Raw genomic sequence first — 1,153,433 nt, forward strand, 5'->3', positions numbered from 1 at the left:
GCAGGGCCTTCATGGATAACCTCAGCCGGTACAGGAATTGAACCCACACTGTTGGCCTCGCTCTGCACAAACCATCTGTCCAGCCAACTAAGCTAAACTCTGAAAGATTACCCTACTAGGCCCACCCCCAACCCAATTTAGCATGGCCAATACACCTAACCTGCACATTTTTGGACTGTGGGAGGAAACCGGAGCAGCTGGAGGGAATTATTATTATTATTAATCCACACAGACATGGGGAGAATGTGCAAACTCCAAACAGACAGTCATCCAAGACCGGAATTGAAACTTGGTCCCTGGCGACATGAGCCAGCCATGCTGTGCCACTGTCTTGTGACTATAATAAAATCAGAAAATACTGGAATAACTCAGCAGCTCTGGCAGCATACGTGGAGGGAAAAGCGGAGTTACCCTTTCATGTCCATATGGCTCCAACACCATTCAGGCTCGAAACGATAACTCTGTTTCTCTTTCTACAGACGCTGTCGGACATCCTGAGGAGTTCCAGCATTTTCTGTTTTTATGCCAGATTTACAGCATCCGCAGAATTTGGCTTTTAATTTAACATGTGGCCAGGGGTGAAAAAAAAGGCAATGTGTCTAATTGCTTACCCCTTGCACTGAGCCAGCACAGGCATTGACAGCTTCCATTTGTGCTCCCCTGGCTGATTCTAACTGAACGACATCCAGTAACACATCAAAGGTAAGTCCATCCAAAGAGAGGCCTGGAAGCGTGACGTCCAGCCACAAGACTGAGTATTGTATTGTAAATGCTGAGAAACTGAATTATGCTCATTCTTTCATGTATTTCTGGAAGTCAATCACATTTTTATGGAATTGCTTTTCAAACTTGACCAAAAACATGCAATAACATGGCTAAAATGTAATGTTGGGGAATCAGTTGAGAATTTTAAGAACCCTAACACAAAGTTCCAACTCTGCCTTCTGGGTGGGCATGAAATGGAAGATTCTGACAGGTAAATAGTGTTCTCTGGCCATAACTGTCAGCAGCACGTTTCAAAAATATTTTTAAATAAAACACAAACTTTGACAGTGCCCAGAGGAGTTGTCTGTATTGTAAATAAAATACCTAAGTCACAGAAAATAAGAACACATTAGTTCAACTGCAGAAAGTCATGAACACTACCCAGTCCATCACATAAACCCGCCTCTCATCCTAATAATAATCTTTATTGCCACAAGTACGCTTACATTAACACTGCAATGAAGTTACTGTGAAAAGCCCCTAGTCGCCATCATTCCGACACCTGTTCAGATACACAGGGAGAATTCAGAATGTCCAAATGACCTAACAACATGTCTTTCGGGACTTGTGGGAGGAAACCGGGGCACTCGGAAGAAACCCACGCAGAAACAGGGAGAACGTGCGGACTCCGGACAGACAGTGACCCAAGCCGGGAATCGAACCTGGGACCCTGGCGCAGTGAAGCAACAGTGCCTACCACTGTGCTGGTTATTTGTGACAATAACTGGTTATTTGTGTTGGAGGTCAGTCATCTCGGTCCCGGAACATCAGTGCAGGAGTTCATCAGGGTATTTTCAAACATTTCCAGATTATTCATTCATGACTTTCCTTACATCATAAGGTTAGAATTGGGGATGTTTGTTGACGATCGCACAATGTTCAGTGACTCCTCAGATACTGAAGCAGTCCACATCGAAAAGAAGCAAGACCTGGACAATATCCAGGTTTGAGCTGACAAGAGGAAAGTAACACTTGTATGAGGCAATGGCCATCCCCAGTAAAAGAGAACCTAACCATCTCCCCTAGACATTCAATGGCATTACCATTACTAAATCCCCCACTATCAATATCCTGGGGGTTATCGTTGAGCATAAAATGAATTTGTCAAGCCATATTTTCACAGTAACTTCATGCAGTGTTAATGTAAGCGTACTTGTGACACTAATGAAGATTATTGTTACTGTGGCTACAAGAGGTCAGAGATTAGGAATCCGGCAGCAAGTAACTCACCTCCTGATTTCCAAACCCTGTCCACTACATACAAGACACAAGCCAGGAGTGTACTGGAATACTCCCCACTTGCCTGGATGAGTGCAGCTACAACACACAAGCTTGACACCAATCACGACAAACAGCCTGCTTGATTGGCACACCTTCCACAAATATTCACTCCCTCCATCAATGATCAACTGTGGCAGCAGTGTGTATCATCTTCAAGATGCAAAGTAGGAATTCACCAAGGCTCCTTCAGCAGCACCTTCCAAATCCACAACCACTACCATCTAGAAGGACGAGGACAGCAAATACATGGGAATACCACTACCTGGAAGTTCCCCTCCAAGCCACCCATCATCCTGACTTGGAAACATATCACCGTCATTGGGTCAAAGTTCTGGCACTGCCTCCCTAACACCACATGGAGTGCAGCGGTTCATGAAAGCAACTCACCACCACCTTCTCACCAGCAATTAGGGATGGGCAATAGATGGGCAATAGACGCTGGCCTAGCCAGTGACATTCCTAGCCCACATTCCGGAAACAATTAAAAAAAAAACATTCTTTGCTCAAGAACAATACCAGCTTGTCCAAGAATCTAGAACTAAGGATCACTATTTAAAAATAAGGGGTCGCTCATTTAAGACAGTGGTGAGTTGAATTATTTTCTCTCAAGATAATCATGAGTCTCTGGAACTCTTTTCCTTAAAAGGCAGTGGAAGCAGAATCTGTGAACATTGTTAAGGCTGAGCGAGATAGATTCTTTATTAACAAAGGGGTGAAAGGGTATTGGGGATGGGCAGGAGTGTGGGGTTGAGGTTACAATCAGATTAGTTGTGATCTTATTGAACGGTGGAGCAGGATCGAGAGGCCTCGCCGGTGAGTGGAAAAGTCAGCGCAGGGGCTGTAAGGAAAGCGGAGTCTGGAGCACCAGGGGAGGCCGCATCGCTCACAGCAGAAGAAAAGACCAAAGTGATGGTTATGGAACCTGAAAAATAGTTCACAAAGCACATGGAAGCGATGAAGAAGGAGATGGAGGTGGTATTGAAAGTGCTGGTGGAGGAGACGATTGCCCCGGTGAGGGCGGTGGTATGAGGCGCAGCGGCGGAGGTGCGGGGGCAAGGTGAGACACTGAAGGAAGTGGAAGAGGTATTATCACAACACAGTGATCAACTCACCTCGATGGGGAAGGAGTTGCAGAAGGTGATAAAGACCAACAAGGGTCTGCGAGCCAAAATGGAAGACCTGGAAAACAGATCCAGGCGGCAGAATCTGAGGATCATGGGTCTGCCCAAAAGGGTGGAAGGCCCGAGGCCAACAGAGTATTTTGCCACGATGTTGGCGGAGCTATTGGGGGAGGGGGATGATCCCTCTCGATACGAACTGGATCGGGCTTATCGTCGTGGAGGCCTGTACCAAAGGCGAGTGAGCCGCCAAGAATAGTAACTGTTTCCGTAGGTATAGCGTGAAGGCGAAGGTCCTGTGCTAGGCAAAGCAGAAGCGGGTGGTGCAGTGGGCTGGAGCTGATATACGCATATACCAGGACTTTACAGTGGAGCTGGCGAGGAGGTGGGCTGCCTCCAGCCGGGTGAAGAAGACACTGTACATCAGCAAGGTGCAGTGCGGCATAGTATATCCAGCTAAGTTGAGGGTGACCTACAAATCCAAGGACTTTTATTTTGGGACGGCGGAAGCGGCGGAGGGGTTTGCGAAGGCAGAAGGACTGTGGCAGAATTGAGAAATGGGACTGAGAGCAGGTCGTGTACCGATGTAGCCTCATGTAACTTTATTTTTTCATTGCATGTCGGTGTGTGTACTAAATGAGTCGACGATGTATATTTGGACAAGGGAAGAGTTGGGACTTTCATTTTCAATAATGGTTCTTTGGGGCTTGGGGGTGTATGCGGGGGTTGTGTGTTAAAGGGGATTTCTTAGTTTTTCTGGGACCGGGCAAGAGGGGAAGGAGAACCAGGTGGGAGCCTCCACGCTGGCTGGTTTAAGCCGGCCAGTGAACGGGAGTGAGGTTAGGGGGGGTGCTGGGGCCATCAGAGCCTGGTAGAACAGGTTTTGGCGAGTCTCACCGGGGTGAAAGGTTGGAGGAAGGTACCGAGGTTGGGGGGAGGAGTTTACAAGAGAAAGTGGAGGGGAGGAGTCTGTGGGGGGGGGGGGGGGGGGGGGGGGGGCTGCCTACAGTTCATTCATGGTACTCTTTCGGGGATTGGATGGCATTGAATATTGGGGGGGTGGACTATATGTGTCAACGGTGACCAGGGTCGATTCCTGATTCCTTTCTCCTGCTTGAGAGGTTTAGGTTTATTTGATGCTTACATTGTCAGGTATGGGGCTGTTTAGCACAGGGCTAAAGAGCTGGCTTTGAAAGCAGTCCAAGGCAGGCCAGTAGCACAGTTCAATTCCCGTAACAGCCTCCCCGAATAGGCTCCGGAATATGGCGACTAGGGGCTTTTCACAGTAACTTCATTTGAAGCCTATTCATGACAATAAGCAATTTTCATTTCATTTTTCAGGTGAGCCATTATTTGGGGGGTGGTGGGAGGATGGGATCATTGTTGTTAATAAGGGGATTGACATTGTATTTGTTACCATTTACTGTTTGTTGGTAGGGTGTAAATTCTGAAGAAAGTGAAAGTGGAGAATAAAAATATTTTTTTTAAAAAAGGATCGAGTGGCCTTATCCTGATGCTAGTTTGTATGTTCAATATAATTAATGATTTTAATCAGTTTATTTATTGAAAATAAATGCAAAGCATTAGCTTGTCATCCATATCTTTATTTTCATGCTTAACTAGCACCATCGTCAAGACATCGGATATTAAAATTCTGAAAAAGAAATCTCGCCATCCCCACTAATTTTTGACACTTTTTTTTAAGTACTGTTTTTCCTTGAACTCTCGACATTGGAATGCAAGTGAGTGCAACAGGTTGGGCAAGAAATGCATTGCTTTTTAAAAAAAACAAAAACCACAAAGACTGAATTAACTTATTGATACCATCCCTTGCAGTGTGATCTTGTGGTTTCATTGGGAGAACTACTGTTGCAGTTGGAAGATTTGACGACACCCCATCAGTTTCAGGCATAGACACGACCTAATGGTTTAGATTATTGATCATGTAAAATTGCACCGCCATTAAAATATTTAAAACAATGAAAATGTATATATTACTACAGCTGTGGATTTCAATATATTACTTTAGTGATTTGAATGAACTTCTCATTTTGCAATGTCTAGCTATACCCCACCCAACATAGCACCAATTTAAATAAATGAACAAACTGGCTGGGATTAATTTCATGGCCCGCTACCATACTCTCTACACACACACACACACACGACTGTGTGGCAACATTTTGCTCCAGCTCCATCTACCAAGTTTGCTGATGACATGACCATAGTGGGTCGGATCTCGAACAACAATGAGTCAGAGTACAAGAAGGAGAAAGAGACCTAGTGGTGTGGTGTTAACAACAGCAATCTCTCCCTCCCCGTCAACAAAACTATTTTTGTTATTGACATCAGGAAGCAAAGTATCATATACAACCTTCTGCATCAATGGTGCAGAGGTGGAGATGGTTGACAGCTTCAAATTCCTAGGTGTGCACATCACCAACAATCTGTCCTGGTCCATCCACGTCGACATTATGACCAAAAGAGTACAACAACGCCCAAACTTCCTCAGGAAACTAAGATAATTCGGCATGCTCACATTGACTCTTACCTATTTTTACAGATGCACCATAGAAAGCATCCTATCTGGTTGCATCACAGCCTGGTATGGCAACTGCTTGGCCCAAGACCATAAGAAACTAGTCATGAACACAGCCCAGTCCAGTCCATCTCTTCAAGCCCACTTCCCAGCATTGCCTGTCTACACTTCCCGCTGCCTTGGGAAAGCAAGCAGCACAATCAAAGACCCATCCCACCCAGGTTATTCTCTCCTCCAACCTCTTCCATCGGACAGGAGATACAAAAGTCTGAGAACACGCACTAATAGATTCAAAATCAGCTTCTTCCCTGCTGTTACTGGACTCCTGAATGGCCCTCTTATAGACTGAACTCTCCACGCATTTTCTCTACTTAGTACGCCCCGTATGCTTCACCCAATGTCTATGTATTTACAATGTGTATCTATCGTACGTCCTGTTTTTCATGTGTAGAACAATCTGTCTGAACTGGACCCAAAACAATACTGTACCTCGGCACGTGACAATAAACCCAAATGCAGAGAGGTTAAAGTGAGGAATGGAATTTTGTGTTAGAAAATTGGGAAATTAACAAAGATAACAATGAACGAGACAAAAAGAAAATAACATGCAAGTAGCAGGACTAGCAGGGGTCTAGAGGAATAATGAGATGTGATTTGCCCAGTAACAAGATTAGCAGGCATCGAGATACATTGAGGTGCGAATGGCCATATCAGAAACATTTACCAGAGATCAGTGGGGCTTTATAAATGAGGCAAAGAAATAGAGATGGAGACGGCTGAATTAATCCACAGGGTGGGATGACAAAGAGACTGAACATTATAACTGCTAGCACCCTCATTGGAGAAGGAGGCTGTTCTCCATCCAACAGTCAGACAGGCTCATTCCATCTATGATTCAAGCCACAAAGGCCTGATGGAAGATTGCAGATATTCCCCTCTAAAAGAGAGTTTTATGCCTTCATTGAACCAGGAAGAGACTATTCCCAGTCTTGGGTCACCTAAGCGGCATTGTTTGCTAATTATTAGCAAGATTTGACCTATATTGAATTACTAAAATTGGGTGTTATGTGGGAAAAGGGGCATCGCAGTGATTTCAGGCAACGTGTGCATAATAACTTCAGATAAAATGGTAAATATACTTCAAGTGTCCTTGTGCATAATAGTCTTGTTATTTTTGTTTCTTTTACATTACACAACTGGACTGGTTACTCATTCAGTTGCACAAGCTGCTTCAGCTAGTTTGAAATAATGTTCCTCATTATTTCAAACAAATATTGTAAGAGGCCTTTATGTTTATTTCCTTTGCTCCCAATTATTTTTGACCCATGGACCCATATTCAGAATGTGCCTTTAAGCAGAGGACTCAAGCTGAAGCAGCCTGCTTGTCAGGACATTGTTCCGAGGTTTAGTATTTTTGAGAGGAAGAACAGACTTGTCAGCACCGAATGGATCTTCAAAACCAGCTTTGGCAGAACTCACTGTGCCACCGTGCTGCCCTTTGAGAAAGAAATTTATGGAAAACATCCATCTGCATCCCCCCCCCCCCCCCAAAGGAGGGGGGGGGGGGGCACGGTGGTTAGCACTGCTGCCTCACGGCACCAAGGACCCAAGTTTGACCCCAGGTCACTTTGCGTGGAGTTTGTACATTCTCCGTGTTTGTGGAGTCTCACCCCACAACCCAAAGATGTACAGGATAGGTGGATTGGCCACGCTAAATTGCTCCTTAATTGGAAATGTTTACATTTTTAAAAAACTATCCTTTCTCCTTTAACTTTATTACTAATTTATTTTTTAAGAAAATATGAGGCATTTATAATTGTAACATTTTAAACAGAGCGATCCAATACACACAGAAACCCCACTATTAATAATCTCTTTACCCCTCAACCACCCTTTCCTCTGTGTTGTTTGTGTGTGTGATGGGAGGGGATATTAGACAGTTACATTTTTCTGCCAGTTTAATTATAAAACTGTACATAAAAGATTACTTATTTTAAAGTTACAAACCTGGTGTCTGCTGTTTATTGGGCTCCGCAAACGTCCTCTGGTATTTTAAAATATCTAATGTCACTTGTGTTGACTCTGGGCCAAGTGGGGCTGAATTGACCAAACACTAGCCCAGGGTGTCGTAACAATATAGACCAAGAACCAGTGTTTCAAGTTATCCTTCAGGATTTTGAAACACTTGCGTAGGTATTAAGCAGGTTTCTGAACAACTGTTAGCAGAAATATTTGCAAACATGTTCTTGTCACCCACCGCCCTCAAACCCAGCAGGAACTCAGTCTTACATAGGCAAATAACATGCTGGTATGAAACAAGACTGTTTATTCCAAGAGATATCTTTAATACAAGTGCATCAAGACAGGTTTTCAAATATAGTTTAAAAACACCTGACCTTTTTTCAGACTAGACATGATATTTACTCCTCTTTTGAGGGTGTCTGCCTCATTATTTCAGAAAAATAATGAAAAATTCAGAGAAGGCCTCGCGCTATTGCTTTCAAGTGCAACATTGGTCCGATTAAAAATATATTCTTACGTTACATTGTTCTCACACATCTGGAAATCTCTTAAATCTGGTAACTAAAGAGTAACTAGAATCAGAAAACATTGGAAAAGCAGTTTTTGACCTTTTATTGGATTATCAACCCAAAACGGAAATTCTGGTAACTAAAGAGTAATAGAATCAGAAAACATTGGAAAAGCAGTTTTGGACCTTTTATTGGATTAATAACCCAAAACGGAAATTCTGGTAACTAAAGAGTAATAGAATCAGAAAACATTGGAAAAGCAGTTTTGGACCTTTTATTGGATTAATAACCCAAAACGGAAATTCTGGTAACTAAAGAGTAATAGAATCAGAAAACATTGGAAAAGCAGTTTTGGACCTTTTATTGGATTAATAACCCAAAACGGAAATTCTGGTAACTAAAGAGTAATAGAATCAGAAAACATTGGAAAAGCAGTTTTGGACCTTTTATTGGATTAATAACCCAAAACAGAAACTTGTTTTTTTCCCCGCCACAGATGCTGCCAGACCTATTGAGCATTTCCAGCATTTTCTGATTTTATTTCAGGTTTCCATCATCCAAAGCATTTCACTTTTGTAAACTGATTCAGACAATAACAGCTCACTTCTCCCCTTGCATATTGCTACAGTCAACAAGATTACAGTTTTCATTTTAAGGTCAACCTCTATAGAATCCATAGAATTCCAAGAGTCTTTTAGCTATATTCAGTTTGCGCAGAAGGCATCTGTATTCAATTGGTCATTAATATACAAAGAAGTCCATTTGAAATGTATACTACTGGTCTATATATAGATAAGCATTCTGACTAAACCCAAATAATCTTCAAACAGCCTGAAGAGTTTACAAATGTCTTCTTTTGCTAGGTATGTCAGACTTTTGGGGAGCTTTCCGAGAACATGTGTGCAATTCTAAATTCCCATCATCTTAAAATTTAACTCCAAATATCATTACTAAAGATGACGAATGCTTTTAAAATCACCTGGTGTCTGTAGTGTTATTGCAGGGACAGAGACACTTCTTCCATTATGTGGAGTTGTCTCTTGGTATTTACAAGTAAAAAGGATTAGATATTTGTTATTTATGCATTTGACCCTTCACCCTTCCCCAGTAGTAAATACATGCAAGTGTTGCTCAAAATCTTTACAAAATAGCAGAATGGGAGCAGCAGCCTCAGTGACCTCCACACATTATTTATGTTGCAGAACTTTAAGTTTCTACAAACCTGTAGAATTGCACCATTCAGTACAAATTGCCCATATGCAGACATAATTCCACTCCTTTTTCCTTTTGCAGAGTTATCAAAAGTAAACACTAACTCAAAACAAGTGAACGGTTTCCCGAGAGGACATATCGATTTTCACTTTTCCCCACATCCACCGAATCTTCAATACGTGAGCACAATTTAAAACCAGCCTGTACCACTCCGGTTTAGAACAAAACGTTTAGATGAGATTGCAAAGCAAGATCTGCAGCCGTGCTCTTAAATTCCACAACAATATTTGCTGGAGATCAGGCACATTTTCCCTGCTCCCCACCACAAGTTACAAAAAGAGACCATAAAATAGCACTTCATGGTCCTAATGTTTGGACAGCTTGTAGTTACATGCTGCAAATTGATTTCAAGCTTTCAAGTATTACAGGCCACTATTCCAAAACTAGAACCATTAATTTTTATTAGTAAAATACTTTTGCAATTCTCCATAATACCAGTTCAAATAAGTAGTGTCCCTAACCCTTCTGTATTATAAAAGGCACATGGGTGAGGAAACTGCTCCCACTCAAGTCACACACACACACACACAGCAGCATGGTTGGTCATGTGGAGGCATTCAGAAACTGGAATGGATCATTTATGTTTTCCAAGTTGACTAGCCAGCCAATTCAGGCCTTCATAAAGACCATCGCCACTGGTAGCACAGGTTGCCTGGACGTTCCAAGTTCTTTGGTAGAGTTGGTGCAGGTTCAGTTTATCCGTGATTTCTGCAACATTCATCGCATTGGGCAAATCCTGCAAGGAAGAATTTTGAATGAAACATCAGGATTGCTTTCTTGTACAATTGAAAGATGGTCATTTGCATTGGATTCAAATCATCTCAAGGTGATCCACTAGTGTCTAATTTTCTGAACATATCCAGCAGCTTCCCCTCCACAATATTCCATCTATCCCTGCACAAGAGTTCCTGAAGTAGAAGGGCCTTTTGATTCTGCTCAAGTGCCCATTCTTTCTGCAAGTGTCACTAGCATCTGTTTAAAATTGCCCTCTTTGACCAAACATTTGGACATCTGACCTGATATTTCCTTGTGACTTGGTGACATATTTTATTATATCGTGTTTCTGTGAAGTGCCTTGGAGTGCTTCAGTACAGCTAAGCAAGCATGAACCAGAACTGGGACCCTATGGTATTGCATTTTCCTATTAATTCATGGAAATTTGGCTGGTAACTTTTCGAACTCAAAATTTTCTAGTTTTTGGTATAATCAATTTGACTTGGGATCAGCATAAAGTTTTTCTGTAGTCCATAATTCAAATAAGTATCCCTTAACCACTGTACGAAAAATACTTTGTGCACTTAAATGAAAATCGCTTATTGTCACAAGTAAGCTTCAAATGAAGTTGCTGTGAAAAGTCCCTAGTCACCACATTCCGACGCCTGTTCAGGGAGGCTGGTACAGGAATTGAAACGTGCTGCTGGCCTGCCTTGGTCCGCTTTCAAAGCCAGCACCCATTTAGCCCTGTGCTAAACCACATATACACTTCGGAGAAGATCGTTTAAAAAGAGTGTGAACAAGGGCATTCTTTGGACCTGGAGAACACACGTGGTGCAGAGTAGGAAAAGATGGATAAGGGACCTGTGGCATCATTGCCTGCTCAGTGGTCAACAGACAAGTGGGTGGAGTTCCTATAGACTGAATTTTAAAAAGCAAAGGCAGGCCTTCCGGAGAAAATGGGAGAACTAATTTAGCCAGCCTTGGAACAGTGGCTGGAGTCGCAGAATGCATTGATCCAGAAGGTGGAGGAGATGTTTGCTGACTCTGAAGATCGGATTACCCCTTTGGAGGCAGTGATGTTGATTCTGAAGGGCCAAAATAAACTGAAGGCAAAGATAAGAGAACTGCTCCAAGCAGCAGAACTTGAGGATTGTAGGGCTGCCCGAAAGCATTTGAGGGTGCGAGAACCACTGAATACATTGCAAAGATGTTCAAGCAGTTGGTGGGGGAGGGGGTCTTTGATCGCACTCCTGAAGTGGACTGGGCCCCATCGGTCCTTGAGGAAGAGTCAGAGAGCTGGAGAGCTGCCACAGGCAATCAGTTTGGCTCCATAGGTACCTGGACAAGAAAAAGATGTGGGCAGAAAACGCATGAATACAGTTGGGAATGCCATGCTGTCCGAATCTACCAGGATTTGGGAACCGAGCTGGGTTTAACAAGACAAGGCTGCTCTTTTCAGGAGCATGGTACGATTTAGCATGATGTAACCAGCTCGCTTGTGGGTCATGCATGGGGGAAGAGAACACTATTTCGATATGCCAGAGGAAGTGATTAACTTTATAAAGGAACATGAGGTGGGGGACAATTGAAGATTCTAGGTAGGTTCACCTGCATGGGTGAGTTATGGCAGTCTGCTTAGGGTTGTTAGTAATTGTTTGTTTTATGCTGTTCTCGGAGTGTATAATTTTCGTAATATCTGCCACCCTGCGCGTGTGGTACAGGCTTTGGGTGTATTTAAGCAATTTTTAAAAATAAATAAATTGAGTACCCCCAATTCACTTTTATTCCAATTAAAGGCAAATTAGCGTGGCAAATCCACCTACCATGCACATATTTGGATTGCGGTGTTGAGACCCAGGCAAACACGGGGAAAATGTGCAAACTCCACACGGACAGTGACCCAGGTCCGGGATCGAACCCTGGTCCTTGGTGCTGTGATGCAGCAGTGCTAACCACTGCGCTACCATGCCACCCCACATTAAAACAATTGTTGGGAACGATGGAAAGCACGGGGAGGAGCAGGGGAGTAGGTGCAGGGATGATGTGGCTTGGGGCACATGGGTAAGGAAAAATGGGTTAGGCAGGAAGGGGGAAGGGGGGGGGTAGTGTACGGGCATATTTGTAAATAAAATGTGTGTTGCCTCAGATGGGGGTCACCCTGCCAGCAGAAATGCTGGCTAATGAAAGCAAAGTGGGTGGGAAAGCCATGGCTGGCTATTGGGGAGTGAAGGGGTGGGGCTGTTTTCTTTTTTTTTTTAAAAACATGGGTTGGGACAGCGAGCCTGGGGCGCTGGGGTTTTCTTTGTTTGGGATTGGGGTGGAGGGGCGGTTGCTGATGACGAAGGTTTCTTTATGGAGTCATTGGATGGAGGGGTGGCGGCAGCCATCTTAGGTGGGTATTAGAGGTGGACAAGGTAGGGACCTGCAGGAGCCCGTTACGACTAAGTTATGACTGAATGGTGGTGGTGGGGGTTATAGTGGAGGATCAGACAGGGTTTGTGAAGGGTCGACAACTTGACCAATATAAGATTATTTAATTTAGTGACGCGCCGACTGGACCGGAACTAGGAGATAATAATTTCTATGGACAGAGAAAACCGTTTGACCGGATTGAATGAGTGTATCTTTTAAGGTACTGTAGCAGTTTGGATTTGGACCAGGGTTCAATACCTGGATTAAGCTGTTGTATAGGGCCCCCAAGACTAGCGTTCACACTAACACAAATGTTTGGATTATTTCCGTTTGCACGGGGGTACAGGACAGGGATGTCCACTCTCCCAGTTACTTTTTTCATTGGCAATTGAGCCACTGGCAATTGGCAAGGTCACCAATGGAGTGGAGGGGGTATAGGGAGGGAAGGTATGGAGGCACGAGTGTCCCTATACGCATATGACTTGCAGTTATACGTGATGTATTCGATCTCTAGTACGATTATGGAGATGCTGAGTAAGTTTGGCTCTTTCTCAGGGTGCAGACTAAATGTGGGGAAGGGCGAGGTGCTTCCAGTGAGCTCCCCAGGACAAGGAAGGGGCCTAAAGAAGTTGCTGTTTCGGCTGGTCAGGTCGAGTTTCTGGTATCTGGAATACAGATGCTTCATAGCTGGGTTCTGCTGCACAGTTGAATGTGGCGGCTTCATGTATAGATGTGTCTGAGGGTACTCTTGATGGCTCTGCTTCCGTTCTTGCGAGCCAAGTACTCCTCAAGTCAGGTAGTTGTAGCCAGCCTCGTTCAGAGCTTGGAATCAGTTGGGGCAACATTTTAAGCTGGAGGGAATATCATTGTGAGCACCAATACGTGGAAATCAGATTTATTCCAGCGGGGTTGGAGTTGATGTACAGGGTTTGGGAACAGGAGGGGATAGAGAGGTTCAGAGATTTGTTTGCGACGGGTAGATTTAGAGAGCTTGAGGAACTGATAGAAAAGTTTTAGCTCCAGAGGGGAAACAGGTTTCAATGCTTATACGTTAGTAATTTTGTGAGGAAGGAACTGGCCACGTTTCCGCGGTCACCACACCCGTTGTTGCTGGAAACTGGAAAAGATAGTTTCTAAGGATGAGATAGGAGACGGTAAAATCTCCGATATGTATGGGGAGTTGATGCAGAGGGAGAGGATCTCGTTGGAGGAGATAAAGAGGATGGGAGGAGGAGCTTGGTGGTGCATTTGTGGGGGGGGGGGGGGGGGGGGGGAGAATGGAGTGAGGTCTTACATAAGATAAAAACTCGACCTCATGTGATATTAAGCCTGATTCAATTTAAAGTAGTGCACAGAATTCATATGATAAAAAAAGCACATGAATGGGTTCTTTCCAGAGGTGGAAGACAAATGTGAGTGGTGCTTAAGGTGGTCAGCAAACCACGCACACGTTCTGGTATTGTCTGGTTAGTGGGATTTTGGGGATCCTTTTCAGGGACAATGTCGGAATTTTGGGGGGGGGGGGGGGTGAAGATGGTCCCAAGCCTACGGGCAGCAATATTTCGGGTATCTGATGAGCTGCGAGTGCAGGAGAGGAGAGATGCTGATAATTTGGCCTTTGCCTCCCCGATAGCCCGGTGGTGGTTTTTGGCTAGGGTGGTGGGCCCCGGAACTGCCAAAGGAAACAATGTGGGTGGGTGACCAGTCGGAATTGCTACATTTTGAGAAGATCAAGTTTGCCATCAGGGGTTCTACGCGAGACGGACTCTCAAGCATCATCAGCTTTTTTTTGGGGGGGGGGGGGGCTGTTTTGCTGTATGGTGGGTGGGTCATTCATAATGAGAATTGTATAATGTTTAAGGAGTGTGGTGTTAGGTTTATAAAATGAAAAATGCCCTGAATAAAAATATTTTTCAAAGACGACTCCAGATAAAAGGAGTTTCAAGAAAGATGCACTTTGAATGATGAATAAGCACTAGAGAAAGAAAAACACCAATTTGTAACCTTTTTTTCTCAGCCCAGCTTTCCTCATTTTCTTCCAAAGTTGTGGGCAGACAAAATATGCCAATAGCACTAAATATTCCTAAATTTTTATTCTTTAAATGCAAACCTCAACAAAATACAGAAACCATTCTACTGAGCAGTCGACTTAAATGGCAGAATTATAACTTGAGTCAGAAGGTTATGGGTTCACGTATCTTTAGAAACTTCAGCACATAATCTAGAAGGACACTTCAGTGCAGAAGGAAGCAGTGCTTTGAATGATAACCCTAGGCCCTCCCTGTCCTCTGAGGTGGATTTCAAAGTTCCATTGTATTATTTGAAGAAGCTCCTCACATAATCCTGACCAAAATTTACTCCCAGCAAACACAACTAATACATGATCCTGGACCTTGCACTGTGCAAATTAGCTGCTGTTTCCTACATCACATCAACCACACTTCAAAAATACTTTACCACTTGTAAAGTGTTGTCCTGAAGTAATGCAAGGCACTATATTTAAAAGGTGTTTTTTTCCTGTCTTTAGAGGGATAGTCAAGTCCAATCCTGATTTGCCAACATTAAGGATGGACCCTTAGAAATGGAAAGCGCTGATTTCTTTCCTGTTTGTGGACCAAGCACAATGCAACCAAATATCAAGTCTTAACTCTGCTGAGTTTCATGGTCTGAGAACCTGGCATTTAACCACATCATCCATTCATAGAAGTGTAATGGTATGGGCTGCTGCTAAAACAGTCAAAAGTGAGTTCTGGTGTAAAAAATTAACTGTGATACCTCATGTGCCTTGACTTACCTGCTTATTTGCGTAAACTAATAACACTGCATCTTTCAGCTCGTCTTCGGAGAGCATTCGATTCAACTCATCCCTTGCCTCATTGACACGCTCTCGATCATTGCTGTCGACAACGAATATTAGGCCTTTAAGAAGAAAACATGTTGAAACACAAGATGCATCGACTTTCCACATGATGACAGAACAGTAAACCTTGACTTCAGGGTCAGTTACAAATTACACTCAGGACACATGTATGTTAGCACACGTTAGATAAATATGAGAAATAAGACGGCTGAAATAGTTGATGCAGAGAACACCCTGGTTGGTTTTCATTCCCATGGAAATCAATGTAAAAGTGCATCAGGTGGAATCTAAAACAGGCTGCTGATTCGTCATTGCCCACTTTGGTATTACTGAAGACCAATTCCAGCCAAACATTTTGAAGATGACATAGGAAGAGAGCCAAATGTCCTCTTCTCTGCACTATTCAATTCTTGTCTAAAATTTTTGCATTGGCAGCACGGCGGCATGGTTAGCACTGCTGCCACACGGCACCGAGGTTCCAGGTTCGATCCCGGCTCTGCGTCACTGTCCATATGGAGTTTGCACATTCTCCGCGTGCTTGCGTAGGTTTCACCCCCACAACTCAAAGATGTGCAGGGTAGGTGGATTGGCTACAATAAAATTGTCTTTAATTGGAAAAAATGAATTGGGTACTCAAAATTTATTTTAAATAAGTAAACTTTTTGCATTAAAACATCAAACACGGTCACAAGGTGTACATAATTGTATTAAATGTGACAATGCCTCTGCAGTCTCAATTTTAACTCGGGTTATCTGGAACAAGTGGGCAGGTTCAAGCCAGGTAGTAACAATAATAATACTAATAATCTTTATAATTGTCACAAGTAGGCTAACATTAACACCGAAATGAAGTTATTGAGAAAACCCCCTAGTCGCCACATTCTGGCGCCTGTTTGCTTACGCAGGTAGAATTCAGAATGTCCAATTTACCTAACAAGCACTTCTTTCAGGACTCGAGAGGAAACCGGAGCACCCGGAAGAAGCCCATGCAGACACGGGAAGAACATGCAGACTCCGTATGGACAGTGACTCAAGCGGGAATCGAACCTGGGACCCTGGCACTGTGAAGCAGCAGTGCTAACCTCGGTGCTACCACGCTGTCCAGTTTTTAGACCCCGTTTGATTTTACTCTCAATTGGCTTCAGCAAAAAGCAAAATTAGACCGAGTGTAAAACTGACTACAATCCAAATCTACACCATTCCTGCTCGCTAGTTTCAAATCAGAATTGAAATATTCAATTCTCTCCCATCACAGGGTTCTAATCAAGTGGCGATTAGGGGCTTTTTGACAAGGTGCCGCATAGGAGACTGTTAAATAAGTTAAAAGTCCATGGTGTTAAGATAAAAGCCCTGGCATGGATAGTGGATTGGCTGACTGGTAGAAGGCAAAGAGTGGGGATAAAGGGGTCTTGTTCAGGATAGCAGCCGGTGACTAGTGGCGTGCCTCAGGGGTCCGTGCTGGGACCACAACCTTTTACAATATAGATTAATAATATGGAAGGTGGTACTGAAGGCACTGTTGCTAAGTTTGAAGATGATACAAATATCTGTAGAGGGACAGGTAGTATTGAGGAAGCAAGGGGGCTGCAGAAGAACTTGGACAAGGTAGGAGAGGGGCCAATGAAGTGGCAAATGAAATACAATGTGGAAAAGTGTGAGGTTATGCACTTTGGAAGGAGGAATTTAGGCATAGACTATTTTCTAAATGGGGAAATGCTTCGGAAAGCAGAACCACAAAGGGACTTGGGAATCCTTGTTCATGATTCTCTTAAGGTTAATGTGCAGGTTCAGTTGGCAGTTAAGAAGGCAAATGTAATGTTAGCATTCATGTCAAGAGGGGTAGAATACAAGACCAGGGATGTACTTGAGGCTGTATAAGGCTCTGGTTAGACCCCATTTGGATTGTGAGCAGTTTTGGGCCCCATATCTAAGAAAGTATGTGCTGGCCTTGGAGGTTCACAAGAATGATCCTTGGAATAAAGAACTTGTCGTATGAGGAACGTTTGAGGACTCTGGGTCTGTACTTGGAGTTTAGAAGGATGAGAGGGGATCTTATTGAAACATACAAGACACTGCGAGGTCTGGATAGAGTGGACGTGGAGAGGATGGTTCCATTTGCAGGAAAAACTAGAACCAGAGGACACCATCTCAGATTAAAGGGACGATCCTTTAAAAACAGAGATGAGGAGGAATTTTTTCAGCCAGAGGGTGGTGAATCTGTGGAACTCTTTGCCACAGACGGCTGTGGAGGCCAAATCACCGAGTGTCTTTAAGGCAGAGATAGATCGGTTCTTGATTAATATGGGGATCAGGGGTTATAGGGAGAAGGCAGGAGAGTGGGGATGAGAAAAATATCAGCCATGATTGAATAGTGGAGCAGACTTGATGGGCCAAGTAGCCTAATTCTGCTCCTATGTCTTATGGCTTTTCATAATAACTTAATTGCAGTGTTAATGCAAGCCTACTTGTGACAAGAAAGGTTATTATTAAGTACGTAGTTAAATAAAAAACGGAAAATACTGGAAAAACTGATCAGGATCTGTGGAGAGACGGTGGAGGTGTGTGTGTCTAAGAGGAGGAAGAGCTAAGGCAACAACCCTTCATCAGAACTGGGAAAAAAGGTTGGCCACGCAATAGGTTTTGATTGTTTTCACTGTTGCAGGTTAGCTCAACACAAGCTCAAGGAACAATACCTCAGCTTTCAATTATACACTTTACAGCCTTCTGAACTCAGAATCTGCATTATTCACCTTTTTGAACAAGTTCAACAATTTTGGACCGCAAATGTTTTCTCCTCTCCCAAACCTCCTAATTTTCTTTCCCTTTCCTGCATATTTGTTTTTCTCTTGCTTTTGACAGGAACTCGTTTCAAATAGCAATATTGAACTTGAAACTTTACCCTGTTTATTTCTCCACAGATGATACCAGACCTGTGGAGAGCATTTCCAGTTTTTATTTCAGATTGTCAGCATCTGCAGTATTTGGCTTTTAATCTTTTGTTTCTTTTCTTTCTCCATCACCATTCCCTTTGGCCATGGAAGAATCTCTCCTGTCTTCCAAAACATCACAAATCATTCCTTTTATCCTTATCCTAGCCACCACGTACGCAATATCCCCTATTAAATTTTTTTTTTAAATAAACAATTTTATTGAGGTAGTTTTTGGCTTTATAACAGTTACAGACATCATCAGAAAGCAAAAAAGGCAAAAATGTGCAAACATACACGTACTTTCAATACTTCCATCGTAACATATTGCACAAGCCCGCTCTCCTCCCACCGGTACTACCCGCCATATTTTTCCTCCTACTCTACTCTCTCTTCCCCCCCCCCCCCTCCCTGCTGACGCTCACTCTCCAGCAAAGAAGTCAATAAACGGTTGCCACCTCCGGGTGAACCCCTGCACAGATCCCCTCAAGGCGAACTTAATTTTTTCCATCCCCAGGAAACTCGACATGTCTGCAAGCCACCACTCACTCTTCGGGGGCTTTGAGTCCCTCCACGCCAATAATATTCGTCGCCGGGATATCAGGGAAGCAAAGGCCAAAACATCGGCCTCTTTCTCCCCCTGGACGCCCGGGTCTTCCGAAACCCCAAAAATTGCCACCGCTGGACTCATCACCACCGTTGTTTTTAGCACCTGGGACATGATCCGCACAAATCCCTCCCAGTACCCCCTCAGCTCAGGGCATGCCCAAAACATGTGAACATGGTTCGCTGGACCTCCCGCGCACCTAGCGCATTTGTCCTCTATCCCGAAAAATTTGCTCATCCGAGCCACCGTCATATGGGCCTGGTGAACGACCTTAAATTGGATCAGCCCGAGCCTAGCACATGTCGCGGTCGAATTTACCCTACTCAGGGCCTCTGCCCACAGCCCATCCCCCATTTCCCTGCCTAGCTCCTCCTCCCATTTAAGTTTCAGTTCCTCTGTCTGGGACCCTTCCTCCCTCATAAGCACCTTGTATATACCCGAGACTCTGCCCTCCCCTTCTTCCCTCCTAGAGACTATTCTGTCGAGGATCCCCATTGGCGGGAGGTGTGGGAAAGATGTGACCTGTCTACGAACAAAGTCCCGCAACTGTAGGTATCTAAAATAATTTCCCCTTACCAACCCAAATTTCTCCTCCAAGCTCCTCAAACTCGCGAAGCTCCCTTCCAGGAACATATCACCCACCCTTCCCGCCCCTGCTCGCCGCCATACTCTGAACCCCCCATCCATACTGCCGGGGGCTAACCGATGGTTGTCGCAGATTGGCGCCCAAACAGACGCCCCCATCTCCCCCACATGCCTCCTCCACTGGCCCCATATCCGCTGGGTCGCCACCACTACCGGGCTGGTGGTGTACTTGGCCGGCGGCAGCGGTAGAGGAGCCGTGACCAGGGCTTCCAAGCTGGAGCCCCTGCACGAAGCCGCCTCCACCCGCTCCCAAATAGACCCCGTACCCACCATCCACTTCCTTATCATAGCGATGTTGGCCGCCCAGTAATAATTGATCAGACTCGGCAAAGCCAGCCCTCCCTCGCTGCGGTTCCTCTCCAACATTGCCTTCTTCACCCGCGGGGATTTTCCCGCCCAGACAAAGCTCATGATCAGCCCGTTAACTCTTTTGAAGGAGGACTGTGGGATAAAGATCGGGAGGCACTGAAAAATAAACAAAAATCGAGGGGGGATTGTCATCTTTACAGTCTGCACCCTCCCTGCCAGCGACAGCGGGAGTGCATCCCATCTCCGAAACTCTTCCTTCATTTGCTCCACCACCCTGGCCAAATTTAACTTATGCAGCCTGCCCCAGTCTCGTGCCACATGGATTCCCAAATACCGGACATTTTCCTCAACCAGCCTAAACGGTAGCCCTCTCAATCTGTTCTCCTGGCCCCTTGCCTGGACCACAAACATTTCACTCTTGACCGTATTTAACTTGTATCCTGAGAACTGGCCGAACTTCCTCAGCATTCCCAGTATAGTTCCCATCCCGGCCACTGGGTCTGACACGTACAGGAGCAGGTCGTCTGCATAAAGAGAAACCCTGTGTTCAACCCTGCCCCTCACCATCCCCTTCCAACCCTCTGCGGCTCTCAGCGCAATCGCCAGCGGCTCAATGGCCAGCGCAAACAGCAGCGGGGAGAGCGGGCAGCCCTGTCTGGTCCCTCGGTACAACCTAAAGTACTCCGACACTTCTCTGTTGGTCCTGACGCTGGCCCTCGGGGTCTGATATAATAATTTGATCCAATCCACCAATCCCTCCCCGAACCCAAACCGTCCGAGCACCTCCCATAGATAGTCCCACTCCACCCGGTCAAAGGTCTTCTCGGCGTCCATTGCCACCACTACCTCCACCTCTCTACCCGGCAGGGGCATCATTATCACATTGAGTAATCTCCTCAAATTGGCCGCCAGCTGCCTACCTTTTACGAACCCAGTTTGATCCTCCCCAATCACCTCCGGTACACAGTCCTCCATTCTACCCGCCAGTACTTTTGCCAGGAGCTTGGCGTCTACATTAATCAGGGAGATTGGCCTGTAGGACCCGCACGCCTCCGGGTCTTTACCCCGCTTCAATATCAGAGATATGGTGGCTTGTGACATTGTCGGCGGCAGGGTCCCTCTGTCCCTTGCCTCATTGAAAACCTTCGCCAAGACCGGGCCCACCAGCTCAGAGAACTTCCTATAAAACTACTGGGTATCCATCCGGCCTCGGGGACTTCCCCGACTGCATAGCCTTAAGGCCCCCCAATACCTCCTCTACTCATCGGGGCCCCCAGCTCTTCCACTCGCCCCCCACCAACTTTTGGGAATGTTAAGCCGTCCAGAAACCTTTTCATCCCCTCCGGTTCTTCCGGCGGCTCCGAAGTGTACAGCTTACGATAGAAGTCCCGGAATACCCTATTCAATTCTGCCGGGTCCTCCACTTTGCGCCCCCCCTCGTCCCTCATTCTACCTATTTCCCAGGCCGCCTCCCTCCTCCCGAGTTGTTGCGCTAACAGTCTGCTAGCCTTTTCCCCATGCTCGTACACCACTCCTCTCGCCTTCCTAAGCTGTTCCACGGCCCTGCTCGTGAATAGTGCCCCCAGTTCCGCCTGTAGTCTCTGCCTCTCCCCGAGTAAAACCTCCCCCGGGGACTCCACGTGCTCTTCATCTATCCGACCCATTTCCCTGACCAATCTATCCATCTCAGCCCGGTCTGCCTTGGCTCTGTGGGCCCCAATTGAAATCAGCTCCCCCCGCACTACTGCCTTTAGCGCCTCCCACAAGGTCGCCGCTGAGACCTCCCCCGTGTCATTCACCTGCAGGTAACTTTTTATGCATTTCCGCAGCCTCTCGCAGACCCCCTCCTCAGACAGCAGTCCCACATCTAGCCTCCATTGCGGGCGTTGATAGCTCGCTCCCCCGAACTGCAGGTCCACCCAATGCGGGGCATGGTCTGAAATGGTAATTGCTGAGTATTCCGTGTTCTTTACCTCCCCCGTACAGTCCCTGCTTAGTACAAAGAAATCTATCCTGGAATATACTTTATGGACGTGCGAGTAAAACGAGTAGCCCCTTCCTGTTGGCTGTCTATCTCTCCAGGGGTCCACTGCCCCCATTTGCTCCATAAACCCTTTCAGCTCCCTTGCCATTGCTGAGAGTCTACCCGTTCTGGGACACGACCGATCCAAAGTCGGCTCAAGGACCATGTTAAAGTCCCCTCCCATTATTAGCCTGCGAGAATCCAGGTCCGGGATCTTCCCCAGCACTCTTTTAATGAAGTCCACGTCATCCCAGTTCGGGGCATATATATTCACCAGCACCACTCTTCTCCCCTCCAGTCTGCCCCGTACCATCAGGTATCTTCCCCCCCTGTCTGCGGCTATGCCCTCTGCCTCAAATTGCACGCGCTTGTTGATCACGATTGCCACCCCTCTGGACTTCGAGTCCACGTCCGAGTGGAAGACCTGGCTAATCCAGCCCTTCCTTAGCCTGGTCCGGTCCGACACTTTCAGATGTATCTCCTGCAACATAATTACTTCCGCCCTCAGGGCCCGCAAGTGCGCGAACACCCGCGCCCTCTTAACCAGCCCATTCAGTCCCTTGACGTTCCAGGTGATCAGCCTGGTCGGGGAGGCACATCCCCCCCCCCCCCCACCGGTCAGCCATAGCCTTTCTCGGGCCGGCCCCTGGCCCGTGCGTCGCGCCATTCCTGGCCCACCCTTTGGCTGCCTCCACCCTCGACCTCCTTTCCAGTGCCTATTTCAAGTCCCTCTCCTGTCAGCAGAACAACCCCCCCCTCCCCTAACCCTATCCCCCCGATACCCCCACCCCTGCCATCTACTGGCTGTAACTTCCCGCCCATCTGACTTCCTTGACTAGCCAATCTGCTAGCCCGGTGACTCAACACTCCGGCGCCTTCCGGTCTCATTCCCATTGTTTCCCCGTCCTCCTCCCCACCCACTGGGGCAAGCCGGCTCCAGTGTCTTCCGCGAGCTGCACAAAAAGCACAAACCAGCCCAAACAGGAAAAAAACCCACAGAAAAAAAGAGAAAAAGCACATAAATATATACCCAACCCCCCCCCCCCCCCCCCCCCCCCCCCCCCCATAAGAAACAAGAGACACCACAAAAAAAACCAAAAACCAAAAAAAAAAAGGGGGGGGGGGGGGGGAACCCCCCAAACCAATGTCCATGTACAAAGGAAAGAGTCTCAAATGTTCCGCTTGGCCCCTTTGGCCCAGCAAACCGTTGAGCAGCAGTCCAGGCACATTCGGCGTTCCTTCCCACAGAAATCCTCGGGCCCCAACTCGCGTCCTTGGGGCTTCCTTTCGGGACCAGCCCCAGGTCTCTCACAAAATCCATCGCTTCTTCGGGCTCGGAGAAGTAGTGGTGTTGATCCTGGTGCGTGACCCATAGCCGAGCTGGGAACAGCAGACCAAACTTCACGTGCTTCTTGAACAGCACCTCCTTGACATTCTTAAAGGCTGCTCGCCGCCGAGCCACCTCCTGGCTTAGGTCCTGATAAATGCGGAGAACACTGTTGTTCCACGTGCTGCTCCTGGCGCTCTTTGCCCACTGCAGCACCCGCTCCTTGTCCACGAACCTGTGGAACCTAATCACCATCGGGCGGGGGGGTCCGCCCGGCCGCCCCTGCCTTGCCTGCACTCTGTGTGCCCCCTCCAGCTCCGGCGGTCGCGGAAAGGCTTCGGCCCCCATCAGCTGCTTCAGCAGGTCTGCTACAAACGCTGCAGCATCAGCTCCCTCAGCCCCCTCCGGGAAGCCGACCATCCTCAGATTGTTCCTGCGGACTCTATTCTCCAGCTCCTCCACTCTGTCCAGCAGTCTTCTCTGCCGCTCTTTCAGGCCGTCAACTTCTAGCGCCGCAACCGTCTGCGCATCCGCCTGCTCCTCCACCGCCTCTCCCAGCTCCTTAACTTTAACATCCTGGGCGTCCAGCCTCTGGTTCAGCTGATCCACCGCTTTCTGGATTGGGTCCAAGCTGTCCCGCTTCAGCGCTTCAAAACTGGACTTCATTACCTGGAGCATGTTATCCAGCGCCTGCTGGATTGCTGAGTCCGGGGTCCGTGTGTCCGCCATCTTAGGTCCCAGGTAATTTTCTCCAGGTCCTTGTCTGTCCCTTTTTCTCCGTCTTCTTCTGCCTTCTGGAATCCCGCTGTTCCATGTGCCGCAGCCCGCTCCTCAGCACCTTCGCTGCTGCCTTCCTTCGCCCAGCTCCTTAAATCTTACCTTCTGGGCATCTGAAGTGGGTCCAAGCTGACCCTCTTCAGCAACTCCAAACTTTTTTTCCTTGTCCTGGAGGAAGGAAGGTCCTTGGGTCCGCCATCTTACCCTTCAGGTCAGTTTCCTCCTTGCCTCCGTCTCTCTCTCTCTCTCTTCCTCTACCTGCTGGCCTCCCACGCTTCCATCTGCTGCAACCCGCTCTCCTCTTCTTTCCCGGCAGCCTTTTTGCCGCCCCCGTGGTCCCGCTATCGCAGGGAATCAGCTGCTCAGCCCCACCGGAATGAGAGCCCGCCGAATGTGCGGCTCACTCGGACATCGCCGCCACCAGAAGTCCCCCTATTAAATTTTTAACTTTGCTCAGCTCTAAGGTTCATCAAACTGAAATGTCAACTGTTTCTCTCTCCACAGATGCTGCCAGAGCGGCTGATTATTTCCAGCATCATTTGTTTTCATTTCAAATTTTCAGCATTATATTCTGTTTTTCAAGTAAGGGCTTGCTAAATATTTGCAGGCAGGACATGTGGAGTGGCCCAAAGGTTATCTAATCCAAAAACAGCAGTGTTGAGATTAATATGTAAACGGATTCATGCAATTGAACCAACTCAAATTAATTGAGAATAGCTTCCATCCACTATCCTCTTCTTACAAAGACACCATCCTAGGCTCAGCACTCCCACTAAGTTAGATGGTTAGAGTTCAGATCGGTTCAAGATTTCAGGATTGAGGTCAGACTTCAATGCAGTGTGGAGGCATGTCATTGTTGAGATTAAGTTGGACACAGAAGATCCCACCTCATCTTATTTTCTTTAGACATGGGATGTTGAATGCTAGTATTGTGTCCAAGCGTCTAGATTAGATTATTTTAAGTAAATGGCAACGCCAAATGCAACTTTGTGGTTGGAAAATATATTCCATAAATACGGAATAGAAACTTCAGTGGCAAAGGATTGAAATTTATTCTGACTTGATACACACCTGTGGAAAATTATAATTCATACCTTGTGTGTTCTGGAAGTAGTGCCGCCAGAGGGATCTAATTTTATCTTGACCGCCCACATCCCACACTGTGAAACTTATCTTCTTGTATTCTACTGTTTCCACATTAAAACCTGCAACATTAAAGAAAATAACAATGCCACAATTCACATACATAAGGGTAGCAACATCCATTCACCATGCTACACATCCCTTCCCAACAATAAATGCTTCAGAATCTAAATATTTAACTATATTTAGCTTTGAAACTGTCAATCTGCATTTCAGCTGCGCTGCTGGGAAGAACCAAATAGACGTAATGACAAATTAAGAGTCACCACATACTGTGCATCCTCTGCTCTCCTGGCCAAAAATGCACAAATTCATTGTTTTATTTCTTATAAAACGCACAGTATTTGAAGTTCAAGGGAACAATCATGCTCACTGACATTGCAAAGCATTTGTTGTACTTTAGTAGCTGGCCAAGAACTGAAAACAAATTTGGCTATACAAGCACAGACAAACATTAAGACAGAAAAGCATTTGATTAAGATAGAAGTCATTGTGTCCAAGCCGTACCAAGACTGTATTAAGCTCCTGATTGTATTAAGCTCCTGATTGTATTAAGCTCCTGAAGCAGAAATTCTACAGCGGTTCAAGAGGCAGCTCACCACCTTCGCAGGGGCAAAAGGGATGGCAAAACGGAGCATCCCGCCGGCGGAGAATCCAACCCTGGATGTCTCAGACATTTACAGCCAATTATGTATTTCAGAAGTTTAGCCACCGCTGTAATTTAGGAAATAGCCAATTTGTGCTCTGAAAATTGCCACAAACAGGATGAGATATGTTCATATCATCTGCTTTTGCAAAGAGATTGAGAAATAAATATTAGCTAGCAGATGAATAATAACTCCTCTGGCTTTTCTTTGAAACAGTGCCATGGGTTCTTTCAAATCCACCTGAGGGGCAGGGTAGCCTTGGTTTACTTTCTTATCTGAAAGATAGTGCAGAGTGTGCAGCACCATCTCAGTACTGTACTGGAATGTTAGTCTTCTTTCCTGAAGTTGGACTTGAACCCAGAACCTTCAGACCCAGGTGAGTATGCTATCAAATGAGCCACAGCTGATATGCAAGCAGCATGGGTCAATACAAGTTGGCAGTAATTGTCAATTTTGGTAGGAAGAATTCAAAACTATGTCATCTAAATGGCAAGAGACATAGAGCTTCAAGATACAAAGGGATCTGTTCTAGTGCCCGAAGGACAAACAGTTAATATGCAAGTACAGGAAGTCTTTAGGAAAGCAAATAACACATCATTGTTTATTGTGAGGGAAATAGAATCCAAGAGTTGGGAGGTTATGCTTCAATTATACAGGGTTTTGGTTAGACCACATCTGGCTGTGTAGCATCGTGTAGCGGGATGCTCCGTTTTGTCATCCCTTTTGTCCTTATTTAAGGAAAGGTGCATTGGAAACTGTTCAGAGAACGTTAACCAGATTAATACCTGGAATGGACAGGTTGTTTTACGAACAAAGGTTGGATAGGCTAGGCTTGTATCACCTATTTAAGACAGATAAGGAGAGATTCTCTCTCAAGAGGGCCATGTCTCTTTGGATCTCTTCCTCAAAAGGAATTGAAGGCATGGGGCTTTGAATATTTTTAAGGTAGAGCTAGATAGAAACTTGATAAGCATGGGGGTGAAAGGTTATCTGGGGTAGGCAAGAATGTGGAGTTGAGGTTGAAATCGTATCAGCCACGATCTTTTGAATGGTAGAGCAGGCTCGTAGGGTTGAATCGTATATTCCTGCTTCCAAATGTATGTACATAACCTGGAGAAGTGTTCTGGAGCTTCCTTTCATTTAGAAAGGAAGTAAAACATACTTTCTCCACCAGCTGTTTAGTAAATTCCACAGTCCCCGGTATTTTAAAATTCTTCCAACATTGTTTCAGACAGCCAACATGCACACTATGATGAGGCTGAAATGCCACTGGCACAAACCAGAAGCAGGATTCTGCCTGCTTTACATCCAGAACATGAGAAAAACGTACACAATTTCCAGTTTATGTGGTCCAAATAACATTTGCAGAATGCCGCAAATACCAAGTGCAAGGACGTTGGATCCTGCCCACCACATACAGAGTTTGACTGTCCCACAAGTTAGTTTCTCTGTTCCTGAAGTTTACTTCAATAGCGTCAGACAAGATTTACGCTATTCTCCACAGAACATGTCTTACCTCATGAATTACCACTAATTTCACTCTTCAAGTAAAATACCAGCCCTTACCAATAGTGGGGATAGTTGTTACAATTTCCCCAAGTTTGAGTTTATATAGAATTGTAGTTTTGCCTGCTGCATCCAGTCCCACCATAAGAATGCGCATCTCCTTCTTTCCAAATAAATTGCTAAAAAAGGCCCCCATGCCGTCTTTGTTTTTTCTGATCAGACCTAAAAAAGAAAAAGCAGCTTAACATTCTGCTGAACTGGGAGTATTTGCTTTTCTCCACGTGTGATCTGCTTCACCCAAGATAAACCTAATCATACACCACCCGTATAGATATTTGACTCCTTGGTCAGAACACAAAGCTGTTAATGCTATAGCAATACATAAAATAAACAGACCCATTTGTTCCTTTTCTTCCCAAATAAAGAGTGAGCATTTTGAAATTGCTACTTAAGCTAAAAATTGCATTAAAATTTACATTTCCAAAACCTTTATTGGTTGTTGTTCCCATTAGAATATTTGAATTTGCAGCTTCTTGGTTTACACGTGATTACAGTAAAGGGGGTGGCATGATGGCAGTGGTTAGCACTGCTGCCTCACAGACCCGAGGACCCAGGTTCAATCCTGGCCCCAGGTCAACGTCCATGTGGAGTTTGCAGTCTCCCCGTGTCTGCATAGGTCTCATCACCACAATCCAAAGATGTGCAGGGTATGTGGATTGGCCACGCTAAATTGCCCCTTAATTGGAAAAAAGATTGAAATTTTAAAAATGATTACAGTAAAGGATTTTGTGGACACGCATCATTAAACACTAATCAAATTTTAATACAGAAATGGTGGATGCTTAATCTCCCATTGCTGTCACAAATACTGCCATTTCAAGAAATGTGCTGTCAACTGCAATAAAAATTATGATTGAATAAATTTGAAGCTGGTCAAAATCACAAAAACCTTATCGACATTAAGCAAATAAAACTATTGAGTTAATAAAATGCTTGTATATCAATACCTAGCAACAAAGTACTTTGATTTCTACTACACAATTTTATTGGTAAAAATGCTCATCTTGTTCTTCATCTCAGTTGAAATGCTCACAGCAATCAAAAGATATTCTTTGTGCATTGACTAGTGTTAGATTACAATCAGCATTGGGATACCTAAAATGCTCTGGTCTGGGTTTACTGGGCATAATTTCAAAATGTGCATGTGACAAAAATAAAGAGGGAGAAGTTGGAGTATATGGGGAGGAAAAGGTCTGAATGAGCTAGAGCAGGGGTGGGCAAACTTTTCCGTGCAAGGGCCACATTCAGAAATTCACAATTTTAAAGGGCCGCATAGTATATCAAGTAAAATAATTACTTCACCCGGTTATGATTCTGGGTGCCTCATATAGAACAGAGAACAGTACAGCACAGAACAGGCCCTTTGGCCCTCGATGTTGTGCCGAGCAATGATCACCCTACTCAAGTCAACGAATCCACCCTATACCAGTAAGTAACCCAACAGCATTTTTAAGCATTAACCTTAAAAAAAATTTTTTTAATTAAAAAAATTTTCTTTTTTTTTTAAATGACTTGGTGGGCCGCATGAAGACCTAGAGGAACAGAGAATACAGGTATACAAATTCATGAAATCATTTAAAAACAGAAACGCAGTTTGACAGTCACAGAAAGTGCAAGTGCAAGAACTGTTACAATGCCATACAGTCCCGAATCTACCTCATAGCATTCCCGGGCGTAGCCCCATAACCTTCCAGTCTCTCTTTTCAGATAGCAATCCAATTCCCTTATGAATACCACAATAAAATCTGCTTCCACCATCCTCTCAAGAGTTCCTTCTAGATTCCACCCACCCTTTGGTTTTGCTCCTTTTGCTCATTAATTCAAATCTGTTACCTCTAGTTCTTGACAAACTCTTGAGAAGGAATATTTACTGTCCATACCCTTTAGGATCTTGAATACCTCTATCAAATTTCTTCTCAGTCTTTTCTCCAAATATAAGAGACTCAACCTAGTCAATCTATCCTCACAGGCAAAGTTGTTTATCCCTGGAATCATTCTTGTGAATCTAGTCTGTGCTCACGACAATGCTTTCACATCCTTGCTCAAGTATGGCACCCAGAACTGGTCGTAGCACTCCAGATGAGGCCCAACCAATGACTTAGGCAAGTTTACTAGGACCTCCTTTTCTTGCATTCAATGTTCCATTAGTAAAACCTACGATATATGCTATATTAACTGCTCAACATGCACAGCCGCCTTAAATGGCTTATGTGCATATGCACTGTCACCTTAAATAGCTTACATACATCTGCACCAAGGTCCCTTTGTTCCTGCAGCTAATTTAGAATTTCTCCCTTTAAGTTATGCCGTCTAGCCATATCCTTCCTGTCAAAATCAACACATCATTTTTGCACTGAGACAATAAATGTATGGTATATTGTTTTTAATTAAGATGGAAGAGAAAGATCATCTAAAATTGTTGAACTCAATGTGAAGTCCTGGGGGCTGCAACATGCCTAATTGGAAGATGATATGCTGCTTCCCCAGCTTGCACTGGGCTTCACTGGAGCATTTCAGCAGGCCAAGGATGGACATGTGAACATGGGAGCAAGGTGCTGGGTTAAAATGGCAAGAAACAGAAGGTTGCGATCATGCATGTGAACTGAGCGAAGGTGTTCCGCAAAGTGGTCGCCCAGTCTGCATTTAGTCTCCCCAACCTTGATTAATCTCATTGGTATTTGAGAAATTTTGATTAATGCAAAGCGGTGGGTGTGTAAAATTCTGATTGAATGTAAAAGGGACAAGATACGAGGAAGGCCCAGAAAGGTGGTGGTTAATAGTGAGTCTCAAGTTAAAACATTTTTCATGTTGTGATCACCAACAAATATTAATGTTATGTTTAAAGTAAAATAGAGAATAAAAACATCCCTTTTCAAACCTCTAGGCTGAGGACCTTTTTTAAAAAAAAATTAGGGTAGCCAATTATTTTTTCCAATTAAGGGGCCATTTAGCGTGGCCAATCCACCTAACCTGCACATCTTTGGGTTGTGGGGGTGAAACCCACGCAGACACGGGGAGAACGTGCAAACGCCACACGGACAGTGACCCAGGGCCGGGATTCGAACCCGGGTCCTCAGCGCAGTAGGCAGCAATGCTAACCACTGTGCCACCGTGCAGCTCTTAGGCTGAGGACTTTTAAAATTCATTTGTGAAATGTGGACATCGCTGACTAGGCTAGCATTTATTGCCCATCCCTAATTGCCTGAGAGGTAGTGGTGAGCTGGCTTCTTGAACCGCTGCAATCTATGTGGTGCAAGTCCACCCACAGTGCTGTGAGGAAGTTACAGGATTTTGACAGTGACCATTTCCAAATCAGGATAGAACCGCTGCAATCTATGTGGTGTAAGTCCACCCACAGTGCTGAGGAAGTTGCAGGATTTTGACACAGTGACCATTTCCAAATCAGGATAGTGTGTGGTTTGGAGGTGGTAGTGTCCCAATGAGTCTGCTGCTCTTGTCCTTCTAGGGGGTGGCGGTCGTGGGTCTGAAAAGTGCTGTCCAAGGTGCCTTGGCGAGTTCCTGCCATGCATCTTCTATCTAGATGATACACACTGCTGCCACTCTGTGCCGGTGGAGAAGGGAGTGGATGTTTGTAGTTGGGGTGCCAATCAAATAAACCAGCAAAAACTGGACTAAATGACATGGATTTTAAAGGCAGGCTTGCCAGAACTTGAGGCTGTATGAATTACTTTAAGTTTTCAATTATATTAAGGGAAAACTGGTAAGTTGGATAGGGAGCAACTACTTCCACTGGTTGGGATGTCTAAGAAGACCGTAAGATGTAGGAGCAGAAATCGGCCATTCAGCCCATTGAGTCTGCTCCACCATTCAATCAGATGATGACTGATTCAGTATGATTTTTAAAAAAAGTTTAGATTACCCAATTATTTTTTCTAACTAAGGGGCAATTTAGCGTGGCCAATCCACCTACTCTGCACATTTTTGGGTTGTGGGGGCGAAACCCACGGGGAGAATATGCAAACTCCACACGGACAGTGACCCAGAGCCGGGATCGAACCTGGGACCTCAGCGCCGTGAGGCGGTTGTGCTAACCACTAGGCCACCGTGCTGCCCTCTGATTCAGTATGATAATCCTCAACTCCAATTTCCTGCATTCCCTTTACTGATTACAATTCAGTAGGAATGAGGACAGCTCAAAGTGTTACATGCAGGGCTTTCAACAAATAAAATAGAACTTCTATTCTCACCAAAGCTGGCTAGCAGTTTAGAAACCTTTTCCGCGAATGGCATTTGATGTTAGATAATTATTCATTTTAAACATGAAATTGATAGATCTTTATTAATCAAAAAGGAAAGTGGAGTCAAGTTACAGCTCAACCATAATCGCATTGAATGGCAGAACACACTAGAGAGTTAAATGATCTACTCTTAAGTCCCTATATTATTGAAAAGATTTTCATAAAGTTGCCATTGATGAAAGACATGGACATGTCCAACCAGCAGATGAAAAATTTCACTTTTAATACAAGTTATCTATTTTGGTCTAAAGTAGATTTTAAAAATGCAGTAGCAGGGAAATAGATACAAAATTATTAGTCTTTCAAATGTCATCCCTAATTGCCCTGAGGTGGTGATGAGTTGGCTTCTTGAACCGCTGTCGTCTATGTGAGGAAGGGAGTTCCAGGATTTTGACCCAGTAACAACTGAACAATGTCAGCACAACTTCAAAATACAAAAGCTGTAAATAAAAAGGTTCTGTCAAATGTTACTGAATTCTATTTAGAATAGAACATATTTGTTTCTGGCACAAAATGCTTTAAGCTGTCTGCAGCCACTTGTACCAGGACATTTCCAAATTAATTCACTGCTTTAAGCACTACTGTGTCAATAATACATTCCAAGATCCTTTAAGAGCTCAAACTATTTTTGCTAATTGATTTAACTTTGATCACAATGTAGCCGTGCAGCATTGCCAATTTGTCACGTTATTTTTTATTATAAATTTAGAATAGCCAATTTTCTTCCAATTAAGGGGCAATTTAGCTTGGCCATTCCACCTATGCTACACATTTCTTTGGCTTGTTGGGGGTCAAACCTATACGGTCAAGGGGAGAATGACATGGACAGTGACTCGGGGCCAGGATCGAACCCGGGTTCTCCGTGCCGTGAGCCAATTTGTCAGGTTAAAGGTGTTCATATCAAGTTTTTTTTGGCTGTTGACACAAATATTCTACCTACTTCCTCCTCCATCCCTCATTTTCAAAGGTTGAAGATTTTTAGCAAGCAAATATAGTATTTAACAACGATTTCCAAATACAGGCACAGAATCTGGGCACACCCTTTCCAAGGACGTGGATGTATGGACCTCAGTTGTTGACTCAAATCAAAGGGACAACTGGCGATGTTTTGTTGATTTATAAACTATCTCCCAACCACTCTCATCTAAATCCATTTAAAGCCAGGAGAGGATGTCCAACTGCCCTCAGAACACACCCGGCTACTGGAGTATCCGCAGCCTCCGGTTCACAGCAAGTGTTGGCCGAGGCTGGTGATGAGAGCCCACACCACCCCGGTGGACTGTTGACATTAATTTATGTCTGAATAGCGAGAGATCCCCTTCCTTTGGAGGCAAGAATCCCGCTCGGGTCTAGGCCGGAGATCCAGGGCGGCCACCACTGGGCCCTGTTTTCCATTTCCGCTTTCAATCAACTCGGAGTTTTTGGTGCTGGCAAAAGGCGCTGTTCTGGTTTCTCTCCCCACCCCAAAACCAGTTCGCCGCAGGAGCCTCCCCGACTTTTACCTGTTAAATCCCCTTCCCTTCCCCCCCCCCCCCCCCCCCAAAAAAAATTCCACGGTCCTGCTAAAATGGCCACCGCACCTTCGCCCTGCCGGGTCCACATTCACCCACCCTCTCCCTGCCGGGTCCGCATTCACCCACCCTCTCCCTGCCGGGTCCGCATTCACCCACCCTCTCCCTGCCGGGTCCGCATTCACCCACCCTCTCCCTGCCGGGTCCGCATTCACCCACCCTCTCCCTGCCCTCTCCCTGCCGGGTCCGCATTCACCCACCCTCTCCCTGCCGGGTCCGCATCCACGTTCCCCCTTCCCCGTCCTCGATTACCTAGATACAACAAAAAAAACTCCTTCACTGGTCTACTCTATCCCTAGATCCATCCAGAACCCTCGATCCCCCCCGCCCCCCGGATCCATATTCACTTACCTCAAACTCTCTTCCTCCTGGGTCCACTTCCAACCAACGGCCTCCTCTGGCGTGCGCGATGACGTCTAAACGCCTTTGCGTGATGAAGTCCACTTGCCCCCGCCCCCAGCTGCAGCTGATGGACAGCCCGGATAGCCAATCAGCGAGCGGAGCGTGGCGCCCTCGGCTCGGGGGGGGGGGGGTTAGTGGTTCGGGATGGTTCCCATGCCAATCCTGTTACTCATGCATTGCAACACACGGGAGTTGCTGCTTTCACAGTGCCAGAATAAGGAAGTTCCTTGTTTAAATGGTTGGATTTGTTTTTTGTCCATTGTCATTTTTTTGAATATTGACTTCACTTTGCGAACTGTTATAATGCTACGATTTAACCCTGAGCCCGTTGTAAACAAAGATAATAACCTCCAACCTATGGTAATTCCACTTTCTGTAGTATCAGGATGTTTCGGGCTGAAAGGATTATTTTTTTTTTTTTTTTTTAAATAATTTTTATTGAAAGAGTTTTTCCATACAGACATTTACCCCTACTAATTTTTAAATTATTTACAACACAATCCCTCTAGGCAAATGTCCCTCCCTCGCCCGCCCTCTCGCGCGCACCAGTCCTCCCCCCCCCCCCCCCCCCAGGCAACCTTAACAACCAAGGCAGCCTACAGTTTCAGACATGAGCAGCGAGCAGACTTGCCCGCGTTACAGTCGTGCATGTCCCCCCACGACCCTTGCTGCCCCCCCCTCCCCTCCCCCCCCTCCCCCTCCCCCCCTCCCCCCCTCCCTCCCCCCCCCCCCTCCCCCCCCCCTCCCCCCCTCCCCCCCCCCCTCCCCCCCCCCCCTCCCCCCCTCCCCCCCCCCCCTCCCCCCCCCCCCTCCCTCCCTCCCCCCCCCCCCCCCCTCCCCCCCGGGTTGCTGCTGCCACGACCCCGAACGTCTATCTCTGATCTAAAAAGTCAAGGAAAGGTTGCCACCGCCTGGCGAATCCCTGTACCGACCCTCTCAGGGCAAATTTGATCCTTTCTAGCTGAATATAGCTAGCCATATCGTTAATCCAAGTTTCAACGCTTGGAGGCCTCGCGTCCTTCCATTGAATTAATATCCTTCGTCGAGCCACTAGGGACGCAAAGGCCAGTATTCCGGCCTCCCTAGCCTCCTGTACCCCCGGTTCTACCCCGACCCCAAAGATCGCAAGCCCCCATCCTGGTTTGACCCTGGACCCACCTTCGACACCGTCCTTGCCACCCCCTTCCAGAACCCTTCCAGCACCGGACATGCCCAGAACATATGCACATGGTTCGCTGGGCTTCCCAGACATCTGACACACCTGTCCTCACCCCCAAAGAACCGGCTCATCCTTGTCCCCGTCATGTGAGCTCTATGCAGCACCTTAAATTGAATGAGGCTCAGTCTCGCACACGAGGAGGAAGAGTTGACCTTCTCCAGTGCATCCGCCCACGTCCCGTCTTCTATCTGCTCTCCCAGCTCCCCTTCCCACTTGGCTTTCAGCTCCTCCCCCGATGCTGCTTCCGCCTCCTGCATTATCTTGTAGATGTCTGATATCTTCCCCCCTCCGACCCAGACCCCCGAGAGCACCCTATCACTCGCCCCCTTACTGGGGAGCAGGGGAAACCCCTCCACCTGCCGCCTAGCAAATGCCTTCACTTGTAAATATCTGAACATGTTTCCCGGGGGGAGCTCAAACTTCTCCTCCAGCCCTCCCAGGCTCGCAAACCTCCCCTCTATAAACAGGTCCTTCAGCTGCCGTATGCCCACCCTGTACCAGCTCTGAAATCCCCCGTCGATGTTCCCCGGGATGAATCTATGGTTCCCTCTTATTGGCGCCGCCAACAGACCTCCCATTTCCCCCCTATGTCGCCTCCACTGCCCCCATATCTTGAGGGTGGCCGCCACCACCGGGCTCGTGGTGTACCTCGTGGGGGGGAGCGGCCATGGTGCCGTTACTAGGGCCCCCAGGCTTGTGTTGCCACAGGACGCCCTCTCCATTCGTTTCCAAGCTGCCCCCTCCCCTTCCATCATCCACTTGCGCACCATTGACACATTTGCCGCCCAGTAGTACCCCGAGAGATTGGGCAGTGCCAGCCCTCCACTGTCCCTACTCCGCTCCAAAAAGACCCTCCTCACCCTTGGGGTGCCATGCGCCCACACGTAGCTCATGATGCTACTCGTCACCTTTTTGAAGAAGGCCCTAGGGAGGAAGATGGGCAAGCACTGAAATAAAAACAAGAACCTTGGGAGGACCGTCATTTTGATTGACTGCACCCTCCCCGCCAGCGACAACGGTACCATGTCCCACCTCTTAAACTCCTCCTCCATCTGTTCCACCAGCCTGGAAAAGTTCAACTTGTGGAGGGTCCCCCAGTTCCTTGCCACCTGCACCCCTAAGTACCTAAAGCTCTTTCCTGCTCGCTTGAAGGGGAGTCTCCCAATACCCTCTCCCTGGTCCCCCGGGTGTATCACAAAAACCTCGCTTTTGCCCAAATTTAATTTGTACCCCGAAAAGTCCCCAAACTCTGCTAATAGTTCCATTATCTCCGGCATTCCCCCTTCTGGGTCTGCCACGTACAGCAGTAGATCATCCGCATACAGCGATACTCGATGTTCCTCCCCTCCCCTAGTCAGTCCTCTCCACCCCCCTGAACCCCTCAGTGCCATCGCCAACGGTTCAATCGCCAGTGCGAAAAGTAGGGGGGATAGGGGACATCCCTGCCTGGTCCCTCGGTGGAGCCCGAAATACTCCGACCTCCTCCCGTTTGTCACTACACTCGCCGTCGGGGCCGAGTAGAGCAACTTCACCCACTTAATAAACCCTTCCCCAAACCCAAACCGTTTCAACGTCTCCCACAGGTACTCCCACTCCACCCTATCGAATGCCTTCTCCGCGTCCAGCGCTACCACTATCTCAGCCTCCCCCTCCACTGCCGGCATCATAATTACATTCAGCAATCTCCGCACGTTCATGTTGAGCTGCCGCCCCTTCACGAACCCCGTCTGGTCCTCATGGATTACCCCTGGCACACAATCCTCTATTCTAGCTGCCAAGATCTTTGCCAGCAACTTGGCATCCACGTTCAGAAGCGAGATAGGCCTGTAGGACCCGCACTGCACGGGGTCTTTATCCCGCTTCAATATCAGGGAGATCAGAGCCTGCGACATTGTCGGGGGCAGAACCCCCCCCTCTCGCGCCTCATTAAAGGCTCGTACCAGTACCGGTCCCACCAAGTCCACATTTTTCTTATAGAATTCCACCGGGAACCCATCTGGCCCCGGCGCCTTCCCCGCTTGCATCTGACCTATTCCCTTGACTAGCTCCTCTAGCCCTATTGGCGCCCCCAGCCCTTCTACCAGCCCCTCCTGGACCCTTGGGAACCTCAATTTGTTTAGGAAGTCCTCCATTCCCCCTCTCCTTGTCGGCGGCTCAGACCGATACAACTCCTTGTAAAAATCCCTGAAGACCCCGTTCACTTCTTGCCCCTTCTGCACTACCTTCCCGCCCCTCTCCTTCACTCCCCCAATCTCCCTAGCCGCATCTCGTTTGCGAAGCTGGTGTGCCAGCATCCTGCTCGCCTTTTCCCCATACTCATAGACCGCGCCCTGTGCCCTTCTCCACTGCGTCTCTGCCTTCCTGGTGGTCAGCAGGTCGAACTTGACCTGCAGGCTGCGCCGTTCTCCCAGCAGCCCCTCCTCTGGTGCCTCCGCATATCTCCTATCCACTTCCAATAGCTCCCCCACCAGCCTCTCCCTCTCCTGCCTCTCCTTTCTTTCTCTATGCGCCCTTATGGAGATCAGCTCTCCCCTGATCACTGCCTTCAGGGCCTCCCAGACCATCCCCACCTGCACCTCACCCGTGTCATTCAAGTCCAGATAGCTCTCAATGCTCTTCCGGACCCTTTTACACACCTCGTCGTCCGCTAACAGCCCCACATCCAGCCGCCACAGCGGGCGCTGGTCCCGCGCCTCCCCCATTTCCACATCCACCCAATGCGGTGCATGATCAGAGATCGCAATGGCCGAGTACTCAGCTTCCCGTACCCTCGGGATCAGCCCCCTGCTCAACACGAAGAAATCGATTCTGGAGTACACTCTATGGACGTGGGAGAAAAAGGAATACTCCCTCGCCCTCGGCCTACCAAACCTCCATGGGTCTACTCCTCCCATCTGCTCCATGTACCCCCTCAGCACTTCTGCCGCTGCCGGCCTCCTATTGGTCCTTGCGCTCGATCTGTCTAGCCCGGGGTCCAGCACTGTGTTAAAGTCCCCCCCCATGATCAAGCCCCCTGCCTCCAGTCCCGGAATGAGGCCCAATAGGCGCCTCATAAAACCCGCGTCATCCCAGTTCGGGGCATATACGTTGACCATCACCACTTTCTCCCCCTGCAGCTTACCCTTCACCATCACATACCTACCCTCCTTATCCGCCACCACCTCCTCCGCCACGAACGACACCCTCTTTCCCACCAGAATCGCCACCCCCCGGTTCTTTGCGTCCAATCCAGAGTGGAACACCTGTCCCACCCACCCCTTTCTCAGGCGAACCTGGTCCACTACCTTCAAATGGGTCTCCTGTAACATTGCTACATCAGCCTTCAGTCCCTTCAGGTGTGAGAATACCCTTGATCTCTTGACCGGCCCATTCAACCCCCTCACGTTCCAAGTGATCAGCCGGGTCGCGGGACGACCCGCCCCCTTCCCCTGCCGATTAGCCATGTCCTGTTCCCTGCTCGCCCCGGGTCGACCCTCCCCTTCTGACCCGCTCCCCATGGCGATGTCCCCCTCCCCCCACCTCTCCAGTCCTCCACTTCCCGTTTCTGGTCTTTTCAGCAGCAACCCGGTGTCCCTCCCTAACCCCCCTCCCCCCCCCCCAGGCTAGGACCCCTCCTAGCCGCGATGTACCCTCCATCGTACTCCCGTAAGTCAGCTGGTTCACGCTGACCCGGCTGCTCCTGCCCCACTCCGACTCCCCCCGGCTCGGGGGGGGGGCCTCCCCCCCCCTTGCCACTCCTCCCTGGCCCCGCTCCAGCGCGGGAAAGGTCGCCATTGCTAGCCACGCCCCGCACTCCTCCCCTCCCCCCTCCTCTGCCCCGCGCGCGGGAAAACAGAGGAAAGCCCGCGCTTTCGCCCTGCCACACCCCACCCCGCCATCTTCAGTTCCACCCCCGTCCCCGTCCATGCCTGTAAAAGAACCCCCCCTAGGAGCCCATATCCCCGATCTGCTCTCCCCCCCCGTCCCACCTCCCCAACTTAACATTATAAATAACAGATAAATAACAAATAACAATGTACTTAACAGTCGCCCTCTACCAAACAGCATAAATAACCATAAATAACCATGAATAACCACAATAACAATAACTAAGGGAAGTTGGCAAAGGGGGAAAAAACATCAGAAGAAAAACCACAGCAAGAGTTCAAAATCCAAACAAAGAATTCAGCTGAAAGTACCCGAGCGGCTACGGCCGCCAAGTATCCCCTGGGTCTAATTCGAGTCCAGTTTCTCTTCCTGTACAAAGGCCCACGCCTCCTCTGGGGACTCAAAATAGTGGTGTTGGTTCCTGTAGGTGACCCACAAGCGCGCTGGCTGCAGCATTCCGAACCTGATCCGTTTTGCATGTAGCACCGCCTTCGTCCGGTTGTACCGGGCCCGCCGCTTTGCCACCTCCGCACTCCAGTCCTGGTAGACCCTCACCGTCGAATTCTCCCACTTGCTGCTCCTTTCCCTCTTGGCCCACTCCAGCACTCTCTCACGGTCGCTGAGTCGCTGGAACCGCACCAGCACCGCCCTCGGGGGCTCATTTGCTCTTGGCCTCCTAGCCATGACCCTGTAGGCCTCTTCCAGCTCCAGGGGCGAAGGGACGGCCCCTGCCCCCATCAGGGAGCTCAGCATTTCTGCTACATATCCCGGGAGGTCTGACCCCTCCAGGCCTTCTGCCAGGCCCAAGATCCTCAGGTTCTTCCGCCTCATTCGGGTATCCAGCTCCTCAAAACGGCTCTGCCATTTCAGGTGGAGTGCCTCGTGCACCTCTACCTTTCCCACGAGGACCGTGGCCTCCTCCTCCCTCACAGTCATCTCCTGTTGCAGCTCCCGAATCGACGCCTCTTGGGTCGCCTGGGCTCCCATCAGCCTGGTGGTCGTCGCATTCATTGACTCCAAGAGCTCCATTTTCAGCTCCGTAAAGAAGCGCAGGAGAGCGGCCTGCTGCTCCTCCGCCCATTTCCTCCATTCCTCGGGTGCGCCACCGGCCGCCATTTTGGTCTTCTTCCCCCGCTTTTTTTTGGGAGCTGCTGTTGCTTTCTTTACCACCCCACTCCGGGTACCGACCATAAAGTTGGTCTGGTTCTCTTCAGGGAGCCTTCCCCCACCGGGATTTGTCCTTACAGCGCCGTTGGGGCCCTCCAATCGGCCCGAAAACACCTTTGTAGCAGGAGCAGCCAAACGTGCGACTTAGCTGGTCATAGCCGCAACCGGAAGTCCCCTGAAAGGATTATTAATGTGTGGGACTGGAGAAACAGTATCGCCTGCAGGATGATGTAAGAGAGAATCACATGATCGAGAGTTTGGTGGGACGATCATCATAGTTGAGACTGAGTAATACCTAATCTTGCATAGCTGCACATAGTAATGTTCCTCCAATGAACCGGTTACTGTTCAGACAATTCTATGTCTCTGCAATTGTTTCTTAGTCAGTTACTACATTCCAAAAGTCGACTTTAAAAAAGTTTGCAAGTCTAATTTGGGGGAAAAAGGTGCTAAAACTGAAGACTTCGGTAACACATTTGAAAATCAGCAAAAGAGCTCTGTTGAAGATGTTAAAATATGCACCCATGCACATCATGAGGTAAAAACAGGCAGTGACAGACACCCAGGTTAGCCAATCAACATACAGGACAGAACACAACAAATCACCAGACAGAACACCAGAGGGGGGCTTCCAACTATAAAACACACAAGGCATCAGCACTCCTCCTTCCACTGGTGACAACTGTAGTGACAGTCAGGGTGTATATATCAGTTAGCACCTTCTACACCTAGTCTAGTAAGTTAGAGTTAGTACACTTGGAGTAGTGGAGTGTCAACCCACAGCCAGCTGTGTGCATTGTCACAGAAGTTCAATAAATCATATTGAACCAATGCCTACGTTTGGTGTACGCTTTACAGTTCATCTGCATCCTGTTGCAGTCTGTTACCCCAGAATAAATAACACGACAGAAGATATGGAGGCTGAGAGGCAGGGGTAAGGTCAACTGTTCAGTCTTGCTATGGACTACACCAGAGCATCTAGTGGTCCATGAAAAAGCCCGAACCAGCAGCAGAGTCAAAGAACTTAGCGATGACCGAGGAAGGCTGAGCAAACATTGAAATAGGCTCAAAATCTTCAAATTAATGGTGCAGTAGGCAGGAAGGATTGGGGAAATTCAAATTTTAGTGAATGCAAGTTTCGATGTACCCACAACCCGGGTCCAAAGTCAGCACCATTACACATGATGGTCGTATGGCACCATTGGGAAAAAAATCAGCTGCTTAAAAACGATTCTCCAGCAGGAGGAAAACAGCGCACAGAGTTTAGTAGTCAATTTGTAATTATTTAAGAAGTATGCAAAGTTTAGAAATGATTACCAAAAAGGGTCAGCGACTGCAGCAGGTATCAGAGAAAGGCTGATCAGTGTGGGAAAACTCCATTACTACAGCAAAGTTTTAAAAATCAAGACATACCATCGGAGAGTAATGGGCTGGAGCAGGGGGAAATGTTTAGATACATGCAGGTTCAAGACTTTGCCAAGAAGGAGTTACAGAGCTTCCCGGTGGAGCCGGCCTCCACATTGCTGGAGGAGGTGCTAACGACAGGGGAACTGGAGAAGGGGGTAGTGTCGGCGGTTTACGGGGTTATTTTGGAAGAGGAGACTGCACCGCTGGAAAGGATCAAAGCAAAGTGGGAGGAAGAGTTGGGAGAGGGTATGGAGGAGGGGTTCTGGTGTGAGGTGCTCCGGAGAGTGAATGCCATCACCTCATATGCGAGGTTCGGGATGATACAGCTGAAGGTGGTATACAGAGCACACCTCACAAAGGCGAGGATGAGCCAAATCTTTGAAGGAGTAGAAGATGTGTGTGAACGAAGGACAGAGGCAGATCAGAAGCATCACACCCACCACGTGGCTTAGAGCAGACTGGTTAGTTAGACTGAGTTACTATAGCAAGATTAGCAGGAGAGTCAGACTCATAAAGAACTGTGCTAATGATTCAATAAATCACATTGAACTTACTTCAAAGTCTGGAGTATCTTTTGGTCAAAGCTGCATTGAGTTGCAGCCTGTGTTATCCCAGAGTACATAACACATCAATAGGCATGTTACAAGCAAGGCTCTAATACTAAAGAAAACACATACTGGAAACATTACATGTTATTTGTAGTCAGAAATTCTCTCTTCTGAGCTGTAACACCTGTAATGACCTCAGCTTCATCAAGACATCGAAGAACGTCATTGAACAGTCATCAATGAGACCAAATTAAAGCCTCTCAAACCATCCATGTTGTTATGATCCACGGTCAGACCCCCAAGTTGTTGGTGAGATTGATTAGGGATCAAACACATTGACCAGCTTGTATCTCTATTTTGTACTGGGGGTTGTCACCTTTTCTGGGGTAACTGCAAACCAATTCACTGGTGATCTCCCCTCTTCACATATGGATTTGTATTAGTCTATATGATAATACCGACCTTTGCAAGAGTTTCTCAACCTAAAGCAGAAGTACACAGGGAGCGGGGTACACATCCCACGCCTGGCCGGAGAATCGCCGGGCCGGGCACGAATCTCGCAAAGACGGCAGTCTGCCGATTCTCTGTTGAGCGGAGAATTGGCGCCATTGGCACCAGCGCGACGCCGGTCAGGGCCCGGCGATCCTCTGCCGGGATGGGCCGAGTGGCCGCAAATAAAATCCGAGTCCCGCTGGTGCCGTCCACGTGTGGTCTTACCCGGTGGGACCTCGGCGTGCATCCTTTCGGGAGTGGCCTGGTGGGGGGGGGGAGGGGGGTCCGACCCTGGGGGAGCCTCCACCATGGCCTGGCCGGCGATCGGGTCCTACTGATCGGCAGGCCGGCCTCTTGGGCTGGGGGCCTCTTTTGCTCCACGCCAGCCCCTGTAGCCCTATACCATGTTGTGTCGGGGTCGGCGCGGAGAAGGGAGCTACCGTGCATGTGCACATTCGCGCCGGTCACAGCGTGCATGTGCAGATCCACGGCGCACATTTAACGCTGGTATCAGCAGCTGGAGCGGCGTAGGTCGCTCCAATGCCATGCTGGCCTCCTGCAGGGCTCTGAATAGCTGCTCCTGGGACCCTGTTTACGACGGCGCCAACACTTAGCCTCAGGATCAGAGAATCCCGCCCAGGATTTTTTGTACTCTTCCTCTGATAATGGAAACATGCCTTCAATTGGTCCTTTAAGTTTGCGACAGAAACTATCTATGTCTGAATGACAACCAGCTTCCAGATTTTTTCTCACTCATTTCCTCCTCAACAGACTTTCTCTGTTCATTGATTTGATCAGCAACTGATGAATAAGCTTGCACTGAGGGAGTTTTCTTCTCTTTACTCAAGTCATTTTCTTGTTTATCCAAAAGATAAGCGACAGTCTTCTGCGCATGTTCATATACTTCTCACTGACGCTTGAAAAACGGAACCTTTATTCTGGTGAGATTAGTTCTTTTTGTTTTTGAGTTATTTGTGTAACACTTATACAATCATAACTTATTTTCTCAATTGAGTTCCACCAAGTTATTAGTCTTGGGCTGGGATTCTCCACTCCATGCAGGTCTGATGACAGGAGCCGAAAGTCTTGCAAAAGTAGAAAAATAGCGTTTTAAGTCAACGTAAAGACATGACGTGATTGCAGGGTGAGTGGATTTTCATTTCACTTTCATGGAACTATGAACCTGAACACCAGGTTCTGCCATTTACTGTATAATTCACACCTGAATTTGGTCTTCCAAAATGCATCAACTCGCATTTGTCTGGATTAAATTCCATCTGCCATTTCTCTGCCCAACTCTCCAATCTATCCATATTCTGCTGTATTCTCTATTCCCTTCACTATCTGCAACTCCACCTATCTTCGAGACATCTGCAAACTTGCTAATCAGACCATCTACATTTTCCTCCAGATCATTTATATATATTATAAACAACAGTGGTCCCAACACTGATCCTTTGTTGAACACCACTAGTTACAGATCTCCATTCTGAAAATATCCCTTCCCCTGTTACTCTCTGTCTCCTGTTGCCAAGCCAGTCCTTTATCCATTTAGATAGCACACGCTGAATCCCATGCAATTTTACCCAATTAATTTTTTCCAATTAAGGGGCAATTTAGTGCGGCGAATCCACCTAGCCTGCACATCTTTGGGTTGTGGGGGTGAAACTCACGCAAACATGGGGAGAATGTGCAAACTAACTCAGACAGTGACCCAGAGCCAGGATTCAACTTGGGACCTCGGCGCATGAGACAGTAGTGCTAACCACTGCGCCGCCATGCTGCCCGAACCTTACCTTTTGTATCAGTGACCTTGTCAAATGCCTTATTAAAGTCCATGTAGACAACATCCGCAGCCTTTCCCTCATCAATTAATTTTGTCACCACCTCAAAAAACTCTACAATTCTACACCTACAATTGTAAGAGGTATTCCTACTCTTGTTCTAATCATATCTTTTGATTATTTATCTCCTGTCTCAACAGGCAGTCACAGCCTTTGATAGTCACATAGGCTGAACTCACTCAGTACCACGTCACATAATCTTTCTAGATTATGTACTCAAATCTTTGAATCAGTCTTGAATCTACAACATTATGGGCTGGATTTTCCCTTCCCACTGTGGGGCCAACCCATGTTGGGTGGACTTTAAAAATGGCATACAGGCCCCAATCTGTGATTTGTGCCAACATTTCCGTCGCTGGCAACTTTGAATCGAGTGGAATAAGGGTACAGGTCGTGAGCCCACATCCACTCGATGTTGCTGACTCCTTTGCAGAAGCGAACGTTTCAGATTCCATGCAATTTTGATGTTGTTAAGCTTGCATCTATCTCAAGGTGATGTGGTTCAAACCAGCTCAGAGATATCGTGAACCATAGGGAATCCTTGAATTGCAGGCAGGAACCATTTGACAGTACATTCAAGAGGTATTGCCAATTTTACATGAAATAACAAAATGCTTTAGGCAAGTTATAAAGGTTTCTAATACCATGACAGATTGAAAAAAAGTAAATAACCATTAAATTAACCAGCATTGTGAAAATTAAAAGCTTCAAGTACATTAGAGTTATCCACTGGATAAATTGCTCTTCCGCATTGAACAATATTCAGATTTTATTGTGTCAATTTTAATTTTACTTTAAATTTCAACTGAGATATATGCTTCCCTTTTACAAAACTTGAACAAATGGCTCAGCTCTTTGAATGATGTCAAAGTCTTTAATTTATTCAGCTCTGGATGTTGTGTGACATATTTGTACAATGGAATCTCATTATGAATGCCTGACTGACCTTCAAGTTCACTAATGGATTCAGCACAGCAGGGGTTGTGGACTCATCTGCCAAGGGGCCTGTAAATTTGTTTATTTTGACAGTTTTACAATGTATTCATATGATAAAGTTTTGAAGTAGTTTTTGAATGGCTGTTTGTTTATTTTAACAGTTTGATGATTTCTTAATATAATACTGCTTCTTTAAGTGGTTTTGAGTGACTGTTCATTTTGACAGTTTTCTGAGCATCTCAAGGATTTCCCAATGTTATTGTAGAACCTATTAATTCTATGTATAAGGGATGCTGGGTGAGAGAAAATAGCAGGGTAGAGGGGAAATATGAGGTGTATGGAAAGGGTCTGGAGTGGGTGTGTGATGAGGGGGTGAAGGAGGATATGGTGCATATGGGGACATAAGGGCCATGGAGGGGCATGACCATGAGGAGTTGAGGTGGGTGAGATGGTTAGGAGTGAGGGTTGGGGGCCTCACACTCATTCATAGAACTAGGCCAATATCCCAATGAATGGAGGCATGCCTCTCTGCTCACTTTGGCTTCTGCTCTCCTCTATTTCCACCTCAGGCCTGTTACCAGCCTATCCCTGCCACCCCAACATGAAAATAGTGTGAGCAGGCACTGCCAGGCAAGAGGCAAGATCGTGACATCTGTGAATGGCCTGATTCGTGACTCCCACCTCCAAGATAATGCGGGGTGAGAGCGCTTTCATGAAGCCAAGCTGGTTTTTCAGAAAGTACCATATGTAGTCCTGTAACCACGTTGGAGGAGGGAAAATCAAAGGAATAGCAATAGTATAACTGTGCCCTTCATATAATATGACACACCACGGGCTGGATTCTCCGCTGGCGGGACGCTCTGTTTTGCCGGCAGCCTGGGGTTTCCTGACGGCGTAACGGAGCATCCCGCCGGCGGGGTAAATCAGAAATATGGCTGGGCAGCACGGTGGCGCAGTGGGTTAGCACTGCTGCCTCATGGCGCCAAGGTCCCAGGTTCGATCCCGGCCCCGGGTCACTGCCCGTGTGGAGTTTGCACATTCTCCCTGTGTCCACGTGGGTTTCGCCCCCACAATCCAAAGATGTGTGGAGTAGGTGGATTGGCCACACTAAATTGCCCCTTAATTGGAAAAAATGAATTGGGTACTCTAAATTTATTTTAAAAAACCAGAAATGTGGCACAGTGGGGCAGAGAATCCAGCCCCACATCGTTACAAAAGGAGCAGCAAGGTAGCACAAGTGGTTAGCACTGTTGCTTCACAGCTCCAGGGACCCAGGCCCGATTCCCAGCTTGGGTCACTGTCGGTGCGGAGTCTACATATCCTCCCGTGTCTGCGTGGGTTTCCTCCGGATGCTCCGGTTTCCTCCCACAGTTCAAAGATATGCAGGTTAGGTGGATTGGCCATGCTAAATTTAAACTTAATGTCCTCAATAGGCCTATGGGCAGGCGAACTCCCCACTCATTGTAACCTGGCAGACAGTTTGGGCAGGAATCTGGTGGGAAGACCACCTACTTCATTTTATTAACCCCTCATCTTCAAATAACTACTCAGAATGAAGTAAAATCAAGACCAAGGACTTTGAAATTGATGCACCACAGGCCAACATGAACTTATTTCTTCCCACTCATTTTCTACATTACAAATGAAACAGTTTTAGTTCCAGGCCCAAATAGGCAAATGCGAATAATCACATCCTTGAGTGAATGTGTCTATTTATGGGACAATAATGCTCTGTTTTTGGAACATCTGAATGTTTGCTGAGTTTAACTAGTAAAAACAAATAAATTGCTCTGTACTAGAGATCAATTTAAATTGAATTGTTGGAGAAGTTGTTTCAAAAACTTAGCCTGGTTGAAAAAAAAGTCCCTGATGCAGCAACTATGTCTCTTTAATATTTAATAGGCTGCAGATCGAAAGTGTCATCAGCAAACTATCAAGAACTGTTTGCCAAACGTACAGGATCAGAACTCAATTGTGAATATAGGGCTGGATGTTACAGACCCACTGGGTGGAGGGAGGGTAGGGGGGGTGCACGTAAAATACAAGGGGCGGGATTATCGCATTCGGTAATCGGCCGGAGAATCCCCTTGTACGAGTCCCCAACGGTGTGGGACACGTGTGCTCACACTATTTGGGGACCTTGCATGGTGGCTGTGGACTGAGTCCAGCGCCGCCACAGTCGGTGGGGGAGCCGTTCCGCTGGCAGGTGGCAGGGGAGCCGTTCCACTGGCTTCATGAAAGCGCTCTCACCCCTGAGTCATCTTGGAGTCTTCCTTGGGGGTTGGGGGACTGGTGGGGGATGGTCCGGGGGTGAAAAGGTTGGTTACAGGGGGGCAGTTTCTGGAAGGTCCGCGTGTGGCCAGCGCCGTATTGCACGGCCGCCACAGGCTGCCGTCGTGCACGTGCGCGGCCACGGACCCGGCCATTCTCCGGCCGGATCCACAGGTAAAGCCGGGGGCTTTACGCTGCGCCCCCCCCACCAGACAGAGGAAAGGTGCAGAGGCGGCGCCGACTTTCTGGTCATAAGAAAGTCGATAGTCGCAGAATCGGAGAATCCAGTCCTCGAGGTGCCAAACCCACCACATTCCCACCAACGCCCAAGCTGTCACCAAGTCAATTGAGTTTAATACCAATACTCCATACCACAATATAATCGTCGTGAAAAGGCAGACGGGAGGGGGCATGCTGTTTCTGAGGTCAAATTGAAGAAAGGTTAGAAGGAGGTGTGTGGGGGTGTAATTATTGGGGGGGAGGGGGTGCCTCTGTGCGCACTGGGGGCAGGATCCCCCAAGATGTCATACCCCCATTTGCTCCTTGTCGCCTTGCCTCCAATACTCAGTCACCCATCCTACCCTACCCTAGGCTCTCAGATCCCACCTTACCCTGAAAGCCCTGGACTGTCTGCGGCAGCCATCGCTCCTCTTCCTTTTCTTCCTTGCAGTACCAGAGGTAGGCTTTGGGAAGACTCTTAATGGAGGAGAGGGAGTTGAAAAGGTGGAGAGATTTCTCGCAGGTGAAGGTACAGCAGTGGTGAAAAAGTGAGGAATGAACATGAGACCAAAGTTAGGGAGTGTAGATTTTTTAAAGTGTTGAAGGAGAGATTACAGAGATAGGGAGGACCCAATGTTGAAAAACAGGTTGGACCAGTATTCTTATTTCTCAATCTTTACTGGTGTTCTATTTTAAAGTATACAAGACCAGTTCAGATCAGTATACTTACTGATCGAGACACAGGGTGAACGTGCAGACTCCGCACAGCCAGTGACCCAAGCCCGGAATCAAACCTGAGGCCCTGGAGCTGTAAAGCAACAGTGCTAACCACTGTGCTACCATGCTGCCCACATGCCGACGGAATGAATGTAGGATTAAAAAGCTCAATTCAGGGTCAAGCAGGATACTGAAGTTACAAGTGGTCTGGTTCAACTTTTTTGTAAGTAAATTTAGAGCACCCAATTCATTTTTTCCAATTAAGGGGCAATTTAGCGTGGCCAATCCACCTACCCTGCACATCTTTTTGGGTTGTGAGGGCGAAACCCACACAAACACAGGGAGAAAGAGAAACTCCACACGGACAGTGACCCAAAGCCAGGATCGAACCTGGAACCTCGGCGCTGTGAGGCAGCTGTGCTAACCACTGCACCACTGTGCTGCCCTAGTCTGGTTCAACTTGAGACAGTTGAAGGGGTATGGAATCCGTGATTTGGAAATGCAGTTTGTAGTAAAGGCCAAAGACAATTGCTTAGATTTTCCCAATTTTTGATTGAAGGAAATTATATGGCTAATCTGGGATTGGATGTTGGACAAATAGTCTGACAACACAGATGCAGTGAAGAGTTGAGGAGAGGTGGTGGTGAGGTGGCTTGGGTATCACCAGCATACATTGCTACCTCCTGTTGTGTTTTTGGATAACTTTGCCGAGTTAGAACTTTGGGTTAGAACTGGATCAAGATTGTTAATTATAAATTAATTGAGGGTAGGTATAGATGTTGGGGTGGATTCTTTCGCTACACATGCCGCAAGATTGTCAAAGACGAGAAGTAGACAATGGAAAAATCCATTGACCTGGGACGGGATTCTCTGGTCGCCGGACAGGCGTGGCCGGAGAATCCTGCCTGTTGACTTGGGATTCACTTGTGCCTCAATAAATAGACACTGACTTAAACTGTGATTGTTGGGCAAAGAGGTGCTTGCCTGAAATCTGGACCTGCAAATGAATATTTGTTAAAATATGGAAACATTGGCTCCAGTTATGTCCCTCACCGATGTGTTTTCTGGAGTCTCATGCCAATGAGGAGAGGACAAGAGAAAATGGGAGATCAAGACAAGGTAAAAAGGGGAAATTATAAAAGGAAATTCTAATGGCCTGAGGGAAAAGAAAAGCACTCTTTGATACTCTTTGAGAACAAACCAAATATTAAGATTTTAGTCCTGATTTTAGTATAATAATGTTATATGTGTGTCCACTCTCGCACTCTCACCTCTGAGTTGTGGGTTCAAGTTGCACTGTAGGACTTGTGAAACTTGAGGAAGAGCTGAACTGTTGGAAGCACCCATCTTTTGGATGAGACATTACACAGAGGCCCTTTTTGTCCATTCAGCTGAATGCAAAAGATCTGTTTGTACTATTTTGAAGAAGAGCAGTGGTGTTATTCCTGACATCCTGACCAGTATTAATCCCTCAAAAAAAATCACCAAAGCAGATGATCTGGTCATTACCACATTGCTATTTGTGGCAGCTTGCCAGTTGGGTTGCTATGGCAATTTTCTGTCTGCAAAGACTGATGGGTACATTATTCAATCAAAGGCCCAATCTAACGGCTTCCTCGTGCCTGACTCAGGATGTGATGAGGCCGGTAAATCTCTCAAGAGGTCTGTCGTGGAATTTACGACGCTTGTTGCGCCTCGCGAGATCTGGATTGCGTCGCCAATGGGCAAGATCAGATCCAGATTTGCATATTGAAGTGAGCAGTTAGTCTGCGTCGGACTACCCAAGGCACGGATCGAACAGCCTTCCCTCGGAGACCCGAGTAGGTGCCATTTGACACTGGTTTCCATAAACGTGGACCAAGCGTACCGCCACTTCGGGAAGGGTGGTACCCTGGCACTCCCGATGCCACCCAGGCACCCCAGCAGTGCCATCTTGGCGCTGCCAAGGGGCACTGCCAAACTGGCTGAGGCACTGCCAGGCTGGCAGTGCCAAGGTATCCAGGTGGCATCTTGCCCGTGTCTAGGGTCATGCCTGGGGGTGCTTGCCACTATTAAGTGGGGTGTGGCGGATTTGATAATCCCCTAATTTGGTAAATTGGGGGGCCCGGAGGCCAGAGCGGCGTGTCCAGAGATCGGGGAGCCATTTTTCTGATTTCTTTCTGCACTGGTGAGCTGAGCTCGTTAATGCAAGAAATTAGCCTGAGTGCAGAAAATAAGCCCAAGTGTGGCCTCAGCATTTGTCACTGAGGCCCAAAAATGATCAGAATCCCATTTGATAGCATGTTTGTTCTCGGCGCTGCAGGCACCAGAAAATGCCCTGCTAAACGCGCCCCAAACGGGACTTTGTTTCATTTCCTTAAATCACACCCCCAGTCAGTGGCGTGCAGAGGGGGGGGGGGGGGGGGCGACAGTGCATTGGCCTCGGGCATCCATTGGATGGGGGCATCCAATCAGAGAAGGAAAAAAAATTTTTATTTTTAAAAAAAAATTTTTTTTTTTAAAATTTAGATTACCCAATTATTTTTTTCAATTAAGGGGCAATTTAGCGTGGCCAATCCACCTACTCTGCACATTTTTTGGGTTGTGGGGGCGAAACCAACGCAGACACGGGGAGAATGTGCAAACTCCACACGGACATTGACCCAGAGCCGGGATCGAACCTGGGACCTCAGTTCCGTGAGGCGGTTGTGCTAACCACTAGGCCACCGTGCTGCCCCAGAGAAGGAAATAAGATAGTAATTTTAAAATTTCAGCGGTGATAAATCAATTTTTGGAGGCTCACCACACTGCAGAGGCAGTTGTTAGCCCTTTATTCCTTTAACATGGTGTACCCTTTCTGTCTAGAGAAAATGGTCCTTCTCCCCATCCCCCCACACGCATGCGGATGATGTACGTGGTGCAACCATCAAAAGCAACAAGCAGACGTGGCTGTTCGTTCCTGCGTTTCCTCGAGTCATAACTCGTCTTTTCTTCAGCTTTTTGTGCATCTAGATTAGTTCTTTTACCTACTCAGGTCAGTGAATAGCTCTAGAACAGGTGCAACTACGGATTTTATAGGTTTTTTGGCGATATTTAATGAAATATTTACGTGGGATGTAGTAAGAGTGAAGCCTGGATGATCAGAGGACTGCTATGGCATTTAATCTCGGCATAGGAGACATTTATTCCTTAACATGCTAATATTCGAATACAGATACCACTAATTTGCAAGTCTATGATATAAATTGCACAAAATTATCAGTGGAGAATCAGTGTGAAATAATTTGATACGAAGGAACAAAGAAATGAAATATGGTTTATCCGTCTGCAACTGACCGATTGTTTACCATTTTCTTCCCATTTTCTCATGCGTCTTACGGTTTTTGAGATAGAAAATGAAATGTTACGAGTATTTTGTGTACAACCGAGTGGAGCACAGAACAGGAAAAAAAAGAGGGCCAGAGTCGAAGAAGAAAAGATGATGTGGGTGCAGAGAAGGATTTTTCTGATACGGATTCAGCTCGGTCAGAACATAATACTCTCTCTCCTCAGTCTCGTTGTCAGGATGATGATCCATGTGAAGAAAGTAAAGAAGAATTTGCATATTTTTGCAAAGAAACGATTTTGGCTGTTTGAAGAATGATCTGTTTCCAGATCATTTGAAGATGACAATATTACAACATGGCCCTGAAAGATATCAGAATAAAAGTGGTCCATTTGCTGAGAAGGATGGGAGATCATTTTCCAAACAGTGGTTTGATAAAGTTTCCACAAACGGATAAATTGTGGAGAGAAAATGGTTGTTATACTCTCCATATCGGAAAGCATGCTACTGTTTTGTTTGCTTTTTGTTTTCAAAGGAGCATTTGTCGTCTGTGTTAAACTTTGGAAAGGAAGACGGTTTCTCCACTTGGAGAAAATTAAATCCAACAATACCTGACCATGAGAAAAGCCCTTCTCATAGAGCTCACATGAGGGAATACCTGAACCTCGTAGTTCGACTCCATCATTCAACTACGATAGATGCTGAACTTCAACAGCAAATGTCTGCTGAAAAGAAAAGATGGAAAGCTATAACTGAACGGATTGTCGAGGCTATATCCTTTCTGGCAAAACAGAATCTGGCCTATCGTGGACATCGAGGAGAAGGAATATCTGGGTTATCAGAGCCAGGGGAGACAGTCAGTGAAAATACAGGAAACTTTCTAGCAACAATCAGACTTTTGGCCAAATATGATGACATCTTAGCAAAACACTTGCAGAGAGGGAAAGAGAAACCAAAAAGTGTCACCTACTTGTCCAACAAAATTCAAAACGAAATAATCAATCTTCTTGGTGAAACTGTCAAGAAAAATATAATTTCCGAAATTAAGGACGCAAAATATTTTAGCATAATGCTGGATTCAACTCCAGATATTGCCCATGAAGATCAGGTTTCTGAAATTCTGCGTACGTTCATATTGATGAAAACAGAAAAGTAGAAATAAAGGAGATATTTCTGGGATTTTTTCAAGTCAACAAGAAAGATGCAGTCAGCCTGGTAAATAAAATTCAGGAAAAATTGGAAGACAACAAAATTTCCATGAATGACTGTCGTGGTCAAGCATATGATAACGCAGCAGTTATGGCTGCAGTGAGAGGAGGTGTTCAACAAAAAATTCTTGAAGTTAACCCAAAAGCTGTGTTTGTGAACTGCGAGAACCACAGCCTCAATTTGGCCTGTGTCCATGCAAGTGAGGTGCAACCTGTTGTTGTTACATTTTTTGGCATTCTAGGAAAACTCTTTACTTTTTTTTCTTCATCTACTTCTCGTTGGGAAGTGTTAAAATCATTTGTCACTCGGACTGTGAAAAGACAGTGTGACACAAGATGGAGTTCCAGCCATGATGCTGTGCAAGTAATCCACGAAGAGTGTGACAACGTTATTGCAAGCCTTCAACACCTGCTGGAAGGAGAATTTTCAAGGGAAACTAAATCTGATACAGGATCGCTACTGAACTCTATTCAACAGTTCCCGTTTATAGCTTTATTAAATTTTTGGTACTCAGTTTTATCATCAGTGGATAAAGTCTCAAAACGTTTGCAGGATCCGAAAATGGGGTTCCATGAAGCTTCTTGTGATCTGAGAGGACTTATTCATATCTTGAATTTGAAGAATGATGAAATTATCCATAATGCAATAGATTTAGCCAATGAATATTGTGAAAATTGGGGAATACCAATTGCACGAACAAGGAGAAGAAGAATAATGCCTGGAGAGTCAGCAAGAGATAGTGGACTGACGGCACAAGAAGAAATGAATAGAGTAATGGTAGAGATTGTGAACAGATTAAAAACTGAAATTGAAGACCGCAGTGTCCGTCTTCAAAGACTCAGTGACCGATTTTCTTTTCTTCTGAACTTGAATTCAGGAGTGATTGAAGATGAACAAGAAAGAGAGAAATTAAAAAAGGAATGTTCAGACTTTGCAAATTATTATGACAATGATGTGGTTGCAATTCAGTTATATGACAAAATTATTGATTTTGTGATGCTCCTTCGAGCTGGAGGGAATAGAGTTCCCCCGATCCTAAAGATGCTCTGGAGTCTTTACTGCAGTATGGGAGGGATGTCTTTCCGACGCTGTGTGTTTCATACAGATTACTGCTTACAATCGCATTTTCAGTCGCAAGCTGTGAAAGGTCATTTTCAAAACTGAAATTAATAAAAACATATCTGAGGTCTTCTATATCACAGGAGCGACTGACCAACCTGGCTTTAATAAGCATTGAAAAAGAATTTCTCACAGCTGATGTAAAAAGTGAAGTAGTTCAGGTGTTTTGTGACAGGAGGTATCATTTGGGGAAAAGAACTTAATAAATTTGATTGATTTATATTAAAATTGAATAAAGCGTTTATTTCATGTTTCATCTGTGTTTATATATTCAAAATGTTTTCCTTTCTCAGAATATTTCTCAGTATATTAGGCCTTATACTTGAGTCTTTGGGGCATACAATCAAGATTTGCCCCGGGCATCACCAGATCTCTGCACGCCACTGCCCCCAGTTGCTGTTTAAAGTCCATCAGTTTGCTACATAAGTAAGAATGAGATAACCGGTTTTAAATATTGTATTGTTTGCCCACAAAATGTCACAGCAACCAAGTACAGAGGACTAAGAGGAAGAATGTAAAAAACAATTTTACAGTAAAATATCTTTGTATGGGGAGTAATATAAAGAAAATCAATAATCTCCGCATGAAGCTGCAGTTTCATCGAGTTATATCCTTACATTTTCTGAGTTAGAACAGCTGTAAAGTGAAAAGAAAGTAATTTGGAAGAAACTAAGGTAGAATGTTTCTGTCAACTGCAAGTTATGAGGTGACTATTTTACATGCAATTCTATTATTTACTAGCGTCGAGTGCAGTATAGCATTGTACAATTGTGACAGATAAGTGCCGTGAAACTGAGTTTGAGAGGTTTATTCATTAGTGAATCGCAACAAAGCAACAGAGCCTGTGAGCTGAGCTCTCAGAATGTAATGAAATTCCTACAAAGTCTGAATGAAAAGAGATTTGCATTTATATTGCACCTTAACACTTAACCTTTGCAACTGAGGTCATGCTCTTTATCAATTATTAGCATGCCCAGCTGCTCTAGCATTTCCTTAAGCCTTTGTTTCTACTGAAAAAAGATGTTTGAAACTGTATCATCAACCCAATGGCCCAGGATAGTAACAGGAGAGCTGTCCATCGAGTATTACATCATGACTGACACGCTATTGTATCATTCAATAAACATGGGAAAGTGCAAAAGCCGATAGTGATGTGATAGTGACGCGGCAGTAAAGTGTAGCAATCAAACCAGAACAATGGGGGGGGGAGGGGGATTTTTTTAAATGCCGCAATGGGTGGGGGTGGGGTGGGTTGACCTGATGTTTGTTTCGGAGTGGCTGCATTTTCACAAGCTCCGGCTCTGCTCATCTTGTAATCTTTTATTTCAGCCTGGTGCACATTTCATATTTGTCTTTTCTAGGGATACATGTCTTGCACTATGTACCTGGAGGATCCTGATCGGTGCGTTGCGAAGAGGAATCGAGATAAATTGTAGGAATTCCTCATTTGGCCGTGGCAGGCTGTGGTGGGGCCCAGCTGGCGGTGGCTTTGTTGCTGGTGAGTGGGCTTCTGCCTCGGTGGTGCTATGTTCATCCAGATGATGGTTGTCAATGAGAATGTTGTTCTGGATGAAGATCTCGGCTCTGTGATGCAGGTTCTTAGAGCTCATTGGAAGATTTGCGAGGTATCCTCGGGTGAATGGTGGAGGCACATGAGAGAGTTCTTGCATTTGGAAGAGCACTTTCCCTGGCACATGCCTGTCTTCGAGACGTTGAGGACTGACTGCATGGTATATCTTGATGGGTTCGGGGGTAGGGGCTGGGCAAGGTGTGTCCATGAACCCGGTCCCTGGCGGGGGTTGAGTTTGAATTCAACAAAATAAAATCTTGGATATAGTTTTGTGGACGGCTTGCCGGCACAGTGGTTAGAACTGCTGCCTCACAGGGACCCGGGTTCAATTCCGGTGCCTGACTGTGTGAAGTTTGCACGTTCTCCCCATGTCTACGTGGGTTTCGCCCTGAGAGGATCCAATGCTAGGGTTCACCTGGAGGTGGCAGCAATTTATCAACTTCTTTGGGGAAAATTAAGCTGTCAGCAGATAGAAGGGGGAAAGGGAAAGAGGGAGACATGGGGGACTGGTTGTGGTGGGAAATAGTGGGAAAGGGGGATTGGGGAACTGTAAGTGTAAGCCATGTTGGCTGGGTTTGGTTGTTGGGTGGGTGTAATTGTTTTGTTGTTTTTCCTCTTGAATATTGTTAAAATTATATATGCCTTAATAAAATATTTTCAAAAAGAATATTAAACTATTGTTTCATTGTAAAAACCCATCTGCTTCCAAATGCCCTTCAGGGCAAATCTGCCATCTTTACCAGGTCTGACCTAAACGTGACTCCAGACCCACAGTAGTTGACTCTGATATGCCCTAGTAAACCAATAAGTGTAAGGGTAATTAGGGATGGGCAATAAATTATAACTTTTTATGTGCCATATCCTAAGAACGAATAATGAGAAACATGCCATCACCCTTCTGACTTGTGCCTTGTAGATCGTGGAAAGACTTTGGGAAGAGAGCAGGTATGTTACGCGCCGCAGAATTCGCAGTCTCTGGGTATTTATATAGCTGGTGCAATTAAGTTACTGACCAATGTTGATGGTGAGGAATTCAGTGATGATAATGCCCAAGGGATTCGAGGGCTGCCTTTAAGATAGGTTGCAGTGCTAATTTTATAAATCTCGCGTCAGCTCTCCCACTTCCTTTTTTTTGGTTACCATGGCTGCTGACTCATCTGCAAAGCATTCTAAATTCCTGGTGTCCCCCACTCCTGATCTTCGAGACTTTAGGCTGCTGAGTAGGATTTGTAGCCATCTGAGATGGCCACCTGCAAAGGACCATAGGAATTATGGCCAACCCAGGACTCAGACAGATACAGAGCTTGTGTGTATTTGCAACCCAGATAGCTAGATCTGATCGAAACCCTGGCTTGTTTACATTCTAATGGCCCATTTCCCCAGAATAATAGGATTGCACTCAAGAAACCGATACAGCCACAGACTGATCGGCGCCACTCCCTTTACTCAGAGAGCCCAATCGCCAAGGTCAATGACTGCTAAGGACCCGCCCAGCCACCAAGGCACCTGCCCCTTTATTGGCCAAAATCGAAGGCAGTGATCGAAGCCTGTCGAATTATTGGGTCCAAGATTAAGGACCGCCCCAAAGAGCACAAAACTCAGAAGGATAAAAAGGGACACAGCCATGTGTTCAGTCTCTTTTGGACCCGGCCTGTGCCAGCCTCCTTTGAATCCGGCCTGTGCCAGCCCAACTGCAGCATAATGACCAGACAGCCAAGTTCAAGACCAACAATCGCTACCTGACGGATGAGCCCAGCAGAGACAGAGCCACTTCTTCAAACTAGCCACGTGATCAAGATAAAGGCCTTGTCCACTTGCACAGTGCCGGTCGCCTAAAGTTAAGTATAGGTTATTGTAGTTGATAGGTGTAGCTTAACTTGTAGTATATTGTGCTTGCATGTCGAAGTAACCCTTGTGTGTAAATAAACCATCTTTGAACTTGAACTGACTAACTGGTTGTGTGGTCATTTGACCAATATATGGGAAGCCTTGTGGTTCAGTAAGAGAAATAGAAACACCCACAGTATTGGCGATGCTGTTGGGACATAACATCATACCATAAAAAGAGCCTCAGTATCATATTGGCGACTCTAAAGAGCAAGATTATTGGTGACACTGATGGGATAGTATTCCATTAAATCGGCAACATTATTGGCGACCTCTGACAGGACACGATTTAGAAGTGATTTTGTCACTCCGAGAGAACCCACAAAACTTTGAAATCCAATTACGAGAGAAAGAAAGAACCATAAGTGCAAGCCCATATCGACCAAATCGCCGAATTTCAAAATACTAACCTGCATGGGTACTCACAGGGATATAAGCTAAACTCGTTAGATTGTGTCAAAACTATCGAGGGAATTGTGAACCGGAAAATAGCTTAGGCCGTACCCACAGTTCAAATCGACGTCTTATCCCCCTGTCCCAAATTAACAATAGGAAACAGGGATTAACGGTAGGAAAAGAGAGAAAAGAGAAATTTAAAAAGAGATATTAGAAGCAATGGCCACTAAAGCGATGGAACGTTTAATGAACCCGCAGGAACCCGAGGTCGCAGCGACCAACAGAGCAGAGAAATGCCCCATATGGGAGGAAGAGTTGAGGAAGTATTTAAAGTGGAAAGGTCCAATTTTTGTGCAAATGACGAGTCAGGTCCAGGAAGCACAGGACAAACTTGGTGGGACAACCTAACTGAGGTACATAAGAAAAACGCAGCAAAAGTCCGAAAGCCGATGGCAATAGTTGCGAGGCACAGAGGAGGTCGTGAAGACAGGCAGTTAGTTGAGAAAGAAGAGAAGAATGCGGGAATCAATACTGAAAGTGAAAAGATAATCGAGCAACTCCGGGACTAGTTGGCAGCTAAGGATAAGGAGATGGCTGATGTGAAACGTGCACACCAATCTTGTTTAGTTCACCTTAGCAGCTTTCAGACCTAGTACGATAAAGCCTACCAAAATACACAGCGTGCAGTCCGGGTAAGAGAAGAAACAGAACAGCAGGCAGCCCAGCTAAGTAGTCAATACACGGATTTAAAGGCAGCTTTGCAAGCACTCCTCAGCTCCACAACAGAACAGAGATAGAGCACAGTGGACCACGCGATATGCAGATAACGAATAGAGAAACTACAGTCACTGTTTTCAGTGCAGAATGGCTTCCGTTATGCTTTTGGACAAAATTTAGATGAGGAAGATGCCCCCGATTGGCAAGAATTAAATGAAAGCGCCCAAAGATATGTAGAGGATACAGGAAATCAGAATTGATCCCACCATGCCCCAAAAAGGAAAGCACCCGCACCACCGACTGCACAGGCAGCACACCCCCCCCCATGAATCCGGTTACCACACAGTGCAAGTCATCGGATCAGGATGAGCCTGATTTTGTTTACACCACCCCACTATCCATAACCCAGTTGAGAGATGCTTGCACCAAAATATTCCATTTCAGCCCACCGCAGACCCGCACAGCTTCTTTGAGGAGGTGCGCCAACAAAAAGTTATGTACGGTCGAAAAGAGAGAGAGGAAGTCAAACACATATTTATGAGCCTTAGCCAGTCCGTCAGATCAGCTTTGTCAGAACCCCAAAATGTAGCAGGAGGAACTCTACAGGAAATGAAAATGGCCATTTTAGACACAATCGGGTATAACAAAGGAGATCCAGTCGAGGGTTTAAATCACTGTTGGCAAAAGAAGGGAGAGCATCCGACCGCATTTGCTGGTCACCTTTGGGTTCATTTCATGGCAGTTTACGGACAATTGAACCGCGCACACCTAAGTGAGGACGACACCACTAAATGGTCCCGCACCTTAGTCTCGCATGCCACAGAAGCAGGTCAAAAGGCTTGTGTGAATTACGACACTGTAGACCACACAAAATGGAGTGTGGGTATTAAAACGACTTTCCAGAGCATGGGAACAATCCCTACACCAACAGACAGATCAGAAAGAGATAGACATAAATATGCACCCAGTTAGAACTAACAAGGACCCAGGATGGATAAACGAGGGTAGACATGAGGGACAGCACCCCAGAGCACAGGCACCACGAGGTTGCTACCATTGTGGACACATGGGACATTACGCCCGCGAACCAACAAAACCCCCCGAACGTGCAACGATACCAACAACCAAACCCCCCCACCTAGGAATAATGTTGGGCCCATGCATAGTGTTAGTGCCCGTTCAGATAATTCTTTTTTGTTTTTTTAAAATAATTTTTATTAAGATTTTCAAAAACATATCAAAAACATAAAATAACAGCAAGAAAACCGTATTAACAACAACAAAATGAAATAACAGAATAACCCCCAAAACCAACCCCCCCCCCCCCCCCCCCCCCCCCCCCCCAGTCACTACAAAAAGAAGAAATAGATAAGCACCCGGCATATTCAATAAAAACATATACACATTTCCCCCTTCCCCCACAACAACCCCCCCCACCTCTCCCCCTCACACCTCTCCCCCTCCCCCCCAACCTCTCCCCCTCCCCCCCAACCTCTCCCCCACACCCCTCCCCCACCCCCCAACCTCTCCCCCTCCCCCCCAACCTCTCCCCAACCTCTCCTCCTCCCCCCAACCTCTCCCCCACACCTCTCCCCCTCCCCCCCAACCTCTCCCCCTCCCCCCAACCTCTCCCCCCCAACCTCTCCCCCTCCCCCCCAACCTCTCCCCCTCCCCCCCAACCTCTCCCCCTCCCCCCCAACCTCTCCCCCTCCTCCCCAACCTCTCCCCCAACCTCTCCCCCTCCCCCCCCAACCTCTCCCCCTCCCCCCCAACCTCCCCCCCCAACCTCTCCCCCTCCCCGCCCCCACCTCTCCCCCTCCCCGCCCCCACCTCTCCCCCTCCCCGCCCCACCTCTCCCCCTCCCCCCCACCTCTCCCCCTCCCCCCCCCACCTCTCCCACTCCCCCCCACCTCTCCCCCTCCCCCCCACCTCTCCTCCTCCCCCCCCACCTCTCCCCCTCCCCCCCCACCTCTCCCCCTCCCCTCCCACCTCTCCCCCTCCCCCCCCACCTCTCCCCCTCCCCCCCCACCTCTCCCCCTCCCCCCCCACCTCTCCCCCTCCCCCCCCCAACCTCTCCCCCCCCCGGGTTGCTGCTGTTGGCGGCCTATTTTCCTACCGTTCTGCCAGGAAGTCCAGGAAAGTCTGCCACCACCTAAAGAACCCTTGTACTGATCCCCTCAGGGCAAATTTCACCCTCACCAATTCGATGAACCCCGCCATATCATTGATTCAGGCCTCCACGCTTGGGTGCCTCACATCCTTCCATTGAAGCAAAATCCTCCGCCGGGCTACCAGGGACGCAAAGGCCAGAACACCGGCCTCTTTTGCCTCCTGTACTCCAGGCTCCACTGCAACCCCAATAATTGCGAGTCCCCAGCCTGGCTTGACCCTGGATCCTACCACCCTCGACACCGCCCTTGCTACCCCCTTCCAGAACTCCCCCAGCGCTGGGCATGCCCAAAACATATGGGCGTGGTTCGCTGAGCTCCCCGAGCACCCAGCACACCTATCTTCGCCCCCGCAAAACCTACTCATCCTCATCCCGGTCATGTGGGCCCTGTGCAGCACCTTGAACTGTATGAGGCTAAGCCTCGCACAGGAAGAGGAGGAATTCACTCTCTCCAGGGCATCCGCCAACGTCCCCTCCTCAATCTCCTCACCCAGCTCCTCCTCCCATTTACCTTTCAGCTCCCCCACCGAGGCCTCATCCACCTCCTGCATGACGTGGTACATGTCCGAAATCCTCCCCCCTCCAACCCACACCCCCGAGAGCACCCTGTCCCGTACCCCACGTGGGGGCAGCAGAGGGAACCCCTCCACCTGCCGCCTGGTAAACGCCCTAACCTGCATGTACCTAAACATGTTCCCCGGGGGGAGCCCAAACTTCCCCTCTAACTCATCCAGGCTTGCAAACCTCCCATTCACAAACAGGTCCCTCAACCTCCTAATATCTACCCTGTGCCAGCCAAGAAACCTGCCATCGATGCTCCCTGGAACAAACCGGTGGTTCCCCCATATCGGGGACTCCATTGAGCCCCCCACCTCCCACCTATGCCATCTCCATTGCCCCCAAATTTTGAGGGTAGCCGCCACGACCGGGCTCGTGGTATACCTCGTTGGAGGGAGCGGCAACGGCGCCATTACCAGCACCTCCAGGCTCGTGTCCACGCAGTACGCCATCTCCATCCTCTTCCATGCTGCCCCTGCCCCGTCCATTACCCACTTATGCACCATCGCTGCGTTGGCAGCCCAATAGTACTCACAGAGGTTGGGCAACGCCAGCCCCCCCCCCCCCCCCATATCCCTGCCCCGCTCCAAAAACACCCTTCTCACCCTCAGAGTCCGATGCGCCCATACGAATCCCGTAATACTCTTATCGACCCTCCTAAAAAAGGCCTTCGGGATAAGGATGGGGAGGCACTGGAACAAGAACAAAAACCTCGGGAGCACCGTCACCTTAACGGACTGCACCCTGCCTGCCAGCGACAGCGGCAACATGTCCCATCTTTTAAACTCCTCCATTTGCTCCACCAGCCTAGTGAGGTTAAGTTTGTGAAGGGCCCCCCAGCTCCTAGCCACCTGGACTCCCAGGTACCAAAAGCTCCTCCCTGCCCTTTTCAGTGGGAGCCTTCCAATCCCCTCCTCTTGATCCCCCAGGGGCACGACGAACAGCTCACTCTTACCCAGGTTGAGCTTGTACCCAGAAAAGCCCCCAAATTCCCTAAGGATCGTCATCACCTCCGACATTCCCCCCACTGGGTCCGCCGCATATAGCAACAAGTCATCTGCGTATAATGACACTCGGTGCTCCTCCCCACCCCGCACCAGACCCCACCAATTCCTCGACTCCCTCAACGCCATGGCCAGGGGCTAAAATTGCCAACGCAAAGAGCATGGGGGACAGGGGACACCCCTGTCTCGTCCCCCGGTACAACCGAAAGTACTCCGATCTCCTCCTATTCGTGGCTACGCTCGCCATCGGGGCCTCATATAACAGCCTCACCCAACTGACAAACCCCTCCCCGAACCCAAACATTTCCAGCACCTCCGACAAGTACCCCCACTCAACCCTATCAAAGGCCTTCTCCGCGTCTAATGCTACCACTATCTCCGCCTCCCCTTCTACCGCCGGCATCATTATAACATTCAGAAGCCTACGTATATTGGTGTTCAGGGGCCTTCCCTTCACAAACCCCGTCTAGTCCTCATGAATGACCCCCGGCACACAGTCCTCTATCCTTGTGGCCAAGATCTTCACCAACAGCTTGGCATCCACATTTAACAACGAGATTGGCCTATATGATCCACACTGCAGGGGGTCCTTGTCCCGTTTAAGGATCAAGGAAATCAGCGCCCGTTGATGGAACCATCAATTCACAAGATACGTGCTTTCAGATATGAACAGTGGTTTTAATCTACTTACTTCAGAGCCAGCCTATTACCCGTTGAACTCTCGATGAACTCAGGCTGGCTCTGGACACGGTTATTTATACAGCAGTCTAGGGAGAGGAGTCGTGGGCGGAGCCAAGGGTGGAGCCCTGTACAAACTCCTGAGCATTCACAGAGCTACTCCCCCTAGTGGTCGGATAACGCTACTGCGCTTACAATGGTATTGGTAAATACAGTGTGAATTAGAACATAGAACATAGAACAGTACAGCACAGAACAGGCCCTTCGGCCCTCAATGTTGTGCCGAGCCATGATCACCCTACTCAAACCCACGTATCCACCCTATACCCGTAACCCAACAACCCCACCCCCCTAACCTTACTTTTATTAGGACACTACGGGCAATTTAGCATGGCCAATCCACCTAACCCGCACATCTTTGGACTGTGGGAAGAAACCGGAGCACCCGGAGGAAACCCACGCACACAGGGGGAGGACGTGCAGACTCCACACAGACAGTGACACAGCCGGGAATCGAACCTGGGACCCTGGAGCTCTGAAGCATTTATGCTAACCACCATGCTACCCTGCTGCCCCTGACATTCACCCCCTGCAAAAAAATCAAGTCCGGCGGGGTGGTGGTCTACAAATTAAGTCTGTCCAGTGGTCGAACTGTCCGCTGTGATCTGTGGAGCACCGGGGTTGCAGCCTCTTGCGGTGGCTGGATGGGTGTTGTGTGCTGGGGTACGATGGCGGACTCCAGGGAGGGTTGTATCCGAGCTTCATACTCTCCTGGTTCGACCGGGGACTGGGGGCGCTGGTGGCTGGCCGGCGCGGGTGCACGGAACTGGTGGAGCGAGCTCGTGGGTTCGGGAGCGCGAGGGGGCGGCAGCATGGGGTGTAGGGTGAGGGGTCCTTCTGTGGGGGTAGAGGGGGCGCTGGATCTGGCGGGTGCCAGATCCCGGAGGGATATTGTGTCCTGGCGGCCATCAGGGAACTCGACAAAGGCGTACTGGGGGTTGGAGTGGAGCAGGCGCACCTTCTCAACAAGGGGGTCGGTTTTGTGTGCCCTGACGTGTTTCCTCAGGAGAACCGTGCCCGGTGTCCTCAGCCATGCCGGAAGTGAGACCCCGTGGTAGTGCCCCTGGAAAAAATGAAGAGCCTCTCGTGAGGGGTCTGATTGGTCGCTGTGCACAGGAGGGACATAATAGCGTGGAGTGCGTCTGGGAGGACTTCCTGCCACTGGGAGACTTGGAGCTTTCTAGACCGGAGGTAAAATAGGACGGTCTACTGGGGTTGTAGCTGGTAGTCCTGCTCGAGGCAGTGCCCTTGTCGAGCAGGTACTGACGCAACTCGTCGCTCATGAAGGACGAACCCCGGTCGCTGTGTACGTAGCTGGGGAAACCAAACAGGGTGAAGATACTATGCAGGGTCCTAATGACTGTGTGGGATGTCATGTCGGGGCACGGGATAGCGAATGGGAAACGGGAGAACTCGTCTACGACGTTTAGAAACTAAACGTTCTTGATAGTTGAGGGGAGTGGCCCTTTAAAATCAATCGCGAGGCGTTCAAACGGCCTAGAAGCCTTGACCAGGTGGGCCCTGTCTGGTCTATAGAAGTGTGGTTTGCACTCCGCACAGATCGGGCAGTCCGTGGTGACCGCTTTTACCTCCTCGTTGGAGAAAGGCAGGTTTCGGGCTCTGATGTAGTGGGCGAGCCGGGTGACCCCCGGGTGGCAGAGGTCATAGTGGATGACTTTCAGTCGGTCAATCTGCACGCTGGCGCATGTCCCGCGGGATAGGGCATCCGGAGGCTCGTTGAGCTTCCCGGGTCAATACTTAATATCGTAATTATAGGAGAGTTCGATCCTCCACAGAAGAATTTTATCATTTTTTATTTTGCCCCTTTGCGAGTTGTCAAACATAAAGGCAACCGATCGTTGGTCTGTGATGAGGGTGAACCTCCTACCTGCGAGGTACTGCCTCCAGTAACGAATAGCCTCCACAATGGCTTGTGCTTCTTTCTCGACTGAGGAGTGTCGGAGTTCTGAAGCGGAGAGGGTACGGGAGAAAAATGCAACTGGTCTCCCTGCCTGATTTAGTGTGGCTGCTAGAGCTACCTCTGAGGCGTCGCTCACAACCTGGAATGGAGTGGATTCACCCACCGCCCGCATGGCCGCTTTGGCAATGTCCTCCTTGATGCAGTTGAAGGCCTGGCGTGCCTCAGCTGACAGGGGAAATCGTGTGGCCTTAAAGAGTGGGCGGGCTTTGTCCGCATATTGAGGGACCCACTGGGCATAGTAGGAGAAGAAGCCCAAGCACCGTTTGAGGGCCTTGGGGCAATGGGGGAGGGGGAGTTCTAAGAGGGGGTGCATACGGTCCGGGTCTGGGCCCAGGACTCCGTTTTCCACGACGTAACCGAGGATGGCCAGTCTGTTTGTGCGGAAAACGAATTTCTCTTTGTTGTAGGTGATGTTTAATTTCTGTGCCGTCTGGATAAAACGGTGGAGGTTGGCGTCGTGGTCCTGCTGGTCATAGCCGCAGATGGTGACATTGTCCAAGTACGGAAACGTGGTCCGCAGCCCGTATTGGTCCACCATTCGGTCCATTGCTCGTTGGAACACCGAGACCCCATTAGTGATGCCAAAGGGGACCCGGAGGAAATGGAAGAGGCGGCCATCGGCCTCAAATGTCGTGTAGTGGCGGTCCTCCGGGCGGATTGGGAGCTGGTGGTATGCAGATTTCAGATCCACCGTGAAAAAGAGCCGATACTGGGCGATCTGATTTACCACGTCTGCAATCCTGGGGAGGGGATACGTGTCGAGGAGCGTAAATCTATTTGTGGTCTGACTATAGTCGACAACCATGCGGAATTTTTCCCCGGTCTTAACGACCACCACCTGAGCTCTCCAGGGACTATTGCTGGCCTCTATAACCCCCTCACTGAGTAGCCTTCGGACCTCTGATCTGATAAATACCCTATCCTGCAGGCTGTATCGCCTGCTGCGAGTGGCTACGGGATTACAGTCCTTTCTGAGATTGGCGAAGGGAGGAGGGGGGGGGGATTTGCAGTGTAGCGAGGCTGCAGATAGTGAGTGGGAGCAGGGGCCCGCGGAAGCTGAGGCTCTTAAGATTACATTGAAAATCTAGGCCTAATAAGAGTGGCGCGCAGAGTTCGGGCAAGACGTAGAGTTGAAATTTTGCATAGCTAGCGCCTCGGATTGTGAGTGTCGCGGCGGTGCGCCCCTGGATCTGGACAGAGTGGAGCCTGAAGCGAGAGAGATAGTTTGCCGCACGGGGAAAACGGGGAGCGAACAGCGTCTTACCAGATCTGGGTGTATGAAGCTCTCAGTACTCCCGGAGTCGAAAAGGCATGGCGTGCTGTACCCGTTGATTTGGACCTCTGTCATCGAGTTTCGCAGATGCTTCGGGCGCGATTGGTCCAGGGTGACTGCGCTGAGTTGCGGGTAGTCGGCGGCTCGATCAGCTGTGCTGGAGTGGCCCCTTGATGACTGCCCTCTGAGTTCATAGTCGTACTCTTCCGATGAGTTGTCCAAGCGTGGAGATGCAGGTCGGGCCCGTGGATCGCACGTGGCGGGCGGCGAGGAAGATGGCGTCCAAGATGGCGGCCCCCATGAGTCACACGTGGCCGGCCGCATGGTGGCGGTTTTCCAAGATGGCGGCCCCCATGGATCGCACATGGCGGGAGGGGGCGGGGTCGGGGCATCGGCCGCAGCGTTTCGGACCCCACGGGCCTGCAGGTGTGGGGAGCAATTACTTCGTGCCGCTGGGGAGTTGGAAGCTGGGGCCCTTTTTGCGAGGCACACTCTCGCGTAGCGGCCTTTCCGCCCGCAGCTGCTGCAGGTCGCGTTGTGGGCCGGGCAGTGCTGCCGCGGGTGCTGATTCTGGCCGCAGAAATGGCAGGCTGGAGCAGCGTAGTGGCTGGCTGGAGCAGCATAGTGGCTGGCTGGGGCAGCATGGTGGCTGGGCGGCCGCGTGGCACAGGCCTGGGGGAGTCGCTGGTCGGGGGCCCATGATTGGGTCGCGAGATCCGCGGGGACCGAGGTGAGGCTGCGGAAAGAGACCTCCATCGTGGTAGCAATTTCCGCAGTTGTTTCTAAGTCTTGGGCCCCCTTTTCCAGCAGTCTTTGGCGCACATAATTAGACCTGAGACCCGCGACAAAAACATCGCGTACAGCAAGTTCTCTGTGTTCAGCCGCGGTAACCGCTTGATAGTTAGTCATTTGATAAATTATTGAGCTCTCTTAGAAATTCGGTGAGTGATTCTGTAGGCCGCTGGCGCGAGTCATGAACACATGGCGTGCGTAAACTTCGTTAATGGGCCTTACATACATCTTATCGAGTATCGCTAGCACTGTAGTATATGAACCGGCCGAGTTTAGTTGCATAGAGATTCTGTGGCTCACCCTCGTGTGCAGTAGACTTAACTTCTGTTCCTCTGTTGTTTCGGCTGTGCTCGCTTCTGCCAGGTAGGCCTTAAAGCACCGCAGCCAGTCGGAAAAGATTTATTTTGCCTCTGCATCCTGTGGGTCGAGTTCTAGACGTCCAGGTTTGAGGGCTGATTCCATGATCGATCCTGACTGCTCTTAAGTAGATTAAATTGATAGAACCATCAATTCACGAGACACGTGCTTTCAAATATGAACAGTGGTTTTAATCTACTTACTTCAGAGCCAGCCTGTTACCGTTGAACTCTCGATGAACTCAGGCTGGCTCTGGACACGGTTATTTATACAGCAGTCTAGGGGAGGAGTCATGGGCGGAGCCAAGGGTGGAGCCCTGTACAAACTCCTGAGCATTCACAGAGCTGCTCCCCCTAGTGGTCGGATAACGCTACTGCGCTTACAATAGTATTGGTAAATACAGTGTGAATTACTAAGTGACATTCACCACACCCATGACATAGTCGGGGGCAAAGCCCCCCCCCCCCCTCCCTTGCCTCGTTAAAGGTCCGAACCAACAGGGGGCCCAGCAGGTCTGCATACATTTTGTAAAATTCGACCGGAAACCCATCCGGCCCCGGGGCCTTCCCCGACTACATGTTCCCTATCCCTTTGACCAGCTCCTCCAGCTCAATCGGCGACCCCAGCCCCTCCACCTGTCCCTCCTCCACCTTCGAAAATCTCAGCCTGTCCAAAAAGCGCCCCATTCCCCCCGCCTCCACCGGGGGCTCGGACCGGTACAATTCCCCTTAAAAGTCCCTGAAGACCCCATTAATGTCCACCCCCCTTTGCACCACATTGCCTCCCCTATCCGCCACTCCACCAATCTCCCTGGCCGCGTCCCGCTTACGAAGCTGATGCGCCAGCATCCTACTCGCCTTCTCCCCATATTCGTACACCGCTCCCTGTGCCTTCCTCCACTGAGCTTCCGCCTTTCTGGTGGTCAGCAAGTCGAACCTGGCCTGAAGGTTACGCTTCTCCCTCAACAGTCCCTCCTCTGGAGCCTCCGCGTATCTACTGTCCACCCTCATCATCTCCCCCACCAACCTCTCCCTCTCTCTTTGCCCTCCCCTCTCTCTATGGGCTCGGATGAAAATCAACTCCCCTCTAACCACCACCTTCAATGCTTCCCAAACAGTCCCCCCCCCGACCTGGACCTCCCCATTATCATTGGCCTCTAACTACCTCTTGATACACCCCCGAACCCGCCCGCCCACCTTCTCATCCGCCAGCAGTCCCACCTCCAGGCGCCAGAGCGGGCGCTGGTCCCTCTCCTCCCCCAGCCCAAGGTCTACCCAGTGCGGGCGTGGTCCGAAATGACTATGGCCGAATACTCGGCATCCTCCACCCTCGAAATCAGCCCCTGCTCAGGACAAAAAAATCGATCCGGGAATAGGCTTTATGCACGTGGGAAAAAAATGAATACTCCCTGGCCCTCAGCCTCGCGAACCTCCACAGATCCACCCCTCCCATCTGGTCCATAAACCCCCTCAACACCTTAGCCGCTGCGGGCCTCCTGCCCGTCCTGGACATGGATCGATCCAATGAGGGATCCAGCACCGTGTTAAAAGTCCCCCCCAGTATCAAGCCCCCAGTCTCTAGATCCGGAATGCGGCCCAACATGCGCCACATAAAACCCGCATCGTCCCAATTTGGGGCATAAACATTCACCAGCACCACCCGCTCCCCTTGCAACTTGCCGCTCACCATCACATACCTCCCTCCACTGTCAGCCACCACCTTTGATGCCTCAAACGACACCCTTTTTCCCACCAGAATCGCCACCCCCCGATTTTTTGCATCCAGCCCCGAATGAAACACTTGGCCTACCCAGCCCTTCCTCAGTCTAACCTGGTCCGCCACCTTCAGGTGCGTCTCCTGGTGCATAGCCACATCCGCCTTCAGCCCCTTCAGGTGCGTAAACACCCAGGCCCGTTTGACCAGCCCATTCAGCCCCCTCACATTCCAAGTTATCAGCCGGATCAGAGGGCTCCCTGCCCCCCTCCCCCGCCGACTAGCCATAACCCGTCCCCTGCCCGCCCCAGGCCAGCGCCCCTCACTCGGCCCGTTTCCCACGGTGGCAAACCCCCACCCCGCCCCCCCCCTCTCCCCCCGCTCCCCCCCTCTCCCCCCAGGTATCCCCGCTCCCCCCCTCTCCCCCCAGGCTAGGACCCCTCCCAGCCGCGTTACTCCCACCATAGCACTCCCGTGAGCCAGCTAACTTCTGCTGACCCCGGCAGCTCCCGCCACACCTCCGACCCCCCCCCCCCCCCAGCGTGGGGCTACTTCCCCCCCAGACCCATCAGCAGACCCTCCTCCTCCCCCTCCCGCTCTTGCGCGGGAAAAAAGCCCACGCTTCTCAGCTCCGACCCCGCCCCCATCCACCCTCAGCACAGGAAACAGAAGAAAAGCCCGCGCTTTCCCTCTGCCCGACCCCACCCCCGGAAGAAAAGACAGCACCCCACCCACCCTAGAAACAACACACAACCATCTTAAAACAGCATGAAACAGCATAAAACAGAGACCCTTCCCACCAAAGGTTAACACAGTTCTTTACAAACCCTCGACCCTCAGTCAGAGTCCAACTTCTTGGCCTGCACAAAGGCCCACGCCTCCTCCGGGGACTCAAAATAAAAGTGACGGTCCTTTTAGGTGACCCACAGACATGCCGGCTGTAACATGCCAAACTTCACACTCTTTCTGTGGAGCACCGCCTTCGTCCGGTTGTACGCGGCCCTCCGCTTGGCCACCTCCGCACTAGAACCGCACAACCGTGTTCTCCCACTTGCTGCTCCGCTCCTTCTTGGCCCACCTAAGCACGCACTCTCGGTCAACGAACCGGTGGAACCGCACCAGCACCGCCCGTGGCAGCTCATTCGGTTTGGGCCTACTGGCCAGTATTCTGTGGGCCCCCTCCAGCTCCAGGGTCCCCTGGAAGGACCCAGCTCCCATCAGCAAGTTCAACAAAACGACCACATAGGCCCCCAGGTCTGACCCTTCCAGCCCATCCGTGAGGCCCAGGATCCGCAAATTTTTCCGCCTCGTCCGGTTCTCCATCTCCTCGAACCGCTCCTGCCACTTCTTGTGGAGCGCCTCGTGCATCTCCACCTTTACCGCGAGGGCCACGGCCTCATCCTCTTTCGGAGGCTTGTTGTCGGAGCTCCCGGATCTCCGCCCCCTGGGCTGTCTGCGTCGCCAGCAGCTTGTCCGTATTCGCCTTCAGCAAGTCCAGCAGCTCCACTTTGAGCTCCTGAAAACAGCGCTGGAGAGTCTCCTGCTCACCTGCGCCCATTGCCTCCATTCCTCGAGGCCTCTGCCGGCCGCCATCTTGATTCTCTTCCCCTGCTTTTTCTTAGGCGCTGCCACCGCTATTCTGCTGGCCCCGCTCCTGGTCAAGACCATAGACCACTGGGGTTCCGCTGCAGACACCTTCCCATGTCGGGAACCGTCGGGCAAGTACCGCTGGGGGCCCTTAAAAGAGTCCAAAAGTCCGTTCCTGGTGGGACCTGCCGAATGTGTAGCTTAGCTCCGCATAGCCGCAACCGGAAGTCCTGTTCAGATAATTCAATGGTCAATTCCACATATTGACGGTGTTCGGACTCCCCAACTTGGGTCTGCGACACAATCTGGGACAAATCAGGCAGACCAGTAGTCACAGGCGCAGTCCGGGGACAACCAGTCAAATTTCTTTGGGACACAGGAGGGTCCCGCACCATTTAAAACTCCCCCACCATGTTTCACCATGACAAATGGCCCACCACAGACACCATCACCCTTAGTGGATTTACCGGACACATACAACAGGGATACATTACAGCCTCCGTAGATATACAGATAGGGAACATTAGCACCAGGCACCCCGTTGTTTTAGTCGACTTGCCCCAAACAGCCGAGCATATTCTAGGAATAAATTTTATGAGCTTCCATAATCTTTCCTTTGATCCAGAGAATAAATATGTATGGGGAATGGCCAAAGCAGCTAGGACCCCCACTATGTTTACAGTAGGGGATTATCAACACAGAATTTGCTCAGTGGGAGACTATTGGTTTGACCCGCAAACAATTAGTACAGACCAAACAATTAGAGAGGTCCTCTTGAAACACAAAGCTTCGTTTGCACAACACAAACATGATTGTGGGAAGATCCCAAGTACGGTCACAATTTCAGGTCCCGATCCAAAACCACAGAAGCAATACGGTTTCCCACAGCAAGCTGAGGGTGCGATTTCTACAGTTATTCATAGTTTATTAGACCAAGGAGTAATTCGGCCCATAGCATCAACAAATAATGCCCCTATTTTGCCCGTAAGAAAACCCGATGGTTCATGGCGACTCACAATCGACTACCGAGAACTTAACAAGGTAACCCCTTTAGCAGCCCCCACCATTGCCATGAGTCCCGAGACCATGCTCACACAGGGAGTACAGGCAAAGTACTTCACAGTGCTGGACATCAGTGATGGCTTTTGGTCCATCCCGTTAGACAAGTCCTGTCAATATAAGTACGTGTTTACATTTCAAGGCAGCAGTACACATGGACTTGTCTCCCGCAAGGATTCCACAACTCCCCCTCCATTCTCCGCCGACAATTGGCCAATGGACTTTCCAAATTTTCCCTACCCGAATGCCTTATACAGTATGTGGACGACTTACTCCTACAAACGGACACAAAAGAAGAGCATGTAAAGCTTCTTTCGGAATTACTAGGTCTTTTGCAATCCATCGGATGCAAGGTCAACCCCAAAAAAGCCCAGATCATAAAAGAAACGGTTCTTTATTTAGTCACCATTATTACCCACGGGAAGAGAGAAATTGAACATAAATGAATCGACTCAATCGTTAAATTGCCCCTGCCCAACAATGTCACTGCACTGCGGTTATTCCTAGGTTTAGTAGGATATTGTAGGAATCATATTGATGGTTTTGCCACAAAAGCAGCCCCACTCTCAGAACTCCTTAAAAAGAACGCCCCATGGGAATGGCTCCCACAGCACACAGACGCCATTGAAGATTTAAAACGCACCCTAGGGACAGTCCCCACTTTACAAGTTCCAGACCCACACTCACCTTCTGCCATCGAAGTGGCAACCACCGACCACAACCTATCAGCAGTATTCCTGCAGGAAAGACATGATCGCTTAGGACTCGTAGCCTATGCCTCACGAGTTTTGGACCCCATAGAGCAAGGATTCTCAGCCGATGCAGGTAGTAAAACACAGGATTCCCAGACCACAGGCAACACTTTAAAGATTTATGTAGATGGTTCCTCCGCGATAGAAAATGAAAAGAGAATAACTGGTTGTGGAATTTATGTAGAAGATGCGCAGGGACGCGCATTAGAAGAAATCTCTTTAAAATTACCTGGCCACCTAGGTTCACAAGCAGCCAGAACTCGTAGCCATCGCATATGTAGTGCAATACCCAGATTCCTCCCCAACCCCCACAGACATACACTTGGACAGTCTATGCAATAGCTTGACAGAATTCCTGCCCCTGTGGGAATCTAGAGGATTTGTTTCAGCCGATGGAAAACCCCTACCCTCTGTCCTGTTGTTGAAACACATTCTTAGGACAGCATCAGACCGCACGTACGGTATAATGAAAGTGAGAAGCCATCATCGTTTGTCCCCACCAGGTAATATAAAGGCAGACACCTTAGCCAAGGCAGATCACGCCATGGTCACTTTTGGCAGCCCCCTGAAAGCGAACCGAAACACACAGTCCAGGTTTCCCAGACCAATATTGAGGATCTAGCCCAGGCCCAAAAGGCAGACGGCACTCTCAAACAAGTTTTAGATGGTAACTTCCCAGCCCACTACGATAAATGGAAGGATGCACTGACGGTACAGGACGGCATAGTTTTGAAAAATGGAATTTATGTGGTCCCCACCCAGGTCAGAAATCAGCTCATTTACCAGTTTTATGACGGACACCAGGGGATAGACAATACCATTGCCCATTTAAGACCAATGTGTTGGTGGCCCAATTTAAAAACCGATGTAACACATTACGTAGAGAATTGTCTTATCTGGTGCTCAGAACAATCCGGAACAATACACAAAGTAAGGACAATTACGCCACACCCAACCTGTGAATGGCCCTTGGACAGATTTGCAACTCGACTACGTTGGCCCCCTCGCCCTTTGCAGAAATGGTTTCAAATACGTATTAGTGGTAATCGACACCTTTACAAAATGGGTAGAAGCATTTCCCTCACGGGCAAACACAACAAATGCCACCGCTAAGAGTTTGACCCAACAGATGTTTACACGCTTGGGTCTTCCCCGCAGCATTGAGTCACCAAGGTTCCCACTTCACCAGCAGAGTCATGCTAAATGTTTTAACAATTTTTGAAATCAGGCAAAAATTCCACATAGCATGTCACCCCCAATCCAGCGGCATTGTTGAGAGAATGAATTGCACTTTAAAAGCAATCATTAGGAAGATGGTGCAACAGAACAATACTACGTGGGACACAGTCCTCCCATTTCCAGTTCCACAGGTTTCACCCCAAACACTCTCATGACCGGACGGCCCATGAAGGGAATTGAATATTTATTAGGTATAGATTTGGCAAGCCCCACAGTCACTGCCCTCACCCACGGAAAAGCAGTTCAGCAGGTCACAGAGAATATTAAAGCAGCACAGCTCACTGCAGCTGTCCGACTAGGCACTAGAAGGAAGCAGAGTAAAGCCTGCTTTGATAAAACCGCCCACCCCTTAGAATATACAGTCGGTCAGCCAGTAATGGTTTCCATTTACAACCCCAGTTCTTTCCCCTTCCCCAAATTTGCAGGACCCTACTCCAGCTCGGACAAAGTGAGCTCCTCAGTGTACAAGATTACGTACCCCACTGGCAAAACTGGTTGGTTCCACATAAACCAACTCAAAGTATATGAAACCCAATGTAGCCACTCCCACCACATCTCTCTGGCAATAGGAGACGATTCCACCCCGCTCATCGACAACCTAGTCCAACCCTCCCCCGGCCATGTCAGCACATCCCCGCCCACAGACCCGACCTTGTCTCCACCCATATGTGCAACCTTCCACCTTGAGCTTGACTCCGATGACAGCGACAGCCTTCCCGAATTGATTGCTATCCCTGACCAATGGTACGATCTCTCTGCCCCCAGTCACCCCAGGCTCTGGAACCATGACAAAGATATCTTCACCCTTCCACAGCCACTGCCACAACCACCACCCAACGACAGTAACCTGCCATTCACTGCCACCGCCCCTACGCCTCATGACAAATGAACCCCCTTTTGGCACCGCAACAACTCTTGTAGTCTGGTAAGACATGATGATTCAGATCCTACAACGGCCCACGCAGCCACGGCACAAAAACAGCAGACACGAGTCTGGCAACCGGCAGATGGTGATGATTTAGATACTGACTCTCGTTTCGGTAATGCTTTTACAACACTGTTTGGTACAGAACCTTGAGGTGTCCACATGATGAGAAAGAGACACCACCTAAGAATTAAGGTGTCCTAATCTCTGATGGAGCCTGCTCGCCTTTTTTCTTCTTCCTTTCCTCTCAATACATGGTTTTAATAGATGTCAGCCTGACACCCAATTTCTTGATATAGTCATAGTTACTCTTCTCACAGAGACACAGACACAATTTACTGACCAATGGCCGTTAAAGGCACAATTGTTTGATCTCACATGGCTACAAATTCTTTCTGCTCATTAGGTCACCCAGGTAGGGAGTCACGGCACTAATGCATCCAGTCAGTTAAGCTTGTGTAGTGAAACAACGGCACTGATCACCGCCCTACCCGGGGATTCCATCCATTCTTGCCCTGCCGTGGCCCACACGCACCTTATGTTCCCATCACTTCGAGTACTCTGGAATGATTCCCTACACTCTACAGTGTCTTTGGCAGGTCTTAGTTTTCCCTTCTCTGCTCTATTATTGTGGTTTAAAGAATGCCCTTTGCCACAGTCTGTACACTCATCCATTTACCTTCCCGACCCTCTGGTCGTTCCCCACCTGCTATTTACACATATGACACACTTGGTTGCCACATATGCTGCTGCACGCGAACTACCTCTGGACGCTGGGATGAAGAAACTTTATAAAACTGGCCGCCCTAAAATTGGGCTGATTAAGATGAGCTACCACTGGTTGCAAGTGAAGAAAAGGCTGGTCGGAGAAATTGTCCGCCCACTCCCCGCACTCGACCACAAGCTACGAGAATCTCTGTTATAAAAATTTGCATTTCTTATCTCTCAAAATGTTATTTCAAAAAAAAAATGAGGGAGTCACACATGGTGATGATCATAATGGGAAATTGGATTAAGGAGAAAAAGACAAGTAAAACGAGATATTAACCGAAGATAATAACAGATACTATGCTTGCACCCCCCAGGAATACACGGAAGACGGAAGACAGAAGACAAGATGAAGCAAGGACTGCTGACATGCGTTTTGATCATCTGTGAACTTCTGCAACTGCGCTCAACAAACTATTTTAATGTACACCACACTAGGCCCGAATACCACCACACAACATGACACCCCTAGCCCGGACACTACGCCACACATAGAGATAGACACTGACACCCCCACCTGGTGCAAAAACATTGCCAAATGGAACCCCCTTTCATACACAGTAGAGGCCCTTCTCGTAATTGCAATAATCTGCAGTGTCATTCAGACACTTTGACTCCGCAAATGGCGGGCAAGACCCTCCCGCTCCCTGATATATACAATCCGAGCCCCCTTCTTTGGAAGTCAGCAAATTCAACAAACATTTTACCTGCTGCTAGGAAGTGAAACCATTTGCCTCTGTAACTTTGCTAGATTAAGTAGAAATGTAATGCTGCTGTTTTAAAATTTTTGTATTGTACATAAGTTCTTTTTGATATTCGCCAGCAGCATAAGAGTAGTTTAGATAGTGTTAGTTAGAGATTCAATTGTGCGGATAAGAGAAATGTTTTGTAGTGACTCGTTAGAAATTAGTAATTTATGATGTGTTAACAGAATTAGGTAAATGCCCCAAAATATAGTACAGAGTAGTGCAGAACCTGTCCTTGACAAAGGGTGACCGGCACACCAAGGATGATAAGGGACCACGCTTCGCGTTCAGGATCAAGAGGACTGGATGTATCCATCTGACATGGCCACCTGCAAAGGACCATGGGAATTATGGCCAATCCAGGACTCAGACAGATACAGAGCTTGTGTGTATTTGCAACCCAGATAGCTGGACCTGATCGAAACCCCCGCTCGTTTGCATTCTAATGGCTCATTTCCCCAGAACAATAAGACTGCACTCAAGAAACCGATACAGCCACAGACTGATTGGCGCCACTCCATTTACTCAGAGAGCCCAACCGCCAAGGTCAATGACCGCTAAGGACCCACCAAGGCACCTGCCCCTTTTTTGGTCAAAATCGAAGGCAGTGATCGAAGCCTGTCGAATTACTGGGTCCAAAATTAAGGACCGCCCCAAAGAGCGCAAAACTCAGAAGGATAAAAAGGGGCACAGCCATGTGTCCAGTCTCTTTTGGACCTGGCCTGTGCCAGCCTCCTTTGAATCCGGCCTGTGCCAGCCCAACTGCAGCATAACGACCAGACAGCCAAGTTCAAGACCAACGATCGCTACCTGACGGATGAGCCCAGCAGAGACAGAGCCACTTCTTCACACCAGCCACGTGATCAAGAAAAAGGTCTTATCCACTTGAACAGTGCCAGTGGCCTGAAGTTAAGTATAGGTTATTATAGTTGATCAGTGTAGTTTAACTTGTAGTATATTGTGCCTGCATGTCGAGTAACCCTTGTGTGTAAATAAACCATCTTTGAACTTGAACTGACTAACTGGTTGTGTGGTCATTTGACCGATGTACGGGAAGCCTTGTGGTTCAGTAAGAGAAATAGAAACACCTGCAGCATTGGCGACGCTGTTGGGACATAACATCATATCATAAAAAGAGCCTCAGTATCATATTGGCGAATCAAAAGAGCAACATTATTGGTGAAGCTGGTGGGATAGTATTCCATTAAATTGGCAACAGATTCCACCTGATTTGTCCAGGCATTAAAGTGATGCTTCAACAGTGCAATGTTCTATTTGAATTTGTAGAGGGGCATCAGCCTCATTGTACAGATTAATAGACAGGATGGCATGGATGGGGGCTGGCTGGCTCCCGGAGGCTATGGCTCATTTTGCATGTTCCCTCAAGGAGTTTTGACACGTTGACTGTGGCAATGTGGAAGAATTGTGGCTGCTGGAATATTGTGGTGCACTCAGCTGCATTGTTGTGTGCAGTGGTCTGGGGCCAACTGGATGCTAATCTAGTGAAACCCTTTGTGATTCATTTGGCCATTGGAGCCGATTGCATGGCCCCCCGCAATGATGACATCAATTAGTTGCTGCACATTTTTGGAATCCGGTTACCTGCTACAGGTGCTGGTGCTCTTGAGCTATTCCCTCCTTTTATATTGGAAATGTAACAAACGCTGTGACCACTTGATGCAATTTGTACAGACATCTGAAAAATAGTAGCATCCAATGAGCCGACATCATAGACGTTGAACATGGCAGTGACAGGCAGGAATATGACTGTTCAAACAATGTCAGGAATTTTTTTTATTCATTCAAAGATGTGAGCATCACTGCAAGGTCAGTATTTATTGCCCATGCTAATTGCCCTTCAGAAGGGTGGCAAGGCGGCGCAGTGGTTAGTACTGCTGCCTCACAACACCAGGGACCCGGGTTCGATTCCACCTTGGGTGACTATCTGTGTGGCGTTTACACTTTCTCCACATGTCTGCGTAGGTTTCCTCCAGGTGCTCCGGTTTCCTCGCACAGTCCAAAGATATGCATGTTCAGTGGATTGGCCTTGCTAAGTTGTCCCTTTGTGTTCAAAGATGTTTAAGTTATGTGGGGTTACGGGGTGGAGGAATGGGCCTCGATAGGGTGCTCTTTCAGAGAGTCAGTCCATACTCGACGGGCCGAATGGCCTTCTTCTGCACTGTAAATATTTTATTCTAAGGTCGTAGTGAGCCATAAGTCATAGGAGCAGAAGTCGGCCGTCTGATACGTCCAACTCACGCTTCAGCAGCTCACTGCTAACAAGTGGGAGATGATTTTAAATGCTCCCTCATGACTCACTCCCAGTGGTGAGTGCCTGGAACACGTTGCCAGGAGAGGTTGCGGAAGCAGATACATTAACGGCATTCAAAAGGCATCTCAACAAATACATGGATAGGATAGGCAGAGAGGGATATGGCACAAGTGTTCCTCGTTCTGGGTGAGTGCGCTTAACATTCAATTTGGCTCTGTTTCGTTCGTTAGCTTTGGAGTCGCCAGGTATCGTTAAGATACCGCCACAAGTTTCAAGGTCAAGTTCAAAACAATAAAACCATACACCAATTAGTAAGTTCAAACAAGATACGTTTATTATATTACAGTAATCTACTAATCATGCATATAAACTATAAGACTAGGATAATCCTACCGCTAATAGGCCAAATACTTATCTGGATAAGGGGACTGCCGGATCAGGGAACAACGGCTTCTAGCTTTGCCCAGGGTCCGCAGGCTTCCAGTGGTTATGGTCTAAAGAGGTCAGGAGTGTCTATTCCCGTAGCGTGCATTGTGACTTACTTGCTGGCGGCATCTGCCCAGACCTCTCCTGCACAAGGTTCTTCTGCTGCAACGGTGTTCTGCTGGGAGGGCTAGCTGGCCAAGGAGAGGCTAGCAGAGAGAGCAAGCTGGGGTCGGGGTCTCTGTTTTATACTCCTCTCAGGGTTCTGCGCCCACCTGGGTGGACCCTCTATACTCTTGCAATCGATTGGGTCTCTTCCCAATCGATTGATTTGAATTCCCCAATAGCGGGGCAGTTGCTCGATCACTGGGGCGGTTCTTGGGACTTATTGTTTTGGGCTTCTTTGGCGCCGAAAAGTCTGGCCTTCCATCCAATGTATCGATTAGTGTTAACTTGTGTTTTTTGTGCCTGGGGATCGCCCGGTATCACCTCATTAATATGCTAACTGTTTCTTTTCATAGCATTGTCTGGTTTCAGCAACAGCCAAACTGGTTTCTGCAGCAGTCCAAATATACAAGCACTCTGCAAGCTGCTTGCTTTTTACAACATGTCCAATTTTCCCTGCATTCCTTGCAGTCTTCCATTTTGTGTTTGGGCAGTGGTCACCCCAGGTGGCTACACTCCCTCCTTGTGATCCTCATGAGAAATCATGAAGGATCACCCAAGGTCGGTGTCTTTGGGTTCCCTGATCACAGCGAGTCCCATGGCCTCTATACTTTCCTCAACTATGGCACAAAATTTTTTACCTAACAATCTCTGGTTAGCGCTACGTCAAAGGGGACATGCATTACTAGGGAACCTCTAACTATCCTTTTTAAACTACACTCCCTAACACATTCAAACATTCTAACTTCTATCTTTAAAACATTTATCATTATTACAATCCATTTCTGACTCGGCAGTCAAGCTCAGAACATTGCAAACATCAGAAAAGTCTTTATTTACAACATCAAATCGAATTAAATCCTTTATTACACATCAAGGGGTTGGGGGGATTGGTGGAATCCAAAAATAGGGGTTGTACTCTGTAAATGGTCGAGGGGCAAGAGCGGGAGGCTCTCCTCCTCCATTTTCTTAACCGAAGTGTCTGCACTATGATGCAGAGAACTGCTATCACCAAAAATGATTCAATGACGTATGAAAGGGAGTACCAGTTCATGAATTTTGTGCACCAGGTCTGGTCATTGCTGTTCATTACTGGGCATTGAGAAGTCGGTGTGTGGGAAACATTAACGGCGGGGGTTATAGGGGAAAAATGGTTTGCGTCCTCGCGCAAAAATACAAAAACAATAACTGAAAACATGTAGTTCATCATCTCGGTCTTCGTTCTTTTCTTCCTTCAGGCCTTCTGTATTGCTGATTTTGCTCTGATCCTTCCTTCGAATGTTCGAAAGCTATGGGATCAAGCACAGTATCTGTCAATAATTCATTTAACACCTGTAATATTAGTCTATCTGTCCTCTATTCCAATTGTCCCTTAAATGAATGGCCAAGTCACACCCTGTGACTCCCCTCATTTTTTTTTTCAAAAGCGTATTTAGGACCAGTCATGCACCTAACAACTTTGCCACAGCGAGCCGTCTCGCAGGTTTTGTGATTTACCATCTGAATGTTCCTGGATGTAAATAGCATATGGAATGACGGCCGAAGGGCTACCTTAAACAAAATGAAACCAAACTTTAGAAATGAGAAAAGTCGAATGAGTTGCGTATGGGCCGCGACGGGTAAGATTTGGGTGGAATCCCCGGGTAGGGTGTGCTGTGCTGTACCCGAGCTTAGCTGACCAGAGGGGGGTCCTCAGACAGGGCGGGTCCTCAATGCCGTTTCTCCACTGCCTGAGCGACCTGGAACGAATGGGCAGGAATGTAATCATGTTGAATTGCAGCCTCTATTCCCAGAATAGAGGGGCACCTAAAAAAAGGGGGGGAGCCAAGATGCTCCTCGTGGGGTGAAGGGTGAAGCCTTAAGTTGGGCTCCAGACATTGCAGCTGAGTCAAGTTCTCCGAAATTTCGGCGGTCAAACTAACGTGCATGTGAGGTGGTCACAAGTTTTTCGGCTGAAAAGCGAGTTGCCAATCTCCATATCAAACACTTAACATACAAACAAATGTCTAAACATGCGTGCAGGTTCCATCAGAAAGGATACCGTTTATCTCTCACGCGGTTCCTCTTTTTACATCATCTGGACACCTCACTTCTCCTCATTCTCTGCGAACAGCGTCGCAAAGGGGTTGCCGTGTCGGGAGTCAGACTCAAAGTCATCCTCTTCTCCCGGAGCCCATACCCTTGTATGGATCATGCAATTTTAGCATTGTGTGACCGGGGGTCACTCTCGCCATTGCGGACAAGTCTCTATGAATTGTCCCTGTGCCAAATCGTGGGGTCTAAATTTGAATGAACGTTTTCGGGGTCGTCATAGTTGGGCGGTGGGTTTGGGTGTGGGTCTGGATTTTTAATATAAGTGATCTCTAAATCACTGTAGTCGGTGTCGTAGTTGATGTGTGTGGGGGCTGTGGAATCAGGGCAGTAGAGAGGCTGTGGCTGTCGTCCAAGTCACAGTCGCTGTCTCTGCTGTGGCAGCTTGTGGGCATTTCGGGGCGTGGTCTGAAGCCATTGGGCGGAGTCGAGGTCGAGTCCGATGAGGAACTGGTCTGTGAGGGGGAGGGTGGAAATGTGTCTCTTGTGGGCGGGGCGAGGTGTTCTGCTGCGTCTAGCAGGACATGGTGCGAGTGGTTTGACTGTGTTCCATAAGCCTTTAACTGGTTAATATGGAACCACGCAGTCCTCCCATTTGGGTACTTTATCCTATATACTGACGGGCTGATTTTGTCCGAAATTGAGTACGGGCCGGAAAATTTTGAGGCCAAAAACGTGCTGGGGTTATACACAGATAACATCACCTGTTGCCCAACCTGAAATTCTGTGGTATGGACATTTTTGTTGAAACAGGCCTTGCTCTGTTACCGCCTTTTACCCAATTTTACAGCGGCTGCTAGCTGAGCCGACCTTACAGTCTCAATTAATTGTTTTACTGCTGTCTCGTGTGTGAGGGCCGTCACTTCTGGGCTGGTCACGTCGAGTCCTAAAAGGAATTCTGATCCTTTCATAGGGCGTCCGGCCATGAGTGTGTGTGGGGTGAAACCTGTTGATGCTGAAACAGTGTTTCGTATAAACATAAGTGCGAATGGGAGCACTGAATCCCAAGTTGAATTGTTCTCCTGTACCATCTTTCTAAGGGTCGATTTTAGAGTCCGATTCATGCGTTCCACTATCCCGCTTGACTGGGGATGATACGCAATGTGAAATTTTTGTTTGATGCCGAATATGGTCAGGACGTTCTTCATGATCCGTCCTGTAAAATGAGATCCCTGATCTGATTCAATACTTCTGGGGAGTCCCCATCTAGTAAAAATGTGGTGGGTCAGGATCTTTGCGGCTGTCTTTGCTGTGTTAGTACGAGATGGGAATGCCGCTACCCATTTAGTAAACGTGTCTATGACCACCAGAACATATTTATAGCCATTCCTGCAAGGGGACAATGGACCTATAAAATCGATCTGGAGGTTAGTCCAGGGGCCATTAACGGGGCGAGTGTGGCTGAGTTGCGCCTTCTTTGAATACCTCTCCGGGTTATTCTGAGCACAAATTAAACAGTTCTCAATGTAGTGCGTGACATCGTCTCTTAAATTGGGCCACCAACAGAGCTGTCTAAGGTGGGCTGTGGTAGGGTCGATCCCTTGGTGTCCATGACCATCATGGAATAAGGCAATCATTTGATTCCTGTCTTTCTCAGGAACCACATACAACTTGTCTTTGATAATCACACCCTCATGTGTGCTCAAAGCGTGTTTGAATTTGTCGTACTGGGCCACAAAGTTTCCTTTTAAAATCTCCCGGAGATTTGCGTCCTGCTTCTGTGCCTGTACTAAATCCTCTATGTCTGTCTGTGAGACCTGAACTGAACTCACAGGGGCGCTAGCTGGTGCGCTAGCTGGTGCGCTAGCTGGGGGTGTCCAAAAATGACCTCGCCTGGAACCTGCTTTAGCCAGTGCGTCGGCTTTCACATTTCCAGGGGGGGATGATCGATGGTGGCTTCTAACCTTAATAATGCCATACGTCCTATCCTTTGCCTGCTCTAGAATATGGCAGAGTAATGCGGCTGATGGAAGGGGCTTCCCGTCCGCGGAGACAAAACCTCTTGTCCTCCACAGGGGTAGAAAATCTGTGAGGCTGTTACAAACATACAAACTGTCCGAATATATGTCTGCTGGGCTGGGGAACGAATCTGGGTGGTCCACTATGTATGCTATGGCCGCGAGCTCTGCTGCCTGCGCGCCTAAGTGACCGGGTAATTTTAATGATATCTCCTCTAGTGCGCGTCCCTGCGCATCTTCTACATAAATACCGCATCCTGTAATGCGCTCGCCATCTAAAACTGTGGATGAACCGCCAACATATATCTTCAATGGGGCACACGTGTCTGTGTGCTGGGGGCTCTGGCTTGAATTCCCTATCTTCCTGGGGGGCGTCTTAGCAATGAAGGGTCCTGTGTTGTGTAGGGGGGCTACTAACTCGCATTCATGGGGTTGCCCTGGATACTGTAGGTTGTCCGCTAAAAATGTGTGTGTCGTGGTACGTTTATCTGTTATGTCCCGTCCTTGTAACAGAAGTGTCCATCTAGCTGCTCTTATCTGGCTCACTGAACCGTCCTTCAGTCGTCTGTCTAAAAGTAACTGTGTGGGGGTGTGTTCGGTCAAAATGGTGATGGGGTTGAGTCCGGTAATGTAAGAGAAGTATTGTACTGCCCAGAATACTGTGAGCAGGTGCCTTTCGCAGGCTGAGAAACCTTGCTCCACGGGGTCTAACAGTCGTGAGGCATAAACCACTGGTCGTAGCTGCTCGTGCCGTTCCTGAAGGAGCACGGCCGAGAGGGTCAGATCTGTGCTAGCTACCTTAATTGCATAGGGGGAGAGCGGGTCTGGAACTTGTAGTGCGGGTGCTGCGCTGAGGGCTTTCTTTAACTCTTCCACAGCCTCTGTATGCTGCAGAAGCCATTCCCAAGGGGCTCCTTTCTTAAGGATGTCTGAAAGTTGGGCTGCCTTGGTCGCAAAACCATCGATATGGTTCCGACAATACCCAACCAGTCCTAAAAATGACCGGAGGGCTGAAACATTTTGGGGAAGGGGCAATTTGACGATTGAGTCAATTCTTTTGAACTTGATCTCGCGTTTGCCGTGTGTGATGACTGTACCCAAATACATCACTCGATTCTCCAATATTTGGGCCTTTCTGGGGTTAACCTTAGTTTAGAAGTTCCAGGAGTTCAGACAGAAGCGCGATGTGCTCTGCCTTGGTGTCTGTCTGCAGTAATTGGTCGTCTACATACTGTACCAGACATTCGGGTCGGGAAAACTTTGCTAGTCCATTTGCCAGCTGTTGGTGGAAAATGGAGGGGGAATTGTGGAATCCTTGTGGGAGGCATGTCCACGTGTACTGCTGTCCTTTGAATGTGAAGGCAAATTTGTACTGTCACACCTTTGCCAATGGGATTGACCAAAAGCCGTTGCTAATGTCCAATACCGTGAAATATTTGGAGTGGAGTCCCTGCTTGAGCATGGTCTCGGGACTTGTTGCTACCGTGGGGGCTACTGCTGGGGTAACTTTGTTGAGTTCCCGATAATCAATGGTCAGACGCCATGATCAGTCGGGCTTCCTCACTGGCCAAATAGGGGCATTATTAGTCGAGGCTACTGTCCTAAGTACACCCTGCTCTAATAAGCTCTCTATAACTTTTCCAATTTATCCCTCCGCTTCTAGGGGAAATCTGTACTGTCTCTGTGGTCTCGGGTCAGGTCCAGTAATTTGAACTTGTCCAGTCATTCTGCCGCAGTCGTGCCGGTAACTGGCAAATCCTGTCCTGTGTTTGTTCAATACTGCCCTAACCTGTTTGTCCGTGCTAAGCGTGGTCGGGTCAAAACAATAGTCGCTTACTGCGCTAATCCTGTTCGCATACTCTCCTACTGTGAGCGTTGCGGGTGCTCTGTCAGATTTCGCCATTCGCCAGACACACTGATTTATTGGGTCGAACGACAGGCTGTGGGAATTCATAAAGTCAATGCCCAGTATGTGTTCTGCTGTGCGGGGCAGATTAACTAAAACAACGGGGTGTCTGGTGGAGATATTCCCTAGTTGGATTGATACAGGGGCTGTAATGTGTCCCTGTTGCGAGTGACCTGTAAAGCCGCTGAGGGTTATTGTGGCTGTAGTGGGCCACGTGTCTGCCTGTGGTGTACTGGAGGAACTAATGGTTGTGCGGGACCCTCCTGTGTCCCAAAGTAATTCTATGGGCTTTCCCCGAATTTTCGCCGTGACCACCGGTCTTCCGGATTGGTCCCAGAGGGTGTCACAGACCCAAGTGGGTGAGCCCGAACACCGTCAGCCCATTCCACATTTGTCTGTCCTGACTGCGTCCCTATACTATGGATAGGCTTAGCTTTGTTCCTGTTCAGAGTGCCTGTCTGCTGGCCTCTCTGAGATTTCTGCGGGCCGTTGCATTCCCTAGCAAAATGCCCTAACTGTCCGCAGTTATAACATTCTTGTGACTTCTGGGGAGGGGGGGGGGGGGGCTGTTCTTTCCCTCATTTACCCATGCGGGGTTTTGGTGTGCTCTCACTGCCTGAATATCTGCTGCAGCCTGAGCTTCTTCGGGGTTCTTTTCTGTTACCTTGCCGTGGACAGATTGCTCCCAAGCGCGGGACAATCTTTTCAATACCCATTTTTCATTATGGGCCTCTTCTGAGGGGTCATAATTGGAGCAGACATTCTTTCCTGCATCTGTGGTGTGGGAGATGATGGTGCGGGTCCATTTAACCATATTATCTCGGGTTAAATGTGCGCGGTCTAAATCACCAAAAACGGCAGTGAAATTAATCCACAGCCTTCCTGCGAATGCTGTGGGGTGCTCGGTCCTTTTCTGCCTACACTTATTTAGGCCTTCGACTGGGTCTCCTCTGTTGTACCCTATCGCGTCAAAAATAGCTGTTTGCATCTCTTCGAGGGTGCCTCCTCCAACGTTCTGTGGGTCGGGGAGGGCTGCTATTACCGATGAGTCTAAACTCAAAACCGTGAGCTTAACCTGCTCTCGCTCATATAGGCCGTACATGGTCGCCTGCTGTTTCACTCGTGCAAAGAATTGGTGGGGGTCTGCAGTGGGGAGGAATGGGGTGATTTTCTCACACGCGTCCCTTAGTTGTGTTATAGTTAAGGGGGTGGTGTATGTGACCTCGGGTGCGCCTTCTGCGGTTGCTTTTCACTGGGTGGTGACTGGGTTCATTGGTGCGGGTGCTATCTGATCTGTGGGGGGTTGGGACGCTTTCCTTTTCTGCTGCGCTGCTAGCGCACATGTTCCCTGAACATAGCGCTGCGCTGTTTCACTTAATTCCTGCCAATCTGGGGCATTTTCTTCATCTAACTGTTCCAAATGTCTCTTGGAAGCCATTCTGCACAGAAAGCAGAGATTGCAGCTGCGCAATCTGCTTTCTACATTTAGCGTGGTCTACAGTGCTTTGCCTTTGCTCCGTGGTGGCAGCATGGAGTGCCCTTAAAGCTGCCTTTAGGTCGCTACACTGCTTTTTCAGTGTCTCTACCTGCTTTTCTGACTCTTCTCTTATCAAGACTGCACGCTGCACATCTTGATAGGCTTTTTCATATTGAACTTGGGACTGCTCAGATGGGCTAGACAAGACTGATGTGCCCTCTTGGCATCATCCACCTCTCTATCCTTATCTGCCAGTCGTTGCCTTAAACCTAGATTCTCCTTTTCGATGTCCCTGACATCCACTTTGCTCATTCTGTTCTTCTCCTCTAACTCTGCTCGGAGCGTCCTGACGACCACCTCTGTGCCTCGCAATTGTGCCAAGCAGGACACAATTGCCATCGGCTTACGTGCTTTACCTAAACTCTTTTTATGAATTTGAGATAGGTTCTCCCACCAAGTATGTCCTATACTCCCGGGACCTGTCTCCTCATTCACACAAAACTCACTCCAAAGGGGCCATCCTTTCCCTTTGAGGTACTTCCTGAGTTCCAGCTCCCACATGGGACACTGACCTACTCTGCTGCTGTTGGTCGCTGCGACCACGAACTGCTCAGGGTTCGTGAGGCGTTCCATTGCCTGCATGGCCATTTCTTTTCCTCCTATGCTCTCTTAAATTTGGAACGAGGGATAATAAGGCAATGCTTATAAAATACGGGTACGGCTTTCGCTATGTTCCAAATTATAAAACTCCCGACAGTTTGTCGCAACAAAAATCTCTCGGTTTTACCTTACAACCCTATTAGTTACGCATGCAAAAACACACTTCCGAATTAGGAGTATTGGTTTGAACTACTTGAACACTTGTCGTTTTTCCTTTTCCCAATTGGATTTCAGATTCAAATTTCTGGGTTCTCTCGGAGTGGGGGGGCCACTTCTAATCGAGTCCCGTCGGATGTCGCCACTAAATGTTGCTCGTTCTGGGTGAGTGTGCTTAACACTCAATTTGGTTCTGTTTCGTTCGTTAGTTTTGGAGTCGCCAGGTATCGTTAAGATACCGCCACAAGTTTCAAGGTCAAGTTCAAAGCAATAAAACCATACACCAATTAGTAAGTTCAAACAAGACACGTTTATTATATTACAGTAATCTACTAATCAGGCATATAAACTATAAGACTAGGCTAATCCTACCGCTAATAGGCCAAATACTTATCTGGATAAGGGGACTGCCGGATCAGGGAACAACGGCTTCTAGCTTTGTCCAGGGTCCGCAGGCTTCCAATGGTTATGGTCTAAAGGGGTCGGGGTGTCTATTCCCATAGCGTGCATTGTGACTTACTTGCTGGCGGCTTCTGCCCAGACCTCTCCTGCACAAGGTTCTTCTGCTGCAACGGTGTTCTGCTGGGAGGGCTAGCTGGTCAAGGAGAGGCTGACAGAGAGCTAGTCGAGGAGAGGCTGGCACAGAGAGCGAGCTGGGGTCGGGGTCTCTGTTTTATACTCCTCTCAGGGTCTTGCGCCCACCTGAGCGGACCCTCTATACTCTTGTAATCAATTGGGTCTCTTCCCAATCGATTGATTTGAATTCCCCAATAGCGGGGCAGTTGCTTGATCACGGGGGCGGTTCTTGGGACTTATTGTTTTGGGCTTCTTTGGCGCCGAAAAGTCTGGCCTTCCATCCAATGTATCGATTAGTGTTAACTTGTGTCTTTTGTGCCTGGGGATCGCCCGGTATCGCCTCATTAATATGCTAACTGTTTCTTTTCATAGCGTTGCCTGGTTTCAGCAACAGCCAAACTGGTTTCTGCAGCAGTCCAAATATACAAGCACTCTGCAAGCTTCTTGCTTTTTACAACATGTCCAATTTTCCCTGCATTCCTTGCAATCTTCCATTTTGTGTTTGGGCAGTGGTCACCCCAGGTGGCTACACAAGGAAGTGCTGAGGGTTTTGGCAAAGGTTGGTATCATGACCGGTACAGGCTTGGAGGGCCGATGGGCCTGTTCCTGTGCTGTATTGTTCTTTGGTTCTTTGTTCTCTAACACACAAACATGGCAGACATGCTCCTCGCTTTGGGGATGCCGACCTCAATGTTTTGCGTTGTGGATGAGAGGCAGGGCACCCGAATGGGTTGGAGGATCAGCAGCAGGGTCAGCAATGCCGCCTGGGAGGCAGGTGCAGTGGCTATCCGTGCGGTCCTCGGCACCGTGAGGCAGGAGTGCTATCCACTGCGCCACCTGTGCTGCCCCAATTGAAATGAATGCAAAGGTTTTGTGAGGGCCACGAAGAATCCAGCACGAGTTGTAGGATAGAAAGAAATAACATTTATTTACAATAACATTTATATACAGCAGCAGCAGTAACTCCCTTGCTGCTCACTTCTCTTTGGCTGGTTCCAAACTGGCCAGCTCTATTTATGCAAGGAATCTGCTAATGATTTCTCCCCCCCCCCCCCCCCCCCCCATTGGAGAAACTCATACTCCTTAAGATTGTGGGATTGTCATTAGTCCCCAGCCAGTGGTAAGCAGGCAGGTTATAACAGAAGGTTAATGATATTCTCACCATTTTTCAGCGTCATCTGGAACTCGCCATCAGGAGTACACCGGGTGAATAGCAAAATGGTTTGCGCCCGGTGCAAATCTCCATTTTGCCCTCTCCCGCTATTTACCCAGTGCACCCCAATCTATGTGGGGTGCAATTCAGCCACTGAATTGCATCCTGTATGTTTTCAAAGTGATTGATATAGCCCTTGGGTCTAAAGATCAAAGGATATTGGGGAAAGCAGGAACAGCTTACTGAGTTGGATAATCAGCCATGATCATATTGAATGGCAGAGCAGTTGGGAGGGCCAAATACCCTCCTCCTGCTCTTATTTTCTATGTTTCTAATATTCTAATGCTGAGCTGCCTGATTCTGCAGACCCCACTCACCGCTTCAGGAAGCTGGCCTTTATTTATGTTCACATATTTTACAGACAACCCATCAACTCCTTCCATTTCACCGAGAACCGGTAATCTTTATTTTCCCTATTTAGTTCTGCAAAAAACTCCTCCAGACTAATATAAATCAACAATAATTGAATGTCTTTAACCTGAGATTGGAAGGTTTTCTGCCACTTTGTGCATCACTTGTCATTGTCCTGTTTTGCACAGGTTGATAATTTGGTAAGATACAGAAACTCTTGTGTCCCCAGTTCTCATTCAGTCTCTCCAAAACAGAGCAGTAGCAACTCAAATTACAATTGCCAGATCAGGTTAGAGGAATTTCTTATCATCATCAAAGACACTTCAAAGTCAAGGGGAGACTAATTAAGTGCAGGCTAAAGTTCAAACTCTGCTGCTCCAACAATATGCTTTAATTGCAACCTCCAGTAAACATTACCTACTGCACAAATCACATTTTTCATTTCCCCAATCTTCTTGCCTCTGTAATGGCTGAAAATGGTAATATATAATTACTGCTAAATTATAGCCTATTTAATTCTGTGGACTCACGTCACTGGGATAAAGCTGTCTTTAACTTCAGTTCCCTTAGGAACATTAACAGCTGGCAGAGAATGCTTCTATGATCTCAGTCGGTGATGCATTCTAATCCACGTTGCACAAATGAATGTTCACCACCCACAGTGCAACCTGCAGTCATTCAGATGAAATTGCATATGTGCCCAACAGATGGCACCTAATGTTGGAGGTCACTTTGTACATTCCTGACCCAATGCACTTCCAAGAGGAGTGACTTCTCTTCAATTTTATGATCTCCATTTTGATACATATTTCTCAGCTCCAACTCTTGATTTTAAATTTATTTATAAGATTTGTATTTTTAAAATTTTGTTCCAAATCTTTTGGGTAGCATGTTGATTCACTTGAATGTAGTGGGAGAGGGTGAAAGCGGTTTCCCAATATTATGAGATAGGCTTTAAAAAAAAATTAATTAAAATTTTGTGGTGAATGTAATATACATATATGATAATTCACACTGTCTTTGTAACCGCATTAACGCTATCCTACCACTAGGGGGAGTAGCTCTGGGAGTACTCAGGAACTTGCACTGAGCTCCACCTTGGCTCCACCCATGACTCCTCCCCCTAGTGCTGCTGTATAAATACCCTTGTCCAGAGTCAGCCTGAGTTCACTAAGAGTTCATCAATGGGTAACAGGCTGGCTCTGAAGTAAGTCGATTAAAGCCTAGATTCGTATCGGAAACACGTGTCTGGTGAATTGATGGTTCCATCAATTTAATCGACTTAAGAACAGTAAAGATCGATTATGGAATCGGCCCTCAAGCCTGGACGCCTGGAACTCGACCCGCAGGATGCAGAGGCTAAAGAAATCTTCTCCCACTGGATCCGGTGCTTCAAGGCCTACCTGGCAGAAGCGAGCACAGCCGAAACGACAGAGGATCAGAAGCTAAGTCTACTGCACGCGAGGGTGAGCCACAGAATCTCTACGCAACTAAACTCAGCCAGTTCATATACTGCGGCGCTAGCAGTTCTCGATAAAATTTATGTAAGGCCTATTAATGAAGTTTACACTCGCCATGTGTTCACGACTCGCCGCCAGCGGCCTACAGAATCACTCTTCGAATTTCTAAGGGAACTCAATAATTTGTCCAATGACAGTAATTATCAAGCGGTTACCGCGGCTGAACACAGGGAACTTGCTGTACGCGATGTTTTTGTAGCGGGCCTCAGGTGTAACTATGTGCGCCAACGACTGCTGGAAAAGGTGGCCCAGGACTTAGAAACGACTGTGGAAGCTGCTACCACGATGGAGGTCTCCTTCCGCAGTCTTAACTCGTTCCCCGTGGACCCCGCGACCCAATCATGGGCCCCCGACCAGCGACTCCCCCAGGCCTGTGCTACGCGGCCCCAGCCAGCCACCATGCTGCCCCAGCCAGCCACTATGCTGCTCCAGCCAACCACTATGCTGCTCCAGCCTGCCATTTCTGCGGCCAGAACCAGCACCCACGGCAGCACTGCCCGGCGCGCAACGCGACCTGCAGCAGCTGCGGGCGAAAAGACCATTACACAAGAGTGTACCCTGCTAAAAGGGCCCCGGCTTCCAACTCCCCATCTACTCGAAGTAATCGCTCCCCTCACTCGCAGGCCCGCGGGGCCCAAAACGCTTCGGTCGATGCTCCGACTCTGCCCCCTCCAGCCACGTGCAATCCACGGGCCTGATCGGCATCTCCGCGCTCGGACAACTCAGCGGAAGAATACGAATATAAACTCAGAGGGCAGTCATCACAGGGCCACACCAGCACAGCTGATCGAGCCGCAGACTACCCGCAACTCAGCGCGGTCACTCTTGACCAATCACAACCAAAGAATCTACGAAACACGATGGCAGAGGTCCATATCATCGCCATGCCTATTCGACTCCGGGAGCACTGAGAGCTTCATACATCCAGACCTGGTAAGATGCTGTTCGCTCCCTGTTTTCCCCGTGCAGCAAACTATCGCGCTCGCTTCAGGCTCCCATTCAGCCCATATCCAGGGGCGCACCGCCGCGACACTCACAATCCGATGCGCTATCTACTCGAAATTCAAACTCTACGTTTTGCCCGAACTCTGCACGCCACTCTTATTAGGCCTAGACTTTCAATGTAACCTCAAGAGCCTCACCCTCAACTTCGGAGGGCCCCTGCCCCCACTCACGATCTGCAGCCTCGCTACGCTGTGAATCCCCCCCCCCCCCTCCCCTCTTCGCCAATCTCACAAAGGACTGTAAACCCGTAGCCACTCGTAGCAGGCGGTATAGCCCGCAGGATAGGGTATTTATCAGAGCAGAGATCCGAAGGCCACTCAGTGAGGGGGTTATAGAGGCCAGAAATAGTCCGTGGAGAGCTCAGGTGGTGGTCATTAAGACCGGGGGGAAATTCCGTATGGTGGTCAACTACAGTCAGACCATAAATAGATTTACGCTCCTCGACGCGTATCCCCTCCCCAGGATTGCAGACATGGTAAACCAGATCGCCCAATACCGGCTCTTTTCCACGGTGGATCTGAAGTCTGCATACCACCAGCTCCCAATCTGCCCAGAGGACCGCCACTACATGGCATTCGAGGCCGGTGGCCACCTCGTCCCTTTCGGCATCACTAATGGGGTCTCGGTGTTCCAACGAGCAATGGACCGAATGGTGGACCAGTACGGGCTGCGGGCCACGTTTCCGTACATGGACAATGTCACCATCTGCGGCTATGACCAGCAGGACCACGACGCCAACCTCCACCGTTTTCTCCAGACGGCACAGAAACTGAATCTCACGTACAACAAAGAGAAATGCGTTTTCCACACAACCAGACTAGCCATCCTCGGCTATGTCGTGGAAAACGGAGTCCTGGGCCCAGACCCAGACCGTATGCTTAGAACTCCCCTGCCCCCATTGCCCCAAGGCCCTCAAACAGTGCTTGGGTTTCTTTTCCTACTATGCCCAGTGGGTCCCTCAATATGCGGACAAAGCCCACCCACTCTTTAGGGCCACACGATTTCACCTGTCAGCCGAGGCAAGCCAGGCCTTCGACGGCATCAAGGAGGATATCGCCAAAGCGGTCATGCGGGCGGTGGATGAATCCACTCCATTTCAGGTAGAGAGCGACGCCTCAGAGGTAGCTCTTGCAGCCACGTTAAATCAGGCAGGGAGATTAGTTGCATTTTTCTCCCGTACCCTCTCCGCTTCAGAACTCCGGCACTCCTCAGTTGAGAAAGAAGCACAAGCCATTGTGGAGGCTATCCGTCACTGGAGGCACTACCTCGCAGGTAGGAGGTTCACCCTCATCACCGACCAAAGATTGGTTGCCTTCATGTTCGACAACTCGCAAAGGGGCAAAATTAAAAACGACAAAATTCTGAGGTGGAGGATCGAACTCTCCACCTACAATTACGATATTAAATATCGACCCGGGAAGCTCAACGAGCCTCCGGTTGCCCTATCCCACGGGACATGCGCCAGCGCGCAGATCGATCGATTAAAAGTCATCCACAATGACCTCTGCCACCCGGGGGTCACCCGGCTCGCCCACTACATCAGGGCCCGAAACCTGCCTTTCTCCAACGCGGAGGTAAAAGCGGTCACCAGGGACTGCCCGATCTGTGCGGAGTGCAAACCGCACTTCTATAGACCAGACAGGGCCCACCTGGTCAAGGCTTCTAGGCCGTTTGAACGCCTCACGATTGATTTCAAAGGGCCACTCCCCTCAACTAACAAGAACGTTTACTTTTTAAACGTCGTAGACGAGTTCTCCCGTTTCCCGTTTCCCATTCGCTATCCCGTGCCCCGACATGACCTCCCACACAGTCATTAGGGCCCTGCATAGCATCTTCACCCTGTTTGGTTTCCCCAGCTACATACACAGCGACCGGGGTTCATCCTTCATGAGCGACGAGCTGCGTCAGTACCTGCTCAACAAGGGCATTGCCTCGAGCAGGACTACCAGCTACAACCCCAGGGGGAACGGGCAGGTGGAAAGGGAGAACACAACGGTCTGGAAGACCGTCCGACTGACCCTCCAGTCTAGAAAGCTCCAAGTCTCCCAGTGGCAGGAAGTCCTCCTAGACGCGCTCCACGCTATTAGGTCCCTTTTGTGCACGGCGACCAACCAGACCCCTCACGAGAGGCTCTTCATCTTTTCCAGGGGCACTACCACGGGCGTCTCACTTCCGGCATGGCTGAAGACACCGGGCCCGGTACTCCTGAGGAAACACGTCAGGGTGCACAAAACCGACCCCCTTGTTGAGAAGGTGCGCCTGCTCCACTCCAACCCCCAGTACGCCTTCGTCGAGTTCCCTGACGGCCGTCAGGACACGGTATCCCTCCGGGATCTGGCACTCGCCGGATCCAGCGCCCCCTCTACCCCCACTGAAGGACCTCTCGCCCTACACCCCATGCTGCCGCCCCCTCGCGCTCCCGAGCTCACGAGCTCGCTCCACCAGTTCCGCGCACCTGCGCCGGCCAGCCCCCAGCGCCACCAGTCCCCGGTCGAACCAGGAGAGTATGAAGCTCGGATACAACCCTCCCTGGAGTCCGCCATCGTACCCCAGCACACAACACCCATCCAGCCACCGCAAGAGGCTGCAACCCCCGGTGCTCCGCAGATCACAGCGGACAATTCGACCACCGGACAGACTGACGTTGTAGGCCACCACCCCCGCCGGACTTGATTTTTTTGCAGGGGGTGAATGTGGTGAATGTAATATATATATATATATGATAATTCACACTGTCTTTGTAAGTGCAGCAGCGCTATCCTACCACTAAGGGGAGTAGCTCTGGGAGTACTCAGGAACTTGTACTGGGCTCCACCCTTGGCTCCGCCCATGACTCCTCCCCCTAGTACTGCTGTATAAATACCCTTGTCCAGAGTCAGCCTGAGTTCACTAAGAGTTGATCAACGGGTAACAGGCTGGCTCTGAAGTAAGTCGATTAAAGCCTAGATTCATATCGGAAACACGTGTCTGGTGAATTGATGGTTCCATCAAATTTTCAATGTTTTAACATTTTTACAACAGTACAGGACCCCCCTCCCCCATGCACCTTGACAGCAAGCAGGTCACCAAAATGTAAAACAAACAAGCCCCATCTTTGGTGGAACCCCTCATCCGCCCCTCTCAGAGCAAATTTCACCTTTTCCAAATACAGGAACTCCATGAGGTCCGCCAGCCATGCCGAGGCACTGGGGGAGAGAATCTGACCTCCACCCCAATAGAACCGCCGTAGAGCAATCAATGAGGTGAAGGCTAAAACGTCTGCCCCGCTCCTGTCTGCAGTTCCAGCAGGTTTGACACCCTGAATATGGCCTCCAGGGGACCCGACTCCAATTCCATAAGCAGAACCTCGGATATGGTGCTGAAAAACGACCCGCAATATTTTTCCAACTTCCGGCAGCACCAGAACATATAGACAAGAATGGCTCCCACACCGCTCACAATAATCCTTCACCCCCTCAAACAAATGGCTCATCCTTGCCTTTGTTAAGTCGCCCGATACACCACTTTTAACTGAATCAACCCCAGCCTCACACATAAGGTCGAGTGATTGATCCAATGCAGCATTTTGCACCATAATCCTTCATCTTGCCCCATCCCTAACTCTTCCTCCCACTTGGCCTTAAACCCTTCCATGGACCCCTCCTCCTCCAGAATCCTGCCGCAGACTGCTGAGACGCCCCCCCCCCCTCCAACACCCCCACCGACAGCACCTCCTCCAACAACGAGAGGACAGTGCCACCGGCAGGTTCAGGAATACCTTTCTTGTGGAATTCCGCACCTGCATATACCTAAAGCCTTCCTCACGCTGGAGCCCATACTTCAACCCCAGCTCCTCCAAACTTATAAATTGCCCCTCCCGAAACAAATCCTTAATCTCTTTTACCTTGAGATAGGTATTTTAGTCATTAAAATGCACAGGATGGGCAAAGCCACCTGGTCAGTCTCTTTGTCTAGTAACTATCCCATGTAACCCGTGATTAAGCCTCCACTCCTTCAGTAGAACATCATATTGTCATACAAATTAGGAGCAGGGGCAGGCCAATCAATCCCTCGATTCTGCTCCACCATTCAATAAGATCATGGCTGATCTGACTTTAACCTCAACTCCACATTCCTGTCGACCCGGATAGCCTTTCACCCTCTTGGTTACAATGTGGGGCGGCAACAAGTTGCTTTGCAGCAATTCACCAAGACCCCTTCACAGCACCTCCCAAATCCGCAGCATTCTCTTTGGAAATTGTTCAATCTAAACTGTTTCTTCACTTACTCTTTTCTAAGGGTAGAATTTTATGCTTCCCCCAAGGCAGCTTCTGAGGTGGCGTGGGATTGTAAAATTAAATAGGCAGGATCCCGCCGGAAACCTACCTGTCCAAACCCAGGCACAATTTCATGCTTGAGCGGGCAGGCCTCTGTGGGAAAACCATCTATTCACCTATTAAAGCCCTTAAGTGGCCTTAAGGTTCTTATCCCACTAGCCTCAACTTTTAGTCTGGTAGGAAACCAGTAGGGTAGGCGAGTAGGGTAGGAAAATGACATTTGCACTTTTCCCCTTCTCGGGTGGGAAGGGTGATGGGGGGAGGGCTGCCTTACTCTGAAGGCCACCTCAGAGTTGGGGTGCCCTCCCCCCACCCCCCCCCCCCCCCCCCCCCCCCCCCCCCCCCCCCCCCCCCCCCCCCCCCGGACATTGGAGCTCTGGACTGCCCTGACCTACCACCCAACACCGAGGTTGCCACCCACTTCAGCCCTACCTCGGGCATTCCCTATTCTCCCACCCCCGGCAAGACTTATCTTTTCAAAGGCCCCAGGGCGTAGTCTCAGGCAGAGGGCGCAGTACCACTTCTGGCCCTTGCAGCGCTGTTTCTGGTCAGGCTGGCAAACAGCTCACATAGGTAGGACTACCTTACAAGGATGGACAAGTGAGCGTTCAATGGCAGTGGGAGTTAGATTGTTGGCAGCTCGCCATCCTTAAAATTCTACGCTAAGTTAAAGGTCATAATATCCAAAGCTGCTTGCTTGGAAGGAGTAACATACCATTGTAGAATGATTGGCCTGAACCACTTTTCCATGCCTCCTTATGCCAACCTAGAATTCTAAACTGGCTTAAGGTCCTTCACCGTAACCTTTCAAGGTAATGTCAACCTTGAGCGCTACATTTTTTCCCGAGGGAAAGTTTATCTATGCCTCCTAAAGAGAGCCACTTTGTCAACTACTCATTTAAAGATGTGGAAAACAAGTCAAGTAGGAATATCCAGTGTAATTCTACTCTGTGAGTAAATGATCGGGCTGGGGTCCCAGGAATACACTCTCACCAAAGGAAAAGGCTGTTTGTTAATACAGGGTTGAACATAAGAACTAGGAGCAGGAGTAGGCCATATGGCCCCTCGAGCCTGCTCCGCCATTCAATGAGATCATGGCTGATCAAAGAAACAGAACTCTCAGCCATTTGGCTCAGAACCATCAAATAGAGTGGCTCAAAAGTAGGCCCCTATCATGACTCCCAGCAGGATTCATAAACTACAAATAATGGGAAAAATATTCCCAGAAAAGCAGATGTATCCTGACACCATATCGAGTTATTCAGCCAGAGAGAGAGATAGAGAGAGAGAGAGAGAGAGAGAGTGACAGAATAATTCTTTCTGACTGGGCCATCAGAAGTTTCTGATCAAGTGGAGTTTTGAGGAAGTTCCGCACAGTGCTGAAGAAATGAACACGGGGACAGGGATTCTCTCAGCCTGGGCCGGGCCGGAGAATCCCCGCGACCAGCGTGAATCATGCCACACCGCCGGGACACGATTTTCTGCAGAGCGGGGAATTGACACTATTGGTGCCAGCGTGGTTAGCGCGGCGCTGGTCAGGGGCCGCTCTACCGGCCCCCCTGCCGATTCTCGGTCCGTGATGGGCCGAGCGGCTGTCGTAAAAAACCCCAGTCATGCCGGCGCCGTACACACCTGCTCTCAGCCGGTGGGACCTCGGCGTTGAAGGGTCCGGGGGCGGCCTGTGGATGGGGAGTAAGCGGCGATCCGACGCCGGGGGAGTGGGGGGGGCCTCCTATGTGGCCTGGCCCGCGATCGGGGCCCACTAATCGGCGGACCGGCCTCTCTGGCTGGGGGCCTCCTTTCTTCCGTGGTGGCCCCTGTAGCCCTGCGCCATGTTGCGTCGGGGCCGGCGCGTTGAAGAGAGCCACTGCGCACGCACGCGTTGGCGCCGGTGCCACTGCACATGTGCGGACCCCGCGGCGCTCAATTCACGCCAGGATCAGCAGCTGGAGCGGAGTGGTCCACTCCAGTGCCGTGCTGGCTCCCTATAGGGGCCAGCATTGCTGATCCTGAGGCCATGTTGACGCTATCGCGTTTCTCGACGGCGTTTCTGACGACATCAACACTTAGCCTCAGGATCACAGAATCCCACCCAGTAACTGGGTGTCATCTCAGCTTCCACTTTGTCATCCACTTCCCATAATCCTAGACTCCTTTGCTAAAAACAATCTGTCCAACTCTCTCTTGAATAATTTATTTTTTCTGTATTTATTCATGGATTGTGGGTGTCGCTGTCAAGATCAGCATTTGTTGCCCATGAATTGAGGGGCTTGTGAGACCATTTCAGAGGGCAGTTAAGAATCAGCCACTTTACTGTGGGTCTGCAGCCACTTGTCGACCAGAAGAGTTCCTTCCTTAAAAGGCATTGTGAACCAGATGAATTTTTACAAGAGTTGGTGATAGTTTCATGGTCACCATTAGAGGGAGCATCTTTTAATTCAAGGTTTATTCATTGAATTTAAATTCCACCAGCCATCCTGGGATTTGAACCCATGTCCCCACATCATTAATGTGGGCCTCCAGATTATTTGCCCACTACACCACAGTTTCCCCATACAGTTCAATGACACAGCCACCGCTGTTTTATGGGAAAGAGAATTTGACAGTCTAATGACCCTTGCAGAGAAAAATAATTATCCTTATCTCCATCTCAAATGGCAGGCCTCTTATTCTCAAACCAGTGTCCCCTGGTTTTCGCCTCTCCCACAAGTGGAAACATCCTCCTGGTATCGACTGAATCAAATGCCCTCGGGGGTTTTGATTTTTCAATAATACCATCTCTCATTCTTCTCAACTCCAGTGGGTATAGGCCCGACCTGGTCAACCTTTCTTCATAAAGTAAATGCCTCAGGATTGAGTCAAGTGAACCTTCTCTGAACTGCTTCTACCCCAATTATATCTTATTTAAAATAAAGAGACCTGATGTGGGGCTGGATTCTCCAGATTCCAGCCGCGTGTTTCTCAGCAGTGCGCCGTTCGCTGGCTGCGTAATTCTATCTTCCCGCCACTTGGCAGTGCTATTCCCGTTTAAACTACCGCACGCTGTCGGGAAACCCGCACGTGGGGTTGCGCCGCCGGCAGGAAAAGTGAATCACAACGGCGGCTGTGGTCTCACCAAGGCCCTGTCCAGCTTTTAAATTCCATTCCCCTTGCAATAAATGCCAAAATTGCATTCTATATTGTTGTGATTCATGTACACCCAGATCCCCCTGTACCACCAAGTTCTGCAATCCCTCTTCATTTAAATAATATACTGCTTTTCTATTATTCAAGCCAAAGTGGGCAAAGTTCTCACATTATACTCCATCTGACAATATGTTTGCCCACTCACTTAACCTGTTACTTTGTAGACTCTCTACTTCCTCTTAAACTATTTTCCTATCTATCTTGGTGTCAATGGAAAATTTAGCTCCCATACATCGGACCCTTCATCCAAATCATTGTTGTGGATTATAAACAGTTGAGATCCCAGCACTGATTACTATGACACTCCACTAGCTACTGTTTTCCAACCTGAAGAAGACCCATTTGTTGATTATTTACCCACATATGGTTTTCAGCTACAGAGAAAAGATCAACGTGATGACCAGGAGATGAGTCCAAATAGACTTCAATTGGGAACCACAGAAAACTACAAAGGGGTAAGCTGGCCTTTATCAAAGCTGATTTCTGCTAATACCTCCGTGTAGCAACCCATCTACACTCTCCACTCTCATGCAGAAGCCTATTGTAAACATCATGACCTCCATAAAATTCTGACCTTTAACCAGGCTGTTAATTTTCATCGATTCTCTGCTTAGTGAATTGCAATTGGGATTCTTGTCCTTGCTTTCCAATCACTTAATAGCCTTTGCCTAATTAACCTCTCCAGCCATACATCACTACAACGAACATCTCCTTATCCATAAGACATATATCTTCCATGTTTTCTGATCCCTCTATTCTGCTTCTGGTGTTCACATTTTTCTGTCCTTATTCTTTGAAAGTTCATCTGCAGAATCAGGTAGGGCTAGGGAGGAAATTCCAAAACTTTGAACAAAGATACCTGATGGCACATCTGCCAATAATGCAGTGGCGTGCAGAGGTCTGGTGATGCCCGGGGCAAATCTTGATTGTATGCCCCAAAGCCCCACGTAAATATTTCATTAAATATCACCAAAAAACCTATAGAAAACGTAGTTGCACACGTTCTAGAGCTATTCACTGACCTCTTTATCTTTAGAACATAGAACGATACAGCGCAGTACAGGCCCTTCGGCCCTCGATGTTGCACCGACATGGAAAAAAACTAAAGGCCATCTAACCTACACTATGCCCTCATCCAATAAACTTTTAAATGCCCTCAATGTTGGCGAGTTCACTACTGTTGCAGGTAGGGCATTCCACGGCCTCACCACTCTTTGCGTAAAAAACCCACCTCTGACCTCTGTCCTATATCTATTACCCCTCAATTTAAGGCTATGTCCCCTCGTGCTAGCCACCTCCATCCGCGGGAGAAGGCTCTCGCTGTCCACCCTATCTAACCCTCTGATCATTTTGTATGCCTCTATTAAGTCACCTCTTAACCTTCTTCTCTCTAACGAAAACAACCTCAAGTCCATCAGCCTTTCCTCATAAGATTTTCCCTCCATACCAGGCAACATCCTGGTAAATCTCCTCTGCACCCGTTCCAAAGCTTCCACGTCCTTCCTATAATGAGGCGACCAGAACTGTGCGCAATACTCCAAACGCGGCCGTACTAGAGTTTTGTACAACTGCAACATGACCTCATGGCTCCGGAACTCAATCCCTCTACCAATAAAGGCCAACACACCATAGGCCTTCTTCACAACCCTATCAACCTGGGTGGCAACTTTCAGGGATCTATGTTCATGGACACCGAGAGCCCTCTGCTCATCCATACTACCAAGAATTTTACCATTAGCCAAATATTCCGCATTCCTGTTATTCTTTCCAAAGTGAATCACCTCACACTTCTCCACATTAAACTCCATTTGCCACCTCTCAGCCCAGCTCTGCAGCTTATCTATGTCCCTCTGTAACCTGCAACATCCTTCTGCACTGTCTACAACTCCACCGACTTTAGTGTCGTCTGCAAATTTACTCACCCATCCTTCTGCGCCCTCCTCTAGGTCATTTATAAAAATGACAAACAGAAACGGCCCCAGAACAGATCCTTGTGGTACGCCACTCGTAACTGAACTCCATTCTGAACATTTCCCATCAATTACCACTCTCTGTCTTCTTTCAACTAGCCAATTTCTGATCCACATCTCTAAATCACCCTCAATCCCCAGCCTCTGTATTTTCTGCAATAGCCGACCGTGGGGAACCTTATCAAACGCTTTACTGAAATCCAATACACCACATCAACTGCTCTACCCTCGTCTACCTGTTCAGTCACCTTCTCAAAGAACTCGATAAGGTTTGTGAGGCATGACCTACCCTTCACAAAACCATGCTGACCATCCCTAATCATATTATTCTTATCTAGATGATTATAAATTGTATCTTTTATAATCCTCTCCAAGACTTTACCCACCACAGACGTTAGGCTCACTGGCCTATAGTTACCGGGGTTATCTCTACTCCCCTTCTTGAACAAAGGGACCACATTTGCTATCCTCCAGTCCTCTGGCACTATTCCTGTAGCCAATGATGACCTAAAAATCAAAGCCAAAGGCTCAGCAATCTCTTCCCTGGCTTCCCAGAGAATTCTAGGATAAATCCCATCAGGCCCCGGGGACTTATCTATTTTCACCTTGTCCAGAATTGCCAACACTTCTTCCCTACGCACCTCAATGCCATCTATTCTAATAGCCTGGGTCTCAGCATTCTCCTCCACAATATTATCTTTTTCCTGAGTAAATACTGACGAAAAGTATTCATTTAGTATCTCGCTTATCTCCTCAGCCTCCACACACAACTTCCCACCACTGTCCTTGACTGGCCCTACTCTTACCCTAGTCATTCTTTTATTCCTGACATACCTATAGAAAGCTTTTGGGTTTTCCTTGATCCTACCTGCCAAAGACTTCTCATGTCCCCTCCTTGCTCGTCTTAGCTCTCTCTTTAGATCCTTCCTCGCTTCCTTGTAACTATCAAGCGCCCCAACTGAAACTTCACGCCTCATCTTCACATAGGCCTCCTTCTTCCTCTTAACAAGAGATTCCACTTCTTTGGTAAACCACGGTTCCCTCGCTCGACCCCTTCCTCCCTGCCTGACTGGTACGTACTTATCAAGAACATGCAATAGCTGTTCCTTGAACAAGCTCCACATATCCAGTGTGCCCAACCCTTGCAGCCTACTTCTCCAACCTACACATCCTAAGTCATGTCTAATGGCATCATAATTGCCCTTCCCCCAGCTATAACTCTTGCCCTGCGGGGTATACTTATCCCTTTCCATCACTAACGTAAAGGTCACCGAATTGTGGTCACTGTTTCCAAAGTGCTCACCTACCTCCAGATCTAACACCTGGCCTGGTTCATTACCCAAAACCAAATCCAATGTGGCCTCGCCTCTTGTTGGCCTGTCAACATATTGTGTCAGGAAACCCTCCTGCACACATTGTACAAAGAACGACCCATCTAATGTACTCGAACTATATAATTTCCAGTCAATATTTGGAAAGTTAAAGTCTCCCATAACAACTACCCTGTTACTTTCGCTCTTTTCCAGAATCATCTTCGCCATCCTTTCCTCTACATCCCTAGAACTATTAGGTGGCCTATAGAAAACTCCCAACAGGGTGACCTCTCCTTTCCTGTTTCTAACCTCAGCCCATATTACCTCGGAAGAAGAGTCCCCATCTAGCATCCTTTCCGCCACTGTAATACTGTCCTTGACAAGCAGCGCCACACCTCCCCCTCTTTTGCCCCCTTCTCTGACCTTACTAAAACACCTAAACCCCGGAACCTGCAACAACCATTCCTGTCACTGCTCTATCCATGTCTCTGAAATGGCCACAACATCAAAGTCCCAGGTACCAACCCATGCTGCCAGTTCCCCTACCTTATTTCGTATACTCCTGGCATTGAAGTAGACACACTTCAAACCACCTACCTGAACACTGGCACCCTCCTGCGAAGTCAAATCTGTGCTCCTGACCTCTATACTCTCAATCTCCCGTACCCCAAAACTACAATCCAGGTTCCCATGCCCCTGCTGAATTAGTTTAAACCCCCCCAAAGAGTACTAACAAATCTCCCCCCCAGGATATTGGTGCCCCTCAGGTTCAGATGTTGACCATCCTGTCTATAGAGGTCCCACCTTCCCCAGAAAGAGCCCCAGTTATCCAGAAATCTGAATCCCTCCCGCCTGCATCATCCCTGTCGCCACGTGTTTAATTGCTCTCTCTCCCTATTCCTCATCTCACTATCACGTGGCACGGGCAACAACCCAGAGATAATAACTCTGTTTGTTCTCGCTCTGAGCTTCCATCCTAGCTCCCTAAAGGCCTGCCTGACATCCTTGTCCCCTTTCCTACCTATGTCGTTAGTGCCAATGTGGACTACGACTTGGGGCTGCTCCCCCTCCCCCTTAAGGACCCGGAAAACACGATCCGAGACATCACGTACCCTTGCACCTGGGAGGCAACATACCAAACGTGAGTCTCTCTCACTCCCACAAAATCTCCTATCTGTGCCCCTGACTATTGAGTCCCCAATTACTAATGTTCTACTCCTTTCCCCCCTTCCCTTCTGAGCAACAGGGACAGACTCCGTGCCAGAGGTCCGTACCCCATGGCTTAGGGTCCCTGCACAGACTGCTTCTTCCCAGTCCCTCTTACAGTTACCCATCTATCTCCAGTCTTTGGTGTAACTACTTCCCTGAAGCTCCTATCTATGACCCCCTCTGCCTCCCGAATGATCCGAAGTTCATCCAGTTCAAGCTCCAGGTCCCTAACACGGTTTTTGAGGAGCTGGAGTTGGGTGCACTTCCCACAGATGAAATCAGCAGGGACACTGACGGCGTCCCTCACCTCAAACATTCTGCAGGAGAAGCATTGTACTGCCTTCACTGACATCACCTCTAGATTTAAAAAAACAAGAAGAAAAAGAAACGAAGAGCTTACCTGATATTCCCTCAAACCCTGCTCCCGGTGAAAGGTAAGCAAATTTAAAGGCACTCACTCACCTTCACGACAGGCCCCAAGCTGCCTCTAGGTCAGGGGTGGGCAAACTTTTCCGTGCAAGGGCCACATTCAGAAATTCACAATTCACAAAGGGCCGCATAGTATATTAAGTAAAATAATTACTTCACCCGGTTATGATTCTGGGCGCCTCATACAGAACATAGAACAGTACAGCACAGTACAGGCCCTTCGGCCCTCGACGTTGTGCCGAGCAATGATCATCCTACTCAAGTCAACGTATCCACCCTATACCAGTAAGTAACCCAACAGCCCCCCCCATTAACCTTAAAAAAAATTTAAAAAAAAATTTTTTTTTTAATGACTTGGAGGGCCGCAGAAATACCTTTGGCGGGCCGCATGCGGCCCGCGGGCCGTAGTTTGCCCACCCCTGCTCTAGGTCATCTCTAAGGTATAGGACGGCTGCCTGAGGTTAAATTGCGCTGTAAGAGTTAGTCAATTTCCCCTTAGCGCTGGGATTCTAGGGATATTGTTCTCTTCTTCAGTCATTTTGCTTTGCAGCAATGGGTGAGATGTTATGTCTCGAAAGTTGTGCCTCCCTCCTCTGCAACCCCCATGGAGAAGGATAAGAGCAGCAACGTCATGGAAATACTGTTATGACCCTTGTGGAAACAAACTACAAACAACCCAACTAAGACCAATATACAAAACTTCACTTTTATATTAGCAATCACACCAAAATCAATGTAAATTAAACATGAATTAACAGGAAAATTGCAATAATATGACCGATAAATTACACATAGCAGATACAAAGACATATCTCACACATTTCTCAGTCAGCCCATTCAGCACGTATCACATTCATTTCAGCCACAATATCCTTCAAAACGTTGAACTTCTTCAAATCAAATTCCATCTTCATTTCTCTAAAGCTTTAGCACCAAGTCTCATCAAACAACGGCATTACTTCACCCAATTTCCACAAATATAATTTTCACAGTCGACACATTTCCAGATCCCTTCTTCTTCACAAAACCCTGGTCATGTGGGGCCTGTTTGTGCACTATGCCAGTGCATAAAGGGTCCCCAAATCCAGATATAAAGCTTTGTTCAAGATTCAAGCTCCAGCAGCTTGCAGTCAAGTAGAACGTAGAACATAGACCAGTACAGCACAGAACAGGCCCTTCAGCCCTCGATGTTGTGCCGAGCAATGATCACCCTACTCAAACCCACGTATCCACCCTATACCCGTAACCCAACAGCCCCCCCCCCCCCCCCTAACCTTACTTTTTTAGGACACTACGGGCAATTTAGCATGGCCAATCCACCTAACCCGCACATCTTTGGACTGTGGGAGGAAACCGGAGCACCCGGAGGAAACCCACGCACACACGGGGAGGACGTGCAGACTCCGCACAGACAGTGACCCAGCCGGGAACCGAACCTGGGACCCTGGAGCTGTGAAGCATTTATGCTAACCGCCATGTTACCGTGCTGCCCCTGTCTCTGAGAATCTCCCATTTATAGGACCCTGGGCTTTAAGTATAAAGGGTAAGAGGTCAAAAGTTAAGAGGCCATGATGAATCTTCATAAAATACTGGTTCTGTCCCAAATGGGTGCCCCTGGCCCAAATATCAAATTCTGGGCACGACAGTTTAGTAAATTGACAACTATAGAGAGGGTGCAGAGAAGAGTTTAAAAATGGATCAAAAGATAAAGATAAAGAATAAATAAAACTCACCCATGGTGGCATTGATTGCCGTTGATTCGGGAGATTTCGCGCCCTTTTTGTTCACCAGGCGCGCAGGCGCGCTCCGGCCGACCGCGGTGCGCAGGCGCGCTCCGGCCGCCCGCGGTGCGCAGGCGCGCTCCGGCCGCCCGCGGTGCGCAGGCGCGCTCCGGCCGCCCGCGGTGCGCAGGCGCGCTCCGGCCGACCGCGGTGCGCAGGCGCGCTCCGGCCGCCCGCGGTGCGCAGGCGCGCTCTAGCCGACCGCGGTGCGTGCTCCCTTCTCTTCACGCTGCTGCTCCCATCCAATCGATGCCCGGGGCCAGCGCACCGTTGGCCCCCCCTCTGCACGCCACTGCGCAGACTATCCACGTTGGGAGGCTTTCACCTGGCAGGAGGGACCCTGATAGTATAGGATTCTCTAATAATGGGGCTATGTCCCCACGCCGACGTGAAAACCGGTGCCAATGACTCCAGTGTCAATGGACCCCAAAAGTGAGGAATTCTCACCTTTCTAGGGAGTTAGGTTGCCGCCGAAGTTGTCCCCGCAGCTCCAGCCGGCGCGGAACGGCCTGCGCAAGTTCACGCATGCGCGGAACGGCTGCCGTATTTTTGCGCATGCGCAGAGGTTCCCTTCTCCGCACCGGCCCCCGGGCAATATGGCAGAGCCCAACAGGGGCCCGCCGTGGAGTAAAGTAGGCCCCCACTGAACCAGCCCACCCGCCGATCGGTAGGCCCTGATCCCGGGCCAGGCCCTCCCCCCCCCCCCCCCCCCCCCCGGGGGCAGATCCCCCTGCCCCCCCCTCCAGGACGGCCCCCGCACACTCACCTTCCAGGTCCCGCCGTGTGGGAAGAGAGTAATCCAAGGCGGCGGGACTCGGCCAAACTCGTCGGCCACTCAGCCCATCGGGGCCTGGAGAATATCTGGGAGGGCCGCTGTCAACGGCCCCTGACCGGCGCAGCGAGAATCCCGCAGGCGCCCGAAAAACGGCGCCGGAGAATGGGGAAGCCGGCGACGGAACGGAGAATCCCGGCCATGGTCTTTGATCTATGGTGACATCATAAGCTGAATGTAGATGATGTCACCTGAAAAGGTGGCCCAAGAAGCAGTCAAAAGGGCTTGGGCTACAGGCATAGATCACATTGATCATAGTTGACAGGCCATCACATGGCGAAGGGTGCAGGTGAACTTAACCAAGGGAGCCATTAAGGTATTGGGGGACTCAGCCAGTGCCAGCACCACAGCCGGCTGTATGCAATACAATTGGTGGCCATAGGCAGAATGGCTGCCACAGCCGCTTCGACACACATCCTAATCATCAGTACGTGTATTTTCTGTTATGAAATATTAATAATTTTTCAAGCTTGGTAGATGGAAATTATGTCCAGCAAGGGATCCCAGAAGGATGTTCCAGTAATACTGGTATCAGTTCTGAATGGGGAAAGAAGAACAGTTCAGAACTGGCATTCTAGTAGAAATTGCCAGTAATTCTTTTTTAAATTTAGAGTACCCAATTATTATTTTTTCCAATTAAGGGGCAATTTAACGTGGCCAATCCACCTAACCTGTACAGTTTTGGTTGTGGGGGTGAAACCCACGCAGACACGGGGAGAATATGCAAACTCCACACGGACAGTGACCCAGGACTAGGATTTGAACCCGGGCCCTCAGCGCCGCAGTCCCACTGCTAACCACTGCGCCACATGCTGCCCGGAAAGTGCCAGTGATACTAGTGATTTGGCCAGTAGGAACTGCCAGCAATATTGGGGATACCATTAGTACTGGTTATTTTTCCACTTTTTCTGGCGGTCTTTATTGCTGGTGTAGTTCAAACGAGCATCAACAATGTAGAATCATAGAATCTCTACAGGTAGTAGGAGCCCATTCGATCCATCGAGACTGCACCAAACCTTTGAAAGACCACCCTACCTAGGCCCACTCCCTCACCCACCTACCCCACCCCATTATACTACCGTGGTGCCCTTAAAACTGGAAGTACACAGTCCCCTTCTAACCTGCATTTTTGTGGATGAAGGTGCTCAAGATTATGTCCTGACAAACAATCAGAATAATGGTTTGCATAAAAGCCGTGAAAATTGTATCATGAAAAACTGCATTTGTACAGAATTAAAATACAGCATTGAACCCGGAGAAACAAAACTTAGAATAAAGGTTTTAGTAAAAGCTGCAACAATTTTATTGCTGGAAGAAAGGGAGTAAACACAGATAACTGCACATTATCGTTACACTATACAACGGGTTGATTTTGATTTTATATTAAGATCCACAACCTTTTCGGTAATGTAATTGTCCAGCTCCTTAGAGATCTATTCCTCGCTCAACTCCTTCACCTTTAATCAATGGGTGAAACATGCTACACATGGGGAAGGAAGAGAAAAAATATGAGTATCGACTCACTGAAACTGTTAAAGTCACAATTAAGATCGCAGTGACTGGCTTGTGTGTATTGGCAAAAGCAACCCAGACCTATACAGAAACTTGAACCTGCTGGAGGTCAATCACAGATCTCCCCAGGACAATGGGACTCAGATTGAAACATAACAATAGTAACAGACTCAGGGGCGCCTCTTCACCTTATTTGGGATGCATACGTGCCTCAAACAATAACAACCAGGACCCGCCCAGCTATCAAGGTACCCGCCCCTAATTGGCCAGAATTGATTAGGGAGATAGAAATCCTATCGATCCATTGGATCCAGAGTTGGGACCGCCCAAAAGAGCGCAAAAGATAGGACGATAAGAGTAACTGCACGACCAACACTCTGTCTCTTTTGGGACCAGCCTCTGCCCCACCAACTGCAGCATATCGACCAGACAAGTTCAAGGAACCGTGATCGCTACCAGAAGGACAATCCTCAGCCCAGACGTACCTGACAACTTCCAGCCGCCACACAAGGGGAACCAGATAAAGGCCCTATCTAACCTGCACAGACCCGGTCACTTGAAAGTTAAGTAAAGGTCATTTAAGCTGTTAGATATAGTCTAATGTGTGGTAGCATGCAAGTTATTAAGTAGAGAACCAATCCTATGTTTTTTTGGTTGTTTTAAAATAAATTTAGAGTGCCCAATTATTTTTTTCCAATTAACGGTCAATTTAGTGTGGCCAATTCACCTAGACTGCACATCTTTGGGTTGTGGGGGCGAAACCCACACAGACATGGGGAGAATGTGCAAACTCCATACGGCAGTGACCCAGGGCTGGGATCGAACCCGGGTCCTCGACACCGTAGGCAGCAGTGCTGAACCAATCCTATGTTTGAGAATAAACTATAATTGAACTAATGTACTGATTGTGTGGTTATTTGTCCAATACACGGAACACACTTGCATCTTGTGGTTATTAATAAAGATAGAAGTCAGCAAAATAAAAATGTTTTAAAATTCCTCCAGAACTCACTAGTTGCACAGGTAACCATGCACCAGTCAGGCTAATATACCTAACGGGAAAACTCTTGAAATCCGTAATTTGACAGAAAATTTGCAAGTAATGAAAAGGTTAATGAAAAACACACGGATCAAGGTTTGACATGGGAAATTTTGATGCAGGGATAGGCCATTTGTTCCTTCAAACCCTTTCAGACATTCAATGAGAATGCATAGTTGATCTTTGACCTAATTCAATATCCTGTGCCCCAAATCCCTTAATACCTTTGATTATCAATAATCAATCAATCTCAGTTTTAAAATTAACAATTGATCTGACGTCTGTTACCATTTGCAAAAGAGAGTCCCAAACCTCTACCACTCTTTGTATGTAGAAGTATTTTCTAATTTCATTCTGAAAGGTCTTGTTCTAATGCCGATCTCGATCTTGCACTTAGTCACCCATCTACTGACAAGAGCAGTTCTTCTCTCAGGTCTGTTGGAAGTGGCCTTGCCCATGGGGTTGCACACTTTCTGTGTGCCAATAGGTGACACCTTTATTTTATTTTCTGAGATTGACTCATGACCGTGTTGATGGAATCCCTGCCAGCCGCAGCCTCTTGGTCAGAGAGGTAAAGAAATGTTTAGGGCAACTGTTCTACCCTCTTCCTCATACCAGGGAGGCGAGCAGTGTGGTCCTGAAAAGGGGCTGTCCAGTTGCTCAGTCACTTGAGTTCCACTTCTGCTTCCTTCCAGTGAAACACGACTCTGGCCTAAAAGACCCATGTGCAGGTTCACGGCCAATCCACACCTGCTGCTATATCACCCACCCATCACTCCAGGATTTGTGATAATAGATGGTGGATAACAGATGACAGAAAGATGATGAACATGCTTACGAGTGAATTGGTTTACAGTGAGGGTGGGTTAGTTATCATCAGGAAGCAGGCTGAGAAGGAACTTGAGTGTCTGGACATTTGCTTGTTCACCAATCCACATCGCAAACCACTTACCAAACAGAGCAATGGATACTCAAAATATAAGAATGTGAGGTCCACGTAGGGTTTCAGCTAGGCAGGTTTAACCCAGCGGACTATCCTGTGGCATCCAGTGCCAGCAGTTAGTCCTTCTAGTGAGGAAAATTTTGCCAAACGACATCTGAACAATTTTGGCCTAAATGCTGGGCCAAATTCACCAAAATTAGGTGAAACCAAAGCGACAACAAGGCAAGATGAGGCAATACCATTATGGATGCAAGCGACAAAATTGGAAAGAGCCTTCAGAAATGAAACCATTCATATATTACAAGGTCTTTGCAATGTTCAAAATGAGCTCAATTTTATATCCACAGCAGACCTCATGTCACGCTGCACCTTCTCCCTGTGTTTGTGTGGGTTTCACCCGCACAGTCCAAAGATGTGCAAGTTAGGTGCATTGGCCACACTAAATTGCGTCTTAATTGGAGAAAAAAATAATTAGATGATCTAAATTTTAAAAAGAAAAAAACATTTCAGAATGGTTTGCAAGTGCTGGTGATCTTGAACCACTGGGCTCTTCATTATCAATGAAATGAATGAATTGTTTCACTTCATCTTCAAATGATTTGTGCCTATGCCTTCCTAGTAGAATTCACTTAATTTATTATTTGCAGTGGCTTTTAGCGTTCTCATCCAAAGTTTTGTCAAAAAGCATGCAAAATAAATCAACAGTTTTCTTCACCTGTTTACTTCTAATCTGCTATTGCACCATTATTGAGTTTCAAATAATATTAACAGTCTCAACAATCATCTTTTCTTTCTTTTTTAAAGTAAGTTCATTGTCTCTAGCTTCATCGTAAAATAACTTCCTGCGTCTTGTATGTTTCTCATCATCAATATTTTTTGTTAATGTTAGTGCCTCTGCTTCCACCAAGCTATAATCATTTCAAGCTTGCATGACAAAACTTTTAACTGAGGCTAACAATTGTATAGCATTCAATAAAGTTGTATCAGCATTCTGCTGTGATTCCTGACGGCATTAATCCTTTGAAGGAGATGGTACCACAAATAATAAAAACAACAATATCATACTTTCAAGCTAAAGAGAAAATGCTGGAAAATCTCAGCAGGTCTGGCAGCATCTGTAGGGAGAGAAAAGAGCTAATGTTTCGAGTCCAGATGACCCTTTGTCAACTTTGAGCAACAGCATTTTCTCTTTGGTTTCAGAATCCAGAAACCGCAGTAATTTTCTTTTATACTTTTCAAGCTTCTCTGCCAAGGATTTTGTTTCAGCACGCACATGTGTTTTTTCTGAATTTGATGCGGCTATGTCTCATAAAGTTTCCTTTATATCAGCAAATTTAATTCTCAAAGGCTAAACAGTGTCTGCGCGAGCGGACCACCTGGTGTCACAAATTTCTTTGACCGTCAAGTGTTTTCCATTTGTCTGCTCCAAGCGTGATGTGTGGAAATAAATAAAAGACATGCACCTTTAAAATAAAATCAACAAAATGCACAGCTCCCTCACAGGATTCAGCTGCAGAGTTGCACATTAAATTCAAGGAGTGACTGGAACATGGGATGAATAACGTATAGGGACTTGCATTGTTCAGTCTTGCTTTTAGACCTGTATATTTTTCTGACGTATTTGAGGCATTATCAAAGCTCTGCCCACAACAACTTTTGATGTCTAAACCTAAATTTGCAATGATTTCCAAAATAGTTTCCAGACATTCAAAAGTGTAGGGCTGCAGCTGGACAAAACAAAGATATCACTCTACAACTTCACCATCGCTGGTCGCATATCTAAAAACTGGTCCACATGACTCTGCTGTTGAATCAACTGTTATGGAATAGTATTTGGTATCTTTGACTTCATTAGTTAGGGCGGCACAGTGGTGCAGTGATTAGCACTGCTGCCTCAGGACGCAGAGGACCCGGGTTCGATCCCGGCCCCGGGTCACTGTCCGTGTGGCGTTTGCACATTCTCCCGTGTCTGTGTGGGTCTCACCCCCACAACCCAAAAAATGTGCAGGGTAGGTGAATTGGCCACGATAAATTACCCATTAATTTTTAAAAAATAATTGGGTAATCTAATTTTTTTTAAAAAGACATCATTAGTGAATTGGTTTCGGAGTCGCTCTGCCATTATAATGATGAAGTCTTCGTAGGTTTTGCCACTGCTCCCCTCGACGATGGCTTGTTTCCAAGTCCCGACCCGCGTATTGGCTCACCACCTATCTTCCTCGTGGCCTTTTTCACCAATTCGCCCAACCCTGGTGGCGCCTCACACCTTACCTTGACGACCTCATCTCGCTGCTGGCTTGTCTGCGTGGTTTTGGCCTGCTGTGCCCTTCTACGTTCTGGCCTGGTGGTCAAGTTGCCCCTGCTCTGCTCGACAATGGCTTGCTTTCAAATCCCGTCTGACTGGTTGGATCACTACCTCCCTCCATAATGGCTTTTTTTGCCAATTCACAGTAAAGTTAAACAGGAGGTTTTCATCTTGACTGCTGCCTCTCTCCCACCTAGTCACCTCAATGTTCAGCAGTGATTTTATGCTCTAAGCGGACATGACCAATCAGTCTGACGTCGCTCTGCATCGCCTGCTCATTTGTATTTGTTGAGCCTATCAGCAAATGCAGAGTTATCAGGCTCATTGTCTGGGTTCTGTGCCTAGGCACAGTGTGTTTCATTGTAAGTCTACCTATGCTGAAAAGCCACTGGCTACACTCATCTTTGCCAGGGTGCCTGGGTGGCAGTCTCAAGATGTCTGAGTGGCAGCCTGAGTGCCAGGGTACCACCCTGCCAAGAGCCTGACCACCTGAAGGCATCTGTTGGCCATGGAGACCCCCATAGGTGCCACTATGCCTGGTCCACGTTTATGTTGACCAGACCTAAATGGCACCATGGCGGGGTCTCTCAGGCGTGGCCCTTCGTTTCTGGACCTTGGAAGAATTGGGCACTAACATATTTAAATGAGCCTAATGGTTCACTTAAATATGGTAATCTGAATCTCATCCAGCGAGGGTAAAATCTAGATCATAACCTGTCGTGAGAATTCATGAGGGGTTGCTAGCGTTACAAATCGCACAAGACGTCTCGCGAGATTTAACGGCCTCGTTGCGTTACCGAGTCGGGCGCGATGAGACCATTCGATCGCGCCTTTTGTGTTCATTAATGAAGTCTGTGAAAGTTTATCTTTACATCTGGTGACGAGGATGAATTATCATGACCCTGTCTCTGCCCCAACACTGTGAGTATGTTTTAATGGAAGTCTGGGAAAAAAACAAATACTCACCAGAATGCCCCACTTTGGGCGAAATTGAGATATTTGAGATATTGAGATATAGTCCTTACCTGAGTAATATAGAACCTGAAAAGATGAACAGTGACAAGGTGGGTGAGCAATAGAGAGGACACGGCAAGACCCCAGAATCCTCAAGACGGATGAGCGAAATGCAGGAACGTAGCTCCACTCACATTGTAGACTAGGTGTGGTCCGGAAGAGCCTTAAAGATACTCAAGGCAGATGTCGAAAAACAAACCTGTAACATTAGCCAGCAGAGTCAGAGGTTTAAAAAAGAAGCGTAGAGAGTGAAAAAAACAAGAGAAGGTGGCCATGTGGAGCTGGCAGTTCAAAGAGCAGTGGCTTCAAATTGAAAGGAAAAAGGAATTTGAATAAAAGGCAAATAATTTTTCCAGTTAAAATTAAGAAGCAATGCTGCAGAGTAAAAAAAAGAAACAGCTCAGAACACTCTGTACCTGAATTAATATATTTGTTGCAAAATTCGTCTGCAACAGGAAGTCAACTGTATCCAAGTAACTACAGCCTATGTGTGGGGTGAAAAAATTATTACACAGTCTTGAAACAACAATATCCTTAAAGAAAGAATACATTTAAAGTAGCATTGCACTTAAAGCGGCAACTATAAGAAGGAACAATGGTTATAGAACAGGCCCTTCGGCCCTCGATGTTGTGCCGAGCCATGATCACCCTACTCAAACCCACGTATCCACCCTATACCCGTAACCCAACAACCCCCCCCCCCCAACCTTACTTTTTTTTAGGACACTACGGGCAATTTAGCCTGGCCAATCCACCTAACCCACACATCTTTGGACTGTGGGAGGAAACCGGAGCACCCGGAGGAAACCCACGCACACACGGGGAGGACGTGCAGACTCCGCACAGACAGTGACCCAGCCGGGAATCAAACCTGGGACCCTGGAGCTGTGAAGCATTTATGCTAACCACCATGCTACCGTGTTACCGTGTTATGGACAGGAAAATTAGAGAAGACCCCAGATAGGGGATAACTCTCAAACAAGTTCCATAAGCAATGAAGATGTCAAGGAAGAGGCAACAGAAAAACTCAGGAAGTAATGAATACTCAAAGGAAGAGGCATAGGAAGACAACAGAGGAGGCAACAAAGACCTCAAAGAAGAGGCAACAAAGACCTCAGAAAGAAGGCAACAAAAGACTCCAGAATAGGGGTGATGAAAGACCTCAGAAAGGAGGGCAACAAAACACCGCACAGAAAGGAAAATGAGAGAATTGCAGAATGGAAACTAGTCAACACTTCATCGGAGACAGACGGGGGAAAGAGTGAAGCCAAAATGGTCTGGCTGAAGGTAAGACAAATAGAAATTAAGGTTCCATTTGTGAAATGTATACATCCAGTAAGAACATGATGGATTTCCCTCAGAAGAAAAGCAAAATTTAAAGACTTCAAAACTATTGAACGTAATCAAGAGTCAGCAAAAGAATTACAGCTCTCAAGAAGATATTTAAAAAACGAATCAAATGACTGTCGTCAAACTTGAAAAAAGTTTCAAAACTTTGCAAAATGAATATAAGAAGGAGAAAGTAATGAAACAATGTGGAATAAACTAACGCCTTGAAAAAAAACCTAGAAAATAAGAGCAAGTCCAGTGAAGAATTGAATCGAGAGAATAAGAGTTGGAAGAAGGGAAGCTTGGCAAAGAGAAATTAACAGAAGAAATAAAATCATTCAAGATTATATAAAGGAGTTAAAGGGGGATGGATATGGTGATTGTCCCTTTAAGGGTAACCCAACAGAATAAGGATCACATGGCCTGCATGACCAACGGGGACTCAAGTGGGGAATCACTCCAATAGGTGGAGCTCTTTTAGGCAGGAGACATATAGGGAACGGGCTTCAGCCATGCAGTTCAGCCAAGAATGTCACGATCACGACCCCCAGTGGGGTTGCTAGATGGAACTATGGAAACCCAGGAAGGTGGCAAGGTGAACGCCGATTTATTTAAGGTCAAAGAAAGTCTGCCTGTGGCAGCAAATATATTTACAGAGGGGGGGTGGTTTAGCTCAGTTGGCTGGACAGCTAGTTTGTGATGCAGAGCAAGGCCAACAGCATGGGTTCAATTCCTGTACTAGCTGAAGTCATGCATGAAGGCCCCACCTTCTCAACCTTGTCCCTCACCTGAGGTGTGGTGACCCTCAGGTTAAATCACCACCAGTCAGCTCTCCTCCTCAAAGGGGAAAGCAGCCAATGGTCATCTGGGACTATGGCGACTTTACTTTTCTACTGGCAGAATACAATCCCATTGGGTTAACCAACTTGCTGGTCCCTGTCTGGTCCGGCCTTTATTCTAAACTCTGATGAGCCCCAGCTGGGCGAGCCTCCACCCACTAGTGGTGAAGATCATATTCCTTGAGTCCCATGGGGAGATCAATCAGGGTATCCCTGTGGGCCTCATGGGAGTTATTACACCTCCCCCAGTCTGAAAGTTCCCCCTCTTCCACAAACTGAGGAGGCCTTCTACGGCGCTTTGCACACAGTGGTGCTTCTGCCAGCAGAGAGTCTGGGTCGGGTTGTGTTTGGTGGTTTGTAGACCGTCTTTTCCGAGATGATCTCTGGAGGTTTAGCCCCGAACACGACGTTGTCTGTGAGTGCGGATGCTTCGGTGTCCATCTCCGAGCCAGAGTCATCACCATCTTGACGGTCCGGGCTTTGGACCACAGCGAGTTGCACACCTTGGCTAAGGAGTGGTCCAGGAGATGGTGGAGATATCGTTGTCCCTCGTCGGGCGCCCTCTGAGGCGGACTCTCATCTCTTAAGATGCTCAATGTGTTTCTCAAACACAATTCCCAGGAGCCAAAAAGAACCATCTCTGAAGGTCTGGACATAAATAGCATCCGCTGGATGACTGAGGCCCCCACCTCCCCCCTGTGCCGCCTCCATTGCCCTCAAATTTTGAGGGTAGCCGCCACCACCAGGCTCGTGCTATACCTCGTTGGAGGGAGCGTCAGCGTTGCCAGCGCCTCCAGACTCGTACCCTCACAAGACGCTGTCTCCAGCCTCTTCCATGCCGCCCCTTCCACTCCATCACCCACTTGTGCACCATCGCCACATTAGCGGCCCAGTAGTACCCACAGAGGTTGGGCAGCGCCAGCCCCCCCCCCCCCCCCCCCCATCCCTAGATGCACCTTGGCATCTACATTTAACAACGAAATCGGCCTGTAAGACCCACACTGCAGGGGATCCTTGTCCCGCTTCAGGATCAAGGAGATCAGTGCTCGCCCGGGACATCATCGGGAGCAAAGCCCCTCCCCCCTCCCTTGCCTCATTGAAGGTCCTAAACAGCAGCGGGCCCAACAGGTCCACATATGTTTTGTAAAATCCGACCAGGAAACCATCCGGCCCCAGTTCCTTCCCCGCCTGCATGCTCCCTATCCCTTTGGCCAGCTCCTCCAGCCCAATCGGGGCCCCTAATCCCACCACCAGTCCCTCCTCCACCTTCGGGAACCTCAGTTGGTCCAGAAAGCGGCCCATCCCTCCCTCTTCCAGTGGGGGCTCGGACCGATACAGTTCCTCATAAAAGTCCCTGAAGACCCCATTGATGCCAACCACACTCCGCACCACACTCCCTCTCCTATCCTTAACTCTCCCAATCTCCCTTGTTGCGTCCCGCTTCCGAAGCTGATGCGCCAGCATCCGGCTTGCCTATTCCCCATATTCGTAAATCGCCCCCTGGGCCTTCCTCCACTGCGCCTCCGCCTTCCTAGTGGTCAACAGATCGAATTCGGCCTGGAGGCTACGCCTCTCCCTCAACAGTCCCTCCTCCGGCACCTCCGCGTACCTCCTGTCTACCCCCACCATCTCCCCCACCAGCCTCTCCCTCTCCCTCTGTTCTCTCCTCTCCTTGTGGGCCCTAATGGAGATCAGCTCCCCCCTAACCACCGCCTTCAGCGTCTCCCAGACCATCCTCACTCAGACCACCCCGTTATCGTTGGCCTCCAGGTATCTTTCTATGCTTCCTCGGACCTGCTCGCTCACCTCCTCGTCCGCCAACAGCCCCGCCTCCAAGCGTCACGACAGGCACTGGTCCCTCTCCTCTCCCAGCTCTAAGTCTACCCAATGCGGGGCGTGATCCGAAATGGCTATCGTTGAGTACTCGGTATCCTCTACTCTCGTAATCAGCGCCCTGTTCATAACAAATATGTCGATCCAGGAATAGGCCTTATGAACGTGCGAGAAGAACAAAAATTCCCAAGCCCTCGGCCTTGCAAATCTCCAAGGGTCCACCCCTCCCATCTGGTCCATAAACCCTCTCAGCACTTTAGCCGCCGCCGGCCTCCTACCCGTCCTAGACCTGGTGCAATCCACTGTCGGATCCAACACCGTGATAAAGTCCCCCCCCCCATTATTAGGCCCCCCACTTCCAAGTCCGGGATCCGACCCAACATGCGCCGCATAAAACCCGCATCGTCCCAGTTCGGGGCGTACACTCCTAGGACCACTCCTAGCTGCATTGCTCCCCCCATTGCACCCCCGCAAGTCCTGCTGACCCCGGCCACTCCCGCCTCTCCTTCGACTCCTCCCATTGTGGGACTTCCCCTCCCCCTCCATTACCCACCAGCAGGCTCTCCGCCTCCCCCTGCCATCCCAAGCGCGGGAAAAATCTTTCCACCTGCCCGGCCCCGCCTCCTCTGGCGCAGCTCTTTTTACAGGCCCAGTCCCCTCACCCCCGACTCGGGCCTCACCCTCCCCCGTGGGGCCCCATCCCCCCTACCGGCCATCCACCCCCAACTCCGTTAATTTGCCCCCCTGCAAGAGCCCACCCGCCAAACCCAACCAAAACAGTGGCCAACCCACCCTAACCACCCACACCGAACCAAAAATAAACAAGAACAAAGAACCCTCCCTCAAAATGTAACACAACCACAACAATCCCCAACCATCCCCACACATGACCCCCATCCCGACCCTCAGTTTATGTCCAGCTTCTCGGCTTGAACAAAGGCCCACGCCTCCTCCGAGGACTCAAAATAATGGTGCCGGTCCTTGTAGGTGACGCGCCGGCTGCAGCATGGATGCCAAACTTCACCCCCTTCCTGTGCAGCACCGCCTTTGCCCGGTTGTACCCGGCCCTCTTCTTCGCCACCTCCGCGCTCCAGTCCTGATATATTCGAACCTCCGCATTCTCCCACCTGCTGCTCCTTTCTTTCTTGGCTCACCTGAGTACCCACTCCCAATCAGCGAACCGATGAAACCGCACCAGCACCGCCCGCGGTGGCTCGTTAGCCTTGGGCCTCCTCGCCAGCACTCTATGGGCCACTTCCAGCTCCAGGGGCCCCTGGAAGGACCCTGCTCCCATCAGTGAGTTTAACATGGTGACCACATAGGCCCCCATGTCCGACCTCACCACCTCCTCCCTCCAGCCCCTCCGGGAGGCCCAGGATCCGCAAATTCTTCCGCCGTGACCGATTTTCCATCTCCTCGAACAGTTCCTGCCATTTCTTGTGGAGCCCCTCATCCTCGTTATCTGAGATCTTTTGCCGGACCTCGTGGATCGCCACCCCCTGGGCCGCCTGGGCCTCCAGCAGCTTATCAATAGAAGCCTTCATCGGCTCCAGCAGGTCCGCTTTGAGCTCCCTGAATAACCTGGGCAGCGCTGGATAACCTCCTGCTGCACCTGCACCCACCGCATCCATGCTGCCTGGTCTCCGCCCGCTGCCATCTTGCTTTTCTTCCCTCGCACTTTCTTTGGCTTCACCACCACTTTTTTAGTCGCCCCGCTCCTGGTCCAAGCCATACACTGTCAGGGGAATGTTGCAGTCTCCTTCCCACATCGGGAAATGTCGAAAACATGCCGTTGGGGGCCCTGAAAAGAGCCCAAAAGTCTGTTCCAAGCGGGAGCTGCCGAACGTGCGACTTAGCTCTGCATAGCCGCAACCGGAAGTCGAGATAATATCATATAAGGCGCATATGTATAGGGGTGTAAAGGTGGAGTGGAAGAGGTTGGTGGATGCTATTCTGGAGATGGACTGCAGGTAATCATGTGACCCCGCCTGGCGAGCAGTAAGAAGATGCTGATGCAGTTCGATCTGTTGTCCACGGGCAAGATGGTGAGCCAGCTGAGACATTCAAGGTTTTTTTTTAATGAGTATGGGAAGAAGACCAGTCATCTTATAGCCCATCAGGTAAGGTGGCAGGCGGCTTCCCAGGGATCATTCAAGTCAGGGATTTGGAAGGCAGTTTGGTTTCCACCCCAGATAACGGCAACGCTGATGTGAGGCTTTCTACAAGGGTCTCTATACTTCGGAGCTCCTGGTGGGAGGGTGGGAGGCGCCAGTCAGTCCCGTTGCTGGTGGACATGTTTAATGATTCCTTGACCCAGAGGGGTCTTTGCCCACTACACTTTTGCAGGCTTCTATTTCTCTTCTGTTGGAGAAGGATGAGGACCCCATGGACTGTGGGTCATAACGGCCTATCTTGCTATTGAATGTTGATGCCAAGATACTGGCTAAGGTGCTGTCATTCATGTTGGAGCCCTGTTTCCCTGGGATAATAGTGGAGGATCATACAGGCTTTGTGAAGGGTCGGCAATTGTCGGGGAAGGGGACGGGGGGGGTCCAATCTATTAAAATGAATATTCTCCCAAGGTTTTTGTTTCTTTTTCAAAGTCTTTCAATTTTCTCTATAAATTGTTTAGGTTAATAGGTTGATATCATCCTTTATATGAGCATGCAGGACCCCGAGAATCTGCAGGACAGTTCTTCAAAGGGACAGAAAGTCAGGGGGCCTAGGGCCGAGCGTTGCCCAATTTGCTTTTTTATTATTAGGCAGCCAATGTTGAGAAAGTGCTGGGGTGGTGCATTGATCCGGATTCCATATGGAGACAGATGGGGCGAGGTCGTATAGGGGATCCAATCTGGGATGCTGCTTTTCTCCGGCACGGTGCTCTTTGAACCCGATGGTTGTGCTCACTCTAAGGATGTGAGACAATTTAGGCAGCACTTTAAGCTTGGATCCATATTGAGGTTGGCCTCTATTTGTGTTAATCATTTATTTGAGCCATTCAGTCAGAATGCCACATTTGGGGTATGTGGAGGGAAGGGGCTTGAGAAATTTGGGAATTCTTTGTGGTGGGATGGTTTGCCAGCTTGGAGGAACCATCGGTGAAGTTTGGACTTCCAGGATCAAACTCGTTCAGGTACCTCCAGATCCAGAATTTTGTGTGAAGGGCCTTCCCGACTTTTCCCATGGCACCGCCGCTGTCTCTGATGGAGAGGATCTTTTCTCTAGTGGGGTCGGAGGAAGGCAGCATGCTTGGCATCTATGGGCGGATCCTGTTGGAGGAATTGGTTCTGGTGGGAGAGCTGAAAATGAAGTGGGAGGCGGGGTTGGGACTATGGTGGATGATAAAGTGTGGAAGTCTTCGTGAACATGGCTCGGCCTGATCCAGATGAAGGTAGTGCATCGGGCTCTCTTGACCGAGGCTAATATGAGCAGCTTCTTCCCGGGGGAAGAGGACAGGTGCAAGCGCTGTGCCAGGGGGCTGGCAACCATAAACAGATGTTCTGGTCGTGTCCCAAACTTGAAAGCCTTTGGGTCACCTTCTTTAGCAGCATGTCAGCAATTCTGAATATAGATCTGGAGCCTTGTGTTTTGGTGGTCATTTTTGGGATGTCAGACTCGCCAGTGCTGTAAACGGGGTGAAGGCAGATGCCCTTGCCTTCGGCTCGTTGATTGCCCAGAGGCATGTTCTGCTGGGGTGGAGGTCTCCTACTCCCCCCAGCGTCTCGGTATGGTTAGGTGACCTATTGGAATTCTTGTATCTGGAGAATGTCAAGGAGGTCAGTTGAGGGGTTCTACCTGAGATGGCAGCTATTCATTGCCTATTTTAAGGAATTAATCACTGTCAGTTGCTAAGGCGGAGGGAGCTTAGGTGGCCGAGGGAGGGGGTTTGTGGGTGTTATTCTTCCTTTATTTTGTGGATAAGGTGCATATGGTTGACTGTGTTTTTTTTTACATTGTTCTATGTTACATCCGCTGTTTCTGATGTTAGTTTTGTTATAAAATTTATTATAAAATCTTTAATAAATATCTTTTAAATTTTTTTTATTCATTCCGCACATCAGTCGATCCCTCATCATTTCAGAAATGGATGGCTGAAACTCACAATACTCAGCCAGTCTTCAGTGTCGAGTCATGAAATCCGTATCTGACTCCTCCAGCGTCCACACAGCTGAGTCAAAATTATATCAAGTTGCATGACTATAGCTGATTTCGAGTCATAATGATTAGATACAAACTCTTACAATTTGTCAAAGATTTTGAATCCGGAGTAACTGGGTACATGAGGCTATTTATAATGCCGAAGGTTGGGGCCCTGCAGGCAGTCAAGAGGATTACCTTCTGTTGGTCCTCTCCAGTGATGCCATTGGCCTGAGAAAATACCTAATATGCTCTGCGTAATGAGACCAATCTTCGAGGCCTGCGTTGAAGGCCTCCAATTTCCTGAAGGGCAGCATATTTAAAAGTCAGTCCAACCCGTTGCTGCACGGCAATATCACAGAGTGTCAGAGATGTCCAGAATCAGAGTTAAAGTTTCTTTTATCTTGTTGCCAGTATTAAGACTGGAACCTGAGTGGTAAGGTGAACGCCGATTTATTTACAGCAACAAAATTCTGCCTGTGGCAGCAAATATATTTAGAGAGTACAGTCCCATTGGGACAACCAACATGCCAGTCCCTGTCCGGGCGGCCTTTATAATGGGTTCTTATGAGCCCCAGCTGGGTGGGTCTCTGCCCACTAATGGGGCAGCTCATATTCCACATGTCCCACAGGGAGATCAATCAGGGTATCTCTCTGGGTCTCGTGGTTTTGTTTTACAAGAACTTTGGATCATTAGCTCCCAGGCAGCAATAGATGCCATGGAGCTCATGCTGATTTTTGGCAGCTGCAAGGCCCCTTCAAATCCTTGCATTTTTTCTAGTGACGGGCATGACCTAAAAGACAGATCATTGAGGCTTGATTGCTGCTTCAAGGAAAGCCTGTGAAAAGGAAGAGGTTTACCTTTATTTTTAACCTGCGAAGAACAAATAACAGTACAGCACAGGAACAGGCCCTTCCACCCTCCAGGCCTGCGCCGATCATGATGCCTGTCTAAACTAAAGCTTTCTGCAATTCTGGGGTCCATATACCTCTATTCCCATCCTATTCATATATTCGTCAAGATGCCTCTTAAAGGAGTGATGTGGTAACGCAGTGGTTAGCATTGCCACCTCACTGTGCTGAGGACCCGGGTTAGGTCATTGTTTTCCAATTAAGAGGCAATTAGCGTGGCCAATCCACCAACCCTGCATATGGTTTTTGGGTTGTGGGGGTGAAACCCATGCAAACATGGGGAGAATGCGCAAACTCCACATGGACAGTGACCCAGGGTCAGGATCAAACCTGGGATCTCAGTGACGTGAGGCACCAGTGCTAACCATTTAGCCACCATGATGCCCTTACTGATCTATACCCAGCTGTATCCTCTGACAATCCTCTTCACTATCTGCAACTCCACCAAACTTTGTGTCGTCCACAAACTCACTAATCAGACCAGCTACACATTCCTCCAATTCATTTATATATACTATGAACAAAAAAGGTCCCAGCACTGCCCCGCAGTTCAAACAATTCCCACCACATTGAAATGATCCCAGCACTCCACAGAGGAGTGCTTTAACTAAAATTTAGCTTTAACTTTTGACCCCACTTTAATACCTCAGACTTTGCACGGAGCAGGGCAGGTAGCTTTAGCTGTCGAGCAGAGCCGTTGTTTTAGCGGCAAACCCCCCAACCCACCCAAGGTAACATCGACCCTGAGACATTAAAATTGGGTGACACAATGGAAACGTTTGGGAAACACATTGAGATTGTTATTCAAACAAAGATCATGAAGCTGGTACCTAGATTGCAGTGGGCACAGAATATATTGAATAGCGTCAGTCATTTTACATGACATGCAATAGACTTATAGGGCTGGCTTAGCTCAGTGGGCTAGACAGCTGGTTTGTGATGTGGAATAAGGACCGTAGCGCTGATTCAATTCCCGTACCAGCTGAGAATTCTGAATTCTCCCTCTGTGTACCCGAACAGGCGCCCGAACATGGCAACCAGGGGCTTTTCACAGTAACTTACTTACAGTGTTCACTTAAGTCTACTTGTGACAATAAAAATATTATTATTATTATTATTGGACTTTATGAAAAACACTGACTTTTTTTGATTTATCTCTGATATTGAAGTTGAAATGGCCACATGTGATTGTGTGGTAATGCGATCCCTGATACAGACAATAAATGTGAGGCTGGCAAAAGAGATACAACTACACACAGAACCATAGTGAGAACTCTTGTTACAAAATTCTGATTGACCTCAGATATTCTTCAGAGTACTGCAGTGCTGAGCCCTTGGCAAAGATCCAGGTGACTTGTGTTAAAAGTGTATCTGTACGCCCTGATAACTCAAATCTAATTAGTCTCACTCAGGGGTGTAATACTAGTACCTAAATTACCTAAATTACCTAAAGTTTGTGTCCTTTAACATGTGCCACCATGACTGCATCCCTGATGCTTCAAAAGTGAACTGACCCAGACAGCACATAAATATGGAGAGCAATAGTCAAAGTGGACCCACTTCCATCAGTCAATCTTATATTGCTCCTTAGTAACACATGAACAAATAGGAAGTGATGTACCCAGTCTCTTCTGAGGGCTGCCGTGCTTGGTTATTGCATTATCTTTCAATCTAACTATTCCTAACTGCAAAAACGGAAGTCCTGCCGCAAGACTACGCCTCACAGTTTTTTCAAAATTGGACTAGGTTCCAGGTTTAGGGGCAAAATCTTACCAGTTAGCGGGTGGAGGGGCGGGGCGGTGGAATTTGCCAAATAGGGAATGCTGGTGGATCAATGGTGATGGGAGAATGCTAGTGGTTAAATATTGATGGGTGAATGTTGAAGGATGAATGTCGATGAGTGAAGGTTGATGAGTGAAGATTGATGCAGGAATGATCATGGGTGAACCTTGAAGGGTAAACATTGAAGGGGGAACATTGATGGGAGAACATTGATGGGGGAACGTTGACGGGAAGGTTGACAGGTGAAGATTGGCAGGGGAAGGTTGACTTGGGAAGGTTGGCACTGCTGCCTCACAGCGCAGGTAGCTGGTTCAATTCCAGTCTTTAGTGACTGTCTGTGTGGAACATAGAACGTAGAACATAGAACAGTACAGCACAGAACAGGCCCTTCGGCCCTCAATGTTGTGCCGAGCCATGACCACCCTACTCAAACCCACGTATCCACCCTATACCCGTAACCCAACAACCCCCCCCAACCTTACTTTTTAGGACACTACGGGCAATTTAGCATGGCCAATCCACCTAACCTGCACATCTTTGGACTGTGGGAGGAAACCGGAGCACCCGGAGGAACCCCACGCACACACGGGGAGGACGTGCAGACTCCGCACAGACAGTGACCCAGCCGGGAATCGAACCTGGGACCCTGGAGCTGTGAAGCATTTATGCTAACCACCATGCTACCGTGCTGCCCGATAGGACTTTGCACTTTCTCCCCATGTCTGCGTGGGTTTCCTCTGGCAGCTCCAGTTTCCTCCCACAGTCCAAAAATTTGCAGATGATGTGGATTGGACTTGCAAAAATTGCCCCTTAGTGTCCAGGGATATGCAGATTAGGTGGGGTTACGGGGATAGGGTGGGAGTGGGCCTAGTAGGGTGCTCTTTCAGAGTGTTAGTGTAGACTCGATGGGTTGAATGGCCTCCTTCCGCACCATAGGGATTCTATGGTTCTATGGTTGAAGGGGAAGGTTGACAGGTGAAGGTTGATGGAGGAAGGTTGATAAATGAACGTTGATTGGCTGACAGGGAAGGTTGATTTGGCAAAGGTTGACGTGGGGAAGGTTGACATGGGGAACATTGACGTGGGGAAGGTTGACATGCGGAAGGTTGACATAGAGAAGGTTGACGTGGGGACGGTTGACATGGGGAAGGTTGACTTGGGGAAGGTTGATCGGTAAATGTTGATGGGTGAATGTTGGTGAATGAAGGTTGATGGGGAATGATCATGGGGTAATATTGATGGGGAATACTGATGCATAAATGATGATGGGGGAATAATGGAGGGGCAATGTTGATTGGGGAATGTAAAAGGGCAAATGCCGGTGGAGTAATGTTGATTGCGGAACGTTGGTGTGTCAGTGGTGATGGGGAATACTTGTGGGAGGGGCTGACGAGTGAACACATAGATACATTGAAGATAGGAGGACGAGGAGGCCTTTTGGCACTTCGAGCCTGCTCCACCATTCATCACGATCATGGATGATCATCCAACTCAGTTGCCTAATCCTGCTTTCTCCCCTGAGCCTTTGATCCCATTCTCCCCAAGTTCTATATCGAGCCGCCTCTTGAATATATTCAATGTTTTAGCATCAACTACTTCCTGTGGTAATTTAAAAAAAAAAATTTTTTTATTGAAATTTTTACAAAATACAAAATATAAACATCTTAACTCTATTAACATACAACTGCGGTAACACCCCATGAACAATACCCCCCCAGCTTCAAGAGCAACTTCAAACAAAAGGAAAGAACAACAACAAAGAAAAAGAAAAAAGAAAAAAACAAAAAAGAGAGATAGCACCCTCCGCAAACCCATGTGCACACTTCCTGTGGTAATGAACTCCACAGGCTCACCACTCTTTGTGTGAAGACATCTGTCCGAAATGATTTACCCTGAATCCTCAGACTGCTGATGGGTGAATGTTGATAGGTCAAAGCTGATGGGGGAAGATTGATAGAAGATTTTTTTGATGGGTGGATGTAGAGGGGGAATATTGATGGGTGGCTGTTGATGGGGAATATTGATGGGTGGATGTTGATGGGGAATATCGATGGGTGAATGTTGATGGGGAATATCGATGGGTGATTGTTGATGGGGAATATCGATGGGTGGATGTTGATGGGGAATATTGATGGGTTGATGGTGATGGGGAATATTGAAGGGTTGATGGTGAATATTGATGGATGGATGTAGATGGGGAATATTGATGGGGTGTATTGATCGGTGGATGTAGATGGAGAATGTTCATTTGGATGTAGGTGGGGAATGTTGATGGGTGGATGTAGATTGGGAATATTGATGAGAATTTTGAAGGGGAATATTGATCTAAATGTAAATGGGGAATATCGATGGGTTGATGGCGAACATTGATGGGTGGATGTTGATGGGGAATATTGATGTTGATGCAGGTGGGGAATATTGATCCGGAATATTGACGAGTGGCGTTTGATGGGAATATTGATCTGAATGTAGATGGGGAATATCGATGGGTTGATGGTGAATATTGATGTGGATGTAAATAATAATAATATTATTATGGGGAATATTGATGGGTGGATGTAGATTGTGAATATTGATGGGGATGTAGATGGGGCATATTGATATGTGCATGTAGATGGGGAATATTGATATGTGCATGTAGATGGGGAATATTGATGGGTTGATGGGGAATATTGATGTGGATGGGGAATATTGATGTGGATGTGGATGGGGAATATTGATGCGAATGTAGATGGGGTATATCAATGGGTTGATGGGAAATATTGATGTGGATGTAGATGGGAAATATTGATGGGTTGATGGGGAATCTTGACGAGTGGATTTTGAAGGAGAATATTGATGGGAAATATTGATCTGAATGTAAGATGGGGAATATTGATGGGTGGATGTAGTTGGGGAACAATTTTGGGCTGATGTTTAATTTTGATGCGTGAATGTAGATGGGGTATATTGATGTGTGGATGTAGAAGGGGAATATTGATGGGTGGATGGAGATGGAGAATGTTCATTTGGATGTAGGTGGGGAATATTGATGGATGGATGGAGATGGAGAAGGTTCATTTGGATGTAGGTGGGGAATATTGATGGGTGGATGTAAATTCGGAATATTGATGTGGATGTAGGTGGAGAATATTGCTCGGTTGATGGTGAATATTGATGTGGATGTAGGTGGAGAATATTGCTGGGTTGATGGTGAATATTAATGCCGATGTGGATGGGGAATATTGATGGGGGGGTGTAGATGGGGAATATTGATATGTGGATGTAGATGGAGAATATTGATGGATAGATGTAGATGGGGAATATTGATGTGTGGATGTAGAAGGGGAATATTGAAATGTGGGTCGATGGGGAATAGTGATGGATGGATGTAGATGGGGAATATTGATGGGTGGATGTAGATGGGGAATATTGATGGGTGGATGCAGATGGGGAATATTGATATGTGGATGTAGATGGGGAGTATTGATATGTGGATGTAGATGGGGAATATTGATGGTTGGATGTAGATGGGGAATACTGATGGGTGGAGGTAGATGGGGAATACTGATGGGTGGAGGTAGATGGGGAATACTGATGGGTGAATATAGATGGGGAATATTGATGGGTGGATGTAAGTGGGAAATACTGATGGGTGGATGTAGATGGGGAATATTGATGGTTGGATATAGATGGGGAATACTGATGGGTGGATGTAGATAGTGAATACTGATGGGTGGATGTAGATGGGCATACTGATGGGTGGATGTAGATGGGAAATATTGATGGATAGATGTAATGGGCAATATTGATGGGTGGATGGAGAATGGGAATATTGATATGTGGATGCAGATGGGGAATACTGATGGGTAGATGTAGAGGGAGAATATTGATATGTGGATGTAGATGGGGAATATTGATGGCTAGATGTAGATGGGGAATATTGATGGGTGGTGTTGCTGGGGAATATTGATATGTGGATGTAGATGGGAAATATTGTTGGGTGGATGTAGAAGGGGAATATTGATGGGTGGATATAGATTGGGAAAACTGGTGCATGGATGTAGATGGGGAATATTGATGGGTGGATGTAGATGGGGAATATTGATGGGTGGATGTAGATGGGGAATAGTGATGGGTGGATGTAGTTGGGGAATATTGATGGGTTGTTGTAGATTGGGAGTACTGGTGGGTGGGTGTAAATGGGGAATATTGATGGGTGGATGTATATGGCGAATAGTGATGGGTGGATGTAGATGGGGAATATTGATGGGTGGATGTAGATTGGGAATACTGAAGGGTGGATGTAGATGGGGATTTTTTGATGGGTGGATGTAGATTGGGAATACTGATGGGTGGATGTAGATGGGGAATATTGATGGGTGTAGTAGATTGGGAATACTGATGGGTGGATGTAATTGGGGAACATTGGGGTGCATGGAGATGGGGAATATTGATGGATGTAGATGGGGAATATTTATGAGTGGATATAGATTGGCAATACTGATGGGTGGGTGTGATTGGGAATACTGATGGGTGGGTGTAGATGGGGAATATTGATGGGTGAATGTAGATTGGGAAAACTGGTGGATCGATGTAGATGGGGAATATCGATGGGTGGGCGTAGATAGGGAATAGTGATGGGTTGTTGTAGATTGGGAATACTGGTGGGTGGGTGTAGATGGGGACTAGTGATGGGTGGATGTAGATGGGGAATACTGAAGGGTAGATGTAGATGGGGATTTTTTGATGGGTGGATGTAGATTGGGAATACTGATGGGTGGATGTGGATGGGGAATACTGATGGGTGGATGAGCACAGTAACGGGTTTTGCTCCATCGGTTTGAGGATGATACGCAGTCGGGCAGCGTCCTGCGTGCTGAGGTCAACGCGCTGCGCGGTGACGTGGCTCCGGATATTATAAAAGAGCGGCTGTGTGGGGGAGGGGAGAGAGCTGGAGAGCGGCTGAGAGGGAGAGGGGACAGGAGGCATAGCAACCGGAGCATCAGCTCAACACATTCCCAACATGGCCAGCCGGGTGAGTCCGCTGCTGAGGGGAGGGAAGCTGCGATCCCCGCTTCTGGGCCCGGGAATTGGGAGTGACTGCTTCCATTCCCCCTCCTCCACTGCCCACCCCGCACCCCCTCTGCTCACCCCGCACCCCCTCTGCTCACCCCGCACCCCCTCTGCTCACCCCGCACCCCCACTGCCCACCCTGCACTCCCACTGCCCACCCCGCACCCCCTGCCCACCCCGCACCCCCTCTGCTCACCCCGCACCCCCTCTGCTCACCCCGCACCCCCACTGCCCACCCTGCACTCCCACTGCCCACCCCGCACCCCCTGCCCACCCTGCACCCCCTGCTCACCCCTCCTCCCCCTGCCCACCCCGCACCCCCCTCCTCCCCTGCCCACCCTGCACCCCCCTGCCCACCCCGCACCCCCTGCACACCCCGCTCCCCCTGCCCACCCCGCTCCCCCTGCCCACACCGCTCCCCCTGCCCACCCCGCACCCCCTGCCCACCCCCACCCCCTGCCCACCCCGCACCCCCTGCCCACCCTGCACCCCCTGCCCACCCCGCACCCCCTGCCCACCCCGCACCCCCTGCCCACCCCGCACCCCCTGCCCACCCCGCACCCCCCGCCCACCCCGCACCCCCTGCCCACCCCGCACCCCCTGCCCACCCCGCACCCCCTGCCCACCCCGCACCCCCTGCCCACCCCGCACCCCCTGCCCACCCCGCACCCCCTGCCCACCCCGCACCCCCTCTGCCCACCCCGCACCCCCTCTGCCCACGTGCACCCCCTCTGCCCACGTGCACCCCCTCTGCCCACCGCGCACCCCCTCTGCCCACCGCGCACCCCCTCTGCCCACCCCGCACCCCCTCTGCCCACCCCGCACCCCCTCTGCCCACCCCGCACCCCCTCTGCCCACCCCGCACCCCCTCTGCCCACCCCGCACCCCCTCTGCCCACCCAGCACCTCCTCTGCCCACCCAGCACCCCCTCCTCCCCTGCCCACCCCCTCCTCCCCTGCACACCCCTGCCCACCCCGCTCCTCCCCTGCACACCCCTGCCCACCCCGCACCCCCTCCTCCCTCTGCCCGTACCCCCTCCTCCCTCTGCCCGCACTCCCTCTGCCCGCACCCCCTCCTCCCTCTGCCCGCACTCCCTCTGCCCGCGCCCCCTCCTCCCTCTGCCCGCGTCCCTCCGTCCGCCCCGCGTCCCTCTACCCTCTCCACCCCTGCCATCTCCACATTCCCCCTTCCTGCATTCCTCACTCCCTGCTTTCCCCCTGCCTACCCTCCATTCCCCTTTCCACCCCCTCCATCTCCTGCCCACTCCGCATTTGCCTGCCCTCCCCCAGCCCGTCTCCCATTCCCTCCTCCCCTGCCAACCCCTTATTCGCTTGCCTCCCCCTGCTTGCCCTGCATCATTCCTCCTTCCTCCCCATCTCTCTTTCCCCCCGTCCCCCTTTACCCTCTTTGCCCCCCCCCCCCCCCCCCCCCCCCCATCTTACTGCCACCCTTCTAATTTGGAAGTGAGCTGTATGGCGGCGAAGAGCTGAGGTTGAGCTGACCATCAGCACCCTCTGTTATTGCAGATTGCGCTCGTCACTGTTCAAAGATGAGATATCAGAATAACACACCTAAACTGCATGGTTAATTGTGTTTTACGTTGGTTTGTACCTATTTAATGTTACCCCAAGGGTTCCTTAATGTTCAGGAAAACCTTGTGAAGAGGAGGGTTTGCTGTTGATAGATCGAATTGTGGAGCAAGATCCAAATTATATTTAGTATCCAGTTCAACAGAGAACAACTTTATAATGTATGAGGGCAGCACGGTGGTGCAGTGGTTAGCATTGCTGCCTCATGGCGCCGAGGTCCCAGGTTCGATCCCAGCTCTGGGTCACTGTCCGTGTGGAGTTTGCACATTCTCCCCGCGTTTGCATGGGTTTTGCCTCCACAACCCAAAAGATGTGCAGGATAGGTGGATTGGCCACACTACATTTGCCCCATTAAAAATTAATTGGGTACTCTAAATTGATCAAAAAAAACGTTATAGTGTTCTGTTAATTTGGAAGGGGTTAAAGGTGCTTTCAAAGATGCCGTGAGTGGTAATTTTTACTGCAGGTTTTTTTTGTGCCTTGGGAACTGATGATCCTGATCATCTATTGAAATAGTGGGTCTTCCAGTGGGGTAGCTTGAACTGATAAATTTGGAGGGTTTATGTATAGGCTGCAGCTGATTCTGTGTTTTGTGCCAAAGAAATGGTGCATTCTGACATCTGTTGCTGGTGTACTTGAGTAATTATGAGCAGGGAGGGGGTTCTTGCTCACTGTTACATTGAATTCTTGTACAGATAAACAATTTCAGGCCCCTCTGCAATACTTCTGCTTCCCATTCATCTTTGTATTCTGGTATTAAAAACAAATCTATCCTTGTAGATAAGAAAATATGAACTGCCAATGTTTTAAAATCACTGAACTGCAGAGATGAAAAGAAAATACAGGAAGCACAAGGCGGTAGAAATACACAATATCCGTAATGGGCTGTGGGACAGTGAATAGCCGAAGGGAAGATTCCTGCGGGAATCTCATAGCAGCTTAGGAAATTTTCAAATATTCGACGGAATACTGGTAGAAGCTGCTGGAATTTTCGTGAAAACCAACTGGTTCAACTCGAGGCCTGTAGGGAAATAAATCTATCCTTCCCTCGCTGGGTCAAATGTGGCTTTCCAGTGTGATTGCCTCTTAGCTGGTCTGGAAAGTGGTCTGGCCTCCTCCTCAGAACAGCAAGGAAGGAGGTACAATAAATGATAAATTTGCCAGTGATTGTTCATGTTCTGCAAATAATATTTTAACCCCCCTCACCAATGTGGAATTCCTTTGACTAGTTAGATTGCAGAATTGAAGACTACTTCCGGCCCCTTCAGCTGAAGAAATATTCCTCAATCGAGTCTCAATATTGATTGATTTAGCAGTGGCTGTCACATTCTGCCAAAAATATATTGTGAGCATGTGTTTATCACCTATTTGTTACAATTGGTTCCATGCAAGAGCTGTGCACCCCATATTTCTAGAGTAAAAATGTGATTGAAGGAGCAGTGACTGATGAAGTATCAAGGCAAAGCCAGTATCGAAGAAAGATGGAACATGGAACTGGAGGATGTCACCACATCGGGGAAGTGGCAAGATGTTTAGCGCTTTGACATAGAGGACATGTTTGTCAGTTCTATGTGCAAGAACAGACCTGGAGGTGACACTGATACAGGTGTGGCTGATGCAGGTGTTTCTATGGCTGAAGACATAGGCGTGTCGAGGCATGGGAGGGGCTGGGCATTCTGCTGTGCGTGACCGAGTAGCTGACTCCCCAAACCTTGTCCAACACTTAGGGACAAGTCAGGAGTGTGATGGAATGCTGTTAGAACCTGGTAGGGTGTAACTCCAGTGGCCCTGACATCAACCGTAATGAAGTGCTTCGAGAGGTTGGTCATGAAGCACATCAATTCCATACTCCCAGAACACATCCGTCCACTGCAATTCGCATACCGCCACAACCGATCAACAGCAGACTCCATCTCCCTGGTCCTATACTCATCCCTAGAGCATCTCGACAACAAGGACTCCTACATCACACTCCTATTTATTGACTACAGCACCACCTTCAACACCAGAATCCCAGCCAAGCTCATATCAAAGCTCCTCACTCTGCAACTGGATCCTCGACTTTCTGAACCATGAACCACCATCGGTAAGAAGAAACAACAAAACCTCCTCCACGATAGTCCTCAACACTGGGCCTCGCAAGGCTGCATACGTAGCCCCCTACTGTACTCCCTATACACACATGACTGCATGGCAAAATTTAGTCCCAACTCCCACCTTCAAGTTTGCTGATGACACGACCACAGTGGGTTGGATCTCAAACAACGAGTCAGAATACAAGAGGGAGATAGAGAACCTAGTGGAGTGGTGCAGCGACAACAATCTATCCCTCAATGCCAGCAAAACTAAAGAGCTGGTCATTGACTTCAGGAAGCAAAGTACTGTACACACCCCTGTCAGCATCAACGGGGCTGAGGCGGAGATGGTTGACAGCTTCAAATTCCTAGGGGTGCACATCACCAAAAATTTGTCCTGGTCCACCCACGTCGAAGCTACCACCAAGAAAGCACAACAGCGTCTATACTTCCTCAGGAAACAAAGGAAATTCGGCATGCCCACACTGATTCTTACCAACTTTTACAGATGCACCATAGAAAGCATCCTATCTGGCTGAATCACAGCCTGGTATGCTGATTGTTTGGCCCAAGACCGCAAGAAACTTCAGAGAGTTGTGAACACAGCCCAGTCCATCACACAAACCTGCCTCCCATCCATTGACTCCATCTACACCTCCTGCTGCCTTGGGAAAGAGGGCAGCATAATCAAAGATCTCTCCTACCCGGCTTATTCCCTCTTCCAACTTCTTCCATCGGGTTGGAGATACAAAAGCCTGAGACCACGCATGAACAGATTCAAAAACAGCTTCTTCCCCGCTGTTACCAGACTCCTAAACAACCCTCTAATGGACTAACCTGATTAATACTACAACACTGTATGCTTCACCCGATGCCAGTGTCTATGTATGTAGGCAGCATGGTAGCATTGTGGATAGCACAATTGCTTCACAGCTCCAGGGTACTAGGTTCAATTCCGGCTTGGGTCACTGTCTGTGCGGAGTCTGCATGTTCTCCCCGTGTCTGCGTGGGTTTCCTCCGGGTGCTCCGGTTTCCTCCCACAGTCCAAAGATGTGCAGGTTAGGTGGATTGGCCATGCTAAATTGCCCTTAGTGTCCAAAATTGCCCTTGGTGTTGGGTGGGGTTACTGGGTTATGGGGATAGGGTGGAGGTGTTCACCTTGTGTAGGGTGCTCTTTCCAAGAGCTGATGCAGACGCGATGGGCCGAATGGCCTCCTGCACTGCAAATTCTATGATAAGTATTTACATTGTGTACCTTGTGTTGCCCTATTATGTATTTTCTTTTATTTTATTTTCATGCACTAAATGCATAAATTTGAGCTGCGCGCAGAAAAATACTTTCACTGTACCTCGGTACACGTGACAATAAACAAATCCGTCCATCCACAAATATGTGACTTTAAAACACTTCGGCTGAATTTTGAATTTGTGTCATAGTTCGCCAGTGCACCCCAATACTGTTTCATCTGAAGGCTACCACACTGGGTTTGACTTCCTGTGCGTGCTGCCACAGGAGATGCACTTGACTGTTAATACATAGAATATAAAATGATGTTTGTGTGGCAGCTTATTTATAATGCTAATGGTGAATATCCTGGTGGATATGAGATCTGAATTGCAATGTTTTGCTATTTAAAATTCAAGGCTGGTAACTTGCGAGAAAATGTCAGGAGGATTTAAATTGTATAGAATTTGGGATAATGTTAATGGCACCTGGTAAATCTGGACCCCAACGTAAACTAATTAAAGCCATTTTAATCAGAAAGCTGCACACAAGTGTTAAAAGCTTACTGTGAGTTATTTTGGCAATAACATGTCAAAACATAGGTTCCTTAAATGTGTTTTACCTCCACAGATGCTGGCTGACGTGAGCATTTCCAGCATTTTCTATCTTTATTTCAGATTTTCAACATCCTGCTTTTGCAAATGATAGGCATTTGAAGTAAACTGCTTGAATTATTTGTGTATCTTCAGGTAAAAAATTCCCTGCAATATCAGTTTGCAAATTTTTTGAGAGATTTTTAATTCAAGGGAAAATGTGAAATTGAATCCTGTTTTCAAAATAAAGAGCTTGTGGTCTGAAAAACATTTGACAGAAGTTCCTTGGGAAAGGCAAAATAGTGGACTGCAAGAAACCAGACGGCGGGTTTGAAATAGGAATTAGCTGCAGGTACATGTTTACAAGAGCTTTTATTTATTTAAATTTTAAAGTGCCCAATTTTTTTCCCAATTAAGGGACAATTTAGCATGACCAATCCACCAACCTTGCCCATCTTTGGGTTGGGAGGATGGGACACACGCAGACACTGGGAGTATGTGTAAACTCCTCATGGGACAGTGACACGGGACCGGATTGAACCCGGGTCCTAGGCGCCGTGAGGCAGCAGCACTAGCCACTGTGCAACTCTTTGTTTGCAGGATCTTTGAAGCATCTAGGTGGGTTCCCTGGGTCTTGTTTACAGATTTTGGAATCTTTGCCATGACACCACCAACTTGGATACGGTAGCTCAATCACACCACATTCACAGATGACGTCAGACATTAATGGTAATGTAACAGGAGTGGCAACTTGAAGGTCCAATTCTTGGCTTGGGAAATTTCACATTTAATTTGGCAAATCTGGTAATTGTGCGTTGGCAGTAAACTGATGACCTTGGAATCTGTTGGGTTGTATACTTTGCGGAAAGGGATCACTTTCTCTTGGTTGTGATTTGAGTTCACACATGTTCAACGGTCTCTGAAGTGACCTTATAAACCCCCATCTTCCTGGATCATTGGTGGGGCGGGGGGGCGGGTAACAGGAACTAAAGCTTTCGTAACATTAGAATTTGAAGCTCAGAAACAGGCTGTTCCACCAAACTGGTCTGAAGTTCAGTTTTTGAGATGTTCCAACTACTTCATGGTAACATCTAGAGATACCATTTTATAAGTTTTCAAATTTATTTAAATATAACGTGCTGTAAGTTACTTGAGGGTATAAGCAATCAGAAGAGGTGAAGTTAAGTGGTTGAATTTTGAGACTGTATCCATTCAACATGCAGCTACTTGGAATCAAAAGAGTAACATTAGATTTTTGAATGCCGTCAGCATTTGCATTGACATGGTGTGCTGAATGGTGTCAGTATGATTGGTTGATGATTAATTTGCCCAGTTTAATCAATAACATTATGCTGATGTCAGTGTTTCTGTTGCCTACACCTCAACAAATTGTTGGCAACTGCATTAATCTGCTGCAGCTGAATTGTATGCACAAATCTGTTCAGGAAGAATATTGCAATTTGCTCTGTTAGGCCTATCTTAAATGCGGAAAATAATGGAACCTGGAATAATTGGCAGGGTAGTAGTGAGTGCATTTTGATGAGCTTTAAGAGTTTACTGGAATATTGTCTGGTTGTGGGCAGGAATATGTAACTGCAGTCTGTAAAATGGAGGTCTCAGCATTACAGTAGGATTGCATCCTGCCTGGAAGTCATACATTTTTTATTTATAGTATTGAACAACAATGCAGTACCTTTTTTAGGTTTACTAGATTTTTAATCTTGGATAAGTGCATTTGATTTAATTTCAACTGCCCTTGATATTGTAACTATCCATCTGGAGGCATGGCAACGTGTCAAGTTCCTTTGAACTGAGAAGCTGTACATCGCTTCCTTTTGATGAAATACCCCAGTGGTTGTATAGTAGCTGTACTATGAACCATTTCTGAAGAGCAAATTATTTCCCCTCCAGTTTCCTGTGTTGTTCCCTTGCTCAGTCTCTTGATGGCTGCATATTTCATGCTGGACTCTTGAGTAAGCAAATGGCATCTTATTCAAATGGGACTACTTGTGAGCCTGGAAAGTGAATTTTATCAGTTGTTTGATCATGTGTGTTACCAATGGTTGTTAGTGAACAGTGATCAGAAGTGAGAATCCTAAGTGGGTTATCCCATCCTCTCCATACGCCTTGAATGTTCCCTTGCAGAATCCTACCTCCTGTTGTGTGGTACTTCATTGGGGGTGCAAATTTCTGTTTTGAGTATTTTGTAGCTATACAAGGTTAGATCACCCACCATGCCGCAGTCCCCTAACCACTGAGGAATCCACTAGTGTAGTTTCATATTAGCTACTTGTTTCTCATTGGGAGACACCCAACTTCAGCATGGGGATTGTGCATGCCATAAGGGGAACGTCTGGATTTTAGAACATAGAAGATAGAACGATACAGCGCAGTACAGGCCCTTCGGCCCTCGATGTTGCACCGACATGGAAAAAAAAACTAAAGGCCATCTAACCTACACTATGCCCTTTTTTGACTCTAAAGGTTGTGCAGAGTCCCATTACTTTCTAGCTAACACCTTGCTGCCAGTTTCAAGATTGCCATTCGGAGCTGTTTGGAAACAAGTAAGAAAAATCTTAAGCTGTTGATGTTTGCTGCAGACCTCGTTATTGAGCCAAGCTGACTGTTAACTAAGTGGTTGAGTTGGTGCATGAGCCAGCCTAGCTGGCTCTCAAAAGACCAAGTCTGTTAAAGAGCAATGTTTTATTTCCAATCTTCAATTGTCAGGCAAATTAGTCCCTTTGGTTTGAATGTTTCACCAAATGATGCATTGCTCATTCAATTATTGGGAGGAGAACAAATCTAATAGTGGGGCTTGGTATCATTTTCCATCTAATTGCACTCCTATGAAATGCCTTGGAAATTTTTATTGTAGTTAAAACGCTATATAAATACAAGTTCTTGTTAATTCTGATTTTGCGGGAGGATTTTCAGGATGTTTGGGCCAATTTTTATTCCTTCATTGAATGCAGGCTGATGGGGCCCATCCCTAATTGCCCTTGAACTGAGACCACTTCAGAGGTAAGCTACGAGTCAAGTGGGCCTGTAGTTTCATCTCACCGGACCAGGAAAGGACAGTAGATTTCCTTCCTTCAAGGACATTAGTGAATCAAACAATCGACAATGGTTTCGTGATCATTATTTGACCAAATTCCATATTTTTATTAAATTCAAATTCCACTATCTCCCATGGTGGGACTCGAACCCTGGTCCCCAGAACATTATCCTGAGTCTCTAGATGATGAGTCCAATAACAATACCACTTTACTACCCCTTCCTGTGCTTCAGTGTGAACACAACATCATGTAATAGAAAAATGCATTCTCAGGCACAAAATACAAAATAGATTCTAAACTGCATTAATAATCAGGAAGTGTTGATGGAGGCAGCCATGGTGGTCAAAATCAGCTTCCACATCAGTCCAGGAGGATGTCTGCTCCTCAGTGCCTAGCTGAAGCACAAAACCTACTTGAGCTTGGAAGAACAAGTTTGGAAATGCCTAGTTTGGTCGGGTAATTCACAATGCTATTTGGTGCAAATAGCCTATCTACTGGTATACACTTTGGACTTTGTTGTTCCTTTGCCATTGTGATTTTCTTGGCAAATGCTCTCATTTGCATTGGGACTTATCATGAGGCCTCAAGCTGTTTCTTGGTGCCAGAATCTATGGCACAAATTGGATTCTTTGCTTGTCTGGGATGCAGCCAGTGTTGTTTCTGATGGATGCTACTCTGTCCCACAAGTATGTTGTGTTCTGATTCAATGACTCGGGGATGTAGGTTTCCCTCTTTCCTAGTCAGTGTCAACAATTCACTTTCTTGATCAACTGGGTATGCTTTTGACCTTGGTGGTGTATTCTCTTGAAGAAAACAATTCCTAAGTGTAGATTTGTTCAGTTGCTGCTAAATTTGAAGTGGTTAATGCTCAATATTTTATCTGGAACCATTCAATGTCCCTCGGTCATTTTTCTTTAAATTTCAAGTACCCAATTGTTTTTTTGTTCTAATTGCAATTTTAGTGTGACCGATCCACATACTCTGCACATCATTGAGTTGTGGGGGTGAGACCTACCCAGTCATAGGAGGAATGTGCACACCCGGGGCCACCGTGCCACCCCTTCTTTCATTTTAAAGAGCCCTCTATGCTGTAACTTTTCACTACTGGTAAAATTGGGAATTGAGTGTGACTGCTGCCTGGATGAAATGAAAATTTCAGCACTGACTCAATAAACCTTCAGAGGCTGTGGCGTTCTCTTTTAATATTGCCTGTAGTTACTGTTCTGAAGACTGATCTCAGAAGACTGCAGCAATGTGTATGGATCTGTTTTTAGCTCCTGTGCTGAGGTTGGGATCGCTATCTTTTCAGGATTTGTTGAAATTGATTTTTGAAATGAATTTAGTTTTGTTTTGAAGGGTGGGATGGGGTGTTTTCTTTCTTTTAAGGAAAAGAAGCAATAACTATGGTACAGTGGTCAGCACTGCTGCCTCACAGCACCTGGGACCTGGGTTCAATTCTGGCCTTGGGTGACTGCCTGTGTGAAGTTTGTACATTCTCCCCAAGCCTGCGTGGGTTTCCTCCGGATTCCTTCCACAGTCCAATGATGTGCAGGTTAGGTGGGGTTAGTGTCTAATGATGTACATGTTAGGTGAGGTTACAGGATTAGGGTGGGGGAGTGGGCCTATTTTCAGAGGGCAAACTCAATGGGCCGAATGGCCTCTTTTACTGCAGTGATTCTATGATTCTAACTGCTTTGAGCTTGGGGATTTTAGTATTGAATTGAGAATTCACTGTTATGCCTACAATGACTTAAAGGTGCAAGTTCCTGATTTATTAATGTGCAGTGCATTAAATTGAAAGGAGACTGCTAAATTGAAAGGAACTGTCATTGAGTAAAATCTTCGTTACTGGGAATGGGGGATTTCACAGACGTCTCGAGCATTTAAATTGAACAAGTGCACCTTGTTGACATCACCATAAATATTTTTTATCTTTGGACAGCATCCTTCTGAGCTTCTTGAGTGAAAACGGAGACCTTCTTGTCCCCTCCCTCTCCTATGATCTTCCTGAGTTGTGAAGTGGAACTGATCAACAGATCACAGATGTTCATTCTGCTGTTACTCACATCAATATATCAGTAATCTGAGGTGTTCTTTGTGTCATGAGGAATGTTTAGGTTCCTGCTGTGTGTCAGTGCTGAATCAGTAGGGAGGGATATAGAGCTTTCCATTCCTGATTGAGTGACTTGGTGGAATTGAACTTGATATAATTGACTTAAGATTTAAGTTGTAAGCTTGTTCAAGGTAAAGGTAAAGGTCATGCCAAAAAATGCTCGATATCCAGGATCTCTGCTCTTGGAATCAAATTAAAAATAAAACCAAAATGTTATGTTGGTTTTCATTTTGTTTTTGTTGTGAAATTATTTAATTTGATTGATGTCCTCTAGCTGTGATTGAAGAACTGAATTCTAGCATGTAGTGTGTTAGTACCTTGGCATTGTGATACCCAGGAGGAGGCTGAACGGTGGGGCAGTGGTTAGCACTGCTGTCTCACGGTGTTGCTCGTTGTGTTTTCTCCTTAATTGGCTCTGTTTATGGCGGTTAATATGGTCGCCTTCCTTAATTCTAATTACGTTTGCTCAAGAGTCGCCAAGTATCTTTCGATACCGCCACAAAGTTCAAAACCGAATACTGATCAAAGACTCAATACACCAGTTAGTAAGTTCGAAATCAATGCTCATTTATTTACACACATAGTTAATTATACTCATGCACAAACTCTACCAACTAAACTATCACAACTACTAAAACCTATACTTAGCTTCGGGTGCCCACTCAGTCAGAGGAATAATGGCCGTTGTCCGGTTCTGAGGCTTCTGGGGTTGAACTGGTACAGAATAGTAGCTAGGAGCATCTATCTTGTAGCGTGCGTTGACTTTGGACTTGCGTGTTCTGGTGCAGCTGCTAGGCAGGTCTCTCGTCGCTGAGAGCCAAGGCCAAGAAGAACGATTCTCTCTTGGAGGCTTCCTCTTATACCCCAAAGGGGCATCGCACACTTTTAGGTGGTCCTTGAACTTGGTCCCAATTAATTGGACCATATCCTGATCATATCATTGGCATTGATTTACTCCAATAAAAGGGGTGGCTGCCCTGATTGCTGGGCGGGCCCTATGTGGCCGCTGGCCTACTTTGTTCTAGTCTCCTCTGGCGCCGGGGTGTCTGCTTTGGTATCGTTTGCTTAAAATTTTCTCTTTTGTCCCCGGGGATGGCTCATTAGTATGCTAATGGCTTTGCAGTATCGGTCTTGTCTGCGAGCTGCAAATTCCAATCCACAGACAAACCTTGCACCTGCTTGCTTACTCAGCATTGTCCATTTTCCTCTTCATTCTCTGCAAGTGTCCATTTTGTAATTGGGACGTGGCCATCCCAGGTGGCTACAACGGCGCCGAGGACCCGGGTTCGATCCCGGCCCCGGGGGTCACTGTCCCTGTGGAGTTGCATATTCTCCCCGTGTCTGTCTGGGTCTCACCCCCACAACCCAAAGATGTGCAGGGTAGGTGGATTGGCCATGATAAATTGTCCCTTAATTGAAAAGAAATAATAGGATACTCTAAATTTATTTTAAAAAGTGATACCCGGGAGTCTGTGTTGTGGAAATTATGGGTCAGTTTGTCATTTTACACTTTTGTTTAGAATAGAACCACTCCTGCTTTTCAGAGAAGATCTGACCTGTATGTTGTTAAGTCTTTCTCCTTTCCAGCCCCATGTCATCTATTTGCTGAATGTACCTTTGACCTTTTTGACATCTAGCACTTTGAGCTTAGATCCTTTGCTGTTTTGTCCATTTAACAAAAGGTTCAGATCAAATGAACTTTCTTAGTGTGGAATTATTCAATTATGTTTTAATTTGTAGCAGCATATGCTCCCTTCTTGCTGCAGCCTGTTGAGCTCCTCTACCTTCAAAAAGGCTACCATACCAATATAACAAGGGCCACTTCCCTGAAGATTTGTCAAGTCTGAGTTGGAATTTAATTTCTGACTGTTCTTGCCAATTTTCACAAATAGTACTGTGTCTGTTCTGCTAGTTTTTTTTACATCACTGTGACAAAGTATAGTGTATGTATTTTATAAATAAGTACTCAAATATAAAATTTTGATGTCTTTGCAGAGTCTTGTGTTTTTGTCGAGTTCTGCATTGTATTGCTATAAATTGCACAGAGTGTGTTTTGTAATTATACAATTGCCAGTAAGTCAGAATGTAACTTCATGCACAACTGGGTTTCGTCGTGCACCTCGGATCTGTGTTACTTGGGGCTTGTTTAGCACAGGGCTAAATCGCTGGCTTTTAAAGCAGACCAAGGCAGGCCAGCAGCACGGTTCAATTCCCGTACCAGCCTCCCCGAACAGGCGCCGAAATGTGGCGACTTAGGGGCTTTTCACAGTAACTTCATTGAAGCCTACTTGTGACAATGAGCGATTTTCATTTCATTTCATTTCATTTCATTTCACTTGGTATCCATTGAGAAAATATCTAATTTGTTCCCTTTATTTCTTACAGACCATGATAGCAGCGCGATGTCCAACAGATGAGTTGTCGTTGACCAATTGTGCTGTTCTGAATGAAAAGGATTTCCAGACTGGCCAGTATGTTTAATCTTTGTGAAACATTTGTATGCAGTTTTATTATATTGAGTATATGAGTTTCACAGTTACATTTTGTAAGAATTTGCTAATACTTTTTGAAAAAAATGTTTTTATTGGGTTTTTTGCACATGGTATATTTACAGGTGTACACAAAGCGAAGCAAATAGAGGATAACAAAAACACTACATAAATAAAAAATCACATAAATCAAAAACCAAGGGGTGGGAAAGTAAAAACTGGGGAAGTCTATATACATAGAATCACCGGAGAGACAATTACATTATACATGATTCATTTTTGTGGGGGACATTCTTTCCTTCTGTTTAAAAAAAAAAAGAAAATACATAGAATTTACTAATACTAAGCAACTTTGTATATGGTGAGCAATAATAATATTTTGTATGAGTGTGATTTTGGTTGCAATAAATCAGTTTGGAAAGTACCCACTGTGAAAATTGAGGCTGCTTTGCTTTTTTAAAATATAAATTTAGAGTATCCAATTAATTTTCCAATTAAGGGGCAATTTAGCGTGGTCAATCCACCTACTCTGCACATCTTTGGGTTGTGGGGGCGAAACCCACGCAAACACGGGGAGAATGTGCAAACTCTACACGGACCCAGAGCTGGGATCGAACCTGGGACTTCGGCGCCGTGAGGCAGCAGTGTTACCCACTGCACCACCATGCTGCTCTTCCAGGACTGGAGTAATAATACTGAGAAGCTACTTACTTGAGAAAAATTAGGACTTGAAAGACATGATAGGACTCTATTGGGATTTACTTTTGTCTCTTGGAACTCTCCTAGTTGGGTATTATACAGGATGTTTGACATATCATTAGTTGGATGTGAAACCTTGTTATCTGCATGGTCTATTGAACTATCTTGTGAAGAAGAATAAATCAGGATAAAATGCTGATTTCTGCAGCAACATCTGAAAAGTGTGTCCAGTAATTACTTTCATTTATAATAACCAAGGAAATTCATGAAATGCATAAAGGCTCATAATCTTCAGTCATTGCGCAGTGGCAGAATCAATTCTGCTGTGTCTGCACGAGGTTTTCAAATTAATGGCGTACTTGGAATTATATGGAACGTCCAGCTCAGAAACGGGCTCTTCATTCCAAATGGTTTGTATCGATGTTTATACGCCTTTTATCAGCCTTTATGAGCAACCTTTTTATTTAACCGTAGCAGCATAACATTCTGTTGGATTTTCCCTCATCAGCTTATCTAGCTTTGTTTTGTGCATCTGTACTATTCGTTTGGACCACTAATTGTGGCAGCGAGTTAGACATGAGGTATGTCAGGCCAGTAGAATAGAATTTAGTCACTGGTTTAATTGCTTGGTAATTTTAAGAACTGAAATTCCAAAGTGCAAAAACATTATCAACACCCCCACAGTTCATGGTTTGTGCAAGTCATCGCCCCCGCCACCCCCAAGCGACGAACAATTCCTCAAACATTGCCACGAATAGTCCCCACCGTGTCTCAAAGTCCTCCTCTGATCCCCTCAACTCAAACATGAACTTTTCCAGCCGGAGGAAATCATACAGGTCCCCCAGCCAGGCCACCACCCCCCCATTGACGTTGCTGATCGAATATCATTCGCCGGACAATAAGAGAGGCGAAGGCCACAACATCAACCTTCCATCAGCCGGTATCCCAATATCCCAAAAATCACCACCATTGAGTCCTGACCGACCTCTACCCCCACAATCTTTGATCGCATCCTGAGTACGCCCTCCCAGTGTCTCTCCAACACCTCACAAACCCAGAACATATGCGCGTGATTTGCTGGTCCTCGCCCACACTTCTCACACTTGTCTGCCACCCCTTGGAAGAACCCACTCGCCTGCATCATTTGTACCACCTTAAATTGAATCAAACTCATCCTCGCACATGAGGAGGTTGAATTTACCCTACACATCGCCTCACTCCACACTCTCCATCTAATCTCCTCCCCCTCCCACTTATACCTAATCCTCACCGCCTGCGCTCCCCCATGCTCCCTCAGCTGCCCATGTATATCACCAATTCTGCCCTCACCCTCCGTAACTGGGAGCAGCAACTGCTCCAACAGGTACTCTGGCAGCTTGGGAAACCCTCTCCATTCCTTCTGCGCAAAGTCCCTCATTTGTATATATCTGAATTCACTTCCTTTCAGCAGCTCCAGCCTCTCCCACAGCTCTTCCAGACCTGCAAACCTCTCCTCCAGGTACAAGTCCCTAACCAGCCCTACCTCCCTTCACTTCCCATGCATGCCATCCGTCATCCCGGCTTAAACTCATGATTCCCACCCAACGGAGTCAGCAGCGATGTCCCCTCCCATCCTAAAGAGTCTCCTCAACTGGTTTCACACCCTACATAGAACATTACAGCGCAGTACGGGCCCTTCGGCCCTCGATGTTGCGCCGACCTGCCCTAATCGTGGATAGCACCACTGGGCTCACCGTGTATCTCCCCGGTGCCAGTGGAAGCGACGCCGTCACAATGGCCCTCAGGCTGGACCTTCTACTGGACTCCTCCATCCAAACCCACTCTAACCCCCCCCCTTTCCCACCACCGTATCACCTTCTTCACGTTCATCACCCAGTAGTAATGCAGCAGGTTTGGTAATGCCTCTGTAGCAGTGCCCTCTTTACTCTAGGTACCTTCCCTGCCCATATGAAGTCCAAAATTGCTGCGTCCAGTTTCTGGAAAAAGGCCTTCGGGCTGAAGATTGGGAGGGTCTGGAATACAAACAGGAACCTCAGCAGAATGTTCATTTTAACCTGAACCCTCCCCACTATGTATTGTATTCCATTTCCTGAAATTACCCCCCCCCCCCCCCCAAAACCTGTTCCACCAGTGGTGTCAGGTTCCACTTGTGCATCGTCTATCACTCCCCCGTCACCTGGACCCTCAGATAGTCGAACCTGTCATTGACTCCCCCCCCCCCCCCCCCCCCCCCCCCCCCCCCCCCAAATTAAGGATCAGTACAAAGAGGCAAGATTTTTAATGAGTTTCGCTCTCTTGAAAAAGTTGGTCACTTGGTTTTTTACCTGCTGGAGATAAGAAATTACAATTAGCTTGCAATGTTTTTGTGAATTTTACTGTTAGGCCTAGTTAAAGTAAGCTTTGTAAAGATAAAATGTGCATTAACCGTGTACACAATTTGTCTTTCATTAGCACCTCAATGTTGTGAGCTTGTGCTTTTTCGTAGCTGTGCAATTTTATTGCCTTTTTTGAAATTTTTTTTGTTCTCCATATGAAGTGAACAGCCAGGGCAGAAATTGACTTCTCCCAGCACTTGTTGCCCAGATTGGTCACAGAATAATGTGCAATCGTGTCACGGGGTGTTGTGTGAGAAAGCATCTGGTTCCTGTTTGGCACCACCTCCACAGGGACACCGCTGCGATCAGGAAGGTAAATTCTTAGAATTGTGGGTGGAAAGCCATTCATGGCTCAGTGAACCAGGATTCAGAACTTCAAATGTTAATTCTAATAATATAGCAAATCACATTTCTAAAATATTAGGTTAATTGGCTGCTGTTAATCTTTCTTTAGTTCATTGGTATTGATTAATGCAGTTGGAATTTTTAAAACTGCAGGGGTGAGGCAGGTGAGTTACGTTGAATTGATACTAATGAAAGCCTCTTATCCCTGTGTGAATCTCTTCTACATGTTTTTCTTGTCCCTGATACCTTCTTGGATCAAGACATCCAAAACAGTAGAAATTGGAAGTCTTGAGAATTGTGAAACACTTTGAGCAGGTAAATAGGGTTTTAAAATAACCACAGGCCAGTGAGTTAGTAGCTAAATTTCAGATGATCACCAAAAGAATAAATCAACATTTTTGTTACCTGAAAATTAAGACATGAAATTCTCCAGCTGTATTAACGGATGTAGATCTTCGACTGTTGCAAAGGCAGTAAATGTTTGAAAATGTTAAGGTATATGAGGAAAGGATAAGGGTGTGGGCCAATGCAGAGAATTAAGAGCTGATACAGATCATAATCTAGCATGGTAGCATAGTGGTTAGCACAATTGCTTCACAGCTCCAGGGTCCCAGGTTCGATTCCCGGCTTGGGTCACTGTCTGTGTGGAGTCTGTACGTTCTCCCCGTGGGTTTCCTCCCACAGTCCAACGATGTGCAGGTTAGGTGGATTGGCCATGCTAAATTGCCCTTAGTGTCCAAAATTGCCCTTCGTGTTGGGTGGGGTTACTGGGTTATGGGGATAGGGTGGAGGTGTGGGATTGGGTAGGGTGCTCTTTCAAAGAGCTCGATGGGCTGAATGGCCTCCTTCAGCACTGTAAATTCTATGTCACAATCAATCAATCACCCATTGGTCTATTTTTGTTATAAGTTGTATAGAATGTTATGGGACAATTCTACTGTTGTTTGAGGGATAAATAGTCACCTGTACATTGGGAGAGCTCCTTGCCCTTCAAATGGTGCTGCTGGATATTTCACGTCTGCCATGACTGCTGCAACAGACTAATCTACACACTTCAGTTAACACCTCGTGAAGGGTGCAAGATTCATTACTGCAGGAGAGTTTCAGCGTTGATTTATGCAATTGTTACACTGCCACTTTTTAAAGTCTATGAATGGTTTGTGTAGTTTGCCTGTGCCCTTCTGTAAATGTAAGTGTGCTGTACGTGCACAGAAATGTCCCCACTCAGCGTTGTCCTGGCTGGGTGGATTAAAGGTTGAATCTTATTTGGTCTAAGTATGTTAGTTTTCCATGTGATTTCCGATACTTTGGTCACACATTTGGCTGTGGGAGCTTCTAATGAGCTGTAAATTGGTGTCAGCTTTCAAATCCTCATGAGCCAATACTAGTGTTGTCTGTACCAGGAAAAATGGAAGTGCAAGAATAGATCTGCAAATAAATCTAATGCCTCTTGAGACCAAGAACAATATTCTGGGCATATTTATATTAGTCAGCTGGTATACATGACATCATTGCTCTATTTCTAGTTGTTCCTCTGAGTTTAATGTTTGTTTCCCTTTTGAATTTTAAAAATTTGGGCTTCCTCTAAGTACCTGACTTTTGAATCTGATAGAAAACTGTTGGAGTCAACACTTCAAATAACTATGAAAACAATTGTCTGGGGAAATCCTGCTGCTACAGGATATTGTGTGTCGTTATTTATGTCTTCAGTATCTCTCACCTTGTAGAATTTCATGTAACTGTCTGTATGTGGCACTGAAAATATGCAGCAAAAATAAGTTGGCGGAATCATTGCTGATCATTACTGTGCTTGTTGACAGGCACTGGTTTCCGGTCTGGTATCGCCTCAACCTGAGAATTCTTATCCTTGTAGTCAAGTTGCTCCATGGCCTTGCCCCTTCCTTTTTCTTTAACCGTTTCCAGCTTTCACTTTTTTAAAAGTTAGGCAACAATTTAGATGCCCAATCCACCTACCCTGTGCATCTTTGGGTTGTGGGAGTCAGACCCATGCAGGCACAGGGAGAATGTGCAAGCTCCACGCGGACAGGTTACCTGGGACCAGGATTGAACCTCTCTCCTTGGTGCCATGAGACAGCAGTGCTAACCACTGTACAACAGGGAGCAGGGTCCAGAATCACTGCAGCAGGGTCCAGAATCACTGCAGCAGGGAGCAGGGTCCAGAATCACTGCAGAAGGGAACAGGGTCCAGAATCACTGCAGCAGGGAACAGGGTCCAGTATCACTGCAGCAGGGAGCAGGGTCCAGAGTCACTGCAGCAGGGAGCAGGGTCCAGAGTCACTGCAGCAGGGAGCAGGGTCCAGAGTCACTGCAACAGGGAACAGGGTCCAGAATCACTGCAGCAGGGAGCAGGGTCCAGAGTCACTGCAGCAGGGAGCAGGGTCCAGAGTCACTGCAGCAGGGAGCAGGGTCCAGAATCACTGCAGCAGGGAGCAGGGTCCAGAGTCACTGCAACAGGGAACAGGGTCCAGAATCACTGCAGCAGGGAGCAGGGTCCAGAGTCACTGCAGCAGGGAGCAGGGTCCAGAGTCACTGCAGCAGGGAGCAGGGTCCAGAATCACTGCAACAGGGAACAGGGTCCAGTATCACTGCAGCAGGGAGCAGGGTCCAGAGTCACTGCAGCAGGGAGCAGGGTCCAGAATCACTGCAGCAAGAGCAGGGTCCAGAATCACTACAGCCCCCTTTTCCAGCTTTCACAATGAGCTTTCAAAATCTTGCTTCTCATCCAATTTTGGCATCTTGCACATCCCCAATTTTAATCATTTCATCATTGGTGGTTGTGCTTTTGACTTCCTTGACAGCCAAACTCTGGAATTCCCTTCTCTTCAAGCTGCTCCTTAGTACTGACCTCTAACTAAGCTTTTGGTCATCTGCGCTGATACTTCCTTCCATCGTTCAGTGTCAAATTTTGATTAATGCTGTTCAGTACCTTGATGTTTTACTATGTTAAAGGTGCTTTATAAATGCAAGCCACTCTTTAACTATCTGATGTCTCCTGAGGTTTTGACCTGTGGAATTCAAAGCACTGTTGGAAACTGAGAACTGCATGTACGAGCATAGTTTGTCATCACAATTGTGCACAAACTGAATCATGTGCAGCTACTTCAAAATCAGAGTTGTCACTTTCATTTGTTGGCTCTGGTTTTGTATTGTTTTGGAAACGTGTTATGTAAAATTAACATTTCTGGCATATACACAATGCCTGAGAGCTCAGTTTATCAGAACTCCAAAGAAACCAGGGGTCTGTTTCTTTCAAACCTGCTTGGATTGCAGCCGGGGGACAAATATAAAAATGCCCAGAATATTGTTCTCTGAGTAAAGGAGTCTCTCCTCATCTCCTAGCTCTCTTGCTGACGATCTTGAAATTATGACCCATGGTCACTGACATACCAATTAGTGGAAGCAGAATATCCTTCTTTCCCTGTAAAATTGTTCAGAATTTTGAACACTTCAATAAGGCCGCCTCTTAAATTTTCTCTGCTCCAAGAAGAACAAGCCCAATTTCTCAAATCTTTACTTGTATCTAAAATTCCGCTTTCCTGGTGTCATTCTAGTAAATCTTCTTTGCACTCTCTCCAGGGCTTTAATCTTGTTCCTTAAATAAGGTGCTCAGAACTGAACACAATACTCTAATGATTTGTAAAGCCTTCTTAACAACTGTTTCCACTTGCCTAGCCACCTTCAGAGAATTATGCATTTGAACCCTGAGGTCCCTCTGCTTCTGTACTTTCAACAAAGTTGTACCATTGAGCCTTCCACCAAAATGCATTACCTCACATTTTGCTGCATTGAAGTTCATCTGCCAGGTGTCAGCCCATTTGGCCAACTTGTCAATGTCCCTCTGAAGTCGCTCAGTATCATCCTCACAATTCACTATTCTCCCTAGCTTAGTATCATCTGCAAATTTAGAGATTTTGCCCTCAACACCCACTTCAAATCATTTATATAAATCAGAAAAGGCAAGGGTCCCAACACTGATCTCTGGGGAATACCACTTTCAATTTGTCTCCAGTCTGAGAAATGCCCATCTATGCCTACCCTCTGTTTTCGATCTCTTAGCCAACTTCTAATCCATGCTGCCAAGGACCCATCAATCCCAAACATTTTTAATTTGCTAACCAACGTGCCATGTGGCACTGTATTAAATGCTTTCTGAAAGTCCAAATATACAACATTCACGGCACTACCTTCAGCCACTGTGTCACCTCGTCAAAGAACTCAATTAAATTTGTCAGACCTGACTTGCCCTTAACAAAGCAATGTTGGGCCAGCACGGTGGCGCAGTGGATAGCACTGCTGCCTCATGGCGTAGAAGTCCCAGGTTCGATGCCGGCTCTGGGTCACTGTCCATGTGGCGTTTGCACATTCTCCCCGTGTTTGCGTGGGTTTCGCTCCCACAACCCAAAGATGTGCAGGTTAGGTGGATTGGCCATGCTAAATTGCCCCTTAATTGGAAAAAATGACTTGGGTACTCCAAATTCTAAAATTTATTTTAAAAAAACAAAGCCATGTTGACTGTCTAGTACTAACTTATTTTTCTCTATGTGTATATTTATCTCATCCCGTATTATGGCCTCCATCAGTTTTCCCACTATTGATGTCCAAGCTGATAGTTCTGTAGTTTCCTGGGATATCCTTTGCCCCTTCCTTAAACAACAACATCACACTTGGAATACTGTGTTCAAAGAGGCCTGGTAAATTTCTGTCAATGGCTCCGCAATATGCTCCCTTACCCCTCCGTAATCGAGGATACATCCCTTCTGGCCCTGGCGACTTCTCTACCTGGGAGTGCTGCCAGCTTTTGTAGCACCTTTTCTTTATCACTATACTGCTTAGTTGCTCAACACCCACATTTTCAATTGGGCCATTGTCACCATCTCCTAATTTGGTAAAGACAGAAGCAAAGTACTCATTTAGTACCACTGCCATACTCTCTGCATCAGTGAGCAGTTTACTCTGCTTGTCCCTTCACTAATCTTTTAACATTAATATGCTTGAAGAGCGTTTTGCACAGCCTGCAATCCTTTCCTCATGCTTCCTCTTCCAACCTTAGCCTCTGCTCCATTTGAGATAATCTTCCTGATTTCTATTGCTATTTTTATTCTGGTATGCATCATATGCCTTTTTTTTCTTCCTTATTTTATCATTAATATCCTTAGCCATCCAAGGTACTCTAACTTTGGATATCCTGTATTTATTTCTCATGGGTACGCATCTAGCTTGCACTCTATTAATCTCTCCTTTGAAAGTCTCCCATTTTTCATCCAATGTTTTATCCACCAAAATGTTTTTCCAGTCAACCTACTTAAGTTCAACTTTTCGACCCCTAAAGTCTGCCCTTTTCCAGTCTGGGATCTTAATTTGTGACTGATTTTTATCCTTTTCCAAATTACTATTAAATCGAATTATATTATGATCGCTACTTCCCAACAGCTCCCCCTCTCTGACGTTCTCCACATGCCTTGCCTCATTTCCTAAGACCAGATCCAGTACAGCTTACGCCCTGGTAGGACTGGAAATGTTCTGTTCTAGAAAGTTCTCCTGCACACACTGCAGGAATTTCACCCCTTCCTTACATTCTATCTGTTTCCCAGTCTATCTTGGGGTAATTGAAATCCCCAACTATCACAACCCTACTTGCCTTGCAGATTTCCATAGTCTTCCTACAAATGCCCTCTTCCACTTCCTCCCCACTATTTGGTGGTCTATAGTAAATATCAAACAAGGTCACCGCTCCCATCCTGTTTCTCACCTCCAACCATATAGATCAGGGGTGGGCAAACTACGGCCCGCCAAAGGTCTTTATGCGGCCCACCAAGATCAAGTCATAAAAAAAAATTAAAAAATTTAAGGTTAATGGGGGGGGGGGGGGGGGGGGGGGGCTGTTGGGTTACTGGTATAGGGTGGATATGTTGACTTGAGTAGGGTGATCATTGCTGGGCACAACATGTGTTTCATGTGAAGTTTCTACTTTAAAATATTAATTAAGAAAAATTAATTGCTTTCTTTTTCTTTAAAAACCTTTTATTTTGGCTATTTTCTATTTTAAATATTAATTATTTTACTTAATATACTATGCGGCCCTTTAAAGTGTGAATTTCTGAATGTTGCCCACCCCTGATATAGATTCTAATTACGGAACTGCATCTAGTTCAAGAGCTATGATACTATCTTTGACCAAGACTGCTACACCTCCTCCCTTTTTAGCCACTCTGTTCCTGCTAAACACCTTATAACCCAGGGTGTTAAGTATCCAGTCCTGTTCTGGCTTGAGCCATGTTTCTGTCAATGCTGCTATGTCATATGCCCCTAGAGTAATTTCTGCTTCCAGTTCCCCAATTTTGTTCACTATTCTCAGTACTTTTACATACATATAATTTAACCCTGCCCTCATCTCTTTCTTGCCCTTTGGGGGGCGACCATTTCTTTGTTTATTGTCAACACTCAAGCCTTCTCTCATTTCCTTTTCCCTATTCCCCATTTTCTCTTTTTTGCCCACACTGGTACTTCTAAAATGAGGTTCATTAGTCAACTCATCCCCCTGCCTTATTTGTATTTCACCTAATGTTGAAAGCTGTTTGTGATATTTGTCATTTAACGTTATTCTGGATATAAAATCTTCCTTTCGGAGAAGAAATCCCTCCTTACCTCTTGTCTTAAATAGGTATCCTATCTTGTCTTAAGTAGGTATCCTTATTTTGAAATTGTGCCCTCTAGTTTAACATTCCTCCACGACAGGAAACATCCTTTCATTTTCTACCCTGTCATGCCCCTCCTGGGTTTTCTCTTTCAATTAGATCACTTCTCATTTCTAAACTCCAATGACTGCCCAACCTGCTCGACCTTTCCTCAAGACAACATTTTCATCCCAAGAATCAGCCTAGTGAACTTTCTCTGAACTGCTTTCAATGCAAGAAATATCCTTCTGAGAGTAAGGAGACCAAAGCTGTACACGGCGCTCTAGATGTGATCCCACCAATGTCTTACCAAGACTTCCCTACTTTTATACTCCGTTCTCCTTGCCACGAAGGCTAACATTCCATTTGTCTTCCTAATTACTTGCTGTACCTGTAAGCTGACTTTTTTTGATTCATATGTGAGGGCACCTGGATTTAAATAATATTCTGCTTTTTCTCTTGCCACCAAGCTGGGCAACCTCACTTTTTCCCACTTTATACCCCATCAGTAAAATGTTTGCAGACTCACTTATCCTATTATTATCCATTTGAAGACTCTTCGTATCCTTCTCAGAACTTGTCTTTGTACCATCTTTGTATTCTTACCAAATGTGGCTGCTATGCAATCACCCCCTTCACCCAAGCCATTAATCCAAGTGGTTGAGACCCCAGCACTGATCCCTGTGGCGCTCGATTCATTACATTTTGCCAACCAGAAAATTACCCATTTATCCTAACCCTTTTTCCTGTTAGTTAATCAATTCTCTTATCATTGCTCAGCACCATGAGCTCTTATCTTCTGTAGTAACCTTTTAATTGACACATTAGCGAATGCTTTTTGGAAACCCAAGTACACTTCACCTGCTGGTTGCCCTTTAACTGCTACATCCTCAAAGAACCTTTTTAGTCATACCTTGCAAAAGAGATGCTGTTGAAGCTTTTGGTTTTGGACCAGGACAGACAACCTTCTTGGCATTTTGACATTCTTGCACTCATCGGGACAGATGCAAGACTAAAAACTTTGGCATGACTCTTTTTCAGCAATATTCTTAATACATTTGTAGAGATTTGCACATTTTTCAGATGCGCTCTAAATTTATTACCTGCTAGAAGTAGAAAGCACTGTGCAAATAACTGTCACATCAGAGATAATTGCATGCTTTTATTGGATGGCACTTTGAATATTAAAATGTTACTGCAGTAGGTGTGTGTATTTGCTTTGTGTAACTGTGGATGTTCTAGTCTTCACCTCCTCTTCTAGCTGAACAAATCGCTATTTATTGCACCAAATGATCAGGTAGAAAGGTTTTTTGCAAAACTGTGTTCTGTAGAATTTACAGCAAAGCCAGCCATTCGACCCAACAGATATATGCCAATGTTTATGCCCCACATGAGCCTCTTCCTTAATCTAACCTTATCTCGCCCTTCCTCCCTTGCCTTCCTCCCTTGTATTTATCTAGCTTGCCCTTAAATACTTCTACATTGTTCACTGTAACTGCTCCATATAGAAGGTTCCACATTCCAACCGCTTTGAGTAAAGCTGGGTGAAGAGTTGTAGCTTTGATGGCTGTCGTTTCTTGATTTAAAAGAATCCTGGATCTACTGATCGGTGGGTGGTGTGTAATCAAATCATACAAAAATGGCAAATTCTGGTGCTGAGACCCTCTTTGGAGATTTATGTTCCATTCACTAATCTTTTCTAAGAGATTCAAATTTATGTACCTGAAGAGCCTTGTTGGCTTTGGGTCACCAATTGAGCATTTCAAAATGTTTCTCTCCATTCTGTGATATTGGGATTGTGTGCCTGAGACAGCTAACTGCCTTAAAGATGTTCATGTCTCTCCCTTTTAACTGGTGCAGCCTTGCAGAGTCAACCTGTTACAATCCCTGCTGTTTTCTTAAAACGGACGTCAATGGACAAGTAAAAAAACAAATTGTGTCGAGAGTAGGTGCAATCGGCAGGATTCTGAATAGCTGCTGTTCAAAAGTAAAGGAGGTCGAGAAATGAGAGGGATAAACCAAGGAAAAACCTCTTTTGGGACTTCCGCTGTAGGGGGAAGATGTGCACGAGATGGCTCCTTCTAGAGTACTGCACCTTTTGCTCTTTGTATTTAGTTCCAGGGGGAATTTTCTTTCGAAAACCCACAAAAGTAATGGGATAAAAGACGGGGGGGGGGGGGGGAAGAGAATGGGAAGAAGGCAAACAGTAAAAGTTTGTTGACTGAATCGGAAGTGCAGACAGAAAAAATGACGGAGACAGCCTCTTGGGCTCTGGCCACTCCACTAATGGCTGAGGTGTTTTTGAGTACCTTGGCGAAACAATTCGATAAACACTGGCTGATTGTGTCGGAGGACATCCGAAAATAGATGGAGGAGGCCTTGGCCCCAATCCGAGTAGCTCCGGAGTCGACCAACAAAACACATGAAAGCCCGTGGAGCCACGATAAAAGACAGGAAGTGACCCTTTCAAGACAAGTGATCAGATTGCCTCACTGGAAGTGAAGATGTCTTTGGTGGTTAAAGCGAATAAGTTGCTGAAGGCCAAGATAAATAATTTAGAGAATCGATCCAGGATGCTAAACGTTCGAATTGTGATGTTGTCAGAGGGGATGGAAGACCCGACTCCCACGGAGTACTTTGCAGAGATGTTCATTCACATCCGTCCCTGAGTTGGATTGAGCCCCCGTATACCCCGCCAGAGGCCGCGTCCTGAGGATCCACCGTGTGCGGTAACAGTGAAGTTTCAAGCTGAAAGAGAAAGAGTGGGTTCTGTGATGGGGGAGAGAGCATCGCGACTTCAAATGGGAAGCCCACACCATCAGGTTTTACCAAGACCTGGGAGCGGAGCTGGTGAAGTAGAGGGCTGCGTTTATCAAAGCCAAGGCCGCCCTGTACAACAGTGGAGTCCGATTCAGTATAGTGTAGCCGGCATGGCTAAGAGTGGCTTTACACGGATGGCAGAGTAGTGACCCTGGGTGAACTCGGGGAGAGGTTCCAATTGCCAAAAGGAACGAGCTAAGACACCAGTCACAAACTTCCTCTAAGGAAGCAATGATGTACACCCAGATACCAGGGCATTCGTTAGTTGAAGAGCCGCAGGGCTCGCAACTGCAGGAGGAGGTACGCTTCCTCCTGCACAAGACGAGGGAAAAATGGGAGAAGGAACTAGGCATAGAAATAGTGAGAGGACTCTGGATCGAAGCACTGCACAGGGCGAACGTCACCGCCACATGCACGGAGCTCAGCCTAATGCAGCTAAAAATGGTGCACATAGCGCACCTAACCAGAACCCGAATGAGTAGGTTCTTTCCGGAGGTGGGGGACAAATGTGAGCAAATGTCAGGGAGGCCGGGCCAACAACACCCACATGTTCTGGTCCTGCCCCGGCCAGACTTGCCGGGTTCTGGACAACCGATTTTGACGCGATATCCGGGATTGTGGGAGTGAGAGTGGAGCCATGCCTCCCTGATCGCCTACTGGAGAATCCTGTTGAGCTGGTGATCGGCATCCCCACCCAAGGCTGCAGACTGGCTGTCCAACGTGGCGGAATTTCTCAAACTGGAGAAAATGAAATTTGCCATCCGAGGGTCGGAAGAGGGCTTCCGGTCACAGCAGGAAGGAAAGCAATTGTATGTAAATTTCGGTTCTGACCTCCCTGACTTCAAATAAAACTCCCAAGGTGGGAAAAAAAGGAAAAAAGCTGGTGAGGCGATGGGCTGCCTTCAGCCGGGTGAAGATGGAGGGGTGTTGAAGGGTTGATTGTAGCTCATTGCAGTGGTTTTTGGACCCGTGGTGCCTTTTGCACCCAGCGGAGAAAGATTTTTAATTTTTCTCGTATGTATCAGGTGTACTCATAAATCGATTTGTTTTGTGGTGGATAGGTCTCTCGTCCCTTCTGTGGTGATGGCTTATTACTCAGCAATTTTGATTTCAGACCATGCCCTGTCCTTTGTTGATTTGATACTAGCCAGGTACTTCCCAGTGTCCGTAATGGAGATGGGACATGGCATTATTAGCAGACAAGAAATTTTGAGAACACGTCCTCTACCATTGGGGAATATATAAAATGTAATAAAAGTGACTCAATCTCCCCTTCTGTGTTGTGGGAAGCACTTAAGGTGATCCTCAGGGGGGAAGATTATCTCCCACAAAGTGCACATGCTGAGGACAGTGAGGGTGGAGTGGCAAAGGCTGGTTGATTCCAATTTTGAGTGGACCACCAATATTCACTTGCCCCAACCCTGGAGTTGTTCACAAGTAGGAAAAAGCTGAAGAGACAATTCGACCTATTTTCAACAGACAGAGCGGTGGGCTAGTTGCTCGATGGATATGTGGAGAAGGCCAGACGCGTCTCAGCTCACCAGCTGAAGCAAGCCGTGGCTTTCCGGGGGATTGTGCTGTTGCTCTATTTATTTATCTCGGTGAACCAGAACCTTTCCCTTGTATTTATCAAATGACCACACAACCAGTTAGTTAGTTCAAAAGATGGTTTATTTACATACACAAGGGTTATCTCAACATTCAAACACAATATCTACTACGAGTTAAACTACATCTATCACCTGCAATAACCTATACTTAACTTCAGGGTGACCAGCACTGTTCAAATGGATAAAGACCTTCACCTGGATTTCACTTGGCTGGTTCGAAGAAAGTAGCTCTGTCTCTGCTGGGCTCATCCGTCAGGTCGTGATCGTTGGTTTTGAACTCAACTCGTTGTTCCTGCTGCAATTGGGTGGCACAGGCCGGATCCAAGAGAGACAGAACACATGGCTGCGCTCTCTTTTATCCACCTGGGATTTTGAGCTCTTTGGGGCGGTCCTTAACCTTGGACCCTATAGTTCGACAGGCCTCTGATCACTCACTTCAATTTCGGCCAATAAAGGGGCGGGTGCCTTGGTAGCTGGGCGGGTCCTTAGCGGTCATTGACCTTTGCAGTTGTGCTTTCTGAGCAAGGGAGTGGCGCCGATCAGTCTGTGGCTGTATCGGTTGCTTGACTGGAGTTCTATTGTCCTGGGAAAATGGGCCATTGAAATGTAAACGAGCGGGGATTCAGTCAGGTCTGGTTACCTGTGTTTTAGATACACATAGGCTGTGTATCTGTCTGAGTCCTGTGTTGGCCATAATTCCCATGGTCCTTTGCAGGTGGCCATCTTAGATAGCTACATTCCGTCCTTTTGACCCTAAACGCGAAGTATGGTGGATGACACTATTGATCCCTGTTCATCCTTGGTGGACCCGTTACCCTTGGTCAACGCAAGATTCTCCTCCACTCTTATCTTATGGTTTGGGACATTTACCTAATATTCCATTAATACATTCATAAATTAATTCATCTCTAATGGTTACTATAATTTAGGTCACAATAACATTTAATTTATCCCCACAGTTGATCTCTTGCTAACGCTAAATAAGCTACTCTCATGCTGCTGGTGAATATCAAAGAACTTCTATACAGTACAAAATTTAAAACAGCAGCATCACATTTCTACTTAGTCCTAATAAAGTTAAAGAGGTAAATGGTTTATTTTGAGCAGCAGTTGTTAGATGAGTTCATTTTGTTGAATTCCAAAGAAGGGGACTCGGACTGTATATATCGGGGAGCGGGAGGCTTTTGCTCGCCATTTACGGAGTCGGAGTGTCTGAATGACACTGTAGATTATTGCAATTACTAGATGGGCCTCTACTATGTATGAAAGGGGGTTCCATTTGGCAATGTTTTCGCACCAGGTCGGGGTTTCGATGTCTGTCTTTATGTGTGGTGTAGTGTCTGGGCTGGTGGTGGTCTGTTGGGTGGTTGTGTTCAGGGCCGGTGTGGGGTTTGTAGCAAAAGTCCGTTGCGCGCGCAGTTGCAGAAGTCCAGCGATGATCCAAACGCATGTCAGCAGTCCTTGCTTCATCCTGTGTTGTCTGTTTTCCATGTAATCCTGGGGTGCAAGCATTGTATCTGTTCTCATTGGTTAATATCTCGTTTTATTAGTCTTTCTCTCCTTACTCCAATTACCTGTTATGATTGTCACCATAGGGCGGCGCAGTGGGTTAGCCCTGTTGCCTAATGGCGCCGAGGTCTCTAGTTCGATCCCGGCTCTGGGTCACTGTCCGTGTGGAGTTTGCACATTCTCCCCGTGTTTGCGTGGGTTTCGCGCCTACAACCCAAAGATGTGCAGGCTAGGTGGATTGGCCGTGCTAAATTGCCCCTTAATTGGAAAAAATGAATTGGGTACTCTAAATTTATTTTTTTAAATGATATGTGTGACTCCCTCATTTTTTTTTTAAAATACCATTTTGGAGAGACATGAAATACAAATTTTTAAAGTACAGAGTCTCTCGCAGCTTGTGGTCGATGCGGGGAGTGGTCGGACAATTTCTTCAACCAGGCTTTTCTTTACTTGCAACTAGTGGTGGTTGAGGCTTATCTTAACCAGCCGAATTTCAGGGCGGTCACTTTTATAGAGTTTCTTCCCAGGGCTCTGAGGTAGTTCGCATGTAGCAGCGTATATAGCAGCAGTGAACAGCAACCAATTGTGTTATGTGTTAATAGCATGTGGGGAACGACCAGGGGTCCGGCAGATAAAGGAAAGAAGGGGTGAGCGTATGGAATATGGCAAAATGCATTCTTTATATCACAACCAAACAGTGAGTAGAGACGGTGAAACTAAGGCCTGCCACAGGCAATGCAAAATGTCGAGAACCATTCCAGAGCGTATGAAGTGAAGGGAACATGAGGTGCGTGTGGGCCGCTGCGGGGGAAGAATGGGTGGAATCCCCGGGTAGGGCGGGGGTTGGTGCCGTTGCTCCATTACCCGAGCTTAACTGACCGGATGAATTTGGGGTCCTTGCGTAGGGCGGGAATCAGTGCCGTGATTCCCTACCTGGGTGAATGGGAAGAGTTTGTAGTCGTGTGGAAATCTGTCATAAAGACTGGGGGAACAGTGATCTGTTTCCCAACAAATGTTTCCCAACAAAGATCGAGGCCTAATAAATATTCAATACCCTTCATGGGCCGTCCGGTCATGAGTGTGGGGGGTGACATTGGGCATCTTATCCACGAATCAGAATAGTAATTTGCGTCGGGCGACATGAATTAAAATCATGCGGCCGGAGAAGAAGGAGAAAACAGGCCGGCAGGCTCCATCAGAACTTTGGACACCTTAATATTTAGGCAGTGTCTCTTTCTTATCATCTGGACACCTTGGGATTCTGTACCAAATAGTGTTGTTAAAGCGTTACTGAAACGAGACTCAGTATCTGAATCATCACCATTTCCCGGTTGCCAGACTCGTGCCTGCTGTTTCTGTGCCTTGGCCACGTGGGCCGTCGGATGGTCTGAATTGTCGTGCCTCATCAGTCTGCAAGAATTATCGTGGTGCCAAAGAGGGGCTTGTTTGTTGTGAGGCGTAGGGGCTGTGGGAGTGGAGGGCACGTTACTGTGGTCGGGCGGTGGATGTGGCGGTGGTTGGGGGAGGGCATATAGGGGGTGAAAATATCTAAGTCGTGGTTTCAGGGGCTGGGGTGATTGGTGGCAGAGAGATTGTGCCAGTGTTCAGGGATAGTAATTAAATCTGGGAGGCTCTCACTGTCGTCTGAGTCAAGTGCAAGGTGAAAGTCCGTACCTGTGGGCGGAGACAAGGGATAAAGGGATAAAGCATGGCTGGGGGAGGGTTGGCATATGGGCTGGACTAGGTTGTCGATTGGCGGGGCGTAATCGTCTCCTATTGCCAGAGAGATGTGGTGGGAGTGGCTACATTGGGTTCCATAGACTTCGAGTTGGTTGATGTGGAACCCACCAGTTTTACCGCTGGGGTACGTTATCTTGTACACGGAGGGGCTCACTTTGTCGGAAATGGAGTTGGGTCCTGTAAATCTTGGGGGAGGAAAGTACTGGGGTTGTAAAGTGAAACCATTGCTTGCTGACCGACAGAGTACTCTACGGGTGGACGGTTTTGTCAAAGCAGGCTTTACTTTGCTACTTTCTAGCACCTATTCGGACAGCTGCAGTGAGTTGTGCCGCTTTAATGTTATCTGTAACCTGTTGGGCTGCTTTTTCGTGCGTGAGGGCTGTTACAGCAGGGCTTACCAGATCGAGGCCTAATAAATATTCAATACCCTTCATGGGCCGTCCGGTCATGAGAGTGAACTCATCTAACAACTGCTGTGGAACAGGAAACGGTGTTCCAAATAAACATGAGAGCAAATGGGAGGACTGTCTCCCACGTGGTATTGTTCTGCTGCACCATCTTCCTAATAGTCGCTTTTAAAGTTCGATTAATTATCTCGACAATGCCACTGGATTGGGGGTGATATGCTACATGGAATTTCTGCCTGATCCCAAAAATTATTAAAAGATTTTACATGACTCTGCCGGTGAAGTGGGAACCTTGGTCTGACTCAATGCTGCGGGGGAGACCCCAGCGAGTGAATATCTGTTGGGTCAAAATCTTAGTGGTGGCCTTTGCTGTGTTTGTCCTTGAGGGAAATACTTCTACCCATTTAGTAAAGGTGTCGATTACAACCAGCACGTACTTGAAACCGTTTCTGCAAAGGGGGAAGAGGTCCAATGTAATCGATTTGCAAATTTGTCCAAGGGCCATTCACAGGTTGGGTGTGACGTACGTTCAGGATTGTTCTGAGCACAGATAAGGCAATTCTCGACATAATGGGTTACATCGCTTTTTAAATCGGGCCACCAACCCCACGGTCTTAAATGGGCAATGGTATTGTCTATCCCATGATGTCCGTGTCCGTCATGAAATTGGTAAATGAGCTGGTTTCTATCCTGGGTGGGGACCACATGAATTCCGTTTTTAAAAATTATGCCATCCTGTACAGTCAGTGCGTCCTTCCATTTATAATAGGGGACTGGGGACGTGCCATCTAAAATCTGTTTGAGGGTGTCGGCTGCCTTTTGGACTTGAGATAGATTCTCAATATTGGTCTGGGAAACCTGGACTGAATGTATCGGTTCACTTTCGGGTGGCTGCCAGAAGTGACCATGGCGTGATCCTGCTTTAGCTAAGGCGTCTGCCTTTACATTACCTGATGGGGAGGAGCGATGATGGCTTCTTACTTTAATGATACCGTATGTCCGGTCTGAGGCTGACTTGAGAATATGCTTTAACAACGGGGCAGAAGATAGGGGTTTTCGATCGGCTGAAACAAAACCTCAAGATTCCCACGGGCAGGAATTCTGTTGAACTGTTGCGTACACACAGGCTGTCAGAGTGTATGTCTGCGGGGGTTGGAAAAGAGTCGGGATGCTGAATTACATAGGCTATGGCTGCGAGTTCTGCTGCTTGTGAACCTAGGTGGCCAGACAATTTTAAAGAGATTTCTTCCAGTGGGCGTCCCTGCGCGTCTTCCACGTAAATTCCACAACCAGTAATTCTAACTCTATTTTCGATTGTGGAAGAACCGTCTACATAAACTTTTAGAGTACCCCCTGTAGTTTGGGAATCCTGTGTTTTGGGAATCCTGTGTGGTGTTGGTCTGCTATGATCTGGCACTCGTGTGGGGTCCGTGCATATTGGAGATTATCGGCCAGAAATGTGTGGGTTTTAGTGCGTTTTACCGTAATGTCCCTGCCTTGTAATAGTAGTGTCCAGCGAACTGCTCTGATTTGGCTGACTGAACCGTCCTTTAATCTACCGTCTAGTAATAGTTGCGTGGGGGTATGCTCGGTAAAGATCGTGACTGGGTTGAGGCCTGTGATGTATGCAAAGTACTGTACTGCCCAAAAGACTGCAAGCAAGTGACGTTCGCAGGCTGAGAATCCTTGCTCTATGGGGTCTAATACTTTTGACGCATAGGCTACGGGTCCTAAGCGATCATGTTGTTCTTGCAGGAGTACTGCTGATAGGGTTCAGTCGGTGGTTGCTACTTCTATGGCATAGGGCAGGTCTGGGTCTGGAACCTGTAAAACGGGGACTGTGCCTAGGGTACGTTTTAAATCGTCAATGGTGTCTGTACTGTGGAAGCCATTCCCATGGGGTGTTCTTTTTAAGGAGCTCTGAGAATGGGGCTGCTTTGGTGGCAAAACCATCGATATAATTTCTGCAATGTCCGACCAAACCTAGGAATGACCGGAGTGCAGTGACATTTTGGGGCAGGGGCAATTTAACGATGAACTTGATCCATTTTTGCTCAATTTCTCTCTCCCCGTGGGTGATGATGGTGCCTAAATAAAGAACCCTTTCCTTTAAAATCTGGGCCTTTTTGGGGTTTACCTTGCATCTGATTGTTTGCAGTAGGCCTAGTAATTCAGATAAGAGCTCTACGTGTTCCTCTTTTGTGTCCGTTTGCAAGAGCAGATCATCTACATATTGTATTAGGCATTTGGGTCGGGAAAATTTAGAAAGTCCGTTGGCTAATTGTCGGTGGAAAATGGAGGGGGAGTTCTGGAATCCTTGTGGGGGACATATCCACGTGTACTGCTGCCCTTGAACCGTAAATGCGAATTTATACTGGCAGGCTCAGTCTAACGGGATGGACCAAAAGCAATTGCTGATGTTCAGCACTGTGAAATACTTTGCTTGTACTCCCTGTTTGAGCATGGTCGCGGGACTCGTGGCAACAGTGGAGGCTGCTGAAGGAGTTACTTTATTAAGTTCTCGGTAGTCGATCGTTAGTCGCCATGAATCATCAGGCTTTTTTACGTGCCAAATTGGGGTATTATTTGTGGAATCTACGGGTCGAATAACTCCTTGGTCTAACAAGGAGTTAAACAAAGGAACAACATTGGCTATTCTCCAGTCCTCTGGGACATCACCTGAAGACAGTGAGGATCCAAAGATTTCTGTCAAGGCCTCAGCAATTTCCTCTCTTGCCTCCTTCAGTATTCTGGGGTAGATCCCATCCGACCCTGGGGACTTATCTACCTTAATATTTTTCAAGACGCTGAACACCTCGTCTTTTTGGATCTCAATGTGACACAGGCTATCTACACATCCTTCCTTCTCCAGACTCAACATCCACCAATTCCTTCTCTTTGGTGAATACTGATGCAAAGTATTCATTTAGTACCTCGCCCATTTCCTCTGGCTCCACACATAGATTCCCATGCCTATCCTGCAGTGGGCCAACCCATTCCCCGGCTACCCTCTTGCTTTTTATGTATGTGTAAAAAGCCGTGTGATTTTCCTTAACCCTATTTGCCAATGACTTTTCGTGACTCCTTCTAGCCCTCCTGACTCCTTGCTTAAGTTCCTTTCTACTTTCCTTGTATTCCACACAGGCTTCGCCCTGACAAATGCCTCCTTTTTCTTTTTGACGAGGCCTACAATATCCCTCGTTACCCAAGGTTCCTGAAATATTTATTGAAGTATTTATCCTTCTTCCGCACAGGAACATGCTGGTCCTGAATTCCTTTCAACTGACATTTGAAAGCCTCCCACATGTTAGATGTTGATTTACCCTCAAACATCTGCCCCCAATCCAGGTTCTTCAGTTCACGCCTAATATTGTTATAATTAGCCTTCGCCCAATTTAGCACATTCACCGTTTATCACTTTTATCCTTGTCCAGCAGTACTTTAAAACTTACTGAATTGTGGTCACTGTTCCCGAAATACTCCCCTACTGAAACTTCTACCACCTGGCCGGGCTCATTCCCCAGTACCAGGTCCAGTACAGCCCCTTCCATAGTTGGACTGTCCACATATTGTTTTAAGAAGCCCTCCTGGATGCTCCTTCCAAACTCTGCCCTGTCTTAGCCTTTAGCACTAAGTGAGTCAGGCAATATTGGGGAAGTTGAAGTCTCCCATCACAACAACCATGTTTTTAATCGTTTCCAAAATCTGTCTCCCCATCTGCTCCTCTATCTCCTGCTGGCTGTTGGGAGGCCTGTAGTAAACCCCCAACATTGTGACTGCACCCTTCTTATTCCTGATCTCTACCCATATAGCCTCGCTGCCCTCTGAGGTGTCCTCCCGTAATACAGTGGTGATATTCTCCCTAACCAGTAGCGCAACTCCTCCACACTTTTTAGATCCCCCTCTATTCCGCCTGAAACATCTAAATCCTGGAACGTTTAGCTGCCAATCCTGCCCTTCCCTCAACCAGCTCTCTCTAATGGCAACAAAATCATAGTTCCAAGTACTAATCCAAGCTCTAAGTTCATCTGCCTTACCCGTAATATTACTTGCATTAAAACATATGCACTTCAGGCCACCAAACCCGCTGTTTTGAGCAACATCTCCCTGTCTGCTCTTCCTCAGAGCCATACTGGTCCTATTTCCTAGTTCTCCCTTAATGCTTTCACCTTCTGACCTATTGCTCCGGTACCCACCCCCCTGCCATACTAGTTTAAACCCTCCCGTGTGACACTAGCAAACCTCGCGGCCAGGATATTTATGCCTCTCCAGTTTAGATGCAACCCGTCCTTCTTATACAGGTCACACCTGCCCCGGAAGAGCTCCCAGTAGTTCAGATAACAGAAACCCTCCCTCCTACACCAGCGGTTTAGCCACGTGTTTGACTGCTCTATCTTCCTATTTTTAGCCTCACTGGCACGTGGCACAGGGAGTAATCCCGAGATTACAATACCAGAGGTCCTGTCTTTTAACTTTCTGCCTAGCTCCCTGAACTCCTGCTGCAGGACCTCATGCCCCTTCCTGCCTATGTCGTTAGTACCAATATGTACAACAACATCTGCCTGTTTGCCCTCCCCCTTCAGGATGCCGCTACCCGTTCTGAGACATCCTGGACAATGGAACCATCCTGGAGCCTCTTTCACGTCCACGTTCTCCTACTCTGCACCGAATTACCTCACTGCACCAAATTCCCAAGTTGCAATTCCCACTCTGGATGTGTCTCACTCAGGCTGTGTCTCCTTGACCTGCGCAAAGCTTACTGAGTGCGCTTTCTGCCTGTCTTTAATACAGACCTCAGCTAACCAGGGTGACTCATACTACTTAAGTTTCAAAGAGAAGAATACAATGTGCACCTTTGAGCCCCTAAACAGGCCTCAGGTGACTGACAGATAACTGTCTCTCAGCAATTAGGGTGGGGGCAGCTTCAGCGAATCAGGCATGAAGCTACACACTGCAATTTTAACTGAAAAACAGCAGAATCCTCCTGTCCTTTTGCGGGAAGTGTTCAGACTATTAAAATGAGCGCATTCTGAGATCCTTATTTCTTTATCAACGTCTCCCTATTCTCCTTCCTAAAACCTTTTTTGTCAAAGTCAATAAATTGGTGTTGTCCTTTATCTAGGTGGGTAAGACTCCAAGGATCCATGGGACTTTGCTCCAAAAAATGGGCAGTCTTGGAGCTTGGCTCTACCCAATTTATTGTCTTGCTATTGGGCAGCCAATATTTATGGTGGTTTAGTGATCCTGGTTCCTGATGGGAACAAATCGAAGCGAGCTCCAGCACAGGTTTTAGCCTTGGTGCAATAGTAAGCGCATCGTTGCCTTTCTCTCCGGTAAGATTTTCCCTGAATACAGTGATGGTGCGAATCTCGAAGCAGTTCATGCAGCATTTTAAGCTCTTTCCCTGTTTTTGATCGCCCCCATGTACAATAACCACTGTTTCCTGCCAGTGTATTTGGACTTGATGTTTGAGTCATGGGAGGGGAAGAGTTTGGAGTGGTTTAGAGACCTGGTGGTGGAAGGGATGTTTGCCAGTTTTAAGGAGCTGGTGGAGAAATTCCAACTCTCTGGTTCCAACCTTTTCCGATACTTTCAGATTTGCAATTTTTCACACAAGTCTTTTCCCTCCTTTCCCTTGGCACCGCCTTCTTCCTTGTTGAAGATGATTATGTCTTTGGCCAGGTCTAGTGGGGGGGCTATTTTGGGCATGTATAGCCATATCCTGTCAGTGCAGTGAGCTCCGTTGAGTGAGGGGGGTACGAGATGGGAGGGTGAGGTGGATCCCATTCAGGATGATGAGCTATGGAGTGAGGCCCTTCACAGGGTCAACTCCACCTCTTATGTAACTCTTTAGATCAAATAGTTTGGATGGGGTGGTGTTTGTGCAGTGTGTCCAGGAAGCTTTTCTAACACAGTATGTAGATTGTCCGACCAGAGGGGAGGCCATATTGGATTTGGTACTTGGTAATGAACCAGGGCAGGTGATAGATTTGTTAGTGGGGGAGCATTTTGGAGGTAGTGATCACAATTCTGTGACTTTCACTTTAGTAATGGAGAGGGATAGGTGCGTGCAACAGGGTAAGGTTTACAATTGGGGGGAAGGGTAGATACAATGCTGTCAGACAGGAATTGAATTGCATAAGTTGGGAACATAGGCTGTCAGGGAAGGACACAAGTGAAATGTGCAACTTGTTCAAGGAACAGGTATTGCGTGTCTTTGATATGTATGTCCCTGTCAGGCAGGGAAGAGATGGTCAAGTGAGGGAACCATGGTTGACAAGAGAGGTTGAATGCCTTGTTAAGAGGAAGAAGGAGACTTATGTAAGGCTGAGGAAACAAGGTTCAGACAGGGCGCTGGAGGGATACAAGATAGCCAGGAGGGAACTGAAGAAAGGGATTAGGAGAGCTAAGAGAGGGCATGAAAAATCTTTGGCAGGTAGGATCAAGGAAAACCCCAAGGCCTTTTACACATGTGAGAAATATGAGAATGACTAGAGCGAGGGTAGGTCCGATCAAGGACAGTAGCGGAGATTGTGTATTGAGTCTGAAGAGATAGGAGAGGTCATGAGAGTACTTTTCTTCAGTATTTACAAACGAGAGGGGCCATATTATTGGAGAGGACAGTGTGAAACAGACTGGTAAGCTCGAGGAGATACTTGTTAGGAAGGAAGATGTGTTGGGCGTTTTGAAAAACTTGAGGATAGACAAGTCCCCCGGGCCTGACGGGATATATCCAAGGATTCTATGGGAAGCAAGAAATGAAATTGCAGAGCCGTTGGCAATTATCTTTTTGTCCTCACTGTCAACAGGGGTGGTGCCAGGGGATTGGAGAGTGGCGAATGTCGTGCCCCTGTTCAAAAAAGGGAATAGGGATAACCCTGGGAATTACAGGCCAGTTAGTCTTACTTCGGTGGTTGGCAAAGTAATGGAAAGGGTACTGAGGGATAGGATTTCTGAACATCTGGAAAGACACTGCTTGATTAGGGATGGTCAGCACGGATTTATGAGGGGTAGGTCTTGCCTTACAAGTCTTATTGACTTCTTTGAGGAGGTGACCAAGCATGTGGATGAAGGTAAAGCAGTGGATGTAGTGTACATGGATTTTAGTAAGGCATTTGATAAGGTTCCCCATGGTAGGCTTATGCAGAAACTAAGGAGGCATGGGATAGTGGGAAATTTGGCCAGTTGGATAACGAACTGGATAACCAATAGAAGTCCGAGAGTGGTGGTGGATGGCAAATATTCAGCCTGGAGCCCAGCTACCAGTGGTGTACCGCAGGGGTCAGTTCTGGGTCCTCTGCTGTTTGTGATTTTCATTAATGACTTGGATGAGGGAGTTGAAGGGTGGGTCATAAATTTGCAGATGATACGAAGATTGGTGGAGTTGTGGATAGTGATGAGGGCTGTTGTCGGCTGCAAAGAGACATAGATAGAATGCAGAGCTGGGCTGAGAAGTGGCAGATGGAGTTTAACCCTGACAAGTGTCCATTTTGGAAGGACAAATATGAATGCGGAATACAGGGTTAACGGTAGGGTTCTTGGTAATGTAGAGGAGCAGAGAGATCTTGGGGTCTATGTTCACAGATCTTTGGAAGTTCCCACTCGAGTGGATAGAGCTGTGAAGAAGGCCTATGGTGTGCTAGCGTTCATTAACAGAGGGATTGAGTTTAAGAGCCGTGAGGTGATGATGCAGCTGTACAAAACCTTGGTAAGGCCACATTTGGAGTACTGTGTACAGTTCTGGTCACCTCATTTTAGGAAGGATGTGGAAGCTTTGGAAAAGGTGCAAAGGAGATTTACCAGGATGTTGCCTGGAATGGAGAGTACGTCTTACGAGGAAAGGTTGAGGGTGCTAGACCTTTTCTCATTAGAACGGTGAAGGATGAGGGGCGACTTGATAGAGGTTTTTAAGATTATCAGGGGTATAGATAGAGTAGATAGTCAGAGACTTTTTCCCCGGGTGGAACAAACCATTACAAGGGGACATAAATATAAGGTGAATGGTGGAAGATATAAGGGGGATGTCAGAGGGAGGATCTTTACCCAGAGAGTAGTGGGCGCACGGAATGCACTGCCTGTGGAAGTAGTTGAGTCGGAAACATTCGGGACCTTCAAGCGACTATTGGATAGGTACATGGATTATGGTAGAATAATGGAGTGTAGATTAATTTGTTCTTGAGGGCAGGATGGTAGCATTGTGGATAGTACAATTGCTTCACAGCTCCAGGGTCCCAGGTTCGATTTCGGCTTGGGTCACTGTCTGTGGGGAGTCTGCACATCCTCCCCGTGTTTGCGTGGGTTTCCTCCGGGTGCTCCAGTTTCCTCCCACAGTCCAAAGATGTGCAGGTTGGGTGGATTGGTCATGATAAATTGCCCTTAGATTATCATAGAATTTTGGACACTATGATTAAACTAGGACAAAAGTTCGGCACAATATCGTGGGCTGAAGGGCCTGTTCTGTGCTGTATTTCTCTATGTGCTATGAGCTCAGCTAAGTCTGTTCCAATTCCATGGCGCATTTGACAAAAGCGAGGATGAATGGATTTTTCTGTGGCATGGAGGACAATTCTGAGTTGCTCTAAGGAGCCGGCTAACCACACTGATATGTTCTGGTCTTATGTGAAGTTGGTAAGCTTTTGGGCCTGTTTTTGTTTTTTTTAAAAAAAGCATTTGCACGATGTGGGCATTGCTGGTTAGGCCAGCATTTATCACCCATCCCCAGTTGCCTTTCGCAAGGTGGTGGTGAGCTGTCTTCTTGAACAGCTGCAGTTCCTGAGGTGTAAATACATCCTCAGTGCTGTTATGGAGGGAGTTCCAGGATATTGACCCAGCGACAGTGAAGGAATGGTGATATATTTCCAAGTTGGGGTGGTGAGTGACTTCAAGGAAAATCTCCAGGTGGTGGAGTTCCCAGGTATCTGCTACTCTTGTCCTTTTAGATGGTAGTGGTTGTGGTTTTGGAAGATGGTGTCTAAGGAACCTTGGTGAGTTACTGCAGTGCATCTTGTAGGTAGTGCACATGGGTGTCACTGTTTGTCGGTGGTGGAGAGTTTGAATGTTTGTGGAAGGGGGAGCAATCAAGCAGGCTGCTTTGTCCTGGATGGTGTCAAGCTTCTTGAGTGTTGTTGGAGCTGCACTCATCCAGGCAACTGGAGAGTATTTCATTACACTCCTGACTTGTGACTTGTAGATGGTAGACAGGCTTTTGGGAAGGGGGGAGGTCAGGGGGTGAGTTACTCGCCATAGGATTTCTAGCCTTTGACTGGCACTAATAGCCACAGGATTAATATGGCTAGTCCAGTTCGGTTTCTGATCAATGGTAATCCCCAGGATATTGATTGTGGGGGATACAGCGATGGTAATGCCATTGAATGTCAAGGGCGGTGGTTACGTCCTCCGTTGTAGCAGATGATCATTGCATGGCACTTGTATAGCATGAATCTAATTTGCCACTTGTCATCCCAAGCTTGCATATTGTCCAGGTCTTGCTGCATTTGGACATGGACTATTTCATTATCTGAGGAGTCGCGAATGGTGCTGAACATTGTTCTGTCATCTGCGAACATCCTCACCTTTGACCTTATGATGGAAGGCCGATCATTGAGAAGCAGTGAAGATGGTTGGGCCTCGGACACTATCCTGTAGTGAGGTCCTGGAACTGAGATGATTGACGTCTAATTGTCACAACCTTTGTGCCAGGCATGACTCCAACCAGTGAAGAGGTTTCCCCTGATTCCCAATGACTCCAGCTTTGTTGGTGCTCCTTGATGCCATACTCGGTCAATTCTGCATTTTTTTAAAGCATGAATTAGACACAAGTAATTAGCCAAGTGAATAAGAGAGGCTCTCTGCTCTTTCTATCACCATCAGAAAACATTCACTTGATGACTGATTATCAAATTATAGTTTAGATCAATGTCTGAGAGCACTGCAGATAGGGGAGATCTTTTTAGTATCAACTATTTATTAATCTAATTAATCCATTTAGTATTGTGTGTCTGATAGTGTAGATTGGAGGATAAGTTTTGTGTTGGAATTTTCCCCCAAAACAGGGGATAGTAAATGGGACATGTGTCAAATGCTGCATTGATGTTGAGGGCAGGCACTCCCACCTCGCCTCTGGCATTCAGCTCTTTTGTCCATGCATGAACCAAGGCTGCAATCATGTCACCAAATCAGAGGTACTCTATGTTGATTTGGATCCATGTTCGGTGGAGTCATATTGGGGAGTCGGAATTACCGGTGTTTCAGTCGGGGGTGAAGATGGAAGTCGTCTCCTTTCCTCGATGATAGCTCACAGATGAGTTCTGCTTGGATTGAGATCTCCTACTCCACCGAGTGCCTTGGATTGGTTGGGTGATCCAATGTCCATATTTGGAGAAGGTTAAGTACACTATTAGAGGATCGGTCGAAGGGTTCTACCTAAGATGGCAGCCATTCATTTCCTTTTTAGGAGCTAGTCACTGTTGCTTATTATGGGGTTTTGGCCATTTTTCTGGAATTAAGTTAATATGTGCTTTTTCGAGTTCGTCTCATTCTTTTATTGTGTAACTTTGGTAAATTGTTTTGTATGATTTTGTCTATTGCCTTTTTAAATAAACATATTTGGACAAAAAACTTTTTTTTGCTTCTTTACTTGATCCATTAGTACTACTTTTGGCCTTGCACCACGGACCCTATTGTCAGTTCATCTCTCCTGCCTTCCTCACATCATTTAGCAATTTTGGTATTTCAAAGCACAAATTCGATTTAGTATGGGAATATTGATCGGCTCGCAGCAAATGGGACTTATTTGTTGCTCCTATAAATGAGTATAGTCCAAAGTTGTTAAGATCAATTGACTAAGAGAATGGCCTATTCGGTGTTGGATTATATATCTGTTGGGCTGAACGGCTTGTTTTGCTGTAAATTCTACGCAACACAGGTTTTTAAAAAACCTTTTGAATCGATCCTTTTGGTGCAATAATCCAAGGATGGAAATCGGCAACTAGACTCTCTGTTCTCCAAGGTCATCAGCATCATGACTCGGCAGTGTTTGGGCTAGACAGCAGTGTTTGTGCCAAGAATACAAGAACAGTTACATTGGCATATTGATTGCCAAGAATGCAGTAAATAAAACATAATTGTCTTGTTTTCAGTATCACAGGTTGTATCATTGTGACCAGAATATGTTGGGATTTCTCAGTAATACCTCAGGAAACTGAATGCTACTTAATGCTCCTAACATCTACTTAATGGGGTGGCGTGATTGCACAGTGGTTAGCACTGCTGCATCATAGCTCCAGGGACCTGGGTTCAATACCGGCCTTGGATCACTGTCTGTGTAGAGTTTGTACTTCCTTCCCATGTCTGCGTGGGTTTCTTCCGGGTGCTCTGGTTTCCTCCCACAGTCCAAAGATGTGCCGGTTAGGTGGATTGGCCATGTTAAATTGCCCCCGTGTCCAAAAGGTTAGGTGGGGATAGAGTGGAGGAGTGGGCCTAAGTAGGATGCTCTTTCCAGGGGCCGGTGCAGATTCGATCGGCCGAATGGCCGCCTCATGCACTGTAAATTCTATGATGCCCTGCAGCTACCAACTAGAACATAGAACATAGAACAGTACAGCACAGAACAGGCCCTTCGGCCCTCAATGTTGTGCCGAGCCATGATCACCCTACTCAAACCCACGTATCCCCCTTAACCTTACTTTTTAGGACACTACGGGCAATTTAGCATGGCCAATCCACCTAACCCGCACATCTTTGGACTGTGGGAGGAAACCGGAGCACCCGGAGGAAACCCACGCACACAGGGGGAGGACGTGCAGACTCCGCACAGACAGTGACCCAGCCGGGAATCGAACCTGGGACCCTGGAGCTGTGAAGCATTTATGTGTCTTCTTTCATGCTTTAGTGTACATAGAATCCCTGCAGCGCAGTAGGAGGCCATTCGGTCCATCAAGTCTTCTCTGACCCTCTAAGAGTACATCACCCAAGCTCAGACCCCATGCTATCCAAATAACTAATGTGCAGATGAAGGCAGAACCGTAAAGAAAGACCATTGGACCCACTGGTGCTCATACCTGCAGCGCCATAATTGTCCCAGCCTGCTATCTTGCACATTCTGGACCCGGAGGCTTTACGGTTCTTCTGAGTAGATTATGCTAGAGGTTTATCAAAATTTATAAATTCTCCTGGTATCTAATTCTGAATTCATTTTTGATGATTTTATGGTTCTGGTGCTGTTCACCTGCTTTATTTTGAAGAATCATGAATTTCCCTTATCCATTCACCATGGACATAAGAACTGAATGCCAGAGGTGAGGTGAGAGTGACTGCCCTTGACATCAAGGCAGTATTCGACCGAGCATCAAGGAGTCCTGGCTAAACTGGAGTCAACGGGAATCGGGAGGCAAAACTCTCCGGTGGTTGGAGTCATACCTGGCACAAAGGAAGATGGCGTGTTGGTTGGAGGTCAATCATCTCAGTTCCAGGACATCACTGCAGGAGTTCCTTGGGGTAGTGTCTGAAGCCCAAACCATCTTCACTGCCTCATCAATGACCTCCCTTCCATCATATGGCCAGAAATGGAGATGTTTGCGGATGATTGCACAATATTCAGTACCATATGTGATGACTCAGCTAATAAAGCAGTCCAGATCCATATGCAGCAAGACTTGGACAATATCCAGGCTTGGACTGACAAGTGGCAAGTTAAATTTGTTCCACAGCAGTGCTAGGCAAGTTCTACAAGGAAGGATCTAACCCATGACATTCAATCGCTGAAATCCATCACAAACAACATCCTGGGGGGGTCACCATTGATCAGGAACTGAACTGAACTAGCCATAGTAATACTGTGGCTACCAGTGCCGGCCAAAGGCTAGCAATCCTACGGTGAGTAACTCCCCTCCTGACCCCCCAAAGCCTGTCCACCATCTACAAATCAGGAGTGTAATGGAATACTCACCATTTGCCTGGAATGAGTGCAGTTCCAATAACACTCAAGAAGCCCGACACCATCCAGGACAAAGCAGCCCGCTTGATTGCTCCCCCATCCACAAACATTCAAACCCTGCCCCACCGAAGGAACAGTGACGGCCATGTGTACCATCTATAAGATGCACTGCAGTGACTCACCATAGTTCCTTAGACTGCACATTTCAAACTATGACGACAACCATCTAGAAGGACAAGAACAACAGATACTTGGAAACGCGACCACCTGGAGGTTCCTCTCCAAGTCATTCACCACTCTGACTTGAAAATATATAGCCGTTCCTTCACTGATGCTGGGGCAAAATCTTGGAACTCCCTCTCTAACAACACAGTGGGTGCACCTACACCTCTAGGACTGCAGCGGTTCAAGAAGACAACCCATCACCACCTTCTGAAGGGCAACTAGGGTTGGGCAATAAATGCTGACCAAACCAGCGACGCCCACATCCCGTAAATGAATTTTAAATAACTCTCAATGTCTCCTCTACAGAGCATGTTGTCATGGGAACTGTAGAAGTAATGTCAGTATCCTGCATAAAAACAAAATTATGTATTCTTCTGTGTTTCTAGAATTCCTTGTGCTTCTAAAATGAGGCACAGATTATCTTTACCCGACCCTCTCCACTGCCAGCATTAATGTGGTCCAAATAGCTAAAATGGCTAATATTTTTACTTGGTCTTTTAAAAAAAAATTCCAAGTAGATTTAATATAATTTGGGTATCCGATGCGGGCTTTTCACAGTAACTTCATTGCAGTGTTGATGCAAGCCTACTTGTGACAATGAAGATTATTATTATAAATTGCACCACTTATGTTTTGATGGTAACTATTATTTTCAACAAGGCTCGGAAGGAAAGTTGCATTGCTTTGTGACAAGGCACTTGTGTATTTTTTTGTTCGTGCCTGATGTAATGCCATGTGATTATTCAATTATCCTTAAAATTTTTTCCTCTTGCCTCTCTCACATTGAAATTAAAACGTTGCTCCTCTGGTTAGCACTGCTGCATCACGGCGACGAGGACCCGGGTTCGATCTCAGCCCCGAGTCATTGTCCATGTGGAGTTTGCACATTCTCCCCGTGTCTGCGTAGGTCTCATCCCCACAACCCAAAGATGTGCAGGGTAGGTGGATTGGCCATGCTAAATTGCCTTCAATAAAAATACATCGGGGCAGCATGTGGCACAGTGGTTAGCATTGCTGCCTACAGCGCTGAGGACCTGGCTTTGAATCCCGGCCCTGGGTCACTGTCCGTGTGGAGTTTGTACATTCTCCTCGTGTCTGCGTGGGTTTCACCCCTCACAACCCAAAGATGTGCAGGTTAGGTGTATTGGCCACGCTAAATTGCCCCTTAATTGGAAAAAAAATAATTGGGTACTCTAAATTTAAAAATCAATAAAATGCTGCTCCTATAATTATATTGCCCGATCTGATGTCAGCAAACATCGACAGCTGTTTCACAGTGGTGTATTTGCCCTTCAATCCTGGCTGGCAGCTGGCCTTTGGTTAGGCCTGCAGATAGCTGCTGTCCATGGTTCTGAGGATAGCACCATGGCAAGAATCACTGAGATTATTTTGCTTTCTCTGCTCTTCTCTCACTACTTTGTGCTGTATTTCAAATATTAAAGATGACATTTCAGCTCAGGAAGCTATTTGGTCTATTCTGCCAATCCCTGTGCTAGTTCAACATCAGAACTTGTTGTTCTCATACCATTTTATTTTTGCAATTTCCCTTTGCCCTTCATTTTTTTGTAAAATGTTGTCATTCTGTATTTTTTTCATAGAATTTACAGTGCAGGAGGAGGCCATTCGGCCCATCGAGTCTGCATCGGCTCTTGGAAAGAGCACCCTACCCAAGGTCAACACCTCCACCCTATCCCCATAACCCAGTAACCCCACCTAACACTAAGAGCAATTTTGGACACTAAGGGCAATTTAACATGGCCAATCCACCTAACCTGCACATCTTTGTGACATATTAAATTGACTTGGCTGTGGTGGCCACAGTTGGTGATGCATTCAATTGATCTTATAACCTTTTGAGGTACAACATTTGATTCTACTTCAAAACCTGAATTTATATTCCCTGTACATGCATTACCCAATGGAAATACATCAACTGAGCGGCACGGTGGCACAGTGGTTAGCACTGCTGCCTCATGGTGCTGAGGACTCTGGTTCGATCCCGGCTCTGGGTCACTTTCTGTGTGGAGTTTGCACATTCTCCCCGTGTCTGCGTGGGTTTCACCCCCACAATCCAAAGATGCGCAGCGAAAGGAGGATTGGCCATGCTAAATTGCCCCTTAATTGGGGGGAAAAAAAAGAATTGCGTACTCTAAATTTATTTTTTTTAAATAAAAGAAAAGGAAATACATCAATTTTCAGTTTTTGATCTCTCCACACATAATACTTCTGTCAGATCCATGAGCCGCCTTTGCACAGAATGCAGCCCAACTTTTCATGCTCGTCCTTGTAACTGTGACTGTAATCTCTTATCGTCTTAATGAAACTGCATTCTCCATAGATTCAATATCCTTTCTATAGGGTTCCTAAAAGAACACAAAGGTCTAACGTTCCCCAAGGAGCTGTTCCATATGGGAATCAAATTCACAACATCAATGTCACCAGCAGCACACTACTAAACAAGCTCAGCAGACCTGTGGACCATTGGTTTGGATGAAACTTGATCTCTGTTCTTTAGGAGTAATGCAGGCGGAGGGCAGGGGGGGTTTCCATTTTTGACTCAATTGCTGCCTCCCTCCAATTTGTACTTAATCAGATTAGGACTATTCGTTAATACTAGTGGCTTGGTTCAATTGACCAGTTCTTCTCCACTCACATTTTTGCTGTGGAGATGTGTTTGATTCACTGCTGATAAACAGCTACATGCTAAAAGGTGCAACAATCCTGGTGGATCAGTGTTTAACTGGGAATTTTATCTAATCCTGTGTTGTCTTTGGCTTTGCAAAATCAAATCTGCTTGTGGTATACAGACTCTCAAGCTCATGTGACAAGCTTGTGGAAAGTGTGGACTATATTTCAATTCTCTTGTACTTGGTCGTTGCCCAAAAGGCTTTCTTTTAATATTTTTTTTTTTTATAAATGTTTTTTTATTGAGTTTTCATATTTTATATATGACAAATTACAAGTTATTAGAGAGAGAAAAAAAAAGGAAAACACAATTTTTTTACATGAATATTTACAGGTAAGCATCTTCATAACAATAATTGTGGCCGCCCCCTTTAGCCAGCATACATATTTTACATTCCCCAATATGGCCGAGGCACATGTTTATAGGCATTTATTTATAGTTTGGTTTTGGGCCTTGGCTTGCCATCAAACCCCCATACCAAGCCCGTAGCCCCCCCTCCCCCCTTCTTTTAATATTTAAGAGATTCAACAATGATGAACATAGAACATACAGTGCAAAAAGAGGCCATTCGGCCCATCGAGTCTGCACCGACCCACTTAAACCCTCACTTCCACCCTATGCCCGCAACCCAATAACCCCTCCTAACCGTTTTGGACACTAAGGGCAATTTAGCATGGCCAGTTCATCTAACCTGCACATCTTTGGACTGTGGGAGGAAACCGGAGCACCCGGAGGAAACCCGTGCAGACACAGGAAGAACGTGCAGACTCCGCATAGACAGTGACCCAGCGGGGAATCGAACCTGGGACCCTAGCGCTGTGAAGCCGCAATGCTATCCACTGTGCTACCGTGCTACTCAAAATATGCTTGTGAACAGGTACCTGCTAACATGAGTCAAAAACGGAATATTTTAATCATCACAAAGTTCGTGCAGCCTCCCTTTGCTTACTGACTTGCCCGTTGCCATTCTGCATCAATTCTGTAATCTCATTTATTAAGAGAGAATTACTATTTAAATACTCTGCAGACTGCTATGGTTCAACAGTTTGACAAATCCCATTTGGCTAAACACCAAACTGATATTAAGTATTTGGAAGCAATGCTTTTCAATTAATTTAGCAGTTTCAGTGGGTATTGCAAAACTGGATTTTCAGCCCGTGTTAAGTGCTTGTTCTGTAGTAACTCCACAAGGAGTGATTGGTGGGGGTAGATTGGTAAAGCCTCTTCGACTTCACTTGCAGTTGCTTGTACTGCCAGAATGCAGTGATCGTGAACATTTTTGAGACTGCTGACCTTGAAGGACAGCCATTGTCTTTTTATTTGCTGCAGTACTGAGGCATTGCTTGCTTCATGCTGGGTGACCAGCACCTTGCAGTTAAAACTAAGAAAAGTAATTTGCACATAATCATCCTGACCTGATAAAGGCTTCAAGGAGAGAGCTCTTGTGCACAAAGTAGCCCTCAAAGGCTCTGACATATTACACGATGACGCAGTTGCTGGTTTACACCTAAAGCTCCTTAACGTTCCATGAACTGCAGGTCAGCCCAAAGCATCCAGAGAAAATGGTGAATCATTCTTAACATATGTTTATCCTTCCAGTCAGTGGTGATTTTAAAAATCTCCCTTTGGTAAGTGGATCTTTACCCGTGCCTGTATGGAGACTGACCTTTGTGGGTATTGGCAGTAAAACATGCATGTAGAACAGCATGCTTCTCAGTAAATGAAGGCTGCAGTTACATTATTTATATTATTAACGCAGAGTACTTTGAGTTTGCATCGATTTTAGAAGAAAATAAATTTGGAAGTCACTGCCTAATCTGATACAAAGTCTGCCGCAACCTAAAATGTTAAAATTCTAAACTAAATATTGTTGTTGATATGATGTTCACTTCCACCATCATTAAAAGACTTGAATCATGATTTTCCTGAGCATGACTGTTGTTTTAAATCCTGGGCTTGTTAAACAAGCAGGTTTTGAAGTGTACCTCAATGTGCAATGCATTGACACCTCCAAGACACCCTCCGCATTTCTTTTTTCTTAGAAAATGCTTTATTCAGGGCATTTTCACATAAACACACAAAAAAAGAATTGGAAGAACAGCAGAATTCAATAAACAATAAAGCACCACACCTCACCTCACTTCCCGCCTTCCCCATTTTAACCACCCCCCCACCCCCCACCGGTCCCTGGACCCTTTATTCCTCCTTAAAGAAATCAATAAACGGATTCCACCTCCGGCTGAACCCCTCTGCCAACCCCCTCAAAGCGAACTTCTCCAGCCTCAGGTATTCTGCCAGCTTGCTCACCCACACTCTTGATTGCGGCGGCTCCGAGTCCTGCCATCTCACCAAAATCCGTCTTTGGGCTATCAGGGATACAATGACCAAAACATCGGCCTCTCTCACCCCCTGGACTCTCTGGTCTTCCGACACCCAAATATCGCCAGCTCTACACCCGGCACCTTGGACATCACGCCCGAGAACCCCTGCCAGAACCCCCCCTCAATCTCGGACACACCCAGAAAATGTGGATGTGATTCGCGGGCCCACACCTATTTTCTTGCCCCTCAAAGAACCTACTCATCCTCGCCACCATCATGTAAGCCCTATGTATCACTTTAAACCGGACGAGGCTTAACTTTGACACATGACGAGGATCCGTTCACCCCCTCCACAAGATCTCTGTCCATGACACGACCCCCCCCCGGTCAGGGCTCTCCAAGCACTCAATGCCTGTCACCCCCCCATAAACCTTGCATCCAGCCCTGCTGGTGCAAACCTATAGTTATTGTAGATTGGCACCGACACAGGCATCCTCCAGGCCCAAATGCTGCCTCCACTGTCCCCACACCCCAAGGGCCGATACCACCACTGGGATCACAGAGTACCTGGTCGGAGAGAACAGTAAAGGCGCCAACAACGCAGTCCTCAAACACTTACCCCGTACAATGCTGCCTCCGCCACCCCCCACACCGACTCCGCCCCCATGGCCCATTTCCTTACAACAGCAATGTTTGGCACACAAAATAGTTCATCATGTCCAGCAACAACAGGCCCCACCCTGCCCCCGCTCCAAGAAAGCCCACTGCAACTGCAGAGCCTTCCCTGCCCTCAGAAACCCAGACATCAGCCCATTGAGCTTCCTAAAAAATGACTTGGGAACAAAGATCGGGAGGTTCTGAAATGCAAACAAATATCTTGGCAGCGCTGTCATTTTCACTGTCTGCACCTGCCCTGCCAGCGACAGCAGTAGCACACCCACCTCTTACAGTACATCTTCATCTGCTCCACCAGCCAAGCCAAGTTCAATTTATGCAACTACACCCAACTCCGCGCCTCCTGGATACCCAAATACCTGAAACTCTCCTCCGCTACCCTAAACGGCAACTTCCCATATCTCCTTTCCTGTCCTCTGGACCCCATTGGAACATTTTGCTCTTTCCCATATTCAATTTGTGTATCTCAAACGGGCCAAATTCCCCCAGGATCTCCATAATGCCTCCGATGCAGCCCACCAGATCCGAAATCTGCAGCTGCCCCACTGCCTTCCTTGTAGAAACTAGCCCAAACTCCATCTGGAGCCTCTGCCTCTCCTTCAACAACCCTGCCTCCGGCTCTCCTCTATCTCCTATCCACAGTCAAAATCTCGCCCACCAGCAGCGCCCTCTCCTTCCGCTCCGTTTTCTTCCTGTGCGCCCATCTGAATTGATATGAACACTCCCCTGACTACAGCCTTGAGTGCCTCCAACAGTGTGGTGGATGTGACCTCCCCTGTATCGTTCACCACGTAGCCTGAATGGCAACCCCACATCCAGCCTCTACTGTTGGTGTCAACCCCCCCCCCCCCCCCCCCCACATTGGCGAATACTCCGAGTCGGCCACCCCCGCCAGCAATGTCTTGTCCAACACAAAGAAATCACCCGGTGCACATGAAAAGTTCTTTACTCTTGGTCTCCCAAACCTCCATGGATCCACCCCGCCCCCCCTTCCCCCACAAGCGTTCCATAAACTCCGTCAGCTCATTTGCCACTGCCAACACTACTGTCCCCGACGACTTGGGACTCGACCAGTCCAAGGTCGGATCTATGACCATGATAAAATCACCACCATAATCAACCGATGTGAGTCCAAGTCCAGGGTCTTCCCCAACACCCACCTCAGAAAATCCACATCATCCCAATTCAGGGCACTAACATTTACCAGAACTACCAGCATCCCCTCCCAGCTCCCACTAACAATCACTTTTCTCTCTCTTCCCCTCATCCCCTCCCGGATCGGCCACAATACTCACCACCTCGAATGCAACCCGCTTATTTTTTGTAAATAAATATTTTTAGTAGGGTATTTGCAAGTTTTTATAATAATAACAATAACAGCGACATAAACATGGTGCAATAAACATTTCCACCCCCATCACAATCTTCACACACCCCAACCACAAAACAACAGCCCGACCCTCTTTTTTTGCCCCCACCCCACTTTGGAATTCTGCTTCTGCTGACTTTTTAATTTTCCCCGAGAAGGTCGACAAACGGCTGCCACCTCCGGGTGAACCCAACCATTGACCCTCTCAAGGCGAACTTTATTTTCTCGAGACTGAGAAACCCAGCCATGTCACTAACCCAGGTCTCTACACTCAGGAGCTTCGAGTCCCTCCACATTAATGAGATCAGTCTCCGGGCTACCAGGGAGGCAAAGGCCAAGACGTCGGTCTCTTTCGCCCCCTCAACTCCCGGATCTTCCAACACTCCAAAGATCGCCACTTCCGGACTCAGCACCACCCGTGTTTTGAGTACCGTGGACATTGCCTCAGTCGTTTAAGCTTCGGGCATGCCCAAAACATGTGGACATGATTTGCTGGGCTTCCCGTGCACCTCGCACACCTGTCCTCTACCCAAGAATATTTGCTCATCTGGGCCACCGTCATGTGTGCCCGGTGGACTACCTTGAATTGTATCAGGCTAAGCCTGGCACATGATGAGAATGTATTAACCCTGCTTAGGGCATCCGCCCACATACGCCTCTCTCTCTCCTAGCTTGTCCTCCCACTTGCCCGTAAGCTCCTCCACCGGAGTTTCCTCCTCATCCAAAAGCTCCTGGTAAATATCTGACTTCCCCTCTCCCACCCAGGTACTGGAGACTACTCTGTCCTGTATCCCCCATGGCGGCAGCAACGGGAAGGCCGGAACCTGCCTTCTCAAGAAGTCTCGCACCTGCAAATACCTAAACCCATTCCCTGCTGCCAATTCTCCAAGGCTTTCAAGCTGGGGAAGCTCCCGTCTATAACTAGATCCTCTATCCTCCTAATTCCTGCCCTTTGCCATCTCCGGGAACCACCATCCAGCCTACCCGGTATAAACCGATGGTTATTATAAATCAGGGTCCAACCTGATGCTCCCTCCACTCTCTTATATCTCCTCCACTGCTCCCAGATTCTCAGAGCCGCCACCACCACCGGACGTGTGGAGTATCGGGCCGGCGAGAACGGAAGAGGTACCGTTATCAGTGCTCCCAACGCAACCCGCTTATTAACCAACACCACCAACTCCTTGTCTTCATATCCAGCCCCGAATGAAACACCTGCCCCAGCCATCCCTTTCTCAGCCTCACCTGGAACCTTAGCTTCAGGTGCGACTCCTGTTTTAAAAAAAAAGTTCATATCCGCCTTCAGACTCCTCAAATGCGTGAACACATGTGACCGTTTTACTGGCCCAAAAGTTTTCACTTTTGCTTACAGGTTCAAAACAAAAAATAAATCAAATTCTCAAAACTCTGGGATTTCCATTTGCATTCCTGGATTACTAATCCAGCAACCATAAAACCACTGTACTACCGCATCCCAAACACTATTAACCATTGGGATTGCACTCTGTCTTGGGATTTTATCCCGAAGTCATACACAAAAACAAATTTCAGTCACATTTATGAGGTGAACTTAAAGATTTGGATCAGTAGAATATTTGACATTGAGGCATTGGAATGTGGCCATGAGCTTGTTATTCTAGCTGTTTTAATATTATCCTTTGTTCTGATGGAGTTATGAAGTGTGGTTTACCCACAGTGCTACAAGCCAGCGCTGACAACTTGCATTCCCCTCTGTTTCTTTTAACACCAAACATTTCTGAAGATGTTTCAGAGGCGCAACGCAACTGGAAATTAAATGTATGTCAAGTTGAATAAGGGAGATATTGGGAGGGGTGGCACGCAGGTCTGATTAAGGGTGACCTTAAACGAGAAGCAAGGGATGTGAGTGGCTTAGGCAGGAAGCTGCAGAGTCTGGGGTGGAGGTGATTAGAAAGGATAGCTGCCAATGGTGGGATATTCGAAGGCTGGTGTTTGATGAATGGGGGCGGTGCAAGGGTTTGCAATTGGAGTATGGTTCAGATCCTGCAGAGCCTACAGGGATGCAGAGGAAGGAGGTCCTGAAGCGATGTGAACGTGCAGATTTTAAATTTAAAGGTATTGGGCATTGGAAACCAATTTTGCTACAGGAAGGAAAATGGTGATGGATGACTGGGACTTGAATGTGAAGCTAAATTAGACCACTGCTACAGTCTTTGGGTTAACTGAGACACGAGGCGAATATTGCAATGGTGTTGTCTGACGATTGATTACTCGGGGACAGATGAGAAATTCATGAGGGAGAAAACTGAATTGGGTTTGAAGCTGAATGTTATGGAGGTGGAGGTGCGCAATCTTTGCTGGAAAGGGTATGGGGTGGAAGCTCTACTCAGCCGGAAAGGAAGATGAAGTGGTCATTAGGCTGCTTCAGCCAGAGATTGTGGTGGAGGGGAGGAAATTAGCAGGGTTTGTTCTCTGCAGCAAGAGCTGAAGTCAATGGCATTGTCTACTTGCTGTTTACCTGGAGGAAATTGTGGCTCGTCCAAGACCCCGCTGTTATAATGTCATTAAGGTGATTGGTGGGTTTAATGGGAATAGGTTCAAATGAACTGTAGCTTGGACTCGGTCAGCTCAACAGGACATGGAGGAAGATGGGAGAGAAACTGAGAGAGAGACTTGGGTTAAGAGCTGGGGAGATTTGGCTTCCCCTCTCACCTGGGAAGAATTGATGGCCATTGGTTAAGATCAATGAACTGAGAGCTTAAACTGAGTACCTTGTGGCCAGTTTAAGCAAGAGTTGGCAATGGTTGACAGTTGCTGAATATGTAGGATCGGTGCTTTGCGAACTTAACTTTTAGCAATTAATTCATGGGCTACAGGTATTGCTGGCCAGGCTGGCATTTGTTTCCCATCTGTTCAGAGTAGATTTTGCACAATGATTTCTATTACATACAGTACATCCCATCGAGTTGAGCTGGAAACATGCTGGCTGCTTAATTTCCATGAAGTTCATTTTGAATTTTTGGTACTTTTGGCTGTTATTTTAAAGGCTGATGTCAAAAATGTAAACTCCAGCTCTGTGCATGAAATGGTTTGTTTCTCTTTCCTGAAGCTGAACTGTCAGAAAGGTGATTTAATTTCCAAATGGTTGAACAACCTTGCCAGAAGCGATCATAAATCACCCACTCAAAGTATTTCTGTAATTTTCACACTGTCATATCACTAATTTTGGGGAGGGAGAGGGTAATGTCACTGGACCAGTAATCCAGAGGCCCAGGTTCATGGTCTGAGGACATGCATTCAAATACCACCATAGTAGCTGGTTGTATTTGAATTCTCACTCCGATAATAAATCAGGAATATAAAGCTAGTCTTGGTAATGGTGACCATGACAGGGATCAACGATTGTTTGAAAAACCCACCCGGAAGGCAACCTGCCATCCTTGCCTGTTCTGGCTGACGCATGTCACCAGACCCACGGCAATTCTCTCAATTGACATGTGAAATGGCTGAGCAAGTCACTCACTTCAAGGGCAATTAAGGATAGGCAACAAATGCCAGCAATGCCCACAATTAAAAAAAACAAGTTGGATCACGTTTGGGAAAAAGTTGCGCACTTCTCTCCTGGCTGTTCCTCTTTCCACTGGTTGCATGGGTTTTGTGAGAGAGGAGGTGAGAGATTTCCGATACTGGTGTGAACCAGTCAGCACAGTGAGCAATGTGTATCTGGCTAGTCACCACCAATTCCTCGGTCCTCACCGTCTCTCCTACCCAACATTTCCACGAGGCATCAAACCTGTATTGCAGCAATACATGGTGATTGTGCTTTGCACTGCCCAAATATTATTGTCCTTTCTATGCTTTTCTCCTGTCTGGTTTCTCCCTTATCTCAATTAAATTGCCTCACAATGTGGACTAAATGATCCTTACTGCCCAGCAGTTTAATAGTAAGGTTGCTTGAGTCAATTTGGCACATTAGCTTTGTGCGCTGAGCTTCCGACCTCATAATCTGCTTTATCACAAAGACTACCTACTTCCACCTGCCTGCCTTTATTATTGCATCCTTTTGAGCTTTGCCTTGCCAAGAGTTCTGAAACCAGTTGTTACAATCCCGGACCAGATCCCAACATTTGCGAGGATACCGGACAACAACCCCAATCACTTTTTAAAATTTGTAAAACTCTGAGGAATAATAATAATCTTTATCATTGTCACAAGTAGGCTTACATTAACACTGCAGTGAAGTTGCTGTGAAAATCCTCTAGTCGCCACACTCTGGCGCCTGTTCGGGTACACAGAGGGAGAATTCAGAATGTCCAATTCACCTAACCAGTATATCTTTCGGGACTTGTGTGAGAAAACCAGAGCACCCGGAGGAAACGCACGCAGACATGGGGAGAACCAAGTGAACCAAGCAGGAATTGAAACCGGGGCTCTGGTGCTGTGAAGCAACAGTGCCAACCACTACTACTGTGCCATCCATACAATAATACAGTACATGTACCAATTTCTTGCATTCATCACAATTGATAATTGAAAAGAGCCAGAAGTCCAGAAGATCCAAGAAGGCAGCTGAAGTTTGTAACTTTGAGTTATGGACTGTTGGGGTAGAGATACTACTTGGTGGTCTGTTTGGCATGTCTAAAGATCTGAAGTTGTACCTTTGAGTTTATGTTTGAGTGCATACTTGGGAATCCAAGGAGAATGGAATCTTGAGACGAGACTGAAACTCTGCAAGGTGGCCATTGTGATGCTGCCAAAGTTGGAGCGGCTTTTGGAGAGAATTCCAAGGCATGATCTTCCAAGGTGAAGATTGGAAACCTTTGTGAAGGAGACAAAAGTTTGTGAGATTGATTTGACTCTCAGAGCTTACTGACGTCTGAGTGTGTTGATGAGAAATCTATAGGGTCTGACTTGGTTGCATCTGCCATTGTGCAGAGTGGAGTGTTCAGTCGCAGTTTGCCTTTAATTCACATGCATGTCATATTAACCCTGAATGTTAGTATATAAGATAAATATTGTAAATTGTTTTATTCTTTTCACCCTGTTTGGAATGTTTCTCTTTTTGTTTAAAACCCAAGTAAATTTGCGGCTTTATTCACTGAGCAAGTGTCTTTAAAAAAAAAAAAAAAAATTTTTTTATTGAAATTTTTACAAAATATAAACATCACAACAATATTAACAAAACAACCGCGGTAACAACCCAAGAACAACACCCACCCAACTTCAAAAGCAACAAAAAACAAAAGAAAAAACAAAAGAACGCCCAAACAACAAAAGGGACAGAAGTAACACCCGCCACATCCCACAAACCCATGTACACAGTTCTTCCTCCCACCGAACCAAACCCCCCCCCCCCCCCCCCCCCCCCCGGTTGCTGCTGCTGCCGGCCTATTTCCCTACCGTTCCACCAGGAAGTCCAGGAAAGGCTGCCACCGCCTAAAGAACCCTTGTACTGATCCCCTCAGGGCATATTTCACCTTCTCCAATTTAATGAACCCCGCCATATCATTGATCCAGGCCTCCACGCTTGGGGGCCTCGCATCCTTCCATTGGAGCAAGATCCTCCGCCGGGATACTAGGGACGCAAAGGCCAGAACACCGGCCTCTTTCGCCTCCTGCACTCCCGCTCCACTGCAACCCCAAAAATTGTGAGTCCCCAGCCTGACTTGACCCTGGATCCCACCACCCTCGACATCGTCCTTGCTACCCCCTTCCAAAACTCCCCCAGCGCAGGGCACGCCCAAAACATATAGGCGTGGTTCGCTGGGCCCCCCAAGCACCTAGCACACCTGTCCTCGCCCCTGAAAAACCTACTCATCCTCGTCCCAGACATGTGGGCCCTATGCAGCACCTTGAACTGTATGAGGCTAAGCCTCGCACAGGAAGAGGAGGAATTCACTCTCTCCAGGGCATCCGCCCAAGTCCCGTCCTCTATCTGCACCCCAAGTTCCCCCTCCTTCAGTTCCTCCACTGACGACTCCTCCACCTCCTGCATTACCTTATAAATGTCAGACACTTTCCCCTCTCCGACCCACACCCCCGAAAGCACTCTGTCCATCGCCCCCTGCGAGGGCAGCAAAAGGAACTCCTCTACCTGTCGCCTAGCAAATGCCTTTACCTGCAAGTATCTGAACATGTTCCCTAGGGGGAGCCCAAATTTATCTTCCAGTTTCCCCAGGCCCGCAAACCTCCCGCCAATAAACAGGTCCCTCAGTTTACTGATGCCCACCCTATGCCACCCCCTAAAATCCCCCATCAGTGTTCCCCGGGATGAACCGATGATTTCCACCTAATGGAGCCTCCATCGAGCCCCCTGTTTCCCCCCTATGCCGTCTCCACTGTCCCCAGATTCTTAGGGTCGCCACCACCACTGGGCTCGTGGTATACCTCTTAGGAGAAAGCGGCAACGGCGCCGTTACCAAGGCACCCAGGCTCGTACCTCTGCAAGACGCCATCTCCATTCTTTTCCACGCTGCCCCCCCCTCCATCACCCATTTACGCGCCATTGACATATTGGGCGCCCAATAGTACCCCAAAAGGTTGGGTAGCGCCAGCCCGCCTCTATCCCTCCCTCGCTCCAGGAAAACCCTCTTCACTCTCGGAGTCCCATGTGCCCACACAAAGCTCAGAATACTGCTAGTCACCTCCTAAAGAAGGCCCTGGGGATGAAGATGGGCAGCACTGAAAGAGGAACAAGAACCTCGGAAGCACCGTCATTTTGACGGACTGCACCCTCCCCGCCAACGACAATGGCAGCATGTCCCACCTCTTGAACTCCTCCTCCATCTGATCCACAAGCCTGGTGAAATTATACTTCTGAAGAGTCCCCCAATCCCTGGCCACCTGCACCCCAGGTACCTAAAACTCTCCCCTGCCTTCCAAAGCGGGAGCCTACCAATTCCTTCCTCCTGGTCCCCAGGGTGCACCACAAACACCTCATTCTTGCCTAGATTTAGTTTATAGCCTGAAAAGGTCCCAAACCCAGCTAGCAGTTCCATCACCCCCGGCATCCCTCCCACCATGTCCGCCACATACAGTAGGAGGTCATTGGCATACAACGACACCCTACGTTCCTCCCCACCTTGCACCAAACCCCTCCACCTCCCTGAATCCCTCAACGCCATCGCCAACGGCTCAATTGCCAATACAAACAACAAGGGGGACAGGGGGCAACCCTGCCTGGTCCCTCGGTAAAGCCGGAAGTACTGCGACCTCCTCCCATTCGTGGCCTCATATAGCAGCCTCACCCATCTAATAAACCCTTCACCAAATCCAAACTTCCCCAACACCTCCCATAAGTACCCCCACTCCACTCTATCGAAGGCCTTCTCCGCATCCAGCGCCACCACTATCTCTGCCTCCCCCTCAATCACCAGCATCATGATGACATTCAACAACCTCCGCACATTCGTGTTCAGCTGCCTTCCCTTAACAAAACCTGTCTGGTCCTCGTGTACAACCCCTGGCACACAGTCCTCTATCCTGGTGGCCAGGATTTTTGCCAGCTCCTTGGCATCCACATCAAGGAGAGATATGGGCCTGTATGAACCACACTGCTGGGGGTCCTTTTCCCTCTTTAAGATTAAAGAAATCAGTGCCCGCGACATCGTCGGGGGTAAAGTCCCCCCTTCCCACGCCTCATTAAGTGTCCGCACCAGCAAGGGGCCCACTAGGTCCACAAACTTTTTATAAAACTCCACCGGGAACACATCCGGCCCTGGCGCCTTCCCTGACTGCATCTGCCCGATCCCCTTAACCAGCTCCTCCAGCTCAATCGGCGCCCCCAACCCCTCCACCTGCTCCTCCTGCATATTCGGGAAAGATAGCCCGTCGAGAAACCTCTCCATTCCCCGTCTCTCCACCGTTGGCTCCGGCCGGTACAGTTCCCCGTAAAAGTCCTTGAAGACCTCATTCACCTCTACCCCCTTCCGCACCACATTCCCACTCTTGTCTCTCACTCCAGCAATTTCCCTAGCCACATCCCGCTTGCGAAGCTGATGAGCCAGCATTCTACTCGCCTTTTCACCATGTTCATATACTGCCCCTTGTGCCTTCCTCCACTGTGCCTCCGCCTTTCTAGTGGTCAGCAAATCTAATTTAGCCTGTAGGCTGCGCCTCTCCCCCAACAGTCCCTCCTCTGGTGCCTCCGCGTACCTCCTATCTACCTCCAGCATCTTCCCCACCAGTCTATCCCTCTCACGCCTCTCCCTGTGTGCCCGGATGGATATCAGCTCCCCACGAATCACTGCCTTCAGGGCTTCCCAGAGCATCCTCACCTGGACCTCCCCCGTATCATTCACCTCGAGGTACCCATCAATACTTGCCCGGACCCTCCTACACACCACCTCCTCCGCCAACAACCCCGCACCTCCCCATCTCCAACTCTATCCAATGTGGAGCGTGGTCGGAGATTGCAATGGCCGAATATTCGGCCTCATCCACTCTCGGAATCAGTCCCCTACTCACCACGAAGAAGTCTATCCGAGAATAAACCCTATGTACATGGGAGAAGAAAGAGTACTCCCGTGCCCTCGGCCTCACAAACCTCCATGGGTCCACCCCTCCCATCTGGTCCATAAACCCTCTCAGTACCTTGGCCGCCGCCGGCCACCTACCCGTCCTTGAACTGGATCGATCCAGTGTAGGATCCAACACCGTATTGAAGTCCCCCCCCCCCATAATCAGACCTCCCACCTCTAGATCTGGGACCCGTCCCAGCATATGCCTCATAAAGCCCGCATCGTCCCAATTTGGGGCATACACACTAGCAAGTACCACCTTCTCTCCCTGTAGCCTGCCCCTAATCATAACATACCTACCCACCTTATCCGCCACCACCTCGGATGCCTCAAACGACACATTTTTCCACACCAGAATCGCCACTCCCCGGTTCTTCACATCCAACCCAGAGTGGAAAACCTGCCCCACCCACCCCTTCCTCCGACGGACCTGGTCCGCCACCTTTAGGTGGGTCTCCTGAAGCATTGCCACATCTGCCTTTAACCCCCTCAGATGAGCAAGTACCCTAGACCACTTCATCGGCCCATTCAGTCCTCTCGCATTCCAGGTGACCAACCGGATCAGAGGGCGTTCCCCCCCCCCCCCCCTCCCAAATCCCCCGTCGACTAGCCATAGCCCGTCGACTGCTCGCCCAGGCCAGCACCCCCCACCCGACCCAGTCCCCACAGCGACAACACCTCACCTCTGTCCCCCCGGCCCACACCAGCTCCTTCCTGACCCTGCCAGCAGCAACCCGGTATTCCCCTTTCCCCCCCTCCCTCCCCCCCAGGCTAGGAACCCTCCTAGCCGCGAACCGTCCTCCATTGTACTTCCGTGGGTCAGCTCACTTCTGCTGACCCCGGAAACTCCCGCCAAAAACCCAACCCCTCCCAAAGTGGGATCATCCCCCATCCTGTCCCTCCTCCAGGCACCGCTCCAGCGCAGGGAAGAACCAGTTAAGGACCCCCCCCCCCCCCCCCCCCCCCCCCCCCCCCCCCGTCATCGTCACCACCCCCCAGCCCCGCAACGCGGGAAACCAGAGGAATGCCCGCACTTTCGCACTGCCCCACCACACCCTTCTGACGCAGCTCCCAAATACCAGCCCCACTCCATACCCCCAACCCGATATAGAATACAACAAACCCCCCGAACCCCCCGCAAGATACAAAACTCAAACAATGCCCCCCAACAAAAAACAGAACAACACCCCAAAAAATAACCATATCAAAATTACAAAAGTACAGAACAAGAGAGCACAGCAACAGCAGAAACCAGCAATAAAGCGTTACAACCGACCCCGCAACCCCCAACCCCTAGTTCGAGTCCAGTTTCTCCATCCGCACGAAGGCCCACGCCTCCTCCGGGGAATCAAAATAATAATGCCGATCCAAATAAGTTACCCACAGGCGCGCAGGCTGCAACATTCCAAACTTCTTATAGAGCACCTCCTTCGTCCGATTAAACCCGGACCGCTGCTTAGCCACCTCCGCACTCCAATCCTGGTAGATCCGTACTACCCCATTCTCCCAATTGCTGCTCTTCACGTTCTTGGCCAGCGCAGCACACACTCCCGATCACTGAACCGGTGGAACCTCGCCAGCACCGCGGGGGTTCGTTCTCAATTAGGCCTCCTGGCCAGTACTTTGTGGGCTCCCTCCAGCTCCAGGGGCAGATGGAAAGATCCAGCCCCCACTAGCGAGTTCAGCATCGTGGCCACGTAGGTTGTCAGATCCGACCCCTCCAGCCCCTCCGCAAGGCCCAAGATCCTCAGATTCTTCCGCCTCGTGCGGTGATCAAGCTCCTCGAAGTGGTCTTGCCACTTTTTGTGGAGTGCCTCGTGCCCCTCCACCTTACTCACGAGGACCACGGCCTCCTCTCGTTCAGTGGCCTGCGCCTGCAACGCCTGGATGGCAGCACCCTGGGTCGTCTGAATCTCCAAGAGCTTTTTATTCGTTTCCTGCAGAGAGCTCAGTACCTCAGCCTTAAAATCTGCAAAACAGCGCAGGAGAGCAGCTTGCTGCTCCTGGGCCCACAGCTTCCACTCCTCTGGTGCTCCGCTGGCCGCCATCTTGGAATCCTTCCCCCGTTTTTTCTGGGGAGCTGCTGCCGTTTTTTCCCCCTTTCCACTCCGAGTTCGAGTCATGAAATGCGGAGAAAGTCGATCAGCACACCTTCTCCCACCGGGAGACGTTGAAAAAATTCCGTTTTGGGCTCTAAAAAGAGCCGAAAAGTCCATTGGAATCAGGAGCTCCCAAATGTGTGGCTTCCTACGTCATCGCCGCCACCGGAAGTCCGGATTTGTAAAAATCTGACCACAAAATCCACATGGCACTTGAGATGCCATTGTACATTATTCGTGTGCAGCCAGTCGCAAATCTCCAGTCCATTTCCTCTTTGTCCTACCTACCTGCTCGACCGCCCTCTGCTCCTTTGATCTCTTAGTTGCCTTAGCTCTGGTTCAGGATGTGTTCTCACATGGAACCAATGACTAGGCTAAAGTAATCTTGCCAGATTTGCCAAACAAGGCCCAATTTATAAAAACAAACAAAAAAGGATTCACCAATCACTAACCTGACTTGATCTGACTGGTTGCCTGCTGACTACCTGACACAGAGGAGCAAAGGAACAACAAATATGAAGCAAACAATTGAAGTTCATTCATTTTCAGAAATTGGGTATGGCTAGAAAATTGGCATTTATTCCCATTTGTCAATCTGACTGAGTACTTTGCTAGACCATTTGAGATGGCAGAGTAACCATGTTGGTGTGGGGATAGTCCTGTATGGGTTGTAAGGAGGGTATAGTTTCCTAAAGCACAGTTGGACTTTTAAGACAATGTGGTCTTCGAATATTTTGTTTTTAATAGTTAGCAAATAGGAGAGCGAGGATTTATGAAGTAAACACGAGGGACTAGGGCAGCACGGTGGCACAGTGGTTAGCATTGCTGCCTCACGGTGCTGAGATCCCAGGTTCGATCCCGGCTCTGGTTCACTGTCCATGTGAAGTTTGCACATTCCCCCCCTGTTTGCGTGGGTTTTGCCCCCACAACCCAAAGATGTTCAGGTTAGGTGGATTGGCTATGCTAAATTGCTGGTTAATTGGAAAAAAAATAATTGGGTGCTTTAAATTTATTTTAAAAACATGAGGGACTAGTCCTTAACTTTTACATCTTGGGTCTCTACATTACATGGTGGAGCCCAGTAGGGTTGCAGAGAATGCCTGTCTATTCATTGACTAAATGAGGGATTCTGGTGCAAATGTAGGAATGAAAGACATTATTGTCATCACGCCAAGTGCAAAATAATAGTACATAATGCTGGTAATTGTTTTTATCATCACTTTTAGTCTGTAGCATATGTTTTGACTTGCCTTTTGAAACATGCCTTACCCCCACTTTTTCCTTCCTCCTAGGCATGTGATGGTGAAAACTGGGCCGATCCACAGATTTGTCTTCACAGTGAAAAGCCACACCACTGTGCCTCCAGGAAGCATTGCTTTCAGCCTGCCACAGGTAAAGACAGTTATAACGTACCTTGTAGTATGGATCGAAACTTGTAATGAATACTTAGCACTGAAATAGCTTTGGGCTTTTTTTTGGAGTAGGTGAGTGAGGTATGACTGGATCTATCTGCTATGAAACATTTCTGTCTGACTATTCATTATGAACACAGCACGTCTCAAAACTGCTGTCTTCACTCTTTATCTCAAGAAACCTAGTGTATGTCCTCTGTCCTTGCAAATTACTCACCCCTTCTCTCGACTCCCTTTGTCTCCCTGGCCTTTGAATGTGCTGTTGCTTTCCAAATGAGTGAAATCTCACCCATAAGTTGTTGTTTGAATTTCTCTATTCGGGTTTCTGCTCTGTTCTTGGACTGAAACCGCTCCAGACAACATCACTGGTGACATTAGGTGATGTGGCCATCATGATTATTCCTTCTTGTGGTCTGTGATTTCTGCTCCTATTAGTATGATTGACTGCAGTGGGCACCTGCAGTGCCCCTCTTAGTTTGCCCAGGCTTCATGGGATTTGCCTTTCGTGGTTCCAATCTTAATTACATTGAAGTAATAATATGGGGCGACTCCCCAGCTAAGTTGAGGATGACCTACATATCCAAAGACTTTTTTACTTTGAAACGGTGGAAGCGGCAGAGGTGTTTGTGAAGGAAGAAGAACTGGGCAGAATTGAGAAATGGGACTGAGGATTAGTCTTGTACTGAGGGTAGGGGGTTTATCGGAGTGTATGGAGCTTTATTTTTTCACTGCATGTTGGTATATGTGCTAAATGAGTCGACATTGTCTATTTGGACAAGGTAAGAGTTGGGATTTTCTTTTGCAATGATGGTTCTTTGGGGTTTGTGTGTTTACACTGGGGTTATGTGTTGAAGGGGATTTCGTTGTTTTCCTGGGACCGGGCAGGGGGGAGGGGTTTGGAGGGGAGTGAGGCCGGGACAGGGGCCTCCACACTGGCTGGTTTAAGCTGGCCAGTGAACGGGAGTGTGGTGAGGGGAGGGGCTCCGCCCATCAGACCCTGGTAGAACAGGTTTCGATGAGCCTAGGTGGGGTGAAAAGCTGGGGGAGGGGTCCGATACTGGGTGAGGTGTTTTTGAGAGGTAGTGGAGGGGAGGAGGCTTTGGGGGGGGGGGGGGGGGGGGGGGGTGTGGTTCTACAATACATGGGTGCCATTCATTATACACCTTCGGGGATTGGACGGCCTTGAATATTAGTTGGGGGTGGACTATATATATTAATGGTGACTATGGGCGACTCCTGATTCCTTTTTGTGTTTTATTTGATGTTTTACGTTGTCATGCGGGCTATTGTTTGAGGGTTGGTGGGAGGATGGGATCGTTGTTGTTAATAAGGGGATTGGCATTGTATTCGTTACCATTTACTGTTTGTTGGTGGGTGTAAGTTTTGAAGAAAATGTGAAAAAGGAGAATTAAAATATTTTTAAAAAATATGGGGCGACTCAGCCCAAGGGGTCCATGTTGGTATTTACCCTCGACATGAACAACTGGTTAGTCATATTTGCCCATGGTTTTTCCATATCCCTTCGATATTTTTTCTTCCTCCATTTATCAAATATGATCTTGAATGTTGTTAGTTTATGTCTCAATTAATATCCATAGAGTTGAATTCCACATCCTCGCAGCTCCAGCTTCTCTCTGCTTTAAATTTATTATTTCATTTTGTTCGAGTCCTTCGAAACACTGTTCCAGTAACAATCTATGGTTCTCCATCCTATCATAGTTCCATTGCATCTCCCCATGATCTGTGATGCACTTAACGAAAAAGGCCCCATTTCATATGTTTTCATACTCGTACACTGCATGCCGTGAAGAAACAAGAGCATAGCTTCTTTGTTCTTTCTCAAAAGCACTATTATCCTTCTCCTTTACAGTGCACATCCTAATGTTGTACAGTACTTTTGTACGGTGACTGTGTTCAGCGCTACTTCTGTCCTTTCAGGTTGTTTCTCTCTCAATCTTGGATCATCCATATTTTCGCTCAGTTAAATGTTGAAGACGAAGCCATTGTTTGTGCTTCCTGACACAAAGTCTGTACTCCAGCCCCGAATTTCATACTGCCCCCTGACCATTTTGGCATTCAATTTATCATTCAACTGAGCTCTGACCCCATATCCTGTGCAATACACAACCCATCTGCTCCCACCCATCTGCAGCTTTTCCTACCTCCATCCCTAACTCAGGCCGACTACTGCTGAAGCCTTTAACAACATCTTTATTACTTCTAGACTTAATGATTTTTATGCTGTCCTGGCTGGCTGCTTCGGAGAGTTTGTCTACCCAAATCTATGCTGTCTGTATCCAAGATTGCACCAAAGTCTGTTTGTCCGTCACCACTGTTTTACTGTGCCCTACTGATTCCCAGTCCTACAACTGAAGACTCATCTCCATGCTGAAATCCCTCCTTCGCCTTCCTTTCCTTTTTGTTAACCTTCTCCAATATGACCAAATCCAGCCACAGACTCTCTGTTCCTTGAACTTCTGCGACTTCCCTCCTCCATTTGCTCCCTTGTTGCTGTCCATGCCTCCAACTGACTAAGTGCCACATTCTGGAATCTTCACCCTCACCCTTAACCTTTTTAAAACTCTATATTAATGGTATTACATAAATTGCAAGGTCTAAACATAAAGGTGCCATAGTCCCAGGTGACCATAGGTTGCTTTCCCCTTTGATATGGACAGTTGACTGGTGGTGATTTAATCTGAGGATCACCACACCTCAGGCGAAAAGCAAGGCTGAGAAGGTGGGGCCTTCACGAATAACCTCCGCCAGTACTGGAATTGAACCCGCGCTATTAACCTCACTCTGCATCACAAACCAGCTGTCCAGCCAACTGAGCAAAACTGGCTGAACAAGTTCGAGTCGTAAACCGATAAAGCTACTTTGAGTATCTTCAAAATGTTCCCTATTTCAGTTTGCTGCTATACATGTTCACACAAAGGTGAAAAGAACTATACAAGTGAACCTTGCTGCTGCAGTGCTGTCATATTAAATAAATATCCACATCATAGGAACTGATATTTTTGCTTTTCTCATGCTTTCCACGTGGTTTGATTTCAGATTTGATCTCACAATACTTTATTTTATCTTGTACACGTTACGAGAAGCATTTAACCGTCTATGACATGAGATTTGGAATAACTTGAAGCTGTGCCTGGAATGACCGGCGACCATGAGCTGAGCGGGCGCACGAAAGGTGGCTCTCTTGGGAACTTCGTCCCAGGCCCTTTTAACCTCTTAAATGGATTCAAAAATACCACAGAAACACCCCAGTCGCACCTCCAACCTACAACCTAACAACCAACTGACTGAAATGCAGTCGAACCAGCTGAATAAACAGGAAAACTCAGGAAAGAAAGACCCCAACCTCTGAACGAGGGGACGCGCTTGCCGAAACAGAACGGAGCATGGCGGACTGAGCTGTGTTGGCAACACAAAAGCCAGCCCACCTCTCGAAGGGGGAAGCTGATGGAGCTCCTCTCAATAGAAAGAGAGACTTGAAGTACTGCTAGACTGGGGGAGGTCATGGAGAGCATCAATTCCATGCAGTGGGGCAAGGCACCAGGTCCAGACGGATTCCCGGTGGACTTCTACTAAAATGTTTGCTGCAGCACTGGCCCCGCAATGCTTGGTTGTCGAGAGGTGCCCTACTACCCACATTGGCACAGACCTCGATAAAGACCTGGCAGAGTGTGGGTCATACGGACGCATCTCACTCTCGAACACTTGACGCCAATGTCCTAGTGAAGGCCCTGGCACATTGCGTGTCAGAGGAAGTTCAAAGGCTTCTCCAGTTACAAACTTAACTAGAGCTGGAGCAAAATATCCCCCTTGAACCCCTAGGGGGGAGAATCAGAGCTGGGGATGCTGTTGTTGAAGCTGGCCCAAACCCAAGTTCCGATACCAGGGGATCCAGCTAGCCCACGACTTGGGACACGGATCCACAAGTGGAACCTCACTTTGCATCACAAACCAGCCGACTGGAAGAGGTATTGTGAGATCTGCAGGGCTGGGATTCGCTCCTGCAGACAATAATAATGAACGTGCTGCCAAGGTTCTTCTTCAGATCCCTCCCAAACTTCATCCCTAAGGGCTTCGTCACCACAGTAGTTAAATTAATTATGGCGTTTGTGTGAGCGGGGAAATAAACCCCAGGATCCGTAAAAATATCTGGCAAAGATGGAGAAATATGGGAGCTCTGCCGAACCTCCTACTCTACCACTGAGCGGCTAACGCAGAAAGGGTGCGAGGGTGGGTGAAAGAGCCGGAGACATAATGTGTACGAATGGTGCAGACCTGCTGCATGGGGACATCCCTCCAAGTACTGGCCACAGCCCCACTCCCATTTCCCCAGCCAAGAACTCTGCGAAATCCGACGGTGGTGGCCACAGTAAGGGTTTGGAACCAGCTCAGGCACCATTTCGACCTTGATATAATGTCTGCTGTGGCCCCCAACTGCAAAAAAATCATCCCGGCAACAATAGACACCTCCTTCAAAACATGAAGACAGGACGAACAGTACTGACAACAGGTGACCTACACATAGATGGTAGAGTAGCGACCCTGGGAGAACTAACAGAAAAGCTCCCACTCCCGAAAGGGAATGAGCTCTGATACCTGCAACTGAGGAATCTCCTACACAAGGAGACCGAAACGTTTCCCCAGCTACACTGACACACCCTGCTGGACAGACTGCTAGATCGGGCGAATTAGGGGACGGTAACTGCGCCGACAAGTACAGATGAATGAAATGAAAATCGCTTATTGTCACAAGTAGGCTTCAAATGAAGTTACTGTGAAAAGCCCCTAGTCGTCTGTTTGGGGAGGCTGATACGGGAATCGAACCGTGCTGCTGGCTTGCTTTGGTCTGCTTTAAAGATCTGCTAAAAAGATTTAGCCTTGTGCTAAACAGCCTCCTCTTGGACTGCTGGGGGAGGCAAGGGCCCCACTGGATGAGACACAGGAAAGAAGGGAGGAGGAACTGGACATGGAGATAGGGGAAGGACTCTGGATCGAAGCATTACATAGGGTGAACTGTACCTCTTAATGTGCAGGTCTGAGCCTAACGCAGCTAAAGGGAATGCACGGGGCGCACTTGACCAAAACACACACGAGCGGGTTCCTTCCGGAGGTGGAGGACAAATGTGAACGGTGCCAGGGAGGCCCGGCCAACCACTCACACATGTTCTGGGTCTGCCCCGAACCTGTCTGGTACTGGACCGCCTTTTTTGAAGCTATGCCCAGGGTTGTGAGAGTGAGGATGGAACCATGCCAGGTGGTCTTCGGGGTGTTGGAACAGCCAGAAGAGAGAATGGCAGACACATTGGCCTTTGTGTCCCTGATCGCCGGCCAGAGACTCCTGCTTAGCTGGAGATCAGCAGCGCCACAGAAGGCTGCAGACTGGCTGTCCGACTTGGTGGAATTCCTCAAATTGGAAAAAATAAAACTCTGCATCAGAGGATCGGAAGAAGGCTTCCACACACATGGAAGCAATTCACCAGCCTCTTCGTGGACTGCTCGTGACCAGCAACTAACTGGTGAGTGGGGGGGAAGGAAGTAGGGGAGGGAGGTAACACCCAGAGTTCAGGGGAAGCAAATACATAGGGACCAAAGCGTATGGAGGGAGGGAAAACCCCATTGGTGTGGCAATGGCAGCTTATACGTTATGCCATTGTTGTCTCAATCGCACCCCTGGTATCTTTTAATACCATGGGGTAGCATATATATATAGATAAGAGTATGGTTATTGTAAGTGACCGTTTGGAGTTTACTGTTACTATGCCTTGTGTTTCTGTATATGTTTCCTGTGTTTTCTTACCTTGTCTGTGTGGAGTTTGCACATTCTCCCTGTGTTTGCATGGACCCCAGCCCCACAATCCAAAGATGTTCAGGGTAGGTGGATTGGCCATGCTAAATTGCCTTTAATTGGAATAAAAATGAAAATCAATAAAAATACTTTTTTAAAAAACTGTTTTTGGTGTGAAGTAGGCATGGCGGATTTTTCTAGTCTCTCTGAAGTGTTAAAAAGTCATTGCATTGCTTTGTTCAACCTTTTTGAAGTTGGTCGACGTGGAGTAAGCTTGTTTAAAATGTTTTAATGTTGGTTGAAGTTGTGGTAATTACAGTTCTATCACTGGTCATAACAGCGACAGTTTAAGGTAGAAGCCACTGCACTGTTTCATTATTCAATTTAAGTGTGCTTATTCGTATTGTGTGTTGGGCTTTGAATAGCAATTAGGTTAATCTTTCAGCATCCCCATTCTTTTCTTTGCACTCGCTATCTTGAGCTCAAAGGCTTTAGTAAACTGTTTGAGGGCTGGATCTTTGGGTCCAACCGCAAATAGTGTTCTGAAGCTTCACTTCAGTTATTTTGCATGACCTGAATATTAAATAGTACTGTGCTGGACAACGAACTGTATTTGGTATTTCTTTTTTTTTCTTTTTTTTAATTATAAGTTTAGTGTACCCAATTCAGTTTTTCAAATTAAGGGGCAATTTAGCGTGGCCAATCCACCTACCCTGCACATCTTTGGGTTGTGGGGGCGAAACCCACGCAGACACGGGGAGAATGTGCAAACTCCACATGGACAGTGACCCACAGCCGGGATCGAACCTGGGACCTCGGCGCCATGAGGCAGCAGGGCTAACCCACTGCGCCACCGTGCTGTCCCGTATTTGGTATTTCTAATATAAAATTAAAGCAAAAGATTTTCTTTAAAACCTGTTCATAATTGGTGATTAAAGATGGGAGTGCCTATCGCATTTGCTGGACACTTCAATTGAGTTTTCACTGGAGGGCATTAGTTCATATTTAAATTACAGCTTCACCTTTTTGGATTCTTGCAGAATTTCCTCTAGATTACTCAGATGTTTCCAAAAGCTATGATAGTTTTCATTGATGGACAGCTAAGGGGAAAGTACCTGATACCCAGCATGAGATCCAAGGTTGGAAGAGCAATTGCTATTGAGCTCTAGTGTCAATTTCAATTCCACTTTCAATTTTCTCTCAACCCAGTATTTCTGATGTCTTCGCTTGTGTGTGTTCGAAGTGAACATACAAAGCTTATGACAAGGATTGGTAAAATAATGTGGGTTCTGGATGACCTCTAGCCTGTTGTGCTTGACTGCAATGGTGCCGCTGTTGCGCTGTTACTGTCTGCCTGGACTTTGTAGAGGCTCTGCCCATGAACTAATTTTAGCGTGAAAATGGACTGCAGGACTGAAAAGATAAACAGAACACAAGCACTCCCTGTTTCTTACCCTGTGTCCCAAACAGTCCGTCTCACAGTGGCCCCAACTTCTTTTCTCTGATGAAGGCCTTGAAGAAGTGATCATTTGAGTCCATGGTGAACCTCCAACTTGCTGGGTACATCACCCCAAGTTGATAACAGCCTTTGAAGGCCGCCCGCCTTTTCACCAGTTCAGCCCAATATCCTAGTATATCCACACCGTGTGCCCGTCTCAATCAATATTCCGAATCATCTTCACCCACTCCAAGATTCGTTTCTTCCGTTAGTAATTATGGAAGCGAATACTAACCGCTCGTGGAAGCTCACTCTGCCTTCGCTTTTGCCTGAGTGCCTGGTGAGCTCTGTCTCATTCCAGACGAAGTACACCTCATTCCCATCTACCAACCAAGAAAACATCTCCACAAAATACTGAGTTGGCTTTGATTCCTCCGGCAGCCCCACCAACTGATTTTAAGGTCTTGATCTCTTCTCAAGATCCTCCAGCTTCAGCCTCAGGCCTTTGCTATCTGCCGCCATCGTAATCTCAACCTCCAACGAGGCATCCAATCCTCATGCTGCGATAGGGCCTCAACCACACCTTTCAAAGTGTCACCCTGCACTTTAACCTCGTTTGAGGTCTTTGCCAACTGCTCACGAACCGGGCCCAGTGCCTCCTCGATAGTGGCTCTTATCTCTTTGCCCTGCCGCTCAAATTGCCTATCCATTTGCCTGCCGAATTTCTTCAGCTCCTGCGCCATCAGTTTAGCCAACGTGTCTCAAGTAATGGGTGCGCCGGTCATCTTCCCTCCTTCACCTTCCTTTGGTAGGCTACTCTCCTGAGCCTTCTTTTGTTGTTCCTCTTTGTCAATGGTTTCGACATGACTGTCGAGTAACAGTTCCCTAAACCCACAGCAGGCTTGTGGTCATCAAACTCTGCCGAGAAAAACAGGGGAAAAGGATTGCTATCAAAAGCGAAGACCCAGCCCGGAGCCAATTTTCATTTTTCTTTCAAAAATATTTTTATTCTCCTTTTTCACATTTTCATCAAATTTAAACCCACCTACAAATAATCAACAATAACAAATATCAAGGCAATCCCCTGGCCAACAATTACTTTATCCCACCCACTCCCAAACAGCTCCAACATTTTAAATACTGAACCCCAAAATAAACGTGCAACACTGTCTTTTAGATGGGAAACGGAACCTGAAAACAACTGAAAACTGAAAATCGCTTATTGTCACAAGTAGGCTTCAATGAAGTTACTGTGAAAAGCCCCTAGTCGCCACATTCCTGCGCCTGTTCGGGGAGGCTGGTACGGAAATTGAACCGTGTTGCTGGCCTGCCTTGGCCTGCTTTAAAAGCCAGCCTCTCTCGAAACATAAAAGAGCTCATTGTGTGTTTCAAAGGAGAGCAAGGGAGTTCCCCTGTACAATTTCTATCTGTGAATCAACATTTTTTATTTTACAGGGGATTATCTGATCATTAATCTCATTGCAGTTTGTTTAAGCTTGCTGTGCAGAAATTTTGCATTTCCTTACAACAGCGATTGTGCTTAAGAAGTACAGTACCAAGATGTCCAAAGCATTTTGGAATATCGTGATTATGAACAGATAGTATAAATTATTTTTTTCTGAAAGTTTAATACAGAATATCTTGTGTGCGAGGTGCGTCAATTCTGAAAACCCAATTGTGTACAATAAATTTCATAACACTATGAACTTCTTTCTTTTACAATCTGACTATTTATGCAAGTAAGTATAGTGGTGCTACGTTACTTAGGAAGACTCACTGTGTCTTCATTGCGGTGTTCCATTCCTGAGACATCAACAGTGCTGGCTTTGTTAACACCCATATTGAAGCACTACATTTATTGCATGCTGCTCAAGTCCAGTGCATTATTGTATCACATTGCTTAATAGGACAACCTCAAATACCTAATCATAGCACCAGATGTGAACCTGTGAAAACCTTCCATATTCACTGTTACCTACTTTAATGATGTTGCTCTGTTCCAAAGTGTTGCCTCTGGCCTCAGTGCATAGGATCAAGAGCGCACGTTATTTTTGCAAAATCCCCTTTCACTGATTGCAGAGCATGCAGGTTGCTACAAGCATTTCCTAGCTACAACTAGTGAATGCATTTTAAGCAATCCTAAAGGAACGGAATATCCGTTGCCGTGCTTTTAAGAGACAATGAGGGAGACAAAAGATATGGTGGGTAGACAGGACAGTGGAGTTCAGGCCATAATCATATAGTCCATGATCTTGCTAAATAGTGGAGCAGGCAAGAATGGACCAAACAAACGTAAGTTTGTAATGTATCCTATTATGTCCTCATGGCACCCCATTTCTCAGCACTTAACTGGGACTCATTTTTAAAGTGCATTGACTGTTATATAGGCAAGTCCAGTGACTGAACGCAGAGAGAAAATAGTATATTTGTCAGTTTTCCGCCATCAAACAATTTTGTTCACCCCAATAATGCACAAAAACATTTCCATTGTATCCTTAAACTATGTCTCTATTGCTGTGATTATAGAGTGAACCATCACTCTCTCCATGACTCACCAATGGTGGCTTTGGGGTGACTTTGTAATCTTGCAAAAGACCAATGGGATGCATCACATTTCGAAGTATTTAAACATTTTCATTGTAGTTCTGCGCAATTGATTGCCCGAATTCGGGCAAATTCAGTGGCGGGGGTGATGTGAGTGATGTGCTGTGGTACGGAAACCATTCTTCAACAGCTTGTTATTTAACATTGCAATCGCTTGCTCTTTATGAGAGTCTTGCTAATGCTTCACTGTTCTTAGAATTGCCATTGTTTGCATCACCTATAAAATATGAATGCCATGCAGCAAGGAAAGGATTATTGTGATTATTGGAACAGTGTTTGAGCACTAGGTGTACTTTTAAAAGGAAGCATGTTTAACTTGTATTGCCTGGCATAAAGTATTCTTGAAGACAAAAAACTAATTTTTAACTAAAAACACAAATTCTGCAATTCTGGATCCCCAGGTTTCTATCCTGGATGCCTTATATTTAAAAATAATCCTTCACTTTTTTCTACTAAAAGTCGATTTATTGAAGCAACATTAACTGGTTATATTTTTCTTGCAGAGAAAATGGGTGGGACTCTCCATTGGTCAGGAAGTGGAAGGTATGTATCCTTTTACTGCTTTATTAACACACTTTGCAATTGTGACGCAGAGATATGAACAATTTGTACTTATGAGTGAACGCAGTTTGGAAAGCATGAATATTGTCATGCCAGACACAGTGCTACGCAGCACTAAAATACGCACCCTCCACGAAAAGGCTTGGTTTAAAAGCAAATGGATAAAATATAGATATGACGAATGGGAAGAAAAGGAGCTCAGAGAGATATTCTCTTAAGAACTAACATGTTGCCAACTGGATGTGACTGGCCGTGATATTTAAGCATAATAAGTCATGGTTGGATGAATTTGTCACTGAAATTTAGTAAATACATAATTTATTCTGCCTAAGTATTTTTAAAAAAAGATAAAACTATGTATCCAGGTTGAGTGCGACGTCAATATATTTTATTGCAGATAGATTTACTTCAGTAAGGAATATTCCTAAATGTACAGAGTAGGTTACTGATCCTTCCATTTAGGGAAGCATGTAATAATGAAATATCGTGGTGTGGCAAATTATGCATCGTTCTAGACACAAAGTGAAAAGATTGGATCATATAATCGACCAACTGACCAACCATTAATTCTATTTTTTTGGCGGAACTGTTATCCTAACTGGATTGTGAAAAATCCTTCCACATGATTTTCCAAAAAGCATTTGATGATTCTGCTACTACTATGACTGTTATTGAATGTGTATTTGGCGGAGATTCAGGGAATCTGGGAATAGAATTTTTAAAATAGGTAGGAAGCAGCAGATATTTTCACGGGGGTTAGGTTAGGACAAGCAAGTATTGTTGATGCCCCAAAGATGATTGGACCTGTTGATAATTTATATTCGAGCCTCGGAGCCCCACGGAACTGGTCAAATTCACAAGTGTAGCCAATTAGAATCATAGAAGTTACAGTGCATGAGGCCATTCATCCCATCGAGTCTGCACCTGCCCTTGGAAAGAACACCCTATGTAAACAATATTAAAATTAGGAGTAACAGTTCGATTCAAGAGACAGCTTGAAGAATGCAAGATAAATTGAATCATATTTTGGTGTTGAAATAGTTGAGACTGAAATTTGAGAAGTCTAAGTTAGAGCTTCCAAAACAATTTCCCCATTGTGATCCAATTGGAACCTTGAAAATTGCCATGATCCCAGAGTCTGAGTCAGGAGGTGGTGGTGGGAGTGGGGACTGGGTTGTAGCTGAATGAGTGGGGAGGTGCTTAAACTGCTGGATTTTAAAGAAAAATAACACCTTTTTCACTGGCAAGAATCAGGCCTTAAAGATTGGTCAGTTAGGTCACGCACCCCCCTTCCCATTGTGGAAAAATACCCTGGGTATGATTTCAAGGGCCCTATTAGCACACTGAGCTCCACAGCAGCCATTGCGGACATGGAGCTCGTGATCCCAAAGTCCTGTGGGTCACTGTTCACTTTGAGAAGCCCTGGTTGAGGGCTTTTGGCAGATTTCATGCATTTTGGACACAGCACATGCAATTCTCTTCTAATAATAATAATCTTTATTAGTGTCGCAAGTAGGCTTCCATTAAAAATGCAATGAAGTTACCGCACAAAGCCCCTAGTCGCCACTTAGATTAAACATTTGGGCAGCAACAGTCATAGTTAGAATGGTGCCCTTTACAGCTTTGAATGTTGCAATGTCTCCCAATTGTTCCTGCAGCTTTTAAAAAATACGTTATTTAAGCTTTTTTCTCCTTTTGATTGAAAAATAAAATAGCCCTAAAAGACAACATAGAACATAGAACATAGAACAGTACAGCACAGCACAGAACAGGCCCTTCGGCCCTCAATGTTGTGCCGAGCCATGATCACCCTACTCAACCCACGTATCCACCCTATACCCGTAACCCAACAACCCCCTCCTTAACCTTACTTTTATTAGGACACTACGGGCAATTTAGCATGGCCAATCCACCTAACCCGCACATCTTTGGACTGTGGGAGGAAACCGGAGCACCCGGAGGAAACCCACGCACACAGGGGGAGGACGTGCAGACTCCACACAGACAGTGACCCAGCCGGGACCCTGGAGCTGTGAAGCATTTATGCTAACCACCATGCTACCCTGCTGCCCCAACATTATATATAATTATGATGTATTAGTCTACTGCTATCTTGACCGTTGATTTTTGAAGTAATTTACACTCCCCTAATACTTTACTATTATCTAAATTTGTAGGACTGCATTTGGTTTCACTCTTGTCTATCCTGTTGTCACAGTGGTATCTCTTCCTAAAATCACTTCAGGAAGTCCTTGAGGATCTATTTTTGGCCGGCTCCTCATCTATATGTTCATCTTTCATGAAATCATCTGTAAACATGAGATCAACTCTCATATGCTTGCAGGCTGACACAGTTCTATTATTTTCTCACTGCACTACCCCTCTGCTATGAGACTGTTTATATCAGATATCTATTCTCTGAGCTGCATCAAAAATATTTGAAAACCAAAGCCATTTGCTTTATCCCCTGCTACAAACTTCATGACATTCCCGGCAACTCCAGCCCCTCCTGGGCCACCGCTACAGGCTGAACTAAAGTGTGATGGTCTCTTTCCCACCCACTGGCCTATTTCTGTGACCTTGACCTCTTACGGACTATTCTCTTCACCGTACAATAATAATAAGAAGAAACTTTATTAGTGTCACAAGTCGGCTTACTTTAACACTGCAATGAAGTTACTGTGAAAATCCCCTAGTCGCCACACTCCGGCGCCTATTCGGGTTTACACGGGGAATTCAGAATGTCCAATTCACCCTACAAGCATGTCTTTTGGGACTTGTGGGAGAAACCGGAGCACCCGGAGGAAACACACACGCACACATGGAGAGAACATGCAGACTCCACACAGACAGTGACCCAAGCCGGGAATTGAGCCCCGGTCCCTGGCGCTGTGAAGCAACAGAGCTAACCACTGTACTACCGTGCCGCCCAATTGTCGGCTGTGCCTTCATCTGCCTAAATCATGTACTTAAGGTAATCCTCACTCTCAATGTAGGCTGTAGAAATAGTGGCAGATGAATAATCTTTATCTAATCCCTACAGGCCTTACTCTCTGGAATTCCCTCAAGTGTCACCTTCACCATCATAAAACACATCACTCTGAGCAAGATTTTGGTTATGTCCCTTTTTAAAAAATAAATTTAGAGTACCCAATTATTTTTTTCCAATTAAGGGGCAATTTGTCATGGCCAACCGACCTATCCTGCATATCTTTGGATTGTGTGGGTGAGACCCATGCAGACATAGGGAGAATGTGCAAACTCCACACGGACAGTGACCCGGGGCCGGGATCGAACCCGGGTCCTTAGCGCCGCAGTGCTAACCACTGTGCCACGATGCCACCCTGGTCGTTTCCCCTTAAGGAACATAACATAAGAACCAAGGGGCAGCACGGTGGCCTAGTGGTTAGCACAACCGCCTCACGGCGCTGAGGTCCCAGGTTCGATCCCGGCTCTGGGTCACTGTCCGTGTGGAGTTTGCACATTCTCCCCGTGTCTGCGTGGGTTTCGCCCCCACAACCCAAAAATGTGCAGAGTAGGTGGATTGGCCACGCTAAATTGCCCCTTAATAGAAAAAAATAATTGGGTAATCTAAATTTATAAAAAAAAAAAAAAAAAAATAACATAAGAACCATGAGCAGGAGTAGGCAATTCAGCCCCTAGAGGCTAGCCCACCATTCAGTGCGAGCATGGTTGATCTCCTCTCTGGGCTCAACTCCATTTTCCTGCCCTTTCTCCTTAACCATTCAACCTATTACTAATTAAGAATCGATCTATCTCCTCTAATTAAGAATCTGTCGTCTCAAATTTATTCAAAATCCTGGTATCCACTGCACTCTGGGGTAGTGAATTCCACAGGTTCCTGACCCGTTGAGATGAGCAATTTCTTCTCATCTCTGTTTTAAATCTGCTACCCCGTATCCTAAAACTGTGAGCTCGCATTCTAGATTCCACCACAAGAGGAAGCACCCAGTCTACGCCTACTTTGTCAATACCTTTTGTAATCTTGTGTACCCCAATTAGATCTCCTCTCATTCTCTTAAATTCGAGAGAATATAGGCTAAACCGCTCAATCTCTTTTCATAAGGCGGACCTTTCATCTCTGGAATCAATCTAGTGAACCTCCTCTGAACTGCCTCTAATGCAACTACATCCCTCCACAAATAAGGAGACCAAAACTACACAGTATTCCAGGTGCGGTCTCACTAATGCCTTGTACAGTTGCAGCAACACCTCTTCTTTTATACTCTATCCTTTTGCTGTAAAGACCAAAATTCCATTTGCATTCCTTATTACCTGCTGTACCTGCATACTAGTATTCTGAGATTCTTATTCTGTCTTTGACTTGACATCCTTGTGAAATGCAATATTCTGTGTTAATCACATCTTGTTGTTATGCTGCTTTGGAAAACACAGGCTGCTACTTGATGCAGTCTTAACTATTGGATGCTCCAGACTCTGAAATTAGTTCAACGTGTTTATTGAACTATTAACACAGTTCCCAAATGAGTTTGACTCTCTGCTAATCTAACTGTAGTAACTCAGTCTAACTGTACCAGCTTGCTGTAAACCACGTGCTGGGGTGTGATGCTGCTGATCAACCCTGTCTAACTCTCTCAATGTTTGTCTATGGAAAGAGGCAGGGTGTGAGTGCCTCATCCCTTTTATAGTGTTTATGTCCTGCCCCCTTGTGGTGATGCCACCTCTGAGTGTCCTGACTGCCCATTGGTTGTGTCCTATTCTGAGTGTTCATTGGTTGCATGTTTTCATATCATGACACTTCTAAATGCATGTAGTTGTAGTCTGAAAAGACATACAAATTGTCAGGTACTCCCAAGACAGTAAAATATTTTTTCCCTACATGAAATTCACTCTGGTTGAGAAATGAGAAAACAAAATGGTGTATCCAGTATTGAGTTGAGTACGAGTACAGGCCACCAAGTGGCAAGTTATATAATGTGCAGTTTTAATTCCACTGCAGTTGTAGTTTCTGGCACTCCATTCTAGCATAGTACAGTGCAGTGTGGATCCAGTAGTGCTGAAAATGAAGTGTGTTACAATGGGGTAGTACTGTCTGCTTTTATAGCTGACGATTTGATCTATCATGTCATGGTAAACTGTAATTAAAAATGACTTTGCAAGCCATTGCGGAGATGAGCGGTGATAAATGCTAAATGTGGCATCTGCAGGTGTTTGCTGCTTTTCCATTATCTGCTTTGATTAAATGTAGTGAAATCTGCAAGACCCCTTCTTACTTAACATAGGGAGACAGCACCGGTCTGTGTTCACAGCAACAATGAATCCTGTACCCTTCATCCCAACAACGAGGGTTCAGTGACAGGCCGAGTAATGGTCTTGCCTGTTTGCATGTCCTTTCACAGCTGTCATCCACCAGCCCTTTATTGGCTGGTGTTGAGTGAAATTACATTTTCCTACTGTATCTTAAAGCTGTATCCGGTTATTATGTGGTGCTGGTGATGTGAGCTGCACCTCATTGACTAGGTCAACTTTTTTTTGGCTCTGGTCAGTCCTGTTGGTGGAGTGATGGTCAAATCTCCTTTTCTAATTAAGTCTTTGGATCTGGCCTCTTCAAAAAAAATCTCTTTGCTTGTCAGACATTTCTTCTCTTTCAGCCCACTGCCAGCCACCCCACCCCACCCATTAAATGTCAGTTTCTCATTGCTTATAAGATTTGTCAACAGGGCAGATTGTTCTCCGTAACGCATTAAAATAAAAGCCCTACATCATTACAGCTTAAACCTTTGTGCCATTGGCGCTGTGCAGCATTTGATTTTTCACCATTACACCTCTTGGGAAAAACATATTACTCAAAGTTAAACTCCATAATACCAGCAGGCACATGTGACAAATTGAAGAAAAGGGTGCAGTGTTTCAAGATGTACCAAATATTGGTTGAGATGATGGACTGTTTGTTCCAATCCCTATAAGGCGGAATTTGCAAGGTTGAGTCAGCTGTATAGAATCACAGAATTTACAGTGCAGAAGGAGGCCATTCCTCCTTTACAGGGATTCTCGACGTTAACTCTGGTTCACACGAAGATTCACAACTTCCAGTCAGGTATAGGCCTCCTGATTGAAACCTAACCATAGCTAATAAGCATTCTATGCTGAGCATCACTGGGAGAAAGCATTAAGTATAACAATGATCCAGCAGAGGGCAGCAGAGCTACTGATCAGCTGTTCTGGGGAAATTTGCATACGTGCAGTGCGGTCAGCCTAATTTGAAGGGGAACCTGCGAAGGAGACCCAAGGAGTTTGAGTGAAGGCAAGCATCCAGCAGAAGGCAGCAGAGCAGAGTTACTGATCAGCTGTTCTGGGGAAATTTGCATACATGCAATGCGGTCAGCCTAATTTGAAGGTGGTTTGTGGAGGGGCTGTTGTCAAGTGACAGTTAAACCCGAAACACTTCGTCAGTGTTTCCCACCCTACCTCCTCCTCTAACCAAAAAAAAAACCACGGTTGTTGGGAAGCGGGAGCAGGGGCCTGTCGTGAAGGTGAGTGAGTGCCTTTAAATTTGCTTACCTTTCAGCGGGAGCAGGGTTTGAGGGAATATCAGGTAAGCTCTTCCCTTCTTTTTCTTTTTCTTGTTTTTTTTAAAATCTAGAGGTGATGTCAGGGAAGGCAATACAATGCTCCTCCTGCAGAATGTTTGAGGTGAGGGACGCCGTCAGTGTCCCTGCTGATTTCATCTGTGGGAAGTGCACCCAACTCCAGCTCCTCAAAAACCGTGTTAGGGACCTGGAGCTTGAGCTGGATGAACTTCGGATCATTCGGGAGGCAGAGGGGGTCATAGATAGGAGCTTCAGGGAAGTAGTTACACCAAAGACTGGAGATAGATGGGTAACTGTAAGAGGGACTGGGAAGAAGCAGTCAGTGCAGGGACCCCCTGCGGTCGTTCCCCTGAGTAACAAGTATACCGTTTTGGATACTTGTGGGGGGGGACGACTTACCAAGGATAAGCCATGGGGTACGGGCCTCTGGCACGGAGTCTGTCCCTGTTGCTCAGAAGGGAAGGGGGGAAAGGAGTAGAACATTAGTAATTGGGGACTCAATAGTCAGGGGCACAGATCGGAGATTTTGTGGGAGCGAGAGAGACTCACGTTTGGTATGTTGCCTCCCAGGTGCAAGGGTACGTGATGTCTCGGATCGTGTTTTCCGGGTCCTTAAGGGGGAGGGGGAGCAGCCCCAAGTCGTAGTCCACATTGGCACTAACGACATAGGTAGGAAAGGGGACAAGGATGTCAGGCAGGCCTTTAGGGAGCTAGGATGGAAGCTCAGAGCGAGAACAGAGTTGTTATCTCTGGGTTGTTGCCCGTGCCACGTGATAGTGAGATGAGGAATAGGGAGAGAGAGCAATTAAACACGTGGCTACAGGGATGGTGCAGGCGGGAGGGATTCAGATTTCTGGATAACCGGGGCTCTTTCTGGGGAAGGTGGGACCTCTATAGACAGGATGGTCTACATCTGAACCTGAGGGGCACCAATATCCTGGGGGGGAGATTTGTTAGTGCTCTTTGGGGGGGGTTTAAACTAATTCAGCAGGGGCATGGAAACCTGGATTGTAGTTTTGGGGTACGGGAGATTGAGAGTATAGAGGTCAGGAGCACAGATTTGACTTTGCAGGAGGGTGCCAGTGTTCAGGTAGGTGGTTTGAAGTGTGTCTACTTCAATGCCAGGAGTATACGAAATAAGGTAGGGGAACTGGCAGCATGGGTTGGTACCTGGGACTTCGATGTTGTGGCCATTTCAGAGACATGGATAGAGCAGGGACAGGAATGGTTGATGCAGGTTCCGGGGTTTAGGTGTTTTAGTAAGCTCAGAAAAGGGGGCAAAAGAGGGGGAGCTGTGGCGCTGCTAGTCAAGGACAGTATTACGGTGGCGGAAAGGATGCTAGATGGGGACTCTTCTTCCGAGGTAGTATGGGCTGAGGTTAGAAACAGGAAAGGAGAGGTCACCCTGTTGGGAGTTTTCTATAGGCCACCTAATAGTTCTAGGGATGTAGAGGAAAGGATGGCGAAGATGATTCTGGAAAAGAGCGAAAGTAATAGGGTAGTTGTTATGGGAGACTTTAACTTTCCAAATATTGACTGGAAAAGATATAGTTCGAGTACATTAGATGGGTCGTTCTTTGTACAATGTGTGCAGGAGGGTTTCCTGACACAATATGTTGACAGGCCAACAAGAGGCGAGGCCACACTGGATTTGGTTTTGGGTAATGAACCAGGCCAGGTGTTAGATCTGGAAGTAGGTGAGCACTTTGGAGACAGTGACCACAATTCGGTGACCTTTACGTTAGTGATGGAAAGGGATAAGTATACCCCGCAGGGCAAGAGTTATAGCTGGGGGAAGGGCAATTATGATGCCATTAGACATGACTTAGGATGTGTAGGTTGGAGAAGTAGGCTGCAAGGGTTGGGCACACTGGATATGTGGAGCTTGTTCAAGGAACAGCTATTGCATGTTCTTGATAAGTACGTACCAGTCAGGCAGGGAGGAAGGGGTCGAGCGAGGGAACCGTGGTTTACCAAAGAAGTGGAATCTCTTGTTAAGAGGAAGAAGGAGGCCTATGTGAAGATGAGGCGTGAAGTTTCAGTTGGGGCGCTTGATAGTTACAAGGAAGCGAGGAAGGATCTAAAGAGAGAGCTAAGACGAGCAAGGGGGGGACATGAGAAGTCTTTGGCAGGTAGGATCAAGGAAAACCCAAAAGCTTTCTATAGGTATGTCAGGAATAAAAGAATGACTAGGGTAAGAGTAGGGCCAGTCAAGGACAGTGGTGGGAAGTTGTGTGTGGAGGCTGAGGAGATAAGCGAGATACTAAATGAATACTTTTCGTCAGTATTCACTCAGGAAAAAGATAATATTGTGGAGGAGAATGCTGAGACCCAGGCTATTAGAATAGATGGCATTGAGGTGCGTAGGGAAGAAGTGTTGGCAATTCTGGACAAGGTGAAAATAGATAAGTCCCCGGGGCCTGATGGGATTTATCCTAGGATTCTCTGGGAAGCCAGGGAAGAGATTGCTGAGCCTTTGGCTTTGATTTTTAGGTCATCATTGGCTACAGGAATAGTGCCAGAGGACTGGAGGATAGCAAATGTGGTCCCTTTGTTCAAGAAGGGGAGTAGAGATAACCCCAGTAACTATAGGCCGGTGAGCCTAACGTCTGTGGTGGGTAAAGTCTTGGAGAGGAATATAAAAGATACGATTTATAATCATCTAGATAGGAATAATATGATTAGGGATAGTCAGCATGGTTTTGTGAAGGGTAGGTCATGCCTCACAAACCTTATCGAGTTCTTACAGAAGGTGACTGAACAGGTAGATGAGGGTAGAGCAGTTGATGTGGTGTATATGGATTTCAGTAAAGCGTTTGATAAGGTTCCCCACGGTCGGCTATTGCAGAAAATACGGAGGCTGGGGATTGAGGGTGATTTAGAGATGTGGATCAGAAATTGGCTAGTTGAAAGAAGACAGAGAGTGGTAGTTGATGGGAAATGTTCAGAATGGAGTTCAGTTACGAGTGGCGTACCACAAGGATCTGTTCTGGGGCCGTTGCTGTTTGTCATTTTTATAAATGACCTAGAGGAGGGCGCAGAAGGATGGGTGAGTAAATTTGCAGACGACACTAAAGTCGGTGGAGTTGTAGACAGTGCGGAAGGATGTTGCAGGTTACAGAGGGACATAGATAAGCTGCAGAGCTGGGCTGAGAGGTGGCAAATGGAGTTTAATGTGGAGAAGTGTGAGGTGATTCACTTTGGAAAGAATAACAGGAATGCGGAATATTTGGCTAATGGTAAAATTCTTGGTAGTGTGGATGAGCAGAGGGATCTCGGTGTCCATGTACATAGATCCCTGAAAGTTGCCACCCAGGTTGATAGGGTTGTGAAGAAGGCCTATGGTGTGTTGGCCTTTATTGGTAGAGGGATTGAGTTCCGGAGCCATGAGGTCATGTTGCAGTTGTACAAAACTCTAGTACGGCCGCATTTGGAGTATTGCGTACAGTCCTGGTCGCCTCATTATAGGAAGGACGTGGAAGCTTTGGAACGGGTGCAGAGGAGATTTACCAGGATGTTGCCTGGTATGGAGGGAAAATCTTATGAGGAAAGGCTGATGGACTTGAGGTTGTTTTCGTTAGAGAGAAGAAGGTTAAGAGGTGACTTAATAGAGGCATACAAAATGATCAGAGGGTTAGATAGGGTGGACAGCGAGAGCCTTCTCCTGCTGATGGAGGTGGCTAGCACGAGGGGACATAGCCTTAAATTGAGGGGTAATAGATATAGGACAGATGTCAGAGGTGGGTTTTTTACGCAAAGAGTGGTGAGGCCGTGGAATGCCCTACCTGCAAAAGTAGTGAACTCGCCAACATTGAGGGCATTTAAAAGTTTATTGGATAAGCATATGGATGATAAGGGCATAGTGTAGGTTAGATGGCCTTTAGTTTTTTTCCATGTCGGTGCAACATCGAGGGCCGAAGGGCCTTTACTGCGCTGTATCGTTCTATAATAGCACAGAGTTAGGAACTTCAATATTGTTCACCATGAACTGCTCACTAGCACCATCACTGAGAGGACAGAGTTCCAAAGGTCATAGCCACCAGGGCGGATAGACATGAGCCAACACGAAGGAACCACCTGACATTAACTAACAACCGGCCCTAAGCCCACATCCCAACCTATCCCCACACCTCCACCCTAACCTAACCGTTTTGGACACTAAGGGCAATTTTGCATAGCCAATCCACCTAGCCTGCACATCTTTGGACTGTGGGAGGAAACTGGAGCACCTGGAGGAAACCCACGCAGACACAGGGAGAACGTGCAGACTCCGCACAGACAGTGACCCAAACCGGGAATCGAACCTGGGACCCTGGAGCTGTGAAGCAACTGTGCTATCCACCGTACTACTGTGCTGCTCTTGTCTGCCTATCATGTCCGAATTCGATGTCTGAGTCAAGCTAGTGGTCTGACAAGTTTCATTTCCTGTCATATGAAGCCCAGGCAGAGAGTGGATAACAGTGAACCAGATGAGATTTTACACTGACTCCGTGCTCACTATTGTTCAAGGTTTTCATTTCTAGACTTAATATTTTTAGTGGGATATGAATTTTGGTTTCTTGATCACTTGTACAGAAATAAGTCATTCAAGTGCATTAAATAACTTACACTGTGATTTTAAATTTATAAAAGACCGTTATATCAGACAGTTATTTTGGAACAGATAGACAAGTTAAGAGCTATTTCCCACAGGATTGATAGCACAGTTTAACAATAAAAGCTTTTGAGTCAATTAGCTCTGCAGCAAATTAAAAAAAAAAGAAAGATTTTTCTTGAATGCAATGGAATGACGGATAGTTTTGTGGTTTGGGTGTACTCTTAAATGGAAATTAATTTATGCTATCTTAACCATGGACTCTTCCAGAATAATTGGATATTCCATATAGTCATCAGATTTAAGTTGTGGCTAACTTCTGATTAAGTAAATGCAGAAATTCTACCCTCACTTTAAATGCTATCCTGGAGTGAAGGATGGAGAAACAGCATGTGCAAATTGGTTAAGATGTACAAAGGATAGTGGTAAATCAAGCCTTCACACCAGTGCAGTGAGTTATGATCCAGAATATATCAATCTTGCCCACGAACCGAATATTGGCACAAACCCAAGTCTTTCCAGAACTCGAAGAGGTACCTCCACTTCTCCCGATCAAAGGCCTTCTCTGCATCCATGGAGATGATTACTTCAGGTATCTCCTCCTTGGATAGGGATATGACCACATAACAGTTGCCTAATATTGGCCGAAATTGCTACAGAGCGCTCCTATGGCAGTGTCCAGACAAACACGGTGAGCCCAAACTACTTCTGACTGCACAGGGGCACAAGACAGGGATGCTCGTTGTCCTCATTGCTGTTCGCTCTGGCGATTGACCCTCTGGCCATCACGTTTAGGTCATTAAAGGGGTGGCGATGCATTAAAACAGGGAGCATAGATAATCCCTCTATGTGGGTGATCTGCTGCTCTACGTGGCTGACCCCCTAGCCAGCATGGGAGATCTTCCCGGTGGACCTCAGGGTAGGGGGAGTGGAATTAAGGGCACTGCCGTTCAAGCTAGCATGAACGGAGTTTAGATACTTGGGGATCCAGGTAGCAAATGACTGAGCCCGGCTGCACAAATTGAACTTGGCCAGCTTGGTGGAGGGGATGAGGGAGGACCTGAGGAGATGGAATGCACTCCCGCTCTCCCTGGTGAGAGTGCAGACAATCAAAATGAACATCCTGCCAAGATTGTTATGTGTTTTGATCGCTTCCAATCTTCCTCCCCAGATCCTTCGCTAAAGTGGATAAATTAATTTTGGCCTTTGTGTGGACAGGAAAGGCACCTAGGATTCATAGAGCCGTCCTGCAAAGGAGACAGCAGTTGGGAGGTCTAGCATAGCCAAACCTAATGTTTTACTATTGGGCGGCGATCATTGAAAGGGTGTGGGATGGCTTAGGGAACTGGGGTCGGAGTGGGTGCAGATGGAGGAGGCCTCATGTAGGATCGTCCTTGCGAGTGCTGGTTACTGCCCCTCCTCTGATCTTGCCGGCCAGTTTCGCGACATGCCCAGCAGTTGTGGCATCACTGAGAATCTGGAACCAATTCAGGCTATATTGCAAATTGGGGGGCATGTCCGTTTTGGCTCCAATATGCGGTAACTACAGATTTGTCCGTCATGGATGGATGCAACATACAAAATGTGGATGAGGAGGGGGATCGAGAGGTTCAGGGACCTGTAAGTGGATGGTAGGTTTGCGGGATTGGAGGAGCTGATGGAGAAATTTCAACTCCTGAGAGGGAGCACGTTTAGATACCTGCAGATACGGGGCCACCTTCGCAAGGGGGTCTCTGGGTTCCCCCGGCTGCCGAAACCTACACTACTGGATGGGATGTTATCTCCGGATGAATTGGGAGCAAGGAAGACATCAAATATATACGGGTGGTTGCTGGAAGAAGTAAGGGCACCATTGGAGGATAGGTGCCTAAGGGGGCCGGCGAATCCCTCCCATATGTTCTAGCCCTGCCCAAAATTGACCGCGTTCTGGACCTCGTTCTTCAAGGCCATGTTTGAAATCATGGGCGTTGGGATGGAGCCATGTCCCCTGGTGGCAGTATTTGGTGTATCAGATTTGCCGGTGCTGCTTGAGGGTGGGGGGGGGGGGGGGGGGGGGGGGGGGCTATGACTTGGCCTTATCTTCCTGATAGCCCGTTGTGGAATTCTACTTGGATGGAGTTTGGTAGCACCACATAGGGCCTCTGGCTGGCTTGGCAGAATTGCTACGGTCGGAAAAAATTAAATATGGCACCAGAGGGTCACAGGAAGGGTTCTGCTCCAAGTGGGAGCAGTTCATTGCAGTCTTTAAGGACCTGTCTTCCAGAAAGTTGTGCAAGTAAATTCTGTAGTAAGTTTTAAAAGGGAAGTAGATATATACTTCTCGAAAACATAAATTGCAGGGTTGTTGGGTAAGAACCAGGAAGTGGGATGAATTGTGTAGAGCCAGCACTGGCAGGATGAGCTGACAGGCCATCTACTGAGCTGTATCATGCGACGATTTGATATACCCCTTGAAGATTATGTTACCCTGAGGTAATGTTGTGTTGAGTAACTGACTAGCAGGCTGTAGTTCGCTTTCTGCATCACGAGCACTGGGTTTACATTTTAAAAATATATTCCCTTATGTTTCTCCAACCTGCACTGCCAAAAGTAATATAATTAGGAACAAATGGGCTAAATATAATTTACGCAAACAGGATCTTTGCATCTGATGCTATATTTGGCACATAATATAATCTAAAGGAGATTTCCGGTTCCCTTCGAGTACTCTCAACACTTTTTTGTTACTGGATGTCACGGATACACTGGCTTTAACTCTGTGACTGTTGTATTCTTCCCATGGCTGGTTTTAACTCACCCAATGGATTAATGGGAGATGCACTGTATGGTGTGGTATTGAGTATTGTAAATGGAAGAACATGGGTTCAGTGTTCAGTCTGTATTGAGGTAGCTCATCTCAGTAGGCCTGTGTTGGGGTACAGTACCCTTCAGCTGAAAGGGAAAGAACATTCAGCTGGCATTCTAACTGCAATCCCATCAAATAGCATTATAAGTCATTATACATTGGTTTCCAAATTAGTCTGAAAAAAACTTCATGCTGTATCTTTATTGGAAACTTTCCATAAAGCAGACTCTGCTATTAAATAATGGCTGTCATGTTGATTGGATTGGATTTGTTTATTGTCACGTGTACCGAGGTACTGTGAAAAGTATTGTTCTGCGTACAGTCCGGACAGATCATTCCGTACCTGAAAAGAAAATTCATAGGGCAAACATAAAATACACAATGTAAATACATAGACACAGGCATTGGGTGAAGCATACAGGAGTGTAGTACTACTCAGTAGAGAGGATGTGTAAAGAGATCAGATCAGTCCACAAGAGGGTCATTTAGGAGTCTGGTAACAGCAGGAAAGAAGCTGTTTTTGAATCTGTCAGTGCGTGTTCTCAGACTTTTGTATCTCCTGCCTGATGGAAGAAGTTGGAAGAGTGAATAAGCCGGGTGGGAGGGATCTTTGATGATGCTGCCTGCTTTCCCAAGGCAGCGGGAGGTGTGGACAGTCAATGGATGGGAGGTGGGTTCGTGAGATGGACTGGGTAGTGTTCTCGACTCTCTGTAGTTTCTTACGGTCTTGGGCCGAGCAGTTGCTATACCAGGCTGTGATGCAGCCAGATAGGATGCTTTCTATGGTGCATCTGTAAAAATTGGTGAGAGTCAATGTGGACATGCCAAATTTCCTTAGTTTACTGAAAAAGTATAGGTGCTGTTGTACTTTTTTGAGCATAGCGTGACCATGGGTGGACTAGGACAGATTGTTGGTGATGTGCACTCCTAAGCATTTGAAGCTGTCAATCAACTCCACCTTAGCCCCGTTGATGCAGGCAGGGATGTGTACAGTACTTGCTTCCTGAAGTCAATGACCAGTTCTTTAGTTTTGCTGACATTGACGGAGAGATTGTTATCATAACACCACTCCACTAGTTTCTCTAACTCCCTCTTGTACTCTGACTCATCGGTGTTCGAAATCTGACCCACTACGGTTGTGTCATACGCAATTGTAGATGGAATTGGAGACAAATTTTGCCACGCAGTCATATGTGTGTAGGGAGTATCGTAGGGGGCAAAGTACGCAGCCTTGTTGGGCCCTGGTATTGAGGACTAGGGTGGAGGAGCTGTTGTTGTTGATCTTTATTGATTGTGGTCTATGGGTCAGAAAGGCGAGGATCCAGTTGCAGAGTGAGGAACCAAGTCCTCAGTTTTGGACCTTTGATATGAGCTTGGCTGGGATTATGGTGTTGAATGCGGAGCTGTAGTCAATAAATAGGAGTCTGATGTAGGAGTCCTTGTTGTCGAAATGCTCAGAGATGAGTGTAGGGCCAGGGAGATGGCATGTCCTGTGGACCGATTGTGGCGGAATGTGAATTGCAGTGGATCTAGGCATTCTGGGAGTATGGAGTTAATGTGCCTCATGACCAACCACTCGAAGCACTTCATTACGATCAATGTCAAGGCCACCGGCCGATGGTCGTTGAGAACTGTTGCCCGGTTCTTCTTTGGCACCGACCGGTATGACGGTGGTCTTGAAGCAGGTGGGGACTTCGGAACGGAGTAGGGAGAGGTCGAAGATGTCCGCCAACACATCTGCCAGCTGGTCCGCGCAGGATCTGAGTGCTCGACCAGGGGCCCCGTCAGGACCCGTCGCCTTCCGAGGGTTTACTTTCAAGAAGGCCGATCTGACTTCGGAAGCTCTTACGCCGATCATGGTTGTGTCCAGGGCTGCTGGGGCAGTTTACAGTGGTTGGATGGTTTCCTGCTCGAACCGAGCAAAGAATGCATGAGATCATCAAGGAGGGATGCGCTACTGCCGGAGATTCTGCACGGCTTTGCTTTGCGGCCCATTATGTTGTGTAAGCCTTACCACAACCGACAAGAGTCCGTGACTCTAGTCTGTGTCTTGACTACGCCTCAGACAAGATATCTAAACATTTTCCTTTCAAAACTATTTAATCCAGTGGAAAGTGCCACAATGTAGATTTGAAATAATTTTATTGTTGGGGGGGGGGGGGGTCTGCTGCCACATAGCATCAGGAATCCAGGTTCAATTCCAGCCGTCTGTGGAGTTTGTACGTTCTCCTCGTGTCCAGTGGGTTTCCTCCGGGTGCTCCTTTTTCCCTCCCACAGTCCAAAAGATGTGCAAGTTAGGTGGATTGGCAATGCTAAATTGGCCCTGAGAGTCAGAAAAAGGTTAGGGGGGGTTTCTGGGTTACAGGAAGAGGGTAGAGGTGCGGGTCTAGATCCTAGATCGGGTGCTCTTCAGAGGGTCGGTACAGACCCGATGGGCCGAATGGCTTCCTTCTGCATTATTGATTCTATGATTCTAGGTGCCACAGAATACAGTTAGCCACAGACTCTGAATTCTGTGCGTTCATGATCACAACTGATGAATAAAATATTAAATGGTAATTACAAAAGTAATGAACATTGTGCTTTTTAATGCAGTTATTTACAAAATATTTACTTTGTTTCAAAACAGAAATCAAGTTAGAAATTGGATAATGGCATCTTTTGATGCTTTTGGCCAAATAGCTTGTGTCTGCTACCCACACAGTCAGATGGTGCTTAACAGGTTGACAGAAGTATCCAAGGGCAAGGGTTGAGGAGATTGGGAGAAAACTGCAGCGAGTGTGGGACGAACAGTGATTCTGGTAGTTTCTCAATGTTTTCTTTTCAATAAAAGGTATTTTGTTCTCTATATATCCATTCAGTTTGAACAGATTGGATTTAGCTTAACTTCAAATGGTCATTGGATAGGCATATGGACGATAAGGGAATAGTGTAGAGGGACTTTAGAGGGGTTTCACAGGACGGCGCAACATCGAGGGCCGAAGGGCCTGGACTGCGCTGTAATGTTCTATGTTCTAAGGTGATCCAAAATTGACCACGCTCTGCCAAATCCAGTGAATACCAAAACCAAATTGTTGAATTCATAATGTATGATCCTCTTGCTTAGGTCTCCTGCTACTTGTAAAAGCCTTCACTTGTGATGGGTCAGTGATGAATTTTCTCAACTGAGCCAAGTGGTGTCAGATGATTGTATCTTCAGAATCTTCAGGATTTGATCATTCAATTTAGAAGTGCAATACTGAGCTAGTGCTGTGTTTTTAATCATGGCTGTCCTTAGGTTTTGTGTAATCTCTGACTGTCTGATACTGTTGAGAAAATTTTATTCTAACCTAGTGTGTATTCCCAGGAGCTGGTTTAGCACAGTGGGCTAAACAGCTGGATTGTAAAGCAGAACAATGTCAGCAGCGCGGGTTCAATTCCCGTACCTTCCCGAACAGGCGCCGGAATGTGGCGACTACGGGCTTTTCACAGTAACTTCATTGAAGCCTACTTCATTGAAGCTATTATTATTATTATATTATTCAAGCATTTTCTATTTTAGTGTGTGCTGGAGGGATGAGATAGCGAAGAACGAAAGACTGCATTACACTCGGTGTGCATCTAAATGGTCTTAAATCAAACCCGAGACTCTGAAGTTGAGAAAATCTGTGGTGTGGTCAATTCTGTCTGTGTTTAAAATAAATTGATGAAGCATGACCTTTCTGAAGTGTTTTCTTCTCTATTCCTTCTGCAGTATCTCCCTATGGCTTTGACAAAATAAAGCAATGTATTGGAACCATGATGATTGAGATTGACTTCCTGCAGAAGAAGAATGTGGATTCAAACCCATACGACACTGACAAGATGGCAGCGGAGTTCATTCAGCAGTTCATCAACCAGGCCTTTTCTACAAGTCAGCAGGTACAACTAATCTCTCCTGGGTGTAGAAGTGTGCTTTATATTTGGTGGAGATTTGATTGCCCAAACAGAAACTTGACTGGGCAAATTTTAGTGATATGTTACATGTATATTTTTAACAATTATTATTTTTGCTTGCTTCTCACCCGCATACCCGTACCAGCCTCCCCGAACAGGCGCCGGAATGTGGCGACTAGGGGCTTTTCACAGTAACTTTATTTGAAGCCTACTTATGACAATAAGCGGTTTTCATTTCATTATATTGAGTGCATTTTGCAGCTTGAATATGAACGGCAGTGAATCCTTCCAGATGGGTTGCAGATATATCTCTCTTCTAACTCTGGCAAGACTGGCATATTCCATCTTTGCATGTTTGTGTTGGATCTCATCCTTCCCTGCTCAGTTTTAGATTTGTATTTGCACTAAGATGACCAAAGTTTGGCTTATATTACATGAAGTTTTTATTATTACTCAGGCCCCCTCTTTATTTTAAAAGAAATGTTGGTGGACTTTTCATGGAAAATAAGTCCTTAACCCAGAATGATCTTTTCTGATTTTAATTAAAAATACATGTCCGAGCATAATGGTAGGCGTATGACCTGAAAAGTTGTGTAATTTTATGTCGGTCAAAGCAAGTGATTAAGCAGCCAGTTAAGACCTGCCTAGTCTTGATTGGGGACCGGTTTAGTTCAGTTGGCTAGACAGCTGGTTCGTGATGTAGAGCAAGGCCAGCTGCGCAGGTTCCCATACTGGCTGAGGTTATTCATGTCGGCCCGTCTTCTCAACCTTGCTCCTCGCTTGAGGTGTGGTGATTATCAGGTTAACTCACCACCAGTTAGTTCCCCCTCCAATGGGAAAGCAGCCTATGGTCATCTGGGACTATAGTGACTTTACCTTTTACCTTCACCTGAAACCTGAAAATATTTTTGGTTACGTGATATTCTGAAGATCCTTATGTTTGAGGTTGATGTAACTTGTATGTTTGTGGTTCATTCAAGCCATTAATTCATTATTTCACATGAATTTCTGACCGCTGGTGCTAGTTCTAAGGACATCGAGCTGAGCAACCTTTATTGATAAAGCATGAAAATAACATACATCATATCTAATACACCAAGCATAAGTTACATTTTGAAAAGCTAATCTTGAAGGTGAATAACTCTCCTACTTCCTTTACTCCTTAGCTTGTGTTCAACTTTAATGATAAGCTCTTTGGGTTAATGGTGAAGGACATTGAAGCTATGGACCCCAGCATTCTGAAGGGAGAGCCAGCTTCTGGCAAGAGGCAGAAGGTAGGAGTTATAACTTTAACTTTTATTTTAAACTACATATTGTGAAAAGCACATCTTTAATAAAGTGCAAATATAGAAGAAGGCTAGAAACATCCAACAGTCCAGGCAGCATCAATGAAGAGGACTTAGTGGATCTGGGTGTTGATGCAGGGACAAAGGTTGGTCTGATTTTTGACCAGTGACTGTACATTAACTCAGCTTTCTGTCCACAGATGGTAACATGACCGGAGTGCTTCCAGCATTTCCTATTTTGTTTTAAGGTTTCAATCATGGACAGTCTTTTGCACTATGTTCAATAAAACCCAGGATTCTGCGCTCAAACACGTGTTCTAGTTTGAATGAGCTCTTTGTTTTACAGGAAGCTCTAACGAATTGATTGCTACTTTATTAAAGTTTTATACATTGATGTGTTTCATCCGATGCGTTCCCTGAGCCGTAGCTAGTTGTTGTCCTGTTCTGAAGATAGCGACATAAATGGAGGGTATATGTTGGAGACAATATATCCAGCTGGATGTTTCTAATTGACCAGTCACTTTCTCTGCTTTGCTTAGTACGTCAGGGCATTAGCTTGACTGCCCCCTCACCTCCTGAGTCAGAAGGCTGTGGGTCCAAACTCCAGTGAAGATCTGGGTGCATAAACTAAGCTGACACAGTTATGCAGCTCTGGAAGAATGATTTAATTGATGAGAATTTAATGGGGCATTGAGGGTAAAGCTCTGTCAGCATTGTCGAGGTGATTGTTAATTTTACAGTAGAAAAGCAATAAAGATAGCTCTTGGAATGGTGAACGAATCTCCTTTTAATGGGTGTTGAGTTTGCTTCCTGTCTCCTGGATTATCAAGAGGAAGTACCTCTGTTTCTGGTACTTTTTAGCCATGTTACTGTTGGTGACATAATTCTAAAGAAAAGCAAAACTGCTCTAGTGGACACTTAAGTGCAGTGCTAAAACAGCTTAATGACTGCACAAGGCTTGCCTTTATTATTTTTGTGTTTTCATAGAATTGATGCAGCACAGAAGACAGCCATTCAGCCCATTGTCTACACTGGCTCACTGAACGAACAGTCCATCAAATGTCACTCCGCCGCCTCCCTATTGCCTTTCTTCCTTTTTAAAAAATAAATATTTTTATTCTCCTTTTTCAAATTTTCTCCCAAATTTACACCCACCAACAATAAACAATAAGCAGTAACGAATACAATGTCAATTCCCATATCAAAAACAACAATCCCATCCTCCCACCAAACAGCAGCCCGCATGTTAACATAAATAAATAAAAAGGAATCAGGAATCACCCATAGTCACCATTAACGCATACAATCTCTCTCTCCTCCTCCCTCCTCCTCCTCCCCCCCCCCCCCTCCCCCCCCCAAACCTCACTAACAGTCGACGTTATCCAATTCTTGAAAGTGCATAATGAATAACGCCCATGAATTGTAGAACCCCTCCATCCTTCCCCTCAGTTCAAACTTAACCTTCTCAAGAATTAAGAATTGCAACAGGTCCCCCCGCCATGCCAGGGCACAGGGTGGAGAGGTTGATCTCCATCCCAACAGGATCCACCTTCAGCCGATCAACGAGGCGAAGGCTCCAACATCTGCCTCCGCACTTGTTTCCAACCCCGGCTGGTCCAACATCCCGAATAAGGCCGGAAAGCTCTGTATCCCCTTCCTGGCAAAATTTCGAACCTGCATGTATCTAACATTTCCCCCTGCTCCAGCCCATATTTCGCTCCCAGCTCCTTCAATCCTGCAAACCGACCCCCAAGAAACAAATCTTTTAGTGTCTTAATCCCCTTATCCTCCCATCTCTGAAAATTCTGTCCCACTTCCCTGGCACACATCTGTGGTTCCCCCAAATCAGCATTTCCCTTAACCCTGCTCCCAACCCGAAATGTTGGCAAATTCTCAATGAAGCTATTATTATCGGACTCTCTGGCTATTTCCCCAGGGCCATCGGGAGCAGCGCTGTTGCTAGCGCCTTCAATCCCGATCCCCTGCACAAAGTCTCCTCCATTCTGACCCTCTGGGAATCAACGCCTCTGATCCAGCTCCGCACCTTCTCCACATTCGCCGCCCAGTAATAATACATCTGGTTCGTAAGACCCAAACCCCCTGCCTGCCTTCCCCTCTGTAGCAGCACCTTTCTAACTCTGGCCACCTTCCCTCCCCATGTGAACGAGGTAATCATTCCTTCAATCTCTCTTTGAAAAATGCCTTTGGTAGGAAAATCTGCAGGCATTGGAAAATAAACAGAAATCGCGACAACACATTCATTTTAACCGCCTGTACCTTAACCGCCAGTGACAGAGGGAGACCATCCCACCTTGCCAGATCGGCTTTCTTCCACCCCACCAAACTAGAAACGTTGTACCTACGGTGCCCCTCTCAATCCTGAGCAACTTGCACCCCTAGGTATCTAAAGTGAGTCCCTGCCCGACAGAATGGCAGCCCCCCCACCCCTGCCCCCCACCCCCGTCTGAGACACCGCAAAACATTCACTCTTGTCTAGATTTAATTTGTACCCCGAGAAAGACCCAAACACTCAACAGCTCCAATATTCCCCCTATTGACACACTCGGTTCTGACACGTATAACAAGTCATCGGCATATAAAGACACCCTATGCTCTATCCCTTCCCATACCCCCAAACTTCTTAACGCGATGGCCAACGGCTCAATCATGAGTGCAAACAGTAGGGGGGCTTAGGACATCCCTGCGTAGTCCCACGGTGGAGAGAAAAATATCTTGGGCTGATGTTTTTTGTACGGACACTCTCCCTCGGCTCCTTATACAGTAGCTTTACCCAGTTCACAAATTGTGGACCAATCCCAAACCGTTCCAGAACTGCCATCAAGTACCCCCATTCTACCCGGTCAAAAGCTTTTTCCAATGCCACCACCACCCGTTTCCTTCCCCTCCGCCGGTACCATAACCACCTTCAATACCCTCTTAACCTTCGAAAAGAGCTGCCTCCCTCAAACAAACCCCGTCTGATCTTCACCTATCACCTTCGGGAAGCACCCCCCAGCCTACCTGCCAGTACCTTCGCCAGTACTTTAGCGTCCATGTTTAAATGTGATATGGGCCTATACGACCCACACTCCGTCGGATCCTTATCTTTTTTAAACAACGGGGAAAAAAATGCCTGCCCCAAAGTTAGTGGTGACATTCCCTTCCCTATTGCCTCCTCAAACGTCCCCACCATCAGGAGTGCAAACGAATCCTTGAATTTTTATAATATTCCACTGGAAACCCATCCGTCCCTGCCACCTTTCCCGACTGCATTCTCCCAATCGCACCTTTTATCTCCTGCTCCACTGTTGCCCCTTCTAATGTAGCCCTGTCCCCCTCCCCTAACCTCTGGCACTCCAGCCCATCTAGAAATTCCTGTATCTCCCAGTCTCCCCCAAGTGGCTCTGACCTGTGCAACCTCTCATAGAATTCCTCAAAGACCTGTTAATCTGATGCGGAGCCACTACCAACTTCCCTGCCCTGTTCCGTACCTGAACAATTTTCCTTACTGCCTCCTCCCTCTGAAGTTACCCGCTAACATACGTCCCGCCTGCTCTCCATGTTCGTAAACTGCACCCCTTGCTCGCCTCAATTGGCGTACCGCCTTCCTGGTAGATAGTTGGTCAAAGCTCGCTTGTAGTTCCTTCCTCTTCCAACTTCGCTGGGTCCCCATCTTCTGCATAACTCCTATCTACCTCCAGTATCTCATCTATTACCCTCTGCTGCTCCAACCTCTCCTCTTTGGCCACTCTAGCCTTGAACGAGATCAACTCATCCCTCACCACCACCTTTAGAGCCTCCCAGACAACTGCCTTCGACTCCCCACCTGTACAGTTGAAACCTACATAATTCCTCAATTACTTTTTCAATTTTGTCACAGAACCCTCGGTCCCCCAACAGTCCCACATCTAATTTCCACCCCGGTCTCTTACCCCCTTCTCCAGTACCATATCCACCCAATGTAGAGCATGATCTGATATTGCAATTGCCGAGTACTCCGATCCCTTAACCCCAGCCAGCAAAGCCTTCCCCACCACGAAAAAGAGGATCCGCCAAGAAAAACTAGTACTCCTGCTCCCTCACGTGCACAAACCTCCAAGGGTTCACCCCTCCCAGTTCCACCATTAGTCCAGCCAACATGTCATCATTGCAACTTTTGCCAATTATCGTAAATCTGTACCCTCTGGTTCTTGATCCTTCCACCAAGATAATTTCCCCCAAATATTCTGTCTAGCCCCTCATGATTTTGAAGACTCTAATCAAATCTTCCCTCAACCTTCCCTTCTTCAAGGAGAACAGTTCCAATTTCTCCCATCTTTCTATGTAACTTAACTTCCTCATCCTTGGATCAATTTTCATGAATCATTTCTGCACTCTCTCTAATGTATTCACATGCTTATGTGTGGTGCCCATAATTGGATGCAATACTCACATTGAGGGCAAACCAGTGTTTTACACAGATTTAATTTAACTTCCTTTTTTTTGTACTCAATGCCCCTATTGATGAAGCCCAGGATTATGAATACTCTATTAAAACTTTCTCAGTTTGTTGTGCCACTTTCAGTGATTAAGGCACACATACACCCATGTCTCTCTGCTCCTGCACCACCTTCAGAATTGCCCCTTTATTTTGCCTCTTCATGTTCTTGCTACCAAACGGAATCATTTCACACTTTTTTGAAACTGTGTGCTTACAAAAGTCTAGATTGTTAATATATATCAGGATAAGCCGCGGTTCTAACACTGACTCTTGGGGAAAATCCAACATAAACCTTCCTCCAGTCAGGACAACCATTAACCGCTGTTTCTTGGCACTCAGCCAATTTTATATCCATGTTGCCCCTTTTATCCCATGAACGTTTGCTCATAGGTCTGCTAGGAATTTTATCAAAAGCCTTTTGGAAGTCTATGTACACCATGTTAGCAGCATTCTCCTCATCTGCTACCTCATCAAAAAACCCAAGCAAGTTAAACATGATTTTCCCTGAACAAATCTGTGTTGTTTTCCTCAATTAACCTGGTTTCGTGCAAGTTACTGTTAGTTTTGTCCTGAATTATTGTTACTAAGGTTGAGCATCCCTGAACTGAAATTGCGAAAAACTAAATATTCCGAAATCTGCATGTAGTTTCGAGTGCCAACATGAAGTCACGAGTGTAATCCCACAAGGCCAACGGGCGATGCTCAGTTCACAGAATGCATCCCGCACATACGCAGTTCCCAATGTGCGGCGCACATATGCAGCATATTCTGAAATCTGAAAAATTCCAATATACACTCGAGCCCCAAGCATTTCAAATAAGGGATTTTCAACCTGTAGAAGCTTCTGTACCGTAGAGCCTGTAACTTCCATGTCTTACTCCCTTGCGCACCATGTTTCCATGGTGGCACCTGAATGAAAATATTGCAGATCAGTGAAGTGCAGTAATTGCATGTGAAAGTATCCATTACGAAGAATTTGAAAATTATTTTATGGGATGTGGGCATTGCTGGCAAGGCTGCTGTTTGTTGCCCATTCCTAATTGCCCTTGAGAAGTTGGTAGAGAGCCACCTTTTGGAGCCACTGCAGTACAGACATATTTGCAGAAATGTTTCTGTACATTTGCTGTTAGTATACTGTTATTGATTTTGTGTGGATTGAATCGAATTGGCAAATAACTACTTTCTATAGTGAAGAGGCCCACAGGCGGAGGCAAACAGAAGGATCATCCACTTGCTGCTTCTGGCTTAAGTTTGTATTGTTTGCACTCATGCTGGGCGCTCGCATTATTGGGGATGGGGATACACATGGAGCCTCCTTTTCCTGTTGGCTGCTTAATTCCATTACTTCCATTGATATTGTCCTGTGAAATGCTGACATAGTATGGTGCAAAGCAGAAATGGGTACAGGTTAATCCCACTGCACTGTTGCCAGTTTGAGTGGAGCTATGGCCTTTCTTGGTACTGGAAGGAAATGTCAAGAGGGAAGAGTCATGCCTGGGTATATTTGCACCTTGTTTGTCATCTACTGAAGAGTAGGTGAGAAGCGAGGTGCTTAGTGGAGGTGGGAGGGGTCTTGCAGGGTTCTGTGAGAGAGTGCACACTATGCATTCTCATTTATTCTGTGCTGCACATATTGGGTAACATCGACTTTATAAATGATTTTAATTAATACAAAAATGGAGGAACAAACAGTACTCAAATGGTGACATCCCAAAACTGCATTGCTGCCATAAGATAGCTCTGAGATCATACTGCTGTGTGTGTAATTTATCTGTTTTATTTTATTAACCCAGATCGAACTTGGCCTGTCTATAGCCAATTCCCAGGTTATATTTGAAAAGTCAGATAGCTCATCTCTGACTCTTATTGGTGAGTATATTTGAATCTTGTGATTAAGCTTTGCTGGAGCTAATCATGTATAGGCTTTTGAAATGTTAAGCTGCCATTTGTTCCTGGCTGACTGGCGTATCAAGTCTGACTGTAAATTTAAAACAAACTGATTCACTATCTAAAACATATTTCTAAGGTTGAAAGCTGAAAAACTACCCCTGTTTTCTACTTTGCTTTCATCCTCTTGGTTTCCTCTTTTTCTTTCGTGCCTCTTTTGAAGCTTCTGCTGTTTCTCACGCATGCACTCTTCCATTCTCTGTCTACCCTCTACTTTCTGCCTTACACTTGACTCCCTCTGCTTTAAATTGCTCCCGCAGAATTATAAGTGTACTCTATGGAATGAAATTGGCTTCTGTTGTGCAATTTGAAGATTGCAACAAACAGCTATCCATCAATGAATGTAATACAGGTTTTGAAATGGAGTAAAGCAGCTTGATGTGTAAAACAGAACAATGCATTACCCAGTGTGTCTCAGAAGCTTTGGTTGTGGCTCTTATGGTTCAAAGTGCTGCCCTTTACGTTAGTGAAACCTCTTTTCTTGCATGTTTATGAAATGCTGAGTAGCAAAGAATATTAACTTGAAGGATTAACTTTTGTTAATTCTACAGCATAGCATCATTTATCATGGAATAACCTCAGGCTGGGTTCATTATTTCGCATCGTTGACTGAAACTCTGTTGCTCCAACCCAGGTCCAGTGCTGCCCACGCCATTCTTAATTCTTGCTGCGGTAGTTTCACCAGGCTGAATTCCCTAGTCTTTACAGGTTGGGTGGAGGCAGAATGTCCTCTGTTTGCCCATTGTAGATGTACAACTTCTCTAACAAAGCCATTTCCATGAGAAACCAATACCTCAAACAATGATAGGACTCACAGATGAAAACTGATGGAGCAAGAAGGAATTGGATTTTTGGAAAAAAATTTGTGAAAGGCCATTTGCCTTCAAAGGAGGGATGGCGGGAAATATGCTTTGTCATCTTTGAATAGGTTAAATTGCATATTTTTGACAGTTCCTCGAGGAATTGCTCCCCTTCTTGCACTTCTTCTTCTCCCCTGAATCCAGTCCCTACTCTCATTGCTTTGAGGCAGGACCAATCAATCACTTGTTGTAGAATTGGTCATTTGGATTTGGCCTGTAGATAGCGTAGATTGAAACCTGCTGATTGTGCATAGTGAACTTGCAAAATGGTTCAGCCGTGACCCTAATTTGCACAAGGATCTGCTGTGTTTCAATTGTAAAACTGTCTCCCAAGTGTTAGCTTCCCACAATTTCTGAAGTAATACCCAGGCTTGCACAGTTCAGTTAATAATTGGAATTCTTAAACAGCAGATGTGATACTCCCATAATTAGTTGCCCACAAATGTATAATGTCCTGCACCCCTCTAATCTAGGCTGATTCGGAGGAACATATTTTCATGAGTTCTGCGAATTGGCATTGGATTCTGTGTCTCTGTCACCTTGCACAAGGTCCTATTGTGACGACATCTCAAGTGTGTCAGAGCTTGTGTAAACTGTGCTACCTGGGGCTAGGTCAGTTCAAAGTTTCAAAACTACGATTGATAGACCTTTGTTAGGTTAGGGTAGAAAGGATATGGAACCAAGGTGGGTAATAGGGGCTGGTTCAGCACAGTGGGCGAAACAGCTGGCTTGTCATGCAGAACAAGGCCAGCAGCGCCGGTTCAATTCCCGTACCGGCCTCCCCAAACAGGTGCCTCTGGAATGTGGCGCCGAAGGGCTTTTCACAGTAACTTTATTGAAGCTTACTTGTGACAATAAGTTACTATTATTTAAATAGAGGTGAGAAACAGATCAGCTGTGAGCTAATTGAATGATGGAATAGGCTCATGAGTTCCTCAGTTCATCCATGGCCATTCGTGAAATGCAGATCTGCAGTGCAGCGGTCCACTTTTGAAAATGGCACCACATCTAGAGGAATGAAGTTGAGTTAACATTTGGGCCGAGCAATGTTCAGAGGTCACTGATTTTTGTTCCACTGAATGGTATTCACTGTGCAGTATGCAAGTCTGTTGACTCGTGAACGTGTTTGCCTATGAAAAGCCAGTGGATGGAAAGATTGGCAGAGACCAGTGATGGCCTGTTGAGGCAGGTTGAACTCTCATTTTCTTTTTCTTGAATAAGTCTATTTATGCAACAGCTGTTGATAAATCAGGTTTGTTTTTGCCCTGTTGTGTGAAATGTAATTTTTCACGTGTTTAAAACTGTGATGGGAGTGACCCCGCTGCCTGTACATTCCAGGTGTGTTGCTGCAGCTGCTGTGCATTCAATCATATCACAATGCTGCTACCAGATTTGTACAGAATTCAGCTCTGTAGAGTGGCAGATTTGTGGACTAGTTAATGGATGCTTAGATTGGATAATTGTTGCTGCACTGTGGAGTCTTGTGCAATGTACCTGTGAGCTCTGCATTATTGAAGTCATATTAGGTGTTCAGACCTCCTGAAATCCAGTGTGTGTGGACTTTCTGGCATAGGTGCAACCACAAGTAACTTTTAGTATAGAATGTCCACAGTGCAGAAGGAGTAAATTTGGCCCATCGAGTCTGCTCCGGCTCTTGGAAAGAGCACCCCACGTAAGTCCACACCTCCACCCTATTCCCGTAACCCAGTAACCCCACCTAACCTAAGGGCAATTTAGCATGGCCAATCCACCTAACCCTGCACATCTTTGGAATGTGGGAGGAAACCGGAGCACCCGGAGGAAACCCACGCAGATACAGGGAGAACGTGCAGACTCTGCACAGTGACCCAAGCCGGGAATCGAACCTGGGGCCCTGGAGCTGTGAAGCAACTGTGCTAACCACTATGCTACCATGCTGCCCTTCATGCCAACTGTGTCAACTTTGTGCGTTGTTGCATTTCTGACATTGAATGGAACAAAACTTTTTTTTTTAAACTTGAAACAATTGTCCAATGATTGCTTCTAGACTTCCATCTCTTTCATTCCCAAAGATGTAGAATCCAGTAGAACCTGAGTCCCATGGGTGCCCGAGCAGTTGTTCAAACACGTCTAGACATCTGAATGTTGGTGGTCTTTATGATCATGGAGAACATTGCGTCCAAGGTTAATCCTGTTCCTGTGAGATGTCCAAATGCATTCCGTTTTCAGTGAAGTTACTGGATAGTGATCGGGATTGGAAAATATGACTGACTTTTCCTGTCCCTAGCCCAGGATGGGGCACTGAGGCCTGCTGCAGCATCCTAGCTATTGTTCTGGTTGAGATGAGCAAATTCAGCACAGACCCATGATCGAAACTTGAGGCATCCTAATAGTATCTTGCAGTTAAATTGCTGACATCAGCTGAACTATTGCACAATAAATGTAACGACTGTTCACTGGTCAGAGGGTCAGAAACCAGAGATAAATGGTAAAAGTACCAAGCTAGAGTTGAGAATTTTCTTCTTACACATGAGTTAATACGATCTGGAGTGCACTGCCTGAAAGGAGGGTAGCAGCAGATTCAATAGTAATTTTCAAAGAGGAGTTGGATATAAACTTAAAAAGATGTGGGTAGAGGAGTGGAGGATATTTGGATATATTTCAAAGATGTGGCACAGGCATGATGGGCCAAATGGCCTCGTGCAGTATTTTCTTAGGAGGCTATGAAGATAGGAAACTTCACCTTAATAATTTTTCTTACTTGATCGTCATCATTTATGTAAAATGAATGAAAACCATGGTTGTCCAGGGTGGTTAATAGAATTACGGCCAAAATTTATTTCATGCCTTTGAATATTTTTGCAAAGAGCAGTCCTAAGAATGTCGCTAATTCTGGCAATCATTGCCCATCCCTAGTTGCTACTAAAAGATGGTGGTAACTTAGTGGCTTGTTGGACCTTTTCATAGGCCAATTCTGTTGTGTGGCCCCAGGTCACTGTCTGTGTGGACTCCCTGCGTCTGTGTGGGTTTCACCCCCACAACCCAAAGAAATGCAGGGTAGATCAATTGGGCACGCTAAATTGCCCCTTAATTGGGAAAAAAAGAATTGGGTACTCTAAATTTAATTTTAAAAACTGATTGCAAAATGTTTTTATTAATCATAAAAAATCAGGCAGCACACAAATAGAGATGAATGAATCGATAGATAAATAAATAGAGGTTGATGACAGTACTTGGTAATTTGCTTCTGTCTTGTACATAACCACTGGGTGGCGGCAGATTTATGTCGTTCGAGTATGTCATGGCTTTCTCCACTTTGTCTTTCAAGGCAAATCCAAAACCAAGCAGGGAAGACAATCCATTATTAACCCAGACTGGAACTTTGAGAAAATGGGAATCGGCGGTCTTGACAAGGAGTTTTCTGATATCTTCCGCCGAGCATTTGCTTCAAGAGTTTTTCCTGTGGATCTTGTGGAACAGATGGGTGAGTAGTTGCATATGGTAATCCAGCAACAGTAAAGAGACATGTTTATGTGAACATTGACTAGTTTTGATACATTCCTATTAATAAGATTTATGTATCAGAGGGATTTATTTATTTGCCTGATCAGATATAAACCACCCCACCAACCCCACATCTTGCTTTGTTTCAGTATTTTAGTCCATGATTGTACTAGTTGTTGCTGTGAGGTCTCTTATCGGATGGAAGGTAACGATTGAGCTGCTGTCTTCTCTGGCCCCTGTCAGTTTCGCTCTGATAGATTAGTGGGTGGTGCATTGACGTGAAATGAACTGATGGCTCTGTTGTTCTTGTCATCCTCCTCCTTTCCCTGTTCAAGAAACGTTTTTCTGAAGCTGATGACTTTTGACCTCCTCTTGTGGTATGGTAACATTTGATAAAACTTCAGTTTTTCTTGATAAGCAGTGCCCAGGACTACAATGTGCAACTTTGAAGTAACCGTTGTTTAATTCAATGTTTCCTACCTTGTTTAACAGAAGAAAACCTGACACATGGCCAAGTGAAAAAAGCGATTTTCACTTAACCGATTGCCCTAATTTTTACTGTGAAATGTTCATGGTTTTAGTTTGTACCGATTAGCAGCCTTAAGCTAATGCTAGCCAACGGGTGTTTAGTACACCAGGGATTGCTTTAGTGAATGTCACTTGGCTGCAATCTGGATAAGCAAATCAATTTCAAATGATTATGGGATTTTGTGGGGTAAATGAAAAGGGAGCGATTTCCTCTGGTGGAGGAAGTTCAGAACAGCGAATCTTGTTGGATCGAATGGCCTGTTTATCTACTGTAATTTCTCTGTCATTGTGTAACCAGTGAGGGATACATACAGAACAGTAAATAGCCAAGGAATTGACGAGTTAATATAAACCCCATTTAATTAATGTAATTTCTGAATCCAAACAAGACTTCCCTGTTTGCATGCTCAGCTGGTTCTCACAAAGTGAGATAAACAACCCCGATTTGTACTTGTTGAAAATTAAAATTATTGATTTTAAACTTTGGCCAAATGCTTTAATTTGGGGTATGGAAGTGATTGAATTACATTGCTGTTCTTTCTCCATTCAATGTTTTTCACTTTCTACCCTTCCATGTGATGTCTGATTCCCCTGCTGATTGTGGTCAGATTGCATGGGTCACGCACCTGCTTTAGTAGGTGAGGTTCTGCTCAGTGAGGATTAGTAGCGGCTGACAGCAAACCTTGCAGGTCCAAGCAGCGATCACCAGCACACCTGGCTTATCGCCTGAACTCCGAAGCTCCCAACAGCAGGTCGCACAAAAGTAAGATGAAATAATAACCTTTAATGCACCATCTTTGAAAGGCCATCTAAACCCTGATAAAATTTAATTTAGCAAAAGGCTTAACTTGCCAGCACTGTAGGGTCATCTCTTCGATTGGCTGTCAAACATTCAGGTGGTTTCATTACTGGGGCAATTTTGACATGTCCAGAATGTGCTGTCAACATTTCCTGGCATGGCTCCAGGTTCTTGACTTGTCTAAGCAGCTGTGCACTCATTTCATTAGTAAAAGGAGTGTCTGTGTGTCTTATCCCCTCCCCTCTCACTCTCACTGATGTTGTGGGGACTTTTCCAAGCCCTCATCCCTGTGTTTATTGTAATTCAGGTACTAACTCTCTGAAGTAGTTCCTTTGCAAATCTGTTTGTTTAATATGCTATATCCCAATAGAGTAGTAAAATTGGGGGATTTATTGTAATCCTTTAAATTCTGCTCCAGCACTTCTGAACTATAATGTGACAGGATTAGCAATTGCTTGGCTATCTGGAAATTCCTTTTCTATAGGGATAAAGCCTAAGCATAAGTGATTTGTGGTGCTTTGTCTACTTGAATCTTCTGTGGAGTGGCAATCGCCACCAGATTGCACCCTGCTCCTTCTCACTCACCTTGGTCTGGAGCTCCCAGGTTTCTTGCTCAGACTTCCGACTGTGACCTGCTGAGAAATGTGCAGCATAGCTGCTCCTGGAATCCTCCTGTGCAGTGCAGGATCATTAGGGGGGAAGTAGGAAGCAATGGGCACTTTTTATGGCTCCAGTTGACACATTTTGAGAAGTTAAATTGTTCCAGACCTGGAGTGGTAGAGTTAGTCGGATAGTCATGCGGGCATTAGGACGGTGGCAGCAATCAGAGAGGTGGAGAATAATCGTGTGGTTGGGAGAGGGTGTTCGGGGTAGTCAGGAGGAAGAGGGGGGGGGGGGGGGGGGGGGGGGGGAGGGCAGGGGTGTGGAGGATTGTGTGAGGTTGCTTTGGGGTAGTCGGGGTGGAGGATACGATTTAGTCAGGGTTTGGGAGAGCCCGTAATATAGTTACTCAGTAGTTAGAACTGGTTTTAATCCTACCTTTTCCTGGGTAGTTGCTCTGCTCAGAGAAAAGATGCTTTCACTTCTGTAGAGCCTTGGTGACAACTCAACTGGTGTGTTGTCTTCAGTTTTGGTGCCCTTATCCAAGGAGATATATCCTTGCCATAGAGGTAATGCAATGGAGGTTCACCAGATTAATCCTTGGGACGGTGGGCTTGTTTTATGAGGAGTGATTGGGAAGACTAGGCCTGTATTCCCTAGAGTTTGGAAGAATGAAAGGTGACCTCATTGAAGCGTACAAATTTGTTGCAGAGCATGACAAGGTGATGTAGATAAGATGTTTCTCCCAGCTGGTGAGTTTAAAACCAGGGGACATAATCTCAAGGTAAGGGGCAGGGCTTTTAAGACCGCGTTGAGGAAGAATTTCTTCATTCGTGATGAGTCTTTGAAATTCTCTACCCCAGAGGGCTGTGGAAGTTCGATCACTGAGCATGTTCAGAACAGAAATTGGTGGATTTCTGGAGACTAATGACATCACGAAATATGGAGATGGTGCAGAAAAGTGGTGTTGAGATAGATGGAGAAAACTCGATAGACTGAATGGTCTACTCATGTTCCTATTTTCCAAAGAGACTCTGAACTGTCTGAAGCCTCTGACGCTAATTTGGAGTTTCTGAGGGTTCCAGGCGCAGGGCAATTACCCAATAGAATTTGAAACTTCTTGGTAAATTCCTATGTAATATTTGCCTCAGGATCTTCAAGGGGTCCCCCAGCGCATCTTCCAGAGTACCTCTGGGGAATGGAAGATCTGGGCCATAGTGTAGACTTGAAATTCCAGCCTGTGTCCTCTGGCCTGCATTAGGCAACAGTGTGTGCTGATTTTACTGAGTCACCCAGTACGGGAGCTTATCAAAATATTTGCTTAGAATGTTCACCTCTGAACAATTTGGTCACTGGATAGAAGATTAATGGACTTCTGTGACCAGGGCAATATTCTTCAACTCTTAACTACAATACAACAAAGATTTCTCTGCTAAGGTTTGGATGAAAGGGTGATTGAAGAACTATGAGAATTATCCCTTCTCTCTTGTGCCAAGATGGGTAACGATTTATTTTTCATCAATGGGATTTGGGCATTGCTAGCATGACCTGCATATGTTGCCCATCCCAATGTGCCCTTCAACTGAATTACTTGCGCAGCCATTTCAGAGGATAGTTAGGATGTCAACCACATTACTGTTACCTGTCGGCCAAATCAGGTAAGGACGGCAGATTTCCTGTTCTAAGGAACCAGTGAACCGGATGTGTTTTTACGACAATGCTAGTTTCATGGTCATCTTTACTGAGATTATGGCAGCAAGGTGGTGCAGTGGGTAGCACTGCTGCTTTGCAGCGCCGAGGTCCCAGGTTCGATCCCGGCTCTGGGTCACTGTCCGTGTGGAGTTTGCACAATCTCCCCGTGTTTGCATGGGTTTCGCCCCCACAAACCAAAGACTTGCAGGGTAGGTGGATTGGCCACGCTAAATTGCCCCTTGATTGGAAAAACGAATTGGGTATTCTAAATTATTATTTTTTTCAATCTTTAAAAGTGAAACGCAAAGTGTGAGAGTTTGTAAAAGTGAGCAGGACGACTTGAGCAGTCAGCTGTTGTATATTAGAACACTGCTGGCAACATTTATGGCATAAACATATCCCTCCCCTATTTTATATTCCTGTTCACACATGATTGCAAGGATGACAGATCATCTGCTATTATTGCTATGTAAAGTCATTTGGAACAGGGTGTGAGCACAGCCAGGGTTGAATCCTTTCTCTCTTTCTCACTGTGTGTGTGGCACTTTTCCTCCCATTCCAATTCTTTCAGTTAGGTGTCAACGGTGGCTCTGTTGGTAGTTCTCCCACCTCTGAGTCAGAAGATTGAGTGTTGAAGATGGAGTGTCCTGAAATCACATAATCTTGACTGACACTTGAGCATTGCAGTGGCAAGAGGTACCATCTTTCAAGTGAGAACCAAGACCCCATTTCCCCCACCTCAGATGGATGTAAAAAATCCTATGAGAATATTCAGAAGCCGAAATGTTCTGGCCAGTATTTATCCCTCAACCATCATTGAAATACTAGGCGTGATCCAATGGCCACACTGCGCCCAAAAAGCAGCTTGCTGCGGAACAGCGTGGCCGATAGAAGCCGGGAGAACCCGCTCCTGGGATCTACCTGGCATGCAACACCTCGCGAAATCCAACACAACCTCGTGAGATGTTGCGATGTAAATCCCGCCCATATGGGAAATCATTTGGCAAATCTGCATTTTAGAGCAATACAACTAGTCTCACTCTAATGTGCTAATTCCTGAAGTGCCTGAGGCTTTGGGATTCTTCCCCTTCACCTCTGAGTCCTCGGACGAGCGCCGTTCAACACTGGTCTCCACAAATGGGGACCAGACAGAATGGCACTTGTGGGGATCTCCCAGGGCATTAGAGGCCCCCCAGCTGCATGCTCTTTGGGCAGGGTGGTGACCTGGCACTATTGGTGCCAGTCTGGCACCCTGGCAGTGCCAGCCTAGCACTGCCAAAGTGCCCAGGTGGCATTGCCAGCTGGCATGGGCACTGCCATGGGGCCAGTTTGGCACTGTCAATTTGGCATTTTTACGTGCGGCGATCGGGCTGGGGTGCCCTGCCTGGGTGTTGGCAGAGGCGGTGATAATTCATTAGGGCTGGGGGAGGATCGGGGGTTGCTTCTGGGCCCTCAGAGATCGGGACGCCATTTAAAAATGCTACACTGGGGAGTTCTGGGCGAGCAGAGCTCTCCGGTGTACAAAACGGGGCTATGGCCTCAGTCGCGCTTCCTGCTAAGACCTCTATACAACGCTAGTCACATTGTATAGCCATGTCTTTCGCGGCACTGTGAGCACTAAACCTGCTCGCTATGCGCATTTGTTCCCATTTAGTTGAATTGAGCCTGCTGTCTGATCATAATCACACTGGTGTTTGTGGAACACTGCTATGCACAAACTGACTGTCCATTTCCAACATTAATAGCGATGACGATTCAACAATACTTCATTGACTGTAAAGGGCTTTTGAATATCCTGAGGTTGTGAAAAGCAAATTTCTTACTTTCCCTCCCTCTGCATGGTAAAGTGCAGACCGTTGATGTTTCTCAGTACGTCCTCTGCTTCTTGCATGCTCTTTCAAGTGATCCCAAGTCCGTCACATTTTATATACGTAAAACAGGGGAGAAAGCCAGCCAAAGTTCCAGTCCCTGATTACTAATATTACCACTGGTAAATCTGTATGTGAGGATTTTTGATCACGGCGGTAAGATTGTATTTGGCCACAAAGCACCCATGGTGGAATGGCCTGCCAGATTTGGATGCCTGCTCGGCTCAATTTCCAATTATTGTTGCAAAACCGTTGCACAACCGGACATTGGGAGGCACGTGGAAGGGGAAACTGATGAGAAAGAAAATGAAATTTGGTGGGTTCAGTGTGCACTTCACTATACAATCTTGCCCCAATTCTTGGGGGTGAGAAACAGAGTTCTTCAAGCTTCTTCGTGCAAGGTAGCCAAGAGCAAATATTTAGCAAGAACTCACACCATCGAGAGAAGCTTTGTCAGTGGCCTAATATAGGAGTAATTTGCTGTCTAATTAATATTAATTATAAGAGTACCAGGAGTATTCGATTCCGGTTCATGCTCTCTCAGCACCTGGCAAACTTTCAATAGCAGTCAGCAATGGCATTCAAATTGCAATTCGGGTTGCTTATTGACAAATTAAACCTGTTTTTCCTAATTGATATTGCCCTTTCTTCTATGCTCAAAAAGTGCAGGGTTTTTGTTCTATAGTTTTGGAGGAAAACCTCTCTTTATTTCAGTTGTATGAATTTGCAGCACAGAAACAGGCCATTTGGTCCAACTAATTGGATTGGATTGGATTTTGTTTAACGTCACGTGTACAAAGGTACAGTGAAAAGTATTTTTCTGCGAGCAGCTCAACAGATTATTAAGTACGTGAAAAGAAAACACATAATAGGGCAAAACAAGGTACACAATGTAACTACATAACACCGGCATCGGGTGAAGCATACAGGGGTGTAGTGTTAATGAGGCCAGTCCATAAGAGGGTCGTTTAGGAGTCTGGTAACAGCGGGGAAGAAACTGTTTTTGAGTCTGTTCGTGCGTGTTCTCAGACTTTTGTATCTCCTGCCCGTTGAAAGAAGTTGGAAGAGTGAGTAAGCTGGGTGGGAGGGGTCTTTGATTAATGCCCGCTTTCCCCAGGCAGCGGGAAGTGTAGATGGAGTCAATGGATGGGAGGCAGGTTTGTGTGATGGACTGGGCTGTGTTCATGACTCTCTGAAGTTTCTTACGGACTTGGGCTGGGCAGTTGCTATACCAGGCTGTGATGCAGCTAGATCGGATGCTTTGTATGGTGCATCTGTAAAAGTTGGTAAGAATTAATGTGGACATGTGAATTTCCTTAGTTTCCTGAGGAAGTATAGGTGCTGTTGTGCTTTCTTGTGGTAGCGTCGACGTGGGTGGACCAGGACAGATTTTTGGAGATGTGTACCCCTAGGAATTTGAAACTGCTAACCGTCTCCACCTTGGCCCCGTTGATACTGACAGGGGTGTGTACAGTACTTTGCTTTCTGAAGTCAGTGACCAACTCTTTAGTTTTGCTGGCATTGACGGATAGATTGTTGTCGCTGTACCACTCCATTAGGTTCTCAATCTCCCTCCTGTATTCTGACTCGTCGTTATTTGAGATCCGGCCCACTATGGTCGTATCGTCAGCAAATTTGTAGATGGAGTTGGAACCAAATTTTGCCACACAGTCGTGTAAGTAGCGTACAGGGAGTATAGTTCATGCCAGTGTTTAAGCTCCATACCAACCTCCTACCATCCGCCTTCATTTAGCCCTATCAGCATAATGACTTGCTATTGTAAATCTGTATTTCAAAGAAAGACAACACCATAACCTGTCCCTTTCTGTTCTCGCCCAAAGTGCTTGCATCTCGTGATGGCCAGCAAATTTTTGGGCAGACCTCTGTGCACTGCAGCCTCAGCACAATTACCTTTATGGAATTCAGGGTTTGTCTGTCCACTGTAGCTCCTCTGTTTTCTGCCATATGTGCCAGAACCAAGTTGTTGTTGTTCTCATTCATGCTCAATTTAGCTTTTTAAGATTTGCTTTGATTTTGTCCAAACAACGTGCATAACTTTCAAACGGATGGTCATTAAAAAAAAAAATAGATGCAAAGACTTGCTCCGAGCCCCCCACGTCCCCCCGTGTCGCCTCCACTGCCCCCAAATCTTGAGGGTAGCCGCCACCACCGGGCTCGTGGTGTACTTCGTTGGAGGGAGCGGCAGCGGCGCCATTACCAGTGCCTTCAGGCTCGTGCCTCCACAGGATGCCATCTCCATCCGTTTCCATGCTGCCCCCTCCCCATCCATTACCCACTTACGTACCATTGAGACGTTAGCTGCCCAATAGTACCCTGAGAGGTTGGGCAGCGCCAGCCCCCTCTATCCCTGCCCGCTCCAAAAAGACCCTCCTCACCCTCGGAGCCCCGTGCGCCCAAACAAATTCCAGAATGCTGCTGTTCACCCTCCTAAAAAAGGCCCTCGGAACGAAAATGGGGAGTCACTGAAACAAAAACAAAAACCTCGGGAGCACTGTCATTTTAACGGACTGTACTCTACCCGCCAACGGCAGCGTGTCCCACCTTTTAAATTCCTCCTCCATCTGCTCCACCAACCTAGTAAAATTGAGCTTGTGCAGAGCCCCCCAGCTCCTAGCCACCTGAACCCCCAGGTACCTAAAACTCCTCACTGCCCTCTTTAGCGGGAGCCCACCAATCCCCTCCTCCTGATCTCCCAGGTGTACGACAAACAGCTCACTCTTGCCCGAGAAACTCCCGAACTCAGCAAGAATCTCCATCACCTCCGGCATTCCCCCCACCGGGTCTGCTACATACAACAGCAAGTCGTCCGCATACAGCGACACTCTGTGCTCCTCCCCACCTCGCACCAAACCCCTCCACCTCCTCGACTCCCTGAGAGCCATGGCAAGAGGCTCAATTGCCAGCGCAAAAAGCAAGGGGGACAGGGGGCACCCCTGCCTCGTCCCACGGTGGAGCCTGAAGTACTCGGACCTCCTCCCATTTGTCGCTACACTCGCCATCGGGGCCTCGTACAGCAACCTCACCCATTTAATAAACCCCACCCCAAACCCGAACCTCTCCAACACCTCCCACAAGTACCCCCACTCATCCCTGTCAAAGGCCTTCTCCGCATCCAATGCCACCACAATCTCTGCCTCTCCTTCTGCTGCCGGCATCATTATCACATTTAGCAGCCTTCGCACATTAGTGTTCAGCTGCCTCCCCTTCACAAAACCCGTCTGATCTTCATGTACCACCCCCGGCACCCAGTCCTCTATTCTAGTGGCCAAGATCTTCGCCAGCAACTTGGTGTCTACATTCAGCAGTGAAATCGGCCTGTCTGAACCGCACTGCAAGGGGTCCTTATCACGCTTCAGGATAAGGGAGATTAGTGCCCGAGACATCGTCGGGGGCAGAACAACCCCCTCCCATGCCTCGTTGAAGGTCCTAACAAACAGCTGGTCCGCATATTTCTTATAAAATTCTGGTCCCGGCGCCTTCCCTGACTGCATGTGGCCAATCCCACTGACCAGCTCATCCAACTCGATCCCCAGTCCCTCCACCTGCTCCTCCTGCACCCTTGGAAATCGGAGCCTGTCCAAAAAACTCTCCATTCCCCCTCCCACCTCCGGCGGCTCCGACCGGTACAGTTCCCAATAGAAGTCCCTAAAGACCTCATTGACCTCTGCACCCTGCCGCACCACATTCCCATCTCTATGCTTCACTCTACCAATCTCCCTAGCAGCGTCCCGCTTACGAAGCTGGTGCGCCAGCATTCTGCTCGCCTTCTGTCCATACTCATAGACCGCTCCCTGCGCCTTCCTCCACTGTGTCTCCGCCTTTCTGGTGGTCAATAAATCAAACATGGCCTGCAAGCTACGCTTGGGGGCCTCTGGGGCCTCCGCGTACCTCCTATCCACACTCAACAGCTCCTCCACCAGTCTCTCCCTCTCCCTCCTCTCCCCCCTCTCCCTATGGGCTCGGATGGAGATCAGCTCCCCCCTAATCACTGCCTTCAGAGCCTCCCACACCATCGCCACCTGGACCTCCCCAGTATCATTGACCTCGAGGTACCTCTCGATAAATCCCCGAACCCTCCTACACACCTCCTCATCAGCCAACAGCCCCACGTTCAGACGCCAAAGCGGGCGCTGGTCCCGCACCTCCCCCATCTCCAGATCCACCCAATGCGGAGCATGGTCCGAAATCGCAATAGCCGAATACTCGGCCTCCTCCACCCTCGGGACCAGTCCCCTGCTCAAAACAAAAAATCAATGCGGGAATAAACCCTGTGCACATGGGAGAAAAAAGAGTACTTCCGAGCCCTCGGCCTCCTGAACCTCCAGGGATCCACTCCTTCCATCTGGTCCATAAACCCCCTCAACACCTTTGCCGCCGCCGGCCTCCTGCCTGTCCTTGAACTAGAACGATCCAGTAGGGGATCCAGCACCGTATTGAAGTCCCCCCCCATGATCAAGCCCCCCACCTCTAGGCCAGGAATGCGGCCCAACATACGCCTCATGAAACCAGCATCATCCCAATTTGGGGCGTACACATTAACCAACACCACCCTCTCCCCCTGCAGCTTACCGCTCACCATCACATATCTGCCACCACTATCAGCCACAACCTCAGATGCCTCAAACGCCACCCTCTTCCCCACCAGGATCGCCACTCCCCGGTTCTTTGAGTCGAGCCCCGAGTGGAAAACCTGCCCCACCCACCCCTTCCTCAGACGGACCTGGTCCGCCACCTTCAGGTGGGTCTCCTGGAGCATGGCCACGTCCGCCTTCAGCCCCTTCAGATGCGAAAACACCCGGGCCCGCTTAACCGTCCCATTCAACCCCCTCACGTTCCACGTAATCAGCTGGATCAGGGGGCACCCCGCCCCCCCCTCCCCCGTTGACTAGCCATAGCCCATCGACTGCTCGCCCTGGCCATCACCCATTCGGCCCGTTTCCCACGGCGTTTCCCACCTCACCCCGACCCCCCCCCCCCCCAAGGCTAGGACCCCTCCTGGCCGCGACTCTCCCTCCACTGTACTCCCGTGAGCCAGCTGGCTTCTGCTGACCCTGGCAGCTCCCGCTCTAACTCAGACCCCTCCTGATATGGGGTCCCCCCTCCTCCCCTGCATCAGCTCCTGGGCACCGCTTCAGCGTGGGAAACCTGGTCTAATAACCACGCTTTTCGCCACCAGCTCCACCCACTCGTTCCGCAGCGCGGGAAACCAGAGAAAAGCCCGCGCTTTCACACTGCCCCACCCCACCAACGCAGCTCCCAAACCGCAGTCCCAACCCAACCACCAACTCTGTACAAACAAAGACACAGATCAACCACACACCCCAGTACCCCCCTTAGAACACAAAACCATAACCCACGTCGTCCAAAAGCGAGAGAAAAAGCAAAAACAAACAGAATAACCCGCTGCAGCATAAACAATGATACATGAATAGAAAAACTCCTACAGCCCCCAATCTCTAGTTCGAGTCCAGCTTTTCAGCCTGCACAAAGGCCCACGCTTCCTTCGTGGACTCAAAGTAGTGATGCCGGTCCTTGTAGGTGACGCGCAGGCGGCATCATGCCGAACTTCACCTGCTTTCCATGGAGCACCGCCTTTGTCCGGTTAAACCCGGCTCTCCGCTTGGCCACCTCCGCACTCCAGTCCTGGTAGATACGCCCTACCGAATTCTCCCACTTACTACTCCTCACCTTCTTGGCCCATCGGAGAACACACTCCCGGTCACTGAACCGATGGAACCGCACCAGCACCGCCCGCGGGGGTTCATTCGCCTTAGGCCGCCTGGCCAGTACTCTGTGGGCCCCCTCCAGCTCCAGGGGCAGATGGAAGGATCCTGCCCCCACCAGCGAGTTCAACATCATTGCCACATAGGCCGGCAGGTCCGACCCCTCCAGTCCCTCCTCGAGGCCCAGGATCCGCAGGTTCTTCCTCCATGACCGAAGCTCCATCTCCTCGAACCGATCTTGCCACTTTTTATGAAGCGCCTCATGTATCTCCACCTTCCCCACGAGGGCCGAAACCACCTCCTCGCGCTCAGAGGGCTGCTGCTGCAACTCAAGTATCGCTGCACCCTGGGTTGTCTGGGTCTCCAGCAGCTTACTCGTCGTCACCTTCAGGGATTCCAACAACTCCCCTTTCAGCTCCGTGAAATAGCGCAGAAGGGCCGCCTGCTGCTCCTCAACCCACTGCCTCCACTCCTCAGGGGCTCCACCGGCCGCCATTTTGTCCACCTTCCCCCGCTTTTCCAGGGGAGCTGCTGCCGTTTTTCTCCTCGCCCCACTTCGAGTCCGCACCATAAATCCCGGGCGGTTTTGTTCCAGACCCCTTTATCCACCGGGAATCGTCGAATCAGCGCCGTTTGGGGCCCTTAAAAGAGCCCAAAAGTCCTTTTAAAGCGGGAGCTGCCGAACGTGCGGCTTAGCTCCGCATAGCCGCAACGGAAGTCAAATATCTTGCTTTTATGGGTCAAAGTAAAAAATTGAATCTAACTGTGCGAAAGGCAACTGAAATATATCTGGAGAGAGTAGGTTGCGGATTCAGTCCATGGTACGGTATGACCTGAGTTCAGTGTAAAGCTCAGTTCTGTATTTAAGAGACAGCACTTAAAATAATTATTGAAAATTTGCTTTGATAGAAATACGTTGTCCTAATTATCTTGTATCAAATCTATCCTGCAAGAGTAGGCAGCTTCCAATTGTTGTGTTCCTCATTCATTAGTATTTATTGCTAAAGCATTGTAAATAGAATATTGTGGTGCTGTGATCGCCTGTTTCTCAGTGTCTTGCTTAGCTGCAGTCTGTCAACATGCCGTAGCAGTTCAGCACTTCAGCACTACATCTTTGAACTTCACTCATCACCCAATCCTCCTTCACACACACTTTCCCCATATATAAAAGGGATCAGGTTGCCACTTAGTACTTATTAATGGCTTGTGCCTGACATTAATTTGGCAGGGCTGGTCTGATTTTGTTTCTTGTGTAGGACTGCAGTAGTGACTTTGTGTAGCCAATAGTCACTCTGATTTTATCGATTTGACAAGGTTTGTTGAACCTGATTAACTGCAGTACTTGAAGGGCTACGATGCTGTTCGCAGGCTAGAATTAAAGTCAGGATGATACTTCAACCAAGACGGCTGTGTTCTGCCACTGCAGGCATTTTTAAAGGTTTCAGCTCGGCTTTGAGTTTCGTCACTGAGCAATAGTTATACTGCCAAAAAACTCTACTGCAAGGGAAATTAGTGATGGGCAATAATGCTGGCCCAATCAGCGATGCCCATGGCCAGTCAAAGAATGGAAAAATGGCAAGTAGAGATTACTGACTTGCCACTTGTTAACACTCCATTTTTTTGAATAAAGCACACCCTCAATACAAAGAATTTACAGTGCTGAAGGAGGCCATTCGGCCCATCGAGTCTGCATCGGCCCTTGGAAAGAGCACCCTACCCAAGCCCACATCTCCACCCCATCCCCGTAACCCAGTAACCACACTTAACCTTTTTGGACACCAAGAACACTTTAGCATGGCCAATCCACCTAACCCGCACATCTTTGGACTGTGGGAGGAAACCGGAGCAGCCGGAGGAAATCCACGCACACATGGGGAGAACGTGCAGACTCCGCATAGAGAGTGACCCAAGCCGGGAATCAAACCTGGGACCTTGGAGCTGTGAAGCAACTGTGCTAACCACTGTGTGGCCCTGAAGGCAGCCTGAAAGACCACTTCCACCGGCCTTGCACCTTTCGCCCACCTCAAGATCCGCTCTTTCCCTGATACTTGGGGAACTTAACAATTATTGTCTGTGGATGTTCCCCGACTCTGGAACTCTGCTGATGTGACCTGTGGCCGCGGTCCATCTCTGGGGGTTTGGTGAAGCCTTCCTTGCCGACCAGTTTCCCGAGCATTGCTGCTATATATTTAGTGAGGTTCCTCCTCTCCATACCTTCCAGCAGTCCCACGATTCTTAGGTTTTGACATCGGGACCTGTTTTCCTGGTCATCTATTTTTTCTTTTAGGCCCTTGTGGGTGATCAGACTCGCCACCTCGGCTTCGAGCGCTGCGATCTGGCCCCCTTGGTGCTTTCTCAAGGTCTCTTGCCGCTGATTCTTGGGCCTCAAGCTTCTGCTTTATTTTGGTCATAGCCTCCCTTGTTGCTGCCTCCACTGCTGTGTCGACGGCTGCCAGGAAGTCTCCCTTCAGCTCCTCCATGTGTCTTTGGAGCTCGCTGGTGATGAACCCTGGTGTTTGTCCATCCACACTTGTGTCTACGCTGAGAACTCTGTGTAGTCGGTCCTTCTCAATTCTCGTTTCCCTCCCCTCGTCCTTGCTGGCTTTTCTGCTCGGCGGTTGGCTCTTTCCTATTTTTAAAAAAAAATAATTTTTATTGGAATTTTTAACAGAAATATAAAAATATAACAACAAGTATAGCAACAAGCAGTAATATGCAACTAACAGCCCCATAACACCCACAATTCCCCCCATACCGTAACATCACATGTATCACACTCCCCCCACCGCCCCCCCCCAACAAGAGAACTTAACCATAAATTAAAATTAAATAAATCAAATTTAAATAAAATAAGCCAACATAGCTCTTTCCTATTTTTTAACTGTTTCTTGTTGATACGGTTTGCGGGGGTGTCATGGATAGTTTGGTGTCCGCTTGATGGTGTTAAAAGGTTGTATTCGAGGATTTCATACGAGAGCCACCTTGCATATGACCATTCAGCTAATGGCCACCAACGGGAGATGCCACGTTCAATATATTGGTCCCCCAACGAAATACAAAGGCAAAGCAATTTAATAGTTAAGGTCTTGCGAACATCTTCTGTTTTTTGCTGCCATTACCTGTGAGTTTATAGCATACAGCCCTCGGAAGCACTATTCCTATTTCTTTGTGAATTAATCCTGTTCAATACTATATATTTTTATATTTTGTAATTTAATTTTGTTCCTTTTTGCCGTTCCAATGTTTTTCACTTAGTTTGTTCCTAATCTTTTTTTATTCCCTTGTCATCCTGCTTTTGTGCATGCCTTTCCCTTTAGTTTTAATGTTGCCATATTATTATTAGTTCATAGCATGTCATTACTGGCTAGTTTGATTTGTTTTTTGATGGCATATCTTTCTCCTGGACTTAAATGATTCTGTTTTCAATGATTCCCATTGCCGTTTATTCTCTGTTTGTAGTTTACTTTTCCCGGGCTACTATGACCCCATTAAAAATTTATTACTTTGGTCTTTTTGTCTTATTTGTGTCCTTATCAATCGTTATCTGACACCGTATTATGTGATACATACAAACATACAAATTAGGAGCAGGAATTGGCTATTCTGTCCCTTGCATTTTCTCTGCTATTTGATCAAATTATGACTGATCTGATTATGGCCTCCGCTTTACTTTCATGTCCATCCTCTATTAACAGCGTTTTCAAACTTTTTTCCCTGTGACTGACTTTTACCAACCGGCCAACCTTTGTGCCCCACGTTGGTCAGCCCCTGTGCCCCATGTTGGTCAGCCCCTGTGCCCCAACTCACTGCTTCCTGATTGCTAACCAATCATTTATCCATGGTAAAAGGTGCTTCCCTGCTCCATTAGCTCTCATTTTGTGTAGTGCCCTTGATGTGCCGCCTTATCAAATGCCTTTTGGAAATTTCTGATCACTATTGACTAGGTAATCCTCAATGTTTATTTCTCTTGCCTGTTCTCGTTAGTTTCCGGTTGCCGTTGTTGAGCTTTTTTACTTAGTGGGTTAGAAGGGAACCCTGTACACGTTGTATAAACTCTGTCCACCATAACCTTTTGCGATTGAATGGGAAATGTTCACCTAGCAATTTACAATGGGAGAAGTTAGTCATTATTTGTAATTCAGGATTTTTCACTCTGCTGTGAAAATTTACATATAACGAGTTTTCTTTGGTTATTTGCCTTACAATATGTCTTTGTCTTTCTCAGGTTGCAAACACGTGAAGGGTATTCTGCTCTTTGGTCCACCAGGATGTGGGAAAACCTTAATGGCACGACAGATTGGGAAAATGTTGAATGCTCGTGAACCCAAAGTTGTGAATGGCCCTGAAATCCTCAACAAATATGTGGGTGAATCTGAAGCGAACATTCGTAAACTCTTTGCAGATGCAGAGGAAGAGCAAAGGAGGGTGAGTGTTCTGAGTGTTGATGAATCATGAAAATTTATTTCAAGTAGAAATGATAATTGGTGACATTGGGAAGGCAGAATATTGCAGATGGAGGAGGTGGGAGAGAGTATAGGTCAGCACTCAGATGTTAGCATTCTCTAACAAAATAAATGCTTACCTAAAGCAGATAGTATTGTATATCAGAATACTCTTTCCAAGCCATGTGGTCAGAAAGGCAAGGTCACGGTGATCATGGGGGACTTCAATATGCAGGTGGATTGGGTAAATAACGTAGCCAGTGGATCCAAAGAAAAGGAATTCATGGAATGCTTACAAGATGGCTTTTTGGAACAGCTTGTCATGGAGCCCACAAGGGAGCAGGCTATTCTGGACCTAGTGCTATGTAATGAACCAGACTTTATAAAAGATCTTAAAGTAAGGGAACACTTAGGAAGCAGCGATCATAATATGGTTGAGTTCAGTCTGCAGTTTGAAAGAGAGAAGGCAAAATCGGATGTAATGGTGTTACAGTTAAATAAAGGTAATTACGAGGGCATGAGAGAGGAACTGGCGAAAATCGACTGGAAGCAGACCCTAGTGGGGAAGACAGCAGAGCAAAAATGGCAGGAGTTTGTATGCATAATTGAGGACACTGTACAGAGGTTCATCCCCAAGAAAAGAAAGATTATCCGGGGAGGGATTAGACAGCCATGGCTGACAAAGGAGGTCAGGAAATGTATCAAAGTAAAAGAGAGATCCTATAAAGTGGCCAAAAGCACTGGGAAATCAGAAGATTGGGAAGGCTACAAAAACAAACAGAGGTTAACAAAGAGACAAACAAGGAAGGAGAGGATCAAATATGAAGGCAGGCTAGCCAGTAATATAAGAAATGATAGTAAAAGTTTCTTTCAATACATAAGAAACAAACGACAGGCCAAAGTAGACATTGGGCCAATTCAAACTGATTCCGGAAGGCTAGTGATGGGAGACGAGGAAATGGCTGGAGAACTTAATAAGTACTTTGCGTCTGTCTTCACAGTGGAAGACATGAGTAATATCCCAAAAATTATAGAGGGTCAGGGCGCTGAGTTGAGTATGGTTGCCATTACAAAAGAGATGGTGCTAAAAAAGCTAAAAGGTCTTAAAATTGACAAATCTCCTGGCCCCGATGGGCTACACCCTAGAGTTCTGAGGGAGGTGGCTGAAGAAATAGCGGAAGCGTTGGTTGAGATCTTTCAAAAATCACTGGAGTCAGGGAAAGTCCCGGACGATTGGAAGATCGCTGTTGTAACCCCCTTGTTCAAGAAAGGATCAAGACAAAAGATGGAAAATTATAGGCCAATTAGCCTAACCTCGGTTGTTGGTAAAATTCTAGAATCGATCGTTAAGGATGAGATTTCTAAATTCTTGGAAGAGCATGGTCGGATTAGAACAAGTCAACATGGATTTAGTAAGGGGAGGTCGTGCCTGACGAACCTGTTAGAATTCTTTGAGGAGGTGACAAGTAGGTTAGACCAGGGAAACCCAGTGGATGTGGTCTATCTGGATTTCCAAAAGGCCTTTGATAAGGTGCCACACAGGAGGCTGCTGAGTAAGGTGAGGGTCCATGGTGTTCGAGGTGAGCTACTGGCATGGGTTGAGGATTGGCTGTCTGAAAAAGGCAGAGAGTTGGGATAAAAGGTTCTTTTTCGGAATGGCAGCCGGTGACCAGCGGTGTCCCACAGGGTTCAGTGTTGGGGCCGCAGCTGTTCACCATATATATTAATGATCTGGATGAAGGGACTGAGGGCATTCTAGTGAAGTTTGCCGATGATACAAAGTTAGGTGGTCAGGCAGGTAGTGCTGAGGAAGTGGGGAGGCTGCAGAAGGATCTAGACAGTTTGGGAGAGTGGTGCAGGAAATGGCTGATGCAATTCAACGTGAGAAAATGTGAGGTCTTGCACTTTGGAAAAAAGAATCCAAGCATAGACTACTTTCTAAACGGTGAGAAAATTCATAATGCCAAAGTACAAAGGGATCTGGGAGTGCTAGTCGAGGATTCCCTAAAGGTAAACATGCAGGTTGAATCTGTGATTAAGAAAGCAAATGCAATGTTGTCATTTATCTCAAGAGGGTTGGAATATAAAAGCAGCGATGTGCTACTGAGCCTTTATAAGGCTCTGGTTAGGCCCCATTTGGAGTACTGTGTCCAGTTTTGGGCCCCACATCTCAGGAAGGTCATACTGGCACTGGAGCGTGTCCAGCGGAGATTCACACGGATGATCCCTGGAATGGCGGGTCTAACATATGATGAACGGCTGAGGATCCTGGGATTGTATTCATTGGAGTTTAGAAGGTTAAGGGGCGATCTAATAGAAACTTACAAGATAATACATGGCTTAGAAAGGGTGGACGCAAATAAACTGTTTCCGTTAGGCGAGGAGACGAGGACCCGTGGGCACAGCCTTAGAATTAGAGGGGGTAAATTCAGAACAGAAATGCGGAGACATTTCTTCAGCCAGAGAGTGGTGGGCCTGTGGAATTCATTGCCGCGGAGTGCAGTGGAGGCCGGGACGCTAAATGGCTTCAAGGCAGAGATAGATAAATTCTTGATGTCGCGAGGACTTAAGGGCTACGGGGAGAATGCTGGTAGGTGGAGTTGAAATGCCCATCAGCCATGATTGAATGGCGGAGTGGACTCGATGGGCCGAATGGCCTTACTTCCACTCCTATGTCTTATGGTCTTATGGTTGCACTTTTACATGAAATGAAAATTGCTTATTGTCACGAGTAGGCTTCAATGAAGTTACTGTGAAAAGCCCCTAGTTGCCACATTCCGGCGCCTGTCCGGGGAATTTAATTTCCTTTTCTTCGAAAGAAAATAGTTCTGCAGATAGAGGCCAAAATTATTGTGAATTTAGCAGTGGTCATAAATAAAGGCTTATTTAGTATACCAAGCCCAGCTGAACCTTTTCGCTTGAACTGTTTCAGAGCAAAAATTGGCATTCCAATAAACTTTAATCCTTGAGAATTTTATTTCTGGTTTTTATATATAACCTGCCAAAAGACTAATTATACTTGACCATTTCCAAGGAAGTTAAATATGTTCACTGGTCACCGTGAAATTCATACTCATGTTCTTGCCATTTTATTGATGGTTAATTGGAGTATTTGTGGAATATTTTAAATAGAAATTTAAAGTAACCAATTTGCTTTTTTACATTTAAAGGGCAATTTATTGTGGCCAGTTCACCTACCCTGAACATCTTTGTGTTGCGGGGGTGAGACCCACGCAGACACTGGGAGAATGTGCAAACTCCGGGGCCAGGATCGAACCTGGAACTATGTTGCTATGAGGCAACAGTGTTAACCACCACCGCCGTGCCACCCATGCCTGTGGAACTTTGCTAAATTCATGCTGAAGCACTTCTCAGCTTTCAAAAAAATCATTCTTGGGATTTGGGTGTCGCTGGATGGGCAAGCATTTGTTGTCCATCCCTAATTGCCCTTGAACTGAGTGGCTTACTGGACCATTTCGGTGGGGTGGGGGGGGGGGGGGGTGCGCAGTTAAGAGCCAGCTGCATTGCAGTGTGGATCTGGAGTCACATGTAGGCCAGACCAGGCAAGAATGTCAGATTTCTTTCCCTGAAGGACATTAGTGAACCAGATTGTTTTTTACGACAATGGTCATAATTAGACTTATTGAATTCAGTTTTCAACATCTGCCATGGTGGGATTTGAAACTGGGACCCCAGAAACTGGGTCTCTGGATTACTAATCCAGTGACAGTACCACTATGCCACCGCCCACACGAGTCTTTACAACATGAAAAACCCCAGGTTGTTGGAATTGGCTAGACTATAAACTAAGTGTGGTTCTAAAGCTGCAATTACATTGGAATTAATGCTATGCTTAATACTGCCTGTGTGTTCAGCTGGTGGAAACACCCAGGTTTGAATCATACAGCATAGAAGGTGACCATTTGGCCCATCCTGCCTTTGTTGACTCTTTTGAAAGATGTATCCAATTTGTCTGTCTCCTGTACTTTCTCCATGGCCCTGCAAATCTTTCCTGTTTATCAAAGTATTTATCAATTCTTTTGAAGGTTATTATTGCATTCAATTCCACCAGCCATTAAGGCGATGTATCCCAAATAGTTAGAACTTGCTGTGTTTAATAAAAAAACCTCCTCCTCTCCAGTACCATTTCTAAGCTAAATAATTTATTATATCCTTTGGTTCCCAGCTCTCCGGATTAGTGGAAACAGTTTCTCCTCATCTACATCAAATTGCCTCATAATTTCGATTGCACCTTTCAAATTTCCTCTTCAAACTATCTCTTTTCTGAGGTGAACAATTCCTGTTGTCTAGTCCTTCCACATAATTAAAGTTCTTCATCCTGGTTTTGCTGCAACTCTAGGAGTCATTAATTTTTGGTCTGCAATCTGTTGTGGACTTTGTGTGTTTTCTGAATTTCTTCCTCCTACACTTCCCAACATCTACAGCAGACTCCATCAGCATTCTGAGCAATTCATCTGTCGCGTTTTAAAAGAGCCATTTGTGCACCAGGAATGGATATACCAGTATATGGGTAACAAAAATGCTGATGTTAAGGTTACAAGTGATGTGTGTTAATTATATGGTTCAGTGAAAAAAAAGGTGGGATTTTTCTATTTGTTTTCTACATCTGCTGCCTTTACTCAGCTTACATTTTTTCAGAATGCAAACAGTAAGCTTCAGTTAATAGGGTGGATTGAGCAGTATGAGAAGAGGAATCAGATTTTGAAAAACATGCTAATGGCCGAAATGTTGTCAATGTTGTTGTAAATGCTCTGTGGGTTTTTTTTTAAAGAGAATCAGAGTCATATAATTTACAGTGCAGAAGGAGGACATTCGGCCCATCGAGTCTGCACCAGCCTTTGGAAAGAGCACCCTACCTAAGCCCACATCTCCACCCTATCCCTACACCTCCACCCTATCCCCGTAACCCCACCTAACCTTTTTTTTGGACACTAAGGGCAATTTAGCATTGCTAATCCACTTAACCTGCACATTTTTGGACTGTGGGAGGAAACCAGAGCACCCGGAGGAAACACACGCAGACACGGTGAGAACGTGCAGACTCCGCACAGACAGTGACCCAAGCCGGGAATCAAACCTGGGACCCTGGAGCTGTGAAGCAACTGTGCTAACCACTGTACTACCATGCTGCCCTTTTAGTTTGATTATTTTCAGACTGTTTCAAAATAGAATAATAAATAGGCGAGGGAACAAGTTGATATTTACAATATTTCACCTCTGGATTTTTACTTTTGATCTGGAATTCGGGCCTCAATTTTGAGGCCTTTCAAAACTCAAAGTAGTTTACATTTAAGCCCCTGCAAATGGGGAGAGGGATGAGATAACACATGGCTCTTTCCAGGTGCTTGAAGTTTGTTTTTTGGGGGGGAAGGGGGGTGGGTGGGGGGAGTTGGTTTTGTTGAACTCTGGGGAAACCTGTTCATCCCATGTGCAGCAGTTCCAGGTACACAATAGAGCATTGAGTCTGTGGAAAGGGCCCTGCCATTCAAGTCTGTCATGTCAGCTTCAGTCAAAATGGATTCTGAGGACAGTTCTCGTCTCTTTTAATTAACCATTGTTTTGTTGAATGTTGGTTACTATTTTGGACAGTGGAGGTTAAGGTTGGTGCATCTGTCTTGGATGAGAGCTACTTTTGAAAAGGTCAGCTCCCTTCTGAACCAGTGACGAGGCAGATCGCCAGGGTGAGGACAGATTACCAGAACAATATCCACACTGTGGGTTTATATTCATACCAGTCACCTTCTTCACATTTAATTCAAAAGGTTTATGCGATCTGTCTTTTCACAGCTTGCGGCAAATAGCGGCCTACACATCATCATATTTGATGAAATAGATGCCATTTGCAAGCAGAGAGGGACCATGGCAGGCAGCACGGGTGTACACGACACAGTTGTCAATCAACTGCTTTCCAAGATAGATGGAGTGGAACAACTGAATAACATCCTTGTTATAGGTAAGGGCTGTGTACTGGCCTGTGTGCCTTATTGCATGGATATTTTCCAAGATGGGAATTGGGTGGGGCAGCAGAATGGGACTGTGAAGAGGAAATGTTTTTGCTGCCTACTTGCTCTATCTTGCTTGCTCAGATGTATTTCACCAGAGTACTGAATATATGTTATAAGAAAACAATTTTTATAATTTGTAAACCTTGTTCTTTGACCTACATTTCCAGCATTTTCTTAGTTTTGCCGTGCCAGTGCTGTTTGTTGAAGGATATTCAAGTGAGCCATCACTTAGACTTTCATTGGTGGGGATTTATTGGTTGCCCAGTTAGTGTTTTGTTTTGCTGTTGCTACGGTTTTGGACCTGAGTCCTTTTTTGTTTTAGCAGTTGACTACCAATGTAGAATTTTCTCCAGTGCTTTGTGAAAATCTTACATTATGTGGTGCATCCACTGCACTTGCTCACATAATATGGCAGCAACTTCTAAAGGATATGACTCTAAACTGGTCACTGATTAACTTCTGGAATCGTCTCCTAGCCCAATCTTTCTAACTCTCTGCCCTCTTTTTCCAATTGTTCCCAGCACAAACATAGATTTTTTTCCATTCATTAATGTAAGTAGGGAAATTGGCATGATTAATAATAGTTTGCTGTTGTTATATTTGCAATTATTTTAATTCTCCTTTGAGTCAAATCTATCTGTGGGCTACTTAACATTGCTTCAAGTTCTTAAAGGTGATACTTAACCGACTAGTCTGAGGTTTCTGGGTCTATCTCCTCATACATTTTTTAAATATTGAGATTTCAATTTGTAATTGTCTGAGCTATTTTAACTTCTAGTTAAGTGGTTGTGGAATGCTTGAGATCTCCAGATTAATTTTTTTTTAAATCGGAGAAAGAATTCTAAGTCTACAAGTGGTTTAGAGCAAACTTATTTGTTGGAATCTTTTCTTTCTTTCATCCTTGCTGCGCAGCTGAACATGTTAATATAATCTGAAACTGCAGCTGCTTTAATGTGACAACATTCGCTTAAAATTTATATGAAGCAGTTTCCCCTGGTGTTTTTTCACTGTTTCATCGAATCCCTCCAGTGCAGAAGGAGGCCATTTGGCCCATCGAGTCTACATCGACCCTACTATTATGGGCCAGAGCTTAGAAATTCCAAAGTATATTATGAAGTCCATCTGACCTACAACCTTTATGTTGAATTTGGATAGGTTGAGCACAATAGCCTTCCCTTCAGGTGTGATTTAACAGTCTTCCTAGACACTTTAATCAAATAATCTTTATTCTAAGAACTTAGTTAACATTTATATAAACACACAGCACAAATTGTTAGCAATTACAAACATTAATGACACCACACAGCTACAGTAATCTATGTATAACACCGTAACTGTTCCAATTCAAAAACAAAATCCCATAAACCAAAAACCCCTTTTCAAGGGCACGGCCCAGCACTCTGCATTCTCACTTGAATAAGACTGGCTTCCCCTGAGATTCTGACTGCGTCTCACCAGCAGGTTTAAACCCTTCCAGAATGCAAACGATATCTTAAAAGCCACCACCAAGGTGATTTTTACTGGAACACATATTTAAAATGAAACTAGAGAGAGACAGGCCTAAACACTTCTTTCTCCTGTCTGAGTCCACAGCAGTAAAATCTGAAAGCGAAAAGAAAACAGTATATAGGTGAGCCAGCGTACGGTGCTGACCTTTTTTGCGCTGAAGTTAGGTGCATTTGAGTGCCATAGTGACGGTTTGGTGACTGAGGGAGTTAGGTGAGGAGGGAGCAAGGTGCTCCTTTCATTTCATTTGCTCCGAGCGAGAAGGGAACTGGGAGTTGACAGAGAGTGCAGGTGACTGGGAGCAGAGTCAGAGGGCGGAGTTCCAGTTGGTTCACTGGGCAGCTACATTCTGTAGAGTAGAAGTTGTTTGTTTTTGGGTTTTTTAATTTTTAATTTTTAACAATTTTACTTTTTGTATTTGTTTTGTTTTGTGGGGGCAGTAAGCTATCATTCTTTCATTTCACAGAATCACCAATTTTCGAGGGTTCACTTGGAAGACTAGCAACAGTTTATATATATTTTTTAAAGGGCCAAACGGGTGTTTAATCTTTTTTTTTTCCCCTTTAAATCTCTTTGCGAAATCAGATCAGAGGGGATGGAGGTTAGGGCAGTTGCATGCTCATCCTGTAGGAGTGGGTGGTGAGGGATATCACCGGTGTCCCCTCTGACTATATCTGCGGGAAGTGCACCCAATTCCAGCTCCTTGGAGACCGTGTTAGGGAACTGGATCAACTTCGGATCATCCAGGAGGCAGAGGGGGTGATAGAGAAGAGTTACAGGGAGGTAGCCACACCCAAGGTACAGGACAAGAATAGCTGGGTTACAGTCAGGGGAAGGAAAAACGAATGAGCAGACAGTGCAGGGATCCCTTGTGGCCGTTCCCCTTCAAAAGTATATCGTTCTGTTGGAGGGGGAGTGGTACAGTTAATTAGGGAGTGCAGTTGAGGAGGGTTTGTCTACTGTGTCAGTATGGGTGGAAGTCGGAAACAAGAAAGGAGCAGTCACTTTATTGGGAGTTTTCTATAGACCCCCCCAATAATAGCAGAGATATAGAGGAACAGATTGGGCGGCAGATCTTGGAAAAGTGCAGAAGTAACAGAGTTTTAGTCATGGGTGACTTCAACTTCCTGAATATTGACTGGAACCTCCTTAGTGCAAATGGTTTGGATGGAGCAGATTTTGTCAGGTGTGTACAGGAAGGATTACTGACTCAATATGTAGATAGGCTGACTAGGGGAGAGACCATATTGGACTTGTTGCTTGGCAACGAACCAGGCCAAACCAGGCCAGGTGCCAGATGTCTCGGTGGGAGAGCATTTCGGTGACAGTGACCACAATTCTTTGACCGTTACCATAGTCATGGAGAGGGATAGGAATAGACAGTTTGGGAAGGTATTTAATTGGGGGAGGGGAAATTATACTGCTATTACACAGGAGCTGAGGAGCATAAAATGGGAACAATTGTTCTTGGGGAAATGCCCAACAGTAATGTGGGGATTGTTTAAGGAGCACTTGCTGCGAGTGCTGAATAGTTTTGTCCCACTGAGACGAGGAAGGAGTGATAAGGTGAAGGAGCCTTGGATGACAAGAGAAGTGGAGTTTCTAGTCAAGAGGAAGAAGGAAGCTTACGTAAGATTGAGGAAGCAAGGATCTGACTTGGCTCTAGAAGGTTACAAGGTAGCCAGGAAGGAACTTAAAAATGGACTGAGGAGAGCTAGAAGGGGACATGAAAAATCCCTGGTGGGAAGGATCAGGGAAAACCCCAAGGCGTTCTACACTTACGTGAGAAATAAGAGGATGATTAGAGTGAGAGTAGGGCCGATCAGGGATAGTGGAGCGAGCTTGTGCCTAGAGTCTGAAGTGATGGGGGAGGCCCTAAATGAATACTTTGCTTCAGTATTCACTAGAGAGGGACCTTGTTGCTCATGAGAACAGTGTGAACCAAGTTAATAGACTCGAACAGGTTGATATTAAGAAGGAGGATGTGATGGAAATTTTGAAAAGCACCAGGATAGATAAGTCCCCTGGGCCTGACCAGATATACCCAAGGTTACTATGGGAAGTGAGGGAGGAGATTGCTGCGCCATTGGCGATGATATTTGCATCCTCTCTCCACTGGAGTAGCACTGAATGATTGGAGGGAGGTGAATGTTGTTCCCCTGTTCAAGAAAGGGAATAGGGAAATCCCTGGGAATTACAGACCCATCAGTCTTACGTCTGTGGTGAGCAAAATATTGGAACGATTTCTGAGAGATAGGATTTATGATTATTTAGAGAAGCATAATTTGATCAAAGATAGCCAGCATGGCTTTGTGAGGGGCAGGTCATGCCTCACAAGCCTCATTGAATTCTTTGAGGATGTGACGAGACACATTGATGAAGGTCGGACAGTGGATGTGGTGTATATGGATTTCAGTAAGACATTTGATAAGGTTTCCCATGTTAGGCTCATTCAGAAAGTTAGGGGGCATGGAATACAGGGAAATTTGGCTGTCTGGATACAGAATTGGCTGGCCGAAAGAAGACAGCGCGTGGTAGTGGATGGAAAGTATTCCGTCTGGAGGTCGGTGACCAGTGGTGTCTCGCAAGGATCTGTCCTGGGATCTCGATTTTTGTGGTTTTTATAAATGACTTGGATGAGGAAGTGGAAGGATGGGTTAGTACGTTTGCCGATGACACGAAGGTTGGGGGAGTTTTATATAGTGTTGAGGGTTGTTGCAGGTTACAGCAGGACATTGACGGGATGCACAGCTGGGCTGAGAGTGGCAGATGGAGTTCAACTTTGATAAATGTGAAGTGATTCATTTTGGAAGGTCGAATTTGAATGCTAAATACAGGGTTAAAGGCAGGATTCTTGGAAGTGTGGAGGAACAGAGGGATCCTGGGGTCCACGTACACTGATCCCTCAAAGTTGCCACCCAGTTTGATAGGGTCGTTAAGAAGGCGTATGGTGTGTTGGCTTTCATTAACAGGGGGATTGAGTTTAAGAGCTACGAGGTTTTGCTGCAGCTTTATAAAACTCTAGTTAGACCACACTTGGAATATTGTGTCCAGTTCTAGTCGCCTCATTATAGGAAGGATGTGGATGCTTTGGAGAGGGTACAGAGGAGATTTACCAGGATACTGCCTGGTCTGGAGGGCATGTCTTATGAAGAAAGGTTGAGGGAGCGAGGGCTTTTCTCACTGGAGCAAAGAAGGCAGAGAGGTGACTTGATAGAGGTGTACAAGGTGATGAGCGGCATGGATAGAGTGGATAGCCAGAGACTTTTTCCCAGGGTGGAAATGGCTGTCATGAGGGGACATAATTTTAAGGTGAGTGGAGGAAGGTATAGGGGAGATGTCAGAGGTATGTTCTTTACACAGAGTGGTGAGTGTGTGGAATGCACTGCCAGCAGAGGTGGTGGAGTCAGAGTCCTTGGGGACATTTAAGCGACTCTTAGACAGGAACATGGGCAGCAGTAAACTGAAGGGGTGTAGGTTAGGTTGACCTTAGATTAGGATAAATGGTCGGCACAACATCATGGGCTGAAGGGCCTGTACTGTGCTGTACTGTTCTATGTTCTAAAACAAACCTCACAGCTCCACCCAGAAAAATGACACAGCTGAAGCCATGTGATAAGACATAATCCTTTCTTAAAGGGACACTCCCATGACACTACCCCCCCCCCCCCCCACACCCCTGTAACCCCATAACCCCGCCTAACCTTTGGACTGTAAGGGACAATTTAGCATGGCCAATGTCTAACCTGCACATCTTTGGGCTGTGGAAGAAAGCCGGAGTATCTGAAGGAAACCCATACCGACACTAGGAGAATATAGAAACTCCACACAGTCACCCAAGGTTGGAATTGAACGGGTCCCTGGCACAGGGCTAACTACTGTGCCACTGTTCAGTTTCTAGATCAAAATCCTGGAACTCCCTCCTTAACAGCACGGTGGGTGTACCTGCACCACATGGATTGCAGCAATTCGAGAATATGGCTCAGCAATCTTTCAAGGGAAATGAACAGTGGGCAATGCTGGAGATGCTCCAAGAACAAATAAGAAGGAACCAAATTGATTTTGATGCCAATTTACGGCCATATTTTAATAAATACAGCTAATGTGCCCTCTGCCGTAAAAGTAGTTCTCACCAACTGGGTGAGGACTACTATACAAATTGTTTATAGGTTTTGTATTCACCTTTTGTATCAAAGTCATTTTAACCTCGAGTCTTATAAAACTTTCTAGGCATGACAAACCGACCAGACTTGATTGATGATGCTCTCCTGCGACCTGGCCGATTAGAAGTCAAAATGGAAATTGGTAAGCTACGTCCCATCAGCATTTAATCTCATCATAGTAAAAATGCCTCGAACAGTTGTTTAGGAGGACAACAGTGGTTTTAAAACAGCTCTCAAAATGATGTTCAGCTACTTATTCAAAGTCCTTCAGCTTTTGCAAACGTTGTTGGAGCAATCTATTCTGTGATGGACATCTTGTGTCGTTGCGGAACCATCGTCCCTGCTTTGAGCACATGGGGCCAGTTTCGCCTTATTCTACTGCCATTGTGGAGCCCCACAAGATGTCACTGCACTATATACAGTATACCTTGCACTTGCTAACAGCAGTAGAGCCTGTTAAAAATACCCTTCATTTATTTTCCAACTTGGTTTTAAAAATAAATTGCACCTCCCCATTCTTAGTTGCTAACTGTGCCCAACTCATGAAATGGGGCAAAGTAATTTGCTACTCACGACGATTTTAAAAAGCCAAATTTCCCTTCTTTTTCTGGGAACGTTGGAGTGGGAATAGTAGAAGGCAAAGCGGTGAACCTTTGAAGACTTCTTTGTAGCTTTACATGCCACACCTGAAAAATAATCTTTGCAACTGAGTTGCATGTAGTTTTTCCTGCTCAAACTTTGAATCTTCGTGTCCAATGGAGCAATGAATGAGTGACCTTTTGCATATTACTGATTCAGATTGAGGCAATAGTGTCATTTAATAACTTAAAATGTTGTGTTCATGTGCGCCGGTTAACAAAAGGATACTGTTTCTTTTTAATGAGTTATTTTTAGCTGCTCTTTGATTTTACTCATCTTCGATGCCAAACACTTCCTGGCATAGGAAGTTCACTTTTAGCAAGTTTAATATTCTCACAATGTTTTTGTTGGCTAAAGATGTGCGATTAAGCTGCAAAGGTTACCTTTCGGATGTTGAATGTATACCTACAAACAAGTTTTGCAATGTTCACTTCTTTCTCCTCTGCTCCTCCATGAATCCTCTTCTCCGTCATAAATATCTCAGCGAACAAGATGGATGAAATAGTAAAACCAGAGATGTATGTTGCACAATAGCATTTGAAGTCTATTGCTGCATTATTCCAGGGATACCTACTGAGGATCGAGGCATCAATTGCAGAAGCTAATTACAGCAGACCCTAGCGGAGCATGTGAAAAGCTTGAAATAAGTTCAACTCCATGATTAAGTTGCAATTTTAGTAGTTTCCAAAGTATGCTTTAGTCCAACTGGACATGAATTTTCTTTTGGCACGTCTAAACACGGTAGCACGGGGCAGCACGGTAGCATGGTGGTTAGCATAAATGCTTCCCAGCTCCAGGGTCCCAGGTTCAGTTCCCGGCTGGGTCACTGTCTGTGCGGAGTCTGCACGTCCTCCCCGTGTGTGCGTGGGTTTCCTCCGGGTGCTCCGGTTTCCTCCCACAGTCCAAAGATGTGCGGGTTAGGTGGATTGGCCATGCTAAATTGCCCGTAGTGTCCTAAAAAGTAAGGTTAAGGGGGGGGTGGGGTTGTTGGGTTACAGGTATAGGGTGGATACGTGGGTTTGAGTAGGGTGATCATTGCTCGGCACAACATCGAGGGCCAAAGGGCCTGTTCTGTGCTGTACTGTTCTATGTTCTATAAACCTCTATTTTACAACATTTCAACTTGACTGGTAACACTATTACTTCTTAGGTTAGTAGGCCCAGGTTTGAGCACATAATGCAGGCTGACACTGTCATAACAGAGTAGTGCACCATTGATGAAGACATTGCTGCTTGCTAAGTTCTTAAATTGAGGTTTGCTTGGTCAAAAATTCATTTTTTTCTTTCCTTCATTTAAAAATAAATAAATTTAGAGTACTCAATTATTTTCCCCTAATTAAGGGGCAATTTGCTCACTAACAGACCGCAATCTGTCAGGATAGGCAACAGCACCTCCTCCACAATAGTCCTCAACACTGGAGCCCCACAAGGATGTGTGCTCAGTCCTCTACTGCACTCCCTATACACACATGATTGTGTGGCAAGATTTAACTGCAACTCAATCTATAAGTTTGCGGCTGATACGACTATGGTGGGCCGTATCTCTAACAACGACGAATCAGACTACAGGAGGAAGATAAATCACTTGGTTGCATGGTGTACCGAAACCAACCTCTCTCTAAATGTTGGAAAGACCAAGGAACTGATCATTGACTTCAGGAAGCGTAGCACGAGACACACTCCCGTCTGCATCAATGGCTCCGAAGTGGAGATGGTCGATAGCTTTAAGTTCCTGGGGGTTACTGAAAGTGACGACCATATCCCATGAAATAACTAAATATTGCTTCTTTTGAAAGGCGATCAGTCATCTTGTGACTTTGGGCATGCCTGCATTTACTGTGTCTATGCTAGCCGATCTTTGTGGTAATACTTTGTGGTAGGTCAAGGAAATGCTGTTCAGACAAGAGTTTTTTTTTTTCTTAAGTGAATTACTGATCAAGGGTGCAATGAAAGAATCATAATCCACAATGAGGGGACTGAGGTGGGATGGCAGCGGTGATGACCAGCATCTCTTACTTACAAATATGTCGCTAGCACCTACTTCACTAGTTACAAAGGAACACTGGCTGTTCCACAAAATGAAAAGGATTGAGGCAAGGGCAATTTCAGAGGGAGAAGCGAATGTGAAATCTGTAATAACTCTGGAACAGGTACAGTATTTCTTTCCCATTGACAGCACTGCAAGAGGTCCGGCTTCATAATAATTTACACTTCCAAGGTCCTTTCATCATTAAATCAGTACTGTTAAAGTTTGCCAGCCCCCATGATTTTGATGCCTTTCCCATGATTCATAACCTGTGCTATTACTGGATATCTTCTACAATGAATGAATCATACATTTGTAGTAGGGAGTGATTAATTTTTGGAAATGTACAAGATATTAGTGCCCCCTCCCCCAAATTAAAAAAATCCTGATTTCTACCCAGTGTCGAATTTTAAACTTCAAAATGCACCACTTTGTCCCAAGTTAAACGGAATAAAAAAAACATATTCTGTGGATACCAGCACATGTGAAATCAAAAAGTATGAAAGAGGTGTTGGTGAAATCACTACATGCAAAGTTAAAAATGACTTGAAGATTTGCCCTTTACACTAGCAGAGTAAAATAAAAGTACTATGTAAAATTTCAAGCAAGTATTGGCAGAAAGTAAACTGATCCCACCTTCCCTCAAAGCCCCAAAATAAACCTCGTATTTGACCATGTATCAATTTTACCCCCCAGTTTTGGATAATTCCCAATAAGTTTGTGTTGATACTGTTTGGCATGAATGTAAGTTTAGACAACACAGGCAGGCCTCAATAGTGAATAATTATTATATAAAAATAGACATGTTTAAAAAGACTGCAATCTGATTGCCACATTGTCACTGCGTTTCATTCAGTTAATGGCATCAAGTTAATTCAAAATGATTATCTTCTGCTTTAACAATTTAATGTTAAGTAGTATGTCATAAATGATCAACTTTCCTTTTTACTTGACAGGCACCTTGATGTTAATACTTGATCATGCACAACTTAAAGTTATCTGAAAGCAGAGCATGATTTTTAAAAATTAAAAAAATAAAGTTCAGCATTAAGATCAATTTTTTAAGTTGCAGCCCAAAGTGAGCATGAGAGAAGCAGGTTTATTGCTGACATACAGCAGGTTGTACGGTAGAGGGAGGAGGAAATGTAGTGTGATTATAGCCAAGCCTTGCTTATTCAATGTACAATCTTCAGGTTCGCTCATGTTTATGTGCCAAAAGCAGGAGACAAACCAAATAATGCTTTCACTCGAGTTTCAAGAGCTCTGCGTCAAAAATTAAAGTAGCATTAGGTGGAATGACACCAGGGTGGCCAGCAGCTCCAAAGCATAGTCACAGGTACAGGTTAGTCTTGCTCTCTGCCCAACACTCATCCGTATGGTGAACCACGCAGAACTGCCCAGCCTTGAGAAAGGTTCGCCCTGTTCACAGGAATGATCATCTCCACGTCCACTCCCATGGCTCCGCTTCGCAATGAACCCAACAAATCCCCTCCACCAGACAAGAGTATTATGCTAGATAACATGGCACGTATTTTTCTGCTAGCAGGATCTGTGTCACTTTGGGCACCCATATCAGGCCAGAGATGCAATTGCTGTATCTTCCTTGCTCAAATATCAATTTGTTTTTTTGAATAGATTCATGGGTTGATTGGAAGTTGGACTGTTGGCGTTAAAACATTTACATTTTTCTCCTGAAGTTAGTCAGGAAGGTTTCTCTCTATATGAAAATGAAAATCGCTTATTGTCACAGGTAGGCTTCAAATAAAATTACTGTGAAAAGCCCCTAGTCGCCACATTCCGGCGCCTGTTCAGGAAGGCTGGTACAGGAATTGAACCCGCGCTGCTGGCCTTGTTCTGCTTTACAAGCCAGCTGTTTAGCTCACTGTGCTGAACCAGCCCCTCCTGTACATCATATTTCTCCTGTATTTCTCTGTACATCGGAAAGGTTCTTTATACCATTTTTTGTGTACCCAGAAATTAACTGATTGAATGGACAACTCAAATCTTTCATGTGCAAACGGATCTATTATTGTCTCAGAAATTGTTGGGCTAATGGCGCATGTCAGGACTTCTGCCAGTGCTGGTGGGAATAGAAATAGAACTTTAAGCCCCATGAGCCTATTCTGTCATTCAGGTAAATCATGTCTGATCTGTTTCTCTTCTGCATTTAACCATCTTTTCTCCAATGTTTCCTGATGCCCCTATCCAATAACAATCTGTTGAGCTTCCCTGATAATTTGTTGGCACGCCATGATTGGCCGTTTGATGGTGTATTATACTTTCCCCATGCCTATTATGTTCTGAAGTATGAATCTTATTTGGTTCCATGGCTCTGCTTGCCATTATTTTGCCGATTAAAGATTAAGAAACTCCAGATGCAGGAATTTTCACACACCATGCAGCAGCTTTTCCCCCACTTGATGGGCTGCCCTTAATCCAGTGTCAGTATTCCATATTTAATATTAGAAAAATAGGAAATACTTGCAGCTGTAGGAAATAGAAATAGATCGAGAGGTCACCGATATAGGTTGAGAGGCGATAGATTTAAAACTCAGATGAGGAGGAATTACTACTAGCAGAGGGTGGTGAATTTGTTGAACTTGCTGCTCCATAGTGCAGTTGAGTCTGAATTATTAAATGGTTTCAAGAAGGAGATGGATATATTTCTGATTTTTTCTTAAAAAACGGGTTAAAGGGATATGGGGTACAGGCAGGGAGGTGGATTTGAGACCAGGAAGAGATCAGCCACGATCTATCTGATTGAATGGTGTAACAGGCACGAAGGGCTGAATTGCCTCCTGCTCCTAATTCCTATGTCCCTAAATATCAGCATATTTCAAAAGCTGCTAAGACGATTCAGTATCAAAATAACTAATGTGTTGAATAGTTCTGAAGGCAGCCTGATCACCCTAGTCAATGCTCTGAATTTCCTTGTCTGGCTGAAAGTACTTTCACTTGATAAACAATGTAAGAAATAGGGAATTATCACAGAATCATAGAACTTACAGTGCAGAAGGAGGCCATTTGGCCCATCAAGTCTGCACCGGCCCTTACAAAGAGCACCCTACTGAAGCCCACGTATCTACCCTATTCCCGTAACCCAGTAACCCCCACTTATCATTTTTTGGACTAAGGGCAATTTAGCATGGCCAATCCACCTAACCTGCACATCTTTGGACTGTGGGAGGTAACAGGAGCACCCGGAGGAAACCCACGCAGACACTGGGAGAATGTGCAAACTCCGCACAGACCGTGACCCAAGCCGGGATTGTATAAGATAAAATGTAGATGGATAAGAGAAAATGGTCATCCCAGAGTTTCAGGGACACAGTAATTTTGTAACTAGCCCTGAATCAAAGCCTATGGCCATGTCCTGAAACATTTTGGCCCCTCATTAGTACATTGTGAAGGTTCTCCACCATATCAACCTTGTCCAATATTGATGTCCTCCTGAGGACCAAGAGGCAAATTCTTCGAGATTGCATTTTATACAGGCAAGGCACTGTGTCCCATGTACTGGTTGTAGATGGCCCCAATTCTCAGACCAATGCCACAGGGATGGGCAATAAATGCCGGCCCAGCCAGCGACGACCACATCTCATTTACGAATAAGAAAAACAAGTTGGTTTTCTTTGGTGCAGTCCTCCTATGGGAAAATTATATATAGCCCCTTTGACTTTTAAGGAAGTCTTTAATCTGTCTATTGTATATTCTTTGTTATTTTCCGCTTACAAACACAGCCATTTAATGTTTTACATTTATAACCTTAATAGTTACCCTCTGGACAATACCAGAAAATTGGTTTGTTGGGCCGCAGGTGCTTATCCACCGCAGGTTTCACTTGATAGTATTTTACCAAGTCCACTGGTTTCTTGACTTGATACCACCTTTGTTTTCATCAGTTCTCTGTGTAGAAAGCTAATGTTCCAAAAAGAAGCGTGATAAATTATTAATGTATTGGTAGATGTTCAAGCTGCAATAAATGTTGATATTACTGCGGATATGTCAGTCATTTTTGCTATTTTTGCTCCTCAGGCTTGCCAGATGAGAAGGGGAGAGTGCAAATTCTGAATATTCACACAGCAAGAATGCGAGAGCATAATCTGCTGAGCGATGATGTTGATGTTCTCGAACTCGCCCAAGAGACCAAGAATTTCAGTGGTGCCGAGTTGGAAGGGCTAGTGAGAGCTGCTCAGTCAACTGCAATGAACCGACACATAAAGGTAAGCAGGGGCATTTGAGTGCTCAGTGGCAGTTTCATAGCTGCACCAGAAAATGGAGGCATATGTTCTCGCCCCTTCTCAAAAAATCAACCCGTGACCTTTCCATCCTTGCAAACTGCCACACCATCTCTGACTTTGTTTTCTCTCAATCCTCAAATGTGTTCTTGTCTCCAAATCTGTGCCCATCTCACCCAAAGTTCCATGTTTGAATCCCTCCAATTATTTTCTTTTCCTGCAGTACTGAAATGGCCCTCATCAGTTTCACAAATGACATTCTATATGACAAAGGTAAAATACCCCTCCTCGTCCTTCTTTACCTGTCTGTGGACTCTTTTCTGTGCCCAGCTGGGTGGACCTGCACTTGAAAGATTTCATTCTTAAATATCTAATTTTAGCCAGAGAATCACTTGCAATGGCTGCTCTTCCCTCTCCTGTACAGGTACTTTTGGTATCTCGCAAAGATCTGTCCTTGCCCTGTTTTGATTCTCATTGACCGACTTCCCCTGGGCGACACCATCTGAAACAAATCAGTTTGCACATGTATACTGATGGCACCCAGCTCTACCTCTCCACCACTTCTCTCAATCCCTCTATTATCTCTAAATTGTTAGACTGCTTATTCAGCATCTGTTAGTGGATGAGCAGAAATTTTCTCCCAATTACATATTGTGAAGCTGTAGCCTTTGTTTCCTGCCACAAACACTGCTCCCTGAACACTGACTCCATCCCTGTCCCTGGCAAATGTTTGAGGCTGAACCAGACTGCGTATGACCGTTGTGTGATATTTGACCCGGCGACTACAACACCATGCCATCACTAAGACTGCCTATTTCCACTTATGATGTCTCCTGACTACATCCCTTAGCTCATGATGTAAGAACTCTCATCATGCCTTTGTTATCTACCTAAGTTTGACTTCAAACACACTTTTGGCTGACCTCCCACATTCTATCCTCTGTACACTTGAGGGCATCCAAAACTTTCCACATGTCCTAACTCACTGAACAGCAGCAGGGCATAATGAAGTGGAGAGGGCAAACAGACAGATAATGTGGCACACATTGATATCAACTACATAGGCCGAATGAGGTCCTGCAAGCAGGGAGCTAGGAAGTAGATTAAAAAAACAGGATCTAGACGTAATCTCGAGTTAATGTCGGTGCCACGTGCTAGTGAGTACAGAAATAGGAGGTTAGTCCAGATGAATGCGTAGCTGGAGAAATGATTGCAGAAGGGGAGGGCTTTAGAATTCTGGGACACTGGGACTGTTTTTGTGTCCGGGGGGACCTGTACTGGGCACCTGAACCGAAATGGGACTTGTGTTCTTGTAGGGAGTTTGCTAGTGCTGTTGAGGAGGGTTTAAACTAACTTGAAAAGGGGCTGGGTCCTGAGAGAAGGTTCAGCAGGGATAGATGCACAGCCAAAATTAGAAGAGACATCACGTGAGCCAGGAAGGCACAGACCAGTTAAGTCACAAGGGAGTCTGTGCGGAGTCTGCACATTGTCCCCGTGTCTGCGTGGGTTTCCTCCGGGTGCTCCAGTTTTGTCCCGAAAGACGTGCTGTTCGGTAATTTAGACATTCTGAATTCCCCCTCAGTGTTCCCGAACAGGCGCCGGAGTGTGGCCATTGGGGGATTTTCACAGTAACTTCCTTACAGTGTTAAGCCTACTTGTGACAATAAAGATTATGATTATTATGAATCAATTACAGCAGTAAGGAGGGACGACATCTTGGAAGGCTCCTCAATTAAAACCATAAGGATAGAACTTAAAACCCAAAAAGAAGCAATCACATTGCTGGGAGTGTTCTGTAGGCCCCCTAACAGTCTGAGGAAAAATAGAAGATCAGATATGCAAGCGAAGTGTAACAGTAATAAGATAGTGACCGTGGGGGATTTCAACTTCCCCAACATTAACTGAGGTAGCCAAAGTGTAAAAGGTTTAGAGGGAGCAAAATTCTTAAAATGCATTCAGGCGAACCTTTGAAGCCAATACGTAGAAGGACCCACAAGAGAGGGGGTGGTCCTGGATTTAATTTCAGGCAACAAAGTTTTTTTAAACAAACATTTTATTGAGGCATTTATGGTTTTATAACAATAAATGATACAAATGTAAACATAATTTAGCGCGTAACCCATCCCTCCATCTCCCACTGTTCCCGCCTAATCTATTCAGGTAACAAAGCTGTTGAAGGATCAGTGGGGGAGCATTTTGCAGCAGCGATCATGACACTGTTAGATTCAAGATTGTTACGGGGAAGAACAAGGATGTGCCCAAGACCAAAATTCTAAACTGGGGGAAGGCTGATTTTAATAAGATCAGATATGATTTGGCCAGAGTGGATGGAAGCTGACACATTTGAGTGAATCTGTGACAGAGCAGTGGGTTGCATTCAAGTAAGAACACGTTCCAATCAAGAAAAAGGGTGGGACCAACAAATGCAGTGAACCCTGTAAATCGAGGAATATACAGTATTGGATAAGGAAAAAAGGGAGGCTTATGGCAGATATTTAAAAAAAAATAATTTTTATTGAAAAATTTTGAATTTATACAACAACGAACCGTAATAAAATACCAAAAATAACAATAATATTAGCAATCATAAACATTCGCCCCACCTCCATGAACAACACAGCATATTAATAACAATGCAAATTAACACAATATTAAGTTACATAATAGAAACTACAATAAGGAGCACACCCCCTTACTACCCCCCCCCCCCCCCGGTTGCTGCTGCTATTGACCAAGATACCTATCTTTGAGCCAGGAACTCCAGAAAAGGCTGCCATCGTTTATAGAACCCTTGTATTGATCCTCTCAGGGCAAATTTTACCCTTTCCAATTTTATAAATCCCGCCATGTCACTGATCCAGGTCTCCACACTTGGGGGCCTCGCATCCTTCCACTGCAGCAAGATCCTTCGTCGGGCTACTAGGGACGCAAAGGCCAGGACACCGGCCTCTTTTGCCTCCTGCACTCCCGGCTCTACCGCAACTCCAAAATCGCGAGTCCCCACCCTGGTTTAACCCTGGATCCAACCACCCTCGACACCGTCCCCGCCACCCCCCTCCAGAATTCTTCCAGTGCTGGGCATGCCCAGAACATATGGGCGTGGTTCGCTGGACTCCCCGAACATCTGGCGCACCTGTACTCACCCCCAAAGAACCTACTCATCCTAGTCCCGGACATGTGGGCCCGGTGCAGCACCTTAAATTGGATGAGACTAAGCCTTGCACATGAGGAGGAAGAGTTGACTCTCTCCAAGGCATCCGCCCAAGTCCCGTCCTCTATCTGCTCCCCGAGTTCCTCCTCCCATTTAGCCTTCAACTCCTCCACTGACGACTCCTCCACCTCCTGCATTACCTTATAAATGTCAGACACCTTCCCCTCTCCGACCCACACCCCCGAAAGCACTCTGTCCATCGTCCCTGCGAGGGCAGCAAAGGGAATCCCTCTACCTGTCGCCTAGCAAACGCCTTTACCTGCATGTATCTGAACATGTTCCCTTGGGGAAGGCCAAATTTGGCTTATGGCAGATATTGAGGGCTCAAAACAGCAGAAGCCCTAGAGGCGTATAGAATGTGTGAAAGGGAACTTAGTAAAGAAATTAGGAGAACAAAAAGGGGACATGACAAAATATTGGCAGGTAAAATAAAGGAAACTCCTAAGTTGCTTTACAGGTATATTAAGGGTAAACGGATAACTATGGAAATAGGGCCCATGAAGGACCCCAGTGGTAGTTTGTGTGTGGATCGGAGGATGTAGGTAGGGTTCTGAAGGAATAGTTTGTGTCGGTATTTACTCGTAAGAGGGGTGGTATAGATATAGAAATCTGGGAGAAGGACTGTGATAAAATTAAAGAGATCAACATAGACATGGAGGAGGTTCTGAGTGGTCTGGCAGGCTTAAAGGTAGACCAATATCCAGGCCAGATAAAATGTATCACAGGTTGTTGAGCAAGGCAAGGGAGGAAATAGCAGGGATGATGCCAATAATTTTCAGTTCCCCTCTGGCCACAGGACTGGAGAATAGCCAATATGGTACTATTATTCAAGAAGGGAGGAAGGGATAAACCAGGATCCTGCAGGCCAGTCAGTCTAACACCAGTGGTGGGGAAACTATTGGAAGCAATTCTGAGAGACCTGCATTTCAAGAGGCAGGGATTCATTTAGAAGAGTCAACATGGTTGTGTTAAGGGGAGGTCATGATTGACCAACTTGATTGAATTTTTCGAAGAGGTGACCAGGCGTGTAGATGAGGGAAATACATTTGATATGGTCTGCTTGGACTTCAGGATTTTTGATAAGGTCACACAGGGGAGACTGATAGTGAAGGTAAGAGCTCATGGGATTCAAGGAATTAGGCACATTTGATCCAGAATTGGTTGAGTGGCAGGAAATAGAGGGTGACGTTTGAGGGGCATTTTTCTGACTGGAATCTTGTGTCCAGTGGGGTCCCACAGGGATCAGTGTTGGAGCCTTTGCGGTTTGTGGTTTATATAGACATGGATGTAGGAGGGTTGATCGGTAAGTTTAATAATAAAGGGATGTAAAGTGAAGAGACCGTTAATAGAATAATCAAATTTGAGAGGATAAAACTCCTGGTCCAGATAGACCACACATATTGAAAGCAGCTGGGGAAGAGATGGTGGAAACACAATTACATATGTATTCATTAGAAACAGGAGTAATAATAATCTTTATTGTCACAAGTAGGCTTACATTAACACTGCAATGAAGTTACTGTGAAAAACCCCTAGTCGCCACATTCTGCCGCTTGTCCGGGTACAGAGAGGGAGAATTCAGAATGCCCAATTCACCTAACAGCATGTCTTTTCGGGACTTGTGGGAGGAATCCGGAGCACCCGGAGGAAACCCACGCAGACACGGAGAATGTGCAGAGTCCGCACATACGGTGACCCAAACCGGGAATCAAACCTGGGACCCTGGAGCTGTAAAGCAGCAGTGCTAACCACCGTGCTACTGTGCTGCCCTAAGTTTGCAGATGATATGAAATTTGGTGGATGGCAAATAGTGAGGGGGTTAGCTTTCAATTACAGGAGGATATAGACGGGCTGGTCAGATGGGATGATCAGTCTCGAATGGAATTCAATCCAGATAAGTGTGAGGTGATGCACTTGGGCAGGACAAACCAGGCAAGGGAATACATGATAAATGGCAGGACTCTGGGAAGCACCGAGGATCAGATCGGTCCCATAAGGTAGCAGAGCAGGTGGATATAGTGGTTAAGAAGGCATATGGTATACATGCCTTTATTAGCCGAGTCATAGAGTTTAAGAGCAGGAAGGTTATGCTGGAACTGTACAAAACGTTGGTTAGGCCACAGCTGGAGTATTGTGTGCAGTTCTGGAAACCATATTATAGGAGGGATGTGATAGCATTTGAAAGAGTGCGGAGATTTACAAGGATGCTGCCTGGGCTGGAGAGTTTGAGCTATGAAGAAAGGTTGGATAGACTGTGGTTGTTTTCCTAGGAGCAGAGGAGACTGAGGGGGGACATGATTGACATGTGTAAAATTATGAGGGGTATAGATAGAGTAGACAGGAAGAAACTTTTCCCCTTGGTGGAGGGATCAATGACTAAGGAACAGGAGGTTTAGAGGGGATGTGAGGTCAAACCTTTTCACCCAGAGAGTGGTGGGCATCTGGAACCCGCTGCCTGAAAGAGTGCTTGAGGCAGAGACCCTCATGACATTTATGACATATTTAGATGTGCACTGCCAAGGCTGTGGGCCAAGTGCTGGAAAATGGAATTGGAATAGTTAGGTGGCTTTATTTGCCCTGTGCAGACACAATGGGCCGAAGGCCTTTTCTATGCTGTAGACCTCTATGACTGTCCAAATCTTGTGCTCACTGGCACACACTGGCCTTGAGTTGAGCAGCAACTTGATTTTTAAAATTCTCATCCTATTTTCAGATCCCTCCAAGGCCTCACTCCTCCCTATCCCTATAATCTCCTCCGGCCCCACCACCCTCCATGATATCTGTGCTGATCTGAGCCTTGCCTCTTGACAATCCCTGATTTTCATCATTGCATCTTTGATGGCTGTGCCTTCAGTTGCTTGGGTCCGAAACTCTGGAGCACGCTCCTCTTTTCTAACCTCTTTACCTCACTTTCCCCTCTAAGGTGCACTGCAAAACCTAACTCTTCGACCAAGCTTTTAGTAACCTGCCCTCATCTAACGTGATGCAGTGTCAGTTTATTTTTATAATGAGCCTGTGAACACCTTGGGATGTTCTATTGTATTAAAGGTGGCAAAAAAGTAAAAATTGTTCTGATTTGTATTACTTTGCTAATGGTTCTGGGATTGCATTCTCATTGCTATATATTGCCGTCTGATGTGCAATGAAATCAGATGCTAATGTTTCTGGGATTGCGTTCTCATTGCTATTCATTGCCTCCTGATGTGCAGTGAAATCAGATTAATTAATAACCTCATCATAGAGGATCCTCTCGGTAAGAGTGATCACAACATAATGGAATTTTACATACACGGAGGATGGGAAATTTGGGTCTTAAATTAGTATCTTGCCATTGTAATTGCAAATAAACATTGGACTTCTGAAATATCTCAAATGTCTGCCGCTACTTATCACCGTAGCGGTGGCAGACATTTAAAGAGATATTTCAGAAGTCCGGTGTTTATTTGCGCAGTATCTCCCTAACTCTTGTATGATTCTCTTGAGTACTTTTAGGTCATGTGGTGTTTTAGCTATTGGTTTTATGTTGTGCCATCATGTGGGTTTTGTTTACTGTATAAATGTTGGAAGTAATCTCAGCTGAGTAGGTATTAAACCAGCCCTTGTTCCACCTTTGCAAATGATCCTTCTGCTGCCACATAAATGATTGAGCTTAGTGACTTTCAAGCTGCTTTACTGCCAGCATTGGTGCTTCCTGATAAACCATTGGTAGGTAGTACTGCTTCTTGGGCGGCACGGTGGTATACATACTGCTGCCTCACAGTGCTAGGGACCCGTGTTCGATTGTGGTCTTGGGTGACTGTCTGTGTGGAGTTTGCACATTCTCCCTGTGTTTGTATAAGTTTCCTCTGGGTGCTCCAGTTTTCTGCCACAGTGCAAAGATGTGCAGGGTAGGTGGATTGACTATGATCAATGTGCATGGTTATAGGTATAAGGCGGAGGAGTGGACATGGTAGAGTTCTTTTTCGGAGAGTCAATGCAGATTTGATGGGTTGAATGGCCTCCTTCTGCATTGCACTGTACTATGAATCTAGCGATAGTGGGAAATGCTGGTATTTGGCATCATTACTTGTGCAAGCTTGTTGATGCATGGTGGGCTGTCGTGTTTGGAACTATGAACCTTTGGGGTGCACCTTCACTCTGCTGCTGACAGGAAAGTGGTCGGTGTCACAATATGAGCTGGTGGGTGCAGGTGTGTAGAACTTTGGGCAGATCTCACCTCGTGATGGCCAGGTCTAAGTGCCAAAGTCTAGACCTTGGGTGGCGCCATAATACTGTAAGGGCCCTTCCTCTTTATTCTCTTATTTGCCCTTTCTTTTATTTTTCTGTTATCATTTTTGGTTCATGGGTTATTGATAGACATCTGTCTTAAGGTCAAGCAGCAGAATTCAGAAGTTACAGGAGAGAACCCTCTGCTAGTTGGAACAGGTGCTTGAGACTTTTCGGCACCAGTGAGAGAGATGGGGTGGGACTCGGGTTGATTGATTAGCTGGTGACTAATGAATGGATCAAAAGGCCCACTCTACCTGGTAACAGGTGGTGATTGGATCCTATCGCAGTGGAATGAATTTCAGAGTCCCATGGAGTTTCAGTGTGACTACTGAAAGCACAGAGAGAATCTCTCTCTCTCTCTCCCTCTGTGGTTTTCTCCAGAAAGGCTGTGAGTGCTGTATTCGTGAAGCTTCAGAGAACCTGAATGAATGAATCTGCAGGGAAACCATTACAGGCTGCAGACAAAGACAAGAACCTTCTCCCTCTCCCTCTCTACCGCTCTCCCTCTCTCCCCCTCTCTCCTGTATTTCTGAAACTACAGAGACCTGAATACATCTACCATAAAAACCTCAAGCTAAAAGTAAAGTTTCAAGAGGAATAATGTGCTGGAAATAACCATCTGAAACAAAGACTCTTTCCTTTTAGTTAGGATTTTTTTTAACCCCTTTCTTCCCGTGCATACATAGAGGGTGGGGGCAAGTTAAAGTGATGAATTAGGAATCAGATAATCGTTAACCAGTTGAATTTGCTGCATATTTCATTACAGTTCTTATTAATAAAAGGTAATTGTGTTTACATTTACAAACCTGGTGACTGTAATTGCTAAGGGCTAAAGACTATGGGTATTTTTCAAAGAATTATTGGTTAATTCACTTGTGTTGTGACTGTGGATCATGTGGGACAGGAATTAACCGCGCGCTAGCCCAAGGTGCTGTAACAATACATTGTGGTGATGCCTGCGCTGAAAGAAAGTGTTGATGATGCAGAACTCATTCAGGATACAAAGTTCATGAAGGCGTTATCCGTTGTCATTGTTCTTTCCCCACCCCATGATGACTGAAGCATGTTGGCCATGAATCACTGGCTGTCACAACATGTGCATTAAGGGGCTGTTTAGCACAGGGCTAAATCGCTGGCTTTGAAAGCAGACCAAGCAGGCCAGCAGCACGGTTCGGTTCCCGTAACAGCCTCCCCGAACAGGCGCCGGAATATGGCGACTAGGGGCTTTTCACAGTAACTTCATTTGAAGCCTACTCGTGACAATAAGCGATTTTCATTAAGGCAGCACAGTAGCATTGTGGATAGAACAATTGCTTCACAGCTCCAGGGTCCCAGGTTCGATTCCGGCTTGGGTCACTGTCTGTGCGGAGTCTGCACATCCTCCCCGTGTGTGCGTGGGTTTCCTCCGGGTGCTCCGGTTTCCTCCCACAGTCCAAAGATGTGCAGGTTAGTTGGATTGGCCACGATAAATTGCCCTTAGTGTCCAAAATTGCCCTTAGTGTTGGGTGGGGTTACTGGGTTATGGGGCTAGGGTAGAGGTGTTGACCTTGGGTAGGGTACTCTTTCCAAGAGCCGGTGCAGACTCGATGGGCCGAATGGCCTCCTTCTGCACTGTAAATTCTATGATTAAAAAAGTCACCCAGGCTGAATAGCCTCTCGCCATATGGAAACGTCACCTAGGGGGTGGTAGAAATGATCTTTATCTGAGATGCTTGCATATAGTGTTGGTATGTAGGGGCACATGTTGTTGACTGTGCCTCCATCAGGTGACAACCAAAGCAAAATGAGGCTCTTCAAGATTGCTACTGGTGACTCAATTGACTTTGACAGCTTTTTGCTCACTGCAAAGCCTACACCATGCTCACAGTGGTCTTCAGTGCTCTCTCTGTGCCTGTAGAACGTGCCATGAACTACAAATCAAACCTGTGTTGGCTAATCTCTTTGGGTGGCAATGTTAACACCAAGCTTGTGCACCTCACGGGCAGTCAAGACTATCTAGCGTGCACTTCCTGTGGAACCGGCTCATTCATGCCAGGGCACATAGTCTTCAAATCTAACTTCCAAGCCGAATAGTTACCACTCTTTGTTTGCTGCATTGCCTGGGCATGGTTTTAGGGACATGGTTTTAGAAGCTGCAGACTTGCCAAGCTTCCGTACACCACTCTCAACCTTGTGCCTACGATAAATCCAGAAGAAAAGCAAAAGCCTAATGACATCTAGGGCCTGGTTCGTTGCAGGCGTTGCCGGAAGTTACGAACCTTGGGGAAACACCAACTGCCTAGTGAGATTCCACTTCAGATTCTGTTGGATTTACTCCCTAGGCTATTAACTCTTGCTGTTGAAGGGCACGCCCGGCAGGGCGCAGATGAACATAAGCATACATAACCTTGTCCTCTAGGTGTGCCATTCCCTGGCCCCTGTCACGGCAATCAGCCCCCCAACTTCCGGTGCCTGGTTAAACCTAGCCTAGTCACTGATCCCTTGTGCTTGAGACCCTCTTCCTTGGCAAATTAAATTAAGTTAGATTAAATCATCTCACTAGCCCACCAACCCGGCATTTTAACCCCCTCCTTAAATACTGATATGCCTCAATATTGAATCATCTCAGTAAATCCCCACTGCACCAGTAACTCTTCTCCTCCCCCACCCCACATTCTCTCAGCACCAAAAGTCCCCAATAAATCCCCTCATTGCAGCACTAAATCACTCTAATTCTGCAACAAGCCTTTTCATCACAGCTCAAAAGATGACCATGGCTCTAAATCTCCCCAAAATAACTCCTCGCCGCAGCAAAACCTCCTCACTGCCAGTAGATACCCATTGTTGCAAATAACCAAGCTGCAAAACATACAGCTTCTGAAAAATGAGGCCTTCCCCCAACCTCTGAAGCTTTCAGAGTGACTCCAACTTAATTGTGGTGATGGAGGGAAGGGGCTCCCTCCCCTACTTCAGTGAATGGCTCCCAGGGCCATTCCAACCCCTGACCGCTCATGGCTTCCAGACTGCCCTGCACTCAGGCCTCACACTGGCCTGGCTCTCCCCACCACCACCCAAGAAAATTCTCACTTAAAAACAGCTACGTCAACTCTAACTGATTTAATGGGCTGGCAGGGTAGGGCTGTAGTTGTCCCCGAGCTGCCATTGTGCAAACCATGGCCGGGGTTCTCTGACCCTGCACCGGGTTGGAGAATCCCTGTGGGGGGGGATACGGGAATCGTGCCCCGACGCTGGCTTACCGATTCTCGGGCGCCCGCCGGATTCCTGCCGCGCCGGTCAGGGGCCATTGAAAGCACCCCCCCCCCCCGCCGATTCTCCGGTCTGAGTGGCCACCGAGTCCCGCCGGCGTGGGTTACTCAGGTCCCACACAGCACTGGGTGGAGAAGCCGACCCCGGGGGGGGGGCCTCCACGCTGGCCTGGCCCACGCTCGGGGCCTACCGATCGGCGTGCAGGCCTATGTTCCTCCGCGCCGGGCCCCTGTAGGACTCCGCCATATTGCCCTTGGGCCGGCACTGAGAAGGGAACCCCCGCGCATGTGCGGAATCATGCCAGCCGTAGCGCGCATGCGCGGATTCGCGCCGGCCATTCTGTGCATGCGGGAACTCGCGCCAGCTGGAGCTGCGGGGACCACTCCGGCGCCGACCTAGCCCCCTAGGAAGGGGAGCATTCCTCATTATCGGGGACCGTTACCGCCGGAGTGGTTCGCGTCCCTTTTCTCACGGGCATGGGGACATAGTCCCATTATTTGCGAAACTCTCCCCATATGATGAGCCGGTGCGGTTACAAATTTAGAGGTTGGGAGGATAAGGGGGTGGAAGGAATGAGGGATTTGTTTTTGGAGGGGCGAATTTCTAGCTTGGAGGAGTTGTCGGGGAAATCCATGCAGACACGGGGAGAAAGTGCAGAGTCTGCACAGACAGTGACCCAAGGCAGGAATTTAAGCTAGGTCCCTGGTGCTGTGAAGCAACAGTGCTAACCACCGTGCTACCATGCCACCCATGTTTAGCACCATGTCGACGATTCTGCAAATTGAATTGGAACCCTGTCCTTCAGGGGCCATATTTGGTGTGTCAGGCCTGCTGGAGCTGCAGACGGGTACGGGGCTGTTGTTCTAACATTCGCCTTGCTGATTGCTCGCAGGCGGGTTCTTTTGGAGTGGAGGTCAGCCTCAGTATGCCTGAGGGCTCTCATGGAGTTTTTGTACTTTGAGAAAGTCAAGTACGCAGTGAGGGGGGCTATTGAGGGGTTCTACAAAAAATGGCAGCCGTTCTTTTTATACTTTATAAAGAGTTGGTTACTGTCAGCTGTTAGGGAATGGAGAAGGGTTTTTTGGGGGTTGCAAGGTGTGGGTATTGTTACTTTTATTTATTTTACTGTTTATTGTTATACATTTATCAAAAATATTGAATAAAAATATATTTTTTAAAGTAATACGAGGTTCTGAGGTGAATGTGAAGCTGGCTTTTTTTGCACAGTCCCTTCTGTTCCTCACTGAGTCTTTCTTCAGTCTTCTGAATTGGTAACCAGAGGCTGAACTCATGTAGGTGCTGGCATTTGTTTCCTCCTTATCTAAACAGCATTATCCATGTCTGGATGTTTTCCTGAGAATGTAGATGCTGTAGATTAGAATAGTTCCATTGTGGTGCTTGTTTTGGGTTTTTTTTTGTTTTCTCTCTACTTGCCCTCGGGTAGGTCTCTGCTTCCATCTTGTCTCCCCCTTCCCCCGCCTTCCAGCTGAATCAAGTGTAATGTTATCCTGCTTTCAGTTATTAGAGCAAACAGATTCCTCTGAAATTGATCTTCTGACCAATCTGTGGTTGAATTCCAGGTGAGGCCCCACTCGCCCACCTTGAATTATTTCTGTTGTGTACAAAAATGGCTGCCACCAAATAAAACTGCTTTGCAATGCTGTCCTTTTACATAAGATAGATTTACAAACTACACCTCGACCATTCTTGCAGAGCCCTGCACTAATCTAATTGGGAAGGTTGATGAAAATCGTGGAAATTGTGCAAGACCAAAACGGCAATGGTGCTGTGACTCTTGCGTGAAATAAGAATCAGAGGTAAAGATAGTTTAGTTCCTTCATTGTTTACTAATACCTTATTTGCATTACGGAACTACTTTCAACTGAAGCAGCTCTAGTGGACTGGTTGCTATTGTTTCAAATTTTACCATTCATAAGGATAACTGCAAGATTTTAAGGCAATTGGCTTTGGATGCGTAATAGCATTCTGGCTCCTCAGGAGATTGTGGGTTCAAACCCCTTGAAAACTTTAGAATATAATCTGTGCTGGCACTTCAGGACAGTATTGGAGCAGTGCTGCGTGTCAGAGGCACTGTCTTTTGGGTGAGATGATAAACTGAAGCACGGTCTGTCCATGCAGCTGCAACATTGTCTATATTACAACAATGACTACATTTCAAAAGTACTTCATTGACTGTGAAGAACCTTTTGAATATGCTGACTTTATGAAAGGTGCTAACTAAATGTAAACGTGTTTTTTCTTCAATGCATAAAGGTATGCTGCAGATTGCTTGTTGTAAATAAGCTGTTAAACAGAACCCCAAATAATTCTAGTGTAGCCATGGTAAATATCAGATCAGCCACTTTGATCCTTAAAGAGTATTGAGATGAAGCGAGGAAAGGCACTGCTGCAAGTCATTCGTTCAGGAGTACACCGTATATTAAGCGCTGTCAGTTCTAAGTACTTTAACACCATTACAACAGTCGCACCTACGCTGATTTATATAGTGTCATCAGTGTATGTAAAAAATTTGACGTTGAGTTTCACAGAAGTCCTTAAACACAGCCCAAGAGGAAGTGTTGGGAGAGGTGACAGAAATCACAGGATTGCATTTCTGAGCTTCTTGAAGGTGATGCGAGGGGTAAGGTTTGGGGAAGGGAGGTCCAGAAGGTAGGGCTGAGTGGCTGACAATTAATGAGATAAAGTGGTAGATGACTGCGGATTGTTAGTTGTACTGTTTTTTTGGACAGGAAAAGAGGTTTCTGCAGATAGTTAAAGTTCCTTGCAGTTCTTTTTTGTAATAGGCTTTCCAAACCAGCAGAAGATGTTGGTGAATGTTCATTACAATGATGCTTAAAGTGCCAGGTTAAAGCCTGGATGTATTTTTTATATTACTGGAACCAGTGTCCTCCTCTTATTGGGCAGCCCCTCGGGGTCGAGGATGACATGCTTCCACTCTGGGAAGGTGGGTTCTGCGGTGGCTGAATAGTCCGATCCTGGATCGGCAGACAGGTGGTGTTTGATGAGGTGGGTGGGATGCTCTGGATTGTGCTACGCTTGGTCTCCACATCCTCCACCCTGTGATGCTCGAGGTGATTGGCGCCTTCGCGGATGCTTCTTCTCCAGTTTGTGCGTTCTAAGGCAAGCAATTCCCATGTGTCGATGGGGATGCTGCATTTATTTAAGGAGGTATTCAGAGTGTCCTTGTAGAGTTTCCTCTGCCCTCCTAGTGATCGCTTGCCATTGGAGAGCTCCGAGCAGAGCACTTGTTTCGGGCACAGCCACTGTAACCGGTGGAAGGACAAAAGAGAAATCCAGGCCAAAAGCAATGACCCTTTTCTGGGTAACCTTCTGAATACCTTCACTGATTGCAAGTGTCACACTGAGATTATTACAATTTAAAAGCATTCTTAGACACATTTAAACACCGGTGTTATGATGAGTGCTGGTATTTAGGTATTCCTGCTGTGGTTGGAATTTGTCCCTCTGCGTAACCAAAATTATTTTTGCAGCTGTTCAAGCAGTCTCTGGATTATATGCTTTGTAAAAAATGTTTTTAAAGTGCCCAATTCTTTTCTTTCTCAATTAAGGGGCAATTTAGCATGGCTAATCCACCTACCCTGCACACCTTTTCGGTTGTGGGGGTAAGACCCACGCAGACACGGGGAGAATGTGCAAACTCCACACAGACAGTGACCCGGATCCTCGGTGCCGTGAGGCTGCAGTGCTAACCAATGTGCCACCGTGCCTCTGGATTATATGCTGAAGCTACTTGGCCACAATCCCAATTTGCATTCATACAGAGCTTTCAACTAAAAATAATGTGCTTTACAAAGACATAATCGGGAAAACTTATACTCTAACCAAAAGAAGGAGCTATTAGGGGGGATGGGTTACCGAAAGCTTTAGCTGAAGAGGTGGTTTTAATAGACATCCGTCAAGTGGGTGTGGTGGCAGGTTTGATGTGATTAGAGGGTTGATGAGAGGTTTATGGAGAAAATTCCCTCCCTTGAGGCCAAAGTGGTTTCAGGCACACAGCTGCCACTGATGAGTTGAAAGGGGGTACATATAAAGCCAGAGTCAGAGGAAAGGAGAAGTCAGGAGAGGGAAAAGAAATTGTCAGGCTGGAGGTGGTTTCCGATATGAGGCTGAGGTTGTGAAATTTCCCAACCTCTGCTCTAGTAGCTGTAGTGTTCATATGGATGGTCCAGTTTAAAATTCTGGTCAGTGGTAACCCCCAGGATGTTGATGGTGGGCACTGAATGATGGTAATGATTTTGCATATCAAGGGAAGATGACTGGATTCTCTCTGGTTAGAGGTGGCCAATACCTGGTGCTTGGGTAGCATGAATGTTACATGTTATTTACCTCAAGCCAGAATGTTATCTGGGTTTTGCTGCTTTTAGGCATGGACTACTTCAGTGTCTCAGGAGTCACAAATGGTACAGAACCCTGTACAGTCACGAGTGAACATCCCCATTTCAAACCTTATGACGGGGGAAGATCTCTGATCACGCAGCTACAGATGGTTGGGCGTAGGACATTATCTTGAAGAACTCCATCCGCAATTTCCTGGGCCTGAGATTTTTGGCCTCCAGCAATTTCAGCCATCTTCCTTGTGCTGGGTATAATTCCACAAGTCAACCCCCTCCCCCCTCCCCCTCCCCGTCCCATCCTCCCCCTCCCCGTCCCATCCTCCCCCTCCCCGTCCCATCCTCCCCCTCCCCGTCCCATCCTCCCCCTCTCCCTCCCATCCTCCCCCTCCCCGTCCCATCCTCCCCCTCCCCGTCCCATCCTCCCCCTCCCCGTCCCATCCTCCCCCTCCCCGTCCCATCCTCCCCCGAGCCCCTCCCATCCTCCCCCGAGCCCCTCCCATCCTCCCCCGAGCCCCTCCCATCCTCCCTCTCGCCTTCCCCCATTGCCCCTTCCCCCTCGTCCCTTCCCCCGTCGTCCCTCCCCCGCCCCTCCCTTAATCCCTCCCCCTACCCCTCCCTCTTAATCCCTCCCCACCCCCTCACACCCTCCCCGCACCTCTCACCCTTCCCCCTCACCCCTCCCTCCTTCCCCCCACCCCACCTTCCCCATCCTGCCCCACCTCTCTCCCCTTCCCCCTCCCTCGTCCCCTCCCCCTCCCTCGTCCCCTCATCCCTCCCCCCTCCTCCCTCCTTCCACACCCCCCCATCTCCATTACTCACAGCTGGATGTGGCAGGGCTGCAGGAGCTTTGATGAATCGGCAGGTTGGGGGATCATTTAGTTCTGTCTATTACATAAGAACTAGGAGCAGGAGTAGGCCATCTGGCCCCTTGAGCCTGCTTCGCCATTCAATGAGATCATGGCTGATCTTTTGTGGACTCGGCTTCACTTTCCGGCCCGAACACCATAACCCTTAATTCTTTATCTTAAAAACATTTAATGAAGGAGCCTCAACTGCTTCACTGGGCAAGGAATTTCATAAATTCACAACCCTTTGGGTGAAGAAGTTCCTCCTAAACTCATTCCTAAATCTACTTCATCTTATTTTGAGGCTATGCCTCCGAGTTCTACTTTCACCGGCCAGTGGAAACAACCTGCCCACATCTATCCTATCTATTCCCTTCATAATTTTATATGTTTCTATAAGATTTCCCCCCCTCCATCCTTCTAAATTCCAATGCGTACAGTCCCAGTCCACTGAACCTCTCCTTGTAATCCAACCCCTTCAGCTCTGGAATTAACCTAGTGAATCTCCTCCGCACACCCTCCAGTGCAAGTACGTCCTTTCTCAGGTAAGGAGACTAAAACTGAACACAATACTCCAGGTGTGGCCTCACTAACACCGTATACAATTGCAGCATAACCTCTCTAGTCTTAAACTCCATCCCTGTAGCAATGTAGGACAAAACTCCATTTGCCTTCTTAATCATATGTTGCACCTGCAAACCAACTTTTTGCGACTCATGCACTAGCACACCCAAGTCTCTGCACAGCACCATGTTTTAATATTTTGTCATTTAAATAATACATTTGCTGTTTTACTGTTATTCCGACCAAAACGGATAACCTCACATTTGTCAACATTGTATTCCATCTGCCAGACCCTAGCCCATTCACTTAACCTATCCAAATCCCACTGCAGACTTCTGGTATCCTCTGCACTTATTGCTTTACCACTCATCTTAGTGTCGTCTGTAAACTTGGACACATTGCACTTGGTCCCCAACTCCAAATCATCTATGGAAATTGTGACAGGGCAGCACAGTGGCCTAATTGTTAGCACAGCTGCCTCACGGCGCTGAGGTCCCAGGTTCGATCCTGGCCCTGGGTCACTGTCCGTGTGGAGTTTGCACATTCTCCCCGTGCTTGCATGGGTTTCGCCCCCACAACCCAAAGATGTGCAGAGTAGGTGGATTGGCCACACTAAATTGCCCCTTAATTGGAAAAAATAATTGGGTACTCTAAAATTAAAAAAAAAATCTATGGAAATTGTGAACAATTGTGGGCCGAACACTGACCCCTGAGGGACACCACTAGCTACTGATTACCAACCAGAGAATCACCCATTAATCCCCACTCTTTGCTTTCTATTAATTAACCAATCCTCTATCCATGCTACTACTTTACCCTTAATGCCATGCATCTTTATCTTATGCAGCAATCTTTTGTGTGGCACCTTGTCAAAGGCTTTCTGGAAATCCAGATATATCACATCCATTGGCTCCCCGTTATCTACCGCACTGGTAATGTCCTCAAAAAATTCCACTAAATTAGTTAGGCACGACCTGCCCTTTGTGAACCCATGCTGCGTCTGCCCAATGGGACAATTTCCATCCAGATGCCTCACTATTTCTTCCTTGATGATAGATTCCAGCATCTTCCCTACTACTGAAGTTAAGGTCACTGGCCTATAATTACCCGCTCTCTGCCTACCTCCTTTTTTAAACAGTGGTGTCACGTTTGCTAATTTCCAATCCGCCGGGATCATCCCAGAGTCTAGTGAATTTTGGTAAATTATCACTAGTGCATTTACAATTTCCCAAGCCATCTCTTTTAGCACTCTGGGATGCATTCCATCAGGGCCAAGAGACTTGTCTACCTTTAGCCCCATTAGCTTGCCCATCACTACCTCCTTAGTGATAACAATCATCTCCAGGTCCTCACCTGTCATAGCCTCATTTCCATCAGTCACTGGCGTGTTATTTGTGTCTTCCATTGTGAAGACACAAATAACCCCGGAAAAATTGCCGTGTGTGGATGGACCTGTCTATTGCTTGCTGCCTCTGGGGTTCGGCTTGCAAGTAGTCCAGTATATAGTTTCACCAGGTTGGCACCTTATTTTTAGGTAATTTTAGGGGACAGATAAACTGAACTCCTTCATTCTCTCATCGTCTGCCCATAAGCACAGGTGTTTTTATTTTAAAAATAGTTTTAGTGCTGATTCCGTAAACACTCTGAAGTCGAAGTTTTAAAGTGACTCGCAGCAAACTCACTTTGAGTAAATCAGAAGTTGAAAGTAATCACACACTTAAACACTGGTACGATTGTAACTTCACACAAAAAAAGAGGGATAAGAAAGCAACTATGAATAACTGAACAGTAAAAGGACCACAGAAATGGACATCTGGCCGCGTGATTGTCAGAGTCCAGAAAGTCAGTGGCGCAGAATTCCAGTAAAGTGGAATGGCGAACAGTGAGGCGAGATTGTCGATTTGATCTGCTTGGCACCCAGCACTTTGCACTGGACGACTATTTAGCTTTGAACAGGATTGTGACTGCAAGCAGAGCTTGTAATTTAAGGATTGTGAGCAGTTTTATATGTCTGCACCCTTGGTGACACAGAAGGATTTTGATTATGATTGACATATCCTCAAGGAACATAGTCTGTTTTCTTCATTCTAACATTTCATTGCTGCATTTACAGACAAAATCTAATCAATTCAGGCATTATCCAAAACATGGGAGGACGTGACTTGACTGATTCGAGCGAACCTTATGCTGAGCATGAAGCAAAGGCTTGCATTTGTTTAAATGGTATCTTCCATTGGATAGATATCCTAAAAGACTTTCCAATTAATGAAGCACCTTTGAAGTGTATTTATTCACTGTTGTACTGCAACAGTGGGAGCCAACTTGTGCATCGCAAACAATGGTTGAAATAATAAATGTAGATGTCCTTTCGATGATATTATGTGAGGAATAAGTATTGGCCAATTCACCATTGCCGTGTGTGGATGGAGCTTCGATTTAATGTCTTGTTTGAAAAATGGGATCTCTGACATTATCACACTCCTTCAGTACTATACTGGAGTGTCCATTTAGAGTATGCGCTGAAGACTACCGAGACTTAAGCTTACTACAATGTAAAAGGACATTGCAAGCTTATTAATAATTGTGATGAAGGTAGGGCCAATTTATAGGTGAAAGAATGGACTTTATTGTGTTGTAAATAGTGCATGGACCTCTGCCTTTTCACCAATTTTCTTTTATTTCATCCCAACTATGAAAAATAGACCAATGTCTGAAAAATATACCCATCACCATCTTAATATATGTAGCACTTGCTGCTGTCATTACTTCCCTGGGTAGAATATTTCGCAACAGCTTATATTCGTGCAGGAAAAAGAAAACTTGGGGCACTTAACAAATGAGTATGAAAGCTGCTGATACAAGTGGAGAGAGATTAATCGAGATGAACACACACTAGATCGAAGGAATTAAAGATGTTGAATGAGCTGGAGATTGGTGTTCAGCTTGGTATTGCTTTACCGTCTATCATCAATGTTGTGATGAAGGTAGGGCCAATTTATAGGTGAGAGAATGGATTTTATTGAGCATATCAGCTGGATGGGAAGGTCAGGATGAATGGGATGTAACCTTGCATTGATTTATAAACCAGGACAGCAACTTTGAATTGAATGGTTCGCTGTCCCCAGTACAATGTATGTTAGCAAGGATGCCAATAATGTACAAACAGGGCAAAATTAGGTTGTGCATGACTGAGCTTTGGTAAGGAGTAGTGGGTGGGAAGCCAGGAAGAGAGATCCTATACATTAATAGTGTCTGGAGGAGTGAGAAACGTTGAGGAGGATTCTGGGGCAGTAGTCTACTTGAAGGTAGACCCAAGTTGTAGAAGTAAGCTGAATTATTGATTAGGATGTGTTTGTTAAAACATACTCCATGCCAAACAAGAAACAGGGGTTCTGGTTTAGTCTGAGAAACTGTTCAGGGAATGGCTAGAGGCAGTGGTAAAGAAGTAAAACTGTTCGGTGGGGCTGTTGTCAATGGCTTAAACCTTCCCAAAATTGAGGTGGAAGAAATTGTGACTGATCCAGGAAGTGTTGCTGAACAAGCAGTCTGCGTGTACAGAGACCGTCATAGTTCCATCACAACAGTGGAGAGATGGAGCTATGTATAATCAGAAAATTGTTATCACCTGCACATAACGTCACTGACAAATAGACTTTTTTCAAAAATAATTACTAATGGTGCTTGTGAGATCTGAGACCTTAGAGGTGACTGTATGGTGAGAAGCTATTGCTGAAAATACACCGCCTGCATTCTGGTAGGCTCTTATCGCTGTCCCTCGATTCAAGGATGACGTACTCACGGTCGTGCGTTTCTGCCATGGGTGTACATGTGGCTGAACAGGCCAAATCCAGACCCGCAGGTTATTAGGCACACGCGGCAGTCTCTCTTTCTCTCTCTGCCCCCTCCCCCAGGTAGTGAGATCCAGAGTATAGGATTTATTTTTCTTCTCTGCCTCATCATTAAGATATTTTTACATGAAGCGTGGGGCAGCCAAGGTGGTCGCCATCCTGAACGATTGGTAGCAAACTCCTCCCAGTCATTGTCAATGCCACCGTGGTCAAGGGGAGCCTTAGGATGTCCTTTTCGCCTTTTCTTTGTCCTCCCTGGAGCACTGGCCATTTGAGAGTTGAGATAACTGTGGTTGACTTTTCAACCCTATGAACACTATGTCCAGTCCGTTGTAGTTGGTTTTGCAGGAGCTTTACCTGAATGCTTGAGGACCTGACTTCACGAAAGACACTGGAACTTGTTCTCCTTGTTTTTTGTCTGATATGTAGCAACTGGAGGCCGCCCCATGTCCCATTGAGCTGCATGATGTAGGAATGGTGTTGGATGATGATGGCATGATTAATTCCTTGAGTGCTGCAGTGATATTATGACTTAAATTAGGGTCTTAAGGGTACCAAGAAGTACTGAAGCTCAACTGAAGGAATTCTAACAGGGAGGTTCAGGAGCGATCCAACTGGGAATGGGGGATTAGAAATGTAATTGGAAGAACAGATCAGTCAAAGCTGCTTTTATTGGGGTACAATGGGAGGAGCAGGGGGCACTGTGTCCATCCTTGGATGTTCAGCCTATAATCCTATTCATTTTTCAGCGTTACTGCACGTCTAGATTTCCTTTTTGTCGATTTTTCCCATTTTTTTTCTACTATTGCCTGTTTCCCCGCCCTAGCTACATTATATGATTTTGAAGCTATATTAAACAATTTGTTAGAGGGTTTCTGTGATTGTCAAGCCACACCATAAGGGGGAGGGGGTGATGACACCTCATTTTAAGGAGGGAAACATCATTACCTTGAGATTGGCTTTGATTCTTGGCACTGCAACCTGCCTGTAAGATGGGTTGTCTAATAAAGCTTTAATAGCACTTCATTTTAGCACAATGCTACATTAACAGCCATTTTCCATTTGATGAGTCAGTGCATCTTATTTAAATGGGATCTTGCAATTACTTGCTTGTAGAGTTGGAGTTTGCCCCTTAGCAATAGAATTTGGCACAGCATGCTGAACTAGTGAGAATATGTTCATGAATTCACTAACTTTTGCTCTATTTGCTTTAATTTCCTGTTGATGTTTGAGTGTATAATGATTTGCACTCTGTTTTTTGATTTAGGAAAACATTAAGCTGATTGCTGCATGTCCTGATGGTCTGACTATATAATAATAATCTTTATTATCACAAGTAGGCTTATATTAACACTGCAACAAAGTTGCTATGAAAATCCCCTAGTCGCCACTCTCTGGCGCCTGTTTGGGTACCCAGAGGGAGAATTCAAAATTGTCCAAATTACCTAACAGAACGTCTTTCACGACTCGTGGGAGGAAACCGGAGCACCCGGAGGAAACCCCCACAAACAAAGGAGAACGTGCAGACTCCACACAGTGACCCAAGCCGGGAATCGAACTTGGGACCCTGGGGCTGTGAAGCAACAGTGCAAACCAATGTGCTACCGTATCATGAATGGTAGAATTTAAATGCCCATGTCCATTGTTGTTCCCTTTACATTTGGTATTTTCGCAAATATGTCCTGACGAAAAGTTTCAACAGTGTGACCCTTTCTTTTTTCCAGCAATGGTCATGTTCTGTACTTCTGTTTGACAGGCTGTTGATCAGTGTAGGGCATTACACTGTGATACCCCAATGTCAGTTGCAATTACATTATGAATTCAAGTTTATAAAAAATTGTAAGTTTAAAAAAAACACTAGTCATTAAGTCCGAAGCATTGTTAAACGAAAGATGCTGTGCCATAAGAAACTGAGCAAAGAGATAAACAGTTGGCACCAATTAATAATTTGGATACTTTGTAAAAGTGCCTCCCTAACCAGAGACAGTGAAAGGGTTAACAATGCCAGTGGGAGAAGGATAATATGACTATAATGACGTCTTTATTTGTATGAGTTGCGATTCTAAGTTAACAGCACTGATTTTACACTGTTGGTAGCACAATGCACGCAATTTAAATTTTAAAATGATCTGAAAATACTTGACAAACAGGTAATGGGAAAATAGGCATCCATATCCAGCAAGACCATATCCAGCTATTAATTTTCTTCCCTAAATCTCTGACTGCTCTCTCTTTCTTAACCACACTCCTTAAAACCTGATCGGCATGCTGGCACAGTGGTTAGCACTGCTGCCTCACAGTTCCAGGGACAGTGGTTTGATTCCAGCCTTGGGTGACTGTGTGGAGTTTGAATATTCTCTCCATGTCTGCATGCATTTCCCCGGGGGCTCCGGTTTCCTCCCGCTGTCCAAAGATGTGCAGGTTGGGTGAATTGGCCATGCTGAACGCTTAGTCTCCAGGGATGTGCAGGTTGGGTGAATTGGCCATGCTGAACGCTTAGTCTCCAGGGATGTGCAGGTTGGGTGGATTGGCCTTGATCAATACACGGGTTCACAGGGATGGGACACGGGTTCACAGGGATGGGGCACGGGAGTGGGCCTAGGTAGAGTGCTGTTTCGGAGAGTTAGTACAGATTCGATAGGTCAAATGGCCTCCTTCTGCACTGGTCATTCTATGGTACCTACCTCTTTGACCAAGCTTGTAGTCACCTGCCCTAATATCCCTTTATGTTGCTTGGTGTCATATGTTGTCAGTTCATGTGATGTACCTTGGGATATTTTACTGTGATGAAGGCGCTGTGAGAAGGTGAGATGTTATTGAACTGAAGTATGTGGAGGTCAGTTGTTGCACCTGAACTACAGTTGTGACAGTGATCCAGGTACTTGGTTTGAACCCAGTTTGAGCTTCTGGATCTTTACAGCTGAGCTGCTAACTTGATAAACCTGTTTGGCCACTAGGAGAAGAGAGAGAGAAAGAGAGCCCCCCCCCCCCCCTTCTCTAGCTTAATAAAACCCGCCATGTCACTGATCCAGGTCTCCACGCTTGGGGGCCTTGCATCCTTCCATTGTAGCAAAATCCTTCGCCGGGCTACTAGGGACGCAAAGGCCAACACACCGGCCTCTTTCGCCTCCTGCACTCCCGGCTCCACCCCAACCCCAAAAATCGAGAGTCCCCATCCTGGCTTGACCCTGGATCCCACCACCCTTGACACCGTCCTCGCCACCCCCTTCCAGAACTCCTCCAGTGCCGGGCATGCCCAGAACATATGGGCATGGTTCGCTGGACTCACCGAGCACCTGACACACCTGTCTTCATCCCCAAAGAACCTACTCATCCTCGTCCCAGTCATGTGGGCCCGGTGCAGCACCTTGAATTGGATGAGGCTAAGCCGCGCACACGAGGAGGAAAAATTAACCCTCTCCAGGGCATCAGCCCATGTCCCGTCTTCGATCTGTTCCCCCAGTTCCCCCTCCCACTTAGCTTTCAGCTCCTCTACTGACGCCTCCTCCACCTACTGCATAACCTTGTAGATATCAGATATCTTCCCCTCTCCGACCCAGACCCCCGAAAGCACCCTGTCACTCACCCCCCTCGCGGGAAGCGAAGGGAATCCCTCCACCTGCCGTCTAGCAAATGCCTTTACCTGCAGATACCTGATCATGTTTCCCGGGGGGAGCCCAAATTTCTCCACCAACTCCCCCAGGCTCGCAAACCTCCCGTCGATAAATAGGTCCCTCAGCTGTCTGATGCCCGCACTGTGCCAACCCTGATATCCCCCATCAATGTTCCCCGGGACGAACCTATGGTTCCCCCTTAACGGAGCCTCCATCGAGCCCCCCACTTCTCCCCTATGTCGCCTCCACTGCCCCCAAATCTTGAGGGTAGCCGCCACCACCGGACTCGTGGTATACCTCGTGGGAGGGAGCGGCCACGGCGCCGTTACCACGGCCCCCAGGCTTGTATCTCCACAGGACGCCCTCTCCATCCGTTTCCATGCTGCCCCCTTCCCTCCATTACCCACTTGCGCACCATCGACACATTGGCCGCCCAATAGTACCCCGAGAGATTGGGTAACGCCAGCCCCCCCCCATCTCTACCCCGCTCCAAGAAGACCCTCTTCACCCTCGAGGTCCCATGCGCCCAAACAAAGCTCATGATGCTGCTGGTCACTCTTCTAAAAAAGGGCCGAGGGATAAAGATGGGCAAACACTGGAAGAAGAACATGAACCTCGGGAGAACCATCATTTTGACGGACTGCACTCTACCCGCCAACGATAGCGGCACCATGTCACACCTTTTAAATTCCTCCTTCATCTGCTCCACCAGCCTGGTGAAGTTAAGCTTATGGAGAGTCCCCCAACTCCTGGCCACCTGCACCCCCAGGTATCTGAAACTCTTCACTGCCCTCCTAAACGGGAGCCTCCCAATTCCCTCCTCCTGATCTCCCGGGTGCACGACAAATACCTCGCTCTTGCCTAAATTTAACTTATAGCCCGAGAAGCCCCCAAATCCCGCTAACAGCTCCATTACCCCCGGCATTCCCCCTTCTGGGTCCGCCACATACAACAGCAGGTCGTCCTCATACAGCGATACCCGATGTTCCTCCCCACCCCGCACCAGACCCCGCCATCTCCCTGACTCCCTCAACGCCATAGCCAGAGGTTCAATCGCCAGTGCAAAGAGCAAGGGGGCACCCCTGCCTGGTCCCACGGTAGAGCCTAAAGTACTCCGATCTCCTTCCATTTGTAACTACACTCGCCATCGGAGCCGCGTAGAGCAGCCTCACCCATTTGATGAATCCCTCCCCAAATCCAAACCGCTCCAGCACCTCCCACAGGTACCCCCACTCAACTCTATCAAACGCTTTCTCTGCGTCCAGCGCCACCAATATCACCGCCTCCCCCTCCACTGCCGGCATCATGATAACATTTAGCAGTCTCCGCACATTCGTGTTGAGCTGCCGCCCCTTGACAAATCCTGTCTGATCTTCGTGTATCACCCCGGCACACAATCCTCTATCCTGGTGGCCAGGATCTTCGCCAGCAACTTGGCGTTAACATTGAGGAGCGAGATAGGCCTGTATGATCCACACTGCAAGGGGTCCTTATCCCGCTTTAGGATCAGAGAGATCAGTGCCCGTGACATCGTCGGGGGCAAAGCCCCCCCCTCCCATGCCTCATTGAGGGCTCGCACCACGGGGGGCCCACCAGGTTCGCATACTTTTTATAAAATTCCACCGGGAACCCGTCCGGCCCCGGGGCCTTACCTGACTGCATTTGTCCAATCCCCCTGACTAGCTCCTCCAACTCTATCGGCGCCCCCAGCCCCTCTACCAGCTCCTCTTGAACCCTTGGGAAACATCCCCTCTCTCCCCATCGTAGGTTCCGACCGGTACAGTTCCTTGTAGAAGTCCCTAAAGACCCCATTTACTTCTGTCCCCTTGTGCACTACATTTCCGTCACTCCACCAATTTCCCTAGCCGCATCTCGCCTACGGAGCTGATGCACCAACATCCTGCTCGCCTTCTCTCCATACTCATATACCGCGCCCTGCGCCCTCCTCCACTGTGTCTCCGCCTTTCTGGTGGTCAAGTCAAATTTGGCCTGCAAACTGCGCCGTTCCCCCAGCAACCCTTCCTCCGGTGCCTCCGCGTATCTCCTGTCCACATCCAAGAGCTCCCCCACCAGTCTCTCCCTCTCCTTCCTCTCCCTCCTTTCCCTATGGGCCCGGATGGAGATCAGCACCCCCCGGATCACTGCTTTGAGAGCCTCCCAGACCATCCCCACCCGGACCTCCCCCGTGTCATTGGTATCCAGATACCCCTCAATACCTCTCCGGACCCTCCTACACACCTCCTCATCAGCCCGCATCCCCACATCCAAGCGCCAGAGCGGACGCTGGTCCCCCGCCTCCCCCATCTCCAGATCAACCCAGTGCGGAGCATGGTCTGAAATCGCTATGGCCGAATACTCGGCATCCTGCACCCTCGGGATCAATCCCCTGCTCAGGACGAAAAAGTCTATTCGGGAATAAACCCTATGGACATGAGAGAAAAAGGAATACTCCCGCGCTCCCGGTCTCCAAAACCTCCAGGGAGCCACCCCTCCCATCTGGTCCATGTATCCCCTCAGTACTTTGGCTGCTGCTGGTCTCCTACCCGTCCTTGAACTGGACCGGTCCAGTGGGGGATCCAGAACTGTGTTAAAGTCTCCCCTCATGATCAGGCCCCCTGCCTCCAAGTCCGGAATGCGGCCCAACAAGCGCCTCATGAAGCCAGCATCGTCCCAATTCGGGGCATATACATTAACCAGCACCACCTTCTCTCCCTGCAGCCTACCCTTCACCATAATATATCTGCCCTCCTTGTCCGACACCACCTCAGCCGCCTCGAACGCCACCCTCTTCCCCACCAGAATCGCCACCCCCGGTTCTTCGCGTCCAATCCTGAGTGAAAAACCTGCCCCACCCACCCCTTCCTCAGACGAACCTGGTCCGCCACCTTCAAGTGGGTCTCCTGGAGCATAGCCACGTCCGCCTTCAGCCCCTTCAGATGAGAAAATACCCTGGTTCTCTTAACCGGCCCATTCAGCCCCCTCACGTTCCAGGTAATCAGCCGGATCAGAGGGCAACCCGCCCCCCTCCCCCGCCGGCTAGCCAGAGCTTATCGACTGCTCGCACCAGGCCAGCTCACCCCGCCCGACCCGTTCCCCATGGCGATAAAGCCTCTCCTCTACCCCCCTGGCCCACACCAGCTCCTTCCTGGACATTCCAGCAGCAACCCGGTATGCACCCCCCCCCTCAGGCTTGGACCCCTCCTAGCCGCGACGCACCCTTCATAGTACTTCCGTGAGTCAGCTGACTTCTGCTGACCCCGGCAGCTCCCGCCAAAATCCATCCCCTCCCGGCATGGGGTCATCCCCCTCTTGCCACACCTCCTTGGCACCGCTTCAGCGCGGTAAAGAAAACCAGTAGAGGCCATGCCCCCACCGCCAGCTCCGCCCCCCCGCCCCGCAGCGCGGGAAACCAGAGGAAAGCCTGCGCTTTCACGCTGCCACACCCCACCCTTCTGACGCAGCTCCCCAAAATCCAGTTTCACCCCAACCCCCAGCCCCGTACAGAAGAGAACATATAAAACACAAACCCCCAACATTCCCCACATAACCCACAACCATACCCAACAGACAAACCCACCCGGAAACAGAGTAATAAGAAAACCAGCATAAAAAACACACATGTCAAATTGAAGAACAGCAACAGCGAAAACAGTAACGGCCATAGCGTGTCCCCAGACCCTAGTTTGAGTCCAGCTTCTCTGCCTGTACAAAGGCCCACGCCTCCTCCGGGGACTCAAAGTAGTGGTGCCGGTCCTTGTATGTCACCCACAGGCGCACAGGCTGCAACATTCCAAACCTGACCTGCTTGGCATGAAGCACCGCCTTCGTCCGGTTGAACCCGGCCCGCCGCTTAGCCACCTCCGCACTGCAGTCCTGGTAGATTCTCACTACCGAATTCTCCCACTTGCTGCTCCTCTCTTTCTTGGCCCAGCGCAGCACACAATCCCGGTCGCTGAATCGATGGAACCGCACCAGCCCCGCCCTCGGGGGCTCATTTGCCTTGGGCCTCCTGGCCATCACTGTGAGCTCCATCAAGCTCCAGGGGCAAATGGAAGGACCCCGCTCCCATCAACGAGCTCAGCATCGTGGTCACATACGCCGGGAGATCCGACCCCTCCAGCCCCTCCGCCAGGCCCAGGATCCTCAAATTCTTTCGCCTTGTGCGAACGTCCAGCTCCTCCAAGCGGTCTTGCCACTTTTTGTGAAGTGCCTTGTGCAACTCCACTTTCCCCACAAGGACCACGGCCTCCTCCTCCCTCTCAGCGGCCTGCTGCTGCAACTCCCGAATAGACACCACCTGGGCCGCCTGGGTCCCAAGCAGCTTGTTGGTAGTTGCATTCAGGGAGTCCAGCAACTCAGTCTTCAGCTCCGCAAAACAGCGCAGAAGAGAGGCCTGCTGCTCCTGCGCCCACTTCCACCAGTCCTCGGGTGTTCCGCCGGCCGCCATTTTGTCCTTCTTCCCCCGCTTTTCTTGGGGAGCTGCTGCAGCTTTTTCCTTTGCCCCACTCCGGGTGAGCACCATAAATTATGGGGAAAGCTCCTCTAGACACCTTCCCCCACCGGGATTCATCGAAACAGCGCCGTTTGGGGCCCTCAAATCGGTCCAAAAGTCCTTAAATAGCGGGAGCTGCCGAACGTGCGGCTTAGCTCCGCATAGCCGCAACCGGAAGTCAGCTGAACAGCAATTTAAATGCAGTTCTGAAAGTCCATTTGCATGTACTGGTGCTTTGAAAATGTTATGGGGATTTCACCATACAGTTTAACCTTTTGACAATGCTGCCCCTTGACATTCTGCACCATTGTTCCTCTAACTAGTCTGAGCAAGTATGGAGGATGAAACTGCAGAATGCCATGTCCTCCAGGACAAATTTTAAACATTCAGGGAGGTCTTTTCCTGTGCTTCACCTCTGATGTTCTGCTTGTTTTGCACGCATCTAATAATTTATATTTAAATTGTCGTATGAGCTTATTTTGTGCTATTAACTGTGTAAATTAGTGCTGTTAACTCAGAATAGCAACTTAAAAACAAATAATGGCATCATTATAGTTACATCATGCTTTTCTCATTGATATTGTTTTTTTCCCTTTTTGTTGTTATATAAATTTGGATTACCCAATTATTTTTTTTCCCAATTAAGGGGCAATTCAGCCTGGCCAATTCACTTACTCTGCACATCTTTGGGTTGTGGTGGTGAGACCCACGCAGACACAGGGAGAATGTGTGAACTCCACACGGACAATGTCCCAGGGCCAGGATCGAACCCGGGTCCTTGGTGCCATGAGGCAGCAGTGCTAACCACTTTGCCACCGTGACGCCCTCCCACTGATATTGTTAACCATTTCACGAGTTCTGGTCAGAGAAGAACTTACACAAAATATCACAATTGTTAATTGTGTTGGTATCTTAAATGTCACCCAGCTTCTTGTGCCATTACATCTTTTGTTTAACAATGCTTCAGGCACAGTAACTTGTTTTTGAACCACAAATGGGGGGAAAGTTTTATCAGAGGAATGTAAACTAATGGATCGAAAACGCAGTCTGTTTATCTGTTGTGTATTTGACCAGTTGCTGGCATGCTGGTGTTGAACCTGAAGGTTGAGAGTTTGAACTCAACTCAGGACTAAAGCTGGTTGTGTGGGCTGCCATTCAAATGTTGTGCTGCTCCAGGCTCCTCTTCAAACTTCCCAAGCACCTCAAATTGCTTGGGGGAGTTGAGTAAGTCTTTGAAGAATACACAAATGCACAGTGCTTTTGGTGGAAACATTTTTAGATAAAAGGAGTGAGGCACAGCAACCCTCATGGGGTTAGGTGGGGCCTCTAGTTTTGTTGCTCCTCCCTGGTAGTCCAATTTTGTTGACGCTGATGAAGTTCATAATATAGCATTGTTGCCTCCAAATGTAACAATTAAAGACTTGTATAGAAAACTTGATTTCATAAAGCTTCCCAAGTCGCTTCACAGGATCATAAACAATCTGACACAGAGCCAAGCTGATATTAGGGTGTGTACAGGTAGATTTTAAGGAATGGCTTAAAAAGGAGAGGGAGCTAGAGAGGCCGCGGTGTAGGGAGATGTTTCAAAAGTTAGGGCCTGGGTAGCTGAAGGGCACAACCATCTGAAGTGCCGACCTCTGGAACATGTGGAGGTGCTGCTCCCATAAGCCAATGTCAAATCTCTTTTCTCTTGGTTTCAGTGAGGTGGTTGCACAGCCTGCTCCCAAGTTGTGGATCTTGTGCAGCTTGCGTTAATTGCAATGTAAACAGGTTTGCTACAACTGTTTATTGAGAGGGCCTAGTTTTCAGCCTTTTCGTTGACCTGATTGGTAAAACCTGTGCTTTTGCGATCAAATTCATTGCCATTCATTTTGCAACTGCTTTTTAAGAAAAAAAATTATTCTTTGGCTGTAGACGTTCCCGAAAACACATTTATTTTCTCCTTAGTTGCTTTTTAAAAAAATTTAGAGTACCCAATTATTTTTTTCCAATTAAGGGGCAATTTAGCATGGCCAATTCACCTACCCTGAACACCTTTGGGTTGTGGGGGTGAAACCCACGCAGACACATGGAGAATGTGCAAACTCCACACGAACAGTAGCCCAGGGTCGGGATTCAAACACTGGTCCTCAGTGCTGTAGGCAGCAGTGCTAACCACTGTGCCGCCATGCCGCCCCACCCTAGTTGCTTTTCTGCAGAATACCAGCTAGGCCACTTCAGGTGGCAGTTTGTTCCACATTGCTAGAACCAGCCTGTTATCAAATACAAGTGCACCTAAAAGAGAAGGAACTGTATTTGCCAGATTACTGAAGGCTAACATTGGGAGCTCAATATTAGAAAATTCCTCTTTTGATTTTGCTTTTCAAATGTTGTAGGAAAATGACCTTTTTAACATGCCCAGCAATTTCAATGTTTTTTAAAGATTTGAAATGTTAGATCCAAGTACCTCTCAATCACATATAACAGAGCAGCTACTTTGCATTCAGAGACATTAAACAAAGACGGGTGATTTGAGTGTGGATTAGCTGTAGAGTAGCCTATGCTTGGCAGTGCAGGTACAAGTGTTTAAAACACCAGGCCTGGTGCCAGAGGGCACTACTCGTTTTGATGCTGTAAAAGTAGTGTTACTTACAGCCCCAAGTATCTGTTGCACAACAATACATTAAGTGTCTTTTGTGTTCTGTGGGTCCCCGGGGAGCTGTTATTGTGTGCATGGACAGCTGTTTGAACCAAGGTGAGAAGCTCGGTCCTATGGGATCGGAGAGAAGTCCTGCTTCAGGCTATTCAGTGCATGTATTACTGATCATCTAATGGAGCTTAAAGGTCAGGTTATCCTAGTCTGGGTGACAGTCTTACCCTTTGGGGCTCTATTTGTGTAAATGTAGTTGAATGTGTAAGGTGTGGACTATGGAGGAATCTATCTTGGGAGTTTGTTTTGGCCATCCGCAGGTGAATGAGTGCTGCCAATACATGAAACTATAGTTAGAGCTGTAAGGATGGCAGCATTAGGTGCTAATGGTTTAAATGTATACGTCATATTCTGTTTAACCACTGGGCTGTTGAACATGACCAGAGCTTTGACTCTCTATCCGTTGAAGCTGTTAAATATTGAGTGAGGACATATTTACTCAAAGAATGTGATGCCTCCTTTGAAATTGCCCAGCCTGTTGATGGTTCAGTGGGTATAATGTTTGTGGGCTACTTAGTCAAAGGTCAGTGAATTTCCTTGGTTTGATCGCTGATAGCTGCCAAGTTAGCAGGGACGATTAAGTCTTAGTCACTTGCCTTGTGATTCCTACAAATATTGGCATTAAACAAGTGTTGGATTAGTCTTGGCTGTGATGCCTCTCATGGTTCTTTAATTTCTCTTCCTCCTCCTCCAATGTGATTCCTATTCTGGTCTTAGCTCAGTGGATGCATTCTGCTTTGGAGCCAGAAGAACATCAATTCAAGCCTATTCCAGAGAGTTGAGTACGTAGTTTAAGCTGACACTTCAGTGCAGCTCTGAGAGGATGCTGCACTGTCAGAGATATTGTCTTTTGGCTACCACATGAACAAATGATACGTATGTTCCCTTTAAGCCATGGCATTATTCAAAGTTCTCCCAATATACGATATTTATTTCACAAATAGCGTCATTAAAAACAAAATTAGAGTACCCAATTCTTTTTTCCCAATTAAGGGGCAATTTGTGTGGCTAATCCACCTACTCTACATATCTTTGGGTTGTAGGGGGAGACCCATGCAAACACGGGGAGAATGTGCAAACTCCACATGGGCAGTGAACCGGGGCTGAGGTCGAACCCGGGTTCTCGGCGCCATGAGGCAGCAGTGCTAACCACTGTGCCGTCCCTTACAAATAACATCATTAAAACCTAATATCTGGTCATTGCTGTTTGTGGGACCTAATGTTTGCAAATTAGCTGCTACATTTCGCTATAATGCAGCAGTGACCACATTTCAAAATTACTTACTATAGAATACTTTTGGATGGCCTGAGGTCGTGAAAGGCGCTCTAGAAATACATTTACTGGAATCACAAATGAGCAGTGATCGCTTAGGTGACGTACCAAGGTACTTTCAGTATTCCTTGAACTATGCAGGTGGAATCAAATTGGGGTTTGAAATGGGTGCTGTCGTAAGAATTAGTTACCGAATGCTTCACCTATTGAAAGAAAATAATCTCTCGCTTGAGCTTTGTTACAAAATGAATTGGTTGGATCCTGTGCATGAAGTATTTTCTCTCGGGCTTCTTACCTCTACACCGCCATCTGAGGATGTGAAGAAATGTAACAAAGCTAATGCAACGACAGCCTAATCACCCGGGACTGAAAGCACAAAATTAAAACCGAAAATGCTGGGAAACCCCAGCAGGCTTGGCAGCATCGGAGGAGAGTTAACCTTTCAAGACTTCTTCAGAGCTGAAAGCATGATTGGTATTGAATAGGGTACGGGATCAATTTTCTTCTTTTTTACTGTGAAATTGGCCAGTTAGAAACGGAGGTCGGATTATTTTTCTTGGATGTATCATATCTTTAAATACAAAATGAGTTGAATTTGCTGTTTACTGTTCATCCCATTGTTAGGCAGCCACCAAAGTGGAAGTTGACATGGAAAAAGCTGAGAAAATGCAAGTAATGAGGGGAGACTTCCTGACATCTCTGGAAAATGATATTAAACCTGTGAGTATTTGATATGTGCACTGAAGCACAATGGTTCTATGATTCCAAGGCACTCTTTCCAGACTAAAGTAAATTCAATGTCCATTCAAAGCTGGTGTGATTTGGAACTGGATTCAACAGCATTGTTGAAACTCTGCTCTGTTTATATTTGAATGTCTGGTTTGTGAGTTGGGACCGGGTCTAATTTTATGTTTTTTGTACTGTGAATAATGTCCTCATCAAGGAAATATTTCCGGTGACATTTCATCAATTCTTTTTGCTTATGTTTGTACCACATGGAGTCATTTTTTGTTTTGTTTTAACACAAGTCATTGATACAGAACATGTTACAATTCTGAGGTTTACAAGATTATGATTAGGAACACCAAGGTAAAATGGAGGGGTAATGTGACCTATTCTGAAGTTTACATGACAACAGGCCGGGGATGGGTAAAGATCAAAGGGAGACCCAGATTTTGTTACTGGCACAATAGAGCCGAGTCTACTAAATTCCCAGAAAGGAGTTGAATGTATCAGGTAGTAAACGATTGTGCAATAAACTGTCGATTTACTTTTAAGATGAAAGAGAACTGGTGTCAAGGATAGCTAATTAGCCTTGCATCCAGGTAAAAATGCTAATTTGTTTCACGTTGTCATGAGGAAGAGTGAGGAGGAAGCCATTGTTGTGATTTGGCCACAGACCTTTTTACAAATCAATGAATATCACAGACAGCAAGGGACAGCAGTAAGAAGAAGCTGCTTAGCTTTACAAATGACTGCAGCTAGATGAGGGAGGGAGACAGTTTCTAATTGAAGAGATGCATCCACAGCCATCTCGGGATTCTGGGAGATTTGTCCTGATGTGGCAAAGGGGAATAATCATTGGGACAGGCTTTACTAGCGCTAGTAGACTTAGGAAACTCTGCAAAAACTAAATGAAGCACCTGAAGGTGGTCTCTCAAAGTTACTATTCAAAATGGAGAAATGTGAACCCATTCGAATCTGGAAACAACAATGGACAGTTTGCTGTAAAGACAGTAATTCCATAGAGAGTGCACGTATAAGTATAAAAGAGAAAATTTTGTAGTTTTAAGTATAAGTTGACCACAAAAAGAAAGTTAGTGTTTAATCATAAGTGCTTTTACCCATTTGTTACAGTAAAAATCCTAAAAAGTTACATTTTGTGACATCCTTTTTCGCTTTTAACTGTAAGTTGGAATTTCTTTTTAAACATTATCCGTTATCAGTCTCTGCAGGGATTGTAAGAAAAAGGAATGGTGTGATGTCACTTGGAATACTACAATGTTGGAACAATGAAGCATCTTGAATCATTGAGTGCTGTTGCTGAAGGTTTCTTTTTGGCTCTACCTTTCCCAAAAAGTGATTAAAATATAAATAAAATTTAATCAAGCTATTTCAAACTTTTTTAAAAACCTGACCTACGTGGAATTGTGGCCAGCGAATTATTCCATTCTAAGTGCCACATGGCGGCCATGAATCAAGCGTGTTTTATTGATCCTTGAAGAAGTTATAGGTGGCTCATTCTGTTGAACCAGCATGGGACATCACTATGAAAGATGGGGGACAAGTGCAGTTTCTTGTTCTTTCCTTTATTCTGCCCAGCTCTTGACTTGCGCTGTCACTGTGGTAAGGGATTGAGCAAACATGTTATATGTTGCCCACGGGGTTATCATAGAATTTACAGTGCAGAAGGAGGCCATTCGGCCCATCGAGTCTGCACCGGCTCTTGGAAAGAGCACCCTACCCAAGGTCAACACCTCCACCCTATCCCCATAACCCAGTAACCCCACCCAACACTAAGGGCAATTTTGGACACTAAGGGCAATTTATCATGGCCAATCCACCTAACCTGCACATCTTTGGACTGTGGGAGGAAACCGGAGCACCCGGAGGAAACCCATGCACACATGGGGAGAACGTGCAGTCTCCCCACAGACAGTGACCCAGCGGGGAATCGAACCTGGGACCCTGGAGCTGTGAAGCAATTGCGCTATCCACAATGCTGCCGTGCTGCCCGTGTTGATGTGGCACGCCACCTTGCAGCAGGTTCACAGCATGATTAGTGTGGAGAGTTTTGAGCAAGTCACTCACTTACCCTCCCATTTGGAGAAGTCGAATAACCAGCAGAGACAGAGTGCTGGGGACATGTTAGGTGGGTCATACACAGTACCTATTGAAACTAAGTAACTTCCTGAAAGGTTTCATGATGTTCAATCCTCCCCTGTGAAGTTAGACTATGTGTTTGGATAATATTGGCTGACTTGCATGAAATAATTTGTCACGTTGACGTTCAGGCATGTGTTGATTTTCAGAAATACAGCTGTGACATGGTTTCTCAACTCTCTCTCGCAGGCTTTTGGCATAAACCAGGAAGATTATGACAGCTATATCATGAATGGAATCATTGTGTGGGGCGATCCAGTTACACGGGCCCTAGATGATGGAGAGTTGCTTGTCCAGCAAACCAAAAACAGTGAACGCACTCCACTCGTTAGCGTCTTGTTGGAAGGTAGGGCTATTTTCCTGCGGGACAGGGTAGGAAATCAAGGGGGCATCCGCAAGATGAGCACTTGTCCTTTCTTAAAAAATTGATCAGTGTTGTAGTTCTCGGTTGTCCTGGCAAGCGAAGGCAACACCTCTGCTCTGGCACTCCCATGAGGGACCTGCATTCGATACTTAGTGTTCACTTGGAGGAACAGATGACCAGAGGTCTGGTCTCTGAATGCCGAGTTCCATGTCCAGCAAGATATTTGCATCTAATGAGATTTACTATCCGGATACCTTTCATTATATTTAACCAGTCCCGGTTAGGAGGCTCTAAATCAGGCTAGCAATTGTCCACCTATGAAAAGGCTCCTGGGTATGGGAACAATCGTGGAGTTTGGCTGCTGTTGGTTAAGAAGCTTATCTACTTCTGATTTAGAGATCTTTTGTGAAATTTCTCTTAAAATGTTTTTTTAATATAATATTGCCATCTTAAGGAAAATAGTTGGGCCTGACAGAGAGGCTAATCTCTGGTGTTTCCAGACTGAATTAGACTTGTGAAAGCTGAATTGGGGTTGAATCTGGATTGTAGATCTGTCACATGCCCTGTGTACTAGGTTTTATCAAATAGGTATTATGTCCACTTGAGAATAGGACAACATTCCAGACGAGTAATTAAGGGTAACTGTTCAATCTAATTTCAAGTTTTGACTATTTACTGGTGTATTTAAAACTTTAAAAAATGAATCAGGGGCTTTAGCCAATTCACAGATGTCCATGTAGTTAAAGGTATAAAATTGACTGCTTAAAACAAGTGCTGCCTTAGTGAACAGAACCATCTTCACTCATGCGCAAGATCCATTCAATTCAATCAGACCGCAGGGAACACCAAGTTGCCTCCTGTTGCCAACCTAAAGAATTGACCGAAGGAGTCTCCAGGAAATAGTGATTAATCTGGACACGGCTGCAAATAATTAGGTAGAAAGATCATGGAGACATAAAAAAATGCCTTTTTGTTTCATTTTTTTTCCACATTTGTTTATTAGTTATAAAAATGTTAGATGTGGCGGTGAGGCGGTTTGACTGGGTGGAGCGTTCTACGTCTTGTGATGAAACATCCAACTTGATGACCATGAATGTACCCCAGCGTTCCTAAATTCAACATCATTCTTTTGTACATGTTAAATGTTGATTATCAGCTGATTGTTCAGCTCCTTTGTTCAGTTTCTCTCCCTGTACTCTAGTCTTGTTGAGAAGGGAATTGAGCTTGACGGACACTAAGCTCTGTTGCACTGACCGAGGTAAATTTGTAAAAGATCAATTGGGACTGAACTGGTCTGGATGCAGCAAGCTGATCTGTTGTGTCCCTGGTTTGCTGGGTTGAATCGAATGAGTTTCGTGTCCCGTTAAGAATAGAATTTCCCACTGGCAAAATGATAGAAATTCTTCTCGTAACCTATTTGCATTTGTTTTTAAGCATGTTTTTCAGTACTGCTTTGCTGATGGTATTTTCTCATGCTGACTTCAGTAGAGACCAAATCTGAAATGGGAACACACTGCCAAATGTCCATCCAGTTGTACTGTTGCTTGAAAGCATAATCCCACGTACCTCCATATACTGTTACTTAAGAAATTACGCTGTTCAGGCACAGTACAGGGGAATGGAAGAGCACGAAAGGTCAATCAACCATTCAAATCCATTATCACCAAAGATCCCTGTGCTCTTCCTCAGACTAATTTTTTATAAATTTAGTGTACCCAATTAATTTTTTCTAATTAAGGGGCAATTTAGCGTGGCCAATCCACCTACCCTGCACATCTTTGGTTTGTGGGGACGAAACCCACGCAAACATGGGGAGAATGTGCAAACTCCACACAGACAGTGACACAGGGCTGGGATCGAACCTGGGACCTCGGCGCCATGAGGCAGCAATACTAACCACTGCGCCACCGTGCTGCCCCTTCCTCAGACTAATTTGATAAACATTTTAAAGATAGCTGTTGACTCAGGGTTAACTAAAATTAGCATATGTTCCTGTCTTTTCTTGCCTGAGCTGGAACGTGTTCTGGCCAAAGCTTCAGAGTATTCAACTCAAAGTACATAATTAGCTGCTGTTACGTCAGTTATTTTACTATTGTGGTTGGCAGCTGGCGTTTAGTGAGTAATATATATGGTATGTAAAATCATCCTGTCAGGAGTAAAACTGCTTCTGTAACAGAAATTTTCCAGAATTTTTCCCACTAATGGGCCTGGCTTTTATATTTGCCCCTCCCAGGAGCTTGCATGGATTCCAGTTGGTATGGGAAGTGTGTATTGTGACGCACAAGATGTAATAATGAAGCTGTGTGGGACACACTGGATGGGCCAGCATGTCTTTTCCTGTTTCTTATTGTGTTATTTTTGAAACATTTGGTTGTACCTGTTACATGCATACATTATACCTTTATTTCTAATGTGGGAAAATACCAAATTTGTTCATTAGCAGTGCTTTTAATTCTAAACAGGACCTCCAAACAGTGGCAAGACTGCATTGGCCGCGAAGATTGCAGAGAAGTCCGGATTCCCATTCATTAAGATCTGCTCTCCTGATAAGATGATCGGATTCTCCGAAACAGCGAAATGCCAGGCCATTAAAAAGGTGACCTATCTCAGCACTTGACCTGTCAATAGTTGTTAAGTTTCACAACTGTTTAAAAAAAAGAAGCATCACTTTAATCCCCTCCCCTATAATCCACAATCTTAGTCTTTAACATTGCAACCCCACCCTCTGACTTTTTTTGCCCAAGACCGTGGCCCCATGCCATATCCTGTGGATTAAATTGGCTTTGAGCCAGAAAACCATGGTCGGTTTCCAGGATGATTATTAAACTGTATCTTGGCTGAGAGACATGAGTCACCGTTCAAATACCGGATGCAGATTTGTGTGTCTGTGACATAAGGTAATTCCTCGGGTCCTGTCACTAGACTGGAATTTAGGATTTGAGGGCAGAACCACCCTGAAGAGCTAAAGTGGGATTTTCTGGCGAGAAGGAAAAAGTCCAAAATTACATCCACCCGGCCTACTTTCTTGCCCTCTTCCTGTTTGGTCTTCCGCTTTGCATTCTTCTCACCTCTACTGCATTTAGCAGTTCTGTCTGCCTAACCAAGTTATTAGGTTAAAGGCTCAAGCCCATCTTGAGGCCTAGTGTCATCTTGGCTTGCATTTCGATGTAGCAGAGAGGAGTCGTTTGGTTGAGACTCTTAAGCAGAGGCCCTGTGTGTCACCTGATGGATGTAAACGGTCCCACTGCACTATTCAAAGTGATACAAGGAAGTCAATGCTGTTAATGGGGCTTACTCAATATTATTCTCCTATATTGGAACATAATTAAATTTTAGAAATAACTGAAGTTCATGGGAAGTGGAATGCAGGTTTTTCTTTCTCCTCTTCTCCTTGCCTTCACCCGCCCTCCTCCACCTCCCCAGAAAAAAAGCGATTTAATTTAGAAGCCAGTTCCATGGATGAGCTAAAAACTCCCTGATGTTTTGAAAGTATAAAGCTCGCTGTGGCTCACAGGAACAAACACTAGCGTACTGCTATTGAGTTATTTCACTTGTGTGCGGCACTGCCACCCTGTGGCTGAAAATGTCATCTAGCAAAGAAAAAACCCATACGGGCAAACAGCCTGTCGATCGCATCTGAGGAGAAAACGTATGCTTGAGGATGCTTTGTCACAACAACTTGGGCGGAGCAGCTGATTTGACACCAAGTCACATGAGAAATTTGGGCAGGCTTGGTTGGAAAGCTAGATTTTAAAGGATGTCTAAAAGAAAGTAGACGTGGGGAGATAAATTGGAGGGGGGGAGGGGGGGGGAATTCTGCAGTTTGTGACCCAGACAGCTTTGAAGGATAGCTACCAGAGGTGGAGAAATGAAAATTGGAGATGCACGGAAGGCATCAGAGTTGAAGGAGTGAGGGCGGCACGGTGGCGCAGTGGTTAGCAGTGCTGCCTTACTGCACCGAGGACCTGGGTTTGATCCCGGCCCCGGGTCACTGTCCATGTGGAGTTTGCACATTCTCCCTTTGCCTGCGTGGGTCTCACCCCCACAACCCAAACTATGTGCTGGGTAGGTGGATTGGCCGCACTAAATTGCCCCTCATGAAAAAGAATTGGCCACTTAAAAAAAAAAAAAAAAATTGAAGGAGAGCTGGCAACCTAAATGATTGTGGGGATGGCAGGGTGGTGTGGTGGTTAGCACTGTTGCCTCATGGAGCCGAGGACCTGGGTTCGATCCCAGCCCCGGGTCACCGTCCGTCTGGAGTTTGCACATTCTTCCCGTGTCTGCTTGAGTCTCACCCCCACAACCCAAAGATCTGCAGGGTAGGTGGATTGCCCCTTGGAAATAAAAAAAAAACTGAAATCATAGGGGAAGTTTAGAGGTGGGAGCGGGGTGAGTGCTGTGGGCAGAGAGGTGGCCCGGAGGGATTCAAAAGAAGGACAAGAATATTAAAATTAAAGTATTGCTAGACTGGGAGCCAATAAGGTGCATGAGCGTTGGGGTGATGGGCGAAAGGAACTTAGTGCAAGTCAGGAAACAGGCAGCAGAAGTTTAAATCCATGGCAGATGGTGGAATTCAAATTCAACGAATAAATCTGGAATTAAAATCTAGTCCCAGTATTGATGACCATGAAACCTTCAGATTGTTGCTTCGCAACGCCAGGGTCCCGGGTTGATTCCCGGCTTGGGCCACTTTGTGTGGAGTCTGTACGTTCTCCCCATGTCTGCGTGGATTTCCACCGGGTGCTCCATTTTCCTCCCACAAGTCCCGAAAGACGCGCTGTTCGGTGAATTGACATTCTGAATTCTCCCTCAGTGTACCCTAACACGTTCAAGGGTCGGAATTCTGCTGTCCTTTCCCTAGTTTAACCTGCATGTCACTCCACACCCAACAATGTGATTGGCTGTTAACTGCGGTAGCCTAACAAACTACTCAAAAGCAGCTTAAATAATGCCTTTAACATAATGAGACATCCCTATCTGCTTCACAGGAAATCTGTAAAACCAAGTATGATGTTGAGCCACGTGAGGAGTTGTTAGGTTAGATGGCCAAAAGGTTCGTCAAGGAGGTTGGTCTAAAGGTGTGTCTTAAAAGAGGAAAAGCAAGAGATGTAGGGAGGATATTCCAGAGCTTGGGGCTGAGGCAACTGAAGGCACAACCACCAATGCTGGAACAGTCAAAATTAGGCATGCACAGGAGACCAGAATTAGAGGAGCACAGATATCACAGGAAGGTTGCAGGGATAGAGGAGATTGCAGAGATCAGGAGAGGTAAAGCCGCGAAAGGATTTGAAAATGAGAGGAGAATTTTAAATCAAGACTTCGCTTGACCGAAGCCTGTGTAGCTCAGGAAGCACAGGGGTGATGGCGGAACAAGACGTGCTGAGAAATGTTGAGAAATGACAGGGTTGAGAAATGAACAGCAGAGTTTTGGATAACAGGTTTGCGGATGGTAGGGTATGGGAGATCAGCCAGCAATGTATCAGAATAGTTGAATCCTGAGGTAAAGAGGGCATGAAGGTTGAGGAGCAGATAAGTTGTAAAGGGGGTGAAGTCAGGTAATGTTTCAGAGGTGCAAATAGGTGGTTTTAATGGTGGATTTAATGGTTTAATGGTTTTAACTCGTCTCTAGGAGACATAATTTCATCTCAAGGTTGTGAATAGTCTGGCTTTATCTCAGAGTGGGATAGGGCTGGAGTCGGTAGTTAGGAAAAGCAGTTTGGAGTGAGGACTGAAAACAAAGGCATAGGTATTTATTTATACTTGTTGAAATCTCTTGAGGTGCTGCACATCTTGCACTTAGGTGCAAAAATTCCATAACACTGATCAATTATTATGAATGAAATTTGTATTCTGTGATCAGGTAATCTTGCGAAGCAAAGGCCATACTTTTCCTTTTTTAACTGGAGCTCCTTCCTGATTACAGATTCCTAATTCAGATCTATTTATAACCCATGTGAGAATTTTTTATAAGTAGTTTCCCATGTTGCGTTTCCATTTGAAGCCTAGCCTGGTTGTCTGATGTCTTTAGTGGCTTACATGCATAGCCCAATATAACATTAGATGTTAGAATCTTGGGTGTTGGTGTGGACTGTCCCACAGTTGACTTGCACCAGAAGTTGATTGAACTACATTGATCAGGTAGTCTATTTACTTGCCATCCGTTTATGAAGCTCCCCATGTCAGCTCAGTAAAGTTGCTCAGAGGTTTTAGACTGTTCACATGCTTGCATTGCCTTTTTAATCATACTCTTTTCAAAAAAAATCTAATCTTGAAAATGGAATGTTGCATTTAAAACTCCATGCTTGGTTAAAGATGGGGAGCTGCGCTTTAAGCTGAGACCTGAAACTGACCAGCACATTGCAATCTCTACAATTCCCTGATGAAAAGATCATAATGTTTATTATTGTCACAAGCAGACTTACATTAAAACTGCAATGAAGTTACTGTGAAAATACCCCAGTCGCTACACTCCGGCACGTGTCCGGGTACATTGAGGGAGAATTCAGAATGTCAATTCACCGAACAGCGCGTCTTTCGGGACTTGTGGGAGGAAACTGGAACACCCGGTGGAAATCCACGCAGACATGGGGAGAACGTATAGACTCCACACAAAGTGGCCCAAGCCGGGAATCAACCCGGGACCCTGGCGTTGTGAAGCAACAGTGCTAACCATTGTGTCACCATGCAACCCTAGTATTGACCCCAGTATATGCTTGTTTGGTGGGATGTCAACCTTTTATAGCTACCTGTAAACCAAGAGTGCAGATCAGTTGCAGCTGATATCCTTAAAGTATGCAATTATTATTTTTTCCAATTAAGGGGCAATTTGGCGTGGCCAATCCATCTACCATGCACATCTTTGGGTGTGGGGGTGAAACCCACGAGGACACGGGGAGAATGTGCAAACTCCACACGGACAGTAACTCGGGGCCGGGATTCGTACCCGGGTCCGCAGCGCCGTAGTCCCAGTGTTAACCACTGCACCATGTGCCCCCCTTGCTGATATCCTTAAAGTGATGCACTAGAAGCAGAATACTGATTGCATTCACAAGTTGCCGAATCCCATTCCAGACACTTGAGTACAAAATCTAGGCTTTAACTCCAGTACGGCAGTGAAAAGTGCTGCCGTGTCGAGACGTTTCATCTTTCAGATAAGCTGTTAAACTGAAATCCTGTCTGCCCACAAGTGGATGTGAAAGCTCGCATAGCACTATTTGAAGAGCAGGTGAATTCTCCCTGGTGTCCTGGCCAATATTTATGCCTCAACCGAAACCACTAAAACAGATTTAAACATCTTGCTCTGTAAGAGGGAGGTAGCACAGGATAACATATAATCGCGGGAAAGTGACTTTGGGGCTTGTGTATTCTTGAAGCCCAACTCGGATGTAGAATTGATGACAGTTACTAATGGAAGACCCAGGTTCAACACCTTCATAAAATCTACCTCATCGCTTGTCCTGTACCTCTTTTTGTCATTCGTTGTTAAATTTTCTTTGCTAGCGGTCCGGTGAAGCATCTCAGGAAGTTTTGCTGTGTTAAAGTTACTAGACAAACGCATGGTGTTTTTAATACTAAAGCAGTAACATGAGATTTGATGGGAGATGCACAGTCTGATATTTTGGTAGGGGGGGAGAGAAATATTTCCACGAGACAGTGAGTCAGTAGCTACTGGAGGACATAAATTTAAGTTCATGCAATGAACAGAGTGTAAGCAAAGGGCAAATTAATTTCAGTGTAGATAAGGATGCAGTAGTGCATTTTGGTGGGAGAGATAAAAAGACCAGATACATTAGACTCTCAAAATAGAGTCAAGGCACAAAAGCACCATGGAGTACAAGTACACATAGTTAGAAGTAGCAATGGAGGTTAACAGAGCCATAAGAAAATGCCTTGGGGTTCATCTCTCAAAAAATACCATTCAAAAGCAGGAAAGTAACATTGGAGTGCTAAGAACCTTGTTTAAAGCACAATAAGACTTTCGTGCACAATTTTGGTCATGTATTGAAAAAAGGATATTGGAATGCTAAAGTGTAAAATAAATTTCTATGGTTGATGGTTGTACCCACTCATTTCTTCTGTCAGGCCAGCCTGAACCAAGATGAGGTTCTCATCTCTAGAAAAGAGAATGCTGAGGGGCACCCTGAGCGAGACCTTAAAGATTATGAAAATGTTTGATATTGTGAAGGTGAAAAGACGTTAAAACCTTGTGGTTTTAAATGTAAGATTGATAACAAATCAAGTAAGAAATTTGAGAGGCATCTCTTTACTCAGTGGCGAGAATATGGAACTTGCTACCACAGATTGGAGTGAGCAGCATAGGTGCATTTAAAGGGAAGTTAGAGAAGCACAGGAGGGAGAAAGGGATATAAGGATGTTGCTTTCCATAGAATCCCTACAGTGCAGAAGGAGGCCATTTGGCCCATTGACTCTGCGCCGCCGACCTTCTGAAATAGAACCCACCTAAGCCATTCCCCCGCCCTATCCCCAAAACCATGTAACCTCATCTAACCTTTGGACACTAAGGGGAAATTTGGCATCACAAATCCATCCAACTTGCACCTATACCCGGAACCCCATCTAACCTTTTTTGGACACTAAGGGCAATTTATCATGGCCAATCCACCTAACCTGCATATCTTTGGACTGTGGGAAGAAACCGGAGCACCCGGAGGAAACCCACGCAGACACAGGGAAAAAGTGCAAACTCCCCACTGATGGTCACCCGTGGCCAGTATTAAACCTGGGACCCTGGTGCTGTGAGGCAGCAGCACTAACCACCGTGCCACTATGTCATCCCTATGTCGTCATCAGCATGGAAGGCAGTGTATATGGAGCATAAACACTGGTATAGATTGGACAATATCTTCGCTGTAAATTCTATGTAAAGGCAAAAGATTAAAAGGCGCATTTTTTTGTACAGAGTTGCTGGGATATGAAATCGCCTAACAGTCACTTTGGTGGAAGTAGCATCCATCACATGTCACCAAATGGGAAGATGCTGTATACTTGAAGATAACTTTGCAGGGATGTAGGGAAAAAGGACAATGTATTATAGGGCTGCCATGGCTGCGATGAGCCGATTGGCTACTTCATGGGCTTGAACACACTAGTGCGTGCTTCTTGGCACTTTGAATATTGGGCATGCAAATGCTGTGTTTAGACATGGAGTTTTACCTTCAGGTTTGTTGTGAGTGTATGCTGAATTTGTGATGGACAGAATTTAAGTTTTGTCAAGTTCCTCCGTTGTCAATTTCAGGAATGGCTGCCAGGTATAATGTGGTTTGTTGGCAGGAACGTAGCATATGACAATATCATTGAAATTTGTTGAAGATTTTGAAACATTAGACTGAAGCATAGTGTATATTCCGGTGTGCAAGCTCTCCATTTACAAAAACAGATGTGCTACCACAGGCCTAACTGATGAATTATTTAATAATCTTATCTATTAATTTCTGTTGACAGATCTTTGAGGATGCGTACAAGTCCCAACTGAGCTGTGTTGTAGTTGATGAGATTGAGCGACTGCTAGGTAAGCCAGAGAGACATCAAGTCTACCAAGGCACCAACTATCGTGTACATCGAGCATGGCATTTTTCTGTGGTTAATCCGAGAAGCCTCCTGTCAAAATAGGCTGGAGGCAGCTACTGGATTGCCCAATACCAGTTGCGTTCGGTCAATTCATTTTCATTTCTTTTGTGTTCAGAATTTGAGGTCATGATGAGGGAGCTGACTTGCATGATAATGGCTTGACTCCTCTGCTGTAAGCTTCTGAATTTCTGAACCAATGCCAAGGAGCTTTTGTATATTTCCCATTATTTAAGTATTGTACCTTATATCCCCTGTCAAACTCTGAGGAATTCACTGGCCCATGTTGGTTGTCCATGGAACCTTGTGACTTCTTTTCACTCCCAGAATGTAGACTGTCAGAATGCATCCACAACAGAAGACCATGAAGAACATCAAATTTCAGTCCATCCTAAGATTACATATTAGCAATCTCACTTTGTCCCCTTCCCTTTTAGCTGACTTGCTGTGTGGGCTCTAATGCCTCTGAGCTGTCGGAGATCAACCAAAGCTGAGGTCAGCCAGCTCTTGCTTTGCAAATTTTAGTATGACTTTCTTGCTAATTCTGTGAGAGCCCCATTTAGAAGTTTATCTTTGCCATGAAATACTGTTAAGGAACGAGAGAGATCAGGAATAGGAAATCTTTTCCCTTTCCCTTCGATCCTATCTCATAGCTGCTCAGTCCAGTCGTACTTTATTTCAGCGCAGACCAGGCATTGAATCTGGGGCGTAATGACCTGTTAGAATAAAGATTGGTGGAGAGTTGGAGACTTCTGATGCTTGAATTGAGACAGTAACCAAATTTTTAGCTGTGGATTAGTGCTTCCTGGGTGGGATACATTGGCAAGATGAAGAAGTGAGTGTCCCAAACCATATGGTAAGTTTGAGATTGAAACCTTAGTGTTCCATGCTAATCAGCAAAACTGTTTTAAATATAGTGTCACAATGAAACCAAAACTTTTTGTCCAAACTATTAAAATGCAGTAATTGGACGTGTCATAGCTAGCTGCGAGCCATGAGCTTTCTTGTTGGTGCATGAGCACAATGTAACGCCCAATATTCAGACTATTTAAATAGCCAGGTTTAAAGTTTTTTTTGAATTGGGAACCCCATATGCGCCACAAAGTCTACGTTTCTCTAACTGTGGTCTTGTATCCATTTTCTACTTCTCACCCTGCCATTGATAGCCATGCTGACGGTGTCAAGGCCCTAAATTATACAATTCCTTCTCCAATTTGTCTGCCTTTTGGTTCTCTTCCCTCCTTTAAGATATTGCTTAAAATCCATCTTTGTAACAAGCATTTTGTCATCTGTCCTATTGTTTTGGCACGGTCAAGTTTAGTCTGACTACATTCTTGTGAAAAGCCTTGGGGTGTTTTCCTCTGTTAAATAAATTGTATGTATGCAAGTTATTCCCATAGAATCCCTACAGTGCTATCATTAATATTTGGGGGGCAGCAGGGTAGCATGGTGGTTAGCATAAATGTTTCACAGCTCCAGGGTCCCAGGTTCGATTCCCGGCTGGGTCACTGTCTGTGTGGAGTCTGCACGTCCTCCCCCTGTGTGCGTGGGTTTCCTCCGGGTGCTCCGGTTTCCTCCCACAGTCCAAAGATGTGCGGGTTAGGTGGATTGGCCATGCTAAATTGCCCGTAGTGTCCTAATAAAAGTAGGGTTAAGGGGGAGGTTGTTGGGTTACGGGTATAGGGTGGATACGTGGGTTTGAGTAGGGTGATCATGGCTCGGCACAACATTGAGGGCCGAAGGGCCTGTTCTGTGCTGTACTGTTCTATGTTCTATATATATATTGTGAAAATCTGGGGTCCCAGCACTGATCCTTATGGTACCCCACTCGTCACTGCCTGCCAATTTGAAAAAGACCCATTACTCCCAATCCCATACGCTTTAATTTTACACGCTCATCTTTTATGCGGGACTTTGTCAAAAGCCTTCTGAAAGTCCAAATACACCACATCCACTGGCCCCCCTTCATGAATTCTAATCGTTACATCCTTGAAGAATTACAGTAGATTTGTCAAGCTTGATTTCCCCTTCATATCTATGCTGACTCTGTCTGATCCTGCCACTGCTTTCTAAGTGCTGTGCTATAAAAAATATATATTTCTTGTAATACTACTTTTAATACTAGTTATTTCCCATCTACCATCAAATTCTTTAGTGTATTTTCCCATTCCACCATAGCCAACTTGCTCCTCCTATGTTTATAGTTTCCTTTGTTCATATTTTAAACCCTAGGTCATTTTCATTTGGTGAACTATGGTGGACTGCCACAGGGATCAGTGTTGAGACCTGAATCATTTGTGATTTAGATTAATGACTTGGATGAAGAACCCAGTGTTTTGTAGCAAAAAATACAAAGACCGAGAGGGAAGCAAGTTGTAAGGAGGATACAGAGCTTAAAAAGGGATATAGATAGATTAAGTGAATGAGCAGAAATTTTGCAGATGGAGTACTGTGTAAGAAAATGTGAGGTTGTCTATTTTGGCAAGAACAATAGAAAAGCAGAATGCTACTTAAGTGGAGAGAGACTGCGGGACAGAGGATCTGGGTGTCCTCATAGATAAATCACAATAGGTTAGTGTGCAGATGCAGCGATTAATTAGGGAGGCAATTAAGGGGCAATTTAGCGTGTCCAATCCACCTATCCTGCACATCTTTGGGGTTGTGGGGGTGAAACCCACTCAGACACAGGGAGAATGTGCAAACTCCACATGGGTCCTCAGGGCAGTAGGCTGCAGTGCTAACCACTGTGCCACCGTGCCGCCCAACCATTGCATTTCTACACTTATGTAAACCAGTTGTTCGATGATGCCAAACATGTGCACTAATGCACTAAGCTGTACCTGATTTTACATTCTGGTTGCCCCTCTTGACTGTTGATGTGATGTGCATGGACTTCCAAAAAACATTTGACAAAAGTACCGAGGAGAGTTATAGCTCATGGAATAAGAGGGATGGTAGCGATATGGATACAAAATTGGCTGAGTAGCAGGAAAGAGTAGCAGTGAAAAGTTGTTTTTTCGACTAGAGAAAGGATTATAATAGAGTTCCCAAGGGCTGGCTGTCAGGATGCCTGTTCTCCCTGACATAAAGATGACTTGTACCTTAGCTTGCAGGGCATAATTTCAAAAGTTGCAGGCCATAGGAAACTTTTGTCAACTTTAAAAAAAAAATACTTTTTATTGGGATTTTGTACAGAAAATATAAAAATATAACAACAAGTAATAATATGCAACAAACTACCCCATAACTCCTGCAACCCCACCCGCCCACCCCAACAAGAGAACTTAACCATGAATTAAAATTAAATAAATCAAATTTAAATAACATAAACAACAATAGTCATCGTCCGTCCCCACCCCCCCCCCCCCCCCCCCCCCCCCCCCCGGGTTGCTGCTGCTACTGTCCCAGTACCCTATCGTTGAGCCAGAAAGTCGAGGAAAGGTTGCCACCGCCTAAAGAACCCTTGCACCGATCCTCTCAGGGCGAATTTGACCTTCTCTAGCTTAATAAAACCCGCCATGTCATTGATCCAGGTCTCCACGCTTGGGGGCCTCGCATCCTTCCATTGTAGCAAAATCCTTCGCCGGGCTACTAGGGACGCAAAGGCCAGCACATCGGCCTCTTTTGCCTCCTGCACTCCCAGCTCTACCCCAACCCCAAAGATCGCGAGTCCCCATCCTGGCTTGACCCTGGATCCCACCACCCTTGACACCGTCCTCGCCACCCCCTTCCAGAACTCCTCCAGTGCCGGGCATGCCCAGAACATATGGGCATGGTTCGCTGGACTCCCCGAGCACCTGACACACCTATCTTCACCCGCAAAGAACCTACTCATCCTCGTCCCAGTCATGTGGGCCCTATGCAGCACCTTGAATTGAATGAGGCTAAGCCACGCACACGAGGAGGAAGAATTAACCCTCTCCAGGGCATCAGCCCATGTCCTGTCTTCGATCTGTTCCTCCAGTTCCCCCTCCCACTTAGTTTTCAGCTCCTCTACTGACGCCTCTTCCACCTCCTGCATAAGCTTGTAGATAACGGATATCTTCCCCTCCCCGACCCAGACCCCCGAAAGCACCCTGTCACTCACCCCCCTCGCGGGAAGCGCAGGGAATCCCTCCACCTGCCGTCTAGCAAATGCCTTTACCTGCAGATACCTAAACATGTTTCGCGGGGGGAGCCCAAATTTCTCCTCCAACTCCCCCAGGCTCGCAAACCTCCCGTCGATAAACAGGTCCCTCAGCTGTCTAATGCCCGCTCTGTACCACCCCAGAAATCCCCCATCCATGTTCCCCGGGACGAACCTATGGTTCCCCCTTAACGGAGCCTCCATCGAGCCCCCCACTTCTCCCCTATGTCGCCTCCACTGCCCCCAAATCTTGAGGGTAGCCGCCACCACCGGACTCGTGGTATACCTCGTGGGAGGGAGCGGCCACGTGACCGTTACCAGGGCCCCCAGGCTTGTATCCCCACAGGACGCCCTCTCCATCCGTTTCCATGCTGCCCCCTCCCCCTCCATCACCCACTTGCGCACCATCGACACATTGGCCGCCCAGTAGTACCCCGAGAGATTGGGCAACGCCAGCCCCCCCCCATCTCTACTCCGCTCCAAGAAGACCCTCTTCACCCTCGGGGTGCCATGTGCCCAAACAAATCCCATGATGCTGCTGGTTACCCTTTTTAAAAAGGCCCTAGGGATAAAGATGGGCAAGCACTGGAAGAGGAACAAGAACCTCGGGAGAACCGTCATTTTGACGGATTGCACTCTGCCCGCCAACGACAGCGGCACCATGTCCCACCTTTTAAATTCCTCCTCCATCTGCTCCACTAGTCTGGTGAAGTTAAGCTTATGGAGAGTCCCCCAACTCCTGGCCACCTGCACCCCCAGGTACCTGAAACTCTTCACTGCCCTCCTAAAAGGAAGCCTCCCAATTCCCTCCTCTTGATCTCCCGGGTGCACTACAAATACCTCGCTCTTTCCTAAATTTAGCTTATAGCCCGAAAAGCCCCCAAATTCCGCTAACAGCTCCATTACCCCCGGCATTCCCCCCTCTGGGTCCGCCACATATAACAGCAGGTCGTCCGCATACAGCGATACCCGGTGTTCCTCCCCACCCCGCACCAGACCCCTCCATCTCCTGACTCCCTCAACGCCATAGCCAGCGGTTCATTCGCCAGTGCAACGAGCAAGGGGGACAGGGGGCACCCCTGCCTGGTCCCACGATAGAGCCTAAAGTACTCCGATCTCCTTCCATTTGTGACTACACTCTCCATCGGAGCCGCGTAGAGCAGTGTCACCCATTTGACGAATCCCTCCCCAAATCCAAACCTCTCCAGCACCTCCCACAGGTACCCCCACTCAACTCTATCAAACGCTTTCTCTGCGTCCAGCGCCACCACTATCTCCGCCTCCCCCTCCACTGCCGGAATCATGATAACATTGAGCAGTCTCCGCACATTCATGTTGAGCTGCAGCCCCTTGACAAATCCTGTCTGATCTTCGTGAATCACCTCTGGCACACAATCCTCTATCCTGGTAGCCAGGATCTTCGCCAGCAACTTAGCGTCTACATTAAGGAGCGAGATAGGCCTGTATGATCCACACTGCAAGGGGTCCTTATCCCGCTTTAGGATCAAAGAGATCAGTGCCCGCGATATCGTCGGGGGCAAAGCCCCCCCCTCCCATGCCTCATTGAAGGTTCGCAGCAGGGGACCCACCAGGTCCGCATACTTTTTGTAAAATTCCACCAGGAACCCATCCGGCCCCGGGGCCTTACCTGACTGCATTTGTCCGATCCCCCTGACTAGCTCCTCCAGCTCTATCGGCGCCCCCAGCCCCTCTACCAGCCCCTCTTGAACCCTTGGGAAACATAGCCTGTTCATGAAGCTCTCCATCCCCTCTCTCCCCCTCGGAGGTTCCGACCGGTACAGTCCCTCGTCAAAGTCCCTAAAGACGCCGTTTACTTCTGTCCCCTTCTGCACTACATTTCCACTCCCCTCCTTCACTCCACCAATTTCCCTAGCCGCATCTCGCCTACGGAGCTGATGCGCCAACATCCTGCTCGCCTTCTCTCCATACTCATATACCGCGCCCTGCTCCCTCCTCCACTGTGTCTCCGCCTTTCTGGTGGGCAACAAGTCAAATTGGCCTGCAAACTGCGCCGTTCTCCCAGCAACCCTTCCTCCGGTGCCTCTGCATATCTCCTGTCCACATCCAGGAGCTCTCCCACCAGTCTCTCCCCCTCCTTCCTCTCCCTCCTTTCCCTGTGGGCCCTGATGGAGATCAGCTCCCCCCGGATCACTGCTTTCAGAGCCTCCCAGACCATCCCCACCCGGACCTCCCCCGTATCATTAGTATCCAGATACCCCTCAATGCTTCGCCAAACCCTCTTACACACCTCCTCCTCCGCCAGCATCCCCACATCCAGGCGCCAGAGCGGGCGCTGGTCCCGCACTTCTCCCATCTCCAGATCAACCCAGTGCGGGGCATGGTCCAAAAGCGCTATGGCCGAGTACTCGGCATCCTGCACCCTCGGAATCAATCCCCTGCTCAGGACAAAAAAGTCTATCCGGGAATAAACCCTATGGACATGAGAGAAAAAGGAATACTCCCGCGCTCTCGGTCTCCCAAACCTCCAGGGATCCACCCCTCCCATCTGATCCATGTATCCCCTCAGCACTTTGGCCGCCGCCGGTCTCCTGCCCGTCCTTGAACTGGACCGGTCCAGTGTGGGATCCAGCACTGTGTTAAAATCTCCCCCCATGATTAGGCCCCCTGCCTCCAGGTCCGGGATGCGGCCCAACAATCGCCTCATGAAGCCAGCATCATCCCAATTCAGGGCATATACGTTCACCAGCACCACCTTCTCTCCCTGCAGCCTACCCTTCACCATGATATATCTGCCCTCCTTGTCCGACACCACCTCAGCCGCCTCGAACGCCACCCTCTTCCCCACCAGAATCGCCACCCCCCCGGTTCTTCGCGTCCAATCCTGAGTGATAAACCTGCCCCACCCACCCCTTCCTCAGACGGACCTGGTCCGCCACCTTCAGGTGGGTCTCCTGGAGCATAGCCACGTCCGCCTTCAACCCCCTCAGATGAGAGAATACCCTGGTTCTCTTAACCGGCTCGTTCAGCCCCCTCACGTTCCAGGTAATCAGCCGGATCAGAGGGCAACCCGCCCCCCTCCCCCGCCGACTAACCATAGCTTATCAGATGTTTGCCCCATGCCAGCACACCCTGCCCGACCCATTCCCCATGGCGATAACGCCTCTCCTCTACCCCACCGGCTCCTTCACTGGCCATTCCAGCAGCAACCCGGTATGCCCCCCCCCCCCACCCCCTCCCTCAGGCTAGGACCCCTCCATGGTACTTCCGTGAGTCAGCTGACTTCTGCTAACCCCGGCAGCTCCCGCCAACGCCCATCCCCTCCCGGCATGGGGTCATCCCCCTCTTGCCACACCTCCTTGGCACCGCTTCAGCGCGGGAAAGAAGACCAGTAGAGGCCCCGCCCCCACTGCCAGCTCCACCCCCCCTGCCCCGCAGCGCGGGAAACCAGAGGAAAGTCCGCGGTTTCGCACTGCCACACCCCACCCTTCTGACGCAGTTCCCCAAAATCCAGTTTCATCTCAATCCCCAGCCCCGTACAGAAGAGAACATATAAAACACAAACCCCCAACATTCCCCACCTAACCCACAACCATACCCAACAGACAAACCCACCCGTAAACAGAGCAAAAAGAAAACCAGCATACATAACACACATGTCGAAGTTAAAAAAGTTGAAACATAAGTTCTCTTGTTTGGGGGGGGGTGGGGGAATGTGATACATGTGATGTTACGGTATGGGGGGAATTGTGGGTGTTATGGGGCTGTTAGTTGCATATCACTGCTTTTTGCTATACTTTTTGTTATATTTTCTGCAAAAAATTCCAATAAAAAAATTTAAAAAAAAAAAAAAAAAAAAAAAAAAAAAAAAAAAAAAAAAAGTTGAAACAAAATAGCAACAGCGGAAACAACAACGGCCAAAGTATGTCCCCAGACCCTAGTTCGAGTCCAGCTTCTCCGCCTGTACAAAGGCCCACGCCTCCTCCGGGGACTCGAAGTAATGGTGCCGGTCCTTGTATGTCACCCACAGGCGCGCAGGCTGCAACATTCCAAACCTGACCTGCTTGGCATGAAGCACCGCCTTCGTCCGGTTGAACCCGGCCCGCCGCTTAGCCACCTCCGCACTCCAGTCCTGGTAGATCCTCACTACCGAATTCTCCCATTTACTGCTCCTCTCTTTCTTGGCCCAGCGCAGCACACACTCCCGGTCACTGAATCGATGGAACCGCACCAGCACCGCCCTCGGGGGCTCATTTGACTTGGGCCTCCTGGCCATCACTCTGAGAGCTCCCTCAAGCTCCAGGGGCAAATGGAAGGACCCGGCTCCCATCAACGAGCTCAGCATCGTGGTCACATATGCCGGGAGATCCGACCCCTCAGCCCCTCCGCCAGGCCCAGGATCCTCAGATTCTTTCGCCTCGTGTGAACGTCCAGCTCCTCCAAGCGGTCTTGCCACTTTTTATGAAGTGCCTCGTGCAACTCCACTTTCCCCACGAGGACCACGGCCTCCTCCTCCCCTTCATCGGCCTGCTGCTGCAACTCCCGAATAGACACCTCCTGGGCCGCCTGGGTCCCAAGCAGCTTGTTCGTAGTTGCATTCATGGAGTCCAGCAGCTCGGAGTCCAGCAGCTCAGCCTTCAGCTCTGCAAAACAACGCAGGAGAGAGGCCTGCTGCTCCTGCGCCCACTTCCACCAGTCCTCGGGTGTTGCGCCGGCCGCCATTTTGTTGTTCTTCCCCTCTTTTTTTTGGGGACCTGCTGCAGCTTCTTTCTTCGTCCCACTCCGGGTGAGCACCATATAATGTGGGGCAAGTTCCTCCAGGCACCTTTCCCCACCGGGATGTGTTAAAACAGCGCCGTTTGGGACCCTCGAAACGGCCCAAAAGTCCCTAAATAGCGGGAGCTGCCGAACGTGCGGCTTAGCTCCGCATAGCCACAACCGGAAGTCAACTTTTGTCAACTTGAGGATACTGTAGAACTTCAAAAGGACCTAGACAGGTTGGTGGAATGTGTGGACAAGTGGATGAAATTCAGTGCAGAGGAGTGTGAAGTGAATCATATTGAAGGAGGAATGCTGAGATAATAAATAAAGGGTACAACTCTAAAAGGGGTGCAGAAGTAGAGGGACCTGGGTGCTTATGTCCATAGGTTATTGAAGGTGGCAAGACAAGGTGAGAGCGGGGTTAATAAAGCATACGGAATCCTGGGCTTTATTATTAGAGGCATAGAATACAAAAGCAAGGACGTCTTAAACCTGTATAAAGCACTGGTACGGACTCGACTGCAGGACTGTGTCCAGTGCTGAGCACCAAACTTTAGGAAGAATGTGAATACATTCAAGACAATGCAGAAAAGATTCATTAGAATTGTTCCAGGAATGAGCAACTTTGGTTACGTAGATAGATTTGAGAGGTTGGGACTGTTCTACTTGGAGAAGAGAATGTTGAGAGGAATTTGCTGGAAGTGTTCAAAATCATGAAGGGTCTGGACAGAGTAGATAGGGAGAAACTGTTCCCATTGGTGAAGGATCGAGAACCAGAGATTTAAGATAATTAGCAAAAGAAGCAACGGAGACCCGAGTAATAACTTCTTCACGCAGTGAATGGATGGGACCTGGAATACACTGCCTGAGCGTGAAGAGAGCGAGTTGACGCTTTCGAAAGGGAATTTGATCATTCTATAAAAAATGAGAAATTTCCAGGGCTGCAGGGAGAAGGTAGCGAAGTCGTACTTGGTGAATTGCTCCCTCAAAAGGTCAGCACAAGACACGACTGGCTGAATGACCACCACCTGTGCTGTAACCACTCTATGATTCTGTCATTCGCTGACAATGCAACGCTTCCTCAGGAATGCACTCAGAAGTATCAACTTGGGTTTTGTGCTGAAACCTCCATGAGTGGAACTTTTGCTTAAGAGGCAAGAGTTAACATAGAACATACAGTGCAGAAGGAGGTCATTCAGCCCATCGAGTCTGCACCGACCCACTTAAGCCCTGACCTCCGCCATATCCCCGTAACCCAATAACCCCTCCTAACCTTTTTGGTCACGAAGGGCAATTTAGCACGGTCAATTCACCTAACCTGCACGTCTTTGGACTGTGGGAGGAAACCCGAGCACCCGGAGGAAACCCACGCAGTACTACCATTGAACTATTGCTGACACCTAAACTGTGATGCTTTTAAAGTGAAGAGTTTGTTGCTTACTTCATTAAACTTTAAAAAAAACTATACTATTTTAAAAATAAATTTAGAGTACCCAATTCATTTTTTCCAATTAAGGGGCAATTTAGGGTGGCCAATCCACCTACCCTGCACATCTTTGGGTTATGGGAACGAAAGGTGATCTCATTGAAACATATAGGATTCTTAAAGGGCTTGACAGAGTAAATGCTGAAAGTCTAGGACCAGAGGGAATAGTCTTAGAATAAAGGGGTGCCAATTTGAGACTGAGATGAGGAGGAATTTCTTTTGAAGGTTGTGCATTTTTGGAAGTCCTTGCCACCAGAGTGGGGTGGGGGCAGTGTCCTTGTGTACATTTAAGGCTGCGATCGCGAGATTGGTGGTCAGTAAGGGAATCAAGGGTTACGGAGAAAGGGCAGCATGGTAGTTGTGAGGAATGTTGGATCAGCGAAGATCCTATTCAATGGCTTGAGGGGCCAAATGGTCTACTCCTGTTCCTATTTCATATGCTCTTATGGTTTGGAAAGTGCAGAAGTTGCAAGGCATCGAAATGTAAGGGAGAGTTAAAAACCTTGTGAGGCCTCTATCCATGTCACACTCAGGAGTGGGCATCAACTGCACAGAGAAAATAGTACTCACTTAAAGATTTAGTGCATCTTTCTTGTCTTGCCACTTAGGCGAGGGTGTCATGTGGGATGGTGGTGTTAGGAAAGGGGGAGTCGTTTGGGCCAAAAATTAAGTTGGCCTCTTTTTAAGAGAGGTTGAATTCATCAGGGTTCCAGCTGCTAAATGCTGTCAGTTAATACAAATAGACAAAAAAGGAGTAGATGTAGGCCATTCGGCCCCTTGAGCCTTTCTGCCATTTAATAAGATCATGGCTGAATGGTTCGCTTTGAGTTCCACTTTCTCATTTGCCCCCTGATAACCTTTGATCCCCTCGCCCAACGATAGTCCTTCTACCTCTAATAATATTCAGTGGACTTCCGGTGGCGGCCATGGAGTGAGTGGTTGCATATTTGGTACCTCCCACTCATGGTGGTCTTTTTGTGGCCTTTACCCCGGTTTGTAGCAGGAACTTTGAGGAAAAAGGTGTGCAAGTGAGAGCAGAAGAGGGCGACCCCTAGTTTATGGAGTGGTGGACCAGAAGTGCCCTGAAAATAGCAAACCAGTTGGCTGAGTGGTGAGGAGCTGGCAACACACGCGGAGATGGCAGATGGGCAGGGGCAGGGTCCAGCCTTGTCACCCTATTAATCGATGGAGCAGCTGGTGAGCTTCTTGAACGAGTAGTTCACCCAAAGCGGAAGGAAAGTTTGGAGGACCTGGCCCGGGCGTGACTCGATCAAGGCAGTGGTTGACCGCGTGGAGACGAGACTAGCAGCCCAGGGATAGGTGATCCAGAGGTTGGAGGAGCTGGCGAGGGAGCATGAGGAACAGTCCACCTCGATGGCAGTGGAGATGGGACTGATGCGAGACCAGCCGAAGCGACTGCTGGAGAAAGGGGAGGACTTGGAGAACCGTTCTCATATGCTGAACATCCAGATTGTGGGCCTGCTCCCGGAGGGTGCAAAGGAACGGATGCGTATGTTGGGAAGATGCTGGAGAAGCTGCTTGGGGGAGGTGCGTTTGACTGGCCATTGGAGGCGGATCAAACCCACAGGGCACTGATGCGCAAGCCCCAGGGGGGCAAGCCACCGAGGGTGATGGTGGTATGGTTGCATCGGTTCTTGGATTAGGAACATATCATGAGGTGGGCCAGGCAGACGAGGCGAAGCAGCTGGGAAGGTGTCGAGATTTGTGTGTATCAGGACCTGGGGGCAAAGCTGGTGAAGAAGAGGGCGAGCTTTAATAAGGTCAAGTTGGCCGTGTACAAGAAGGCCGTTAAGTTTGGTCTACTGTACCAGGCTCGCCTATAGGTGACCTATGGGGGACAGGGGTTGTACTTTGACTTGGCGGAGGAGGCAGTGGACTTCATGAAAGCGAATGGACTGGCACGAAAAGGAGGACCTTGAACTTTGATGGAGGAGAAGTGGAGTGTATGTACCGTACTCTGAAAAACGTTGGATCGTTGGTTTTCGGGTTTCTTTTGTTTTTCGTTTTTCTCTTTTGGAGTTAGGCTCGTTTAAAGTTGGTTGTTAAGGGATGAGGGTCTCTGTGTTCTGACCTTGGGAGGGATTGTTTATTTGTTTTTACTTCTTGCCTTTGTTTTGACTATTTGCACTAAGAGCGGGGGGAGGGGAATCAGTGGGGGGTAGGGTGCGAGGTGTCATGGGCGGGGGCTGCCAGGCGAGCTGGGTGGGTTAGTTCATGGAAGCAAAGTGGGGGGCGAACTGAAGATCAATTGGGGGGTGTTGGAGGGGGAGGGGTGGGATTATACTGCTGACAAGGGAGGAGACTTTCAAAGTGGAAGAGGAGGAGGGTTGATGACGGTGGTTGCCTGTGGGCAGGCTAGGGGCCAATCCGCCTACCCTGCACATCTTTGGTTGTGGGGCTGAAACCCACGCAGAAACGGGGAGAATCTGCAAACTCCATACAGACAGTGACCCAGGGCCGGGATTCGAACCCGGGTCCTCGACGCCGTAGGCAACAATGCTAACCACTGTTCCACCGTGCTGCCCGCATTCGGGGATATAGATAGATAGATAGAACAGTACAGCACAGAACAGGCCCTTCGGCCCTCAATGTTGTGCCGAGCCACGATCACCCTACTCAAACCCACATATCCACCCTATACCCGTAACCCAACAACCCCCCCCCCCCCTTAACCTTACTTTTATTAGGACACTACGGGCAATTTAGCATGGCCAATCCACCTAACCCGCACATCTTTGGACTGTGGGAGGAAACCGGAGCACCCGGAGGAAACCCACGCACACAGGGGGAGGACGTGCAGACTCCACACAGACAGTGACCCAGCCGGGAATCGAACCTGGGACCCTGGCGCTGTGAAGCATTTATGCTAACCACCATGCTACTCTGCTGCCCGTAGGGTATATATATAGGGATCAATGACACGGGTGATGTTTTGGCGGGTGTGGTTTGGAAGACACTGATGGCGGTTATCAGGGGAATTCATCTCAATGCAGGCCCATATGACAAGGCTGAGCGACTGGAGTTCGACAGAGTGGTAGGTGAAATTTTACAGGTGGACAGGAGGTCTCCAGATGACGGCTTTTGAAAGAGCAGCTAGAATTTGGGCTCCTGTCCACAGGTAAGGTGGTGGGACAGCTGAGGAGGGTAAAGGGGGTGGTTTATGAATATGGGGAAAAAGCAGGATCCCGGGCTCCCACTAAGGGGACTACAGGATAAGGTGATGTCAAAAGGGGTCGAGTAGGGGAGGGACTCGGAAATATATAAGGAACTGATGGGAGTGGGAAGGGGAGAAGAGAGAGAGGGTGACGTTTTGGTCTTTGCCTCCTTGGTAAGCCTCCGAAGTCGGGTATTTGGGTCAGTGACATGGCAGGGTTTCTTAGGTTAGAGAAACTTAAGTTCTCCTTTAGGAGTTCCTTACAGGGGTTCGAGGCGACAGCCGTTCATCGACTTCAAGTTGCCTGCGCGGGGGGATGGGACATGAAAGTGACAAATAAAGATAGGAAATCTAATGAAGGGAGAATCGTGGGATGGAGTAGGTACATGGACCATGACAGTTGGGGTTTATGCTTGGGTGGGGGGGGGGGGGTTTGAGTATGTTTTTGTGTGTGTTGGATCTCTTCGTTTAAAATGTTAAAATTATAAATGCCTCAATAAAATATTTTCTAAAAAAAAAATAATATTCTGTAACCCAGTCTCCACTACCGTCTGAGGCAGAATTCCATTTTCCCCATAAAAGTACCAAATGTTTGTGAAATCTAACCCCACCCAGGAGTTGGGAAGCAGAGACTCAGAATTAGAAAAAATATTCATGTTTATCCATTCGATTTCAGATTATGTTCCTATTGGCCCACGTTTCTCAAACCTGGTACTTCAAGCTCTACTGGTCCTGCTGAAGAAGTCGTCTCCACATGTAAGTTATACATAGCTTAAAATAATATGAATGAACGTCATGATGTTTCTGTCAGTCCAAAGGCTTTTGACTTTTCCTTGGACTTATGTAAATGCCATGTCAATTGTTGGATTCATACTTTCCAGAACGTTGTGACTTGTTTCTCCAACTGATGAAATGAATATGAGAATGCTTTTCATTCTTCTTTGAGAGTGTAACAGGAACTAATATTGAAGGAAATTCCCTTGCACAGAGCTGTTTTATACCAAAGATAAATATTCGTTTTGCCTTTTGCTCAAGCAGTATCAGCACCCTCTTGGCTCCAAGATGGTCATGGATATTAATGCAAATCAGTCATTAAATTCACATTAAATCCATGATTTTGTCTTCCCTCCCTTGTATACACTAGATATTTACGAACATCTGAATTAGGAGTAGTATACTCTCAACATTGCTGGTGGGACTGCCAGTGGGAAGTGCTATGTGAGGAGGAGAGAGGGTGCCTCAAGGTGAAGGTGCTCTCTGAAGAGATGAAATTAAAACTGACCACAACTGCCAGACCGTCCAGGATGGCCTCTGGCCATTTTGCAGTTGCAACTACTGGGCGAGGTTAAACATGGCGCATGGAGTGCTGGCCCTCATCTGCTCTGCTGCCTGAGAGACTGCCTCCATCCAAGTATTTTGTTTCTACCTCCGCAAGGGAGCTGCAAACTGACTGGAAAATTCCAGTTAGTATGGACAAAGTTGCAGCTTAATTGTCTACGTTCTGCTTGTGGACAGGTAGCTGTCCTACCAGCAACCTCCACCCCCTGAACTGCCTTGGTTCAAAATTACCCAGGTGCGGGACGTGCTGTTAAACTGGCTAATAGTGGGAATTTGCCTGTCTCCAAACCACCTCGATTGCTGTTTAAAAATTCAGTCCTCTGTATCTGCATATGCCTCTGAGGAAAACGCTTTTGTTTAGTTAGTGCCGCTTCGGACTTCTGAACTTCCCAAAGTTCTTTGCAGTCATTGAGGTACTATTGAAGTGTCGTCTCTGTTATCTAGTGCAAAATGCAGCAGCCAAATTCAAGCGCAACTCGGTCTGGCAGACAGTGATGTGATAACGATAAGATAATCTGTTTGTTATTTGGATTGTGGGGTAATTATTCGTCAGGGCACCAGGGAGGCCTTTTCTCTGTCCACCAGAGAAAACAGACTCTGACTGTGCAATGGTACTTCAATACTGCACTGGATTGTCAGCCAAGGTTATGTTATATCTGTTGTAGGATTCAAACCCACAACCGTCAAAGGTGAGAGTACTATCCACTGAGCTATCGGCAGGAACAGGTTCTGGTCTGCTCGAACTGTTTTCATTGTGTACTCTTTCCTTTGTGACCAAGAAATACTAATTGTAGTATTGTGGCTGAGATTTCAGATTTGGTACACATCCAGGATGTAACCTGGAACCATTCTGGTCTGTCTGTCTCATTGCAACATCAAGCTTGTGTTTATCCATTTGGGAGCACCATCCGCATACACTGAATAGTAACCGTCTGGAACACATTTTAGGCACCAGTGATTAATATAGCATTTTCTTTGCTATGATTCGATCAATGACTCCAAGATAGCTATAATGACATTTTATGACTTTGTTTAATAAAATTCTGATTTTGCAATTTACCCTGTGCAAGGCAGTTGTTTAATGAAAGCACTTGGAATTTGATCAGTCAGAGTGGCTGCATGCTTCTGTACGTTTTATGCAGTGAAAGTAGCTCTTGGCTTGTCTTTGTGTTTTTCCACATCGTGTTCTATTCTGTTCAACATTTGGCATCATATAGTACCCTCACAAATACCCTTATCCCTCCCCTCCCTCTGCCCTTTTTACAACTGTGCTATGCTGCCACAGAATTCGGATTCCAGAGCTCCCATCTCAGCAAGGAACACATGGTCAATGGCTTGCTGGTGAGATCCTGATTCCATCTGGAAAAGGATATTTGATTTCTGTAGCTACATCGTTGAAAACAACTTGGCTTTAAGGCACTTAAAAGAAGCAATCGGACAAAAAATGGTTCTGGTGCCAAAGGAGCGAAGAAATTAAGAGGTGAATGAAGGTTTTGGAAATTAGATGTGTTTTAAGGAAACAGTTAATGAAGCAGAGGGAATGAGAGGTGTGCAAGGGTTTTGAGAGGAAATTCTAGAGTTGGAAGGCGCAGTGGCCAGGGTTGTGATGATTGCCATGAGTAAGTAATACATATAACAGTTAGAGGACTGCACAGTCGTGGAGTTGCAGAGAAAGGAAAGGCAAGTTCATGAAGAGGATTTAACATTTTAGATGCTGTGTGCAGGATGGAATTTTTGATGAATTGAAATATATGGCATGGGGAAGTTGGGAGGCCAGCTGGAAGAGCATTGGAATACGAACGCACAGGTAAGGGTTTCAGAAAGGCAGAGACAGGTGACGTTACAGCGGTGGTAGTAATAGTCCTTATTACAAAACAATCCATTTTAAATTTTACAGACCTGTTGCTTGTCTGTTGCTGACAAAATCGAGGAACCACAATTGCGCCCAGAGCACGGGAAGTGGGTGTTCGGGGTGCATGACTTGTTCTCTGCCGTCGTTTCAGACAGGAAGATTGGACTGAATTAGAAAAAAATTTCTGCTGGGTCAGTGCACTGACATCAGGGGGAGGCGATATTTCTTGCTGGACTCCAGCATGCACATTGATGAGTGGGCGCGCCTTCATTCTGAAAGCCGATCACTTTAATTCCCGCAATCAAGAACGCCGCGATGGATGACTCTGCAGCCCTCTCGACACCCGCTTGCGACCCACCTGCGGGGCGCAGCCCCAACTTTGAAAATGACTGTTCTACATTGTAGAACTCTTGCAGCTGTTTATACTTTGTAGTAAAACACATCTTCTGCTTTGTCCCACTCTTCTACCTTTCTCAAAGTGCTAACTTATGCTTGTTCCTGTTTGTCAGGAGCCTTAATGATAACTCTACAGTGGGTGCCTATCAGGTTTCCCTTGGCATATGCACATGCATTTTTGACATGGATTGTTGGATGGCTTTAAGGATGGAAATGTACTTTTCCCCAACCCATGGGTATCGAGGGTAATCCTAGTATCCTGATATGCTGCTTAGGTGCAACAGACTCTATACAGACCAGATACAGAACCTGGATACTTTGGTATCCTCCAAACAATATTCTGCCCTGACGCACAAAATTTACTGGTGAACTTACAAAGTCATAGAATTTACAGTGCAGAAGTAGGCTATTCAGCCCATTTGGTCTGCACCGGCTCTTGGAAAGAGCATCCTACTTAAACTCACGCCTCCACCCAATCACCGTAACGCAGTCACCCCACCTAACCTTTTGGACACTAAGGGGCAATTTAGCATATTTGACCCCCCCTTAACCAAAACTCCCACCACCCTCCTTTCCCTTCTCTCCCCACCACCCACTTCCTTTCCCTTCTGTTGGTACAGAGGCGAGGATATCTGGTGTCTCCAGCGCAAAGTTTAGTGCTTGTACCATTTTTATATATAGTTTTTACTGTTTTAATAAAAAGATATAGTCAATCCACATCTTTGGACTGTGGGAGGAAACCGGAGGAAACCCACGCAGACATGGGGAGAAAGTTCAAACTTCACACAGACACTCACCCGAAGCCAGAATTGAACCCGGGACCCTGGAGCTGTGAGGCAGCAATGCTAACCACTGTGCTAGCATGTCGCCCCTAGTCATTCCCTTTTCATAAGGTTTAAAAAGAATGATCTTACTTACTGTTGGCCAATTTACGTAGGCTTTGAACTTGTTACTTTTTAAAATACATTTCATTTTTAGTGACTCTGGCAGTGACTATATCAAAACAAATTGTACAACTTAAGTTTTTTTAAATAAAGAAAAGGGTCGCCTCCTGTGAAGTACTAAAGCTTTAAAGTCTGTTTTTTTTAGAAGTTAATGAGTGGTTTAATCTTACAAGTAAATTCAGGCGTCTGGCAAAGTGCAGTTAATTATAGGTCAGCCGATAGGATTATACACAAAGGTTTTATCAATGTAAAGCTAAATAAGAAGCAGCTGCAGAAAAAATATTGGTACTCGGTAATGAGCGTTATTGAAACCAATAATCACTTCTCTAGGTGACTGATTATACTCAAACCCAGTATGTCAGTTCTAGCCGTTAATAATGTTATTGTTTTTGTTTGTAATTACTGAAAATTACCTGTGCATAGTTCAAGTTCAAATGATTTCTATTTAGAAAGATGACGAATGACCAAAGTCCATTTGATTATTCCCTTTGTAAGGCAGTGCATGTTAAGGATGCAATACAAGTGCAAGTTTGTAAGAATGCTCACTTGAAGAGATTAATAGAATAGATGTGGTAAATCGAAGTAGTGATTAGGTGATAACAAGCTTCCCCCTTAGGTGATCCATTTCAAACAGGAACAAGAGTGTTGCCCTGGTATTTTGGCCAATATTAACATGGGCAAGTTACGTAGGTGCAAGGGAACAGAGTTTTGCACAGGAAAACCAGATGTCTGAGTGGAATTTTAACTCCTGTGTCTTTTGGACTTGTCAGGTTCTCCACTTGGAAATAAGCTTCATTGACGTGCTTGGCCTCCGTTTAGGAAGGGAAACTCTGCTGCAGGAGCAGGCCTGATTCCTGACCTTGCAGGGTGAGGAGATCCGATTCCTGACTATGGTGTGCCCGATGAGGGATGGTGACGGGAGGGCAGGATTCCTGATCATCAGCAGTGAGGTACAGGCACTTGGCTTCTTCCTAAAGCCATCCCTGCCTCTTTCCTGAGCACTGAAAAACCTGGTTGGCTGCTGTTAAACTTGCAAAGCTAGATAAATCCAAGGCGAACTGCTTATTAAGATAGCTAAATTGCCAAACTGCCTCTTGGGAACAGGTTGGCTGACTGATCCTTGCCTCACCTTTGTTAAGCCCAGAGGTAGGTGAGTGGGATAGAGTTTCAGATTTTAATTTTAACATCTGTTTTGGTCTAATTCGCCCAAGCTTCAAAATTCACCAATTTCAGAGCAGCATGACTTGATTTTTGTTCTTGGAAAATATCTAGTTAAGTTCTAAGATCTGCAACCGAATCCTGGTGGCACCATAAACCCTCAACCTAGGCTTGCAAGGAGGTGCTGGGAAAGTTGTGCCGAAGAAGAGGCGGCACAGTGGCTCAGTGGTTAGTGTTGCTGCCTCACGGCACCGAGGACCCGGGTTTGATCTCGTCCCCAGGTCACTGTCCGTGTGGAGTTTGCACATTGTCCCTGTGGCTGCGTGGGTATTGCCCCCACAAACCCAAAGATGTGCAGGGTAGGTGGATTGGCCACGCTAAATTACCCTTTAATTGGAAACAAATAATTTGGTACTCTAACTTTATTTTAAAAGAAAGCATGCCCCGAAGAAAATGCTGTTATTTAAAAATGAGTTTTAATGTTCTCTGGCCCGACCTGTGAATTGGGAAAGAAAGACAGATATGGATTCATACAGAGACTTTCAAAACCTCAGGACCTTTCAAAGTGCTTCACGGCTAGTGAAATAGTTTTGAAGTATAATCACTGCTGTTATGTAAGGAGAATGGTGGTTTAACAAATATGAAGCACTCCAACACAATGTTTTACATGCATGAATCTTACCAGCTAATCTTTAATATAAACAACCTATAACCAGTGTTGATGGAGGTACAACTTCTAGGCCTCACTCGGTGCTTTTTAGGAACAAAGGTAAATAACTGTTGCTGTAACGCTGATATCTGGCATGGATCTTGGTGATTGTCGGCCTGGCCTGTGCATCCTTTTCCTGTTCCAGGAAGGGTGAGCGATGGATTGATCACAAGGGGATCTTTTGAGAAACAGCCAACATATTGTTCTTTTACTATTAGGGAAAAAATAAATACTGCCAGATCATTAAGTATGAAGCGAACTCTATTTTGACTGTACAAAGCCTCGGTTAGGCTTCAACTATAATAGTGTACAATTTTGGACTGCTTCAGTGGATGCTTACATACTTACGGTCCTGGCAAAGATGCAAAACAAAGCCACTTGAAAGTTTAAAGCACTCAAATACCAACATGGGCTCAAAACTGGATGTTTTACAGTGGAAAAGTGTAAACATTGGGGTCTTTGGATTAATGACATATTAGACTTGATCCATAGCATTCTAAGAGAATAGGTTTTGCAGAACTAAGAGTCATGAATTTAAGTTTATGTTAGCATTGATATTGAGTAGTACTTGTCTTCGCAGTCACTTGTCTTCGCAGTCATCAGTCTTGGGAACAAGTTCCAGAACCTTCAGTGAGTGTGGATTCACTGTAACCAATGGAAATATGACATCCAATTCATATATAGCAAGGTTCCACAAACCAAAATGTGATGATGTCCAATATATTTTTGTGATTGTGGGATAAATATTGAGGATAACGGATATATCACTTCTTAAAATGGTGCCATAGGATCTTGTTCTGGTGAAAGATCATTGACCTGGAACACAAGTTCACTTTCTCTCTCCGCAGATGCAGCCTGACCTGTTTTGTTTGTTTCCAGCATTAACTATATTTATCTTGGAGTTTCAGCAGTCTCCTGCTTTGGCATTGTGGGAAGAAGGTCTTCCAGTCAACATGGTCTGCTGGGACTTCTTTGTCTCTGGGGGTCAAAAACGGATTTCCGAGAATGTGTGGAACTCACACCATGACCCTATATAGTAGATTTGGTGGATAAGTGGGATTCCTATATGTCTGCGTTTGCACTTGAAATGATTTTGACTTGTCAGCAATGAAGCACTGTCATAATGTAAATCATAAACTCTCAAAATACCCAATGTGCTAAACTATATTGCAGCAGCATGCAAAATTCCCTGTAACCTGCAACCATGCAGCAAAGGAAGGTACCATTTGCGCAGCCATGCAAACATAAGTTTAAAACTAAATTGGATTCAAATGAACAGGCTGCTCACAATGGAAAAAATGTGGGGAGAATATTGGTCGCAGTAACTTTTGATTTGTGACAGATCTCTCGAGAGAGCTTTATTCTTGCAGTGACCATGTAGAACTTCAGAGAACCAACTTGAACTGAAAAACTAAGGGCAAGAAATCATGGATCATTGTGTGTTCAACATTCAAAGATAGAATAATGAAGAACAGTAGAGATGATGAGGATAGAGTCAGAATAATGAAGAACAGTAGAGATGATAAGGATAGAGTCAGTTCAAAAAGGTATCTTGGCCACGTGGTGTGCAGCAGATGTCTTCACTGTTTTGATTTTGGTCTTCGAGATGACTGAAATTTAGTCAGCCAGTTCCGTGATTTGTTATATCCAATCTTTGACACAATTTATGTTTGATTCCCAATGATTGAGCCGCCTAGATGTTCAGGTAACCCGTATACCCTCGCAACATTTCAGACTTTAGAAATATTGGCCCGAGAGAATTCAAATGCGGAATTGTAATCTTCTCATGAATGCATAAATGTAATTAATATTTGATTGCAAAGTGCAGATGGTTGTGGTGTGTATTTTTATTGTCCACCTCAAATATTAATTCCCATCCTTTAATTTTACTTGTGTCTGATATGATTATTGAGCCCTGCTCATTTTTCCATCAGTTCATTGCGTTGGTGTTTTTCTCCTTTCTAATTTTTCCTCTTTTGCAGACAGACATTTGCCAATTTAGATTTTGTCTTTGATATCTTCCCCTGCATAAATAAAGTAAGAAGTCTTACAACACCAGGTTAAAGTCCAACAGGTTTGTTTCAAACACGAGCTTTCGGAGCACGGCTCCTTCTTCAGGTGAATGGAAAGGCTTGTTCCAGAAATGTTTATATAGACACAGTCAGAGATGCCCTGGAATGCGAGCACCTGCAGGCAATCAAATCATCAAAGATGCAGAGAGAGAGGTAACTCCAGGTTAAAGAGGTGTGATGCTGAAAGATGCCCTCGTACGAACGGGATATAGCGCTCGACTCATTGATCGACAGTTCCACCGCGCCACAGCAAAAAACCGCACCGACCTCCTCAGAAGACAAACACGGGACACCACTGACAGAGTACCCTTCGTCGTCCAGTACTTTCCTGGGGCGGAGAAACTACGACATCTTCTTCGCAGCCTCCAACACATCATCAGCGAGGATGGACATCTTGCCAAGGTCATCCCCACACCCCCACTACTGGCCTTCAAACAACCGCGCAACCTCAAACAAACCATTGTTTGCAGCAAATTACCCAGCCTTCAGAACAGCAACCACAACACCACAAAACCCTGCCAGGGTAATCTCTGCAAGACATGCCAGATCATCGACATGGACACCACCATTACACGTGGAAACACCACCCACCAGGTACGCGGCGCATACTCGTGCGACTCGACCAATGTAGTCTACCTCATACGCTGCAGGAAAGGATGTCCCGAAGCGTGGTACATTGGCGAGACCATGCAGACACTGCGACAACGAATAAACGGGCATCGTGCGACTATCAACAGGCAGGACTGTTCCCTTCCAGTTGGGGAACACTTCAGCAGTCAAGGACATTCAGCCTCTGATCTCCGGGTCAGCATTCTACAAGGAGGCCTTCAGGAGACGCGACAACGCAAAATTGCTGAGCAAAAACTTATAGCTAAGTTCCGCACGCATGAATGCGGACTCAACCGGGATCTGGGATTCATGTCGCATTACATTCGGCCCCCACCAACAAGCCTGGACTTGCAGAGGCCTACCGACTGAACTGGCTTGGGACAATTCACACCTCTTTAACCTGGAGTTACCTCTCTCTCTGCATCTTTGATGATTTGATTGCCTGCAGGTGCTCGCATTCCAGGGCATCTCTGACTGTGTCTATATAAACATTTCTGGAACAAGCCTTTCCATTCACCTGAAGAAGGAGCCGTGCTCCGAAAGCTCGTGTTTGAAACAAACCTGTTGGACTTTAACCTGGTGTTGTAAGACTTCTTACTGTGCTCACCCCAGTCCAACGCCGGCATCTCCACATCATGCATAAATAAAATTCTACCCAGTTGTATTGCAAGAAAAACACTTCCTAAACTGCCATGACAGTTCCTCTCCACCTCACAACAAAATGCACTTTGTACCCCTCTCACCTTCCAGCTGCTTTAAAAAAAAAAAAATTTTTTTTAGAGTACCCAATTATTTTTTCCAATTAAGGGGCAATTTAGCATGGCCAATCCACCTACCCTGCACATGTTTGGGTTGTGGGGTGAAACCCACGCAAACACGGGGAGAATGTGTGCAAACTCCACACGGACAGTGATCCAGGGTCGGGATTCGAACCCGGGTCCTCAGCGCCGTAGGCAGAAATGCTAACCACTGTGCCACCGTGCTGCCCTCCCTTCCAGCTTCTTTATATAATATACCCTACTGGACCTCATAAATGCTCTGATATTTCACAGCTCAGTTTGCTATGCATCTGAGATCCAATTTGAGTGGCATGTCAATCAAAGAAAGACGTTATCCCTCAACATTTCCCTTCAACCCCTTCCCCCAACTGTCCTCTCATTCAGCTGTGCCAAAGTTACTCCCAGCCACTTCCTACCAACAACTCACTCCGTCACAAGGTTCAACTTAATTGGCTCAAAACGGTGTTTTTGACTTAATTGGATTATATTTTGGCTGTTGAGTGGATACAATCAAGACAGTGGCACGGCTACCAAAGATGTGGAAGTGAGATATAATGAACTGGCAAAACGTGGAATTAATTTGTCGAGAGAAACTGAAGGCTTTGAGTTGGGGTAATTAGCTGAATAAGCGCTAGAATTAAGTATCTGATCTGGGTACACTGAGCAATGGACACTTGAGTGTTACCTGTAAGCGCACTAAGAGCCCAGTCTATATAATGTGAGCAATGCGATGGAAGATCAACGAGTTTTACTCGTACTCTTTCCTCAGCTGCTTGATCTCGTTCTTCCAAATTTGCCTTAAAAAATGGGCGAACAGTTTTTGTAAGAGTCATCAAGTCTGGGAAGGGGGTTAAAAGGATCAGTGAGTGGAGGGGAAGGTATTCTTCACTGTTACTGAGCAAAGTTGAGTAGAGTTTTGCCGGGTAGTGCCTGGGCCTTCATATTGATTTTACTTGTCAGAGCTGAAGTCACGTAAAACTAGTCGTAAATTATCTTTTTTTATGGTGAGAAGTTTTGAATTTAATTTGGCTTAAATATGCAAATAGTAGCTGTGTTTTTTTTTGTTTTCCTCAGATCCTTCACCTTCCGTTAACCTGATTTATAATATTTTATTCTTAACTTTAGATGGTCATATCTCTTGAATTTGGATTCATAATACCACCTAATAGTTAAAATGTGGCTTATTTTCACACACTTCAGTTTCCTGAGCAGTTGCACAGGATCATTACCATTCATCCAGCTATAGCCAGTTATTCTTCTCTGTACTGAGTATCATAAAAGCAGTATTAGTGAAACTTACAGAGACATAGAACATCTCTTTATTCACTGCATTCTTGGAATAAACTAAAGTCTTGTTATAATCTGTATTTTGGTCTTGGTTGCTTCAATGTTGAACTCAAAGAGGTTAATTGTATATAGTGGGCAGTGTATAATCCGCCCCAGCAGTCCAGGATGGAAATGTTTAGCACAAGATGTCTTATATATGTAAAATAACAGCAATTGTGTCGATCAGGACTATAGATCATTGTGATTTAATGGGATGGATTCATTTTTTAAAAACAGCACACTCAGTTGGGTGTATGTGCGGAGACAATCACCGTGCTCTGTGTTTGTGACTATTTTGTACACAGTAGAAGGACTGGGAGTGAGAGTGAAAAGGCGATCACAACGGGGAGTCGAACGAGAGAGAAAGGGACCTTGGTTGAAATGAGCAGTGCCCGTTCTCAGTGCCTGTGTGGGCTACTAATCAGCATGCATGGTCACACAGAGCACAGCTCGAAGAGGAGAAATAACTAGAAAATTTTATTAGCTTTTTTTTACTCTGAGATTCACTTGCAGCTTACAGCACAGCAACATGTTTTTCTATAACAAAGTATCTTCCGCAATCAGCAGTGGGTATTGCCCCTGAAATAAAAAAAAGTCACCTCCAGGAAAACCATAAAGCCCCTTGAGACCTCTATAGACTCTGTGTTTCAACCTTTTGTAACATCCACTTCTACAGAGAGTGAATGAATCTCCTCCTTTGACACTGTGGACTATAGACCCACCATGGAGTTTATCCTAAAGAAATGGATCTTAATTTCTTTTTAAGCATCAGTGCTGCCTTTTATAATGGTTTGTTTTTGTGCAGATGAATGATGTACATTTCTCTAAATTGTAGTAATATAATGAGCATTGGAAATTTTCAGGGAGGCAATTTCTCACATTATGAAGTGGTTGTTCAAATTTTGCCACAAATATAAATCTCTAGACAGAAGTATTTAGCAGAAGTCGCATTTGATGGTTCGCTCTGATTTTGTAAAACAGCTCCCAATAGTTTCTAATTCTGTACATGTTTGAAATGCACTTTCAGTTTAACGAATATACGGTGATTTCCTCTTTACCCCAGTGGTAGGCAGATTATGGGCCTACTTATGAAGAGGACAGTGTCTTGCCACACCTATAATACGCAAATAAATGGTTGCTTCATTCCCATTCCACCTCCCAAATGGGATACTTTTATTTCTCCCTTGCTGGCACTCTGTGATCGAACATGTGGTTTTAAAAAATGTATTCCGCTGTGGGATGTGGACGTCACTGCCTAGACCAGCGTTTATTGCCGAACCCTAATTGCCCTGACCATTGCCAACTTGAACCGCTGCAATCCATGTTGTGTCGGAACATCCACAGTGCTGTTCGGAAGAGACTGGTTTTTGACCCAGTGGCAGTGAAGGAACAGTGGTATAATTCCAAATCAGTATGGTGAGTGATTTGATTGAAATTTTATTCATTTTTTACTCGCAAGATTCACTTACAGGTTGCAGCACAACAACAAGGCTGTTTTATAACAAAGTATCTTCTGCAGTCAGCAGTGCGCTTTGCCCCTGAAATAAAAAAGTCACCTCCAGGAAGGCCATAAAACTCTGAGATCTCTACATAGTCTCTGTCTGTTGTAACATCCACTTCTGCAGTGAGTGAATGAATCTTCTCTTTTTACATTATAGACTATAGATCCAACATAGAGTTATCCTGAAGAAATTCAGGATGTGAAGTTGTTAATGCAAAGATTCTCAGCATGATCAGAATATGTAAGTTTGGAGTACCATTGTTTTTTCCCCAGAAAATATTGATTGAGGCATTTATAATTTTAACAGTTTAATAAAACAGTTCAATAAAAACTAAACCACAGTAATATATCCAACAAACAACCCTCCGGGCACAAACGCCAGCCAACATGGCTTACACAAACAGTGCCACTATCCCCAACCACCTCCCATGCTTCCCCCCGCACCCCCTGCAAACCCCTGCAACGAACCCATCAAGGCAAATTTAATTTCTTCGAGTCTGAGAAACCCCGCAATGACGCTAACTTCGGGGGCTCCGTGTCCCTCCATCCCAGTAAGATCCGTCTCCGGGCCAACAGGGAGGCAAAGACCAGGATGTCGATCCCTCTCATCCCTTTGGCTCCGAGGTCTTCCGAAACACCGAAGATTGCCACTTCTGGTCTCGGCACCACCATCATTTGTGATACCTCTGACATGACATCAGCAAACCCTTGCCAAAAACCCCCTCATCCTTGGACATGCCCAAAACATATGGACATGGTTTGCAGGACCCCCCCCCCCCCCTCCCCCCGGCGCACAGCGCCCACACCTATCCTCCACCTCTCCTCCACTTCCTCAAAGAATCTGCTCATCCAGGCCACAGTCATGTGTGCCCTGTGGGCCACATAAATTGTACCAGGCTGAGCCTGGCGCCAGACGAGGATGCATTAACTCTCATATAACCCGGCCTCCAACTCCCCACCTAGCTCTTCTTCCCACTTTGTCTTCACTTCCCCTGTTGTGGCCCGCTCCCACTCCATGAGCTCCTTATTGATCTCTGCGATCTTCCCCCCTCCTCCTGTTCTCCACACCACCTTATCCTGTAGCCCCTGGTGCGGCAGGTACGGGAAGGGCTAAACTTGCCTCCGCACAAAATCCCTCACCTTCAGGTACCTGAACCCATTCCCCCCCCCCCCTCCAGCTCCTCCAGGTTCGGAAACCCTCATCATGAAGAGATCCCCAAATCTCTCGATCCCGGCCCGCATCCACCCCGAAACCCCCCGTTCAGCCGCCCCAGAGCGAACTGGTGATTTTCACATATTGGTGCCCACAAGCTGCCCCCTCTAATTCCATGTGCTGCCTCCACTGTCCCCACACCCTCAGGGCTGCCATTGCTACTGGTCTTGTGGAGTACCGAGCCGGCGAGAATGGCAGAGGTGCCGTCAATAATGTCCTCAAACTCATGTCCTTGCATGAGGCCTCCTCCATCCGTTCCCATACTGACCTGCCCCACTACCCACTTCATGACCATTGGAATATTCGCCGCCCAGTAATAGTTGATGAAATTCGGGAGGGCCAGCCCCTCCATGCTGCAGCAGCACTTTTTTCACCCGTGGGGCTTTACCCGCCCAAACAAATCCCGAGATCTCTGCATTCACTTTTTTGAAGAACGCCTTGGGAATAAAGATTGGGAGACTCTGGAAAACAAACAAAAACCTCAGGAGGACTGTCATTTTAACTGTCTCTACCCGCCCCACCAATGACAACGGGAGCAGGTCCCACCTCCGAAAATATCCCCTCATCTGTTCCAACGGTCGCCCCAAATTCAGTTGATGCAGTTGCTCCAACTCTCGCTCCATCTCGATACCCAAATATCGAAAGGATCCTCCCACCACCTTGAACGACATCTCATCCAGTCTCTTCTCCTCCTGCCCCCTCTCCTGGGTCGCAAAGACCTCACTCTTATCCATATTCAATTTATTTCCTCGAATATCCCCATATGCACCGGGTACCTGTCCAAATTTCTCTCGCCGCCTCCTGCTTCCTCAACTGGTGCGCTAACATCAGGCTCGCTTTCTCCCCGTATTCGTATACTGCCCCTCTCACCCTTCGCAGCTGCCCTACCGCTTTACCCGTGGTTACCAATCCAAATTCCATTTCCAGCCTCTGCCATTCCTTTAGTAACCCTTCAGTTGGTTTTAGGTGGATCTCCGGTCCACCTGCACGATTTCCTCCACAAGGCTTTCTATTTCCACCAGCTCTGTCTTTTTCCTTGGCGCCCAAATCAAAATGAACTCCCTCCTGACCACTGCTTTTTGGAGTACCATTGTTACTGGTAAAACGAAAGGGATGTGTTATAATCCCAGTTAATGCTCTAACTGGATGGGAAAGTCCCAGAATGGAATCCTGGCTCAAAGGATCGTAATGTTTACTGTTGTTGTATAAAACATGGAAGAACAGAGTCACAGGACTGCTAATTAGTTTTAACAACGAGAAAAAACATTTATTAAACGTGGAAAAATTGGATTCTTGTACTGTGAGCCACCTTGTCTCATTGAACGGTTTCCAGACGAGTGGTTTCAAATTCCGCTAAAGTCACACTTTCAAGTTATCTTTTAAATTATGCTTTCCCTCTGTTGCTTTCGTCAAGGTTTTGATTTCAGGTTTTACACTTTTCCCTTCAGGTTTCCTTTGTCTCAAAGGCTTTTATACAAACTCTGAGGCCCAGCCACCAATTTACATGATTTCAAAGATCTCAAACTGTAGTAATTTCTCACAAACCTTCGGACTACTGCAGGTATCTTTCTGGCCTCTCACGATCCAATGCCTTTTCAACTCTGACTTTATTCAATACCATTCTGTTCTGGTTCCCAGTTTCCTCTGTTCTGTTGACTCCAGGCTTCTTGGAATCTTCTTTGCATTTCTCTAGTTTCCTTAACTGACTGGACATTAGATTTACAGCATCTGTTTTCTTTTTTTTTTATAAATTTAGATTACCCAATTATTTTTTCCAATTAAGGGCCAATTTAGCGTGGCCAATCCACCTACTCTGCACATTTTTGGGTTGTGGGGGCGAAACCCACGCAGACACGGGGAGAATGTGCAAGCTCCACACGGACAGTGACCCAGAGCCGGGATCGAACCTGGGACCTCAGCGCCGTGAGGCTGTTGTGGTAACCACTAGGCCACCGTGCTGCCTTGCATCTGTTTTCTTAACCATTACTCCATAGTATGGCTTTTCTTCCATCAAGCTGGTTGAAAGAGATGTTCCCTCTTTAGCCTTCTAAAACCAACTGGTGCTAGCAGAGCTGTGAGAGCTACCTTCTTTCACTACCTATCTTCAACCACAATCAAATTAGCAAAATTAAAACTTAAAAAGCTTCTCTACCTTGCAAGGCCCCAATTGCTAAGCAACCACTGGTTGATTTACTTGCCATAGCCTTCTCTATGCAGAATAGAATCGCAGTTGAAATTGAAACTAACCCCCACACATACAACACCTTTTGTCCAGCATGAATCTAGCTATAGGTTTTACCCTTACAGGCACAGAAACATTAAATACACTTACAATGATACCTATTTCTAATGTTTACCAATACAAATATAAATCCCTTAAAACTACTTTTATTTTCCTTTTTTTTATAAATTTAGAGTACTCGATTATTATTGTTTCCAATTAAGGGGTAATTTAGCGTGGCCAATCCACCTACCCTGCACATCTTTGGGTTGTGGGGGTGAGACCCATGCAGACATGGGGAAAATGTGGAAACTTCACACGGACAGTGACCTGGGGCCGGGATCGAACCCGGGTCCTCGGCATTGTAAATAGCAGTGCTAACCACTGCACCACCGTGCCACCTTCCCTTTGTTTTCCGAACAGATCGGAAGCTTTGGGACCAGAATTTTCTTTCCTCATGTTTGTAAACTGTTGACTGATGGTCAGACTAATGGTCCAATAAGGGCCAATATATAAATACATCTTTTGGCATGTTTTGTGACAAAATATGAGCTGATGGGATGACAGATGTGTTAAATGTTTATTGGCTGAGTGGAAGTCCTTTGACAGCACTGAGTGAAGGTTACATATTGGGAATGAACATTAGCTGTTTTATTGCAATAATTCCGATAGTTATTGTGTAGTTAAGCATTCGAACATCAAATTCATTCCAACTGTTCGCGTATCAAGATCTCACTGAAACCCTAAAAACGTACAGAGAATTGACTTGCATCCCATTCACAACTTTACAATGATTCATCATGTTGCTTATAATATGGAAAAAAATACATGAATGAGGATGTGCAGAAACAATTTGATTTTTAAAAACTAAATTAACTTTTCAAAGAATGGCAGAAATGTTAACTTGAAAACAAAACTTTAAAAAAATATTCAGCTCCTTCATTTTCCGGAGTGGACTTAGCCTTCATATTTAAATTGAACATTAGTTTGTCAGACTGAAATCATTTATTGTCAGAGAACCAATATCTGTGGCAAGAAGGCCTCTGAAGAACCAGTGGGAGTAATTGAACTGCAGCGTGTTTACTGAATGGAAGGCCATTTCTGCCGACAGGCCAGGTATTACTATTAAAGTACACTGTTCCTGTTTCTAAGGGTTCCTAACTGAACAAAGCACAGCCGGAACCTAGCAAGGCCCAGGGTCACTGTCCATTGCACATTCTCCCTTTGTCTGCGTGGGTCTCACCACCACAACCCAAAGATGTGAAGGGTAGGTGGATTGGCCACGCTAAATTGCCCCTTAATTGGAAAAAATTATAATTAGGTATTCTGAATTTATAATTTGGTGGCATGGTAGCACAGCGGTTAGCACTTCTGCCTCACAGCTCCAGGGTCCCAGATTCAATTCCGGCCTCGGGTGACTGTGTGTGTGTGTGGAGTTTGCACTTTCTCCCCGTGTCTGCGTGGGTTTCCTCTGGGTGCTCCGGTTTCCTCCCACAGTCCAAAGATGTGCAGGTCAGGTGAATTGGCCATGCTAAATTCCCCCTTAGTGTTCAAAAAGGTTAGGTGGGGTTACTGGATCACGGGGATAGGATGGAGGTGTGGGCTTAAGTAGGGTGCTCTTTTCAAGGGCCGGTGCAGACTCGATGGGCCGATTGGCCTCTTTCTGCACTGTAAATTCTATGATTTGATGAACCTAAACTGACTTCTTGTTCCAGGTTTTAACATCCGCTGCTGATAGCTAGCCACCTAGAGGAAACATTTACAGGGCTACAGGAAACGGCGGGAGGAGTAGGATTCGGTGAGACTTGTGTTTTCCTAGTGCTGTCGGGAGCTTTACACTAACTTGACGGGTGTGGGAAGTAAGGAAATATAAGAGAGGAATGCCAGGATGCACACAATACTGTGGGAGACAGAAAGCACTAGTATAGAGAATAGTAAGTTAATAGGTGAAGTTGGAGTAAAGGCGAAATTATTGTAGCTGGATTCTCCATTCCTGGAACGAAGTGTTGATGCCGGGACAGGATTAGTGGACTTCTGTGACAGTATAACTGGCGACGCACCTGGACCAATTCAATGACCGTTAAGGGGCTAGCACTAGCGCCATGTGGAACACAGTCGATTCCAATGAGAAACTGCCGGATTCGCTGGGTTTGGGTTTGACAATCCGGAGGCTGACGAGCTGCTACACACTGCACTCCCCACTCATATATTCATCCCAGCCAACAAGATGGCAGCAAGGAGATTGGTACAGAGATTTACTGACGCTGAACTGGAGACACTGCTGGATGCCGTGTAGGAGTGGCAGGTGTCCCTGTAACCCAGGGTGAGAAGAAGGCTGTCAGCCATTGCCGATTGCCGGGCCTGGATGTAGGTGGCAGAGGTCGTCAACGCTATGGGCAACACCGTCCGGACCGGCCAACAGTGCCGGAAAAACACTGCACAACCTCCTCAGGGTGAGTAGGCAGCACTGTGCTCCTGGTACTAACCCTCGTCCGACAAACACAGAGGGCGGCCGAACCCCCACCCTGCACCACATGCCGGTATCCATACCGGCCAACGTGGCCGGGTGCCCTGGCCAGTGAAGCCACCAGCTACCCACCACCTGGGCTGCATGCATCGGACTGTCTAACACTGTATTTTCTGTCGTCTCCCCCCCCCCCCACCCCTTCCCTCAGGAGAAGGCTGTGCACAGCTATGAGAGCAGGAGGGGAACTGTGGAACCTGTGACCCCTTACACAGAAAAGAGGGTACTGGACATGGTCTGCGGTCCCGAGGTAAAGGCAGTCGCCGCGGCAGAGGTCGGTATTGGGCGAGGAAGTGAGACCCTGCTGAGATGAGGTTCCCCATGGCATATGTGTTACCCTACCCACTCCCACACCACCCCCACAACCGCACCTCCCCCACACGCCCTCTCCACCACCACCCTCACTCCACGAGCAATCATGCATCTTGTCTTGTGTCTTGCAGGAGCTGCTGGTGATGGCACAGGCCCTTCTGGTGACCCCGACCCCAGTCACAGCCAGACCCCATGTGCTGACCGGCAACGAGGATGATACAATCACGGACGGGAGCCATCGACCCGCATCCCGAGACACCCTGGAGCTCGAGCCCAGGGATGACACTGACCTCCCGTCATAGCTGTCGGCGACACCCTCCACCATCCCAGAGACACACTCCTTCATTTGGCACTTGAGTGAAAAGGTGTCTAGGGAACTATCTGTGTGCACCACACACATGCTCCAGGACAGCAGGTGGTGATAGGAGCTCCCGGGGAGAAGGACAGTTGGAGCGTGGGCCGACCCCAGGGACTAGCTGCCATCCAGACGGGTTTCAGGATACTGGAATGGGCAATCCATAGATTCTGGAGATGCAGCCACAGGGCCAGGGTCTGCATGAGGGGTTTTCGGTGAGCACCCAACTATAGGTGCAGTTGCAGGAGTCCAACCATGTGCAAGAGGTGGTACCGACCATGGGTGCAACCCAGGCCAACACCGCATGGGTGGCGTCCGTGTGGAGGGTTTTGGCCATAGGTCAAGACATCCAAGGCCTGGGGACGACTGGGCATACAAGGCCTCCGTGACGGTGCAGGATGCACCTGTGCACCAAGATCTGAGGTGCCTGACAAGTCCCCACTCGGTGCTCGGAAGGACCCCATGGTGCAGAGGCTTGGGGCGACCATCACCTTGCTGGCCACTGGAAGCGGGTGTCCTCCTCCATTTACCTGCACTGCCAGGTGCACCATGATCTGGCAAATATGTAACACTGTCCCCCTGCTTAGCCGCAGTCTTAGACGGCTTCCCCGGTCTGGCAGGTCCTCGAATGACGGCGATGTCGGTACACAAGAGTTACACATGTGGCGCCTCCTTTGCACCTCCCCCACAGCCTGTTGGGCAGGCGGCTCTCAGTCCTCAGCGGCTGCCTCCAGTTCCTCTGGAGCAAGCTCCGCTGCTGCAGCATCCTCCTCAGCTGTAGCTCGTACAGCCGTAGTGCATCCCCAGCACTGCGGCAACTAGGAGGAAGGCTACCATTGCTGGTTCCACAATGTCTGCAGGGGGTGAAGGGCAAACATGTTAGCTTGGTGCGAACCCCTGTGCCCAACCAGGTCCTACAGGCTACACGGTGGCCTGGGCTGACAGTGCGGACCCTGCCCCCGCACCCCTGGCCCCGTCTATGCCTGGCACCGTGGGGGTCTCTGGCCCTCTCGCCCATCCCCACTGCCAGGGGTAGTGACAGCTGGAGCTACTGTGGGCGTTGATGCATGATGCCCCCGCCGGCAGGTGCCGGCTGGTTGGAGGGGGGGGTGGTATGGCGGAATGTGCGGGGTGGCGAGTTGGAGCTGGGGTGGGGGGAGGGGGAAGTACACCGATATGGCCGGTGGCACTATGCTGAACCACAGGCCACGGTGGGTGGTCAATGGAGTGTGCAGCAAGATGGTTGCCTTGCAGGTCCCTCCCTGATCAACCATGGCACCTATTCACGATTTTCACAAAAGGACTCGCCATCAGGAATTAAACGTTCCTAACTTCTGTTCAGGGTAATTTTCTACAGAAATGTGTGATCATATATAGCAAGAACGGGTGCACTGTTGGACTTCACCCACCTCATTTCCAAGAATCAGACAAATCAAGTGTCAGTGGGGGATCATTTAGGATACAGTGATCATTGTCTCAAAGATTTAGGATCATGATAGAAAATGAATAGAAGACAATCCACTAAGGATAATTAGGGGATGAAAAAGGAGATAGAAATTAAGGTAGGTAAGAAATTAAGTGTGCTTATGACCGATGTTGTTTAGAAAATACAATTGAGTGCTTTGTGCAAGGGCACCAGTTTGGTGGCCCTGGTTACGGTGCCTCTGCTGCTCCCACCGGCCTGGTACTCCACCAGCCCTATAGTGGTGGCAGATTTGGGGCCAGTGGAGGAGGCATATAGGTGAAATAAGAGCATCGGTGTGGACCCCAATCTGCGGTAATCACCTATTTGCCCCGGGGAACATGGACGGTGGATATCGACTGTGGCGGAGGGCGGGGATTGTGAGGGTGAGTGATCTGTTCCTGGAAGGGAGCTTTCCAAGCATGAGGGCGTTGGAGGAGAAGTTTGGGCTGGCGGGATTGAATGACTTTAGTTACTTACAAATGTGGGATTTTGTCCGCAGACTGATGCCGTCCTTCCCACGCCTCCCACCAAAGGGGAGGCAGGACAGGGTAGTTTCTAGGGGAGAGGTAGGTGAGGGTAGAGTCTCAGATATTTACAAAGAACTAATGGGAGCAGAGGTTACACAGACTTGAGGACTTGAAGCTTAAGTGGGAAGAGGAGCTGGGGGGGGGGGGGGAAGAGAGATTGAGGACAGTATTGGGAAGAAGTTCTGGGCAGAGTAAACACAACCGCAACATGTGCCAGGCTCAGCCTGATCCAGTTTAAGATCGTGCACCGGGCCCACATGACGGTGGCCCGGATGAGTAAATTCTTCAAACTGGAGGACAAGTGTGCCAGATGCGCCTGTGGGCCGGCTAATCACGTGCACATGTTCTGGTTGTGCCCTAGACTCAGGGGGTACTGGCAGGGATTCACAGACATCATGTCCCGGGTTTTGAAAACTGGGATGTTAATGAATCCTGAGGCTGCAATCGTTGGGGTGTCGGAGGACCCGGGAGTACAGGAGGAGAAGGAGGCCAACGTCTTGGCCTTTGCTTCCCTGGTAGCCCGGCGACGAATACTGTTGGCATGGAGGGACTCAAAGCCCCCGAAGGCCGAAGCATGGCTCTCGGACGCGGCGAGCTTTCTCGGTCCAGAAAAGGTTAATTTCGCCTTGAGAGGTTCGTTATCGGGGTTCGCCCAGAGGTGGCAGCCATTCTTTGACCTCTTCGCAGAGAATTAATCAGTTTAGGCAGGTCCTTGTGAAAATGGAGTCGTGGTTTGCACTGTGTTATTTGCTTTTCCTTTTGTACGGTACTATACAATATCATTGTTTTATATGCCAAAATGCCTCAATAAAATTGTTTATTAAAAAAAAGAAAATACAATCGTGAACCATGAGGAACACAGAAGATTTAGAGGGGTGATTAAAAAAAGCACATTGGATAAGTGAAGAGGGATTATCAGAAAAGAAAATTGCCACCAACATAAGGGGAATCCTAAACTCTTTTGCAGGCATATAAATAGTAAAGTGAGGAGTAGGGCCAATTCTACGCCAAAAGATTTACAGTCTTTCCAAAGAGGTCGATGTTTCCCAGGCTATGATGACAGATGAGGAAACTATCTCCTCTGAAGGGTTCAAAATTGATTGGGAGGAAGTGTTAAATAGACTGTCGGTACTTAAAGTTGATAAGGCACTGGGACCAGATGGGATGCATCCAAGGATATTGGAGGTGAAAATGGAAATTGCAAAGCCACAGGTCATAATCTTTCAGTCTTTTCTGGACTTGGGAGGTGGCAGAGGACTGAAGAATTGCAAATGTTATGCTCTTTTTCGAAAAAGGCTGTCCGGATAGCCCCAGCAATCACAGGCCAGTCAGTCTAACATCAGTGGTGGGCAAACTTCTGGAAATTTCACAACGCCAAGGTCCCAGGTTCAATTCCCGGCTTGGGTCACTGTCTGTGCGGCGTCTCCACGTTTTCCCTGTGACTGCGTGGGTTTCGCCAGGGTGCTCCGGTTTCTTCCCAGACTTGCTTGTTAGGTAATTTGGACATTCTGAATTCTCCCTCTGTGTACCCGAATAGGCACTGGAATGTGGCGATTAGGGGCTTTTCACAGTAACTTATTGCAGTGTTAATGTACGCCTACTTGTGATAATAAAGATTACTAAAAAAAATATAGTAATCCCATGGAAAAATGTAGGTCAATTAAGAAGGGCCAACATAGATTTCTAAAGGGGAAATCATGTTTAACTAACCTGGAGTGTTTTAGTTCTGGGCACCACAATGCAGGAGGATGTGAATGTGCTGGAGAGAGCAGAGAAGAGATTTACAAGAATGATTCCAGGAATGAGAAACTTCAGTTATGAGGATAGATTGGAGAGGTTGGGACTGTTCTCCTTGTTGAGAAGAAAGCTAAGAGGGCATTTGATAGGGAAATTCAATATCATTTGGGGGCTGGATAGATTAGTATGGGGAGAAACTGTTCCCACTCAAGGATCAAGAACGAGAAGGCACAGATTTAAAGTGATTTGCAACAGAAGCAAATGTGATGTAAGGAAAATCTTTTTCACAGAGCAAGTAGTCTAAATGTACTGCCTGGAAGTTTGCTGGAGACAGGCTTAATTGAGGCATTCAAGAGGGCATTAGATGGGCTGCACGGTGGCCTAGTGGTTAGCACAGCTGCCTCACGGCGCTGAGGCCCCAGGTTCGATCCCAGCTCTGGGTCATTGTCCGTGTGGAGTTTGCACATTCTCCCTGTGTCTGCGTGGGTTTCGCCCCCACAACCCAAAGATGTGCATGGTAGGTGGATTGGCCACGCTAAATTGCCCCTTAATTGGAAAAAAATAATTGGGTAATCTAAATTTATAAAATTTTAAAAATAAAAAAAAGAGGGCATTAGATGATTACTTGAATTGAAATAATGTACAGGGGAAATGCACTAAAGCATAAATAATGCTCATTTGGAGAGCCAGCACAGACACAATGGGCTGAATGGCCTCCTGCGCCATAACAATTCTGTGCTCTTTGACATCAAACGTTTTGGATATTCAAAATTTTCATGAATGATTTGACAACGGTCTCATGTCTGATTTCATCCCAGGCCTCCACTACCCATCACACAGGGTTGCTAATGATGAATCCCATATTATGCCTCCCTTGGAATACCTTTCCTCTTCCAATCGTCTAGTCATTCCACTTTTTCCTCATGCTACCTTTGAAGAGCTTGTTATCATAGAATCATTGAATTTACAGCACAGAAGGAGGCCATTTTGCCCATTGAGTCTGCACCGGCCCTTAGAAAGAGCACCCTACCCAAGCCCACACCTCCATCCTATCCCAGTTACCCCACGTAATCTTTTTGGACATTTAAGGGCAATTTAGAATGGCCAGTCCAACTAACCACATCTTTGGACTGTGGGAGGAAACCCAGGCATACACTGGGAGAACTCGCACAGACAGAGACCCAAGATGGGAATCGAACCTGGAACTCTGGAGCTTTGAAGCAACAGTACTAACCCCTGAGCGGCATCCAGTGGTTGAACAATGCTAGTTAGACTACTGTGAATCATGGAAATATCGCTATTCTGCAGACTAACTTCACAACAGCACCATCAACAAGGTGTGCTGTGAAGATGTTCCAGACAAGAAGACATTTTTCTTTTCAATCTTCCTGTTTGGAAATTCCAAACTTTCCTCGGCTATATTTTCAAGCCATTTTCATTCTTCCATCCTGTTACAGATGTCTGGTCAGCTCCCAACAGTAGCTAAGAGGCTGGACCAGAGCCGTAATCTTTTTAAGTTTTAATGTTGTGTGGAAAAATCGATTCGTTCCTGGGGTGATAATATAAGAAGTAGTGCTTGTTTATTTATAAAACAAGCTTTATTAAAACAAATAAAACAATATTTAAATTGTTCAACCTGAACAATAAATGATTATATTTAGTTTCTTAACCTTAACACACTAGTTCCCATTAAACAGTACTTTAAATAAACATGCAGTTCTCATGCCACTTACACAGGGAGACAAAGGCAATATTTGCTTTTACGAAACAATTTCTCTTCTGTTAGGGGCATTCGTTCAGAACCCTTTTCCAAATCCTTGCTCGGTGGCAACTTTCATGACCTCTCTTGGTTGATTTTCAAAACCTTCTCCCATACCTGTTGAAAACCCATTCTCTCTCTCTCTATCAGCTCTGCGCAGTTCCTCAAACAAAGGTTTGCTGGGGTCCACTCCCCTTTGTACAGCAGAACAGGTCAGACAGGGGTGTCCAGAACAACAGTGGATCTGAGGGCATCCTGTGTATTCCCACTAATAGGTTTAAGTCTGACTGGGATAATATAACTCAGACCAGGTATGGGCATATCCCTCTAACTCCGCGCTGGTAGTATTTTCCCTCAGATTTAACCCCTAAATTTCCCGCTACATCTCCGATATCATTTCTGGGCCCAATTTCCTAATATCTCCCTCGCTTAATAATCTTTCATTATGAATGTGGATATTGTACCTTTTAGAAATTGCTGGTTTGGAAGTATTTTTCCCTTTAATAGCACCTTTGATTTAAAATTTTGTCTGATTGGAAAAGCACAACAGTACAACTGTGAAATCTACTCTTTCCATGGCCAGTTGTCTTGCGTACAAACAGACGGCTTCGGAGCAGCAGCTAGAAAATTCAACAGAAGAAAGTTAGAGATTGGAAGAAGCTCTCTACTCAGCTCAGACAGATGCCTGAGAATAAATATGCAAACAGAAGAAAGCCTAACCTGTGGCCCCTCCAGCTAGCTTTGCTATTCAGTAAGATCCTGGCTGACTTGATTGCAACTTGACCAGCATGGTTTTCTCTACAGCCTTGCTAACTGTTTGGATGGCATGTTAGAATTCATGGGAGTCTCGTCCATGTTCGTAATACATGCCAATTGTATTCGTTCTTTTGTTGACGTTATCAGCTGCTAAAATGTAATAATCCTGTTACCAGGTTCTGCTGGGAGCCGCTATGAAATCGTGGTCTTCGGTTGCAGTACAAAATTGTTTCTCTTCGTAAATCTGGTACACCAACCAAGAAATCTGCAATGCCTAATTCTTTGTTTGTTTCAGGGCGAAGATTCTGACAGATCCTCGCAAAACTCTGCGTCTATTCTGGCGATTTTCATTGACGTATTTTGCAGCTTAGTTTTCCACCTGCAGCTACAGGCTAGGCTTTCCTCTGTTCGCGTATTTATTCTTGGGCATCTGCCTAAGCTGTGTGGAGAACTTCTTCCAATCTCTAATATTCTTCTCCGAAATGTTGAATTTTCTAGTTGCTGCACAATTTGTTTTGCCTGGTCTCCAATCTTTGAACTGCGCTGTGCATCTGCCATCCCTCCTGGATATCATATTAAAGGATGGGATTGGTGGGAAAGCAGCACACGTCAATTAGGTGGTAACCTTGACAGCATATGTTGATGTGCTCAGACACGAATAACTGAGCAGCTGCCTTCAGCAGTGTGCAATTCTACAATGCTATCGATAAGCAGGTTGCACCAGGGCAAGTTTGACTTCAGCAGCAGAGGTCGACTTATACATGAAAATGAATCATTCTTTTGGCCAAAAGTCAGGAGTCAACACTTACAGGTGATCAGCCATTGCTCAAATATATACAGTATATTTAAGAAGGAAAATAAACATGTCCAGGGAATTGGCTTACCATCAGTAAGAGGGGAAAATAATGGGATTTCTACTAAGAGAAAATAGGGGAACTCTGCATTGGTTTCAAAAGAGAAAGTTTTGCTTAAACAAAGTCTTTGAATGGGTAGACAAGATTGGGGGTGGCAAATGTCACTCCACTCTTTAAGGGAGGAAGAGAGAAAGCAGAGATACAAAGCTGTTAACTGTACACCAGTAGTAGGGAAAATGCAAGAATCTATTAAGGGTGTGATAAATGGGCACTTGAGTAAAAATGTGACTGAGTATAATCAACATGGTTTTATGACTAGTTTTATTTGAGGATGTTGCTGGCATAATTGATAAAGGGCGATCGGTGGATAGAGTATACTTGGAGTTTCAAAAGTCCCCCACAGGAGGTTGGTCAGCAAAATCAAAGCACTTGGGATAGGAGTTAATATATTGGCTTGGATTAAGAGCTGATTAACAGTAAAAAAAAAACGAGTGTAGAAATAAACGGGTTATTCTCGCATTGACAGGCTGTGTTGCAGTGAGGTACTGAATGGATCGGTACTCTGGTCTGGTCCCAGCTATTCACAATATATGGCAATGATTTGGATATGGGGACCTCAAATGTAATATTTCCAAGCTTGCAGATGACAAAGCTAGGTGGGAATGTGTGTTGTGAGGAAGATGTAAAGTAGCTTCAAGGGGATTTGGACAGACTTGGTGAGTGGACAAGAACGTGGCAGATGGAATATAATGTGGGGAAATGTGAGATTATCCACTCTGTAGGAGGAATAGGTGAACAGAGTATTTTTTTTAATTTGTGAGAGATTAGAAAATGCAGATGTACAAAAGGACCTGGATGTTCTCGTCAATATGTCACTGAAGGCTAACATGCAGGTGCATTGAGCAATTAGGAAGGCTAATGAAATGTTGGCCTTTATAAAAAGATGGCAGGCACAGATTGAACCTTGGTTAGGCCGTAAGTATTGTGTGTAATTGTTCCTCTTACTATATTACTGTCATAGAGGGAGTGCAGCAAATTTTCAGCAGACTTGTTCCTGGATGGCAGGACTAACCCATGAAGAGGAATTGAGGAAACTGGACCTGTTTTTGCTCGAGTTTTGAAGAATTAGAGGTGATATCATTGAAATCTACAGAAAAGGGAAAGGCAGTGTAGGATCAACTGGATAGATGCAGGTAAGATATTTCCCCTGGTTGGGGAGTCTGGAACCAGGAGTCACAATTTCAATACAAGGAGGAAGCCCCCTATGGCCAAGATGAGAGATTTTTGTACTCGGAGGAGTGTTGTGATTCTTTGTAATTCTCTATCTCGGAAGACCGTGGAAGCTCAGCTATTGAGTATGTTTGGATTGGATTTAGATTTGGGTTTATTGTCACATGTACCGAGGTAGAGTGAAAAGTATTGTTCTGCATACACTTCAGACAGATCGTTCCATACATGAAAATCATAGGACACAATGTAAATACATAGATATAGGCATCGGGTGAAGCATACTGAGTGTAGTGCTACTCAGTAGGGAAGATACTTGAAGAAATCAGTTCAGTCCATAAGAGGGTCATTCAAGAGTCTGGCAACAGCGGGGGAGAAACTGTTTTTGAATCTGTTGCGTGTTCTCAGACCTTTGTATCTCCTGCCCGATAGACAAGGTTGGAAGAGAGAATAACCCGAGTGGGAGGGGTCTTTGATTATGTTGCCCACTTTCCCACAGCAGTGGGAGGTGTAGACAGTCAATGGATGGGAGGCAGGTTTGTGTGATAGACTGGGCTGTGTTCACAACTCTCTATCGTTAGTTTCTTACGGTCTTGGGCCTAGCAGTTGCCATACTAGGTTTTGATGTAGACAGATAGGATGCTTTCTATGGTGCATCTGTAAAATTTGGTAAGAGTCAATGTGGACATGCCAAATTTCCTTAGTTTCCAGAGGAAGTATAGGCGCTGTTGTGCTTTCCTGGTCGTAGCATCGATTTGGATGGACTAGGACAGATTGTTGGTGATGTGCACACCCAGGAACTTGAAGCTGTCAACCATCTCCACCTCGGCACCATTGATGCAGATAGGGGTGTGTACGATACTTCACTTCCTGAAGTCAGTGACCTGTTCCTTAGTTTTGCTGACATTGAGGGAGAGATTGTTGTCATTACACCACTCCACTAGGTTCTCTGTCTCCCTCTGACTCCCTCTGTACTCTGACTCATCGTTTTTCAAGATCCGACCTACTATGGTCATTTCATCAGCAAACCTGTAGATGGAGTTGGAGCCAGATATTGCCACACAGTTGTTTGTGTATAGGAAGTATCATTGGGGGGCTAAGTACGCAGCCTTGCGGGACCCCGGTATTGAGGACTATCATGGAGGAGGTGGTGTTGTTTATCCTTATTGATTGTGGTCTATGAGTCAGGAAGTTGAGAATCCAATTGCAGAGGGAGGAACCAAGTCCTAGGTTTTGGAGTTTTGATATGAGCTTGGCTGGGATTATGGTGTTGAAGGCGGAGCTGTAATCCATGAACAGGATTCTTGACATAGGTGTTGAGGTGCCCCAAGGATGAGTGAAGGACCAGGGAGATGGTATCTGCTGTGGACCGGTTGTGGCAGTAGGCGAATTGCAGTGGAGCAAGGCAATCTGGAAGGTTGGAGTTGATGTGCCTCATAAAGTATATTAATGATTTTGACTTTGGAATCAAATGAAATTTCTAAACTTGCAGTTAACTTTCCCACCAATTTGGTATCGGGCTATCCAATATGAGAACTGCAGCAAATCACAAGATACTAATAGACCCACCAAATGGGCATATGGATAAGTGAATTTCAACACGAGTGAGAGAGATCACATTTTGTTGAGAAAAGTGAAGTTATGAATTACTTGGAAAATAAGAACCCAAGTGGTGTAGAAGAGAAAAGGAGTTTGAGTACAGATCTAGAAGTATTGAAAAACAGTGACAACAAGCTTTGGTTTATAGCTGCCTGTAGCTTTTTCTTCCAATTTTCTGTTTACTCTCTTCTAAAAGCTCTTGCTGGGTTACCAATCCACATATTCTTAATACCTATTGGCAACTCATCCAAAGGGTAATTTTTGGAGTGGATGGGTGGCGATGGAGTACATTGGTTGCTTGGTCTCCTATGGAAAAATTGTAGAGTGAGTCCAATCCCTTTCCCACCATCTTGCCTGCAGAATTCTATCCAGCAAGGTATAACTGGAGAATGATCTGAATTGGCCTTCTGCCTGAGAGTTCTTTCCCCTCACCCCACCACAATGCAGAGGCACTGAGATCAATTGTAATCCTCTCGGCATTGACCCAGCCACCATTGCCTTATTCTGTATGATTAGAGACTGAATCAAAGATTCTCCTCTCTGTTACTGCTATGATTTTTCTATGGGAGAAATGGTTTATTGCCCTAAAATTATAGTGTAGTTTAGTGTAGTGGAACATTCAGTACAGATACTCGTCATTACTGTGGAATGTAATGTGTGCAATTCTCATGTCTGAAGGGAGATATCAAGAAAGCCCTTTCTGTCTAAATGTTTATACACAGACCACAGAGAATGGCTCCATTGTAAATATTTTCAGTCACCACACTGTATACTCACAGTAGAGATGAACAATAAAACAATCTAAATTACAGGTAAATGAGAGGTGTTGAGCTCTCTGCGGTTCGCTCAGTGCTGTTGCCAGTGAGTTGGTCTCGGGTTGCAGTAACAGGCTGATACAGGTTTTTTTTTGAAAGGGGTAATGGATTAGCACTGCAGTTCAGGGAATGAGAAGAGAAACTGGCTCAGGCTACGCCTTCAGTTACTAACCTGCCCTGTCTGTTCCGCTATACAACACTGTTGTGCCACCCAGGTGGGTTTTTAAAAAATTCACACACCATATGTGATGACAATGGTCAGAGACGATGCAAAGTATGTAATGGCTGAAGTCGGTTTGTGAAATCTGGACAGTGGCTTTTATAGCCTCTGCTTTGGCACATTTTTGAGATTAGGATGAGTTCCTGCAGACAGCAGTTCTGCTGCAGGGCAAAAAAGCTAATGGAGATTTTTGAAGAACTGTCTCAGTAGTCAGAGTGTGATTTATTTATATGCTTTAATTTTGGAAGAATGAGGAACATGTATCCTGACATTCAAAATGTTAGTTATTAATTACCAAGGTGTCAACAGTGTACTGTTGCATAGTATTGATGTTGCGGTGGTCAAAACTGGAGTGAGGCAAGAAATGGCCTGGAAATGCCCTTTTTTAATATCACTTTTCAGGATCCCGGAGTGCTGGAGTTGTAGTGGCTTTTTTTACTGGGTGCTACTGTGAATGACCTGTAACCTCACCTAATTCAAACCAGTCTGATGTAAATTTTGATATGAATCCCTACAGGGCATGTGGACTTTCCAGTTCCTGGAAGTTTTAACTGCTTCTGAATATAGTAATCCATGTCCCCTGTAGGCAACCAAACCCCATTCCAAAAGAGATTGTTTTAGTTCAGAGCTTGCTAGACCAATAGACCTTTGCTCATTTTCATGGTGCCAGAGACCAGCAATACATAATAGAAAGTTGACAAAAAGAGGTTTAATTTTGTCAAGCATTGGTCAAGTAAGCCTTCTCGTGGTCTCTCCTCCTCAACCCCACTTAGACATAAACATAGAACATAGACATAGTCCCACTTCAAGGCAATTTCAGGTCATGTGTCACTTTAATTTTGTTCCATCTAAGTGTCCTTTTTTTAGCTCAAGAATTCACATGGGTTGCACGACGGGGCGTTGAACTTTGATCAATGACTCCATGTTACCCTGCTTGATTTGTGCTCAGCCTCATGGTGCTGGATCTTTTGTAGGTTTGCAGGAAATGAATAACAATGAGCTGCAGTGTTGCAATGAGCAAAAATGACTCATTCAACTTTTGAGCTATACAAGCATTTTAATAAACAAGTTTGAACATTACTTTTTGAATCTTAATGTACAGGGTGACACGGTGGCGCAGCGGATAGCACTGCTGCCTCACAACGCCGAGGACCCGGGTTCGATCCTGGCCCCTGGTCACTGTCCGTGTGCAGTTTGCACATTCTCCCCGTGTCTGCGAGGGTCCCACCCCCACAACCCAAAGATATGCAGGGTAGGTCAGTTGGCCAAGCTAAATTGCCCCTTAATTGGGTACTGTACATTTAACTAAAAATACATTTTAATGTACTTGATTGTGTATTGTGTCATTAGATTCTTGGAGATTGAAGTGCTCCCCTGTCGAGCAACTACATACATTGGTTGGTTTTGGTACACCCAAATGGACATGGTATATATTTAGATATTATGAATTAAAATGACAAACTTCAGTTCTCCAAGCATGGGGCACATCTTGCTTTCGATAGCCTACACAGTTGAACTTCCAACAGTAATCCTCCAGTAATCTTTTTGATCTTTTATGTGTGGTTCCTCTATTTGCAAATTTTGAATTTATACAACAATAACGCACCATAGTAAAATACCAAAAATAACAATAATATTAACAATCCTAAACATTCGCCCCACCTCCATGAACAACACAGCATTTTAACAACAACGCAAATTAACACAATATAAAGTTACAGAATAGACACTACAATAAGGAACACCCCCCCCCCCCCCCCAGGTTGCTGCTGCTATTGACCAAGTTACCTATCTTTGAGCCAGGAAGTCCAGAAAAGGCTGCCATCATTTATAGAACCCTTGTATTGATCCTCTCAGGGCAAATTTGACCTTTTCCAATTTTATAAATCCCGCCATGTCACTGATCCAGGTCTCCACACTTGGGGGCCTTGCATCCTTCCACTGTAGCAGAATCCTTCGTCGGGCTACTAGGGACGCAAAGGCCAGGACACCGGCCTCTTTCGCCTCCTGCACTCCCGGCTCTACCGCAACTCCAAAAATCGCGAGCCCCCACCCTGGTTTGATCCTGGATCCAACCACCCTCGACACCATCCCCGCCACCCCCTTCCAGAATTCTTTCAGTGCTGGGCATGCCCAGAACATACGGGCGTGGTTCGCTGGACTCCCCAAACATCTGGTGCACCTGTCCTCACCCCCCAAAGAACCTACTCATCCTAGTCCCGGACATGTGGGCCCGGTGCAGCACCTTAAATTGGATGAGACTAAGCCTCGCACATGAGGAGGAAGAGTTGACTCTCTCCAAGGCATCCGTCCAAGTCCCGTCCTCTATCTGCTCCCCAAGTTCCTCCTCCCTCCCATTTAGCCTTCAGCTCCTCCACTGACGACTCCTCCACCTCCTGCATTACCTTATAGATGTCAGACACCTTCCCCTCTCTGACCCACACCCCCGAAAGCACTCTGTCCATCGTCCCCCGCGACGGCAGCAGAGGGAATCCCTCTACCTGTCGCCTAGCAAACGCCTTTACCTGCAAGTATCTGAACATGTTCCCTTGGGGAAGGCCAAATTTATCTTCCAGTTCCCCCAGGCCCGCAAACCTCCCGCCAATAAACAGGTCCCTCAATTTGCTGATGCCCGCCCTTTGCCACCCCCTAAATCCCCCATCCTTGTTCCCCGGAATAAACCGATGGTTGCCACCCAGTGGAGCCTCCATCGAGCCCCCTGTTTCCCCCCGATGCAGTCTCCACTGTCCCCAGATTCTTAGGGTCGCTGCCACCACCGGGCTCGTGGTAAACCTCTTAGGGGAGAGCGGCAACGGTGCCGTTACCATGGCACCCAGGCTCGTACCTCTACATGACGCCATCTCCATTCTTTTCCACGCCGCCCCTCCCCCCTGCATCACTCATTTTCGCACCATTGACACATTGGCTGCCCAATAGTACCCCAGAAGGTTGGGCAGCGCCAGCCCGCCTCTATCCCTCCCTCACTCCAGGAACACCCTCTTCACTCTCGGAGTCCCATGTGCCCACACAAAGCTCAAAATACTGCTAGTCACTCTCCTAAAGAAGGCCCTGGGGATAAAGATGGGCAGGCACTGAAAGAGGAACAAGAACCTCGGAAGCACCGTCATTTTGACGGACTGTACCCTCCCCGCCAATGATAATGGCAGCATGTCCCACCTCTTGAACTCCTCCTCCATCTGATCTACAAGTCTGGTGAAGTTATGCTTGTGAAGAGTCCCCCCTACCTAAAGCTCTCCCCTGCCCGCCTAAGCGGGAGCCTACCAATTCCTTCCTCCTGGTCTCCAGGGTGCACCACAAGCACCTCTCTCTTGCCTAAATTTAATTTATAACCTGAAAAGGTCCCAAACTCAGCTAGCAACTCCATCACTCCCGGCATCCCTCCCACCGGGTCCGCCACATACAGTGACAGGTCATCGGCATACAACGACACCCTATGTTCCTCTCCACCTCGCACCAAGCCTCTCCATCTCTCACCAAGCCTCTCCATCTCTCTGAATCCCTCAACGCCATCGCCAGCGGCTCGATTGCCAGTGCAAACAACAAGGGGGACAGGGGGCAACCCTGCCTGGTCCCTCGGTAAAGCCGGAAGTACTCCGACCTCCTCCTATTCGTGGCCACGCACGCCATCGGGGCCTCGTATAGCAGCCTTACCCATCTAATGAACCCTTCACCAAATCCAAACCTCCCCAACACCTCCCATAAGTACCCCCACTCCACATTATCGAAGGCCTTCTCCGCATCCAGCGCCACCACTATCTCTGCCTCCCCCTCAATCGCCGGCATCATGATGACATTCAACAATCTCCGCACATTCGTGTTGAGCTGCCTTCCCTTCACGAAACCTGTCTGGTCCTCGTGCACAACCCCTGGCACACAGTCCTCTATCCTGGTGGCCAGGATTTTTGCCAGGACCTTAGCATCCACGTTGAGGAGAGATATGGGCCTGTATGAACCACACTGCTGGGGGTCCTTGTCCCTCTTTAAAATTAACGAGATCAGCGCCTGCGACATCGTCGGGGGCAAAGTCCCCCCTTCCCACGCTTCATTGAGTGTCCGCACCAGCAAGGGGCCCACTAGGTCCACAAACTTTTTATAAAATTCCACCGGGAACCCATCCGTCCCCGGTGCCTTCCCTGACTGCATCTGCCCGATCCCCTTAACTAGCTCCTCCAGCTCAATCGGCGCACCCAACCCCTCCACCTTCTCCTCCTGCACCTTCGGGAAAGAAAGCCCGTCAAGGAACCTCTCCATTCCCCTCCTCTCCCCCGTTGGCTCCGACCGGTACAGTTCCCCGTAAAAGTCCTTGAAGACCTCATTCACCTCTACCCCCTTCCGCACCACATTCCCACTCTTGTCTCTCACTCCAGCAATTTCCTTAGCCGCATCCCGCTTGCGGAGCTGATGAGCCAGCATCCTACTCGCCTTTTCACCATGTTCGTACACTGCCCCTTGTGCCTTCCTCCACTGTGCCTCCGCCTAAACATACCCATAATGTTGGGGAGTAATGGGTGAGGTACGGCTCGCTGTTCAAGAATGACTACTGAATTCAGATGCTGGATGCTTGCAGCGCCCATAAAACCACGCAGGCATGGGTCAGTGTTTTCAGGAGAGGGTAGAAGTGTATTGTACAGGGTCTCCTTACTTGGGTCTTCCTGGAAGCTGACATTAGACCAGCTGATTACCTTCCTCCTATTCTTCAAGATGCAGATCATTTGATTGTGCAGGATAGCAATGTTGATCCACAAAATAGGTTTGAAATACTGTAAATTAATTTTGATATTTTTCGGAAGGTTCTGAATATTGACTATTTGATTTGGAATGGATCGGTTACAACATTTGTATTATGCAAACGGTTTGAGTTATTTATCCAGCCGTTCTGGTTGAGAAAGCACAATGGACCTTTTGATGACTGCGGTTAGGTTTCTGAATGATTAGTGTAATCTGCTTCACTTTCAGCTATATATTGAGGTAATGCAATGGGATTCATGTGCAATACTGCTGACACAATTCTGTAGGGGTTCAGGCATGTACCTGTTTCAGTTGCCGTAACCTGACAGCATTTCAGATATGTGACTGATGGATTATTCCAGGAGTTTAATTTTGTGGTTTCTGTGAAGGATATTTGGGATGAGCTAATCGGCCACAATTCAAATGGTTCATCCTAATCATACTGAACCTGTCAGACTTGGAATCCAATCGGAGGTATTAATATTACTGTCGAATCAGTTTAATATAAATAAGAACTTGAATTGATACTCCTTCAAGTATATTTCCTCTTCCCCCTACCCCTTCCCACATGTTCAATTGCTCTACATTTGAGCTGTTCTTGTTTCCTATTTCGGATGAGTGTCTGATGTACATCATTGATTTTATTCTTTGACTGGCGAGGTAGAAAGTCTTGTACATACATTGAAGTCATAATTTTACACTAAAAACCCTAATGTAGGGGATGAACTCCACATATTTACATAACTAAAACTGCATCTCTAATTCCCAAAGCAAGTTTTTAGCGGTTGGGATTATGACTGTTGTTTCTTGGTACTTAGTCACAATAGGAGTGCATTCCTATCAGGTACAAATTAGTATACTAACCCTCCTCTACCTCAGTTGACAAGTACACCACCAAATGTGGAGAGATGCAATCTGGCCCGGAAGGTTCCAAGTTTCAACGGTGCTGAGTTAACCTATCTCAGCAAGAATAGTAGTCAGGGTATTGCAGTTGTCCTGGGCGCAACTGGTTAAGGACGGGTTGCAAATTAAAACTGTTAATTCTTTCATGATCTCTGCTGGAAAGTCATGCTAGGCTGTTGAATGGAACAGGATCAAACTCTGTTGTGAGTCCGCCCCTTGACTGATTAGCCTATTTATATTTAGTGTCTAGGAAGCATTTATGGAATCATACTTCCACATAGGGCTATGGCTTCTTCAGAGAGAGTGCCCAGTGGAGTTTTATAAACTAACAAAAAGAGTAGTTTTTTTTTTAGGTGCTGTTGACTGGGAGAAGCATACTACCTGCAACTTTGGGAGAATTCCCACCCTGCTTTTTTGGGAACAGTGCCATGAGATCTTTAGCATCCACTTGAGCTGGCAGAAGCTTCGTGTAATGTCTCACTTTGAAGAAAATATGAAAGAATTTGCATTTATGTAGAGTCTTTTTCCACATCAGGACATTCCAAAGCACTTTACAACGAATGAAGTGCATTTAATATGTAATGATGTGGAGATGCTGGCATTGGACTGTGGTGAGCACAGTAAGAATTTCTCTGCTCTTAAAAATAGTGTCATGGCATCTTTTAGATGCGCCTAACAGGAGGTCAGATGAGGCCTCAGTTTAATGTAACCAAAAGACAGCACCTCCAGAATATAGTACTCTTGAATTTTATCTGAGGTAACAGCAATGTTCTTCACTTATTTTTGAGCGATGTTCTGAACTTTCAAATCTCCCATCATGAGATTAAACTGAAAACCGGAGGAGACTGATAACCTGAGTGAAACTAACAACTTTACAAAGGCCACAGAAGTTTACAATCTAGCAAATGTTCCACTTTAATGTTTGTCCCTCCATTCAAGTGAACCTTTATTAATTTTCAGGAGGGTTAATGACCATTGACCTGGAATGCACTAACTGAAAAGGTGGTGGCAGCAGCTTCAATAATAACTTTCAAAAGGAATGCAAAGACAACTTTGCAGGGCTACGGACGAAGAGGAGTGTGGTGATAATTAGATCACTTTCAAAGAGCTGCCACAGACATGATGGGCCAAATGGCCCTTGTGTTATATGATTTGATGATTATAAACCCTTGGATGAGCCACAAATGTATACTTAGCAAGGAATGTTACTGTCTGTTGCACAGCATTCCAACTGTGCTTCTGTCGCTGGCAATATTTTCGGTTCTTGGAACTTTGACATAAGCTGGCTATAACTCATGATTGTTTCTTTCATACTTGGGACCCTCCTGAAATATTTTGTACCTTGAGATCAAGTTTGTGTGTCAACTTAATTTTGTAACAAGTGCTGGATCTCTGGCTGGTCACTTCAGGGTTCGAGGGCATCAGGCATGAAATAGAAAGCTGCCGAATTTTGAATAAAATATCTGACTGATAACAGGGCCATAACCAGGCAACACAGTTCCCATGAGAACGGAGGAAAACATTTGGAGTAGAGAGTGTTAAGTAATGGGTGAAGAGACATTGCAATTAGTTGTCTAATTTATGTTAAGTATCCAGTAATTGACACTGATATGTAAAGGGGCTTCAGGTGGCCTCTGGGTCTGGTGATGTGTAGTTAGAGTTTTGTGCAGACTCTGTTGGAATGAAATAAATGTGTGTTGGTGAAAAAGGAACAGAACTTTTGGCTCTTCATACCACAGCAACTAAAACGTCTAACAGAGAGGACCAGAAGTGGGGAAACTTTTAAATGTCTTGTAGTACTAGATGAAGAGCTGCAGCAACAGAGAACCTGAATGGGTCAACTGCTGGATTTATTTGTACATTACAGGAGATCCTGCAGAGTAAGATAGTTTTGCAATAAAATAAGTCATCAGAGAAATGTAGTAGATTTTGGAAGAAAAGACAACAAATGGAAATGCTCTTTAACAGCCAATATTTAACCCTCAACCAACTTCATTCAAAACATTTTTTTAAAATGATCTCATTGCTGTTGTTGAGACCATGTTTTATGCAAATTAGCTTCTGCATTTCCTACTTTACAAAGGTGACCACACTTGTCAAAGGCACTGGGTGAATTCTTGTTCCTTCTGTAATGATGTGAATTTAAGTGGAGGAGAGGAGTTGAGATCTTTGAGCATTTATTTAAAAATAGCACCTAAAGGTAAATGTTTGCAGAATGACATTGGTTGAAGTGTGGGAGCTGGTCATTGACCTTCCCCTTGATTGTAAACTGACAAAGGACAGGCTCTAGGGTGAATAAGTAAATGCATTTCAAATTTAAAGGATTCATTTTGTTGAGGGGCCGTTGTAATATTAATAAAACCATGTATACTTTTGATGCTTGTTACAACAAACCCAAGTATTAACCATGCAAAGGTTCAACTTATCAAGTGATTAAAATAGTCATCACAGTTGAACAAGGTAAATGTTTTGGTTTAGCAAATGGAAACTCGAATATCTATCTTGAATTATGCCTGAAGTGCACAGTGGAGATCGACTGATTAATTTGGTTTTTGTTTTGGGTTTTAGCTATCTGTCTTCCAATATAAAGCGTATTTAATCACACATTGACTCTATGTACGTCACAAAAGTTTGGTTTCTCCTCCTGTTACAACACAGACATTCAAAATTGTATCAACTTTCCAGTGCCTTCAGGGACACAGTATATAACACAAAAGATGGATTCAGGTGATCAGTATTTCCTTTGTGTCTGGAAAATTACACTGGTGATGAATGTGTCCTCACTTTTCAGGATGAAAGCAGTGTTTTGGACCTTTTTGTCCGAGAACTTTAAGAGCATAATGCCGACGGACACAGCCGGTAGCCTGTTTGGACCTCTTACCCGTATCTGCTGTTTGACTATCCAGTTGAGAACTTGTGAAGTTCAGTGGTAGTCTGCTGCAATCTAACCCAGTCAGTGGGGTTTTCAAATATGCTGTCACATCATTGAATACTGCTCTCTTAAATGATGTTTTACATTCTTTCCCATTTGAAACAATGGGTTGCAGTATCGAGGCGATCTTTGGACACTAAAGGCAATTTAGCATGGCCAATCCATCTAACCCGAACATCTTTGGACTGTAGGAGGAAACTGGAGCACCGGGAGGAAACCCACGCAGACACGGGGAGAACATGCAGACTCCGCACAGACAGTGACCCAAGCCATGAATTGAACCTGGGACCTTGGTTCTGTGAAGCAACAGTGTTAACCACTGTGCTACTGGATTAAATTTTCAGGATCCATTTTGCATGCATAGCAATATTCCTGTTTGATCGTTGCATATGGCAGAAAATCGTACTGAATGTCTGGTGGTTTTGGAAATTGACAGATCTACTTCAGCTTGGTGAAAATTACCTTGTGGGTGGATATTTGGTAAAATACAGAGCATCTTTGGAATTGGAGCCTCTTGCTTTATGCTTCAGGGGCTGTCCTGTAACATTTCAAAACTTGGAGTATTTTGTTCAGACCACTGCTATTAATTTAATAAAATTAGCGAGAAGGCGATGGCATAGTGGTATTGTCACTGGACTAGTAAACCAAAGACCCAGAATAATGCTCTGGGGGCTCAATCTCAAATCCCGCCACTGTAGATGGTGAAATTTGAAAGCAATAATAATCTGGAATTAAAAGTCTAAAGGTGACCATGAAACCATTGCCAATTATCTTAAAAACCAATCTGGTGATGAATGTGAGCCACATCAAGGTGTTTGACTCGTAACTGCCCCCTCAAGGGCAATTAGGGACACCCTCGTCCCATGAACAAATTAAAAAACACAGATCAAGACGAATGGCAACAACTGGGTGTTGGAAAGCATGAGGGAAATTGATGATTGCCTGGAAGCTGTATTAATCCAGAAGACATGAAGATGAAGGTTCAAACCAATTTATTCTAAATTCAAAAGTAAAGCTGCACCCGCGGTGCATAAAATGAGTGTCCCAGCCTGGAGCGAACATTGAGTCTGGGATGACATTTAAAGGCTCGATAACTAGTCCCTGCTGGATGGGCCTCCGCCCTTTGGCATGGTAACCCGTTCCACAAACCCCATGGGGTAGGCGATGAGCGATTCTCTGTGGTACACATGAGAGTTATCACCGAAGTGCTGAAGTTTTTTTTCAATGCTAACTTGGATTTGATTTGGAAAACATTGGCGCCTCTTTCAGATACTCAATCTATCACTCCCTCACTTATCCACCCATATTTTAGGGAAATTTTGTAAACTGCATAACTAAATGCAGGTGTTTAAAATTGAGAGTTTGATATGGTAAATGTAGAGAAGGATAGACACTAGTGTCCAAAACTAGGGGTCATAAAAACATAATATAACTAACGCTAGTGTTGGTGTGTTACCATTGTTAAGGCCAAAAATGCTGGCTTATCCCCAGTCTACCACTGATTAAGCACTTAATTTGCTGAGTGAGAAGAACAGGTCAATGACCAGGAATCTCATGAATCACAACCTGCTTTTGTGAGAGAAGTTGTTGTATGGAGTTTTTTAAATTCAATACATGGTTTGGATTCAATTTTCACCATAAGATAGGATCAGTTTCCCCAGGCTATAGCCAAGATAATTTTTGACCCGTGAACCTTGGCAGTTAATGAGGAGATGTTATTTATTATATTTGCACCAAAATCACACTTTTCCCAGTGACATGGACGTATTTACAAACTAGAGGTCATTGTTTAGCTGGCTGGAAAGAAAGGCTGACCGCCTACTGACGTTCGGGGTTTAGCACAGTGGGCTAAATAGCTGGCTTGTAAAGCCTACCAAGGCCAGCAGCGCGGGTTCAATTCCTGTACCAGCCTCCCCGAACAGGCGGCAGAATGTGGCAACCAGGGGCTTTTCACAGTAACTTCATTTTTTTTTGGGCAGCGCGGTAGTACAAGTGGATAGCACTGTAGCTTCACAGTGCCAGGGTCCAAGGTTCGATTCCCCGCAGGGTCACTGTCTGCGGAGTCTGCACGTTCTCCCCGTGTCTGCGTGGGTTTCCTCCGGGTGCTCCGGTTTCCTCCCACAGTCCAAAGACGTACAGGTTAGGTGGATTGGCCATGATAAATTGCCCTTAGAGACCAAATAAGGTTAGGAGGGGTTATTGGGTTACGGGGATAGTACGTGGAAGCACGGGCTTAAGTGGGTCGGTGCAGACCCGATGGGCCAAATGGCCTCCTACTGCACTGTATGTTCTATGTCGTACTCCCAATAACCTATCACCCCTTTGCTTACCGAGAACCTATCCACCGCTGCCTTCAAAATATTGAAGATTCTGCTTCCACAGCCTTTTCAGGAAGGGTATTCCAAAAACATAACAACCCCCAGTGAAACAATTTCACCTTATTTCTGGTTTAAATGGGCGACCCTTTTAGTTGAGTGTTTTCAGGAGGGAATTCTACACCAAGTGATGTGTGATGATTATATTCCTTTCTGGTTGTTAGCGGTGCTGGAAAGACCAGCCTTTATTGTCCAGCCGTAATTGCCCTTGAGAAGATGATGATGAGCCACCTTGAACCACTGCAGATAACTGGGGATAATAATTGGGTGGTGCGGTGACAGTGGTTAGAAGTGCTGCCTCACAGCTTCAGGGACCAGGACTTGATTCCGGCCTTGGGTCACTGTGAAATTTGCACATTCTCCCTGTGTCTATGTGGGTTCTCTCTAGCTGCTCTGGCTTTCTCCCACAATCTAAAGATGTGCAAGTTAGGTGGATTGGTCATGCTAAATTGCCCCTTAGTGTTAAAAGATGTGTAGGTTAGGTTTCGGGGTGGTGGGGCGGCACGGCGGCACAGTGGTTAGCACTGCTGCCTCATGGCACGGAGGACCCGGGATCGATCCCCGTCCCGGATCACTGTCCGTGTGGAGTTTGCACATTCTCCCTGTGTCTGCGTGGGTCTCACCCCCACAACCCAAAGATGTGCAGAGTAGGGGAGTTGGCCACACTAAATTATCCCTTAATTGGGGAAAAAAAGAATTAGGTGCTCTTAAATTTATTTTTTAAAAAGGTTTTGGAGTTGTAGGGGAGTGGGCCTAGGTAGAGTGCTCTTTCTGAGGATTGGTGCCGACTCAACCGGCCAAATGGCCTCCTGCACTGTAGGGATTCTATGATCCCAATGGAGATGTTTGCGTTATTGTGGATGTGTTAAGTGAACCAACTCGTGGAGCAGCAGCATTTCAGGAGTATATATCATATCATACATCATATAATTAGGAAGACATGTCCTTCTGATTGCTGCATGCTTAGCTGCATTATCGTGGACTGTGCAGCATTAGTTTGTCCTGTATTTTCATTGGCTTGTGGCCTCCGGCCGCATCATTCGCAGTGTGGATAACGTTGGCAAATTCGAGGATTAGTTCATCCGCCTCTTCATGGTGTTTCCACTATTCTGCCCCAGGCACTTATTTGCCCAAAACCTTTGGCACCTTCTAGAAGTGGCCAGGTCACTTAGCCACTGCCTAATGTTGACCAGTCACGGGAAGCACTGTCTGCTCTTGGTACGGTAATGGTTTTAACACTTGACCTGCAGAAGAGTGTTAGTTTTTAAGTTTCACCTGAATGGAAAAGTGTTTGGTGTGGCCAGCTGTACCACAGCTGACTGAGCTTTGTCTTTCTTTCCTCTTGTTACTCAGAAGATTTACCTGAGGCCATTTCAGTCTGTCAAAGATGTTGGGTTGCATTAACTGACAGGTAGTCTGTGAAGTTGCCTAAACTTATATCTTCACTTAATTTTCTGTGTGCACAGGAGTGGGGGTTGGTGATGGAGAAAGGCAGGAGCAGACCTTCAGACGAATGATGTAAAACTGTAACATCAAAAGAATGTGCAAGGCTGTATGACCTACAGCGTGACCCCAAGGGGGATTTTGTTTGCATTTTCTTAAATGGACTAGAGACCCGACATTTCCTGAGAAATGGGGAAGGCTGTTGGAGGCTACATATTAGATATTGAAATGCAAATGATTTAGCAGTACACTATTCAACTCCAACTCGGACTTGCCCCAGGCTGTAGTAAAATGGCTTAATTCTTGTGGCGGTAGTGATTTCCCCTTCAATTTCCTTTACTGTAGATGTTCCTGCTGGGATACTGTGGCCAATGATACCTCTTGCAAACCAACCCTTTATGTGGAACCTGTCTTATTGTGTGTGGGCATGCTGTATTCAACTGGAGAGTGTCTTGGAGACTAACCTAATGTCAGCTATGGTTCAGTGGTAGCGCATTCAAGTTAGAAGGCTGTGAGTTCAAGTACCACTGAAGATACCTGATGTGGAGATGCCGGCGTTGGACTAGGGTGAGCACAGTAAGAAGTCTTACAACACCAGGTTAAAGTCCAACAGGTTTGTTTCAAACACGAGCTTTTGGAGCGCAGCTCCTTCCTCAGGTGAATGGAGAGGTATATATATACCTCTCCATTCACCCGAGGAAGGAGCTGCGCTCCGAAAGCTCGTGTTTGAAACAAACCTGTTGGACTTTAACCTGGTGTTGTAAGACTTCTTACTGTAGATACTTGAGCATAAGAACAGGCAGGCACTCCAATAATGCATTGAGGGAGTGCTGCGTTGTCTGACGTGCTGTCACTTGACAGCCCTCGGGTAGATTTAAAAGGTTCGGGATTTTTTGGGGGCTTAAAAATGTTTTGAAGAAGTGCCAGAAAATTGCCCCCCAGTGTCTCGGCCAATATTTATCCCTCATCCAACAGGTAAAACAGATTATCTGCTCATTGTCCCCCAACTAATGTTCGATGTTATCCAGTTCTTGAAAGTGCATAATGAATAATGTCCATGAATTGTCGAACCTTTCTATCTTTCCCCTCAGTTCAAACTTAACCTCCATCTCTTAGTCTTTTTCATGTACTTTCCACAACTGCGGATCGAACCTGATATCTCCCTCGTCTATATGGCTCATTGTCATAGCGAGAGTGCATTTAAGGAGCTTTTAGTTCCTCCCTCCAACTCTGGCCTCTGCATCCACCACTTCCTTCACTCCAACATTGGTGATGGTTACCTTCAGCTGTTTGGCCTCCCACACCTCCATCTCTCTCCTCCTCTAAGATGCAGCTTAAAATCTACTTGACAAATCATTTGGTCACGTGATCTAATCTCTCTTTCTTGGCTAGGTGTCATTTTATTTACTACATGGAAGGCTTTAATGAATATAGTTTAACTGGCAAACCATTGAGCAACTGTTAACTTGTGGTTTTATGGAACTGCAGCCGCTGGTGTCATTGGAGGCTTAATCTGTACATATTCTGTTACCCCAATTCATTTGGCACTCTGTTATCCACTCATGAGTACTTTTAAAAATTCTTCCATGATGTCGGGCCCACTAATCTTCGCCCTACAAGCTCTCCATGCCACGTCATGCAGGCCACCCCCCAACCGTACAAAGATATGGCATCATATCTTTAGCATCAATAGCAGAAACTGTAAGCACTTGAAATCTTTTGATCTTGTGTAAATAACATTGCAGAATTGACAGAAGAAATCAGAGAGCCAGAGTTGCCAGCCAACAATGCTTTCCCTGGGACTCGGGTGTTTCAACAAGCTAATGGATTTCTGGACTCTCAGCGAAGAATACATAATCAGGCTTGATGGTTCATTCTTGTATGCAGCATATAGGCATGGAAGTGCCATAGTGTGCATTAGGGTATCATGGCAGTGGGGGTTGTCTGGGCATAGGGAACATGAGGGGCCACAAGGACTGGGTTGGGGGGCATATGTTGGCATGGGGTGAAACCTGGGCATGAGGGGCTATTGTGATTGTTTGGGGGGGTGGGGGGGCATACATTGATGTGGGAGATATGTGGGGCAATGGGGGTTATTGGTGTGAGATTAGGAGCGTACTTTGGTATGCAGGAGATGTGGATAACATTTTGAATTTACCTTTTTAAAGGTTCCTGCATTCAGATGATGGTGCATGACACCTCTGAGGTACCGCGAACCACAATTATTTGAAACACTGGCTTTGAGAAAATGATGAGCCGCCTTCTGTCCATGTGGTGGGGGTACACCTACAGTGCTGTTAGCAAGTCAGTTCTAGGACTTTGACCCAGCAACAATGAAGGATGCTGCACAGGAAAAACAAAATTATGAAACCTGCATGCAGGCTATGCCTGATGGGGTTATGGGAGGGTACCAGCCTTCTACGTAGAAGAACACCAACTATAAACAAAGGATCCTCATTCCTTTTTCCCTTCTTGTTTTATCCCTTTTCCTCCCATGGTGTTGTCTCCTGTTGGGATGTAGTTAAGCTGTTGCTGCTCATTCCCTGGTAATTTGCTAAGGTGGATTTGCTTCATGCCCATCTGTGTATGCTCATGGCAATGAGGGATTAATACTACAGCCCAACCAGATTATATCTCTGCTCATGTTTGTACATAGAACAGACAGTTCTGGAGTCTCCAGGAAACAGCAGCAGGAACAATGGTTAGGTTTTAGAAAATGATATAGCTCCGTTTTAGGCTGTCTTTACCATTGGAACCATTATGTGATGGGGTGTAAATGGCCTTCCGAACAAACTATAGTTTTGGAACCATCAGGAGGTATCTCTGTATTGGGAGATTTCCCATCCACCTAACCCCAATTTTTTTCTGTGTGCATGCGTTTTTGGTGGGGAACTTTCTGGTCTCAAAAGTAGCAACAAATATATTGTCTTCCTGTACAAGATACAAAAAACAACTTCACTTGATCATGCACTGTCCTGTGAAACAAACCTGTACAAAGAGAAGAGAGTAAAGAGCAGTGGGAAGTGCTAGAAAAGTGCACCCTTACTGTGATTAACTTTTATTTTATGACGCATTTGAGAAGCAAAACATCTTGCCTTCATACAAATAGGAAGCTGTTTCCTAATTTGCTTTTTCAACTAAAACGCCTTGGGTTTTTATTAACCTTTTAAAATTTCTTTCCCGTCCTGCATTCCCCAAATGGGGAAAAAGTTCCAACATGTCAATAGTCAATGATAGCATTAAGGTTGTAAGATGGCAATTAAGGAAGAGGTGCTAATTCTGTTCTCTATCCATATTAACTTTACCTTCACATTATACTGAATATTGCTTTAATGCCTTGGGCATTCTTGAGTGGTTTCCAAGGTATTTCAGTGGTTAAGTTCTGCGTTGAACTTGGAAACAGTTCTTAACCAACACTTCCTATACTTCAATATCTCTTGAAAAAAATAATTTTGTAATTATCAGGCTTCATCTTTTTTGACTTTGAAGGTTTTTATGCAGCCGGTCTACTTGGTGTGAACTGAAACAGGAATTCAATGCTGAGCAAAAGCTGAATTACTTGCATACCTGTTGACCCCATTTTGTTTCTCCAGGCAGTTTGTAGAAGAACGCTTGTTTGTGCTCTTCTCCCTGCATACCAGTCCTGCTCTTTGAAAATAAATAACCACTTTGTTTTTGGTGTTCTGTTTGTACAGTGAACAAATCATGAGCTGTATGAAGTGCTGTTGGTCAACATGTTGACGAAAACTGTATCCCATGGAAATAATCTCAAGGTATTGTCTGTAGGATTTCTGATGCAGGCGCATTTATTCCCTGCTAAGTTATTACCAACCCTGGCTGCTAGAAGCTGCAATAGAGCAGCTGGTTTGAATCCCTTTCACTTGCTCTGTGGGTAATGTCTCTGGCGTATGCTTCCGTCCTGCTCCAGTCCTGGATTAGTAAACAACGAAAGGAATCCTAGATCTGCGACAATTTATGACTAGCAAGTGGCAAAGTAAATTAGAACAATATCACTTCCACTCTGATATTTCTGCAAGATCAAAATAAACTTTAAAAAATGCAAGGTGTGAAAAAACTGGTGCTGTAGTAGAATAGTGCTCCATCCTTTAAACTTTGAGCGCAGCATTTAAATTCAATCACACCTCCTGAATGAAAACATCCTATTTGTTCTTCTGTGACTCTCCCATATAAAATTAATTTGAACAGACTCCGGGCACGGAGTGATAATCTCACCCCGAAGCCACAAAATGGTTGGTAATGTAAGGCACAATTGTGCAGTTGAAGATTTTCTTTTGAGGTTTGTTTGACTTTCGCATGGTCCAAGTGGTGTAGAAGAAACATCAGGTCATGACCACAGAGAACACAAATGCAGGGTTCTCAACGAGGAAGAAGTGTTTTGTTCCTCAGCGTTTATGTTACTATGTGTTTAAAAAAATCTGCGAAAGCAAAAAATAGTTTCAACTGGATTTGTTATTTTATCATGGTTTTTTTCACTTTTTTCTCAAATTGTGAAGAAAACTTTGCATTTATCTAACCCCATTCAAGACGTCAGGATGCCCCAAAACATTTTACCACCAATGAAGTACTTTTGAAGCTTAGTCACTGTTGTAACATTGGAATCATGTCAGTCAGTTTACACCAAACAAATTCCCACAAACGGCACTGTGAGAATGACCAGATAATCTGTTTGATGGTATTGGCTGCGAGATGCATATAGATCAGGACACTGGGACAACCACCCCTCCGTACTCCGCTTTTAAATGGGATCTTTTGCATCCAACCAAGAGGGCAAAAGAGTCCTCAGTTAATATATTGCCTGATATGCACCTTCAGTAATGCAGTGCACCTTCAGTAATGCAGTGCACCTTCAGTAGCACGTCAGCCTGGATTCAGACCTCTAAAGAAATACTTGAGCCCACAATCTATTGACTCCTCACAAACTGATCTGTTGCTGAGAACTTCGTACAATTCATATGCTGCTTTACTGTCATAGTTGCGGTGGCAGTTTTTCCTTCTTCGATAGTGCTTTTAAGTTTGATTAAATGGAGTTGCTCATCTAGAGGCCTTCAGAACAAGCAAAATGGTGGCTTTCACTCAAGCCTCCGGAATCTGCAGCATCTGGGACAACGTAAGCAGAGTTTCTTCTGTTTTTCTTTTGGGAATGTGGATAGCCAGAGCCCCAACGTGTTTCCCCAAATTACCAGCATAAACCATGCTTTGTTTAGCAGCAGAAACCTAATTCACGAACTGCAACTTTCAAGCAACTATGTGTGAGTGAGTTTGCACACAGTGTTGCTGCATTAGTGTGGCATCTACGTTTTTATTATGGGGTAAGGGTGGTTTCGGCAGAATCTGACACATACCGTATTGCAGAAACATCTTTGGATTAAAAGTGTATTATGATGGGTTCAGGAGGAAAGGAAAAGAACAGTGCTGCAGTCCCTATCAGTTAGCTTCTCTCAGCCATCAGGGTATTTAACACACCACAGGTAGCATGAATTGAGAAACACTGTTAATCCTGTAATTGAAGTTTAGACCACAGTAAAAGAATTTGCAAAGTGTTTGGATTGGGGGTGGGGAAGAGCAGATACAGTACTGCTCTTTTTCAGGCTGATTCTCTGTTCTAACATACTTGAGTCAAGGCCCAAGTTGAATTTGAATAGAGGGACAATGTTGATTAAATAGGGTGGATTTAGCAAATGTGGAGTGAATATAAATTACCCTTTTCTCTCCTTTCTTCCCCATCCCACATAAAATAGCCAGTTTACTGCAGTCGAACAGGACATCACCATCTTAGTGCAGAACTTGCTCAATGTAGTTTTGAAAACACCAATGTTACCAAATGCAGCTTTGCCTTTTCTTGGCTGCCATGTAACTAAGAAAACACCTAGTTTTGAAAATTGACTAGCTTCCTGCCATTATTACAATTCACAAGCCCTTTCTTAGAAGCAGAGCTGCTGGTACAATTCAAAATTTGGGCAGTCTAATGTGAAATTCACCTTCCAAGATATGGTTATGCTGTGTGTGTGATAGCTGCTCCTAAACTTCTATGCTGTTAGATAAGTACAGTGAACATGCAGATTGTTGATGTTAAGGTACTGGTGTTAAATCCTCAAGCAGGCGTGTTTTCTAGCATATCACTGGTACCTGTATCATCCTACTATCAGTGAAAGTGTGGGGAGCAGTTTTATCAGTAAGAAGAAACAAGGCATGTTTAGCCTCACTGTATTTTTTAAAAATACCTCAAAATCTAATTATTTTCTGGAAAAGGCCATAAGACTCAAACAAATACTTTCCGTTTTCATATCTTTTAATGTTCTCTGTAGAAACATTGGATTGTCTGAGTTTACTTACAATATACCGATTCGATGATCTTCCAGGTTTGTAATTACACCGTTCAAATCATTGTGCACAGAGAACGGCTATTTTGCCCATCAAGTCCATGCCATTCTTTATTCAGCCATTGAGTCAGTTCCTTTCCCTGCTCTAACCCCATAGCCCTGCAAGTTTATTTCCCTCAAATGCCCACCCTGTTTCTTTTTGAAAACATTGATCTGTATCTCTTTTTTTTTTGTTAAAGTTCCTTTAATTTTGTTTTACATATAAACACACATAGCTTTAACACAACTCAGTATTGTGTGGCTCTAAAAACGAGCAGCATTTATTTGCCACATATCTGTGACTGATTCACCACATGTGGCGAATGAATTGGACAGTACTGGTTATGGGGATTTATATTGGCCAGGACAACTCCTCTGCTCTTCGAGTGGTGCCATGCGATCTATTATATCCTTCCGAGAAGGCAGGTGTGATCTTGGTTTAATGTCTCTGCCAATGTAGCACTCCCTCATTGCCTCCAATGAAATGACAGTCTATGTGATCAAATCTCTGGCGTGAAACTTAAACTCAGTGCTCTGAATTTAAACAGCTACCATAAAATGTTATGTTCTTTGCTGCATGTTGTTGGAGAGAGCCGTCAAGCCCTCCCAAACTGCAAGTAGTTCTTCTGAAATGAGATTGGACAGGGATCCCAGCATCGGGGTAAAATGGAGGGGTCTTGAACTTGCACTTGCCAGCAAAGTGATCAGTTGAGCTATTTCCCCAGAGGCGGCATCCTCATTGACTGTCTCTGGACTTGCCTTCCAGTTGAGGACAGCAGTTGGGATGTTTATGCTGGAGAGATCTGGCCCCTCTTGAACCTCGACGGCTCCACTGGGGAAAGTGGGCACCACTGAAGCAGCTTTTGTCCTCTACTGTGAGAGTCTCTTTTCAGATGAATGAGACTAACCATGAAAATGTTTCAGATTCAGAAAACTTAAGAAATAATATACATTTATGTAGCACCTCAATTATGTAACACCAAACCTCAGATTGTCCCAAAGTGCTTAATAGTCAATGAAGTGATATTGAACTGTGGTCACTGTTGTAATGTAAGGAGTTTCTGGCAGCCTTAAAGTTGGACATCTTGAGATATGAGACTTATTTTGTTAAGGGCGACAACACTGAGTTCACACTTGTGATCGCACTTGAAAATGCTGAAAACCAAACTCGAATAAGTGATTGGATGTGCATCTGCTCCTATGGTGCCCACAGCTTGTATTTTCCAAAACATGGGTAGATGCCAAATGAGGTTGGGACACTTAAGCAATGGTGAAATGGCATTTGCAGGTTCCAAGCCACAATAATTCCAGTGAAGGACTCATTCTGCCATTTTCCAAATCCATGACTGCAAAAATGCAAATACTAGAGCTGTTCCACCTAACCTTCCCTCAAAGAACAAGACAAGGTGAGGAACAGAACTGAATTTCACACTAGCAATTTCCTGCAGGTGCATAGATTGTGAAAAGTAACCAAGAGACTTATGAAGCAGCCGTTTTGCAAACAGCCCTGGTAGAGGTTGCTCAATCGCATTTAATTTTAATTTTTGCCCAAATGGCGAATGAGATGTAACTTATTTTGACTTTCTGAAGTAGTGTACCTGAGTGCCTCTGAGTTACTTGTTGCTTAGTGTTGTCTTGCATTGGTGTTTACAGGGCCGTAAGTTGTTAATCATTGGGACCACCAGTCGTAAAGATGTCCTCCAGGAGATGGAGATGATGGACGTTTTCAGCACCAGTATCCATATTCCAAACATAAACACAGGGCAACAGTTAATGGAAGCTTTGGAGGTAAGCATATCCTCACAAAGAATACGACCAGTACAGTGTTGGAAGTTAATGGAATAAGATCACAGGTTGTAACACAAGAGGAGGCCATTTGGTCACATTTCACCTGCGACAACTATTTGCAAGACCAGTTTATCTCTTTGTTTCTATGTAGTTTTGCATTTTTTCCCCTTCAGGTGTGCTTATGTAATTAATTCTCATTTGAAACCCATGATTGAATCTACCTCCTCCACCCTTTCAGACAGTGTCTACTTCTAGATTGTAACGACTCACTACTTTTTAAAATCAAAATCCTTCAAGCCACCTTCACTTCAAGACTGATGAAAATAACTTCCAGGTTCAATGGACGCAGCAGTTAACATTGGGCTCACACAATTCCATCAATGTTCTTTTCTTTATATAATCATATCCGATAAATCTTCTGCACTTCCTGATATCACTGGGTCGCCTTGCTTGATTTAATAATTATCAACTGAGCTCCTGCATTCTGAGGCTGTGCAACTTATGTTTAATGACTTGCGCATCGTCTTTCCAAGTCTCTACAATCTTGTGTTCAAAATTTTAAAGGAGGCTAATGTCATGTGAGTTGTTGATGAACTGGTACCTGGGGTCTTCTGACACAATGGGCAGAGTTTAACACCCCTGGGAAAAGTGTGGGTGCTGCCATTTAAATGGACGGAAGATGCAGGGGTGGAGGACCCACCACTTTTCCAACGTTCCTCGATTAATTCTGGGGTGAGAAAGTTGGAGGTTGGCATTCCTGCCTGCAGGCAATTAAGGGCAACTTAAGAGCCTCATCTCTCCGCCATTGGTATTAAACCAGTAGTGGGAGCAGGGTTGGATGGGGGTGGTGTCCCATACTACCTGGACAAGTACACCACGTATACTCTCAGGACTGGTCTGGGTGGGAGTGATGATGGGGGACCCTCCTGATTAGCCGCTCTGTGTTCCACAGAGGAGGCAATAAGAACTGCTCTCCACTATCCAAACCAAACAGCATCCCACAATGCCCGCCTCCCAAACTCCCACCTCGTCAGGGCCATGACGTTGAGGCCCCTTAGCAACAACTCTGGGCCTCCACTGATGATCCTGGTCCTAAGCCTACTGCCACCCTAGTCGCACACCATCCTCAACTGAAATGTAGATACTGTTGTTTTGACCGTTGGGTCAAAAACCTGGAGCCCCCTTCTTAACAGTACTATATGTACCTACACCGCCAGTTCAAGAGTGTGGTTCATCATGAAATGGCAACTAGGGGTGGGCAACAAATGCTCGCCTTGTCAGCGACACTCACATCCATGAAATAATTTTTTTAAATGGGTTTGCTTAGTATAATGAGGATGCTCCCAATTTCAGACTGTCCCACGGTGTGGTTGTTTTACCCATCCATGTCAAAGGTGTTGGCCCAAACTCAAGTGAGTCATTTCTGAAGGGCACGCTTCTGTAATGATGCCACATATTGTGAAAGCATGCAATTTTGTTGTTCAGAAATTGAGTCAGCAACAGTAGTCTGAGTGATGCAGCACTCATTCCTGACACTGCAATGGAATGATGGGCAGGGCAGGACTTCTCTTACAGGTTTATGCCCTGTTATTAGTGTAACCTTATGGCAGTGAGAGCCAGAAATGAAAAGTTTTAATATAATTGAAATGCAGGTGTTTCCAGAGCCATCTCATTTGGGCAGTCTAAGATATTGTCACTATTGTCACTATATCTAAGATAGATGGAAAGCTGATACACAGCAGTCCATCAAGTTTAACTTCTAGGGCAGCACGGTGGCCTAGTGGTTAGCACAACCGCCTCACGGCGCTGAGGTCCCAGGTTCGATCCCGGCTCTGGGTCACTGTCTGTGTGGAGTTTGCACATTCTCCCCGTGTCTGCGTGGGTTTCGCCCCCACAACCCAAAAATGTGCAGAGTAGGTGGATTGGCCACGCTAAATTGCCCCTTAATAGAAAAAATAATTGGGTAATCTAAATTTAAAAAAAAAAAAAGTTTAACTTCTATGCATATTCAATCTGGCGTGCATGACATCTGAATAAATTGCCTCATTTTTGCAACTGAGAGTGAATATTGGCTTCACGAATGCTGAGAGACAGGTCTAGTTGTACATTGAATCATTCTAAAGGCCTGCACTTTGCTGTACTGAAATACATTTAAACTCTCCCCATTCTCGCTCCTGTTGGAGGAACAAATGCTGAGAAATTGTTAATTTTAATCTTCATTCTCAGGACCTTTAAACTACTTCTTCAAAAATATTTTGGCACATTGAGATAAAGAATGTTAGTTTGAGGGATTAAAGCATTTGGGTACCCAAGGTCAGTAGTCCTCATAGATCAGTGCTAGCAGAGCTAGATGCAGAGTAAAATTCTGTGTAACTCCATTCTGCAGTCTTTAACTGAGGTTGATTTTTCTGGGTTTGGAATTGTGTCACTCAGCATGTAGCCCATGGGGCTTCCAGTCTCCCACACCTCTCTTTACTTCAAAGTGTAGCACACACTAGCTGGAAATGGTATATCTTTGAGACATCTTGAAGTAACAAAGCAGGTATAATATTTGGTCAAATGCTCCTATCATGGGGTCTAATTTTGTCCTGCAACAACTTGAGCAGATCCATCAAACATTTGGATCTTTTTGATCGAAATTATTTTCATATATAACGTGTCACAGTAGTTGAATGACATGTCATTAAGTATTGCTATCAATGATTTATTCCTTTGAAAGAGTATATTTAATGTAGGTTGATACCTACACTTAATGAATACAGTTGTCAGTAATTTTAAATCTGTTTTTCTATTGCATCCGTTCACCTGGACAGGTTTCAGTTCATTGTAGCCATAACTGTTCCTGATTAATCCATCTATATCTTAAGTATTTTGGCTTGTTGCATGTTCGTGCAAGTGATCTCGCTGCTATCTCACTGTTATGGCTTTACACTGTTAAAATTCAGTATGTCAGGTGGTATATAATTGTTTCCCTGTTATAGTGCGTATCCAATGGATTATTTTGCACGTCATCTATGACTGGTAAACTTCCTCTGATTGAATCAGCTGATTAAGGCAGTTGAACCCATACAGACTTTAGTCAGGTGGCCCATGGTTAGCACTTGACAGATTCTAAGGCCTTGTGATTGGGGAGAGGAAAATCAGCCAGCTTTCTTCCCATGATTCCTTCTGGGAAAGTCTCCATTTTGGATGTTGAGCGAGAGCAGGATCAATTGGGTGAGATGTCCTCTTTAGTGGGTACCACGCTGATGCTCATTGGATTTCCACATGGGCAAGGAACTAGACGGGAGCTGGCACCTGTGGAATTATACGCCAGTGATAGATCACACCTTTGGGGGCAGCGTGGAAGTGGGGAGGGTGCATGTGGTGAAGAAGAAAGGAGACGTTTTTAATGAGAAACCAACTAACTCTGCTTTACAGCTTCTTGGCAGGTTTGATGATCGAGAGCGAGCAAGAATCACACAACATGTGAAGGGGACAAATGTATGGATCGGTATTAAGAAACTGTTGATGATAATTGAAATGTCCCTGCAGGTGAGTTTGAATATTTCCTGTTTTCGTGCACTGATTGAGAAGTGCAACTGTACTTCAGATTGCTATCTCCCTTTATTGGGCAGTTGTTCAGATTGGCCATTATTGGACATACCAGGAAGTTCATGCTAAGTGCTCAAATGACCAGTCCAATTGAAAACACAAATTTGTGTGACAGTAACTTTGTAAATCTGCCTCCGTGAATGCCAGGCTGGGCCAGTTGAGTTTACATTATAAGTCTGTTGGTTTCCCTGATCTGGATAGACAGGCAAAGGCAAATCTTGTTAATTATTGCTCAGTGGGTGGAACACAAGCATTTTTGAAAATGAGGAAAGGCCCTTAGTTTATTTGATGTGTTCAATCTTCCCATCAATCCTCTAGTGAGTCTCATTTCATCCTTTCTCTGTATCATCAGTGCCTCAGTAGTTAGTTGTGTCACATCTGAATTCGAAGGTTGTGATCTGAAGCCCCAAGCACAAAATCTAAGCTGGCTCTTCTATTCATAACTAAGGGAGTGCAGTATTACCGGCGATGTCATATTCTGGGTGAGACATTAAACCGAGGAGCATCTGCTCTCTTCGCTGAAAAACAATATTCAAAGAAAAATAGGCGAGTTTTCCGAGTATCCTTTCCAACATTCCCCTCGTGTATTCGATAAAACAGATTTCCTATTAATTTATTTCATTGTGCATCCTGATGTTGTGAAAGGTGATATCTAAATGTAAGTTGTCTTTTATTTCTTTTCCTTTTCTCTAAATTTGGACGGCTGAGAAAAATATACAATTTTGTGGGTTTTTTTAGAAAGTGACCTATTTCCTTCTTCCTGTCAATTTAATGTGCTGCAAAAGAATGTGCTGCAATTTCAAACAACCTATTTGTTGCATCTCTAACCACCATTCACTGAAGACTTTACACTCACCAATTTTGCTGCAGGCAGTCTTCCTGAAGCTCCTTGGATTTAGCACTGCTGCACTAGTTTCCAACATCCAGTATGTGTTCTCATAATCAATATGCTTGCTTGATCCATGATGGAATTACTCCACCAAAGAACCTGGTTGCTTCTGATTTGTCGTTTGTGCCCAGAGAGTCGATGCAGGTAATTAATATGGAATGATAAAATTACATCATCAAGCAACAGCTGGGGAACTACACAGCACATACACCTATTTTGTTGTATTTATTTTCATAGCCCTAGCAACAGGAACAAATGTAGATATTAGGGAAACTAAGGAGGAGATGCCTTTCCTTTTATGTCATTTTCTTCTTCCTTCTGAAGTAAACTACTTGCACGGTCTTCTCTGTTTTAGGGTGACGTATTTGTACCAGCTACCTAATTATATGCAAGATTTTCTCCATTCATATTTGGATGTAGGAGAGTGCTTCACAATGAAATGAAACATTTTCAGCTTTTCCTCTCATTGGTTCTTATCAGAAGCTTCTCTTGAGATGGTGGCACGTTGCTGATCACGCCCAATACATTAGCAAAAGACGTTGGCTTGCTATTTTACCTTGAATATTTGACCCATTCACCCATCACCCCTGCATTTACTGACCCAATTGGCTGTTGGTACAGCAACATCTTAAATTTAATGTTCTCAATTCTCATATTCAAATCCTTCCATGACCGTGCCACTCCCTATCACGACAACAGTCTGAAAATTTTACCTTCTGGCCTCCGGTATAGTCTAAGTTTGCTTCACTCCGCCACGGGCCACTTGCCTTCAGTTCCCTGATCCCAAAGCGTTTGAGTTTCACCCCCAAAATTCTCTACCTTTCTCTCCTCCTTTAAGATACTCTCTAAAAGCTACCTCTTTGACCAAACATTGAGCCACCTACTCTTAATATCTCTCTCATGTGGCTTGATATCAGATTTTGTTCCTATACTATTTTGCTATGTTAAAGGTGGCATATAAATACAAGTTGTCGAATGAACCACAAACAAGCCTAATGTTCTTCTCGCCCAGCTTGGGCATATGCACAATTCAGGCAGGGTTGACCAGATAGTAGTTATGACTGAAAGCCTTAACCATTTTGTTGTTGGCATTGTAAGATTCCTTCCTGTTTATTTCCTTTGTTCCCATTTATTTTATTTTATTTTTATTATTTTGGTCTGTGGACCCATAATCGGGATGTGCCTTTAAGCAGGAGACTCAAAGTTGAAACCGCCTGCTTGCCAGGATGCTGTGTTCCCAGGTTTTGTAGTTTGGAAAAGAGGAGCCAGACTCTTCGATACCAAGTGGAATTTAGGAAACCACTTTTGAGGGAGTCAGTACCAGTGGATTGGCCACGGCTAATTTTGAGACAGTCTTTATGGCATTTGAGAAAACAGCAACTCAAATGGAGTGGCTGAAGGAAAACTGGACATTGCCCAAGCAATGTAAATTGACTGGGCTGGTGCAGAAAGATACTTACCGTCAGAGGAGGTGCCTAAGGATTATTATGACGTTTTTAAAAACCTATACTGGTGCATACAAATTGGTTCGGAGGCATATAAGCAAAAGTTTTGGAATCTTGGAAACAGCCGGGACAGACCTTTGTTTGAACAGAACAATTTTAATAGATGGGTCCGAGCATTGGGAATTGAAACTACCTATGAGGCTTTGCGAGAAATCCATTCTCTTGGCAAAATTTAAGAATTCACTACCTTCTGTAATACCAGAGGGTGATGACCACTCGACGAGCAGCAATAATGGCTGATAATTATGAGCTGATTCATAATTTAAACCATTGTTCCATCACCCCTCATAATTTTGAAAAGGATAGGAAATGAGAGGGTGAAAGGAAGGCAGGTAGTCAAGGTAAGGAATGTGTCAAGTTCCACGCAAGCGACCACGAGGAAGCAATGACGGATCAGAAAAACACAATATTTGTGCACCTACTTGATAGACTTCTACTCCCGGAAAGGTCTCCCATGTTCGGCCCATATTTGGGCCAGGGTATTTATGCCCCACGGTGTTCTCGGACCACCACATCATCTGAGGAGATTATACTCCGGTCAGACCACGGGGAACCTAATGGTGCAGACCCTGTGGCCTTGGATCAGGTTACAACAGAATGGATAGCTGGGAATGTTCCAAGATCTTCTCCTCTATTTTAAGAAATACGCGCTCTATCCAAAATCTCTTGAAATATTTTTATTGAGAAAATTTTCCATATAGCACAGTAAAACCACATAACATAACAAATACAATTCCAAATTCAACCACCCTCCCAAATCCATCCCCAAAAAAGCAAACAAAGCGTGCCCAGAAACAAGGCGTACAAGGGCAGCACGGTGGCACAATGGTTAGCATTGCTGCCTACGGTGCTGAGGACCCGGCTTCGAATCCTGGCCCTGGGTCACTGTCTGTGTGGAGTTTGCACATTCTCCCTGTGTTTGCGTGGGTTTCACCCCCACAACCCAAAAGATGTGCAGGATAGGTGGATTGGTCATGCTAAATTGCCCCTTAATTGGAAAAAATTGGGCACTCTAATTTTTGTTTTTAAAAGATGTACAAAGCATCCCAAATTCTGACCATGACCAGCTCTCTGAAATAGGACATGAAAGGTAGAACACTTCTGCTGACTCCCTTATTAAGCACCTGATTTTGTCTAAGTACAAAAAGCCAACTCAACCAGGACGAAGCACTGGGTGGAACCAGAATCCTCAACCCAAGCAGAACTCTCCTCCGGGCTATCAACAAGGGCATCTGCCTTCAACCGTCTGCCGCTTGGGCGAGTCTGGGACCTCAAAAATGGCCACCAGCGGGCAGGTCACAAGCTCAGTGCCAAGAATCCCTGACATGGTGTTGAAGAAGACCCAAAAGCTTACAAGTTTAGGACATGACCAGGACACGTGTGTATGATTCTCTGGCCCCTGAGAACAACACTCACACTTGTCCTCCACTCCTGGAAAATACCCACTCATCCGCGCCCTGGTCAGATGTCCCAATGCATAACTTTGAACTGAATCAAGTTGAGCCTGGCACATGTGAAGATGGAGTTGACCCTGTGAAAAGCCTCACTCCGCATGCGCGCACACACATGCAGACACACACGCACATCCCCGTCAAAAACCAGATCCAGCTCCCTCTCCCATAACCTTCCTACCTCATCCAATGGAGCTTGCTCCATCGACAAAATCCGACCTCAGTAGGGTGCTCTTTCCAAGGGTTGGTGCAGACTCAATGGGCCGAATAACCTCCTTCTGCACTGTAGGGGTTTTATAAATATCTGATATCTTCCATTCCCCTAACTCAGCTAGCGAAAGGACCTTATCCAAAAGAGAAGGCAAGGGTGCCAAGGGAAAGGAAGGAATCTCCTTGCGCAAAAAGTCACGACCTGAAAAACATAAATACGTTATTCTTTGGGAGTTGGAATTTATCAAACCATCCTCAAAACCGGCGAACTTCCCCTCTATAAAGATGACCCCAAACCTCTCCAGCTCCTCCCTTTCCCATGACCAAAGGACAAGTCCAAACCCGCCGGTGCAAAGAGGTGATTTCCGCAGATTGGTGTTATTATTGACATGGCGCCCAGCTTAAAATGTTGCCTGAACTGTGTCCAAATCCACAGAGTGGCCACCACTACTGGAGTAAATTTTGCAGGGGGAAAAGGAAGTGGACCAGTAAACAAGGCCCTCAATCTGTACCTGTATAAGCGCTCACCTCCGTATGGAAGCCAGATCCTTATACCTTCATACTTTTCATTGTTCTCAGCCCAATAATAAAGTAGCAGATTAGACTGTCTCTCCCTCTGTACAAACGTCATATGAATCCATGGGGTCTTGACCACCCAGATAGAAGAAAATATAATTTTATTAACCTTAACAAAGAAAGACTTTGGAAGAAAATGGGAAAATACTGAAACAACAATAACACCTCAGGAGGACATTCATTTTTACCAACTGGACCCTAGCCCGCCAAGGACAAGGGGAGGTTATCCCACTTCTTCAAGTCGGACTTAACTTTACTAGCCTAGTGAATGGGGCCGAGTCTACGGAGCGAGGCCTAGTTGTGGGCCACCCAGATTCCCAGATAACGGAAGCTAGATCTGGCCAAACAAAAAGGCAACATCAAATTGGCTCCCTTCCACAGGAATTCACCGGAAAGTATTCACTTTTGTCCAGATTCAACTTGCAACCTGAGAAGGAACCACTCCTAAGTAGCTTTATCTTCTCTACATTGGAAATTGAATCCGTTATATACAACAGCAGATCATCAGCATACAAGGACATCTTATCATCCCTCCAATTCCCTTCCAACCTGTAGATGACATCAGTGTTATTGCCAGAGGTTCAATTACCGAAGCAAACAATAGAGGGGACAATGGGCGACCCTGCCTCATACCCATTATAACCTGCACAGAGCACACTGTGCTGGCTTGATTGTTTTCCCTGTGTGGCTTGAAGAGTATGAGCTACCCTGCTAACTATGGGGCTATTATCATTTGTATATAAGTTCAGCGAGATAGGAACTGACTGACAGAGATAGGGGACCCGGAAAAGTCTGACCGGGCCCCACTACACATGGTAGGCGTTATAAATAAACGTTTTCTTAATGTTACTCATCTGACTCCTTTTCGCCTTTGTTACCCCTCCACCCTTAACCCCAATCAAAACAAAAATCCTAAACTCATCCTTGAAACCCCCCCCCCCTTTCAAAGTCTGAGCTGCGGTTATCTCCCCACTCCATTCCCATTACCTAACTATGCAGTTAGCAGGGCAGCCCCCACTCAGAGTAAAAGAAAAAGCAGAACAAATGACCATCAACCAGCCTCCCACCCACATCCAACTTTAATAGTCAAAGAAAAATAACAATACACATCTCACAAACAAAAGTAAAAATACAAATTGGAACTCCAAAATGGCCACAAAGCACCGTAACAAATCCCAAATATCACATGCCTACCCCCCAAACAGTAACCTCAGAACAAATCCAATTCACAGTTAGCTCGACCCTAGCCCATGTCTCTTCGCCAATGCCTCTGCCTCCCCCACTGCATTAAAATAGTTGTCTTCAGAATCGTAAGTTAATTGGAGGCGTGCAGGGTGTACCACATCAACTCACCTTCTCTTGCTAACTATGAAAGTGCACAATGATCGCCTGCGGTGGTTCACCAGCGCGGGGCTTTTGCCTGAGTAACCTGTGGGCCCAATCCAGTTCAGGAGGGGATGCCATTACTCCCTCCCCCTTCATCTTCCCAAACATCCGTAACATAAATTCTGTTGCAATCAAACCTTCCAGACTCTCCAGCAGCTCTACGATTCTCACGTTGTGCTTTCTGGAGCGATTGACCAGATCGTCCACCTTGGCCCTCGAAGCCTTGTGATCTCTGGCCACATCTGCCATCTCCATGTCTAGGAAGGCGATCTGGGCACTCTACCTTGAGAGGGACACCTCCAAACCCTGTAGCACCGCACCTTTCTCCTTAACCATCTGATCTGTTTTTGTCAATGCCGTACAACTGGGGCCAGGGCCCCTGTGATTGCTTTGTCGAAGTTTTCAGAGACGGTCTGCCATCATTTCTTAAGTTCCACTGCGAAGGTGCCTTGTAAGTACCTCAGTATTAGTGGAGTAGCCAAATTTGCAGTCAGAACATCTGCCATTTTCTCGGCAGACGAGACTGGAGAGGTTTCCAAATCTGTCGACAATTGTGAAATTTGGTTTCCCCCCTGGAGAATTCAGTGAAGGATAAGGTGTTAGTGAATGGGATGTGAAGATTATATCCCAGTTCCATTGCATAAAGTGCAATTTGAGTGTGATTTATTATCAGGTCCAGTAGTAATCGAGTGGTTAATAAGTTGCCAGTAGATGGAAAAGATTTACTTTTGGGGAATGATTTGGCAGGTATGAAGATTATAGCTTCACCCATGATTACAGAGAGTCCAACGGAAGATAAGGAGATGGAACAGTTAGAGTAACAACTTCCAGATATTTTTCATCAAGTTTGGTGACCAGGGCAATGGCTAAACAAAGTCCATCACCAGAGATGAGGTCACACCACCATCAGATTGTAGAATAGCCAAAACTATCCTTGAGGTTGAGGATAATTCCGAGGACGTGGTTGGTAGATCTTTATTAATTGAGGTCCAGGAGGCAGATCTAGTGTTGCATAGATTAGCTGTCACAGAAGTTGACAACTTGGGTGGAAGTCTAGTCCACCCAGTGCCTCGGCTTGTTTGGGTGACCTCATGTCTTTCTTACATTAAGTACACCATTAGAGGGTGGGTAGAAGGGTCCTACCTAAGATGGCAGCCATTAATTTCCTTTTTTAAGGAGATAGTCACTGGTAGTTGTTAGAGGGTTTAGTTTAGTTTTTTGGGGATTAAGTTAATTTGTGCGTTTGCTTGTTAGTCTCATTGTTTTATTGTATAACTTTGGTTAATTGTTTTGTATGATTTTGTTTATTATGAAAAAAATAAATAAATATATTTTTGAAAAATAGAGGCATTGTGATGTCCAAAAAGATGGCAAATTCCTGAAACCAAATGAAAACTGGAAATGCTGAACATGCAAAGTCTGTCAGCACTTGTGAAGTGAAAGCAATCATTGCCCTGTCAAATAGTGCAGTTCATTAAATGCTGGAAGCGTACTACAGGCCAGGTAACGTGAAGCAAAAACGGAGTAAGGAACAGCATCTGCAATTCTGCGAGTTAACAATTGGAAGCTAAAGCTTTTTTTTTGTTAGCTGACTGGATCCAGAAGAAATATAAGTCACCAATCTTCATCCTTTTCTGTTTAAGTTGTACTGTATCTGAGCTGCTTTTTATATTGGTCTTTTGGTAATGTGGAATCCAGGTGGCTGGTTTCAGTGAACTACCTCCCAGCGTTAACAGGCACCTTTATCCCTGACAGACTCGCAGACCCAGTTTTTTTGAGTGCGAAATTGAAAATCTGCCACTGGGCTAATGGGGCCGGAATTGGTAATGTAACTGACTGATACTGGTCTACAGGAATCCACATTAAAACAAGAGTATGTAAAGTAAGTTAAACTACAGTCAGGGCAACTCGGGAAGACTTGAGAGCAAAATTTCAGGGTGGAGTTCATGACCTTGCATCATTACAGGGTAGGGGGCAGCCCTACTCTTCAAACCTGCTTACTCCTCCACCGATATTTTGATGAGCATTGTGAGTGCAATGATGCTCCACCACCTTGTCTGTTATTGTGCTTGTAAGGTTTACCAAGACTATCTGAGACAATGGCAACATTCCCACCCTTGGTTCTTTATTCTTGCGCATTATTTTCTAATGGTCACTTCCTGGAGGTGTTGGCTCTTGTTGCAGTATGGTTTTCTGAAGACTAGCCCTCAAACCCAGTGCCTTGTATGTGCCCAATCCTGACTTGTGTCTAAATAGCGAATGCTTGCGTGATATTTGGTCATGTAGAGGCATGGCAACCAAACCTGCAGGAGAGGCAAGTGGGAGAGGTTGTTTGGTGCGACTCTCCCATCGTATGTGAAGTGTTCTCATCTGTGTATATTGACTCCCAAAATACCAAACTCTCTCTGATTTCTGTAGAATGTATTCAATTTGGTTTAATTATGAACAAATCCTTTTATAATGAATGCATTTTGACTAGCCATGGTTGAACTGAACTAATTATGCAAATACACTTCATACCTACTGTAGACATGAACTGCTTTCCTAGCACATGAATACATAACCTTTGAACAGCCCTGACTGTAGTGTTAATCGTTTACTTCATTTCCCCTGTTTTACATGATTTCCAAATTCTCTCACGCTCTCTCTTTCTTTCTTCCCCATGCCCTGCAAGGTTATAGCCACTTTTACACTAGAGGAGTGTGGCAGACGAGTTGCTGTCAGTGGTTTTGTGCATACAAATGAAAGAACAAACAACCTCGCTGTTGGGTCATGCAGCTTTTGTTCTGCAGGCTAAACGTGGGAGGCTGGTCCTGGGTGGTTACACTCCTTTGCAATCTGGTCTCTGTTGTGTAATAGAGCTCAGTAGGCCCAAGCAGGCTGGCATCTGCCGATGTATCCAAATGGGGAAGAGTGGTGCATGATGGTCACGCTCCTCCGATCAGGGGGGAAAAGTGGGTGAAGAGGTGGCACTGAAGCACAAAAGTAGAACATTTTGATTCCCGAAAGGAATAGACCCCTTGACTTTTGTTTGGATTGAGGCTCCTGAGCATAATGACTACATTTTGTAACGGGATATTTCTGTGCGGGTACAATGCATTTGGCCAAACAAAATCCACATGGCTGGATATGAAAGATGATGAACACTAATAGGTTGAGTCTACAGGCTACATAATAGTGGGGTGGAGAAAAAATATGCAGATACATTGAATACTCATGGGGGATTTCGACCACCTTGATATTGATCGGACTGAAGAGGTCAATAAAGCGGATTCAAAAAATGGATTTCCTATACTTTGTACAGGACTATTTTCTAACCCAATAGGTTGAAAGCACACAATTGGGCCCAGTGATGGGGGAGTGAATCTGGGAAGAATAAGAGAAGTAAAAGTTGGCAAACATCTAGAAAACAATGATCATAATATATGGTACGCTTTACGATAATGTCAGAGAAGGATGTAAGTATGAAGAAAACCGAGTTAATAGATTGGAGAAAAGTTGATTTTGAGAGGCTGAGAATATAACTTGGGGAATATAAAATGGGCAACAATACTGGAAAACAAGGATATAGGACAATAACAGGATACTATTAAGATGGTGTTGAACTAAGTACAGGAGTCTCACCCACAACCCAAAGATGTGCAGAGTAAGTAGATTGGCTACGTTAAATTGCTTCATTGGGAAAAAAAATTAAATAAGGTCAAGAGAATATGGAGTCGGGGACAAGTGGCAGAATGGATTGTGAGCTGACAAATTACAGGAAGACCTTGATAAACTTGGAGAATGAGCAAATAATTGGCAAATGAAGTTCAACGCAGATTAATTGAGTGTTTTGGTAGTAATAATAGGGGGTCACTCATTACTTGCAAAGCACAAGTCTAGTGGGGCAGAGATCACTGAGTGGGAGAACAATGGAACCTTGGGAGTATAGATACATTAATCACCCAAAGCTGTGCCACAGATTAGCACAACCATACAAAAATCAAACGCTTGACTTTATTTCTAAAGGGGAATGAATTCAAAGGAAAAAAAATGATGCCATACTTGTAATTAACCTCAATTAGATTGTACTGCATGCAGTTATGATGCCATAAAGAATTGGCATGATGGGCTACTTTTACCTTGGACAAAGAAGACTGAGCTGACCGAATGTAGGTATTTAAAATTCTGGATGATTTTGATCAATTGGATCCAGACAGAATTGTCCCTTTTGAGGGGAAGAGCATAATCAGAGGACAGGAATAATAAGTTGGTCAGCAAGAAATCCAATAAGGGGGCAGCACGGTGGCGCAGTGGGTTAGCCCTGTTGCCTCACGGCGCTGAGGTCCCAGGTTCAATCCCGGCTCTGGGTTACTGTCCGTGTGGAGTTTGCACATTCCCCCGTGTTTGCGTGGGTTTCGCCCCCACAATCCAAGGATGTGCAGGCTAGGTGGATTGGCCACACTAAATTGTCCCTTAATTGGAAAAAATGAATTGGGTACTCTAAATTTAAAAAAAAACGAAATCCAATAGGGGATTCAGAAGGAACCTCTTCCAAAAAACGATAAGGGAGTAGTTGCAGTGAATAATATTGATATATTTGAGGACGCTAAACAAGCATATGTAGGAGAAGGAAATTGAGGGTCACAATGGTAGACTTGGAGAGTGGAGGCTTGAGTGGAGCATGGATTAATTGGGCCATCTGGCTTGTTTCTGTGCCGTATACCCTGTTCAATCTTGTCTAAACTGGTTTATGTTGCGTACACAACTCCTCCCACTCTGCACCACAGTATTAACATATCAGAGCACAGAGGAGGGGCTGGTTTAGCTCAGTGGGCTAGACAGCTGGTTTTTAATGCAGAACAAGGTCAGCAGCGCAAGTTCAATTCCCGTACCAGCTAAGAATTCTGAATTCTCCCTCTGTGTACCCGAACAGGTGCTGGAATGTGGCGACTAAGGCCTTTTCACAGTAACTTCATTGCAATATTAATGTAAGCCTACTTGTAACAATAAAGATTATTTATTATTATTATTATTGAAAGCAAATTAGAGTGGCACTTTTAAACCTGAGGACTCTCTATCAGTACCACAACCAAAATAAATTGACTTAAGGCGGTTAAAAGAAACAGCCTTTAGATCTGATATAGAGGTGTTTGCACGTTACTGTTCAATGGTGGTCTTAAGATCAAATCCCAGAATTATTTGGCTTGCGTTTTTGATACTACTGCAGAACTATCCTAATGCACCTGTGTGAGATGAATCGGTGAGTTCAGATTACCTACCTTTTTAAGTATGATTTTCTTAATTCCTTGCAATTTCTTGTTCTCCACATTCAGTTTCCACCCTTCAGCTGTCATTGTGTTTGAAGCTATGTTCACCTTCCATTTAAAATTTGCTGTCTTTCTGACTCACTGTTCGCAACACTGTGATACTGAGCCAAACACACTTTAAAGGTTGGGGAGTTGGTAACCGATATCACCTTCAATGTCCCTGGGTTCAGTTGGGGGTAGGGGGGAGGAGAGAACTCATCATAATGGCCCCTGGGGGTTCTTTGGTCACATGAATGTCCAATTTGGTGTGAGATCTGGGCCTTCCCATGCCTGAGGACTGCACAACCAAGAATTATTGGTGTTCTGGAGAGGGATGGTATAGAAGTGAAAGTTGGAGGAGCAAGGAAGGAAGCAAAAAAATTCAGCCCTTGAATTTGTATGGTAGGTTTCAATAATTAAAATTATTCTGAGTGCTGGAGATTTCTTTGTCATGGAAGCATGCTTCATTCTCAGAAGGACAGTGAGTGTGCTGAACACTCCCACAGACGTGTTTGTTGAAAATATGTCACATTCAATTTAAACCTTTCCTGTTTTGCTAATTCAGATATGGAAATAGAACAAAATAATGTAAATTGGAGGGGATTATGTAATAGTGCAGAATTGAGAAAAACCATAGAATGTGGAGCTTGGTGTCTATATCATCTTTAATTGGAGGCTGAGGTACGTATTAAGGTTACTTGTGGTTATGTAGATGTCTGTTTGCTTTTTGCATCTTTGTTCTAACTTGCACACTAACGAGGACCTGTATTGACTGGAGATATCCCCAGGGAATAAAGCCATTTATCTAGATTACTTTTTTTAGATTTTAATTCCATAGCTGAGGGCTAGGAGCAGAGTCAGTGCACATTGTATGAAATATTTTCACAGGGCAAGGGCCTGCAAGTACTGACTGCTACTGAGTTCCTGCCCAGTCCTATAAAATATGTCTGGAAATTCATGACACAGCTGAACTGTTCAAGTAGCTGCTTATTTTGTACGTATTGTAGAGTTTTGATTTTTGCAGATCCATTGAATCTGTGTAGTTATGGTGTGATGATGCAACTTAAAATAGCATAAATGAGGAAGTTGAGGTTCACTGTACCAATAATGTCCTCTGTCCCTTCCACTCCCGTTGTCTCTTCCCACCCTGTCCCCATATAGACTCTGTTTTCTACTCCCTGGGTATGCATCAAACCTCCCCTAAAATATGTATATGTGACCTGATGGCATAACAAATTATCTTGCTCATTAGGCAGGCAACCTGGTTATGTGTCAACTTCTCTCATTTAATAGTAATCTTTATTGTCGCAAGTGGGCTTACATTAATACTGCAATGAAGTTACTGTGAAAATCCCCTAGTCGCCACATTCCAGCGCCTGTTCGGGTGCACAGAAGGAGAATTCAGAATGTTCAAATTACCTAACAAGCACATCTTGTGGGAGGAAATCGGAGCACCCGGAGGAAACCCACGCAGACACAAGCGGAACGTGTAGACTCCACACAGACAATGACCCAAGCCGAGAATCGAATCTGGGACCCTGGCACTGTGAAGCAACAATGCTAACCACTGTGCTCCCGTGCCACCCAGTGCGAAGAATGTAAACCATTTAAGATGGGCTCATGGAGCAAAGACAATAAAAATGAAAGCTGATGTTTTGTGCACCTTCACTGGAGGCACTTGAGAGAATGTCCACTAGGTTGTTTCCTGGGATGAAGGGGCTGTCTGATGGGGGCATGTTGAGCAGGTTGGGCGTATACTCATTGGCGCTTAGAAGAATGAGAGATGAACTTATTGAAACATATAAGATTCTGAGGGGGTTTGACGGGGTGGATGCTGAGAGGATGTCTCTTCCTCCTGGAATAATCAAAAACTGGGGGGCACAGTTTCAAGATAAGATGAAACGAAAGAGAAAATGCTGGAAAATCTCAGCAAGTCTGGCAGCATCTGTAGGGAGAGAAAAGAGCTAACGTTTCGAGTCCAGTGACTCTTTGTCAAAGCTAACAGACAGAGAAAGTGGGAAATATTTATACTGTGCAGTGAGAATGAAAGATGAGTCATAGACACTAAACCCAGGTAAACCGTGTGATAATGGCCACAGAAACCAAGGAGAAAGAGTGCTAATGGCAGCCCCCAGAGAGGAAAAAAGATGTGAACGGTCAAACAGCAGGGAAACTAATATCAGAAGATGAACTGTAGGTGTGTAAACCATTTCTTTCTTTCTTAATATACATTTAATTTCCCCCCCCGCCAATCTTATCCACCTTTCCTGCACCTTTCTCCTCTTTGCTTCCCCCTTCCCCTCCCCCCACACCTACAGTTCAACCTCTGATAGTTTCTCTGCTGTTTGACCGTTAGCACTCTTTCCCCTTGGTTTCTGCGGCTGTTAGCACCCAGTTTACTTGGGTTTCTGTGGCTAGGACTCGTCTTTCATTCTCACTCCGCAGTATAAATATTTCCCACTTTCTCTGCCTGTTAGCTTTGACAAAGAATCACTGGACTCGAAACGTTAGCTCTTTTCTCTCCCTACTGGTGCTGCCAGACTTGCTGAGATTTTCCAGCATTTTCCCTTTTGTTTCAGATTCCAGCATCTGCAGTAATTTGCTTTTATTCATGATAAGATTATCTTGTTTAAAACTGAGACGAAGAATTTCTTAGAGAGTTATTAATCTTTAGAATGTGCTACCTCAGGACTGTGGAGGCTGAGTTACTGCATATATTGAAGGCTGAGTTACTGCATATATTGAAGGCTGTTACTGCATATATTCAAGGCTGCGTTATTGCATATATTCAAGGCTGAGTTATTGCATATATTCAAGGCTGAGTTATTGCATATATTCAAGGCTGCATTATTGCATATATTCAAGGCTGCGTTATTGCACATATTCAAAGCTGAGTTATTGCATATATTCAAGGCTGAGTTATTGCATATATTCAAGGCTGAGTTATTGCATATATTCAAGGCTGAGTTATTGCATATATTCAAGGCTGCGTTATTGCATATATTCAAGGCTGCGTTATTGCATATATTCAAGGCTGAGTTATTGCATATATTCAAGGCTGCGTTATTGCATATATTCAAGGCTGAGTTATTGCATATATTCAAGGCTGAGTTACAGATTTTTGATCCACGTGGAAGTCCAGGGCAGGCAGGAAAGTGGAGTTACTGCCACAGTCAGATCAACCATGATCTTGTTGAATGGCAGAGCAGACTCAAGGAGCCAAATGGCCCATTCCTCCTATTTGACATAGTGGTTAGCACTGCTGCCTTCCAGCACCAGGTATCCGGTTTCGATTCTGAACTCGGGTGACTTCTGTGTGGAGTTTGAACATTCTTCCCCGTGCCTGTGTGGGTTTCTTCCGGGTGCTTTGGTTTCCTCCCACAGGCATGCTAAATTGGCCCGTAAGTGTCCAAAGGTTAGGTGGGGTTAGGGTGGAGGATAGGGCCTGGATGAGGTGCTCTCTTGGTGAATCAGTGCAGACTTGATGGGCTGGAAGGCCTCTTTCTGCACTGTTGAGATTCTATGATTCTTTGCTTACGTTCTTGAGAGCTGAGAGATTACTTTTAGATTGAGGCATGCAGAGGTGTTGCATCTGACTTTGATCATGTCTTTTCCAGTTGTCCACATAAATTTGCTGGAAAATGGTTGGGATGGAAACTCTGGTGGACACTTTTATTTAAGGGTAGAAAACTAATTGTAAAGCCTCCATTGTCACATCTAAATTGGCTCAGGTCAGAGATCCAATCTGCAACCTTTTCACCTCTTTATGGCTCAGTACCGTGGTGGACAGTTCATCAACCAACTCTATTCTCAGAGTTGACTGGTCTGAAAATGCAGAACCAGATCAATGAGGTTTTAGGATCAGAAACTTTGTGAGAGGATGATGAAAACACTTGTTTATTGGGAGGGTCAGTTTTTGTACATGCACCTTCTCAAGCAAGACCTCCTGATCAGATGACTTGTAATTGATTAAATTTACTACTCAAAAGTAAGTGCCAGGCTTATTTTTTCCTGTTGATGTTTAACATCGGCAATGGATTGTATTTATAAAGCACCTGGTTCACAGGTAGGTGTACATAAATTAATACTGAGTCAGGAAGGATGGCGGAAAACGTGGCATAAGAGATGGATTTATAGTTTTAAATGGTGGGGGGAGAAAGGTGCAGAGTCACAAATGTTTATGAAGACAATATCAAAGAGCAAGACCCAGGCGACCCTGTTCTGTTATACAGAGAAATGCATGGATGGTCAGTCAGTGAAAGAGCAGGTATAGGATTGGAGAAAGCTGACCCTGGTTTGAGTGAGGCCATGGAGGGATTTAGCAATTAGAATTTTAAATTATAATTGCTTTCTGGATAAACTTACAACATCAATTTACAAGCATACTTCTGAAATAGGAGCTGTAGGCTATTCAGCCTCTCCAACCTGCATTGCACTTTAATAAAATCATGGCTGCTAGGATTGTGGCCTCAAAACTACTTTCCTCTCTACCCTCTATACCTTTAGATTCTGGTTTGATAAGAGAGTCATTCTAACCCAGTGTTAAAAATACTCAATGGACCAGCCTCCACTGCTGTCTGGGAAAAGAAATTCTACAAACTAATGACCCTCTGAGAAAATAAATTCTCCTTGTCCCTGTTAAAAATGGGAGACCTTTAACTGTGTCGCCCAGCTCTAGTCTCTCTATTAGGCGAAAGACCCCCTCCGCATCCACCCTGACAAGCCTCTCGGGGTATATTTCAATAAGGTCACCTCAATTTTCTAAACTCTAATGGATACAGTCCGAACTTATCCATCCTTCCATCATAAAAACACCCCCATCATCCGAGGAATTCAAAATCTTGGACTAGAATCATAGAATTTTACAGCATAGAAGGAGGCCATTCGGCCCATCATGTCTACACCAGCTTCCGAAAGAGCTACCCAGCTGGTCCCATTCCCCAGCCCTATCTCTGTAGCCCCTTAAATTATTTTTTAAAATTTAGAGTACCCAATTACTGTTTTCCAATTAAGGGGCAATTTAGCGTAGCCAATCCACCTAACCTGCATATCTTTGGGTTGTGGGGGTGAAACCCACGCAGATACGGGAAGAATATGCAAACTCCACACAGATAGTGACCTGGGGCCGGATCGAACCTGGGACCTCAGCGTCAACAGCAGCAGTGCTAACCACTGCCGCCCTGTAGCCCTCTAAATTGATCACTTTCAAATGATCATATCCTAGCACTTATGTATTAATCAGTTATGTTTTATTGCTGTGTGACAAATGAAGTTGTGAGTATGCTTGATCATCATGGATGAGATGTATCTCCTTTGTTTATTAGAAAGTAGCAGATCTTTGTGGTAGATATTTAGCATAGTGTAGGGATGCAAAATCTATTGTAAATATTGAACTTTGCGTTTCTATCTTTGTGTTTCTAAGTGCTGAAGTTGAATTCAGGTAGAGGGCAACCTGTAGTCAGTTAGCTCATATTACACAGCTTGAATTTAATGTTTATTAGGCAGCAAGTTTTCTTTGCTGGTGGCTATAACTGTCAGTGTGGAATGCTCTTCTCCATTAGCAGAAAGCATCAGAGTCAAAATAAGACTCATGACAAAACTGCCAGAATGAAGGGTAGATACAGTACTAGCCTGTAAAAGTATAACTTTTATGACCTACTGGTTAGAAAGCCAGAAAACTGTTTAAATCTACTTGTAATGAGTTAATAAAAGTATTATATGAATCTTGTGCTTGGATGTTGTGTCTCAGATGTAGTACAATTTTTAAACTTTTTGGAAGGTGGCTAGGCGGTGGGGAGAATATTCCAATTGGTTTAAGTGCATATCCTAATCTGCTTTGTCTTGGCACGTCCAATAGTATCTAATCTTACACTTTACTCGGAAAGTTAAGTGTTGATTCTAACCAATTTTAATGTCTATACATCTGCCTCTTTTTATATTAAATGAAAATGAATTGCAGACACCTAACTGGATCTATAATGGAGTAACAAAGTGATGGTGTTCTCCCACTTTCTCACTGAGGTTGGACATCACAGCTGCAATTTTTGAGATGTGTGTTAATTTCAGCATCAAGTGATAGATAGTTGCTTTTTCTGGAGCCTAGATATATGAAGCTATTAGCCACATCCGGGGTCACATTGATAGATTGCCATTTATTAGTAATCTACCAGTCTATCAAAACGGCAATCTCGCAATGCTGAAATAAACAAATGCATCGCCAAAGCTACAACTGTTATGTCCAAGCTGAGTAAGCAGGTGTGAACTCCAGCAACTGACTAAGAACACTAAATTATATTTAGAAAGTCTACCAAGGCAACATTCTTGCATGCTCTATAGTGGTGCTTGGCAGGAGAAAAGGTTGAACAGTATCCAACTTCCCGTCTCATTATCCTCTTGGACAAGGTAACCCACTCCGAGGTCCTGGAGTATAATTCTATTAATATACCATCATTGCTAAGCCAAAGACACCTGCGCTGGCTGGGCCATGATCATCGGATTCTGAGTCACATCAGGCAGTGCTTAACATGGGAATTGTCCGCCACGAAACTGCAACTGCCGGCATATTTCAAGTGTACAAACTAAATTTAATATTATAGACTTCCCCATTGGACATGCTTGATCATATTTCTCTATTTCGCATTTTCATGCGGTTTTAAAATATTGGTAATCAAGAGCCATAACAATTATTTTCAATATAAATGACTTGGAGGAGTGGAGTGAATGTACGATTGCGAGTACTAATTGGAAAGGCAAATGGTGAGGATGACCCAAAGAGGGATATAGACAGGTTACGTGAGCGGGCAAAAACTTGGCAGATAGAATATAATATAGGAAAATGTGAAGTTATGTACTTTGGTACGAATAATAAAGGAGCTGAATGTTATTTAAATGGAGAACGCTGAAGCACAAGTGTCTTCATGAAACATAAATCACAAAAAGCTAGTGTGTAACTTCAGGTAATAGGGAAGGCTAATGGAATGTTGGCCTTTATTTCAAAGGGAATGGAGTATAAAAATAAGGAAGTCTTGCTAAAACTATAGAAGACACTAGTTAGACTACACCGGAATACTGTAAAAACTTATGGTCCCCTTATCTAAGGAAAACTACACTGACTGAGAGGGAGTCCAGAGAAGATTCACTAGGTTAATCCTGGGTATGGAAGGATATTCTTATGAGGCAAGGTTGGACCTATAGTCATTGAAGTTCAGAAGAATGAGAGACAACCTTATTGAGACATAGGATTCTCAGGGGCCTGACAGGGTAGATGTTGAGAGGATATTTCCTCTTGTGAGAAAATCTAGGAAGCGAAGGCATAATCTCAGAGTAAGAGGTCACCCATTTAAAACAGATGAGGACAAATTTCTTATCTGAGGATAGTGAACCCTTGGAATTCTTTACTGCAGAGAGTTGTAGAGACTGGGTTATTAAAGTATGTGTACGGCTGAGATCGACAGATTTTTAATCGGTGAGGGAATCGAGGGTTATGTGGATAAGGCGTGAAAGTGGAGATGAGGATTACTTGGCCAGATCAGTCATGATCTTATTGAATGGCGGCAGAGCAGACTCGATGGGTTAAATGGCCTACTTCTGCTCCTATGTCTTATGGTTTTAATTAGCAGTAAAATAGCAAGCAGGACAGGATCTGTGCACAGGAAGACATGGATAGAAGAGTGACGATGGCAGAGATGTGCATGAACTGACTGAGGGGAGAATGTGACAGCAGATTCTTTGGCCAATTTAGGAGAGGGGGCCATTTTTCCAAAAGACTTTACAGTGAACAGGCGCCGGAATGTGGTGACTAGGGGCTTTTCACAGTAACTTCATTTGAAGCCTACTCGTGACAATAAGCGATTTTCATTTCATTTCATTCAGTGGCTGTTGCAAAATAGCATTGTTCATGTCCAAAAGAGGAATCCTGTTGTGTTACCCATAGCCGAATCAGGGAGCGCAAAACGGGGTAATGAAACTATTCCTTGGTAAACATGTGGAGAAGTAGACCAATCCTATCGAACATATCCTTGACCTAGAATGCTCTGATGACTTATTACATTGATGTTTATTAGTAAAGGAAGATCCAGAGTTACCTAGGTGACATTCACAGATAGGTTTGATAAAGCTGTAATAAGAACATAACTAGGACGAGGCTACATGGGCTCTTAAACCTGCTTCATCATTCATTAAGATGAAGTCGGAACTTCTATTTAGTTTCACATTCCTGGCTTATCCCCAAAACCCTTTATTCCCTTAAAGCCCAAAAATGTATATATTTGAATGCTGAATATACTCATCGACAGAATTCGTAGCTCTCTGGGGCAGGGAATTCCAAAGGTTCACAGCCCTCTTGATTGCAGAAATATTGCTTCCTCTCAACCCTAAATGGTCAACCCCTTATACTGTAACAATGGTCCCTTGTTGTCAACTCTCTAGCCAAGGGGAAACTGCCTATCACTTTTATCCTTCCAAGTTTCAATGAGATCACTTTATTTTTGCAAATTTCAAAGAATTTTGTAAATTTCTTTCATTCTACTTCTACGACTCCTCTTTCATCCCTGAAACCGCTTCAGTGAACCTTTGTTTTATGTCCTTTACAGTAACTATACATTTCCTTCGCCAAGGAGATCAAAACTGTACACAATACTATAGATCTTGCCAACAAAACTTCCTTACTGTTAATGTCCAACCCCTTGCAGTTTCTTAAATCATTAATTCATCGTTGGCAAGACCAGCATTTATTGTTTGTGTCTCTTTTCTTTTCTCTCTCTGGTGTGCCTATTATTGGCGAAATCCGTATTTGTTGTCCAATCCAAATTTTCCTCGAGAACGTGGTGATGAGCAGCCGCCTTGAATCATTGCAGTTCATGTGGTGAAGATGCTCCCAGCATTCTTCTTTTTAATAAATTAAGGGCCAATTTAGCATGGTAAATCCACTGAGCCTGCACATCTTTGGGTTGTAGAGGTGAGACCCAAGCAAACACTGGAAGAATGTGCAAACTCCACACGGAGAGTGATCCAGGACCGGGATTGATCCTCAGTGCTGAGAGGTAGACTGCACCACCGTGCCACCCCTTGTTCCTGCCATTCTGCACAGGAGGAAGTTCCAGGATTTTAACCCAGTTACAAGTCAGGATGGCATGTGACTCAGAGCACAACCTTGAGATGGTAATGCTCCATGGCTAGCAAAAGCCAGTGCATCATTTACATCCCAATTGTCAGTTGTACCTCATGTTCAGTGACTGTACAAGAAATGTCTACAAGGTGTCGGCACAGTGGTTATCACTGCTGCCTCAAGACGCTGCGGACCTGGGTTCGATCCTAGCCCTGGGTCACTGTCCGTGTGGAGTTTGCAAATTCTCCCAGTGTCTGCGTGGGTCTCACCCCCACAACCCAAAGATGTGCAGGATAGGTGGATTGCTATGCTAAATTGCCCCTAAAAAGAATAAATGTCTACAGGTGCATTTGGTTAGGAAAGATTCTTTGGACTACTTATCTTCACGTTTACGCAATAGCATGGATTTGTTTATTGGATTAAAAAGTAAGGGAAGTGGCTGCTAAGATTGTGAATAAGAACCTAAAGTCTTAAAAATACGACCAAGTTTAATATATTCCACAGACTGGGGATTCAACCAAAAAATGGGTGAAAGCAAACAAATTGTTCAGTTTTGACCTCCACTTCTGAAGTGTGAGTGGAGGTAATGTTTTTGTTCCTATTAGTCTGTTTGTCTGTTAGCAACATAGCTAATTCGGTTCAATGAGAGCCCCTAGGATGTTAATAATAGAGGATTTAGTGATGGCAATGCCACTGAATGTTAAGTAGCAATTGTTAAATTTTTTCTTGTTGGACATGGTCATTACCTGACACTTGTGTGGCATGAATGTTACGTGCCACTTATTAGCTTGAGCCTGGATATTGTCCAGGTCTTGCTGCATTTGGACATGAACTGCTTCAGTATCTGAGGAGTCATGAATTGTTCTGAACATTGTGCAATCAGCAGCAAGAATCTCTGCTTCTGACCTAATGATAGAAGGAAGGTCACTGATGAATCAAGGTTGTGATGAGGTCAGGAGCCGAATGTCCCCGGCTGCTTGTTAAATTGTTTTTTTTTTGGTTCTTTAAGGATGACCTATTTCACAACAACGTGTGCTTTGGCATAGCTTCATTAATGTTTTTCCATGAAGGCTTCTGCTTCTTTGAGAAGCTTTGTATTTATAATATAACCCATAGCCACCACTGTTGGCTTCATGAATGTGTTCCAGTCTAAACTTTGCATTTGTAAGATTTTATCACTGCTCTTTGTCCTGTCATTGATGTTATTTGATTCCTAAGATACTGGAGAAAATAAAAATATTTTTCAGGTGTCACTTTTTAAACTATCCACTGCTGAATTAGCTGATTACATTTAGCATCTTGTCAAATCAAGTCACAAGATGTCCTTTCACTTTTGCACCTGAAGTCAATTAATTATCTAATTTCTATTGAAAGCCCCTCTTCATTTTGGCCTCTTGTACCTCATCTGCCTTTCTGATTGAACACATCAGATAGAGCAAGCAGTAACTATACAAAATGTTTCTACAAGGTGGATTTGAATGGATGGAAAGCAGCATACTGTACAGTTGTGAAGCAAGTCATAGGTTCTGAACAAGGTTTGAATTACTGGCTGTCCATAAGATTGTCCGTGACCTAGAGCTACATAGGCCTTCATAAGCATGAGCCCATCCAAAACTTTGCTGTTTATATCCACTTCGCACATAGGGCAGGATTTTCTCTCCCGACTTTGACTCCTGCCCTCGGGGAAGCCCCTCTACAGGATGCTTGTGGCTGCTACAACATGCCAGCATGAAGGATCCCAAAGCCCGCCTAGAGCTTGACCACTTGGTCAGCTGCCAGGAGGCCACAGCCAGGCACGCAAGTTGATCCTCACCATTTGTGGGGACCTGGTGGTCAATTGGAAAATTCCAATCAGCCTCCTTTAAATCATTATTAACTGGCCATTAACAACTTGTATCGCGTGCAGGTGGGTAGCTCTGCGACATTTCCCCCTCCCCACACCCACCTATCTCTATCTCACCTGTAGATATGGCACGGGGTCAGGATGGAATGGGAGAACGGGCATATAAGGCCAGTGAGGCGTTTTAGTGCATGCCCACCTCCGATCTTGTTCCTTTCTAGGACGAAAAGTCAAGCCGCAAGTCCTGCTTATACATCACCTCTGTGCTTGCTGACCTGCTATGGCTCCCAGTCCAGCAGCATCTCAATTTTAAATTCCTGGCTTCATATCTTGAATGTGTAAAACATTTTAACAGAGATTGCTGCAGGGCAGCACGGTGGCCTAGTGGTTAGCACAGCTGCCTCACGGCGCTGAGGTCCCAGGTTCGATCCCGGCTCTGGGTCACTGTCCGTGTGGAGTTTGCACATTCTCCCCGTGTCTGCGTGGGTTTCGCCCCCACAACTCAAAAATGTGCAGAGTAGGTGGATTGGTCACGCTAAATTGCCCCTTAATTAGAAAAAATAATTGGGTACTCTAAATTTATATTTTAAAAAATTGAGATTGCTGCAGCATTTTAAACACCTAAGACATGAAGTACCCTAAAACGACACCTATTCGGTCTGAATTTAGTCTAGGACCATTTGTTTTGCCCAAACCTGTCCTTCAGCCAGGGAAATTTAAAGAGCTAGCTTTTATAAGAGTGGTGTGGAATTTGTACATGTGGAAATCACCCATGTGTGTGGAAACTAGATTTTCATTTTTGTATACTGCAGGGTCTCGCTCTGTGTAGATATGGGTCCTATATTTTTTGTGTCTGAAAATCTTGACTTTTTGTAATATGGTTGCAATACCTGATGTGTTCAGTGACTGTAGAAAAAGTTTCTGCAAGGTGGATTTAGATGAATGCAAATCAGCATACTGTACAGTTGTGAAGCAAGTTTCTGAGCAGGGTTAGAGTTACTGGCTGTCAATAAGACTGCATGACCTAGAACTACATTTACCCTACATAAACATAAACTCATCTATACCTTCACTGCATATATTCATCTCGCACAGGGCAGGATTTTCCTTACTGACTCTGGGCGTGGAGAAGATATTTCCACTCATAGGAGAGACTAGAACCCGAGGGCACAGCCTCAGACTGAAGGGACGATCCTTTAAAACTGAGATGAGGAGGAATTTCTTCAACCAGTGGGTGGTGAATCTGTGGAACTCAAGCCGCAGAAGGCTGTGGAGGCCAAGTCACTGAGAGTCTTTAAGACAGCGATAACTAGGTTCTTGATTAATAAAAGGAGAATGGGGATGAGAAACATATTGGCCATGATTGAATGGCGGAGTAGACTCGATGTGCTGCATGGCCTAATTCTGCTCCTATATCTTAACGTCTTATGGACTGACTCCTGCCCTCAGGTTTAAGTGTTGGGGGAAATCCCTCCACAGGGATGCTTATTACAACATGCAAACAGGAAGGATCTCTAAGCCCACCTAGAGCGGCACAGTGGTTAGCACTGCTACCTCACATCTCCAGGGACTCTGATACAATTCTGGCCTTGTGTGACTGTGTATGGAGTTTGCATGTTCTCCTCGTGTCTGTGTGGGTTTCCTCCGGGTGCTATGGTTTTCTTCCATAGTCCAAAGATATGCAGGTTAGGTGGATTGGCCATGCTAAAATTGCCCCTTAGTGTGCAAAGATGTGCAGGTTAGTTTGGGTTATCAGGATAGGATGGGGAAAGTGGGCCTTGGTAGGGTGCTCTTTCAGATGGTCGGTGCAGACTCGATGGGCTGAATGGCCTCCTTCTGCACTGTAGTGATTCTATGGTTCTGGAGAGTTTGTGCACACATGCACAATCTTGAGTTACATAAAGGTCAAAGCCTCAACATACGTTTACCCCCACCCACCCCACTTCAAACCCCTTACAGTACGTTGTAAAAAAGGCCCATTGATTACACATTATACATCGCTTCACGGGAAAAATCAAGAGCCAAGCCCTGCAGAACACACATAATTAAGACACAAGTTACACAAAGGAAGATTCTCATACTTGCACAGTACAATCCCAAACCCAGCTTGATTTGTATTTCCCCAAATAGAGAAGATTGAGAGGTGACCTGAATTATGTTTAAAAGTGTCCAATAGATTTAACAGGGTAGGTACAGAAACCATTTCCTTTGGTGAAGAAACCTGCAACAAGAGCTGGCAGGGTGTGAAATCATGAAGAGCGTTTTAAACAAAAGGTAGGAGAAATTTGGGACCCTCCGTCCCAAAAAAGGCAGTGGATGCTGGAGCAATCGAGCTTTCAACAATGGTTTAATTGGTAAAAAAAATTGAAATGGATAAATGGAGTCGAAGTACAGCTCAGTCATGATCTATCTGATTGGGAGAGCAGGCTTAAGGAACAGAATGACCAACTCCTGCTTGCTACAGAAAGGATGCTCCTGACTGAATTTAAACCAATTTAATCAGGCAGCAACGTTTTCTCCTTCTTCAGGCCCCAGGTGCTTTAAAGGGCTGCAGCTGAATCATAGTTAAAATTGGCTTTATGTCTTCAAGATGAGCAGCAACGGATGGATGTAAAGACCTCACAGGTTGGATTTAGCCTGTGGGCCAAGTGTTGGACAGTCCTGAATTGGAGGTTAATTGTTTGTTTTTGTGGTCTCTTCAGATTAGCAGGTGATAAATTCCTAGCTCCAGGTCAGAAAAATCCAGTAAATTTCATTTGCCTTTCCTCTACTTTGCAAAAGAAAACTTTTGGCACTCAGTGTGAATGGCTCAAAACCTTTTGTATTCTAATATATTAAAAATCTTGCATCTGCATGCTGTCTCTGCTGACCAAAAAAGTAAGGTTTTGTAATACAAAATTGACAGAAGGTCATGGACCTAAAATGTTAACTGTTTCACTCTCCATAGATGCTACCAGACCTGCTGCCTATTTCCAGCATTTTTTGTTTTTATTGACTGATTTGTAATGTTTTTGTCACGCTCGAATTATTTTCACAATCATAAATTCCTACTTCAATATTTGGGCATTCAAAACGCCCATGTTGAAGTGTAATTATAATTATAACCTTTAACAATGAGAGTTCGGAGCAGTTTGTGCAACTGGTTGTTCCTTCCTAAATTTCAGGCTGTGCAAACCTATTTCACATAAAACTTGCAGCGAGCAGAGAAAACTTTCATGCCATCAGTCTATGTTGGATTTAAAGCCAGGTGCTAGGTGAAAGATACAAAGTCTAATTCATTGCACTCTGCATGCCCACCAAGTGTAGTTGTTCAGTAAACCGAATCTTGAGCCATTCTCTGTTTACTTGCTTTGACTGGATAACTTTGTAAATCCAGATGTGCTCATCAATTTTTGACTGAGAGCACACCACTCCATCTGTATGCTTGCTTGCATTTTGTCTCTAGTAACATAGCTCATTTTCATGTGGTAAGACGTAATGTCCCATAACTTGCTATAAAAGCTCAGGAGGCCTGAGCAGGAACGTTAAACAGCATTTAATAAGTTAATATATAAAGTAAAGACCGCAATGCAGCCTACAGCTCAAATGTCCCAGTCGGGACTACCAGAGGCCCCGGTCCCAGTCCGGGCCGGGTATTAAAGGGTGAACTTTAAGCCCCAGCAAGACGGGCCTCCGATCACTAGCTGGGGAGCTCGTATTCTGAGTCCCATGGGGAGATCGATCGATGTGTCCCTGTGGGTCTCGTGAGGATTATTATACCCTTCTCCACTGCGCCTCCCCTCCAGAGTCTCAAACGTCCCGTGTTGAGGGGGATCTTCTTTGCCATTTCACCGGTGGCTGTGCTTTTATCAGGTGTGGGGCAATGTAGGAGGAGCGTTCTTTTCGTGCAGAATGTTGAAGGGGCAATATTTGGGGCCCATCCCCGATTGTGATGTCATGCGAGAGTACTGATAATTCTGTGTCCATATCTGAGGCAGTCATCCACGTCCTGTTGGTCCGGGCATAGATTCCTGGTGGGAGGTCCTTCCTGACTGAAGGACGGCAAGCAGGGTGGTCGAGACACAGATTCATCCAGCGTGGCTTCCCCCGAGGTGGGTTCTCTGCCCTTGAGGTGGTCCACGTACTTCCACAGTCCATTCCCTCATCCTGACCATGTAAGTAAGTGGCCCCATTTTCTCCATTGTTTTTCCTGGGACCCATTGGGTGCCATCTCCGAAATTCCGAACATGAACAGCATCTCCTGGTTTAAAACCTCTGTCACGCATTCGGTGACCATGGTGACTCTTCTGGAGATCCTGTTTCATTTCTACCTTCCCACCAAGATTCGAACATTAACTCAGGCGGGTCCAGAGGTGTTGACCCATTAGCATTTCTGCAGGTGTTACACCGGTTGTGATGTGCAGTCTCATTCGGTAATTGAATAAAAACCATACCAGTTTTGTTTCAAGGCAACCGTTGTTCTGTTTCCTCATACATTGTTTGCCCGCTCAGCGAAACCATTTGAGGATGGATGGTATGTAACGGTTCGGACGTATTTCACCCCATCGGCATGCATAAATGCCTGGAATTCATCACTGGTAGAGGGGGTTCCATTGTCGGTGACAAGCACCTCTGGAATTCCATGGGTGCTGAATGATTGGTACAGTTTTTCCATGGTGATTCGCCAAGTGGTGAAAGATATTCGGTTCACTTCGAGTAGATATCTATAAGGAGCAAGCGCACCCAGGGGCATCCTGGCCATTCCCAGGGTGGAGCGAGGCTGACAGAGGGAGCTTCTGGTGTTCCTGGAAAGTTGCACATTGCATCATTCGCTCTATGTCGCCATCGAGTCCTGGCCAGCACACATAGGTTTTTGCGAGTATTTTCACCGTGGAAATATCTGGGTGTCCGTTATGCAAATCTTGTAACATCATGCACCAACCCAGCCGCAGGACGACCATACAAGCTCCCCACAGGAGGATGCCATCAGCTCCTGCTGTTTTACAAGATAAGCCCTCAGCTCCTCTGGGGGGTTTCCTTGTAGCCTGCGTAATTCTGCCAGCATGGGGTCCCTTTGGGTCAATGTGCAGATTTCTGTGGCCATCACGGGTAACGTGTCCATGAGGTTTAACGTCAATACGACTTTGTCTGCCACTGGTGGGTCAGGGGGCATACTGGCAGGAGTCAGCTGAAGACATCCGCTGAAGACATTTGCATGTGTGATCTGCTCCTGGATGATGTTCAAAGTTGTATTCAATCTGCCAACAGCAGTGCCCAACATTGGATTTGGGCTCAGGCTATTGGTGGAATCATCTCTTCTTCCTTAAAGAGGCCAAGTAAGGGTTTATGGTCCGTGATCACTGAAGTGGCACCCATACACGTACTGTGAGCTCGGTCCTTTGGGGAGCCACTTTTTGGAACGGGGCCACCCAACGCTGTTCCCCGTAATCCACAGACCCCTGGAGCTATTGGCGTTCTGGTGGAGGAGTGACAGTTCTATGGCCCCTTTCAGATCCAAAGCCGACTCCGCTAACGGCTTTCTCTGGGACACCATATTGCTAATTCCACATCCCAAATGATCTCTTAACATCTCAGAGAGGAATGGACCAAAGTAGCAATGCTCTGTTAACTTGTGAAGGCGCAACAGAAATTCCATCAACGATTCCCCAGGGGTTTCTCCGGCCGTATTGATCCGAAGCTCAGTATTATTACAGATGGTTGGGGCCTTAATGATTCGTGACAAATTCCACGAGCTCATTAAAGGATCTCAAGTCCAAGGCTGCTGGGTAGGTGGGGTTCTTAATTATTCTGAATGTCGGGGCCCTTGAGGTGGTCAGGAGTATTACCTTCTGTCAGCCCTCTCCAACAATGCTATTTGCCCGGAAGAAATACCGCAAGCTTTCGGTATACTGGGCCCAGTCTTCTACGGCTGCGTCAAATGCCCCTAACCTCCTGTAAAGCAGCATTTTCAAAATCTTGCTGACCTTGCTCCTGGGGTATTCCAGCATGGTCAGAACATCCAGAATCACAGCTGCTGTTTTTTCCCCGCTCGTCACCAATATAAAAGCTCAGGAGGCCCAAGAACGTAAGTTAAACAACATTTAATTAGTTAACATAAAGTAAAGACCACAACTTAGCCCAAAGGTCCCATTTGGGACTACCAGAAGTGCCAGTCCTAGTCTGGACCGGCTCTTAAATGGAAAATTTCTGAGCCCCTGCTCGGTGGGCCTCTGCCCACTAGCGGGGGTGCTCGTATTCTACATGTCCCACGGAGAGATTGATTGTGTCCCCATGTGTCTCGTGAGGATTATTATACTTGCCCAGCCTTGAAATACAGTTAAGTTTTCCGTCACATGCCCTTGATAGTGAATAGGTCTGTTAGTTGTTTTCAGCTGCTAAAATTATTATTCTTGATACAAGAAAAATCACCCCTTCAAGGAATAAATAGGAGATTATAGGAGAATAGGGGACCATACCCAGTACCTCTCCCATCACCCATGGCACTTTCCCATGCAATAGCAGAAGGCGTAACACCTGCCCCTTTACCTCTTCCATGCTTAACATCCCAGGCCCAAAACACTCATTCCAGGTTGAGCAGCGTTTCACTTGCATCTCTTCCAATTTGGTCTACTGCCTTCGCTGCTCCCAATGTGGTCGTCTCTATCGGGGCAGCACGGTAGCATGGTGGTTAGCATAAATGCTTCACAGCTCCAGGGTCCCAGGTTCGATTCCCGGCTGGGTCATTGTCTGTGCGGAGTCTGCACGTCCTCCCCGTGTGTGCGTGGGTTTCCTCCGGGTGCTCCGGTTTCCTCCCACCGTCCAAAGATGTGCGGGTTAGGTGGATTGGCCATGCTAAATTGCCCGTAGTGTCCTAAAAAGTAAGGTTAGGGGGGGGGGGGTTGTTGGGTTACGGGTATAGGGTGGATACGTGGGTTTGAGTGGGGTGATCATGGCTCGGCACAACATCGAGGGCCGAAGGGCCTGTTCTGTGCTGTACTGTTCTATGTTCTATATCGGAGAGACCAAACGCAGACTGGGTGATCGCTTTGCTGAGCCTCTTCGTTCTGTGCGCTTTCAGGACCCTGATCTTCCAGTTGCTTGCCATTTTAACATAAGACCTTGCTCCCATACCCACAGGTCTGTTCTTGGCCTGCTGCAATGTTCCAGTGAAGCTCAGCACAAAGTGGAGGAACAACATCTCATCTTCCGGTTAGCCATACTACAGCCTTCCGGCCTAAACATCGAATTCAACAACTTCAGATGATCAGCTCTACCCCACCTCGACCCATTTGTTTTCATTCCATTTCATTTTAACTGTCTTTTACCATTTCTTTCTTTCTTAATATATATTTAATTCCTCCCACCCAATCTTATCCACCTTTCCTTCACCTTTCTCCTCTTTGCTTCCCCCTTCCCTTCCCCCCGCATCTACAGTTCATCCTCCGATGTTAGTTTCCCTGCTGTTTGACCGTTCACATCTTTTGTTCTCTCTGGGGACTGCCATTAACACTCTTTCCCCTTGGTTTCTGTGGCTGTTAGCACCCGGTTTCCTTGGCTTTCTGTGCTATGACTCATCTTTCATTCTCACTCCACAGTATAAATATTTCCCACTTTCTCTGACTGTGAGCTTTGACAAAGAGTCAAGGAACTCTAAACGTTAGCTCTTTTCTCTCCCTACAGATGCTGCCAGGCTTGCTGAGATTTTCCAGTCTTTTCACTTTTGTTTCAGATTCCAGCATCCGCAGTAATTTGCTTTCATTTAAATAGATTAGATTTTGTTTTAAGTTTAAAATCTATACATGGATGTACTTTAAAGATGAATAAACAAATAACTTGTGATGGTTTCAGATTTAAGTTAGAAAAGTTAATATCCAACTCCTCAGACAAAATAAAACTGTAGTTCTAAAACTGAAACTTTGCAGGGAAATTTCAAATAGTGTTTCTTTTATCACAGTAGGAGATTAGCGCCTTGGGCCAGTAGCGCAATGGATAACGCGTCTGACGACAAATCAGGAGATTCCAGGTCGACTCCTGGCTTCCCAAAGTTCAAAGTTATGGGCGGCACGGTAGCACAGTGGTTAGCACTGTTACTTCGCAGCTACAGGGTCCCAGGTTCGATTCCCAGCTTGGGTCACTGTCTGTGTGGAGTCTGCACATTCTCCCTGTGCCTGCGTGGCTTTCCTCCGGGTGCTCTTGTTTCCTCCCACAAATCCCAAAAGACTTGCTGTTAAGTAATTTGGACATTCTGATTTCTCCCTCTGTGTACCAAAACAGGTGTCGGAATGTGGCGACTAGGGATTTTTCACGTAACTTCATTGCAGTGTTGATGTAAACCTACTTGTGACAATAAAGATTATTATTAGTATAACCACAAATCTCTCTCAGAAATTTGAAACTGAATTTTTGTCTCAGGATTATCAAATTGACTAGCTTCTCGGAACATCGGAACAGGAGGCTGCTTTTCCCCTCAAACCTGTTCTACCATTCAGTGAGATCATGGCTGATCTATGGCCCAATTCCATATACCTGCCATTGCCTGATATCCCTTAATGCCTATGATTGACAAAAATCTATCAAACATAGACTTAAAATTGCCAATTGATCTAGCATCGGTTGCATCTGCGGAAGCTTTCCAAAAGTTTCCCACCCTTTGTACACAGAATGTGTCCTAATTTCACTCTGAAAGGTATGGCTCTTATTTTCTTGAGACTCATCAACCAGTGGGAAGTGTTGCTCTCTATCTGTTCTCCTTAATGTCTTGAAAACTTTGATCAAAACACCCATTAATCTTCGAAACTAAACTTCAAGGAATGCAACCCTAGTTTATGTAATCTCTCCTTGTAATTTCAGCCTTGGTGCCCAGGTATCATTCAGGTAAAATCTATTCTGCTCTCCCTACAAGGCCAATATGTCCTTCCTCATGTATGGTGCCCAGTAGTGCCCATTTCAGGTGTGATTTAATCAGGGCTTTGTGTTGCTGCAGCATGACTTCTACCCTCTCGTCTAAGCCCACAATTCCATTAATCTTTTTGATTATTTTCAGTCCATGATATTTTAATGATCTATGCGGATCTAATGTATTTTTGGACCTGCACTGTTTCCAGCTATTCACCATTTAGAAGGTGCCTATTTTATCTTTCTTTGGGTCCAAAAACAATAGCCTCATATTTTTATAAATTGAAATCCATTTGCCAGAGCTCTGCCCAATCATTTGATTTATCAATGGGGGGAAGGCAGATTCAGGCTATTGAGTTGGATGATCAGCCGTGATCAGAATGAATGGTGGAATGGGCTCGAATCGAATGGTCTCCTCCTGCTCCTATTTTCTATCAATGCGTGTTTGTAATTTTATGCTTTCATCTACACCGCTTACAATCTCACCAATTTTTGTATCATCAACCGTTCTATACCATCATCATAGTAAATGCAGAGAATAGTTGAAATCTCAAACCAGATTCCAGCAGAACACATGATGCCCATTTAATGTCTCCTGCAGCTCAGCCAATTTCCTAAAATGGTCAAAAAGTTGCCTTCTGACGGGGCAGCATGGTAGCCCAGAGGTTAGCACCGCTGCCTCACGGCGCCGAGGACCTGGAGTCGATCCCGGCCCCGGGTCATTGTCAACTTCCCCTCACAGCAGTCGAGAAAACATTTTGGAAAAATCCTGGGTTGGCTTCGAGCACTCCTTTCCCTCCAGTAGCCCCAGCAACCTGAGATTTAGCTGCCGTGACCTATTCTCCACCTTGAACCTCGGGTCTTTATTACTCTCTGCCATCAGCAGCAACTCCGCTTCTAATGAGGCAACCCGGTCCTTGTGCTGCGCAAGGCGGCCTCCACCCCACTCAACGTCTCACCTTGTGCTTGCACCACGTTCAAGATTATCACCCACTGTCCATGGACCATGCCCAAAGACTCCTCGCCAGTGGCCTTAAAAGATTTCCATGTCCTGTCACTCGAACTGCCTTTCCATCTGTTTGCCGAATTTTCTCAGCTTCTGCTCCATTACCACATTACCACGGCCAATGCGTCTAGTGCAATGTAATGGATGCAGCATCCATCTTCCCTCTTCCATATTCCTTCGACAGGCTACCATCTTGGGCCTTCTTAGTGTTGGGCTTCTTCATCGTGGGGAAAGTGCACCTACTCAACAAAACTTGTGCGGAAACCAAAATATTCTGAAAAAAGCAAGTGAAAGGGATCAAACACAAAAGACCCTGCCAGGAACCACTTTTCATGCAACTTCCTCTTAGTTGACGTCACCAGAAGCCCCAAAGTCTCCATAATTAACATCCATAGGCATTCCTCTGTCCAGTACTTTAGTCATCTTCAAAAATTCAATCCAGTTTGTCGGGCATGACCTATCCTTTACAAATCCATGATGGATGTCTCTAATCAACTGAAAATGTTCGAAGTATTCACTCATTCTATCCTTATTTCTAAACTCTTGAAATTTCCTGACAACTGATGTTAGGCGAACTGGTCTGTCGTTCCCTGATTTTCCCCCTCACCTTTCTTAAATGGCAGTGATGGTCACAATTTTCCAATATAACTGGATGGTTCCCAACTCTGAGAAATTTGGAACTATAGTTAAGGGATCTGCAATGTTCTCACCTTCCTTTAAAACATTTGAATGGAAACCATATTATCCTGGTGATTTGTAACTCTTTAGTGCATCATTTCCTTCACCACTGTTGCTTTGCTTATGTAAATTTCATTGACTCTTTGTCTCTCATCCAATATTAGTTTATTGGGATGTCTGACATACTGACCTCTTCCTCTGTTGTAGGTACTGACATAAAGTAATCATTCAAAATATCTTCTATTTCCTTATTTTTATTGTCATAATCACCATTCAAAAGTCCCACATTGCTCCTATTTTTCCTGACATAATTGTAAATTGTTTTATATTGATTTTGATATCTCTTGAAAATTTCCTCGACTCCCTTTTTGAAGCTGCATATGTTTTGTCAACTGTTGCCGTCACTTGTATTCCTTGCCAATCAAAGGATTGGTTAAGATATTAACTGAGTCAGCTTCATTACTTAAATTTAATATAGTAAGAAGTCTTACAACACCAGGTTAAAGTCCAACATGTTTGGACTTTAACCTGGTGTTGTAAGACTTCTTACTGTGCTCACCCCAGTCCAACGCCGGCATCTCCACATCATAAATTTAATATGGCATGTCCCTTGGTTCCAGGGCATTTACTCGCGAGTAAATATGCACCATGGGTAGTCTGCTTATCCTAAATATAATGGAAATTAAAATTCCATGCTAAATATACCTCTGCTTGTCTAATCTCTGTATTTGTAGAATCTACCACTTCACATCCACAACTAGCCTTAAATCATTTTATATTTCTTGATTTGTGCCACAGACCCTAACCTGTCCTTCAGTTCTAATGTTTTGATCACATTTCTTTCTTCTCTCTCCAGGTTTAATTACTTTACATATTTTTGCTTTTCCTGTAGTGCTTAAAGCACTATTTCGGACTCTTGCCCTACACTATTCCTTTTGCGTGGTTTTGAAACCTTAAATATACTACCTTTTCCACCTCAACCTTCCTCCACGTGATAATGTAAAACCTTTGTGGCTGTTTATCTTTTCCGCAAGATCCCTGGCCCCAACCCAGTTCAGGTAGAGCCTGGCCCTTCCTGTTCCAGATATCGGATATCCCATGAAGTAGAGCCGCACCACTCCAGCCACCTGTTCATTTCCCTACTCTGCTTATCCTATGCCACTTTGAATGTGGCTTGAGTAATAATCCAGAAATTATAAACGGTATGGTCCTGTTCTTTTGATTTGGCTTCGGGTCCGTGACCTCTTCCCTAAGGTTTTCTTTAAAGTACTACTTTGGTGGCCGATAAATGAATTACCTTTAATTCAGCAATAATTGTTTAATCCGGACAGGCCTACGAATGGCTAGTGTGGATAAATATCGCTTGGGTGCTCTGCAGTAATTGTATAGTGGCCAGCTGTCTCTGGTTTGAGATACTATGCTGTTTTCTTGACAGAGCTGTACAGATGAGGAATGTCCTGAGTTCATTTATGGGTCTCTGCTGAGCTAGTCCCATGGAAGGAGGAGAGCTTTGCTGAGAGTTGCTGGGCTAGAAAAATGGAGCCAGGATAGGGAAGGGATATCTGCCACCCATCCCCAGCAGTTCACTATCCAAGGGTTCCTGCTGGAAAGTTTGGATTGTACGTGGAAAATACTGTAATTACATTGACAACAAATTACCATCTCTAAAGAGGAAAGACCAGCTATCATTGTGGCTTCCCATTTTACGTGAAGGGCATACACGCAATGTTAGCAAGATGTTAGATCGGCTCTGTATTTTCACTATTGTCCATCTACTTCCACCCTTATCTGTGTTCAGTTCTGTTTCTTTATCTGTAATGGATGCAGGATGATAGGCAGACTTCACCCTTCCTCTCCTATCAAAATTATATTTAAGTAGTTCTCTGATGTGTATCACCCCTTGTGTTAAGATAGTCCTCATGAATGGACGGTTCAGGAGCAGCCGGCAGCTTAACAACTACCCTTGGCAACATCAGCGGAGAGGGGAAAGAAGGGAAGAAATTGAGAGGAGGAGAGAAATCTGCACTGTGAAGTCCAAACGTTGAAAATTTATTGTTATATTTGTTATAAACACACGTTGAGTAACTTTGGCATATGCCACTGGAGCTGCCTTCTTGATAGCTGTGTTTTAAGCTTTTTGATTTGGGCTTTGACTTCTGAAGCAATCAGATGTGATTTGCTTTCCAACCATAAATTGTCGTTGCTAATCTGGAGAGTTTCCTAAACCAAACCAATTTAACCTCTCCAAGTTCAGGCTAATATTGCAGCAATGCTGCCTTAAGGCACACTCGTTTGATGTTAAATGTAGATCGATGCCAACAAAAAGATGAGCATGTTTATCCAAGGTAGATTAATTAATTTTTTGTGATCTTCAGCTGCTTCAACAACACGAAGAGCTGTTTTTGTAGCAGGGAAGGAGCAGTTACGTAAACAGTACCTTGTCCTCCAGCAGATGTGGGCAGTCTTACCTGGGACTCTCAAGGAGGAAGGAAACCAACTCCAATTGGTATCTTCCAACAAGCATCTATTTCAGGCTCAGTTTCAACGTGAATTATGATTTAGCAATAAGGTTGCCTGCGCTCAAATAGGGGCTCAGTTGGTTGCCTAATTCATTCCAGTTGGAACCTGAATGAGTATTGCGTACTTTATGCACACCTTCTATTCTGCTTCTTCCACTTCATGCACCCTGATCACGTATAGAATCTCAATTTCAGTGTCATTTGTTCTGTTTCTGTTCGTCTTTTGCTGCTATTCTTCCCTTTTCTCCCAAAGCATAGGTCCACGGGCACTGAATGATGCCTCTGCCAAGAGGCAGTTTTTTTTACTCCACTTTGAGTTTGAGCAGGCTGTTCTACACTAGTTTGGGTAGCATCACTATCTAGTCCAATTCTGCCCTGAGCAGACCCGCCACAATTATCATTTTTAGGCAATGTTACTAGAATGTATTTGAGAGTGGGAAATACCTTTGCTAATGTTCCCTCCTTAAGCCAGTGTGCTGATTCCATTGCAAAAGCAAAATACTAAATCCACAGCAAAAAATGTTGGAAAAGCTCTGCAGGTCTGTCAGCGGTTGATGAGAGAGCAACAGAGTTAATATTTTGGGGCTTGTGTTCTCAGGAAAGCTCTGTGATTCTCTCTTAACAGATGCTGCATGACCTAAGTCTTTTCAACATTTTCTGTTTTGCTGCTGATTTCAATTATCAGGACATAACATGCCCACCCCAGATGAGATCACCTGGTGTAACCCAAACTAGCAATCCGATTCAAGACCCATTAATCTGTATGGCTCAGGTAGTCTGTATTTTTGCCAATGTACTACTGGGGGAGTGTTTATCTTGGGAGTTGACAGCCACCTAAGTGCCATGGCACATATTCATACACCTACTCTTGGCCTTTCCCTTTATAATTGGATGTAGGGGCAACCTAGAGCCAAGCTGTTCCATGAGCAGATTTGGCACTGTTTGCCTCTCTCTCCCAATACACATTTTTTAAAAAAGATGCAAGTTAAACCACAATGTTAAACAATGCCAGTGGCATAAATCATTAATTCCAATTTTAATTACAGTGAAATTACAAATTTTACAAACCACATTTGATTTTGACCTTGTAAGGAAGAGATTGTATGTGGTTTACAGTAGAATAATACTTTGTGGCGAGCCCTTCATGTAACGATTGCGAGTGTCTCCAAGATCTATCAATTGTGCACTACATGAATCTACCGTAATTTCATGAGCAGATTAGAGTACTATTTCGTATTAGAGTACGAAAGGGAAAATGCTGGAAAATCTCAGCAAGTCTGGCAGCATCTGTAGGGAGAGAAGAGCTAACGTTTCGAGTCCGATGACCCTTTGTCAAAGCTCTGACAGGACTAAGTATTAGAGTGTATGTTTATGGTTTAATAATTGCAGATTATTAAGAGGTTATGTTTGTGAGATGTTTCCAGGTATCATGCATCTCTCCAGATCCAAGTCCACTGAAGCGCAAGTTCTTGTTTGAACAGAGATCATTGAAGTTTGTTTAAAAACATTTAGGGAAAATATGTTGTATTGAGGTGCATCTGGGTATGTTAATTGTGTTAAAAGTGACTCTTAAGTGTGTGTTTATTTTTCTTTTAAATCAAGGAAAGATTGTGCCTGTTGGGTGTGTTCATATAATATTTTGAATTACAGAAAGTACATTGTTCATGTGTTTAGTTAGGGTAGGCTTTATGAGCAGAGCCATGGCTTGTGGTTTTGATCGAAATATAGACATTTGTGAAATGTAACTACTGGTTTAAGGATCCCCAGTTTTTAAATGCTGTTGTCCTAATCCAGTGACCCTAATTATAGGGAATAGTGATGTCTTTTATATATTCCGCATCTACATACTGCCCCTTGGTAACATCATCTCAAAGCAAAACAATAGTTTTCACTTGTACGCAGATGATCTCCAAGTCTACCACCTCTTTTGACTCCACAATTATTGCTGAATTTTCTGACTGCTTGTCCAACATCCAGTACTGGATAAACAGAAATATCTTCCAATTAAATACTGGGAAGACCAAAGCCACTGTTTTTAGTCCCCTTTTCCCAAACCCCATTCCCTAGATACTAACTTCATCCCTCTTCTTGAAAACTGACTGAGGCTAAATCCATCGATTCATAAATCTGATGTCATATTTATCCCTGAGATTAACTTTCAACCACATATTTGTGCCATATTTAATACTGCATACTTTTGCCGTGCTAACATTGCCCCGTCTCCCTGTTGGAGTTTATCAGCTGCTGAAACTCTCATTCATACCTTCTTACCTGTAGCTCTGACTATTTTTTTTGTTTGTTTTATAAATCTAGATTACCCAATTAATTTTTTCCAATTAAAGGGCAATTTAGCGTGGCCAATCGACCTACCTTGCACATCGTTGGGTTGTGTGGGCGAACCCCACGCAAACATGAGAGAATGTGCAAACTCCACACGGACAGTGAGCCAGAGCTGGGATTGAACCTGGGGCCTCGGCGCCATGAGGCTGCAATGCTAACCACTGTGCCACCGTGCTGCCCTGAGCCCTGCACTCCTGGTTTGTCTGCCACATTCTGTCTTCAAGGTCTCCAAATCCCTCTGTCCTTAAACTCTCACTAAATCCCATTCAGCTTTGCCCGTGCGTTTACTGAGCTACATTGGCTCAAAGTCAAAAAAAATCTTGATTTTAAGATTCTCCTCCTTGTTTTCAAATCCGTTCATGGCTTTGCTCCTCCCTATCTCTGTGACCTCCTCCAGCCCCACAGACCTCCCAAGGTATGTGTTTGTATCATTCTGGCCTCTTGTGAATCTCCACACCACTGGTGGCTGTGCCTTCAGTTGCATAAGCCCTAAGCTCTGGAATTTCTTCCCTGCGCCTTTTCACCGCTCTACCTTACTTTCCTCCTAATACAGTCCTTAGAACCTAGCTTTTTCACCAAGCTTTTGATCCTTATATAGCTAGGTGTCGTATTTTATACTGCTCCTGTAAAGCGTCTTGGGACATTTTATTATGTTAACGGTGTCATGTGAATATATAGGTTATTTTAGGCAAGGTCATTCGTTTTTCCATTAGATAGAAAAATAAAGAACACCACAGATGATGAGGACCAAAAGGCTGAATGCTTTTGTAAATTAATCACCTAAAAGTAATCTTGACTTATTCACTCGTCATAAGTAAATCACTAGTTTATTTGTATAGAAGATGTTGCAAGTTTTGGTTTTAAATGCATATGAATACTCCCAACTTTCACACCATTTAAAAAAGTTGCTGTGTCTTGCCACACTGATTTTTTGGCCATACTACTTCTGCTTGAGATACACTGCCCTACCTTAATCCAGCAATTGTGATGGCCCATGCTGTTTAGGAGAAGTTTATGTTGAGAAAAGCCTGTGTTTCTTTTTGTGTAATGTTCCTTGAAAACAAAGATGGGCTGGAGAGTATTCTGAAAGAGGGGCTAATCGGATTCCTGATTATGACACCATTAGATTCCTAAAAATGCCCGTGAGACCTGAGGATAAGGGAAAATAGAAAGCTAATTGCAGCAAGGTTTTGTCTACCTGTGTTTTCTGTTGGCAATCCAGAAGCCACTGAGAACTTGTGTACTGAAGAAACAATCAAGGTTTTCTCTGAATGGAAGTTTTCTGTTTGGCAGTCTTCGAACAGGTCCTAATGTTGAAGCAGGTCTCTGAATATAGAGCAAAGACTAGACTGATGTGGGTTTTCTACACTTTGAAAAAGCAGAGAGCTGAATACAGGACAGCAGATTTTGAAGTTTCAGCGTTGCCAGAGTCCACAATATTGGCTAAAGGGGTAGGAGAAGGGCGTTTCTGGGGATTCTGTACCATCAGAGCTATCTGTGATAACTGTCTAGAGACTTCAGATGGAATATAGCTGCTAGTTAATGTGACTCTAGGATTAAAACGATTGAGGGGGAAGTGGAGGTTACATTGGAAAGACTGAGATTGCACATGGTCCCATATTTCTGCAGGAAACAATGTGAATATTTGTCACTATGTGAGGCACACCTTTGTATCAACTATTTAAGGTGAAATTTGCTTGAAATATCCTTCACCCATTGATTAATAGTCTTTTAGGTTCACAGCATGGAAACAGGCCCTTCGGCCCAACTTGTCCATGCCGCCCTGTTTTACCACTAAACTAGTCCCAATGTTTAAATTATTTTCATTGCAGTTGGTTTGTAAGAGCAAATGTTTTAAAAAGTGGAAACTTGTCTACTCGTGTTCTTTCCATTGGGTTCATGAGAATTCCTTTTTTTAAATGTTGTTCATCTCCACAGGGATGCTAATAGAGGATAAACCATCTGTGCAAGCAGAGTGCGTGTGTGTTTGCACAATCCAGAAAACAATCCTAAATTTAAAATCAAGCCAAAAATGTTCACTAAGGATGAGATTCTCTGGTCTCCCCACGCAGATTCTCGGTGGTGGGAGGCAGCCCGACATTGGTTGGACGGTGCCACCGTCAATGGGAGTTCCATTTGAATCCACCCCACGCCGCTGGGAAACCCATGGTGGGGGGGTGCTGTTGGCAGGACAGGAAGATACCTTTAAATAACTGCATATTTCCCATTACCTATTACCGTATTCCCAAGTATGGTGTTGCCTTGATTCATTAAATCCATGGACCGTTTCTGGTTAGCAACCAACCCCTCAAACCCTCAGAACTCCCACCTAAACCCATGAGGTTCAGACCTGATTGCAGACCCTGCGGATTAAGTGCCTGGCTTTACCATGCCATGTAACACATCGCAGCCAACCTCATCAGAACTGGAAGCTGAAGGCTAGCCTGGTGTGGGATTGTGGAGAGGCCATGGAGCATCTGGCACCAGGCAACCTTCCGACAGGAGTAACTTCTGGTCACTCAATGTCCCCAGAGGTCACAGAGTGGAATGTCCAACTTAAGACACCGACATTTAATGTTGTTTTCCAAATTAAGTGCTGTTACCTGAAAAAAACTACGCACTCACCTGTGCCAGTTGTATGAAGTCGACAGATATCTTCCAGGAGCAAAATTTTCTCTCTTCACACCTGACTCTCAAAATTCTGTAACCCTAGCCCCTGATCAACCACTGAATGAGGAGTAACTGATTAATAGTATACAATGTGACAATATTCACTTCCATCTTATGCCAGAAATACAGAAAATTACCCCAGCACTCATTTGTCAAAGGTTGCACTCCATTCACATGTTTACCTTTTCACTATAATAATACACACCGTTACAGTAGTATCTATAGGGACTTTGCTGAATAATATTCTCCGGTGAGTGTTTCTAGTTTCTTGGTGACCTACAGGAGATGACGTTGACCGATGTGCAGAGAAGAATGATTGAAACTTTTAATATTTTAAAATAGTTATGTGTCATTGACTTTTAATCTTTCCCTCCTGAGTTAGAAGGCCAAGTACTTATTGTTCAGCAGTCTGGAACATGAAAAATACTTGATTAGGAAACGGGCTGTCAAACACAACATTAAAATCATCCGCATTCAAGTCCTGATTGGTATGTTGTTCATGGCTTTATGCCCATTATAGGAATGTTAGGCTGCAAAGCGTTGTGTTCTGTTCCTAACTGGCTTGTGTCCATACATGAAAATCATCAATGAACTCCAGGTTGTATTTTTAAAATTATGTTTATTTCATCTTTTCTGATAAATAAATAACAAAACAGAAAAATGGGGGCGGTACGGTGGCGCAGTGGTTAGCACTGCTGCCTCACGGCACTGAGCAGCCGGGTTCGATCCCGGCCCTGGGTCACTGCCCGTGTGGAGTTTGCACATTCTCCCCGTGTCTGCGCGAGTCTCACCCCCACAACCCAAAGATGTGCAGGTGGATTGGCCACACCAAAATTGCCACTTAATTGGAAAAAAGATAATTGGGCATACTAAATTTATATTAACAAAAAAGGGAAACAGCAGTGTCCACACTCCACTGCCCCCCTAAAAACTCTACCCAACCCTCCCTAACAGCTGACGGTGACCAGCTCTTTAGAGTACAAAATAAATGGTTGCCACCTTTTGTAGAACCCTTCAATAGTTCCCCTCACTGTGTACTTGACTTTCTGAAAATGTAAAAACTCAATGAGATCCCCAGCCACACTAAGGCACTGGGTGGAGAAGCTGACATCCACTCCAGCAGAACCCGCCTGCGAGCAATCAGCGAGACTAAGGCATACGCCCCTGCTCCCATCTGCAGCTCCAGCAGTCTGACACCCCGAATATGGCCCCTAAGAGAATTGGCCCCCAATCAATTTGCAGAATTGCCGACATGGTGCCGAAGAAGGAGACCCAAAGCCTCACCAGCCCAGGCATTGACCAGAACACATGTACGTGGTTGGATGGCCCCCTCCCACACCACTCACACTTGTCCTCCACTCCCGTAAACAGCCGACTCATCCTAGATCTCGTTCAATGCACACGGTGCACCACCTTCAGCTCTATAAGCTCAGGGCATGCACAAGAAGATGTGGCACTCGCCCCTAATTTAAAGTGCTGTCAAAATTGTCTCTACATCTTCAATATGGCGACCACCAGGTTCCTTCCCTGAGGAGAACAGAAGTGAGTCTGTCACCAAAGCCCACAGCCCCCACCCCCTACATGAACTGACTCCCATCTTTACCCAAACTGCCTCTTGATCCCTGCACCAGCGCAACACCTCAGCGTCCGTCACCCAATGGTAGTAAATTAGGCTCGGCAACACCAAGCCCCTTGACTGCTGGTCCCTCTGGAGAACCTTGTTCCAAATCCTGACGATACCTTGCCTGCCCAAATTAAGGATGAGATCAATCTCTCCACACTCATAAAGAGCGCATTTGGTAGAAAAACCAGTAGATATTGGGATAGAAACAGAAACCGCGGTAGAATGTTCACCACGATAACTCAGCCCGCCGATGATGGAGTGAAGTTGTTCCTCCTCTGTAAATCAGCATTAATCCTACTTACCAGGCTCGTAAAGTTCAATTTATGAAGCCGAGCCCAATCCCGAGCCAGCTGTACTCCTAAATACCTGAAGTGTGTGTCCGTTCACCGGAACGGCAACACCAGATTAGCTTCCTTCCCCGGTGGAGTGACCGAAAACCACAAACTTTTCTTCAAATTCAATTTATACCCTGAGAGAGCCCCAAATCGCTTCTTCAACCCATTATGTCCCGCATTCTGGGAACTGGATCCGAGATATGCAACAGAAGATCATCAGCGCCAAGAGAGACTCTATGCTTCATCCTTCTCCTCACTATCCCCCTCCACTTATCCAAATTCTTCAATGCTATGGCCAATGGCTCAATCACCAATGCGAAAAGAAGGGGGGATATGGGGCACTCCTGTCTCATTTTCCTGTGCAACTGAAAGTATCTCTACAATTCAAATAATTTGTACGGACACTTGCCTTGGGTTCCTGAGATAGCAACTTGACCTACGACACAAACTTGGGGCCCTATCCTGAACCGTTCCAACACCACGAACAAATAGCGCCACTCTACCCTATCAAAAGCCTCCTCCGCATCCAATGCCACAATAACCTCCTGTTTCTAGCCTCCCGACAGGGATAGCACCACATTCAACAGTTAGAGGACAAACGCCTACCCTTCACAAACCCTGTTTGATCCTCACCAACAACCGGACGGAAACACTGCTCCAACCTAAGCGACAACACTTTAGCCAAGATCTTGGCATCCATACTCAATAAAGAGATCGGTCGGTATGACCCACACTCCACTGGGTCCTTATCTTTCTTTAATAGATGAGACGGATACCTGCATCATGGTCTTCGGGAGTGACCCCCGTATTACTGAATCTTCAAACATCTCCACCAACGTTCCACGTTGCCAACCAAATTGGGGGTCACTCAACCCCCCCAAATTATTTTCACCATGAGGGATGTTCCCATTCCCCCACCAAACTCCTAAAAAGAGAGCCCACCCAAGATGGCACCCAGTCCCACCCAACAGATGGGACAAGGAATAACTCATAGTCACTGACAGCCAACTATACCCCTTCCCCCATCGCAGATAGTGACTCATGAGGTCGTTCCTCTTGAAACAGCACTTCTCTCCATTATCCCCATCTTCTCACTATTCACACCTCCTTGGCACACCGTAACCTGCCTAAACAGGTTCAGCAGGCCGCTGACCCTCCCCACATCACGGTCCTGTTCACTAGCCAACTACAGTTTGCGAGCGAGGTAGCCGTCCGCCAGAATCCCCCTTCCCCAAGTGAACAACAACGGAACAAAGGAGTCCCCACACCCAGACAATCTAACTCGAGTATAGAAACTCCCACATGCCCTACTCCATCCTGAAACCGCGTCTCCTCTCCACACATCCATATGCCCTCACCGACTCATTAAAACTCAAGAAGAGGAGAGAAGCAATCAAAACAGAAGAGCAAACCCCAAACATAATTTGAATTTAACCATAACTATGTACAAAGAAAGAAAATAAGTGGACACCAAAAAATGAAACAAAAGAAAACACACATCCCTGTTACAACAATGGCCCTCAACCAACCCATCCCAACCACAGCAGCAAAGTTCCTCTTCCAGTCTCCGTTCACTCCCAGTCCTTCAGCCGTCATGAATGCCTCCGCCGTCTCAGAGAATTGTTCCCTGGAATTAAGCTTGATCCTCCGCCTCGCCGGTTAAACCACCCCAAAATGCACTTTACTTTTTAAAGCGTTGACTTTGCCCAGTTGGCACACCTTCTCGCCAGCTCCAGTATATTTGAATACCGCTGCCTTCCCACCTCACCTCTCTATTCTGCTTGGGCCACCTCAGGACCTTCCAGACTATCACTGCTTTTCGTGGCTCGTTCACCCATTGTTTTGGCTGGAGCGACCAGTGGACCCTATCCAACTCAGAAGGGGGGGAACTTGTCCTCTTCCCCCAGCTGCTTTTCAAACATCACCAAAAAGTACTCCTGCCTTGGACCCTCCACCCCCTAAGGCAGCCCCACCATCCTACGGTTCTGCCGTCACAACCTATTCTCCAGCCCCTCGACCTTCGCTTTCAGGCCCTTATTTCTATCTTCCACCTTCAGCAGCTCTGCTTCCAGCAAGGCAAGCTGGCCACTGTGCCACGGTAGTTTTTCCTCCACCCCCTTCAGCACCTCACCATGTTCTTGCACCATCTCCGATGTCCTTCCAAGCACCTGCTTTAATCGGGGCCAGTGTGTCCTCCGCCGACTGCTTAGTCTCCATCATCTCCCTCTCTTGTTCAAAATGTTTGCCGAATTGCCGTTCAAATTTAGCCACCATCACCACCGCGAACATATCCACCGTAATAGGCACAGTCCCACCTGGCAAGCTTGCCCTAACTGTCTTCTCTCCCAATGAAAGCCGCACTGTAGTCAACTCTGCTGGGTGGCTAGCATTTGCTCCTTTCATCCCAGTATTCTTTCTTTGGTTTTTGGGACATTGTTTCGCCAAAAACCGGGAGAAAAGGGCCAAAAACTGAGGACTCTAGCAGGAGCTGCCCAACGTGTGACCTCCTCCTACATGTCGCCATCGGATGCCCCCCGAGGTTGTACTTTTGACACTATTCACTGTTATGGCCAGCATCACGAGTCATTTTGTTAACTAGCAGGTTGAAGAGTGATAATGGACATTAGAATCCGGTGATTACCACGTACAGCATTTTTATTTCTTACCTTAAATTCTGTCTTTCCTTTTTTTGCTTGAAGATGACAATTGTTTAATGAGGACACTGTTCCTTCAACATGAATTACCCACTCATGCAAAAGTGTCGACTGCAAGGGTTAACAGCATATTCGCTGACTCGACATTGTAGCTGAGCTATTTCCTCCTCTTGTTTAATATCCACAGGTGCACCTTTCAATAATTGTCACTGGGTAGCATTCAGGAGTGAGAAATTGGCTTCACCCCTCTTTCGCCTGTGCTTACAGCAGCCCTGGTTAAGATCAATAATTCACTAGAGTGGGATTGATCATGAGACTTCCTGCTCTGTACAATCACAAAGAGTTGAAGGAAGCCATTTGATCCATGTTAGCTCATCCATATTGGGTGAAAAGAGTAACTTTATCCATCCTACCTATCACATTGTTTCACCATTCACATCTCCAGTACCAAATTGGAAGCCCATTCCAAGTGCTGACCATTCTGTATGTGATGAAGTTGTCTTTATCAGTCCTAAGTTGGCCTTTATTTGTTTCAACCAATATCTTCACTTACTTTGAGCTAGTGTTTTGGATTTACCTCTTCTGTAACATTTTGTAGTACATACTTCTATAGGGGTCATCTCCTGGTTATGTTTTCAAAATGGGCACTAATTACTCCAGCTTTCTTTCCTAACCCAGGTCTATGTTTTCAGGAATTTACTTTATACTTAGCTCAATTATTTTAAGCAGTAAATAACTGTTGAGGAAGTCGAGGGCGGCACGGTAGCACATTGGTTATCACTGTTGTTTCACAGCACCAGGGTCCCAGTTTTGATTCCCGGCTTAGGTCACTGTCTGTGCGGAGTCTGCACGTTCTCTCTGTGTCTGTGTGGGTCTCCTCCGGGTGCTCCAGTTTCCTCCCACAAGTCCCGGGAGATGTGCTGTTAGGTAATTTGGACATTCTGAATTCTCCCTCCGTGTACCCGAACAGATGCCGGAGTGTGGATACTAGGGGCTTTTCACGGTAACTTCATTGCAGTAAGCCTACTTGTGACAATAAAGATTATTATTATTATTATTATTATTAAATTTGCTTAACCAAGGAAGCACTCATTTAACTTTAGTGAAGTTTAGTCAAGTGAGAAAGATGACAATTTTATTACTTAAGGATGAACATGAGCAGTGGTGCTAAAGTTCTGTTCAAAGGGGTGGAGAAAGCAGGTGCAGATTATTTTCTTTTTTTAATTTTTAAAGTGCCCAATTATTTTTCCAATTAAGGAGCAATCTAGCGTGGCCAATCCACCTACCCTGCTCATCTTTGGGCTGTGAGGGTGAGCCCCCACAGGCACGGGGAGAATGTGCAAATTCCCCACACAGTGACCCGGGATCGAACATGGGTCCCCGGAGCCGTGAGGCAGCAGTGCTAACCACTGCGCCACTATGCCGCCCATGTTGACAGAAACCTTACTGTCACTTTGTTCATCTGATTTCTGCACAGTCAATTCCAGCCCCACTTCTCCCGGAGTCGCAACACAAATGAATTAACTAATAATTCTTATAAAAATACCCAAATCTTTGGTCCTTGGCTGTCTAATAATTACAGTCACCAGGTTTGTATGTTTAAACACAATTACTGTTTACTTATAACTAGAACAAATGTAAAATATAAAATATGCAGGGAATACATGCGGACCTTATGGTATGCAGCCTGACCGCTGTGCTGACCTACAATACTATGATAACTACGCCTCAAACATACCTCATTGGCTCTGAAGGGCTTTATGATGTGAAAGGTGCAAAATAAATTCAGGGTGTCCTTTTTCCTTAAAATCAATTAACTAACTGATTAATAATCTGCTCCGTTTATTCACTAACCATAGCATCACATCTTTCTAATTTATTTTTCAGATGGGACCTGAGCATCGTGTGAACAAGTTCTTGGCACTCCTGAAAGAAGAAGGAAGGTTGGTTTCATTATTTCCTATTCCTATATCAACTTCCACATGAGTCACTATCTTCAGAACAAGGAATAAGGGAGAAAAATATTGCATGCGTAATGCCTTTATCGCTGTCTTGGACAAGTATCAAACATTTCCAATAAATGTACACAATATCCAATCAATGCTAATATGGAAATATGATCTCCTCTGTTTAAACTTGTATTTGTCTTGTTCACTAAGTATCATCAAGAAATGTTTTTTAAAATTTATTCATGGGATGTGGGCATCGCTGGTTGGGTTAGCATTTATTGTCCATTCCTGAGGGCATTTAAGAGTCAACCACATTTGGAATGCATGTGGAGGACCTATAGTTTTTCCAATCAGGGTTAAGTACATATACATCATATACAATATGAAAGAAATGATGCACTCAAAACTTGTAATAAAACTCTTGAGTTAATATCCTCAGCTGCCAGGGTGGCACTGCCAGGAATCTGGGCCCCAGGGAGGTTGTGCCCATGAAAGAGTGGAGGGGGAGGTTGAAGGGTGGGGTGTGCAGGGCTGGTAAGTAGGGGCTTCTGGGAAGTTGAGGGGGTGACAGGTGGGGGACCCATGGGGACCCCATAGCATGGTGTCCTCACTTAGGGGGGGGGGCGGTTGTGGGATAATGTCCATGCGGTGTAGGGGGTGACATTGCCCATGGGGGGGGGGGGGGGGGGGGGGGCGGACCCACAAGCTCTCCTCGAGATTGGAGCACTGTTTCAAAATGGCGGCCAGATATCTGAGTGCAGTAGATATAGACAAACTGTTCCCATTGACTGGAGGGTCGATAACTGGAGGCCACTGATTTAAGGTGATTGGCAAATGATCCACAGGTGATATGTGCAAAAACCGTTTTTACACAAGTGATTAGGATTCACATGCACTGCCCGATAGGGCTGTGGATACATTGTCAGTAGTACCCTTCAGAAAGAAATTGGATGAATACTTGCAGGAGAAAGTTTGCAGGGATATTGGAGAGAGCAGGGGAATGGAGCTAATTGGATTACTCTTTGAAAGAGCCAGCACAGACTCAATGGACCGAATGCTCTCATTCTCGGCAGTACTGCTCTGTGATATTACACCTTTCATACAGTAAAACATTGCAATGCAGCCCACGAGCATTGTAAATAAAATTTGAGATAGAACTCCATAAAGAGATGACCAAAATCTTGGTCCAAGGCGTAGGTTTGAATGAGCATGTTAAAGGGGGTGAGAGAGAATAAGGCAGAGGTTCAAGAAAGGAATTTCACAGTTTAAGACTAGGCAGCTTGATGGACAGGCACCACTGGTGAAGTGATGAAATTTAGAAATATACAACAGACCAGAATTAGTGGAGTACTGAGATTTTGAACAGTTCAAAAGGCTGAAGGGGAGACTACGTGGACTTAATTTAAAAGCAATGATGAAAATGTTAACATCAAGGCGCTGCCAGACCAGGAATCAATGTAAATCAGCAAACTCAAGGGTGAGGGTGAACAGAGTGCTGGAATGTGTGTAACTAAAACTGGCCTGGAGAGCATGGGGATAATCGAGTTGAGTTGAGTTTAAAAAAAAACTGCTCGTGACCTGGTGCGTTAATAGAGCGACGCTTCCCTCCCTGCCAAAATAATCTTCAATGCTGATTTCTCTTTGTTGTATCTTGCAGTGATCCTCATCGTCGGGATAATTGGGTTTACAACCAGGAATGATTATTTGGTGGGCACTGTGAATGGCAACCGACAAATGAAGCACTATCAACTTGGAAAAGTGAATCTTCAGTCTAAAAACTTAGCATTTTTGCATGTTCCTTGCAAAGAAAAACTCTTACATGTCTTAAATTGAAAAAAAAAATATTGACATCCGCATTCTTGGTTTTACTGGTTTTTAATATTGAAAATCTACTAAATTCCTTCGTGGATACTTTCACTTGTTGCTGTGCAGAGCTCTTTCATCGTCTTTCCATCCTACCTACTTCCCCAAACACCTTGAATAAAATTGAGCATTACATCATTAAATTGCGCACGTGTGGGCCGAAAGGCATTCTGAGGGTGTTATAAAAATCCAGCCAGTATCATTGCTTTGGAGCCTGGAATATGTTTTGCTCGGTCCTTTAAATGGAAGCCAAATGTAAATTGCTCTATAGGAATTGGGAGAGGGGAATAAATCTTGCAACAGGGATTGGCGAGCACAATTGCACATGTAAGTAGGGAGTGGTTGCACTTGAGGGGGTATACTGCATTCAACCAAGTCATTTATCAGCAATACCGAACAGGCTGATCTCCATTTGATTCTTACAGGCTGAATTTTCTTTGGGTAACATGTATATTTCACATTGGTGAGGATATTAAGTTGATGTCATCAAAATACAAAAGTTGGTATTGGCTTCTTACACTGCAAATATCTCTTGAGTGGCCCCCACACCCTCCACAATTTATACCTCTAGCAAAGAAATATGATTCCCTATATCCTGCTGATTTTTGAAAATTAAATTGCACAACTTGGAACTTCCTCATGGATAATGTAGAATATATACCAAAGCCGTGTGTTCGACATCTGCTAAATTTCTCTGTCTAGTCAATCTGTGCTTATGCTGCACAAATGTTGTTATAGTTTGTTTAATTGCAATGAGTTGGCATTTCCCTCTGTCCCTGAGACAATGGTGCCAAATGCTTTACGAACACTGCCATTATTTTCTGCTGACTTTTTCTGTCTCTGATCCTGCACTTCCGTGGAATCATCAGTTGAAACAATTAAATTTTGTGCAAATCTCAGTTCTAGAAGGAATATTCGTATTTTCTAGCTGTGTACAGTTGAAGCCCTTGCGGGTAGGAGAGCTACAAAGGAAATTGCAACTGGTGGATCTCTGGAAATGGCAGTAGGCTGATCAGAATTTCATCTGATTTTGGTTTCCTTGTGGATCAGGGAGCTGATGTGTCAAATTAGTTCATCAAAAATATTTTAAGAGCAGTGTGACAAGAATGTTCTCCTTATTGCAGGGAAGCCCAAGAGATTTAAATTATGAATGATTTAGAACCATCCCCAATGGCGGAAGGGTTGATGAGAGGGCCCAGATTAGCAAACATGAGGAAATGCATTTTCAGGTTCAGATACATTTTCAATTTCAGATACAGATTCATTAGTAGCTTTCAAAAAGGAATAATTACTGGAATGAAGGATACTTTCAGCCAATGCTAACGGTCATACTGCATGAGACCAACATGCATAATATTTTTCAGCTGCAGTTACATGCATGGATTCTGGAAAAGGCCAACAATACTTGAGAATGAAACATTCTCTGTAGACCAAACAAAAATGACACTCTAAACAGGCCTCAGCCCAACAAGTCTCTGTTGATGTTTTTCCTCCAACCTGTGGCCAGAGACCAGATGAGAGTGTAATTGAAAAGGGAAATTATTGATAGAAGCAAGAATTTCTTCAGCAAATTATGATTATTTTAAATTGGAACCAACTACATTGGCTTGATGCGAATACTATAGAAATGTGCCTGTGCATTTCAGCAATTCTTCTGGACAACGTGTAAAAGCCACCTCTTTTCCTTTGTTTCTATTCCCCAGTGTCTGTCACATTTTGGGCGAGTTCATGACCACCCAAGAGGCTACTAGTACCAGACAATCATGGGTCCAACAAAACAATTGAACTGGAAATAAAAACCGTATTCGGAAGAAACTGAAATTAAATATTTTCCATGTTATGCATATAGCTAACAGGCTACCAGTGAATTAAATGGAAAAAGAGCAGGAGAGTGGACTAACTTATTTTCTGTTCAAAAGTGCTGGAGCAGACTCAATTTGCTGAATGGCTTTGTTTCTACACTGCACTATTCTGATTGCAAACCTTTCAGTGAATCAACGGCTATTTTGAAGCACAGGTTTAGTAATAAAGGGCACCTTAACTTTCAGTCTTGCTTGACTAAATAATAATTATGCATCATTCCTCAGCAATGGAGCATTATCTGAGCAGCCTGCTCTTGTCTAACTAGTTGTCAAAATGGATCTTGTATATATTTCCATCTGGAGTCAAGCATTTTAGGAAACATAATGCTGTTAGGCTGTGGAAGTCTTTGCACATCACCATATCCTCCCCGCTCCCACACCAGTGGATTTCCAACACTATTACTTACTTCTCTGGAGAGAGATCAAAAATCTATTGGTTAAAGATCTTTCTGGGAAATTCAACAACTGAAGTTATTTTCTTGTTTTTTATCCTTGCTCCATATCCATGTTTTTATTTAAAGGATCTGAGATTCTAAATTCTGTAGACTATATGAGTGAATTAATTTCGTCAAATGACTTCAGGGACACAGTGGGTGGTTCACAGTATTGACGGAAGCTAGAAAATGCAAAAGAAAGCATTGGACCAGCACTTTTCTATAACATTTCTGGAATTCTCTTTTTAACCTGTTGAAATTCTTCTCCATTTAAATAGCAATTTTGGGAAAATTATGTAAATATTCAAACCAAAACCTGAAATGCAGATGTCTCCTGATAAATGTTTTTGGCGTCTTGTTTGGGAATGAAACTTACCTTCAGTACTGTATTTATTTCTGTGCTGTTTACAATGTGTAAGTATTAAAAAGAATTAAATAAAATCCAAGCTTTTCTGTATTGGCTTTCTGTTGGGTAGTTGAGGTGATCTGTGATCTATCTGTGTAAATTAATGGGCATAATCACTTCATGGTTATGCCACATAGTATTTGTAGATCCTTGCTGGCCCAGTGTCTCAAATTGTAATGAATTCTGTTCCAATGTGATGTAAATCTTTTTACAGTGAAGATGTGCCGTTTAATATATGTTGAGTTAAATGCAACTGTAATGATCTAATAAAGATGCAGATGACAGACTTGGTTGGGTATCTTATGATGAATGAAGTGTCATTAAAATCAAGAGCAGAGCATCCAGCAGAATGGTTATATCAGATACACTTTTCATCAGATGGGAGTCCAGGATCTTGACCAGGTCTTTCAGCGATTATGTTCCACAATTTGATCTTATTTTTCTGAGAGTGCAAAGTCAGTATCTTTGCATGTAATTCATACTGACAAGGTCAGGACCAAGTGAGGTGGTTATCTAGGTCCTTGTCATGTAAGCTAACATCAAAGAGCCTACCCTTGCAGCCTTGGCATTGACTCGGCATGTGGTAAATGCTTTCGTATCAGTTTGGACCACAGTCCTGATAGAATGGCTATCAACTGTTGGACTTAACTTGTAAAGGCACAGAATGAGAACAAGATTACACCAGATAGATGTCCCAAACCACCACGTGGCTTGTTCAAGGATAACTAAAAGAGAAAAAGTGACTTGCTTCCTTATTTACACAGCCATCACTGTTCTCTTCAGTTTGAGATCAACTTCAACTGTCATTATAGAATTTATAGAACAGCACAGAACAGGCCCTTCGGCCCTCGATGTTGTGCCGAGCAAATGATCACCCTACTCAAACCCACGTATCCACCCTATACCCAACAACCCCCCCCCCCCCCCCCCCCCAACCTTACATTTTTTTTAGGACACTATGGGCAATTTAGCATAGCCAATCCACCTAACTCGCACATCTTTTGGACTGTGGGAGGAAACCGGAGCACCCGGAGGAAACCCACGCACACATGGGGAGGACATGCAGACTCCGCACAGACAGTGACCCAGCTGGGAATCGAACCTGGGACCCTGGAGCTGTGAATCATTATTGCTTGCTACCGTGCTGCCCTTCATTTGTGGAAGATGGAAGAACATTCAGATACAAACTGAGAGAAATTGAGATTAGGTTAGTGATGGATGGTTCAAGGTTTTTTTCCCACTGACTCCCAAGAAATTTTGACGTGGTCTGATTGAGGTTTTCAAAAGTGAGAGGTGAATCCCAGCAAATTTATACTGAAATGTGGGAATACCTGGGAAGGGAAAGGAAGAGTTGAATTAAAATCGCTCTCCACAGAGGATATTAGAACAATAGAATACACCAACAGGGAAAATCATTATGAGCAACGGAAATGGATTCAAAGAGATGATTGGATATTTCTGAAGAGAATGAAAACGACAAACAAGTGATAAGATAGGGTAATAGCAAAAGGATGGAGGTGTTTCTCTAAATTTTCCATGGGTTGCAAAGATAGATTGTGAGTGGGTAAAAATCTGGCAAATGGAGTAGTGTGGGAATATGTGAGGTTGTATTACTTTGGCAGGAATAATCGAAAAACAGCATGTCAGTTAAATACAGAGACTACATACAGCATGCCCTGATGCAGAGAGTCCTGTGTGTCCTATTACATGAATCAGAAGATGTTAGCATGCAGGTGCAGCAAGTGATGAAGAAGGCAAATAGAATGTTGTCCTTTATTGCAAAGACAGTGGAGTTTTGCTGCACCTGTACCATACTTCGAGTACTGTGTGTAATTGTGGTCTCAATTAAGGAGGGGCGTACTGGAAGTAGTTCAAAGAAGGTTCTCAAGTCTGATTCCTGGGATGAAGGGGTTGTCTTCTGAGGAAAGGGTGAACTGGTTGGGTCGAAACACAATGGAATTTATAAGAGCGAGAGGTGATCTTTTTGAATCATAAGATTATGAAGGGGTTTGACCCCTTTGTGGGGGAATCTAAAACTAGGGAAAAAAATATAAAAATAAGGGATCTTCAATTGAGGAGGGTTTTTTAGTCTTTGGCACATTCTTCCCCCAGTGAGCACACCTTTGATCTGCAATGGTTCTGGGGGCAGGCAGGAAAATGGAGTTAAGGCCGCAGTCCGATCACCCACGACCTGATTGAATGCTGGAGTATGATGGGCTGAATGGCCTATTCCTCCTCCTAATTTGATCTTGGACTTAAATAAGGAAAACATTTATTGTGCCACAAAGCCTTCCATTTAACCAGGAGTTTTGTTTTCTAATAATGTCCTCACCTCCTGAAGGCCAATCATCTAATGCCATTTTGTCACACTTAATAGAACATAGAACAGTACATAGAACAGTACAGCACAGAACAGGCCCTTCGGCCCTCAATGTTGTGCCGAGCCATGATCACCCTACTCAAACCCACATATCCACCCTATACCCGTAACCCAACACCCCCCCCCCCCACCCCCCCCCCACCCCCCCCCCCCACACCCCCCCACCCCCCCCCACCCCCCCCCCCCCCCACCCCCCCCCCCCCCCACCCCCCCCCCCCCCACCCCCCCCCCACCCCCCCACCCCCCCCCCCCCACCCCCCCCCCCCCCATAATAAGAGCTTTTCAGCTTTTCAGAATTTTGGTGGGAAGGTGCTATGTAAGTGCCAATGTTGTTCTCTCAAAGCTACCAGCCAGCCCTCGTATAACACATGCATGCGCTGTGGAATATTTATTGAAGGCATATTCTGCAAAGAGGGAGTAAAGGAGCAAATCAAATTGATTGCTAAAACAAAGGACTGCAGGGCATGCAGGTGCTATTCTGTCCCACTTGTGCACTTGATCCGCTGTGATTGCCAGTGGCAAATAGTTCTGAAAATATTCAATGGTAATCAAATGAAGCTAGAAAATCTGCTTTTTTTTTTCAGCCCAGTTTTTTTTTTTTGGAACGCCAATATTTTGGTAACACATAAATTAATCTGTATAAATCCTAAACCTGATCTTAAAATATTCCATTGCATCATCTCCATTCACCCTTATAAATGTACATCACAGTTTTTATGTCCAAATCTGTAGCCAACAGATCAGAAGCCAATAAAGATGAAGTGAGCCACAAAACTTTATAAGCAATAAACTCTTACTAATTAAACCATCTCTGCCTTCAAGGAGATAGACAAACCAAGATCAAAAATTATTAGAAATGTTTAAAGATCAAACAGTGGGATGAAAAAAAATTATACACCGCCTATCGTGGGCGGCACGGTGGTAGGCACTGTTGCTTCACAGCGCCAGGGTCTCAGGTTCGATTCCCGGCTTGGGTCACTGTGCGGATTCTCTCCATGTCTGCATGGGTTTCCTCCAGGTGCTCCGGTTTCCTCCCACAAGTCCCAAAAGATGTGCTTGTTAGGTGAATTGGACATTCTGGGCGGGATTCTCCCATACCCGGCGGGACAGAGTGGCGTGAACCACTCTTGCATCGGCACGCCCCAAAGGTGCGGAATCCTCCGCACCTTCAGGGGTTAGGCGGGCGCCAGAATGGTTTGTGCCCCGCCGGCAGGCGTGGAAGGCTTTTGGTGCCACGCCAGCCGGGGCCGAAGGGACTCCGCCGGCCGGCGAGAGTCCGCGGGAGCGTCATCAGCTGCTGACATCATCCCCGCGCATGCACGGGGGGGGTTCACCTACGCGTCGGCCATCGGGGAGGCTGACACGGCCGACGCATAGGAAAAGAGTGCCCCCACGGCACAGGCCCTCACGCGGATCGGTGGGCCCTGATCGCGGGCCAGGCCGCCGTGTGGGCAACCCCCGGGGCCGGATCGCCCCGCGCCCCCGCCAGGACCCCGGAGCCCGCCCACGCCGCCAGGTCCTGCCGGTAAGGGACCAAGTCTGATCCAAGCCGGCGGGACCGGCAAAAAACCAGCGGGACTTTGGCCCATCGCGGGCTGGAGAATTCGGGCAGCCCCGGGGCCCATTGTGTCGCACCGGTCCCCGCCATTCTCCGAGGGGAGGTGCGCGATTCGCGCCCGGCCGACGTTTGCAAGGCCAGAGAATTTGGAGGACGGCGGGGGCGGGATTCACGCCGACCCCCAGCGATTCTCCGACCCGGCAGGGGGTCGGAGAATCCTGCCCCCTGAATTCTCTCTCTGTGTACCCGAATAGGGACCAGAGTGTTGCGACTAGGGGATTTTCATAGCAACTTCATTGCAGTGTTAATGTAAACCTATTTGTGACACCAATAAAGATTATTATTATGATGCCACAAAATGCTTGATGACCAATTAAGAACTTCTGAAGGGCAGTCAATATGATGACGGAAATGTAGCAGCCAATTTATATAAAGATTTTTTAAAATTAGTTTACAGAATGTGGGCGTCACTGGCTCGACCAGCATTTATTGCCCATCTCTAGTTGCCCCTGAGAATGAGGTGGTGCTTTGCTGCTGTCTGTAACACTACCTTCTTGAACCACTGCAGTCCCTGAGGTGTAAGTACATCCACACTGCTGTAAGGGAGGGAATCCCAGGATTTTGACCCAGTGTCAGTGATGGAACAAGTGATATATTTCCAAGTCAGGCTGGTGAGTGACTTGGAGGGGAACCTCCAGGTGGTGGTGTTTGCAGGTATTGGCTGCCCTTATCCTAGGTGGTAGTTGCCATGGACTTGCAAGATGCTACCTTCATAAACAACGCGATAAATGACAAAATAATTCACTTAGTGATTTTGGTGAGGGATAAATCTTACTCCAGGACATTGAGGCAAACTCCTATGCTTGACGTCAAAAATAATGCCAAAGGTTTATTTGTGTCCAACCCAGAGGACTGATGGGGCCTAAGAGTAACACCTCATCCCAACGACGGCACCTCCCAGAGGACAGCACTCCTTCTGCACTGCAGTAATTGGATGATATAAATCTTAGCAAGCAGCAACACAACACTAAATTTGATGGGTGGCCTGCTCTAAAGAATTTGGAGGAAAGTGGTTCTCACACTGATTTGAAAAAACATATATAGGAAAATACAACTTCACTATGTGTGGAATGTACTATGACATGTTGGAGCACCAAGGGCATTTTCCAATGGACTGGAAGAAATTCTTTGAACTGGAAGTTGTGTTCTGTGATGAGGCAGCTATCTAATAAATGCACGGGTTGAAAAATGCTTATTTATATATACATTGACTTTTAAGAACGTTTTAGTGACATTTGGAGAGCATGTTCTGGGTCGTGACATGATAGATGACTTCATGCATTGTGTTCTCTTACAGTTCTTTGTCATTGACAATAGTTTATATGATTCACTGTTGTAAGACTGAAGTGGGAATAGAAGAAGGGTGTGTGTGATCTCTATCTCCAGTGTCATAATGGGAATGGCTCAACAAAGGGGATGATCTGCAGTGTCAGGGTGGCAGGTTACAGGCCAGTGTTACACTGGTGTTATAAGGAGATGGGCTGGGAACCACAGCTGAAAATATTACCCCCATAATGTTTCTCAAGGTAAATACAATGTTGATGCACAACATGAAAATTTAGACCTCACGGGTTCGGCCTTGTCTAAGCAGTAATGAGAGGACAGTGTAGAACTTTAAAAGGACTTAGACAAGTTGATGGAGTGGGCAGATAGATAGCAAATGAAGTTCAATGCAAAGAGGTGTGAGGTGGTGAATATTGGTAGGAAGAACATGGACACACATTATAAAATAAGGGGTAAAATTCTTAAGGGGGTGCAAGAGCAGAGAGGCCTGGGTGTATGTGCATAGATCATTGAAGGTGGCAGGACAGGTGGAGAGAGCAGTTAATAAAGCATATAGTACCTGGGGCTTCACTAATAAGGGCATAGAGTACAAGAAATCTCAGCTGGTGTATTGTTTACAGTCTTTGGCGCCACACTATATGAAGGATGTGAATTCATAAGAGAGAGTGCAAAAGAGATTTACAAGAATGATTCCAGGGACGAGAGGCTTCAGTTATGAGGATCGATTGGAGAGCTTCGGACTGCTCACCTCGGAGAGAGAAGAGGTTAAGAGGGCATTTGACAGGAAAGTTCAAGATCATGAGGGACCTGGGCAGAATAGATTGGGAGAAACTGCTCCCACTTGTAAAGGATTGAGGACAAGAGGCCACAGAATTAGAGTGATTTGCAAAAGAAACAAATGCGATGCGAGAATTCTTTTTTCACACAGCAAGTGGTCCTGGTCTGGAATCGAAGCATTCAAGAGGGCATTAGATGATTATTTGAATAGAAACAATGTATAGGGATACGGGGAAAAGGCAGAGGAATGGCACTAAGTCATGATGTTGATTTGGAGAGCCGGTGCAGACGTGATGGGCGGAATGGCCTCATTCTGCGCCCTAACACTGGGCAAAATGCAAACTGAAGTGAGCTGCATGCAAAAGGTTCTTTGCATCACTAAAAGAGATGCAATCAGGACTAAAACTGTACCGCATATAATCGGGCATCAGCTGAAAACCATCACGTGTATGCAGTGTCACATGGGTAAATCTGAAAAGTTGAACGATTTTGCCAATTTTATAGTGTTTGGCGTAAGAGAAGACTAGAGATAGCCATCGGGGCAATAAAATCTTGCGGAATAAATGCAAAGTATAAATGGCTGAAAATTTCACCAAGGAACTAAAAGAAAAGAAGTAACCTGAACTAAAATAAAAGCAAATTACTGCAAATGCTGTAAATCTGCATCAAGAACAGAATGTGCTGCACAAATGTGCAGCAGGACTGGCAGCATCTGTGAAGTGAAAGAAACAAAATTAATGTTTCAAACCCCTATGATTCTTCTTCGGAACTGTGAAGAAGTTACACAGATGAGAAACATTAAATCATTGCATTTAAATGAAGGATCATATAGAGAAATTCTGAAGTGAACGAAGCAGTTCATGCTAAGTGACTCATGGATGTATCAGCTCTATACTGGATATTAGTGCTTTGTATAATGTTCATAGCCACCTACCATAAAACTCCTGTATAGGAATTACTCCACAAACTGCGATCCACCAAAGGAAAAGATTACACAGTTGGCTCTTCTCAGTCAGAATGAAACACAAGATTAATCCAGTATTCATTCTAGTTCTGGGCTGCACAGCAGCACAGTGGTTAGCACTGTTGCTTCACAACGCCAGGTTCCCAGGTTCGATTCCCGGCTTGGGTCACTGTCTATGCGGAGTCTGCATGTTCTCCCAGTGTCTGTGTGGGTTTCCTCCGGGTGCTCCCGTTTCCTCCCAAAAGTCCCAAAAGATGTGCTGTTAGGTAATTTGGACATTCTGAATTCTCCCTCAGTGTACCCGAACAGGCGCTGGAGTCTGGCGACTAGGGGATTTTCACAGTAATAATGAAGATTATATTGTAATAAATTATATATAGTCCAAGCATCTGGCCTGCAGGCGCTCAATGTTGAATTATTTTAATTTTCATCTAAATATGTTGCTCTTGGGAAGTTCCCATTTTAAAACTGATGCCTATATTCTGAAGGTTCACAGCCTGATAGCCTGATCAAGTATGATGAGTTGTCCAGCAACACAGGTATAAATCATAGCTTTCACAGTGAGTGACACTGAACAAGAAGACCCCCAGATTGATATTTGAATTTGTATTGTGTTATCTAAACTTAGTTTGAGCACAACTTTGTGTTCAGCATCCTTGGATTGGTACAGAAGCAGGGATTGCAACTAGCTGGGAAATATTCTGGATTTCAACTACTCGAAATTATCCAGTGAGTTCTGCTGAAAGCCGATATGGTGCCTGTGCTCAAGCCAAGATATTTGCCAGCATTAGCTGTGAGTATCTGGTTAATGTTTTGAGGCAAGTGTGTTAATACAGTGGGTGGCGCATAGCGGTCAGCCTGCTTGTCACCACGCTTTGAACACTCGCCACCAGCTAGCAGAATAAGCATTGTGAAGAAGAGAGCCAATGTATAAGCCTCTTCTCGTCAGTTCATGACCTGTCCATCAGAAAGTCCTATGCAGTGCCTTCCAGTGATGACATATGGAAATTGGGTACCTCGTGGGCCTAGGCTGAAATTCAGGGAACTTGGAAGAGCTCTAGTCCCCCAGAAGCAATGCATGCAAGCCCATTGGCATGTAGCTATGTGCTGCTACCCACACACAAGAGCCCCAGCTATAGGCAAATAGTCCAACTGCCTTGCTGGTGCCTCGGGGGAGGTGTAGGAAGTCAATCCCGATAGAAAATCTGGAGTAGAGCCCTGCTGGTGGTTACCTGTCACTGAACAGACAGATTTGATGCTGCCATCAGCAAAATTCCCAGCACCAAAGGCTTGTAGCTTCTCAAGAACTTCAATGCAAGGGAGGGTATCAAGTACACAGCTTAGCCAACATGCAGAGGGCACCAGGGAATTGACAAGATGGACAGAAATGGACAAGAGATTGCTAGAGTTATGGTGTTACCATGGATTCTTGCGTGGTGTACAGCTATGTCCAAACTAAGCTGTGCCACAAGATGCCCTGGAGATATCTGAGAGCACACTTCAGGCACCAGCTAGACCTTATCATCACCAGATGTACCACCTTCAACAGTGTCTTCATCACTCTCAGCAACCAAAGCACTGACTGCGACACTGCTTATCATTAATCGGCCTATTTCAGACAATATTCAAGGACAGAACGCAGTATCTAGGTTGGATCACTGAGTCAACTTTATTTCACCATCTATAAGAGTGTATGGGCGGCATGGTGGCTCAGTGAGTAACACTGTTGCTTCACAGCGCCAGGGTCCCAGGTTCGATTCCCGGCTTGAGTCACTGTGCGGAGTCTGCACGTCTCCCCGTGTCTGCATGGGTTTCCTCCGGGTGCTCCGGTTTCCTCCCACAATTCCTGAAAGACGTGCTTGTTAGGCGAATTGGACATTCTGAACTCTCCCTCAGTGTATCTGAACAGGCGCCGGGACGTGGCGACTAGGGGATTTTCACAGTAACTTCATTGCAGTATTAATGTAAGCCTACTTGTGACAATAAAGATTATTATTAACTCTGCACCCCATGCATATGGCATAATGGGTCAACGGGCTGCTGAAGACTTTGAGGCGTATTGAACACAAATGGAGTGATTTACTGCAACCAAGAAGAGACCCCTCATGAACTACAAGCAAGAACTCAGAAACAAAAACTTAGATGCTCTCAGAGCTGCCAGGAATGAGTCTCTGCTGACTGCTTGCCACTGCACTAATCAATACTGGTTGATACTCTGCAATACGACCTGCTGCTGAATCTGGGGACGCGAGAGGGATGTATGAAGGAATCAAGAAAGCAATGAGCTCAGCAACAACCCAGTCAGCTTCCTTGAAGCCAAAGATAGTGGTGATCATCACCCCTGAAATGGAGAAGGTGGAGCACTAACTCGAACTCTACTCAATGGAGAACGTTGTCACTGAAGAAGCTCTTCGCATATTTTCCTGCATGGAAACTGGATAGTGAGCCCAGTGGTAAAGCCCTGGGAAGTGATGGCATTTCACCTGAAATCGTCAAAAGTGGAAAACCAGCATTGCTGCAGCATTTCCATAAACTCTTGTGTCTCTGGAAGGTTTGTGCCTCAAGGCATGCTCAAGGCAAACATAGTCCCTTTGTGGAGAAATAAAGGGGATTTTCAGTGACTAACAATTACCAAGGTATCTCCTTGTTAAGTATTGTTGGGAAGGCCTTTACTTTTTTTGTTCTGACCAGATTTCAAACCCTGGCATCATGTATCTCCAACTCTCAGTGGGGCTTCAGAGCTGGCAGATTGACAGCTGACTTGACTTTCTCACTTTGGCAGTTACGAAAATGCCATGAGCAGCACAGACCACTCAACGTTGCCTTTATAAACCTCACCAAGGCCTTTAAAGTTGTTGCCAAGGACTTTAAACTGCTGTGTAAAATAGGCTGCCCACCTGGACTCTTGGGCATCATTTCTTCTTTCCACGAGAACATGCACAGTTCCATCAGTTACTAAGGAGCATCATCAGAGTCTTTCAGGATCAGCAGAGGGTAAAGAGGAGCTGCAGTCCTGGTGGCAACTCTCTTTGGCACATTTCTCCCCCATGCTGCTACTGTACGCTTTCGGCGACTCCAATTAGGGTGTCCACCTACATGCTTGAGCTGATTGCAAGCTGCTGAACTTATCAAGACTGCCCATCAAGACCAAAATGTGTAAAGTCCTGATCCATGAGTTGCTGTTTGTTGGTGACACTGTGCTGTTATCCAATACTGAAGTTCACGCTGTCTCTCCTGAGCCTGAAAGGAATTTGGACTGATGATCAGCATCAGGAAGAGCAAGGCTATGGGCCAGGACATAGACACGCCACGTTCCAGCAACCTCACTCTGGCTTGATGGGCTGAATGGCCTCCTTCTGCACTGTATGTTCATTGTTCTATGTCATTGGCAGCTTCACATACCATGCGTCACAATCTCCTGTCCCTCGATGCCTAAGTACGCACCGGGATTGCCAAGGCCACAGCTGTCATGTCAAAGTTGAGGCGGCACGTGTGGACTGACAGCAAATTAATTGAAAATACAAAGCTCCATGTACACCAGGCTTGTATTCTCAGCACCTTCCACTACAGTAGTGAGGCATGGTCAGCTTATGCAAGCCATGAAAAGTGGCTGAACAGCTTCCACTTCTGCCACCTCAGATGAATATTGGGCATTTCCTGGCAGGGCAGAGTGCCAAATATGTACATCAACATGCCCTAGTTGAACATGGCAATCTAGTTGGCTGAGTAATTTGAGTCAAATAGATAGTGATTAAGTCCCGAAAGACGTGCTCTGTGGTCAATCTGTTATTGACACGAGCCAACACATTGTCCACAACTGCGATACAAAGATGTCTGAAAATTGACCAGGATCAGAGTGGATGTATTGTCCTTTCTGTTAACAGGTGGACCTGGAGACAACAAACTGTTAAGACGGGTGTGGAAGAGGCAAAGACACAAGAAATGAGCAAATAACTGAACAGAGAGCCCAGCAGATAAACAAAACAGCCATTGGCGTCTTGCCAACACTCTTCATTTATGGCGGCTGCAGAAGAGACCGTGATTGCGAGTCGGCCTCTACCACATAACGGACAATGTTCAAACCAGAAGTGACAGACACCCCAGACGCAGTCCATCGTCTTCCGAGACAGATGGATGCCTAACTACCGCTAGCTGTGGGCTACAGTTATATTTGAGGATTGATTTTCACCTTGAGGGAGGATCAATTGAGTGTTTGATGACTAATTTTTAGTGAATGTCAAGGTGCTAGTTATTGATAACAATGACAAAAAAAAATCCATGACGTTTACTAACTCTAACTGCTGAAAGAAGGTCAATTCAAGATCAGTATGTATGTTGCCTGGGGACTTTTCCAGAAGGTCCCCTGCCCCCTATTGACCCTGGAATTATGGTAGGTTTTTGCACCCTTCCTCGGAGATTACATGTCATTATTAATCATTATTACATATTATTACATGATGATCCAGGCGTCATGGGAGTGGGGCAAGCTTGTTGAATGAGCTGGATAAATGTTAAAATCATGGCTTCTCCAATAGATGAATGTATGGACTTCAGCAATGGAACCAGGCAACAGTGGGAATTAGCACCTGCTTGAGCAGAGGTGGGGGGGGGGGGGGGGGGGGGGGCATGAAAGAAAAATATTTAAAATCATAATCAGTAATGTGAGTTCTTGAGTAAGAAAGGACAGCACACCAGTGTACACTACATGAATAAATTTTATTTCTTTGTTGGTAGCTATTTCTAAATACTAAGAGAAGAATATGTACACTGAGTGACAGGAGAAATTGTACATTTAACATCCGCTTCCATATAGATGACTGAAGCACGATAGTAAATGTAGCTCACGCTGCCTTTAAGCCACCTTGGCGAGTTTATAAACTAGAAACAGCAGATAAGACACTTTCTGCAAATATATAATCTCAGTTGAGTCATATATATACACATTGTGCAATAAATAATTATAAAAACATAGGCTTTAAGAATATAAAATCAAAGGGTCAAACACCTAATTTGTACAAAACTTTGGATATAGCAACTTGCAATACAGGTTCAACTGGAGCTAGTAATTCCAGGCTACAAGGTAGAAAAATGCTATGATAAATACTGCAGACTTTTAATTAATTTTTAGAGCACAAGATGTCAACGCCCATTGCTTGAAGTAACTACTCACTCATTCTGGGAAAGGTTTCCATGGGGCTCTACAATGAATTCCCACCTTGCTTCTTTATCTTATCCCATCTTTTTTCTTTCACAGAAAGAAGGCACATTGTATGTAAGTAAAATTACTCTTAAGTCGGTGGTGGATCACGGTCCCGGTGAAGGAGAAAGTCATGTCTAAACCAGCTGGATATGGCCAACAGATCTACTCAGATCAAACCTCAACGTTCAATCATTTTGATAAAGGTCTGATTGGGAGGTGAGAATACAGGTAGTATTAATACTTATGTCAGGTGTGATACAGTCACCATCCTAAAGAACTAGGAAGTTTTGTTATGAGCGTCTTGTCTGATACCTTTTGACTTGGGGATGGAATAAATGTGGAGCTGGAGGACTAAGCTGTTAATACAATGTTAATGGCCTCAGCTTGTATCTGCAGCCAACTGAAGCCCTGTTGGATATTGCAGATGGCAAAGGATTCTGGGGGCTGTAGTCTTTACTCTCAGGATTTAAATTCAGGAATTGCACAAGTTATTTATGGTTGAAAGTATTAAATCATAAACTAGTTTGGGGCTGACTTTAAAATGCAGTGTCCTCAGGATTGCAAGTTTTGAAACCAATCGTTCAAACTCTTGTCATTCTGGGGCAGTTTGTTTCAATTTAGTTCATTAGGTAGACAAATGCATCTTTGATAATTCCAGAGGTAAAAGCTCTTCTGTGACAGTCAGGTGACTTTTCTACAAATGTCTTTGCTGCAGAAATGCAAAGTCCAACAAATCAAACAGCATTCCTTTACATTCTCCCCAGAGTTTCCAGAAAATCCTGATGACACTCCGTAAGTTTATTGTGTATTTGTTTACGTGAATGTGTGTGTCATTTATAAACGCTGGGTGGTTTCTTCCTCTCCTTCCTCTCTGTCCCAGTGGCCAGCCTGAATCCCAGGGAAGATCAGATTCCAATAGAATTTCCATTTGTTTGTCAGTACTGGGGTGGGAAACATAAAACAACCCAGTCCACCTTGAGGTCTGCCCAAATACTAAACCGTGCTGGGGAATCATGTTTCTCCCCTTCCAACGAGCAGGTTGGCGTTTTGAATGGGCCAGTGACAGCGTTACATAATTGTTGCAACTATGGGGGAGGCCACATCACTGAATCTGTCAGCAACCGCACAGTGCAACAGCCACAAGGAAAAGGGGAAGGTTGGGAGACACAAAACAAAAAAATGATTGTATCGGAGGATAGTTTGGGATATTATGTAAATTTGAAAATCCCTGGAAAGGCTCTCTCCATTTTCGCATCCGTCACAATAAATGACAATCAGCAATTTCAAGTTGAGAGCAAGCAGTCCCAACAGACCAGTTTTTGGATCAAATAATAATTTGACTTCTCTATTTTCTACCATGAGCTTTTTGGTTCAAAGTAAGTTTTGCTTTATGCTAGAAAGCCCTACTTGCTCGAAAAGAGAAATTAGGTAGATTGGTGAAAAGACTACATTCCCCAGAATTCATTTCTGCAATATATATATATATGCACAGTAAAGTGCACAACTTTTGTTTTGTCCCCAACAATGACTGGAAGGTTCCAGATTGTGTGACCTTATTTGTGTGTGTGTGTATCCTGTTATTTGCATGTATGTACATCGTACACTCGAATGCACTCCTGGCAACTGACATAGCAGCACCAGTGGAATATGCAGTGACATTTTTCCTTGCGTTTCTCCGTCCTGGTGTTATGTCCACGACCACAGCAGAGTAAGTCACAGCCGTCGATTCCATGAGAAGTGACGTTGCAGATCCTGTCCCTGGTCCCAAAGGAGCCCGTCTCCGCGTTTGGCTCGCAAAAGTTTGGCGAATTTTCATAGTACACAAGATCACGCTCGGTCGGGGGCTTGAAGAGCTCGTATTTAGCGCGGAGAGTCTCCACCCAACCCCGAGACTCTCTGTGCTTCTCCACCACCATCTCGGACGCGCTGTCGTATTTGTCCTTCAGATAGTCCCCGATGACCCGGAAATCAGGTTGTGCCCACCAGCATGTCTTTACCTCACAGCTCCCGGACAAACCATGACACTTGCATTTCAGGTGCATGTGATCCAGTATTGACTGCAACAGTAATCAAGAAAAACAATTAGTGAACATAACTTCTCTGTTATATCTATACACCTCTTGCATAAAGAATTTCTTTAATATCAATTTATCAGATATATTACACAAGAACATAAGAACTAGGAGCAGGAGTAGGCCATCTGGCCCCTCGAGCCTGCTCCACCATTCAATGAGATCATGGCTGATCTTTTGTGGACTGAGCTCCACTTTCCCGCCCGAACACCACAACCCTTCATCCCTTTATTCTTCAAAAAAAACTATCTACCTTTATCTTAAAAACATTTAATTAAGGAGCCTCAACTGCTTCACTGGGCAAAGAATTCCATAGATTCACAACCCTTTGGGTGAAGACGTTCCTCCTAAGCTCAGTCCTAAATCTACTTCCGCTTATTTTGAGGCTATGCCCCCTAGTTCTGCTTTCACCCACCAGTGGAAACAACCTGCCCGCATCTATCCTATCTATTCCCTTCATAATTTTATATGTTTCTATAAGATCCCCCCGCATCCTTCTAAATTCCAACGAATACAGTCCCAGTCTACTCAACCTCTCCTCGTAATCCAACCCCTTCAGCCCTGGAATTAACCTAGTGAATCTCCTCTGCACTCCCTCCAGCGCCAGTACGTCCTTTCTCAGGTAAGGAGACCAAAACTGAACACAATACTCCAGGTGTGGCCTCACTAACACCTTATACAATTGCAATATAACCTCCCTAGTCTTAAACTCCATCCCTCTAGCAATGAAGGACAAAACTCCATTTGCCTTCTTAATGACCTGTTGCACCTGTAAACCAACTTTTTGCGACTCATGCACTAGCACACCCAGGTCTCTCTGCACAGCAGCAGGTATTAACATTTTATCATTTAAATAATAATCCCTTTTGCTGTTATTCCTACCAAAATGGATAACCTCACATTTGTCAACATTGTATTCCATCTGCCAGATCCTAGCCCATTCACTTAACCTGTCCAAATCCCTCTGCAGACTTCCGGTATCCTCTGCACTTTTTGTTTTACCACTCATTTTAGTGTCGTCTGCAAACTTGGACACATTGCACTTGGTCCCCAACTCCACATCATCTATGTAAATTATGAACAATTGTGGGCCCAACACTGATCCCTGAGGGACACCACTAGCTACTGATTGCCAACCAGAGAAACACCCATTAATCCCCACTCTTTGCTTTCTATTAATTAGCCAATCCTCTATCCATGCTACTGCTTTACCCTTAATGCCATGCATCTTTATTTTATGCAGCAACCTTTTGTGTGGCACCTTGTCAAAAGCTTCCTGGAAATCCAGATATACCACATCCATTGGCTCCCCGTTATCTACTGCACCGGTAATGTCCTCAAAAAATTGCACTAAATTAGTTAGGCACGACATGCTCTTTATGAACCCATGCTGCGTCTGCATGGCAATTTCCATCCAGATGCCTCGCTATTTTTTCCTTGTTGATAGATTCCAGCATCTTCCATTACATCTATTAATATTTCCTGTCTTCAAAACTTTACTACTTGATAAGTTCTAATCATGCTTTTGAATCAATATTTTCCAGTCTAAGTTCATTTTTTTCACATTGAAAATGGCACCTACTCTATTTTAACTTTTTACACTGTAATTACATCCTCCCACCACTGCTAGCACTGTAATGTCTCAAAGATACAGTCCCCAGCATTGAGACTCCTCTAATTCCAAAATCCCAGTAAATTCTGTTACTCAATTATAAATTGCAAATCAAAATCAAAGCATTGCATGAAATAACCACAGAATCTGTGAGTTTAAAATGGGTATTTAATTATCTATTTATATCCTGGCCCAAAATCTGCCCCCAGGGGAGGTTTAAAAAAAATGAATTTATGGATTGTGGGCATCACTTAAAAACATTTATATTTCCCATCCCTAATGTTCTAATCTGCAGCAGACCTACGGGATGGACCAGTTAGACTCCTCCTCGTGAGCCTCATAGAATACGGGCTTCCCTGCTGAGGGGTGGGGGCCCATTAGCGGAGTAATGGACTCGAGCATAAAAGCCGGCCCAGACAGGAGCCGAGCATGTGTAATCCCTGCTGAACTAGGAGTGCACAGTGCATATAGTTCACGTTGTGACAACATAAGTTTCTTAATGCCTCTCATTTTGGACTCCTCTGTGGCCACTAAACCTAATTAACTCAGGAGGGTTGTGGACAGCTGAGGTCGTGGAACTCTGAAGACCTTGAGAAGGTACATCCACAGTGCTGTTAGCAAGCGAGTTCCAGATTTTGATTCAATAACAATGCAGGAACAGTGATATATTTTCAATCAGGATGGAGTCTGACTTGGATGGAAACTTGCCAATAGTGGGTTTTCCCATCCGTCTTCCTCCTTTGCCCTTTTAGGTGGTAGAGCTTGTGGGTTTGGATGTCGAAAGAGTCTTGGCAAGTTGCTGCAATGCATCTTGTAGATGTTACACACTGCTGCCAATCAGTCAGGCTGCTTTATGCAGAATGATGTTCAAATTCTTGGGGGCTGTTGGAGCTCCACTCAGCCAGGCAAGGAAAGTGTATTCCATACATTCCTGACTTGTACCTTGTAGATGGTGGACAGGCTTATGGGAGTAGTTACTCACCACAGAATTCCCAACCTCTGACCTGCTCTTGTAGCCACAGTATTCATATCGATAGTCCAGTTCAGTTTCTGGTCAAGGGGAACCCCAAGACGATGATGGTGGAGGATTCAACAATGTGAATTCTCTCTTGTTGGAGATGGTCATTGTCCTGCATGATTGTTCTTTGCTATTGTTAAGGTCAAGAATGAATGTTGTCGAGGTTTTGCTGCATACAGGCATGATGCAGGGAAGGGTATTAATGAAGATGTTTAGGCCTAGGACACTGAGGAACTCCTGCAGCGATGTTTTAGGCTGAGATGATTGGCTTTGCACTCGGTACAATACCAACCAGTGGAAGGTTTCCCCCTCAATTCCCTTTCACTTATTTATGCTCCTTGAAGTCGCACTCAGTCAAATGCTTGATATCAGTGCACTAACTCTCACCTCACCTCTGGAACACGGCTCCAATGTCCATGTTTGGACTAAAGTTGCAATGAGGTTTGAAGCGGAAGCCAATCTGCACGTCAGTGTTCATAGGCCTCCCATTCCTTTCACTGATCATTCAAAGCCGACTGATGGGGCGATAATTGGCCAGATTGGATGTGAACAGAAAATACCTGGGAAATTTCCTGGATAGGTGCCAGTGCTGTAGATCTACTGGAACAGCTGGACAATGGATGTGGCTAGATCTGCAGCACAAGTCTTCAGTACTACAGCTGGGATATTATCTCCTGGACTGATAGGACTTGGCTGAAGACTGGCATCTGTGATGCTGGGGTCCTCAGTGGGGGATAGAGATCAATAGGAACACAAGAAATAGGAGCAACAGTGGACCATATGGCCCATCAAACTTCCTCCACCATTCAATACAATCCTGGCTGATCTTAGGCTTCAACTCCATTTTCCCAATCAGCCCCATATCCCTGAATTCCCCAAGAGACCAAAAGTCTGTCTATCTCAGTGACAAATATATCAACGCAGGAGCATCCACAATCCTCTGGCGTAGAGAATTCCAAAGATTCACAATCCTTTGAGTGAAGTAATTTCTTCACATCTCAGCCCCCTTATCCTGAGAATGGCCTCCGTGTTCTAGATACCACAACCAGGCGAAACAATCGCTCAGCACCCACCCTGTCAAGCGCCTTCATAATCTTGAATGTTGCAATGAGACCATGAGGGCGAATTTCCGGCCATGTTGCACCTGCCGCAAATCCCAATATGTCAGGGAAATTCCAAGAGAGGCCTGAAGCGGGATTTGCACCAGGCGCAAAGTAGTTCAGAATGTTCCCAGGCCCACCCAGCAGTTGTAAACTGGTTCATCCCAGCGAGGGGGCAAACCGAATTACCATTCATTTAAATTTATTTTAATATTTAATATCAGCTTGACCCTGAATCTTCCGGGAATGTGCAGTGTTCGAACCTGCTGGCGTGATGACATTCCAGGAGGAATCACTATTGGTCTCCACAAACAGAGACCAGGGGCTGGTTTCTCCGACCCCCCCGCCGTGTCGGAGAATCGCCGGGGGAATGGCGTGAATCCCCCCCCCCCCTCCGCCGTCTCCCGAAGTTTCCAGCACCAGACATTCTGCGGGGGCAGGAACCGCGCCGCGCCTATCGTAGGCCCCCCCCCCCCCCCGCGATTCTCCCGCCCGCAATGGGCCGAAGTCCCGCTGCTGTAATGCCGATCCCGCCGGCGTGAATCAAAACACCTCCCTTACCGGCGGGACTGGCGGCGCGGGTGGGCTCCAGGGTCCTGGGGGGGGGGGGCGCGGGGCAATCTGGCCCCAGGGGGTGCCCCCACGGTGGCCTGACCCGTGATTGGGGCCCACCGATCGGCCGGTGGGCCTGTGCCGTGGGGGCACTCTTTTACTTCCGTGTTGGCCATAGCCTTCACGATTGCCGACGTGGAAGTGACCCCCTCCCCTGCGCATGCGCGGGGATGATGTCAGCAGCTGCTGACGCTCCGGCAAGCGTGGAATTCCGCCGGCCGGCGATGTCCCTTTGGCCCCGGCTGGCGTGGCACCAAATGCCTTTCCTGCCGGTCGGCGGGGCGCCAACCACTCTGGCGCGGGCCTAGCCCCTCAAGGTTAGTGCTTGGCCCCTAAAGGTGTGGAGAAATCGCACCTTTGGCGTGGCCCGACGCCGGAGTGGTTCACGCCACTCCATCCCGCCGGGACCCCTCGCCCCGCCGGGTAGGGGAGAATCAAGCCCCAGATGTGGTGACCGCGCCAGGGGAGGATTGAGGGCCATTGTAGCCCATGGGTGGTCGGGGACCCTGGTGCCCCTGCAGTGCCAATCTGGTAGTGCCAACATGGCGATGGGGCATGAAGGGGCAGGGCCTGAATGGGGTGGGGCCTGAAGGGGCAACACAAAGAGGGCCCCAATGCTGGTGAACTATGTTTGGGGGATTCATGCCAGTGATCCTTATTCATTGTTGGGAGGGGGGGGGGGCTGGACACACATACCATCATGTTTAGGCTCCGGCCCTCACAATGACGGCGCAAAACACATCCTCTTTCAAAAAAATGGCAAAGTGTGGGAAGCTCTCGTCAGGAAAGCTGCCTGGGCCTGCCTGAGTCTCTGGAGAGAAACACATCGATTTTCTGAATGAATCTGACGCTTTGCCATTTTTTGGTAGATTCTGCCCCACATCTCATTCTTCTAAACTTCAGAGAATATAAACCCAATTTATTCAATCTCTCAGTGACCTCTCTCACCACAGGGGCCAATCTAGTGAACTTTTGCCATACTCTAAATGTAAATATGGGTGGGATTCTCCTGTACCCGGCGGGGCGAGGGAGCCCCTGCGGCACGGAGTGGGGTGAACCACTCCGGTGTCGGCCCTCCCCAAAGTTGTGGAATACTCCGCACCTTCAGGGGCTAGGCCAGCGCCGGAGTGGTATGCGCCCCGCCAGCGCATACAGTATTTCATGTGTCATCTCACCAAAGCCGGTACACTTGTAGCAAGACTTCTTTATTCTAGGTACTGCAATCCCCTTACAATATAGGCCAAGAGGCTATTTGCTTTCTTAATTACTTGCTGCACAAGCACGCTTGTGTTTTGTGTTTCTTACACATGTTCACCCTGGAATCTCTGAACATCAACATTGACAAGTTTCACAATTCAAAGATATTCTGCTTTTCTGTTCTTACAACCAAAGTAAATAATCTCACATTTCTTCACATTATAATCCATCTTCCATCTTGTTTTATTGAAGTCATGGATGGATCTTTCTTGCTGTGTTTTTAATTTTCAAAGCAATGTAATTTTGTTGAACATTTTGAATTGTTTCTTCTAATGTTTCCCACTGTGTAATACATTTGTGTCTATTTACCCAATCAGCCCTAGCCAGCTGTCCCCTCATATCAATGTAACTGGCTTGGTCACCTTGTAAACATTTCTCTGCAATAATGAGCAGATCTAAACCATTTATCTCTATTGATGCCATTAGTCCATCTATCCTATTGCGAATGCTCCGTGCATTCAAATAAAGTTACTTCATTTTTTTATGACTCTTCCCTACGTGGCCCATTCTCTCATCTTGTCTTTACCAACATCATTATACTTTTCCGGCCACTCAAAGTTTTATCTTTGGATTTATAAATCTCCCGTCAATCTCCCCCTCTGTTAGTTTAATGCTATTGTTGACTGTTTTGACCTTATTTGCTGGTGCGCTGTTATGTCTGTCGCTCCCTGTCTATCATCACGCAAAATACAACCCTACTCTTGTCCTTTCTCTTTAACTTTCCAAGCCTCCTCTCATGTTACCCTCCCCCCAACATCCCCTCACAGGCCCCGCCCCCACCCCCCCCCACCCACAATTTACTTTAAACCCCTCTTTACAGCCCTAGTTATAAAACTGACCAGGACTCTGGCACCAGTCGGATTCAGGGAAGGCCCTCCCAACGGTACAGCTCCTTATTTCCCCATCACTGGTGCCAGTGTCCCATGGACCTAAACCATTTCTCCCACACCAATGTTTGAGCCACAAATTCAATTCACTGATATTATTTACCCTATGACAATTTTCTCGTGGCTCAAGTAGTAATCCAAAGATTATTACCTATGTGGTTTTTCTGTTTTAATTCAACGCCTTGCTGCTCAAATTCCCTCAACGGAATCTCCTTCGTAATCCTACCTGTGTTCATTCTTATCCACATGCACCATGGCAACAGGATCCTTCTTCTTCCACCCCATCTCTCTCCCGCCTGAAAGAGATGTCCTTATCTCTGGCACAGGGCAGGCAACACAGCCTTCAGGACTCATCCCCCTAGTTGCAGAGAACAATATGTATCCCCGTACTACATTCCCTTTTATTCCCCCCCCCCCCCCCCCCCCATCCGCACCACATTACCATGGTCAGATTGCTCATCTACCTTTCAGTCCCTGCTCTCATCCACACAAACTGCAAGAACCTCAAACCTGTTGGACAATTGCAGGGGCTGAGGCTCCTCCAATGCTGCCTTCTGGGTCCCCACTCCTACTTCACATATACACCATCCTACCCCTGACCGCGGGCTAAATCAGACGTACCTCACCTAATGAGTGTGACTGCCTTCTGGAGCAAAATATCCAGTTAGCTTTCTTCCTCCCTGATGCATACAGTATCTGAAGCTCAGACTCCAGCTCATCAATTCTAAGCCAAAGTCCCTCGAGCTACCGACACTGTATATGTGTTGTGGGGATCATGAAGGTACCCACCAGGGGCAGCACGGTGGTGCAGTGGGTTAGTCCTGCAGCCTCACGGCTCTGGGTCACAGTCCAAGTGGAGTTTCACCCCCACAACCCAAAGATGTGCAGGTTAGGTCGATTGGCCACACTAAATTGCCCCTTAATTGGGAAAATGAATTGGGTACTCTAAATTTATAAAACAAAATGAAGGTACCCACCAGAACCCACATACTACAGCTGGAATACAGCACCTGCCTGCCATCTTGATGTGTTTTATTTAACTAATTCGTTTTCAAGTTCAGAAATATCACTCAACCATTATCTGTAGTTAAATTAAGTAGTTAAACTAGTCATGCACTAAATTTAACAAAATACTTTTATCTCCCCAGTACCGATTTAAACTACAGCCCCAGTTTAGAGGGATAAAGCCTTAAAGCTCACCAATCACCGACCTGCCCTTCTAATTAACGCCTTTGAACACTCATCAGCTACTGGAGGCTGAAAGAAGGTGTAAAAAGCAGCACTTCCTTCCCCTCTGTACCAGATTCCCAAGTTAGCACCCGTTCCTCGTTGCACTCAGGCCTCCTCGTCGCCACTCTGCGCTCCCACTCAGCACTTTTAGCTGAAGATTATAGCAAACGCTTTAAACGTTGTCTTTGCCATTGCCTGCTGGGCTCTGTCATCACTGAGGGTGTGGGAGATCCATGAGGAGCCGCCTCATCCTCCAGTTTGTTTGTGCACAACTATTCAGACTGGGTGTGAATGGGCTGCAGATCTTTATTCTTTAAATGTTTTCTTTTGACAACATGCCAAATGTGCTAACTATACATTCACCACTTCAGCTATTATCCTGATCCATGAACTCTAACCTGCGCTGCTAAAAGGACCTATGTCATCTTTAAATACCTTTTGCCTTCTGACATAAGTGCCCCTTTACAGCAGATATGTACCAAAGACTTTAGTTTGACATTAAGCTAACTATATCCAACAACCTGATCTGTGGGTCACAATCCAAACTACTAACTTGCTGAAAGGTCATTGGATGACACAATGCAGATAGCTTTACATCTTAACTTAAAGTCTTCCTTTACTTTATTTTGCTGAAAGATCACAGGCAGAAGACAAATGAGCCCCAGTGTTGTCTTCTGACCTCAATAGTGCAACTTCACAGCTGGACAAATAGGGGGCATAATAGGAACACTCTGCAATGCTGGTCTGTGTGGCAGTCAAACCAGCAGTTCGCTTGGCGCTGCCAACCCTTACTCAGCCACAACTCAGGTTGCCAACTCTGGCTGGACATTTTCCAGGAGATGTCATCACATGCCCTTCCACCTTTTAGCTGTCATTCCCCCAGACTCCTACCATTGGTCACCCGCCATGTCAATCGTCACGAAGCCCCGCCTTCCCACGGCTTTTCAATGTGTCCAGGTTTCGGATTTTGGAAATCTGGGTACCCTATGATTTCCAGATGTTTGATGTTATTCTATAGCTAGAAAACGAAAACATTCTACAAAAATACAATTTTTTTTAAATTCCCAATGATTTTTCTCCTGGCGATGCATCTTTATGTCCTGGAGACCCCAGCCCAATCCCAATCCCAACACCAGATACATTTAAGAGATTTTTTCTTTTAAATTTAGAGTACGCAATTAATTTTTTTTCAATTAAGGGGCAATTTAGCATGGCCAATCCACCTACCCTGCACATCTTTGGGTTGTGGGGGGGCGAAACCCATGCAAACACGGGGAGAATGTGCAAACTCCACAGGGACAGTGACCCAGAGCCAGGATTGAACCTGGGACCTCAGCGCCGTGAGGCAGCAGTGCTATCCACTGCGCTACTGTGCTGCCCTTTAAGAGATTCTTAATCCAGCATCGACTAAAGGCCTTATTGCTTGAGACCAACATGCATAACATTTTCTTTTTAAAAAAATGTTTTTATTCTCCATTTTCACATTTTCCTTCAAAATTTACACCCCACCAACAGACAGTAAACGGTAACAAATACAAAATCAATCCCCTTAACAATAACAACGATCCCATCCTCCCACCACCCCAAACAACGGCCCGCCTGTCAATATATGCATCCAATAAAACAAACCCTCCCACGGTGGAAACAAAAAACAAAGGAGAAAAAGAAAAAGGAGTCTGGGACCGCCCATGGTCACCATTAATCTATAGAGTCCACTCCCTCCCCCCTCCCACCTATACTCAATGCCATCCAACCTCTGAAAGAGTACTGTACATGATACCCAAGAGTTGTAAACCCACCCCCCCCCTCCAACTCCTCCCCTCCACTGCCTCTTGTAAAACCCCTCCACCCCCCCAACCTTGGTTCCTTCCCCCAACTTTCCACCCCGGCTAGACCACTCGGACCCTATTCTGCCAGGCTCCGATGGCCGCAGCCCCTCCCCCCAGCTCACTCCCATTCACTGACCCGCTTAAACCGGCCAGCATGAGGCCCCAGCTCGGGTCCCTTGCCCGGCTCTAGGAAAGCCCAGAAATCCCCTTTTAGCACACAAACCCCGCATATCCACCTACACCCCAAAGAGCCCTCATTTCGAGTGAAAGTCCCATCACTTCCCTTATCCAAATATATACAACATTGGCTCCTTTAGCCCACACACCCGCATGCAGTGAAACAAAAAAGAAGAAAATACAGTCATGAGGTTACATCAGCACATGGCCATTTCTCAATTTCTCAGTTCTGCCACAGTCCTTCTGCCTTCGCAAACTCCTCCGCTACTTCCGCCGTTCCAAAATAAAAGTCCTTGAGCTTGTAAGTCACCCTCAGCTTCGCTGGATATACAATGCTACACTGCACCTTGCTAATGTACAGTGCCCTCTTCACCCGGTTGAAGGCAGCCCGCCTCCTCGCCAGCTCCACCGTAAAGTCCTGGTACACACGTATACCAGCTCCAGCCCACTGCACCACCCGCTTCTGCTTGGCCCAGAACAGGACCTTCTTCTTCACACTGTACCTACGGAAGCACAGAGTCACTACCCTTGGCGGCTCACTCGCCTTTGGTACAGGCCTCCACGACCGATATGCCCGATCCAGTTCATATCAGGAAGGATCACCCCCCTCCCCCAATTGCTTTGCCAGCATCGTGGCAAAATACTCAGTCGGTCTCGGTCCTTCAACTCCTTCGGGCAGCCCCACAATCCTCAAATTTTGTCGCCTGGATCTGTTTTCCAAGTCTTCCATTTTTCCTTGCAGATCCTTGTTAATCTCCATCACCTTCCGCATCTCCTTCCCCATTGAGGTGAGTTGATCACTACGCTGCAATAATGTCTCCTCCACTTCCTTCAGCGCCTCACCTCGCTCCCGCACCTCCGCCACTGCGCTCGCCACCGCCGTCCTCACCGGGGTAATCGCCTCCTCCACCAGCACACTCAAAACCTCCCTCATCTCCTTCCTCATTGCCTCCATGTATTTTGTAAACTGCCTTTCGAATTCCGCAGCCATCACCTTAGTTATTTCTTCAGCCGTAAGCAATGCGGCCTCCCCTGGTGCTCCAGCCTCCATTTTCCTTGGTGACCCCACGGTGACCTTTCCACTCCCCGACGGACCTTCAGCTGTTTTTTTTACGGCCGTTGTTTTGCTTACCCTCGACATTTTCCTTCACTGTGCCTTCACTGTGCCTCCTCTGTGCCTTTGCCCTGCTTTTGCCGCCTCCGTGGCCCCTTGGACCGGGCTTAAAGCCCCGAAAATGCCGATCCCGAACGGGAGCCCTCCAATGTGCGGCTGCATCTCGCCCGCCGTCACCGGAAGTCCCATGCATAACATTTTCATGTGTGCAGCTGCATGCATGGATCCTGGGAACGACTAACAATACTTGAGAATGAAACATTCTCCATAGAATCACACAGAAATAGAACCATGGAATTCCTACATTGCAGAAGGAGGCCATTCGGCCAATTGAGTCTGCACCCACCCTTAGAACGAGCATCCTATCTAAACCCACTCTCCCGAACCTGCCCCCCCCCCCCCCCCCCCCCCCCCCCCCCCCCGCCCATGCCTGCAACCCCACCCAACGTACTGTGGGGCAACAAAATTGCCCCGGACACTAAGGGGCAATTTTAGCGTGGCCAATCCACCTGACCTGCACATACTTGGATTGTGGGAGGAAACCGGAGCACTTGGAACAAGAATGTCTTTGGCATAACATGGTTTCTTTGAACAGGAATCAACTACATTAACTTAATGTGAATTCTATAGAAATATTCCTCTGCATTTCTGCAATTCTTCTGGACAATGTGTCACGGCCACTTTCCTTGCATTGTTTCCATACCCCACTGTCACATTTTCCACTGTCACATTTTGGCCGAGTCCATCCCAAGAAGCCACCAGTATCAGACAATCCTGGGTCAAAGAAAGCAATTGAAGTGGAATGAAAACAGCACTCGGAAAAAACAAAGATCAAATATTCCATATGGTGTATATAACAGACAGCCAGTGAATTATTTGAGGAAAGAGTGATCAATGTTTGATTGGATAGCTCTTTCATAGAGTCTATACAGGCACAATCGGTCAAGTAGTCTCTTCTACTTTAAGGTTCTTTGTGACCTCCCACTGCATACTGATATGGACTCAAAGGTCTGACAGTGACATTGCAACATGCACACATACAAGCGCCAATCAAAATGAATTTGTTTCATGGTGACATGTCAGTTAATGTTGCAAAGAATGGATTCAATGAGCTGAATGGCCTTTCACTATTCCATTCTTGGATCACTGAATTACTTTTTTTGTTCTGAAGCTGACAAAGAGTTTGCCAACCTGAAGTGTTCATCAGGATACCAACAATAACGGACAAAATGCACGTGATAGCAAAACATAACAAGAGAATAAAAAAACTGGAAATGCAAATTAACCTATTTTGATATATATTGGCCTTTCCTTGGATTGCTACATTGCCGTGGTGGAGAGACTTCAACGTTCCAATGTTCCCAAGAGCAATGCCATCAGGAAACCTAAGCTCCTGGTAGGGCTACCCTTGACTGTAGGGTCAGAGGGGGGGGAAACTGATGAAGCGCAATCCAAAACAAGTCCTGAACGGCAGATCAGGTGAAAGATACTCTATGGTATCAAAGGTTGCGGTGGCAGATGAAGCCTACAGCAGTAGGGAGACTCTCAGTCATCGAGATTCCCTCACCACTGGAACTGGACGTACCCCTTGTCAAGGACCGTGTGTCTGCTGATGTGCAGCGGCATACCACGTTAAAAGATGTCCCGCACCACGCATCTACCCAGAGGAAACCAATGTGAAAGGACATAATTCCTCGAGGACAACTGACGGCAAGAGGAGTGCCGGAGAAGGAGCCTGAGATCTAGAGTCCAAGGACTGATTGCACTCCCAAAAACATCTGCCAAGTGTGCGGTCAAACAGGGCTCTAGGATTGGGATCATCAGCCGTATAAGAACCCACAGAACCCATGACCAATAGGTTTCTGAGGTGGACAAGCATAATTATTAGCGAGTGGTCACCGAAGGAGAGAGGAAATATTTGATTTTCAGAAAAGATGTTGATTGGAAATATTTGATTTTCAGAAACAATGTGGTAATAAAATACCTGTAGTAGCTTTAAATTTGGTTTTGATCAACATAAAAAGGGCACCCTTCTACAAGAATCTTGCTTAATGTAACCTAGGAGATGCAGAATGTTGCTTATAACCAAATTTCAACAAAATGGATTACGGTTGGTACCTGCAATTAGATATTAGTTTTGGATCAATTGTAGATTCTCATTTGAGTAAGTGTGCTGTGAGTTCAAATCCCATTCCAGAGACTTGAGAGCAGAACCTCACTTGGCATTCCAGTGCCGCGGTGTACTGAGGGAGTGCTGCAGTGTACTGAGGGAGTGCTGCAGTGTACTGAGGGAGTGCCGCAGTGTACTGAGGGAGTGCTGCAGTGTACTGAGGGAACGCTGCACTGTACTGAGGGAGTGCTGCAGTGTACTGAGGGAGTGCTGCAGTGTACTGAGGGAGTGCTGCACTGTACTGAGGGAGTGCTGCACTGTACTGAGGGAGTGCCCCACTGTACTGAGGGAGTGCTGCAGTGTACTGAGGGAGTGCTGCAGTGTACTGAGGGAGTGCTGCAGTGTACTGAGGGAGTGCTGTAGTGTACTGAGGGAGTGCTGCAGTGTACTGAGGGAGTGCTGCAGTGTACTGAGGGAGTGCTGCAGTGTACTGAGGGAGTGCCCCACTGTACTGAGGGAGTGCGCACTGTACTGAGGGAACGCTGCAGTGTACTGAGGGAGTGCCGCACTGTACTGAGGGAGTGCTGCACTGTACTGAGGGAGTGCCATATAGTACTGAGGGAGTGCTGCACTGTACTGAGGGAATGCTGCACTGTACTGAGGGAGTGCCATATAGTACTGAGGGAGTGCTGCACTGTACTGAGGGAGTGCTGCAGTGTACTGAGGGAGTGCCCCACTGTACTGAGGGAGTGCTGCACTGTACTGAGGGAGTGCTGCAGTGTACTGAGGGAATGCTGCACTGTACTGAGGGAGTGCTGCACTGTACTGAGGGAGTGCTGCACTGTACTGAGGGAATGCTGCACTGTACTGAGGGAGTGCTGCACTGTACTGAGGGAGTGCTGCAGTGTACTGAGGGAGTGCTGCACTGTACTGAGGGAGTGCCCCACTGTACTGAGGGAGTGCTGCAGTGTACTGAGGGAGTGCCGCACTGTACTGAGGGAGTGTTGCAGTGTACTGAGGGAATGCCGCACTGTACTGAGAGAGTGCAGCAGTGTACTGAGGGAGTGCTGCACTGTACTGAGGGAGTGCTGCACTGTACTGAGGGAGTGCTGCACTGTACTGAGGGAGTGCTGCGGTGTACTGAGGGAGTGCTGCAGTGTACTGAGGCAGTGCTGCACTGTACTGAGGGAGTGCTGCACTGTACTGAGGGAGTGCTGCAGTGTACTGAGGGAGTGCCGCACTGTACTGAGGGAGTGCCGCACTGTACTGAGGGAGTGCCGCACTGTACTGAGGGAGTGCTGCACTGTACTGAGGGAATGCTGCACTGTACTGAGGGAGTGCTGCACTGTACTGAGGGAGTGCTGCACTGTACTGAGGGAATGCTGCACTGTACTGAGGGAGTGCTGCACTGTACTGAGGGAGTGCTGCAGTGTACTGAGGGAGTGCTGCACTGTACTGAGGGAGTGCCCCACTGTACTGAGGGAGTGCTGCAGTGTACTGAGGGAGTGCCGCACTGTACTGAGGGAGTGTTGCAGTGTACTGAGGGAATGCCGCACTGTACTGAGGGAGTGCTGCAGTGTACTGAGGGAGTGCTGCAGTGTACTGAGGCAGTGCTGCACTGTACTGAGGGAGTGCTGCACTGTACTGAGGGAGTGCTGCAGTGTACTGAGGGAGTGCCGCACTGTACTGAGGGAGTGCCGCACTGTACTGAGGGAGTGCCGCACTGTACTGAGGGAGTGCTGCAGTGTACTGAGGGAGTGCCATATAGTACTGAGGGAGTGCTGCACTGTACTGAGGGAATGCTGCACTGTACTGAGGGAGTGCTGCAGTGTACTGAGGGAGTGCTGCAGTGTACTGAGGGAGTGCTGCACTGTACTGAGGGAACGCTGCAGTGTCCTGAGGGAGTGCTGCAGTGTACTGAGGGAACGCTGCACTGTACTGAGGGAGTGCTGCAGTGTACTGAGGGAGTGCTGCAGTGTACTGAGGGAGTGCTGCACTGTACTGAGGGAACGCTGCAGTGTACTGAGGTAGTGCTGCAGTGTACTGAGGGAGTGCTGCAGTGTACTGAGGGAGTGCTGCACTGTACTGAGGGAGTGCTGCACTGTACTGAGGGAGTGCTGCAGTGTACTGAGGGAACGCTGCACTGTACTGAGGGAGTGCTGCACTGTACTGAGGGAGTGCTGCACTGTACTGAGGGAGTGCTGCACTGTACTGAGGGAGTGCTGCAGTGTACTGAGGGAACGCTGCACTGTACTGAGGGAGTGCTGCACTGTACTGAGGGAGTGCCCCACTGTACTGAGGGAGTGCTGCACTGTACTGAGGGAGTGCTGCACTGTACTGAGGGAGTGCTGCACTGTACTGAGGGAGTGCTGCACTGTACTGAGGGAGTGCTGCACTGTACTGAGGGAGTGCTGCACTGTACTGAGGGAGTGCTGCAGTGTACTGAGGGAACGCTGCACTGTACTGGGGGAGTGCTGCACTGTACTGAGGGAGTGCCGCACTGTACTGAGGGAGTGCCCCACTGTACTGAGGGAGTGCTGCACTGTACTGAGGGAGTGCTGCACTGTACTGAGGGAGTGCTGCACTGTACTGAGGGAGTGCTGCAGTGTACTGAGGGAGTGCTGCACTGTACTGAGGGAGTGCCCCACTGTACTGAGGGAGTGCTGCACTGTACTTAGGGAGTGCTGCACTGTACTGAGGGAGTGCCCCACTGTACTGAGGGAGTGCTGCAGTGTACTGAGGGAGTGCTGCAGTGTACTGAGGGAGTGCTGCACTGTACTGAGGGAGTGCTGCAGTGTACTGAGGGAGTGCCCCACTGTACTGAGGGAGTGCTGCAGTGTACTGAGGGAGTGCCCCACTGTACTGAGGGAGTGCTGCACTGTACTGAGGGAGTGCTGCAGTGTACTGAGGGAGTGCTGCAGTGTACTGAGGGAGTGCTGCAGTGTACTGAGGGAGTGCTGCAGTGTACTGAGGGAGTGCTGCACTGTACTGAGGGAGTGCTGCAGTGTACTGAGGGAACGCTGCACTGTACTGAGGGAGTGCTGCACTGTACTGAGGGAATGCTGCACTGTACTGAGGTAGTGCTGCAGTGTACTGAGGGAGTGCTGCAGTGTACTGAGGGAGTGCTGCACTGTACTGAGGGAGTGCTGCACTGTACTGAGGGAGTGCTGCAGTGTACTGAGGGAACGCTGCACTGTACTGAGGGAGTGCTGCACTGTACTGAGGGAGTGCTGCACTGTACTGAGGGAGTGCTGCACTGTACTGAGGGAGTGCTGCAGTGTACTGAGGGAACGCTGCACTGTACTGAGGGAGTGCTGCACTGTACTGAGGGAGTGCCCCACTGTACTGAGGGAGTGCTGCACTGTACTGAGGGAGTGCTGCACTGTACTGAGGGAGTGCTGCACTGTACTGAGGGAGTGCTGCACTGTACTGAGGGAGTGCTGCACTGTACTGAGGGAGTGCTGCACTGTACTGAGGGAGTGCTGCAGTGTACTGAGGGAACGCTGCACTGTACTGGGGGAGTGCTGCACTGTACTGAGGGAGTGCCGCACTGTACTGAGGGAGTGCCCCACTGTACTGAGGGAGTGCTGCACTGTACTGAGGGAGTGCTGCACTGTACTGAGGGAGTGCTGCACTGTACTGAGGGAGTGCTGCAGTGTACTGAGGGAGTGCTGCACTGTACTGAGGGAGTGCCCCACTGTACTGAGGGAGTGCTGCACTGTACTTAGGGAGTGCTGCACTGTACTGAGGGAGTGCCCCACTGTACTGAGGGAGTGCTGCAGTGTACTGAGGGAGTGCTGCAGTGTACTGAGGGAGTGCTGCACTGTACTGAGGGAGTGCTGCAGTGTACTGAGGGAGTGCCCCACTGTACTGAGGGAGTGCTGCAGTGTACTGAGGGAGTGCCCCACTGTACTGAGGGAGTGCTGCACTGTACTGAGGGAGTGCTGCAGTGTACTGAGGGAGTGCTGCAGTGTACTGAGGGAGTGCTGCAGTGTACTGAGGGAGTGCTGCACTGTACTGAGGGAGTGCTGTAGTGTACTGAGGGAGTGCTGCAGTGTACTGAGGGAACGCTGCAGTGTACTGAGGGAGTGCTGCACTGTACTGAGGGAGTGCCGCACTGTACTGAGGGAGTGCTGCAGTGTACTGAGGGAGTGCCCCACTGTACTGAGGGAGTGCTGCACTGTACTGAGGGAGTGCCCCACTGTACTGAGGGAGTGCTGCAGTGTACTGAGGGAGTGCCCCACTGTACTGAGGGAGTGCCCCACTGTACTGAGGGAGTGCTGCAGTGTACTGAGGGAGTGCTGCACTGTACTGAGGGAGTGCTGCACTGTACTGAGGGAGTGCTGCACTGTACTGAGGGAGTGCTGCACTGTACTGAGGGAGTGCCGTACAGTACTGAGGGAGTGCTGCAGTGTACTGAGGGAGTGCCGCACTGTACTGAGGGAGTGCTGCACTGTACTGAGGGAGTGCCGTACAGTACTGAGGGAGTGCTGCACTGTACTGAGGGAATGCCGCAGTGTACTGAGGGAGCGCTGCAGTGTACTGAGGGAGCGCTGCACTGTACTGAGGGAGTGCTGCAGTGTACTGAGGGAGTGCCCCACTGTACTGAGGGAGTGCTGCAGTGTACTGAGGGAGTGCTGCACTGTACTGAGGGAGTGCCCCACTGTACTGAGGGAGTGCCGCACTGTACTGAGGGAGTGCCCCACTGTACTGAGGGAGTGCCCCACTGTACTGAGGGAGTGCTGCACAGTACTGAGGGAGTGCTGCACTGTACTGAGGGAGTGCTGCACTGTACTGAGGGAGTGCCGCACTGTACTGAGGGAGTGCTGCAGTGTACTGAGGGAGTGCCCCACTGTACTGAGGGAGTGCTGCACTGTACTGAGGGAGTGCTGCACAGTACTGAGGGAGTGCTGCACTGTACTGAGGGAGTGCCGCACTGTACTGAGGGAGTGCTGCAGTGTACTGAGGGAGTGATGCAGTGTACTGAGGGAGTGCTGCAGTGTACTGAGGGAGTGCTGCAGTGTACTGAGGGAGTGCCGCAGTGTACTGAGGGAGTGCCCCACTGTACTGAGGGAGTGCTGCACTGTACTGAGGGAGTGCTGCAGTGTACTGAGGGAGTGCTGCACTGTACTGAGGGAGTGCTGCAGTGTACTGAGGGAGTGCTGTAGTGTACTGAGGGAGTGCTGTAGTGTACTGAGGGAGTGCTGCAGTGTACTGAGGGAGTGCTGCAGTGTACTGAGGGAGTGCTGTAGTGTACTGAGGGAGTGCTGCAGTGTACTGAGGGAGTGCTGCAGTGTACTGAGGGAGTGCCGCACTGTACTGAGGGAGTGCTGCAGTGTACTGAGGGAGTGCTGCACTGTACTGAGGGAGTGCTGCAGTGTACTGAGGGAGTGCTGCACTGTACTGAGGGAGTGCTGCAGTGTACTGAGGGAGTGCTGTAGTGTACTGAGGGAGTGCTGCAGTGTACTGAGGGAGTGCTGCACTGTACTGAGGGAGTGCCGCACTGTACTGAGGGAGTGCTGCAGTGTACTGAGGGAGTGCTGCACTGTACTGAGGGAGTGCTGCAGTGTACTGAGGGAGTGCCGCACTGTACTGAGGGAGTGCTGCACTGTACTGAGGGAGTGCTGCACTGTACTGAGGGAACGCTGCAGTGTACTGAGGGAGTGCTGCACTGTACTGAGGGAGTGCCCCACTGTACTGAGGGAGTGCCGCACTGTACTGAGGGAGTGCTGCACTGTACTGAGGGAACGCTGCAGTGTACTGAGGGAGTGCCCCACTGTACTGAGGGAGTGCTGCACTGTACTGAGGGAGTGCCGCACTGTACTGAGGGAGTGCCGCACTGTACTGAGGGAGTGCCGCACTGTACTGAGGGAGTGCCCCACTGTACTGAGGGAGTGCTGCACTGTGCTGAGGGAGTGCTGCAGTGTACTGAGGGAACGCTGCAGTGTACTAAGGGAACGCTGCAGTGTACTGAGGGAGTGCTGCAGTGTACTGAGGGAACGCTGCACTGTACTGAGGGAGTGCTGCACTGTACTGAGGGAGTGCTGCAGTGTACTGAGGGAGTGCCCCACTGTACTGAGGGAGTGCTGCACTGTGCTGAGGGAGTGCTGCACTGTACTGAGGGAGTGCTGTAGTGTACTGAGGGAGTGCTGTAGTGTACTGAGGGAGTGCTGCAGTGTACTGAGGGAGTGCTGCACTGTACTGAGGGAGTGCTGCAGTGTACTGAGGGAGTGCTGCAGTGTACTGAGGGAGTGCTGCACTGTACTGAGGGAGTGCTGCAGTGTACTGAGGGAGTGCTGCACTGTACTGAGGGAGTGCTGCACTGTACTAAGGGAATGCTGCACTGTACTGAGGGAGTGCTGCACTGTACTGAGGGAGTGCCCCACTGTACTGAGGGAGTGCTGCACTGTACTGAGGGAGTGCTGCACTGTACTGAGGGAGTGCTGCACTGTACTGAGGGAATGCTGCACTGTACTGAGGGAGTGCTGCACTGTACTGAGGGAGTGCCCCACTGTACTGAGGGAGTGCCCCACTGTACTGAGGGAGTGCTGCACTGTGCTGAGGGAGTGCTGCAGTGTACTGAGGGAGTGCCCCACTGTACTGAGGGAGTGCTGCACTGTACTGAGGGAACGCTGCAGTGTACTGAGGGAGTGCTGCACTGTACTGAGGGAATGCTGCACTGTACTGAGGGAGTGCTGCACTGTACTGAGGGAACGCTGCACTGTACTGAGGGAGTGCTGCACTGTACTGAGGGAGTGCTGCACTGTGCTGAGGGAGTGCTGCAGTGTACTGAGGGAGTGCCCCACTGTACTGAGGGAGTGCTGCACTGTACTGAGGGAACACTGCACTGTACTGAGGGAGTGCTGCACTGTACTGAGGGAACGCTGCACTGTACTGAGGGAGTGCTGCAGTGTACTGAGGGAGTGCTGCACTGTACTGAGGGAATGCCCCACAGTACTGAGGGAGTGCTGCAGTGTACTGAGGGAGTGCCGCACTGTACTGAGGGAATGCCCCACAGTACTGAGGGAGTGCTGCAGTGTACTGAGGGAGTGCTGCACTGTACTGAGGGAGTGCTTCAGTGTACTGAGGGAGTGCTGCACTGTACTGAGGGAGTGCTGCACTGTACTGAGGGAGTGCTGCACTGTACTGAGGGAGTGCTGCACTGTACTGAGGGAGTGCTGCAGTGTACTGAGGGAGTGCTGCAGTGTACTGAGGGAGTGCCCCCACTGTACTGAGGGAGTGCTGCACTGTACTGAGGGAGTGCTGCACTGTGCTGAGGGAGTGCTGCAGTGTACTGAGGGAGTGCCGCACTGTACTGAGGGAGTGCTGCAGTGTACTGAGGGAGTGCTGCACTGTACTGAGGGAGTGCTGCAGTGTACTGAGGGAGTGCCGCACTGTACTGAGGGAGTGCTGCAGTGTACTGAGGGAGTGCCGCACTGTACTGAGGGAGTGCTGCAGTGTACTGAGGGAGTGCCGCACTGTACTGAGGGAGTGCCGCACTGTACTGAGGGAGTGCCGCACTGTACTGAGGGAGTGCTGCACTGTACTGAGGGAGTGCCGCACTGTACTGAGGGAGTGCTGCACTGTACTGAGGGAGTGCTGCACTGTACTGAGGGAGTGCTGCACTGTACTGAGGGAGTGCCCCACTGTACTGAGGGAGTGCCCCACTGTACTGAGGGAGTGCCCCACTGTACTGAGGGAGTGCTGCACTGTACTGAGGGAGTGCTGCAGTGTACTGAGGGAGTGCTGCACTGTACTGAGGGAACGCTGCAGTGTACTGAGGGAGTGCCCCACTGTACTGAGGGAGTGCTGCACTGTACTGAGGGAGTGCCCCACTGTACTGAGGGAGTGCTGCACTGTACTGAGGGAGTGCCCCACTGTACTGAGGGAGTGCCCCACTGTACTGAGGGAGTGCTGCACTGTACTGAGGGAGTGCCCCACTGTACTGAGGGAGTGCTGCACTGTACTGAGGGAACGCTGCAGTGTACTGAGGGAGTGCCCCACTGTACTGAGGGAGTGCCCCACTGTACTGAGGGAGTGCCCCACTGTACTGAGGGAGTGCTGCAGTGTACTGAGGGAGTGCTGCAGTGTACTGAGGGAGTGCCGCACTGTACTGAGGGAACGCTGCAGTGTACTGAGGGAGTGCTGCACTGTACTGAGGGAGTGCTGCAGTGTACTGAGGGAGTGCTGCAGTGTACTGAGGGAGTGCTGCACTGTACTGAGGGAGTGCCCCACTGTACTGAGGGAGTGCTGCAGTGTACTGAGGGAGTGCTGCAGTGTACTGAGGGAGTGCTGCACTGTACTGAGGGAGTGCTGCAGTGTACTGAGGGAGTGCCCCCACTGTACTGAGGGAGTGCCCCACTGTACTGAGGGAGTGCTGCAGTGTACTGAGGGAGTGCCGCACTGTACTGAGGGAGTGCTGCACTGTGCTGAGGGAGTGCTGCAGTGTACTGAGGGAGTGCCGCACTGTACTGAGGGAGTGCTGCACTGTACTGAGGGAGTGCTGCAGTGTACTGAGGGAGTGCTGCACTGTGCTGAAGGAGTGCTGCAGTGTACTGAGGGAGTGCTGCAGTGTACTGAGGGAGTGCCGCACTGTACTGAGGGAGTTCCCCACAGTACTGAGGAAGTGCCGCACTGTTGGGGTGCCATACTTTGGCTGAGAGGTTAAACTGAAGCCCATCTGCCCTCTCAAGTTCTCTCTGGTGACACGGTCACTGTTTGTCCCTAAACCAACACGAATAAAATTATTAGTTAGTCACAATCATTTTGCTGCTTATGGGAACTTGCCGGGCACAGATTTGTTTCCTGTGTATCCTATTATACAGCATTCAGAGGTTATCATAGAATTTACAGTGCAGAAGAAGGCCATTCGGCCCATCAAGTCTGCACTGGCCGGCTCAGACATGATAGGCCGAAGGGCCTCTTTATTGTGCTGTCAAACTCTACGGCTCAAATAGGCTCAATATGAAGCAGCAAACCTTGGAGAAGATCCCAGTGAGTATTTTCATGCCTGTCTCTTAGGGCTGTTGCTAATTTAGCCTTGCTGGGTTGCTGAGAATGGGATTTACTGCTACCTCTTCCAATGACAGACAAGATAATGAGCAGTAACCATGACAAAATGCTGTATATTTGCATTTCTCTTTTGGAAATTAAAGATGCGGATAGATTTATGGTTTCAGCGCTCGAAACTGTTGCTTTATTGAAGACGAGGCAAACAACTCCATAATCTGCTGGAATGTGAAAGTGAGAAGTGAAATGTAGTGTTATGTTTACAATAATTGGAGCTTTTATCTATCCCAGTAGTCCCACCCTCCGATGCACAAACAAGGACTAGGTTGCTGACAGAGCTTCTGTTTCGCTGCTCTGTGCAAACATGCTTGTGAGGTCTGAGTCGGGAGGGAATTGAAGGGTACAAGCTGGACGTGGGCCAAGAGTGCGATCAGGCTGCCTGACAGCATTTGAAAATATAATACAAAAAAAAAGAATATCTTGCATTGATGTAACGTTTCCCGGGAGTTCTGAATGTTACAAAGCACTCTGCAGCTTTTGAGGTAATGCCCAATGGTAGCAATGGAAGAGCCAATTTATGCCAAGCAAGCTCCCAAAAACAACTTCTTCAGGTTCCCTCCGCTTGATGAGGGTTCGATGTAACGCTGTGCTGGTCACATCTTCTGCAAGCTGTTCTCACTGCCTCCTGATTGCTCGTTTTGCTTGTCCCAAAATCTCTTGGTCTTCCTCAATTCCATTTACTATCACTGAAACCTATAAGCAGTGTTCTGTGTATACTGTTGCACCTTAGTAGATGGACAAACCACCTCTATTTTTGGCTCTGATCTCTATCTCGTCTCTTCGTGATTTCATTCTTCCATTCTCTTTGCTTACTCACTCTCTCCAAATCCCACCAAAGCAACCGGGAAATTTAAAATCAGCTGGTTAAATAAATCTGGAAATAAAAAGCTCTTGTCAGTGATGAAATGACTGGATTATTGTAAAAACTCACCTGGCTCACTAATGTCCTTGAGAGAAGGAAATCTGCCATCTGGCTTACTACAGGTGATTCCAGGCCCAGGTGATCTGCCATCTGCCATCTGGCTTACTACAGGTGACTCTTAACTGCCCTCTGAAATGGCCAAGCAAGCACTCAGTTGTGTCAAACAGGAAAAAGTTGAACAAGAATTAAACCAGGTGTGTGTCCTGACATTGTCCGAAACATCCTTCGTGATAAAGATACAGCCAGCCCAGTCACCTCAGCAAAGTCCTCTTGGGCCAAAATTAGAAGCCATGCTCAGACTAGTAAAATAAGACACTGATAAAGTTACACTCACTGAATCACACCTTCCAGCCAAGTCTCAGATTCCTCTATAGCCATCCCGGGGCATGCCTACAGCAGGGCCACTTAGCCCTTGACCTCATCACAATCTTTGTTCAAACGTGGACAAAGTTCAAATGACTGAGGTTAGAATGACTGCCTTTGAGACCAAGGCAACATTTGACTGATTTTGGTATCAAGGAACCGTGCCAAAACTGGAGTCAATGGAATTCGGGGGAAATTCTTCACTGGTTTGAATCTTACCCAGCACAAATCAAGATAGCTGTGGTTGTTGGAGCCCAATCATCTCAGTCCTGGGACATCATCACAGGAGTTCCACGGGGTAGTGTCTTAAGCCCAAACATCTGTAGCTGCTTCAGCAATGACATTCACTCCATAAGGTCAGAGGCGGCGATGTTCAGCGCCATTAACAACTCCGCGGATATGTAGGCAGTCTGTGGCTATATGCAGCAAGAATTGGACAACATTCAGACTTGGGGCGAAAAACGACAAGTAATATTTCTCCACACAGTACCAGGCAATGACCATCTCCAACAAGAGAGAATCAAACCATCTCTCCTTGATGGCCAATGATTTTGCCATTGCTGAATCGACGACTATCAAAATCCTGGGGGCTACAATCGATAGAAACATAACTTGGCAAGCTTTATAAATATTGTAGTTACCAGAGCATGTCAGAGGCTGGGAATTCTGTGGTTATTGACTTCCCTCCTAACTGACTCCCCAAAGCCTATCCACCATCTACAATGGGTAAGTCAGGGGTGTGATGGAATACTCCCCACTTGTCTGATGAGCACAGCACCAATGTGTTCAAGAAGCTCAGCACCATTCAGGACAAAGTTGCCAACTTGGTTGCCATTCTATCCACCTTCTTAAACATTCACTACTTCCAGTAAATGTTAACCATGTTAGCAAGACTCACATCACACAAACAAATAAAATCAAACTTCACAATGTGCGTCCACGCTCACACCAACACTCACGGTCTGACACACACTCACAGAAACACTCATACTTAGATCAAGCTCATTCATATTCATATACACACACACATCTTCACAAAAACCCACAGATGTTAATCAGGTGAAGCTATAACTTGCGTGCCAAACAGCAGAAGGAGCATGCAATAGACAGAGCTAAGCGAGCAAATCAAGCGGATCAGATCTAAGCTCTGCAGTCCTGTCAACATCCAGTCGTGAATGGCGGTGGACAATTAAACAACAATAGGAGGAAGCTTGATAAATAAAAGCATCCCCAATGATGAAGGAGGCCAGCACATCAGTGCCAACGACAAGGCTCTCAGCCTCCTCTGGAGGTCCCAGCGTCAGAGATGTCAGTTTTCGGCCAATTCGATTCACGCTAAGTGGATACTGCAAAGATTATGGGCCTTGACAACATTCCAGCATAGTACTGAAGACTTGTGCTCCAGACCTTTCCATGCCCCTTACAAAGATGTTCCAGTACAGCTACTGACATCTACCCAGTAATGTGAAAAATTGCCCAGGTGTGTGCTGTACACAAGAAACAGGGCAAATCCAACCTGGCCAAACGCTGCTCCATCAGTCTACATTTGATCACTAAAGTGATCAACTCTATCAAGTGGCATTTACTTGGCAATAACCTTCTCAGAATGGGTTCCACCAGGGTCACTCAGCTTCTGACATGTTCACACATGAACAAAAGAGATGATGTCAAGACTTGAGGTGAGATTGACATCAAGGCAGCATTTGATCGAGCTAGGCATCAAGGGAGCCTAGCAAAACTGTAGTTAATGGGAATCAGGAGGGGAACTCTCCACTTGTTGGAGTCATACCTGGCACAAAGGAATATTGTTGTGTTTGTTGGATGTGAATCATCTCAGCTCCAGGACATCACTGCAGGAGTTCCTCAGAGTAGTGTCCTAGGCCCAATCATCTTCAACTGCTTCATCAATGACCTTCTTTCCATCATAAGGTCAAAAGTGAGGATGTTCGCTGATGATTGCACAATGTTCAGCACCATTCGCAGTTCCTTAGATACTGAAGCAGTTCATGTCTAAGTGCATCAAGACCTGGATGATGTCCAGGCTAGGGCTGACAAATGGCAAGCAACATTCACGCCACACAAGTGCCAGGCAATGACCATAACCTGGCCTCCTTCTGCACTGTATGTTCTATGTCTATGTCTAACAAGAGAGAATCTAACCATCTCCACTCCATGGCATTAGCATCACTGACTTCCCCACTATCAACATTATCATTGACCAGAAACTGAACTGGACTAGACATATAAATACTGTGGCTACAAGAGCAGGTCAGGAATCCTTCAGTGAGGAGACTTCCGGTGTCGGCCATGGAGTAAGTGGTCACACACAAGGCAGCTCCTGCCCAAGGTTACAGAAAAGAGCTCTTTTTTAATCAATACGGAGTGGAATTTTGATGAAAATATATAGGTGAATGTTGGAGGAGTACTTTCCCCCAGGAATGGTATGTTCCTTGGTTATCAGACCCGGCAGAAACAGTGAAAGATTTGGCTGGAGCTGCAGCAAAGACAAAAGCCTCTTCCAGCATGCAGGTGGGGGAAGGGAAAGCTTAAAGGCTTCAAGCTGACTTGAGGGCCTTTATTAAAGCTGAATTCCAGCAGCGGAGGGAACAACTGTGAAAAGATCTCGCCCAGGCCATTGAAGAAGCGGTGACGAGACTTCCGGTGGCAGCCATGGAAGAGTAGATCGCACATTCGGCAGCTCCCGTCTGAAACGGACTCTCGGACCTTTTTCAGGAGTTTTCACAGACTTTTTGGGGCAGATTGGTGAAGCGAACACTGCCAATAGGATTCCCTCTCTGTTGTATGGATAGCTGGACCAGGAGTGGCCGGGTGAAGCGTTGGAGTCCCAACAGACAGAAGCGTGCGGAGCAGGCGCCGAGGCACGGCATGGCAGCCGGTATAGACCAGGGTGCATGGGTGCAGTGGGCACAGGAACAACAGGAGTTCCTTAGGGGCTGCTTTGCTGATCTTAAAAAGGACATCCTGGCTCCAATGAAGGCATCAATAGACCAAATGATCGCAACTCAGGCGACACAAGGGAAAGCGATTAAGGAGATAGAGAAAAAGCTATCCGACCATGAGGACAAGTTGGTCATATTGGCCCTTAAGATGGAGGCGCAGGATCACCTCCACAAGAAGTGGCAGGAGAGGCTGGAGGTCCTAGAAAACAGGTACAGGAGACAGAACGTGAGAATTATGGGCTTCCCCGAAGGTGTGGAGCGGTCGGATGTGGGAGCATTTGTGTTCAAGATGTAGGAGATGCTGATAGGGACGGGGGTATTCCCTCGACCCCTGGAGCTGGACGGGGCGCACAGAGCCCTTGCAAGTAAGCCCAAAGCGAATGAACCGCCGAGGGCCATGGTGGTGAGATTTCATCGCTTCTCGGACAAGAAACTTGTCTTGCGGTGGACAAAAAAAGAACGGAGCAGCAGGGGGGAGAACAGCGTGATACGAATCTACCAGGACCTGGGTGCGGAGCTGGCCAAGAGGCGTGCAGGATTCAACCGGGTGAAGGCGACCCTCTTCAGCAAGGGCGTGAAATTCCCGTACCACCCTCCCCGGACAGGCGCCGGAATGTGGCGACTAGGGGTTTTTCACAGTAACTTCATTGAAGCCTACTCGTGACAATAAGCGATTTTCATTTCAAATTTGGGATGCTACACCCAGCGAGGCTATGGGTCACGTACAAGGAACAGCATCACTATTTTGAGACGGCGGACAAGGCATCATTCGTCAAACAAGTAAAGCTGGACTCAAATTAAAGGACAGTTAAGCTTTGGTGGAATGCGGCGGTGGGGTTGGGTAACACGGTACCGTTTCTAATATAAGATTGTATACAGTGTTGGGTGCGTGTAAGGGCTGTGGTGGTGGCTGGAGGGTGCCGTGTTTTCGGCAAAGTTGAGATACGGAGGAGGGAGGGGGCCCTGTACTTAGTGCGATTTTTCGGGAAGTTGGAGCCTTGGTTCAACAAGCGTCTCCTCGCGGGGCAATGTTAGTGTCTTCAGTTTATTTTTCCTTTCGTATTACTATTTACTCACTGGGGCTGGAGAGGTAGTTTATTGGTTTATTCATGTGGGGAGAGGGGTCCGGACAATGAGGCGATAGTCTCATCGGCGCCACGGGCGGGAGCTGCCAGGGTCAGCATGGGGCAGCTGACACTCGGGAGCGTAGTGGGGGGTGAGCAAGTGCCTAGCTGGTGCTTGGCGGGGGGATTTGGGTCGTGGGGCTGTTGGGGGAGTGAAGGAGGGGGGGAATTCTGCTTTGCTGACAGAGGAGGTATCAATTTCGGGAAAACAATTGAGGGTCGGGGCAGCGGCTCCCTGTGGGGGCGCTCGAGGATGCGTAGGGTGCGGGCTCGAGGTTGGCCAAGAAAGGGCGATGGCTAGTCGGCTGGGGGGGGGGGGGGGGGGGGGGGGGGGGAGGGTTAGCCCCCCCGTCCAGGCTGATCACGTGGAATGTGAGGTTTGAATAGGCCGGTCAAAAGAGTGCGCGTGTTTGTGCATCTAAAGGGGTTAAAGGCAGACATAGCAATGCTTCAGGAGACACATTTAAAGCTCGCAGATCACACGAGGTTGAGAAAGGGATGGGTAGGCCAGGCGTTCCATTCAGGGCTGGATTCGAAGACCAGGGGCGGAATTCTCCGACCCACCGGGGTTCGGAGAATCACCCGGGGCCGGTGTCAATCCCGCCCCCGCCATGGCCCGACTTCACCGCCACCCGGGAATCGGCGGGGGAGGAATCGCACCGCACCAGTCGGCGGGCCCCCCGCGGCGATTCTCCGGCCCGCGATGGGCCGAAGTCCCGCCGCTGTCAGGCCTCTCCCGCCGCCGGGAATTTAAACACCTCTGTGCTGGCGGGATTGGCGGTGCGGGCGGGCTCCAGGGTCCTATGGGGGGGGGGCGGGGTGATTTGACCCCGGGGGGTGCCCCCACGGTGGCCTGGCCCGCGATCGGGGCCCACCGATCGGCGGGCAGGCCTGTGCTGTGGGGGCACTCTTTTTCTTCCGTCCCGCCATGGTCTTCACCATAGCGGGGGCGGAAGAGACCCCTCCCCTATGCATGCGCTGGTATGATGTCAGCAGCCGCTGACGCTCCGGCGCATGCGTGGACCTCCGCCGGCCAGTGAAGGCCTTTCGGACCCAGCTGGCAGGGCGGCAAAGGCCGTTCGCGCCGGTCGGCGCGGGCCTAGCCCCTCAATGCGAGGGCTTGGCCCCTTATGGTGCGGAGAATTCCGCACCTTTGTGGAGGCCCGACGCCGGAGTGGTTGACGCCACTCCAATACGCCGGGACCCCCCGCCCCGCCGGGTGGGGGAGAATCCCGGCCCAGGGTTGTAGCAATTCTGATCAGTAAGGATGTGGCATTCGAGGCTGGGAGAATTGTGGCAGATAAGGGGAGCAGGTATATAATGGTGAGTGGAAAGTGGGGTGGGGTCTGGGTGGTGTTTGTGAACGTCTACACTCCGAATTGGGATGATGTGGAATTTATGAAACGCATGCTAGACAAAATCCCGGACTTAGAGTCACACAACCTGGGGGGAGACCTTAACACAGTCATTGATCCTGAGCTGGACTGGTCGAAGTCCAGGACAGGGAAGCGACCGGCAGTGGCTAAGGAACTGAAGGATTTTATGGAGCAGATGTTGGGAGGTGGATCCCTGGAGGTTCGCACGGCCGAGAGAGAAGGAGTACTCTTTTTTCTCCCACTTTCATAAGGTTTATTCCCGCATTGACTTTGTCTTGAGCAGGGCGTTAATCCCAAAGGTGGCGGGGCCAGAATACTCAGCAATCACAGTCTCGGACCATACCCCACACTGGGTGGACCTGCGGTTTAGTGAGGAGAGAGGGCAGTGCCCACTCTGGAGACTGGATGTGGGGCTGCTGGCGGACGAAGTGGTTTGCGGGCGGATTAGCAGGAACATCCAGGATTACGTGGAAACAAACGATACGGGTGAGGTAGCAGCGACAACAGTCTGGGAGGCTCTGAAGGCAGTTGTCAGAGGGAAATGCTGGGGAGGTTCGGGTTTGGTGAGGGATTTATTGACTGGGTGAAATTGCTGTACCAGGCGCCTGTAGTAAGTGTATGTACAAACTGGCTGAGGTCGGGGTACTTCAAGCTTCACCGGGGAACGAGGCATGGGTGTCCCCTCTCCCCGTTACTATTTGCCCTAGCTATAGAACCACTATGGTGCTGAGAGCCTTGAGGAACTGGCGGGGACTGGTTCGGAAGGGGTGGAACATCGGGTCTCACTATATGCGGATTATTTGCTCCTGTACATTTTGAACCCTGTGGAGGGGATGGGGGAGGTTCTGTGGATCCTGAGGGATTTTGGTAGTTTTTCAGGGTCCCAACTGAACATGGGAAAGAGCGAGTTGTTTGTGATCCAGGCCAAGGGGCAGAAGGAGAGACTGAAAGAGCTACCACTCAGGATGGTAGAGAAAAGTTTTCGTTACCTGGGTATACAGGTGGCCAGGAAATGGGATGCCCTGCACAGGCTCAACCTGACCCGGTTGGTGGAGCAAATGGAAAGGACTTCAAAAGATGGGACATGCTCCCACTGTCACTGGCAGGGAGGGTGCAGACCGTGAAAATGACAGTCCTCCCCAGATTTTTGTTTGTCTTCCAGTGCCTCCCCATCTTTGGCGCTGCCGAACTTTTGCAACTGAATGAAATGAAAATCGCTTATTGTCACGAGTAGACTTCAATGAAGTTACTGTGAAAAGCCCCTAGTCGCCACATTCCGGCGCCTGTCCGGGGAGGCTGGTATGGGAATCGAACCGTGCTGCTGGCCTGCTTTAAAAGCCAGCGATTTAGCCTGGTGAGCTCAACCAGCCCCAGACAACTACTACTGGGCGGACAATGTAGCTATGATTAGGAAGTGGGCAATGGGGGGGCGGTGTGGGAGCAGCTGTAGGCGACGTCATGTAAAGGTACTAGTCTGGGAACTTTGATAATGGCTTCTTTGCTGTTCTCGTCGACGCGTTACTCCACAAGTCCGGTGGTGGTGATTGCTCTACCATCCACTGCGGATCCTGGGACAGTGGAGGAGGTACAAGAAGGTGGAGGGAGCATTGGTCTGGACCCTGATATGCAACAGCGACAAGTTTGTCCCAGGTAGGATAGATGGTGGGTTCCAGAGCTGGCAGAGGGCAGGCACCAGAAGGATGGGAGATCTGTTCATAGACGGAAGCTTTCCCAGTTTGAAGGCGCTAGAGGACAAATTTAATCTGCCGCCAGGAAATGCCTTTAAATATCTGCAAGTATGAGCCTTCCTGAAAAAACAGGTAGTGGCCTTTCCGTCGCTGCGGCAACTGAGGATACAGGACAGGGTGGTCTCCGGCACCTGGGTGGGGGAGGGGAGGGTGTCAGATATCTACCAGGAACTACAGGAGGCGGAGAAAACCCCGGTGGACGAGCTCAAGGGCAAGTGGGAGGAGGAGCTAGGTGAGGAGTTGGAAGCGGGTCTGTGGGCAGAGGTCCTGGGCAGGGTTAATTCCTCCTCATCATGTGCCAGGCTCAGTCTAATTCAATTTAAGGTGGTCCACCGGGCACACATGACGGCAGCGAGAATGAGCAAGTTTTTGGGGTAGAAGACAGTTGTATGAGGTGCAAGGGCAGCTCTGCAAACCATGTCCACATGTTTTGGGCATGCCCGGAACTTAGAGTGTTCTGGCAAGGGTTTGCGAGGGCAATGTCCAAGGTGCTCAACACATGGGTGGTGCCGAGTGCAGAGATAGCGATCTTTGGAGTGTCAGAAGACCCGGGAGTTCAGGGGGCGAAAGAGGCCAACGTCTTGGCCTTTGCCTCCCTCAAAGCCCGGAGACGGATTTTATTAATGTGGAGAGACTCGAAGCCCCCGAGTGTAGAGACTTGGGTTAACAACATGATTGGGTTTCTCAGCCTCGAGAAAATAAAGTTTGCCTTAAGAGGGTCTACGCTAGGGTTCTCTTGGAGGTGTTCGTCGACTTTCTCAGGGAAAATTAAAATGCCAGCAGCAGCAGCAATCCATGGGGGGGGGGGGGGGGGGGGGGGGGAGGGGGTGGGGGGGGTGACTGCTTCATTGGGATGGTGTGGTCGCATGGGGCAATGTCTATTTAATTGTTATTCTATATTCTCTTTTTACACTATGTTGATATTCACTCTAGTTTGTTTTGTTATTATTGTTTCTACTGTTTTATTATGAAAAATTCTGCAAAACCTTAATAAAAATACTTTTTTAAAAAAGGAATCCTGCAGTGAGTAACCCACCTCCTGACTCCCCAAATCCTGTCCACCATCTACAAGCCACAAGTCAGGAGTGTGATGGAATACTCTCCATTTACCTGGGTGAGTGCAGCTCCAACAACGCTAAATGAGCTCGGCACCATCCAGGACAAAGCAGCCCGCCTGATTGACACCCCATCCACAAACATCCACTCCCTCCACCACTGGCACACAGCAGCAGCAGTGTGTACCATCTACAAGATGCACTACAGGAACTCACCAAGGCTTCTTAGCAAGCACCTGCCAAACCGACAACCGCTACCATCTGGAAGGACAGTGGCAGTAGAAACTCGGGAAGACCACCACCACCTGGAAGTTCCCCTTCAAACCACCCGCCATCCTGACTTGGAAATATATCACTGTGCCTTCACTGTCGCTGGGTCAAAATCCTGACACACCCACAACACACTCACACACACACACACACACACTGACACACACACACACACACAAACATATTGGCACACACACAACACACTGACACACACACAAAACATATTGACACACACACACAACACACTGACACACACACAACACACTGACACACACACAACACACTGACACAAACACAAAACATATTGACACAACACACAACACACTGACACACACACACAACACACTGACACACACACACACACACACTGACACACACACACAACACACTGACACACACACCACACAACACACTGACACACACACACACACAACACACTGACACACACACACAACACACTGACACACACACACACAACACACTGACACACACACACACAACACACTGACCCACACACACAACACACTGACACACCACACACACACACTGACACACCACAACACACTGACACACACACACACAACACACTGACACACACACACACACACACACTCACCACCACACACCACAACACACTGACACACACACACACAACACACTGACACACACACAACACACTGACACACACACACACAACACACTGACACACACACAAACACACTGTCACACACACACACAACACACCCACACACACACACAACACACTGACACACACACACACAACACACTGACACACACACAACACACTGACACACACACAACACACTGTCACACACACACACACACTGACACACACACAACACACTGACACACACACAACACATGACACAACCACAACAACTGACACACACACAACACACTGACACACACACACACAAACACACTGACACACACACACAACACACTGACACACACACACAACACACTGACACACACACACAAACACACTGACACACACACAAACACTGACACACACACACACACCACTGACACACACACACAACACACTGACACACACACACAACACACTGACACACACACACAACACACTGACACACAGACAACACACTGACACACACACAACACACTGACACACAGACAAACACTGACACACACACAACACACTGACACACAAACACACAACACACTGACACACAGACAACACATGACACACACACAACACACTGACACACACAACACACTGACACACACACAACACACTGACACACAGACAACACACTGACACACACACAACACACTGACACACACACCGCCACACTGACACACACACACAATCACTGACACACACACAACACACTGACACACACACCAACACACTGACACCACACACAATACACTGACACACACCAACACACTGACACACACGCAACACACTGACACCACACACAATACACTGACACACACCACACACTGACACACACACACACTGACACACACACCAACACACTGACACCACACAACAACTGTCACACACACAACACACTGACACACACACACAACACACTGACCACACACAATACACTGACACACACACAACACACTGACACACACACGCAACACACTGACCACACACACAATACACTGACACACACCAACACTGACACACACCGCAACACACTGACACACACACGCAACACACTGACACACACACAACACACTGACACACACACAACACACTGACACACCACAACACACTGTCACACACACACAACACACTGACACACACACACACACACTGACACACACACACACAACACACTGACACACACACACATACCCACACTGACACACACACACATACCCACACTGACACACACACACATACCCACACTGACACACACACACACACTGACACACACACACAACACACTGACACACACACACAACACACTGACACACACACAACACACTGACACACCCACAACACACTGACACACACACAACACACTGACACACACACACAAACACTGACACACACACCACAACACACTGACCACACACAACACACTGACACACACACAACACCCTGACACACACACAACCACTGACACACACACAACACACTGCACACAACACACACAACACACTGACACACACACACACTGACACACACACACAACACACTGACACACACACACACTGACACACACACACAACACACTGACACACAAACACACAACACACAGACACACACACAACACACTGACACACACACACAACACACTGACACACACACCAACACACTGACACACACACACACACTGACACACACACAACACACTGACACACACACACAACACACTGACACACACACAACACACTGACACACACACAACACACTGACACACACGCAACACACGACACACACACACACTGACACACACACAACACACTGACACACACACACAACACACTGACACACACACACAACACACTGACACACACACACAACACACTGACACACACACACAACACACTGACACACACACAACACACTGACACACACACAACACACTGACACACACACAACACACTGACACACACACACAACACACTGACACACACACAACACACTGACACACACACACAACACACTGACACACACACAACACACTGACACACACACACAACACACTGACACACACACACAACACACTGACACACACACAACACACTGACACACACACAACACACTGACACACACACACAACACTGACACACACACACAACACACTGACACACACACAACACACTGACACACACACAACACACTGACACACACACACACAACACACTGACACACACACAACACACTGACACACACACAACACACTGACACACACACACAATACACTGACACACACACGCAACACACTGACACACACACACAACACACTGACACACACGCAACACACTGACACACACACAACACACTGTCACACACACAATACACTGACACACACAAACCACTGACACACACAACACTGACACACACACAACGCACTGACCAGACACACACACACAACACACTGTCACACACACAATACACTGACAACACACACAACACACGCACACACACACAACACACTGACACACAACGCAACCACTGACACACACACACACTGACACACACACACAACACACTGTCACCACACAACACACTGACACACAGACACACACACACACACTGACACAGACACACACACACACACTGTCACACACACAATACACTGACACACACACCACACACTGACACACACACAACACACTCACACACACACAACACACTGTCACACACACAACACACTGACACACACACACAACACACTGACACACACACAACACACTGACACACACACAACACACTGACACACACACACAACACACTGACACACACACAACACACTGACACACACACACAACACACTGTCATACACACAACACACTGACACACACACAACGCACTGACACACACACACAACACACTGACACACACACACAACACACTGACACACACACACACACTGACACACACACAACACACTGACACACACACACAACACACTGTCACACACACAACACACTGACACACACACACACACTGACACACACACAACACACTGACACACACACAACACACTGACACACACACAACACACTGACACACACACACCAACACACTGACACACACACAACACACTGACACACACACACAACACACTGACACACACACACAACACACTGACACAACACACAACACACACACACACACACAACACACTGACACACACACAACACACTGACACACACACAACCACACTGACACACACACACCACACACACACACACACACAACACACTGACACACACACACAACACACTGACACACCACACACACACTGACACACACAACAACACACTGACACACCACAACAACACACTGACACAACCACACAACCACACTTCCACACACACTACAACTGACCACACACACAACACACTGACACACACACAACACACACTGCTCACACACACAACACACTGACACACACACAACACTGACACACACAACACACTGACACACACACAACACACTGACACACACACAACACACTGGCACACACACACACACCACACTGACACACACACACAAAACACTGACACACACACACACACTGACACACACACAACACACTGACACACACACACAGCACTGACACACACACAGCACTGACACACACACACAACACACTGACATACACACAACACACTGACACACACACTGACACACACACATACACTGACACACACACACATACCCACACTGACACACACACACACACACAAACTGACACACACACACACACTGACACACACACACAACACACTGACACACACACACACACAACACACTGACCCACACACAATACACTGACACAACACACAACACACTGACACACACCACACACACAACCCTGACACACACACCACACTGACACAAACACACACACACACACACTGACACACACACAACACACTGACACACACACAACGCACTGACACACACACAACACACTGACACAGACACACACACACAACACACTGTCACACACACAATACACTGACACACACACAACACACGCACACACACACACACACTGACACACACACAACACACTGACACACACACAACACACTGACACACACAACACACTGACACACAACACACACAACACACTGACACACCACACAATACACTGACACAACACGCAACACACTGACACACACACAACACACTGCACACACGCAACACACTGACACACACACAACACACTGACACACACACACAACCACTGTCATACACACAACACACTGTCACACACACAACACACTGACACACACACAACACACTGACACACACACAATACACTGACAACACACACACAACACACTGACACACACACAACACACTGACACACACACACAGCACTGACACACACACACACACTGACACAGACAACACACACACAACACACTGTCACACACACAATACCCTGACACCCCACACACAACACACGCACACACACACACAACACACTGACACACACGCAACACACTGACACACACACACACACTGACACACACAACACCTGTCACACACACACAACACACGGACACACACACACAACACACTGACCACACACAACACACTGACACACACACACAACACACTGACACACACGCAACACACTGTCACACACCACACACTGACACACGAACACACACAGACACCTGTCATACAGCACAAGACCACTGACACACCAACACAACGCACTGACAACACACACAACACACTGATGCCATAACACACAACACACTGAAAACACACACCAACACTGACACCAGCCACACTGACACAGCACACAACACACTGACCACACCAACACACAGCACTGACAAACACACACAACACACTGACACACACCACAACACACCTGAACACAACACACAACGCACTTGACACACACACAACACACTGTCATACACACAACACACTGTCACACACACACAACACACTGACACACACACACAACAACACTGACACACACACACAACACACTGGCACACAACAACACACTGACACACACACAACACACTGACAACACCACACAACACACTGACACACACACACACACACTGACACACACACACAACACACTGACCACACACCAACACACTGACACACACACACAACACACTGTCACACACACAACACACTGTCACACACACAACACACTGACACACACACACAACACACTGACACACCACACACAAACACTGACACACACACAACCACTGACACACACACAACACACTGACACACACACACACTGACACACACCACACAACACACTGACACACACACAACACACTGACACAACACACACACACACTGACACACACAACACACTGACACACACACACAACACACTGACACACACACAACACACTGACACACACAACACACTGACACACACACACAACACACTGACACACACAACACACTGACACACACAACACACTGACACACACACACAACACACTGACACACACACAACACACTGACACACACACACAACACACTGACACCACACACTGACACACACACAACACACTGACACACACACACAACACACTGACACACACACAACACACTGACACACACACAACGCACTGACACACACACAACACACTGACACACACACAACACACTGACACACACCACAATACACTGACACACACACAACACACTGACACACACACAACACACTGCACACACACACAACACACTGACACACACAACACACTCACACACACACAACACACGACACACACACAACACACTGACACACACACAACACACTGACACACACACAACACACTGACACACACACAAACACACTGCACCACACACACAACACACTGGTCACACACACACAACACACTGACACACACACAACACACTGACACAACCCAACACACTGACACACACACACAACACTGACACACACAACAACAACTGACACACACACACAAACACTGACAACACACACAACACACTGACACACACAACACACTGCCCACACACAACACACTGACACACACACAACACACTGACACACACACAACACACTGGCACACACACAACACACTGACACACACACAACACTGACACACACACACAACACACTGACACACACACAACACACTGACACACACACAACACACTGACACACACTCACAACACACTGACACACACACACACACACTGACACACACACACAACACACTGTCACACACACACAACACACTGACACACACACAACACACTGACGCACACACAACACACTGACACACACACAACACACTGACGCACACACACAACACACTGACACACACACAACACACTGTCACACACACACAACACACTGACACACACACAACACACTGACACACACACAACACACTGACACAACACACAACACACTGACGCACACACACAACACACTGACACACACACAACACACTGACACACACACACAACACACTGACACACACACACAACACACTGACACACACACACAACACACTGACACACACACACAACACACTGACACACACACAACACACTGACACACACACAACACACTGACACACACACAACACACTGACACACACACAACACACTGACACACACACAACACACTGACACACACACAACACACACTGACACACACACAACACACTGACACACACACACACACACTGACACACACACAACACACTGACACACACACACACAACACACTGACACACACACACAACACACTGACACACACACACAACACACTGACACACACACAACACACTGACACACACACACAACACACTGACACACACACAACACACTGACACACACACACAACACACTGACACACACACACAACACACTGACACACACACAACACACTGACACACACACACAACACACTGACACACACACAACACACTGACACACACACACACAACACACTGACACACACACAACACACTGACACACACACACAACACACTGACACACACACAACACACTGACACACACACACAACACACTGACACACACACACAACACACTGACACACACACAACACACTGACACACACACACAACACACTGACACACACACAACACACTGACACACACACACAACACACTGACACACACACAACACACTGACACACACACACACAACACACTGACACACACACCAACACACTGACACACACACACAACACACTGACACACACACACAACACACTGACGCACACACACACACTGACACCACACACAACACACTGACACACACACAACACACTGACCACACACACAACACACTGACACACACACACACACTGACACACCACACAACACACTGACACACACCACAACACACACACACACACACACTGACACACACACAACACACTGACACACACACAACACACTGACACACACACAACACACTGACACACACACACAACACTGACGCACACACAACACACTGACACACACACAACACACTGACGCACACACACAACACACGCACACACACAACACACTGACACACACACACAACACACTGACACACACACACACACTGACACACACACACAACACACTGACACACACACAACACACTGACACACACACAACACACTGACACACACACACACACACTGACACACACCAACACACTGACACACACACACACACTGACACACACACAACACACTGACACACACACAACACACTGACACACACACAACACACTGACACACACACAACACACACTGACACACACACACAACACACTGACACACACACAACACACTGACACACACACAACACACTGACACACACACAACACACTGACACACACACGCAACACACTGACACACACACAACACACTGACGCACACACAACACACTGACACACACACACAACACACTGACACACACAAACACTGACGCCACACACACACACTGACACACACACAACACACTGACACACACACATAACACACTGACACACACACGCAACACACTGACACACACACACAACACACTGACACACACACATAACACACTGACACACACACAACACACTGACACACACACGCAACACACTGACACACACACACAACACACTGACACACACACACAACACACTGACACACACACACAACACACTGTCACACACACAACACACTGACACACACACAACACACTGACACACACACACAACACACTGACACACACACAACACACTGACACACACACAACACACACTGACACACACACAACACACTGACTCATACACACAACACACTGACGCACACACAACGCACTGACACACACACACAACACACTGACACACACACAACACACTGACACACACACGCAACACACTGACACACACACACAACACACTGACACACACACACAACACACTGACACACACACAACACACTGACACACACACAACACACTGACACACACACAACACACTGACACACACGCACAACACACTGACACACACACAACACACTGACACACACACACAACACACTGACACACACACAACACACTGACACACACACAACACACACTGACACACACACACACACACTGACACACACACACACACTGACACACACTGACACACACCACAACACACTGACACCACACACAACACACTGACACACACACAACACACTGACACACACTGACACCACACACAACACACTGACACACACACAACACACTGACACACACACAACACACTGACACACACACAACACACTGACACACACACACAACACACTGACACACACACAACACACTGACACACACACAACACACTGTCACACACACACAACACACTGACACACACACAACACACTGACACACACACACACACTGACACACACACACAACACACTGACACACACACAACACACTGTCACACACACAACACACTGACACACACACGCAACACACTGACACACACACAACACACTGACGCACACACAACACACTGACACACACACAACACACTGTCACACACACACAACACACTGACACACACACAACACACTGACACACACACAACACACTGACACACACACACAACACACTGACACACACACACACACTGTCACACACACAACACACTGACACACACACGCAACACACTGACACACACACAACACACTGACGCACACACAACACACTGACACACAACACACTGACACACACACACAACACACTGACACACACACAACACACTGACCACACACACAACACACTGACACACACACAACACACTGACACACACACAAACAACACACTGACACACACACACAACACACTGACACACAACACACTGACACACACACACAACACACTGACACACACACAACACACTGACACACACACACAACACACTGACACACACACAACGCACTGACACACACAAACACACTGTCACACACAAACACACTGTCACACACACAACACACTGACACACACACAACACACTGACACACACACACACACACTGACACACACACACAACACACTGACACACACACGCAACACACTGACACACACACAACACACTGTCACACACACAACACACTGTCACACACACACAACACACTGACACACACACACAACACACTGACACACACACAACACACTGACACACACACAACACACTGACACACACACAACACACTGACACACACACACAACACACTGACACCCACACACCACACTGACACACACACACAACACACTGACACACACGCACAACACACTGACACCACACACAACACACTGACACACACACACAACACACTGACACACACACACAACACACTGACACCACACAACACACTGACACACACTGACACACACACACAACACACTGACACACACAACACAACACACTGACACACACACACAACACACTGACACACACACACAACACACTGCCACACACACACACACTGACACACACACACAACACACTGACACACACACACACACACAACACCTGACACACACACACACACACACACTGAACACACACCAACACCTGACACACACACAACACACTGACACACACACAACACACTACCACACACACAACACACTGACACACACACAACACACTGACACACACCCACACACAACTGTCACACACACACAACACACTGACACACACAACACACTGACACACACACAACACACTGACACACACACAACACACTGACACACACCACAACACACTGACACACACACACAACACACTGTCACACACACAACACACTGACACACACACACAACACACTGTCACACACACAACACACTGACCACACACAACACAACTGTCACACACACACACACACTGATACACACTCTGACAAACACACTGACACACCACAACACACTGACACACACAAACACACTGACACACACACAACACACTGACACACACAACACACTGACACACACACAACACACTGACACACACACAACACACTGACACACACACAACACACTGACACAGACACAACACACTGACACACACACACACACACACTGACACACACACAACACACTGACACACACACAACACACTGTCACACACACAACACACTGACACACACACAACACACTGACAACACACACAAACACACTGACACAAACACAACACACTGACACACACACACACACAAACTGACACACACACACACACACTGACACACACACAACACACTGTCACACACACAACACACTGACACACAGACACACACACACTGACACACACACACAACACACTGACACACAGACACACAACACACTGACACAGACACACAACACACTGACACTCACACAACACACTGTCACACACACACAACACACTGACACACACACAACACACTGATACACACAACACACTGACACACACACAACACACTGTCACACACACACAACACACTGACACACACACAACACACTGTCACACACACACAACACACTGACACACACACAACACACTGACGCACACACAACACACTGACACACACACAACACACTGACACAGACACACAACACACTGACACACAGACACACAACACACTGACACAGACACACAACACACTGTCACACACACAACACACTGTCACACACACAACACACTGACACACACACAACACACTGACACACACACACAACACACTGACACAGACACACAACACACTGTCACACACACAACACACTGTCACACACACAACACACTGTCACACACACAACACACTGACACACACACACAACACACTGACACAGACACACAACACACTGACACACACACAACACACTGTCACACACACACACACTGTCACACACACAACACACTGACACATACACACAACACACTGACACACACACAACACACTGTCACACACACAACACACTGACACACACACACAACACACTGACACACACACACACACAACACACTGACACACACACACACACACACACTGACACACACACAACACACTGTCACACACACACAACACACTGACACACACACACACACAACACACTGACACACACACAACACACTGACACACACACACACACACAACACACTGACACACACACACACACACACACACTGTCACACACACACAACACACTGACACACACACAACACACTGTCACACACACACAACACACTGACACACACACACACACACACACTGTCACACACACACAACACACTGACACACACACACACACACACTGTCACACACACACAACACACTGACACACACACACACACTGTCACACACACACAACACACTGACACACACACACACACACACACTGTCACACACACACAACACACTGACACACACACACACACACACACTGTCACACACACACAACACACTGACACACACACACACACAACACACTGACACACACACACACACACAACACACTGACACACACACACACACACACACACACTGTCACACACACACAACACACTGACACACACACACACACACACACTGTCACACACACACAACACACTGACACACACACACACACACACACTGTCACACACACACAACACACTGACACACACACACACACACACACACACTGTCACACACACACAACACACTGACACACACACACACACACACACTGTCACACACACACAACACACTGACACACACACACACACACAACACACTGACACACACACACACACACACACTGTCACACACACACAACACACTGACACACACACAACACACTGACACACACACAACACACTGACACACACACAACACACTGACACACACACAACACACTGACACATGCACACAACACACTGACACACACACAACACACTGACCACACACAACACACTGACACACACACAACACACTGACACACAACACACTGACACACACACAACACACTGACACACACACAACACACTGACACACACACAACACACTGACACACACACAACACACTGACACACACACAACACACTGACACATGCACACAACACACTGACACACACACAACACACTGACACACACACAACACACTGACACACACACAACACACTGACACAGACACAACACACTGACACACACACAAGACACTGACACACACACAACACACTGACACACACACAACACACTGACACACACACAACACACTGTCACACACACAACACACTGTCACACACACACACACTGACACACACACAACACACTGTCACACACACAACACACTGACACACACACAACACACTGACACACACACACAACACACTGACACACACACACAACACACTGACACACACACAACACACTGTCACACACACAACACACTGTCACACACACACACACTGACACACACACAACACACTGTCACACACACAACACACTGTCACACACACAACACACTGACACACACACAACACACTGACACACACACAACACACTGACACACACACACAACACACTGACACACACACAACACACTGACACACACACACAACACACTGTCACACACACAACACACTGACACACACACAACACACTGACACACACACAACACACTGACACACACACACAACACACTGTCACACACACAACACACTGACACACACACAACACACTGACACACACACAACACACTGACACACACACACAACACACTGACACACACACACACACACAACACACTGACACACACACACACACACAACACACTGACACACGCACAACACACTGACACACACACAACACACTGACACACACACACAACACACTGACACACACACACAACACACTGACACACACACAACACACTGACACACACACACACAACACACTGTCACACACACAACACACTGACACACACACAACACACTGACACACACACAACACACTGACACACACACAACACACTGACACACACACAACACTGACACACACACAACACACTGACACACACACAACACACTGACACACACACAACACACTGTCACACACACAACACACTGACACACACACAACACACTGACACACACACAACACACTGACACAACACACAACACACTGACACACACACAACACACTGACACACACATACAACACACTGTCACACACACAACACACTGACACACACACACAACACACTGTCACACACACAACACACTGACACACACACAACACACTGACACACACACAACACACTGACACACACACAACACACTGACACACACACACACAACACATATTGACACCCAACACACTGACACACACACAAAACATATTGACACACTGACACACACACAACACACTGACACACACACAACACACTGTCACACACACAACACACTGACACACACACACAACACACTGACACACACACAACACACTGTCACACACACAACACACTGACACACACAACACACTGACACACACACAACACACTGTCACACACACAACACACTGACACACACACAACACACTGACACACACACAACACACTGACACACACACAACACACTGTCACACACACAACACACTGACACACACACAACACACTGACACACACACAACACACTGACACACACACAACACACTGTCACACACACAACACACTGACACACACACAACACACTGACACACACACAACACACTGACACACACACAACACACTGACACACACACACACACTGACACACACACAACACACTGACACACACACAACACACTGTCACACACACACAACACACTGACACACACACAACACACTGACACACACACACAACACACTGACACACACACAACACACTGACACACACACACACAACACATATTGACACCCAACACACTGACACACACACAAAACATATTGACACACTGACACACACACAACACACTGACACACACACACAACACACTGACACACACACAACGCACTGGCACACACACAACACACTGACACACACACACACACTGACACACACACAACACACTGTCACACAGACACACAACACACTGACACCACACACACAACAAACTGACACACACACAACACACTGACACAGACACAACACACTATCACACACACAACACACTGACACACACACAACACACTATCACACACACAACACACTGACACAGACACAACACACTATCACACACACAACACACTGACACACACACAACACACTGACACACACACAACACACTGACACACACACACAACACACTGACACACACACAACACACTGACACACACACACAACACACTGACACACACACAACACACTGACACACACACACACAACACACTGACACACACACACAACACACTGTCACACACACAACACACTGACACACACACAACACACTGACACACACACAACACACTGACACACACACACAACACACTGACACACACACAACACACTGACACACACACACAACACACTGACACACACACAACACACTGACACACACACACACACTGACACACACACACAACACACTGACACACACACAACACACTGACACACACACACAACACACTGACACACACACAACACACTGACACACACACACACACTGACACACACACACAACACACTGACACACACACAACACACTGACACACACACACACAACACATATTGACACCCAACACACTGACACACACACAAACATATTGACACACTGACACACACACAACACACTGACACACACACAACACACTGACACACACACAACGCACTGGCACACACACAACACACTGACACACACACACACACTGACACACACACAACACACTGACACACACACAACACACTGACACACACACAACACACTGACACACACACAACACACTGACACACACACAACACACTGTCACACAGACACACAACACACTGACACCACACACACAACAAACTGACACACACACAACACACTGATAAAATACACTGTTACACACCTGCACTGATACACACACAACACACTGACACACACACAACGCACTGACACACACACGCAACACACGGATATACCCACATACATATACCCAAACTGACACCCACATCCATATTGATACACATACATACTGACACACACACATATTGACACACACACTGAATCATGCACACTAGCACACGCACTGATACCCACACCTATACTCACACACACCACATTACACACTTTTTTAATACTTTCATGGGAATGAACGTCGGTGGCAAGGTCAGCATTTATTGCCCATCCCTAATTGTTCTTGAGAAAGTGGACTTTTCAAACCTCTTCTTGAATGTGCTCACACATTCGCAATTACCACACATACTCACACAAACCCACATTCGAATCCAATCCTGCCCTATGCCTGCAGCTATTCCCAGACACATCCTTTCACACCCACACTGACATACTTTCACACTGACACGCTTTCGCACCCACAATGGCATTCTTTCACAACCACACTGACACATTCACACTGGCTTCTTCAACAACCACAATGACATGCTTTCACAACCACACTGACACTTTCACACTGACACGCTTTCACACCCACACTGACAGACTTTCACACCGACATGCTTTCACACCCACACTGACACACTTTCACACTCCCACACTGACACACTTTCACACCCACACACACACTTTCGCTCCCACACGCATATTGACACAAACTCACACTAATATTGTCGTTTAAATCTCACATTTGCACCCACATTCACTCCATCCACATATGCCCAACCTCACCCACACTCACTCCCAACCCCACCCACACACCCATAATAACAGTCACACATACAATCATGCTCATCATACTGGCAATGATACTAAAAAACTACTTTAGCCCACCCATCCTCACAGGAACAGGAGTAAAACATTTGTCCCCTCCACATACCCACCTTTCCCACATACACATTTGGTTGGCAAATTATATCAATTTGACTTTTAAGTTTAACAATTGATCCAACATCAATTGCTTCTAACACTGCTTGGTGAAGAATTGTTTTCAAATTTCACTCCTGAAAGGTCTAGCTCTCGTTTATAGACTTTGCCCACGGGTCCTCAACTCCCCAGCTAACAGAGATAGTTTCTCTCTATTGACACTAGGCCGACCTTAATGTCCTGAAAAAGTTGATCAATTCACCCTATAACCTTCTAAATTCCGGGGTATAGAATCCAAGGCCTACATTCTCCAGTTGCGTCCTCTGTGGGAAGCATCCCCGGTGGGTGAAGGGGAAAGGGCAGTAAGGTTGACAGACCACCTTAAGGTTCACAGCGGGTGGGATCAGAAAATCCCACCCTGATTTCTCGTCTGTGTAGTTTCAAATGTGGGAGTCTGGGTTTCATTCCAGTAAATCTAAGCTGCAGTCCCTCCCAGGCTAATCCATCCTTCCCAAGATGTGATGCCCAGGACTACACACAGTAACTCCAGGTATGCTCTATCTAGGCTTTTGTATAGCTGAAACATTACTTCTACTCCCTTGTAATCTAGCCAGATTGTTCCCCATACCTTTTCACACTGCAATTATCTGTGTTCCTGGAAGTCTAAGTCTCTTTTGGGTTACATTGCTTCTAGCTTTTCACCAGTTAGAATGTTTTCCTGGTCTCTCCTATTCAGGGCCAGAGTGGATGATTGCACTTTGAACTCCATGGGCGCGATTCTCCGCACTCCCGACGGTGCGGAGAATAGCGTGGCTCGTAAAATTTTACGGCCACGCTGTTCCGACGCCCTCCCGCTATTCTCCCCCCCAACGCCCGAGTCCCGATGCGAATCGCTGCCGCCGTTTTTTTACGGCCAGCAGCGATTCTCAGCTGATCGATGGGCCGAGTTCCCAGCCCTTTACGGCTGTTTTTACGAACGGCAAATACACCTGGTCTGGCCGTTCGTAAAAACGGCCGTAAACTCTCGATTTTTAAAACCATGGCACCGATTGGCACGGCAGTACCACGGCCGTGCCAAGGGTGCCATGGGCCCGCGATCGGTGCCCACCGACCGCGGGTAGCGGGCCCGATGCCCGCGCACTCTTTGTCCCTCTGCCGCCCCGCTGTATCACTTCGCGGGGCGGCTGAGGGGCATCCCGGCTCGCGCATGCGCGGGTTTCGCGCAAATGCGCGATGACGTCATATGATGCGTCAGCCGGCGCTAACCCTGGCAAGCGGGCTTAACGAAATTCGTTAAGCCCGCGATGCCGGAGTTTACGGCGTCGGCATGCTAGCCCCGACCGGGGACCAGAATCGGTTCCCGGTTGGGAAGGGGGGGGCTGGCGTCAAACCCGCCCGGATTTGACGCCAGCCTTACAATTTCTCCCCATAGGGGAGAATCGCGCCCCGAGTTCTCTACTTTTACCTGTTCATTTCATCTATCAATATCTCTTTGTAATCTTAAACTTCCATTGATGCTGCTTCCAATACCACGTATCCTTGTATCAGTGCAGAATATGGATATATGGCTTTCTATCTCATCATTTAATTCATTAAAACAATGCAGTTGAAGTCCTAACATGGATCCTTACAGGGCATATATCACATCCTGCCAATTAGTGCTGCTGCCCGTAACCCCTACTCCCTGCCACCTGCTACTTAGCCAATTTCCGAACTAGGTCAATAATACCATGATCTTCAACTTTAGTTAACAGTCTCTTATCAGGACCTGTGTTGAATGCCCTCTGTACATGATTATAAATAACACCTGTAGACATTCCCCAGTTTGCTACTTTAACCACCTATTCAAAAAATTCAGTTAGGTTCATCAAGCTTTACGAACCCACACTAAACATTTCAAGGTGTTCAGTTGCTCTATTCTTAATTACAGACTCGAGTAATTTCATGAGAACAGATGATAGCTTGATAAATTGCCTGGTTCTGCTCCTGCACCTTTCACAAAAAGCAGCACAATATTCTAATCAAACGGAACACTTCCTGAATCGGGAGAATTTAGTGAGATTATAGTCACGGTAGCTACAATGTTCTCACCAACTTCCTTTGAGCCCCTGAGGTGGAAACCATCTGACCCTGGAGATCTGTCACTCTTCGGTGTCATTAGTTCCAGTTGTTTTGCATACATTACATTTGTTGAACCCCTGTCATTGATGTAATAATAATTTCCTTGAAAGTCCAGCATGGTGACCTGTTCCTCTACTGGAAACACTGATGCAAAGTAATTATTCAGCATGTCCGCCATTTCCTTATTTCCAATGACAACAGCACTCAGTTTTCAAGAGGCCCATTTTGTTTCGGATCAATGATGTATGTAATTATAAATATTATTTTGCATTGAGGTTGATATTCCATGCACGTTTCTTTACATACTCTCTTTTTACAGCTCTTACTCTTTGCTTTGTCACCATACATCTGGGGCTGGTTTCTCCTGTCTACCAGCCGCGTGTTCCTCATGGCGCACCCTCGCCGTCAGCAAGCAGAATTCTCCGAACCCACCAACTCCCAATGTGATTTCCCAGGAAACCCGCGGGCATGGGTGTGCTGCCGGCGGAATGGAGAATCCCTCTGGTGGAGAATCGCGCCCCATGGGCTGGATTCTCCACCCCGCTGCGCCAGATTACTGGTTCACCCTGCAGGCGGGATGCTCCATTTCGCCGGCTGGTCAATGGGGTTTCCCATTGTGGCGTAGCCCACGCCGTCGGGAAATCACCGGGCTGCTGGCAAAACAGAGCATCCCGACGGCGGAGAATCCAGCCCCATATCTTTCGCCTTTGTTCAGGTCTGTGCTTTTTTTTGTATTTTTGTGTGTTTTCCATTTTAGTTTTCCATTGCCTCTTCCATTTTTGATTGTTCTTTGCTATCTATTTTGGTAAATGGAATGTTTGCCCTTTAGGAGGACAGCAGATTCTGCATCACCTTAAATTATTTTTTGCACACCTCCCAATAATTTTCTTTCATTTTACCCATGAGCAGATTTCCCCAGTTTACCATGGACAGTCTCTGTTCCAGCCTACCCATGAACAGATTTCCCCAGTTTACCATGGACAGTCTCTGTTCCAGCCTACCCATGAGCAGATTTCCCCAGTTTACCATGGACAGTCTCTGTTCCAGCCTACCCATGAGTAGATTTCCCCAGTTTACCATGGACAGTCTCTGTTCCAGCCTACCCATGAGTAGATTTCCCCAGTTTACAAGGACAGCCTCTGTTCCAGCCTACCCATGAGCAGATTTCCCCAGTTTACCATGGACAGCCTCTGTTCCAGCCTACCCATGAGTAGATTTTCCCAGTTTACCATGGACAGTCTCTGTTCCAGCCTACCCATGAGCAGATAGATTTCCCCAGTTTACCATGGACAGTCTCTGTTCCAGCCTACCCATGAGCAGATTTCCCCAGTTTACCATGGACAGTCTCTGTTCCAGTCTACCCATGAGTAGATTTCCCCAGTTTACCATGGACAGTCTCTGTTCCAGCCTACCCATGAGCAGATTTCCCCAGTTTACCATGGACAGTCTCTGTTCCAGTCTACCCATGAGTAGATTTCCCCAGTTTACCATGGACAGCCTCTGTTCCAGCCTACCCATGAGCAGATTTCCCCAGTTTACCATGGACAGTCTCTGTTCCAGCCTACCCATGAGCAGATTTCCCCAGTTTACCATGGACAATCTCTGTTCCAGCCTACCCATGAGCAGATTTCCCCAGTTTACCATGGACAGTCTCTGTTCCAGCCTATCCATGAGCAGATTTCCCCAGTTTACCATGGACAGTCTCTGTTCCAGCCTACCCATGAGCAGATTTCCCCAGTTTACCATGGACAGTCTCTGTTCCAGCCTACCCATGAGTAGATTTCCCCAGTTTACCATGGACAGCCTCTGTTCCAGCCTACCCATGAGCAGATTTCCCCAGTTTACCATGGACAGTCTCTGTTCCAGCCTACCCATGAGCAGATTTCCCCAGTTTACCATGGACAGTCTCTGTTCCAGCCTACCCATGAGCAGATTTCCCCAGTTTACCATGGACAGTCTCTGTTCCAGCCTACCCATGAGCAGATTTCCCCAGTATACCATGGACAGCCTCTGTTCCAGCCTACCCATGAGTAGATTTCCCCAGTTTACCATGGACAGTCTCTGTTCCAGCCTACCCATGAGCAGATTTCCCCACTTTACCATGGACAGTCTCTGTTCCAGCCTACCCATGAGCAGATTTCCCCCGTTTACCATGGACAGTCTCTGTTCGAGCCTACCCATGAGTAGATTTCCCCAGTTTACAAGGACAGCCTCTGTTCCAGCCTACCCATGAGCAGATTTCCCCAGTTTACCATGGACAATCTCTGTTCCCGCCTACCCATGAGCAGATTTCCCCAGTTTACCATGGACAGCCTCTGTTCCAGCCTACCCATGAGCAGATTTCCCCCGTTTACCATGGAGTCTCTGTTCCAGCCTACCCATGAGTAGATTTCCCCAGTTTACCATGGACAGTCTCTGTTCCAGCCTACCCATGAGTAGATTTCCCCAGTTTACCATGGACAGTCTCTGTTCCAGCCTACCCATGAGCAGATTTCCCCAGTTTACCATGGACAGTCTCTGTTCCAGCCTACCCATGAGCAGATTTCCCCAGTTTACCATGGACAGTCTCTGTTCCAGCCTACCCATGAGCAGATTTCCCCAGTTTACCATGGACAGTCTCTGTTCCAGCCTGACGAAGTCAGCCTTACCTAAATCTAGAATCTCTGAAGCAGTTTCCTGTTTCTCGCTTTCAAGATCTACAATGATCACAATCATATTATGATTTAAATCTCTAAGCCCTATTACTCATTACTAAACTACTTATAGTGTTCTCCCTTGTTGATTCTAGGACATATTTGTTATCGAAAACCATCTCAGACACACTCGAGAAATTTACAACCACCCTGACATGACTCATCTTATCCCAATCCATGTGAAAGGTGAAACTCCCCCATAAAAACTACTATGCCTTTGCTACATGGCTGTCAAATCTCTGCATTCATACATACAAGCTCCCACTTCACAATTGCTACCAGGGCCCTCAACACAACTTCCACTGCAGTCTTAAATCTTTTTCTACTTCTTAATTCTATTCATAAAGTCTTCAATCCTGCTTATCCTCGCTTATCACTGAAGTGGTTTTCATTCTTAATCACGATAAGGTTACTTCTTCCCCTCTCCCATTTTCCTGATATTTCCTGTAGACATTGGGCGCGATCTAGCGGCCTCATCTCAGCCGACTCAGGACTCGCGATAGGCATCATGCGATTTGCTCTACTTACTCATTTCAGTGCAAGCAATTGAAAGTAGGCTCATGAGGCTGAGTCCTGCAATGGAAAGGTTGTGTTCTGAGCAAAGGTTGAGCAGCACGGTAGCATTGTGGATAGCACAATGGCTTCACAGCTCCAGGGTCCCAGGTTCGATTCCAGCTTGGGTCACTGTCTGTGCGGAGTCTGCACGTCCTCCCCGTGTGTGCGTGGGTTTCCTCCGGGTGCTCCAGTTTCCTCCCACAGTCCAAAGATGTGCAGGTTAGGTGGACTGGCCATGATAAATTGCCCTTAGTGTCCAAAATTGCCCTTAGTGTTGGATGGGGTTACTGGGTTATGGGGATAGGGTGGGGGTGTTGACCTTGGGTAGGGTGCTCTTTCCAAGAGCCGGTGCAGACTCGATGGGCCGAATGGCCTCCTTCTGCACTGTAAATTCTATGATTCTATGAAGTTGTTCCTTACTCATTGGAATTCAGATAAATCAGGGGTGGAACATGTAAAATTCTGAGGGGGCTTGACAAGGTTGATGCCGAGACGACGTTTCCAATATCTAGGACAAGGGGAAACAACTTCAAAACAACAGGTCTCCAATTTAAGATGGAGGTGAGGAGGAATGTCTTCTTTCAGAGGGTTGCAAGTGTTTAGAATTCTCTTCCCCAGAAAGCAATGGAGGCTGGGTCATTTAATATGTTGAATGCTTTTGACAACACCTTCCAATCCCACAACCACTACCACCTGAATGACAAGGGCAGCAGATACATGGGAACACCCCCACCTGAAGATTCCCCAAGCTACAGACCATCCAAACTTGGAATCATTCCTTCGCTGTCACTGCATCAAAATCCTGGCACTCTCTCCCTTACTGTACCTACACCACATGGACTGCAGCGGTTCAAGAAGGCAGCTCACCATCGCCTTCTCAAGGACAATTAAGGATGGGCAATAAACGTCGGCCCAGCTAGTGATGCCCACATCTTGTGAAAACTTTTTTTTAAATTGAAGGAGGAGTTACACAGATTTTTGATTTACAAAGGAGGGAAGAGATATCGGGAGCAGACAGGAAAGTGGAATTAAGGTCACAATCAGATCAACCATGATCATATTGTATGGCGGAGTAAGTTTGACTGCCAAATGGCCTATTCCTGCTCCTATTTCTTATGTTCTTATTATAAGAGCAGGAGAGAGGCTGGTAATTCTGCATTGTGTAACTCAACCCGTGACTGTCCGCCATCTAAAATGTGCAAGAATTTATTATTTAATGGGATTAGGGCATTGCTGGCAAGGTCAGCATTTGTTGCCTGTCCCTAATTGCTCTTAAAATCAGTGGCTTTCTGGGGCCATTTCAGAGGTCAGTTAAGAGTCAACCACATTGCTGAGGGTCTGGCAGTGGGTCACATGTAGGCCAGGCCAGGCAATGACGACAGATTCCCTTCCCGAGAGCGTATTAAGCAACCACATGGGTGTTTATAACAATTTAGATAGATTCAATGACACCATCACTGAGACTAGGGCCGGGATTCGCCCATACCCGGCTGGGCGGGGGGGGTCCCAGCGTGTTGGACTGGTGTGAACCACTCCGGCGTCGGGCCGCCCCAAAGGTCACATTGAGGGGCTAGGCCCGCGCCGGAGTAGTTGGCACTCCGCCGACTGGCGTGTACGGCCTTTGGCGCCACGCCAGCCGGGGCCGAAAGGACTTCGCCGGCCGGCGTAAGTCCGCGCATGCGCCGGAGCGTCAGCCGCTGCTGACGTCATCCCGGCGCATGCGCAGGGGAGGCGGTCCCTTCTGCCTCCGCCATGGTGAAGACCATGGCGAAGGCGGAAGGAATAGAGTGCCCCCACGGCACAGGTCCACCTGCCGATCGGTGGCCCCTGATTGTGGGCCAGGCCACCGTGGGAGCACCCCCCGGGGCCAGATCGCCCCCGCGCCCCCTCCCAGGACCCCGGAGCCCGCCCGCGCCGCCAGTTCCGCCGGTCAGGCAGGTGTTTTGATTCCCGCTGGCGGGAGAGGCTTGACAGCGGCGGGACTTCAGCCCATCGCGGGCCTGAGAATCGCCGGGGGGGCTGGCCGACCGACGCGGCGCGATTCCCGCCCCCGCCGAATCTCTGGTGGCAGAGAATTCGGGACACAGCGGGGGCGGGATTGACGCTGGCCCCCGGCGATTCTCCGCCCGGCGGGGGGTCGGAGAATCCCGCCCCATGTTTATATTCCAGATTTGCAAACTGAATTTTAAAATTCTACCAGTTGCTGTGGTGAGATTTGAAGCCACGTTCCCAGAACCTGGGTCTCTGTGTTAATAAGCCAGTGACTTTCCCACAATGCCACCCTTTCCCCCGTCAGGAGTGTGATGGAATACTTTCAACTCACCGAGATGAGTTCAGCTCCAACAACACTCCAGCAGATAAATACCATCCAGGACAAAGCATCTCACTCAATCTGCACCCCATCCATCATCTTAAACAGTCACTCCCTTCACCACCAGCGCCTGGTGACAGCAGTGACCGATCTACATGATGCACTGCAGCATCTTGCCAAGCCTCCTTCAACAGCACCTTCAAAATCGACAACCTCTAATGCCGATTAGCACAAGGGCAGCAAATTGTAGGAAACACACCAACCTGCAAGTTCTCTTCTGCCTCTGGGTCAAAATCCTTGAACCCCCTCCTTACAGTACTGTGGGTGTACCTACACCATATAGACTGCAGCGCTTCAAGAAGATGGCTCACCATCACCTCCTCAAGGGCAATTGGGGATGGGCAATAACTGGTGGCCCAGCCAGCAATGGTCATGTCGCAGGAATGAATAAACAAAAATCCACACCCACACTCAATCCTCTCATCCCAAAATCCACTAATACCCAAATCTACATATTTGTTCACAATCAAACCTACAGTGATACTCACAGACACACAATCACTGGCACTCAATTTCACAGCTGCAGTCACATTCACACTCAGTCACACCTATTCACACCCAAACTCACATCCACACCCACAACTACATTCGCATTCACACACATGCATACTCACACTAAAACCTACAGTAAGACCAACACACATGCATACTTATGCCTTAAAGAATGCCCACACCAATGCTAACACCTACACTGACACATGCTTACACCCAGACTCACACCAATCTGGACCCACCCACTCCCACATGTACAGTCACACTTCCATCACAGTCACACACATGCTATGTAACACACCGTAAACACACACATGTGTCATTGTTCTTCCAAATGCAGCAAATCAGATCCATTGGGGATGGGGTAGCTTCATATGGTGCTGATTGCTGAAGGGACCAGTCTAGGACAGGCAGGTCCAAGTGCAATGTAATAATAATAATAATCTTTATTGTCACACGTAGGCTTACTTTAATACTGCAATGAAGTTACTGTGAAAAGCCCCTAGTCACCACATTCCAGCGCCTGTTCGGGTACACAGAGGGAGAATTCAGAATGTCCAATTCACCTAGCAGCACGTCTTTGGGACTTGTGGGAGGAAACTGGAGCTCCCGGAGGAAACCCGCGCAGACACGGGGAGAACGTGTCGACTCTGCACAGACAGTGACCCAGCAGGGAATCGAATCTGGGACCCTGGTGCTGTGAAGCCACAGTGCTATCCACTTGTGCTACTGTGCTGCCCAAACGGGGGTGACGGGAATAGGGGTAAGTGGGTATGGGTGGAGTGCTCATTTGAAAGATTGATGCAGACTCGATGGGCCAAATGGCCTTCTTCTGCACTGTAAGGATTCTATGAATCAGATGAGCTGTATTTTTGTTTTTCGTCTTCAGTCTGGATATATTGTTGAGCTTGCCATCTGACCGAGAATGGTGCCAACTTCTTCCATATCTGCGGAGACGCCAAAGACCAGAGCATGAAAACAAAGATGTGAAATAGAGTGGAGGCTGGGACACAGCCCTGTTTCGCTATTCCTCCCCTTGAAACTGCCTGAAGTGGAGCCATCAAACTGTGCGGTGCAGTGCATGTTGTGGTGAAAGGAATGGACAAGACTGAGGAGCTTTGGTGGACAGCCAATTTCCCCCCAAATCTTGTAGAGACCTGCTCTGCTGATGACGTTGAATGTCTTAGTGAGATCCATGACAGTAAGGTAAGGAGGAATACCCTGTTCCCTACACTTGTCTTGTAGCTGGTGTATGGAGAAGTTTGTGCCCGCAGTGGGTCTGCTGGCATGGAAGCCATTTTGTGCTTCTGGATACATTTGGGCTGCAAGTAGATGGGGTGACACTGGGGAGTGAGTATCTCTGTAGTTGTTGCAATCTCCTCTGTCACCTTTGTTTTTGTATCATGTGATCATTTAGTGTCATGCACATGCCTTGAATTGGATCTTACCTTCCAGCAGAGAAGGAGGAAAGGTCGGAAAGATGTGATAGTAGGTGGGACTTGCAGTACATCAAGTAACAATTCAAACAACCGTTCGTCTGGAGTCCCATCTAACTGGGTACAATCACTGGCCTTTTCCAAGTGATGAAGCAGCCACATTCTCACCCATTGACACACCCACAGACACACTAACACTAACACATGCACACACAAACAAACACACTAGTGACAACACTCATAACTCTCACTCACAATTAAAGTCACATTCACCCTTTAATAATTGGGGTCGTTTGATGCCATTTAGATGCAGGGATTGTGGTTGTGAACTGCAGATGTACCAACAGGTCATGGTAGCATTGAAACTAATAAATCCCAGTTACACTGGCGTGAGGAAGTGAGAATACCATTCATCCCACTGGGACTATCCCTCGGGGTCTACTAACTCGTAATGTCCAATGTCCCACTCTCAGTTGATTACATAGAACATAGAACAGTACAGCACAGAACAGGCCCTTCGGCCCTCGATGTTGTGCCGAGCAATGATCACCCTACTCAAACCCACGTATCCACCCTATACCCGTAACCCAACAATCCCCCCATTAACCTTACACTACGGGCAATTTAGCATGGCCAATCCACCTAACCCGCACATCTTTGGACTGTGGGAGGAAACCGGAGCACCCGGAGGAAACCCACGCACACACGGGGAGGACGTGCAGACTCCACACAGACAGTGACCCAGCCGGGAATCGAACCTGGGACCCTGGAGCTGTGAAGCATTTATGCTAACCACCATGCTACCGCGCTGCCCCGCAAAGTCGATTACTTTGCTTCAAAGAATTATCCCAAACATTCCTTACTCTTAAATAAAAGGAAGACTTATATTTACACAGTGTTTTTCACAAAAAACTGAATCTCTCAAAACACTTTACAGCCAATTAAATCCTTTTTGAAGTGTAGTCACTGTTGTAATGTCGGAAACTTGGTCGGCAATTTGCACCCCGCAAACATCCACACACAGTAGTGTGAAGATGATCAGGTCATTTTTTTGTGTGTATGTTATGTTGATTGAGGGATAAGCATCGGTCTGGACAGCAGGGGTAACTACCCTCCTCTTCTTCAAAATAGTGCCTCAGGATATTTTACATCCACCCGAGCAGGCAGAGGAGGCCATGGTTCAATATCTAATTTGAAAGACATCACCTCGGAAAGTGCAGTGCCCCCTCAATGCTGCTCTGGAATGCCAACTAGAGCATGTTCAAGCCAGAGACAGGTAATGAACACCCAACCTCATGATTCAGAGGCAGGTTTGCTGACTTTTGAGCCAAGGCTGATACAATAACACCGTAACTGTTTGTCCTGATGTTGGTTTTCATGTTAGATCCAACTAATGTTCCTCGGCCGCCTTTGCCTGATGCAATGTGAAGTTATAATCTCGGGTCACGTTATTTATGCCACGTAATTTTTCACACCTGCTGAGCTTTCACACGATGAACAACCCGTAGAGTTGCACCAGCTGTGACCATTTTCACAAGTAACACTTTCACAGACTACAATGTTGTTACTTGGATCATCAATAACGTCAATACCCAACCAGGCCCTGCCTACAAAACTCTTAAACACAGGGCGGAATTCTCCTATCGAGAGACAATCAGCCGACGCCGGAGTGAAACCCGGAGTGTTTCACTCTGGTGTTGGAGGCCGCTCGTCGCCACCTATTCTGCACCCCCACCCCCCAGCTCCCATCCTGGGGAGGGGCTAGGAGCGGCGGCGCGTGAATTCCACGTGCTGGGTCTTGACGCTTGCATCAAAGCGGCGTGGCGGGAATGACGCGGCCGGCGGCGCCGAAGTGACGTCAGCCGCGCATGCGCGGGTTGACTCATACGCGGTTGGCGTCTTTCCCTCCGCTGCCCCGCAAGACACGGCGCCTTGATCTTGCAGGGCGGCGGAGGGAAAAGAGTGCGTCTTTTAGAGACGCCGGCCCGACGATCTGTGGGCACCGATCGCGGGCCAGACATCTGCTGAGCATGCCCGTGGTGCTCGACCCTTCCTCCGCCCCCCACGGACCCCACACTCACCGGTCGTGCGCCGTTCACGCCGGCAGCGGCTAGGTGTGGTTGGCGCCGGCGTGAACCGGTCGGGTTCGGCAGGCCGCTCAGCCCATCCGGGCCGGAGAATCGCCAGTCGCCGTGAGAAACGGCGAGCGGCGATTCTCCGAGCGGCCTGTCGAAAAACGCGACACGCCATTTTGGAGGGGTGGGAGAATCGCGGGGGTGGCAGTGCAGCGTGGCGTGATTCGCCCGGCCCTCCCGCGATTCTCCCCCCTAGCGTGGGGTGCGGAGAATCACGCCCACAGTGTTCAAAATTAGATGGCGGAAGCGGAAGAGAACCCCACATCGCGCATGCGCCGGCGAAAGCCTTTCAGCCAGCCCTGCTGCCGGGGGCGCCGGTTTTTTGCGCCGGTCTTCTGGTGGCAACCGCTCCGGCGCGGGGCTGGCCCCCAAAGGTGGGGAGAATTCCCCACCTTTGGGGAGGCGCGACCCCTGAGTGGTTGGCGCCACTCCCCTACTCCGGGACCCTCCGTCACGCCGGGTAGGGGAGAATGCCGCCCCAGATTTGTGCTTGAGGTGCTGTTACCTATAGGGCTACAGACCAAGAGCTGGAAGGTGGAATTAGACAGAATAATTTTCCTTGAAACATAGGAACTAGGAGCAGGAGTAGGCCATTTAGCCTCTCAAGCCTCCAATGTTCAATATGATCATGGCTTATCTCATAATGGCCTCAACTCTACCGTCCCAAGGGCAGCACGGGTAAGGCCACACGTGGACGGCGCCGGCGGGACTCCGATTTTCTTTGCGGCCACTCGGCCCATCACGGGCGGAGAATTGGCAGGGCCATGAAGGGGGCCCCTAACCAGCGCCGCGCCAAACGCACTGGCGCCAATGGCACCAATGGCACCAATTCTCCGCTCTCCGGAGAATTGACGAACCGGCGGTGGGGCAGCGCCGCGCGGTTCGCGCCCAGCGGGTGATTCTCCGGCCCGGCGTGGGCTGAGAGAATCCCACCCGTAGTTTCTGCTCATCTCTGTTTTAAATTTGCTCCCCCTTATCCTGAGATTATGACCTCTCGTTCTAGAATGCCCCGCAAGAGGAAGTATCCGCTCCACATCTCCTCTACCCATACGTTTTATCATCTTACATGCCTCAATTTGATCTCCCCTCATTCTTCTAAACTCTAGAGCGTATCGGCCTAAACTGCTCAATCTCTCTTCATATGACAAAACCCTCATGTCTGGAATCAGCTAGGTGTCTGATTTGATGTTTCATCCAAAAGACAGAAACCTAACTGTGCAGCACCCCCTCAGTAGTGCACTAGAGATTGTGTTTGAGTTTCTTGAGTGAGGTTTGAGCCAACAATCTTCGAAAGAATGCAAAACTGAAGCACTGGATGTCTTATCATCCAGATTCTGACCGAATAGTTATGGAGGCCTGCATTTTGCATTGCCAATGACAGCATTTCTCAGGACCATTAAAATCCAGCAGCAGATTTTTAATCAGTGAGGGAATCGAGGGTTATGGGGATAAGGTGGGTAATTGGAGTTGAGGGTTATCACATCAGAAAAGTCATGATCTTGTTGAATGGTGGAGCAGACTCGATGGCCAAGGAGCCTATTTCTGCTCCTATGCCTTATGGTCTTATGGTGTTACTCCTTCTATGGAATATGCACCTTTAATATAATAATATGATGTAGAGAACCTCTCAGACAAATATATGGAACATACGAACATACAAATAGGAGCAGCAGTATGCCATTCGGCCCCTCGAGCCTGCTCTTTATTCAATAAGATCATGACTGATCTGTTTGTGTATTGAGTTCCACATTTCCATCTCGTCCCCATTACCTTTGATTCCATTGCATAACAAGAACCGATCGACCTCCACTTTAAAAATATTCAGGGACCCTGCCCCCACCGCCTTCTGAGGCAGAGGCCTGGATTCTCCAATTGTGAGGCTATGTCGCCACGCCAGCATGGGAATGGTAGCATTTTATGATCGAAAATCCATTTTGCTGGGGGCTAGCAGCTGAGCAGTGTAGAGCGTCCAGCTCCAGCTGCCAATATGACCCGGAGAACTGCCTGGTCCGCGGCTGCGCATGCGCACGGCGGGGGCCGGTAGCGGCCGTGCCGTGCAATATGGCACCGGCAGCTCGCGGACCCGGCCTGCAAAGTAGAGCCCCCCCCCTTTGGCCGGCTTGCGACCCCCAAACCGCCCTCCATCAGTGCTCCCCGCCCCTGCCAATGTCCCCCTGCCTGCGGATCGGCCCTCCCCCGACTGTGGCGGCGCGGGACTGAGTCCGCAGCCGCCATGCCGAGTTCCCGACGGATGATAGCACACGCGACTGACACCGTCGGGAACTTCCCGGTCGGGGGCGGAGCATCATGGGCTGGGCCTCAGGCAACGTCCTGAAGCCGTCAGTATGGCGCACGCTGTATTGTGCGAGTACACCGCTTTGGAGGGGATGGAGCATCGCGAAAGCGGCGGCGCCCCCGATTTGGTCAGAAACGGATATTCTCCGGCTGATCACCCAAGCGATTCCGGCATCGGCAACCGGCGAATCCCGCCCAAGGTGTCCCAAACACACACAGAGCTCTGAGAGAAAATTATTCTCCTAATTTCTGCCCTGTAGGGATGACTCCTAATTTTAAAACAGTGGTTCTGGATTTACTCACAAGAGGGAATATAATTTCCACATCCGCCTTGTCAATACCATTCAGGATCTCATGGACTTCAATCAAGTCACCCCTCACTCTTCTAAACTCCAGTGGAATCAAGCTCAGTCGGTCTAACCTTTCCTCATAAGACAACTCGCTCATTCCAGGTATCAATGTAGTAAACTACCCCTGAATCACCCCAAACACATTTCCATCCCTCCTTAAATAAGGACACACAATATTTGAGATGCAGTCTCACCAATCCCCTGATTAACTGAAGCGTAATGTTACTTAAATGTTCCATTCCTCTCATAATAAAGGTTAGCATTCCATTAGCCTTCTTGATTACGTGCTGTACCCGCATACTAATGTTTTGTGACTCCTGCACTGAGACTAGAACACCTAGATCCTTCTGCAGCTCAGAATTCCACAGTCTTTCTCCATTTAATACTCTGCTTTTTTATTCTTCCTACCAAAGTGAACAATTTCACATTGCCCCACATTAAGTGGGTCTGTGCAGACTCAATGGGCCGAATGGGCTCCTTCTGCACTGTATGTTCTATGTTCTGGACTCCACCTGACAGGATTTTGCCCACTCACTCAACCTATCTCTATGGATTCTAAACCAGGAAGAATGAGTTAGAGAGGGGGGGTGACCAAAAGCTTGGTCAAAGAGATGGATTGTCAAAGGAGGTCAGAATGTGACAATGGATTTAAGATGGGATTTCTAGGCAGTAGAACACAGACCAGGGAACACTCAATTATGAGTCAGTGCTTCAAAAAAAACACAATTATGTTCATTTCTATCATGTCCTTGATGCTGCATTACCCAATAACACCTGACACCAAGTCACGTGGGCTATTCGGTCAGATGAACAAAAGCTTGGAGAAAGAGGTAGGTCTTAAGGAGTGTCTTAAATGAAGTGAAGAGGAAAGAGAGGTGGAGAGGTATAGGAAGGGACTTCCAGAGCTCAGAGGTGGCTGAAGTAGGGGTGATGGAACATGAGGAAATATCAGAATTGGAGGAATGGGGGGATGGCACAGTGGCACAGTGGTTAGCACTGATGCCTCACGGGACTGAGGACCCGGGTTCAATCCCGGCCCCAGGTTACTGTCCGTGTGGAGCTTGCACATTCTCCTCGTGTTTGCGTGGGTCTAACCCCCACAACCCAAAGAAATACAGGGTAGGTGGGCTGGTCACACTAAATTGCCCCTTAATTGGAAAGAAAAATAATTAAGTACTCTAAATTTATAAAATAAAAAAATGAATTGGAGGAATGGAGTTTTCTCAGAGACAATGAGGGGGGGGGGGGATTCTCTGGCCCATCACCCATGTTTTCCTGCACGGCGCGCCACCCCAGCGGTGGGTGAATCCCAGCCCCTAGTCGCCAAATTCCGGCGCCTGTTCAGGGAGGCTGTTACGGGAATCGAACCGTGCTGCTGGCCTGCCTTGGTCTGCTTTCAAAGCCAGTGATTTAGCCCAGTGTGCTAAACAGCCCCTGATGTTTATGTGCCCGATTGTGGCCAACCCATGCCGTTGGGAAACCTGCAGGTGTGTGTGCACTGCTGACGGACTGGAGGATCCCGGAGGATCAGACGGAGAATTCCGCTGAAAGATTCTTCCTCAGAGACAAAAAGCATCCAGACTCGAAACTTTATCTCCGTCCTCTCTCCACAGAGCCTGTCAGACTTGCTGAGATTGTCCAGCATTTTCAGTTTCTCTTTCAGATTCTAACATCTGCAGTAATTTGCTTTTATCTCAGAGAGTTGGGTTTAGGGCACAGTTTGAAATGGAGTAGATTTCATTTAAGGAGCTGCTGGAGTATTACAGACAGCAATTGCCTGGACAAAAAGAGCCATGAGTGTAGATTAGATCAGTTGAAGCAAGCCTGTTTATATTCCTTCACACAGTCCGACTTCTCAAAGTGACTAATATGGATTATGCTTCTGTTTTAGAAGAGTCCTGATTAAGAATGACTGACACATACCTGTAGGGTGCCTAATCGTCAGTGCGTGCCAGAAAGACACACTGGCTTCACGCCACCTATCTGTTTATACACAGAAAACACCTGGATGGGATGTTTCTCATGCCAGAATAGCTAATGTCTCATTTACAGTGCCAAGCTTGTTCTGCAATGTAATCTACTGTCTGACATTTCCACCACTAGAGAATTAACACAGTAAATGGAGTCATTCCCTCTTTAAATATGCTCCCAAGCACTGCACCATCTCTAACCCCCTTTTCTTCCCTTCAGTCTCCAAATATGATGTTGCATCTCAAGCCGCTACCAAATCTCCCTGGTCCTATCCCTTCAGTCTTTGTTCAATCCTTTCACAGCATTGAGACTACTCTGACCATACTCCTAAACACCATTCTCCCTGACTGTCAACAGGCTGCACTGTCCCCCTCTTTTCCCTCTTGAGTTAATGATGCCATTATTTTCAACTCCCCAACAAGATGGCCTACTCTACTTACTATGTTCCACAAGGTTTCCATTCAAAATTGCTCTGCATTTCCTTCTGGCATCAGAGAGATATGATCGTGGGGGTAGATATATTATGGTGAGTGGCAAACTGCAGGGGGCCTGGGTGGTGTTAGTGAATGATGTATGCTCCGAACTGGGATGATGCAGGTTTCATGAAGCGGATGTTGAGTAGGATTCTGGATTTGGAGTCAAGCAGTCTGGTAATGGGGGGGGGGGGGGGGGGGGGGGGGACTTCAACACGGTCCTGGACCCGGCACTGGATCGGTCTTGGTCTAGATCGGGTTCGAGGCCGGCAGCGGCCAAGGTCCTGAGGGGGTTCATGGACCAAATGGGGGGAGTGGACCCGTGGAGATTCGCTAGGCCAAGGGCGAAGGAGTTTTCTTTCTTCTCCCATGTTCACAAGGCGTACTCGCAGATGGACTTTTTCGTGGTGAGTAGGGCGCTAATCCCGAGAATGGAGGGGGTAGAGTACTCAGCCATTGCGATTTCGGACCATGCCCCGCACTGGGTGGAGTTGGGTCTGGGGAAGGAGAGAGGCCAAAGCCCTCTGTGGAGACTGGACGTAGGACTATTGGCAGATGAGGAGGTCTGTGGGCGGATTCGGAGGATTATCCAAAGCTATGTGGCGACCAACGATACTGGGGAGGTTTCAGTGAGTGTGGTCTGGGAGGCGCTGAAGGCAGTTATCAGGGGGGAACTAATTTCAGTCAGGGCCCACAGGGAGAAGAGGGATAGGATGGAGAGGTTGGTGGGAGAGATACTTAGGGTGGACAGGAGGTATGCGGAATCCCCTTGGTAACCCGGAGACAGATCTTGTTAATGTGGAGGGACACGAAACCCCCAAGTGTGGAAACTTGGATCAGTGACATGGCTGGGTTTCTAAGTTTGGAAAGGATAAAGTTTGTAAGAGGGTCCTTGCAGGGGTTCTCCAGACGATGGCAACCGTTCCTTGACTTTCTTGCGGAACGTTAAGTAGAGGTCAGCAGCAGCAGCAAACCGGTGTGTGTGTGTGTGTGTGTGTGTGGGGGGGGGGGGGGGGGGGGGGGGGGGGGGGGGGATTGATTTTACTTGTAAAGGGCAGATACCCCACCTTGCTTTGTTAATTTGTTTTTCTTTATTAATACTATTATGTTTTTTGTTGTTTTCTTTCTGTAGTGGTTTGTAAAATTTTGTAAAAATTTTGAATAAAAACAGATTTTAAAAAAAAGAGGGATATGATCCTGAATATTGTATAGTGCAAGGCTGCACTCAACCCACCATATCACTAAGAAGTGCCATCAAAAAATAGGAGCTTGTTGGTGACGAGGCGTTCAAAAAGAAAACCTGTCCCTGGCACACAGAATGGCGACAGGCAGAGGCCAATCCTAGGACTTTCCCGGGGACATGTCCTGAACCCAAGGTTTTCAGCAGCTGAATCGATAATCTTCCCGCCATTATATTGTCAGAGGGGAGTGGGGATGGGGTCTATTAACTGATAAATCCACAGTGCTCAGCACCTTATCATCCGACACCCAAGCAACTATGCCAGCCTACCACAAGGCCTGGGAACATCCAAACATGGGCTGCTAAGTGGCAGGTAACATACAATATTGGTATTGGCCATCTCAAAGTAGAGACTATCATCTTTGAAACTTTAAGTGGATCAGCATTGCCAAGTTCCCCACCATCTATTGAGGGTCAGCTGTGAACAAAAGCTGTGAACAAGCAAACATACAGCACAGTGACTGTAGAGCGGAGGTAGAAGTTGAATAAGTCTGTAGTGAGGAATTCACCATCTGACCAATGTTCCCTGAAAAACTTTGTGGTCATTTGCAGCCAGCATTTACAACACTTTAGATGTATCAGGGAGGTATACGGAGTTGTGATATTTCATACAAAGTTCAGGCATGCAGCCTAGTGGGACAGCATTCTTTCTGACCTCCCTAAACCTCTCCACTATCTACAAGGTTCCATTTAGAAGTGTTGCAAACTCCTCAGGACTCCCTGCAGCAATATTAATGAAGCTTGCGACCATTCAGGACAAAGCACTTTTGATTGTTAGCAGCCCTGTTTGTGTTCTCAATCCCCATCGGCTGCATCACCAGTGCAGTACTACTGCAGTTGATATGATCTATTACAGCAAAACATTAAAATTACTTTAATTGCGTCTTTCGCCCTTACAACATTTGCCCCGCAGAATGACGAGAACCATCACCTTCAAGTCAATGGCTTATTTCATAGAACATAGAACAGTACAGCACAGAACAGGCCCTTCAGCCCTCGATGTTGTGCCGAGCCATGATCACCCTACTCAAACCCACGTATCCACCCTATACCCGTAACCCAACAACCCCCCCCCCCCAACCTTACTTTTTTAAGGACACTACGGGCAATTTAACATGGCCAATCCACCTAACCCGCACATCTTTGGACTGTGGGAGGAAACCGGAGCACCCGGAGGAAACCCACGCACACACGGGGAGGACGTGCAGACTCCGCACAGACAGTGACCCAGCCGGGAATCGAACCTGGGACCCTGGAGCTGTGAAGCATTTATGCTAACCACCATGCTACCTTGCTACCGTCATGTCCCTCACATTTGTATCTCATCATTCCATCATCATTGCTGGTCAGTGTCTTGGAAGTTTTGAGCTAAAACCAGTTCAAGGGGAAAGTCCAACAGCAGTTTTGTCAATGTTGCCCATATTCTGGGGCCAACTGAAACAAAATGCCCGTAGGCAGATAGCACTGTTCACTTTGGGTGGCACCATAACAGCCGCCCTGAACTGGCCTTTAGAGGTGGGTGGGTGTTGGGTTAGTGGAAATTTGCAGAGCAGCACGTCAGGTCAGCCACCCGATGCATTGCCACTGCTGGGCGATCTTGCTGAAGGTGAGTAAGTAACGGAAGTGACTACCCAGTATTTCCAGGCAGCCAGTTAGTGGAAAATAACTAACCAGTTGGGGTCAGATTGGTTATGTGGCCAGGAACTTAGTGAAGAGGGGCCAGTAAGGCTCCCTTTATTTATTCCCCCTTGTTCCCGTGAGCAAGTTTTCCCACCGGGTCATAGCTGCAGACACAGACAATCTTGTGGAGTTGTTTCTTCTGCTGAATATTAGACTGGCAGCTGTGGTCACAAAGAACTTTAATAATTTTACACATCTGGTTTGATTGAAGTATTGATTTTACGTTGATGTTTGCACATTTTTGCTATATTTTTGTTATCTGTAACTGTTTACAATGCCGAAAAATACCTCAATAAAATTGTTGGTTAAAAAAAATAAATTTTTTTTAATCATCTGAGGATTCCCCCGCCTCGAGAAGCAGTAGCTGCCTCTCCCGGGTGGAGGGGCGGCCAGCAGGTCATTGCTGCGGTCCCACTCAACTTGGTTCCTCTTCTGCCCAGTACGCTTGATTGGTCTCAGAGGTGACATCTTAACTGGCTGCCTTCAGTCAGACCACACAGATGGGTAGCTACACATCTCCAGCGAGGGTGGGACCCACTTGTGGGCTCAACCTCAGCACATTATCAAAGGGGTTCTACCCGTCTCTCAGTTTTCTAACAGACCAAACCTTCTGTTTTAAAGTGATTCCTTAGTTATGATGCTAATTATTTGCTGAAATATTCACCTTGTCCCTTTGTAACATTCAAGTATACATTTTACACTGTTTACCCTTTAATTCCCAAACAGTGTGATTATACAAACCATCAAAGTGATGAATTCATTTGATTTGTCACACCAGACAGCTTAAAATTTATATCACAATTGCAACTTGCAATGACCCCGCAGCAACATCATGCAGATGATCTTCTGCAGGGTGGTGGTGAGCACCGGTGCCTCACAGCGCAGGGACCCGGGTTCAGTTTCGGCCTTGGGTCACTGTCTGTGTGGAGTCTGCACGTTCTCCCCGTACCCGCGTGGGTTTCCTCCGGGTGCTCCGGTTTCCTCCCTCAGTCCAAAGATGTGCACGGTATGTGGGGATAGGGTGGGGGAGTGGGCCTAGGTAGGATGCTCTTTCAGTGGGTTGGTGCAGAGTCGATGGACCGAATGGCCTTCTTCTGCACGGTTGGAATTCCACAGTTCTCTATCACATCTGTTTTGAACACTGTCATTGAAGGTGGTTGTGGCTTCTACACAGACAGCGATGGATGGTTGTGTTAATATAAGTAAAGTGTGGTCAACTCAAACACAGTTGTTTGGACAGTTGAAGATAGGAGCAAAAGTAAACTACTGTGGATGCTGGAAAAATGAAATAAAAACAAAGCATGCTGGGATACTCAGAAGGTCAGACAGTATCTGTGGGGAGACATTTTTCAGATTGATTGGGCGGGATTCTCCCGTACCCACCGGGGTGGGACGGAGTGGTGTAAACCACTCCGGTGTCGGGCCACCCCAAAGGTGTGGAATCCTCTGCACCTTCAGGGGCTAGGCCAGCACCGGAGTGGTTCGCGCCCCGCCGTCCGGCGTGGAAGGCCTTTGGCGCTGCGCTAGCCGGGGCCGAAGGGGCTCTGCCGGCCGGCGCGGGTCCGCGCATGCGCAGGAGCATCAGCGGCTGCTGACGTCATCCCCGTGCTTGCGCAGGGGGGATTCACCTTCGCGCCGGCCATCGCATAGGCTGACACGGCCGACGCGTAGGAAAAGAGTGCTCTCACGGCACAGGCCTGCCCACGGATTGGTGGGCCCCGATCGCGGGCCTGGCCACCGTGGGGGTCACCCCCCAGGACCAGATCGCCCCGCGCCACCACCCCCCCCCTCCCCCAGGACCCTGGAGCCCGCCCGCGCCGCCAGGTCCCACCAACAAGGGACCAACTTTAATTTACGCCAGCAGGACCTGCATAGAACGAGTGGGACTTCGGCCCATTGCGGGTCGAAGAATCGCCGGGGGGGGGGGGGGGGGGGGGGGTGCTGCCAGTGGCCGCCGACCGGCGCGATTCCCGCCCCTGCCAATTATCCGACGTGGCGAATTCGGTGGCTGGCGGGGGCGGAATTCACGCCGCCCCCCGCCGATTCTCCGACCCGGCGGGGGTTCGGAGAATCCCGCCCATTATCTTTCAGCAGAACTGAAGAAAGATAGAAATGTAAGGGGCGAAATTCTCCGCACCCGCGGAAAGTCGGCAAACGGTCGTAAAAATCGGGACCGTTTTACGACGGTCGCGAAGGCTTCATTTCCCGACCGATTCACTTCCTGGAAATGGGCTAGCAGCGCGGCCGCGTCAATTACGTGCGTGATGACGACGGAACGCGACGACGACACGAACCCGCCCATGTGACGCCGCCCGACGCCGTAAAAAGGCGCGGGCGACCACAGAATCTGTCGGGCAGGATGTCGGAGCCTAGGCGAGCTGCACCTCGCTTTATTGATGCAGACGTCGAGGCGCTGCTCGATGCCGTGGAGCAGAGGAGGGGCATCATCCGCCCGCGGAGAGGGCATCGCCAACCTGCCAGCACGGTACGCCAGGCCTGGCGTGACGTGGCTGCTGCCGTCAGTGCTGTGGGGCAGACCCCTCGCTCAGCAGAGCAGTGCCGAAAGAAGCTACATGACCTCACCAGGTCTGCCAGGGTAAGTGCCATGAGGGTGCCCCCTAGTCACAACCATCCCTCCCCCTTAACTGCCCGGGGGGGGGGGGGGGGAGAGGGATTGGGGCAGAGTTATTTGAGGGTGGTTCACAAAGTTGTCACAGACCCAGCGCTCTGGCCCCGAGGAGAGATGCAATCATCTGATGACAACTTGCCCCCCCCCCCAAACTGTGCCAGTATCAGAACGGACTTCTGAGACCTACCGTTTTGTAATGATCTACCTATGTTTCCTCCCCCAACAGGCCAAGGCCGGTCATAACCACCGTGAGCGGCACAAGACTGGAGGGGGTTCGCCCAACATGCACCCCCTCAGCACCTTTGAACAGAGGGCACTGGACCTTGTTGGGGGGTCTGCCACCCGCGATATCGCGCAATGCGAGGTTGGCGGAACTGCAGCAAGTGAGACAACCCTCCCTGACAAACACCCTCCCCCCCCCCCCATCCTCTGTCCCTTCACACACCCTGCCCACTGGGACACCTCCCCATCCTCTGTCCCTTCACACACCCTGCCCACTGGGACCGTCCAGCGGCCTGCCGAGCAAATCGAAATAACCCATCTCATTCTCTTCCCTAGGACGTGATGCCGAACGACCAGGGCCGTCTGGCTGCAGACGGAGACACGAATCTGCCGCCACCTCACCCGGGGCCTCACAACAGAGGGTGCCCGATCAGCGGGCAGCCCTATCTGCCCCAACCCAATCTGCGGACCAGGACGCACAGAGGGTTCGAGGTCCACCACCACCACCAGAAATGGCCAGGGACAACCCTCCTGTCGCTGAGCGGCCCCACACCCTGGACGAGGACCTAACCATTGAGAGCGTCGGGCTTGCGGCACTGCTTTCTCCCACCACTTCCATCATCCCAGAGATACACACCCCGGCGGGCCTATTTAGTGATGAGTCTCCTGGGGCACAGTCTGGTTGGCACATCACAGATGAGCAGGTACAGCAGGTGGAGGTCGGAGCAACAGAGGGCCCGGACTCGCGGAGGCCAGACCAGGCCCAGGATGCAGCTGGCTCCCAGACGTTTTCGGAGTTCCTGGAGTTTCTCAACCCACCCGCACAGCCGATGCCTCAGGAAACCCAGGGAAACAATGACGGGATGAGGGCTTCCTTCCAGACTCTGCAGACGCTGTTAGAGGAGTCGATCCGCGTCCAAGAGCAGGGAGTGGTGCCGCTCATGGCAGAGACCCAGTCCGACACCGCACGGGTGGCATCCGCGGTGGAGGCAATGGGTCAGGTTATGCAAGACGTTGGGATTAATGTGCACGCGTCATCCTCGGCCCTGGACAGGGTTGCCCTCTCACAGGCAGCAATGTGCCAGAGCCAAACCGACATTGCCGGCGCCCTGCGGGCCATGGCCGAGTCTCAGCAGGTCATTGGCCAGTCGCAGCAGTCAGTCGCCGAGAGCATCAACCGCCTGACACATGTGCTGGATGGCGTCGTGCACAATCAGGTTGAGATCGCACAGTCCCTGGCGGGAATGTCTAACTCCCTGGACTCCGTCTCTGCAAACCTTCGGATCCTGGTGGATACCGTTGCAGGCCTCCAGGACTGGCAGCGCCAGGTGTCGGTGGTGCGACGGGGAACCTCCCCGCTCGCACCTCTGTCCCAAAGTGAGGCCCGGGGGCCACCGGGCTCCCCGAGGGAGGAGGAGGTTTCGGGGCCCGTCCCATTAACTCCATCACGGGACGTCCCGGAATTCTCGGCCTCCCCCCGTCCCATCCCTGGTGCATCGGGTGGGCAGCAGGCAGAGCAGGGTGGCACAATGTCACCCGAGACGCCCGCAGAGCAGCCTGGCCCATCAAGGCCGGGTCGCCCCAGGAAACGCTTGGCCAAGGAGAAACGAGTCGAGGGGGGCGATTCGCAGCAATCCTCCTCCACTCCTGCTGTATCATCTGGGGATTCACTTCGACGTAGTGGTAGGGCCCGTAAGGCAACTAAGATAGACACTGAGTAAGTTGGCACGGGTGAAGGGCACAGTTTAGTTGTAGGGGTAGGGCACCTGTAAATAATTGTTAATATTAAACACACTGTTCCACCTTACTTGTAATACCGTGTGATTGTTCCACAGCCACAGGAATCGTGATGGTGACCGAGTGTCGCTGGGGGTGGCGGGTGGTGAAACCTCGGTGCCGGGTGTGCAGTCCCTGCCCCTACCCCCCTCCCACAGCTAGCCCACGCGGGCACGTGATGGAGTGTCAGTGACGAACTCAGCGGCCACCAAGGTGGATGGTTCAGCTATTGCCATGGGTCAGACTCTCTCTAACGATTCTGAGCTCACAGCTCTTCGCAGAGCGGGCTGTCATCATTCCACATGGCACTGATCACACCCGCTGACACAGCCATCAATGTTGTGCCATTCCGTCTGGACCCAGTGATAAGCGTCATGTCGAAGTGGAGCAGTGTACACTGAGGGGGGGGGGGGTTTGGTGGTGGCAGTTGTGTGGTGACCCTCTGCATGACTAGCGATGCAGGTGGTGGTTTGGTGTTCATCGGGGACGTCACATGCGATGCGTGAACCGTGCTGCCACCATGGCATCGCGTGCCCGCCGTCCTTGCCGGGTCCGTCGTGCCGCCTCCTGGACATCACCAGCACCTGGGTCGTGTCTGCGTGCTGCGCCCGCCACTCCGCCAGCGTCCTCCTCCTCCTCCTCCTCCTCCTCCTCCTCCTCCTCCTCCTCCTCTGTGCTGGCACCACTGCCACTAGCTTCTCCCTCCGCCTCCTGCAACAGGTCATCTCCCCTCTGCATCGCGATGTTGTGCAGCGCACAGCAGACCACTACAATGCGAGCGACCCTGTCGGCCTGGTACTGCAGGGCCCCTCCGGAGCGGTCCAGGCACCTGAATCTCATCTTCAGGAGGCCAAGGCAGCGCTCCACCACACCCCTGGTTGCTGCATGGGCCTCGTTGTATCGTGTTTCCGCATTGGTCTGAGGCCTCCGTATCGGCGTCATCAGCCAAGACCTCAGCGGATAACCCCTGTCACCTAGCAACCAGCCCCTCAGCCGGGGGGGACGTCCCTCAAACATCGCAGGGATGAACGACTGCGCTAGTATGTAGGAGTCATGCACACTCCCTGGGAACCTTGCACAGACGTTCATGAACCTCATGTGGGGGTCGCATACCACCTGGACATTAATGGAGTATGTCCCCCTCCTGTTTGTGAACACGTCCCTGTCCACAGCAGGCGGGCGCATGGGGACGTGAACACAGTCGATTGACCCCTGAACCCTCGGTATCCCGGCCACACTGGCAAATCCACGGGCTCGTGAGTCTTGACTTGCTCGGTCCTCGGGAAAGGTGATGTAGCGATCGGCGATGGCATAGAGGGCGTCGGTCACATCCCGGATGTACCTGTGCACCGATGACTGGGAGATCCCAGAGACGTCCCCGCTCGGAGACTGGAAGGAGCCGGTAGCATAGAAGTTCAGAGCGACCGTCACCTTGATGGCTACCGGGATCGCGTGTCCTCCCCCCGTTCCACGTGGGGCGAGGTGCGACAGGAGTTCGCAGATATGTATCACCGTCTGCCTACTCAGCCGGAGTCTTCTCCTGCAGGTGATGTCCGTCATTGTTAGGAAAGAGACCCGGACACGGTACACCCTCGGCTTTGGTCGTCGCCTCTGACGCCGTGGCTGCACCCTCACTCTCTCCTCTTCCTCTTCCTCCTCCTCCTCCTCCTCCTCCTCCCCCCCCCATGCTGCTCGACGACTGGCAACTCCTCGGCCCTTCCCTCTGCTGCTGCAGCTGGCCCTGCAGCCACTGCGGGTTGTGGGTGTGGATGCTGCTGCATCTCCAAATCCAGTAGAGCTGCCCCAACCACTGCGCAGAACATAGCCGTTCTGTTCCCATGCATCGTGCTAACCTACAGAAGGGTGGTGGGGGGCGGAGAAACGGGACATGTTAGACGGACGTTAGTCGACACCTCGGCAGCCGCCAGCCATGGGATACCAGTGTGTCCCGGTGGCCTGGTCGCGCTGCTGACACGCGGTCAGCCTAACCCCTGGTCACTTCCTGCATCCAACGGCCAGTAAACTATGTCCTCCTCACGGGTGCGTCAGTGGCCTATGGCCGTAAGCCACAGGGGAACCAGCGGCCGTGTCCTCGTCACCTGCACACCATGGCATGGTGGCAGACATTTTGTTACGGGGTTGGACGGCTCACTCTCTACCTAAACCCCCCCCCCCTCCGTCGCCCCCCACTGCCTCCCCCGTCTCCCCCACTGCCCCCTCCGTCTCCCCCACTGCCTCCTCCGTCTCCCCCACTGCCCCCTCCATCTCCCCCACTGCATCCTCCGTCTCCCCCACTGCCCCCTCCGTCTCCCCCACTGCCCCCTCCGTCTCCCCCACTGCCCCCTCCGTCTCCCCCACTGCCCCCTCCGTCTCCCCCACTGCCCCCTCCGTCTCCCCCACTGCCCCCTCCGTCCCCCCCACCGCCCCCGTTCTGGACCCCCTCCCGTTCCCAGGGATGCCTTCCCCGTTGTGGCCAGACTCGAGCGGTGCGCTGAGCGGTGCGCTGAGCGGTGCGCAGAGTGGTGCCCTGACCTCCTCCAAGCAGTCGTCAGCCAGGCCGACTGGTTGACGAATTTAAAAAGCAGGTGTGTTTCACGACGTCCAAACAGGGCGCCATGACGTCGGGACTTCGGCCCATCCGGGCCGGTGAATAGCGGGGGGGCTCACAGTGGCGATTCTGGTCGTGTCAGGGGCGGGAAGGAGGCGTTTGTCGGGAAACGCGACTCCGACAATTTGCGGGGTTCGGAGAATAGCGGGAGGGCGTCGGAACAGCGTCGCCGTAAAAATTTCCGACGCCCGCTATTCTCCGACCCGTCGTGAGTCCGGAGAATCTCGCCCAAGAGGTTTTAAGCAAGGGGGAGGGTCAGGGAGAAAAAAGGGGAAGCTCTGTGATTGGAGGAGGGCAGGAACGATTAAATATCAAGAGATTTTATGATGCATAAAACCAAAGAGAGTGATCATAAGAATAGTAAAGAACAAAATATGAGGCAGGCTAGAGAGCAGCCATATGAATGCAACATGAAGGGATAAAGATACAAAACTCAAAAAAAAAGCTTTTAAAAAAACTCATAGAATAAGATGGTGGCAGAGACTATGATCTCAAGCTGCTAAATTCAATGTTGTGTCCAGAAGGCTATAGAGTGCAAAGGCAAAAGATGAGGTGCTGTTCCTTGAGCTTGTGTTGTGCAGTGTAGCAGGCCAAGGGCAGAAAGGTTAGGGTGGGAGCAAGGGGGAGAATTGAAGTGACAAGTGACAGGAAGCTGAGGGTTATGCTTGTGCACTGAGCAGAAGTGTTCTGCAAATTGGTTATCCAGTCTATATTTGGTCTCCTCAATTTTGAGGAGCCAGCGTTGTGAATAGTGAATACAGTATACTAAGTTGAAAGAAGTACAAGTAAGTCACTGTTTAACTTCTATGGGGTGCTTGGGGGTTTGGATAGTGAGAAGGGTGGGGGTGCTGTACCTCCTGTGATTTCATGAAAGAGGGAGAGTTAGGGGTGACTGAGGACTGGACCAGATTATCGTGGAGGGTATGGTCCCTATGGATTGTTGAAAGGAGAGGGCAGGGAACATTTGTTTGGCGTTGGCATCACACTGGAGCTGGTGGAATGGCAAAATGATCCTTTGAATGCGGAGGCTGGTGAGATGTAAATTGAGGACAAGGGAAACCTATTGTGGTAATGGGAGGGGAATGGGTGAGAGCAGAAGTGCAGGAAATGGATCGGACATGATTGAGGACCCTGTTAGTCATGCTCAGTGGGAATCCTTGGTGGAGGAGAAAGGAAGACATATGGAAGCACTGGAGTGGAAGGTGGCATCAGCAGTTGTGACAGAGGCGGAGAAACTGGGAAAATGGAATGAAGCCTTACAGTAGGCAGGGTGTGAGGAAGTGTAATCGAAGTAGCCGTAAGGGTTTGTAGTGAACATTAATAGATAGATTAACTCCAGAAACGGAGATTGAAAAATGCAGGAAGGGAAGAAAGAGTCCAAGCTGGATCAGGTGAAGTTGAGGGAAGACTGGGAATTAGAAATAAAGTCAAATACATTTTCCAGTTCACGGTGAGAGCAGGAGCTGTGCCAATACAGTCATCAATGTACCGGGAAAATGAATGATGGAGGAGGCCTGAGTAGGATTGGAATAAAGAATGTTCTACATATCTCCCAAAAAGAGGCATAGGTAGCACCCATGCAGGTACCCATAGCAACACTTTTCATTGGAAGTGAGTGGAAGTGAAATTGTAGTTCTTCAGAGTGGGAGCAAGATCTGCCAGGGAGAGGAGAGTGGTGGTGGATGGGGATTGATTGGGCCTCCATTCGAGGAAGAATTGGAGATCTCTGAAACCATCCATTTGAAGGATGGAAGTGTGGAGGGATTGTGTGTTCATAGTGAAGATAGGGCCAGGAAACTGGAAATTGCTGAAGTGACAGACGACATCAGTAGAGTCACAGACGTAGGTAGAGAGAGAGTGTACAAGGGAATGGGAGGACAATGGCAAGACTGGGAACAACAAAACAAAATCACGGGCAGCACGGTGGCACAATGGTTTGCATTGCCGCCTCACGTCGCCGAGATCCCAGGTTCGATCCCGGATCTGGGTCACTGTCCGTGTGGAGTTTGCACATTCTCCTCGTGTCTAGGTGGGTTTCGCCCCCACAACCCAAAAGATGTGCAGGGTAGGTGGATTGGCCATGCTAAATTGCCCCTTATTTGGAAAAAATGAATTGGGTACTCTAAATTTATTTTTAAAAAACAAAATCACCACGATTGCCGGACATAAGCCTTTTGTAGATCCCCAGAGTATAGCTGCTGTCTTCTCCAAACCCACTTCCTCCTTGCCTCGACAATATTGGGGTGTCAATTCATACAGGCGAGGACATGGCTGGAGGGCACTGAAGTGATACAGACACAAGCTAAGTTCACAAGGTCATTACTGCCTTATTTGAACACACACACACCTATTTTATATTGAATGCTTCAGCCATCTGTTCGAAACAACAGTGAGGAAGGGCACAAAGGTGAGCAGGAATCTAACATGACTGATCCCTGCCCAAGTGACGTTCCGATGTGGAAGATCCAGCCCAAGGGGTCATTTTATAAGCCCCAAATTGTCAGCGGCACATTCACACATCCACAATTTTTGTTGGTCTGAAAATGAGAATGTGTTTTTTTATTATAAAGTACAGCTATTGGAGGGAGACCACATGTCTCTACTTGCAATGTACAAACACAGTAGAAGAGCGGAATACCTATTCATCTCTTCATGTTTGCTATTCAACTTTGTTAAGAAGCAAATAGTCCACCATTCCATGTTGACAGTGTTTGATTTTTTGTTCGATCCTTTCTGGGAAATCTCCACAGAAAAGAGAGAAACCGCAATTAAATTGACATGAAAGATAACATTGCACAGCTGTGAATCCACTGCAATAGTGGCTGCAGGAAAATGCACATCCACCTCGCCTTCCCAGCCCCTTCAATTCATCTAACGTAATCTCATCAGTCAGATACATTGACTGTATGTGCAGCTTGATTCAGTTGGTGGAACGTTTGCCTTCGAGTCAGACGTGTGTGCATTCAGCTCCCATTCTCAAATGCAAGTGCTTAACGCGGTCATCAGCTCAGTGCAGTACTGCGAGAGTGCTGCATTGTCGGGCACCTATCCTTCAGGTAAAACCCTAAACTGAAGCCTCAAATTAAGCCTATAGCAATCTAAAGATTCAAAGTACTCGGGCGAATGTTCCCCTCACAAAACATGAAAAAAACTGATTTGTACAAAATGGCTACCATTCTTTGTCAAAATGTTCAGATTAAATTTCAATCCAAAATTTAAATGATAAAATATGGTTTTTCGAGTTAACTTCATTCCAACCCGACTCAATCCAGTCAGAAACATATTGTGGTCCCATGGACCCTACACAGTCCAGTCCAAAGCTATCTGACTCCTTACCGTCCGTCCAGCCTCATTGTTGTGCCGGTTCATAGCAGATCTGGCGTCTGGCCTGTTCTCTCGCGCATCGGCAAACTCCCTGGACACCAGCACGCCAAATTCAGCATCCTCGCTGCAGCCCCCCCATTTCCAGCCTTCGCCTGGTGGGCCCTTGTGGTGGGAGTCACAGCCGCAGATAGTGTTGGAGCCCTCGGCGCAAGAACGTGTCACGGCAAACGCTACTCCAGCTGATGCAATGGCATGGACAAAGGCTGATTCCCGGGTGGCTAGGAAACAAAAAAAAATGAAAGGACAGGAGATCAGGGATGTGCATAGATTTCAACACAGCCACAGAGAAGAAGTCAATGGGGCATGTTTTTTAATATGCACTAACAACATGATATATCTGTAAACCATTGTGAGCATGTCTGTTGCCAATGTTTATGTTTCTTTCACGCTTTGAAATTTAATTAGTATATATTATATTAAATAGCAGACATGGTATTGTGGATTAAAGAGAGCTGTGCCTCTTAAATGATAATGAACCTAAACAATGCTTTAATTTTGCTTCCATTTCTGTTCAGTTCTATTTTGATGAAAACACCAAGGATTAGAAACAGTCTTAGAAAACTGGCCTAAACTCGTGTCGCTAAACTCAACTGTGCGAGGGAATCAAATTAATTTACATCTTACAAATAGTTCTGGCTTAATTAATGTATTTACTGTTGCAAATTCCCTGTTCAAGGAAGAAATATTTAACCTGAGTGGAAAGAGAATTCTTCTTCATTTTTAAAGTGTTTGATCTTCATTATACGTTTGCAATTGTGGCATTTTTCCAGGATAATTTTCCTTTCTACCCCTCCTTTCGCTCATGTCAGTTCCCCATGCTTTATTCTTCACCAATGACTTATTTACAGTGTGGGGGTCTCACAGTTAAACTCAAGCTCAATTTTCAACAGGCGCTGCTGGATTATAATCAGGGACCCTGGTGCTGTGAAGCAATAGTTCCAACCACTGTGCTACCGTGTGCCCACATTTCTATTATGAGAGGTACTAATGGTGAGCTTACTCTCATTAAAAGGGCATTGAAGTTGACATTACCTCTCTAAAATTGGCCATTTATTATGTGAAACTATTATAAATTTATTACATAGAATTATTATGTTTCACAGTAACTTCATTGCAGTGTTAATGTAAGCCTATTTATGACACTAATAAAGATTATTATTAGGTGCAATTTCCTCATCTACAAGGGCCACTGATGGTGAGCCGCACATCGTTAAAAGGAGCACCAGTGGTAATTGTGACGCATTCAACTGAGTTTCGGAGGTTTTCTGATAATCTTTGAGTTTTCCTTTCATAACATCAACAAATCCCATCCATTGAATTGCACACTGGGGTCTCCCTTCAAATCCTCCATTATTATCTTGCCAGTTATATTGGAGTCTTCTGGCACAAATTAGATGGGATTACATCTGATTTCTACATCAATTCATTAAAGAGCAAATTTTGTTTTGTAATAATATATATATTTTAATGGTTTTGTATAACATTCCTTTGGACAGTGTTTTAATAGGATCCCATTTATTTTAAATTAGTCAATGCCAAGACTCCTTTAAAAACAAATCAGGGGAATTTCATTATGATCTCCTAATATTGTAATTATAGCATATAATGTTTCTTTGTTTTTCTTCCTCTTTCACTCCCGTTCTTTTTCATTCTTTCTCTTGTCCTTTCTCTCTTTCTTTCCTTCTTTTTCTCTTTCTCCATTTCTTTCTCTCTCTCTCTCTCTTCCCCCCTTTCTTTCTTTCATTCCCACAGTGCTTGGGGTGACACAAAAGTAAACCCATGCTATGTCCTTAACTCTCTCGTTTCCCCTCTGTGTGTGGGTTGTAAGTGCCAGCCCTATGCTCGGCACCTCGTCCCCAATGTATGGCTGACATTGGTGCTTTATAGACTGATAGTCCCAACGTTTACATCCTTCCTACTCAACAGCGATGCAGCAGACAATTCTCAACCCTGCTCCCAAAACACTGCATGGCTCTGATGCAAAATGTGCAGGGCAATGAGAACAACGAGAATCGGTTTGATAGCCCGGAGGAATGCGAAGCCTTATGCCTCAATTCGCGCTAGAAAATGCCGCAGTTCTAATCTACACCATGTACTCGGTTTTATTTCAATTAGCTGTGATGCCATGGAACAGAAACATATATTGCAAATGCTCCTTGGTTCCTTAGCAAGATAGTGAGAGATAGCACTATCTGGGAATCCTGTAGATTCAGCACCTTCAGGAGGACAGGGAAGAGTAAAAATGGGGGAAAGTGAGAAAACATCAGGGGGGCACGGCACCACACTGCAACATTTGTACATTCACTTACTCAGTGCAAGCTTCCTTTTTCTTATGAAGTATTCCAGCCCATCTCCAAACCCCTTCTGCCCTGTACCAAAGACACTGCTATCCTGTCCCATGTTATGTCCCTCGTTTTCTCTGGGATCTTGCTGTAATCAAATTGGCTACCACATTTCCTGCACTGCGACACTGACTAGACTTCAGAAAATGGTTCAGCTGTCAAACATTTTGGAAAGCACTGTTATTGTGAAAGGCTCTATATTAATGCAGATGTTCTCTTTTTATATCAGGGTTCCAGGGGCGCAAGATGGCCGCTACAATTTTGCAGGATAGCTAACCTTCAGTCGTGAGTCTTCTCGGAGACAATTGGCCAACTGCATTAGATGTCAAAGCATAGTTCAGTCTCACGTTAACTTCATAAATCTATCATAGAATCCCTACAGTACAGGAGGCCATTCGTCCCATCGAGCCTGCAACAACTCTCTGAAAGAACATCCTAACCTAGGTCCACTCCCCCGCCCTATCCCCGTAACTCTATCTAACCTACCCAGCAGGAGATGATCAAGAATGGGAAACTTGGCTTTTTTTTTCCTTCTTGGCCCAGGGACACTGAGGTCATTTGCCATGGAATAGGCCATTCAGCCCCTCGAGCCTCTTCTACCCATCGGTCAGCTCGAGCTGCTCTGTGCCTAAATTCCATTAATCCAACGTTACGCTATAACCCTTAATATCATTGTCTAACTAGGATCCCTGCAGCTGGAGGCTAGCTGCTCAGCATCTTTCGAATACTGATCCAGCAAAGAGTGTGGACTGCGATACTTACTTCCAGAATGGAGACATGCATTACATGTTCCCTATTTATTCACATTTGTCTGTCTAGCACAGATAATGCTGTCAATCGTCTCTATTCTCTATTATTGTGTCAGTGCATTGCAGTATGTGACTGAATTTGGAAAGCTGCACTATACAGAGAAAAGGAAGGAAGCATGAAATAAGGAAAGACCAAAAGGAAGACAGAAAGTCAACATTGCATTTATACAGTATTTTCACAATCCTCGGCCTGTCCCAGAGCACTGAACGACCAATAAAGCACTTTTGGAATGTCAATGCTGCAGTGTAAGACAAACATCAGACAAATTGAATGCAGCACACACTCACAAACTGAAATGAAACAAATAACCAGCTCTAGTTTCTGGTCGAGGGAGAGGTGTTGTCCAGGACATTGGAGAACTCTCCTGTTCTTCTTGACGGAGGGCCATGGAATCTTTTACATCCACCAGCGTCTCAGTTTGGGCTGTCATGCAAGAGGTGGCACCTCTCACATTGCAGCATTCCCTCAGTCCTGTGCTGGAGTATCAGCATAGGTTATATATTAAAATCTTACAGTTCACAGAGATCCTGTTTACCCACAGTAATGTCTGGTGGCTTGGTGGCAGGCTCATTGCATGTGTATTGATGGTCGGGTCCCATCAGGTCACCTTTGCTCAGGGAGGTGAAGACGCCGTGGTATTGTCACTGGGCTAGTAATCTAGAGACCCAGGATAATGCTCTGCTGACCTAGGTTTGAATCCCGCCACAGCAGGCAGTAAAATTTGAATCTAATAAAAATCTGGAATTGAAAGCCTGATGAAGACCATGAAACCCTTGTTGATTTCTGGAAAAAACGATCTGTTTCACTAATGCTCTTTTGGGAAGTAAATCTGCCTTACTTGGTCTGAACTGGTCTGGCAAGCCATTTAACACAAGAGTGATTGGGGATGGACAATAAGGGGCAGTACAGTGGCGCAGTGGTTAGCATTATTGCCTCTTGGCGCCGAGGTCCCAGGTTCGATCCCGGCTCTGGGTCACTGTCTGTGTGGAGTTTGCACATTCTCCCCGTGTTTGCGTGGGTTTTGCTCCCACAACCCAAAGGTGTGCAGGGTAGGTGGATTGGTCACGCTAAATTCCCCTTAATTGGGAAAAAAAATGAATTGGGTACACTAAATTTATTTTAAAAAAGGATGGACAATAATTTAGTTGTTGATTGGGTAGGTGGTATTTGTTCTGTTGCTTTTTTCCTCCTGAAAATTGTTGTTAAAAATTATATATGCCTTAGAGTCATAGATGTTTACAGCATGGAAACAGGCCGTTCGGCCCAGCTTGTCCATGCCGCCCAGTTTCTATCACTAAGCTAGTCCCACTTGCCCACATTTGGCCAATCTCCCTCTATACCCACCCTGCCCATGTAACTGTTTAACTGTTTTTTAAAGGAAAAAATTGTACCTGCCTCTACCACTGCCTCTGTCAGCTCATTCCAGATGCTCACCACCCTCTGTGTGAAGAAATTTCCCCTCTGGCCTCTTTGTATCTATCCCCTCTCACCTTAAACCTAAGCCCTCTGGTTCTAGACTCCGCTACCTTTGGGAAAAGGGATAATAAAATATTTTCAAAAAAAGAAAAATGGATGGATAATTAGTGCCAAGCCAATGATGCCCGCATCCAATTAATTAAAAAAAGAGAATCAAGTGCCAGTTGATTTAACAGAGAAACCTTTGCTAAACGTTTATCCACTGAACTGACTCAAAATGATGTTGCATCATGTTGCAGCTGTATAGAAGCTTATTTAGGCCACACTTGGAGTATAGTGTTCAATTCTGGTCGCCATACTACCAGAAGGATGTGGAGGCTTTAGAGAGGGTGCAGCAGAGATTTACCAGGATGTTGCCTGGGTATGGAGGGCATTAGCTATGAGGAGAGGTTGAATAAACTTGGTTTGTTCTCACTGGAATGAAGGAGTTTGAGGGGCGACCTGATAGAGGTCTACAAAACTATAAGGGGCATAGACAGAGTGGATAGTCAGAGGCTTTTTCCCAGGGTAGAGGGAGCATAGGTTTAAGGTGCGAGGGGCAAGGTTTAGAGGAGATGTACGAGGTACGTTTTTTACACAGAGGGTAGTGGGTGCCTGGAACTCGCTGCCGGAAGAGGTGGTGGAAGCAGGGACGATAGTGACGTTTAAGGGGTATCTTGACAAATACATGAGTAGGATGGGAATAGAGGGATATGGACCCTGGAAGTGTAGAAGATTTTAGTTTAGATGGGCAGCATGGTCGGTGCAGGCTTGGAGGGCCGAAGGGCCTGTTCCTGTGCTGTACTTTTCTTTGTTCTTTGTTCTTTTGTTCTTTGATGGTGGCTGAAAACTAAATGGTTTTCCCGAACCTAATTGAGAGTGACAAAGACTATAGTGATTTACTAGCGTCCTTCACAGAACCTTCCTCCTCAACCCAGGCTGTCTCAAACCCAGCAGCATGACTCTTAGTTCCCTCTGGATGACTAACCATGGACCATAAGTGTCATCTTGCGTTCATTGCCCAAAACCCAAATGACAAAATGGTGGAAGTGATATTAAAATAAATTATTTCATAGAATTTACAGTGCAGAAGGAGGCCATTCAGGCCATCGAGTCTGTACCGGCTCCTAGGAAAGAGCACCGTACCCAAGCCCACACCCCCACCCTCCCCGTAACCCAGTAATCCCACCCAACATATTTGAACACTAAGGGCAATTTAGCATGGCCAATCTACTTAACCTGCACATCTTTGGACTGTGGGAGGACACCGGAGCACCCGGAGGAAACCCATGCAGACACAGGGAGAACGTGCAGACTCCACACAGACATTGATCCAAGCCGGGAATCGAACCTGGGACCCTGGAGCTACCGTGCAGCCCTACCCTTTGTCCTAAACATCAGAAAGGGAAGGTGAGACAGAGAGAGAAGGCTGTTGAATTGTCTCATACACAGCAAAATGGAAGAGTTGAAGCTATGGGAACATCCAGATGCCAGGAGCCGAGCAAGTTCAGGTTAGAACAAAATGAAGTGACTGTAAACGAGCTGCCAAAAGAAAAACATGGTGGAAGAGCAACGGATAAAGACCCTCGAGACACGGTCTTTCTAAAGTGCTGATAGAGGAGCGGGTTTGTCCTGGGACTACATGAGAGAGTAAGTGTGAGACAGTGATGCTAGAGGTGTGGGAATGTCCTGTGACAGCTCAGGACAGAGACTGACTCTCATGCCTAGAAAATGAGCTCCATTACCTGCTGAGTGTCTGAATCTGCCTTTGTTAGCTCAGTGTCACACTGTATTATTAGTACAATGGACAGAGTTACTTCAGGCAACGTTACCCACTGCAGAGTTCTGGCATTCCCTGACAAATCGTAGCAACAGCCAACTATTCTTAATTCTAGTGTGTCCCCAATCGGGTGGGATAGACTAGGAAATCCCTATTGAAACACTTTCATCAAAATGACTAAAGGGCGTGTGAATGGCGCAGCTATGGCCGTAATCACTAGTTCGCGCTGATATGGTTTGCCCTTTCTCGCAGTGGGGTACAAGCTTAACTCTTTTTCTCAGTATAAGCTTATTTTGCTCTTTTTAATCCCTTTAGCTCATGAAGCATCAAAACTGATCCTGAGCATTTCTGCCCAGAAGCAAATAATGATTTTTTTTTATTTAAAGGAGATATGCTTAAAAAATGTAATTTAAATGGCAGTAATGAGGCAGAACCAGGCCGTTAACATCTTGTCGGGCCTAGTGACCTGGTGCTCGGGGGTTGGGTCGAGGGGCGGCGCGGATCAGGGTGAAGGTGTCCCCGGCCACGACATGCACACACTCCCCGGCTCATCTCAGCACCCTGTCCCCACAGCCCCAGGGCTGATTGATGAGCGAGAAATTTCCAAAAAAGAGAGGGAAAAGAATGTCTCTGAACACTGGAGACAGAACCACAGGGCATGAAAAAAATCCCAAGAAATATATGCTGACTGTTCCAGATAGAATTATTTTAAATGAATATGAAAGGAAGGGGTTGACTGTTCAAGATAGATTTTTTTTTTGAATATGAGAGGGGGGGTGCGGCTGTTCCAGATAGAATTTTTTTAAATGAATATGAAAGGGGGACAGACTGCTTAAGGTAGAATTTTTTATATATATGAGGGGGGGGGCTGAATGTTCCAGATATTTTTTTTAACTATAAAAGAACAATTATCTCTGACTTCGCTGGGAGCTCAAATAATGGTATATGCACATTCTGCTCGATTCCTCTCATCAAATGGATGAATTAATTCACCCATTTGCTTTTTTTTTAATTGATTCAATTGAGACATTTTGTTTCTCGAAATCAACCTTTCTTGAGAAGGGTCCACTGGGAGAAAAGGAATTAATTTTGTGGAATGCGACCACTTTACTGCCTCTCCTCACCTCAACAGGCAGCAGCAAAACAGCAACATCAACAAAATGTCAGCGTACAAAATAAAAACCTCAGTTCACTGTATTCAAAATGCAATCAGTCATCATAAACCAATCAGCTAGTGGCCCAGTTCTGGGGAGTGCAAATCTCCTCTCTCCACAAGACACCAAAGTCCCTGTGTTTGTGATGGCATATCAGTAATCTATCCGCAATGAGGCCGAATATACTTAGATATAGATTATTGTTCTTACTGAAAGTTATTATTGCAGCCAGCTGTTACGCGTAATTTGCTGTTAACCTGTCCGAAACGAAAATAATTTTAAAAAAATTAAAATAGGTTTATGAATGCATAAATTCCCCCTCTCTCTCTCTCACCCGAGTGTTTTACCATCAAACCACACTTTGCCAAAACCTAATTTTGGCTCTGGAAATAAAATTTTCTATCTTTTAAAAAGCACCATTGAAGGATATTGCTTTTTTCCTCAATCTGAAACATGAACGACCCCTCTCACTCTCTCTCTCCCCCCCCCTTCACAGATGCTGTCTGAGTTGCTGAGTATTTCCATCATGTTCAGTTTTTGATTATATGAAAAAGATTCTACGTTGTGAAAATCTCGGTGAGAAGGTTATCAAACCATTGCCTCAATTCCCGACAAACTATCAACCAATGTTGGTTAGCGGGATTTTTTAAAAAGTTACTTTATCCGAGTTACAAAGCCAGAGAATTAAGGGGTGGGGGGGGGGGGGGGGGGGTGAGGAGAGGAGATGTGCCAAGGGAGAGAAGGGGTCAGAGGAGGAAGAGGGGTAAGGGGAGAAGAGGGGTAAAGGGTGGAGCAGAGTCAAGGGGGGAGGAGGGGTAAGGGGGAGAGGAGGTGTAAGGGAGAGAGAAGAAGTCAGGAGGAGAGTTGTGTCAAGGGAGAGGAGGAGTCAGAGGAAGAAGAAGGGTACATAGAACATAGAACAGTACAGCACAGAACAGGCCCTTCGGCCCTCAATGTTGAGCCGAGCCATGATCACCCTACTCAAACCCACGTATCCACCCTATACCCGTAACCCAACAACCCCCCCCCCCCCCCCCCCCCCCCCCCCCCAAACCTTACTTTTTTTTTTAGGACACTACGGGCAATTTAGCATGGCCAATCCACCTAACCCGCACATCTTTGGACTGTGGGAGGAAACCGGAGCACCCGGAGGAAACCCACGCACACAGGGGGAGGACGTGCAGACTCCACACAGACAGTGACCCAGCCGGGAATTGAACCTGGGACCCTGGAGCTGTGAAGCATTTATGCTAACCACCATGCTACCCTGCTGCCCCAAGGGGTAAGTGGTGGAAGGGGGGGGGGGTCAAGGAAAATGGAGGGTTAAGGGGAGAGGAGGGGTCAAAGAGAGAGGAGTGGTAAGGGGAGAGGTCAGGGGAGAGGAGGGCTCAGGGGAGAGGGGAGGTCAGGGGAGAGGGGGGGTGAGGAGATGTGACAAGGGAGATGAGGGGTCAGAGGAAAAGAGGGGTAAGGGGAGAAGAGGGGTCCAGGAGAGAAGAGGGATCAAGGAGGGGAGGAAAGAGTGGAGGAGGGGTCAAGGAGAGAGGAGGGATGAGGGGTGAAAGAGGGGTCAAGGAAAGAGGAGGGATAAGGAGAGAGGAGGGGATCAGGGGAGTGGAGAGGTCAGGGGAGAGTAGAGGTCAAGAGGGGGTCAAGGGAAAGTAGGCAGTCGGGGAGAGGAGCGGTCAGGGGAGAGGAGAGGTCAAGGGAGAGGAGAGGTCAAGGGAGAAGAGGGACCCAGGGGAGAGGAGGGGCTCGAGGGAGAGGAAGGGGTCGGGGAGAGGTCAGGAGGAGAGGATGGGCCGGGTAATGTTGAAATTGACGATGTGACAGAACATCGTTTCTTAAAGTGAATAATTTACAAGATTCTATTTATGCTCTTAGCATTATATATATATATGATTGCAGCGTTAACATTGATCTCAGTAGCCCTCGGGAATAAAATGCACTCGGTTCCATTGGCCAAAGCGAATTATGTCCCCGTTGATAAACTCACTACGAATTAAACTCAAACTGCAACTTCTGATTTAAGCTGACTGTGTGGTGCTGTGCTGAATGGGGAAGGGACAATGCTGTGTGTCAGGACCCTCTCTGTTAATACACCATTGAAAGGCGTGGGTTATGGGCCCTGAGACAGGCAGAGCTGGCCAATACCCAGATACTGAACCTTTCCACGAGGTTTCTTTAAAATCGCTTGTTCGCCAAATGAGATTCCACCTTTATGAATGGGTGGAGTGCCAGGGAATTTCAGACTGCAGGCGCCGCACAAGTCTCAACACTTTCACAATATTCATCTTATGGTGCAAAAGAAAAGCTGCTCTTGATTGGTCAGAACCAACATAATAAAAACACAGAATCATTTGAAAAAAACACATTTAAAAACGTCCATGCATACTCCAGTATACAACCTCCATATAACAGACACATTTATTCCCAAAGGGTTCGGTGTGCACTGGCTTCTGGAGGTAAACTTTCCAGTCCATTGACACAGCAAAACCACCGTCAGAGTCCCGACCGGAAGCTTCAAATCCCTGCTGGAAACTCACCAAAGGGATGCAACTTCGTCAAATTAGGAAATTCAAAGACAAATTAGGTAGAAATGAGAACAGGTCAGCCTGTCATGTCTGTCTGGTGGTTGTTGATATGGAGTGTGACCTTAGTTTCCTCACTTGAGGATTGGGCGGGATTGTAAAATTCACCTCATGCCTGGAATTCTTTCAGGGGGTCAGTTTCAACCTAAAATTAATCGCCCCTGAGCTGGAGTTCTCCTGAGGTTAGCCTCCCACTGGGGCTAATCTCCTCTGGGGTTAGCCTCCCACTGGGGCTAATCTCCTCTGGGGTTAGCCTCCCACCGGGATTGTTCTCCCACTGGGGATTAGTCTTCTTTTCTGGCTGGTTTCAAACTGGAGTTCATCTCCCATTGGGTTTATTTTGATTAGGATTAGTCACCCACTGGGGTAAATTTACTTTGGGTCTAGTCTCTCCCTCGGAACAGTCTCACTCTGTCTGACCCCCTTGGGTTAGAGACGAGACAGAGACTGAGCGGTTTAGGGAGCAGTGTACCACAGTTTAGGGCCTAGGAGGTTGAAATTGGATTTCTAATCAGGGGGGCAAAGGCAACGAGGGTTTCGCAAGAGGCCAGAATTGGAGGATTGCTGATTTCATGAAGGGTTGCCGGGCCACGGGACATTACAGGCATAGGGAAGGAAAGAAGATGTGAACACAGGTGAGAATTTTACATTTGATGCATTGCTGGACTGGAAAATAATAGAGCAGGTGAGCACAAGGATAATGGGGAAGTGGGACTTGGTGTAACCTGCAGAGTTATAGATGGGTTCAGGCTTATTGAAATGGAATATGAGAGGCTTGGAATAATTGAATTTGGAGATAGCACAAACCTGCATGAGGGGGTGAGAGTAGCGGATGAGCTGAGGCAGAGATGAGTGATGTTATTTGCAGTGTAACATGACAGATGAACCCATATGTCTACTGGATAAATCAAATTTCCAATGGGATTGTTATGTATCTCCTAGTTTTAATAGAGAACGACTGTTACAATACCAATAATACATTGCCTCTGCATCTTATAACGTACAAGATGTAACTGAGAGAGATGATTGCCAGGGATATTTTCTTGTAAAAACGGTATGAATCAAATAGTTTATGTATGTTATAAACATCAGGGAAGTTAAATGAAGAGCACCATTCATTGTATCGCTACACCAAGGCAACCTCACACTGTGTCTTATGGCCTTCCCCACTGACCTTACTCCTAATGCCCTGGCGGCCGCCAACCATTTTGACTATAGTTTTATGGACGTTATTCCTTCACAACTGCACCAGTGTGAGAAGTGAGATTTTTTGTTGGGCCCAACAGCCGTCACAGTAGAACCAGATCCAACTACTTTACTAACATCCTTCAGGAAAGAAAGGCCAAGTGATGTTACCTAGACATTCCCACCCTCCATTGTTTACCATGCAGTGGCTGAACAAGCCATTCAATTGTGAAAATAAATTGCATAAAAGCTCAAAAATCTTCTTCTCAGAGCTGGTGGACAATAATTTGACCCTTGTCAGCATCACCCACATCCGGTATCCAAATAAAAACACAATTCACGGATGCTGTACAAAAACAGCTCAGTAAGTTAACGTGAAGATTAGAGAACTGGCGAGGGTGCAGGCTGTTAGGCGTGGGTGAGTGAAGGACAGTGTGGGTGGCATGGTGGTAGACAGCACAGTGGGTTAATGGCTGAGCCTCCACTTCTGCAATCTTAGCTTTGAGTCCAGTCCAAGCCAATGCAGAGAAAGCTGCTTCTCTTTACAGACTTTCAGAATGCTATGTGAACTAAGTTTTTTTTAATGTTTATTAATTTTTTTTCATAATAAACACAATCATACAAAACAATTAACCAAAGTTACACAATAAAATAATGAGACTAACAAGCAAAAGTACATATTAACTTAACCCTAAAAAAGTAAACTAAATCCCTGAACAACTGATGGTGTCTAGCTCCTTAAAAAAGGAAATGGGGCAGCACGGTGGCGCAGTGGTTAGCACTGCTGCCTCATGGCACCGAGGTACCAGGTTCGATCCCAGCTCTGGGTCACTGTCCGTGTGGAGTTTGCACATTCTCACCGTGTTTGCGTGGGTTTTGCCCCCACAACCCAAAGATATGCAGGGTAGGTGGATTGGTCATGCTAAATTGCCCCTTAATTGGAAAAAATGAATTGGGTACCCTAAATTTGTTTTAAAAAAGGAAATGAATGGCGACCATCTTAGGTAGATCCCTTCTACCGACCCTCCAATGGTGTACTTAAACTTCTCCAAATGTAAGGAAGACATGAGGTCACCCAATCAAACCGAGACACTGGACCTCCATCCAAGCAGAACTCAGCTCTAGGCTATCAACAAGGTGAATATGAGAACATCCACCTTCACCCCGTCTGAATCACTGGCAAGTCTGATACCCCAAAAATGGCCACCAGTAGTCATGGATCCAAATCAACATTGCGCATCTTGAACATGGTGTTGAAGAAGGAGGCCCACAAGCTGACCAACTTCAGACAAGACCAGGACATATGAGTGTGGTTAGCCGGCCCCCGAGAGCAACGCTCACACTTGTCCTTCACCCCAGAGAAAAATCATTCATCCTTGTTTTAGTTAAATGTGTCCTGTACACCACCTTGACTTGGATCATGCTTAGCTGACCACATGAAGATCTGGAGTTGACCCTGTGAAGAGCCTCACTCCATAAGATCATAAGACAAAGGAGCAGAATAACGCCATTCAGCCCACCGAGTCTGCTCTACCATTCAATCATGGCTGATATGTTTCTCATCCCCATTCTCCTGCTTCCTTCCCATAACCCCTGATGTCCTTATTGATCAAGACCATCCATAGCTCATCTTCCAGTATGACACCCAACTCACTTTCTAATTTTTCCCTCACCTCACTCATTGGAGCTGACTCCGCTGAGAGGATTTGGCCATACATGCCCGAAATGGTTCCCCCCCCCCCCCCCCCCCCCCCCACAATCAGACCTGGCCAAAGACAGCATCCTCTTCAACAGGGAAGAGGGTGGTGCCAAGGGAAAGGAGGGGGGGAAAATCGTGAATCTGAAAGTATCAAAAAAGACTGGAACCAGACAGTTGGAATTTCTCCTCTGTCTCCCTAAAACTGGCAAACCTCCCCTCCATAAACTGGTCTCCAAACCTCTCCAAACCCTTTCCCTCCCACGACTTAAATGTTGAGTCCGAAAGCGCTGGCAGGAAAAGGCGGTTATTGCAGATGGGGACTAACAAAGACAGGGATCAGAGCTTAAAATGCTGCCTGAACTGCTTCCAGATTCTCAGGGTGGACACTACCACAGTATTCATGGAAAATTTGACGGAGAGAAAGACAACAATGTGGTTACTATTACACCAAGGCTAGAAAACGTACAGGAGCTCAGCTTCATTTGTCCTCATATGGAACGAAGATCACTGAACCACAACAATATCTTCTGAATATTGGCTGCCAAATAGTAAAACATTAAATTGGGTAGAGCCAAGACCCCTGACTGCCCATCTCTTTGGAGCAAAGCCCCATGGATCCTTGGAGTCTTACCCGCCCAAATAAAGGAGGACATTAATTTATTGACTTTGACAAAAAAAAGAACTTAGGGAGTAAAGTTCTTTTGAAAAATAAATTAAAATCTTGTAAGTATGTTAATTTTAATAGTCTGAACCCTGCCACGAAGGACAGGGGAGGTTATCCCATCTCTGAAAGTCTGACTCGACACCATCAACCAGACTAGTGTCATTTAATTTATGAAGTGAGGCCCAAATGTGGGCCACCCGGAGCCCCAGATAACAAAAGCTGGTATTGCCAAAGCAAACAGGATAGGAACAGTGAACACCCCTGACACATGCCCCTATTCAACAGAAAGTAGCGTTCAGAGCATTCTTACGAACAATAGCAGTGGCGGCCCAATACAGTAATCAAATCCATGAGTCAAACCTGTGTCCAAATCCGAACCTCCCAAGAATCTCAAATAGATATTCCCATCCACACTATCAAAGGCCTTTTCAGCATCTAAGGAAATGATCATCTCCGGTTTGGGCACCGAGGAGGGGAAATAGACAAAGTTTAGTAGGCGACATATATTGGCCGACAATTGCCGACCCTGAACGAAGCCAGTCTGATCCTTCGCGATCACCTCTGGGAGGCAGGGCTCCAGCCACAGTGCCGGGAGATAGGGGGCTGTGTGAGGGTAGGGGGATATGAAACCCAGGATAAGGAATCATTAAACATATCCAGAATTCAAGGTACCAACTGCTCCGTAAACTTCTTATAAAATTCAATGGGAGAGCCATCTTGGCTAGGGGCTTTCCCAGTCTGCATCAACCCAATGCATTTCATAATTTCCTCTGGTCCCAACGGGGATTCCAACTCCTCGCACCTCTCCCACTCCGCAGCTCGGATGGCTAACCTGTCCAAAACGTCAGTCATGACCAATCCCTCAGCTGGAGGCTCCAATCTATAGAGACCCTGACAGAACATTTCAAAAGCTGCATTAACCTGCGGAGGACTAGAAACCAGACTGCAGCTCAAGTCACGTGCCTGTACGATCTCCCAGCAAGCCACCGGTCATTTCAGCTGGTGAGCTAAGAGGCGACTGGCCTTCTCCCCATATTCATCAAACATGCCCCTTGAGCGTCGCAGCTGGCCCACAGCTCTGTCTGTTGACAACAGCTCAAATTGTGATTGCAGCTTTTCCCTCCTTGCTAACACTCTGGGGTTGGGGCAAGTGAGTACTGGTGGTCCACCTCAAGGATGGAATCCACCAGCCTTTGCTACTCCACCCTCGCTGTGTTCACCATGCACACTTTGAGATACTCCCCTCCCTCAGGACTACCTTAAGAGCTTCCCACAGCATAGAAGGTAAGATTGACTCACTTTTATAAAATTTTATATATTCCCCAATGATGGCAGACATGCTTTCACAAAATTTCTTTTCCACTAAAAATGCACTGTCGGGCAGCACGGTGGCGCAGTGGGTTAGCCCTGCTGCCTCACGGCGCCAAGGTCTCAGGTTCGATTCCTGCTCTGGGTCACTGTCCGTGTGGAGTTTGCACATTCTCCCCGTGTTTGCGTGGATTTCGCCGCCACAACCCAAAAATGTGCAGGGTGGGTGAATTGGCTGCGCTAAATTACCCCTCAATTGGAAAAAAATGAATTGGCTATTCTAAATTTATTTTAAAAAAAATGCCCTGTCCAATCTCCATGGCCGACATTGGGTAGAACCTGACTAATGCTAAATCAATAAAGTGCAGAGCATAGTCCAAAATCCCAATTGCTGAGTAACCAGCCACCACCACAGAAGGGAGGAGAGACCTATCCACCACAAAAAATTTGATCCGCGAATATACCTGTTGCACATGTGAGAAAAATTAAAATTATTTATCACCTGGGTGCTAAAAGCACCGAGGATCCACTCCTCCATCTGTTCCATGAAAAACACCAAAGCTCTGGCCACCCCTGATGGAGTCACAGATTTTGGCTTGAACCGATCCAGACTAGGGTTCAGAATACAATGTAAGTCTCCACTCAAAATAAACTTTGCGAATCTAAATAGGGGAGGAAGGGCAGCAGATTATTCGATGGGGCCAAGCCTTCCTCCATCGATTCCCAGAGATCCTTCGACATGGCCTGCTAGTGCTTAATGAGTTAGATCGCCAAGATACTCAAAAGCACGTTGGGCAGTTAGTGGAGTGGCTGGAGCTCCAGAGGCTGTTTCTGACATTTTATCTGGTGATGAGCTCTGAGACGCCTCCGACTCTAGAACATAGAACAGTACAGCACAGAACAGGCCCTTCGGCCCTCAATGTTGTGCCGAGCCATGATCACCCTACTCAAACCCACGTATCCATCCTATACCCGTAACCCAACAACCCCCCCCCTTAACCTTACTTTTATTAGGACACTACGGGCAATTTAGCATGGCCAATCCACCTAACCCGCACATCTTTGGACTGTGGGAGGAAACCGGAGCACCCGGAGGAAACCCACGCACACAGGGGGAGGACATGCAGACTCCACACAGACAGTGACCCAGCCGGGAATCGAACCTGGGACCCTGGAGCTGTGAAGCGCTAACCACCATGCTACCCTGCTGCCCCATCGACTCTGTCGATGAACTTTGTCTGCCTATTTCCCCCTGATCTTTCTAGGCATTACACCTATATAGGATCCTTATCTCATTAATTATGTGGGTGTTCAAAAGAAAATAGCCCCTGAAACTAAGAGAAAAGGGCAATAAGAGCAGACTCTAATGGGTGCTCCTCGTGCATGTCTTCCCCCTACATAATCCCACCGGACACGCTTTGAATATTTTGACTAATTTTATACTTATTCTTAATATCAGATGTGAACCACAATACAACAAGTGGCAGTGCCCCTCAGGATGGCTGATAGAAACATGGAAAACAGGAGCAGGAGGAGGCCATTCGGCCCTTCGAGCCTGCTCTGCCTTTCATGAAAATCACTTATTGTCACGAGTAGGCTTCAAATGAAGTTACTGTGAAAAGCCCCTAGTCGCCACATTCCGGCGCCTGTTCGGGGAGGCTGGTACAGGAATCGAACCGTGCTGCTGGCTTTCCTTGGTCTGCTTTCAAAGCCAGCGATTTAGCCCAGTGAGCTAAACAGCCCGTGTTGCTCTGCCATTCATTATGATCATGGCTGATCATCCAAATCAATTGTCTAATCCCACTCTCCCCCCATATCCTTTGATCCCCTTCACCCTAAGTGCTATTTCTTTTATTTTTCTTTTTTTTATAAATGTTTTTTATTCAGTTTTCATGTTTTATATTGAACAAATTACAAATTGTTAGAGAGAGAGAAAAAAAAGAAAACGCAAAAATTAACATATATATTTACAGGCAAGCATCTTCGTAATAATAACTGTGGCCTCCCCCCTTAAACAGCCTCAGAAGTACATCCCTGGTCTTGTATTCTAGCCTTTTTAGAATTTAGAACAGTACAGCACAGAACAGGCCCTTCGGCCCTCGATATTGTGCCGAGCAATGATCACCCTACTCAAGTCAACGTATCCACACTATACCAGTAACCCAACAACCCCCCCCCCCCATTAACCTTATTTTCTAGGACACTAAGGGCAATTTAGCATAGCCAATCCACCTAACCCGCACATCTTTGGGCTGTGGGAGGAAACCGGAGCACCCGGAGGAAACCCATGCACACACGGGGAGGACGTGCAGACTCCGCACAGACAGTGACCCAGCCGGGAATCGAACCTGGGACCCTGGAGCTGTGAAGCATTTATGCTAACCACCATGCTACCGTGCTGCCCATGGTAGCTAAATGCTAACATTGCATTTGCCTTCCTAACTGCCAACTGAACCTGCATTTTAACCTTAAGAAAATCATGAACAAGGACTCCCAAGCCCCTTGTGCTTCTGATTTCCTAAACATTTCCTCATTTAGAAAATAGTTTTTGCTTAAATTCGTCTTTCCAAAGTGCCTACCATCACACCTTTCCACATTGTATTTCATCTGCCACTTCATTATCCACTCTCCTAGCCTGTCCAAATCCTCCTGCAGCCCCCTGCTTCCTCAATACTACCTGCCCCTCTACAGGGGCGAAATTCTCCCCTACCTGGCGGGGTGGGGGGTACCGGCGTAGCGCAGTGGTGCCAACCGCTCTGGCGTCGGGCCTCCCCATAGGTGCAGAATTCTCCACACCTTTAGGGGCTAGGCCCGCGCCGGAGTGGCTCTCGCTTTGCCGACTGGCGCCAAAACTGGCACCAACGGACTTTGGCGCTATGCCGATCGGCGTCGGGGCTGGCCGAAAGGCCTTTGCCGGTCGGCGTGAGTCCGCGCATGCGCCAGAGCGTCAGCGGCCGCTGACGTCACCAGCGGTGCATGCGCGGTGGAGGGGGTCTCTTCCGCCTTCGCCACGGTGGAGGCCGCGGCAGCGGCGGAAGAAAAAGAGTTCCCTCACGGCACAGGCCTGCCCGCCGACCGGTGGGCCCTGATCGCGGGATCCGATTGCCCCGCGCCCCCCCCCCCCCAGGACCCCGGGGGGCCGCTCGCGCCGCCAATCCCGCCGGCATAGAGGTGGTTTAAACCACGTCGGCGGGAGAGGCCTGACAGCGGCGGGACTTCGGCCCATCGCGGGCCGGAGAATCGCCGCGGGGGGCACGCCGATCGGCGCGGGGGTCGGAGCATTCTGCCCCAGATCTTTTTATCACCTGCAAACTTAGCAACAGTGCCTTCAGTTCCTTCTTCCAGATTATTAGTGTATATTGTGAAAAGTTGTGGTCCCAGCACCAACCCCTGAGGCACACCACTAGTTGCCAGCTGCCATCCTGAAAAGAACCCTTCATCCCCACTCTCTGCCTTCTGCCAGTCAGCCAATCTTCTATCCATGCCAGAATCTTACCCTTAACACCATGGGATCTTAACTTATTTAACAATCTCCTATGCGGAACCTTGTCAAAGACCTTCTGAAAATCTAAATAAATCACATCCACTGCTTCTCCTTTGTCTAACTTCCTTGTTACGGCCTCAAAAAACTCTAGCAGGTTTGTCAGACATGACTTCCCCTTGACAAAGCCGTGCTGACTCAATCCTATTTTATCATGCTCTTCCAAGTACTCCGCGAGTTCATCTTTAATAATGGACTCTAAAATCTTACCAATGAGCAACGTCAGGCTAACCACCCTATAATTTCTCGTTTTCTGCCTCCCTCCCTTCTTAAATGGTGTTGTTGCATTAGCCACTTTCTAGTCCTTCCTGCCTCTAGTGATTCCTGAAAGATCACCACCAATGCCTCCACAATCTCCTCAGCTGTCTTTTTTAAAACACTGGGGTGTAGTCCATCCGGTCCAGGTGATTTATCCACCTTCAGACCTTTCAATTTCCCCAGAACCTTCTCCTTAGTGATGGCCACTGCACTCACCTCTGTCCCCTGGTTCTCCTTGAGATCTGGCATCCCACTGGTGTCTTCCACCGTGAAGGCTGATGCAAAGTACTATTCAGTTCTTCTGCCATTTCTTTGTTTCCTATTATTAATTCTCGAGCCACATTTTCCAGTGGTACAATGTCTGTTTTTGCCTCTCTTTTACCTTTCATACATTGAAAAAAACTCTACCTATCTTCTTTTATATTACTAGTAGCTTGCACTCATATTTCTTCTTCTCCCCCCTTATTGATTTTTTAGTTGTCCTCTGCTCGCGTTTAAAAGCTTCTCAATCCTCTAGCTTCCCACTAATCCGTGCCACATTTAACAGACCTCCCTTTGATAAAGCCATGATGTCTCAGTCCTATTTTATCATCCACTTCCAAGTACTCCATGGGAAACATCCTTCCTGCATCTACCCTGTCTAGTCTTGTTAGAATTTTATACGTTTCTATGAGATTACCCCCTTATTCTTCTAAACTCCAGCAAATACAATCCTAACCAATTAAATCTCTCCTCATACGTCAGTCCCGCCATCCGAGGAATCAGTCTGGTAATTTTTCCCTGCACTCCCTTCCTCAGATAAGGAGACCAAAACTGTACACAATATTTTTTTTAAATAAATTTAGATTACCCAATTATTTTTTCCAATTAAGGGGCAATTTAGCGTGGCCAATCCACCTACTCTGCACATTTTTGGGTTGTGGGGGCGAAACCCACGCAGACACGGGGAGAATGTGCAAACTCCACACGGACAGTGACCCAGAGCCGGGATCGAACCTGGGACCTCAGCGCCGTGAGGCGGTTGTGCTAACCACTAGGCCACCGTGCTGCCCACAACTGTACACAATATTCCAGGTGCGGCCTCACCAAGGACATGGAAAAGAAGTGTGCTTTTCTGAGTTTGCAACATGGTCATATTGGTGAGGTTACCAACTGTGATTAAATGTATCCCTGGAGATTTCATCACATGACTTGTCCCCTCCCCCAACCCAGCCATTAGTCGACCAACACATCCATCCTTGTGACACGCTGCCATCCTGCACCAATTGGAAAGCAAAGACTCATTATCCAATTGGATAATATTTGACAGTCAGCCAAACAGCCTTTTTTCCTCATTTTCAAATTTTTATATCTGGCGAATAGAAATGGTCAAAGAAAATGAGAAAAAAGCAATTGGTTTTCACGTCACTATAATGTTTCAGCAGGTTTCCACCCAGTGGTGTCCTAGAGACTGATCTTCAATTCCTGCTTTTAAAAAATAAATATGTAGCACCAAATTTCTTTTTTCCAATTAAGGGGTAATTTAGCGTGGCCAATTCACCTACCCTGCACATCTTTTGGGCTGTGGGGGGAGACCCATATAGACACGGGGAGAATGTTCAAGCTCCACACGGACAGCGACCCGGGTCCTCGGCGCCATGAGGCAGCAGTGGTAAACATTGCGCCACCATGCCGCCCCTTTTCCTGGGGACGCCTGACTGATCCTGGAGGGTTGGCGACCAAATGTGTTGGACAAGACACATCGGTAGGTGAGATAAGCTTTACATTACAAGCTGTGCCTGAGCACGGTCTCCAAAATAGAAGGAGTTCTAATCTCCAACATTAACATCGCTCATCTCAATACGCAACAGGTATTATTGATTAAAAAGTGGTACAGGATCTTACATCTATATAGGAGGTGATGTGTAGGCTTCTGTCGGACTTACATTAACTTATGAAGCCTATAGCATGTGAAGGTTGCATATAGGGAAGAAAGGACTTATATTTACATAGCGCCTTTCACAACCTCAGAATATCCTAAAGAAATGTAGAGCTAATAGCCCGTGAGGAATAGTCACACATGGCACATTATGTTTAGTCTCAAACTCAGCGATTCAGCTCTATAATCGTAAAAGCCAACATATAAATGCAAGTCGTTCATTTTCCTTTCCTTTGTTTGACAATTATACTTGCCAGCGTCAATGATTGGATAACGAGTTGGATGGAGAACATTGATTGATCTTTTTCCCCATCTCAAGCCCAAGGATTTGTGATCAATTTCATTTCACTGTCACCTTGGCGGGGATAAGCTGAATCAGCTCAGACAGGGGAATTGCACATTGAATTCTCCGCAGTGTACAGGCACAGTGTCCTGTCATGCAGTCCTTGCTCATTAACACAAATCCTGCTGTTTATAGGCTGTAGGTATTCTCCATTCTCAGGAGCAATGAAAGCCCCACCATCTGCACCTTCCTTCGATCATTGTATGGGGCCTGCAAAGAGGTAACTAATGACATCCTTGCCTTGCAATGGATCTGATTTGTAACTCTACAGTTCTTTTATTCACAGCATCAGTGTCAAGCTTGCTCATCTTCACTGATCATACATTTAGACATCATGCCAGCATAACGACATCCAATCAACCTGGGCATTGGGGAGACTCAACGTTCATGTCAACAATGATTAATTTGCTTGCAGTCCACAATATTTAGAAGTCCTGTAGTGGAACATCACTTCATTAAAGAAAATTAGAATGTAACTTTTGTCTAGTTTCTCCACTCACCATTTACTTGTTCTATTTTTTCATCTTTATCTAAAAAAGGGATGTTGGTAAACAAAAAGTAAGAACTTTCCTATTTCAAGCACCCAGTGTCAGCATCAAAGCTTCCCATGTACAGATTTAATGTGTTAACTGGTTGGTGAAGCAGAAACCAAAACACAGTGCTTTGTGTTCAGTCCCACAGCTCTCCTCCCATACACCCAGTGTCCCAGCTGTCCACTATTTATACTCTTTTGAGGTTGAACAATAAACAGATGGACAAATTAACAAATCAAATCAAAGTGACAGCCCTTTTAAGGGGTACAGTAACAAAAAGCAAGTCTTACAGGGAACTTATTAAAACAAATTAGACGGTGGTTTTGGGGGTCATTTATACATTCCAGCCCCTGTGGTGCCCACCAGTCATGGAAGGTCCACTATTTATATATGTTCAAAGTACACAATTAAACAATGCCCTTCATCTGTACATCCTAGCAGTACAACTAACAACCAATAAACAAAATGGAGGGTAAATGTCATGTTACACCACCTCAGAGTACCAATCGCACATTAACACTGCAATCCTTAAAAATGTGGCAATTATAGTTTCCCTAACAGGTATCCTTATTGCCCCTTTTGAATTAGATCACTGATTTAGATTTAATGAGGAACATATGGGATACCGCTGCAGAAAATGGGGTATGACTACTGGAACTAATTCACAAGCGATTCTCAATTTTATCCACTGTCTTTTCCACCCTGCTGTTAACCACTCTCACCAACCCCCCACACACCCCAAATTTTCTCACCTTTTAATGGAAAAAGGGCAGCTTTCCCAAAAGGCGGATGGGAATTCCAATCATCAGAGCCCCAAATATGAAAAATCTGTTGAGCCAGCTTCCAGGTTTTTGGAAACAAAATCATTTTTTTGTATCTACTTAAAGCTTTGTGGGACTATAGTGCCCAGATATACATGTACACAAACTCATTTTGATTATGTACAAAGACGCATGTGTATGACTGAGAGAGGAAGACGCTAGGTTTTACTGCTTGCTACTGTACTAAAAATACTAACCTTCCTATTCTTGTGATCACTTGTGGCTATTCAGTTCCCAACAACATCAATGTCATATCCACTCAGACAGCAGCTGAGACAGGTAGGTTCGGCACACTCAACACAACGGGAAGATCCAATGGATTTACTGAGGTGCAGATTGTAACTGAAAAATGATAATTCACTAGCATTGAGTGAGCCTAAGAGTTTAAATTGGTCGTGAATTAACCTAATGGTTTAATACGACAGTGCACTCTGGATCTTGGCCTGCTGATGGTGTGGGACATTCTGAGGTATTATACCTACACTTTCCCGACAGGTTTTAGCCCAACATACAGCTGTACCAGGACTGGGGATGATTTGCAGGTTTACACCAGATTATTGAGAATGGTTACTTAATTGCTCTGGCCCACTCGAATTCTGATGCCTGTGGCTTTTACTGTACACTACAATACATAATCCAATAAAGTAACTAATTAATTTAAACCTGCGACAATGTTTCTCGCTGGTAACAACATAAGAAATAACTTCCACTTCAACTTGTTATCAGTAAATATTCTATATTGTACCCCATAATTCAGTCACCTGAAGAAGGAGCTGCGCTCCGAAAGCTTGTGTTTGAAACAAACCTGTTGGACTTTAACCTGGTGTTGTAAGACTTCTTACTGTGCCCATAATTCTATACAGAGCCCACAATATATTTTTTTAAATATGCAATGTGTTTAATTATTCTGGGTGAATGTTATACTGAACGTATATGGGAAATGGGAGAATTTTCCACCCAAGAATGGACACCCTGAAAAGGGCTGGTTAGCTCAGATAGCTAACCTGTGGTTTAGAACTGCAAAGGTCCATTTCCTATTCTGACTCAAATAGACTTGGGACTTATATCCTCAACATACACCCGAGAGCGGAAGACAATAGCAAACCACCATGACGAAAATGGCTCAGAGTGAAGATTCAGCAGACAATGAACCAAGGGCTTGCTTTTGTATAGACGGCACATGGTGACAATGAGATGTCCTGAGGCCTTAGCCCTTACCCAAGGAATCTAAGTTTGGTTCAGAAAGCCCTGGAGCTTACGTCATCAATTTTCCCATTGTAGCAGATGTAGGTTTCAAAACTCTGCCTCCAGTCTCAACACTGAGCATGCCCTGCTACCATTTATACTGCCACAAGAATGCACTTTAACACTAAACTCATGCAAATAACACAATCACATCGAAGTGACATTTCAATTTTCCATCCAAGGCACCCTTATAACTGCCCTTCCTGAGATTGGCAACTTTGTTGTACAATGTTATTCTGTGTGAATCCTGCTCCTACACCCTGGGTGCATAGTGGTGGTTAGTAAATTAAAGGGAATTTTCCCCACTCAAGGCAAATTGCTGGTGCAACTGGGATCTTCCTGATTCCGGATGGCCCTCTCCCTGCTGAGGTGCCTGGAGGTGATTACCTGGCAGCAAGTTGGGGCGGGGTATGCAAGGGTGTTCAGAGAGGCTTCTTTTATGTCCACCCTCCCCTACCCCTGGTTTCTAGATAGAATCAATTGCCCATTGTATCTCCCATAATGCAATGGCAATATGCATATAAAAATCTGAATACGGGCACGCCGAGCCTATTTTGACAATATTTGCAGATGACACGGAGAATCGCTCCCCACGGCTGCTGGTGGAATTTAAAATCATTTAATTAATAAAATCTGTCATGAAAAGCTAATCTCAGGAATGGCAACCATGAAACTATCATCAATTGTTGTAAAAGCCCATCTGATTCACTAATGTCCTTTTTTAAAAAATTGTTATCTCAGCCTTAAAGTTATAAAGCCAATGTGCAGAGTGGACAGGGAAAACCCTTGGTGGATCTCTTTGCTTGTTCCAAAAACCAATCCAGACTCAAACTTAATGCAACTCATGGCCTCCACAATAGAGACACACAAGATCCAAACTGACAAAAAAAGGCATTGCACCTCATCTTGCCAAAAGGCCAAGAAGCGATCACTAATGTTCTTTAGCGAAGGAAATCTGCCATCCTTACGTGGTCTGACCTACATGTGACTCCAACAGGGTGGTTGGCTCTTAATTGCCCTCTGAAATGACCTGACAAGCCGCTCAGTTCATTATACAACCATTGCGGACTGTACAAGTCCACAGTGCAAAAATCACTGCAGATCTAACAACCAGAACACTGTTACAGAAACCCAAATGGTATATGAAGTGAGATGTATTCCAATAGTTATCAAATTAGAAACAAATGAACTGGGTGGCACGGCATGGTAGCACAGTGGTTAGCACTGTTGCTTCACAGCTCCAGGGTCCCAGGTTTAATTCCTGGCTTGGGCCATTGTCTGTGCGGAGCCTGCACGTTCTCCCCATATCTGCGTGGATTTCCTCCGGATGCTCCGGTTTCCTCCCACAAGTCCCAAAAGACGTGCTGTTAAGTGAATTGGACATTCTGAATTCTCTCTCGGTCTACCCAAGCAGGAGCCGGAGTGTGGCGACTAGGGGCTTTTCACAGTAACTTTATTGCAGTGTTAATGTAAGCCTGCGTGTGACAATAATATAGATTATTATTATTGTTAAAATTATTACATAGAAATTAGAAAAGTGAGTATAAGATTTCTGCCATAACAGTTTAAACTGAAGTGTTAACATATTTAAAATAAAGGGATTAGAATTTTTGTTAAAGTAACAAAGGAATGAGCCTCATGTATATGTTTTAAGTATTTGTAATTAGTCTTCCATGACATACTGTCAAAGGCAACATGTTTATACAACCCATTTAGTATAATAATAGATAGAATTACAACTGCATATGAACCTGTTTTAGACACCACACTATTATAAAGTTACAGAAAAATATTAAAAAGCCTGTGGCCTATAGCAGTTTAAGACTGGCAGTGGAGAATCTTTCATTTGTCCAATTAGAGCTGAAGTATATCTCAGTCTGTGCATGAAGCTAAAACAAATTTTAAACTTTCATTGGTTTTACTGACAATTTTTGTGAAATAATTGTCCTTAACAGAATAAATAATTTTTTTTCTTTCTGATTTTCTGACTGGATAGACTCCAGATTATCCACCCATTGAAACTGCCACAGACTCCACTTTGTTGCCAAACTCAGTCACAAATGAAGGTTTTAACTAGAGTCCAGTTTCCCAGTGGGTCTAATCCAAGTATACATTCTTCATATGAGATCCTGGACAGGGTATATGATGATAGAGGCAGAACCTGATTTTCAGGTGGACTGTCTAGCAATGCTCTGTGACAACATTCAGGTTCTGGAAACCTGGCTAATTTTATTCACTCCTCCAGCCGAGGGTTGGCAGAGCCAATTCATGCAGCATAGATGAGAATTGAACCTGGAACCTTTGACTAATTTTCACACTCGGCTACATATTTACAACTTCAGGGAATCTTAATGTGAGAAACAAAAGAAATAATAAAGACTTGTGTTTATCTATCACCTCTCTCCACCTCAACGCACCCCAAAATTTGTTACAACCATTGAGGTATTTTAAAATTTTATAAAATAGCAAACATGTTCCTGTAGCTAATTTGTACACAGCAAGCTAAAAATAAACGCGCAATTTGCCAATGGCCAGAGATTTTGTTTAGTGATTCTGGCTGACGGGTAAGCGTTGACTGGGACTAGGACAGCAGTCCCAGAAGAATGCTTCTTTGAAACAGGGGTCTTTCATGTCCACCTATTGAGACAGGAAGGGGCCTCGGTTTAATGTCTCCACAGTATTGTACTGGAGTATCAATCTAGGTTTTGTGCTCAAACGTCAGGAGCAGGATTTGAACAAATATCCTTTTGACTCCAAGGCACGATTGTCAACGCTGAGCAACAGCTGACACCTTTACAAGAACTTTTAAAACTGTCATATGTTTACTATCCGTCTACCCATCTGCTGTAAATCAGCAATTCCTCTCTTGTTCTTCATATATGGAATGCAGGAGTCATGTCCTCAGGTGGCTTTAGGTTATGGAGGCAGGCATCTTGTAGAGCCACATGTACTAAGGCAGCCAGTTAAAAGGGTGTTTCATGCACTGATACGTATTTTGGTGCTGAGCCAAGGAATTAAAGGATGTGCTGATAATTAATGAAGTTCACCTTGGGGTAGTCACTTGTAAAGACACAAAAGCACCTTTCCCAATATAATTGGAAAGGGGCTGATGTGTTGTTAAAGACATTTACGGCCTTTCCATTTGCATTCAGATTTTTTTCCTCCAGTTTATTTTCCCTCTTATTAATTGATCTTGCAAATTCTGGAGGTAAACGTTCTGATGTAGGGTCTCCGCCCAAAACCTTTCTTTTCTCTTGCACGTTCTGGCAGACCTGTGGGGAATTTCCAGAATTTTCTCTTTTATTTCAACTGTCAACAGTTCAAATCTTTTGCTTTGATTGGAATGCTACTTGCAGGGGCAAAATCGTGCTCTGGTTTGCAATTTACTCTCCTTGCTGTTTCTTAACGCTCCTTCTACACTATTTTGTTCACATTGACATAATGTATTAGAAGCACAGACAACATTTGATGTGAATCTATCTGGTATATCTGGGCAACTTTACACAGTATTTTTATCTAAATAACTACATTGTGTTTTGTATGTAGCCGCAGGTTTTTTTAAATAAATACTGTCAAATCCCAATACTCCCATTTAATTGTTCAAACTGTAAATGCTGCATATGGTAGTGTGCCCTTTAAGAGGTAGGTTCTTGGAGGGTCAGGTGACCTGTTCGGCCAATCGGGCCGGAGGACGCGAATCCTGGGATTGAGAGTGGGCGTTTACTAGCCAGTCTGGAAACTGGAGTGGACATCATCGGTGGCATCATTATCATTCTCTGTTGATAGTTACACTGTTAGTAAATAGTTCTATAGTTATTCTGCTTGGTGCTTTCCACTCTTTCCGAGTTATTACACTAAGTATAACATTCCATTGCAGCACAAGACATGATTACATAATACACCTGGAGTATTGTGCACAGTTTTGGTCCCCTTGTTTCAGGAAAGATGTGGCACTGGAGGCAGTTCAGAGTTTACTAGGTTGATTCCAGAGATGAGGGGTTTGTTGTATGAAGAGAGAACAAACAGTTAATGCCTATACTCTCTAGAGTTTAGAAGAATGAGGGGAGATCTAATTGAGGTGTACAAGATGATAAAGGATAAGGATCAAGTAGGACCGGATGCTTTCTCTTGTGGGGCATTCTAGAACAAGAGGTCTTGGGATAAGAGGTAGAAAATTTAAAACGGAGATGAGGAGAAACTACTTCTCTCAAAGGGTTGTGAATCTGTGGAATTTGTCACCCCAGAGCGCAGTAGATGCTGGGACAGTGAGCAAATTTAAAGAGGAGTTAGACAGATTTTTAATTGGTAATGGGTGGAGGGGTCACGGAAAACGGGCTGGACGGTGGAGTTAAGGCCAGGATGAGATCAGCCATGAACATATTGAAGGGTGGAGCAGGCTCGAGAGGCTAAATTGCCTACTCCTGCTCCTAGTTCATGTGTTCTAAGAAAGAACTGTTCTGGCTGATTTCGCCACCCAGCTCTTGGTCTGTAACACTCCTTTTTATTGTAGGTAAAAACACCCCAAGAACAAATATGGTGTTCAGGATCAATAAGGGGATTTCTTGATTAATATGAGGATCAGGAGTTGTGGGAGAAGGCAGGAGAATGGGGATGGGAAACATATCACCCATGACCAAATGATGGAGCAGACTCGATGAACCAAATAGCCTAATTCTGCTCCTATATTGTATGTACTTACGATTAAGAAAGTGTTCTCTCTGTTTTAAAAGAGTGTAATTAAATGCCAACTTTCACAAAACCTGGGGAGATGGTGGTATTGTGGTAATGTCGCTGGACTGGTAACCCAGAGTCTCTGGCTAATGGTCTGGGTGCCCTATTGACTGGTGGAATTCAATCAATAAATCTGGAATATAAAACTAATCTCTGGAATGGTGACCACGGATTTATCATTGATTGTTGTAAAAACCCAGCTGGTTCACGAATGTTCTTCAGGGAAGCAAACGTGCCGCCGTTACCCGGGCTGGCCAAAATGTGACTCCAGACCACAGCAACGTGGTTGATATTTAGCTGCCTTCTGTAATGGCCCAGCAAACCTTGGAATTCAAGGGCAATTAGGGATGGGCAACACATGCTGGCCTTGCCAATGATACCCACATGCCATGAAAGAAAAAAAAAGAGAAAATGACCACAAAGAACTACACAGTTACTGGAGCATTTTTGAAGTGTAGTTACTCTTGTGGCAGGCAGTTTGGGCACAACAAGGTCACACAAAAAGCAATCTAATAATGATCAGCTTAGTGATGTAGTTTAGATTTTGGCCAGATAACAAGAGAAATATCCCTTCTCTCCTTGAAAATAATAGCACTGGCATTCTCCGTCGGCAGTGGGTTTCCCGACGGTGTGGCGTGGCCACAATGGAGAATCCCGCTGTCGGCGGGAGGGCGCTGCGCCGGAAACATGGCTCGCGGAACGGACTAGCCCGCCTCGGATTTCTTACATTAACTGAAAGGGGAGACTGGTCCTTAGTTTAAAATGTCTGCTGAAAAGCAGCACCTCCGACAGTGCCGCACTCCCACACTCCCTCAGTACTGCACTGCCAGAGTTGTCGATTAAGGAAATCAGCTTCTGTTGATATAATGGACTCACTATATAAATGCACATTATTGAATGTTCATCTGGAACTACCAAATCTTTACAATTCTTTTTTTTAAAATGAGTTACAAACTAACCTGCTGTGTTTGGCAGTACTTTGTACAACATTCATAGTATTCTAACTGTAGTTTTTATCTATATATCCTAACAAAATATCCCTGCGCAAAATCCCAGTGCAAATCTACACTACAGCCCCCAGAAGTCAGGCAACCCCCGTTGAGATAGAGTTAAGGTAATAGATCAACCATGATTGTACTGACTGGTGTAGCAGGCTCAAAGGCTCCAGTAGCCTACTTCTGCTTCTATTTCTTACGTTGTTGAATGAAAGTTGGTCAAATGAATGGCCAAACAGTTAACATACTTGTACAATTTCCCTTTGTCTGCTCTTTGCACAGAGGCATTGAGATTTAAAGCAAAGAGGGTTCATACCTGTTTTAAAACAGGGACAGAGGATTGGGAATATTGTAAGGTCACATTGAGTGTTGGCCTATTATTCCCAACTGTAGCAATATTGTTGGCTAATATTGTCAAAGATGGTAATGATAATCAGCCACAGTCAAAAAAGGTCTGGAGAGACAGAGACAATTAGTTATATATAGCAAAGCTATACACAGACGTGAATTTAAGGGGAAGATAAATAATGGTAGGAGGGTGAAAGAAATAAAAGGTGATAGAATGAGCTGAAGTAGGAAGCTCACTTTGATGCTGGCATGGAGCTGTTAGGCTTTGTGCTCAAAATTGAATGTAATTTCTATGTAATTTAGATTATCAACACTCAGCTGTTAAAAAGGTAATTTCCAATAAGGTGCAGCGTGAAAGGCCACAGCGAGCACGGCTAACACAATTTGTGACTGAAGATCTATTGCCCCCCCCCCCCCCCCCCCCATCCCCAATACGATAAATTAATATTTTATACTGCGCTTTCCACAAACCAACAAGAGGATTTCATACCAATTGAAGAATTGTCTTGTAAAAGCCTACAAAGTATCTTATATGAACAGACACTGTAGTGTACGCATGTTAGTCACCGGAACAGACAACATTTAATATCCTGTAAATGACTAGACAATATTCAGGCGCCATTCATGCACTTTGATGAATCAAGACTGATTTCAATGTCTCTACCTCATCCCTTTCCAGGATCTCGAACAGGATCTTCTGACTTCTCTCCCACTTGCCTTCCTCATACTATCCTCAGAAAACATAATCGCTGAGCCGATCACTAAAATCACCAACACTGAATGTTGTGTTTTGATTTAGCTTGCTTCCTCTCCGAACTTTTGTAATTATGGGAATGTGGGACATGACCTGTCAACTTGATTGTTCAACATTAAACAAAAAGGACCCTAAACAAATCTACATCTGATCAAAGAGTACGAGCGCAATTTAACGGAAAAATGTCGAAGTGTCATCTTGGATGAGATTGTCGGGATCTTTCTTGATGGCTGAGTTTCTCGGCGGCCGACAACGCGGCCTGTATTTAACGGCATTTAGTGTCGGAAATGAGCCCCATGAACTTCTCACTATTACTGGCCTTCTCACTGTCTGATGCGCCAGACTCACACCACAGCATCTCATCACTAACAAGGAGGAGCTGCTTTTAAACGCTCCCTCACCACTCAATGAGTCAACACATACGCACGGCAGCGCGCAGCCCTTCTGCTTTGAGGATGCCGACCTCACAAAGCTTCTCGATTCGATGGAAGTGAGCGGGACACGCTGTTACCCCAAGGAGTTGGAGGACCAACAGCAGGGTCAGCAATACCGCATGGGAGGCGTTGCAGGGGCTGTCAGTGTGGGCAGCGTGATCAGGAGGACCACCGGCCAATGTTGGAAGAAGACCAAAGACCTTCACCAAGCTGCAAGGGTAAATTGGCATTCTCTCCTGATATCAGTTCCGCCAGCCACCCCTCAAATTCCCAAACACCGCCCACCCCTCCAATAAATCTCTGGCTGGCATCTCGTACCCTCTCAACATCCGATCTTCGCACTTGTTCCTCAGAATACTTAGGGGCAGCACAGTAGCATTGTGGATAGCATAATCGCTTCACAGCTCCAGGGTCCCAGGTTCGATTCCAGCTTGGGTCACTGTCTGTGCGGAGTCTGCACATCCTCCCCGTGTGTGCGTGGGTTTCCTCCGGGTGCTCCGGTTTCCTCCCACAGTCCAAAGATGTGCGGGTTAGGTGGATTGGCCATGATAAATTGCCCTTAGTGTCCAAAATTGCCCTTAGTGTTGGGTGGGGTTACTGAGTTATGGGGATAGGGTGGAGGTGTTGACCTTGGGTATGGTGCTCTTTCCAAGAGCCGGTGCAGGCTCGATGGGCTGAATGGTCTCCTTCTGCACTGTAAATTCTATGTCTATGTCTAATACCCTGGCACCCACCAGCGCAACACCTTCATGTCCAGGTATGGTGCCCACACATGCCACTTGCTATAGACCCCTCCCCCGACCCATCAAGCGTGCAGCTCACAATGCTCTCTCTTTCTCCCCACAGGAGAAAATAACCCATAATAAATGGGAAAGGGTCAAAACGGGAGGTGGGGGGGGGGGGGGGGGGGGCAGAGTACCAGAGATTTGAGTCCACGTTCCCTATGAGGAATGGGCCTGGAGATCGCAGGGTTGACCGAGGAGAGAACAGTCACCGACAGTGGAGACTGGTCTGTGCCCCTTCACCCAGATGACCTGTCTCAAGTGAGTTGTTCATGTCAGACAAAATGGTTCTTCACTCTCACTGACCACAAGTCCAGTGTCTCACAGGATCTCCACCTGATGGGGCTGGGCCATCCAGAGTCATGCCCCTTCCCCCCCTCAAGCCACCAAGAGACCACCTTAGAGGCGAACTCCGAGGAGACCACCATCAACTTGCCGCAGCTATTACCTGCACCAATGCAGACGCACACACATGGCCGATATTCGTGGACAGACTGGCTTCTGGGACACTATCTGGTGAGAATCACACAGTTGCTGATGCACATTAGGTGGAGACATGAATATCCATGGGAGACAGCAGTTAGAGGTCTGCTGGATCCCAGGACTCAGCTGGCTCCCAGTCAGATTCTGCACCTCTGGACAGGTTTATGCCAGAGCTATTGGAGATGATAGGACACAGCTGTGAGATTCAGGGCAGCACGGTAGCATTGGGGATAGCATGATTGCTTCACAGCTCCAGGGTCCCAGGTTCGATTCTCGGCTTGGGTCACTGTCTGTGCGGAGTTTGCACTATCTCCCTGTGTGTGCGTGGGTTTACTCCAGGTGCTCGGGTTTCCTCCCACAGTCCAAAGATGTGCAGGTTAGATGGATTGGCCAGGCTAAATTGCCCTTAGTGTCCAGAATTGCCCTTAGTGTTGAGTGGGGTTACTGGGTTATGGGGATAGGGTGGAGGTGTGGACCTTGGGTAGGGTGCTCTTTCCAAGAGCTGGTGCAGACTCGATGGGCCGAATTGCCTCCTTCTGCACTGTAAATTCTATGATGTCAGCGACATTCCAGCGAGTGCATAGCCATTGGAGGAGTCCCAAAGGCTACGGGTGCTGGAGATGATGCCGACAATGCGTGGCACTGAGGCCAACACTGCTAGGGAGGCGACCGCTGTAGAAAACCTGGAGCACGACATTAGCATCTTAAGTCATCGTGCCCAAAGCATGGCTCAGTCTATGACAACCATGGCTGAGGGCCTTGACATTATGTCCCAATCACTGAGGGACCTGTCCCAGACATAGGTGGACATTGCTGAGGCACTGCAGAGCATGGCCCAGTCACTGAGGAGCATCGTTGAGGGCATCGACATCATGGGGAAGTGGCAGAACTGGCAGAGCTAGATGACTCAGATGTCTCTGCAGCTCACTCCAGCTGCCCCTACATCCCATGGAGACCCCCAGGGCCCTATGGCCACTGTCAGGGTGGAGGAAGCGTTGGAGGCCAACATGGAGCCTGCCACCAAGAGATGATGGCGGTCTCTAGTGCTTCCGAAACCCCCCCTCCTGACAGTGGCACATCTCAAGGGCAGCAGGTAGAACAAGGAGGCAGGGCGACATCTGTGACACCGGTAAGTCAGCCTGGGCCCTTCGGCTCCAGGTCCTCCAGAGGACGTCCACCAATGGTATCAAATGCCATAGGGCGTGGAAAGCAACAGGCTTCCACCACGTCTGATGTGCATTCTGGGGCCACACCTAGACGCAGCAGTAGACCATTGAAAACCAAGAGGAGGATCACTGAGTGGGCACTGGGAGGGGAGAGGGGCACTATTTATAGCTAGGGGGAATGAAAATGTCAAATGTTCACTATTAAAATATTTTATACCTGATACATGTGAAGCTTCTGTCATGTTGATCTTCACAGCGGGCCTGCCTGCACCCCCACCTCCTGCTGCACTTCGCTCCTCCTACCCCAACCCTGGGCACAGTGGTCCAAGGTCAAAGGTCCCCCGATGCAGTCCCCATTCAGAGAATGCGTGTGAGCACGCTGTCAACAAAAAGGCAGGAGTCAACCTTTGGCATAAACTGAGGAGCACCAGAGCACACACCAAGTGGGAAACGTGCACACACGTGCATGATACGGAGGCAGTGGTCGCACACGAGTTGAACATTCAGGGAGTGGAACCACTTCCTGTTAATGAAGGGAACTCCCTGATACCCCGGTGTGCACAAGCCGACATGCGTGCCATCAATTACCCCCGGGACCTGGGGCATCCCGGCGATGGCGGAGAATCCTGCAGCCCAGACGTCTTGATGGACCTGGTACAGCTCAACATTGATAAGGTCTGATGCCCAGACAGAGAGGGCATCCGTGACCTCACCGATGCACTTGTGGGCTGTACCTTGTGAAGATAACCTTGATAACAAGACAATTGTATTTTATAAAATCGGGATTTATAAAATCTGTGAGTTTAGTCTATTTTCTGAATCAAAATCTGGGTATAAAATTAACAAATATACCTCATCTGAGCCCTTAAGCTGCACTTAAAACTTAATCATTAAGTTCATCTATCTCCAGACTACATTTTGGCCACAATCCCTTATTGAGGCTATCTTACACCAGGTTGAATTTGCACCTGGTGTGGTATAACTTCATTATAATTTGGAGCGGGGTTTTAAAAGTGTAGAGCTATCATTGAACCAACTAATATATCATAAATATATTATCTAATATTTTAATGTTCAGAGTGCATTGATACTTGAATCTGCTAACAATGAATTTTATTTACTTATGGAGAAGTGCTCTTCATATACATCCAAAAATAAAGGCAAATGTACAATTATATAGCACTTTTTACAATCTCAGGTTCTACCAACGCAATTCACAGCCAATGTAATGTAATCACTGTTGTAATATTGGAAATCTGGCAGCCAATTTGCACAAACCAAGATTCCACAAACATCAATGTGCTAATGTCCAGATCTTTTTTTTTGAGCGATATTGGTTAAGGAATTAGTATTGAGAATAAACACTGACACAGAGGAGAACTCCTTCGATCTTTTTCAAATAGTACTATGGGATCTTTTACACCCACAAGAGGACAAATGTCTAAGTCACATTTCAAAGACAACACAAAGACAACAGTGCCACACACCCTTAATACTGAATTAGCGTATGGTCTGGATGCTGTGCTCAACTCAGTGAATTGGGACTTGAGCTCAAAACGTTCAACCTCAGAAACAAGAATTCTGCCCAGATGCCATGACTGACATTCACCCAAACACAAAGTAAACCTCAGTCTGATACACAGTTGACAGTCTAACCCTGATATGACATAATAGCACATAATTCCCCACAGACAGAGGCTGGATTCTACGAAAACCCGCGCCAAAATCACGTTTGGCGCAGGGGTGGAGACTCCACTTTTATGACAGGATCGGGCCCTGCGCCTCCTCAACAGGAGAATTATAAAAATCCCTGCAGTCAAAAGTAACATGACTGAGTGAGCCGTAAAATGAACTCTTCTCAATTATAACCCTGACTCCAAAGCATTGTTTTAATCTCCCACAACCTTAAATTTGCAAAGTGTTTCTGTTTGACACTACCATTATTCATAAAGCAAGGGTAAATTTACAATAATTTATATTTATACATTCCAGTAAAAGGTTATTGAACTGAAACACCAACTCACTTTCTCTCTCCACAGCTACTGCCTGACCTGCTGTATATTCCCAGAATTTATTTCAGATTTTAAGCATCTGCAATATTCGTGCATTTGTTGTATATAATTCAAAGCTGCTTAATAGAAGAATAATCAGATAAAACAGCCAACAGTAGAGATTTTAGGGGAGTGGTGACTAATAGCTTGGTCAGGGGTACATTTCATTCGGGGCTCGAAAACAAAGTTTGCTGCCTAGGAGAAGCAGTTTGTTTTAGGTGAGGGAATTTCAAAGTTTTGGTCCCAGACTGCTGAAAAAGCAACAAACAATAGTCGGGGAACAGGAAATGTACAATGCCTCAGTGCTGGAAGATATTGAAGGATTGTACGGCTGGGGAAAGTGTCATGTGAGAGTACCTTTAAGAAATGGATGTTTATAAATGGGTGTGTATATAAATATCTATAGTGAGAGTACCTTTAAGAAATGGGTGTTTACTACTGCAGTGATGTCAGAGAGTGGGTGGAGCTGGGCTGTCTGTCAGCTTTTTACTTTTGTTTTTGAGCAGGCTGCAGGGTGTGTTTTAGTTTTGTTTTCAGTGTTGGACCTGCTGTCACAGCCAGAAGGTGTATGAATCTCTCTCTGTAATCTAAAGACTGTACATCGATCCTGGTGATTTAAAACTAATAACAGTAATGACTTTAACCTGATGTGCTTCTGGTAAAAGTTGTTTTAAGTTGTATGGATGTTAAAAGGAAAGTTTAAAGGATTACTTAGTGTTGTATTCTTTGGGGGTTGTATTTGAATTGATGGTTGCTAAGATGTTCACTGTATGTTTTAAAAAGGTTAACTTGAGTTCATAGAATAAGCATTGTTTTGTTTTAAAAAATACTTTTCCATTTCTGCTCTACCACACGTGTAGAGTGGGCCGTGTGCTCCCCATACCACAATCTAGTAAAAGTTGTGGGTCAGGTGAACTCCATGATACACTTTGGGGTTCTCTAGACCCTGGCCCATAGCAAACACTATGGAGATAAAGAGATGGGAGGTCAGGAAGGGATTTGAACACAAGGATGAAAATGTTAAATTGGACCTTTGGGGAATGAGACTTAATCCCTAAACAATGCTCCCATCCTGATAACACTTCATGCAAACAACACGGCTGCAATAATGTTATCCTAACTGATGCTATCATTATTTCAGTTACCTACAGGTCAATCTATGAAACAAGCTTGCTAGGGAAATGGTGGAAAAATATAAAGTTTATTAATTCAAATGCAAATTCGATTTGTTTCAGGAAGTAATATTTTGGGATATGGTGGAGCAGTAATTTGAAATGTGATATATGGTACGTGCAACCCAAAAAGATGTGCAGGGCAGGTGAATTGGCCACACTAAATTGCTCCTTAATTGGAAAAAAAGAATTGGATATTCTAAATTTAAAAATGTACAAAACCAAAGAATAACTCCAGTTAGCCAATACTGGTTACTGTCAAAATTTGGATATAAACACAGTTATTCGGATTAAAAAGTCTCTCCTTAGCATGATAATCATGTCTCTCCTTCTGCTTTTCTTGTCTCCTTCCCACTTCATTTGGCAAATGAATGTAGCAGATTCAGGTGAAACTTTGGTCTTCTGTCCACCAATAATTCAGCTGGTGAGAGTTGTTTGTACTGTGATGCGATATTGAAATAAGAACCTCAAGAGCTTGGTCCCTAAAGTATCACCTGCTATCCGCTTCAATTCTTCCTTCAATGTCTGAACAGCTCACTCTAGAGAAGGTGTAGAGGAGATTCACCATGATGTTGCCTGGACTGGAGCATTTCAGCTATGAAGACAGACTGGTTAGGCTGTGGTTGTTTTCCTTCGAGCAGAGAAGGCTGAAGGGGGACCTGATCAAAGTTACGAGCGACATAGATAGGGTAAATAGCAAGGGACTTTCCCCCTTAGTACAGGGGTCAATAAACAGGGGGCATAGATTTAAGGTGTGGAGCAGGAGATTTAGAGGAGATTTGAGGAAATACTTTTTCACCCAGGGAATCTGGAACTCACTGCCTAAAGGGTGGTACATAGATACATGGATACATAGAAGATAGGAGCAGGAGGAGGCTTTTTGGCCCTTCGAGCCTGCTCTGCCATTTATCACGATCATGGCTGATCATCCAACTCAATAGCCTAATCCTGCTTTCTCCCCATAGCCTTTGATCCCATTTTCCCCAAGAGCTATATCTAGCCACCTCTTGACTATTCAATGTTTGAGCATCAACTACTTCCTGTGCTAATAAATTCCAGAGGCTCAGCACTCTCCTCACCTCTGTCCGAAAATGTGTTTACCCTGAATCCTCAGACTGTGATCCCTGGTTCTGGACACACCCATCATTGGGAACAATCTCTCCTCATATGACAGTCCTACCATCCCTGGAATCAGTCTGGTAAACCTTCGCTGCACTCCCTCGAGAGCAAGAACATCCTTCCTCAGAGAGGAGACCAAAACTGCACACAATATTCTAGGTGTGGCCTCACCAAGGCCCTGCACAATTGCAGCAACACATCCCTGCTTCTATACTCAAAACATCTCGCAATGAAGGCCGACATGCCATTAGCTTTCTTTACCTCCTGCTGCATCTGCATGCTTACCTTCAGCGACTGGTGCACAAGGACACCCTGGTCCTGCCCCCCCCCCCCCCCCCCCCCCCCGACCCCCCACCAACTTACAACCATTCAGGTAGTAATCTGCCTTCCTGTTTCTGCTTCCAAAGTGAATAACCTCACACTTATCCAAATTATACTGCATCTGCCATTGTTTTGCCCATTCGCCCAACCTGCCCAGATCATGCTGTAGGATCCCCGCATCCGCATCACAGTTCACCTTCCCACCCAACCTGGTATCATCTGCAAACTTTGGTAGAGGTGGGAACCCTCACAAAATTTGAGAAACATTTAGATGAGCACTTGAAAGGCCATAGCATACAAGGCTACGGACCAAGTGTTGGAAAATGGGATCAGAATAGATAGGTACTTGATGTTTGCCGCAGATATAATGGGCTGAAGGGCCTATTTTTGTGCTGTAAAGATCTATAACTCTGAACTTGATGGACCTTGGTTGTTCTCAATCCAATAATTCCTAATTTAATACCTGGTGATAATTATTGTCAACTGGTCAAAAATAGTTTTTCCCATCCAAGTGAGATAGCTATTAATAAAAAAATATCCACTTGGAAGTAATACTATCACAGATTCAAAGGAATGTAAAATGTTAGTAGATAAATTGGGCTGCAGTTTGGAAGCAATAGGATTGGAATGTGACACTCCATGGAATTCCTGCAGTGCAGAAGGAGGCCATTGAGTCCATTGGGTCTGCACCAGCCCTCCAAAAGAGCCCACCCATCTAGGCCACTCCCCACCCTATCCCTGTAACCCCACCTAACCTGCACATCTATGGATGCTAAGTGGTAATTTAGCATGGCCAATCCACTTAACATGCACATTTTTGGACCCTGAGGAAACCCACACAAAGAAGAAAGAACAAAGAACAAAGAAAATTACAGCACAGGAACAGGCCCTTCGGCCCTCCCAGCCTAACCTGTCTCCTATTTACCAAGGTCTACTTCCCTCTGTTCCCGCCCGTTCATATACCCGTCTAGATGCCTCTTAAATGATGCTATCGTGCCCGCCTCTACCACCTCCGCTGGTAAAGCGTTCCAGGCACCCACCACCCTCTACGTAAAAAACTTTCCACGCACATCTCCCTTAAACTTTCCCCCTCACTTTGAAATCGTGACCCCTTGTAACTGACACCCCCACTCTTGGAAAAAGCTTGTTGCTATCCACCCTGTCCATACCTCTCATAATTTTGTAGACCTCAATCAGGTCCCCCCCAACCTCCGTCTTCCCAATGAAAACAATCCTAATCTACTCAACCTTTCTTCATAGCTAGCCCCCTCCATACCAGGCAACATCCTGGTGAACCTCCTCTGCACCCTCTCCAAAGCATCCACATCCTTCTGGTGATGTGGCGACCAGAACTGCACGCAGTATTCCAAATGTGGCCTAACCAAAGTCCTATACAACTGTAACATGACCTGCCGACTCCTGTACTCAATACCCCGTCCGATGAAGGCAAGCATGCTATATACCTTCTTGACCACACTATCAACCTGCGTTGCCACCTTCAGGGTACAATGGACCTGAACTCCCAGATCTCTCTGTACATCAATTTTCCCCAGGACCCTTTCATTGACCATATAGTCCGCTCTTGAATTTGATCTTCCAAAATGCATCACCTCGCATTTGCCTGGATTGAACTCCATCTGCCATTTCTCTGCCCAACTCTCCAATCTATCTATATTTTGTTGTATTCTCTGACAGTCACAAGGAGACACAAGGAGAACCTGTAAACTCCACACAGTCACCCAAGGCCGGAATTGAATCCAGGTCCCTGGTGCTGTGAGGCAGCGGTAATAAGCACTGTGTCACCATGCCTCCACTTGGGCCACGTGATATTGTAAAAGAGACTTTGGTGTCAGTTCCTTTTTGCTCGCACCGCTGCACCACCCTATACAATTCCAGCCTTCAGCAATTGCCCAAAGAATCACAAAAAATATCAGCCAAAATTTGCTGGAGAGAGCATCGCACCTGGTTCCCTATTATCATAGAATTGACAGTGCAGAAGGAGGCCATTCGGCCCATTGAGTCTGCACCGGCTCTTGGAAAGAGCACCGTACCCAAGGTCAACACCTCCACCCTATCCCCATAACCCAGTAACCCCACCCAACACTAAGGGCAATTTTGGACACTAAGGGCAATTTATCCTGGCCAATCCACCTAACCTGCACATCTTTGGACTGTGGGAGGAAACCGGAGCACCCGGAGGAAACCCACGCACACACGGGGAGGATGTGCAGACTCCGCACAGACAGTGACCCAAGCCAGAATAAAACCTGGGACCCTGGAGCTGTGAAGCAATTGTGCTATCCACAATGCTACCGTGCTGCCCTTGGTTAGACTGTGTTCGTCGTCCTTTAGCTCTAAATTCTTTGCTGGAAATGTAAGCTGACAGTAGCATGGCCAAGGCAATGGGGAAACTGAGACCTTAGTGATTGGCAGGAGCAAATGTTATTTCCAATTAAATAGTCAGATCTAACAATTGAGGAAGAAACACAAAATGATGGAGAAGGAAATCAGGTGAACCAGAGAAAAATAGAGAGAGGGAAAGGAAGATTAGATTAAGAAAGACAAAGAAGAGAGGGAAGGTAAATCAAATTATTTTTAAAAAAGTAAATGCTATATAAAAGTCTGAGAGGAATAAATTATGATCTGCTCGGGGTTTCTTTTCTGAGACACTGGGGGTGAATGAGGAAAATAAATCTCATCATTAAAAAATTGTCCTTAAATGGTTAGCACCTCCCAGTCTTATAGATAGTTTAATTAATTTATCCAGTGGCCATTCTTCTCACTCTGGACGATTTACGGCCAGGTCAGATTTTCGTGAGGCCTGGGTCCAAAAGGCACACATTATCAAACAATTTGTGGCCATTCACAACTCTTCCTTATTACAGCTGCTGTTCCCATCCCACTCCGCCCACAAATCAATAACGGTCAGAGCATTAAATATGTCCTTATTCTCCCAACTTCTGCCTAGTGGGCAACACAATGGCACAGTGGTTAGCACTGCTGCTTCACAGCATCAATGTTCAATTCCGGCCTTAGGTGATTGTCTTTGTGGAGTTTGCACATTCCCCCCATGTCTGTGTGGATTTCCTCTGGGTGCTCTGGTTTTCCTCCTACAGTCCAAAGGTGTGCAGGTTAGGCGGATTGGCCACGCTAAATTGCCCTTAGCGTCCAAAGGTTAGGTTAAGGGGTTGTTGGGATAGGGTGGGTAGGTGGGCTTGGGTGGAGTGCTCTTATGGAGAGTCAGTGCAGACCACTCCCAACCATCCACCACCCCCATCTCTCCCTCAGTTCAGCAACTTTCATTCCTATCCCTCATTCCTGTACAGTGGTATCCAGGAATCCTACAGAAGGTGTGGACCACTTCCCACAGCGCTTGAGATTTAAAAATATATTTTCATTGTTAATTCAGTCAATTAAATCTCCCCCACGGATGAAGATTGCAGTAAATGTACCAATCATACTGACTAACCAAGTGTTTGCAAACTCAATTGGTTTATTATTTTTGGAGTAAAATATATTCATGTGGGGGGATTGCTGAATAAATGTCTTCAGTCGGCTGCCTTTCCCATCTCCCTATTTCATTTACAGATTCATTCCTCCCTTGGCCAGCTTCCCCGGTCAGGGAGGTGCAGCTGTATAATCCCGAATCTGATCTTGCCCGAGGTGTGTCACCCTGAAATACCTTTATCCAGCACTGGCCCAAAGATAGCCAGGTTGTCATTGACAGTGGTACAGTTCCATCTCCTCCCCCTGAACTGATGCTGACACTCCTGGATTCCAATCTTTACCCCCTCAGCCACGCTGGGCATGATCTCGATGTAGTTCCTGCAGAAGCGAAGCTGCTTCGGGACAAGGCCGGGGATGCTGCCACACAGGATGGGCTGAGAACCCAGGGAGGAGTACTGGTGCCCCAGAGCCAGAGACCTGAACAAGAAAAGATCTGGTTAAAACAGTCCATTTCATCTTCAGTAACTGCATTAAAACCAATATATTACCAGTCAGAAATAAAGACAAAATCCCGTATCTTATATTCTTACATTACTTCAAATACATTTCCAACCCAGCTTTTATGTTTATTGGTTCCCAGCACAGGCATAGCGGGCCAAAAGGCCTTCTATACCGTGTTTTATTACGGATACTGACTATTGCAGCGAGATGCTAGCTTGTTGATGCAATGGGGGATGTCTCTCTGATCGAGTCACCAACGGGCTGAATAAATATAATAATAATCTTTATTAGTGTTACAAGTAGACTTACATTAACACTGCAAAGAGGTTACTGCGAAAACCCCCTAGTCACCACACTCTGGCGCCTGTACGGGTACACTGAGGGAGAATTCAGAATGTCCAATTCACCTAACAAGCATGTCTTTCAGGATTTGTGGGAGGAAACCGGAGTACCCGGAGGAATCCCACGCAGGCACATGGAGAATGTGCAGACTCTGCACAGACAGTGGCCCAAGCCAGGAATCAAACCCTGGTGCTGTGAAGCAACAGTGCTAACCACAGTGCTAAAAGTTTAATAAGCCTTATTTTAACTTTGTGCAGGAATTAGTCCTAAACTCATGATTTTACCAACTGTTGACTGAGGCCAGATTATTTCAGGCCAGAAAATGCCCCCCCCCCCCTCCCCTTTTGTTTCATGCCTAGAGGATTTGATAAACACATTCATATTTGGTCTTGCTACATTGTGTATAAGATGATCATACAAACACTCTCTCACAGACAATCAATACAGGGTATTGCAGAAGGAACCGAGTTACAATCAGTGATGATGTGGAGATGCTGGTGTTGGGCACAGTAAGAGGTCTTGCAACACCAGTTTAAAGTCCAACAAGTTTGTTTCCGATCACTAGCTTTCGGAGCGCAGCTCCTATATTAGGTGAGGAAACGTGTTGGACTTTAACGTGGTGATGTAAGACTTCTTACTATAATCAGTGATAGCATGGATGAGCAAATCCTGCCTCTGCCACTCCCTGTGATCAATAAAAGAGTATAAAAGAGTAAAAGAGTATAAAAGAGCAGTTTTCTGGAATTCTGACATGTAAATCCGGAATCGCTGGAAAGACTCAACAGGTTAGACGGCATCTGTGGCGAGAAATAGCCTCTTGGGTGCGATGACACTCCTGTTTCTCTCTCCACAGATGCTGCTGGACCTGCTTGAGCATTTCCAGAACTTCCTGGTGTTTTATTCCAGTCTGGTTGTTGTGAATCTGGATGCAATGCGAGGAGTTGGACACTTAGACATTTAAATTAAATATTCAGAGAAGTTGAAATGATTCCGGCAGTTAAGCTCAAAGGGATGATAAGCTTCAAGTGGGAACTTGTTTTTGAACTGTACGTGTGGAACTGTTTCTTTCAATAAGTCTGGGAGAGCATTTCGACAGGAAAGTCTACGATAACCTGTTCATTTGAGTAAAACAGCCGAGGGGTTATCACTGGTTTAATGTCTATGGCATAATTATTTTGCATCCTGGACTATTAACCCCACAGCCTCCTTCAGTTACCTTCTCCCCTAAGAGGGTGGATTAGTCCATGATTATGCTTAGCCAGGTATTGCAATGCATTGCTATCTGCTATATGTTCACCAGCAAACTCTCCCACTCACAAAGAGTAAGGATTTGCAGGCTGATAATCGACCTGTTTGATCACAGTATGCCCCTCGTCATCACACCCTGAACCATACCATCCCTACAGGACAGAGGGAGGCCATTCAGCCCATTGAGTCTGCACTGGCTCTCTGAAAGAGCACCCTATCTAGGCCCATTCCCCATAAACCCACCTAACCTCCTCACCTTTGGACAGTGGGAGGCAGCCAGAGCACCTGGACAAAACCCACACAAACTCGGGGAGAAAGTGTAAACTCCACACAGTCACCCCAAGGGTGGAATTGAACCTGGGTCCCTGGCGGTGCGAGGCAGCAGTGCTAACCACTGTGCCACCTGAAATGAGATACGAATCAAGAATCTCTGGTCCTCCTTTATCACTACCCCACAAACCTAACTTGATCTAATGATTATAAAAAGTTTCCAATGTTTCCATTTTTCAACATTCCCCGTTTCCCAGTTCTCCTTTCTCACTCCAAGCAAAGCTCCCTGTTATTCTGATTCCTCGCACTGGAGGAGTAAGTAATTAAAGAAGATGGTAAACGTCTTCAAATTCCTGGAAAAAAATAATACAGTCCACAACCCAAAGGTTAGGTGGATAGGCCATGCTAAAATGACCCTTAATTGGAAACAAAATGCACAACCCAATTTTCCTTCTATTAGTAAACTCACTGGCAAAAATGAAAGAAGATGTTTAAATCGCCTGAATATTCATTGAGAAAAATAGACCAACCAGTGTTGGAAGGTTGAAGTGTAACTGTGAGATTAATGTGGTCAGTTACTGATTGCTCCTTTATGTAATACCGCGTGATCCAAGGATCTCAATTTTGAACTCCGTTAGCTGCTGGCTTCTGATTGTAATGTTAAATACTAAGTTACTTTGGGCAACAGTACAGCGGGTGGAAATGGGTGAAATTGAGCAACAGTGAAGTGGATGTGGAACTGAATCAATGTCCTATTGTCATCCATGTCAAACACTTCCACCATCTCCCGACCCCGATCGACATGTCCGGCAGGAGCTGAATTCATACTATAAAGATGTTTCAGCATCAGTCAGTGAAAGAAGATGACTCACAAATTCACAATAGTTACTGGTTAAATATTTAATAAGGAACTTGATTTTAATGGTGTTGTGGGGGTGGAAGAGAATTTGTGACAGTAAGATTGGGTTAACTGTACATTCCAATACTTGACTGTGTAGAATATGTTACAGCATTCACTTTATAATTCCTGATTGCCAATCAAACCTTTAATGTAACGTTAATTAAACCAAATTACAAACTAATAGAGTGCATTTAAATAATCGTTTTCACCATAAATATAGTTGGCAATTTGATCTAATTCGAACACATGTATACATAAATATATAAAAGCACCCACACATGATAAATATACATTACACAGCCACAACATATAGAGGCATATTCGAAGATGGGCAATATTATATGTACACTAGGATGCATACACGTAATTACCACTGGAGTCATACATAAGTTTTAAAGGAATTATCAATGCTCAAGACAAGTTCTGATTTTGGGTTCGCAGTCTTGCACCAACATGAGAAACATTGAAGTGTTTTGAAAATATAGTGAAGCATTCTTATTTTTGCACATTCTTAGCAATCTTATTGAAACATACATATGTACTCAATGTACATTCTTAAATATGTGTACATACATATGTTCCTGAATATAATCATACATTGAAATATAGTTAATACATATACATTAGTATTTGTTTTGAATACTGCTGAAATGGGTGGCATGTTGTTGAAGTTTTAAATCTTGCACTCAGGTGAGTGGTTAACACTGTTGCCTAGGCTGCTGAGGACCTGGGTTTGATCCCGGCCCTGGGTCACTGTTTGTGTAGAGTTTGCACATTCTCCCTGTGTCTGCGTGGGTTTCAACCCCACAACCCAAAGGTTAGGTGGATAGGCCATGCTAAATTGACCCTTAACTGGGAAAAAAATAATTGGGTACTCTAAAAAAGACATCTTGCACTCATCGGGGCAAACACAAGAATGCCAAATTTCAAACAGTCGCAACAATTTATACAGTACTACAGAAAAAAGGGCACTGATTGTTGGCAAGTCGGCTCTGATTGGCCAAAGCATTCCCATGAGGAAGGCAATCTGGAGCTATAGCCTCACTGAGATCCCAGGCAATTCAAAAAAGGTGCAATGCTTGGGCATATTCCTTTTGTTTTCAGAGAATGGGTCTGTGTGTACGGATGTTTGTCACTTCTAGCAAGAATAGGTGAGTCGTGTTACAAGCTTGGCTGATTATCTTAAACTAGTTGTTAAGTGTAGATATTAATGGATTTACTTTTGTTCATTCACTACTGCCCAAATGGGAAGTGCATTTAACAGTAGATATTTTGTAATGGGTTTTGCAAGAGTAAACTGGTTGAATATAATCTGTATTCAAACTGTGCTGTTTGCATTGATCAGCCAATCGCTGGCAAGTATGGCTAATTTATCTGATATCGTACTGTCACTGAAGAATTGGAGGGACTAGAGTTGCAATAGAGCAGAAAATTACAGAGACAAAAGCAAAAGAGGAGAGATATGGGGAGAATCAGCTACACATAGGCAGCAGCGAAAGATAACTGAAACCACATTCCTTGAATTACCGTGAGAAGATCACTGGTAGATATGGAAGATATATAGGGAATGCACACTTACATAAATTATACATATATGTAGATGTAACAGATACATATTTTGGCCTTAGAGGGAGTGACCTGGACTTCAGGGGTTAAGCTACAAGGAGCGATTACACAAATTTGGCATGTTTTCTCTAGAATTTGAAGGTTAAGGGATGATCTGATCAAAGCCTTTAAGATGTTGATTGGAAAAGACAGGGTATATAAAGATAAATTATTTCCACTGGTTGAAGATTCTAAAACTAGGGGGCATAGTCTAAAAATTAGGACCAGACTGTTCAGGAGAGATGTTAGGGAGCACTTCTTCACTCAAAGGGTGGTAGAGGTTTGGAACTCTCTCCCACAAACAGCGGTTGAAGCTAGAACAGTTCATTTTAAATCTGAGATGAATAGATTTTTGTCAAGCTGAGATATTAAGGGATATGGGCCAGAGGCAGGTATATAGTTAGGCCACAGATCAGCCATGATCTCATTGAGTGGCGGGAGAGGCTCGAGGGGCTGCATGGCCTACTCCTGTTCCTATATTCCTATCTTCCTGTATATTCCCAGATTCATAGCAGATATATCCACAAACTCACAGGTATTATGAAAACACTCATACTCTGGTCTCACTTTGAAATTTGATTCAAAATTAAACGAGTTGGTTGGAAAAATCTATCGCCATGTCCCTACAAATCACTCAGTACATTTGCAGAAAATTAATCACATCGGTTTTTAAAGTGACAAAATCCTAAATTGATTTGTAGCACTTGGGTTAAAGGTCCCACCTATTCTATTTGGCAACATGATGGTTAGATTGAGATAGAAAGTAAGAGACACACTGATAAATAGCAGCCGGCAGAACTTTTCACATCTTGTTTAGATGTATTTACTACAAAGCGAGTGAGCTGAATTGTGGAAGCAAGCCAAGCCTTTATTTGAAGAAAATAGATAAGAGGGGAGGACAGAAGCAGATCTAGGATGAGCAAGAGCAGACATATGGCCTCTTGTCACCTGCCCTCAGGCTGAGCAGTAAGGTGGAATGGATGGAAGTGACTGACAATAGAGCAAGGGGAGATGAAGATACAATGGGTGACTCACAACAGTAGAAGTAGGGTTGCAATGGGCTAGGGCTAGGTGTGAAGAGTAACAGTAGCAGTGAGGCCATGGCAAGAGAAAGGCTAGTGTGCGGGTGAGGAAGTCAGAGGACATGATCTGGATCAAGGAATGGCAGAAATTAGGTAAGGGGTGAAAACTGGAAAGGGAGTTGCGGAGAGCCTAATTTTATCCAGAACTCCCAATAGAAATAATGTCCTGTAGTTTTTTGATGGATTCAGCAGCCCATTCCACCATGAAGAAAGTGATATATATACCTAGAAATGCATTGAATGCATTATATATCTATGCATTATATCAACTGGTGGAGTTAATATGGAGCTACACATCCCACATTCATAATAAATGGACTACTATGAGCCACCATTCCAACCTCCCCCCACCCACACTCCACTCCACCCCCACACCACCACCACCTCAATATCAACCCCCTAGCCATGACATGACATGTCAGGGAAGAGGGAAAAAATGTGGAAAATTCATTTTTAGCTCCTTCAGATGCACACACAACTGTACATACACCCTACATGGGCAGATCTAATGAATACATTGATACCGACACAGGCAGAGGTTATACATGTCCACAAACATAAACCTATAACTGATATACAGTAAACAATCATCCCTTTGCATACTGTTCCTAAAGATATATAATACACATACCTTATATATATATGTATATATACGTTTGGTTTATATATAGAGATATATAAATTGACACCATATAAATACTATATATATTTCCGTTTGTTTATATATATAGATCTATAAATATACACCGAATACACTTATATTTCATGGGAAAGATCAGTATAAATACTACTTTAGTTTGAATTCTATTACGAGCCTATGTGATAGTCATTACATGTTGGCTGCACTGAAGACCAGCCCAGGCCGGAGGCCAGAGAGGTTTAGAAAACAGTTGGAGGCTTTTGTTGGGACAACACCGGCTCAGGTTTATTATTAGACAGTGAGAACTCTGATTGGCTCGCTTTCAGTCATTAAGACACTGGATTTAGGAACAAATCCCGACCTAATACACAGGGCAATATAAAACATCAGGGAATTAAAGATTGGATGCTAGGGACAAAGTGGGCACTCGGGAAATAAAACGAACACAAACATTAACATTTTCTGGGTGAAACGACGACGGCTTAATATTCTTTGAAACGGTGCAGGAAATAACCTCTGCCCGATTAAACTATATCTAGGAGGTCACAAAATGCAGTGCAGTGTGACACAGGGTGAACGGACTAATCAGAATAGCGGGGCTCCATTAAACGGAGAGGGGTGTTTAATGTCCTGAATGAATCGTTCAGCAGCTTCTTTCCCTTGGGATTTAGTTTGCAAGGTGTTTATTGGCAACATCCCATCCTTGATGACGAGAGGCGACATTCTTTAACGCTTTGAAAAGCAAAATAGACACTTGCCACGATCAAATAAATGAGTCCTTCAGACAGATTTCTCCAAGTATTAAACTCACCAGCCCAAGAGGTGACGCCGGTTAACCCCAGTGAGGTCTCAAAGCTAAAGTCTGAAATGCTCAGAGTTTACAACTGGGACCAAGCTGTTACTCCCCACCCAGTGTTTAGATATGATCAAGGTCGATAGTGAAAACGTTTACCGATGCCGCCTTGTCCTTGGGATGCACATCCTCCTCCTGAACTAGGACAGTAACACTTTTGCAGTGAGCAACTCATTTCCAGCGGCAAAATGCTCAGGGACGAACTGCAGTCCAGATGGTGTGCTGACTGGTTGTAAACCGTATGGAAGCGAGAGGGATAAATGATCAAATCAAACCACGGCGATGGCCATCACTATAAGAGCGACGACTTGTTATCGAGAATTGCTTCATCAGATGGCAACACCGAGCTTTACAACAGATACAATTAATGCACTTTTATCAAATTTCATAGCTGTTTAATGCTGTTAGATAGGATTTAATGGCCTTAAAGGGAGTACAACATAGATTTACAAAAATTATACCTGGACTTCAGGGGTTATGTTGTGCGGAGAGATTATACAAATTAGGGCTGTTTTCTCTCGAATTTAGAAGGTTAAGGGGTGATCTGATCGAAGTCTTCAAGATGTTAACAGGAAAAGACAGGGTAGATAAAGTTAAACTGTTTCCACTGGTTAGAGATTCTAGAACTAGGGGCCTAGTCTTAAAAATGAAGCCAGACAGTTCAGTAGAGATGTTAGGAAGCACTTCTACACACAAAGGGTGGCTGAGGTTTGGAAGACTGTTCCACCAGCAGCAATTGGCGCTCGATCAGTTGTTCATTTTAAATCTGAGATAGATATTATTTTGTTCAGCAACGATATTAAGGGATATGGGCCAAAGGCGGGTATATGGGGTTAGGTCACAGATCAGCAATGATCTCATTGAATGGCAGGACAGGATAGAAGGGCTGAATGGTCTACTCCTGTTCCCAGTCTCATCCTCATTGGATTGTATGGATTTAAAGAGATCAAAATGTCAAGGATGTACCCAAACGCCTCGGTATGTTGACCGTGGGCTGAGTTGGGGGGGAGGGGGGGGGGGGGGAATGGTGGTGGTGCAGACGAGGCAGAAAGCACTGGCCATAAGCCCAGATTCGATAATTAGGCTGATATTTCAGTAGGAGCTATCTTTCAGATTCAAAATGAAGCAGAGGCCCGGCCTGCCCATTCAACCATTCCACCAAGAGATGCGGTGCTGTCTTTTATTCTCACGTTTTGAACAGGCTGATGAGCTGATACTGCTTGTGGATGCAGCCGCCTGGCTGCTTGTCCTGGTCGGGAAATGTTACCTGAAGCAGCTGTCAGTCAATGAGGATGAGGGGACAATTTGTTTGGCCACAAGAGCTGAGGGCATTGTGCTCAAACCAGACAGGAAGAGGCGGCCGTGTAAATGTTTGATAAAGTGGTACACAGACTAAAATATAATTGCGTCAAACACAAATAAACAGCGGCCAACAGCACGAGTAATCCCAGAAAAGGCATCAAGCGACGGGTCTAACAATAAACTTGAACTTCTGCAGCACTCTCTGCTCAAGAGATCGAGGTTTAAAAGTTTTTAAAGTTGGATCGCTTTGGAATTTGTAACCTGGGCCGTGCCGATGTCAAAATATCGGTTACATCTCCGCCGGACGATTCATTAATTATTCTGATACATTTCATGGTAAATTTGATGACCGCAGAGGATGCTGTACCTGGCAGTCACTGCTGAATCTTATTAGGATTAGGCAGAGTTCTAGGAAATTTCTTAAATCCAACTCCCCCACCCTTTGCTCAACTTAATTGTCCCTGTCCCCCCCCCCCCCGCCCACTTTCTTGATTCACCGTCATGTGTCCTTAACGGTGACTCTTGACCCTTCACCTTGATGTTTATTTCATTTAGTTAAAACGAGCATTTGATCAAGGGCCTTAATTTCACATCGTCCTGGTCGGCGGCGTATTTCTTAGAATCAAAGCGAATTAAATGAATTAGTTCAAAGAGAGTGGAGTATCAAAATAGGGAAGTCTTGGGAAAACTATACAAGACAATAATTATACCACATCGGAAACATGGTGAATAGCTTCGGTCTCCTTATCCAAGGAAATATATTCTGGCATTGGAGGGAGTCCAGAGAAGGTTCACTAGGTCGATCCCGGGTATGGAGGGATTTTCTTATAAGGAGAGGTTGAGTGGGTTGACACTACTCATTGGAGTTTCAATGATTTAGAGGTGACCTTATTGAGACATAGAGGATTTTCAGGGGTCTTAACAGGGTAGATGCTGAGAGGATGTTTCCTGCTGCAGGAGAGTCTAGGCCAGATAGCATCATCTCAGATTCAGGGGTCGCCCATTTAAAACAGATTAGGGGGAATTTCTTCTCTCAGAGGGTAACGAATCTGTGGAATTCATTACCGCAGAGGATTGGAGAGATTGGGTTCAAGGCTGTGATAGACATAATTATAATCAGCGAATCAAGGGTTATGGAGATAAAGTGGCAAAGTGGAGTTGAGAAGTATATCAGAACAGTCATTATTTAATTGAATAGCTGAACAGACTCAATGGGCCGAGTGGCCTACGTTTACTCCTACCTCTTATGGTCTAATGGGTGTTGGGTTTGGTTTCTACTAGGGCAGGTGTCTTCCCAGAATTGTTATGGGAAATAAACAGCACTGTATTAGCACTGGGGCTGGTTTAGCACAGGGCTAAAGAGCTGGCTTTTAAAGCAGACCAAGGCAGGCCAGCAGAATGGTTCAATTCCTGTACCAGCCTCCCCGAACAGGCGCCGGAATGTGGCGACTAGGGGCTTTTCACAGTGACTTCATTTGAAGCCCTCTTGTGACAATAAGCGATTTTCATTTCAAGAGTTCGCAAAAACATTCTTGCTGAGTTCCTGGAGTGAGGCGGCATCATTAGCCCCAACACATTCCTATAATGTATGTATTTCAGCCTCATGGTTTGCCTTGAGCCCACTTTTGACATGGGTGTCACTGGGCAGACGTGTAATGCCCATTGCCAAGTTGCGGGCGATTCCCACTGAGTGGGGCTCTGATTTTCAGGGAGCAGGTAGCAGTCAGACACGTTACTGTGGGTCAATTCAGAGACTTCCCTCCGTTTCAAGTGGCGTTTCGAGACAACTCAGTTGCTCCATGGTCACTTAACTAACTTCGTATCTAATTCACTGGATTAAATTCCGCGGCTGCAGTGTGGGTTTTTGAACTCACACCTCTGCTTTACCAGACCAGTAACATCAGCAGCAGCTGGGGATTTCTGTTGTTGCTGATTCTATTAGCTTGATACACTGCACGCAGCAATGTTTTGTGTGTGTGTAACCTTTAGCACTGTGTATGCTGAAAACTTTACAGTGCCTTGCAATTTCACATTCTGCTCGATATTTTGCAGGCATTCTGCATCAAACGCGAGATATTTCAGTAAAGGGACAGGCACACGTGCTTTAATCAAAGTATCTTTAGCCATCATTTTATATTTTTTAATCCATCCAGAATTTGTTCATCAGCTCCCTGCATGATCTGTGGGATGAACTCAACTGTTCTGGGTCCACTCTCTGTAGCCACGAACAGTCAACTGCAAATCACATTGTTCTCCCCGCGGCAGTATTACAGACTCTTAAATTCACTTTTCTCCCCCCCCCCCCCCTTCCCACCCTGTAATATGACAACAGGCTTTAAACCTTTGCTGTGCTTCAGAACCTACCGTTTATATCTGAATCGAGCCTCTGTGATCCCTCACTGGAGAGCGACGCAAACAGACACACATGCGTTAACACGGAGGAAAAGTTACAAACACACACATTCAAATCAAAGGAAAAATACTGCGGCTGCTGGGAATCTGAATTAAAAACAGGAAAATGCTGGATAAACTCAGGCAGGGTCTGTGGAGAGAGAAAGGGAGTTGTATCGGATCTGTGTGAGCCTTCCACAGAACATCACCTAGGCATCAGTTCTGGAGAAAGATCAGTGTTCTCGAAACATTGTCTGTTTCCCTCTCCACAGATGCTGCCAGTTGAGTTTATTCAGCATTTCCTGTTTTTATAACAGATACAGTCATCCGGGTATATGCAAATATGGGTGGGAATGTTTATTTCCATATTATGTAGTAATTAGTTTGTATACATCCCTCATTGTATGTAAATAACTAACATTCCATGTATCTATCTGTATCGGACTCGAAACGTTAGCTCTTTTCTCTCCCTACAGATGCTGCCAGACTTGCTGAGATTTCCCAGCATTTTCCCTTTCGTTTCAGATTCCAGCATCCGCAGTAATTTGCTTTTATCTGTCTATGTGTGTGTGTATCTATCAGATGGACAAATGGAAAACATCCAGATGAATCGATGCAAAAGGCGACAGGTAAATGTTACATTGGCAGGCACCAGAACAGATAACAGATATCTGAATGTGGCATTTAGACGCCTAAAAAGATGGACGTGGTCGGAGCATTTTGCAGTTGTGATATTGAGTGTGGGGCAGCAGTGCAGAGGTAAATTGCCGGATCTTTGTGGTAAGAAGCTGATATCTTTTTAATCGAAACCTCTTGCAGTCCCTGAGTAACAGAGCTGAAGGTGAGACGGATCGGAGCTGTCCACATTCGTGTAACAACAGGTATCTCTCTCTCTGCCACCACCGTACCGGCTCGGCCCCAAAGGCCCACTTGATGCATGTCACCTTCTTCTGGTGAAGAGAAATGTTCTAGCAGCTACACGGAACTAGAACCACATCCCGGCTCTGCATTCCTCCAGTGACACACTCTGACAAACAGCAACATCGTTGGGAGTTCACAAAATTCGCATTCGGAAGAGACAGACAGGACTGCAGCACCCCGCCCAGTTCAGCTCCTTGGGTGACAGCCTCGGTATCTCACTGCGATGATTTACATTACACTGAGCAACGTTTTACAGCTTTTAGCCGCAAATAGCTGGCACGTTTGCTGTGTTGACGGAGTTCTGTCGCTTCTGGGCTTTCTCTCTCTCTCTCTCTCTCTTTCGCTGTTTGTACAAGTGGGAACGTTCTTAGCTGAAGTTCCACCTCCCCCTCTCCTCCCTATCCCAGTATCAATCAGTGAGGGACTCTCTCCTTCCTGGGAGAGTGGCATTCAGTGCCCCGCAGCCAAAACTGCATTCGACAATCGCGAAAATCGAATTCCATTCCATTCCGCTGTGAACATGTTAGAATTGAATAGCCAATTCTCCAGAAGGCTTAAGTGTGGGCTGTTTTTTATTTATTTAAAAAGGGTGTTTGAGTGTGTGCAAGAGAGCAAGGGGGGAATTTACAGAACGGGAAAGACATTCACTTACTGTAAAATAGGTAGAACTTCGCACCGAAGTTTAGAACATAGAACAGTACAGCACAGAACAGGCCCTTCGGCCCTCAATGTTGTGCCGAGCCATGATCACCCTACTCAAACCCACGTATCCACCCTATACCCGTAACCCAACAACCCCCCCCCTTAACCTTACTTTTATTAGCACACTACGGGCAATTTAGCATGGCCAATCCACCTAACCCGCACATCTTTGGACTGTGGGAGGAAACCGGAGCACCCGGAGGAAACCCACGCACACAGGGGGAGGACGTGCAGACTCCACACAGACAGTGACCCAGCCGGGAATCGAACCTGGGACCCTGGAGCTGTGAAGCATTTATGCTAACCACCATGCTACCCTGCTGCCCGTGGAAGCAATTAATATAACTGATCTGAGCGTTGTTTTGAACCTTTGTATGTGGGACTGCTGTAGGTGGGGTTGAATGCCTGGTGTAACTGGGATAAGTGGCATTCGTTTTGTTAAAGTGTGTCGCTACAAATGCTATCAATCTCTATTGATTACAGTTCGCTCCATTTGGCTGGAGTTAATGATTCAATCCCGGAGCGATGCTCAGACCATTTTATAGCACAGCGAATTCTTAGGAGAAAGGTAGGGCAGCGAGTAGGGTTGGGGGGCGGGGGGGGGGGGGGGGGGGGCGGAGTGACCATTCGCTTTCGGAGCGGTTAATAAAACAACCAGCATTATTTCCAACCCAAGGTTGGTATAGTTGCCTGAGCATGTGATATATGATTAACCCAGCCTCGGGAAGTAGGCTGGGAGTTTCGCTATCCTGGTCGACATGTACCACAGGTCACTCCACTGTCTATGGGAGCTTGTGCTGTGCAGTTTGGTCGCCAACTTTCACACTTTTGTATTAGAGTTTGCAGAACTTGCGCTGGAATACAATTTGCCAAACAAGCCTTCTGGCCGAAGTCATCTGCATCTCATGAGGCAAGAGCTTTGCCCCCCCCCCCCCCAATCCCCCCCCCCCCCCCCCCCCTCCAGCAGTAATAGTTAATCCATCTTTCCCATTTAGATGTGGATTGTTTTGGTTGAATAAAATGCCATTTTCCGTTGTAAACAACGGAAGGGTTAGGGTTAGTCTGAGCTACGCGCCATTGACAATACGTTATAGACACGTTGTTGCTGATGGTGCAGGTGGGGTTCACTGTGAGGTGGGACAACTGCAGGTTATCGTGAATTGCAGCATTAGGATATTGGATTGCTACAAGTCACCTCTTCCACCAGTTAAAGCGAATTGCTTTCAATTCTCATTCGTATGAACGTTGTAATGAAGACAGTGATGGGATGCCGCATTTATAATAATCCTTTATTGTTACTACCATTGTCGGTCAACAAACTTTCATAGTGAGATAAAAATACATATTCAATTTGTAGAAAGAGATGTATCACATGCCCTCGCACACTCGCACAGTTCAAAGCACTGTGTGTGTGCATGTGCAGGGCAACAAATAAACAGAATAATAACCAAGACTTTATAGTAACAGCTGCCAACACGAGCGTTGTTTAACAAATGCCACCTTCGAACTGTTGAACCGCTGGAACTCATCTATCATTTTGTTTTGTGTACACCTAAACAATTGTGCTTGTATCATGTGCAAATGATCAAACTGAAGGTCGTGTATTACTGGGTTTAACAATTCGCAGTGAATTCAAAATAGCTTGATTCAAATGACCTGATCGTGAATTTATTTGCATGCGTTTACCACTTCGCTGTGTCATTTACCTCACTTAGACCGAGCTATTTGGCAATTTTTTTCAGCACCCAAATGATTTGAAATGATCAGGTGTAGACTGCAGCCACTCCCTATGTTTTTCCGTACAATGATCTTCACCCTTACAAAGCTGGTGGGAAAATCATGGTGTTGGAAGAGTTTCATAAAATTGAAAATCGGGGTTTCGCTCGTATGTTTGAGCCCGTGCTTACAGGAAGGCACTAAGCAGAGGTCAGGGATTTCCCAAGCTGTTTTTTTTGGGGGGTGGGGAGGGGGTATGAAGACTTCCCTTTTGTACAAAGTGGCCCTTGACATCATCTCTGAACAGCCTAGTTCTCAAATTGAGATTATGCCCTCCCCAGTGGAGGGAATCGTTTCTCTTTATCTACCTGCAAATGTCTTTATCCATCTTAAATACCTCAGTTAGATCACCCCTTCACCTTCTATCCTCAAGGGTATACAGGGCTAATCTATACTGTCCTCAGATTGTAACCCTTGATGGAGCATATCTTAGCAATTATACCACCATACTGACTATAAAGACCCTTCTTCTGCTTTGCTCTGACCCTACGCTCAAATTTGGCGGCAATAGCCTAATCCTAGTTCATTTGATCCGCTAAAATCCATAGTTTAAAAAAATAAATTTAGCGTACCCAATTCATTTTTCCAATTAAGGGACAATTTAGCGTGGCCAATTCACCTATCTTGCACATCTTTGGGTTGTGGGGGTGAAACCCACGCAAACACGGGGAGAATGTGCAAACTCTATACAGACAGTGACCCAGAGCTGGGATTGGACCTGGGACCTCGGCACCGCGAGGCAGCAGTGCTACCCGCTGCGCCACCATGCTGCCCGGTAAACTTCATAGTTTAGGGTCATAGACAAAATATGGTTACTTTAGTGATGCTTGTCATTGGTATGAAACTTTTAAAACTTTGAAAGCAAGATGGAATCTTCCTGACAAGATGGAAATTGTAACAATATAACTGTGGGGCTATACTGGTTGATGCAAGGATACATTGGTATTGCCAGGCAGTCACCAGTTATTTCTTGGACTGAAAATAATTAAACTTCACGGCTATTTCTCCTTATCGAATACGCAAACGTTGTAGAGTTAGCTGTTCCAAGGTTACCAGCAGCAGATGTCTCAGAGGCATCACATTAAAATATTTTGATCATGCAGTGGCTTAAAGGCTAAATTATATATTTAGTTTTGCCACTTCCCTGTCAGTTCTTAACCCACTCCAAAATTATATGACTATATGTCAGTTACCAGGTTGAAGATGATGTGTGCAAAGGAAATGTATATGGAAGCGATGAGCTGCAGAAAAAAAAACATTGTTTTTTCTTATTATGTTGGCTTTTGATTAGATACCACAGTATTTTGTTCTTTAAAAACATGCACATGTTGCACCCCCCCCCCCCCCTCCCCCATAGTGACCAGAGGTTGGTCAAACAGACTTGTTCTTCTGCACACGGAGGGGAGGTTTGAGGGAGTGTGTCACCTGGAATCACTCTTGGAGATGGGGAAATAACTGATTAATTTCTCTGGGGGAGATACAGTAATTCAGGAGGATGCACAGTTACTGTTCTGCATTGACAGTTTGAAGGAGAACCTAGGTAAATACAGAAAGGAGAAAAGAATAGAAGGATATGCCACACACCTGAACAGGCAGAAAGCAGTGGGACGAGTAAATAGTAGGAGCTGGGGAGATTGGCGGATGTATATTAGGATTGGCATCCTGATTTTAAGACCATTTATTTTTCTTAGTGGGAATTGAGACTAACCTTATCTGAACTGTTGCCATCCTATGAAAGCTTTCCATACCTTTTAATCATAGTATCCAAGGAGGTTGCATTTTTTTTTTGATTTCGTGTGCCCAATTATTTTTTTCCAATTAAGGGGCAAGGGGCTGGTTTAGCTCACCGGGCTAAATCGCTGGCTTTTAAAGCAGACCAAGCAGGCCAGCAGCACGGTTCGATTCCCGTACCAGCCTCCCTGGACAGGCGTCAGAATGTGGCGACTAGGGGCTTTTCACAGTAACTTCATTGAAGCCTACTCGTGACAATAAGCGATTTTCATTTCATTTTCATTCATTTAGCGTGGCCAATCCACCTACCCTGCACGTCTTCATGTTGTGGGGGAGACCCACGCAGACATGGGGAGAATGTGCAAACTCCAAATGGAAAGTGACTCGGGGACCAGGATCAAACCCAGACCACAGCGCCGTGAGGCAGCAGTGCTAACCAATGCGCCACTATGTTGCCCCTGAGCTTCATTAATATAGCCTATTTCATATCATCAGGATGTCCCAATGCACTTCATAGCCAATGGAATCTTTGTCTTGGAATCTAGTCTCTGCTTTAAAGTAGGCAAAGTGGCAGCCAATTTATACACTGTACACACTTGTGTAGAAACCTCTGGATACACCACCTATCGAAAGCTGTGTCAAATTTAGCAATATGTATGTAAACCATTTTCAATGTTAGATTAGGCTGCAGAATAAATGCTACATCCAACCTGTGGCAGCCAATTTGTGTAATCTACCCCAGAAAATACAATACAATTTAGAATGTAACACACAATATATATAATACATTCAATACTTGCATTTAGATCATACCTAATTACATCAAAATGTCTCAGAGGCATCACATTAAAATATTTTGATCATGCAGTGACTTAAAGGCTAAATTATATATTTAGTTTGCATATTATAAAATCAATTTATATTATATAAACTCACAGTCACTGGGCATTATTTGCAGCAGTTTTGGACTAGAATATTCAGTTCCCTAAGCATGTTCTGCCATTTAGTTAGAACACTAGAACTTCTGTATTTAAACTCCTCATAGTAGTTTCCATTTTTATTGGTGTTTTTTGCTCATGTTTTTGAATTCTCCCCCACCCACCCCTTTTCCATTCTGTTCACCTTTATGGACTTTCCCTTATGTTGCTTATGTTGTATCCCAGCTGACAGATACCCTACTTCCCTATTCTTCTTCTCTGGGTCTGCCAATGCTGATATTTTCCCATTCGGAGTGATCCTGATGCAGCTCTTCCTTCCCGTCACATACCTCCTGTCCTCTTCTTGGTGCCTGCCTCATGGCACTGTGTTCATGGACAGTCTGTCTAACCTCCATTCCACTGCGCTAATGTTAGTCATTTACTGAAACATACAGGTGCCCTTTAAAAATGTGGTTTGCATTTTGTTTTACCTTGTAGCGTCTTTTGTATAGAATCATATAAAGTTACACAAATACATGCATTTATGCACACACATGTGCATACTCATATGTGTCGAAGTACATAGAGAGGCACATACATACACACATTCAATTGAATAGATATTCCCAGATGTAGACCAACACCTCCATGAATATGCACGAATAAGCAAATACTTACACATGTAGCATAGATATGTAGACAACCAAACAAAACATGTGCCCAAGTACATGCAGACACATATACATATGGTTGTAACCAAGTATACATAGATATATATATAAATCATCACACTTATACAGATAGGTGTGCACATACTTGCAAGAATGCTGGTACATACACAGTCAGATTCATATATTCGCTGACACAAATCTGCTAGGCTTCCATATATACAAATCCTTCTCCATGAAACAGGTGATAATAGAAAAATGCATATTTATTCAGGGTGTGAAAAGGATAGTTAAAGCATCACTGAATATAATATTTAAGGAGTAGAATTATGGTAAATGCATGTTTTAGTAAGGTGAAACTCGCCCTCAATCGCAGCCAGGGCGTCATAATATGCACAATGTTATGACCATTTCCTTTAAATGAAAATGGCTTATTGTCACGAGTAGGCTTCAATGAAGTTACTGTGAAAAGCCCCTAGTCGCCACATTCCGGCCTCTGTTCGGGGAGGCTGGTACGGGAATCGAACTGTGCTGCTGGCCTGCTTGGTCTGCTTTAAAAGCCAGCGATTTAGCCCAGTGAGCTAAACCAGCCCCTTGAACTCAGCCTTGCAGTTAATGTTCTATAGCTCGCCTGAAAAGATGTCTCTAATATCCTATAAAGTGGGAGCGTTGATAAGTAGAATCATAGAATCCCTTCAATGCAGAAGGAGGCCATTTGGCCCATCGAGTCTGCACCGACATTTCAAATGAACACTGTACCTATGTCCACCCCTCCCTATCCCCATAACCTAACCTGAACATCCCTGAACACTAAGAGGCAATTTAGCATGGCCAATCCACCTGACCTCCTGGCCAGAGGTAGAGAGAATGTGTGTCTATCTGTACGTGTGTGTGTGTATGTACTTTTGCCTGTGCGTATATGTGCGCGTGTATGAGTATATGATGTGTGTGTGCATGTGTCTGTGTGTGCGCTTGTGTATGAGTGTGCATGTGCGTATGCATGTGTGTATAAGTGTGTATGTATGTGTATGTGTGCATATGTACCCAATTCATTTTTTCCAATTAAGGGGCAATTAAGCGTGACCAATCCATCTACCCTGCACATCTTTGGGTTGTGGGGATGAAACCCACGCAAACACGGGGAGAATGTGCAAACTCCACACGGACAGTGACCCAGAGCCGGGATCGAACCTGGGACCAGCAATACTAATCACTGCGCCTCCGTGCTGCCCAATGTATGTATATGTCTGTGCCTGTATGTGGTGTATGTGTATGTGTGTGGTGTATATATGTGTGTGTATCTGTGTGATGTATTTGTGTGTGTGTATGTGCATGTATATATGTGTGTGTGTGTGGTGTATGTGTGTGTGGTGTATGTAAGTGGTGTATGTGTGTCTGTATGCATGTGTGGTGTATGTCTGAGTGGTGGATGTTTGTGTGTGCATCACCTGCGTCACGCTGCTGGCTGCAATCCCAACATGGGTTCCTGGAAAACAGCCGCTGGGAGGAATTCATCCCAATAATAATATGAAACCTTGCCTTTCATGCATTTATCAGTTTCAAAAGTCTATTCATTTTTTTCTCTACCAGATGTTAAACACTTAATGAAAATATGTAACAATGGAAACATACTGTGTTTCAGGTGCAGCATTCACATATACTCACATTTGGCTAATGTGAAGAAAGATACCTGCACAGATGGTAGTCATGAATGTGCAGCTTATATATGTGTCACTCATGGCTCAGTGAGTAGCAGTCTTGCCTCTCAAGGCCCTGGGCTCATGTCCCACTCTAAAGACAGAAGTGTGAAAATCCCGTCATGAGAGGTCAGTGCAGTGTTGAGGGTGCGCTGCATTGCCTGAGGTGCTGTTTTTTGCACCAGATGTTAACCCATTACAGTGGAGGTAGAAGACTCCGCAACACTCTTTTGAGAAGGGGAGTTATCTTGGGTGTCTTGGTCCCCATTTATCCTTCAAACAACATCACAGAAACAGATTATCTGGTTATTATCATAATTCTTTTCATGGGATCTTGCTATGTGCAAATTGTCAGATTTCCCTGTGTTCCGACAATTGACTACACTTGAAACGTATGTCATTATCTGTAAAACCATGCTGAGGAGATGCCAGCGTTGGACTGGGGTGGGCACAATAAGAAGTCTTACAACACCAGGTTAAAGTCCAACAGGTTTATTTCACATCACTAGCTTTCAGGGCACAGCTCCTTCATCACGTGAGGCCATGAAAGGATCTACATAACTGAAAATCTATTATTTTTGCTATCACTTTATACATCTAACGTTATATACCTTATGTATGCAGATCTTATGTCAGCCTACCATGTCTCTATTCCTCTCTCTGTCTCTTCATCATTCACTGCATCGCTCCCAACCTATCTCTCTCTGTCTGGAAGGCATCATATATCTTCATCTATTTCATCTCCTTGTGCTAATGTACCTCAGGTATATGGCCTATAGTCTATTCATATTTGTTAAGAATCTTGTTCACGTGTCTGCACACCCACTTATTCCCAGGAATATCTTCCCCAGGAATATCTCCTCAGCAATATCTTTCCCAGGAATATCTCTCTAGGAATAGTTTCCCCAGGAATACATCCCCCAGGAATATCTTCCCTAGGAATACCTCACACAGGAATATCTTCCAAAGAATACCTTACTTAAAAACATGTTCCTCAGGAATAACTTCTCCAGAAATATATACCCCAGAACATTTTCCTCAGGGGTACCTTTTCCAGGAATATCTTCCCCAGGAACACCTTCCTCAGGAATATCTTCCCCAGGAATATTTTCTCCAGGAATATCATCCTCAAGAATACCTTCCCCAGGAATACCTCTCCCAGGAATATTTTCCTGAGGAAAACCTCCCCCAGGAATACCTTCTGCAGGAATACCTCACACAAGAAAATCTTCCCCAGGAATATCTTCCACAGGAATATCTTCCTCAGGGATATCTTCCCCAGGATGATCTTCTCCAGGAATATCTTCCTCATGAATAACATCTCCAAGAAAATCTTCCCCCGGATCACCTTCCTCTGGAATACCTTCCCCAGGAATATCTTCTCCAGGAATACCTTCCTCAGGAATACCTTCCCCAGGAATACCTCACACAAGAATATCTTCCTCAGGAATACCTTCTCCAGGAATATCAACCCCAGGAATCTCTTCCACCAAAACACCTTCTTCAGAAATATTTTCCTCAGGAGTACTTCCCTGCGGAATATCTCCCCTGGAATGCCACCACCCAAGAATATCTTCCCCAGAAATACATCTCTCAGGAATATCTTCCCCTTGAGTACCTCCACCGGGAATATCTTCCCTATTAATATATTCTTCATGAATACCTTCTCCGGAATATCTTCCTCTCCCCCAGCAATGCCTCCTCCGGAATATCTCCCCCAACAATACTTCTCCATGAATACCTCTCTATGAATACCTCCCCAGGAATATCTTTCCCAGGGATACATCCCCCAGGAATACATTCCCCAAGAATATCTCCCCCAGGAATACTTTTCCATGAATATCTCCCCCAGGAATATCCCCCTCAGGAATATCATCCCGAGGAATATATTCCCGATGAATACCGTTCAGAATCTCTAAGAGCAGCTTCATTACCTCGTTTGGAAAGCTTTGCCCTTTAGTCAATTTGAAAAAGGAATTCCCAATTATTGTTTTAGAAAAACTATGCAATAAGGCCACCTGTACCCAGGGTATTTATCCGATCTGCACCTTAATGCTTTAAAAAAAATAAAGCGCAGTAATGATGGGGCCGGTTGTCACTGAGCACGAACAACTTTCTCCCCTACACTGGAAACTGCTGGGTATCGTTTTAATGGAGCTACTTATTAATAACGATTTCCTGTGTATTATTAGAATCTTCAGGGACAGAAAGCCTTTCGGCCCATCGTGCGTGTGTCAGTTAATTCGCCCCAATGTCCTATTCTTTCTCCGCCATCCTGCAGTTTTGTCCCCAACAGGTTTGTATTTAATCCTCTTTTGAAAGTTAAATCTGTGTCCAGTCCTCTCACAGGTAATGAGTTCCAAATCCGCTGCTAAAAAACGTCTCTTTGTCGCGCCTTCGGTTCTTTATCAATGACCTTAAATTTATTACCTCCCTTTCCCCACCCTATGTCAGTGGAAACAGTTTAATCTTTATTTACTCTGGTCAAAACCCTTTATGAATTGAACAACTCATATCAATATCCCCTCTTCTGCTGGAAGGAACAACAAAGGACGTAAGTGTGTTGTTAAAATGAAATCACCGGCATTGGTTGCTAACAGCACTATCGCCCCCAGGAATACCTCCCCCAGGAATATCGTCCCCAGAAATATCTCCCCCAGGAGAATCTCCCCAACATATTGCCTGCAGGAATATCTTAACCAGGAATATATCCCCCAGGACTACCTCCCCCAGGAATGTCATTCCCAGGAACACCTCCCCCAGGAATACCACCCCCAAGAATTTCATCCCCAGGAATACCTCCCCCAGGAATGTCATTCCCAGGAACACCTCCCCCAGGAATACCTCCCCTAGGAAATTCATCCCCAGGAATATCTCCTCAATGAATACATTCCCCAGGAGTATTTCCTCCATTAATATCTCCTCCAGGCGGGAAAACTCCCCCAGGAATATTATCCCCAGGAATATCTCCTCCAGGAATATATTCCCCAGTAATGGCTCCCCCAGAAATATCTCCCCCAGGAATACCTTCCCCATACTCATGTGACACTAGTTATTCCTCACGGACTGAAATCCCAAGAACAGGCCTTCGGGACAAAAAAGGGGCGGGGATGGGAGTGTGTGAATGGTCAGGGTGCAGCTAAATATTTCCTCTCCGAGCCCAGCTGGCCGAGAACTGGCGCCCACGACCACTGCGGGCGAAGGCACATATATTCCATCACTGTCCGTGTGTGGGACACTGGGTGACAGGCCGCTTCCTCCATCCATCATATCCTCAGGCGCTGACTCACACAGCGGACCGGAGGGTACAGCACTCCCGTGTGACTGAGCTGGCAAGAATGCAGCCGAGCGGGGGTGGGTGGGATTTACGCCCTATTTTGATTGTATCGCAGATATATTGGCGAGAATGCTGGCGGGAGCTGTGATGATGGTGTGATGCGCGGTCACTGAGGAGAGGCGTAAACAACACGAGACTAAACAAGGCTGAAATATGAAACCGCAGAAGTTTAAATATTTGTAATTGTAAAACCCTCAACACAGACTGAACCGTCTGAATGGGCTCACACTGGTGGTCTGTGATCTGAGTTCTATACTTCCCCCACGATATGAACCCTATTTGAAAAGTAATTTCCAAATGTGAAATTCTGCATCATTCCTTTAATGTGGATAGGTCTGGACAATCACAATTTGTAAGAAGTCTTACAGCACCAGGTTAAAGTTAAACAGGTTAGTTTCAAATCACCAGCTTTCGGAGCGCTGGACCTGAGGAAGGAGCAGTGCCCGGAAAGCTAGTGATTTGAAACAAATCTGTTGGACTTTAACCTGGTGTTGTAAGACTTCTTACTGTAATCACAATTTGAGCATTGGGATATGTACATTAGGGACTTTAATGAGGGAGCAAGGAATGTCATGGACAAGGTTTAATATGGTAAATATCTCTGCTCCCTCATTCCGATCATGAACTGGGGCACACGAGGGTCGGCGGTTTCTGCCCCGCTCCCATTTGCTCTGAGCTGTGTTGTGTTAATCTGTCAGGTGAGAGTTCATGACCTGGTTCATTTGCAGCAGGTAACCCCTCCCCGGTCCAAGGGGAGAGAGAGGGTCAGGGCCCGGATCTCACCCCTGGTTTGGGCAACGATTCATTGTAGAATCCCCCTCAACCCGCAAACCGCCCTCTCCGATTGCGAATGTCCTCTTCCGAAGTGCAGTTGGAGGTATCAATAAAGAAAGCAGGTGATAAACAAGGATGAATTTTCAGACGCAGACAGGCCTCAGTGATATGGACTGATGCCTAACGAAAATATAACTTCAAGATGCAAAACATTAATTTTGCGTTTACCGTTACACAGGATAGTTCTTGTTCTCCTCGTGCAAAACCGAGTAACTTTGAGTCAAATCTTTCATACTATTCATTAGCTGGACCGAACTTTAATAAAAGTTTAGGGCAGCACGGTAGCACAAGCGGATAGCACTGTATCTTCACAGCGCTAGGGTCCCAGGTTCGATTCCCCGCTGGGTCACTGTCTGTGTGGGATCTGTAAGTTTTCCCCGTGTCTGCGTGGGTTTCCTCCGTGTACTCCGGTTTCCTCTCACAGTCCAAACACGTGCAAGTTTGGTGGATTGGCCATGATAAATTGCCCTTAGTGACCAAAAAAGGTTAGGAGGGATTATTGGGATAGGGCTTACGTGGGTCGGTGCAGACTCTATGGGCCAAATAGCCTCCTTCTGCGTTCTTTTTTTAAATTTAGAGTACCCAATTCATTTTTTCCAATTAAGGGGCAATTTTGCGTGGCCAATCCACCTAGCTTGCACATTTTTGGGGTTGTGGGGGCGAAACCCATGCAAACACAGGAATAATGTGCCAATTCCACAGGGACAGTGACCCAGAGCCTGGATCAAACCTGGGACCTCAGTGCCATGAGGCTGAAGTGCTAACCACTGCGCCACCATGCTGCCTTTTGTTCTATGTTCTTAAGTGCTTCTATTTCAAGGAACCGTTCGGCCACTCAGATCTGTGCTTTTTTTTTGAAAGAGTCATCTTGATCAGCCCCAGTTCCTTACGCCTTCTTCAAGGTCCCTTAGACAACACCAACTAATCCAGTGACCTCTACCACCGAGAATGGACAAGGGTGGCAGATATATGGGAACAACACCGTCTGCAAGTTCCCCTTCAAGCCATTCACCATCCTAACTTCAAAATGTATCCCTGTTCTTTCATTGTCGCTGGGTCAAAATCCTAGAACTCCATCCCTAACAGCGCTGCGGATATATCTACACCAGAGCGAACACAGCAGGTTCAAGAAGGCAGCTTACCACCATCTTCTCAATGGCAATTGGGGATGGAAAATAAATGCTGGCCGGGCCAGTGAAACACTATCCTGTGATTTTTCCTGCATATTTTCTCCTTTGAAATCATAAAATTACAGAACCCCGAAAGTGCAGAAGGAGGCCATTCGGCCCATCCAATCTACACCGACCCTCTGAAAGAGCACCCCCCCCCCCCACCTAGGCCCACACCCCTCCCAATCCCTATACCCTACCTGACATTTTGGACACTGAGGGGCAATTTAACCACGGTCAATGCACCTAAACCTGCTCCTCTTAAATATATGTCTATTTTTGTTTGGAAGTTTAAATTTAATCTGCCTCCATCACCCATCCACGCTAGGGCAGTGTGCAGGAAGCCGAGCAGGAGAGGCCTCCTCATCTCCCTCTCCACACTATTCATCTACGAGGTGACAACAGGTTGCTCAAGCAACAGGTTTGTGTTGTTTAGTATAAATCCCAAATGAATGCACCGGTTGGATAGGATATGGCTATCTCAGGAAGGCCCAGTATCCAAGTCTTCATCTCTTCATCTTCATTTTTATTTACTGCATGAGGATTCTGTGGAGATTGGAGGGTCAGACCTGGGGAGGATGGTTGTAGATGTCGAGGAGAGGGACGGTGAAATGCCTCCTCGTCCAACAAGGGACAGATTGGAATGAATGAGCACGCCCATCTGCCAGGGACACAGACTGCCATCTGGCTGAGCCGGGTGCGACAGAGAGAGGGTCACAGACTGAATCCACCTCGCTCCTGGGCAAATCCTAGCATGGAGCTCCTCACCCCTCAACCTCAGCCCTGGCTGTTGAATGGGAAGGAGGAAGGAGTGGGATTTTAAACTTCTGACGTCTGACTTCTCCCACAGATGCTGCCTGACCAGCCGAGTATTTTCAGTAGTTTCTGATTTTTATTTGGGATTTTCAGCATTTTTTCACAGATGCTCTTTGTGTCTCATCCATTTCTGTCTCTGTGGCTTTGCCTTTTTCGGTCACCTAATACCTGTCTCTATTTCTCTCCCCCTCTGACATTCAGCCAGAGTTCCTGGATTTTCTCGGTGAAGCCTCTCCTGTCCCTCTATAAATATACACATGACACAAGTGGCGATAGAGATCTCCAGTGAGAGGCAGAGTCCTCACACAGGGATGCAATAGAGGGGAGTCCTTTTGCACTTTATTTTGATTCTGAAAGTGAATTATTCTGAAATGTGGGAGGTAAAGTCACTTTTGTTGAGGCTCAGCTCACGGGATGTCCTGTATCTCGCTAATATTGTGAGCACAGGAGGGGATATTTAAACAATCGTTTGTAACAAATATAAACATTATCGAATAAATGACGTTTAAGTAAACCCACAACGGACATAATCAGACCGGCGCCAAAGGACCGGTTTGTGAGGGTTACCAGGGCGGAGTATCCAAGGGAATCTCCTGCAGGCGCTTTCTGCAAGTGACAGTGTGACTTGCACCGATACGAGAGGGAATGGCAATGGGTACAGGGCATTGAATACACGGTACCGGGCCGTGAGTACACGGTACCGGGCCGTGAGTACACGGTACTGGGCTTTGAATATAGGGAACTGGGCAGTGGGTACAGGGAACCGGGCATTGAGTACACGATACCGGGCAGTGAATACATGATACCGGACAGTGAGTATACCCTACTGGGCATTGAGTACACGATACCGGGCATTGAGTACATGGTTCGGGACATTTGAGTACAGGAAACCAGACAGTGAGTACACGGTACCGGGAATTGAGTACACGGTATGGGACATTGAATACAGGAAACCAGGTAGTCAGTACAAGGTACGCGGCAGTGAGTACACGGTACCGGGCATTGGGTACACGGTACCGGGAAGTGAGTACACGTTACCGGGCATTGAATACACGGTACCGGGAAATGAGTACACGGTGCCGGGCAGTGAGTACACGGTACCGGGCAGTGGGTACACGGTACCGGGCATCGACTACACGGTACCGGGCAGTGAGTACACAGTACCGGGCAGTGAGTACACGGTGCCGGGCAGTGAGTACAGGGAATCGGGCAGTGTGTACACGGTATCGGGCGGTGAGTACACGGTACCGGGAGTGAGTACACGGTGCCGGGAAATGAGTATAGGGAATCGGGCATTGACTACACGGTACCGGGAAGTGAGTACACGGTGCCGGGCAGTGAGTACACGGAATCGGGCATTGACTACACGGTACCGGGCAGTGAGTACACGGTACCGGGAAGTGAGTACACGGTACCGGGAATTGAGTACACGGTGCCGGGCAGTGAGTACACGGTACTGGGCAGTGAGTACACGGTACCGGGGTTTGAGTACAGGGAATCAGGCAGTGAGTACACGGTACCGGGAAGTGAGTACACGGTACCGGGAATTGAGTACAGGGAATCCGGCAGTGAGTACACGGTACCGGGCAGTGAGTACACGGTACCGGGAAGTGTACACGTTACCGGGCAGTGAATACACGGTACCGGGCATTGAGTACAGGGAATCGGGCAGTGAGTACACGGTACCGGGAAGTGTACACGTTACCGGGCAGTGAATACACGGTACCGGGCATTGAGTACAGGGAATCGGGCAGTGAGTACACGGTACCGGGCAGTGAGTACACGGTACCGGGCAGTGAGTACACGGTGCCGGGCAGTGAGTACACGGTACCGGGAAGTGTGTACACGGTACCGGGCAGTGAGTACACGGTACCGGGCATTGAGTACAGGGAATCGGGCAGTGAGTACAACGTAACCGGGCAGTGAGTACACGGTGACTGTTGTCAGAAACACCCTTCTCCCCGATTGCCTGAGATCATAGTTTTGTGATCAGACTGAGCTGGCAAAACTTTGCCGAATCCGCCCAACCCTTGCGGGAAGTATTCCCCCCGCGGTGGTCTCCGCGTGTCCGTTTGCTGTTTGTGTCATCGAATGAAAACCAAGAAAAATAATCACACGGGGAAGAGCGAGGGAGCAGAATAGGAATCCAGGAAACTGGAACAGGGTCTCGAAGGAACTGGTGGAAAGTTGTGATTCAATTCGATGAGCTGCCGAGCAGGAGTGGATAAAGTGCACATAGAAACAGAAACAGAATTAATGTGGATCATTGCCTGGCACAGCCTGCACTTCTCAGCCTGTTACTGATCTGTTACTGATGTGCGATTTAAGAAAAATGTGTTAAAGATTTTCAAACTGTCCCCGGTGTGTTTTGAGTCAGGTAGTGGGTTATGAAAGCGGGTTGTTTTAATATTTCAAGCCACTCCTGTCGTTGCAAATTGTACTCCAAAAACATCGGAGAAATATATTCGGTTACCGGAATGAAGTTAACACAACGTCCTTTACTGCCCTCACTCCACGGGGCAAAAAGAAAACCCTTCAAATCCCAACCAGGCCGAACAGGGAAAGAGAGAGAGAGAGAGAGATTCACCTCACCGCCTTAAGCTGAAATACACATTCGGCAGAGCTCTGAACTTTTTTCAAAGTCTCCCGACAGGTTAGAACCGCTCCACCAAACTTCTGAAAGACTTTTCAGCTGCACGACCTTTCCAATGATACATATTTCGTTTAGGTTTTTTTTCCTCTCTCCTTATCGTAGCTGGGAAAAAGCCCTATGGCCGGGGTGACAGACACAGATGAGTCAGGGACCTTACCTGCCTCTCTCTCTCTGCAGTCCCTGCTTTCTCAGCCTCACCCTCTCTCTCTTCCCTCTCCTGTTCCATCTCTCCTTCCTGAGCCCACGTCTCTCTAGATTTTCTCTTTCATTCTTATCTTCCTATCATTTCCACGCTTTCCCCCATCTCTCTCTCTCTTTCCTCTGCCGCTCTCTCTATGTATCGTTCATCCCAGGTCAGCTTGTCCCCCCTCCCTCTCCCCCGTGTTTGTTGCTGCTTTCCGCTCGTTTTCCCTCCCTTACATTTCCTTCTGCCAGTTTCTGGCTCGATGTTGCAATGCCCGGCTCTCGCACTGCGAGTATTGTATTGCCCGTGTCTATGATACAGGTGGCATCAGATAACAGCGGTCGCCGATCAGGCATTTCCTTAAGTGCACACACGCACACACACCTCTCACTGACTTGCCTTTCCAAATGGTCTGGAGCGAATTTCTTCACAGCCAATTCACAGCGCGCAATCGGAAATAAAGACAAACACACACACACACACACACAGAGGGCTTTGCAAATAGTCAAATCTCACTTACCACCAGATCGGGTAGCCGGCTAGTCCCTGGGCTGGATTCAATAGGAACAACAGAACAAATCCAAACAGGTACAAATCCATGAGTGTGGCTCCAGTGAAAGTGAGAAAGTCGATAGACGGGGGGGGGGGGGGGGGGGGGCGAAGAAAGTTTCTATTTTTAAAAAAAATAATAAACTTGGAAGGTAGCAGACTCGGGGTCAACACTTCACCATACGGACGGGAGCTTCCTCACATTATACAGATGCTAATATAAAAGTAAAGGGGTTCAAATGCACGCCGGGACCCAATCAGATCTCATCGCCTTAGGACACAGATGATTATATAGTTCAGCGCTGTCAATCATGTCTCACCACCCCAATATCCAGCTAATTGCGCAAGGTAGTGTTTGGATTCGTGTTCGTTTGTCGGGCTCTGTAATGATAAAATTGTTCCGAGGAGGGCACTTTGAATGGGAAAGATGGGAGAATGAGCTCCTGCCGGGATGGTCGCCATGGTAACACTTGGAGAGTTATAACCAGGCCGGGCCCTTTCACAGACTCCTAAAGAAAGAGGAGAAGGTAAGAATGATAATGGGCGACATGTGTTAACCTTCTCTTCAACACAAAACAGCGTGATGAATATGGGCACAGCAAGAGGGACGGCAAATAAATTCAGGATTATATGTGGCTCTTTGGGGCATTTTAAAGAGACAGTAGCCCTTTTGACGGTCTGACATACTCGATATTTAATATCTCTCAAGTATCTACTTTGACAGAAAGCCCTTTCACATTTGGTCTAACTTTTTAATTACGAAATGTCCACGATGACAACGCAATAAAACGAAACAGTCACGCCGATTAAAAATATTATCTATATATACGTTCGTTTTGTGGGCAAATTTGACCTATTTTATTTTGTACGAGGGCAGCGCAGTGATTTGTAAATCGTGTTTTAATACGCGTGGGGAGGGCAGCGTGTGTGCTGTGGGTCAGCTTTCTCCAATTCTATCTGCGGTCCATTCCTGCTTTGCTGCTGGATTGCTCGCCTAAGGCCCGTTTCTTTTCATAAAAATACTCACACGCAACAAAAATCTGAGTGAAGGTTTAATATGAACGAACCGCCGTCGCTAAATAAACGGGCGAATGGACAAGAACATCATCGTCTGGGAGCCAGCGTGGGAGGGATGCAGTCAGAAAGATTCCCGATTATACAACCGGGTTTGCATTATTCGCCAGCGGGAGGCCCAATATCCCGTTTGCTCATAATTGCAAATAGAAAGGCATCGGCACATATCATCGAAGAGTTTGCAGTGGTGGTATTTAATGGAAGGAGTATTCATTATTTAAGCAATAGCACGCACCTGCTTCTACCTCCCCCCCCCCCCCCCCCCCCCCACACACACACAAAATAACCGAATTACATTTACAACTTATAAATATTTTTGTTTTTGTTTTACGAATGGCAGTGACCCCGGCTAATTTTATTCCTGTTTGTGTGCACATCTTTGTGTTCTTCAGGAGCGAAAAAGTGCATTACCTACGACGAGGAGTGAAGAGAGAGAGAGAATGAGCAATGACTGGGGCACCAACAGGGGAATGAATGGAAACTCGGCGAAAGGCTCCCGCGGGCTTCAGACAGTTTGAAGACACGCTCTCACCTTTGCTGATCCCTCACAGGAACTTTTCGAGCGTCTGTTGACAGTGTTTAAGAGGAGGTAGAAGAAGAAGAAGAAGAAGCAAGCGCGTGTGGAGAGCGACCGAGACAATAGGGGAGATTCTGACCGAGAGGATCCTCACTCCCCATTCACTCCACCATGAGCCCCCTTTACTGTAGCGAAGCCGGTAACAGGGAGAGATGCTGACAGGTGAGCATCCGCTCCCCCCCCCAACCAAAAAATAAAATGCACACAAAAATCAAACAAATAGAATACACCGAACGCACAATAAACATTTCGTTTCGATGTGTTTGATCTCCCTATACAATGTCGCTCTATATCAACCTATACTGGCCTTGCCAATTCAGAGGGCAACATTTGATGTGAGCGTTCACTTCGGAAGAACAAGTTTTGCCCAGGTGAAGGAGGGGGGGGGGGGGGGGGGGGGGGGGGGGTGAACATCAAGACCATAAATGGGGAGATGGTCTAATATTGGGAGCCCAAGGGAGAAGACTGTTGCTAGGGACACATCCAGACAAAATAAAACACAAGGTTTAAGAAAAATAAACAAGCTGCAACCTGCACCGGCACATAAAACAAATATCTACCTCCCCCCAAAAAGCAAACAAACAAGCGCAATTTCTACAATGTATTTATTTTTCGCAACGTCTAAGTAAAAATCCTTTGATCTAGATCGATTGCAGGCGTTACTGTAAATCTCATTGCACCCTGAGAGGTTCGGGTGCTCATCATCAATCGGCTCAGTAATGTGATGGAGAACAATTAGGAATCCCACGGGTTTAGGGTTATTGCACCGACACAATAATCTCACACCCTCCCCTCTTCCCTGAGGCTTCTTTAAATCCGCCCCCCCCCCCCCCCCCCCCCCACCCTCCGTTAAAAAAATCAAATGCGGGAGCTTGAATAAACTTTTATTAAAAAAGCTACCCGCTCTCGCCAATTAACCGAGGGGGATGTATTTATCCAAGCCGGGATTTTCACCACAATCATTCATCCCCATTTGATTTTAAGAAACCAATTCGCATAAATGCCGATTTCCCTGGTTGGTGAGCTATCTGGATCTTGTTTGCTCGTTTGTTTTATTTTTCTCCGGGTTAGTTCCAGGGGTAGGCAACAGTGATTATAAAGTGAGAGAAACAAAATGAAGCTACTTTGTGACTAGGCCACTATAAAGTGTAGTTTCACCACATAGTCTGTCCTGCTCTTGTTGTGGTTATTGAAAATGAATTAATCCCCCTTATCATGTGTTTCCATTCAAGTGGTCTTTCTCAGCCACTCTACAGGCAAATAAACACATTCTGTACCGAATCCGAAAGGATAAAATAAACATGGGGAGCAGTTACTCTATTGGTGACTGCGGGCACTTGGTGGCAGTGGGCATGTGTATGTGGCCAGAGTGGTGAGAAATGAATCAAATAATGTCTCATTTGGCACACTGAAAGCAGTGAAGGGTTGACATTGGCTCATTAAGTTAATTTGCGACAAGTCACAGTCATTTCACAATTAACAAAGGAGGAGCGCGAGAGCTAAATATTAACAGGGAGAAATGAAGCGAGGGGGGTGGTTTGGGGCCTTTTATGTAGTGCCCTCACAGGACCTATGACCGCTTCGAACCCTCGAACTTCGGGTCTTCATTTTTGCAACCCGTTGACAGCAGCACCATCTAGTGGACGTCGAGCTCACCAACAGCAGTCCCCTTGGCTGCGGAACATCTGTAGTTTATGGGGCACATCTCCACGAATTTATCTTCTTGGCCACAATTGGCTTTTCAGACAATACGGCAATATATCACACCCCAACTGTGCCACCCAGCAACTGTTAAATCTGAGGAAGGGGGAAGGGCCAAGGGACTCCAGAGGTTAACTCTGTCTCCCTCTCCACAGACGCTGCCAGACTTGCTGAGTTTACCCAGCGTTTTCTGTTGTCATTTCAGATTTCCAAAATCCTCAATATGTTAATTTTCTTTGAGTGTTTAATCTTAGTTTCATTAATACATGAACAAAATTTGTAGGGACAGAAGGGTCCTTGTCATTGACTGTAACATCACATTGAATAACAACAACCTTGATTTTCATGCACTTTTCACCTACACAGGAATATCCTAAAGCACTTTACAGAAGAAAATGGATTGCAAGTATATTCTTGATGCAACATGGTGGCACAGTGGTTAGCACTGCTGTCCCAAAGCACCAGGCATCTGGGTTTGTTTACGGCCTCGGAAAACTGTGTGGAGTTTGTACGATCTCCCCATGTCTGCGTGGGTTTCCTCTGGTTCCTTCGGTTTCCTCCCACAGTCCAAAGATATGCAGGTTAGGTGGAGTTACAGGAATGGGGCGGGGGAGTGAGCTGAGGTAGGGTGCTCTTTCAGAGGGTGGGTGCAAACCAGATAGGCCAAATGGCCTCTTTCTGCACTGTAGGGATTCTATGGATTTTAAGCCAAAAAGGAGATGTAATAATAATAATCGCTTATTTGGGCAGCATGGTGGCGCAGTGGGCTAGCCCTGTTGCCTCACGGCGCCGAGGTCCCAGGTTCGATCCAGGTTCTGGGTCACTGCCTGTGTGGAGTTTGCACATTCTCCCCGTGTTTGCGTGGGTTTTGCCCCCACAACCCAAAGATGTGCAGGCTAGGTAGATTGGCCATGCTAAATTGCCCCTTAATTGGAAAAAATGAATTGGGTACTCTAAATTTTTTAAAAATCACTTATTATCACAAGTAGGCTTCAATGAAGTTACTGTGAAAAGCCCCTAGCCGCCACATTCTGGCACCTGTTCATGGAGGCCACAGGAATTGAACTGCTGGCTTTATTCAGGATTACAAACCAGCTGGTTAGCCCACTGTGCTAAACTAGCCCCTAAGTGCTTTGTCAATGCTGTGGGTTATTAGCAGGATCTGCCATGAGGAGAAGGAGGTTGCGAGGCAGAGGGGTTTCAGAAGGGGATAGGAACCCAGGTGCTGTTGGGGCAAAGGGGGCATGCACAATAGTGAAGTCCAAGAAATGGATAGACCAAATGTGTTGTGGGTTAGAGTCGGGATAGTAAAGGGGAAAGGTCATTTATGGTACAGAAGAAGGCAATTTAACCAAATTTTTTTTTTACAAACAATTTTATTGAGGTATTTTAGGCATATAGAAAAAATGACATTGTACAGTACAAAAAAAAAGAAGTCAAAACACAAATTACAAATTAAACATAGTGCAAACCACGGCTCTGTTCATGCACGGACCTGCCTCAATATCCCCCAACTCTACTCTACTCTACCCTTGCCCCCCCCCCTGCTGACGCTTACTCCTCTGCGAAGAAGTCAATAAATGGCTGCCACCTTTGGGCGAACCCTAATAGTGAACCTCTCAAGGCGAACCTGACATTCTCTAGGCCAAGAAAGCTCACCATGTCCAATAGCCATACCTCAGCCCTCGGGGGCTTTGAGTCCCTCCATGCTAACAGTATTCGTCGCTGGGCTACCAGGGAAGCAAAGGCCAGAACGTCGGCCTCCCTCTCTTCCTGGACTCACGGCCCTCTGAAACCCCGAAGATTGCCAACTCTTGGCTCATTACCACCCCAATTTTCAATACCCTGACATCTGCGAATCCCTGCCAATACCCCCTGAGTTTAGGGCATGACCAGAACATGTGTACATGGTTAGCTGCCCTCCGGCGCATCTGGCATACTTGTCCTCCAGCCCGAAGAATCAGCTCATCCGGGCCACCGTCATGTGGGCCCGGTGCATGACCTTAAACTGGATCAGACTGAGCCTGGTGCATGTTGCGGTCGTCTTTACTCTGCTCAGGGCTTCTGCCCAAATACCGCCCTCCAGCCCCCCCCCCCCCCCCCCCCCCCCCCCCAGCTCCTCCTCCCACTTAAGGTCCTCGGTCTGTGTATCCTCAGCTCCCATTAGTTTCTTGTAGATGTCTGAAACTCTATCCTCTTCCACCTCTCCCCTAGAAACTACCCTGTCCTGCCTCACCTTCGACGGGCGACGTGGGAAGGACGGCACCAGTCTGCGTACAAAATCCCTCACCTGCAAGTATCTAAAGTCGCTCCCTCTCGCCAGCCCAAACTTCTCTTCCAACGCCCTCATGCTCGGAAAGCTGCCTTCCAGGAACAGATCCCCCATCCTCACAATCACCGCCCTCCTCCACAGTCGATACCCCCCGTCCATGTTCCCCGGGGCAAATCGGTGGTTGCCACAGATTGGGGTCCACGCCAATGCTCTTACCTCCCCTACATGCCTCCTCCACTGGCCCCAGATCCAAAGAGCCGCCACCACTATTGGGCTGGTGGAGTACCGTGCAGGCGGAAGCGGCAGAGGCGCCGTGACCAGGGCTGCTAAGCTAGTGCCCCTGCATGAAGCAGCCTCCATCCGCTCCCAAACCGACCCCGCACCCACCATCCATTTCCTTATCATCGCTACGTTGGCCGCCCAGTAGTAGTTGCTGAAGTTCAGCAACGCCAGCCCCCCTTCTCCTCTGTTCCTTTCAAGCATCTTCACCCACGGGGGACTTCCCTGCCCATACAAATCCCAGAATAATTTTATTCAGCCTCTTAAAGAAGGACCGTGGGATAAAGATGGGGAGACACTGAAAAACAAACAAGAACCGCGGGAGAATCGTCATCTTAACAGTCTGCACCCTCCCCGTCAATGACAGCGGGAGTGCATCCCACATCCGGACCTCCTCCCTCACTCGTTCCACCAGGCGGGACAGGTTGAGCTTATGCAACGTGCTCCAGTCCCGTGCCACCTAAATCCCCAAATATCCCCCACTAGCCTGAACGGCAACCCCTTCAGCCTACTCTCCTGCCCCCTCGCCTGAATTACAAACAACTCGTTCTTAGCCTTGTTCAGTTCGTATCCGGAGAACCGGCCAAATTCCCTCAGGGTTGCCATCATACCATCCATCCCCACCATTCGGTCTGATATATATAACAGCAGATCATCTGCGGATAACCAGACTCTATGTTCCACTCCATCCTCGGACCAGCCCTTTCCAGCCCCTAGAAGCTCTCAGTGCAATTGCCAGCGGCTCTATGGCCAGCGCAAAAAACAGTGGGGAGAGAGGGCAGCCCTGACTTGTCCCACGGTGCAGTCTCAAGTAGTCTGATGTCTTCCTGTTCATCCTTACACTCGCCTCCGGGGCCTGATACAATAGCCTAACCCAGTCGATGAATCCCGCCCCGAACCCTAACCGTCCTGGTACCTCCCACAGATATTCCCATTCAACCCGGTCAAAAGCCTTTTCAGCATTCATGGCTACCACTATCTCTACCTCCCTACTCACCGGGGGCATCATAATCACGTTGAGCAGCCTTCTTATGTTGGCCACCTGCTGCCTCCCCTTTACAAAACCGGTTTGGTCCTCCACAATTACATCTGGTACACAGTACTCAATTCTGGTCGCCAAAATCTTGGCCAGTAATTTGGCATCTACGTTAATCAAGGAGATCGGCCTGTATGACCAACAGGCGTCCGGGTCCTTATCCCGTTTCAGAATGAGCGAGGTGGTGGCCTGAGACATCGTCGGGGGTAAACTCCCTCTGTCTCTTGCCTCGTTAAAGACCCTGACCAGCACCGGCCCCACTATCCTGGCAAATGTTTTGTAAAACTCCACCGGATACCCGTCCGGCCCCGGGGCTTTACCCGACTGCATGACGTTCAGGCCCCCCAATAGATCTTCGATCCTGACCAGGGCCTCCAGTCCGTCCACCAACCACCTCCCCACTCTTGGGAAGGTCAGTCCGTCCAGGAATTGCCTCATCCCCCCTGGCCCCCCGGGTGGTTCCGAAGTGTACAGCTTCCTATAAAAGTCTCTGACGACCTTGTTCAGCCCCGCTGGATCACCCACTAAATTACCTTCCCCATCCACTACCCTCCCTCCATCCACTACCTGTTTCCTCGAGTTCCAGGTCATTACCACTTACTGCCTCAAAATGTTCTTCCTCACATTCTCCCTGCACCACTTCCCTTAAATCTGTGACCCCCCCTCCCCCCCAGGTGCTGGTACCATTAGCTAAAATAGGTACAGATTTCTTTGTTTACCTTATTCAATCCTGCCATAATCATGTTCACCTCTATCTCCTTTGTTCGAGGAGAACAACTCCAGGTTCCGCAGCCCAATCTTGTAACTCAAATGGCCCCATCCCTGGAAAATCTCTTCTGAACCTTCTCAAGGACTGTCACAGCCTTCCTGAAGTGTAGTGACCAGGACTGGATGCAATACTCCAGTTGGTTCCTAACCAGAGCTTTATAAAGATTCAGCATAACTTCCCTGTTTTATTGTGCTATTAAATCTACATCACTTTTCCCTATCTCTTCTTCTAAATGCATCAGTTCATACTTCTTTCCATTGTTTTTCATCTGTCACATGTCTGCTTATTCTGCTAACCAATCTTTGTCCTGTTTCACTTGATTCATCCCATTCACATTGTTTGCCACTCCTCCCAAGTTTAGTATCATCTGCAAATCCTGAAATTTCACTCTGTATTCTATAATCATAAAACACAGTGGTCCTTGCACTGACCCTTGGGGAAGACCACCGACTACCACCCTCCAGTCTGAAATATAACTATTTACTTGCTGTTATCTGTCCTTCAGTTAATGTTTTATGCAAGCTGACGTTGACACCCCATCAATGAGTCACAATTTTGTCAACCAGCCTTTCGTGTGGTACTTTGTTAAAAGCTTTCTTGAAATCCACAAAGACAACATGCACCACATTCTCTCCATCAACCTGCTCTGTCACTTCATCAAAAGTTTCAATTAGATTAGTCAAGCACAATCAGCCTTTACCAAATTCTAGCTGGCTACCATTAATTATACATAATCATCTGCAAGTGCTGGATTTCCACGCCCCCCCCCCCCCCCCCCCCCCCCCACCGCCTCCTTTTATTGTTTCTGAAACGTCACCTACCATTGATGCTAAACTGACTAGGCATTAGTTACTAGGCTGTCCTTGCACACTTTTTTGAATAAAGGTGTCGTATTTGTGGCTCGCCATTCCTCTGGCACATCTTCTGTATCTTGGAAAATTATGCTTCTGATATCTCCACTCCCACTTCCTTTAGCAACCTACCATTTTAACCAGGCAACTGGTCCACTCTAAGCATAGTAAGCTTTTCCAGTACATCCTGCCTATCAATTTCCATCCCATCCCATTGCCTCTACCATCTCTGCTACAACTGATATTTTGTCAAATTCCTCTTCTTTAATAACACAGATACAAAGTACACATTAAGTGTTCTAGCCTCCCCTCCTGTCCCTACACATATATCAACTTCTTTGTCCCCAGTAGGACTCATTGCACTTCCTACTGCCCACTTATTATTTACATGCCGGTAGAAGATTTTTGGATTACCTGTTATATTGACTACCATTCCATTCTCATACGCTCTCTTTGTCGGTCTTATTTATGTCCTCACTTCCTTCTCAATATATTGTGTTTTGACCTAGTTCATACTTGAAGAATTCACCTGACATAAGCATCATAAATTTTCTTTTGTTCAATCATATTCTCTATCTTCCTCGTCATCCAATGAGTACCTCTTGTTCTTTTCGGGATGTATCGACTTTGTACCTGAAGGCTCTCCCAGTGCTGTTACAGTGTTTCATGTCAGCCTTTGGATCATTTAATCATGGCTAGATCCCTTCTCATGCCATTGAAATTAGCCCTCTTCCAATGTAGGCATTCGGCGTTAGATTTTTCCTTGTTCTTCTGCATTAATCTAAACTTTATGATACAATGGGTTTTCTCACAGATATTTGGCCCATTTGATATACCTCACCATCACCACCACCCCCCCCCCCCCCCCACACGCCAGCATCAGATATCAGATTCAACAATGCCTTGCTCCTAGTTGGATCGACAACTGAATGAACACTTTCCAAAAATTCCTCCCCCTCCTCCTTTCCCTTTACTCTAACCCTGTCCCAATTGATATTTGGGTAATTAAAGTCCCCAATTATCACTACTCTATACTTCTTGGTAAGAAGTCTTACAACACCAGGGTAAAGTCCAACAGGTTTGTTTCAAATCATTAGCTTTCAAAGCACTGCTCCGTCCTCAGGTGAATGAACCTACCTCTTCATTCACCTAAGGAAGGAGCAGTGCTCCGAAAGCTAGTGATTTGAAACAAACCTGTTGGACTTTAACCTGGTGTTGTAAGATTTCTTACTGTGCTCACCCCAGTCCAACGCTGGCATCTCCACATCAATACTTATGCATCGCTGCGACTCCCCTGCAGATTTGCTCCTCTATCTCTTTATCTCTCACTATTTGGAGGCCTATGGAATACTCCCAGTCGCAAAGTCATACTCTGCTGCTCAAGTTTAACCAAATGGATTCTGGTATTGTCCCCACATTCCCCCCTTCGAATGCTGCAAATGTTTCCCGAATCAGTATTGTTGCCCCACCTCACTTTTATCTCCCCATCTTTTCTGAACAAATCAAAAACAACTGCGAGTATATTTGAAAAGTAATTAATTGGCTGCGTGTAGCCGAAGGTACGGGGGGGGGGGGGGGGGGGGTTGGGCAGGTTAAATTCCATTGGTGGGGATAATAATGGTATACGGTGCAAAAATAATGTACAAGAATTAACACGAAGGGTCAAGAGGATCAAAGAATAACAATTATAAATGAAGAAATAAAGTTAATAAACGATTACGCTTAACATTGCCCTGTCCTTTCCTTATTAAACTCTCAGTGGCCATGTGATGTTTGATGTCCTGAACACTAGAATGACAAGAAACGGCAGAAAGTGTTGCCACACTTGCTCCCCGGTCAAGTTGATATCTGAAATTGAACTCCCGCCTGTTTGGATGCAATGCGCCCGCTTTCTGGTCCAGACTGGCGGTGGGTGAGTTTCCCTCGCAGACAAACTTCACCCCTTCCCCAGTGCTGATCGCAGGTCTGCATCTGCTGGGTGTGAGCGCCACCTGCAGCTAGAGAGAGCACAGAGCAGGAGGGACACATTCTGCTCCTTAAACGGCACTGAACGTCTTTGGTGTCGCTTCAAGGTTTTACTTTTCAACAGCATTTTTCGATCACAGAAGCCTAGCGCTCTCTGCTGGGATCCAATAGGCTGTTGTGTCCAATTGTGATTGGATATAACTGGGCTGACAGTGCATTGTGTCACAGAAATGTTATGGCGCAGAACGAGGGCATTCGGCCCATCGTGTCTGCACCGGCTCCTCAAATGAGCATCAAGACTTAGTGCCATTCCCTTGCCTTTCCCCCGTCTCTATTCCAACACTCACCCTCTTGAATGGCTCAATTGAACCTGCCTCTGCCACAGTTCCCGGCAATGCATCCCACACTCCAACTTGACAGGGTAAATGCTGAGAAGATGTCTCCCATCATGGGATAGGCTCAGCACATTTAAGACTGAGATGAGAGGAATTTCTTGCCCCCCCCCCCCCCTCCCCCAGGGCTTTTAAAAGATGAATTGACAGTGCCCTTCATTTTTTCCAATTATGGAGCAATTTAGCGTGGTCAATCCACCTACCCTCCACATCTTTGGGTTGTGGGGTCTGAAACCCACGCAGACACAGGGAGAATGTGCAAACTTCACACAGACAGTGACCCGGGGCTGGAATTGAACTCCTATCCTCTTTTCTGCCGCTTTTGTTGTAGACCTTATGGGTTCGGGGAGGGGAGGGGATTTCCTGCCCCCTCTCCTCCCGCCCCCCCCCCCCCCCCTTTCCCTCCATGTTTCTCTCTGTGGCTCCTTTGGGTTTCCTCCTTAACTCACCGCCCTTCCCCCTTTAAACATCCTTGTAGTATACATTCATGTCTGCTCTACCCCATCTCCCCCTCTTTTCATAGTCACTATTGGCCTCAAACAGATCTTGGAACAGGCCGACGAATGGCCCCCAGGCTTTGTGGGAGCCCTCTTACGACCCTCAGACGGTGTACCTAATCTCCAGGTGGAGAAATTCCGCCAGGTCTGCAAGCTGGTCTGCAGCTGTGGGAGGTGCTGCTGGTCTGCAGCTGTGGGAGGTGCTGCTGGTCTGCAGCTGTGGGAGGTGCTGCTGGTCTGCAGCTGTGGGAGGTGCTGCTGGTCTGCAGCTGTGGGAGGTGCTGCTGGTCTGCAGCTGTGGGAGGTGCTGCTGGTCTGCAGCTGTGGGAGGTGCTGCTGGTCTGCAGCTGTGGGAGGTGCTGCTGGTCTGCAGCTGTGGGAGGTGCGGCTGGTCTGCAGCTGAGCAGGATTCTCAGGCAAAGAATTAAGGAAGCAAAAGCAAGGGCATTGGCCCCCTTCCCCATATGTAGCTCTGGCTGTTTTGATACCCCGAAGATTGCCACTCTCGGGCACGGCGCCACCCTCACCCCCACGACCTTGGACATCGCCTCAAAGAAGGTTGTCCAGAACCCAACAAGTCTGGGGCAAGACCAGATCATGTGGGCGTGGTTGTCCGGGCGTCCCTGGCACCGTTCTCACTTATCCTCCACCTCCGGGAAGAACCTGTTCATTCGGGTTCTGGTTAGGTTCGCTCTGTGCACCACTTTAAACTGCATGAGGCTGAGCCTCGTGCAGGAGGAGGGGGAGTTGGCCCTGCTCAGTGCTTTCGCTCCAGAGTCCTCAACCCACTTCTGCCCCCAGTTCGTCCTCCCATTTTCGCCAGGCTTCGTCCAGTGGTAGCCTTGCTCTGTCCAGTAACTGTCCAGAGATATTCCTATAGTTCCCTCCCCTCCTTACTCTCTGTGTTTATCAGTTCCAATATGCATGTAACTCTGATAAGGAATATTAAAGTTGGTTAAGGGGTACAATAATTTTTTTTAAAAATGCATTTTTATTACAAACATGTACCAAAACAGGTTACAGCGAATAAACACCCCGGAAACATACTTCCCAACAATCAACTATACAGTCTGTACAGATTTTCCTCCTTTTTCATCCTCCCTCTCCCCCCCTGCGACGAACAGCCCCTCAAACATGTTCACAAACATCCCCCACCTTTCCTCAAACCCCCCGGAAGAGCCCTTAACTCATACTTTATTTTCTCTAACCACAGGAAGTCGTACAGGTCACCCAACCAAGCTGCTACCCCCGGTGGCGATGCCGACCTCCAATCCAGCAAAATTCACCGCTGTGCAATCAAAGAGGCAAAGGCCACGACATTGGCCTTCCTCCTCTCCATGAGCTAAGACCGTGAACACTCCCGCCCAGAATCCTCCCAATTTTTCAAAACCCCAAAACATGTGCGCGGATTCGCCGGCCCCCGCCCACACCTATCACCTGCTACCCCCTGAAAGAACACACTCATTCTCGCCCGAGTCATATGCACCTTGTGCACCACCTTAAACTGTATCAGGCTCATCCTTGCACAAGAGGAGGTCCCGTTTATCCTACGCAGTGCCTCACTCCATACTGTCCAATTGATCTCCCTTCCCACCTCCCCTTCCTATTTCTCCTTGATCTTCACCACCCGCAAGGGGTACAATAATGACTTGACTGGCTAACAGCAGATCAACTGACTTTCCAAAATAATGCCTCGTCATGCTCCATGTTAAGTTTCATTTGAACCTTTTGTGTAGAAAGTTTTCCCAACAGCATGGATGAAAGTGAAAGCCATCATAGTCTCCAAGGACCATAGACTGCTCTCCTGTTTTAAGAAAAAGCTGACTGGTGGTGATTTAACTTGAGGGTCACAACACCTCAGGCGAGGGGCAAAGTTGAACCCACACTGTTGGTGTCGCTCTGCATCACAAACCAGGTGTCCAGCCAACTGACCTAACTGACCCCCAACTGCATGGTTATCTCACTAGAGACTGCAACACTACTTTGAAAATGTCTTACTTCAGCTATCTTACTTGGAACTTCAGCACTCTTTAGTGACCTCAATAGATTGGCATGAACAAACCTAAAACAAGTAGACCTTAATCATGCATTGATCCTCATTACTTAGTGAATAGAAATAACATTTTAACTGATCTCTTCTGCATAAAGTCAAAGTACAATCTAGCATTGCACAGTTAAAGGAGCCACAACTAATCCATTCATTTCAGGAGTATAACTACTTGTGATCAGTCTAATTCATTTTGATTCATCATTATTTTTACCCTCTTCTTCCACAGTTATTTCAAGGACCTTGCATTTCCGTTGTGGGCACTCGGTAATGATACTTCGAGTCACATCTGAAGCACCTATTAACTTTTACAGATTCATATCTATGACTCTAAGAATTCCTGGGATTAATTCTCCATTATTATTGTTCAGGGAAAGGCAGGATAGATAAAGATTAGCTATTTCCACTGGTTGAAGATTCTAAAACTAGGGGGCATAGTCTAAACATTAGGGCTAGGCCATTCAGGATGGATTTTAGGAAGCACTTCTTCACTCAAAGGATGGTAGAGGGTTGAAGCTCTACCCCACAAACAGCAGTTGAAGCTACAACAATTGTTAAATTTAAACCCAAGATACATTTTTGTTGAGCAAAGATATTAAGTGTTCTGGGCCAAAGGCAGGTATATGGAGTGAGGCCACAAATCAGCCATGATCTTATTGAGTGGAGGGACAGGCTCGAGGGGCTGGATGGTCTACTCCTGTTCCTATGTTCCTATAACACTCCCTTAAACTGTCCTGAAACGTTTTGTGTTTATGAAATTAAGTTATTGTTGAGTCAAGGATGACTGCCATCCCTGCCCTGTGGGTCCATGTGGTATTGTCAATTCTCAGCTAGCAACCTGTCTCCAACCACGTCGCCCAGTCAAAAAGCCTTTGTTTCCCAACTGCACCATCCATCCATCATCTCTTCCATGTCTACAGGCACATGGAGCAGGCAGAGCACATACTCATGCCCTCATGACCGTTCCCAGTGCTACAATTTCCTGGGACAGGTTGCTAGCCTGTTGCCAGCTTGGCCACCATGTCCTGGGGTGGGACTTGAACCTGGAGGAACTGGCTCAGAGGCGGGGACGCCACCCCCTTGTGCCACGAGACCTCCTCCGACCGCATTATCCTCATATATAATAAACAAAGCTGTTCACTCAAACAAGCCCGACACAAATTCCGCTACCTGGGGATCCAAATAGCCCATGACTGGAAAGGGATCCACAAATGGAACCTCACCAGCCTGACGGAGGAAGTTAAAAAGGACCTGCAAAGATGGAACACACTCCCGCTCTCCCTCGCGGGGAGAGTCCAGACGATCAAAATGAACGTACTGCCCAGGTTCCTCTTCCTGCTTAGATCCATTCCGATCTACATCCCCAAGGCCTTTTTCAAAGCGCTGGACAAACTTATCATGGCGTTCGTATGGGGGGATAAAAATGCTAGGATCCCAAAGAAGGTCCTACAACAAACAAAATCCGGGGGGGGGGGGCTAGCCCTCCCGAATCTACAATTCTACCACTGGGCGGCAACAGCCGAGCGAGTAAGGGGATGGATCCAGGAGCCAGAAGCCGAGTGGGTGCATGCGGAGGAGGCCTCCTGCATGGGGACCTCCCTCCGGGCCCTCGCCACGGCAGCACTCCCATCCCCACCCAAAAAACACTCCAGCAGCCCAGTGGTGACAGCCACCCTCCAATCCTGGAACCAACTGCGGCAGCAATTTGGCCTGACCAAAATGTCGGACAAAGCTCCCATCTGCAACAACCATAGATTCACACCAGCACTGACTGACGCCACCTTCAAAAGGTGGAGGCAGGACGGGGGGACACTGACAGTCAGGGACCTATACACGGACGACAGGATCGCAACACTGGACGAACTGACAGAGAAATTTCAGCTAGCTGGGAGGAATGAGCTACGGTACCTGCAGCTCAAAAACCTCCTACGAAAGGAGACAAGGACGTACCCACAACCGCCACGACAGACACTACTGGAAGACCTACTGGACGCAAGTATCCTAGAGAAAGGAAACTGTAGTGACATGTATGACCGACTGGTAGATAGGGACGACACCGTACTGGACGCAACAAGAAGGAAATGGGAGGACGACCTGGGGATGGAGATAGGGTGGGGACTCTGGAGCGAAGCACTGCATAGGGTCAACTCCACCTCCACTTGCACAAGGCTCAGCCTGACGCAACTAAAAGTGGTACATAGAGCCCACTTAACGAGAAACCGTATGAGTAGGGTCTTCCCGGAGGTGGAGGACAGATGTGAACGGTGCCAAAGAGGCCCGGCGAACCACGCCCACATGTTCTGGTCTTGCCCCAGACTTGTGGAGTACTGGACAGCCTTCTTCGAGGCTATGTCCAAAGTGGTGGGGGTGAGGGTGGAGCCATGCCCGATTGTGGCAGTCTTTGGGGTTTCAGACCAGCCAGATCTATTCCTGGGGAGGAGGGCGGACGCCCTTGCCTTTGCCTCCCTGATCGCCCGCCGTAGAGTCATGTTTGGCTGGCGGTCAGCAGCACCGCTCAGAGCTGCAGACTGGCTGTCTGACCTCTCGGAATCTCTCCAAATGGAGAAAATCAAATTCGCCATCCGAGGGTCGGACGACGGCTTCCACAGAACGTGGGAGCCATTCATGCAATTGTTCCAGGACCTGTTTGTGGCCAACGAACAAGAGGAAGAATAGTCGGGCGGCCAAGAATCAGGGGAAAATGGATGGGAATCGGGGGAAGGTTGCCGGGGGGGGGGGGGGGGGGGGGGGGGGGCTACGGGTTCGTTATGGGGGTTTGATGGCTAACTAAGGCCCAAAACCAAACTGTAAATAAATGCCAATAAACATGTGCCTCGGCCATATTGGGGAATGTAAAATATGTATGCCGGCTAAAGGGGGGGGAGGCCACAGTTATTATTACGAAGATGCTTACCTGTAAATATATATGTTAATTTTTGCGTGTTGTTTTTCTTTTTCTTTTCTCTCTCTCTCTAACAATTTGTAATTTGTTCAATATAAAACATGAAAACTGAATAAAAAACATTTATAAAAAAAAACAAAGCTGTTCACAGAAAATGAACACGATCCATTATCTTTTAACGGCCCCTTTGACTTTTCTCTCCCGTGGTAAGCTGCAGTGTCCAGGGCATGAATCTTTACTTCCAGGAGACTCCAGGGAGATTCTGGAGGTTTGAGAGGTCAGCAGTGCCAACAGTGGAGATCGCCTAGATGACCTGTCTGGAAAGAGAAGACCTGCATTTATATAGAACCTATCATGACTAACCACCCTCTCAAAGCACCTTACAGTCAATGAAGTAATTTTGAAGTGCAGTTGTTGTTATAATACAGGAAACACGGCAGTCAATATATACATAGCAAACTCTCACAAACAGGAAAGTGGCCATGACTAGATAATCTGTAATTGTCATGTTGATTGAGATAAATACTGGCGACTGGCAATTACTCAGTGCCATGAGATCTTTTACATGTACCTGAGACGGTAGGCAGAACTTTAGCTTAACATTGCATCTAAAAGGGGTTCCTACAACACATGGACCGCAGCGGTTCAAGGAGGCAGCTCACCACCACCTTCTCAAGGGTAATTTTGTCTTGTTTCTGCTCAAGTTCTGGAGTTGGACTTGAGCCCATAACCCTCGGCTTCAGAGGCAAGAGTGGCACAGCTGACATCTACCATCATTCCCATGTGACACTGTGGTGAAGGGGAGGCAGATGGACTTCCTGCTGAGATGGGACTGTGCGGTGGGATAAGCGTCAGGATGTGGCTGCAGCAATCGGCCTTCCCACCTGCTTTCAGTGTCGAGGGAGACAAATCCAACCTAACGCTGCCACCTGGTGGCTGGAACATACCAATCACAAGTGCTGACTGACAATGCATTTACAAACTTAAGATTGAATATATTTCAACCGTTTTTAAATTAGATGTGAATACATTGGTCCATGCCAAGGGTGCGGGAAGTAGTTCATTAAAACAAGTTTTGTCTTCTTTTTATGTTCTTCCTTTCTCCAACCTGAGAAACCCCACCATGTCGCTGACCCAAACCCCTGCATTTGGCGGCTCCGAGTCCCTCCCAGCAGAATCCGTCTCCAGGACATAAGGGAGGCAAAGCCCAAGACGTTGACCTCTCTCCCCCTCCCCGCACTGGGCTCACGGATCTAACGACATTCCAAATATTGCCACCTCTGGACTCGGAGTCGCCCTCCCTTTCAGGAGCTCCGACATGACATCCGCAGATCCCTGCCAAAAGTCCCTCAACCTCGGACACGACCAGAACATGTGCACATGATTCATAGGACACCCTCCCACACAGCCCACACCTGCCCTCCATCACCTCAAAGAACCTGCTCATACGGGCCACAGTCACCTGAGCCCTGTTGACTACTAAAATTGGATCAGGCTAAGCCTGGCACACGATGAGGATGCACTGACTCTCCTCAGGGCCTCCTCCCATAACCCAACTTCCAACTCCCCTCCCAACTCTTCCTCCCACTTCCTCCCCTATTGAACCCCCTTCCCACTCCATCAGCTCCTTACATATGGGCAGCACGGTAGCACAATGGTAGCACAGCGCCAGGGTCCCAGGTTCGATTCCTGGCTGGGTCACTGGCTGTGCGGAGTCTGCACGTTCTCCCCGTGTCTGCGTGGGTTTCCTCTTGGGGCTCCGGGTTCCTCCCACTCGTCCTGAAAGACATGCTGTTAGGTAATTTGGACATTCTGAATTCTCCCTGTGTACCCGAACAAGCGCCGGAATGTGGTGACTGGGGGCTTTTCACAGTAACGTCATTGCAGTGTAAGCCTATTTGTGACAATAAATATTATTATTCAGTAATTCAAATTGTTGTTGGAGGTTAAATGAGACCCACTGCAGCACTATCCTCGACAATGATATCCTTATGTTTCACATACAGCTAACTGTTACATTGGGAAGGTGGCAACATAGTGGTATTGTCATTGGACTGGTATTCCAGAGACCCAGGTAATTCTCTGGCGACTCTGGTTCAAATCCCACCATGGCAGATGGTGAAATGCAAATTCGAAAGATGTGGGCAGCAGGGTAGCATGGTGGTTAGCATAAATGCTTCACAGCTCCAGGGTCCCAGGTTCGATTCCCGGCTGGGTCACTGTCTGTGTGGAGTCTGCACGTCCTCCCCCTGTGTGCGTGGGTTTCCTCCGGGTGCTCCGGTTTCCTCCCACAGTCCAAAGATGTGTGGGTTAGGTGGATTGGCCATGCTAAATTGCCCGTAGTGTCCTAATAAAAGTAAGGTTAAGGGGGGGTTGTTGGGTTACGGGTATAGGGTGGATACGTGGGTTTGAGTAGGGTGATCATGGCTCGGCACAACATTGAGGGCCGAAGGGCCTGTACTGTTCTATGTTCTATGTCTGGAATTTTAAAAGTCTAATTAAAGCCGATTGTTGTAAACAACCATCTGGTTCACTCATGTCCTTTTGAGAAAGAAATCTGCCACCTTACCTGGTCTGGCCTACAAGTGAGTGAAATGCCCTCTATAGAAAGGCAATTAGGGATGGGCAAGAAATGCTGGCCATTAAAAGAAACAATGTGGTTTGGATTCCGAATTCACATTTCAAAATGGCAATTCTTGGTGAATAGGGGCATTATGAACAGGGCTTAGGCCAATCAGCCTAGTTTAAAGACTGCTCTGTCACTACATTAACTTACTGCTGACCTGTACTTCTTTTTAAAAGTATTTTTTATTCTCCTCCTTTTTCACATTTTCTCCCAAATTTACACTCACCAACAATAAACAATAATCAGTCACAAATATGTCAATCCCCATATCAATAACAACGATCCCATCCTCCCACCAAACCCCAAACATTAGCCCGCATGTTCACACAAAGAAATGACAAAAAGGAATCAGGAATCACCCATAGTCACCATTAACACACACAGCCCTCCTCCCCCCAACCCACCCACCCACCCGCCCCAACTAATGTTCGATGTTATCCAGTTCTTGAAAGTGCATAATGAATAATGCCCATGAATTGTAGAACCCCCGGCTTCGGGCAATCAACGAGGCGAAGGCTACAGCATCTGCCTCAGCACCCGTTTCCAACCCTGGCTGGTCCAACACCCCGAATATGGACTCCCGGGGGCCCAGGTCCAGTTTCACATGCACCACTTTAGAAATTATCCTAAAAACCTCCTCCAGTAATCCTCTAGCTTTGGACAGGACCAAAACATATGAATGTGATTAGCGGCACCCCCCCCCCCCCCCTCCCCCGCGGCAACATTCACACACATCTTCCACTCCTTCAAAGAATCGGCTCATCCTCGCCCTCATGAGGTGTGCTCTGTATGTCACCTTCAGCTGTATCAGCCCCAACCTTGCGCACGAGGTGGAGGCATTCACTCTCCGGAGCACCTCACACCAGAACCCCTCCTCCATATCCGCTCCCAACTCTTCCTCCCACTTTGCTTTGCTCCCTTCCAGTGGTGCCTGCTCCTCTTCCAAAATAGCTCCGTAAACCACCAACACTACCCCCCTTCTCCAGTCCCCCTGTAGTCAGCACCTCCTCCAGCAATGTGGAGGCCGGCTCCTCCGGGAAGTTCTGTATCTCCTTTCTGGCAAAATCTCGAACCTGTATGTATCTAAACATTTCCCCCTGCTCCAGCCCATACTTCGCTTCCAGCTCCTTAAGTCCTGCAAATCGAACCCTAAGAAACAAATGTTTTAGTGTCTTAATCCCCTTCTCCTCCCATTTCCGAAAATTTCCATTCTACCTCCCCTGACTCAAATCTGTGGTTCTCCCGAATCGGCATTTCCCTTGACCCTGCCCCCAACCCGAAGTGTTGGCGAAACTGCCTCCAAATTCTCAATGCAGCTATTATTACCGGACTCCCTGAATAGTTCCCCGCGGCTATCAGGAGCGGCGCTGTTGTTAGTGCTTTCAATCCCGATCCCCTGCACAAACTCTCCTCCATTCTGACCCACTGGGAATCAACCCCTCTGACCCAGCTCCGCACCTTCTCCACATTCGCTGCCCAGTAGTAAAGCAGACCTGTACTTCAAATCCCATTTTCCCACTTTTCATCCATATCCCTTGACATCCTCACTCGACAAAAATATGATGACCCCGGCCCAGAAAATTTCAATTGTCCCAACAGCCAGGGGAGAGAGTTCCAGATTTCCATGACCCTTTATGAGAAAAAATGCTTCCTGCTTCCACTCATAAATTTTAAGTTGGTTCCCCCTTGTTCCTGTCTCTCCCAGCAGAGGAAACAGCTTCTCTCGTATCAACTCCTTCTGTTAGACCATTTGATTGAAAATGATGATAGGAACCGCTGGATTATCGAGGAAGTTTTAACTGATTTCACTAACCCAAAGCTTGTCTGATTTACACATGAATCCAGTTCGGCACCAGATTAACTGAGAATAACCAGGCTGGGCAATATGTGTGGCCTCATCAATGCTGTTTATCTCAATCTCAAATGCTCGTTGCAATATTGTTCCTCTCCATTACCAATGCTCTTTGCATCTGTGAGCATAACCAATGTTCATACACTGGATTCAGACTTCAGGACAAGGCTACTTTAAAGTCAATGCCCATATTATACAAATAATGTTCTTTTACAGATTTACAAAGCTGCTCTGTTTACTGCCACTGGTGCCCAAATAGGTTGAAAATCAGCACTGAATTGGCAAGCGCTCGATCCTTTAGCACAAGAGAGTTATAAAAGTAAGGAATTAAAGAAAGTTGAGGATAACATTGTCTGAATGATCATTATAATTAGACACGCAATATACACCTGTAACAGGAACGGCAGTGGCGTCATGGTATTGTCGCTGGACTAGTGAACCACACACCCAGAGTCGGGCTCTGGGGACCCACCTGGGTTTGAATCGCACCAAGGGCAGATGGTGAAACTTAAATTCAATAAAGCAAAGTCTGGATTAAAAGTCTAAAGATGACCATGACCATTGTTGGTTCACTAATGTCCTTTAGGGAAGGATATCTGTCGTCCTTACCTGGTCTGGCCTACATGTGACTCCAGACCCATTGCGATGTGATTGACTCTGAAATGGGCAATGAATGCTGGCCCAGGCAGCCAGGACAGCCAGCCAGGACAGCCAGCCAGGACAGCCAGCCAGCCAGGACAGCCAGGACAGCCAGCCAGCCAGCCAGGACAGCCAGCCAGCCAGGACAGCCAGCCAGCCAGCCAGGACAGCCAGCCAGCCAGCCAGGACAGCCAGCCAGCCAGCCAGGACAGCCAGGACAGCCAGGACAGCCAGCCAGCCAGCCAGCCAGCCAGCCAGGACAGCCAGCCAGCCAGGACAGCCAGCCAGCCAGCCAGCCAGCCAGGACAGCCAGGACAGCCAGCCAGCCAGCCAGGACAGCCAGGACAGCCAGCCAGCCAGCCAGCCAGCCAGGACAGCCAGGACAGCCAGGACAGCCAGCCAGCCTGGACAGCCAGGACAGCCAGCCAGCCAGCCAGGACAGCCAGCCAGCCAGCCAGGACAGCCAGCCAGCCAGCCAGCCAGCCAGCCAGGACAGCCAGCCAGGACAGCCAGCCAGCCAGCCGGCCAGCCAGCCAGGACAGCCAGCCAGTCAGCCAGCCAGCCAGCCAGGACAGCCAGCCAGGACAGCCAGGACAGCCAGCCAGCCAGCCAGGACAGCCAGCCAGCCAGCCAGCCAGCCAGCCAGCCAGCCAGCCAGCCAGCCAGCCAGCCAGGACAGCCAGCCAGGACAGCCAGCCAGCCAGGACAGCCAGCCAGCCAGGACAGCCAGCCAGCCAGCCAGCCAGCCAGCCAGGACAGCCAGCCAGCCAGGACAGCCAGCCAGCCAGCCAGGACAGCCAGCCAACCAGCCAGCCAGGACAGCCAGGACAGCCAGCCAGCCAGCCAGGACAGCCAGCCAGCCAGGACAGCCAGCCAGCCAGCCAGGACAGCCAGCCAGCCAGCCAGGACAGCCAGCCAGCCAGGAGAGCCAGCCAGCCAGCCAGGACAGCCAGCCAGGACAGCCAGGACAGCCAGCCAGCCAGCCAGCCAGCCAGCCAGCCAGCCAGCCAGCCAGCCAGCCAGCCAGCCAGCCAGCCAGTCAGCCAGCCAGCCAGGACAGCCAGGACAGCCAACCAGCCAACCAGCCAGCCAGGACAGCCAGCCAGCCAGTCAGCCAACCAGCCAGCCAGGACAGCCAGGACAGCCAGCCAGCCAGCCGGACAGCCAGGACAGCCAGCCAGCCAGGACAGCCAGCCAGCCAGGACAGCCAGCCAGCCAGCCAGCCAGCCGGACAGCCAGGACAGCCAGCCAGCCAGGACAGCCAGCCAGCCAGGACAGCCAGCCAGCCAGGACAGCCAGCCTGCCAGCCAGCCAGCCAGCCAGCCAGCCAGGACAGCCAGCCAGCCAGGACAGCCAGGACAGCCAGCCAGCCAGGACAGCCAGCCAGCCAGCCAGCCAGCCAGCCAGCCAGGACAGCCAGCCAGCCAGCTAGCCAGCCAGCCACGACAGCCAGGACAGCCAGCCAGTCAGCCAGCCAGGACAGCCTGGACAGCCAGCCAGCCAGCCAGCCAGCCAGGACAGCCAGGACAGCCAGCCAGCCAGCCAGGACAGCCAGGACAGCCAGCCAGCCAGCCAGGACAGCCAGGACAGCCAGCCAGCCAGCCAGGACAGCCAGGACAGCCAGCCAGCCAGGACAGCCAGCCAGCCAGCCAGGACAGCCAGGACAGCCAGCCAGCCAGCCAGCCAGCCAGCCAGCCAGCCAGCCAGCCAGACAGCCAGCCAGCCAGGCAGCCAGCCAGCCAGCCAGCCAGCCAGCCAGCCAGCCAGCCAGCCAGCCAGCCAGCCAGCCAGCCAGCCAGCCAGCCAGCCAGCCAGGACAGCCAGCCAGGCAGCCAGCCAGCCAGCCAGCTAGCCAGCCAGGCCAGCCAGCCAGCCAGCCAGGACAGCCAGCCAGCCAGCCAGGACAGCCAGCCAGCTGGACAGCCAGGACAGCCAGCCAGCCAGCCAGCCAGCCAGCCAGCCAGCCAGCCAGGACAGCCAGCCGGACAGCCAGCCAGGACAGCCAGCCAGCCAGCCAGGACAGCCAGCCAGCCAGCCAGCCAGCCAGGACAGCCAGCCAGCCAGCCAGCCAGCCAGCCAGCCAGCCAGGACAGCCAGCCAGCCAGCCAGCCAGCCAGGACAGCCAGCCAGCCAGCCAGCCAGCCAGCCAGCCAGCCAGCCAGCCAGCCAGCCAGCCAGCCAGCCACGACAGCCAGGACAGCCAGCCAGTCAGCCAGCCAGGACAGCCTGGACAGCCAGCCAGCCAGCCAGCCAGCCAGCCAGGACAGCCAGGACAGCCAGCCAGCCAGCCAGGACAGCCAGCCAGCCAGCCAGCCAGCCAGCCAGCCAGCCAGGACAGCCAGCCAGCCAGGACAGCCAGCCAGCCAGCCTAGATAGCCAGTCAGCCAGCCAGCCAGCCAGGACAGCCAGCCAGCCAGCCAGGACAGCCAGCCAGGCGGACAGCCAGGACAGCCAGCCAGCCAGCCAGCCAGCCAGCCAGCCAGCCAGCCAGCCAGCCAGCCAGCCAGCCAGCCAGCCAGCCAGCCAGCCAGCCAGCCAGCCAGCCAGGCCAGCCAGCCAGCCAGCCAGGACAGCCAGCCAGCCAGCCAGGACAGCCAGCCAGCCGGACAGCCAGGACAGCCAGCCAGCCAGCCAGCCAGCCAGCAGGCCAGCCAGCCAGCCAGCCAGCCAGCCAGCCAGACAGCCAGCCAGCCAGCCAGCCAGGACAGCCAGACAGCCAGCCAGCCAGCCAGCCAGCCAGCCAGCCAGGACAGCCAGCCAGGACAGCCAGCCAGCCAGCCAGGACAGCCAGGACAGCCAGCCAGCCAGCCAGGACAGCCAGCCAGGACAGCCAGCCAGCCAGCCAGCCAGCCAGGACAGCCAGCCAGGACAGCCAGCCAACCAGCCAGCCAGGACAGCCAGCCAGCCAGGACAGCCAGGACAGCCAGCCAGCCAGGACAGCCAGCCAGGACAGCCAGCCAGCCAGCCAGGACAGCCAGCCAGCCAGCCAGGACAGCCAGGACAGCCAGCCAGCCAGGACAGCAGGACAGCCAGCCAGCCAGCCAGCCAGCCAGCCAGCCAGCCAGCCAGCCAGCCAGGACAGCCAGCCAGCCAGGACAGCCAGCCTGGACAGCTAGGATAGCCAGTGACAAGGCCAGCCAGCGCCCCAGCCAGCAAGGAAGCCAGCGCAGCCAGCCAGCAGGCCAAGGCCAGGACAGCCAGCAGGCCAGCCCAGCCAGCCAGCCAGCCAGCAGGCCAGCCAGCCAGCCAGCCGCCACAGCCAGCCAGCCAGCCAGCCAGCCGCCAGCCAGCCAGCCAGCCAGCCAGCCAGCCAGCCAGCCAGCCAGCCAGCCAGCCAGCCAGCCAGCCAGCCAGCCATCCAGCCAGCCAGCCAGCCAGCCAGCCAGCCAGCCAGCCAGCCAGCCAGCCAGCCAGCCAGCCAGCCAGCCAGCCAGCCAGCCAGCCAGCCAGCCAGCCAGCCAGCCAGCCAGCCAGCCAGCCAGGCAGCCAGCCAGCCAGCCAGCCAGGACAGCCTGGACAGCCAGGACAGCCAGCCAGCCAGCCAGCCAGCCAAGCCAGGACAGCCAGCCAGCCAGCCAGGACAGCCTGGACAGCCAGGACAGCCAGCCAGCCAGGACAGCCAGGACAGCCAGGACAGCCAGCCAGCCAGCCAGCCAGCCAGGACAGCCAGCCAGCCAGCCAGCCAGACAGCCAGCCAGCCAGCCAGGACAGCCAGCCAGCCAGCCAGGACAGCCAGCCAGCCAGCCAGGACAGCCAGCCAGCCAGCCAACCAGCCAGCCAGCCAGGACAGCCAGCCAGCCAGCCAGGACAGCCAGCCAGTCAGCAAGCCAGCCAGCCAGGACAGCCAGCCAGCCAGCCAGCCAGGCCAGCCAGCACCCAGGACAGCCAGGACAGCCAGCCAGCCAGCCAGGACAGCCAGGACAGCCAGCCAGCCAGCCAGCCAGCCAGCCAGCCAGGACAGCCAGGACAGCCAGCCAGTCAGCCAGCCAGCCAGGACAGCCAGACAGCCAGGACAGCCAGGACAGCCAGCCAGCCAGCCAGCCAGCCAGGACAGCCAGCCAGCCAGGACAGCCAGCCAGCCAGCCAGCCAGCCAGCCAGGACAGCCAGCCAGCCAGCCAACCAGCCAGCCAGCCAGACAGCCAGACAGCCAGCCAGGACAGCCAGCCAGCCAGGACAGCTAGCCAGCCAGGACAGCCAGCCAGCCAGCCAGCCAGCCAGCCAGCCAGCCAGGACAGCCAGCCAGCCAGCCAACCAGCAGCCAGCCAGTCGGACAGCCAAACCAGCCAGCAGCCAGCCAGGGACAGCCAGCCAGCCAGCCAGCCAGCCAGCCAGCCAGACAGCCAGCCAGCCAGCCAGCCAACCAGCCAGCCAGCCAGCCAGGACAGCCAGCAGCCAGCCAGGACAGCCAGCCAGCCAGCCAGGACAGCCAGCCAAGCCGGACAGCAGGACAGCCAGCCAGCCAGCAGCCAGCCAGGACAGCCAGGCCAGCCAGCCAGCCAGCCAGCCAGCAGGCCAGCCAGCCAGCCAGAAGGACAGCCAGACAGCCAGGACAGCAGCCAGCCAGCCAGCAGCCAGGACAGCCAGGACAGCCAGCAGCCAGCCAGCAGCCAGGACAGCCCGGACAGCCAGCCAGCCAGGACAGCCAGGACAGCCAGCCAGCCAGGACAGCCAGCCAGGACAGCCAGGACAGCCAGCCAGCAGCCAGCCAGCCAGCCAGCAGCCAGCCAGCCAGCCAGCCAGCCAGCCAGCCAGCCAGCCAGCCAGCCAGCCAGCCAGCCAGCCAGACAGCCAGCCAGCCAGGCAGCCAGCCAGCCAGCCAGCCAGCCAGGCAGCCAGCCAGCCAGCCAGCCAGCCAGCCAGCCAGCCAGCCAGCCAGCCAGCCAGCCAGCCAGCCAGCCAGCCAGCCAGCCAGCCAGCCAGCCAGCCAGCCAGCCAGCCAGCCAGGACAGCCAGCCAGCCAGCCAACCAGCCAGCCAGGACAGCCAGCCAGCCAGCCAGCCAGCCAGTCAGCAAGCCAGCCAGCCAGGCAGCCAGCCAGCCAGCCAGCCAGCCAGCAGCCAGGACAGCCAGGACAGCCAGCCAGCCAGCAGCCAGCCAGGACAGCCAGACAGCCAGGACAGCCAGGACAGCCAGCCAGCCAGCCAGCCAGCCAGCCAGCCAGCCAGGCAGCCAGCCAGCCAGCCAGCCAGCCAGCCAGGACAGCCAGCCAGCCAGCCAACCAGCCAGCCAGCCAGACAGCCAGCCAGCCAGCCAGGACAGCCAGCCAGCCAGGACAGCTAGCCAGCCAGGACAGCCAGCCAGCCAGCCAGCCAGCCAGCCAGCCAGCCAGCCAGCCAGCCAGCCAACCAGCCAGCCAGCCAGTCAGGACAGCCAACCAGCCAGCCAGCCAGCCAGGACAGCCAGCCAGCCAGCCAGCCAGCCAGCCAGCCAGCCAGGCAGCCAGCCAACCAGCCAGCCAGCCAGCCAGGACAGCCAGCCAGCCAGCCAGGACAGCCAGCCAGCCAGCCAGGACAGCCAGCCAGCCGGACAGCCAGGACAGCCAGCCAGCCAGCCAGCCAGCCAGGACAGCCAGGCCAGCCAGCCAGCCAGCCAGCCAGCCAGCCAGGACAGCCAGCCAGCCAGCCAGCCAGGACAGCCAGACAGCCAGGACAGCCAGCCAGCCAGCCAGCCAGCCAGGACAGCCAGGACAGCCAGCAGCCAGCCAGCCAGCCAGGACAGCCAGACAGCCAGGACAGCCAGGACAGCCAGCCAGCCAGGACAGCCAGGACAGCCAGCCAGCCAGGACAGCCAGCCAGGACAGCCAGGACAGCCAGCCAGCCAGCCAGCCACCCAGCCAGCCAGCCAGCCAGCCAGCCAGCCAGCCAGCCAGCCAGCCAGCCAGCCAGCCAGCCAGCCAGCCAGCCAGCCAGCCAGCCAGCCAGCCAGCCAGCCAGCCAGCCAGCCAGCCAGCCAGCCAGCCAGCCAGCCAGCCAGCCAGCCAGCCAGCCAGCCAGCCAGCCAGCCAGGACAGCCAGCCAGCCAGCCAGCCAGCCAGCCAGCCAGCCAGCCAGCCAGCCAGCCAGCCAGCCAGCCAGCCAGCCAGCCAGCCAGGACAGCCAGCCAGCCAGCCAGGACAGCCAGCCAGCCAGCCAGCCAGCCAGCAGCCAGCCAGCCAGCCAGCCAGCCAGCCAGCCAGCCAGCCAGCAAGCCAGCCAGCCAGCAGCCAGGCCGGACAGCCAGCCAGCCAGCCAAGCAGGACAGGCCAGCCCAGCCAGCCAGGACCAGCCAGCCAGCCTGGACGCCAGGACAGCCAGGACAGCCAGCCAGCCAGCCAGCCAGCAGGCCAGCCAGCCAGCCAGCCAGCAAGCCAGCCAGCCAGCCAGCCAGCCAGCCAGCCAGCCAGCAAGCCAGCCAGCCAGGACAGCCAGGGACAGCCAGCCAGCCAGCCAGGACAGCCAGGACAGCCAGCCAGGCCAGCCAGCCAGCAGCCAGCCAGGACAGCCAGGACAGCCAGCCAGCCAGCCAGCCAGCCAGGACAGCCAGCCAGCCAGGACCAGCCAGAACAGCCAGCCAGCCAGCCAGCCAGCCAGGACAGCCAGCCAGCCAGTCAGCAAGCCAGCCAGCCAGCCAGCCAGCCAGCCAGCCAGTCAGCAGCCAGGACAGCCAGGACAGCCAGCCAGGACAGCCAGCCAGCCAGCCAGCCAGCCCAGCCAGCCAGCCAGACAGGACAGCCAGGACAGCCAGCCAGCCAGCCAGCCAGCCAGGACAGCCAGGACAGCCAGCCAGCCAGCCAGCCAGCCAGGACAGCCAGACAGCCAGGACAGCCAGGACAGCCAGCCAGCCAGCCAGCCAGCCAGCCAGCCAGGACAGCCAGCCAGCCAGCCAGCCAGCCAGCCAGCCAGCCAGCCAGCCAACCAGCCAGCCAGCCAGACAGCCAGCCAGCCAGCCAGGACAGCCAGCCAGCCAGGACAGCTAGCCAGCCAGCCAGCCAGCCAGCCAGCCAGCCAGCCAGCCAGCCAGCCAGCCAGCCAGCCAGCCAACCAGCCAGCCAGCCAGCCAGCCAGCCAGCCAGCCAGCCAGCCAACCAGCCAGCCAGCCAGGACAGCCAGCCAGCCAGCCAGCCAGCCAGCCAGCCAGCCAGCCAGCCAGCCAGCCAGCCAGCCAGCGATGCCCACATCCCATGTACAAATAAAGGAAACTTGTGAAAATTGTCTAACTGCTTTTTATGACGGTGAATTGAATGGATGGGTTGATGAGTATATCTAGTTAAGGGGCAGGAGTCTCCTTTAGCCGATGCTGAAATCGGGAAATGTGATTGGGTGGGGAATAGCTTCCAACGCCAAAATGGCAGCAGGCGGCAATCTGACACCAAATGGTGACTCTCTACCACCTCGAAAATGGCGTTAATGCGTTTCACTCCGCACGTACAGTAGACACTGTTTGCATATCATTAGCGGGCCTGACCCGGTATTCTCCAGGGCCGAGATCCCGATGGCGTGGTTCACTTTTGCTTTTAAAAATTGTGAAACCAGTGTGGCGGCTGCTGAGGGAGAGAGACAGGAGGTCGGACATGGATAGGAGCGACTGTGGGTTGCCTGGCTGGACACTGGCCGTGTTGGCCGGGTGGGGGGTGGGGGCGGAGGGGAACAAGCCGAGTGGCCGGGGTGACCCCCCCTCCCCACGGGACTGGGGCAATGCCCAGGCATGGACCGCCATTACGGTGGCCATCTGGCTGTGCATCCACTGACCACCCAGCGTGGCCTATGGTTCTGACCTGAGTCACTGACCGTAAAAGTGCCCCCACCCACTCCACCCCTGCATGCCCCCCCCGCCACACCACCACCCCGCCACAAGTACCCCCCCCCCCCCCACACTAGCCTGCCATCCACTGGCAGCCCACCCAAGGGAGCATCCACAGTAGCCCCTTGCAAAGACAATGCCAGCCAATGGTACCCCTGGAATCAGGGGCAGGTGCCAGGGTGAGGGGATGGGGGGGGGGAGGGAGATGCACGGGTGGATCCGCAGTGACAACCGGGGCTACCGTGTAGCCCGGTGGACCTGGATGGGCATGGGTGTATGCACCAAGCAAACGTGTCGACCTTTCACCCCCTGCAGATAATGGATATTGGAATACAACCAGCAATGGCGGCCTTCCTGCTGGTCCCTGGCAGATGCTCTGCGGCTATATGAGCGGGAGCTCCTCGAGGAGGAGGAGGGTGAAGCTGCAGCAGCAGAGCGGGCAGCAGCGGAGCACGCAGCAGTGGAGAGTGCAGCAGCGAAGCGGGCAGCAGCAGCAAGGCTGCAGTGGAGTGGGCAGCAATGGAGCGGGCAGCAACGGAGCGGGCAGCAGCGGAGCGGGCAACAATGGAGTGGGCAGCAGCGGAGAGTGCAGCAGCAGAGCGGGCAGCAATGGAGCGGGCAGCAGCGGAGCGGGCAGCAGCTGAGCGGGCAGCAGCAGAGAGGGCAGCAGGGGGCAGCAGCAGAGCGGGCAGCAGCAGAGAGGGCAGGAGAGTGCAGCAGCTGAGCGGGCAGCAGCAGAGAGGGCAGCAGCAGAGAGGGCAGCAGCAGAGAGTGCAGCAGTGGAGAGGGCAGCAGCGGAGTGCGCAGCAACAGTGTGTGCAGAAGAGGGGCAGATGGCAGATGCCAGGTTGGAGAACTGGCTGTGCTCAAAAATGAAAGTAAAAAGCTGACAGACAGCCCAGCTCCACCCACTCTCTGACATCGCTTCAGTAGTAAACACCCATTTCTTAAAGGTACTCTCACTACAGACATTTATATGCACACCCATTTATAAACACCCATTTCTTAAAGGTACTCTCACATGACACACTGGGTCAGCGACTGAGTTTCACAAAATGGACCATTATAACTCTGCGGATGTGGTGTTCTGAGGATCTTAACCTGTATTGGAAGGATAGTTGTGTAGAATCTCTGGCGCAGGCAGGCTGTATCACCCCCTTTTAAAAAAAATTTGGAATACCCAATTATTTTTTCCAATTAAGGGGCAATTTAGCATGGCCAATCCACCTAACTTGCAAATCTTTGGGTTGTGGGGGTGAAACCCACGCAGACACGGGGAGAATGTGCAAACTCCACACGGAAAGTGACCCAGGGCCAGGATTCGAACCTGGGACCTCAGCGCCGTAGGCAGCAATGTTAACCATTGTGCCACGGTGCTGTCCTGTATCACCCTTTTGGCTTCATGTCCTGTGCAGTACAAAGAATGAAGTTACATTTATGTAGCAATTTTAACAAGCTCAGGATGGCCTGAAGTACTTTACTGCCAATGAAGCACTTTCGAAGTGTAGCCTATGTTGGATTGTAGGGAATGCAGCAATGTGTGCAAGCAAGATCCCCAAAACAGCGATGGATAATCAATTTTAATATTGCTGATTGAGGAATTAATATTGGCCAAAACACAAGCGAGAACTCAAAATGTTAGCTCCATTCTCTCTCAGTTCCCTCCATTCTCTCTCCACCCATGCTGTCAGACATGTAGTGATATCATGGTTGTGTTGTAATTCACCAACTGATCACTAGGTGTCTCATTAGTATATAAGTGAATGCTAGAGTCAGGTGTCCTTAGACTGATTAGGGAGCTGGGAGAGAGGATGCTGGTGCATGTTCATATTGTTATTCATCTGTTATTTTGTATATTTTTGGCCCACAGTTAATGTTAATAAATCGTTTATAGCTTTAGCTACAAATTTTCTTGTATTGTAAATCAGGCCATCTGACAAGAACATTACAAGACCTGCTGCGATTGTCCATCATTTTCTGTTTTTCTGGGGCAGCACGGTGGCCTAGTGGTTAGCACAACCGCCTCACGGCGCTGAGGTCCCAGGTTCGATCCCGGCTCTGGGTCACTGTCCGTGTGGAGTTTGCACATTCTCCCCGTGTCTGCGTGGGTTTCGCCCCCACAACCCAAAAATGTGCAGAGTAGGTGGATTGGCCACGCTAAATTGCCCCTTAATAGAAAAAATAATTGGGTACTCTAAATTTATAAAAAAAAAAAAAAATTCTGTTTTTCTTTCAGATTGCAGCGTCCACCGTCGCAGTAATTTGCTTTTATACAAGGGAGAACTCCCCTGCTTCACCACAAATTGTATCAAGGGATCTTTTATGTCAACTTGAGAGAGCAGACAATGCTTGGGCTTAACATCTCCTCCAACGGGAGACATTTCGGACATGCAGTGCTCCTCAGTATAGCAAGCCAGTGAAACGTCAGCCCAGATTAGACAATTAGGTTTCTGAAGTGAGACTTGAACTCACTATTTTCTGACTTACTGCTGCTTAACTGATCCACAGTTGCTAGCTTACCACTGTCCAAAAGACACTTTTGTTTCCCATGACTTGTTTTTATGTCTACATCGTATACACTTGCACATCCGGGGGGAGTCTTCTCACCTTCGTCCCTATTGGAATGATGAGCCAATTTTTAGGGTCCGGACCCCAACTCATTGGCCCAGGTCTTCGGAGGAACAGCAGTTACCAGCAGATTGCCACTCCGCTCAAACATTCCCCGGATGCTGCTCCTTCTATCTTCTGGGAACTTCCAGGCCCGGCTTTTTCAGATTTGTATATGCAGTGTCCATCTCGAAACTTGGTTACAACGGAGTAGAGTTGGGCTGGGGGGGGGGGGGGGGGGGGGGGGAGTGCGGGGACAAGGACAGGACATGCCTCCTATCTATGGCACTATCTACTGAATGGTAAGTTTAAATGTCCAGTCTTTGAAAGTTAGTGAGTGGATGAGTGAGTGAATGGCTAGGTTGGTAGGGTGGGTAGGGAAGTAGATGGGTGAGGTGATTAGGTAATTTTGGGGATGGGTGAGGTGAGCGTGTGTGGGTAGGGTGGGTAGGAGGTTGAGAGGGTAAGTGGGTAAGGTGGGTAGGTAAGTGAGATGGGTGGCTGGTTAACTAAGTGAGGCGAGTAGAGTAGGTGGGTAAATGAAGTGGGTATTTGCGTAGGGTGAGTAAGTGTGTCGGATGGGTAGTTGGATAGATGGGTGAGTAGGTATGGGGGTCGGAAGGGTAGATGAGTGAGTGAGTGGGTAGGATGGGAAGGATGTGAGGTAGGTAGGTGGGTGTGTGGGCAGGGGGTTGGAGAGTGGTTGGGTTGAGATGTTAAAGGTAGTCAGGTCAGTGGCTAGTCAAGTCTGGTTGGAGGTAGTCGTGGTTTTGGGGTAGTTGGATCAGCAGTTATTCAGGGGATCAAGAGGGATTTTTTTGAGGGGGGTGTGAGTGATTAGGGGGTCAGTTCTAGATTGCCCAGGAATTAGACTGGGTTTTAGTTCAATATTTTCTGGGTAACTGTTCGGGTAAGTACCGTGAAACTGTCCAAGGTCTCCAGCTCTGACTTAGACTCGGAGACATTCACGGAGGATCCTGGGGAGCAGGGTAATTGTTCATTGGGTGTTTAACCCTCTCGGGTTTTCACATATGTCTCTGTTTCTAGGATGTGCATTTTCGGTCAAATGTCTGCTCTCCAACAATCCAGAGATGGGACGGATTGAAATTGGGCATCTGGCCATTGCTTTCCCAGAATAAGCAAATCATTCCACCGCTGTCTCCCTAATCACCCAGGGTGGGTGGGAAGGAGGATGCATCCAACCTGTCAAAGGAAGGATTTCTAATTAAGGGACCATGAGTTACGAAGAGACCTGGGAGGGCTGCATGGTGGGTCTCTTACCTGGATGGGCTGCTGCTGGATCTGAGGGGCCGACAGTGAGGTGAGGTCTGCTGAAGATGGAAGAAAGAAGACAGCCTCTCCAACCAAGTAGAGCTTGCTGGAAGTGACTGAGGAAATCAGCAGCAGAGGAGTGCTCCCTCTAACCAGAAGACATCGCACCAAGAGGATTCGGGAACGTACGAGAGCATGCCAGGTGAGTGGCGGAACACTTTCAGGTGCCAAGTCCCACACACGGAGTTGCCCTGAACAGCAAGCCTCAGGTCAACACACATTGTAGCTCCATTCATTCCTCTCTCTGCAGCCACCGCACTTCATCATCTGAATAGCCCATACTTGTCCTTATTCAGTTTCCCTCTCACATCCATGTCACATGGTCATCCTCCACAGAAACCATTATGAACACTCACGTCTCTGGGTCTTCCAGGAGTAAGAGCACACAACATGGTGAGAGGCAGAGACCTGGAGGTGAGGTGGGGTGTTGCGGGGTGTGGGGGTGGCCCTTCAGTGGCTGGCACTTTGTCACCACTGGCAATGCACAGGGCAGGACGGTAGCACAGTGGTTAGCACCGTCACTTCACAACTCCAGGGTCACAGGTTCGATTCCCGGCCTGGGTAACTGTCTGTGCGGAGTCTGCACGTTCTTCTCGTGGCTGCGTGGGTTTCGCCTCCACAACCCAAAAGATGTGCAGGGTACGTAGATTGGCCACGCCAAATTGCTCCTTAATTGGAAAAAATGAATTGGATACTCTAAATTTATTTTTATAAAAAGCTTTGCTTTGTGGCACTTTGTGAAGTTGAATTATGTAAAGTTGCTTTCTAAATATCAGCTCCTATAGTTGTTGGTGAGTCAATTGTTTTTGATCCAGTCAAAATGAAATAGGGTTGAATCATTGACAGTAGTAGAATGGACAGTGAGGAGGGAGAATTGTTCTGGTCATGAGGGGAAAGTGTCACTTCAGCCAATTCTGCACCACTGCCCAAAACAAACTGGTGCACAATGTACTTGAACAGTGCAAATGTCTTCTGGACGATTTCCTCTGGTCAATGTATGCAGCCAAATCATAAATTCCTTTTCTTTCCTGGGGCATAGTTGGAAAATTTACTTTAAATGAACCATATTGAATGAGCCACCCACTATACAACCCAAAACCACGAGCTCAATGGAAAGGATAATCGGGCAGTGTGTATAAAATGGGTGGCTTTCATGTCACTCATTTCACACGGTTAAATTTCTTCTCATATAGAGGTTGACTTAGCTCTTTCTCTGACTCTTGGATTTCCTGGCAGCAGTGAATAGAGGAAATTCTGATGGGCATCGGTTCTGCAGCAAAGGAGCCCATTTGTTTTTTCATCCATTCACTTAAATGGATGTAAAGGAAATTTTAAAAAGGTGGTATCTCTTAAGAGTGTATCCAAAAACCCCATGCAAGACTAGGAAAGCCCACTCCTCTATATAGATGCACAACTGAAGTTATAAATACTTTAAAATATATTTTGCATGTTATACATACATTTCCAAATATGCAAACATGATGGAGTTATGTATACATGTGTACAGATGATGTTCCTACAACACTATAAACTTGCACAAGATGAATTTTTATAAGGGTTCTTCCACTTGTGCACTATTAATTCAGTGGAAGAACTGTGGTCTGCCCAGAGCATTGCTGAAATGTGTTTTTCTAAGGTTGCTTTCATCTTTACTATAAGGTTATGGCGGATAATCAGAAGGATTCTTGCCCACCAACTCATTACCAATGAAGTATTACTCCAACAGTACAGTTGCTCTGCTAGAGTGAAGAGGTTCATTGAGACAAGGCAGTAGCAACTATTAAGATCCTTTCATCCTGGGCGGGATTTTCTGTAGCCCGACACCGAAATCGAGAATGGCGATAAGGCGGAGAATGGCTCCCGACACCGTAATCGGGGCAGACGCTGGTTTGATGTTGGTTGGAGATTCTCCACCCCCTCCATACCGGTGTCATCAGGATGTACGCTGCGCACAGCAGAAATCCCGTTGGCGTGTCATGAGCCGGGCCACCCATGATGCTCCGCCTCCGATTGGCCGAGTACCCAACGATGTGGGCCACATGTGGTCCTGGCAGTCGGGAGCCTGGCATTTTGGCTGCGGACTGTGTCCAGCGCCGCCACACTCGGCCGAGATCTGTGCAGCTGGCCTGGGGGGGGGGGGGGCTTCTGCTAGAGCTGGGGGGAATGGTGGGGGTGGCCAGGAGTTGGGCTGTGCGGTCGGGGTGAGTGGGTACGCGGTCTAGCATGGTCGGCGCCGTGTTTTCCGGCGCGACCAATGCGGGTGTAGGCATGTACAGCTGCAGCTTGTCAGCCCTGCGCATGTGCGGCCTGCAACCTGACGATTCTCCGGCCATTTTCCCCACGTTCTGCGGGTGTTCCACGTGGCACTGGTGCCAGACCCTCACCGGTACCGGAATCGGTGAGGGTTTTGTGCCAATTTTCTCATCGTGGAACACCACGGATTCTCTGTTGGCGCCGGCACTTAGTCTCAGAAACGGAGACAGCCCGCTGTCTTTGAAAGCTGTGCAAAACAATTTTAACAGGAAAGACAAAGTACTATAATGAGGGGCCCACTGTATTGGGATAATTTAAATAACCAGGCTGTACGGAAATGTATGTTTATTTAACTAAAAGGCCAGTCAAAACGATGACCAGCAACTGCTTGAGGAAGAGATTCATATGCTGTGTATCAAAGTCCTTCTTTGACTAATGACTTTTCTTCCTGTTGCTATGCGTCATAAAATTTAAAAAAGCTTAATAAACTCATTATCACTTCAGGCAGGCACAGCGAGATAGACACCAATAGGGTCAGTGAGCATTGGAGGATGAGCCCATTTCGTGCGTTTGGTGGATCTAAGACATCCGTTGGACTGGTTCCAGTCACTTCCTGATGTGGAAAGAGACGAGACAGGTTGTGGGCAGAACTGAAGTGCATCAGCTGAGCTTCAAGACATCTGGTGGAAATGAGACCAACTAAAGCTGAGATATTTTAAAAGCCTTAAAAATGGCTTGCATAATATTAGTACTAACAAAACAACAATGACCTAATATTTATACAGAACCTTTAATGCGGCAAAAAGTCCCAAAGCTTAATGGAATGTTGCAAACAAATTTTGACACTGAGCCACATAAGGAGACATTAGGGGGCTGATGACCATTAATTTAGCCAAAGAGGTAGATTTGAATAAATTCTCACTTACAATAATGACCTGGCCAAGAGACTAACAGAAATTACACGATATAATTCATTTTAACATTAAAAACAATAAAATACAAATTAGCAGTGAACGAGAATTGACAGTTTAGCAAGTACAGGTATCAGTTAACAGAGCCTTAACCCTGCTGCGAAAGGCATCCATAGTAATAAAGTTAGTTAGCTTACAGCTTTGGTTGTACCTCATCCCAGTCATTGACAGCTGCAAACTGGAATGAATTACGACCAAAAACTGCGCACATTCTTGAACCAGTGTTGGAATGGTTAAAATGGGGATATGTAAGAGGTCACAACTCGAGTGGCACCGATATCTCAGAGGGCTGTGGGCTTGGGGAAGATCACAAAGATTGCGAGGAGCGAGGCCATGGATAGATGTAAAAAGGAGAATGCAAATTGTATCACGTCACATTAAGCGCATCATAACAGTTGGAGAATTAATCTTGTCACAATGCATCTCAACATTGTAAATGCATTTTGTTTTCGCTTTTTGCAGCAAAAGCTTTGGAAGAACAATTTCCTTACACAGGTAGAAAAGAGGAAACACTCACATACAGTTACGATGTTGCTACATCTGGTGATAAGAACACTCCCCTCTTGCTTCTCCCAATTTTAAAGCACTTACGCAAATTTTTAAAAACTAACCAGTAGCTTTAAAAAACTGTCCCCTTCCCCAAACATGGCCCAACAACTCAAGAATGGTTTTATGACTAAACCTCTAACATGTGACAATCAGTAGTGGCATGGGAATTGCAGCGTAAGTTGCAGGTACATGAGATATTTCTTCATTTGTATTAATGGATATACATGAAAGCCTGAAAGGAACTTTCTAATGATGAGGCACACTATTTTTACTGCTGCATTTCAAGGGATGGAAGCAAGAGTTTGCTCCGCGAATAAGTTAAATTTCTACATTAAAAATTTGCACTCCGGTTAATTTTAGGCGCTTTTATTGTTCACAGTGGTGTGAAAGTGAAGCATGCTGGACATGTAGGAGTACCCTGATCCCCACTTCTATGGTTGTTGGCAGTTCCCTCTACATAACTGCAGTTGGACATAACTGCTTTGTTTTATACAGGACAGGATAGTTTCCAGAGCATGGGTGGGAGAGGGGAAGGTATCAAATATCTCCCAAGAACTTATGGAGTCGGAGGAAACTCCGATAGAGGAACTAAAGGGCAAGTGGAACTAAATGAGCTAGGGGGAGAGATAGAGGCGGGTCTGTGGCTTAGCCTGATACAATTCAAGATAGTCCACCGGGCACACATGATGGTGGCCTGGATGAGCAAGCTTTTTGGGGTGGAGGACAAGTGTGCGAGGTGCGCAGGAGGTCCAGCAAACCATGTCCATATGTTTTGGGCATGCCCGAAGCTTGGAGGGTTTTGGCAGGGCTTTGCTAAGGCTATGCCCACGGTACTTAAAACACGGATGGTGCCGAGTCCAGAGGTGCCGATCTCTGCAGTGTGGGAAGAGCCGGGAGTCCAGGGGGCGAGAGAGGCTGCCGTTTTGGCCTTTGCCTCCCAGGTAACCCGGAGACAGATACTGTTAATGTGAAGGGACTCGAAATTAGAGGCCTGTGTTAGTGACATTGCTGGGTTTCTCAGTCTTGAGAGAATAAAGTTCGCCCTGAGAGGGTCAATGTTAGGGTTCGTCCGGAGGTGACAGCCGTTCATCGATTTTCACTGAGAAAATTAAAATGTCACAGAGGCAGAAATCTAGGTAAGGGGGGGTGGGCAGGCTATTGTCTTAATGTGATGGGCGCAAAGAACGGGATGGGGTTGGAACTGTTTTATGTACCATGTTTATGTTGCTGTTATTGTGATTACTATTATAAAAGCTACAAATACCCTAATACCTGGTTTAGCACAGAGCTAAGTTGCTGGCTTAGAAAGCAGGCCAGCAGCACGGTTCAATTCGCATACCAGTCTCCCTGAACAGGTGCCGGAATGTGGTGACTAGGGTCTTTTCACAGTAACTTCATTTGAAGCCTACTTGTGACAATAAGCGATTTTCATTTCATTTCAAATGTTTAAAAAAAAATAACTGCATTGTTTTGTTTAAAATCCGAAGTGTGTCTGTGTGTATGGTGGCACAGTGGTTAGCACTGTTGCCTCACAGTGCCAGGGACATGGGTTCAATTCCGGCCTTTATGGCCGTGTCAAATTTGCACTTTCACCCCATGTCTGCGTGGGTTTCCTCCGGGTGCTCTGGTTTCCACCCACAGTCCAAGATTGCGCAGGTTTGGTGGGTCGGCCATGTTAAAATTGCCCCTTCATGTCTAAAGATGTGCAGGTTAGGTGGGGTTATGTGGTTACAGGGATAGGGAACTCTAGGTAGAGTACTCTTTTGGAGCGTCAGTGCACTTTTAATGGGCCAAATGGCCTCCTTCTGCACTGTAGGCATTCTATGGTTTTATACCCCAATGTGTTCCCAGAATTCAATGTGCTTTCTCTGTTCTCGATGACATTGTAAATAATTATTGATCCTCAACATAATATTAGCATTCATACAGTCCCATGATGTTAGGTGCTCGAGTCCAACTCCAAAGACAAAGATCAAAGAACAATACAGCACATGAACAGGCCCTTCGGCCCTCCAAGCCTCTACTGGTCATGATACCAACCTTTGCCAAAACCCTTACCACTTCCTAATGCTGTATCCCTCTATAAAAGAACAAACAAGAAATTAACGTAAAAACTCCGCTGCCACTATGGTGGATTTTTGAGAGTGCCATGTAGACAGAGGCATTATCTTTCAGATGAGAGGTTAAACCAAGGTGAGCCTGTCCTCTCATATGGATTTAAAACAACCCGTGGCATTATTTTGAAGGTGACTAGGGGAATTCTCCTGCTGGCCAATAATTATCCCTCCGCCATCCGAGGGTCAGACGACGGCTTCCATAGAACGTGGGAGCCATTCATGCAATTGTTCCGGGACCTGTTTGTGGCCAACGAACAAGAGGAAGAATAGTCGGGTGGCCAAGAATCAGGGGAAAATGGACGGGAATCGGGGAAGGTAGCCGGGGGGGGGGGGGGGGGGGGGGGGTTACGGGTTCGTTATGGGGGTTTGATGGCAAGCTAAGGTCCAAAACCAAACTATAAATAAATGCCTATAAACATGTGCCTCGGCCATATTGGGGAATGTAAAATATGTATGCCGGCTAAAGGGGGCGGCCACAATTGTTGTTATGAAGATGCTTACCTGTAAATATACATGTAAAATTTTTGTGTTTTCTTTTTTTCTCTCTAATAATTTGTAATTTGTCATATATAAAATATGAAAACTCAATAAAAAAACATTTATTAAAAAAAAATAATTATCCCTCAACCAATATCTCTTTTTTTTCCTATAAATTTAGAGTACCCAATTATTTTTTTCCAATTAAGGAGCAAGTTAGTGTGGCCAATTCACCTAGCCTGCACATCTTTAGATTGTGGGGGTGAGACCCACATAGACATGGGGAGAATGTGCGAACTCCACAGGGACAGTGATTCAGGGCAGGGATCGAACTGAGGTCCTCAGCGCCGTGAAGCAGCAGTGCTAACCACTGCGCCACCGTGTTGCCCAGTCACTCAACAAATATCACTGAATCAAATTATCTGGTCATTATCATGTTCATGTCTGTGAGATCTTGCTATGCACAACTTGGACGCCCTCATTTCCTAGACTACAATGTTGACTACAATTCAAACGTACTTTGTGATTACAAGCATCTTGAGGTGTCCTGAGGTTATGTAAGGTTCTATATAAATGCAGCTACTTCTTTATTTCTCATATCAAAGTGCCTTGCATAATGGATTCCAATTGAAATGTAATAACAGGTACAAAAGCAATTGCAGCACCCATTCTGTTCCAGTAATGTTCTTGGTTTAGCAAGAAAATAAAAGAATAGTTATTCTGTTTCTTTATTGTTATATTGTTGGGGGGGAGGAGGAATGCATGTCAGGATTCCGGGGGAACTTCCTGCTGATAATACCATAGGATAGTTAGATAGAGCCAGCACTGTTTCACTCAGGAGGCATCGAGTATAGCTAAGTTGATTGATTTTTTTTGAGGAAATAATAGAGAGCGTTGAGGTCTTGTGGTGAAGTGGGTAGCATTCCTACCTCTGAGCCAGAAGGTTCGGGTTCAAGCCCCACCCAGCACCCAATGGCCAAGGAAGGTGTGTTGATAACGTGGCCAAACAGGTTAAGTGTGTCAACCTGTAAAATCTTTCCTTGTCCCTTGCCTGAGGCTTGGTGCCCCTCAGGTTAAATCACCACCAGTCAGCTCTCTCTCAAATTGGGGGGGCAAAACCTAGTTACCTAGTCCCTGAACTCTTCGCACGGGCTAATTCAACAAGCCATAATCATAGAATTCCTACAGTGCAGAAGGTGGTCATTCAGTCAGGTTTACATCGGCCATCCACACCTGACCTAGGCCCTTCCATATCCCGATAATGTCACCTAACGTTTTTTGACACGAAGGAGTAATATTATCATGGCCAATCCACCTAACCTGCACATCTTTGGACGTGGGAGAAAACTGGAGCACCCGGAGGAAACCCAGGCAGACATGGGGAGAATGTACAAACTCCACAGTCACCCAAGACTGGAATTGAACCCTGGCACTGTGAGGCAGCAGGGCTAACCACGGTGCCACCCAATAACGATAATGGTTAATCTTGGGTCAGGTCTTTCAGTTCCTTTCAGAATCCCACACCACCCTAATTCCTAGGCAGCAAGTTGAGATAAGTGGATTCCAGGGTTGCCTTAACTGCCTTAGCCATTGTATATACAACAACTTGTCTGTACATAGCACCATTTATGTAATAAAACACCCAAAGATTCTTAACAGAGGCATTACTAATAATATGTAACATGGAGCCACATAAGAAGATATTAGGGCAGATGACCAAAAGCTTGGACAACAGAGACAAGTTTTAAAGGATGTCTTAAAGGAAGGTGGAGAGTTGGAGGGAAGGAATTCCAGAGCTTAGGGTCCAGGCAGCTGAAGGCTCCGCCTATGATAGAGTGAGTAGAACTGGGGCTGCTCAAAAACCTGGAATTAGAGGGCCACAGAGATCTTGTGAGGATATCGAGTTGAAGGAAATTGCAGAGTTGCGAAGGGGCAAACTTTGTTGGGAGTTGAAAACATGGAGCAGGATTTTTCGGATGGTGTGGGGTTTGCGCCCCGTCAACCAGGGAATGCATTCCCAAATATTGTATAGACATGGGACTTTCACCCCTCACTTGAATGGATGTCCTGACTCAGGGTGAGGGATGGGGGGGGAGCCCTAAGCTCTGGAATTTCCTCCATACAAGGGGGGGTACATGTTTTGATGGACAGGCCAGGGGTCACACCCATATAGTGGGGGGGAGGGGGAGTGCCGACCCAGTTGGGAGTGGGGGGAATCTGATGTGTAAACCTGCCGGCGGGGGCATCTCTAAATCAAGGAGTTGTTTAAGTGGGAGCCAGTGTATGCCAGTATGGCAGTGAGCATAGGATGATGGGTGAAATGGGGTTTTGATGCAGGTTATGACATGAACAACCGAACTTTGAACAATCTCAAGTTTACCGAGGGTAGAATGTGAACGATCTGCCAGGAGTGGAGATAATTACACAGTGTCCGAAGAGAAGAGTTTGAACACAGCCGCCAGCCAACTAAAGTGCTGGATGCCACACACAGACACATGGGGCAGCGAACCAATTCACAGCTTGCTGGTTAATACATTAAACATTCTAACCGCCTTCCCATTTTTGGGTGACTCATGCTGGCTTCCCCTGTCACAGGGGATGTCAAGTCGTCCATCTGGCCAATCACAATGGGTGGGGTTTAGGCAACAATAAGGCTCAGCCCCTTGTGTACCAAGTGCCATTGAATATACTGACTAGGAGGCAGGTCCTTAATGGATTTTGATGCTGCGATCATTTCTCTCTTTACTCTCACCCCAGGAAGACACCCCTGGACTGGCTCAATTACACCTTAACAAGTCAGCTATAGAAAACATGTTTGTGAGAAGACAGTCCTAGCCTCTTGTGCTCTATCAGGCGGTGTTAATTGCAGCCTAGAAATGGTCGCTTTATACTGTAGCTTTTGACAATTTGCATCCTCTATAAATTTGAGCTCATTCAACATTTTTGCGGCCTGCCGGCTAACACACAGCCAGTCTTGTACGCACATTACCCCTGTGCTGGCTGACTTACCTTGGCTTCCAGTCTGGCAATATCACAGTTTTAAAATTCTCATCTTTGTTTTTAAACCAGTCCATGCCCTCATCCATTCCTAATCCACGACAGGATCGAGAACAAAAGGGCACAGATTTAAGAAACAAGCAAAAGAGAGATGAGGAAAATCTTCGTGCAGAAAATGGCTCGGGCCTGGAATGCACCCCTGAGAGTGTCGTGGAGGCTGGTTCAACTGAAGCATTCAAAAGGGAATTGGACTATACTTGAAGAGAAATAATGAGCAGGGCAATGGGGAGAAGGCAGGAGAATGGAATGAAATGAATTGCTCACTCGGCGAGCTGGTGCAGACATAATGGGCAAAATGGCCTCGTTGAGAGCTGTAAAATCCTGTGACTCTGAACTCACCCACTCTCTCTCTCTGTATCCTTACGTTTCTTTTTGTTATTTTCCCTGTGTTTTCTCCCTCAAACTATTTATTTCTTTTTGTCCATGTCTCAGTCTTTCTATTTCCCCTCTCTATTTCTGTCTCGATATATATTTTCCATGTTTCTGTTTTTGTTTCTCTTTCTATTTCTTGGAGTTTCTTCTGTCACTATTTCTCTCTATATATATTTCTTTGAGTGTCTCTCTCTGTGTTTAGTTTGATCCCAGTTTCTCTCTATGGTTTTTTAAACCCTACCTCGCACCCTACAGCCCTTTGAGTTCCCCTCACTCCTCCATTTCTACTCTTTTGCACATCCCCAATTTTCATTGCTTCACATTGGCGGTCGCACATTCAGCCTAGGCCCTAAACTCTGAACATCCCCCCTAACCCTCTCCCTCTCTTTACTCATTTAAAGTGTTCTTTAAAGCCTATCGCTTTGGCCAAACATTTGTGTGTGTGTTGTAATATTTCCTCATGCGGCCCAATGTCAAATGTGGCTCAAAAATGTGCTTAAGAACCACCTTGGGACATTTACTACATTAATGACTCTGTAAAAAACAATATAGAATCATAAAATCCTGACAGTGCAGAAGGAGGTCATTCAGCCCATTGAGTCCTTGGCAGCCCTTGGCAAAGCACCCCCGTAACCCAACCTAACCTTTAGGACACTAGGGGATAATTCAGCATGGTCAATCCACTTAATTGCACACCTTTGGACTATGGGAGGAAATGGGAGCACCTGGAAAAAAAAATCCATGCAGACATGGAGAGAAAGTGAAAACTGCACACAAACAGTTACCCAAGGCTGGAATTGAACCCATGTCCCTGGAGCTGCAAGGCAGCAGTGCTAACCAATATGCCACCATGCCACCCACAGATTGTAAATGAGAAATATATATATATGTAGCTCAATATATGGGGTATGGTATATACATGGATGGCGCAGTGGCACAGTGGTTAGCACTGTTACCTCACAACGCCACGGACCCCAGGTTCAATTCCGGCCTTGGGTGACTGTGTGTGTGGAGTTTGCATGTTCTCCCCGTGTCTGCGTGGGTTTCCTCTGGGTGCTCCGGTTTCCTCCTACAGTCCAAAGATGTGTAGATGAGGTGCATTGGCCATGCTAAATTGCCTCTTAGTGTTCAAAGATGTGTAGTTCGGGGTTAATGGGATCAAGCTTGGGCTTGGATAGACTGCACTTTGGGAGGGTTGGTGCAGATTCAATGGGCCGAATGGTCTCCCTCTGCACTGTAGTGATTACATGATATTGCTTCACAACATATAAAACATATGCTTAAACAAAATGAAGTTGTTTAAACAAAATTAAGTCATAGTCAGTAATGCATCTCTGCTGATAACCAAATTAACTCAAAAAATGTTACAGGTAATGTTACAAATCTAGTCAGGAGATAGATAAGTAAATTTATACCAATGGATGCAGCACTAAAATATGATTAATCAAGACACTATTACAGGTGACCAGTCACCTGCTGTCTGCAGGGGCAACGGGGCAATAGAACAAGAGAATAACGAGTTAAACTTAATGAAAAGCAAAATCACGAGAATGTTCAAAATCAGAAATAACAGGAAATACTTGAAAAACATAGCATCGCAGAGAGAGAAACGGTTAATGCTCCAGGCCAAAATTTGAAAATATTAGAAATGGAGCAGCATTTCAACAAGTGCAGAGTCAAGGAAATGGGGAGGATGGGATGGGGGTGAGGCAGAAGAAGTTAAATGATAAAAAGGATGATTGTGAAGGCAAAAGGAAAATAGCAGCAAAGATATAAAAGATGGATCTATCAGAGTTGACCATGACAACAACAGAACTATAACCATCATTTGCTACCCAAAATGTTACTGAGATTCGAGCTTGTTAAATTCAATGCTGAGTCCAGAAGGTTGTAAACTGTATAATCAAAAGACCGGTTTCACGCCTCAAGCTTCCATCAAGCTTCTTTGGAATCGTATAGGGGCTGGAGATCAGATTGGTCCAACTGTGAGTGAGAAGAAAAATTACAATTACAAGAAGTTGCGTGGAAATCCCTCCCTGACAGCACTGTCCATGTATTTGCGCCTGTGCATGTATCTATGTCTGTGCAGAGTCTGCACGTTCTCCCCGTCGGCATGGGCTTCCTCTGGGTGCTCTGGTTTCCTCCCACAGTCCAAAGACGTGCAGGTTAGGTGGATTGGCCATGCTAAATTGTCCTTAGTGCCAAAAAAAAAGGTTAGGTGGGGTTACTGGGTTACGGGGATTGGGTGGAGGTGCGGGCTTAAGTATGGTGCACTTTCCAAGGGCCGGTGCAAACTCAACAGGCTGAATGGCCTCCTTCTGCACTGTACATTTGATGATTCTATGATACATGGACTGCCGGCGTTAAAGAAGGGAACTCAGCACCACGTTCTCAAAGGTAATTAGGGACGGGCGATAATAATGGCCCAGCCAGCGAAGGCCACATCCCACGAATTATTTTTTTTAAAGTGACTGGATGATCAGGGTCACGTTTGTCAACGGAATTGAGATATTCAGCCAGCCAATCACCCAAATCGCATATGGTCTGGTCTCCCCTATGTATAGGAGACCATATTGTGAGCAGTGAATACAGCATACTAACATAAAATTGGTACAAGTAAATTGCTGCTTCACCTGAAAGTATTGTGTTACGATCGCAGCTGATGTCAATACTGGACAAGATCTCTGAGTGTACTCCCGCTTCATCTTCCAAGCACACTTTCATATCTTCAGCCATGCCAAGCAGCACACCACTACTCCAAATGGGGATTTTGTTCCTTATGACCACAGCCCTGAGTCACAAACATTCAGCTGCCCTCTCACTTCTTATGGGATTCTCTCAAGTCCACTTTATTTCCAGTCTGTTCCCCACAGCTCTTACTTTAACTTGGAGCCGTTTTCTCTGATCCTGTCATTTATCTTGACTCAATGGGGTGTATCTCTTATCCCTCAGTTTCTTATATGTTTCAATAAGATCACCTCTTATTCTTCTAAAATTAAACGAGTATAGGGCCAATCTGCACAATTGTTACCCCATAAAACACCATCCCTGAAATCAGCCTAGTGAACTTTCCCTGAATTGCTTCCAATGGAAATACAGCCTCATTAATGCCCTGTACAGTTGTAACAAGACATTTCTACTTTTACACTCCATCTCCCTTGCAATAAAGGCCAATATTCCGTTTGCTTTCCAAATTACTTGCTGATCTGCATGCTATCTTTTTGTGATTCATGTACAGGGGTACCCACATCCCTCTGTACTTCAGCATTCTGCAATCTCTCTCCATTTACATATTATTCTGCTTTTCTATTCTTCCTGCCAATGTGGATAACCTCACATTTTCCAACATTATATTTTATCTGCCAATTTCCCCGCCCACCGATCACCTAACCTATCTATAAACTTTTTCAGTCTTTTTGTATCCTCACGATTTCTTTCCCACTGATCTTTGTATCACCAGCAAATGTGGTGACAATGCAGTCTTTTCCTTCATCCGAATCATTAATATTGATTGTATATTGTTGAGGTCCCAGTACTTACTGTTTGCCAACCTGAAAATGACTCATTGATCCTGACTCTCTGTTTCCTGTAAGTTAGCCAATCTTCTATCCATGCTAAAACATCACCTCAATGCCATGGGACCTTGTGTTGTGCACCGACCTTTTACATGGCACCTCATTCATTGCCTTTTGAAAATTCAAACTCACTATATCTACTGGTTTCCCTTTATTTACCCTGCTTGCTACATATTGAAAGAATGCTAATAAATTTGTCAAATATGATTTCCCTTTTTTAATTGTGTCTGTTTGCATTATGGTTTTCTCATTCCCTGCTGCTAGCTCCTTAATAATGGTTTCTAGCATTTTCCCAATGACTAATTGGCCTGCATTTTCTGCTTTCTGTCTCCCTCATTTCTTGAATAATGGTGCCACAGTTGCAGTTTACCAATCTGCTGGGACCTTTCCAGAATCTAGGAACTTTTGGATAATAACAACCAAAGTGTGCAGCAAAACTTGATCGGCATTCCAATTTGGGTTGAAAAGTGGCAAGTAATCTTTGCACCACACAAATGCCAGGCAACAACCATCTCCAACAAGAGAGAATCTAACCATCTCCCCTTGACATTCAATGGCAGTACCACTGAAATCCCCCACTATCAACATGCTGGATGGTTACCATTGTCCAGCACTTGATCTGGATTAGCCCTATAAATACAAGACTAGGGCAGGGGTCTGGAATCTTTCAGTGTGTAACTCACCTTCTAAATCCCCAAAGCCTGCCCACATTCTACCGGGCACAAGTCTGGAGAGTGGTGGAATACCTTCCCCACTTACCTGGATGAGTAGAGCTCCAACAACACTCATAAAGCTCGACACCACCCAGGGCAAAATAGCCACTTGACCCTTTCCCCAAACATTCACTCCCTGTACCATCTATGCCCAGTGGGCGTGGTGTGTATCATCTACAAGGTGCACTGCAGCAAACCTGAGACCACTACCACCTAGTAGGAGATGCATGGAAACACCACCACCTGCACAGTTCCCTCCAAGCCAGTTCCCTCCAAGCCACACACCACACTGATTTGAGAATATGGAAACTGAGAGAGGAGTGGGGGGGGGGGGGGGGGGGGGGGGGGGGGGGGGGGGGGGAGCGGTGAACAGTGAAGATATTCTGATTCTGGCAATAAGGCGAAGAGGTGAGAATAGAAATGTGGGACATGGTGCGGACACAGTCAGGGGTCTAGTTAACTATAGTGAAAGGGTAGCTCCGGTTGAGGAACAGGTTATAAACCTTTAGAGCACATGTTGGAAATTTAGTGGAATAGGTGTAGTCAAAGGCTATAATGATAGGAATGTTAAACACAATAGTTTGACTATAACCGGTAGCTGTCTCCTTGGGAATAGCAAATGGTTACCCGGAAAATGCAATAATCAGCTAAGCACATTGAGAAGGGTGTGTGAAATTTTGGCATCAACTGCATTTCACGGATTCTGCTATAGAGGAACTGCAAGGTTAAGGTGGAATGGATCGGTCCAAAAACGTCAATTTACTCAGTTAACAGATAGGAGTTTTGCAAAATGCGATAGAATAGGTTGAACGTCTTATCTTGTGTCATCAGCCACAGTCTCTTGCTGATTTATAAATACACTCCCACACCCAAAAAACAGTATTAGCTAACTATTCCAGGTAAGTAGCACAGTTTCCCGTCAGTTTAATTGCTCTCCATTGCACACTATTCATCTTTCGCTACAATCCGTGTTATTCCGTCTACCTCCGAGGCTGGTGTTCAAGAGAAACATTGGACGCGATTCTCCGCAAAGGCGGAGAGTCGTGAAGGCTGCCATGAAACCGGCCGTGTTTCACGGCAGCCTCCGCGCCCCCTCCCGGGACCCGATTCTGCTCTCCGGTCAGGGCTAGCCCCGTGAACTCCGGCATCGCGCTCCAAAGTTAGCGACGGCTGACGCATATGATGACATCAGCCACGCATGCGTGGATTGGACGACTCCAATCCCGCACATGGTCAGACCCGCACATGCGCTGTCCGTAATGCCCCTCAGCCGCCCCGCGGACTTATCCTGCGGGGCGGCGGAGGGAGAAAGAGTGCGTGGGAATTGGACCCGCTGCCCGCGATCGGTGCCCATGGTTGTGCAGAACGGCACTTTGTGGCCATTTTCACGAACTGGTATATCAGGTGTATTAAAAATCGTGAAAACGGCCGTAAAGGCCTTGGAAATCGGCCCATCGGCCGGGGAGAATCGCTGCTCGCCGTAAAAAAACGGCGAGCAGCGATTCGTGTCGGGGGGCGGGCGTGGGGGGGGGGGGAGAATAGCGGGAGGGTGTCAGACCAGCGTCGCCATAAAAATTTGCGCCGCCCGCTATTCTCCGCCCCGTCGTGAGTGCGGAGAATCGCGCCCATTGTAACATGTACTGAGAATACAGCTGATCACATCCATAGAATCGCTGGAGTGCAGAAGGAGGCCATTCGGCCCATAAAGGAGCCACCGACCCTCTGAAAGATCACTCCACCCAGGCCCACTCTCCCCGCCCCATCCCCGTAACCCCACATAATCTACACATATTTGGACACTAAGGGGCAATTTAGCATGGCCAGTTCCGCCTATCCTGCACATCTTTGCACTGTGAGAGGAAACAGCCTCCGAAAGAGCACTCTACATGGGTCCATACCCCCACCCTTTCCCCTTAACCCTGGACCCCCACCTAACCTGCACCTAACTCATAGGACGTGCTTTTGAATGTTCCTGTTACATTCTCATCGACCCAGAACCTCCCGCTGCACAATTTAAGGAATTGTTAGCAGCAAATATTCGCTGCATGAGAGGATTGGTTCGATATTTCTTTGAGTGCGTTTAGTGAAATGACTTTGTGGAGGTAAGTTTCCATAAAGACACAGAAGAGGACGGAGTGGATTTCCAAGTCGTGATATTGTGGACCGGTTCAAACAATCATCACAAAACATTCTCGCCCTGTAAAACCCTTTGTCCCCTTGTTGGATTTGAAGATAGACTAAAAGAGTTAACACAGAGAGGGCTGTAGATTAACGTCTTCCTAAATAGTTTATCCTATAGTTTTTCCCAGCAGTCCCGCAGAGATTTCAGTCAACCTTCAAACTCAATTCGAACTTTTCGGAGCAATTTGACTTATTTGCAACGTGCAAAAAAAAAAATTCAAAATCCCGCCGGACTGCTCACACCGTGCGGGTCCCGGCGCGAATCCCGGGAACCAGGAAATGTTCTTAATTTACCCGTGTCCTCAAAACACAAAAGCAATTGGAAAATGCATGATCCCTGATTCACATTGCAACCGCGTGATAACATTGCTTGTATTAGACAGACTGGGAGGGTTAAAAACTGTGGAAATGTATTTGAGAAGCTCCCACATTTTTATTTCTGCCAAACCCTCTGAGAAACTTTGACAAAGATCCATCCAGACTGGAAACGTCAGCTCCCTTCTCTCTCCACAGAGGCTGGGCTCAGAGCTGCTGAGATTGTCCAGCATTTTCTGGTTTGTGTTTAACATTCCAGCATCCGCAGTAATTTGCTTTTATCATCTGGCAAATATTTCTGGCTAAAACCCGTGCTAAAATGTCAGTTACCAGGACCACCGAACGATATCAGGAATAAAAGAAATATTCACCCAAATAGGGATTCCTGAACCAGCCCAATCTCCCGTACAAAATCCACAGGAATTATGTTTTTTCCCCGCTCCAAGGTCTGAGGCTCGTCTTCAATTCCAATCGAGGATTTTTTTTTTTGCTTTCATGAACCTTTCCAGCACAGCTTTCTCCAGACGCATTGCTCTCCCGGAACAGGAGCAGGATCTCATTGAACATGAACTGGTCCCTTCTGGATTTAAAACAATATACACAAATCAGCAGAGGTGATGTTTGCAACGAGGTATCTCTCGGTGCCCCGCATGGGGTTTAGGAATTAATTTTCCCCCTCTTTGCACCCCCCTCCCCTCCACTCGCCCTCTTTTCCTTAATACCTGTCGACCGCTCACAATAGCATCAAAGAACTTCTTCGGAATTCTTACACATCTAGTCGATTCCTTGTGAATGTCCCCTCTTCACGGACGGGACTTTCCCAGTCCTGAAAATCATTTCCCATTAATTACCCTCTCCTATCGATGGGGCTGACAGACATGCTAATATTGACAAAATGCTCAAAATCGAACTTTTGCATTTGAACATTTAAATCTTCCACACACACACACACAGACACCTATTTAATTCTGGAACAGCGACGCCAATTTTCCTCCTCCCCTAAATTCGTTGTTTGAACTGGAAACGAATATTTCTAGCGCGGTTTCGAAGAGATTCCCGTCGCTGATTTGGTTTTTTTCGTTCCGCGCTGTCTGCAAAAATATATTCCAGACCTTCAAAAGCGCCCCCCACCCCCCCAACCCCCTTCCTGATCTGGCGAGGCGAATCCATACTGGCAGATCCTTCTTTGCAATTAAACCTCCGAATCAAGTGGGATCCCAGGAACCTGATCCCGGGATGGCGCAAGAAATGTTGAGTTTGGAGTGATTTAAATTTCGATTCGCGGTTGAATAGCCGATCAGTCAATGTCCCCCTCGCCTCGGGTCCTTCGATTTTTTTTGCTGGCGACGGTCTGGGGAACGCGGTTCAAATAGTGCAATTCGGAGGAGATGGCAGAATGTTCCGTTGTATTTCAGTCCATTCTTTCGGGGTGTGCGGATATCTGTACAGCGCAACTTTAGCGGGGCTGCAATCGGGGTGATGATGAAACTCTGGGCCAGAGGAGACGCCACTCACTCGCCTGGTTCAATTTCACGCGGGCTGCAATTTCCTTGCAATATCCTAATCGATTTCAAAAGCGCCCAAAGGGTAGGTGCGCCCACCTCCGGACACTCCCAATCCTGGAATATCAGAGTGCTGGATTCAAACCCCGCTTTGAGGTGACCCCGGTTGGCACATCAGAGCCCCTGCTGAGGGGATGCTGCTCTGTTGCGGAGACATGGCACCGATTCTTGCTGAGGCCCGAAAGCCCATTGGCCATCTCAGGTGGCTCTGAGAAGACCCCACCGCACTCCGGGGAACTTCAGCGTTCTCCTGATGTTCTGGTCAACAGACAGATCACAACCAAACCCAATACAACCTGTAACAAAACATCGATGTCCGAAAATCCCCATCAGGTCTGGCATCATCACTACGGGGAAGTGAGAGAAACAGAGGTAATATTTACAGTCCCTTTGGCTCCTCTTCATAAATAGAGGGAAAATGTGCTGAATATTATACTGTGGCTCGGAGAGATTGGAACTAAGCTGTCGTAAACTTAAGAACAAGAGGTGGTATGGTGAGGGAGGGGTTGTACTGAAGCAAAAAGGTACGGGATTTAAATCCATAGAACTTCTACAGTGCAGAAGGAGGCCATTCGGCCAATCACGTCTGCACCGACCCTCTGAAAGAGCACCCCACTTAAGGCCACTCCCGCACCCTACTCTAATAACCATGTGCATTGATCCTGGCCAAACCTCGAACCTGTACATCTTTGGACTGTGGGAGGAAACCAGAGCACACAGAGGAGCACCATGCAAACACGGGGAGAACGTGTAATCTCCACACAGTCACCCAAGGCTGGAATTGAACCCGGGCCCGTGGCAGCAGTGCTAACCAATGTGTTAAGTTGGAGGAGAAAAAGCACAGTCTGAAGTTGTTGAACTCAATCTTGTGTCCTGTAAGGTGCCTAATCAGAAGATGAGATGCTGCTCCTCCAGCTTGCGTGGGGCTTCACTGGAGCACTGCAGCAGGCCAAGGACAGATATGTGGGCTTGAGAGCAAGGTGGTGAGTTACAATTACATGCGACAGGAAAGTTGGGGTCATTCAAACCTGTGATCGGTTTGTTGGTGCCATTGTTGTTCGTGAGTCTGTGTTCACGGACATTGATCAGCTTTGCCTACATCCCAACTGTGACTGTACTGTAAAAATACTTGTGGATGCTTTGTGGCATGCAAGATCTCTGAATGAAGCAGATTTTATTTCTAAAAGAGGAAGGGAGCCTGCACTCGTGTGTCCTTACGGAGGCAGATAGGGGTCAGTCCTGGACAGTTGAATTGCAATTCCAAGTACTTATTGGTGGGGACCGAATACTGAGTGTGAGACTGGTAGTTACTGTATAAATGCAACAAAAATAACCGCTCATATCGGGCGCTGCAACAACAGCCTGAAATATTGAGACGCCTGGGGGAACAAGCCGCAATGTTTGCATTTCCAATGACAATTTCGAAATGACTCCTCAATCTCTCGCACGGTGGTTACTTTAGGAGTGGAGTGACCATTCTGGAGACAAGCCATTGTGCCAAGACCATTGTGCGAAAGACCATTGTGCCAAGGCCATTGTGCCAAGGCCATTGTGCCAAGACTATTGTGCAAAAGACCATTGTGCCAAGGCCATTGTGTAAAGACCATTGTGCCAAGGCCATTGTGCCAAAGCCATTGTGCAAAGACCATTGTGTCAAGGCCATTGTGCAAAGACCATTCTGCGCCAGCCGCGACGCCAGAAGCAGCACAGACAGGTTCAGCTGCGCACCTTGTCTTGACACATCCAGTGAACTTTGAATCGAAGAGGCAGAACCTCGGGGTGTGGGTTTGATGTCTCACCCTCCCATCCCCAAGCACACAGCGCCCTCAGCACAGCGGGGGGTGGGGGGGGGGGGAATGTATCTTCAAGGGGCAAATGCTACAAGAATGACAAATAATTGGACAGGGCGAGTGAGTGGGGGGGGGGGGGCTGTTGTCCATCAGAATGGAAGAAATTCAAATGCCTCCCTTCGGCTCTCTCCAGGTGTCCCAGAGCAACACGCACCTGGGCCTGAAACCCCGCCTCCAGCCCTCCATCCAGCCAATTGGACCGCTGGGTGGGCAGGAAACAGTCCAATAGGAAGAGCCCTGTGTACGGCGGCTGGGGTGTGCCAAGGCCGGCGAGGACCTTTAGTGCAGCGCCCGCTCCTCCGCGTTGCTCAGAGAGGCACCTCCAGGGCTCCAGGCCAAACGAGATGAGGAGCGGCAGAGAGCGGACAAAATGCGCTGCCGGCTTCCCAGCCCCGGCTTTCTGATCAAGCTGCTGACCGCAGCGAGCATCATCACCCCCGGGGCGCCTCACTTCGGGTGGGTTGCTGGGCACATTCAATGTAACATCCGAATGAGAGGAATGTGGAGAATGACCATTCCTGGGGGGTTTTTTTTGGGAGGAGTGAATATTGTTTAAATGTGTGGAGCAACATTTTCAGAGATTAAAAAGCAGGGAGGAGTTTGAAAGATTGCACACACTCTGGAATGCAACAAGTTATCAAGTCAGTTAGACAGTCACAAATGTATGTTATATATTGTGGATTTGTGCCGATCAGTCCGTTAACCCAATGATTCAGTAACTGACAGGTGTGTTATATTTCCAATTTGTATTTCCTCTTCCCTCCCCGGTTTAATTCTTTTCTCTCTGTTTTGTTGTTGTTGAAATTCCCCTTAAGCAGATTAACTGGGAAAGAGCCTCTAGTGCTTTCGACTCCCCTCCTGGAGGATTCCGACCCCGGGAACGTCCACCTGAAACAGTGCGACAGCTTGAAGTTGTTCCGCCGGCAGAAGCGGCTGTGCCGGAGGGAGCCCGGTTTGGCGGAGGGTCTGCGCGACGCGATCCGCCTGAGCGCCCTCGAGTGCCGCTACCAGTTCAGGACGGAGCGCTGGAACTGCAGCCTGGAGGGCAGGGGCAGCCTCGTCAAGCGGGGTAAGTGAAAGTGGGAATCACTCCCACTCCCCGAGCCCTATTAACACCGGGAGAAATAGAAAACAGAACTAACATCAGGATAGTACTAAGGTGTGACATTAACTGGTGCTGGTCTGCGATACGAACTTTAAACAGTACCATTCATAATTCTAGTACACTGCTGGGACCGAGATTTAATCGGGCGGATAATCTGCTTCAGCTCCAGGAAGATGCAGTCTTACTCATTTTCACATGAATGGCAATGTGTAGGAGGCTCTTCAAATGCCGATGGAGATTGATTCAGTAATGTGCGAAGCTATGTATCCTTGTGTGTCTATCTGTGTGTGTATTTGTGTTTCTATATCTGTGTGTCTATATCTATGTGTCTGTACCTGTGTGTATATATCTCTGTGTCTATATGTTTGTGTCTATAATCTGTGTACATATCTCTGTATATATGTATGTCTATATCTGTGTGTCTATATCTGTGTCTATATGTGTGTATATATCTGCGTATCTCTAACTATATGTGTGTGTGTTCTGCCTGCTGAAGCGGCGATGCTCGTTTATATCTGTGTGTGTGTATGTGCATCTTTGTATGTCTCTCTCCATGTCTCATCTGTGCCTGCCTGAATCCATATCTGTGTGTGTGTGTGTCTGTGTGTATCTGTGTGTCTATATTTATGAGTTGTTGGGTATCCACGTGTGCAGACACATGTATCTGTGTACATGTGGTTCTGCGTGGACTTGCCTGTGTATCTCTGTGTGTGCTTATGTGTATCTATCTCTGTGTGTTTGCATCTATCTGTGTGCGTTTCTGTATCTATCTGTGTGTGCGTTTGCATGTATCTGTGTGTTTGTGTGTATCTATCTGTGTGTGTATTTGTGTATCTATCTCTGAGTGTATTGTCTGTATCTATCTGTGTGTATTTGTCTGTATCTTCGTGTGTATTTTCTTTCATTCCCAATCGAAGGACTGAACAATTTAATTTCTAGACTTATATATGTTCGTTCCCCCCAATCTCTGACCTCTCTGACTGATCCCACTCCGCTCCCTCCACAAAGGGTGGACAATTCCCAATTGGTCTAATTATATTCACAAACATGCCTTCAACGAGCGGACAAAAAGGTCGATACTCTGATGCCAGAGTTGCGATCTCGTTCAACAAACCCGCCGAACAAATACCTTGCTGGAAATGTCTGTGACAGAAACAGTGGAGTTTGAGAGGTGGGCTGTCCAGTGAATTTCATAACTAAAGATCTGTGAGTGGCGGCGCGGGGAGGGGGTAGCGTGTAGGAGATGGTGTAAAAGGTTGAAAAGACATCAGATAGTAACAGGTAGTAACTTTCCGCCTTCATTCCACACGGCGGTTGGAAACTAATAAGAGGCAGTGCATTTCCCGGGCTGTAGAGTGTTACGTGATATTATTGTGCATTAGAGGATGCTAACATATTCCAGGATATGAGATGATATTACCGAGTATCGCTGTGTGTTACATAATATAATGATGCAGTAAGGGAATTTGGTGAAGTCCGGTTTCGTTAACGAATATTGCGGAATATTGTGCGGTGCGGAAGTCACAGCATATTACAGATTACAGTGTACTCTGCGATAATCCAATACAGGAAATCGAACATATCAAGGTGTTGGACATACATTGGTGTGTTTAAGGATGTCAGAATGTTTTTGGAGATTAGAGCGGATTACAGAACATTATAGAATATCAGGTTGTATTACGGGACGTTTGGCTATGTCGAATATTGCAGATAGAATGGGAGAACACTAGGGTGCAATATTATGTTAATTTGAAGAATATACAATAAGAACATCGCGGGATGCCAGAGATTTATCTTTCTCACATTACAGTATAGAACTAGATTGTATATAATAGATGGTATTATTGTGTGCCATACAGAAACACATTGAAGTGTAGAATGTAACAGTAGATTTGAGATTGTTACCACGTGAGCAGACAGTGGACCAATCAGCAAACAGAGTGTAATGTGTTTAACGGGACATTTTGATACCTGATGTAGCAGCTCTGTGAGTAACTCCCGGGGCGCTTCATTGGACAGACTTTCCTGTCTGCAGCCAGGCGCCTTTCTGGAGCTCAAGGTGCGAACTCTCTCTATCATTCCGGTCACGGTTTCTGATCAGCATTCTGCCGGGTAATCCCGATTTCCCACCCCAAAAAACAATTCATTGAGGTCCGAGGGAGAAATCAGGCGGCCGGCTTTTGAATCGGAATGGCCGGTTGAAACGAGTGCAATGTTTTGCCTGGCCGGCTCGCTGGTAATCTGAGCGGGTCTACAATGCTGGAGTTTGTGCCTCAATTCCCTTGAGTGAGATTCCCCTTATCGACTTTCCTCGCCACGGATTAGAAAGCCGCGCTCTGTAGTCTCTCCCAACTAGACGGAATACTTCATTTTACCCCCAGTCTTGTCCCAGTGAATCTGTGTGCTGACTCACTCAGCCCCCGGGGCGGAATAAACCGCTCTGGAGGCTCTCCAACGGAGAGGCTGCACCCAGTCCTTTTACAATCTGTGTGTGTGAGACAACCCTAGGGTGGTAGCGGGATTAAGCTATTCTATGAAAGTGTCTATGTGTCAGTATATATAGATCGATAGCGTGTGAGGACATTTATGTATCTAGAAATCAACAAAAGTGTGACAAAATTGTACATTGTGTGTAGAATTTTCATCAAGCCACCTATAGAACCGTTTAGGCGAATATAACAGAGCCTGTTTAATATCACAACTCTTCCCATCTAAATACCCCCCCCCCCCCCCCCCCCCCCCACACACACACATATACCCCACCCCACGCACATATTCTCACACATACACATATATTATCTTTCTCTCTCACACACGCAAACATATACTCAAACGCATTCTCTCTTTTTAATTCGGTCATGGGAGGTGGGCGTGGCAGGCTGTGTCAGCATTTATTTGCCACCCCTAATTGCCCTTGATAGTACCCATTACTGTTGGTCCGGAGTCATATGTAGGCCAGACCAGGTAAGGATAGTAGATTTCCTTCCCTAAAGGACATTAGTGAACCAGATGGGTTTTTATAACAATCGGCAATGGTTTCATGGCCATCATTAGACTTTTCATTCCAGATTATTATTGAATTCAAATTTCACCATCTGCCATGGAGGGATTCGGACTTTGGTCCCCAAAGCATTCCCCTGGGTTTCTGGTTTACTAGTCCAGTGACAATACCACAATGCCATTGCCTCCCCAGTGACATATTCACATGCAATCTCTTTCTCAACACACATACACACATTCTGTTACACGCATATAATCACCCACATTCTCTCATACACAAATACTCACACATTCTCTCTCACTCACACCTACTCTTTCGCAAACATATAGGGTTTCCTCCAGAGGCTCCGGTTTCTTCCCATAAGTCCCAAAATACGTACTTGTTCGGTGGATTGGACATTAGGGCAGCACGGTAGCACAGTGGTTAGCACAGTTGCCTCACAGCTCCAGGTTCGATTCACAGCTTGGGTCACTGCTGTGTGGAGTGTGCACGTTCTCCCCGTGTGTGTGTGTGGGTTTCCCCCAGGTGCTCCAGTTTCCTCCCACAGTCCAAAGATGTGCAGGTTAGGTGGATTGGCCATGCTGAATTGCCCTTAGTGTCCAAAAAGGTTGTGTGGGGCTACTGGGTAACAGGGATAGGGTGGAGGCATGGGCTTAAGTGGGGTGCTCTTTCCAAGGGCCAGTGCAGACTCAATGGGCCAAATGGCCCCCTTCGGCACTGTAAATTCTATGATTCTGAATTCTCCCTCAGTGTATCCAAACAGGCGCAGGAGTATGGCGACTAGGGGCTTTTCGCAGTAGCTTCATTGCAGTGTTAATGTAAGCCTATTTGTGACAATAAAGATGATTATCATTATAGTCACATACATTCTCTCACACATGCATATACTCACACATATTCTCTCATACACATGTACTCACATATTCTGTCACTCATTTACTCACACATGTTCTCTCTCACACATATATACTCACACACAATCACTCTCGCATACACATTCTCTCACACACATACTCACATTCTCTCTCACACACACATATGCTCACACATTCTCTCACACACACATATACTCACATTCTCTCTCACACACTCTATATTCACACACATATGCTCACACACATTCTCTCTCACACACATATATACTCATACACATTCTCTCTCACCCACTCATATACTTACACATATTCTCTCTCACTCACTTATATACTTACACACACATATACTCACACCCATTCTCTCTCACACATACACACACACTTTCTCTCTCACACACACATACACTCACACACATTCTTTCTCATATAAACTCATACATTCTGTCTGACACACATAAACTCACATATTCTCTCTCACACACATATACTCACACACATTCCCTCTCACACATATACTCACACACATTCCCTCTCACACATATACTCACACACATTCCCTCTCACACATATACTTACACACATTCCCTCTCACACATATACTCACACACATTCCCTCTCACACATATACTCACACACATTCCCTCTCACACATATACTCACACACATTCCCTCTCACACATCTACTCACACACATTCCCTCTCACACATATACTCACACACATTCCCTCTCACACATATACTCACACACATTCCCTCTCACACATATACTCATACACATTCCCTCTCACACATATACTCACACACATACTCTCTCACATACATATGCTCACATTCCCTCAAACACATGTACTCACTGTCTCATAAATATACTCACATTCTCTCACACACATATACTCACACATTTCTCTCACACACATATGCTCACACATGCTCACTCACACACATACTCGCACACATTCTCTCAAATATGGAGGTGCTAGCACCGGTGCCAGGTTGATCAGAATTATTTCCAATGATAAATGGTATGGCATTTACTGGGTCCGTGATTGACACTTGGGAGGCTGACAAGCTGCAGCCGCATATACATATTATAATCCTCACACACACTCACCCCAGTCAACAAGGTGCCACTGGTTGTGCGGGAGCATGCCCATCCTGCTGATTGGTCAGCTGGGTCCAGAGAGCAATAGAGAATTGCGATTTGTTGTGAAATTGGCGCCCACCGCGATTTAGGTATCAGAGCCGATTCTCCGCCCGATCGCGTTTCCCGATTATGGCGTCAGCCGACAGAGAATCCTGCCCATACTGACTCACACACATATATACTCACACACATGTATACTCACACATACTCTCTCTCACACATACACTCACATATACTTTCACTTACACACACATATACCCACACATATTCTCTCACACATTTTCTCTCACACACATACTCACACATACTCTCACATACACACATATACATACTCTAATATACACACATACTCACACATACTCTCATATTCATGCACTCAAACATACTCACACACACATACGCTCACACATACTCTCATTCATATACTGACACCAACTGCTATTCACACAAAATATACCCACATACTCGCTCTCACAAATAGACACACACACACACACACATATACTCACACATGCTCTCACAAGTACGAGCACAGAGCTGTACTATTAGCGAAGTAATTCTCTTGCTATCCAAGTTACTGTTGATTTACACCATTAATAATTAATAAACGCCAACAGATTGGACCATTATATAATGTGTTATCTATTAAACTTCATCAGTAAATGTTTGCAAACGGAGTGGATACAGGCGATTTCACTTCAGTGACTAGCAGATAGCGGAGCTTCAGAGGGGGACGCAGTGGCTCGGAGGCGTTCGGGACCTTGCTGAAACAGCAGGCCACGCCTTTTCAATATAAACTTCTGTTTGCTCCTCGTTATTTTTCGGGAAGTGTGTGGGGGTTAGGGGGAGAACGTTGTGACGGACTCATTCCTGTAACAGTTGGGAATCCTGATGCTGGTGGTGGTGAGGGGGGGGGGGGTGGGGGGGGGCGGTTTGGATGCTGATTTCATACTTGACTATCTCTGACAGCAGAAGCAGTCCGTTCGGTGCTAACTTGCCCGCAGTTTCTACCCAGCTGAACTCTTGCAGGCACACACACGCGGGCCAGCCGGAATCAGCGTGTGTGTGAGAATCTTCAGCAGCAAACTAACCAGCTCTATTTGTTTTTCCGTTGTTTAGTCATTTTGTTTGACCGCTTGTGTTTGGGGAGAAGGTGGACACGGAACGTGTAACAACAGGCACCCCCCCCCCCCCCCCCCCCCCACACACACACATGGCACCACCACCCCCACTTCGAGTTGCTGGGTACAAGGACTCAGGTGGCAGAAGCGGTAACTGCTACACTGTGATCCTCTCTCGTGTCTGCCCACTCATCCTTGGCCCGACTTCTGGGAATCTCTCTAATTACTGGGATTATTTTTAGATCGGAAAGGCTCTCGGTTCCCAGAGGAAAAGGGCGTTCGGATGTGAGCCCCGGCACGCATCGAACGCCTTTAATCTTGGGCGAAATTTCCAGTCAAAATAAACTGGCGGGGATGGGCTGTGGTGTCGATTCAGAAGCACGATTCTAATCACCGACTTGCAGTTTGGTATTTCCTTCAGATGGGTTACCAGCTGCCAGAGAGTGCAGCCTCAAACAACCCACTCACACAACCGGGACAGAGATAAAACCTCGAGTCTGACCTCTGATTACAGTCCTGTCTCCCCATGCTGCTGGTTCAATAAAATGACAATAACAAAAATCAACACAGTGAAACTTGGTCCATTGATTTCGAATTATTGAAAATCCCGAGATTGACTCATCTTTGCACTAATTGGCTCAATACTATTCATAGTTCTGTTGAATGGTTACAACACAGAGGGAGGCCATTCGGCCCGTTGTGACCATGCCTATTACTGCAAGAGGAACTCGGCTAATCCTACTCCCCCGCAGTTAGTTTTACAAATTATTTCTCTTCAGGTGCGTATCGTTCTCCCCAAAGCTCCGATTGAATCTTCCTCCCTCCCACCCCCAGACACTGCAATCCAGATTCTAACCATTCACTGGCTAAAAACAAAACCCCTTTCTCCCATGTCCCTGTTGGTTATTCTACCCGTCACTTTAAATCTCGCACCTTCCTCCAATGGTAACCGTTACTTCCTCTGTACTTTGCCCAGACCCCTCATGGTGTTGAACACCGCTGTCAGATCTCCTCTGAACCTTCTCTTCTTTAAGGAGAATGGTCCCAGCTTCTCCATTCTGGTTCATTTATGCCCCTCATCCCTTGAACTGACCTCATCAATCTTTTCTGCCCCCTCTCTAAAACGTTCACATCTTTCATAAAGTGTAGTCAGTGTTTGAAACAGGGCACGATACCCCAGGTGAAGCTGAACCAGGTTTTATAAAAGTTCATCACAACTTCCTCGCTTTAACCCCATTTCGAAAGCTTAGGATTATGTCTGTCTTTTTAACTACTTTCTCAATCTGCCCTGCTGCCTTTAATGGTTTGTGTGCATATACCACTCTGGCCACTTTTCTCCTGAACCCCCTTTAGAATTATTCCCTTTAAGTTTACATTACCTTTCCTCATTCTTCCGACCAAAATTAATCACTTCACAATTCTCTCCATTGAATTTCATGTCACATGTCTGCCCATTCCACCAGACTTTCTAAATCCTTTTGGAATGTATTACTATCCTCCTCCTGGTTCAGAGTACTTCCAAGTATTGTGTCTCCTGGAAGTTTTGTGATTGTGCCGTGTACACTTACTAATATATATCAGAATACTTGCTTGGTAGTACCGATCTTTGGTCTTGCTGAAAAAAGAGACATGCTGTCAAAGCTTTGCATCTTGCATTCATCAGGGCAACAATTGCATTCAAAAGGGCAAAGGGAGGAACAATTTGTACTGCATGAGAAGAAAGTGCTGATTGATTCCACTTGCCACTTTCTTCTCAGGCAGTATGAATTGTTGTTCCCTTTGACATTTGGTATTCTTGAGAATTTGTCCTGATGAGTGCAATGCAAAAAGCTTCAACAGCATGTATCTTTTTTTAGCAATATATAAAAAAAACAGTTGAAGGACTTGAACCTATTGGTGTACCAGGTAACTGGACATTAATAACAGATCTTAAATATAATTAACTAGAATTTACAGTACAGAGACAGTGCAATCCACCCAATGGTCTATGCTGGTCTTGTTGTTCTACATGGGCCTCATCTCATTCTATATGCTTCATTTCAACCGATCAGCACCAACTTGCATTTATCTGGTGCCTTTAAAGCCCAATGCCCTTCAACAAACAATATTTGACTTCCAATCAGGTAAAGATAGATTAAGACCATGTGATGTAAAGCTTGGTCAAAGAGGTGAAGTCAATTTTAACGAGAATCTTAAAGGAGAGGGGTTAGTTAAATATGTCCAGAGAGGGTAACCCAGAGTTTAGAGCATAGGAAGCTCAATCTATCCATTTATTCCTCTTGTACTCATCTACCTTCCCTTACCTGAAATAAAAATGAGAAACATGTTGGGAACATTCAGCAGGCCAGGCAGTAGCTGTTGAAAGAATGAAACTCACCTAATTATTACTTTAAGGTCTGATTTGAAGGTTCCCTCTCACTAACTATTGTTGTTGTCAGAAACCGGCCATTGTATTTTCTAGTTTGTGTTCATAGTGTCTTTATTTTATCAAAAGGTTTCTTCATATACGCAATGGCCATTTTAGTTAGGCCGGGGATTCTATTGAACCGATAATTGATATAGCAACCCCCCCAAACTCAAACGATTTTAAATCCATCGTCTTAACCATTCGGCCAGGCCGGGTATTATTGAGCTATCATTCGCTCAGCACCCCCCCCCCCCCCCCCTCACAGTTGAATATCAATTAAAGTGATTTACTCCAAATGACAATTTGTGTGAAATTCGCTACTCCAGCTGGGGTGGGGGTGAGGGTGGGATGGGGGGGGGGGGGGAGACATGGAACTCCATTTCCTTAAGATTAACCATTGACATCACTGAGCTCTCAGCGTTATAACATCTTCCAAACTGTTGGTGACTGATAATCTTATTTCTTTCCCCATGTCTAAGTATCTTGTGATATGAAACAGGGATTAGTGAGGGTGGGCGCCTCAAAATGTATCTGGCTGACCCCAGATACATTATATAATATTATATTATATAATATTCATATAATTGGAATAGGATTCCTCTTTCACCCCCCTCTCCGTTACCCTAGTCCCAATTTTTGCATTGCTCTCCCACAGACACACATAAAGCCACTCGAGCAACCAGGGGAGTTCTGTTTTCACACTCGATCTTTCGCCCTTTATACCTGCAGTGTGCCTCGGTTGAAATGACTCACTTTTCCCCAAATTGATTCCTATCTAGTCCCCTGCCTTATTCCTGTCACTCATCTTTCTGGGCTTAATTTTGTCTTTATTGCCGTTCTGTGCGCGCCCGCATCAAAGCAGCACAGGAGAGCTATGCTCACCGGATTGAGTGATACCCAGGTTGAACCTTGGGCTGCATTCAGATCTAATTGTATGTTGTGGATCTGCACAAAGCGAAGATCACACCCCGTAATCAGTGCTGGAACGCTGAACGTCTTTGACCCCAGCTCAATATCCAAGCAGATCGTTCACAGAAAACACAAACACTCACAAATCATAACAGAAACCGATGTATTTGTGTTTAAAACAGGGACACCAGGAGGCCACGGAATCAACAAAAAACAGAATAAAAATAACTCCGATTTGACAGATTTCTACATTATTCCAGCCGATGTTATTCCTGTGTGTGGCTTAATGCAAATAACTAATTGTTTCTTAAACATATAATATGCCCCCCGCCCCCAACCCGGAATTATATTTTCCCATCTTGAATATTCATGGTAATGGTTAGGAATTAGCCGCGGCACTAGTTCCTAATATGTAAGGATTATTATTAACAATATTTTAGTGTATATTTCATTATGGTGGGCGGTTTCTGAGATTGTGAAGGGCTTGAAATGAAATGAAAATCGCTCGTTGTCACAAGTAGGCTTCAAATGAAGTTACTGTGAAAAGTCCCTCATCGCCACATTCCGGCGCCTGTTCGGGGAGGCTGGTACGGGAATTGAACCCACGCTGCTGGCCTGCCTTGGTCTGCTTTAAAAGCCAGCGATTTACCCACGTTAAACCTCAATGTGGTTTAGCAGATCGTTGAAACAGCAACTCTAATGTAACAGCTATAGAAAGTAACCATGCATGTCCTTACATGCATGTCATCTTAGCAGCAATTATGATTAAAGCCTCTGAACTTGGCAAAGACGTATTCAGCTAACAGCTCCAATGATTAATGTCAATGGCTGTTATGGAAGACGTGGAAGGTGGTTTTGAATTTCATTTTCCCTCCAACTGGCTTCCCTCTGCAGAGACCCACCTGATTCAGCAAGAAGTAGGTTGGCAGTACCTTGACTGTGTGCCCACTCCTCATGTCTGAGCCGATGCTATTCAACTACCAGAACATCATTGCTAGGGCCAGCACCGTCATCACCATCCTTGGGATTGTCCTGTCCCACCGGCTGGACAGAGGTGGTGGCACTGTGGGGGTTGCCTTGGGAATCCTCCACATTGACTCTGGACCCCATGAAGTCTTGTGGCATCATGTTAAACATGGGAAAGGCTCATTACCATGCACCGCCCCTCAGCTGATGAATCAGTACTCCACATTGAACACTACTTGGAGGAAGCATTAAGGGTGGCAAGGGTACAGAATGTTCTCTGGGTGGGGTGCTCAATTACCATCATTTGAATTGGCTCAGTAACACAACTGCTAACTAAGTGGTCAAATCCTAAAGACTCTGCGGCAGGTGGTGAGGGAAACAATAGGAGGGAACAACCACTTGACCCCAGCCTCACCAATCTACCTGTCACAGATACATCTGCCATGACAGTATTGGTGGGACTGGCCACTGGACAGGCCTTGTGGAGACAAAGTCCTGCCTTAACATTGATGCCCTCCATTATGTTGTGCGACACTGCCACCGTGCTCATTGGATAGATGTTAAGCAGATCTAGTAGCTGAAAACTGAGCATCCATGAGATGCTGTGGGCCATCAGTAGAATTGTACAATCTATAACCTCACAGTCTTGCATATCCCCTACTCTACCATTATTATTAAACAAGAGGTCAATCCTGGTTCAATGATGAGTGCAGGAAGGCATGCAAGGAGCAGCACTGGGCAAACCTAAAAATAAAGTTTCAACCTACACAGGACTACTTACATGCCAGACAACAAAAGCAGCAAATAATAGACAGAGCTGAGCAAACCCAGAACCCGCAGATCAGATCTAACCTGTGAAGTCCTGCCACATCCAACTGTGAATGGTTGTGGACAATTAAATAACTCACTGGAGATGGAGGCTCCATAAATAACCCCATCATTAATGATGGAGGAGGCCAGCCCATCAGAAAAAATGGGAAAGCTGAAGCATTCGCATTAACCTTCATCCAGAAGTGCTGATTTGATGATCATCTCGGCCTCCTTCTGAGCCCACTGCATCACAGATGCCAGTCTTCAGCCAATTCGATTCACTCTAGGAATGGTAGAAGGCACTGGATACTGCAAAGGACATGGACCCTGACAACATTCCAGCAATAATATTGAAGGCTTGTGCTCCAGAACTAGCTGTGTTCTTAGCAAAGCTTTCCAGTACAGCTACATCACTGCCATTCACTCAGCAATGTGGAAAATTGCCCAGGATTGTCTTGTCTACAAAACACAGAACAAATCCAACTCAGCCAATTGCATCTCGTTAATCTACTCTTAATCATCAATAAAGTGAGGGATGGGGTCATCGACAGTGCTATCAATTTGCACTTCCTCAGGAATAATCTGCTCACTGATGCTCAGTTTGGGGTCTGCCAGGGTCACTCACTTCTAACCTCATTACAGGCTTGGTTCAAACATGAACCAAAGAGCTGAACTCCAGAGATGAGGTGAGAGTGACGGCCCATAACATTTAGGCAGCATTTGACTATGGCATCATGGAGCCCCTGATACACTGGGTTGGATGGGAATCACAGGGAAACACCACTGCTAGTTGGTGTCATACATAGCACATTGAACAATGGTTGTGGTTTTGGATGCCAATCACCTCAGTCCCAGGACATCACTTCAGGAGTTCCTCAATGTAGTGTCCTGGGCCCAACCATCTTTAGCTGCTTTATCAATGCCTTCACTTCAACTTAAGATGATAAAATGGGAATATTCATTGGCAAGTGCACAATGTTCATCACCAATCGTGACTCTTCACATACTGTTGCAGTCTATGTTGATAATCAGCAAACCCTGGACAATATTCAAGCTTGGGCTGATAATTGGCAAGTCACATTCACACCACACAACCATTTACCTCTGACATTCAATGGCATTACTATTGCTGAATCCTCCACTGTCATTATTCTAGAGCTAATCATTGACCAGAAACTGAACTAAACCAGCCATATAAATACTGTGGCTACAAGAGCAGGTCAGGGGCTGGGAACCTTGCAGTGATTAATTCACCTCCTGACTCCCCAAAGCCTGACCACAACCTACAAGGCACAAGTCAGGAGTGTGATAGAATGTTGCCTACTTGCCTGGGTGAGTGTAGCTCTAACAACACACAATAAGCTCAACACTGTCCAGGACAAAGCAGGATTGACACTCCATCCACCACCTCCAACATCCACTCCCTGCAACACTGAAGCGCAGTGGCAGCAGTATGTACGATATAGGAAATGCAGAACATCAACTCGCCAAGGGACCTTTGTCGATAACTTCCAATGCCTGGACCTCCATCACCTAGAAGGACAAGGGCTGCAGATACGTGGGAACACAACAACTTGGAATATTGCCTCCATGGCACACACCACCCTGACTCGAAAATATATCGCTCTTCCTTCACCGTGACTGGGTCAAATTCTAGAACTCTCTTCCGAACATCACGTTGGGTGTACCTACACCAAATTGACTGAAGCGGTTCAAGAAGACTGTTCACCACCACCACCTTCTCAAGGGCAGTTAGGGATGGGCAATAAATATGCTGGCCGAGCCAGCGACGCCCACATCCAGTAAAAGAATTTTAAAAAATTACAGTCGGAAGAATCAGATGTTCACTTTGAAGGAAACCAGCAGCGAAGCAAATGCTGATATTAAGCAAATGGATGGACAGGTAGATCAGTTCGTTCTGTGACTCAGAATTTGTTGTCAAATACAATAGGCTGGATCCTCTGACCGGAGGAAGTATCTAGTTTTATGACGGAAAAGTCGGCGAGGCCCCAGCACCGATCGTCCAACTGTGAGGGGCTAGCAGCTGTGCCACATAAAACACACGGCCTTCATGAAATAAACGGTTGGAGAATTGCTGGGTCCGTGGCTGTGCATGCGCACGGCGTCGACCTGCAGCGATCGCGCCGTACAACATGGTGATGGTCGTGCGCGGACCCGAACTCCCAGATAGTGGCCCCCTGGACACACCCTCGTCAAGCCTGGGCCACCCCCCACCTTTCCCCCCAGCCCACTCCCCCCCCCCCCCGACTGTGGCGGCGCTGGACACAGTTTGCAGCCGCCACGCCGGATTCACGAAAACTGAGAGCACACGTGTCCCGTGCGGTCGGGAGCTCGGTCCATGGGGGGGCGGAGCATCGGGGGAGGGCCTTCAGGTAATGTCCTGAGGCAGTCCCAATGGTGTGCTGTGTACCCCTCAATGACGCCATTTTGGAGGGGGCGGAGCATCCAAAAACAGGCACCGCCCATATTCGGTCGTAAACAGGGATTCTTCACCCGATCGCCGATTATGATATCGGCGTCGGGCAATGGAGAATCCCACCCAATGACTTTAACGGTGCTCACCATTATTCATGTATGAATATTCCAGCAACTTACAAGAGCAAAATGTTTTGCGTTAAGGATGAAGGAAAAAGCCTACCTTACAGAATGCCCAGCTTCAGCAAATTTAGTTCCAATGTTTAAAGTGCCATTTCTGTTCAGAAATGAAATATCATATGAAAGAATTTAACATTAGGCATTGTGTTCGCTCTTAAATAAATTTTATTCACACTTCCACATATTACTGGTGTCCTAAAGCAGAACTGCTACACTTTCTTGCTATTCAAATATGATGCTGACAATTCCTATTAATTTTTCAGTACATTGTCAAGAATTGTGATGATTTGATCAATGCCATTCAATCCACATTGGTGCATCACAGGCAAATTGCATTGGTGGCTGGGCATTGGATATGCTGTGTTGGTGTAGAGGTACATATTTCATCTAAGTTGCTATTATATTTAATCATAACATGTTTAGCTGACATATAAGAATGGGGAGAAAGCTAGCATTGGAGCTTGAGAGTGTTGATGTACAAAATAAGTTCAGAAACATGATTGAACAGCAAAAGGACACACAAGCACAAAACGAAAATGCAATATTCAGCAAAGAAGAACATTTTGAACTTTACAAAAGGAAGTGCTGCCTTTTCTCTGCAGATAAGTGCTTCCAACATGGTAACATTTATATTCAGACCAAGACAAACCTCAATTATTTAACCTTAATAAAAACAGAGCAGTTAGTCAACAAGACCCAGTCGCTACAGCTCAGAGACATGCTGAGGGCAATGGAGCACATCACAGAATAGGGAAGAGGCTTTGCTTAATGATCCATCTCTGGGCATTGGGGCCAAACTCTCTTGTCTCGCAGTTATTTTTGAGCAAAATTGTTCTAATCTGCAGAGTAGCTTTATCTCCCTGAAACTCTCCATCCATGCAGTCAGGTCAGATGAGCCTCATAGCTTTCCAGTTTCGACCCGACGCCGGCAAAACGGGGAATCCCACCGGCGGAGAATCCCGACCATGATATCCATTAGAGACATGATTGCAAAGTAAACACAGCTTGAACAACGGGAGGTGGAATGGCTCTGTTGATAAAAGATGAGATCAGTACAATTCTCAGAACTGACCTTGGGTCAGACAATCAAAACATAGATTCATTTTGAATGGGGGTAAGAAATAACAAAGGAAGAAGTCACTGGTAAGTGGTTTATAAGCCCTCTGTCAGTCCATACATGGTAGGACAAGAGTATAATTCAAGAATCATAGAATCTCTCCCGTGTAGAAGGTGGGCATTTGGCCCATTGAGTCTGCACCGATCCTCTGAAAGGGCACCCTACCTAGGCCCATTCCCCCCCCTTTTCCCATAACCCCACCTAACCTGGAAACCCCTGGACATTACGGGGCAATTTAGCATGGCCAATTCACCTAACCTGCACATCTTTGGACGGTGGAAGGAAACCGGAGCACCCGGAGGAAACCCACGCAGACATGTGGAGAATGTGCAAACTCCGCACAAACAGTCACCCAAGGCCAGAATTGAACCCGGGTTCCTGGCGCTGTGAGGCAGCAGTGCTAACCACTGTGCTGAAAACAATGGAAGCCTGTAAAAAAGGAATTGTGATAACCATGGGAGATTTTAATCTTCATTTCAATTGGGTGAGTCAAATAATGTAAAGTAGCCTGGAGGATGAGTTCATAGAGTGTATTTGGGACAATTTCTTCGAGCAATGCATTCTGGAACCAACCAGGAAACAGGCTATTTTAAAACCAGCAATGCCTCATGAGACAGGATTAATTCATTACCTCATAGTGAAGGATCTTTAAGGTAAGAGTGATTCTTTGCCCCTCAGTGGAGTGGTCATTGACAAGGGAACATAGATTGAAGGTAAGGGACAGGAGGTTTAGAGGACATGTGAGGAAAAACCATTTTACCCAGCGGGTGGTGGGAGTCTATGACTCTACAACATGATAGACTTTCACATTCAGTTTGAGTGTGTGAAATGTGAGTCTAAAACTAGTTTCGTAAACTTAAATAATGGCAACTGAACCTGGGTATCCGGGTATGAAGACAGAGTTGACTGAAGTGGATTTGTACAATTCTGAGAACTGACCTTGGGTCAGACAATCAAAATGTAGATTCATTTTGAATGGGGGTAAGAAATAACAAAGGCAGAAGTCACTGGTAAGTGGGTTGTAAGCCCCCTGACTGTACATACATGGCAGGACAAGAGTATAATTCAGTGGATTGGTAAAATTAATTTAAAAAGTTAGATAGTAGAGAAACAGTGGCAGACATTTAAGGAGATATTCAATAACTCTCAACAAAGATATTGCTATTGAGAAATACACCACACGAACAATGCACCATTTGTGGCTAACTAACTATCAAATTGAAAGAAAAGATTCACAATGCTGCAAAGATTAGTTGCAGCCCAAAAGATGAGGAAAATGTTAGAAACCTGTGAGGGGTGAATTACCAATTAACAAAGAGGGAGAAATTGAAGCCTGAGACAAAACTCGCAAGAAATATAAAAACACAGAGTTGAGGATTCTACAAGGATAAAAGGAAAGAGAGTAGCTCAAGTAAGCATTGTTCCATTAGTGGGTGAGAGTGGGAAATTAATAATGGGAAACAATAAAATGGCAAAGACTTTGAAGAAGTGTTTTTTATTTGTTTCAGAGTAGAAGATGCAGAAAACATCCCAAAAAGAGAAGGAAAGCAAGAGACAAAAAAAGGGGGGGGGGGGGGGGGGGGGGGGGCAAGGAACTTGAAACACATGATCACTCGAGAAAAAGTACTAGGAAAACTAATGCCTGATAAGTCTCCTGGGCTGGATGTCTTACATCCAAGTGTCTCAAAGGAAGTGGCAAGTGGATGTGTTGATTGTAATCTTCCAAATTCACTAGATTATGGAAAGGTCTCAGTGGATTGGAAAACCACAAGTGTTATAAAGAAAGGAGGGAGGCAGAAAACAGGAAGCTGTAGGCCAATTAATTTTTCATTGGGAAATGCTAGAATTCATTATTACATGCAGAATACTTGGTTTTATGAAATGGATATCATGTCTGACAAATTCATTGGAGTTCTTTGGGGGTAACAAGCAGGGTTGATAAAGGGGAACCAGTAGATGTAGTGTATTTAGATTTCCAAAAGGCCACTCAAAAGGTTGGTACACAAGATAAGAGGTGTTGGTAGTGGTATATTTGCATGGATAAAGGATTCGCTAACAAACAGGAAACAGAGAGTTAGAATAAATGAGTTGTTTTCAAGTTGACAAACTAATGAATGGGATGCTAGGATCTATATTTTAAAAAATAAATTTAGAGTACCCAATTCATTTTTTCCAATTAAGGTGCAATTTAGTGTGGCCAATCCACCTACCCTGTACATCTTTGGGTTGTGGGGGCAAAACCCATGCAAACATGGGGAGAATGTGCAAACTCCACATGGACAGTGACCCAGAGCCGGGATCGAAACTGGGACCTCGGCGTCATGAGGCAGCAGTGCTAACCACTGCACCACCATGCTACCCACTAGGTCTATTTTAATGACTTGGCTGATGTATGGACTGCATTGTAGCCAAACTTGCTCATGGTACAAAGATAGGTAGGAAAGTAAGTTGTGAGGAGGATGCAAAGAGTCTGCAAAGGATTATAGGTAGATTTAGTAAGTGGACAAAACAATGGCAATGGAATATAATGTGGAAAATCTTTGTAACTCCTTGCAGGCATTGCCGTCTTTTACCAGGACCTACTCAAAGTCTGGAACATGGTCCCCTTGCGCTGCAGCTCTCCCATATCTGGAATAGTGTCTGTTGTCAGGAAGCCACTACTCAGCAATCTGCACCTCCATCAACACCACTTCTGGTGCCCGGTGAAGAGATAGATTGTGGTTGTTGGGATGACCAGCATCGGGACATGCTGGGTGGTGGAGGGGTTGGCTGGATGAACTCCACAAGTTGGCACAATGCATGCCGGTGAGTGTCCGGCTCGCTACCAATTCCATCCATGACCTGAAAACAGTTGTGCTCGGACCTGACGGCACTCGTGGTCTCAAAGCGGCGCACATGTGCTGTGTACCCCTGCTTGGATGGAATTTCACATTGGCCCCAAACCCTGACTCCCTGCTCCCTTCCTCAGGAGCTGGAGCCCCACAGCCTGTTTACCTTTAAGGGACTGTCCTTAAATTTATCCCTCAGTTTATTGGACTTAATTTACTTGATTATTTGTGTTCATCAAAATAGTTGGATGCCAAGCTTCCAAGCGTTGAACTCCAATGCTAATACTCACATCTCCATAACAGATATGATACAAATGTGGTCCCCAATACAAGGTGTTACGGTGAAGTCGCTCATCAGTCACCCTGTTCAGCAGATAACAACATCTTGTTCCCCCACAAGGTCAGACCTCAGGTCCATTGAATATACTCAGCTGCCCTCACTCGTCACCCATAGCGGAGTCACACAGCCTGCTGAGGCTCTCAAGAATTGAGGCACTTCAATCAGGTGGAGCTGTGAAGGACAACTGTGGTGAAGAGGCTATCGTGTGACAGGGGAGGGAGTGCGGTACATTGGAACACGGGGAGATGTGCATGGGTGGATGTGCCAGATCCTGAGAGGACGGTGGGTCAGGGCATTGTCAGGAATCCTCATCGCTCACTTTAATGTTCTCTTCCTTTCAGTTTTTGTTTCAGTAGGGAGCCAGTCGAGTTGGTCATTCTTTGGACTGTGATTGAGCAGCAGCAGCACATGGCCAGGAGCAACGCCATGCAGAGGGGGGAGGGGTGGGAGGCAGTGCCTGATGATCTTCCGGGACCCAGGTCACAGATACGGAGCCTCGGGGGAGACACTACTGGCCACTGGTATTCCCGCATCAAACCTTTTACCTCCAGAAGTCAGAGGTCCAGTGCCAGATAGAGGTGCACCTGTCCCAGGATATGGTGGATCATCTGTGCCAGGAGTTGGCACCACATGGACTGGGAGGTCACCTATTGCCTTTGGCCCTGAACGTTACTGCCACTCTGAGCTTCTATGCCAGTGGCTCCTTTCTGGGCTGCATGAGTGACCTGTGAGGCATCTCCCAGTGAGCCGCACACAAGTGCTTAAGGGAGGTCACAGATGTGCTATTTGGAGCCCACATGTATATCAACTTGGACTGGGACCCGCAGAGCCAGGACACCAGGGCCTTGGGCTTCACCCAGGCCTGCCCCAGGTACAGGGTGTCATCGATTGCACCCACTTGGCTCTGAACTCCCCATGGCAGCATGGGGCACCATTGTGAACCGTAAGTGATAACATAGAACATAGAACAACATAGAACATACAGTGCAGAAGGAGGCCATTTGGCCCATCGAGTCTGCACCGACCCACTTAAGCCCTCACCTCCACCCTATCCCCGTAACCCAACAACCCCTCCTCACCTTTTTGGTCACTAAGGGCAATTTATCATGGCCAATCCACCTAACCTGCATGTCTTTGGACTTTGGGAGGAAACCGGAGCACCCGGAGGAAACCCACGCAGACATGGGGAGTGATGCACGATCAATCACTACTGAAGCGAGATTGTAGTCCAATTGAAGGCTTTAATGAACAAGTAGTTACCCCAGCAGCTCCGGTACAGAATGACTGCTGTGGGTGAAACACAGACTCTTATGCTCCACCTGCTGGGCGCAACCAGCAGGCAGGTTCTACCACTCATACTACAGTATAAGGTACATCCCACCTAGGTACCGCGATACCTCTAACATAGCCTACAACAGGGAGAACATGCATACTCCATACAGACAGTGATCCAGCAAGGAATCGAACATGGGACCCTGGCGCTGTGAATCCACAGTGCTATCCATTTGTGCTACCATGCTGCCATTCCCTCAATGTCCAGATTGTCTATGACCACACGATGCACACCATGCAGGTGTGTGCCTGTCTTCTAGGGAGCATCCATGATAGTGACATCTTGGTGTGCTTGTAGATCCCAGCCATTTTTGAGAGCGAGCAGGGGCTGGAGGGATGGCTTCTTGAGGACAGGGTGTACCCACTCAGGAGGTGGCCGATTGCGCCAGTGCAGAGACCCCAAACACCCGCTGAGACTCGGTACAACGAGGGTCATCCGTCAACATCCTCCAGAGGATGACCCACATCATGGTGGTCTGCTGTGCTCTGCATAACCTGGCACTGCAGTGGGGTGAGCAGCTGGAACAGGAGGACAGGTGAAGTGCCACATCTCCTCAGATGAGGAGGAGGTCGGGGAGGATAATGAGGGGCAACCCACGGTGGAAGAGGAGGAAGGACCTCGGGCGATGACCAGGACCCCCATTGGGCTCAGGGCTAGAGATACATCCATTGATTCTCAGTTTGGTGATATCAGGATTAGTGGGCGAAGACCTGTCCCACTGTGGAGTCTGACATCTGCTCACTGGTGCCTGTGTGAAGTCATCATAACGATGACCACATTCATATGCAGGGCGTTCAGGCGATTGATGGAGAATGATGATGGGTTGCAGTGAGGACAGAGCGATGCCGCTCCACTCTTCAGGGAAACATCTGATTCCTGCCTGACACAGAGCTGAACGTCAACGAATGGGCTTATCTTGGGACTCAGAGAGGCTGAATGACACATTCAGCTGTTACTTTCTCCTCCGAGGTTTGGGGCTCCCGTGTTTTTCTCTACCGACTGACGAGGTGGACGGACTCTACACGTTTTAACCCCTTAATGAACATCCTCATTACTCGAGAATACGGGTAGACATGTGAGGCCTGAGCGTTGCTGATGGGCAGGGTGGGACGGACTGAACATTCCATGGATGGGGAGTTGTGGGGGGTGGGGGACTATAGGTGGTCCATTAGAGCATGCAGCATGGCTCCACTGTGCTGTCAGTGTGGGAGGCAGAAGAGACACAGTGCTACCATTTTCATACTCCACAGGGATGGAGTGCCGAGTGTGCGCAGGTGTTTGTGAAGCATGGCGCCATGAAATTGGGAAATTGCAAATGCACTAGTGATAATTTACCAAAATTCATGAGACTCTGGGGTGGTCCCGGCGGGTTGGAAATTAGCAAACGTGACATCACTGCTAAAAAAGGAGGTAGGCAGAAAGCGTATAATTATAGGCCAGTGAGCTTAACATCGGTAGTAGGGAAGATGCTGGGATCTATCATCAAGGAAGAAATAGCAAGGCATCTGGATGGAAATTGTCCCATTGGGCAGACGCAGCATGAGTTCATAAAGGGCAGGTCGTGCCTAACTAATTTAGTGGAATTTTTTGAGGACATTACCATTGTGGTAGATAATGGGGAGCCAATGGATGTGGTATATCTGGATTTCCAGAAAGCCTTTGACAAGGTGCCACACAAAAGGTTGCTGCATAAGATAAAGATGCATGGCATTAAGGGTAAAGTAGTAGCATGGATAGAGGATTGGTTAATTAATAGAAAGCAAAGAGTGGGGATTAATGGGTGTTTCTCTGGTTGGCAGCTAGTGGTGTCTCTCAGGGGTCAGTGTTGGGCCCACAATTGTTCACAATTTCCATAGATGATTTGGAGTTGGGGACTAAATACAATGTGTCCAAGTTTGCAGACGACACTAAGATGAGTGGTAAAGCAAAAAGTGCAGAGGGTACCGGAAGTCTGCAGAGGGATTTGGATAGGTTAAGTGAATGGGCTCGGGTCTGGCAGATGGAATACAATGTTGACAAATGTGAGGTTATCCATTTTGGTAGGAATAACAGCAAACGGGATTATTATTTAAATGATAAAATATTAAAACGTGCTGCTGTGCTGAGAGACCTGGGTGTGCTAGTGCATGAGTCGCAAAAAGTTGGTTTACAGGTGCAACAGGTGATTAAGAAGGCAAATGGAATTTTATCCTTCATTGCTCGAGGGATGGAGTTTAAGACTAGGGAGGTTATGCTGCAATTGTATAAGGTTTTAGTGAGGCCACACCTGGAGTATTGTGTTCAATTCTGGTCTCCTTACCTGAAAAAGGATGTACTGGTGCTGGAGGGTGTGCAGAGGAGATTCACTAGGTTAATCCCAGAACTGAAGGGGTTGGATTATGAGGAGAGGTTCATTAGAATGGGACTGTACTCATTGGAATTTAGAAGGATGAGGGGGGATCTTATAGAAACATATAAAATTATGAAGGGAATAGGTAGGATAGATGTGGGCAGGTTGTTTCCACTGGTGGGTGAAAGCAGAACTAGGGGGCATAGCCTCAAAATAAGGGGAAGTAGATTTAGGACTGAGTTTAGGAGGAACTTCTTCATCCAAAGGGTTGTGAATCTATGGAATTCCTTGCCCAGTGAAGCAGTTGAGGCTCCTTCATTAGATGTTTTTAAGATAGAGATAGATAGTTTTTTGAAGAATAAAGGGATTAAGGGTTGTGGTGTTCGGGCCGGAAAGTGGAGCTGAGTCCACAAAAGATCAGCCACGATCTCATTGAATGGCGGAGCAGGTCCGAGGGGCCAGATGGCCTACTCCTGCTCCTAGTTCTTATGTTCTTATGACAGGACATAGTGAGGATCTGTAAAGGTTAACAAAGTGATTTTTTAAATACAAGCGTGAGGTAACAATGGTGACATCTCTACTTAGTTCACTCATGCCCACTAGGTGCCTAAGGTTTCTTACTCTTCCTCACCCTCCCGCTGCATCTAGGTACATCCCACGGATGCTCAGCTGAGGTGGAGGCGGCCTGCTGCCTTCCACGTACTGTCGCCTGAGATAAACTTGGGAGACGCCCACTGAGGCCTGAACCTTGAGGGTATAGGCCACCTTTGGGCTGCACGAGTGCGGCAGTGCTGCCCTCCTCGGTGTGCATCAGTCACAGGGAGGGGGTGTCAGATGGGCTGGACACCCGTGGGCTCTCCTGGGTGGAAGGCCTTGGGCTGTGCTTCTGTCTATCCACTTCCCTTTGGGTGCCCTAGGCTGCTCCATGGGAAAGAGGGGCGGCTGGATTGAGATCCAGAACCATGGAGTGGACAACCCCCGACCATGGAGTGCACGCCCTGCGCCAAGTCTCCATTGTGGTTATCCTCTTGGCACAGGGGTGATGAACATAGAACATGGAACATACAGTGCAGAAGGAGGCCATTCGGCCCATTGAGTCTGCACCAACCCACTTGAGCCCTGACCCACCCTATCCCCATAACCCAATAACCCCTCCTAACCTTTTTGGACACTAAGGGCAATTTAGCATGGCCAATCCACCTAACCTGCACGTCTTTGGACTGTAGGAGGAAACCGGAGCACCTGGAGGAAACCCATGCAGACACAGGGAGAACGTGCAGACTCCGCACAGACAGTGACCCAGCCAGGAATCGAACCTGGGACCCTGGCGCTGTGAAGTCACAGTGCTGTGTGAAGCCACAGTCATGGTTCCATCTCCTCAGACAGAAGGCGATGGACTCCTCCAGTCCGCCTTGCAGTCCAAGGATGGATGCTGTCATCCATTCCTGATTCTCGCGATTCTGTCTTTGAGTTCCAGCAGCTCTGGGATGACCGTACCCAGGGCACGTCATTGTCCAAGGGCTCAACAGAGCCACGGGCTCCAGCATCCCTCCAAGATCCTGATTCCTGGGACGTCCCTATTCCGTCTGCTGTGGATCTTCAGCTTTGAGGTGTTCACCAGTGAGTGACCCAGAATCCTGCCTACTAGTTAATCCCACCAAGGTGTGAGTATCTCCACTGGTGGAGGGTGCAGGTAACAACTATGACTGTTTCTTCAAGCTTGTCTCTGAGATGCCTCCCTCGGAACTGCTTGCATATGTGTTGTCCAGAGAACGTGAGGATGGTCTTAGAACGAGTGCTAGGGAGGCGTTTAAAAGGAGCGTCCCAATAATTAGAGATAAAGTTTTCCCAGGACGAGCGAATCAGAGGCAAATCGTCATGAGCGCGGTGTGAATCACGTGGGAAAAAGGATTCAACAAAAAGTTGTTGAAGAGGTTGAATATCTGGTGAGTTTTCCCAGATTATGTGTTGGAACCTGTCAAGCCAATCAATTGAATTTTTTACTTTGGATTGGCTCCTGTAGAGTCTGTGGGAAGAAAATTTTGTGGCAGTTTTAGGCCTCAGTGATGTTAAAGGGGCCGGCAGTTTGGACAGAAATGCTTCCAGCCGGTGTATCCTTGCCGGCACTGACATACAGGTCGGACTGTCAACCCACCCTGGGAGTCGGGGCAAGGTCTCTGGCCTTGGTCAATGGTGGGTGCGGTTCCATCCACGACAGCAGAGCAGAACCTCAGCGATTTCCAGGGAAGAATTTCTGTCGGTTATTTGGACATTCTGAAAATCCTTGCACAGGTGTGTTTTCTATTGGGGGCAGGGGTCAGTGGATAGTGATCAGGTTAAGGAACCCCGTGTGTTTTTATTGCCCGCTGCATAGCCTGGGGATGCTGAGGTCAACTGATACATTCCCACACACCTGGCTCAGATCAGCTGGCTATGTTGTAACCAAGATCCAATCTGGGCTGTGAGATACCCCATGCTGCAACAGTCAATCCACTTACAGGATGTAAAACAAGACTCCCAACATGTACTGAAGCTTAAGAAAACTCCAGGAAACACAAGACAGCATCCTTTAAAATATTAGCGCTCTTTTAAATTGCCGCGTTTGGAGGAGTACAGAGCGACTGATCAATAGTTGGTCTGCAGTATCCAGTTTTATGGGCACATTTAAACAGAAGACTGAAAGCCTTAAAGGGACATTGTCTTTCAGAACAATTTGTCCTTTTTTCATGCTGATTTCATGCATCTGTGATAAGGTAAAAAGAATTGACATGGGCGGCACGGTTGCGCAGTGGTAGCTGCTACCTCATTTTCGATCCTGGCCCAGGTCACTGTCTGTTTGGAGTTTGCACATTCTCCCCCTGTCTGCGTGGAGGTTAGGTGGACTGGCCATGCTAAATTGCCCCTTAATTGGAAAAAAAGAATTAAACTTATATAAAAAAAGAATTGACATGGCCATAAGTAAATGAGAGAGAATCTGTTGGACGATTTTTCCTGAATGCAGCACGATTTCAAAGATGTTAAAAAAGTGAAATTGGATGGTGACTCCGATGTTTCCAGCTGCATAGATGAATCTAAGGTCTGTGTGTGAACTCAGGCTGTGCATTTGTGCACCTGAGTCAGAAGTTTTTGGTTTAAAACCCCACTTAAGCAGGAAGGTCAAGGCCAGTAATACTGAGGAGGTTCCATCTTTTGGATTAAATGTTTAACCAAGACCCTACCTAACCTTTCAGATGTGAAAGCCCCCATGGCACTATTTTTAAGAAGTGCAGGGGAGTTACCCTTGGTGTCCTAGCTAATAATTATACCTCATTTTACATCACAAAAACAGAGACAGTGGTGTACCGGTGATGTCAGTGGACTAGTATTCCAGAGGCCTACCTAGGCTAATCCTCTAAGGGCACGGGTTCAACTCTCACTACGGCAGCTAATGGAATTTAAATTCAGTTAATAAAATCTGGAATTGAGAGCCTCAGTAGTGGTGACGACCACAAACCTATCACCAATTGTTGTAAAAACCCACCTGGTTTACTAATGTCCCTTCAGGAAAATAAATCTGCCGTCCTCACCTGGTTTGGCCTACATGTGAATCCAGATCCACAACAATGTGGTTGGCTCTTAAATGCATCTCAGAAATGGCTTACCAAGCCACTCAGTTCACGGGCAATTAGCGATAGAGCTACAAATGTGACCTTGCAGTGATGCCCACATCCCATGAATGAATAAATAAAAAGAATCTGATCATGATCACATTATTGTTTGGAGGAATTTGCTGCAACAAATTGTCTGCCACCAGTGACTACACTTCAATAGTACAGGTACTTCATTGGCCACAAAGAATTCAGCATGAGTTTGTTGAGTCAAACAGGGAGTAACTTTATTGACAACAATATGTACACAGCAGCAACAGTTCACCATTGCTTTGTTCTCTAGCCGGTACCACACTGGCCAGCTCTATTTATATAGGTACAACTACTAATGATCCATGCCCCCTCATTGGGGGAGCTCATACTCCCCAAGAATCATGAGATAACCATGAATTGTGCCCCCTTGGGAGGGGTGGAATGTTTTTATCTCTCTCATCCGCTGTGCTCTGTGTTGGAGTGGCCTTTTCTCGTGGGCTGAGCTGGTGAGCCTTTCCGCTGATGTAGGTCGGGGGGGTGAGCTGGTGAGTGTGTTCTGGCTGCCAAGTATTTGGTGTCCTCGTTGTACTGTCTTCTGTATTTTATACTGTTAATAAACTAAAATACAATCATGGGATAACCAATAGTCCCCAGCCAATAGGATTCAGGCAGGTTATAAGAGCCGTAAAACACTTTGAGATGTCCAGTGGTCATGAAAGGTGCTATATAAATGAAAATTGCAGCTATGAGGGAAGATTGGATAGGCAGGGGTTGTTTCCCTTGGAATTGAGTCTGAGGGGAGATCTGATTGAGATTATGAGGAGCCTGGATTGAGTGGACAGGGGTACCCTGTTTCCCCTAGCAGAGAACCCAATGGGCACAGATTGGTGGAAAGATTAGAGCAGACATGAGAAAAAAATGTCTTCACCCAGGGGGTGTTGGGTGTTTAGAAGTTGCAGCCTGGTTTGGTGGTGGAGGCAAAGACTCCCAACTCTTTGCAGTGGTACCTGGATCTGCATCTGAAGTGCTGTAACCTGCAAGCCTGCAGGCTTGGTGCTGAAAGGTGGGATTATAATGGGCAGAATAGTTTTCTATTTTTCAGCTGGTGTGGACATGATGGGCTGAATGGCCCCATTCTGTGCCATAACTTTCCTGTAGTTTTAAGGCTTGCTTTTGTGTATTGTAACTGTTGCTCTGTGTGCACCCATTCGGCGCTCTGATGTGAATCCGACGATAATTTCAGAAACAAAAACAGAAAATGTTGGAAAATCTCAGCTGGTCTGACAGCATCTGTGGAGAGAGAAGGGAGCTAACTTTTCGAGTCTGGATGACTCTTCGTCAAAGCTTTATTTCAGAATGTGGGGACATTTAAAGTGCATCATATTTTAGTCACAAGTCTCCTTAGGACAATAGTGAGTAAAGATTTATGCCAATATATGCTCATCTATACAAATATTATGCGAAAGGATGATTTTTAAAAACAAAATGTTTTTTTTTTATAAATGTTTTTTATTGAATTTTCATATTTTATATCCAACAATTTACAAATTATTAGAAAAAAAACACGCAAAAATTGACATGTATATTTACAGGTAAGCATCTTCATAATAACAACTGTGGCCGCCACCTTTAACCGGCATACATATTTTACATTCCCCAATATGGCCGAGGCACATGTTTATTGGCATTTATTTACACTTTGGTTTTGGGCCTTAGCTAGCCATCAAACCCCCATAACGAACCCGTACCCCCCCCCCCCCCCCCCCCCCCGGCTACCTTCCCCCGATTCCTGTCCATTTTCCCCTGATTCTAAGCCACCCGACTATTCTTCCTCTTGTTCGTTGGCCACAAACAGGTCCCGGAACAATTGCATGAATGGCTCCCACGTTCTGTGGAAGCCGTCGTCTGACCCTCGGATGGCAAATTTGATTTTCTCTATTTGGAGAGATTCCGAGAGGTCGGACAGCTAGTCTGCAGCTCTGGGCGGTGCTGCTGAACGCCAGTCAAACAGGATTCTACGGCGGCCGATCAGGGAGGTAAAGGCAAGGGCGTCCGCCCTCCTCCCCAGGAATAGATCTGGCTGGTCTGAAAGCCCGAAGACCGCCACTATCGGGCATGGCTCCACCCTCACCCCCACCACTTTGGACATAGCCTTGAAGAAGGCTGTCCAGTACTCCACAAGTCTGGGGCAAGACCAGAACATGTGGGCGTGGTTGGCCGGGCCTCTTTGGCACCGTTCACATCTGTCCTCCACCTCCGGGAAGAACCTACTCATATGGGTTCTTGTTAAGTGGGCTCTATGTACCACTTTTAGTTGCGTCAGGCTGAGCCTTGCGCACGTGGAGGTGGAATTGACCCTATGCAGTGCTTCGCTCCAGAGTCCCCACCCTATCTCAATCCCCAGGTCATCCTCCCATTTCTTTCTTGTTGCGTCCAGTACGGTGTCGTCCCTTTCTACCAGTCGGTCATACATGTCGCTACAATTCCCTTTCTCTAGGATACTTGTGTCCAGTAGGTCTTCCAGTAGTGTCTGTCGTGGCGGTTGTGGGTACGTCCTTGTCTCTATTCGTAAGAGGTTTTTGAGCTGCAGGTACCGTAGCTCGTTCCCCCTGGCTAGCCGAAATTTCTCTGTCAGTTCGTCCAGTGTTGCGATCCTGTCGTCCGTGTATAGGTCCCTGACTGTCAGTGTCCCCCCGTCCTGCCTCCACCTTTTGAAGGTGGCGTCAGTCAGTGCTGGTGTGAACCTATGGTTGTTGCAGATGGGAGCCTTGTCCGACATTTTAGTCAGGCCAAATTGCTGCCGCAGTTGGTTCCAGGATTGGAGGGTGTCTGTCACCACTGGGCTGCTGGAGTGTTTTTTGGGTGGGGATGGGAGTGCTGCCGTGGCGAGGGCCCGGAGGGAGGTCCCCATGCAGGAGGCCTCCTCCGCACGCACCCACTCAGCTTCTGGCTCCTGGATCCATCCCCTTACTCGCTCGGCTGTTGCCGCCCAGTGGTAGAATTGTAGGTTCGGGAGGGCTAGCCCCCCCGGATTTTGTTTTTTGTAGGACCTTCTTTGGGATCCTAGCATTTTTACCCCCCCCCCCATACGAACGCCATGATAAGTTTGTCCAGCGCTTTGAAAAAGGCCTTGGGGTTGTAGATCGGAATGGATCTAAACAGGAAGAGGAACCTGGGCAGTGCGTTCATTTTGATCGTCTGGACTCTCCCCGCGAGGGAGAGTGTGAGTGTGTTCCATCTTTGCAGGTCCTTTTTCACTTCCTCCGTCAGGCTGGTGAGGTTCCATTTGTGGATTCCTTTCCAGTCATGGGCTATTTGGATCCCCAGGTAGCGGAATTTGTGTCGGGCTTGTTTGAACGGCAGCCCCTTTAGTGCTGGCCCCCCCACCCTTGCGGGTGTACTGGGAAGATCTCGCTTTTGCTCATGTTGAGTTTGTAGCCCGAGAAGGCTCCAAACTCTTTCAGGAGCGCGATGATTCCGTCCATGCTGCTTTGTGGGTCCGAGATGTAGAGGAGCAGATCATCTGCATAGAGTGAGACTCTGTGCTCTATGCCTCCCCTTTGGATCCCCCTCCAATTTTTTTGCTGCCCTGAGCGCGATTGCTAGCGGTTCGATTGCTTGTGCGGAAAGGATGATATTGAGAATGAGCTGATGGAAGCTCGGCAACATATTGTAACAAACTGACTGCCTGTGTTTTCAGTATTATCCAATCAAGGAGTTCATTGGGTTAACATGGAAAATGATAAACATTTAGATGTGAGATATAAACAATAATTGATAGTTATCTACATATATCTATTATAACCCCACCTACTCCTACCACAGCTACCTCAACTACACTTCCTCACACCTGTCTCCTGTAAGGATTCTATTCCACTTCATGGTCTCAGTTTTTCAGTCTCCTTCACATCTTTGCTGTTTGTGCGACCTTCCACAGAAGCACTTCTGATATGACTTCCTTAACTGAGACAAGCCTCATGTTGGTGACAGAGTCCTCAACCAAACCTTGCACATTTCCCGCAATTCTGGTCAATTCTCATACCTTCCCCTCCCTTCCGGGTCTGCTACAGGGTCTCTTTTGCCTTCACTTTCCACCCCACCGGCCTCCACATTCGAAGGGCTATCCTCCCCAGTTCTGCCAACTACCAAACACATCTTTCCCCTCCCCCGCACTCCCCTGTCAGCATTCTGAAGGGACCATTTCTTCCATGACATGCTGCTCCACTCCTCAATCGCCCAACACTTCATCCTCTTCCTGTGGCCCTTTCCTATGCAATCGCAGAAGGTGTAGGACCTGCCATTTGTTCCTCCTCTCCCCTCACTGTCCAAGCACCAAACACCCTTCCAGTTGACGCTGTGATTTACTTGTAATTCTTTCAATTTCGTTAACTGTATTCACTGCTCGCAATGCCGTCATCTTTACGTTGGGGGAAACCTATTGCAGATTGAGTGACCACTTTGCAGATCACCTCCGCTCAGTCCACAACCTTGACCCGAACTTCCTGCCACATCCAATTTGAATTGACCACCTTGCTCTCATGCTCACATTGTGTCTATACCTGCTGCAATGTTCCAGTGAAGTTCAGCACAAGCTCGATAAGCAGCACTTCATTTTCCAATGAGGTGCTTTGCAGCTTTCTGGACTCAACATTGAGCTCAACAATTTCAGACCAAGAATTCTGATCCCCATTTCGAATTTTTTTTTTTGCCATGCACCAGCCTGAATCTTGTTTTGCATGTTTTTGCTTTCATAGAAAGGTGTGCATTATTCTGCAATTTGTATTCACTTTGGACAACACTGCTGTCACCATAGCCCTCAAACTAGACCCGTCACAAGATTCCTCCTCCATCCTAACCCACTCTACCCCTTCTCCTCCCCACCACTGCGGCACCTTGTCCACATTCGCCGCCCAGTAATAATGAAGCAGGTTCAGCAACACCAACCCCCTCTGCTGCCTCTGCCTCTGTAGCAAGGTCCTCCCTATCCTCTGCACCTTCCACGCCCATACAAGGTGCGAAATGATCGTGTCCACTTTCCGAAAAAAGGCCTTTGGTATAAAGATCATGAGAGCCTGAAAGATAAACAAGACCTTCAGCAGAATTTTTATTTTCACCACTTGGACCCTCCCCGCCAACGTTAAGTGCAGTGTATCCAACCTCTTAAGATCCTCCCTAGCCTTGTCCACCAGCTTTGTTAAGTTCCACTTATGGAACCCTGTTCATTCCCTTGCTACCTGAATCCCCAAAAGCTTAAACCTATCCCTCGCTCCCGTAAATGGCATCCCCCCCTAAATTAGCCCGCTGTCCCAGAATCATAGAATTTCCAGTGCAGAAGGAGGCCATTCGGCCCATTGCGTCTGCACCAGCCCTTGGAAAGAGCATCCTACTTAATCACATGCCTCCACCCTATCCCCGTAACCCAGTAACTCCAGCTAACCTTTTGGACATTTAGGGGCAATTTAGCATGGCCAATCCACCTAACCTGCACATCTTTGGACTGTGGAGCACCCAGTGGAAACCCAGACAAAAATGGGGAGAAAGTACAAACTCCACACAGACAGTCACCCGAGGCCGGAATTAAACCCGGGACCCTGGAGCTGTGAAGCAGCAATGCTACCCATTGTGCCTCTGTGATGCTTGACTTAAAGATGCATGTTCATTAAGCATCATGGATCAAAAATGATAACAGCAAAAATAAAGAAAGTGAAAGGTGGGACCAGGGAGGGAGACGGCTTTTGCACTATGTTTATAGTTTCATATATATTGTTTATTTTGTTGTTGCTATTATACCAAAAATACCTCAATAAACTGTTTATTAAAAAAATTATAAAGAAAGTGAAATAAAGGAATCGACAGGAAGTACCCTTACAATACTTACTTACCCATACGATCTCTGTGAACTGAATGTTGCATACACGAGACATGTTCAGCTCTAGTTGCTGCATGGTGTTTTCTATCAAAGACTCATCATTCTTTCTGCTCTTCCTAATATCTTCAAAACATCAGTGTAACTGTAAATATCTCTATCAAAAAAACATTTGCACCTGCATTTTTTGCTTTATATCTGGTTACCAAGAGGAGCCCGGGTCTAAGTGTTTCTACTCAATGACACTATGGAGGTTCACTCTAAAGGTTTGAATGGCGAGTCTTGTCTGCGATTATGGAATGGAGTTTCTGATGTCGCTGCATTGGGACTCAACAACAACAACTTGAATTTATATAACGTGTTTAAATAATAAAATGTCCCAAAACATTGCACCTGGAGCATTTTTAGACAAAACCCGCCACCAAGCCACATATCAGGACAGGTCGCCAAAAGCTTGGTCAAAGTGGCAGGTTTAAAAGGGCATCTTGAAAAAGGAAGTGAGGTAGAGAGGGTGAGGGAGGGAATTCTGAAGTGTAGGGAGTGGACAAGTTGAAGGCAAGGCTGCCAATTGTGGAATAAAAGCTATCGGGAATGATCGGACCAGAATTGGATGAGAACTGAATTCTTGAAGGGATTCAAGGGCTCACAGAGATGTCATAGGTAAGGAAGGGTGGGGCCATGGAAGGATTTGAGCACAAGGATGAGAATATTGTTGAAGCATTGCTGGACCAGGAAGTAGTGTGAGTGAGTGATGGACTCCCCACAAAATGGTTGCTTACAATCTTCCTCTGACCAGAGGTTTTACACATAAAATCTCTCTTTAAATGATGTGGTATTGGTGGCGAAAAGGATGATCAATGTTCCTTTTGAATCCGTCACGCAGTGAGCTGAAACATATGGTCCCATTAACGCTCAGCTGCATTTTGTTCCTTCACTTTCAGGGTTCAAGGAGACGGCGTTCCTATTTGCCATCTCTTCAGCTGGACTCACCCATTCACTGGCCAAGGCTTGCAGCTCAGGCCGAATGGAGCGGTGTACCTGTGACGAGTCGCCAGACCTGGAGAACAGAGAAGCCTGGCAGTGGGGTGGCTGTGGCGACAACCTCAAATACAGCATTAAATTCATCAAGCACTTCCTGGGACAGAGGAAAGCCAGCAAGGACCTGAGAGCCAGAGTCGATATGCACAATACCAACGTGGGCATCAAGGTGAGGCAGTCCCCTTTTGCTTTCGAGAGTGCAGGCACTGTAACACAACTGGCTCCAGACCCCTGCTCCCATATAATCATTCTGATCAGGGAGTCTGGGATCTGGTATGTATCTGCATATTTACAAAACCCTTCCTGGAAAGTTGGATCCAAAATTAAGTTGAACAAGTTATTAAAAAAAGTGGAAGATAAATTGTATAAACCTCATGGATGTCAGTTGTGAATCAGCTGGGTGGGAAGGTTTTAAAGCTTGCTGGGGTAGCACGGTGGCGCAGTGGTTAGCACTGCTGCCTGACGGCGCCAACGTCACAGGTTTGCTCCCGGTCCTGGGTCATTGTCCGTGTGAAGTTTGCACATCTCCCCGTGTTTGCGTGTGTTTTGCCCCAACAACCTAAAGATGTGCAGAGTAGGGGATTGGCCACCCTACGTTGCCCCTTAATTGAAAAAAATGAATTGAGTGCTCTAAATTTATTTTTTAAAAAGTTTTAAAGCTTACTCAGCATCTCTGTCATTCCCTGTCTCCTTGAACAATCCCAGTCAGCATTTTCACACCACCTGCCGAAATCCAATTTGGAGGAACTTGCAGCCGTAATTTACAACATTTGCTGTGCTGGTTCCCATGCACTCAGGTTAGTCATGGGAGCCTTCAAGAGTCTATAAAATAGGTCATTTCAGCAAAGGAAATGACCACATCTGTCCATCTTATTGTTTCTTCCTTTATTAAGCTGGATCTCTGGGCCCTCCAGTCAATTCCTTTTGACAAGAAACTGCCAACTCCTTTCTGAATTTGAATCTGCTGACAGTACCTATTCCGTGATACTGACCAGTCTGCTCAGTGCATTCATCAGTCCCTGTGTGAGGTAGTTAAGCCTGTCTGTTCTGAGCGCGTCCTTTTCCCGCTCTTCCACTTGCATTCAAAAAGGTAAATTTTAATTTCTACCATTTGTGACAATTGATTTTTGGGCAGCCTTGACAAGTTTGCTGGTGCAGAGCTTTGGACGTCTGTTGATCGTATGGAGGAGTTGAGCATTTGGGTCACTGGGTCCCATTAAAATGAATAAACGGAACGATGTCTTGAGCCTATTGACCACCCTAATTAAATTCCTCATCTGCATCGCTGCTATCCGAAGCTCCAGTCCACCAGTATGCATTCATAAGCTCGTCACTTCGAACTTCCGACAGCTTGTACTTTAAGGATGAAACATAATATAGCCCACAAAGAAGGTTTCTGATCAATGTAACATTTTGAACTTGAAGGACTGCTGCTGCTGTGAAGAGATGATAGTTTGGAGATGATTTTCCTGCCCTTCGTTCAAAGCCTCTGTGTGCAGAAAATGGTAGGGCTCAGCTTGCTGTTACCCCCAGGCTGAGATCAGGAATTCACTTGGTGGGGAATTACAAGCATGAGCCTGAACAGGCCTATTTAATTCTACCTGCCACCGTTTTACTCATAGCGCACAGCATTAAAAAGGAAAACAGCAAAAGCTTTGAAAAAAAAAATGCCCGTAAATCAAAAAGAATTCCTTGGGTCCTTGCTTGAAAGATGCTGCAAGTGGAATTATTTGTGCTTGACGTGAGCTGCCTTCCAAGAAAGCCATTGTTCCGTCAGTCACGACAGCATCATTGCCAATCTAAACCTCTACAGTATATAGACAGTTTACTTTTTCAAAGGGAAGTAATTAGAAAAATGACAAGCACTGAGATCTTCTAACTGTCAAGAATGATCAATACCAGCAAACCTCTCCCTGGATGAAACAATGTGCGATGTTCGTAGAGATACAACCCACGGGATTAATCTGTCTGTTAAATTACTGGCCACAGGAATTTCATACCGGAAAATATTAAAAGTTAACGCTAATAGTACCTTCCAGCCCGGGTTCTTTGTGTTTTAATTGCAGCTACCAGGTACCAAGTACTAATATAGTAGGAGGCTGGGAGCAGAGGTTAGCAGGTTAGCTGTCAGTCTGATAAGAAACATTGCCTGAAGTGTATTTACTGACTGATTGCAAAGGACTGCAAATAAGGCATTAGTCAGGATAAAGCATGTTTATGCAAAGAGAGCAAAGCAGTGCAATGCTTTCAGGAAACAAGAGATGGTCACTTTGGGATTTGAAGCCCCTCTAATCCACCACTGACTGCGATACGTTTGGCGAACTGGCTTATTAAAGCCATACCTGTTCAAAGTGCGCTTACATAAAATAAAAAGTGAGTAAACCTTTTGGAATCCCATGTAAATTATAACGTAGGATCGCTTTGTTGCCTTCTATTCAAAGCAGGCAAAAGCATCTGTTAAAATAGTGCAGAAAGATATTATAAGTAATTTACATGTTAAAATTCAAAGGAGCTTAATTTTCAGATGTCAGTTGCAACGTTGCAATGTTGGTTTCTTTGTGTTTATCAGGATGAGCTATATTAATGTTGGAATGGACACTATCGGTGCCATGGCCTTTGTGATCAGTGCCATGTAAGCCCTCACCATATTCAAAAAACACCAATCATGATTCCCCAATTGAAAGCATGTTTCTTCAAACTATCAGCAGTTTCAAGTGTGCTGGCTTAAACTGGGTTGGAATTGCCCTGAATCAATTTAGCTGATGACCCTGACAGACAAGAGTGAGAGTAATATGATGTGGGCTAGATTCAAACACAGGCCCCGAGGTGAAAGGACAGGAAAGTTTAAACTGGCTGCGTCAACCGTGGCAAATAGCCCGACTGAATTTGAATTCTTCTCAGTATCTAAATTTGGTGTTGTAATTATGATCCCTGGAAAAATAGACAAAACTGCTTCAAAAATAACAGGAGATCCCACCTGCTCTATTTCAGCCCTGCTGATTGTGTGTTAACGTTCTAACATTTTGCTCACATTCCATTATCAGTCTTCATTTGTACTTAAATATTGTGCAATGGATTGAGGGGACAAATCATCCACTCCCTTATTTTCATCAAGGATACAAAATGAAATCATATGTGAATTTTCCAATAATGGGCGGGATTCTGCAATAATGGGGCTTTGTCCCTAAGCCAGCGTGAAAACCGGCGCTAACCACTCCGGCGTCAACTGCCCCCGATAGTGAGGAATTCTTAGCTTTCACAGAGGCTAGGTTGATGCTGGAGCTTTCCTCCCAGCTCCAGCCGGCGCCAAAGGGCCAGCGCGAGTTCGCGCATGCGAAGATGTGCGGGTTAGGTGGATTGGTCCTGCTAAATTGCCCGTAGTGTCCTAAAAAGTAAGGTTAAGGGGGGGGGGGGTTGTTGGGTTACGGATATAGGGTGGATACGTGGGTTTGAGTAGGGTGATCATTGCTCGGCAAAACATCGAGGGCCGAAGGGCCTGTTCTGTGCTGTACTGTTCTATGTTCTATGCGTGGAACGGCCGGCATGATCTCGCGCATGTGCGGACTGGCCGGCATATTTCCGCGCATGCGCAGAACGGATGGCGTATTTTCGCGCATGCGTGGGGGTTTCCTTCTCCGCGCCGGCCCCTGGGCAATATGGCAGAGCCCTTCAGGGGCCCAACAAAGAGGAAAAAAGGCTCCCCATGGTAACCAGCCCGCCCGCAGATCGGTAGGCCCCAATTGGGGCCAGGCCACCGTGGGGGCCCCCCTGGGGTCGGATCCCCCGGCCACCTCACGGACGGCCCTCACACATTTACCTGCCAGGTCCCGCCGTGTGTGAGGTGAGTAACCCACGCCGGTGGGACTGGGCAAAACGTGATGGGCACTCGGCCCATCGGGGCCCGGAGGGGCCGCTGTCAACGGCCCCCGACCTGCGTGCCGGGAATCCCACTGGCCCCCGAAAAACGCTGCCGGAACATATAGGTAAGCCGGTGTCGTGGCGGGATTCGCGCCTCCCCCGGGGATTCTCCGATGCGGTGCAGGTTCGGAGAATCCCAGCCAATGATTTTACGGAAATCTGGACTCATTTGTCTATGGATTAATGATCTGCATGACTGGAAAAACAGTAAGGAGTCAAGGAGACAGTGGCTGGAATTTTCCGGTTGTTGGGATTCTCTTTTCCTGCTGGCAGCACACTCCTGCCCACTGGTATCCCGGCGGCGTGGGATGGCTTCAATAGGAAGTCTCATTGACAACGGGGTGCCATCGAGAAACACGTGGCTCAGAGACCTTCAAGACATGTACATTTCTGAAGTGCCATTTTACAAGTTGATTAATTGACATCTTGTTATGATATTGTACTGGGAGTTCCCTAAATGTTATATTACTGTAGATAGAAGAAAAGATTGAATGAACAAAAGCCCATCTGACCTATTGAACCTACTCCTTCATACAGGCAGAGGTTGGTCAGCTCAGCTGGCTGGATGGCTGGCTCGTGATGCGGAGCGCCAACAGTTTAGGTTCAATCTCCGTACTGGCTGATGCTATCCATGAAGACCCACATTCTCGACCTTGCCCCTCGCCTGAGGTGTGGTGAACCTCCGGTTAAATCACCACCAGTCATATCTCCCCCTTAAAGGGGAAAGCAGCCTATGGTAGTCTGGGACAATGGCGCCTTTCCCCTTTCATACAGGCCATGGATGGTCTACACTGTCATGGACTCAGCTAATTTAATCTGGGGGAGGAAAATAATTCCAAAAGCACTTCCAAGAACAGGAATTTGGTGAGATTCTTCCCTGGCCCCAATGTTGATTCAGTGATATTCCATGCTAACTACCTGACTGAATTCAATATCACTCTCGTGCATTCCCATGTCTCAGCATATTGGGAAAGCATATATGGAATGAACCAGTGCTAACTATTTCCCTTTGCAAAGGCGGCAATCTGTACATAGTGAGGTTGCCACATTGCTTTGAGCACTCTACCCTGATTCATTTTTTTGATTCTGTGGCAATCGGATTTCTTCTCGATCATTCATGGCACGTAAGCATTACCAGGAAGAAAATATTTTCTGTCCTTCCGAAACCCAGTGGCTTGCTCAATGATTTCAGAAGGCAATTAATAGTTAACCCAATGCTGCCAGTCCAGGATCATACATCGACCAGACTGTTTAAAATCAGCAGATTTTCTGCGTGGGTTTCACCCCCGCAACCTAAAGATGTGCAGGTTAGGTGGATTGGCCACGCTAAATTGTCCCTTAATTGGAAAAAAAATAATTGGGTACTCTAAATTTGTAAAAGAAAATTCAGCCGATTTCTTTCACCCAAGGGACATTAGTGAATCAGATGGGTTTTGTAACAGCAATGAGGTAGCGATATAGACACTAACGTTTTGTGCTGCATTTATTTAGTAACAGAATTCGAATTACCAGTGCCCACACTGAGTCTCGAACTGCTGCCTCTAGGTCATTAGTTTAGGATTCTGCATTGGAATTCCAGTAACAATAACCGCAACATGACAGTTCCCTTCATTCTGGAGCTGCTTAGAAAGTAATGAGGTGTGGATTTCCTCATACAAATAAATGAAAGTCACCATTGTCCCATTGGCTGCTCTCCCGTTTCTACCTCAGACGAGGGACAAGGTTGGGAAGGCAGGGCCTTCATGGTAATCTCACCTGATATGGGAATTGAACCCATGCTGCTGGCTGTGGCTCTGCATCATGAATCAGCCGCCCAGCCAATTGAACTAACTGATGAATCTAATGGTTGTCATGCAAGATGATGTTGTCTATTTGTCTACTCACTGCTGTTCTCTCTCTTCCAGGCTGTGAAAAGTGGTTTGAAGACCACGTGCAAATGCCATGGTGTATCTGGGTCCTGTGCAGTTCGAACCTGTTGGAAGCAACTCTCATCCTTTCATGAAACAGGCAAACTTCTCAAGCTCAAATATGAAACTGCTGTTAGAGTCCACAGTATCACCAATGATGCCACAGGCGAGACTGAGCTCATCAGCCCCAAAAAGCACAGTTACACCTTGAAGAATCACATCCCAAGGACTACGGACCTGGTGTACATAGAGGACTCCCCAAATTTCTGTCGACCAAGTAAATACTCTCCTGGCACCGCTGGCAGGGTCTGCTCGAAGGAGACTAACTGCGAAAGTATGTGCTGTGGGCAGGGCCATAACACCCAGAGTCTCTTGGTAAATAGGCCCTGTCACTGTCAAGTGCAGTGGTGCTGCTATGTGGAGTGTCAGCAGTGTTCGCAAAGAGAAGAGATTTACACTTGCAAACACTAACAAATAAGCAATTGCGACAATGGGACAAAGACAGCAAATGAGAGAATAAGAAAGTAAATTGTAACTTCAGCTGTGGCTTGTGGCCCCTAGTAACAATGAGACAAAGTTGTATAGGCGCAGGACAGACACATGGGAGAGCTCAGAGCTAAACCTCGTTGACCCTATTACTGAAACTGCATGTGCTTTCAGTTTAAAGAATCCTGGTTTAGAATTCTTTACACAGGTATCTTTATTCGGAAAATCCAGAATTACCCAAGCTTTAGAGCAGTCAAAAATGGACACTGGAATTTCAAGAACCGGCCAAATTGAAAGACGCCACACAAGATCGCCTTACACTGCAAGTTAAAGAGTGAATAAATAATGAGGCTCAAAGGTAGTCTGACTGATTGAGCATGTTCTCTTTGAAAGTATGGGTGCTGGGGAATGGAAAAGCTACTTGTGATCTTTGGAGCAACCCACAAGGAGTGCAAACAAAAACTTCCTATGATGCAGGGTGTGAGAGGGACTATGCAACTTCCTCTGCCCACAGTTGTTCAAAGGAGCCTTCATCTTGCAATCAGATTGATGGAGGTTTGTTGTTTAACCTCTGCACAGGGTTTGAACCAACATGCCCCCAGGACAGCATTAACCTTTATCTAGGTTTGTCCCTGTGTTTCTTCTCTTGTTCTGCCACTCAGTCATCTGCATAGCATTCTGTGAATGAAATGCATACGCAATGAGCCAAGTTCTCTGAGGCTACAGATTCCTGGGTATGATCACAAATTCATGAGGCTGGAATGACTCATTTACAGACCCTCACAAGTCCTTAGAAAAATAGCCATAATTAACAAAATGTAGAACAAGATAAGATAATGTCTGGAGAGAAACCCCCCCACAGATCTTACTGTCACAAGAAATAAAATCTGCCTCTAAAACTTGTTTGATCCAAATCGTGTTCTTGTGGCGGTATTGCAGTGGCTCTGCCTATAATAGAGCAATATTGAGCCCAGGTTATTGCAGTCAGCAGGGGACTGTCTCTGTTCATAGACTTTGAACAAAGCTACCCAAAATGTTCCAGCAATCTCTGTGGTGTGGATTTCACCTATGGTGTGGATTTCACCTATCCTGTATTAATTTGATTCTGGAACCAACTGTGGGGGATAGCAACAATGGTGCCATCAAGCAGGCTAAAAAGCCAATCACGTTTAAACTTTCTAATAGACAGAAAACCAGGAAGTAAAATGCAATGATAATCCTTTCCTTTTAATCATTGTACAGAGAGTAACATAAAGATTGGAACATACACATGGGGCTAAGGTAGAAGCTGAAATATTATAAATAAATATTTAAACAATATTTAATTAATTTTTATTACATTAAAACCTATGCAACCTTTATCATAATGGAGAAATGTCACATTCCACAAATATTGGATGTGCTTTTCACAACCAGATAAGTTGTTCAGAAGTAATTATGATTTGCTATGCTGTTAGAAATCTAATTACATCTCATCAACAAAGCATAACTTCTTCAAGGAGTTTTACAGTGAGATTACAGTGCAAAAAGTGGAAGCTTATGTAAGCTCAAATAATTTATAATGATTTCCATCTTTGTGCTTCAGTAGGACATGCTGAGAAGGTGCAGGAATCACTGACATCAACTTCTGGCTTTCCACATTTAACTGTGCATGTCTAGCGATGTAGCTGTCAGTCTCACCATTGCAGTGAGAGTTTTGTCATCATTAAGAGTAAACTTAAGGAGGGGTTAGATAGATTTTTAATTGGTAATGGGTTGAAGGGTTATGTAGAATGGGCAGGATGGTGAAGTTGAGGCCAGGGTGGGATCAGCCATGATCACAGTGAGGGTGTTAGGCTCTGGAGGCTAAATTGCCTACTCCTGCCCCTAGGTCATGTGTTCTAGGGATGCGATGGTCTGGCTGATTTTGCAATCTAGCTCTTGGTCTGTAACATTGCAGGTAGCAGATGAGGAACAGATCAGCTGTGATAGACTAGTGGAGCAGACTCGATGGGCTGAATGGCCAAATTCTGCTCCTATATCTTATGAACCTATCTTATGAACTTATAAGATCACAAAGTCTAAGCCGCTTTCCCGAGCATTGAACCACTTAAGGATGGCCTGGTAAACACAAGGCTGACCTCTTCTTGATGCATCAGCCCTATACTAACTGACACCATTTGTCAACCCCTTGTTCTTAAGAATTGCGTTGAGCCGTCTTTCATTCCACATATCTGTTTTCCTTTGGGAGAAAATGTTCTGCCTGAAATTCCTGATAGTTTGCTCATTTTAAAATTTGCATCTTCTGATATCCCAGTCAATCGCTGCAATGGGAAATTTGCTTGGATCAACTTTATCAATTTCCTTCTTGATCTTGAAAAAACGTAAGAGACCATGAAGACTTCTTATTTATCTAAGAAGCCAAGGTCAACTTTGGGAACCTTTTCTTGTCACTTAATAATACTTAAAATAGAAATGGAAAATGTATTCACGTGTGGCTTCCTTCAGACTCAAGTTGGAACCTTCCTATTTCACAGTTAGCAAAGATACAGGCAAGCTGTCAAAACTAGAGACAAGTACCTGGAATGGAGAGATACTAGCCTTTTTGAAAATTAGGATATATTATTTAAAATGTGGTAACTGGTGCATGTCCATAATGTAAATACTGATGTTTATTGTACAAGTTTTTACAAACTATTGTAAGAAGCTTAAAGTTTATTTTTGAATCTAAACTGGAATAGATGCATTTCCACTAACACACCCTAGTGTAGTAAATAACTTTGCCCCTGAATTCTAATGGCAACATAGAACAAAACCTGCATCAAAGTGTGCTTATATTTGAATATCTGGTATGCGGTGGAGATGCATAGAATGTGATAGATATTTCATGAGGACTTCTTCATACATCAGTTGAGTGACGTGTGCAGTATTAACTGTGCTCTGCACATTTGGATTGCTTGATTCTGCTGATGAGCATTCGAAGATATGTATCAAGTTTCGTTTTCAGAAGCAAACTGTTGTGTTTTGGATACTATTCTCAATTCTGTAGAGATGGACTTCGACCCAACACTCTTCAACAAAACAAAGCAAGAGATGAAAATATTGGTGACAGTGCGGTGTCTTTTTTAGATTTCAGGCAGCGAGTAGATGGATTATAGTAAATGGATACTCTTCAACAGATCCCAGGACCTCCAATGATGCAAGTTTACCAGTGAACTTCCTTCCCCAAATGCAGTTGAGACATCCAACACAGTTTTGGAACTGATACTCAAGAGTGTTTTTTGGTGGCAGCACAGTGGCACAGTGGTTAGCACTGTTGCATCATGGCACTGAGGACCCGGATTTAGTCCCGGCTCCGGGTTACTGTCCGTGTAGAGTCTGCGCCTTCTCCTCGTGTTTACATGGCTCTCACCCGCACAACGGAAAGATATGCAGCATAGGTGGATTGGCCACGCTAAATTGTCCCTCAATTGGAAATAAAAGAATTGGATACTTTAAATTAAAAGAAAAAAGTATTTTATTGACAAGGGTATGAACAGTCACAGAACCAAGGTTGGAAATTGGAATTAAGATACAAATGAACCATATTCTAATTGAATGACGAACATGCTAGACGGCCTGAATGATAGCCCACCATTCCTATGTTCTTTGATCATTATTGTTTTAGGGAAGGAAAGGATCTGGAAGATCCAATCATTGTGGCAACATTATTCACAAGTGCTGGAATGAGGCTTCCCTAGATCAAAAGACAGAAAGTTCATTTTGGATTCAACTGAAGTGTTCAACTGCTCATTCACCTATTTCTCACCTGAAAAATGGGTTTGCAGCAGATGAAAATCCGTTGGAAACCTTGTGCCCCCCATTTGTTTGCCTATTGACCCTGTCAGGCCGAGCCGATTGCAGGTGAACACAAATGTAACTCAGACACAGTTACTGTTTAAAATCAAAATATGTACCCACCGTTCTGATTAGCTTCCATTCAGCATGAAGAACTCCAAATATAATCTTGTCTGAGCAAACCATTTATTAGGGTTTAATAGCACTTTATAATTTAGTAGGGTCAAAGAACCTTGGTTAAAAATGATGAGAGGACTATTTAAGGCAGATGCAAAGGAAAACATATTCACGATAGGATGATGAATACTGGTCTCTGGGAAGGATAGTGTTAAAGAGAAAAACTTTGACTGAATGCCTTTCAATCAGGCTATGTGATGGGGAGATGTAAATTTCTTATTCTGAATGGAAAAATTAAGATAGGCAGAATGACCTCCCATATTCGTGCTGATCTTCGGAATTTGTGCCACTCCTCGACCAATACAGTTTTAAATAACTTTTTATTATGAACAATTTTGAAAAAGAGAAATAAAAAGATTATCTGTGAAGTTTTGTTTGCCACATGCTAGCAATTTTGGTTAATAAATTGATCAACAAGAGGATTAATGAAGCCAAAAGCCAAGTAAGTTTTTTGCTGTCCCACAAAATGTCATGAATTAATTGCACAGAAGAGTCCATTCATTCCATCATTGCCTGTGCTGGCATTGACTCCTCAAGCTCGAGCCCTAATTCCCTATTCATTCCCCATATCCCGTTAAGTTTCCCCTTTTCAAATACCTTTCAGTGAGGTCCCCCTTTTAATGATAAAAGCAGAATACTGCGGACACTGGAGATCTGAAATACCGTGCTGGTGGCACAGTGGTTAACACTGCTGCCACACAGCGCCAAGGATCAGGGTTCAATTTCAGCCTTGGGTGACTGTGTGGAGTTTGCACGTTCTCCCCATGTATGCACCGGTTTCCTCCCCATGCTCTGGTTTTCTCCCACAGTCCAAAGGTGTGCAGGTCAGATGGATTGGCCATGCTAAATTGCCCCTTAGTGTCCAAAGGTGTACGGGGTAGATGGTTACGGGGTTACAGGCATAGGGCGGGAGAGTGGGCCTAGGTAGAGTACTCTTTCTGAGGGGCGTTGCAGACTCAATGGGCTGAATGGCCTCATTCTGCACTGTGGTGGTATTATGGTTCAATTTAACTTCTTCGAAACAGAAAATGCGGGATGGACTCAGCAGGTCCTGCAGGCTCAGCAGCCAGTTGTAAAGTGCTCGATGCTTGTAATAGGCCACTAATTTTAAACTCCAATCCAAGTTATGAATCTTTACTTACCCTGTACATGAACGGACCTTTGGCCAGGTGGTACTTGCCTTTTTCAAAGTACTTGTGATATGCTCAGGAATACCTGAGAGAAGTGTGTAACACAGCAGACCAGCTCTGAACCTGACATGGAGAAATTCTAGACTCAACTCAGCAAAGGACTTTATGGTTAGCCATGCTTAGAGTTTAATTTCCTCTCTGTGATATTTTTAGATTCCTGGTTATTTTAACAAGCATTTAACCTATTTAGAATAAATTATATATGTGAAATAAATTGGATGCAACCACTACAACAACAATATGCACTTATACAGCACCATTACTATTGTTAAATATCCAAGGACTATGCCACAATAACGCCGATGGGAATTTATTGCAAACGCATTAACCAGGGTACTTAACGCAGTGCAGATAAGAAAGTCGCCCCCTGATGCTTAACGCCGTTGATTTATTTCCCATTGAAATAAACGATAAAAGGAATATGGTAAGTCGCAGTGGATCACTGGCAGTGCGTCATGCCAAGCATGCTATTGTAACAACGAGAGATTCAATGCAGTAAAATACATGACCTAGAACCACAAGGGCAGGCAGTGTGATATCAGGGTTAACTCGCTGTTAGAACGCCAACACCAAAGAGTTATGAAATGTGACACACTTCATGTCAAAGCTTGTTTGTCTATTTCTTTGCGGTTGTGGATTCTCAGACAATAAGCCTCATCGTGCACCATGACCCGTTTGTAGATGCAGAAAAAAAAACCCATTAAGAATTCCAGGGCAGAACCCATTGCTTTAATAATTTATCTGTTGATGCTCTAAGGGAAAATAAAAATTATTTTTCTACCTCACATGTACAGCTTGTAGGTAAATAAAATCTTAAAATGTATTTAAGTTATTTATCATCTTTATATAACAAAGAGAAAATCCTTTTGGATCATTTTGGGCAGCGACATCACATTTTGTGATTAATGTGCGTCCTTTCTGCTTTTTCTATGTTGTTATTTATACTATTGTTTCCTGATGGTTGAAAAGCAGGTTTCATACATTTATAGAACAAGTTGCACTAATGTTTCTCAGCTTTCTGGTGGTATTGATATCAATAAAATGGTGTTTTGATGACTCCTTTGGAAGATGTTTGTTTCATTGTCCCTTAACTCTCTGAACCCACCTGGATTTAGTCTCTGGTCGCTGGGGGTGGGTGAGCAATTTCCTGAAATGTGAAGGATAATCTGAAAGACGCCAAGCGGGACTCACCATTCCCTGACGCCGATTTCGTAATCAGCGATTGTGGGGAGAATCCCTTTTGACGTCCAAATCGGGGGGCAGTACTGGTTTGACGCCGGTTTTGTAACCTGTGTCTCCTCGGAAATGGCATCATCGCATTGCGCGTCGTTGGAAAGGCGTTGGAGAGTCACCTGAAGGCTCTCCCCTGATGCTCTGCCCTTGATGGGCCGAGTTCCCGACCACGCTGATCACAGGTGGTCTCAGCGGTCGGGAACCCGGCGTGGCGGCTGCGAACGGTGTCCAGCTCGCCATAGTCAGACGGGAGCCATGCTGCTGGCAAGGTGGGACTTCCGCAAGGGCTGGGGGTCCGGTGGGGGGTGGTCAAGGCATGGCCAGGGGGTGGCCAGGGGGTGGCTAGGAGGTGGCCAGGGGAACAATATTTGTCATGTCAGGCCCACTCACCATGTTTTACGGCGTGACCACTGCAGGTTGTCGCTGTGCGCATGTGCTGCCATGGACCCGGCTATTCTCCAGCCATTTATATCTTGGGAGCCGAGAGTTTCACTCGGCGCGGCTACTAGCCCTTCACTGGTCGCAGAATCAGTGAGGGTTGGCGCCAATTTCTTTGTCATAAAATGCTGCAGTCCCTCTGCAGGCGTCAACACTTAGTCACAAAAACGGGGAATCCATCCCGCCTACTCATTCCGTCCTGCCTCAGCCCAGCAGCAAAGCACAGATCATAGAACATAGAACATAGAACAGTGCAGCACAGAACAGGCCCTTCGGCCCTCGATGTTGTGCCGAGCAATGATCACCCTACTCAAACCCACGTATCCACCCTATACCCGTAACCCAACAATCCCCCCATTAACCTTACTTTTTAGGACACTACGGGCAATTTAGCATGGCCAATCCACCTAACCCGCACACCTTTGGTTCTCACATCCCTGCAGCGAGACTCAAACCTTGGGCTGGGTTCTCAATTTTACGGCTATGTCCAGAGGTAGCGTCTGGTCTTACAACCAAAAAGTCGGCGCTGCCCCCGCACCGATGCTCCACCTGGTAGAGGGCTAGCAGCCACGCCACATAAAGCCCCCAGCTTTATTTGCCGAGACGGACACAGGATGGGCAAGTCCGTGGCCGCGCATGCGCACGGCGGTGGTCTGCGGTGGTCTGCGGTAGCCGTGCCATACAACATGGCGCCGGTCGCGCGTGGACCCGGCCTGCCAGATAGTGCCCCCCTGTAGCCCCCCTTGCCACCCCCAGACCACCCTTCAGCCCCCGCTGAAGTCTCCCCAGCCAGCGGAACTGTTGTCCTCCCTCCCCGACTGTGGCGGCGCTGGACACAGACCACCAGGTTCATGAAAGTTGAGAGGACACGTGTCTGACGCCGTCAGGAAGTCGGCCCATCAGGGACGCAGCATCGGGTGAGGGCCTCAGGTGACGTCCTGAGGCCGTCCCAACAAGTACGCTGTTTTTGATGCATCCGAAAAACAGCGCCGCTCCGGATTTCAGCGTAAAAACGGATTCTCGGGCTGATCGTCGAACACGATTTCGGCGTCGGCAATCGGAGAACCCTGCCCCTAGTGTCTCAAAGGCAAGACTGTTGCCAACTGAGCCATGGCCGATTCCTCTGTGCCAGCTCTGGCATAATGCTGATGTTTGAAGGCTCTGAAGGAACCCCACCGGTAATTTGCTACATGATGTTTCAGCTCAGCAAACTTACATATTCACAGTTTGCTCGTTTTACGAAGTTACCTTTCATGACCTGAAGGGAAGGAAATTAACCAACTGAATTGAATAAAGATCATAAACAGAACCAGCCGTACTAAAATGCAGAACCCATAGCGAAAAACTGGAATGAGTCGAACACCAGTATTGATCTAACGAGTTGCAATTCAGGTCCACGTTTACTTGCCAGAACAGATTGAGAAGCAGTGTCCATGATGTTGGAACAGATACCGTTTTAATGGTACGAGCAGGCACAAATGGGTCCATGATCCCAGTGTCAATACAAGTCCATTATCACTCTCTGTAACAATGCAAGAACATAATCATTTTCAAAAACAAGAAAAAGCACAAATCTAACAAGCAAGTCTCAATCTCATTGAGTCCAACCCCACCATATCTTTAATGTGTCCTTTCAGTGGTGTGTACTTGAACTCTTTGCATATACTTTACTTTAATGGTCTTCCCAGTAATTTATTCTATTCATCGATTTCACTTTGCATAAAAACCACACCTGACATTCCTTAATCTTCCACTAGTTTCCTAATTGCAAACCAATGGCACCACATTTTTTAATGTTAAATTATAGGTAGAAATTCGCCAAGATTAATTATAATAATAATCTTTATTACTGTCACAAGCAGGCTTACATTATCACTGCAATTAAATCTTTCATTAGCTCTGAAACTTGAGGCAGGTCACTTTGAAGATGACAAACCAGAGGCTCAATGTCAGTACATTGATACCAGCAGCACTATGGGTCCAATCCTCAGGTTTCTGATGCTGGTGGTAATATAGGCTCAATGATATTACTCATGATATCAAGTACCAATACAGTCCATACGGGTTCAATGTTTTTTCTTAGTTTTCCAATTAAGGGGCAATTTAGCTTGGTCATTCCACCTACTCTGCACATCTTTGGGTTGTGGGGATGAGGCACACGCAGACACAGGGAGAATGTGCAAACTCCACACGGACAGTGCCCCCGTGCCGCCCTAAGTTCAATGCTATTAACTGTGATTTTTCCTTTCATCTTTCATGGGCTGTGGGCGTCGCTGGCTAGGTCTAGATTCATTGCGCATCCTTATTGAACCGCTGTAGTCCATGTGGTGCAGATACACTCAGAGTGCAGTTCGGGAGGGAGTTCCAGGATTTTGAAATGAATGAAAATCGCTTATTGTCACAAGTAGGCTTCAAATGAAGTTACTGTGAAAAGCCCCTAGTCGCCACATTCCAGCACCTGTTCGGGGAGGCTGGTATGCCGACAGTGAAAGAACAGCGGTATATTTCAAGTCAGGATGGTGAGTGGCTTCGAGGGGGATTTTCAGGCATTGGTATTTCCAGGTATCAGATGCTCTTGTCCTTCTGGATAGTAGTGGTCGTGCATTTGGAACGTGCTGCCATGCAGCCTTGGTGAGTTCCCGCAGTGCATCATGTAGATGGTACACATGGCTGGTGGAGGGAGTAAATGTTTATGGAAGGGGTGCCAATCCAGCAGGCTGCTTTGTCCTGGATGGTGCTGAGCTTCTTGAGTGTTGTTGGAGCTGCATTCATCCAAGCAAACAGAGTATTCCATCACACTCCTGACTTGTGCCTTGTAGATTATGGACCGGCTTTGGGGGAATGGGGAGTTGAGTTACTCACTGTAGGATTCCTACCTCTGACCTGCTCTTGCAGCCACAAGCTAGTCCAATTCAGTTTTTGGGTAATGGTAACCCCGCAGGATGCTGATAGTGAAGATGATGTTAATGCCATTGAACGTCCAATGGGCGATCATTAGATCCTCTCTTCTTGGAGATGGTCATTACCTGGCACTTGTGTCGTGCAATGGTTTAGCTCAGTTGGCTGGAATGCTAGTTTGTGATGCAGAGGAAGGCCAAAAGTGTGCATTCAATTCCTGTACCGGCTCAGGTTATTCATGAAGGCCCTGCCTTCTGAACTTTGCCCCTCACCTGAGGTGTGGTAATCCTCAGGTTAAATTACCACCAGCCAGCTCTCCCCTTAAAGGGGAAAGCAATCTGTGACTATGGCGGCTTTACTTACTTTATGGTCCAGGTCTTGTTTCATTTGCGCATGGACTGCTTCAAAACCTGAGCAGTTGCGAATGGTGCTGAACATTTTGAAATCATCAGCAAACATACCCACTTCTGACCTTATAGAGTCATAGTCATAGAGAAATACAGCACAGAACAGGCCCTTCGGCCCACGATGTTGTGCCGAACTTTTGTCCCAGGTTAATCATAGATCATAGAATTTTGGACACTAAGGGCAATTTAGCATGGCCATTCCACCCAACCTGCACATCTTTGGACTGTGGGAGGAAACCGGAGCACCCGGAGGAAACCCACGCACACCCGGGAGGATCTGCAGACTCCACACAGACAGTGACCCAAGCCGATATCGAACCTGGGACCCTGGAGCTGTGAAGCAATTGTGCTATCCACAATGCTACTGTGCTGCCCTTAAGAACAAATTAATCTACACTCCATTATTCTACCATAATCCATGTACTTATCCAATAGCCGTTTGAAGGTCCCTAACGTTTCCGACTCAACTTCTTCCACAGGCAGTGCATTCCATGCCCCCACTACTCTCTGGGTAAAGAACCTACCTCTGACATCCCCCCTATATCTTCCTCCATTTACACTACATTTATGTCCCCTTGTAATGGCTTGTTCCACCCGGGGAAAAAGTCTCTGACTGTCTACTCTACCTATTCCCCTGATCATCTTATAAACCTCTATCAAGTCGCCCCTCATCCTTCTCCGTTCTAATGAGAAAAGGTCTAGCACCCTCAACCTTTCCTCATAAGACCTACTCTCCATTCCAGGCAACAGCCTGGTAAATCTCCTTTGCACCCTTTCCAAAGCTTCCACATCCTTCCTAAAATGAGGTGACCAGAACTGCACACAGTACTCCAAATGTGGCCTTACCAAGGTTCTGTACAGCTGCATCATTACCTCGCGGCTCTTATATTCAATCCCTCTGCTAATGAACGCTAGCACACCATAGGCCTTCTTCACAGCTCTATCCACTTGAGTGGCAACTTTCAAAGATCTATGAATGTAGACCCCAGATCTCTCTGTTCCTCTACATTGCCAACAACCCTACCGTTAACCCTGTATTCCGCATTCATATGTTTCCTTCCAAAATGGACAACCTCACACTTGTCAGGGTTAAACTCCATCTGCCACTTCTCAGCCCAGCTCTGCATCCTATCTATGTCTCCTTGCAGCTGACAACAGCCCTCCTCACTATCCACAACTCCACCAATCTTCGTATCATCTGCAAATTTATGACCCACCCTTCAACTCCCTCATCCAAGTCATTAATGAAAATCACAAACAGCAGAGGACCCAGAACTGATCCCTGCGGTATGCCACTGGTAACTGGGCTCCAGGCTGATATTTGCCATCCACCATCACACTCTGACTTCTATCGGTTAGCCAGTTCGTTATCCAACTGGCCAAATTTCCCACTATCCCATGCCTCCTTACTTTCTGCATAAGCCTACCATGGGGAACCTTCTCAAATGCCTTACTAAAATCCATGTACACTACATCCACTGCTTTACCTTCATCCACATGCTTGGCCACCTCCTCAAAGAAGTCAATAAAACTTGTAAGGCAAGACATACCCCTCACAAATCCGTGCTGACTAACTCTAATCAAGCAGTGTCTTTCCAGATGCTCAGAAATCGTATCCCTCAGTACCCTTTCCATTACTTTGCCTACCACCGAAGTAAGACTAACTGGCCTGTAATTCCCAGGGGTATCCCTATTCCCTTTTTTGAACAGGGGCACGACATTCGCCACTCCCCAATCCTCTGGTACCACCCCTGTTGACAGTTAGGACGAAAAGATCATTGCCAATGGCTCTGCAATTTCATTTCTTGCTTTGCATAGAATCCTTGGATATATCCCGTCAGGCCCGGGGGACTTGTCTATCCTCAAGTTTTTAAAAACGCCCAACACATCTTCCTTCCTAACAAATATCTCCTCGAGCTTACCAGTCTGTTTCACACTGTCCTCTCCAACAATATGGCCCCTCTCGTTTGTAAATACTGAAGAAAAGTACTCGTTCAAGACCTCTCCTATCTCTTCAGACTCAATACACAATCTCCTGCTACTGTCCCTGATCAGACCTATCCTCGCTCTAGTCATTCTCATATTTCTCACATATGTGTAAAAGGCCTTGGGATTTTCCTTGATCCTACCCGCCAAAGATTTTTCATGCCCTCTCTTAGCTCGCCTAATCCCTTTCTTCAGTTCCCTCCTGGCTATCTTGTATCCCTCCAGCGCCCTGTCTGAACCTTGTTTCCTCAGCCTTACATAAGTCTCCTTCTTCCTCTTAACAAGACATTCAACCTCTCTTGTCAATCATGGTTCCCTCACTCGACCATCTCTTCCCTGCCTGACAGGGACATACATATCAAAGACATGGAGTACCTGTTCCTTGAACAAGTTCCACATTTCACTTGTGTCCTTCCCTGACAGCCTATGTTCCCAACTTACGCACTTCAATTCTTGTCTGACAGCATTGTATTTACCCTTCCCCCAATTGTAAACCTTGCCCTGTTGCACGCACCTATCCCTCTCCATTACTAAAGTGAAAGTCACAGAATTGTGGTCGCTACCTCCAAAATGCTCCCCCACTAACAAATCTATCACCTGCCCTGGTTCATTACCTAGTACCAAATCCAATATGGCCTCCCCTCTGGTTGGACAATCTACATACTGTGTTAGAAAAGCTTCCTGGACACACTGTACAAACACCAGCCCATCCAAACTATTTGATCTAAAGAGTTTCCACTCAATGTTTGGGAAGTTAAAGTCACCCATGACTACTACCCTGTGACTTCTGCACCTTTCCAAAATCTGTTTCCCAATCTGTTCCTCCACATTTCTGCTGCTATTGGGGGGCCTATAGAAAACTCCCAACAAGGTGACTGCTCCTTTCCTATTTCTGACATCAACCCATACTACCTCAGTAGGCAGATCTTCCTTGAACTGCCTTTCTGCAGCTGCTATACTATCTCTAATTAACAATGCCACCCCCCCACCTCTTTTACCATCCTCCCTAATCTTGTTGAAACATCTATAACCAGGGACCTCCAACAACCATTTCTGCCCCTCTTCTATCCAAGTTTCCGTGGTGGCCACCACATAGTACTCCCAAGTACCAATCCATGCCTTAAGTTCACCCACCTTATTCCTGATGCTTCTGGCATTGAAGTATACACACTTCAATCCATCTCCTTGCCTGCAAGTACTCTCCTTTGTCATTGTTACCTTCCCCACTGCCTCACTACACGCTTTGGCATCCTGAATATCGGCTTCCTTAGTTGCTGGACTACAAATCCGGTTCCCATTCCCCTGCCAAATTAGTTTAAACCCTCCCGAAGAGTACTAGAAAACCTCCCTCCCAGGATATTGGTGCCTCTCTGGTTCAGATGCAACCCGTCCTGCTTGTACAGGTCCCACCTTCCCCAGAATGCACTCCAATTATCCAAATACCTGAAGCCCTCCCTCCTACACCATTCCTGCAGCCACGCGTTCAACTGTACTCTCTCCCTATTCCTAGCCTCGCTATCACGTGGCTCTGGCAACAAACCAGAGATGACAACTCTGTCTGTCCTGGCCTTTAACTTCCAGCCTAAGTCCCTAAACTTGTTTCTTACCTCCACACCCTTTTTCCTACCTACGTTGTTGGTACCAATGTGCACCACGACTTCTGACTGCTCACCCTCCCCCTTCAGGATCCTGAAGATACGATCCGAGACATCCCTGGCCCTGGCATCCACGAGGCAACATACCTTCTGGGAGTCTCGCTCGCGACCACAGAATCTCCTATCTATTCCCCTAACCATTGAATCTCCTATTACTATTGCTTTTCTATTCTCCCCCCTTCCCTTCTCAGCCCCAGAGCCAGACTGAGTGCCAGAGACCTGGCCGCTAGGGCCTTCCCCCGGTAGGTCATCCCTCCCAACAGCATCCAAAATGGTATACTTGTTTTGAATGGGATCGGCCATGAGGGATCCCTGCACTGTCTGCCCGATAGTTTTCTTTCCCCTGACTGTAACCCAGCTACTCTTTTCCTGTACCTTGGGTGTGGCTACCTCCCTGTAACTCTTCTCTATTACCCCCTCTGCCTCCCGGATGATCCGAAGTTCATCCAGCCCCAGCTCCAGTTCCCTAACACGGTCTCTGAGGAGCTGGAGTTGGGTGCACTTCCTGCAGGTATAGTCAGCGGGGACACCAGTGGTATCCCTCACCACCCACATCCTACAGGAGGAGCATGCAACTGCCCTAGCCTCCATCCCCTCTTACTTTCCAGAATATAGCTGCCCTGTAGACCAACTGGACCGCCGCCCTCCGACTCTGCTCCCAGGCAGCTGCACTCTGTAAACTCCTGCCTCCCTTCTCGCTCTTTGCGGAAATGAAATGAAAGGAGCACCTTACTCCCTCCTCACCTAACTCCCTCAGTCATCAAACTCTCACTGTAGCACTCAAATGCACCAAGTTCAGCACTCCCTCAGTCACCAAACTCTCACTGTAGCACTCAAATGCACCAAGTTCAGCACTCCAGTGCAAACAAAGTCTGCACTGTAACTGGATCCTTTTTATACTGTAAATCTAGCCTCTGAAAACTGGTCTAATCCAATTAACTAATTAACAAGCTCAGCTGCAAGTACCTACAAGTAGAACCTTGTTTAAAGCTGAATCAAAATTCACCTTCTTCTAAACCAAACAGCAACTTTTAAGTTAATTAACTAAATAAAAGAAATACTAGAATTCAGATAAAAATGGACCCTTATACTCCCTCAGTTACCAAACTCTTACTGTAGCACTCAAATGCACCAAGTTCAACACTCCAGTGCAAACAAAAAAAAAATTATTGAAGAAAGGTCATTGATGAAACAACTGAATATGGTTAGGCAAGGAGCTCTCCCCTGAAGACCTCCTCATTCAAGATATTGAGAACCAGCATTTATTAAAGGTCGAATAAAGGTTCAATGTTTTTATCTGTGATACTGAGTACCAATACAGGCCCATTACAGAGTGCTAACACTGAGCCAAGGTTGACACAGAAGTATCTTGAGCATGTACTCCAATGTGGGGTTTCAGTTGACCCCCTGTTTTATTTGGATATTGTAAAATATTCTCCATTGAATCTTTTATAAAAATATGTCTAATATTCAGCCATGCAAAAAAATCATTGCATCAATGATAACTCTAATTCGCTCAGTCGAAGCATTTGGACTGCAGTACGGGCAGCACGTAGCATAGTGGTTAGCACAGTTGCTTCACAGCTCCAGGGTCCCATGTTTGATACCCGGCTTGGATCACTGTCTGTGTGGAGTCTGCATGTTCTCCCCATGTGTGTGTGGGGCTGCTCCGGTTTCCTCCCTCAGTCCAAAGATGTGCAGGTTAGGTGGATTGGCCATTCTAAATTCCCCTTAGTGTCCAAAATGGTTCGGTGATGTTACTGGGTTACCAGGATAAAGGGGATAGATTATCATAGAGGCCATTCGGCCCATCGAGTCTGCACCGGCTCTTGGAAAGAGCACCCTACCCAAGGTCAACACCTCCACCCTATCCCCATAACCCAGTAACCCCACCCAACACTAAGGGCAATTTTGGACACTAAGGGCAATTTATCATGGCCAATCCACCTACCCTGCACATCTTTGGACTGTGGGAGGAAACGGGAGCACCCAGAGGAAACCCACGCACATACGGGGAGGATGTGCAGACTCCACACAGACAGTGACCCAAGCCGGAATCGAACCTGGGACCCTGGAGCTGTGAAGCAATTGTGCTATCCACAATGCTACCGTGCTGCCCTTCAGGGTGGAGGCGTGGGGCTTAGGTAAGGTGCTCTATCCAAGGGCTGGTGCAGACTCGATGGACTGAATGGCCTCCTTCTGCACTGTAAATTCTATGTTTCTAATTTAACAGCGTTAGAAAGCAGATAGTCTAGGACAGAGTCAATGCCATAATAAATGATGCCAAGCACCAATTTGGGTGCATGCAGCCCCAATACAGCCCAATGCCATTAAAGTGATGGAAGCACGATAACAGGTCCGATGCCAGTACCTGTGATATTCTGTAACAATATCAGTCCAATACTAATGCAGTGATGACTGTGCCATTGCAGTTCCACTGCCAACAAATGTATGCCAATACCAGCCAGACCCCAAGTATTTAAAAAAATGTTTATATTGGGTTTTACACATGATATACTTACAAATATACACACAGAGAAACAAAAAAACAGAAATTATATAAAAAAACAAAGAAAAATTTCATAACAGATGCAGTAAAGACGGGGGCGGTGGAAGGCTTCACCTCCCTTCTCTCTTTTTTGTACGAAACAAGCAAAACAAAACTGGGTGGAAGGGGCACCTGGGTGGTGCCCCGGATGTCATTTGTATCTCTTGGTCGTTTTTTTGTTGTTTTGTTTTTGTCCATTTGCCTCAGCTTCGGGCTTCTGTCGTTCCTTCTTCCTGTTCTTTCTTTCTCTCTTTCGCCTTGCTCAGACCCCAAGTATTACCCTGAAAAATCAGGACAACAGAGGCCATTCAGCCACTTGAGCCTGTTCCACCTTTCTTTCAGATCATGACTCATTTGAAACTTTACTTCGTTTATTCGCCTTTGTTCAATTTCCCTTGATACCCTTGCTGAACTATGGCAATATAGAATATGAATATCTATAACTAGTGCCAATGCAGCACTGTCCTGATATCAATGATGTTGATGTTGGTAAAGGTCTTATCCTTAGATTATATGCTGAGATAGTTGGAAAATTCACAAACCTAGGTTTCACATTGCCCCTCTGGTGAACAAAGAACAAAGAACAAAGAAAAGTAGAGACCAGGAACAGGCCCTTTGGCCCTACAAGCCTGTGCTGACCATGCTGCCTGTCTAAACTAAAATCTTCCGCACTTCCGGGGTCCGTATCCCTCTATTCCCATCCTATTCATGTATTTGTCATTATTCCACCAGCTCCTCCGGCAGCGAGTTCCAGGCACCCACTACCCTCTGTGTAAAAAACATGCCTCGTACATCTCCTCTAAACCTTGCCCCTCGCACCTTAAACCTATGCCCCCTAGTACTTGACCCCTCTACGCTGGGAAAAAGCCTCTGACTATCCACTCTGTCTATGCCCCTCATAATATTGTAGACCTCTATCAGGTCAGCCTTGAACTCCGTCATTCAAACCGAGAACAAACCAAGTTTATTCAACCTCTCCTCATAGCTAATGTCCTTCATACCAGGCAACATCCTGGTAAATCTCTTATGCACCCTCTCTAAAGCCCCCACATCCTTCTGGTAGTATGGCGACCAGAATTGAACACTATACTCCAAGTGTGGCCAAACTAAGGTTCTATACAGCTGCAACATGACTTGCCAACTTTTATACTCAATGCCCCAGCCAATGAAGGCAAGCATGCCATATGCCTTCTTGACTACCTTCTCCACCTGTGTTGCCCCTTTCAGTGACCTGTGGACCTGTACACCTAGATCTCTCTGACTGTCAATACTCTTGAGGATTCTACCATTCACTATATATTCCTTACCTGCATTAGACCTTCCAAAATGCATGACCTCACATTTGACCGGATTAAACTCCATCTGCCATCTCTCCGCCCAAGTCTCCTAACGATCTAAATCCTGCTGTATCCTCAAACAGTCCTCACCGCTATCCACAATTCCACCAACCTTTGTGTCGTCTGCAAACTTACTAATCAGATCAGTTACATTTTCCTCCAAATCATTTATATATATTATGAACAGCAAAGGTCCCAGCACTGATCCCTGCGGAACACCACTAGTCACAGCCCTCCAATCAGAAAAGCACCCTTCCATTGCTACTCTCTGCCTTCTATGACCTAGCCAGTTCTGTATCCACCTTGCCAGCTCACACCTGATCCCGTGTGACTTCACCTTTTGTACCAGTCTGCCATGAAGGACCTTGTCAATGGCCTGACTGAAGTCCATATAGACGACATCCACTGCCGTACCTGCATCAATCATTTTTGTGACCTCCTTAAAAAACTCTATCAAGTTAGTGAGACACGACCTCCCCCTGACACAAATGGCGGTGATGTCGGATTGCAGTGTTTGTGGCAGCGTCACGGACAGTGTCTGGTGGGTTCTGCTCACGAGGCGCATGATATGGGGGACCTGTCGTAATCAACTTTGGTGTACACGTTATATCTTTGGTAGGTTGTCGGGGACATTCTATTGGGGAAACCACTATTAAAATTGCGTCCATCGCACTCCCAGGCAGTGCATTCCAGACCCTAACCACTCGTATTAAAATTTTTTCCCTGAAGTCATCTTGGGTTCTTTTTCCAGGCACAAGAAATGTGAACTCTGTGTTTGACTGCCAAACCAGAGAAATTTGGATGCTGTTATTTTTGTACAGTTAATATGTTAGGATATTTTGAATTGTTTGAGTGAGGATAGTTTATTGAGAATAGTTAGAGGTTCCAGTTTGTTTTCCCTGAAGTCATCTTGGGTTCTTTTTGTAATGCATGTCCTTAATGACATAGCACCCCTGTAGAGTTTTGATGATGTGTGTATGTAAAATTGTTTAGTTAAAAATATGTTGCATAGTTAGGGTCAGAGTAGAGCCTAGTCATGGGTGCCCGCTTGGTCAGGGAACTAAGACATCGCAGTAGTGTGATCCTTCACGCTTCGCATTGAGGATCACAAGAAGGGGGTGCAGCCACCTGGGGTGGCCACGTCCCAATTCCAAAATGGATACTCGCAAAGAGTGCAGGGAAAAATGGACAGCACTAGAAAGAGACCCCCTCCCCAGCGCATGCGCCGGTATGACGTCAGCAGCTGCTGATGTCAGAAGAGACCCCTCCCCCTGCGCATGTGCCAGAGCGTCAGCAGCTGCTGACGTCATACCGGCACATGCGCAGGGGAGGGGGTCTCTTCCGCCTCCGCTATGGTGAAGACCATGGCGGAACGGAAGAAAAAGAGTGCCCCCACGGCGCAGGCCCGCCGGCCGATCGGTGGGCCCCGATCGCGGGCCAGGCCACCGTGGGGGCACCCCCCGGGGTCAGATCGCCCTGCGCTCTCCCCCAGGACCCTGGCGCCCGCCCGCGCCGCCAATCCTGCCGGTCAGGTAGGTGGTTTGATCCACGCCGGTGGGAGAGGCCTATCAGCGGCGGGACTTCGGCCCATCGCGGGCCGGAGAATCGCTGCGGGGGGCCCACCGACTGTTCCGGAGGGCCCACCGACCGGCGCTGTGCGATTCCCGCCCCCGCCAACTCTCGGGGGGGTTGGAGAATTCGGGACACGGCGGGGGCGGGATTGACGCTGGCTCGGGCGATTCTCCAACCCAAATAAAGATTTACGCACATCTCCCTGACAGACAGGGGGTCACAAAGAACTATCACAGCACTCACCTGCACTTTCCACCAGTGCAGAGCCACCCTCTAGATAAGGCTCGGGGTCATTTTCTGGATAACACCTCACAGCCATATCCCTGCAGAAGTCGGAGGCTGGGACAGCCCAGGTATCTAGTAGTCGGTGGGCTGCTGGAGACCAGCCACCCGCTCAGTCCCAGTCAGATGATGAACCTCTGGAAAGGGCTGTGGAGAAACAACTGCAGGCAGCAGAACATCAGGCAGAGACTCGATAAACAGCAGACTAGCTGGTCAAGTTCATCCACGTTCTGTCTGATGTCGTGGCTCTGACATGCGTGCCCCTTGAGGTCACCATGGGAAGGTTGGTGACCATCATGGAGACCTTTGGCCAGCAACTGCTGGATAGCCCTTGGCCCTGAACTCCATGGCCAACATTCAGGTGGGCACCATCAGAATGCAAGTGACATGGGGATGAGGCACCTTGACCTCCCTCAAGGTGGCCCATCTCCTGCAGGATTTGGCCGGGGTGCTCTGGCACTCACGGGGGTTATGAATGTCAGCCGGACACCCCAAGGGCCTGTCCACACTGAGGACACGTCACGTGTGTGCAGCCACTCAGAGTTGCCCCTGTCTTTGCCCTTGCCAACTTCAGCACTGTAAACCAACAAGGATTCTTCTGCCACCGAGCAGGAAACCCTTATCAGACCGGGGCCCCCCAGGCTGGGTCACCAGAGGACGTCTGCCAAGGTCATTACAGGCATCAGGACATAGCAGTCAGCAGGCTGCCTCCATCTCTGCTGAGGATGTTGGGGCTACACCAAGGCCGAGACGCGGGTAAGGAAAGTTATGAAATTTTGAGGTCACCTCTGGTTGATGGGTGCGCTATCAGTGTAAATAAATTGTACTTATTGAAACTCATTGGATGAGAATGTGAATGTCCTGGTCAACAAAAAGTATTTTGATCTTGCTCTTTGGAATCTTTCACAAGTTTTCGTGAGGAGCTGAAGGAAATGAGTATTAGTAGAGAAATGGTTTTGGGGAAATTAATGGGATTGAAGGCGGAGAAATCCTCAGGGCCTGATAATCGTCATCCCAGAATACTTAAGGAAGTAGTCCTAGAAATAGTAGATTCATTGTTGATCATTTTCCAAAATTCTTTGAAGTCTGAAATGGTTCCTACAGATTGGTGGTAGCTAATATGACCCCGCTATTCACAAAGGGAGGTAGAGAAAGGGAACCAATGAGCTGAACACCGGTAGTAGGGAAGCTGCTAGAATCCATTATCAAGGATTTCATAGCACAGCATTTGGAAAGTGGAGGTATAATCAGACAAAGTCAGCATGGATTTATGAAAGGGAAATCATGCTTGACAAATCTGGAATTCTTTGAAGATGAACTAGTAGAGTTGACCAGGGAGACCCAGCAGATGTGGTTTACTTAGACTTTCAGAGGCTTTTGACAAGGTCTCACATGGCAGATTACTATGTAAACGTAAAGCACCTGGGAGTGTGGGTAGTGTCTTGAGATGGATAGATAGCTGGTTAGCAGACAGGAAGCAAAAGTTTGGAACAAATGGGTCTTTTTCTGATTGGCAGGCAGTGACTAGTGGGGCACCGCAGGGATCTGTGCGAGGACCTCAACTGTTCACATTATATAATAACGATTTGGACAAGGGAACTAAATGTAATATCTCCAAATTTACAGATGGTGCAAAGTTGGGTGTGAGGGTGAGCTGTGAGGAGGATGCAGAGATGCTTCAGTGGGATTTGGACAGGCTGAGTGAGTGGGCACATGCATGGCAGATGCATTTTAACGTGGATAAATGTGAGGATATCCGCTTTGGTAGCAAAAATAGGAAGGCAGATTATTATTTGAATGGGTGTAAATTGAGAGAGGTGGCTACTCAGCGAGACCTTGGTGTCCTCGTGCATCAATCGCTGAAAGTAAGCGCGCAGGTACAGCAGGCAGCAAAGAAGGCAAATGATATGTTGGCCTCCATAGCGGTAGGACTTGAACATAGGAAAAGGGATGTTTTACTGCAATTGTATAGGGCAATGGTGAGGCCACACCTGTGTAATTGTGTGCAGTTTTGGTGTCCTTATCTGAGGAAGGATGTTCTTGCTATAGAGGGAGGGCAGCAAAGGTTTACCAGACTGATGGCAGGACTGTCATATGAGGAGACTAAGTCAGATCGGTTTATATTGATTGGAGTTTAGAAGAGTGAGGGGGGCCGTCATAGAAGCTTAGAAAATTCTAGCAGGATTAGACTGGATATATTTCAGAAAGAATGTTCCCGATGGTGGGGGAATCCAGAACTAGGGACCATAGTTTGAGGAGAAGGGGTCAACTTTTTAGGATCGTGGTGAGGAGAAATTTCTTCACCTAGAGAGTGGTGAATTTGTGGAATTCACTGCCACAAAAAAGGATTTCAGGCAAAAACATTGTGTAATTTAAAGAAAGACTTAGATGTGGGGCGGGATTCTCCGACGCCCTGCCGGGCCGGAGAATCGCTGGGGGCGGCGTGAATCCCGCCCCTGCCAGCTGCTGAATGCTCCGGTGCCGGGGTTTTGGCGGGAGCGGGAATCGAGCTGCGCTGGTCGGCGGCCGCTGTTAGCGCCCCACCCCCCACCGGCAATTTTCTGGACTGCGATGGACCGAGTGGCTGTCTGTTTTAGGCCGGTTCCGCCGGCGTAAATTAGACCAGGTACTTACCGTCGGGACCTGGCTCTGTGGGCGGCCTCCGGGGTCCTCGGGAGGGCGCGGGGGATCTGGCCCCGGGGGGGCCCCCATGGTGGCCTGGCCCGCGATCGGGGCTCACCGATCCGCGGGCGGGCCTGTGCCATGGGGAGCTCTCTTTCCCTCCACCATGGCTGGTGTGGAGACTATCCCCCGTGTGCATGCACTGGGATGATGCCAGCACATGCTGGCGCTCCCGCGCAAGCGCCAACTCGTGCCGGCCGGCGGAGGCCCTTCGGAGGATTCCGCAATTTTCGGATGGCCTGATGCCGGAGTACTTCACGCCACTCCTTGGCGCCGGGACCGCCTGCCCCGCCGGGTAGGGAAGAATCCCGCCCATAGATCTTGGGGCTAAAGAGATCAAGGGATATGGGGGGGGGGGGAGATGGCATCAGGGTATTGAACTTGATGATCAACCATGATCATAATGAATGGATGAGCAGGCCTGAAGGGCTGAATGGCCTCTTTCTGCTTCTATTTTATATATATATGTTTCTTTCTCGGGGTTTAGTCATCCTCACACTCCATCAGAGTCCCATTTTTAGATTAACGTTCACGTGATGTCAACCTCAGAGCAATTGGCCTCCCCCACTCCCATCTGTCTTCAGACATGTTCCGAGGCTCGGAGTGCCACTCAGCCGCATGAAAGGCTTCGATCTACTGGTGCCTGCAAGAAATAACTGGGGCTGGATTCTCTGTTCCTGAGACTGAGAGTTGGATTCACCAATTGCCGATGCCGAATTCCCTTTGACACAGAAATCGGGGCGGGGACGTTTTTTCAAATGCTCCGCCCCCTGAAAAGCAGCGTATGGGCAGCCTCAGGACATCACCTGAGGCCCTCCACCGATGCTCCGCCCCCCATGGGCCGAGTTCGCAACCGCGCGGTTCACTAGTGCTCACAGTTTTCGGGGACCGTTTCGCTGGCTGTGGGGGCTTTGGCGGGGGCTGGTGAGATTGGTGGGGGGCGGTCCGGGGGTGGCGAGGGGATTTACAGGGGGGTATTATCTCGCAGGCCGGCTCCACGCGCAGCCTCACCACGTTGTACGGCGCGACCGCTGCAGATCGTTGCCCTGCGCATGGGCATCCACGGACCCGGCAATTTCCCGTCCACATCCGCAGGTAAAGCCGGGGGCTTTGCGTGGAGCAGCTGCGACAACCCCACCGAGTGGAGCATTGGTGCGATGGGTGCCACCAACGTTTTGCTCTAAAGACCAGACACATGCTCAAAACCGGAGAATCCAGCCCCAAGTGCTGACACCGGGGCAGGATTCGTGGACTTTCCCAAAAGAAAAACTGGTGCCGAACCTGGACCGATTCAGTGACTATGGAGGGGCGAGCTCTGGCGCCATGCAGAACATAATCGATTCCAAGGAAAAATGGAACGGGATTTGCTGGGTCCGAGATTGACACTTGGGAGGCTGACAAGCTGCAGCCACATATACACATTACAATCCCCACACACACTCATCCCAGCCAACAAGATGCTACTGGTTGTCCTGGATTATGCCCATTCAGCTGATGGGTCGGCTGCGGCCAGAGAGTACCTAGGGGGAGGTGCTAGGGGGACACCTACACTTCCTGTTGTCCTAAGTTCGCAGTGGGCTGTCAGCGGCGTGTGCAGCCAGGTGGCTGCCTTTCCAGGTGCAGCAATGATGTTCCTCCCCGACGCCACAGTCCACCTCCTGGCTACCTCCCACTACTCACCCTGGCAAAAGCCCCCTGGCCAGTGGCACGTCAGGAAACTATGGTGATGTTGGAAAGTTTCCGTACCTCCTCTCTCACCCTCAGCAGCCACGACGATGGTTTCACGATTTTTAAAAGCACGAGTGCCACATGCCACTGAGGCTAGAAATAGGAAGATAGAGCAGCTAAACATGTGGCTAAACAACTGGTGTAGGAGGGAGGGTGTCCGTTATCTGGACCACTGGGAGCTCTTCCGGGGCAGGTGTGACCTGTATAAGAAGGACGGGTTGCATCTAAACTGGAGAGGCATAAATATCCTGGCCGCGAGGTTTGCTAGTGTCACACGGGAGGGTTTAAACTAGTATGGGTACCGGAGCAATATGTTAGAAGGTGAAAGCATTAAGGGAGAACATGGGAATAGGGCCAGTATGGCTCTGAGGAAGAGCAGACAGGGAGATGTTGCTGAAAACAGCGGGTCTGGTGGCCTGAAGTGCATATGTTTTATTGCAAGAAGTATTACGGGTAAGGCAGATGAACATAGAGCTTGGATTAGTACTTGGAACTATGATGTTGTTGCCATTACAGAGACCTCCAAATCATTTGTATATACTACGAACAGCAAACGTCCCAGCACTGATCCCTGCGGATCACCACTAGTCACAGCCCTGCAATCAGAAAAGCACCCTTCCATTGCTACTCTCTGCCTTCTATGACCTAGCCAGTTCTGTATCCACCTTGCCAGCTCACCCCTGATCCCGTGTGACTTCAGGTTGAGGGAAGGGCAGGATTGGCAGCTAAACATTCCAGGATTTAGATGTTTCAGGCGGGATAGAGGGGGATGTAAAAGGGGTGGCGGAGTTGCGCTACTGGTTAGGGAGAATATCACAGCTGTACTACGGGAGGACACCTCAGAGGGCAGCGAGGCTATATGGATAGAGATCAGGAATAACAAGGGTGCAGTCACAATGCTGGGGGTTTACTACAGGCCTCCCAACAGCCAGCGGGAGATAGAGGAGCAGATAGGTAGGTAGATTTTGGAAAGGAGTAAAAACAACATGGTTTTTGTGATGGGAGACTTCAACTTCCCCAATATTGACTGGGACTCACTTAGTGCTAGGGACCTGCTCGGGGCAGAGTTTGTAAGGAGCCTCCAGGAGGGCTTCTTAAAACAATATGTAGACAGTCCAACTAGGGAAGGGGCTGTACTGGACCTGGTATTGGGGAATGAGCCTGGCCAGGTGGTAGAAGTTTCAGTAGGGGAGCATTTTGGGAACAGTGACCACAATTCAGTAAGTTTTAAAGTGCTGGTGGACAAGGAAAAGAGTGGTCTTTGGGTGAATGTGCTAAATTGGGGGAAGGCTAATTATAACAATATTAGGCGGGAACTGAAGAACCTAGATTGGGGGAAGATGTTTGAGGGTAAATCAACATCTGACATGTGGGAGGCTTTCAAATGTTAGTTGAAAGAAATTCAGGACCGGCATGTTCCTGTGCGGAAGAAGGATAAACACGGCAAATTTCGGGAACCTTGGATAACGAGAGATATTGTAGGCCTCGTCAAAAAGAAAAAGGAGGCATCTGTCAGGGCTAGAAGGTGGGGAACAGACGAAGCCTGTGTGGAATATAAGGAAAGTAGGAAGGAACTTAAGCAAGGAGTCAGGAGGGCTAGAAGAGGTCACAAAAAGTCATTGGCAAATAGGGTTAAGGAAAATCCCAAGGCTTTTTACACGTACATAAAAAGCAAGAGGGTAGCCAGGGAAAGGGTTGGCCCACTAAAGGATAGGCAAGGGAATCTATGTGTGGAGGCAGAGGAAATGGGTGAGGTACTAAATTAATTTCTTTGCATCTGTATTCACTGATGTAGAAGGAATTGGTGGATTTTGGATCTGGAGAAGGGTGTGTAGATAGTCTGGGTCACATTGAGATCCAAAAAGAGGAGGTGTTGGGCGTCTTAAAAAATATTAAGGTAGATAAGTCCCCAGGGCTGGATGGGATGTACCCCAGAATACTGAAGGAGGCTAGAGAGGAAATTGCTGAGGCCTTGACAGAAATCTTTGGATCCTCACTGTCTTCAGGTGATGTCCTAGAGGACTGGAGAATAGCCAATGTTGTTCCTTTGTTTAAGAAGGGTAGCAAGGATAATCCAGGGAACTACAGGCCAATGAGCCTTACGTCAGTGGTAGGGAAATTACAGGAGAGAATTCTTCGAGACAGGATCTACTCCCATTTGGAAGCAAATGGACATATTAGTGAGAGGCAGCATGGTTTTGTGAAGGGGAGATCGTGTCTCACTAACTTGATAGAGTTTTTTGAAGAGGTCACAAAGATGATTGATGTAGGTAGAGCAGTGGATGTTGTCTATATGGACTTCAGTAAGGCCTTTGACAAGGTCCCACATGGTAGACTGGTACAAAAGGTGAAGTCACACGGGATCAGGGGTGAGCTGGCAAGGTGGATACAGAACTGGCTAGGTCATAGAAGGCAGAGAGTAGCAATGGAAGGGTGCTTTTCTAATTGGAGGGCTGTGACTAGTGCTGTTCCGCAGGGATCAGTGCTGGGACGTTTGCTGTTCGTAGTATATATAAATGATTTGGAGGAAAATGTAACTGGTCTGATTAATAAGTTTGCACATGACACAAAGGTTGGTGGAATTGCGGATAGCGATGAGGACTGTCAGAGGATACAGCAGGATTTAGATCATTTGGAGGCTTGGGCGGAGAGATGGCAGATGGAGTTTAATCCGGACAAATGTGAGGTAATGCATTTTGGAAGGCCTAATGCAGGTAGGGAATATACAGTGAATGGTAGAACCCTCAAGAGTATTGAAAGTCAGAGAGATCTAGGTGTACAGGTCCACAGGTCACTGAAAGGGGCAACACAGGTGGCGAAGGTAGTCAAGAAGGCATATGGCATGCTTGTCTTCATTGGCCGGGGCATTGAGTATAAGAATTGGCAAGTCATGTTGCAGCTGTATAGAACCTATACACTTGGAGTATAGTGCTCAATTCTGGTCGCCACACTACCAGAAGGATGTGGAGGCTTTAGAGAGGGTGCAGAAGAGATTTACCAGGATGTTGCCTGGTATGGAGGGCATTAGATATGAGGAGTGGTTGAAGAAACTCAGTTTGTTCTCACTGGAACGACGGAGGTTGAGGGGCGACCTGATAGAGGTCTCCAAAATGATGAGGGACATAGACAGAGTGGATAGTCAGAGGCTTTTTCCCAGGGTAGAGGGGTCAATTACTAGGTAGCATAGGTTTAAGGTGCGAGGGGCAAGGTTTAGAGGAGATGTACGAGGCAGGTTTTTACAGAGAGGATAATTGGTACCTGGAACTCGCTGCCGGAGGAGGTGGTGGAAGCAGGGATGATAGTGACATTTAAGGGGCATCTTGACAAATACATAAATAGGATGGGAATAGAGGGATACGGACCCAGGAAGTGTTGAAGATTTTAGTTTAGACGGGCAGCATGGTCGGCACGGACTTGGAGGGCCGAAGGGCCTGTTCCTGTGCTGTACTTTTCTTTGTTCTTTGTTCTTTGAGTGAACCGCACGGTCGAGAACTCGGCCCATCGGAGGCGGGGAATCGTGGAGGTTCAGGAGAATACTGGGTCAAGTCCACTAAGACATACAAACGGTGTTTGCTGTCCATGCATTCTGGACCCCATTGACGCTGCTGTCGAGGTGACAGAGAATTGCGATTTGACGTCAAATCGGCGCCCGGCAGGATTTTGGCATCGGAACCTATTCTCCGCCCAATCACATTTCCCGATTTCTCCGTCAGCCAACGGAGAATCCCACCATGAAGTTTTAGTGGATGAGCTGAACCCGTTTCAGAGTACATTTGACTCATTGTGGTTGAGAGAATTTGATGAAGTGATGGAGTTGAGATACGCACGAGGTTGTTGGCAGAGATCAATATCTACGTCACCACAAGAGCGATTCCTATCTGCCCCAGCAAGGCCGGCTGTAGCTTCCTCAAATTTCGCCCCTGCCCCAGTCCCTTGCTCTTTGCTCTGGTTTGTTGTGCATCAACTTGCCCTGTCTGAAGATGATAGAAAGGCATATGATCAGAAGGGATGGAGCAGAGCTTGGGGTGAAACGCACATCTCCTGCGTATGGTGAGGTCTCCTCAGAAGGGCAGCAGGATAGAGTATGAGCAACAAGATAAATGGGATGGTGGTGATGTGAAAGTCTCCATGATAGAATGAATGTATTTGATAAGTGTTATGGATGTGTGAGATCCATGAAGAGAGCTGGCATTTGAGTACATGATGATGAGAGTTTGATGGTAGAGGGAGTTCAGAGAGGACTTACCCTGGCAGAGCAGATTAAATCATTCATTCTTTTCCTACACTGCATGGTGTTTCTTGCATGATTGCCATACATGTCGGCCTCCTAGGCAAAGGCCTCCCTGGCCAGAGAGGTGAGGTTGGTGTGCTTTCTCGTGTCATCCCAGGGTAGAGGACATGCCAAAATCATTGAATCAAAGCCTCGAGGGCATGGTGGTTGAAAGGAGAATGGGGATGAGAAAATATCAGCCATGATTGAATGGCAGAGCAGACTCGATGGGCTGAGTGGCCTAATTCTGCTCCTATATCTTATGGTCTTATGGGGAGATTGATATGAGTGTGTTGCACTGGTGATTAAATATGGTACCAGGACCTTTGAACCCACCAGCTGATGGTGGTCAGCTGCTGGCCCACCAGGTGATTCGGAGAGATGTTCGCTCGTGCATAGTTAATGAGGTTCCAAGGAGTAATTGGGTGTGAGCTCCCATCATTCCGGCCTGCGGAATGGCGTCACTGGAACTGCCTCCCCACCCACCACACTCAGACAAAAAGATGGAGAATTCCTTCCCTATATTTAAACCTGGCCCATTATTGGCTGGAGAACTAATACCTATCAGCTTTCTCAGCTAGCTTCCCACTTACCTGTCCCAGTGCAGTTTGGACATGACGACTATTCCATTAAAACCAAAGAACTCTGAACAGAGGTAGATGAGTAAATCCCTGCAGCTTTCGAGAAGGAATTTGATTGTATTACACGTGAAGACCATCAGCCTCAGGTAAATCAAAAGACTAATTTTTCACCATCGGCACTCCTCATCTCTCCCAAACAAAATAAATTTCACTCAATAAGTAGTGAAATGATTTTTTTGAAATGGAACACATCTGCAGTAACTAGAAGCTAACATGTAAGGAGCAATGAATGCTGTGACTGTTACAATTAAACTGTCTTATTGATATACATTATAGTGAATGAACCTTTGACCAGCCATTGACCTCCTTACCTTTTTTCTGGTGATTAACTAATGATGAAGACAGCGTGCTGCAGTTAATTGCGTTTACAATGCGGTTGCTATGGTGAACAACAGAAGTGTACATTTAAAGAGAAGTCAACCATCTCTAGCTGTCGGTGACCAATTTACTTCAAACACCAGGCAGACAGTTGATGCTGGAAAGCAGAGACTGAATAACTAACCATACCACACATCAAAAGGTCCAGTTAATGCCTCCAGGTCACTATATATTTCATAAATCACTTAAGATGAGAACTGTTTGAAACTAAATGGCAATACAATGATCTCCAGCATGAAGTGTGCAAGAGATAATCGTGGCTTGCGTTTGTATTTTGATTAATTTCAGTGAAAGTGAAAATTGACAGAGATGTATCGGGGTGGCTGTTCCCATTGTCCATTTTACACCACGGTCTAAAGTCAATAGTACGGCCATTGATACCAACATGAAACAGCCAGGGATCATGGACTGCTTCTCCCTCAGTGAATGCACCAGTGGTTTAGGTGGTGACGGACCTTCAGTGGCTGCCTGTGGGAATAGCACTTCTCACAGGCAATTTGGAATGGCTTTAACTTTTGGCGAATCCTAGGCGGTTGGAATGTGCCAGCTGCCTGCCATCTGCCCCTTGTTCTGCAGGACTGTCCGGTGCTCATTTCCATTGGGTTGCTGCACGGCACAGATTCAGCTGGGACCCTAATGGAACTCATCATCGGAGAGGCTGAGGAAGTGAAATGTCTCCTACTTGGAGCTGGTTGACCACCTGAGCCATTTTTCACCAGATTGATACTGAGGTTAAAGCGGTAAATTACGGGAATTATTTTCGGTATAGAAGATCGTTGGGTGATTTAATTGAGTTGTTTAAGAAGATTAAAGGATTTGATTGGATAGATAGTGATGCACGATCAATTACACAAAGACGACAGTTGAATGCAATCGAGGCTTTAATACACTAAGACGTGTGGCCTCCTACAGCAACTGGAGAAATGGCTGCTGTACGGGGAACACACATATTTATACTCCGCCTACTGGGCGGAGCCAGCAGGCAGGGAATTACCCCGTACCTGTAGTGCAAGGCTTAACCACAAATCACCTAACATATACATCAGTGGTGACTACCACATTCACCCCCTGTTAAAATTGAGTCCGGCGGGGGAGGAGAACCATATATAAGTACATGTTTTAAAATACAGAGAGAAAAAAAATTGAGTCCAGCACGCTGGAGGAGAATTATACAGAAGGATGATGTTTCAAGAGTCCCGGTCAAGTTACAGGTTCAGTCGGTCCGGAGCCTTGATCTGCCGCTGGGAGCGCTGCAGTGGTGGCGGCGATTCTAGTGTCGGTCTGGTCCTCGGTGACTCCGGGAGCATGCCGAAAGCCTCATCATCCTCGGGCGTGGGCACGGGGAGGGCGGATTGTCCTGGGATGGGAGTTGCGGCTGGGTGCGCCGGGGAAGGGGAGGGTGGCACCGATCCGGAGGGGTGTGTATGTGTGTGGAACCTGCTGGTGCCAGGTCCCTGAGGTAGACAGTATCTTGGCGGCCGTCGGGGTACGCTACGTAGGTGTACTGTGGGTTGGCGTGGAGTAGCTGTACCCTTTCAACCAACGGGTCCGCCTTGTGGAGTCGTACGTGCTAAAGGAGGAGGACGGGTCCTGGAGCTGCAAGCCAAGTCGGGAGCGACACCCCGGAGGTGGACTTCCTGGGGAAGGCAAAGAGACGTTCATGGAGTGTGTTATTAGTCGCAGTGCATAGGAGCGACCAAAAGGAATGCAGTGCGTCGGGGAGGACTTTCTGCCAGCGGGAGGCTGGGAGATTTCTGGACCGTAGGGCCAGCTGGACGGCCCTCCAGACCGTCCCATTCTCCCTCTCCACCTGCCCGTTTCCCCGGGGGTTATAGCTGGTCGTCCTGCTTGAGGCGATACCCTTGTTGAGCAGTAACTGACGCAGCTCATCGCTCATGAATGAAGATCCCCTGTCGCTGTGGACAGAGGCGGGGAAACCGAACAGAACATAGAACAGTACAGCACAGAACAGACCCTTCGGCCCTCAATGTTGTGCCGAGCCATGATCACCCTACTCAAACCCACGTATCCACCCCATACCCGTAACCCAACAACCCCCCCCTTAACCTTACTTTTATTAGGACACTACGGGCAATTTAGCATGGCCAATCCACCTAACCCGCACATCTTTGGACTGTGGGAGGAAACCGGAGCACCCGGAGGAAAACCACGCACACAGGGGGAGGACGTGCAGACTCCACACAGACAGTGACCCAGCCGGGAATCGAACCTGGGACCCTGGAGCTGTGAAGCATTTATGCTAACCACCATGCTACCCTGCTGCCCCAAAGAACGAAGGTGGTGTTGAGGGCTTTGATGACGGTGGCATGGGATGGCGAAGGGGAATCTGGAGTACTCATCGACCACACTGAGAAAGTACATGTTACGGTCGGTGGAGGGGAGGGGCCCTTTGAAGTCCACGCTGAGGCATTCAAAGGGGCGGGAGGCCTTCACCAGGCCCGCACGGTCTGGCTGGTAGAAGTGCGGTTTGCACTCCGCACAGACCTTGGCAGTCTCTGGTGATTGCCCTGACGTCCTCGACGGAGTAGGGCATATTGTGGGCCTTGATGAAGTGGTACAAATGTGTGACTCCCGGGTGACAAAGATTGTCGTGCAGAGTCCAGAGTCGGTCCACCTGTGCGCTGGCACATGTACCTCGGGATAGGGCATCGGGGGACTAGTTGAGCTTAAAAGGGCGATACAAAATCTCGTAGTAGGTGGAGAACTCGATCCCCCACCTCAAGATTTTATCGTTTTTGATCTTGCCCCGCTGTGTTGTTATATATGAAAGCTACCGACCGTTGGTCAGTGAGGAGAGTGAATCTCCTGCCGGCCAGGTAATGCCTCCAATGCCACACAGCTTCAACGATGGCTTGGGCCTCTTTTTCGACGGAGGAGTGCCGAATTTCGGAGGCATGAAGGGTTTGTGAAAAGAATACCACGGGCTTGCTTGCCTAGTAGAGGGTGGTGGCTAGAGCGACGTCTAATGCGTCGCTTTCGACTTGAAATGGTAACATATCATCGACTGCGTGCATCGCGGCCTTGGCGATGTCGGCCTTAATACGGTAACGGCCTGGTGAGCCTAGGCCGTTAGGGGAAAAAGAGTGGATTGGATGAGTGGGCGGGCCTTGTCCGCATAATTTGGGAACCACTGGGCATAGTAAGAAAAGAACCCCAGGCCACGTTTGAGGGCCTTGGGCAGTGGGTGAGGGGGAGTTCCATGAGGGGGTACATGCGGTCGGGATTTGGCCCCAGAACTCCGTTCTGGACCACATAGCCGAGGATGGCGAAGCGGTTCGTGCTGAACACAAACCTCCTTGTAAGTTAGGTTGAGGAGAGTGGCGGTGTGGAGAAATTTGGCAAGGTTGGCGTCATGGTCCTGCTGATTGTGGCCGCAGATGGTGACATTGTCAAGGTATGGGAAGGTGGCCCGCAGCCCGTACCGGTCGACCATTCGGTCCATTTCCCGTTGGAAAACCGAGGCCCCGTTGGTGACGTTGAAGGGAACCCTGAGAAAGTGGTAGAGGCAGCCATCTGCCTCAAAGGCAGTGTATGGCCGGTCCATCTTACGGATGGGGAGCTGGTGGTAGGCGGATTTTAGGTCCACAGTTGAGAAGAACTGGTACTGTGCAATCTGATTGACCATATCAGATATGCGTGGGAGGGGTTACGCGTTGAGCTGCATGTACTTATTGATGGTCTGGCTGTAATCCACGACCATTCTGTGTTTCTCCCCAGTTTTCACCACTACCACTTGGGCTCTCCAGAGTCTGTTGCTGGCCTCGATGATGCCTTACCGAAGCAGTCGCTGGACTTCGGACCTGATGAAGGTACTGTCCTGGGCGCTGTACCATCTGCTCCTGGTGGCGATGGGTTTGCAATCCAGAGTTAAGTTTGCAAATAGGGAAGGTGGGTCAACCTTTAGGGTCACGAGGCCGCACACAGTGAGGGGTGGTAGGGGCCCGCCGAATTTCAATGATAGGCTCTGGAGGTTGCACTGGAAGTCCAGGCCGAGTAGTAAGGCAGCGCAGAGGTTGGGGAGGATGTAGAGACGGAAGCCGGTAACTCCACGCCATGGACAGTGAGAGTGACGATGCAGTACCCCGGGATTGCCACGGAGTGGGACCCGGAGGCCAGGGAGATTCTCTGATTGGCGAGGTGCACCACGAGGGAGCAGCGCCTTACCATATCGGGATGAATGAAGCACTCGGTACTCCCGGAGTCCAGCAGACAGGAGATCTCGTGCCCATCGATTTTCAAGTTTGTAGAGGCGGTTGCTAGGTTGTGTGGGCGAGACTGGTCAATCGTGACCGAGGCGAGGCGCGGCAGGTTGTCAATGGTGGCAGACGATGGGGTGCCCGGGGGGCATGGGTCCTGGTATGATGGCGGCGCCCACGGGCCGCACATGCCGTGGGGGAGACAAGGTGGCAGCGCTTGATGCTCCTGGGGAGGACAAGGTGGCGGTGCCCACGGGCCGCACGTGGTGGGGGTTGAACAAGATGGCGGTGCCCACTGGCCGCACGTGGTCCGAGGAGGGGAAGATGGCAGCGCCCACTGGCCATACGATGGGGGGTCGGAACAATAGCGGCGACTGAGCGGGCCTGGCACACCGCAGCAAAGTGCCCCTTCTTGCTGCAGGCCTTACAAAGGGCGCTCCGAGCCGGGCAGCATTGTCGGGGGTATTTTGGCTGCCCACAGAAGTAACATCTGTGGCCCCCGGGGTTGGTTGGTAGGTGTGCGGCACAGGCGTTGGGTTGGCTGAGTGGGGTCCCCGATAGGGCGGCCGTCTGCGGAGTCCACGATGCATAGGAGGGGGCCGCGAGGCCGGGGGTGTAGGCCTGGATGTTGCGCGAGGCAATCATCAGTGAGAGTGCAAGCTTTTTAGTTGCCGCGAGGTCGAGCGTGGCCCCTTCTAAAAGGCGCTGGCGGATGTAATCTGACCCTATCCCCGTAACAAAAGCGTCCCTCATAAGCAAGTTTGAGTGTTCCGTGGCCGTGACAGCCTGAAAGTCACAGTCTCTGACTAGGGGAATTAGAGCAATCTTCTACTGGCTCACCAGGGAGTTGACTACGAGTGGAGAGGATGTGTCTGGCGTAAAGCGTGTTAGTCCGCTAAGCGTAGTTTTCTTTCAGTAGCGCCATGTCGTCGTCGTCAGTCGGCGCGTCCTGGATAAGCGGAAAGACGTTGGAGCTCAGCTGTGTGTAGAGGATCTGAGTCTTCTGAGCTTCCGGAATTGGGTCTGGTGCAGACCTGATGTAAGCTTCGAAACAGGCTAGCCAATGTTCAAAGTCCTTTTTGGCGTTGCCTGATTGCGGATCCAGCTGCAGGCGATCCGGCTTGATGCGGAGGTCCATCTTCTGAAAACTTTAGGGGATTAAATTTCTGCACGATCAATTACACAAAGACGAGAGTTGAATGCAATCGAGGCTTTAATACACTAAGATGTGTGGCCTCCTACAGCAGCTGGCGAAATGGCTGCTGTATAGGGAGCACACATATTTATACTCCGCCTACTGGGCGGAGCCAGTAGGCAGGGAATTACCCCCGTACCTGTCGTACAGGGCCTTACCACAAAACACCTAATATATACATCAGTGGTGACTACCACAGATAGAAACTTTGATTCTGGAGTCCAGATAAAATAGGAAAAATCTGGAAATTAGAGTGAGGCTGTTCCGGGTTGGTGTCTAGAAGCACCTAACACAATGAGCAATGGAAATTGGAAAGTTTTACCCCCAGGAAAAGCTAGGTCAATTGAAAATGCAAACACTGTGATTGACAGGTGTACGTTAAGCAAGAGTAAAAATGTTCTCACTAGCTTTGACAAAGAGTCATCCAGACTCGAAACATTAGCTCCACTCTCTCTCTCTACAGATGCTCAGTAATAAGTCTTACAACACCAGGTTAAAGTCCAACAGGTTTGTTTCAAACACGAGCTTTCGGAGCGCAGCTCCTTCCTCAGGTGAATCCTTTAACCTGGTGTTGTAAGACTTCTTACTGTGCTCACCCTAGTCCAACGCCGACATCTCCACATCATGGCTACCATCTACAGATGCTGTCAGACCTGCTGAGATTGACCAGCTTTTTCTGTTTTTGTTTCAGATTCCAGCATCCTCGGTAATTTGCTTTAATCTTAGTGTAAAAATGTAAATGTTACCATAGTCCCAGAGGACTAGAGGCTGATATCCTCTTTGAGAGCTGACCAGTGGTGATTTAACCTGATGGTCACCACACCTCGGTTGAAGGGCAAGGTTGGGGAGACTGGGTCTTCATGAATAACCTCAGCCGGTATGGGAATTGAACTGCGCTGTTGCTGTTGGTCCATAACACAAAACAGCCATCCAGCCAACTGAGCTCACTGATGCCCTTAAGCAAAAGTATTAAGGGTCCGAGCGTCAGACAGGAACATGAGTTGGCTTTTCAACACCTGGAAACTGATCCACCATTCTAAAAGATCATGGCTGAACTTCTACCTCAGTTACATCTTCCCATTCTTGAATTTGCTCAATGAATGAGCCGCCACATTTCCCTGCAGTAGAGAATTCTAGCAACTCACCACCTTTTGAGTTTGCTCATTATTTGACATAGGTGGCTTTGAACCCATGCCTCAAAAAGGGCTAACTGTTTAAATCAGCACCTTGAACTAATCAGCCACACTATATTACCCAGGGCAAAACTAAGATAGAATATAGAATAGTACAGCACAGAACAGGCCCTTCGGCCCTCAATGTTGTGCCGAGCCATGATCACCCTACTCAAACCCACGTATCCACCCTATACCCGTAACCCAACACCCCCCCCCTTAACCTTACTTTTTTATTAGGACACTACAGGCAATTTAGCATGGCCAATCCACCTAACCCGCACATCTTTGGACTGTGGGAGGAAACCGGAGCACCCGGAGGAAACCCACACACACAGGGGGAGGACGTGCAGACTCCACACAGACAGTGACCCGACTGGGAATCGAACCTGGGACCCTGGAGCTGTGAAGCATTTATGCTAACCACCATGCTACCCTGCTGCCCTGCAATGACTAGATGGCTAGATGGAGTTAAAATACCAATTAACCATGATCTCATCAAAAGGCAGAACAGACTTGAATGGTGGAATAATCAATTCCTGTTGCTATGCCCCTAGAGGGAAAGGGGAGATGACCCTCTGAATATGGTTCAGGCGGGGCTGGCGTATTTTTGTGGGGGTGTGGGGAGAAGGAATCTATATTCCCGTAGTCTCTCTTATGGGTATTACCTCATCACTGCTACATCTATCTTTATTCTGCTTCACCGCTCCAGGGTCACAGGTTCGATTCCCGGCATGGGTCACTGTCTGTGCGGAGTCTGCACGTTCTCCCTGTGTGTGCGTGAGCTTCCTCTGTGCTCCGGGTTCCTCCCACAGTCCAAAGATGTGCGGGTTAGGTGGATTGGCCATGCTAAATTGTCCTTAGTGTCGCAAGAAAAAGTAAAATGGGGTTGCGAGGATAGGGTGGGGGTGTGGGCTTGGGTAGGGTGCTCTTTCCAAGGGCCGGTGCAGACCTGGTGGGCCGAATGGCCTCCTTCAGCGCTGTAAATTCTATGATTCAATCAGGTATGATTCCCTTGATCCCAATAGTGTTCTGTATGTGGATGGATCCTTCACCTCACATTCACTTTTAGCTGCACGCTAAAGGTTTTGAATGCTGCCCCCTCCCACGACTGACGGTGAAATTGGAATTCAGTAAATATCTGGAATTCCAGATGGAAGTAAAAACCCATCTGGTTCACAAATGTCCTTTAGGGAAGGAAATCTGCCATCCCTACCTGCTCTGGCCTACATGTGACTCCAGATTCACAGCAATGCGGTTGACACTAAAATGGAGGGCAGTTAGGGATGGGCAATAAATGCTGGCCCAACCAGAGACACCTACATCCTGTAAACTAATTTAGAAGAAGTATTTATTTAACCCATGGTGATAACCCTCACAGGGGGACTGCTGATTGATCTCCCCGTGGTCTTCGTAGAATCCGAGTTCCGTGGTAAGCGGGCAGAGGCTCACCCAGCTGAGGCTCGTTATATATGTAGCTGCTGACCCGGACTGAAATTTCACAATAGTCCTGGGCTGGGATGTTTGTTTTGTGTGCCGTGGTGATGAATTTATTTTCAGTTTGAAATAAACAACTTTTGCCTTTCACTCTGCGCCTCCTGGAATTATTACAGCCACGAATGTTGGGCTTTTTCCATGTGAGGGTCCTAAACCCATTTCAGGGAACCGCTGCATGGTGAGTAAAGACCATAAGACCATAAGACATAGGAGTGGAAGTAAGGCCATTCGGCCCATCGAGTCCACTCCACCATTCAATCATGGTTGATTTCAACTCCATTTACCCGCTCTCTCCCCATAGCCCTTAATTCCTCGAGAAATCAAGAATTTATCAATTTCTGTCTTAAAGACACTCAATGTCCCGGCCTCCACCGCCCTCTGTGGCAATGAATTCCACAGACCTACCACTCTCTGGCTGAAGAAATTTCTCCTCATCTCTGTTCTAAAGTGACTCCCTTTTATTCTAAGGCTGTGCCCCCGCGTCCTAGTCTCCCCTGCTAATGGAAACAACTTCCCTACGTCCATCCTATCCAAGCCATTCATTATCTTGTACGTTTCTATTAGATCTCCCCTCAACCTCCTAAACTCCAATGAATATAATCCCACGATCCTCAGACGTTCATCGTATGTTAGGCCTACCATTCCTGGGATCATCCGTGTGAATCTCCGCTGGACCCGCTCCAGTGCCAGTATGTCCTTCCTGAGGTATGGGGCCCAAAATTGCTCACAGTATTCTAAATGGGGCCTAACTAGTGCTTTATAAAGCCTCAGAAGTACATCCCTGCTTTTATATTCCAAGCCTCTTGAGATAAATGACAACATTACATTTGCTTTCTTAATTACGGACTCAACCTGCAAGTTTACCTTTAGAGAATCCTGGACTAGGACTCCCAAGTCCCTTTGCACTTTAGCATTATGAATTTTGTCACCGTTTAGAAAATAGTCCATGCCTCTATTCTTTTTTCCAAAGTGCAAGACCTCGCACTTGCCCACATTGAATTTCATCAGCCACTTCTTGGACCATTCTCCTAAACTGTCTAAATCTTTCTGCAGCCTCCCCACCTCCTCAATACTACCTGCCCCTCCACCTATCTTTGTATCATCGGCAAACTTGGCCAGAATGCCCCCAGTCCCGTCATCTAGATCGTTAATATATAAAGAGAACACCTGTGGCCCCAACACTGAACCCTGCGGGACACCACTTGTCACCGGTTGCCATTCCGAAAAAGAACCTTTTATCCCAACTCTCTGCCTTCTGTCTGACAGCCAATCGTCAATCCATGTTAGTACCTTGCCTCGAATACCATGGGCCCTTATTTTACTCAGCAGTCTCCCGTGAGGCACCTTGTCAAAGGCCTTTTGGAAGTCAAGATAGATAACATCCATTGGCTCTCCTTGGTCTAACCTATTTGTTATCTCTTCAAAGAACTCTAACAGGTTTGTCAGGCACGACCTCCCCTTACTAAATCCATGCTGACTTGTCCTAATCCGACCCTGCACTTCCAAGAATTTAGAAATCTCATCCTTAACGATGGATTCTAGAATTTTGCCAACAACCGAGGTTAGGCTAATTGGCCTATAATTTTCCATCTTTTTTCTTGTTCCCACTTCAGTCAAAAAACCCACATGTCAGCCCTGTACCCTTCATCCTGCCCCCCGACTGTGTCATTACAAGTATAAGATTGGGAGCAATTTTTATAATATGGCCCTCCACTCTGATATGGTAAACTAGTAGATAAAAAGGGAAAAAAAGTCTGCATTTATATATCACTTTCCACGACCTCCAGATGTCTCAAAGCATTTTACTGTCAATTGAGTACTTTTTGAAGCTGTGCTGCCCTTAAAGAGATGATTACAAGGGGGTCATGGTAGCATAGTGGTTAGCACTGTTGCTTCACAGGGTCCGGGGCTTGATTCCCGGCTGGGTCACTGTCTGTGCGGAGTCTGCACGTTCTCCCCATGTGTGCGTTGGTTTCCTCCGGGTGCTCAAGTTTCCTCCCACAGTCCTGAAAGACGTGCTGTTAGGTAATTTGGACATTCTGAATTCTCCCTCTGTGTGTACCCGAACAAGCGCCGGAATGTGGCGACTAGGGGCTTTTCACAGTAACTTCATTGCAATGCAAACCTACTTGTGACAATAAAGATTATTAAAAAATTATTAATTAAACTCACCAAGAAAGGACATGTAGCCTTTTAGTTATTATACTGGACATGCATCATAATCGCACAACAGAGAGCAGCATGGCGGCGCAATGGTTAGCTCTGTAGCCTCATGGCGCTGAGGTCCCAGGTTCGATCCCGGCTCTGCGTCACTGTCCGTGTGGAGTTTGCACATTCTCGCCATGTTTGCGTGGGTTTTGCCCCCACAACCCAAAGATGTGCAGGGTAGGTGGATTGGCCACGCTAAATTGACCTTAATTGGAAAAACTGAATTGGGCACTCTAAATTTATTTGAAAAAAAAATAATCTCACAACAGGGAATGTAAAATCGAATCCAGGTCACTGAAGTTTTAGAAATTTATAAATGTGCTGCTGGATCAATAATGTTGCACTCGCTCAGGTCTCACTCCGATTCACTAATGTTTTGTCCACTCCAGTCCTCTCTAATGCCATGTTTGCATCAGTGCTTCATGAAGTACACACATATTTCAGTGCAACCTTTGTGATTAGCACTTAATCCTCAGTGTTTGATTGTGTACAGTGAGTGGGTGTGTGAATGAGTGAGTGTGCCAGTGAGTATTCCCAGACTGCTGGTTGGGAGGTGATGCTCGATCAATGACTCTAGAAGCGAGATTGGATGACAATTGAAGGCTTTATTGGACGAGATGTTTCCCCCAGCCGCGCAGGTACAGAATGCAGCTGCTAGGGCAGAACCAGCAGGCAGGCTTCACCAATGATATTGCTGACTCAGGTACCTCCCACACCAGTGGTCTTACAGCATCAATCTGGGTACCGTAATATCCCTAATCCCGACTACCACATTCACCCCTTGTTAAAAAAAAGAGTCCGGTGGGGGTGGTGGTCTCGCGTTATACAGTGGTAGAGGTTGAGGTTATGGTGGTACCCGGTATACATTAGTGCAGTGTTTGCCTCGTTAAATGTCGCAACCATTTACAGTATTTATTTACATTCAAAATTAAGCAATTAGTCGATCGGGGGCCCTGGTCATCCTCTGCGATTGTCGCAGTTTCAGCGGTGATGCAGGCGCTGGCTCGGGCATCCATGGCTCCGGGAGCATGGCTTCGGCTTCCTCGGTCCCTTGGATGGGACCGGTGGGAGGACTAATCCACCTGGGAACGGGGTGGCTGTGGGGTGCGCCGGTGTGAGGGAGGGTGGGGTTGGTGGTGGGGGTGTGGGTGGGGATCTAGCGGGTGCCAGGTCCCGAAGGGAGACCGTGTCCTGTCGGCAATCGGGGTACATAGGCGTATTGAGGGTTAGCGTGAAGGAGGTGGACCCTCTCGACCAATGGGTCCGACTTGTGCGCCCGCACGTGTTTGCGGAGCAGGATGGGTCCAGGAGCTGCCAGCCAGGTTGGGAGCGAGGTCCCAGAGGAGGACTTCCTAGGGAAGACAAGGAGACGTTCAAGAGTTGTTTGGTTGGTCGTGGTACACAGCAGTGATTGGATGGAGTGGAGAGCACCAGGAAGGACCTCTCGCCAGCGGGAGATGGGGAGATTCCTGGACTGTAGGGCCAGTAGGACGGTCTTCCAGACTGTTCCGTTCTCCCTCTCTACCTGTCCGTTTCCCCAGGGGTTGTCACTGGTTGTCCTGCTCGAGGCAATGCCCTTGCTGATCAGGAATTGACGCAGTTCATCGCTCATAAAGGAGGACCCCCTATCGCCTTGTATGCAGGCGGGGAAACTGAACAGTGTAAAGATACTGTGGACGGCTTTTATGACGGTGGCTGCGGTCATGTTGAGGCAGGGGATGGCGAATGGGGAACCGGGAGTACGCGTCAATCACGTTCAAGAAGTACGTGTTACGGTCGGTGGAGGGGAGGGGCCCTTTGAAGTCCATACTGAGGCGCTGAAAGGGACGGGAAGTCTTTATCAGGTGCGCTTTCTCTGGCCTGTAGAAGTGCGGCTTGCACTCCGCGCAGATTTGGCAGTTCCTGGTGGTGGTCCTGACCTCCTCGATGGAGTAGGGCAGGTTGCGGGTCTTGACGAAATGGAAGGATCGAGTGACCCCCAGGTGGCAGAGGTCCTGGTGGAGGGCCCGGAGTCGGTCCACTTGTGCGTTGGCACATGTGCCACGGGATAGGGAATCAGGAGGCTCGTTTAGCTTCCTTGACGATACAAGATCTCATAGTTGTAGGTGGAGAGGTCGATCCTCCACTGTAAGATCTTATCGTTCTTTATCTTGCCCCGCTGTGCATTATCGAACATGAAAGCAACCGACCGTTGCTTTCCAACCAACCGTCAGTGAGGAGAGTGAATCTCCTGCCGGCCAGGTAATGCCTCCAGTCTCATATAGCTTCTACTATGGCCTGGGCCTCCTTTTCAACTGAGGAACGGCAGATTTCTGAAGCATGCGAAGAAGGCCATGGGTCTGCCCGCTTGGCTGAGGGTGGCCGCCAGAGCTACGTCGGACGTGTTGCTCTCGACTTGGAAGGGAAGGGATTCATCGATTGCGTGCATCGTGCCCTTTGCAATGCCCGCTTTGATGCGGCTGGAGACCTGGCGGGTCTCTGCCGACAGGGGAAAAACCGTGGACTGAATTAGTGGGCGGGCCTTGTCCGCATAGTTGGGGACCCACTGGGCATAATATGAAAAAAATCCCAGGTAGCGTTTCAGGGCCTTGGAGCAATGTGGGAGGGGAAACTCCATGAGGGGGCGCATGCGTTCGGGATCTGGGCCTATAACTCCATCATGCACTACGTAGCCGAGGATGGCTAGACAGTCGGCGCTGAACACGCATTTGCCCTTGTTGTAAGGTAGGCTAAGGATTCTTGCGGTATGGAGGAATTTACGGAGGTTGGTGTCGTGGTCCTGCTGGTCGTGGCTGATGTGTTGGGTAAGCTGGGTCTGCGAGGACTGCGTTTACTGCAGCAGAGAGAGAGACAGGCTTCCAACACTTGAAGAAATGCAACTCTATTTTATTGAACTCTTAACTATCATACATACCTAAACTGTGGGTTGACACTATGCTGAGTTGACTGGAGACCTGAGGTTAACCTGACCAGACTATCTTACTACCACATGGTGTATGTTCTAGTTGTTGCTCATGCGCTCTGACTGTCTCAGAGGCTGGATCCCAAGAGAGCGGGAAAACTAGTGCCCTCTGGCTTTATAGCGGTCGTGTCCTGTCTGGTGATTGGCTGCTGTGCTCTGTGTGTTCATTGGTCATCCTGTGTGTCAATCATTGCCTGTCTGTACGCCATCATATACTTGTGTGTATATTATGACAGTGGCCGCAAATGGTGACGTTATCGAGGTACGGAAACGTGGCCCGCAAACCGTACCGGTCAACCATTCGGTCCATCTCCCGTTGGAAGACCGAGACTCCATTTGTGACACCGAAGGGAACCCTTAGGAAGTGGTCGAGCCGCCCATCTGCTTCGAATGCAGTGTATTTGCAGTCGCTAGGGCAGATGGGTAGGCGGAATTTAGATCCACCGTGGAAAAGACCTTGTATTGCGCAATCTGATTGACCAGATCAGATATGCGGGGGAGAGGGTACGCGTCGAGCTGTGTATACCTGTTGATGGTCTGACTATAATCGATGACCATCCTATGCTTCTCCCCGGTCTTTACAACCACCACTGTTGCTGGTCTCGATAATACCTTCCTTCAGTAACCGCTGGACTTCCAACCTAATGAAGGTCCGGTCCTGGGCAATGTTCCGTCTGCTCCTGATGGCAATGGGTTTGCAATCCGGGGTGAAGTTCGCAAAATGGGAAGGCGGCTCAACCTTGAGGGTTGCGAGGCTGCAGACCGTGAGAGGTGGGTATAGGGCCACCGAATTTAAAAGTTAAATTTTGGAGGTTACGTTGGAAATCTAACCCTAGGAGCGTGGCAGCGCAGAGGCGAGGGAGGACAAAGAGGCGGAAATTTTTAAATTCCCTTCCCTGGACCGTGAGGTTTGCTACGCAGAACCCTTTGATCTTGTTGCGGTGTATGAAGCTCTCTGTGCTCCTGGAATCGATCAGGCAGGATGATTTATGCCCATTGATGAGCACGGTCGTCGTCGCGGTCAAGAGTGTTCGGGGCCGAGACTGGTCCAGGGTCACCGAGGCAAATCGTGGCAAAAGCTGGATGTTTTCATCGGGTGATGTGTGGTCATCCGAATCGGGGTCCTGAGACTCCAGCCAAGATGGCGGCGCCCACTGGCCGCACATGGTTGGGGGTGTGCAAGATGGCGGCGCCCATCTGTCGCACGTGGTCCCTGGGGAACAAGATGGCGGCACCCGGGCCCACACGTGGCTATGGAAAAGGAAGATGGCGGCGCCCGCTGGCCGCACGTGGCTCGTGGAGAGGGCTGGTGTGGCGGTTCCGGTTCGCCCACGGAGAGAGCGGCAACCCCCCGGGGCCTGGCTACCGCCACGAAATGGCCCTTTTTACCGCACCCTTTGCAGGTGGAGGAGCGGGCCAGGCAGCGCTGCCGGGGGTGCTTGGCTTGCCCGCATAAATAGCAGCGGGGCCCCCCGAGGTTGCCTGGTAGTCGCGCAGCACAAGCTTGTGGGGGGATGGGGGATGCATCGGAGTTGGCTGCGGGGGGTTCCATGCTGCCCAAGGGGCTGCCGTGCGGTCGGGGACATACAGGCGGGCATTTCGGGAGGCTACATTCAGGGAGCTAGCAAGGGCCTGTGCCTCCTTGAAGCCTAGTGTCTCTTTTTCTCGCATCCGCTGGCGGATTTGGGAGGACAGCATATCTGCAACAAAAGCGTCCCGGATCAAAAGTTCTGTGTGGTCGCTGGCTGAAACTTGCGGGCAGTCACAGTTCCTACCTAACACCAGGAGCGCACGGTAGAATTCCTCCAGCAATTCCCTGGGGATTTGTCGCCTCGTCGCGAGCAGATGTCGAGCGTAGACCTGGTTTACTGGGCAAATATAGTGTCATCTATAGGGCCATCGCGGCCTCGAAATCGTCCGCATCCTCGATGAGGGTGTAGATCTCTGGGCTCACCCTCGAGTGAAGAACTTGCATCTTCTGGTCGTCCGTGGGTGTAGTTGTGGCCGTCCTGAGGTACCCGTTGAAGCATGCCAGCTAATGTTTGAAGGTCGCCGCTGCGTTTGCCGCGTGGTGGCTGAGTTGCAGACACTCCGGCTGGATTCGGAGCTCCATTCTTTGAAAACTAGTCCAATAAATTGATTACTGATCAATGACTCCAGAAGCGAGGTTGGATGACAATTGAAGTCTTTACTGGACTAGATGTTTCCCCCAGCAGCGCAGGTACAGAATGCAGCTGCTAGGGAGACACAGGCTCTTATACTCCGCCTTACTGGGCGGAACCAGCAGGCAGGCTTCACCAATGATATTGCTGTCTCAGGTACCTCCCACACCAGTGGTCTTACAGCATCAACCTGGGTACCGTAATACCTCTAATACTGACTACCCCAGGAGGCAGTTACAGGTTCTTGACCCAGCAACAGTGAAGGAATGGTGTTACATTTCCAAGTCAGGATGGTGAGTGACTTGGAGGGGAACTTCTAGGTGGTGGTGTTCCCGAGTATCTTGGTGGTGTAGCTGAGGGTGCAGAAACATGGGAGTTCAAGTCCTACTCTAGGTATAGGAGCACAAAGTCTAGGTCAACACTCCAGTACAATACAAAGGGAATGTTGCACTGTTAGAGATGCTGTCTTCCAGATGAGATGGTAATCAGGGAACATATTGAGTGGCTATAAAATATTTGGTACTGTTCATAGCACAGTAGCACAGTGGTTAGCACTGTTTCTTCACAGCACCAAGGCCCCAGGTTTGATTCCTGGTTTGGGTCACTGCCTGTGAGGAGTCTCAACCTTCTCCCTGTGTCTGCGTGGGTTTCCTCCGGGTGCTCTGGTTTCCTCCCACAAGTCCCAAAAGACGTGCTGTAAGGTTAATTGATCATCCTGAATCCTTGCTCGGTGTACTCGAACAGGCGCCGGAATGTGGCGACGAGGGGCTTTTCGCAGTAACTTCATTGCAGGGTTAATGTAAGCCTACTTGTGACAAGAAAGATTATTATTATTTTTAAAAAAAAGTATTTTTATTAAGGTTTTGCAGAAATTTTCATGACAAAACAGTAGTAACAATAATAACAAAACAAACTAGAGTGAATATTGATATAGTGCAAAAAGAGAATATAGAATAACAATTAAATTGACATTACCCCACGCGACCCAGTCTTCCCACACCATCCCAATGAAGCACTCACCCCCCCCCCCCCCCCCCCCACGGATTGCTGCTGCTGCTGACATTTAAATTTTCCCTGAGAAAGTTGACGAATGGCTGCCCCCTCCGAGAGAACCCTAGCGTCGACCCTCTTAAGACAAACGTTTTCTCGAGGTTGAGAAACCCAGTCATGTCGTTAACCCAAGTCTCTACACTCGGTGGCTTCGAGTCCCTCCACATTAATAAAATCCATCTCCAGGCTACTAGGGAGGCAAAGGCCAAGACGTCGGCCTCTTTCACCTCCTGAACTCCTGGGCCTTCTGACATTCCAAAGATCGCTATCTCTGGACTAAACACCTGTGTTTTAAGCACCTTGGACATTGCCCTCACGACCCTTGCCAGAACTCTCTAAGCTCCGGGCATGCCCAAAACATGTGGACATGGTTTGCAGGGCTGCCCTTGCACCTCATACAACTGTCTTCTACCCCAAAAAACTTGCTCATTCTCGCTGCCGTCATGTGTGACCAGTGGACCACCTGATGTGCCATCAATTGCACGAGAGACGAGTTGCTTTACAAAAGTTAGGCTTTAATAAACTAGAACTTAGCCCTGCGTTTGTCTACAATAAAATGGACGACCACCGGGCGATTGACTATTTATACCTCAGCAAGGAGGCGTGGTTAACTCAGCCGCTCGACCAATCGGTCTTGAGGCACATGACCGACCAGGGCCAATGGTAAGCCGGTGTTCTGCCCCAATGGCAGACAGGTATGCAAATCATATCACCACACCACCTTAAATTGAATTAGACTGAGCCTGGCACATGATGAGGAGGAATTAACCCTGCCCAGGACCTCTGCCCACAGACCCGCTTCCAACTCCTCACCTAGCCCCTCCTCCCACTTGCCCTTGAGCTCCTCCACCAGGGTTTCCTCCGCCTCCTGCAGTTCCTGGTAGATATCTGACACCCTCCCCTCCCCCACCCAGGTGCCGGAGACCACCCTGTCCTGTATCCTCAGTGGCGGCAGCGTCGGAAAGGTCACTACCTGTTTTTTCAGGAAGGTGTTGCCTGGCGGCAAATTAAATTTGTCCTCTAGCGCCTTCAAACTGGGAAAGCTTCCGTCTATGAACAGATCTCCCATCCTTCTGATGCCTGCCCTCTGGCTGATCTGGAACCCACCAGCCATCCTACCCGGGACAAACCTGTAGTTGTTACATATCGGGGTCCAGACCGACGCTCCCTCCACCTTCTTGTACCTCCTCCACTGTCCCCAGATCCGCAGTGTCGCCACCACCACCGGACTTGTGGAGTAACGGGTCGGCGAGAATGGCAAAGGAGCCGTTATCAAAGCTCCCAGACTAAGATTAGTATTATTATAGAAGAACAAAGAAGGTTTAGTCCTTAACCAACATAACATAAAATGGATTATATGACTGCTGGATTAATTGGTTGCCATGTTTCCTAAATTATAAGAATGATGATATTGGACCTGATTTTAACTATAAGGGAATAAGTCATGAATATGTTGAAGTTTGACCTTTGCTTCAAAAAGTACTTAATTGACTGTAAAATGTTTTGAGACATCTGGAGGTCATGGAAAGTGACATATAAATACAGATTCATTTTTCCCTTTTTATCTACTAGTTTACCATATCAGAGTGGAGGGCCATATCATAAAAATTGCTCCCTATCTTATACTTGTAATGACACAGTCGGGGGGGGGGGGGGGGGGGGGGGGGCAGGATGAAGGGTACAGGGCTGACATGTGGATTTTCTGACTGAAGTGGGAGTTTTACTCACGCAGCGGTTCCCTGAAATGGGTTTAGGACCCTCACATTAAAGAAGCCCAAGATTCGTGGCTGTAATAATTCCAGGAGGCACAGAGTGAAAGGCCAAAATAGTTTATTTCAAACTGAAAATGAATTCATTACCACAGCACACAAAACAAACATCCCAGCCCAGGACTATTGTGAAATTTCAGTCCGGGTCAGGAGCTACATTTAAAGGTCCCATGAACAAGCCCCAGCCGGATGGGCCTCCGCCCGCTCACCATGGAAACTCGGATTCTACGAAGACCACGGGGAGATCAATCAGCAATCCCCCTGTGAGGGTTATCACCATGGGTTAAATAAATACTTCTTCTAAATTAGTTTACAGGATGTGAGTTTGGCTAGCATTTATTGCCGTCCCTAACTGCCCCCCATTTCAATGTCAACCACATTGTTGTGAATCTGAAGTCACATGGAGGCCAGAGCAGGTAGGGATGGCAGACTTCCTTCAAGGACATTTGTGAACCAGATGAGTTTTTACAACAATGGACTTTTAATTCCAGATTTTTATTGAATTCCAATTTCACCATCAGTGGTGGTGGGATTCAAGCTCTGGTTTACAGATCTTGCCCTGGGTTACTAGCCCAGTGACAATGCCATTGCGCCACTGCCTCCTTGAGGATACATTGCAAAATGGGTGGGAGCCTATTACCAGCTACTTTAGTAAGCAAACAGCTTTAATCCCATCGGCTTTAATCCTCTATTAGGTTATGTGGCATCATTGCTTCATCACTTGAATAATACAAGGAAAGCTTCATTCTTCAGTGTGGTAGAAAGAAAAGGAAGAAACTCAGGCTGGGTTGTGCTGGCTGATCAAGCATGTGTTTTATGTGTTTGTGAAACCAAAACCCAAAGGTAGCAGCAGGCCTGTCATCACCAGTGTACTAGAATAGAAATGTTCTCTCAACAGTCACTACCCATCCCAATACTGATCTGTGGGAACAAAGGAAGCCTGCTCCTGGTTTATCCAATAATTCAACCTGGATCTTACCCACAGAATCCCTGCTAACACTTACAGAATGAGTCACTGCATTGCACAAAGTCTGAATTCATACAAATAGCTATTAATATCACTCTGAACATCATTCGTACAAGTGCTTCCATTAACATTATAGCGACCCTCGTCAGATTTATGTTAAATGGGAGATTTGTTCAGAATGAGAGCTGGGGATAGAACACAAAAAGTCTTTCCATCAAAGCATTTTTATTTTTATTCATTTGTCCCACATCTATTTATTTTTAAATGATTTTATTTTCATGGCTGAAGACCCAGAGGAAAGCATCAAGTCTGATCCCTGGCTGCTGCTTGGGTTTCCCAGGTGGCGTGGTGCCGCCCTGTTCTGCCCACTGCCCATGTGATGCACTGGGGACAGGGGATGGGGAGTCCGAGGCGGTGCGGTGTTCTGGCACCTCCCCTGCGGGGGTCATCACCTCGTCCACCCTCGGAGTACCCTTCACCTCCTTCACATCACCCCCACCCCCACCCCGCCCACCACCCCGCGCTCTCCCGCTCTCTAACCATACATGCCGTTTTGTGTCTGACATGACATGCCGGAGTTGGGGCTGGTCCATCCGGAGCTCCCCCGCCCCCAGCCAGTGCCAGAGCTGGTGCCGCCCAGGTGGCAGAGCACTATCGGGGAGAGCAGCCTGAACACCAGCTCTCTGCCCAAGACTCAGGGACGTCTGAGAAGCAGCTGGGCTTATCCAGGCTGGGCTGTCCCAGGAGACATGTGCCAACGGGGGACCCTCATCACAGGGCAGGAGTCACAGCAGTCAGCCTCCACTCTTGCTGTACCGCCTGGGGAATCTCAAAGGTGTAGCAGTAGGGCCCATAAGGCCAGAAAGTTGGCATGGGTGCAGGGCACAGTTGAGCTATAGGGGCTAAGGAACAGACTGTATATAATTAATTGTTTGGAATAAACACATGTTGACATCGATAAAAGCAGCCTTGGTGCTCTGTCTGATGGGGGTGGGGCGTTCAGTGATGGCCACTGGTTCAGTGATGGCCCCCCCCCCCCCCCCCCCCCCCCCCCCGCCCCCACCCTCCCCTGACCGTCCCCTTCACTCCGTCCCCAACTATTCGACAAGGCCATGAGATGGACTGGCCAGCAGGTGGAAAGTACTACTCTGGGCATGAGCCAGACTTTGTCTAACGATGTTGAGCATGGAGCTTGTCGCAAAGCGGCCTTTCTTCATCCTCCATCCCATGGTCCAGTCCCGCTGTCACTGCCAACCCAGTGCCCAGGCTCGTAGTGCCGCAGGTATATATAATGGAGGGGATGTGCGTGGTTTGGTGGTGTGAGTACGAGCTGTGGCTCGTAGTGCCACAGTCTCACTGGCAGATGTGTCTCACTGTCTCTCTGCTCATCTGGAGTCTCCTCCTGCATGCCCGGTCCGGGAGGTCCTCAAAGGACATGCGGTCGTGTATATGCGTGACCTCGTCCGGCACCTCCTTGGCACCACCACTCCCTCCTCCTCCTCCTCCTCCTCGTCCTGTTGGCCAGCCGACCCTCCAGCCTGAACATCTGCCACCTGCCCCTCCGCAGCCCGCTCCTCTGCTGTAGCCTCCAGCACCTCTCTGAGCCGCCTCCCGCTCACGCTACCACAGAGCTGCATGGAGGGCAGCGGCCAACATCATGGCGGCCAACAAAGCTGGTTGATGACCAAACATAATTATCTGCAGGGCGTGAGGGGAAAACGTTTCATCATGGCGCATACACCCTTGTACAACCAGGTACCGTGGTCTGCACGGTATCCCCAGTTGTCACCGCACGCTCGAGCCACGCATGCCTCCCAACCCCGCATCCGGCCCCTTTGGTGCCCCCGCTCTTGGCGCCCGTCCCTGCTGCCAGGGCTACTGTTTGATGGCACTGCCCTCACTGGGGGCTGCTGTCAATGTGGCCCTGGGTGGCCCCCCGGTGGGTCTTGCCGTGGGGGGGGGAGGGGGGGGGGGTGGCCGGGGAGAGGGGGCACGAACGGGGCACCCACCCACCCATACGGCCGCTTTCTCTGCGTCCACCCAGGGGCCGGGGTGGGTGGCCAGCAAGATGGCCGCTGTAATGGCGCTCGGTGCATGGGCACCGTCTCTGTCCTGTCGGGGGCTCCCCGGCTGCTCGGACTGTACCCCCTCTCTTCCCCGCCACTCCCCCGGACCCTGGCAGCCCCCCCCCCCGCAGAAAGCTCAGCTAGTGCCCATTACAGAGCCCGCAGTACCCCCACGCCAACTCCTACCTCCTCTCGCAGCCGGCTCAGCCAACACACCGGCTTCACGATTTTTTATTACACATTAGACACACGGCATCAGGAAATCGCACCATCCGGGGCGCAGAATCGCTGAGGCCCCGGAGAATCGGTCGGCAGGGCAGAAAATGAGATGCGTACTGTACTTCTGGGCCGCGCAGCGGGCGCCGCGATTTTGTTGAGAATGGGGGCATGGAGAATGCCGAATCAGCGTGAAACCGGCGTCTAGCCTGATTTCGGCGTCGGTGCCGATTCTCCGCTGATTGCGTTTTGCGATTTCAGCATGATGTCAGGGAGAATCCAGCCCAATATTGGTCCAGGTTGGTACAAGTGTATTATTTCTGAAGTTCCCTACATGTTGAGTACCCTATCTCAACAGGGCTATTCGGAGGCCATGCTAGATTCCAGGACATTCAAAAGATGGAATGACAACTATCTCCAGGAACACCATCATGCATTCCTGAGCAGTTCATCCTATCAATGACAGATGTCTATGAGTAGATTAATGGTTCATTGTTTCACCAATGGCAGAGGTTTGGGAGTGAGGGTTAGTGAAAGTATGTGGGGTTGGTGAAGGAAAACAAAAAGCAGTTGACTTTCGAAGGAGAATTGGATATGTACTTGAAAATGAAAGATTTGATTGACAATGGGGAAGGAATTGGATGATAGGACTATTGGGATAGCTGCTTCAAAGAGCCAGCACAGGCGTGATAGGCTGAATGGTCTCTCTCTCTGTGCTGGATTGTTGTAGGATTCTATGTAATGCAGCAGCATTTGGAATATGTGGAGTGAGATCCCAAGAAAAAGGGGCTGAACAATGGGGAACTTCTTAAAAATAACTAGCATCATTCACATCCACTTACAAAGAACTACCACCATCCAATCCAACAGAAGCCACAATAAAATGGAGACAATGAAGGATGAAAGCAAAGTGTGATGATACCCACTGGCATGGTCACTGGTTCACTAACATCGTTCAGGTAATGGAACCTGCCACCTCTAACCAGCCTGGCCTACATGGGCCTCCATTCTGTAATTGACTCTTGGCACCTTGCAAAGTGATGTGGCACGGTAGCACAGTGGCTAGCACTCATGCCTCACAGCGGCAGGGGCCCAGGTTCAATGCCGGCCTTGGGTGGCTGTGTGGAGTTTGCACGTTCTCCTCCAGGTGCTCTGGTTGCCTCCCACAGTCCAAAGATGCACAGGTTAGGTGGATGGCCCATGCTAAATTGCTCCTTAATGTCCAAATGCGTGCAGTTTAGGTGGGGTTTCAGGGAAAGGATGGGGGGAGTGGACCTAGATATAATGCTCTTTTGGAGAGTCGGTGCATACACGATGGGCCGAATGGCCTCTTTCTGCACTGTTGGATTCTAAGTAAACACATTCACTGGGATGCCCTCCATCAGAGTAATGAGACAAAGGTACATCCTTGTCAGCATTATCCACATCCTGAGATAAAATGATACATAACCAAATATTAGTACATGAAAGTGGGAAGAATCCCTGACACAAAAAAATAATTTTTTATATAATCCAATATTCAAAGGAATGAAGAACTTTTAATTAGAGATGGTGATGACTCTCAGGAACAAGAAGTTGAAATGTGAGTGGGCCAACTGGAACCTGTAGTTCAATGGTGGCACTCTCACCACCGAGTTAGAAGCTCATGGGTTCAAGTCCAATTCTAGAGACTTGAGCACACAATCTTAAGACAACTCTTTGATGCATTAGTCACAGAACTGTCTTTGGACTGCAATGGTAAACTGAAGCCCTGTCTGCCCAATGCAATGAGTGCAAAAAATCTCGGGCTGGATTCTCCGCACCCTGACGCCGAAATTGGGTTTGGCGACGCAGCGGAGAATCCAATTTCCTGGACGGAATTGGGACTGGCGCCATGTCCACGATTCTCCGCCCCCCCAAAAAGTGCCAATTATCCACCGCCTCAGGCCATTGCCTGCCTCAGGACTGCCCTGGTATTCATAGAATTTGCAGTGCAGAAAGAGGCCATTCGACCCATCGAGTCTGCACCAGCCTTTGGAAAGAGCATCCTACCCAAGCCCACACCTCCACCCTATCCCCATAACCCAGTAACCCCATCCAACCTTTTTGGACACTAAGGGCAATTTATCACGGCCAATCCACCTAACCTGCACATCTTTGGACTGTGGGAGTAAACCGGAGCACCTGGAGGAAGCTCACGCAGACACGGGGAGGACCTGCAGACTTCTCACACACAGTGACCCAAACCGGAATCGAACTTGGGACCCTGGAGCTGTGAAGCAACTGTGCTGACCACTGTGCTACCATGCTGCTCGAATTCCCGATGGCGTGGAGCACTCATGAGTGGTCCATGATACCCGCGTGGTGGCTGCGGACTCAGTCCGGGGCCGCCACGGTTGGGGGAGGGCGGGGGGGGTCCTCATTCGGGACTGGGGGGTGGTCCGGGTCGGGTGAGTGGCACTATTTCGGGGGTCCATATCCATGGGCTGAGTCCGCCATGGAGCAGGGTGGCTGCCTCCATGCGTATGCGCAGCCTCTGACCCGGAAATGCGGGGGGCCGTATTGGCAGCTGGAGCTGCGAGATCCACTACAGCTGCCTGCTAGCCCCCCGCAAAGCTGTGAATCTGTGGCCTTTTGATGCCAGTCTTCCTGCGTAAAGGACCACAGTTTTCACGATAGCGTGGGGATATAGTCCCAAAAATGGAGAATCCAGCCCCTTATGTTGCGAGTTCGAAGAAGAGTGAAGGAGTTTTCGGCTGGATAATAAGCAGCATTTGCTTGCATAAACATGTTTCATTCTTTGACCTTGTAAAAGAGTTCCAACCCATGATGTGTAAACCATCCAATTGGTGCAATCTTTTACTCGATTTACATGGCTTTCATTTGTATTGTATTCTGCCCCACATCAGACTATTTATATGAACAAAAGAGGAAACAAAGTGAGAGATTAGCATCAAAATATGGAATTGGAGCAGTTTTGTTCAGTTTGTGGCTTCGTGACTATCAGGTGTCGCTCCTGAAACTCGAACAAACTCAGAGTTGAACTGAAAGCAGACGACAGGCTGTGTGACTCGGCAATTATTTTAGTTTTTTTGTCACTTTTGCTGACTGAACTGTAGGTCACTGCAGATCCGAACTTGTGGTGTGAGTTCAGTGTCACGCTAAAGTGATTAAATAGGAAGCTCCATTGGAGACCGTCAGCTTCATTTCCCACTTTGCATTCAGTAAGATAGGAAATGTGCTCAGGCACTCACTAGTGTTCACACTCACGGTAGCATTCAGAGATATGGTGTAATGTTCAGAGTGGCACATGAAGCCTTCAGACCTTCAATTTGCGTGCTGCAAGCTCCAGCAAAAAAACAGCAAGGCCAGGGGTAACTATCCCAACATACAAAATAGCAGCACAAAAGGGCAGCACGGTAGCATTGTCAATAGCACAATCGCTTCACAGCTCCAGGGTCCCAGGTTCGATTCCGGCTTAGGTCACTGTCTGTGCGGAGTCTGCATATCCTCCCCGTGTGTGCGTGGGTTTCCTCCGGGTGCTCCGGTTTCCTCCCACAGTCCAAAGATGTGCAGGTTAGGTGGATTGGCCATGATAAATTGCCCTTAGTGTCCAAAATTGTCCTTAGTGTTGGGTGGGGTTACTGGGTTATGGGGATAAGGTGGAGGTGTTGACCTTGGGTAGGATGCTCTTTCCAAGAGCTGGTGCAGACTCGATGGGCCGAATGGCCTCCTTCTGCACTGTAAATTCTATAAATTCTATGAGTAGGCCATTCGGCCCCTTCGGGCCTGCCCCTCCATTATGTCTGATTTGTTTGTGTTGAGTTTCACATTCCCATCCACCCCAATAACCTTTGATTCGCCTCACCTAACAAGTATCTATTGGCCTCTGCCTTAAAAATATTTAACGACACCACTTCAACTGCATTCTGAGGCAGAGTTGCAAACGTGCACAGCGCTCTGAGGGAGAAATAAATCCCTTCATCTCTGACCAAAAATGGCGAGCCCTAGTTTCAAAACCGTTTCCTCCGAGTTCTGGACTTGCCAACAAGAGGAAACATGTTTCCAAGTCCACCTTGTCAATACCATTCAGGATCTTATGGATTTCAACCAAGTCACCCCTCACTCTTCTAAACTCCAGTGGAAACAAGCCCAGCCTGTCCAATCTTTCCTCATAAGCCAACTCACTCATTCCAGGTATCAATCTAGGAAAACCTCCCCTTAACCGCTTCCAATGTACTTACATCCTTCCCTAAATAAGGAGACCAAAACTGCGCACAATATTTGAGATGCGGTCTCACCAATCCCCTATATAATTGAAACACCACATTCCTACTTTCAAGTTCAATTCCTTTCAGAATAAAGGATAGCATTCCATTTGCTTTCTTAATCACTTGCTGTACCTACATACAAACGTTTTGTCACTCATGCACCAGAACAGCTAGATACCTCTGCACCTCAGCATTCTGCAGTCGTTCGCCATTTAAGTAATACTCTGCTTTTTTATTCCTCCTGCCAAAGTGAACAACGTTTTATTTCCCACATTATACTCCATCTGCCAGATTTATGCCCACTGACTCAATGGGCGGAATCTTACCATATTTTTTCAAAGTGTCGGTTCTGGCAAGAAAACAGATGAATCCTGCCGACAGTGATGACGGGAATACTCACCGAATATTCATCCTGTTTAACAATATTAGAAGTAGAGGAACAGGTCATCTGCACAGAGTGAGATTCTGTGCTCTCTATCTCCCCTCCGGATCCCATTCCAGTTCTTCGCCGCTCTGAGTGCAATCGCTAGTGGCTCGATCGCCAGGGCAAACAGCAGCAGGGACAGTGGGGATCCCTGCTTTGTGCCTCTGTGCAGCTAGAGGTCCTTCGAGCTGGTGATGTTTGTCCGTACGTTCGCCATGGGAGCGCTGTACAGGGGTCACACCCAGGTGGTGAACTCTGCTCCAAGCCCAAACAGCTCCAGTACCTCTATGAGGTAGTTCCATTCAACTCTGTTGAAAGCCACCGCTGCTGTTTGCACTGGCCATAGAGGCATTGGTGATGGCTCTCAGGGGGTCGGCAGAGTGGCAGGGGATTATGAGAGGACAGAAGGAGCATCGGGTGTTGCCCTATGTCCATTACCTTTTGCTGTATGTTTCCGATCCTCTGGAGAGTATGGGAAGGATTATGGGCCTTCTGGGGTGGTTTGGAGGGTTCTCAGGGTACAAGCTGAATGTAGGAAAAAGCGAGGTATTCCCGGTGTATGAGCTGGCACAGCGGGCTAATTGGGGGGGATGCCATTCACGGTAGCGAGGGATAGGTTTAGGTATTTGGGGATTCAGGTAGCAAGTGAATGGACGGGGCTCCATAAGTGAAACTTAACGAAGCTAGTGGAGGAGGCCAGGGAGGATATTAAGAGGTTGGATACACTGCACTTAACGCTGGCAGGGAGGGTCCAAGTGGTGAAAATGAATATTTTGCTGAGGTTCTTGTTTATCTTTCAAACTCTCCCGACCTTTATACCAAAGGCCTTTTTTCGGAAAATGGACACGATAATTTCTGACTTTGTATGGGCGGGGAAGGTGCAGAGGGTGGGGAGGACTCTGCTGCAGAAGCAGAGGCAACAGTTGGCGCTGCTGAACTGGCTTCATTATTATTGGGCGGCGAATGTGGACAAAGTGCAGCGGTGGTGGGAAGGAGAAGGGGTAGAGTGGGTTAGGATGGAGGAGCAATCTTGTAAGGGGTCTAGTTTGAGGGCTATGGTGACAGCAGCGTTGCCAATGGCTCCGAGTAGGTATTCAAGGAACCCGGTAGTGCAGTCCACAGTGAAGATGTGGAATCAGTTGAGGAGGCATTTTAGGGTGGAAGGGATGTCTGTGCTAACGCCATTGTGCGAGAATCATGGGCTGGTCACAGTGAGGGATCTGTATTTGGAGGAACAGTTCACCAGTCTGGAAGAGCTAAGGGAGAGGGTAGAGCTGCCAAGGCGGAGTGAGTTCAGGTATCTGCAGGTTAGGGACTTTGCGCGAAAGGTCTGGAGGGGATTCCCTAGGTTGCCGGAATACACGTTAGAGCGACTGCTGCTTCCTCCGGATGTGGAAGGGGAGGGAAGAATGGGGATATATACAAGTGGCTGGGGGAGCAGGGAGGCGAGTGGGTGGTAAAGATCAAGGAGAAATGGGAAGCGGAGTTGGGAGGAAAGATCAATTGGGGAGTATAGAGTGAGGCACTGCGTAGGGTAAACAGGACCTCCTCATGTGCAAGGATGAATCTGATACAGTTTAAACTGGTGCACAGGGTGCTTGTGACTCGGGCGAGAATGAGTGGGTTCTTTGAGGGGGTAGCAGATGAGTGTGAGAGGTGTGGGCGGGGGTCAGCGAATCATGCACACATGTTTTGGGATTGTGAAAAATTGGGAAGATTCTGGCCGGGAGTGTTCCCAGTCTTAGCCAGGATAGTGGAGGAGGAGGTGGACCTTGACCCTTTGGTGATGATATTTGGGGTCTCAGAGAAGCCGGAGCTCATGGAGAGGAGGAAGGCCGATGTCTTGGCCTTCGCCTCTCTGATTGCACGGCGGTGAACTTTGCTGGAGTGGCGGTCGGCATCGCTACCGGGTGTAGCGGCTTGGTTGGGTGATCTGTATGACTTCCTGTGGTTGGAGAAGATAAAGTATGAGTTAAGGGGCTCTTTAGGGGGGTTTGAGGAAAGGTGCGTGATGTTTGTGACCGTGTTTGAGGGGCTGTTCGGCACGGGGGAGGGGGGTGGCAGAAAAGGGGGAAAATCTGTACAGACTGTATAGTTGATTGTTGTGAAGCCTGTTTCCCTGGGTGTTTGTTCGCTGTAACCTGTTTTGATACATGTTTGTAATAAAATACATTAAAAAAAAACTCTGTCGAAAGCCTTTTCTGCGTCTAGGGAGATGATCACTGCTGGTGTTGTCTCCCGAGGTGGGGTCATTATCACATTCAGCAGGCGCCTGATATTTGATGTTAGCTGTCTACCCTTAACAAAGCCTGTTTGATTTCTGCCACCACATCTGGTCTGCAGTTCTCCAGTTGCCTGGCTGTGATTTTGGCCAGGATTTTCACATCTACATTGAGCAGCGAGATGGGTCTGTAGGGCTCACATTCTGTTGGGTCTTTGTCTTCCTTGGGTACCAGCGAGATGACAGGCAGCTCATGTAATAAGAGGATGGGGCAACGGCGCCGAAAGAAGATGAATAACGTCTTTCATGCAGCCAGCTTCCTGCTGCAGTCTTTCACACACACTCACACCTCCACGGTGATCTCTCCATGCCACTTCACCCATTCCCAACACTTGGCATGGTGGCTTCAATGTCACCTCCCACCCCCCTCCCTCCGCGCCCCCACCCCTCAACTCCCCATGGTTCCCTCAGCAGATAATCTGCTCGTCACATTCACGCTACCTCTCACCTCCCGCACATGCCAGACTTCATCACCATCTGACCTGGCAGGACTCACCTACACTCTCCCCATTTGTCTCATTGTAGGACAAAGTCAGGCACAGCTGTTGTGGTTGGATACAGCCTGCTGGAGTCACGTCTGAGCTGAGAAATCTATTGCCCTAAGAGGAGAGAGCGCTGAGCTGGCAGGTGAGGAGCAGGAACGTATCTGTGTAGAGGGCGAGGTGGAAGCCACATGTGAGTTAACTTTAACCCATCAGTTTGCCCCTGGGTTGCACTAATGGCAATGTGCTTCCCTTGCAGCTGGACCATCCTCGTGCCCTCTGGAGACCACAGACGAGGGCAGCTCCGAGAGAGACATCTCGGAAACAGGCATCGAGGTGATGTCACAGTTGTTACCTGCACCCTCCACCAGCGGAGATACCCACACATCAGTGGGAATAACTAGTAGGCAGGATTCTGGGTCACTCACTGGTGAGCACCTCACAGCAGAAGACCACAACAGGTGGAGGAGGGAATGTTCCAGGGATCCGGCATTTAGAGGGATGCCGGAGCCCAGGATTCAGCTGAGCTCCAGGCCTATGATATGCCTCAGGGCCTGGCCGTCCCAGAGCTGCTGGGACCACAAAGGCAGAGTCGAGATGATCAGGAAGGGATGGCAGCATCCCTCCCTGGGCGGTAAGGCCATTTGGAGGCGTCACATTGGCTTTTGTCCGAGGAGATGGTGCCATCGCTCCTGCGCAGCAAGGCCAACACTGTGAGGGTGGTGTCCGTAGTGTTGACCTTAGTGCAGGAAGTACACTCCACGGTGGGGGGTGGCTGCTCCATGGTTCAGCTCATGACCCCCTAGCTGAGGGCATGAACTCCATGGTGCAGGGATTCAACTCCATGCGTGTCAGTGCCTGAGGATGGCGAGGCTTCCGGATCTCCTACCAGGTTCGCCTCTATCCCCTGGGGGAGCTGAGGGCTCCCTGGCCATTCAATGAGAAGAGGATAGGCAGGAGCACAGCGAGGGGCCATCCACCCAGGAAATCCTGGGGTTGTCCAGCCCACCTAACACCCCCCCTCCTTGTGAGCTCCCGCATCGAACACCAAGGAGGGCAGCACTGCCACACCTGTGAAGCCTGAAAGCAGAGCCGGACCCTCAAGATCCAGGTCCCCCAGGGGATGCCTGACAATGTCATTTCAGGCAACAGGGTGTGGAAGGCAGCAGGCCACCTCCACCCCAGCTGCGGATCCTGCGGATACACCTGGATGTAGTGGGAGGGCGAGGAAGAGTAAGAAACTCTAAACCACCTGATGGGCAAAGGTGAACCTGGACATTAGTAGAGATAAGACACCATTGTTATATGGCTTTAGCGTTGAACATCACTATGCTCACCACCCCCAACACCATGGAAAGTTAAACCACCAAGTGGGTGCAGTCGATGACACCCTGAACCTGGGCATTCCTACTTTGTGGGCGAAGCCCATTGCCCTGCTATCCTGGCTCCCTGGTCTTTGTCCAAGTTAATGTACATGTTGGCCCTCACAAATAGCACATCTGTGACCTCTGGTAAGCACTTGTGTGCGGCTGTCTGGGAAATGACGCACAGGTCACACATGCAGCCCAGAAGTTAGCCCGCTGGCATAGATGTCCAGAGAGGCAGTAGTATTAAGGGCCACAGGCAATGGTTGACTTCCTTCTTGCATCACCTGACACAGATGGTCCACCGTCTCCCGTCTATGCCGGAATACTCATGGCCAGTAGTGCTTCCGCCGAGGGTCTGCCATCTGTGGCTCTGCTCCTGGAAGATCAATGAACCCTGCCTCCCCCTTCACTGCAGGGCGCTGGTCCTGGCTGCGTGCAGTGGCATATCAATCTCACTGCTGCTGGTCGATCGCTATCAAAATAACTGCCAACTCGACTGGGTCCATGATTCTCCCGAATTCAAAAGTGAAAGCAAGAGAACATCAAAGTGAGTGATGAGGATTCCTGACCATACTCTGCCCCTGAGCCCTCTTAGATCTGGGACATCGCCCCAAGTGCATCGCACTATGTGAGCACCTTTCCACTGAGCCTCACTCCCTCCCCTGTCACACAATAACCATTTCCCAACAACTAACTCTCGCAAGTTCACCTGAATGAAGAGCTTCAACTCCTTGGAAGCCTCAGCTACTGTGCGCCACTCCCATGGGTGAGGACTGAAGGTTGCTGCGTACATTCAATGGACCGGCGTTGCAACCTCACGGGAGAACAACGTGCTATAATCCATTGATGAGAGGTTTCACCATAACACCTTGCATTGGGGGAGGGGGGGGGGGGCACATCTCATTGAATCATAGAATTCACAGTGCAGAAGGAGGCCATTCAGCCCATCGAGTCTGCACCGGCTCTTTTGATAGAGCACCCTACCCAAGCCCACACCTCCACCTTACCCCCATAACCCAGTAATCCCACCCAACACTAAGAGCAATTTTAGACACTAAGGGCAATTTAGTATAGCCAATCCACCTAACCTACACATCTTTGGACTCTGTGTCATTTGTGTCATCGCTGTTATGGAGACGTGAGTATGAACCTCTGCTTGGGGAGCTGGGCTTCCAATTAATTTGATTAACACAAATAACCAAGTAAACTAAATCAAATAAACTGAAGGACAAATTAAAGGGACAGTCCCTTAAAGGTAAACTGCCTTCAACAAAAAGTAAATTACAAATGAGATTTCAAACATCAAAATAAGTTGTGATTAAAGGAGTCAATAAGGTACCCCAGCCGCTGTGGTGCCCATGGAGCACAGAAAGCTATAATGGTGCCTGTAGACACAGTTTGCTGTCTCTCCAGGGACACTCAGCGGCGAATGTAGCCATGGTAGAAGGGCAGACAGTTGAGTTGGACAACCTCCTCAATTACCCGCTGTCTGGACCTGTTGATGGCAAGTTTGGCCAGGCCCTGGAGCAGGTTTATAAACAGGTTCTCCTCCTTCCACACCTCTCTCTGCACCAGGTGCCCATAAATCAGGAGCATGGTACAGAAGTGCAGACTAAACTGCAACAAAAGGATTTTTAAATAACTGAAAAGGGGTTGCAGTCTAAAGAAGCATGGTCCTGGGATTCCACAAGGCCGCAAAAAGAGCAGGAATCGTGGGAGTCCCTGAACCAATGCAGTCTACGTTGTATGGGATGGCTGCGTGCAACACCCGCAACCCAGGCCCCTGCATTTAAGGGGGATGACTCCTCCGTATGGGGACCTCCACCGCCGGGCGGCAACAAGCGTGAACGGGCGTCGGGCGAGGGCAAGGAAGTGAAATGTGTGCAGCAGCAGGCCATACAGAAAACCCCTGCACGCAGTGCGAAAGGACATGGAGGGCATTTCTGTGAGGCGGCTAGGGTTGTGTAGTTCCAGCTTTCGGGGGGGGGGGGGGGGGGGGGGGGGGGAGGGGGGCGGTTCAGGGCTTGAGGCCAATGCAAAATCCTGTCTCAGACGGGAGTCCACTGCACACCTGCGCCACCGAGACCCTGAGTGCCTTTGGGTCTGAGCATGACCCTTTTGAAAAAATGAAAATCGCTTATTGTCACGAGTAGGCTTCACTGAAGTTACTATGAAAAGCCCCTAGTCGCCACATTCTGGCGCCTGTCCGGGGAGGCTGGTCCGGGAATCGAACCGTGCTGCTGGCCTGCTTGGTCTGCTTTAAAAGCCAGCGATTTAGCCCAGTGAGCTAAACCAGGCCCTGGTTTTGAGGTCATGGATGGCATTTGTTGCAAGCTGGGCACTCACTACCATGCGTTGTGCTAACTCGTGGGGTGCCATCCAGCCGCTCTTCCACCATCCAGCACGTCCCCGATCCTGATCATCACGGCAGCCACAGCCCGTCCCTCCACTAGCCACCTGAAATAGTATGGGGGGAGTTGCAGATTCCTGAGCAGCTTCTCCCTGACAACAGCCACTTCTCCAGACCGGGTAGAACTGCAGCGTAAGACTACCCTGTCCCACACTTTCAGCAGCTCTTGGTAAAAGGTGGACATTGCCTGCAAGGAGTAACAAAAACCCCTCAGGTCAATGAACAGGAACTGCATGTCATAATTCAGGCTGGGCACCTGGCGGAGGAAACACATTGCCAGGGCACACCATCTGGGAGAGAGCTTGATGTAAAGGTATGGCTGCAGGGTTTGAAGGCAGAAAGTCGACACCTGGGTGTCAAAGCACACCTGAGCCCATCCACCCTCCCTGAGTGGGAGATTCAGAACCTCAGCAGCGACCCAGTGTAGTCATTTGTCTCAGAAGTATTGTATCAGCGTTCCCTGATTGTTTGGTACACAGGTTGGTATACATGCCATCCATGGAACTGGCTGGGCTCAGTTCCACAAGGCACCATCTCAGGTCCTCGCAGCTTGTGGGACGTCGCTTGACACACCACCCACTTCTTCTCCTGGGTTTTGGACAAAGGATGTATTTTCCCAGGTTTGGAATCTTGTGATGTTTAATAGAGGAGTAAGGGTCTCCTTTGCCCTCGGAATCACAGGTCTCTGGTGGCCAGAATTATTTTTGGAATGTAAAAAAGGCTTTGTGCAGTTGCTGGGAGACGGTGGTGGTGGTAGTGGGGGGTGGGGAGGTGTTGGAGTGCTGCACTCATCCTGGTAAGTGGAGAGTATTCCATCACACTCCCAACTTGTGCCTTGTAGATGGTGGACAGGCTTTGGGGAGTCAGGAAGTGAGTTAATCTCCACAGGATTCCTCCCCTTTGACCTGCCCTTGCAGCCACTGTATTTATTTTGTTGGTTAGTTCAGTTTGTGATCAATGGTAACCTGTTGATGTTGATAGTGGGAGATTCAGCAATGGTAATGCCATTAAATATCAAGGGCCAGTTCTCTCTTGTAGGAGATGGTCATTGCCTGGCACTTGTGTGGCCCAAATATTATTTGCCACTTGTCAGCCCAAGCCTGATATTGACCAGGTCTTGGTGCATTTAGACAAGGACTGCTTCAGTGTCTGAGGAGTTATGAATGGTGTTGAACATTGTGCAATCATCAGTGAACATCCCTACAACTGGCCTTATGATGGAAGTAAGGTCAATGTTGAAGCAGCTGAGGAGGGGTTGGCCGAGGACACTACTCTGAAAAACTCCTGCAGTAATGTCCTCGAACTCAGATGATTAACCTACAACCACCATAACCATTTTCCATTGACTTCAATTGTTACTAGAGTTTCTTGATGTCATACTCGGTGCTGCCTTGAGGTCAAGGGCAGTCTTCACATCTGGAGTTCACCTATTTTGTCCATGTTTTAACCAAGGCTGTAATGAGGTCAGGAGTTGAGTGACTCTGGCAGAACCCAAACTGAGCGTCACGGAGCAGATTATTTTGAAGCAACCACAGGTTGATAGCACTGTTAGGATCCCTTCCACCATTTTACTGATGATTGAGAGTAGACTGATGAGGCAGTAATTAGCCTGGTTGGAACTGTTCTGCTTTTCATGTACAGGACCGACCTGGGCAAATTTCCACATTGCTGGGCAATGTTGTAGCATGGCTATAGGTATGGCAGGTTCTGGAGCCTGTCTTCAGTACTATTGCTGAAATATTGTCAAGGTCCATATCCTTTGCAATAGCTAATGCTTTCAGCGGTTTCTTGCGTGGCTTGCATAGAGTGGACGTGGAAAGGATGTTTCCACTTGAAGGAAAAACTAGAACCAGAGGGCACAATCTCAGACTGAAGACGATCCTTTAAAACAGTGATGAGGAGGAATTTCTTCAGCCAGATGGTGGTGAATCTGTGGAACATTTTTGCCGCAGAAGGTTGTGGAGGCCAATTCACTGTGTGTCTTTAAGGCAGAGGTAGATAGGTTCTTGATCAATAAGGGAATCAGGGTTATGGGGAGAAGGCAGGAGAATGGGGATGAGAAAAATATCAGCCATGATTGAATGGCAGAGCAGACTCGATGGGCTGAGTGGTCTAATTCTGCTGCTATGTCTTGTGGTCTTAGAGTGAACTGAATTGGCGGAAGACTGGCATCTGTGACGTTGGAAACCTTCAAAGGAGGCCGAGATACGTCAGCCTTATCTTTTGCACAGATGTTCTGGGCTCCTCCATCACTGAGCATGGGGATATTTGTAGAGCCTCCTCCTCCAGTGAGTTGCTTAATTGTCCACCACCATTCATGACTGGATGTGGCAGGACTACAGAGCATAGATCTGATCTGTTGGTTGTTTAATCGTTTAGCTCTGTCTATCATTTGCTGCTTAGGCTGTTTGGCATGCAAGTAGTCCTATGTTGTAGCTTCACCAGGTTGATAGCTCATCTTTAAGTATGACTGGTGCTGCTTCTGGAATGCCCTCTTGAACTCTTCATTGAATTTGTTTGAATAGAGGTGTGGGATCTTTAATGCCCACCTGATTCACCAGAAGAAATATGGAGAGAAACTGTTTGACATCTCAATCGAAGGATGGCATGTCTGATGATGAAGCATTCCCTCAGCATTGCACTGCAGGATCAGCTGAATCTTCCAGGATGGGTTGAACTTATGACCTCTCATACTTGGTTGTGCTCAGTAAGCATTAAATTCACTGTCACAGCTTTGGGACAGGGAGGGGCATTCACATTTAAGTAACATTGCCTTCTTCTGAGATGATAAATTAAACTCAGGTATTCTGAGCGAATGCTCCTTGCTCAATATATATATATATATATATGCACATATATATCTTATAATATACATCTCAAATCCTTCGGATAGGAATCTCTTTTTGCAGTATTGAGAATGATGGCTGGAAAGGAGTTTTTAGCCTGGAACAGTATTTGGATTCCCCATCCTCTAAGCTGGCCAAAGTAAGACAGACATAGGCCTTGGTGAATGTTTTCAGTCCATCCGTAAGCTTGGTGGAGATTCACCCTCATGTCCTTTAAAATGTGACCTGTATAGTGTGAAGATTTTCCATCTTTGTCCTTTGCTTCTCCAACTTTTTCCTCCCCTATTGTCCAATGATGTGCAGGTTAGGTGAGTTGGCCATGATGAATTGCCCCTTCGGTTACAAGTTAGGGCGGGGAGGGGGCGTGGCCAGCATGGTAGCCTTGTGGATAGCACAATTGCTTCACAGCTCCAGGGTCCCAGGTTCGATTCCGGCTTGGGTCACTGTCTGTGCCGAGTCTGCACATCCTCCCCGTGTGTGCGTGGGTTTCCTCCAGGTGCTCCGGTTTCCCCCCACAGTCCAAAGATGTGCAGGTTAGGTGGATTGGCCATGATAAATTGCCCTTGGTGTCCAAAATTGCCCCTAGTGTTGGGTGGGGTTACTTGGTTCTGGGGATAAGGTGGAGGTGTTGACCTTGGGTAGGGTGCTCTTTCCAAGAGCTGGTGCAGACTCGATGGGCCGAATGGCCTCCTTCTGCACTGTAAATTCTATGATATCTATGATGGGTGCTCCTTCGGAAGGTCGATGCAGACTTGATGGGCCAAAGGGCCTCCTCCTATATTGTAGGGATTCTATGATTCTATTGCGAACCCTTGCACTCAATGAGGCATTGAGTGCATACTGCAATGACATCCAAGTGGAGAGATTGAGGATGCTGGGATCGTTCTTAGGAAAGAGGAGAGGTTTAAAGGGAGATTTAATGAGAAGAATTGAAAATTTTGAGGGGTTTTTATCGAGTAGATTGGCAAAAGCTGTTTCCACTCCAGGACGTTTGTTATCCTTAAGACAAAGGGATTTTCCAGCCCTTCCTGCTGGTGAGATAATTGGACATTCTAAATTCTCCTTCCGTGCACCCGAACAGGCGCTGGAATGTGGCAACTGGGGGCTTTTCACAGTAACTTCATTGCAGTGTTAATATAAGCTTACTTGTGACAATAAAGATAATTTTTAAAAATGTATTAATTAAATGCTCTTTGACATTATTTGATCCCACCTTGAATATATTCAGGTCCTCGTTCGCACTGCTCTCTGATCAGAAGATGCAGAAATACAAACTTCCCCCCAACTGTAGTTTCTTAGTCGCCGATTCCTGGACCCTGAAAATTGCAAGAGAGAAAAGCAATCGAGCAAGACCTTGGCAGGGTTTGGGTTAAGTTCATTTGCCTTCCAGGCACTTCCTAATTCTAAGTAGCATGTGCAACGGTCAGTCACTCAGCCTTGTGCAGATATTTTCAGCATGACTGCCTGGATGAGGAACTGCTTAGGGCCGTCAAACAGAAATTTTGGCTAATTTGTGAAAATCTCTTTCCCATGACATTTAAGTCTTAGCAGGGGCTGGGTGAACTTCATGCCAGTAGGGCAGATTAATTTTTGTGCAGACAATAACAATTTGAGCATTGAAGCCTGTCACTGAGTGTGTATAGTTCCTTAGAGTAGCAGATTAGACACAGGATTGAGCAAGGGGGGGGAGCAGTCATTAGACAGATGGGTCTTAACCCTCGGCTCATCGCGGGCAGCTGGAAAAGAGCCCATCGTACATCAAGTCAGCGACCAAAGACAATGAACCAGAATTTGCTGGGATATTGGAGGCGAATGATATGTGCATACTGTTATCAGTGTGCAAAAAAACAGTTCTGAAATTTGTGACGAGTGAGAGGTATACTGTGAGTTGTGAGTCACCACAAATCATTGGACAATTCACAACCTGCTACCGTTAGCCTCACAAAAACAGGAGCTCACTGCCAGTCCCTCTTTCAGTGTCAAAAAATTGTTGTATCTGGCCTGTTAAAACAAATTAAACTCACCACAGAAACTTAAAAGGTCACTGTCTGAGACCTTCCAGTCACAGTGCACCAAGGGGCTGGAAATTGTATCAAACCCCTCGGGCTGTATGCCTCACATTGAATATTACATGTGCCACAATTATATTGAAGCACCTCGGAGTGCAATTTGACCGATGTAGATAATTTAAATATCAATGCACGTTCTGCAATGGCCATTTCAAAATCTCTGTAATGCTCTTTTTATGTATTGAAGTACCTTAGAGGGTGAAATGATCTATGCATGCAAATTGGCCAAGAGAAACAACAGGTCTGAGGATTGGGAGCAGTTTAGAATTCAGCAAAGAAGGACCAAGGGGTTGATTAAGAAGGGGAAAATAGAGTAAGGGTGCACGGAACATAAAAACTGACTGTAAAAGTTTCTATAGGTATGTGAAGAGAAAAAGATTGATGAAGACAAATGTAGTCCCTTTCAGTCAGAAATAGGGGAATGTTTCATAGGGGGCAAAGAAATGCTGAGGAACTAAACACATACTTTGGTTCTGTCTTCACAAATGAGGGCACAAATCAGATACCAGAAATATTGGGGAATGCAGGGTTTAATGAGAGGGAGGAACTGAAGGAGATCAATATTAGTGGAGAAAAGGTGTTGGGGAAATTGATGGGATTGAAGGCTGATAGACCCCCAGGGCCTGATAATCTACGTCCCAGAGTACTTAAGGAAGTGGCTCTAGAGATAGTGGATGCATTGGACATCTTCCAGGATTCTATAGACTCTGGATGGTAACTAATATAATTCCACTATTTAAAAAGGGAGATAGAGAGAAAAACAGGGAATTATAGACCAGTAAGCCTGATGTCGGTAGTGGGAAAATTCTAGAATCCATTGTCAAAGATTTTGTAGCAAAGCACTTAAAAAATTGTGGCAGGATCGGACAGAGTCAGCATGGATTTATGAAGGGAAAACATGCTTGACAAATCTACTGGAATTCCTCGAGGATGTAACGAGTAGAGTTGATGAGGGAGAGCCAGTGGATGTGGTATATTTGGACTTTCAGAAGGCTTTTGACAAATTCCCGCATAAAAGATTAGTGTGTGAGATAGGGGATGGATTAATGAGATAGATAGGAAACTGGTTGGCAGACAGAAAACAAAGAATAGAAATTGACGGGTCTTTTTCAAGTTAGCAGACATTGACTAGTGAGGTACTGCAGGGATCACTGCTAGGACCCCAGCTATTCACAATATATATAAATGATTAATGAGGGAACAAAATGGAATATCTCCAAATTTGCAGGTGACACCAAGTTAGGTGGGAGGGTGAGCTGTGAGGAGAATGCAGAGATCCTTCAGTGTGATTTGGGCAAGTTGAGTGAGTGGGCAAAAGAATGGCAGATGCAGTTTAATTTGGAGAAATGCAAGGTGATCCACTTTGGAAGCAAAACCAAGAACAAAGACTATTATCTGAATGGCCATAAATTAGGAGATGGGAATGTGCAACAAGACCTGGGTATCTTGTATACCAGTCACTTAAGGCAAACATACAGGAACAGTCGGCGGTAAAGAAGGCAAATGGTATGTTGACCTTCATTGCGAGAAGATTGGAGGGCAGTGGCAGGGATGGCTTGCTGCAATTATACAAGGCCCTGTTGAGACCACACCTGGAATATTGTGTACAGTTTTGGTCTCCTTATCTGATGAAGGATCTTGCTCGAGAGGGAGTGAAGCAAAGGTTTACCAGACTGATTGCTGGGGTGGCAGGATAGAGGGTTTCCTCCGGGTGCTCCGGTTTCCTCCCACAGTCCAAAGATGTGCGGGTTAGGTGGATTGGCCATGCTAAATTGCCCGTAGTGTCCTAAAATGTAAGGTTAAGGGGGGGGGGGGGGGTTGTTGGGTTACGGGTATAGGGTGGATATGTGGGTTTGAGTAGGGTGATCATTGCTCGGCACAACATCGAGGGCCGAAGGGCCTGTTCTGTGCTGTACTGTTCTATGTTCTATGTCTGAGGAGAGATTTAATTGGTTAGGACTGTATTTACTGGAGTTCAGAAGAATGAGGGAGCATCTCACAGAATCCCATAAAATTCTTTCTTTTTATAAATCTTTTTATTGGCATTTCCCATATTTATAAACAGTTGTATGTATATATATATCACATGTTTCTCGACGGCGCTAATTTCCTTTATTATATAGAGAGGTTTAGTTTGTCCTTTGTTTAACTGATTTGGTTGCACTCTGGATCGGTCTATGGTTTCTCCCCCTTCCCCATTGCCCCCCCCCCCCCCCCCCCCCCCAGGCTTTGGCTGTGCTTTTCTTTTATTTTCCAGACAGAGTGGCGAAAAGAAAAGGAAAAATGGGGGAGTAGCCCCCCCCTCATCTCTCGTGGTTTCTCCACCATCCTTCTGCCCCCCCCCCCCCCCCCCCTCCCCTGGGTTGCGCAGTCTTTTGGTACCTCATCTATCTTGGTGTTTTAAAAAAAATCTTATTAGGTTACTCCTCGTTGCTGGCCTTGAACAGGTTTTGGAACAGCCCGACAAACTGCCCCCCAGTATCCAGGAAGCCGCCTGACCAAAATGTGGGACAAAGCTCCCATCTGCAACAACCATAGGTTCACACCAGCACTGACTGACGCCACCTTCAAAAGGTGGGGGCAGGACGGAGGGACACTGACAGTCAGGGACCTATACACGGACGGCAGGATCGCAACACTGGACGAAATGACAGAGAAATTTCAGCTAGCCGGGGGAACGAGTTAAGGTATCTGCAGCTTAAAAACTTCCTACAAAACGAGACAAGGACGTACCCACAACCCCCACGACAGACACTACTGGACGAACTACTGGACGCAAGCATACTAGACAAAGGAAACTGTAGTGACATGTATGACTGACTGATAGAAAGGGCCGACATCGTACTGGACACAACAAGAAAGAAATGGGAGGATGACCTGGGGATTAAGATAGGGTGGGGACTCTGGAGCGAAGCACTGCATAGGGTCAACTCCACCGCCACGTGCGCAAGGCTCAGCCTGACGCAACTAAAAGTGGTACATAGAGCCCACTTAACAAGAACCTGTATGAGTAGGTTCTTCCCGGAGGTGGAGGATAGATGTGAACTGTGCAAAGTAGGCCCGGCCAACCACGCCCACATGTTCTGGTCTTGCCCCAGACTTGTGGAGTACTGGACAGCCTTCTTTGAGGCAATGTCCAAAGTGGTGGGGGTGAGGGTGGAGCCATGCCCGAAAGTGGCGGTCTTCGGGGTCTCGGACCAGCCAGATCTATTCCTGGGGAGGAGGGCGGACGCCCTTGACTTTGCCTCCCTGATCGGCCGCCGTAGAATCCTGTTTGGCTGGCGGTCAGCAGCACCACCCAGAGCTGCAGACTGGCTGTCCGACCTCTTGGAATCTCTCCAAATGGAGAAAATCAAATTCGCCATCCGAGGGTCAGACGAACGCTTCCACAGAACGTGGGAGCCATTCATGCAACTGTTCCGGGACCTGTTTGTGTGTTTGTGCCCAACGAGCAAGAGGAAGAATAGCCAGGTAGCCAAAAATCAGGGGAAAGTAGTCAAGAATCAGGGGAAAGTAGCCAAGGCATGAAAGGGAGAGATAGACCGGGAGGGAGGGGAGCTAAACCTGAGGAAAGAAAGGTGAACCACGGGGGGAGAGAGGGAGGGGGGGGGGAGACAGCTAAACCTGAGGAAAGAAAGGCGAAGGGGGGGGGGGGAACAAGAGAGGAGAACCAGCGAGGTGGGGGGACAGGGAAATGGGAGCTGGAAGGAAGGCACGGGATACCAAAACGTGCATGACATCTCCAGGAGCGGGGAATGGGGAAAATAAAGACAGTGGACGGGAGGAGCAGCGGAAGCGGAGGCGAGCGCGAGACGGCAGCGAGATCCGTCCGGGAGAAGCAGGCGACAACAACACGAAACACAGCCAAGTATCGCACACTGTAATTATCTCCCGGCACCTAAATGTATATTTGCCTCCCCAATCCCCACCCCCCCCTCCCCCCCCACTCCCCCTGCAAACAGTCGCCTACTTACGTGGTGTAAATAATTTTGCCAGGTGTACAGAGCTGCCGCTGTCGAGCTGGTGCACAATACCCCACCAGTTATTCTATTTCATTTTTTATTGTATTTTTTTTTTACTATGTACTATTTTCTTCTCTTTGGTATGTTGGGGTGTGCCCTTCTCTTCTATATATGTGTATATATATATATATATATATATATGTTTCTTATCTTGTGTACATAACGGTAATTATATCTTGTTCAAAAACCCAATAAAAAAACATTTATAAAAAAAAAGTATCCAGGAAGCCTTCCTCCGACCCTCGGATGGCGTACTTAATCTTCTCCAGGTGGAGAAATTCCGAAAGGTCAGCGAGCCAGTCTGCAGCTTTGGGCGGTGCTGCCAATCGCCAGCCGAGCAGGATTCTCCGGTGTGCGATTAGGGAAGCGAGGGCGTTGGCCCACTTCCCCATGAGTAACTCTGGCTGCTCCGATACCCCGAAGATTGCCACTATTGGGCATGGCTTCACCCTCACCCCCATAACCTTGGACATTGCCTCAGAGAAGGCTATCCAGAACCCAGCAAGCTTGGGGCAAGCCCCAAACATGTGGGTGTGGTTGGCCGGGCCCCTCTGGCGCTGCTTACATTTGTCCTCCACCTCTGGGAAGAATTTGCTCATTCGGGTTCTGGTCAGGTGCGCTCTGTGCACCACTTTGAGCTGCATTAGGCTTAGCCTTGTGCAGGAGGAGGTGAAGTTCGCCCTGCTCAGTGCTTCACTCCAGAGTCCCAATCCTACCTCTGTCCCCAGTTCGTCCTCCCATTTTTGTCTGGTCCCATCCAGTGGTGTTCGGGCTCTGTCCAGTAGCTGTTGGTATATTTTCCCACATAGCCCCCCCTTCTCGATGCTAGTTCCTATCAGGTCCTCTAGTAGTGTGGTTTCTGGGGCCCCGGGGTACCCCACTGTCTCTTTGCGGAGGAAGTGCTTTATTTGGAGGTGTCTCATTTGCTGCCCTTTTGCTAGCCTCCACTTCCTCGTCGGTTTGTCTACTGTCGCCAGTCTGTGCCCTATGTAGAAGTCCCCGACTGTCAATGTGCCCCCGTCCCACCTCTATCTTTTGAATGTGTATTCCAGCATGGCTGGTGGCAATCTGTGATTGCCGCAGCTGGGGGCCGTTCGGGACATTTGGGTTATCCCGAAGTGTTGTCTCAGGTGGGTCCATGTTCTCAGCGTGGCCGCTGCAACTGCGCTCGTTGTGTACCTTGTTGAGGAGGATGGGAGTGCTGCTGTGGCCAGGGCCCGGAGGGTCGTTCCATTACAGGATGCCTCCTCCATTTGTACCCAATCTGTGTTGGGTTCTTGTCCCCAACCCCTCACTCTTTCTGCCGTTGCTGCCCAGTGGTAGTATTGTAGGTTTGGTAAGGCCAAGCCCCCTTTGATTTTCCTTCTTTGCAGCATCTGGGAATTCTCGGGTTCTTACCCCCTCCACACAAACGCCATGATTAGACTGTCCACGTTTTGGAAAAAGTCCTTGGGGATGAAGATCGGAATGGATCTAAACAGGAAGAGAAACCTTGGCAGTACGTTCATCTTGATCGTCTGCACTCTCCCCGCCAGGGACAGTGGGAGTGAGCCCCACCTTTGAAGGTCTTTTCTTACTTCCTCCACCAGGCTGGTCAGGTTCTACTTGTGGATCTGTGTCCAGTCTCTGGCTATCTGGATCCCCAGGTAGCGGAATCTGTTCTGGGCTGTTTTGAACGGGAGCCCCTCTAGCTCTCTCCCTTCCCCGTTTGGGTTCACTGGGAATGCCTTGCTTTTCCCAGGTTACGTTTGTAGCCCGAGAAGGTTCCAAACTCTTTCAGTATTAGCACTCTATTGCCTTCAGTCCCTCCTGTTGCTTCGAGGCAAAATGGCTAGATTTGTTAAATTTGCAGTTAGTTTCACAGCTGGGTATTTCAAAGCACATAGATATGATCGACAGCTCTTGACGAAACCAAAGACAGTTAAGTGCTTTCTGCAGAGGAAAAGTAAAGGTGAGAGTACTTAAAGCACTTAACTGGTTAGTTTCACTGCTGGGTACTTCAAAGCCACTCAAGCGTAAAGGGAGATGAATGAAACAATGCTTGTTTCATTGATGGGTGTGTGTGGAGACTGTCAATCACAGCCTAGTGAAAGCAATTTCACAGATATATAAATGAAAAGTTTTCAGAACAAAGATCTGAGGGCGTATAAACCCAGATGACTGGGTTTCTCTTTCCAGGAATTTACAGGTGCTGCTTGGTCCTCCTGAGCCAGCAGGTATATTGCCCTGGTGTGATTTGTTTTCACTGTCTGGAGCAGTCTGGACTGCTCTCTAGCTTCCAGACTGGGGTCTCTCTTATGGTGGAGCATGCTCGATGGGTCTTCTACTGTTCCCCTTTCTTATGTTCTCAAAAAGACTTCATTGCACGCAAGCATAAATTTAACTGAAACACCATTCAGTGAGGAAGGAGGAAACACTGCCCTATATGAGTGATGCCCAATAAATGCCATTGGGTCTTGATAATGCTGGAAATTCACAAGTGGGGCTTCCAAAATCTTCCAGTATTGTTCTGGAGGTTCTAGGATGTAAAGACATGTCTCCTGGACATAGTTGTGAGCACCCAGAGATTTCAGAGAATCTCTACAGTACAGAAAGAGGCCATTTGGCCCTTTGAGTCTGCATTGACCCTCTGAAAGAGCAGCTACCTAGGCCCACTCTTCCACCCTATCATCGTAAACCCACCGAACCTGCACATCTTTGGACACTAATGGGGAGTTCATTTGCACGGCAAATCCATCTAACGTGCACATCTTTAATCCACCTAACCTGCACACCTTTGGACTGTGGGAGGAAACCGGAGCACCCAGAGGAAACCCACGCAGACACAGGGAGAATGTGCAACCTCCACACAGACAATCACCCAAGGTTGGAATTGAATCTGGGTCCCTGGCATTGTGAGGCAGCACTGCTAACCACTGCGCCGCCAAGCTGTGCTATGAGACAAATCACAGGGGCACTCAAAAATTGTTAGAGTATTTTCCTCTAACACTTTTGTTTTTCCTCATCACAAATATCTCGGAGTTGGGTAAAGTTTGTCTGTGGATGGGACTGATGGAGGTGTCATATCAGGCAATGAAACCTCCAGGAATGCATCATATCAGAGATGGTCATGATGACGATTAGCTACTTTACACATTGTCATGGGAATGTCACTTTAAGAAATGTTTGTCTGCTCAAGTAGCTACAGTGATGTCAAAGTGTGGGTGGAGCTGAGCTCTGGCTCTGCTTTTTAGTTTCGCTTTGAGGAAAAGCTTGGGTGTGTCTGTGTTTTTTGGATTTGTTTTAGTGTTGGGGCTGAAGCCAGCCAAAGAAGATGCAATTTTGATCTCTCTGCAATCCAAAGACTATCTCTAGATCATTTGGTGAATTCAGAGTGATAACTGCTTTCAGTAGAGAATTTAAACGCAATGTGCTTCTGGAAAAAGGTTTTTTTGTCTTACGGATGTTAAAAGGAAAGTTTAAGGATTACTTAAAGTGTTGTATTCTTTGGGGGTTGTATTTGAATTGATTGTTGCTCAGATGTTCACTGTTTGTTTTAAAAAGGTTAACTGAGTTCATAGAATAAACATCGTTTTGTTTTAAAAATTACTTTTAAATTTCTGGTGCACCACACCTGTAGAGTGGGCCGTGTGCTCCCCATACGACAATCTAGTAAAAGTTGTGGGTCAGGTGAACTCCATGATACACTTGGGGTTCTCTAAACCTTGGCCCATAACAACATCTATTAATCTCTTTCTGATTGTCACTGCTGTGAATTACGCACTAGGATGGGATTTTCCAGCCCTTCCTCCTGAAGTCAGCCCCACCCTAAGTTTCACAGCAGTGGGATGGACATGCCATGCTGTGCGGAGTCTGCATGTTCTCCCCCTGTCTGCATGGGTTTCCTCTGGGTGCTCCGGTTTCGTCCCGAAAGACATGCTTGTGACACTAATAAAGATTATTATTATTATAATTGCCATTGACTTCAATGGAGCTGGAAGATCCCACTGGAGGCCAATATCGAGCCACCTCCGTCCTGGGAAAGCTTAAACATAAGTCCTTTTTCATGGTGATTTAACTGTAATATTGAAATTGGGAGGGTGGAAAGGGTTGTGTTTCTGGAACTCAGGAATGAATGCTTAACACCCAGATAATAATAATAATCTGCATTAGTGTCACAAGTAGGCTTACATTAACACTGCAATGAAGTTACTGTGTAAAGCCCCCAGTTGCCACATTCCGGCGCCTGTTCGGGTACACAGAGGTAGAATTCAGAATGCCCAATTCACCTAACAGCACGTCTTTTGGGACTTGTGGGAGGAAACCCGCGCAGACACGGGGAGAACGTGCAGACTCCGCATAAACAGTGACCCAAGCTGGGAATCAAACCCCGGTCCCTAGTGCTGTGAAGCAATAGTGCCAACCACTGTGCTACCATGCTGCCCTAGATGCTACATTCCTGAATTCTTAACCTGTCTAAAAAGGTGCCCAGGGCATTCTTGTGTCAGCAGGTAAAGCGCTCACCTCTGAAATTTACTAATAGAGGAATTACATACAAGGGAGAGGGTTATGGTGCTACAGTTGTCAGCACATATTCCCATTTCCCCTGGGACCTGGATTGGAGTCTGGTGCAGGTAGATGACATGGAATCTTTTCTTTGCCCCAGCTGTAAGGGCAGTAAAATGGCTCCGTGTACTGTATTCCTATCCCAAAGTACTGTATTCCTATCCCAAAGTTAGAAGTTCAGGAGTTAAATTTCACTACAGATACATAAGCGCATAATCCAGGCTTAAACTACAGTGCAATACTGAAGGGTACGTTAACTACCCCAGGGAGCTGTGGAATCTCAATCATTGAGCATGTTCAAGACAGAAATCAATAGATTTGTGGAGACTAATACCACCCAGGGGTTTGGGGATAGTTACATTGTTGGTCTTGCCTTCTTTCTGATGAACCATTAAACCAAGGTGCTGCCTGACCTTTCAGGTGGATGCCACAGATTCCATGGGAGTATCTCAGAGAAGAACAGCGGAATATTCACCAATCTTTATCCATCAACACACATCACTAATGGCAACTGGTCACGTCATTGTCCCATTGCAGTTTGTTGGACCCTGCCAAATACAAATTGGTTGCTGCATTTCTTCTATTGCAACAATGATTTCATTGGCTGTAAAGCAATTTAAGATATCCTGTAATCAGGAAACGTGTCTTTAAATGAAATGGATTTGGGTGGTTTCCACAATGTTCATTCTGTGCATAACAAAGGATAACAAAGAGAGAAATAAGGAAGGAGAGGATCAAATATGAAGGTAGGCTAGCCAGTAACATTAGGAATGATAGTAAAAGTTTCTTTAAATACATTAAAAACAAACGGGAGGCAAAAGTAGACATTGGGCCGCTCCAAAATGACGCTGGTAATCTAGTGATGTGAGACAAGGAAATAGCTGAGGAACTTAATAAGTACTTTGCGTCAGTCTTCACAGTAGAAGACATGAGTAATATCCCAACAATTCAGGAAAGTCAGGGGGCAGAGTTGAATATGGTTGCCATCACAAAGGAAAAGGTGCTAGAGAAACTAAAAGGTCTGAAAATTGATAAATCTCCGGGCCCAGATGGGCTACATCCTAGAGTTCTAAAGGAGATAGCTGAAGAAATAGTGGAGGCGTTAGTTATGATCTTTCAAAAGTCACTGGAATCAGGGAAAGTCCCAGAGGATTGGAAAATCGCTGTTGTAACCCCCCTGTTCAAGAAGGGAACAAGAAAAAAGATGGAAAATTATAGGCCAATTAGCCTAACCTCGGTTGTTGGCAAAATTCTAGAATCCATCGTTAAGGATGAGATTTCTAAATTCTTGGAAGTGCAGGGTCGGATTAGGACAAGTCAGCATGGATTTAGTAAGGGGAGGTCGTGCCTGACAAACCTGTTAGAGTTCTTTGAAGAGATAACAAATAGGTTAGACCAAGGAGAGCCAATGGATGTTATCTATCTTGACTTCCAAAAGGCCTTTGACAAGGTGCCTCACGGGAGACTGCTGAGTAAAATAAGGGCCCATGGTATTCGAGGCAAGGTACTAACATGGATTGACGATTGGCTGTCAGACAGAAGGCAGAGAGTTGGGATAAAAGGTTCTTTTTTGGAATGGCAACCGGTGACAAGTGGTGTCCCGCAGGGTTCAGTGTTGGGGCCACAGCTGTTCTCTTTATATATTAACGATCTAGATGACGGGACTGGGGGCATTCTGGCCAAGTTTGCCGATGATACAAAGATAGGTGGAGGGGCAGGTAGTATTGAGGAGGTGGGGAGGCTGCAGAAAGATTTAGACAGTTTAGGAGAATGGTCCAAGAAGTGGCTGATGAAATTCAACGTGGGCAAGTGCGAGGTCTTGCACTTTGGAAAAAAGAATAGAGGCATGGACTATTTTCTAAACGGTGACAAAATTCATAATGCTAAAGTGCAAAGGGACTTGGGAGTCCTAGTCCAGGATTCTCTAAAGGTAAACTTGCAGGTTGAGTCCGTAATTAAGAAAGCAAATGTAATGTTGTCATTTATCTCAAGAGGCTTGGAATATAAAAGCAGGGATGTACTTCTGAGGCTTTATAAAGCACTAGTTAGGCCCCATTTAGAATACTGTGAGCAATTTTGGGCCCCACACCTCAGGAAGGACATACTGGCCCTGGAGCGGGTCCAGCGGAGATTCACACGGATGATCCCAGGAATGGTAGGCCTAACATACGATGAACGTCTGAGGATCGTGGGATTATATTCATTGGAGTTTAGGAGGTTGAGGGGAGATCTAATAGAAACTTACAAGATAATGAATGGCTTGGATAGGATGGACGTAGGGAAGTTGTTTCCATTAGCAGGGGAGACTAGGACGCGGGGGCACAGCCTTAGAATAAAAGGGAGTCACTTTAGAACAGAGATGAGGAGATATTTCTTCAGCCAGAGAGTGGTAGGTCTGTGGAATTCATTGCCACAGAGGGCGGTGGAGGCCGGGACATTGAGTGTCTTTAAGACAGAAATTGATAAATTCTTGATTTCTCGAGGAATTAAGGGCTATGGGGAGAGAGCGGGTAAATGGAGTTGAAATCAACCATGATTGAATGGTGGAGTGGACTCGATGGGCCGAATGGCCTTACTTCCGCTCCTATGTCTTATGGTCTTATGGTCTTATAAATGTGCAATACCAAATATTCCATAAGGTACATCACAGCATTGGGGCGTTTTTCTGAGGGTGGAATTAAAATGTGGCTATTTGACAGTGAAATTCAGTGCCAGATTGCAAGATGTTTCATTCCTCAACACAACTTTCCCAATCAAGGACACAGAGCAGAAATCACACCAAATACAAGAATAGAGGAATGTTCTGTGAAAGTGAAGAGAAACCATGTATTGTAATCGTGGCCTTTCATTTTGCGAGTGCTGAAACACAGAAAAATTCCAACCCTTTGCACATACACAATGGGTGCGATTTTCCATTGGTTGACGCCAAAATCAGGAAATGCGATTGGGTGGGGAATTAGTTCCGCGCCAAAATCGCGGAGGGCGTCGATTTGACGCCAAATTGCAATTCTCCGTCACCTCAACAGCGGCATCAATGCATTCCAGAACAGCCGTTCAGTAAACAGTTTGCATGTCATTAGCGGTCCAGACCTGGTACTCTCCGGGGTCTCCATGATTCTCCGCCTCCGATGGACCGAGTTCCCGACAGCGCGGTTTACTTGAGCTTTTAGAAATTGTGAAACCAGTGTCATGGCTGATGAGGGAGAGAAAGGAGGTAGGACATAGAGAGGCACAACGGCGGGCTGCCGGCCAGACACTGGCTGGGGTGGGGGTGTTGTGTTTGGTGTTCGATGTCAGGTATGGAATTTACCAAATGACTTATGACTAGTCCAAACCAGGATCTTTATTGAATTACACGTGGTAAGATAGTGATCTGTTCCAGAGCAAGTTATCATGAAGTTTCTTTGTACTCCCCTGGAACTATTCCTCGGCAAGACTGTCCTCTTGTACATCTTATAACCATCTTCCATTCACCGGATGTGCCCGCACCTATATCTGAGTGCTTTGTCACATGACCCCTGTCTGGAGGCCGCATGGTGGATCTGTACCACCATCTGCTGGTTGGAGGGCGCACCACCAGCCACCTGCAATATTGCTTACAAGCATATCACCACAGGTGGGACCCTGCCTGGACCGGGGAGGGGGAGGGGAATAGGCCATGTGGTCGGGATAACCCCTCACAGGACTGGGGCGGTGTCCAGAAATGGAGGGCCATCTTGCTGAGCACCCCACTGGCCATCCATCTGGACCCCTGGTTCTGTAGAGTAACACCGGCCATATGGGTGCCCCCAAACCCCCACCCCCAAACGCCACCACTCCCATAACCCCCACCACCCGAACGGCCGCCACTAACTGGTGGGGCATTACGCAGCCCACTCAAGGGCAACGCCCATTGCAGCCCTTAAGGAGGTGCCGGGCAGGGACTGCCGAGTGTACTGCGGGAAAAGGCAGTGCCAGCCACCGGTGCCCCATGGTGCCGGGCAACGACAAGGCCAGTGGAGCGAAGCTGGGGGGGGGAAACATGCGGGTGCAGAGTCCACAGTGACCGTTGGATCTGGTTGGGCCGAGGATATACACCATGCTAACATGTCGGCCTTTGACCCCCTGCAGACAATGGATTTTAGATTCAACCAGCAATGGTGGCCTTCTTTTTTTTTCTTCTTTTTTTTTAAACAAATTTAGAGTACCCAATTAAGTTTTTCTAATTAAGGGGCAATTTAGTGTGGTCAATCCACCTACCCTGCCCATTTTTGGGTTGTGGGGGATAAACACACGCAAACACGGGCAGAATGTGCAAACTCCACACAGACAGTGACCCAGAGCCGGGATCGAATCCACTGCGCCACCGTGCTGGCCAATGGTGGCCTTCCTGTTAGTCGCCACAGGCCTGGGGGATGCCCTGTGGCTGTACAAGCTGGAGCTGCTTGAGGAGGAGGAAGTTGCAACAGCAGAGCGTGCAGCGGTGGAGCGGGCAGCAGCGGAACATGCAGGAGTGAAGCGGGCAGCTACAGAGCCAGTCCCAGAGGACCAGGTGGTAGCCACCCAGGATGGTGAGCTGGGCGACCAACAGGCCGAGGAAGAGGCGGTGCAAAGGAGGCAGTGCATGAGGCCTCGTGTATACCGGTACCGCCTGTCATTCGAGAACCTACTGGACCGGGCATGTCATCGAAGACTCCGGCTGAGCACAGAGACAGTGCAACATGTCTGCCAGATCTTGGCACCTGGCACTGCTGGGGTATGGGGAGGACACCCACTCCCGATGGCTGTCAAGGTGACTGTCGCTCTAACTTTTACGCCACGGAGTCATTCCAGGCGCTCAGTGGGGACCTGTCCACAATCTCACAGACCTCGTTGCACAGAGCATCTTGCACCATCACGGAGGCCCTATATGCCCAGTCGGCACAATGTATCCACTTCCATGTGGACCGCACCCGCTACGATGCCCTGGCAGCGGTGTTCGCCACCATTACCGACATGCCCCTGGTCCAAGGGGTGATTGACAGCATGCATGCTCCCCTCCAGCACCTGCAGATGACAGGCTGCTCTACACAAACTTAAACAATAATAAGAAGAATCTTTATTAGTGTCATATTATAGCTACCTGCTTTGGTAACTTAAAAGATATAGTTTGCTTTCCAGTAGGGTTTAAACCTGCTGGTGAGGTGGGGTCAGAATCTCAGGGAAAGCCAGTCTTATTCCAGTGAGAATGCAGAGTGCTGGGCCATGCCCTTAAAAAGGGGTTTTTGGTTTATGGGATTTTGTTTTGGAATTGGAACAGTTAAGGGGAAATGCATTAAGTTTCATACACAGATTACTGTAGCTGTGGGGTGTCTATGTTTGTAATTGATAAAACGTCTTTCCGTGTGTTTATATAAATGTTAACTAAGTTCTCAGAATAAAGCTTATTTTGATTAAAGTGTCTGGGAAGACTGTTGAAGGAAAGGCTTTTGTGCTCATCCTAGCCAAATTCAACATAAAGGTTGTAGGTCAGGTGGACTTCATAATACACATTGGAGTTTCTAAACCTTGGCCCATAAAATATGCCTGCAGTAGTGAGTGAATCTCCTGATTTATCCAGGGGTTCCGGTTGGGAAATGTACATACTTCCTTCTTTGACACGCAATCTTCTACACACTTGTTGATGAAGTCTGTGACGGCGGTGGCATAATCATTTAGGTAGGCCACTGATTCCTTGAATATGGAGAGTCCACTGACTCCAAGTAGTCACGTAAGAGCTCTTCTGTTGCCTCGGACCAGCATTTCACGACCTTCTTAACCGGATTCTCCCGTTTAATTTTCTGCTTGTACGCCGGGAGAAGGAGCGCTGTCTCATGGTTCGATTTTCCAAAGTGCGGTCGGGGGATGGATCGGTAGGTGCCCTTGATCTTTGTGTAGCAGTGGTCATGAGTGATGACGTCCCTGGAGGGGAATATCGAAACAGGCAGTGAGCACCCAAATCACAAGTGAAACATAAGTCCATTGGATGATAAGAAACTGCTGCTCAGGACGGTTATCAAGTAGCGGAGAATTAGAAAATGGTATCTTTTTTGAAAGAAGGGACTACTCACATTTAAATAAGAAATGCAAGCAAAAGTCGAGGCCAGGTAAAGTAAAGTTGCAGAAGTAAACCAAAGTAAAATAAAGTTAATGCGGGGGAGGGGGGAAGTAACCTGAAGCCATGGCAGGACAGCTCAGTCATGTGGAATGTGTGTCTCGTTGTATGTGAGAAATCATGGATGCTCCTCGTGTTCTAATAATCTTTGTTAGTGTCACAATTGGCTTACATTAACACTGCAATGAAGTTACTGTGAAAATTCCCTGGTCACCGCTCTCCGGCGCCTGTTCGAGTACACTGAAGGAGAATTCAGAATGTCTAATTCAACTAACAAGCACGTCTTTCAGGACTTTGTGAGAGGAAACCGGAGCACCCACGGGAAACCCACGCAGATACAGGGAGAACGTGCAGACTCTGCACAGACAGTGACCCAAGCCGGGAATTGAACTCTTGTCCCTGGTGCTGTGAAACCACTGTGCTACCATGCTGCCTACAGCCATGACCACATGTTCGGGAAGTGTCACCAGTTGCAGAACTTTGAACTCCGGGTTTCGGAGCACGAGTGGCATCCGGCATCACTGTGGTGCATCCATGAGGCTGAGAGCGTCGTGGATAGCACATTCAGAGAGATGGTAACACAGCAACCTAGGAACCTGGAGGCAGATAAGGAATGGTTGATCACCAGACAGTCAAAGAAAACTAGGCAGGCAATTCAGAAATCCCTGGGCTGGGGCGGGGGTTGCGGGGGGGTGGTGGAGGGAGGGAGGGTGGTATTGGGGGGATCATTGGCAGGGGATGCGAACCTGAGGGACAATTCATAGCAATAACAGGAGATGGAGGATTACCAAGTGAGTCTGCATGACAGAAGCAGCACAGGCTAAAAAGTGTACATTCCAAGGATTCGGCAGTGTTAAATTATATGTAAATGCATGAGCATCGTAAACTCTAGGTGCTGAAACTCCAAAGTTTAGGGACATCAACCACATCAATAAAAGGTTAAGTGCATTCCAATCACATACTTAAACGATTGGAATATACTTAGTGATTGGAATGCGCTCACCCTTCTTTGATGTGGTTGATGTTTGCAAACATTGGGGTTTCAGCACTTATAGTCACTCATCCATGAAGGGAGATGAATTTAAAAAAATAAAAATTTAGAGTACACAATTAATTTTATCCAATTAAGGGGCAATTTAGCGTGGCCAATACATCTACCCTGCACATCTTTACGTTGTGGGGGCGAAAGCCACGCAAACACAAGGAGAATGTGCAAACTCCACACGGACAGCGCAAACTCCACACGGACAGCGACCCAGGGACAGGGTTGAACCTGGGACCTCGGCGCTGTGAGGCAGCAGTGCTAACCACTGCTCCACCGTGTTGGCCTCCAAGAAGGGAGATGAATGAATCAAGGCCGCAGCTGTTTTGTGGGAACTATCAATCACACTCCAGAAATGAATGAATGGTTTGCAGCTATTGGATTTGAGGGGTTGAAACACAGGTCACAGCTGTTCTCCTTTCAGGAATGAACAGGTGGAGCTCCCAGATGGGTATTACAACTGTAATTTCTTTTACTGCCTCTGTCTGGACAGCTCTCCACCTTCCAGACAGGAGTCTTTTCTGAGGGTGATGGTCTGTGGGAGGGATCCCATTCATCTGGAGGTCTCTATGGGAGTTCCTTTAGTTAGGGGGTCCCAGGGGGGTCTCCCTATTAAGGGGGTCCCTGGAGAGCACCCCCAATGAGGGGGCCCCTGTGGGTCACCTTATTATGGGGATCACTGGAGGGTCATTCTTGTTAGCAAGTTCCTGGGTGGTCTCCCCATGTTAGGGAGTCCTGGGGTGCGGGGGGGGGGGGGAAGAAGGCGTGGCGAGTCGGGTCATCCCTTTACTTGGGGAAAGGGGAGGGCATCCGAGCAATCCAGCGGTGGGGGGCTGCTTCGAAGTGAGTGGGGGGCTTGTGGGGGTTTGATGTGCAGTGCGGCCAGCCACGGGTCTTCGCTATTGGGCCACCCACTTGAAATGGTGGCCCAATAGTGTATTCCCTAAGGAACCCCTGTCTTCATCACCATGCATGAATTTGGATGGCAATGGATAGGGAATTGATTCCATATTTGCCTGCCCAGGAGGAATAGAAATCGATTTCAATTCTCCTCTGGTGGGAGAAATACGGCAGAATTCTCCATTCTTGAGTGTTGATGCCGACGCAGGATTCATGGAGTTCCACGACAGCAAAACTGGCACTGCACCTGGACCATTTCAGGGACCGTTAAGGGGCTAGCACCTGTGGTGATCTTTGTGAAGGATTTCCAGGATGGAAGTCGGAGTGATGACAAAGACACACAAAGATCTTTTGAAGAACTTAACTAATTTTATTAACACAACTAAATTTGAGTTTGACGCTTATTCTAAGTAGCAAATATACATGTGAGAATCAAACTACACTCACTAACACTATCTCTATCTACTAATTATAACTATTATACCTTAACTGGCTCTGCAATGCACTCTGAATCTTGTCTCCTTCAGCTCCTGTCTAATCTCCTCCCAAGCCCAAGAGCCAGTACAATTTATAGTACTGTCCCTTAGCTCCCTCTAGTGGCGAGGCTTAACATAACTTTAACTCTTCACATGCTGTACATTTGTATAATGTCACAGCACCGGCGCTACATGGAACACAATCGATTTCACTGAGAAACAGTGCGGGATTTGCTGGGCACGAGATTGACACTCAGGAGGCTGACAAGCTGCAGACACATATACACATTTCACTCCCCCAATGCACCCATCCCAGCCAACAAGATGACAGCAAGATTCACCGACGCCGAGCTGGAAATCCTCCTGGACGCGGTGGAGGAGAGGCAGTTGACCCTGCACCCCGGCCCGGGAAGGAGACTGACAGCCACTGCCATTCCCCTATGCCTGGACACAGGTGGCAGAGGCGGTCAGCGCCACGAGCAACACCGTTTAGACCAGCCAGCAGTGCTGGAAATAAACTGCATGACCTCCTCAATGCGGCCATGGTGAGGAGCAGCACTGTGCCCCTGGCACTAACGCCCGTCTCACACACCCAGAACCCGACACGTCCCCACCCGGCACCAGCTGCCGACACCCATACCGACCACCAAGGCCGGGTACCCTGGCCACTGAGGCCACCAGCTACCCAACCCTGAGACACATATGTCAGACTGTCTAACAGGGGAAAGAGAGGCCGTCGGGGTGGGGGTCGTCTGCAGGCAAGGAAGTGAGACTCTGTTTAGTTGCGGTTCCCCGTGACAGGTGTGTAACCTCCCACACACCACCCCCACACCACCCCTTCCCTCACCCCCACACTCACCCCCACAATACCCTCACCCTCACACCATCCTCACCCTCAGCATCACACTCACCCTCACCCGTACACCACCTTCACCCCCACTCTCCCCGCCACCTCCGGCCCGTGGTCTAATCATGCGTCTTGTCTTGTGTCTTGCAGGGCCAGTTGGTGATGGGGCAGGTCCAACCGCTGTCCCCTGCCTCTACCCAGTGCCACAGCCGGAGGCCCCCCCCCTCCCCCCCGGCCCCGTGAGCCGAGCGGTGATGAGGAGAGCAGCCCAGACGGCAGCCATCGACCCGATATTCAGGAGACCCTGGAGCTCGATGACACTGAATTCCCGTCACAGCCGTCTCCAAAACCCGCCACCATACCAGAGACACTCACCTCGGTCGGGCACTTCAGTGAAGACAGACTCTGGTGCGCACCACACAGCTGTTCCGGTACAGTAGGTGGAGGTAGGAACACCCGAGGGGGCGGACAGTTGGAGAGCAGGCCGACCCCAGGGACCAGCTGCTGTCCAGAAGGGGTTTCCAGGCTTCTGGAACGGACAGTCCCATCGATTGTGGAGATGCAGTCACAGAACCAGAAACTACATGAGGGGTTGTCGGCGAGTATCCAGCACCTGCAGGCACAGGTGGAGGAGTCCAACTGCGTGTAGGAGCATGTGCGAGTGCCACTTGGAAATCGCAGCAGCTCTCCTGAGTCACAGCAGGCCATGGCTGAGAATGTTGGCTGCATTGCCCAGGCAATGGCCAATGTGGCACAGACATCAAGGGAGGTGGCCCAGACCCAGAGGGAGGTGGCCCAGACCAAGAGAGAGGTGGCCCAGACTCAGAGGCAGATTGCGCAGTCATTGACTGATGTGACACAGACCCACAAAGTGGTGGCAGTCAATGGATGAAGTGGCGCAGTCCGAGTCGGGGATGGTCCACTCCCGGTGCTTCATGGCCAGCAGCATGCAGACCCTAGTTGGAACCGGAGAGGGCCTCCACAAGTGGCATCACCAGGAGGGGACCACCACTGGCAGCACCAGTGGCGGGGGAGCCTCAAGGGATAGCTCCGCTCGCACCCCCATCACATGGAGAAGCCCGGGGGGGGGGGGGGGGGGCCTTCGGGTACCTCTAGGGAGGAGGAGGTGCTGGGACCCCTGCTGGTGACTCCCGCAGGGGAAGTACCAGAACACCACAACACCTTGGACTCCCCCTCGTCCCCGGCGCATCTGGTGGGCAGCGGGCAGAACGGGGCGGCATCAAGCCGCCTGAGACCCCTCAGCAGCAGCTGGTCCCATCCAGGCTCAGGCGCTACAGAAGACAGCTGCCAACGGAGTCCCAGGTCGCAGGGCGGGAACCATAGCAAGCCACCTCCAGTCCCGATGTACAGTCTGGGCATCCACCGAGATGTAGTGTTAGGGCCCGTAAGACCAGCAACTTAAACACTTGTTAAGTTGGCACGGCTGCAGGGCACAGTTTAGTTGTAGTGGCTAGGGAATGACTCTATGTATACATGTTGTCACGATAAACACTTGTTCACACTGTTACAACCTGCCAGGGTGCTCTGTCAGATGGGTGTGAGGGGTGGGCTGTTCTGCGTGGCCAGAGAGGGGGGGAATGGATGGACTTTGTGGGTGGCCTGGACTCCCCCCCCGTCCATCCGTCCGTCCCCACCACCATCACCCCAGGGATCCGATGGCACCATGTGATGGAATGGCCAGCTTGCATGCAGAGATCACCCAGGTGGAAGGTGGAAAGTGCTACCATGGGCAGGGTCAGATGTTGTCAAACGATACGGAGCTCATCGCAGAGCGGGTTGTCATCATCTTCCATCCCATGGACCAGACTCGATATTACTGCCAACCCCGGGTCCCCACCCTGTTGTGCGGCAGGTATGTATCACAGAGGGAATTGTAGGTGAGGGGGTTTCTGGGATTGGGGTGGGGGGATGATATATCCATGCCCCCCCCCCCCCCCCCCCCCCCCTGCCCACCTCCGTCCGTGTACCTGGAGGCGATCATAGTGTCCCGTGCATGTTGATCTTGGCACACACGTCGTGCGGCCTCCCGTACCTGCTTGGTCCAGATTGGGTTTTCTAATTTTTAATTTAAAACATTTTTTTTTTTAACGAGACACATTGATGAAGATCGGGCAGTGGATGTGGTGTATATAGATTTCAGTAAGGTTCCCCATGGTAGGCTCATTCAGAAAGTTAGGGGGCATGGGATACAGGGAAATTTGGCTGTCTGGATACAGAATTGGCTGGCCGATAGACAGCGAGTGGTAGTAGATGGAAAGTATTCCGCCTGGAGGTCGGTGACCAGTGGTATCCCGCAAGGATCTGTTCTGGGACCTGCTGTTTGTGGTTTTTATAAATGACTTGGATGAGGAAGTGGAAGGGTGGGTTAGTAAGTTTTCAGATGATACGAAGGTTGGGCGAGTTGTAGATAGTGTTGAGGGTTGTTGCAGGTTACAACAGGACATTGACAGGATGCACAGCTGGGCTGAGAAAGGCAGATGGAGTTCAACCTTGATAAATGTGAAGTAATTCATTTTGGAAGGTCGAAATTTGAATGCTGAATACAGAGTTAAAGGCAGGATTCTTGGAAGTGTGGAGGAACAGAGGGATCTTGGGGTCGACGGACATAGATCCCTCAAAGTTGCCACCCAGGTTGATAGGGTTGTTAAGAAGGCGTATGGTGTGTTGACTTTCATTAACAGGGGGATTGAGTTTAAGAGCCGCGAGGTTTTGCTGCAGCTTTATAAAACCCTGGTTAGACCACGCTTGGAATATTGTGTCCAGTTCTGGTCGCCTCATTACAGGAAGGATGTGGATGCTTTGGAGAGGGTACAGAGGAGATTTACCAAGATGCTGCCTGGACTGGAGGGAATGTCTTATGAAGAAAGGTTGAGGAAGCAAGGGCTTTTCTCACTGGAGCGAAGAAGGCATAGAGGTGACTTGATAGAGGTGTACAAGGTGATGAGAGGCATGGTTAGAATGGATAGCCAGAGACTTTTCCCCAGGGTGGAAAGGGCTGTCATGAGGGGACATCATTTAGGGGCTGGTTTAGCTCACTCAGCTAAATCGCTGGGTTACCAAGCAGGCCAGCAGCACAGTTCAATTCCCGTACCAGCCTCCACGGACAGGCGCCGGAATGTGGCGACTAGGAGCTTTTCACAGTAACTTCATTGAAGCCTACTCGTGACAATCAGCGATTTTCATTTCATTTTTCATTTTCATTTTAAGGTGATTGGAGGAAGGTATAGGGGAGATATCAGAGGTAGGTTCTTTACACAGAGAGTGATGGGTGTGTGGAATGCACTGTCAGCAGAGGTGGTGGAGTCAGAGTCATTAGGATCATTTAAGCGACTCTTACACAGGCACGTGGACAGCAGTAAATTGAAGGGGTGTAGGTTAGGTTGATCTTAGATTAGGATAAATGGTCGGCACAACATCGTGGGCTGAAGGGCCTGTACTGTGCTGTACTAAAATAAAAGCAAATTACTGCGGATGCAGGAATCTGAAACGAAAGAGAAAATGCTGGAAAATCTCAGCAAGTCTGGCAGCATCAGCAGGGAGAGAAAAAAGCGAACGTTTCGAGTCCGATGGCTCTTTGTCAAAGCATGGTGCCCAACCTGGTCCAACGGGCAGCATGGTGGTCCCGGTTAGCATTGTGGGCTCTACCCTGGCACATCCCCCCTCTCCCATCTCCGCACCCCTGGCCCTGTCGTTGCCCAGCACCTGACCCTGGCTCCCATCCCTGATACCAGGGGTACTGTCGGCTGGCGCTGCCCTTGCCCGCAGTATGTTCCGTGGCCCCGCCCGGCGCCCCCATAGGGGCTACAGTAACACCCCACTCCCAGCCCTGGCAGGGATGCCCTCCAACCCTAGCCAGCCCAGCCAGTGTCTGGCCCGACAGCCCAGAGTTGTGTCCATCCATGTTCTACCTCCTCTCTCTCCTCCATCAGCCGGTTTCACAATTTTTAAATGCAGAAGTGAACAGCGCCATCGGGAATTTGGACCTTTGGAGGTGGAGAATCGCGGAGGCCCCGGAGAATACTGGGTCAGGTCCGCTAATGATATGCAAATGGTGTTTACTGTACGTGCGTTCCGGACTGCATTGATACCTCTGTCGAGGTGAGGGAAAATTGCGATTTCGGCGTCAAAACCGATTCTCCGTCCAATCGCGTTTTCTTTTTAAAAATTAATAATTTTTATTCAAACTTTCACATTTTCACAAAAAAGAAACAGTAACAGAAAATTCAAAGAACAAAAAAAACAACCCCCCCCCCATATATACAAAAGAGAAACAATAAATAAACGCCCGTCGTTAGCGAAGATTCAACCCAAAACAAAAACAAAGAGATCCCCCCCTCCGGGTTGCTGCTGCTGCTGACCTTTTGATTTTACTGTTCTGCCAGGAGATCTAGGAATGGTTGCCATCTCCTGAAAAACCCCTGCACTGACCCCCTGAGGGCAAATTTCACCTTCTCCAATTTAATAAACCCCGCCATATCGTTCACCCAGGCCTCCACGCATGGGGGCCTCGCATCCTTCCACTGAAGAAGAATCCTCCGCCGGGCTACTAGGGACGCAAAGGCCAGAACACCGACCTCTTTCACCTCCGGCACGCCCGGCTCCACTGCAACCCCAAATATTGCGAGTCCCCAGCCTGGATTGACCCTGGATCCTACCACCCTCGATACCGTCCTTGCTACACCCTTCCAAAACTCCTCCAGCGCTGGGCATGCCCAGAACATGTGGACATGGTTTGCTGGGCCCCCAGAGCACCTAACACACCTGTCCTCACTCCCAAAAAACCGACTCATCCTTGCCCCGGTTATATGAGCCCTATGCAGCACCTTAAACTGTATGAGGCTAAGCCTCGCACTTGAAGAGGAGGAGTTCACCCTTTCCAGGGCATCCGCCCATGTCCCCTCCTCAATCTCTTCATCCAGCTCCTCCTCCCATTTACCTTTCAGCTCCTCCACCGAGGCCTCGTCTACCTCCTGCATCACCTGGTACGCTTCCGAGATCCTCCCCTCTCCAACCCATACCCCCGAGAGCACCCTGTCCTGAACCCCACACGGCGGCAGCAGAGGGAACCCCGCCACCTGTCGCCTGATAAACGCCCTTACTTGCATGTACCTAAAGGTGTTCCCCGGGGGGGAGCCCAAACTTCCCTTCCAGCTCACCCAGGCTCGCGAACTTCCCATCTATGAATATGTCCCCCAGCCTCCTGACACCTGCCCTGTGTCAACTCAGGAACCCACCATCAATTCCCCCTGGAACAAACCGGTGGTTCCCCGGTATCGGGGACCCCATCGAGGTCCCCACCTCCCCCCCTGTGCCGCCTCCATTGCCCCCAAATCTTGAGGGTAGCTGCCACCACAGGGCTCGTGGTATACCTCGTTGGAGGGAACGGCAGTGGCGCCGTTACCAGCGCTCCCAGGCTCATGCCCACACAGGATGCCATCTCCATCCTCTTCCATGTTGCCCCCTTCCCGTCCATTACCCACTTACGCACCATCGCAGTGTTGGCAGCCCAATAATACCCACAAAGGTTGGGCAGCGCCAGCCCCCCTCATCCCTGCCCCGCTCCAGAAACACCCTTCTCACCCTCGGGGTCCCGTGCGCCCACACAAATCCCGTAATGCTCCTGTTAACCCGCCTGAAAAAGGCCTTCGGGATAAGGATGGGGAGGCACTGGAATAGGAACATAAATCTTGGGAGCACTGTCATCTTGACTGACTGCACCCTACCTGCCAGAGATAGCGGCAGCATGTCCCACCTCTTAAACTCCTCCTCCATTTGCTCCACCAGCCTTGTGAGGTTTAGCTTATGCAAGGCCCCCGCTCCTGGCCACATGAACCCCCAACTACCTGAAGCTCCTCTCCACCCTTTTCAGTGGGAGCCTCCCAATCCCCCCCTCCTGGTCCCCCGGGTGTATCACAAACAGCTCGCTTTTCCCAAAGTTAAGCTTATACCCTGAGAAATCCCCAAATTCCCGGAGAATCCCCATCACCACCGGCATTCCCCCCACCGGGTCCGCCACATACAACAGGTGGTCATCCGCGTAGAGCGACACTCGGTGCTCCTCCCCACCCCAGAACAGCCCCCTCCAATCCCCCGACTCCCTCAGCGCCATAGCCAGAGGTTCAATTGCCAGTGCAAAAAGTAGGGGGAACAGAGGACACCCCTGCCTCGTCCCTCGATATAATCGAAAATACTCCGACCTCTTATTCGTGGCCACGCTCGCCATCGGGGCCTCAGACAACAGCCTCACCCAACTGACAAACCCCTCCCCAAACCCGAACCTTTCCAGCACCTCCCACAAGTACCCCCACTCGACCCTATCAAAGGCCTTCTCCGCATCTTGCGCCACCACTATCTCCGCCTCCCCTTCCACCGCCGGCATCATTATGACGTTCAAGAGCCTCCGTATATTAGCGTTCAGCTGCCTCCCCTTCACAAACCCGGTTTGATCATCGTGGATAACCTACGGCACACAGTCCTCAATCCTCGTGGCTAAGATCTTTGGCAACAACTTGGCGTCCATATTCAAGAGTGAAATCGGCCTGTATGACCCACAATGCAGGGGATCCTTGTCTCGCTTAAGGATCAAGGAGATCAGCGCCCGAGACATCGTCGGGGGCAAAGCCCCCCCCTCCCTTGCCTCGTTAAAGGTCCTAACCAACAGGGGGCCCAGTAGGTCTGCATACGTCTTGTAAAATTCAACCAGGAACCCATCCGGCCCCGGCGCCTTCCCCGACTGCATGTTCCCTATCCCTTTGACCAGCTCCTCAAGCTCAACTGGCGCCACCAGACCCTCCACCCGTCCCTCCTCCACTCTCGGAAATCTCAGCTGGTCTAAAAAGCGCCCCATCCCCTCCTCCTCCGCCGGAGGTTCGTACCGAAATAGTCTCTCATAAAAGTCCCTGAAGACCCCATTAATGTCTACCCCCCTCTGCACCACATTTCCTCCCTGATCCTTAACACCACCAATCTCCCTAGCCGCATCCCGCTTACGGAGCTGGTGTGCCAGCATCCTACTCGCCTTCTCCCCATATTCATACACCGCACCCTGTGCCTTCCTCCACTGAGCTTCCGCCTTTCTGGTGGTCAACAAGTCGAACTCAGCCCGAAGGCTGCGCTGCTCCCTCAGCAATCCCTCCTCCGGGGCCTCTGCGTACCTCCTGTCCACGCTCACTATCTCCCCCACCAATCTCTCCCTTTCTCTCTGCTCCCCTCTCTCTCTGTGGGCCTGAATGGAGATCAACTCTCCCCGAACCACTGCCTTCAGCGCCTCCCAGACCATCTCCACTCGGACCTCCCCATTATCGTTGGCCTCCGGGTACCTCTCGATGCATCCCCGAACCCACCCCCTCACCACCTCGTCCGCCAGCAGCCCCACCTCCAAGCGCCACAACGGGCGCTAGTCCCTCTCCTCCCCCAGCTCGAGGCCCACCCAATGCGGGGCATGGTCCGAAATGGGTATCGCCGAGTACTCAGCGTCTACTACCCTCGCAATCAGCACCCTACTCAAAACGAAAAAATCGATCCGGGAGTAGGCCTTATGCACATGGGAGAAGTATGAAAATTCCCTGGCCCTCGGTCTCGCAAACCTCCATGGATCCACCCCCCCCATCTGGTCCATAAACCCCCTCAGCACCTTAGCCGCCGCAGGCCTCCTACCCGTCCTGGAACTGGATCGATCCAGTGGCGGATCCAGCACCGTGTTGAAATCCCCCCCCCCATTACCAGGGCCCCGCCTCCAAATCTGGAATCCGGTCCAACATGCGCCGCATGAAACCTGCATCATCCCAATTCGGGGCGTATACATTGATCAGCACCACCCGCTCCCCTTGCAGCTTCCCGCTCACCATCACGTACCTCCCGCCGCTGTCTGCCACCACACTCGATGCCGCAAACGACACCCTCTTTCCCACCAGGATCGCCACCCCCCCCGGTTTTTTGCATCCAGCCCCGAATGAAACACTTGGCCCACCGACCCCTTCCTCAACCTAACCTGACCCGCCACCTTCAGGTGCGCCTCCTGAAGCATAGCCACGTCCGCCTTCAGCCCCCTCAGGTGCGCGAACACGTGGGACCGTTTAACCGGTCCATTCAGTCCCCTCACATTCCAGGTGATCAGCTGGATCGGAGGGCCACCTGCCCCCCTCTCCCTTCGACTAGCCATCACCCTTCCGTAGTCCGCCACGTGCCCGCGCCCCCCGCTCAGCCCGTTCCCCACAGCGACAGACCGCCATCCTGATCCCCTCTGCACACTCCAGCTCCTTCTTGGCCATTCCAGCAGCAACCTGGTATCCCCCCACTCTTCCCCCCCTCAACCCTCCCCAATCCCCCGCCCCCAAGCAAGGGCCCCCCCTAGCTGCGTAACTCCAGTCATTGTACTTCCGTAAGTCAGCCGACTCCTGCTGACCCCGGCTGCTCCAGCCACCCCAATTACCCTCCCCAGTGACACAAACCCATTCCCCCAATGCCGCCCCACCCCCTGCGTCTCCAGCGTGGGAGAAAAGCCCGCGCGCCTATCCCAAGCCCCGCCCCCAACCCAAAACGCGGGAAGACAGGCACATGACCCAACAGGGCCGCGAACCCCACCCAAACCCGCAACCAGTGAAATAATAAAAGTCCCAACATGGTATGATAAAGCACCCAAGTAAACAGATAACAGTCCCGAAAAGCAGATAAGAAAAAACAGAACAGTAAAAAAAGACATCGTCCAATAGAACCAAAAAGAAAAAAGCGAAAGGATATCAAGGAGGACAAAGCCTCCCGGCTGTGTACAATGTTCCCCAGCCCCCAGTCTTCAGTTCAAGTCCAGCTTCTCTGCCTGGACAAAAGTCCAGGCCTCCTCCGGGGAGTCAAAGTAAAGTTGGCGGTCTTTATAAGTGACCCACAGGCGTGCCGGCTGTAACAGGCTAAACTTGACCCCCTTCTTGTGGAGCACTGCCTTCGCCCGATTAAACCAAGCCCTTCTCTTCGCCACCTCCGCACTCCAGTCCTGGTAGATCCTGATCTCTGTATTCTCCCACTTGCTACTCCTCTCCCTCTTCGCCCAACGAAGCACACACTCACGGTCGACCAAGCGTTGAAAGCGGACCAGCACCGCCCTGGGCGGCTCGTTCAGCCTGGGCTTCCACAGCAGCACCCGATGGGCACCCTCCAGCTCCAGGGGTCCCCGGAACGACCCCGCACCCATCAGCGAGTTCAGCATCAGGACCACGTAGGCCCCCAAATCCAAACCTTCCAGCCCCTCCGGGAGGCCCAAAATCGGCAGATTCTTCTGGCGGGAGTGATTCTCCATCTCCTCCATCCTTGCCAACCATTTCTTGTGAAGCGCCTCGTGCGACTCCACCTTCACCGCCAGGCCCAGGAGTTCATCCTCGTTCTCCGAAGCCTTTTGCTGCAGCTCCCGAACCTCCGTAGCCTGAGCAGTCTGAGTCGCCCCGAGCCTGTCCAGCGATGCCCTCAACGGCTCCAAGATCTCAGCCTTTAGTTCCTGGAAGGAGCGCAGCAGCAGCTCCTGCTGCTCCCTCGCCCACTGCTGCAACGCTGCCAGTTTCCCGCCCGCCGCCATATTGTCCTTTCTGCCTCACACCTTCTTCTGTTGCAAAGTTGATTTTATGGTCGCTCCACTTCTAGTCCAGCCCATCCACCGGCCGCTGAGCACAGTGGCTGCATTCCCACCCGGGGAAGAGCCGAATCAGTGCCGTTGCGGGCCCTTAAAAGAGCCCATAAGTCCAAAAATAGCGGGAGCTACCGAACGTGCGGCTTAGCTCCGCATCGCCGCAACCGGAAGTCCCGACCCCGTTTCTTCAATGGCCTTGGTGAGATATTTTCACAGTTGTTCCCTCTGCTGCTAGAATTCAGCTTTCATAAAGGCCCTCAAGTCAGCTTGAGGCCTCTAAGCCCGCCCTTCCCCCGCCTGCATGCTGGAAGAGGCTTTTACCTTTGCTGCAGCTCTAGCCAAATCTTTCACTGTTTCTGAGGGTCTGGTAACCAAGAAACATATCATTCCTGGGGGAAAGTTCTCCTCCAACATTCACCTACGCCTTTCCATCAAAACTCCATCCCGTATTGATTAAAAAAGAGCTCTTTTCTGTAAGCTTAGGCAGGAGTTGCCGTGTGTGTGACCACTCACTCCATGGTGCACACCGGAAGCCCCCCAATCGCGTTTTCTGATTCCGCCGTCAGCTGACAGAGAATCCCACCCACAGTCTCCCAAATGGAGAATCTCGTCTCTAGTCTTTGGAAATGAAGCTGGGCAAGTAGATAAAGTAGCAATGGGGAGCCATTTTGGAGATAGTGACCATAATATTGTTGATTTAACATTATTAAGGAACTCCCAGTGAAACTCCCAGCTCTCACACCGAAAATGATTAGAGAATGGCTGCAGCCCTGGCTGCGTATGTGCACGGTGATGGCATGCAGCAGTCGTGTCATATAACATGGTGCTGGCCATGGGCGGACCTGACCTGCCATCTGCAACCTCACAGGACACTCCCTGGCCACCCCCCACCAGTCTCCCCAGCCCTCGCAGAAGCCCCCCTGACTAACGGCATGGATCCCGGCCGAGTGCGTTGGTTCTCGACGCAGTCTGCAGCTGCCATACTGGGTTCCCGAATGCTCAGACCACACGTCAACCGTGTGGTCATGGAATTGGCCCATCGGGAGTGGAGCATCCCGGGAGGGTCTGCCGATGATGCAACAACGCCGTTGCAACAATGTGCGACGCGCAATAGGATGATGCCATTTCGGAGGGGGCGGAGAATTGAAAACCGCGTCAAACCGACGCCCCCCCAATTTGGGCGTCGTAATGGATTCGGAATTTCGGCGTTGGAATGTGTACCATCCACAAGATGCATTACAGCAATTCACCAAGGTTCCATTGATAGCATGTTCCAAACTCACAACCTTTACCTAGAACTTCAAGAGAAGCAGATGCATGGGACCACCACCACTACCAGCTCCCCTCCGAGCCAGACACCATCCTGACTTGGGAAATATATCATTGTTCCTTCACAGTCTCTAGGCCAAAATCCTGGAGCACCCTTCCTAACAGCACTGTGGATGTTCCTACAACACGTAGACTGTAGCTGTTTAAGAAGGCAAATCAACACCACCTTCTCAAGGGCAATTAGGGATGGGTAATAAATGTTAATCTAGCCAGTGATGCCTACATCCCATGAATGAATAAATAAAATAAGATCTCCACGGGAGTATTTACAGAGTCAACCGTGATGCTGATGTCTCAACTTTCATTACTGCTCAGGCTGAATGCGATATCTTGAGAGCTACACTGGAAGCTCAGAATGAGCTCATGAGTTCTATCCTTGTTGGCAAGCAGGCTCAAACTGCGACCATCATTGTTGCAGATGCTAGTGCTCAAAGGGACATGCAGATTCACACATCAGCCCAGCTCCAGCAGACTACCAGTTTTGTTGAGGCATCATCCCATGGGAATGGCCGTGGCTCTGAGGTACATCAAGCTACTGGGGTCTCTCAGGATGAGAGAGTTGGTGCTCCCAACATTGCCAGTATTCTTGCTGCTGCCAGCCCAGGCTGATACTGCCCAAATCTGGGCCCTCAAAGCTCAGAGGTAAGCCTTCAAGGCCAAGTGCCGTCTCCCCCTGTGACAGTCAGCAACCCTCCACCAGTCGTGCTGCAGCTATTGGGGCAGTGCTGCATGGGATGGGAACACAAGGGCAACAACAAGACTGTAGGAAGGGAATGCACAGCAGCGTCGTACAATTCAGGTACGTATGGAGCAATGGATTTGTGGTTGGATATAGTGGGTACAGAATGGCTGGTTTGTAGTGTGTGTTTGTTTCAAGAGGACTGTGTGATGGTCTCTAACAGAGGGATAGTAAGGTGGTGAAGTTCTGAGAAATGGGGTCCGAGTTATATTACAGGGACCTGTAGTTTGATGACACATCGAGTCTGGAGCATGAATGTGCCCCCCCTCCACCTCTTCCTCCTCCTTTTTCCTCTTCCTCTCCTTCCTGAAATGGCCATCAGAGCCCAAGTGAAAAGGATCAGTTGGCTGGATGGCTGGTTTGTGATGCGGAGCGACGGCAACAGCACGGTTCAATTCCCATGCTGGCTGAGATTATTCATGAAGGCCCTGCCTTCTCACCCTTGCCCCTTGCCTGAGGTGTGTGGTGACCCTCAGGTTAAATCACCACCGCTCAGCTCTCTCGCTCTCAAATGGAGAAAACAGCCTCTGGTCCTCGGGGAATATGGCTCCTGTCGACAAGGGTAGTCCACTCTTAATGGCCAGTTTGTTGAAGGTTGTTGACTGCACAGCGGAACATCACGAATCCGGAGACCCGCTCTGTTTGACTTACCTGATTGCTGAATGAAGGGCGGGATGACAAATCCCAGCATTCATGCGCTGGGAATTTTCACACTTGCGCGGATTGCGAGTGGGGAGCACATGTGCAGTGTAGAATTTTAGAGTTCTCTGGACTGCGCTGTCACCCTTCAAAACATAGTGACTGACATGAGCCAGACGGAAGTAGGTGGGAGCAGCCCTGCCCAATGTTTTTAACCTCACCTGGCTCTTGTAGCACTGAAAACAATGGGGCTATGGGGGCCGAATTGTATGGCCACAATGTTCAAATGCATCTTTCAGCAGCAGGAAAAGACAATCTTCACCTCCGATTAAAACAGACAATTCTGGAAATACTCAGCAGGTCATGTCAGCAGTTGTGGAGAGAGGTACAGAGTTAATGTGTCAATGACTGTGGTGAATGTATTATACCAATAATCCACCAGTGTATTTGTATCTGTGCTGTTGTCCTTGTATTTGTATCTGTGCTATGCTGTTGCCCTTGTGGGCTTCTCCTATGGGCCATTGTATGGCATTATCCATAGGGGAACATGTTGGGGCATGTATGGGCTCCGCCCATGGCTCCTCCCCTTGAAGGGAGGTATAAAGAGCAGTCGACCTGCAGGCGGTTCTCAGTATTGCTTCAGTCGCAGGCAGGCACTGTTCTAAGTTGATTAAAGCCACGGTTTACTTCTACTCATGTCTCGACTGAATTGATGGTCGCATCAATGACCTATCATCAGATGCTGCCTGACCAGCTGAGGATTTCCAGCATTTTCTGTTTTTATTTTGGGATTCCAAACGCTCACTCTAGATTTGATTTGATGTTAGGTCAGTAAACGAATTTCATCCAGTTTTAACTCAGTACAACATAACAAGGCGCTTCACGGGAGCATCTGTAACCAAATATTGACATTGAGTCACCAAAGGAGATATAAGGACAAGTGACCACAAAGCTTGGCCAAGGAGCTAGAGTTCAAAGGGCATTCCTGTATTGCGAGGCAGGCGACGAGGCAAAGTTTAATATTAAAAGTGATTTATTGAACTAAAAAAAAACTATATACACAGAACAGTACAACTACTATACAAGTCTTGTTCCCACAACTCCAGTGCTAACTCTAGCCAAATCCCAACATCCAGATCCATGCCTAAACACCTGATAGGCTAATGTTCACATGCTCCCAGCCCCATGGGTTCAGGGCCTGTCAGATGGCCCATGAGGTATTGCCCCTTAAAGGGGCCATGCTACCACATTCCTCCTCCTTTAAGTCCTTTTATAGATGCTTTAAACACAAAAAAGGAAACCTATTATTTACAGTTATATACAGATAGAGAGGGTGTCATGTGAGACTCCATGGTACACTTTGGGGTTCTCTAAACCCTGGCCCATAACAAGGGTTAAAGTAAGGGAGCCCAAAGCAAAGTCCATAAGTTAAGTCTATCAGGTGACTTCCTAACTCTTGCCGAATGTCTCAACTTGGCAACTGGCTTTTCCAGATGGGAGACATCCAAATTTCCAGCAAGGACAGGCAAATTGGGAGAGTCTGGAATAGGGGCAGTACTGACTACCTTGTCAACGCCTTCTGCAGCCCCTGATGATTCCCCTTGCAAAGATCTCAGTTCCAACACCTGATTCAGCAACAGGAGCTAGGATTGGGTCCAAGCACCCATTTGTGGGGACGACAGTTTCTCCTTCTCAAATGATCGCCATGTTTTCCAGCTTCAAGGCTCTGTAGGTCTATGCCACAGGATTCTGGCCCAGTCCTGGAAACAACCCTCTCAGGTAACCATTCTGGCCCTCCACCAAAGTCCTCACATATACTAAATCTTCTGTTTGGAATGACCTGTCCTTTTTGACTGTATCATGGTGGCCTTTCTGTGAGGCTTGCTTAGCCTCCACTCTCCCCAACAAATGTGGAAAAATTAGGTCAAGCCAGGTCCTGAGATGCAGGTCCCTTAACAATTCAGCCGGGGTGACCCCGGTAGTGACATGCGGGGTTGAATTGTATGAGAGCAAGATGTCTACTAAACAAATCACTAATGGCCGATTAGCTTGTTTTTTCTTTGTTGCTTTGAGAGTTTGGGCAGCTCTTTCGACCAGTCCCTTTGATGCAGAGTGGTCCAATTGGGCTTAACAAAGAGTTGAAACTCTTCAGCTTTGAAGGTAGTACCGTTGACTGAGGCAATCACCTTGGGTAGGCTGCGAGCGGCAAAGATTGATGCAGCTTGTCCACTGTAGCCGCCGCGAGTAATCCAGAGGCCCAGTGTAATGCTCTGGGGACCCAGGTTCTAATCCCACCATAGCAAATGGTGAAATTTGAATTCAATTACAAGTTTAATGATGACCATGAAGCCATTGTTGATTGGCGTAAAAATCCATTTGGTTCACTGATGTCCCTTTAGGGAAGGAAATCTGCCACCGTTACTGGATCTGGTCTACATGTGTCTCCAGATCCAGATCCAGGGCAATGTGGTTGACTCTTAACTGTCCTCTGAACTGGCCATTCAGTTCATAGAACATAGAACAGTACAGCACAGAACAGGCCCTTCGGCCCTTGATGTTGTGCCGAGCCATGATCACCCTACTCAAACCTACGTATCCACCCAATACCCGTAACCCAACACCCCCCCCCCCCCCCCCCACCAACCTTACCTTTATAGGATACTACGGGCAATTTAGCATGGCCAATCCACCTAACCCGCACATCTTTGGACTGTGGGAGGAAACCGGAGCACCCGGAGGAAACCCACGCACACACGGGGAGGACATGCAGACTTCGCACAGACAGTGACCCAGCCGGGAATCGAACCTGGGACCCTGGAGCTGTGAAGCATTTATGCTAACCACCATGCTACCGTGTTGCCCCATTAATACACATATGGGCGGGGTTTTTTCAAGGGTTCAAGCAGTTCAAGGGTAATGAGAAATGGTAATAAATGCTGCCCTGGCCTGTGATGTCCACATCCGATAAATGAATTAAAAAAACCTCTTCGCTGGTTTATAAAATGTGTCCAAACGTCTGACCTTACTCTTGTTGTTGTTTTTATTTAAGCTCAAGGTATGATTCTTACCCTCAAACTAACTGTGAAATCCCAACATATTATGGTCACTGTTGCCTAGAGACTCCTTTACTATAGGTGGAATTTTCTGGCTGCTCACGCTGGCGGGATAGTCTGGTCCCATCGAAGGCGCACAGGAAATCCTGTTGACAATGGCGGACCAGGAAATCCCACTGGCGGCTGCCACGCGGTGGGTTGGTTGGTAAATCCCGCCCATATGTGTATTAATTAATTAACTATCCAGTTTCATTACACATGACCAGTTTACAAAAGCCTTCTTCATGATTGGCTCTAGAGTGTATTACTCTAAGAAATTGTCCCAGATGCACTTTATAACCTTATCTTCTAGGTTACCAGTGTCAATTTGATTTGTCCAATCTACATATGATTTAAATCAACCTGGATAATTGCAGTACTTTCCTTACAAGCCTCCATTATCTCTATATGTATTATCTGTCCTACTGTACAGCAACTGTTGGGCAGGCTATAAACTACTCTCACAAGTGATTTCTTCCCTTTGTTATTTCTTATCTCGAACCAAAAGTGATTCCAGTCTTGCTCTTCTGAACCACGGTAATCTCTCACTGCAGTGCTAATCTCATCCTTTAATAGCAGAGCTACCCCACCACCTTTCTCAGCTTTCTGACTTTATGAAATGTCAGCAGCCTTGAATATTCAAGTCCCAGCCCACCTTGCAAACAGGTCTCTGGAATGGCTATTAGATCATACTTATTTATTTATATTTGCACCATTAAATTCATCCATTTGTTCAAAATGCTGTTTGAACTCAAATATAGAGGCTGGATTCTCCGTCGGCAGGATCCTCCACTTCACCGGCAGCGCACTCACACCCATGGATTTCCTGACGGTGTGGGGGTGGCCACAATGTTAAACCCCATTGGCCGCTGCCGGGACGGAGGATCCCGCTGCCGTTGGGGACGCACCCTGCCAGAAAACGGGTCTGGCGGGACGGAGAATCCTGCTCACGGACTTTAATTCCAGCTTTTTATTGTTCTTCCACACGGTGGCCTTATCTGTTTGTGCACTATTAGTTTGGAAGTTCTGACCCTCCCTGTCACACACTTGGCATAATTACCCGTATTGCTACCCTGCTCCAATGCCTTGTTCCTTCTCTTTAACTTTCCAAATCTCCCTTCACATGATCCCCACCCCCCAAACCCAACCCTAACACCTCAACACCCCCTTCCCCGGAATTATTTAGGTTAAAGACATCTCTACAGCCCCTAGTTACACAATTTGACAGTGCACAGTCTCAGTGTGGTTCAGGTGGAGACTGTCCCAACAGCCCAGTGCCGTCTATCCCCAGTACTGATGTCAATGCCCCATAAATCCACACTCATTTCTCCCACACAATTCTTTGAGCCATGCATTCAACCCTATTCTTACTTACCCTACGCCAGTTAGATCATGACTCAGAGTAGACCTTTGTGGTGCTGCTTTTTAATGACATCCCTAGTTGCTCATAATCCCTGAGCAGAACATCTTTCCTTGTCTATGTTGTTGGTCCCCATGTGGACCATGACAACGGGATCCCTCTCCTCCGACAGCAAGTTCCTCTGCAGCCCTGAGGAGATGCCCTGAACCCAGGCACTGGGCAGGCAAAACGGCCTCCAGAACTTATGCTCTTGGCTGCAGAGATGAGTGTCCATCCCTCTAAACATATTTCCAACGACATGCATTTTCGCTCCTCCCACCTTAATGTCTCCCTGCTCCATGGTGCTGTGGTCAGTTTGCTCCATCCAGGATGGAGCCCCTGCTCTCATCCACACAAGCTACAAACTTGTTGGGCAAATTCAAGGCCTGAGGTTCCTCCACTTCCACCTTCTCAATTCTCACATCCCTCCTAAAGTGTGGTTCCCAGAACTGGACACAATGCTCCAGCTGAGGTGAAACCTACATTTTGGAAAGGTTCACCTTCAATGGTTTGCTTGCATATAGAACATAGAACATAGAACACTACAGCGCAGTACGGGCCCTTCGGCCCTCAATGTTGCGCCGACCTGTGAAACCATCTGAAGCCTATCTGACCTACACTATTCCATTTTCATCCATATGTCTATCCAGTGACCACTTAAATGCCCTTAAAGTTGGCGAGTCTACTACTATTGCAGGCAGGGCGTTCCACACCCCTACTACTCTCTGAGTAAAGAAACTGCCTCTGACATCTGTCCTATATCTCTCACCCCTCAATTTAAAGCTATGTCCCCTCGTGTTGGTCATCACCATCCGAGGAAAAAGACTCTCAATGTCCACCCTATCTAACCCTCTGACTATCTTATATGTCTCTATTAAGTCACCTCTCAGCCTTCTCCTCTCTAACGAAAACAACCTCAATTCCCTGAGCCTTTCCTCGTAAGACCTTCCCTCCATACCAGGCAACATCCTAGTAAATCTCCTCTGAACCCTTTCCAAAGCTTCCACATCATTCCTATAATGTGGTGACCAGAACTGCACGCAGTACTCCAGGTGTGGCCGCACCAGAGTTATGTACAGCTGCAGCATGACCTTGTGGTTCCGAAACTCAATCCCCCTGCTTATAAAGGCTAGCACACCATATGCCTTCTTAACAGCCCTATTAACCTGGGTGGCAACTTTCAGGGATTTATGTACCTGGATGCCGAGATCTCTCTGTTCATCTACACTACCAAGAATCTTGCCATTAGCCCAGTACTCTGCATTCCTGTTACTCCTTCCAAAGTGAACCACCTCACACTTTTCCACATTAAACTCCATCTCCACCTCTCAGCCCAGCTCTGCAGCTTATCTATGTCCCTCTGTATCCTATAACATCCTTCAGCACTATCCACAACTCCACCGACCTTCGTGTCATCTGCAAATTTACTAACCCATCCTTCTACACCCTCTTCCAGGTCATTTATAAAAATGACAAACAGCAGTGGCCCCAAAACAGATCCTTGCGGTACACCACTAGTAACTGAACTCCAGGATGAACATTTGCCATCAACCACCACCCTCTGTCTTCTTTCAGCTAGCCAATTACTGATCCAAACCGCTAAATCACCTTCAATTCCATACTTCCTTATTTTCTGCAATAGCCTACCGTGGGGAACCTTATCAAACGCCTTACTGAAATCCATATACACCACATCAACAGCTTTACCCTGATCCACCTGTTTGGTCACCTTCTCAAAAAACTCAATAAGGTTTGTGAGACATGACCTACCCTTCACAAAACCGTGTTGAGTATCGCTAATCAACTTGTTCTTTTCAAGATGATTATAAACCCTATCTCTTATAACCTTTTCCAACATTTTACCCACAACCGAAGTAAGGCTCACAGGTCTATAATTACCAGGGTTGTCTCTACTCCCCTTCTTGAACAAGGGGACAACATTTGCTATCCTCCAGTCTTCCGGCACTATTCCTGTCGACAAAGACGACATAAAGATCAAGGACAAAGGCTCTGCAATCTCCTCCCTGGCTTCCCAGAGAATCCTAGGATAAATCCCATCTGGCCCAGGGGACTTATCTATTTTGACATTTTCTAAAATTGCTAACACCTCCTCCTTTTGAACCTCAATTCCATCTAGCCTGGTCGACTGAACCTGAGTGTTCTCCTCGACAACATTGTCTTTCTCCAGTGTAAACACTGACGAAAAATATCCATTTAATGCTTCCCCTATCTCCTCTGATTCCACACACAACTTTCCACTACTATCCTTGACTGGCCCTAATCTTACTCGAGTCATTCTTTTGTTCCTGATATACCTATAGAAAGCCTTAGGGTTTTCCTTGATCCTATCCGCCAACGACTTTTCGTGTCCTCTCCTCGCTCTTCTTAACTCTCCCTTTAGGTCCTTCCTGGCTAACTTGTAACTCTCAAGTGCCCTAACTGAGCCTTCATGTCTCATCCTAACATAAGCCTTCTTCTTCCTCTTGACAAGTGCTTCAACTTCCTTAGTAAACCACGGCTCCCTTGCTCGACAACTTCCTCCCTGCCTGACTTCTACATACTTATCAAGGACACGCAGTAGCTGTTCCTTGAAAAAGCTCCACATTTCGATTGTACCCATCCCCTGCAGTTTCCTTCCCCATCCTATACCTCCTAAATCTTGCCGAATAGCATCATAATTGCCTTTCCCCCAGCTATAATTATTGCCTTGCGGTATATACCTATCCCTGCCCATTGCTAAAGTAAACATAACCGAGTTGTGATCACTATCACCAAAGTGCTCACCTACATCTAAGTCTAACACCTGGCCGGGTTCATTACCCAGTACCAAATCCAATGTGGCCTCGCCCCTTGTTGGCCTGTCTACATACTGTGTCAGAAAACCCTCCTGCACACACTGCACAAAAACTGACCCATCTATAGTACTCGAACTATAGTATTTCCAGTCAATATTTGGAAAGTTAAAGTCCCCCATAACAACTACTCTGTTACTCTCGCTCCTGTCAAGAATCATCTTTCCAATCCTTTCCTCTACATCTCTGGGACTATTTGGAGGTCTATAGACAACTCCCAACAGGGTGACCTCTCCTCTACTGTTCCTAACCTCGGCCCATACTGCCTCAGTAGACGAGTCCTCAAGTGTCCTTTCTACCGCCGTAATACTTTCCTTGATTAACAATGCCACACCCCCCCCTCTTTTACCATCTTCTCTGTTCTTACAGAAACATCTAAATCCTGGAACCTGCAACAACCAGCTCTCCCCTCCCCTTTAAAATTGTTCCCTTTATTTTTTGATTGCCTCGTCTTGTTCTTCCTCCCAAAATGAGTCAGTTCATACTTTTCTGCATGTGTTTGCCTATTCCCTGTCTAAATCCGCCTGAGGTTTATCACTGTCCTCCTGACAGTTCACAATACTTCCAAGGTTGGTGTCATCAGCAAATTATTCAATTTTGTCCTGTGCACCTCAGACTCAGTCACAATATATTGGATGTGTGCGATATTAGCAATCTAATCCTGCCCTTCACGTCCCTTCATTAATTTATTTGAATAATTCTCATTCGTTTGTGTCTGATTGGACTTTATTATAAAAAGAGTGCAGTGTGTGTAATGTGTACAGGGGGTAGGGAATGTAGAAAAGATAGACCAGTAATCCCTGGAGAAGCAACAATGGTAGCCTTGAGAGCCTGCAGCCTGGATTGTCCCACCTTTCTGGCTAAAGAGGGCAGGATTATAATGGGCGTTTAGGAGCAGTGCCTGGAAGTGTGTGTGTGTATGTGTGTGTGTGTGTGTGGGTGTGGGGAGGTGGGGGGGGGGGGGGGGATCAGATAAAGCGAAGGTATGTAGTTGAGATTCAGACAAGAAAGCTACGCTGATCCCAACACCCAGTCTGTGCACGTCCCTTAAAGACAATGCATACCACATAGACTGTCAGTAACCTGCTATTTTTTCTTGTTTTTAATATGTAAGGAACTTTTTTTTCAAATTTTAAATCTTTTGAATTCGAGAACTTACCATAAGAACTAAGGTGTACATGAGTGCAGGTGTTTAACCTTGGGCAATAAAAGTCTGCTGAGGATCACCTGGGCAATGTACTCCTGTGCAGATCACCGCATGAAGCCCTTGTTATTAGTGGGAGACGAAGGGTATGTTTTAATTCTTTCAGCTTTCTCTCTGCAAATGGAGCATTAACCCTTCCAGGATTGAATATCTTTCAAAGCACGTGTATTTTCCATGGCGGACCATCACCCCCACATTGGGGAAACGTTTAACATTGAATGACGTGTAAGATGGATGACAGGGGGAGGCTGTGGCTTCATGGTAATGTCACTGTCACTACACTAATAGTTCAGAGACTCAGGTTAATGTCCAGGGGGAATGGATTCTATTCAGTTCAAAATTGAGAGACATGTAGTATGTGTGTCCGCTCCAATATTTCCTCCTTGTACTATTGCCAAAATTAAAAATTACACGCATAAATGTTGTTTCTGTCTACTTCTGATCCCTTTCTACCCGATTTACTCTTTGTACTGGACACTCCATGTATTGAATACTATTCCCATGCATGATATACTGTGCCTGCCGCATGCATAATATACTATCCCCAGGCATGGTACACTATCGCCATGCATGGTATTCTCTCCCCATGCATTGTACACTTTCCCTCATGTATGGTATACTGTCCAAATGCATGGTAAACTGTCCCCCAAGCATGGCATACTGTGCCATACATGGTGCACTATTGCCATGCATGGTATGCTGTCCCCCAGGCATTGTATACTTTCCCTCAAGTATAGTATACCATCCCCATGCGTGGTACACTGTTCCCCAAGTGTTGCATGCTGTCCCTATGCATGGTGCACTATCTCCATGCATGATATGCTGTCCCCCCCATGCATTGTATACTTTCCCATATGTATGGTATACTATCCCCATGCGTGGCATGATGTCCCCCATTGCATGGATATACTGTCCCTCATGTATGGTGTAATGTACCCCATTGCATGGCATACTGGACCCCATGTGTGGCATACTGTTCCCCATTGCATGGATATACTGTCCCTCATGTATGGTGTAATGTACCCCATTGCATGGCATACTGGACCCCATGTGTGGCATACTGACCCCCATGTGTGGCATACTGTCCCCCATGTGTGGTATATTTTCCGTCATGTATGTTACACTCTCCCCATGAGTGGTGTATTGTCCCCCATGCATGGTGTACTCCCAGGATACACTGTGTATCATTCCCACATAAGGTGCACCATCTGCACAAATAGCAGGAACAGTATTAAAGCAAATCATGTGACATCGCAAAAGATTTATTCATACAGAATCTGACACAAGCGTCTACTTGTGATAGATCTTAGTGCACTGAAAAATCAATACAGAGAAGAAGTGAGTCATCTCTTCTGGATCATAGTTTTTGTTGCCTTTTGCTGATTGTACCAGGGATTTGTAGGACCAGTAACCATGCACAGCCTCAGGAAGAGGAATACTTTAATGTGACTGAGATAACAATGTCAGGTGGCAGAACAAGGAAATCTTACTGTGAAACAGTGAAAAGAATAGCATCAGAAAACTGGACAGGGGTTGCCGTATGTGCCTGTTCATTGAAATACAAACTCATAGCATTTTATGCTGCCTGGTCGTTCGAGTGATTGCTGTGTGCAGACACCGCTAACCATGATGTTGAATAGCTGCACGCATCTGCAGGCAGGAGGCTCTCCAGACACACACGAGAAAGGCAGTGGGAGAGATAACCATGGAGGCCTAGTTCTGAGGATTGGGTACAATGCAAAAGAAGATCAAAGACCTTACATGAGTGCCCAAGGTCAGTGAATGTATCTTTGGCACGATGAGTCGAATAGCCTCCCTCCATGCTGTAAATTCCTTATGCTTCTGTATCCGACCATCTGCAGCACTGACCTCAGACACTCTTCAATTCACCACACCCATCATTCACCTACGAACAATCTCTATTAATCAGGACTTATAACTAACATTCCTATACTCCACCACATCGTCATACATTTAGCATTGCTATTCAGCCATGATAGGCACAGCAGCCAAACTCATTGCACCATCCTGACTTACCAACTGGAGGGAAGTGGGCAGCCTTGTATATCTTGAACTCCTCGCAGGAGCTGGTTTTGGCCATTATTGGAACAGTCAGTGGCCAGCAGCAGGGCTTGAACCATTGAAGGTGACTGTATCCTCGTATCTAATCCTAATTCTCACAATCCACGTTCCCTTCATCCCACTGTCTCTTCTGATTTAGAAGTTGCACCTCTTAATGTATTCCTAACTCCACTTATCACAACCTTACTCCTCTGGTCTTTCTCCATCAGATACCCAAGAAGTGCAAACTGGCCAGACAATGGTAAAACAGCGTTATGATCCCCATAGAGACTGAACACTTAAAAAAAAGATTTGAATTTCCAGGTGATGACTTAAAGAAAGTACATGGCCAGATTTCAGTTTCAAGACTCTTACTGTAACAAACAAACTAAAAGCAACACAACTAAACATCACATCCATTCCAATTCTCTACCCGCACTTAGTAGTGCACAGAGGCATATTTTCATCTGTTTCCATAGCTCGTTATCTCTGGAATAGGTCACCAGTGTGTCACCAGAGATTTATAGTTTGAGGAGCACCACTCTGCATCAAGCATGGCTGACCAGGAGTCTCTCCCGCTCTTACCACCAGCCATTGGTATGTTAGAAGGCTTTTGCAGGTTGACACTCAACCTGTTTTTGCTGGATTATGAACACACCTTCCTTGGCCATAAAGTCTTGAGATGGGACTGCAACCTAAAGTTTCTAGCTCAGAGGCAGGACACTACCCACTGTGTCACAAGACCTCCGAAACATCACTTAGTAGGCTGCTAACACTTTAAACTACAGACCTTTATTACTACTAACCTTTATTATTGTCTTAATATTACTGATAAACACACTACACAAATATATGCGTCACAGCATACTTCCACACAGGCTTAAAGTCTTTATAAGAGGTAGAGTGGCACACGATTTCCAGGCCTCTTCCCTAACGACTGTACACATTGGCTATTGCACATGGTCTAACATTATAATATTGAAGGTAAAGATATATATGCACCATTGTGGACAGGATAAGGAGGAATAAATTACCTGTGAGACCCCTTATCTGAACATTGTGACTTAAACCTCTGCTTGCCAGTGCTATATCTTGGTACCGCCCCCCCCCCCCCCCCCCCCTCCCTCCCTCTCGCTAGCAGCTGATTGAAGGCAGGTTGCTGACTCTGATGCCGCATCGGTCTTGATGACCTGGAAGCTTTCCTCTGGTTTTGGGTGCCTGTGTCGGCCCCATCTGGGCAGTGTAACGAAAAGGGTTTCCTTTACTCCACAACAGGCTGGTATTGGGTGTCACAGATAACTGTGGGTGTCTCTCTCCTGCAGGTGTTAAAACCACGACCCGGAAGTGTTGCACTGGACAGCTTCGCAAGAGAGAGGGGGCAAGTCTCACTGTTTATACCTAATCAGTGAGGTTGTCCTTATGCCACACCAGTTACCTTGACTGCCACCTACGCCTGTGTGAGTCTCTCTCCTGTGATGGTGAAATGTCACCCGGAAGTGCCCCACTAGTGCAACTTCACAAGAGAGAGAGAGAGAGAGGGATCACTGTTTATTCCTGACCAGTAGCCTCTCTTGAGTGAGTGTGTTCGAAGTGCTCAGATTCCCTTTTCCGGTCCTTGACTACGGGATTATGCCCTGGCAATTATTGTGACTTGACCAGAGCGGACAGTAAAAGGAAGGTGAGAACCACAATATTGGTAGTTTTAAAATAATTGATTTACCAGAGAAATTAAGTCTTCTGCAACTCAGATTAACCCACACACACCGATTATGAAATACTATGTGTAAAACAAGAGACTAAACGGCACATCAAAAATTCTTACAGTTTACACAGATTTACTTTAGCGACGCAAACACAGATACATTCACTCACCCACCCCAAACCTCAACAAGCTATACTAATTGGGAGTCTTCTGTGAGCTGGAGGAATATACTCACCGCTCCAGGGACAGGATAGTTAAAAAACAACGTTGACACAGATTTCTTTAGATCTTCGTCCAAGCTATCTGGTCCTTGCGGCTATTGCTCCTTCAGTTCTTGTGGTCAGTTTTCAGCCAGGCGAAGCGTGTGTGAGGCAAGAGAGTAGAGCTTCTTTCAGGAGAGTAGAGTTCTTGCAGGGGAGCAGAGTTCTTGCAGGAGGGCAGAGTTCTTGCAGGAGAGTAGAGTTCCTTTCTTCCTTCTTCACAGTTCCGCAGACTTGACTTTTTAAGGGCAAAACCCTGAATGGGTCAAACACTGACCCTCCCACCGGTGGGTTCCAGGACAAAGGAAGCCTTTCTGATTGTTGACAGAATGGAAGTGATCAAGTTCCCCAATCACAAGGTGTCATAATGTAATCAGTGTCCTTATGTAAAACTTGCAATATCTCTGGTTTCTGCTGGTCTCTTGACAATGTTCGCTGGAGCCAACTTTGTTCTCTCATTAAGGTATTGTGCTTCCATCTGGCCAGGACAATAAGTGATTTGCATTTCAACTTCCCCTGGTCTCTTGATGAGATTGGGCTGTTTCATAACTCATGGCCTGTTTGTCTTGATTTCGTTGTCTGCCTGATCTGCTCAAATAAACTGGAATTCTGGTCCTTTGATGAGTTTGCTGCAACTTACAGCAGGAGAACCAGTAACACCGCTGGGCACTCCGTCCTTGGGTCTCCTCAGATGAGATGGTCACTGGCAGAAGGGAAGATGATGACACACTGCAGACACTAACATGTCAGGAACTGAAATGACGAATCAAAAAATGTGAATTTCAAAAGCAGCTCGCCGAGACTCTTGAACACAGAAGCCCTCCCTGCCCTCACCCAAATCTGTCCTGGTGCCCGCCCTCTCACCCCTCCTGCTGGCAGTGCTGGGTCAGCAGTTAATTAGCCAGCCAGTGTGAAATTGATGTTGGGAGCCAATCGCAGGCTGGAATCGATTGCCAGACGCTCTTGCCCAAACAAACTAAAACTTCAGGCCAGCGTCTTATGCAAGTTCAACATAAACCCTTTGTTCTTGTACTCTGCCTCTATTAACAAAGCCGAGGATACTATACGCATTATTAACTACACTCTCTACCTATCCTGCCACTTTCAATAACTTACAGTTATCGTGATGTTGCAGAGGGCTGGGGATTGTGATAGGCAGGCTGGTGTTCACTCAGTTTAGTAGCTCACAGTTGTCCAAATGAGAAAAACTGAACGTTTATTTAAAGATCTTTAGATACTCAGCAAAACAGAAAAGGAAGGAAATAAGCACCTAGCTCTTCTTTGAACTTAATGTTATACACAGTATATCATGATTTAAATCCGGACAGCTAATCCGTTTCCCAATGAAACCTCAACATGGTATATAACAGCGACAGTCAGATTACCAGGACGGGTCAGCATAAAGGCCGAAGTTCGATCCAAATCAGGGTTTTTGTAGAGTTGGAAGTCAGCAACAGACACACATTATGACACAACAAATTCTTCACTCTCAAAGGCACATTCCTTGCATTCACCAAGTTGGATTCCCCCCTAGCAGGACTCAGTGCTCTGCTTATACAGTCTAGCAAGGTTACACAGTTGATCCTCTTTACACTGATTCTTGATAGGAGTTTTCCATCAGTCTGCCATGTGATGTCCGGGTTGACTTCATGTGGCGATCTTAGTAGGGGAAATCTCTGACAAGATACTGGGGCATCTTATGAGAAAAAGTACCATCCTTCCAGCCCACAGCCCCTGATGACACCAAAATATATACACCCAGGTCTCTACTTATTCTTTCAGTTACGCTTTATTCTAAGGAGGAGGACTTCTAGTGGATCCAAGGCTGGTAGCAACTACTTTATGCAAAATCATTGAAGTTAGGGAAAAGACCTTCAGCACTTGCCAAGAATTCCCTGTAGCCTTTTTCAACTTGAAACAACTATGTCAAGCACCAAATACCTATAGTATCGTAACAACAGCCTGGAGAAATTAACCAGCAACTAACACACAGGTACTTGACGATCCCTTTAAATAACTTAGGTGGCTGGGGGCCTTTCCTGCTGCTTATTGCATGTTCAGCCATACAAGGTTAAGACTGGTCACTGAGCTTCAAAACAGCAGTGCCGGCATCAAATTGCATTACATGCTGTTTGAAGTTGTGATCAGCCCATTCTAAATACTAGCATCAGATGGGCTTTCGCTAATACCTCCAGCAATATGGTGTGGGGCACAATTTGCAGAAGCAATGTGCACATGTTTATCAAATGCCATATTCGTCCCCCAAATGGTACCCACATCACCCAGCAACAGAAGTTATGGAGGCCAGTTTCATGCCTATTGACTTTTACAGTGAGATATTCAATGAGTTAGTATTCTGCGAACAAAACATAAGGAGGTTCCAGATGAAATGAAATGAAAATGAAAATGAATACATAAAGGTTGAGCGAGTGGGCAAAAATCTGTCCGATGGAGTATTATGTGGGAAAATGTGAAGTTGTTCATTTTGGCAGAAACAATAAAAAGCAGACTATTACATGAATGGAAAATGATTGCAGGATTCCAAGGTATAGAGGAATCTAGGTATTCCCGTGAATGAGTTACAAAACGTTAGTGTGCAGGTACAGCAAGTAATTAAGAAGACTAATGAAATGCTGTCTTTTATTACGAGAGGCATCAAACATAAAAATAAGGGTGTTATTTTAAAAAAAAACAGAATATGATGAGGCCACATCTTAAATAGCATGTGTAGTATCTGGAAAATACTGGCCATGCAAATTTCAGGGAAATCCAAGAAATTGGGATAATTTCTGCTGGTAATGTTCTGGTTATAAATTTTAAATTATGGAAAATTGTAAGACAATTAAGGCAGGGACAGAATGACTGTGTGACTAGAAATAGCGCTTTTGTCATATTTAGGAGCTTAGGAAATCTGTAAACAGATGTTTATCTAAGGCAAGTTAGGAACAATGCGGGACAGAACATGAATAGATCTGAATAAGTTGTGAAGGGTTCAAAAGTAGGGATACAAGGTATGAAGGGGAGATGTCATAGAAAGGTTCATAAAGTGAGCTTAATTTGCTTTTAAATTCAAGGAAGATAAAAGCAAGTGATTAAGGTAATTAAGTATGGGAGATTGCAGTTCAGAAGTTAGGTCAGATAAAGAAAAGATCAAAGAGGAAAAACATATTTCAGGAGATACTAAAACCTATGCGCAGCTGTTTTGCTGGATCTTAGCCAACAGCAGGAATAGATGTTTACCTCCCAGCAAGCAGTGTTTATGAAGGCAGACTGATTTGAAAAGCAAGTTGCTGGTTTACCTCAACCAACTCTAAGAGATGCAATTGCATTGTGTGGTAACAGTTACTGGATTTTTATAGATCATGACATCTATGAAGTGTTGTGGAACACTTTGGGGAGAGTTAGTTCTGAAGGTATGTAATTTGAGATTGTTTGGAATTGTTTAAATTAGGGAAACTGTGTCTAGCCATTAGTTAAGTGTATTTTTAATTTAGTTTATTGATGTTTATTCTATTTTGTAACAAACATTTATTTTATTAAAATAATCACTAAGTGTCTGGGATATCATTCTCTGGATTTCAAACCTTTCCTCACTTTCTACCAAATTGTAAGTGCAAAGTGTAAAGTCGCTATAGTCCCAGAATACCATAGGCTGCTTTCCCCTTTGAGGGGGAGATCTGACTGATGGTGATACAATCTGAGGGTCACTTCAAGCGAGGGGTAAGGTTGAGAAGATGGGGCCTTCATGAATAACATTTATTAACAGGTTATTCATGAAGGGGTTTTCATTCTTTTTTTTAAATTTAGAGTGCCAAATTATGTTTTCTTCAATTAAGGGGCAATTTAGCATGGCCAATCCACCTAACCTGCACATCTTTGGGTTGTGGGGGTGAAACCCACGCAGAGACGGGAAGAATTTACAAACTCCACACGGACAGTGACCCAGAGCCGGGATTGGAACCCAGGTCCTTAGCATCAAAGTCCCAGTGCTAACCACTGCGCCACATGCCGCCCTAGGTTATTCACTCATGAATGGTGGAGCAGGGTCGATGGGTTGAATGACCCACTTCTGCACCTATTTTGTATCGTCATATTAAATGTCAATGTTACTATTTATTTACTTGTACACTTCAGCTCCTGCATATCTGATACTCTTACACTGGTGCCATCTTCAGACTTTATTATTCCACCTTATTACCTCTGCTCACACTACACAAGCCATTGTTGTTACTGTTATGTCCTGTGTTAATGTACTCAGAGGGATTGAGAGATCCATTCAGGTAGCAAAGAGTTGGCAGGTCAGCCACGTTAAACTACCTGAACTGAAGCTGAAAGTCTGCTTTTTGATTGGTGCCAAAAGGCTGAAATAGTATTGATTGGAGTTTATCAATTAGTTGGGCCAAAATAATTTAAGGTGCCTGAGTATAGGTGTGAAATGAATGGCACCAACCTAATACCCACCCTGATGTGGCCGGCTTGAGCATCATCCTTCATTGTCCTCGGGCCTCACTACAATGAAACCAGCAAGTTGTAAGGGGCCAATTAAAAGCAGGATACAGAGTGGGCCAAGTATAAAATTGGCTGGATCGAAGCAATCCCCCTGCTCCAGCTTCCAAAATTTGACGGTGAAAAAACTTTGCCTTGTTCTTCCAATGGGTCCGTTCAAACTGCAGACTTTGAAGGACTAATTGATGCTTGTACAGCAGAAGCTTGTCCCAGCTTTTGACCAATTTAAGACTGGAGTCCCTGACTAGCAAAATGAGATGAGCCAAATCTATGTCACCATCTGATTCACTTTAACATTCAGCTCACGTTGCGGTTGAATTAGACACAGAGCTTGTGGTGGCCCCATAATTGGCTCTGTTCCTGTATTGGCCCTCGTTAGCAATGTTGGTTGAACTTGGGACCTGAAGGGTTTATCAGATTTTTAATCACAGAGAATCTAACAAAAAGATCCGATTGGAGGATGAGGGACATTTCGGTGATAAATAGAACAAGTTGCGCAAATATAGCCGGACCCCGATATGAACAGAGCAGAAGGCTTTCCTGTGACATTTCTGTATGCATTAAAACTCCTTTAATCTGTGAAGAGGTTTACTGAAGGGATACATTTATTGTATTTCAACTGAAGTGTAAAACTTCATTAATTCAGGAAGAGAATCAAAATGAAAAAGACTCGGAATATATTTTACTCTGGTAGTTGATGCAACTAAACTCCCAGTAACATCAAGGATGGACAATTATTGTTCCTACTTCTGGTATCAGCTTTGTTCAGAATGGTGGCAATCAATAATACTCGCTTATTATCATTTGTGAAAGCCTCGTCAAAGGATAAAGATAAGAAGCATTTGCACTTTTTACACTGGAATGTGGTATGAGTGAAAAGTCTTTCTGGAACTCCCTGTCAGGTCCGGAGTTTATCAAAAGAACAAAGACAACATTAGCATGCCCAATAATCATTGTGGGTACTTAATCTGTGAAGGGACCCATGGTTTTGATACTTTTCTCTTATTAGTGCAATGGCCCTGTCAATTACAGTTATTGGCCACTTTCATGTTGCCAGCCGAACATTTACCTACATTGAGGAAACAAGGCATAAGTTCTGGGATGGCGCAGGCCAGACCTCACTTATACCTCACCATTGAACTGGCTCCACTTCTGTTGTCATCCAACATCTGTGCCCAACATCTCCAGCAACACAGACCTGAACCCACCTGCATAGGTAACCCTGACCTAACCTCCCACCCCCAGCGCCGTAAATCCAGAAGTGACCACTGTCTCACAGGTAGCCTAGACCTGACCCCACCGCACAGGTAACCCACACTAAATCCCTCTCTTACTGTGGGCGGGACAGTAGCACACTGGCTAGCACTGTTGCTTCACAGCTCCAGGGTCTCAGGTTCGATTCCTGGCTTGGGACACTGTCTGTGCAGAGTCTGCATGTACTCCATGTGTCTGCGTGGGTTTCACATGGCTGGGTTTCTCAGCCTCGAGAAAATAAAGTTTGCCTTAAGAGGGTCTACGCTCGGGTTCTCTTGGAGGTGGCAGCCGTTGTCGACTTTCTCGGGGAAAATAAAACTTTCATTGGGATGGTGTGGGAAGACTGAGTCTCGTGGGGTAATGTCTATGTAATTGTTATTGTATATTCTCTTTTTGCACTATGTTAATGTCCACTCTAGTTTGTTTTGTTATTATTGTTACTACTATTTTGTCATGAAAAATTCTGCAAAACCTTCATAAAAATACTTTTTTTAAAAAGTGTCTGCATGGGTTCCCTCCGGGTGCTCCGGTTTTCTTCCATAAGTCCCGAAAGACGTGCTGTTCGGTAATTTGGACATTCTGAATTCTCTCTCAGTGTACCCGAACAGGTGCTGGAAAATGGCGACCCGGGGCTTTTCGTAGTAACTTCATTGCAGTGTTAATGTAAGCCTACTTGTAACAATAACGACTATTTAAAAAAAAAATTACTGGTAGCCTAGACCTGACCCCACCTTCGCACGTAACCCAGACCGAACCACCCCCCCCCCCCCCCCCCCCCCCCACCCCAATACCATAAATCCAGACCTGGCCCCTCTCACCCAGGTAGCCTAGACCTGCCTCTCACCCTCGCAGCTAACCCAGACCTAACCCCCATCACCATAAATCCAGATCTGACCCCTCTCACCCAGGTTGCCTGGACCTGACTCCCACCCCCACAGGTAACCCAGACCTAACCCCCCAACCCCATCACCGTAAATCCAGATCTGACCCCTCTCACCCAGGTTGCCTGGACCTGACTCCCACCCCCACAGGTAACCCAGACCTAACCCCCCATCCCCATCACCGTAAATCCAGATCTGACCCCTCTCACCCAGGTTGCCTGGACCTGACTCCCACCCCCACAGGTAACCCAGACCTAACCCCCCATCCCCATCACCGTAAATCCAGATCTGCGCCCTCTCGTACAGGTTGCCTGGACCTGACTCCCACCCCCACAGGTAACCCAGGCTTTACCCCACTTCAATCCAGTAGGAGTGCAATCCAGACCCAATTAGCAACAGCCTCCCCGAACAGGCGCCGGAATGTGGCGACTAGGGGCTTTTCACAGTAACTTCATTTGAAGCCTACTTGTGACAATAAGCGATTTTCATTTCACTTTTCATTTCATTTCAATCCTCATCCAAACCTTTTCCCTCCAGTGGCCCCAATCTCACCTAACTACTACTTGCAGCTCAGACCTAATCTGACTCCTGCTGCTAGTCTCAATCTGACCCAAACGCAGTTGGCCAGTTCGTTTGTGTTGATCCTACCTGTGTGACGGCAGTCAGATTGGAGTCGCATGGGCATTTGAGTTAGTGAACCCACAGCAGACAAATCTGCCACACAGAATATAGAGAGGACAGATAGATAGCGCCCTGAGGAAGCAGTAAAATGGGAGAAAATTACTTTATTGCCTTGTTAATCAACTCGGTTACTTGTTTGCTAATATTGACTTTATAAATTAAACTTTGGGCAGCACAGTGGCGCAATGGGTTAGCCCTGCAGACTCGCGGTTCCGAGATCCCAGGTTCGATCCCGGCTCTGGGTCACGTGTGAAGTTTGCACATTCTCCCCGTGTTTGTGTGGGTTTCACCCCCACAACCCAAAAATGTGCAGGGTAGGTGGATTGGCCACTCTAAATTGTCCCTTAATTGGAAAAAACGAATTGGATACTCTAAATTTATTTTTAAAAAATTAAACTTTAATCCATGGAAAAGAAAACTTCAAACTCTGGTGGTGTGATTCTCCGTTTCAGTGTTGACGCCAATGCAGAATTTTCACGACAGCAAAACGGGCGCCACACCTGGACAAATTCCACTACTGCTAAGAGGCTATTACAGGCGTCATAAGGAACACAATCGATTCCAATGAAAAACGGTATGGGATTCGCTGGGTCCGTGATTGACACACGGGAAGCTGACAAGCTGCAGCCACATATACACATTATAATCCCTACACACACTCATCCCAGCCAACAAGATGACACTGGTTGTGCTGGAGCGTTGTCATACAGCTGATGGGATGTCTTGGGCCAGAGAGCACATAGTGGGGTGGCCTGGGGAGACACCTATATGACATGTGGCCCTAGGTTTACAGTGCGATGTTGGCGGCGTGTGCAGCTGCATGGCTGCTTTGCTGGCAGCGGCAATGGTGTTCCGTGCCCGCTCACCCCAACCTTACAGCCCACCTCCTCGCCACCCTCCCCGCTACTCCCCCCCAGCCCTGGCAACAACTGTGAGCAAACTATGGCGATGTTGGACACTTTCCTTACCCCTCTCTCTCCCTCAGCAGCCACGACATCAGTTTCATGATTTTTAAAAGCACAAGTGGACCCGTCATGAACTCGGCCCATCGGAGGCGGAGAATCGCGGAGGCCCCGGAGAATACTGGGTCGGGCCCGCTAATGATATGCAGACGGTGTTGACTGTATGTGCGTTCAGGTACACATTGACGCCGCTGGCGAGGTGATGGGGAATTGCGATTTGGCGTCAAATCGGCGCCCATTGCGATTTTGGCGTTGGAACTTATTCTCCGCCCAATCGTGTTTCAATTTTTGGGATCAATGGAGATAATGATGCTTTCGAAAATAAAGGAACTGATTAAAAATACAAAACTGTTCAACATATTTGGAAAGAAAGGTAGGGACAAACGGCGAAGATGAAACTTACAGGGATGGAGGTGGTGGTGGAAAAAGGGATTGAGAGGTGTGGTGAACAAGATAGAACCCTGCTTAAAAACTAAGAAGTTGTCATTTTGTATTAATGACACTGAGCTATTCCCTTCAGTTCAAAGCTTATGCCTGGTCAAACTGCAGTCAAACAGATCAGCAGTCAGATTTTCATTAATGTTGTAAATAGCTTAGGACTGAAGTTTTAACTGATCTTCTCCAAGTTTGACACAGAAGAGGAAGAGATCGCTCACTCGGCAATCCTGAGATTGAGTACATGAATGCACACAGTGATTCTGCGAGTAACAAAGCCTGTTATCCGCTTGAAGAGGAATCTAGGAATCAAATTGGAAGTCAGGATTGTCAGATTGTTGAAGCTTGAGAGTTTTGTAATATTCCCACAGAATGTTCTTGTGGCGTGAACATTGCGATTATGAGGATTGCAGGCTGAGATTACTGTTGATGTTCATACAATGTTCGTGCCTGCTATTACAATGTAATCATTTAACCCATTTACTTTCAAATGGGTTACTTGCTCTGTTAAAGCAGGAGTATTGTGTAAAGCACCAAGATCTGCCCATTAATGTTACCAACAATAATGTTTAAGCCACTGTTTTTATGATGGTTTGAAGGCTACATGGATTTTGTTAGGCCATATTTCAAAATAATAGCTTCGGAATTATATTTCTGGATTTCAATAATTGCCAAACAAAATGGTCGACAAGAGCAATTTTGCTGGATGCTGGATAACCAACCAATCATGATTTGCGTATGTCAGCCTTGGCCAGTGGTTGAATTCTGGTCATTGCGTCAGAAGGTTGTCTTTCAAACCCTAATCCAACATTCCTGCACAGAATCAAAGCTGGGAATTCATAACAAAAGCAGCAAATGCTGGAAAAGCTCAGCAATTCAGTTCTGATGAATGGTCACTGACCTGAAACATTAGTCCTGATTTTTGCGAAGTTGGGCTGTCTCTGAAGGCCTTTAAAAGTAGCGATCAGAACTCGATTCCATAATTCCTGCCCCATTCCTGTTTCTGGCAATCTTCATCAGTGTGGGGATCCCACACCCTACATCCCTGACCCAGCCAGCTCCGTTTCGTGGGTGGGTATATTGTATTACCTTTTAATTGCTGTGAAGTTCAGCCAGTTTCTCAAGAGCTCAAGAACCACAGTCTGGATTTGAGCATATTTTTACAGGAAACTTTAAAAGGCATTACCCATCACTTCTCTATGACTCTCCATGCCACTTGCCCTCTCCACGCTGGCTCATAACTCCCCTGTCCCAGCCCCATGCCCCCTATGCCCTCTCAAATCCTCCATACCCTGTCACAACCCATCTGGAAACTGCATCAGCCAAAACAGATTACCAGCCATCTGTTTCTCAAGATGACCTCCTTTGAATGCTTGGCTGAGCTCCAAGACTCACCAATGGAATCAGTTCAGCAGTGGTCTGTTTAGGTAGCCTGATAGAGGAATGTTAGCTTTGATTTATTGACATCTTTATGACATTGTAGGAAGTTATTTTTTCTTTGATGCTGTGTTTATATTTATTCTCACAAGATTAAGAGATGAGAAGAAGGATAAAGCTTCTGTTATTGATACAGTGAATGGGTTTGTCTAATTGATGTTTTGTGGAGGAGGCGGAAGTAATAACTTGGGAAACCTCTGAAATCGACACACCCATCTCCTTTAAAAGGGCCTCGCATATTTTCATTCTGAGATGGCAGGGGCAGGATGGGGTAAGGCCCACCGTCTCCAGATGCCTTTCAGAGGGAATCACAGAGGCGGGTGTGTGCCAAGGCAGGCTGGCTAGAAGGTCCACCTTAATGTTTTCAGTGGAGCAGTTTTTTTCCAAAGGAAATTTCTTTTCTGTTTTATTCATGAGCGTTTCAGAGACTTTCCACCATTATTTGGCTCATTGTTGCTTTACACAGTGCACACAGGGTGAATGAGCAGGGAGGATGCGGAGGGCATGGAAGTGACATGAGGTAATGGAAGGCATATAAAAGGACCATAAGAACATACAAACTAGAAGCAGGGTTAGGCCCCTCTAAACTGCTCCACCATTTAATAAGGTCATGGATGATGTGATGTGGATTTCGCTCCACTTACCCGCCCGCTCACTATAACCCTTAATTCTTTTACTGTTCAGAAATCTATCTATCCTTGCCTTAAAAACATTCAATGAGATTGGCTCAACTGCTTCACTGGGCAGGGAATCCACAGATTCACAACCCTTGGGTGAAGAAGTTCCTCCTCAACTCAGTCCTAAATCTGCTCCCCCTTATTTTGAGGCTATCTCCCCTAGTTTTAGTTTCATCCGCCAATGGAAAAATCCTTCCTGCTTCTATCTTATCTATTCCCTTCATAATTTTATATGTTTCTCTAAAGGCCGCCCCTCATTCTTCTAAATTCTAATCATGGAGCGAACATGAAGATATGAGGGGGGCATGAAGGAGGCGTGGGGATATTAGAGAGCAAGAGGGAATAAGAGAGGGAAAGGAGGGGGCGTGGGTGTATGAAGTGGTGTGAGGGTCAGAGGGTCGAGTAACCTTCAACGCAACTGGGCCGAGGTCCCAGAGAACTGCGGTGGGCCTTCTAACCTCCGTGACTGCCTTTGGATTGTCTCTGGAGTGGGTGGACCTGACTCCATGAAAATATACCAGGCAGTGGCCCTGTTGCAGGAGATGATTCTGCCGATTGAGAGGTTTCCTGACTCAATCTTTCCATTTCCTCCACGAAAACCCAGCCCATTCATTCTAATTTTCTCTGCAAAGAGGTGGCCACGGCTTGCTGAGTATTTATAGAACTTTCTGCTTTTATTGCAGATTTCCGGCATCTGCAGCATTTTGTTTGGGTATTGGAAATTCAGTCTTGTGCTAAGCTAAGGATAGTGACTCCATTTTGATGCTTGGGTGGGTGTGAAAGATCTCAGACGCTGTCTGAAATAGACCAGGGAGATGTGCTGGATATTGTTCAGCGCCTCTAGGAGCAAACACCACCCAAATCCAATGATATGGCCATTCATTCATTAACTTGAGTGGGATCTTGCCTTTTCAAAAGCTGCCACATTTGTTCATATAACAACAGTGATTACGCTTCAAAAGTAATTCATTGATGTGGAGTGTTCTGGAAACATAAATGCAATTAATTTTTTTTGTCTGTAACGATATTTATTTCATGATTAAGCAGCCAATGGGTCTCATAATTAGGATATATGACAGTCCCCAGGGTAGCTATTCAGTAACGACTCATTACTGAAGAGCCTAACTCGTCATATTTTGCCATAGAGGTCCTCGTTCATCGCGTCATGGCTTTTGAGTGAAAATCCACAGCAAAGCTTTGGTGACAGGGTGTGAATTCAGACCCAACTATTGAATGCATTTGAAAGATTTGTTTTTTTATTATTCATTGACAGGATGTGGGCATTTCTGGCTGGGCTGTGACAGCATTTATTGTCCATCCCAAACTGCCCTCCATTTCAGAGGGCATTATGGGGCGACATGTTGTTGCAATGGTTAGCACTGCTGAGGACCCAGGTTGGATTCGGGGCCCAGGTCACTGTTTATGTGGAGTTTGCACATTCTCCGCGTGTCTGCTTGGGTCTCACCCCCACAACCCAAAAGATGTGCAGGGCAGGTGGATTGGCCATGCTAAAATGCCAATTCATTGAAAAAATGTTTTAAAAATTTCAGAGGGCATTTGAGAGTTTTCATTCCCCCATGGTGGGGAATCTGGATCCCAGATGTTGCCCGGTGTCGCTGCATTGCTCTACTGAAAACACCAATACACCATCACCACCCTGTCATAATATACACACAAGTATATGATGGTGCACAGACAGACATTGATTGACACACAGGATGACCAATTAACACACAGGACACAGCAGTCAATCACCAGACAGGACACGGCCACTATAAAGCCAGAGGGTACTAGTTTTCCCGTTCTCTTGGGATGCAGCCTCTGAGACAGCCAGAGCCCGTGTAGCAACAACACGAACATTCACTATGTGGTAGGAAGATAGTCTGGTCAGGTTAGCCTCAGGTCTCCAGTCAACTCAGCATAGTGTCAAACAGTATGTTTAACAGTTGGTAGTTCAATAAAATAGAGTTGCATTTCTCCAAGTGTTGGTAGCCTGTCTCTCTCACTGCTATGGTAAACGCAGTCCTCGCAGACCCAGCATACCCAACACATCATGGTACCAGTGCGTGATGTTAGAGTTTGACGGACCTACCTCGAGATAGTCTGCCTTTGACCAGCAATCAGCCATCCGGTAATATGGACAGCGTCCGCCCTCCCCCGCCGCTCCGCATCGCCGGCAACCTCGGTGCCAATTGGGAGATTTTTAAGCAGAAGTTTCAGCTGCATCTTGAAGCCACCGACCTCGAAGCCGGATCGGATGCCAGAAAGATTGCTCCCTTCCTCTCTACAGCCGGGGACCACGCCATCCACATTTTCAACTCCCTCACATTTGCTGAAGGTGAGGACAAGTCCAAGATCACAACAGTCCTGCTCAATTTTGACAGCCACTGTGACATCGAAGTCAACAAGTATTTTGAACGCTATGTGTTTCAACAGAGGTTGCAGGGTAAGGATGAACCTTTTCAATCCTTCTTAACCTATCTCCGTATCCTTGCGCAATCCTGTAACTACGGCTCCACCTCCGACTCCATGATCCGCGACCAGATCGTTTACTGGGTCCACTCCGACCCCCTTCGCCAGCAGCTCCTTAAAGTGAAGCAGCTCACCCTCGCCATAACCATCGAGACCTGCGTCCTACATGAGCATGGTACTAACTGGTACTCCCACGTTAAGGCGGCAGAGACGGCACGGCAAGGCCCCCACGATGCGGAGCGGGTGCAGGCCGTAAAACAGATCCAGAGCCTGAATCTGGATGAGGGAAGCCATGTTGCGCGCTTTTCCCGGGGTCCTGCCCATGCACGCAGCATGGCCAAGGACCGAACTGCGCAGGAGCCACATCGTTTGACCGCACCGCGCATGTGCGGTGGCGCACGGAGCGTCCTGACGTCGACGCCACGACGTGCAACAACTGTGGCTCCTCCCACTTAAAGCGGCAACGTCCCGCGAAATCCCGACGCTGTCTCCAGTGTGGCAAGCTGGGACACTACGCAGCCCTGTGCAGATCTGCTCAACTGCCCACCTCACATCGGTCCCAGGAGCAGCGCAGGAACATCCGGTCCGTGCAGCAACCCGTTGCAGACTCCGACTCCAACATGGTTCCAGATCCCGACACCGAGGATCTCACATCCCCATTCCGGGTGGGCACCACCACCAAGCATGCGATGCTTTCCTCAAAAAAGGCCAAGCCCCTCCCAGTGATGAGCATTGATCCGGACGACGAGTGGTGTGCCACCTTTACGGTCAACAAATCTCGCATACGCTTCAGGCTGGACACCGGCGCTTCAGCCAACCTCGTAGGGGCTGTTTAGCTCACTGGGCTAAATCGCTGGCTTTGAAAGCAGACCAAGGCAAGCCAGCAGCACGGTTTGATTCCCGTAACAGCCTCCCCGAACAGGCGCCGGAATGTGGCGACTAGGGGTTTTTCACAGTAACTTCATTTGAAGCCTACTCGTGACAATAAGCGATTTTCATTTCATTTCATTTCGCACTCTGACCTGGATAACGTCCATGTCAAGCTGGCCATCCTTCCATCGGCCTGCCCGCTTCTCGACTGCAATGGCAATGCCATTGCTGCCAGTGGCTAATGCCAGCTTGTGGTAGCGCACCATTCCTTCAGAGCCACCCTGCGCTTCAAAATTGTTGGGTCCAATAAAGCTTCCCTGCTCGGTGCTCAGGCCTGCAAGATCCTGAATTTCGTACAGCGGGTTCACTCCATGTCGTCCGCTGAGGCATCAGCCTCGCCAGATGCCAACTTCCAGACACAATTAAAGGACATCATTGCATGATACCACGGCACCTTCGAGGGTATGGGCACACTCCCATACATGTACAAAATTCTTTTGAAACCGAATGCCACGCCTGTGGTTCATGCACCCCGTCGGGTGCCGGAGCCCCTTAAGGACCGTCTCAAGCAGCAGCTGCAGGACCTCCAGGACCAGGGCGTAATTTCTAAGGTTACAGAACCCACGGACTGGGTTAGCTCCATGGTTTGTGTTAAAAAACTATCGGGGGAACTGCGCATTTGTATCGACCCCAAAGATTTGAACCATAACATCATGAGGGAACACTACCCTATCCCAAAGCGCGAAGAGCTCACCTGCAAAATGGCTCGCGCCAAATTTTTCACAAAGTTGAATGCCTCCAAGGGGTTTTGGCAGATACAACTGGACGCATCCAGTCAGAAGCTCTGCACTTTTAACACCCCGTTTGGCCGGTATTGTTACAACCGGATGCCCTTTGGTATCATCTCTGACTCGGAGGTGTTCCACCGAATAATGGAGCAAATGATGGAGGGCATCGAGGGGGTGCGAGTGTACATCGATGACATCATTGTCTGGTCCACGACTCCGCAGGAACACATCGATCGACTCAAGCGAATGTTCCAGAGAATCCACGAGCATGGCCTCCGATTCAACAGAGCCAAATGCTCGTTCGGTCAAGCGGAAATAAAGTTCCTCGGCGACCATATTTCGCAGTTCGGTGTGCAGCCAGATGCAGATAAGGTGTCGGCAATCAATGCTATGAAGACACCAGAGGACAAGAAGGTGGTCCGCCGTTTCCTGGGGATGGTAAACTTCCTTGGGAAGTTCATCCCCAACCTCGCATCTCACGCCACAGCTCTCTGCAATCTTGTGAAGAAAACCACCGACTTCCAGTGGCTCCCCGCTCATGAGCGAGAGTGGTGTGAACTCAGGGCGAAACTCACCAAGGCACCGGTACTGGCATTCTTCGACGCTGCCAAGGAGACGAAGATCTCCACTGACGCGAGCCAGTCTGGCGTTGGGGCAGTACTCCTCCAGCGCCTCGAATCCTCCTCCTGGGCCCCAGTCGCATATGCATCTACAGCCATGACACCTACTGAGCAGCGCTATGCTCAAATCAAGAAAGAGTGCCATGGCCTCCTCACGGGGATTGACAAATTCCATGACTATATGTATGGATCCCCAAATTTAAGGTCGAAATGGACCACAGGCCACAGGTTCACATCATACAAAAGGACTTCAACGATATGATGCCACGCCTGCAATGCATCCTCCTCAAGCTCAGACGCTATGATTTTGAACTGGCCGATGCACTCTCTCGCTCCATCACCACGCCGTGCGAGCAGTCGGACTTCCTCTGCCAGATCGATGCCCATATTGAGTTCTGCGCATCCAACTTTCCTGCCACTGATGAACGAGTCGTCCAGATTCATCGTGAAACGGCCAAGGATCCTCTGCTCCAATGGGTCATGCGCCATCTCACAGACGGTGACAAAAGGGCCAGTGCCCGCAATTCTACAACATGAAAGACGATCTGGCAGTGGTCGATGGCATTCTGTTGAAATTGGACAGGATCGTCATACCACAAAGTATGCGGGAGCTCGTCCTTGGTCAGCTCCACGAGGGTCACCTGGGGGTGGAGAAGTGTTGCCGGCGAGCCCGAGAGGCAGTGTACTGGCCTGGCATCAATCAGGACATCGCCAACACTGTTCTAAATTGCCCGATGTGCCAACGGTTCCAGCTGGCTCAGCCACAAGAGACTTTGCAGCCACATGAACTGGTGTCGGCCCCATGGACCAAGGTTGGCATTGATCTCTTCCATGCAAAAGGCCGGGACTACGTCCTCATTGTGGATTATTTCTCTAACTACCCCGAGGTGGCCAGATTGCATGACCTCACATCAGCAACAGTCATCCGGGCGTGCAAAGAAACCTTTTCCCATCATGGCATTCTACTCACGGTCATGACGGATAATGGCCCGTGCTTCTTCAGTCAGGAGTGGACCGATTTTGCCCGACGGTACAATTTCACGCACGTCACCTCGAGCCAATCAAATGGGAAAGCTGAAAAGGGGGTAAACATTGTCAAACGACTCCTGTGTAGAGCGGCTGATTCGGGTTCAGACTTTAACCTGGCACTGCTAGCCTACAGGGCGACTCCCTTGTCCGCTGGCCTGTCTCCAGCACAGCTGCTAATGAATCGCACACTACGGATGACGGTGTCGGCTATCCACATCCCGGACCTTGACAATTTTACGGTCCTGCAAAGGATGCAACTGTCTCGGGCCCAATGCAAGTCGGCGTATGACGCCCACGCAGCGGACCTCCCTGCTCTCGCCCCTGCTGACCGAGTTCGTGTTCAGCTACCTGGCGGTGGCTGGTCTGCCACAGCTGTGGTGGTCAAGCAAGTGGCCCCCAGATCATTTCTAGTTCGCATGCATGATGGCTCTTTTCTTCGGCATAATAGGCGGGCACTGCGGCTGCTTCCACGCTCGCCACCTGAACGTGATACCCTGCCTCGCCTGATGCATCCTCAGGACACACCCTTCCAAGAGCTCACCGGTCTGCCTCTTCTTTTGCCACCCTCTACAGTCGATGCGACGGTCAACCAGAGTTCATCGCCCGCCACAAAGACTGAATTTAAAGACTGAATGTTTTGTTGCCTTGTTCTTCGTTTAATCGCCTGTACATATTGTTCTCTATAATTTGTTATATGCACTCTATCTGCACTAGACACCTTCCCATGTAAATACGTTTGTATTTTTTGTATATAGTCAGGTTCCTCATCATGTAAATACGCTCACATACTTTGTACATAGTCAGGCACATTCACATTCTCACTATTTATTGCCATGTACACATTTTTTAAAAGGGGGGAGATGTCATAATATACACACAAGTATATGATGGGGCACAGACAGACATTGATTGACACACAGGATGACCAATGAACACACAGAACACAGCAGCCAATCACCAGACAGGACACGGCCACTATAAAGCCAGAGGGCACTAGTTTTCCCGCTCTCTCGGGATGCAGCCTCTGAGACAGCCAGAGCCCGTGTAGCAACAACTCGAACATCCACCATGTGGCAGCAAGATAGTCTGGTCAGGTTAGCCTCAGGTCTCCAGTCAACTCAGCATTTCTCAGTTAAAGTTGCATTTCTCCAAGTGTTGGAAGCCTGTCTCTCTCACTGCTATGGTAAACGCAGTCCTCGCAGACCCAGCATACCCAACACATCACTCCCCTGTTCGAGCAGTGATTTGAGAAGAAGCACCAAAAAATGAAGCTGGAAGATTACATATGGATTAGGAGCAGGAGTAGGCCACTCGGCCCCTCGAGCCTGCTCCATCATTTAATAAGATAGTGGTTGCTTTGATTGTAACCTCAACCCACAATCTTGAATACCCCTGATAACTTTTCACCCCCTTATTAATCAAGAATCTATCCAGCTCTGCCATAAAAATATTCAGATTTTGCTTCCACTGCCTTTTGAGGACGAGATTGCAGGGACTCATGAAGCTCTGGGGGAAAAAGAATTATTCTCTTTTCTGTCTTAAATGAGCGAGCCCTTACTTTTAAACAGTGACCCCTGGTTCTAGATTCTTTGGAAAGAGGAATCATCCTCTCCACACCAACCCTGTCAAAACCTCTTAGGATCTAACAGTAGCAATAAATGGCAAACATTCAGGTGAATGACAAATGTGGGCTAGATGTTGATCACCAGGCATTCAAGGATCACCCAAAGCAAAAATCCTCATTCATCAGAAAAGTGAATGAGCCAAATGTGTCAGATTGCCTTTCTTGGATCCACAATTCTCATAATCCTGACAGCATTCCTGTTGTTGGTGCTGAAGGCTCCTGTTTCAGCCGCAATTTCAGTACAGCTACAAAACAGATATACATCCAGCAATGTGGAAAATTGCCCAGGTATGTCGTGTCCACAAAAAGCTGGACAAATCCAAACTGGTCAATGACAGCCCCATCAATCTACTCTTAAATCATCAGCAAAGCGATGAAAGGTATCGTCGACAGCGCTAGCAAACAGCACTTACTTAGCAATAACCTGCTCACTGATGCTTAGTTTGGATTCTGCCAGGGCGACTCAGCTCCTGACCTCATTACAGCTTTGGTCGAAAAATGAATAAAAGAGCTGAATTCCTGAGGTGGGGGTGAGAGTGCCTGTCCTTGACCTCAAGGCAGCATTTGGCCAATGGTGGCATCAAGGAGCCCTATTAAAATTGAAGTCAATGTGATTCAGGGGAATGTTCTCTGTTGGTTGGAGTCATACCTGGCACAAAGGAAGATGGTTATGGTGGTGGGAGGTCAGTCATCACAGCTCCAGGACATCGGCATGAATTCCTCAGGGCAGTGCCCATCCACCTTCAGCTTTTTCATCAGTGACCTTCCTTCCATCATAAGGTCAGAGGTGGGTATGTTCACTAATGATTGCCCAATGTTCAGCACCAATTGCAATTCCTCAGATAATGATCAACTCCATGCCTACGAGCAGTAGACTTGGACACCATTCAGTTTTTGGCTGATAAACTGAAAGTAACATTCATGCCACATATGTTTCAGGCAATGACCGTCTCTAACAAGAGAGCATTTAATCACATCCCTTTGACATTCAATGTCCTCACCATCAACAACCAGAAACCTAACTTGTAGGTCAGAGATTGGGAATTCACCTCCTGAACGCTTCCAAAATCTGTCCACCGTTTAAAAGGCAAATGCAATTAAATACTCCCCACTTGCTTGAATAAGTGCAGGTCTAACAACACTCAAGATGTTTGGTGCCTTCTGGAAGAAAACAGTCATCTCAAGCAACACCTCACTCGCTTCAACACTGATGCACAGGAGCGATGTGAAGCTCTTCAAAATACACTGTCAGGGCTCTTTGACAGCACCTTCCAAACTCATGGAACAAGATGGGCATTTTCAATCCTTTTCTGGATGTGGTTGAGATTTCTGGTGCACATTAGTGGACAGCTACCGGGGTCACTTCGGGACAAAAGGAAATTTGTTTCTATCCTTGTTTTTTTGTGACATTTTAGGTGTCAACTGGTGCCATATAGAATGCAGTACCTTGACTTGGTGTCCATGATTACTTTATACTGTCTTTCTATCATCCTGGCCCTTTCATCAGCTGCCTTTATCTCCTTGGCGGCTTCCAAAATGGCTCCTGCCTGCCTTTGTCACTAGTGCCAGACAGGCAGCTCCCACCTCCTGGAAGCAACCGGTGCCTCTAATTGGATGCTTGTCTTGCCTCCTGCTTAATCAGCTCATTTACAATTAAAAATAGTGTCGCGAGAGTGACGGAGTTCAGGCGCAGGGTTGGGACGTAGAATTCATCTGTGTTTTAAGTTCCTGAACTACTTTGAAAATCCATCCCATGGTGTGCAGTGCCTGGCTAGACAATGTTGTTCGGTCAAGCATCAACCATCACCGTACATGTATATGACAGGCACCGCATGTGATCATCTGGCAACAAATGCAGAAATCTAAAGATTATAGTTACTGCTACCCCTTGCTGCTAATTTAACTCAATGTTAACCAATTTATTTTAAATAGATTACTGCTTCTGCTAAACACACAAGAGTCAGTGCAATATGCTAAACATTCATCCACTAATGGGCATCATTTCGAGGCCAGACTGATGTGGACAAGGTAGCATATGCTGAAGAGACAACTCTTTTGATACAGTGCTGGCAGTGAGGGGGATTGAATGATGCTAAACTGAGCTGTGGTGTGCTGCCATCCACTCTTGGCTTGTCTCAGGAAACACAGCACAGTGCGCCCGATTAGAATGGCTGGAGTGCGCTGAGCAACTGCTTGCCTCCCTCGCAAATTTGTGAAAGGTGAGGATGCTGAGGGCAAACAGATGCAGGCAGGCACTTCAAACTGAGACAATGGCACATACAAACATACAAAATTGGCAGGCAGAAAAAGACCAGCTGACCCATCAAACCTACCCCATCATTGAATTCAAGAAAACCCAGAGCTTTCCAAGTGTTTTGGACAGGAAAGGGTTTAATTGAAACGACCCTGATTTCTCCTGTCACCACAATCTATAAACAGAAAGGTGTTTTGATTTCCCCTTTTATAAGCAGCGGCATATTTCCCAGCCGCTCAATATTGGGGCAATCAATGGTCCCACAGCAAACCCGAGATAGGGTAAATCTTTGCATGAACTCAAACCCGAGAGGAGGACCATAACAAACTCCTTTTTAACTCATATGATAAACGAGGAAGGATAGAGAAAGATTTACAGGGCAAAGAAAACAGAATAAAGAATTATTGTTTGATGTGAGTCGAGAGTCCAGAATCAAAGTTCAATGGTGCGTTCTTTTACAGAGTTCAGATGCTGGCTTATCGACCTTTCCAATACTAATTATTTACACGATGGGATAGGCATGTAGAGATGGTTAGTCTTGTAGGCCATTGTTTAGAGGTTCTCAGTCGAAGTAGTGTAAGTGGGGGTCAGGCATTCACTTGCACTGAGCCCTTGTTCTGAGTCGCTGCTTGCTAGATGGAAGTTGGCAGACTGACTGGGAGTCCAGCAAGATAGTAAACCTGATTCTCCCAGCCAGGGAAGTTCACGTCACTCCCACCTCAACTTTGACAAAGGATGTATATTCCTTTGCCTGGATTACTGAGATTGTTAATTGCAATAACCATCACGAGATCCACGGGGACAACCCAATTGGACTCACTGTGGGATTCGTGAAATACGAGCTCCCCACTGAGGGGCGGAGGCCGAGCAGCTGGGGCTCATGAAAGTAAAACTTAAAAGACGGATTGGGATCGGCACAATCAGTTGGGACCTGTGTGCTGTATGCTGCTTTGTGGCCTTCACATTTGCCTTAAAATAAGCTTTTGCTTACATCACCTCCTTGGGTCTCCTGAAGATTTTAGATTAATGCTTCAACCATTAAGAATTTGAAGGCAGTTTCAGGGTCCTTTGTCCTAGCAGACAGTTTTTTTTTAGCATTTCTTCACACACTTTTTTCCTTTTTAGGAAATATGGGGAAATGAAGGGCGGATTCCTAAACTGACTATCAGCCATTGAACCGTGTTATGTATGTTGCTTCCATGATCAATGAGTCCTGGCATTGGAATTGAACCCATAGCTTCTGGTCCAAAGGTAGGGAAGCTACCAGTGTTCCATAAGACCTCCTACACCTGGCAGACTAGTAGTCTCTGATGGTCAGGCCTGATTTTGGAAATGTAAATGGCCTTTGTATAATTCCCTTTGAATTTGATTTCTCCAGTTTACAGGGCCATTAACTTATCTTCCGAGGTAATGAGATGACAGCTTTTCTGATACTGCCAGAAAATTGATTATGTATTAAAGCCACTGCCAGATGTGGCCTCAGTCATTTTAAACCCTTTGTCCAGTTTGTAAAATTTTAGAAACTAGCCATGATAATTTAAAATATATATTTCAGGCGGCACGGTGGCACAGTGGTTAGCATTGCTGCCTCACAGTGCCAGGGGGCCGGGTTCTAGTCCAACCTTGGGTGACTGTGTGGAGTTTGCACATTCTCCATGTGTCTGAGTGGGTTTCCTGCGGGTGCTCCGGTTTCCTCCCACAGTCCAAAGCTATCCATTGGCCGTGTTAAATTGCCACTTAGAGTCCAAAGATTAGGTGGGACTATGGAGATTGGGCATGGGCCTAGGTAGGGTGCTCTTTCAGAGGGTCAGTGCACACTCGATGGGCCAAATGGCCTCCTTCTGCACTGTGAGGATTCTATGATTATATGCTTTCAAATATAGTGTGAGATCTTAGCTCCATTACATAAGTTACTTGAAGTGTCTTAACATACAATGATATGGGCCACAAACTGGAAAGTGGGACTAGGCTGAATACTTCTTTTTTTGGCCAGCACAGAAAAGTCAGGCTGAATGACCACCTTTTGTGCTATACATTTCTATGATTCTATAACATTCTTGTTTCAAATATATTAATGACTGCTCACTGCAGCTGCTAACTGAGAGATAAGGTAAGGGCCATTTGCTGTAAAGGGTTTAAAAGCTGAGCAAGTAAAATGCATGAATTAATTCTCTGTGTTTATGTATTTTTATTTAGTCCATGATGATTTTCTATGTTAGCCCTTCATAGCCTGCTTCTATCTTTCACTGAGGGTTTAAGGCAATGGGGGGGGGGGGGGGGGGGGGCTACCTGCAGGCTAGGGGTCACGTGCGGCCCTTCTGGATTCTCAGTGTGGCCTAGAAGACATTTTTTTGACCGATGCCCACATTCCGCTGATTTACATCCAGGTGTTTTTTTTCCCACTGATATGACTGAAGTGATACACATGTAAAGTGCAATGAAGTGCATGCTGATTGCTCACAGCATTGATTGTGAGTGTCGTGTACAAATTGTCAGTGTCCAAATTGTAAATATTTATTTTGTTTTTACCATTTGAAGTTGATGATAGTTCCATTAATATATGAATGATTAAGTATTTTCTATAACTCGTTATAAAATATTCAGCATGTATTTGACGTATTTAATCTTATTCATGGGATCATGGTTAGTAAACAAGCCCAATATCAATCGTGTGGCCCACTGAGATGAAGGAGGACCATTGATGCGGCCCACTCACTAGCCGAGGTTGCCCAACACTGATTTAAGGTTACCTCAGTAGAGCTTGCTAATGGATAAATAACTGTAAAATATTTTAGACCTTTAATTGGAGAGGAGGGATTAAGATAAGAGATCAACAAGTTGCCTGTTCCCATCACCATGACTGAATGAGACCTCAGCAGATGTAACAGGTTTGATTCCCTCAGGACTAACTCTTCTGCCTCATTCAGTATTCCTGTTACCAGATGTAGTTTGCTGCACTTCACCCCCTCTGTTTGTCCCCAACTGCAACTCCCATCGAGGCAAAATATCAACACACTGATCATTGAAGGACAACTCTGATAGAATAGAATCCCTATAGTGTAGCAGGAGGCCAATCGAGTTTGCACCGACCCTTCGAACCAGCACCCCACCCAGGCCCAATCCAACCCTGTAACCATGTCTAACCTTAGGACATCAAGGTGCAATTTAGCATGGGCAAGCCACCTAACCTGCGCATCGTTGAACCGTGGGAGGAAACCAGAGCACAGACATAACACCCAAAGTCAGAATTAAACCTGGGTCCTGGCACTGTAAGGCAACAGTACTAACCACTGTGCCACCCTGTAGATTTCTGAAGATAAAGTGAGTTTACTCAGAACAGCAAACATGTGATAAACACTGAAGTCAAAGCAAAAATCATTTCACTTTCTGGGGATCTTTTTAAAGAAAACACTTAGATTGTTGAAACTGGGGTAGAGTCAACATGAAATGAAAATGGCTTATTGTCACAAGTAGGCTTCAATGAAGTTACTGTGAAAAGCCCCTAGTCGCCACATTCCGGCGCCTGTTCGGGGAGGCTGGTACGGGAATTGAACTGTGCTGCTGGCCTGCCTTGGTCTGCTTTAAAAGCCAGCGATTTATCCCAGTGTGCTAAACCAACATGATGGCCCAAAAGATGAAAGGACATGGTTTGGAAATACTCTACATTCAGATATAATGTAAAAACGCTTTTAGATTTCACAACTTGGCAAATATTGTAGTATTGAAAAGGTTTTCTAAACAATTGCTTCCGAGATAGATATAAATGCTATTAGATTCTGTGATTACCAGACTGCCAATTACATATTGCATTTGCCCTTGATGTTGCTGAATGCACTGGAAAGCTAATTCATATTATAGCCTCTAGCATAACACTTCTGATTTTTGCTGGAACCCATTTGACTCACTTCAAGACGTGCAACATGTTATTGGTTTCTGAGTGAAGAGATGGTAGATGCTGGGGATGGTGGGGTATTGGTCGCCGTGGAGAGTTGGGGAGGCGGGTCGGGGGTGTTGGTTTGATCCATCACAGCTGTGTTTGTATCTCAAGCAGTGTCAATGTCAAACCCTTTGAAAAAGCTATAATGCATGTATTTCTGCCACTAGTCAAGATAATGACCTGTATTGCTCCGAGGAATTCACCGTTTGCAGTTAGGTCAGACAATTAGCCCCGAATTTCAAAATGAAAAAATGTAAATTGCCCATTTCATCATTACTGGCGGGTGATGTGTCCGACCCAGGGCGCTTGAAACCACATTAAAGATTAAACACAAAGTGACATAACATGTAAAAATATTTAAGCCTGCTCCTTGAGTGATAGTGCTGCGTTGGCCCACGGTAGTGAACAAGTTGCTAATCTCCTTCTACCTGAGATATAGGACCCTTCGGCAAAATTCCACTTCCCAACCTCAAAGGATTTAACCGATACCACCAACGGTGTAATGAGAGCCAGATACAAACCTACTGAAGCGCAGGAAACAGCACTTCAGGAGCAAAGAAGCTCTGAGCCATAAAGATGACCTTGTTTAAAGGGACGTGCTCCTTTGTTTTGTTGTCCAAACTGGCACAAATTTTACAAATTACGTTTGCACAGCTGAAATACAGCATGGGCTCTGAAGATGAGCTTTTTGTCTTCCTTTAAAAATTCAAGTGAAATAAGTTGAAGTGACCCATGTACAAAAACACTGGCACCGAAGTACAAAGGGTGACTCACAATTCATGTTGCAGGAAATCAATATAAAATAACCATTTATGTTATACCTTGTGTCTCAGCGATGTTTCACAATGAATTACTTTTCAAGCGCAGTGGCTGTTAGTTTGGGAGCTAATTTGTGCACACTTAGATCCCTCGATCGGATTGTTGCCCAGTTAAATTATTTACGGTAGTATTGTGTGACCTTAAATGAGGTTGCGTCTGCCATCTCAAGTGGATACAAAAGATCCCATGATACTGGGGTGGTGCCATGGCCATTTAGCCCCCCCAGCAACCAACACCACAATGACAGATTAACGTGGTCATTCATCCCACTGCTGCTTGTGGGATCCTGCTGTGCAAAGATTAGTTGCTGCATTTCCTTGCATTCCAACAATGGCCACACTTTCAAGAGTATTTCATCAGTTAAATGGCACTTCAGGACCTCTTGTGATCATGAAAGGTGCTATATAAATGCAAGTTCATTCCATTTATTGTTTTTATGAAAATTTGTCATAATTGCTCTCTGCCGAGAAGGGAGTCAGGGTATTAAAGGATTTGTTTCTAGAGGGCCAGTTTGCGAGGATTGATGGAGCTGGGGGTGAAATATGGGTTGGGGCAGGAGGAAATATTTAGGTATATGCAGGTCCGAGATTTCGCTATGAAGGAGATACAGAGCTTTCTGATGGCGCCGACCTCCACACTGTTGGAGGAGGTGCTGACAGCAGGGGGAATGGAGAAGGGGGGGGTGTGTCGGGGATTTATGGGTGATTCTGAAATAAGCGAAGTCACCGCAGGAGGGGATTAAGGCAAAGTAGGAGGAAGAGTTGGGAGAGGGTATGGAGCAGGGGTTGTGGTGTGAGGTGCTCCGGAGGGTAAATGCCTCAACTTCGTGTGCGAGGTTGGGGTTGATACAGCTGAAGGTGGTGTGTACGGCACACCTCACAAAGGCGAGGATGAGCTGAATCTTTGAGGAGGTAGAGGATGTTTGTGAACATTGAGTGGGGAAGGTGGGGGGGGGGGGGAGGGGCAAACCATGTTCATATGTTTTGGTCCTGTCCAAAGCTGGAGGGGTATTGGAGGGAGATGCTCAGGGTAATTTTGAAGGTGGTACATGTGAGGCTTGAGCCAGGTCCTCAGGAGGCCATATTTGGGGTATCGTATCAGCCGGGGTTGGAAGTGCGTGCGGCGGCAGATATTTTAACTTTCACCTCGCTGATCGCCCGAAGGTGGATCCTGTTGGGGTGGTGGTCAGTTTCTCCACCCTGTGCCCTGGCGTGGTGAGGGGACCTGTTGGAGTTTTTAACACGCGAGAAGGTGAAGTTTGAGTTGAGGGGAAGGATGGTAGGGTTCTACAATTCATGGGCTTTGTTTATTATGCACTTTCAAGGATTGGATGACATTGAACATTAGGGTGGGGGGGGGGTGGTTAGGGCAACAGGGGCTGGACTGTATATGTTGTTGGTGACTATGTAAGGGTGGATGGTGGATTCCTGAATCCTTTTCTTTGATGTTTATATTTAAACTATTGAGGGTTGTTTGGGAATGGGTGGGAGGGAGGAATTGTTGGCCAGGGGATTGACATTTTATTTGTTACTGTTGATTGTTTGTTGGTGGGTGTAAATTTGGATGAATATATGAAAAGGAGGGGAATAAAAATATATATTTTTAAATTGCACTCTGTCATAGATTTTTATTAAAGGCTTCATCTCATAGACTTTGGGAAAGAAATAGGAGTTTGCAAGGTCTGGCATCTGTGCATGGTGGGCCTAGTGACCTTTAGTCTTGTTTATGATCTTCCTGCACACAAGATACATCGTAGGGAAGATAATGAGGAAGTCGTGGAAAAGTGAAATACTTTCCTGCTATTTAGCCAGAATGATTTTGCTATTATCTGGGGTGGCACAGTGGTTGGCACTGCTGCCTCACAGCACGAGGGACCTGGGTTTGATTCCAGCCTCAGTGACTGCCTGTGTGGAGTTTACACTTTCTCTCTGTGTCTGTGTGGGTTTCCTCCGGCTCCTCCAGTTTTGTCCCATAGTCCAAAGATGTGCAGGTGAATGAAATGAAAATCGCTTATTGTCACAAGTAGGCTTCAAATGAAGTTACTGTGAAAAGCCCCTAGTCGCCACACTCCGGCTGGTACGGGAATTGAACCCGCGCTGCTGGCCTGCCTTGAAAAGCCAGACCAAGCCAGCTATTTAGTCCTGTGCTAAACCAGTCCCTTAGGTGGATTAGCCATGTTAAATTGCCCCTAAGTGTCCAAAGGGGGGGGGGGGGGGGGGGGGGGGTGATTGGGACAACTTTTATATCAAAGTTTATTAGAGTGTCTGTGATCTCCCGGTCCTCAGCGGCGGAGCTCGTTCTCCACGAGGTTCATGGGAGACTAATTGCTTCCACCCCGTAGACCTCATGCGGCTTATAACAGTGGTTGTGGTTGTTCTTTGTGATCTTTATGTGCCTAATAACTGTTCTCCATTGAGATGGTTAATGGGCTGACAGTTAACAAAATGGTCTTTCTATGGGCGTTGCATGGAAAGCTTCTTTTAGTCAATAAACCAAAAAGCACATCACCTGTATAAACATAGCCAGAAACTATGTATCTCCTTACTCAATCAGATTGAAGAATCATTCACGTGCAGCGCAGTGTCTGAACCAGGAAGTGTAGGTTGGAATATCGAATCCAATATCACATTAGGGACAGAAAGCAAAATAAGGAGAGGAAGAAAAAGATTGCATAAGAGAGTGAGAGAGGAAAAAGAGAGAACAAGAGCAGCAAAGTTCTGTCCGGTGTTTTGTTAATATTTATTCTTCAACCAACATCACTAAATTAGATTATCTAATCCTTATCATATTTGCTGTGTGCAAATTAACTGCTGTGTTTCCTATAGTGGCTTTACTTTGAAGCACTTCAAAGGCACCCTGAAGGTTTATCTCAAGAAATGCAAATAGACGTCAATGCCTGGGAGGCCCTTGCTCAGAAGAGACCTACTTGGGTGAACCTCTGATTGAATAGACACATTTCTTTGAGGACACCCAACGAAAAGGGGAGGCCCAGAAAAGGATCCCTGAGAAAGGAATACCAGCAATCTCTAGTCCAAGGACTGGTCCCACCTCCAGGAAACACCTGCCAAGTGTGTGGTTGATGGTACAGCTCTGGGATTGGGTTCAACAACCACACAAAGGCCCACAGAACCCATGACCAATAACATGGGGTTCTTTGGTGGACAATCGCACTTGTTAACAAGTGATCGCAGAAGACGAAGATACTTTGAAAGTACACTTTTGACTGAACAACGTTTTAGAATGTCTTGAAGTCAGGAAGCGCTCTATTTAAATGGAAGTTCTTTGTGCTTTGGGCTGTATGAGACGTTAACTATTTGGCCCACAGAGTGCTGGTGACTTATACCTCTGAAGTCCGCTCCAGAAACTGAGCAGCAATTTGAAATAATATATATATGGCTGGACCTTCAGTCACAGAGGGGATAGTGGAGGAAATGGGTGAGTTTGATGTGTTGCAATGTGGCCCATGTGACTCTGGAGAGAGGTAATTGGTTGACTCACTCAGACATGGAAACTGCAGCCCTGTCTATAACGTCTTAATGCTAACAAGTTGACATTTCAACCCCTAGGCATTGCCAAAAAGACTTGCACTGTCTACAGAATTACACAGAACCACATAGAATGTACAGCAGAGAAACAGGCCAATCAGCACAATGGGTCCATGCTCCATGTGTGCAGAAACCCCTAGATTCCTTTTATTTTCCTTATCCTTCCCTACAAAACTGCACCACTGCCCATTATGTCTATACGGCAGTAAATTTTACATTTACATGCCCATTCTGACAGACCTTCTTGTATCTGGTCACAGACTGCCTCATTGTTAACTATATCCCCTAACTTGGTGCCATCCGCAAATTTTGAAATTATACTTCTGATTCCCGAGTGCAAATCGTTAATGAGACGATTATGAGATTGCTACACATATCTATCAAGTGACAATTTCTGAGGTTCTGTAAACCTCATTAAACCTTAAAAACATGTCTTTGTTTTCAAACCTTGTAAAAAAAAACAGATTCTTTCTCTGCTCAATCTGCTTTACATTGATTGTTTTCAATTAGAAAATACTGATGGTTTAAAACACAATTTACTGTCTGAAAGTCCCCCCAGTAAATGAGAAGGAGAAAAAGAGGAGAAGCCTTACAAAGTGCATGACCCAGCTTATCGGTTCTCTTCGCTAAAATGGGTTTCAGAAGCCCTGAGGCCTGGGGTTATGACCTTTAAGCCATGCCCCTGACGAGGGCATAAGGTAAAGTATTAAAACAATCAGCATTACTTTTTTTTCCTTCAAGTTACACATTCCCAGTTTGAAGGCGGCCCTCAGATTAAGGCACCTCCAAGAATGTTGTCATACGAGATTAACCCTCTGAATACCAAACCTAATTTCAAATATGCCCATTCTCATTAATGCAGTCGCAACTCAGTATAAATATGTGAACGCTGTAAGGGGATTGAAACAAATAAATGTACCTACACATTGGACAGTAGTCTGTGGAAAAGGAGCAGAAGCCCTTCAACTGACGGGATATATCCAAGGATTCTATGGGAAGCAAGAAATGAAATTGCAGAGCCGTTGGCAATGATCTTTTCGTCCTCGCTGTCAACAGGGGTGGTACCAGAGGATTGGAGAGTGGCGAATGTCGTGCCCCTGTTCAAAAAAGGGAATAGGGATAACCCTGGGAATTACAGGCCAGTTAGTCTTACTTCGGTGGTAGGCAAAGTAATGGAAAGGGTACTGAGGGATAGGATTTCTGAGCATCTGGAAAGGCATTGCTTGATTAGGGATAGTCAGCACGGATTTGTGAGGGGTAGGTCTTGCCTTACAAGTCTTATTGAATTCTTTGAGGAGGTGACCAAGCATGTGGATGAAGGTAAAGCAGTGGATGTAGTGTACATGGATTTTAGTAAGGCATTTGATAAGGTTCCCCATGGTAGGCTTATGCAGAAAGTAAGGAGGCATGGGATAGTGGGAAATTTGGCCAGTTGGATAACAAACTGGCTAACCGATAGAAGACAGAGAGTTGTGGTGGATGGCAAATATTCAGCCTGGAGCCCAGTTATCAGTGGCGTACCGCAGGGATCAGTTCTGGGTCCGCTCCTGTTTGTGATTTTCATTAACGACTTGGATGAGGGAGTTGAAGGGTGGGTCAGTAAATTTGCAGATGATACGAAGATTGGTGGAGTTGTGGATAGTGAGGAGGGCTGTTGTCGGCTTCAAAGAGACATAGATAGAATGCAGAGCTGGGCTGAGAAGTGGCAGATGGAGTTTAACCCTGACAAGTGTGAGGTTGTCCATTTTGGAAGGACAAATCTGAATGCGGAATACAGGGTTAATGGTAGGGTTCTTGGCAATGTGGAGGAGCAGAGAGATCTTGGGGTCTATGTTCATTGTTCTTTGAAAGTTGCCACTCAAGTGGATAGAGCTGTGAAGAAGGCCTATGGTGTGCTAGCGTTCATTAGCAGAGGGATTGAATTTAAGAGCCGTGAGGTGATGATGCAGCTGTACAAAACCTTGGTCAGGCCACATTTGGAGTACTGTGTGCAGTTCTGGTCACCTCATTTTAGGAAGGATGTGGAAGCTTTGGAAAAGGTGCAAAGGAGATTTACCAGGATGTTGCCTGGAATGGAGAGTAGGTCATACGAGGAAAGGTTGAGGGTGCTAGGCCTTTTCTCATTAGAACGGAGAAGGATGAGGGGCGACTTGATAGAGGTTTATAAGATGATCAGGGGAATAGATAGAGTAGACAGTCAGAGACTTTTTCCCGGGTGGAACACACCATTACAAGGGGACATAAATTTAAGATAAATGGTGGAAGATATAGAGGGGATGTCAGAGGTAGGTTCTTTACCCAGAGAGTAGTGGGGGCATGGAATGCACTGCCTGTGGTAGTAGTTGAGTCGGAAAATTTATGGACCTTCAAGCGGCTATTGGATAGGTACTTGGATTAGGGTAGAATAAGGGAGTGTAGGTTAACTTCTTAAGGGCAGCACGGTAGCATTGTGGATAGCACAATTGCTTCACAGCTCCAGGGTCCCAAGTTCGATTTCGACTTGGGTCACTGTCTGTGTGGAGTCTGCACATCCTCCCCGTGACTGCGTGGGTTTCCTCCGGGTACTCCGGTTTCCTCCCACAGTCCAAAGATGTGCAGGTTGGGTGGATTGGCCATGAAAAATTGTCCAAAATTCTATGATTAACCTAGGACAAAAGTTCAGCGCAACATCGTGGGCCGAAGGGCCTGTTCTGTGCTGTATTTCTCTATATCTAACATCTCCAAGGGAACATGTTAGTGGTTCAGCTCCTCTCCTCATTTCGGTTCCATCTGTCTTTCCCCTTTTTGGATTCTACCGGACATGGGGTGAGATTCTCCGACCGCCGGGGGCCGGCGTAAATCCCGCTCCCACCGTCTCCCGAAGTCTCCGGCACCAGAGATTCGGCGGAGGCAGGAATCGTGCCGCGCCAGTGGGCGGGCCCGCGATGAGCCGAAGTCCCGCCGCTGTCATGACGGTTCCGAAGGCGTAAATCAAACCACCTACCTTACTGGCGGCGCGGGCGGGCTCCGGGGTCCTGGGGGTGGCGTGGGGTGATCTGGCCCCGGGGGGGGGGGGGGGGGGTGCCCCCACGGTGGCCTGGTCCGCGATCGGTGCCCACCGATCGGCGGGCGGGCCTGTGCTGTGGGGGCACTCTTTTCCTTCCGCGTTCGCCATCGTCTTCACGATGGTGGACGCGGAAGTGACCCCCTCCCCTGCGCATGCGCGGGGATGACGTCAGCAGCCGCTGATGCTCCGGCGCATGTGTGGACTTCCGCCGGCTGGCGAAGTCCCTTCGGCCCTGGCTGGTGTGGCGCCAAAGGCTGTTCCTGCCGGCCGGCGGGGCGCCAACTACTCCGGCGTGGGCCTAGCCCCTCAAGGTTAGGGCTTTGCCCCAAAAGTGCGGAGACTTCCGCACCTTTGGGGCGGCCCGACGCCGGAGTGGTTCACACCACTCCATCACGCCGGGACCCCCTGCCCCGCCGGGTAGGGGAGAATCCCGCCCATGATGGGTGCATCTCTTTGATTTCTTGATTCAAGTTTTGCAGTTTCTTTTCTTGCTCGCTCGAAGTTAAGGGAACAAAATCCATTACTGTGACCATCCCAGCTGCTCGAATTACATCCTTAATCATGCTTTGGATGGTGAAGTTGGTGGGAGGGGAGAGGTCGTGCCAATAAATATACTCCTGAAGATGCTAGTGCATCACTATTGACACAGCGATCTCCTGAATGCAAGAAGAATAAAGGGTTCAGCCACCAATTCCTTTGAGCCAATAAACACACTTGAGGGTGCACAGGACAAAGAAATTAAAAAATACTGTAACACTGATGGACTGACTGCCTTGTGCTTCCCTCACGTAATAATATACACATGAGTATATAATGGTGCAGACACACACTGACTGACACACTGCAAGACCAATCAACACACACAACACAGCAGCCAATCACCAGTTAGAGCATGCTCACTATAAAACCAGAGGGCACTAGTTTTCCCACTCATTCGGGATGCAGCCTCTGAGAAGGACAGAGCTCACAGTCAGTAGCACAGATCTTCACCATGTGCTGATAGTCGAGACTGATCAGGATAGGCATAGGTCTTCAGTTTAATCTAACATAGTGTCGGCCCACAGTGAAAGTATGTTCAACAGTTCCTAGCTTAATAAAATAGCGTTGTACTATTTCAAGTGTTGGTAGCCTGTATGTGTTACTGCTGAGGTAAAGGCAGTCTCCACAGATCCAGAGTACCCAACACATCATGGTACCAGCACGTGATGTTAGAACTTAATAGACCTACCTTCAAGTGATCTGCCTTCGACCAGCAATCAGCCATCCTGCAAAATGAACAGCGTCCGCCCCCCACAGCTGCTCCGCATCACGTGTAACCTCGGGGCCAACTGGAAAATCTTCAAACAACTCTTCCAGCTTTACCTTGAAGCCACAGACCTGGAAGCTGCTTCAGACACCAGGAAGATTGCTCTCTTCCTCTCCACAGCCGGGGACCACGCCATCCACATCTTCAACTCTCTCACTTTTGCTGAAGGTGAAGACATGTCAAAATTCAAGGCGGTCCTCCTCAAATTTGACAGCCACTGCGACATCGAGGTAAATGAAAGTTTCAAGCGCTATGTCTTCCAACAGCGTTTCAAGGGTAAGGATGAACCTTTCCAATCCTTTCTCACCCACCTTCGCATCCTTGCGCAGTCCTGTAATTACGGGTCCACGTCTGAATCCATGATACACGACCAGATCGTTTTCGGTGTTCAGTCGGACCTCTTACGCCAGTAGCACCTCAACGTTAAACAGCTCACCCTTGTGATTGCCATCGAGACCTGCATTCTGCATGAACACGCCACTAACCGATACTCGCACATCCAAGTGGCTGAAACGGCGCGGCAAGGTCCCCACGAGGCAGAACGGGTCCAAGCAATCAAGCAACTCCAGGGCCTCAGCCTGGATGAGGGCGGCCATTTCGCCCACTTTTCACGGCCTCCCGTGCATGCGCGCACTGAACGAGGGGACGGCGACGCCGAAGATCGCACTGCGCAGGCGCGCACCACGTACGACCCCACCGCGCATGCGCGGTGGCGCAATGAGCGTCCTGATGTAACAATGTGCGGCAACTGTGGCTCCGCCCATTTAAAGCAGCAATGTCCTGCTAAATCCCGACGCTGCCTACAATGTGGCAAACGTGGCCACTATGCTGCTTTATGCAGGTCCGCTCAGCCTGCCAACTCTCGTCACTCCAGCCAGCTACGCAGGGATGTCCGCGCCATCCAACAACGGTCACCGAACCCGATTCTGACCTGCTGCCTGACCTTGACACCGATGACCAGAAGCACCTTTTCGAGTCGGTATGATTACCAAACACAGGGTGCCCCCCGAAGCAAAAAGTCCAGCCTCTCCCGGAAAACAGCATTGATCCGGACGACGAGTGGTGTGCCACCGTCACGGTCAACCGATCGCGAATCCGATTCCGCCTGGACGTCGGAACCTCAGCCAATCTCATTGAGCTCAAAAGCCTCCATGTCAAGCCAACCATCCTGCCATCAGACTGCCAGCTGTTAGACTATAATGGTAATGCCATTGCTGCCAGTGGCTCATGCCAGCTTGAAGTCACGCACAGGTCACTTAAAGCCATCCTTCCATTTGAAATAGTGGGATCCTCCAAAGCCTCCCTGCTTGGTGTGCAAGCATGCAAACTGCTGAACCTTGTCCAAAGGGTTCACTCCCTGTCACCTGCTGACGCGTCTGCCTCTCAGGACACTGACCTTAGGGCGCAGCTGAATGCCATTATTAACCGATACCACAATGTTTCTGAGGGCATGGGCACACTCCCGTACACCTATAAGATCTTGTTGAAACCGAATGTCACGCCTGTGGTGCATGCACCTCGCAGGGTCCCAGCACCCCTCAAGGACCGCCTCAAGCAGTAGCTGCAGGACCTCCAGGACCAAGGAGTGATTTCCAGAGTCACGGAACCGACAGACTGAGTCAGCTCCATGGTATGCGTGAAAAAACCTTCCGGCGAATTGAGAATATGCATTGATCCCAATGACCTCAACCGCAATATTATGAGAGCACTATCCCATTCCAAAGCGCGAAGAACTCATCTGTGAGATGGCTCGTGCTCAGTTCATTACCAAGCTAGATGCCTCAAAGGGGTTCTGGCAGGTCCAGCTCGACGAATCCAGCAGGAAACTCTGCACGTTTAATACCCCCTTTGGCAGGTATTGCTGCAACAGGATGCCGTTCGGGATCATCTCTGCATCAGAAGTGTTCCATAGGATTATGGAACAGATGATGGAAGGTATTGAAGGTGTTCGCGTCTATGTGGACGACATAATCATCTGGTCCACCACCCCGCAGGAGAACATTAATCGCCTCCAGTGCGTTTTCAAACGGATACATGAGCATGGCCTCCGCCTCAACAGGGCCAAATGCTCCTTTGGTCAACCAGAGTTCGTTGCCCACCTCAGAGACTAAATTTATGAACTCTTTGAATTCATGGACTCTCTGAATTATTTCATTGCTTTGTTTAATCGACTCACTGGTTTGTCTATAATGTTGCTGTAGTTACTCTTTTGTTGCATACTGTCCATCTGCACTGGACACCTTCCAATGTAAATAGCTTAGTGTTTATGTACATAGTCTTGTAAATATGCCTTCACATACCACACGTAGTTAGGAACATTCTCACCACACATTATTTATTACCACAACCATATATTTTTTTATAAAAGGTGGGATGTCATAATATACACATTAGTATATAATGGTGCAGACACACACTGACTGACACACTGCAAGACCAATCAACACACACAACACAGCAGCCAATCACCAGTTAGAGCACACTCACTATAAAGCCAGAGGGCACTAGTTTTCCCGCTCATTCGGGATGCAGCCTCTGAGAAGGACAGAGCTCGCAGTCAGTAGCACAGATCTTCACCATGTGCTGATAGTCTAGACTGATCAGGATAGGCATAGGTCTTCAGTTTAATCTAACATAGTGTCGGCCCACAGTGAAAGTATGTTCAACAGTTCCTAGCTTAATAAAATAGTGTTGTACTATTTCAAGTGTTGGTAGCCTGTATGTGTTACTGCTGAGGTAAAGGCAGTCTCCCCAGATCCAGAGTACCCAACACATCAGTACCTGGTAAATTATGAGTCATGTATTCACTTTTATGTTAAGCTGCTTCTGCACGAGCCATAGCTTTGGTGCAATATTTTCCCACCTTTTGCACCCAGTTGCTGTATCAGTTGCTCCCAAACAAGGAACGATATAGGGCAGCACGCTAGCGCAGTGGTTAGCACTGCTGCCTCATGGCACCGAGGTCCCAGGTTTGATCCCGGCCCTGGGTCACTGTCCGTGTGGAGTTTGCACATTCTCCCCGTGTCTGCATGAGTTTCGCCCCCACAACCCAAAGATGTGCAGGCTAGATGGATTGGCCACGCTAAAATTGCCCCTTAATTGGAAAAAAATAAAGTGGGTACTCTAAATTTATTTAAAAAAAAACAAGGAATGATATGTCCTAGATGTACAATATAGATTCACTTGCTCAGTTAGTTTTCAAACTTTAATGCGCATTATATCAGCATACTCCCATGGACCACGTAACTACTGACAAATCCAGGGTATGACTCCAACTAGTGAAGAGTTTTCCCCCGATTCCCATTCACTTCAATTTTGCTTGGCTCCTTGATGCTACACTTGGTCAAACGTTGTCTTGACATCAAGGTTTGTCTCTCTCACCTCTGCTCTTGAGTTCAGCTCCTTTGCCTATGAGTGGATCAAGGCCGTAATGAGGTTAGGAGCCGAGTGGCCCTGGCATGTCATCGGATGTAAGTGCTGCTTAATAGCACCATCGACAATTCCTTCCATCATCTTGCTGATGATTGAGAGAAGACAGATGGAGCAATAATTGGCCAGCTTGGATTTGCCGGGCAATTTTTCACATTGATGGGTCGATGCCAGTGTTGTAGCCGTACTGGAAAAGCTTGGCGAGAGGCACAGAGAGTTCGAGAACTCAATTCTTCAGTACGATTGACAGAATATTGACAGGGCCAATACCCTTTGCGGTGTCCAATGCCTTCAGCTGTTTCTTGATAACACATGCAGTGAATCAAAGTGGCTGAAGACTGACATCTGTGGTGCCGCCGAGGAGGCCAAGATGAATTATTCACTTGGCACTTGTGACTGAAGGTTGTAGCAAATGCTTCTGCTTTATCTTTTGCACTGATGTGCTGGGCTCCACATCATTCAGGATGGGGATAGTTATGGATTCTCCTCCTGCAGTTAGTTGTTTCATTATCCACCAGCGTTCAAGACTGGATGTTGCAAGGCTGCAGAGCTTAGATCTGACCCATTGGTTGCGACGTCAATTTTAGGTATGCCAGTTGTTGTTCCTGGCATGGCCTCCTGCACTCTTCACTGAATCTCATCCCTTGTCCCATTGGTTCCTTGTCTTGCATTATCTGGTCAGCATTCTCCTCCACATATTCGTCATTGGAGGACGCATTGCAATAAGCAATGTCCTCTTCATTCAATACCTTGCGCAATGCAGATCACCATGTCCCTCACTGAGGCATATTACAGGGCTCCACCAGATTGATCAAGACAACTGAATAATATCCTCAAACGGTCAATGATCTGCTAGATGGTTACTCTAGTTCAGGGCCGCATGGTATATTAAGTCAAATAATTAATATTTTAAATAGCCAAAATAAAAGGTCTTTAAAGAAAAAAAAGCACATTTATTTGAAAAACAAAGTAACTCAGTAAGTAACAGAACAATGTCAATGAGAATGATGCATCTGACTGCAGTCATTTACCAGTTTGTTGAAATCAGGTGTCAAGTTGCTTGTGCTGATCCTTAACACTGACAGAAGCACAGCCTAGCCGAGTCAACGATAAAAACACGCGTAGTGGGGTGGATGAGTGGGGCTGTCTCATTGGTCGGTTTAGTTGGGTGTGCGACCAATTTAAGGCTTATTGTTTGTAACCTGGACTCCTATTGGTCGCACACCCAACTAAACCGACCAATGAGACAGCCCCACTCATCCACCCCACTACGCGAGTTTTTATGCGGCCCGCCAATGAGGTGCCCGGAATCATAACCGGCATTTTTGAAAAGCCGCCAGGGAAAAGCCGCTGAAGTAAATGCGCTTATTGAATAAGCGCATTTACTTCAGCGGCTTTTCCCCGGCGGCTTTTCAAAAATGCCGGTTATGATTCCGGGCACCTCATTGGCGGGCCGCATAAAAACCTTTGTCGGGCCGCAAGCAGCCCGCGGGCCGTAGTTTGCCCACCCCTGCTCTAGTTGATCTGTAGCGGATGTTATACTTATCTTCTGTTGTAGTGCATGATGGTTCCTCACATGCATCAGTAACTATGTCTTCAGTAAGTAGCCTTTGTCTCGATCCATGTACGTGGGCAGAGGGCTCTGGTACCTTGGAATGTCAAAATATGCACAAATTATAGCTGCTATCTGGGTAGAATGCATGGAACTAGTGGTTCTGCTATCTTTGGTCATAGGCCAGTTAGACAATGATAGAAAGACAATCCTTCCTGGTCCACGGTAGCCTCGATGGCCTTGTGTGTGCAGTCAATGACCCTTATATCTGGGAGAATCCATCAGTGGTCCTGAACACAATGATCGTGTCTACCTGACTTTGTGGATCAGTGAGGTCTCCAACCCTTTTCAATGCACCGATGGGCTGTAGACTAGCAGATCTCACACATATTCCTGGTTTTTCATTAGAAAGAGGTGTGGCTGTTGGGTGATATAGTATTCTTCAGGCCACTGGCATTTCCCTATAGTTCAGCAAAGTGATGCCTCCCAAGAAAGCTACAGTCTGTGCTGACACTGATGTTCAACCTGGGGTGTACTCTCTCATTGGGATAGATTCTTCTCTGCGCACATGGCTATTGGTGTGCCCCTCTGTGCCCTTGTGTGCTATGCCCACCTGGAGATTGGCACTTTTGCTGGTCATGAAGTTGGTAATGTGTCCGGGCTGGTGTCACGACCTACCTTCCTGAAATGCTCCTTCTCCTCAAAGGGGGCCATGAGATCTGGGTGAAGGAGGCACATGGCCTGCTTCTAGAGACTCAATGTCATAAGCCCATTCTCCTTTGTCCATGCCACTGAGAGGATCTGGAAGAGGTGTCACGACATTGGACTTCTGGCCAAGAGGGCAGCCTGCTCTAACTTTTCCAGGCTCCCACCCTTGCCTCTGAACACACATTTAAGGACCCAGTACACTTCTCGGCCCCAGTCTCAGAAACCTCCCCCCCCACCCCTTCCTGCACCACACAGGAATGTATTTCCCACAGCATCATCATTGTTAATTACTCTCAATCATGTGACCATCTGCACCAGATGTTTGCTGTTTCTTGCTTTGAATCCTTGGCCTCTAAGAACTGGGTTCTTGCTACGCCTGCATCTATTCACATGCAATCTTTCTAGTTGGAACTGAAGCAATATCTTCTTTCTACTAGCATAGGTCAGGCATTGGTCCCAGAGGTGACACAAGCACTAACTCAGCATTCGCTAACACTCCGGAGTTCATGTGGGGTTCTCCCAGTATTGCAGCATGCAGTGTTAGAAGCAGGATGGTGTCACCAGGGCGCCAGGGTGACCTCTATCGCTGCTAATCAAATGACATGCCATGTGATTAAGGAGGTCCATAGTTAGACTGGAAGATTGCCAAGATATTGTGGTAAACTAGAGCAGCCTGATGTCATTGTCCAGACTGTGCACAGAATGTTACAGGAGCTGCGTGGCTGTTAGGAAGTCACACTTTAGAGACGGGAACTATAGAAATGTTATGAGCCACAGGAAGCCACACAATACCATGCACCACAAGGCTGATGCTATGATTGATGGATGACAGTCACCACACATTGACATGGATATGAACTCTTTTGACTTTGTGTTGCAATAATACTGAGGCTGGATCGAATCTGAACACTCAGTCTAGAATCTCTCACAAAGGTGCGAATGAGTTCCTTAGATCTGATGCATCAACAATCTCATATGGAGCCGCACAAATAGCTGTAAGTAGGCAGAAGGTTCACTCATTACCCGAAAAGGAATAAAGGTGATCAATATTCCTGACCTTAGAAACTTACACCATAAAGTATTAATGGGAACAGACCTTCTGGTTGCAATCCTACGGCCACACTGCCCAGCATTTATTGCCCATCCTAAATTTCTCTTCAACTTTCAGCGGGGGGCATTTAAGAGTCAACTACATTGCTGTGAATCTGGAGTCACATGTGGACCAGACCAGATAAGGATGAGAAATTTCCTTCCCTAAAGGGTATGAGTGAACCAGGTGGCTTTTTAACAACAATTGACAATGGTTTCATGGTCATCGTTAGACTTTTAATTCCAGGTTTTTATTAAATTCAAATTTCACCATCCGCTTTGGCGGGATTGAGTTCCCCAGGGAATTACACTGGGTCTCTGGATAACAAGCTCAGTGACAATACCACCATGCTACCACCTCCCCATATCTTGCTCAAGAACAAGTTTGACTGAATTTGACTTTGATTTTTATTTTCAGAAGGGATTTTATTTGGCCTGTTTTGCTTCCTGTGTTTTTAATAGTTCGTACACACTAGCTCCTGTTCCCTTCTCTGGCAGCTCAGTTACTTGCGACAGCCATAAAACATTGAAGCCGCATGATCCAGCAACTGACCACAGGCCAATTCTCGATAAACCTACAAAGATGTTTCAAAGATAGCTGAAAGGTCGCGGACTTTAAATGGGTAAGTGATTGGAATCAGGGGATTTGGTCCACATAACATAGGCGGGGGGGGGGGGGGGGCTGCTTTCTGAAATTCAAAGTGAAAATAGAAAATAGAGGTGAAGTTCAGCTTTAGGGAAGAGAAAATTTAGATCAGGTTCCAGATTAACTAGACAGCTAGGGGCCCAGACACAGGAGACCATTCAGCACCTTGAGTCTGTTCCGCCATTTTATTCAATCATGGCTCATCCACTGCCAACCATTTTGCACCTCCTGCCACTGTTGTATCTATTTCGGTTTACTGAAATCCAATGGACCTAATTATACATGATGAAATTGCAGAATGAAACTTCTGAAGCGTAAAGCCGTGGGGCCACAGGTTCAAATTTCACTAGTTCCAAACTTGATTCATAAATCAAGTAAAGCCAACCTCAGTCATGGTGATCACAAATTATTGTCTATTGTTTAAAAAAATTAACCCATCTGTTTCACTATTGTCCTTTATGGAAGGAAATCACAGAATCATAGAATTCACAGTGCAGAAGGAGGCCATTCGGCCCATGGAGTCGGCACCGGCCCTTACAAAGAGCACCCTACTGAAGCCCACGTATCTACCCTTTCCCTGTAACTCAGTAACCCCCACTTAACATTTTTTGGACACGAAGAGCAATTTAGCATGGCCAATCCACCTAACCCGCACATCTTTGGACTGTGGGAGGAAACCAGAGCACCCGGAGGAAACCCATGAGGACATGAGGAGAATGTGCAGACTCCACACAGACTGGAATTGAACCTGGGACCCTGGAACTGTGAAGCAACTGTGCTAACCACTATGCTATCTGGTCTGGTCAGATCCATAGCAGTGTAGTTGACTCTGAAGTGGCCTAGCAAGCCCTTCATATGTATCAAGGCCTACAAAAAGGCATGACCGGCCAATATCTACTGGAAATAGGGCAGCACGGTGGCGCAGTGGGTTAGCCCTGCAGCCTCACGACGCCGAGGTCCCAGGTTCGATCCCGGCTCTGGGTCACTGTCTGTGTGGAGTTTGCACATTCTCCCCGTGTTTGCGTGGGTTTCGCCCCCACAACCCAAAGATGTGCAGGCTAGGTAGATTGGTCACACTAAATTGCCCCTTAATTGGAAAAAATCAATTGGATACACTAAATTTATAAAAAAAAAGAAAAAAAAAATCTACTGGAAATGGCGATGATACGTCCAGTCCTGTAGACGCCGCTAAGTCCGCCTGGGAGCTTGTGCTAAAATTGCAGTCCCACAGACAAGTCAAGCAACAGTCTTACATAGTCATACACACGGAATCAGACGTAACAGACAATACCTCAGTCATCACCATCCTTAAGTATGTCTGGCCAGTGGGGCATACCACAGGTGGCAGCACAGTGATATACAGCTAGGAGGGAGTTTCCATGGGTGTCCACAACATTGACTCCAGACAATAGCATCAGGTCAAACATGGGCAAGGACACCCCCTGTTAATTTTTCCCCACTGCCACCCCAAACCCCCTCAGCCAATGAATCTGTACTCCTCCATATTGAACACCACAGGTTGGGGGGCTCGGTAACACCACTATTGACGAAGCTGGAGGAGTACTTGAGGGCATAGCTGCTAGGCTGGGTCTGCAGAAGCTGATGAGGGAGCTAACAAGATGGAAAAGTCTACTTGACCTCACCCTCATCAAGCTGCCACGTATGCATCTGTCCATGAGAGTGTGGTATGATTGACCAAGTACAGATCTTGAGGAGATGAGGCATCACTTCACATTAAGGATATCATCCATTGTGTCATGTGGCACAATGGGATAGACTTTGAACAGATCTAGCATTCAAAACACAACATCTATGAGATGCCGTGGGCCATCAGCAACAGCAAAATTGTATACAACCCCAATCTGTAATCTCATGGGCCAACATATACCCGACTCTATCATTACCACCAAGCCAGGGGATCAAATGTGATTCAATGGAGAGCGCAGGAGGGCATGCAAGGAGCAGAACCAAGTGTACCTAAAAATGTGGTGAAGTGACAACGCAGGATTACTTGCATGCCAAACAACATAAGCAGCAAGTGATAGACAGAGCTAGGCAATTCCACAACCAACAGATCAGATATAAGCTCGGCAGTCCTGCCACATCCAGTCGTGAAAGGTGATAGACAATGAAACAACTTACTGGAGGAGGAGGCTCCATAAATATCTCCATCGTCAATGATGGGGCCAGCCCAGCACATCAGTGTGAAAGATAAAGATTCGCAACAATCTTTCGCCAGAGGTGCTGAGTGGATGATCCATCTCGGCCTCCTCCAGAGGTCTCCAGCATTACAGATGCCAGTCTTCAGCTAATTTGCTTCACTCTCAGTGATATCAAGAATTGATTGAAGGCTATGAGTTCTGACAACACTCCAGCAATAGTACTGAAGACTCGTGCTGCAAGAACTATCTTGCCCAAGTTAAGCTGTTCCAGTACAGCTATAAGACTGACATCTACCCAGCAATGTGGAAAACTACCCAGTTGTGACCTGTACACAAGAAACAGGACAAACCCAACCCAGCCAATTATTGCCCAATCAGTCTACTCTCAATCATCAGAAAAGTGATGAAATGCGTCGTCGATAATCATATCGCGGGCACTTGTTAGGTATAAACTGCTCACTGATGCTCAGTCTAGGTTCTGTCAGGACCACGTAGTTCCTGACCTTTCCAAACATGGACAAAAGAGTTGAACTCAAGAGGTGAGATGAGAATGGTGCCCTTCCCATCAAGGCAGCATTTTGAGCAAGTATGGCATCACGGATCCCCAGAAAAACTGGAGTCAATGGAAAACAGAGAAAACTCTCTGCTGGTTGGAGTCATACCTGGCACAAAGGTAGATGGTTGTGGTGGTTGGAGGTCAATCACCTCAGCTCCAGGACATCACTGCAGGAGTTCCTCAGTGTAGTGTCCCAGGCCCAACCATCTTTAGCTGCTTCATCAATGATAATTTCATCATAAGGTCAGAAGTGGGGATGTTCACTGATGACTGCACAATGTTCAGCACTATTTGCGACTCCTCAGATACACAACACCTGAACTGCATTCAGGCTTGGCTGATAAGAGCCAAGTAAAATTTGTTACACACTCGTTTTTGCCAATGACCATCTCCAACAGGAGGGAACCTAACCATCTCACCAGACATCACTGAATCTGCCTCAATCGTCGCCCTGGGCAGGGGTGGGGGGTAGGGTACCATTCAACAAACGTTAACTGGACTAGCCATATAAATACTGTGGCTACAAGAGCCAATCAGGCTTAGAAAACTGTGGATAACGTATCTCTTGACTCCTCAGGGAATGTCTGAAAGGCTTATGTTAGGAGTGTGGTAGGATAATCTCCACTTGCCTGTGTAAATCCTCTGCCCTCTTATATGGTTCAGAGATGTGGATGATGTACAGCAGGTACCTCAAAACCCTGGAGAAGTAGCATCAGTGCTACCTCCACATGATCTGCAGATCCATTGGTGGGATAGGCGCATTAATGTGAGTGTTCTCGCTCAGCAAACATCCCTCGCATTGAAGCATTGACTTCGTTCGAACAGCTCTGCTGGACTAACCACATCGTCCACATGACTGACATGAGACTCCCGAAACAAGCTCTCTACTCAGAGCTTTAACACGGTAAACAAGCCCCAGGAGGACAGAGGGATCACTTCAAGGACACCCTCAAAACCTCACTGAAAATCTGCAACATCCCCACTGACACCTGGGAATTCCTGACCCAAGATTGCCTGAAGTGGTGGAAAAGCATCCGGGAAGGAATTGAACACCTTGAGTTTCAACACTGAGAGCAAAGCGTCGATTGCGAAAGGAGCGCATGGGAACCCGGGTACCCCGCCCACCCGCTCCTTCAACCCCCGTCTGCCCCACCTTGACAGAGAATGTAGGTAGCACATTGGCCTCCTCAGTCACCTGACAACTCATTTTTAGTGTGGAAGCAAATCATCCTCGACTCAGCGGGTCTGTCTACGAAACAGTGTGATGGAATACTCTCCGCTTGCCTGGATAAATGAAGCTCCAACAACATTCAAGAAGCTCAACACTATCCAGGACAAAGCAGCCCACTTGATTAGCACCCCATCCATCACCGTCAATATTCACTCCCTCCACCACTGATGCACAGTGGATGCCGTGTGCACCATCTACAAGATGTACTGCAGCAACTCATCAATTCTCCATAGCCCTTGGAAATCCATGATCCCTAGCACCTTAAAGGACCAGAACTGCAGATGCACGGGAAGGCCACCAACTGCAAATTCCCCTCCAAGCTCCACACCATCCTAACTTGGAAATATGTCATTTTTCCTACAATATCGCTGGTTCAATATCCTGGAACACCCTCCCTCACAGCACTATAGGTGCACCTACACCACATGGCCATCAGCGGTTCAAGAAGGAAGCTCACCCGCTGACAGGAAATTTGGAATGGGTAATGAGTGCTGGCCTAGCCAGCAATGTCCACAACCCATGAAAAGAATAAATTCTTTAAAACTTCTTATTGGCCTGCTTCCTCGCGCATTCCATTGTGGCTCACTAACAGCACTGTGAAGGCAACACCTGTTTGAAAAGCCAAAACACCTTGGCAAAGACACACCTGCATAGGTGTGCAGTTTAGAAGGCGCAAACGTGCACAGGTACAATCTTCCTGAGCCCACAGGAAAATCCAGATCCATAACTCCAACAGCAGCCTGGCTAAAGTCAACTACAATTTTCAAGATGCCCCTCCCTGCCTTTGCAATCTATGGTTTGGATCAGTGCTCACTTTACAGAATGCTCAATTTTACTTTCAAATGGGTGGCTGCGCCGATCTATCAGTTTCTAAGCGAGTGAGTTGTGTTAATATAACTCCACATTTTTTGAGATACAAAACTTAGGATGAACTTAGTCTTTTTCATGGCTTTATCAAATCACGTTATTATCCATACATCTGCACACTAAGCATCTTCCTCATTCCATTTTCTATCTCATATTAAGTTGTCTTTACCGGGCAGCACCGTGGCGTAGTGGATTAGCCCTGTTGCCTCACACCGCCGAGGTCCCAGGTTCGATCCCGGCTCTGGGTCACTGTCTGTGTGGAGTTTGCACATTCTCCCCGTGTTTGCGTGGGTTTCGCCCCCAAAAGCTGTGCAGAGTAGGTAAATTGGTGACGCTAAATTGCCCCTCAATTGAAAAAAAAAAATGAATTGGGTACTCTAAATTTATTTTTTAAAAAGTTGTCTTTACCAAGGCAGAAAATGCAACCCAGGTCACAATGAATGAGGAGTTAATGAATACACAAGGAGGATTTAACATTAATACGAAGCATTAGCTCAGCTGTCTGTACTTTAAGTTAAGAAAGTACCAGGACCAGATGAGATGAAAAATTTCAGATGCACTGGCCATAATTTTCCAGTTTTCCTTATACTCAGAGATGGTGCCAGAGGCCTGGAGAAGTGCAGATGTTCAGAAAGGGTGCAAGGATACATCCAGCAACCAGTCAGTTTAACTTTGGTGGTGGGGAAGCTTCTAGAAACAATAATTCAGTACAAAATTAATATTCACATGGACCAATGTCGGGTTAATTAAGGAAAGACAGCATGGATTTGTTGAGGGAAAATTGTGTTTCATGAACTTACTGGAGTTATTGGAAGGGGTAACAGAGAGGGTTGATGAGGGTAATGTTGGTTGTGTGATATACAGGGACTGGGATTCTCCGAGCCCATGCCATATCGGAGAATCGCTGGTGACGCCGAAAATTCCCGCCATGCCGCTACGACGCCGGGATGCGATTCTCCAGCAGCCGCGGGCAACGCGGTGCCGGTCAGGGGCCGTTGAAAGAGGCCCCCGCGGCCATTCTCCGCGGTCGACCGGCTAAGTTCCTGCTGAGTTCCGCCGGCGTGATTCACATATGGTACCACCTGGCGGGAGCTCGGACTCATGGCCGCGGTGGCCGTCCAGGTGGGGCAACGCGGGGTCAGACTCCGGGGGGGGAGTCTCCACGATGGCCAGGCCTGCGATCCTCCATGATGGCCAGGCCTGCGATCGGGGGCTACCGATCGGCGGGCATACGCGATCAGGGGGGAGCCTACCTTCTTCCGCGCTGCCCGTGTCATTACGCCATGTTGTGCGGCGCCAGATCGGCCACCACGTGCATGCGCCGGGGCGGAAATAGCCACCACGCGCATGGGCCGGCGCAAAAACAGCCGCCACGCGCACGTGCGGACCCACGCCGGCTGTGCAGGGCTGTGTGGAGCATGCTGGCCCCCTGAGGGCCACTGAATCGCTGGGCCAAGAGGCCCATTGCCGCCGGCAGGAACGTGTTTACGCTGGCATCAACACTTAGCCGGGATTTTAGAGAATCCCGGTCATGGACTTCCAAAAGGCATTTGATACAGTGCCACACAACAGACATGTGAGAAAAGCTACAGCTCATGGAATAAAAGGGAAAGTAACAACTTGGGTATGAAATTGGCTGAGGGGCATGTGGTGATATAACCACTGTAGTGATGTGTACTTGCAGTAGGGGAATGTATGCGTGTACCTGTAATACAGGTTCCTCCGGTAGGCCCCTGCTGACTAACTCTGCCCACAGGGAGCTTGTGTATAAATATGCGTGTGAGTCACTCAGACCCTAGTCTACAGTTGCAGATGGAGGAATAGCATCGCACAGCAATAAAGCCTCTATTGTACTTGTCTCTCGTCTTTGAGTATAATTGTTAGCGTCACAGGACTTGAAACAGAGAGAGTGGTTTTGGATGATTGTTGGGCTGGAAAAAGTGGAACTCTCCAGGGGTCAGTGTTGGGACCCTCGGTCTTCCTGATATATATTCACTATCTCCACCATGATCTGAGCTTAATAAAAACTTGCAAGTATTGTCAATTGTGAGGATAATGTAGAATTGTCAGGGCTGGTTTAGCTCACCAGGCTAAATCGCTGGCTTTTAAAGCAGACCAAGCAGGCCAGCAGCACTGTTCAATTCCCGTACAAACCGCGCTGGAATGTGGCGACTAGGGGCTTTTCACAGTAACTTCATTGAAGCCTACTCGTGACAGTAATCAATTTTCATTTTATTTCATTTTTTCATTTCAACTTGAAAAGGACATAGACAAGTTGGTGGAATGGGCATGTAGGTGACACCTCAATGTGGAGAAGTGTGAAGTGATTCATTTTGGTGGGAAGAACATGGACGGATGAGAGGTAATAATAAAATAAAGGATACAACACTAAAAGATTTGAAGGGACAGAGGGACCTGGGTGTATATGTGCATGAGCCATTAAAGGTAGCAGGACAGGTGGAGAGAGCAGCTAACAAAGCCTATGCTACCCTGGGCTTTATTAATAGGGGCATAGAGTACAAAAACAAGGAGGTTATGTTGAACTTTTATAAGTCACTGCTTTGCCCTCAGCTGGAGTATTGGGTTCAGTTCTGGATGCCGCACTTTAGGAAGGATGTATAGACATTGGAGAGAGATTAGAAACATTCAAGAGGATGGTTCCAGGGATGAGGAACTTCAGTTATGAAGATAATTTGAGGCATGAGGCTTGTTTTCCTTGGAAAAAAATAAGGCTTTGGGAAGATTTCAGACAGGTATTCAAACCATGAGGGGTCTGTCCAGAGTGGATCGGGAGAAACTGTTCCCACTCACGAAAGGATTGTGTCTGGAAAGGCGCAGATTATGGGCGAGATCTAACAGAAACGTTTCTCAGTGTGGCAGCAAACGGGAGCTGCCGGATGTTTTCCAATGGGCAACCCAGTGAAACCACTACCGGTATCTAACAGCATTAGGGCTGGTAATGATGCTCCATGGGCTTCACGTCGGAAATGACTGACCTACCAGCTGATTCAGTTGGACCGCGCCTGGCAGTTTCCCATTAACCAGTGGGAGCAGCACTTAAACTGATCCCGAAGAGCAAACCCTGGACAGTACACGACTATCCCACTATGGAGACCTGCATCATGATTCAGAGATGCCGACCTGGCCAGACTGTTGGACATGGTGGAGTCCAGAAGGGATATCCTGTTCCCCCGAGGGGGTAGGAGGGCCAGCTATAGAGTAGCCAGTGCCACCTGGGAGGCAGTGGCAGTGGCCGCCAGCACGGGGCAGTGTCACAAGGAGGACTGCCACCCAGTGCCGCAAGAAGCTCAATGACCTCCACCGGGCTGCACGGGTGAAATGGCATTGTCCCGCTGGCACCGGCCCTGCCTGCCACCCTTGGCCGCCCACTGACGACCCTGTGGTTGGCATCACACAAAACCCCTCCCCCAGCATAATACCATACCTGTACCCCAGCACACCCTGGCGCACACCTGCAGAACCCTCACCCCGCGATGCAGGATGCATGTGGCTCACGATGCCCTCTCTTTGCCGCCTCAGAAGAAGTTGGTCCATAAAAGATGGGAGAGGGCTCAGACGGGCGGCCGGATGCCAGACAACAGAGGTCTCACCCCCTGGGCGGATCGGAATGGAGGTTACGGGTGTGGCCAAAGACAGAGTGGTCACTGAAGTCGAGCTTGGCCTGTGCCACAGAGGTGAGTATCCACTAACCCACTCGGTTGATCAGTCACACGTGTGCTGTTGTTGCTCAGACAAAATGATTCTTTACTCTCACTGACCATGGGCAGGATTCTCCGATCCCCCGCCGGGTCGGAGAATCGCCCGGGGCCGGCGTCAATCGCGCCCCCGCCGTGTCCCGAATTCTCAGCCACCCAAGATTTGGCGGGGGCGGGGGCGGGCCGAAGTCCTGCCGCTGACAAGCCTCTCCCGTCGGCGGAAATCAAAACACCTATCTGACCGGTGGGATTGGCGGGGCGGGCGGGCGCCAGGGTCCTGGGGGGGGGTGGGGGGGTGGGGGGGGGGGCGCGGGGCGATCTGACCCTGGGGGGTGCCCCCACGGCGGCCTGGCCCACGATAGGGGCCCACTGATCGGCGGGCGGGCCTGTGCCGTGGGGGTACTCTTTTTCTTATGCCTTCGCCATAGTCTTCACCATGGCGGAGGTGGAAGAGACCCCCTCCTCTGCGCATGCGCCAGGATGACGTCAGCAGCCGCTGACGCTCCGCGCATGCACGGACTTACGCGGGTCGGCAAAGTCCTTTCGGCCCCAGCTGGCGTGGCGCCAAAGGTCGTCCACGTCAGCCGGCAGAGCGGAAACCACTCTGGCGCAGGCCTAGCCCCTCAATGTGAGGACTTGGCCCCTAATTGTGCGGAGTCTTCCGCACCTTTGGGGCGGCCCGATGCCAGAGTGGTTCACGCCACTCCAACACGCCGGGAACCCCGCCCCGCCGGGTAGGGGAGGATCCCGGCCCATATGTCCATTCTCCCCCAGAATCTCCATTGGATGGAGGTCGGAGAACGATGTCAGCCGCATGAGTGGTGGTTTCCAAGGCATTTCTCAGCCCGTGATGGCCATGCTGAGGGCCTCGACATGTCCCAGTCGCTGGGAGACCTGAACCAGTCTCAAGTGGACCTTGTCGACATGCTGCGGAGAATGTCCCAGTCTCAGGCGGGCATTGCTGAGGCAGAACAGAGTATGTGTCAGTGGCTGAGGACCCTGTTTCAGATGCAGGTGGACATTGGCGAGGCACTGCAGTGTGTGTCCCGGTCACAGAGGGGCATTGTTGAGGGTATCGACACCATGGTGCAGACAATAAGGAGCCACCAGGTATGGCAGAGCCAGATGACACAGAGTGCCTCTGGAGCTCAATCCAGTTGCCACTCCATCTGACGGTGACTCCCAGAGTCCTACTGGCACCGACTGGGAGGAGGGAGCGCTGGAGGGCAAACAGGAGCCTCCCTACAGGGAGATGACGGCTGTTACTAGCTCACCCGAGTCTCCCCTACCTGACAGCACCACATCTCGGGTTCAGTGGATGGAGCAGGGTGACATGGCGAGGTATGTGCCATCGGCAAGCTGGCTGGGGCCTTCCGGTCACAGGCCCTCCAGGGGCATCAAGGGTCACAGGCCAGGGTAAGCAGAAGGATGCCTCCATCTCAGATGTGCATCCTGGTGACACACCTAGATGTAACGGCAGAGCACGGAGGGTTAAGAAGATTGAGGATCACTGAGAGGGCATTGGAGGGGTGGATGGGTTCGGGCTGAACCATCGGTAGCGAGGGACAGTTAGGATCACGACTGTTCACCATTAAAACACTTTACACCCGAGACATGTGAACCTGTGTCACGGTATTCCACACTGCAGACCGGCCCCTCCCCTTCCCTCCGCCCTCCTCTGGCCTCAGCCCCCCAAGGTGGTCCTAGATCTGGGCACCACCCCCAATGGCATACCAAATGTGGGCGATGGGTGTGAGTGTGCTGTCAGCAGCCAGGCAGGGGTCAGACTATGGCACAGACTGAAGAGCACCAGATCTCAGCTCACAAATTATTGCCACCCTCCTGCTTGTGTATTGACTTACCGACACAGGTCCATCATCCTGGAGTGATGTAACACACACCCTGGGAGGATGGAACAGAGCGATTGGGGCGGGGAATGGTTGGGGGGGGGGGTGGAGGGAGGGGGTGAGGTGAGGAACGAAACCATGTCCTACGAGAAGCGGACGATGATGAGGGCTTCGCTGGCCCTTCGGGCACGCCAGATTCTCGCCGTCGCCTGGCCTCCACCTTCCGGCTGTTCCCACAGGTCCTCCCCGCGCTCATCCACCAGTCTCTCTGGTCCGGCTCGTTCTTGTCTTCCTCCTCTGGCGAAGCCGCATGTCCCTCCTCTTCCACCGCCAGGATATCACCCTGCTGCTGTGCCAGGTTGTGGAGGGCACAGCAGACCACCACGAGGTGGGCAACCCTCCAGTAGGTGTATTATAGAGCACCACCAAAGCGATTGAGGCATCGGAACCGGATTTTAAGCAGTCTGATGCCACTGCTCAATGATAGCCTGGTTGGCTACATTGGCCTCATTGTATCGGGTCACTGGCTTCCACACTGGTGTCATTATCCAGGTCCTCCGTGGGCATCCCTTATCCTCCAAGAATGAAACAGTCATCCTGGGATGTCCCTCAAAGTCCCTGGGGATCTCCGACTGCCCCAGGATATAGCTGCCGCGTACACTCCAGGGAAGCATGCACACATGTGCATGATCTTGAGGTGGTGGTCGCACACAAGTTGAACGTTCAGGGAGTGGAACCCCTTCATGTTAATGAAGGGCGCTGCAGGATTTCCAGTTTGTGCAAGGCGACATGCATGTCATCCATTACGCCCTTGACCTGGGGCATCCTGACGTTGGCGGAGAAACCTGCTGCCCGGCCATCTTGATGGGCTTGGTCCAGGTCAAAGCTTATATAGTCAGATGCCAAGGCAAACATGACATCCGTGACTTCATGGATGCACTTGTGGGCTGGTCTTTGGGATATGCCACATAAGTCCCCGCTCGAACCTGGAATTAACTCGAGGTGTAAAGGTTCAGGGTTGCGATGACCTCCTCCTCCACGTGGTGCCACATCCACAAGGCATAGGTGCCACACTATCCCCTCTTTGAGGTGGAGCCTCCTGCTGCACATGCTTTCCAACATCTCTTCAAACGATCAGCGATGCCTATACACCTTGGGCCATCATCGACATCCCCCTTTGGGTCCCTCTCTGGCCAGTGGCTCGGTCCTCAGCATTTGGGGTGGGCCCCTGTACATGGGCTGCCGCCTCGAGCCTCTGTCGACGTTGCTGCCACCTTCTCCGTCTGGCTGCCTGACCTGCCAGTGCCACCGCGAGGGCAGCTGCTGCGGAGTCAACAATATCATCCATCATGTGATATCTGTAAAGAATTGGAGAGGGTGAGAGACCAACAACCAGTTATGGCTTCCAGCCTGGCATCCTCAAATCGCCCAAGCCTCCCTCACCCTTATATTCCCTGCCATCTCTCAGGGTGCCATCCAACAAGCGGGTTGTGCTGGAGGACACCGTCCTGCATGCATACCCCAGGCACAGCAGGATCCCTGGGTACCAGACCCTGGAACCCCACCAGCAACATTACTTGGACCGGGTGCAGGTGTCCCCCCCCAATCCACACACCCACCCTCTGGTTGCTGGGATGTCCCCAGTGTTGAGGCCCAGCTCTTGGGTGTTTGATTGTTGGCTGCTGCCTCTGCAGCGCTGAGTGTTCAGGCAAAGTGTCCAGGCCTCATAGTCTGGTTGGGATACCAGGCAGCAACACCTGCCTGCGACATGGCTTGTCTTCCCATGGGAATCCACTTGGGAACTGTGAAGTGCTCACATTAATAACATTGCCAATGGAACATTGTTCTATGTTCTAATTCCCTATTAGCGATAGCCTTCAGCTATGCGGCCAGTGGCCACCAGGGCCAGTGGGAGTCCAAGTGACCATCACCATATTACCACAGTTAGGTCTCTGTCCTGGAGGTGCTGGTTGGGACAGACATGCAGCAGCTGAAGTTCTGTTATGGGTATACACGATCCAGGGGTTGGTATCTCAGACCACATGGTGCTGAGCCCCTTGTTCCCCAGCCCAGAGGTGACCCCCACCATGACGGCCGACCCCCCCCCCCCCCCATGCCCCCAGGCTGATTGAGTGCCCCCAGGCTGATTGCCCGATTTCCAAGTTGGCTACTCACCTCCTTCGATCCCCACAGCAGCCATTGCGCTAGCTTCACGTTTTTAAATAGGTGCGCTAATGGGCGTCCGCGTGACCATTCGCTGGGGAACCGGGTAGATAACGAGAGGTCGTTCGATAGAGAGTCCATCCTGTTAATGCAATAAAGATTGGCCCTAATTGGTTTGTCACTACACAGGATCCTGATCTTGCCAATGGGAATGGGCCGGTTCGACCAGAAACCGATTGGCGCCCGGCGCGGTTCCCGATTTTGGACTCTCCCGCGATCTAACTGGCTGTTTCGGATTCATGCCGGTGTGGTGAGGCTGTTAGATCGTGCCCGTAAAGTAATTGATAAAAGAAAAAAAATCGATATGAAGAAAAACATTTTCACACAGCGAATGGTTAAGGTCTGGAATGCGCTGCCTGAGAGTATGGAGGAGGCATGTTCAATCGAAGCATTCCGAAGGAAATTAGACAGTTATCTGAAAAGGAAGAATGTGCAGGGTTACGGGGAGAAGGTGGGGCATGGTACTAGGTGAATTGTTCATTTGGAGAGCCGGTGCAGACACGATGGCCCGAATGGCCTTTTGCACTGTAGCAATTTTGTGATTCTGTATAATTTTACTTCCTTTTTTGACCAAAAATATACACTTTCACATTATTCTGCATTGAATCGCATCTCCCAGACCATTTGCCCATCCGCAGACTAATGTGCCAATGTGCTAGCCATTTTACAGAAGAAATGACGTCAGCTTTTGAGCATTTCTGGTGCCACTGCACCTGTGGACTGTTCAGAACTCTATTGTCGTCAAAATATTTGTGCCTTGTTTTCTCATTTTCCACTTGAGACCTGCAGATAACTTTTTACTTCACTGGAAACAAAGCGATTAATTCAAGCTCACTGCGTCATCCAAATTGGGTCCACCCTCCCGTAATGTTCAGGAATTTTTCCGGTTAATTCAGATTTCCAATAGTATTATGAATTAAGGTATTTCATGGCTGGTGATGATTAGTCACCTTATTGACTCTAATTGTTGGGAAAGGAATGCTTTAATTTTTAACAGAATTGTTTCTCGTGAATCTTGCACAATGGAGGATGCTGTGAGTAATGGAATTTTCCTATTTATTCCCACTGTCTTACAGTCGTGGGTGGAGAACTGTAACTTGGTGTGGCTCATAGGAAGAACATGTTCACATGGTGAGGTAATCGTGAGTACTGCCTGACCATTATTCCTGTGAAAATAAATGCTCCACGTGCTTAGGGCTCATCTTTTATATTTCCATTGCCAGTATTCATAAGGGATTATCGGGAAAATAGTTTAAATATTTGAAAGCTTAACCCTGTTAATTTGTGTTTTTTACCTGGATTGTATGGGTGGATGTTTTGGTCTGTAGATGCGAGCGTGATGCTGTTTTTGTTTGGGGGATTGTTATTGTATTTGTTTTTGTTTGTTTTTTCCATTATTGTTTATTTGATGAAAATGAGGAGAATAAAGACATTTTAAAAAACGAACACAATCGCTCAGTTTTAATTAATCCAAAACCCATTCACTTAGACAGGGTTCAACTCGGGCCTAACAGGCAGATTTATGGCCTGTTGCCGAGGCATTAAATCGCTATTGCGGGTTTGCTGCCTGTATGGAAGAATGGAATTTTTTTTCCCACTGTGGTTAAGTACTGTAGTTATCTCAATGGTTCCCCTGATCTGGGAATATATCTGTAATTGGCGGCGACCTGCAGTGTACAGTACAAAAATATGCAATGTTATACTGCAGGAGGCAAAGAGCGTCTATTTGCAGTCATCAGGATCCTCTTTAACTCTGCCTGCCAGGCTGGCTTGATAACATGAGGGCCTAATCTGCTATTTTAACCTGGGCCCTGAGAAGGGGAGCAATGATAACTTCTCTTTCAGCTCAGACCTAGCAGGAATAGGATGGCACGAGTAGGGGGAAAGCTATTGTGGTAAGTGCGAAATATATTCTTCAGAGTTTCCTTGTTTTCCACAGCATGCCACAAAGAAACCTTGGTCCTCCTCTACCTCCAGATTCTTTGTACTCCTAACTGGGATTCCTTTCCGTAAATACTACTCTTGTACCTGCAAGTGTGCCCCGGTCCCCTGGTGAGGCCTTCTGTGAGGCCTGATTCTGATGGCCGCACTGTCAGTTCCTGGCCTTTCGTGGTCAGAAAATTGATAAGTATTAGCGAGGCCCGGCGATCAAAATAGGGTCAGCCTGCCTGCTGCCACTGCCATACTGGCATAAGACAAGATTTTGCGGCATTTGCGGAATTAACGTTGGGCCCCGATAACCTGATTATATGGATTTTTCAACACCTTGATTTTGAGACTCTTCAGGTGATACATCTCTGCATATACCAGGTACAAACAGATCTGTTTAATAACCATATTTTTAATACACATTTTAAGTTATGAGAGGTGGAAGTATTACACAGATGCAGTTGCGACCCTCCTCTGGGCCTGTCTTGAACACATGTTGCAAAGCAAAACAGAAAGAGCATCTCCACAAAGTGGGCTGTATCTTACCTGAACTGAGGGTACTCAATGATGCTGATATTAGCATCTCTCCCTTTGCTGAACACATAAGCACATACAGATAAAATACAATGAACAGGTAATAAAGAGAGGACAAAAGAGTGGCAAGGGTGAGTAGAGGATACACTGCAATAAAGAAATAGAGAAAGAAGCATTGAAGGCTTTTGAGAATGAAGGGGCAAGACACTGACATGATTTGCTTGGGTTTCTCAGTAACTTGCTCTTGATTAATTCATGCAATTGCTACAACTCTCCCTATTCTAGATTAGGATGGATTAGAGTAAGAATGATCGAGCATTTATACAATGCCTTTCACAACCCCAGAATGTCCCAAAGCAGTTTACAAACATATACATACCTTTAAAGTCTCGTCACTGTTGTAATGTAGGAAACACAAGGTCAGATTTTGCTTTCTTGATACGGGGCAAACTCACATCAGGCAGGGGATACAAGAGGCAGTGGGGGCTCAATTCTGGGATTCCTGACCCCATTCCCATCCTCTCCTATTTTCAAGGGTACAGGGGACGGGTGTGAGTCATGATCCTGCACTCTTCAATCCTGGGGCGAAATTCTCCGACCCTGCTGTCGCCTGGGGCCGCCGAAAATCCGGCCCCTGCCGTGGCAGAGATTCTCCGCCACCCGGGAAGTGGCGGTGGCGGGAATCTCGCCACACCGATCGGAGAAGCCCCTGCGGTGATTCTCCGGCCTGGATGGGCTGAAGTCCCGCCGCTGGGAGGCCTCTCCCGCCGCCGAGGTTTGAACGGCGGGATCAGCGGCGTGAGCGGGCCCCCGGGGTCCTGGAGGGGGCGGGGGGCGATCGGACCCCGGGGGTGCCCCCACGGTGGCCAGGCCCGCGATCGGGGCCCCCCGCTCAGACTCCGGGCCAGTGCCCTGGGTGCACTATTTCTCTTCCGCGGCCGCCACGGCCTCCACCATGGCGGAAGCGGAAGAGAAACCCACATCGCGCATGCGCCGGTGGTGATGTCAGCGGCAGCTGGCCGCTGACGTCACCGCCGGCGCATATGCCGACCGGTGAAAGCCTTTCGGCCAGCCCCGCTACCGGGGGCGCCGGCTTTTTGCGCCAGTCATCTGGTGCCAACCGCTCCGGCGCGGGGCTGGCCCCCAAAGGTGGGGAGAATTCCCCACCTTTGGGGAGGCCCGACCCCTGAGTGGTTGGCGCCACTCCCCTACACCGGGACCCTCCGTCATGCCGGGTAGGGGAGAACCCCGCCCCTGAAGTCAGTAGCTTATTTCTGGGAGATGGTGATTTCAGAATCATGGAATTTCCGTGGAGTTGTGTCGCAAGGTGGTGCAATTCATGCCAGGTCAGAGAGACTGTAACCTTTGGGGAAAGCCTATTCCGGAGTAGGGAACCTTTAATAGGATGCTATATGGTAATTTAACTATACTTTTAATGCAATGAATGAGGATAGTGTTTGTTCTTAAAGATAAGTGACTATTAAGTTGACTTTTACAAGTGCCCAGGTGCAATAGAGTACTTTCTCCACTGGATTAAGCGTTCTTCTGCATTGAACAGGAATCTGATTTAGATTTTGCTTTGGGATTTAGTTTGATTTAGATAAGTTGCCTGCTTCACCTCTGAAGCAGTGGAACAGGCGACCATAGTAGTAAAGGGGACTGCGATCTTTATTTAGAGCAACAGTTTTAAGAGCTGTGAAGAGTATTGTGGTTTTTGAAGAGGTTTTTCAATGGCTGTTCATTTATTTTGAGCATCAAATAGACGTTCCAATGTTCTTACAGGGTTTATGGGTTCTGCCCATAGTGGATATTAGATGAGTGGGAATGGAGGGATGCAAGAGGGTTTTGAGGGGACACGGAGGAATGGTGTGGATTTTGAGGATATAGAGAGCTTGGGGGTATGGAGGAGCATGGGGGGTAGGTGGGGGGGGGGGGGGTAGTTTGGGAGCTCGGATGCCTAACACTCAAGTGCAGAACACGGGCTTGTTTATGAAGGTGCTGGATCGGATTCCAGCTGATCTCAACATCCCCAGGGTCGCAACTTGAAGACATCTCCTGCTTCATGATTTCTGCCTAAAAGGGTCAAATCTGGCCCATGGTTTCCAATTTGTGCTCAACAAGAACCCACGAACAGCAACATGATGGTGAATAAATAATCTGTGTTGAGTTGTTGGTTGAAGGAGAAGGATTGGTCAAGGGACAAGTAGAAATGCCATGCTCTTTTTCGAAAGAGTAAAATGGGATCTATGATGTACACTTGAGGGGACAGACGGTTCCTTAGTTTAAATGCCTCATCAGACAGACGGCGCTTCTGACAATGTAGCACTACCTCAGCACTGTACTACAGTGCCACCTTGGATTATCTGATCAAGGGGTGGATTCTCTGCCGTCCACCACCAGTAGCGTGGTTCCCGATCCAGCAGAGAATCGAGCGTCAGGCTGAAAGAGGTATCGCCGCCTCTGATGCTTCAGTCCCCTGCCCGCAGGAGGATGCAAATGGGTCATTTGAACCTATTTACATCTGATTAATGGGCCGGAAGCCCAATTTTCCAGAGCCACCAGGATGCTCCGGGCCTCTCGGCCGGGATCATGTGTGCGTGGATTGGTGAAAGTATATCCAAGTGTGGCCCTGATTCACTAGACCCCGCGGTGGGTCAAGGTAAGTATGTAGTGTCAGTGCCACACAAAGTCCATCAGATGGCCTCCCCACCCCCCCCCCCCCCACAATTCAAATCCTGCCCACCCCCAACTCCCCAGCCAGCCCTCATCAAACCCCCCCCCCATCAGACCCCCAACAGAGACCCCCCCCCCCATGGCAAGGGAGAGGGAATCGCTTCTGGGCGCCAGCAATAATCAGGAGCGATTCCACTCCGGTGGGAGAACTTATGGCAGGTTTCTCCGTCCTGCCGCACCAGGGGCTGGATTCTCCGTTATTGGGACTATGTCCCCATGCCGGCGTCAAAACTGTGGAATTTCACGCCAAAGGGCCACATATTCCTAGCCCTGCAGGGGACTAGCTGGGACCTGGCGTAAATCTAGCATATTTTGCTGCAGTTACGGGCCCCTGCACTTCCGGGTTGGAGGCCACGCATGCGCAGGGCGGTGGCCTCCGTGGAGCTGGACCTTGAAAATAGACTCCCGATCGGCTGCACGCCCGACGCTGTCTGCCCGCACAAACATTTCCCGACTGTGTATAAGGCCCCCCTGCCCTCTGATCGACCCGCCCCTGAACAGGGCAGCCACGAACAGGGTCCGCAGCAGCCACACTAGTTTCCCGACCGACAGGACCACATTAATCCACGCTGTCGGGACTTTGGATGGTTGGGGGCCGGGAATGGCGGAGCGGGCCTCCAGCAATGGCCCCGGGGACCAAGGTCGGCAGAATAAGGGAACCCTCCATGTAAGAATATGGATTCTCCGCCCCCGCGCTGGCTGAGATTTCGGCGTCGGGGTGCAGAGAATCCAGCCCCAGATTTATGGTGCGGCACACCGTCGGGATTCACCGTTTTGCCGGCTGGCCAATGGGGTTTCCCTCTGTGGGGCAGCCCCACACCATCGGCAATCCCCCGGGCTGCTGGTAAATGGAGAATCCCGACGGCGGAGAATTCAGCCCATAGTCTCCAGAATGGAGAATCCAGCTCCAAGTCTCTGGGAATGGACTTGAATGTACACCTTCAGATTCAGAGGCATCCGTCACCTTGATAAAATTATAAAATGCAATGGACAGGTAATGGATAGAGTAGAAAATGACTGTAACAGGGAACAAAAGAGACAGTACAGAAAGAAAACAGAAAAAGAGTGGAGGGTTCAGGGAGTGTGTGGATAGGACCCTAATGCTATTTGCCTGAATTCTCAGTAATTTGAAGTAGCCTAGCCTCTGGAATTGTTCCAGTTAAACAAATTGCAGCAATTATCCTTTTAATTTGTCATTCCTTATCAAATTCTGATTCATTTCAATTTTCATCTCCATCTCAAATATTGCATCATCTGGTAATCTTTCATTGTAACGCACCAGTTCGTCCTATCTGTGGGAGTGTTTTAAACAATTCTAGGTTCTGTACATAAATATTTCCAATGGTAGATTGATACAAACACCTTTCGAGGTTTTACTGTTTCAGATAATTTGTGAAACCCACCAACAAAGTCTGTGCCACGTTTACGCATCTTCCATTTTACAACTGTGTGTGCCAAAATCCTTCGAACCATGTCCCCATAGCACATTGCCTTCTGCTTTTGTATAAGTCCAAAACTGGGTGCTGTACTTGGCAGAACATTTCCAACTGACTCACTGAAGGCCCGGAATTATCTGTCCTCAATGGTGACAACCTTGGAGGCAGAAAGGGCATTTAGTTAGCACAATGCAGGCCTACCTGAACCTCAGAATCAAGTGGTGGATGGGAAGGCCCATTGTCGATCTCCTGTAGCCCCACCCCGCCCACAACCACCACCGTACCCAACAGCGACTCTTATGTGGCCAATGAATGACCACTTAAGGGCCTTATCCCACCATCACTGTCAGAGCTGTTGTCATGTGGCATGCACGGCAGCTAAAGCTGAACAACCAGCTTGTCACCTCTGGTGGGGTTTGGAGGGGGAGATGTCACTTAATCAAAGGCACTCAGTGCTTTATCAAGGGACATAACATCGGAATGGGATGCCCTTGCTGTCAGCTACCTTCACACCACTCCCCATGACACCATCCTAAGAAATTCCACCAATGCCCCCACAACATTACCTACCCTAGGTTGCTCCACGTTCCTGGAACTCCAGTGCCTGACTCCCGGAATCAGCCACAGCTTCCTCCGTGGCAATGCTAAGCATAAGAGCTGCTGGCCTCTGATTGGTTCCAGGGGAAGGCACATCCCCACAATCTGGTTCGGCACATCTTCCCGAAAAAAGACAAAGTGGGTCTCTTGCCGGCTCTCCTGCGAGGCTCCTGGTGCCTCAAAGGGATTCGGCCCCTTTGTACCAGCACATCACAGGAACAGGAGAGGGAAGGCTCTTGAGGATGGCCAGTGCCACACAGATAGATGCTGTGGAGAGTTAACAAAGTGCATCACACCATGAGATATGAGGTTAAGCTTCACACACGGTCAGTGATTAAAGGGCCATGGATGTGGTCAGTGTAACGATTGACAAGGGTCAAGAGGCCAAAGGCCATACAAAGCACTTAACACCAAATTAAGTGTAAATCCCTTTTTGAGTAAAATGTGCTTCAGTTCCCATGAGTTATAATCAAAATAACTCATTCGACTCTTGTATTGTTTGTTGAAATACTTTATCACTGTTAATTATTGACGACATCCTTTCCTAAAGAAATGAATATATTAAGAAATGTTGGACGTGATTCACCCAAAAACCTCCAATAAACCACAAACTTCTTAGGTGAGTTTGGCGGGGTGTTTCCCAACAACGTTTTGGGTGAGATCCACACCTGGATTCAGACACACTGAGATGTTTTTTGGGCCTTGGGGAGTTTCTTCCCGGTGTAGCCCACATTAAGAAATTTTTTTGCAGTGGGGAGCTGAACTCACCGGGCAAGCCCGGCTCCTCAGAGATCGAGGTGCTGTTTTAAAAGGGTACCCCGATCTCTGAGTGAGCTTGAGGATCCTACACACCGCCCACCCATGGACAATACCACCCCCTGCAGACATGGACATTACCACTCTCCCCCAAGTGGTCACATCCCGCTATGAGGTCGCTGAGGGCCCCCCTATCAGGCCCCCCCCCTTTCAGGACCCCCTCTACTTCACCCCTCCCAATCTTTATGAAGTGTCTTCATACCCCTCTTCACATCCCACTCTTGAAACACCCCCCCCCCCCCCCCCCCCCCCCCCCACCTCCCCCCCTTTCATGGCTATGGCCCTCCTCAGGCTCTGATCTTGGCAATGCCAATCTGGCACCCTGAATCTGCCAGCTTGATCCCTTGGCAGTGCCCTGGCATGTGATGCATGTGAGAGATGTGGGCAGGGGCCAGCGAGTTATGTGCACATGTTTGGGGTTGCGATAGATTGAGAAGATTACAGGCGGGAGTGTTCGCGGCCTCAACTAGGATAATGGAGGAGGAGGAGGTGGACCTTTGGTGGTGATATTTGGAGTTTCAGAGAAGCCGGAGCTCATGGAGAGGAGGAAGGCCGATGTCTTGGCCTTCGCCTCTCTGATTGCACTGTGGCGAATTTTGCTGGAGTGGCGGTCGGCATCGCCACCAGGGGTAGCTGCTTGGTTGGGTGACCTGTCCGACTTTCTGCGGTTAGAGAAGATAAAGGCTGAGTTAAGGGCCTCTTTAGGGGGGTTTGAGGAAAGGTGGGGAATGTTTGTGACTGTGTTTGAGGAGCTATCCGTCGTGGGGGAGGGGGGGGGGGTGAAAAAGGGGAAAAATCTGTACAGTCTGTATAGTTGATTGTTGGGAAGTATGTTTCCCAGGGGTGTATTCGCTGTAACCTGTTTTGATACATGTTTGTAATAAAATACATTTAAAAAAAAGAATAAACAGTTTAGGTTCAACCACACAAGCCTCCAGACATGTAATCCAGACACGACACAACCTTACAATGGTCCTAAATAATAATAATCTTTAATAATAATCTTTATTGCCACAAGTAGGCTTACATTAACACTGCAATGAAGTTACTGTGAAAAGCCCCTAGTCGCCACAATCAGGCGCCTGTTCAGGTACACTGAGGGAGAATTCAGAATGTCCAACTTACCTAACAGCATGTTTATGCCTTGCTGCAGCTCAGCTTCTTCCCACCTGGTCTAACATGGTGTGAAAGGGAAATCGTGCTTAACCAACTTATTGGAATTCTTTGAGGAAATAACATGTGCTGTGAATAAACCGCTGGATGTACTGTGCTTAAATTTCCAGAAGGCATTGTCATAATATACAGCCTGCCCAACACATCATGGTACCAGGTATGGATGCTGAAATTTGACGGACCTACCTTGAGTGAATCAGCATTGACCAGCAAACAGCCATCCGGTAACATGGAAAATGTCCGCCCTCCTCCGCAGCTCCGCATCGCCTGCAACTTTGGTGCAAATTGGAAGACCTCCAAACAAAAGTTCCAACTCTATCTCGAAGCCACCGACCTCGAGGCCGCATCGGATGCCAGGAAAATCACACTCTTCCTTTCCACAGCTGGGGACCACGCCATCCACATCTACAACTCCCTTACATTCGCTGAAGGCGAAGACAAGACGAAATTTAAAACAGTCCTGCTGAAGTTTGACAACCGTTGCGACATTGAGGTGAATGAGAGCTTTGAACGGTATGTTTTCCAACAGAGGCTTCAGAGTAAGGATGAACCTTTTCAGTCCTTTTTGACCCATCTCCGTATCCTCGCGCAGACATGTAACTATGACTCAACAACTGATTCCATGATCCGGGATCAGATCGTTTTCGGGGTCCACTCCGAGTCCCTTCGCCAGGAGCTCCTGAAAGTCAAGCAGCTCACCCTCACCATCGCCATCGAAACATGCGTTCTCCACAAACATGCTAACAATCGGTACTCCCACATCAGGGCGGTAGAAACTGCAAAGCTAGCCTCCCATGAGGTGGAACGGGTGTAGGCTATTGCACAAATGCAGGGCCTAAGTATCGACGAGAGTGGCCATTTTGTGCGCTTTTCCCCGGCCCCTGCGCATGCGCCCCACGACCGAGGGGATGGCGAGACCGACGACCAGACTGCGCAGGTGCGTACGTCGTCCGACCGCACTGCGCATGCGCGATGGCGCACGGAATGCACTGATGTTGGCGTCATATCGTGTCCGAATTGTGGCTCCGCCCATTTGAAGCAGCAATGTCCCGCAAAATCACGATGATGTCTACAGTGTGGCAAGCTTGGCCACTACGCAGCCCTTTGCATATCTGCTTCACTGCCCAGCAGCCAGCGGACCCAGCCACGGTGCAGAAGCGTCCGTTCAATACAGCAGGGCATGCCAGATTCCAACCCCGACAGCCCAACACATCCTGATGCTGAGTGCCTCAAATCCCCATACCGGGTGGGCATCATTATGAAAAATGTGCTGCCTTTTTCCAAGATAGTGAAGCACCTCCCGATCCTCAGCATGGATCCTGATGACGAGTGGTGTGCTGTCCTCACAGTCAACAAGGCTCGCATCCAGTTCAAACTGGACACCGGCGCATCGGCGAACCACATCTCGAAATCCAATCTCAGACCAAGTATTCTTCCACCGGCCTGCCAGCTCCTTGACTATAAAGGCAATGTCATATCTGCCAGTGTCTTGTGCCAACTCGGAGTGTCCAATAAGTCAATTAAAGCGACGCTGCGGTTTGAGATCATAGGACCTGACAGAGCATCCCTGCTCGGTGCTCGGGCCTGCAAACACCTGAACCTGGTTCAGCGTGTCCACACCTTGTCATCCTCACAGGCGACGGCTGCACCTGATGAAAACTTCCAGGCTGAAATAATTGACATCATCACGCAGTACCACAGCATGTTCGACGGAATGGGCACGCTCCCATACCGATACAAAATCCTGCTCAAACCGAATGCCACCCCTGTAATTCACGCACCACGTTGGTGCCGGCACCCCTCAAGGATCGCCCCAAGCAACAATTACAGGACCTCCAGGACCAGGGCATCATATCAAAGGTCACAGAAGCCACGGGCTGGGTCAGCTCCATGGTCTGCGTCAAGAAGCCGTCAGGGGAGCTTCGGATCTGCATCGACCCCAAGGAACTAAACCCCAACATCATGCGGGAGCATTGCCCAATACCAAAATGAGAAGGGTTGACTAGCGAGATGGCTCATGCCAAATTCTTTACGAAGCAGGATGCCTCCAAGGGGTTCTGGCAAATACAGCTGGATGCATCCAGTCGCAAGCTGTGCACATTCAATACCCCGTTCGGTTGCTGCTGCTACTACCGGATGCCTTTTGACATCATCTCTAACTCAGAGGTATTTCACCGCATCATGGAACAGATGATGGAGGGTATCGAGGGGGTGCGAGTGTATGCTGACGATGTCATAATCTGGTCCACAACTCCCCAAGAACACATCACTCGCCTCAAGCAGGCATTCCACAGAATCCATGAGCATGGTCTGCAGCTCAACAGGGCCAAGTGCTAGTTCGGCCAATCAGTATTCAAATTCCTTGGTGACCACATCTCGCAGCAAGGCGTGCGGCAAGATGCCGACAAGGTTTCGGCGATCAACGCCATGAAGACTCCAGAGGACAAGAAGGCGGTCCTCCGCTTTCTAGGGATGTTCAACTTCCTTGGGATGTTCATTCCCAACATGGCGTCCCACACCACAGTCCTCCGCCATCTCGTCAAAAAGTCGACAGAATACCAGTGCCTGCCCGCTCATGAAAAAGAATGGCGTGAGCTGAGGGCAAAGCTCACCACAGCCCCAGTTCTGGCATTTTTCGACCCAACCAAGGAGACCAAGATTTCCAATGACGCGAGCCAGGACGGTATTGGGGCGGTGCTCCTCCAACGGGATGAGTCCTCGCCCTGGGCTCCAGTTGCGTATGCCTCCAGAGCCATGAAGCCCACTGAGCAACGGTATGCTCAGATTGAGAAGGAATGCCTGGGCCTCCTAACAGGAATCGGCAAGTTTCACAACTATGTTTATGGCCTCCCAAAATTCACGGTAGAATCGGACCACAGACCACTAGTCCACATAATCCAGAAGGATTTAAATGACATGACGCCTCAGTTACAGCGAATCCTTCTCAAGCTACGCCGCTATGATTTTGAACTTGTCTACATGCCAGGCAAATAACTCATTGTTGCAGATGCCCTTTCCAGGTCAATTATCACACCCTGTGAACAAACGGACTTCGTCTGCCAAATCGACGCGCAAGTACAATTGTGTGCTTCCAACCGTCCGGCCTCTGATGAGAGGGTCATCCAAATTCGTGAGGAAGTGGCCAAAGATATTCTCCTACAGCGTGTGATGCAGCACCTTACAAATGGCTGGCAGAAAAGTTCTGCAACGTCAAAGACGACCTGACAGTGGTGGACGGCATCCTCATGATGCTCGACAGAATTGTGATTCCTCAGAGCATGCGAGCTATGGTGCTCGGCCAGCTCCATGAGGGTCACCTGGGGGTCGAGAAATGCCGACGCAGAGCTCGGGAGGCAGTCTATTGGCCGGTCATCAGCCAGGATGTTGCCAACACGGTCCTCAACAGCCCTACATGTCAGAAATTTCAGCCAGCTCAACCCAAAGAAACTTTGCAGCAACATGAGATAGTGACCTCCCCATGGTTCAAAGTCGGTGTCGACCTTTTCCATGCCAAGGGGCGTGACTATGTCCTCCTGGTCGACTACTTCTCCAGTTACCCAGAAGTGGTGAAACTGTCTAACCTCACGTTGAAGGCAGTGATTAAAGCTTGCAAAGAAACATTCGCGAGGCATGGGATACCGCTCACGGTGATGAGTGATAACGGTCCCTGTTTTTACAGCCAGGAATGGTCTGATTTTGCACGCTTATACAACTTCCGTCACGTGACCTCCAGCCCCCACTACCCGCAGTCCAACAGGAAGGCTGAAAACAGGGTCCATATTGTTAAGAGATTGCTATGCAAGGCTGCAGACTCAGGCTCCGACTTCAACCTGGCAATGCTGGCATACAGGGCAACCCCGCTGCCCACTGTGTTGTCTCCAGCGCAGATGCTCATGAATCGCACTCTGCGAACCACGGTTCCAACCATCCATGTTCCAGACCTTGACCACCTCACGGTCATACAAAAGATGCAGCAGCCTCGGGCCCGACAGAAATCAGAATACGCCGCTCATGCCACGGATCTCCCCGAGCTGGTCCCAACTGATCATGTTCGTGTACAGTTGCATGACAGCGGCTGGTCAGCCACAGTTGTGGTGGTCAAGCAAGTGGCCCCGAGATCGTTCCTCGTCCGCATGGCTGATGGCTCCTTCCTACGAAGCAACAGAAGGGCACTGCGTAGAGTTCCTGCGCAGAGTTCCACGCCCGACACCTGACCGAGATGCCCCGCCACACACGATGCTTCCTCTGGACGTGCCCTCCCACGAGTCCACCGATCGACCAGCAATCCTGCCGACCCCTGCGACCAACGTATTGGGGTGGCCTCGCCTATCCAATTGCAGGCAGCCCCTGATTCACCCTTGCAGGGATCAACCAGAATTCGTCGCTCGCCACAAAGACTAGACTTATAGACTGAACTTTTGTACATCTTGTTACCTCATCGTTTTGACCTCTGTAAATATTGTTTTGCCGTTTCATCTGCCCTATATCTGCACTAGCGACACCTTCCTATGTATATAAATTCATTTTAGCACATTCTGTATATTCTGTTGGGGCAGCACGGTGGTTAGCATAAATGCTTCACAGCTCCAGGGTTCCAGGTTCGATTCCCGGCTGGGTCACTGTCTGTGCGGAGTCTGCACGTCCTCCCCATGTGTGCATGGGTTTCCTCCGGGTGCTCCGGTTTCCTCCCACAGTCCAAAGATGTGCGGGTTAGGTGGATTGGCCATGCTAAATTGCCCGTAGTGTCCTAAAAAGTAAGGTTAAGGGGGGGGGTTGTTGGGTTACGAGTATAGGGTGGATACGTGGGTTTGAGTAGGGTGATCATTGCTCGGCACAACATCGAGGGCCGAAGGGCCTGTTCTGTGCTGTACTGTTCTATATAGTCACGCACATTTACACATCCACACGCACACGCACCTTAATATTTATTATCTAAAAAAAAAGGGGGGGAGATGTCATAATATACATCTATGTATATAATGGAGTGCAGACAGGCAGTGATTGACACAGGATGACCAGTAAGCACACAGAACACAGCAGCCAATTACCAGACAGGATACTACCACTATAAAGCCAGAGGGCACTAGGTTTCCCGCTCTCTCTGGACCCAGCCACTGAGACAGTCAGAGTTTGTGAGCTAGTCAGTGCAAACACCATGTGGTAGCTAGTAAGTCTGGTCAGGCTAGTAATAGGTCTCCAGTCAAGTCAGCATAGTGTCAACCCACAGTTGAATATGTATAGTAGTTAAGACATTAAATAAAATCGTGTTGCATCTTATCAAATGTTGGCGGTCTGTCTCTCGCTATACTGCATCAAATGCAGTCCACATTGACCCAGCATGCCCAACAGATCAGGCATTTGATGAATTGCCACATCAAAAGTTATTGCCAAAATAAAAGCTCATGTTATAGGGGTTAACATGTTGGCATGGACAGAAGATTGGTGACTATCAGGAAGTAGTGAGTGGGCATAAATGGGTCTTTTTCAGGTTGCCAAATTGTAATGAGTGGTGTGTCACAGGAATCAGTGCTCGGACCTCAACTGTTTACAATTTGTACAAATGACTTGGATGAAAGGATTGAAGGGATGGTTGCCAAATTTGCTAATGTCACAAAGATCGGTAGGAAGGTAAGTTGTGAAGATGACATAAGGAGGCCACAAAAAGACAAAGGTAGGTTAAGTAAGTGATAAAGGTCTGGCAAATGGAATATAATGTGGGAAAATGTGAAATTGTCCATTTTGGCAGCAAGAATAAAAAGAAGTTTATTATCTAGGTGGTGAGAGATTGCAGAGCCCTGACTGAGGTGCAGAGGGACCTGGGTGTCCTAGTGCATGAATCATAAAAGGCAAGTATACAGGTACAGAAAGTAATTAGGAAAGCTAATAGAATGGCATCAGTTATTGCGAAGGGAATAGAATACAAAAGTAGGGAGGTTATGTTTCAGTGGTACAGAGTGCAAGTGAGGCAATATTTGGAATATTGTGTACAGTATTTATAATAATCTTAATCAGTGTTATAAGTAGGCTTACATTAACACTACAATGAAGTTACTGTGAAAATCCCATCGTTGCCACACTCCGGCGCCTGTTAGGGTACACAGAGGAAGAATTCAGAATGTCCAATTCATCTAACAAGCACGTCTTTCTGAACTTGTGGGAGGCAACCGGAGCACCTGGAAGAAACCCTCGGAGACACAGGGAGAACCTCTGCATAGACAATGACCCAAGCCTGGAATCAAACGCAGGTCCCTGGCGCTGTGAAGCAACAGTGCTAACCACGGTGCTACCGTGCTGCCTATATTGGTCATCTTATTTAAGGATGGAAATGCATTGCAGGCAGTTCAGAGAAGGTTTACCAGACCAATACCTTGAATGGGCAGGTTGTCTTGAAAGGAAAGGTTAGACAGGCTACGCTTGTATCTGCTGGAGTTAAGAAGAGAGTCGACTTGATTGAGGTGTGTTGACAGGGTGGCTGTGGAGAGGATATGGATTGGATTGGATTGGATTTGTTTATTGTCACGTGTACCGAGGTACAGTGAAAAGTATTTTTCTGCAAGCAGCTCAACAGATCATTCAGTACATGGAAGAAAAGGGAATTAAACAAAATTCAAGCAAATACATGAGAATACATAATAGGGCAACACAAGATATACAATGTAACTACATAAGCATTGGCATCGGTTGAAGCATACAGGGTGTAGTGTTAATGAGGTCAGTCAATGTTTCTTCTTCTGGGATTTTCTAGCACTAGGGGTCACTGTTTAAAAAGAGAGCCCATTTAAAACAGAGATGAGGGGCACGATTTAACGCTCAAAAAATAAAGCTGGCAGCACGGTGGCGCAGTGGTTAGTACAGCTGCCTCACGGCGCTGAGGTACCAGGTTCGATCCCGGCTCTGGGTCACTGTCCATGTGGAGTTTGCACATTCTCCCCGTGTCTGCGTGGGTTTCGCCCCCACAACCCAAAAATGTGCAAAGTAGGTGGATTGGCAACACTAAAATTGGCACTTAATTGGAAAAAATAATTGGGTAATCTAAATGTTAAAAAACCCCAGCCCAAGTAGAACATCGGAGGGCCCCCGACCCAATCACACGTGTGTACAAAATGCCAGCTTGGCACCCTGGTAGTGTCCCTGCAGCTGGCAGTGCTGCCACCTGGGCGCCTTGGAAGTGCAAGGCTAGCACTGAGATGGCACTGTCAGGGTGCCCAGCTGCCACCAGCAGTTCAAGGGCACTACCCGGCCTAAAGGGAATGCAGCTGGGGGCCTCCGATCCCCTTGAAGACTCCCACGAGTGCGTTCTATCTGGTCCCTGTTTGTGGGGACCAGTAACAAACGGCACTCGCTTGAGGTCCCCGAGATGAAAGGATTGAACCCCAAAGCCTCAGGTACTTCACGAATTTGCTCATTAGAGTAAGACAACTGTCTCGCTCTAATATGCAGATTTGTCAAAAATTGATCCTGCCCATTGTGGGCGGGATTCCCCTTGCAACCTTCGTGAGATTGCATTGAATCTTGCGAGACGTTGCGAGCCGGTAGATCTCGGGAGCTGGTTCTCCCGGCTTTCACAGGCCACGCAGCACCGTGGCGAGCTGCTTTTCTGGCAAAGCGTGGCTGGAAGATCGCGTCCTGAGTCCCGTTTTGGCCACGTATAGTGGGGTGTTTGTGCCGAGAACAAATCCGCTGCCAAACAGGACTCTTTGTTTTTTTAGCCCTGGCGAGGAATACTCCTCCGAGACCACACTTACCTCACTTCCTGTACTCTGGCTGTGCTACCCTGGTGAAAGGTTGAATCCCAAGGTGCCTGGATGCCAGTGGGAGTACCAGCGTACCATACTGCCCAGAGGCCAACCGCCCAGGGAGGAGCTGGCCGTTATCCCTTTGGCGGTTGGGCTCTGGGCAGGGGCCGTTATCCCTGGCCCACGTTTGTGTGGACCAGTGCTAAAAGGTGCCATGGCGGGTTCTCCCAGGTGTGGTCATTTGATCCTGGACCTTGGGGGAATTGGATGCCGACATATTTAAATGAGCTCCCCATTGTAACAAACGTGGCTATGTGTGTCCTCGGCCGCACATTCCCCATTTCCGCCCCTTATTCAAAGCAAGTCACATTGAATATCCATGTGATTCTCAGCACTGGCTCACTTAAATATGTTCATCTGCATCTCGCCCAGCGAGGGTGAGATCCTGATTGTGAGGTCTCGCGAGATCTCGTTAGAAGTCTCTCACGAGATTTATTGACTTTGTCGCGACATCAAGTCAGCATGACAAGGCCGTTCCATTGCGCCCAAGGTGAAATCTTTTCTCTCAGAGAATCTTGACTCTTTGAGACTCTTCCTGAAAAGGTTATGGAAACAGAATCTTGAATATTTTAAACGCACAGGTGGATAGATTCTTGATAAGCAAGGGGTGAAAGGTTATCGGGGGGTGGGGTGGTAAGGCAGGATGCAGAAGTGAGGCTTCTATCAGATCATCCATGATTGACGGAGCAGGCTTGAGGGGCTGAATGGCCTATTCCTGCTCCTTGTTCGTATGTTTATATGTTTTGCTCTGACATGTCACAAACAACAACAATAACTGTATTATGCCTTTAACCTACTGAAATGTCCCATGGTGTAGTTTCTCGAGGATCGACTATGGCAAACCCGATGCCTTTATGGATCAGGGTTAATAAAGAACCTTTAGTTGCACCATGTTAAACATTGTTGATCTTTGGAAATGTGTGACATGCTCGCGTTGGAAATACCACATTATCACACCCATTTGCTCAGGTGTAAACTGTCTTCTCTGATTTATTTCCAGATTAATTCACACGTTTCTGAAATCATTATAATTGAATGCATGCATTTACGCAAGCAAAATTCATTTACTTTGAGGCAATCGATTGTGATGGAACTTTTGAACATTTGGTTCATAGTGTAAATCTAACTTGGGAGGTCTCTGGCCAATCTCCAGAGCAAATCTTCATTATGTTTAATTGAGGGTCCTCGCCAAGTAACCTTTTGTTGATTGAAACAATGGCCAGAATTTTCTGGTCGTTGGGATTCAATTTTCTCGCCAGCAGTGCAACCCCGCCATTGGGTTTCGTGGCGGTGTGGAGTAGTTTCAATGGGAAATCCCATTGACAATCAGCGGGAAGCTAGAATCCTGCCACCAGCGAATGGCGCGCGGCTGAGAAACACGTGGCTGGCCGACCAGAGAATCTTGCCCAATGGCTCAGATCTATCTGCACTGTTGGAAAGGGAATGAAGGCTCCCTATACTGATCAATGAAGTTGGTTGTAATTGTAACGGTGTACTGCATGTTATGGAACATCAGATGGCAGATGCTTCATGACAGATATCATTGAGCAGCAACAGAACATTGTGGAATAGGATTAGAAGTGTTACAGATCCACCCGGAAGAATCTTATTCTCACTGTGTTCAGACTGAGATTCTTTTCTGTAGAAAAGTGATGGGTTGAGGAGAATCCAAGTTTCCGACCAAATCGTGGGCGGCACCACTTTCGCGATGCTGGGACCACACGTGGGGGGCTCAGGCAATGTCCTGAGGCCGTCAATATGCGGTGCAGTGTACTCATAGAGTATGCCGCTTTGGATGGGCAGAGCATCGTGAAAGCGGTGCCGCCCTCGATTTGGTCAGAAACTTGGATTCTCCGGCCAAACGCTTCGACGTCGGCGACCGGAGAATCCAGCCCATGGTTCTTAGTTTTGATCTCACCCGCAAATGTAAACATTTTTTTTCCACACGGATCCTGTCGAAGCCTTTCATGATTTTAATGATTTCTATCAGGTCACTCCTCAACCCATCACTTTTCTGGAGAAAAGAACCTCAGTCTGTTCAACCTTTTAATGATTAAAAGAAAGATCCGCTCAGTTCAGGGGCTGGATTCTCCCCTACCCGGCGTGACGGAGGGTCCCGGCGTAGGGGAGTGGCGCCAACCACTCAGGGGTCGGGCCTCCCCAAAGATGGGGAATTCTCCCCACCTTTGGGGGTCAGCCCCGCGCCGGAGCGGTTGGCACCAGAAGACTGGCGCAAAAAACGGGCGCCCCCGGCAGCGGGGCTGGCCGAAAGGCTTTCACCGGTCGGCACATGCGCCGGTGGTGATGTCAGCGGCAGCTGGCCGCTGACATCACCACCAGCGCATGCGCGATGTGGGTTTCTCTTCCGCTTCCGTCATGGTGGAGGCCGTGGCGGCCGCGGAAGAGAAATAGTGCACCCAGGGCACTGGCCCGGAGTCTGAGCGGGGGGCCCCGATCGCGGGCCAGGCCACCGTGGGGGCACCCCCTGGGGTCCGATCGCCCCCCGCCCCCCCAGGACCCCGGGGGCCCGCTCGCGCCGCTGATCCCACCGTTACAGAGGTGGTTCAAACCTCGGCGGCGGGACTTCGGCCCATCCAGGCCCGAGGATCACCGCAGGGGCATCTCCGATCGGAGTGGCGAGATTCCTGCCGCCGCCACTTCCTGGGTGGCGGGGAATCTCTGCCACGGCGGGGGCCGGATTTTCGGCGGCCCCAGGCGACAGCAGGGTCGGAGAATTTCGCCCCAGGTGTCAACTTTTGTGATTCTTTCCAGTGCCTTCTCCAATCTCATCATGCTTTCTAATGCGGGGATTGGGCACAGTGAGAATAAGATTCGTCCGGGTGGATCTATAACATTTGTAATCCTAATCCGCAATGTTCTGTTGCCCAATGATATCTGCCATTTTTTCCGTCACTGTTCCCACGCCGGCGTGTGGACATAGCCCCAGAATTGGAGAATCCAGCCCCATGAACATAAAACATTACCAATAAATCCAGTTAAACATTTGGGAAAAACCTCTTTCCCTAAAGAGTGGCGAGAAGGTGGAACTTGCAGCCACACGAAAGAGCTGAACTGAATAGCACTGGGTGCATTTAAGAAGAAACTAGATATGTACACAAGGGAATACGTATAGAAATAAAACATTTATGCTGATAGGAATAAATGAACAGAGAGGGCAGGAGGTTAGTGTGGAGTGTAAATATCAGCATGGAACTAGTGAAGCAAATGGTCTATTTCTGTACTGCACATGCTGTGTACCTGTATGTGACAGCCAGCCAGACAGTGTGGTGTGGGATGGGGACTGATAGCCAGCTACCCGTGGACACATGAGAAAGATTTGATGCTTGTAAGACGTATATGAAACCTTGGAAGTGCTGTTTAATTTGCCTTTCACTTTTTGCACAACAACTGTCTCCATTACTTTTCTGATATGAGAGATCCCTTTTTGTCTTCGATAAATGAATGAGCCAAAGCAAAACATGGTGATTTTTTTTCTTTGTGGACTTATTTACAGTTTGTGCGCTTGATGTTGTGTCTAAAGCAGACGTGATTGCTCACTGCAGATGGTGCACCTGTTTGATATTTCTCGCACTGCTCTGATGTTGGACATAATCTTCTACTTGTGATAGGTTACTCTATGGATTCAAACACAAGAATCATGAGAAATAATAAGAGCACGCTGAAATATAAGAATTAAATGTTAAACTGTATAAGTTCAGAAGTACAATGAAAATTCTGGAATTACATTGGGCGAGATTCTCCGCACTCCCGACGGTGCGGAGAATAGCGTGGCTCGTAAAATTTTACGGCCACGCTGTTCCGACGCCCTCCCGCTATTCTCCCCCCCGCCCACGCCCAACTCCCGACACGAATCGCTGCCGCCGTTTTTTTACGGCCGGCAGCGATTCACAGCTGATAGATGGGCCGAGTTCCCAGCCCTTTACGGCTGTTTTTACGAACGGCAAACACACCTGGTCTGGCCGTTCGTAAAAACGGCCGTAAACACTCGCATTTTATAACCATGGCACCGATTGGCACGGCAGTACCACGGCCGTGCCAAGGGTGCCATGGGCCCGCGATCGGTGGGCACCGATCGCGGGCAGCGGGCCCGATGCCCGCGCACTACTTCTCCTTTCGCCGCCCCGCAGTATCCATTCGCGGGGCGGCTGAGGGGCAACCCGGCCCGCGCATGCGCGGGTTTCGTGCAAATGCACGATGACGTCACCCGCGCATGCGCGGGTTGGAGTCTTCCAATCCGCGCATGCGCGGCTGACGTCATACGACGCGTCAGCCGGCGCTAACTCCGGCAAGCGGGCTTAACGAAATTCGTTAAGCCCGTGATGCCGGAGCTTACGGCGTCGGGCTGCTAGCCCCGACCGGGGACCAGAATCGGTTCCCGGTCGGGAAGAGGGGGGCTGGCGTCAAACCCGCCCGGGTTTGACGCCAGCCTTACGATTTCTCCCGTTTTGGGAGAATCGCGCCCATTGTTCTTCTTAACTACTCTTAGCGATGGCCCAAACTTTATGTTCAAAGTAAATGGTCATACTATCAGCCTTTAATAGCAAAGTCGTGTTGAGTATAGATACACTTCTGACAATGGGCTGGACTCAATCAAGTATTCTTCCCGTGATGAGGCTGGCTCCCTTATCATATCAAGTTCTGGTCCCAGGACAGGTACCCTCCATAGAAAGCTCCCTAATTGTGTACCACTCTCCTTATTGGCTCCCTGTGCTGCAAACTTCCTCGAGTTCATTCCTTGACCGCAGTTAATGAAGTTACCTTGACAGCCTCATTTACATATTTTCCTTTCAATAGTGGAAAGGATGTTATATTGTTAAGAGCTCATTGGTCTATCGATAACTGCGTTTGATCTCGATAACCAATAATTTTGTTTGAAATCTAAAGTTAAACTGACAGTTTCCACAAAACAGCTGCAGCCTTAACTCATTCATCTCCCTTCATGGATGAGTGACTCAAAAGTGCTGATATCCCAATGTTTACAAATATCAATCACATCAAAGAGAGGTAAGAGCATTGTAATCACACCTATTTAGTGATTGGAATGCAATCACATGGTGGGCCCCTGATTGAGCTTGGCTGCGCCATCCCCTTGTTGATACTGCTGGGGTATGAGGGTTTCTAGAGGGGTGGCCTGGCTGGCCAGCCACACCCCCAGAGGCTCTCTGAATATTTACAGGGCATGGTGAGCAATCAGCAGTGCGAATGCCAGGAAACTGTAAGTAGCGCCAAAGGGGTGGATTTAAATCACATACTGCAGCAATGGTGGTCTGAGCCAGACTACCCCCATCCCGAGGGGGCACATTCAAGTCCAAGCACTTGGCACCAAGTCATTCCCCGATACTCCCTGCTCAACAAGCTCCCCACCTCCCCCCCCCCCCCCCCCCCCCCCCGGCTTGGGAAGCCACCCCCTGCAAGCCCAACAGTTTTTCAGAGATTTTGAGAGTTTTTAGTCTCCCGATCCCTCTCAACAGCCATGAACCTTGGTAGATCCTGATGACGTCGCAAATAAAAGGAAGAGAGCTTACAGGAATTTGTGGATGAGAATAAGCATCCCAAATTCGATGTCCTGGGGAGTGAATCGCGATCGGCCAGGAAAGGGATGGAATTCAGTGTGAGGTTGATTAGGGCAAGCTTGTATGAAGAGTATTCAAACCTGGAGGTAGCAAGAGCAGAGATAAGTGTTTCAGTCACAATGAATCGGGACATGCAATATGAACGATATATAAAAATAGATTTGTGGTCTGCAGGAGCTGGTGTGTCCTTTGGACTTGTTTGACTTCTCAAAGGATGACAGACAATGGACAGCAAAGCCAAGAGGTAGTAGTAACTCAGATTTGGGCAGGGGCGCAAGTAATAGGGCCCATGGGCAGTGGCTAGCACATTTGCTTCATAGCACCAGAGACCTGGGTTAAGAAGAGCAGCACGGTAGCATGGTGGTTAGCATAAATGCTTCACAGCTCCAGGGTCCCAGGTTCGGTTCCCGGCTGGGTCACTGTCTGTGCGGAGTCTGCACGACCTCCCCGTGTGTGCGTGGGTTTCCTCCGGGTGCTCCGGTTTCCTCCCACAGTCCAAAGATGTGCGGGTTAGGTGGATTGGCCATGCTAAATTGCCCGTAGTGTCCTAAAAAGTAAGGTTAAGGGAAGGGGGTTGTTGGGTTACGGGTATAGGGTGGATACATGGGTTTGAGTAGGGTGATCATTGCTCGGCACAACATCGAGGGCCGAAGGGCCTGTTCTATGCTGTACTGTTCTATGTTCTAAGTTCCATCCTTGGCTGACTGTGTGGAGTTTGCACATTCTCCATGTGTTGCATGGGTTTCCTCCTGGTGCTCCAGTTTCTGCCCACAGTCCAAACATGTGCAGATTAGGTGGTGTTAAGGGGATAGGGCAGGAGAGTGGGCCTCAGCTGGGTACTCTTTCAGAGGGTCAGTGCAGATTTGGTGGATAAATGGTCCCTTTTGCACTGCAGGAATTCAATGATTCTAATGCACTGGCACTGGGAGTACAGTGAATTAATTACGCTCTGCTGGCACCAGGCAATAATGTTATTCAAATGTTCTGGCAAATTCAGTGCATAGAATATGGGGAGACCCAAGTGTTAAGTTGGACTGGGCCTGTCACACACTGGCCCTCTCACCTGCCAGCATTATTCACCCGGAGGAAGGTGTGCAGGACATGTACTAATATTTGTGGGAAAGGTACACCTTGCAGCCCTGGCAATGACAATCTGATTGTGGTTTTCTGCTGCAGTTGTTGCCAAAGGTTTTGCAGATGTGGGCCGGGATTCTCCGTTGTGATTCTGCCCCGTTACCATTGCTAGCGACGGGTGAGAATTTTGGCACGCCGTTTGCTAAGCGGAGGGATTCTCCCACTGCTTGTCAATGGGATTTCCCATTGAAGTCACCCCATGCCACTGTGAAACCCGTGGGCGAGGGAACGATGCCATCGGGATCAGAGACTCCCATCACCAGCTAATTGCCGAAGAATCCCACCCATAAGTTCTGTCTGGGTAACAAACACTCTGGGTGGACCTGGGCAGGGTGAACTAATTGAGAGGCTGACCCAGACTTCAGCATTCCTGCACCATCATCGCTAACAACAACCAATAGCTTAGACGCAATAATTTGTGTTTTGTCTCCACTTAACACATTGCAGTGAAGATGTCAAATGTTGTGGCATGGTGCTATTAGCAGACACACAGGTGCATGGGGAAAGACATCGGTAATGATAAATGTAACGAACAGCATCCGCGGAGAAACAATTCCCATCTCAGACTCCGTTACATTACAGGCTGCTGCTGGACACTTCCCTGCTGCTGGAGATACTGACAATTATTGCAACTTCTTCGGTATTTGTTCAAGTTTATTTGTCAGAAGCCATTATTTTATTTTGTCTGTTGCCACTCTTCTTATGCTCTAGAAGATTTTGTGTTAATTCTGCCATGTTTATACAGGCCCTTTACACACCAGGAGGGGACAGAATTGCCCTGCTTTTCTACACAGTACATTAACTCTCTCCCGCCAATGGAAACTGAGTCGCAATGGGAGTTCAAACCCAGAAACTCTCTTTCCCAATCCGATTCTGACATTGCGGGTGATTTTAACTCTGGGGCTGGTGGAGGGGTCCACCTGATTAAGGCAGTTTCCTTCATCAGTAGAACATAAGAACAAAGAGCAGGAGTTGGCAATTCAGCCCCTCAAGCCTGCTCCGCAATTTAATACGATCATGGCTGATCTCATCTCAGCCTCAACTCCACCGTCCTGTCTGTTCTCCATAACTCTTCAACCCATTACTTTAAAAAAAATAATTGTTGCCTAGACTCCCTCTCCTTTTTACTTTTGTGCATCTTGTATGCAATAATTGTTCCCCCCTTATCACTATTTTCAGTGCCTCCCAGAACGTGGAGGGTGAGACTTCCCCATTCTGGTTGTTGGTAACATTCCGTCAATAGCCTGTGTTACCTGCTTGCAGAATGCTTTGTCAGCCAGTCCGGCCCAACTCCAACCTCACATCCATGTGGAGTGAAGTGTGGACAGAGATTACGATTGCGGAGTACTCCGCTTCTATTACCCCTGGAAGCACTGGTTTCCCCAATACAAAGAAGTCAATCCTAGTATATCCCCTGCGTACCTAGGAGAAGAAGGCGAATACCTTCTCCCCTGGGTGTGTGAAACTCTTGGGTCCACTGCCCCCAGTCTGTTCCTTGAACACAACCAGTTCCTTCGCCAAGTTAGATTTTGTTCCCCAATTTGGGGTTTGATCAGTCTGTCCGTGGGTCCTGCATGCAGTTAAAGTCCCACCCCCTCCCAGCCCCCACGATGAGTTGGTGTGTGTCTATATTGATGGTTATCACCTCCTGCTCCTTCCTCACTCCCGGAGTCAAACGCACGTTTAACAGGCGTTGTACATTCAACATTAACCATCTCCCCTTTACGAATCCTGTCTGGCCTTCCCCCACTATCCATTGCTTCTCTAATCTAAGAGCCAACACCTTCACCAATATCTTAACATCTACGTTTAATAATGATATCAGTCAATATGACCCACACTCTATTGGATCTTTATCTTTCTTCAACAATAGTGAAATTGAAACTTGATCTATTGTGTCTGGGAGCATGCCCCATTTCACCGCGTCTTCAAACATCATTCCCGGCAGTGAAGCCAGTTTATCCATAAATTTCTTGCAGAATTCCACTGGGAATCCATCCGGCCCTGCTGCCTTCCGGTCTGCATCTTCCCCATTGCAGTCTGTATTTCCTCCATCCTGATAGGTCCCTCCAGTTCGGCCTTATCTTCTTCATCTAGCATTGGAAATTTCAATTCCTCGAAGAACTTTTGCATATCCCACTCATCTCCTGGGGGCTCTGTTCTATTCAAATTCCTATAAAACTTCTCGAACACCTTACTTACGTTTTCTGGTGCTGATACCAACCACCTGTTTCATCCCGGACCTGTATAACTTCCCTCGAGGCCGCCTGACGCCCAAGTTGGCCTACCAGCATCTGACTAGCCTTGTCCCCATAGTCATACACTAGCCCTCTAGCCCGTCTTAACTGGCGAACCGCTTTCCTAGTCGATTGTAAGTCAAACTTCATTTGAGACTCCTTCCTGCTGTTCAATAACATCGGTGTTGGTTTCTCCGCATACTTCCCATCCACCTCCACAGTTTTGTCCACTGGCCCTTACTTCCCTATCCATCAGTGCCTTGTATGAGATCATTTCCCCCGCCTTTAGAGCTTCCCAAACAATTGAGGGCGACATCTCCCCATTATTATTGCGCATAATATATTCATCAATAGCTTCACTCATCCTTTAGCAAAATGCCCAAATCCACCAACAGTCCCACATCCATCCGCCAAGCCAGTCTTTGAATCGGCCCTTTCTCCAAGATTCCTTCTAGCAAGTGTGGGGCATGGTCGGAAATAATGATGGCGGATCAATCCGCTTTCCTCGCCCCAGAGAGTAACGTTCTCCCTATGATGGAAAAATCCATCCTGGAATACACATTGTGTACCAGAGAGAAGGAGGATTCTCTTCCCTCTGGGTGTACAATCTGTCACAGGTCTACCCCCCCCCCCCCCCCCCCCCCATCTCCTTCATAAATGCTGCCAACACTTTCACTCCATCTGAAGGAGTAAATGTGCGCGGCTTTGAATGATCTAACATCGGGTTCAGTACAGTGTTTAAATCCCCACCTAGAACCAACTGATGTGTATCTAAACTTGGAATGGCTGCCACCAGCCTTTTCATGAATCCTACATCTTCCCAGTTCGGGGCATATACACTGACCAGTACCACCGATCTTCCCTCCAATGTACCTTTGACGATGACGTATCTGCCCCTTTGATCCACTATTACTTGCTCCATCTGGAACAATCCTTTTGCTCACTAATATTGCCACCCCACAGACCCTACTATTAATACCTGAGTGGAACACCTGACTCATCCAACCCTTTTGGAGCCATACTGATCCTTTACCCTCAAATGAGTCTCCTCAAGCAGTATCTTGTTGGCTTCAAACTCTTCAGATGTGAGAGGACTCTTGTCCTCTTCACTGGACCTCCCAGTCCCCTTACGTTCCATGCCACCAACCAGATGGGAGGTCTCCCTCCCCCTTCCGTTCAACCATCACCCTTCTGAGGGCAATGTCCTTCTCCCCGCCAGTATTTCAAATTCCTCACCTCATTCTTATAACTTTTGGCCTCACTCACTGGGTGGGCCTGAACCTGATCCCTGACCTCGGTCAGCCAGCTTTCCCCAATCCCCCAACCCTATCCCATAAATCCCCCAGATATTTACTCTTGAAATTACTTTCCTCATTCTTACCCTTATTCCCCATTCGTTCATACCTCCTGGGTGTGGTGATAACCACTGTAGATATGCATATTTGCAGTAGGGGGATGTATGGCTGTACCTGTAATACAGGTTCCTCCGTTAAACCCTGCCGGCTAGCTCCGCCCACAGGGAGCTTGTGTATAAATATGCGTGTGAGTCACTCTGACTCTAGTCTACAGTTGCAGCCGGAGGAATAGCATCACACAGCAATAAAGCCTCGATTGTACATGTCTCTCGTCTTTATGTGCAATTGTTAGCGCCACAATGTATTGCTGTGTGATTTTCCGTACACCATGGACATCAGGATCAAGCCTGACCGTCTGCAGCTGGATCCGCAGTCACCTCACGCCAGGAAAGACTCCGTTCACTGGCTTGCAGTCTTCGAGGCCTACATCTCTTCAGCGGACCCTCCCCCGACAGAGGCTCAAAAAAACCAACTCCTGTACTCCAGACTTAGCTCCAGTGTCTTTCTGCTAATTCGAGATGTGCCTGACTACACCACAGCTATGGAACTGCTCAAGGAGAACTATGCACAGTCGACGAACACCCTGTTTGCAAGACGTCTACTCTCTACTCGCGTCCAGCAGCCGGGTGAGTCGATTGAGGACTTCTGGAGGGCCCTTATACCTCTGGTACGAGACTGCGACTGCCGGGCCCTCACAGCCCCGGAACACTCTGACTTACTCATGCGCGATGCCTTTGTTACAGGCATTGCATCGGACCCCATCTGGCAACGACTGCTGGAAGAGGCCGCCCCCGACCTCGCGGCCGCAATGGCTCTGGCGCTTTCCATGACAGCCGCCTCCCGTAGTGCGCGATCTTACTCCGCTAGCCACTCAGCCCACCCACCCTACCCCTCGTGGACCCCGCAAATGGCCCCCCAGGCCCACCCGTCCTACCCCTCGTGGACCCCGCAACCGGCCCCCCCCAGCAGCCACCCCCGCGCACTACGCCTGCACTGCTCGCCGCACCGCGCTCCCTGGGGGTCCCCGCTGTTACTTCTGCGGTTAGCAGAAGCACCCCCGCCAACGCTGCCCGGCCCGCATCGCGACCTGCAAAGCTTGTGGCAAGAAAGGCCACTTTGCAGCGGTGTGTCAGTCCCGGACGGTTGCCGCTATCGCGCCCCCGTTCCCCCCCTCGTCTCAGCCGATCGCACAATGGGCCCTGCCATCCGCCTCCCCCGACCCCACGTGCGATCAGTGGGCGCCGCCATCTTTCGCCGCCCTGCCACGTGCGCTCCATGGGCGCCGCCATCTTCATCCCCCACCGCCATGTGTGTTCCATGGGTGCCGCCATCTTGTCCCGATCCCACAACGTGCGCTCCATGGCGCCGCCATTTTGTCCCCCGCCATCTTCTCCCACAGCAGATCCTCCCTGACGCGCTCCATTCCATTCGGTCACTACTGTGCACCCCATGAACGTGTTTTTGCCTTCCCTAGGAAGTCTACATCCGGGGTGTCGCTCCCGACTTGGCTCACGACTCCGGGCCCAGTCCTTCTCCGTAGGCATGTCTGGCACCACAAGGCGGAACCCCTGGTGGACAAAGTACGCCTTCTCCACGCCAACCCTCAGTATGCCTACGTGGAGTTCCCCGATGGCCGCCAGGACACAGTCTCGCTCCGGGACCTGGCTCCCTCAGGTGTCGATCCCATGCCCACGCCCCTTTCCCCCCCCACGACACCCTCCTTTTCCCCGGCGCCCCCGTATTCGTCCCCACCAGGTCCATCCCTCGTCCCCCTGCCCACACTGGAGGCCACGGAAGATTTTGGCTCGCTCTCGGAGTCATCCCGCCAGCAGCCAGCACCAACACCGCCAGCACCTGCACCATTGTTGCCATCACCGCCTGGGCCGACGTCGCCACCACAGCTACGCCGATCACAGCGGAACGTTTGACCGCCGATTCGGCTCAACCTGTAACCTGCTAACCGGATGGACTCTTGGTTTTCCTTGTTTGAACCCTTTTGTAAATATAGCATCCTTTGTATTATAGTTACACATCACCCCCGCCGGACTCATTTTTTACAGGGGGTGAATGTGGTGATAACCACTGTAGATATGCATACGTGCAGTAGGGGGATGTATGGCTGTACCTGTAATACAGGTTCCTCTGGTAAGCCCCTGCCGGCTAGCTCCGCCCACAGGGAGCTTGTGTATAAATATGCGTGTGAGCCACTCTGACCCTAGTCTACAGTTGCAGCCGGAGGAATAGCATCACACAGCAATAAAGCCTCGATTGTACATGTCTCTCGTCTTTATGTGCAATTGTTAGCGCCACACTGGGGCAGCCAAATCCTGTTTTAACAGGTTTGACCCGCTGCAGCCACTCCTCCCCACCACACTTCCATTCACTAGCCAGCTCCTGCTTACTAGCGAGGTGGCTCCTGTAAAGCCCTCTTCATTGACGTCTCAAAAATAAGGGACTTCACATTGCCCTTCTCCCCAACTTCGTTTTTTCTGTCATATATTTGTTTTTCTTGTTTATTTTTCCCTTCTTAAACATACAAATTCCCTACCCCTAGTTCTTCCCTAAACATTTCTATATATTCCAAATACAATACAAGAAACCAAAGATGTTAATAATCGACATCAAAACTGTATATAAGGAGGATAACTATAACATAACATTCTATAACATGCAAACCGATCCAACCTAACCATAATACCAGAGCCCCAACGTAAGGTCTTCAGTCCTCATGAAAGCCCCTGCTGCCGCTGTAGAATTAAAAAAAGGTCCTTGGAGTTGTATGTCGCTCATAACCTCGCCGGGTAGACCATTCCGAATTGTATACCCCTCTTATAGAGTGCTGCAGTCCCCTTGTTGAAAGCTGTACGTTTTTTCGCAGATGTCACATCTTGTTAGATGCGGAAGGCGTTGCCTTCCCATCTCACCTCCCATTTCAACTTCATTTATTGTAATACGTTCCTTAGCCTGATGCCTGATGAAGCAAATGGTCACTGCTCTTGGTGACTGGTTCACCTGTGGTTTCGGGTGAAGTGATCGATGGGCCCTGTCTAGCTCAAAAAGGTAACCTCCTCTTCTTCATCCAACAGTTTCACCAACATTTTGCTAAAGTACTCTGTTGGTCTCTGTCCTTCTAGCCCCTCCGTCAGCCCCACAATCCGAAGATTGTTCTGTCTCGACCGGTTGTCCAAGTCTTCCATCTTTGTCTTCAGGTCATTATTCATGGTATGAACTCTTGCTAGCTCTAGTTCTGATTCGAGGTAGTCGCTATATCTTGACAGTACAGTGCTTCTTCCATCTCCTTTAGTACTTCCCCATGTTCCCTCACTGTCGCTGATGTCTTGCTCAAAGCCTCCTTTATTGGGGCCAATGTGTCCTCCACCTAGTGCTTGAGGGTTTTCATCATCTCTTTATCTTGTCTTTCGAAGTGTTTGGTGAATTGCTTTTCAAATTCAGCAGCCATGACTTCAAAGAAGATATCCAATGTGACAAGTGTAGCTGCACCATTGAACCATTTTATTTCCACAGCATGTTTGCGGTGTTGGAACAGTTTGGAACTGGGCCTAAATTGGCAGCATGAGTCAAACTATTGTACGCAGCTCCGAGGACGAGTGTGCAGACGAACAAAATGAGCTTGGAGTACTTTCGGCTGACGAGGGGAACGAGACAAGGGGGTCCCCATGTCCCTTCTACTATTTACTTTAGCGATAGAGCCCTTGGGCATTGCACCGAGGAGCTGAAATAAATGGAGCGGGATAATAGGCGGGGGGGGGGGGGGGGGGGGGGGGGGGATTGTGGTGGAACACAGGGTATCATTATACGCTAAAGATTTACTTTTATATGTATATCTGTCCCAATACCTACGATTGAAACGTTATGGGACTACTAAAAAGGTTCGGAACTGTCTCCATCTATAAGTTAAATTTTGGAAAAAGCGAGTTCATTTCAATTTCAACACTAAGGGAAGGACAGAACATGGGAAAGATGCCGTTTCAGGCAGCGACTGACCAGTTTATGTACTTGGGGATATAAATGGCTCGAGACTGGGTCAGATCCGTAAATTGCATTTTACAAGCCGAACAGCAAGGGTTAAGGAATACTTACAAAGATGGGATAGTCTGCCTGTATCGCTAACAGGCCGAGTGCAAGTGATAAAAATGAACGTTTACCACGGTTTTGTTTTTATTTTGGTGTCTCCCGGTTTTTTTATCTAAAGCTTTTTTGTGGGGATGGAATGATTGATCTCTTCATTTATATGGGCTGGGAAGGTCCCTAGAATTCATAAATCGTTGCTTCAGAGGGGGCTGCAATTGGGCGGCCTCGCCCTGCCGAATCTTATGCACTATTACTGGGCGGTGAACGCTAAGAAGGTTCAATGCTTGGTCCTCAACGTTTCTCCTTAGTGTCCCTTGTGTCGCACCAACCTTGCCATCTCTGTCTCCAGTGAGATGATCCAATCGCTCTGATCAGTCACGGCCTTCTCCAGCTCTCGGATTGCCATCCCCTGCATCTCTGTCTTTTCTAGCGCTGCTTGCAGGTTGGCCAGTGCCTCCACTACCACCACTTTCACCGTCACCCTCATTTCAAGGTTGATGGCATCCTTGAGCTCCTGTGTTAGGAATTTCTTTCATACATTCATCGGAATGTAGCCCGGCATATGTTCTGGACCCAGGATACAGAGAACAATCTCCTCCATCGGATTTGATGGATGGACATGTGCTTGGCTCCTGCCTGTTTTCTGCTGCACCCCTTCCACTGTGTGTGACGTTGTGCTCCAAGATCCTGGGCAGAATGTCAGTGATTGTGTAGCATTGCCTTTAGCTGGTGTGTCTGCCACAGCTGGAGAGCTGGAGGGATGCAGAGGCAGTGAGAGATGGGTGTGAAGATGTATGAAGGTGAGGTGGATTGTATGAATGTTTGATGCAAGTCCCAGGTGTTAGTGCCAATGGATCAGTGACGGATGTGTGCTCTGAGCAGCAAGTGGTGTGTGTAGAAGATGCCATGTGGAGAAGAATTTGCTGACATTCATCACTCATGTGAACTCATTAAACCTCTAGCGGGATTGTTGTTAGGTCATCAGGGCCAGACCCGTGGAGTCCACTTCATTGACCATCTGCCTCCATGCCCTCAAAGGGTCTGCCTTGAGGGTCTCTTGCCCCGCCTTTCCCCATCCCCACAGGAACATGGGTATTTCTTCCCCTGTCCACCTCCATTACTAAGACCTCCAGTGAACTAAATAGACCTCTCTCCATCCCAGCGATCCATTCCCTTGTGCAGAACGGTCCATCAGCAGCATCTTCCTGTGGTCGAGTACAGCTTCTCTTTAAGAATGACAGACTGCCTTCAAGAGTTGGAAGTTAGTTGGAACACGTGCTCAATGCACATGCTGTTTGATCCTTAATAATAATAATCACATATTGTCACAAGTAGGCTTCAGTGAAGTTACTGTGAAAAGCCCAAGTCGGCACATTCTGGTGCCTGTTCAGGAAGGCTGGTACAGGAATTGAACCCGCTCTGCTGGCCTTGTTCTGCATTACAAGCCAGCTGTTTAGCCCACTGTGCTAAAGAAGCCCCTAAACCAGATCCTTGTTGTACATGTAGCCATCCTGCAGTGCAGACGTCACACTAAGCTTCACGCAGAGATCATGGTAATGAGGAGGAGGGCTCAACATTTGCGTGATGCCTGTCTCAACAGGAACAGTTCCTGTCTCAACAGAAACAATTGCTGGGAGGCCATGAGTTGCACCCAGAAGGAGGTGAAGCCCGAGCAATAGCCCTATTTGCCCAAAGGAGTAAATTCATTAAACTTATGAGATGGACAAGATCCCAGTTCAGAATTAATTATGTTAAGTAAATGTATCTCAGCTCATTTGAGATAGTGTGTGTTTTGTGTTCGGCAAATATCTGTGTGTGTGTACTGTGTGGTGAGGTTGCTTGTCGTGAATGTGTAAGGTGAGTATGTGTGTGGTGAGTTTGTTGAGTCAGACTATGTATGCGTAGAGCATGTGAGTATATAAGTAGGGCATGGAAATGGATCTGTTTTGTGGGGAGAAATGTATGTGTGTGTGAATAATATATCTGTGCGTGTTTCTCTGCCTGCTGCCTATGTGTGTTTGTGTGTATGAGTGTGTATACATGTGTGAGTATGAGTGAGTGTGTGTTTGTGCGACTGAGTGTGTGTGTTGTTTCCCTGTCTGTGTGTGTGTATGTGTGTGTGAATGTGCACAGTAGCACAGCGGTTAGCACAGTTGCTTCACAGCACCAGGGTCCCAGGTTCGAATCCCGCTTGGGTCACTATCTATGCGGTGTCTGCACGTTCTCCCATGTCTGTGTGGGTTTCCTCCGGGTGCTCCGGTTTCCTCCCACAAGTCCTGAAAGACATGGGCCGGGATTCTCCGACCCCCTGCCGGGTTGGAGAATCCCCGGGAGGAAGTGCGAATCTCGCCCCACCGCCCCGATGCCGGCTGCCCTATTCTCCGGTGCCATTTTTCGAGCGGTGGCGGGATCCCCGCCACGCCAGTCGGAGGCCGTTGACAGCGGCCCCTCCGGCGAATGGCCGGGCCCCGATGGGCTGAGCGGCCATCCAGTTTTGGCCAGTCCCGCCGGCATGAATTACTCACCTCACCCGCGGCGGGACTTGGCAGGTGAGTGTGCAGGGGAGGGCCTCGAGGGGCGTGGGGGATTCCGACCCCGGGGGGGCGGGATGCCCCGACGGTGGCCTGGCCCGCGATCGGGGCCTAACGATCTGCAGGCGGGCTTGTTCTGTGGGGGAACTTCTTTCCTCTGCGCCAGGCCTGTGTAGGGCTCCGCCATATTGCCCGAGGGCCGGCGTGGAGAAGAGAACCCCTGCGCATGCGCGGAAATACGCTGGCCGGAACGCGCATGCACAAGATCACGCCGGCCGTTCCGCGTATGCGCCAACTCACACCGGCCCTTCGGCGCTGGCTGGAGCAGTGGGGACGACTCTGCCGGAAACCTAGCCCCCTAGAAAGGTGAGAATTCCTCACCTTGGGGGGGGGGGGGAGGGGGGGCGTTGACGCCGGAGTCGTTGGCGCCGGTTTTCCCGCCGTGTGGGGACATAGCCCCATTTTCAGAGAATACCGCCCATGCTTTTAGGTAATTTGGACATTCCGAATTCTCCCTCCATGTACCCGAACAGGCACTGGAATGTGGCGACTAGGGGCTTTTCATGGTAACTTCTTGCAGTGTTAATGTAAGCCTACTTGTGACAATAAAGATTATTATTATTATTATATCTGAGAGAGTGTGTGCGTGAGTGTGAGTGAGTGTGTGTGTATGAGTATGCATGTGTGTATATGTGAGTGTGCGTATATGTGAGTGTGTTGTGTGTGAGTGTGTTGTGTGTGAGTATCTATGGGTGTTAGGTGAGAGTACTGAAGGTGAGCAGTGAGTTTAAGGGCAGTCATGTATCCTTGTATTTGGGAAGTGTGTGTATGTAAGAATGAAAAGTGCTGTTTTCTTTTAAGCTCAGTCAAAAGATATGTATCATGCTTAAAGTAAATGGAAACGGAAGATGCTGCGATAAGAATGTTACCACACAGGCAGGGGCGGCTGCCTTGTTCCAGCTAATGAAGTTATGGCAATCGTACTGTGCTTTGTTCATTAGCAGGTGGATAATTGTGGGTGAGCGAGGTCAGGCTGGCTCAGCAGCCTTGCTCTGAATTTGCCTCAGGCTCGTTGGGTTAGATTGAGGGTCTGTAGATAGCACAGGCCCGTCTTCGTGTTGTGGACAGGATTTACTCTCAGGAAGCAGAGGAGGAAGGAGGGACTGAGAAAATCAATTGTCTGAACTGTTTGTAACAATTAAAGTCACAGTTTGGCAGGATGTTTACGTCTCATTTAAACTGATTATTGCTTCAACAACAAATTGATGTGCCTTAAGGATCATGCAGTTAACCATTCAGATCAAAAACATACTTCACCTTCGCAATGTGAAGAGGGCTTATTAATTCCAATTTTCATGTTGTTGATTTGATTGTGCCTAATAAATACTCTTTCTCATTGGAGGGATATAATACTTGGAAGTTTAAAATAAAATCCTTCTATGAGAAATGAGAGAGAAGAAAAGTGCTACAGCCAAATATCTAATTTTTGGGATGATTGTGCAATGTGGGTCAGTGAGCAGTCCTTTTGCTTCTGTGTTTGATGGTGGTGGGTTCAGATACCACTGCAGACACTTGACACCATGATCCCGGTAACCATCCTGCTGTGCTACTAAAGGAGAGCTGCACTGTTGGATGTGCTGTCTTTTGATGAGACTGAGGCCCTGTCTGCTCTCCCAGCTCAATGTCAAATATCCCATGACACTAAGAGGTGCAAGGGAGGTCTGTCCATTATTTGTCCCTCAACCAATATCACTCAAACAATTGAATTCAAAGTTGCCATTGTCCCGGAGGACCATAGGCCTTTGAGAGAGAGAGAGAGACAGCTTACTGGGGTGATTTAACCAGAGGGTCACCACACCTCAGTCGAGGGACAGGATTCAGAAGCCAACCTCGCTTCATGGATAATCTCAGCCGATGTGGGAATTGAACCCACGCTACTGACATCACTCCACATCACAAACCAGCCGTCCAGCCAACTGAGCTAACCAACTTCCCCATTAAAATAGATGATTGACTCGATGGGCGGTGTTTTGTTATGCTCTTGACGTAGCATAAGCTGCTTCCTTGATATGCACTCTGACAAAGGAAGGTTAGACTTGGAGATTGCTTTAACACATTTATTAAACTGTTAACGATTCTCCTACTTGGATTCGACTCTCCTGTTAATCCTTCTATAGCTACTCAGACTATCTAACCAGTCTGCTACAATCCACGTGGTGGGTGTGATGTGTTCAATCAACCCTGTGTATTCACTAAGTGTCTCCACTGGAAAGAGGAAGATCATGTGTGTTGTGTCCTTATATTTGGGTTGGTGTAATGCCCTCCTGTGGTAGTGTCACCTCTGTGTGTGTCTTGAATGCCCATTGGTCGTCTTCTATCTTACTGGCCTATTGATTGACTGTCTGTGTGTCATGATGTCTCTGGTGCTCCCTCTAGTATCTAGCTAGGTGTAGTGTCTTCACATTAACCCCTTATGTATTTACAGTGTCCTAGTGTATCTACATTAACCCCTTGTATATTTACAGTGATGCATATCACCACACGCGGAATTCTCCGATCCCACCCCTCGGTGGGTTTGGTGGAGGGCAGGAGCGGAGAATCTAGTGAGAGCCAAAGAGTCAGAAATCCACCAGCGTAAAATCACATTGCCATTCCCCCAGTGGCAGGTTAATGGCGGGTCGGTTTCCCAGGGGCTGGTGGCATGACTGGCAATTGCATCTTTTCAATGCTGATTCAAACAGCTGTCGCTGGCATCCCATCAGGTCTTCCAGTCGTGCGCCATGCCAACGGGAAATTACGTGGGTCTAGAGCCCCATTGATAAAGGGTGGCGTGCACACCATGGTTCTCAGTTCACCAGATGCTTCGAGGTGAATGCAACAAAGCCTTCCTGCCCTAGCACCACACTGATCCTGGTGAGCTCCTCACGGCTGCACCAGTGCAGACTGGTTCCTGCCCTCCATCCCCCACACAGAGCTGGTCTTCATGAACAGCACTGAGCTGCTGGGCCCACGGACCCTCTTGTCTCACCGAGTCGGATCAGTACTTCACCTGGGATTGAGAAGTACAGGGGCCTCCTTGCCCCTGGTGCCACACACCAGTGTTTATCTGGACAGCTGTTATGTGGGACTCATGTAGCCACCGTAACAAAGCTCTGAAGTTCGACCGGGTGTGGGGTGTGAGGCCGAGTGGGGGGGGGGGGGGGGGGGGGGGGTGGTGGAGTTGGGCTGATGAGGACAGGGACGCAATGTGGAAGGAGGATGGGGCAAGAAGGGGGTTTGGGGAAGGGCTGACATAAGGGGGGACAATGTGGTAGGAAGGCTGTGCAAGGAAAGGCATGGAGGGTGAGGGCTCACAATGGCAGGGAGAGTGGCAAGGAGCTTGGTTTAGAAGTTGAACAATGGAATGCAGAGGAGGAACCGAAGGGAGAGAAGCTGGACCCTGACAAGGCTGCGAGAAACGCAGACCATTAAGGGAGTCTAAGGGTTGGCACATGTATTACTGGGAGTGGATGCACACAGACGGCAGATTATGGGATGCATGCCTGTTAGTAAAGCACATTATAGATGGTTCGCACAAACACTAAACAGGCCGGGGCTGCAGTACTTTGTGAAGGTCCACAATCCTCTTTGGAAACAGGAACAAGGTCAAGGCTCCTGTTTAATTTCAGGGGCTGGCAGGAGTCACAGAGCCCAGGCATTCCTACTGAGGAATGGAAAGGAGTCGCAGATGACAGGCACACCAGGGACTATGTGGACTTCACAGTCTGAAGTCAGAGAAAAAAGTGCAGAAGAACAGCGGCCATGCAGCAGGAGGAATCATTGGAAACAAGATGTACTCCAGCAGCAGGAAGGGGCAATGGCTGTGTTCCCCACAGGAAAACTGCACAGCTAGGTGTGCAGGGGTGTTCGACAGCCAATGTTCCCGGGCGGGTTCTAAACTGGGCTGCAGAGGGTATGGTAATGGTCACAGAGGGTATCAGCAGCCTGTAAATAGTGAACACATAACACAGGGAGTGAGGGGGCTATGTGAAACTCTCGTGGTGTGAGGGGGGGGGGGGGTGCTGTGAGTGACGGTACACACAGCCTTCAGGTGGGTAGACGTCCACATGAGCCATAGTTGCCTTGCAGGTGATGGATTCAGTTGGGGTGGTGTGGGGGTTGGGAGAGACACCACTAACACTGCACAGGTAAAATGGCACCTTCCGAAATCTAATGTAAGATAGGTTTGGTCTGGGAAGGGTATGAGGCAGTGTGGGGGGACCACTAAGCTAGGTTCCAGGACTCCTTCTGAGACACATACTCGCTTGTTGGTGCCTTTGCAGTGGACATGGTCTAGGTTAATTATACAGGACGCAGAGCCAGGAAGCAAGAGCAAGCCAGATTTCTAACTCAGCACTTAATAATAATAATCTTTATTGTCACAAGTAGGCTTACGTTAACACTGCAATGAAGTTACTGTGAAAAGCCCCTTGTCGCCACACTCTGGTTCCTGTTCGGGTCCACTGAGGGAGAATTCAGAATGTCTAATTCACCTAACAGCACTTCTTTCGGGATTTGTGGGAGGACACCGGAGCACCCGGAGGAAACCCTCGGCGACACAGGGAGAACGTGTAGACTCCGAACAGACAGTGACCCAAGCCGGGAATCGAACCTGGCACCCTGGCGATGTGAAGCATAGAACATAGAACAGTACAGCACAGAACAGGCCCTTCAGCCCTCAATGTTGTGCCGAACAATGATCACCCTACTTAAACCCACGTAACCCGTAGACCCATAACCCAACAATCCCCCCATTAACCTTACACTACGGGCAATTTAGCATGGCCAATCCACCTAACCCGCACATCTTTGGACTGTTAGCAATAGTGCTAACTGATGTGTTGGGTAAGCTGGTCTATGTGGACTGCATTTGAAGCAGTGTAGAGAGAGACAGGCTTCCAACACTTGATGAGGTGCAACACGATTTTATTTAACATCTAACTATATTACATGCTTAATTGTGGGTTGACACTATGCTCACTTGACTGGAGACCTGAGGCTAGCCTAACCAGACTAACTGACTACCACATGGTGTTTGCACTGGCTGTTGCTCACGAGCTCTGACTGTCTCAGAGGCTGGATCCCGAGAGAGCGGGAAAACTAGTGCCCTCTGGCTTTATAGTGGTCGTGTCCTGTCTGGTGATTGGCTGCTGTGTTCTGTGTGCTTACTGGTCATCCTGTGTGTCAATCACTGCCTGCTGCACTCCATCATATACATGGATGTATATTATGAAACTAACCACTGTGCTACTGGGATTAGCACAACTCAATAGCCACACATCAATTTTGGAAAACTACATAGTGGAAGACTATAATGAAGGGGGCACAGATGCATCATCTCTGCTCTCCCATCAGTGAAGGGGAGTCATGGGTTAACAATTAATACCATTCACCAGTGGCCAAACGGATTCCATTCATTCACCATGAGCAACCGAAAGCTCACAGTTATGCCAAGTCAATGACTGGAGTTCAGAGCTACATTGGTTCAATGATGAAATTCACACCCCTCCCCCCAAATGGAATGCTGCTCACCTCTATGTGTGTTCTAGAATCCCAGGGGTAAGGTAGCATGAGAAACAATGTGATCTCAGATGCCAAAGCTCAGCTGCTCAACGTCTCCCATAGCTCATTCACACTTTTGATTTAAGCACCCGTTAACATCTCTGGTGGTCAATATATCTTTTCAGAGAGGAGGCAAAAGTGATAATAGAGCCAGAGAGTCGCAGAAAAGACCCTTCGGCCCAACGAGTCCGGACCGACAATAACTACCCCTGATCTCACGCTAATCCTACATACCTGCACTTGTCCCATTTCCTTGAATGTAATGGCGTTTCAAGTGCTCATCCAAGGCCTTTTTAAAGGTTGTAAGGTTTCCAACCCCACACTATCTTCCCAGGCAGTGCATTCCAGATTCTCACCACTCCCTGTGAAATATCCTTTTCTCAAATCCCCTCGGAACTTCACCCTAAAATTATGCCCTCTTGTAATTGGCCCCTCAATGAAGGGGAACAGCTGCTTCCTATTTACCCTGTCCAAATTTCTTCAGGGATCTGTGAACAGGTAGCCCAAGATCCATCTGTTCCTCTGAGTTCCCTAGTCTCCTGCCATTCATTACATACTCCCTTATCCTGATTCTTCTTCCAAAGTGCATCACCTTGCATTTATCAGAGTTAAATACTATCTGCCACTGCTCTGCCCATCTGACCAGCCCATCTACATCTTCCTGCAACCTACGACCCTCGTCTTCATTGTTAACCACACTACCAATCTTGGTGTCATCTTACTTATTATTCCCCCCCACGTTCTCATCTATATCATTTACATATATATATAAAACAAACAATAAGAGACGCAGCACTGATCCCTGTGGAATTCCCCTGGATACCGGCCTCCAGCTACTCAAACAGCCTTCTACCAGTAATAAGCCAGTTTTGGATCCATCTCGCCAGGTTTCCTTGAATTCCATGGGCGGCATGGTAGCACAGTGGGTAGCACTTTTGCTTCACAGCGCCAGGGTCATAGGTTCGATTCGCAGCTTGGGTCACTATCTGTGTGGAGTCTGCACGTTCTCCCCATGTCTGCATGGGTGTTCTCTGGCTGCTCTGGTTTCCTCCCACAAGTCCCGAAAGACGTGCTGTTAGGTAATTTGGACATTCTGAATTCTCACTCAGTGTACCCAAACAGGCGCTGGACTGTGGCGACTACGGGCTTTTCACAGTGACTTCATTGCAGTGTTAATGTAAGCCTAGTTTTGACAATAAAGATTGTTATATTATGTGCTTCAACCTTCTGAATCAGTCTCCCATATAGGACCTTGTCAAAGGATTTGCTAAAATCCATATAAACTACATCAACTGCACTTCCTACATCCACACACGCGGTCACTTTATCAAAAATATCTATCAAATTTGTTCGGCATGACTTCCCTCTGACAAAGCCATGCTGACAGTCCCTAATCAACCCATGCCTTTACAATGGGAGAGTATGTCTCTCCTTCAGAACATTTCCTACCACTGACATGAAACCCATCAGTCTGTAATTTCCTGGTTTATCTCTACCAGCCTTCTTGAAAAGTGGAGTAACATTAGCTGTTCCCCAGTCCGCTGGGACATCCCCCGTGGCCAGAGAAGAATTAAAAACTTGCGTCGGAGCCCCTGCAATTTCCTGCCTCGCCTCCCACATCTGCCTCGGGTAATTCATCTGGGCCTGGGGATTTGTCTATTTTTAGGCACTTCTAAGCGTTCAATACCTCTTCACTTTCCATGTCAAACTGTTCATGGTCCTTACAGTCCCATTTCCTGACTTCTGTAACTATGTCCTCCTCATCTTGAGTGAGGCCCTATGAGAAGTATTCATTTAGCACCCAAGCAATGTCCTGTGGCTTCACGTACAGATTGCCTTCTTGGTCTCTAATGGGCCCTACTCTTTCCCTGGTTAATAACTTCTCCTTAATGTATTTATAGAATATCTCAGGGTTCTCCATAATCTTATTCGCAAGTCCTTTCTCATGCCCCCTTTTTGCTCTTCTAATTGCTTTTTAAGTTCCCTCTTGCACTTCTAATATTCTCCTAGGGCTGCAGTTGAATTTCTCCCATTGGACTTGCTAAAAGCTTCTCTTCTTCCTTATCCAGTCATGGATTGTTCAAGAGGCCGGCCCGCTGATCAGTGGGCCCCGATCGCGTGCTAGGCTACATGGGAGGCCCCTCCCGGGGTTAGACCCCCCCTTCTGCTCCACAGGCTTCTCCCATCCCGGGCCGAGAATCGGCATGGGGGCCGCGTAGAGCAGCCCCCGACTGGTGCCGCGTTGACCACGCCAGCGCCAATGGCGCCTATTCTCCACTCTGCGGAGAATTGCGTCCCCGCGTTGGGGCGGCGTGGCGCGATTCTCGCCGGTCGCGCCGATTCTCCGGCACTGTCCCGGGCTGTGAAAATCCCGCCCATTATAGTTCTCTGAACTTAATGCTCCTATATTTCCCCCCTATAGGGAACATGTTGGACCGGAACTTCGGCCAGATCCTGCCTTATTCTGGTAAAATCTGCCTTGCCCCAAACCAAAATCATATTTTGCAGGTCATCTTTTTCCTTGTTCATAACAAACTTGAACTGTAGCGTGTTGTGTTCACTATTACTAAAATGCTCCCCCACTGCCACATTGAACACCTGTCCTGCTTCGTTCCCCAGAACCTGATCCAGCACTGCTCCATCTCTTGTTGGGCCATCTACATATTGATACAACACACCCTCCCCTCGAATACACTTTAAGAAATCCATCCCCTCTAAACACTTTACACTACGAATATCCCAATTTATGTTGAGGAAGTTAAAATTCCCCAGAATAATTACCCGATTATTATGCTTACACTTCTCAGTGAATTTTCTACATATCTGCCTCTATTTCACACTGACTATTTGGGGGCCTACAATACACTCCCAGTAATGTGTCCCCTTTATATTCCTAAATTGTACCCGTAAAGCCTCATCTGAAGACCCTTCCAAGATATCAACTCTCCTCATTGCAGTAATTAATTCCTTAATTAATGGTGCAACACCTCCTCCCTTTTTACCGCCTCCTCCCTCTCAATTAAAGATCCTTTAACCCAGAATGTTAAGTTGTTAGTCCTGCCCTTCCTTTAACCATGTATCTGTGATGGCAACAAAGTCACAATTCCATGTCAATTCAAATCCTTAACTCATCAGTTTTACCAATGACATTCCTAGCATTAAAGTAAAGACCATCCAGTCTTGTCTTACCCTCTTGACATTCAACATGTCTGAACTCACTCTGACTTCCTTTCTTTACTATAGCATGACGTGTCTCTATTTTACTCATATTGTGTGTCCCCGTCTCATGCCAAACTAGTTTAAACACATCCTAACAGCACCAGAAAACCTGCCTGCAAGGATGTTGGTCCCAATGTGATTCAGATGCAGATCATCCCTCTTGTACGTGTCCCATTTTTTTCAGAAATAGTCCCAGTGATCCAATCCTCCCTCCTGCACCAGCTCCTGATTCACACATTCATGGCCCCTGTCCTTCTATTTCTATACTCGTTAACACATAGAACCGGGAGTCATCTAGAGATTATAACATTAGAGTTACAAATGCACAGATAAGTCACGGGAGACCATTTTACGTCATCCACATCACTGCTGTAATTGACAGGACAATAGCTTGCAAACAGCCAGGTGACTGGATTGTTTATTTCCATCTCCTTTCATGCTTGAATGGATGCCAAGTACACTGCTATGAAGTTAATCACAGTGTTTATAAACAGCTAGGTGATAAGTGCTTCCACTTCTTCTTTTTCTCAGCAGAAAACATTTAACTGCTTTAGATGTGGTGAGGGACTGTCAATTATAGCAAATGGATTAATAAACATTAAGGTTAGCATCAAAGCAGGGTAATGCAGATGCATTCAAGCTTGAAGGGAAAGTTAAATGAACAATCAACCAAGCACTTGTTCGCTGGAGTAATAAAACTATCAATCGCTGGCTAATGCAATCTATTGCTTTGTGAAATTGAATGTTTGATCTGCATTTCAAAGCTGTCAAGTGATTTCAAGCTCTTGTTAGCAGGCGTTAGGCAAGGGCGAGAATGCAGTGATTTTGCAACCTATTGTGTGGACTACTCTGCAGCTTTCAGGCAGAGGTCTCTGATGGGGGTTTGGTGAGGGCCTCTGATTCTGGTCCCTTTTGGGGGTATGATGGTAAGTCTCTGTTGGGATTTAATGGGCCTCTTTTGAAGGTTTGATGGGGATGTCATTTCTGAGCGTCTGATGAGGGTCTCTGGGGTCTAATTGGTCTCTTTTGGGGGCCTGATGCGGGTTGGGAGATTCTGATGGGAGTAGGTGGGAAGGTCGCGTCATCCTCCTGCATGGGGGAGTGACCGGTAATTCCGATGTCACTTTGGGAGCAGGATTTGCATTGTTGGTCGGGAGTGGGCCCACCGCCGGACCTTTGTATCAGGCCACCTACTCAAAACGGCAGCCTGATACCAGGAGTCTGACAGAATCCCACAAAATCCCTGCTATGCATAAATATGCATCATAGGGGAGAGGGAATTACTCCTGTGCCCTGTGTTTTGCACGTGCAGGCCAGGAGCGATACCTCACTGGCAGGAGAACATAGTCTCCCGAATGGAAAATCCAGCTCTCTATCTGTCATACCTGAGCTCCTTATCACTTCCATGTTTCCTCAAACAATATACAAATTAAATAAATCTACTAGTTAAAACCAGTTTATAGTTACCACACAATAGAAGGATCATAATCAAGTCTGGGAAATCTCTGGTCCTGGCCCAGCAAAGATATTTAAACTACTGTACTGCCTTGGCTCTAAGACATCTAGGTTGTTAGAGGTAAAACTTGGCCTCCCGGTTTCTGGGTGGAAATTGGCTTGTCTGCTTCTGAGGTTGCTAGATGTCAACTGGCCTGTCTTCCTTCTGGGGGTCCTGGCAATTATACCTTTGTTCCCTTTTGATTGGGCCTTCTGTTATTTGGCTGTCTGCCCTTCTCAACTTCCTTGACCCTCGACATTAGCATGTGTATACCTCATTGATCTCCCAATCGTCTAGGTAAACTGTTTCTATTAAAAATCTATTCACATCAGGTTCTATCTAAATGCCTTCTAATCTCATTACGCGGTGAGACATATTTCACCCAGCATTTTGAAAACTGGCTATTACTGTCACTAGGCAGATTTCTACCAGTTGCTGAGCATATTGTATCCTATTATATTAAATTTGCGTTACGGCTGTCACTAGGAAAATCTATGGCATGTTCCCCCCTTCTTAAAAATTAAATGTCTTTATTTGAAAGATATTTCATTTCTCAACCTTTTTCTTATTAGTTTGATCTTATTAAATATTACAAAATTCAAGAGCATGCATTATCAGAGAAGAAACCCAGGAACATTTCCCACTGTTCGCAAAATCTCTTTTATACTCATATAAAATGTTCGCAATAATGTTTACTCTCCTGGCCACATTAAAGAAGTTTTTAAGTTAAATGGTTGCAATAGGAAACTCCATTGGAATAACCAGGTGTTCCGACCTCGAAATTTTTCCAAAGATTCCAAGGGGTTGTGGTCTGTACATATGATTGTCTCTGCTGGGTTTCTGGCAACATAAATCTCGAGGTGTTGCAACATCGGTACCAGGTTTAATGTTTCTCTCTCAATGGTTGAATGCTTCTTCTGGTGCCGATTTGATCTCCTTGAGAAATATCCAACCGGCTTCTCAAGGCTAAGTTTGTATTTTTGCAGTAACACGGCTCTTACTCACATGTCGCGAGCATCCACCCCCAGTTTAAACTGCATGTCATAATTGGGTGCTGCTGGGCAGCATGGTGGCCTAGTGGTTAGCACAACCGTCTCACGGCGCTGAGGTCCCAGGTTCGATCCCGGCTCTGGGTCACTGTCCGTGTGGAGTTTGCACATTCTCCCCGTGTCTGCGTGGGTTTCGCCCCCACAACCCAAAAATGTGCAGAGTAGGTGGATTGGCCACACTAAATTGCCCCTTAATTGGAAAAAATAATTGGGTAATCTAAATTTATAAAAAAAAAGAATAATTGGGTGCTGCTAACACTGAGTTTGTAGTCAACATGGTTTTTAAATGGTTGAATGCTGTTTGGTAGTCCTCCATCCAGTTAAAGTGCTTGTTCTTCATTCAGACCTCTGTGAGTGGTGCTACCACACTGCTAACGTTCGGCACCAACTTAAAGTAAAATCCGCTCATGCCCAGAAATCTTAAAATTTCTTTTCTGGTGGTGGGTTCCGGGAAGTCTGAAACGACCTGTATTTTACATTCCGTGGTGCCATTTGACCCTATCCAACTCTGTGTCCCAGATACAAAATTTGGGCCTTAGCAAATTCACTTTTTACTCACGTGGTTCATCACGAGATTGGCTTCTTTTAATCAGTCAGGTGGTGTAAATGCTCTTCCGAACTCTGGCTGAACACCACTAATTCATCAATGAATCATAGAATTATAGAATTTACAGTGCAGAAGGAGACCGCTTGGCCCAATGAGTCTGGACCGGCCTTTGGAAAGAGCACCCTACCCAAGCCCACACCTCCACCCTATTCCCACACCTCCACCCTATCCCCATAACCCCAACTAATCTTTTTTGGGCACTAAGGGCAATTTTGCAAAGCCAATCCACCTAACCTGCATATCTTTGAACTGTGGGAGGGAACCGGAGCACGCGGAGGAAACCCATGCAGACACTGGGAGAACGTGAAGCCTCCACACAGACAGTGACCCAAGCTGTGAATCAAACCTGGAACCCTGGAGCTGTGAAGCAACTGTGCTAACCACTATGCTACCATCCTGTCCATATGGCACCTTGACTCAATCCTCAAATCTCTCTGCTCATGAGCCTCTGGAAAATTGTGAGGGCTTTCTTCATTTTGAATGGCATACGTTGAATTGATGGAGTCCTTGGGGTGTCGCGAAAGCAGAGATCTCCTTTGCCCTGACAGTCAAAGGTATTTGCCAATAAGCCTTCAGCAAGTTTATTTTGGTAATGAATTTCGACCATCCAATGCTTTCGCTGCAGTATTCCAAACATGGAATAGGAAACAAATCCCTCTTGGCTACGACATTCACCCACCTTTAGTCTACGCAGAGTCTCTGGGTTCCATCGGGTCGGGCGCCATGATGATAGGGGAGCTCTAATCACTAGAACTCAATTCAATAATGTCATTCTTGAGCATATACTCAATTTCCTTCTGTACCTGCGACAAACCTAGCTGGACACAACCTATAATGATGTTGTTTGATGGGAACAGTGTCCCCACATTGAAGTAATGCGTCGCTAACCCTGTTCCTTCTGGTTTATTCCCACCAATACATTTATAGGACTGCAGTGACTCTGTCAGTTTGCTCTGGTTCTTATCTGGCGGATAACCGAACCACCGGTTTACATTTTTCAGTACTTCCTCATTGTCCAAATGATTTTTAGGGAAGTCACTGTCAGAGTTTGACCCCTTGTCTTCTCCTGGCTTCGTTACCAGCAAGGTCTCCTGCCTGTTCTCATCGTCTCTGTTCAGAATACTGTTCACATAGTGCCCTTGTAGGGCAGCACGGTAGCATGGTGGTTAGCATAAATGCTTCACAGCTCCAGGGTCCCAGGTTCGGTTCCTGGCTGGGTCACTGTCTGTGCGGAGTCTGCACGTCCTCCCCGTGTGTGCGTGGGTTTCCTCCGGGTGCTCCGGTTTCCTCCCACAGTCCAAAGATGTGCGGGTTAGGTGGATTGGCCATGCTAAATTGCCCGTAGTGTCCTAAAAAGTAAGGTTGGGGGGGGGGGGGTTGTTGGGTTATGGGTATAGGGTGGATACGTGGGTTTGAATAGGATGATCATTGCTCGGCACAACATCGAGGGCCGAAGGGCCTGTTCTGTGCTGTACTGTTCTATGTTCTATCTATGTTCTATGTACATAACGCACACTGTGTAATGTGTGTCTATCTGGGGTGTGTAGCAGATATTTTACCTTGCTCAATTTCCTTTCAATGTAATATGGCCCAATGAATCCCGATTTCTGGTGTTTGCCTGACACAGGCAATAACATGGGCGCTCTCTCTCCTGTTGTAAACTATGAATCTGGGCCTTCCTATCAGCCCTTGCTTTCATTCCCTGCTGGGCTGCCTTTAAATATTTTCTCGCCGCCTCACAGGTTCCATTCAGTCGTTCCCTGAAATGTGGGTGTCTACCCGGCGACCGGAGAATCCCACCCGAGGTCAATGGACTTCTCCATTGTCCGCGTCTCACCCATGGCATTCTGGGGTCGGGTGGGGCGGAAGAATCCAGCCCATAGACTCAAAGGGTGGTCTCTGACTTTGAATTTAGTAACGTTTCACAAATTATTTTCAATGGTTCTCTGAACTCATGCCAGTAGACCAATTCAAAAGAACTAAATCTGGTAGACTAATTTGGTGCATCCCAAATCACAAATAGTAAAAATTTAATTCCTTTGTCCCAATCATGAGGGTCGTCTTGGCTATAAGCCCTCATCGTGGTTTTCAAAGTTTGGTGCATCCTCTTTAGTGCTTCCTGGGGCTCTGGATGATAGACTCACAGTTCGTACTGTTTGATCTCCAGGCTATTCATGACCTCTTTGAATAGTCCTAACATAAAATTTGACCCTTTACATAGAACATACAGTGCAGAAGGAGGCCATTCGGCCCATCGAGTCTGCACCACCTCACTTAAGCCCTCCCTTCCACCCTATCCCCGTAACCCAATAACCCCTCCTAACCTTTTTGGTCACTAAGGGCAATTTATCATGGCCAATCCACCTAAACTGCACATCTTTGGACTGTGGGAGGAAACCGGAGCACCCGGAGGAAACCCACGCACACATGGGGAGAACTTGAAGATTCCGCATAGACAGTGACCCATCGGGGAATCAAACCTGGGACCCTGGCGCTGTGAAGCCAGGGTGCTATCCACTTGTGCTACCGTGCTGCCCCAATACTTTACTTTGTCTGATTGTATCTCCTTTGGCAAGCTATATCTAGTAAAACATTTACTTAACTCCTCTTCTACTCTCCTCGTGGTAATGGTTCTTAAGGGAATTGGGTGGCTACATCCATGATATTTAGCAAATATTGATTCCCACTTTGTGTTCTTGGCTATGGCCCTGGCAGTCACTTAGGATCCCAGTGAAATGCTGGGACAGGGATCAGAGGTGCTGGCTTGATTGCTGCTTGTGGTTTTCCCCATTACCTGACAGAGATGACAGCTTCGACAAAAATGACAACATCCCTGTGTATTCCGGGCCAATTAAACTGTTTTTGGATTTTGGCTTGGGTTTTCCTTAATGGATTCTTGTGAGCTATCAGAACCTCTTTCCTATACTCATCAGGAAATACAGCTTGATGCCCTTCTGCCCATTTGGTGGTTGCCACTTTCTCATTTCGATGTTCTCCTATATGCAGTAAAACTTGGGGTGGCATGGTAGCACAGTAGTTAGCACTGCCGCTTCAGATCTCCAGGGCCCCAGGTTCGATTCCTGGCTTGGGTCACTGTCTGTGCGGAGTCTGTACATTCTTCCCGTGTCTGTGTGGGTTTCCTCCGGTGCTCCGGTTTCCTCCCACAGTCCAAAGATGTGCAGGTTAGGTGGATTGGCCATGCTAAGTTGCCCTTAGAGTCCAAAAAGGTTAGGTGGGGTTACTGGGTTACGGGGATAGGGTGAAGGTGTAGGGCTTAAGTATGGTGCTCTTTCCAAGGTCTGATGTAGACTTGATGGGTTGAATGGCCTGCTTCTGCACTGTAAGTTCTATGATAAGACTGAGTCTAAAATGTTGGCATGAATCAAAGATTGGCTGGCTAACAAGAAGCAGGGAGTAAGCATTAATGGGTGTTTTTCAGGTTGGCAAATTGTGATGAGTGTGTCACAGGGATCAGTGCTGGGAACTCAGCTGTTAGATTAGAGAGGTTCAGTGAGTGGGCAAAGATCTGACAAATGGAGCATAATGTGGGAAAATGTGAAATTGTCCACTTTGACAGGAAAATTATAAAAGCAGCTTATTATCTAAATGGTGAGAGATTGCAAAGCTCCGAGGTACAGACGGATCTGGGTGTCCGAGTGGATGAATCGCAAAAGTTGGTATACAGGTACAGCAAGTAATAAGGAAAGCTAATAGAGTGTTAGAAATTATTGCAAAGGGAATTGAATACAAAAATACAGAGGTTATGCATTGGTTGTACAGGGCACCAGTGAGATCACATTTGGAGTGCTGTGTACAGTATTGGTGATCTGATTTTAAAAATTTGTAAATGCATTGGAAGGAGTTCAGAAAAGGTTGACCAGACTAATACCTTTATGAGGAAAGGTTGGAGAAGTTAGGCTTGTCCATGTTAGAGTTTAGAAGAATAAGAGAAGACTTGATTGAAGCATATAAGATCCTGCGGGGTCTTAACAGGGTGGATGTGGAGAGGATGTTTCCTCGAGTCAGATAATCCAGAATGAGGTGTCGGCGTTGGACTGGGGTGAGCACAGTAAGAAGTCTTACAACACCAGGTTAAAGTCCAACAGGTTTGTTTCAAACACGAGCTTTCAGGGCACTGCTCCTTCCTCACCAATTTAAAAAACAGAGAGAAAGTAAAATGTTTTCTCTCAGAGGGTCGTGAGTCTTTGGAACTCTCTTTCTGCAAAGGTTGTGGATAGATTCGGGGTAAGCAAGGGGGCAATAGGTTATCAGGGCTAAATGGGTTCAAATTTGAGGTTACTATCAGATCATCCATGATCTTATTAAATGACAGAGAAGGTTTGAGGGGCCGAATGACCTTCTCAAACTCCTTGTTCACATGTTTGTATCTTGGTGAATGACTCAGATTATATAATAGCATCATTATATTTCTTCAGAAGATGTTGCCTATCGGTGAAGCACAACTTAGGACAAGGTCTACAAAAGGACAGTTACCATTCTCTAGCTCATGCTTGCATCTAGCGAGGTTCCTCTCAGGGTGCAGAGAATTTCTGATCTCATCCATGTCAGCCATTATCACGTGCCTCATCCAAGTGACCTTAATGATTGAGGCTAGACAGCTAGTCCCTCTGACATGAGGTGGGGGTAGGAGAAGGTCAAGAACAGGAGAAAGACTGCTGCTTCCCACCCTCTGTGCATTGTGTAAGGTGCGTCCTTTTATATGAGATGTTAATCTGTGGCCCTGTATACCCCTCAGGTGACTAAAACATCCGTGGAGGCAATTTGAAGAGGAGAGTTTTGTTTTTCCAGCCAATATTTATTCTCAAGTAGCGTAATTATAACAAATTGTCTAGTTTGTGGGAACGTGCTGAGCACAAATTGTTGAGTTTTCTACACTGCACCATTTTGAAAGTATTTAGTTGGCTGTGAAGCTCTTTGGGTCATCTTGCTGCTGTCAACAGTGACACCATCCAGGACAAAGCAACCTGTTCAATTTGCACCTCATCCACTACACTCACTCCCTCCACCACTGATGCCCAGTGGCAGTCGTGTGTACCATCGATACAATGCACTGCAGCATCTCACCAAGGCTCCTGAGACAGCACCTTCCAAACCCACGACTGCTGCCATCTAGAAGGACAATGACGGCAGATACATGGGAGCATCACCACCCGCAAATTTCCCCCGAGTTACTCACAATCCTGATTTGAAAATACTTTGCCCTTCCTTCACTATCACTGGGTCAAAATCTAAAACTCCCATCCTAACAGCATCCTACATCACAGAGAATGCAGTCGTTGAAGAAGGCAGCTTACCACCACCTTCTCAAGGGCAATTAGGGATGGACAATCAATGCTGTCCTGGCCAGCGATGTCCACATCCTGTGAAAGAATTTTTTTTAAATGTGGAATCTAACTTTGGGCTTTTGTACCATGTTGTCAACGGGAAGCATTTGGATGAGAACTAAGAGGAGAACAAGGATAGATCCATGGGGTTCAGAAGTAACAACATGAACCTGGGAAGAAAAACCATTGAAAGAGATTCCTTGGCTACAACTGGACGGAGAAGAATAGAAACATTCACACCCAGCTGGAGAACGGACATTTGCGTTCCCCATATCAATAGCTGCATACCTATCGAGAAGAATGAAGTATGTCACAACCACAGTCACACTAAATGTAATTATGACTTTGCTAATGGCTGGTTTCGAGCTGTGGCAGATAATGGAATGAATTGTGTCACTTCCACATCCTCAGCAAGCAACAATGGTGGATGTTGCTTACACTGTTAGATGGAACATAACTCATTAACGGAAAGACAGAAGACGTGATTTCCACATCACAATGTGTAGTGTGTGGGGGGGCTGGACAATTTGGCATTTAGTTGGCTTTGTTTCCGCTGTCAACATTATTTGTAATTGACACAAAACCATGTGGAGGTGGTAAGGAAGAATTGAAATGGTTCCTCACCCACTTGCTGCGCCTAGTGGCTTGCTGTTTGTAACATGGGTGCTAAATTTCGAATAATTCAACTAAAGTGTCTTGGATCTATTCTGAGAGATGTCAAAATGCAAGCATTTCTTTTTTTATACCCGTTCTGGGCCAAATTCCTGTCATTTGAGCGATGGCAATTGTTTCACAGCACACGTGTAACCATTCCCCAGCCTTAATAATGTGTTTATGAACCTCATTAAATTACAGAAAACACTTAAATTATGGTTTCTTTTGACATGGCTGTCGGACAAATGAGCGGATGTCCCTCATGACACAGCTGGTGTGTTCAGCAGAAGGACCATGAGATCTCCAAACACATCATCCTTTAGGGTTTCCTGATAAGGAATGTCAACTGTTGGAGAAAGAGCAGATGGAGCTGAGGCAAAGTAAATCAGGCAACACTCATTGGGGAGATAAAATTGGTGGATGATTTCCAATGCTGCAAACTCCTTCAATTGCAAAGCCACCTTCACAGTATAACCTTACCAACCAGGAGGACCTGCGCAGCAGTTTGCTCCAAGGTCACCCAATCGGATGTGTGTAAGGATGTGCACCTTGAGCAATTCTGTGTTCTGCATTTTCCTATATCTGTTAAACTGCCAGCATATTATTTCCCTTGTTGAACACTGATGGATGTTGTCTGCAGTTGTACCTTTACTGTATCACTGTCTTAAAAATGTTAGAGTTGGAGAAAGGTTTTAATATTTTCAAAGTTTCCTGGGAACGTTCCAGCATTCCAGGGGGTCCCTTGGAGTCTGTCAATATTTTCAGGGGATTCTTGAGGAATCCTATTATTTTCTTTCACCCTAAAAACCTGTCCATTTTGCTCACTCTCTCTTTCAATAAATGATATTTAATACCTTACCCCAATGGACTGGGCTTTTCTATAGCACGGCTTCCTAAAGCAGGGTTTTTTAAAGTGCAGGTCATGGCGCACGGATGGGCCTTGGGCATGTGTCAGGAGGATTGATCTGTCGCAGCATTCCCACAGTAGTCTCGATTGTTGCGGAAGTACCCAACGGCTGCTCCCGGCATTTGAATTGAGAATGGCGGCCACTGCTGAATTTTAAATGAGAATGAATTGAGGTTGTGTGCAGTCTTCTGACTGTAAGCGACAGCAGTGAGCAGGTCACGCACCCTTTTCATAGAATTTACGGTGCAGAAGGAGACCATGTGGCCCATCGAGTCTGCACCGGTCCTTGGAAAGAGCACTCCACTTAAGCCCACACTTCCAACCTATCCCTGTAATCCCACCTGACCTTTTTGGACACCAAGGGCAATTTAGCATGGCTAATCCAGCTAACCTGCACATCTTTGGACTGTGGGAGGAAACCGGAGCATCCGGAGGAAACCCATGCACACACGGGGAGAACGTGCAGACTCCACACAGACAGTGACCCAAGCAGGAATCATACCTGGGACCCTGGAGCTGTTAAGTAACTCTGCTAACCACGGTGCGACCATGCAGCCCTGCATGTACACTTGACGTCCTGTATGGACGCGCAAACTCACAGAGGAGAATTTCTTCCATTTTCTAGTTGTTGGCAAGCAAGACGAGAGGACTGTGAAGATAGATCATTTTGTTACAAGGAAGAGTTGGCCAGAGATGCAAATAGGCAGTGTAACTACTGGGCATGATCACACAGCTAAATCTTCTGGAGAGAGCTGCTGAGAACTGGCTGAACTCTGCACCTGATAGGCGCATTTCCCTCTCTTCCTGTGATCCTGATTGGAGTGAGATTGTGAGGACCAAGCAGGCTCTCCTTTGACATTAAAGGTAAGCGAACGTGACATGTGTCACAAAGGTTGGCCAGCGTGGGTCGTGAGGGTCAGCCAGTCGACGTGGTTCTTGAAGGTCGGCCGGCTGGCAAAAGTGGGTCCTGTGTCTGCTGTTGGGTCAGCGCCGATCAGTTCCAAAATATGTTTGTCCACAAAGTTGCTGAAAGTGTGAGCTGATAATGGCACAGTTGAGGGAAACAGGACATCTGGGAACAGAGTGAACAAGGCATCAACAGGATACCTCCTTAATCTTAAGGATTGGGAAATAAACAGGAGAGGAACTGAGAAAGAAGTTGAATCGAAGGTGGAGAATAGAACTCAAACTGAGAAGAGAAAGAAAAAAATAGAGGGGTAAAGAAAGATTGGATTGAGAGAGCGAGAGAGAGAACGGGAGAGAGACAGAGAGAGAGTGAGAGACAGAGAGGGGAAAGATGAAAGAGATGGAAGGAAACAAAATTAAAATTTAATATTTCTGAAAAAAATTTGGTTTGAAAGAATGAGACTCCATCCTCTTAATCGTTAGGTTTCAGTGTCAGAGAGGCTAGCGGACAGTAATTCACACTTATCACTTCTTTGATGGGTATTTACATCTGAAATCACAAGGTTTAACTTTCTTTGCTCAGCTTACCTTGTATGTACCACAGGTACGGTAACTTCACACCTCAAGGCATTGAGACAGCTTTTTGCAACAAGAGAGACAGAATGGTGTAACTCAGACAGCAAAAATATCGATGCTTCCTGAAATATTCGCTCCTTGCCTGGAGTTAGTCTACAGTTTACAAATAATTTTTTTTCTCTTTTTTAAAATAAATTTCGAGTACCCAATTCTTTTTGTCCAATAAAGGGGCAATTTAGCGTGGCCAATTAACCTACTCTGCACATCTTTGGGTGTGAGGATGACACACCCACGCAGACACGAAGAGAATGTGCAAACTCCACACAGACAGTGACCGGGGGCGAAATTCTCCAACCCCACGCAGGGTCGGAGAATCGCCTGGGGGCGCCTAAAATCCCGCCCCAGCCGTGGCAGAGATTCTCCGCCACCTGGGAAGTGGCGGGGGCAGGAATCTCGCCCCGCCGATCGGAGAGGCCCCGAGCACGGATCCCTGTGGAACACCACTAGTCACCCTTCTCTATTTTGAGACACTCCCTTCCACCGCTACTCTCTGTCTCCTGTTGCCCAGCCAGTTCTTTATCCATCTAGCTAGTACACCCTGAACCCCATACAACTTCACTTTTTCCATCAACCTGCCATGGGAAACCTTATCAAACGCCTTACTAAAGTCCATGCATATGATATCTACAGCCCTTCCCTCATCAATTAACTTTGTCACTTCCTCAAAGAATTCTATTAGGTTTGTAAGACATGACCTTCCCTGCACAAAACCATGCTGCCTATCACTGATAAGTCTATTTTCTTCCAGATGTGAATAGATCCTATCCCTCAGTATCTTCTCCAACAGTTTGCCTACCACTGAAGTCAAGCTCACAGGTCTATAATTCCCTAGATTATCCCTGCTACCCTTCTTAAACAAAGGGACAACATTAACAATTCTCCAGCCCTCCGGGACCTCATCCGTGCTCAAGGATGCTGCAAAGATGTCTGTTAAGGCCCCAGCTATTTCAACCCTCGCTTTCCTCAGTAACCTGGGATAGATCCCATCCGGTCCTGGGGACTTGTCCACCTTAATGTCTTTTAGAATACCCAAAACTTCCCCCTTCCGTATGACAACTTGACCTAGAGTATTTAAACATCCATCCCTAGCCTCAACATCCGTCTTGTCCCTCTCCTTTGTGAATACCGATGCAAAGTACTCATTAAGAATCTCACCCATTTCCTCTGAGTCCACGCATAAATTCCCTCTTTTGTCTTTGAGTGGGCCAATCCTTTCTCTAGTTACCCTCTTGCTCCTTACATACGAATAAAAGGCTTTGGGATTTTCCGTAACCCTGTTAGCCAAAGATGTTTCATGACCCATTTTAGCCCTCTTTATTGCGCGTTTGAGATTCGTCCTACTTTCCTGATATTCCTCCAAAGCTTCATCAGTTTTGAGTTGCCTCGATCCTATGTATGCTTCCTTTTTCATCTTAGCTAGTCTCACAATTTCACCCGTCATCCATGGTTCCCTAATCTTGCCATTTCTATCTTTCATTTTCACAGGAACATGTCTGTCCTGCACCCTAATCAACCTTTCCTTAAAAGACTTCCACATTTCAAATGTGGATTTACCCTTAAACAGCTGCTCCCAATCCACATTCCCTAGCTCCTGCTGAATTTTGTTATATTCTGCCTTTCCCCAATTTCGTACTCTTCCTTTCGGACCACTCTTGTCCTTGTCCATGAGTATTCTAAAACTTACGGAATTGTGATCGCTATTCCCAAAGTAATTACCGACTGAAACATCAACCACCTGGCCGGGATCATTCCCCATACCAGGTCCAGTATGGCCCCTTCCCAAGTTGGACTATTTACATACTGCTCTAAAAAACTCTCCTGGATGCTCCTTACAAACTCTGCTCCATCTACGCCTCCAACACTACACGAATCCCATTCAATGTTGGGGAAGTTAAAATCTCCCATCACAACCACCTTATTGCTCCTACATTTTTCTATAATCTGTCTGCATAAAATGGTAGACACAACGTCCTGCGCAACAATCGAGAAGTATGCATGGCCTCCCGAAGGTGCTGGTCACAGACGACGGCACTCCGGTCACAACTGAGGAGTTTGCAAGGTTCATGAAGGAGAATGGCATACGCCATATTCGCACTGCCCCATACCACCTGGCTTCAAATGGGTTGACGGAGCGCGCAGCGCAGACATTCAAACGAGACCTAAAGAAGCAGACTTCTGGGTCGATGGACACGAGACTGGCTTGTTTTTTGTTTTCATATAGGACCACCCCACATGCGGTGTCTGGGGTAGCTCCCGCAGAACTCCTAATGGGCCGGAGACTTCGCACCCGCCTTGGCATGGTTTTCCCGGACATTGGCGCAAAAGTACCCTGCACACAAGAATGGCAGGGACATGGTTTTTCTCGATTTCAGCTGATTCGGCAGTTTGCGCACAGTGACCCAGTATTCCTTCAGAATTTTGCTGGTGGTGCCCAGTGGGTCCCTGGCGTAATCTTTCGCCAAACGAGCCCTATCTCTTACCAGGTGCAAGCCCAGGGTTCTCTCCAGCGCAAACATGTAGACCACGTTTTGTCCAGAAGACCATGCCTTCCAAAGATTCCCCTCCCCCGGAGCTCATTTCTACAGCCACAGAGACCAGACACAATGGAAAGTATTCCTCACAATCTTCCTCTGGTGCTTCACTCAAAGCCTGCGCAGGTCGTGACAGAACCTCGTGGAGATAGAGACGCTGAGATGACGGAGACAGCAGACTTTGACTCCGAGATGGAGACACAGGATGCCTCAGAGGGGGAATCCCCGGGCCCACGGGCCGTGGGTGTACAACCGTTACGCCGTTCATCACGGAAGCGCCGTTCTCCATCTCGTTACACGCCACCCGATTCAGCTCCTCTGCAAATGGTGTCCAGCCTGCGGCAAAACGAGTCCGACGCCCTCCTTCACCAAGGTCTTCGGTGGACTCCTTGGATTTTGGGGGGGAGGAATATTATAACCTGCCTGCTTACCATTGGCTGGGGACTAATGACAATCCAACAATCTTTTGGGAGTATGAGCTTCCCCAATGAGAGGGGGGGGGGGGGGGGGGGGGGGATCATTAGCAGATTCCCTGCATAAATAAATCTGGCCAGTTTGAAACCAGCTAGATGAGAGTGAGCAGCAAGGGAAGTTGCTGCTACTGCTGTTATTGTAAATAAATGTTATTTCTTTCTGTCCATCAACTCGTGCTGGATTCTTCTTGGCCCTCACAAAACAATCCTTTATGAAATGAAATGAAATGAAAATCGCTTATTTTCACGAGTAGGCTTCAATTAAGTTAACGTGAAAAGCCCCTAGTCGCCACATTCCGGCGCCTGTCCGGGGAGGCTGGTACGGGAATCAAACCATGCTGCTGGCCTGCTTGGTCTGCTTTAAAAGCCAGCAATTTAGCTCAGTGAGCTAAACCAGCCCAATCGGTGTTTAGACGAACATAATTTCACACTGGCATGACACAAGATTAGAAAGTCTGATGGGACGGCTGCTTTAATGAGATGCAAATTAATGCAAATTGAAATCACACCACCAGCCAGTGGGGTGACCCCAGCCAGAGGACACCATTTCAGACTAAAGGGACGATCCTTTAAAACAGAGGTGAGAAGGAATTTCTTCAGCCAGAGGGTGATGAATCTGTGGAACCCCTTACTGCAGAAGGCTGTGGAGGCCAATTCACTGAGTGTTTTTAAGACAGAGATAGATAGGTTCTTGATTAATAAGGGGATCAGGGGTTATGGGGAGAAGGCAGAAGAATAGGGATGAGAAAATATCAGCCATGATTGAATGGCGGAGCAGACTCGTTTGGCCTAATTCTGCTCCTATGTCTTATGGTCTTATGGACCCACCCGCCATTAATTGGCATTGGGAAAATTGAATCAAACATCAATTATCAGGTAAATAATACATCAAACCAACAAAAAAAGTTAATTTTCACTTTCAAATCCAAATCAAACCTGTCTTATCATAACCTTTCACTGTGCACTGCATATCTGGCTGATATGTAGCATTTACAGGAATAATCCCACAGTTACTCCCAGCTCTCCAGAAGATTCATTACTCCTCAGCACACAACACAAAATCTTCCTTTTTAAAAAAAAATTTAGATTAGCCAATTATTTTTTTCCAATTAAGGGGCAATTTAGCGTGGCCAATCCACCTACTTTGCACATTTTTGGGTTGTGGGGGCGAAACCCACGCAGACACAGGGAGAACGTGCAAACTCCACACGGACAGCGACCCAGAGCCGGGATCGAACCTGGGACCTCAGCGCCGTGAGGCGGTTGTGCTAACCACTAGGCCACCATGCTGCCCTTCACAAAATCTTCCTTTGATAAACATTCCACACAGCCTCTAAGTTTGCCCAGGCAAGATTACCACCAGAAAAACTCGCCATGCCTTAAATCTACAAGAGCCCCATCTGTTTTGTTTTCATTCTTTCAAACAGAAACTAAACTCTCACCAGCATCCTGCTTGGTTAGTAGCACAACATAGTCCATCTGTTTCCCATAGCAGTAGCTTCTTTGTCACTGCATCTCAAACAGCAGATATCTTTTTCCTGTGAGTTACTGTGCAAAGTTGTTAAAACGCACTATTTGACGGAGTGTGGCATCAAGGAGCCCTAGCAAAACGAGTCAATAAGAATCGGGGGGAAACTCTCCACTGGCTGGAATCATACTGAGCACAAAGGAAGATGGCTATGATTGTTAGGGATCAATCATCTCAGTCCTAGAACATTACTGCAGGAGTTCCTTATGGCAACCATCCTCAACTGCTTCATCAATGATTTTCCGTTCATCATAAGGTTAGAAGTGGGGATGTTTGCTCATAATTGCATGATGTTCAGCGCCATTCACAACTCCTCAGGTGGTGAAGGAGTCCGTGTCCATATGCAGCAAGACCTGGACAATATCAGGCTTGAGCTGATAAGTGACAAGTTACATTTAGAACATAGAACATAGAGAACATAGAGAACTACAGCACAGAACAGGCCCTTCGGCCCACGATGTTGTGCTGAACTTTTGTCCTAGGTTAATCATAGATCATAGAATTTTGGACACTAAGGGCAACTTATCATGGCCAATCCACCCAACCTGCACATCTTTTGACTGTGGGAGGAAACCGGAGCACCCGGAGGAAACCCACGCACACACGGGGAGGATGTGCAGACTCCACACTGACAGTGACCCAAGCCGACATCGAACCTGGGACCCTGGAGCTGTGAAGCAATTGTGCTATCCATAATGCTACCATGCTGCCCTTAAGAACAAATTAATCTACACTCCATTATTCTACCATAATTCATGTACCTATCCAATAGCCGCTTGAAGGTCCCTAACATTTCCGACCCAACTACTTCCACAGGCAGTGCATTCCATGCCCCCACTACTCTCTGGGTAAAGAACCTACCTCTGACATCCCCCCTATATCTTCCCCCATTTACCTTAAATTTATGTCCCCTTGTAATGGTTTGTTCCACCCAGGGAAAAAGTCTCTGACTGTCTACTCTATCTATTCCCCTAATCATCTTATAAACCTCTATCAAGTCACCCCTCCTCCTTCTCCGTTCTAATGAGAAAAGGCCTAGCACCACCAACCTTTCCTCGTAAGACCTACTCTTCATTCCAGGCAACATCCTGGTAAATCTCCTTTGCACCTTTTCCAAAGCTTCCACATCCTTCCTAAAATGACGTGACCAGAACTGCACACAGTACTCCAAATGTGGCCTGACCAAGGTTTTGTACAGCTGCATCATCACCTCACGGCTCATAAATTCAATCCCTCTGCTAATGAACGCTAGCACACCATAGGCCTTCTTCACAGCTCTATCCACTTGAGTGGCAACTTTCAAAGATCTATGAATGTAGACCCCAGATCTCTCTGCTCCTCTACATTGCCAACAACCCTACCGTTAACCCTGTATTCCGCATTCATAATTGTCCTTCCAAAATGGACAACCTCACACTTGTCAGGGTTAAACTCCATCTGCCACTTCTCAGCATTTACACCAGACAAGTGCCAGGCAATGACCATCTCCAACAATCGAGAATCCAATCATCCCCGCTGGACATTTAATGGCCTTACCATCGCTGAATCCATGTTGTCAACATCTTGGAGATTGCCACTAACCAGAAATTGAATTGGACTAACGTATAAATATTGTGGTTACACCAACCTGTCAGAAACTGGGAACTCGACGGTGAGTAACTCACCTCCTTACTCCCCAAAGCCTGTCCACCATTTAAGGCTCCATTCAGGAGTATGATGGAATGCTCCTCACTTGTCTGGATGAGTGCAGTTCCAACAACACGGCACGGTGGCACAGTGGTTAGCACTGTTTCATCACAGTGCCAGGGACCCGGGTTCAATTTCGGCCTTGGGTGACTGTGTGGTGTTTGCACGTTCTCCTCTTGTTTGTGTGGGTTTCCTCCGGGTACTCCGGTTTCCTTCCACACTCCAAAGATGTGTAGGTTAGGAAGATTGGCCATGCTAAATTACCCCTTAGTGTTCAAAGATTTGCATGTTAGGTGGGGTTATGGGGATAGGGCGGGTGTGTGGGTCTAGATAGGGCACTTTTTTGGAGGGTTAGTGCAGACGCGATGGGCTGAATGGCCTTCTTCTACACTGAAGTGATTCTATGGAACACTCAAAAAGCTCAACACTATCCAGGACAAAGCAGCTCACTTGGTTGGCCCCCCATCCACCATTTTCAGCATTCACTCCCTCAACCACTGATACACAGTAACAGCAGTGTGTACCATCTACAAGATGCACTGCATCACCTCACCAAGGCTCCTTCAGTAACATCTTGCAAACCCTCCAACATCAAAAAGGGCAAGGCAGCAGATGGGAACACCGCCACCTGTTAGTTCCCCTCCAAGCCACTCGCCACCCCGATTTGGAAATACATCACCATTCCTTCACTATTGCTGGGTCAAAATCCTAGAACGTCCTCCCTAATAGCACTGTGGGAATACCCATACCTCAGGGAATGCAACAGATCAAGAAGGCAGCTGACCACCATCTTCTCAACGGTAATTATAGATAATAACATTTTTAAAACTGTCAATGGGTTTCTGTTTGAGTTTCTCTCTCCATGGCAGCCAGATCACGTGGGCATTTCTCTGATCTGAGATGCTCATCATGAATTCACCCATCAACATTATTTAGCACATTTTTCCTTCTCTCTTTCAGGACACAGTGCCCCATAATAACAGGGAGTAGCAGAGAACTGGCAGGAGTCAAGCATGCCTACATTGAAGAGATGGAGCTCCACATCATCAGTTTGGTAGTGACTGAGGCTGTTGCCTCTGAATTCGCAAAGAACATTTAGGATGATGGTATGGTGCTGCAGAATGCCCTTTCTCAATTCCCACTTCACCCTTATTCTGCTATTTGGCATGAGGTACAAGCTGCAGATGATGGATCATGGTTCTCATGCTTTCCACTCCTTCCCTCAGTCCAATCCTCTCCGGATTCATCTTTACCACCCTTTAGTAGGGTGATCATGGCTCGGCACAACATTGAGGGCCGAGGGGCCTGTTCTGTGCTGTACTGTTCTATGTTCTATGTTCTATACTTTCAGATCCCCAAGATTTGTTGCCCAATGAGCTGGCTTCAGTCATGAAAGAAGTTTTAAAAATGGCGCCATGCCAGCTCAGACTGCTGCCACCATAGGTGTCACCATAGGACAAGTGCTTACAGACACTTGCCTGTCAGCCATCCAACACTGCTGCCACTCATGCCCCGTTGGTGCAGCATGAAGCCAGGACCTCAAGGTCGGGAGCTGCCTGAGGGCATCATGCAGGGCCACCTACAGGCTCCCGAAAATCAACAACTCTCCACCAGCCATGCTGCAGTCACTGGGGTAGCACTGTTTAGGAGAGCTGGGACTGGAACAGGGCCTGCAGGTCAGGCACAAAGGAGATGTACGAGTATGAACAATTCAATTTTGTGTAGATTACTAAAAGTGTTGTGGGATAATCTTGTTATGAAATGCTTTTTTGTTGTTGATTTTATTTTGGGATTATGACCAAGAGGACACTGTGATGGTCTTTAGCAGGGAGCTAGAAGGATGGAAAAATGTAGACTAACTAGTGATGCGGGGATGAGATTTCAGGGGAGCCAGTATTTGGGGAGCTGGTCATAGACAAATCATCTGGGGAGGGCGGATACCAGATGCCTCCTCCTCCCCTTCCTCCTCCAATTCCTCCTGCCCCAGTGGTGTTGTTTGAAATCTTGGTGGTAAAGGCTGAGTACACACGAGGCTGTGGAGGGTGCAGCAGACCACCATGAACTTGGAGACAAGCTATGGTGAGAGGTCCAAATCTCCCTCCAAACGACCCAGATGGCAAAACCATTATTTCAGTTTGCTCCGTGACATTCCTGGTCGCAGCATGGCTCTCAGTTTAGGCACACGGTTCACCGTGGTTGGCCGGCGGAGGGGGCGGGGGGTAATGAGACAAACCCTGTGAGGCACTCTCAATTACGACGCGAAAGTTAGGTCAGCAATCAAAGGCTTTAATAAGCATTGAACAATGGCAGCATCCAAGAGAAGTGTGTTCGCAAAATGGAGTCTCATCTTAAATACTGTTTCCCAGGGGGCGTAGCCAGAGGCGGAGTCCCCCAGGGTTCCAAGCCTCTTAAAGGGGCAATGCCAAGCCTCTTAAAGGGGCAAGGTATTCCGATCATCACACCCTGCATCAGCAGAAGTTAGTCAAAAGCACTTCACCTGCAAGTGGGATGGTTGGCCTCTAATGGTTGGCTTCGGGTAGGTTTACTGCAGGTGTTCCTTGTGCGTTTGAATGCACATTTCGGCGAGAAGTTATTGAGATAAATTATTAATGGGGCTTGTGAGGGTCCAAGTGTCAATTTGTCCATCAAGTCGGCATTTGATGCTGTTTGGTGTCATGATCTGCTCACTCTGCATGTTTCCAGCTCATGGCACAGGCACACTGGCACCTTTACAATACCGGAGTGCTGGCTATGGTCACAAATAGTCCAGCTGAAACGTTGGGAGTTTTGGGCTTCTTTATTGTTGGCAATAGTAACACAACAGGTTAGGTGGATTGGCCAAGCTAAATTGTCCTTAGTGACCAGGAAAAAGGTTAGGTGGGGTTACTGGATTACAGGGTTAGGGTGGAGGTGTGGGCTTAAGTAGGGTGCTCTTTCCAAGGGCTGGTGCAGGCTCGATGGGCCAAATGGCCTCTTTCTGCATTGTAAATTCTATGATCTATGAGCAGTAGTATCCAAATCATACAGCCACCATTTTAAATCATTAAAATATCTGTAGAAATTCATTAACGCAATACATCCTCAAGAGTAATTATTAATTAATATTAAACTCGGTAAAATATAAAATTATAGGTGCCAATGTATTAATCATGTTTCAATCAGTAGCCACAGCTGGACGGAAGATGAGAAAAACAACAAACAACCAGGCCTGGAGTCTGAAAAGCTTCCTGATATTTAATGTGTAATGCAGAAAGGGACAGGACTCTGGAGTTAACCCTTTGATGGCCTGTTTTCTTCACGCTTCCTTTCTCACTGTATCCAAGGTCCCTCTGCCATCTCAAGTTGGGTTGTCGGTTTTGGACAGGTTGCAGGGTTGGGTTCAGCTGCAGCAGGATTCCATCTGACGTGAGTTACAGGATGCTTCACACCGAAGGCTATGCACTTCCTCCCTGCCCTCAGGCAACAGAGCGGCTTCGGGTCAAAGCAACACTTACATTTATAAACCCAGGGATGTCCCAAAGTGTTTTTGTTGCAATGAGCATTCTTGAAGTGTAGTCACTGTTGTGCATAGGCAATGGTGCAGCCAATCAATACACAGCACGTTCTAACAATCAGCAATACGACAATGATTAGAAAATATTTTGTGAGATAAATATTGGCCAGGCCATGGGATAAATCCCAACACTACTTCGAAGAGTGCCATGGGATCTTTAATGGCGACCAGCTGAGAGGGCCAAAGGGGCTTTGGTTTTAATGTCTCACCTGAATGACGGTGGCCAGAACTCACCGGGAGTGAATCGCGTGTGTTTTATGGCAGCCACGAAAACGGCGACTTCCCTGAGCGAGTCATGATATCCTAATGGGCTAGCACCAGCGCCACGTAGAACTAGTGAAATTCCAACGAATGTTGGCGTGTGATTCGCCAGAGTCGAGATTGCCACTCGAGAGCCTGACAAGCAGGAGCTGCATATAGGCACTCCACTCCCCACACACCCTCATCCCAGCACTGTATGCGCTGAAGCAGTGTTTTTCAAACTTTTTTCTGGGGACCCATTTTTACCATCTGGCCAACCTTCGGGTTCCACTCCGTCTGACCTTCGGGACCCACGCCGGCCGACCATCGCGACCCACGCCGGCCGACCTTCACAACCCACCATTTTCTCTTACCTTGTTTGCTGCTGACAAAATGGAGGAATCGCAATCGTGCCCACAGCACATGATGGCGACATGCGGGGGCCGTGACCTGCTCTCTGCCTCCCCCAGGCAGGAAGATTACATAGAATTTTTTTTTAAATCTTCTGCGTCTCCGACTGAGCAAATTCTCGGTCTTCAGCCGTAGGCTATGCACACCTATGCGGTCTTCAGCCGGCTTTTATATTCAAGTTTGATTTATTTTTTGTAAATTGTAACAATTTTGTTGCACGGCACGTTTAATCAAAGAGACGCAAGCCCATGACTTTCAGATTCTTCCTGTTTCTTCTCTTTGTTTTTCTCTTCAGCAGCAACGGTGGAAACAACTGCTGCAGCAGCTGGGGCACTGTTACCAGCATCAACGTTGCAGATCAGACTATTGACGTCAATATTAGCCAATGCCTTGGCAAACAGACTAGGCCAGAAAGGCTCAATCGTCACACCAGCTGTATTAATCAGCGCATTGAGTTTGTCTTCGGTGACAGTGACCTCGTTGTCGTCCAGGATGAGCGCGCTGTAGATACAGACGAGTTCCGAGGTGGAGGCCACACCACTGTGGGTGGGTCTGATGGTGCTAGTCGCCGGGGGAAACTCGGCCTTAGCTTCGTTCAGAAGAACCGAGCACCTCCGGACCGGGCAGAGTGAGCAGGAGCCGGCTTTTAACTATGCCGGCTGTGAGCGGCCTTTCCACCATAAAAAAAAATGCGGCCGCACTGTGCATGCATGCCCACTCATCGGTGTGCATGCGACCTGATGCGACCATCAATTCAACTCAGAGACACGAGTTGAAGTAAACTGCGGCTTTAATTGGCTTACAACTGAGCCTGCCTGCGACTGTGCTGAACTGAGGGCGGACTCGCAGGACCGCAGCACTTATACTTCCTGATGGGGGCGGAGCAAAGGGCAGAGCGCTGTACATGCTCCTCATCTCCCCTGTGGGCAGAGCCGCGCAACGGCTCACAGATGGAGCCCACAGGGACACAGTAATGTACAGTGTGAATTATAGTGGTTACACATTCACCACATTCACCCCCTGTTAAAAAGTCAAGTCCGGCGGGGATGGCGGGTCTACAAGTTCAGTCGGTCTGGCGCCCGAATTAAAAATGAAATGAAAATGAAAATCGCTTAATGTCACGAGTAGGCTTCAATGAAGTTACTGTGAAAAGCCCCTAGTCGCCACATTCCAGCGCCTGTCCGGGGAGGCTGGTACGGGAATCGTGCCGAATCGTGCGTAGCGACCGACGAAGCACTGGTGTTGCAGCCGTTTCGGATGGCTGTGGAAGGATGTTTGGTGCGAGTCCAAGGGTGGACTCCGGGGGTGGTTCTTCCTGAGCTTCGTTCCTGGGGACCAGTGTGACGGGTGGAAGGGAGCGCGGGAAGCAAATAGGTGAAGGGGCGCAGGGCATGGGAGGTCGGGTGGGGTGTAGTGTGGGAGGTACATCGGCTGTAGTGGTAGTGGATCCTGCGGGTGCCAGGTCCCGGAGGGAAACGGTGTCCTGTCGGCCATTGGGGTGTTCGACAAACGTGTAGTGGGGGTTCGAGCGCAGGAGCAGGACCCTCTCTACCAGGGGGTCTGTCTTATGTGTCCGGACGTGCTTCCAAAGGAGGACAGGGCCCGGTGTCCTCAACCAGGATGGAAGCGAGGCCCCCGTGGTAGTTCCCCTAGGGAAGACAAATAAACGATCATGAGGAGTCTGGTTTGTGGTCGCACAAAGGAGGGACCTAATAGCATGGAGCGCATCGGGGAGGACCTCCTGCCAGTGGGATGTCAGGAGATTCCTGGTCCGTAGGGTCAGTAGGACGGTCTTCCAGACCGTCGCGTTCTCCCTCTCCACCTGCCCGTTCCCCCTGGGGTTATAGCTGGTAGTCCTGCTCGAGGCGATGCCGTTGCTGAGCAGGTACTGACGCAGTTCGTCGCTCATGAAGGACAAACCCCTGTCACTGTGGACATAGCTGGGGAAACCGAACAGGGTGAAGACGCTGTGCAGGGCTCTGATAACCGTGGGGGTGGTCATATCGGGGCATGGGATGGCAAAAGGGAAATGGGAAAACTCGTCTATAATATTGAGGAAGTAGATGTTACGGTTGTTCAAAGGGCCGGGATGCCTTTACCAGGTGGGCATTGTCTGGTCTATAGAAGTGCGGTTTACACTCTGCGCAGATTGGGCAATTCCTGGTGACGGTTTTAATCTCCTCGGTGGAGAAGGGCAGGTTGCGGGCCTTGATGTAGTGGGCGAGCCGGGTGACCCCCGGATGGCAGAGGTCATTGTGGATAGCCTGTAGTCGGTCGTCTTGCGCGCTGGCGCATGTGCCGCGGGACAGGGCATCTGGGGCTCATTGAGCTTCCCAGGACGATATACTATATCGTAATTATAGGTGGAGAGTTCAATCCTCCACCGCAAGATTTTGTCATTCTTGATTTTGCCCCGCTGCGAGTTGTCAAACATAAAGACAACCGATCTCTGGTCGGTGATGATGAGGGTAAACCTCCTACCAGCCTCCAGTGCCGTACGGCTTCCACGATGGCTTGGGCTTCCTTTTCGACTGAGGAGTGTTGAAGTTCTGAAGCCGACAGGGTTCGGGAAAAGAACTGGCTGCTGGCCTGCCTGCCTGGTTTAGAGTGGCAGCGAGAGCGACTTCTGAGGCATCGCTCTCCACCTGGAATGGGACGAACACATCTACCGCACGCATGGCGGCTTTGGCGATGTCTGCCTTAATGCAGTTGAAGGCCTGGCGAGTCTCGGCTGACAGTAGGAAGTGGGTGGCCTTAAATAGTGGGCGGGCTTTGTCCGCATACTGGGGGACCCACTGGGCATAGGATGAAAAAAATCCGAGGCACTTCTTGAGGGCCTTGGGACAGTGAGGGAGAGGGAGTTGTAAGAGGGGGTGCATACGGTCAGGGTCGGGTCCTAGGACCCCATTTTCCACGACGTAGCCGAGGATGGCTAGTCTGGTAGTGCGGAAAACGCATTTCTCCTTATTATAGGTGAGATTGAGTTTTTGGGCGGTTTGGAGAAATCAGTGGAGGTTGGCGTCGTGGTCCTGCTGGTCATGGCCGCAGATGGTGACGTTATCCAAGTACGGAAAAGTGGCCCGCAGCCCGTACTGGTCCACCATTCGGTCCATTGCTCGTTGAAACACCGAAACCTCGTTCGTGACGCCAAAGGGAACCCGGAGGAAATGGAAAACCGATCTTGATAATATGCTGCCCATGCCATATAACGGTTGGGTGAGAGCGGGCAGCCAATTTTTGAAATCATCCCTTTGAAGGGCAGGAAGGAAAAGGTTCCAGTTCTAACTTCAGGTGCTGCCCTTTGTGTATTGGGGAGAAGGCCTCCCCTAAAATGGAACCCTCCGTTTCATAAACTTACCCCTCCACACCCCACCCTGCCTCCCTTCCTGACCAGCCCAAACCCTCCTTGCCCAAGAATGATATGGTTCTGAAGATGCTTGGGCCTTCTTCCTTCTCTGCCAAGCATGGCACGGTGGCACAGTGGTTAGCATTGCAGCACCAGGGACCAGAGATCAATTCCGACCTCAGGTGACTGTCTGTAAAGTTTGCGTGTTCTCCCCCTCTCTGCGTGTGTTTCCTCCGGGTGCTCCGGTTTCCTCCCAAAGTCCAAATGTGCGTAGGTTGGGTGGATGGGCCAGCATGGGGCGAGTTGGCTCTATTCGGAATTTGCTTCCCGTGTTGGAAAAATTCAGCCCAGTGTCTTTTGAGTGAGACATGAAAACATCGGGTCTAGGATGTAAAAACACCCATGGCACCATTGAAAGAAGCACGGGGAGGCTCTCCATGGTGTCCTGGCCAACATTTATTCCTCACTCAACATTACTAACAAACAGATTAACTGGTCATCACGATCTAGTTACAATCTGGAATGCAATGCTCGAAACGGTAGAGACACAATCAATTGAGAATTTTGAAAGAGAACTCAATAAGAACCTGAAGGGAAAATAAAATGGCACGGCATGGTGGCATAGTGGTTAGCACTGCTGCCTCAAAGTGCCATGGCCCTGGTTCAATGTCGGCCTTGGGTGACTGGCTGTGGAGAGTTTGCGTTCTCTCCGTGTTTGGGTGGGTTTCCTCCAGGTGCTCTGGTTTCCTCCCACTGTCCAAAGATGTGCAGGTTAGGTAGAGTTACAGGGACAGGGCAGGGGAGTGGGCCAGGGTTGGGGTGTTCTTTCAGAGGGTCGGTGCAGACTCGATGGCCTGAATGGCCACATTTTGTACTATCGGGATTCTATGGATTCTATGGCTATGGCTAATAGAATAACATTGAGGCTAATCTTTAACTGAAGAGAGGGCACAGAATCTTTAACTGAAGAGGAGGCACAGAATGCGGAATGGAAAGGAAACGTGTGCTGTGTGTGTATCGAGTCGCTAATCCGCTCCAGACAATACCTTCACTGTGGCAAATGCCACAACGGTACTGACAGGTAATATTGGTGTGGAATGAATGGCGGGCTGAGGCTGTTAATGTAGGCAGTCAAGAAATAATTTGGTGCCTCTCTGAGAGATAGGTTTGTGTGGAAAGAAGCAAGGCAGGTTAGGAGAGGGTGTCATCTTTCCAAATGGAACTGGTTTGTTGTGCCCGTTGCTCTTTTCCTGTTCTAAAAATTCTCCTCTGGATGGAGGAATCCGAGTTCAATGGAATTAAATCCCCTCCCAAGGCAGTGTCCTCTCCTTTACCGCTGTTACTCGAGACGGAGAAATTCATCCCCAACACCCACAGGGCTAATTGGAATCAAATGTCGCTCAAGACCTCGGAATGAACCCAGATCTCTCACTTTGGAGGCCATTCCATCGGGGAGAGAGCCCTGTTTCCATTCGACAGTGCTTTTGTTTAACTGGGTAAATTCTAACCACAAACGTAGGCAGACATTGATTTCAGCAGAGCCTCTCGCAGTGTGGTGACCAGAGACAGGTCAGAAACCTGCAGTTTCTACCAGCAGCAGGCTTTGCTGCTGTTCTTTAACCCAACCCAAAGCATCCTATTTACAGGTTTATAAAAGTAAGTCTCTGTAGAAGGGTCATACGGACCTGAAACGTTAACTCTGTTTCTCTTTCCACAGATACTGCCAGACCTGTTGGATCCTTCCAGACTTTTCTGTTTTCATTTCTACTCCCAGGTTTGTTGCCCAATGACAGAGTGCGGGTTTGATGCAAACCAGCGCCTCTCGACGGAAGGCCCCATATTTAAAGGGACCCTGTTAGGAGTCAGAATGGCTGAATCCTGCATTCTTTGTGAAGACTTGTGAAGGCAGGGAGACATTAGAATGGCACCTTACCCCTTCATCCCAGCCCCTTCTTCCTCCATTCACTGACACTTCCCTGCTGGTGATACTGGAGGCAGTAGGGAAACCGTTCCACTGCGAATGGAAACAAAATGCAACAAACAGGCATGACTGGAGGTATCTGTTTCGCCGCAATTTCAGGATTTACATGGGGTCCTTTGGGCTTTGTCTATTTTTCCTAAGCCACTCAAGACTGTACTTTATTAAAACTATTGTTATTTATTTACATCTCTATGTACATCACAGGAACTCTTCTCGAGGTTGGACTACACCTCACTCCAGATCTCTGTTACTTATTCATGTGTCATTACATCACAGCTGCTTCAACATCAAGTGCATCTAATGTCAACCATTTATTCTACATATTTCCCCAAACCTTTATCCCAACCATGTACATCGCTCTCCCAAAGCCTCAGAGTTCACAGGGTCAGTCCCTGAGGTGCCTTGACCGATTTCCCTAAACTTGTTCTGATCTCTTTCTGAGGTCGAGAATATTCTGCACTCTTTGCATGTTTGATGTGAGTGTCCTTCACCTGGCCGCTTGTACGCTTTGTTTTGTTTCTTATCTCCTTCTGGATCTGAATGGTAAGTCCAAGTTTCTACAGGCTGTCTTTCCAAGAATATTAATGCAATGCAGTTTCTCTTTGCATTTCCCTTGTCTGTCTCAGTTGTGGAGTTTTATGCCTTCTTCTGATTGGTCTCATATCCATACTCGCTCCCCGGGCTCCAGCACTGGTAAGTCTCGTTTGCTGAAGCCGAAGTTACGAGCTTGTTTGTGGCTGATGCGACCATCAATTCAACCAGAGACACGAGTTGGAGTAAACTGTTGCTTTAATCGGCTTAAAACTGAGCCTGCCTGCGACCGTGCTGAACTGGAGGCAGACTCGCAGGACCGCAGCACTTATACTTCCTGTAGGGGGCGGAGCAAAGGGCGGAGCCCTGTACATGCTCCTCATCTCCCCCTGTGGGCAGAGCCGCGCAACGGCTCACAGATGGAGCCCACAGGGACACCGTAGTGTACAGTGTGAATTATAGTGGTTACACATTCACCACAGTGGCTCTGTTCCTGCTCAGGCTTTTTTGCCTCTCTCGTATTCGCTTGAGCTGAGGTTTGGTTCCAGTTTCTGTTGCTGAGCTGGAAGCCGTGTTCTCAGTCATCTCCTATTAACAACTCTGGTGGTGAGGACCCATTTTGAAGTGCTGAAGCTTGGTTACGTTGAGATCTTCTTTCTTCTTCATCAAGTCTTTGATGGCCTCAGCTTAGATATTCACTTGAATGGATCCATATTATTTTGCAAAGTTGTGGAATAATTTTAGCAAATTGTGCACATTTGTCTGACACTACAATCTCCAGAATATTCCCTTCAGTGAAGTGAACGACTACTTCCACCGTTTTGACATGCAATCTGTTCACTTCGATCCATCTGGAATAGTAATAAATTAAATTAAGAAACATCTAAAATCAAATTCCCAGGTGCTTCCACTGCCTCGATGGAATAGTGGAAGGAGACACTAGTTCCCTTTGCTCTTGGCTGTTCACTGCACAGCTAAGGTGATTCAAAATTAGCTCTTCAATAGAACAAGTCTGCCCACCAGACTGATTGCTGGACCCTTGTCCCTCAGTGACCCTGATAATTTTTGTTTTTAAATTTAGAGTACAAAATTCATTTTTTCCAATTAAGGGGCAATTTAGCGTGGCCAATCCGCCTAGCCTGCACATCTTTGGGTTGTGGTGGTGAAACCCACGGAAACACCCTGATAAATTTTTGAAGAATATCAAGGGCAGCACGGTAGCATAGTGGTTAGCGCAATTGCTTCACAGCTCCTGTGTCCCAGGTTCGATTCCCGACCGGGTCACTGTCTGTGCGGAGTCTGCACATTCTCCCCGTGTATGTGTGGGTTTCCTCCGGGTGCTCCGGTTTCCTCCCACAGTCCAAAGATGTGCAGGTTAGGTGGATTGGCCATGCTAAATTGCCCTTAGTGACCAAAAAGGTTAACTGGGGGCTGCTGGGTTGCAGGGATAGGGTAGATCCGTGGGCTTGAGTGGGTTGCTCTTTGTAGGGGCCAGTGCAGACTCGATGGGCCTAATGGCCTCCTTCTGCACTGTAAATTCTATGACTAAGCTGAAGTGTTATTCTGTCATTAAAAATTAGGAGATCATCAAGGATTATGAGGTGATTCCTCTGTTTGCTGTAGTGCTGGGTTGCAAGAAGCATTGTCCAGCCATCCTTTCAGACAGTTATAATATGTTCAGGAAACCCGAGACGGCTAAACAACAAAGATTTATTTGGGCAAGCAAAAGTAAAGGCCGCAACGCAATATATGGCACATAAGCCACAGCCGGGACTACTGATCATGTGGGTCTTAATCCGTTCTGGCTTTTAATGCCCTGATTCATGGGCTCCAACTGCTGGGCCCTCAGCACAGGAGCTTGTATTCCACAAGCCCCATGGAGAAATCAATTGTGTCATCCACATGGGTTTCGTGAAGGTGATTATATCCCTCCTCCCAAAAGTCCATAGGTTCCTCTGTTGTTGGAGGTAGAGGAGGTCTCCTTCGCCACTTTTCCCAAGGGCTGTGTTGTGGGGCTGGGTTGGGGGGGAGGGGGGGCAGGTGGTGAAACGCGTTGGGGAGCGCTACTTGCGCACCGATCATCTGGCAAGTCCCCTGGCGGTCTCTCCTTGACCAAACTGTCATCTGAGACTATGGATGCTTCTGTCTCCATGTCTGACCCAGAATCCTCCATGTCGTGTATATCTGTGCACTGGCTCATGGGAGTACTGTCCCTTGGCCCATGGATGATAGGCAAGAGGGACGAAGGACTCATTCATCTGGCGGGGCTGGCTCTGGTGCGTGTTCTCTGCCTTTCATAAAGTCCACGTGTTTCTGTATCGGCAACTGTCATTTAAAACATTAGGTAAAGGCTTTTGATGACACTAAAGGTTGGGGCTATGCAGGCAGTCAAGAGTATCATCTTCTGTCTCCTACCATTGCATTCGCCTGAAAAAGATACCGATCCGTTCAGCATTCTGGGCCCAATCTTCTACACTTGAGTCGAAAGCCTCAAGTTTCCCAAAAAGTGGCAGTTTTAAACTTGCTCTGACCTTGCCCTTGTGCGAGGGAATTCAAACACATTCCAGATGTCCAGAATCGCAGCAGAATTTTTCCCTTGTTGCCAGTATAATACCATCAGGACTGACGAGAAGTTTAAACAAAAAAGGTTTATTTAGGCAAACAAAATAAATGTCACAATGAGGTATACAGTGCATAAGACCCAGCCAGGATTACCGATCACGCCGGTCCCAATCTGGGCCGGCTTTTAAGTGCCTGAATTACGAGCCCCAGTTGCCAAGCTTCCGCCCTTCAGCGGGGGAGCTCATATTCCACAAGCTCCATGGGGAGATCAATTTGGTCATACCTGTGGATCCCATGAGGGTCATTATAACAGCATTTCATTATCTGGACACATTCATCATCTTTATTGTGCTTGTTTTATCTCCTGCTGCTTTTTTGCAGTAGTCGTTAGGTGTTTGGTAATGAGTGATGTATACACTTTAACCACCTTGATTAAATCCTCCATCTTGATTCCTTCAACTGGTATTCTCGATAGTGCATCTGCTGTCAACTCGTACTCTCTTGAATGCACTCAGTTACTGAATCTTACCTCAGTCTGAAGTGTTGAGTTCTAGATGGCATCTTTGCAATCTCCTTCATGTTCAGAAGAGTGGCTCATGGTTCATGGTTGGTTTCAATTTTCACCTTCAACCCCATCACATAGTTTGAGAACTTGCACACCCATGTTGTTGCCAATGCTTCCTTCTCAATTGTAGCACCTCTTTTTTTCTATATCTGTGAATAATCTTGAGGTGTAATAAATAGTCTACATTTACCGTCTCTACACCCAGAGCTGTAGACACTGCATCCACTGTTACTATGGTCTGGGTTGTAGTGTGCTGACTTTTCAGGAGGAATTAAAAGATCTTTGATCTTCTCAACAGCTTGTGGTAAAATGGACAGAGGCTGAACTTTCGGACCGATATAAAATCGGACACTTTAAATTCAGAAATGGACATTTTAACTAAATCCACAGTCAGCTTCAGGACTGGCCTGATGGGAATTTGAATTGGCCAAGTTCGAAGATACTGAACACAGACAAACTGCCAGGACATGTCTGGACTTGCCCTATAAATCACCCATCAGGAGATTGATATCATATGGATTGATTGTTTTGGATTGCCCAGATAAAGTTAGACATTCTGGCACCCAGTTTTCCCGCCGTTACCATATGTGGAGAGAGGTTATGTGCAAATACACCTAGAGATGGACACCACTGTAGCACAGTGGTTAGCATAGTTGTTTCACAACTCCAGGGGCCCAGGTTCGATTCCCAGCTTGGGTCACTAAATTTGCGGAGTCTGCACATTCTCCCTGTGTCTGCGTGGGTTTCCTCCGGGCGCTCCGGTTTCCTCCCACAGTCCAAAGATGTGCAGGGTAGGTGAATTTGCCATGCTAAATTTCCCTTAGCATCCAAAAAAAAAGGTTAAGTGGAACTACTGGGTTATAGAAATGGGGTGGAGACGTGGCTTGAGTGGGGTGCTCTTTCCAAGGGCCGGTGCAGACTCGATTTGCTGAATGGCCTCCTTCTGCACTGTAAATTCTATAATTACGACACCTGAGAGTGGGTTCCTGGTGTACTGCAGAGTTGCAATTGGCAACACTATTGGGTATTAGGACCACCGCCCCGAGACCTCATTTGCTGAGGGCAGAGAACTTTCTGAAAAGGTGCAAAGATTGACCACTGGGACCCTCCCCAACAAAGACTTGGTGCAGAAGTCAGATGAAGTCAGAGACAGAAGAAAGCAATGTGGGAGATCCCCTTTGCTGGGGAGCACCCTGAGGAAATCGAGACTCAGAGAATCGGACCCGCAGCTCGACTGAGTCCATCGGCTCAGGCAGTATTACGAATCTAGGGATCATTTCGTATCGTTTGGGATAATTTAAGAGGGGTGACTGTTTCCACTGTTTGATAAATAAATTTGGTTGAGTCATACACTTATATTATCCTTTGCTCACCTTGCCAATAAAGAGACCCAGGCAAGGTATAATAGCTATCTGAATGGCTCATTAGTTTCTCCCAAATTTGGTAGGAACTTGTCTACTTGGTTGACCATTCTGAGAAAACTCTGTAGCTCTGCGATGTTCTTGGGTCGGAGAAATTCTCTAATCACCTTTGTTTTCTGTGGGTTGTCTGGTCTTTCTGACCTTGCACAATGTGTCCTAAAAATGTAATCGCCGGTCTTGTAAATTCATGTTTCTCGTTCAATGTCATCAGCGGGATTCTCCGACTCCCCGGCCGGGTTGGAGAATCCCTGGGGGGCGGCGTGAATTCCGCCCCGCGCCGGCTGTAGTATTCTCTGGCACCGGTTTTCGGGCGGGGGTTCACGCCACGCCAGTCGGGGGCCATTGGCAGTGGCCACCCCCGGCAATACTCCAGGCCCCGATGGTCTGAGCGGCCGTCTGTTTCTGGCCAGTCCCGCCAGCGTGGATTAGACATGGTCCCACACGGCGGGGCCTCGCAGGTAAGTCGGCTGGATCCGACCCCACGGGGCCCACCAATCTGCGGGCGGGCCTGTGCCATGGGGGCACTCCTTCCTTCTGCGCCAGCCCCTGTCGGGCTCCGCCATGGCTGGCGCAGAGAAGACAAACCCTGCTCGTGCGCCAGAATACGCCGGCCGGTCTGCGCATGCACGGAACCACGCCGGCGGTTATGCGCATGCGCAAGATCACGCGGGCCCTTTGGCGCATGTGCTAACTCACACAGTCCCTTCGGCGTCGGCTGGCGCATCGCCAACCCCTCCGCCGTCCTCCTAGCCCCCGGTAGTGCGGAGAATTCCGCACTTTCGGGGGCTGTTGACGCCGGAGTGGTTCGTGCCGGTTTTCCTGCCAACGTGGGGATTTAGGGAGAATCCCGCCCCATATCTCCATCCTGTAGACCTATCAGAAAGGCTCTCATTCTGCGGTCATGCTGTTCCCCCATGGAGCCATGTACGAGTATAAATGATACATTGCTCCTTCCGTGCCTTTGAGAATCTGAGACATTGTTCTCTGGAATATTTGGAGCAGACGCAATTCTGAATGATTGAATGAGTAAAGCAATAAGGACTAAATGGTGTTATAGAAACGGTCAGCAGCCTGGGTTCTTTGTCCAGAGGCAACTGCCAAAATCCGTGCTTTACATCTAATCTGGTGAATAGGGTACTTTGAACTCATTTGCAAGACTCTCATTCACTGATGCCATGGGGTGAATCTCAGATTCCACTGATTTATTTAGTTGAGTCACATCCACGTGATTCTAATGGAGCTATTTTGCTTTGGGACGGTGACCATTCCAGAACACCACTGTGTCATTATGGTTACTGGTGAGATAGCGCCATGCTCAATTTCACCCTTGACTTTGTCCAGGACTGGGTAGTCCAGGGTGAAGAGGCAAATTGGTTTTGCATCAGCTCTTAGGGTAACATGGTAATCGGTCTTCAGTTTTCTCAGACCTTCGAACAATCTCGGAAATGTATTCCTGAATATGATCCTGAACTGCTCATCAACAACTTCATCAACTTTATATATCAGCTTCAATTGTAAGCATGCCTTTGTGTTTAACAATGATGGCTTTTGCGTAAGACGTAAGACGTAAAGAGGTTCAATGATTTCTCAATCCTTGTATTTCAATTTTGCCAGGTGTTGTCACACAGATTAGTAAACTCATATGAGAACCATAGAATAGAACTCCAGCAGTGCAGAAGGAGGCTATTCGGTCCATCGAAACTGCACTGACCCTCTGAAACAGCACCCTATTGAGGCCCATTTCCCCGCCCTTTACATGTAACCCCATAGCCCCACCCAACCTGCACATCTTTGGACTGTGGGAGGAAATTGGAGCACCCGGAGGAAACCCACGCAAGCACGGGGAGAATGTGCAGACTCCGCACAGAGTCATCCTCAGCCGAGAATTGAACCCGAGTCCCTGACGCTGTGAGGCAGTAGTGCTAACCATTGTGCCATTGTGCCACCCGTGCACATTGTTAAAACCTAAAACCTGGGTTAAAGCCACAATTAATTGTTCATTGGAATATTTCAGTGATTGATCAACTGACAGCTCCATGGGGGGGGGGTCCCTGCCCCATTCTAGTAAAACCCGGACGTGAGCAAGATCATGGTGGGTTTCTGTCACACCAGCATTTTTAACCCTATGTAGGTATCTGAACCCTTCCCTCATCCTTTGCAGATAAAATTCTGTTCAACTTGCCTGCTGTAAACACAGGCCAGGTAGCTTCGCTAACCAGAGTAAAGGTGCCTTCATTTTGCCACAAATTGATTTAAGTTTCCATTTCCTGTACCAGCAATCTTTAAGACCGTTCTGAGACAGATTTTCAGGAAGTGATAAATTTGAAGCAGCATTTACATGAAAAGTGTTTCATGTTGAAATGGCGTAACTTGTTTTTCATTGGGGTTTTTATAAACAGTCGTGCAGGAGAGAAGAGGTTCTCATCCCATTGGCCATGAGTGGATTCAGTTTTGAGCCCCAGTAGTTAAGCCGCATTGTGCTAACTTACTGCATTATTTTATCACTTTGGCAACTCATTTCTGGGGCAAGGGAGGCCTGGAATTAAAATTACAGGTAATGAAATCTGGCTTTTCCGTGATAGCTGCCCGTGTTGCAACTTGCTGTCTTATGTTAGGAATCTGGAATAATTTCAGAGAAATTCTGAACTGAACACTGCAACAGCTGTGCAGGGTCTGTCAGAGACTTAAAGGGTAATTTTATTTTCCAGTCATAATTATTTCTTCATCCTCTTATTACCTGTCAAGTGGTGACAATAGAGATTTCAGTTTTCTCCTGGTGGGGTTTTGTTATTATTGTGGCTGCAGACTAGACAAATTCCACCATGGGCTAGCAATGAGGCCTGTAGAGGCACACTGCTGCAGTGCCCTTGTCCATGCGTCTGGCTGTGTTCCTATAAGTCTGATAACATCTAAAATGTCTCAGTTACGTGCCGGAAACATTAGGTAACGTTAAAGCAGGAAATCCAACCTGAAATGGCTGGAATCAAGCATCAAATTCTTGCTGCAAACCCTGTGCATTCCCTCTGTTTTGACAGAACCAAATGTAACAACTTCAGCAACTTCAAGAAGGAAACCATTCCAGCTGCAGTGACTTAGAAAGACAACACGATTGTGTTGTTATTTTTGCCATGTATGCTCTGACAGTTGTCAGGCGAGAGTGCTGCAACTCAATCTTTCTTCCCATCGAGGTCATTCCACTCCAAGTAACGCACGTACAGTAGCCGAATGACTATCAGTGCTCAACTACCAACCCAAAGGTCACGAGTTCAAATCCCACCACTGCAAAATTGAACTCAATCCTGCATATTTTGGACGAGCATCAGGGAAAATCTGGCCCGTCAGAGAAGGAAGTAGCCATCCTTTTTCAGTTAAGCCTACATGTGAGTCCAGCAGCACACTGTCTCGTTGACCCTCAATGGTCTAGCAGTCCAAGGTGGACTTCCGGTGGCGGCTATGAAGGAGCAGGTTGCACATTTGGTGGCTCCCGCTCGGGTTGGACCTTTGGATCTATTCCCCCGATTTTATACCGGACTTGATTTGGAAAATTGATGGTAGAGGCAATTGTTGATTGGATTCCCACATCGGTGCATGGGGAGGAGGACTAGAAGTGCTCACAAAGGAAGAAACAGACGAACAGAGAAGGCTTAGGATGAAGCTGCAGCGGGAGAAAGCTTGGCAGACGACCAGAGTCCTGGCTTGTTGACCTAACAGTCAACGGAGCAACTGATGCAATTTATTCACGAGTACTTCACCAAGAAGAAGCAGGAATGTTTGGACCCGATTAAAGAATCAATTGCGCGGCTGGAGCTCAGATTGGACGCCCAAGATCGGGCGATCCAGAAAGTAGGGAAGGCGCTGGCTGTGCAGGAGGAACATCAAACTGCAGTGGAGTTGGAGGTGGGGATGCTGACAGGCCAGCAGTAAAGGCTCCTGGAGAAGGTGGAGGACCTAGTGCAGTATTCTTTAAAGTCAGGGGCGTGACCCGCGGGAGGGTCGCAGGCGGGTGTCGGGAGGGTCGTGGAGCCGTTGTCTGCGGCGCTCCCGATCGCGCAAATCCCCACGCAGCAGCCTGCTTTTCATAACGCCGGCAGCAAGGGGCCGCGAACATGTTAAAAAAAAATTTGCCCGCATTGCGCATTCCACGAACATGTTAAAAAAATAGCGGCCGCATTGCGCATGCGTGCCGATAACTGGGCACGCATGCGCAGTGCGGCCGCTATTATTTTAAACAGTTGCAGCTTTTTGTTTTACAAGTTCTGTAATGGTTTTTATTCATTTATTTTATTCCTTTAATTTTTATTTTTTTCATTTAGTTTATTCATTTTATTTTATGTACAAGTTCAGGGGAGTTTATTCATTTTTTTCATTTATTTTATTTTATTCATTTTATTTTTTTTACAAGTTCAGGGAGGTTTTATTCATTTTTTTCATTTATTTTACTTATTTTATTTTTTATTTGTTTTTACAAGTTCGGGGGCGGTGGGGGGTTTATTTGATAAAATTTTACAGGAAAAAAATGCAGAACTTTGGACAGATGGAGACTCCATACTTTCCGACTCAAACGGTTTCACCTTCATCCAACAGGTTCCATTGGAGGAGCGTGTACAAGGGCCAAAGGGACCGAAAACCATTTCCTCCATTTTTCTCAGCACCAAACAAGGTTAGAAAAAATGATGGGTCGCGCAGCCAGCGTGGGTCGCGAAGGTAGGCCGGGTTGGGTCCCGAAGGTTGGCCAGTTGGTAAAAATGGGTCCCCGGAATAAAAGTTTGAAGAACACTGACCTAGAGAACAGGTCCTGCCGGCAGAAGATGAGAATTGTCGGTCTGCCGGAGGGGTCCGAAAGAGCGGACGCTGGGGTATACATAGCGGGCATGTTCGACAAGCGCTGGGGGATGGGACGTTCTCTCGACCCTTGGAGATGGACAGAGCTCACAGTGCGCTCGTGAGGAAGCCACGAGCGGGGGACTCCCCAAGGACAATGGTGGTGAGATTCCACAGGTACTTGGACAAGGAGCGTATTTTACAGTGGGCCAGGCAGATACGGAGCTGCAAATGGAAGAACAGTATCCTGCGGAACTATCAGGACCTGAGTGCAGAGGTGGCCAGGAGAAGAGCGGGGTTCAATCAGATAAAGTCAACCCTTTTGAAGAAAAAGGTGAAGTTTGGACAGCTGTATGTGGGCCGTCTCTGGGTCACATATGAGGAGCAATATTTTTATTTTGAGTCGCCCGAGGAAGCGGTGGACTTTGCGAAAAGGAAAGGACTGGTGACGGATTGAGGACTTTGAGCTTTGCTGCAACGTTCACGTTTAAAAGTTTCTTGTTTTTCGTTTGTTGGGCGTTATTTGTAATGCCTTCTGTAATGATTTGGGGCCAGTTGCAGAGCTGAGTGAGTTAAAGTTTACATTTGCACTGATGGGGGATGGAGGTGTGTTTGTTAGATGCTGGATTGTCTGTTTGATCTTTTCTTTGTTTATCTTTATTTTCCAGGGCAATTGGGTTGGGACTGGTTTTTTGTTTGAATATGTGTGTATGAGCGGGGGGAGGGGAGAGGGGGGGAGGGAGAAATAGGTGGCAGAATGTCTGGCGCCATGGGCGGGGGCCACCAAGCTAGCTGGGCGGGCTAGCTCACGGAAGGGGGGGGGGTGAGCAGATGTTAGGCTTATCGAAGGTGTCGATTTACATTGTGCTGTTACTGGGGGGAGGGGGAGGAAATGTTCTGCTGACAAGGGAGGGACTTTTGCTGAGGGACAGAGAGGAGGTCGGGGCGGAGGCTGCCTGGGGCCGAGCCGGTGGAGGTGTGGAGAGCGGGCTAGCGACTTGCCCAGGAAAGGTGATGGCTGATCGGCGAAGGGGGGGGGGGGGGGGGGGGGGGGGGCGGGGGGGGGGGGGGGGGGAGGGGGATAAGCCCCCACCTAGGCTGATCACCTGGAATGTACGAGGGTTAAATGGGCCGGTTAAGAGGGCACGCGTGTTCGCGCATTTGAGAGGACTGAAGGCGGACGTGGTAATGCTACAGGAGTCGTACCTTAGAATAGCTGATCAGATCAGATTAAGGAAGGGATGGGTCGAACAGGTTTTTCACTTGAGGCTGGACTCGAAGACTAGAGGATTCACGCTCCTGATTAATAAGCAAGTGGTGTTTGAGGCGGGAAGAATAGTTATGGATGCGTGAGGCCGGTAGATCATGGTCAGTGGGAAACTGAAGGGGGTGCAGGTGGTACTAGTGTGGTAAACACCACTAGTCATATATTGTATGTATTACGGCTCTGCCTGTATATTACAGGTACGGCGTTAAATCCCTGCCTGCTGGCTCCGCCCAGCAAGCGGCGTATAAAAGTGTATGCTCTCCTGCGCTGCTCCCATTCTGCTTCCAGCTACAGGACGCACAACATCTTGTTCAATAAAGCCTCGATTGTTCCACCATTCTCATCTCATGGTAATTGACGGTACATCAATTTATTGAACAAGATTTTAAAAGATGGATTTCCTCATCAAGCCTGATCGCCTGCAGCTGAGCCCTCATGCAGCCAACGCCACGTCCACCTTCGACCACTGGCTAGCCTGCTTCGAAGGCTACCTCAGAGCAGCCACTGAAGAGCCCTCGGACTCGCAGAAGCTCCACGTCCTCTACTCCCGGGTGAGCCCTGACATTTTTCCCCTCATCCGGGATGCGCCCACCTACTCCGAAGCGATGACGTTCCTGAAGGGACATCACGTTAAACCGGTGAATCAAGTGTACGTCAGGCACCTCCTGACACGAGACAGCAACTCCCGGGGGAGACTGGACGATTTCTTGCGGGTCCTACAGATCCACGGTAGGAACTGTGACTGCCACGCAGTTTCGGCAGTCCAACACACCGAACTGTTAATTAGAGACGCTTATGTCACAGGCATGAAGTCCACGTACGTCCGGCAGCGACTATTGGAAGGGGGTACGCTCGATCTTGGCAGATTAGGCAGCTCGCTAATTCATTAGAAGTGGCCTCCTGTAACCTGCAGTCCTACACCCCCGACCGCGCGGCACCCCCGTGGACATCGTGGGCCCCACCAGCTCACCGCAAGCCTGCGCCGCTTTGGGGGGCCCAAGTGTTATTTTTGTGGACAAAGCTGCCCGGCGCGGAGCGCAACCTGCGATGGGTGTGTGGGAAGAAGGCACACTTCCGTTTGTCAGGCCCGGTCGGTCGCCTCTGTTTCCAGGCCCGACATTTCTACACCCCCCACGTGCGACCCAGGGGCATCTTCCCCACCACAAGCCATGTGCAGCCCATGGGTGCCGCCATCTTTGATGCAGCCCACCATGTGCACCCCGTGGGGGCTGCCATCTTCGCTGCCATTTTGGACTGCGCCTCAGGACCCCTGTTCGTCTGGCCATTCACTGCCTACTGCTACCTCCGCCACCTCTGATCAGCCCGGGACCTCCCAGCATCTTCCACAGCTCGCCTCCATCACCCTGGATCAGTCTCGGCCCCGCAACCTCGCGACCGCTACGACAACGGTGCAGATTAACAGGCACGAGATGACCTGCCTCTTTGACTCCGGGAGCACAGAGAGTTTCATCGACCCCACTAAGGTAAGGCGCTGCTCCCTCCCGGTACACCCCTTCACCCAGAAAATCTCCCTGGCCTCCGGATCCCATTCTGTTGAAATCTGGGGGTACTGTATCGTGACCCTCACCGTCCAGGGCGTAGAGTTCAGCAACTTCAGGCTCTATATCCTCCCCAACCTCTGCACTGCCCTGTAGCTCGGCCTGGATTTTCAATGCCATCTCCAAAGCCTTACTTTGAAATTTGGCGGACCCCTGCCCCACCTCACCGTCTGCGGCCTCACGACCCTTAAGGTCGATCCACCTTCCCTGTTTGCGAACTTCAGCCCGGACTGCAACCCCATTGCCACTCGGGGCAGACGTACAGTGCCCAGGACAGGACCTTCATCAGGTCGGAGGTCCAACGGCTTCTGCGGGAGGGGATCATTGAAGCCAGCAACAGCCCCTGGAGAGCCCAAGTAGTGGTAGTGAAGACTGGGGAGAAACACAGGATGGTCATTGACTACAATCAGACCATCAACCGGTACACGCAGCTCGACGCGTACCCCCTCCCATGCATATCTGACATGGTCAATCAGATTGCGCAGTATCGAGTCTTCTCCACGGTAGACTTGAAGTCCACCTACCACCAGCTCCCCATCCGCCTGGAGGACCGCCAATGCACTGCATTTGAAGCAGATGGCCGCCTCTATCACTTTCTTAGGGTTCCATTTGGCATCACCAATGGGGCCTCAGTCTTCCAGCGAGAGATGGACTGAATAGTTGACTAGCACGGGCTGCTGAGGAAATGTAATCTGAACTACCTGGAAGTTAGCGACACGAGGGAAGTTTCGGCAGCGGTGGTCTGGGAGGCATTGAAGGTGGTGGTTATAAGGGAGCTGATCTCGATACGTGCCCACAGGGAGAAGGTAGACAGGGCAGAGAAGGACCGACTGGTAAAGGAGATATTACAGGTCAACAGGAGGTATGCGGAGACCCCAGAGGCAGGGCTTTTAAGGGAATGGCAGAGGCTACAGGCAGCGTTTGGCTTATTAATTACACGGAGGGTGGTAGAGCAGCTGAGAATGGCGAGGGGGCGATTTATGAGCATGGAGAGAAGGCCAGCTGAATGCCTGCACAACAGCTTAGGAAGAGGGTTGCCAGCCAGGGAGATAGGGAAAGTAAAGGACGGGAACCAGGTTGGAGACTCAGCAGGGGTGAATAAGGCATTCAAGGAGTTTTACAGTAGGCTGTATGGCTCGGAACCCCCATCTGGGCCGGAGGGGATGAGGCACTTTCTAAAGGGGCTGAATTTCCTGAAGGTGGACGGGGGGCTGGTGGAGGGCTGGGGGCCCCGATCGGGTTGGAAGAGATAGTGGAGGGTCTGAAGGCCATGCAGTCAGGTAAAGCCCCGGGGCCAACGGGTACCCAGTGGAGTTCTATAAAAAGTTCTCTGGGATATTGGGGCCACTGTTGATGAGGGCATTCAATGAGGCAAGGGAAAGAGGGGTGCTTCCCCAACAATGTCACAGGCCACGATTTCACTGATCCTGAAGCGGGACAAGGACCTGGAGCTGTGTGGGTCATACAGGGCGATATCTCTCTTGAATGTGGACGCCAAACTGCTGGCCAAACTCTTGTCCTCTGGGATTGAGGATTGTGTTCCGGACATTATTGGGGAGGTGCCAGACGGGGGTTTGTTATGGGGAAAAGTGAGATGTTTGCGGTCCAGGCAAGGGGACAGAAGAAGCAACTGGGGGAACTGCTGTTTAGAGTGGTAGGGGGTAGCTTTCAGTACCGAGGCATCCAAGTGGTGCAGGAATGGGAACGGTTGCACAAACTTAATCTGGCCTGTCTGGTGGACCAAATGAAGGATGATTTTCGGAGGTGGGACGTGCTCCCGTTGTCACTAGCTGGGAGGGGGGAGACAGTGAAAATGACGGTCCTCCCGAGATTCCTGTTTGTGTTTTTGTGTCTCCCCATCTTTATTCCATGGTCCTTTTTAAAACGGGTCAATAAGATAATCACTGGCTTTGTATGAACGGGTAAGACCCCGCAAGTAAGAAATGAAATGAAATGAAATGAAAATCGCTTATTGTCACGAGCATCCTTCAATGAAGTTACTGTGAAAAGCCCCTAGTCGCCACATTCCGGCGCCTATCCGGGGAGGCTGGTACGGGAATCGAACCGTGCTGCTGGCCTGCTTGGTCTGCTTTATAAGCCAGCGATTTAGCCTTGTGAGCTAAACCAGCCCCTGCGAGCTAAACCAGCCCCTAAGAAAGGGGATGCCTGAGCAGAGCCGGAGGGAGGGTGGGCTGGCGCTGCCGAACTTCAATAATTACTATTGGGTGGCGCATATCGTCATGATCAGGAAGTGGGTGGTGGGGGGGAGGGTCAGTGTTGGAGCGAGTAGACGCGGCTTCATGCAAGGGCACCAGATTGTGGGCATTGATAACAGTACCTCTGCTGTTGCCGCCGGCACGGTACTCCACCAGCCCCGTGGTGGTGGCAGCCCTGAGGATCTGGGGGCAATGTAGGAAGCATGTGGGAGCAGTGGGAGAATCGGTGTGGTCTCCAATCTGTAATAATCACCGGTCTGCCCCGGGAAGGATGGACGGGGAGTTTCGGAGATGGCAGAGAGCAGGGATTCAGAGGATGGGGGATATATTTATAGAGAGGAGCTTTCCTAGCCTGAGGGAGCTGGAGGAGAAATTTGCATAGGCGAAGGGAAACAAATTTAGGGACCTGCATGTGCGGAACTTCCTACGTCGGCAGGTTTCAATCTTCCCACTCCTACCACCAAGGGGAATACAGGACAGGGTAGTTTCCAGAGGGTGGGTGGGAGAAGGGAGGGTCTCTGACATTTACAAGGAACTCATGGGGTCAGAGGAGACGCAGTCTGAGGAGCTGAAACGCAAGTGGGAAGAGAGGTTGGGAGGAGAGATAGAGGATGGTCTCTGGGCGAATGCGTTGAGTAGAGTCAACGTGTCCACAACATGTGCCAGGCTCAGCCTGATACAGTTCAAGGTAATTCACCGGGCTCACATGACAGTAGCCCGGATGAGCAGGTTTTTTGGGGTGGAAGATATGCGCAAGGTATGCAGGAGGTCCAGCAAACCATGTCCACATGTTCTGGGCATGCCCAAAGCTTAGGGGATTCTGGCAGCGGTTTGCAGATGTCATGTCCAAAGTGTTAAAAACCAGGGCGGCAATGAGTCCAGAGGTGGCGATTTTCGGAATGTCGGAAGATCCGGGAATCCAGGAGGAGAAAGAGGCAGAAGTTCTGGCCTTTGCTTCCCTGGTAGCCCGGAGACAGATATTATTAGCTCGGAGGGACTCAAAGCCCCCGAAGTCGGAGACCTGGGAATCGGACATGGTTAGCTTTCTCTGTTTGGATAAAATCAAGTTCACCTTGAGAGGCTCATTGTTAGGGTTCGGCCAGAGGTGGCAACCGTTCATCGACTTCTTTGGGGAAAATTAACCATCAGTAGAAGGGGGGGGGGTTAGCTTTGTTAAGAGTAGGGGGTTAGTGAAGGTGGGACCTGTAAGGGAGGAAGACGGCTTTTGCACTGTGTTTATAAAATTCATGCACATTGTTTATTTTGTTGTTGTAAACCATAAATACCTCAATAAAATGTTTATTAAAAAAAAAATGGTCTAGCAGCCCACTTGGTGTAAGGCAATACAATATGCCATGCCACTGCATGCGGCTAAGACAATTTCAGCCCAGCTGACCCTGCCAGTCTTCCTCACTGACCTCTGTATATTGATACACAATTCAAAAGAGCTGCCAAAGAGATATCACAGGGTCATATCGGGAAGGCCACATCCCACTGGTCACTGCCTATCGTGGCAACTTGCTGCTCCTTCATTTGATGAATCCCCAGTGAAAAATCCCATGGGGATTTCAATGCCCCTTGCCAGGAGTCACCAGTGACCAAGCTGATTGATTCTTGAAAAGCATGGCTATCAAAGTACCACACCACCGATATAGCTACCAGCACAAGGAAGTTACCTGCTTGACCTTGTCCTTACCAGTCTGCCTCCTGCAGACATGACTGTCCACTATAGCATCGACTGAAATGGCTAAATGGGACACCTTAAGTGCTGTACTAGAAGCCCAGAGTTGGGCAGCCATGAGGCACTGCGGCCATCAACACCAGAAGGGCATGCGAGGAACAGCACCAGGGAAATCCACAGCCAATAGCGCAGAAGAAAGATCTGTGAGATATACTGATGAAGAAACTGGCAACCAACAAGAGGAGGAACAGGCTATACAAACACGCTCATCCTCAACCATGGCAAAGTCAAAAATATGAAAGCAAGAGACAAGCTGAAGTGCTTGCAAGTTTTACCAAAAGTGCCAATTGATGACCATATTTGGCTGAGGTCCCCATCATCAAAGTTGTCCATTTCTAGGCAATTTGGTTCATTCCGTTTGACATGAAGAAGTGACTGAGTGCAATGCTTATGGGTTCAGGCAACATCTCCTTTGTAATACCGAGGCCTTGTTCACCACAGCGAGCTGCTCCAAATGGCACTACGAAGTGCTGAGTGCACTGGAGACAGAGGAAGCCTTGGACATTACCAAATGTTGACTGCCACTCGAGTTATCCACTCCCCTAGCCAAGCTGTTCCAGTCCCGAAATGGCCATTGTGATCATCTGAAAGTGCACAGAATTGCCTAGATCTGTCCAATCTACAAAGAAGCAGGAGACAACTAATCTGACTTATTACTGCCCTATCAACAAATGAGCATACATACAACCATATGGACTAAGAAGAAGGATTATGCCATACTGTTGGGGAGGATATGGGAGGTGTGGGGGGTGATGATCCCCTCCCATAGTACGTTCAAACTGTAAGGGAGGTCAGGGATCAATTAGGGGGCCTCGGAGATCGGCTCACTACACTGGGGAGTTTCGGTGAGCGGTGCTCCCCATTGTACAGGACGGGGCTATGAGCAGCAGGCGCGTTCCCTGTTCAGGCCTCTTCTACAACGTGAGTCTTGTTGTATAGCCATGTGTTTCTTGGCACCGCGAGTGCCGGAAAACACGTGGCTAAACTCGCTTGCCTTGGGACATTGTTCCATTTTGGGAGAATCACGCCCTTTATTTTATCAGTGTCCTGCCACTGGACTCAGCAGAATACTCTTGCTTTTGGGTTGACGGTGGCAAAGTGGTAAAGTCACTGGACCAGTGATCCAGAGGCCCAGGCGAAAGCTGGATGGACATGGGTTCAAATCTCATCATGGCAGAATGGGGAACTTAAATTCAATTCCTAAGATCTGGAGTTATAAAGGTGGCCTCGGCGATGGCGACTATGACAGCTAAATATCCTTTCGAGGACTAAATCTGCCGTCCTTATCTGGCCTGGCCCGCATGTGACTCCAGGCCAGTAGTAATATGATTGACTCATAACTGCATTCTAAAATGGCCCAGCGAGCCAGTCAGTGCAATTAGGGCAATTAGGGATGGGCAACAAACGTGAGTCTTACCAGCGACGTCAACATCCCATTAAAAATATGAAGAAAATCTGCCATTCATGATGGGCGAGAAGCACAGATACAGTATGGGCACCAGTGCTGGATTCTGGTGCCATTTACAGTTTGCATTTTTGGAGAATATGTTATCAATTCTGTTTAAAGTTGGGTGCTTGACCTTGCCAGGGACACCTGTGAGAGAATTTAATCAGCTTATTCCTGAGGAGCCAGATTACACAAAAGCCTCCAAACGAAATCTCTCCATATAATATTTTGCTTCACGTCACATAGCAGGCACAGAGGCTTTGGGAGTGAAATTTTCTTCACATTTTAAATATTATTTTGTACTTGTTCTGTAACACATGGAAGATAGCTTCACTCTGGGCAGTTCACAAACATTTAGATATTTGACTTGTCTGTTCTCTTGGTGGGTTCAGTTGAATGAGAATAGGGGACAAAATGTGTAGATCTACTCTGTTGTCCAAACTCCTCTAAGAATTTGTAGCCCAATTTTAGACTATTGAAAAGACATTGGAATAAGATAAGGCGATTGCACCAACTTAACTAACCAACTTGTAGGTTAACAGGGAGATTCCAACAGTGTACAAATGCAAATTCCAACAGCTAAAATTAAAGTTAATTCATCAAACTTTAAAAAAGCAAAAGTGTTGTGGTCTCCATATAAGTGAAAGACAAGCCAACAGGCTTTGCTATATTGCCTCTTACATGCACCTTGGACAGGTATCTCAGGGTTAGTTGTAGTCGTAAAGTTAACTTTGTGATGCTCTCTTATAATTCTGATTCTAATATGAGTTGTAATATTTCAAATAAACATCGTAAATGGTCACAGTGCGTAGTTTGTAGACATTATAATCCATAGAATCCCTACAGTGCAGAAGGAGGTAATTTGGCCAATCAGGTCTCCACCGACCCTCCAAAAGAGTACTCTATTTATGCTCACTTCCCTGCCCTATTATTATTATTATCCCCATATTCCCACTCATTGATCATGGCCAATCCACCTAACCTGCACATCTTTGGACACTAAGGAGCAATTTAGCATGGTCAATCCATCTAAACTGCACACCTTTGGACTGTAGGGGGCGGGGGGGGGGGGGGGGGGGGGGGGGGGGGGGGGGGGTTAACTGGAGCACCCAGAGGAAAACCACAAATTCAATTGCCTTGTCATAGAAATAAGCACTCAGCCCTGCTTCTGACAGGCTCAGGGTTTTAAGGGTTTTGGTCTATACACCACTGATTTCTTGGGACTGGGTAGAGAATGGATGGGTGCTGTTTTTGGTGGGGTGGGTGTGCTGTGGAGATGGTATAGGGGAAGCAGTACAGTTTGTTTCTCTGAGGTCAATCTTTAACTTTCCAATCAGGAATATGCAAACCATGGTTACTGAAACTAAAGCTAAACCAGTGGCGTGCAGAGTTCTGGTGATGCCCGGGGCAAATCTTGATTGTATGCCCCAAAGACTTGTTATGTTATGTCTCGAAAGTTGTGCCTCCCTCCTCTGCAACCCCCATGGAGAAGGATAAGAGCAGCAACGTCATGGAAATACTGTTATGACCCTTGTGGAAACAAACTACAAACAACCCAACTAAGACCAATATACAAGACTTCACTTTTATATTAGCAATCACACCAAAATCAACGTAAATTAAACATGAATTAACAGGAAAATTGCAATAATATGACCGATAAATTACACATAGCAGATACAAAGACATATCTCACACATTTCTCAGTCAGCCCATTCAGCACGTATCGCATTCATTTCAGCCACAATACCCTTCAAAACGTTGAACTTCTTCAAATCAAATTCCATCTTCATTTCTCTAAAGCTTTAGCACCAAGTCTCATCAAACACCGGCATTACTTCACCCAATTTCTACAAATATAATTTTCACAGTCGACACATTTCCAGTTCCCTTCTTCTTCACAAAACCCTGGTCATGTGGGACCTGTTTTTGCACTATGCCAGTGCATAAAGGGTCCCCAAATCCAGATATAAAAGCTCTGTTCAAGATCCGAGCTCCAGCAGCTTGCAGTCAAGTCTCTGAGAATCTCCCATTTATAGGACCTTGGGCTTTAAGTATAAAGGGTAAGAGGGCAAAAGTTAAGAGGCCATGATGAATCTTTATAAAATACTGGTTCTGTCCCAAATGGGTGCCCCTGGCCCAAATTTGGAGTATTGCGTACAGTTCTGGTTGCCTCATTATAGGAAGGACGTGGAAGCTTTGGAACGGGTGCAGAGGAGATTTACCAGGATGTTGCCTGGTATGGAGGGAAAATCTTATGAGGAAAGGCTGATGGACTTGAGGTTGTTTTCGTTAGAGAGAAGAAGGTTAAGAGGTGACTTAATAGAGGCATACAAAATGATCAGAGGGTTAGATAGGGTGGACAGCGAGAGCCTTCTCCCGCGGATGGAGGTGGCTAGCACGAGGGGACATAGCCTTAAATTGAGGGGTAATAGATATAGGACAGAGGTCAGAGGTGGGTTTTTTACGCAAAGAGTGGTGAGGCCGTGGAATGCCCTGCCTGCAACAGTAGTGAACTCGCCAACATTGAGGGCATTAAAAAATTTATTGGATAAGCATATGGATGATAAGGGCATAGTGTAGGTTAGATGGCCTTTAGTTTTTTTTCCATGTCGGTGCAACATCGAGGGCCGAAGGGCCTGTACTGCGCTGTATCGTTCTATGTTCTATGTTCTATGTTCTATGTACTCCCAATTAATTTTTTCCAATTAAGGGGCAATTTAGCGTGGTCAATCCACCTATCCTGCACGTCTTTGGGTTGTGGGGATGAAACCTACGGAAACACGGGGAGAAGGTGCAAACTCCACACGGACAGGGCCGGGATCGAACCCGGGACCTCGGCGCCATGAGGCAGCAGTGCTAACCACTGTGCCACCGTGCTGCCCATGTATTCATTTTCACTGAAGTCAAGAGAAATAAAAACAAAGAGAAGTAAAATGTGCTGCCAACTTGTTATCGCCCGTATTCCACTATTACACAAAATCTAAGCACAATATATTTCCATCGATTTCAGCGGAAATGAAAATCATGAGAGATGTATAATGGATGGCTGAACCCATGGTGCCTGTTTTGCCAAGTTAAGATTACTCACATTGAGTGTAAACTCTATTAAAGCTGCAATAATTTATGTTGCTCATCAGTCTTTTTTAAAATAAATTTAGAGTACCCAATTAATGTTTTCCAATTAAGGGGCAATTTAGCATGGCCAATCCACCTATCCTGCACATCTTTGGGTTGTGGGGACGAAACCCATGCAAACACGGGAGAATGTGCAAACTCCACACGGACATTGGCCCAGAGCCGGGATCGAACCTGGGATCTCGGCACCATGAGGCAGCAGTGCAATCCACTGTGCCACCGTGCTGCCCCCGTTGCTCATCAGCCTTGAAGATAATTCTTGCACAAATATGTAAGACCCCGAAATTCATGGTTTCCATACCTTGTGAGGATTTCAAAACCAGAGTCACCAGAATCAATAGAGCAACAACCCTGTACAAACAAACTGATTCAATTCAACCTGGAATGGTGTCTTTCAAATAAAATCCAAAAGACCAGTAGAAGTAGGCAATATTAGAGAATTACATCGCTATTCAGTGCAGAGAAAGGTCGTTGGCCCAAGTCAATCCATGCTGCCATTTATATTCCACTGCAATCTCCTCTTAACTTCCTCATCTAACTCAGTCACCATAAAGGGCAGCAGGGTAGCATGGTGGTTAGCATAAATGCTTCACAGCTCCAGGGTCCCAGGTTCGATTCCCGGCTGGGTCACTGTCTGTGTGGAGTCTGCACGTCCTCCCCCTGTGTGCGTGGGTTTCCTCCAGGTGCTCCGGTTTCCTCCCACAGTCCAAAGATGTGCGGGTTAGGTGGATTGGCCATGCTAAATTGCCCGTAGTGTCCTAATAAAAGTAAGGTTAAGGTGGGGGTTGATGGGTTACGGGTATAGGGTGGATACGTGGGTTTGAGTAGGGTGATCATGGCTTGGCACAACATTGAGGGCCGAAAGGCCTGTTCTGTGCTGTACTGTTCTAAACCTCTATTTCCTTCATCCTCATTTGCTTATCTAGCTTCCCCTTAAATGCATCTGCTATTCACCTCATCAACTTCATGCATTAGCGAATTCCCTCCACTCTCTGGGTAAAGAGGTTGCCTCTGAGAAAAGAGATCCAGCCTGTTTATCCTTTCCTGATAGGGTATAACTTCCCATTTCTGGTATCATTCTGTAAATCTCTCTATATCCTTATTATAATATGGCCAGAATTATACACATTACTCCAAGTGTGGTCTAACAGAGGCTCGATACAAGTTTAACATAAGTTCTCTACTTGCCTATTCTATCCCTCAAAAAAATGAACCCTCATGTGTGCCTTTTTTTTATGACCTTATTAATCTGCGTCACTACTTTAGTGATTTGTGTATTTGTACTCCCAGATCCCTTTGCTCCTTGACCCCATTTGGATGCTTATTTTTCAAGTAATATGTGGCTTTTTTACTTTTCTTACTGAAATGAACCACCTCACACTTAGCTACGTTGATATTTCTTTGCCAATTCTCTGCCCATTCTGCCAGTTTGTTTACATCTTCTTTTGGCATTTTCTGTGGCCCTCCCCAGTGTTGATTATTCACCCTCTCAACCCCAACATATCGGTGTCAGCTGCAAATTTAGAAATTGCCATTTTGATTCCAATGTCTAAATCGTTAAGATATACCGTACTCAACAAAGGCCTCAGCTGATGCTCACTTTAAAACTGAATTTCTTTGCATGGCTCATTTTTTTCAGCATGCGATCCCTTTAAAATGTTTTTGCACAGCTGTGCACGTACATTACTTATCACCGAACAAGGCCTGCAGGTTACCTTGATACACTGTTTTGCAGCCATACACTCGCACGGCTTGGCAGCACTAATCCTCATGGGGCCCCACTTTATTGCCCTTTGACAAGTTACCCTTGCACCCCGTTATCTGTATTGCAGCCAATCATAATAATAATAATCTTTATTGTCACAAGTAGGCTCACATCAACACTGCAATGAAGTTACTGTGAAAAGCCCATAGTCGCCACATTCCGCGTCGCCTGTTCGGGTACACAGAGGGAGAATTCAGAATGTCCAATTCACCTAACAGCACGTCTTTTGGGACTTGTGGAAGGAAACCGGAGCACCCAGAAGAAACCCACGCAGACACGGAGAGGATGTGCAGACTCTGCACAGACAGCGGCCAACCCCGGTCCCTGGCACTGTGAAGCAACAGTGCTAATCACTGTGCTACCATGCCGCCCAGGTATCTACTTTGCAACTTGTCACTTCCTCCATATGTTCTGAACTTATTCATTCATATTAAGAGGTCCCTTATCGAAGGCCTTTTGCCAATCTCGGTAAATTGGATCAATTGCATTAATTTTGTCTACTCTTCAACAAATCCATTGCGGTTGGTCAAGCAAGGCTTTCTTTTTTGGTGACTATGAAGTATTGTAGGTTTGGTTTCTAGATTTTTTTTGTTTTATTCCCGTCTTTAGTAGGGATTCCATAGTTTTCCGACAACTGGTGTTAAGCAGACTAATCTATAGTTCCATCTCCTTTCTTTAATACTCATAGAACTGCTCTCCACCAGTCCTCTGCCACTACATTGTTTTCTGATGACTTATGAAATGTTGGTAACAGTGCCTCGGTTAGCTCTTCCCTTTGAAAATGTGCAGACAGCTCAAAAGAGTGGAGAACACCATCACCGAGAGGGTTAACATTAAAATAGCTCTGCTGCTCCCCAGCTCCTTCTGGAACATTTGATGGATGAGCGTCTTACACCCTTGTCAGGTTTATCCCCTGCAGTGGTGGAAGGCGTAGCTAGGACCTGTTTTGTGTAACACAGACTGACAAAGCTGGGATGCGTCAGCCCATCGCTCCAGGTGCTTCACTTAACGTATTCATCAGCTCTTTGCTATTCATTTCCCCCACTGCCAGCCCCAGGACATGAAGGCTCCTCCTGATAAAGCTCTTCATTTGTCCTCCTTCCTGGGTGAATCTGGCCGGGCTCCAGTCAGAGAATCACCCCGGGGACACGCAGTACAGTGGTGGCCCACTGCTCCCGATATTCTAATCCTATTTACAATACATTGGCTTTATCTGACACGCTCCATTTGCTTGTTGCTGCTGGCTGTTGTGGCTGTGAGAACGGAGCTACTGCCTAACCCTGGTGTGAGGGGATTGACTGGCCTGTGATGGATTTCCTGAGGTTCCCTCCCACACACCTGTCCTAACTTAGTTCCAATGTGCACAAAAACAACAACCTGGGAGCCACATTTTCTACTCCTCCTCGCGGTTTGTGCTTGAGCCATTTGTGATCTCACAGAGCAAGGTGATTGCAAGTCACAGCAAGTCAGAAAGTTCCAGAAACAAGGGAATTTTTTTTCCCCCACTGCCGCCCCCCCCCCCCCCCCCCCCCCCCCAGCCTAAAATCAATAATTGCAGCCCGACCCAGAATGTCAACCTTTTTTCCTTTCAGACACTGCCTGTTGTCTATTTTCAGCACATTGTTTTTACATTTAGGTGTTCAGCTTTCTTTTTACATTTACAAAGTCTAGGATCCAAATTGTACATTTTTGAAAGTGCCTATGTAACCACGTTTTACAAAAATGTACATTTGAACTATGGTGGCCTGCAAGGTGCTCCTTCACCATTCCTTTCAGTCGAGGCAGTCCCACAGTTGTCTGTTCCCAGTGTAGGTTCCTTACCTCAGCGCCACTCCATCACTCATTAGAACTGCAAATATTCCCCATTTTTCCACTCTCCTGGTGATCCATGTGCTGGAGTATCACCCCACAGGCCACTAATATCTCATGAAATGAAAGTTGCCATAGTCCCAGAGGACCATAGGCTGCTCTCGCCTTTTGAGAGAGAGCTGACTGGTGGTGATTTAACCTGAGGGTCACCACATTTCAGACGAGGGGCAAGGTTGAGAAGGTGGGGCCTTCATGAATAACCTCAGCTGTTACGGGAATTGAACTCATGCTGTTGCCGTTGCTCTGCATCACAAACCATCAGTCCAGCCAACTGAACTAACCGACCCCCAATATCTGATCCATACACAATTAAACAATAAGTTAGTAAGATAATAATAAGAATCTTTATTAGTGTCACAAGTAGGCCTACATTAACACTACAATGCAGTACTGCAAAAATTCCCTAGACGCCACACTCCGGCGCCTGTTCAGGTACACCGAGGGAGAATTCAGAATGTCCAATTTACCTAATAAGCTTTCAGGACATTGTGGGAGAAAACCGCAGCACCCGGAAGAACCCAGGCAGACACGGGGAGCACGTGCAGATTCCGCACAGACAGTGACCCAGCAGGGAATCGAACCCGGGTCCCTGGCGCTGTGAAGCAACAGTGCTAACCACTGTGCTTCTGTTCTGCCATTTGTTCAAATGCTCAAACATGGCTGTTCAAATTTGGTCAGATGTTTAAGCATGGCTGGCATCAGTGCTGAACCCGATCTTATTCAAACTGCACATCCGAATGAGTGTTCTTTCCGGCTGAAGTCAACAGAGACCCTTTCCCCCTTCCTAACTGTAGGATTGGAATCCTCTCCAATTGGAATTTTATTAAATATAAAACCACAAATGTTTTTCATGGACATGAAAAATGAAAGTCACCATAGTCCCAGAGAATCATAGGCTGGTCTCCCCTTTGAGAGTGAGAGTTGACTGGTGCTGATTTAACCTGAGGGTTACCCCAGCTGAGGGGCAAGATTATGAAGGCGGGGAAAATTTTAGCTGGTATGGGAATTGAACCCACGCTGTTAGCATTGCTCCGCTTCGCGAACCAGCCATCCAACCACTGAACTCACCGACTACAAACAAACAGGCCAAATCTCAAATGTACTTTAAAGGGCTACTGTTCGAAACCATGTTGATACAATGTAAAGACCCTGGAACAATACCATCTCAAAAGCAAAACAGTGGCCATCAGACAATCCAATTAAAGAGACTGGGAGACCATCAGAGTTGATGGTGCCAGGCCACAGCCATCATACAAACAGCATTAACAACAGTTGAGTACAAATAGACTTTATCACATATATATCAACCTGGGAGCCAGACACATTTCATCTGCATGGGGGCCATTGGTTTGGTCATGGCAACAACATCACACTGAATGGGTTTGTCTGGATTAAGGCAGGAAGCAGTCTAAAAGAGATCAAGAGGTACGAAGCACGAACTGACCAAACAGGATGCCTCCAGGAAATATGTTTTGATATTTCTGATAAAGGTTTGCCATTAAAAGGCAAGGACTTTAGGGTCTGACATTGCAGTCACCAACGAGAACCAGGAACAGTCAACCTGATTCATGGACCTAAGCTTGATCGTGTGTGAAGTGGTAAGTTTCAGGCAGATCCGAGGGCTATTAGGGCTGAGGCTTAAAAATAGTTTCAGGGTAGCAACTAAATCCTTGGGGGGGGGGGGGGGGGGGGGGGGGTGTTGGGTTGAGGTTTGGGAAGGAAGGTGGGGTTTTGCCTGTGGATTTCCATGGAGGCTTCCCTTAATAAGACATGGTTTTGAGTATTGTGCGACATCATTACACTAGTTTAGAGCCCTTGCATTAGAGAATTAGGAATGATTTTCTGTTCATAAATACGTTTGTGGTTGAGCTGGAAAGCCAGTGTTCATGAGGGTACGTCTTTTATAAAATTCTAAAGTCAAGAACAGACAGTAAGAGTAAATGGGAGAGTTCACCTCTTACATATTGATGTGACCATCAATTCACAAGACACGTGATTGGAAGTGAACAGTGGTTTTAATAATCTTGCAACAGAGCCTGCCTGCGACGAGATGAACTGGCAGCAGGCTCACGCCTGCAAAGCTTTATACTTCCGGCTAGTGGGAGGAGCCATGGGCGGAGCCATGGGCGGAGGCAAGGGTGGAGCCCAGTACAAACTCCTCATCTCCCCATATGGGCAGAGCCGCACAACGGCTCATATACAGAGCCCACAAGGACACAATACATATACTGGAACACAGTGTGAATTAGTAGGTTTATAATTCACCAAATTCACCCCCTGTAAAAAAATCAAGTCCGGCGGGGGTGATGGGTCTACAAATTGACCCGGTCCGGCTGCCGAGTCGTCCTTTGTGATCGGCGAGGCACCGGAGTTGCAGCCTCTTCTGGTGGCTGGGTGGTGGCGGTCGGTGAGGGTACGATGGTGGACTCCGGGGGTGATTCGGTCCGAGCTTCGTACCTGACTGGTTTGACTGGCGACGGGGAGCGCCGGAAACCCATAGGCGTGGAGGCGCGGAGCACGGGCAGTGAACTTGTAGGAGTGGGGGCGCAGGGCGCGGACGGTTGTGCGGGGTGTAGTGTGAGGGGTATCTCGGCGGTAGTAGTGGTGGGATTGGATCCTGCAGGCGCCAGGTCCTGGAGGGAAACAGTGTCCTGACGGCCGTCAGGGTATTCGATGAAAGCGTATTGGGGGTTGGAGTGGAGTAGGAGCACTCTTTCTACGAGTGGGTCAGTTTTGTGTGTCTGGACGTGCTTCCGGAGGAGAACCGGGCCTGGTGTCTTCAACCATGCTGGGAGTGAAGCCCCCGTGGTGGTGCCCCTAGAAAAAACAAATAGCCGTTCGTGAGGGATCTGGTTGGTGGCTGTACATAGGAGGGACCTAATAGCATGGAGCGCGTCGGGGAGGACTTCCTGCCAATGGGAGGTCGGGAGATTCCTGGACCGGAGGGTCAGTAGGACGGTCTTCCAGACCGTCGCGTTCTCCCTCTCCACCTGCCCATTCCCCCTGGGGTTGTAGCTGGTAGTCCTGCTCGAGGTGATGCCCTTGTCGAGCAGGTACTGAATACCGGTCTCGGTGTTCCAATGAGCAATGGACCGAATGGTGGACCAGTATGGGCTGCAGGCCATGTTTCCGTACTTGGACAACGTCACCATCTGTGGCCATGATCAGCAGGACCACGACGCTAACCTCCATCGATGTATCCAGACTGCCCAGAAACTCAACCTCACGTATAACACGGAGAAGTGCATTTTCCGCATGACCAGACTAGCCATCCTCGGCTATGTCGTGGAAAACGGAGTCCTGGGCCCCGACTCGGACCGTATGTGCCCCCTCTTACACCTCCCTCTCCCTCATTGTCCCAGGGCCCTCAAAAGGCGCCTGGGATTTTTCTCGTATTATGCTCAGTGGGTCCCTCAATATGCGGACAAAGCCCGCCCACTATTTAAGGCCACACTCTTTCCTCTATCAGATGAGGCTCGCCAGGCCTTCACCTGCATCAAGGAGGACATCGCCAAAGCCGCCATGCGGGCAGTGGATGAATCCGTCCCCTTTCAGGTAGAGAGCGATGCCTCAGAGGTCGCTCTCGCAGCCACACTAAATCAGGCAGGGAGACCAGTCGCCTTTTTCTCCCGAACCCTCTCCGCTTCGGAACTTCGACACTCCTCAGTCGAAAAGGAAGCACAAGCCATCGTGCAAGCTATACGACACTGGAGGCACTACCTCGCAGGTAGGAAGTTCACCCTCATCACCAACCAAAGATCGGTTGCCTTCATGTTTGACAACTCACAAAGGGGCAAAATTGAAAATGATAAGATCCTACGGTGGAGGATCGAACTCTCCACCTACAAGTACGATATTATGTATCGACCGGGGAAGCTCAACGAGCCCCCAGATGCTCTGTCCCGCGGCACGTGCACCAGCGCGCAAGACGACCGCCTGAAAGCCATCCATAATGACCTCTGCCATCCGGGGGTCACCCGGCTCGCCCACTACATCAAAGCCCGAAATCTGCCTTTCTCCACCGAGGAGGTAAAAGCCATCACCAGGGATTGCCCAATCTGCGCGGAGTGCAAACCGCACTTCTATAGACCAGACAGGGCCCACCTGGTAAAGGCTTCCCGGCCCTTTGAATGCCTGAGCATCGATTTCAAAGGGCCACTCCCCTCGACCAATCGGAATGTGTACTTCCTGAACGTCATCGACGAGTTCTCCCGCTTCCCCTTTGCTATCCCGTGCCCCGATATGACATCCCACACAGTCAGCAGAGCCCTGCACAGTATCTTCACCCTGTTCGGGTTCCCCAGCTACGTACACAGCGACGGGGGTTCGGCCTTTATGAGCGATGAGCTGCGTCAGTACCTGCTCGACAAGGGCATCGCCTCGAGCAGGTACTGAAGCAGTTCGTCGCTCATAAAGTACGAACCCCTCCAGATGCTCTGGTTTCCTCCCACAAAGTTCCGAAAAGACGTGCTTATTGGTGACTTGAACATTCTGAATCCTCTCTCAGGGTCCCTGAACAGGCGCCGGAGTGTGGCGACTAGGGGCTTTTCACAATAACTTCATTGCAGTGATAATGTAAGCCTACTTGTGACACTAATAAAGATTATTATTAAGGTGCTACAGTGGTTGGGTGGAATTTTCCGACCCCCCGCTGGACCGGAGAATCGCCGGTGGGCCGCGCGAATCACGCCAGGGCGCCCCAATGCTGGGACACGATTCTCTGCAGAACGGAGAATCAGTGCCACTGGGGCCGTGGTCGGCGCGGCGCCGGTTGGGGTATGCGCCGACTTTCCGGTTTGGATGGGCCGAGGTACTGTCACCAAAAAGCTGAGTCCTGTCGGCGCCGTTCTAACATCCTCTGAGCCGAAGGGACCTCGGCATTGAAGGGCCAGGGGGTGGCCTGTGGGGGAGGGTCCGACCCCAGGGGGGGCCTCAGTAGTGGCCTGGCCCGTGATCGGGACCCACCGATCGGCGGGCCGGCCTCTCTGGCTGGGGGCATCCTTTCCTCCGTGCCGGTTCCTGCAGCCCTGTGCCATTTGGCGTCGGGTCAGGCGTGGGGATGAGGGCCACTGCGCATGCGCTAGTTGGCGCCGGCCAAACTGCGCATGCGTGGACCCCGCGGCGCTGGGTTCATGCCGGGATCGGCAGCTGGAGCAGCGTGGGCAGCTCCAGCTCCGTGCTACCCCACTGTGGCCTGGAGAATTGGGCCTCGGAACGAGCGCCAACGCCTCCCGTTTTTACACCAGCAGTGGCACTTAGCCGCCCGATGGGAGAATCGTGCCTGTTGTACCTCGACACTGTAATCCAATCCAAAGTTTCCAAGAAGAATTCCAGCTCCTCACCCACCCGTGATAATCTATCTGGTTTTACATAGGGGACTGGATCCTACGGTCCCCCAGCCGCGTGTTTCTTGGCAGCGCGCCGTTCACTGGCGGCGGAATTCTCAACTCCGGTGCACTGCCGGTGGGAACACAGAACCCCACTGACTGGAGAATTCTGGCCAGGATTACAAAGATACTTACAGCACAGAAAAGGCCACTTAGCCCAACATGTCTGCGCCGTTGTTTATGTTCCCGCACCACTTCGTCCAAGCCTAATATTCTATTCTTTTCTACCTCATATGTTTATCTAGCTTCCCTTAAATGCATCCAAGCTGTTGGCCTTGACCGTTCCATGTCATAGTGAGTCCCACATGCAGGTACACTTGTAGAAGTTTTTTGTGAATGGATTTATCAGTGACTGTCTGACACTGGAACTCTGTTACCATGTGGACTAAAGTTTGAATGGATTGTCGGTCCAGCAGTTGGTAACCGTGGGACTTGCAATTGTCTTCTCAAAGCAGATGTTTTCTAGGAAGTTTGTGCTCTGAGTGAGGGTCAGTTAGATCAACTACACTTACTCATTATGGGTCTGCCCTCTGTGTCTTGTTTGTTAGCTAATACGGGAAAATGGTTGGATACTACCCTTGCAACATCTTAAATCCTGACAACCACCCAGCAGGATCTGGACACCCTACACTGCAATTGGACTCCTGTCAGTGTTGAAAGGGAGCAGCCTGAACATTAATGAAACCGGCTTTAAGAAGAAATATCCACAGGGGCTCAGGTTAAAACAAAATGTGACGACCCACCGCATTTATTTTGTAAATATATAATTGTTTCTCTGAATGGAAAGACTGCATGTTATTATTGCCAAAGTGTTAAGTTACCAATACCAGCAAAAAGCTACTCAGCTGGTATTTTGGATACATTTCTTTTGTTTGGGATGTCAGAGTTGAAGAAATAATTGCACCTTTCTGCATTGAATATTTAGAGCTTGGACCAAGCATTCATTGATAATGTATAATACAGGTAGGTGGGGAGTGAACGTGTGAGGCCTAGCGATTACCGTGAGGCCTCATTGAATGTTATAGAACCTGTTCTATTGTGTTACAGCTCTCTATCTATAGCTCTTGACCAGTGGAGCTCCAGCTATCCAAAATTGTCTTCATCAACAAAAGTTCCATTCACTCTACTCAGTATAATGTTTGACCTGAACTCCAGGAAAGGCATCTGTTGCAGCAGTGTGTATATGCCCATTTCCTATAGCAAGCTCGGTCTCTCTGAAGGAGATTTATTTTGTGATAGCAACTTGCAATGAGTGTTCTGCACTATAATCCATGTCTGCTGGTGTTGAGTGGAGATTGCACAATTGTATTTACATTATTGCAATTGGCAGGGATGTTTAATGGCAGCTTATATTCATGTCAGAGAAAACATCATTGCTCTAGGCTGGAAAAGGAGTGTCCAAATCCACTGCTCCTTCCAGTCCACTGGGAGTCCATTAATTATGGATTAAAATAAACAAGAAAGAGGCTTCTAAATAACAAAACATCAAGCATGATGTCCTGCTACTGTCTGCTCAGACCACACTTGAAAGTGAGATAACCATAATGTCAAACAATTCAAGGAAAATTGTGATTACATTGTGGCAATTTATGATTTTGTGATCCAGCACTCCTAGTAACCCATGGAGGGAGAGCATCTCATGGGCACCTGGCCAATGGCGTTTCTTTCCATTTCTTTATGGCAGGTAGAAAATCACCGAATGTGCCAACAATTACCTTAACAAATGTGTTCCCTGCAAGCGTGACTGTTCACTGGGCGAAATGGTATAACCCTTCCAATGGAAAGAAAGTAAGCCCATTGGCCTCATTGCTTTGCATGTAAAGGGGCCCAATTTCAGCAAGTAACATCCTGTACTTGGTCAGCCTCAGGGATAACAGTTCCACCATATTTGCATCGGTATCTGCACAGACACCCATGGCGTCTCTCTGAAACACGAGTTGGATCTTTTTAAAATCCAAATAAGGGGGCTTGGTGTCTCTGTTTCAAAGTTCATGTATTAAATAAGCGAGCAATGGGAGGAACGGTGTCTGGACCAATGCAGCTCAGGATTGCCAATCTGGCCTAATCAGCAACCAGCAAAAAAAAAGGTCAGAAAATCCTGCCCAATAAGTACTCAAAGAGGACGATAGAATGCAGACTGTATGTCAAAATGATTGCTGTACAACAATGTGGAAGTTATGCTTCACTGCATGAAGTCTTAATTCGACCTTATGCATTTACATCTGGGCACCGCATCTCAAGAATAGTTCCTATTGGGCAAGCCTTTGCCCGCTCATCGGCAGAACTCATATTCCACAAACCCCACAGGGAGATCTATCGACAATCCTCCGCGTCCTTCGTGGTAATTATAACACCCACTTAGTTTTAAATCTCTTGATATCATAACCCAGTAAAAATCTATCAATTACAAGTCTGTAAGATATTAATTGACTGCCAAAATCCACAGCTTTTTAGGGTCAGGTTGGTGCACACTCATTAGGCCGAATGGCCTCCTTCTGCACTGTAGGGATTCTATGATTCTATGAGCAACATATTGGCCCCAGGAGGGGATTCAACAGGTTTTACCAGAATGATACTAGGGCTTTTGTTTTCAGTCCAGAATTGGAAGCTCAATGCACAGATCATGTCAAGGTCCCCATCCTGCCCTGTGTCAGTGTTGCAAACACATGCTACCTTTAAATGTAGATCATCTAATTAAGCCAGAGGCAAGCTCAGTGCCCAATTAATAGCACCCAGAGCTGCCAGGAGGCAGGAGCTGAACCCTAGTGCAATCATCAAAGGCAGCCATGCCTGGGGTCAGCACAACTTTGAAGCATAGAGGAGGCAGAAGATTAAAGGACCAGAAGAAGTGGCCAATCGGTCAATGAGAAGGTAGTAACAGACTGTGGTGATCTACCACTGTATATATGTGTGTGCTTGCATTAGGGGATGTACGACAGTACCTGTATTAAAGGTTTTCCGGTAAGCCCCTGCCGGCTAGCTCCACCCACAGGGAGCAGTATAAATATTCATAAGTTTTCCTGAGATGCCATTCTACAGCTGCAGCCGAAGGAATAGTATCTCACTGTAATAAAGCCTCTCTTGTACCGATTTGAGTCTTTGTGTGCAATTGTTAGCGCCACAATTTATTACAGTGAGATTTTCCAACATCAAGGACATCAGAATTAAGCCCGATCACCTGCAGCTGGATCCGCAGTCGCCGCACGCCAGGAAAGATTTTAACCACTGGCTGGCTGTTTTCGAGGCCTACATCAGTACCAGCCTCCCCGGACAGGCGCCAGAATGTGGCGACTAGGGGCTTTTCACAGTAACTTCATTGAAGCCTACTCGTGACAATAAGCGATTTTCATTTTCATCACCTCAGCGGACCCTACACCATCGGAGGCTCAGAAGGTACAACTCCTATACTCAAGGTTGAGCTCCAGCGTGTTCCCGCTGATTCAGGACGCGCCTACCTACGCCCGGGCCATGGAATTTCTCAAAGAGAATTATGCCCAGTCGACGAATACTCTGTTTGCGAGACATGTACTCGCCACTCGCATTCAGCAACCGGGTGAGTCGATTGAGGACTTCTGGGAGGCCCTTATCCCTCTAGTAGGGGACTGCGACTGCCAGGCCGTCTCGGCCACGGAACATTCGAATCTCCTCATGCGGGATGCCTTTGTAATGGGTATTGCATCGGACCCCATCCGGCAATGACTGCTGGAAGGGGCCGCACTCGACCTTGTGGCAACAAAGACTTTAGCGTTCTCAATGACGGCCGCTTTCCGTAATGTGCAATCCTACCCCGCCGGCCCGTGGCCCACCCATCCTACCCCTCGTGGACTGCGCAACCGACCCCCCCCCCCCCCGACTGGGGCCGCTCCCGCGCAGTATGCCTGTGGTGCTCACCGCACCGCGCACCCTGGGGGTCCCCGCTGCTATTTCTGTGGCCAGCAAAAGCACCCCCGCCAGTGCTGCCCGGCCCGCACTGCGGCCTGCAAATCCTGTGGCAAGAAAGGCCACTTTGCAGCGGTGTGTCAGGCCCGCGCAGTTGCTGCTATCGTGCCCGAACTCTCCCCTTCGCTTCAGCTGATCGCGCAATGGGCCCTGCCGTCCGCTGCTCCCGGGGCCACGTATGATCAGTGGGCGCCGCCATCTTCCTTCCAAGACTCCACGTGCGATCAGTGGGCGCTGCCATCTTTCGCCGCCCCCGCCATGTGTGCACCATGCGCGCTGCCAGCTTCATCCTCCGACTCCATGTGCGTTCCATGGTCACCTTGCCCCACCCCCACAATGTGTGCTCCATGGTCGCCGCCATCTTGCCCCGCCCCCGCAACGTGCGCTGCATGGGCGCCGCCATCTTCTTCCCCGCAGGTACTCCAGACGCCGCCATTTTGTCCTCCCCTTGGAACTGGACCACGGGACCCGGGTCGCTGCCGCTACTCATCGGACTCGTCGGACTCTTCGGTCGATCGCCCGCTACTCGCCTCCATGACGCTCGACCAATCCCGTCCTCGCAACCTGGCCACCGCTTCTATGATGGTGCTTATCAATGGCAACGCGACCTCCTGCCTCATCGACTCCGGGAGCACGAACAGTTTCATCCATCTGGACGCGGTAAGGCGCTGCTCCCTCGCGGTCCATCCCGCCAACAAGCGGATCTCCCTGGCCTCCGGATCCCACTCTGTCCCGATCGGGGTTTCTGTCTGGTCACACTCACCGTACACGGCGTTGAATTCAACCGTTTCCGCCTGTACGTTCTCCCCAATCTTTGTGCGACACTTCTACTAGGCCTGGACTTCCAATGTAACCTCCAGAGCCTCACCCTCAAATTCGGCGGACCCCTACCTCCCCTCACCGTTTGCGGCCTCACGGCCCTCAAGGTTGACCCTCCCTCTTTGCCAATCTGACTGCAGATTGCAAGCCCGTCGCCACCAGGAGCAGACGGTACAGCACCCAGGACAGGACCTTCATCAGGTCCGAAGTCCAGCGGCTGCTTCGGGAGGGTATTATCAAGGCCAGCAACAGTCCCTGGAGAGCCCAAGTGGTGGTGGTTAAAACTGGGGAGAAACACAGGATGGTCGTGGACTACAGCCAGACCATCAACCGGTACACGCAGCTCGACGCGTACCCCCTCCCTCGCATATCTGATATGGTCAATCAGATTGCACAGTACCGGGTCTTCTCAACAATTGACCTGAAATCCGCCTACCGCAAATCGGACAGTCCCCACTGCCTTCGAGGCGGACGGTCGACTTTATCAATTTCTCAGGGTTCCCTTCGGCGTCACTAACGGGGTCTCGGTATTTCAGCGAGAAATGGACCGAATGATTGACCGGTACGGACTGCGGGCCACATTTCCGTACTTAGACATGTCACCATCTGCGGCCACGGCCAGCAGGACCATGACGCCAACCTTGCAAAATTTCTCCACACAGCATCTCTCCTAAACCTCACTTATAACAAGGCACAGACCGCTTAGCCATCCTCGGCTACGTAGTCCAAAACGGACTACTGGGGCCTGATCCCGACCGCATGCACCCCCTCATGGAGCACCCTCTCCCCCACTGCCCCAAGGCTCTCAAACGATGTCTGGGGTTCTTTTCTTACTACGCCCAGTGGGTCCCACAATACGCGGACAAGGCCCGCCAACTTTGTGTGCAATTGTTAGCGCCGCACAGACCCAGTCAGACAGGAACCATTTTGACAAAAACCTTTCTGTTGCATAAAAATCACTTGATGGCTCCCTATATTGCCTCAGACAGTCATGCATTGAACTGTTTGCGTTTTGCCGATCTGTGATTTGAAAACCACCTTCTAGCTCCCCCCAACTCATTAAGAAGTTCCTCAAGGAATTTATGGGGCAATTTGAGGCAAACAATTTTCAAAACCCGCAGCCTCCCCCTCGCTTTTGAAATCGCAACATGTCCCAGAGGCATTGGGACACTGACGCACCAACCGACAGCACTATTTTCAAATCGCGCCCTCATGGACAATTAAATTCAGCCTTAGCGGTTAAAGGGTTAAATTGTGAGGGCAGCTTGCATAAAGTTAGCTGGTTATCCCTTGATTTGTGATGATTGCGGAATGATCTAATCAAGATCTTTAAGATTATAAAAGCTTTCAATGAGGAAAATAGAAACTATTAGCACAGATGAGGGAAATCCAGAACTTGGGGCACAATCCTAAAGTAAAAACCAGGTTGTTTAGGTGGTAACACATCTGCATATAGAATGTAGTGGAAGTCTGGAAACTTCTCCCTAAAAGGCTGTGAATACTGGCAGTCAATTATTATCTTACATACTTGAGATCAATAGATGTTTTTCAGGGTAATGGTATAAAGGGTATTATAACCCCAATGGAAGTCCCGGGTTCAAGACCATACGGTTTCCCATGACCTTTCTGGAATATGAATATCCCCTTCATGGGGGTGGGGCTTCTCCTTAACAAGGAGAGTACCCAGCTGCATAAAACCCTGGCCTAGTTGCAGGTCAGGGAAGGAGACCTTTAGGGGACAGGAGGAGTATTGGAATTGTAATGAGATAAAACTTGTTTGTAAAATTCTACTATTGTCTATGCATTCTACTTATTGCGGATTCAACAAAGGAATTTAGAGCAAAGTGGCTGTTATGATGACCACGAAGGACATGGGGGGATTGTCAATTTATTTCCCTGTGTGGTTCATTTGAAGGGTCTTTCCTGTTGATTCCCTTATTTCCCCTTTCTTTATTTTTGCTGTTATCATTTTGATCTATGGCTGGTTAATGGACATGTATCTTTAAGCCAAGCAGCAGAGAATGAGGAATTCAAGAAGTTGCAACATACTATATGGCGCTAGTTTTTGAGCAGCGGAACACAGACTGTGGCACCCGAAAGATGGGGTGGGACTCGGTTCAATTGGATGGCTGGTGACCAATGAATTAGCCAAGGTGACGTATTCTGCCCAGTAACAGGTGGTGATTGGGTTCTACCTCAGTGGGATGATTTCCAGAGACTCAAGGAAAACCGATTTAGGTCCTGGACACTCAAGGAAGAAGGAGCTGTGAGTGTCTGCGCTCCACCTCTTCTCTCTCTCTCTGTGCTGCTGTATTTCTGAGCCTACAGAGAGCCTGAATGAATGAATCTACAGTGAACACCATTAAAGACTGAAGACCTTAAAGCCTGGTTGGAAGGGAAATGTGTTTAAAGACAACCATCTGAAACAAAGACTCTATCATTTGCTTATTATTTTCACCCCTTTCTTCCTCTCTGAATTTGTTAGTTTTGTGCATGTGTGTATAGAGGGTGGCGGCAAGTGAAAGTGGGGAATTAGGAATTAGATAATAGTTAACCAGTTGCATTTGTTGCATATTTCATTATAGGTTGTGTTATAAATAAAGAGTAATTGTGTTTACATCTACAAACATGGTAACTGTAATTATTGGGCAGCCAAGTGCAAAAGACGTCAGGTATTTTTCATAGAATTATTTGTTAATTCAATTGTGTTGCGACTCCGGATTAAGGGAGGCTAGAATCGACCACGCCCTATCCCAGGGTGTCATAACATCGTGGAATATGAGTTCCACTATTGAATGGGCAGAGGCTTGCCCAATAGGAACTATTCGGCAGGAGTTTAAAACCTGCAGCCCAGACCCAAATTGGCATCCCCAATGGTCCCCGGGCAGGGACGCAAGCATTATATGCCACGGCTGCAGCTATTTTTGTTACTCAAATAAACTAGAGTTTGTATGAAGCCTGGTCTTGGTGGCATTATTACAGTGGATAAATGAAGTTACGGTGAAAGATGCTGACTGACCTACTCCTGCTCCTATGTAACAATTTAAAGGACGGACTAGTCTACTCCTGTTCCTTTATTAAAAATTCATTAATGGGACGTGGGTGCTGCTGGCTAGGCCAGCATTTCTTGCCCACCCTTAATTTCCCTTGAGAAGATGGAGATCAGGAGCCTTCTTGAACCACTGCAGTAAATGTGGTTTTGGTATACCTCATAGTGCTGTTCAGGAGGGAGTTCTGGGATATTGACCCAGTGACAGTCAAGGAACAAAGATATACTTCCAAGTCAAGATGGTGAGTGGCTTGGAGGGGATCCAGGTGGTGGTGTTCAAATGTGTCTGCTGTCTTTGCCCTTCTCAATGATATACGTCATGGGTTTGGAAGGTGCTGTGTTAGGAGCCTTGGTGACTTCCTGCTGTGCATCTTGTAGATGGCACACACTGTTAGCACTGAGCATCAATGGTTCAGGAAGTGAATGTTTGTGGATGGGGTGCCAATCAAGCGGGCTGCTTTGTCCTGGGTAGTGTCAAGCTTCTTGAGTATTGTTTGAGTGCACTCATCCAGGCAAGTAGCAAGTATTCCATCACACTCCTGACTTGTGCCTTGTAGACAGTGGATAGGTTTTGGGGAGTCAGAAGAAGAGTTACTTGCCACAGATTACTAGTCCCTGACCTGCTGCCATAGCCACAGTATTTATATGGCTAGTCCAGTTCTGCTTCTGATCAATGATAACCCTCAGGATGTTGATTGTGGGGGATTCAGCAATGTCAATGCCAATGGATGTCATGGACAATGGTGAGATTCTCTCATGTTGGAGATGGTCATTTGTGTGGCACAAATGTTAATTGCTACTTGTCAGCCGAAGTCCAGGTCTTGCTGCATTTGGGTGCGGGCTGCTTCAGTATCTGAGGAGTCGCGAATGGTGCTGAACATTGTGCAGCCATCAGCCATCAGCAAATATCCCCAATTCTGATTTTATGGTGGAAGGAAGGTGAATGATGAAGCAGCTGAAAATGGTTGTGCCATGATCTCTACCCCGAGGAGCTCCTGGGTAATGTCCTGTGACTGAGATGATTGACCTCTAACAACCACATCCATCTTCCTTTGTGCTAGATATGACCTCCAACCAGTGGAGAAGGAGGGAAAGATTTGAGGGACTGACTGGCCTACTCCCATTGCGATATAACCTTCCTCCTATCCACCCCAAGCAGCAGTAACTTCAATTTGTCTGTAAATTATTCGGGTATCGGGTATCAACCTGTCACCTAGGTTGGCCGCAAATTCAGGTTCCCTTTGAAAAAGGGCTGGGTTAGCTCAGTGGGCTAGACATCTGGTTTGTGATGCAGAACAAGGCCAGCAGCACGGGTTCAATTCCCGTACCAGTTTACCCGAACAGGCACCAGAATGTGGCGGGTTGGGGCTTTTCACAGTAAATTCATACTCGTGACAATAAAATATTTTGTGACAATATTATTAAGATCATAAAAGTCAACTCAACAGGTGAAACAGTTTATCACAAGCTAACTGACCATCAGAAGGACACCTGAATTGTAGCAAGAAAGAACATAAGCTGCCTGGTGTTTAGCCCTATTCAGCCCTGACAAAACGTTGCCCACATAACAAGAACATTGGCCAACATTTTCAGGCCCTTCCTGCTGCAGGACCTTCTGGTCTTGCCAATGGTGACCCACACGCACCCTGTGCCAACCCCCCCCCCCCCCCCCCCCCCCCCCCCACTGCTTTTCCTGGCGGCGGAGGGTGTAGGACACACAGAGCCCCATCGCCATTGGCGGGACCAGAAGATCCCACCGCCGGCTAATGGCGGTTCGCCTTCACTACTGGAAAATACACCATAGTAGTGAGGGGGAGGGTGGAGACGTAAAACCCCATCCCTTCTGGTAATGAATTTGCAGAAGGAAACAGTTACAGGTGCACAACATTTCATTCAATGCCTATATTTCTACTTGTTGTTCAATGGCTTGATTTTCAGGAATGGTTTCAGTTTTGTGAACCGCAATTTCAAAATCCATGACACCACCCGCCCCCCCTCCCCCCAACCCCCGCCACCCTCCCACCGTACCGCCCTCGTCAATTGGAAATAGTGGAGAAATTTTCCTCATTGTGTTTTCAGCTGAGTTTCAGGAAATTCCATGACATTCGGGGTGAGCTGGGCATGCACGGCTCCTTTCCTGCAGATTTGGATACATTCCATGACATTTCTGAACTGTCCCCACCCTCATATGCTATTTCCAAACTAAACTGTTTCAGTAAGCATTTACACATGTTTTCTTTGGCATTCAAACCCCACACAAGCTGTATTGATAGGGTATCTAGAGAGAACAGTTTTTTTCCTCCCCAGGCCATAGTTCTTTAATTTGATGCTTAAAGGATGTCTAGAAAGGAGGAGGCAAGGAATGATCAAGAGGCACATCATCCCAGGGCTGCTGGAAACTACTGCTCCAATACTGTGGGAATGTGGTTCGGAACAAAAGATTGTACAATAGGTTCAGATAAAGAAGACCTTTCAACCCTATTGATCTCATCCTTCCAGAATAGCAACCCTCTTAACTTCCCGTTAAAGCAGCCAGCTCTTTCTTAACGACTTTAGTGTCCTGGCCTTGACTATCAGTCCTAGAACTCCATTCCAGCTGTGAATCATCCTCTGTGTGGAGAAACACATCCTGTGTTTACCTTTCACAATCTTGAATTCATGCTCTCCTTTTGTATCTGAGAATGTTGTTCCTGGCTTATTCTCTAGTCTGTTATGTATCTGATGGCTTCTAGAATAGGCCGCTATTTAAAACTGAAGGGTTGGTGGTCTACGAATGGAAGGCTTTTGGCCAGTTATGAATGGCATTTGCCTGATTTTGGGCAACCAATTAACCAATTAAGCGACAAATAAAAGGGCAGGTTCTTAAAGGAACACTGCATCCAACATAAACAAATTGTGAAAGAAACTTAAAACATCAAAAGGAACTGTGATGACAGCGGCCAATAAAATGTCCCAGTCCCCATGGTTCCCACTGGACATGGATATTCTCGATCTTGCCAGCAAACACCCTGTGCTCTCTCTCTCTCTGAGGACATCCAAACGCAAAAATAGCCATGGTAGGGGGGGAAGACAGTCGGGCCAGATGATGAATGGCAGTTATCCTATTTTATGGCAAATCAGTAAAACTAAATTAGTAATTTAAAGGACAAAACAAAACGGCAACCCCCTTAAAGGGACACTGCATCAATCAAAAATTTCCAAAGGATACTTTAAAAATTCAAAATTCTTTCTGCAACAGTAGGTCAGCGATCCCTGTGACCTCCTTGTTTTGTAGAAAGAAACTCCTCCATCTAGAGGGCGGCATGGTGGTTAGCACTGCTGCCTCACAGCTCCAGGGACCTGGGTTCAGTTCTGGCCTCGGGTGCCTGTCTGTGTGGAGTTTGCACTTTCTCCCTGTGTCTGTGTGGGTTTCCCCGGTTTCCTCTCACAGTCCAAAGATGTGCAGGTTATGTGGATTGGCCATGCTAAATTGCCCCTCAGTGTCCAAAAGGTTAGGTGGCGTTATTGGGTTACAGGATAGGGTGGAGGCATGGGCTTAAGTAGAGTGCTCTTTGCAAGTGTTGATGCAGACTTGATGGATCAAATGGCCTCCTTCTGCACTGCAGTCATTCTAGACCTCCAGTGTGTTGTTCTAAGTCCTTGGTACATGCCCTCTACCAAGGTCAGGCAATCTTCATTCTTTCTCAGGTAACATTCATTTATAACTCCAGCCACAATTCACCTCCCTTTTAAGTGATGTCCATTGTCGTAAGTATTCTTCAGGTAAGTTGCAACTTCTGCACTCCATGTTGTTCCAGACATGTTCTGTACGGGTGTGTTTTCCTGCTGACGTTGCGGAGAATCGAGTGTGGGTGGAAGATACCTAGTTTTAAGTCGTGCAAGCTACTAATGATATTGGACTCACCCCTATGATGCATGAAGGCAGGGATAGTCATGGGGAGTTCCAATTGAATGCAGCAATGATGGTAATGACCAGGCAACCCATATTCTGTATACTTTCACTGACCTCACAGACACACTTGGCAGTTCTAGCTTGTTTGAAAACATGTGACAGTACTGTGCTCACAGAGACATGAAGTCACATGATTATCGCTGACCAAGCATAGCCTTGGAGTTAACTGGGTCAACTGGTTGCAAATCTGAAAAATATCCGCTTATTAAACACAGGCAATATGAATGATTTACAATTGAACATGTGCCCAGTACGATCGGTACACTAACACATTTGGGCAATAACAATTCTAAAGGGTTGACTTATCGATGTGACAATGGATTGTTGTGCCAATCTCTTTCTGGTTCAATATTATACACTCAATAGCATCCACTGCAGAGTCGGAAAGTGGTTTTACTGAAAGCTTCAAACAGAAACCTGTTTCTCTCTGGAAATCTAAAATATTTTGCTCGGCAAGTAATCACTTTACAGTATTTATCTTACCTGTTTTCTTCCTTGCGCAGGCTTTTAGAACCAAGAGCAGGTTTCATTCACTGTGGGAGTTTCAGTCCATTGAAGGCATGGGACAAGAACACAGGGAAAGAGCTGGGGCCATTCTGAATAATAGAATCCCCACAGTGCAAAAGGAGGCCAGTCAGCCCATTGAGTCTATACTGACCCTCTGAAAGAGCACTCCACCCTCTCCCTGTAACCCTGTCCAACCTTTGGACAATGAGGGACAATTTAGAATGGCCAATCCATCTAACCTGCGCGTCTTTGTACTGTGGGAGGAAACCAGAGCACCCGGAGGAAGTACACACAGATACGGAGAGAAAGTGTAAACTCCATACCCAAGGCCGGAATTGAACCTGGGTTCCTGGTGCTGTGAGGCAGCAGTGCTAACCACTGAGCCACGGTGCCGCACTGAATCATTCTGAAAAGGTTATTCATGAAGACCCTGCCTTCTCAACTTTGCCCCTCGCTTGAAGTGTGGTGATCCTCGTCATAATATACATCTATGTATATAATGGAGTGCAGGCAGACAGTGATTGACACCCATGATGACCAGTAAACACACAGAACACAGCAGCCAATTACCAGACAGGACACGACCACTATAAAGCCAGAGGGCACCAGCTTCCCCGCTCTCTCGGGATCCAGCCTCTAGGATAGTCAGAGCTTGTGAGCAACAGCCAGTGCAAAAACCATGTGGTAGTCAGCAAGTCTGGTCAGGCTAGCCTCAGGTCTCCAGTCAAGTCAGCATAATGTCAACCCACAGTCGGATATGTAAATAGTTAGCTGTTTAATAAAATCGTGTTGCATTTCATCGAGTGTTGGAAGTCTGTCTCTTGCTACACTGCATCAAGCGCGGTCCATCGAGACCCAGCCTACACAACACATCATGGCACCAGTTTTGGAAGCTGACAATTGACGGACCTACCTTAAGTGAATCAGCGCTGACCAGCCACCAGGTAACATGGAAAACGCCCGCCCTCCGCCGCAGCTCCGCATCGCCGGCAACCTCGGTGCAAATTGGAAGATCTTCAAACAAAAGTTCCAGCTCTATCTCGAAGCCACTGACCTTGAGGCCATATCGGACACCAGGAAGATCGCTCTCTTCCTCTCCACGGCTGGGACCATGCCATCCACATCTACAACTCCCTCACATTCGCTGAAGGCGAAGACAAGACCAAATTTAAAACTGTCCTCCTCAAGTTCAACAGCCACTGCGACATCGAGGTCAATGAGAGCTTTGAGCGCTACGTTTTCCAGCAGAGGCTTCAGGGTAAGGATGAACCTTTTCAATCCTTTTTGACCCATCTCCGCATCCTCGCGCAGTCATGTAACTATGACTCCACAACCAACTCAATGATCCGCGATCAGATCGTTTTCGGGGTCCACTTCAATTCCCTTCGCCAGCAGCTCCTAAAAGTCAAGCAGCTCACCCTAACCATCGCCATCGAAACATGCGTCCTCCACGAGCATGCCAACAACCCGTACTCCCACATCAGGTTAGCAGAAACGGCAAAGCTCACCGCCCACGAAGAGGAACGCGTACAGGCTATCATTCAAATGCAGGGCCTGAGTCTTGACGTGAGTGACCATTTTGCGTGCTTTCCCCGACCTCCAGCGCATGCGCGCCATGACCGAAGGATCGGCGAGACCGACGACCAGCGGCGCAGGTCCACACGTCATTCGATCGCACCGCACATGCGCGTTGACGCACAGAACGTGCTGACGTGGATGTCATGATGTGTCCGAATTGTGGCTCCGCCCATTTAAAGCGGCAATGTCCGGCAAAGTCACGACGGTGTCTACACTGTGGCAAGCTTGGCCACTACGCAGCCCTCTGAGAACTGCTCCGCTGCCCAGGATCTAGCGAACCCAACCACGACGCAGGAGCGTCCGTTCGATACAGCCGGCCATGCCAGGCTCTGACCCTGATGTGGAGATGCCGGCGTTGGACTGGGGTGAGCACAGTAAGAAGTCTTACAACACCAGGTTAAAGTCCAACAGGTTTGTTTCAAACACGAGCTTTCGGAGCACGGCTCCTTCTTCAGGTGAAGAAGGAGCCGTGCTCCGAAAGCTCGTGTTTGAAACAAACCTGTGGGACTTTAACCTGGTGTTGTAAGACTTCTTACTAGGCTCTGACCCTGACAACCCGACGGACCCTGACAGCCCGACGGATCCAGACGCCGAGTGCCTCAAATCCCCATTCCGGGTGGGCATCATCACTCAGCATGCGCTGCCTTTCCCGAAGATGGCACAACACTTCCCAATCCTAAGCGTGGATCCTGACGATAAGTGGTGTGCTGTCCTCACAGTGAATAAAACTCGCATCCGTTTCAAGCTGGACACCGGCGCGTCAGCGAACCTCATTTCGAAATCTGATCTCAACACCATCCGCGTTAGACCAAGCATTCTTCCACCGGCCTGCCAGCTCCTTGACTACAATGGCAATGCCATTGCTGCCAGTGGCTCCTGCCAACTAGGAGTTTCCAAGAAGTCCCTTAAAGCGACGCTGCGATTTGAGATTGTAGGACATGACAGAGCGTCCCTGCTCGGTGCTCGGGCCTGCAAGTTCCTGAACCTAGTTCAGCGAGTCCACACCATGTCATCCTCACAGGTGATGGCCTCACCTGATGAAAACTTCCAGGCTCAAATTGATGACATCATAGCGCAGTACCAGAGCGTGTTCGACGGTATGGGCACACTCCCATACCTATACAAAATCCTACTGAAACCAAACGCCACCCCTGTGGTTCACACACCACGTCGGGTGCCGGCACCCCTCAAGGACCGCCTCAAGCAGCAGCTGCAAGACCTCCAGGGCCAAAGCATCATTTCAAAGGTCACAGAACCCACGGACTGGGTAAGCTCCATGGTCTGCATCAAGAAGTCATCAGGGGAGCTTTGAATATGTATCGACCCCAAAAATTTGAATCGCAACATCATGAGGGAACATTACCCGATACCAAAACAAGAAGAGTTGACCATCGAGATGGCTCATGCCAAACTCTTTACGAAGCTGGACGCATCCAAAGGGTTCTGGCAGATTCAGCTGGATGCATCCAGTCGCACGTTGTGCACATTCAATACCCCGTTTGGTCGCTACTGCTACAACTGGATGCCTTTTGGCATCATCTCTGCCTCAGAGGTCTTCCACTGTATAATGGAACCCATAATGGAGGGCATCGAGGGGGTGCGAGTGTACGTTGGCGATGTCATTATCTGGTCCCTAACTCCTCAAGAATACTTTGATTGCCTCAAGCAGGCACTCCACAGGATACACGAGCATGTCCTCCGACTCAATAGGGCCAAGTGCTCATTTGGTCAATCAGAAATCAAATTCCTTGGCGACCACATCTCACAGTGAGGCGTGCAGCCAGATGCTGACAAGGTATCGGCGATCAACGCCATGAAGACCCCAGAAGACAAGAAGGCGGTCCTTCGCTTTCTAGGGATGGTCAACTTCCTTGGGAAGTTCATCCCCAACATGGCGTCACACACCACAGCCCTCCGCCATCTCATCCGCAAATCAACTGAATTCCGGTGGCTGCCCGCTCATGACCAAGAATGGCGTGAGCAAAGGGCAAAACTCACCAAAGCCCCGGTGCTGCCGTTTTCGACCCCGCCAAGGAAACAAAAATATCCACTGACGCGAACCAGGATGGTCTTGGGGCGGTGCTCCTCCAACAGGACGACTTCTCTTCCTGGGCCCCAGTGGTGTATGCCTCCAGAGCCATGACGTCCACTGAGCAACGGTACGCTCAGATTGAGAAGGTCTCCTAACGGGAATTGATAAGTTCCACGGTATGGCCTCCCCAAATTCGCGGTTGAGACGGACCACAGGCCATTGGTCCACATCATCCAAAAAGACCTTAATGACATGACGCCGCAGCTGCAACAAATCCTTCTCTAGCTATGCCGCTACGATTTTGACACGGGTCTACACCCCAGGTAAGGACCTCATTGTTGTAGATGCCCTTTCTAGATCCATCACCACACCGTGTGAGCAAACTGACTTTGTCTGTCAAATTGACGCACAGGTGCAGCTCTGTACCTCTAACTTTCTGGCCTCTGATGAAAGGGTCATTCAGATTTGTAAGGAAACGGCCAGGGATCTGTTGCTCCAGCGGGTAATGCAGCACCTCGCGAATGGCTGGCAGAAGGGACAGTGTCCCCAATTTTACAACATCAAGGACGATCTGACGGTGGTAGACTGCATCCTCATGAAGCTTGACAGAATCGTGATCACACAGAGCTTGCGAGCTATGGTGCTTGGCCAAATCCATGAGGGCCATCTGGGGGTCGAGAAATGTCGACGCAAAGCTCGGGAGGCAGTTTACTAGCCGGGCATCAGCCAGGACGTTGCCAACACAGTCCTCAACTGCCCCACATGCCAAACAATTTCAGCCAGCTCAGCCTAAAGAAACTCTACAGCAGCATGAGATGGTAACCTCCCCGTGGTCCAAAGTCGGTGTCGACCTTTTTCACGCCAAGGGGCGTGACTATGTCCTCCTGGTCGACTACTTTTCCAATTACCCTGAGGTGGTAAGACTATCTGACCTCATGTCAGCGGCGGTGATTAGGCCATGCAAAGAAACATTTGCTCAACATGGAATACCACTCACGGTGATGAGTGACAACGGCCCCTGTTTTTACAGCCAGGAGTGGTCTGACTTTGCCCGGCTGTACAATTTTCGCCACGTCACATCCAGCCCCCTGTACCCACAGTCAAATGGGAAGGCCGAAAAAGGGGTTCACATTGTCAATGATTATTGTGTAAGGCTGCGGACCCGGGCTCCGATTTCAACCTGGCGCTGCTGGCATACAGAGCCACCCCGCTGTCCACTGGGTTGTCCCCAGTGCAGATGCTAATGAACCGCACTCTGCGGACAACGTTTCCAGCCATCCACACTCTAAACCTTGACCACTTCCCGGTCATACAGAGGATGTAGCAGTCTCGGGCCCAACAGAAGTCAGCGTATGGCGCCCATGCCACGGATCTTCCCGAACTGTTCCCGGCTGATCGAGTTCGTGTGCAGCTGCCTGACGGTGGCTGGTCCGCCACAGCTGTGGTGGTCAAGCAAGTTGCCCCGAGGTCGTTCCTCGTTCGCATGGCTGATGGCTCCTTCCTACGACGCAACAGGTGGGCACTGCGCAGACTTCCACGTCCGCCACCCAACCATGATGTCTCACCTCGCACACTGCTTCCTCTGGACGAGCCCTGCCACGAGGACACCGAACCGCCAATCATTCTGCCGACCTCGGCGCCTGCTGCATTGGCGGTGATTCCACCTATCCAAGTGCAGGCAGTCCCTGATCCACCCTTGAGGCGGTCAATCAGAATTCATCGCCCACCAAAGAGACTGAGCTTATAGACTGAATGTTTGCACAAGTTTATTACCTCATCATTTTGACATCTGTACATATCCTTTTTTTGCTGTTTCATCTGCCCTACATCTGCACTAGTGACACCCTCCATTGTATATAAGTCCATTTTAGCATATCATGTATATAGTCACGTACATACACACATTTACACGCACATGCACGTTAATATTTATTGTCTCTACACAAGTTTTTTTCTTCAAAAGAAAAAAAAGGGGGGGGAAATGTCATAATATACATCTATGTATATAATGGAGTGCAGACAGGCAGTGATTGACACACAGGATGACCAGTAAACACACAGAACACAGCAGCCAATAACCAGACAGGACAAGACCACTATAAAGCCAGAGGGCACCAGTTTTCCCGTTCTTTCGGGATCCAGCCTCTGGGATAGTCAGAGCACGCGAACATGGCACAAGGCACACACCATGTGGTAGTCAGCAAGTCTGGTCAGGCTAGCCTCAGGTCTCCAGTCAAGTCAGCATAGTGTCAACCCACAGTCGGATATGTAAATAGTTAGCTGTTTAATAAAATTGTGTTGTATTTCGAGTGTTGGAAGTCTGTCTCTTGCTACACTGCATCAAGCGCAGTCCATCCAGACCCAGCCTACACAACACATCAATCCTCAGATTAAATCACCACCAGTCAGCTCTCCCCCTCAAAGGGGAAAGGCGACCACTATGGTGACTTTACACTGAATCGAACCAGCTTGTCAGACAACCAGCTGTTCATTATTTAAACTGAATGACCAACAATTCCTCCACACCGCTGACTTCTCAAGGAAGTACTTATCCTTCCTTTAAACATTTTAATCAATTCCCCATTTTTTATCTAAATCATCTAATGTTCTTCCAATCTTTAAGGAACGTAGGAATTGCTGGATGATAAAAGATCTGTTTGCATTCTACCATCCATCAATTGCGTGATACAATATATTGATAGAGTAGTTAAAACGCAGAAGGGAGGCCATGAACAATAAATTGTGGCAACCATTTGAGTCGTTCCTATTACCACCCTCTGGGAAGTAAGGGACTGTGCACCATCTGATTCCCATTAACTCATAATGGGTATGAACCCCCCCAGTAATTGGGGGCAGAGTTTCCCACTAAACAGGGAAGGTATAAAAACCCTAGCCTGGGTGCAGGGTAGGGAGGGTGACCCTTCAGGGCATGGGAGTTTAGTAGTGTCACTTCTCCAAGGGTTATGTCCCCTTTTTGAGTTTTTGTTTTTTGTGCAGGCGCAATGGGACCTTTGTGTTCAGCCCCAAGTCCCATTGGTCACATAGAATCATAGAATTTACAGTGCAGAAGGAGGCCATTCGGCCCATCGAGTCTGCACCGGCTCTTGGAAAGAGCACCCTACCCAAGCCCACACCCCCACCCGATACCCATAACCCAGTAACCCCACCCAACACTAAGGGCAATTTTGGACACTAAGGGCAATTTAACATGGCCAATCCACCTAACCAGCACATCTTTGGACAGTGGGAGGAAACCGGAGCACTCGGAGGAAACCCACGCAGACACGGGGAGAATGTGCAGACTCCGCACAGACAGTGACCCAAGCCGGGAATCGAATAAGGGACCCTGGAGCTGTGAAGTAATTGTGCTAACCACTATGCTACCGTGCTGCCCTAAACATGGACCTGACCAACATAAAAAATCTAAACCGCGCATGTGCGGCTCTTTCCCAGCCTTTGCATGCGTGGAAGACCCAAGACTGTTTGGGTCTCGGAGATGCCAACCACAGAGTTGAACACAAAGGTTAGTTTTAGTTTAATTACATGAATTTTGAGTAATCATGAATTTTATCTCGTGGTGTACTTGGAGAGGGGCGGGGGGGGGGGGGGGGGGGGGGGGGCGGGGGGGTCACGTCACACCGCTTGGGATCCACTGCTCTATCAATTAGCATATATTAGACCAAAACCCTGGTGCAAGTAATCTTTTGCCTGGATATACGTTTCATTGGTTAGGATTTAATTTGAAGATTTAAGGAAACTGGATTTGCTTGTACATAATGCATAGAACCATAGAGTTAAAAGCAAAATACTGCAGATGCTGGTGATCTGAAATAAAAACAGAAAGACCTTGGAAAATTCAGCAAGTCTGTGGGGATAGAAACAGAGTCGATGTTTCGAGTCCTGCACTTCAGCAGATTGCCACTCCGCTCTGAATTATTTACCTGGAAATACAGGTGAGCCTATCTCGCCCAACGTTCAGACTCAGACCGGGCGAGAACTGTGGAGGGCAGTGCACTCTTGAGGCCTTCAGTCGAGGGCTGCAGAGTTGGAGGTAAAGAAGTCATAACCCCAAATTTACGGCACTCGCTGTTTGTAAAATAAGGGGGCAGGATTGTGGGGGTTTCAGTTGGGGTGTGGGGTAGTCAGTCAGAGGGTGGTAGGTCAGGGTTGGTTGGTTGGGGAGGGGCTCTATTATAACCCCCCACGGGAAAAAATTTGTTCATCCCCCCATTGGACCCGTTGAGTACTAACCTCCCAGTTAAGGGGCGGAGGCCACCCAGCTGCAGCTCGTTACAAACGAACATAAAAGCTGGCCCAAAGAATGGCCTGGTGTGGTTAGATCAGCCAGCAAGGACTGTGCTGAGAGCAAATTGCTGCCTTAAGCAGAATATTGTATATAGTTAAATAAACCTCTGTTCTCTTACCTCTGGCTTCCTCATATTCCTGGTCAGGGAAGATCCTGTGATTAATTGTGATGTGGAGAGAAGGGGGTGGTCAGTTGGGGGGGAGGCAGGTAATGGGTCAGCTGGTCAGTCAGGGTTGGTCACTGAATCAGAAGCAGCGGCTTCCCTGACTTAATGGCTCCCTGCAGAGTTATGAAAGTAAACAATTTTATTCATCGCTTTGAGGTTCCAGTGAGTTGTCAATCATGATACTTTTAGCAGGCAATGGAGTGTGACTTTCAATGTAAACAATCCATTTCAAAACATTCAGCCTCCGAGACATAAACAGTGCCTTCCATACTTCAAAAGGCAATAAATTGACTGAGTGAAAACCACTTCAAAGGTTTCCACCACTTCAAAGGCATAACTTTCACCTTCATCTCACAGACATACTGGCATTCTGTTAGATTTTTTAAAAGGGTTTAAGGGTGCAGATTAGAACATTTTCACTTTATCTCATAAATACACATCCCTAATAATAATGAGTGACTGTCTAAATGGTGTAGGGGTACATATGAGCACATTTGCACTTTATCAGGGGCTGTTTAGCACAGGGCTAAAGAGCTGGCTTTTGAAGCAGAACAAGGCAGGCCAGCGCCACGGTTCAATTCACGTACCAGCCTCCATGAACAGGTGCTGGAATGTGGCGACTAGGGGCTTTTCACAGTAACTTCATTTGAAGCCTACTTGTGACAATAAGCGATTTTCATTTCATTTTGTTTCATTTATTGGAAATCTTTAACTACTACAAGGGCCTCACGGTAGCATGGTGGTTAGCATCAATGCTTCACAGCTCCAGGGTCCCAGGTTCGATTCCCGGCTGGGTCACTGTCTGTGTGGAGTCTGCACGTTCTCCCCGTGTCTGCGTGGGTTTCCTCCAGGTGCTCCGGTTTCCTCCCACAGTCCAAAGATGTGCGGGTTAGGTGGCTTGGCCATGCTAAATTGCCCGTAGTGTAAGGTTAATGGGGGGATTGTTGGTTAATGGGGGGATTGTTGGGTTACGGGTATACGGGTTACGTGGGTTTAAGTAGGGTGATCATTGCTCGGCACAACATCGAGGGCCGAAGGGCCTGTTCTGTGCTGTACTGTTCTATGTTCTACATACTGATTAACTGTTTAATGTGTTTAATGGCTGCAGATGGAGACAGCAGTCAAAGCAGTCCCATCCCAGGGGAGGTCTTTGACCTGAGCCCAACACCAAACCCACTGACCTCCCACCTCCCAGGAAGGACCCCCTTGGCACCCTGATGGCAATTGTTGGGAGGATACTAGTCACCTTGTCACCCCTCGGACCGCAGTCGCCAGGTCCACGCTCCTCAGTCCTGCACCAATTCATGCCAGTGGGGCTCTTGGCTGAGGGGGGGCCTGGAGCATCCCACCTGGCTTGTAAATGGTGTGTCCCACTCTAATGGGCTATTTGAATGGTCCCACCAGGTCAGGCTGGAAAATACGGCTGGGCTATCGGAAAACCCGCTATGGCCGGCAAGGTGGGAAGGGAGGCCTGCGACCCGTTTTTCCCTGCTGCAGAATTCTCCACCTGATCGGGATTCCCAATCTTAGCGTCAGGGAACAGCGAATCTGGTCTGTGTCATCAGATCTGGACTGGCTACTATCAATCGATCACAGATATTAGAGGACATGTTGTATTTAATGACATTGTTATGGATCATTAAAAACATGGAGAGGGTGATGTAAGGTAATGGTAAAGTCGCCATAGTCCCAGATGACCTTTGCGGGGGGAGAGCTGACTTGTGATGATTTAACCTGAGGATCACCACACTTCAAGCGAGGGGCAAGGGGGTATCTTCTTGAATAACCTCAGCTGGTACGGGAATTGAACCTGCGCTGTCGGCATTGCTCCGCATCACAAGCCAGCTGTCTAGCTGTGAGCTAAACCAGTCCTCAACTGGCAATGGTGGTCCCCAAGATGGTGATGTAATGGTAATATCACTGGACTAATAATCCAGAGGCACAGGTTAGGCTCTGAGGACATGGGTTCAAATCCCACCAGGCAGCTGGTGCAATTTAAATTCACTTAATTAAAAAATGTGGAATTGAAAGCTAGTCTCACCAATGATAACCATGAAATTATCAATTGTTTTAAAAACCTTGTGGGTTCAGGACTGTCCTTTAGGGAAGGAAATCTATCATTCTTACCCAGTCTGGCCTCCATGAGACTGCAGACCCACCGTAATGTAGTTGACTTCTAACTGCCCTCTGAAATGGCATTGCAAGCTAATCAGTCAAGGGCTATTAGGGATGGGTAACATGCTGGCCTTGTGCCCACATTCCATGAAATATATATTTTAAAAAAATAGAAATAGAAAAAATGTAATTTTCTGCAACCTGTATCCATCTCTCATCAAGTCCCATTCAATGTGCCTGTCCCTGTGATTATTAATCTGCATTACCTCTCAGGCTGACAATGTCTTGATTTCCAGATTGTCATCTTGCTGTTCAACACCTTCATTTTCTCCATGACCTTGCATCCCTGACTCCAGAGTCATCCCCCCAAAATCTCTGCACCACTACAATCATCACTATCACTACATCCTCAATGTTCTCTGCTCCAGCATTGGTGGCTCTCAGCCCTAGAATTCCCTTCCTAAATCACTCCGCCTCTCAACCTCGCTCCTCTTTAATAACTTAGTTACTTGACCAAGCTTTTGCTCACCCATCCTAATGACTCCTTCTTTAGTTTGGACTCATATTTTGTCTGCTGAGGCAGCTGTAAAATGCCTTGTGACATTCTATTAGCACCATAATGGATACTTGATGAATGCAATTTATGCCACCTACGACAGTGGCATCTATGTAAAAAATGTGGAAAATTACCCAGGTATTTCCTGTACTCAAAAAGCAGGACAAAGCCAACCTGGCCAATTATTGCCCTATCAGTCAACTCTTGATCACTAATGAAGTGATGGAAGGTGTCGTTGACAGAGCTATCAAGCAGCACTTAAAATTTGCTTACTAATGCTCAGTTTGCGTTACTCCAGGCCACTTAGCTCCTGACTTCATTACAGCCTTGACTCAAACATCGGCAAAAGAGCTGAACTCGAGGTGAGGTGAGAGAGACTGCCCTTCACAACAAGGCAGTGTTTGACTGACATCAAGGAACTTTACCAAAATTTAAGTCAGTGGGAATCAAGTTGGAGTCATACCTGGCACAAATGAAGATGGCTGTGGTGGAAATCAATCACCTCAGATACAGGACATCACTGCAGGAGTTCCTCAGGGTAGAGCCCAAGGCCCAACCATCTTCAGCTGCTTCATCAATAACCTTACCTCCATCAGAAGTGGTGATGTTCATTGATGACTGCACAATGTTCAGCACCATTTGCAACTCCTCAGAATTTGAAGGAGTCCATGTCCATGAGAAGCATGACTTGAGCAATATTCAGTTTTGAGGTGACAAGTAGCAAGTAACATTTGCCCCACAGAAGTATCAAGCAATGATAATCTCCACAAAGGGAGAACCTCAATCTAACCATTCCCCCCTTGACATTCAACAGACTAAATGCCCCTTACCAACATCCTGGGGTTACCATTGACCAGAACTGATCTGGACTAGCCAGATAAACACTCTGGCCATAACAGCAGGTCAGAAGCTAGGAAATAATAAATAAAGATGAATGCAAGAGTGTAATAGGTTGAGGGCATAATAGGGTGAGAGAATGTGTATGTTTGTCTGCTTCACTCCCATTCTCAGGGTGCTCGCTCATTCACCCTCATCCACTGTGAGTGTAGATGCGAGCATATGATTGTGGGTGAGGGTGAATGAAAATCTTGATACTGAGTGTGAGCTGGACCTATGGACACATTTGGCCCTGCACCCCCTCTCTCTCCCTCCTCACACTCTCTCCCTCATATCCTTTCCCCCCACACTTTTTCTCCCCGCTCACAATGCCCTCTCCCCATCACATCTCTCCCTCTCTTCCGCCCATTCACATCCCCCACTATCAACATCCTGAGGGTTACCATTGACCAGAAATTGAACTGGATCAATCATACAAATACTATGGCTACAAGAGCAAATCAGAGGCTACGAATCCTGCGGCAAGTAACTCACCTCCTGACTCCCCAAAGCCTGTCCACCATCTACAACGCACAAGTCAGGAGTGAGGAGTGTGATGGAATACTCCCCACTTGCCTGGGTAAATCCAAAGATGTGCGGGTTAGGTGGATTGGCCATGCTAAATTGCCCGTAGTGTCCTAAAAAGTAAGGTTAAGGGGGGGTTGTTTGGGTTACGGGTATAGGGTGGATACGTGGGTTTGAGTAGGGTGATCATTGCTCGGCACAACATCGAGGGCTGAAGGGCCTGTTCTGTGCTGTACTGTTCTATGTTCTAAATGCAGCTCCAACAATACTCAAGAAGCTCGACACCATCCGGGACAAAGCCTGCTTGATTGGCACCCCTTCCTCAAAATTCACTCCACCATCTAGGCACAGTAGCAGCTGTGTGTGCCAGCTACAAGATGCCCTGCAAGAACTGATCAACGTCACTTTGGCAGCACCTTCTAAACCCATGACCACAATCATCTAGAAGGACAAGAGTAGCAGATACCTGGGAATACAAACAACTGGAAGTCACTCACCATCCTGACTTGGAAATATATCGCCATTCCATCATTGTCGCTGGGTCAAAATCCTGGAACTCCCTCTCTAACAGCACAGTGGGTTTACAGAGAATCACCCAAGGTCAGAATGCCCCGTTTCCTGGCATCTCCGCTCATGGGCTCCCTGCTAGTCGGCTCCCTGGCCCTCAGCTCCCCACTCCTGGACTCCCTGGCAAATGGCTCTCCACTACCTGCTCCTGGGCTCCCTGCTCCTGGGATTCCAGGCCCTCCGCTTTTGGGTTCCCCAACCCTCGGCACCCACCCTCTTGATTCCCTGTTCCTGCACTCCCCAAATGCATTGTGGCTTGTGTATGAAGTGTTGGCTAGTGTAGATTTGAGAGATGAACAGACACTTCCAACACTGATGAAGGTTCAACTCAATTTTATTCACTACTTCTAACTAACTAACACACGATGACTGTGGGTCTAAATGATGCTACCTTAAACAAGAGACCTAAGCCTTGTCCGAACCAGTTGATTCTCTCAGCACGTGTTGTAAGTCTGTGCTAGGCTGGATGAGTTCTTGTTACACTTAGAGGCAGCACCCAGAATGAGCGGGGACCGTGGTGCCTGTAGTGATCCTCGCCTGAGTGTGTACAGAAGGGGCTGATGGGAAATGGAAGTACCACCTGGGGGCAGCACGGGGATATATTAGAGTGACGCCGAAGGCCTGCCCTCGCTCATTTTGGCTTGAGAGACAGGGGAGCAGGACAGGGACGGAAGTTGAGCTCAGGGCTGCAAGGTGGTTAGGCCTAGTTGCAGAGCATAGAAAAGCAGTATCTTTACAAGTGCCATTCTGTAAGTAAAAGCTAACAAAGTCATTTATTGTAGAGCACAATAAACCATCCTTCAACTGCTGAACGACTTCTAGCAATCATTTAAGAAACATAACAGTACCCTCTGCCTTTATAGTGTGTGTGTTCTAACTGGTGACTGGCTGTGGTGTTTGTACATGTTGATTGGTCCCTGTGTGTGTCCATCAGTGTGTACCATGATATACTGGTGTATATTATGACAGTGTATGCTGGTCCACAAATCACAAATGGTTTCTCTCCCATGTTTGCTGCTGACAGGTTCACTAGTGAGCCTATCAGCAGCAAACACAGGAGAGAAATGGCTTGTGATTGGACGAGCAACAGCTCCATGCAGAATCCCTCACTCAAACTACCTGTTTGACAGGGATTTGAAAACTGGCTCAAGAGGCCCCATGGAGTGGATTCGCTGTTCACACCCAGCCCGTGGGCCGTACATTGGACAAGCCTGACCTAGAAATACAATCACACCACACCCACGGGAACACCATCACTTGCAGGTTCCCCTCCGAGTCAAACAACATCGTGACTTGGAACTATTTTGCCATTCTTTCACTGTCACTGTGTCAAAATCCTGCAGCACTGTTGATTTACCTACACCACATGGACTGCGGCAGTTCAAGAAGGCGGCTCACCACCAACATCTCAAGGGCAATTATGGATGTGATACAAAACACAGGCCTAGGCAGGGATGCTCATACTGTTGAATGAATTAATTTAAAACGTTGTTGTCGTTAGTTGGGTTGATTGCATGGATTGTCAAGAGTTGGTATTATATTCTCGTCATCTTTATTAATGAAGGCAAGGTCTTTCTAACAATTGAATGGTGATTCTTTTACTATCAAAGGAGAAATATACTTAGTGAGTGCAGGCTGGAGCTTTAGGACTCCAGTGAGCTCTGACTCTATTCCACACTGCATGCAAATTTGGTTTCTACTGGAAATGTGGAATCTCTCGCCATCACATGCAGTGCAGTTGTTCATTGCTACATGAAATGACCTTTCAGAAGATCCTCCTTCCCTTCCTCCATTCTATTTTAAATCAATATAATCAGACACCCTCATAGTTAACTTCCATCCTTTCTCCAATTCATTTCATATTTGTTCAAATAATTCCATATCAGTTTCCTCCTCTTGGCCAGATGGTCTATAACGATTCCCAATTATTAATTTCCTTTTGCGTCACACTTTTCCACCCAAACTGACACATATCTCTCACCATCCCAAGTCAAATCTCCTATTTTGATAACATTTAGCTACTCCCTTTCCAGCAGTGTTTCCCCTCCTCCATCTCATTTGTTGTACCATCGCCAAACTTAAGGTTCGGTGATGTTAAATTTGCAATCGCTTTGCTGAAATTCCTCAGCAACTTGTTATTTTTCTTTCTCCTTTTCTTTCCTCTGATCCAGAGGCAAGGAAGCCGAGAGTAATCATAGAAATGTTACAGTGTGGAAGGAGGCCATTTGACCCATCGAGTCTGCACCGAATTTCGGAAAGAGCACCCAACCTAGGTCCACTGCCCTGCCCTATTTCCGTAATCCCACCTAAACTTTGCACACTAAGGGACAATCTTGTATGACCAATCCACCTAACCTGCACTATTTGGACTGTGGAAGGAAACCGGAAGACCCGGACACCCACGCAGACACAGGGAGAACATTCAAACTCCACACATCTTTGGACACTACAGGGCAATTTAGCACGGCCAATCCAACTAACCTGCACGTCTTTGGATTGTGGGAGGAAACTGGAGCACCCGGAGGAAACCCACACAGACACGGGGAGAATGTGAAAACTCCACACAGAGGATCACTTAAGGCCAGAAATAAAGCTGCGTACTTGGCGCTGTGAGACAGCAGTGCTAACCACTGTGCCACCGTGTTGCCCTTTGGTGGAGGGAGTGAATGTTCACGGTGGATCAATGTTTGCTGATAATACAATGCTAGGTGATAATGTAAGCTGGAAGGAGCATACAAAGAGGCTGCAAAGAGGTGTAGATAGGTTAAGTCACCATTGAGCAGAACCTGAACTGAACCAGCCATATAAATACAAACAAACGAACAAGGAGCAGAAGTAAGCCATTCAGCCCCTTGAACCTGTTCCGCCATTTAACAAGATAATGGCTAATCTGGTAGTAACCCCACATCTGCACCCCATCGGCCCTGATATCCTTTAACCCCCTTGCTTATCAAGAATCTATCCACCTCTACATTAAAAATATTCAAATACTCTGTTTCCACCACCTTTTCAGGGAGAGTCCTAAAGAGTTATGACTGAGTGAAAGCATTTCACCTCAGCTCCGTTTTCAATGGCTGACCCCTCATTTTAAAAGCGACCCCTACTTCTAGATTCTTCCACGAAAAAAAGCATCCTCTCCATATCCACGCATAGAAGACCCCTCAGGATCTTTGTGTTTCAATCAAGTCACCTCTTACATTTCTACACTCCAGCTGATACACGCCTAGCCTCTACTAGGCTCAAATCAGGAGTGTGGTAGAATATAAATAAATAATAATAAATAATAATCTTTATTGTCACAAGTAGGCAAACATTAACACTGCAATGAAGTTACTGTGAAAAGCCCCTAGTCGCCACATTCCGCGCCTGTTCGGGTACACAGAGGGAGGATTCAGAATGTCCAAATGACCTTACAGCACATCTTTGGACAGCGGGAGGAAACTGGAGCACCCGGAGGAAACCCACGCAGACACGGGGAGAATGTGCAGACTCCGCACAGACAATACTCCAAGCCGGGGAGCGAACCTGGGACCCTGGAGCTGTGAAGCAACAGTGCTAACCACTGTGCTACCGTGCTGCCCACTTACCACTTCCACTTGCCTGGGTGAGTGCAGCTCCACCAACACTCCAGAAGCTCAACACCATCCAGGACAAATCAGCCTGCTAACTGGCACCCCATCCACCCCACTGTGAACATTCACTCCCTCCACCACCAAAGCACAGTTGCAGCCGTGTGTACCATTTACAAGATGCACTGCACCAACTCACCAAGGCTCCTACGACAACACCTTCCAAACCATAACTGCCACCACCTAGAAGAACAAGAGCAGCAGCCAACGATGCCAAAATTGAATGAAGGAATAAAAAAAAGACCACCAGTTCTGTCACATTTGTCTATCCTTATTTGTTTATTTGATGAATTTACTAGCTACTCATTTGTTAAAGAAAAGTAATAGCAAGGCACAGTCTCCTGACTTGGAGACAAAGGAAAAGCACTCACCAATTTCTGGAGTTTAAAGAACAAAGATCATAGAATTTACAGTGCAGAAGGAGGCCATTCGGCCCATCGAGTCTGCACCAGCTCTTGGAAAGAGCACCCTACCCAAGGTCAACACCTCCACCCTATCCCCATAACCCAGTAACCCCACCCAACACTAAGGGCAATTTTGGACACTAAGGGCAATTTAGCATGGCCAATCCACCTAACCCGCACATCTTTGGACTGTGGGAGGAAACCGGAGCACCCGGAGGAAACCCACGCACACACGGGGAGGATGTGCAGACTACGCACAGACAGTGACCCAAGCCGGGATCGAACCTGGGACCCTGGAGCTGTGAAGCAATTGTGCTATCCACAATGCTACCGTGCTGCCTCCTTTCCCCTCTAACCCTAATTCCCATTTGCCCCAAATTCACAACTTTATCACCCAGTTAATGCAACACTCTGTTCCCCTATCACTCTGTTCTCCAAATTACATTGGGTGTGATGTGTTGGGCAAGCTGGGTCTATGTGGACTGCGTTTGATGCAGTGTCGAGAGAGACAGGCTTCCAACACTTGAAAAGATGAAACATGATTTTTTTGAACAACTAACTATAATACATAAGACCATAAGACCATAAGACATAGGAGTGGAAGTAAGGCCATTCGGCCCATCGAGTCCACTCCACCATTCAATCATGGTTGATTTCAACTCCATTTACCCGCTCTCTCCCCATAGCCCTTAATTCCTCGAGAAATCAAGAATTTATCAGTTTCTGTCTTAAAGACACTCAATGTCCCGGCCTCCACCACCCTCTGTGGCAATGAATTCCACAGACCTACCACTCTCTGGCTGAAGAAATTACGGACTCAACCTGCAAGTTTACCTTTAGAGAATCCTGGACTAGGACTCCCAAGTCCCTTTGCACTTTAGCATTATGAATTTTGTCACCGTTTAGAAAATAGTCCATGCCTCTATTCTTTTTTCCAAAGTGCAAGACCTCGCACTTGCCCACGTTGAATTTCATCAGCCACTTCTTGGACCATTCTCCTAAACTGTCTAAATCTTTCTGCAGCCTCCCCACCTCCTCAATACTACCTGCCCCTCCACCTATCTTTGTATCATCGGCAAACTTGGCCAGAATGCCCCCAGTCCTGTCATCTAGATCGTTAATATATAAAGAGAACAGCTGTGGCCCCAACACTGAACCCTGCGCGACACCACTTGTCACCGGTCGCCATTCCGAAAAAGAACCTTTTATCCCAACTCTCTGCCTTCTGTCTGACAGCCAATCGTCAATCCATGTTAGTACCTTGCCTCGAATACCATGGGCCCTTATTTTACTCAGGAGTCTCCCGTGAGGCACCTTGTCAAAGGCCTTTTGGAAGTCAAGATAGATAACATCCATTGGCTCTCCTTGGTCTAACCTATTTGTTATCTCTTCAAAGAACTCTAACAGGTTTGTCAGGCACGACCTCCCCTTACTAAATCCATGCTGACTTGTCCTAATCCGACCCTGCACTTCCAAGAATTTAGAAATCTCATCCTTAACGATGGATTCTAGAATTTTGCCAACAACCGAGGTTATGCTAATTGGCCTATAATTTTCCATCTTTTTTCTTGTTCCCTTCTTGAACAGGGGGGTTACAACAGCGATTTTCCAATCCTCTGGGACTTTCCCTGATTCCAGTGACTTTTGAAAGATCATAACTAACGCCTCCACTATTTCTTCAGCTATCTCCTTTAGAACGTAGGATGTCAGAATCCTGGACTAGGACTCCCAAGTCCCTTTGCACTTTAGCATTATGAATTTTGTCACCGTTTAGAAAATAGTCAAGATAGTCAAGGCTCCTTTAGGATGTAGCCCATCTGGGCCCGGAGATTTATCAATTTTCAGACCTTTTAGTTTCTCTAGCACCTTCTCCTTTGTGATGGCAACCATATTCAACTCTGCCCCCTGACTTTCCTGAATTGTTGGGATATTACTCATGCCTTCTACTGTGAAGACTGACGCAAAGTACTTATTAAGTTCCTCAGCTATTTCCTTGTCTCCCATCACTAGATTACCAGCGTCATTTTGGAGCGGCCCAATGTCTACTTTTGCCTCCCGTTTGTTTTTAATGTATTTAAAGAAACTTTTACTATCATTCCTAATGTTACTGGCTAGCCTACCTTCATATTTGATCCTCTCCTTCCTTATTTCTCTCTTTGTTATCCTCTGTTTGTTTTTGTAGCCTTCCCAATCTTCTGACTTCCCACTACTCTTTGCCACATTATAGGCTCTCTCTTTTGCCTTGATGCATTCCCTGACTTCCTTTGTCAGCCATGGCTGCCTAATCCTCCCTCTGATAACCTTTCTTTTCTTTGGGATGAACCTCTGCACTGTGTCCTCAATTACTCCCAGAAACTCCTGCCATTGCTGTTCTACTGTCTTTCCCACTAGGCTCTGCTTCCAGTCGATTTTCGTCAGTTCCTCCCTCATGCGCCTGTAATTACCTTTATTTAACTGTAAAACCTTTACATCTGATTCTACCTTCTTTCTTTCAAATTGCAGACTGAATTCTACCATATTATGATCACTGCTTCCTAAGTGTTCCCTTACTTTAAGATCTTTTATCAATTCTGGCTCATTACATAACACTAAGTCCAGAATAGCCTGTTCCCTCGTGGGCTCCATCACAAGCTGTTCCAAAAAGCCATCCTGTAAACATTCAATGAATTCCCTTTCTTTGGGTCCACTGGCAACATTATTTACCCAGTCCACCTGCATATTGAAGTCCCCCATGATCACTGTGACCTTGCCTTTCTGACATGCCCTTTCTATTTCGTGGTGCATTTTGTGCCCCTGGTCCTGACCACTGTCAGGAGGCCTGTACATAACTCCCATTATGGTTTTTTTGCCTTTGTGGTTCCTCAACTCTACCCACACAGACTCCACATCGTCTGACCCTATGTCGTTTAGTGCTATTGATTTAATTTCATTTCTAATTAACAAGGCAACCCCGCCCCCTCTACCCACCTCTCTGTCTTTTCGATAGGTTGTAAATCCCTGGATGTTTAACTGCCAGTCCTGAACCCCCTGCAACCACGTCTCTGTGATGCCTACCACATCATACCTGCCAGTCACAATCTGGGCCACAAGCTCATCTACCTTGTTCCGTACACTGCGGGCATTTAAATACATGCTTAACTGTGGGTTGACACTATGCTGACTTGACTGGAGACCTGAGGCTAATCTGACCAGACTAACTGACTATCACATGGTGTTTGTACTAGCTGCTGCTCACGAGCTCTGACTGTCTCAGAGGCTGGATCCTGAGAGAGCCGGAAAACTGGTGCCCTCTGGCTTTATAGTGGTTGTGTCCTGTCTGGTGATTGGTTGCTGTGTTCTGTGTGCTCACTGGTCATCCTGTGTGTCAATCACTGCCTGTCTGCACTCCATCATATACATGGATGTATATTATGACATAGTGTGCAGTACTTTGAGATGTTCTGAAGCTGTGAAAAGTGTTTGATAAATGTGAACACTTTTTTGCGTTTATTTCTTTTTTTCCTAATTTTTTATAATTCATGTGGTTGCTAATGACATCTGGAAAAGAAATAGTTCTGACCTTAAAAAGATTGCAGCATCTTCCATGGCAATATTTATGAATGGAATTGAGTCTTCATGTCAACTGCCGCTAGTGGGTGGGGTTAATTGGACTTGGTGGCAGAGACAGATTGTAGTCCATACATTTTGATGTAATAGCTATTTCATATTCATAGAATCATAGAATTCCTACAGTGTAGAAGACTTTTGGGCCCATGAGTCTGCACCACCTCTCCGAAAGAGCACCCTACCTGGGCCCATTCTCCCGCCCTAACCCCGTAACGCCACCTAACATGCACATCGCTGGACACTAAGGGGCAATTGACCAAGACCAATCCACCTAACCTGTACATTTTTGGATTGTGGGAGGAAACCAGAGCACCGGGAGGAAATCCACGCAGACACGGGGAGAACGTGCAAACCCCACATAGTCACCCAATTGAACCCGGGCCCCTGGCGCTGTGTGGCAGCAGTGCTAACCACTGTACCATGTGCCACCCATATTATTAGTTATGGTTCAATAGCAATTAGCAAGTGGAGCAGTCGCGTTGGTTGCATGATCAGAGATCCCCTGTAGCACAAGTATTGCTATCACTGGCCATTTTATGCTGTTGCAAGTGGACACTGCCTCCATTTAACAACCTGCAAAAACCCCATACCTGCACATAACCAGTAAATCTTTCACGGGATTGCGCATAGTGAGTGAAGACTTTAAAACTGACAGCACGTGGGCAATCGTTCTCACGTACGTCTTTGGGGTAAGCAGGTCAGAAGGTTGGAATAATTGTAATTCACCCCCATATTTTAATGTGATTGAGTGACATTTTAATTAAACAGACCCACGTACAGCCTTGAGGTTGGACGCAGGTTCGGAAATCCATTTATTCAGTCAGTGGGCTCGACTGCAGCTCTTGAATTCAGCCAAGGCATTCGCATCCTGCTTCTGAGTTCCCTGTCCAATCAGAGAGGGTGGCAGGATGACGTGCAGAATGTGGCAAAAGAAGTTAAAGGGATCCTGACAGCTTTCAAATGGCTGAACTGTACATTGATTCGTGAGATTTCAAAACTCCCCAGGAATGGAGAGATCGATAAGGTTGCCTCCAAGCCCATACCTGCCTCCCCTCCCCAAAGCCTGTGGATCTCTGAATCTTGCCTGGAGGTCCTGCTGTGATATCTGAGGGACTGAAGTGAGGTAATGTCGGGGTGACCCTCGGGTGACAGCCACCTTTTTTTTAAAACAATTTTATTGAGGTATTTTTGGCATTATAAACAGTAACAATATACATTAGTGTGCAGATACCAATTACAAAAAAAATAGCGCAAATAACAGTACCACTCTCGAAAAAGACCCGCCTATTCTTCCCCCCGATTCTACACTATTCTACCTCCTCCCGCCCCCTGCTGATGATTAGTTCCCCGCGAAGAAGTCGATGAATGGTTGCCACCTCCGGGCGAACCTCGATAGTGATCCTCGTAAGGCGAACTTGATTTTTACCAAGCCGAGAAAGCTTGCCATGTCCGACAGCCATACTTCGTTCTTTGGGGGCTTTGAGTCACTCCAGGCCAACAGTATTCGTCGCCGGTCTATCAGGGAAGCAAAGGCCACAATGTCGGCCTCTATCCCCTCCTCTACTCCTGTGTCTTCCGACACCCCAAAAATCGCCGTCTCTGGACTTGGGATATGACGTCTGCAAATCCCTGCCAGTATCCCCTGAGTTTTGGACACGCCCAGAACATGTGGACATGGTTCACTGGTCCTCCCCCACATCTAGCACACTTGTCCTCCAGCCCAAAGAATTTGCTCATCCAGGCCACCGTCATGTGGGCCCGGTAAACCACCTTGAACTGAATCAGACCGAGCCTGGCATATGTTGCGGTTCCATTTACCCTCCTCAGAGCGTCTGCCCATACGCCTCCCTCCAACTCCCCACCAAGTTCCTCCTCCCACTTGAGTTTCAGCGCCTCGGTCCCTGTGTCCTCTGCTCCCATAAGCTCCTTATAAATATCTGAGACTCTCCCCTCTCCTACCTCAACCCTGGAAATTACCCTGTCCTGGATCCCCCTTGGTGGAAGCCGTGGAAAGGACGGGACCTGTCTACGTACGAAATCCCGCACCTGCAAGTACCGAAGGTCATTCCCCCTCGCCAGCCCGAACTTCTCCTCTAGCGCCCTCATGTTCGCGAAGCAGGTGACAGCCACCTTCCAGGAACAAGCATGTGACAGCCACCTTGATGACAACCGGCAACGCATGTCCGCCTGGCCCACTGAGAAGAAGGTCTTGTCCCTGGAGGTGGCAGATGTCAACCATGACCTACCATGAAAGCCTGGGCCTCCTGAGGCACCAGTGCTCACACAGGTTTGGGGCACTGATAGTCTATTTACCCAGTTTTGATGTCTTACCTCCTCCCAGCTGAATCTTAATGTTCATCATCTCCGGCCCGTGCAGTGGCATGAGGCTGAGAAGACAGCTGGTGCTGCTGCTGGTTTTGTTGGTGTTTGCTGATTTGTCGGTGTTGGCTGAGTCTCATCTTGTTCTTCATGAGAGATGCAAGGGAGAGCTGCATACACTATTCGTGTGGTGAAGGCCAAGAATACAGTTCAAAGTGAGTGAAGATCAAGACAAGTGAACTGACTCCAAGAAGTTGGAAATCACTTTGTCCAGTAGAAGGAGCGCCTCTGAAAAGTGAGGTGAGTAGCAGCCGCTCACCTTGGCTGCAACAAGTACGTTTTGCTGTTTGAAGGCTTCCCAGCCTGTTATTTACTTCCCTGATGCTCTCGTACCTCTTTGACTCTAGTGAGATCTATACAGCTCGGGAAACCCATGTGCTGGGAGGTAAAGTCTGAGTGAAGTGCTTCTCTGTATATTTTAGTTACTTACCCGACAGCACCAAGGGGGCTCCAGCTCATATGCAAATGAGCAGGATTAAAACTGAAAGTATGTGGGATTATTTGGGTTGCCACGTTTTGACGATCGAACCCCCTCCCCTTGGCAGCTAACGGCTTCATATTATGCTCATTTACCATGTTACTCATGTAACTGCTATTGTAACGGAAGCTGCCTATTTAAACTGGTTGGTTGCTCTTCATGCTCGGGAGGTGCTGGGTGGAAAGCGGGAGAGGGCAAAGTTGAGATTCGTGCTGGGTGTGAACCATTATGCGATTCATCCGGCCCGGTGGCGAGATGTGAGAATGTCATGAACCCTAATTTGCATGCATTTCAACTTCATTAACGAGATTTAAGTCGAATGTAGCAGCCTCCCGGGAATTACCCGACTCCCCAGCAGGAAGTCATGCGGGCGTCATTTAGTACTCCTTTTCAAAATCATGAAGTTGGAGTAATGGCTACTGAGGGGAAGTGAGGAGGTGAGTAGCCATTTCCATTTTACAGGATGTAGTTTAAGAGCTCGGGGGGGGGGGGGGGGGGGGGGGGGGGGAGAAGCCCTTTGGGGAGAGGGTTGGGCTTGGTCAGGAGGCTGAAACCTTCCAGGTGGGGGTTCGCCCCTGGGCTGGGGGAGGGGAGGGGGGGGGGGGGGGGAGGTAAGGGACTGTGAGGCCTTCAAGCCATCTTTAAATATTGTGGTGACCCATAACGGGCAAGCACAGCGTCAGCCTATCTGTCCAACCAGACTCTTCCAGGATAGAACCTGCTACAGCTTCTCTCCTGAAAGTCAATTTCACTCATTTTGACTGTGAACAGCCTCTAGTTTTGCAGCTGAAACCTATTTCGAATTAGCAATTAGCCTTATTAATTGTGAGAGCATTTCCCAGCTGAAGGTTGTGTTTGCTATATGCTCCTGCTGGTGACCTGGAAATGCCTGGAGGCTGCTGTAGCTGAGAGTTTGTTTTCTGTTCGCTGCTGCATTTTCTGCTTACCTGCTGCATCTTCCTCTTTGGCTTACTTGCTGCTTTCTGGATAAGGGTCTCTTTTATCTGGAGTGCGTCGAGGGGAGGATTTTGCCGGGCCTACTACCGACCTGAGTATGCAGGAGAACTGGCCTGTTCAGTCTGTGGATGTTTTTAAAGGCTTGCTTTGTTCTGGACTTGTGGGTCACCTGTTAAGGCTCCCTGTGTTCTTCTGGCCCGGTCCTTGGACAGGGTGGTGATGGAAGATCATACGCTGATACTGCAGGAGAGTGGGAGGCGGGGCAGGGGCGGCCGGGCTCGACAGCGCAGCCCAATGTGGGAGGGTGCGAGGCGTCAGCCAGTTGACTGGTTGAAGGAGGGGGCTATGGGAATTTGGGAGGTGGCAGGTGGAACTGATGCCAGGAGGCGGTAACTTACCCTTGCAGCTCGTTGGAGGTTGCTGGTCTTCTTCTGACACACAGGTGGCATTGCTGACCCTGCTGCTGGTCCTTTGACCCCCTTCGTGGGAACAGTGTGACCTGCCTCTCATCCACACCATCGAGACGCTTTGAGATTGGAATCCCCAAAGCGAGAAGCAGGCCTGCGCACTGCCATGCTTGTGTGTTGACTGGGAGTTAGTATTGAGGGATCTGCTCCAGTCTCTGATCCAGATCGAGTCTCTGATCTGGGGCGGCATTCTCCCCTACCCGGCGTGACGGAGGGTCCCGGAGTAGGGGAGTGGCGCCAACCACTCGGGGATCGTGCCTCCCCAAAGGTGGGGAATTCTCACTCTTTGGGGGCCAGCCCCGCGCCGGAGCGGTTAGCACCAGAAGACTGGCGCAAAAAACCGGCGCCCCCAGCAGCGGGGCTGGCCGAAAGGCTTTCGCCGGTCTGCGCATGCGCCGACAGTGACGTCAGCGGCAGCTGGCCGCTGACGTCACTGCCGGCGCATGCGCGATGTGGGGTTCTCTTCCGCTTCCGCCATGGCGGAGGCCGTGGCGGTCGCGGAAGAAAATAGTGCAGCCAGGGCTCTGGCCCGGAGTCTGAGCGGGGGGCCCCGATCGCGGGCCAGGCCACCGTGGGGGCACCCCCCGGGGTTCGATCGCCCCCAGGACCCCGGGGGCCTGCTCGTGCCGCTGAGCCCGCCGTTCCAGAGGTAGTTTCAACCTCGGCGGCGGGAGAGGCCTCCCAGCAGCGGGACTTCGGCCCATCCGGGCCGGAGAATCACCGCAGGGGCCTCTCCGATCGGAGTGGCGAGTTTCCGCCGCCGCCACTTCCCGGGTGGCGGCGAATCTCTGCCATGGCGGGATTTTAGGTGCCCCCAGGCGATTCTCCGACCCTGCTGGGGGTCAGAGAATTTCGCCCCTGGATGCGCTCCAGTCTCTAAGTCCACCAGCCTCTGACCTGGATCCGTTCCTGTATCTGATCCGGATCCCGCTCCAGTCTCTGATCTGGATGCGCTCCAATCTCTGATTCTACTAGTCTCTGATACGGATCTGACCCAGTCTCTGATCCGGATCCAGTCTCTGCTCTGGATGTGCTCAAGTCTCTGATCCCACCATTCTCTGACCCGGATCTGCTCCATTATCTGATTTAGATCCGCTCCAGTCTCTGATCTGGATCCAGTCTCTGATTTGGATGTGCTCCAGTCTCCGATCCAGATTCGAACCTATCTCTGATCCAGACCCAATCCAGTCTCTGATCTGGATTAGCTCCAGTCTCCGATCCTGCTCCAGTTTCTGATCTGGATCCCGGTCCAGTCTCTGTCCAGATCCCGCTCCATTTTCTGATCTGGATTCAGTCTCTGATTCGGATCCACTCCAGTCTATGATCTGGTCTGGTTCCAGTCTCTGATCCAGATCTGATCCAGTCCCTGATCTGGATCCAGTCTCTGATCTGGAAGCGCTCCAGTCTCTGATTCCACCAGTCTCTGATCGGGATCCGAACCAGTCTCTGATCCAGATCCAATCCAGTCTCTGCTCCTGTCTTTGATACTGCTCCAGTCTCTGATCCGGATCCCGCTGTAGTCTCTGATCCGGATCCCGCTTCAGGCTCTGATCTCGATGTGCTACAGTCTCTAACTTGCATGTGTCCCAGTCTCTGATCTGGATGCACTCCAGTCTTTGATCCAGATCCTGCTAGTCTCTGATCCGGATCCACTCCAGACTCTGATCCGGATCTGCTCCAGTCTCTTATCCGGATCCAGTTTCTGATCTGGAACCAGTCTCCGATCTGGGTCCAGTTCCAGTTTCTGATCCAGATCCAGTTTCTGATCCGGATCCAGTTTCTGATCCGGATCCAGTTTCTGATCCAGATCCAATCTCTGATCCAGATCCAGTTTCTGATCTGGACCCAGTTCCAGTCTCTGCTCCGGATCCTGTTTCTGATCCAGATCCAGTCTCTGATCCGGATCCAGTCTCTTATCTGGATCCAGTTCCTGATCCAGATCCAGTCTCCGATCTGGGTCCAGTTCCAGTTTCTGATCCGGATCCAGTTTCTGATCCGGATCCAGTTTCTGATCCAGATTCAATTTCTGATCCAGATCCAATCTCTGATCCGGATCCAGTCTCTGATCCAGATTCTGATCTGGACCCAGTTCCAGTCTCTGCTCCGGATCCTGTCTCTGATCCAGATCCAGTCTCTGATCCGGATCCAGTTTCTGATCCGGATCCAGTTTCTGATCCGGATCCAGTTTCTGATCCAGATTCAGTTTCTGATCCAGATCCAATCTCTGATCCAGATCCAATCTCTGATCTGGACCCAGTTCCAGTCTCTGCTCCGGATCCTGTTTCTGATCCAGATCCAGTTCCAGTCTCTGATCCGGATCCAGTTTCGGATCCGGATCCAGTTTCTGATCCAGATCCAATCTCTGATCCAGATCCAGTTTCTGATCCGGACCCAGTTCCAGTCTCTGCTCCGGATGATTCGGATCCAGTCTCTGATCCAGATCCAGTTTCTGATCCGGACCCAGTTCCAGTCTCTGCTCCGGATCCTGTTTCTGATCCCGATCCAGTTCCAGTCTCTGATCCGAATCCAGTCTCTGATCCAGATCCAGTTTCTGGTCCGGAGCCAGTCTCTGATCCGGATCCAGATCCAGTTTCTGATGAGGTCCCGGAGTCCGGGACAATGGGGTCCTGACAGTGAGGGTGTCTTCTCGGTGCCGGTACATTCCGCGGGCGGGGGTTTCCCGGTAATTGGAGGGAACGGGGAGCAAACCGCCGATAAACCCGGAGAGCCGCGGGGGACAGGGAGTGAGAGCGGGAGCCGCTTCCACAGTAACCATCAGCACCACGGCGGCGGGGGCGGGGGCCTGAGGCAGCGACTGCTGACGTGTTCCTGAGGCGGAGAGAGAGGCCGGAGCCCGGATCCCGGACCAGGACCGAGCCCCCAGGCCTCGGCCCTATTCGCTCCCGGGATGGATACGCTCTACCGGCAGACCAATAAGTAAGTGGCGGCCGCTGACAAGGGAGCGGGGCGGCCTGGGTATGGGGAGTCTGCAGGTTTGCGGTGTCCGGGGGCGGCCGGGGGGGGGGAGTTCTTGGGGTTGCTCAGGTTTCCATTTTGACTGTGTGCACTCGGCCAGCCAGCGACAAAGGGAGACTATCCCATCTCCCCAGATCCTCATTCACCTTCCCCACCAGGATGGTGAAATTTAGCTTACAAAGCCGTACCAGTCCTGTGCTACCTGCACCCCCAAGTACCTAAAATGAGTTGTCGCCAACCGAAGTAGCACTCCTGCCTCAACACGACAGAATACTCACTCTTCCCTAAATTCAATTTATATCCCGCAAACGCCCCAATTTTTCCGAGCAACGCGTTATGTCCCTCACCGATGAGTCCGAAATATACAGCTGCAAATCATCCGCAAACAGAGACTCCCTAATTCTCCACCCTCCCCCTCACTACCCTGCTCCATAAGCCAGAACTGCTCAACACCCTCGCCAACGCAAAGAAGAGAGGGACATGCGGCACCTAAATGATCTGTGCTTCCGTGTCTTAGATTCCCCCACCAGCGGAAACAATCTCTGAGTCCAACCCAGTGTTCTTCAGACTTTTTTTCCAGGGACCTGTTTTTACCAACCGGCCGACCTTCGGGACCCAACCCGGCCGACCTCCGGGACCCACACCGGCCGGCCTCGGGGACCCACACCGGCCGGCCTCGGGGACCCACACCGGCCGGCCTCGGGGACCCACACCGGCCGGCCTCGGGGACACAACCCGGCCCGCATTCGGGACTCGCACCGGCCCGCCTGTGCGACCCACCATTTTCTCTTGCCTTGTTTGCTGCTGACGAAAATAGAGGAAATGGTTTTAGGTCCCTTTGGCCCTCGTACACGCTCCTCCAATGGAGCCTGTTGGATGAAGGTGAGGCCTTCCAGTGTCGGAAAGTATGGAGCCTCCATCTGTCCAAAATTCTGCATTTTTTTACTGTAACATTTCATCAAATAAAACCCCCCCCCCCGAACTTGTAAAAAAAAAGCTGCGGCCATTGAAAAAAAAAGCGGCCGCACTGCGCATGCGTGCCCGATCATCGGCACTCATGCACATAGTTTTGCACATGCGTGTCGATGATTCGGCATGCATGCGCAGTGCGGTCGCATTTTGTTTACATGTTCGCGGCCATTTTGAAGGCCGCTTGCAGCCGGCGTTATTAACAGCTGACTGCTGCGGCTGTTGCGTGCAGATTTGTGACATCGGGAGCGCTGCGACGGACGGCTCCGCGACCTTCCCGACACTCGCCCGCGACCCACCCGCGGTCGCGGACAATGCCTGGTCCAACCTATCAAGCCCTTTTAGAATTTTGTAGATTTAATCAAGATCCCCAGTCATTCTTCTAAACACCAGAGAATATATAAACCCAATTTACCCAGCCTCATCACAAGACCCATTTTAGTGAAACTAACCTGTACCACCTCCATTGTGAGTATATCCTTCTTAAATGTGGAGACCAAAACTGCACTCAGTACTCCAGATGTTGTCTTGCCACGCATTTGCGAGGAGAATGTGAAAACTCCACATGACAATGACCCGGAGCCCCGATCAAACCCGTGTCCTCAGCGCCGTGAGGCAGCAGTGCTAATCACTGGGCCACCATGCCGCCCCTGCAAACTGGGATATTAAAAGCTGCCAAAAGTGAGGAGAAAATATATATTTTTCCTCTCTATTTTTAATGAAATGAACTGATCCGAACGGCGCTTGCACCCATCACCCTCAGACTAAAACTTTTGACTCGCCCTCATTCTTAAATGAAATTCAAGCTCGTCAATCTAATTTCAGCCCGACCAATCGGAATCCTCCTGGCCTCTTTTTTGGTTCAAGGTTTGAATTTGATGTGATGTCATTGCGGGTCTCGTGATGGGAGCTGTGGTTTTTTTTCTCTACATGGTGGTTACTACTGACAAATTATGGGATTGATTTCTTTAAAATATTGTTGTAAAATCTTCTGGAATGCTTTCTTTGGCCACCAGGAGATTGATGCCGATTCCAATAGATTCCCAGCTTTTCCGGGAGAGTTGGCAATCCTTTGACATTCTAGTTTATAATGCTTTCCCCTCCTTCACTGTACCGTTTAGTACTAGGGCTATCAGTTGTCTCTTGCCTGCTCTCTCCATATTCAAATACGTACTCCAAACTGAGCTGAGTGAATTGGTTTTGTGACAGCTTGTGTCACAGCACCGGCTCACCTGATTATATGTTACAAGTATTTAGGTACAAACTCCATCCTTAACAGCACTGGGGTGTATTTACACCACATGGATTACAGAGCTTCAAGAAGGCAGCTCACCACCACTTAATCAAGGGCAAGTAGGGATGGACAATAAATGCTGGCCTAGCCAGCGATGTCCACATCCCATGAATGAGTACATAAATTGTCAAACACACAACATCATGTAGGGTACATTGATAATTGAATGGATGTTCTGATCAGCCCCCGCTCCCACATAGACTATTTTTCTCAGCTTTATAAAAATAATGCACTTGTGAGGGCATTGGTATCTGTGGAAGTGCAGTTACAAGAAAGCCTGTCATGGATTAGTTTAGTTGTCTATGGAGCTCTAAAGAATTGTTTTGTTATCCATCTCTGTTGCCTTCTGTTGTAACTGGCACCAATATATCCCAGGTTTCAGTCTCCTATAGTATGTCTGCATCGTGCATACACTTGTCCCAAAAACCCTCAAAGTAGCTGATGAATGAGTTGCAGCTGCATTGGATCCACTGTTGGTTTAGGATCATCCACAGACGGCTGGCTGATGTTGAATCAGTTTGGGGCATTGCATGTCTGTGATTCAGCAGTCTCCATCTGTTCTCTCAGTGGATGACATGTATTGTGTCAATGTCAGCGGGCTACGCCGAATGGATTATTTATATAATGGACTACAAGTGAAATTGTTGCATCACAGCATGAGATCATAGCAACATTTCTGCACCTAGTAATCTGCTTGGAAAACCGAAACTATTTAGAGGTGCAGTTTGCTTTTCACCCATCTAATGTTGCCTCCCTTCGGCCTTTTTAAAAATTAATTTATGGGATGTGAGTGTCACTGGTTAGGCCAGCATTTATTGCTCATCCCTAGTTGCCCTTCAGAAGGTGGTAGTGAGCTGCCTTCTTGAACTGCTGCAGTTCCTGAGGTGTAGGTACACTGACAGTACTGTTAGGGAGGGAGTTCCAGGATTTTGATCTAGCAACAGTGATGGAACAGCGATATGTTTCCAAGTACGGGTGGTGAGCGACTTGGAGGGGAACCTCCAGGTGGTCGGGTTCCCAGTTACCTGCTGCTGGGTTGGATTTGTCCTGTTTCTTGTGCACAGGACACATCTGGGTAATTTTCCACATTGCCGGTAGATGCCAGTGTTGTAGCTGTACTGGAACAGCTTGGCTAGGGGTGCAGAAAGCTCTGGAACACAAGTCCTCCGTACTATTGCCGAAATATTTGTTGCGCTATCACCATGCTAAATGGAATAGAGTTTGAACAGATCTAGCAACCTTTGGGGCAGCAGGGTAGCATGGTGGTTAGCATAAATGCTTCACAGCTCCAGGGTCCCAGGTTCGATTCCCGGCTGGGTCACTGTCTGTGTGGAGTCTGCACGTCCTCCCCCTGTGTGCGTGGGTTTCCTCCGGGTGCTCCGGTTTCCTCCCACAGTCCAAAGATGTGCGGGTTAGGTAGATTGGCCATGCTAAATTGCCCGTAGTGTCCTAAAAAAAGTAAGGTTAATGGGGGGGGGGTTGTTGGGTTACGGGTATAGGGTGGATACGTGGGTTTGAGTAGGGTGATCATGGCTCGGCACAACATTGAGGGCCGAAGGGCCTGTTCTGTGCTGTACTGTTCTATGTTCTATGTTCTAAGACTTGGCATCCATGAGGTTCTGTGGGCCATCAGCCGGATTGTACTCGACCACAATCTAACTTCATGGCCCAACATTTCCCCTACTCTACCATTACCCCCAAGCCAGAGGAGCAACCCTGATTCAATGAAGCGTGCAGGAGAGCATGCCAGGAGCAGCGCCAGCCCTAGGGTTGCTGGCGCCCCGGGCAAGCTGAACTTCGGCGCCCTGGGGGGGCCGGGGCCTGGGGGGCGGGGCCTGGGGGGGCCCTGGGGGGGGGCCGGGGCGGACCCGGCGGGGGGGGGGGCGGCGGACCCGAGGGGAGGGCGGGGGGGGGGCGGACCCGAGGGGAGGGCGGGGGGGGGGCGGACCCGAGGAGAGGGCGGGGGGGGGCGGACCCGGGGGGGGGGGGGGGGGGAGCGGACCGGAGGGGGGAGCGGACCGGAGGGGGGGGCGGACCGGGGGGGGGGCGCCCTGGGGGAGGGCGGCCACAGCGGGGGAGGGCGGCCACCGCGCATGCGCTGGCGCCCCCTAGCACATGGCACCCCGGGCGACTGCCCGAGTTGCCGGTGCCTTGAGCCGGCCCTGGTCAGGAGCAACACCAGGCATAAATAAAATGAGATGTCAACCTGGTGAAATGAAATGAAAATCTCTTCTTGTCACAAGTCGGCTTCAATGAAGTTAGTGTGAAAAGCCCCTAGTCGCCACATTCCAGCGCCTGTTCGGGAAGGCTGGTACGGGAATTGAACTGTGCTGCTGGCCTGCCTTGGTCTGCTTTAAAAGCCAGTGAATTAGCCCAGACTACTTGTGTGCCAAACAGCATAAGCAGCAAGTAATATACAGAGCTAAGCGATTCCACAATAAACGCATCAGATCTAAGCTCTGCAGTCCTGGCACATCCAGCTATGAGTGTTATCTTTTCCTTTTTAAAATAAATTTAGAGTTCACAATTCTTTTTTTTTCAATTAAGGGGCAATTTAGCGTGGTCAATTCACCTACACTGCACATCTTTCCGCTGGTTGGAGTCATATTTAGCACAAAGCAAGTGGTTGCAATGGTTAGAGATCAATCATCTCAGTTCCTGGACATGACTACAGGGTTTCCTCTGGGTTGTGTCCTAGAACCATCTTTAGCTGCCTCATCAATGACATTCCTTCTATTAAAAGGTCAGAAGTGGGCAATTTCACTATTGTTCAGCACCATTCACGACTCATCAGATATGGAAGCATTCCATGTCCAAATGCGGCAAGACCTGGACAATATTCAGGCTTGGGCTGACGAGTGGCAAATAACATTCGCGGCACACAACTGCCAGGCAATGATCATCTTCAACAAGAGAGAATCTGATCACCGCCCCATGGCATTGAATGGCATTGCCATCGCTGAATCTCCCACAAACAACATACTGGGGGTTATCATTGACTAGAAACTGAACTGGTCTAACCATATAAATACTGTGGTTATCAGAGCAGGTCAGAGCTATGAATCCTGATGTGAGTAACTCATCACTTGATCCCCAAAACTTGTCCACCACCTACAAGGCACAAGTCAGGAGTGTGATGGAATACTCTCAAATTGACTGGATGACTGCAGCTCCAACAACACTCAAGCACGACAACATTCAGGACAAAGCAGTCCACTTGATTGGCGCCCCTTCCACAAACATTCACTCCTTCCACAACCGACACTCAGCAGCAAGCATGTATACCATCTACAAGATCCCTAACTCTCCTTGAGCAGCCCCTTCTAAACCCATGATCGCTGCCATCTAGAAGGACAAGGTCAGCAGGTCAGCAGATAACAGGGGAGCACCACCACCTGGTGTTTCCTTCCAAGTCACTCACCATCCTGATTTGGAATATATCGCCTTTCCCTCACTGCTGCTGGGAAAAATCCTGGAACTCCCTCTCTGAAAGCACTGTGGATGCAGCAGTTGAAGAAGGAGTCTCACCGCAACCTTCTCAAGGACCATTGAGGATGGCCTATAAATGCTGGCCTAGCCAGCGATGCCACATCCTGTAAAATTAATTTTAAAAAAGGTTTCATTGGTACACTTCCTTTTCTTCAGAAGGAAAAAGGAAGTTGTGGCCTCCTGAAATTCATGAGAAGAATGGGATGAAGACCAATCTCACCTGATTGCAACATTTCTCAGATTTGGGACAAAAGGAAAGTTGAGCTGCCTTATTCAAGAGAAATTTAGTTGGGCCCAGTAAGTCGAGTGAGAACTGTAGATGAACTGATGCACAGGGTTATCCTTGTGATACCCTTCTGAGTAGTCTCACCTAATCTGACCTGGTGAGAACTAGGTTAAGTTTTTGGGACTTCCACATGCACTCAATGGTTGCAAGTCTTCCAGCAGCTTGGAAACAATCCAAGCATGCTAAAGGGCTGTTACCATCAGCTCCCTATGAAATTGGATCGTGTTGATTATCCTATCAGGATTAATTTCTATCAGTTTTTCCCATTTCTTTTGAGAAAATGGACACTAGGCTGCCTGGCTTTCTTAATTTTGTTTTCTACTGATTATCTCTTACTCCACCTCCTACGATTAAATTTAGGCGGGACATCTGCTGTGAATCTCGCGTTTTGCTATCCTTTCTTCAAAAAATTCTTGCCTTGTCTGCTGACACAGTGACTCTTGCTGGGCTGGTTCCACCAGCACGGTCATTCCTCCAAAGGCAGTGTTTGTATGTGAGCTGAGGTAGTGAGTGTTGACAGGCTGTTTGACCCTGGGCGAGGTCACAGCTGAGCCCAGTCCTGTTTTCGCCCATCATTCTGTGCACACTTGCACTCTGCAGCAGCAGTCCCTGGACAGTGATCAGAGTCGGGCAGACATGGCCTGATTTATATTTTTTTCTTGCCTTCCCCAGTGGGCGTGAAGCTAGTTGCAGCAAAGAAACTGCTCACTCTGCACAAACCAGCAATCAAGTCCAGTGGTCTGTCGGGCTCAGTACCACACTGATATACTTGGTCTTAAAGATGTGGCAACTTTCCTGCAATACCATGTCTCTAATTAACTGTGATTCAAAGATATAAGGTAAATGTTTAGGCTTTAATTCTGGTTAGAATAGCTACCCTATAAACTTTAAGGAAGTTCTTGAATGAGTATTTTCCATTCTCACATAATACTGCACAGCTGCAGAAAAGAAATGACACGAGTGCTGCTTCTCTCTGGGGTGTGGATGGTCTTAGGATGGGTTTGAACAAATCTGCATCTTTCTGGTTTGGTGGGGAATTATGGGGCCTGTTCCTTATTTCCACTTTGACTTGACCTTCGTGCTGAGCGGTGAGCCATTGGCAGATTTGTATGGGGTACATTTATTGTATATGGAAAAGAAACCTGGCACATCATTCTCTGATCTTCTCCACGATAATCTAAGTCTGTGCTGTCTCTTTACCCCCTCCCACTGCTGTGACCACCACTGCAGATTATGCTGGTTTTGGTATAAGTGAGACACCGTACTGTTGGAACATGTCTCTGGAGGAAATCAATGGATCGTTGTTTCTGAGATGGATTGGCTCAGATTTGGGTTGTCTAGTTTATACGGAACCTCTACACTAATGTTGGGCAACCTAGGCTAGTTAGTGAACGCTGAGTGTCCCTCTTTCATCTCAGTGGGCCGCTCCTTCTGCGTCTAGAGTTGTGAGCAATCCGCATGCAGCTCACTTCACTTGCCCTTGCTTTACATGTGTATGTATCACTCCTGTCATACTGGTAGGAAAAAAACGATGCGGATGAAAATCAGCAGAATGTGGCAACCCTGGGCATGAACAACAGTCAGGGGCCACAGGTTGCCCAGCACTGATCTACACTAACCATTGAAGAGCAGATTCCAGGCTGGTGGCTGAAGTAGTGTTAAAAATAATACACTATTGTGTTTAAAATAATGAAGAAGAAGCTGTATCTGCTGACGGGTACATTGGTAACCAGAGAACACAGACTTCAGTTAATTGGCAAAATGAGAAAATAAAATACACATTAAGATTTTATGATTTGAAATGTACTTATTGCCTGACTGTTGGAAATTAATTCAATAGTAACTTTCAAAAAAGGGTAGGACATACTTAAAGGATTAAACAAATTGCACGGATTGGCTCAGATTTGGATTGTTTGTCTGTGTTTGCAACCATCTTCAGTCAGAAGTGCTGAGTGGATGATCCAGCTTGGTGTCCTCCTGAGATCTCCAGAATCACAGATGCCTGTCTTCAGCGAATTCGATTCATGCAATGTGACATTAAAAACAGTTGAAGGCACAGGATACTGTCAAGGCTCTGTGCCCTGACAACATCCTGGCAATAAGACTGAGCTCCAAAACCAACTGCACCAAAGCCAAGTTCTCCAGTACAGTTATAACACTGATGCTACCCGACGGTGTGGGAAGTTGCCCAGGTAGGTACTGCCCACAAAAAAGTATGACAAATCCAACCTGGCCAATTACTGCCTCTTCAGCCTCCCTTGATCAATCGCACGACAATGGACGATGTTGTTAATCGTGCTATCAAGCGGCACTTACATTGCAATAACCTGCTCACTGACCCTCAGTTTGGCCTCCGCCAGAGCCACACTTCTGATGTCATGACATCCTTGGTCGAAACATGGGCAAAGAGCTGAACGCCCGAGGTGAGAGTGACTGCCCTTGACATCAAGACAGTACTTGACAAAGTGTGGCATTGTGGAACCCTGGAAAATTGAAGCCAGTGGGAATTGAGAGAAAGCTCTACTTGTTGGAGTCATATCTAGCACAAAGGAAGATGGTTGTGTTTGACGACGAGGACAGGTCAGAGGTTGGGAATTCTGTGATTAGTAACTCATCGTCTGACTCTCCAAAGCCGGTCCATCAGGCACAAGTCCAGCGTATAATGGAATACTCTCCACTTGTCATCCGGCGTATGATGGAATACTCTCCACTTGTCTGAATGAGGGTAGCTCCAACCACTCAAGAAACTCAACACCATCCAGGACAAAGTAGTCTGTTGATTGGCATCCAATTCACCAACTTAAACATTCACTCCTTCCACCACCAACGCATTGTAGCAACACTAAATACTCTACTCATGAAGGCTCCTTCGCAGCACCTTCCAATCCCATGACCTCTCACAACGTGGAAGGACAGCGAATGCATGAGAGCATCACCCACAAGCTGCCCACCATCCTGACTTAGAACTATATTGCCATTACCTTCGGCGTGTCATGATTCTGGAACTCCCTTCAACAGCACTGTTGGTGTACCAATACCAGATGGACTGTTGCAGTTCAAGAAGGTGGTTCGCCACCAACTTCCCGGGGGCAATTAGGGATCAAATGCTGCTCCTGCCAGTGATATTCCTATCCAATGAAAGAATGAAAAAAGCTAGTTCCATGTAGGAAAACCTAGAAATTACAAATTCTAATGTGTTAACAGGAGGGATGATTGCCAACATTTTAGCTCAAAAGCATATTTGGGTGAAGAATTGATGAAAGTTCATTAATTTGTCAGGTTAAACTCACACTGCCTCTGTCTCTCTCTCTCTCTCTCTCCGCCCCCCACCCTCAACTTTACCAATTTTACCCTTTCCAGAAGGCCTGGTCACTTTAATGAACACTTTAATCAGAGAAAATGGTTCATCTTCAAACACTCAGAACATTCTGGAAGAATCTGTGTTTTGAAAGACATTGGGCAGGATTCTCCCTTCTGGTGACTAAGTCCCCACGCCCGCCGGAAAATGGGCGAGAATCACTCTGAACATTTTCCTCGAAGGTCCGAGGTGATTCTCCGTTTTCCAGGGGGCTAGCAGAGCCCCGGCGTGCGTCCCTCAGCTGAAGCTAGCCAGACCGCACGGCCGTGCATGCGCATGGCAGACGCAAGCGGGTCCGCCCATGCGTGCGAAGGCCCACTTCGGCGCGGGCGCCGCCGACGTAGCGGAGCCACACTGCAGGCCCACATGGAGTAAGGTAGGTCCCTCCCAGATCACGATGGCCCACCGATCGGTGGCCCCCGATCGCAGGTCTGGCCACTGCTGAGGCCCCCCCCCCCGGAGCCAGATACCCCTCGCCCCCCCACGAGGACTGCCATCGCGGCCGCGGGTCCCAGCTCCCGCCGGGTGGTACCACATGTAAACCACGCTGGCGGGAGTTCGGCTGGTCAACCGCGGAGAATCGGCACGGGGGCCCTGTTCCAACATCAACCGCGCGCGCGGGACTGGAGGGTCCATGGAGAATTGCGGAAATGCAGTCTTGCCGGATTTCCGGTGTGAATGGCTATTCTCCGCCCCCGTGCCGGGCGCGATTCCGGCACGGATGGTCGGAGAATCCTGCCCATTGTCCGTTAAAGGGTCAATGGAGGACTCTGACACTGATTGCTATTCCTGGAAAAGAAACATCCTTTTACAAGAAAAGATAATTAAGCAGTTTTGAGGAAGCTGGAAACCTCTTGACCCCGGTGGACTGTGTACAAAGGGGGGGGTCACGTGGTAGTTTATGGCTCTGAAAAAACCTTGCCTGGAGAACCTGTGTTTAAAAATTGGTTTTAGTTTTGCTTTGAGAGTTGAAGGACCTTGTTAAAAGAAGACAGCCTTTTTGTAGTTCAGTGCCGGTTCATAGCCAGAATTTAATATAAACTGTGTCTGAGCGGCTACGTACTGCAATAGAGAACCTGCAAATGTTCCTAGAGCCCGCCTGAAACATAGTGCAAGAGTTAGCGATTGTTTCTCAAATCAGTGCTGAGAGACCACCTGGATAACTGGAGGCATTTCAAGGACTCCACCATCTTCCCTTTTCCCTTGAACCATTGACTTTTAAACTTTGGCATAATTCTTCTAATTTTGTTCTTGTGTGCATGAGTCTTAGGGTGTCTTGAAAGAGCAATTTGTATACTTTGATGTTTCATACTGTTAATAAGCTTTGCCTTTCTATTCGACAAGACTGGTTTTATAATGAGCAGTTTGTTTCTCATTGAAGCTGCCTGGTCACGTATTGTTTATTCTGGGTAACAGTAGCAAAGGTTGACAACTGGCCATTTTGATGAGTGAACCAAACTTTTAAACTAATGGTGCGACCTGTGGAGTAGTGGGGCTAGTCGAACTGCACACTCCTCCAATCATGGTCATAATATCTCTTTGCTGCAACATGGTTCCAGTCATGCTTTCTGGTAACCTCTTCGGTGCTATTATATAGTTATGTATAACTATAACTAGCTCGATTGGGTGGACAGCTAGTTTGTGTTGCAGACAAGGCCGCCAGCGTGGGTTCCTGTACCGGCTGAGGTTATTCATGACGGCCCTGCCTCCTCAAACTTGCCCCTCGCCTGAGGTGTGGTGCTCCTCGGGTTAAATCACTGCAAGTCAATTCCCCTCAAAAGGGGAAAGCTGCCTATGGACATCTGGGACTATGGCAACTTTACTTACTTTTAATAGTTATTTGACAAAGGATAGCTTCACAGTTGTATGTGATCCAGCCTTCAGCCACATGCACTTGGATTGGATTTTGGATTTTGTTTATTATCACGTGTACCGAGGTACAGTGAAAAGTATTTTTCTGTGAGCAACTCAACAGATCATTAAGTACAGGAAAATAAAATAAAATACATAATAGGGCAACACAAGGTACACAATGTAATTACATAACACCGGCATTGGGTGAAGCATACAGGGGTGAAGTGTTAATCAGGTCAGTCCATAAGAGGGTCATTTAGGAGTCTGGTAACAGCGGGGAAGAAGCTGTTTTTGAGTCTGTTCGTGCGTGTTCTCAGACTTTTGTATCTCCTGCCCAATGGAAGAAGTTGGAAGAGTGAGTAAACCGTGTGGGAGGGGTCTTTGATTATGCTGCCCGCTTTCCCCAGGCAGCGGGAGGTGTAGATGGAGTCAGTGGATGGGAGACAGGTTTGTGTGATGGACTAGGAGGTATTCACGACTCGCTGAAGTTTCTTGCGGTCTTGGGCCGAGCAGTTGCCATACCACTCTGCGATGCAGCCCGATAGGATGCTTTCTATGGTGCATCTGTAAAAGTTGGTAAGAGTTAATATGGACTTTCCCTTAGTTTCCTGAGGAAGCATAAGCGGTATATACTTGGTGGTAGCTTCGACGTGGGTGGACCAGGACAGATTTGATAAGGAGCGGGCATTGTTATTTTCTTGGTCCTTTTCTGCTTTAGCCCAGGCCAGTAGCATCGAGCTGAGTTGCAGGACCCTTCCCAGTGTCACAGGTGAGATCAGATAACATCACAGACCAGGGATCAAACTGAGGACCTCTTTTTGGTTTGTTTGGTTTAATTCAGCTGGTTAACCTAATGAGTGGGTAGCTGTCTGAGAATCCCCACTTTATATGTTTTTAAAATTAAAATGTGTCTTTTCTTTCACTAGTTCTTTGGTGGAGACACCTATTTAGCTTTGGGACATATATATTATATAGAGATTACAGTATCTTTTATGCTGTTTTGAGAGTTTGGTCTATGGCTGTTTTTGTTTTTTAATTTTGTGGTGGTGATCCCATCAAGAGAAATGCCTGGGATGATAAACTGCTGAATCTGACTGAGGAAGCTGAATTTTTCTGAGGATCTGTGACCTGGCCTTTCCCACTTGAGATTAATGTGCTTCCACTGCTCTTGGTCCCACTCTAGATCTTTAATATCATCGGCAGATCAACAGCAATACTTAGGAAACCAGCTGAAATCAATTCAAAATAAAGAGATGTAAAGTTGTTTTTGTGTGTTTTTCAAATTTAGCCTGGATCTTCTGGTGACAACAGAGGAGAATATTTCAGACATTCACTGCTGTCGAGATCCTGAGGAAGTCCGGGCACATTCACAATATTTACCCGGGAAGTTTAAACTTCAATCGGCAGAATTATGCTCAGTGGGCCCCCCAGTAATGTCTTTGACATGGACCTAGGCATTGAAGACTTGTACTTAGGCAGACATTTATCCTAGGATACTCCCTACTGTTTAATCAGAGGCATAGGACCTCGGTTGACCACCATTAACAGCGGGTGCAGTATCAGGAAGGCTTAAAAATTAATTTGATATGAAAGCTGAAATGAAGCCGGCAGTGGCGGAAAAAAGGCAAGAGCATACTTTTAATTGTGGTCAGTGATGACCTCTGTGGCATCGTCGCCAACATCAATATCTGAGTTAAGCTATTTTCAGAGAAATAGTTTGGTGGTATAGTGGTAATGCCACCTGAACTTTTATCCTCTTGGACACGGGTTCAAATCCTGTCATGGCAGCTTTTAGCTGAATTAATAAAAATAAAAGTCTGGAATATTTTTAAAATGTTATTCTCTGTAATAGTGGCCATGAAACTGTCATTGAATCTCACAAAAACCCATCTGGTTCATTAATGTCCTTTTAGGGACTGAAATCTGCCGTCCTTGCCTATCTAGACTACATGCAACTCCAGGCCTACAGGAATGTGCTGGACTCTTAACTGCCCTCTTAAATGGCCTATTAAGTTCAAGGGTAATTAGGAATGGGCAACAAATGCTGGCCTTGCAGACGACACACTTTAAAGAATAGGTAAACTGCATTCCAGTAATTGACATATCTGTACATTTTGAAATTGAGAAGAGCATTGTAACCATGAATTTCTTCACTAAATAACAATTTCAACTCTCGTTAACATCACCCTGTTTTTACTTTGCATTTTGACTTTGTAACCTGAAAACATTAAATTAGTTTCAGCCATTAGTAGTAAATTGGGCAATATGTGGTATGTTTCTATTCTTTTCAGAAATTAGTAGTAAATTGGGCAGTATGTAGTATGTGTCTATTCTTATAAAACAATATGCTATTTAACACAGCACAAGTTTTGTTAAATGTTCACACCTGCTTGATGTTCAACAAAATGATGACGATCAAGTAAAAAGCTGATTTGCACCATCAGAGGGTAGCTGAACCTGGATTTCTATTTTATCTGCATTTCCCATGACAGCTAGATAGCTCAGGATAACAGCAGAGAAGAGGGATTGCCTGTGTGGCATGGCAAGGAAGGTGAGAGAGTGTGCCAGTTTTGATTTCGTTACCTGCTGTATGCATATTGCAGGTGGAAAATCCTCTATCTGGGCTTATATTAGGAATGGCCACTAGATGTTTGGGGAACTGAAGGCCAATAGAATCAGTGTTATCAAGAACAGGAGGAACTAGGGTACATTTGAAATCGGTGTCCGATGTATAAAGCTGGACAACAAAGACACTTTTCCTCACAGACCTGTTTCAAAATCTGAGGCATAGTTGCATCTCTGTCTTATCTCCTCATAAACTACTTTCGACAAAGTGAAGCCACTTGTGATGGAGATTAAAATTGGGGGTGTGCTAGACGGCAGAATGAGGTGGGGAAGGGGGGCTCACTGTTCACCCTAAGGCAGTGTTTTCAAACTTTTTTTTCCCGGGACCCATTTTTACCAACGGTGGCCCTTCAGTACCCATGCTGGCTGATGTTCGCGAGACATGCCGGCTATGTTCACGACCCACGCCAGCCGACCTTTGCGACACATATTATTGCTTATTTTTAATGGGGCAGGTGGGCCTGCTTGGTCATTCAATGTTACGTTTCTGCTAAGGACTTCAGTTGCCGATTTAAGTACTTCATGCATGCTTTGAAAAATATCAAGAGGTTTGATCTCGAACTCTCCATGCTTAGTCTTCAAATGCCTTTGAAGATTTGAGGGTTTTAAACTTCATTTGTCAGTACTTCCCTGCATATAAGACATGGGCTTTGCATCCTGATTTCCATGGGCACAATTAAAGCCATACCCCAAGAAATCATCTTTATACTGCTTTGTTCCCAATTTGGTTTTCTTCTTAATTGTTTGTTCACCAGAGGCCCTGGAGCTCGGGATACAGCTCACACCAACACTGCCTTGTCCTACTGTGGACTCTCCTGGAAACTCTCTCCAGCAGATTTAGTTGTGAAATCCTGGTCTATTTGTATCACTGGCCCTCTCTTCCTTATTACAAAATGACCCATCTTGAGTTCTTCAGTCTTGTTGCTTTCTTGCTGCCAGCTACAAAATGGAAGAATCTCACCTGTATGATTTTGCACTGACGTGCCGGATGCATGATCTTCTTTCTGCCACTGCTTCTGGCAGAAAGACTCATCGCTCATATTTAAAGGCCGGTCGTGGCCGGCATTCCTTTTTTCACTTTGAAACTTTATTTCTAAGACCTAATTTTTCCAAAATTATGACTTTTTATTGCTAAAAATTAAAACAACTTCAGTTGAACATATGCATCCTTCCATTTACACACAAACTTTGTTTTCAATACATTCCCATTTCTAGGGTGGCATGTGCCATGGATGGAAATTGTCCGATTGGGCAGACGCAGCATGGGCTCATAAAGGGCAGGTCGTGCCTAACTAATTTAGTGGAATTTTTTGAGGGCATTACCAGTGCGGTAGATAACGGGGAGCCAATGGATGTGGTATATCTGGATTTCCAGAAAGCTTTTGACAAGGTGCCACACAAAAGATTGCTGCATAAGATAAAGATGCATGGCATTAAGGGTAAAGTTGTAGCATGGATAGAGGATTGGTTAATTAATAGAAAGCAAAAAGTAGGGATTAATGGGTGTTTCTCTGGTTGGCAATCAGTAGCTAGTGGTGTCCTTCAGGGTTCAATGTTGGGCCACAATTGTTCACAATTTACACAGATGATTTGGAGTTGGGGACCAAGTGCAATGTGTCCAAGTTTGCAGATGACACTAAGATGAGTGGTAAAGCAAAAAGTGCAGAGGATACCGAAGTCTGCAGAGGGAGTTGGTTAGGTTAAGTGAATGGGCTAGGGTCTGGCAGATGGAATACAATGTTGGCAAATTTGAGGTTATCCATTTTGGTAGGAATAACAGCAAAAGGGATCATTATTTAAATGATAAAATATTAAAACATGCCGCTGTGCAGAGAGACCTGGGTGTGCTAGTGCATGAGTCGCAAAAAGTTGGTTTACAGGTGCAACAGGTGATTAAGAAGGCAAATATAATTTTGTCCTTCATTGCTAGAGGGATGGAGTTTAAGACTAGGGAGGTTATGCTGCAATTGTATAAAGTGTTAGTGAGGCCACACCTGGAGTATTGTGTTCAATTCTGGTCTCCTTACCTGAGAAAGTATGTACTGGTGCTGGAGGATGTGCAGAAGAGATTCACTAGGTTAATCCCAGAGCTGAAGTGGTTGGATTACGAGGAGAGGTTGAGTAGACTGGGACTGTACTCGTTGGAATTTAGAAAAATGCAGGGGGGGGGGGGGGGAACTTATAGAAATGTATAAAATGATGAAGGGAATAGATAGGATTGATGCAGGCAGGTTGTTTCCACTGGCGGGTGAAAGCAGAACTGGGGGCATAGCCTCAAAATAAGGGGAAGTAGATTTAGGACTGATCTTAGGAGGAACTTCTTCACCCAAAGGGTTGTGAATCTATGGAATTCCTTGCCCAGTGAAGCAGTTGAGGCTCCTTCATTAAATGTTTTTAAGATAAAGATAGTTTTTTGAAGAATAAAGGGATTAAGGGTTATGGTGTTCGGGCCGGAAAGTGGAGCTGAGTCGAAAAAAAGATCAGCCATGATCTCATTGAATGGCGGAGCAGGCTCGAGGGGTCAGATGGCCTACTCCTGCTCCTAGTTCTTATGTTCTTTGTGCTGCAGTGGTTGGCACTGGGACTCGGCACTGAGGAACCGGGTTCGAATCCCAGCTCTGTGTGGAGTTTGCACATTCTCCCCGTGTCTGCGTGGGTTTCACCCCCACAACCCAAACATGTGCAGCGTAGGTGGATTGGGCACGCTAAATTGCATCTTAATTGGAAAAAAACCCACAATTGGGTACTCTAAATTTAACAAAATATATATTCCTGTTTCTTTAGAAATTTAAACAATTATAGAAAAAAGTACAATCTTGTTTTTACTTTACAAACTATGACTTTAGGGGAGTTGAAGTAACTTGTCAAACACTGACAATGTCACACTATTTCTTACTGGTTCCACTGCATTGCACTATCCAAACATCCAAGTCTCCTTCTGCTCCATTCTCACCAAAAGCACTTACTTCCTGCTTTCCAGAGAGTGGTGTCACAAGGTGATGACTGTAGGTTTCTTCCAGTGTTCACATATGTCATCCCCCTTGACTGGCCTTGTTTAATCAGTATTCCGACAAATCTAGCCTGGCCTCCTCTCACTGTATCCACCCCAGTCACAGACCACTTCCCGACCGGTACTTACGTTGTGGGAGTGCAAACGGACATTGTGCTGGTAGCTGCAGGTAGCATACTGCCGATCGGTGGCGGGGAACAAGCCGAGGAGTGCACAAAGGACGAGCAATAGAGTGGAGCACTAAGCTGGGGCCAAAGCATCGCGTCCACGTGGACGCCCATCAGCCCAAGTCCGTCCGTCTCTCCCTCCCCCCACCGTTCTGCGCGTGGTGACCAGCCGCAACCAATTAGGGACTGCCCGCGGTCGGCATTCTTAAAATCCGGTCGCGGCAGTTGGGAACTTCTCCCCGCGATCGGGAACATCACAACTGATCGCTCACAACCCTCCCGACACCCACCTGCAGGTCGCGACTCTGAGTTTAAAAAAACCCTGCCCTAAGGTATGCTTATGCACTGTATGTTCTATGCTTCATTGCTCGAGAGTTAAGAGACCTGCTTTCATCATGTGAAATGCTACTGCTGCAACATCATTTCCCAATTTCTCCAGATTCAATTTCTCCAGATCCTATGCTTAACAAAGTTGTGGTGTCAGCATGTCACAAATCACGAAAGACCATGAGCTTTCCCAGTGCTCCTATTCTGCCTCTCCCATTCTCAGCTGTATAAAAGTAACAAATATTTTTAAAAAACCTACAGGGCAAAATAAAGCTTGGCAGCAAAGTAAGAAATTCAATCTTAACATTTTGACATTCAAGATCCACACAAGTTTTGTTCTCACTATTTATGTCAGGAGAACTATTTGATTGAATTGCATTAAGCTCTAACTCATTGTCACATCTGTTGCCCTATATGTAGTCCTGTGTCCCTGAGGCTCAATGTCCCCTTGTAGTTTAGTCATTCAGAGCAGACATTTTTATTGTCAGCCTGGGGCTGGAGCATCTCTGTTTACACAGATTTAATTCAGCTTTTTAATTGTTTTCATTCCTTCTAAATTGTAAATGGAGCCAGTAAATGAAACAATCTATTGCGTTGACTGTTATTACAAGGAATGCTGGAAATCACATCTGCCCATAGGACAGGTGCTAGAAACGTGCCGCAGATCTAACTGAGGAGAAGCAGTGAGGAGGGCTGCAGGACTGTGACCACTTACTCTGAATGTAATTACTGCTACGCAAATTCAATACAGGTGAGGTGAGGTGGCTGAGGGGTAGGGGAGGGGGGTTGGGGGGGAGGGCGGGCGGGGGCAAGTGACCCTAAGTGATCTGCCCTAAAACTCATACAGTAGATAATATGAATCTATTGCAAAAGATATTAACCTGATGTTTTAAGGAGCTTGAGGGTCACTATTGGGGATTTTCAGGTTTACTGACTGAAATACCAGCCATTGAAATTTAAACTTAATCGCAGACGTGGACCTTTATTTCATGCTCCTGCATAAGCAGTACTTCATTAAGGAAGATTCTGTAGTTTGTGCACCATGAAACGTGCACTGTTCATACAATAAAGAAAATTCCACAGCACCTGAGCAGGAACAACTTGCATTCCTCGACCCAACCATCTTCAGCTGCTTCACCAATGACCTTTCCTCCATCATAAGGTCAGAGGTGGGGATGTTCGCTGATGACTGCATAATATTCAGCACCATTTGTGACTCCTCCAGTACTGAAGCAGTCATTGATCATGTGCAGCAAGATCTGGACAAGATTCAGGCTTGAGCTGATACGTACATTTTTGGATAGTGCAGGTGGCTCTGTCCGAGCATTTAAAGTTAAATTAATGTGGATTAAAAATGTATAATATATCTAAGCGAGCCAGAGCCCCCCGCAACATTTCCCGCACCCCCATTAATTCAGGCATCGTTTTTGTCTGTGTTGATACTTCACAGGATTTACACTTGTTTGGTGTCAATCTGAAGCAGTAAGATAACCTGCGCAGGCAGCAGAGATGCAGTGTAAATGCACCCCCCACTCCTCCCACCGACCCATTTGTTGTGACCTGTTATGATTTGTATGTTCATTAAATTGCTAACTGCTGTTTAAATTCTGATAACCTCCACACCTCGTCATTGGGTTCCTTCAAAGTGGTGCTTTAGTAGTACTATAATTCTCAGTTACAAAAAACAGAGTAGAATTTGCTGTTGGCAGCAAGAGGACATGAAAACTATTAAACCTTAATATGCTTAAGATTGGCAGCCTTTAGAACAAGGAGGCTTGACCTCAATATATTAGCGGAGGCATTGTTTCTATTAAGCCAAATATTAGCATTACTCAGCTGGAGACAACTTACCTCTGGATCCAAAAATCGTTTGTCCAAATTCAAGTCCAATCTTCACATAATGTATGAGGCTATGTGAGATGTTGTACATAGCAATTAGACCATGGAAACCAGTTGTTTAATCTAATGTTCTCCTCTCTTATGCTGGTCCAAATATCGAAACCCTTCCACCTTTTCTTTTAATCATGTAGCTAGGTTTAGCACAGTGGCCTAAATAGCTGGCTTGTAATGCAGAACAATGCCAGCAGCGCGGGTTCAATTCCTGTACCGGCCTCCCCGAACAGGCGTTATTATTATTATCCAATCCTTAAATAATAAGGAAAACTGACCAAATCTTACAATGCATAGCTGGTGAGATGGAGCACAAAACCCTGGAACTATTAATCTGTCTACATCAAGCAATAGTATGGCCACATCTAGCTTGCTGTCTACAGTTTTGTTGACTGAGTAACAAAGGACAATCAAACTGATACCTAAAGTGAGGTACCTTTTCGACAAGGGTAGATCTTGAGATGTGTTTACTCGAGAATAGAGAAGACTTCAGAGAAATGTTCTTGAGGCATTCAATATTTTTGAGGGAATAGATAAATTCTGCCGCTATATGTTTGAGATTTAAAATCTCTAGATCAAGGAGACATAATCTCAATGTTAAGGAAGGTAGGTCTTAAATTTAAGCAAGAGAATATGGAGGCACATCTGCGATTTAACTATGCAGAAGTTAATAAACCTGTGCAGGTAGGTAGGTAGTGTTGAAAAGTTTGAATAATAATTGGATAGATATTTCCAGGTATAGTTGATTGAGGGATGGCCAGGTGACTGCAGTATTTTTTGGGCCCAATGTTCCTATTGCATTAAGAAAAAAAAGAGTGATTTGTGTTTATATAGCACCTTTCACAGATCCAGGACGTCCCGAAGCACGTTAGAGCCAGTGAAGTACTTTTCAAATTTAGTAACGTTGTAAAGATAGTAACCAATTTTAATACAGCAACGAGGTAATGAACAAATAATCTGTTGTACTGATATTGATTGAAGAATAAATATTGACCAGGGCACTCGGGAGATTCCCTTCTTCTTTGAAATACTCCCGAGGGATCTTCTCCATCCACCTGAGAGTTGCCTCTGTTTAAAGTCTTATTTGAAAAATGACAGCGCTGTACCCCCTCAGCACTGCGCTGCTGCACTCCCCTCAGTGCTGCACTGCCCTTAGCGCAGCACTACTTCGCCTCCCTCAGCGCAGCACTCCTGCACCCCCCTCCCCCTCCCCCCTCCCTCCCCCCTCCCCCTCCCTCCCCTCCCTCCCCCTCCCTCCCCTCCCTCCCCCCTCCCCCTCCCTCCCCCCTCCCCCTCCCTCCCCCTCCCCCGCCCCCTCCCTCCCTCCCCCTTCCCCTCCCTCCCCCTCCCCTCCTTCCCCCCTCCCCTCCCTTCCCCCTCCCCTCCCTCCCCCCTCCCCACCCCTCCCCACCCCTCCCCACCCCTCCCCACCCCTCCCCACCCCTCCCCACCCCTCCCCCTCCCCACCACTCCCCCTCCCCACCCCTCCCCACCCCTCCCCACCCCTCCCCACCCCTCCCCCTCCCCACCCCTCCCCCTCCCCACCCCTCCCCCTCCCCACCCCCCCCCCCTCCCCATCCCCACCCCTCCCCCCTCCCTCCCCCCTCCCTCCCCCCTCCCCACCCCTCCCCACCCCTCCCCCCTCCCCACCCCTCCCCCCTCCCCACCCCTCCCCACCCCTCCCCCCTCCCCACCCCTCCCCCCCCACCCCTCCCCACCCCCTCCCCACCCCTCCCCCTCCCCCCTCCCCCCTCCCCCTCCCCCCCCCCTCCCCCTCCCCATCCCCCCTCCCCCTCCCCCCTTCCTACCTTCCCCCCTTCCCCCCTTCCCCCCTTCCCCCCCTCCCCCCTTCCCCCCTCCCCCCCTCCCCCCTCCCCCTTCCCTCCTTCCCCCTTCCCTCCTTCCCCCTTCCCCTCCTCCCCTCTTCCCCCCCTTCCCCCTTCCCCCCCTTCCCCCTTCCCCCCTTCCCCCCTTCCCCCTTCCCCCCTTCCCCCCTTCCCCCCTCCCTCCCCCCCTCCCCCCTCCCCCTCTCCCCCCCTCTCTCCCCCTCTCTCCCCCCTCTCTCCCCCCTCTCTCCCCCCCTCTCCCCCCCCTCTCCTCCCCCCTCTCCCCCCCCCCTCTCCCCCCCCCCTCCCCCCCCCTCTCCCCCCCCCCCTCTCCCCCCCCCCTCTCCCCCCCCCTCTTCTCCCCCCCCCCTCTTCTCCCCCCCCCCCCCCCCCCCCCCCCCCCCCCCCCTAGTGCTGCACTCTCCTTAGCAGTGCACTGGAGAACCAACCCAGAGTATCTACACCTGGAGTGGGACTTGAACTTTTGCTCTTCTGATTCAGGTGTTCAACAGTAATTTGTACTTTGTATTTAATTGCAGTCATTATGAGTTACATTTTTATTGTATTGATGTTGCAATGTGGATGTATTTTGAGCATTGGTAGCAGTACGCTATGGGGAAAAGTAGTCTTTAGCAGTACAGAATATGTGAATTCTTATTTCACCTCAAATTGCTCCCAGCACTGCCACCACAAGCGATGAGCCTGTAACGCCCAGTCTTTCACCCTGGTGTTGTACAGCTCAAAGAGCACTTTGGAAAAGTGATCCACGTTTCGAAGAACAGAACCTATAATTGTACTGCTGGATGTCTTTCACAGTTCAAGTAAACAGAGTTTGAACAGTTTTATTACTCTTCTCTGAAACTCTGACTAACATTGTTATTCTGTCACTGAGTTGCATTTTTAAAAATTCTCCTTTCACAAGCTGTGAAGCACATGAATATCACATCTTTCAGCCCCTGTTGTTTTAAGCATTTGATTTTTGGCTTTCAGAGCAAATCGTTTATTGCAGTGGTTTTGTCGCTCAAATGGGAAAGGCGAAAAAATTCATATTAATGTATTGGAATATGAAACTAATTGGATAGTTCTTTCAAAAAGCTGGCACAGACCCGAGGGGACAAATGGCCTCCTCCTGCGTCGTACGATACTGAAAATTAACCCAACTTGTGTGGACTCTAGGTGCCTTATGTTTCATGAAGATGTACATCATGATCAGTTTGAAATGTGTGTGTATATAAGAACATATGAAATAGGAGCAGGAGTAGGCCCTCGAGCCTGCTCCACCATTCAATGAGATCATGGCTGATCTTTTGTGGACTCAGCTCCACTTTCCGGCCCGAACACCATAACCCTTAATCCCTTTATTCTTCAAAAAACTATCTATCTTTATCTTAAAAACATTTAATGAAGGAGCCTCAACTGCTTCACTGGGCAAGGAATTCCATAGATTCACAACCCTTTAGGTGAAGAAGTTCCTCCTAAACTCAGTCCTAAATCTACTTCCCCTTATTTTGAGGCTATGTCCCCTAGTTCTGCTTTCACCCGCCAGGGAAACAACCTGTCCGCATCTATCCTATCTATTTCCTTCATACTTTTAAATGTTTCTATAAGATCCCCCCCCCGCACCCTTCTAAATTCCAACAAGTACAGTGCCAGTCTACTCAACCTCTCCTCGTAATCCAACCACTTCAGCTCTGGGATTAACCTAGTGAATCTCTTCTGCACACCCTTCAGTGCTAGTACATCCTTTCTCAGGAAGGAGACCAAAACTGAACACAATACTCGAGGTGAGGCCTCACTAACACCTTATACAATCGAGGTGAGGCCTCACTAACACCTTATACAATTGCAGCATTACCTCCCTAGTCTTAAACTCCATCCCTCTAGCAATGAAGGACAAAACTCCATTTGCCTTCTTAATCACCTGTTGCACCTGTAAACCAACTATTTGCGACTCATGCACTAGCACACCCACGTCTCTCTGCACAGCAGCATGTTTTAATATTTTATCATTTAAATAATAATCCCGTTTGCTGCTGTTCCTACCAAAATGGATAACCTCACATTTGTCAACATTGTATTCTATCTGCCAGAACCTAGCCCATGCACTTAACCTATCCAAATCCCTCTGCAGACTTCGGTATCCTCTGCACTTTTTTGCTTTACCACTCATCTTAGTGTCGTCTGCAAACTTAGACACATTGCATTTGGTCCCCAACTCCAAATTATCTGTAAATTGTGAACAATTGTGGGCCCAACACTGATCCCTGAGGGACACCACTAGCTACTGATTGCCAACCAGAGAAACAGCCATTAATTCCCACTCATTGCTTTCTATTAATTAACCAATCCTCTATCCATGCTACAACTTTACCCTTAATGCCATGCATCTTTATCTTATGCAGCAACCTTTTGTGTGGCACCTTGTCAAAAGCTTTCTGGAAATCCAGATATACCACATCCATTGGCTCCCCGTTATCTACTGCACTGGTAATGTCCTCACAAAATTCCACTAAATTAGTTAGGCACGACCTGCCCTTTATGAACTCATGCTGCGTCTGCCCAATGGGACAATTTCCATCCAGATGCCTTGCTATTTCTTCCTTGATGATAGATTCCAGCATCTTCCCTACTACCGAAGTTAAGCTAACTGGCCTATAATTACCCACTTTCTGCCTACCTCCTTTTTTAGCAGTGGTGTCACGTTTGCCAATTTCCAATCCGCCGGGACCACCCCAGAGTATCGTGAATTTTGGTAAATTATCACTAATGTAAATTATCATTGGCATTTGCAATTTCCCTCGCCATCTCTTTTAGCACTCTGGGATGCATTCCATCAGGGCCAGGAGACTTGTCTACCTTTAGCCTCATTAGCTTGCCCATCACTACCTCCTTAGTGATAACAATCATCTCAAGGTCCTCACCTGTCATAGCCACATTTATATATACATATTATAAGCCTGTAAATAGCCCACGGATGATTGCTTGCTTTGGAGTAGCTTGCTTGAATATAATTGAAAGCCTGGTAATCACTTTATCAGAAATTCTCAGGGAGATGGGTACAACAGCTGCTACGAGATAAGTCCAAAGATGTGCAGGTTAGGTGGATTGGCCATTATAAATTGCCCTTAGTGTCCACAAAGGTTAGGTTGGGTTACGGGGATAAAGGCGATAGGGTGGAGACGTGAGGCTTAAGTAGGGTGCTCTTTCCAAGGGCCGTGCAGACCCGATGGGCTGAATGACCTCGTTCTGCACTGTACATTCTATGTTTCTATGATGATTCTATGAAAGGACAGCATTTGTTGCCTGCCCCTATCAGCCCTTGAAGGAAGTGGTGAGCCTCCTTCTTGAACCACTGCAGTCCATCTGGTTCAGGTTTTATGCTGCAGTTTAATAATAATCTTTATTATTGTCTCAAGTAGGCTTACATTAACACTGCAGTGAAGTTACTGTGAAAAGCCCCTAGTTGCCACATTTGGGTACACAGAGGGAGAATTCAGAATGTCCAATTTACCTAACAAGCACGTCTTTTGAGACTTGTGGGAGGAAACCCACGCAGACACGGGGAGAACGTGCAGACTCCACACAGACAGTTACCCAAACTGGGAATTGAACCTGGGATCCTGGAGCTGTGAAGCAACTGTGCTAACCACTGTGCTGCCATGCCACCCCATTTGTTTGTCATAACTGAATGTCTTGCTAGACCCTTTGCGAAGAGTCGATCACATTGTCGTCACATTAAGGACGGCAGAGTTTCCTTTGCTGAAGTGCATTAGTGAACTAGATGGGTTTTTATGACATTTGATGATAGCTTAACTGAGATTAGTTTTCATCCAGATTTATTAATTGACTTAAGTTTGAAATTCATTCAGTTGCCAAGATGGGATTTGAACCTGTGCTTCCAGAACATTCGCCCCAACCTTTTTTTAAAAATTTAGAGTACCCAATTCATTTTTTCCAATTAAGGGACAATTTAGTGTGGCCAATCCACCTATCTTGCACATCTTTGGGTTGTGGGGGCGAAACCCACGCAAACACGGGGAGAATGTGCAAACTACAGTGACCCAGAGCCGGAATTGAACCTGGGACCTCAGCGCCGTGAGGCAGCAGTGCTATCCACTGTGCCACCGCGCTGCCCTATTCACTCAAACCTTGATTACAAGTCCAGTGACAATATCACTGCACCACCATCTACCACACCATGTGGATTAACCACAAGGCCTCGAGTATTTTAGCCAGTGGTTTTTCAAGTAGTCCTGAATGACCCGGCAATATCCATTTTAAAAAAAAAATTTAAATTCCTTCTGAAGCTGCTCTTTTTGGGAATTTTGGTCCCTGATTATCGTACCCTATGACAATCTTCTGAGTTTGAACTAGCTTTTATATGCGAATACTGCATCAGTGTTTTTGTTTTCTGCTACCCAAGATTCTTCCCCTGCAAAAGAGTTCATAGCAAGTATAGAAAATTCTGCTTTGGCCTTTCTGCCAATTGTGGTTGTGCTGTAAATTTCTGCAGCAACTCAACTTCCATATCTTCCGCTTATGCGCCTCTGTTTTCACTTCTACAACCATTTAAAAAAATCGAAATATTTAATTTCTCTGTCACAGTATGGTCAATGGCTAGATCAGTCTTGGTGACCTGAATCTTTTTGTATGTACATTAATAATTTGCCATTTCACCAACCTTTTGAATATGATATAAGTTGTAGGCTTGAGTTGAAATGTGTCTGTCTGGTGGGAATAATATAGTTCCTATCACGTAAATTGTTGTGGTAGGTAAAGCTCGGGACACTCAAAATTAGGTAAGGTACCACTAAGAATAATGGGGAACATGGGAGGTTGTCTTACTGAATGTTTTTAAAGAGAAAAGTTAAAGTTTCTACTGAGTATTTACCAAGGGCCAAAGTCTTGTTTAACTTTCTACTTTGTTCAGTTTCTTTGAGTTATGTTTTTTTATAACACTGGTGATTTCTGTAGATTAAATTACTTTCTTCCTTAACCTGTGCTTGTGGCACACTTAAAATAATCAACATGCATTTCACTCAATTCTGAACACGTTTAAGATATTTGAGTTTTATTTAAAAAATACTTTTTGGAATAGTGTATGGTGTTGAAGCTACTGCATTTGGTCAGGAGCAAATTGCTGAACCCGTTACTGCAGAAAGAGGGTTAAATTAAACAGCAGCCTCTCTTGTCTACACTCTTGTCGTCAGCATATTAAAATGTTAACTTTAAAGTTTGGTTTCCTTTGTCCCCTTGCTATCGTTTACTGGCTGGTCATCAATGAAAAATGTTAGTATTCGAGGGACCTGAGTTTAGTTCCAATCTTGGGTAACTGTGTGGGGTTTACACTTTCTCCCCGTGTCTGCATGGGTTTCCTCCGTGTGCTCCAGTTTCCTCCCACAGACCAAGATGTGCAGGTTAGGTGGATTGACCATACTAAATTGCTCCTTCGTGCCAAAAAGGTTCGGTGGGGTTACGGAGATAGAGTGGTGGTGTGGGCTTAAGCCGGTGCTCTTTCCGAGGGCTGGTGCAAACTCGAAGGGCTGAATGGCCTCCTTCCACAAAACATTCTGTTCTGCTTTGGGTCCATCACAGATAAGCTTAATTAGGTCTTCTGTCCACTTGGTAACACTGAAGCTGACTGTAGTACTCTGACTGAGGTCTGGTGAGTTCGAATACATCAGAATTTGATATAACTAGTACCTCCTAAGGCTTTATAGCCCAACGCCTGAGTACAAGACACATTTTCATCAAATTACATAGGCCTGTTTCTAGGCTGTACATTCTTCAGCCTAACTGGTCCATGCTGGTGTTAATGCTCCACACAAATCTCCTATTGACCGATTTCATCCGACTCTATCAGTACAATCTTCTGTTCCTTTCTTCCTTCGGTATTATTTATCTCAGCTGCTCCTTGTGGTAGTGAGCTCCACACTCTAACCTCTCTAGTTCAAGAATGGTACATGTGTCTCTTGTGTCCTTGTGTGACATTCAGGTGTATAATTGTGGAGTTGGTGTCTGTGCTTCACCAGAAATATCTTTTTTTGTGACTATAATTCTGCTTGCGAGTGGTTAAAATGTGGAGCTCACTGCCACAAGAAGTGAATGACATTGAAGTTTTCAAGGGGAAGATTGATAAAAACAAGGGAGAAAGAAATAGGTGAATATCTTGATTGGGGTTGGATGAAGATAGGTGGAAGGAGGCTTGTGAGGAAGATGAACACCAATGTGAAACTGCTGGATGCTCGGACCGTTTTTGTGCTGAAAATACTTTATTATACTGGTTTAAGTAAGTGGGTTCAGTTGCCCAATTGCCTTTCTTTTGAGGTTACTATCCTTTTTTCCCCCTATGACTCCCAACAGTGCCTACTTGTGAAGTAACATTTTCTCTAACCCTGTTAACTTGTCTTGTTTTCTAGGACTTACAACTACTGATTGTAGGTATATTCCATACAGGAAGATCCAGCGACTCATCACACATTTCCAGTCTTTCTCTATCTCTGCCATCAGTTGCGCTGTGAAAATGGAGCCACTCCTCGTGCTTTTGTCATGTTTTTCTAAGTGCTGATAGTCCTTGTACAGAATACAGCGGGGGGGAAAAATTCTCTTTCCTCTGGGCCCTGCCCTTGTTTGTAGATAGACACTAACCCACCCATTTCCTCCTGCCTCTCCTCACAGGCAGATTCATGAGGTGCAGACCCACATGGGGCAGCTGGAGAAGGCGGACGCACAGTTTGTTCACTGTAAGTATTCATAATTAAGATATGTAAACAGAGCCAGCCTGGTGCCAAGGCAGGGCGGAGGTGACGTGGGCACAAAGCTTTGCCAAAATAAATAATGCCATTGTTTTCAGTCCTGGTAGGGCGGCTTATTACATCACCATCTTACAGTGGTATAACCCATGCCTTGTAGAGGGACTTTTACTGCTTTTTGTCAAAGTAATTCTACATAAAGGTTTAACATTTCTCCAGAGCACTGCAAAGACCTAGTTTATCTGTTGTAACTTTGAACTTGTCTCTTTAAAATGTATTACTTCTGTTGTGATGAATAGTGGATTAGTTCATACAAAACCTGCTGGCATTATACCAGTCATTAATCACTTGGTATGACTGTCTTATGCCTTGCCACTGAGCTCATTGGCAAATTATGCCTCCAAGCACCAAGTGACTGCCAGTCCAGGTGCATTAGATGGGGTGGTGGGCGAAAGGAGGGAGTTATTCTCTTAAACTCCATGATTGATAGAAATATGGTGTGTTGACAATCCCATTATCTCCTTCATAAAAAGCTGGATTATATGCTTGCTTCCTTGTTAAAACTGCTAAGTATGCATTGCTCTCTATATAATAGAACTATTTGTCTTATCTAGCTGGCCTAGGTAAGTAATAAACCATAAACCAAAGCTAGCTTTGCTTTCAAATAAATATGTTCTCCAGTGGTCGTATGGCCAGGAATAATGTTACTATTTATTTTCTTGCCATTGACTATTTTGCGATGTTCAGTGTGCTGCTAATTCAAGAGATGGGTTTCGGCTTGGCTTGGCTCATATGTCCTGTGATAAAAAAGACGAACAGATCACAGTCTCTTGTCTTGAAATTTCTTTTCACAAAACAAACGGTTTGATATAAAAACAGAAAATGCTGGCAAAAGCTCAGCAGGTCTGGCAGCATCTGTGGAGAAAGAAACAGAGTTAACGTTTTGAGTCATTCTTAGAACTCCTTTGTTATAACCTGCTTGGAAAGTGGGACAGCGATAAATTTGCTCCAAGGTGCCTGTGCTCTGTGGGGCTTTGTGCAGGATTCCTTGAAGTCACTGGAACTTCTTTGTCTCATTTCCAAATTCACTAAATGGATTTGAAGAGGGTCCTAATGTATGTTTTATTTAAGGGGTGACATTTTTGTCCACATCAAGATTAGGATACCACTGCTACAGTTTTTTAGATCTGCAAGTCCTTCCGGGTCTGATGCAGGGTAGATTCAATATGAATTAAGATCAGTGCACCTTGCCTAATGTGTCACACTGACCCTAAACTCAGAAAAGCAGCACCTAATATACCAGCGTGATATTTCCATTTATCATTACTGGAGGCTGGTATTTCCAGTGAATATGGACAATTACACATTATGGACTTGAGGCCATTCGGAGCTGCTCAGAATATCTGCACTAATTTCAGGTAAAGTCCCCAGGCTGACAGTCTGGATTGGCCCTAAAAATAGTCTCCAGAGGTAAAAGGCTGATCTGAGTTGCCAGCACATCACTCAGATAAACACTAATTTATGACAAGTGGTAATTGACCATCATCTGGATAATGATGGATTGCTGTGTGCAATCCCGGTTCACGCTGCCCTAATAGAAGCTTGTGCTCCCATCGTTTTGCTGCTACACAACGTTTCCAATACATATCTAGTCAATACGTGCAGCATGTAACAGCTGCTAGTAAAATTACTCTGTATATGAATACATTTCAAATAATATGTGTTTACATGTTGCTGCGTAATATATAGATAATATATCAGGAAAGAAATATTAAAAATTTGCTGACTGTTTGCCATATGACATTGATATTGGCAGCCGTATGTTGTGGTATGTCCATTCATCCCCCAGGATGTCAGGTAAATGGGAACTCATTGCTTTTCTTTAGAGAAAAGCACTTTTCAAGGGCTGTGTGTTTTGAAGAGAAGCAGAATTTTTTGACTTTGTGCAGTAGCTACAAACATTCTGTTTCTGCTTGGTTGATTTTATCCGACTCTGCCGCCTCCTGAAGTTACTGATTCCTGCTGGGGTCTCGTTAGCCTTGCAATAGTCATCCCCTTATATTTTCCCAATGTGATCACTCCCAGACTTATGGTGTGCTGAACCTGGAGCCAAATCTTGTCCTAGCCCAAGGTACATTTTTGTTTAGCAGGAATTGAATAGCAGTGAGCAGGGGCCCTAGTTGATTGCTTTTCCTCTTGTTCACCCAGGACACTAGGCCAGTTTGTAGTATCCCTTACTGCCACTTCAGGTTAAATCACTTAACTCAGCAGACTGGAATTGAGCCTCGTGGGCTGTGCGTCTTAGTTGCAAGTTACCAACTGAGCCATCAGGGAGGCATCCTGATATTCTCTTAATTGGAGTTTGCATAATTCAGGATTTAAAGTTCATAGAATTCCTCCCTCACCATGGTTTTTCATATGTTAAAGCCCAAATATAGAGTTGTCTTGCTATTGAAATGAAAATCGCTTATTGTCATGAGTACGCTTCAATGAAGTTACTGTGAAAAGCCCCTAGTCGCCACATTCCGGCGTCTGTTCGGGGAGGCTGGTACAGGAATTGAACCGTGCTGCTGGCCTGCCTTGGTCTGCTTTAAAAGCCAGCGATTTAGCCCAGTGTGCTAAACCAGCTCCTCCCATAGCAGTAGACCTTGTGGGTACTAACAGAAAAGAAAGAGATCGCATTAGCATGGCTCCTTTCACTATTTTAGGATGTCCTAATTGGCTGCAAAGTGCTTTCATTACTTTTCTTTCAGTACTTTTCTTCTTACTGTTGTAATCTAGGAAATGCAGCTGTCAATTTGCATGCAGCAAGTTCCTAAATAATGTGATATTGATTAGATAATATGTTTTTGTGATGCTGATTGAGGTAATTATTGGCCACGACATTGGGGATAACTCTCCTGCTTGGCTTCAAAATAGTGGCATCACGTGGGAAATACACTGGCCGATGTTTACCTCAGAGAACCAATGCACCTCAGTTAATGCCTCACCCGAAAGATGGATCTTTCAACAACAGCACTCTATGTTTTACTGGAGTACCTGCCTTAATTTTTGTGGTCGATTCCTAGGAGTGGGACTGGAACCCCTAATCTTCTGATTCTGGCGAGAGCATTACCACTGACCCATTGCTGACCCAATAAATTCACAGTGTTAACATACTGATGAGCTGGTATATTAGATGGCTACAGTATGACTTAAGGAACCTGAGTATTGCACATATTATTTCTTGCATTGTTTTAATGATCTGACAATTTTGTTACTGCTGTAGTGGTGGAAAATGAAATTCAAGCTAGAATAGATCAGATTTTCAGCAATCTGGAGCGACTTGAAATACTGACCAGCAAAGAACCCCCAAACAGACGGCAGAATGCCAAACTGTAAGTGTGATTGCCATTTTAATGTTCATCATTATTCCTTTGCAGACTTATTTATTGAGATAAATGTTGACTGTTGCACAAAAACCCGAGGTTTAAACAAACTACATGAAGCATTGAGAGTTTGTGTAGTTTTTTATTCAGGAAATTCCAAGGCAGTGCCCAAATCCAGTGTAACAGGATAGTTGTAGTATACTTAAAATATATATTTCTAATATATGAATCTTAATATGAAACACATTGGAGCCCAGAACAGATGTCTCTATAAACCATTTTAACCTTGTTTTTCTGATTGCTGCCCTGAATTAAAGAGTTGTAAATCTCATGATGATTATGTACTTTCCATTAAATTGTTCCCTTTTTGTTAATTTTTAAGTACTTCGTTATGGTTATCTTTATCTGCTAACGGCCTTGGGAAAATTGAATCCGAGCTTTGTGTCATAAATTCTGATCGAAATCTAGGACTTCACTTGTGCTCGTATTAGGGATCATCTTGGTTCTGAACTCAACCCAAATGTATTCCCCAGTCCACAAGCAAACATTTTCTAAACTGATCAGAACCAGAACAAATTAAACCAGCACATCCCTGGGCTTCAGTATGCTGCAAAGTTAAATCATCTCTCAGGTTGCATGATTCAGAAGGGCAGGGTACAGTGTTGCTTTTTCAGATTGTGCAGCGCATTCTGGGCCAGTGTAGTTATGAACTCAACGCTTCGGGTGAGATTTTCCAGCTGTTCATGCCGGCAAGATCTTCCAGTCCCACCGATGGTGCACACCTGCCACGGGTTTCCTGGCAGCTTGGGCTGGTTTCAATGGGAAACATACCACGGGGAGGCCAGAGAATCTTACCCTTCATCTTCCTCCCCTTCCCCATGCCCCCTCTCTCCAATCACTCTTGTATTAGGGCTGCACAACTCTGATCTGAAGTAGGAAAATCTGGACCTGGAGGAAACTTGAGGTGCATGAGATTTATGCCACTAAATAACTATATAACCAAGGGACTAGTTATTTTGAAAGCTATATATTTTGCCAGTTATCCCTGGGTCCCAGTCATGCATCCACTGAATGAAGTGAGCAATGGGAAGTGTGCACTTGCAATGACACTTTCCTTTACTGAAAATAAAAGCTGCCGTTGACAGTCTGGGCAGCATAAGATGTGACAGATTGCTATGACTGAAATATGAAACCAGAAAGAAGAATTTAACTTGTAAATCTAAAGAAGAGCTGGTCAGGTGAAGAAATGAATGACTTGAATGATGCCTTGGTTCCCGAAGGTTATCATAAGGTATGGTTTAAGGTGAAGTCTTTTGGAACTTTGTTAAGTTTGTTTTTGGGCTTCAGTTATGTTTGCATCAATACATAGTTTCTGGTGCACATTGACACAAAAGTGGGGTAACCCTGGAATGGACTGAACACTTCTGGGTGTTAGCATTTAAACGGTATGATATAAATGCACGTTGTTACTTTTCTTAATTTTTTCTTCTTTCTCTTTTCTGTTTCTTTATCCTGCCCATTCGCTCCTAACGATAAAGAAACTTCTAAGAGAGTGAAGCAACGTGCATCTGGATAAGCAAACTTGCATAGAGCACAAGCCTTCCAGGCATGTGCATCAATGGATCTATTGGATTGCATAATTTAAAAAAAAAAAGTTCTTGAAGGTAGCAGCAAGTTTCTTTTTGGAAAAGGTTGCTGTTTTTTCTGTTTGTGGGTTGCTGTAGGCAAATTGGCTCCTGTGTTTGCCTACAAAACAGCAGTGACTGCACTTAAGAAATAATAATTGGCTTTGAAGTGTCTTGGGATATGTTTCGGTTGTGAAAGGTGTCTTATCAAAGCAGATAATTTATCTTAACTACTTCATGTTTGTTCATGTGCCCTGAATGGGTTCTAAAATAGTTGGGATCAACACTCTTCTTGGAACAGTGCCGGCCATATGTGTTTTTTTGCACTGAATTAATTTTTTGATTGTTATTAACTTGTGTTTTTAAAATTTGGTATCCGACCCTTGCTTTCTCTCCTCTAGCCGAATGGATCAACTGAAATATGACTGCCAGCACCTGCAAACGGCTCTGAAGAACTTCCAGCACCAGCGGTATACCCGTGAACAACAGGAGCGAGAGCGAGAGGAACTGTTGTCTCGCACGTTCACAACCAATGTAAGGAATTGTTAATACTATTTAACCTTGCACACTTTTTACGGCGTTGGTGAGACTGGTTGCCCATAAAGAAAAGCTAATGCTCTGCCTTGTGGAATGGTGGAATTTGGGTCAATGTCTTTAATACCTCCGTACACAGAGGTGTAATGCAGAGATTTGGCGATGGCCCAGAACAAGAGCGAAGAAATCCAGAACGAGCAAATTCTACGGATGCTGGAAATTTGAAATAAAAACAGAAAATACTGGAAATACTCAACTGTGGAGAGTTAACATTTCATGTCTTCAGCCTTTCATCAGAGGATTTTGAGCAAGTGAAAGGAGATGTGTGGAAGAAGAGCAAAAGAGAAGGTTTGTGATAGGGTGGAGTGCAGGACAATTAAATGAGAAAGGGTTTCATGGTAAAAAAACAAAGGGAGTGGTAATGAGATAAATAAAGAATCAAAAGGAGTATCTCGGTAACGTGAGAACAGCAAGATAGCAGGCGTTCAGATACAATGTAATGGGATTAAGGAAGAACCAAGAGGAAAGGTGAACCAGCGAAAAACAAATACACTAAACAGAATGGGGGTTGAGGCTATGATCGTTGTTGAACTTTGCATCGAGTCCGGAAGGCTTTAAAATGCTCAGTCAAAAGATGACGTCCTGCTCCCCGAACTTGTGTTGAGCTTCATTGGAACACTAGCAGCCCAGAAAAAGGAAGATCCAAGTGGGAACAAGGTGGAGAATTACAATTACAAGTGACAGGAAGTTCAGGGTTATGCATGCATACTGAATGGAGGTGCTCCACAAAATAGTCAGTCTGAGTTTGGTATTCCCAGTGTAGAGCAGACCATATTATGAGCAGCAAATACAGTATATTAAATTGAAAGAGGTGCAAGTAAGTCACTGTTTCACTTGGAAGGAGTTTTAGAAACCTATAATGGTGGAATGCGAGGTGGTGAAAGGGCAGGTGCAGTATTGCACCTCCTGCCCTTGCGTAGAAAAGTGCCATATGAAATTGATGGTGTGCTTGGAGTAACCTAGGGGGACCTGGTAAGATGTGGTGGAAATGGCCGAGGAGAAATACAGGCCGCTTTGTCTTCAGGTGGAAAGTTGTAGTTTCCTGTAATGTTGCAGTGGTAGTAATAACACACATACGTCTCCGTTTCTGAATTGCTTTGTAAGAAAGCTAAGAAGCTCTTGTTAAAATACTTTCCATTTCGTGGCTTTCACTATTTCAGAGGCATCTAAAATCTCTCTTCCCCCCCCCCCCCCAAGGGACCACACTGATATTGTTTGGGAGAATTCCTCCAATGTGTCATTTGTAGAATAGTTTAGTTTGATTATGTAAGTTCTATTATTTCTTCCAAGTGCATGAGAAATATTCTTTCTGAGGGGCCTTTACCACATGTTTTATTTGGTTTGGCTGACCAGCACCTTACCCTTGCTGTGAAATCTCTTGTGTTTCTTACATTTAACCCGCAGCTACGTCCTAAAATGGGCGTAGCTGCTTCTCAAGCTGCTGTGTACATGTTGAGAACCGAATGACTGGCTGAGGAGTGTGTCCAATTGGGAGGAATGGAAGCTGCAGGCTAGATCAGTGGGCTTGAGATTAAGTAATATGCCCTTGGGAGAATTCTGCACAGCAATGTGGAAATAAATGCTTGGGTAGCTGACAGGAGCTTTAGAAACATTGAACGTGAGGTGTGGATCATGTTTCGGTGGGAGTGGCACTAAAGTAGTGGAGGTGGTGAGGAATATTACAGAGGTGGATATAGACATTTCAAGATAGACCTAGATGCCCTACCACTTTTACCTCATCACCATGACCACCTACTTCTATCTGCATAACATTACCTGTCACCATTCCTATCTAGGTGCTGTTGCAGGTTAAACCCTCATTAGTGTCTCTGTTACTTCTAGACTTGGCTATCTCAGCGGTCTGGTCAAAACTCAGTCTTCTACCCTGCATAATTGTCAGCAAGGTTTGTGCATTTGAGAGTGCATGCATCGAGGTAAATCTGGATATCGGCTATAGATGGTGATGTTGGGAGGTAGATTGTCCGAGTTGACTATTACGATCCCAGACCAGACTCCAACAGTGGCTAGGATACTAGACAGATACCCCAATATTTTTTAATTTTGTAAGACTGTGAGGAAAGGATACTTCACTCCAGGAGTGATTACACAAAGAAATAGGGAAATAGTATGGTATATTAGAACAAACTTTTATTACTAACACAATATTAAAATCTTTAACATCACACCAATAAATAGCTGACAGTTACCCCTTAAACAATACGACTTAATACAGTGAATACAATACCCTTAATTACTGTCTTTATTCCCACTTGAACAACAAGGAAAACGATCTCATCTCTCAATTCACTTTAACTACCAACGGCACTCAGGAATACTTGCTTTACAGAGATGTTCTTTGAGAAAAAGAGATCTCTTGAAACTGCTTTGCAGAAACAATCTGACTCCTGTTAGGCCCATGCAGAATCTCGAGCTGTATGTCTTCTGGAGATGCTTATCTGCTTGTTTCAGCACCCCCTTATTCTTAGACAAGTCTGCACTGCTTTAAAGACCATTCATCTATTTTAACTGAACTGCAGCGAGAGCAAAACCGCTTCACTTCTGGACACAACTTTATTCAGCTCTGCTTTCTCAAAATGTCTGATGCCTTAACTCCAACTGGTAACTACATCATCCTACCAAGCTGAAATCTAATTAACTCCACAGAGAATCCCCTTAAAGCAAAATTCCATTAGCCCAAGTTTTTTATCATGGTTTAATTGCACGTGGCCCCCAAAATATACTTGCCGTTCAAACTAAGATTTCTTTTGAAACATAAAGCAGTCACACACTCAGCAACCCAGGGTTTTAACCCTTGCTGTACCAAACACCTGTAATACAATACAACCAAAATTCCTACTTTTATCACATTGACCATTTGATGTTTGAAGGACATGCCTTTGCAGCTGGTTTGATTGCTGTTCGGACAGTTGGAAATAGAACCTTGGCAGGGCACCCTGTTGGAGAAGGCTTCTAGTGAACCAACGAACAGAATATGCTCCTATTTACTGAGACAATGCTGGAGATAGATGGTGAAGACGGTGAAATGATTCACCGCCACAGACCACAATGGAAAGGTTGAGGAGAGTTTACAATCTACTGTCACAATCACAAAAAGGATGGACTATATTGTTCTCTGTATTGTGGGTGGAGTAGACGACATGGTGAGGAGAATCTAACCAGGAATGATTGAAGGATGGGATGGAAAATTTCAAGGCAAAGACACACTTGCCAGATGAGGCAGCCATCAGACTGAACTGAAGGATCTAGGTTTGGCTTTTTTAAACGAGGGAATAACAACATTAGCTTTGGCAGAGGAACAATGCCAGAAACAACAGTTTGTAGATCAAGAAGAATTGTAATAAATCAGTAAACTGTGGTATGAGGATAGATTAGAGAGATTGGGACTGTTTCCCTTGGGGAAAGGAAGGCCGAGAGGGCATGTGATCGAGGCTTTCAAGAGAAGCTGTTCCCATTCAAGAGCATCAAGGACTAGAGGGTGCATCTTCAAAATGGCAAAAGGAATAAAAGTGATGTGAGGAAATAGTTTTCATCCAGAGAATGGTTGGAGGCTGGAACAAACTTCCTGAGAGGGTGGTGACGACGGCAAGTTCAGTCGAGCTGTTCGTAGGGAATTGGATTGCTATCTAAAAAAAAATTTGCATGGTTACGGGGATGAGACAGGGGAATGGGTCTCTTTCAGAGAGCCGGTGCAGATCAAGAGGTCGAATGGCCTCCTGCACTGTAAAGATTCTGTGAATTAGCAGAGTGATCAACAGCTGAGTCGAGGGCAGCAAGGAGAGCAAGTAGTGGATATCACAGGAATCTGGTAAAAGGTTGGTGATGAGAGACCAGGGAGAAGTGTGGAATGGGAGCCGTGGAAAGCGAGTGGTCAGGAGTAGAGGAATTGATGGGTGAGAATAGATGGGGCAAATATATGAATAATCTTTTCTGAAGACAGAAACACGTAAGCTCCCCCACATCAAAGGTGATAATTGCAATGCAAGGAATGGAGCTCGAAGGAACTGTAGGATTTGACAGCTCAATGCTGCTGGGAAAAACTGTGCAAGTACTGGCATCCAGTGATAGAAAGGGTAGTTGTATTTCCTTACCTCAGAAGCAGCTCAATGTAGGTAGGTGAGTTGGTAAATATTCATGTATCTGTTCATAGGTTGTCACTAATAAGCAAATATTGGTTGGGAAAGCTTCCTTTACACTGAGTAGCTGATGTCCCTTCTCCTTGATGGTATTTGTATCTTGCCTTTCCAGGCTCAAATTCAAGCTCTTCAAAATTTAGATGCTATTGTTAAAGATGGTTATTTTGACGGTCTGTTAATTGACATGTGTTTGCACACTTGGGACCCATTAGTTTTTCATTACTTCTGGCAACAGAACCAAATCAGTGGGTAGCACATGCAGGCTGATTCTTTCCACTGCATAAGCAATAGGATCATGCATTGCTTGTTATTGTTATTTACTATTGCCTTTTGCAAAAGCTAATCTGACATTAAAAGTTTTTTTTTAAATTGAGAACTAGAAAATTCAGATCTCCATTTATTTTCTTGCCGTCAGTGTGCTGCAGCTTGTTTATGTAACCGGAGGAAGCAGTGGTTGTGAATTGAGTTGTAGCATTAGAAACTAGAGCATTACCTGTGTGGTTACAAAACATCAGTTATATCTGTTCGTCCTGATATTCATTTCAAGAGCTGTGGAGCGGGTTTCTGGTGCGGCATGTCGTCGGGATTCTCCGTTTCGCCGGCTGGTCAATGGAGTTTCCCATTGAGGGGCAGCTCCATGCCGTTGGGAAAACCGTGGCTGCTAGCAAAATGGAGAATCACGACGGCGGAGAATTCAGCCCATCAGGTGATAAAGGTAAAATGGCAATCTGAATCTCCGTGTGAAATACAGATCTTCCTGCGAGATCTCCCAGTGCAGTAAAGTTTTGTATATCTGTAAAGTGAATGATGTACAGTAATCTGGTGGTAAAATAAATGTGAATTCATGCTGTGTAATAAAAATTACTCTCCCTTTAGATAGGAGCCACATGAGAGGTTTCAATATTTTCACCTTTGCACACTAATTAATACGATAATTTACTAAGTAAGATGCAATATTGAGGTATGCAATATGTTACTAAATAGGGTGGATCGTGGACGGCATGGTAATAATGTGGTTAGCACTGTTGCTTCACAGCTCCAGGCTCCCAGATTCGATTTCTGACTTGGGTCACTGTCTGTGCGGAGTTTGCACGTTCACCCCGTGCCTGCGTGGGTTTCCTCCGGGCGCTCCGGTTTCCTCCCACACGTCCCGAAAGACTAACCCCCTAGAAAGGTGAGAATTCCTCACCTTGGGGGGCTGTTGACGCTGGAGTCGTTGGCGCCGGTTTTCCCGCCGGTGTGGCGACATAACCCCATTTTCAGAGAATCGTTCGGTAATTTGGACATTCTGAATTCTCCCTCGGTGTACCCAAACAGATGCCGGAATGTGGTGACTGGGGAATTTTCACAGTAACTTCATTGCAGTGTTAACGCAAGTCTACTTATGACAATAAACATTATTATTACCAATCGGTCCGCCAATAGGTTTGAGTGTAGAAGGCCCTTCAATCTATTTGATATCTTTCCAGAAAATGACCTTGTTAAACTTCCATTATTGGCTCAGTTTTTTTAAAGGAGTCTACTTTACCCCACTCCCCTTCTTGTCCTGGATGTTGACCGTCCTCAGACAAAGAAATATTTTTTGCCCAAAAATCTGAACCCAAGTCGTTTTACTGAAAGTTGGCTGGGAGTATCTGAAAGCATTGTTACACTTATTATTTGTCATGATGTGGAGATGCCGGCGTTGGACTAGGGTGAGCACAGTAAGAAGTCTTACAACACCAGGTTAAGCACACTCCTGTTTGAAACAAACCTGTTAGACTTTAACCTGGTGTTGTAAGACTTCTTACTGTGATTATTTGTCACATACCTCTATTGGGCCCTTTGAGATTTCATGACGTTGGAAGAGACCTTGTACTGATCACAGTTCATTCCTCCAACAAATTGTACAGTTTGGTTTTCACATGTCTTGCAACCATTTTTCCCACCAAGTTACTCCTTTTGAAATAGTGCCCCCCCCCCCCCCTGATGCCCACAAATGTGTATTTCCATCAATCGATACTGACCGCAAACAAGAAGTCTAATGCTTCTACTACCACCACCCGTACTGCCAAAGCCACAAACAATGTAACCAGTCTCATTATCCTTGCCACTATCCTGATTGAGATCTAACTTGGTACAGATTGGGTGTTCAGCCCATTTTGTATCGATGACCAAATCGCCGCATGAACAGGCTGAAGTACATTTGAATTCCATTTAACAGCGTCTAATCCTTACAACCATAGATTTTGTTTGATTGTTTGCACTTCACACCAATGCTAAGTTGCAAGGTAAATCCTGAGTCTGCATCTAACGTTAACTTGAGAGAAGCAGGAAGTTTCAATCAAAACCACAAAACTGGTTGACACGAATACCATAGCTGTGGTGCAAATATAGAATCACACACGCACTTTCATATGAACAAATTCAAAAAATCATAGAATTTGCAGTGCAGAAGGAGGCCATTCGGCCCATCGAGTCTGCACCGGCTCTTGGAAAGAGCACCCCACTTAAGCCCACGCCTCCTCTTAAGCCCCCGTAACCCAGTAACACCACCTCACCTTTTTTTTTGTTGGACACTAAGGGCAATTTAGCATGGCCAATCCACCTAACCTGCACATCTTTGGACTGTGGGAGGAAACCGGAGCACCCGGAGGAAACCCACGCAGACACGGGGAGAACGTGCAGACTCCGCACTCGGTGATCGAAGCCGGAAATTGAACCTGGGACACTGGAACTGTGAAGCAATTGTGTGAAGCAAATGATTAAAGATGTTCTCTTTCTTGGTCCTGAACAGTAGTATCACAATTATATGGATAAAGTCGACGATTACCTCAGTTTACAGTAACAGTACAGGTCTCTTGTTTTCATATTGTTTGACATTTACATTTTTATTTGTTTATTATTTGCACAACCCTTTATTTGAAAAAGGAAATATGTTATGCCAGCACAGATTAAGGATAGCCTGTAAGCAAAATTGCCCTAATAGTTAAATGTTTGGGAAATAAAGTACTGAACTGTACCGTATACATTTTTTATATTGATACCGAGAGGAATCGGAGTGGGTAATGAGGACCTCCCATTTTTTGTGCAGGATGCTGACACCTCAATAGCAATAGACGAGTCCTTGCAGTTTAACACTTCTGTAGTCAATGCACACAAAGGAATGGATGATCTCCTGGGGAGCGGGTCCTCTATTCTAACTGGACTGCGGGATCAGCGGATGACTCTCAAGGTGGGAAAAAACAAAACATGCAGGATCTCTAAAAGGATCCTGTTATTTGTAATCTTTTCATGTCAAATTATCTTTCATTGACTTAGCACAACATTTCATAGCATTTTTATTGAATAAGGTTGCTAAAGGAATAGGCTGGTGTGGTCCTGTAGGGCTGTGCTATCCTACTCCCATTACTGACTGGAGTCCTAAATTTACTGGATTTGTTTGTTAATTTAATGGTCAGTTCAATATCTTGAGTCAAAGCAGCAAGAGCAGCTCATCTTTGTGCCTAATGATTCCCAACAAAATAATGTAGCAGTGAAATGCTTAACGTTTGAAAAGCAATATTGAAGCCCTGTTGACTCCACAGATGTAATGCAGCGTTTGTCATTTCGGAGCTTGTAGATAGAGATGATTCACCTGACGTAGAGGAGAGGATCAAAGCATCCTCATTGTAATAATCACAGATACAAATACTTTCCAGAATTATCTCCAGACTTTTCATACATGAACAAAGTGAAATTCAACATATCTTTTAATTTGGCTTGAAAATCCAAATGGCCTATTCCTAAGTCTTACGTTTCTATATACATCTTGCACAATGGTTTTCTTCACAAGTGCAAAAGGCAAGCGTTAATGCCGAATGTCTCAATAAGGTGAAGTGACTGTAGATTTTCTAGAAGTCAATATTCTAAAAACTGCGAGGAATAACTTTGTAGCGTTCACAAATTTGGCTGCACTTCTGATGAGAAAGTGTCATTCTTTAGACAGGTTAGAACATTCCCACATGTTTCCTTTCCATCCAGCTGGTGAAGGTGCAAATGACAAAACCTAAGCTTGCAATCATATAATATAATTAATATTGCCATTATGTTCGTGTACCACACAATGCTGTTTTCATATGTACTTTTAAACTGCCACTTTTGTTTTCAATGGCTCTTAAGCTTCTAACACTGTTGTTGATTATTTTACAAGATCAGTTCATGATGTTGAATTTTCATTTTATTTTCACACCAATGTTTTGTATGCCATTTATTTTAAATTCTCCATCTGGAATTAGACCTTTATATTATAAACTGACCGTATCGTATCTTCATTTAGTATCCTCCACGCTCCTCCTTCAGTTTGAGAATCAACACACTGCAAAAGGAAATGCATCCATAGTGCTGCAGGTGGTAAAATGCTCCATAGGAGTCTTTCCCTTTGATCATTCTTATTATTGTTGGGTGAAGAAACCATTTTTATCATTTTATTCATCACTACACAAGCCGGAATTGGGATATAACCCCCTTGACGTAGATAACTCTCACAGCTCCAGGCCTCACACAAAAAAACATAGATCATCTCTGCAGTTTTTCTTTGCTCATGGCTCATCGATCCAAAGTAACTGTCACTAATCAGCAGTAGCCAATGGATGGCCGAGTGCGTCAAATATCAAAGCCATTTTGCAGCAAGCTAATGAACAGACTCGATAGTCATTTTATTTGATCCTGGGCATTTGTTCCTCGGCATAGCTCAATCATGTTCCTATTGATGACATATAGAAAATTCGTGAAGCAATCCTTGCAGTTCATGAAATGTAACTGCTGAGATTTAATTGATGCCTTTAGCAGATTGACCTGACAACTGTTATGCCTTCTCCATCTTCAGCACTCCCAACCTCAACTTTGTGCCACCAATGTGTTCCTGTTGTGTGGAGGATGCAGTGTCAAAGGATGGATGATCTGCCTGTTGTGGTCATTAATAAAATGTTATTCCTCCTCCACCCATCTGCCGTGCACAAACACCTTACAGCAGTATAGTTTTTTTTGTGGGTAATGTTTAATTAGTTTCAGTTTAGCTTTAAGTCAAAATTGACCTTTTATGATTCAAAGGTGGAGAACCAATTCAAAAAGTACAATATCATGGCATTTCATCAATGCGATATAAACCTATGTAATCAAACAGGATTTTATTCCTACAGTGTGTTGGGGTTGCTTGTTGTTTGACAGAGTCTGTACACAGCAGTTACTCTTTCACCTGTTCATACTTCAGCCCTGTTGGTGGCTATGTTTCTGCAGAAGAATTGATAGTGCATCATAATTCTGGACTGGGCTGTAATCTATGCCTGCCCAAGTTTGGATTGTTTGTATGCACCTAGACAGCGAGAGCTTTTATTACTTCACTTTGCACTAAAGTCAAACGCAAGCACTAGAGTTGGAAAGCGAATGCTTCCCTCTTAGTTGCCACCTTTAGAGGTCAACTACTCCATCTACCTGTTATTCCTCTTCACTGCTGAGCTGTGGGCTATTGATAGAACAGGATTTCTTTTTAACCTGCTCTGTTTTGTTGTTAGAAGCCAGACTGTTCAGTTTTAATAGCATTCTATCTCCTCTAATTCAGGTGCTATTATTATAGTCTTGCCTGATGTTGCATTACTTCATCTCATGTGAGAGGGAGCAAGGTAAGGGCTGAATGCGAACCTTGGATCAGGTGAGCCAAGAACTGAAAATCATGGAGACTGACAAACAAAAAACAATGAATAGAAGAGGATGGAAGAAGCGGTGTTTTAAAAAAAAAAAAAAATTGATCACAAAGAGAAAGGATCTTAATTTAGTGCTTCCCTGCCCCTTAACTGTTGTCTCTGCCACATTCACCATCATACCGGTACCAAAGAGGAACCAGGCAACATGCCTCAATGACTACCGCCCGGTGGCCCTGACGTCAGTTGTAATGAAGTGCTTCGAGAGGCTGATCATGAAGCGCATCACCTCCATACTCCCGGAACGCCTTGACCCACTTCAATTCGCATACCGTCGCAACCGGTCCACATCAGACGCCATTTCCCTGGCCCTACACTCATCCCTAGAGCATCTCGAAAACAAGGACTCCTACATCAGACTCCTATTTATTGATTACAGCTCTGCCTTCAACACCATAATCCCAGCCAAGCTCATATCAAAGCTCCAAAATCTAGGACTTGGCTCTCCACTCTGCAACTGGATCCTTGACTTTCTGACCAACAGACCACAATCAGTAAGAATGAACACCACACCTCCTCCACAATAGTTCTCAATACCGGTGCCCCGCAAGGCTGCGTACTTAGCCCCCTACTCTACTCCCTGTACACACACGACTGCGTGGCAAAACTTGGTTCCAACTCCATCTACAAGTTTGCTGACGATACGACCATAGTGGGCCGGATCTCGAATAACCACGAATCCGAATACAGGAGGGAGATAGAGAACCTAGTGGAGTGGTGTAACGACAACAATCTCTCCCTCAATGCCAGCAAAACTAAAGAGCTGGTCATCGACTTCAGGAAGCAAAGTACTGTACACACCCCTGTCAGCATTAACGGGGCCGAGGTGGAGATGGTTAGCAGTTTCAAATTCCTAGGGGTGCACATCACCAAAAATCTGTCCTGGTCCACTCACGTCGACGCTATCACCAAGAAAGCACAACAGCGCCTATACTTCCTCAGGAAACTAAGGAAATTCGGCATGTCCACATTAACCCTTACCAACTTTTACAGATGCACTATAGAAAGCATCCTATCAGGCTGCATCACAGCCTGGTATAGCAACTGCTCGGCCCAGGACCGCAAGGAACTTCAGAGAGTCGTGAATACCGCCCTGTCCATCACACGAACCTGCCTCCCATCCATGGACTCCATCTACACCTCCCGCTGCCGGGGGAAAGCGGGCAGCATAATCAAGGATCCCTCCCACCCGGCTTACTCCCTTTTCCAAATTCTTCCATCGGGCATGAGATACAGAAGTCTGAGAACACGCACGAACAGACTCAAAAACAGCTTCTTCCCCACTGTCACCAGACTCCTAAATGACCCTCTTATTGACTGACCTCATTAACACTACACCCTGTATGCTTCAACCGATGCCAATGCTTATGTAGGTACATTGTATATCTTGTGTTGCCCTATTATGTATTCTCATGTATTTTCTTGCATTTTCTTGAATTTTGTTTAATTCCCTTTTCTTCCATGTACTGAATGATCTGTTGAGCTGCTTGCAGAAAAATACTTTTCACTGTACCTCTGTACACGTGACAATAAACAAATCCAATCCAATTCAGTTTGTTGAGGAAAATGGGCTGGGCACCTGCTCTGCCCTTCGCAGGTGCCATTTCAAGCAGAATGATACAAAGGTGCACATGACTAGCTCAGGGTGATTGCCTGCCTTCCTTCCTTCCTGTATGAAATGTATTTTGTTTGGATGCATAAGCAGAAGAAAGATAGCATCTCAAACTTTCACGTTGGCCTGCTGATATAATTCTCATAATTAATAATTGGATTTCCACAGTTGAAAAGATTAGATCTATCTTGGTTATTGAATGAAAACGGATTGCAGGTTTAGAGCGGGTCTATTGCTTGGCACCAGATTTCTTTTAATAACTATTATTTGTGGAATTTTCGAACACTTGCTTTCTTGCTTGAAACAACTTGACGAGCTGTGTGCCTTTCAATCTGTGACCGCCCTTTCACTTTCCAGTCTCTGAGGAATGAATATAGACTGTTTAATAATTAATTTTGATAAGGATCCCACTCTGTCCAGTGTCTTTAAAAACAAAATTTGTGCCACATCATTTAATAACCATAGTAATCATATTTAAATTGTAGTAGTAAAGATATTGGGCAATTACTGTAAACCACGATAAATGTATGTAAAACATCTGAGAACAGTTCACAAGGATTAATTCTCCCCTTTATCTAGTTATTTGCCATTCATACTACTTACAGTCGAATAATTTGAGTTTTCCTTTCAAGGCACAGAGAAGTTAGTGTTGTGAAATATTGTAGTCTTTATCAGGCATAGAGGATTTCTGCATTTCAGTGAACACCAGAAACCCCAAACCCCAAAAGATTCAAAAACAGAAATGCTGGACAATCTCAGCAGGTCTGACAGCATCTGTGGAGAGAGAACGGAGCTAATGTTTAGAGTCTGGATGACTCTTTGTCAAAGTTGTTTTTTCCCCAGTCCCTTTGAAGATATGGTTGTTATGAGGATCAGAGCACCAAGACACTTCTGACAGATGACATTCTTATATTCTTAATGGATTAAGAATCCATTATTCTTAATAGATAAGTATATTATTTATCCATTAAATATTCTTATTTAATGGATAAATAATATACTTATCCATTATTAAACTTAATAAGGATAAGTTTATATCCTTAAACTTTTTTTCTAATCTGCACTAAGCTGACCTGATGGAATACAAATGAGAAGGAAATGCACTCTTTCTGGAACAATAGTGTGCTTTTTAATGTCTGCAGGAGGCAATTTTAAACAAATAACCTAATTCACTCAGTATTCTGAAAACTGGATAAATGGGTCTCAGCAGTCATCTTGCATTTAAATAAGTGAGTGAATTCACCTTAGATCTCGGAAGCCACAGGCTAGAGATCTAAAGGTGAATAGTTTAAAGTACATTGATACAATGAACTCTTTATGAAAGAATATTATAATGCCGTATAACCTCATGACCATACTGGGAAGATTTGGAAAGGTAGCTGCCGGTAGTTTTTGTTTATAACAAATAGCAAAGACTGTCCAGTTTGAGACTACATTGATTGAAATTTTATATCAATGTGAAAACATCAGTTCCTTGTAGCATTCCTTACGCGAGAGTAGTTTTTCAACAATTAGCTGGCATCTTAATTATTTCTCCATATATGTGATGTGATCCTGGACTATAATTATGATGGAATAAGCCGGGCTATCCAATGTGAATCTTCTATTGAGTGATGTACATGGATAAATGCACAACTAGTTCCATCGCCCCTCTCTGAAGCGGTACAACTTTGTTTCACATAAGCCTCGAGTCTTAATGTGGTTTACGCCTCCTGCCATCTGTTCATCTCACTGTCCTCTGGTGACTGACTCATGCAGTTGTGTGATTCCATAGATGCTCCTTGCTGCAAAGACAGCTATTCATGCAGAGGCCAAACCACTTGGTGCCCCCCTCCCCAGGTTTCCACAAATTAACACTTTCCATCAGTGTCACTGGACGGGTATCTCACCCTAAATCCAATTGCAATTGCTGCTCATCTGAAATCCGTTAACTCTGCACGGACTACCAATGGGGCCTGGCATGTACTGATCCATCTTCTCTCTGACTACTACCGAAGGCTGACCTAAACCCATTTGCAACAGTTATGTTGTATTTGACCTTGGGCTGGGATCCAAGCCATACTTTTTTTGTTACCTCTGAAACATTGCCTTCAGCTCACCTGCTAATCCATCCATGCTTTTGTTACTTCTACACCTAAATATCTGAATGCTTTCCTGTGCAGCTTCCCTCCTTCCATCCTCCATAAACTTGAACTTAACTGAAACTGCTGGCCGTATCCTACAGGATTTCCATTTGTCTCTTTTACCTTTCCTCAGCGGTTGTCACTGGCTCTGATTTATTCCACATAGATTCCCACTTAAATTCCAATATTCAGATCCACCCACAATTACAGATATTTCCCATGATCTTTAGGTGTTCTTGGAACCACTACTCTCCCCACGACCATGCACTACAACATGTTCTTGACGTCTCTTTTCAGTGGCACTGACGTGCTATTTCAGAGCTGTCCTTGGAGTGAACTCTGTTCCTTTTCATCTTTCACCTCATTTGGGCTTTAATGAACTTTGAGCTCAAATTGCAATCCTTCCTGGGGGCCCTTGGTTTCCTCCTCCATTGGAGGCTCCTTCCACCACTGACCTCCTTTGCCTCGTTGCACTAATTCTTATTATAAACAATTTTCTTATGTAGCTCTGCTCACTTCCTTCCAATAAAAGATGCCACAATGCTTGTATATGCCTGTCTACTTGTGGGAACACAAGAAATGGGAATAGGTACTTTGAGCCTGCTCCACCATTCAATATGATCATGGCTGATCTTGGGCTTCTGCACCATTTTCCTCCCCACTCCACATTTTAGCTGTTTAACACAGGGCTAAATCGCTGGCATTGAAAGCAGACCAAGCAGGCCAGCAGCACGGTTCGATTCCCGTAACAGCCTCCCCGAACAGGCGCCTGAATGTGGTGACTAGGGGCTTTTCACAGTAACTTCATTTGAAGCCTACTCGTGACAATAAGCGATTTTCATTTCATTTTTTTCATTTCATTTCATTTCATTTCCCTGAAACACCAAAAATCTCCCTATCCCAGTCTTAAATGTATTCAACGATGGAGCATCCATAACCCTCTGGGGTTGAGAATTTCTAAGAGTCACAACTGTTATGAACCCTGCTGACCAATGCAAGGATATCCCAAAAGGGAAAATTAGAACGCAGGTTTTTAAATGTGGGGAGAGAGATGAAAGCCGCTGAGGAAAGGGGCCAGTCTTGTTTTGAATTATTCAGATAACGAGTTTATTAAACTTTGAAAAACACAAGTAAGGCAACAGTAAATAATATTTACAATCCACTAGAATAATTATTACCCAGATGGCATACTTGAATTACCACCCCACCATCTAAATCCATCTACTATCCTAAACTATAGACTACACTTTCCCCAAAACAACATCCTAAAAGGTTTTAACACTTTGAGCCTGATCCAGCAAATAAGAACGTAAGAACTAGGAGCAGGAGTAGGCCATCTGGCCCCTCGAGCCTGCTCCACCATTCAATGAGATCATGCTGATCTTTTGTGGACTCAGCTCCACTTTCCAGCCCGAACACCATAACCCTTAATCCCTTTATTCTTCAAAAAACTATCTATCTTCACCTTAAAAACATTTAATGAAGGAGCCTCAACTGCTTCACTGGGCAAGGAATTCCATAGATTCACAACCCTTTAGGTGAAGAAGTTCCTCCTAAACTCAGTCCTAAATCTACTTCCCCTTATTTTGAGGCTATGCCCCCTAGTTCTGCTTTCACCCGCCAGTGGAAACAACCTGCCCGCATCTATCCTATCTATTCCCTTCATAATTTTATGTTTCTATAAAATCCCCTCTCATCCTTCTAAATTCTAACGAGTACTGTCACAGTCTACTCAACCTCTCCTCGTAATCCAACCCCTTTAGCTCTGGGATTAATCTAGTGAATCTCCTCTGCACACCCTCCAGTGCCAGTACGTCCTTTCTCAAGTAAGGAGACCAAAACTGAACACAATACTCCAGGGGTGGCCTCACTAACACCTTCTACAATTGCAGCATAACCTCCCTAGTCTTAAACTCCATCCCTCTAGCAATGAAGGACAAAATTCAATTTGCCTTCTTAATCATCTGTTGCACCTGTAAACCAACTTTCTATGACTCATGCACGAGCACACCCAGGTCTCTGCACAGCAGCATGCTTTAATATTTTATCATTTAAATAATAATCCCATCTGCTGTTATTCCTACCAAAATGGATAACCTCACATTTGTCAACATTGTATTCCTTCTGCCAGACCCTAGCCCATTCACTTAACCAATCCAAATCCCTCTGCAGACTTCCAGTATCCTCTGCACTTTTCGCTTTACCGCTCATCTTAGTGTCGTCTGCAAACTTGAACACATTGCTCTTGGTCCCCAACTCCAAATCATCTATGTAAATTGTGAACAATTGTGGGCCCAACATGGATCCCTGAGGGACACCACTAGCTACTGATTGCCAACCAGAGAAACACCGATTAATCCCCACTCATTGCTTTCTATTAATTAACCAATCCTCTATCCAATCCATGCTACTACTTTACCCTTAATGCCATGCATCTGTATCTTATGCAGCAACCTTTTGTGTGGCACCTTGTCAAAGGCTTTCTGGAAATCCAGATATATCACATCCATTGGCTCCCCGTTATCTACTGCACTGGTAATGTCCTCAAAAAATTCCACTAAATTAGTTAGGCACGACCTGCTCTTTATGAACCCATGCTGCGTCTGCCCAATGGGACAATTTCTATCCAGATGCCTTGCTATTTCTTCCTTAATGATAGATTCCAGCATCTTCCCTACTACCGAAGTTAAGCTCACTGGCCTATAATTACCCGCTCTCTGCCTACCTCCTTTTTTAAACAGTGGTGTCACGTTTGCTAATTTCCAATCCACCAGGACCACGCCAGAGTCCAGTGAATTTTGGTAAATTATCACTAGTGTATTTGCAATTTCTCTAGCCATCTCTTTTAGCACTCTGGGATGCATTCCATCATCGCCAGGAGACTTGTCTGCCTTAAGCCCCATTAGCTTGCCCATCACTACCTCCTTAGTGATAACAATCCTCTCAAGGTCCTCACCTGTCATAGCCTCATTTCTATCAGTCACTGGCATGTTATTTGTGTCTTCCATTGTGAAGATGGACCCAAAAAACCTGTTCAGTTCCTCAGCTCCCATTATTAAAACTCCCTTCTCATCCTCTAAAGGACTAATATTTACCTTAGCCACTCTTTTTTGTTTTATATATTTGTAGAAACTTTTACTGTCTGTTTTTATATTCTGAGCAAGTTTACTCATAATCTATCTTACTCTTTATGGCTTTTTTAGTAGCTTTCTGTTGCCCCCTAAAGATTTCCCAGTCCTCTAGCCTCCCACCAATCTTTGCCACTTTGTATGCTTTTTCCTTCAATTTGATACTCTCTCTTATTTCCTGAGATATCCACGGTCGATTTTCCCTCTTTCTATCCTCCTTTCTTTTTGTTGGTATAAACCTTTGCTGAGCACTGTGAAAAATCGCTTGGAAGGTTCTCCACTGTTTCTCAACTGTTCCACCATAAAGTCTTTGCTCCCAGTCTACCGTAGCTAGTTCTTCTCTCATCCCATTGTAATCTTCTTTGTTTAAGCACAAAACACTAGTATTTGATTTTACCTTCTCACCCTCCATCTGTATTTTAAATTCCACCATATTGTGATCGCTCCTTCCGAGAGGAGCCCTAACTATGAGATCATGAATCAATCCTGTCTCATTACACAGGACCAGATCTAGGACCGCTTGTTCCCTCGTAGGTTCCATTACATACTGTTCTAGGAAACTATCGCGGATACATTCTATAAACTCCTCCTCAAGCCTGCCTTGATCGACCTAGTTAAACCAATCGACATGTAGATTAAAATCCCCCATGATAACTGCTGTACCATTTCTACATGCATCAGTTATTTCTTTGTTTATTGCCTGCCCCACCATAACGTTACTATTTGGTGGCCTATGGACTATTCCTATCAGTGACTTTTTCGCTTTACTATTCCTGATTTCCACCCAAATGGATTTAACCTTATCCTCCATAGCACCGATGTCATCCCTTACTATTGCCCGGATGTCATCCTTAAATAACACCTCCACTCTGTCCTTCCGAATAGTTTGATACCCTCGGATATTTAACTCCCAGTCGTGACCATCCTTTAACCATGTTTCAGTAATGGCCACTAAATCATAGTCATTCACGATGATTTGTGCCATCAACTCACTTACTTTTATTCCGAATACTACGAGCATTCAGGTAAAGTACATTTATGTTGGTTTTTTTACCTCTGTTTTGAATCTTAACATCTCCAGTTTTATTCCTTTTAGTATTACTGGGCCTATTCACTGAGCTCCCCTCAGTCACTGTACCTTGAACTGTTGCCCTTTTTGATTTTTGACTATGGCTTCTCTGCCTTACACTTTCCCCCTTACTTCCTTTTGCTTCTGTCCCTGTTTTACTACCTTCCAACTTCCTGCATCGGTTCCCATCCCCCTGCCACATTAGTTTAAACCCTCCCCCAACAGCTCTAGCAAACTCCAGGTCCTGCCCAGGTGCAGACCGTCGGGTTTGTACTGGTCCCATCTCCCCAAGAACCGGTTCCAGTGCCCAGGAATTTGAAGCCCTCCCTCTTGCACCATCTCTCAAGCCACGCATTCATCCTATCTATCCTGGCATTCCTACTCTGACTAGCTCGTGGCACTGGTAGCAATCCTGAGATTACTACCTTTGAGGTCCTACTTTTTAGTTTAACTCCTAAGTCCCTGAATTCATCTTGTAGGACTTCATCCCGTTTTTTTACCTATATCATCGGTGCCTATATGCACCACGACAGCTGGCTGTTCATCCCCCCCCCCCCCCCCCCCCCCAGAATGTCCTGCAGCCGCTCCGAGACATCCTTGACCCTTGCACCAGGGAGGCAACATACCATCCTGGAGTCTCGATTGCTGGCTATTCCCCTTACGATTGAGTCTCCTATCACTATAGCCCTGCCATTTTTCTTCCTGCCCTGCTGCGCAGCAGAGCCAGCCACGGTGCCATGAACCTTGCTGTGACTGCCTTCCCCTGGTGAGCCATCCCATACCGCACACGAGGAGCATGACACGGGTCTGGGTTCACCTGCCATGTCTTAAACCTTAGGTAAACTTATACAACTACAATTTCAAAAAACGAAAGAAAAATAAATAAATTAGACAGAGAAAAGAAAAACTACTTACCAGTCACTTACCAGGGTTAAAAAGCACCTCCTCCCATCCAGCTTTGAATTCCCATCTAGCTTTAAATTCCCAAACTCACTCTTGGTTATGCCTCACTCTGGCTGTGTCTTCTCTGGCTCACTGGGAGAACTCACCCAGGGTCTCAAATGCTTCCTGGTTCTCTCCCTGCAGATTAAAAGTTACAGGCCAGAAGAAAGAGAGAGAACAAAACAGTAGAGAAAAAGCACCTACTCCCAGTCTGCACCAAATTACCTCACTGCTCCAAATTACCTCACTGCACCAAATTACCAAGTTCCAACTTCCCACTCTGGATGTGCCTCACTCCGGCTGTGTCTTCTTGACTTGCGCAAAGCTTACTGAGTGCGCTTTCTGTCTGTCTTTTATACAGACCTCAACTAACCAGGGTGATGGCAGCTTCAGCCAATCAGACACAGGATCTGTAGTTTCCTTATAAGAATCCTTTTAGTTTAGAGTAGAAATTCTGGGGTCTAACATGGACCACTACTTCTGCTTTTGGCACAACAGCTTGACTCTCTAAGATCAAAAAACATTTTGGAAACTGAGCGTGGCTATGATCTAGACCACTAGACTGCGAGATTCCACTTTGCTTAACAAAGTATTGGTTTCACCCTGCTAGTCTAATCTGCATCTCACAGGCCCTCAATGCAGTTAATCAGTTTCTTCTTTATCTGATTCTTTACTATTCATTTCATTCTAACTTCCTAACACAACCATTTAAGTGAAGTAATTTATCCTTCTCTCAGTCCTAAATGAGCGACCTCTTATCCTGAGGCTGTGTCTCCTGAATTTTGGATATCCGGCCATCAGAAACAATCTCTCAGCATCCACCCCATCAAGCCCCTTCAGAATTTTGTAGGTTTCAGTGAGATGCCCTCTCATCCAAACTCCAGAGAATATAAGCCAAGTTTACTCAGCTTCTTCATCATAGGACAACCCCCTCAACCCAGGAACCGTTTTAGTGAACCTTTGCTGTACCACCTCCAATGCAAATATATCTTCCTTAAATGTGAAGACCAAAACTCCACACCGTATTCCAGATGTGGTATCACCAAAATTAATTGTAGCCAGACATTTGTATTCCTGCACACCAATCCCCTTGCAATAGTTGCAACATACCATTTGCCTTCCTAATTGCTTGCTGAATCTGTACGCTAATTTTCTGTGTTCCTTTTATGAGCACAACCACGTCTCTTTGAACATCAACACTTACAAGTTTCTCACTTTTTAAATAATATTCTGCTTTTTCAATCTTATGATCAAACTGAATTACTAAACACTTTATACTTCATTGCCATCTTGTTGCCCAGTTACTTAAATAATAGCAAATACTGCGGATGCTGGAAATCTGAAATAAAAACAGAAAGTGCTGCATAAACTCAGCAAGTCTGGCAGCATCTGTGGAGGGTGAAACAGAGTTAGCGTTTCAAATCCATCTGCCCCTTCTACAGAACTTAACTTTTTGATACCGCTTTGTAGCTTCTCTGTGTTCTCCCCACAGCTTACCTTTCCACCCAGCTTGGTATCATCATAGAATTTGCAGTGGAGAAGGAGGCCATTCGGCCCATCGAGTCTGCACCCTTGGAAAGAGCACCCTACCCAAGCCCACACCTCCACCCTATCCCGGTAACCCAGTAACCCCACCCAACCTTTTTTGGACACTAAGGGCAATTTAGAATGGCCAATCTACCTAGCCTGCACATCTTTGGACTGTGGGAGGAAACGGGAGCACCCGGAGGAAACCCACGCAGACACGGGGAGAATGTGCAGACTCCGCACAGACAGTGACCCAAGCCGGGAATCAGACCCAAGCCGGGGACCCTGGAGCTGTGAAGCAGCTGTGCTAACCACTATGCTACCGTGTTGCCCCTTAGATGCATTGCACTCTGTCACTTCATCTATGTCACCAGTGTAGACTGTAAATAGCTGAGGCCCCAGCACTGATCCTGGTGGCACTGCACCATTTGCTGCCTTCCAGCTTGAGAAACATCCTGTTTATGTCCACTGTCATATCTATCTTCTGCTAACAAATCCTTTATCCATGCTAGGGGTGCATGGGGCATTCCTTGTTCTAATCCTATACTTTGACGACATTGATATGTCTACAAGCTATCTTCCTGAACCCAAAAATTATGTAATTTTGACTTTCACATGGTTGTATCTCTGTTTCATACTATACTTATTATAATCCAACTGACTCCCATAACTTATTACAATTCTTCCCACCCTTTTCCTGCAAGGACTCTACTGCATTTTCCCAATTTCTCGAGCTTTGTCACATCTGTTTTTCCCATTTCTACGCCATTGCTTTCAATACATCTTCCCTTTTCCTGAATAAAGAGTCTCCTCCATGGTAGTGGGCAATGCCCTCAACTGAGTTTGTCTCATTTTCCACACTTTCTCTCCCTCCCAGAACCATGATGGGGTTCCACTTATCCTTTCCTTCCACCCATCACATTCAACAGATCCTCCCAACTTGATGCCACTACTAAATTTCCCATTTCTTCCCCTCCCTTTTCAGCGTTCTGAAATAACTGCTCTCTTTGCAACATCTTAGTCCATGCTTCAATCACGCCTTTCCCTTGGCACCTTTCCATACAAGTTACAAGTGCAGGTGATGCAACACGTGCCCTTGGAGTTCTTCACTTCCTGTCATTCAGGGCCTCAAACACTCCTTCCAAGTGAAACTCCAGACATTTTAAAGTATTTACAGATTTTCCTTACTGTTGCTTTCAAATCATCGATCGTCACAGTTTAATGACTTTCAACCTACAGTATCAACTCTTTCTCTCCTTCTAATACTGTTTTACTTGCTGTGTATTCTGAGTATTTTTCCTTTTCATGTCTGTATCCTAACTTGTGCCTAGTCCCATTTTCTTATGTGCTCGCTGACCTCGATTGACATTTATCTGGCATTGCCTCAATTTTAAAATTCTCATCCATGTTTTGAAATGCCTTCATGGCCTTTCCCCTCCTCTCTCTCTAGCTACCTCCATCTGCACCGCCTTCCAAGATATGTGCCCCTCCAACTCTGGCTTTTTATGCATTCCTGATTTTCATCGCTCCACCATTAGCAGTTGCACCTTCAGCTGCCTATTCCCTAAAAGCTTTCTCGAATTAGCCCCCTCAACCTCTGTTCCCCTCTAACATTAATTCCCTTCTTCCTTCGGGACGTTGCTTAAAACCCATCTTTTTGTCACTGCTACGTGTGGCTCAAAGTTTTGTTTTATTTGATAACACTCAATTAAGTTCTTTGGGGTGTTGAAGGTGCCACAGAAAAGCAAATTGCTTTTGTTGTTTGCTTATTGTATGGTTCATTTCTACATCATAGAGTGGTGCAGCTTTCAGGAAACCAAATTAACTTTGTTCTCTGAGCATGTTAGGTATACATCTGTAGCTCGTGTCAATTGTCCGGTAGCTTGCTCAAATTAGTATTTTTTTTATACCTGACCTGGACTGAATGCTTACTGGTGATTTGGCAATGAGGTAATTTGTAACCATGCATGGTTTTGTCCTTCATTGTTATTTCAATACCCATCACTGCACGTGCATGCTTTCCAAATTGGTTGTCAGATAGTGCTCAGGGTTATTGTGCTCCCACTGTTGCTCTGGCTAAGATTGACTACATGGCACAGGGCAGTATTTGGACCTGAGATTTCCTGGTCAGTATAATTCAGAAGAGCAGGCAAAAAGAGAACCTGGAGGCAGTAAGCACCTGGCAAAAAAAACCTACTTCAAGGCAATAATTCATCACCTAGAAGAGCTGGTGAAAAGAGGATCCAGAGGCAGTACATCCAGAATGTGGCTCCCGAGTGGAGTCACTGCATTCTGAGAGAGAAAAAAAGTGAGACACCACAGGAAAACAGATAAGTGTCTGGTTTGTGAATATTTTGCTTGATTATCTCAAAGCCTGTACAGCTTAGTAGTTAATTGTAAGGTTTCATAGGTTGAAGTAAGTTGTAGAAAACTGACCACAATCATAGAATCATAAGAAGTCGACAGCGCAGAAAAGGCCCTTCGACCCATTGTGTCAGTGCCGATCAGAAACAAGCACCTAACTATTCTAATCCCATTTTCCAGCACTTGGCCCATAGCCTTGTATGCTGTGGCATCGCAGTGCATATCTAATTGCTTCTTAAATGTTACGAGGGCTCTGCCTCCCCCACCCTTTCAGGCAGTGTGTTCCAGACTCCCGCCACCTTCTGGATGAAAAAGCCTTTCCTCACATCCCCGCTCAGCCTTCTGTCCTTAACCTTAAGTCTATGTCCCCTGATCATTGATCACTCCTGTCTACTTTATCTGTGCCTCTCATAATTTTTTACATAGTACAACATAGCAAGTCACTCGAGCAGGGGCATTTAATAGGAATTTCGTGGTAGTTGCAGATAGTATATATCCTCGGGGATAGACACAATTCTCTGCAGCCAAGTGCGGGAGTCCAGGCAGCGGTGTTGGCTGCCAGGGTCTGGAACATCTGCTCAAGGCTGGAGAGGGATTAGCAGTGGGAGGAGGAGGATCCACGTGGTCATGGCCCACATAGGTACCAACGCACAGATATAACTATAAAAGAGGTTCTACTGAGAGTATATGAGCAGCTTGGAGCTCAATTAAAAAGTAGAACCACGAAGGTAATGATATCTGGATTATCACTTGAGCCACAAGCAAATTGGCGTAGAATGAATCAGATTTGAGAGTTAAATGTGTGGCTCAAAGATTGATGTGGTTGAAATGGGTTTCAGTTTATGGGGCACTGGCACCAGTACTGGGGAAAGTGGGAGCTATACTGTTCGGACGGACATCACCTGAACATTGCTGGGACGGGCATTCTGTCCAGTCGCACAAATAGGGTGGTAGAGAGGGCTTTATGCGAACTAGTGGGGACAAGGAATCATTTTTGGAAAGATGTGATAAATGAAATACAGAAGTTAAGGCAAGAGAGCAAGGTAGGAATGGGGAAAATGATGCTCAGTGTGGCAGGAAGGGACAGAGTGCCCCAAGACAAACCCAAGAGTGACCCAGCAGATGAGACTAGAGGTTACAAAAATAGTAAAAAGACAGAACTAAAGGCTCTGTATCTGAATGAATGTTGTACACATAACAAAACAGATGAATTGACAACACAAATCAAAATAAATATGTAGTACCTGATAGCCATTGAGGCATGGCTGCGAGATGACAAAGACTGGAACCTGAATATTCAATGGTGTGTACCATTTAGGAAGGAAAGGTGATGGCGTAGCTCAAGGATAACATTGGTACGATAGAGAGAGATGACCTTAGTTCTGGAGATTAGAATGTAGAATCAGTTTGGGTAGAGATGAGAAATAAAGGTAAGAAGTAACTTGTGGGAGTGGTTCATAGGCCCCCTTTCTTGTAACTACACCGTAAGACGGGGTAGTCAAGAAGAAATAATGGCAGCTTGTGAGAAAGGTACGGCGATAATCATGGGTGATTTCAATCTACATATACATTGGAAAAATCAGATTGGCAAAGGTAGCCTGGATGATGTGTTCAAAAAGTTGTTTTAGGACAGTTTTTTAGAGAAGCATGATTTAGCACAAACTAGAGAGCAGGCTATATTAGACCTGGTAACGTACAATGAGACAGGGTTAGTGACCTCATAGTAAAGGTATCCCTAGGTAGCAGTGATCATAATATGATTGACTTTCACATTCAGTTTGAGGAGAACAAAGAATAAAGAAAAGTACAGCACAGGAACAGGCCCTTCGGTCCTCCAAGACCGTGCCGACCATGCTGCCTGACTAAACTACAATCTTCTACACTTCCTGGGTCCGTATCCCTCTATTTCCATCCTATTCATGTATTTGTCAAGATGCCCCTTAAATGTCACTATCGTCCTTGCTTCCACCACCTCTTCTGGCAGCGAGTTCCAGGCACCCACTACCCTCTGTGTGAAAAAAACTTGCCTCGTACATCTACCTTGCCCCTCGCACCTTAAACCTATGCCACCTAGTAATTGACCCCTCTACCCTGGGGAAAAGCCTCTTACTATCCACTCTGTCTATGCCCCTCATAATTTTGTAGACCTCTATCAGGTCGCCCCTCAACCTCTGTCGTTCCAGTGAGAACAAACCGAGTTTATTCAACCACTCCTCATAGCTAATGCCCTCCATACCAGGCAACATCCTGGTAAATCTCTTCTGCACCCTCTCTAAAGCCTCCACATCCTTCTGGTAGTGTGGCGACCAGAATTGAACACTATACTCCAAGTGTGGCCGAACTAAGGTTCTATACAGCTGCAAAATGAAAAAGGAGTGGATCGAAGACAACAGTTTTAAATTTAAAAAAGGGCAATTATGAGGGTATAAAGACTGAGCTGGCTAAAGTGAACTGGGAAATTATGTTAAAGGATAGGTCAGTAGAGATGCAGTGGCAAACATTTATGGAGATATTTCAGGAATACTCGGAAAAGATGCATTCCGGTGAGAAAGAACAGGTGGGATTTCCTGCCTCGCCCATGGTGTGTTTTGCAGCGGTGGAGGCGGCCCGCCATAGGCTGGTGGCAGGATCTTCCATTCAATAATAATAATCTTTATTAATGTCACAAGTAGGTTTACATTAACACTGCAATGAGGTTACTGTGAAAATCATTCCCGCTGCTGTCAGCTGGTTTCCCATTGTTTGCGGTAAGCGGACCAGGAAGGAGCGGGGAGCCACCTACCTTAGAACAACAGCAGGAGCAGACCAGCCACCATCCGGAATGCCATGGCGGGCAAACGTCTCCTTACACACCCTGATCACAGCCGAAGATGTGATATCATGCAGCCTGATGACCTCCGGGTAACTGGAGAAGTAGTCGATGATGATGACCTAGTCTCTGCCCAATGCGTGGAACAAGTCGATGCCCACTTTGGTCCAAGGCGATGTGACGAGCTCATGGGGCATCAGGGTATCCCGTGGTTGGGCGGGCTGAAAACGCTGGCAGGTAGAGCAGTTGAGCACCACGTTGGCGATGTCTTCGTTAATGCCCGGCCAGTAGACGGCTTCTCTGGCCCTGCGGCAGCATTTCTCGATTCCTAAATGGCCTCATGGAGTTACTCCAACACTAGCTGGCGCATGCTTTGTGGAATGACGATGCGATCCAATTTCAGGAGCACCCCGTCGACAACCGGCAGGTCATCGCGGACGTTGTAAAATTGCGGGCATTGGCCCTTGAGCCACCCGTCTGACATCAGACGCATCACCTGCTGCAGAAGTGGATAAGCCGCTGTCTCGCGGCGAATTTACATAAGTCGTGCATCCGAAGCTGGCAAATGGGGGGCTGCAAGCTGAACTTGAGCATCTATTTGGCAGACAAAGCTATCATGATCACACAGAGTTGTGATCGACCTTGAGAGGGCATCGGCAACGGCAAGGTCCTTGCCAGGGGTATAGACCAGTTGAAAGTCATACCTGCGCAGCTTGAGTAGGATGCGCTGGAGGCGAGGCGTCATGTCATTCAAGTCCTTTTTGATAATATTTACAAGCAGGCGGTGGTCGGTTTCAACCGTGAACTGCGGAAGTCCAGAGACATAGTCGTGGAACTTCACGACTCCAGTTAGAAGGCCGAGACAATTTGCGCATAGCGCTGCTCTGTGGGGGCCATCGCCCGCGATGCATACGCAACGGGGCCCCATGACAAGGCCTCGTCTCTTTGCAGGACCACGGCATCAATCCCCGACTGACTGGCATCAGTAGAGATTTTGGTCTCTTTGGTCGGGTCGAAAAAGGCCAACACTGGGGCCGTGGAAAGCTTGGCCTTCAGCTCCTGCCATTCACGCTCGTGAGCGGGGAGCCATCGGAAATCTGTGGTTTTGCGAATCGGGCGAAATTCACCGAAGACACTTACGTGACGCCCATTACCGGCGGGCAAAAGCGGCGCTGGTGACTCCGGCGTCGGGGCCTGCTTTTAAGCCCTAAATCTCCCGTCCCGAAAGGGCCAGCAGTGGAGTGACGCTGTACGTGTCAGTTTCAGCCGCTGCGGAAGTGGCGTGTTGGAGAGGGGAAGGGAGCGGAAGGGGGGGTAGCGGCGCTGGAGGGGGGGGTAGCGGCGCTGGAGGGGGGGGTAGCGGCGCTGGAGGGGGGGTAGCGGCGCTGGAGGGGGGGTAGCGGCGCTGGAGGGGGGGGAGGGAGGAGAAAGGGGGAGGGAGGAGAAAGGGGGAGGGAGGAGAAAGGGGGAGGGAGGAGAAAGAGGCCCAGGGGGTGGGGAGGCAGAATTAATCCAAATTCCTGCTTATTTCCTCAGACTCTTCAAAAGGTTGTTTCTCCCCAGGATTAGAAAAGGTGCCTTGATAATTCACAGCGCAGAACCCTTTCTGCGCTGTGAATTATAAAGGCAGAACCCAGAAACTTTGCCAAAAGTTTTTCCCTCTCTCTCCGCGCGTTTTCCTGTTGTTGTGAAACTGACCTGAAATCGCAGAGGCTGAAGCTGAAATAGACAAATCCAGACACATCTCCCACCCCGGGATCCCAGCATTTCCCTCTGCATTCTAACCAGGCAATATTCCTGGGTTTAGGCAGATTGCAATATACTCACAAAAGCCCTGCTCTCAGCCAGAGGACGGACGGGACTCCCTCTCTCTGTCTCTCTCTCTCTCTCTCTCTGTCTGTCCCTACAATCTCCCTCTCTCTCTCTCTCTCTCTCTCTCAAACAAAGACAAGGCAGCTGGGAGGAAGGGGAGCCTTGAGGAAGATCTGCTGATGCCCCCATCCAATGGATGCCCGGGGCCAAACGCACCGTCGCCCCCCCCCCCCCTCTGCACGCCGCTGCCCCCTACCCCTACCCCCCTACCTCTACCCCTACCCCTACCCCCCTCCACCCCTACCCCTACCCCCCTCCACCCCTACCCCCCCCCAACGCCGCAACCCCCCCCCAACGCCGCAACCCCTCCCAACGCCGCTACCCCGCCACCCCTCTCCAACGCCACTACCCCCCCACCCCTCTCCAACGCCGCTACCCCCCATCCCCACACCTCCTCCCCACCCCTCTCCAACGCCGCGACCCCCCCTCCCCATCCTCCCCACCCCTCCCCACCCCTCCCCACCCTTCTCCAACGCCGCTACCCGCCCCACCCCTCTCCAACGCCGCGATCCCCCCTCCCCACCCCTCTCCAAAGCCGCCTCCCCCCTCCCCACCCCTCCCCACCCTTCCCCACCCTTCCCCACCCTTCCCCACCCTTCCCCACCCCTCCCCACCCTTCCCCACCCCTCCCCACCCTTCCCCACCCCTCCCCACCCTTCCCCACCCTTCCCCACCCTTCCCCACCCTTCCCCATCCCTCCCCATCCCTCCCCATCCCTCCCCACCCTTCCCCACCCTTCCCCACCCCTCCCCACCCCTCCCCACCCTCCAACGCCGCGACCCCCCTCCCCACCCCTCTCCAATGCCGCGACCCCCCCCCCCCCACCCCTCTCCACCCCTCTCCAACGCCGCTACCCACCCCCCCGCGCACTCGATGTAGGTTACTGAACAGCGTCAACCATCATCAATGGTTGACGCCGTTATAAACCTACTTTGATTTTCGCCGACGTGATCCATGGGTCACGTCGGCGGGACTTCGGCCCATTCGGGCCGGAGAATTATTCACCCTAAAAATAACATGACATCCCGCCGGCGCCAGCTGTTCTCCGAGGCGGCCGGCGGGATTTGAACAACGGCGTTTTATGGCGGGTCGGATAATTCCTAACATGGCGGGAGCGGGAATAACGCCGCCGCGTGGGGTCGGAGAATTTCGCCCCAGGTCTCTGAGGGCCGTGGTGTGTGAGGTGAGATTCGGGATGAACTTCCCGAGGAAATTCACCAAACCCAGGAACTGGAGGACCACTTTCTTGTCCTCGGGCGTCTTCATGGACGTGATTGTTGCAATCTTGTTCTCGTCCGGACACAGCCCCTGGTGGGAGATGTGATCCCCCAGAAACTTGATACTTGACTGGCCGAAGGAGCATTTGGCCCTATTGAGGCGGAGGCCGTGTTCGTGGATGCGCCTGAAAATGCGCTTAAGGCGGGCAATGTGTTCCTGCGGGGTGGTTGACCAGATAATAATGTCGTCGGCATATACCCGGACGCCGTCGATCCCTTCATCATCTGCTAAATGATCCGATGAAAAACTTTGGACGCAGAAATTATGCCAAATGCCATCCGGTTATAGCAGAATCTGCCAAAGGGTGTGTTGAACGTACACAGCTTCCTGCTTGACTCATCTAGTTGGATCTGCGAGAAACCCTTCGAGACATCCAGTTTTGAGAAGAGTTTGGCGTGGGCCATCTCGGACCTGAGCTCCTCGCGTTTCGGAATCGGGTAGTGCTCCCACCTGGTATTCTGATTCAGATCTTTAGGATCAATACAGATCCGCAGCTCGCCGGACGGTTTCTTGACGCAGACCATGGAGCTTATCCAGTCTGTGGGTTCCGTGACCCTAGAGATGACTCCTTGGTCCTGGAGGTCCTGGAGCTGTTGCTTGAGGCGGTCCTTAAGGAGCGCTGGGACTCTGCGAGGTGCGTGAACGACAGGCGTGGCGTTGGGCTTGAGTAAGATTTTGTACGTGTACGGGAGCGTGCCCATGCCTTCGAAGGCATCAGTGTATTGCTGGATGATGGAGTCGAGTTGCGCCCTGAAGTCTGTGTCAGAGGATGCAGACACATCGCTTGAAGAGAGAGAGTGTACTCTCTGCACTAAGTGGAGCAGCTTGCATGCCAAGCAAGGAGGCTTTTGAGGCAGCAACAATCTCAAACGGGAGAATGGCTGTGTGAGCACGATGTGTCACCTCAAGGCGGCAGGAGCCGCTGGCGGCGATGGCATTGCATTGTAGTCCAGCAATTTACACGCAGATGGCAGGACAGCAGGCTGTACGCAGAGCTTGCAAAAATCAGACGACGCGATGAGATTGGCAGAAGCGCCAGTGTCCAGGCGGAACCTGACAGGGGACTGGTTGACCGTAAGGGTGGCACACCACTCATCCAGGCCGACGCTGTGTACGTGGATGGGTTCGGTGCCAAGCTTGGGGGACATCCTGTTTGTGGTAACGACGCCTATTTGGAACGGGACCCGTGGGTCATCGCAGGCACAGTCGGAAGCAAGGTCTGGAGTAGGTTCATTGATGGCAGGCTGGATAGCCCTGACGTCTCTGTGGGGCTGGGTGGACCTCCTAAAAGCAGCAGGCAGGGAAGATCTGCACATTGTAGCGTAGTGGCCTCGTTTGCCACACTGCAGGCAGCGTTGGGACTTCGCGGGACATTGCCGCTTTAAGTGGGCGGAGCCGCAATTGCCGCATGCCAGAGCATTGGGACGTTCCTCGTGCCACCGCGCATGCGCGGGGCGATCACCTGCGCAAAGCGGTCCGTGACGTCAGCAGGCTCGCTGCGTGTTAGCAGGGGCTCAGATTGAACACCAAAAACAATCTGGTCACGGAGCATGGAGTCAGAGGTGGACCCATAGTTGCAGGACTGCGCAAGGACGCGGAGGTGGGTAATAAAGGACTGGAAAGGCTCGTCCTTACCCTGAATTCGCTGCTGAAACATGTATCTCTCAAAGCTCTCGTTGACCTCGACCGCGCAGTGGCTGTCGAACTTTAGAATTATGGTCTTGAACTTCGATTTGTCGTCCCCCACAGCGAAGGTGAGCGAGTTGAAAATGTGTAGAGCGTGGTCCCCGGCTGTGAAGAGGAAGAGAGCAATCTTCTGTGCGTCCGAGACGCTTCCAGGTCCCTGGCCTCGAGGTACAGCTTGAAGCGCTGTTTGAAACGTTTCCAGTTTGAGCCCAGATTCCCGGCAATGCGGAGAGGCGGCGGCGGGCGAATGGAGTCCATTCTGTAGGATGGCGCGAGAATGGTGGAAGGCAGATCACTGAAAGGCAGGTCTCAGAAGTGCTAGCATCTCTCAACTTCTGGTACCATGAAATGTTGGCTAGTGTAGACTTGAGAGATGAACAGACACTTCCAACATTGATGAAGGTTCGACTCAATTTTATTCACTAACTTCTAACTAACACACGATGACTGTGGGTCTAAATGATGCTAACTTAAACTAGAGACCTAAGCCTTTTCAGAACCAGTTGATTCTCTCAGCACGTGTTGTGAGTCTGTGCTGGGCTGGATGGGTTCTTGTTACACTCAGAAGCAGCACCCAGAATGAGTGGGAACCGTGGTGCCCTCTGCCTTTATAGTGTGTGTATTCTAACTGGTGATTGGCTGCGGTGTTTGTACATGTTGATTGGTCCCTGTGTGTGTCCATCAGTGTGAATCTGCACCATGATATACTGGTGTATATTATGACAGCACCATCTGTGGCTAATTAAAGAAGTTGAAACAGCAACAAATTAAAAGAAAAAGGGTATAATTCTGCAAAGATGAGTGGTAGGTTTGAAGATTGGGCAGTATGTAAAGAACAGCATAAGAATGGCCAAAAGAATAACGAGGGGGAAATTAGAGTACAAGAGAAAACTAGCTAGGAATATAGAATACAAGAGAAAGCTAGCTAAATATATAAAAGCAGTTAGGAAGAGTGTCTACAGTTACTTAGAAAGAAAAGGAGTAAATAAAATGTGTGTTGGTCCTCTCGAGAGTGAAAATGGGGCATTAATAATGGAATATAAGGAAATAGTGGATGAATTGGTTCATGATGAGGAGGCAATGGCATAGTGCTATTGTCACTGGACTAGTAATCCATAGACCCAGAAGATTCGAATCCGAGTTGGAATCCCACCACTGCAGATGGTGAAATTTGAATTCAATAGAAATCTGAAATTAAAAGTCTAATGATGGCCATGAAACCGTGCCGATTGTTCTAAAAATCCTTCTGGTTCACTCATCTCCTTAAGGGAAGGAAATCTGTCATCCTTACATGGTCTGGCCTACATGTGACTTCAGATCCACAGCAATGTGGTTGACTTTTAAATGTCCTCAAGAATGGCAATAAATGTTGGGCTAGCCAGAGACATCCGCATCTCATGAACAAATGAAAAAAATTTAAATTTTGTGTCTAGCTTTACTGCTGAGGATACCAGTAACATACCAGAAATAATTGTGAATTTGGAGATGAAAGTGAGGGAGGAACTTAAAACACTTACACTCACCAGGAGAAGGGTGCTGAGAAAATTATTAGAACTGAAAGCTGACAAATCCCCAGGTCCTGACAAACTTCATCCTCTGGTCTTAAACAAAGTGGCTGCTGAGATTGGAGAAGCATTGATTTTAATTTTACAAAATTCCCTAGATTCTGGAAAAGTCGCACCTGATTGGAAAATAGTTACTATGACTTTTTATTCACGTAAAGAGGGAAACAGAAAGCAGGAAACTACAGGCCAATTACTTTAACATCTGCCTCGGGGAAATTGCTATTATTAAGGATGTTATGGGGGGAGCACTTAGAAAACCTCAGTGCAATTAGCATGAGTCAACGTAGTTTTGCGAAAGGAAAATCATGTTTGATTAATTTATTGGATTTCTTTGAACAGGTATCAAGCAATGTGGCTCGAGGGGACCTTGTGGTTATGCTCTAGTTTGATGACCTTAAGGTGCCATATCAAAGGTTACTACACAAAATAAGATAGGTGTAGGGGGTAACATATTAGCATGGATAGAGGGTAGGTTAGCTAATAGGGAACCAAGCAGGCATAAATGGGTCATTTTTGGCTTGGCAAGATGTGATGTGAAGGACCACATGGACCAGTGCTGGGGCTTCAACTATTTAGGAACATAGGAACAGGAATAGACCATTCAGCCCGTCGAACTATGCTTCACGATCATGGCTGATTGGACACTTCAATGCCTTTTATCCACAATATCCCGATAACCCTTTTACTTTTATTGTTAACGGTAGCACAGTGCACTGTTGCTTCACAGCGCCAGGGACCCAAGTTTGATTCCCGGCTTGGGCCACTGTCTGTGCAGAGTCTGCACGTTCTTCACGTGTCTGCGTGGGTTTCCTCCAGGAGCTCCGGTTTCCTCCCACAAATCCTGAAAGACGTGCTTGTTAGGTGACATTTGAATTCTCCCTCAGTGTACCCGAACAGATGCGTCTAGGGATTTTCACGGTGATGCAAGTGTTGATGTAAGCCTACTTGTGACACTAATAAATATTATTGTTAAGAATCAGTAATCTATCAATCTCTGCTTTAAGCATACACCTTGACTTAGGTTCCTACACTTTCTAATTTCTTACATTTAGGAAGTGCAATTACAACTTACATCAATCACTTGGATGAAAGGTATGATTGCTAAATTTGCTGATGACACAAAGATAGCTAGGAAAGTAAGTTGTGAAGAGGACATTAGAAGTCTGCAAAGGGATATAGGTTAAGTGAGTGGGCCAAAATGTGGCCGATGGCCTGCTCCTGCTCCTAGTTCATATTTATGGAGTGGAACGTGGGAATTTGAACTTGCCCATTGTGGCAGGAAGAATAGAAAAGCAATCACGTTCCTAATGTAGAGAGATTCCAGGGGAATTTGGATTTTGTGGTACACGAATCAGGAAAAGTTGGTATGCAGGTACAGTAAATGATTAGGAAAGCAAATGGAATGTTACCGTTTGTTGCACGGGGAAATGGACTATAAAAGTAGGGATGTTTTGCTACAGTTGTACAAGACCCACACCTAGAATACTGTACAGTTTTGGTCTCCTTGTTTAAGAAAGGGTATAAATACATTATAGGCAGTTCAGAGAAGGTTTATTTGACAACCTGGGATGGGGTGAATTTCTTACGAGGAAAGGTTGGACAGACTGAGCCTCTATCCATTGGAGTTTAGAAGAATGAGGTGATATTATTGAGACATATAAGATTCTGAGGGGATTTGACAGATAATAAACTTTATTGTCACAAGTAGGCTTACATTAACACTGCAATTAAGTTTCTGTGAAAAGCCCCTAGTTGCTCCATTCTGGTGCCTGTTCAGGTACACAGGGAGAATTCAGATTGTCCAAATTACCTAACAGCACATCTTTTGGGACTTGTGTGAGGAAACCGGAGCACCAAGAGGAAACCCACGCAGACACAGGGAGAATGTGCAGACTCTGCACAGACAGTGACCCAAGCCGGGAATCGAACCTGGGAACCTGGAGCTGTGGAGCAACAGTGTTACCCACTGTACTACCGTGCTGTGGATGCTGAAAAGATGTTTTTCCTTGTGGGAGAGACTAAACCTAGGAGACATGATTTAAAAATAAGGGGTCTGTCTTCCATTTATGACGGAGATGAGAAGAAATACTTTCTCTAAGTGTCTGAATCTTTGGAACTCTCCTCCCAGAGAGCAGTGGAGGCAGGGCCATTAAATATTTTTAATTCAGACGTGGATGGATTCTTGACTAACAAGGGAGTCAAAAGGTTACTGGGGGTCGATGGAGGCCACAATTAGATTAGCCATTATCTCAAAACCATAGAAGCATAGAAAATAGGAGCAGGAGGAGGCCATTCGCCCCGACAAGCCTGTTCTGCCAATCATTATGATCATGGCTGATCGCCCAATCCAATAGACTGATCTTGCCTTCTCCCCACATCCTTTGATCCCTCTCGCTTCAAGAGCTATATATCTACCCTTTCTTGAAAACATACAATGCTCTGGCCTCAACTACTTTCTGTAGTAGCGAATTTCACAGGCTCACCACTCTGGGTAGAGAAATGTCTCCTTACCTCAGTATTACCTTGTTGAATGTTGGAGCAGCCACAAGGGGCTGAATTTATATGTTCATAATGCACTATCACGGTGCATCCACTGACCCATCCGGCTTGATTGAGCCTGAGACTTAGATATGCATGTTGTTTATTTCAGGAAGTGTCCAGTTCAGTTAATAAATTAAGCAGCCAAAACGGTTTGTTTTGCATTTTATCCAAGTATAGTGTACCTTGGCTTCCATCAGTTTCCCACAATTGTGCAGAATTGCATAGATAGATTATCAGCCCTGTACAATACATTGCCAGCACTAGTCTCAACATTATTGCACAGCTGTCCGTACAGTATCGAAAAAAGATATTGATGTATATCTCTTTCTGTCTCAACAATCTGTAAGACTTCAAGCTGTGTCCAATGTGAAGTTAATTTTAATTAAGTTGTGGTTTGTGTAACTAGAACTATTTGGATAAAGTGTTGCCAAATATAGAAAATAAAAGGGCAAGTGCTGTTTGCAGTAATCAATCCCAACAGCACTTAAGACAGTAATTAATATCCCAAGACCTTGCCAAAAGTCAGGTAGTATTGCCTAATGCATCGGAGTCCCTCAAACCCCAGATGCCTTGCTGTGTTCCCATTGTCGTTGCTAAATATCAGCCCCGTGCCTAACTAACTCCCTTTTTAATGTTACTATTGAATCTGCTTTACACCCACACGTTTATGTAGCACTTTTAAAACTAATAACTTTGTTGCCCCTCTTGGTTCTTTCTTTCTAATTGTCTTAAATCTGTCTCTTGGTTACCAACACTCCTACGTTTCCCAGTTTTGATGAAGGCTCACACACCTGAATCGTTAACTCTGATTTTCTCTCCACAGGTGATGCCGGACCTGCTGAGTATTTCCAGCATTTTCTGTTTTTTATCCCTGCATGTGGAAACTGTTTCTCCTCGTTTACTCTATCAATGCTCTAAGGAGATAAATTCCAGTTTATTTTGTCCCTCAATCCTTGTATCATTACCAATAAAATGTGTGTATATTTTTCTCAATCAAGTTTTAAAAGCCTGAGATGCTCAGTAATGGTTTCGCTAATGCTTCAAACTGGCCAGCAGCACATAGAAATGTTTATTTTAACTGTGAACACAATACAAATGGAATAAATAGTATTCCATTAAAATGAGTTGGAAAGAATGTAACATCAGGCGCAGACTCAATAATTCTTCAGTCTAAAATAAAACTTAAACTTCTCCAAATGCATTCAGACTTGAAATAAGAACACACTATGTTTTGAGCACAGCTGTGTGTTTGCAGCATTTCAAATCATTCAGCTGGGCTCCCTCATGTAAATATTGTCTCCAAAAGGACCTGCCTGTACTGTATTGACTGAACTGGAGACTTGTGTTTCTGGTAGTTTTAATAAATCTCTGTCGCTACATCCTAAATCATGGGCTGCACATCTGTTGAAGCTTAATTTTTCAATTACCCTCCCCCCTCAATTCTCTCTCAATTACAATGGTGCCACAATACCGCTAGTCGATATCTTCCTTGCATATGAATATGGTGGAATAAATTATTTCTTTAAATTGCTTTGGACAGACTTACAACATTTCCTGCTGTCTTTCTATTTACAATCCATGCAAAAACATTGCAAAGAATTATGGAAACTAAATGATTGACTGAATGATATTGGTTTGTTCACTAAGCTCCTCTTAAAGATTTGTTTTTTTTTGTTTTGGGAGTCTTTTCAGGAACTGGCAGCACAAATACTCTAAATAATTCACCTATCTCAAGTGATTAAAGAAATGGTTTGGTGCATGATATAACCGAATATATATGTTCTTTGGAATAAACTATGATGAACCTCTGGCCTATTCCTTGTATTTCTGTGTAACATCTCTTAATAGATCTATTTGGTCTTAATATTGCAATTCATACACCATTGAATGCTTTCCTTGGATTCTTTTCCCTCTGTATAGCCTGCCATTATTGTTGTGATGACCCCATAAACATTACTTAATAAATATCAACTGGCGTCTTTAAGAATCTACGATTGCAATTTAGCTCCATGTAGTCTAATGAGAGTGCGTTTCACCTACAATGAGGCTGCAACTTTCTGCTATTCTATTTTGCATGGCAATATTTTCCATTTTTCATTTCACATTTTGAAATGACTGCTTATTATGGCCTAGGTGTTGTGGTTCAGATAGTGGCTGGATTTCACTGGTATTTTATCTCACCCAATCATCGTGATTTACATGATTAGAAACCAATTATCCTATTTTCCTATCTTGGTCCCTAAAATGTCGTCATTTTAAACTGTTTTTTCCCTTTCTCTAAAGATGCTTTTCAGCTTATTGACTGAACCAACATCTCATGATGTTTTGATTGGGTCACTCCATCATTTGTCCATGTAGCACAGCGAAATGACATTAAAGAACCTGCGGAGGACATGGGAAGCGCAATAAATAATTTTCTGGTTTGTCAGGATTCTGTATTCAGGCAAACTGATAAATTGCAGAACTTGAAAGCCAAAACCTAGTTTGTTTTGCAAGCTGAAGCAGCAGCTAAGAGTGTGTCATACAGGCATTGTAAGGGTCCTTCCTTTATGTTCCTGTTTATTCCCTTATTTCCCCTTTTTATTTTTGCTGTTACATTTTTGATCCATGGATGTTTAAAAGACTTATAAGACAAAACTGTCTGTAAGCAATCTGTGCCTTTAATTCAAACAGAAGTTTCTGGAAGACTGTGCTGTTTTAGACAAGTGATTCGAGATTGACTGACTTGAATGTTGACTTGGTTTGATTGATTTGGCTGGTGGTCAATGAATTGGCTCAAAAGGCTGTATTCTGCCCAGTAAAGGATGGTGATTAGATCTGATCCCACTGGAATGTTTCAAAGATTGAGTTTTGGTTTCAGTTTGACAGTTAGAAAACTTGAGAAGGACTGCTGTCTACTCCCTGGTCGTTTTCTCCAGAAAGGCTGGGTTCCTGAACTGGCGGACAGCCTGTATGAATCTATGTACAGGGGAACCATTACAAGCTGCAAGCAGGGGAGAACCGACCACCTCTCTGCAGAGAAGGCTGATGTAAATTGACCAACTCTATCTCCAGAAAATGCAGAGGCCTGGAAATAAACCACGACTAAAAGCAGAGTTTGATGTGAACCCAAGGGGCCTCTCCAGGAAAATCTGAATAATGCATTTCTAAACTACAGTGAAGATCGTTACAGGTTGCAAACCAAGGACTTTGTTTGATCAACAAGTGTGCTGTGAGGAAAGCCTGCTACAGAAGCACCAGTGGAAGCAAAGACTTATCTTTTGAACTCCTTCCTTATTATTTTTACTCATTCCCCTCTCCTCTGTGTTTGTCAGTCTTGTGTATGTTGGTCGAGGGTAGGACAGTTAAAGGGGGTAATAAGTTAGCTTGTTATTCAGTTGCATTTACTGCATATTTCACCATTATTCTTGTCATAAATAAACAGTGATTGCGTTTCAACTTACAGAACCTGGTGACTGTAATTATTGGGCAGCCAAGGGACAAAAACTGGGAATTTTAATAAAAATTATTGGTTAATTCACTTGTGCTGTGACCTTGGGACTGGTGGGGTTGGAATTGACCGCACACTTGTTCAGGGTGTAGTAACAGTATTTAAATGTAGGGGGTCACTCCTCTCCCTATCTCTGAAACCTCCAACCATTCCTGTTCTCTGCATGCCTCCAATTTTGGTCTCCTGCAGTGATCTGAATTTCCTTTCTCCTCCATTGATGGCTGAACCTCCAGCTACCTAGGCCCTAAGCTCTGGAACTTGCTCTCTAAACCTGTCTGCCTCTCTACCTATCTCTCTTTTAAGATATTACTTAAACCCTATCTCTTTGACCAAGCATTTGACTGCCTGTCTTAATATCTCCTTATGTTGTGAAGTGTTTTATTACATTAAAGGCACTATATAAATGCAAGTTGATTTTGGTGTCATGTTGTATTGTCAGCATGGGTGATGTATTATGAAGAATCCTCAGAGCAACATTTAGAGTACTCACATTTAGAGTGGTCACAATTTTTGTTACAGGGGCAGCAGGGTAGCATGGTGGTTAGCATAAATGCTTCATAGCTCCAGGGTCCCAGGTTCGATTCCCGGCTGGGTCACTGTCTGTGTGGAGTCTGCACGTCCTCCCCCTGTGTGCGTGGGTTTCCTCCGGGTGCTCCGGTTTCATCCCACAGTCCAAAGATGTGCGGGTTAGGTGGATTGGCCATGCAAAATTGCCCGTAGTGTCCTAATAAAAGTAAGGTTAAGGGGGATGTTGTTGGGTTACGGGTATAGGGTGGATACGTGGGTTTGAGTAGGGTGATCATGGCTCGGCACAACATTGAGGGCCGAAGGGCCTGTTCTGTGCTGTACTGTTCTATGTTCTATGTACTCTGGCATATCCTAGGACCGCACACAATCAAACAGGGTTGGTCGTTAGATAGGCAGTTGCCATCATTTCATGAGAGCCCTTACGGACGGTGGTATTTTAGCAAAGAACAGATTAAGTTTTGTTTTGCTAGATGTTAGAAAATGTCCATCTCTGAATAGTCGCTGAAGGAGAGAGAAAGGCTAGATATATAAATTAAAGAAAATTTATGAAAACGACAAATACTAAACTTAGATGATGAATTCTACTCGGGTTACATTGTCAACAAAGTGTTGGTGAAAGATTGACAAAGTTTAGTAAAGAAAAAAGCTTGTGAATTGAAATGGAAGGAAATAATGAAAATTGATTAGGACGCAAAGAACAACTGATAAATTACAAGAGAGATGCAATGTGCAGGGTTTTATGGTCCACAATGGTTTCCGCACCCACTTCCAGCAAAAAACGTCACTGGCCAACCCACCCTTGCTCCTTTTGCCCTGCAATAATTTAATTTTTGGGTGCATTAATTGTCTGCTCTGCTCCATGTCCAGCTACTGCTCACTAATCTTCCACATATTTAGCAACATGTTTAATTTACAATCCTATCCTTGTCTAAAAATTCCTTCATAACATTGCACCATTCTATTGCTGCAAACATATCCACCGTGTTCTGTGCTGAGCATTTTCTTGGATTCCAGCCTCTACTGCAATCCCTCCCCCTTCTTTCCCTCCCATTTTTACTCTCTATTGCTCTCTTGCCCTGCCTCTCCCTCTCTTTCATCCCCACTTTTGGTGGAAGAGCCTACATCTGTCTTTGATAATTTCTGCCTAAGCATCATCACCTTCAAAAACTTATTTAGGACTTGTTTTTTTCATCAAGCTTTTACCCCACTCTCAACCCCTAACCATCCCTCCCATCTTGAATGAGTTTCCTTGCTCCTAATTGTGAAAGTCAATGGGATGTCTCTTCAGCTTAAAGGTGCTATATGAAATGAAATGAAAATCGCTTATTGTCACAAGTAGGCTTCAAATGAAGTTACTGTGAAAAGCCCCTAGTCGCCACATTCCGGTGCTTGTTCGGGGAGGCCGGTATGGAAATTGAACCGTGCTGCTGGCCTGCCTTGGTCTGCTTTAAAAGCCAGCGATTTAGCCCTGTGCTAAACCAGCCTCTGTGGCGTGCAAGGTAGGGGAGAAAGAGGAAGGAGAGAGCAATTCCTCACTCTCTCCAGTGATAAATATATTAGCTGGTTCCCAATAAGATCATCATTCTTGACTTTGTAGAAGCTAAAAGCTGTTGAGTGGATGCTGTTAGCTGAAATTAGACAGATATATTTTTGTGCAATAATTAAATGTCTCTTAGCATTGTAGGAATGAAGCATAACTTCATTAATTGAGGAAAAGTTGTGCTCAGTGTGAACATTATGACATTATAGATAGATGATGCCTGTATGTGATCTCTTACTCCTGTAATGTCCTGGATTCTGCACCACTATGGCTTCTGGGCTCATCGCTAACGTGGCTGCATTCACTGATCCTCTTGTTGACCTTTTATGGGGTAATTTCGGGCAAAAGGATATGGATGTTTGGAGAGGATACAGAAGAAGTTTACCAGGATGTTGCCTGGAATGGAGGGCATTAGCTATGAGGAGAGGTTGGATAAACTCGGTTTGTTCTCAACTGGAACGACGGAGGTTGAGGGGCGACCTGATAGAAGTTTACAAAATTCCGAGGGGCATGAACAGAGTGGATAGTCAAAAGCTTTCTCCCAGGGTAGAAGAATCGACTGATAGGGGCACAGGTTTAAGATGCAAGGAGCAAAGTTTAGAGGACATGTGCGAGGGAAGTTTTTTGACACAAAGGGTAGTGGGTCCCTGGAACTTGCTGCCAGGGAAGGTGGGGGAAACAGGTACGATAGCAACGTTTAAAGGGCGTCTTGACAAATATATGAATTGAATGGAAATAGAGGGATACGGACCCCGAAAGTGTAGAAGGTTGTGGGTTAGATGGGCAGTATGGTCGGCGCTGGCTTGGAGGGTCGAAGGGCCTGTACCTGTGCTGTACTTTTCTTTGTTCTTTAAAAATCTTCTGTGTGTTCACAGAAGAAAGGTTATGTCAGGCGCTCATTGTAATTTTTCATAATTTGCTGTTATATTCTAAATTGCAGAACTGGCCAGCAACAGTTTTGTTTTGGGCCTGGCCTAGTAATTGAGAGATCTGTGCAAAAATACAGTCTAATCGGAAATGTATTTGCATAATGTTAGGGAGAACAAAACGTCTGCTGCTAACCTGTTAGCAGAATTCTAGTTGTGCATTCCTCCAGGTTATAAGGTAATATGGTTGGGGGATGGTTTAGCTCAGTGGCTGGTCAGCTCGTTTGTGATGCAGAGTGACACAAACAGCGAGGGTTCAATTCCTGTACCGGCTAAAGTTATTCACGAAGGCCCAGCCTTCTTAACATTGCCCCTTGCCTGAGGTGTGGTGATCTTCCAGTTAAATTACCACCAGTCACCTCTCCCCTTCAAAGGGGAGCCAATGGTTACTGGGACAATGCCCGCTTTACTTACTTACGGCAATAATCATTGATTGGGCTGTTACCATTCAATTAGCCTCCTGTAAATGACCCCTGCATTGGCTGAATCAAGACAAGTGGCTCCATAGTTGGCACAGTGCACTGACAAACCGCATGCAGACCCACTCACTGGTACAGCAGAATGTACTGTTGGGTGTAATGCATAAACATCACTGCGATCTGGCCTTTTAGCTTGGCTTTAAACGTGAAAGATTATATCTCAATCACTTTTTTTCCTCAAATTTCAGTATTTATAGAGTAAACGTTCCTGCAATATTGTCACTTCAGTGATTACTTTGGAAGCTGCCTTGACGGACTTGACGTAAATCATAAATATCAAACTTTTGGAAAGTCCACTCCGCCCATTCTGTCAATCTCAGTGATAAGAGTTGTTTTATACACATTTAAAAATGATTGCAAGAATACTTATCAAACCATGTAACTTTCCCATTGATTAAACGGTACATTTCCAACAATTACAGTACTTGTTATGTCACAGGCATTCTGTAGATTATAAATGCTGACGGATTACTTGAAGTTTGAATTATTTTAAAATTTCCATTGTAGAGTGTGGAAAAAAAGCTTGCCCAATTGCCAAGGTAGGTGTGAGAATGTGACTTAGCTTTTCTGTGCTTTTTGTGTGTTTGTTCAGCATTCAGTTGAAATTTACCCCCCCCTCCCCTACTTCTGTCATAGCCCTTTTCTCTATCTGTGTTGGCAGTCAATTGGAAGCATGTCAGTCTCTTTATCTAAGGTGTGGTCCCTGGGAACTGAGGAGCAGACAGCAAAACTGTGAGAAACACAAGGCCGTCCTGTTTCTAGCGGGGAGCAGAGAATTCAATGAAGTCGGAATCACTTGCACTACACTTCCATGGCAGGCTGGAACATTCTTGCCAATATGCTTACTTGCTATTGAAGTTAACAGTCAGAAAGCAGGAATGCACGTGTTACACTTGTTTTCCTTTTGAAAAAAAAAAGCCCAAACTATCCAGCTGTTGGTTGGATTTGGTTTTGACCTGGGATTGGATGGTTCAGATCCAGGCTATCTATTGATGAGTAGATCTTGGTTCCCACGCCGTAGGTTTAACCATCAATTCCAAAGTGGCTGCCTCCAGATAGAAAACATCTGTGTCCTTGGGTTGTTTTCACAACTTCAGAAATGATCTAAGCTGTAAACTATATAAACAACAGATAGTGTATAACCACAATTAGATGGCCCCAGCACACTTTGCAGAATGCTTGTCGAGGATTCATTTTATGTTCTGCCTGGTAACTAAATGTCTGCAATAAAGATTTTTCTGATCTTTGTTCTCATTTTATTGAATGGAAGGAGATACTTGCTTTCTCTATCATTCTACATTGTTTTATTTCTCTGTCCCTGCTGAAGTGACAATATTTTAGTAACCTCTACTCTATAAATACTAATATTTGAGGAATAAAAGCGATTAAGAAATAATGGCTCCAGTTTAAAACCACGCTAAAAGGCTAAATCACAGTGTCACCTAAAGTTTCTGCAATCCTAACCGTGCGTTCTACAGTACTGGTGGGGTGTTGGATACAATTTGTCAATGCACTGTGAAGACCATGGAGCCACTTGGCTTGTCTTGATATAACCAATATTGGGGTCAGTTACAGGAGTCTAACTAAATAGCAACACCTTCACCAATGATTATTGCCTTAAAGTCTCCTTGTCAGGTAGCAAGAAAACTGAGCTTCTGGGAAAACTACATGCTTGGTATGCACAGGGCATGCTGTGTCAGTATTACAGTCATGCGGTTGCCATCTCCTATATCTCATAAAGCAATTTAAAACTGTTTGTGATTATTTCTGCTCAATCTGCTCAGCCACCGATTCCCTGTGGAAACCCTTTCTTTGTGCAAGAGTGTCTCCAGCTACTGTAGTTTTCAGTTGTAATTGATTCTCTGGAAGGACGGGATAGCCATCGACAGTGAGCTGGGTTTAGGGCAGGCAGATAAAACTGCAACCACCGTTGCATATTTCTTTTTAGTCACTCAAGGGATGTGGGCTTCGCTGGCGAGGCCAGTATTCATTACCCATCCTTAACTGCTCTTGAGAAGGTGGGGGTGAGCTGCCATTTTGAACTACTCCATTCCATGTGGTGTAGGTATCCAGATTTGATCCAATAACAGTGACGGAACAGTGATACATTTCCAAATCAGGATGGTGAGTGGATTGGAGGGTGGTGTTCCCAGGTATCTGCTACCTTTGTCCTTCTAGATGTTGTGGTCGTGGATTTGGACAGTGCTGTCTAAGGAACCGTGGTGAGTTCCTGCAACGCATCTGGTAGATGGTAAACACTGCTGCTACTGTTTGTCGGTGGTGGAGGGAGTGAATCTTTTTGGAAGGAAGGGCTGCTTTGTCCTGGATGTTGTCAAGCATTTTGAGCGTTGTTGGAGCTGCACTCACCCAGGCAATGGGAGAATATTCTATCACATTCCTAACTTGTACCTTGTGGATTGTGGACAGGCTTTGGGGAGTCAGGAGGTGAGTTACCTGTCACAGGATTTATAGTCTCTGACCTGCTCTTGTAGCACAGTATTTATGTGACCAGTTCAGTTCAATTTCTGATCAATCCCTATCCCCCCAAGATGTTGATGGTTGGGGATTCAGTGATGTTTATGTAATTGAATGTCAAGGGGCGATGGTTTGATCCTCTCTTGTTGGAGATGGTCATGGTACTTCTGTAGTGCAAATGTTACTCGTCACATGTCAACCGAAGCCTGGATATTGTCCAGGTCTTGTTGCATTTGGACATGGACTGCTTCAGTATCTGCAAATGAAACATCAGAAAGTAAACGCAGTTTGGACTGGAACATTTGCTTAGTGCAAAGCAGATCACTACGTGGGCAAGTCCAGGATGCTTTGCTATGACATTGTGTAGGAGGGACTCATGGCAAAAAGTGATTCAAAAAGCATTCGGGTTTTGAGGGTGCATGGAGAGGGATCTTTCTATTGCTGCCACCTTAACAACCAGGATTCTCAAATGGAGGTTTTGTCAGCCTGAAGGCTGGATGGTCTTCATTTGTTTCCTCAAACTGTATCCCTACTTCCAATATTAGTTCTCAGACTGTTTACTGAGTGATACCTCGAGTGTGTTCACGAACATGGCATCCAAATTAGGGGCTGGTTTAGCACAGGGCTAAATAGCTGGCTTTTAAAGCAGACCAAGGTAGGCCAGCAGCACGGTTAAATTCCCGTACCAGCCTCCCCGAACAGATGCCAGAATGTGGCGGCTAGGGGCTTTTCACAGTAACTTCATTTGAAGCCTACTTGTGACAATAAGCGATTTTCATTTTATTTCAGTTTGTTCATGTATTATAATCCCATATAAGAACCAAGTTTGCAGATGACACTAAGATGAGTGGTAAAGCGAAAAGTGCAGAGGATACTGGAAGTCTGCAGAGGGATTTGGATAGGTTAAGTGAATGGGCTCGGGTCTGGCAGATGGAATACAATGTTGACAAATGTGAGGTTATCCATTTTGGTAGGAATAACAGCAAACGGGATTATTATTTAAACGATAAAATATTAAAGCATGCCGCTGTTCAGAGAGACTTGGGTGTGCTAGTGCATGAGTCACAGAAGGTTGGTTTACAAGTGCAACAGGTGATTAAGAAGGCAAATGGAATTTTGTCCTTCATTGCTAGAGGGATGGAGTTTAAGACTAGGGAGGTTATGTTGCAATTGTATAAGGTGTTAGTGCGGCCACACCTGGAGTATTGTGTTCAGTTTTGGTCTCCTTACTTGAGAAAGGACGTACTGGCACTGGAGGGTGTGCAGAGGAGATTCACTAGGTTAATCGCAGAGCTGAAGGGGTTGGATTATGAGGAGAGGTTGAGTAGACTGGGACTGTACTCGTTGGAATTTAGAAGGATGAGGGGGGATCTTATAGAAACATTTAAAATTATGAAGGGAATAGATAGGATAGATGCGGGCAGGTTGTTTCCACTGGCGGGTGACAGCAGAACTAGGGGGCATAGCCTCAAAATAAGGGGAAGTAGATTTAGAACTGAGTTTAGGAGGAACTTCTTCACCCAAAGGGTTGTGAATCTATGGAATTCCTTGCCCAGTGAAGCAGTTGAGGCTCCTTCATTACATGTTTTTAAGGTAAAGATAGATAGTTTTTTGAAGAATAAAGGGATTAAGGGTTATGGTGTTAGGGCCGGAAAGTGGAGCTGAGTCCACAAAAGATCAGCCATGATCTCATTGAATGGCGGAGCAGGCTCGAGGGGCCAGATGGCCTACTCCTGCTCCTAGTTCTTATGTAAGAATTGAGGAAAGGGGTAGGCCATTCAGCCCTTTGAGTCTGCTCCGTGATTCCTGAATATCATGGAATATCTGATTGTGGTCTCAACTCTGGTTTCCTGTTTGCCCCCAATAATCCTTGACTTTTCTGTCAAAAATCTAACTCTGCCTTGAATACATTCAGTGGTGCAGCTTCTATTACTTTCTGGAAAGAGAACTCTACAGACTAACAACCCTCTGAGAGGAAAAAATCCTCATCCTCTTTTTAAAAGGAAGACCTCTTATTTTTTTAGTTGTATCCCCGAGTTCTAGTCTTCCCCAGAGGCAGAATCGTCCTTGCTTGATCAAGTCCCCTCAGGTTCTTGAATGTTTCAATAGGCTCATCTCTCATTTTTCTAAACTCCAATGGGCAAAGACCCAACCTACTCAACCTTTCTTCATAAGGTAAGTCCTTCATCCCAGGAAGAAGTCAAGTGAACCTTTTCTGAACTGCTAGCGTAGTTATATCTTCTTTCAAACAAGGAGATCAAAATGTACACGGTACATCAGATATGGTCTCTCCAAAGCCCTATACAGCTGTAATAAAACACCCCTGCTTCTAATTACCATTCCGCTTGCAATAAACATTAACACTGAATTTGTATTGCTAATCACTTGGTGTACCTGCATTCTACCTTATTGTGATTCATGTGCCAGGACACCCAGATCCCTCTACCATCAAGTACTGCAATCTCTCGCCATTTAGTGTACTGTTTTGCTATTCTTTCTGCTAAAATGGACAAATTGTATATTCCCACATTCTACTCCATCTGACAAAGCTTTGCCTGCTCACTTAATCCGTTGTATGTTCCTTTGTAGGTAAGTTGGTGGAAGGGGTATTGGAAGCCAGTTAAGATCATCCAGTATGTTAGTAGCTCTAGTATCAATGTTAAAGGTGGTATTGAAGTGTTTAACTTGCACTGTAACTGATCAGTAGTCTGGACTATTAACTTCCCCAGGAAATTCTGTAATTTAATCTTTAGTCCGATTTCCAATTTTATGGATAGAGAGCGTTTCATAAATGTTTCCTTGCTTTCAACGTTGATTAAAGATTGTTGAGATTTTCAGAAATGTTCAGTTTTGATGCACTGAAAGCATTCTGCACCCCCTGCTGGGCAGTCTTGGTATCTATGTTGGTTCTTCGCACCACAATGCAAGAATCTCAAAATGGCTGCCGCTGGCGAATTTCCCACTTTTTTTCAACTGGGTTGATGGGTTTTCGTATGGATGGGATTGCTGCCTGTAAGTCGATCCGATCAACTGAGTCATGTGAAGCCTTGGTGTTGCGCTGACTTAGTGAGCGGTTGAATTCTCTAAGTTTGGTCTGTCTTATGTACTAGACTGTTGGGTCTAAAGTATGAGCATCTTTGGGCTGCAGGGAGCCAGAAAGTTTTTTGTCTTGGGTGCTCAAGACTATGCGATCATTGATTAATTAACTCATCCTTCAGCACCACCTATCCACAGGAACTAGCTAGGGAATGCAAATCAGTGGGAAATAATTCAATCGATTCCCCAGGTTATTGCGTCCCAATTAAACTTCCTTTGGTTAAAACGTGCCCATTCTATAACAAAGTTTTGCTGTAAAATAGGTGTCAAAGGCTTTGAGAACATTCTCGAAATGATCTTCCTACCAAAATCATCACTTCACACTTTTCTGCAGTGAATTTCATCTGCCTAGTACACCAACTTGTCTCTGTCCTCCATTACAAATCTTTCTCCAGTCCAAAATACATACTTTTTTCTTGTCATTCAATCAATTTTGTATCCATTTTACTACTGTCCCTTTTATTCCATGAGCTATAACGTTGCTCACTAGTCTGTCCGTTCGCAAGTTTACCATTAACAAATGCATGCTGGCTTTCCTTACGTAATCTGCATTTTCCCAAGTGAATAGTAATTCTGTAATGAAATATTGTTTCTAGAATCTTCTCCAGCACCAAAGTTAAACTGACTGGCTGGTAGTTTACACCTTTTTATGAACAAGGGTTTACGATTTTCAGTTCTCCAGTCCCCTGGCACCACCCCTCAGTCTAAGGACGTCTGGGCAATTATGTTCCGTGCCTCTGTAATTTTCACACTTGTTTTCTAAGTGCCCTTGATGCATCTTATCCGCTCCTGGTGCCGTATCAATTTCAAGTAAATGCACCCTATTCAATTCCTCCTTATTAATTTTAAACCCTTCAACCGTCTGAATTACTACCTCTTTCACCACGGCCTGGGCAATGTCTTCCATGGTAAAATCAGATGCAAGGTATTCATTTAGTTCCTGAGCCATGCCTCGTACCTTCATGTGTAAATCTCCTTTTTGGTTCCTATTTGGCCCTACTCTTCTTTCCAGCCTTTTATGATTTATATGTTGATAGAAGATTTTGAAATTTCCTTTTGTGTTAGCTGCCAGTCTCTTTCATACTCCTTAACTTCACTTATTTGCACTTCCACTTCCCCTATGGCCCTTCAATATTCAGCCTGTTTCTCTCTTGACTCCTGCCATAAGCACACATTTTCTTTTTAATCTTAATCTCTATCTCTTTTGTCATCCAGGGAACTCCTTTTGGGAATATACCTTGACTGCCTGAACAATGTCTTATTTGAAGAGAGCCATTGATCAACTGCAGGTTTCATGCTAACATTTGACTCCAATTAATTCTGTCCAGATCCATTCCCTCCCCATTGAAGTGGGCTTTCTCCCAGTTAGTAAGAAGTCTTACAACACCAGGTTAAAGTCCAACAGGTTTGTTTCAAACACGAGCTTTCGGAGCACGGCTCCTTCTTCAGGTGAATCCACATCATTCTCCACATCATTCTCCCAGTTAGTTATTTGTGTACACAATTGTCCTTTGTCCTGTCAGCGGCGGAACTTCGGCCCATCGCGGGCTGGAGAATCGCCGCGGGGGGCACGCCGATCGGTGGGGGCGGGATTTACGCTGGCCCCGGGCGATTTCCCCGACCCTGCGGGGGGTCGGAGAATTCCGTCCTATATTCCCACTACGGTAGACTTTTACTCCCTTATCAAGAACCTATCTGTCACTACCTTGGAAATAGTCATAGACTCTACTCCCACCACCTTTTGAGGAAGAGTGCTCCAAAGACTCAACCCTCTGAGAGAAAGAAATTCCTCATTGCTGTCCTAAATGGGTGACCCCTTATGTTTAAACACTGGTCCCTTGTACTAGATTCTCCCACAAGAGGGAACATTCTCTCCACATTGACCCTGTCAAGACTTCTCAGAATCTTGTATGTGTCAATCAAGTCACCTCTTAGTCTTCTGAACTCCAGTGGATACAAACCTAGCCTGTCCTTTCCTTTGCTCGTATGACAACCCACCCAATCCTGGTGTCCTCGTCTTCCAGGTATAAAAGTTAGCATTCCATTAACATTTTTGATTATTTTCTGTACTTGTCAATGGCACTTTAATCATCCATAAATTTCTATTTCCAAGTTTCTTTGCACCCCCATTGTTTTAACTTTTCACCATTTAGAAAGTGCTCTGGTCTGTCCTCTTTTAGGACCAACGTAGCTGACCTCCTATTTACCATATTGAAATCCCTTTGCTTAATCTGTTAATATTGCTTGTAATTTTATGGTTCTGTCTACACTGCTGACGATGCCAGCTATCTTTATGTCTTTGGTAAACCTGGATACGTGAGCTTCTATCCCATCATTTAAATATTTAATAAATATGGTAAATAGTTGAGGATCCTTGCAGGACACTACTGGGCGCATCCTGCTTTGGCTCTGTCTGCTCCGCCAGTTTACTAACCAAGTAAATGTTTTTCCTTCAATTTCATGAGCTTTAACTTTACCAAACAGTCTCTCTTATGAGAGACTTCATTAAGTGCCTTCTGCAAGTCTCCATGATTAAAATCCATAGACATTCCATTTTTCGCTCTTCAAAAAAAATTCAATCCAAGTTCATCGGGCACGCCGTTCTAATAAATCCGTGCTTGTTCTCTTTGATCAGCTGAAAACTTTCAAGATCTCACTTGAGCCCTTTTTGGTGAACTTATGTCACAGTCTGAGTCAAATAGCTTCCTCCCATCTACAGCCTCAGTCCTATCAGCCTTTTCTTCATTAAAAACAAGTTCTGCTTTGTTTACGTCTCTTCACACTTTAGGGCTTGCAATTCTTTCCCACAGTCTTCAATGTACCTTTGTAATTTTGGAAGGATTGCACTCAAATGCACAAGCCTATGAATTCAACAACGTGGCCTAAACAGTGATCTCCACAATCCTGGAATAACATGTTTCGGCTTTTAATCAAATGTCATTGAAATGTATTGAGAACTGCTTCATACAACTGGATATTTCCAGTCTAGTAAGTGTTTTGCGACAGCTACCAATTTGCTTCTTGAGTACACTGTAATTGTGTTTAAAATATCTCAAATATAAGATAAATCACTGGCCTTGGTGGTCAATAATCAAACCCAGATACTTAGCCACCTTTGCTATTCTGGCCTTTCATCTTGTGTACCTGGTTCCTTATCCAATATGCACAGCCTTGTATTTATCTACGTCTGGGTATTTGAGTGTTTCAGATTATAATTTATGCCAACCCACGATTGTACATTTCTGCTGTGGGAAGAATTGACAGTATTGTTTGCTTTAAATCTATGCAGATTTGGCGATAGTTTTATGTTGATATGGGTGCAGAGTTCTATAATTGAACCTCCGCAGGAGTGAATGAAGATTTGCCAGAATTAGTTTTAACATCAGGAAGTTTGCAAATTGATTTCCTCAATGACCTTATAATATAATGTGATTCCGCTGATAACTGAAACAATCTAATAGATGTGAATTACTGAAGCATTTCATATGCTTGTATACTGAATTGAATCTTGACTCTCGAGTTAATAGAAACAAATTGAGGGCAGTTTTGGTAACATGAGAAAAAATGACTGTCACATATAAATTGCTTTACATATAATACTTTTAACTGGGCAGTTTCTTTATTGGTCCCCTTTCAAAAAAAGTAAATTGCAAAGAATCTATTTTAAAAATTGTTTAAAAAAAACATTTGACCCATCAAATCGCAGGACTACATACCATCTCTTCAAACATTCATAACCCCAAACTCTGACCAACTGGATCCCAGAGCCTGTTTCAACCTGAATCTTGTCCACAGCATCAGGTTCTCTCCCCACCGTGCCTAATATCTTATAAAACACAATTTTGTCATTAAGCCACCATGGTGTTACTCCATTGACCATGCTGTAACCTACCAAAAAAACCTTTTTAACACAATTAGTTCTACTTTTGGCTATGTGAGTGATAAGTAAAAATCTAGCTTTTAGTGTAGTGATCCCATTTTCCATTGTCTTTGACAGTTTTTCCTCAACGAGGCCTGATAGGTCTCCCAAATATTTCCAAACTTCGCTTTGCATCACGGGACTGCTTGGTTTTTGAAGTATGCTGTTGTCCAGACACATTATACATATTTGTGTGTGTATTTTTTTTCATTATTCAGTCATTCGTCAGTCTTCTGTGGTGTAGCGCATTGAGTCAAGGCCAAGTGTAATTAATCTTCAGTTGGAATGGGGTTATATGCCAAGGTATAATAGGACCAAACATGCTGATATTCTATTTTCATTTTAGAATCATAAGTTCTCTCCTTATTTTTTTATGTTTCCATTATAAATTGCACATTCATAATGGGATTTGCATATGTGACAAAAACAGAAATTGTTGGACAATCTCAGTAGGTCTGACAGCATCTGTGGAGTGGGAACGGAGCTAACATTTAGAATCTGGTTACTTTGTCAAGCTGTCTATGTAAACTTGTTGCACTGCAATATGTAAAATTGTCACATAATAATTACTTCTGTCAGTGGTACCACAGTGCCTCCAGTGATAGAATGTAAGAATCTCTTCAGGTAATTATTATAGTGTTATTCATATCGTGATTGATTTTAAACATGAAAAGACACTTTAAGCAATTGATTACTTTAAAGTGCATTGACTGATTCTAATTAAGCAAATGTTCAGCCAGTACAGGCCTTAGACAGCAGTAAAACCAATGGTAAATTGATTTGTTATGCTAGTTGTTTTTATTATTTTATGTGATGTGGACTTTGTTGACAAATCTAGAAATTATTGCTCATCTCTAATTGCCCTTGAGAAGGTGATGGTGAGCCAAAATCATTGATGGTTTTAGGTATCACCTTATGGTTATGAATGGTCAGCTTTTGTAACTTTTGCTGCCAGAGTAATTCTACTGACCAATGAGTCTTCTGTACTTTCAACATTGACATTGCACCTTACAGGACCTCAGGACATTATTTTTTAAAACTTCACCATGGATGTGAGCGTCGTTGGCAAGACCAGCATATTTTTAATTCCACTTGAAAGGCGGTGATGAAGAGCTTCGTTGAATCACTACTTGAACCCTGCTTTGCTGTTACAGAGAGCATTCCAAAACAGTGAAAGAACAGAGATTTTGAAGTTGGGATGGTGTGTGACTAGGAGGGGAACCTATGAATCTGCTGCATTGGTTCTTTGAGGTGGTTGAGGCTGTTGGGAAGGAAAATTTGGTCACTGTTGTAATGTAGGAAATGAGACAGCCAGTTTACACTCCATGAAGTCCCATAATCAGCAATGTGATAATGACCAGGTAAATATTCTTTTCCAGGACTTTGGTTATGGGATAAATATTGGGCAGGACACTGAGGGCAATTGTTCTTCAAAACAATGCCATGGGAACTTTTATATCAATAAAATAATTAATGAATAATTAATTTTTCTAATTTGGGTGTTTAAAATGGTCTCTTTCTCAGGCTATTGTGACGGTTTTGCAGTTGTACTCTATATTTTTCTGTCTTGTGGTGCACTTTGTCTAATAATTTGTCCATCATTGCAGGGAGCACAAAAGAAGATTCTGGATGTGGCAAATATGCTGGGAATGTCAAATACTGTGATGCGTCTCATTGAGAAACGGGCCTTCCAGGATAAGTTCATCATGATTGGTGGAATGGTGCTCACCTGCATCATCATGGTTTTGGCAGTTAAGTACTTGACATGAGTAGATGGAGGACTCTGCTTCAGGAAAAGAATAGATATTTCCACAAAAAGACTGCCCAAGTTTTTTCTGACTCATTGCTTTCAGACTTCTGCCCCCCACCTCCCCAACCCACTCCTCCCCCAAATGCTATTCAAAATTAATGAATGAAATCTAGACTGCCAGACTGGATGAAAAGCTCCACACAATTTGTAATAATGCTTCCAATTGTTTCGGATAGAATCCTACGATCAAAGATTTGATGAAGGCTAATAATGCTAATTTTAATAATTACAATGCTGGATTCAAATCATTTTAGTTTTGTGGTACCTGGACGATGAGAAACCTTTACCTTCACTTAAGAAGCATATATTTGATATAGCTGATTTGAGTGTGTTGCCAGGAAACCACTTTATAGTAATTGTCCCTCGCCTCTTTCCCCACCCCGTCTTCTCTTTGGGAAGAAAATCAAGTAATTCCTGGTGTCCGAGATGACCATTTCAGAAAAAGCATTTTTCAATAACACTCCTTAACCATTTCAGTCATTAAAACCTGGTTTCTATACTTCCCCTGACAAATGCCGCAACCCAGTGCTTCAGGTGATGGCTAGTTGCCTGGGTTTGCACAATCCCTCTCCGCCACTGTTGAGCCCACAATTCCCTGGAGAACAAGTTCCTGATTCCAGCCATGCTTCAGAGGCAGCTGTTGACTTGAGAGTGGTTTGCCACATGGTCAGTGAGAAACTCTTGAGGATGAGTGAAGCCAGGCCACCCACACTCGCCACCTAATGGTGGATTCCTGACAGCGTTGAGAGTTCAGTACACAAGGTCGTCTACTCCTGCCTGTAACTATTTATCCAAAGATAGTTTTCAACAAAAACAAAATCACAGACTTGGGAGAAACAGGAGTTGGACTTACAAAGAACACAGTCCTCTGATGAAGGATTCTACTCTTGTTGTTTGAGCCTCTATTTATTATAAAGCGACAAACTACTTTTTACTTATTCAGTTTAGATGGTGCCCAGGTATCATCACAATTCACTGTGAAGGTGAGAAATGTTTTTTAGTGTGCCTGCAACAGTAGAGAGTGGATTTTGAGAAAGTAGATGTGATGTGAATTGTTATTGTTTGGGATAACTTGTATGATCTCTGTTCATCAGACTGTGTGATCATGTTCCACAGTATTAACTGTTAGCCTGCAGGATACTCTGGAATAACTGAAAAGTAGCTGTTGTACTCTTAATAAAAAGAAACTAAATTGCTTCCCCCCTGCCTCACTGCTCTTTTGTGTTGAGTTCAATGTTCTTGTCTTTGGCTGATGCTTAAAGGGACTGTACTTGTCAATCTCTTTTTTTAAAATCAAGTTACAGTGCTCAATTATTTTCCAAATAAGGCGCAACTTAGCGTAGCCAATCCATCTACTCTGCACATCTTTGGGTTGTGGGGTGAGACCCATGCAGGCACGGGGAGAATGTGCAAACTCCACACGGACAGTGACCCGGGGCCAGGATCGAGCCCTTCTCCGTGGGACAGCAGTGCTAACCACTATGCCACCGTACCGCCCCTTGTCATTCTCAATGTAGACTGACCTCAAATTACATTATAGAAACATTAAAATAACCTCTGTTCAGGCATCATTATTCAGAGACTCCTGTAAATCTATTTAAGTCCAAAGCTTCTAATTTCTAACTGTTAAGATACATATTTTCATGCATGTCCTGTGATCGAATGGCTCTAGAAATGGTTTGACTTGTGACTGTGCATACCTATAATTTTAATGATTTAATGCTACCACTACCACCTATATGTGTACGCCTAATTTATGTTTTTTTTTTTTGTTTTTTTTTTTTGTTTTTATTTTTTTTTAAATTTAGATTACCCAATTATTTTTTCCAATTAAGGGGCAATTTAGTGTGGCCAATCCACCTACTCTGCACATTTTTGGGTTGTGGGGGCGAAACCCACGCAGACACGGGGAGAATGTGCAAACTCCACACAGACAGTGACCCAGGGCCGGGATTCGAACCTGGGACCTCAGCGCCGTGAGGCGGTTGTGCTAACCACTAGGCCACCGTGCTGCCCTTAATTTATGTTGATATTCTGTCCATCAGACTGTGAATCCTGTCTTTCCAACTCGATAGGTTTTGAATATGATGTAGATTTAAATCCAAATCTTAGGGGGCAGGCATTCCTCTTTCTGTGCCTGGGATAATCAGATTGCCTGGACTGTGAGAATATACAGGAAGTTAGGCTGGGAGGAGTGGACAGCCATATGGAAGCTTATCTTAATTTTTTTGTCTAAAGTAGGCCAACTCCAGTCGGAGTCTGTGCACTTTCCACCCACTTTTCCTGTGTTCACTACCGCTCAGGTGATCCAGTAGCCTGAAGCACGGGAACATTTGCCTTGAAAATCTTTCCATTGCCATGCCCTAGATTAATTTTGCAAATAAGCATGCTTTGAACTGCCACAAATGATGCTTGCGTATCTGTCACCTTGACAAATCAAATTTGGTGATTCCTTTAACTTCGTTTTCTCATTCTCTGGATCACTTCTCCTTCGGGTTATGTGAATGCAAACATTCTGTTCTTAAAAATCGTTTCATCTCAATAACTGAACTACGTTTCGATGGACTGTGTACCAAGTTGGATATGGGACTTTTGTCTTTTCAGACTCTTATTATTGCTAAGTGAGCTGGAAACTGTAACCCGGTGCATTTGCAGCATCTAAAATATCAACTCTAAATTATTTGAAATTCAGTGTTGCGATATTCTCTGTCACTAAAGATTGGGATCTGGTGATGAGTTGTCGTGAAGCTCCTGGTGGGAGTCTTGGGTGTTGTGCTGCTTCCTTTTATTTCCAATTAAGTTTCCAACGTAATTGCAGATAGTTTATTTCAAATTCGTCTCCATCGGTGGTCATAGAATCACAGAATACCTACAGTGCAGAAGGAGGCCATTCGGTCTATCGAGTCTGTGCCGACCTTCCGAATGAGCACCCTACCTAGGCTCACTCTCCCGCCTATCTCGGCAACCCTGTAACCCCATCTAATCTTTAGATGCTAAGGAGCAATTTATGATGGCTAATCCACTTAATCTGCACATTTTTGGACTGTGAGAGAAAACCACCTGTAGGAAACTTACACAGACATGAGGAGAAGGTGCAACTCCACACAGTGTCCCAAGACTGGAATTGATCCTGGGACCCTGATGCTGTGAGGCACGAGTGCTAACCAGTGTGCTATCGTGCCGCCATGGAAGTGGGTCTCTCATCATCTTAATGGATCTTCCTAATATTAAAATCTGCAGGATTGAATAAAAGAATGAATTCATTATATTTTTGTGTAGGTACATATTCATGTACAGATAGAGTGAGAAAAGACAACGAGGCGCATCATTCATTGCTCATAACCATTCCCTGCAGGATACAATCTTGTGAACAACTCTCTAAACCACAACTCAATTCATTTATTCGGTTGAAAGGAAGCAAAATCACTGTCCATTTTAACAATCACCTCCTGCTTCTATGACAATCAGGACTATTCAATAGTATGTGTCAGAAATTCCTGGCCCCACAATTTATTGGATGGTCAGAAGCAATCAGATTGATCACAGCACAGTTTCTAATATGCTCTGAGTGAGCAACGCTCTGTGGTGTGACCTTCTAACCACCCTATCACATGGACAATTGTAATAATGTGCCTGACCTGGGAAATGCGCAATACTGCTATCTGAAAATGTATCAGTCAAACTGAAAGGTTCCAATAGAGGTGACGCTTGAAATTATTCTGAAAGCTAGAGCAAATATAAGATATAATACAAGTTTCTCAAAGCCAAAAGCTCAAAATTCATTTCAGTGCAGTTTTACCCTATGATTTCTTTGTTGACTTTGCTGTTTGTGATTTCTGCAAAGATTAACTTGGGTATATTCAGTGTAAAGGTACAGCGTGTTCAGAATTCTGAAAATGCATTCATCAGATCCTCTACAAGCCCGACGTGAAGGAGCTGTTTTAGACTTGGTGGAAGCTGTATCTGTGGGAGAATATTTTGGTGGTAGTGATCATGTTTCAGTTGAATAGACCAAGTTTTAACTTGGGAAAAGGCCACCTTTACCAGAGATGTGATTTGGTAAAAGTGGACTGGAAGCAGCTAATTGAAGGTAAATCAGATTTTGAGCAGTAGGAAGTATTCAAGGAAAGGGGGTTCAGAATAAATATGTACCCAAAAAGAAAATATGTGGGAGTCTCAAATCCAGACCATGGAGAGAGCATGTAGAATGGGTAAGGCAAAGAAACAAGTCTTATGCCAGATGTCTAGAACTCAATGCTTCAGAAAGCCTCAAGGAGTGTTGAAAATGCAAGAGTAAAATTTAAAAAGATATTAGGAAAGCAAAGAGAGGGCATGAAAAAATATCAGCAAGTAAGATCATGGACAACCCCAATATGTTTTATAAATACATAGAGAATACACCAAAGAAAATGTAGCCCAGTTACAGACTTGTTTGCAGAGCCAGATGATATGATCAAAATTCTTAATGAATACATCAGTTTTCACAAAAGAGAGGGATGAAGCAGACATTGCAATTCAGGAAGAATGTGAAATAATTGGATGGAATAAATATAGGGAGGAAATAGTAAGGCATTTAACATCCTTGAATGTGGATAAATCATCAGGCTCGCAAGAAGTAACAGAGGCCCTGACCACCATTTTCCATTCCTCTTTGGCGACAGGTATCGGCCATAGGATTGGAGGATGGCTAACATATCATTGTTTCAAAAGGGAAGACGGAATAGATCAAGTCATAATCGGCCAATCAGTCTAATTGATGGCACAGTAGCTGTGGTTACCACTGTTGCTTCACAGCACCAGGGACCTGGGTTCCTTTCCTGGCTTGGGTCACTGCAGAGTCTGCATGTTCTTGTATCTGCATGGGTTTCCTCCGGGTGCTCCGGTTTCCTCCCACAAGTCCCAAAAGATGTGCTTGTAAGGTGAATTGGACATTCTGAATTCTCCCTGTGTACTCGAACAGGGGCCTTGGTGTGGTGACTAGGGGATTTTCACAGTAACTTCATTGCAGTGTTAATGTAAGCCTACTTGTGACACTAATAAAGATTATTAATTTAGCCAATGGACAATTTCTTGGAAACAATTCTGAGAGAGGATACAAATCACTGCTGAGAGGATTAATGAAGGACATTCAACAAGGATCTGTTGAGGGAAGCGGGGGTCTAACTAAAATTTTAAAAGTGCTGGAAATACTCAGCAGATCTGGCAGTGTCAATGACGGGCGAAACAGTTTCAGGTCAATAAATAACCAAAAAACTAAATTTAATTTACTGAATGATCCCCAAATGAAGAAATCACCAACAAGATTTTGCTGGTTGTGGCTTTTAGTTTTAACACTAATCAGAACCAACACAAATTAAACATTAATTAGCAAGCAAATAATATTCATGCAAAAAAGGTAAATTTCACTTTAAACATTCTACAATAAAGATGCATCTTATGCAGCCACAAGCAGGGGCAGCACTCCCCACACAAATGTGGCACTACATAATTACACAGTTCTACAATTTTTATTCATGCAGGGTAGATCAGGAGTCCTTTCTAACAATAGTTTTCATGGGTAAGATTATCATCAGCAATGCACACCTTGACATAAACTCGCTCTGACCGTGACAATCCTGATGACCGCTTTCCAGAGTTGCTTGCCAACCAGCCAATAACACCCTGGTTCCCAGTTTGGTGACTTCTAGGAAAACTATTCACACAGCTTTTCCGGTTTTACACCTTGTTAGCCAGCTTACACATTATCTTCAAGAGTTCCTGGCTGGGATTTTCCTTTCGGAGACTGTTTTCCCGCCGGAGGTGAATTGTTACTGATGTGTCACTAAGCAATTCAGTATCTCGCACCTGAAGGAATCCCGCAAAGCCCTGTGGCTGGCAACCCCGCACTGCAAATAAGCCTCTCCCCGCCCTACTCCCATCGCAAAGTAGTGCCCCCACACCCGTAGATTTTATGGGTGTCCCCCCCTTCCCTCAAGTATGGAGGTGACCCGACTTGACCCCCCCCCCCCACCCCCTCCTTGGATCATCTAATTAGGGAGGCCCCCCCACCCCTCCTCTGATCCTCTAATTAGGGAGGCCCTCACAAGGACATCCTAAATAAGGGGGACCCTGACTAGAGGGACCCCCCACAGGGACTTCCTAACAAGAGACTCCTCACAGGGACTCCCTAATTAGAGGAGTCCCTAACTAAAAGAACCCCCCACTACAGAGACACCCTAAATAGAGGGGACCCCCCCCCCCCCCTTCACAGATCCCTCCCAGAAAAGAGACCCCTGTCTGGAAACTAGAGAGCAGTCCAGACAGGGGCGGTGAAAAGAATTACAGTATGTACCACTCACCTGGAAGCAACACGTGTGCATTCCTGGAAAGAGAACAGCTATGACCCGTGTTTAAACCCCACCGATCCATTAGCTGCAAACAATTAATTTCTGGTAGTGGGCTGTGATTGACAGCTTTCACAAACCAGCTGTAGGCCTTGCTTCATTTATCATCTTCATGGATGAGTAACTCTAAGTGCTGTAACCATGATGTTTACAAACGTCAACCACATCAACGAGAATTAAGTGCATTCCAATCTTGCCCTTCACGTTTGAATAATTTTGAAGTGCTAAACTGGAAATTGACAGCACTTGACTCCCTTTGTGTAGGGGGGACTTTGGGGACAACTCCCTTAAGGAGTTACCCCCTTGGCCCACCGCGAGGTTCACCACATCAGGTTCACGTTTGGTGATACCTGTAGTAACCCCACCTATTCTTGGTCCAGAGCGCAGGAGAATCAAAGGGGCCCCGGAAACTGATACCGACCCACTAAGTGAATGAAATTGGGGCCTTAGGACCCATTTGCATTCATTAGCATCCTCCCGTTGCCATGCAGGCGCAAACCCAATCCCACCGCCAGTGGGAGCCGGAGCATAGCGGTCAGTTTGCCGCCTGGCACGAACCTCTAACTTGGCCGGGCACCCGATTGCGATTTGCGATGTTGGCATCGCGGGGCTGTGAATCCTGGCCCCGTCTCGTATTGTGCTTCTTCTCCTCACAAGTATTCTGTGTTCCTCTTTGCCTATGTCTGCTTTCTTTTTGTGTTTACAACTGATTGCGTTAATCCTCCAGCTCCTCTGCGTGGAGCTCTCCTTTGTGTCAGCTGGCCACACGGCTTCTTTCTTAACTTCCCTTACAAATTGTGACGGCACTTCAAAAATTTTCATTGCTTTCAAATTATTTTGGGTGTATTGTAGTTGCTATATAAATGCAGTGTATTTATTTCCAAAATGGTAGGAAGGAAATGGGCCAGAGGCCTGGATGCTGCCTCATATTCGCTTCTCCATGGTGTGCAGGGGACGGCACAGCCAGTAGCAGTTACAGCAAGAACGGTTGGAGGGAATGCAAGATGGTTGCAGGCTTCAGCACCAAACTTGACCTAGTTCTTCTCTACTTGCCTGTCCCTTTTCAGGCAGGGAGAATCCAGCCTTCATATTCGCGCATAGAGAGAGATAATCCAGAATTTTTTTAAAAAGTAAGAGGAAAATGAATATGTTTTATTACCAGTCAGTGTCTGCTTTTGGAGATTGTACTCTCATTTTATTAAATTAAAGATATATATCCTGGCCCAGGAGATTGAATAGTTTTGCGCCTAAAATGTTATTGTTCTTGAAGTAACAAATGATTGGTGATTATCTCCAACCTGTTGAGCGGGAGATGTGACAATTAGGACTAAAAGCATCATCAGTGAGGCAAAGTCTAATCTTAAATGAGGGGAGGCAAAATAATTTCAGAGCTCAAAGTAGCAGAAATACAGCCATAGGGTGAAGGAGGTCAGGGAATGTACAAAATCTACAAAGAGCCAGAGTTTGACAAACACTGAATTCTTGGGAGTGTTTGTTGGGTTGGGGGGAGGTAATTGAGATAGGGAGGGGCAAGATCATGGAAAATTTTGAATACAAAGATGAGAATTTTAAATCTGAGCTGTTTATGGACCAGGAGCAATTGAAGTCAATAAGGACAAAGGGGTGTTAAATGAGTGGGGCATGATGTAGGATGGAATACCAGCAAGAGCCACCTGCTCTATTTGCATTATCGATTAAGTGTCTGGAGTGATACTGCAAGGTGGTTAGCACCCTGTAAACAGGAGAATTGGGTGAAATTTCAGGTGTGTGATTTATTTACTGCCCTCATGTTAAAATGGAAGTAATGAGTCTGAAGGGGCAATCTGATTTTGGGTTGCAGGCTAATTGACTTGCTGTTCCTGGATGTCTTGTTTAAATCAAGGCCAGTAATCTAGACTGAGAAATTGCATCGGGATTACATGATGACCGTACTGCATTTTACCAGTTTCATATATCTTGAAACAAAAAACATAAAAATCTGTAAAAGGTGGTAGTTTGTAGTGAGGTCAAACCTAGTTCTAGGGAAAAAGGAGGCCACCTGGAGATAGAGTCTTATGTACATTTTCTGCAATGTAAATGGGAATAAAGATGCCTTGTCAAAAACAAATAAGTGAGGAAGTAATATGATGATCAGTGAAACAAAGATACCGAGGAGCATTCAGACACATTTAAAGGGGGAGGAGAGTTAGCAAAAGGAAACAACAATTTAATGGCTGATGTTTTAACATGTATGTGTTTGTTTAGTTTTAAAGAGTTGGCCTGTGTTTCGGGCATTGTTCTCTGAGTGCAATATTTAATTACTTTCGGAGTTATCTTGATTTGGTTTTCATTCCTTGTTTTTATCTGTTTTTAAGTGCTTATTTTAAATATTTAATTTGTGATAAATTGCAATGGATCATATTGAACTGAATAAGGCAAATATATTTCTTAACAAACCCATTGACGTCTCTGAGCTTGCTGCTCTGGCTTAGAAATGGGAGTCATCAAACAAGAGGATTAAGGCAATAGGTGGATTGAAAACTCTCTCAGAGGAAGCGGGCAATCTTTAATTTGCGCCCAAAACAAGTCCAAAGTCGAGAAGCTCGGAACGTCTTTTACAAACAGACAAAATTAATAGTGAGAGCAAAACCCAGCTGGTTCATAAATCCTGCCCCACACTTATGATGGTTGGGGCGTCATGACTGGGCACAACTCTTACACTGAACTGGCTAATCAGGCCTGAGGGTAAGCTGGTCCCTGAGGCAATCGATTATGGCCTCGCAGCGGCTCAGAGAGTATTACCGTAAATCCAGGAGCAGCACTCCTGGTCCCTGCCGACCCTACAGAAATCCTCCCCAGAGAAGCTTTTGGGCCTTTTCACCGGTGGTTTCTTTTGTACCTCAACATTGTCCTACTTGTGTGGACCATAAAATGCATGCTTAAGCAACCCCTGCTGGGAACAGGCAAACACACTGTCCATCAGGAACTTTTCAAATGGTCCTGGTGACGTGATTGTGACATGATGCCTCGGGCCTCTGTTTTGGACGGCCCTCACTGATTTCAGTGTTCTGTATCATTGTTTTTCCTTCATTGTCAGTCGCCACTGTGTTATTTTTAGTGTACAAACAGTAAGAAAATATCATTAGAAAGCTTTGGACAACATAGTTTGGGGAGGTGAAGTGTGCGTTCTTAATGCACAGTTTACTCCATCAAGCTGTTATTTTCCCCATCAATTGGAGGAATCAATCCATATGTGGAGTGTTAAAGTTTTCATAAGAACATAAGAAATAAGAGTAGGCCATTTGGCCTTGCAGGCCCACTCTGCCATTCAATAAGATCGTGGCTGATCTGATTGTGGCCTTAACTCCACATTCCAGCCTACCCCGATAACCTCTGACCCTCTTGTAAAAATCTGTCGACTAATTCCAAATACTACCGATCTTCTCAGAGACTAAATTCCTCCTCATTTCCAGTTTAAATGGTAGACCCCTTATTTTTTTTTTAATTTAGAGTACCCAATTAATTTTTTATAATTAAAGGGCAATTTAGCCTGCCCAATCCACCTACCCTGCACATCTTTGGGTTGTGGGGGTGAAACCCACGCAAACACGGGGAGAATGTGCAAACTCCACACGGACAGTGACCCAGAGCTGGGATCTAACCTGGGACCTTGGCGCCGTGAGGCTGCAGGGCTAACCCACTGTGCCACCGTGCTGCCCGACCCCTTATTTTGAAACTGTGCCCCCCAGTTCTAAATAGTCCATGAGAGTGAACACCCTCTGTATATCTACCCTAAACCTTCTCAGAATCTTAAATGTTTCATAAGAGTATCAAAACTCAATGGGTGCAACCTTTCCCTATAAGACAACGCCCTCATCCCAGGGATCAACCTTCAAGTGAACCTTCTCTGAACTCCCTTCAATTTCCACTGATTGTCAACATTAAATGCTGCTTTGTCATGTAAGTTATAAGTTAGTTCAATGTGTTGTAAAACTCTCAACTTTTTTTCTCAATATTCTGCTTCATAATTCTAGTTTGAATAATGACTATCTTCCTGGCCTCTATCAGCGAGACTGTACCAACTTGTGTATGTTTGTTAGCTGCTTTGTATTGCTGATCCTGTTTAAATTTGTTCACGGGATTCTTGCAGAATTGCATCACTTAGTGTTTCCCTCCGTTCCTCTCTCTGGCAGTTAGTGCAGAACATCCCAAATGCTGCCCGAGAGTTACTCCAATTGCTATCACATATACTCTTGGTGCAGCTTACTCTGGTTTTTACTCCACTCTAAATATCATAGTATCATAGAATTTACAGTGCAGAAGCAGGCCATTTGGCCCATCGAGCCTGCACCAGCCCTTGGAATTAGCACCCCACTTAAGCCCACACCCGTAACCCAGTAACCCCACTTAACCTTTTTGGACACTAAGGGCAATTTAACATGGCCAATCCACCTAACCTGCACATCTTTGGACTGTAGGAGGAAACCGGAGCACCCGGAGGAAACCCACGCAGACAAGGGGAGAACATGCAGACTCCGGACAGACAGTGACCCAAGCCAGGAATCTAACCTGGGACCCTGGAGCTGTGAAGCAACTGTGCTAACCATTGTGCTACCATGCTGCCCACTTGTTTGTTCCAAATGCTTGATTCCCTCCCCACGGCCTGTTTAGCTTGGTCAACCATTTTGGTTACAAAGTTCATTGGTTAAATTGAGAAAGAACATGTTGATTATTTGCCTTTTTAATAAAGCGTGATAAAACGTTTTAACAAGTGTTTTTCTTGACCCTATCCATCTGATGGTTCAAATGAGTCAGAATACCTTTTCTTTGCTGTTTTGGATATGTTTGATTATCAATTGTTTGTGAATATTTGGTACCTGATTACCTGATAATTTTCAGTGATGAATAGAAATGCAGCAAGTTTAAACAAGTGCGGGAGCTATTAATAATTTGAACAAACAACACAATCAGTGGTTTTTCAGCTGTGAACTGGCTTATCAATCAATACTTGGCATTGCAACACAAATACTGTTAAATTGAGAATGGCCGTGCCTGTTGTCCTCCGCTATTTTGCTCTGGCCTTTGTTATAGTTCCTTCACAGCCATGGCCTTAGGAATAACCCCATCTCATAAGATCACAAAGTTTAAGTGAGAGGCAACATAGGTCAGTGAGACGGGCGGCATAGCGGTCCAGTGGTTAGCACTGCTGCCTCACGCCACAGAGGACCGGATTCGATCCCAGCCCCGGGTCACTGTCCGAGTGGAGTTTGCACATTCTCCCCGTGTCTGCGAGGGTCTCACCCCCACAAACCCAAAGATGTGCAGGGTAGGTAGATTGGCCAAGCTAAATTGCCCCTTAATTGAAAAAAGGAATTGGGCGCACTAAATTCATTAAAAATAACAGATCAGTGAGCATAGAATGATAGGTGACGGTGCGTTCAGACATGGGCTGTGGATTGGCAGCCGCCTTCACGTTTATGGCTGATAAAATGTGAAAGACCAACAGGATTGTATTGGGTTAGACAAGTCTTAAGGTAACCAAGCCATGAATGAGGGCTTCAGCAGCAGATCAGCTGAGGCAGGCGAAATTGAGCAATGTTACAGAGGTAGAAATAGATCATTGCAATGGCGCAGATATGTTGTCTGAATCACAACTTGGGGTCAATTATGGTACCAAGGTTGTAAACAGTTTGGCTCAGCCTAAGAGTGTTGCTAGGAGAGGGATGGAGTAATTGGCTAGGGATTGGAATTTGGAGCAGGGACTGAAGGCAGTGGCTTCAGACTTCCAAGTATTTAAATGGAGGAAATGTAAGTACCAAATCTCTGATGAGCAGTCAAGAGAGGTGGTGCCGAGATTCATGCATCATGTCAGCGTAGATGTGAAAACAACATTTTCAGATAATAGCACCACGGGGCAACATGTAGGTGAGAAATAGGAGAGGGACAAGGTAGATCCTTGGAGGACACCGCACCTAATGAAGGTGATTCTCTGGTTTTAACTAGGCACATCAGGATGGAACCGTTCAGGAGGAGTCCCAGGCAGCTGGACAACAGTGGAAAAGCAGGAGAGGAGGATAGTGTGGTCCAAAGTGTCAGAGACCATAGACAAGTCATGTGGAACAAGGAGGGAAAGTTTACTCATGTTCCAATCTTGTTGCAGTTACATAGGGTGACTATGACATGATCAGTTTCAGTACTGTGATGGGAGCAGAAACCTGATTGGAGGGATTCAAACATGGAATTTGAGGGGAAAAATGGGCACAGATTATTTGGGAGGTGGCAACACGCTCAAGGATGCTGGAGATGGAACGGTAGCAAGCAATAAAGGAAGATTCAAAAATTACTTTTGAAGGGAGGGATAATGAAGATTTGAAGGCTAGAGATAAATTACCTGAGGAAAGAGAACTACTCACAATTTCAGCTAACATAGGAGCTAGGGAAGGAAGTTGGATGGTCAGTAGTTTACTAGGAATAAGGTTGCGAACAGGAGATGGGTCATGGACAAGATGAGCTTTGAGAAAAACTAAAGAAAGATGCAAGTTCAGGCTTAGGCGTGGGAGGAGGGTTGGAAACAGGAAGTTTACTCAGTGGACTAGAGAGAACAGTAAATTCAAAGATTGTGATGTACTGTGAAGAAGTAACAGGTGCTGTCGATAAAGGGGAACCAGTGGATGTACTATACTTTAGATTTTTGGAAGGAATTTGTTAAGGTGTCGCATCAAAGATTATTGCGGAAAATAAAAACTGGTGTAGTCCAGTTGTGGTCCATGTAGGTACCAACAACAAAGGTAGAACAAAGAGAGTGGTTCTGCTGAGTGAATATGAGCAGCTAGGGGCTAAATTAAAAAGTAGAACCAAAAAGGTAATAATTTCTGGATTGCTATTTGAGCCACGAGTTAATTGGCACCAGGTTCAAAAAGATTAAAGAGGTACATGCTTGGCTCAAACGTTGGTGTGGGAGAAATGATTTGAATTCATGGGACATTGGCTCCAGTACTGGGGAAGGAGGGCACAGTTCCGTTGGGAAGGTCTCCACCTGAATCATTCTGGGATCAGAGTCCTGGCGAATCACATAAGTAGGGTTGTAGATAGGGCTTTAAACTAAATATTTGAGGGGAGAGTTCAGTTACATGAAAAAGTAGAAAATCAAAGTTAAAGGAGATGGTAGGAGTGCAGGTTAGTGATGAGGTGGATTATTACCAAAAAATAAAAGAAAGGGACAGAACATGTGATCATTATATTGCACCAAGGAATCAGACGAGTGGGAAATTTGATAAAGGAACAAACCTAAAGGCTTTGTGCCTGAATGCACAAAGCAGACGGAGCAAAATTAATGAGTTAACAGCACAAATAGAGACAAAGGGGTATGATTTTATGGTGATTATTGAGACATAGTTACAAGGAGACAAGGGGCGGGATTCTCCCCTACCTGGCGGGGCGGGGGGGTCCTGGCGTAGCGGAGTGGCGCCAACCACTCCGGCGTCGGGCCTCCCCAAAGGTGTGGAATTCTCCGCTCCATTGAGGGCTAGGCCCTCGCCGGGGCAGTTGGCACCACGCCGACTGGCGCCAAAACCGGCACCAACGGCCTTTGATGCCCGCCGCCTGGCACTGACGTCACCAGTGGCGCATGCGCGCTGGGGGATTCCCTTCCGCTTCCGCCATGGTGTAGGCCGTGGCGGCGGCGGAAGAGAAAGAGTGCCCCCACGGAAGAGAAAGAGAAAGAGTGCCCCCACGGAACTGGCCCGCCCGCCGATCGGTGGGCCCCGATCGCGGGCTAGGCCACTGTGGGGGCACCCCCCAGGTCCGATCGCCCCGTGCCCCCCCCCCAGGACCCCGGGGGCCCGCTCGCACCGCCGATCCCGGCGGCACCAGAGGTGGTTCAAACCTCGGCGGCGGGAGAGGCCTCCCAGTGGCGGGACTTTGGCCCATCGAAGGCCGGAGAATAACGGCAGCACAGAAACCCGTAGCCTCCCGCCGACCCCCGCCACTCTCTGAGGCGGGCGGCGGGATTGGCGGTACGCCGACTTTTTGCGGGTGGGTGAATTCTGGACATGGCGGGGGCGGGAGTTTTGGCGGCCCTGGCCGATTCTCCCACCCAGCTGGGTGTCGGAGAATTTTGCCCCAGGTCTGAGGGTTGTATATCCAAGGTATTTCGGAAGGATAGACAGAAAGGAAAAGGAAGTGGTGTAGCTTTGCTGGTAAAGGAAGGGATCAGTGCTGTAGTGAGAAATTATATAGGTGTGGTGAATGAGATTCACACGGTATTATAAGTTACCAATGTCACTCTGTTCCCATTGTATATATGTACCGATATTGTAAGTGCAGTTGCACTACTTGACCACCAGGGGAGTAGCTCTGGGAGTACTCGAGAGTTTGTACTGGGCTCCCCCCTTGGCTCTGCCCATAACTCCTCCCCCTGGAGCTGCTGTATAAAGATCCGTGCCACAGAGCCAGCCGGCCAGTTAATCGAAAGTTCAACGGCGAACAGGCTGGCTCTGTTGTAAGTATATTAAAACCGCTATTCTAATCCTACAAGCACGTGTCCGTAGGGTTGATGGTTCCATCAATTTAATATACTTACGAAACAGTCGAAGTAAATCATGGAAGCAGCCCTCAAGCCCGGACGCCTAGAACCCGACCCGCAGGATGCAGAGGCTGAAGAAATTTTCTCCCACTGGCTGAGATGTTTTAAGGCCTACCTAGCAGAAGCCAGCACCGGTGAAACAACGGAGGAACAAAAGCTCAGCCTACTGCACGCGAGGGTAAGCCACAGAATCTCCACACAGCTAAACCCGGCCGGTTCTTACACCGCAGTGCTGGCGATATTGGACAAAATGTACGTTAGGCCCATTAACGAGATTTATGCACGCCACGTGTTTACGACTCGCCGTCAGCGGCCTACAGAAACGCTAGCCGAGTTTGTACGTGAATTGAACAATCTCTCTAATGACTGTAATTATCAAGCCGTTACCGCGGCTGAACATAGGGAGCTTGCTGTGCGGGACGTTTTCGTAGCAGGCCTTAGATCGAACTATGTGTGCCAAAGACTGCTAGAAAAGGGAGCCCAGGACTTAGACACTACTGTAGAGGCTGCTACCACTATGGAAGTCTCCTTCCGCAGCCTCACCTCGTTTCCCGCGGACCCCGTGACCTCATCGTGGGCCCCCGACCAACAACTCCCCCAGGCCTGTGCCGCACGGCCCCCCAGCTACCGCACTGCCAAAGCCAGTTACTCTGCTGCCCCAGCCAACTACTCAGCTGCTCCAGCCTGCCATTTCTGTGGCCAAAGCCAGCACCCGCGACTGCAGTGCCCAGCCCGATCTACGACCTGCAGCAGCTGTGGGAAGAAAGGCCACTATGACAGAGTGTGCCTCACGAAAAGGGCCCCAGTTTCTAACTCCCCAGTAGAGAGAACAAATCGCACCCAGCACCAGCGGGCCCGCAGGGCCCAAAACGCTGCGGCCTATGCCCTGACCCCGCCCCCTCCCACCAGGTGTGATCCATGGGGGCCGCCATCTTGGCAAACCCCCACCATGCGGCCGACCATGTGCGACTCATGGAGGCCGCCATCTTGGACGCCATCTTCCTCGCCGCTCACCACGTGCGATCCACGGGCCCCACCTTCATCTCCATGCTCAGATAGCTCATCAGAAGACTACGACTTCCCTGGGCACTCATCACGCGGCCCGCAACTCAGCGCAGTGATCTTGCATCAAGCTTGCCAGAACGTACCGGCATCTACTCGACCGGACGCCCACTCGGAAGACTACGACTTCCCCGGGCACCCACCATGCGGCCCGCAACTCAACGCGGTCACCCTAGATCAATCCCGCCCCAAGCACCTACGAAATTTGATGGCGGAGGTCCAGATCAACGGGTACAGCACGCCATGCCTCTTTGACTCCGGGCGCACCGAGAGCTTCATACACCCAGAGCTGGTAAGACGCTATTCGCTTCCTATTTTTCCTGTGAGCCAAACTATCGCCCTCGCTTCGGGCTCCCACTCAGTCCAAATCCAAGGACGCACCGTCGCTACGCTCACAATTCGACGCGGTAGTTATTCGAAATTTAAACTTTATGTCCTGCCCGACCTCTGGGCGCCACTCTTATTAGGCCTGGATTTCCAGTGTAACCTCAAGAACCTCACCCTCAGCTTCGGCGGGCCCCTGCCCCCACTCACTATCTGCAGCCTAGCCACGCTGCGCATCTCCCCCCTCCTCTCTTCGCCAATGTCACTTCAGATTGCAAACCAGTAGCTACTCGCAGCAGGCGATACAGCCTACAGGATAGGGTCTTTATCCGATTGGAGGTCCAACGGCTGCTCAGTGAGGGGATCATAGAGGCCAGTAATAGTCCCTGGAGAGCTCAGGTGGTGGTCGTCAAGACCGGGGAAAAATTTTGCACGGTCGTCGACTATAGTCAGACCATAAATTTCTTTACGCTCCTAGACGCGTACATCCCCTCCCCAGAATTGCAGACATGGTTAACCAGATCGCCCAATATTGGCTATTTTCCACGGTGGATCTGAAGTCTGCATACCACCAGCTTCCAATCCGCCCGGAGGACCGCCACTACACGGCGTTCGAGGCCGATTACTGCCTCTTCCATTTCCTCCGGGTTCCCTTCGGCGTCACTAACGGGGTTTCGGTGTTCCAACGAGCAATGAACCGAATGGTAGACCAGTACGGGCTGCGGGCCACGTTTCCGTATCTGGACAATGTTACCATCTGCGGCTATGACCAGCAGGACCACGACGCCAACCTCCACCGTTTTCTCCAAACGGCACAGAAGTTAAACCTCACTTATAACAAGAAAAAATGCGTTTTCCGCACAAACAGACTGGCCATCCTCGGCTACGTCGTGAAGAACGGAGTCCTGGGCCCAGACCCGGACCGTATGCGCCCCCTCTTAGAACTTCCCCTCCCTCATTGCCCCAAGGCCCTCAAACAGTGCTTGGGGTTCTTTTCATACTACGCCCAGTGGGTCCCTCAATATGCAGACAAAGCCCGCCCACTCTTTAAGGCCACACGATTTCCCATGTCAGCTGAGGTGCGCCAGGCCTTCAGCTGCATCAAGGAGGACATCGCCAACGCAGCCATGCGGGCGGTGGATGAATCCACTCCCTTTCAGTTTGAGAGCGACGCCTCAGAGGTAGCTCTAGCAGCCACTTTAAATCAGGCAGGGAGGCCCGTTGCATTTTTCTCCCGTACCCTATCCGCTTCAGAACTCCTACACTCCTCAGTCGAGAAGCAAGCACAAGCCATCGTGGAAGCTGTTCGTCACTGGAGGCACTACCTCGCAGGCAGGAGGTTCACCCTCATCACCGACCAACGATCAGTTGCCTTTTTGCTTGACAACTCGCAAAGGGGCAAAATAAAAAACGATAAAATCCTTCGGTGGAGGATCAAACCCTCCACTTATAGTTACGATATTAAATATTGACCGGGGAAGCTCAACGAGCCCTCGGATGCCCTATCCCGCGGGACATGCGCCAGCGCGCAGATCAGCCATTTGAAAGCCATCCACGATGACCTCTGCCATCCAGGGGTCACCCGGTTCGCCCACTACATCAGAGCCCGAAACCTGCCTTTCTCCAACGAGGAGGTAAAAGCGGTCACCAGGGACTGCCCGATCTGTGCAGAGTGCAAACTGCACTTCTATAGACCAGACAGGGCCCACCTGGTCAAGGCTTCAAGGCCCTTTGAACGCCTTGCAATCGATTTCAAAGGGCCACTCCCCTCCACTAACAAGAACATTTATTTCCTCAACATCATAGACGAGTTCTCCCGATTCCCCTTCGCCATCCCATGCCCCGATATGACTTCCCACACAGTCATTAGGGCCCTGCATCGTGTCTTCACCCTGTTCGGTTTCCCCAGCTACGTGCACAGTGACCGGGGTTCGTCCTTTATGAGCGACGAGCTGCGTCAGTACCTGCTCGACAAGGGTATCGCCTCGAGCAGGACTACCAGCTACAACCCCAGGGGGAACGGGCAGGTGGAGAGGGAGAACGCGACAAACTCCATGTCTCCCAATGGCAAGAAGTCCTCCCAGACGCGCTCCACGCAATTAGATCACTCCTCTGTACAGCGACCAATCAAACCCCTCACGAGCGGCTCTTCATTTTTTCTAGGGGCACTACCACAGGGGTCTCACTTCCGGCGTGGCTGTGGACACCAGGCCCGGTTCTCCTAAGGAAGCACGTCGGGGCGCACAAAACCGACCCCATTGTTGAAAAGGTGCGCCACCTCCATTTAAACCCACAGTACGCATTCATGAAGTTCCCGGACGGTTGCCAGGACACCGTATCCCTTCGAGACCTGGCACCCACTGGATCCAGCCCCCCCCACCCCCACTGAGGAACCCCTTACCCCGTTCCCTATGCTGCCGCCCCCTCGCGCCTCCCCCCGATCCCGCAAGCTCGCCCCACCTGTTCCACGCGCCAGCGCCAGCCCGCCCCCAGTGCCCCCAGTCTCCGGTCGAGCCAGATGTGTATGAAGTTTGGACGAGACCCGCCCCGGAGTCTGCCATCGTACCCCAGCTCTCAACACCCACCCAGCCACCGCAAGAGGCTGCACCCCCGGTGCTCTGCAAAACGCAACGAACAATTTGTCCACCGGACAGACTAACTCTGTGAGCCACCACCCCCGCCGGACTTGAATTTTTTCACAGGGGGTGAATGTGGTGAATGAGATTCACACGGTATTATAAGTTACCAATGACACTCTGTTCCCATTGTATATATGTACCGATATTGTAAGTGCAGTTGCACTACCTGACCACCAGGGGAAGTAGCTCTGGGAGTACTCGAGAGTTTGTACTGGTCTCCCCCCTTGGCTCCGCCCAGAACTCGCCCCCCTGGAGCTGCTGTATAAAGATCCGTACCACAGAACCAGCCGGCCAGTTCATCGAAAGTTCAACGGCGAACAGGGTGGCTCTGTTGTAAGTATATTAAAACCGCTATTCTAATCCTACAAGCACGTGTCCGTAGAGTTGATGGTTCCATCAATAGGTACTGGAGATCAAGATGTGGAATCGCACGGGGAGAAATAAGAAATAGGAAAGGAAAGAAGTCCCTGGTGTGGGTAATCTATAGATCCCCCAAACAGTAGTTCCAGAGTGGGGCACAGTATAAACAAGAAATATTGCAAGCTTGTAATAAATGTACAGCAATAATCATGGGTGATTTTAATAGCATATAAAGTGGATTAATCATATTGGCAGTGGTATCCTTGAGGGAGAGTTCATTGAATGTATTAGACATTGTTTCATGGAGTAATATGTTGCGGAACCAACCAGGGAACAGGCTATTCTGGATTTGGTATTGTGTAATGAGAAGGGATTACCTCATAGTTAAGGATCCTTTTAGGAATAGTAATCATAACATAGAATTTCAAATTCAGTTTGAGGGCGAGAACTGGAGACCCACACTCTGGTTCTGAAGTTAAACAAGAGTTTGAGTACAGATTTGGCCCTGGTGGTCTGGGCAGGGAGACTTAAACGTAGGACAGTTGATGTGTAGAGGCAGTTGTTTAAGGAGGTATTCAATTCATCCCAATTAAAGTATATTCCAGAGAGGAAGGAAGATTATAAGAGGGGGGAAAACATACATTGTTAAGCAAGGAAGTTAAAGGTAACATAAAGACAAAAACTAAGACATACTATATTGCAATGGCCAGTGACAGGCTGGAAGATTGGGAAACTTTTGAAGATCTACAAAGGGTTACTAAAAATGTAATAAAAAGAGCAAAGGTAAATTATGAAAGGAAACTAGCGCAAATATAAAGAAGGATAGTAAAAGCTTCTACAAGAATACCAAAGGGATGAGAATAGCTAACATGAATGATTGTCCCTTGAGGATAAGACCAGGGAGTTAACAGTGGGACCACAGAAATGGCAGAGATGTTAAATCAATATTTTGCCTCAGTTTTCACAGTAGAAGACACTAGTACCATCCCAATTGTGGCATGTAATACAGAGGTAATAGAAAGGGAAGAACTTAGAACAATCATATCAATTGGGAAAAAGTACTAAACAAACTATTTTGTCCTAGTGCATGAGTCGCAAAAAGTTGGTTTACAGGTGATTAAGAAAACAAATGGAGTTTTGTCCTTCATTGTTAGAGGGATGGAGTTTAAGACTAGGAGGTTATGCTGCAATTTTATAAAGTGTTAGTGAGGCCACACCTGGAATATTGTTTTCAGTTTTGGTCTCCTTTCCTGAGAAAGGACGTACTGGCGCTTGAGGGTGTGCCGAGGAGATTCCCTAGGTTAATCCCAGAGTTGAGAGGGTTGGAATACGAGGAGAGGTTGAGTACACTGGGACTGTACCTGTTGGAATTTAGAAGAATGCAGGGGGGATCTTATAGAAACATATACAATTATGAAGGGAATAGATAGGATAGATGCAAGGGATTGTTTCCACTGGTGGGTGAAAGTAGAACTAGGGGGCAGAGCCTCAAAATAAGAGGAAGGAGATTTAAGACTGGGTTTAGGAGGAACTTCTTCACCCAAAGGGTTGTGAATCTATGGAATTCCTTGCCCAGTGAAGCAGTAGAGGCTCCTTCATTACATGTTTTTAAGATAAAGATAGATAGTTTTTTGAAGAATAAAGGGATTAAGGGTTATGGTGTTCTGGCCGGAAAGTGGAGCTGAGTCCACAAAAGATCAGTCATGATCACATTGAATGGGGGAGCAGGCTCGAGGGGTCAGGTGGCCTACTCCTGCTCCTAGTTCTTATGTTCTTATTAGAATTGAAGGCAGACAAGTCCCCAGAGCCTACATCCTAGGGTCTTAAAGGGAGTGGCAGCGGAGATAGTGGATCCATTGGTTATAATATTCCAAAATTCCCTAGACGTGGGAAAGGTTCCAGTGGATTAGAAAATCACTAAATCGCTAATGTAACAAATACCCTAATTTAAAAGGGAGGGAGGTAGAAAGTAGAAAACTGTAGACCAGTTAGTTTAATATCTGTCATGGGGAATTCTTTAGAATCCATTATTAAGGAAATTAATTTTTTTCAATAAATTTAGAGTACCGAATTCTCTTCCAATTAAGGGGCAATTTAGTGTGGCCAATCCACCTATCCTGCACATCTTTGGGTTGTGGGGGCAAAACCCACGCAAACACGGGGAGAATGTGCAAACTCCACACGGACAGTGACCCAGATCGAACCTGTGACCTCGGCGCCGTGAGGCAGCAGTGCTACCCACTGTGCCATCCCGTTGCCCTTTATTAATGAACTAATAACAATGCAATCCATCAGAGTTAGCATGATTTTATGAAGTGTAAATCATGTTTGACTAATTTGCTAGATTCCTTCAAAGATATAACAAGCCAAGTGGATATTGGGAATCCTGTAGATGTAGTATATCTGGACTTCCAGAAGGCATTTGATGTGGTGCCACACAAGTTAAAATCATATGGGATTAGGGGTACTTTATTAGCTTGGATAGAAGACTGGCTAACTGACAGAATAGTTTGTATCACTAGCTTTCGGAGCACTGCTCCTTCCTCAGGTGAATGAAGAGGTGGGTTCCAGAAACATATATATAGACAAAGTCAAAGATGCAATACGATACTTTGAATGCGAGTCTTTGCAGTAATTAAGTCTACAGGTCCAGACGGAGCAACTGGAGAGAGGACCTATAGACTTAATTACCATCAAAAACTCGCATTCAAAGCATCGTATTGCATCTTTAACTTTGTCTTTATGTATGTTTCTGGAACCCGCCTCTTCATTCACCTGAGGAAGGAGCTGCGCTCCGAAAGCTAGTGATTCGAAACAAACCTGTTGGACTTTAACCCGGTGTTGTAAGACTTCTTCCTGTAATCACCCCAGTCCAATGCCGGCATCTCCACATCATAACTGACAGAAGGCAGAGAGTCAGGAAAATGGGTCTTTTTCTGGTTGTAAGATGTAACCCGGGGTGCCACAGGCTTCAGTCCTCGGGCTCCAACTATTTACAATATATATTAATGACTTGGATGTAGGGATAGAAGGTTCGATAGCCAAAATTGCAGATGACACTAAATGAGGTGGGATAGTAAGTTGCAAAGAGGAAATAAATTTACAAATGGATATAGATAGGTTAGGTGAGTGAGCCAAAAGTTGGCAGATGGAGTATTATGTGGATAAGTGTGAGGTTATCCATTTTGGTTGGAAAAATGGAAAGGAACCTATCTAAATGGAAGGAAACTTCAGAGTGCTTCAATACAGAGGTTCTGGGTATCCTTGTGCATAAATCACAGAAATCTAGTATGCAGGTGCAGCAGCTAATAAAGAAAGTAAATGGAATTTTTGTCTTTACAGCAAAGGGATAGGAATAAAAGAAGGGAAGTGTTGCTGAAACTGTACAAGGCATTGATTGAGACTGCACCTGGGCTATTGTATACAGTTTAGGTCCCCTTATTTGAGGAGGGATATAGTTGCAATAGAGGCAGTTTAGAGGAAGTTCACTTGATTCCAGAGATGTGGGGTTTGTCTTATGAAAAGAGATTAAGCGGTTTAGGCCTCCGCCTTCTCGAGTTAGATCTAATTGAGGTATATAAGATGATAAAGGTATTGCCAAAGCAGATGTAGAGCGGATGTTGCCTCTTGTGGGCCAATCTAGAACGAGAGGACAGAATTTTAGGATAAGCGGTAGCAGATTTAAAGCAGAGATGAGGAGAAATTACTTCTCTGATAGGGTCGTGAATCTGTGGAATTCACTATCCCAGAGTGCGATGATGGATGCTCTAAGAAGGAGATAGACAGATCTTCAACTCATAATGGGTTGAAGGGTTGTGGAGAATGGACAGGACAGCGGAGTTGAAGCCAAGAGAAGATCAGCCATGATCATATTGAATGACGGAGCGGGTTTAAGGGGCTGAATTGCCTCCTCTTGCTCCTAGTTCTTACATTCTTTTTTTTTAATAAACAATTTTATTGAGGTAGTTTTTGGCTTTATAACAGTTACAGACATCATCAGAAAGGAAGCAAAAAAGGCAAAAATGTGCAAACATCCACGTACTTTCAATACTTCCACCGTAACATATTGCACAAGCCCGCTCCCCTCCCACCGGTACTACCCGCCATATTTTCCCTCCTAATCTACTCTAAACCCCCCCCCCCCCCCCCCTGCTGACGCTCACTCTCCCGCAAAGAAGTCAATAAATGGTTGCCACCTCCGGGTGAACCCCTGCACAGAACCCCTCAAGGCGAACTTGATTTTTTCCATCCCCAGGAAACTCGACATGTCCGCAAGCCACCACTCCGTCTTCGGGGGCTTTGAGTCCCTCCACGCCAATAATATTCGTCGCTGGGCTATCAGGGAAGCAAAGGCCAGCACATCGGCCTCTTTCTCCCCCTGGACGCCCGGGTCTTCCGAAACCCCAAAAATTGCCACCCCTGGGCTCATCACCACCCTTGTTTTTAGCACCTGGGACATGACCCCCGCAAATCCCTCCCAGTACCCCCTCAGCTCAGGGCATGCCCAAAACATGTGAACATGGTTCGCTGGTCCTCCCGCGCACCTAGCGCATTTGTCCTCTATCCCGAAAAATTTGCTCATCCGAGCCACCGTCATATGGGCCCGGTGAACGACCTTAAATTGGATCAGCCCGAGCCTAGCACATGTCGCGGTCGAGTTTACCCTACTCAGGGCCTCTGCCCACAGCCCATCCTCCATTTCCCCGCCTAGCTCCTCCTCCCATTTAAGTTTCAGTTCCTCTGTCTGGGACCCTTCCTCCCTCATGAGCACCTTATAAATACCCGAGACTCTACCCTCCCCTTCATCCCTCCCAGAGACTATTCTGTCTAGGATCCCCATTGGCGGGAGGCGCGGGAAAGATGGGACCTGTCTACGAACAAAGTCCCGCAACTGTAGGTATCTAAAATCATTTCCCCTTACCACCCCAAATTTCTCCTCCAAGCTCCTCAAACTCGCGAAGCTCCCTTCCAGGAACATATCACCCACCCTTCCCGCCCCTGCTCGCCGCCATACTCGGAACCCCCCATCCATACTGCCGGGGGCAAACCGATGGTTGTCGCAGATTGGCGCCCAGACAGACGCCCCCATCTCCCCCACATGCCTCCTCCACTGGCCCCATATCCGCAGGGTCGCCACCACTACCGGGCTGGTGGTGTACTTGGCCGGCGGCAGCGGTAGAGGAGCCGTGACCAGGGCTTCCAAACTGGAGCCCCTGCACGAAGCCGCCTCCACACGCTCCCAAATAGACCCCGTACCCACCATCCACTTCCTTATCATAGCGATGTTGGCCGCCCAGTAATAATTGACCAGACTCGGCAAAGCCAGCCCTCCCTCGCTGCGGTTCCTCTCCAACATCGCCTTCTTTACCCGCGGAGACTTTCCCGCCCAGACAAAGCTCATGATCAGCCCGTTAACTCTTTTGAAGAAGGACTGTGGGATAAAGATCGGGAGGCACTGGAAAATAAACAAAAATCGAGGGAGGATTGTCATCTTTACAGTCTGCACCCTCCCTGCCAGCGACAGCGGGAGTGCATCCCATCTCCGAAACTCTCCCTTCATTTGCTCCACCACCCTGGCCAAATTTAACTTATGCAGCCTGCCCCAGTCTCGTGCCACCTGGATTCCCAAATACCGGAAATTTTCCTCAACCAGCCTAAACGGTAGCCCTCTCAATCTGTTCTCCTGGCCCCTTGCCTGGACCACAAACATTTCACTCTTGACCGTATTTAATTTGTATCCTGAGAACTGGCCGAACTCCCTCAGAATTCCCAGTATAGTTCCCATCCCGGCCACTGGGTCCGACACGTACAGGAGCAGGTCGTCTGCATAAAGAGAAACCCTGTGTTCAACCCCGCCCCTCACCATCCCCTTCCAACCCTCTGCGGCTCTCAGCGCCATCGCCAGCGGCTCTATGGCCAGCGCAAACAGCAGCGGGGAGAGCGGGCAGCCCTGCCTGGTCCCTCGGTACAACCTAAAGTACTCCGACACTTCTCTGTTGGTCCTGACGCTGGCCCTCGGGGCCTGATATAATAATTTGATCCAATCCACCAATCCCTCCCCGAACCCAAACCGTCCGAGCACCTCCCATAGATAGTCCCACTCTACCCGGTCAAAGGCCTTCTCGGCGTCCATTGCCACCACTACCTCCACCTCTCTACCCGCCGGGGGCATCATTATCACGTTGAGCAATCTCCTCAGATTGGCCGCCAGCTGCCGACCTTTCACGAACCCAGTTTGATCCTCCCCAATCACCTCCGGTACACAGTCCTCCATTCTCCCCGCCAGTACCTTTGCCAGGAGCTTGGCGTCTACATTAATCAGGGAGATTGGCCTGTAGGACCCGCACACCTCCGGGTCTTTACCCCGCTTCAATATCAGAGATATGGTGGCTTGTGACATTGTCGGCGGCAGGGTCCCTCTGACCCTTGCCTCATTGAAAACCCTCGCCAAGACCGGGCCCACCAGCTCAGAGAACTTCCTATAAAACTCTACTGGGTATCCATCCGGCCCCGGGGACTTCCCCGACTGCATGGCCTTTAGGCCCCCCAATACCTCCTCTACTCTAATCGGGGCGCCCAGCTCTTCCACTTGCCCCCCCCCCCCCAACTGTTGGGAATGTTAACCCGTCCAGAAACCTTTTCATCCCCTCCGGTTCTTCCGGCGGCTCCGAAGTATACAGCTTACGATAGAAGTCCCGGAATATCCTATTCAATTCTGCCGGATCCTCCACTTTGCGCCCCCCCTCGTCCCTCACTCTACCTATTTCCCTGGCCGCCTCCCTCCTCCTGAGTTGCTGCGCTAACAGTCTGCTACCCTTTTCCCCATACTCGTACACCACTCCCCTCGCCTTCCTAAGCTGTTCCACGGCCCTGCTCGTGGATAGTGCCCCCAGTTCCGCCTGTAGCCTCCGCCTTTCCCTGAGTAAAACCTCCCCCGGGGACTCCGCGTGCTCTTCATCTATCCGGCCCATTTCCCTGACCAATCTATCCATCTCTGCCCGGTCTGCCTTGGCTTTGTGGGCCCCAATTGAAATCAGCTCCCCCCGAACTACTGCCTTTAGTGCCTCCCACACGGTCGCCGCTGAGACCTCCCCAGTGTCATTCACCTGCAGGTAATTTTTTATACATTTCCGAAGCCTCTCGCAGATCCCCTCCTCCGACAGCAGTCCCACATCTAGCCTCCATTGCGGGCGTTGATAACTCGCTCCCCCGAACTGCAGGTCCACCCAATGCGGGGCATGGTCTGAAATGGTAATTGCTGAGTATTCCGTGTTCTTTACCTCCCCCATACAGTCCCTGCTTATTACAAAGAAATCTATCCTGGAATATACTTTATGGACGCGCGAGTAGAACGAGTAGCCCCTTCCTGTTGGCTGTCCCTCTCTCCAGGGGTCCACTGCCCCCATTTGCCCCATAAACCCTTTCAGCTCCCTTGCCATTGCTGAGAGTCTACCCGTTCTGGGACACGACCGATCCAAAGTCGGGTCAAGGACCATGTTAAAGTCCCCTCCCATTATTAGCCTGCGAGAATCCAGGTCCGGGATCTTCCCCAGCACTCTTTTAATAAAGTCCACGTCATCCCAGTTCGGGGCATATATATTCACCAGCACCACCCTTCTCCCCTCCAGTCTGCCCCGTACCATCAGGTATCTGCCCCCCCTGTCTGCAGATATGCCCTCTGCCTCAAATTGCACGCGCTTGTTGATCATGATTGCCACCCCTCTGGACTTCGAGTCCAAGTCCGAGTGGAAGACCTGGCTAATCCAGCCCTTCCTTAGCCTGGTCTGGTCTGACACTTTCAGATGTGTCTCCTGCAACATAATTACGTCCGCCCTCAGGGCCCGCAAGTGCGCGAACACCCGCGCCCTCTTAACCGGCCCATTCAGTCCCTTGACGTTCCAGGTGATCAGCCTGGTCGGGGGGCACATCCCACCCCCCCCACCCCGCCGGTCAGCCATAGCCTTTCTCGGGCCGGCCCCTGACCCGTGCGTCGCGCCATTCCTGGCCCGCCCTTTGGCTGCCTCCACCCTCGACCTCCTTTCCAGTGCCTATTTCAAGTCCCTCTCCCGTCAGCAGAACAACCCCCCCCTCCCCTAACCCCATCCCCCGATACCCCCACCCCCGCCATCTACTGGCTGTTACTTCCCCCCCCCATCTGACTTCCTTGACTAGCCAATCTGCTAGCCCGGTGACTCAACACTCCGGCGCCTTCCTGTCCCATTCCCCTTGGTCCCCCGTCCTCCTCCCCCCCCCCCCACTGGGGCAAGCCGGTTCCAGTGTCCTCCACGAGCTGCACAAAAAGCCCAAACAGGAAAAAAAAAAAACCATAAAAAGGGAAAAAACCACAGAAAAAAGAGAAAAAGCACATAAATGTCCATGAACAAAGGAAAGAGTCTCAAATGTTCCGCTTGGCCCCTTTGGCCCAGCAAACCGTTGAGCAGCGGTCCAGGCACATTCGGCGTTCCTTCCCACAAAAATCCTCGGGCCCTAACTCGCGTCCTTGGGGCCTCCTTTCGGGACCAGCCCCAGGTCCCTCACAAAATCCATCGCTTCTTCGGGCTCGGAGAAGTAGTGGTGTTGACCCTGGTGCGTGACCCATAGCCGGGCTGGGAACAGCAGACCAAACTTCACGTGCTTCTTGAACAGCACCTCCTTGACATTCTTAAAGGCTGCTCGCCGCCGAGCCAGCTCCTGGCTTAGATCCTGATAAATGCGGAGAACACTGTTGTTCCACGTGCTGCTCCTGGCGCTCTTTGCCCACTGCAGCACCCGCTCCTTGTCCACGAACCTGTGGAACCTAATCACCATCGGGCGGGGGGGTCCGCCCGGCCGCCCCTGCCTTGCCTGCACTCTGTGTGCCCCCTCCAGCTCCAACGGTCGTGGAAAGGCTTCGGCTCCCATCAGCTGCTTCAGCAGGTCTGCTACAAACGCTGCAGCATCAGCTCCCTCCGCCCCCTCCGGGAGGCCGACCATCCTCAGATTGTTCCTGCGGATTCTATTCTCCAGCTCCTCCACTCTGTCCAGCAGTCTTCTCTGCCGCTCTTTCAGGCCGTCCACTTCTACCGCTGCAACCGTTTGCGCATCCGCCTGCTCCTCCACCGCCTCTCCCAGCTCCTTAACTTTAACATCCTGGGCGTCCATCCTCTGGTTCAGCTGATCCACCGCTTTCTGGATTGGGTCCAAGCTGTCCCGCTTCAGCGCTTCAAAACTGGACTTCATTACCTGGAGCATGTTATCCAGCGCCAACTGGATTGCTGAGTCCGGGGTCCGTGTGTCCGCCATCTTAGGTCCCAGGTAATTTTCTTCAGGTCTTTGTCTCTGTCCCTTTGTCTCCTTCTTCTTCTGCCTTCTGGAATCCCGCTGTTCCATATGCCGCAGCCCGCTCCTCAGCGCCTTCGCTGCCGCTTTCCTTTGCCCAGCACCTTAAATTTTTACCCCCTCCTGGGCATCTGAAGTGGGTCCAAGCTGTCCCTCCTCAGCAACTCCAAACTTTTTTTTTTTCCCCTTTGTCCTGGAGGAAGGAAGGTCCATGGGTCCGCCATCTTACCCTTCAGGTCAGCTTCCTCCTTGCCTCCGTCTCTCTCTCTTTCTTCCTCACCTGCTGGCCTCCCACACTTTCATTTTCTGCAGCCCGCTCTCCTCTTCTGTTCCCGGCAGCCTTTCTGCCGCCTCCGTGGTCCCGCTATCGCGGGGAAACAGCTGTTCAGACCCGCCGGAGTGAGAGCCCACCGAATGTGCGGCTCACTCGGACATCGCCGCCACCGGAAGTCCCTAGTTCTTACATTCTTAAGTAGGAGGTAACATATTGTCAAGGATAGAAAATTGACCTGCTAACATTAAACAGAGCAGGTATTTCTGGCTCACTTTCAGCTTGGCAGGATGTGATGAGTGGTATGCCATAGGGATCAGTGCAAGCGCCTCAACTCTTTTCAATTTATGTAAATGATTTGGATGAAGTGACCGAGGGTATGGTTGCTAAATTGGTTGATGACACAAAGATAGGTGGCAAAGTAATTTGTGAAGAGGACATAATCACCAGTGAACATCCCCACTTCTGAAAGAAAGTCATTGATGACGCAGATGAAGATGGTGGAGCCTAGGACCCTGAGGAATTCCTGCAGGGATGTCCTGGAACAGAGATGAATGACGTGGTTCTGCAACCAGAACCACCTTCCTTTGTGCTAGATATGACTCCAACTACCAAAGCCCCCACCCCAACTGCCACCCTGATTCCTATTGACTCCAGATTTGTTAGGTCTCCTTGATGCCATGCTGGGTCAAGTGCCACCTTGATGTCAAGGGCAGTAACTCCCACCTCACCTCTGGAGTTCAGCACTTTTGTTGCTGGCAATGACGTCAGGAGCTGAGTGGCCTTCGCGGAAGCCAAACTCTGCGTCAATGAGTAGATATTGCTGAGCAAGTGCCCCTTGATAGTATTGCTGATGACCCCTTCCATCACTTGATGATTGAGGGTAGACTAATGCTGGGGACCTCAGGAGTTGGCCAAGAAATTCACCCACTTGGCACTTCTGGCTGAAGATTGTTGCAAATGCTTCGGCCTTATCATTTGCACTGATGTGCTGAGCTTACCCATCATAGGGGATGGATATTTGCCTTATGAGGAAAAGCTGGTCAGGCTAGGGTTTTGGAAGCAGAACCTTTGAATACTTTTAAGACAGAACTAGATAGATTAACAAGGGGTGAAAGGTTATCAAGGTAGGCAGAAATGTGAAGTTGAGGTTAAAATTAGATCAGCCATAATCTCATTGTGTGGCGGAGCAGGCTTGAGGGGCGAATGGCCTACCCCTAATTTATATATTTGTATGAAATAGAGGGTGAAATCATTAAGGATAAATAATTTGGTGCAGAAATGAGGGAGGAAAGCAGTGACGATATCTCCGTGAGAAACATGGAGGGTGGCACAGTGGTTAGCAGTGTTGCCTCACAGCACCAGAGACATGGGTTCAATTCCAGCCTTGGGTGACTGTGGAGCCTACACTTTCCCCCGTGTCTGCGTGGGTTTCCTCCGGGCGCTTTGGTTTCCTCCCAGTCCAAAGAACTGCAGGTTAGGTGGATTGGCCACGATAAATTTCCCTTAGTGCCCAAAGACGTGTAAGTTAGGTTGGGTTACGGGGATAGGGTGGGCGAGTGAGCCTAGATAGGGTACCTAGGTAGGGTATTGTTTGAGAGTCGGTGCTGATCCGATGAGCCAAATGGCCTCCCATTTTGGACATTCTAAATTCTTCCTCAGTGTATCCAAACAGACGCCGGAGTGTGATGACAAGAGGCTTTTCACAGTAACTTTGTTGCAGTGTTAATGTAAGCCGATGTGGAGATGGTCGATAGCTTTAGGTTCCTGGGGTCACCATCACCAACAGTCTTTCCTGGTCCACTCACGTCGATGCAACAGTCAAGAAAGCCCAACAACGTCTCTACTTCCTATGGAAGCTAAATAAATTTGGCATGCCTGCATCGACTCTCTCAAACTTACACAGATGTGCGATAGAGAGCATCCTATCCAGCTGCATCACAGCCTGGTACAGCAACTGCTCGGTCCAAGGTCGCAAGAAGCTGCAGACTGTGGTGAACTCAGCCCAACGCATCACACAAACTTGCCACCCCCTCATTGATTCTGTATATACCTCCCGCTGCCTCAGGAAGGCAGACAGCATTATCAGAGACCCCTCCCACCCAGGCATTGCCTTCTTACAGACCCTCCCATCAGGCAGTAGGTACAGAAGTCTGAAGACTGGCACATCCAGACATAGGAACAGCTTCTTCCCCACAGCTACAAGACTCCTCAACGACTCCCCCTCGGACTGATCTGTTCCCTGTAAGAACACTATTCATGACGCCCTGTGCTGCTCTTGCTCATGTATTTGCTTTGTTTGGCCCCTTGTTCCACACTGTAACCAATCACTGTTTTGTCGATGTACCAATTGTCAATGTTCTCTGTTGATTATTCTTGTGTCTACTATACGTACTGTGTACGTTCCCTTGGCCACATAAAAATACTTTTTACTGTACTTCAGTACATGTGACAATAAATCAAATCAATCAATCAAGCCTACTTGTGACAATAAAGATTATTATTATTAATTCTTTACGATAGGAATTCTATGGTATTTGGGTTGCTGGTAGAGAATGAGGATTTTAAATGAGAGGTGAGGGATGGAGTGGAACAAGGAGAGATGCTCAAAGCAGGCGAACATGTCAAGAGAAATGGGGGACAGACCAAGGTGTGATTTGATGACACTGTGAGTCTCTGGGCGAGGCTAGTGGTTAAGAGAGGAGAGGGGAGGTTTCAGTTAGAGGGTGAAGGTGTCATCACCCTTCACTTGTGACTGTGTCAAGGCATGAAATTTATGCAATCGTCCACATTAAGCTCACGGATGGGCATGGCCTTTGATCATGAGTGAATGGACATTCTGAAGGAAGACGTGGAGAGTCGATGGTGGAGCTGATCCTTTGATCACAAGGACGGTACTGGAACAGCAAGTTAGGTTGGACAGTTATCATTGACTCTCCCTAATCAATTTAATCTCCTTAAGAAAATGATCTCCCTGCTCTGCCAACATCTATTGAACAACCTTCCAAAATGATTAGCTGCCCCTTACATCCCATATGACACATCCTGGAATATTTTATTACATTGCTGTAACACCTTTGTGACTTCAGCAATTCAGAATGATCTGCACGTAAATTCAATCACTTGAATTACTAGCTGCACTTTTATAGATCACATTTCTAGCTCCAATTCAGATAATTATCTAGCTGTGTTCTTGTGCGTAAAGCAATGCATTATTCAGTGAGCCAAGGTTCTCTTCCACATATTCACAGTTCTGCGAGGAATAAAAATCCTTAAAGTTTTACTTTGGTAATACTTCACTTTTGTCATTTAGGCCAAAGCAAAGTCACAATGTGGTTTAATTGACTTTAAGATTAAATTTCCCAATCAAGTAAACTCTTTTCATTTACATAATCTGTTCCTCTCAGTATTTCACAATCCTGGATGATGTCCACTCTCAATTGTCAATGGAATCTCTGTGAATCTCTATCCATGTCTTAGAGCATTAAATCTCTCAAGTTAGTGTTACAACATTTTTTGAAGTTGCATTTTGATGGTACGGTGTCCAAAACTGCATATAGTAGGGGTAGAGCTCACAAGTCACGGTGCACACTCCGCATAATGGGAGTATATATGAGACAGTGGAGATCATTAGGGGTGATCATTTGTAAAATTCAGTGTCAATATTCCAAATGCTATCCACCAGTGTACTATGCACAATTAGAATAACTTGTCTCTGCTTGGGCTCAAGTACCCTGGAGATATACCACTGTACATTATGACTGTCACAAGTATTTATAGATTTGAAGATAAAGGGCTAGAATAATAAACTAAGTGACACACTTGTACTTTCGTACTAATTGTAGTTAGTACAATTGTAGAGTTAATACAAAAGCACAAATTTTGTGCTTCACAGGAATGTCAAATAGTGGAAATAATTATCTCTCCCATCCCTCTTCTTCAGTAGGCTTTCAAAATGTAAGCTTGGCCTTAACTAGCCACACCTTCTCTTCAGTTTTATTTAACCTGATGGTCTCCTTCACTATGGGCCTTGGACTCTCATCGGTTTCCTCAAAGATGACAAATATTTGAGCACGCTATCCTTTGGTAATGACAATATGCAAAACTCCACAGTGTTTATTTTCCTTTTTCTTTTAAACAATGCCAAAGAGTAAGCTTTGTCAGAGGCCTGAGATTGACATGTCAACTTGGCTTAGTTGGTACGTTTATCTGAGTTAGCTTATGTGATCAAGCCCTACTCCAGGGCCTGAACTCATAATCTGGACTGATCGTTCAGTTCATTACTCAGGGAGTAGATCCAACCTTTTGGATAAAACTGAAGTGGGGTAAAACAAAAGCCTCATTTGTTTGCTGAGCATAATAGATCCCGTGGACAACCTCTGAAGAGTAGCAGAATTCTCCCAATGTCCTGGCCATGGCTCACTCCTCAACTAATGTCGCCAAAAGAAGGATAATTGCGTAACCATTTATTTTCTGGGTCTTCTTCTGTGCTCATTGGCTGTATTACAAAGTGATAGTACCAAAATTACTTCACTGACTGTAAGATTCTTTCAGGTTCCCAGAGGACATGAAAGGCACTTTATAAATGCAAGTCACTGTGTAAATATACAGAGGAGTGTTCCATAGAAAGAATGGCAAAACAGCAACAGCTCTGCAACCACTCATTAGATCAGATAAAAATGCACAAAGTGAACGGAGTAAGAAATCCAGAATATAAAACAATCCATTTTTGCTTTTCGTCAGTCAGGTCCTATATTTTGAATTGACCAAAATAATGTCCCAAAGTACTTTTTAGCCAATTAATTATCTATGAAGGTGTAATCACTGTTGTTGTCCAGGCAAGCGCAGTAGCAACTTATACATGCAAAATCCAACCATAAGCATTAAACCGAGTAACAGGTCCATTGTATTTTAGTGGTAGTGGTTGAAGTATAAATAATGTCAACAAGGGCAGACCTCGACGACGAGGTTCAACATCGACTTCAATGCGCCTGCGTAAACTTCGATCGCCTGAGGAAGAGTGTGTTTGAAGACCATGACTTCAGATCCAGCACCAAGCTCATGGTCTACAGACCAATAGTGATATCCACCCTCCTGTATGGCGCAGAACCGTGAACTATGTACAGCAGCACCTCAAAACCCTGCGAAGTAGAATCAGTGCTACCTCCACATGATCTGCAGATCCATTGGTGGGATAGGCGCATTAATGTCAGTGTTGTCGCTCAGCAAACATTCCGAGCATTGAAGCATTGACCTCACTCGATCAGAACCGCTGGACCTACCATATGCCTGACATGAGACTCCCGAAACAAGCGCTCTACTCTGAGCCATAACACGGTAAGCGAGCCCCAGGAGGACAGAGGTATTGCTTCAAGGACATCCTCAAAACCTCCCTGAAAAACTGCAACATCCCCACGGACACCTGGGAATTCCTGACCCAAGATGGCCTGAAGTGGAGGAAAAGCATCCGGGAAGGAATTGAAGTTGAGTTTCAACTGAGAGCAAAGTGTGACAGCGAAAGGAGCTCATGGGAATCCGGGTACCCCACCCACCCGCTCCTTCAACCACCGTCTGCCCCACCTGTGACAGAGAATTTAGGTAGCATATTGGCCTCCTCAGTCACCTGAAAACTCCGTTTTAGTGTGGAATCAAATCATCCTCAACTCCAAGTGGCTGCCTATGAAGAAGTAATCCAGGACAATTCCCCTTCTTACCTTCTAATAGTGCCTCAGGAGCTTGTACATCCACTTGAGAGCTCAGATAGGGCTGCAGACTAACAGCTCTGCACATTCACTGCTGCTCTGCCTGAAAACTGCATTGAACGTTCAACCTAGATGGTAAAATTAGATCCTGGAGTGAGGTTTGGATTTGTAGCCTTCTGACAAAGATAAGAAGGATACCATTGAATAAGCTGGTGCTTTAGAATGTACACTCTATATTACAAGGCACATATACTCTATGTTCTCATGTACCGGAGCAGTGCATTGTGTATGTTGAGTTAAAGTTATTTTCTACTTCGGTGATTAGTTGCTAACGGCCTGCTCTTGTCTCCGGATGTCCTCAAAGAATTGTGTCCCTTCATTCAGGAGGTTTCTCCATGTAGGTCTCATCTGAGCAAGGGTCTCTCAAGCATTGTCATCTATGTTGCCTTTCTTGAGCTAAGCCTTCTGAGTGTCTTTGAAGCAGTTCCTTTGTCCTTCTCTAGTTGGGAAGCCTTCCTTGAGCTGGGCAAAGAACTTTGGCAGTCGGGACTCTCATATCGTCAGCACATGGCCAGCCCGACGGAGTTGGGTTTGGATGATCGTGGCTCCGATGCTGATGCTCTTGGCTCCTTCAAGGACATTAATGTTAGTTCAGGGTGTGCTGGTTTCCCCGAGGCAGACGACTGATGCCGGACATCTTTTAACGTAGGTATGCCTTTGCACATCAGCAGACACATGGCCCTTGACAGAGGTAGGTCGAGTTCCAGTTGCAAGGGAATCTCGACGATGCGGATCTCCCTACTGCTGCATCCTTCATCCACAGTCGACGCTGTTGGTACCACCATCGTTATGGACTAGTTTTGGATTGCACTTTGTCTGGTTCCTCCCCTCCTACCTTACCGTCATGGGTGACCCTACCAGGAGCTTGATTACCGACGGCATTGCTCTTGGGATCAACAGAACGATGAAGCCTCTCCACCACGGCAAGATGGCAATCCAAGGAAAGGTGAAATAAAGTGCTTTTTTTGCAATGTTAGTTACAAGTTGTCATGATATGCAGACATGCACATAATGAGATACCAACAGGCAGCTAATGAATACAGAGAAAAGGACATAACCAATCAGCAGGCAGAACACTTGGCGGTGGTTTCCCACTATAAAAGGCACAGGGCACTCACACTCCGCCTCTTTCCACTGATGACATCTACAGTGTGAGTCAGGGTGTACATATCATATAACTCCTACAGCACGTGGCTAAGAGCTAGTCTGGTTCAGTCAGACAGATTAATCACACTAGGTTAGCAGAGAGTCGAATTCAGAGCATTGAGCTAACTGTGTGACTGGTTCAATAAATCATATTGAACTAACTTCAAGGTGTGGAGTATCTCTCTGGTAAAGCTGCATCCAGTTGCAGCCCGTGTTTTCTTACTGTGCTTAACACGACACAAGTAAGATACATTTGGATATTCCTTCAACTCTGCTCAATACCACAAAAGCACTTGGATGAGAAACAATTGGCCTGCAGCCTTTCACACTCTAACACTTAATGTTTGCACTTAGTTCCTCAGAGAAGGAAGTTCACCTTTAAATGAATGTCTTTGGTTCAGAGCTGAAGAAAATTCTTTCCATTTGCATTTGCAGGTTTGCAGCCTGAGGGTTCCTCTCTCAGACTGTTTATCACCACCCTCTGAGATGAAAGCTCAGTCCGGCTAAGACCTGACTGGAGAAGAATTTCTCTTTCTTTTGGGGATTAAAAACATCAATTATTGAGGATTGTAAAGTTAGCCACTGTCCGTCATCATCCTGGTTCATTGCTGAATTCACAGGTCAGTCCTCAGTTGACACTCTGGCACTGAGTTACAGAAGGCAAACATCTTTAACTCATTCAACCAGTTCTATCTTGTAAAATACTCAAACATCTCAGAGTTAGGTGTCTATCACAGTTGCCGGTTTCCCAATAATTCTATGTGAGCTGGTATTATTGTTCATCAATGTCACCCCAAGTGATAGCTTAATATTAAGCATGGAGTCAGAGATATATTTGGCAATAGTGGAGTGTTTAACATCCGGCACTGTTTAAGACCCAGTTTCAGGTACAAGCACTGTGTGAAACCCAATATCGGGTACAGGCACTGTGTGAAACCCAGTATCGGGTACAGGCACTGTGTGAAACCCAATATCGGGTACAGGCACTATGTGAAACCCAATATCGGGTACAGGCACTGTGTGAAACCCAGTATCGGGTACAGGCACTGTGTGAAACCCAAAATCAGGTACAGTCACTGTGTGAAACCCAATATCGGGTACAGGCACTGTGTGAAACCCAATATCGGGTACAGGCACTATGTGAAACCCAATATCGGGTACAGGCACTGTGTGAAACCCAGTATCGGGTACAGGCACTGTGTGAAACCCAATATCAGGTACAGTCACTGTGTGAAACCCAATATCGGGTACAGGCACTGTGTGAAACCCAGTATCAGGTACAGGCACTGTGTGAAACCCAATATCGGGTACAGTCACTGTGTGAAACCCAATATCGGGTACAGGCACTGTGTGAAACCCAGTATCAGGTACAGGCACTGTGTGAAACCCAATATCGGGTACAGGCACTGTGTGAAACCCAGTATCGGGTACAGGCACTGTGTGAAACCCAGTATCGGGTACAGGCACTGTGTGAAACCCAATATCGGGTACAGGCACTGTGTGAAACCCAATATCGGGTACAGGCACTGTGTGAAACCCAGTATCGGGTACAGGCACTGTGTGAAACCCAATATCGGGTACAGGCACTGTGTGAAACCCAGTATCGGGTACAGGCACTGTGTGAAACCCAGTATCGGGTACAGGCACTGTGTGAAACCCAGTATCGGGTACAGGCACTGTGTGAAACCCAGTATCGGGTACAGGCACTGTGTGAAACCCAATATCGGGTACAGGCACTGTGTGAAACCCAATATCGGGTACAAGCACTGTGTGAAACCCAATATCGGGTACAGGCACTGTGTGAAACCCAGTATCGGGTACAGGCACTGTGTGAAACCCAGTATCGGGTACAGGCACTGTGTGAAACCCAGTATCGGGTACAGGCACTGTGTGAAACCCAATATCGGGTACAGGCACTGTGTGAAACCTAGTATCGCATACAGGCACTGTGTGAAACCCAATATCGGGTACAGGCACTGTGTGAAATCCAATATCGGGTACAGGCACTGTGTGAAACCCAGTATCGTGTACAAGCACTGTGTGAAACCCAATATCGGGTACAGGCACTGTGTGAAACCTAGTATCGCATACAGGCACTGTGTGAAACCCAATATCGGGTACAGGCACTGTGTGAAACCCAGTATCGGGTACAAGCACTGTGTGAAACCCAGTATCGGGTACAAGCACTGTGTGAAACCCAATATCGGGTACAAGCACTGTGTGAAACCCAGTATCGGGTACAGGCACTGTGTGAAACCCAGTATCGGGTACAAGCACTGTGTGAAACCCAGTATTGGGTACAGGCACTGTGTGAAACCCAATATCGGGTACAGGCACTGTGTTAAACCCAGTATCGGGTATAAGCACTGTGTGAAACCCAATATCGGGTACAGGCACTGTGTTAAACCCAGTATCGGGTACAAGCACTGTGTTAAACCCAGTATCGGGTATAAGCACTGTGTGAAACCCAATATCGGGTACAGGCACTGTGTTAAACCCAATATCGGGTACAGGCACTGTGTGAAACCCAATGTCGGGTATAGGCCCTGTGTTAAACCCAGTATCGGGTACAGGCGCTGTGTGAAACCCAGTATCGGGTACAGGCACTGTGTGAAACCCAATATCGGGTACAGGCACTGTGTTAAACCCAGTATCGGGTACAGGCACTGTGTGAAACCCAATATCGGGTACAGGCACTGTGTTAAACCCAGTATCGGGTACAGGCACTGTGTGAAACCCAGTATCGGGTACAGGCACTGTGTGAAACCCAGTATCGGGTACAGGCACTGTGTGAAATCCCAATATCGGGTACAGACACTGTGTTAAACCCAATATCGGGTACAGGCACTGTGTGAAACCCAGTATCGGGTACAGGCACTGTGTTAAACTCAGTATTGGGTACAGGCACTGTGTGAAATTCAGTATTGGGTACAAGCACTGTGAAACCCAGTATAATAATAATAACCTTTATTGTCACAAGTAGACTTACATCAACACTGCAATTAAGTTACTGTGAAAATCTTCTAGTCACCACATTCCGCCGCCTGTTCAGATACACGAGGGAGAATTCAGAATATCCAAATTACCTGTCAATACGTCTTCCGGGACTTGTGGAAGGAAACCAGAGCACCCGGAGGAAACCCACACATACACGGGGAGAATGTGCCGACGCTGCACAGACAGTGACGCAAGCCAGGAATCGAACCTGGGACCCTGTAGCTGTGAAGCAACAGTCCTACCCACTGTTCTACCGTATATCGGGCACAGGCAGCATGTGAAACCCAGTATTTGGTACAGGTGCCATGTGAGACAAAGTATTCGGTATGGTGTGATACCCAGTATTGGGTACAGGCCCCATGTATGACCCGGGATCGGGTTCAGGTGCCGTGTGTGACCTGGGATCAGGTATAGGTGCTGTGTGTGACTCAGGATCGGGTACAGGTGCCGTGTGTGACCCGGGATCAGGTATAGGTGCTGTGTGTGACTCAGGATCGTGTACAGGTGCTGTCTGCGACCCAAGATTGGATACAGTTGCCATGTGAGACCCAGTACCAGGTACAGGCACTGTGTGAAACCCAGTATTGGGTACAGGCACTGTGTGAAACCCAGTATCGGGTACAGTCACTGTGTGAAACCCAATATCGGGTACAGGCACTGTGTGAAACTCAGTATCGGGTACAGGCACTGTGTGAAACCCAGTATCGGGTACAGGCACTGTGTGAAACCCAGTATCGGGTACATGCACTGTGTGAAACCAATTATCGGGTACAGGCACTGTGTGAAACCCAGTATTGGGTACAGGCACTGTGTGAAACCCAATATCGGGTACAGGCACTGTGTGAAACCCAATATCGGGTACAGGCACTGTGTGAAACCCAATATCGGGTACAGGCACTGTGTGAAACCCAGTATCGGGTACAGGCACTGTGTGAGACCCAGTATCGGGTACAGGTATTGTGCGAGATCCAGTATCGGGTACAGGTACCACATGAGACCCAGTATCGGGTACAGGTACTGCGCGAGATCCAGTATCGGGTACAGGTACTGTGCGAGATCCAGTATCAGATACAGGTACTGTGCGAGACCCAGTATCGGGTATAGGTACTGTGCGAGACCCAGTATCGGGTACAGGTACTGCGCGAGACCCAGTATCGGGTACAGGTATTGTGCGAGATCCAGTATCGGGTACAGGTACCACATGAGACGCAGTATCGGATACAGGTACTGCGCGAGACCCAGTATCAGGTACAGGTACCACATGAGACCCGGTATCGGGTACTGGTACTGCGTGGGACCCAGTATCAGGTACAGGTACTGCGTGAGACTGTGGTAGTCACCACTAACTGTATATTAGATATAGTAACTGTATATTAGATATATACAGGCTCCTGTACTAGAGGTACAGGGGTAAATCCCTGCCTGCTGGCTCCGCCCAGCAGGCGGAGTATAAACGTGTGTGCACACCGAGCTGCAGACATTCTGGTAGCAGCTGCAGGAGGCCACACATCTTTGCTCAATAAAGCCTCGATTATTCTCTACTCTCGTCTTTATAGTAATTGATAGTGCATCAATTTATTGAGCAGAGATTCTACAGCGATGAAACTTCGTATCAAGCCTGATCGCCTACAGCTGCACCCTCAAGTAGCCAACGCCACATCGGCCTTCGACCACTGGCTAGCCTGCTTCGAAAGCTACCTCTGATCATTGGCTGAACAACCCTCGGACGCACAGAAGCTCCAGGTCCATTATTCACGGGTGAGCTCTGATATTTTTCTCCTTATCCGGGATGCACCTACTTACGCTGAAGCAATGGAGTTCCTGAATGGACATTACGTTCGGCCGGTTAACAAACACTACGCCAGGCACCTCCTGTCCATGAGACAGCAACTGTCCGTGAGACGCTGGACAGTTCTGGAGAGAGCCCCTAGAGAGCCCAAGTGGCAGTGGTAAAGACTGGGGAGAAACACAGGATGGTTATTGACTACAGTCAGACCATCAATCGGTACACGCAGCTCGACACGTACCCCCTCCCACGCATATCTGATATGGTCAATCAGATTGCACATTACCGCGTCTTTTCTACAGTGGACCTGAAATCTGCCTACCACCAGCTCCCCATCCGCAAGATGGACCGCCAATACACTGCGTTTGAAGCAGATGGCCACCTCTATCATTTCCTTAGGGTTCCCTTTGGCGTCACTAACGGGGTCTTGGTCTTCCAACGTGAGATGGACCGAATGGTTGACCGGTACGGACTGCGGGCTACCTTCCCGTACCTAGATAACGTCACCATCTGCGGCCACGATCAGCAGGACCACGACGCTAACCTTGTCAAATTTCTCCACACCACCAAACTCCTTAACCTCACGTACAATAAGGAGAAGTGCGTGTTCCGCACCAACCGCTTAGCCATCCTTGGCTATGTTGTGGAAAACAGAGTTCTAGGGCCCGTCCCCGACCGCATGCGCCCCCTCATGGAACTCCCCCTCTCCCACTGCCCCAAGGTCCTGAAACGATGCCTGGAATGTGATAGTCACCACTAACTGTATATTAGATGTAGTAACTGTATATTAGATGTAATACGGTAAGGCTCCTGTACTACAGATACAGGGGTAAATCCCTGCCTGCTGGCTCCGCCCAGTAGGCGGAGTATAAATATGTGTGCACACCGGAGCTGCTCCCATTCTGGAGGCAGCTGCAGGAGGCCACACATCTCTGCTCAATAAAGCCTCGATTATTCTCTACTCTCGTCTTTGTAGTAATTGATCGTGCATCAGAGACCCAGATTCATCAATGACCTTCGTTCCAACAATAAAAAATATATATTTTTATTGGTTTGCATTTTATAGTTACATTGCAGAGAGAATTAAACCGTTACATAGAGATCTTTACAAAATGTGTGTATTTATGTATAAGAGGAAAATATGATACAGATGCAAATGTTCAGGAGGGCAACTATCAGTGAGTGTATAGGTACTGGTATTTGGTCCCTGGCTTTGGGCTCCCTGACCTCGGCTACCCCCTCTGTGCCATTACTGTGTTGTGTGTGTTGCCTCCTGGTATTAAAACATACAAGGAGTACCTTCCATAATGAGGGCAGCACTGCAGCACAGTGGTTAGCACGGTTGCTTCACAGCGCCAGGGTCTCAGGTTTGATTCCCGGCTTGGGTCACTGTCTGTGCGGAGTCTGCATGTTCTCCGTGTCTGTGTGGGTTTCCTCCGGGTGCTCCGGTTTCCTCCCACAGTCCAAAGATATGCAGGTTACGTGGATTGGCCACGCTAAATTGCCCTTAGTGTCCAAAAGGGTTAAGTGTTACAGGGTTAGGGGGATAGGGTGGAGGTGAGGGGCTTACGTGGGGATCTCTCTCCAGGGGCCAGTCCAGAATCAATGGGCCAAAAGACATCCTGCTCTGTAAATTCTATGTTCTACAGTAGTTTATTAACACTGGGAATAATCCAAATATGTTGGTCTTGGAGCATCCATAATGGCTTCCAATTTTTAGGTGCTTTTTGCAGACCCTTATTGTCAATTATATGTCCAAGATATTATATGGGATGTCTGAAAGATATCACATTTATCTCTGTTGACATGAAGCCCATGCATTTGAAGTCATTTCAGTGTAGCCTCTAGGTAACATTGTTGCACCCTGTAAGCTCAGGATGTGGTCAATGAACAATGACATTGAAGCTGGTTCTGACGCTATTCCAAAAGGCAATCTCTTGTAGTGAGTGATGATGGTGAGCAGATGTTGAGACTTGACTATTCCAACACTCTCCTGGCTGGTCTCCCACATTCTGCCCTCCGCAAAATTTAGGTCATTATATATTCTGCTGCCCGTGTCTTAACTCCTAGTTCTGTTCCCCTATCACCCCTTGTGCTCAATGACTTACATTCCTCCATGGGCCTACCCGCTTCCTACCTCGTTGATCTCCTCCCACCCCACAACCTTCTGCAACATCTGCAATTGTCTAATTCTAGCCTCTTGTCCACTCCCAATTATAACCACCCCACCATTGGTGGCTGTGCCTTCAGTTGCTGAGGCTTCAAGCTCCCTATACCTGCCTGCCCCTCTACCTCACGTTCCCCATTTAAGCCGCTCCTTGAAACCTACGTCTATGAACAACTGGATAAAAGCTTTGACAAAGAGCCATTGGACTCGAAACGTTAGCTCTTTTCTCTCCCTACAGATACAGCCAAACCTGCTGAGATTTCCAGCATTTTCTCTTTCGTCTATGAACAACCATTTGGTCACCTGCCTTCATATCTCCTCATGTGACTCAGTGTCACATTTTGTTGTATAATGTTCCCGTGAAGCGCCTTGGCTTGTTTTATTATATTAAAGGCGGTGATATAAATATCAAGTTATTGTTTTGGAGAAAGGAGTTACACATCAGCACGTGACGTACTCAGACACTGTAATTTTAGGAAGCTGGTGATTTCTGTCGGAGCCGAATTTGCTTTCTATGGAGACTTTGCAGGAAGATCAATGTAAATTCATTGTCAAGTAGAGATTGCGGAGTTGTCCAAAGTAAGTCAAACATCCTCTGAAGAGGGAGGAAATGAAAGCACTGTTAGAATAAGCCCAGACCTTCCTGTTTGTTAGGTTTTGTTTTGAGAATTGCTTTATCCCGAAGTCATCTTGCCTTGAGAGGCTTGGATGATAACTAATTAGAAACTGATTGTGCCAAAGGAACACAAACTCTGGGAGACCCACCTCTGCATTCACGTGAAGTGAACTCACTGTAAAACCCAAACAAACAGTGGAAAGCTATGGGGCATTTAGGATCTTTTTTTCACTGAGGTGCTTTGCCAGTGGTGGCTTTTAATTGACACAGTAGCAGAGGTGGTAATTGTCACTAAGCCAAGCTGACACAGTTTAAAGGGAGGTTTAATTCAAGAGGGAATACTTAGAAAAGTAACTAAGCGGCAAGCCTTCCTTTATATTTAATCAGTATTTATCGTCCATGTGGAGCATCCTGGGTCCCAGCCATTTCTTAACTATCAGAGTTTATAGTACATGTGTTATAAGAACATAAGAACTAATAGCGGGAGCTGGCAATTAAGTCCCTCGAGCTCGCTCCGCCTTCAACACGATCTTCCCTGCCCACTTCCCATAACCCTTCAACCCATTTCTACATAAATATCTGTCTGTCTCCTTAAATTTACCCAATGCCCTGCATCCACTACACTCTGGGCTAGTGAATTCCACTGTATATGTAACTCCAGAGAAAAACTCCAGAATTGTCTGTCAGCTCATCATTGCTGCTTTGGATATTTCACACCTATTCAACTACAGTGTTTCTTACTCCCTAACTGACCAGACGACACTCAGAGTTCAAGTTTAAGAACTTTATTCCAGCCACAGCAGGGGAGCTAAGCATCCACTAGGTCAGGCATTGTTAAACTCGGGAGCGCGACCCGTGGGTGGTTCGCGGACGGGTGTTGGGAGGGTCGCGGAGCCGTCTGTCGTGGCGCTCCCGATCGCGCTAATCTGCGCACAACAGCCGCAGCAGCCGGCTGTTAATAACGGCGGCTGCAAGCGGCCATCAAAATGGGCGCGAACGTGTAGAAAAAATGCGGCCGCTCTTTTGTTAAACGGTCGCAGCTTTTTGTTTTACAAGTTCGCGTGGGGTTTCATTCATTTTATTCATTTATTTTATTCATTTAATTTTTATTTTTTTCATTTATTTTATTCATTTTTTTTTTTACAAGTTCGGGGGGGTTTTATTTGACAAAATTTTACAGGAAAAAAATGCAGAAGTTTGGACAGATGGAAACTCCATACCTTCCGACACCGGAAGGCTTCACCTTTGTCCAACAGGTTCCATTGGAGGAGCGTGTACGAGGGCCAAAACCATTTCCTCCATTTTTGGCAGCAGCAAACAAGGTAAGAGAAAATGGTGGCAGGTCAGCCGGCATGGGTTGCGAAGGTCGGCCGGTTTGGTCACCAAGGTTGGCTGAGTTGGGTCCCGAAGGTTGGCTGGTTGGTAAAAATGGGTCCACGGAAAAAAAGTTTGAAGAACACTGCACTAGGTGGCTTGCCAGCTGCCCGATCATAGAAAATACAGAACAATTATACCGTTGCTTATCTTCCATGTAATTAACATCGACCAATCAAAAGAATACATTTGTTTAGAATTTACCTATGTCCATTCACAACTAATACTTGGCATTACATAATGTCTAACATATAAGTATAATTATCAATCATAATCGGGACAAATGCTTTAATTATAATATCATCAAGCATGTATTTTTCTCTACTTATAATGCCAGAGATGAATACAATAAAGATATGCCTGAGCTGTGTACCATACTCCCCCTCCATTGTCCAGTGTTTCATCAGGGACTCATACGCTGCAGCTGCATAATGATCAGTTGAATTTTTGTATGCGAGCTGCATGACACCTGCTCCTTATAATTAATATAGAAAGGGTCCTTGAGTTGTATCTGTTGACTGTCTGAGCTGAAGTAACTGATTTCTCATCACTAATTTTCTGACTTTAAGAATTTACCATCTAGTCAGCAGCAGCCTGTATGGTTTTTAAACCTGTTTCAATACTTTGGAAGATTTCAGCCCCCCAAGCTTGTTTCTAAGCCAGAGGTGACGAACAATTGAGTCAAAGGTTATCGGGGGAAGGCCAATTATGGAGTTGAGGCCACAATTAAATCAGCCATGATTTTATTGAATGGCAGAACAATCTTAAGGGGCTGAATGGCCTGTATGTTTGCATGGTCTGACTAGGCCAGTTAGCACCTATATCACCTCAGGGTCAGTTGCTGATTAATTTGAGCCCTGCCCAAAGACTTAGGAATAAAATGTAGGCTGGCCTACTGAAGCAGTTTGGAAGGAGTGCTGCATTGTTAGAGGTGCCATCCTATCGCTGTGTGGTGTCAGCTGCAGCTCAGTGGGTAGCACTTTCGCTTCAGTGTGGGGTGGTTGTGGGTTAAAGCCTGACTCATAAAATTATCATAGAATTTACAGTGCAGAAGGAGGCCATTTGGCCCATCGAGTCTGCACCGGCTCTTTGAAAGAGCACCCTACCCAAGCCCACACCTCTACCCAAGTCCACACCTCCACCCTAGCCCCATAACCCAGTAACCCCACGCAACACTAAGGGAAATTTTGGACACTAAGGGCAATTTAGCATGGCCAATCCACCTAACCTGCACATCTTTGAACTGTGGGAGGAAACCGGAGCACCCGGATGAAACTCAAGCACACACGGGAAGAACGTGCAGACTCCGCACAGACAGTGAGCCAAGCCGGGAATCAAACCTGGGACCCTGGAGCTGTGAAGCAATTGTGCTAACCACTATGCTACCGTGCTGGGGACTTGAGCTTAAACTCTAGGCTGACACTTCAGTGAAGAACTGAGAGTGCAAAGACTATGGGTTCAGTCCAAGCCATTGCTGTACTGCTGATGCTTTGTGCTCCAGAACTTGCCAAACTTCAGAAATCACTCTGACTAAATTGGGCTCTAAGTCTGTTTAATTCTGTACCACCAGAGGCCAATACAATGCAGCGAGCCCAAACCCCAACTCCAGTCGTTTGCAAGTGTGTCTTCAGCGAGGCAATTTCTGTAATATATAGATGGGCACATGGAGAGACACTGTCTCCACTCACTATGGGAAATTCAGCTTAACAATTTTGTTACAAATGTCAAGCAGTGAAAATTGTGCCCTAAGGAAATGACTGGCACAGTGCACACTCAGACTGACTGGCACGGTGCACACTCACTGACTGACATGGTGCACACTCAGACTGACTGGCACAGTGCACACTCAGACTGACTGGCACGGTGCACACTCAGACTGACTGGCACAGTGCACACTCAGACTGACTGGCACAGTGCATACTCAGACTGACTGGCACAGTGCACACTCAGACTGACTGGCACAGTGCATACTCAGACTGACTGGCATGGTGCACACTCAGACTGACTGGCATGGTGCACACTCAGACTGACTGGCACAGTGCATACTCAGACTGACTGGCATGGTGCACACTCAGACTGACTGGCACAGTGCATACTCAGACTGACTGGCATGGTGCACACTCAGACTGACTAGCACAGTGCACACTCAGACTGACTGGCACAGTGCATACTCAGACTGACTGGCATGGTGCACACTCAGACTGACTGGCACAGTGCACACTCACTGACTGACATGGTGCACACTCAGACTGACTGGCATGGTGCACACTCAGACTGACTGGCACAGTTCACAGTCACTGACTGGCATGTGCACACTCAGACTGACTGGCACAGTGCGCATTCACTGACTGGCACAGTGCACACTCAGACTGACAGGCACAGTGCACACTCACTGACTGGCATGGTGCACACTCAGACTGACTGGCATGGTGCACACTCAGACTGACTGGCACAGTGCACACTCAGACTGACTGGCACAGTGCATACTCAGACTGACTGGCACAGTGCACACTCAGACTGACTGGCACAGTGCATACTCAGACTGACTGGCACAGTGCATACTCAGACTGACTGGCATGGTGCAGACTCAGACTGACTGGCACAGTGCACACTCACTGACTGACATGGTGCACACTCAGACTGACTGGCATGGTGCACACTCAGACTGACTGGCACAGTTCACAGTCACTGACTGGCATGTGCACACTCAGACTGACTGGCACAGTGCGCATTCACTGACTGGCACAGTGCACACTCAGACTGACAGGCACAGTGCACACTCACTGACTGGCATGGTGCACACTCAGACTGACTGGCATGGTGCACACTCACTGACTGACACAGTGTACACTCACTGACTGACATGTGCACACTCAGACTGACAGGCACAGTGCACACTCACTGACTGACATGTGCACACTCAGACTGACTGGCACAGTGTGCATTCACTGACTGGCATGGTGCACACTCAGACTGACTGACACAGTGCACACTCACTGACTGACACAGTGCACAGTCACTGACTGACATGTGCACACTCAGACTGACCTGCACAGTGTGCATTCACTGACTGGCATGGTGCACACTCAGACTGACAGGCACAGTGCACACTCACTGACTGGCATGGTGCACACTCAGACTGACTGGCATGGTGCTCACTCAGACTGACTCGCACGGTGCACACTCAGACTAACTGGCACAGTGCACACTCACTGACTGGCATGGTGCACACTCAGACTGACTGGCACAGTGCACACTCAGACTGACTGGCACGGTGCACACTCACTGACTGACACAGTGCACACTCAGACTGACTGACATGGTGCACACTCAGACTGACTGGCATGGTGCACACTCACTGACTGACACAGTGCACACTCAGACTGACTGACATGGTGCACACAAACTGACTGGCACAGTGCACACTCAGACTGACTGACATGGTGCACACTCAGACTGACTGGCACAGTGCACACTCAGCTGACTGACATGGTGCACACAAACTGACTGGCACAGTGCACACTCAGACTGACTGGCATGGTGCACACTCACTGACTGACATGGTGCACACAAACTGACTGGCACAGTGCACACTCAGCTGACTGACATGGTGCACACAAACTGACTGGCACAGTGCACACTCAGACTGACTGGCATGGTGCACACTCACTGACTGACATGGTGCACACAAACTGACTGGCACAGTGCACACTCAGACTGACTGGCATGGTGCACACTCAGACTGACAGGCACAGTGCACACTCACTGACTGGCATGGTGCACACTCAGACTGACTGGCATGGTGCACACTCAGACTGACTGGCACAGTGCACACTCAGACTGACTGGCACAGTGCATACTCAGACTGACTGGCACAGTGCACACTCAGACTGACTGGCACAGTGCATACTCAGACTGACTGGCACAGTGCATACTCAGACTGACTGGCATGGTGCAGACTCAGACTGACTGGCACAGTGCACACTCACTGACTGACATGGTGCACACTCAGACTGACTGGCATGGTGCACACTCAGACTGACTGGCACAGTTCACAGTCACTGACTGGCATGTGCACACTCAGACTGACTGGCACAGTGCGCATTCACTGACTGGCACAGTGCACACTCAGACTGACAGGCACAGTGCACACTCACTGACTGGCATGGTGCACACTCAGACTGACTGGCATGGTGCACACTCACTGACTGACACAGTGTACACTCACTGACTGACATGTGCACACTCAGACTGACAGGCACAGTGCACACTCACTGACTGACATGTGCACACTCAGACTGACTGGCACAGTGTGCATTCACTGACTGGCATGGTGCACACTCAGACTGACTGACACAGTGCACACTCACTGACTGACACAGTGCACAGTCACTGACTGACATGTGCACACTCAGACTGACTGGCACAGTGTGCATTCACTGACTGGCATGGTGCACACTCAGACTGACAGGCACAGTGCACACTCACTGACTGGCATGGTGCACACTCAGACTGACTGGCATGGTGCTCACTCAGACTGACTCGCACGGTGCACACTCAGACTAACTGGCACAGTGCACACTCACTGACTGGCATGGTGCACACTCAGACTGACTGGCACGGTGCACACTCAGACTGACTGGCACGGTGCACACTCACTGACTGACACAGTGCACACTCAGACTGACTGACATGGTGCACACTCAGACTGACTGGCATGGTGCACACTCACTGACTGACACAGTGCACACTCAGACTGACTGACATGGTGCACACAAACTGACTGGCACAGTGCACACTCAGACTGACTGACATGGTGCACACTCAGACTGACTGGCACAGTGCACACTCAGCTGACTGACATGGTGCACACAAACTGACTGGCACAGTGCACACTCAGACTGACTGGCATGGTGCACACTCACTGACTGACATGGTGCACACAAACTGACTGGCACAGTGCACACTCAGCTGACTGACATGGTGCACACAAACTGACTGGCACAGTGCACACTCAGACTGACTGGCATGGTGCACACTCACTGACTGACATGGTGCACACAAACTGACTGGCACAGTGCACACTCAGACTGACTGGCATGGTGCACACTCAGACTGACAGGCACAGTGCACACTCACTGACTGGCATGGTGCACACTCAGACTGACTGACATGGTGCACACTCAGACTGACTGGCATGGTGCACACTCAGACTGACTGGCACGGTGCACACTCACTGACTGACACAGTGCACACTCAGACTGACTGACACAGTGCACACTCAGACTGACTGGCATGGTGCACACTCAGACTGACAGGCACAGTGCACACTCACTGACTGGCATGGTGCACACTCAGACTGACTGACATGGTGCACACTCAGACTGACTGACACAGTGCACACTCAGACTGACTGGCATGGTGTACACTCACTGACTGATGCAGACGGAGACTGCGATTGAGCAGAGGGACTGTGCGACACATCTGCCAGATGATGGCACACCTGGCACTGCGGGGCTCTGGGTGAGGACTCCCGCTCCCGGTGACTGTCAAGGTGACGGTCGCCTTGAACCTTTATGCAACAGGATCCTTCCAGTAGCTGAGTGGTGACCTGTTCGGGTTCTCACAGGTCTCGGAGCACAGGTGCGTCCACGCCATCACGGATGCCTTATATGCGCAGGCGGACCAGTACATCATGTTCCATGTGGACCGCGGCCACCAGGATGCCCGGGCGGCGGGGTTCGCTGCCATCGCTGGGATGCCCCGGGTCCAGGGGTGATCGATGGGCTGCATATCGCCCTACGGTCACCTGCGGATAACAGGCCACTGTACACCACTGAAAGGGGTTCCACTCCATGAACATACAGCTGGTCTGCGATCAATAGATGCGCATCATGCACGTCTGCATCCGAGACTCTGGCAGTGTGCAAGACTCCTTCATCTTGGCACACTCGGCGATCCCTGACATGTTTGAGGCCTCACCCTCCAGCTGCGGGGTTGGCTGCTGGACGACAGGGGTTACCCACTGTGGTCATGGCTGATGATGCCTAACCCGAGGCCACAGTCCGACGTGGAGACCCAATACAATGACGCCCTTACAGCGACCAGGGGTGTGGTCCAGAGGTGCTTTGCCATCCGGAAATGCACGTCAGATGCCTGGACTGCTTCCGAGGGGCCCTCCAGTGTGATGCTGTGAGGGTCGCCCACATCGTAGTGGCCTGTTGCGTCCACCAGAATATTGCACTGCAGAGGGGCAATGTGCTGGAGGAGGAGGATGAGGAGGAAAGGCAGGCCTTGTCCGATGAGGAAGATGCGGGGCAGGGCGATGATGAACAGGACTTGGGGCCCAGGCAGGCAGGGGAGGCCCGCTCTGGTCTTAACCAGGGTCTGCACGTTCTCTGCCATGGAGCACAGGGAGCGGACCATCTCCATCTGGGACTGCGCCACATCACACTGCAACTGTGCCACTACCCTATGCCATATAAGCCATTAACTGGGCCACCTCCTTCTGGGTCTGGGCCACGTCCCTCTGGGTCTGGGCCACGTCCCTCTGGGACTGGGACACCTCCCTCTGGAACTGAGCCACGGTCTGCATCTGTGCAACGCTTGCCAGTGCCTGGGCAATGCCGCCGATATTCTCAGCCATGGCCTGCTGTGACTCAGCCATACTGTGGAGCGCACTGCAATGTTCAGGTGGCTCTGGCGCATGGCTGCCTGTGAGAGGGTAGTACTGTCCTGGGCCTCGGCACCCGCCTGCACAGAATACCCAGGCCCTGGATACTCTGATCCATATCCGACACTGTCGCCCCCATTGCCTCCACCGCGGACGCCACCCGTGCGGTGTTGGCCTGGGTGGCACGTATGACCGGCACTACACCCTGCTCCTGCACATGGATGGACTCCTCCACCTGCACCTGCAGGTGCTGGATGCTCGCCGACAACCCCTCATATGGTCCCTGGATCTCTGACTGCACCTACACTGTGGCTGGGACTGGATGCTCCAGGAGTCAAAGACCCGTCTGGACAGCAGCTGGTTCCTGCGGTCGGCCTGCCCTCTGACCCTCCAGTTCCTCGGCTGCTCCTACCTCCACCTGTTGGACTGGATGCGATGTGCGGTGCGCATCAGATAGTGTCCCAGGAGCCTCTTCGCTAATGTGCCGAAGCGCGGTGATAGTCTCTGGGATGGTGGAGAGTGTTGGAGGCAGCTGTAACAGAAAGTCATTGTCCTCCTCCAACTCGAGTTTCGGGGTGTCCTGAATCTCAGGCGGAGGGCTGGTGTTAAGGCTGCTCTCCTTTCGGTGCTTGGCCATTCGGGGGGGGCACCGGCTCTGGCACTGGTTGCATTCCACGTGGCGATGGTGCAATATGAGACTCTATTACATGGCTTTGTTCATTCCGACTCAACCATTCCAATGCTCTCCTGAACATCCTCCCATCTTCCACCCTGAGGTGTCAGCCATGGCCCAGTTAGTAGCTCTGTCACCTCTGAGCCTGAACAAGTCCTACACTCAGAGGCTTGGGCCTGAATTTTCTCCGTGGAGGTGGGAAGCAGTACTCAGGTGTGTTTCAAGGCCAGAAATGTGCTACCAGTGAGAAACTAATTAAAATCAGTGGAGATGAGTTTCCTGTCCACTTACAACAGTGTGGGACTGGGAATTGAAGCTGGTCAGATGAAATGTGGGAATGACTCCCATGGCAACCATCTGCAAGACTGTGGCTGTCATGAGGCTAAGACTTGTGATTTGTGCCGAAGCCTTCCACAGACCCACAGGGGAGATATAGGCCCGGCACTCAGGGTGGGACTATCACTCCATACCAACATGGATCTAATTCTGGAGGCTATGAGGGGAGGCAGGAAGTCCTCTTCCTGGAGGATGGCAGGAGGAGGTCACCTCATTGTGTAGCAGGGGCACCGCTCCCCGCCTCTCTCACATCCTGCTCCCCCTCTTTCATTCCAGGGCCCCCCCGTTCTCAAGGTCTGTGTCATGGATCGTGCAGCAGACCAACAGGATAACCATGCGGGAGGATATTGGGGGTTATCATCTGACCAGTCTAGGCACCAGAATCACATCTTCAGAAGCTTAAAGACCTGGTCAATAGTTGTCATGTTGAGCTGGTGGCATTAGTTGTATCATCTCTGTGCCCACTTTGAGCCTCCCGAGAAGCCATTTCTGAACGGGATATCCCTTGTCCCCTGGAATCCATGCATGCACTTTGGGCCTCTGCAGCAGGCTGGATTGGCAGAGGATGAAGGAATCGTGGCAACTCTCTGGAAAGCGAGTGCACACGTGGAGGAAACTCTTGTTGTGCAGTTGGATGGAACTGCTTCCTGCTGTTGGGTCTCAGTGCCAGGTTGCTGGGTACCTTGATGGACAACATGGGCTCATCAATGATGCCCTGCATGGGGAGGGATCAGTGGAGGTGAAACTCAATGCCCTCAATCCCTTTGAGACTGTGTTAGGCGTTATAGAATGTATCATTAAGCACTGGCAAAGAGGGCATCAGTAACGTATGAGATGCTGTGGTGTGCAGTTACTTGTGAGATGTACACACCTGATCCTCAGAAGGAAGCAAAAATATTCAAGGTCACAGTGACTTTGACACGACTGTAATTCATGGAAACCATTGACGTGAAGCGGAGATCTTTGGTAATGATGTCAGTGACCAGCTGCATGATTCTTGTAGCATTGATTCTTGGTCATTTCCAGGTATCTCGGTCTGCAGTGATAGATTTTGTATTGAGTGTTTAGCCTCCTTCTTTCCCCCTTTCCTGTCCCATGACCTCCTGATGCCTGGGATTCTGCCCATCCTGCAAGGAGTGTCACCCCGATCACCACTGTGCCCATGACAGTCACATCCCCATTACCAGCTCGAGCCTTCCCTCTGGGAAGGTGGCTGTCCAATTGTCCTAGGCGAGATTGCCCCCTATTCCTGTACTGCCATGATACCAGGGGGATAGAACATAGAACATAGAACAGTACAGCACAGAACAGGCCCTTCGGCCCTCGATGTTGTGCCGAGCAATGATCACCTTACTCAAACCCACGTATCCACCCTATACCCGTAACCCAACAACCTCCCCCCTTAACCTTACTTTTTAGGACACTACGGGCAATTTAGCATGGCCAATCCACCTAACCCGCACATCTTTGGACTGTGGGAGGAAACCGGAGCACCCGGAGGAAACCCACGCACACATGGGGAGGACGTGCAGACTCCGCACAGACAGTGACCCAGCCAGGAATCGAACCTGGGACCCTGGAGCTGTGAAGCATTTATGCTAACCACCATGCTACCATGCTGCCCCTGGATGCCAACCCCCTTATAATCCTATCGCTGCTGAGTGCCCACTGCACCTCTTCCTGCTGCAGGGCCTCCCCTTACCAAGTGCCCAGTTCCCTTTGCCCCACTCACCCTGGGGGCCAGATTGATGGACTGACTTCCTGCTCTGTACCCACCTCCCTTTTGTTGATCACTTTCGCAACGCATGCACTCCTTTCAAAATTTAAACCTCAAACCTTGACAATGTCCTTAATGAGCTTTGATATTGGTCTCAGTCGGGAGGACAGTGCGATTCCTGTGCTGCCCTCTATTGCCCGTGCCAGAAATGGTTTCTTCAAAGTGACATACCAGTCAGTATTTTCACCACCCCCCACTCCCTCCATTTCCCGCTTCATTAGATCCTGAAGTATTGGCTACAAGATCTAGGCCAACCCTCCAGTACAGTACTGAGAGAGTGCCGCACTGTCGGACACTAGCTGCACAATCTCCAGGTGCATGTAAAAGATCGCCTCTGCAATATTGAACAGGAGCAACAGAATTCTCCCTCTGTCACACTCCATGGGCTGGATTCCCACCGGCAGGATGCTCCATTTTGCCAACAGCCCGGGGGTTTGCCGACGGTGTGGGGCAGCCCCACAATGGGAAACCCCATTGACCAGCCGGCGTAACGGAGCATCCCGCCGGTGGGGTGAAACAGAAATGTGGCGCAGCAGGGCGGAGTATCCAGCCCAATATTTATCCCAACTTCACTGAAACAAATCACTTGTTAGCTTGTTTTGGGACCTTGTTTTGACCTAATTGTTCGCTGCACTCAAACTATGACCCACATCTGAAGTAATTTATTGGCTGTGAAGCACTTTGGGATGTCCTGAGGTTGTGAAGGATGCTACAGAAATGCAAGTCCATGAGATGCATATTCGGGGACTGGGGCTGGACTGCATCTCCCCCCCACCCAAATCCACCCGCCACCGGAAGGAAAGTCGTCTAGGAGAGGACGTGCTCCATAGATTTACATAGAATTTACAGTGCAGAAGGAGGCCATTCGGCCCATCGAGTCTGCACTGGCTCTTGGAAAGAGCACCCTACCCAAGCCCACACCACCCTATCCCCATAACCCAGTAACCCCACTCAACCAGAACTAAGGGCAATTTTGGACTCTAAGGGCAATTTAGCATGGCCAATCCCCCGACGTGTAAAGGGTACCCACCAAAGCCTTCCCAACTTTTAAAAAGGTCTTTAAAAAAACGGCCTGTTTGTGAAAAAGGAGAATAAAAATATTGTATTTTAAACAACGGCCTGTCCACTCCCGCCCAACTGTCCACACCAACAATGTTATGCCAAAGGCAGCGTATTGTCGGGGTTGATTGGTTTTAACAAGCTCAATTGATTGTTTATTTAAATGTGGTGGGTGGGTTGCTGATTTTGGCACCCACCCATTTGTTGTGTTTTGGGGTCGAGCTTGGGAGTGGGCAGGAATGTGGCAGGTGTGACCTGCCCTATTTGGCGGGTCAACGTTGTTGAGACAGAAGTCACCCGGGCGTACCTGCCCTATTTTACCTGTTACTCCTGCCAAACACATGCCCATCAGGAGGGATCACATAAAATCCAGCCCTTTCTGTCTGGTCGGAGCAGTATATTCAGGCAATGTAGCAGTTCAATAGATATCCTCATGAGGGAGCTCTTTACTACAGAATGCAAGTCATGAGCAGTACACACATACAATAAACCCTTGCCCAAGTTAGTTTTGACATATCCACACTCAGTATGGGAAGGATTAAGGGGCAGGGGGAGGTCCAGCCTTTTGCACACTGCCTCACTGAATGGCCTTGCAAAGTGCGTTGGGATGGTTCGGATGGAATTAAACAGGCTGCAAACTGACTGATGATCCTGACAGTGATTAAGAATAACATCCTCTTCTGTCAATTAACACTTTCTCGAATGTTATGATCCCCACGAGGCCCATGGGGAAACCATTGTTGATCTCCCCGTAGCACCCGTGGGGTAGGTGCTTTCCGGATAGGGGGCGGCGGCCCCCCAGCTGGAGCTCATTACAGACTATACATAGTAGTCGGCCCAAAGCAGGGCCTGGTGTGGCTGTGTGAGCAGAATATTGTATATAGCTAAATAAATCTCTGCTCTACATCCACTGGCTTCCTCAACTTTGGCCACGCTTACCAGAGACTATGCTTGCGAAGGACCATCACTGCTCCCCACACAGGTGCTCGAAGGTCACGGCGATATGTGATGAAGAGGGTTGATGAGCTCTGGGCGCACAAGTGACTTTCCCACAAGGCATTTGATAAAATTTCGCAGACTTACTCGGGAGGGACAGGTGGGAAACATGGGGGATGGAAGTGATGGAGCAACTTTGACAGATTATTTGCTCAGCGTAAAGAGGGCATAGACCAGAGATCAGTGGTGAACAGCTGTTCTTCAGACTAGATGGAGTTAAACTGCTGTTAGGACCCCTGTATTTTTTTGATCTATAGTGACCAGACTTAGGAAGGCAGGACATCATTTCAAAGTTTGTGGATAGCTCAAAGCTCAGAAATATGAACAGAGGGCAGCACGGTGGCGCAGCGGTTAGCACTGCTGCCTCACGACACTGAGGTCCTGTTGCGCTAACAATTGCACACAGAAACACGAAACGGTACAAAAGAGGCTTTATTACCGTGAGATGTTATTACCTCAAGTGGAGCTGTAAAATGGCAGCTCAGGAGACCTCATGGATATTTATACTGCTCCTGTGGGCGGAGCTAGCCGGCAGGGGCTTACCGACAAACCTGTAATAGCCGGTACTATTGTACATCCCTAATAGAGGCACACACATATATATACAGTGGTATTACCACAGGTCCCAGGTTCGATCCAGGCTCTGGGTCACTGTCCGTGTTTGCGTGGGTTTAGCCCCCCACAACTCAAAGTTGTGCAGGGTGGGTGGATTGGCCACACTAAATTGCCCCTTAATTGAAAAATATGAATTGGGTACACTAAAATTATTTTAAAAAAGAAAAGAAAAGAAATGTGAAGTGAGGAGGGCAATAACAAACATCAGGGGGTGATAGACCGGCTGGTGAATTGTGCAGACACATGGCAGATGGAATGTAACACAGAAATGATTGCAAAGCCCTCTCGCTTGATGGAAGAACAAAGGGAGACAATGTGAACTTAAATAGTACGGTTTTACAAGAGGTGCAGGTGAAAAGAGACTGTGGGGAAGGGAGTGTGGAGTGGAACGGGAGTGGGGGAGTGGAATGGGAGTGGGTGAGAACGGGGTGGGTGGAGATGGGACGGGGGACTGGGGAGGGGAAAAGGGAGATATCTCTGCACTTTGAAAGGTGGGAAGGGCTGGTTCAAGTGGCTGTTAAAAAGACAACCAGAATGTTTGTGTTTATAGCTCGAAACATATAAGGAAGTTATATTAAAACTTAAGAAAAATCCTGACTCGGGCCGCAGCTGGAGATTTGTGTTCGAGTGCGAGCTCCGCACATCAGGAAAGATGTCCGGGCATTAGGGATGGCGCAGATGAGATTTTCTGGAAACATTCTGGGGACGAGGAAGTTTGGTTATATGGAGAGACACGGATAGTTAGGACTGTTTATCTTTGAATAGAGAAGCAAGGAGTGACCTAATGGAAGTATTAAAAATAGCGAGGGGTTTTATGAACTGATTTCCATAAAACAAGCAGGGAGAAATTGCTTACTCTGGCAAATGGGGTGGCAACCAGAGATGATCACTCTCAAATCATTGGCAAAAGATCTGGAAGATTTAATTTCTTCCCACAGGCGTGTTACAATCTGGAAAGAACAATGGGAAAGGCTGGAGGACACAGATATCTTGGAAATTGTTACAAAACAATTGGACTTGTACTTGAAAAAAAATAATCTGCAAGGTATGAGACAACATCAGGAGTTTGGGGTAATAGTGAAGAGCTCTTTCAAAGATTCAGCACCAAAATAATTTAACAAAGGCCTCTTCTTATGTAGGAGTCTCTGATCCTATTTAATGTGATTTTAAAGCCTAGCATAAGCACCTGCTGTTTCTCGGCACAGCTGCTGTTTCTCGGCACAGCTGCTGTTTCTTGGCACAGCTGCTGTTTCCTGGTACCGCTGCTGTTTCTCAGCACAGCTGCTGTTTCTCAGACAGCTGCTGTTTCTCAGCACAGCTGCTGTTTCTCAGCACAGCTGCTGTTTCTCAGCACAGCTGCTGTTTCTCAGTACAGCCGTTGTTTCTCGGTACAGCTCCCGTTTTTCGGCACAGCTCCCGTTTTTCGGCACAGCTTCCGTTTCTCGGCACAGCTGCTGTTTCTCAGCACAGCTGTTGTTTTGTGGCACAGCTGTTGTTTCTCAGCTCAGCTGCTGTTTCTCGGCACAGCTGCTGTTTCTCAGCACAGCTGTTGTTTTGTGGCACAGCTGTTGTTTCTCAGCACAGCTGCTGTTTCTCAGCACAGCTGCTGTTTCTCAGCACAGCTGCTGTTTCTCAGCACAGCTGTTGTTTCTCAGCACACCTGCTGTTTCTCAGACAGCTGTTGTTTCTCAGCACAGCTGCTGTTTCTCAGCACAGCTGCTGTTTCTCAGCACAGCTGCTGTTTCTCGGCACAGCTGCTGTTTCTCGGCACAGCTGCTGTTTCTCGGCACAGCTGCTGTTTCTCGGCACAGCTGTTGTTTCTCGGCACAGCTGTTGTTTCTCGGCACAGCTGCTGTTTCTCAGCACAGCTGCTGTTTCTCGGCACAGCTGCTGTTTCTCGGCACAGCTGCTGTTTCTCGGCACAGCTGTTGTTTCTCGGTATAGCTGCTGTTTCACAGTACAGCCCTTGGTTCCTGACACTACAGCTTTTAAATTTGTCTGGATCACTGTTGAAAGATGCTAGCCCTGCTGCTGTCTTGATGAAAACAAATGATGAAACTGAAGTATTTTCTTTTGAATACATCTGGACCTTTATCTTGGAGACAATCAAGAAGGATAATTTAAATCCTGAATTGCACTTGCGCTGATGTAGAAAAAGAAAGTTCCCAATATCCCAGAGAATTGTGCATTAAATATTAAGTAGACATATTAAATGATTCATAAACCAACTGGCTGCTTGGTTACTTGGGAAATCAGGGTTAAACCAACATGTCAGGCCAGAAAATGTCCAATTCTTCATTCTGAGTCGAAATATTGCAAACAAATTGCTCATTCCTTTGTTTGCTATATTCAGGTAAAGGATTACACAATCTCACTCTGTACATGGGGAATCAGGTAGAGTTGTTGCTTCATTTTATTATGAGTTTGGATGATCTCAGGCAGAGTTTGGAATTTTGAACTACTGATGGGAGCCTGTTGGGAACCACAAATCCAGTTGAACCTTTTTCCAAAGGTTCCTCAGATATCTTCAACTGTTGATTAATAACAGATCTTGGGGTAATGATTTAAGATTTAGCCACCAATCAGGGTGCTTCACTGTCGTTGGGTCAAAATCCTGGAACTCCCTCCCTAACAGCACTGTGGATGTACCTACACCACAGGGACTTCAGCAGTTTAAGGAAGAGGTTCACCACCACCCTTTCTCAAGGGCAATTAGGGACGGGCAACAAATGCTGGCCTACAATTTCCGTGAACAAACAAATTTAAGAACTGCACTTAGAAAAATAATTTCCATCCATAGAATCCCTACAATAGAGAAGGAGGCCATTCGGCCCATTGAGCCTGCACCAACCCTCTGAAAGAGCACCCTCCTTAGGCCCACTCCCCCGCTCTATCCCTTTAACCCAACCTAACCTGCACATCTTTGGACTGTGGGAGCAAACCGGAGCACCCGGAGTAAACCCACGCAGACACGGGGAGAACGTACAAACGCCACAAATTCACCCAAGGCTGGAATTGAACCTGGGTCCCTGGTGTTGTGAGGCAGCAGTGACACTGTGCCGCCATGTCACTCTGTTCTGAAGAAGAGACATATGGATTCAATATGGTAACTCTGTTTTTTTCTCCCTCCAGATGCTGCCAGACTTGCCGAGATTGTCCGGCCCTCTCAGGTGGGTGTAAAAGATCCCAGGACTCTATTTTGAAGAACAGGGGGTTCCCCAGCTGCCCTGGTCAATATTTATCCTTCATCCAACATTACTAAAATGCAAATTACCTGGTCATTATCCCACTTATGTGTATGGGATCTTGCTGTGAACATAGAACATTACAGTGCATTACAGGCCCTTCGGCCCTCGATGTTGCGCCGACCTGTGAAACCACCCTAAAGCCCATCTACACCACTCCCTTATCATCCATATGTTTATCCAATGACCATTTGAATGCCCTTAGTGTTGGCGAGTCCACTACTGTTGCAGGCAGGGCATTCCACGCCAGTGGCGTGCAGAGGTCTGGTGATGCCCGGGGCAAATCTTGATTGTATGCCCCAAAGCCCCACGTAAATATTTCATTAAATATCACCAAAAAACCTATAGAAAACGTAGTTGCACCCGTTCTAGAGCTATTCACTGACCTCTTTATCTTTAGAACATAGAACGATACAGCGCAGTACAGGCCCTTCGGCCCTCGATGTTGCACCGACATGGAAAAAAACTAAAGGCCATCTAACCTACACTATGCCCTCATCCAATAAACTTTTAAATGCCCTCAATGTTGGCGAGTTCACTACTGTTGCAGGTAGGGCATTCCACGGCCTCACCACTCTTTGCGTAAAAAACCCACCTCTGACCTCTGTCCTATATCTATTACCCCTCAATTTAAGGCTATGTCCCCTCGTGCTAGCCACCTCCATCCGCGGGAGAAGGCTCTCGCTGTCCACCCTATCTAACCCTCTGATCATTTTGTATGCCTCTATTAAGTCACCTCTTAACCTTCTTCTCTCTAACGAAAACAACCTCAAGTCCATCAGCCTTTCCTCATAAGATTTTCCCTCCATACCAGGCAACATCCTGGTAAATCTCCTCTGCACCCGTTCCAAAGCTTCCATGTCCTTCCTATAATGAGGCGACCAGAACTGTGCGCAATACTCCAAATGCGGCCGTACTAGAGTTTTGTACAACTGCAACATGACCTCATGGCTCCGGAACTCAATCCCTCTACCAATAAAGGCCAACACACCATAGGCCTTCTTCACAACCCTATCAACCTGGGTGGCAACTTTCAGGGATCTATGTACATGGACACCGAGAGCCCTTTGCTCATCCACACTACCAAGAATTTTACCATTAGCCAAATATTCCGCATTCCTGTTATTCTTTCCAAAGTGAATCACCTCACACTTCTCCACATTAAACTCCATTTGCCACCTCTCAGCCCAGCTCTGCAGCTTATCTATGTCCCTCTGTAACCTGCAACATCCTTCCGCACTGTCTACAACTCCACCGACTTTAGTGTCGTCTGCAAATTTACTCACCCATCCTTCTGCGCCCTCCTCTAGGTCATTTATAAAAATGACAAACAGCAACGGCCCCAGAACAGATCCTTGTGGTACGCCACTCGTAACTGAACTCCATTCTGAACATTTCCCATCAATTACCACTCTCTGTCTTCTTTCAACTAGCCAACTTCTGATCCACATCTCTAAATCACCCTCAATCCCCAGCCTCTGTATTTTCTGCAATAGCCGACCGTGGGGAACCTTATCAAACGCTTTACTGAAATCCAATACACCACATCAACTGCTCTACCCTCGTCTACCTGTTCAGTCACCTTCTCAAAGAACTCGATAAGGTTTGTGAGGCATGACCTACCCTTCACAAAACCATGCTGACCATCCCTAATCATATTATTCCTATCTAGATGATTATAAATTGTATCTTTTATAATCCTCTCCAAGACTTTACCCACCACAGACGTTAAGCTCACTGGCCTATAGTTACCGGGGTTATCTCTACTCCCCTTCTTGAACAAAGGGACCACATTTGCTATCCTCCAGTCCTTTGGCACTATTCCTGTAGCCAATGATGACCTAAAAATCAAAGCCAAAGGCTCAGCAATCTCTTCCCTGGCTTCCCAGAGAATCCTAGGATAAATCCCATCAGGCCCCGGGGACTTATCTATTTTCACCTTGTCCAGAATTGCCAACACTTCTTCCCTACGCACCTCAATGCCATCTATTCTAATAGCCTGGGTCTCAGCATTCTCCTCCACAATATTATCTTTTTCCTGAGTGAATACTGACGAAAAGTATTCATTTAGTATCTCGCTTATCTCCTCAGCCTCCACACACAACTTCCCACCACTGTCCTTGACTGGCCCTACTCTTACCCTAGTCATTCTTTTATTCCTGACATACCTATAGAAAGCTTTGGGTTTTCCTTGATCCTACCTGCCAAAGACTTCTCATGTCCCCTCCTTGCTCGTCTTAGCTCTCTCTTTAGATCCTTCCTCGCTTCCTTGTAACTATCAAGCGCCCCAACTGAAACTTCACGCCTCATCTTCACATAGGCCTCCTTCTTCCTCTTAACAAGAGATTCCACTTCTTTGGTAAACTACGGTTCCCTCGCTCGACCCCTTCCTCCCTGCCTGACTGGTACGTACTTATCAAGAACATGCAATAGCTGTTCCTTGAACAAGCTCCACATATCCAGTGTGCCCAACCCTTGCAGCCTACTTCTCCAACCTACACATCCTAAGTCATGTCTAATGGCATCATAATTGCCCTTCCCCCAGCTATAACTCTTGCCCTGCGGGGTATACTTATCCCTTTCCATCACTAACGTAAAGGTCACCGAATTGTGGTCACTGTTTCCAAAGTGCTCACCTACCTCCAGATCTAACACCTGGCCTGGTTCATTACCCAAAACCAAATCCAATGTGGCCTCGCCTCTTGTTGGCCTGTCAACATATTGTGTCAGGAAACCCTCCTGCACACATTGTACAAAGAACGACCCATCTAATGTACTCGAACTATATCATTTCCAGTCAATATTTGGAAAGTTAAAGTCTCCCATAACAACTACCCTGTTACTTTCGCTCTTTTCCAGAATCATCTTCGCCATCCTTTCCTCTACATCCCTAGAACTATTAGGTGGCCTATAGAAAACTCCCAACAGGGTGACCTCTCCTTTCCTGTTTCTAACCTCAGCCCATATTACCTCGGAAGAAGAGTCCCCATCTAGCATCCTTTCCGCCACTGTAATACTGTCCTTGACAAGCAGCGCCACACCTCCCCCTCTTTTGCCCCCTTCTCTGACCTTACTAAAACACCTAAACCCCGGAACCTGCAACAACCATTCCTGTCACTGCTCTATCCATGTCTCTGAAATGGCCACAACATCGAAGTCCCAGGTACCAACCCATGCTGCCAGTTCCCCTACCTTATTTCGTATACTCCTGGCATTGAAGTAGACACACTTCAAACCACCTACCTGAACACTGGCACCCTCCTGCGAAGTCAAATCTGTGCTCCTGACCTCTATACTCTCAATCTCCCGTACCCCAAAACTACAATCCAGGTTCCCATGCCCCTGCTGAATTAGTTTAAACCCCCCCAAAGAGCACTAACAAATCTCCCCCCAGGATATTGGTGCCCCTCAGGTTCAGATGTAGACCATCCTGTCTATAGAGGTCCCACCTTCCCCAGAAAGAGCCCCAGTTATCCAGAAATCTGAATCTCTCCCGCCTGCATCATCCCTGTAGCCACGTGTTTAATTGCTCTCTCTCCCTATTCCTCATCTCACTATCACGTGGCACGGGCAACAACCCAGAGATAACAACTCTGTTTGTTCTCGCTCTGAGCTTCCATCCTAGCTCCCTAAAGGCCTGCCTGACATGCTTGTCCCCTTTCCTACCTATGTCGTTAGTGCCAATGTGGACTACGACTTGGGGCTGCTCCCCCTCCCCCTTAAGGACCCGGAAAACACGATCCGAGACATCACGTACCCTTGCACCTGGGAGGCAACATACCAAATGTGAGTCTCTCTCGCTCCCACAAAATCTCCTATCTGTGCCCCTGACTATTGAGTCCCCAATTACTAATGTTCTACTCCTTTCCCCCCTTCCCTTCTGAGCAACAGGGACAGACTCCGTGCCAGAGGCCCGTACCCCATGGCTTAGGGTCCCTGCACAGACTGCTTCTTCCCAGTCCCTCTTACAGTTACCCATCTATCTCCAGTCTTTGGTGTAACTACTTCCCTGAAGCTCCTATCTATGACTCCCTCTGCCTCCCGAATGATCCGAAGTTCATCCAGTTCAAGCTCCAGGTCCCTAACACGGTTTTTGAGGAGCTGGAGTTGGGTGCACTTCCCACAGATGAAATCAGCAGGGACACTCACGGCGTCCCTCACCTCAAACATTCTGCAGGAGAAGCATTGTACTGCCTTCCCTGACATCACCTCTAGATTTAAAAAAAAAACAAGAAGAAAAAGAAACGAAGAGCTTACCTGATATTCCCTCAAACCCTGCTCCCGGTGAAAGGTAAGCAAATTTAAAGGCACTCACTCACCTTCACGACAGGCCCCAAGCTGCCTCTGGGTCATCTCTAAGGCATAGGACGGCTGCCTGAGGTTAAATTGCGCTGTAAGAGTTAGTCAATTTCCCCTTAGCGCTGGGATTCTAGGGATATTGTTCTCTTCTTCAGTCATTTTGCTTTGCAGCAATGGGTGAGATGTTATGTCTCGAAAGTTGTGCCTCCCTCCTCTGCAACCCCCATGGAGAAGGATAAGAGCAGCAACGTCATGGAAATACTGTTATGACCCTTGTGGAAACAAACTACAAACAACCCAACTAAGACCAATATACAAAACTTCACTTTTATATTAGCAATCACACCAAAATCAACGTAAATTAAACATGAATTAACAGGAAAATTGCAATAATATGACCGATAAATTACACATAGCAGATACAAAGACATATCTCACACATTTCTCAGTCAGCCCATTCAGCACGTATCACATTCATTTCAGCCACAATATCCTTCAAAACGTTGAACTTCTTCAAATCAAATTCCATCTTCATTTCTCTAAAGCTTTAGTACCAAGTCTCATCAAACAACGGCATTACTTCACCCAATTTCCACAAATATAATTTTCACAGTCGACACATTTCCAGATCCCTTCTTCTTCACAAAACCCTGGTCATGTGGGGCCTGTTTGTGCACTATGCCAGTGCATAAAGGGTCCCCAAATCCAGATATAAAGCTCTGTTCAAGATCCGAGCTCCAGCAGCTTGCAGTCAAGTAGAACATAGAACATAGACCAGTACAGCACAGAACAGGCCCTTCAGCCCTCGATGTTGTGCCGAGCAATGATCACCCTACTCAAACCCACGTATCCACCCTATACCCGTAACCCAACAGCCCCCCCCCCTTAACCTTACTTTTTTAGGACACTACGGGCAATTTAGCATGGCCAATCCACCTAACCCGCACATCTTTGGACTGTGGGAGGAAACCGGAGCACCCGGAGGAAACCCACGCACACACGGGGAGGACGTGCAGACTCCGCACAGACAGTGACCCAGCAGGGAACCGAACCTGGGACCCTGGAGCTGTGAAGCATTTGTGCTAACCGCCATGCTACCGTGCTGCCCCTGTCTCTGAGAATCTCCCATTTATAGGACCCTGGGCTTTAAGTATAAAGGGTAAGAGGGCAAAAGTTAAGAGGCCATGATGAATCTTCATAAAATACTGGTTCTGTCCCAAATGGGTGCCCCTGGCCCAAATGTCAAATTCTGGGCACGACAGTTTAGTAAATTGACAACTATAGAGAGGGTGCAGAGAAGAGTTTAAAAATGGATCAAAAGATAAAGATAAAGAATAAATAACTCACCCATGGTGGCATTGATTGCCGTTGATTCGGGAGATTTCGCGCCCTTTTTGTTCACCAGGCGCGCAGGCGCGCTCTGGCCGACCGCGGTGCGCAGGCGCGCTCCGGCCGACCGCGGTGCGCAGGTGCGCTCCGGCCGACCGCGGTGCGCAGGCGCGCTCCGGCCGCCCGCGGTGCGCAGGCGCGCTCTGGCCGACCGCGGTGCGTGCTCCGTTCTCTTCACGCTGCTGCCCCCATCCAATCGATGCCCGGGGCCAGCGCACCGTCGGCCCCCCCCCTCTGCACGCCACTGTTCCACGCCCTTACTACTCTCTGAGTAAAGAACCTACCTCTGACATCTGTCCTATATCTATCTCCCCTCAATTTAAAGCTATATCCCCTCATGCTAGACACCACGATCCGAGGAAAAAGGCTCTCACTGTCCACCCTATCTAATCCTTTGGTCATGTTGTATGCCTCAATTAAGTCACCTCTTAACCTTCTCTCTAACGAAAACAAATCTGCTGCACAGCAGTGGCCACATTTCAAAAGTACTTCATTGGCTATAAACCTCCTTGGATAAGTCCTGAGGTCGTGAATGTTGCTATAGAATTGGACCAGTGTATTTTTCCAGTATTTCCAAGTTTTATTTCAATCTGTCCAATACAGTCTAACCTCCCTGTGACTACAGTTCCATGTTATCACGAATCAGGGACACGCATGCTAGGGTCATTGCTCAAATTAAATAAAGCTTCCTCCTTGCCTGAATTGTTACATGTGGTATGTGAGAAGATAATAATAATCCTTATTGTCACAAGTAGGCTTACATTAACACAGCTCAATTAAGTTAGTGCTACTCACTGTGCTAACGTGCTGCCCACTGAGAGTGTTTTATATTAGAAGTCACATCCTTGGAGGAAGTGCAGTGCCCGTGTGATCGGAACGATGACTGTCCATGTATGAATATATAGTCAATTATGTCTTACAGGTCCTGAAATATGAATGAACATAAAGCTGCCTTGCCTTAACTCTTTAAAGATTTTAAAGAGGCGTACCAACTAACTAGACAGGAAAAACCTTAAATGGTTGTGAACACTTTGCCATTGGTTTGTGCTGATTGAAGAAGTCAGGTTCTTTTAGGCGGCAAGGTAGCACAGTGGTTAGCACTGCTGCCTCACAGCGCCAGGGACCCAGGCTCAACACCGGCCTTGGGTCATTGTGTGTGTGTGGAATTTGCACACTCTCCCCGTGTCTGTGTGGTTTCCTCCGCGTGCTCTAGTTTCCTCCCACATTGCAAAGATATACGGATTTGATGGATCGGCTATGCTAAGAATTGCCCCTTAGTGTCCAAGAATGTGCAGGTTAGGTGGGGTTACAGGGTTACGAGGATTGGGCTGGGGAGTGCGCCGAAGTAGAGTGCTGTTTCAGAGGGTTAGTGCAGACCCGATAGGCTGAATGGCCTCCTTTTGCACTGTCAGAATTCTATGGTCTACTATTCGAAGAAGGATAGATAGTTTCCCTGGCTTGCTTGTCTGTTCCTCAACCAAAGTTAGTAGAACAAGCTAACCTGCCTGTGCGATCTGAATATGTGTGAATCGTCTGTCAGGTTGGCCCGTTTAAGTAATGAGTGACTGCACTGAGGAAAAGTACTCTATTGGCTGTATTGAACTTTGGTAGCCCCTGAGGATGTACAAAAAGAAAATGACAGAGAGCTATTTAATGAAGGGAAAAGCGATGTCATGAAAACTGGGAGCAGCGGGAATAGTTCCATCTTATCCTGACAGTTGGGAAACTGTCAGGATCAAATCTTCAAGGGGAATTAAAATCTTACAGGGTGTGAAAAGGATGATTGATTCAATCCCGCTACCTTCCTGTCTTGATTAAATTAGATTAGAATTATACAACCACAGTCATTCATCGTATTACACTTTTAAAAAAAATATTTAATTTGGGGTATTTGCAAGATTTTATAATAATAATAATAATACGACATAAACATGGTACATTAAACATTTCCAGCCCCATCACAATCTTCACACACCCCAACCACAAAACAACAGTCGGCCCTGTCCCCCCCCCCCCACTTTGGAATTCTGCTTCTGCTGCCATTTTAATTTTCCCTGAGACAGTCGACGAACGGCTGCCACCTCCGGGTGAACCTGACCATTGACCCTCTTAAGGTGAACGTTATTTTCTCGAGACTGAGAAACCCAGCCATGTCACTAACACAGGTCTCTATGCCCGGGGGCTTCGAGTCTCTCCACATTAATAAGATCGGTCTCCGGTCTACCAGGGAGGCAAAGGTCAAGACGTCAGCCTCTTTCGCCCCTGCACTCCCGACTCTTCCGACACTCCAAAGATCGCCACCTCCGGACTTGGCACCACCAGGGGTTTTGAGTACCGTGGATATTGCCTTAGCAAAACCTGACCAAAACCCTCTAAGCTTCGGGCATGACCAAAACATGTGGACATGATTTGCTGGGTTTCCCGCGCACCTCGCACACCTGTCCTCTACCCAAGAATACTTGCTCATCCGGGCCACCATCATGTGTGCCCGGTGGACTACCTTGAATTGTATCAGGCTAAGCCTAGCACATGATGAGGAGGTATTAACTCTGCTTAGGGCATCCGCCCACAGACCCGCCTCTTTCTCTCCTCCTAGCTCGCCCTCCCACTTGCCCTTAAGCTCCTCCACCGGAGTTTCCTCCTCATCCAAAAGCTCCTGGTAAATATCTGACTTCCCCTCTCCCACCCAGGTACTGGAGACTACTCTGTCCTGTATCCCCCATGGCGGCAGCAGCGGGAAGGCCGGAACCTGCCTTCTCAAGAAGTCTCGCACCTGCAAATACCTAAACCCATTCCCTGCTGGCAATTCAAATTTATCCTCCAAGGCTTTCAAGCTGGGAAAGCTCCCGTCGATAAATAGATCCCCCATCCTCCTAATTCCTGCCCTTTACATTTTCCAGAACCCACCATCCAGCCTACCCAGATACAAACCGATGATTATTATAAATCGGGGTCCAAACCGATGCTCCCTCCACTCTCTTATATCTCCTCCACTGCTCCCAGATTTTCAGAGCCACCACCACCACCGGACTTGTGGAGTATCGGGCCGGCGAGAACGGAAGAGGTGTGATGCACGATCAATTACGCAAAGATGAGAGTAGGATATAATAGAGGCTTTATTACACTGAGATGTGTGGCTTCCTACAGCAGCTGACAAAATGGCTGCTGTACGGGGAGCCGGGGGTTCTGCATCGCCAGAATCTCACTATCCAGGGTGTGGAGTTTAGCGGCTTCCGCTTCTACGTCCTCCCCAACCTCTGTGCTGCCTTGCTACTCGGCCTGGGCTTCCAGTGCAACCTCCAGAGCCTAACCCTGAAATTCGGCAGGCCCCTACCACCCCTTACTGTGTGCGGCCTCGCAACCCTCAAGGTTGACCCACCTTCCCTTTTTGCAAACCTAACCCCGGATTGCAAATCCGTCGCCACCAGGAGCAGACGGTACAGTGCCCAGGATAGGACCTTCATCAGGTCTGAAGTCCAGCGGCTGCTTCGGGAAGGCATCATCGAAGCCAGCACCAGCCCCTGGAGAGCCCAGGTGGCAGTCGTCAAAACTGGGGAGAAGAATAGGATGGTCATTGACTACAGTCAGACCATCAATTGGTACACGCAGCTCGACGCGTTACTCCTCCCACGCATATCTGATATGGTCAATTAGATTGCACAGTACCGGGTCTTCTCGACAGTGGACCTGAAATCTGCCTACCACCAGCTCACCATCCGTAAGGCGGACCGCCCATACACTGCGTTCGAAGCAGACGGTCCCCTTTACCACTTTCTTAGGGTCCCCTTGGGTGTCACCAACGGGGTCTCGGTCTTCCAACGGGAGATGGACCGAATGGTTGACCGGTACGGACTGTGGGCCACCTTCCCGTACCTGGACAATGTCACCATCTGCAGTCACGATCAGCAGGACCATGACGCCAACCTTACCAAATTTCTTCACACCGCCACTCTCCTCAACCTCACGTATAACAAGGAGAAGTGCGTGTTCAGCACGAACCGCTTAGCCATCCTTGGCTATGTGGTCCAGAACGGAGTTCTGGGACCCGACCCCGATCGCATGCGCCCCCGCATGGAACTGCCCCTCCCCCACTGCCCCAAGGCCCTCAAACGGTGCCTGTGGTTCTTTTCCTATTATGCCCAGTGGGTCCCTAACTATGCGGACAAGGCCCGCCCTCATCCAATCCTCCGTTTTCCCACCGACGGCCGAGGCTCACCAGGCCTTCAACCGTATCAAGGCCGACATTGCCAAGGCCGCGATGCACGCAGTCGACGAGACGTTACCATTCCAAGTGGAGAGCGATGCATCAGACGTCGCTCTGGCCGCCATCCTCAACCAGGCAGGGAGGCCCGTGGCATTCTTTTCCTGCACCCTCCATGCCTCCAGAATTCGGCACTCCTCCGTCGAAAAGGAGGCCCAAGCCATCGTTGAAGCTGTGCGGTATTGGCAGCATTACCTGGCCGGCAGGAGATTCATTCTCCTCACTGACCGACGGTCGGTTGCCTTCATGTTTAACAACACACAGCGGGGCAAGATCAAAAATGGTAAAATCTTGAGGTGGAGGATCGAGCTCTCTACCTGTATTGCCCCGGTAAGCTCAACGATCCCCCCAATGTCCTATCCCGAGGTACATGTGCCAGCGCACAAGTGGACCGCCTCCACACCCTACACGACAACCTCTGTCGCCCAGGAGTCACCCATTTTTACCATTTCATTAAGGCCCGCAACCTGCACTACTCCATCGAGGAAGTCAGGGCGATCACCAGAGACTGCCAGGTCTGCGCGGAGTGTAAACCGCACTTCTACCGGCCAGATCATGCGCGCCTGGTGAAGGCCTCCTGCCCCTTTGAACGCCTCCACCGATCACACCATGTACTTTCTCAGTGTGGTCGACGAATACTCCCGATTCCCCTTTGCCGTCCCATTCCCCGACACGACGTCTGCCACCGTCATCAAAGCCCTCAACACCATCTTCACTCTGGTCGGTTCCCCCGCCTACCTCCACAGTGACCGGGGATCCTCATTCATGAGCGATGAGCTGCGCCAGTACCCGCTCAACAGGGGCATTGCCTCGAGCAGGGACGACCAGCTACAACCCCAGTGGAAACGGGCAGGTAGAGAGGGAGAACGGGACGGTCTGGAGGGGCGTCCAACTGGCCCTACGGTCCAGAAATCTCCCGGCCTCCCGCTGGCAGGAGGTCCTCCCTGATGCACTCCACTCCATTCGGTCGCTCCTGTGCACCGCGACTAATGAAACCCCCCTTGAACATCTCTTTGCCTTTCTCCGGGGTATCGCTCCCAACTGGCTGGCAGCTCCAGGACCCGTTCTCCTCCGTAGACACGTTCGACTCCGCAAGGCGGAGCTGTTGGTTGAGAGGGTACAGCTACTTCACGCAAACCCGCAGTATGCTGACGTAGCGTACCCCGATGGCTGCCAAGACACAGTCTCCCTCAGGGACCTAGCACCAACTGGTTCCCCACAAACACCCCCTCCGACCCGGTGCCACCCTCCCTTCCCCGGCGCACCCCACCGCAGTCCCCGGTCCGGGACACTCCGCCCTCCCCTTGCCCACACCCGAGGATGAAGAGGATTTCGGCACACTCCCGGAGTCTCCGAAGACCGAGTCGCCACCAGCACTACGGTGCTCCCTAGATTAAGGCACAGGACCGTCTGAATTTATAATTTTAACTGTACGTTTAAAACACAATTTCCTGTATATAGTTCTCAGCCACCACATTTTTAATAGGGGGTGAATGTGGTAGTCACCACTGATGTATATATTGTATATAGAGGATGTTGTTATAGGTGCTTTCCGGAGTGGGATGCGGAGGCCAGGGAGATTCTCTGATTGGCAGGGTGTACCGCGAGGGAGCAGCACCTTACCGTATCAGGGTGAATGAAGCTTTCAGTGCTCCCGGAGTCCAGCAGGCAGGAGATCTCGTGTCCGTTGACCTTCACTTTAGTTGAAGCAGTCGTGAGGTTGTGTGGTCGAGACTGGTCAATTGTGACCGAGGCGAGACGCAGCTGGTCGTCGGTGGTTGCAGGTGATGAGCGGCCTGATGAGGTGCCCGACGGGCAGGGGTCCCGCGTCGGGCAAGATGGTGGCGCCCACGAGCCGCACGTGTCGTGGGGGAGGCAAGATGGCGGCGCCCTGGGGCTGCACGTGTTGTGAGGAAGGCAAGATGGAGGCGCCCATTGGTTTTGGGAGGACACGATGGCGGCGTCCACTGGCCGCACGTGGTCCGAGGAGGGGAATATGGCAGTGCCCACTGGTCGCATGTGGGGGGGGGCCGGGACATTAGCGGCGATTGAGCGGGCCTGGCACACTGCAGCGAAATGTCCCTTCTTGCCACAGGCCTTGCAGAGGGCGCTCCGTGCCAGGCAGTGCTGTCGGGGGTGTTTTGACTGCCCACAGATGTAGCATTTGGGCCCCCCCGGATTGTTTAGCTGCCGCACTGCACAGGCGTGGGGCTGGCTAAGGGCGGTCACTGATGGGGCCCACGATGGGGCGGCCGTCTGCAGAGTCCACGATGCACATGAGGGGTGCGCCGCGCGGTCGGGGGCATAGGCCTGAATGTTGCGTGGCCCCTTTTAGGAGGCGCTGGCGGATGTAATCAGACCCTATGCCCGTAACAAATGCGTCTCTCTTCAGCAAGTTTGAGTGTTCCGTGGCCGAAACGGCCTCACAGTCACAGTCTCTAACTAGGGCGAGAAGGGTGTTTTTCTAAATTCACCTATATGTTTTAGAATTCCCCTTATACAAAAGACCTTAAGGGCCAATATTCTAAAACGGCGAACAGGGAACTCCCTCCCTGACTCCAGTACAGGCCTCTGTGAGTGCTATTCGGGTCAAACTCTCCTTTCAAGTTATCCCCCGGTATAACTCATACCTTCACTGAAGAATTTTACTTACTTACCCCTTAATAGCATCGATGTCCCGGGTCCTGCGTTCTTAAGGAAGTGAAGTAAGCTAATAACCACTTTTTCAGGTTAAATTATTTTATTATTAACATACTCTTTTTTATCTCATTAAATTAAAAACATTATTTACTTTTGGATGTTGTCTGGTTGGTTGTTGAGGCCTTCAGACTCTCTCTCTCTCTCTTTCTCTTTCCTGTCTCCTGGTCATCTCTCCTGGTGCTGTTTTCTCTTTTCCTCTGTCTTCTCCTGCTGCTCCTGCTGCTGGGCCGTCTTCCTTCTGGTCTGGTCTGCCGTTCTGCGTCTTCCTTCTGGGTCTGGTCTGCCGTTGGGCCGCTTCTCTCCTGGGCCTTCCCTCTCCTGGGCCGCTCCGCTCCTGCTGCTGCTCCTGCTGTCCTTCTTCCTTCTTCGGGTGCCGCTGGTGTTCTGCTGCTGGTGTTCTGCGCTGGTTCCTTTGTTCATCTGTTCTTGCCTCGTGGGGAGAAAGAGGAGGAGTCTGAAGCCCGCGCTGGTTTCTTTGTTCCAGCTGTTCTGGAAGCCCGCGCTGGCTGATCTCTGGCGCGAGATCGGGACCTCCGATAAGGATCGGACTTCGGGTCTTAAAGGGGCAGTCCATCACAATTTTCCAACAACACAAAGAGATTTTTAAAAACTTTTTTCTTTTGCCTTTCTCCTGCTGCAGGTTGTAATAACCATTCTGATAGACTGAAATTGCTGCCCACAGTTTCTGTGCCCTTCAGCTGCCACCAACCTCTTGTGGGATCTTTCCCTGCACTCTCCCCGATCAGATGTTGGCAGACCTCTATGTTTCAAATGACACATTCTGTATTTTCCAGAACACCCCGTCTTGACATTTGAAACATTACTATAATTTGGTTTATTGTCCCCCCCATCCAATTGTACTAACCTACATCCCTGATCATTGTCATTTGTATGCATATCACAGACCAGTGTCAATACGAGTCTTGTTTTCCGTTCCAGTCCAACTTGTTTTCCATTTCTGATTGGAATGTGGTAATTGTGATATCTTTTACCCCCCACTGATCCCCTAGTCTTATTAATTTAAAATGTTCAATTGATCCTGCTTGTATTCCTAACTTCCCCATTAATGTCTAACATTGTCGTGAATCATGTAAGTCTGCCAACCCCTGGTTTACATGAGAGAACATCTTTCTGACAACGTGTATATTTTTCATTTCAGCATTTACAAAACCGCATTGAACCGTCTCTTTTTTTTTTCTTCCCAAACAAATTCTCCCTATTGTTCTATACATAGTAAAATTTTTATCTTATCTTAACACCTTATTCATTACCTAACCAACAGACTGTGTGTTACACTTTACATATTTTCAACTGTTAACAATTTAATATCAATATCGAAACATCGCTTCTTGGCTTTTGGAACAATCATTATTACATACTAAACTAACCCTCTATTAAAACATTCACAGTTTAGAAATGCGGATCAAGTTATTTAACGACACACATACCCCCCTTCTCATATATATACAACAGTCCCTATCAATTTACATGAAAATAAAAAATTTTTCTTATCAACGATT

The 1,153,433-nt window shown here is 47.3% G+C and overlaps 5 protein-coding genes across 7 annotated transcripts; 3 read left to right on the forward strand and 2 right to left on the reverse strand.

The window, feature by feature from the left end:
* Window positions 1-8,012: 8,012 nt before the first annotated feature.
* On the reverse strand, window positions 8,013-33,734 carry LOC119953940 (ADP-ribosylation factor 2-like). Its single transcript, XM_038778644.1, has 5 exons — window positions 33,648-33,734; window positions 27,467-27,628; window positions 25,205-25,315; window positions 15,430-15,554; window positions 8,013-10,242 (listed from the first exon to the last, which is right to left on the reverse strand). The coding sequence occupies exons 2-5, from the start codon at window positions 27,600-27,602 to the stop codon at window positions 10,081-10,083; spliced, it is 534 nt and encodes a 177-aa protein (XP_038634572.1). The 5' UTR covers window positions 27,603-27,628; window positions 33,648-33,734; the 3' UTR covers window positions 8,013-10,080.
* A 95,844-nt stretch (window positions 33,735-129,578) lies between these two features.
* On the forward strand, window positions 129,579-432,946 carry LOC119953848 (vesicle-fusing ATPase). Its single transcript, XM_038778413.1, has 21 exons — window positions 129,579-129,720; window positions 142,795-142,880; window positions 193,198-193,297; window positions 203,666-203,705; window positions 221,468-221,634; window positions 222,816-222,923; window positions 229,209-229,284; window positions 233,530-233,685; window positions 249,162-249,361; window positions 255,187-255,352; window positions 261,141-261,215; window positions 267,774-267,961; window positions 301,028-301,123; window positions 303,476-303,632; window positions 306,113-306,246; window positions 313,113-313,179; window positions 327,439-327,518; window positions 377,466-377,600; window positions 381,021-381,134; window positions 428,033-428,088; window positions 429,752-432,946. The coding sequence occupies exons 1-21, from the start codon at window positions 129,709-129,711 to the stop codon at window positions 429,792-429,794; spliced, it is 2,256 nt and encodes a 751-aa protein (XP_038634341.1). The 5' UTR covers window positions 129,579-129,708; the 3' UTR covers window positions 429,795-432,946.
* An 11,450-nt stretch (window positions 432,947-444,396) lies between these two features.
* Window positions 444,397-597,019, reverse strand: LOC119954443 (proto-oncogene Wnt-3). The gene is made up of 4 exons (XM_038779656.1): window positions 596,915-597,019; window positions 568,090-568,331; window positions 526,357-526,622; window positions 444,397-446,939 (listed from the first exon to the last, which is right to left on the reverse strand). The coding sequence occupies exons 1-4, from the start codon at window positions 596,992-596,994 to the stop codon at window positions 446,460-446,462; spliced, it is 1,068 nt and encodes a 355-aa protein (XP_038635584.1). The 5' UTR covers window positions 596,995-597,019; the 3' UTR covers window positions 444,397-446,459.
* Window positions 597,020-650,436: 53,417 nt separating this feature from the next.
* On the forward strand, window positions 650,437-690,768 carry LOC119954328 (protein Wnt-9b-like). The gene is made up of 4 exons (XM_038779463.1): window positions 650,437-650,589; window positions 650,952-651,202; window positions 683,462-683,727; window positions 689,381-690,768. The coding sequence occupies exons 1-4, from the start codon at window positions 650,504-650,506 to the stop codon at window positions 689,852-689,854; spliced, it is 1,077 nt and encodes a 358-aa protein (XP_038635391.1). The 5' UTR covers window positions 650,437-650,503; the 3' UTR covers window positions 689,855-690,768.
* Window positions 690,769-992,588: 301,820 nt separating this feature from the next.
* Window positions 992,589-1,080,322, forward strand: gosr2 (golgi SNAP receptor complex member 2). Of its 3 annotated transcripts, none has more exons than XM_038779862.1 (6): window positions 992,589-992,999; window positions 1,020,812-1,020,876; window positions 1,024,154-1,024,262; window positions 1,026,280-1,026,412; window positions 1,033,700-1,033,840; window positions 1,061,683-1,062,238. In XM_038779862.1, the coding sequence occupies exons 1-6, from the start codon at window positions 992,971-992,973 to the stop codon at window positions 1,061,869-1,061,871; spliced, it is 666 nt and encodes a 221-aa protein (XP_038635790.1). In that variant the 5' UTR covers window positions 992,589-992,970; the 3' UTR covers window positions 1,061,872-1,062,238. The 3 variants fall into 3 exon arrangements, with proteins under 3 accessions (XP_038635790.1, XP_038635792.1, XP_038635791.1); XM_038779863.1 differs by lacking the exon at window positions 1,061,683-1,062,238 and adding an exon at window positions 1,078,920-1,080,322 and having other exon boundaries at window positions 992,604-992,999; XM_038779864.1 differs by lacking the exons at window positions 1,033,700-1,033,840; window positions 1,061,683-1,062,238 and adding an exon at window positions 1,078,920-1,080,322 and having other exon boundaries at window positions 992,595-992,999.
* Window positions 1,080,323-1,153,433: the final 73,111 nt, after the last annotated feature.

This window comes from Scyliorhinus canicula, chromosome 19 (genome assembly GCF_902713615.1).
Source record: "Scyliorhinus canicula chromosome 19, sScyCan1.1, whole genome shotgun sequence".
NCBI classification, from domain to species: Eukaryota; Metazoa; Chordata; class Chondrichthyes; order Carcharhiniformes; family Scyliorhinidae; genus Scyliorhinus; species Scyliorhinus canicula.

What these genes read in the sequence shown, in the direction of transcription:
- LOC119953940 (XM_038778644.1), bottom strand. Translation starts at nt 27,602, where the DNA reads ATGGGGGCCTTTTTTAGCAATTTATTTGGAAAGAAGGAGATGCGCATT. An exon ending in CTACTTCCAGAACACACAAG is followed by an intron (nt 15,555 to 25,204) that starts GTATGAATTATA and finishes TTCTTCTTAAAG; the next exon opens with GCCTAATATTCGTTGTCGAC. An exon ending in TAGTTTACGCAAATAAGCAG is followed by an intron (nt 10,243 to 15,429) that starts GTAAGTCAAGGC and finishes TCTTCCTTGCAG; the next exon opens with GATTTGCCCAATGCGATGAA.
- LOC119953848 (XM_038778413.1), top strand. An exon ending in GGATCTTGTGGAACAGATGG is followed by an intron (nt 233,686 to 249,161) that starts GTGAGTAGTTGC and finishes TGTCTTTCTCAG; the next exon opens with GTTGCAAACACGTGAAGGGT. An exon ending in AGTTAATGGAAGCTTTGGAG is followed by an intron (nt 377,601 to 381,020) that starts GTAAGCATATCC and finishes TCTGCTTTACAG; the next exon opens with CTTCTTGGCAGGTTTGATGA.
- LOC119954443 (XM_038779656.1), bottom strand. Translation starts at nt 596,994, where the DNA reads ATGGATTTGTACCTGTTTGGATTTGTTCTGTTGTTCCTATTGAATCCA. An exon ending in TGGGCCAGTGCTGGATAAAG is followed by an intron (nt 526,623 to 568,089) that starts GTATTTCAGGGT and finishes TTTGTTTCCTAG; the next exon opens with CCACCCGGGAATCAGCCTTT. An exon ending in ACAATGAGGCTGGACGGACG is followed by an intron (nt 446,940 to 526,356) that starts GTAAGGAGTCAG and finishes TTACTGTTGCAG; the next exon opens with TCAATACTGGATCACATGCA.
- LOC119954328 (XM_038779463.1), top strand. Translation starts at nt 650,504, where the DNA reads ATGCGCTGCCGGCTTCCCAGCCCCGGCTTTCTGATCAAGCTGCTGACC. An exon ending in CCCGGGGCGCCTCACTTCGG is followed by an intron (nt 650,590 to 650,951) that starts GTGGGTTGCTGG and finishes CCCCTTAAGCAG; the next exon opens with ATTAACTGGGAAAGAGCCTC. An exon ending in ATACCAACGTGGGCATCAAG is followed by an intron (nt 683,728 to 689,380) that starts GTGAGGCAGTCC and finishes TCTCTCTTCCAG; the next exon opens with GCTGTGAAAAGTGGTTTGAA.
- gosr2 (XM_038779862.1), top strand. Translation starts at nt 992,971, where the DNA reads ATGGATACGCTCTACCGGCAGACCAATAA. An exon ending in CTCTACCGGCAGACCAATAA is followed by an intron (nt 993,000 to 1,020,811) that starts GTAAGTGGCGGC and finishes CTCTCCTCACAG; the next exon opens with GCAGATTCATGAGGTGCAGA. An exon ending in AGACGGCAGAATGCCAAACT is followed by an intron (nt 1,024,263 to 1,026,279) that starts GTAAGTGTGATT and finishes TCTCTCCTCTAG; the next exon opens with CCGAATGGATCAACTGAAAT.